Source organism: Lissotriton helveticus, chromosome 7 (genome assembly GCF_964261635.1).
Source record: "Lissotriton helveticus chromosome 7, aLisHel1.1, whole genome shotgun sequence".
Lineage (NCBI taxonomy): Eukaryota > Metazoa > Chordata > Amphibia > Caudata > Salamandridae > Lissotriton > Lissotriton helveticus.
The window spans coordinates 198,406,534-199,559,966 of NC_136068.1; the positions used below are offsets into that span (position 1 = coordinate 198,406,534).

Below are 1,153,433 nucleotides of genomic sequence, written 5' to 3' on the forward strand. Positions count from 1 at the left end.
TGTTGCCAGAGGGACTTCATGTACTTCGAGATGAAGTTTGTTCCTCGGTCGCTCACGACTTCTCGGGGGAATCCCACCCGGGAGAAGATTCCCATGAGGGCCCGCCCCACTACGGGGGCCGTCACCGTTCGGAGGGGAATGGCTTCGGGGTATCGGGTGGCATGGTCCACCAAGACAAGGATGAATCGGTGGCCTAAGGAGGTCCGAGGGTTGAGAGGCCCCACGATATCTATTCCCACCCGCTCAAAGGGGGTACTGACCACGGGGAAGGGTTGGAGGGGGGCCTTGCGCCTTCCTCCGCTTTTCCCGCTGGACTGACACGTGGGGCAGGACTTGCAGTGGGCCTCCACATCGGAGTGCATGCCGGGGATAGTAAAAGTGGGTAACCAGGCGGTGATACGTTTTGTCTTGTCCCAAGTGTCCCGCCAGGGGCACATCATGGGCCAGGTTCAGGAGGAAGCCGCGGAAGTGTAGGGGTACCACCAGCACTCGGGCTGACCCTAGCTCGGCCAACTTCTGTTCGCTGTACAAAAGGCCGTTTTCCCAGTAGACAAAGTGGGTGCCGGACTGGTCACCGGCGGCTTGGGCGGCGGCCTGCTGCCGCGGCCCAACCAAGGATGGACAAGAGGTCTGTTCGAGGCAAAACTCTTCTCGGGACGGTCCTCCTTCCTGGCGCCACTGGGCCAGCTCAGGAAGGTCGTCCAGGCTCGGGGTCTGATCGACGTCAGGGCCGAGGGGACCTGCGTCGGAGGCGAGGCCCTCCCCGGGGGACAGCTCGGTTGCTCCAGATGACTCGGGGACCTCGGGGTCCTCGGGGTCGGGCTGGGCATTCTCAGGGATTACCCCCTCGTGGGTGGCCATTCGGGTGGTCATGGAACGGGTGCTCACACAGGCCCATTCAGGTAGGCCCACCATCTTCAGGTGGGTTCTACGCTCTACCTGCTTCCACGGGGAGCTCTCCAAGTCGTTGCCGAGCAGGCAGTCCACGGGCATGTCGGTGCGGACCGCTACTCGTAACTCCCCGGAGACGCCCCCCCCATTCGAACGGGACTTGAGCTATCCGGCAGGTGCGGACGGAGTTATCAGCTGCGATCACCCTGCAGGAGACGCGGGGTACGATTTGAGCTTCGGTGACCAAGTGACATTTTACTGCAGTGATGCTGGCCCCTGTGTTTTGGAGCGCCCCTATGTGGTGGCCATTGACGGTTACTTGCTGTCTGTACTTCTCCGTGTTGTCGGGTAGGGGGGCTCCGGGGACCATTTCCCTATCACCCAGGGAGACTAGAATCATGGCTGCTGGGTCACCCCCCTCGAAATCCTCCCCCCTTCTTCTTCTAAGGCTACAACGGCTATCTGGCGCGCGGGGGGACCCGCAGCGGCGGGCTTCTTGAACAGGGGGCATCGGGGATCATTGGCATAGTGCCCTGGTTGCTGGCAATGAAAGCAGGCTTGGCTGACTCGGGGCCCTGGCTTGGCTGGCGGGAACCGTGCTCGCGCTGTGGGAGGAGAGGTTCCGTTCTGGTTTCTGGGGGGGCTTCGTGGGGACCCTACCTGGGACCCCCTCTGTCTACTCTGACCCCCCCTCCCCTCTGGAGGGAAGATCCTTGTTCACTTCGGCCATAGTCGACCCCGGGGGACTCTGGTGCTTACCCAGCGATCGGCCTCGACGGCCAGTTTCCGGGGGTCAGCCAACTTGCTGTCCAGGAGGTGCTGCCTCAGTTCCACAAAGCAATTCGTGGACAAATGTTCATAAGCAATGAGGTCGACGAGCCCCTCAAAGGTGGACACCTTGCTGCCCTTGATCCACCCTTCCAAGGCCCGGCTGTAGAAATTTACGTATTCTACCCATGTGGTGCCGGGGATCTTCTTGCAGTCTCTGAACCGTTGTCGGTACATTTCTGGGGTGAGCCCGTACCTTGTGAGGAGGGCCTCTTTCATGTGGCTGTAGGAGGTTTGTTTGGAGGACGGTAGGTCGAGCAGGGTGTCTCTTCCTTCGCTCAGGAATCGACCCCACAGCCCGGCTCCCCAATCCGCCCGCGGAACTCTGTGGGAGGTCATGGCGACCTCGTAGGCCTTGAACCATTGCTGGATGTCATCGTTTTTGTAATATTCTTTTACCACATCCTTGGGGATGTGGACCTTAGGTTCCACCGGGGGGATGGCCTCTCAGGTCCCTGATGTTCTGCTGTCGTCGCTCCGGGCCTTCAGTTCGATTTCCTTCAGGCCGCGCTCGTGCTCTAGCTGGAGTCTTTTCCCTTCGTGTTCTCTCTGGAGTTTCTTCTCCTCCAGTTCTCCTTGCAGCCGTAACTGCTCAATGGCTAGATTTTTCTCGGCCAACCTGAGTTCTCCGTCTATCTTCAGGCGCGCCAGTTCTAGCTCGTGGTTTCGGTTGCGCTCTCGGTCGGTCATCTCTTCTGGTGACAGACCTCTCTCCGTGCTGGGACTCCGCGTCGGGGACTCTGCTCTCTCATCCCCTTGGGCGCGGGTTTTGGACAGTGGCCCTCCTTCTCCACCGTCCCCTGTTGTCGGGGGAGGATGGGCTCCGGCCTCTACCCATGCTGTCAGGGCTTGTAGAAAGTCCTCCTTGGTGCTTAACCCAGTTGAGGTGATATGGAGATCTTTGCAAAACTGCTTCAGCTCTCGGTGCGTATACTCTTCCAGACGCTTCATCTGGAAGGTGGTCTCGTCGTTCGTGAGGCTCATGGTGGTTCTTCGTTCGGGTAGTGTGTCAGTACTGTACGATCCCTAGACGTAGGTTCTTATCGCGACGCTGCCACCAATGTTAGAAGGGGAGATCTTGGAGGGCCACGTTGTGCTCACCCGACCACCCCAGGACCCACCTCTCCCACAGATACTGCCGAGTCTTATCGTGAGGTCCCCACCGGGGAGGACTTCGAGTCTAGGATTTACCCACTGAGCTCACACCACACTTACGAACGGACACCACACCGTGGGTTTTCAACAACAAGTTCTTTATAAACAGTAAGAAAAAAAAGGAAGTAGTACTCTTATGTACAAAGGATCGAGGGATCGCAAAGTCTTTGAGGATTCGGAAAGAGGGAAGCGGGACAGTTTTTGGCCTTTGGGCCCGTACGAGGCGTACCCTGCGCACAGCTCTCAATCCTCGAGCCGGGGGATACGGGAGATGATGGTCGTACTGGCTGCTTCACTCACGTCGAGCCGGCTCAGGTTGGGATGGTAGCGTCGATGGTCCAGCCGGACCAGAGTACTCCTCGAGCCGCGACGAAGTCAGCCGGGCTCCATCCGGAGAAGTTCTTGCGGAGCCGCGACAGCGTCAGCAGGGCTCAGATGGTTACGAGTTCAAGCTCGAGCCGGGACAGCGTCAGCAGGGCTCCGAGGTCCTGGCAAGGTCGAGCCGCGACAGCGTCAGCAGGGCTCAGATGGTTACGAGTTCAAGCTCGAGCCGCGACAGCGTCAGCAGGGCTCAGGGGGTTCAGTTCCGTAATGCGAAGAAGGAGCCGCGACAGCGTCAGCAGGGCTCAGCGATGCAGGGTTGAGTTCTTCTTAGGATCAGCCGCGATCAGATCAGCAGGGCTTTCAGGTCCAGGATACAACTGCCCGCTAGTTGGGGTGTGGGCCTTGATATAGTCCAGTGGCTCTTTGATGTCCGGACCCTCGCAGGCGGAGATCTCATGCCTTGAGGGCTGGTCGTTGGCGAGGTCTGGCGGTTGGTTCTTTGATCCTTTGAGGATGCGCCCGAGATTTCCCAGACGCCCAGCAGGTCTGGAGCCAGCACTCGGGGAGGCCAGAGGTGCGAACGAAACTGGCCCACAGGGGAGGGCCAAAGGTGTGACCGAAACTCCCTGGCTTCTCTCACTCGGGGAGCCCTTTACCCCCCAGCCGGGACTGGCGCGTCGGGGAGTCTGCGTTTCGCTGGGGCCGGGGTCACGCTAGGGATCTCGGGAAGGGAAAATGGCTGCCGGGCCTTGTGGGGCATGCAGGTTCTAGGCGCTCAGAGCCGGGAGTGGGACTGGATAAGTGGGGCTGGTCAAGCAGGGAGCCGGCCGACCCGGGACTCGGGGTGCCGGCTGCGCTAACGGGGTACTGCGCAGGGAACTCGGGGTGCATGTCTATGCTAACAGGGTGCTGAGGAAGGGGGGGAACCACGCCACGAGGCCAGGTCCAACACACATCCTCTAACATTTTCAAAGGCCTACATTATTTTAGCAAAAGAGAAAATTATTTTCTAAAAGATTTATGAAGTCTCACAACAAATAAAAGCTTTTCTTCTGTGTTAGTCGTGTCTCGGCATTTTAGGAGACAAATCACATTCAATTAACTGACATTCTTCATTTATTCATTAAATACTAATCAGCTACGTTTCTCAACTATCATTATATAGTTTTCATGACGTTAATTTCATCACTCAGGAAAACATTTTATCGATTCTCCTTTACACATTTTCACGTTATACATTATGTTTTCATGTGTCACTATAATCCATTTTAATAATTTATTTTAATTTACACTTTCAGGCAGATTACATTGAGCATATTGTATTTACACAAATCATGCTCCCTCAGAATTCTCTGGTTGTTGAATTTTTCTCTTTTTGTCAAGTACCAACTGTTGTAGTTGTATCTTTAACGTTCAAGGACATTACTTGGGGAACATCCCCCGGCATAATAGCCCTGTTGGGCGCAGGATTACAACTGGTCACAGAGGGTGTTGCCGCACACTTAGCATTGGTCTGAGAATCACTGGTCCCCAACTAACATACAATAATTTGGATGTGCGGCTGGGGTGAGCTCCTACCGCTACTTGCACCTTGTTTGTCAACCAAGCTGGTTATTAAGTTCTCAATATGATCAAGATGGTCCATTATTATCTACAACTTCACTACAAAATTTGATCTCAGTTTACCAGCTTGATCAGCACAGCACATGGATTTAAGCAGCACACGATCCAGTGTCTGAGTATGTGGTTAGACCTATGACCAGAGGCGGCTTGGGTGGCATTGCGGGTGGCTTGTTCGTCAAGTAGGTTGCTATACAGTTAGTGATTGCTTACAGTGGTGCCATTTTCCAAAGACAGTCTGCCTTCCACAAGGGCACTTTCAATTGAAAGTATCCCAACTGCCCTTTCCAGCATACTATCAGGTAACAGAGGGCCGGGGCACAGCAGCACTACATGGTTTCAAACAGTCAGCATGGCGTTTATGAAGGCTTTCACCTCTCACTTGATATCCCTGTTAGATTTTCTCCTAAGAAACCACTAGTGTCAAGCCCTTAGAAAGTGAGCCCAGTCCAGCCTTGTCCAGTTCTGGATGGGTCCGGTATTAGCCGGGGCACATCCCGCACTGCGGGGCTCTGTTGGTGCTTTTAGGCGGGTAGCTCCAGGCCCCACTCTGCCAATAACATTACATTTTATTTCTTAAACTGTGTTTCTTCAGTAGCAGCTCCCACATTGTGGCGTGGGGGCATCACCCCACTGGTTTCTCGCAGTGGGAGAAGGCAGAAACATAAACGGTAAAAACTACCATTTATGCTTCTGTTTCTCGCACTGCGAGAAAGCAGAAGTGCCTCTGTGCCTGGTCGGGGCGGGCGGGTGGGCGGTCCTGTTTGAGGGCAGGGAGTGGCTTTCCCACTGTTGCAGGTACTGGCTGTTTGTTCGGCCCAAGGGCCGAACAAAGCAGTCATGCGCACTCCCTCTTTTTCTCTATGTAGGTTGCTGCAAGCAGCCTACACAGAGAAAATGGCCCGGGTGGGGCGCTCTCCGCTGCGCCTCACCAATCACAACGCTGCCATTGTAGCCTTGTGATTGGCTTGGGCAGGGGAGGGAAGCTGCCTGCTGGCTGCTTCCTGTTCCTGCAGCAGGAACACGAGGACCTGGCTGCCGCTGCACCATTGCAGCGTGACCGGCCAGGATCGGAGGCGGCGCGCTACCCGGCACTCCCGGCAGTAAGGTATGTTTTGTTTTTATTTTTGTATTCCCCATCAGCGACTCCCCTCCCTCCCTCCCTCCCTCCTGCAAGCATGCCGGCTGCCGCTGGGGATAAGAAAGAAGGCACTGTAATGTATATGGAAGGAAGGAATAGAAGAGGGGTGTTCACCGTGGACTGGGGGGCGAGGCTATTCCATGCCATATTTCCAAGATAACTACTGATTATGCACATGAAGTGCGTTTGTTTTCACCGTAAGTAAATTAATATCTTGTTAACATCCTGGGAATATAGCATGGAGCCAATCCTTCTGGACCTATGTATGGGTCTCCAGTAGTAGAGATTTTGGAGAGCTCTTGAAAACGTATTTCCCTACCGCCAGAGAGGTTAACCTTTTTGGATTGGTTGGAGCTATCTCTGTGATAATATACAAAATGATAAGTTAGTTGCATAAAGTCGCACAGCATGGAGGAGGCTGTGTTTCTCTTTCTAATCTCTCCTTGGTGCAACATGAAGAGAGAGAGGCTGCATTGCTTGCTTTAAAAGCTGCCGCCTTCGATCCTCATCATGCTTTCTAAAGTTCGTATCCTCACATGGTGAGTTGTTTAGAAGTTTAGGATTTTTTCGTGTGAAGGGCAGGACCCTCTAAGTGGCACAGGCACATTTTCTGCTGTGGATTGTTTGGGCTGTGTGCGCCGAGGAGCTGAGTTTCAGCAAGGAGGTAAAGACACAATGCTGTGCTTTGTACATGACGTTTCTGTGGAGTGGGGAGGGTTCTTTGTACCTTACTCTATGGTACATCATGGCTTGGGTGGTGGTGGGTTTTAGTTTGGGACACAATGAAGAAACTTTGGGGAGGTTGGTCAAACTTCCTGTCATGGCCAAGAGTATGGCAGTGGCATGAGCTGTGGGCCCTCCGCTGTGTCTTGCCCCCTGCCAGTGGGTTCAGTGTGTGATATTTAACATGGCACGGCCCCCACGGCATGAGAGAAAGGTCGGTGTGATTCACCCTGTGTTGCTTCTCGCTGAAGTCTGTGTCAGAAGCCCTCCTGCAGAGTCCCGGGGCGATTGCACTTCAAAACCTCTGGTCGTTTACTCTTAAATACATGACCGCCAAGAATCTTTCAAGCAGTCAGCTGCGGACAGTATTCTGTGATGTTTTGTACATTATGACATGTATTATCCCAACAACCAACCTGGTAGAAGATGTTGTTGTGTTCTGTGCACTGTACTACTGTATGTTACTGTGGTGTTCTGTGTGATGTCCTGTGTATTACTGTTGTGTTCTGTGAGATGTCTTGTGTGTTACTGTTGTGTTATGTGTGATGTCCTGAGTGTTACTGTTGTGCTCTGTGTGATGTCTTGTGTGTTACTGTTGTATTCTGTGGGATGGCCTGTGTATTGTGGAAGTGAAACGTATCCTCCCAACAATTGACTGGGCGAATGATGCTTGTATCCTTGTGTAATGTAACTGGTGCTTATGTAAAGCACTCCATTACATGTTAAATCACATACATAGTAGAACACCTTCTGGAAAATGGCAACTGAGGTAAGGCGGTGGGTGACAGAAGCCAGATAGTTCCTTCCCTTGTTTTTTTGTCTGGAGGTTCCAAGCCCGAGCATATCCACCTCTAGTAGTTTTGCTATAAGTCGTGATAGACTACATGTTACAGAATGCAAAGAATGCTGGCTAAGAGTCTGTCACATGGCATAACTACCTGAGAGACTGCATTATAGGTGTGCACGAATACCCACATCTCATTCTCCTCTGCCTGGTGCATGTAAATCATAAATTAATGGTCTTTGTAAACATTCTTGTATTTGTAGTTATTGTTTTTTTTATCCACGTGCAATATGAGTTGCTGTGTGTACCTGATGTAATTTCTGACGCAGATTATACGTGGGTTTTGAGGCTTCTAGCATTGTGGCATGCATCATGGCTATGTAGTTACAATTACTGTGGAATTTTAGGCACTTTGCTGTTTTGGTTGGAACCGCACTGTGCACCATTGTAAGGATATGTCCTCGATTGTGTGCTTGAGTGGTTGTGTGTGTCTGTGGTTTTGAGTTTTGTGGACAGGTGTATGCATTTCGATGTGCATGAATCTGCATGTGTGTTATCGGTTTGTGTGCGCGAGCATCTGTGTATGTTTCTTTCTTTAGGTGCATGTTGTCTGTTCTTTGCCCATCATCACAGCTGAGGATGAGTGTACTTATTTAACATTATAGAAGAATTGCTTTATTAACCTTCTTGCTTTCTTAATTTTGCTTGCAAATCTACCATTTTCACACTCTTTCTTCAAAATGTTACCCGGGGGACAAACCCCCCTCTCAAACTCCCCTAATGGAAGTTGGGCTCGGTCGCTCGCCATAAGGCATGCATCCCGAACCTTTACGCCCTCCACTTTCAAATCCCACCAACCACCACTGTGTTTCTTGCTTTCTCCATTTGATTTTCAGGGCCAGTAACTTTCCAAATGTTTTCCCATACTCAAAATGGGCTACCTTATTAGTTGCCCACCTCTTCTTTACTATGGCCTCCAATAATAAATATTTTCTATCAGTTCTTGCAACTTACTCTCTAGTGTCATTACATCGTGAATCATTAACTGTTGCCCTAGCAGTTGCCACACTAAATTCTTCATTTCAGACTCTAGTATATTAATCTTTATTTTATACCCTCTACTCGAAGTATGATATAGTAGAAATCTTCCCCCTCAGGAAAGCTTTAAATGAGTCCCATACCAAATTTAGAGGGGCAGTGAATACGCTAAATTTAAAGAAATCCTCTGTATCTAAGCGGAGGGCATTCACTGTCTCTTGATCTAACAATAAAGGATGATCTAGGGTCCATCTTCTTAACTCAGACATAAAATGAGTTTAAACTCTACTAATACCACAGAGTGATTAGGCATAGGAGCTAACACATGATTGATATCATGGATTTCCTCTCTTATGGCCTGGTCCATTAGAGAATAATCAATCCTTGAGTAATGTCCATATTTTTTGTTGTGAAAAGCGTAGCCCTGTCCTTTCCCAACCTTTTCTCTCCATACATTGCATAATCCTAACTGCCTCATTATATTTTTGATGTATGATTGCATTTTAGGGGAGACAATCGATCTACTTTTAGGAGATCTATATAAAATGTAATCCATTATAACAATGAAGTTTCCAGCCATTATAATTGGCAAAGTACAATCTAAAAGATTCAATAAAATCATCCTTAGTGGCCCAGTATCATCATTAATCGGACTGTAATAACCCACAAACAAGTTTGGAAGCACGCCGAAATTTCTGAGACTGAAAGTCTGATTGCGCGTACTTATCACGGTACGACCACCCATCATTACAAACCGAGTAAACATATATGGCTAGCATGGACTGTGACACTTTGGATTAAAAGAAATGCATTATCATTATGTGGCTCACTTTGATTACATGAGCCTTCGTCCTTTGCGTGATTGAAAGAGATCCCAACTGGCAATATATATACTCACAACAGAAAAGTTCTAAATTTTTGAAAATTCGTTTCTGGCACATTGGAATGCCCTATTCAGAGTCATTTCGGGCAAAAGCCTTGAGAACGTCCAGGAGGATGAAACGCGCGTTGGCGGCTGTGTCTTTGTCTCTAATAGAATAAAATACTATTGATCAGACGAATCTACTACTGTGGACTACTCATTGAAAGATTGTAAATTGGAACTGGTGTAACAGAACTCTATTGACTCAAGCGGTTCTTCTTTGATGCTTTACCACTGTGTGAGGATTTAAGTAACATTGCATAGGTGTGCTCAGGTGCATTTCTTGGGATATTTGGTCTAGACTGCGGCTGCAGATCTAGCAGATTTTTTTACCTAAGGTGGATGGGTAATACAGCGCCATAGAAGCACCCTAATATTTGAACAAATGTTGTACTTTATTGCTTAATTATAATGACAACTGACTTACAGATGTGCAGATCTTAAAGCATAACCACTTTGTGTTCATATGAGACTGCAAGAACCCACTAGGGTATAATTACGATTGTATACTTGTAGACTAATAATTATCCATCTTCTTGATTTATCTGCTACACTGTTCATAGTAAATTTGTTTACTTGTTTTTTTATCAAAATGGCCACTCCTATAGTACTAGAGCTCTGTGCAAACCATCTGTTTAACCCATTGTTGAGTCTGAAATAAAACTAAACACTCTTCCCAGGTCAAATGGGTTTCTTGCAACATAATGTGTGCTTGTGAGTCCCTTATATATTGTAGTATCCTTTCTCATCTTCCTTTTTTACACAGCCCATTTGTGTTCCACTTGATAATGTGCTTTGGCACTATTTTGCCTCTAGCCCCAGGACCCTTTTATGACATTCGGGAGCCTACCAAAATGTATACAGTATAATGCCTGATGTTCTTGAGGATTTTTTATTTATTGTTCTCCCCAAAGCTTCCCCACCCTGTTAACTCTCCTGTCCCTCACCCACTCCCTCCCTCCCAAACATCTTCATGAACTTTTACAGCCCTTTTTGAGCACCCCCTACGATGCTACTGAAACCAAAACAAAAAAACAGAGGGGAAAAAAACAAGGAAAATAATAAAATTTACAAATTAACCAGCACTAATTAATACAGATATACATGGGGCAGTCAGCTACCTTACTCCGTTGAGGAGTTACCTTTATCAGCCTCACTGTTGCCTCTTAAATTGTACATCTTGTTATTATACATAACTCTTAGCTGAGAGGTAGCACCTAACTTTCTGAAGTCCTCTGGCCACTTTTCCAGCTCCCATTGTCAGGTCAAGGTAACATGGGAGATATCAGATCTAATCTCGAAAGAAATCCCATTTGCCTTTAAATTTCTCATCTTCAGGGCTGTTATTAGAATCCACTCTTTCACGGAGTACGTGTTAAAGTTAAAAAGGATCTTTCGAGGTTTACTTCTGTTGCTTTTTTTAAATGTGTCCCAATGGTCTCTGCGATTACCTCTAGCAATATCTAAGTTGGTGTCATCTATTTGGACTTGTTTCTTTATCAAGCTTATAATGTCAGCTTTTTAGTCGTCATCTTCAGCGTTTCAGGCACATTTAGTATCCTTATATTGTTTCTTCTAGTCATTACAATTCCTTAAGCCTCAGTACACGAATCTCTTCCTTGTTATATTCCACTCAGCCATTTAGTTGCTTCACTGTCTCTTCTAGGGCCTGTGTCTTTGTTGCCAAAGAGTCTAAACCCTTTTTCATGGTTCTTACATACCCCTTGTATTTCCCCCTGATTTGTTTCTGAGATATCACATTTATTTTTCATTTTTGTTGATAGAGACAACAGCAGTGATTCAACTGAGCTTATGGGAGATAACTCTGAAGTGGTTGTAGCATCTGCTCCAGTAAAAGCATGAGGTCTGAGCTTAATCATCCTCTTGAGCTGGTACACAAGCAGGCACATGGGATTGATCTCCAACAGTAGAGGCTAAAAGCTCTTTACTCCCTACTGTCTTTCCTGGTTTCTCTACCTCTCCGTCCATATCCTCTAAGACCAGGTACCTGCTCACCCCAGCAAGCATCAATACCCCTCCACTTGCTATTTCTTCTGTCTAGGATAACGCCTGCATCATCCGCCTCAGACAACTGAGCCAATTTCTTCCCAGAAACATCCACCACAAGTTCACTAACTGCCCCCCCCCCCCACACGACTGCCGTCTTAGGTAAGACCTTAAGAAAGGTCCTTAATGATGGGGTAATTCACAGCTTTTGTTGATTAGGAGTCTCTCTGATTTTACAGCTCTTAGCATGCCCTAGAGGCTTACTATTTGGATTATCTACCTTTGAAGTTGATGTCAGATCACTGTCATATTCGGTAGTTGTTTCAATAGCTGGCCTTTTCATGTTAGTTATTATTGGAGCTACAGACAACAATGGTTGGATGCTGGGGAGCCCTTGCATGCTTCTTTAAGGATGATGCATCTCGAGGCATGCCGGAGAACCACGCCTCCGAGCAGCCATAGGTGACCACACCTCCCTCAACGGCAATGGCGACACACCCTGGCGGATCTTGGCGCTCGTAGCGCTGCGCAGCTTTTCATCTTTCATGGCCGCAAAATCAGGCTTTTCCCTTGGCAGAAGGGGAGCGAAAGGACGCTGACGTCTCCCGCCGGACAGAATCGGATAGTTTTGGTGAAAGGTACGGGGACAGGGAAAGGAGGGACAGCGCCGACTCACAGTTTCAACCACAGTAAAGCAGTGGTGACGGGCTCACGGGCTGCGACAGATTTTTCCGGACTTCGCCCTGCTGTGAAGGTGGATGCGGCTGAGGTGTGCAAGGAGGAGGTTATTGTTGGTCTCTACCGCCAGTGGCATTTTACAGGGGAACTTTCTGTAATAGTACCAGGTAAAACCTGGTCTGGATTTTGAACCGGGCAGGCAGGAGAAGAAGATGCCGGAGGAAAAGAGAGGTGAGGAGGCTGGGAGGTGAGGAGGTGCGGGGTGGTTCCTTCAGTCTGAACAGCTTCGCAATTAAATTGAATATGGGCTTCATAAGTGATCGTTTGAAGACTACAGTAGTGGTCAGTCGAGAGCTGAATTTGAGGGGGAACCAGTGGAACCAGCAGTAGAGAGTCGTCCCAAATTACCAACTAACCTGAGGAGGAGGAGAAGTCTTGGCCCAAGTGGTGTTATCTATATCTTTGTTACTGCGTTGTACTCCTCTGTTGGTGTTGTTAGAACATGGGGAGGCACACCAAGCAGAATAACCCGGTCACCAAAGTCGATTTGGCAACCAGTCTTAAGGCCAAGACACGCCTGGCGCAGGTGCAGGCAAATGCGATATCTTCAGGAGTGGGAAGAGCAGGTCTTCTGGGAAATCGCCTGGACCACAATTCCAGCTTTGAGAGCTCAGAAGAGGAGCCGGTCGAAGAACTTACCGGCAAATGCCTCGAGTCCAGAACCTCCCCAACTGCACCTGTATTGGAGATTGGTGATATTGGCAAGCTAAAAATTGATTCCACGTTAACTGCTGAGAGCAGTAAGGAGGTGGGGAAGAATGTGAAGGAGTTGCCCCTCTTCATGAAATAGTCACTACAGTCAGTTTTCCCGAAGTCTACTATACCAGAGAGAAGGGCAGATGATCCTGCCAGCCCACTCCAATCCCCACTCCATTTTAGATCGTCATCTCCATCTCTCGCCTCTCCAGTGCCTCCACACGCTCAGAATTCTCCAGCGCCAACCTCTATGGTACAAGAAGTGACTCCTAACTTGCTGAGCTCTGCCCCTTCACCTTTGCCGTTGCAATTGCGCGCTTAGCTGGCTCTGACACAGATTGCGACTGCTAACTGCCCGGCACTCCCTTCCGGGCTCCAGGGCTTGCAAGATCAGTTAAAACACCAACTCGAACTCAGAAGCCATTTACTTCAAAAGTATTACTATCGGGTCTCAGCCCGAAGGAATTTTATACCTCACAACGCCCAGCGTCTGATGTAGTCTTTGAATCTGCAGAAATTCTTACAGATGATTCAGCTGAAATAATCTCAGCCAAACAGATGGATATCAAGACCCTACTTAATCTTATCCTGGACGAAATAAGAGAGATGAAGGGGTCCCAGCAAAATGAAATTGCTTCCCTCCATCTTCGCCTAGGGAAGATTAAAGAAGCAGTGGCCTGCCTTCCAGTCAAAATCCAGGAAGCCGAATCAAGGATCTCTCAGCTGGAGGACCAGATGAGCGGATTACTTACTAAAGTAGGTGAGGTTACTAAAGAAAGGAGCACGCTAGAGAACAAACTCGAAGAGCTGGAAAATCACTCACGCCGTTCAAATTTGTGAATAGTGGGAGTTCCCGAAAGAAGTGAAGGTGCCCAGGCACCGCAATGGGTGGAAGCTTTCATTAAGGAGAAAGTCCTCCCAGAGTTTAGCGCGGACCTTACCATTACCAGGGCCCACAGAGTTCCATTCCATCCTCTACCAAGTTCAAGTGGACCTTGTACCATCTTAGTGAATTTTGCGGACTATCGCATTAAAGAGAAGATTCTGGCTAAAGCCATACAACAAAGGCAATTTCCGGTGAACAAAACTTCCAAATGTAGAATTTTCCCCGATATGTCCGCTGCTGCGGCCCGCAGACGCAAAGAGTTTGTTAAACTGCTTTTTCTGTTTCTGTGGTTTGAGGCTCCATAGTGGAAGATTACCTCAAGCATATGTGGCTCAAGCTTTAAGTGGTTAACCCACCTCTAGTTTTATAGAGCGGAAACTGCACCCAAGGGATGCAGAATGCTTTGCATGAGCAACCAGGGCTTGAGTCGGGGGTACACGCAGATATACAGTGTCCCCTAACTCTTTTCACAGGGTGGATGCCGTGCCCCCTGCCAAGAAGTTGGGCCCCCCAGAAATATGCTTAACTTGTCCCAGTGTCATTTTCAGACACCAGGATAACGTTCAGCAGCAGCTGCACGTTGCCTGCTTTCCATTCCCAACAGCAACGTGCAGGCAGTGAGGGAGCCTTTGTTCACCTCCAGCTGGGGCGCAGTTAAGGGGCCATCCGGCCTCCTTTTGTTTGTATATGCTGACTGGGGACTGCCTGGAACCTTACATTTAAATGTAAATACCACAGAGGGAAACAAAGGGACACAGCTTGCCTTCTCTTCACAGGTACTTAAGAGAGACATGCTTTTTGCCTTTGTTCTGTCCCTCTATATAAATGCAGACACTGTAAGGCTGTCAGATGGGTTAGTCTGTCCCAGTAGTTACACAAATAATTTAAATTGCACTATTTTATTTCTTTTATAGCGCTACGTCGTGATGTCATTTGCATATTGTCTTACATGGTCAGTCCCCCCACTTCTTTTTATAGGACTTGTGCCCTGTGAGCAACAGTTAAATTACACAATGTCATATTCATTTTTTAGTCACTGAAAGATGAAGTGATTTGCCCTGAATCCCAGGGTGTTGGGCCGCCGGGACCCTAACCTGGTTCCCCAAAGTGTAAAGGTCTAGCCTTAACGCCACATCGTCTTCCACTACCCTCAGGCTAGTGCCGACTCCTTAGCTTCGGTGTGTCACAGGAGACATTATTGCGCTATGTGCGTCCATCCACCCAATACCAACTTCAGTTCGCCGGATCACGCACATTCCTAATGCTCGTTTATTTGTTGATGACGGGAAGAACGAGATTAACGCTGAGGCTGGCTTCGCTCGCGGTAACCCGTTGTTACAGCTTCAGTCGTCTAAGAGTCGGTGCATACAACACGTTACACGAAAAAGTCCTCTGACAGCACGTAAAGGACAATTCCTTTCCGGGGCAGCAGTTTGGAGGAGCAGCTGATCTATTCATCCGGGAGTGGGTAGGTTGTATTTTTCCTTCCGGAGCGTGTCATTTTTATAACCAATCGCAGTGTTTAGTGAGCCGCCCAGCCTGCAAAGTTTACCCCGATTGATTGCTGAGTCTGCCAATCAGCGTGCACCAGCTTTTGCGGGGCAGGGCCGTGTTTTCTCTTGTTGGAGTAGGATACAGACATTCGTGTAGTTAAGCCGGTCTGAGTTTGAATGAAAGTTTGAAGTAATCGGGTGTTTTACGAGATTATTGGCGGAAGGCAAGGCAGGTATTCTGGAAAGGACCCGTACGCCACTGCCAGTCGGCTTGGACTTTTGGACAGCATCCGATACTCAATGACCTTGTCTTAATATTAGTATCATGGAGGCGTTGGAAGGTGCTGTTCGTTTCTTCAGAGACACTTGTTTACGTGATACAATCCGGAGGCACCTGTACCTAATTTTAATAGCTCTCACAGTATGCGGATCTCTAGTTAAAGAGTTCTGCCCTCTGCCAGATTCTTATTTGAACAACAAGCGCAATGTCCTTAATGTGTAAGTATTCATGTGGTGCGCCTGGCGTGTCAGGGAACACTGTTGGAGCTCAACCTGTGCGTAGGTACCAAGTGACACCATTTAATATATATATATATATATATATATATATATTTTTTTTTTTTTAACCCAGCTTTCTTTTGCATTCTATGACTTGTGGTCCCTTTGTTACTATTGTGTTTCGGTTTATAACAACTTGCAAAGTTAGTGTGTTAAAACACAGGATTAGTTACTTTACAAACGACAGAACTCTAATGTATCGCTATACTTTTGTAAGATTTGTTACTGCCACACGTAACGTGGAGACACCTGATAGATGTCAGTGCGTTTGTGTCTGTGAAGTCTTACCATTTGAGGTCTTTCAGTGACTGAAAGGTGTGTGGGAGTGTATCTAGAATAGGTGCATCGAGTACAGGTCAGTCATTTGGATTTCGCTTACATACATGCACGCCACATTAAGATTTAGGCCCAGATTCTGAAAGGTGTCATATAACGCAGCGTAGCACCCAAAGAGGCTGTGCTGATTTGCCTGATAGGAAGAGAACAGGAGAGCACCATATTCACAGAGATATGGCACTCTCCTCCCCTCTCCCTAGCACCGATGGTAATTTCAGCTGCTGTGCGCCAGGCACACATCTTAGCCCCATAGTGCATACGTGCCTGAATCTACTGTAGGTTTTGTACAGGAAGGGTATCCTTCCTGTACAAAATACTATGGCTAGACACGTTTAAAACCTTTTTCTACTTTGTATGTATGCAGCATGCATTCAAATTAGGAAAAGAAAGGAGAAATGAAATAAAATCTCTGTTTAACGCCTGCTTTCCAGTGGTGTTGAATTTTGGTGCTAAACATTGTCTACTAAAGTTATTAGATGTGTTTTAGCATCAAAAAGCATGGGTGGGTGCATGGGAACGCGCATGTAACGCCCCCTTAGAGCTAAGTAATGTTAAGCAGCGTTTCATGCTGCTTTGCATTACTTTTCTATACAAACCAACTCTAATACCAGTTAGAGTTGGTTTGTTAATCCCAAAGTAGGTTAAGCATTGGGTTAGTGCTACAAAAGTAACACTAACCCGACGTTAAACCTTTGTGAATCTGGGCCTTAGTGTGTAAATATGTTTTCTGCATTTGTAAATTCAACATATGAATAGCAAATCATTTCCGCAATAAGCACGTGTCTGGTCCTGGGCATTCATTGAAAAACTCTGTACTTTGTCAGTCAGCCTTCCTTTTTAATTGAAACCAACTACACTACCACAATTGATGATGAAATTGTGAAAAAGGAAAGCCTGGGTTTGGCTACAAGTTGTTTTCCATGGATAAAGTGATTGTGTAAACCTTGCCACAGTTTCTGCTGCGTCACTGTGCTGGACTAGTTGCAGTGTTTGTACTGTTATTACATAACGATGTACAGGCCATGTAGGGTATTGTGACGAAACCACAGACTATGCTAGATTGTTATTTGACTAGCCATATCTTGCAGTGTCAATGTAGTCGGGTTCACAGGATTAACGTTACAGTTAAGAACATTATGCAGCAGAGTTGGCTGAATTATGTGGCAAGAAAAGACAAATTATGTGGCATTGTGTTTACACCCATTAATATTGTGGCAAATATTTTCCCATTTGTACAAGTTTAACATCTGAATACAGCAAATAGGCAACGAAAAAGTAACCAGTTAACCTTTGAAAAGGGCCTGCTACTGTCAGGCACCATGTATTGTGTTTTTTGTAAAATCTGATCAGTCTGAAGTGAAAAGAATTTTTTTTTCTTAATTTTTTTTATTAATGTGTTGGTCTATTGCATGTAATATTAAAACAAACAAGATCCTTCCAACACCCCCCCCACCCCTGTCCCCCAGCTACACTTATCCGGCAATCTTAAGCAAAATGTACATAGCAACAGATCATTACCTCCTAGTTTGTCTTCCTCGCTACAGTCTTTATCAGTGACCTTTAGCTCTTGTGGGCAGAACTCTACAAAGCAAAACAAATTAACTACATGATACGGTCTAGTTTCCTGTGCCTTCAATATGGCTGATTTCCACTTTTCATATCCTGATTTAAAAAGCAAGCCCACACCCTTAACTTCCTGTTTTTTTTGTTTCTATGTGGAGCACCTCCAAACAGTTAGCTGCTCCCATAAGCACAAGCTTAAGGGATAAACCACTTACTGACACACTGGGATCAGGCGTCACAGAATTTCGAGCAAGAGGCCCCTGTAATTACTCATGTAAGGTAAGCCCAGGGGTGGTGGTTGAGAGAGGAAAAGCTGAGCAGGTGCAATCCTTTCCACCGTGCCGTTCAAGGTAGTAAAAACAGAGGCCAGCAAGGTGGTTTGGGGTGATATTTTCGAAGGCATAGCAGCTCAAGGACTATGGTCTCCTCTCCAGTTGTTGAACTACTCGAATTGGTGAGAGATAAAAGTGGTCTATTTGGCTATCAAGCAGTTTGTGTCACAGTTGAAGGATCACCATGTTCATGTCAGAACTGACCATAGGGTGGTAGTGGGCTATGTAAATCGTCAGGGAGGATGCAGATTTCAGAGTCTCTCCTTTCTAGCGCAAGAGATTGACACCTGGGTGGAAGCCAATCTACTCTGTTTTTCTGGTATCTGCCAGGGTAGGAGAACTGGGCAGCAGACCGACTGAGCAGAGTGTTTTCCTAAGTGAGTTCCTTGTCTTAGACTAGGGAAGTGTTCTGGGTGTTGCAGGGGAGGTTTGGGTAACCAACAATGGACCTGTTTCCCTCTAGGGAGAATGCTTTCCTGCCCTGCTTCTCGACAATTATTCCTTGTTCAGAAGCTTGGAGGATGGACACCATGTCTTTCAGGTAGCTGACAGGACTTCTGTACGATAAACCCTCCAATCCCTATGATATCCAAGGTACTTCAGAAGATCAAGTGGACAACGTCCTGTTAGTGGTTCCAGGGTGGGAGAAAAGGTTGTAGTTGGCTGTTCAGCCACCCTTGACAATTCCATGGCATCCATATCCCCTGGCGGGTCCTCTTCTTTCATTGGGGGTTATAAAGTGGCTTCATCTACGGGCATAGCTCTTGAGTGGATGAGTTTGCTGGCTAGAGGATTTCTTCAGAGGTGGTGCAGATGATAAAGCATTTTAGACGTCCATCTATCCTAAGGACATACTCTCACCATTGGAAGAACTGTCATAAATGGTGTACAGAGAGAGAATGCTCTGCTGATTCAGTTGATCATACACGGATTGTACACTTTAGAGATCGATTTCTCTTGGGTCTATCCAGTGAGACTTTTGGGGCCCAATGGGCAGCTATTAATGCATTCATGGGGTCAGTTGGACGGGGTTTGAATCTTTGGTGTTCAGGTAACTCGGAAGCCTTTCTATAGATAGGCCAACATTATGCTGTTCATCATCTCCTTGAGATCTTCCTTTAGTTCTAAAATCTCTCCACTCCCCTCCTTTTGAACCTTTGGAGAGTATCGACCTAAAGTATCTCACCGTAAAATTTGTCTTCCTAGTGGTCATTTCTTCAGCTAGGAGGGTGGGGAAATTGGGCTCACTATTGAGGTCAGAACCTTTTCTGAAAGTATTTCCCGAAAGAATAATCCTTACATTGGATTCCAGATTTGTTCCAAAGCTTTCGTCTCAATTCAATGGATTCATGCCGATAGCGTTATCAGTTTTTGTTCTCTTGTTCTGAATCCCGCTACTGAAAAAGAGTCTTTGTTACACTTACTGGACATCAAGAGGGCGATTTTAATGTTTTTGACTAGAACAGAGGTGTTCAGGAATAAAGACAACCTGTTTGTCAACTTTGATCCAGCATAAGTAGATGGATGAAGCTTACCATTTTTGCTGGCTTATGAGTCACAAGGGACTGAATTGTTGTCTCAGGTGCAGGGGAGGTAGACAAGAGGCATGCCGACCTCCTGGTCTTCATTTAGTGGGGCCTCAGTGCAAAATATTTGTAATGTGGCCACTTGGGCGACCCAGAGTACGATCATGAATTATTGCCATCTCCAGTTAGGTGGCTTGTTTTGAATGCTGTTTCAGATTCATAATAATATATGAAGCAACATATGACAAATACACTTATCGTTATTAAAAGCATATGCAATTGTTTGACATTTGATATGCCAAGGTATGTATTACTGTCATTAAGCCAATGTCCTGTTGTGTATCAGTTTAAGCACAACAAGGGGTGGCCAGGGGCAAAAAAGGATCCAGCATACGTGCCCCAGGTAGATACTTAGTTAAATACAATGATGCAGTTCCTATGAGAACATGCAGTTTCACCAAGAGAAAACGAGGGGGGAGTGCTCCTTATAGGAGACAGGTCCCTAACACACCCCAAGGCATACCATGCTTCATCATCGGGCAGCTCCTCGCTGGGCCAGTTCTGTAATGCCCAATGGGTGCGGGGAGGAGGGACTCTTTACCGGAGTTCTTTTTGTTTTGCCGGTGTGGGGTGTGATGAGAAGGCTGTGTGTATGAAGTGAGTAGAGTGGAGGAAGTGTGCTATAAAAATAACTATAGGAGCCCAAAGTAACTGATTTAATGGCTGGGTTCCTATGTGGTGATTACAAATATAAATTCAGGCGAGAGGTGGATTAATGGTCCACTCTGTTGCATAATAATTAAGGATGTGGGTCGACATGTTTCATTCCCTTTATTGTCTAAATGATCATGGCATATCTTCAGGATTAATTATCCTTATCTACTCGCATAAGGGTGTCAGTGCAAGTGTATATTACCATACCCTATAAAGGTCACACCGATATATAGTGTACACAAATATATAGTATACCCTCTGGGTAAAACCTGTGGAGAGGGGGAAGGGCGTAAACAGAGAAACAATACATTAAAACACCATCATCATGCTCTTCATAGGATTTGAAAGTGATCAGCAGAGGTCAGCAGGTATTCGACCCCTATCATTGTATCTTGGGAGGAGTGTCCTTCTAGGGTTAAAAGTCACAACATAAACCACAATACACTATCATACACATCATTGTCACGTCTGTGACATAACCAGTGTGGGAAATTTACCACTGTAATGCACCCACACACTCATGTTTGAGTGTCACGCATCACCTGTAGCATATGCTTAGTTGATAGAGTCTTGATATGTGGGCGATCCGCCTCGAATTCCCCTGTGTCCGTCTTACCCAAATGTTAGGTTTTTTAAGGCCCAAGTCACACGAGCCTGAATGGATGCTCACTTGCATTCCATTAATCCTTTGGGGAGTGATCGGAGAGGAGAACAGAGTTAACCAAACATGACTCAGATGATGGGAGATTGTAGAAAGCCTCCAGCAAGAGGTAAAGGGGGGTGCATAGAGTACTCACCGTTATCGGTGATCTTGTCTGGTTGCCGACATACCCTACCTTCTACTTGTTGCAGGGATGCTGCCCCAATAACGCACAAGTATTTCAATAGAACCGCGGCGTGTAAATGATTCCGGTTCACAGGTTATCGCGCTGTGTGATTACTACAGCATGTGCGGTCACCCGGAGTCTTCCATTGTGGGTGCCATGTTGGTGGTGGCGTAATGTCCTGAGCGCCTGGAGTATATATATGAAAAAGTCCATATTGTAGTGTATTTTGATACATGCATTTACATTTTGGGTATCGTGCATTCGCAATTTGGGGGCTGCAACAGGAATGTTGCCTAGAGGCTAGCCTCTCTAGGATGAATGTCAGTGTCACCATAAATGGTATGTGACGGTCACTAATGATAATGGAAGCCACTTCTGGCATGTAAGGGTGCCTAGTTGGTATCACCACATCCAAGCACCTAGGTCACGTATAAGGTGATGAGTGGTGTCCAGGGGCCAGTGGTCAAGTGCTTTAGTGTGTGGGATCAGACCGGGCCTCTGTCAATCTGACTCTCGGATTGAAGTACTGGACAGGGAGCCCCGGTGATAAAAGGAGTGCAACTGGAAGAGGTGTTGATCGTGCACTGAAAGTTATTATCACACCTCATATATGTGTGCACAGACTTCTAGGAAAAGCTATCCCCGAAACCTAAACAGGCATATTTCTTTCCTCAGTAAATCTACTATGAGTGGGTGTTATTGTGTTGTCTTGAAAAGCTTTATGGTAATGGTAAACCCTGATGAAGAGTCCCTGAACCAATATCTGGGAGCTTATGCTACTAGGTTGCTGAAAGGCATAAGTGTTTTGGTGGAAGAGTGTTCCGGCTAGTTGGTGTGGGGATGCTCCTTGATAATGGGGCTGATTTTGATTCCTAGTGGGCCGACTTCAGTTCTGGGGTTGCTTATAGCGTCACCTTGCACCAGGGTGATTCATCCTTCCGACCTGTAAGATGTCTGAAGAGACAAAAGATCCATTGTTGTTTTTTACGAACCAAGGCATCCTTATGTATGTATGTATTGGCCTGCAGGACAGTCCAGCATAGATTGTCCGGGGTGTGGCCTGTCTTCCTGTAGTGAGTGCTCATCTTAGTTATCTTTTTGCATCTGACATTACTTCGGTGCGCAGTTATCCTAATCTTCACCGTACTAGTCGTCATGCCTATGTAGTGTTTCTGGCATGGGCAGGTGATCATGTAAATAATGTTCTTCGTTTTACAGTTAGTATGGGCTTTTTGGGTCCAGATCCTTGTTGTACTCCAATGGATCTCTTTAGAGGGTTTTGTCATAGTCCTGATGTCCAGTATAGGCTAATGTTTTTTAATGGTTCGCTGTATTTGGTTGGAGTTGGGAGTGAGCAATGTGACGCATGTCAAGACTTCATTTCCTGGTTGTGTGCGTGTTTCTAGTCAACCTGCGCTGTTGTTGTTTCTAGCTCTCTTGCAGGCTACCTGTACTAATCGGAGGGGGAGGGGGGGGCGTGAAGAACTTGATGATTAACAAACTGGTGGTCAAGGTCTCTGTTTGATCTTTGTGCCGCAACTGCACCTCCATAGAAGATTACAGTCACAAGAATTGTCCAAATGGTAGGTTATCTCTAATGTGTTTTGTATGGTGACTATCATACCTCGGTAGGCTGTTACAGTCTGTAGGTTTCCTGTACTTTGTTGTGTGTAATGTATAGTCTCTTAGGGATATTAACAGGTCTAAGAATGGTAGTTGCAAGGCTAAGATGTTCTTTGTGAACTTCAGATATGGGTTAAGTGTGTTCACCCAGTCACAGAATCTTCAGCATGTCTCTATAGTGCCTTGCCACAAGATGAGTATGTCATCAATAAAACGCGCTAGATGTTGATTTGGCAAAAAAGAGGTTGTCCTCTAATAAGATGTACTGTTTTTCAAAGTTGGCCTTGTACCAACATGCCCGACTCAAGGTAAAAGTACTGCCCATCGAAGTGCTTTGTTTTTGGTGGTATAGCAGGTCCTGGAACCGGAAGAAATTCTCATTTAGTGCAAGGGTGGGGCATTCATTTATAAAGCTGATCGGGGTAGGTGAAGACTATTCTTCCCAATTGAAGGGTGTTTTCTATCACCTCTAGAGTAGCGTCTTTGGGAATGTTGGTATATAATGCCTCAACATCTAAGGTGACCAATAAATCAATGTAAATGTTGTAATTGATTGTCTCTAGTAAGTTTATAACATCCATGGTGTCTCTCAGGAGGGACAGAGTGTTAGTCACCAGGGGCTGCAGGAAGTGATCGCAAAATTGCGATAATGGCTGCAAAAGAGATCCAATGCTGGACACTATGGGCCTGCCGGGTGGTGGGTGGGCACCCTTATGTGTTTTGGGGAGAGTGTAAAAGTACAGAGTCCTGGGGTCTCATTGATCAAGAACTCGGATTCCTTTTTGCTTATCCACCCTTTCACTTCTGTAGAGTAGACCAAGGAGGTTATCTGAGTGTTTAGTCTCCTGGTTGGGTCCTGGGTGATCGGGGTGTTGTATGTAGATTTGGTTAGTTGACATTGGCATTCCGCTACATAAACATCAGTGTTCATGATCACAATTGCCCCAGCCTTATCGGCTAGGTTTATCATGATGGTTGTGTCATTACCCAGGGTACGAATGGCCATAGTTTCCTGTCTTGACATGTTATTGAAGGTGGATTTCTGAGGCCACCTTGCTACACCTCTCAGGACTGCCTGCTCAAATGTCATCACCTCATGGGGGACCATCCCGGATGAAGAATGACTGTTTGTGTAGACCGGTGGTCTTTATTCTCAGTGCATGGTTTGCTATGAAAGAATGAACGCAGGTGTAGCTTTCTGAAAAATGTGTGCGAATTCATGGGTAATATGGAACGTGTCTTCTCTAGTGGTAGGAACAAATCCCAAACTTTTTTGTAGGACATTGGTCTCAATGGGAGACAAGGGTCTATCAGATAGATTAGCGATCAGTTTTTCTTGGTGCGACTCCTTGTTAGTCATAGAAGTTATATAGCAATTGGGTAACCCGATAGACCACTGGACTCGGGTAACATATGGTACAAAAGTTAATGCCACAGTGGAAAACAGTCAAACCAAATACAAATACAGAAACATTCTTTAACTAATCAAATTTAGACATCACCATTTACTTCTACCAACTAAGGTTGTGATGTTATTTCACAAAACAGGAGATAATCCATTCATAAAGCACAATGTATTTCATGTTTAGACAATTTTTGAAAGAACAGGTGCACAAAGGATAGGGTGGCAAGTGCATGGGAGTGGTTTGTGATAGTGATGTGAAGAGGGAAGGTAGTGCACATATATACATCATCGATCAATATTTAAAACCTAACCAGCCAGATCACTGGCCTGCACACATATGACATATCATAACATAGTTGATGCAGAAATCAAATGTCTGTCATCCATGTTTGACAATAATACAACAAACTGTCAAAGTTTCGACCCCTATAGAGAACAGGAAACTTTTCCCCTTTGGGGTGGGGTCTACATCAGGACTGAGATGAGGGAGAAAGGGCGTCACCTATGGACAATGGGATGAGGTTAGTGAGGTGATGTATCTAAGGTGAGCATATCGATAAGTTATCATTTGTAGGATTATTTACCAATAAACAGCAAGATCACTTCAGGCTGAAGATATGTAAGCTGGGCCTCATGGGCTCCTACAGAAGGAAAGGGAGACAAAGATGAAACCACTAGGATATGAATTACATACTGGCAGAAGGAGGAGTATATAAGCAGAGCCAAGGCTCACACGAACTTACTCAGAATATTCGTCGGTGTTCGTGGGTTAGATTACGAAGGCCATGGTTGATTAGTAACCTGTAGCTAAAAGACAATAAAAGCCACGTCAGAAAAAACCTTTGTAACTCAACATACCTACAGACAAAAACATTACACATGCCACAAAATGACTAGGGTTGTGTACAATTTCAAGGTACTGTCAATGGGGGTGTGCTAACCACCGTTTTACTGAGCTGAATTAATTAGAGTGTGTAAAAAGCTCTGTGCATCTGCAGCAGATGTTAAGATACCAATACATTAGATGTTTATATTCAATTGTAACGGTCAGGCATGTGTCAAAAAATGAATTCAAGTCTAAAGGGAACGTTCAATGGGCAGCGCCCATGACAAAGGCATAATCTTGATGCTGTGGGTGTTAGTATAACCCCTTCCCTGCGGGGCTAATTCCCCTGCTGTGCTGGGGGTGGGGTGGCGGGGACGCACGCAGCGCCGCGGTGCCGTCATGCAGCACGGTGGCACTGTGCTCATGACGAGCTCAGCTCGTCATGACCACGCCTGTTTCAATGGAACGCCCAGCACAACAGGGTAATTATCCCCGTGTGGGTGTTCCGCAATGGTCATGACGAGCACAGCGCGACCGTGCCTCATGACGAGCTGAGCTCGTCACGAGCACGTAAGGGGTTAAGATTTACAGCGTGTTTCAACAAAGGTTAAAAGCAGACCGCTTTCGAGGACCAAAAAACGTAATCGCTATGAAATACGTTTTACACGAAGAGGCTCTGTGCTTCACAGGGTCAAATCGCTAAATGAGCACAAACACCGGCGTGGGAACATACCTGAGGGCTGCTGACAGGAACCGGTTTGGCAGCTAACAACGTGGCATTGTCTGATTCACTGGTTAAATGCCCGGGAAGTGGCGTGCACATTTGGCACGTTTTTTCTGAAAGGATGGTTTCACGACTTATCGCTTGGGGGGGTGATGACTCAGTGAAGTCATGCTGAAATCTTTTGCTTACTCAATAACGTAAATGCTATTCTGTCTGCATACCGCTAAGCTCCATGTAATGAATAAATGTTTTTGAAAACATCCTGATTTGTATTAATTTGGCCAAACTGAACAGGGCTACTGGGGTATATTGCCAACAATTCCTCCAACATTAATGGGCACATTTAGCAGAGTTAAAATACATCACAAAGGATTTGGTTTAAATCTTAAAGTTAAAATGAAAGAGTGATCATATATCATGTAAATGCTATTCTGTCTGCATAACGTAGCACATAATGTTGCGAGTAAACGTTTGTAAAAACTTCATGATTTGTATTAGCCAACCAGTATGGCACTGCTGGGATGTATAATCAACACTTCCTCCAAAATTAATGTGCACATTTAGCAGAGTTAAAATGCATAATGAAGTATTTGGTTTTAATCTCCATATTAAACGAAAGAGTGATCATATATCATGTAAAAGTCATTGTGTTTCATATTAAATCAACACTTATTCACAGATATTTATTTGTCCCCAGGGGAGTACAACAAGAAAGAGCTATCCAGTACAGAGTACTGGCGTACATTCTAGATATGTATGGGCGTTTTAGGAGTTCTAATGGTGTGTAAACTACCTGGTGGTATGGAGTGTTGTCATCTAGTCACCATTCAGTACAGATAGTTCAATCAATCAATCAATCAATCATTATCATTTGTAAAGCGCGCTACATACCCGTGAGGGTATCAAGGCACTATGGGAGGGGGGCAGCTACTGATCGAAAAGCCAGGTCTTGAGAAGTCTTCTGAAGGCCAGCAGGTCCTGGGTCTGGCGTAGGTTGGTCGGGGGAGTGTTCCAGGTCTTTGCGGCGAGGTAGGAGAAGGATCTGCCGCCGGCGGTGGTTTTCCAGACGCGTGGGACTCTGGCAAGGGCGAGGTTGGCAGAGCGGATTGCTTAGATTGATTGTTTAGACAATAAAGGGCATGAAACCTCTCCACCCACATCTTTAACTATTACCCGCCAGGGTGGACCATTACATCCACCTCTTGCCTAAATTTGTTTTTAATCATAACATAGGAACCCAGCGATTCATTTAGTTACTCTGGATTCCTCTTGTTATTTTTATAGCACACTTTCTCCACTCTACTCATTTCATACACACACCCTTCTCATTACACCCCACACTCCACATCAGCAAAAAGAAAAGAGCTGCAGCACCGGCCCAACATGAAGCTGCCCGATGTTTAAGCATGACACTACTTGGGGAGTGTGAGGGCCCTTGCTCCTATAAGGAGCACTCCTACCCCCACCCCTCGTTTTCTCTTGGTAAAATCTGCATCTGCTTTGGTTTCAGCTCACTGGTGAAGACTGTAGCGAGGAATTTGGACAAGGAGGCAATGCCCTGGTTACTTCCCAGTAATCTTCATTACTCCAAGTCAAGGGCTTCCTCGCGACAGTCAAAGTATTCCTTCCCTCCCAGCCCAGAGAGTTGCGGATTCAGGACAAGGTTGTGGCTTGGAAATGCAGAAGTTAGGGGGGCCGGCTTCTTTTTATATCTGGGTATGGGAAGAGGAAGACATCCATGTTGAAGGGATGGGAAATTACACTGTATTGTGTGGTTATTTTGTTTTGCTTTGGAGTGTTCAGCCCACGGGAGCTAAAGCTCACTATTAAAGACTGTGGCTAGGAAGACCAGGACTTGGAGTAACAAAGATTACCGGTAAGTAACCAGGGCATTAAATCGCATCTCCCAGAAGTCTGACCAATTGACCCGCAAGGTCCATTGCTCCAGATTCGTCCCTTCTCTCTGCTTCCTCTCCTCCTATCCCACCTAGTGTCCCACTATAACGAATGTGTCTCCTTATGACATTTCTTCTGCCAGGCCCTTCCATGGGCCCCATACTTGGGTAATTTTGTTTGGACATGCACAGGCTTATATCTGTTCCTCTGCATGGATGCACCAGTTCATGTTGGCTACCCATATTTCTTGTCGGGGCAGTGGCACTACGACGTCTGGCAACGATTAGAGTTGTGCTAAATAAAAGAACCATATATTTACCTTGCGTTTGTTTCCCCCAAAATTCCCAGCATAACCACCCGTGCATTGAGCTTCAGCTGCCCCTCCAGAGCCTGTGACATATGACTTGTAGGAAGCTGTTTTTTTATGTAGTGTATAAACACGCTGGGGTTGTATCCCATAGAGCCTGAGTGGGGGAGGGATCAATTGTAAAACTAACCAACAAAAAGTAACCCCCACTGGCTAGCCATATTTTTTTATTTGAACATCTATACAACAGCACATTAATCCTGTGTGTGTATATAACATATAATGATATGTATTTCATATCATTTAATGCAAATCATAGTATACACAAAATAACCTCATGGTGCCACATCTATTTTCAAAAAGTGAACAAAAGACATGTAATAATGAAACATCCCTATAGCATCTCTTTATACAAACAAGCATGAACAAAAAAGTCAAACCTAAATAAATCAAATATGAACAGCAAATTATTCTACTTTCATCCAGAAGCGCAGATTGAAAAGTCTCTGAAGCTACACTATCTATAAGTGGTATCGACGTTAGCTTCTATTATGGTTCGTAAACACTCAAAAGATTTGTGATGAGGAGTGAATTCAGTAAATTAAGATCCAATTTCCACTATGCCACGGTCCATTACTTTTCACATGGCTTTTGTTGTGTGCCTCTAATTAGTGGAAAAGGCCTTGCCACCTCTTACATGCCCACAGTCGCTGACACGTTTCGATCTCAGTAGGTGGGATCAAATTTACAGGAGATCATCCTCAGGGCACTACTTGTTATTGTGGTCTGGACACTAAGTGGAAAGTCTATAGGAAACAATTCATGTGTGTATCAACAGCAGTTTATCGCTCTAAAAGGAATATTAGTGTAGGTTCGAAGTTATAACCACATCAATAACATCAAAACATCGTGGTGACTTGCACGAAGTGAACATTCGAGGTTATATAATGGTATTAGTGTAAATGAAATTATACCCACATCGACAACTGGAAAAAAACATCCCGATGACTTACATTTGCTGCACAAATTGGACAAATGAAAAGATATATCAAGTCAGGACTACATCATGGTGGACACCAATGGCGATATTCTGTTATCAGAAGGGTGTACGCTGCCTCCTTTTTCTGCAGGCCAACTCTTACATCTGGTCATATTTAAGTCACCAGGATGTTTTTTCAGTTGTCGATGTGGGATACAAGCCATTCAACTCTGAGACTAGTAGGTTTACAGGGGGCACCTCCAAGGTGCCCTCTGATTGCATGTCATAATAAATCTGATATTGTCATCAGTACATATTTATTAAGACAAGGTGTTTGATATCAAACACCATTATTTTCAGAGAAAATATTATGTAGCTGGGTAACTTGTCATGACCAGTGCCCAGTACAAATCTTTAAAATGGCTTCCTGATCACTTGCAATGTCTGGCAATTGAACTAGACATCACAGGTGCACATCTGCTCATGCAGATGTTCCCCTAATGTAATATAATGCACCCTGCCTTAAGGCTCTAAAGCTTGCTGTAGTGGTGACTTACATATAGTACATGCTGTGTACTTGGGCACTGCACACAGTGAGTGCACAATGTCAATTTTTCAAAATGGCTTGCACCATTACACGCATCCTGCAATGGCAGTCAGTATACAGTTTTTGTTTGGCTCACACTGGGTGGCATAATACATGCTGCAGCCCATAGGGACCCTCTTTAGTACCAATGCCCTGGGTACCATAGGTGCCATTTACCAGGGACCTACACTGTGCTAAAGTCCTTTCTAATTGAGTTACAATTAACAGAGGTATAACTTTGGAGAAATAACCCCGGCACTGGAACCCGGTTAATAGGCTTCAGTACACTGTCTGTCAAAAACCAGCATCTGGCAGCTCAAATGGGGGGACAGCTTCTTACATTGATCCCCCCCCCCCCCAGCATGGACATATCCTTGGTATTCCAATAGTGTGTGTATGTGTGCAGCTGCAAAATCTCATAATTCCAGTGGCCTTGACAATAATTCATTCTTATGTGCAGGATCATGACTGCGAGTCTGCAGTCCACTTAGCATCCGTTGACAGTCAGTTGGTACAAGATGTATTGGTGTCTTTAATCTGGGCATGGAATAAAGTGAAGTTCCATTTTTATCATAGTTTTTATCTGAATAGCATAGTTTGTCAAGGATCAGCGTGTTTGTATATGTTCTGCCAAAATTCAATATACTACCTATCCATACAAGCAATAAAAACGGATCTATGCCTATACCATGTCAATCCATACCTCGTCAGCCCATGTCAAAATAAGGCGACAATTGTCCTATCATTTAACATTTTATAGTTACTACCCACACCATTAACTTGTTCATTCCTTTAAGTTACCCATTTCTTCCTATTGCTTACTTTATCTCTTATTCTTACCCTAACTGTGAGAACTGGGGGTCTCTAGTTGGCTAAGGTAGGTACCTTAGTCCAAATAGGGACCCTTGCTTCTAGCCAGGGAAAGGAGGGACACACTCTTAGATAACCCCTCCTCACCCTCCGGTAGCTTGGCACAAGCAGCCAGGATTATCTCCAAGGCAATGTGTAAAGTATTTTCAACCACACTCCCAGTAACACAGTGATAACACCACAAATGGACACCACATTGATTTTTATAAAAATAGCGATATCGTTATCAAAAGAAATACGATGAGACCAAACGATAGAAATCCAACATATGCTTATTCGTAATATTTGACTTTGCTGGTTATTAGGCCAACAATCACTACTAGGTTCTTGTGGTATTCATTAGCAGTTCACAATGATCTAATGCAACTGCTATGCAGTTCGTAATGTAGAAATAAGACAGTCCCTAGTGCAAGTACTAATGCAGTTCGTAACGCAGGAATAATGCAAGAATAATGCGGTTCGTAATGCAAGAATAATGCAGTTCTTAAGGCAAGGATAATTCCGTTCTTAAGGCAAGGATAATTCAGTTCTTAAGGCAAGGATAATGCAGTTCTTAATGCAAGAATAATGCAGTTTTTAAGGCATGGAATAATGCAGTTCTTACAGCAAGGAATAATGCAGTTCTTAAGGCAAGGAATAATGCTATAAGCCAATCTGCGTTGTCAGCTCGGGCACCACTAGGCCCCAACAACCGAGAAAATGGTCGTAAACCTAAAGAGGCCGTCCCGGTACTGCTGGGCAGTTAAGGGCCGCTCGGGGACTCATCGTGTCTAATGTGGTGCAGCGGTAGAGAGATCTGAGCACTCCTGTACTCCTTCTGTACGCCTCCCCAGGCCACATGCCCGGCTCCCGACCGGAATCCAAGCCTTACCTGAGAGGGGCGCTGCCTCTCTCCCCGCTCGTCGGATGTCCTGCTGGATGTTCCTGATGACGCTGCAGCTCCATTGCTAGGCGACGATGTAGCCGGACGGGGTACAGGGCTGCCTTCTCCTTCGTAGACTATCTTGGGCAGATTCCTCTTGGTGAACATTGATCACAATCCCTTTCACCTTTCAGCTTCCTTAGCTTCCATGAATCCTTTAGCACGTTGCGGCTCGGGCCGGCGGCGGCGATCCTTAATCAGAGCCTCAGTTATGATGACTGCTTGGGCCACAAACAGCAATTCAGCAGCGTGGACAATGTTTCACGCTGCGGGGGCAATGCAGTCACGGGGCACCTCATAAACAGTACCACAGACCACATAGCAGTCTTAGGAGTGCAAAAGCACACGCACCAAGCGTCGCTGAGCCATTATTGGAAACTTTGATGTTCCTGAGTTTCCACATCAGGGGGCCAGCTCTCCTCGGGCCCTTGGAGACAAGTTACTTCAGGACACAGCACACAGCAAAGTCTTTTCAAGCAGGGGGACACAGCACACAGTAAAGTCCCTTCTCCTCTCCTTAGTCAAATCAGCAAACTGCAGGCCAGTCCCAGAACACACAACAAGGGCAGTCCTTCTCTTCAGTCTCTTCAGCTGTTCTTTGGCAGAGATTTCTCTTGATCACAAAGTAGTTTCAATCCTTTTTCAGTCTTTAGTTCAGTCTTGAGTTCAGGGGTTTCAGCTCTCACATTTATACCCCTAAATGCCTATTAAGTCTTTGTGTTCAGGGGGCTCTGAGCCTGGTCCAAACCAGTTCTGGGTGTCTTCCTGCCAGTGCACACCCTCTTCCTTCGATAGTGAGGGTCTGGGCCTCAGACGCTCCGCAGGAGGTTGGAGCCATCCTTTTGTGGCAGCAGCACAGCCCTCTTCACATCCAGGGGGATACTCCTCTCACCACACCAAATGCATGCCAGGCTGTTGTTGTCTCACCTACTCTTCTCTGGGGTCAGGACACCTCCCTAGACCCTGTCACATCCAAGCCCAAACAGTCCGTACACAACCAGGCAGAGGCACGCAGGAGGGTTAGGACAAGAAACCAGCCACTTATAAAAGTGTGGTTCTAAACACACAACTAGCAAACACCATCTTCACAAAAAGATGTGTTATTAAATTCTGAGTTCAGGCGCACTAAATTCCATCCCTCCATCTTTAGGAAGATATGCTGGAACCATGTTAAACAGCATTCCCCATCTTGTCCTATGGGCAAGATGGCCTTGCAACAGTGAAAGACGAATTTGGCAGTATTTCACTGTCAGGACATGGTACACACCTCCGTACATGTCCTACCTTTCACATACACTGCACCCTGCCCAGGGGGGGTTACCTTGGGCCTACTATAGGAGTGTCTGATGTGCATAACAAAATGAAAGGGTAAAGCCTGGGAAATGTTTTAGGGCTACTTATGTGGATGGCACAATTAGTGCTGCAGGCCCACTAGTAGCATTTGCATTACCAGCCCTTGTACCCATAGTACACATTACCAGGAACTTTACTAGTAAGACAAACGTACCAATTATGGAAAAACAATTACCGTACCACTTTATACAGGGAGCACTTGTACTTTAACAATGATCAGCAGTGGCAAAGTGCCCAAAGCATCTTAGTCGGCAACACAATGTCAGAACAAGTTCTACGGGGAAGGCAAAAAGTTTAAGGAACTTTAGCCAAAAAGGGCCAAGTCCAACCCTAACCCTTTAAAGGATGATGGCAAGGGATCCTTCATTATAGCCCGTCATTCTTTCTGTATCCTAGACAGAAATGATTAACTGAAGTGAGGCTTCCTTGCTATTTAACTTTTATTTTATGTAGAAACAAAAACAAGACTGAAATGAATGCAAAGGTGATCACCAAATTGCAGGTAATCCAAAATACGGCCAGGCTGGTGTTGCACATGCCGGCAAGACCATCTTCGTTGCCTTTGCTGAGAGAGCTGCACTGGCTGCCGATTAAACAAAGATCCTTCTTTAAAGTCTGCTGCTTGACCTTTAATGCCCTTCAGGGTCAGGGCCAAAAATATTTGCAAAATAAGCGGATGAAACATATCCCGAGCCGTTCATTGAGATCAAGCTCGCAGTTGCTATTACAGGTCCCCCGTATTAGACTTCAAAGGTCAAGAGGAATGGCCTTTTCCTACCTGGCCCCCAAATACTGGAATAGCCTTCCTATATCCCTGCGAGAAATTCCATCCTCTCAAATTTTCAGGAAACACCTAAAGGCCTTCCTGTTCTAAAGGCCCCCTCCTCCCTGTTCTTCTTTTTCTTTGGTTATGTTCTGAGTAAGCGCCGAGATGCCTCGCGGTGATTCGAGCGCTATACAAGAAGGTATAACATAACATAACAAAGGAACTTTTGATGTAGTCTAGCTTTCTTTTTTAAAAATGTTTTAACATGTTTCCACGCTTTAGCAGATTATATCCAGGCATGTTTTCTTTTCGAGTGTCTAGTTTACTGGTATACCTAGTTTAAGCAAAATGGAAGACAGATAATGCCCACAATGAGCAACTCTACCCCACACTAATTATTTTTCTGTTTTTTATTCCCATAGCTGTCTAGAGACATATGCTAGATTTCTTGCCAGAGCATGTTCCTGTATATGGTGTACCAAGCTACCTGTACAAGTGGAGTGGCCACTGCAATGCATTCTAGTAATACGTCACAGTATGCCCCTTCTCAAAACATTGTTCCCTTCTGAGTAGGGAAACTCTGTCCAAACTTGATTAGTTACAAATTTTGAACTTGGGAGGTTTACCGACTTTGATTGTTATGGCTCCTAACAAGGTCCTGAATTAAGGAATATATGCTGTAACATCACCTCAGCTTGTTTAACACCTCTTGTACACAACCCTGCACCAATCTTGCTGCTGTTGATCTTTCCAGACTGCGGAGGTGAGTGCTGTCTCACTCCTCCTGGGTAGGAGCAAGCATGACAGCCCAGTTGATGCTCTTCTGGCCTGCCCAGCTGTGAGCTTGCCTGTGTTCAAAGCCTTATCCAGCTCAAAGAATTGAGAGACCCAGAAACTGCTCTTTGAAAAGAACACTCTCTCCATCACCAGAAGCCAATGATGACTACTCATTAAAAAAACTGTAAAGCCCTAGGATTGGTATCTGTCCACCATGCAAATACAAGGGGATTATTTGTGTAACAGGCAATGCTTTTAAGTATCCATGTTGGAAATGTTGAAAGGCACATTTTTATTCTGAGTTTTTTTCTCCCCAGCAATCTTTCTCCATTAAGCCTGCCCCCCTTCACTGCACCCACATGAATTATGAAGGTGTACTCTTTCTTGACATTGTTATAATACTATGTGGCTTCAGCTTGTAAGATTGGTGTAACCAGTCTGGATCTAGCAGTTAAACACCCAAATTAATGAATTAATGAACCCACCCTCTACAGTGCACTGACATCTTGTACCATTCACCCATCTATGAACTTGCTCATCACATACTCATCTGTGCACTCAATCATGAATATACTTGTTCATTGAGTCATGCGCTCAATCACACATCAAATTGCTGAATGATTACCACGTTCACCAACTCCTCTATCCAGAGAACCACACATTCATATGTGCCAAACAATGAAGAATCATTTTCATTTATAAAATATCCAGACCTAATGGCTTTAATGTGGAAATGCTATTCCATGTGGCCTTCCATTGCTTCTGATGCTCTGGAAACTTGGTGGTGGTCGATGTCCTTTCCCGCAGAGATGTGGAATTCCTATAACCTAATGCCCAGGACATATTGTTTGGGGTCAAGGGCAACACATTTCCATGTGTATTTCTTCCTTGGGACAAGTAGGCCCAACCCCCTTCAGCACAAACCCTTTGGCTGCCATTATACAGTACCACGTTATGGATCAGGGAAGGGCACTGTATGCAGTAAAAAGGTAATGTTTTTGACCATATGTTAATGCTGTTCAAACTTTTATTTATGGTTTATTAATTGAAAGCCTTATTATTAGGGTGAGCGCTCTAAGTAAATGCAGTAAGTTCTGACTGCACTACTGACAGTGGTTCCAGTATAAAAATGCTCTATGAGTTGATGCAAATATTTGCAGAAGCTTGAAAGCAAGATTGATGATTCTTTGCTTTCAAAATAAAATGTTCATAAAAAATTGAGAGCAGGACGTATTGTTTCGCTAAACTACGGTAACATTTTCAGGTACCATTTCTTTGCAGCATCATTTAGTGACGTGTTGACACATGCTCATGTTCCCCAAAATATTCATAATGGAAAATCACCAGTTTCCATGGCATTATGGGAAACAAAAATAAACAAGCATTGGCAAAGCCAGTAGGTCTGAAATTGGTGGTCAGCTTAATAGTTTTGTAAATGTGTAACCAACATTGGCAAAAGCAAAAATTGGTCTTGGTTTCAAAAAGCACACACTGCCGCAGTAGTTACTGGCACTGAACATACCTACTTTGTGTGCCGATATGCTCCTTGTGAAAGAGCGGAATGCTGTCACTATGTAGGGGTATTTATAAAGCGCAGCTGCTACTCCCAGGAGTGTCCTGGTGCTGATTACCGAAGCTTGTCAGCGGGGGCAAGAAGGAACTATGGACTGGAAAAAAGCTAAATTTTCGGCTTCTTCCGAAATACGGGTGTTGATTTGATGCTTCTAAGGGTTCTTTGCCTTTTTTTTCCGAAGGGACAGGTCCAGAAAGGAGAGGGCTTTTCCACCTGACCTAGCCTTCTTGATACGTGACGTACTGGCCAGGAAGAGATTCGCAGAGCAGAGATTTCTTTGTGGGGTATCAAACAAAATCCTGTTTTTTAAGTAGCCAGGGCCCATGCTGTATAAGGCTTTGAGTCACAAGCAGCGTCTTAAAGATAATCCTTTTCCTCACTGGCAGCCAATGAAGACTCCTAAAAAGGCTTGAAACGTGAGCATCACAGGGGAGCACCAAAATAATTCGGGCTGCTGCATTCTGGACCAGCTGAAGCCTATCCATCAGGTACTTAGGCATGCCTGAGTAATGGCCTTTCCCAAAGTTAAGGTGTGAGATGCTCAGGGCTTGAATCACTTGTCGGAACAGAAACCTCCCAAAAAGTCGAAGGAGGGCAACGCGGGTGCCCACTACAGAGTTTACTTGGGTGTGGAATAGCATTCGACTATCAAAATTAACGCCCAAGTTTTTCACCACCTGACTTTTGATAAGGGGGGGGGGGAGCATCCGGTGGCCAGAAGGACTGCATGATTGTCTCTGCATCTGAACCAAAGAAAAGCAGCTCAGCAGCAGCAGCTCAGCAAAGTCGGGCTCAGGGCAGAACCCTGAGGAACACCAACATTCAGCTTGTGGGAATTGGTCGAGTAGGGATGGCACCATACATCTTGTCCACTCCCCTCGAGGGAGTGGACAAGAATCCCCCAATGCCTGTCGAGTGAAGACTGGCCACGAGAATATGGTGATAGATCTAACAGGGCCAGCAGCGCCCTGTCACCCGCTTCCAGACCAAGTCGAATGGAGCCACGACCTCCAACAGCGCTGTTTTGGTACTGTGATTAGGGCGAAAGCCCAATTAGCTGGCATGTAGTAGGCAATTCCTTTCAAAGTATGATGATATCTGATGGTTCACATGTTTCTATAGACCTTTAGAGAAGGCTGGATAACCTTCACTTGTTTCTATTTGGTAGGTACAGTGGCTGACCATGGAGAGGTATTCAGTAGCCGACTCACCAGCGGGTTAATAGCATCTGCCCCCAAGCAAGAATAAAGGAGGGGGCCGGGTCCAGCGGGGACCCTGATTTGAGGCATTTTAAGGCACACGGGGAATCATCCAAGGGGATAGGAGAGAAAGATTTTCGAAAACAAGATTCATCATTGATGATTGAGGTCATGGCCAGGATCTTCCTGATTTCCTATCAAATTTAGGGCGACAGCGTCCGTGCCAGATTTCAGTATATCATCTCCCTCACTGGGAGGCTTGACTGAATAGTATCTATTTTCCCACAAAAGGAGGCAAGTATCTCGCACCGTTCCACTGACGGAACTTTCTGATTAGAGCCTACTTCGGGAGAGGAAAAAGATGTAACAATTTTAAAGATTTCTCTGGAGTGGTTTCCTGCCTCTAAAATTTTAGACTCAAAGTAGGCTTTTTTGGCTAATTTAATTTCTTTATAATACTTCCCTAATTCTGCTTTATAGTCAGCATTTGCTTTTTGGTAGTAGTTTACCCTCCATAGCCTCTCTTTGTTTTTATAGGCTAGTTTTGTTTTTTTGAGAGAAGGGGTGAACCAAGGGCTGGGCACTTTCGGGCAGCTTTGTTGGGTGCTCTCACAGTGAAGACAGCCGATACACAGAGAGAGAGAGAGAGAGAGAATTTTAATAAATGCAAAAGGTCATGGTTAACGCCAGACTAATTAAGGGCCCAATTTTTAAAGGAAGTCTCAAAAGTGCACCCATGGTATCTGTCCTTGCATTAAGTGCAGCTATACGGCTTTTGTGAATTCCCAAGTATTTAAAGAAGTAGGACAAGAAATGGTACTCCTCGAAAATATTTGTTAATTGCATTTTAGCAAGAGCAAATGTGCATGTGTAGATTTGCTTATCTGAGTGTTTGAATGTTAATTTCCCTCCAATCACTTTTTTTCCCAACTCTGGAAGAGGGTTTACGTCTGCCATTGCAAGGAGTATATTTCCTATATTTCTCAGTATGGGAAAAGATTAGAGAAGAGTTGTTAAAAACCCTTGAACATGAAAGTTAGTTGGTTTGCACAGACTCAAAAGGGCATTCTAACCCTGAAACTATTGCTTACCACTACCTTCAGCCCCAGTATTTAGATCTTCAGAAATGTGGCAACATATGGGGATTGCAGGTATTCAAACACTACTATGGTATGAGCCCTGGCATAATCAGAGAGGCTATATCAGAGCTCTTATATAATGAGATTGCTGTGATAATTTGTCGCCACACTACATGGCACCAACGGGATAGGTAGATTCTGTTACAGGGCAAGTAGATTTATGAAGTAGATATTTTTATTAAATTCCACTCCCCCATTTCTCGCACGTTCTGTATCGTTTTGTCCTGATTCATTCAATTGTATGTTTCGAGTTGAATGTCAAATGTGGTAAAGGCAGTTGAAACTTTGTTACGGTTCACAAATTATTACTGGGGACAAATAAAAAAATGCATTGCGGAGTGATCGCCTAAAGACACTCGTGGGTTAACTACATTACTTCTCTGTGTCACGTGTGACAATGGAAATATATATTTTTCAAAATGTGATGCTATATAACGTATTACACTCTCCAATGGCGTTGTCTGTGCCTGGGCCTGTCTGTTGTCTGAAGAGGCCGGGTCACTCTTTGTGTTGGTGGCCTTGGTCGCCCAGTTGAACTTCCCCTTATTTGCTGACCGCTTGGGTAATCTAATCTTATATTCTACGACTAGACGATGTAGGGTCTACTGCTTTGTGCACTGAAGAGCTATCCAATAAGATTTCGTACTTCATTATTAATGTCATAAGGTCACGCTCAACTTCCTAGAGGGACATCGTCAATAACCCCTGTTTACTATACATAAATCAAAATACAGGAGGAGCGTGAAAATACAAAATAAATTGTTGTGACTCCAATTTCACATTTCCATTTCAACAATCAGTCCCAAAAGCAATCTTCCAGCTGAATATTGTATAGTTCGTTTTCTTTATTCAGACCATATGTCAATGTCAGTCAGCTTCCAGAAAGATAATGATTTTTTTACATAGTTAACAGCCAACGCCTTTCGTCCCCATCCGGGACATCATCAGGGCTGTAAATGAGGAAAGAACATAAAATCACCATACCATAGTCCATTTTAGTACAATATTCACTATTAGATTAATAGATGGTCCATTTAACATACATTCCTAATTATTGTGAAATTCAACTAAACACAAAACAGATACCACTCTGCTTAATACTTTCAGAAAACAACATACATCATTGAACATTTTAATCATGACATGGCGTGGAGAAACAATAAATGTTCTAATTAAAAAAAAAAACAGTGAAAATTGAGTCATAAAATTGTTCTCAATTGATAGTCCTATATCCCATCATACATCATAATCCTGTAGCAAGTTATGATATCATCAGAAAAGAAGCATTTGGACCTTCTGAGTGTCAAGAAGAAGATACCAACATCCTGAGATTGATTTATGGGTAATCTTATAGCGAATATTCCCCTTGCTTTGAACAATGTGGCAAAAAAACAAGTAAGGTCTTCTGTTGAAAAGTTCCTTGTAAAAGCAGTGGGAACTCCTATATGAAGGAAATAAAACTCACTGAAACCTGTATTACTGTGTCGCAGGCTACACTTAGGATTCGTTTGGATGGCTTTATTGAATCAGCGTTAGCCACCACAAGTGGGAGCATGAAGGCAATCCATGGGGCTACACAGAGACCCCAGATGCCTATTATTGCTTATGTCCATATTTCAAATGATGATATGGCAAGTAAGGTCCCTGGGGCACTACTTGATATTCAGTCTAACTTTACTCCATGTTAGGAGGTGAGTTTTGAAATGAATCCGTGGATCGTCCCAATACCGCCCAATCAATTACTTTTCAAAGCTTTTATCACTGCTATTCTACAAGATTTGTGTACGTCTGGACAGATTAGAATTGCGCTTGTGTGACAAATTGAGTGCCAACGTTCGTGGGAAAACTACCTTTGTTAATTAGAATACATAATCAAATTTTGACTAATATCTGCACTCATTACTATCTGAGGAAAAGCTCCCCCCATATCTTAGTCTAAGTAAGAGAAAGCACCTGCAGTAGCCAGGGAGTGCACCAGTTGAAAAACTAATGGTAAATTTGAAAATATTTTTAATTAACCTAATAGTCCTTTAGAATGTCCCCAATGTACTAAAGATAGCTTGAAAAATGTGTACTCTGTAAAGAACAAAGCTGGGCACTAATCGAATTTGCAAAAGTGGCACGGTTAAAATGTGGGAGAGTTAATCAGAAAGATGCCAAGTTAGATAGAAGGGTGGGTGTGGTAGGGGGTCCTCTCGAACTAAGCATGGGGGACTGTAAAGTTGTCTCCCTAAAAGATCTTTGTCAGGTAACACTCATTAGAAACTGCAGTTAGTCAACTCCCCATGAAAGTGATTCTGGCGGACTCCTGATTTTTTTTGTCCTCTGGTTGTTGTTACTGGTTTCTAACTAATCAGTCTGCACCAAAATATGCGGCATGGGGAAAGACCAGTACAATTGGTTTTGTATTTATTTCTAAGACAGCCCCATCTCTTATGAATTTTTATGTTTTGGATAGCTTGTTCAGTGATCGTAATAGTCTAGTAAATACTCTTAACATGAGCAAGCCATGCTCCTCTACAATAGAGACACAGCCATATTTAGAAGTTGTAACCCAAGGGGCTGGACACTGTTGTGGGGATCAATTGACCTGGAGTTTGCCCTGAGACAAGCTCTTTTTTGAGGTGGTGGTGAGACCTGCTTTTTTCCTTAATTTATCCTAAAGTGAAAATAGCCCAGATAATGCTTTGACATGAATACTGGAGTGGAGCATCTGATAATAATAATCTAGCTGATGACTGCTACTTGTTAGGTTGAGCCTGAGCCAGCGCGCAAGCGATGTTCTGCGAAGATCTGTTGTAGTTCAGTACAAGAGAGAAGCTCCGCCCACTCCCCCACCCTTACTTTTCATTGGCTCTTGTCTTTGTCCTTTGTAAATGCTGGTGTCTGATTCCTTAATAGGTTCATTAGCCCCTCCTTAGTATGGCCATATCATCATTTGTAACCTCCCATGGCTATTGGCCCCTTTACTTGGTTGTTACAAGGTACATATTCTATTTTCTTTATTGAGTTTCTCCTACCTCAAGCACGATGACGTGCTTTGCTTACATTCAGCGGGCCATGCCCGCTTTCACTTTCACTTTCGCAGCAGCCGGGACAATGGCTATTCAAACGCCTTGCTGCTTTAATTTTTTGCAATGAAAATTACTTTCTATTGCTAGTTTAATTAGCGTAATCTGTAAGTGTACTGTTAAGTAAGTTTTTGTGTTCGAAGGGAGGGCGACGGGTGGAAGGGTGTTTAGCAGGGTCTCACTTGAGAGTATTCTTTTCACTCATGCCTAGAGTCACTGCAAATTGTAGGTTTAGCCCTATCTGCTCAGTGCTACCGCACCCTCCCCCAGCACTGTGTTGTAATTGTGGCTTTTATATAAGGCTTCCTACCTCTAGCAGAGGAGTATTCATTTCGGAGGTTGATAGGCGCACCTCTCCCCATAGCGTGTTGATTAGAGGTTTACAGTTCTTTTGTGATCTAGTCGGGTACATGTATTGACTTCACCAGCATACAAACATCTCATTCCAAATGTTAGAGCCTACTGTCATAGATTATATTCTTGAGGATCACTGACATAATATAGAATACCAAAATATAGACTTACCCAAATATTGTTGACAAAATATAGAATGCAAAAATATCGAGTTCCTATCTACAAACAGGTAAGCACAAATATCGAATCAAAAATATTGTAAAAAATATGGTCAGTCAAAATATCGTTTTTTTTTTTTTTTTTTTACGTCTTAAAAGTAATTTAAAATGAATGATGAAATAACAAATATAATTAACTAAAACATACTTAAAATACTTAAATAACCTTAAAATTAATAAATAATTAATGAAAGTAAAAAAAAAAAATACACATACAATTTTGGGATTGCGGGAGAGTAAAATGTACTATTACCACTCCAGTGAGTGCAACAGTAGGGAAAGCGTTGGATAGCGTAGGGGTAAAAAATACTATTCCCACTCCAGAGAGTGCAACAGTAGGGAAAGCGTTGGCTGGCGGGAGAGTAAAAATGACTATTCCAACTCCAGATCATGCAACAGTAGGGTAGGGGTAAAAATGACTATTCCCACTCTAGTGAGTTTAACAGTAGGGAAAGTAATGATTTAATATATTAATAAAAATAAATTAAATATCAATACCAATAAATTAAAATTAATTACCAATTTAATATTATGTAATTATTAATCAATTAGAAATATAAATAAATATTCGTTATTACAATTAATTACCTATTCATAATTAACAACTAATTCATTTTCAATAACAACTAATTAATACGCTGTTAAAAACGAACTGGACACCTACCTGGCATTTTCCTCTCCTTGTCATTGCCGTGAGGGGAACGGCTGCGCCGGAGTCTCTCTGAAAACGCCGTGAGGGGAACGGCTGCGCCACGAGGGCTGGGACCACATTTCCCAGGTGCCCCGGCGGCCAGGCGCACATCTGACGCCACTGCTGCGCCCGGAGGCGCTTGAAAAGCAAGGAGCGCCGAGCGCTCACTGGGACGCTGTTAAAAATGAACTGGACACTTACCTGGCATTTTCCTCTCCTTGTCATTGCCGTGAGGGGAACGGCTGAGCCGGAGTCTTTCTGAAAACGCCGTGAGGGGGAACGGCTACGCAGCGAGGGCTGGGACCACATTTCCCAGGTGCTCCGGCGGCCAGGCGCACATCTGACGCCACTGCTGCGCCCGGAGGCGCTTGAAAAGCGAGGAGCGCCGAGCGCTCACTGGGACGCTGTTAAAAACGAACTGGACACTTACCTGGCATTTTCCTCTCCTTGTCATTGACGTGAGGGGAACGGCTGCACCGGAGTCTCTCTGAAAACGCCATGAGGGGAACGGCTGTGCCGCGAGGGCTGGGACCACATTTCCCAGGTGCCCCAGCGGCCAGGCGCACATCTGACGCCACTGCTGCGCCCGGAGGCGCTTGAAAAGCGAGGAACGCCGAGCGCTCACTGGGACGCTGTTAAAAACGAACTGGACACTTACCTGGCATTTTCCTCTCCTTGTCATTGCCGTGAGGGGAACGGCTGCGCCGGAGTCTTTCTGAAAACGCCGTGAGGGGGAACGGCTGCGCAACGAGGGCTGGGACCACATTTCCCAGGTGCTCCGGCGGCCAGGCGCACATCTGACGCCACTGCTGCGCCCGGAGGCGCTTGAAAAGCGAGGAGCGCCGAGCGCTCACTGGGACGCTGTTAAAAACGAACTGGACACTTACCTGGCATTTTCCTCTCCTTGTCATTGACGTGAGGGGAACGGCTGCGCCGGAGTCTTTCTGAAAACGCCGTGAGGGGGAACGGCTGCGCAGCGAGGGCTGGGACCACATTTCCCAGGTGCTCCGGCGGCCAGGCGCACATCTGACGCCACTGCTGCGCCCGGAGGCGCTTGAAAAGCGAGGAGCGCCGAGCGCTCACTGGGACGCTGTTAAAAACGAACTGGACACTTACCTGGCATTTTCCTCTCCTTGTCATTGACGTGAGGGGAACGGCTGCACCGGAGTCTCTCTGAAAACGCCGTGAGGGGAACGGCTGTGCCGCGAGGGCTGGGACCACATTTCCCAGGTGCCCCAGCGGCCAGGCGCACATCTGACGCCACTGCTGCGCCCGGAGGCGCTTGAAAAGCGAGGAACGCCGAGCGCTCACTGGGACGCTGTTAAAAACGAACTGGACACTTACCTGGCATTTTCCTCTCCTTGTCATTGCCGTGAGGGGAACGGCTGCGCCGGAGTCTCTCTGAAAACCCGGGAGGGAAACGGCTGCGCCACGAGGGCTGGGACCACATTTCCCAGGTGGCCAGGCGCACATCTGACGCCACTGCTGCGCCTTGAGGCGCTTGAAAAGCGAGGAACGCCTCCCTGCCCCTGCGGGACGCGCGGGGGACGAGCCGGGCGAAGCCCGGACAAAGGGCGGGCCGTCTGTGGCCGTCAGGGGCCAGAGGAGGCCGGGTCGGGCCACCCCCCTAAACCCGTGGACCTTGTATCTATCAGGTGATTGATATCCGGTTTATTAACAAACTGACTATTTACCCACCCACTGTTGGACATTTGTATTATAGACTGAACTGAGTATATAAACCCCCGTAGGGAAAATCATGCCCCATCGTTAAGAACATGTGGGCACATTATCGTCCAAATCTAGCGGGGGAAGCACTACTGGCACACTAGATGGTTTCTTTACTAGGGCAGTAGCTGTCCTGGAACGAGAAATAGCAATTACTGAGGAAAGGCTATCAACTGAGTTCCCTAACACCAAAAGATCATCTTTGGGTAGTATTATGAATAGTGTAACCCCTGAGAGGCGAGTCAGCCAAAGCCTCATAGATCTAGGGTTACAAGAAATTAGCACCGTCTCGGAAGAGCTAAGTATTATTACATTAGAGAACAGTACACAGGGTAGTATAACCTGTAATAACGATAAAAAAACAGGATAATACACTACCTATAGAGACCAAAGTTTGCCCTACAGTCAAGATAACTCCTACCTGTAGTAAACATCCAGGGAAAAGAAAACGGTGTGGGGGGGACCCAAGAGCTAAACGGGCGAAAATCACCAAGCTAGCGGCCAAAAAGATTAACCCATCTGGAACCCATAGTCAAACTCATGCTCCTGTACGGCACAATAGCGATCCAACTCCGCCTAACACCAGGCATCACCCTTTGCCCAAAAGACCATCACCAACCGCTCAGGGAGAAGTCAACCTGATTGGTCAAGTAGAACAACTAGTAAGGTTGCTTACACTTCCCCTCATAGAGAGACTTAGAGTGGTTAGTGAAAATCTAGAAAAGCTACAGCAAACTACTACAGCCAAAAATCCCTTGCTCCAAGAGTTAGTAGGTAGCAAGAGGTCGCAGGGTACGATCTACATCCCAGCACAGGGAATGGCATTAATAATTCAACCACACTTATCACAAGTCAACCCTCCACAGCATCTCTCAGTAGAAACCTAGATACAAAGGATTAAAGTTTAACGGATAGTAAAGGTAGCCCCAAAAAGTCAGGAGGCTGCTGTAGCGTATGGAGGGACTCCAAATCTCCACCAGTAGGGGGATCTAAATCGGTCAGACAGAATAACGGGCCTACACAGTCTAGCAGCATGGCCCAAGGCACGGGTAACCGTTCCATCTTGCACCTGCCCCCCCAGAGCACCCCACTTGTAATAGTTTTGGGGAATGTTCCTCCATTGCCCTTGGGAGGGAGGGAGGACTTCTTCCAGATTAAAAATAAAGTTTGCCACTGGCTAGCAAATAACACAGATAGTGGACAGAATATAGGGCATAACATAATTATGGCACGCCGAGTAGCGTGGTTGCGGAGTACCAGGAAATGCAGAGAAGGTGACTGCATAGTAGTTAACTTTAACAGCATGCTACCTGTAGAAAAGATCCTGAAGGAAGCAGAGATATGTACTGCACCGAGGGGACAAGGCATAGAAATTCTACCCCTGGAGTTCTTTTATAGGCCAAGGAATGATTGTGATACCAACAACAGGAACAGGACGCACTTCTATACACATAGAATAGGAGTGGATGGGTGGAACACAATACCCGTTAAGCCGTTCAGGGGACAAATGAGGGGGGGATCGGAAACTATTTCACACATGGAGGTCACAAATAGATTCAACATTCTTTCAGGTCTAAATGACTGTGATTGACTGAACGGTCCCGTTGCTAACCCCACCTCCTCCCACGGTCTTGGTCTTCAGCCCGATTGCCCAGTACTACTCAGGGGCAATATGGTACCATCCATTGCTGCCTCAACGGATAGTGCTGGCTCAACGGGCTTACCAACAACGGTCGGAGACCGTGGAGATTACTACAACATTGGAATAAAACGGAATGGCACATCTAATGCGAGCATCGGGGTGGCCATAGATGGCAATCCAGAATATAACATCATCTCTTGGAACATAGCGGATTTCGCAAATAAGGCCTCAGACCCATCATGGGTGCAGACCATAAAGCACTATTCTATTATCTGTCTTCAGGAGACATGGGCAACCAACAGCAATATTGCACTTGAGGGATACAAATCTTTTTGTGTACCGGCAACAAGCGCCAGAAGTGGGCGGGTTACGGGAGGATTAGTCATCTTTTTCTCTTTGACACTAAGATGTTGTGTAAGGGTTCTTGCCCCAGGCAATAAAAACTTCCAGGCAATTATGTTGGGGAAAGAAGAGAAAAGTATGTGTGTAATTAACTTTTACAACCCAAACAAACAGGGTGAGGGCTGCAGGAGCACAGAACTGCATACCTTTATCATTCAATGTCTGGGACCCGCAAGAAGGAATCTGTTGCTTGCGGGGGACTTTAACGTCCATCTATGTGGTGACCCCATGCTACACTCCTTAGAGGATATGGGATGTCCCCTGTCATCGGGACTTCATTTCGAACACACAACCCAGGGTAATGTCTTGAACCGCATAGTAGACGAGCAAGACCTTCTGTTCTCGATGAACATCGCCCCACCAATGATAAAACAAAAAGAACCCACCTTCAAAGGAGGAAGAAATGGAACCTTCATTGATTTTATCTTAGTCGATAGAAACCTTATGACACTTTTACTAGGTTTTCAAATAGTCCCCAGTGCTCATAGCGACCACAACCCAGTTTGTGTCTTGTTAGGAGGGAACGTTATGAAAAAACCCAAAAAGGACAACATAACTAGGGACAACGTGTTGCAACCCATTAATGGTGGGCGACGCCTTAAATGGAATAAGGTGATACCGACCGAATTCAATGAAAAATTAAAAAAGAACTGCGAAAAGGAATTTTTAACTTGTCTTAGCTCCAACCCCGAGAGGGAAGGTGTCCTCCGCCTTTGAGAATATTGCCCGGAACGTAGGAAAGTTGTTGGTGGCACGGGAGGGTAAACCCACCTCTGGTGGACCTAAATGGTTCTGCAACAACCGTTCTAAAGCAGCAAGAGACCTGAAAGAGGCCCTCAAAATACTTCCCCGAGATAAAGCCTTGATCAGCTCACTCCGTCTAACTTATAAAAAAGGTGCTGACAAAAAGGAAGAATGAGCTTAAGAACGCGTTATGGGAGGAACTCTTAAATCCCTTGACCCTATCTAATAGCTCTAGATTCTGGTGCACAATTAATCAATCACCCCTAGTACCGACAGGGGCTACTGAAGTGGGGTCAAATATGACGGAGGACGAATGGGTGAATCACTTTGTTACCATCTTTGAGGATAAAAATGTACAATCAGCACCCTGATACGAGAGGTCAGGACAGGACACAATGGTATTCTCAGTAGGAAGGAATGGAAGGAATAAGTAACCTTTCTAACAAAAAGGCCCCGGGCCCTGACGGCATCCCTCCGGATCTTTATAATTCAGACCCAACTTTTTGGGCCCCTATTCTCACAGCTGTGGGAAACCCTGCAGCAGAAAAAGCTTGCCCAGCTTCATGGGGTCTTTCAACAATAGTCCCGGTATTTAAAAAGGGAGACCGGAATTGTACATTAAATTGCAGGCCTATCTCCCTGATAGACTCCATAGTAAAAGTTTTAGGGGGCGTTATCCTGAAGAGGTTATCCATCTGGGCAGAGGAGAACCAGATTATCTCCGACATACAGTATGGGTTGCGCGCAGGTCATTCTACTATGGCCCAATGCCTCAACCTCTACCTTATCCTGGGTAAATACTCCATCGCACGACCAGGAACTGTTTACATGGCCTTCATGGATCTTTCCTCGGCTTTTGACTGTGTCAACCGGGGAAAGTTGTGGCAATCCATGAAGGCCATGGGGGTAGAGCAACATCTGGTAGATTTCCTAATGGATCTACATAGCGAGACAAATGCCAATGTCAGATATACCAAGGATCTCAAGGCCACGCGTAGTTTTAGCACTAGACGGGGGGGTCAGGCAAGGGTGCATCCTGGCCCCTTTTCTTTTTAACTTATATATTAACAACTTAGAAGATCATTTGCTTAAGACTGGGGCGGATTACCCGTATGTGGGATGTCGGGGCTTGCCAATTTTACTGTATGCTGACGACTGTGTCCTCCTAGCTCGCACCCCTAAGGGACTACAAACTTTATTGGACGCCTTCTACGGATTTATGTTGACACCAGACTTGCATATAAACAACACTAAATCCTATGTGCTGCAGGTGGGGAATGCAGCCAGGAAACAGCACTCATTCAGGGTAAATGGAACTAGGGTGCCTACATGCACCTCCTTTTCTTACCTGGGGTTCTTTTAGACCAACAGTTGAACTGGGTTGCACTTATGAACAGAAAAAGGGGAGAAGTAGCTAGGGCCAATGCTGCCCTCTTTGATTTTGCAGCTAGAATGGGCAATAGACCGGTGGCAGCCATGCTAAAGGTCTATCGCTCTAAAATCCTGGCGATAGCTACCTACGGGAGTGAACTCTGGGGATACAGCAACCATGAGTGTTTACAACTCTTGTGTGTCCCACAGGGAACCCCGAACACATCAGTGCACGAAGAAACTGGCTTGCCTTTCATCAGTGATACTCTGTCACTGCGCCCTCTTATGTTCTGGTTGCAATGTTGGCTCAACAAACACCTTGGGCTAACACACAGCTTGTTAAAAGAAACCTTGAGCCTAGAACACATGTCTAGAATACCTTGGTTGAGATACCGTAGAGATAGCTTTGGCAAAGAGGGACAACCAGATTTATTTTTAAACCCGGAAGGAATAACGAGAAAAGATCTTGTCATTCATTACCCGTAAGAAATTAGATAGAGAGGAAAGGGACTGGTTGAAGCCGAAGGTATGCTTTCATTCAATGTTAATAACCTCATTTGCCGAGGAGCAATATCTACTCTGGCCATTACCGGCATGTGAGCGTTTTCTTGTAATCAGGTTCAGGTTTAATGTGTTCCACCTTTTACTGGCAGTCCCTAGAGGGAGTCACAAGGGGACAGTGTTAGCACCCTGTGGCTGCGACAAATTGTCTCCACAGGATTTGCTCCACTTTATGTTCTTTTGTAAATATTATGAATTCCCCAGGGCTTTTTATCTTAAGTCTATTTTAAAAAGAATGAATTTTGTACAATCTCGCCCTGCGTTATTTTACCTTCAATTATTGTACCCAGAAAGTATTCCTCATGTGGTCGGTTTTTTAAAATGCACTATGAAGTACAGGAAACACTTGGATATGTAAAAGTTAAAATCAACTCTTGTGCCTTTTTTTGTTCCCCTCTGACTGTGTAACAGCTTATCACTCTATGTTATGAATAGCCGGAACTTTTAAATTGTATCTTGTATTGTATATTTTTATTTGATAGCCTGGAATGCTATTTTTAAATGTTAGATGAACTTTTATGGTTTTGCACAAAAAAAACGAATAAAGTATTTTTGAAATTGAAATTGAACTAATTAATAATAAACATTAATACCAATTAATAATTAACAGTAAATTATCAATACACAAGTATTTTTAATATGTAATTAATTACAATTAAATTACCTCCCACCCTATTCCCCTATAAACCCACAATCCGCTACAGAAAATAAATTAATACAATTATCATAATTATCAATAATAAAAATGTATTACCAATAAAAGTTAATTAAATTCAAAATGAATCCAATAAAAAAATTAAAATATTTAATGAATTACAATTAAATTACTTCCCACCCTCTTCCTATAAACCCACAACCCGCTACAGAACTAACAAGCAAAATTAAATTAGAAAATAATTAGTAATTTCTAAAAATTAATATTACATTTAATATAATTAAATTACTTCCCATCCTATTCCCCTATAAACCCACAACCTGCTACAGAATTAAATTACGCAAAAATTAAATAACATGAAGTTCATTACTTAAAATAAATTAAACATTCATTACAAAAATAATATACACTTTTCACACATATGCTAATATACAAAACACTTAAAAATGTTCGATATTATTAAAATTCGATATATTTTAATGCCTATATTATATAATTCGATATTTTTACTTCTATATTTTGACAATCTATATTATATTACTTACCTTCAATTCGATATTTTTAACCACTATATTGTGTCCATTTGATATTTTGCCCATTCTATATTTTTACTTCGATATTATGGCCATTCTATATATTTTTTTTGATATTATGTCTAGTTACCCATTCTTGAATGTGTACTGTGCTGCACAAGCCAAGCGGGAGCGCTTAGCTCGTGCATGTGATAGCGATACGCCCCCTTTAGTTTGCTGGTACCTAATAAAGAGTAGTGTTCGGGTCTGGTACATGCATTGTAGTGTGGGTGCTTGCGTATTCCGTCACTGTCTTCTCAGCTTCGTGCCTGAGGTGCAAGATGGTAGTAATGTTTATGCTTCTCTTGCCTCATAAGCCCCCTCGTGCCCTGCTTTCATCCTGTGCCTTCTATTCTTCCCGCCTTCTGTCTCTCCCCACCCTTGTGCACTGCTGTGAACGGAAATGGAAAGAGGAACTTGGCATTATTTGCAACGTTGTCGGCTGGGAGGAGAAGGAAACACTGGTTGCTCTTAAACTGGACGATTGTGTTATTATCCACTGGATTGTTAGAGGCTGGGGGTGGCGATTAAGGCGAGGAATCCAAGTCACATACTAATTCAGCCGCCATCGTTGATTCCGCATTGCCCGCTAGCTTTTGTCGTGTGCTTTGGCACAGCACGAGAGACAGACTTGATACACAGTGTATGTCTAACAGTGCTGAATGGTTCTAATACACTTGTTATCACCTATGGTCCATTTAGCAAAGTTCTGTATAATTAGAGCAGCTTGAGGAAATCGAGGTTGAAGTTCCCAAGACATATAGAATCCAACCTATTTTTGTTAAGAAATACAGTGATAATGACATCACTATTTTTGGTGCGTTTATGTAGCTTTTCGTTCTCCAGTTGAACCGCCAGAGTCACATTTAGGGATAGGTCATGCTTGGATGGTAACTTGCCTCTCTCTGTTTGGGTCTTGTGCTGATTATGTTTGATAGGAGTTGGGACTAGAGTTTTATGCTTATGTGATCAATCTAGTGATCCTGTGTCTTGTGAAGTTAAATATTAGAGCTGGAATCAGAAAATGTATCCTTGTCCTAAAAGGTGTGCCCAACCCCCCTGCCTCGGAGCTCACCAAAGACGTGCTTCAACAATACTGTGAAGTCTTGGGGGGCTTTTTCCTTGCCTTGTGCCCACTGCTCCTGCCCTCAGCAACCATGCTCAGTGTGCGAGCACCAACTGTGCATGGCTTAATTCCAGGCTTTGCAAACTGAACAACGGCCATTACTTTTTGAAATGCCTTGTTTTAGGAACCCATATCACACATGTGATCCTACCAGCCCACAGTTCATTCTGTGAGTAGTGGGAAAAGGGCATGGTCCTCAAGTTAGGCCTAGGCCCAGTACCCACTTCCCAAATGCACAGTGGTCATAGTCTGCAGTCAAGTCCATATTTTGCTGTGTTCGTGGTCTGTCTTATGACCACACCCTTGGACAAGTGCTCGTGCACCAAGTATCAGTTGTTGACAGCCTGTGGCTGTTGCCAGTGTGTACTTAAGCATATTCTGGCTATTTGTACGACAATAAACATTGACACAACCTTACAAGTCTTGGTGGTGTTGAAACTAAGAAAAATTGTGTAATAAAGGAGGGTGCTTGGGGGGCGGGGGGCGGGGGGGTTGCTAGACCTCTTCCAAAATGATAATTTTGTTTCATATTTAGGATCTTTGTGAAGATTGGATTGACCTGAATTCGTTTCTGATGTCAACCGCTAGGGACTTCCTAGTTTCGATATCTGAAATGTAAAAGACCCAACTTTCAGACTACAGTACCTCACACGGTCTTCAGGAGTGGTTTGGAAGATCAGACGTTTCTCTAGGGAGCGTTCTTTTTTTTTTTCTCTTTTGCTTGGGAGAGTATGGTTCATTCTATTGCCTTTTAAATAAAGAAATTATGCATAAAACTGAAAGCTTTGAAAGCCATTCTCTTATGGGTGCGCCGCGAATGCTAAATTGTCAAGCTGTGCCATGGGGATTATTTTTTTAAAACGACGATATTCGGGGCAGCAGTATTTTGTGTATGCCAGAGTTTGTACAAAGACTGAAATGGAAGGCCCAAATCGTATGCATTTCGAAATCTTTGCCTTCAATGACTAGAAGCCTTTACTACCATGAGTCTGATGGGGGAAAAAACAAACCCTCATGAGAGAAATCTAGTGTTTAGATTTCTAAGTGCAGAGAAGGGTAGAGAGCATATGCCAATTGAAGGGGCCACAGTTGATTTTCTAAGTTTATAAGTCAATATGAATAAGCAGTGTCGTCTAACATTCAAGTGAACTTTAAAAAAGTGAATGCTCATTCAACTGCACACAGAGCTGCTAGAAGCATGTAGACTCTATCACCAGCATTTAATGAGGATCTGCACTGGGAAAGGTATTTTGCTACTGCATGTGCTCTGTGACCATGCCTTCAATTTTCAGTAGACATGATCTTCAGCAAAATTTGTGGCACTCTAACTTAGAATTTTTATAGGAAGCGCAACTCTTGGTGCTCAGTAACACTTCCCACTTACCTTACCATGAGGACTGTCCCTTTTACTTCAGTTGTTACATGGTAGTCTTATTTGGTCTGTAAGCACTATTTTCTTTAATGAGTTTCTCCTATTGCAGGCAGGACATGCTTTCCTGCCACATTCAGCGCGCCAAGGGTGCTGTCACTTTCCAAGCAGCCTGGGACAATGGCGGCCTCTTCTTTGAAATGAAATAGGTCTCGCATTTACAAGAGTTTGAACTATTGGCATTGTAAAGGACAATGCCTTTTATTTATGTGCTAATTATCAAAACAGATAAAAGGCATTGTCATTTACAGAACTATTGCATTGCAAATGCTTGTTAAAATCTGGCCTGAGTACTGTGCAACAATTTATTTTATAATTAGCAAGTATGTGTATGTGCAAGGGTAATCCCTTTAATGGACTTCATCACAGCTTTTGACAAAGCTTTGGTTCATCCTGGAGCAATTTGGTGTTGATTGGCCAATAGAGTATTTCAGGTGTCTACATTAGTTTCTATTGGGTCAGGTGAGAGATTACAATGATGGGGTGCTTAGTAACTCATTTAAACTATTTAGGGGAGTCCAGCCTTTTTTTTTATTTTTTATTTTTTAAATGTGTATACTAACAACGTAAGCAGTCCACAATCGGGCACTCCCAAAATTGGGAGGAAAGTTATTCCAGTGTTATTACATGATGGTGATACGGTTCTAATCGCTCGTACAGCCTATGGGTTGAAATCGGAAATGACTCCCTATATAGCATTCTAAATCCTATATTAAACCTAGGGCCAAGGTCTGCTGAGTCCAGTGTATTTTTTGTTAATGATCGAGTGTTAGGCAAAGTACCCTGTTTTAACTACTTAGGTTTATGCTTTGATAATACTGCCAATTGGTCAATTATGTTGTGCAAAAGAACCTCCTTTTTATTACGATGTGTGGGGCCATTCTAAATTTTGCCACGATAATTGATTGCTTGGAGATTAATTGTTATGATAAATTTATTGCTGCTGTAATATATGGAGCTGGTGGTGGGATAAGGACCCAGTGACTAGTCGGCGACTTGAAGAGAATCAATTTCTTTTGTCAATTTTATGTTCTCCCAATCATGCTCATCTTCCAGCTGTCATATACAACTCCTTTGTAGAAGACATTATTCATCCTGCTCTGGTTTTCCATTTGGTTGAATATCCAAGCAGCTTTGATGCAAGATATAATCACTGATTGTATCAATGTGTGCACTATTAGCAAGGCCAAATGGTTATTATATTTATTTAATTCATTCATTTGAAAAAGAATTGGACGTCTGGATGTTTTTTGTAGGCCACAGAATATTCCCAAACCATATAAAAGGTTAGATTCGCAACAATTTATTTAGTTGATGGCATCCCGCTAAGATTTCGTGTTGTCCAAGTCTTCAGGTAAAGCCCACTTTATGACATTAACTGGGGCAGGTGCACAACTATGCTTACATTGGGTGGACAGTCCTCACAAGCACAATTTTTATTACATTCAAAATGGGAATTATGGTACCCTTTTTAACTTTCCAAAAACCCTGTTTTTCCTTTATTCTGAAGTTTATGGATTTTTAAGCCAATATATGATGCATTTTATGTTTTCTTGTCTACACATTTAAAAGTTCCACATATCAAATTGATTGTGCCTTCATTTCATCAATTGAATTTTATTTCCTTTTGCCCTCCATTTTGTATTTGCAAATGCTTCCTTCAATTAAGACTTTTTATTCTATAGGAAGATTTTTAGAGTGTGCATATAAGTTCACTAATTATGATTCATAAACCAGGATAACAACTTAATTGTAACATTATTGCACCATTTTCTCTTTTGTTTATAATGCGATTTCACACAAATAGCAATTGAGATAATAATTTACTTTGTTTTTCTCCCATTCTCCTGCCAGGTACTTTGTCAAACTAGCATGGGGTTGGACGTTATGCCTTCTTTTGCCTTTCATTGCTGCCACAAATTTTTCTCTGACACGAAACATTAAGGAGGTTTTACGGCGAATGACCTCTCTACTTGTTGGAACAGCTGTTTGGTATACATGTACTCAGTTTTTTCTTTTCATCGAAAACTTAACTGGAAATTGTTACAATTCAACAGCTCTCGAAGTTGTATTGGAACAAGGAAGCCGGAGAGAATGTCTAATTGGTGGTGGCTTTTGGCATGGATTTGATATTTCAGGACACTCCTTCCTGCTTCCATACTGTGTTCTATTAATTGTAGAAGAAACAACTGTGCTACATGACCTGAAGCTGGACAGAAACCGGAAGATTGATGTCCTAATTAGTGTTTTGTTTGTTTTCTTGGGTATACTGTCCTTAATTTTTATTTGGATGTATTTATGCACTGCTCTGTATTTTCACGAAGTGGACCAAAAATTGTTTGGAACTGCCTTTGGCTTACTAGGATGGTACGGTACATACAAGTCTTGGTACACCTTACCGTACTCCCCTGGTCTTCCACCAAAAAATACAGTTGTTAACAGAAAGTCAAAACATTATAAACAGTGATACATTTTAAATTCCTGTTGGTCTCATTGGATATTAGCCAGCTTTATTGCAAATTAGCTGACAAAATCGTATTAACAAAATATTTGCCAATGAAAAATCATGCACATTCTCCTGTGTTGGATTGCAGTTCTTTTTTTATTTTTATGTTAATAGTTTTACATCAGTTATATTTTTAAAATTGAACACTAGTGTTAGGGTATCAAGTGGTTACCTGGCAGTGCAGCTTCTTGACTTATCTCACTGAATACAAATATTGGAGTTTTCATCTTTTAATTTCTTATGGGTAGCCTGATTTTCAAATTTTCATCTAAGTTTAATTTGCCTCCTAAACAGCATTTAGGACAATTAAAAGGTTATTGGCAAATACTCTACTCTAAAAATGTCTGTGATATAGAATGAACGTTTGTGCACAGTTTTTGCTTGATCAATTATATATGCTTGATGCCAATTCATTCTTAAAACCTACTCTACAAAATGGCCTTTGTCATGATCCCCAGGCAAAATGGTCAGCTTCTAATATAATCAGTTTTCAAGGTAATTAGATCGTGGATCCCTCTTTGGAAAAAACCCAACAAACTATCTAAAGAATCTTTTCAAATAAACTTTAAAATTAATCAAAATATGTTTAACATTGAATGACAGCGGGACCACTGACTCCTTGTCGGGTGGTCCCGCTTCCGCTATGGTGCCAGTTGGGCGAGAGTCCGACCGGTATCGTAATGATGCCCTTAGTGATCACTCTGTATCTGTACGGTATTAATATGCTTAAAATTGTAACGATGGCTGTTTTGTGGAAAGGGCATGTATAAAATTAAGGCAGCTAAATAAAAAGATGTCTGAAAACGGAGTGCATCCTTAATGAGATACAAATTTCTAATGCTGTTGGTAAAATAAAGATAATTTCAATTGGTAAAAATGTTATGATGAAATGGTACAATCGTGTTATGTGAGAGCTGATTGGACATCCAAAATTAAAATGAGTTGAGGTAAGATATAAGTAAAGACAGACAACGGTTTGACATACAAAAAACTTCTCTGTAAGGAAGGACCAGGTACTACCTTCAAAAGAATCCATGGTGTGGTGGGTACTGCTGTTTTGCATACTTATTTTTATGAAACCCTTTTTTATTAAAATGTTCATATGGTTCCACCCAGGATTAAATGATGAATTGTGCAAATGTTATGGTATTGGGGGCAAGGTACAATCATGTTATGTATGCTTTGTACTTTGGAGGATAGTCAGGTGGGTGATCTGAAAACATGCTGATTAAAAACAAGACTAGGCATATTGAAGTTGGCAAGCTTTTTTCCTCTCGAACTAGGACTCTTAAAAGGTGACTGACAGAATGATGGATTTGTTTAGCATTCGAAAATCTATATTTGTTTTCTGTAAAGAGATTGAGAACATGAATTAGTTTCCCTGGATAAGTGGTAGAATTAATTCAAAATAGCACAGGCCAAATGAAGGTAATACAAATGAGCTATTCTACAGCTAGAGACTTGTATGGGCTAATATGAGTATGGAGACCATGTGCAGACTGCATGAAAATTATCCTTATCTGCCATATGATTCTCTTGACTGCTATCTTGTATTTGGTATAATTTAAAGATCCATCTACCTTCTTTTCTGCTATTCGTGTACTTTTAAAAGTAAGCAACTGCTAAGTTAGGGCATCTGGTGACATTTAGCACAAACAACACACAAAACCTCTGAAATATTATTTGAAGTGTGTGCAGGCCGTTAAAATGTCATATTACCTGCAGAGGGCTACTAATCTCTGTCAGGAAGCTCCGGTCACGCCCTCCAGTCGACCCCGACTAGATGAGCAGTCCCCCAGCTCGGGAGCTCCGGCGGCGGAAGCCAGTCGACCCCAGCTGAGTAGCCCTCCTTTCTTTTTTTTTGGATCAGGCCCTCAGCTTGGGAGCTCCGGCGACTGCGGCCAGTCGACCCCAGCTGAACTGCTCTTCCCTCGCAGCCCCTGATTCGGCTCCCTGCTTGGGAGCTCCGGCAATTGTAGCCAGTCGACCTCAGCAGGGCAGCCTTCTCCTTCTTCCTGTGGAGTCAGCTCTCAGTCTGGGAGCTCCGGCGAGCGAGGCCAGTCGACCCCAGCTGAGCGGCCCCTCTGTCCCCACTTTGGATCAGGCTCTCTGCTTGGGAGCTCCGGAGACCGTAGCCAGTCGACCCCAGCAGAGAAGTCACTTTTCTCCTTCCTTGGAGCCGGCCCTCAGTTTGGGAGCTCCGGCGAGCGAGGCCAGTCGACCCCAGCTGAGCGGCCCCTCTGTCCCTACTTTGGATCAGGCTCTCTGCTTGGGAGCTCCGGAGACCGTAGCCAGTCGACCCCAGCAGAGAAGTCACTTTTCTCCTTCCTTGGAGCTGGCCCTCAGTTTGGGAGCTCCGGCGAGCGAGGCCAGTCGACCCCAGCTGAGTAGTTTTCCCCTTCCATCCTTGAAGGAGTTCGGCGACTTAGCCCTGACGATTTCTTCTGGCTCGCCTCTGGATCCTCTCCCTCCAAGACTATGGAGGGTGTTTCAAGAGGACCTCTTCCAGCCCCTGCATGCCATCTGCTGTCAGTCATTCGAGACAGCTACTGTTCCAAGCTGCTGGAAGAAGGCAGTGGTATCCCCGCTTTTAAAAAAACCTACGCTCGACCCTGCCTGCCTCTCTAACTATCGGCCAATTTCCCTGCTCCCTTTTCCGGTTAAAATTATGGAAAAGCTGGTCACCCGTGCTCTGTCCAGTTTCCTAGAAGGGAACAGCTGGTTGGATGAGACACAATTCGGCTTCCGCCCAGCGCATGGGACGGAATCCGCGTTGGTGACCGTGCTAGACAATCTGCGGGCGCGAGTCGACAGTGGTCGGGCAGCATTCTTGGTGCTGCTCGACATGTCGGCCGCGTTCGACACGGTCAGCCATCCCACCCTGATTTCTAGACTGGAGGAATGCGGGGTCAGGGACAAGGCCAGGGATTGGTTAATCTCCTACTTGGACTGCCGTCAGCAACGGGTTTCGTTACCCCCCTTCAGTTCAGAGGAGCGGAGAGTGGGACAAGGAGTACCTCAGGGCTCGGCCATCAGCCCCATACTCTTTAATGTCTACCTCCGCCCCCTAGTCCAGCTCATTAAAACCTTCGGTATCTCTGCATTTAATTATGCAGATGATACCCAGCTGGTCTTCTCTCTGGAGGGACAAGATGCAGTCACACTGGAGACCTTTCATCGGTGCATGCAGGCGACAGCGGAATGGCTCCGGTTGAACTCGTTACAGTTCAACGGAACAAAGACGGAGGTTTTACACTGTTCCACTGATCGAGTTCCTCGCGACCTCCCAGTAGACTTCTGGCCTCCGTCCTTCTCAGAGACGGTGTCTGCGGCACAATCAGCGCGCAATTTAGGCGTCACTTTTGGGCCTAACCTGCAGTTGGATCTACATGTGAATAAGATCTCTTCAACATGTATGATGCTGATTCGTATGCTGCGCAAGGTCCTTCCTCTCCTCCCTGCGCAAGCCAGACCAGAAGTAGTGCGTTGTACCATCCTAAGTCGACTTGACTATTGTAACACACTACTTCTGGAGGCCCCGGTAACACTCTTGGGCAAGTTGCAAAGGGTGCAAAATATCGCTGCTAAACTCGCCCTTTCTCGCCCCTATCACAGTTCTTCTACGGCAGCACTGCAAGAACTTCATTGGCTGCCAGTTCATCTACGGGTGCGCTACAAAGCAGCGTGTATTGTGTTTAGGGCTATTCATGACCTGGGCCCCATTCCTTTGCGGCGAATGTTTGCCTGGTATTGTCCATCTAGAGCTTTACGCTCCTCGTCTTCCAGGCTACTGGTAGTCCCACGATTCCAGAGAGTGAGGATGGGGGGCCGCTCTTTCAGAGTAGCGGCAGCCAAACTCTGGAACTCTCTGCCTATATCCTTGAGAAGCCTTGGAGATCTTTTATCTTTTAGAAAGGCTCTAAAAACTCATCTTTTTCCCAGGATAGGCTGAGCTACTGTTTTCATTGAGTACGGGTCAAAGCGCCAGGATGCCCTTGGTGGTGACAGGTTGCGCTATATAAGTATGCCACAATACACAATACAATACAATACTCACCATGAGAACTAAGATATTTAATTGACTCACTGGATGTGTACTAAGGTGGGCTTTAGATACATCATAGCAAACTATTGCTGCATGGCGGGGAGATTTCAGTTTCTTTATTTTCATTAAATTATATGTCTGATTAAAATCTATACTAAAATGTAAATGTAATATGTATATATTTTTTATGTATTTGAAGCAAATATATGAGATCCCTTAACTCCGTACAAATCAGTTATCACGTTGTCCAGCTTTTAGGCCTTGTTCATTATTCATGTGTTTTATCACCTGTGTAAAATAATTCAGTATGCAATTTACTATTTGCTTATTGTAAAGACATTTTTGTTAGCAAAATGATTGAGTTGAATACAATTGTTAAATGCTGAAGCATTTCATAATTGTATATCTCAGAAGGATAAAGTTAATAAATTAAAAATTGAAGCGCCCAAATACTGGTGTTAGCAACTTTATAGCACTGCCTCTGCTTTGTTTTCTGTCTCTGTGTGACAGTACCATCCAATGAGATATAGATGACTAATTCCTTGTACTTTCCAATACCGACATTTTGTCAATATTTAATATGGGAATCATTTTTGTTGTTTTGTATGCACCTGTATTATTGTTATTATTTAGCACAGATATGCTTGAGTTTAGAAATTTGTTAAAATAAGCTCCACGTATAAACAATAACACTACTTTGTAAAAGGTTTAGAAAAATCTTGCAAAAGAATACACATGATGATTTTCATTTTTTTAAATATATTTTAGTAATACCTTTTGTAATTGGAAACCTTGACGAACAAAAGTAATAAAACTGATCTGTAGACTCTAATTGCTATAGGATGCTGCTACATTAACCTTCTATAGAAAAAGTGTTGTGTATGAGTTTTCTAATACATTCTAGAATATATTTAGAGTAAGCCGCTTGAAATTAATGTGTTTTTTCTTCTTATACCCTCAAGATAGATTTGAGTCTATATATAAGGCTGTGTTCTTAAAGTGATCTTATTTGTTGCTCAATTGCCTTTGGAACCATATTTATAAAATGTCTGCAGCTCATTGGCATCATTTGCAACTGACGTCTGATGGCTCAGTGGATTAATGTGGCCACTGCAGAGGCCTGTGTTCAACCTCATGGTCACAGGTTCAACTCCCGGCGGGTCCACTCAGCCTTTCATTCATCTGAGGTCGATAAAATAAGTACCATTGAGTTTGGTAACAAACATCTGTTATTCAGTGCCAAGAAACCTACCGTTGAACGTGCATTTTACAAATTCTCGTAATGTTATGCATATGTGCTATAAACCTTCGTGATAAACTTAAGTATTATGCACATTGTCATTGTATATACTAAGATTTCTTTACGATAAATGTTAGTTATTTCATATAATATGTTATTATTTATATTGTCTTGGTTAGTTCATACCAAGTGAGGATTTCAAAAAATCTGTACAGCTTTGATGTAAGACCTAAAAAGAAAAATGTGGGTTAAGATTAAGTAAATACATCTTTTTAGATGTTTGAATCCGGTTTTAAAGTATTTTTTATTATATGAATGTATATTCCTGTGCACGTTAATCATTTTATATAGTGGCACTTGCTGATTGTACCAATTAACTCTTCAAGTTATCGACTGTCGGTTGAAGTTCGATGTGACCACAAACTAGAGGGCTTGAACATTCTCGGATAATAGTCATGCTTTACAAGTAACAATAACTAAGGTTTCTTCATCATTTTTTGCTTTTCACTTTGGGCTTGACAACAACCTTGTTTGCTTCAAGCAAATATTGCAGTATGATTTGTATTCTATAGACAGTGAAAATATTTTGTCACGGTTTTTGCAGCTCATGTTTGTGTTATTTTTATCAATTAACCATGTTTTTAATACAATTTGAATATTCATTTATATTTTGGTCTTGACTCATTTTTTGCTGACTCATGTTAGAAATGGGGGTCTCTAGTTGGCAAAGGTAGGTACCTTTGTCCAAATAGGGACTCTTGCTTCTAGTCAGGGTAAGGGGGGTACACACTGTAGATAACCCCTGCTCACATCCTTGGTAGTTTTACACGAGCAGATAGGCTTATCCCAGAGGCAATGTGTAAAGTATTTGTACCAACACTCACAGTAACACAGTGAAAACACCACAAAAGGACACCACACCAGTTTAGAAAAATAAAGTGTCTTTATCTAAACTAAACAAGACCAAAATGACACAAATCCAACATACACAGTTAAAAATATGACTTTCAAAAGGTTTCAAGAACTTGCACCATAGAAAACTGGATGCGTGAGTTTTCACTAAAGTACATGTAGTAGTGTAAAAGTTCTCCAAGCCAAACAGCCGCAGCATCGGAAAACTAAGAGATGCAACACTCCTGAGACCCTGAGGAGGCGATGCGACAGCAGAGGACGAGTTGCGTCGAGTCTGGTATGTATGGGGAGTGATGCGTCGATTCTTCATGCTGGTTCGGGTCTGCAGGTGATGCGTCAGGGAAGCGTGTTGCACAGGTACGATGCATGGATCTTCGGGATGCGTCAGCGATCGATGCGGTGGCGTTGCCTGGCTCTGTGTCGGTCCTCTTCAGCTGCGATCCCTTGATGCATTGATTCTTCCCACGATGACTATCCCTGCAACCGCATTCACAGGGGCACGGCGATGCGTGGAAATTCTTCTTGCGTCGCGAAGATTCGTCGGAAAAAAAGCTGCAAGAAGAGCAATGCGTCTGTTTCTGTAGTTCTTTGAGTCTACTCTCTCTTCCAGCTCCCAAAGAGCAGCAACAACCTCCAGAGGCCCAAAACTGGCACAGGCACCTCAGGGCAGGTCAGAACTCGCACCAGCAGAGTTCAGGGGAGTTGGGGGTGAAGTCTTTGTGTCCCTGAGACTTCTTAACAGGAGGCCAGCTCACTTCAGGCCTTTGGAGTACTCCTTCAAGCAGGGGACACAGCACACAGCAAAAGTCCTTCTCCTTTCCTTGGCAGAAACCGCAACTACAGGCCAACCCCAGACGCACAGCAAGGGCAGTACTTGTCCTTAGTCTCTCCAGCTCTTCTTCTTGGCAAAAGTTCATCTTGAATTCCAGGAAGGATCTAAAGTTCAGGGGTTTTCGATCTGATACTTATACCCCAAAATGTCTTTGTTCTCTTTGTGCAAGGGGCTCTGAGCCCAGTTCAAACCAGTTCTGGGGGCACTCTGCTTGTGCACTACAACATCCTTTGTTTAGTGTGAGCCTAGGCTGCAGACACACAGCAGGACGGCGGAGACAGCATTGTGGAAGGCAAGCACAGCCCTAGTCAGGTACAGGTGCTACTCCTCCCACCTCTCCAAATGCAGAGCAGGCCGATCCAGGCTAGTGCTGACTCACCCAGACTCCTGGAGCCACCCCTGCCCCTGTCACTCCAAAGCCAGACAGTCAATCCACCAACAGGCAGAGGCACATAAGAAGGTTGAACAAGAAAATAGACACTTTCTAAAAGTGGTATTTTCAAACACACAATTTAAAAATCATCTTTACTAAAAGCTGTGGTATTAAATTCTGAGTTCAGAGGTACTGAACTCAATTTTTTCATCTTATCCCTATGGGAAGATATGCTTGTAAAATTTTACAAAGCATTCCCCATTCTATCCTATAGGCACGATAGCCTTTTAATAGTGAAAAACTAAATTGGCAGTATTTCACTATCCGGACATGTTACTCACAACAGTACATGTCCTATCTTTCACATACACTGCACTCTGCCCAGGGGGGTAACTTGGGCTTCCATAGGGGTGTCCTATGGGTAAGAAAAGGGAAGGGTAGGGGCTGGCAAGTGGGTGCACTTGCCAGGTCGACATGGCAGTTAAACTGGGCACAGGCCCTGCGGTTGTAGGCCTGAGACCTCTTTTCAGGGCTACTCATGTGGGTGGCACAATCAGTGCTTCAAGCCCATTAGTAGCTTTTGCGTTACCAGCCCTGCCACACTCAGTGTACTTTACTAGGGACCTACCGGTAAAACTAATGTGCCAATCAGGAAGAACCAATCACAATAACCATTTACACAGAGAGCATATGCACTTTAGCACTGATCAGCAGTGGTAAAGTGCCCAGAGTCCTAAAGCCAACAACCACCGGTCTGGAAAAAAGTAGGAGGAAAAAGCAAAAAGTTTGGGGATAACCCTTCAAAAAAGGCCATTTCCAACACAACCAGCTTCCAGGGTAGACCAATCAATACTTTGATGGGCTTCCCTGCTTGGGGCGACAGAACATGGAACATGGCCCGAATTGCAGGGGTCTATTCCTGTTCTACGCCTTCCTGAACCCAGTTGGATCCCTCTATCCATACTCTCAAGGCCCACTAGGCTAACCCCTGGGGAGACTTCTCCTCACCTGGGGACCCCATCTGTGCAGCGCCTAAACTTACTTTGCTCACAGATGTGTCCATACAGGTAGACCGTTCCCATATAGCCAACACAGCAGTGTGGCCCAGTCCACCTCCGGGGTGTGACTCAAACCCCCCTCCCAGGGGCAACTCTGTCCACCAGCCATAGTGGCCGCTGACAGCTGTCGGAGGTGAGAGCTAGGCCTCATGCCTTTCAGTTCTCTCTAACCTCTGTGGAGTCAGAGAGTAGTGGTCAGTATCCTCAGTTGCCTGGCTCCTTTTGCTCCACACCCCCACCTGCCCAGTCCAGTATGGCATCATGACACTGGCCCAGCAGCCCAGTGTCTGTACCCTGCGGCTGGACAAGAGACTGGAGTGCGCTCTTTCACACCCTGTCTTCCTCTCTGGGGCTCTGCACCCTCCCACCTGGAGCGGTACCCCCAGAAAGCAAACTGTTAAGGGCACTGCTAGCAGTCACCCCTTCCTCCAGGTCAGGGAGAACCCCCCTGGCCCTCCAACCCAGGGGTTGTACCCTTGGGCTAGACTTGTGCTTGGCAATCCAGGACTTCTGGGGAAGTACTCCAACTCCCCCCAAGGGAAACACACTCCTGAGCGGTGCCAGAGTCTGCCTGGTGCAGATCTCCAGCCTCATGTCCACTGGACAGAGCATGAACCCCCCAGGCCAGAAGTGGCCTCATCAGGGTCAGTCCTGGGGTGCTCTGACCTCAGAGCGGGTACCCCCTGACCCACTGGTCCTCAAACTGGAGACTGTCTCCCCCTCTTACCCCTTTCTCTGGACTCATGCATCTTCTCAACTGGAGCGGTGCTGCCTGACATCAGACCTGGTAGAATGCTAGTTACAGCAGTCTCCCCCAGTTCACCTAATACCTTGGGCTCCCCCTCAGGAAATGTCCTCCCGGTACAGACTAGGCTCCCCTCTTGGTATTCTCTTATAGAATCAACCACATCCTGGGACTGGGTTTCGGGCACCTTTGGGACACAGCTGACTCCCACTCCTCCTCTGAGACAGGACGTAAGACCTTACAGCCCTCCCACTACACTGGGTCCTATCTGGGCTACCACAAACCTCCCCTCCTCACCTGGTTTGGAAAAACCTGAGCCACCCCTTCAGGATTACTCCCAAAAGCTTCTTCAGACCCTTTGGAATCCACCAAAAGGTCTGCCTCCAGCGCAAGCTTCCTGGAATCAGAGAACTCGCACTCCCCCGGGTGGTGGCATAGCTCTGTAAAACAGGGATTTAAAATATGCTCTCCAACAATTGAATCACACAGCCCCCCCCCCCCCCAATTGTTAACCAAGCTACCCTTTGCCCCACCATCCAGTGCCTCACACAAGTACCCAACATCACTCTCCTGAGACTGGCAAGACAGTGTCTGACTCTCCCTGTCATTAAACCCACACTCCTGGGTGGTCTCCTCACATACATACCAGGACTTCTACCCTGGGGAAACCACTTTCCCTGCACCTCTCATGTAGAGTCCGAAGAGTGTCCCTCCCACCACTAGGAATATGATTCCCGGTGTCAGTTACTCAATCCACTTCAGGGACACTGCACACCACTGGAGCTACATCATAAACCTGAAACCCCTGTTGTATGTTAACCCCCTCCCTCAAGTCAGGTGCCACATCTCTGGGTGTGTATACTTCTCCCTCAGCACTGGATCACACAATTCTGCTGCCACCATCTGAACTGGACTCTACCTCCAACCCAGCCAAGCTCACTTCCTGAGCTACATACACCTCTTTTTGCTTGGTTGAGACACTCGGAGCCTTAAGCCTACAAACTCCTCATCAAGCCCTCTCATTTTCAGCTCATATGCCAAGATCAATAAATTGTTTTTCAAGGCATAAGCTCTCCTGCTCTGCTCTGCCTTGTCCTGTATTTCCATTTCCATCTGCTTTGTTTTGATCCTCAGGACTTCTAGCTCCTGCTCCCTGACCCTTTGGTTATCCTCTAGTTCCTCTGGGGAAAAACTTCTAGAGGAATGATTGCGGCCAGCCCTAGAGGCTCCTGTTCCCACAGGCAGTACCTGTGATCAGAAACCATTCCATTGCGCATCCTCATCCACCTCCGCATCCTCTGCCTTACCAGCCTCTCTGGCCTCCCACCAGGCCCTTAAGGCGTTCTGTAACTCCTCCTTCCTGGAGCAGCTATTCATGGGACATCCAAAGTTCCTTCAGAACTGCCTGAGTTGACCTACTTTGTAACTACTTAACATTTCAGTATCAAACTCCAGTTCTGCCATCTGACTTGATGGTTTATCCTTATGAGACACGATGCATGGATACTTTAAGGGTTACTCAAAAATAGAAGCAAAAACAAAACACAGTATGTGGTTGCGTAGTGGTCTGCACTAAACTAGTGATGTACATCAGTCACTGCGGGTCAAGTACAAATACAGGTTCAAATCCTCACCACTGACCACCACTGTTAGCAATGGGGGTCTCTAGTTGGTAGAGGTAGGTACCTTTGTCCAAATAGGGACCCTTGGGTCGGGGTAAGGGGGATACACACTTAAGATAACCACCGCTCACCCCCTTGGTAGCTTGGCACAAACAGACAGGCTTATCCCAAAGGCAATGTGTAAAATATTTGTACCAACACTCACAGTAACACAGTGAAAACACCACAAAAGGACACCACACCAGTTTAGAAAAAGAAAGTATCTTTATCTAAACTAAACCAGACCATAACGACAAAAATCAAACACACACAGTTAAAAATATTGCGTCAAAGTTCACCATGCCAAACAGCCGCAGCGCTGGAAAACAAAGAGACGCAACACTCCTGAGACCCTGAGGAGGGGATGCGAAAGCTCTGCGACAGTAGAGGACGAGTTGCGTTGAGTCCAGTCTGTATGAGGAGTGATGCGTTGGTACTTAGTGCCGGTTCCAGTCCACAGGTAATGTGTCGGGGAAGCGTGTTACACAGGTACAATGCATGGATCTTCGGGATGCGTCAGCGATCGATGCGGCGGCATTGCCCAGTGCTGCGTCGGTCCTCTTCAGCCGCGATCCCTCGATGCATCGATTCTTGCCGCAATGACCGTCCCTGCAACAGCTTTCGCAGCGGCACGGCGATGCATGGAAATTCTTCTTGCGTCGCGAAGGTGCGTTGGAAAAACCGCCGCCAGAAGAGCAATGCATCTGTTTCTGTAGTTCTTTGAGTCTACTCTCTCTTCCAGCTCCCAAAGAGCAGCAACCACCTCCAGAGGCCCAAAACTGGCCCAGGCATCTCAGGGCAGGGCAGGACTCACAACAGCAGAGTTCAGGGGAGCTGGGGGAGAAGTCTTTGCATCCCTGAGACTTCTTAACAGGAAGTCAGCTCACTTCAGGCCTTTGGAGATCTCGTTCAAGCAGGAGACACAGCACACAGCAAAAGTCCTTCTTTCCTTGGCAGAAACAGCAGCTGCAGGCCAACCCCAGACACACAGCAAGGGCAGTACTTCTCCTTAGTCTCTCCAGCTCTTCTTCTTGGCAAACGTTCCTCTTGAATTTCAGGAAGGATCTAAAGTTGAGGGGGTTTTGACCTGATACTTATACCCCAACATGTCTTTGTTCTCTTTGTGCAAGGGGCTCTGAGCCCAGTTCTGGGGGCACTCTGCCAGTGCACTACAACATTCTTTGTTAGTGTGAGCCTTGGCTCAAGACCCACAGCAGGAGGGTGGACCCAGCATTGTGGAAGGCAAGCACAGCCCTATTCAGGTAGGGGTGCTACTCCTCCCACCACTCCAAATGCAGATCAGGCCTATTCAGCCTAGTGCTGACTCACCTAGACTCCTGGAGCCACCCTAGCCCCTGTCACTCTAAAGCCAGACAGTCAATCCACAAACAGGCAGAGTCACACAGGAAGGTTGAACAAGAAATGAATGAATGAAAGAAACAAAGGAAAAAGAAAGAAGTTTATTAGGCAATATGAAGGATTTAAAATGTTTGTATAAATGGGTGGTGATTCAGACGGTACAGAGGGGACGTAGAGAGAGAGAGAGAGAGAGAGGTTGATAAAAAGGAAGGTTGGCAGGTTCAAATTAAACATTGGCTACATATGAAGGGTGGGTGATAAGATATAAAGCTGTGACTTATTCGGGGGGAGTGTTTGGCGCAATTATGAAAACAGCTGCTGATTGAAGAGTACATCATGGGGAAAGTAAATGAGGAATAACGGATTTAACATGATGTTTAATTTGGAACAGGATTATGTGTTGCTAAATCAAATGTAACGTGAGATCAAGACTAGAATACTAAAGGGTGATTGTTTTCTATGATTGTTTATAGTGACCCCTGATGAAGGGAACTTCGCAGCCCGAAATGAATTGGGATTTTATTGAATAAAACACTGCTTATGATTAACCTTGCATTACTCATATTTTCAAAAGAGGTCTGGAGGGGCACAGTGTAAATAACAGAAGTTTGGAAAAAAAGGCAAAACATACCGAGCATGGATTTACATATAATAAAATGGAAAAGAGGTTTAACGAAGATAAAACGTGTTTAAAATGATCAAATGGAATAACATGAAAATATACGTAACGGGCAGTAGGCGGCATGCAGCAGTGCATCTGGTTGGGTGCAAGAAGTTGCACCCATTTCATGCAGATATTGAACAAGAAAATAGCCACTTTCTAAAAGTGGTATTTTCATACACACAATTTAAAAATCCTCTTTACTAAAAGATGTGTTATTACATTCTGACTTCAGGGGTACTAAACTCCATTTTTCTATCTTATCCCTATGGGAAGATATGCTGGTAAAATGTTACAGAGCATTCCCCGTTCTCTCCTATGGGCTAGATAGCCTTTCAATAGTGAAAAATGAAATTGGCAGTAGTTCACTATCCGGACATGTTACTCACACCAGTACATGTCCTACCTTTCACATACACGGCACCCTGCCCAGGGGGGTACCTATGGCCTACCATAGGGGTGTCCTATGTGCAAGGAAAGGGAAGGGTGGAGCCTGGCAAGTGGGTGCACTTGCCAAGTCGACATGACAGTTAAACTGCGCACAGGCATTGCGTACCTCTTTTCAGGGCTATTGACATGGGTGGCACAATCAATACTGCAAGCCCATTAGTAGCATTTGAGTTACCAGCCCTGGCACACTTTACTAGGGACCTACTGGTAAAACTGATATGGCAATTAGGGAGAACAAATCACAATTTACACAGAGAGCATATTCCCTTTAGCACTGATCAGCAGTGGTAAAGTGCCCAGAGTTCTAAAGCCAACAACCACAGGTCAGGAAATAAAATAGGAGGAAGAAGCAAAACATTTGGGGATAACCCTTCAAAAAGGACCATTTCCAACAAGTCACATGATCCATTCTCAGAGTACTATTATCTAATTTCCTTTGTTCGATACAGACATGAATAGAATGTTAGCGTGAGATCTTAATGGAAGCCAACACTACCAATAACAAATAGTGCGCTCTGCCTTTCAAAAATGCTTTGGATGCTTTTGACTTTCCATAATTACTTTCAGTAGATATGGTAACTACCTTCTGTACATTTATCCTTGCGCCAGGCTAAGATCCAGGATACATATGAAGTACTAGAGATAAAAAGTTCTGCAATCACTGAGAGGATTTGTCTGATGGAAGCCTCCGTTGAGGCCCTAAATAAGGAAGTAGAGATCTCCCGAGCTGCGATTCAAACATTAAAAGCTGGAGAAAAATCTATGTTGGACAAAATTGAAGTTCTTGAGAACAACAGCAGACAAAATAACATTAAAGTTATTAATATTCCAGAGGTTTTGGAAAACATCAGAAGCTTTTTTATAGACCTTTTAAAAGAGTTTATTCCGACCATTGACTCTTTGGACCTTGAAACTGACATTCAGAGAATTCATAGAGACCCTTTCTCAAAAAACCCAAATAGGAAAACTCCTAGAAGAATCCTGGTTAATTGTAAAACATTTCTTTTAAAGAATGTGTTATATCCATTGCACTCAAAGCTGGCTCCTTTACTAAGGGAGATTGGTTGTTCCGTATTAGATTGGTTCTTTCTAGAATAACAGGATAGACATTGGGAACTGGGAAAGTTTATTTCAACATTGCGATCTTTAGGTGCAACAGTGCAGCTGAGGTTCCCTGCTCTTCTGAAAGTAATGTGGAGGAATACAATGTTTAAATTCAGAGAGCCTAAGGAAGTGGGGCTCTTTATAGACCAAATTAAGAACCAGGGATAACTTGTTGTTCTGCCTCTGCGCAAGTATTGTCCGGTGGAAGGGGGCTCTACTGGGTGGTTATCAGGCCCAGGCTATTTTTTGGGAGGGTTCCTGTGGGAGGGGGGTGCACAGTTAGAGGAATTTATTTTTGCGTTTCACCTGGTGGGGAGCATAATAGGGAAAAAAGAAAGAAAAGTCCTCTTTGTTTTAATACACAGGATATGGTAAATGAAAATTGAGTGGTTACTGAGCAACTAACTTGCTGGCAGTGACATCTCTAAATTTTGCATTGTTGTTCAGATACAATCTTAATCTCTTCTTTAGTTCCTATTAAAATATTAACATGGGACGTTAATATTTTAGGGTTTTGAGTAGACCAAGAAGAATTTTCCAATATCTTGTCAATCAAAGTATGACATTATTATTCTCCAAGAAACCCATTTAACCTTTGATGAATGGGACTTGATTTGTGTCAAGCAGAGATGGATGGAATTTTCTATCCATACCCCACAAACCTGTTATACTAGAGGAGTGGCTTGGATTATCAAGCACTCGGCTAAAGCAACTCCCGGTGATGTTAAGGCAGACCCTGAGGGGCGATGGATCATTGCTGATATTACAATTCAAAATGAATGCTCTACCCTTGTAGGCTACTATGGTCCAAATATAGATGGTGCGGGACCTCTGAATACTATTTATAGTCCTCTGATTTAATCTAACTTTCCTATTATTATGGGGGTGACTTTAATATTCTTTTAAAACCCGCTCTGGAAAGCTCTAATGGTGGCAGGGCAGTCACAACAAAGATGGGTTCCTTTGTTAAAGTTTTGATGAAGGACTTAGGTCTGATGGATATCTGGAGGAAGAAGTATAATGGATCGGGTGGACCTCCGGATTTTACATTTCATCATAAAAAACATGGGCACTTCTCCCAGGTTGATTTTTTCCTGGCAGATATAAGATTTCTGAATCGCACAATTTCTGTAACACATGTCCCAGAGCCCCTTTCTGATAACTCTGCTGTAGTCTTAGAGCTACAAATGCCAAGAGGTGTGTCAACTAAAAGGTGGACCTTTGATAGAACCCTTCTCCTAGACCCTCAAATAATATTGCAGCTGAAGAAAGATGCATTATATTTTTTTGAATCTAACAAAGACTGCTTTATTGGTGGTAATTTGGGATGCCTATAAGGCTTTTATTAGAGTTTGTGTAATAAGTTTGACAGCTAAGACATTTAAGGAGGGTAGAAGGATGAGTCAGAAATTGAAAGAAGATACTTCCAGAGTAAGGAATGAAAGAAAATCCCACACTGATATGCAATTGGGCGGGGAGGAAAGTAGAGAAGTTATAGCTAAGAGACAACTGCTAATAGACCACCTAGATGATGTCACTAGGAAAAAGTGGGAAGCCAGCAACTTAGCTAATTTAGAATGTGGCGAAGGATGTGAGAAACTCCTTGCTTGGAAGTCTTGGATACACCAAACTAGGAATTTAATTAAAGAGGTCATTTTGGTTAACTCTGGAGAGATATCTTTAGATAATTCCAAAATAGAACAGGCTTTTGAAGGTTTCTTTCAGGACTTATTTACAGAAGACCTAGCAGTTTCGGGGTCCCAAATTAAAAAATATATTGAGGGTATATCTCTACCATCCCTTTCAGAAAACCAAACTAGTTTGCTAAATCAGAACATTTCCTCAGTAGAACTTAAGTCTGTGATGAAACACCAAAAAAAGGGCCGGGCAGCGGGTACTGACGGTATTCCGAATTAATTTTATATAGCTATGATAGAGGAGATCGCCCCTGTGCTTGTTAATCTGTTGGACGGGATTTTTTCAGATAACTTAATCCCTAAATCTTGGGATGACGCTGATGTCTCCTTGATCTTTAAACCAAATAAAGATCAAGGAAAATGTGAGTCATATAGGCCCATCGCCCTGCTGAATTGTGACTATAAAATCTTTGTGCAAATTCCAGCAGGGAGGTTGAACCCCATAATGAGTTCCTTGATTCACCCTGATCAGAAGGGGGTCATTAGGGGCAGTCAACTCCACGATTTAACTCATGATTTGATTGGTGCGATTGACATAGCCTCTACTAATAACTTGCCTCTTACGATCTTTGCATTCGATGCCGCAAAGGCATTCGATAGGGTGGACTGGCCTTTTTTAACCTAAATAACCCAAAAGTTTGGGCTAGGGGATCACTTTGTTAGTGCAATCAGTAACATTTATAAAACCCCCACTGCGCGACTCATTGTTAATGGTAACTTTTTAAGTCAATTAAGTTGGAGCAGGGGATGAGACCTGGGTGCCCCCTCTGCCCTTTACTGTTTGATCTACATGTAGAGATCCTCTAGTCTGACGCATTAGGGCTAGCCATATTCCTGTCCCTTTTGAATGGGAGGGATGAAAAAAAAATGTGTTTTATATGCGGATGACTTGACGTTTTTTTCTAGGGACTTCCCTGCTATCTTGCCCTGTCTGGAGAAAATCTTGACAAGTTTTGGAAGGGTCTCTGGTTATTTAATTAATGTCCAAAAAACAGACATTGTGGCATGGAAAACACTACCTAGTAAAGTGACATCTAAAATGCAAATTCGATATTTAGGCATACAAATTCCACATAAGTTCTCTGAGCTATCACAAGTAAACCTTGATTCAAAACAGAAAGAGGTGACTGCATTACTAAGATCCTGGAGTGGTCTTCTATTGTCTATTTTGGGCTGCTCTAATTTGATCAAAATGTCTATCCTGCTGAAGTTTACCTTTATCTTTGAATCAATCCCTTTATATTTCAAACACTCCTCTCTCAAAGATCTGCAATGCCTTATAAATAGTTTTCTTTGGTCTAACAAGGGCGTAAGGATTGCATGGAGGAAGTTGCGATGCGCTCAGTTGCAGGGGGGTATTTCTGGACCTGACCTCTGTTTTTACTGTTATGCCTTTCAACTAAAGAACATAAGGTCCCTCCTGTTTAACTCTTCTTGTTTTCCCCCAATGCTTCAAGCAATGGCCAAAAATATTCCTCAGGGCGGCAATGATTGTTTAAGTTTGGACACCCCCAATATTTAAAAAGAAAATCAAACTTAAGGTTTTAAGGTCTGCCTGTGAAGTTTTGTATTATACAAGGAAGATCTTAAAAATCCCATGTTACAGTTCAAGGGCCCCTATTTGGAACTCCCCAGGGACTCCTGCTTGTCTAAAAGATAGCCTATCTACTCCTCTATTGGAAGAAGGTATTCTGATCTGGGGTCAACTCTTACAAGAGACCAAATTTCTTCCATGGGAAGTACTCTTCCAATACTACACCAAAGACTTTCAAGTTTTACGTTTTATCAGTTATCTAGTTGGGCTACTAAATTGGATAAAGAGTGAGAATTAAACAAAGATCACAAACTCATCCTATGGGGCCCCTCCATCAACATAAAGAGGTCTCCAAATGGTATTGGCTCTTGGTTAAGGGGGAGCCACCTTTACTACCAATGGAGCCGTGGAGAAGAGACCTGCCTTTGACCAACGTAACATACTAATGGCAAGTATGGATGCGTACTTTATGGAATGTGGTTAATGCTGCCCAGCTTAAGAAAAAGCATATGTTCACACTCCATAGGGCATATTGGACCCTGAAGAAACTTTAAAAACTCGGTGGTGAACGGGCGAAGTTTTTTTTTAAGTGTGCTTCTGATGATGCGGACGACTTACATATGTTCTGGCAGTGTACTTCTATCCAGGGTTTCTGGCATAATGTCGGTAAAACTCTTTCTGAGGTGTTGGGGCAAGAAATCAAGGTAAACCTGATCTTGGTTATCTGTGGGTTTTTTCCGGAGGAGAGTATCAGTAATAATCTCTCCAACTCACAAGTTTCCCTTTTACTTTTGTTCATTTTGCTTGCAAGGAGTGAAGTCTGTTTAAAATGGACCTCCTCCCAACCCCCCAATAATATTAGACTAGGAAACCTCGGTGAAACTTATCCATAGACTGGATCTTGCTAGTTCTTCAAGAAAACAAATCAGAATGTGGGGGACCTGGGATAACTGGGTTAATAACTTGACAATATAATATCCTGTAACTTCACAAAATCTAGAAGTTCCAATGAGTATGTTATAAGTGAGATTTAAGGAAGAGATATCCTCTTCTGTATACACCTTCCCTAGGATTATGGCATCTGGTTTCGTTGGACCCCCAGGTACCCAAGACGGTATTGTTATTTTTTTCTGGGGATCCGAGAATAAACCTTTGGCTTGCTTAAAAGACCTCTCACTCATCTATAAATGAGGACAAAAAACCCCCCCAAAAAAACGACCTCCTGTACATTTGTTCTGTGTTTGTGTGTGTGCATATATATTCCTCATCAATTGGGTCTTGATGCCTGTATGCATTTTCTCTCCAAAAGATCAGTGTCATTTTTATATCACACCAAAATGTTACTCACCATGATGGAGTTGTGTCTCAAAGAATTTTTTTTTCTTGTTTGATAACAAGATCTACAAGCAGACTCTCGGTACCTCTATGGGGACTTGCTTTGCTCCTAGCTTTGCGGGTCTCTATATGGGGTACTGGGAGGAGACAGTGACATACAGGTCACCTATGTATCGCAAACACGTTGTAAAGTGGATGCGATACATTGATGACGTTTTGGTAATTTGGAGGGGAACCGAGGAAGATGCCAACATGTTTGTGAATGAACTTAATCACAATGTTTTCAATTTAAATTTCACCAGCAATTGGTCAAAAGAGAGCTTAGAATTTCTAGACCTTAATGTCAAAAAACCTAAGGCAATTCTGGCAGCTAGTAAAGGCAGCAGCTGGATCATCAGAGGGCGAATTAAGCTGTGTGGTGAGTGAGGCAGCATGGGATTCCTATATAAGAGAATTGTATGGGGTGAGGGGTCCTAGAGAGGAGATGAAGGCCAAATCCTGGCAAGGAATCTCAGATGAATTTTTAGTTAACTTTAATGAAGAACAAGTCGAGAACACAATAAAAGATCTTAAGTTAACCCGGGCAGCAGGCCCAGATAATTTACCTGCAATAATCCTGAAGACTGAGGTCAAATGGTGGGCAAGATTCCTTGCAAAGATGTTCCAGGTAGTACTAAAAGAAGGAGTAATTCCCCCAACCTGGAAAGGGGCCATAATCAGGCCGATCCATAAAAAGGGGAGCAAAGACGCTCCAGGAAACTATCGGCTGATTAATCTCCTAGACATTGGAGAAAAAGTATTCGCTAAGATTGTCCTAAAACAACTGAATATGTGGGTTGAGGCGCACCAAATAATCCCCATAGAACAGGGCGGTTTTAGACCGGGCCACTCGACAATAGACCACGGGTTTGCCCTATGGGCGATGGCGAGGAAGTCGACGGAACAAAATGGCAAGTTATGCTGTTGTTTCGTCGACTTCAAAGCAGCCTTCGACTCTGTGGATCGAGTTAGCCTTTGGGATACATTAAAGAGGCTAAATATCCCAAATGTCCTTCTCACTATAATAATAGAACTCCATAGGGAAAATTGGGGGCAAGTAATTAAAGACATTGGGGGCTCCCTAACTCCCAAAATACCCATTGTCAACGGGCTAAGACAGGGTTGTGTGCTGGCCCCTCAGTTATTTTCGATTTTTCTGTCAGACCTCCAGGCACACCTTGAGGTGGAAGGTAGTGCCAGTCCTAAAATGGATGGAAACAAGATACCCTGCTTATTGTATGCGGATGACCTGGTGATAGTAGACCAGACCGAGAGAGGCCTCCAAAGGAAGCTAAACGCTTTCAATACCTACTGTGCTAATAAATTCTTAACCATCAATCTGGACAAAACTAAAACCCTATGCTTTGGGAAAAAGCCATGCAGATTCAGATGGTTCATAGGGAACATTAAACTTGAGACCGTAGATGAGTACCGTTATCTGGGTATCTGGTTCGATAGGGCCTTAAATTGGTCTACCCACATGGAATCGCAAAAAGTAAAGGCACTCTCCTCCATATGCGGCCTAAAAAGGTTTAATGGGGACTATGGCGAGAAATCACACCGACCATTACTCAGAGCCTTTGATGCAATGATTCCCCCGCAAGTTTTATATGGCGCAGAGATCCTTTACTTGAGCGGTAAGGGATCTTGGGACACGATAGAGGGCAACTGCATAAAAAGGCTCCTATCTCTTCCTCAATCGGCAATGATACAAGCCATCAGAACTGAATTAGGTACAAAGTCTTGGGTGACTTTAACCCAGATGGCTGTGATCAGATTTTGGAAGAGACTAGACGACCCCGAAAGTAAAAAAGTAGCATATTGGTGCCGTAAAGAAATACAGAAAAGCGAGTTAAAATGGGCAAAGACCAGTAGGGAAAAATTGAAGGGGATTTGTAATGCACTGGAGATCGAACTGGATGTGAGTTCATTCCAAATACTTATCTCCAAATGCGATCTGAAGCAAAGGGGGAAAGAGGTCTCGAAATCAACTGATATGGGTTACCTAACTAAGAAAAAATCTGTGGCACACATGCTAAATGCGTGGCCCCAGGATAATTGGTTCCCATATCTCGATAGATTACCCAACCGTGGCCTCAGGCAAGAGATACTGAGGCTTCGAATTGGTATCAATCCATGGGTAACAAACAGAGACCTCAATATAAGAATGTTAGATGAGGAAGGTCACTGTAGGTGCAACTTGAGAACTAAGGGGGACTTGATGCATTTCCTGTTAGACTGTGCGGTACTCCTAGAATATAGGAAAAGGTGGCTGCGCCCAGTATTTCTAAAATATGAGGTAAAAACAAGGTTTCAGGCGGTGAAACTCCTTTCTGAAATCCCATACTTGGATATTGTAATAGCCCTTGGGAAGTTCTTAAAGGAGGCCCTTGGGGCGCTAAGGGCCAAAGAATAACCTGCATTACTGTATTTTTTAGCTTAGCAGAAGAGACCCTCGGAGGGATAAAAATGTGTACAGGTTTTAACATTTGTATATAAATTATGTAGTTTTAAAATGATGTGTATGATATTTTAATGGACACGTTTTTAAAAATAATAGGTGTACAATTTTATGTTACATACTCAAATCGGCGTTTTACTCACTGTATTGTTTAAAGACCAAGGTCATAATAAACATATATTTTGACTTGACTTGACTTAATGTCAAAGTGAAGAATAAGAAATTGGAAACAATTCTGTTTAGGAAAAAGACAGCAGGCAACAGTATACTTCACGCGCGCAGCTGTCATCCCAATTCCCTTATTAGGAGTATTCCAATGGGAGAACTCCTGAGAGCCAAACGGAATTGTAGTACAGAGGAAACTTTCCTAGTTGAACAGGAAAATATGATTAAGAGATTTTCCGAACGTGGCTATTCTATCAAGACTATCTCAGACGCACAGAAAGCAGTAGAAAAACGCTCCAGGCAGTCGTTACTACAGCCAATTACCAACGAACCAGTTAATGACAATAAGACACGGTTTATTACCACGTTTAGTAGTCAAGCTGGTTTACTGAGGAAGAGCCTTAACACATTTTGGCCTTTACTACTAAATGATTCTGATTTGGCTGAATGTGTTAACGATTCCCCTCAAATTTCATTTAGAAAAGCGAGGTCTCTTAAGGATCAGTTATGCACAGCTGTGATCCCGAAAAAACCTAAAACTACTGGGATAGCAGGCTTTTTTACCTACAGAAATTGCAAAGCGTGCAGAAACAGTCGCAACCTAAAAAAAGTGCGACTCTCACCTTCATCCAAAATTCTAGTGATCAAAGAACACACTTCCTGTACCAGTGACCATGCAGTCAATGCTCTGTTCTGTCCCTGTAACAAAACCTATATAGGGAGCACCATCAAGCCAGCTAAGTTGAGAGTGCTAGAACACTTACGTGCTATCACGAACATGGACAAATCTTACCCAATAGCACGTCACTTTCAGAGCCATCACAATCAGAATGCTAACTTGCTTAGCTTCTGTGTGTTACGCACAGTCAAATTTGATGAGAGAGGTGGCAATCGGGTACAGAACTTACGAAGACTTGAATCAAAAATGATTATTCAATATCAAACCATGGTCCCCAATGGTCATAATTGCGATGAAGAAATGGAAGTACACTTAGGATGATTTAAGTGATCAGTATAGTTTCTTTGAGCTTTCTGTATTCTTTTGTCCAGTAGTTGACCCTCTTTACGGTAAAATGTTAATGATGTTAATGTATTTAGGATATATTGCCCATATTTGTTTTTAACTTCTTTGTCTTTCACATTAGTTGTGAAGGGTACAAGGTAACTTTTTATGTATCACTGGTCGTTATGTTATTATTCATAAAACATTTTTTCTTTTCTCTCTTTTTTTAGGGATAACTCATATAGAATCTAATTTTGTTTGAAGGAGAGTATCAGACATGTATAGCAAGAAAATGAACTGACTGGGAACCGATTATTGACTGATCGACATGCATGAATGATTCAGCCCACAAGGGCAGTACTTTGCTGAATCTTAAGGAACTTTAGTCACTAGCCCACAAGGGAGAGTGACTGTTTTGGCTGCTTACAATTTAATTTAATTAATCTATTTTTCAATAAGTAGTTTTGCCCACTTGGGCGGCATTTGTATTCTTATTCTGGCTTAGGCAGCCTTCTTCATAAAGTATAAGCACTCAGCAGGCAATGTATGCTGTTTATCAGATGCATATGTCATTACAAGTCCATTGTTTATTTGCATTGCATGTTATTCGTTATGTCACAAAAAGGCATATCATGAATATAGTTTTCATTTACCCCTTCATTAACATGAGAAAATTAATTTTGATTTTCCCTCATGTGATTAATTCATGTTTTACTTCTGCAGCGTGTATAAATGCGCTAGTATTTTGTTTATGTTTATTTATTTTCCACACTGACCATGTGACTTTCACTTTATTTATGTTTGAACCTATTACTCTGTCAACTACTCGTGAGCAAGGGGAGGAGCCCCGAAACGCGTCGAGTGACATTGTTTCTGTTTTGCCATCTCCTGATTAAATATTTTTGAACACGCTATTCAGAGTCCTTGCTTCATGCTGTCCCGTAAATTGCGAGGACTTAAGTGTGTCTTTTGGAAAATTAATGGGCTCGCTGCCCAGCACGGACCACTGTTGACAGAGGAGGGGTCAAAGCGCAGTGCAGCGTTGGCTGCACGTACATGGATATATATATATATATATATATATATATAGAGAGAGAGAGAGAGAGAGAGAGATGTGTGTATATCTCAGATAAAACTTTGAAGGTGAAATGTGTCAGTTGTTTTTATGACACTCTTTGTAACAAAAGAGGTTTGTGGATATTAATTTAGGTGGTGAGCTGTAACAAGACTCACCAGTTTGGAAACTGAAGGTTGTGCTTTGTGAACATTCACGACAGCTGTATGTGTGTGTGTGTATATGTGTGTATATATATATATATATATATATATATATATATATATATATATATTCACTGAAAAAACCATAGGTTTTACACACGTTATAGTTAGGAAGTAGCATTTACAAAACCTATGAAATTCACTGAAAAAACCATAGGTTTGACACCAGTTATAGTTAGCTGGAAATTTTACTGATATAAAACCAATGAAATTCCACGTTATAGTTAGTTGAACTCACTATAACTTGCGCGTGTAATGCACTGCTGCTCACTCATGACATCACTGATGACACCATCCAGTGAATGTGTGTCTTTCTGAAAAATAAACATGTGTTATATATGTATATATTATTGAATATCTTAGTGAATACATATATTAGTGAGTAATGCTTAAATATTTAAATATATGTATTAGTGTTTCACTTTGTGTATAAGTGGCTGGATGGGTTGATGAGTAGGTACATGTGTATGTATATAGGTTATTAGATGTTTTTCTTAGTATCAGTATGAGTGTTTGCATGGTTTGGTGGGGGTATTACTTAGTACATAGATGCAAGAATGACTGAGACTCTGTTTGTTTTTTTTTGTTTTTTTTATTTTTTTTTTGTCCTCATCTCACCTTTCAAGCCTCTGCGGGTCTTATGAAGCCGCCTTCGTAATCTGTGGCCCCCACGGCTTACCGCACTCGCTTGGGTCGTCCGACCGGTCCCCATATTTGTAAGGGACCCTGGTGTAATCATGGGACCATTTATATTAAGTTAGACTTAAATTCTTACCCTAGTTCACAAAGGGGTGCCAGATGTTCAATGTCTTGTCCTCCACACCATCATAGTCTAAGCGAGCCATAGAAAATGCAGCCTTGAGCCAATCCTCTCTTTGCGGCGGTAGAGGGTCCCTCCACTTCCTGCACATCTCCCTTCTGGCCAGCAGGATCAAGTAAAGTAATAGCCCTCTGGCCTTCTGGGGGAGGGTTTGACTAAGGCCGCCGTCATCCCCGAAAAACACTAATGTCATGTTAATCACAATGTTGATGTTAAAAATATCTCGAATGTTATCCCCCACCTCATTCCAAAATTTTTCAAGAGATGGACACTCAAAAAAAATGTGTAGGTCATTTGCGAGAGGGGTTCCACATCTAGGGCATTTGGGAGCTGGATCTGGGGCGAATTTTGCGATTTTCGCTGGGGTATAATAGAGTCTATTAATCACAAAGAAATGATTTTTCTTTAAACAAGCAGGCTTAATGTATTTGTATAGGGTCAATAGGGATGGCTCGTACAATGACTCTATTGACTGTCCGAGGGGGGTTCCCACCCATACCAATGCTGAGGGGGGCATCTCGTGGTCCTCCATCTCCAACATATTTTTATACCAAACAGAGATTTCTTTATTTATTGGGAGAGTGGATTTCCACAAGGCTTCGATCTCTCTATTCCCTCTGATCTCCCCCTTTGCTGCCTCATACCAAGATGTTAGCTGTATATATTTAAATCTTGAGAGCCCTGGCCCGATCTTTGCCCTCAGGTACTCCCATGGATGTATCCCCCCGGAGTCTAACAGTTCAGACCATACTGTGATGCCTGCCCTTCTTATCGGCAATGCCAAACTGTCCCGTAGGCAGTCTGGCGTTCCCGGCGCATCCCAAACCGGAGCATTGTCAGAATAGTACCCAATGCCCCAGCACCTTCTAAGTCTATACCATAGCTCCAAAGCTGCCCTCAATACCTTCAGGCGCACCCGCTTGAAGAATCTGGGCGTGCCAAATTTGTACAGAAAAGCCTCACCGTCTCCACCCCCTACTACTCGCACCATTTCACCCAGCAGCCTCCCCCAGGCTGACTCACCCGGCTTAACCAGAAGCGTCCGTATGCTTTTAAAATGAAATGCTGCAGCATATAGCCTAACATCAGGTAGGGCTAACCCGCCTTTTTTTAACCTGCGTCTTAATTTTTTCCACGCCAGACGGACTCCCTTATTACCCCAAATGAAGCTCCCGATTTTACTCTGAATCTTCATTAAACTTTTGTTATGAAATGTTAAGGGTATAGAGGAGAAAAGGTATGTCAGCTTGGGTAGAATGACCATCTTTACCAGGTTGGTTTTTCCGTAAATAGTCAAGGGGAGGTTCCTCCATCTACTGAAGAGACTATCGATCTCCTTCGCCACCCTGTTTAAATTGAGCTCAGGTATCTTCTCCAATTCCTTTACTACACAAATCCCTAGGTATCTCAGTTCTTTACTTACTCTTCCTGACCACTCTAAATTCCAACACATCACCTCTGTCTTGGTCTTATTGACAAGAAACCCGGATAAGGACCCAAACTCACTCATACACTCCACCCTGGGGATTGCTACCTCTGGATCGCTTGTGTACAGTATTACGTCGTCGGCATACAGAGCTAACTTGGAGCTATATTGTTCTGAACTAAATGGAAGGATTGTATCATCTAGTCTCAACATCTGCGCCAGGGGCTCCACGTACAGGTTGAATAGGAGGGGCGAGATCGGGCACCCCTGCCTAGTTCCTCTCTGGATGTTAAAACTCTCCGTGAGGAGCCCGTTTAACAGTATTCGAGCAGAGGCACCCTGATAACAATTCTGCAGGGTATGTATGAAATTTGGACCAAACCCCATAACCCTCAAAACCTCCCAGAGGAACACCCAGCAGACTCTATCAAAGGCCTTGGCCGCGTCCAAAGCGACGACGGCCAAGGGCTCTGCTTTCTGAATGGCCAGATCTATATTTCCTATTAAGAGCTGCGTCTGTTCCTGTATGAGCCTCCCTGCGACAAACCCTTTCTGATCCGTGTGTATTAACTTCGGGATCAGTTTTGCTAATCTCCCTGCCAAAATGCCCATGAAGATCTTATAATCAGCATTTAGCAGGGAGATTGGACGATAAGAATCTGCCTTCATCGGATCCTTGCCTGGTTTTAAGATCAATACAATTATTGCTTCCTTCCATGTGTTAGGGACCTTTCCATTTAAGCTGTATATTGAGTTGAAAGTGTCCCCCAGGATATCTAATAGCTCCACATTAAGGAGCTTGTATATTTCACTAGGAAGTGCGTCTGAGCCTGCTGCCTTATTATTTTTTGATTTCTTAATCTGTGCTTCTATCTCCTCCAAGGTAAAGGGGGCCTCTAGCTTGTTTTTACTGTCTTCTGAGAGAACAGGGAGCTGTTTATCCATAAGGAATGACTGAACCGTGCTCGGCAGGGGAGCTAAATCCTCTCTATATAGCTCTGAGAAGATGGAGAGAAGACAGGACTGCATATCCTCAACCTTATTTGAGGTGTCGCCATTGGTGTTAATGATAATTATATCATTCCTGGCACGATCAGTCCTAGCTTTCCAGGCCAAGAGGGCGCCTTCTCTCCATATTCATAGTTCTGCATCCTTCTGGTGGTCCACTGTGCCCTACATTTAGCTTCTAAGATTCCTCTATACTCAGCCCTTGTCTCCTCCAACTTCCTCATAATCTGAGTAAATTGCTCCGGAGCCCCACTACTGGCACCGTCTCTTTCTCTCTCCAAATCACTTATCCTACCCTCAACCCCCTTCAGTGCCTGAGCTTCAATCCTATTTTTATAGCATATAATTCCATGTAGTTTTCCCCTTAACCACGCCGTATATGCATCCCAGACTATATCTGAAGTTGTGGAATCTGAGTTTAGATAGAAGAATTCTGTAGTGGGGGCCTGAATAGCTACGATCACATCGGGGTCTAGTAACTTAGCCCTATTTAGAGTCCACCTTGGCTTTTGCCGCTGTGCCTCTTTACTCAAATAAACTAATTGAATAGGGGCATGGTCTGAAAGGTGACTCGGGAGAACTGTTATCTCAACTAGATTGATCATTGACCCTCTATCAATAAAGATATAGTCAATCCTTGAGGAGTGGTGATGCTTTTTACTAAAAAATGTAAAACCCTGCTGGTCTCCTTTTACCCCCCTCCATATATCAACTAGATCCAAGTCGTGTATCATGTTGATTAGTGCTCGACGTACCTTTACTGCCCCTTTATAGTGACTCAAATTAGATCTATCTTTGAGTGGGTCCAGTAAAACATTGAAATCTCCGCCGATCACATATGGTGGAGGTTCCAACATCAACACAGCTTGTAATTTATGGATATAAGTTGGGTCGTCTATATTTGGGCCGTAAAAAGAGGCACAGAGTATTTCTATGTTTCCAAATGCCAATTCAGCCGTCAACCACCTACCAGAGGAATCTGATTGTGTTTTTTTTATATTACAAGATGTTCCATGTTTAATCAAAATGGCCACCCCCCTATTTTGGGACGTCTGTTTTGACGCACTAAAGCACTTCACCCAGGGAACCTTCGAGAAAATTAAAGAGCTTTCCTCGTAGCTCAGATGAGTCTCTTGCAGCATACAAACTTGAGCGGTAGAGAGTTCAAGATACTTAAAAATTAACCTCTGCCTCCGGCCACACCTTAACCCGTTGACGTTCCAGGATACAAAGATGGTCCTTCTACCCTCCATAATCACGCCTGTCTCCTCCCCCGATTTCTACCAAAATTAGGCCCCCCCTCATGACCCGATGTGGTACCCAAATTGTTGAGATGAGGTCGAATTTTTTATTTCTTTTTTCCCACTGCTCCCCACCCGTGTGCCCCCCGTCCTCCCCTGACCCCACCCTCCCATTCTGCGTGCCCGTCCCATCCCTGAGGAACCCTCCCTACTAATAGGCAAAAGCCTATTTAGCCATCCTCCCCTCCATGGAGCATGTTTACTTATCACATTTAAATAAGGGTTTTTATTTTTCCGACATTCCTAATGATTGTGTTTCATGTATGTGTCAGTGACCCTCCGAATCTACACCCCCCCTTGTCCCCCTTGTTTATCTCTGATCTTAGCTATTAGGGCGTCTGCTTCCTCCCCCGTCTTAATCAGATGCATGTGGTTATTCCACATCACTCTTAACTGTGCTGGAAATTTAAGCTGTGCCTTAGCGCCTATACTATTCACCTCCTCCAGCCTTTTCCCCAGCTCCCACTGTCTTGATGCGGTAATGTGAGAGATATCAGATCTTATTTGAAAACTGAACGGGCTGGAGCTGTTGTAGTATATCGTTCCTTCTTTTAAGGCGGAAGACAGAATCTGTTCCTTTATGGAGTAGGTTAAAAAGTTCACCAAAATCTTTCTAGGTTTTTGTCTTGTAAGATTTCTCCTATAAGGGTCCCTATGCACCCTCTGTATATCGTGTAGCAAGTCCACCTCTGAGGCACCTTTTAAAACTGTCCCCATCAATAAGGATATAACGAAACCCTTAATGTCTCCCCCTTCCATGGCTTCCGGCACATTCAGAATTCTTAAATTGTTTCGGCGAGAGTAATTTTCCAGACGCTCGATATCCTCCTTTAGTTCTTTAATCTGGGCGGATAGTCTCTGTTTGTATGTGTTTTGAAGACAGCATATGTGCAGGACTGTATGTGTGGATGAGTGTGTATATGTCTGTGTTAGTGAGTGAATGACTCTCTTATTAGTGTCTTTATCAGTAACTACATATGTTTTAATGTAGTATATGTGAATATTGATGTATATAAGTGAGTATATGTGAGAGTGAGGTATTGTAAGAGTTCCTGTTTAAATTAGTATGTGTTTCTATAAGTGATTTTTTAAGAGAGTAAGTATGTGTAAGTTTCCTTAGAAGTAAAGTGGTAGTGTGTGTATAGCTGTTTATGCAAATAAATGGATGTTCAAAGTTTATTTGCATGTGTGAGTATGTGTGTGAATAACTTTTGGATGACTGTCGGTGTGTAACAGGATGTGTAGGTGTATCACTACATATGATTAGTGAATATATGTATGAGTGACTATATAGAACTGTTGGTGAATTAGTGCATGTGTATATAGATGGTGGAATTATTGAATTGGTTGTTGTAACTGGTATGGGTATCTCCATTTTTTTGAAAATTTTAGTTTCTATTTTTGAATATGTGTTTCAAGGGTTAGATTACAGTGAAAGGAGGTCTGTCACTGTGTCACAAGGATGGTGTCATCAGTGATGTCATGAGTGATGTAATATGTGACGTCATCAGCAGTGCATTACACGCGCAAGTTATAGTGAGTCCAACTAACTATAACGTGGAATTTCATTGGTTTTATATCAGTGAAATTTCCAGCTAACTATAACTGGTGTCAAACCTATGGTTTTTTCAGTGAATTTTATAGGTTTTGTAAATGCTACTTCCTAACTATAACGTGTGTAAAACCTATGGTTTTTTCAGTGAATTTCATTGGTTTTTAAAATGCTAATTCAGAAATATCTCGTGTATACAACCTATACTTTTGTCAATAAAGTTCTGGAAATATTTTTTTCGGAAACAAGCCGTTTTCTTCACTGTTCAAGTTCCATAGAGACTCCTTGTAAAGCGATACAGAATTAGAAAGTCTGTACCTTGCCTTTTTTTCAACGCATTAAAATTTGTCTGTAAATAAAAATAGCCTTTCTAAACTTTCGTGCACGACCCGGTGTGCGCACTCTCGGCAACAGTTCTCAATAAAATGGATAGCGCATTTCCAGGCTTTCGTGCGCGACCGACTGCGCGCACCCGCCTATATATTTCGTGAAAACTTTGCAATCTGAACTTATTGAATTTCTTCATAGACCCATCAAAGAACTTATAATACGTCAAAGAGACTAAACCTAGGCTTCTTTTTAATATATTATGAACATTTTCATTAAATGGAGCCGAATGTCTTTTTAAACTTTCGTGTGTGACCGAATGTACACACCTTGGTATTTAAAAAAAATATATAAAAGGTTTTATACTTTAACAATTGTATGCTTGAATCGAGCTCAGAAGATATATTAAATCCGGATATGTTTGGATTTACTCCTTTTCACGTTTTGAAACTTCGCTGAATTAGACCGCTACTTCCAAATGGCGTACGTGACCAGATACTATCACCGCGTACACGTCCTGAGACGCGCATGTGAAGTCATGTGACTTGAAAACAACACTTCCAATTGGTTCTTAGTAGTTTCTATTCTGCAATTTACACGGAGCACTCCACCCACTTCTCTCACTATCTTTTCTACTCTCAAAAGAGAACAACGTTCAACACCCTTCGGAAGACTTTGCTGAAATGGCTGCCGCCCCGCATTCATCTTCCGAATCTGAAGGAAATGAGCGACTACCTTTAAAAAGAAAAAAGGAATCTTTTATTTGGCAATTTTTCACTTATCCTGAAAAACAAAAGAAAGTAAATGCGCCAAAAGTTACCTGCACGATATGCAATTCGGTTCTCTCAAGAGGAAATCCAAGAAAAAAATATTCCTTTTCCATACATACCATGGTGCGGCATGTCAAACAAGTGCACCCTGTGGAATTTGCACAGGCATCGACAAGAGCCCTGGCCACGCTATTACCATCAGAGGTGGCCAGCGCATCTTCTGGTGGACGACCTGTATCTCCATCGAGTGCTGTGATGGACTTGAGACCATATCTTGCAAAGGTGCACATGAAATGCAACGAGTGTGAAGAAATTCTTCTGTACGGAGAGCAGAGCCTCATTCTTACTAAACTAAAAATTGAGAGTCATAAATGCCCCGAGAAAAGATAAATTTCTTCATTTCGATCCTGTGTCACACATGAAAATGTTGTTGCAAGTTAAAAAAATCAAAAACAACGTAACACTTGTTTTAAAAAAAAAAAAAGTTATTTTCAGAACTAACTCATTCTACCAAAAAGAGCTCCAGGAGCATATTATAAAGGGGGTTTATCTCTGCTTTTTTGGCTTTCGTTCGTGCGCGACCGTGTGCGCGCACCCGCCTATATATTTCGTGAAAACTTTGCAATTGCAACTTATTAAATTTCTTCATAGACCCATCAAAGAACTTATACTACGTCAAATAAACTAAACTAAACCTAGGCTTCTTTTTTATTATTATGAAAATTTTCATTAAATGGAGCCGAATGTCTTTTTAAACTTTCGTGCGTCACCGAATGTACACACCTTGGTATTTTAAAAAAAAAAATATAAAAGGTTTTATACTTTAACAATTGTATGCTTGAATCGAGCTCAGAAGATATATTAAATCCGGATGTGTTTGGATTTACTCCTTTTCACGTTTTGAAACTTCGCTGAATTAGACCGCTACTTCCAAATGGCGTCAGTGACCAGATACTATCACCGCGTACACGTCCTGAGAAGCGCATGTGAAGTCATGTGACTTGAAAACAACACTTCCAATTGGTTCTTAGTAGTTTCTATTCTGCAATTTACACGGAGCACTCCACCCACTTCTCTCACTATCTTTTCTACTCTCAAAAGAGAACAACGTTCAACATCTTTCGAAAGACTTTCTTTTCACGCGATAATGTGAAATACTGAGATTGTTACAGGATTTTCTATCAGGTATGTGTTCCCATTTCTGTTGAAGCACTAACACCGTGGAAAATTCCACCGATAGCAGTGATATTTTTAACGCCGAGCACCGGCGATTTTCATCACTTAGAAGCCTTCCTATTATGAAGGTTTATCTCCTAAGTCTCTGATTCTCAAACTGTGCAACGCGGCTCCCCTGTGTGCCGTAATAAGGTGCTAGGGGCGCCGCGCACACTCTAGTGTGACTAACCATCCATAAATTCCACGGACATCTCTACCCTGTTATCTGCAATTGTGAACATCAAAAGGAGCTGCGCTTCGCCCCTGTAAGAGGCCTCACTCCCACTGCTGCAACGGCTTGGCAGTCCTCCAGATGCACAGGAACAGCCCCTCCGATCCATTGAAGTTCTGTGTCGGTCTCAATACCACTTACGAAATGAAAATAAGCACTGAAGAATATTCATGCTGTAGCAGGAGGAGTACTACATGCTTGCAGAATGCATTCTATTACCTATAAAAAAGTGAAACACCCACGCTACAATCATATAGAATACTTCCTCTAAAGAAGCCTGTGAATAACTTTAAAACATCAGGTTAACCTTTTTTTACTCTCTCATCATTGTTAAAGATAAGTATTTACAATACTATATTAAACAATGCCATGGTTGTTGCTTTTTAATTTTAAAAATCTTGCAATCTTTCACAAACCCAATACTCATGGCTTCTTTTTCGTGACAAAAATATTGCAATATTACATACCTACAAGGAATAACAGAAAAAACATAAAACTACAAAGGCCAAACAGTCTACTAAACGCGGATTTGTAACCTATGGGGCAGATTTATGTTAACTACTTCATACCCAGATATGCACCAGTTAATGTGCACCACAGTATGCTAGTGCTCCGTTACCCATGGTGTGCCACATTTGAAATGTGGCGCACCATGGTACAAAAACACCATACATGCGTAACACATCTGTGCTGAAAAAGTAATACATTGCTAGAGTTGCATCGCAACTGTGATGCAGCTCCAGCAAGGCTCACCAATGCACTATATTCACAATGCTGCGTCAATACCTACGCCTGCTTCAAGCACATGTACAGTTTTGAAACAGCATGGGCCTGAAAGTCACTGAGTGAAATATCATACATTACAGTCAGCCACTTTCAAGACGCATTCCTTCAGAGGAACACTTACCGTTTATTAGAGGTAGATCGTCCGACTCCACCGGAGGACACCCCTAATAAAAAAGACATATATATAAAATGCGGACTAGTCGCTGTATCGTGCTAGCAAACTTTAACTTAAAAATCGTTAGAAAAAACAAAAGGAATCGAGCAAAATCAGTAGGCCACTGATAGGATCTCTTTTTGACCTCGCTAAAATAGAAACATTAGGAACAACCCCTCATGAGAAATATGAAACTAGTGAGAGAAACCGAGCTCGACGCCATGATGGCTGCAAGATAGCTCGGCTCCGCCGCCCACCCCGCCCAAAATAACGACAAACCCTATGCAAATATTATAAATAAATACAACACACCAGCAAAGTAACAGGGTAAAACGTTTTATTAAATAACTATTTACATGGCAGCCTGCTGCAACATGAAAACAACACTTCCAATTGGTTCTTACTAGTTTCTATTCTGGAATGTACACGCAGCACTCCACCCACTTCCCTCACTATCTTTTGTACTCTCAAGAGAGAACAACGTCCTACATTTTTCGGAAGACTTTGGTGAAATGGCTACCGTATCTCATTCATCTTCCGAATCTGAACAAAATGATCGACTACCTTTAAGAAGAAAAAAAGAATCTTTCATCTGGCAATTTTTCACTTATCCTGAAGATCAAAAGAAAGTAAATGCACCAAAAGTAACCTGCACGATATGTGACTCGTTTCTCTCAAGAGGAAATCCAACAAAAAAATATTCCTTTTCCATGCATACCATGGTGCGGCATGTCAAACAAGTGCACCCTGTGCAATTTGCAGAGGCATCGACAAAAGCCCTGGCCACGCTATTACCATTAGAGGTGGCCAGCACATTTTCTGATCGACGACCTGTATCTCCATCGAGTGCAGAGATGGACTTGAGATATTTAACTATATATGGTCTATAACCTATGGTTTTTTCAGTGAATTTTCAAGGTTTTGTAAATGCTAATTCCTAACTATATATGGTCTATAACCTATGGTTTTTTCAGTGAATTTGCTCCGCCGCCCACCCCGCCCAAAATAACGACAAACCCTATGCAAATATTATAAATATATACAACACACCAACAAAGTAACAGGGTAAAACATTTCATTAAATAACTATTTACATGGCAGCCTGCTGCAACATCGATCCAAATGCATGACACTGTTCCTGTCAAGGTAGCATAGCTGGCGGCCTAGGGGTGCAGGACCGTTGTGCAAATACCCCGGGGAGGACTCTGGATATGCTTGGTCCCTGAGATTCTTCGATGTCACTGCCTTCCACAAATGGCATAAGTCCTGGATGTTCGGTGCCATACTTGAGGGTTTGACCTAAAGACACGTCCTGCGGTGCCCTGGTCCAACCATCACATATACCTCCGCCAGGAGACGGCGTGGGGTGCACTGGAAGGGAGAGGCGGCGCGAACGAGCCTTCCCCACCTCCCCAGGTGGAGGTTTCTCAGCTACACCCCTAAAGACACGTCCTGCGGTGCCCTGGTCCAACCATCACATATACCTGTGCCAGGAGACGGCGTGGGGTGCACTGGAAGGGAGAGGCGGCGCGAACGAGCCTCCCCCACCTCCCCAGGTGGAGGTTTCTGAGCTACACCCCAGCGCTTCACTGATCTCCTTGTCCTCAGTCAAGCATCAATAGTAAGATTTTCATAGGTGAGTGTAGGTTCATAGTTTGCCATCCACAGACTAAAAGCCTGGAGTGGGAGTGAAAAAACCATAACTAGGTAAGAAGGAACGCAGAGGCTGTAGGAAGGACTCTGGATATGCTTGGTCCCTGAGATGCTTCGATGTCACTGCCTTCCACAAATGGCATACGTCCTGGATGTTGGGTGCCATAGTTGAGGGTTTGACCTAAAGACACGTCCTGCGGTGCCCTGGTCCAACCATCACATATACCTGCGCCAGGAGACGGCATGGGGTGCACTGGAAGGGAGAGGCGGCGCGAACGAGCCTCCCCCACCTCCCCAGGTGGAGGTTTCTCAGCTGCACCCCAGCGCTTCACTCGACAAGATGAGTTGCGCCCGCTCCTGCGGCACATTGCCTCGCTCGGCCAGCTGAATTACGCCTGCTCTTGCTATTACAGCGTCTCACCCGCCATCCGGCTGAATTGCACCCACTCTTGCGGTACAGCGACAGGCGGCTGCCACGGAGCTCAGGAAATGGCGGTCGGCTCCACAGACTTGGGCCTGGCCTGCAAGGATGGCTCTGGACAACCCTGGAACTCGGACGCTTGACTGCTACGGCATGGGCCCCATTCCCAAAAGCGTCCCATCAGCCTTGAAGATTCTACAAGAGTCACCGGGGCCCCCGACTCCCGCAGAGTTCCGGTGGGGAGCTTCTGCCATGATTGCTCGCAGAATGGCCACGACGTAGCCACGGGGTGCTCTCATGCTGACGCCAGCTTCAGTCTGAAACTTCCAGAAACACTGTAGACTAACAATTCAATCAGTTCCGGTGGAGCCCCAACTACGTATCGCGTTGTTGCATAATGCGTCATATGACACGCCGCGTTAGCGCACCCGGAAGTGCTCCGGTGCGTGAGGCGCGAAGCGCAGCTTCCCGGAAGCAATCCGGGGCGCGGCGCGGAGCGCGTAACGTAAGCATAACAGGTCATGTGACTTGTTAATAAAACTTTTCATTGGTTTAGAAATATTTTTTGTCCCAAATGATGAAAACCCCTCCTTGTTTCCTCTTGGCTCATGCCCCCTCCCCAAGTCTTGCTCGGCCAGCTGAGTTTCGCCCACTCTTGCGGCCTACGACATGGATACGCCGGGGCGTTATGGATCAGTATGAGCAAATATACACTTGGGGATTCACAAGCAACAACAAGCCTTTGTATTTGGGGCTCTAAATCAACAACAGTGACAGAGAACAGAACCAAACTAAGCACTCAGGGGCTACGTTTAAACGTAACATCATCTCCCCAGAGGTACATCACCTTACACACACATGCACTCTGATCTCCTTGGCCTCAGTCAAGCATCAATAGTATGATTTTCATAGGTGAGTCTATGTTCATGGATTTCCATCCACAGACTAAAAGCCTGGCGTGGGAGTGAAAAAACCATAACTAAGTAAGAAGGAAGGCAGAAACAGAATCTTCCTCTGCAACATCCGGCTCTGCATCGCTACTTACTTATAAATGCAGAAAAAACTCAATTAACACAAGGGCTCTTTTCAGAGCCACCTTATATCAAAGCACTCAAACTTCTGATTTATCTCCATTTTCACACTCTTGTAAATAGGTGTGCGCACCCCGCAACTTTTTAAATTTTTTTTTTTTATATTTTCGCCTTTAAGGACCTTACTGCACACCCTGAGAAAACCTACGCAGCAAAACAATCTCTACCTTCTCCCCTTTCCATGTTCCAACGCTTTGAAATGAACAATATATTTACTCGCAGTGACAAAATGGCGGTCAACACTTCCTGATTTCCTTCGAATCGAACGTTAACAGACGTCACGCAGCAAAAAAAAATTCCGCTCGCGCGCAGCCGCTTGAGTGCGCGCACCCGTCCGCGCTTATAGATATATAATTGACTTTAACTTTAATTTTCTCAGCAACTACTGAACGGATTTACACCATTCCAAAAAAAGCGTAATCTGCGAGCCGGACTCTACAGTTTTGCCAAATTTCTTATAAATCCATTCAGCCGTTCGACCTGTAGCCGTGTCTAAACGTCCTATGGAAAATAACATGGAGAAAACACGTTTTGGGACACCCCTTTTATCTCAGCCCCCACTTCACCAATCCCCCCCAAACTTTCAGGGAAGGAGCGCAGCGGACCGAGCCATCTTCTTTGAGAAATTCGCAAAGATTCATCCACCAGGGCCAAAGTTAATCCAAATAGAATGTTGAGGATTTCCTATGGAAACTAGGTCCTAACTATAACTACCTACTGGCAACCGCCAGTAGGTAATATATATATATATATATATTCACTGAAAAAACCAAAGGTTTCACACCAGTTATAGTTAGCTGGAAATTTTACTGGCATTAAACCCTTGAAATTCCCACGTTATAGTTAGTTGGACTCACTATAACTTGCGCGTGCAATGCACTGCTGATGACGTCACATATTACATCACTCATGACATGGTCAGTGACATCACTCATGACATCACTGATGACACCATCCAGTGAATGTGTGTCTTTCTGAAAAATAAATATGTTTTATATGTGTATATGTAAAAGTTGATTGAAGAATAAATGTTTAAATAAATGTTTACATGGATGTTTTAAAAAAAAAATAATTGATTGGTTAACTTGCTTATTAAGTGTATCTTAGTGAATACATATATTAGTGAGTAATATTTAAATATATGGATTAGTGTTTCACTTTGGGTATAAGTGGCTGCATGGGTTGGTGAGTAGCTACATGTGTAAGTATATGGGTTATTAGATGTTTGTTTTAATATCAGTATGAATGTCTATGTGGTTTGGTGGGGGTATTACTTAGCACATAGATGCAAGAATGACTGACTCTCTGTTTGTATGTGTTTTGAAGACCGCATATGTGCAGGACTGTATGGGTGGATGAGTGTGTATATGTGTACGTTGGTGAGTGAATGACTGTCTCACTAGTGTCTTTATCAGTAACTACATATGTTTTAATCTAGTATATGTGAATATTGATGTATATAAGTGAGTATATGTGAGAGTAAGAGATTGTAAGACTTCCTGTTTAAATAAGTATGTGTTTCTATAAGTGATTGTTTAAGAGAATAAATATGTGTAAATTTCCTTAGAAGTAAGGTGGTAGTGTGTGTATAGCTCTATATGCAAATAAATGGATGTTCAATAGTTTATTTGCTTGTGTGAGCATGTGTGTGAGTAACTTTAGGATGACTGTCGGTGTGTAACCGGATGTATAGGTGTATCACTACATATGATGAGTGAGTATATGTATGAGTGACTATATAGAACTGTTTGTGAATGAGTGGATGTGTATATAGATGGTGGAATTACTGAATTGGTTGTTGTAACTGATATGGGTATCTCCATTTTTTTGAAAAGTTTAGTTTCTATTTTTGAATATGTGTTTCAAGGGTTACATTACAGTGAAAGGAGGTCTGTCACTCTGTCACAAGGATGGTGTCATCAGTGATGTCATGAGTGATGTCACTGACTATGTCATGAGTGATGTAATATGTGACGTCATCAGCAGTGCATTGCACGCGCAAGTTATAGTGAGTCCAACTAACTATAACGTGGGAATTTCAATGGTTTTATGCCAGTAAAATTTCCAGCTAACTATAACTGGTGTGAAACCTATGGTTTTTTCAGTGAATTTAATAGGTTTTTTAAATGCTAATTCCTAACTATAACTGGTGTGAAACCTATGGTTTTTTCAGTGAATTTCATAGGTTTTTTAAATGCTAATTCCTAACTATATATAGGGCCTCAACCCTATGTTTTTTTCAGTGAATTTCAAAAGTTTTTTAATAGCAAATCTCTATAGGTATGAAATATAATATTTTTTATAATGAATTTTATATTGTATATTTATGTATTACTTTTTTTTAAAATATATTTTTCCCTTTTTTTTTTTTGCCTTGGTACGTTCCCGGTGCGCGTACCGGTGAGCGCGCCGGTAAGCGCAGTGGCGGCGCGCCCCGGTGCGCGTACCGGTGAGCGTCCCGTTAGCGCTATTGCCGCGAACGAAAACATCATCGTGACGTGTCGCGTGATGCGTCTTATGACGCACGGCGTAAGCGCACCCGGAAGCGCCCGAGCGCATACGATCGCACAACGTAAGCGCCCCCGGGCGCGCCCCGGGGCGCGTAGCGTAAGCGCGTCGGGTCATGTGACCTGAAAATAACACTTTTCATTGGTCCAGAACACTTTTGGTTTCCAAATGATGAAAGTCCGGGTCATGTGACCTGAAAATAACACTTTTCATTGGTCCAGGACAGTTTTTTTTTCTCCAAATGATGAAAGCCCCCACCTTTTTTCCTTATTCTGACTTTGTCCTTTGACTGAGGAAGACCTGTTTGGAGATCTGTCACTGATCTTTTGTACTTTAAAATGGCTACAGTAGCAGCAGCAGCTGGAGCATCTGCACCACCACCACCACCACCACCAAGAGGACCACCACAACATCACATTGGTGGTCAAGAAGAAGAAGAAGAAGAAGAGGAGGAGGAGGAGGAGGGAAGAAGGACATTCCTGGCAGAAGACAATACACCATATAGGCCAAAGGAGCACATTGTATGGGAGTTTTTTTCCATCCCAGAGGGCAAGAAGAAAGTGAATGCGCCAAAGGTGACTTGCTGAATCTGTGGCTCGGAACTTTCAAGGGGAAACCCTAATAAGAAATATTCATTTGGCAATTACACCATGATTCGGCATATGCAGCGCTAGCATCCCATCAACTATGCTGCTGCAGAGCTGAGAGAACTGGCCAGTAACCCTCCCCAATCTTCACCCAGCACCTCCAAAAGAAAGCAACCCACTCCATCGGGACCAGAGACAAGGGAGATGATGCCAATCATACAACCACGGTTTGGTGAATTCAGGGTCACATGTATTTTTTGTGGGAAGACCATCAGCTACAACACAACCACAATTGCCCCCAAAAACCCTAATTTGTTCCTGATTTTTCTTTGCTCCAGTTGAGCCGTTTACAATTCCCTGTTTTTTGTTTCTCCCCATAAAAAATACAAAAAATATATAAAACTGTTCAGAAAAGCCCAAAAAAGTAAAAAATGTTCAAAAAAACAATAAAAAAATATTAAACAACAAAAGGAATAAAAAAACAGTTCTTTTTAGAACTACCTCCAATTTATAAAAAAATTCTACATTTTTTAAAAACTCTGTCATTCTTTTTTCTCCAGGGTACGCTCCCCTGTACGCTCCCCGGTGCGCGTTCCGGGCGCTCCCCCCGTGGAAATCGAATTTTTTTTTTTTTTTTGCCCTGCGGGGCCCTTTATGGCCCCCACATCAAACCTAGGGGTGGACCTTGGTCATTTCCCCCTTTGTTTTTGCTACCTCTTGTGTCTCGATCCTACCGAGACACAAGATGGCGGCCGCTCCGGACTGTTTGGAATGTTGACAGACACCCGAGAGCCAATCAGCTTTCCGCTCGCGTACTCGCGTTACGCGCCCGGTGCGCTCCCCGGTGCGCGTACCGGGGCGCGCTTATAGATATATATATATTCTTTTTAACCTAAATTACCCAAAATCCACTGGAGCACATATCTTGAGACATAGCAAAGGCACATCGCGCTACCAGTCCCTACAATTTTGCCAAGTTTGGTGGAAATCCATTCAGCCGTTCGGGCTAAAAGTGAGTCCAACCGCCCTATGGAAATTAACATGGGGAAAACATGTTTTGGGACCCCCCTTTTATCTCGGCCCCCGCTTGACAAATCCCCCCCAACCTTTCAGGGAAGGGGCGGAGCGGAGCGGGCCATCTTCTTTGAGAAATTCGCGAAGATTCGTCCACCGGCGTCAAAGTTATTCCCAATAGAATGTTGCGGATTTCCTATGGAAAACAATCCTAACTATAACTACCTACTGGCGACCGCCAGTAGGTAATATATATATATATATATATATATATATATATATATATATGTATCTATATATTCACTGAAAAAACCATAGGTTATAGACCATATATAGTTAGGAATTAGCATTTACAAAACCTTATTTTACTCACACATAACCATTGAAATTCCATATATAGTTAGTTGCACTAACTATATATCGCGCACCCGCAATCCACTGCTGATGATGTCACATATTACATCATTCATGACATGGTCAGTGACATCACTGATGACATCACTGATGACATCTCAAATGACATCACTGATGACATCATCCAGTGACTGTGTGTTTCTGTAAAGTTTAAATATGTTTTACATATTGAAGAATGAGTAGATGTATAAGTGTCTGGATGAAGGATTTAGTAGGTGCGTGACTGACTGTATGAGTGAGTGATTAAATGTGTCTCACTGAGTGCATGGGTTAGTGACTAAACTGTCTTAATTTGTGCATCATTATGTCTGTTGTTCCGTAAAGTGCTGCATATGTTGATCAGTAGCTATATGAGTAACTATATGGGTTATTGATTGATTGTCCAAGTATTTGTATGGGAGACTGAGTGTGTGTGTGGCTGGCTGGGAGATGTGTGACTCTGTGCATATCATTGTGTACTTGTATCAATGATTGTATAAGAGAGTAAGTATGTGTTAGTATATGTTTGAAAATGTAAGGTACTCTATGTTTAAGTGTATAGATTAGAAAATGGAAGTGTGATTGATTCTTTACAGGACTGACTAGGTGTGTGAGTAACTTCATGGATGAGTGGCAGAGTGTGAGTGTCTGTATAGGTGTATGAGTGCATATGATAGTGTTGTAAAGATGAGTGATTGTATGTATGAATGATTGTATGGGTGAATGAGTGAATGTGTGTGTAGACATAGGAATCAGTGAGTGCGTATGTAGTAACTAGTATTGGTGTGTCAATGGTTTAAAAAAGTATATTCTGTATTTAACACTGGGTGTAACAGAGGTTATATTAAAGTGTGAGGAGATGCATTGAATTGTCACATGAATGATATCATCAGTGATGTGACCATTGATGTCAAATGAGATGTCATCAGTGATGTCATCAGTGATGTCACTGACCATGTCATGAATGATGTAATATGTGACATCATCAGCAGTGGATTGCGGGTGCGCGATATATAGTTAGTGCAACTAACTATATATGGAATTTCAATGGTTTTGTGTGAGTAAAATAAGGTTTTGTAAATGCTAATTCCTAACTATATATGGTCTATAACCTATGGTTTTTTCAGTGAATTTTCAAGGTTTTGTAAATGCTAATTCCTAACTATATATGGTCTATAACCTATGGTTTTTTCAGTGAATTTCAAAGGTTTTTTAATAGCAAATATCAAAAGCTTTTTTGTGGAAAATGACTAAAATTAGGTATACATAAGCGGCGTTCATTTATGTTCACCACAGCCACTGTTGAAAGTAAAGTGAAAGTCGCGAAACAGTGGCCACGCCATCTTGTCCCTTTTAGGCCCCATCATGCACGTAAGTGACAGCCATTTTGTGTGTCATGGCCTCTCTGCCCACTGCCAATAGCTTTCACGTCTCTCTCCCCCTCACTCCCCGGCCTCGCAAGCATTCCCCCGCGCCCCGACAGCCCCCGGTCTCTCCTGCTTGGGCCATAAACGCACCTCTAACACGACCCTGTCTCCGAGCCACATCCCGTGCTGAACCCCCTCGCTCTTTCATCTCATTCATAGAACAGGCCCTTTTTGATAACCTCTTCCTCCCTGCCCGATTGTCCGGCCTGATCCCAGGCCATCACCTAGCCCAACAGATGCAGTTTATTGCCCCCTACAGTAGCAAACTATAACATAAAAATCGTTAGAAAAAACAAAAGGAATCGAGCAAAATCAGTAGGCCACTGATGGGATCTCTTTTTGACCTCGCTAAAACAGAAACATTAGGAACAACCCCTCATGAGAAATATGAAACTAGTGAGAGGAACCGAGCTCGACGCCATGATGGCTGCAAGACAGCTCGGCTCCGCCGCCCACCCCGCCCAAAATAACGACAAACCCTATGCAAATATTATAAATATAGGGGGAGGAGCCAAGCAGGCATTCGAAATGGTCGCATAGTCGCTCGGCTCCGCGAGCCCTTTTTCCCCACACGGTTATCCTGCCACATATCCTGGCCCACGGAGGCATACTTTGATCGAGGAAGATAACGAGCACCGACCGTTTGCTCCCGGAGCTCCTGCATGCCGCCGTTCCCGGGATTTCTCCCCGACTGCTCTGCGGCCTACGAGATGGAGAGGCCGGGGCGTTGATTAGGCGGGGCCTCCGGCCGCAACCACAGCCCCAACGATCGCTGCTGGCGGAGGGGAGCCTTGCCGGTGAGAGCCACTGATCTGAAGAGCCGCTGCCTGCAGTGCCTCCCCGAGCCGCTTGACGGAGGCCCCCGAGGGGCGGTGTGGTGGCGCGGACTCGGAGGGGGCGCTTGGCTCCTGCCCCCTCCCCAAGTCTTGTTGCCCTGGTGTAGCCTGAGATCGCCCCCAACATAGGCGGCCGGCTCCCGGGGTCCGGCGGGACTTTTAGCCTTTTGGTGACTCTTCCTTTCTGGACCTTGTCCCACAATCCGTTTGACCTGAAGACACGTCCTGCGGTGCCCTCGCAATGCGACCTGGTCCCTGAATGTGTGCGGGGGGACGGTATTGATTGGATCAAGATGGCGGCTCGTGCCCTTCTTCATGGCTCACGTCCGGACCGGGCGACTGTTCCAGAGATGGGGCCGAAATGCTTGCTTTGGGCTTTAGAAAGTCTACAAAGGCCGTCAGCCGGCGAGGTAGCATAGGTGGCGGCCTAGTGGTGGAGGACTGTTGTGCAAATAGCCCGGGGGCGAAACCACGCGCCAAGGCCCGTCCCCAGGACATCCCGAGGTGATGTCCGGCAAGTTGTGTGGGGGGATGCCTTGCTGATGCCGCTCCCCCCCCACCCCCACCTTCTTGTTGCCTGATCCGGCCAGCTCAATCGATCGAGCATGAGACTCTCAAACCCAGGGTCGTAGGCCCGGCCATCTTGTGGGGCGCCTGCAGGAGAGACGGCGCGGACGGCCCCCTCTCCCCTCACCCCCAGGTGGAGCTGCAGCAGGGCGACCCTTAGCGTTTCACTCGCCGGTCAGCTTTCAGTTTGTACATTCTTCAGGATTTTTCCATCCAAGGCTGGTTGAGAGTTTGTAGAACGATGGCTTCAAATTTTCAACATACTACTCTTCAACATTCTTCATAAATGTAAGAATGGGAGACTCACTAGGAGAACGGCCGTTTATCTTTCCTTTCAAAATGCTGCCAACAATATTTTCTGAATGGAAGACACCATCTTGTAGCATAAAGGGCTGCGTCAAGGGTGGTATTGCCCAGAATGTCTTGTTTTCAAGTACTCGTAATGACGAAGCCAGGACTGTGGCAGAGCGTCCAAAATCTACAAAAAACACCACTGCCAACTCTTCAATGACTTCCATCACCCAGCACCGCATTTCCAAAGAAACAGCATAGCAAGCTTTCGTGGCCTTTAGAGTTTTCGGAAGCAGTTTCCCAAGACCATCACTGCAGCCATTACAATCCAACAGAGGAACTTTTTCCAAGATCGGCATATTAACAGGGCTGCTGGTGTAATTGGGGCTCTTGCAGCCATTCAACTTAATTGAGGCTTTCACAATGACAGACCGCCCACTGAACTTCGTGCCATGACATTTACTTATAACATTCTGCTGGGTCTTCGCCGAACTGAAGTCTACAAATGCAAAGCATTTCATTCCGCTTTGACATTTCTTGACATGTAGTGGGTTTAAGTCTTTAAAGAGGTCCACAATTTGCTCCTCAGTCACATCACTTGAAAGATTCCCCAAGCCAGGCAGGTCCCACACCACTTGAAAGGACCTGCCTGGCCTCGACCAAAATGGCGCCAGTATGGGAGCGACTTGCAACTCCTTATGACGTTCTAGTTACTTAGCCTTGACGTTATGGGGGATGTATGCGGTCTTTGTGCACATGGCGGGCGGGGAAGGGTACTGACTGGGCATACGGACAACCCTATTGATGTCGGTTTTTCATTATTGATTATTGTATTATGTAAAACTTCGAAGTAATGTTACCCATGATACTCGCCCATGGTGTGCGTATGGACGATTTTATTGTAACTGATCCTGTTATACTTTCAATTATAAAATCAACCTTCACTGATCCTGCAACCGTTTGTCACGTTTATTTTTTTCAATTAAATGGCTCGCTTGTTACATACTCCTATACCCCTGGCTTTTGACCCTTTCCTACGCGCGGTCTGTACTACCGCCCTCGGGCGATCTATGTAATGAACAGACTACCATTGCCGAGACACAAGGGACTGCATCTCAGAGAGATAAGTCAAGTACGTGGTAGATAAAAACATTTTCGTGTTTATGCACGCTGATGTGCTTTGAACGCTGCCCCCCCCCTTTTCTTTTTCTGCAGGTTACATTGGAATTTCAGCTGAAGTATGGAGAAGACCTAAACCGCACCGTGTTCTACGCGAGGAAAAATAGGCTAGCTCTGTGAGACGGTACATTATATGTAGGAGCTATCTCTGGGAGCGTGAAAGATTGTATGGTATGAATGTGCGCATGGGCCCTGATTTGTACGGTATGAATGCGTATGTGTGGCGCACGACTGGGTCAATAAAAGAATGCTTTTTGTATGACTGAGGCGTTGATCGAACGGTTAATGGAATGAGAAAAATAAGCCCGAACATGGTATCCGCATGTGAAGGACGAAAAAGAATATAGCACTTTCCTTACTTAGGAACGACTCTCTCTGGTTCAGGTATAATTGGCTTTAGACACGACAGTGTTTGAACAAATTGATAGAAACAAAACGATCATATTTTGCCATATTACTACCTTTCCTTTCTGTAAAATGTTGGAACTTAATTGGCTGAGAAAGAAAGGACAGGTAAAACGACTGATGTCCCCTAATCTGACCCTTAAAAGGGAACTATATGTCAGTGTTTTTTTGTTTTAATGCCTTAGTAACACCACCCTCATCATTTAGATTACCACCGCCTATTGCACAAAAGTAGAATGTCCGAAATGTCCCCGTTTAAATATAAAAATAAATAAAAATAAAAAAAAAACAACAAAACGAACATTCAATAAACATACAATATTTGAAAAGTCTATCATTCTTTTTACTCATAGTACGCTTCCCACACCGCTTCCCGGTGCGCATACCGGGCACTCCCCACGCAAAAAAAACGATTTTTTTTTGTTTTTGTTTTTTTTTGCCCCGCGGGGCCCTTTTAAAGCCTCCACATCAAACCTAAGGGGCCAGGGAGGATCTACTTTGTCCCCTTATGCTCATTTCCCCCTTTGTTTTGGCCTCCTCTTGTCTCTCGATCCTACCGAGAGACAAGATGGCAGCCGCTCCGGACTGTTTAGAATGTTGACAGACACCAGAGAGCCAATCAGCTTCGCTTCGCGAAGTACCGTTACGCGTCAAGTACGCGAACCGGGGCGCTACCCGGAGCGCTGTTACAGATATATATATTTTTTTGAACGTTAATTTATCAAAATCCACTGGAGCACATATATTGAGACCTAGCAAAGGCACATCGGGCTACCAGTCCCTACAATTTTGCCAAGTTTCGTGGAAATCCATTCAGCCGTTCGGGCTAAAAGTGAGGCCAACCGCCCTATGGAAAATTGCATGGGAAAAACGCGTTTTGGGACCCCCCTTTTTTCTCGGCCCCCCTTGACAAAACCCCCCCAAATTTTCAGGGGCTGCTCAGAAACAAAATGTTCCATTTTCCTGAAAATTTCAGCCAATTTCGTCCACAAACGCCAAAGTTATTAGACATAGAATTTTAAAAAATCCCATAGAGAAAAAATCCTAACTATATATACCTACTGGCGACCGCCAGTAGGTAATATGTATATATATATATATATATATATATATATATATATATATATATATATATATATATATATATATATATATATATATATGTGTGTGTGTATATATGTATGTATATATATGTATGTATATATATGTGTATGTATGTATATATATGTATGTATATATATATGTATGTATATATATATGTATGTATATATATATATGTGTATATATATATTCACTGAAAAAACCATAGGTTATAGACCATATATAGGGGTCGATTAGGATCGCGGACGGACTTGAGTCCGTCCGCGACCCCTGAGGAGGAGGGAACGTCCGCATGGGCTGCGGCGTTCCCTCCGATCAAATTAGGATGTGACCGCCAGGGTGGCGGTCACATCCTCTATCTCTAACATTGCGGCGGGTGCAGCTTCAAGCTGCACCCGCCGCAATGTAAAAAATCCATGCACAGCATTTGCGTGCACAAAGCGGCAGGCACCGCGCGGTGCCTGCTGCATTGTGCACGCAAATGCAGGGGGGTACCATAGGTACCCCCCATGTGCACCCCCCACCCCACCTTCACCCAGGGGGCCCGCAACGGGCCCCCGAAGTGAAGGTCCGTATGCTTTTCCACGGCGGTAAAGCCGCCGCGGAAAAGCATATATTTTCAGACATCCTAATATGCCTGGCGGTGTCTGATAGACACCACCAGACATGTTAGTGCTTTTCCGCCGCGGTCGCCTTCCGACCGCGGCGGAAAAGCGGCGGACAGATTATCAGACCCACCAGCCATCCTAATTTGGCGGTGGGTCTTTGGAGTCTCCGCCGCGGTTTTTCCGCATCCTCCAGGCCGGCGGACACTTCCGCCGGCCCGGAGGATGCGGAAAAACCGCCATCCTAATCGGCCCCATAGTTAGGAATTAGCATTTACAAAACCTTGAAAATTCACTGAAAAAACCATAGGTTATAGACCATATATAGTTAGGAATTAGCATTTAAAAAAACTTATTTTACTCACACAAAACCATTGAAATTCCATATATAGTTAGTTGCACTAACTATATATCGCGCACCCTCAATCCACTGCTGATCATGTCACATATTACATCATTCATGACATGGTCAGTGACATCACTGATGACATCACTGATGACATCACTGATGACAACATCCAGTGACTGTATGTTTCTGTAAAGTTAAAATATGTCTTACATATTGAAGAATGAGTGGATGTATAAGTGTCTGGATGAAGGATTTAGTAGGTGCGTGACTGACTGTATGAGTGAGTGATTAAATGTGTCTCACTGAATGCATGGGTTAGTGACTAAACTGTCTTAATTTGTGCATCATTATGTCTGTTGTTCTGTAAACTGCTGCATGTGTTGATCATTAGCTATACGAGAGGCTATATGTGTTATTAATTGGTTGCCCAAGTATTTCTATGGGAGATTGAGTTTGTGTGGGGGTGGCTGGAAGGTGTGTGACTCTATGCATAGATGTGTGAGCAGTTTATTCACTAGGTGTATGAGTTCAAGAGTGCATGTGGAAACAGCTACATGGGCAGTTGACTGTGTGCATGAGTGTATTGATGAGTGAATGGATATCTCAATGCTACATGTCATAGTAAGTACATATGTAAAACACAGTACATGTGAGAGTTGGCATATATAAATAACTGTGCATGAGAGCCACTGAATGAGTGAGTGGTTGTATCGATCATTGTGAACTTGTATCAGGGATTGTATAAGAGAGTAAATATGTGTTAGTATATGTTTCAATAAGTAAGGTGTGTTTAACTGTATAGTTGAAGAAATGGAGGTGAGATTGTTTCTTTGCATGACTGACTGGGTGTGTGAGTAACTCCATGGATGAGTGGCAGTGTGTGAGTGTCTGTATACACTGAGTGTATCTAAGGTTATATTAGAGTCTGAAGAGGTTTATCGTATTAGCACAAGAATGATGTCAAATGAGATGTCATCAGTGATGTCATCAGTGATGTCATTTGAGATGTCATCAGTGATGTCATCAGTGATGTCACTGACCATGTCATGAATGATGTAATATGTGACATGATCAGCAGTGGATTGCGGGTGCGCGATATATAGTTAGTGCAACTAACTATATATGGAATTTCAATGGTTTTGTGTGAGTAAAATAAGGTTTTTTAAATGCTAATTCCTAACTATATATGGTCTATAACCTATGGTTTTTTCAGTGAATTTTCAAGGTTTTGTAAATGCTAATTCCTAACTATATATGGTCTATAACCTATGGTTTTTTCAGTGAATTTCAATGGTTTTTTAATAGCAAATATCATAAGCTGTCGAATGTCAAGTACGTGGTAAGTGAAAACATTTTCGTGTTTATGCACACTGATCTGCTTTGAATGGTGCCCCCCCCCTCATTTCTATTAGGAGTACTCTCTCTTTGCAGATAGTGAAAGGTAGTTAACGCAGGCGTTTGCCCCCATTGTAATCCGTCGCGCCTGCTTCTCTCTCCATTTGATTGATTGTTATCCAAGTATTTACTGTTTTAGAATTAGTTCTCTTTGGTTCATTCTCTATTTACAAACAAACACAGAGTCGCAATACTCTGTTTAGTCTTTGCAGATAACGAAAAATCGTGTAAAAAAAAAAGAAAAGGAATCGAGCAAAATCAGTAGGCCACTAATGGGATCTCTTTTTGACCTCGCTAAAATAGAAACATTAGGAACAACCCCTCATGACAAATACAAAACTAGTGAGATGAACTGAACTCCACACAATGATGGCTGCAAAACAGCTCGGCTCCGCCACCCATCCCGCCCAAAATAACGATAAAGAACGGCTGCCATGATTGGTTGCGGAATGACCACGACGGAGCTACGAAATGGTGCTGCTCTCATGCTAACCCCAGCTTCAGTCTGAAACATCCAGAAACACTGTAGACTACCAATTCGATCAGTTCCGGTAGCGCCCCAATGTAACCCGGTAGAGAAGAACTAGCCCTCCCCTCTTTGACTGATGGTTCTTGTTGCCTGTCCCTTCTGTTGCCATTTAACAGAACTATTTAGCCTGCTGAAAGGGGTTGTGTTCCGACCGCTGGTTGGTGGAGACATTTTGACTATATTCTGTACCTGCGTTGTCGCGTAATGCGTCATATGACGCGCCGCGTTAGCGCATCCGGAAGTCATCCGGGGCGCGCAGCGCGTAACGTAAGCATAACAAGTCATGTGACTTGTTAATAAAACTTTTCATTGGTTCATTTTACTTTTCTTATTGTAATGATGAAAGGCTTGGTCATATGACCTAAAAATTACGCTTTTCATTACTTCCGAACATTATTTTTTCTTAAATATATGTTATAATGTTCCAGGCTAATGTACTTTCCCGGAAATTTTACAACTGTCCTGCAAGTAAAATATATTCTTTTTTCGAGAAAAAGAGCGTTTCTTCGTCCCATGACGGAGCCGTTGAGCAAAAGAGGGTCGACCTGCTGTCTTAGTCGCCGATACGCCTGAATATGAGATTCTTATCGATCACTTTATGTTGCAGGAATAGAAAACACAACAGCCCTTGACCATTTATCTTTACTGCGTTCCTTCGTATTATACCTTTTACCCTTCATGTAATTGGTCTGCTTTATTTCACTTGCCTTTTAATGATTCTAAAGGAACGTAACGGGCGGGCCATTAGGTTGCAAGAACTAAGGTGTCTAACAGTTACGGAATCGGTGGACGTACATTTTATAATTAAAATACGACAGGGCCAGTTACAATAAAATTATCTAGATATACATTTGCGGGCAAGTACCATGGGTGACGTTAATTCGAACTTTCAACAGTACAGTAATCAATAACACATCAGAACTTAATATCAATAGGGATGTCGAAATAGTCAATCAATTCTCGTCCCCGCCCGCCATGTGCTTCAAAACTGCATACGTATCTCGTGATTTCAAGGTTTTGCAACCAGTACACAACAAGGAGTTACGAGTCCCATTTATTCCGGCGCCATTTTGGGCGAGGACGGGCAGGTCCAGGATATAGTCAAAATGTCTCTACCAACCATCGACTATGATGATGTTCATATGCTGTATTTATTAGAGTAACACTCATCTGTCCACATGAAATTAATTTGCCACAATCTAAACATGTCATTTTAATCTTTCCAAAGTTCTTCTAAATATTTGGGACCGTTTCCCTTGCCTCTGAAGCTCTCAGTGCCACTTCTTTGATGAATGCACTAGCAGGTCAGGGGTTCTCCTCCAAATCTCTCTTTTATGCAGCACTATAATTAATTGGTGCCACCTCTCCATATGACGATGCATGGTATAGTTACCACAACTATATTTTTTTTCGGTTCCTCTGGAGAGTTCATCGTGGCAGATGAAGCGTGTAACGTACCGGGCATTTACCTTTTTTTGCATGTACAGGAAAGGAAAAAAAAATCGAGCGTCCGAGTTCTAAGGTGTCCCAGGGCCATTTTAGTGGACCAGGCCCAAATCCAAAGAACAGGCCGCCATTTTGAGAGTCCTCTTGCAGCCGCCTGTCGCTGTAGCATCAAGAGCAGCCGAAACTCAGCTGAATGGCAACTGAAACGGTAAAGGGGCGCCCCACTACAGCAGACGAGCCTCCACCTAGGAAGGCCCATTCACGCCGGCTCCCCCCCCCTTCGGGCACCCCACGCCGTTATTCGGAGCAGTATTGTAGGATGGCCACACCAGTGCGGCAACTTGCTAGACATCACCTCGGTGGTAACCGAATCTCAACGCCTTGTGGTGTCTTCTATTCAAAAAACATTGTTATGCTGCCTTCGACCTATTCGCCGCAAGTGCGCACACAACTCAACTGCATAGCTTGCTAGACACCACCTCGGTGCCATCCGGATCTTGGAATGTCAGCACCTTTTGGTGTCTTCTCTTCAGAAAATATTGTTGCGCTGCCTTTGGCCCCATTCGCACATCAGTCCGCTACTGACGCCATCTCACAGGCTAATGGGGCGCCCCACGCCGACTTTCAGCATTGTAGAATGACCACACCAGTACAGCAACTTGCTAGACATCACCTCGGTGCCATTCGGATCTCGGCGCCCCACTGCAGATGAAGTGCCTCTCAACTATGAAACCACCACGGTGACATCCGGATCTTGGCGCGTTGTGCTGCCTTCGGCCTATTCGCACATCGGTCCCCTACTGACGCCATCTCACAGGCTAATGGGGCGACCCACGCCGAGTTTCAGCATTGTAGGATGACCACACCAGTACAGCAACTTGCTAGACATCACCTCGGTGCCATCCGAATCTTGGCATCTCAACGCCTAGTGGTATCTTCCATACAAAAAATATTGTTACGCTGCCTTTGGCCCCATTCGCACATCAGTCCGCAACTTAGACATCACCTCGGTGCCATCCGGATCTTGGCATCTCAGCGCCTTGTGGTGTCAGTCAGAAAATATTGTTGCGCTGCCTTTGGCCCCATTCGCACATCGGTCCGCTACTGACGCCATCTCACAGGCCAACGGGGCGCCCCACGCCGACTTTCAACATTGTAGGATGGCCACAGAAGTGCGACAACTTACTAGACACCACCTCGGTGCCATCCGGATCTTGGCGCGTTGTGCTGCCTTCGGCCTATTCGCACATCGGTCCGCTACTGACGCCATCTCACAGGCCAACGGGGCGCCCCACGCCGACTTTCAGCATTGTTGGATGGCCACACCAGTGCGGCAACTTACTAGACACCACCTCGGTGCCATCCAGATCTTGGCGCGTTGTGCTGCCTTCGGCCTATTCGCACATCGGTCCGCTACTGACGCAAACTCACAGGCCAACGGGGCGCCCCACGCCGACTTTCAGCATTGTAGGATGGCCACACCAGTGCTGCAACTTGCTGGACACCACCTCGGTGCCATCCGGATCTTGGCGCGTTGTATTGCCTTCGGCCTATTCGCACATCGGTCCGCTACTGACGCCGCCTCACGTGCCAACGTATTTTCTACGCATTTTATACCCTATGCCGCATAACAGGTCATGTGACTTGTTTATAAAACTTTTCATTGGTTCATTTTACTTTTGGTTTCCTAATGATGGAAGGCTTGATCATATGACCTAAAAACAACACTTTTCATTGGATGAAAACTTATTTTTTTTCCCAAACGATGAAAGCCCCACCTTGTTTCTGGATGTTTCAGACTAAACTGGCGTCAGCATGAGAGCACCACCATCTCGTAGCTCCGTCGTGGTCATTCCGCGAGCAATCATGGCAGCCGCTCCCCACCAGAAGCCTGCAGGAGTCGGGGCCCCCAAAACTTTTGATGAATTCTCAAGGCGGAGGGGACGCTTTCGAGAATGGGGTCCAAGACCTAGCAGACAAGCGTCCGATTTCCAAGGTGTCCCAGGGCCATTTCAGTGGACCAGGCCCAAAAAGGAAAGAGCCTGCCGCCATTTTGAGAGTCCTGTGACAGCCGCCTATCGCTGCACCGCAAGAGTGGGCGCAACTCAGCTGAATTGCGGCTTTTGACACAGTGGACCAAAAACGGACGGAATGGCAACTGAAACGGTAAAGGGGCGCCCCACTACAACAGATGACACTCCACCTGGAGAGGCCCGTTCACGCCGCCTCCCCCGGGGCGCCCCACGCCGTTATTCGGAGCAGCATTGTAGGATACCAAAACCAGTGCGGCAACTTACTGGACATCACCTTGGTGCCATCGTTCTGCTGCCTTGGAACTATTCGCACAACAGTTTGCTACTGATGACCCACCCCCCGCGACGCCCCACGCCGTTATTTGCTGGGTGGCAACTTACTAGACATCACTTTCGTGTCATCTAGATTTCGGCGCGTTCTGCTGCCTTGGAACTATTCGCACAACAGTTTGCTACTGATGACCCACCCCCCGCGACGCCCCACGCCGGAAATCTGGACGTTGTGCTGCGTTGGGACTATTCGCACAGCCGACCGCTACTTCGTTGTTTTTCCCTAAAATTTTTTATATGTTATTACTATTTTTGTTTTCTTGTATATATTTATAAATTATTAAAGTTTTATAATCTTACTACTTTGTCGGAGTGCTATATATTTTTAATGTGACACATAATTGTAAAAACTTTGATGTACAAAGAGTCATCCCTGGAATCTTCCGCTTCACGCTCGGTCCCCTCCCCAATCACAATACAGGATGGTTTTCAGATAATAGCAACGCTTCTGCTGTGACGGATCTCATCGAGTGTGGGCCTTGATCTACTATAACTCCTTTGAAGAGGGGTGATTCTTTACAGCTGTGGCCATAAACTACATCTGCAGGGCTAGCTGATAGCCTAGGACCGGCCTGGACAATCGGACACAGAGGAAAAGAAGTGTCAGAGGGTGCGGTAGTGAATAGGGCGAAAGGGAGGTGTCGGGCGGGCACAGGGTGTGATTCTCAGGGAAGAGCAGCGCAGATGGGGGGAGGTTTATTACCCATGCATAAGACAGAGAGCGGGGGTGACCACTGCCTGGGTGAGATGCTTGCGAGGGTGGGGAGCCATGCTAAGGATCGACAGCGTGCACAGAGTGGGTCTGGTCAAGGCATCTAAAATGGCTGCCGTGCACGACAAAAGTGTGGCATTTGAAAAAAGACAAGATGGCGCAGACAATGTTTTTCAACACTTCCTGATTTCCTTCGAATCGAACGTTAACAGACGTTGGGGCATATTACCAAAGTTAAGCGATATTTATCCCTAACGATGCATTGCAAAGATTTTTTTACCGTCAGAAATTATCGCAGATAAACCTTGCTATTATCAAGGTTTATCGCAAATACGATAAAAAACGACCGCAATGCATTAATATCGCTGAAAACTCAGCGATATTCATGCATTACCGAGCTAATGCTCTTAGCCATGTTATCCACCTCCCATTGGATAACATGGCTAAGAACTGCTCAGGGCAGCTGTTACTTTTTGGAGATATTCACGCTTATCTCGAATATTTCCAAAAGTTGATAATAGGAGATAGCGATGTTAGCGACTGTTTCCAGTCGCTAACATCTTGGCATGCCCACTTTGCATGTCATTAGTGATAAATATCACTCACATGCAAAGTGGGGCCCAAGATGGTCGCTATCTCCTACTAGCCGTCGCTAACTGGTGTTAGCAACAGCTAGGTAATACAGATATAATTTTATCTCCGCGAAGCGGAGCGCTGTTACAGATATATATCTTGTTTTTGAACGTTAATTTCTCAAAATGCACTGAAGCACATATATTGAGACCTAGCAAAGGCACATCGGGCTACCAGTCCCTAATATTTTACCAAGTTTCGTGCAAATCCATTCAGCCGTTCGATTATTATTATTATTTTTTTTTTTTGCCCCGCGGGGCCCTTTTAAAACCTCCACATCAAACCTAGGGGGTCAGCGAGGATCTACTATGCCCCCTTATGGTCATTTGCCCCTTCGCTTTGGCCTCCTCTTGTCTCTCGATCCTACCGAGAGACAAGATGGCGGCCGCTACGTACTGTTTGGAATGTTTACAGACACCGGAGAGCCAATCAGCTTCGCTTCGCAAAGCTCCGTAACGCGAAAAGTACGCGAAGCGGTGCGCTGTTACAGATATATATCTTTTTTTGAACGTTAATTTCTCAAAATCCACTGAAGCACATATATTGAGACCTAGCAAAGGCACATCGGGCTACCAGTCCCTACAATTTTGCCAAGTTTCGTGCAAATCCATTCAGCCGTTCCATTATTATTATTTTATTATTTTTTTTGCCCCGCGGGGCCCTTTTAAAACCTCCACATCAAACCTAGGGGGTCAGCGAGGATCTACTATTCCCCCTTATGGTCATTTGCCCCTTCGCTTTGGCCTCCTCTTGTCTCTCGATCCTACCGAGAGACAAGATGGCGGCCGCTACGGACTGTTTGGAATGTTGACAGACGCCGGAGAACCAATCAGCTTCGCTTCACAAAGCTCCGTTGCGCGAAAAGTACGCGTCCTGGAGCGCTGCCCGGTCCGCTGTTACAGATATATATCTTTTTTTAAATGTTAATTTCTCAAAATCCACTGTAGCACATATATTGAGACCTACAAAAGGCACATCGGGCTACCAGTCCCTACAATTTTGCCAAGTTTCATGCAAATCCATTCAGCCGTTCGGGCTAAAAGTGAGGCCAACCGCCCTATGGAAAACTCAATGTTAAAAACACGTTTTGGGACCCCCCTTTTTTCTCGACCCCCCCTGGACGAACCCCCCCCCCAATTTTCAGGGGCTGCTCAGAAACAAAATGTGCCATTTTCCTGAAAATTTCAGCCAATTCCGTCCACAAACGCCAAAGTTATTAGACATAGAATTTTCAAAAAACCCATAGAGAAAAAATCCTAACTATATATACCTACTGGCGACCGCCAGTAGGTAATGTGTGTATATATATATATGTGTGTATATATGTATGTGTGTATATATATGTGTATATATATATGTGTATATATATATATATATATATGTATATATATATGTGTATATATGTGTATATATATATATATGTGTGTATATATATATATGTGTATGTATGTGTATGTATGTATGTATATATATGTATGTATATATATGTGTGTATATATATATATGTATGTGTATGGTATGTGTATATATATATGTGTATATATTCACTAATCTCTCTTCACTTAGAAAAGAAGTTGGATCGCACTACAGGACTTCTTTGATTTAGGTTAAAGCATTTATTTCAAGTGAGCTCCAAACACTCCAAACACCAACGCGTTTCGATCTCATGATGTCATTTGAGATGTCATCAGTGATGTCATGAGTGATGTCACTGATTGTGTCATGAGTGATGTAATATGTGACGTCATTAGCAGCGCTTTGCGGGCGCGCCAGTTATAGTGAGTACAACTAACTATAACGTGGGAATTTCAATGGTTTTGTATGAGTAAATTGTCCAGCTAACTATAACTGATGTAAAACCTATGGTTTTTTCAATGAATTTGCTAGGTTTTTTAAATGCTAATTCCTAACTATAACGTGTGTAAAACCTATGGTTTTTGCAGTGAATTTGCAAGGTTTTTTAAATACTAATTCCTAACTATAACTTGTGTAAAACCTATGTTTTAGTGAATTTGCAAGGTTTTTTAAATGCTAACCCCTAAATACAATGTGTAAAATTCATTTTTTTTATTATGAATTTAAATACAACATCAAAACACTGAAAGTAGTTTTTTTCTCCTTTCTTTATTGCCCTTCCTTTAGTTTTTCAGTCCCCTTAACTCACTCCCCTACCCTTAATCCCCTTCTTTCAGTTACTCTTCAACTCCTCTTTTGTCACTCACCATACTCCCCTTTTCGCACTCTTTCCCTCAGTCCCTTCCTTCCCTCAGTCATTTCAATCACTCATTTATGCACTACGCTTTCATTCAAAAAAATGAACGACACAGTGTTTAAGAATATAACTCTTTTTAGAGAATTGAAGGAGTTCTGAAAAGAACTGTTTTTTTTCTTTTGTTGTTTTATATTTTTTTTCCTTTTTTTTTAATTTTGAGATTTTTTTTTATTTAAGAAAATTCAGGAACTGCAACAAGGAAACTGTTCAACCGGAACAAAATAAATGAAAAATAGAAAAAAAAAGATCTCCTTTCAGAGCATTTATGATTCTGAATCATGCGTTAAATTAGATTCAGGCTCTGTTCTCCATAAACAATAATATCAAAACATTTGTTGCACCGCATATGCACATGTGCAAAATATGGCCTAACGTCCACTTCTGCTGTTGCTGGCGATGGAGGTGGAGCTGTAGATGTGCTGGCCGCAGCTGGTGGAATCTGCTGGGCCAGAGCTCTTGTGACTGCTTGGGCATATTGCACAGGGTGCACATTTTTTACATGTTTTACCATGGTATGGATAGAAAAAGAGTATTTTTTAAGAGGGTTTCCCCTTGAAAGAACAGTACCACAAAGGGTACACATTACTTTAGGGGCATTTACCTTTTTTTGATGCTCAGGAAAAGTAAAAAAACTTCCAAATAAAAGAAGATTTCCCTTTCTTAGCTGGCTGGCGATATTCCAAGTAGGAGTCAGATGAAGAAGATGATGTTTCTTGTCTTTCTGCCATCCTGTTCTTTTTTCTGCTTCCAGCTCCAAAAAGGGTCCTTCTTCCAGGAGAATAAAGCAAATAGTGAGGGAAATGGGTGGGGTTTTGAAGATTCTAGATCTGAAACTACTATGAACCAATGAAAATTGTTGTTTTTGAGTCACATGACTTGACTTTTTTTTTTTATAATTCAATTGTGAGGTGCGCACACCCCGCATTTTTTTTTTAAAAAAAAAAGGGTTTTTTGCCCGTCTGAGTTGTTTTGGGACCCCCTGAGAAACTCTAGGGGGTCAGGGACTGTCTATCTTTCCTCCTTTTCACGTTTTGAAACTTTTATGTAAATCGGGTAAAACGCCATTTTATTCCGACGTGCGCGACCGGGTGCGCGCACCCCGCAACTTTTGTTTAGTAAAAAAATAAAGGTTTTTTTGGGCTCGGGGGTCCTTAATGGACCCCCTGAGAATACCTAGGGGGTCAGGGAGTGTTTACCAAGCCTCCTTCTCACGTTTTGAAACTTTTATGTAAATCGAGTTAAACACCATTTTGAGACGGGGTGCGCGACCGGGTGCGCGCACCCCGCAATTTTTCAACCCGTCGAGATTCTTCTGGGACCCCTTTAGAAGGTCTAGGAGGTCAGGTTGTCTCTACCTTGCCTCCTTTTTACGTTTTGAAACTTTTATGAAAACCGGTCAGACCGCCATTTTAAAGTGACGTGCGCGACCGGGTGCGCACACCCGAGCGCGCACGTCAAGTCATGTGACTCAAAAACAACACTTTTCATTGGTTCATAATAGTTTCAGTTCTAGAATCTTCAAAAACCCCACCCATTTCCCTTTTTATCTGTTTCAATCTCGTGGAAGAAGGACCCTCTCCAGCTTCTCTGAGAAATAACTGAAATGGCAGCCAGACAGGAATCATCATCATCTGATTCTGATGAACAGGATCGACTTCCTCAACGGCGAGTGAAGGAATCTTTTATTTGGCAATTTTTTCGATATCCTGAAGGACTAAAGAAGGTGAATGCACCTAAAGTCACGTGCACCATTTGTGACACTGTCCTTTCTAGGGGAAACCCTTCGAAAAAATATTAATTTTCAATTCACACGATGATGAGACATGTGAGGCAAGTGCACCCTGCGCAGTTTGCGAAGACATCCACTAGAGCCCTGGCCACACAAATGCCACCAGCTGTGGCCAGCACTTCATCGGCAACACCTCCATCTCCTTCAACTGCCGAACTGGACCTGAGGCCATATTTAAAGAAGGTGCACATGAGGTGCAACAAGTGCAACGAAATTCTTGTATACTCTGAACAAAGCCTTGTGCTTGTTGAAAAGCGCATCATGGAGCATGTGTGCACAAGAAGGCGATAATTGTTTTAAATTTCAGTTTTTTGTTGTTCCTGTTGAACACTTTTGAAGTTCAGGATTTCAGTTTGCGTTTCAAAAAACCCCCAAAAAGTATAAAACTTTGTTTAAAAAAAAAAAAAACTAAATAACCAAACCAAAAAAAAAAGTTATTTTCAGAACTAACTCATTTTTCAAAAAAGAGCTCCGTTTTCTTATGCACTGTGTCATCTTTCTTTTGAATGAATGTGTAGTGTATAAATGGCTAGCTGCAATGAATGACAAAAATGGAGTAAGGGACTGAGCAAATGAGTGAGGTAAAGGAAGTATAGTGACTGAAGAAAGTGAAGTAAAAGAGTGACTGAAACAATGAGGCAGATGTACGTTACATTGTGCATCTCTGCAAATCAGCAGCGATGCGCCAAGTAACCTACGACAAGCAAAACCACCCAAGCGCCACCACTGATGTTCCACATTTATAATGTGGCACACCATGGGACAAAAACGGCACAGATGCGTGACGCATCTGTGCCGTAAAGGTGTCGCAATGCTAGAGTTGCGTCGCATGCGCGATGCAGCTCCAGCAATGCTCCTGGGGGGACCATTCAACTAATGCTGCGTCAAGCCTTACGCCTGCTTCAATCAGGCGCAGGGTTTTGACATAGCATTGGCCTAAAAGTGATTGAGTGAAATCTTGTAGATTTCACTTAGCCATTTTTAGCAGGCGTTCCTGCGGAGGAACATCCCCCCTGCACCATAACGCCTCCTTAAGGCACAGGGCTTTACAACGTGACACATCTCCCAGATGCGTCACATTGTAAATAACACGCACTATGGTGCATCTTTTGCACGGCCGCTGTGTCACAAAAGTGACCAACGCAGCCCCCTGGCACATTTGCAGAGGAGGAACTAATTCCCCTTGCATACTGGGGGTCCCTGGGGGCCAACTAGCCCACCAGGAACCTCCAGTATTTCCCAGGGGGCTGCATTGCAGAGAGGTGTAATGAGGCCACACCCTTTTTTACACCTCTCTGCAGCGCAGCCCACGGGCGCGTTTGCAGAGGGGGAACTAATTCCCTGGGAGGCAACTAGGCCACCAGGAGCCTCCAGTATGCGCCAGGGGGCTGCGTTGCTTTGCCCCGGAGGGCGCGGTCCCCGGGGCAGTGTGGGGGGGATTGGGCACCCCCCACACTTCTTTATCACTATGCCCCACAATTTGGTCCCCCTGGGGGGTAATTTTTAAATAAACATACCGGGGTTTTAAAAAAAAACATTTTTGGCCTTGGGGGTCCTTGTGGGACCCCATGAGCAGGCCTAGGGGGTCAGGGTGCTTCTACCTTGCCCCCTTTTTGTGTTCTACACGTTTGTTTTTCTGCTTTCCTCGGTCTACCGAGCACAAGATGGCTGCCAACACTTCCTGGTTTGAAGTGTTGAAAGCCAATGAGCATGCAGCTTGTGCTCGAGAAGTTTAAGAACTCAAAACGGGGGCAGGTGCTTCTACTCTGCCCCCTTTTTGAGTTCTACACTTTTTTTTCTGCTTTCTTGTGCCTCAGTCTACTGAGGCACAAGATGGCTGCCATCCATTTCTGTTTTGGAGTGTTGACAGACAGTGGCAGCCAATCAGCATGAAGCTCGTGCACGGCAAGATGCGCGCACGGTGCGCGCTTATAGATATATAATTGATTTCAATTTTAATTTTATCAGGAACTACTGGAGGGATTTACACTATTTAACCAAAAGTGTGATCTGCGTACCAGACTCTACCAGTTTGCCAAGTTTGGTGTAATTCCGTTCAGCGGTTCGGGCTGTAGCCGTGTCTAAAGGTCCTATGGAAATGTAACAAGGGGAAAACACGTTTTGGGACCCCCCTTTTTTCTCGCCCCCCCGCTTGACGAATCTACCCGAGACTTTCAGGGAAGGAGCGCAGCCGAGCTGGCCAAAATTTTGGAAAATTAAAAGCAAATTCCTCAACCGGCGCCAATGTAATTCCCAATAGAATGTTACGGATTTCCTATGTAACAAGGTCCTAACTATAACTACCTACTGGCGACCGCCAGTAGGTAATATATATATGTGTGTGTATATATATGTGTATGTATATGTATGTGTATGTATATATATGTGTATGTATATATATGTGTATGTATATATATGTGTATGTATATGTATGTATATATATATGTATGTATATATATATATGTATGTGTATATATGTATGTGTATATATATATATATATATATATGTATGTGTATATATATATGTATGTGTATAAATATATATATATGTGTATAAATATATATATATATGTGTATATATATATTAAGCTCCAGATACACCAAACAAACGAGTCACTCTGAAAGCGGGTGCTTAGTAACGCGATGGTGTTCGCGTAAATAAATGCAGGCTCCAAAATCCTTAAACATACCCAGCCGGGCTAAAGGAAAAACCAGCACTCTCGAAGGCAGCAGCAGTGATTCAGCAGAAAAATGTATTCACAAACAGACGCGTTTCGGGAATAGAATCCCTTCGTCAGTGTTAACATCGGAAAGTGGTGTGCGGCATCATTATCTATGTTTGCAGATTTCATTGACACAAACAACGGACTTCAACATCCATACGTATAATGCACGCCATCTTTAAATATGTTCATTCTCCACATATAGTAATAACGAAATATCTTGTTTGCTCTTTCATGTTAAAGTCATTTCAAATGAACCGCCATATCTTAACCCTCAAATGCATAACCAATACGCACTATTTATGGAACGGTTTAAACATACACAATATCGCCGTGTATCGGCAATGGTTTAAATGGACACATTTATCCAAAAAACACAAACCTGAGAAAAAAGTTTTGGCATTGTGAAACATTGTGCCTATTCGATGCGATGATGGCAATGTTAAAAGGCTCTGATGAGCAAAAATCTAGCCGTGGATCGGCAATTGCAACCAGACAACTGGTTGCTATAATTTCAGGTACGTGATACAGGAAATGACAAACCTTGCAAAATATCGCCATGCTACACAAATTTTTCAACCATATACATCTTCAAAATATTAGACTCAGTTAATACATCAAAACTCAATATTCAAATTTTTGAAACAGTTTTTTCTCTAAAGGCACAGATAACCCAACATGTGTCTTTTTAGCCCAGATGAGATGAAAGCTCCTCCCCCATGTTCAGTCCCTTAGGTGCCCTGGTCTCTAGATCTATAATAAATCTGGATTCTAATCTCCTTAATGTTAATGAGAAGCATTTTGAGGAGGGGCGCTGAAGAAGGCAGACACGCCGAAATGCATACGCCATGGATATGTGAACAATAAAGTGCTTCTTTAATTCTACCTTGGGTTGCTGCTCGTTCTTTGGAAGGAGGTTAAGGTCATAAATTGATGCGCTAAGCCAGTGCGCATATCAGCGTTCCCCCGCCGTGCAAAAAGGTACGAACATTCTGGCAAACTCCGTGGAGCATATATATATATATATATATATATATATATATATGTATATATATATATATATATATATCACCAAACTATATCTAACTATAATAAGTGCCTGAAACCTATGGTTTTTTGAGAGACTATCAAAGGTTTTTTAAATGCTACTTTCTAACTGTATTTTCCCTAAAACCTACTATTAATAATAATAACGGGTAATTGTGTTAGTACTTAGGCCATTCCATAGTACATGACTAGTAACTGGATGATTATAGTGCTGTAAAGAGACTGCATGGTGTATTTATAAGTGCTTTGGTATTAGCGAAGTAATTAGATAAGTATTCCACACTAGATGGATGATTAGAGACATGCATGTGGACTGACAGGGTGATTGCTAGACTGCATGGGTAGTACCAGGGTATTTAGATGAGTGAATGAGTAGTATGTGCCTGCTTAGAGGTCTGTATGGATAATGCACAGACAATTGTAGCACTGCTTCTGTTAGTGCTTGGGCCATTGTATGAGTACATCAGCAGTGAGTGTATGCTGAATTTATAAGTACTTGGGTATTAGTGGAGAAATTGCATTAGTGTATAGTACTGGCTGGCTGCCTGGAGATGGGCATGGGGAATCACAGTGTCTTTGATAGACTGCAAGGGTAGTGCCTGGGTGGATTAATCTTACCTGGTTCCAAGTATATATAAAGTTAATAGTAATATAATTTCACTTCTTTTTTAAAAATGCAAATTTAAAGTATTTTAAACTTTAGTAGTAAGGTCTGTGAAAAAGAAGAAAATAATACTGTTATTACATATAATGTTACAGTTTTCGCAATACAACATAAGTATACAATTACATCACTTATTCAATTTGCCATTTTTTGATGTCTTCAGATTGTATTGAATTTCACCATAAACAGTGATTTCAATGTTAATCATCGGATAACAGCCGGCAAAAAAATACAATCAATAAGATTGTTAAAAATAAAAACATACTTCTCTTCAAAATGTCTACAACCAACGCAACTTGGTATTTACATTTTTACAAATAAACATCCCTTGTAACATAGTATATAATACAAAGATCAAATATATCACCACCTTCTTTCAAACATAATTTTTTAAACACAATATGAAAGAACAGAATTAATAATTAAAACCATAATTACGAACCTCTTCCCTATTGGTCGAATGGTGTTTATAAAAATATTTCCATTCAGTATATCTGAAATAAACTTTTGAATTCATATACACACCTTCCCAAGAGGCCGAATGATGTTTCTGAAAACATTTCAATGATGATATCCAAAACACTTCTAAAATCATATTCACATGTTTTCAATAGGGTGAATGATGTTTCTAAAATCATTTGTAGTGGAAATATCCAAAATATATTCAGTAATTCATGTTGATTTCTTCTTAGAATTTTGGCGTCAAAAATATTAAGTATGAATTTAGTATTTCATTAGGCAACCAAAATGTATACTCTAAATGTGCATCATTACATAGTGTTTGCATTTTATATAGACAGTATAGTATCCAGATGTTGAAGTAGGTCCATCGTGGAAAATAATAGCCATTGTTTTAAAAGTTCTTCCTGGAATTGACACTTGACCTGCTACAACATTTTTAATTCTGGTTTCCAATTTTGTTCCATCTGCTCTGCAACGTTGCAGCATTAAAATAATATATTGTCCACATCTTTCTATAAATAATGTTGACTCATTTCTGATTTGCATGGAGTACATTCCATATGTTGATTACCTGATTTTACTAGATCGTTGCAAGACACTGTTTTCAAATCTGGCATTGTCATATATATGAATCGTTCAGTGTCTATTTTAGTGGTTGATGAAAATGAACAGTTGTCACATCTATGAACCCATCTGTAACGTAGTCCAAACAGATTTTCAATTTGTATACCTTCATCTTCTAATACTGCAAGCATATACACAAGAAATTCCTGAGCATCTTGCTGTACATTCTGTGTAAATTGTGAAGAACCAGAACATATATACGAAAGATTCCGCACATCTGAAGCAGTATGGATTTTCGTTTTATCAGTTTTCAACTTCTCAAAAATATAATGTAACAAAGAACAAAATCTTTTTTTTCCTTGCTTTTCAATAATTGCATGCTGTAGATTTTCTAAAAAATAAATTCACAATTGCATTAGCATAGCAATTGATACCTGAACTATTTTCTAACTGATATCCTACAATATTAGCAACTGTGTTACCTTCTATTTGCTTTCCAGACTTATCATTCTTTTCTTCTTTGCAACCCAGTATAATCTTTATCATATTTTCGTTTTGGACGTATTAAACATTTTTCATAAATAGGATATTCACCTAAGTTAGGTGCATAGAGTCTTCTTCACCTATTGTACTCTTTTACACAATTGACATCTGCACTAACCTTTTGCTCATCAAAATCAATCAAATACAATCCGGATAACATTCTTACTCGTGACAATGCAACATACGCCATACCCTCTTTAAACACAGAACTTCCAATATTTACCAAAGCATTGTCTACACTTAAACCTTGAGATTTATGAATAGTCACTGCATATGCTAAACAAACAGGAAACTGTTTTCTACGAAGGTAGGTACAAATCTTTTGCAAGCAAGAAACAAACACAACAGTGTCCAGTTTGTTTCACATCTTCAATCTAATCAAATGTAATCTTCAAAAATTCAATCTCATATCTATTTGCATAACTAACAAAGTCAACAACTTTCCCCATTGCTCCATTTACTAAACCTTTTTCAACATCTAAATTATGCCGTAAGATTACCCGGCAGTTTACAGTGACATACAAGGTATTTTCCAAACCAGCAGTCTTAGATATTGATTTTCCCAAAGTGTCTAATTTTAACTGCAGTTTCTGTGACAAAAGAATAGTTACTCCTTAATGTTCTATTTTATCAATAGCTGCCATTTTCATTATCGGTTCATTCTCCTTTTCAACAGTTCTTCATTGAATGTAGAGTATTCTTTCAGTGTTGGCATAAGACATTATAGATTCCTTTTCTGCAATTCATCGGTAGATTGTTTCAGCCGCAATATTTTCTGTTGGAAACAAGTTTTTTAGTAGCCGACTTTATTAAGCATTTTTTCCAATATTTGTTAAGACACCAATTCTAATATTTTGAAGAATATTTCCATAATCTTCATCATTTGATTGTTGCATGTTCTTGATAAGTTCCTTATATTCAAAATAACTCAAAATATTCACATTTCCAATACTGCCCAAAGATTTTTTAGTATCTTCATGAAGAAGAGTTTTAAAAACCGGTTGGCCTTTCACAGGTGTGAGTTGTAGTAAATCACCAAATACAATTGCATGTTTCTCGCCAAATAAAACATTGTAATTTGTTTTTAAAATCTGCTGCAAAGTTCTTTCTTGATTAATCTCTTCGTTCAACATTTGTAGATAATTTGGAAAAATTGTACATTCAATGCTATCTTTACATGCATTGAAAGAATCCTCTTAGCAGTCAAAATGTCCAAGTAAGTCCATTTCAGTCCGCCAAGGTTTGAAGAGTTGCAGATGAGCTAAATAGAAAAATTCTCTTTTATCTGGAGTATCACAACTTAATTTCCTGTGATTATTCAGATTTCCTTTGTCATGCTTTACGAAACATCCTTCAGATCCAATTACAACGTATTTTCCTTCATTTATTTTTTCTGTGACATTTTTATTAAAACTATAATGTTGCAGTATTTCATATAGACATATGTTTTCCAGGTATGGACTTCTATTTGGATAGTACGTATCCAACTATTTTCAGAATATCTGTACTTTCCGGTTCATTCAGTGCCAAGTACTCAATTTCTTGTACAGATTTCACAACTCGATTTTGTGCTGCAGCAAGACCAAGACTTATCCAGATGATCCCTCTTCACTTTGAATATAAACTTGCAGATGTCAATCGATCCAAACACTTGTACGATCCAATTTCTCAATGTGAAAGCATCTTCATGCTGAAGCTGTACAATTTTTTGCTAAGTGTCTTCTCCTGCAAAATTTCCTCTCACATTTCTTTCAATTCTGTCTTCCCAGACTTGGTAATATATGATGTGACATAGCGAGCAACAGCAATTGAGTTATCTACAACATATTGTAAGTCCATATTTGCATTCCACATCTTCAAAATCACTCGATTGTAATCATTGTTGTACTTCTATTCTTCTGTTCTTTTTAAATTATAAGTATTTTTGGGTGATTTTCGAGTGATGGTATGCCTCACTGCTGACATAAAACTGTTCACTCTTCCTTTGGAAATTACCGGACGTGGAAAGCCAAATTGATATTTTGTATAAAATGTATCCTTTGACGGATATTTCCGTCTGCAATACATTCCACAACGATGACTCTGAAACCGTAAAACTTGCTGTCTTAAAATGTTTTCTCCTCCTGTTTTTTAAATCGCGCAGGTAACATAGTCTTCAATAAAATACAAGACAGTTTCATCCAAATCAGTTCCTAATTTAGGTGCATCATTGATGCATAAAAGCATATGTATATGAGGAACACCTCTAGCTTGGTATTCTTTTCTCCCCAAAAAATCAATAACTTCGCCAATAGGTGGAATTTTTTATTACAGATAAAGGACATCATAGCTTCAAACCTATGATTAAAATATCTGCATAGATTTACAGGATCCAAGGACCACAGTTCTCCAGCTGTTTTCAATGCAATATGTTCTATATTTGAATTTGCTTCTCGTAGAAAATCCAGTAAATCATCCAATGCGTTCTCAGCACAACTAAGTGTAACAAACCATGTAGGGGTTCCTAAATTTCTTAACATACATTTTAATTCCCCATGACATCGATACTAATATTCATTAGTGCCATGTTGACATGCCATCAAATTAATTAACTGTGATTCTAAATGTTCGTCTCTTCCTTCAACTTTCTCCATAAATTCCTTTGCAGAAACATGAACGAGATTTGTTCCTGTTTTCAATATGTGGTTGACTGCATGTGAAAGTGTGGACTGATCAATCTCAAATAAAAGATTAAACAAATATGGAATATGCTGATGAAATCTTGGATCTTCTGAATATAGTCGTAAAGTACGATATTCTACAGCTGAAATTTGAACTGGTCGTTCATCATATCGTCCACCTTTTCCAGTAGGGATCAGCTGTGGAAAACAACGAGCTTCCAAACTTTTTCCCCACACTCTCCTGGGAGTTCCTTTTGCTTTTTTCATCTGGAACAATTCAATAGTGTCTCCTATCAGTTCTTTTGAATGTAGAGGGTGTGTAGTATAATGTTCATACATTTCTTCATTTTTTGAGTTCTCCATTTTTTCTATTTGTCCACTTGAAATGTCGGTTTCATCTTCTAAAGTAATTTCTTCTTCTTCTACATCTACATTTTTAAAGTAAATATTATTGTGCACCAGATACAATGTAGCCGTTTGCACTTTCGTTACATCTACTAACTTTTGCCATATTTTCCGACTCTTCGTGGGTACACCATTACCAAGAATGACTACAGGTTCAGTATCCTCCCTTTCTACACAAACAGTTTCAATATTTTTCTCAAACCTCTTTGTAGATCTGCTGGAGGCAGCTTAACTGTTTTAGGCTCCATACGAATTATAGCCTGAAAAGGGTGCACAAATTGTATAAGGATAGCCTCATATGTATTTAAGTTCTGGAGGTATAGGTACTAATTCTAAGTCATTATGGACAGCTCTAGCTAACATTTTGTTTTCTTCTAATTTATTATAACAACATTTACAAATGCATTGTACAGTACGTAACTCAAAACGACCTTCCGCAAACAGGTATCTAGCAAATTCTCTCTATTTATCATTGTTTTCCTTTTCACTTTTTAAAAACACATCTACATTCCTAGTTTGAATTTTATAATGGGTATGTCGGCTACAAATACAAACATTTTTTTTTTATTAAACCTTTTTATTGGATTTTACATTTCAGAAATGACATACAGCAAGCATTGGCATCTACGACATGTTAAACTTAGTAAGTGCTGACATTATACAAAGTGGCGGTGTAAGAACTTAAGTAGGAGTGGATGCTGGAGCAGGGGAATGGGGGGGGGAAGCCTCCCTATCACCACTGCCTGTGAGATCTTTAGGTGTTCTAGATACAGTCGGTGGAATAGGGACCACAGTTCTCTTGCGTATGCAACAATCTCCATGTCCATTCCCCTCGTGACGGATTTCATGAATTGATGATCCAAGTTCTAACTGGAACCGGGGGTCTCACAACCAGGGAAAATGCAGGGTTTGGGGGGGCATGCGGGCGTGTAGGATGGGGAGCCAGATTGGAGACGTTTCTCGTCAGCTTTGCTGATCACAGTCTAAGTGGTTCCTGCCAGGCAATGCGCACATTCAGAACAGCAGTCTAACGGGGGCTGATGGGGTGAGGGGAGAGCGCACGCAGACTGATGGGGAGTCGTGGGAACCTGATGTTTCTCGTGGGTCCTGCGCTGGGGCTGCACTTGTCGTTTGTGCTTGCCGGAAGGCGTGAAGGAGTGTCACCCATTCCAGGGAGATAGGTCGCCGGCGTATGCCATAAGCCTCTTCTAAGCGAATAAGGTCTTCTTCGGCTGCTGCCCATTTCTTCACTGCCCCCACCATGCTGCCAGAGGGGGACCCTCCGTCGCGCACCAATGCATCGCTATGCTGCGCTTAGCTAATGATGTAGCCAAAATCGCAAATTGGTCTCTACCTTCTTGCGCTTGTTACGGTTAAAAATGCCTAGAGCGCAAGCCTCCCATGTATGAAGATCCACGAGGCCGGTAACTGTTCGCAGAGTGGTATGGACCGTCGCCCAGAGGGTATGTAGTTTGGGGCATGTCCAAAACATGAGGATGAATGGGGCGTCTGGTGTATTACAGCGGGGGCATTCAAAGTGGGCGGTCGGGTAAAAAAGCTTGAGTCGCACCGGTGTAAGGTAAGCGTGGTGCAATATGTTGAATTGAACATTTTTGAATCGTTGGTTACGGGACACCTTTTAATGATGTGCTAGGGCCTTCCACCATTCCCCATCGTAAAGGTTGCGTCCTATATCTTCTTCCCAACGGAGCCATAGATTCGATAGTGATACCTGGGTGAGCTCTATGATGGATTTGTAAATCCAAATAATATGGTGCCTGCCCGCCCCCATATGGAGTAATGTGAGTCACAGGTTCTCTGCTCCGAAGATCCCACGTGCGTCTACGGCAACCAATACAAACATAGGGGCCCATTAGGATCACGTGCGCATCACCATCGCCCACATGGCAGTGGCGATCTGCCTGAGATCCTACCCTGCCCGCCACCCAATTCCCCCCTGCCATATTACTATGGCGGGGGGACCGCAGCGGACGGAAAGACCGTCCGCCGCTTTTCCACCTGGTCAACAAGTTGACCGTGCAGAAAAGGGTTTAATATGGTGGCGGTGTCTGTTAGACACCGCCAGCCATATTAACATGCAGGCAGGGACATGCCTTTCCGTGGCGGCAATGCCGCCACGGAAAGGCATGCAGTGTTAGACATTGGGGGCCTGTTGCGGGCCCCCAGGGACTCTGGGGGGTGAATGGTGCACATGGGGGGGTACCTATGGTACCCCCCAGCAGTTCCATGCACAACATGGCAGGCACCGTGCGATGCCTGCCATGTTGTGCATGGATGTGCACATCATTCCTTCCTGGCATTGTGGCGGGCGGTGCTGAGTGCATTGCCCACCACAATAACAGGAATGCAGGATGCGCCCGCCACTGTGGCGGGTGCATCCTAATTGCCCCCACGGGACCCCCGCCCTTATGGCGGGCGGTCCCGTTTACCGATAGGATGGCTGGCGGACAAAGTCCGCCCGTCATCCTAATGGGGCCCTTAGTTGGGATTTTCACCAGAAACTACTTTAAACTTTGTTATTTCTTTTTTAAACTTGACATCGATGTAATGTAGTCAGCAGTCTAGTAGCTAGGTGGGTGGAGTTAGCCGGGGACCAGGGGAAGAGGAGGAGCATGGTATGGAAGTGGGCAGATAGAGTAGGGACAGGGACGTAGAAGGACGCCGAGAATAAAGCTCCTTAAACGCAATGAAGTGAGTCTGTCTTTCCTTGAGTCAGGATACGACAACTGGCGATGAGGGTGGGATGAGCAGCCTGCTCTCTCTCTGAACCCTGGAAACAGCGTCCTGTCCCGGGGCATAGTTCGAGGAACTGTCGCGGTCGCGACGTCTGCGCCCCAAAGGAACTGCCGCCCAAAAGAGGCCAGCAGCCAGTGTCCCAGCTCCGCGACTCAGCGGTCGTGTGGAGCCATAGGAGAGGAGCGCGGTCGAGGGCCAAATGAAATTTTAAACCAGGCGCCGTTTCGTGCCCAAAAGTGCGAGTGAGCTCGGGAGCCGTACGAGACCAACGAGGAAGCTTGGAGCCCACCCCAGACATCCTGAAGAGCCCTGGAGGCTAAGACCAACTGGAGCGGTGTGGAGAGCCGTGGAGAAGTCCAAAGAAATTGCCGAGTGAGAACACCGAAAGTCGGAGCGCACCCCCGATGCGTGGGGAATGGCATGCAAATAATCGGGAGCTGACCCCGAGCCTACCTGAGGGTGTACGAGGACGAGAGACACGAGAGAGACTGAAGGAGACCTGCCGCCTGCCAGAAAAGCTGCCGGTGAGTGCCGCAGGGGCCCCGTGAGTCTGGAAAGTAAATGCAGCTCCAAACCTTGTGGTGAATGGGAATTCAAGGGAGCGGCCATCTTCGATTCAGGCAACCTGAAAGGACATCCCTGTGTGATTCGAGAGCGGCCATTTTGAAGTCAGGCGTCATGGATAAACAAGCCTTGGCACACATGAACTGCTGAAAATAAACAGGCACAAGTTAATGCAAGTGACAAATAATAAATAACCACGAGCAAAAGCAAATGCGATATCACAAACAAGCACAAGTCATTGTAAAACAGAAGCAATACACATGCATAAGCCGAAGCAAGTGGGAAACCACGAATCAGCCCGAGCACTCGATAAGAGGAAGCAATCAGTTAGGCCCAGTTAAAGGAAAGAGCAAGAAAAAGGACGTGCTGCCACAATGGTGACCCCGAACACCTCCCCACAATGAAACGAGGTCAAACCAATCATCACGGGGGTGTCGCATCTGCGGGCCCCAGAACCTCTAACTCTAACCACTGGAGGAAGCATGGGCCCCAGATGGCAGGAGTGGTTTGAGGATTTTGAAGACTACATTAAAGGGTCGAAGGTGACAGCAGATAAGGAAAAATTGATTGCCCTCTGCAATCTAGCGGGCCGAGAAATTAGCAAAATAATCAAAGACCTCCCTCCTGCGGAAGTAGGAACCTATTACAAGGTGCGTGAAGCCCTGAACAAGAAATTTCTCCACAAAAGAAATGTTGATTATGAAAGACATGCATTTCATCAGGCCCGTCAAGGTAAAGATGAAGCAATGAGTACATTCATTACCAGACTGCGGTGATTGTCGAGGCACTGTGAGTTTGACACTTTTTCAACAGATGCCGCCATCAAGTCACAGATCATCGATGGATGCCACTCTGAAGCGCTCCGAAGGCGGCTACTGAGGAAGCATCATGAATTGGACGACATTGAAGAAATGACTCGCGTCTATGACCAGGTGGAAGAACACGCAAGGAACATTGAAATTGGACGGAATTTAAGCCGGGAGCAGGTGTGTTGAGTGCAGGCCAGCAGCGGAAGCCGCCGTAACTCAAGGGAGAAACAATGGAGACCTCGGCCGTCTTCCCGTCAATGACACACTAAGCATAAGAGGCGTGACACTGGTCGAAGTGAAAGGAAGCCGGGGAAAACGAAAAGGTGCTATAGATGCGGATACGACTATCCCCACGTCGAAGCATGCCCTGCCATGGGTCAGAGCTGCAGAAGATGTGGGCGGACGAATGACTTTGAAGCGATGTGTGGGAAATATCAAAAGGAGAGACGGAGTGGCGCAACGAGGCCATCTCGCTCTGATGCGAGAACACATCACATAAGATCAGTTCAAGACAGACCGAAGTTATCCTCAGGCTCGTCACACTCCAGTCGGGAGTCACGAAGGTCTCTATGGGAACAGAGATCGCCATCCCGAGACTCCAGATCAACATCCCGAGAGTCTGAATACACAGTGGAATATGTGAACATGATTGCAGATCCTGACCAGCTCAAGAAATATCCACGCCTAGATATAAGCGTGGGGAACCATGCAACCAAATTTGTGCTGGACAGTGGAGCTTCTCTAAATTACATTCCGGTCACCGAATATGAGAGAATGAAGCCACAGCCACCATTGACTCCTGCACACGCCCGGGTATTCACCTGGATGGCCAAGGTGCCACTTCCTTGCTTGGGGAAATTCCCAACGACACTTAGACACAATACCGTAACCATACCTGCGTTCATACATGTAATCGAAGGCCCGGAAGCAGACTGTCTCCTCAGTTTGCCAACTGAGGAGCGCCTCCGGCTTGTCGAGATTCTTTATAGGGTCAATGATGATCCGGACATTATCAATAAATTTCCCAAACTGTTCCACGGACTGGGAAAAATGAAAGGATGTCAAGTCCGTCTCCACATAAATGAGCAGATCAGGCCCGTGGCACAACATCCTCGACGAGTACCATTTAATCTCCAGCAAGCTGTAGAGGATGAACTTCAGGAACTCTTGTCAGCGGACATCATCGAAAGGACTGATGGTCCGACTCCGTGGGTGTCGCCGGTAGTCATCGTACCGAAGAAAGGTACTCCTGGCAACATAAGGCTGTGTGTTGACATGCGACTCCCCAGTTAACTACCCACAACTGGGTGGGAGGCGCACTCAATCTTTCCACAATGTTTTCACTCTTACCTATACTTGTACAAGGGTGCTACACTATAATCATGTGTTGGCTCCACATTAATGCTACTACTCAAACCATGAACAGGACAGACCCGCTCTAGTGTGCACTGTACCTATTGAACTATTTGTTCATAATTTTCAAACTATACTTAATATCAAATAATAAACTTAATACCACAATGTTGATATGTTGCACATCATTATTTACTCAATTATTCTCTTTACACAAATTGTTTACTTTTTCATATTCATATTCCATTTATATGCTATTTCATCACATATGGTAACAATACAACTAGTTGAAGAATACTTAATCTCATTACAATTCATGAAAATTATTCAACTCTCAAATTTCAACGATGCTTCCATAATTGCTAATGAACCAAATTAATCTCTGGCCCAATGCATTTCGGAACGCTTGTTCCTTCCTCAGGGGCAGTGTTCTGCAAATAAAGATTTTCAATTACTATACATATATATATTAACTGCTACTTGCATTAAACTAGTTTGTTTGTCTGGGGTCCACCATAACATTCATTATTATTGTGACTAAATCATGACATACAGTGATGTGTAATTCTATCTCAGAAATATACCTGTATTCTATAAAACACCCATGATTTCATAATCATTTCATAGCCATCTGACGGTTCTGTATTCTGCTGTATATACTAGAAACCAATGATCATAGAACAATTTCTAGAATATTAAAGCTTCTTCACATACTATCAGTACCTGTAGTAAATACTACGTGTATCAAGCATGTTAACCATCTCAATAAGCTAGCTAAATGAACGAAGAAGTCTGTCTTTTACACATATCGATACAAACATGATCCTATTGTCTAAGCCTAGAGCCTTGCTCTGCTTCTGTGAGACTTCCTACTGTGATCTGAAACTCACCGCCGTTGCAATGAAACTGTCTCTTCGCCATTAGCGTATTTATAAAAGATGGACGAGTCAGTTCTCCTATGGTATCTGAAACTAGATACATTGTTGCCATGAGTGTACTTTCTGGCTTAATAGTTACTTATGTGGCAATTTAATGCGAAAAACGCACTCACCGATCATCAATGTAAACGGGGAGACTTCCTACAAGGGATCAAATAATCGGAAGGTAGAGCTTTTGTTCTGTATCATCCGATGCTAAAAATTAACAGAAAGCCGCTTACTGTACTGCGTTGTTTTCCGTTATTTAATAGTTATATCCCATTGCATAATGCTATCTCCACTTACTTTAAGGTGTTACGTAACCTTTCCCGGTATGTGCTCAACCTTGGGATCAAATGCTCGGGATACGGAGCTTGTATTCTGTATCGTCCGATTCTAAAAATAAACAGAGAGCCGCTTACTCTGCTGCACTGTTTTCCATTATCTTATGGTTGTTTCCCATTACATAAGCCTGTGTAAACTTACTTAAGCGTAGCGTGACCCTTCTCTGTATATGCTCGACCTTGGAACCAATGCTGCGACTTCCCTGCTATATCCGCGTTCTCTAAACAAACGCCGTAGACTCCATTACGGCTTGTTAACCTACGTGGGTAATCACGTGACTTAAGAATGCTGGGATATGTAGTGTGAACAAATAATCTGTGCCGTATAAACCGTAAACATGGCCTAAGATTATAACTATAATTGTCAATCCCTATGTTTTTGTACATGCTGATCTTCATGCTTACACTCCCTAACGCAGTGATCATGTGCTCTACTTACAATTGGTACATTCTCACAATAAATAACACTAAAGCTAACATCTTATTCTATCAACGTTGGGTGTCAACCTGGAATGTAGACAAGTTGGGTGCTTAACTGAAAATCCCATTAAACACAAGTTCTTTATGCAGCATTCACATGGTGATCTGATCTCCTTACAGTTAGTGCATTTTCACAATAACTATCTCTGCAACTAACATATTTATTCTTTTAACATTAGGTGTCAGCCTGGATTATAACATTGCTAAATGTCTTACATTTGAAACACGGTATACACTCTCATTTTAGTGACATTGTGTCCTCATTGTTTAACATGTGGATAGTCAATTCCTAAACACAGTAGAACATAATGTTATATATCAATTATTCGATTACAAAAAACAACTCATGTCTATCTTATCATTTAATCCTTTCGGTTGCATGGTTTGTAGGAATTCAATCCAAAACACTTCTCTCTGTAAAAGTCTCTGGCTATTATCAATGCCCTCAAATTTCGTGACAACTTCGACTATTGTTCCCTTAGTTGCGCTATTGTATGTTTTTCTTCGATCCAGTGCATTGCTACACCTGATGTTGTATTTTTGAGTCTTATGGTGCTTTTATGTTCTGATAACCTAAGTTTGAATTTCCTCTCTGTCTTTCCTATACATGCCTTCCCACATGGGCATTTTAGGCAGTAGACAATATTCGCTGTGTTGCAGTCAGAGGTATGCCTCAATTTGATTCCAGCTCCTGTCATGCGACTCCCCAACACAGCCATAGAAAGGGAGCGACACCCTGGGCCACATCTCGGCGGCATGATCTCTGCACTAAATGGAGCGAGGGTGTTCTCAAAGCTTGACTTAAACAAGGGCTACCACCAGCTGGAGTTGCATGCCAAGTCTCGTTACATCACAACATTCGCAACTCACCTTGGATTATTCAGGTACAAAAGACTGAGCTTTGGTGTTTCCTCGGCGGCAGAAATCTTTCAGGAGACAATTCGACAAATCATTCAACACATCCCCAACACCTTAAATTATAGCGATGACATTCTCGTGTATGGATCCAACACTCTGGAGCATGACAAGGCTCTGGATCGGGTATGTCATGCCCTGCTGGAAGCCAATTTGACACTAAACAAAGACAAGTGTGAGTTCCACCCATCCACTCTGAAATTCTTCGGTCACATATTCTCTGGTGCTGGAATGAAACCCGACCCGGAAAAGATCACTGCTTTGAATGAAACCAAGAGCCCACAAGATGTTGGAGAATTGAGGTCATTCCTGGGCATGGCCAGCTATTGTGCCCGCTACATAAAAGACTATGCAACTGTTAGCCATCCGCTTCAGGCTCTCACAAAACGAGGTCAGCCATTTACTTGGTCCCCCCAGTGCGAACAGGCTTTCAGAGACATTAAGCAGGCGGTGGAGTCTGCTGATAATCTCTGATACTTTAGTCCTCGCCGGAAAACGGAGATAACAGTGGATGCCAGCCCGGTGGGGTTGGGGGCGATTTTGGCGCAGTACGAAAATGACTCTGATCAGAGACGCATTGTTGCCTATGCTAGTCGCAGCCTGTCGGATCCTGAAAAAGCATATTCTCAACCTGAGAAGGAGAGTCTTGCGGTGGTATGGGCGTGTGAACATTTTCATGTCTTTATTTATGGCAAGCACTTTATCATGATCACGGATCATCAGGCGCTGGTCACGATCTGTGGTAACCCAAGATCCAAGATGCCACCAAGGATTGAACGATGGGGTCTGAGATTACAAGAATATACGTTTACAATCATACATAAGCCCGGGAAATCGGGGAACCCAGCAGACTACATGTCGCGACACCCGCAAGCGTCATCTGAGTCCAAACCCTCCATTGCAGAGGAGTATGTCCACTTCGTGGTTGATCAAGCACAGCCACCTGCCGTTCCCTTGGAAGCCATTCAAGAAGCTACTGCACAAGACATAATTTTGCAGAAGGTGCTACGTCGGCTCCAGACAAACCGGTGGCGACATGAAAGTGAAGAAGACGCCAATGATCCGTCTGTCAAGCAGGAGATAAAAGCCTTCCAACATGTCTCCGATGAACTGTCTGCTACCACAGACGGTTATATACTGCGAGGTCAACGGATTGTCATCCCCAGACAGCTACGGCAGGGTGTTGTCAATCTTGCTCATGAAGGCCACAGAGGAGTGGTGTCAACAAAACGAGCTCTCCGGGAGCGTGTGTGGTTTCCCCTCCTCGATCGGATGGTGGAGTCAACTCTGGAAGACTGCCCCCAGTGTCAGCTGGTCAACAGGGGAGACCCTCCGGCTCCATTGCAAATGACCACGCTACCTGATGGGGTGTGGCAAGAGCTCGCCATGGATTTTTATAGACCTCTGCAATCAGGCAAATACGTATTGGCCATTATTGACGAATACTCACGGTTCCCCATTGCTCAATTTGTGTCATTAACAAGTGCCTCCAGCACTCTCAGTGTGTTGTATGAAGTGTTTGCAGCCTGGGGTGTTCCCAAAGAGCTGAAAACAGATAACTGACCCCCTTTCAATGGACACGAGTTCAGTGCCTTTGCAAAGCATCTGAACTTCAAACACAGAAGAGTCACACCTCTATGGCCACAGGCCAATGGCACCATTGAACGATTTATGGCCACCCTTAAAAAGACTTTTCAACAAGCCACCATTGAGAAAAGAGATCTGCAAGTAGCCTTGAACAAGGTCCTCAGGGCATATAGAACAACCCCTCATGCGACCACCGGAAAGTGTCCTGCAACGCTGATGCTAGGGCGTCCCATACGGACTCGCATACCGACCTGGGAAGGAGCCCTGCGAGCGGTGTCGCCTCTTCGCAGCCATCAAGAGGTGATGGAGACAGACAGTCGCAACAAAGACAAAATGAAATCATACGCAGATGCAAGGAGGAGAGCAAGGTCATTGTCTCTGCATGAAGGAGATTGCGTCATCGACAAACAAGACCGGCATCGGAAAACTGACTGCCGTTTCCGAGCTGAACCTTTACTGGTCAAAGGGCACCATGATAACAGCGGAGTCCGATCATCGACGAGTCACCAGGAACATATCACACTTTAAGAAGTGTCCTCCGGACATGAGAGAAGCCCTCACCAAGATGACTGGAATATCAGGTAATGAGGGACCTGATCGATCTGACCAAGAGAGCGGGAGTCAGACAAGAGATCCTCTGGTAAACTCTGGGCCCGAAACTGGAACCATGTCTCTGCGACCCCGCCGAGATATTCAACGACCAAAAAGACTCATTGAAGAAATCTGAGCCAGTCTATTGTTTTGTTTGTTTGTTAAGAAAGGGGGAGATGTAATGTAGTCAGCAGTCTAGGAGCTAGGTGGGTGGAGTTAGCCGGGGACCAGGGGAAGAGGAGGAGCCTGGTATGGAAGTGGGCAGATAGAGTAGGGACAGGGACGTAGAAGGACGCCGAGAATAAAGCTCCTTAAACCCAATGAAGTGAGTCTGTCTTTCCTTGAGTCAGGATATGACAATCAGTAGTATCTTCTTCCTCTTCATCAACACCTGCACTTATCAAAGTCTCACTTTCTCTACACTTCTCTTGAGCAGCAAAATAACATAACTCTATATAATCACATATTCTTTTTTACAACCAACACTGAACCATGCAAAAGAGCTGTATTAATTTCATTTAGAGATAAAGCAGGACTTTTTACGTAGTATAATCTTCTAACTAATTTCCGCATTTCTGAATGATGTACTGCTAACATTCTCAAATGATGAAAACGACTTTGACATACTTTCCTAGAAAGACAAGCTAGAGAATGACCTTGCAAGCCTGGATTTTTTCCTCACTTTGCAAGGATCCAGTTCTTGTAATATTTTAATCTTCTGTTTCACAGTTTTTCTTCCATATTCTCTTAAGAAATTTAGTAAAATATCAATAGATTGTTGACGTATACTACAAATACTACTACAATCCCATGTAAACACTGGAGCCTGGGTACGTCTCCCTTGAACTTCCTCAACTATTAATTCTTCAACATTTCTAGGAACTAGCTTTTCTTTTCTGAATTGCACAACCATCTCGCACCTCATAAGAACGACTACAGGTATCAACTGCATGCACTAAACTATTTTGTTGAAACTAACTTTCTTAATTAAAAAAGGGTTCCATACTAGAAGTATGATTTTATTCCCTGGAAAATATTTTACAAAAATGTGTTCCATTTACAATTCTTTTTCTCTTACATTTGTCCTTCATACGCTGCATTATTGTATTTAAAGTCTTCAATCTTTTTAAAATTAAGATAAGCAATCTTCTTTTTAATTCAAGAGCTTCTTCAATAACACTTAGAATCTCCTTTTTTGTCTGTAAAATGCTGATCTTTTATATTTTTTATTTTTTTTTAGTAAATTCTGCAATTCTCTACTTTTATATTTTCGTTTTCGAATTTCTAAAAATTGTTTGTTACGTATTCCAACATAATTCTTTTTCCTATAATCCAATTTTCCAATTTTTTGAACATTTTTCTTTTGCTGTTGTTTCACTGTTCTTCTTCTGTCTGTTCTATATTTTTAATATTAATAAGATTTCGCAAGTTTTTTTAAAAAAACCTTTACTTTTCCTACCAGAAGACTTTTTCTTTGAACATCCATGTTGTACTGGATCTAATATCTCTTTTCCTTTTTATTTCTTCAAATAAACCGCCTTTCTTTTCTTTTTTTTTGCTTTCTCGTCATTGTATCTCTTAATAATGATGCAAAATATCTGTAAAAAATAAGTTTTGAAAACAGAATAATATAATAAAAATAATTATATATAAATATTCAAACGTATAATTATAAAAATATTCACATATGTAATTATAAAAATACATACAAAGAAACTACATCAATGATTTTCACAATGGAACAGTACTATCTGCATAATTCTAGTAGTCTGGAGTTGCACATTTTAATTTAATGAGGCCCTTGGGTTGGCTAGGTTCAGGGGGCATTTCTTAAAAAATAATAGTTGAGAACCCACCAATGGTTCCCAGAGAGAGAGCTGCAATCCAGCGCCGCATGCAAGTTCACTAGCTGGCCAGTACAGAGAGAGCTACAAGCCGCATCACAGAGGAACAGTTGCGGACCGGCGGGCTGGCTCGTACAGGAAAAACTGTGAGCCAACTCGCTGACTCATACAGATAGATCTGCCGGCCGGCACACAGAGGAACAATTGCGAGACAGCCGGCTGGCTCGTAGAAGAAGACCTGCGAGCCGACTGCCAGGCTCATAGAAGGAGTACTACCGGCCTGCTCACACATAAACAGTTGCGAGCTAACTACTATAAGTAAAGCTGCGGGACGTTGACTTCCAAAGGCATAGGTGCGGTAGGTGATGTGGGGAGAAACGGCGTGAAGGGAGTATCTCATAGAGAGAGCTGCAGTATATTTCCAGTATTAGGTTGCACAGCTACAACTGCGGGCCCAACGGCTCGCAGGGCAAGAGCAGAGAGCCGACCGGTCATTCGCAGAGGGAGAGCTACAGGCCTTAGGGCTCACTCATAGAGGGAAACCTCTGAGCCAATTGGCTGGCTCCTACAGGGAGAGTTATGACCCGTCAGCTCGAAAAGGGAGAGCTGTGGGCCCACTGTTATACTGAGAGCTGATGCCCGTCCACTTCTGAAGGAATAGCTGCTGTACGGTGATGTCGGGACAGTGAAAGTTGGAAGAGAGAGAGCTGCAGTATATTTCTAGTGTTCGCTCACAAAGATACAACAGAGACCTGGCTCGCAGACGAACAACCATGAGCCGGCCTGTAGTTTGCAGAGGGACAGCTGTTAGCCGGTGGGCTGGCTCGTGGAGGAAGACCTGCAAGCCAACTGACTGGTTGGTAGATGAACAGCTGCGGTCCGTCTCCTCAAACAGAGACAGCTGTGGGCCGGCTCGCACAGGAACACCTGCAGGCCGGTTTGCACAGGAACACCTGCGGGCTGGCTCACACGGCAACACCTGTGGGCCGGCTGGCACAGGAACACCTATAGGGAAAGGTGCCGAAAGGAACACCTGAGAGCCCACTAGCTGGCTCCTACAGAGAGAGCTGCGGACCGGCTCACAGAAGAACAATTGCGAGATGGCTGGCTGGCTCGGGGAAGTGTTACCGGCCTGCTTGCACACAATGTGTTGCGGGCCCACTACTATAAATATGGTTATGGTACGTCGACTTCCAAAGGCATAGCTGCGGGACGGTGATGTGGGAAGAAACAGCTTGAAGGGAGTATCTCGCAGAGAGAGCTGCGGTATATTTCCAATATTAGCTTGCACAACTACAACTGCGGGCCCAACGGCTCGCAGGGCAAGAGCAGAGAGCTGACTGGTCATTCGCGGAGGGAGAGCTGTGGGCCGGCGGGCTGACTCGTAGAGGAAGACCTTGGAGACGATTGGCTGGCTCCTACAGGGAGAGTTACGACCCGTCGGCTTGAAAAGGGAGAGCTTCGGGCCCACTGGTATACTGACAGCTGATGCCCGTCCACGTCTAAAGAAATAGCTGCTGTATGGTGATGTGGGGACAGTGAACGTGCGGTGAGTAGCTCGTAAAGAGAGCGAGGTGTCGTATATTTCTAGTGGTACAAAAGGGGGTGGTGATGGACAGAGCATCTGAACCAATCAAATACTCACACCCAGTCAACAGATCTGGGTTTAATCCATCACCGTTCTTTAGCCCACTCTGCCACCCCAGTTCAGACATGGCCGTATGCAAATCAGTCTGACCCTGTGCCTCATGGGAACAGTCCAGCCCAAACTGCCAAGCCATGCCTTCACTGGACTGGAAACAAGCTTCCGAGGACCGGTTTCTGGCATTTCAACCGTCTTCAGCCCGGCTTGCTTGAATCCAGTGGCAAAGTGAGCAAGGGACTCACGCCTGAGCATACCCTGAACACTTATGGCGAACAAAGCGGTACAAAAGGGGGTGGTGATGGACGGAGCATCTGAACCAATCAAATACTCACACCCAGTCAACAGATCTGGGTTTAATCCATCACCGTTCTTTAGCCCACTCTGCCACCCCAGTTCAGACATGGCCATATGCAAATCAGTCTGACCCTGTGCCTCATGGGAACAGTCCAGCCCGAACTGCCAAGCCATGCCTTCCCTGGACTGGAAACAAGCTTCCGAGGACCGGTTTCTGGCATTTCAGCCGTCTTCAGCCCGGCTTGCTTTAATCCAGTGGCAAAGTGAGCAAGGGAGTCTTGTCTGAGCATACCCTGCCAACTTATGGCGAACAAATCGGTACAAAAGGGGGTGGTGATGGACGGAGCATCTGAAACAATCAAATACTCACACCCAGTCAACAGATCTGGGTTTAATCCATCACCGTTCTTTAGCCCTCTCAGCCACCCCAGTTCAGACATGGCCATATGCAAATCAGTCTGACCCTGTGCCTCATGGGAACAGTCCAGCCCGAAATGCCAAGCCATGCCTTCCCTGGACTGGAAACAAGCTTCTGAGGACCGGTTTCTGGCATTTCAGCCGTCTTCAGCCCGCTTGCTTGAATCCAGTGGCAAAGTGAGCAAGGGACTCACGTCTGAGCATACCCTGCCAACTTATGGCGAACAAAGCGGTACAAAAGGGGGTGGTGATGGACGGAGCATCTGAACCAATCAAATACTTACACCAAGTCAACAAATCTGGGTTTAATCCATCACCGTTCTTTAGCCCACTCTGCCACCCCAGTTCATACATGGCCATAAGCAAATCAGTCTGACCTTGTGCCTCATGGGAACAGTCCAGCCCGTACTGCCAAGCCATGCCTTCCCTGGACTGGAAACAAGCTTCTGAGGACCGGTTTCTGGCATTTCAGCCGTCTTCAGCCCGGCTTGCTTGCATCCAGTGGCAAAGTGAGCAAGGGACTCAGGTCTGAGCATACCCTGCCAACTAATGGCGAACAAAGCGGTACAAAAGGGGGTGGTGATGGACGGAGCATCTGAACCAATCAAATACTCACACCCAGTCAACAGATCTAAGTTTAATCCATCACCGTTCTTTAGCCCACTCTGCCACCCCAGTTCAGACATGGCCATATGCAAATCAGTCTGAACCTGTGCCTCATGGGAACAGTCCAGCCCGAACTGCCAAGCCATGCCTACCCTGGACTGGAAACAAGCTTCTGAGGACCGTTTTCTGGCATTTCAGCTGTCTTCAGCCCGGCTTGCTTTAATCCAGTGGCAAAGTGAGCAAGGGAGTCTCGTCTGAGCATACCCTGCCAACTTATGGCGAACAAATCGGTACAAAAGGGGGTGGTGATGGACGGAGCATCTGAACCAATCAAATACTCACACCCAGTCAACAGATCTGGGTTTAATCCATCACCGTTCTTTCGCCCACTCTGCCACCCCAGTTCAGACATGGCCATATGCAAATCGGTCTGACCCTGTGCCTCATGGGAACAGTCCAGCCCGAACTGCCAAGCCATGCCTTCCCTGGACTGGAAACAAGCTTCCGAGGACCGGTTTCTGGCATTTCAGCCGTCTCCAGCCCGCTTGCTTGAATCCAGTGGCAAAGTGAGCAAGGGACTCACGTCTGAGCATACCCTGCCAACTTATGGCGAACAAAGCGGTACAAAAGGGGGTGGTGATGGACGGAGCATCTGAACCAATAAAATACTCTCACCCAGTCAACAGATCTGGGTTTAATCCATCACCGTTCTTTAGCCCACTCTGCCACCCCAGTTCATACATGGCCATATGCAAATCAGTCTGACCCTGTGCCTCATGGGAACAGTCCAGCCCGAACTGCCAAGTCATGCCTTGCCTGGACTGGAAACAAGCTTCCGAGGACCGGTTTCTGGCATTTCAGCCGTCTTCAGCTCGGCTTGCTTTAATACAGTGGCAAAGTGAGCAAGGGAGTCTCGTCTGAGCATACCCTGCCAATTTATGGTGAACAATGCGGTACAAAAGGGGGTGGTGATGGACGGAGCATCTGAACCAATCAAATACTCACACCCAGTCAAAAGATCTGGGTTTAATCCATCCCCGTTCTATAGCCCACTCTGCAACCCCAGTTCAGACATGGCTATATGCAAATCAGTCTGACCCTGTGCCTCATGGGAACAATCCAGCCCGAACGGCCAAGCCATGCCTTCCCTGGACTGGAAACAAGCTTCCGAGGACCGGTTTCTGGCATTTCAGCCGTCTTCAGCACGGCTTGCTTGAATCCAGTGGCAAAGTGAGCAAGGGACTCACGTCTGAGCATACTCTGCACACTTATGGCGAACAAAGCGGTACAAAAGGAGGTGGTGATGGACGGAGCATCTGAACCAATCAAATACTCACACCCAGTCAACAGATCTGGGTTTAATCCATCACCGTTCTTTCGCCCACTCTGCCACCCCAGTTCAGACATGGCCATATGCAAATCAGTCTGACCCTGTGCCTCATGGGAGCAATCCAGCCCGAACTGCCAAGCCATGCCTTCCCTGGACTGGAAACAAGCTTTCGAGGACCGGTTTCTGGCATTTCAGCCGTCTTCAGCCCGGCTTGCTTGAATCAAGTGGCAAAGTGAGCAAGGGACTCACGTCTGAGCATACCCTGCCAACTTATGGCAAACAAAGCGATACAAAAGGGGGTGGTGATGGACGGAGCATCTGAACTAATCAAATACTCACACCCAGTCAACAGATCTGGGTTTAATCCATCACCGTTCTTTAGCCCACTCTGCCACCCCAGTTCGGGCTGGACTGTTCCCATGAGGCACAGGGTCAGACTGATGTGCATGTGGCCATGTCTGAACTGGGGTGGCAGAGTGGGCTAAAGAACGGTGATGGATTAAACCCAGATCTGTTGACTAGGAGTGAGTGTTTGATTGGTTCAGATGCTCAGTCCATCACCACCCTCTTTTGTACCTCTTTGTTCGTCATAAGTTGGCAAGGTATGCTCAGACGTGAGTCCCTTGCTCACTTTGCCACTGGATTCAAGCAAGCCTGGCTGAAGACGGCAGGAATGCCAGAAACTGGTCCTAGGAAGCTTGATTCCGATCCAGGAAAGGCATGCCTTGGCAGTTCGGGCTGGACTGTTCCCAAGAGGCACAGGGTTAGACTGATTTGCTTATGGCCATGTCTGAACTGGGGTGGGAGAGTGGGCTAAAGAACGGTGATGGATTAAACCCAGATCTGTTGACTGGGTGTGAGTGTTTGATTGGTTCAGATGCTCCGTCCATCACCACCTTCTTTTGTACTGCTTTGTTCGCCATAAGTTGGCAGGGTATGCTCAGACGTGAGTCCCTTGCTCACTTTGCCACTGGATTCAAGCAAGCCTGGCTGAAGACGGCTGGAATGCCAGAAACCGGTCCTAGGAAGCTTGATTCCGGTCCAGGGAAGGCATGCCTAGGCAGTTCATGCTGGACTGTTCCACATGAAAAAAACAGTTGATGGACAGAAAGCAGAACAATGTCATACATTCACCCCAGTACAGAGATCGGGGCCTAAATCCATCATTTTTTTGCACTCCACACCACCCCAGTTCAGACATGGCCATACGCAAATTAGCCTTGACGATGTGCCTCATGGGAACAGTCCAGCCCAAACTGCCAGCCATGTCCTTCCTGGACCGGAATCAAGCATCCTAGGACCGGTTTCTGGCTATCAGCCGTCTTCAGCCAGGATAGCTTGAATCCAGTGGCAAAGTGAGCAAGGGACTCACGTCTGAGCATACCCTGCCAACTTATGGCGAACAAAGTGGTACAAAAGAGGGTGGTGATGGACGGAGCATCTGAACCAATCAAACACTCACACCCAGTCAACAGATCTGAGTTTAATCCATCACCGCCTTTATGTAAAAAATGAGACCACAAATTGTACAGATAACATTTCTGGTTTTTGTTCCATCTCTGGTAAGTTAATAACACATACATTTTCTAAAATAAACCCTTCACCACTATTTCCAGACTAGGAATAATTTGGAAACATGTGACATTCTGTTTATCTCATCGCAATACATATACAAATCCAAATAAATGCTACATATCATTTTCAAAACCATACAGTATTTTACAGAAGACAAGTTAAATTTGTTTAAACTGAAAAACTCCTAAACATATATAAAGTAATTCTTTAACAATTAGTCACACTTTATACATGTTTTACAACCAATGTGAAACACCACACTTCACTAACACTATTACTTAGAAAGAAAAAATACTTTCAAATAATGCCTCAAATATTAACCACTACTACACAACACATAACACACCTTAATTTCTAACCTACGTTCGTAGTCGGTATGCAGATTCCAAATGTCAAAAATGTATGCAATTCTTTCTTTGTCACACAGTGCATATAAAGCACCGCTCTTGTCAAGAAAGGAACTAGTAATAGCACAATTTCCCTGTTGCTCCACACATAAATACATGTAAAGAACAAATCAGAAGAGTTCCTTGATTTTTTTCAAATTGCAAAACTTCTCTCATTGGCTATTTTTGAACTTTTCATATAAACAGTTAAAAAAAGAATTATGAACAGATACAGATGAGACGTTGAACGTATTCTATCAACACACTTTCTAGAACATTCTACAATACCTGCAGGTTAAAAGTTCATCATTTTTTCAAACTTACCAATATTTTTTTGCAACAGTTTCTCCATCACCTAACGCACCTGCAGGTTAAAAGATCACCATTGTTTTAAGTTTGAACAGTGCCTTCCTAATGCAAATAGCAGGTGTGGTTGAACTGGGAAAATTTTATCCTATCATATGAATTCCACGTTCAAACTGCTTTTTATTAACCAATGAGAAAGATGCTTTTCGATAAACTAATATGCACCCTACTTTTTAGTAAACAATGCTTTTCATCACCCAATCAGTTTTCATTTTGTATGGGGAAAAAAAGTAGATTCCCATCTTTAAACATATTTCTTATTCTACGTACGGACTGCATGAGTTACAGACATCTGTCCTTACCTCCCAGCCTTACCTTCAAAATGCTAGTGTGGATCGTAGGACATAGCTATGTTTTCTGATGCAAAAGTTATGCAGAACAGAGATCTATTGACTTAGACCTAGGTTTACAAAATGTGGTCATTAAATGGTTTGGACAAAGAGGATTAAAGTGGCACGAATTGCTGCCTTTGGTTAAAACCTGTTTGCATCTTCAACACCCTGACCTCATGATTGTGCACTGTAGTGGTAACGACCTAGGCACATTGACTGGCGTAGGTTTGGAAATGCTAATGAAGAACACCTTTGACAATTGATGTTGCTTTTGCCTCAAACTGTCTTTGTATATTCCAATATATGCTAAAGACAGAAGTGGAAATGGTCAAACCAATTTTTTTCCTCAGATTGAAAAATCGAGGAAGAATGTAAACAAAGCTGTGTCTGCATACCTCAGAGACTATAGAATGGGGTTGATCTACAACAACAACATTTGTTTTGATATGGCAGATATCTAGAATAGATGGAGTACACTTCACAGATCAGGGAAATTGAGTTTTTCTGAATAACTTGAAGCTGTGCATCCGCAAAGGGACCGCAACGGGCCAACGGCCCTGCTAGCAGAAATGCAGAAATGCACCTATGACCTAACGGACTGGCTCGCACATGAACAGCTACGAACGCCACAGCTCGCAGACGCAGACCTGCAAGCCCACGGACTGGTACTGTTTTATGCTTTAGGGTAGTGCAGCGGTGTTTGTGTACTGTAGGGGATTCTGCTGCGGGTACTGTTTTAGGATTTAGAGTAGTGCAGTATGTTTGTGTAGTGTTTGGAGGTTCGTGCTGGGAATAGTGTTTTAGGGTTAGAGTAGCGCAGTGGTGTTTGTGTAGTGTAAGAGGTCATGCTGGTAGTAGTGTTTTAGGATTTCGGGTACCACAATGGTGTTTGTGTAGTGTAAGGGGTCGTGCTGGGAGTAGTGATTTAGGGTTTAGGGTAGTACAGTGATGTTTGGGTACTGTAGGGGGTCGTGCTGGGGGTAGACTTTTAGGATTTAAGGTAGCGCAGTGGTGTTTGTGTAGTGTAGGGGTTCATGCTGGGGGTACAGTTTTAGGATTTAAGGTAATGCAGTGGTGTTTGGGTAGTGTAATAATCGTGCTGGAAGTAGTATTTTAGGGTACACAGTCAAAATATCGAGTTTTAAATTTCGACCTACCAAAATATCGTGTTTGAAATTTCGAAGGTACAGAATATCGATGTCAAGAATATCGTAGGACAGAATATCGACCCTAAGGTAAGTAATATCGAATTTATCTATATCGATGTAAGTAATATCGAAGTTAGTAATATCGATAGCATATATATCGATGTAACTAATTTCGATGTCACTAATATCGATATTTGTATTAATTCTATGTTTTTTATTATGTATGTGTTATATGTTTCAGTTAAATATGTAAATTAATTTATATTATATGTGTATTATTTTTATATATTAATAAATGTATTTTTAAGTAAATTATATTTTTAGTACTGGAGCGGGTTGTGGGTTTATAGGGGAATAGGGTGGGAAGTAATTTAATTGTAATTAAATAATGATTTTTTTATGTTTATATAATTTTTTATTTAATTATTTATTGGCAATTAATTATTTTAATTGATAAATTAATTATTTAATTGGTAAATTAATTATTTAATTGGTAATTAATGTTAAATGTTATTAAATATTATGTTTTAGTACTGGAGCGGGTTGTGGGTTTATAGGGGAATGGGGTGGGGAGTAATTTTATTGTAATTAAATATTTTGTTTTTGTATAATTTATTTTGTAATTGCTTATTAATTGGCAATTAATATTTTTAATTGATAAATTAATTATTTAATTGGTAATTAATGTTAATTTAAATTAAATGTTATGTTTTAGTACCGTAGCGTGTTGTGGGATTATAGGGGTATTGGGTGGGAAGTAATTTAATTGTAAATATTTAATTATTTATACATTTTTTGTTATGGATAATTAATGTAATAATTAATTATTAATTGGCAATTAATTATTTGAATACATAATTAATTTATTTAATTGGCAATTAATATTTGTAATTTGTAATTATATTTTAATCAGTAGAAAAATTCATCAATTAATTGGTAAACATTTTTTAAATTTTTTTAAAATTTGTATATTGTTTCTTTAATGTTTTTTAATTGTGAATTAAATGTAAAAAATATATAATATTTTTATGATAAATAGTTAATTTTTTTATATTTATTATTTGGTGAGTAATATTTAATAATTATTATTTATTGGTGTTTGTTGTTAATTTATTGTCAAATAATTTTTCTAATGTTATTGGTTTTATTAATTATTAATAGTTTTTTATTGATGTTGATGTATAAAAAAAATGAATTATACATTATTGCAAATATAAACATAAATTATAAGTATTTTAAAATAAAATTCTACGCTATTAAAAGCTTTCACTACTGTTGCAACCTTTGGAGTTGGAATAGTAATTTATCCCCCTACGCTATCCAAAGCTTTCCCTACTGTTGCACCCTCTGGAGTTGAAATAGTTATTTGTCACCCTACGCTATCCAACACTTTCCCTACTGTTGCACTCACTGGAGAGGGAATAGTAATTTTTACCCACCCACTATCCAACGCTTTCCCTACTGTTGCACTCTCTGGAGTGGGAATAGTAATTTTTCCACCTACGCTATCCAACTCTTTCCCTACTGTTGCACTCTTTGGAGTTGGAATAGTAATTTTACCCTGACGCTATCCAACGATTTCCCTACTGTTGCACCCTCTGGAGTTGGAGTAGTAATTTTTACCCGTACGCTATCCAATGTTTTCCCTACTGTTGAACCCTCTGGAGTTGGAATATTATTTTTTACCCGTACGCTATCCAACGCTTTCTCTACTGTTGCACTCACTTGAGTGGGAATAGTAATTTTTCCCCCTACGCTATCCAACGTTTTCCCTACTGTTGCACCCTCTGGAGTTGGAATAGTTATTTTTCCACCTACGCTGTCCAACGCTTTCCCTACTGTTGCACCCTTTGGAGTTAGAATAGTAAATTTCCACCCTACGCTAACGAACGCTTTCCTTACTGTTGCACCCTCTGGAGTTGGAATAGTAATTTTTACCCGTACGCTATTCAACGCTTTCCCTACAGTTGCACTCACTGGAGTGGGAATAGTAATTTCTACCCACCCGCTATCCAACGCTTTCCCTACTGTTGCACTCTCTAGAGTGGGAATAGTAATTTTTCCCCCTACGCTATCCAACTCTTTCTGTAGTAGGGGATCTCTGTGTATAGTCATAATCTAGTGAATAGTCCCGCCCATGTGCGTGGACCCCGGAGCAATCAAAAATAATCTCTTACAGTGTCGAAAAACGCAGAACTGCACAGACACTTAAGAGAGAATTTAAAGACAGATAATGCAGCCTAAAAAGGCTACACTGTCCAGTACTTCAACTAGAAATTCCACCACAAAAATCCACAAAACAGCAAAGCCTGTACAGATTTCCCTTGCTTTAACAGCAAAATCCCTCAGGAATGATAGAGAGAAGAACCTGGACAGACAAGCCCCATAGGCTGCCATTATGTGGCTCAAAACAGGATACTGTGCCTTTAAGAGAACTTTCCAGAACTTCACAGTATCCCAGAATGCCCTGCAGGTCCCAGTTACTTTCAGTTCTTTTTACCGGCTCCTGCAAGCAGGACCCTGGAGCATTGAGCTCTCCCTTTTCAAGGGTTTATTGGTGTTTTTTCACTTTAAATTCGATTTGAGTACTTCCTAAGTACTTTTGTGCTTTTCCTCTTGGTTTTTGCTCCCTTTTGATGTCAAATATGCCTGCATTATTTGACAAATGCCCGGAGTGCTCCAGGAAGAAAGCAAAATCAGACCCCCATGAGGTGTGTATCCTCTGCCTTCCCTCTTCCCACATCCCAGAGGAGTGTGACATTTGTCAAGGCTTCTCTGGCAGGACCCTGAAGGACAGAATGAAGATCAGGCTTCAGGGCCTCGAGGAAAGAAGGCTGAAGGCGCAAGGTGGGTCTGGAGGGGCTTCATCTGCCCATGCTGAGGCCTCTGGGGGGCTCCCCAGGGGCAGGAACTCCAGCAAACGTCCCCATTCTCCATCTGGGTCGGTGGCACTGACCACGACGTCGAGAGGGAGGTCCAAGGCCGGCTCCCCGTCTACCCAGGGCTCTGGGTCGAGGAAACGTCGCCCGTCGACGTCGAGGGACTTGCACAGGCCGCCGTCGAACCCTGTGATGATTTTTTCGGTGTCTTCTTCGGCGTCGACGTCGAGTGATCGCGTCGACGGGCCCGGCGTCGGCGCTCGCCCTCAAGGCGACACCGCCGATCGCCGTCGACGGAAAGGACACGATCGTCGTCGAGGGGATCCTCGTTGTTGAGGCTGCCGTCGAAACGGAAGAGGTCGCCGTCGAGGCAGAAGAGATCGCCGTCGAGGCGAAAGAAGTCGCCGTCGAGGCGGAAGAGGTCGCCGTCGAGGCGGTCGAGGTCGCCGTCGAGGCGGACGAGGTCGCCGTCGAGGCGGACGAGGTCGCCGTCGAGGCGGTCGAGGTCGCCGTCGAGGCGCAAAAGATTGACGTCGAGACACAAGAGATCGTCGTCGAGATGGTCGGGATCGACGTCGAGGCTTGGACGACGTTCGACGCTGAAGCATGGAAGACGGTCGACGCCGAAGGGGCGCTCGACGTCGAGGGACCTACGTTCGACATCTGGTCACCGTTCTTCGACGTCGAGGGATCGTGATGCAAGGCCTAGGATTGTGGGGGGCTCCCCTCAGTCAGGAAAGGATGGCGGGTCACCAGGATCGGTGTACTCGGAGGTGTATACTCCGAAGAAAACTGTTACACCTCTGCCTCCGTTGCCAAGAGGTCTACCTCCGAGGGCTCCAACCCCTCCTCCGTTGCCTCCTCTGCCTCCGCTTCCAACAGGAACACGGACTCCGGTGCCAGACAAACCGCCACCGGTTTCACCGAGATCGGTCTCGTTGCCCAGGCTTCCGACCCCTCCCAAGAAGACTCCTAAGTCTAAGGAACCGCCCAAACCCAAGACGTACGCCCCGGGGAAACCGGCAGAACGTCCCAGACCTAGAAGATCGAGGTCGCACTCCAGACGGAGAGACAGATCGAGGAGTAGACACAGGTCCTCCACTAGATCTCGGCATCGCCATAGGAGGCATAGGTCCAGGTCCCGTACGGCATCCTCTAGGACTCGTTCCTATTTGCCTACTTTATCGGACTCCCCGGAGACTAGGGTGTCTCCGATTGACAACATCGGCATGTTCCAGGAGGTTCTCCTGAGGGGGGCTGCAAAGTTGGGTATCACAGTGACAGCTCCTACACCTACGACGTCCGTGATATTCGAGACTCTTCACAAGAAGCACCTGTCTCGCCCTCTGCTGCCGTTGGTACCAGGACTGGTCGAACCTGCGGAGGAGCTGTTCCTTACACCGGCGGTGGTGAAGGCTGCTCCCTCCAGACTTCTAAAGAAGTACAGAGCACCTGACTCGGACCCGGCCTTCCTACGAATGGACCCAGTGCCCGAGTCTGTGATAGTGACGGCGGCTAGGAAGTTGCATTCTACCTCCCCGTCCTCCACAGTGCCACCGGATAAAGAGAGCCGCTGGATCGATTCGGCTGGAAGGAAGGCCTGTGGGACTTCTTCCACTACTATGAAGGCCTCCAGCGATTCGGCTTTGCTGGGGCGGTACGTCCGTGCGCTGTGGGACTCCCTGGAACAGTTCGCGGACCTTCTACCATGCAACAGGAGGGAGGACTTCCAAGAAATTGTCAAGGAAGGGATGCTGGTTTCCAACCAGGCCATCAGCGCCGCTGCGGATATCGCACTGCTGGCCGCACATAGCTACTGTCACGGGGTCAACCAGCGCCGCCATGCTTGGCTCAGGCTTACGTCACTCAAGCCTGAGGCGCAACAGCGGGTGGCCAATCTGCCGTTTACCGGTGAAACACTATTCGGGAAACATGCCGACGATGAAATGGCCCGCATGAAGGCCGAGGCTGAAACCCTGACGGCTGTGGGTCTGGAGAAACCCAAGGACAAGAAGCCCTACCGCCAGTTCCAACGGCGGTTCGGCTCGCAGGGGAAAGGAAGAGGACAATCTTCGGGGCAACAGCAGCAACAACAACAGCAGCAGTTCCGGAGACCCTTCCAGAAACTCCAGAGGGGTAGAGGTGGACAGCAGTCCTCTACCGCGAACAAAGGCCCGGCCGGGTCTCGACATTGAGCGGTTACTTCCCCTTCATCCGTTACCCGCTCCGGTGGGGGGAAGCGTTCAATTTTTTCTGGCAGAGTGGAGAAAAATTACTCAGGACAAGTGGGTGCTGAATATTGTTTGCAATGGATACAGTCTTCGGTTCACCAGCCCTCCTTCTTCGATTCCTCCGGTCGGCTCGCAGTATCAGCTGCGCGAGCTCCAGGCGGAGGCCGATATCCTGTTAAGGAAAAGGGCGATAGAAGATGTACCTCTGTCTCAAAGAGGAAGAGGTCTGTACTCCCGGTTCTTTCTGGTCCGCAAGAAGGACAAGAACGAGTTCAGGCCCATTCTGGACTTGCGACAGGCAAACAAGTGGATTCGCAGAGAAAAGTTTCGCATGCTGTCGTTGCATCAGATTTTTCCTCAGTTGCAACAGGGAGACTGGCTATGTGCCATAGACCTACAGGATGCATACTTCCATGTGCCCATTGCACACAAACACAGGAAGTTCCTGCGATTTGAAGACGGCACCAATCACTATCAGTACACGGTGCTTCCGTTCGGGCTGAAGTCTGCGCCCAGGACGTTCTCGAAGTGCATGGCAGTGGTAGCGGCACACCTGAGGAAGAACAAGGTGTTTGTCTACCCGTACCTGGACGATTAGTTGATCAAGGCCTCCTCCTTCTCGGAAGCTCAAGCACACTTCCAGATGACGTGCGTTCTATTGAACAAGCTGGGGTTGCACATCAACATGTCGAAGTCTGTCCCGACTCCGGTCCAGTGCATTCAGTACTTGGGAGCCTCCATCAATACGCTGTCAGCAAGCATATCTCCTTCGGAGGAGCGACGATTATCACTCCTTCGGAAGGCCCAGGCTCTAATGTCCACTCCATCTACGACAGTGAGGACGGTGTCTTCTCTACTGGGATCGATGGCCTCTTGTATTTTCCTGACGCCACATGCGCGGCTGCACATGAGACCGCTGCAGGAGTGCTTAGAAGATCAGTGGGACCAGAGGAGAGGATCTTGGGACGACAAAATACGACTGTCTCTACATGCTCTTCAGTCTCTGAAGTGGTGGTGTTCAGCGGAGAATCTCCTCAGAGGGGTTCCCTTCCACAAGGACATTCCCACACAGACTATCGTGATGGATGCGTCTCTCCAGGGATGGGGAGCGCACTCCGGAGACTTACAGATTCAAGGGACGAGGTCCCCGACGGAGTCCACGTACCACATCAATTTCCTGGAACTCAGAGCTGTTCACTTGGCACTGAAGGCTTTTTGCCCGTCCTTCCAGACCAACTCTCTCCTTGTACAGACGGACAATACGACTACGATGTATTACCTCAACAAGCAGGGGGGCTCGAGATTCCGCACTCTGTCGCAGGAGGCGCAGGCGATCTGGCACTGGCTTCTGGCCCGAGGACTGTCGATAACGGCCACCCATCTGCCAGGTGTGCAGAATGTTCAGGCAGACGAGCTGAGCAGACTGATTCAGGAAAACCACGAATGGGTCATAAACGACAAAGTACTAGGAGAAGTCTTCGCAAGGTGGGGAACTCCAGACGTAGATCTGTTCGCCACCGCCGAAAACAGCAAATGCCGAGACTTCGCCTCCAGGTACTACCAGCCAGGGACGCTGGGGAACGCGTTATGGATCAACTGGTCGAACAGCTTTCTGTACGCTTTTCCACCCATTCCCCTGATCCCGACGGTTTTCATCAAGCTGTCCCATTCCAGGGCGAGGATGATTCTGATTGCCCCGGAATGGCCCAGACAGTGGTGGTTCACGGACCTGCTTTACCGGTCTCTCCTTCCTCACATGAAGCTGCCGTGCAGGCTGGACCTTCTCACGAAGTTCGGGGGCGAATGGTGCACCCCAACCTCTCGTCTTTGAGTTTGGCGGCATGGCTCCTGAAATAGTGCAATATGGCCATCTGAATCTCCCAGAGGATTGTATGGACATACTGAAGGAGGCTAAGCGACCTTCCACTAGGACTTCCTATGCTTACAAGTGGAAGAGGTTTTGCATCTGGTGCAAGTCTAAGAACTATGACCCTACGACATGCAAGGAGGATGTCATCCTTCCATATCTGCTACATCTGGCGCAGTCTGGCCTTAATGTCCATTCCATTAAGGTTCATCTGGCTGCTTTGACTGCCTACAGGAAATGCCCTTCACAGACTTCCTTCTTCCAGATCCCTGTGATCAAAGATTTTCTGGAAGGCTTGAAGAAAGTATTCCCTCCTGTCAGGCTTCCTTCGCCTTCATGGGACTTGAATGTGGTGCTGTCCAGGTTGATGAAGAAGCCTTTTGAACCTATTCATAAGGCTTCGTTGTAGCACCTGTCCTGGAAGGCAGCGTTCCTCGTGGCCATTACATCGGCCCGCAGGGTGAGTGAAATTCAGGGGTTGTGTTGCCAAGAACCTTATACTGTATTTCATGCTGCTAAGGTTGTTATGCGTACTCACCCTAAGTTTCTTCCCAAGGTTATTTCTGATTTTCCAACTCTTTCCCTACTGTTGCACTCTTTGGAGTTGGAATAGTAATTTTACCCCTACGCTATCCAATGATTTCCCTACTGTTGCACCCTCTGGAGTTGGAATAGTAATTTTTACCCGTATGCTATCCAATGATTTCCCTACTGTTGCACTCACTGGAGTGGGAATAGTAAATTGTACCCACCCACTATCCAACGCTTTCCCTACTGTTGCACTCTGTGGTATGGGAATAGTAATTTTTCCCCCTACGCTATCCAACTCTTTCCCTACTGTTGCACCCTTTGGAGTTGGAATAGTAATTTTTACCCTTACGTTATCCAACCTTTTCCCTAATGTTGCACTCATTGGAGTGGGAATAGTAATTTTTCTCCCTACGCTATCCAACGCTTTCCCTACTGTTGCACTCTCTGGAGTGGGAATAGTAATTTTTACTCTTACGCTATCCAACGCTTTACCTAATGTTGCACCCTCTGGAGTTTGAATGGTAATTTTTACCCTTACGCTATCCAATATTATTTATATTTATTTATGTATTTAATATGTTACATAATGTTGTATTTAATTATTTTTTATAATATTGAAAGTATATTTAATTGGTTTTATTTATTAAATATAATTATTTAATATTATTTATGTTATTATTTTATGAGTGTTGATGTATTTGTAATTTATAGTATTTGTTAATATTTTTTAAATAATTAACAAATATTTATATATTATTGTTAATTAAGTATATATTAAATATTGTATGTTTAATTTTAATTAAATGTTTAATATTAAATATGTATTATTTAATCATTTTAAACATTATAACATATTTTTTAAATAAGTTTCAATTATATATAAGTATTATTAACTTATTTTAACTTTTTTTTTACAAAAAAAACGATATTTTTAATTATGATATTTTTAACATCGATATTTTAGTATAGATATTTTTGTACTTACCATGTTGTAGATAGGGTGTCGATATACTTGCCTTCGATATTCCAGCGTCGATATTTTGTCTGTCGATATTCTGACCCTCGATATTCTGTCATAGATTCGTATTTTAGAGTTTACAAAAATGCATTGGTGTTTCGGTAGTGTTCGTTGGACATGCTGGGATTAGTGTTTTAGGGTTTAGGATAGTGCAGTAGTGTTTGCGTACTGTAGGGGGTTCGTGTTGAGAGTAATGTTTTAGATTTAGGGTAGCACAGTGGTGTTTGCGTAGTGTGGGAAATCATGCAGAGACTACTGTTTTAGAATTTAAAGTAGTGCAGTGGTGTTTGTGTACTGTTTGGGGGTTCATGCTGGGGGTAGCGTTTTAGGGTTTAAGGTACTTCGTGGTGTTTGGGTAGTGTACGAATCGTGCTGGAGGTAGTGTTTTAGAGTTTACGAAAATGCAGTGGTGTTTGGGTAGTGTAAGGGGTCATGCTGGGAGTAGACTTTTAGGGTTTAGGGTAGTGCAGTGGTGTTTGTATAGTGTAGCAGTTCGTCCTCAGAGTAGTGTTTTAGTGTTTACGGTACTGCAGTGGTGTTTGGGTAGTGTAGGGGGTCATGCTGGTGGTAGTATTTTAGAGTTTAGGGTAGTGCAGTGGTGTTTGTGTAGTGTGAGGGATAGTGTTTTAGGGTTTAGGGTAGTCTACTGGTGGTAGGGTAGTGTAGGGGGTCATGCTGGGATAGTGTTTTAGGATCTACGGTACTGCAGTGGTGTTTGCATAGGGTAGGGGGTCCTGATAGGGGTAGTGTTTTAGGGTTTACGACAATGCAGTGGTGTTTGGGTAGTGTTGTGGGTTGTGCTGGGGGTAGTATTTTAGGGTTTAGGATAGTGCAGTGGTGTTTGGGTAGGGGGTTGTACTGGGGGTAGGTTTAGGGTAGTGCAGTGGTGTTTGGGTAGTGTAGGAGATCGTGCTGGGGTAGTGTTTTAAAGTTTACGACAGCGCAATGGTGTTTGGGTAGTCTTTGGTTAGTGTAGGAGATAGTACGGACAGACTGACTCACAGAGCTCTGAGCGACGGACGGGCTTCTAAAGACATATCCACGACCTTGTGATATGAGGAGAGGCAGCGTGAAAGGCATATCTCACACAGACACAGATGCCAGTGTTGCCTCGCACAGGTAAAACTACAGACCCGATGGCTTCTACACGAAGAGATACGAGCTGACGGAGTAAATCACAAAATGGCTACCAACACTTCCTGGTTTCAACCGTTCACAGCCAATCAGCCGCAAGCTTGTGCTCGTAACCCCTCAGCCAATCAGATGTCAGAATTTCCAAGTATCAATATCTGTCAAATTTGATATTTCTCAAAAACTACTGAACGGATTTACACCATTTAAACAAAAGGATGCTTTCTGGACCATTGTTAGGACACGGAACTTGGCGTAGTAACTGACAGAGCTGTTCCCGCCGTATCAGGACTACACTCCCCATACTACCTCTGGCGGGAACTACAACTCCCGTCATGCTGCGCGCGGCGCATGCGCGAGGCAGGCACACGGAAGAAACAGCTTAAAACGGACCGGGAGATGGGGGCGGCTGTCGGATATTGCGAGTCCGCCGTGGAGACCGTGAGTTACTTCAGGTGAGCGGTTCCTCTGGAGAGTTTACTCTCACCTCTTAGTCTACACGCTGCTAGCGCCAGCACGCCCTGTCCCCGCTCGAGGGTTCGAGCAGTTCCTGACTACGCGCTGCTAGCGCCAGCACGCCCTGTCCCCGCTCGAGGGTTCGAGCAGTTCCTGACTTAGCGCTTGAAGCGCCAGCTCGCCCAGTCCCCGCTCGAGGGTTCGAGCAGTACTCAACTTCGCGCATTTGAAGCGCCATCACACCCAGTCCCCGCTCGAGGGTTCGAGCCTTCCGTAACTCAGCGCTTGAAGCGCCAACACGCCCAGTCCCCGCTCGAGGGTTCGAGCTTTACTTTCGCGCACTTGAAGCGCCAACACGCCCAGTCCCCGCTCGAGGGTTCGAGCTTTACTTTCGCGCACTTGAAGCGCCAACACGCCCAGTCCCCGCTCGAGGGTTCGAGCTTTACTTTCGCGCAATTGAAGCGCCAACAAGTCCAGTCCCCGCTCGAGGGTTCGAGCAGTGGATAGCGCATTAAAGCGCCTACGCACTCAGTCCCCGCTCGAGGGTAGTCGAGTGACTTGAACTCGAATACGCAGAGAGACATTCCCCGTTCGAGGGTTATCAAACACTGGGGCTCTGCCTTTTGCTTTCCCTCCGTTCTTTTTGCCCTCTGTTGGGAGGTGTCGGGACCGGCATCTATGCAGAGGACGAAATAGAGAGTGCGCCTTCCCTAAACTCCATTCCGCAGTTCGAGTGGCATTGTCGGCCACTGCTTAGCACGGTGTCCTCTGTTGGGTGGCTGTCGGGACCGACAGTCGTGCAGAGGACGGTTGGACGCCCTTATCATCGGCTCCGCCAAGCATCATTTGCCCATCTGCTTTGTTGTACTCGTGTATTCTTTGGTGCTATTAAACCAACCGTGTATCAACATCACCTCGCGTTGTTACTGAGTTCTCAACCCCGGGGTACTCAGGGGGTTACATAATAACCGACCTATTATTCACCTTAATCCACCTCCTGGTTGAGAAAGGAGAATGGCAGCCATGGACGACGTATTGGCCGCATTACTCGACGTACAAACAGAGCTAGCTGCATCCCGGCAGGAAACCGCTGACCTAAAGGCCAGAATGGACCATGCACAGCGGAACCCCTTCAATGCAGGAGCTCATGGCGCAGGCCCACAAGCAGCAGTTGTGGTGGAAATGCCGGTCGCTATACCGTTGGCCACGCCAGAGCGAAACAGCGGTGACCCGGCCACAGTGCAGGTGTTCATAACACAGGTGGCCCTGCACTTCTCCTGTAAGCCCAAGTCTTTTCCTACGAATCAGGCGAGGGTGGCATTCATGATCTCGTATTTGGCAGGAAACGCGGCTCAATGGGCTGTTCCTTTGGTGAGCAGAGACGACCCGTTGTTGTATGACTGGGAGGCTTTTCAGGAGGAGTTTGTCAAGGTCTTTGACAGAAGAGCTGATTCCTATACAGCGGACCGCGAATTGCTCCAGCTGAAACAGGGCTCCACGGGCCTAGTTCAATATCTGAACGCGTTCAGGCGTCTCATAGCGGAAACCAAATGGCCACCGGCCAAACAGACAGCGTTATTTCATCAGGGTCTGAGTGAGGAGTTGAAGGACGTAATCGCACAGATAGACCCCCAACCCGCACTTTGTGAAGACCTGATCAGTCTAGCGCTACGCCTTGAGCATAGACTAAGCGAACGCCGTGGTGTGGGGCCACGAAAAGACAAAACCCCCTCCGCTTTAGGCCACACCGGCGCCAACGAATCGCCAACACCTCCAAGAAATGAACCCATGGATATCGGGGCTGTCAGAGCCAGTCTAACGGCGATAGAGAAAGAATCCCGCAGGAAACAGGGCTTTTGTTTATACTGCGGAAAAAAGGGACACTACGGATAGCTTGCAGCCCGGTGGCAGAGGGCTTGCGTGCAACTGTTGGAGCGCCGCTTTAACTTATTTTAATTCTTGTTTTTATCCTGCTGACTACGAGCAGTCTAACCTGTCTCCCTGACATTTTTGTCCTGCTGACTGTGAGCAGTGACATTAGTTTTAAAACTTCCCTCACTTGTGTTCTTGCTGATTACTAGCAGCCACACTTACCTCGTCAGCCTGCCTGAAGCCAGCAATCCTTCGTGGGCTGACCGCTTAACGGTGCTCCCCGGCGGCGGCGGGCGCCATCTTGGGTTGGGTTGGTCGGCGTGCTCCACCTCCGCCACACCCCCCTCGTCATCTTCCTATTTAGGACCCACCCTCCCCCTCTCTAGCGATAGCTTGCAGCCCGGTGGCAGAGGGCTTGCGTGCAACTGTTGGAGCGCCGCTTTAACTTATTTTAATTCTTGTTTTTATCCTGCTGACTACGAGCAGTCTAACCTGTCTCCCTGACATTTTTGTCCTGCTGACTGTGAGCAGTGACATTAGTTTTAAAACTTCCCTCACTTTTGTTCTTGCTGATTACTAGCAGCCACACTTACCTCGTCAGCCTGCCTGAAGCCAGCAATCCTCCGTGGGCTGACCGCTTAACGGTGCTCCCCGGCGGCGGCGGGCGCCATCTTGGGTTGGGTTGGTCGGCGTGCTCCACCTCCGCCACACCCCCCTCGTCATCTTCCTATTTAAACTGCCGCTATGCGTCAGCGCAGCGGACGAGCGCAGCGGGCGCGCCGTAGGCGCGCTGGAGTTGCGCCTGAGTTAAGCCCGTCTGCGCCAGAGCGATACAGCGGTGACCCAGCCACAGTGCAGGTGTTCATAACACAGGTGGCCCTGCACTTCTCCTGTAAGCCCAAGTCTTTTCCTACGAATCAGGTGAGGGTGGCATTCATGATCTCGTATTTGGCAGGAAACGCGGCTCAATGGGCTGTTCCTTTGGTGAGCAGAGACGACCCGTTGTTGTATGACTGGGAGGCTTTTCAGGAGGAGTTTGTCAAGGTCTTTGACAGAAGAGCTGATTCCTATACAGCGGACCGCAATTGCTCCAGCTGAAACAGGGCTCCACGGGCCTAGTTCAATATCTGAACGCGTTCAGGCATCTCATAGCGGAAACCAAATGGCCACCGGCCAAACAGACAGCGTTATTTCATCAGGGTCTGAGTGAGGAGTTGAAGGACGTAATCGCACAGATAGACCCCCAACCCGCACTTTGTGAAGACCTGATCAGTCTAGCACTACGCCTTGAGCATAGACTAAGCGAACGCCGTGGTGTGGGGCCACGAAAAGACAAAACCCCCTCCGCTTTAGGCCACACCGGCGCCAACGAATCGCCAACACCTCCAAGAAATGAACCCATGGATATCGGAGCTGTCAGAGCCAGTCTAACGGCGATAGAGAAAGAATCCCGCAGGAAACAGGGCCTTTGTTTATACTGCGGAAAAAAGGGACACTACGGATAGCTTGCAGCCCGGTGGCAGAGGGCTTGCGTGCAACTGTTGGAGCGCCGCTTTAACTTATTTTAATTCTTGTTTTTATCCTGCTGACTACGAGCAGTCTAACCTGTCTCCCTGACATTTTTGTCCTGCTGACTGTGAGCAGTGACATTAGTTTTAAAACTTCCCTCACTTTTGTTCTTGCTGATTACTAGCAGCCACACTTACCTCGTCAGCCTGCCTGAAGCCAGCAATCCTCCGTGGGCTGACCGCTTAACGGTGCTCCCCGGCGGCGGCGGGCGCCATCTTGGGTTGGGTTGGTCGGCGTGCTCCACCTCCGCCACACCCCCCTCGTCATCTTCCTATTTAGGACCCACCCTCCCCCTCTCTAGCGATAGCTTGCAGCCCGGTGGCAGAGGGCTTGCGTGCAACTGTTGGAGCGCCGCTTTAACTTATTTTAATTCTTGTTTTTATCCTGCTGACTACGAGCAGTCTAACCTGTCTCCCTGACATTTTTGTCCTGCTGACTGTGAGCAGTGACATTAGTTTTAAAACTTCCCTCACTTTTGTTCTTGCTAATTACTAGCAGCCACACTTACCTCGTCAGCCTGCCTGAAGTCAGCAATCCTCCGTGGGCTGACCGCTTAACGGTGCTCCCCGGCGGCAGCGGGCGCCATCTTGGGTTGGGTTGGTCGGCGTGCTCCACCTCCGCCACACCCCCCTCGTCATCTTCCTATTTAAACTGCCGCTATGCGTCAGCGCAGCGGGCGCGCCGTAGGCACGCCGGAGTTGCGCCTGAGTTAAGCCCGTCTGCGCCCGTCCGCGGCCGGACGGGCCAAGGGGCCAGGGACGCTGCTGCCGTGTTCTCTTACACTTCTTCTGCTCTAAAGAGCTTACAATTTTACCCTAGTTCCCTCCCGCCTGCAGTCAGAGCTCGCATTTCTTCACTGGGAATCATGGGGAACAGTCCTCCCCACCTGGGATCGGATGTGCCACATATTCCACCTGCCATTACCGAATCTAACATCCGAATACTATATCTTAATACTCGTTCCCTTGTAAGACACCAAACGGACATCTTCCTCCTACTTTTGGCTGAGAGTCCTGATATTCTGCTATTATCAGAAACATGGCTCACCGACGACTCCCTCCCTGATATCCTGGCGGCATTACCCCCTGACTACTACCTGTTGAATGCCAATCGCCCTGGGGGCCGTCCCGGTGGCGGGGTGGCAGCGGTAATACGCAAGAACTTAAAAACCATCGCTACCGCCTCTCTTATTCTCCCCGAAGTGGATAATATGGTGCTTAGTCTGGGAACTGAGGTGGGTGCAGTCACGGTCATAATTCTCTACCGCCCCCCTTCCCCTATGCCCTTCTTCCCCTCATCCTTCACTGAGCAGCTTGCCAATCTCATCACCTCCACCCCTCGTGTCGCCATCTTTGGCGATTTTAATTATTGGTTCCAACATAAGGATGCCGGGCCACATGCCACTGAGCTATTCGAGACTCTTTCAAGTCTAAACTTCACTCAACTTCTTAAGACCCCCACTCATAGCGGTGGTCATATCCTCGACCACATCTGGATTCATGGGGTGAAGTCTTCCTGCCCGCAGATCACTCCTTGTGTGTGGTCTGATCACTCCCTGATCGAGACTACAATCCTAGTCGATGGTAACACCAGGGCCCCCCCTCTGGAGGGCGGTGTCGCCCGTAAGTGGAGGGCTGTCGACCCCTCTAAATTCCTCTCCCATCTGTCTCAGTTCTGTCCTTCCCTTCCCAACGATATCTGCGCCGATGAGCTAGACGGTAATATCTCTCGCTGGCTCATGTCAGCTAGCGATATTTTTGCTCCGTTTACCAAGTTTCCCCGCTCTCGGCACAGTAACTCCCACAAATGGTTTGATCTCCAACTAAAAACCCAACACCTGGAGCTACGCCAATTGGAGCGTAAGTGGAGAAGAACCTACTGTCCCACGAGTAGAGACACTTATGTGGCTGCTCGCAACAAATACAAAAAAGCCATCGCTGCAGCTAAAACAGCCTATGTATCTAACAGAATTCTATCTGCCTCTTGTAAATCTAAGGAAATCTTTAGAGTCTTTGACGAATTTACCTCTGACTCTCGGACGCTCCCGACCCAGGCCCCCACACAGGAGTCATGCAATGCCCTCAGCACGTTTTTCCTAGAGAAAATTGCTATGATTAAGGACACCATCCCGGTCACCTCTCACGGCTCTAACTCTGTCTGCCCCCCTCCTAACGCACTCTCCCTGTCACACCTTCCCCCTCTTGATTCAAAATCCCTGGCAACATTGGGCGTTCGGGTGAAATCAGGTTCTCCGGACGATTGCTGTCCACCATCTATACTACGGGACATATGCCTTTCTCTCCCTGATAGCATTCTCCCCCTGCTGAACTCTTCTCTTTCTTCGGGCTCGGTGCCTAGCTCCTTTAAGGCAGCCGTCCTGGTGCCCTTACTGAAGAAACCTGGCGCCGACCCCACAGCTTTGGCGAACTATCGACCTATCTCCCTTCTGCCCTATTTTGCTAAAATCTTGGAAGCCCACGTCACCGCCTGTCTCTCCCAGTTCATCGAGAGCTCCAACTTCCTTGAAGCCAACCAGGCAGGTTTTAGACCTGGCCACTCCACGGAGGTAGTGATCTTGGCTGTGTTGGACGCTCTGAGAGTCGGCGTTGACAGGGGCACCCCCCAGGCCCTGGTTCTCTTAGACCTGTCGGCCGCTTTCGACACGGTGGACCACAACATCCTCCTCCACCGTGTCGAGCAGGCCGGCATCCAGGGCCTGGCGCTGGCCTGGGTTAAATCCTTCCTAACCGGGAGGTCTCAGACAGTCAGCCTGGGCACCTTTAGGGCACCCAGGGAACGTTCACTCTGCGGGGTCCCTCAGGGCTCCTCCTTATCCCCTCTTCTTTTCAATCTTTATCTCCAACCCCTTCTCTTCTCTCTAAGGCAGTGGGACGTCACCGTCTTTAATTACGCTGACCACCTGCAACTTATTTTCCCTCTTGACTCTTCTTTCGCTATCTCTAATTTCCAGGCGGTTATGGCCCACATTCGTCAGTGGATGAGCCAGAACCAACTGAAACTGAATCCCGGGAAGACGGAGCTCCTCCTCCCTGGTAAGAGCTCCGCCCATTGGGGCCCGCATTTTTGGCCGGCAGAGCTTGGTCCCCCCCCCCACTCCCGTGGCCTCGGTAAAGAGCCTCGGAGTCATTATTGACTCCGAACTATCCCTTAAACCCCAAATAGGGACGGTGGTTTCTACCTGCATGTATCAGCTGCGCAGGATTAGAAAGGTGGCATACCTCTTAACCCCCGAAGCCCTGATTCTAGTCATCATGGCTCTTGTCCTCTCCCGCTTGGATTTCTCGAACTCTCTCTACCATGGTCTGCCTAAGGTCCTTCTTTCTAGACTACAGATCGTTCAGAACCAAGCGGCGAGACTGGCCTTTGGGATTCCGAAATGGCAATCCGCCAAACCTCTTCTTGCTAAACTTCATTGGCTCTCGGTCACTTCGAGGGCAGCCTTTAAGATCGGCTGCCTTACTTTTAAATCCCTCACCGGCCCTTGCCCTGCCTTCCTGAAATCCCTCATTTGTCCCTACCGCCCCTCACGTAATCTTAGATCTTCTCACCTCCGTCTCCTGGTTGTCCCCTCCTTTAATCTCTGCAGAACCGGTGGCCGGAGATTTGCTCTCCTGGCCCCCAAATTCTGGAACTCTCTCCCTCCCTCACTCAAATCCTCTAACTCGCTCATTCAATTTCGTAAATCCTTAAAAACCTGGCTTTTCCCACAATCTGGTTAATTCATTTTGCCTCCCTCAGTATCAGATTAGCGCCAGGAAACTCACGGTGACAGTGCGCTCTATAAGCACCCCTTAACATAACATAACATAACATAACATAACATACGTCCGTGAGTGTCCGGTGAAACCTAGAACAGGACCCTCATGCTCCAGCCGGCTGTCCACCGCGTCGGTGGAAAAGAAGGCGGAAAACTAAAGGGCTCTCGGAACAAAGAAGGGGATTCCTGGAGTCATGGATACATCCCTTCCATACAAAGGCGCGGCGTGAATGGTTCCAGACACCTGTTCATCCCTCTGCGAGTTAAAGTCCAGGAGGAATGGGTCACTGTTTCTGCCATGGTGGATTCTGGGGCCACGGGGCTGTTCATGGACGAGAAGGAGGCTGAACGAATAGGGGTACCACTTATGCCCTGTTCGGTTCCCGAGGATGTGTACGCGGTGGATGGGCGCCGGTTGGTTTCTGGGCCCATCAGTCAACACACGGGGAATATGGAGGCATGCTATGGACCGCAACATCAGGAAGTCCTGGATTTCAATATCATCTGTGCCCCGCAGTATGGAGTCATCTTGCGGTTGCCATGGCTGAAGAAAGATAACCCTTCCATCGATTGGGAGTCCCTCACCGTAAAGATGGATTCACCGTTCTGTTCCCGTTCCTGCCGGTACACAGGGTGCTCAGTCACGGAGAGTGCACCAGGGTACAATGTGGCCACGGCAGCCGAAAAAGAAGTTGCGCTCCCCCCGGAGTATCTACAATACCAGGATGTATTCGACGATAGGCAGGCGGAAACTCTTCCCCCTCACCGCACATATGACTGTAAAATCGATCTGGTTCCGGGTGCTACTGTTCCTAGTGGGAGACTGTATGCGCTCTCGGAACCCGAGAACGTACATCTCCGCTCCTATTTGGATGATATGTTAAAGATGGGATTCATTAGGCCTTCCAAGTCCCCAGCGGCCTCTCCTCTTTTTTTTATCCCGAAAGCCAACGGAGAATTGCGTGCGTGTGTGGACTTTAGGGCGTTAAACGCCATAACAGTAAAAAAAACAGCTACCCCCTGCCACTCATCAACGTGCTCCTGGAGCAGGTCAAGAGCGCAAAGGTGTACACCAAGTTAGATCTGAAAGGGGCATATCACCTTGTACGGATGCGGGGAGGCGACGAATGGAAGACAGCTTTCAAAACGAGGTACGGCCTCTTTGAATACCGAGTAATGCCCTTTGGGCTGTGCAACGCCCCCGCTGCAGTCCAATTCTTCCTGAATGACGTGCTCCGAGACATTTTGGACGTCTACGTAGTGGTCTACATAGACGACATATTAGTGTATTCAGACAACTCGGAAGACCACGTGAAACATGTGTCATCAGTCCTACAGATACTCAGAGAAAACTCCTTATTCTGCAAACTCAGCAAATGCGACTTCCACGTCACCACCGTGGAGTTCTTGGGGGTGATGTTAAGCCCCAACGGCCAGACGATGGCAGAAAGGAAAGTAAAGGCTATTGTTGCATGGCCGTCTCCCACGAACGTTAAGGAAGTGCAGAGCTTCCTTGGCTTTGCCAACTTTTACAGGAGGTTCATCGAGGGGTTTTCTGGAATGGTGGCTCCCATCACCCATCTGCTGAGGAAATCATCACCTTTTCTGTGGGACGCAGGAGCTCAGAGAGCGTTCGAGGCGTTAAAACAAGCCTTCATCAACGCTCCTGTGTTGGCTCACCCCGACCCTGAACGACCGTACGTTGTGGAAGCTGACGCCTCCGATCTGGCAGTGGGGGCCATCCTCTCGCAGAGGAATGGAATAGGAGTGCTTCATCCGGTGGCTTTCATGTCCAGGAAACTGAACAACGCCGAGAGGAATTACCACGTGGACGAGAAGGAATTATTGGCCATCAGGGACGCATTCATGGAATGGAGGCACTTGCTGATGGGGGCCCGACACGTGGTCATGGTGTTCACAGGCCACCGGAACCTCCAGTTCATGACCGCGGCCAGACAGCTGTCGCCGCGTCAGCTAAGGTGGATGCAGTTCTTCTCTGGCTTTCACTTCACCATCACGTACCGGCCGGGCTCAGAAAACAAGAAAGCTGACGCTTTATCTAGGCAGTCCAGCGATGGGGAGCGCCCCTCGCCGATCATCGGGCCCATCATCTCCCCAAGTGCAGTGGTAGGAGCCATCCAGCCAGGGGCCTTCCTCAGCGGTATCCAAAGAGGGATCCGTACTTTCGAGTGGAGGGCTTGGCTTCAAAGACATGAGGAATGGAGGGTTAAGGACGGGATACCGGTGAAGGGCGAGTGCATACTAGTCCCCACGTCAACCCTGAGGAAGCAGGTCTTTGAGTGGTGTCACGAGTCACCTAGCGCGGGACACTTCGGGCTGGAGAAGACGCTGGACTACGTGTTGCGTCGGTTTTGGTGGCCCTCGGTACGAGCGGATGTTCGTGGGTGGGTTGCTGGATGCCCGGTATGTGCAACCATGAAATCGGACCACAGGCGACCCCAGGGACTCTTGCGCCCGCTACCAACTCCGGTCCGACCCTGGGAACGCATTTCTTTGGATTTCATTGTGGGTTTGCCCAAGGATAAAGGGTGTACCGCCATCCTCGTTGTGGTGGATTACCTCACAAAGATGGGACGGTTTATCGCCTGCAAAGGGGTACCCACAGCGGGACAACTGGCAAGCATCCTACTGAAGGAGGTGGTGCGGGTACACGGGCTGCCCAGTGTGATAGTATCGGACCGCGGATCCCAGTTCATGGCCCGGTTCTGGAAAACATGGTGTTCGGTTCTTCACGTAACAACGGCCCTATCCACCAGCTATCACCCACAGACGGATGGCCAAACAGAACGCCTCAACCAGACCCTAAAGCAGTATCTCCGCTGTTTTATCGACCAGGGCAAGGAGGAGTGGGTGGATCTGCTGTGGCTTGCGGAAATCGCATACAACAACGCCACGCACAGCTCCACGAAGGTGTCGCCTTTCTACTGCACCTATGGGTACCACCCGAGGTTCCTTCCGTTGTCCCATCCTGGGGCCACCTCTGGGGTGCCTGAAACCAACAGGAGGGTGGCCCACATCAAGGAAACGATCAGGAGGGCCAGACGCTGTTTGGTGACAGCCAAGGAGGCTTACAAGGAATACGCAGACAGGAGAAGGCGGCCTGGGCCGATATACAGACAGGGCGATTACGTATGGGTGTCCTCGAAAAACCTAAGATTTCGCAAACATAGCGTGTTTCACCCGCGATTCATTGGGCCATACAGAATCAAGACCTGTCTCAGCCCTGTGACGATGCGGTTGGAGCTTCCGAACACCATGCGGATCCATCCGGTGTTTCATGTGTCGCTGCTCAAACCGGCCCTCACGGTTAGACGGCCTGTCCCTTCTACGAACATGGTGGAAGCCGACACGGAGTACGAGGTCAAGGGCATCAGAGATTCCAAACGGAGCAGAGGCAAGCTATGGTATCTGGTGGCGTGGAAAGGGTTCGGGCCTGAGGATCAAACGTGGGAACCGGTGTCTGGTTTGAACGCTCCACGTTTGGTGTCCGCCTTCCACCTGAAGCATCCGGACAAGCCGGGCCCTGTGTAAGGGAGGCTGGATGGAGGAGGATGTACTGTTAGGACACGGACCTTGGCGTAGTAACTGACAGAGCTGTTCCCGCCGTATCAGGACTTCACTCCCCATACTACCTCTGGCGGGAACTACAACTCCCGTCATGCTGCGCGCGGCGCATGCGCGAGGCAGGCACACGGAAGAAACAGCTTAAAACGGACCGGGAGATGGGGGCGGCTGTCGGATATTGCGAGTCCGCCGTGGAGTCCGTGAGTTACTTCAGGTGAGCGGTTCCTCTGGAGAGTTTACTCTCACCTCTTAGTCTACGCGCTGCTAGCGCCAGCACGCCCTGTCCCCGCTCGAGGGTTCGAGCAGTTCCTGACTACGCGCTGCTAGCGCCAGCTCGCCCTGTCCCCGCTCGAGGGTTCGAGCAGTTCCTGACTTAGCGCTTGAAGCGCCAGCTCGCCCAGTCCCCGCTCGAGGGTTCGAGCAGTACTCAACTTCGCGCATTTGAAGCGCCATCACACCCAGTCCCCGCTCGAGGATTCGAGCCTTCCGTAACTCAGCGCTTGAAGCGCCAACACGCCCAGTCCCCGCTCGAGGGTTCGAGCTTTACTTTCGCGCACTAGAAGCGCCAACACGCTCAGTCCCCGCTCGAGGGTTCGAGCTTTACTTTCGCGCACTTGAAGCGCCAACACGCCCAGTCCCCGCTCGAGGGTTCGAGCTTTACTTTCGCGCAATTGAAGCGCCAACAAGTCCAGTCCCCGCTCGAGGGTTCGAGCAGTGGATAGCGCATTAAACCGCCTACGCACTCAGTCCCCGCTCGAGGGTAGTCGAGTGACTTGAACTCGAATACGCAGAGAGACATTCCCCGTTCGAGGGTTATCGAACACTGGGGCTCTGCCTTTTGCTTTCCCTCCGTTCTTTTTGCCCTCTGTTGGGAGGTGTCGGGACCGGCATCTATGCAGAGGACGAAATAGAGAGTGCGCCTTCCCTAAACTCCATTCCGCAGTTCGAGTGGCATTGTCGGCCACTGCTTAGCACGGTGTCCTCTGTTGGGTGGCTGTCGGGACCGACAGTCGTGCAGAGGACGGTTGGACGCCCTTATCATCGGCTCCGCCAAGCATCATTTGCCCATCTGCTTTGTTGTACTCGTGTATTCTTTGGTGCTATTAAACCAACCGTGTATTAACATCACCTCGCGTTGTTACTGAGTTCTCAACCCCATGGTACTCAGGGGGTTACAACCATCACCTTTCTCGCTGCCAAATTTGGCATAATTCCGTTCAGCAGTTTCACCTGTAGACTTCAGTAAAGTTTTGTATAGAAATTACATGGAGAAAACACGTTTTAGGACCCTCTTTTTTCTCAGCCCCTCCTACACCATTCACCCACAAACTTTCAATATAAGAGTAAATCCAAAAAAGAAAAACCTTTTGGATAATTTCATAACGAGTCATCAAACAACGCCAAAGTTACAAGCACATACAAGGCTTCAGAAGGGGGGCCGCCCAACCCCCCCTCCCAACATGAGTGAAGCCCCGGGGCTGCGCAGACCCCAGCGCATCCCTGCAACACCTGTGAGCCCCTGCTATTATTTTTTTAAGAAATACCCCCGGAACCTAGCCCACCCAAGGGCCTCATTAAAATGAAACATGAGAAACCCGCGACCCCAGCACACATTTTTGCCGACTTTCTTTTTTTTAATGATTTTTTGGGCCCTGGGGGGCCTTCTGGGACCCCCTGAGCAGGCCTCTTGTTTTATACCTTTGTTTCTCCGCTTTTGGTTGACCCGATTCTACCAAGCCACAAGATGGTTGCCAACACTTCCTGGTTGGAGTGCTAGCAGCCAAACACAGTGAAGCTCGCGCCTGAAACTTAGGCTTCGCCCAGATATCGAAACTTTTATTTTACACCATTTTTAAAAAGGTCTCTTTCTAACCCAAGCACTACCTTTCTGCCAAATGTGGAGTAATTCAGTTTCCTATGGGAAAATGATTTTTTCACTCTTATTTTTTGAATTTCTCAAAAACTACTGAACGGATTTACACCATTTAAAAAAAAAGTTGCTTTCTGAACCAAGCTCTACCATTCTGCCAAATTTGGGGTGATCCCGGTCAGCAGTTCGGGTTGTAGCTCGTCGCAAAATTTCCTACGGAAATGAACATGGAGAAAACATATTTTGGGACCCCTCTTTTTTTCTCAGCCCCCGCTTGACAAATCACCCCCAAACTTTTAGGATAGCTGACCTGGATTGACTTTTGTTTTGGATAATTTCAGGAAGATTCGTCAAATGACACCAAAGATATTCGCAAATCAAAAAATGTTTTTACAATGGAAACTAGGTTCTAACTATAACTACCTACTGGCGACCGTCAGTAGGTAATATATATATATATATATATATATATATATATATATATATATATATATACATTCACTGAAAAAACCATAGGTTATAGACCATATATAGTTAGGAATTAGCATTTACAAAACCTTGAAAATTCACTGAAAAAACCATAGGTTATAGACCATATATAGTTAGGAATTAGCATTTACAAAACCTTGAAAATTCACTGCAAAAACCATAGGTTAGAGACCATATATAGTTAGCTGGACATTTTATTGACATAAAACCAATGAAATTCCATATATAGTTAGTTGCACTAACTATATATCGCGCACCCGCAATCCACTGCTGATGATGTCACATATTACATCATTCATGACATGGTCAGTGACATCACTGATGACATCACTGATGACATCTCAAATGACATCACTGATGACATCACTGATGACATCTCATTTGACATCAATGACCACATCACTGATGATATCATTCATGTGACAATACAATGCATCTCCCTATTTGGGCTTCTCCCGGGCCTCATTATTCAATTAACCATCGGTAATGACCTAATGGCAGAGTATAAAGAAGGGTACTGACGCGATGCACGCTCACTTCATCGGAGCCGCGTTGAGGGAAGGCAGGCAACTAGCCATTGCAGTAACCGTGAGTTTTGGGTCAGAAAAAGGAGCTTGAGTTTGGCGCTTTGGTGCATTGGTACCTACAACAAATTGAATCCCATATATTAATGTTTTTATAGGTCATTTTCTGAACAGAAAGGAAGGATCCCCCAATAACACGCACAGGCTCATGAGGTCTTATTTTTGAGAACTTTATGTAAGCTGTGAAATTATCTATTTTTGTGCTCTATTTCCATCAGAGTAGAGATTAAGTCTGTGTTCTGTGTTTGTACATATATACATATACATATCCGTGAGCGTTGTGTTATGTCCTTGTGTGTGTACTTTATTTTTTATTTTTTATTTTTTCATTCTTTACAGGGTTCCACTATTTTTGGATTGACCCTGTTGTATTTTGAGAAGTTGTTTTCTTCTCCTAGGGCCTGTGCATCTTAGACCAGGGTGTTTATGTATGCTTTCTCTTTACAGGTTTTCATCGCCAATTGGGCGCAACGACACCCACCTACATATATAACATTGTTAGGTACATTACACATTGTTGTAATTAAATTTTACACTTTTACATTTACATGTGAGTAAGGGGAGGGTAAGTGCTATCCTTGTCCTGAAGAAGGAGCCTCTGAGTTCCGAAACATGTTGACACTTTTCACAGTGGTTGTAATACCTTAATTTGTATTTTTTCAACCACGCCTTGCACTTTTTTAATAATACCAGCCGGGGATTTAATAAATTTGTTTCACCCACGCGCCAGGTATTTTTAACCATTTTTTCACCTCACCTCACTCACACTTTTGTAGACACACCCCCTCACATAGTTCACTTTCAAGTGCTCCTGCGTATTCGCGAGTCGTAGCACGCCGCATCCCGTAGAGGGGTGCGAAGGCCCCGATGATGAAGCATGACACCAAGGGGCCTGTTGGTGTGTGAGGGGCATTTATACAACACTGTGTGTTCCCCATCTTGTTAGGGATCACCACCACTCTGAGTGGATTCTACTTTGTTTATTCGTGGAATCATTCAAGTCATCTCCTCCTTGTGACAATATTTCATTATTGGTGCTGTCCATTTCAATCAATCTAATGGAATCATACAAGTCATCTCCTCCTTGTGACAATATTTCATTATTGGTGCTCTCAATTTCAATCAATGTAGTGGAATCATTCAAGTCATCTCCTTGTGACAATATTTCATTCTTGGTGCTGTCCATTTCAATCAATCTAATGGAATCATACAAGTCATGTCCTCCTTGTGACAATATTTCATTATTGGTGCTCTCAATTTCAATCAATGTAGTGGACAATTCAAAAGAAATTGCCACGGTCTCTTCATTGTGAGCCATTTTATTTTGAAATTGCTTGCTGTAAATTGCAGAAAAAAATAATCACTTTCATTTATCGTTTTTAGTAATACATAATATAAAACTAACTTTATCAAGTATTTAGTATAACAGAAGGACTGCAAATAAATAACAGAAAACATTTTTCAAATTATCTTCAAGTGTACAACATAGTTCCCCTTACAAATTAACAACTCACCTTTTTAAAAGTAGCAGAAGTGTTAGTACTGTGTAAATCAAACACCAGAAATTCACCACCAAAAATTCCTCACAAATGTACCTCAGACAGTAGTATCACAAAATGGCTGTGGTTTCCTCTCATTTGACATATATACATAACCAATTAACTTTCATCACACACAAATACAAAACCAAAGTAACATTTTAATTGGTTCTAAATTTCAACACTTTCAAATGTGTTTTCCCCATGCAATTTTCCATTGGACATTTACATACGTCTACAGCCTGAATGGCTGAACGGAATTACACCAAACTTGGCAAAATGGTACATCAAACCTAAGAGGTCAGGAAGGATCTACTATGCCCCCTTATGGTCATTTGCCCCTTCGCTTTGGCCTCCTCTTGTCTCTCGATCCTACCGAGAGACAAGATGGCGGCCGCTACGTACTGTTTGGAATGTTTACAGACACCGGAGAGCCAATCAGCTTCGCTTCGCAAAGCTCCGTAACGCGAAAAGTACGCGAAGCGGTGCGCTGTTACAGATATATATCTTTTTTTGAACGTTAATTTCTCAAAATCCACTGAAGCACATATATTGAGACCTAGCAAAGGCACATCGGGCTACCAGTCCCTACAATTTTGCCAAGTTTCGTGCAAATCCATTCAGCCGTTCGATTATTATTAATATTATTTTTTTTTGCCCCGCGGGGCCCTTTTAAAACCTCCACATCAAACCTAGGGGGTCAGCGAGGATCTACTATTCCCCCTTATGGTCATTTGCCCCTTCGCTTTGGCCTCCTCTTGTCTCTCGATCCTACCGAGAGACAAGATGGCGGCCGCTACGGACTGTTTGGAATGTTGACAGACGCCGGAGAACCAATCAGCTTCGCTTCACAAAGCTCCGTTGCGCGAAAAGTACGCGTCCTGGGACGCTGCCAGGTCCGCTGTTACAGATATATATCTTTTTTTAAACGTTAATTTCTCAAAATCCACTGGAGCACATATATTGAGACCTACAAAAGGCACATCGGGCTACCAGTCCCTACAATTTTGCCAAGTTTCGTGCAAATCCATTCAGCCGTTCGGGCTAAAAGTGAGGCCAACCGCCCTATGGAAAACTCAATGTTAAAAACACGTTTTGGGACCCCCCTTTTTTCTCGGCCCCCCCTTGACGAACCCCCCCCAAATTTTCAAGGGATGCTCAGAAACAAAATGTGCCATTTTCCTGAAAATTTCAGCCAATTCCGTCCACAAACGCCAAAGTTATTAGACATAGAATTTTCAAAAAACCCATAGAGAAAAAATCCTAACTATATATACCTACTGGCGACCGCCAGTAGGTAATATATATATACGTCAGTAGGTAAAATATATATATATATATATATATATATATATATATATATATATATATATATATATGTATATATATGTGCATCCACTTTCCTCCAAGAAGAAAAGAAAAGACCAACTTGAGGGGAGACGTTGGAGACACCTTTAATCAGGAACAGATGGAGAAAAGAAGTTCAATTACACCCGCTGTGGCGAATGCATTTCGGCGTTTCTCTGCCTTCTTCAGCGCCGTGGGTGTAGCGTTCATGAAGCAGGTGAGTATTCCAGATTTAAATATCCTGCCCCTTCCTGCTTCTGAGAAAATGCTCCGCCCCATAGGAAAGTTCCACCACGCCTTGACCTCCATGTGGCCACATATTGTTCTGTGCCTACAGGTTCCAGCATGCACCAAACTCTGCTGGTAGGAAATGCGCGGAGTGGAGCAATTCAGCATTTGAGCCCCAAAATCCAGCTGTCCCAATGTCTGGTGCCCCCTCGAGTCCCCAACCGCAACAACCTCCTTTTCCCAGGATTTATTATAGCGGGGACAAGGCTATAATATTACCTCGCCCAGCGTGATGTCCAATGGCACCTACACCGCTCTGTTCGTCCTGAGATATAGAGGTGGGCTCTGCTAATTCCTGTACCCAGGAGAAAAAGGCACCGAAGTGGTTCCAGTGAGGAAGCAAAGCCGCTTATGCTGCAGGAGTCTTTTGTAACGCGTCACTGGTAATCGCGTTATGAATGTGCATCCACTTTCCTCCACGAAGAAAAGAAAAGACCAACTTGAGGGGAGACGTTGGAGACACCTTTAATCAGGAACAGATGGAGAAAAGAAGTTCAATTACACCCGCTGTGGCGAATGCATTTCGGCGTTTCTCTGCCTTCTTCAGCGCCGTGGGTGTAGCGTTCATGAAGCAGGTGAGTATTCCAGATTTAAATATCCTGCCCCTTCCTGCTTCTGAGAAAATGCTCCGCCCCATAGGAAAGTTCCACCACGCCTTGACCTCCATGTGGCCACATATTGTTCTGTGCCTACAGGTTCCAGCATGCACCAAACTCTGCTGGTAGGAAATGCGCGGAGTGGAGCAATTCTGCATTTGAGCCCCAAAATCCAGCTGTCCCAATGTCAGGTGCCCCCTCGAGTCCCCAACCGCAACAACCTCCTTTTCCCAGGATTAATTATAGCGGGGACAAGGCTATAATATTACCTCGCCCAGCGTGATGTCCAATGGCACCTACACCGCTCTGTTCGTCCTGAGATATAGAGGTGGGCTCTGCTAATTCCTGTACCCAGGAGAAAAAGGCACCGAAGTGGTATATATATATATATATAAATATTACCTACTGGCAGTTGCCAGTAGGTAGTTATAGTTAGGACCTAGTTTCCATAGGAAATCCGCAACATTCTATTGGGAATAACTTTGGCGTTGATGGACGGAATTGGCTGAATTTCTCCAAGAAAATGGCCAGCTCCGCTCCTTTCCTGAAAGTTTGGGGGGGATTCGTCAAGCGGGGGCAGAGATAAAAGGGGGGTCCCAAAACGTGTTTTCCCCATGTTAATTTCCATAGGGCGGTTGGACTCACTTTTAGCCCGAACGGCTGAATGGATTTCCACCAAACTTGGCAAAATTGTAGGGACTGGTAGCCCGATGTGCCTTTGCTATGTCTCAAGATATGTGCTCCAGTGGATTTTGAGTAATTTAGGTTAAAGAAAAGATATATATCTATAAGCGCGCACCGGGGCAAGCACCAGCGCGCTACGCGAGTACGCGAGCGGAAAGCTGATTGCCTCTTGGGTGTCTGTCAACATACCAAACAGTCCGGAGCGGCCGCCATCTTGTGTCTCGGTAGGATCGAGACACAAGAGGTGGCAAAAACAAAGGGGGAAATGACCAAAAGGGGACAGGGTAGACCCCCCTGAACCCCTAGGTTTGATGTGGGGGCCATAAAAGGGCCGCGCGGGGCAAAAAAAAAAAATTTGATTTTTGCGGGGGAGCGCCCGGTACGTGCACCGGAGAGCGTACCGGGGAGCGTACCCTGAAAAAAAAAGAATGACAGAGTTTTATAAAAATGTAGCATTTTTTTATAAATTGGAGATAGTTCTAAAAAGAACTGTTTTTTTTATTCTTTTTGTTGTTTTATATTTTTTTAATTGTTTTTTTTAATTTTTTTTACTTTTTTTGGCTTTTATGAACAATTTTATATTTTTTTGTAATTTTTATGGGGACAAACAAAAAACAGGGAATTGTTAACGGTTCAACTGGAGCAAAAAAAATCAGGAAAAAATTAAGGTTTCTTTCTGCAGTTATGGTTGTCTCCAGCACGGTTGATCAATTTGATACTTTGCTCTCCATAGGAAATTGTAGTCCCGCAAAATATACAAACTATTTTAAAATCTCCAAACTGGGTTTGGATATTTGGGACCATCTCCCTTGTCTCTGGACCCGATGGAGTGGGTTGTTTGCTTTTGGAGGTGCTCGGAGAAGATTGGGGAGGGTTTCTGGTCAGTTCTCTGACCTCTGCCGCAGCATAGTTGTTAGGGTGCCTGCGTTGCATATGGTGAATCATGGTATTGTTGCCAAATTAATACTTTTTTGCAGGGTTCCCCCTGGAAAGTACAGTGCCACAGATCAGACATGTCACTTTTGGCACATTGACTTTCTTTAGTCCCCTTGGGATTTTAAAAAACTCCCACACAATGTGCTCCTTCGGTTTATAGGGGGGATTATCTTCAGGCAGGAACTGCCTCTCCTCCTCCTCCTCCTCCTCCTCTTCTTCTTCACCACCACTGTGGTGTTGTGGTGGTCCTTGTGATGGTGGTGGTGGTGGTGGTTGAGGTGCTCCTGCTGCTGCTGCTACTGTGGCCATTTCTCACTTACTAGAAGCAGGTCTTCCTCAATCAAAGTACAAAGTGAGAATGAGGAAAAAAGGTGGGGGCTTTCATCATTTGGAAAAAAAAACTGTTCTGAACCAATGAAAAGTGTTATTTTCAGGTCACATGACCCGACGCACTTACGCTACGCGCCCCGGGGCGCGCCCGGGGGCACTTACGTAGCGCGATCGTATGCGCTCGGACGCTTCCGGATGCGCTTACGCCGTGCGTCATAAGACGGATTGCGCGGCTACGCGATACATCACGATGATGTTTTCGTCCGCGGCAATGGCGCTAACGGGACGCTCACCGGTACACGCACCGGGGCGCGCCGGAAGACTGCACTTACCGTTGCGCTCACCGGTACGCGCACCGGGAGCGCTCCAAGGCACTTTTTTAAAACATGAACAATATACATAAAAAAAATTGTATTACATAAATATACAATATAGGATTCATTATAAAAAATATTATATTTCATAGCTATAGAAATTTGCTATTAAAAAACCTTTGAAATTCACTGAAAAAACCATAGTTTTCACACCAGTTATAGTTAGGAATTAGCATTTAAAAAACCTATTAAATTCACTGAAAAAACCATAGGTTTCACACCAGTTATAGTTAGCTGGAAATTTTACTGACATAAAACCATTGAAATTTCCACATTATAGTTAGTTGGACTCACTATAACTTGCGCGACTGCAATGCACTGCTGATGACGTCACATATTACATCACTCATGACGTGGTCAGTGACATCACTCATGACATCACTGATGACACCATCCTTGTGACAGAGTGACAGACCTCCTTTGATTGTAATGTAACCCTTGAAACACATATTCAAAAATAGAAACTAAAATTTTCAAATAAATGGAGATACCCATACCAGTTACAACAACCAATTCATTAATTCCACCATCTATATACACATACCCACACTACCACCTTACTTCTAAGGAAACTTACACATACTTACTCTCTTAAACAATCACTTATAGAAACACATACTTATTTAAACAGGAACTCTTACAATCTCTCACTCTCATATATACTCACTTATATACATCAATACTCACATATACTAGATTAAAACATATGTAGTTACTGATAAAGACACTAGTGAGACAGTCATTCACTCACTAACACACACATATACACACTTATCCACCCATACAGTCCTGCACATATGCTGTCTTCAAAACACATACAAACAGTGAGTCAGTCATTGATGCATCTATGTGCTAAGTAATACCCCCACCAAACCATACAGACACTCATACTGATACTAAAAAAAATCTAATAACCCATATACACACACATGTAGCTACTCACCAACCCATGCAGCCACTGATACACAAAGTGAAACACTGATACATATATTTAAATATTTAAACATTACTCGCTAATATATGTATTCACTAAGATACACTTAATAAGCCAGTTAACCAATCAATTTTTTATACAAAAAACATCCATTTAGACACTTATTTAAACATTTATTCTTCCATCGACCTTTGCATATACATATATAAAACATATTTTTTTTTCAGAAAGACACACATTCACTGGATGGTGTCATCAGTGATGTCATGAGTGATGTCACTGACCATGTCATGAGTGATGTAATATGTGACGTCATCAGCAGTGCATTGCAGTCGCGCAAGTTATAGTGAGTCCAACTAACTATAACGTGGGAATATATATATATATATATATATATATATATATATATATATATATATTACCTACTGGCGGTCGCCAGTAGGTATATATAGTTAGGATTTTTTCCCTATGGGATTTTTGAAAATTCTATGTCTAATAACTTTGGCGTTTGTGGACGGAATTGGCTGAAATTTTCTGGAAAATGGAACATTTTGTTTCTGAGCAGCCCTTGGAAATTTGGGGGGGTTTCGTCAAGGGGGGGCCGAGAAAAAAGGGGGGTCCCAAAACGTGTTTTTAACATTGAGTTTTCCATAGGGCGGTTGGCCTCACTTTTAGCCCGAACGGCTGAATGGATTTCCATGAAACTTGGCAAAATTGTAGGGACTGGTAGCCCGATGTGCCTTTTCTAGGTCTCAATATATGTGCTCCAGTGGATTTTGAGAAATTAACGTTTAAAAAAAGATATATATCTGTAAGCGCGCTCCGGGCAGCGCTCCGGTCCGCGGACCTTAAGCGTACCGGAACTTCGCGTAGCTAAGCTGATTGGCTCTCCGGTGTCTGTCAAAATTCTAAACAGTCTGGAGCGGCCGCCATCTTGTCTCTCGGTAGGATTGAGAGACAAGAGGAGGCCAAAACAAAGGCGAAAATGACCATAAGGGGGCATACTAGATCCTCCCTGACCCCCTAGGTTTAATGTGGAGGTTTTAAAAGGGCCCCGCGGGGCAAAAAAAACAAAAAAAACATTTTGTTTTTTTTGCGTGGGGAGCGCCCGGTCCGCGAACCGGGAAGCGTTCTGGGCAGCGTACTGCAATGAAAAATGAATGATAGACTTTTCAAATGCTGTATGTTAATTGATTGTTGTTTTTGTTGATTATTTTTTATTTTCTTTATTTTTTAAGCATTTTTTTTAATGTGATTGTGTTTCATAATTTATTAAACTTTCTAACATTTCATTGTCAGAAATTTCATAATTATCATGGAATATACATTGTAGTCTCTGAGGGTGTAAAATGTCCTCATTTGCAAGGAGGTTATCTACTGCTTGTACACATTGCAGTAGTTCATTGTCCCAAGTTTCATCGAAAAATTCAATGTCAATTTGATCAATTGTATCAATCAATTCTTGGCTGCTCTCTTGCAGGTCCATTTCAAAAGAAACTTGGTTTTCGCCTTCCATTTTGCCTGAAATTTGGATTAAAAAAATATATATTAGTAGAGATAGGGCAATGTTGGGAATAATTTTAGATAGGCATTTTTTATCAGTGAATTTATCTTTGGGCAGTGTATAGTATCAGAGTGGAAGTAGGAATATAAAAAAGTGTATGTGATTTAACGTAAGTAAATTAATAATTATACAAGAGAAGCCTAACTCCATCCATAACTATAACAGAGAAGTCTCTCTAAATCTATAACTACTACAGAGGGATAGTATATATCTATCAGAAAAAGTTTACCATATTAACTTATAGTGCACAATATACTTCAGTTTTAAAAATAAAAACTTACCTTTAGAAAGAAGTTGAAGGAATTAGTGAAAATACTATTGAAATGTACAGCAAGAAGTAGTAGTCAAAATGGCTGTGTTTTCTTCTCTTCCTTTATATATATTCAGGTATATAACCAATGAAATGTCAGGTAAAAAAAATAGAAAATGAAAGTAACATTTTCATTGGTTGTCAATTCCAACACTTCAGATGTGTTTTGTGAAGTAATTTACCTCAGGGTATTTAGAGAGGTCTACAGGCTAAATGACTAAATGGAATTCCAATCAAATTTGTGAAAATGGTAGGGATTGGTATGTAGTATGAGCTAATCTATATTTGGTGAAATTGTCTCCAGTGGCTTTTCTGTGAACTACTTTCCCACCTTTTTTGATGGTGCGCTTCCCAGAGAGCGACCCGGTACGCGAACCGTTGAGCGCCCCGGTTCGCGAACCTTAAGCGTTCCGGGAGTCCACCATTTTGTGTTTCGGTCGAATTAAGATACAAGATGGAGGGCAAATAATGTTCAGAATGGGTAGAAGGGGGCACGGTAGACTTATCTTGACCCCCTAGGTTTTCTGAGGGTGGCTGAGGAGGCTTATATGTGCGAACAAAAAACATTTTTAAAAAAAATTTCGCGAGGTTAGCTCCCGGTTCGCGTACCGGGTAGCGCCCCAGGGAGCGTACTTTGTTGGAAATTAGTGAAAAATGTTAGAGTAAAATAATAATTGTGAGTGATCAGATGTAGGGTAGCTCTGAGAAGAGCTTTTGGGTTTATGGTATATTTAGGTACTTATAAGTAGGTACCAATGCACATTCTTAAATTCAGAGTGAAAACTCTGTTGCCCTCATCTGAGAAGTGAACTCCATCTCCTCTGTAGATATCTTGCATGTAATAACGCAAGTTATTGTTGTACAGGGAGCCCATTCCATGGTCTCTCATGTAAGCTGAAACAGATTTGTTTACATGCTTCCTCGACTTCTCAATTTGTGGACAAAATTGGTTTGACCACCTCCATTTCTGTCTTTGGCATATATTTGAATATACCAAGGCAGTCTGAGGAAAAAGTGCCATTAATTGCTCAAAGGTGTCCTTTAAAAGCATTTCCAGACCTACACCAGTCAAAGTGCCCAAGTCATTACCTCCACAGTGCACAATTAACAGGTCAGGTTTGGGCAAATGCATAAAGGTTTTCACCAATGGTATCAATTGGTGACATTTTAATCCTCTGTGGCCAAACCACTTAATTTCCACATCTTGTAAATTGAGGTTAGGTAATTTCCTGTTTTCAACATACCTTTGAGCCCAGTGAATATAACTATGTCCAACAATCCAGACAGAAAACATGGTGAGAGAAGGTTCTCCTGCAGTCAGATGAAGTGTGGCAATGAAATGGCAGTTGAAAAAATGAGAGTTTAAAATGAAAAAAACTGTGGAGTTTCTGTGTTCATGAAGCAGTAACAGTGATTGGTGGATTTTGATTGCTGAAAACAGAAAGTTAGGGTGCACGGATGTGTTCTTTGAAAGATGTATTTTGAATGGTCAATAAAAAATCATTAAATGAAAGAATGCACTGGATATGCAGGTGCACTGAGAGTTCAGAGTTCAATTGCAACAAAGTTGTGTGAACTTGCAAACACCAGAAGTCTTCCAAGAGGTGGTTGCCATGCAGAAAAGACAGAAAGGGCAGAGGGGGGAAGGGTTTTCATTTGAAAAAAAGTGAGGGAAGAGTTTTGATTGGGTGACATGAGAAATATGTGTGAAGAATTACAGCATTTCTGTGCTTTTGATAGCTGCAGACTCTGGAGTGCATACCTTTTGCTCTGCTGAAGACAAATTGGTGTGTTTCTGAGACTGTTTTCAAACTCAAAGTATTTGCTAAGGTGAGAAAATATTTCTTTAATTTAGATAGAGAATAGTGTGCTTTAAGGAGAAAATTATGAATTATGTGGCGCAAATTGCTTGTAAATATGCTCCCACCTGTGCATGGAAAATTTAGATTTTGAATGTTTGTGTTACATAGCCATGTTAAAAGTGACCCAACCATGCAGGAAAGGCAATCAAAAAACGCTTTTATGTGTCTTAAGGACATTTTAAGTAATTTTCCCATGTGCAGTGTTTTGAAAATTATGATTTGAAAATCGTTTTTGAGGTAAAGGAATTGTTTTTAAATTTATGACAAGGACATAATGGTGTATGCTTCTTTATAAGGCAATTGACTGTCCCTGATGTTATTTTTCCCATTTTAATGTAAGACTTTTCTCTGTGGCGCAAATTGCTTGTAAATATGCTCCCACCTGTGCATGGTAAATTTAGATTTTAAATGTTTGTGTTACATAGCCATGTTAAAAGTGACCCAACCATGCTGGAAAGGCAATCAAAAAAAGCTTTCATGTGTCTTAAGGACATTTTAAGTCATTTTCCCATGTGCAGTGTTTTGAAATTATGATTTGAAAATCGTTTTTGGGGAAAAGGAATTGTTTTTAAATTTATGACAAGGACATAATGGTGTATGCTTCTTTATAAGGCAATTGACTGTCCCTGATGTTATTTTTCCCATTTTAGTGTAAGACCTTTGTCTGTGGCGCAAATTGCTTGTAAATATGCTCCCACCTGTGCATGGCAAATTTAGATTTTGAATGTTTGTGTTACATAGCCATGTTAAAAGTGATACAAACATGCTGCAAAGGCAATCAAAAAACGCTTTTATGTGTCTTAAGGACATTTTAAGTAATTTTCCCATGTGCAGTGTTTTGAAATTATGATTTGAAAATCGTTTTTGAGGTAAAGGAATGTTGTTAAAATTTATGTGCGCCATATGCCCCCAAATTTCTTTTTCAGGGGTGCAGCAGGGTGTTATTGAGACACCCCTGCAGCTTTGGAAAAATTCCTAATTTGCGATGAGCAAATTGTTAATCGCAAATTGCACCTTCATTTATATGAGCCTCCTAGCCCATGGAAATGAATGGGTAATTTGCAATTAGCAATTTGCTCATCGCAAATTTGGAATGGTAAAGAATCGCTATTTATTCCTTAAAATTCGCTATTTTGGAAATGCAAAATAGTTATATGAAACATATGGCGGTTGATGTCTAAGAAGATAAGAAGCTTAGGGATACATTTATGATGACTGGCGCAATGAAGTTGACATCACTTACTTCATTGGTAGAGCTTTACATGTATTATGTCCTCTGTATTCTTCATCAAGCGTAACTTTAATCTGCAATCCTGAGTAGGCCTCACCTTAAACAAACCTCTGGATAGGCCACATCTTATTGTCATCCTGAATTAATCATTTAAAATGCTAGGGACAGATTTATGATAGGTGTATGCCTCTTTTGCGCCACTTAGAAAACACTGTCCATGGGGAAATGACTTAAAATGTCCTTAAGACACATGAATGTGTTTTTTTAAAACGTTTGCAATTTTTTTGGGTCACTTTTAACATGGTTATGTGACTCAAACAGTCAAAATCTAAATTCGCCATGCTCAGGTGGGAGCATATTTACAAGGAATGTGCTCCATGGGGAAAGGTCTTATAATGTAATATGGAAAAAATGACATCAGAGACACTGAAATGCCTTATAGAGAAGCATACACCATTATGTCCTTGTCATAAATTTGCAAACCATTACTTTTCCCCAAAAACGATTTTCAAATCATAATTTCAAAACACTGCACATATGGAAATGACTTAAAATGTCCTTAATTCAAAATTTGCTATTCCTTATTTTGCGATTGCACTGAAGGATTTGCAAATTTTACGATTCCTTAAATGCAATGTATCAAACAAAAAATATGTAAAAAATGATTTTAAGGATTTGGAAACTACCACCAACTTCTAGTTTGTGGTAATTTGCGAATTCTTTTCAAAAAGCATTTTTTTCTAAAAAACAAAAGGTCCCATATGACGCCCATACATGTCCTTAGGGCATGTATGTGTGCCATATGCCCCCAAATTTCTTTTTCAGGGGTGCAGCAGGGTGTTCTTGAGATACCCCTGCACGCTTGAAAAAATTCCATTTTTTGTGATGAGCTAATTGCTAATCGCAAATTGCAACCTTCATTCCTATGAGCCTCCTAGCCCATGGAAATGAATGGGTAATTTGCAATTAGCAATTTGCTCATTGCAAATTAGGAATGGTAAAGAATTGCTATTTATTCCTTAAAATTTGCTATTTAGGAAATGCAAAATAGTTTGATGGTACATATGGTGGTTCATCTGTAACAAGATAAGAAGCTTAGGGATACATTTATGTTCACTGGTGCAATAAAGTGGACATTACTTACTTCATTGGTAGGCCTTTACATGTATTATCTCCTCTGTATTTTTCATCAAGCGTAACTTTAATCTGCAATCCTGAGTAGGCCTCAACTTAAACAAACCTTTGGATAGGCCACACCTTATTGTCATCCTGGATTAATCATTTAAAATGCTAGGGACAGATATATGATAGGTGTATGCCTCTTTTCTGCCACTGTGCGTCACTTTTATGATGCAGCGGCGGTGGAAAAGATTTGCTATGAGGCGACAACATTACAAATTGATGCATTTAGGCAGATATGTCATGGTGTAAAAAAAACGTACCACATGAAACCGATGCAGCAGTGATGCAAAAGATGCACCATGTCGCAAGACAGGCCTCACTTGGGGCCATATGTATCAAGCTAATTAGCATTCGCAAAGATCAAAATTCTACGAATTTCGGCCTTTGCAAATGTAAATTAGACAAATGGTATGTATTAAACAAGTTTGATGCAAAATAAGGAGTAGCAAAATTTGCTATTCCTTATTTTGCAATTGCACTGAAGGATTTGCAAATTTTGTGACTACTTAAATGCAATGTATCAAACAAAAAATATGTAAAAATGACATTAAGGATTTGGAAACTATTGTGGTAAATTGGTGGTAATTTGTGAATTCTTTTCAAAAAGCTTTTTTTTAAAAAAACAAAAGGTCCCATATGACGCCAACACATGCCCTTAGGGCATGTATGTGTGCCATATGCCCCCAAATTTCTTTTTCAGGGGTGCAGCAGGGTGTTCTTGAGACACCCCTGCACCCTTGAAAAAATTCCTAATTTGTGATGAGCAAATTGCTAATCTCAAATTAAACCTTCATTCCTATGAGCCTCCTAGCCCATGGAAATGAATGGGTAACTTGCAATTAGCAATTTGCTCATTGCAAATTAGGAATGGTAAAGAATCGCTATTTATTCCTTAAAATTCGCTATTTAGGAAATGCAAAATATTTTGAAGATCACTGTTATTGTTTTACTGTTTGGTAATAATGGTTAATAACATTTTTTAATATATTTTACCACAGATTCAACTGCAGATTATTTCCAGATTTCACCATGCCAACAATAGAAAGACAGAGAAAGGCTGCAAAACGTCAAAGACAGCAGGTGAAAAAAAATAAGCAGCAGTCCTCTAACAAAAAGATTTGTCAAGTCACGAAGAAAGCACCGGGTAAGAGCACAAAACAATTCATAAGAAATATGTGTAGTAAAAAAAATATTACTACAGAAAATGTTTCAGTCCATAAAACGAGAAGGAAATCAAATGGAAAGGAAAGGCCAATGAAAAATGTAACTGCTAGAGCAAGAGATAACTCTGTGCATGATAGTAGAAGGAAACAACAGTTTAGGGAGATTCGTAAACGAATGTTCCGCAACAGGATAATTGGCAATTTGTTAAAAAATATTAAGAAACGTCAACAGAAACTGGTTTTTTATAAGAGAAAAAAAAAAGTTGAGAAAGTTATTGATCAGGCGTTTGAAATTAAACGTAAGTTATTTATTTTGATAATCAATAGAATTAGGAAGCTAAACAAGGCAATTTATGATTTCAAAAGAAATAGTAGATGGAAGAGAATAGTTAATCGTAGTAATTTTTGTGAAGTTTTTTCTGGAGAATGGATGCATAGTTCAAGCTGTGAGGCATTTTTTAATGAGGAGAGTTATTTCCAGGATAATGATTTGGTGCATGCAGTTGACACCAGTGGTCGTGCTTATGAAGTGAAAGATGGTTGTCCAGTTGAAAAAGAAAAACTTGTGACAACAGAGGCAGAAGAGGTGTTAGGTAATGAGGTTTTAGGAAGACGTGCTAAGGGTCCTGTGTACACCTGGAAGTGTAGTAGTATTTGCAGTGTGCGACAGGATTCCATCAATTTGCTTTGTGATTTTGTACGGTCATTTAATAAGAAAAGTTTGAAGCAGAAAATAAGGTTGTTGCAAGAATTAGATCCTTGCAGAGTGAGAGAAGTGACAGGTTTGCATGGTCATTCACTGGCTTGTCTTTCTAGGAGAGTATGCCAGAGTGTTTTTCATCATTTCAGGATGCTAGCAGTGCATCATAATAAAGTGAGGAAATTAGTTAGAATGTTGTATTATGCTAAGAGTCCAGCAATTATGCTTAAAAAATTATGCGCTGCTCTTTTGCATGGTTCTGAAATAGATGTGAAGAATATATGTGAAGAAATTGAGTTTTGTTACTTTGGAAGTAAAGAGGAGAATGTTGAAATTGAGCAAGAAGAAGAGGGTCATGTGGAAGATAGTGTACAGGTTTCCAGTACAGATAATTTCCAGAGGGAAATTGCGACATTTGAGGTGAAATCAAGTGAGAGGCCTAATTTCACTTGTGTGTGTTGTCGACGCACTTATTATAAGAATCAGACTAAGTTAGTGGATTTATATGCAAAAAGTGAAAGGGAAAATAATAGTGAATGGAAGGATTTCGCAACATACTTGATGGTAGAAAATTGTTTTGATTTGGGATTGGATCAACGTGTGTGTACTTATTGTTGTTGCAAATTAAATCAAAACCAGATGCCTGCCAGAGCAGTTCATAATAATCTGGAATTGGTTGAGATTCCTTCTGAATTGAAGGATTTAAATACTTATGAATCTATTTTGATTCAAAGTATCCATCCCTTTCAGGCTATTGTAAGAATGGAGCCAAAGACAGGGAATTTGCCTCCATCAGATTTACAGAGAGGATTAAAGGGAAGAGTTGTTTATTTGCCTCTAGATTTGAAGAAAAACATTAACACAATTGGAGTAGAAAAAGTGGAAGAGGAACCTCTGGTTATCTTAGTTAATGGGGTTCCGACAAAGAATAAGAAAATATGGCAAGATTTAGTAGATGTTAGGAAAGTTAAAAAGGCAACATTGTATTTGAAAAAAAATAATAAATACTATAAGAATGTATATGTTGCAGAAGAGGAAGTAAGTGAGGAAGAGGATAGCGATTTGTGTGCTGGTCAAATTGAGAAAGTAGAACCCTCTACTAGTGAAGAAATATATGAACATTATAGTGTTCATCCTTTGCATTCCAAGGAAGTCATGGGGAATGCTATTGAGTTGTTTCAAATGAAACAAGCCAAAGGGAGTCCCATTAGTGTTTGGGAGGAAAGTTTGGAAGCTCGGTGTTTCCCACAGCTTTTTCCAACAGGTCAGGGAGGAAGATATGATGAGCGACCTCATCAAATTCCTGCTTCTGAATACCGGACTTTGCGATTGTATGCAGGAGATGCTAGGTTTCGACAATGCATTCCCTATTTGTTTCATCTCCTGTTTGAAAGCGATCTGTCTGGACTGTCATATGCAGTGAACCACATCTTGAAAAGTGGTATACACATGCAAAACATCTCGGCAAGTGACTTTATGGATAAAGTCAATGTCCAAGACAGTATTTTGGATTCTCACCTGATTAATCTCATGGCGTGTCAGCGTGGTACTAATGAGTACTGGTACCGTCGTCATGGTGATTTAAAATGTATGCTGAGGAACTTAGGTACTCCCACATGGTTCCTCACTCTGAGCTGTGCCGAGTATGGCTGGGAAGACTTACTTGAATTTCTACGAGAGGCAAATGCTAACGTAGATAACATCGAATTCAAGACACCTGGAGAACTGTGCTCTTTGGATCCAGTCAATGTATGTAGGTACTTCAATCATAGATTTGAAGCTATGATGTCTTTCATCATGAATAAGAAGAATCCACCTCTTGGAGAGGTGTTGGATTTCTTCTGGAGAAAGGAGTACCAAGCAAGAGGTGCTCCTCATATACATATGTTGCTGTGGATCAAGGATGCACCTAAATTTGGAACGGATCCAGAAGACTCAGTGATGAGTTTCATCCAACAGTATTCTATGTGTGCTGTTCCAAACGCAAAGGAGAAGAAAAGCCTAAGAGAAAAAGTTCTGCGTTTCCAAAGCCATCGATGTGGAAAGTACTGCCGTCGTAAATTCCGAAATAAGGACAAGTTCTACACTAAATGTCGTTTCGGCTTTCCACGACCGGTGATTTCTAAAGGAAGAGTAAACAGTTTGATGTCTTCGCTGCGACACAATGTCATGAAGAAATCACCTAAAAACACTTACAATTTGAAGAGGAACCAAGAGTCCAAGTACATCAACGACTACAACCCGGTGATTTTGTCCATGTGGAATGCTAACATGGATATACAGTTTGTGGCTGATAACTGTATGGCTGTGGCTCGGTATGTGACGTCTTACATCACCAAAAAAGAGAAGACAGAATTGAAGGATATGTGGGAGGACATTTCCCATGAAAAGAGCCTCAGCAAGAAGTTGTACAGTTTCAGTCTGAAGATGTTGTCGCATCGAGAAATCGGAGAGTACGAATGTTCTGACCGGTTGTCTTCAGCAAGTCTCTATGCCAAGTCCAGGAGTATCGTTTGGGCGAGTCTTGGTCTTGCAGCAACGCGTAATCGAGTTCTCAAACCTGTGCGGGAAATTGAGTATTTGGCGGAAAAGGAGCCAAACAGTACCGACATTTTGAAGACAAACATGTTGGATACATATTATCCACATCGAAGCAGTCACCTCGAGAATGTTTGTCTGTATGAGGTTCTGCAAAATTACATATTCAAGAGGAACATCAAAGAAGATACTGAGAAAGGAGTGTATGCTGTAATAGGAAGTGAGGGAAGTCTGGTCAAGCAAAGAAAATGCCACTTGGTAAACCATCGAAAATTGAGTGGCGAATCTCCTGAAAAAAAGGAGTTTTTCTATTTAGCACTTTTGCAACTTTTCAAGCCTTGGCGTGCAGAAGAGGAACTGCTTGGAGATTTCCTCTGTTACGAAGACTCTTTCAATGCCGCCAAGGAGACCATAGAATGTCCTGCTTTTCCCAAATATGTAGAAATGTTGAATGCGGAAATTGAGCAGGAAGCAACGATTGCAGCCGAGATTGCCAGAGACAGTTCTCAGGACAGTCAGAGTTCTGCTTCATTGAGTCAGGATCCACTAGGAGGACCTGTTATCGAAAATGAAGCTGCCACTGCTATGAATGAAGTGGAAAGAGCCATGGCACATGCTCAAGAGGATGCGGTTAACTTAGAAGAGTTGGAAAGAAAACTCAACGTTGAGCAGAGGAAAATATATGACGAAGTTACCATGCAAATTGATCATGGATTAAGTCATGATAAGAAAGAGTGCTCATGTACGTCGTTGAAGCCTGTCCGACTGTACGTGAGTGGAGAAGCGGGAACTGGAAAAAGTTTCCTCATTAAAGCAATTTCATGCTATTTGCAGGAAAGGACAGAGTCATCGCTGTCTTGTGTTGTCACTGCTCCAACTGGACTGGCAGCACATAATATTAAAGGGATTACTTTACATCGTTTACTGATGCTGCCAGTGGAGCATGACAACAAATTACAATATCATAAGCTATCTGGAGATGCTTGTTTTGAAGTTTCAAGAATCTTGAGGAAAATGAAACTTCTTATCATTGACGAAGTAAGCATGGTTTCCAATGTCATGCTTGCCTTTGTGCATTTGAGGATGCAAGAAGTTCTCAAAACAGAGTATGATGTGTTATTTGGTGGCAAACACATCATTGTTTTCGGAGATCTTCTGCAGCTGACACCAGTGAAAGGGCAACCTGTGTTCAAAATGCTCACGCATGAAGATACCAGGAAGTGCCTAGGCAGCATTGGCAACGTCAATATATGGTTAAACTTCAATTATGCTGAACTGCATGAAAATATGCGTCAGGCGAAGGATGAAGTTTACAAGACTATTCTACAAGATGTTAGAATTGGAAAAGTGACCGAGCATGGGAAAGAAGCTTTACATGCACGATTACTGTCAAATTTATATCCAGAACAAGATGTTGTGCCTGAGAATATTTTTCAGAAAATTACTGAGAAGAAATCTGGAATATGTTTGATGCCAACTCTTGCAGAATGTGCCAAATTTAACAACAAAATGTTGCATTTAGAAAAGCAAGAGATTGTGAAACTGGAAGCTATTGATAGAGTAGAGCATATGGGATCAACAATTATTTTGTCTGAGAATCTGAAAACAAAATTGGATTCATTAGAGAAGAGTATATCTAAAACTGCAGGTTTTGAAAAGACTCTGAATGTGTGCTTGAACTGCCGTATAATTTTAAGAAGGAATTTACATGTTGAAAGAGGTCTGGTAAATGGATCAATGGGTAATGTTGTTGATTTTGTGAAATACAGAAATAGAGATGGAATTGAATTTTTAAAAATTAAATTTGATGGCATTGAGGAAGTACAGCTAATTGCTCGTTGTTCTGCTAGATTTTTGCTTGTAAAAGACTTATATGTTCGCCGTAAGCAGTTTCCTGTTTGCTTGGCATATGCGGTGACAATCCATAAATCGCAAGGTTTAAGTGTAGACAGTGCATTGGTGAATATTGGCAGTTCTGTGTTCAAGGAGGGTATGGCATATGTGGCATTGTCACGAGTTAGAACTTTATCGGGATTGTACTTGATTGAGTGTGATGTCACAAACATTTGTGCGGATCTAGATTGTGTTAAGGAATACAATAGGTTAAGAAGAGAGTATGCGCCACATTTGTCTCAGTATCCTTTGTTTGAGAAACGTGTGGTAGGCCGGAAACGAAGAAATGAGAACAATACTGGGGAGGTTGTAGCAAAAAGACAAAAAGTCAATGAACCTAAAATTACAAGCAGAAACAAAAAGGATTCTGTTGAAGATGTTGTTGGTTTTCAGTTTGAAAACAGTTCTGGTGTCAACTGCTATGCTAATGTAGTGGTTAATGTTTTGTTTTCTCTAAAAAATGTAAAAGAAGAGATTGTGGTCAATTCTGATCAAAGATTTTGCAGTTTGTTAAATTCTGTGTTAGAGAAATGTACCACTGATAGAAGAAACATAGAAAGTGTGTCTGAAATTCGAAATCTGTTAGACAGATGTTCAGGCCAAACACAATTCTCTCAAAATATTTAGCAAGATTGTCAGGAGTTTTTAATGTATATGCTTGATGTATTGCATGCTGAAGGTGTAGATGTAGATCAGCTGTTTGGGCTTTCTTATCAATGGCAGCATGACTGCGAGAACTGTATGGTATCAAGTACTACTAGTGTAGACTCAGAAAGATTTATATATTTAACTTTGCCAGACAGTAAATCAGTCTCCTTTAATAAGCTAGTAAAAGCAGCTGATCACAACATGGAGTGTAGCCAATGTAAATCTGAAATGATGTCCACATTATTTATACGAACATATGGCCAGTATGTCATTTTAATGTTCCAACGATGTAGGCCTGATGGAACAAAATTGACAACTTTAATTAAAAATTTTGTAGCTTCGCAGTTGTCAATATCAGGAAGGACTTTTGTAACTGCAGCAATTATATATCATGACGGCCCTTCAATAACATCAGGACATTACACAGCTTATTTAAAGTCTAGAAATGGCTGGTCATTCTGCAATGATTCTGTTTTAATTTTCAAAAAAAAATTGCCGTATGACCTTAAAAACTCTTACCTGGTGTTTTTAAAACCAAAATTTTAGGGAAATAAGCTTGGGATGTGCTCTGTGGAATTTCAAGAAGTTCTAATGGCTCCTACACAATTTGGCCTTGAGGATAAGTGTAGTTCAGAGACATAACTTCTAACCATAGGACTGGACGTCATGGAGAAATACATGCACTTTCAATGAGTTCAGAAAAACTGTTTCTTTTTATAAGCTAATTGAAGCAGCCAATCAAAACATGGAGTAGAGGGAATGTAAGTCTGCAATGCTGTCTACTGTTTTACATTGCTTTGTGATTAAAAGTGATGTAGAGAATTAAATAATTGTAGTAGTCATAGAGGTAGTGTAAGTCTGCTTCATAGTAAGCAGTATCAGTGTCATAGGAAATGTAGAACATGACTGAGCAAGAAGGGGAAGATATTACTATTCCAGGATTGTGAAAATGATCTTCAACATTTTAATTCTGAAAGTTGCGGAAATGCCAAATGACGGGATTGGCTTACAAGAAATCCAAGAGTTATAAATGGCTCTGACCAGATTTGGCCTTGTGGAAAATTGTGGTAGAGAGCAAGAAGTCATTTATTGCATGTAATGTGTTTTTAAAAACGATGGAGATTTTCTTTCAGAAAGTGGCGGGCTGAAAGTAATAACAGCACAAAAGAATGTAAGCTGTTCATAGGACATCCTTGGACGTCATGAAAAGTAAGTTAACTTTAACGAGTTCTGAATTTTGATTTCTGATGTTGTATGGGTTTTTTAAACACAATCATTTTGATTGTGTTTTTTTTCCCCCGCTGTTACATGATGAATACCTTCAAGTCACTGTTTTTAGTGAAATTTGATACATTCTGAGAACAGCAAAAATAAACCATTTAACATGTATAATTAATTCTGTACTGTTTGCATTTATGATGTATATGTAGAACTGTGTAGGAGGCATGGAGAAGGTGAGGCTTCTGTAAGTGTCAAAGTTGTTGCATGCAGTGCTGCACTTCTGCGTATTCTTTCATATGCTAGACTACATCTGCACAATGAGATACCTAAGCAAAGGAAACACAAGTGATGTGATTGTGAAATGAGCAAAATAAATTGCACGTATTTCAATTACATCACCTGTGTTTCCTATCATTATGAATCACATTGTGCAGATCAAGTTTAGGTCTGTCCAGGGAAACATAGGAGATTTGGACTTTGTTGAAGAGTGCAGTGGACATGACTCACTTCATTGGTAGACCTTCACATGTATTATCTCCTCTGTACTCTTAAACAAGTGTAAATCTCATCTGCAACCCTGAGTAGGCCTCACCTGAAACAAACCTCTGGATAGTAGACATCTTATTGGCATCCTGAAGCAATTATTTAAAATTTTAGTGTCTTGCGACACTTTTCTGAAACAACAGCAATGCAAAAGATGCACCATGTTTTAAGATAGGCCTCACTTCATCTGCATCAAGATACTGTTAGTTTAAAATGTATATCTTTAGGACTGTGTAGGGGGCCTGGAGAAGCAGAAGCTTCTGTAAGTGTCAAAGTTGTTGAAAAACTGTTTGACCTTCAATCTTTTCCCTTGTCTTTTCTAATTTTTAAATACATTTTTTAATATTTTTCAAATGTTTGTTCTCTCTTTCACAGATTGAAAGTATTAAAACAAAAAGTGAGTAATTTAACGACAATTATAAGGTAAATATTTTGTACTGTTTTCGTTACATTTCTATCACATTTAACTACTATTAGTTCCACTGCTTCATTTCTTTAACCCTAACTTTCCTGCCTTTGCTACTTCCCTCATTCCTTTCTCTATTACCTACTTACTCAACTCCTTCCACTCTTTTTCTCAGTCCCTCTCTTCTCATAGTTCCTCACTCTTGTTCACTCACTGCGTCTCTATTACTCTTAGTGTCTTTGACTGATCACTCTATCACTACTTGTTCATAATGCTTTCTCTGTGTAGTTGAAGCACACTAAGGGTAATATTATGAACACAGCCAATAAAATTATTGCTCTTTTTATTGGCAGAAACTGGTGCAAAAGTGGTTTTAGTGGCAGTTTTCTGCCACAAAAGCAGCTTTAGCGACACATTTCTGTCAATAAAAGCTGCAAAACTTTTATTGCCTATGTTGATGATATGGCTCTATGTTAATTACATTTCTTTGCTGTTTCAATTAATCTTTTTCTATTATTTTTTGTTTTCTGTTTTCTATTTTTTCTCTCTGTTATTCCACATTTTTTAATCTTATTTTGAACATTCACTCACATTCTCCAAGAAACTCTTCTTTGTTAATGTTATACTCTCTTTTTTTTTTCTTTCACTTCGTTATCTATTTTGTTTTTCACAATTATACCCTCTTCTGTCTTTTCTTCGGTAAATAGATCTATTAAACAGTATCTCTTCTTTACTCCCTATAGCTGTCTTTCTTTTAACATCACTCTCTGTTTCCTTTCCTTATACTTACACTTTTTTTATTTTTTTTTATTTTTTTGGTTAGCTCCCGGTCCGCGTACCGGGAAGCTAACCCGAAAGCGAACCAAAAGAAATAGAGCTTGCCAGAGTGCTAAACATTCTAGCAATTTTTTTGGAACGGGAAGGTAGTTCTGAAAAGAACTTTTTTTTTAATATTTTTGTTGTTTTATATTTTTTTTTATTTTTTTTATTTTTTGTTTTTTTTGTATTTTTTGAACGATTTTATATTTTTTTTGGTTTTTTTTGGGGGGGTGTAACAACAAAAAACAGGCGTTGAAAAGGGCTCAACAGGAGCAAAAAAAAATTACTGGGGGCGGTTAGGGCAATCATGGTGTTCATACGCCAGGTTCAGTGCATTGATGCTCATGTTGCCACAAGCTAATAATGCACGACAGTGCATACATAAGTGGATCATGTGCCCAAAATTTTGTTGAATATTTGGCACAGTTTCCCGTGCCTCTTCTGGTGATAGAGAAACCGGTATTGTTGGTCTGGCCACAGGAGTTGGTCTGGGATTGTCGTGCATATCCCTTAATTCCGCCCGGCTGTAATTTAGGGGATGTTTCCTCGTCATGTGCCTGTGCATAGTGTGATTGCCAAAGCTATATTTTTTGTCCGTCCCTTTGGACAATTGTTCCTTGCATATCAGGCAGGTGACATACCTCGCGTTGACTTTTTTTTGCCCACGAGGTATTGAAAAAAACTGCCAGATGAAACTGGCTTTCTTTCTGGAAACCCGGGGCAACTCTTCTAAAAATTGTGGTTCTTCTCCCTCCTCATCCATTTCTTCCTCTTCCTCCTCAGTGTTGGTAAGGACCTGGGGAGGTGGTCCTTTCTTCCCATGAGGAGGTGGTGGTGGTGGTGGGGGTGCACCAGCTGAAGCAACCAATGAAGCCATTTTCACACAAGCAAAATAGGTCTTCCAACAAGCAAAATAGGTCTTCCTCTCACAATGATGAAAGTCAGAGTGAGGAAAGAAGGAGGGGTTTTCATCATTTGGGAAAAAACAATACTTCTCAACCAATGAAAAGTGTTATTTTTAAGTCACCTGACCTAGCCTTCCATCATTATGAAACCAAAAGTGAAATGAACCAATGAAAAGTTTTATTAACAAGTCACATGACCTCTCACGCTCATGTTACGCGCTGCGGAACGCTCCCCGGTTAGCTTCCGGTTCGCTCCGCTTCGCGCCTCGGTACGCGCCCCGGGACACTTCCGGGTGCGCTAACGCGATACGTCACAAGACGCATTTCGCGGCAACGCGATACGTCGCGCTTTCGCGCCGCGGATCGCTTCCGGGGAGCTGCGTTTCGTGCCTCGGTCCGCGCCCCGGGGCACTTCCGGGTGCGCTAACGCAGTACGTCATAAGACGCATTACGCGGCAATGCGATACCGTCACTATGTTGATTTCTTACCGGTTCGCGGACCGGGTCGCGGAATCAAAGTGAGCTAACGGGAAGCTTCCCGGTTCGCGGACCGGGAGCGAAACAAAAAAAATATTTAAAAAAATTATTAATAAACATATAAAATATATTTTTGGATTTAAAGAAGAATAAACTTTACAGCTATAGATATTAGCTTTTAAAAAACCAATGAAATTCACTGAAAAAACCATAGGTTATAGACCATATATAGTTAGGAATTAGCATTTACAAAACCTTGAAAATTCACTGAAAAAACCATAGGTTATAGACCATATATAGTTAGGAATTAGCATTTAAAAAACCTTATTTTACTCACACAAAACCATTGAAATTCCATATATAGTTAGTTGTACTAACTATATATCGCGCACCCGCAATCCACTGCTGATCATGTCACATATTACATCATTCATGACATGGTCAGTGACATCACTGATGACATCACTGATGACATCTCAAATGACATCACTGATGACATCACTGATGACATCTCAAATGACATCACTGATGACATCACTGATGACATCTCAAATGACATCACTGATGACATCACTGATAACATCTCAAATGACATCACTGATAACATCTCAAATGACATCACTGATGACATCTCATTTGAAATCAATGGTCACATCACTGATGATATCATTCATGTGACAATACAATGCATCTCCTCACACTTTAATATAACCTCTGTTACACCCAGTGTTAAATACAGAACATATTTTTTTAAACAATTGACACACCAATACTAGTTACTACATACGCACTCACTGATTCCTACGTCTACACACACATTCACTCATTCACCCATACAATCATTCATACATACAATCACTCATCTTTACAACACTATCATATGCACTCATACACCCTATACAGACACTCACACTCTGCCACTCATCCTTGGAGTTACTCACACACCTAGTCAGTCCTGTAAAGAATCAATCACACTTCCATTTTCTAATCTATACAGTTAAACATAGAGTACCTTACATTTTCAAACATATTCTAACACATACTTACTCTCTTATAAATCATTGATACAAGAATACATTGATCTGCACAGAGTCACACATCTCCCAGCCAGCCACACACACACTCAGTCTCCCATACAAATACTTGGACAATCAATCAATAACCCATATAGTTACTCATATAGCTACTGATCAACACATGCAGCAGTTTACAGAATACCAGAAATAATGATGCACAAATTAAGACAGTTTAGTCACTAACCTATGCATTCAGTGAGACACATTTAATCACTCACTCATACAGTCAGTCACGCACCTACTAAAACCTTCATTCAGACACTTATACATCCACTCATTTAGTTGTGATGTGATGTCATCAGTGATGTCATTTGAGATGTCATCAGTGATGTCATCAGTGATGTCATTTGAGATGTCATCAGTGATGTCATCAGTGATGTCATTTGAGATGTCATCAGTGATGTCATCAGTGATGTCACTGACCATGCCATGAATGATGTAATATGTGACATGATCAGCAGTGGATTGCGGGTGCGCGATATATAGTTAGTACAACTAACTATATATGGAATTTCAATGGTTTTGTGTGAGTAAAATAAGGTTTTTTAAATGCTAATTCCTAACTATATATGGTCTATAACCTATGGTTTTTTCAGTGAATTTTCAAGGTTTTGTAAATGCTAATTCCTAACTATATATGGTCTATAACCTATGCTTTTTTCAGTGAATATATATATGTATATATTTTTTCTTTATATATATATATATTTTTTACTTTTTCTTCACTGAAAAGCAGAAAGGTTAAAGTGATGTCATAGATAGCTGACAATGTCCGCGATAAGATATGATTATAAACGCTGAAATTCACCAGGGAGAGGTAACTGAATTAACTTTAACTTGCAACCTGAAGTAACTATAAATTGCAACCTCTGTCATTTCAGATGTAACTTAGTGACGTTATCAATGTTGTCACTGAATGGGTCATGAGTAATGAACTTTCCAGGAAAGAGCTGGGGTGGATGAGACTTTTTGGGGGTGGGAGATTTTTTTTTAATTTTCACTAAATGGCACCAAGTATTTGAACACCAAAAACTCAATTTCATACATATACCTATTACCCACTGGTTGTCACGAGTAGGTAGTTATAGTCCGGACCTAGTTGCCGTGGGCAGAGCATATTTTGTTTTACCAATAACTTTTGCAAAAAGAAAAATTGAGGGACAGGAGCCAGGATAGCTTGACTCCAGTGACATAGAGAGCACGGGACCGACGTCTGGGCATCCCCATCCCACTCGGGGTGACAAATGCAAAAAGAACAATTCATGGACAGAATGCAGAACAATGTCATACATTCACCCAAGTACAGATATCTGGACCTAAATCCATTGTTTTTTTGCTCACCATGCCTTTCTAGTTTGGACCCAGCATTTTATAATCAGTCTTGACCCTGCGCCCAATCGGAACAGTCCAGCCCGAACTGCCAGGCCCTCTCAGATGTGGGTCCCGGGCTCACTGTGCCACTCGATTCAAGCTATCTTAGCTGATGAGGGGTGATATCCCAAAACCAGACCTAAGATGCATGTTTCTGATCCAGGGAGGACCTGAAACATGAAGCACAGGGTCAAGACTGATTTGCATATGGCCAGGTCTAAACTGGGGTGGCATGGTGAGCAAAAGAATGATGGATTTAACCCAGATCTCTTCACTGGGGGTGAATGTTTTGGTTTGTTCTGCATTCCGTCCATCAATTGTGTGTCTTTTGTTACCAATAACTTTGGCATCGTTTGAAGAAACCTCAAGAAATTCTCAAAACTAATATAAGGCTCACCTTAAAAGTTTTGTGGTGATCCGTCAAGTGGTGGACGAGAAAAAGTGGGCAGTCCCAAAACGTGTTTTCCCCATATTAATTCCTATAGAGATTTTAAACAGCTACAGCCTGAACTGCTGAACGGAAATGCACCAAATTTGGCAGTAAGCAACCTTTTTGTAAATTTGCTTAAAGCCGCTCTGTAGTTTTTAAAATAGTAAGGGAAATCCAAATTTGGGTATAAAGGGACACAAAGGATCCCGACTCCTCCCGATTTCGTGCTATGATCTGATTGGCTGCCAACACTTCAAACCAGGAACTGTTAGCAGCCATCTTGGGACACGGCTTGAGCAGAGTCCCAGAACAAATATAAAGAAAAGGGAGCGGGTTAGAAATACCCTGACCCCCAAGCCTCTTTGGAGGGGAGGGGTCCTGGTGTACCCCTCCAGAGCAAAATAACATGTTTTTAAAACGATTTTGGTGGGAGCCGCGCTGGATCCATGGCTCCTGACAATTCTTTTATTTTTAAAGCGCAGACTCTCGCTCTTCATTAGTATTTTGCGCCCGGGTGGGACAGGTCCCGGAGCATTTAGAAAATAAAGGAGGAGTGGCACATGGGCCCCAGGTGATCCTGCCAGGAATATCTAAACACAGCAATATCATCAGGATAAGCTTCACTAAAGCCTTCCAACCCAGCAAGGACTTTATTCACCAACTTGTGGAACATGGCAGGGACATTCTTTAGACAAAAGGGTATCACAGTAAAGTGGAAGCGCTCACCAGGGGTGGAGAATGCTGTCTTTTCTTTCGCTCCAGGCGCCATGCCAATATTCCAGTACCCTGCAGTTATCAAAGGTACTAAGGAACGTGGCAGTCCATAACATACCTATCAATTCATCAGCCATGGAGATGAGGTGTACATCTGTCTTGGTGACAGTATTAAGGCCTCTGAGGTCCAAACAAAACCCTACGCCCTTCTTAGGCGCCTATTTGTAGACAAAAAGCAGACAGGGCAACAGAACATCCCATCTCCTTTTGAATTTTTCAGGGAGTCCTGTTATAATGCCTTTCAATGTCTTGAATCTTTCAACAGGGCCATTGGTTTGTGGATAGTAAGGAGTTGTGAACTTATAGACCACTCCACACTCAGAGAAGCTTCTCTTCTCTGTTCTTTCTGGCAATCTACCGCAGGGCGCATAGACGCCCTTGGGCATTTGTGCGCTATATAAATTTCAAAATCAAATCAAAATCAAATCCTCCCACATGTGTCAAGTATGCAGACATGATGTTGGAACCTCGGTCTGATACTACCTCCTTGGGAAACCCTACCCTGGTGAAGACAGCAATGAGTGCCTTGGCTACCACAGGGACTCTGGAAGAACGAAAGGGAATGGCTACAGCATACCTGTTGGCATGATCCACTACTATTAGTTTGTGTTTGTTTCCTGAGGCTGTGGGAGGTTCAAGCAGACACACTATATCCACACATACCCTTTCAAAGAATACCCTAACCACTGGTAGTGGAATTAAGGGAGCTTTTGAGTGTCCACCTGTTTTGCCACTGGCTTGACAGATGACACAGGAGCTTACAACTCCTTCCCTTTTTGTGACATCTCTGCCCAATACAAGTGGTTGACAAGTCTTTCACAAGTTTATGTCTGGCCCAGATGTCCAGCTAGGGGTATGTCATGGGCAAATGTGAGCAGCAACTCTCTATACAACTGAGGCACTAGCACTCTCCTTGTGGGACAAGGTTTGGGGTCTCTGGCTTTCAGTGTACAGGAGTCCTTCCCCCAAAAAGACCCTGTGGGAGCCACTTACATCTTCCTGCTCGTATGCAGCAGCTTTCTGCCTCAGCCCTTCAAGAGAGGGGCAGACCTCCTGCCTAAGGCAAAGCTGTTTCCTAGAGGGGCCCCCTGGGCCCAAGAGCTCTACCTCATTAGATTCGAGCTCATTGGGCTCAGTTCCCTCTGGGGCTGACAAGTCCTCCCCTAAGGAGAGTGGTCCTGATCCTTTTGCTGTGTGGAAGCTGTTTCACCAATCTTCCTACTTTTTCTTTTGGGAGGTTGGGCCATTATTTCAGGATCCAATTCTCCTTTTTTCACCCGGTGCTTGGCATTATGCTCTTGTTTTTACCCACACTATCTCAGGGATGTTTGGCATGGGTCCTTATTTCTTCCTCAGCCCATGCTGAGGTCTCCAGATCACTTCCAAGCAGACCAGGGACTGGTAGCTGTGGAGAGACCACTACCCGTTTCAGGAAAGCAACCCCTCCCCAATCTAATGTTACCTTAGCCAGGGGGATGGACAACAGTATCATTATTAGCATTGGTTACTGGGAAGGAGTTCCCAATTAGAAATGTCCTGGGTAAAACAGTGATTCTCTCACCATAGTGACACTGGCTCCTGTATCGCTCAAGCTTCTACACTTGACCCATTGATTTTGAGGTGCTGCAGGTACTTATTTAAGTTTGTGGGCCATACAGCCAGGGTTGCCATATCTACCCTGGTGAACACACTAAATATCGATTCCAAAATATCGAATGGATAGAATATCGAATCAAAAATATAGAATGTACAGAATATCGAATTATCAAAATATAGATAGGACAGAATATCGAAATTGGGGTAGGAAATATCGAATTCCACAATATCGAATTTTATAATATAGATTCCCACAATATCGAATTTTATAATATCGATTCCAATAATATATATTTTTTTGTGTTATGTATGGTAGTATATGTGTTAAAATTATGTATTATTTTTCTAATGTATGTTTATTTTTTTTAAGTAATGAATGTTATGTAATTTAATGTTTGCGTAATTTAATTCCGTAGTGGGTTGTGGGTTTATAGGGGAATAGGGTGGGAAGTAATTTAATTATATTAAATTAAATATTAATTTTAATTTATATGTATTGATAATTAATTGATTGATGATAAATTAATAATTGGTAATTACATTTTATAAATGTGTAATTAACTTGTATTAATTGATTAATTGAAAATTCTGTTAATTATATTTTTTATTATTAGGAGCGGGTTGTGGGTCTATAGGGGAATAGGGTGGGAAGTAATTTAATTATAGTAAATTAAATATTACATTTTATTTATATACATTGATAATTAATCAATTGATACTTAATTATTAATTGGCAATTAATGTTTATTATTTGATAATTCATTTTTAAAAATTGATAAATAATTTTTATTAATTGATTAGTTGATAATTATGTTAATTGTATTTTTTATTATTAGGAGCGGGTTGTGGGTTTATATGGGGAATTGGGTGGGAAGTAATTTAATTGTAATAAAATTAATATTTATTTTTATTTATATGTATTGATAATTAATTGATAATTATGTATTGGTAATTAATTTATTAATTGTAATAAATGGCTTTAATTGGTAATTAATTGTTATTAATTGGTCATTATTTGTCATTTTTATTGGTATTGATATTTAATTTAATCTTATTTTAATATTAAATCATTTCTTTCCCTACTGTTGCGCTCTCTGGAGTGGGAATAGTAATTTTTACCCCTACGCTATCCAATGTTTTCCCTACTGTTGCACTCTCTGGAGTGGGAATAGTAATTTGTACCTCTACGCTATCCAACGCTTTCCCTACTGTTGCACTCTCTGGAGTGGGAATAGTTATTTTTACCCCCCCCGCTATCCAATGCTTTCCCTACTGTTGCACTGTTTGGAGTGGGAATAGTAATTTTTACCCCTACGCTGTCCAACACTTTCCATACTGTTGCACTCTCTGGGTGGGAATGGTAATTTTTTCCCCTACGCTATCCAACGCTTTCCCTACTGTTGCACTCACTGGAGTGGGAATAGTAAGTTTTTACCCCTACGCTATCCAACACTTTCCCTACCGTTGCACTCTCTGGAGTGGGAATAGTAATTTTTACCCTCCCGCTATCCAACGGTTTCCCTACTGTTTCACTCTCTGGAGTGGGAATAGTAATTTTTACCCCTACACTATCCAACGTTTTCCCTACTGTTGGACTCTCATGAGTGGAAATAGTAATTTTTACCCTCCTGCTATCCAACGCTTTTCCTACTGTTGCACTCTTTGGAGTTGGAATAGTAATTTTTACCCCTACGCTGTCCAACACTTTCCATACTGCTGCACTCTCTGGGTGGGAATAGTAATGTTTTCCCCTAAGATATCCAACGCTTTCCCTACTGTTGCACTCACTGGAGTGGGAATAGTAAGTTTTTACCCTCCCTCCATCCAATGTTTTCCCTACTGTTGCACTCTCTGGAGTGGGAATAGTAATTTTTACCCCTACGCTATCCAACGTTTTCACTGCTGTTGCACTCATTATTAATTACCATAAAACATTTTATTTTAATTAATTTAATTATAATATTATATTTATATAATATGTTTATTTATATATTTATGTCAACATATTTTTATTAATGTTCTAAATATTTTGTAATTAAGATTAATAATTATTTAATAATGTTATTAGGTACATTTATATATAAAAAAATGTTTTACATTTCATTTATTATTTTTACATTTTAAGCTTTTTTACATTATTTTTATTATGTTTCATTTAATTATGTTCATTATTTAATTACATTTCTAGTATTTGTAATACATTTAAAAAAATTAAATATTTTAGTTAACTATATTTTAACACTCTATATTTTGGAATCGATATTTTAGTACTTACCTGTTTGTAGATAGGCATTCTATATTTTCTCCCTCGATATTTTGGCTTCGATATTTTGATAATTCGATATTTTATCTCTCAATATTTCGATACTGATCCATCTACCCCACCCATGGAGCCTAGTGCAGCTTCTGTGTACACTCTGATTTGCTCAGGGCACACTGGTGTTCCCATTTGGAAAGTTGCAATTCCAGGGTTAGTTGGAGGGGGATTAGGGACTGGTTTGTTGGGACAGGCAGGATCTCCAGTTTGGTGTCCATTCCTGCTACAGTGGAAACACCAGTCCTTAGCAGGATCAAAGATTTTCTTCTTGTACCCAGTAGTGCGGTGAGAAGAGTTTTTGGTCTCACCCCTGAACTGGATGATTTTGGGGGCCTTTAGAAGACTCTTGTATTTTATCTTTGGGTTTCTCGCCCTCAGTTCTCGGCGTGGCCTTGTAACCCCTTTCTTTTGGTCACCTTGGTGATTGTCTTGGTCAACCTTGTCTTGGCTCAGTGATCCGCCTTCTTTCCCAATTCTTGGTAAGAAATTGGACCTAGGCCTACTAGATGTCGATTCAACTTTTCATTGTTGCAGTTACTTAAAATTAGCCCTGGGCGAAGTACTACGCTACGCTCGCGTAGTTTGCGCTGTTTCGCACTACGCGAATTGCACGTAGCACAGTGCAAACACACGTAGCAGTAAGTTTTTTGCTTGCTCGCGGTCCTCACCGTCAAGTTGCCGACTGAGAGCGAACAAAATGACACCACGGCGAGACTTTTTCCTCGTTCGCGATCAGCAACATTAAGTTGCCGATCGCGAGCGTGGAAAATAAACCTCCCGGTGGGATTTTCAAAGTGGGGAGGTCAGGTTTCTCATTGCGAGTGGTCGCGTATACTCAAGACCACTTGCCATGAGATACTACCTCTGCATTGAGAAAGCTACTGCTCGAGTAGAAATCTACTCGAGTGGCAGAAAACGACCGCTTGCACTGTGCAAGATGCAGTTTGCACTGATTGCACAGTGCGGACAAGCATCCAGCACTGTGCAATCAGTGCGAACAGCATTTTGCACAGTGCACTACTAGCTTGCGTAGTGTGAAGTGCACTTTGTGTAGCTACGCATAGCGCTACTACACGAACTACGCTCAGGGTTACTTAAAATGTGTTCCTTCAAAAAAAAAAATGTATAAAGTCCCTCATATTCCTGCACTTTACTTTCAGTCAACCAGCCAACTAGTGTTTTTTACTGAGTAGTCTACAACTTCCACCCAGGACTGACTCTGGAATTTCCAAGGCTCCCCCCAAATTAAATTCTGTACTCCTCAGTTGTGAGTCCAAATCCCTCAATAGGGATACCCTTCATGAGTTCATAAGACTCCGCTTCTGCCCCAGTAAGTGTCAGGAGCCTATCTCTGCACTTACCAGAGAACAGTTCCCGAAGGAGTGAAGTGAGTCTTCCTCACTTTTCTGGCTTCACAAGCCCTCTCAAAGGCTGTGAACCACTTGGTGATGATATCACCATCTTCAAATTTAGGACAATCCCTTTGAGGATTTTAGGATCCTACCTTCTCTTGATTTTTAACTTGCTGCCCCATTGATGGCTTCTAGGCCCATCTCTGCTCTATCTTTTTCTAACGCTGGAAACCTAGTTTCTAGTTCTAGCCTTTTGGCCATCTCGCCGAATGGTGGTCCTCCTCAGTGGAGTTGTCCTCCCTGCTTTGTATAGAGTCAGCCCTACCTCTGTAGGATCTAGACCCTGTACTTCTTGGGTTTGGAGTGAGGGACAAAAAGCTCCCATCTTCCCTAAGTAATTGAGGTGGGTGGTCTAAGACCTCATCATCCTCACTACTTTCCCCATCTGCTTGGAGATCTTCTCCTTTAGTAGTGGGGTGGTGCCTTGCATTCCCTGCCAGAAACTCCTGGAGTTGTATTCTGGTAGAGTTGGACCCAGTTCTTATATGTTTAGCTTTATAGAGAAACCTTAACTATCTAACCTCTAGTTTGGAGTAAGTGGTGCAGTCGAGCTCCTCAGCCATCTTCTCTGGGCTGCTCATCGTTCTACTAAAGTGGGTTTATTTTTAGGAGACATAAACAAGTTCTATGTACCCCCCCCTTTAATCTAACTTCAGTGTTTTTTAACCTTCTAAAAAAATGCTACTTGGGCTTAGTACAAGGAACTAACAAGACTTATAGAAATGTGGAGAATAGTCAAATAAAAAATGAGTTGTACTAAAGTAAATTTTTGGATTCTTGCCATGGGGTTAACTAAGTTAGTTCAATAAATGCAAGCCTTGATATCGCACCACCAATCTAGGAAGCTAGCTCTGTATATACTATACCAAAGTAGGGTATAGTGTGCACAGAATCCAGGGAGTTCCCAGAGGTATAGAAGAGGTTAAATTAGAAATGTACTAACAGCTCTCCCTGCAGTAGTGTGGATTTATCAGGAGGGTGTGTTAAGCATTTATTGTATTCACTCACTCAAGGCTGATGGCACACACTCAAGTATTATTTAGTAGAACCATACAGGACGTGGTACAGGCAAGTAAGAAATACTTTCAAAAGCAAGGCTGTACACAGAACTGCAATTTTGGATTGTACTAGAATAGATTACAGGTCTGTGTTACTTTGAAAACAATTCAAAATACAATAAGACTAATTTTGATTTACTCTTGGATTACTTTTCAGTTACTTTAAGTGCTTGAGGTGATATGCTGCGATATCACACACCTAAAGGTTGACACTTACAGGTAGGTACAACAATTCTTCAGTTAAAGCATAGTAACTTTCTTTTCATACAAACAGTTGGTCAACAGACATTTTTTCAGGAACAAAACTTGTAACAGTGTTTCAATGGCTGAAAAGTGTTAACGTCTTACAAGTAAGTAAACAACTTTCGAGTATGGCTTTTGGGGGTTAGGACCAAGGTTCCCCAAGGTCCAGTTAGACACTCAAATTGCACCACCAGAGGCACTGGGGCAGCCGGATACAGAGTGCATTGGCCCAATGTTAGTCAATGAGGCCAAGATGGCATTCGGTTAGGGGCTGCTTGTGAACAGGCCACTTGGCTGTTGGAGCAAAGCTCAGGGGTTAGGATTGGCAGTGCAGGGCCAACAATCCGCACAGGAGCTGAACCACCAGTGGCACAGGGGTGGCCGTATACAGAGTGCCAAGGAGACGTTGGGGACCCTGTAGATTTCAATGGAGCTCTCTGATTCCTAGGCCATCTGAGTGTCTCAGTATATCACTGGGTTTGGTAGTGACTTTTCATAGTTCAAATTGGTATGTAACTGGCTGTATAAGTTACTGTACAATTGGGGTACTACTTGTTCCAGTAATTGAGTACATGTATAAGTTAGTTTATCAGTGCCTCTCTGAAGATGTGGCTGGATGTGTAAGTAACCTTCACACTTTCTTGCACCTTACATACACTCATAACTTAGTATATACATATACTTTTTTAAAGTACACCCTTATTAACACGCCTATGAAATCTCTTCGCTGTTCTCCGATTTGTATCACGGTATCACTTAGAATCGCTTGTTAGTCAAAATCTCAAGTAAGTTGTACAGGAATGGTATACCATTCTCAGTGCAAAATAACCAATAATGACAATGCTTCCCATTATGCATTCAGTGATACTGATGTAGTTAGCAAATCATAACCTACCTTTCATATTTTACTTTTGTTATACCACAACATAAGTCACTGTTTTTTAACCCTTTGTAAGACTAGTGTTAAGAAGTTCAATTTTGTAGTGATTTTGAGCGTATTCACTAATAAGCCGCAGCTCTTTGCGCAACCCCCTATGTAACATTGAGGTGGATTCTCAAATCCATGCAGGAGCTCTTAAAGCCACTTAACAATCTGTTGTTAAAGCATGGCATTTCTAGTTTACATTGTAAAGATTACTGATTTTCAACCCAAACACTCCCTAATAAGCAACATTTCCACACTACTGTGTCACAGGTTAACAGTCTACTCTTTTTTTTGTCCCCCTTCCCCCAGCACTTTTAGTTCCATTTCCATAGTAACCAAGTTGAGAACACTCACTGATAGCACTAGGTCGTACGTTCACAACCCTTTCTGTGAGCAGCAACCTACCTTCAAATTGAACTGTAACAGGTGTGATTGATTGTAGGGAATCATAAGAATATCCCAAACAGCATAACTTTATTTTTTCCAAAGCCAAACACAGATGTAGTTATTTTTTTGGTCAAAATCACTACCTAATTTTAACTACTCGCATATTAACACAATCCAATCAAATATGTTATTTTTTAATTTAGGTCCTCCCCCTCTATTTTAACTGCCTTTCGTTATGTACTCTGTCTAATTTAGCTGCAGTCTTCTGTGTGCTACTCCAGTTTCAAAGTGCAGATTGTGGACCATAGTTCTGTATTTTGAGCCAGAGAGAGGGCTAGAAAGAGTGGCATTGATACTGACCTGGATCTACCTAATCTGGACATTACTTGGCTTGGCCAGAGAGGATTAAAGTGGCATTATTGCTGCTTTTTGTTGAAAGCATTGTGGATTGCCAACATCCAGACCTCATGATTATGCACTGTGGTGGCAATGACCTAGGCACACTTACTGGGGTATGACTGCAAATCCTAATGAAGGATACCTTTGGTAGATTAATGCCACTTTTCCCCTCACACTGCCTTGGTGTTTGCCAACATTTGCCAAAGAAAGAAGTGGAAGTGGTCAAACAAAGTTTGTCCACAGATAGGCAAATCCAGGAAACATGTCAATAAAAATGGTTCCGCATTCCTAAGATCACAACATGGGCTTACTATACAACAACAATTAACACTTTGATATGGACAATATATATAGAAATGGAATTCATGTCACAGAGAAAAGCTACAAGGTGTTCCTCAACCACTTAATAGACGACATCCTATTTTATATGTAGTTATCAGCTACGCACCATAAACACAAAAGCTGTTTCATAGCCAACCCTTTCCCAAACACTGGTTCATTTTACTATTTAAATCCTTTTTTAAATTTTTTTTCTATTTTATTAACTTGACTCTATGGATCCACAAACCAAAAGCACACATCGAATGCAAAGCAACACATTTGAGATGGCTCCGGAGCTCCATCCCCATACAAAAACATATATATATATATATTTTTTTTTAAACAACAAATTTATTACGGTGGGCACAAATGTGGCTCTGAGTCTGAGTGGATGTATTACAGGTTTTGTTGATGTGTGAAGGCTGTATGGGTTGCTAGGTGTAAACAACAGTTAAAAAGGAGTGCTAAATTAATGAACACACAATTAGCCAATTTTATTGAGGACAATAACCTCCTGGACGAATCACAATTCGGATTCAGGACAGGCCACAGTACCGAAATGGCACTCATCAAAGCCGCTGATGAAATCCAAGCCACCAGAGACCTAGGTGGAACAGCAGTCTTGGTCCTGCTGGACCTGTCGGCCGCCTATGACGCGGTCGATCATGCTACATTGATCGGCCGTGTCGCGGAGATGGGCATCACGCATAAGGCCAAAGAACTGCTGTCCTCTTTCCTGTCCAACCAATCCCAGCTTGTGAGTTTCGGAAAATTCAACTTCCCCCCCTTCACTCTCCCATGGGATCTTCCCTCAGTCCGACACTATTTAATATCTATGTGTCGGACCTGGCCAAAACAATCAAAACCCATGGGATGAGGCTAACCACATAGGCCGATGACACACAACTGGTTCTAGCCATCAATAACAATGGAGGAGAAATAGCAGCAAGCTTCCAAGCATCCATGATCGACATCAGCTCCTGGATGGCTAAAAACTTGTTAAAAGTAAACCCCGCAAGACGGAGGTCATGATCTTCGGCAACCTACACCCTACATGGCCCCCCTCATGGTGACCCCCTGAGCTAGCCCCCCCCACCTCCAGTACAGAAAGTAAGAAACCTCGGTGTCATCTTTTATAATAAACTCTCCTTCTTAGCTCACGCAAATGCCATCCCATCCTCAGCCTTTTACACACTAAAAGTAATCAAAAGACTACTTCTTTTCCTCCCCCACAACAGAGGAAAAACCCTGATAAGCTCCCTGGTTATGACAAAAATAGATTATTGCAATGGACTGCTCCTGAACGCGCAAAAGAAGGTAATCAGCAAACTACAGCTGATACAAAACGCCGCCGCCTGAATCATCACAGGCACTCCCAAGCACCAACCTATCTCAGCAGAGATGAAAAACCTACATTGGCTCACAATTCCCAACTGTATCAAATTCAAGGCACTTTGCATAGCCTATAAAGCAATCCATCAATCAGGTCCCTTTTATCTAAGGAGAGCCTTGTTCATGCACAGACCTTGCAGAACTCTACGGTGCTCCTCGGCCAATCTCCTGACGGTCCTCTGCACCCACAAGGTTTCCTGGGAGACAAAAGATTCACCGTAGCCACTGTCAAACTTTGGAATTCGCTTCCCTCACAAATCAAATCATCCCCTACGGTTCTCTCCTTCAGGAAGCTACTAAAGAATTGGTTATTCACGCAATAAACAACCTGGGGCCTCCTACCCATCTAAGTTTTCAGTGACGAGACACCCACGGGTATTTGTTGCGCTCTATAAATTGCCTAAATAAATAAAATAAAAGATTGTCCATTCAATAATCCCAAATATTATACTCTTATCCGGCAATTGATGAAATCACCAAGATTGAGTGTACAGTAGTTATTCAGGAGTCTTGTGAGTCTCTTAGAACCCAATTTTATTTAACAAATGCAAATTGACTGAAGAAGTCAATTCAGCCTAGCCAACGCGTTTTGTCCCTTGGGGACTTCATCAGGGCTAAACATTTAAAAACATACATGTCACAAATTTTGTCTCATATAAACTAAATATACTACACACACATAAACCTGCTAGTCCTATCTGAATAATGACCCTCCAAATGCACCCCAACAAGACTCCCTACCCATATATATACTAATAAAACCAATTTTCTGAGTGTTTATAAAATGACAATTTACTTAATTATTAATTAATAAGTATATTTTTTCGATGTTCATATTTTTACACTGGTTGACTAACCTACCACCTTCCTTTCCCATGCTACAAGAAAGAACACAATTTTTATTAATAGATGTTTGCCCTATAGTTAATACACAGGGGAAATCATGTTGACCCTTAGATGTTTATCTCTCAAAATTCATTCTATAGATCTTACATTATCATTAATTATAGGGTTTAAAACCTGCAAACCACCTCCGTCCCCACAGGGTAAGATGCCCCTGCCTGAAAGTTACTCAACTCACTTGTCAATATTTCAGTGTCGTATTCAACAAGGTCTCAGATCCTGTCCTCATTCCATAACTCTTTATAAATAGAATCCGTTTTTCAGATCCTGCAAGCAAATTACAAAATCCTCATCTTTGCTGCAATTTCTGTGGATTCTTATCATTTCTCCATAAGGGTTGCCCTTAATCACTGCTGTTGGATGGGCACTATCTGCTCTTAAAATGTTTGTGGCTATTTCCTTACGAGATAATCTGCTCTGAATCCCATCCTTGTCTACTTATAATTGCACATCCGAAAAATCAGTCTTTTCTGTGTCATAACACATTGTAAAGCACACATTATGACTGTGATTCAAAAAGTTGACATATTGTAGCACATCTTTCTTTGTTCCTCTTCAAAAGACCAAGATGTCATCTATGAAATGACCCCAAGAAAGGATATAATCCATCCCTTTGCCGGAATTCACGGACTAGGCATGCTCCCTCTCAAACCAACCCATGAAGAGGTTCGTGTAAGAGGGAGCAAACCACGAACCCATGGCTGTTCCTCTAATCTGGTGATACCATTCTTCAAATAGAAAAAAAATATTATTCACTCATTTCCAAAAGCATTTTAGAATGTTCGAGTAAACTAGCACTCCTATTACTCAAAAAATGTTTTAAGGCTAATGTGACAAAGCTCATGCTTTCTTCCCATACCACATCCTGCAGCTTGTTCAGTACATCCATGGTGTCATGAATGTAAGAAGGTAAATTAACCACCAGCAGTTTTAAGAATATATCTACAGGGAGGAGCCTAGCTCGCGACCGAGATGGCCGCGCTTTAGCTCGGCTCCGTTCGCCCGCCTGTGTTTTTCACATTTATCCTGCATTTATCCTGCCCCGGGAAGCCCTCCTTGCTGTGTGGTACTACTACGACGCACTGCAGGCACTTACCACTTGTTCCGGTTGTCCTGGCTGCTGTGGGTCCGGTGCAGTGTCCCCGACCGTTCCCGGGATTCGAGAGCGGACTGGCCTGGTTCTTCGTCCCGGCTCCTGGGCCGGATGCAGCCTGCGGGCTTGCCCTTCGGGGCACGCTGGAGGTGATTGGAGGGCCGCTGTTCGTGTGAGCCGGAGGTTCCTGGCTGAGAGACTCCTGTGTGGCAGCAGCCTTGGATGGTGACGCTGCCCTTCATTATTGGGGTTCCTCGTGTGTTCGGCTTCCTCCCCCTTTGTTCTCCGGTCCGGCCATTTTGTTCTTTGCCGCCCGGACGCGGAGAACGGGACTGGCGACATTGGGGGGCCGGCGAATCTCCTTCTTCTGGTGGCCCCCCTTCCTGTCCGGGGTGTTCTTCGGCCTGTCGGCGGGACTTCATCTGCTTTACTGCCGCCCCGGCGGAGGTTGTTGGCCGCGCGGCCTGTTCGGGCTCTCAAGATGGCGACCAGCCCCATTTGTTTGGGCCGGGCCCAGACGAGCACTGGGGGCCCGCCACAAGGCCCGGGTGTCGGATACTGTGAATGTTTTCCTGCACTTAAGGGGATCCTGAACATCCTGCTATCCTGGCGGCTATCGGTGGCCGCGCCACTCCTGGCTCTCGAGACGGTTCCTCACTGCAGGCCTCCCGGGCCCCCGCGACCGGATGAGGCATTGATATCGCGGGGTGTGGCTGGTACTCTCCTGGCGGACTCGGCCCCGGCTGCCGCCCCGGAGGCGCGCAACCTGATGGCGCCTTCTCCTCCTGTGCTGCCTCCTCTGCCCTTGGCCCGGGAGCCGGATTTTGTTTTGCCGGACTTTCATGATTCTCCTGGTCCCTCTCAATCACCACTGCCCGATGACGTCTCCTGTGCCGGCCCGGATGGGTCGGCTTTTATGGATATATCCTTGGAACTGTGCCTGCATCGTTTGCTACATTCTGTGTATTTCCTGGATCTTCCGTGCTTTTCTTCCTGTGACTTTTTTGGACTGCCGTTGGACTCTCCTGCTGCCTGCCTTCTGTTCTTTCTGGCAGGGTCCTCGTTGGATCGGACCCTTACTGCTTTGGATAAAAAGGGTCAGGGCTGATGAAAACTGGCTCCTATATGCGGTGGTTCATGAACGGTTTGGATGATCTCTGTGTCCTGATATGGTTCTGTGTAACTGGTTAGTGCTCCTGGACTTTGGCCTGATACTCTTTGGCTTCCCGAGGACTTGGACCCTTAACCCGGGCGGGTGGATGGGTGCATTTACTCCTGTCTTTGGCCCTCCCCCATGTGTATGTTTGTATGTCTTTACTCCCTTCTTTCCTTCCCTCCCTTTCCCTCCCCCCCTTTTTTGTCTTTTAATTCCAACTTTTCTTGCTCCACTAAATTTCGGGTTCAACTTAGGGCGACAGGCACGCTGCGGGGGGGTAGGCCGTAGCCTTCTGCAGGGGTGCAGGGTGGGCTTAGGGGTGGGTGGGGGGGGTCTGTTTGTGTTGGGGGATCTTTTTCCCCCCTTATTTTCCCTTTTTGTTCTATGGCTCTTGTGTATTCACTTTTTCGGGACTCTGTCACCTTGTATCTCCCCCGGGGGTTTTCTGTCCTTCTTCCGGTGTGTGGCTGATTGGGGCTTGCTGCCTATTCTGGTATTATGTTTCTGTTACATCGCATGCCGGTTTTATTGTCCTGTTTTTCCCCCTGAGGATGCATGGCCTGGCGGGTGTTCCTTCTGTTGTCTTTCTTCCCTCTTTCCCTTCCTCCTTTATGGAGGTGCCTTTTTCCGTTGGGGTGCGTATTGCATAGTCTTTGTGATGGGGCTTTTTGACCACGTCTTCTTTGTTCGGGTGGGGGCGGAGGTGAGTGAGCGCGATTGATTGTTGCCACTGTCGCTATTTGATGGTCTGATTCTGTTTTGTCCTTTGCTCGATTTGATTGTATGGCTTCATTTTCTTACGTTGTGTTTATAAAATGGCGGCTTGCCGCGGTCCCTCCCTTGTATTCTCATATACGGCCCGTTATTCTTTTGGTCCCCTCCCCGTGCTAGAAAACTTAACCTTTATTATCCTGCTCTTGCTGAACGCTCGATGGTTTTTCTTGTTTCACCAGTGCTCCTGATGTTATATCCTGTGCAGATCTTCTTTTTGTATGCTGGTTCTTTGACCATTCTGTTTCTGGCCAGCCCGTGGGGTTGTAGGCCAGTATTTGTGAGCTTTCATTGTCAATAAAGGTTTTCAAAAAAAAAAAAAAAAAAAAAAGAATATATCTACAAATTCTGAAAGATGTTCAGTTGAGCTACCATAGGTCGCCCTGGGGGGGTTTTCTTGAGATTTATAAATTTTTGGAAGAGTGTAGATAAATGGATATCTGGGGTTCGTTTGTGTAAATATTTGAATTCCCTTTCTTCCAAAAATCTAGTTCCTTCTAAGAAAAGAGTTTGCTTACAATCACCCTACCCACTTCCCTGGCCAATTTGAAGATCAGAGAAATCACACGGTGTATCAGAACAAAAAGTGAGCCCTTGTTTTAGAACCTTTAACTCAACCTGGCTATCAGATAAGTTGATAACCTGCAAAGTAGTTGACAATCAGAATCTTGCTTGTCCATACTGTTATCTGGTCTTAGATCATGTTCCTGTTTTGGCTTCAGGTACCCATTCTGGTATTTTCTGTGTTTGCGTTTGCTTCTCCTTGTCCCCCCATGATTGTTTTCTTCCTAGCTTCATGCGCTGTATCTCCTCGGAAAAGAAAAAAACAGGTTGGAGATTTGGGACCAGTTATGTTTCTTGGTCCTGGATCATCATTAGATGACAGATCAGAGCTGCTGTAATTAACTTAGCTCAGCTCTGCAGCCTTCCCACTACTTAGTATGGTCTTTGGTTTATTCATTTCACCCCGTGTGCATGTATCAGAGACTTATTCCAGTCTGCTGGTCAGTTACTCTCAATAAGAGCAAAGCATGCTCCTTGTGGTAAACAAATGTCTCTTTCCCTGCAAATTCACCTGGAGCTGTGCAGGGTAACAATGCATGTGCCAGACCATGGTCCCTTAATTTAATTTAGAGATCCAGTTCCCATTGAATTCCTCATCCCCCTGTTGCCGAGCCACCGCTAGAATGTTTGTCTTGTCTTCATATCAAAGCACTTTTGCAATAAGCACTCGCAGGGGGGCCTACCGGCTTGGGTTTCCCCCGGGGTTCTGTGTGCTTTGTCAACTTGTAGTCCCCCTTCTTCTTCCACTCTGGGCAGAGCTGTGGGTAACCAGGTCTCCAGAAATTGTTCACCCGATGTGGACTCTGTACCCTCCGGGAGACCAAGTATGCAGTGTGACCTGTCTTCCATAGACTCTGGGCTCACTGTAGCCACACCAGCTTTGTTATATTCAGGAATCACTGCATGGGCCAGCAATAGTAGGCAGCATGCATACGTTGGTTCTTCGCCATGGGGGAAACTCAATATTGTTTGGCTGATTCCAGCCTCCAGCACCACCCTGCTCCTAGCATATTTTCTGCCCTCAACAGTTGTGATAGTTATGCCATTAAAGCGGACAATTAGCACGGTCAGCCATCCACTTCTCTCACGTCGGCCACATCAGGTCACACTTCACTCACTCTGGGCCTCTCTGAGCTGCACAATATACTTATTTTACATGTTTGCTATTCTGTAATTGCTCTCAAAGTGAGGGGAGTCTGCCGAGGCACTTTATGCTCAGAGGAGGTCTTGGAAATAACCACTCCACCTCATGCATAATTCAACCAGGCCAATGCTCACTAGGCCTCTGCGCACCGCTTCCTCTGCGTACCCCAGGGCTGCCATGCCTCTACGCTTACCTCCTGTATTGTACTGGCAGTCACAGTCTCCGGCACTTGTTGCGGATACATAATTCCTACACGTGGTTCTCCTTGACAAGTGGAGAATGGGGCCTCCATTTTTTCATATGTCCCAAGCTGCCTCCTGCTCCCCGCGTACTCTGGCGCCCCCTGTGGGCAGTCTGTGTAGGGTTTCTTTCACTGTGCCTTCAGGTGCAAGAAGCGTCCTCCTAGGTCGTACCGTATCTGTGACAATAGTGTCTTGAAGTACATGAGAACACGTGCACAGCTCTCCTGTCTGCTGGTCACTTTAAAGACTATTTTACACAGGGCATAATTGAGTGCTTAGGCATTTGTGGCTTCTGCTGCTATCTTGGATATCTCTCTGCACTGTACTCGGCGGGCCAAATCCTGTTGTGATGTGCTTGTGACCCAAGTATGCCCGCGGCCTGGTCACTGCTTGCAGTCACCGTGATCTGCCCCTGTGTATGGCTCTCTGCAGGTCTTGTTGCCCACAAGGTGAGCTTGATGAGGCATCCATTAATGGGAGGCCGCAATACGACCCCTCCTCCTTGAGCTCAAATCAGCCTGGTTGATACACAATAGGCCCCTGCCTGCCACCTCATCCACACACCCCAGGGCCGCCCGGCTGCTCAGCATATCGTTGCCATTGTTTGGCCAATCCCTGCTTCCGGTCCGGCTCACCGGCTACCCCAGCCGATATACTGTTCTTGGTTGTGATGTTCTCCACACTAGGCCATCTAGGTGGATAATCGCTTCATCTACGTGTTGCAGGTGTGGTCACTCGACAGCATCTCTCACATCGGTCACATCTGGTGCACAGGCCGTGTCTTACTTGGGACCTCACTGTGATATACTGTTGGGTGACTCCTGAGCTATAATTGCTCCCAGAGTGGGGAGGGAGGCCCACTGTGGGGTGTTATTTGACCCCAGTAGCAGCAGTTAGGACCAAGGGGGTTCTAGTACTCACAACCTGTCGGAGCTGGTGATAGCTTCAGCAGCCAGCTTGATATCCAGTGGTGGAGGCTTCCCTCCAGTGCATGGCCATGCCCCCACCCACCATATACACGAAACAGTCTTTATGCACCCCCCCACCATAGAGCAGATGGGGTGATTAACCCAATCTGTACCTAAACATCAGGGTATATTATTTGGAAATAAACATAGGGGTGGAAGCTGCCCATCATGGGCATAGTCATACCTCACCCCATGAAAGGCGCAGGCAGTCTATGTGCCCCCCTCCAGGTGGTGGATGGGAGGGGATTACCTACAACCTGCCCCTCGGGGACAGAGAGTCCACTAGGCACCAGGGAAAAAAACATAGTGGTGGGGGCTGCCTGTTCATGGTGATGCCCTACATCCCAAAAAAAGGGTTCAACACTCATTCTGCCCCCCGAGGAGGATGGGCCAATTGCCCCTAATTTGCTTCCCCAGGGGTCAGAAAGCCCACTAGACAGGAGCGACTGCATTTATGTAGTATTATTTTGGGGGGAGTGACCCCCCTGGAATTGGACCTGTGCTCTCCCTACTCCAGGGCCCAATAGCCTTCCTGCCCCCCGGGGTGGGTAGGGGTATTCACCCTGAATCTGCTCTCCCCTGGGGGGTGCAGAAAGCACAGTAAACACCAGGGATTTCCAAATGGTGCCAAAATAAACAAAAAGAGTTGGTGGCTTACCCTGGCAAAGCGAAATCTGCCCTCGGGGTGTAGAAAGCCCCCTAGACACCAGGCATTTTACTTTTGGGGCAGAAGAAAGGGGCACAGGCATCTCACTCTGGCACTGACCACAACCCCACCCCAAAGGGGACAAACCAGTATTTTGGCCTCCAAGGAGGGCAGAGAAGGAGTTTGCCCCCAGAGGCAGAAGGCCCAGTAAATGACAGGACTATTAAAAAAAAAAAAAATGGAGTGAGTCTTGCTCATCCTGAGATCTGGCCCCACCCTCCACCCTAAAGCTGTAACAGACTTTCTGCGCTCCTCACAACTATAACATCCCATCCCTCAGGCAAGAGATAGGATTAAATCCCAATATATTCCCATTTGCCATGGTGAATCGCTACACTTTTTGGGTTTGGGAAGGCCACCACCTGGGGAAAACTACCAGATGCATACATTTTGGAATAGATCAAACAAAGGTCAGTGGGCGGTCCCTCGCAAGGGCTCCCATCGAACTTGGTTTGATCTGTTCCTTTCGTAAGAACTCAGTCTAGGCAAACAAGTGGCACAGCATTTTCATTTATATAAGTGAGGTAACGCTTGATGATAGCAATTTTGAGGATTCCTGCGGATTTCGGAAGTTTCCATCACAGAAATATAAGGATAATGCATGATTTGAGGCAACGTTTGAAGTTTGCAGGGAATTGTGGGTAAGAAAACATGGCCTCAAATACCCTAGCTACGCATATTGCTTATCTATCAACATAAGTCGCTTTAACGCCGTTTTGTTTTGTGTTGTCATTTTTTATTGATTGAGACAGCCATAAAACTTAAACACAGTTTTAGATCATAGTATATAAGTACAAAACAGTGCACTATAGTTTGCCAAGGACGGGGGAAAGAAGAAAAAAGCAAGAGAAAAATGAGGTATGGGGTAATCAAGGTGCAGATGGAAATAGTATCCAAGAGAACCTACTACCCAAATGTCAGTCGATCCTCCAGGAGGGAGGTATTAAGGGGCTGTTGGGCCAGGGGCCCATAGATGGAAGAGGAGAAGGAGGGGTACGGGTAGACAATCCCTGTGAGGAGGACGGGGGGAAGATGGCTGTGTCTCCAGTGGCTGAGTATGACAGACTCCACAACAAGGTAGAGGGGAACTCCTTGTTATAAGATCAGGTAATTCCCATACCCACTGCCTAGAGGGTGGGGGATCTCTGTTAAAGGACATAGCAGGTGGGCAGGTTATAGTGTAGGTTTCACGTGTGGAGGGGGTGCACGCTGGCCTGCGAGCCTGTGTGTCTGGGGGAAGGAAGGGAAAGGGATGGGTAAGGGGGGGACAAAAGAGTCAGGGAGGAGGAGGGTGAGGGAAGGAGGGGACGTGGTGGGAAAGAAGAGAGTGCGTAAGAGGCTAAGTGGAAAGGCAAATGGAATGCAGCTGGGGGCTGGAGAGGGAAGGGACAGAAGAAGTAAAGAACGAAAGGGAGGGAAGAGGGGGGAACCAAGGAAGGGAGAAGAAGCAGATGTGAAGCAAGGAGGATGGAGGGGGGAACTCCGAGGCGGAAGGGGTAATAAGAGGGAGAGGGGTGTCTGGCCACCCTGGAAGGCAGCGAGAGTCAGTTACGTGGTTCCAAGGGATGTTGGCCTTTTTTGGTTAGGGTACGTTGGAGCGTGTCTGTGCAAAGAGCTCTGCCTGGTTGGTAGCAAAAGGTGGCTCGAGAGCGTACTGTACAGTCCTGACATCACCCTAGCTGTGGCATCCCTACGTGGTTAGATAGGTCTCTAGTGGTGAGGATTTTAACCCCTTAACCGCAGTGCAAATTCTTCCGCAGTGCGGGAGAACTAAAGAGTGGGCGGGGCTGCGACGGCCAACGGATGTCTGCAGCACCAGGGAGGTAGTGCTTGCGTCGGCCATTGGCTGACGCAAGCACCAAACGGGTTAAGGACCAGAGGTGAGGGTCCAAGCAGTGCCATGTTATAGGCTTGTCCTGGGGGAAGGCCGAACTCCTCCTTCAGTTGGACAAGAGGTTTCTGGTCACCAGCAAGAAAGATTTGGTCCAAGGTGCGTATGCCCGCTTCTCTCCAATGGGTCCAGCATAGGGTTTGACCATCAATGCGCAGGCCATGCCCCACAAAGGTGCATTGTCATGTAGTCATGGATCTAGCCCAAAGAGAGGTGAGCGGAAAACCAGGCCTTGTGCATGGCGAGTAGCACAGGGTGTGAGAGTTGCAGCTGGAGGGCACGGGCTCCATAGAGAAGGTCGAGTCCTTTGCCTCAAGGGAGTAGCTATCCTTTCTTGTCGACCCATTGCCGTGGGTCTGGAATACCTGGGAGCAAGTATGCCATTTGTGAGAGGTGGAGAGCCAAGGCTTAATGTTCTACAGAGCGGAGGCCCAAGCCTCCGTAGAAGCAGCGTTTAATGAGTTTGGACGCAGCCTGCCAGGGTCTCGAGGCACAGAGTGGGCAAAGGCACCAATATGGGAAGTATAGTTAGTGTGTAGGTAAGAGCTCAGTGTGACCATCCTCACCACCTACACCCTGCCCCACTTGGAGAACACCAGATGGCCCCACTTCTCGAAGTTCTGTTTCATCTGGGCCACCAAGGGGTCCAAGTTGTCTGAGATAATACCCTCTGGACTACTGTTGAACAGGATTCCTAAGTATTTGAGATGCGACTGCTGCCAATGAAAAGGGTAGCTGTAAATGGGCATCTTCGTGGTACCAGTCGAGAGCGGGAGGGCCTCACTTTTGCCTCGATTTACCTTGTAGCCGGACAGGACCATGAATCCATCAATGATTTCTAGCAGGGCCGGCAGGGAGTGTTACATGTCTGTGAGGGTAAGCAGGACATCGCCCACATAGAGACAGATTTTGGAGAAGCCATCCATGAGGGGGACACCCACAACACAGGGTGAATGACGAATAGCAGATGCCAGGGGTTCCTCGGCCAGGAGGAACAAGAGGAGGGAGTCTGGGCATCTCTGGCGGGTGCTTCTCCGGATCAGGAATTGTTCTGAAAGGATCCCCCTGCAAATAACTTGGGCTTTTGGGCAATCAAACAGCAGGCGCACCATGGCAATAAATTGGTATCCCAGGCTGAATTGTTCAATGGTGGAAAAGGGGTAATCCCATTTGATGCAGTCAAATGCTTTTTTGGCGTTCAGGGAGAGGGCCATCACGTCAACGTCAACCTTGACCATCCAAAGGGTGTGAGCCAGGGTGTGGAGATGAATCATGGAGGAGCAGCCCAGCACAAAGCCAACCTGTGTGTGGTGAATCAGGGATGGAATGACTATGCTCAGGTGCGTTTCAAGATGCTGTCCAGGATTTTAATGTTGCAGTTTAGCAGAGAGATGGGCCACACAGTAGAGGGTCTCTCCCAGGTTTGGGTATAACCGTGATAATCGCCCTGTTGGAGAATGATCCCATGGAGGTTGTCTGCTCTGCCTTCCAAAAGGCGGAGAGGAGGGTTTCGGCCACCTCCTCGCCAGACCATCTGTAGAATTACGGGGGAAGCTGTCCTCACCTGGGGCCTTGTGGTTAGGCAGTTTGGAGTTGGCAAGTGATTTCTCCTCTTTACTGACCTCCCCTGCTAGAAGCTCCCTACCCTTGTCTGACAGGCTGGGGAGGACAACTCCCCTCAAAAAGGTGGCCACACGGTCCGCACCAGCAGGTTCCCCTGGTGCATACAGCTTCTTATAAAACAAGGCAATCTCATTTACGATCTGCTGGGGGTGGTTGAGAACCTCCCCGCTCTGAGTGTATGGCAGGAAAGGCCACGGCATCCTTATGTTGCCTCAATTGGGCTGCCAGCAAGTAGCCTGCCTTTTCTCCCTGTTGGTAATGTCACCCCTTTAGGCTTTGCAGCGCATACTCTGCTTTGGAGGTGAAATCACCGTTAAGGGCCATATGAGCCTATTCCAGCTGTCGGTGATGGAGCAAAAAGGGATGAGTGGAGTAGAGGCAGGTAAAGGAGGCTATTTCACTCTCTAGCTATGTCTGTCGGATGGTCGGCTGCTTATTGAATACGGCAGCTTCTCTCATAAGTTGGCCCCTGATAGTCACCTTTGCGGCACCCCATAATATTCTGCGAGAGTCCACTGAGTTTCTGTTGTCTGACATATGTGCAGAGACATGAGCTTTCAGTTGGGATTTGCCCTGAGGGATGTGGTATCATTGTAAAGTCATGTGCCATGGTTTGTGGCCCAGGGAGGCTAGGCCCATATCAAGGGAAAGAAAAACCGGGGAGTGGTCAGACAGGGCCGCTTCCACGATGCAAGACTATCTGACAAGTGCCACGGTTTTCTGGGAGATGAGGAAGTAATCCAACCTGGAGGGCGTGCCATGGAATGAGGAAACAAAAGTATCCTCTGTATCCAATGGGTGGCTGAGGTGCCAGTGATCCACTAGTTTATGGTCCGAGACCACATCATCAAACAGGACTGTGTCTGCGCTATTGCCTTTGTCTAGGGGACCTGTTCTGCCCAGGACCGCGAACCAGGCGAGATTACAGTCTCCACCGATAACAAATTGCAAAGCCCCGATCTCTACCAGCAGAGAATTCAAGTGGAGGAGGAAGGGGAATTTCAGCCCGGGCAGGTGTGTAAATTTATCCCACACAATGGGAACTGTCCCCTAGATGCAGTTTGGCAAACGCTTACCTGCCATCTGGATTGGACTATGTTTTCGTAACGGTGACGGGCAGCAATTTTTGGATAAGGACTATGACTCTACACTTGCAAGGTGTCCCTCTGTCAGTGGGCGGTGCTGCTGATACGCTACTATGTATCTCCTTGCCCGCGCAGTCTAGGTGCAGCTTATTGGATTCCAAGGCATCCTTGTGGGTCTCTTGTAACAGAGCCACATCTGGCCTTTTTGTCTGAGGATAAGAGAGTACCTTTTTCCATTTGATCTAGTGTGTGAGGCCATTGACATTCCCAAAGAGTTCACAAAGTGGATGAGAGGCTCACATAGTAGCGGTGTTTGGGGGGAAAATCTGAGGTCTCATAGCCATGCTGGGGGCGTGGGGGGATTCGATGTCCAGGAATGGCAAAGAGGAGGGGTGGTGCTAGGGCACTTTCAGGGTCGCGAAGAGTAAGGTATGGAATGAGGTGGCACAGACAGTGGCAGGGCTAAGGTGAAAAGGTAAGAACGGGGAGGGGAGCAGACCCAGGTAGAAGAATTTGATGAGGGCAAGAGTGAGTGGGAGCAGTGGATGGCGGAGGAGGAAGGGGTGGGGGCTGAGGGGGTGGGATGTCACACTGAAGGGCAGTGTCTGGAGAGGGTGGAAAGGAGGGAGAAAGGAGAGGACTATACTGGACATACAGGGAAGGGTACCCTAGGATGCTAGTCAGAGTGGAAGGGTAGTCGCTGACACCAGATACATGAGTAGTGGGAGGGTGGAAAGGGGGGGTATGAAGGGAGAGAGTCGGTAGAAGCTGGTGTTGGGAGGTGCACAGGGAACACTGATCTGTGTACTGCAGGTATAGGCTTGCAGAGACAGTGTGGCAAGAGGGCCCCTTTGGTGAGGCAGGGCAGCATAGGTAGGGAGCCAACAGGGGGCAGAGTATGGATGGCCGGGGGGTAAGGTGTCCACGGAGTCCATAGGGGTGAGCGGGAGCGAGGGAGTTCCTTTGCATCCTCTAAGGTTCAGGACTTACAGCTAAGGGGCAGGGAAGGGCAAGTGGCTCCCAGGTCCCACGATGCCGCTGGAGCCCAGAGACTGAGGATCAGGTTAAGAGGCCCAGCCAGCAGTAGGCAACAACAAGGTGTTAGGGCGGCACAGAGTGCTATCAATGTGAGGCAAGCTGGGCCTGCAGGGGTGTCTGAGAGACAGGGAGGAGGATGTCTTGTCTTGAGTCACCCTTTGTTGCCGGCCCGCCGGAGTAGCATACAGAGGAGGTTAGCAGTGCCCCTGTAGGAGGATCAAGACAGTGAGAGTAACCTGAAAACCACATGGTGTATAAACAGGAATAACAGTCAAAATAGCGATTGAAACGATAACATTTTCAAATGTTCAAGAAAATCAAAGCAATACTCAGCCGTCTGGTGGTCGAAGATCCCATCGATCCCGCAGCTGCAGTTCCAGCTATGCCAGGTGTGAAACAGCTTTACATGCCCCATGGCAGTCAATTCACTGTGGAGGCAGGTTTCAGGGGAGATCGTGATTTGTCTCTATTCTGTTTTTGGGTGAAGACTGCCACTGTTTGAAGAGCCTGTACTCTGTCACCATATGATCCCGCCACCATATCAGCGTCCCTGCCCAATGACGGAACTCAGTGTCGTTTTGCCAGTGTCCACCAGAAGTGGTAAGTGAGAAAGTCGAGTGGTGGGCTGTCTCGACTGGGGAGGTATCCATGCCCTACTTGGAGAGTCTATCCAGGAAAAGGCGCAGGTCTTCTGGGTCAAAGAATTCTTTCAAGGTGCCATCCTTGGTGATTCAGAATCAAGCAGGTTTGAAAAGTCTGTATTTAATGTCCAATTGACAAAGTTGGGGCCGGAGGGAGAGAAAAGCCCTGCGGCGGTTATTGGTTTTTCATGGTCCTCATGTGTAAATGCACTGTGTGAGTGGGCCGCAGATAGTAATTGTTGGGCTTGTTCATGTCGCAGGAAGCAGGCAATGAGAGGCTGATTCGATGGGCCCATTTCATCTCCAGCAGAGGATAAAAGTTGAGGCATATGAGCTTGGGTAGGGTGTCCCTAAGGAAGGATTTATCATCAGGGCCCTCTGCTGTGTCTAATAAGCTGAAAAAACTGACATTTTCCCACCAGCTGCGATCTTCCAGGTCAATAAGCTTGCTACATAGGAAAAGGAGTTCCTGATCCCTCTCTGGCAGGATATTTAGGCGTCCTTACATTACCATAACTCGCTGGTCGAGCCCCTCCTTATTGGTCTGAAATCCCGCAATGTTCAGTCAGATCTATTTGGTTTCTGCTGTCAAAGCGGATATGTTTGCGTTCCACAACTGCGATTTCCTGCTGGATACGCTTCATGGTGGTTTCCTGAGCGGTGCAAGCTGGAAGGGGGGGCTGACCAATCCCAGGAGGTGTTGCCCCCTTTTAGTAGGCCATGGTACGGGGCTGGTTAATAGCTTAGATGAAGAGGAGTTGCTGTGCAGATTTATCCATGGTCTTGCCAGGAGACATCCATCTGTAGCCGCTGCGAGCCATCCGGTAGGCCCACTTGTCAGGTCTAGCTGAGGCTGAGGCTCAGGGAGGTGGCAGCTGTTCAGTGTCACCCTTCACCGGGTGTCAGGCCGGCAACACGAGTTGGACCATAAAGTCTAACCAGCGGTAGTCTTGCGGGTGGAATGAGGGAATAGTACTGCCAGATGGCCTGCTAATTGAGGCGGGTTGAGTACATGTGGAGTTAGGGCACCTGGGACGCAGTAATTACCCCACAGGGAGGTCCAGAGAGGGCACTGCGGCTCCAAGGGCGGTGGTGTGGTCAACTGGATTGCAGCCGGGTGGCCCCACTCCAAACCAGACAAGGCTATGACGGGTCATCCGAGCTCTTTCATGAATCGGTGGGCCCTGGGGCAGGCAAGAGGGCCAGGTCCGTGACCCCCCCCCCCCCGCCGTGCATAAAGGTGGCATGGCTGAGGTAGTGGAGGCTGAAGGCTATGCAGGAGCTCTGGAGAGAGCAATCTGGACCCACGTTGTCAGACCATCGTCACCTCGGGCGGGAATGGGTCTGTACACCGTCTATCATCCGTGACCGAAGTCCTGGGGGCCAGCGTAGAAACACTCTCCTCTCTGGCAGTGGATTAAGCTGTGTGGAGGGGTTGAAAGTATTAGTGTCCTAGATGCCCCCAGGCTTGATGCACTGCCCTCCTTGCAATCAGGCTGGAGGTGGTAGTAGCAGCACCAAGGAGCAGCAGGGGTCAGGGGGAAGGAGACGAGAAGGCCACTCATGCAGTCAGGGTAGAAGAGGCTGCAGCAGATGCCGGAGCATGTCGATGCATGGGCACCCCATGTAGACAGTGCAGATCAGGGTTATTGCAGCCTTGCAGGCCGGTGCTGCACGGCTGCCTCTAGGACCGGTAGGCCTTCAGTGATGGATGTAGAGGCGGCCTGTCATAGAGAGCCAACCACTTCAGGGGCCATGGTGGTTTTCCGGCAGGGGGGCTCGTTATGGAAGAGCGGCAGTGCTGTGGTTTGAGGAGCCTTACATGTCTCTAGGCCAGTCGGCCCGCACTGATGGGAGCTGTAGCAGGGTGGGCCAGCCCAGCCACACGGGCAGTAACAATGGTCGGGTCGGTTGTCAAGTGCAGTCAGTGGGGCGGGGGTAGACTACCAGGCCCCCGCCATGTCACAAACGCTGCCACCGTTGTCCACAGCGGTGTAGGTCATGGGCGTAGTAGCTCTGTGAGCTGTAGTGGTGCGGTCAACTCTGGGCCTGATGGGCCTCCTCTGATACATGCTGGGGCTGCCGATGAGGAAGGGGCGCCTGCTGCGAGGATCTGAACCCTCCAGTAGTGGGACAGACTCTTGGTGCAGCATGAGTGATCTCATTAAGGAGGGTGACTCGTGCAGACAAGACTGCAGTGCTGTTGGCTGAGGCTTCTCTCTCTCCTCTAGCCCCAGCAGCCCCACGCTGGAGGGAGCAGGGCAGGCCAGCTTCGCCGCGGGTGCGGTGATAGCTACCAGACGTCCGGGACTGGTTGTCGGGTGCTGCGAGTGTGGTGAGAGGACAGGCTATCAAGTCCCCACCATGCCACACGTGCTGCTGCCGCCTTTCAGGGCCCGTCTCTTAGCGGAGCTCAAGAATCAAGTGGCCATCTCTGCTCGTGGCCAGACCACACCCCTGCTTTGTCACCTTTTCTGTTATGGTCTCTTGGCCCACCCACACAAATGGTGCGCCGTTCTCATTAGTGGGCATGTTCCAAATCAGGGTGATAGAAAATGTGTGGCTCCCCCAGATTCCAGGACTTTTCAACACAGAAATGTGAGGAAAACATGTTTTAGTCCAAGGTTAAGGTTTTCAAGGGCTTCTGGGTAAAAAACACCTGGTGAGAGCCACGCAAGTCACCCCACCCTGGATTCCCCTAGGTGTCTAGTTTTCAAAAATGTGCAAGGTTGCTAGTGTTACCTAAGTGCCAGCTGAGCTAGGCCCAAACACCACAGCTACCCACTATGCAAACAAAGGGTCAGTTTTGAGTGGACAAATATAATGTATCCATGTTGTGTTTTGAGCCATTTCCTGTTGCAAGCGCTGGTCCAACCAACACAAGTAAGGTATCATTTTATTAAAAGACATGTGGGAGCATAGAATAGTAGAGCATTTGTTATTACCAATCGGATTTCCTTTCATTTGTGCCTTCCAAATGTAAGCCAGTGTGTAAAATAAAAGACATTTTGAAAAATACCTTCAAAATAGATGCCCTTGACAGCACTTTATATGAGTATTTACTGTTTATCAAGATGCCACGCACATGTGCCCTGGCCTCTTTTGAACCGTGTTTAACGGATTCACAAAGTTACTGATGAGGTAGCAATTTGTGTATGTGGACGTCAATTAAAAAAAATACAGGTTTTTTTTTGTTGCACATAATATTTAACAATGCATAACAGTTTACAAACCTTAGAAGGTGTCTGCTGTCCATGTAGCTATACATAGATGAAAAAAGACCTGTAAAATATGTGTCTGAGAACCAATCCATGTTCAAACAGAGTAAATTGGTGTTTTCCTGAGATTCAGACCCATTGACAATCTGCCCAGTAAAAACATATGGGCTATATATTCCACAGGACCAACATATACTGAACCTTTGTCCTAAGATAATGTCTCCTAGCACAGAACAATGCCTGCCTATGTTATGACATCAGTAAGTTATCCAATGATCCCTTCACCTATTAGAACACAGTTTGCGACATATTCAAGAGGAGTACCCTGTGGGAAAGCTGTTGACTTTTGCTCAGTTACACTGGTCCAGCTCCTGCTACTGTGGCCTCAACCGCACATAATCTTTGATATGCTTGTGTGTGTGTGTGTGTATTGAATCCTTTTGTGCTATTCCCATAACTACTAGTGACAACTTTATTGTATGATTACTTAAAATCTTTACAAAAGCAGAGCAAATAAATACAAATTCAAAAGGGCAAAAAAAGAATAGATAAAATCTAAAAGGTGGGTTAAGATGCAAAGATGCTATCATGGTCACCAGTACATAAGTATGGTTACTTTGTGCAAGAAAAGGTACATTTAGAATTAAAACACATGTAGGTTATAACATGCAGAGGGTGTACAAAGCTACGTCACCAAGGAGGGCTAAGAGGTGGGAGTGCATAGGCATACTAATGGATGTCTGCTATTCTGCATGTTTTTGCCGAACCGAATGACCACATTTCTTTACAATTTTCCAGTGGCAATATGATTTGTCATTACAGTTTGACTTTTGTGAGAAAGATCAGTGACATCCAAAGTGATGGGACGATTGTTCTTGGTCACTTGTTGCGACTAAGACTGGTAAGATACCTAAAACAAAATGTAACTTTTGTGGCAGAGCAAAGAAAATGTTTCAATGTGTCATTAAGGGATGACTAGAGACATGTAGTACTTTTGTAGGGTCCAATATCATCATTGTATGATTTAGCACCCAGGACATATCCAGTTATCGCCGCCACTGTTTCTTTGTTGCTCATGATGGCTCCCACACCTGGTTTAATGCCTTTGCTGGTACAATTTTGACAATTACTGATGCATTAAAAACATTTGTAGTACGGCTGTCTGATGTCCCGGCCTGTAAAACTAGTATAACCAGTATGCATCGCTGCGTGCACTTACTTCCTTGAGTTATACACCCGTTTGTCCTGCCATCCTTGCCCTCACCCATCATGTAACAATTTGCACATGCACTCACTCACTCATTAATTAGTTGTGAATTCTGTCACTCACCCATTCACTCATCCATGCACTCATGCAGCTATCCAACCATTAACTCATTTTCAGGTTCATTCACTCACCCAGCTACACAACCACACACACATGCCCATCAGTAAATGAAGAAAGTCTTCAACTTCTAACATAGCCAGACCTCTTCACTTTGCTAATACTTGTTTTTTTGATTTTTAATAGTTTTGTGTGTGAGTAGCATGGCCTAGTAGTCATGTACATTGAAAGTATTTTCCAGATACTGACCACACTGTTCTTAAGTCTAGGCCTGATCCCTGAGAGTTACCTCTTGTTTATCCACATTCCATAATATTTCACATAATAATTTAGACTGATATTAGGTGATCATGCTATCCAACAGAAATCAAATCTCAACACAAACACTGTTGGCCTTTCATTATTTGTGTCTGCAGCCTTCAGATTGTTTTGTGAACTGGTTGATCTATAGCACTGGTAGGATCTACCAGAAACCAGTGCAGCTCTCCTAAATATGTTTTTATCTGGTCTCATACCCTTATCTTAAAGTACATGCTGCCCCCCGATGTTGCATTCTATCATTGAAATTTTTTAGATGACATTTGTAAACTATTTTATAGTGGTCTAGATGCACCCTCTAAATGTCTCTCATCAACTCCACTGGATAATTCTTTTGGAGAAGTGAGAATATTTCCCTTAATTTTTCTTCAAATAGTAGAAGCACACTATGATCCAGTGGAAAACGTAGAGTAGCTGTTGGAAGCCGATTTGAAAACTGAGGGGCATATTACCAACAACTAGCGATAATTATTGTTAATACAGCGATATTCAGGCATTACCGTGACAATGCTCTTAGCCATGTTATCCACCTCTCATTGGATAACATGGCTAAGAACTGGTCAGGGCAGGCTTTAGCTTTTGGAGATATTCACGCTTAGCGCGAATATTTTCAAAACTACGCCATTGTTGATCATAGGCGATAGCGATTGCAGCTACTGTATTCAGTCCTTGACATTTTGGCACGCCCACTTTGCATGTCATTAGCGATAATTATCGCTGACATGCAAAGCGGTCCCCAAAATGCTCGCTATAGCCTACAAGCTGTCGCTAACTGGTGTTAGCGACAGCTTGGTAATAGGACGAGGAAATTATCGCCGCATTAGCGGGAAAAAGTCCCGCTAAAGCGACGATAATGGCCTTTGGTAATATGCCCCTGAGTGTTTGCACGTGTATTTGATACTTCTCTAACACTGCAGCAAATTGGTTATTGCGAGACACAACGGGAAAGGTGACTCATTAAAATACTGAAGACTTATTGAACTAAAATAAAACTAAAAAGGCATTTTGGGGATAGACTAAAAAAGTGATAATAAATAGAAACTTTTAAGTGTTGCTGCTCGGGCATGGGGGTGAGCAACCAGCAGCTGCCTGCCAGAGAAATTACACCACAGCAGAGGTATTGACGCAAAGGTGGAGGCAGCTATTGGCTAAGTGAAATAGACATCCTTGCACCTCCTCAGAATGTGGGTGTCCACTGTTAGAAGGTTGACGTCATATTAGTAATGGAAATCAGTCTTGAAAAGAGCTTTGTATGTGAGAAAAAATTGGGAGTTTGTGCTGTCAGTGACTGCTACACTGGCTTAGATCTTACATTGCATTGCTATTATTTTCCATCTGTAAATCACAAATGTTGGCTCCACCGGGGTCATGCAGGTGACTCCTTCCTCACTCTATTTTGGATAGTTGCTCTCCCCTATAGATGGGATAGGGTTCAGGGTTTACTCACCCAAGCTCCACTGATGAAGAAGACCTTGAAGAAAGCCATCCCACTGTGTGTCACCCTCGCTCCTCTAAATTGGCGTCCTAGGGATTGGCTACAAAGTGGAAACCAAAGTTTGGGGATCCAGATTAGCTTGTAACAAAAAAGTAACCTAGGAAGAAATGTTCTGGGAAATCTTATTTTTTGCTGCATGATTATCAGAGGCATTTGAGAAACAATGCGAATTATCAGTTTTAGTGTATTTAATTAGCATTGCAGTTAACACTAATTCACCAGATTTATTCTGGTGTGAAGGAGAGTGGGAAGAGGGGTGTTTCTTGCCCATTGTATGGGCCCCTCATCCAGTGCCCATACTTGGAATAACCAACCTCCTCCAGTACATTCTACACAAAGACACTTCGGCTGTTAGCTGCACAGAGGCAGATCTTGCATTTTGCCAGAACAGCAGAGACCATGTCAGTGAATGGGTAATGTCCTACTATTCACCTGACTGGAACAGTTACTACTTAGACATAGATAACAGCCCCAAAGAGCCATCCTGCCAACGTGCTTTCGGCCACCAGACATTGAAAGCCAATTCCTAGAAGCATAGACTTGAAACTCGTTTTCCTACCACTGGCTGTAAGCAACGTATCTTGCATCCAGGTTTTCCCACATCTTGGAAGTTTCTTTAGCTTTCATCAGACTTCAGTATCCGATACCATTGGCTTGCAGGCTGGCTGAGCATGGCGAGTCCATAACATGTGTTAATAGGGCTTCTTCCTATGCTTAAATGGACGTCTCCATTGTGTCATCAGCAGCTAACCCATCCTCCCCTGCCAAATGTGAGGGTAGCTCTCAAACTGATTTTCTGCAAGTTCACCAACTCTCTTGCACAACATATAGAAGAGTGCATCTATAGTGTGTGAAAAATCAAGACACGAGATGGAGTTGTATACATTTACGGAGGAATCTTACCATTTTACTAACGCTGATGTGCCCGTTGCAGTAGATTCTTTTCTTCAATTACAGGATAAATCAAATTAACAAGAAAGGTGTAATTCCATTCGTCTGAACCAGTGTTGCACCTTACTAACATGGCACTGTACATGTTGCTGAATACACACACACATGCACCGCTGAAGCATTGGTATTTTAGGCATCTTGACACCACCTTTTGGTCAATTACTGTGATATTCATAGATGGAAAACATCCATAACAACGCGGGCATTACCCCGCACTGCTATTACAACGCTGCTATTACAACGCAAGTCGTTACAATGACTTGCGCTGGAGGGCGCTGTAGGATAGGGAATAGTTTAATTTTCCATCCAACACCTTCCCTACTGTCAATGTGGGCTGGAGTTGGAATGGAAAATTAAACTATTCCACTATCCAGCGCCCCCCCAACGCAAGTCGTTGTAACGACTTGCGTTGTAAAAACTGCGTTGTAATGGCATGCGGGGTAAAAGCCCACGTTGTTATGCCGTACAACCTTCATAGATATCGTTTTTTGATGTTCTCAATCACAGTTGCTTTTTGTGTGAATTATCTATTTTGATACTAGCAGTATACTGAGATCTACCTCATACTGAAAACATTTGCTTGCCCAATACAACACATACATTGGGCGAATTTGTTTTAATGCATATGTGTGATTCAAACAGCAGACACTTTTGTAGCAAGGGTACCTGCATTGCAAGGATGCATGCCTGCTTTACAGGGATGATTGTTTTTGTGCAGGAAGGGACACCTTACTGCACAAAGACAATCACTGATGGAATTTTTTCCGTGCAGCATGCATAGAAAGAGGAAAAAAAAGAGTGAAGAAATAAAAATATTTCTCCTCATTGTGCCACTCCAAAGCCTCCCCTGGGGAGGCGTAGGATTCTGATGCATTCCCAGCTTTACAAAACGTTGTAAATCTGGAAATGTGTATGGGCCTACAGAAACAGCCATGGAACATCCCTTTCCTACAAAGTAATGCGTGAAAGGGGCCTATATTTACAATGCCATGAAAAGTCAGTCAGGGTGACTTTACGTGGCATTGAAAATATGGGCAAGCATATTACGCTGGCACTGCGTCAAAAAAAGTGATGCACCGGTGGCGCAATGGGCTTGTAAATGAGGCCCTAAATGTGTAATGATGCTTTTTTGGGATATGATTGAATATGACATCAAGAAAAGGCATCAGTGATTGCTGTCTCAGATACTTTAGACATTGCTATGCAGCAAATTATATGGATTTAATGGGAAATGTTGTACCTGTGAAAAGTCCGCCACCAAATACCATACTTGCAAGTTTATGAAAAATAGAAAAAAAGCCTGAAACAGATTTAGAAGCTAAATGTGTTTATCCCACCAGGTGATTTATTTCGTATCTCTTTAACTTTCCATTTATGGCAAAAGTGGAAATCAATGTCTTTGCACATGCAAAAGGCACAAGAAAGTGTTAAATTAAGTGAATAAATATGAAAACATTAAGACATCATGGTAAAGGATCTGTGAATTCGTGTCCTGATATTGTCACATAAAGACGCATGCTTAAAAGTAAGCCTCCTTTCTGAGCGAAAAAATAACAATTCCGTGAAATGCATATACATAGAAACGGCATACAAATAAATGAATAAGTTAACTCCTTAAAATGAAGTCTGTTCTCAATTGAATAGGTCTAATTTCCCTTTTTTAAAAAGACAAAACCAAACAGAAGGCTAATACATTATAAAAACAGCTCATTATAAAATATTCAATTTAATGAAAATAATAGAAAAAGTGATTGTTGATGTGATAACACTATGCAAATTCAAATCTAATTTCAGCGACAATTAAGCCATTGTTGGTGTTCTCCACATGTCCACGAAATGTCCCGTTATTGTGCTCTCACTCTTTTTCTTTTAACAATATATAGTTTATTGGGACAGTCCAATAATAGAAGACCTTCAACCTGCCTTGCTGAAATACAGAATTTGAATACATCGGGCAGGAAGAATCATTACACTTACCTTGAAAATTATACTTATTGTGATCTTTTAAAGAAATACACTGATTTGCTATCTTGACAATATTTCAATTCAGATCAACTATTTCCCTCAATTTTTGTTGAATAGGATATTCATAATCAGAAAATAAAGCAGATCATTCACCAGTCAATTTTTTCTTTTACCTAAAAAAAGGCGCTTACAATTTGATTATTTCTTCAGTTTAAGTCCTACTTCTATGTTGTGGAATGTTTACATTAACAATATAATTATTTGTATAATTTTAACTTTTGTTCAAATTTCATTACTGTCACTTGGCTTCATGATTTCACAGTACAGACACCAAACTAACATCAAACATCCGGCATTAGATGTATTTTTTCTTTAAATACCAATAGGCAAAGTATCCCATGCCTCCCAGCGATCCCATGAGGAAGGAGGCTCCGAAGAAGGAGGGAGGTTTCCTCTTCACCATTCGGAAGGCATTAGGTAACACAGCTGAAAGGAGTGTGGTGTGTATGTCTCCCAACACTTTTCTGAATGCGTATCGTTTTTGTACTCTGTCGAAGAAGGACTGCAGGTTAGGTCTGCTTCCATCTTCCCAATACTTTTTAGAAAGTCCAAGGAATTTGAGTCGATGTAAAGTGGCTCCCAGTAGAATATCAGCTAGAGTAAAAACATGTCCACATAGCCATAGTTCACATTTTTGTCCTGCGGAAGTAAAAGAGTACAAGTTAAAAAGAAGCTCAAGCTGATATCAACATACAATCTCATTCATGAAATAGTACTAACATAATATCAACAGCACAACATCCAGAATGTCATAGCAAGACACCTCCTACAGTTAAAGCCTCGTCTCCTTTGTACTGAAGACCTTTCACCAGTTCCCTGTTGCTAAATACTCCAGTTTCAAAGCTGTGTGCATTAGACATAAGGAAATAACTGAAACCGCTGAAGCTTAAGAGATACTCACAGAAAAGTATGTTGTGTCCCAGACTGTCAACCCAAATATTCATTACGCCCTACAAGATTGAAATGCTGGTGGCACATCTTTCAATCTAACCTGATAAATTATGGAAGCCTCTTTAAGCAAGATTACAAGCCAATGATAACCAGAATCTGGTAGAATCCTATTTCTAAAACGAATATTACTCACCACCTACAACTGAGCCAAAATGACAACCCTGCAAAATCAAACAGACAAGACACCAGCCAGAGCAGGAACAATTTAAACAACCATAATTATACAACAGTAGGCATAAGTAAATAACAAAAGGCTGGTCGCCAATGTCCTGAAGAGTGCTGTTGTTTGAGTCCAATAACATTTCTTATAGTCCTGTGAGAAAATGTAAGATCCTAATTGTTATAATTTTACACCCTGCGTTACCTGCACCATTAGTTGTAAATGAGGTTCTGCTAGAATATACTTGAGCTACATGGTGTACATACATATTTTCTCCCTAAATCACAGTGTTCATTTTTTACTAAGCACAATTCCATGCTGAAGCATTAAACATCCATGTTCACTAGACTATAACACTGCATCTTCAATTCTATATAACAAATCCTTTCCTAAAAATCCTAGTGCTAAAAAAACATCAATGGCACAAAAATGTACTGTCCATACACAATGTAGTATACATATGCATGACTGTTGGACCTGGACCTCTGGCCAGGGTCACACCAAAACGTACTGCCTTCCCTCCTTCCTTTGCAGAACCTGTTTTTGTTGGCTTTTATGACTGTGCACTTTACTACTGCTAACCAGTGCTAATGTGCTTTTGCTCTCTCATTCAAACATGGTAAAATTGGCATACACCTAATTGGCACATTTAATTTACTTATAGGTCCCTAGTAAATGGTACTACGTGTACCCAGGGCCTGTAAATTAAATGCTATTAGTGGGCCTACAACCCTCATTGTCCCACTCACTAAAGTTGTGCTTTTAAAGCACATCTCAGACCTGCCACTACAGCCTGTAGTGCAGTTTTAAACTGCCATTTAAAAGTGGCAAAAAAGCCTTTTCTACGCCTAACCTTTCTTTTTAATTCATCTAAGCAACCCCTAAGGTTTGCCCTAAAGGCTCATAGGGCAGTGTGTGTTGTATTTAAAAAGTAGAACATGTGTGTTTAAGTTTTTCATGTACTAACAGTGAAAAACACCTAAAGCAATTTTTCACTGTTGCGCGGCCTGTATTTCCAATTGACTAACACTGGGTTACCTTATTACATTTAATCAGTGATCATTTTGGATTGGAAGCAGATATAGATATGCTGTTTACACTCAAATGCATTGTAATTTAAACAATCCTCTTTACTGGTAACAATGGATTTTAAGTCACAGTTTTGAAAATGCCAGCTTTAGAAAGCTATGGTCCATAATGTAAATGATTGTCTGGTTAGGCAAACTAATCCCTGGTGGATGAATAAATGAATGATGAAAACAAGAAACAATTGTTATTAAAGCATCATTTTGGAACATTTCTTAGTTTTCGACGAGAAACTATATAGTTTCAAAGAATAATTGAACCCATCCACCAGAGATTGGTTCGCCTAACCTGACAATCATTTACATTATGGTCCATGGCATTGCTAGACACAGTGCTCAAGATGGAGTAGCACACAGTTGCCTCCTTCCAACTGCCCAACTGACCTTCTTCAACTGGATATGCCTGGACCTGCAATTGGACCTGTCTAAGCAGCACTGCTTGCCCCTGCCGGAGTGAGCTCCTGATGCCTAGGAGGTGCCTCCCTAGTCCTGACCCTTGGCTAGCATCAGTGTGACCTCCTCCTAAAAAAAAAAACATGACATCTTGATGTTTGGGGTCATTGTGGCCATAAACAAGCCACTTCACTCCAAGACTCTGCCACCATTGACGACCGCCAATGCGAAGCTCCGGTGAAGCCTGGTCTTCATGCTACATGAACCACACGCTGTGCGAGATCTGCACTACTCGCTACAGCAATGACAGCCCAGGGTAACATCCAACGGGAAACTCTAGCAAAGACCATCTTCAACGTCCGACAGGCTCTTCATGCTGCAGTGACACTAGCCTGTGCTGCCCGACCTGCTCTTCAGGCTGTAGCAAAAAAACATCCATGACACACTACCTGTTCCTCTCACCCTCTTTTACTGCGAATGGATTTCTTCAAGCCAGACGTTGAGATCATAACTTTTTCAGCAGGACTAACCAGGTTCCTGTATCCGACATGTGCTCCACCACAGTCGTCCTGAACTTATAACTTTACCTGAGTCTAGCTTGAATAGATGAACGCAAGTGACATTATGTGCTTTTATGCACTATTTTCCCAAAATCCTTTAAAATTGCATGCTTCCAGTTCTACTGATTGGATCATTGTTGTTCTAGTATCATTTTAATTATTGAAATGTACTCTATTTTTCTAAATTGGTTTGTGTAAGGAGAGTATGCTTTTTTCATGAACATTCCCAATGTTTTGGATTGATGCTGCTGGTTTTTGCAACTACGAGAGTGCAATGAGGCCTGTTAACCAGACCTCAGTGCCAGTGCTCTGACCTTTTAAAGTGAATGAGTGATTGGCTTACACTCAATTGCCATAAAGTAACTTACTTATAATTCCCTAGTATATGGTACCATGGGGGTACCCTCGCTCTGTAAGTTAAAGTATCCCAAAGGGCCTGCAGCACTTATTGTGCGTGTCTCCCAGCCTGCCACTGCAGCATGGAAGAGCCATTCAAACCAATGGCAAAGCTCAAAACTCCCCCTTTAATATATATTTAGGAGTCGCCACTAAGGTTGGCCTGTTAAGTCCTAAGGCAGGGTTCTGAATATTAAAAAGTAGGACATGTATTTTATATGTCCTAGCAGTAAACCCCTAAATAGTCATCTTTACTATGGAAAGACTAGTAGCCCCATTGGCGAGTACAGGGTTAAAGTCTGACAAAACAGCTGGGCTGACATCTGAATGGGATAATTAAAGTTGGTACTTCAAGGTATCAATCATTGAATTAAGCTCAACGTGATGCCCAAGTTGAATTTAGTGTAAATTTTGAGTATATTCAACTTTTAGAAAGTTGCCACTCTGTTGCCCAAATTTTCCAGTGGCCATTTGCAGATGCTGGCCACAGGATACATTTTCTGCCCTCCTGGGAGAGATGTTAATGACTCCTGGTAAAGGACACAATAGTGGTTTGCCATTAGAAGAGGTGTTACCTGTCCCTGGCAGAAAGTTACACAGGGTGTTAGCCCAAAAGGCGAGCTTCCAAGGGGGAGCTGCCTTTGAGGGACAAATGGTGACCAAAATCGCGAGGTGCTTCTCTTTTCTTCTGGTGAACTGGCATCGAGGACAGAGGAAAAAACAGTTGCCGAGACAGTTTTCCCATGGGCGGGTGGCCTTCAGATAGCCACACCTCTAAGGTGGGCTACCAAGCTCCCCAGACTAAGAGAAAGGTTCAGCCATGTTGGGAGTGGGCAGAACAATGCACTCTGGAATAGGTAGTTGCCACACACTGCATGACGTCATCATTATGCGGGGAATGATCTGGTAAACCATTGGCTAGTGACCACTTGATCCCTCAAGGGCACTTTCTGGGTATAAATATGGCATCCCTGGCACCCAGACCTCAGATCATGTCTGGACTGGGAAAGGACCGACAAAAGAGAGCCCTGCTGTTCCCAGTACCTGGCAGCAGATGCTACACCAGAATGCTAGACTACACTTGCTGCTCATTGAGATAGCAAAGAGAGGACTGTGCCTGTGGTGCCTGGTTCATGGAAATGTCACGTCTGAGCCCCGTACAGAAGAGGTGAACTCCAAGAGTCAGTTGGCTGACTTCCTGTTACAGCACCAGGGTAACAAAGGCTGAAGTAGCCTGTCTGGCAAGTCAGTAGCCACAATCGATTGATGTGCAGCCTGGGAGACTGAGTCCAGATGCTGAAAAGTTGCATCCAAATCTGCTGGACCTGGAATATGTCACCCGAGTGCAACGTGGTCGCCCAACACAGACTATAACCTTCACCAAAATGAACCGCTAGTTTCGCTGTGACCGGAGACCAGTAGTTCAGGGGCAACAGGACTTTTGCAGGACCAAAGAGGACTTCAAGGGACATCAACCCCTGTTGGCCAAAGTCACCACACCTGCACCGTGGACTGAGGAAAATCCCCAGGAAGTCCCCTATTTACTGCTTAGCATCCTAAGCATTCTACAGCATTCTGTAACCCTTGCATCTGGACCACTACATGGAAGTCTATGGTGGTCCGGCCATAGATTAGGAACTGGGCTGGAGACTGCTTTGGTGGCAAGGTAACTGTCCTATACCTCATTATTGGCCTCTTTTACCTCCTCCTTGTTGAAGTTAGTCACCCAAAGCTGAGTAGCCAAACACAACCTTACAATAGTTTTACAAAGTTTCCAAACTTTGTGTTTACCAATGGTTTTGGAATTTTTTCAGTGACTCACCATTTACCTAAAATTCTATATCTTTGCAACCTGGTAGGTTTTATTTGTTGTCAAATTTATTTCGTATTGTGTGACTTTCTTATTTCATTGTTTTGGTGCTTCTAAATGCTTTACACATGTTTCTTTGTTTAAGCCACAGCTACCCAGGGTTGAGCTAATGCTTTCACAAGCGAGCCTGACTGCACACAAGACAGTTTTGTGAGTGTATTACAAATAAGACTAAGGGGCATATTTACAAAAAAAAGGGCAGAGCGCGGTTTAGCTGCAAAATTGCACTCTGTCAATTTAGAAACACAGGGATGCGTCTTAATTTTGGCGCTGCCTCCTATTTATGCCATTCTTGTAAATAGGGGGCAGCGTCAAAATCAATGGGTGTTGTGGCGGAACGACCACTGCAACACCCATTTCCCACCCCTTTCACGGCAAGTCTAGGGTGAAAGGGGGCCTTATTTACATGGCGGCATTAAGCCACGTTCAGTGGCTTAATCCTGCCTGATAAATAAGGTGAGCCCTATCGCCACAGGTACATCGTAAAAAGAGATGTTCCTGTGACAATAGGGGCTTGTAAATATGCCCCTACATACTATTTTTTTTACATATGTTTAATGATCTGTATTTTAAGGGGTTTTGCTTCAAAACTGTGATGTGTTGGATGCAGCTCAGCCGACACAAACGTGATATTGATAGAATAAAAGAGCTAAGATAAAAGTTATTTTACTTAAGAATCAGATAATGGACTAAGCACTTGAGTTCAACACATCTCTTAGAGCTTATTACCGAAGAGTTGAAAAACAGCCAACAAACATTAAGGCACCTTTGTTTAAAAACGCTATCTCCCGATTAAAAGAGGAGGGCGAGAAGGGAGGTGAAAACAGTGAGGACTTATGGGAGGACGTTGCAAAAAAATAGAAAATCATTACATTTTTTTAAACCTGCTAGATGTATACTTAAATAATGACAATGAGACAGGAGCTGTTTTCCTCATGGGCTGGTCTAACAGTTGTTGCTGCTTCTTTTTGTCGTGATGTCACATGTTGCACACCAATCTCTTAGAGTACCTTGGTCCTGCACTATTCGAAGTGCCAACAATTAAAACAATTAAAAAACCACTGGAAAACCACTAGAGAAGAGCGCATTTTAAAAAAATTTTATTTTAAAGGCTTTTATTGGCATCAGCACGAATAAACAGAAACATACAAAAATATATATATAGGTGGAGTGTACATTAGCGGTTTTTTATATCTACAGTCCATTTGTGGATGCGCGCTCTTTTCGTTTGTTTTCCCTCAATTACGAGGAGGGAGAGAAACGGAAGAGAAAGAGGGAGAGAGAGAGAGGAAGGGGGGGGGGGGGGGGTGTCGTTGTCCTTTACTGGGGTTTCTTCAGGTGGTCGTCGAGTGGGCCCCACATGTGTAGTTTGGCGTTGAGTTGCATGTGATGTTGTCTGCCCCTCTCAGGAAGGTGACCCAATTAATCCATGTTTTAAAGTTTGCTTTGGCTGTGTTCTTCCAGTTAGTCAGGATTATTTTAAGGGCTGCTGTGAGGAGTAGGTCTAGTAGTTCTCTCTCTTCTCTACTTTATAGGTTCGCGGTCAGGTGTTCTGTCGCCAGGCTTATGAAGCTGATTGTTAGGTCGGCTTTGAGCATATCGTTTATGAAGGTGTTGATCTGTGTCCAGAACCTCTTGACTTTCACACAGGTGAAGATGAGGTGTTCGAGGGTGCCTTCTTCTTTCTGGCAGTTCCAGCAGTTGCCCGATTCTGCGATGCCGACCTTGTGGAGCTTGGATGGTGTCCAGTAGGCCCTGTGGAGTAGCCAATACTTTGTTTGCGCTAGTTGTGGGGTGACTTTGTTTGTTGTCGCTGAGCTCCACATTTTTGCCCGTTCTATTTCGTTCAGTTGCCTGCCCAGGAGCGTCTCCCATGCGTTGGTGGCTTTCTTGTTCTGCGCCAGCGTGGAGGGGCTCAGGAGCTTGTAGATCTTTGCAGTTTGGTGACCTGCTGAGTTGAGGACTTGCAGGTACTTGATGATGCTTGGCTCCCCTCTGTGTAAGTTTGCTTTCGTTATGGCTGTCTTGATCTTGAGGAAGTTGTAAAGCTCTTGGTTTGGGAGGTCGTGTAGCTGCTGTAGGCATTTTGATATTATATTTCTTACACTCGCTTGAAATGAACCAAACAGAACATTAAGATAAGGTTCTCGTGATAAATTACATAATATACACAAGGGGGCGCTAATGTCATTTTTTACAGAAAATGCTTGCCTTTTTCCACCATTTTATGAATTGTACAAAGGTTATGTTTGTGGGTTAGAGCAAGCTTGCACACCTGGAAGGGGCTTTTTTTGCAACAGATTTTTAACAACCACTTTTGTTTTTTTTGTAAGTAATAGTACGGCATACAAGGGCTTCTGAGAAAAAAGAGGTACTCTGAATTTTCCAATGTTTAATTCCTAAAATCAGTAGTACGCGAACTTCACATGTTTAATCAATTTCACGTTTAAATAGTTTCAAACACTCTTTTGAACAGTATTAGGGGAGTAAAGTATACCAGCCCAAATTAGCACCGATACATTTTATCATCATCGATCGATGCATTTTAGCATCGATAAATTTTGAACACTTCGTAAATCAGTCAAACATTTCATCCTGTGGTGTATTTACATATGATGGTCTAAGGATAATGTCCACAAGGCGCCTAGCCTTGCAGCGGATGTCTTATTTCACTGCTTAAGACCATCTTCCTCCTTCCCTGCCCTCACAGTATGTGGTGTAGTCGGACACTTTCATTCCAAGCACAGAAAGAGACATACCTCTACTTCTAATTTAGGCACCACGAACTGCCCACAACAAAACTCTCCTGCTCGTCTTTTTCTGCTGCCCCTTTGCACAGACACCAATAACACTGTTGATGCCAAGCTCTACATCAACCTTATGTTTGGTTTTCATCAGCGGCGGCTGGCAAGTAGTCAGAGTGGCGTGTGGGGGCGGACAAACGTGTAATTGGTGAGTACATGCATGGAAGGTGAGTGGTAAGTGAAAGTAAAAAGAAATAACCACTTACCTTCTCACTCCGTCTGTGTTCTGCTCTGTCACCAGCGAATTCCCCTAACCAATCCTGATGCTGCTCTCACCAGCATGAGAGCAGCGCCATTGCACTTGATCTAGCACAGCTGTCTTAAGCTAGCTAGGTTAGAGAAGTTTAAAATGTGCATGTCTGGCTGGCCGTCACAAGACCCTCGAATAAAAAAACATGCACACTTTAAATTGAAGTGCACAGCTCAATGTTGCCACTCAGCAGAAGTGGCCCCGCCCAGTCCTGACACTTGGTTCAGGACCTGAGGATAAATAAATTACTTTATTACCATTGTATTTTTCATCTCTGGGGATTTCCAGGGAGGCATTTTTGGCAGTGGGGTGACGCTCCTCCACTCTCACGGAGGAGCTGCCCCTGGTTCTCAGTGACCCTCATGACATGACTTGTGGTGAAGGAGACCCAAGTGTGTTTTCCACCTGTTGGCGGTGAAATGATGAAGCTTAAAGCCAGGCGCGTGCTGTAATCATCACTTTCAAAATTGTGCCAGAAGCATACACTGGTTTGACATGCTATTATCTTGCAAGATGGCGTTGACCTGGTGAGTCTGTCGCTCAAGTTCTACGTCTGTAGACCAGTCTTAATACATTAGCACCAGCGTGGCACTGGCTGTTGTGCTATATTTTAAATCAAACAAGGGAACCCACAAGGTGGATCAGGACCTTGGGTGTCAGTTTTTTACAAAAACATTGGTCCTTAAAAGACACAATAATGATGTGATCAATATAGACTTGAGTCAGTCCTATATTGAAGATGTCCAGCCGGACAATCAATTTAATGAATTAATAAATGCAAAAGCAAATGGAGCACAACAATACAGTGGGACACAATCCTGCGTCCTACACAAACACAAAACAATTACATTTAGACAAACATTTCAGGCTAGACAAGGGTAGCTTGTGGAAAATATGAATAATCAGGGCAAGCCTGGAAAAAACAGCTAGTGCACTTGTTTTATCACATTGGATTAGTGTGCATTCTGTTTAAACAAATCGACGATGTTTCAATACTTTTAAAACAATACTAGGATCATCAGCAGGACGGGTATAATACAACCCGGAATTATGTAATGCCTGTGGAGAAATGGGAAATAAGGAAGGGAGGCAGAAGGGGAGAAAACATTTGAAGGTACGTAGTAGGAGGGATAAAAGTGATGACCTGGTGCAAACTACTGTGCATGCTAAGATTACCAACGCTGTTGGCAGACAAGTGCACGGAAAGCGAATTGGGAACTTAAATGAGCATGGGCAGTAGATCAAAGAGCTCATGCAATACTGGCTTCCGCCTTCGAATGAACAGGTGGCAGGTGGCAGCGGCGGGGTGCTCCGGACACCTCTGGGACCTCGTTGCGCATGCGGGGAGGTGTAGAGGACGACGATGCCAAGGCTGTGCAGCAGAATGAGCTGAGGGTGATAGAGTACCCTTGTCTCATTGACACGGGCCACCTGAGGCCTACCAAGCTACTGCTCAAAGGTCTGTCCAGGGTCAGGCATGGCGGGGCCTTGGACGGACAAGGCTGAGAGCAGAGGGGAACCAAACCACGCCCGACCAGAAGTGCCCGGAAGTCCAGAACCCACTCTACCCCATGACGGAGAACTCGTATAGCGCCTACGCCGTGATGCTGCTCTCGTTGATCGTATTTGCCGTGGGCATCATCAGCAACCTGTCCAACTCCATCATGTGCATAGTGTGGCATAACTAGTCTGGCTGCAATGCTGACCGGACAGTCATGGACCGGGAAAAGACGGCAGTTTGAACTCGTCTAGTTCAAGTAAGTGTTACTTAAGTCACATCAGTCCAACAGACAACGTGCTGCATGCCAGGCAGAGCCGTGACTGGCTTAGTACTGTACAGTCAGTTTATTATTGTACTTGTGTGTCAGTGCCGCCGCGGAGTGGCACGAGTCTGTCTGAACATCATCAGAAAAAATAATTTCACAAACAATAGCATCTGGAGGCAGTCACCTAATTGCTTTCTAAACGCTGCCGCCTGGCCCTCCGCACCAGAACGCTCCCTCCTCACTTACTCTACTTAGACACTTGCACACAGTCACACAGCAGAGGTGCTTCTGACCCTCCCCCCCCCCACCCCGGCCTCCCACTCGTAAATAACAATCGCATAAACTAACTTTGCCCGTCTGTGATTTAAAGCAACAGGACATCCCTCAGCCCACCTGACGTATGTGCACACATCCCTTACTTAGCATTTACTTCACGCCAATGTCAATTTTGGTAAAGCCTCGTGTTAGCCACAATTTCGTACCTTGACAATTGATGGGCAATTAATTATTACGTAGTTTGCAGAGGAAATAAGAGTCTGTGTTTTAGAATAGCGCGGTTGAAATGAAGCATCATTCTTTTCTGCAACAATAATAGCACTCTCTGTGCAGCAGAGATTGAGATTTGAATAATTGCATAGTGATTCAGACTAACTGGGCCATCTATATTATTTGACGCACTGGCCTCTAAAACTTCCTTTTTGTCTACTGAACAGTGTTGATCCACGAGTGAGGTTTTGTCAAGCTAAGCAAGTGTCTCACAGCCCCATCAAACTTCCTTCTAATGTGTCTTCATTGCAGTGAAAGGCTTTGTCGCAATTAGAAAGAGGTTGTAGGTTAGTGACCTTTCATTTCAGTAGTTTCCCATTATTTTCAAAATATGTTTAGAGCTTCTCATTGTTCAACATATAGACATTTCTGATATGTATTTCTTCCAATGCACTTCATTCTATGATTTTTTAAATGCAGAAAGGCCCACCCTAAGTGTCACACATTTGGCAGCTGAATGTGACTCATAAGTACATTGAAACCATTGAAATGTTACACATGAGCAATCTCAGAAATGGCCGCTATCACAGACTGCAGGCATAAGAAATGAAGAGGCTGAACATTGCGCAGTGCCTCAGAAAGGAATGTGTGCTGTTGCATAAATAAGAACCACCAACTTCGGGAAAACTGTGTTATGCACTGGCGTTTTGCAGCATTTTACAGGTTCCTAGAGTTTCTTATTGCTCAAATGGGTGTCATTTCTGATATTTATAGGTTTCCCTCTTCTTCTATTGCCTGATTTTGCTCGGGAGAAAGTGTCACTCATTGTCGTTAAATGTCACTCATAATTTCACTGAAATTATAAAAATGTTACACATAAGCAATCTGAAACCTTGGCAGCTATGTATACAGACCCATGAGTAAAGAGCGCAGTCCAAAAGAAGCTATACGCCATCGCCATCTTTGCTTTGTCAACGTGAAATAAACCGAAACTTTCAGTTTCCATAGTCGATTAAGATGGGAATGGAAAGTACTGTACTGCAAACGTTACTCTCCCGCCAGAGACCCATGTGGTAAGTCTGATTTAATATCATTTTTATGTTTGTAATATGTGGTTGACCAGAAACCGTGTTATGATTAAACCATTCTGTAAAACACGCATTAAAAGCCACCAGAGGGCGCACATGGCTAGGACTGCAAACAACCAAGGCTATAAAAGAGAACAGTCGCTCTTCAGGTGTCAAAGTGAAACCGCCAAATGTTGAAAACAAATTAAATCTTGCATTTAAATATCATGTCCGTGAAATGATTCGGTATGAACAGAAGTACGTTCGAGAAACACCGGTGGAAAGGGTGAAATAACAGCGCAAACGAGTTGAAGATCTTATGGCCTCCTCGGCGCTCATAAAAACAGGATAAGTGGAAATGTGTAATAAAGCTAGGACACCGTTTTAGGTGCTAAACTTATTTATTGCTTACAGGAGCGCCGGGGCTGGCTTCCTCTAGCCTGCGCGCCAGAGAATCATAATCCCCGCCTACCACATCCTGTGACGTGGTTCCTGTTCCGCTAAAGGAACACTAGAGCGCTACCACATCTCCCCCCTTTATGCACCATAACCAAATGTACAAAGTCTTACTTCCAGTCCATTTCATAGTCCTTGAATCTCTCAGGTACCTTAATTCTCCTCCCTGCTCGAGTCTCCACTCTCTCATTCATTCTCTCTTCTCCCGTTGTCTCGTTCTCTCTTCTTTCTCTCGTCCCTTCTACTTCCTCGTCCTTCGTCTTCCTTTCACTCCCTTCTTCTCCTCTGCTTCTTCCTCCCGTCATTTCACTCCGCTCTCTTTCTGTACCTGCCCTGAGTCCTTCTGTTCCTATCTCCTTCCTTCCTGTCCTTTCTTCACTTTCACTTTCTCCTTCCTCCAAGACATCCTCTGTTCCTTCTTCCACATCATCTTCCCATTTCAGTATCTTGCTGCATTTAGCCATTCTGTCCATCGACCAAATCTTACCATCGCTCAGGAGAGCCGATCTGGCGTAGGGTTCCACCACTTTAAGGGGAGGTGAGAACTTGCTCTCTCCCTTTCTCTTCATGATGGCCAACTTCACCCTTACCCAATCACCTTTGTCCAGTTCTGTGCTGTGAGTGTTCCGTCTTCTGTTGTAGTAGGACGTGTAGACTTCCTGAGCTCTCTCCAAATTTTTCCTGACCACCGCCGGTGACCACTTGCTCTGGACAATCAACTTCCTCCACGCTGCATTGTCCTTGGTGAACGCTTCTCTGCCCCTTAAGATCTTGAAAGGGCTGTAGCCTGTGCTACCCGGTGTGATCCGGTATGCCCAAATCATCTTCTCCAGCTCCTTTTCCCAATCCATTCCATCTTCAATGGCTGCCTGTATGGTGCCCATGATCACCCTATTGAAACGTTCCACTTGGCCGTTCCCCGCCGGGTGGTAGATCGGGGTGTGCTTCACTTCAATTCCATTTCTTCTGGTGAAGGCTGTCCATTTTTCCGAAGTGAACTGGGGTCCATTGTCGCAGGTGATGATCTTTGGGATTCCTTCGCTGACAAACGTAGTGCGCAAAAACTTTATCACGGCTTCAGTGTCCACTCGCTCCAAGATTTGTATCTCAGGCCATTTAGAATACCTATCGATGGCAACCACCACATATTTTTGAGTGCCTTCCTTGTTCAGGACTGGCCCCATTATGTCCACCGACAACATCTCCCACGGTCCATCTGGAATCGGAAACCTTCCCAGCGGTGGTCTCAACATGCTCTGAGCTTTGTCCGACTTTGCACAAGACTCACAAGAACGCACATGTCTTTCCACCTGCGCGTCGATGGCAGGCCACCAGTATGTTTGCCTGGCCAAGGCTTTCGTTTTTGTGATTCCCTGGTGCCCTTCATGTAGCAAGGACATCAGTCGTTCCAACAAGTCTCTGGGCGGTACCACCTTGTCCCCTCGGAGTAAGAACGTTGGATTCTCAGCCAAGGACAGTTCCTCTCGGACTTCCCAGTACCTCTTAAGTTCCTCCTTTAAGTGTCTTTTCTCTGGCCAGCCGTGAACTACATAACTCTTTACCGCTACTAAGTCTGTATCTTCGCCGTATGCCTCCTCCCATTCCTGGGCGCTTATCACCTCTTCAGTGTCCTGGATGGTGGCTACCACGTACCCATCCCAATCTTGTCTGTCCTCGTTCCGTGCTTCTTCCATGGCGGCTGCCCTACTTAGGAAGTCGGCTACTTTGTTCTGTGGTCCCGGGATGTGCTCGACTTCATAAACATAGTCCAATAGCCGTAGAGTCATCTTGGCTATCCTGGGTGTAGCGTGGTCATGTCCGCTGGATGTCAGCACGCGAACCAATGGCTTGTGGTCAGTTCTCACGAGGAATTTGGCGCCCCACAAGTATTGTCTAAACTTCTCGACCGCCCAGACCACTGCCAGCATTTCTTTCTCTACTACACTGAACTTCTCCTTATTGGGTGAGAGCGAGCGGGAGGCGAAGCTGACAGTCGACATCTCTCCTGACTCCTCTTTCTGCATCAGTACAGCTCCCAAGCCTCGATCGCTGGCGTCTGTGGTGAGAATAGACTCCGCTTTGGGGTCGAATCCTTTGAGGGGAATGGCTGTTCCCATTTCCAGCTTGAGCGCGTCGAACTCGGTTTGCTCATCCTTCCCCCATTGGAACCTGTTCCTTTCCTTGAGCAGCTGTCGTATGTGGTGTGTCTTTGTAGCGAAGTGAGGAATGAATTTGCTGTAGTACTCGGCCATTCCTAGGAATGACCGAACATCCTCTTTCTTTTCCGGGGTGGGTGCTTCCATGATGGCTCTCATGTTTGTTTTCTTCGGCCTTATCCCTTGCCCGCTCACCTCATGTCCGAGGTATGTGACTGACTGGACGCCTAGATTGCATTTGGTCCATTCGGCGGTCAATCAACTGTCCTGCAGCTTCTGCAGTACCTTGTGAAGTTTCACATTGTGTTCTTGCCTCGACTTCCCCATCACCAGAATGTCATCTTGAAAGAAGAGGACGTCTTTCATGTCTTTCAGGAGCTTGTGCATGATTTTCTGGAACACAGCAGCGGCTGAAGCTAGGCCGAAGGGCATCCTCACGAACTCATAGCACCCGAATGGCGTGATGAACGACGTGAGGTGGGTGCACGACGGATGGAGTTTGACCTGATGGTATGCCGACGAGAGGTCCACCGTGGAGAACCAGGCGACGTCCTTCGTTTTCGCCAGCATTTCACTGATGCGTGGTAAAGGGAATTTGTCTATGACAATGTTTTTGTTTAACTCTCTTAAGTCCACGCAGAGACGTACCTTGCCATTGGGTTTTTGGGCTACCACCAGGGGCGACAGCCACTCTGCGCTCTCTATTGCCCTTATGACTCCCTCTTTTTCTAACCTTTCCAGTTCTGTTTGTACCGCCTCCCTGCTGCGGAACGGGATGTTCCTCACTTTGTGGACGACCGGTACTGCTCCTTCTTTCAGTTTGATGAGATGCGTGTACTTGCCCAGCTCACCGATCTGCCCGTTGAATACCTTGGGATATGTCTTCCGCCACAGCTGCACGTCTTCCTTGATTTCCATATCCATGAGCAGGATTTTCTCTATGCCTCCTGGGTTGAGCTGGATCCCCAAGGCTCCCTGGTCCTTCCAACTCAGTACGGAAGGGCCTCTCTCTGCAACGTACAGCTTGCACTGCGCATGACGGCCTCTAAATTCAAACAAGAGCGGGCAGTAGCCTAGCATGGGGATCTTTTGTCCAGTGTACGTTACCGGTCTCACATCCATGGGTAGGAGTGCTCCTTTGATCCTCGATGCGAAGTTGTCTTCCCACACCTGCCTCTGGACGATCGAGATGGGCGCTCCACTGTCCGCGATCATCTCCAAGGGTATTCCTCCTATGTGCATATCCAGCCTGGGCTTGTCTGAGTTGGAACCATCCATCTCCAGAATCTGGACGTCAATGTACAGGAATTCCTCCTCTTCCCCTTTGTCGTCCTGATCGCTGTAATCGTCTCGCAGATCCTGGTCCACCAAGCGCACCACGGCATTCTTCGGTTTCCTGCGACACACCTTCTCGTAGTGTCCAAAGATGTTGCAATACGAACATCTCACTTTGAAAGCAGGACACGCCTTGTCGTTTCCTAGGTGGTTATTGCTCCCACATCTGTAACACTGGTTTTTTCCTGTCTTGTGTGACTTGCTGTCCACCTGTGATTTGTTGGGGAAATCAGCTCTATTTCCTCCCTGGGTCTTCCTCGTCTCATTTTGCCTCCAACGGTCGTTTCTGTTTGGCGCCATTATTCTACACACTGCTTGCGTTTCCTGGGCGTCTCTCTTCGCCGCTTGGGCGCACCTTCTCGATAGTTCTGCTTTCTTTACCATCGCCCAGATTTCCTTCAGTGGAGCGTCGCCTTTCACCCACAATTTCTCCTGTATGTGGGCACTAGAGGTATGCATAATTATTTGGTCTCTGATGAATTCATCCAGCAGTCCTCCAAATCTGCACGTGGCAGCGAGCTTTCTCAGCGCTACAACATATTCATCCACTGACTCTCCGTTCTTCTGCTTCCTCTGAAAGAAGTTAAATCTGTCAATGGCGACGCACACCACAGGCCTGTAATGTGCGTCTAAGTCTTCGATGGCATGGTCAAATACCTCCGTGTCCGTTGCGGCTCTTTCCCCTTTCACGATCGTGTCGTAGATCCTGAGCCCTTCTGGACCTAAGTTGTGGAGCAGAATCTTCTTTTTTCTCTTACTCGAGAATGGGGTGTCCCCTTCTTCTTCTAGCGCCTCCAGATAGTTAAGGAAGTACCTCTTCCAGTCTTCCCATTTCCTTTCCGGTTCTCCGCTTTTCGTGAGGAATGGAACTAGTTGGGTGAGGGAAGTGCTCTGGCTCGCCATGGCTGGGGCGTTCCCCCTGGGCTTTGGTACAGTGACTGTTTGCCTGGACGGACTCCCTGGGGCGTCTTGCTCTTCTCCCTCGTCTTCTCTGTGTTCTCCCTCGCTGTCCTCTTCCAGTCCACTCTCTTTGGTGCGAGTTGTGGCCCGTGTGCTGCCTTCCCCCTTCTTACTCGATGGGCCTGCGGTTTCCGCCAGCCTGCACTTCTTCTCTCTGGTGTAAGGGCACTTCCAGGGCTCACCGTGATGTTGGCCAGGTGCTTAGGGGATCCTCGTGGTGACGTCAGCAGCCTCGCAGTGCTCACTACCCCCTCGGGATATAGGTTCTTCGGGCTGTGGCCTTTTCTGGGCTCTGGTAACTGTGTGGGGTCCCCTTCTGGCTTGTGTGCGTTTTCGAGCGTTTTGGCGCCCTTTCCACGCTCTTTGCTGCCTTGCCGGCTCCTCTGCCGCGCTCCGTGTCCGTTTTTTCGTTCCTCACGCGAGATGCGTGCAATTTCAGGGGTCGCGTGCGTTCGGGTATTAGTAATCCCGACTCGTCGCCATTGTAATAAAGCTAGGACACCGTTTTAGGTGCTAAACTTATTTATTGCTTACAGGAGCGCCGGGGCTGGCTTCCTCTAGCCTGCGCGCCAGAGAATCATAATCCCCGCCTACCACATCCTGTGACGTGGTTCCTGTTCCGCTAAAGGAACACTAGAGCGCTACCACAAAATGTTATAAATTCTTAATGTTTTTTCAGGTCCAGTGATCAATGTTGTTAACTGAGTGTTGACGTCAAATAAATTATTAGTATTGGGCGTGCCTCGGGCAAGGACGAACTTTCAACATATCACGTCATGGTATGACAGCGGAGGCGGGCTTTCCGCAATTCTGTGAGATGACGCTAAATAAACTCCAGGGTCAGCTGTGGCAGTGGCGACCCCCAGGGAAATTCATCTCCTTGGATTCCCTGACCCCAAAAATTCAACTGTCCCCCCCATCTGTCATAGCCCCTCACTCGCATGTAGTTAATTTGTTTATAGCGCTACTCGTACCATTGTAGTGTGTCAGAGCACGTTATATCACACACACACACGAGTTATACAGAGACAATGATTCTTTCAAGTGTGTACATCAATGTATAGGAAATGTTAACGGGGAAGTGCGTACAAACATTCCAATCTCACCACCTAAGCAGAGTACTTTCAAAATCAAATCAAGTCATCGGCTAACAATGCCAGATTCCCCTTTTAAAACTCACAACTCTTTCACAAAATAAAACTGTTCTCTCCGTTTTCCAAGATGAATGGGTCCTCCTCGTTTACCAACAACACCAGTTCTTTCAGATGGATAATTTCTTCGAGAGCACTGAGTGAAGATTCACACCGAGTACGAAATTGTCTTGGTCCAAAGTCCCCCATATATGGAATGTAAAACTCAAACTCATCGTAAAATATCACGCCTACTCCCAACTTCCAAGATATCCTAACAGTAGCATGCTTGAATCCCATTTGTGCTATCCGAGCCTGTCTAGTGTGCCAGAATATGATTGTTTCTGTTTCAGGGAACTTTCCCAGACTGGATGAAAAAACACAGTCAAATTAGTTTGTTCTGAAAAACACAAATATCAGCCTCAAGCTTCTCTCTAAACTCCACCCTTTTTCAAACTTTCCTCAATTGATATTTTCTGTGTATCCAACCAGCTAAATGGTTTTATTGATACATAACAACTATTAACCAGCTATCAAACTGGATTTGATCCTAGGTGCAGCATTGAGAACGGCACGCTGAAGGTACTGGTTGACCTTCAGTGCATGTGTGTTCAGTGTCACTCCTATCTCCTCCTAGCCCTTGAATGTCACTACCTGTGAACACCCAAGTCTAATGCAGGCTCTGTGGCCCAGGTTTGAATTAGTTCTCCTCCTTTCTGGCCAAATGGCATTTCTAAATGATCCACAGTGACATGTGGGAGAACCACAGAGTTCCATTCTAGGTCCAGAATGTTCAACATGTATCTTGGGACACTGATGGCGATGCAGGCAGGCCGTTGAGTTATCATCATTAATATGAGAATGATACTCAACTCTCCCTCCAGGACATTGTCAGTCCCCATGCCTGGCACTACAAGCGCAATCCTGGATGTCTCCTAACTCCCTGACGATTAATATGCAAGAGAGAGAGTTACTATTCATCACAACTAAAAACAAAAATATGTGATACCGGTCACTGATAAACAACAATGATGACTTGTCTTTTCACTGTGTATCATCCTTAACCGGACAATCGCTTTCATTCGTTTCCTTGAGTAAATCTGCAAATTTCGATCTCTGGGGCATATTACCAAGCAACAGCGATAATTATCGCTATTGCTTGGTTAGAGACAAAAATTTACCGCTGAGCTGCGGCGATTTTTATCGCAAATAAACCTTGGTATTACCAAGGTTTATCGCAAATGCGATAAAAATCGGCCGCAATGCATGAATATCGCTGAAAAGTCAGCGATATTCATGCATTACCGAGCTAATGCTCTTAGCCATGTTATCCACCTCCCATTGGATAACATGGCTAAGAACTGCTCAGGGCAGGTGTTAGCTTTTGGAGATATTCGCGCTTAGCGCGAATATCTCCATAAGTTGGTAATAGGAGATAGCGATGTTAGCGACTGTTTCCAGTCGCTAACATCTTGGCACGCCCACTTTGCATGTCAGTAGTGATAAATATCACTGACATGCAAAGTGGGGCCCAAGATGGTCGCTATCTCCTACTAGCTGTCGCTAACTGGTGTTAGCGACAGCTAGGTAATAGGGAGATAATTTTATCTCCGCTTTCTTGGCTTTTAAAGCCAAAAAAGCGGAGATAAACCCCCTTGATAATTGTTCTCTGTTCTCTAAAGAGGATTAAACACCTCTTCTCACAGCTCCAATCAAGAACTATGAATCAAGCCCTTGGTATTGCACTCCTGGACTTTCTTTGTGCTTTTTCTGTTGGCTACCCCACAAACTGCCCAACACGGATTCTTGCGCACCGCAGCCTGACTCACTTTCTCAAAAGGGAATATGACCATATCTCACTAGCCTTAAAGCGTTTTTATTGGTTCCCCAGAATACAGTTTAAATTATGCAGCTATACAAACAAAGCTGTATATAAAAGCAACCTTCTGTAGGTAGTCACACCTTGAAACCACAAGCAGTCCCGTCAGTAGTGTGAAACCCACTTACCGTAGCTCTCTTTCCGTGGAACTTCAGACTCAACTACACTAATTCCTTCCGAATCTTTTACAATTTTTACTTAATCTATTATTTTATGCCTTTCCACTGCCACCCTCAGTCATATTGTTCTTTCATTGGTATAGGCTGAACTTTCACCAGATATTTAATGTCCTCTCTATATTCTAAAGGTTATTCTGAAAAAGTAATGCAACCTGATATCTCACATGGTGTAGTACTATGTTAACCAGTAAAATACATAGAAATAACAGATTTTAAGTAATAAATGTGACAAGTGTAAAGAAGGTCTAAAAATGATCAAAAATATCAGTCTATTGTTAGAACTCCTTTTCAGTATTTATATGGGTGGGCGCTCAATCACCTACGGCTCTTTTCCATGATTTCTTCCCATGTTTTTTGGTTATATTTTGCCTTGGATTTGAACCTACCCACATAGGTGTGAGAATAATGTGTCCTCACAGTTTGCTGATGGGACAACCTTGGGCATATCAGTCATTTAGGAATAAGGACTTCTTCCACTTTCGAAATTCCTTACATCCACTATGAGGACTAGAGACCTGTTGATCAAAAGGGATAGTTAAATGTGCCATGTGTCATATTTTCTGGGCCCTCTACTTAAAAAAAAAACCTGCTTCCGAGGAAGAGATCATAACAATAGAGCCATATCAGTACTTCTTAGTCTTCCACTGGATTTCTGTGTTAAGTTCGGAAGCAGGAGATTTCAAGTGTGTATTAGGAAAGTGGAATATTATGTGGTATGGCTGGGTAGCCTTACTATGTAATATTATCACAATACCCCAAAAATGGTCCTTGGATTCATGCTAGTAAATCCTTACCTCACTCTTGGTAGTGTGGCAAACAGCAGTCAAGCTTTATCAGAGGAAGACATGTTATGCATTTTACAGTACCCTTAAGGTTCATTAGTAATTGACACGACTCTATAGAAATCCGACACCAATTTATAAAAATAGAGTAGATTTTGATCCTAATTTATACACCAAAATGAACAAAATAGCATACATATAACCAGAGGTATGGATTTTCCAATCAATATAAAATCAAGCTGTAGAATACAGTGAGACTTAATCATTGTGGTTAATAGCAAAAACTACTAGTGACAATCAGACTCTTTGGGGTCTACTTGGCTTGTACCCTTGCAGGGTAAAGGTGGTGCATGTCCCAGGATCTATTCCCAACAGTTAGTTAAATTTTACCCAGCCCATGGAGTCAGGGTGCAGCGTTGTCTTTGGTACTGAACAGGACCCGCAATAAAGCTGCTTTTACCATTGGGATGGTGCTGTTGAAAAGAAAATGCAAAATCACAAGAGCAGCGTCATTTTGGATGTAGGTTGCAGGTGTTGTAGAATGCCCTCTTAATGCAATGTTGAGTTAATGTGTCAGTTACCAGACTGGTGACCAGCAAGCCTTGGTAGTGGTATGCACAGTGAAAAGCTTCTGGAACTTCACTGGGAGTCATTTAGCGGCCTGAGACTTCGGGGCAGGTGAGACCTAAACTCACGCAATGCCCTGGACCACCCGGATTTGGGCGGTCCCACCGAGGGCCCAATGGCCAACGATTCTTTGGATTTGGTGCGGTTTTTACTTTGTTTGCAGGGGACTAGTCCTACTACTCCAAGGGAGACCGAAGGTGCTTCTGGCTTGAACAGGGGTCCCTCTGCTATCAAGTGCCGAGTTCTAGCCAAGGAAGAGGGTTGTTCACTCAGTTCCAAGTATGTTGCCTCAGGGACACAGTATAACATTTTTGCGTTGGTACAGTGGCCAAAGTCCTGTTGTCAGTGACACGGGTCTCCTCTTGGTCTTTCCTTGAAATAAGTTGCTCAGATCTGAGGTTCTGTTGTCAGGGGGTCCCTTAATTTCTAGATTTAGGGGCGTTAGGGGTGTGGGAGCCATTAGCCAATGGGCAGCTAGTACCTGCAGCTAATCCTCCCCTGAAATGACCAAATCTGGGGTGTACGTCACCTTTTCTACCCAGAATTACTATTGCTGCCCTCCTAAAGATGGCACAATTCTTTTTTTGGTGTACTGATAAGGCTGCCCACCCTAGAAATGTGGCCAGTTTTCCTGGGGGTGTACACCTCCTACATATCTAATTTCCTGGTTTGTCTGGGTGCAAGTGCACCTGGGGAAAGGGAAGGGCTGTGTCCTCCTCAAGGGGACAGGCCAGATGCATACCAGAAGTGGTGCACCCTTTGAAGCTCACCGCTCCGATATGTCACTTCACTTGCCAGATGGAGAAGGGGAAGGTGTGCACTTCTTCCTGCCCAGCCTTTGCTCCTGACTTCTGAGAGTGATCACACTGTCTGGCAAGAGGGCAGAATACTGTCTTGGCAGCAGCAGGTGTGAGGAGACATGGGATTAATGTCAGGGGAGAGAAGGCATGCTGTTTGACACCTAACTCAACATATCTAGGTGGTACCATAAAGGAGTTAGCAACCCGGGTCTGCTTGAGTGCAAGTTCCATGTTTACTTTAATGGTAAAGACACTATGGAGACATATAAACGGGTACATACATGTCTATAATATTAATATTCTGCACCCTACCTCCAGGGCACAGGAGGGCTTCTCTAGGAGTGACTAGTATAACTATAAACAGTGGATTTGACTCTTGCCGCACATGGTGAGGGCACAGTCAAGTTTGGGCATTTTGCATCTGCAATGGCAGGCCTGCTGTCAGTAGTTTGCTCGGGTCACCCAGAGTGGCACAAAACCATGCTGCAGCCCTGGGGACCTCTTTACCACCTACGGCCTTGGTGCCCCTTGCATCATATACTAGGGACTTATAAGGGGGTAAAGTCTCCATCAGTTGGGATTTCCAAGACACATTAGTTTTTAGGGATAGAGCAAGGGCACTGTAGCCTGGTTAGCAGGCTTCAGCACAGTGTCAGAGTTGAAAAGTAGTATGTAGTAGTCCAAATGGGGGACAAAGTGTGGGGACATCTGCAAAAAGCCCTGATTCCTTACAAACTGGAATAAACCTTTTTGAGAACCTAAAATCGATTTTGCCAGATGGGCTATACTGGGGAAAATTAGGAAATTGTAATGGGTTCCACCAAGTACAAGCCTCCTAAATGTTTGCCTTAGCTCCATACTTCATTCACTGGTATTTATCCTTATTTAGAAGAAAGCTAATTTCAGGATATTCACTTTTAGCAGCATATGATTTTTAGCATCTGCCTATTTACATTCACCTATGAAGGTACTCGATTGAGGAAAGACTAACTGTTAATGCTCAGCAAAGCGTTGTGGCTCTAATTGAACTCTGTACATTCCTGGGTAGGCTTCAACTAGAGACACCGCAGAAATGAAAGATCGGCACTCCTTAGTGAAACACTTGGGACCATGAGAAATGTCTTTCTGTACTTGGACTACTCAGTCTCTGTCACTGACATATTCCTCTAATGGCCCGACAGAGTAAGGGCAATCACTGGTTTGGCCACTTGGCCCCCTGCCCGATTTAGCTTGGTAGGTCGAACGGGCAGTTTTTACTCTTCTTTACCAACATGAAAAATGGTGAGGGACAGAAAAAACATTTAAATGCCCCCACACCATGGTAGAAAACTTCCATGGAGTGGGGTTCATTATTTTGTCGTTATATCAAAAACTAAAATCCCTTTGGGGGTCATTTTCAAACCCTTAATACATTGACGGGGGCTGCGGCGATTGCGGCTACTGCTGATGTTTAGAGTGTCAGCAGTGCTCCTGGACAACTCTAAATTTGGCCTCTTGAGGACCCTCGATATGGTGGTATTAAAGTACTCCGCCATACCGTCTGACTTACCTCCACCCACCAAACTATAAATCAGACCTGAGTAAAGAGCTCCAATTGCACTTGGCCCCACTAACTACAATATTCCATCTGCTGCCAGGCTAGTACCGTCTTTAAGGACATTTTATCACATTTCCCCTATCCTAAGTACACTACATTGACTACCTATGAAACCTAGAGTTATCTTCAAAGCCTGCTGCTTGACACACAGAGCCCTACGTTGCAAACATCTCTCATACTTTACCACCCTTATACCCATGTCAGAAAGACAAAGAACCTTACGTAGCCACAGCAAACTCAAGCTGGAATCTCTGAAATTCAGAATCTTCTTTGTACAAAAGCAGGTAACTTTCTTAAATGTCAATTTCTCCCTGGAACTCTCTACTGTCAAATGACAGAATCCATCCTTCTCTTAGTCACAAAACATCTGAAACCCCATTTATTCTACCTCTTCATTGGCGGATTCCCATTCCCTCATATGAATCCCATCTTCAAGCAGACTCCATTAAAACCCATCATCCTCGGAGACGCGCGAGCGCGTCAGCCAAGATGGCCGCCGTCACCGGAGCTCCGTGACTGAAACGGCCCGTTTTTCTCTTCTACGACGAATTTTGTGTCATAATATCGGTGCAAATGACAGCGCTTGCCTGCTTTTGCTGCTTCTTACCTCGGAGGTGATTTTTGGGCGATTTCAACGAGCGGAAGTCTTCTTTTTGGCTCCATGGTTCCTGCTCCCAGCCTCCCCTTCAGGTACAGCCAGCTTTGAGTGCTTTGGGGGTGGAGTGTTCTTCAGGAAAAGGCCTGGCTTGGGCCTAGCCACGCCCACAGTCCAATTTAGCTGCTGCACCATTAGTTTTGAAGAGATTTTTGCTGGTTTTATCTATAATTACCTCATTTCTCTTATATTTTGGTGCTATTTTTCGCATTTTGGATATTATTCACGCCTAGTTGTGAATTTAATCACCTCAAAATGGAAACGAAAAATCTAGCTACTAATAAACGAAAGCAGCAAGTTTCTCCTCCCCCAAATAAATCTAAAGTGGTGGAGTCATCTGAGCCTTCACTTGCATTAATTTTGGAACAACTTCAAGCATTGCGTCTGAATACTGACACTATTGCCTCAGAAGTTAAACATATTCGTAAAGAGATGGCTTCTATATCGATGAAAGTGTCTGATAATTCTATCAAAATTCAAGACAACAAAAATAAACTTGACGCTTTCACGCCTTTAGTGGCTAAAATATCTCCTATGCATGCTCAGCTGTTAGACATGGAAAATCGCAATAGGCAATACAACCTTCGTATTTTTAATTTGCCTGAAGAAGTTGAAGGGTCTGACTGTCGCTTGTATTTGGAATCTTTACTTCCTGGTCTTCTGAATATTAAGTTTCCGGAAAAATTTGAGGTGGATAAGGCCCATAGAGTCCCCTCACATCGTAATCCTCGCCTTACCAAACCCAGGCAAATGATATTCAAAGTTCTACGTCATATTCATTTGGTGTTAATTAGGAAGGCTGCGAGAGAAATTCCTTCACTTTTAGTGAATGGTCACAACATTTTTATTCATCAGGACTTTGTTAAGGAAACGGTTGCTATACGTAAAGAATTCTCCGCTTATCGCCCACAACTGAGAAGCCTTGGATTTAAATATGGTCTTTTTGATCCTTCGACGATGCGCATCTGGAAGGACAATTTTTCCAAATCTTTTCAACGTCCTGCAGATTTACGACAATTTCTTGAACAACAAGCCTCACCATCCATGGATACTCATGACCCTAATACTTGAATCTTTCTCATTTGACTTTCCTTGACACATACATGCATAATCTTTTGTTCATGGGCTCCAACGGTTACTGGCCATGCTTGCGGAACGGATGTGCGTCTCCATACTTCTATTTATGTTTCTTGTTTGTTCCTTTTTCTTTCTTTTCATTTTCTCCTATTCCTCTCTCGAATATAGAGTTACTATCTTTATTTCTAATCTAGTCATGTTTCTCTTCATCTCTTCTTGTTCCTATCCTTTTTCTTCCTTGCTTCTTATTTCTAATGGCTAATCTTCACAATATTAAAATTACTTCTCTTAACGTGAAAGGTTTACGACATCCAGTTAAGCGCACACAAATTTTAGATTATCTAGGTAGTTGCAAAGCTGATATCTGTTTTATTCAGGAAACGCATGTTGATGATAAGATTTTACAGTATATGAATAAAAAATGGGTAGACACTATTATATCTTCTCCTGCTCAGGGAAAGAAGAATGGGGTTGCAATTTTCTTTGCAAAACGTTTGCATTGTCAGATTTTTAGTAACATTTCGGACTCTGAGGGCAGATATATTATAGCCAAAATTAAAATTCATGATTCTACAGTTTTTTTGCTCAATATTTATGGTCCCACGGCAGATGATCCAACGTTTTGGTCCACTATCACTACTGAAGTTTTAAAATTGGGTAATGTCCCATTGATTGTTGGGGGCGATTTTAATGTTAATGCAGACCCGTTGTTGGATAGGTTATCTGCCACTAGATTTCGTCCTCCCAAAGTGTTCCATGCACTTAAAGCCTTTCTCCACACCACAAAATTAGCAGATATTTGGCGTTTACACTTCCCCACTGAAAAATGTTTTACCTTCTTTTCCAATCCTCATGCTTCCCACTCCAGGATTGATTATTTTTTAATTTCACCATCTCTTATTCAATCTGTAACTACCCCAGTTATTGGTACTATTGATATATCGGATCATGCTTTAATTTCTTTTGTTTTAAATGTTTCTTCCACCTCCCCTAAAAAAACTAGATGGCGTATGAATACTGGTATTGTCCTCACTGAAAAACATAAACCCAAATTGCTGCAGGCTATTCAAGACTACTTTTTGTTTAATCCAGAAGATTCCACTTCAGTTGTTAATAGATGGGATTCTTTTAAAGCTTATATTAGAGGTACTACAATTTCTATTATGGCTCATGAGAATAAATTGTTCAATTCTTAAATTAAACATCTAGAGAAACAAATTACAAAATTTGAACGATTATTCATTACATCCAATGATCCTCAATACAAAATCAAGCTACAAAAGCTTCGATACGAATTCAATGCTATCCTTAGTAAAAGAGCTGGGGTTCAACTTGCTAACTCTAATGCTCGATTCCGTTTTAATTCTAATAGGTCTGGGAAACTCCTTGCAAACTACTTGCGTATTAAACGGGATAAAACGCAAATTACCTCTATTCATGGTCCTCAGGGCAAGATAGCATTATCCCATAATGATATTGTTGAACAATTTTTACAGTTCTACTCCACCCTATATAATAAACCTGATTTTTGTGATAATTCATTAATTGATGCATTTTTAAATTCTTGTGCTTTACCTCAAATTTCTCCTTCAGACAGACTTGGATTAGAGTCACCCATCACTAATGATGAAATCCTAACAGCTATCAAGTCGCTTCCCAAAAATAAATCTCCAGGACCTGATGGTATCCCTGCTGAATTTTATAAAGAATTTCAAATCCACCTTTTGCCCTATTTATTTCAACTATTTTCCTTTTTTAGTTCTTCTGGAACCATTTCAGGATCTTTTGCGGAAGCTTTACTTGTTGTCCTTCCTAAGCCTGACAAAGATCCTACTTTAGTCTCTAATTATAGACCTATTTCCTTAATAAATCAGGATTGTAAATTATATGCTAAAATCCTTGCCACTAGATTAGTGCCCTGTTCTTCATTCTATTATTCATCCTGACCAATCGGGATTTATGAAAAATAGATATTCTGCTAACAACACACGAACCCTCTTACATGTTATTGAACAGAGCTCTCACCTTTTGCATCCTGCAGGAGTCATGGCTTTAGATGCGGAAAAAGCCTTTGATAAAATTCACTGGCAATTTTTTTTAGTACTTTATTATCATTTAATTTTGGCCCCTCTTTTATTCGTATGATCTCTGCCTTATACTATGCTCCCACTGCTCGTTTATTTATCAATGGCCAAATTTCCTCTCAATTTTCCCTTTTCAGAGGTACCCGACAAGGTTGTCCCCTTTCTCCACTTTTATTTTTGTTGGGAATAGAACCTTTTCTCAATTATATACGTAATTGTGATGATGTTCATGGTATTACAATTAAAGATGTTACTATTAAAACTTTAGCTTATGCAGACGATGTGTTGTTATTTATTAGTAATCCAATTTCCTCTGTCCCATCCTTATTAGACATTATCGGTAAATATTCGGTGGTTTCTGGATATAAACTTAATGTTACTAAAACATAATTTTTTCCTCTAAATGTTTTTTGTACCTCTGATATGTTACCAGTATCGGATATTATTTGGCAAAAAAGTAAACTTAAATACCTGGGCATTCTATTTTCCTCCTCCTTATCCTCCACATTAAAATTGAATAGTAATTTCATACTTGAATATGTTAAAAGCAAGACTTCCAGATGGTCTTCTCTTAATCTTACTTGGTGGGGGAGAATGGAATCTATAAAAATGAATATTGCTCCCAAAATGTTTTACTCCCTTGCAATGATTCCAGCTCAGTTTCCTCAAAAATTTTATAAAGACATTGATAAATTATTATCTAAATTTCTTTGGAATAATAAGCCACCCCGAATTGCATATAAAAAGTTGAAAATCCCCAAATGTCAGGCAGGTTTCGGCCTTCCTGACTTTTATCTTTATCACAAAGCTTTTATACTTAAACAAAGTTCCCTATGGTTTAATGTGTCCCCTCTACTTAAACCCCCTATTTGGTTTGATATAGAAAAATCTATTGTTTATCCTTTCCCTATCTCCTCCTTGTTAACTATGTCTCATAAGTCTACTATTGTACATCGATCTTCCATAATCAAATCCTCAAGATTGATACTCAATGATTTAGACCTCAGTTTTGCTTTGCCACTAAGTTCTACGATGGAACTCTCACTTTGGCACAGTACCTTTATTAAATTAAATAGGAAGATAAATTTCTGGACTTCCTGGATTAAAGCGGGTATATTCTTTCTTAAAGATGTTTTTTTGTAATGATGCCTTTATCCCCTTTGATCATCTTCAATTAAAGTTTAAGTTGTCTGATGCTGATTTGGTGAAATATCAATTGTTATGTAATTCAATTTTAGACTCCTTCCCGAATGGTATTCCCTCTACACTTACAACTGATGTAATTAGTTACCTTCATGCTGTTTCTGCATCTTCCAAGGCTGTTTCTATTTTGTATAAAAAATTTGCTACTTCTATCGGTACCAATATCGATAGACTCTCAACATTTTGGAATGCCGAGCTTTCCACTTCTATCTCTAATGACTCTTGGAGGGTTATTTGGCTCAATAACATTTCTGGTTGGCTACCAGTGTCTCTTTATCAAACAAACGCCTATATTTTGTTTAATTCCTTGTGGTCACCAGTGCGTTTGTATAATGCCAAATTATTACCCTCAAATCTTTGTTGGCATTGTAATTCACACCCTGGTTCGCTACGTCACATGTTATTTGACTGCCCTATTGTATTGAAATTTTTGTCTGAGGTTTGGGACGTCATCTTGAAAATATTGCCAATTCATGATGTTCTTTCTTATGAACTGTTAATTTGTAAATCAATTGTACTTTCACACTCTCTTCCTGATGTTCAGGCAAAATTGTTTAATTTTTTGCTTTCAGCCGCCCTAAAATCAATTACTTATTTTTGGAAAGATGCTTCTTCACTTTCTGTTAATGCTTGGTGGTCTTGGGTCATTCTCACAAGAAGAGGTGCTCAGTTATCGCTTCGAGGAGTTAACCATAATTTGCATTCTTTTCAGTCTTTTTGGTCACCTATAGATTCTTACATGCTGTTGTAATTGATGCTTTTATGATTACTCTGCTTATCTAGTTACAAATTGTTTGCAGTTTCTATTGTTCTGTTTATAGTAACTCTGTGTTTTTTCAATCATGTGATATAATGTATACCATTCCTCTCCCTCTCTTCCCTTCCTCCTCCCTTCTCTGTTCTTATTTTTCTTTCACTCTAATTGCTTGTTCTTTTATGATGATTTATTGGTCCATTATTATCTCTTCATATCTTATAATGCTCAATTGATTGGATTTTATTGCTATGTATTGCCCTTTTTTTGTAATGTCTCTTTATGTCATTCTCTTTTGAAACTTCAATAAAATTATTCTGAACTAAACAAAAAAAACACCATCCTCTACAAGATGTGAACAAACCACTCTAAGAATTGAACAAACCCTTCCTTTCACTGCATATTTTCTTCCCCCTACTTCTCCCTACATTAGCCAACCTTCCTCTCTGCTCTTCTTATTTATATTTTTACCGATATTCTTGTTACCTTTGATTAATATTCTTTGTAATGTTCTTTTTAAATGTAAGGTGCCTAAATGAGTATTTAGAGAGCTATATAAGAATGTGTATAAATAATAAAGAAAAAAATAATCAGCATACTTGACTTTCATTTAAAGACAGTAATTCGTTGCAATTAAATGTCACATTTGGGCTGCAGTGTAGGTTTACACCATCCAGATAATTGATCTTAAAAACATGACAACAAGCCTCCTGGAGCAGTCCTAAACTGCTGTGATCAAAGTCTGAGTAAACTTATCATAGAAACTGATTGTGGCAACTTCAAAACCCAACTTCTGACTATAGCTAGGCTATCTATATGTAGTGTTGAGAAACCAGGAAGGTCTGGGTGTTTCACATACAAAAGTGAGACATGTCTAATATTTATATTCGTATACCCCTGCAGGATAAGCTATTCAAACACTTTTTCATCCCCAATGCTAGCGGCCTTTCTGTGTATCAAAGCCTATCTGTGAATAAATATTATATTCTTCAGAAGCCGATTTAAGAAACAGCCTTGACATCATCTGTACACCAGTGTAATATTAAAAAAAAAATGTAAATCAGTGGAGACCAAAGATATTTGTTAGCTATGCTGCGAGGATGATTTTATTAAAACCTGTTTTTTTCAATAATGGATAATTTAAAGTGAGGCAATAGGAACTAATTGTTAGAAGTTATCACCAATCACTGGTTGTGACAGAGGGTTTCCAACACCAGCTCCTCACACCACAACTGATTTGGGAAGAACAGCAGAAGAATATCCATTCAATAATCTACCTGGAAGAAGATAGAGGTCTGGGCCTGCTCCCCATGCACCTACACACTAGAATTGCTTTGTAAGTATTGTCAGATCTGCTGGCCTCATGTGGTGCCATTATATCAAAAATATTCGTGTGTTGTACATCTGCTAATCGTGACAGGGATCATATACTTCTAACTGCCTTTTATTACAGGGATTCTGGACAAGTGTCTTTCAAGCCCTCTGCTGAAGCTTGGGCTTAGATGTACCCATTATCTCTTTAGCTAACATGGCCACAATTAGAGTACAAAAAGGTTATCCATATAACCATCATTTTTTTCTAATTCGCTTTTTTGTGACGCTCTATACATGACATTAGGTGTAAATATACAAATTAACCTTGGATAAGGTTTCTTCACCCACTGTGATTCAAGGTGAGTGTGCTATTCTCAGGATGTGGAGTCATATTTCACTATGATAATCTAAAGCAGATATCAGGCACTCTGCCCTCCTGATATTCATGAATAAATTCAGGGCTTTGTTTTTATTTTGAACATATATTACGCTATATTTAATTTAATGTTTTCAAATGGGCTTCTGAACCTAAACATGTGAGTTGGTATAGAGATTTTATATTTGGAATACTTTAATAGACTTGCATGCAATGATAAACTCACTAAGTTTGTGAATAATAATTAGTTACAGTCGGGTACAAAAAACATAATTCACCATAATGTTATGGTTTGACATGGGCATGTTGTAGCTGTGGTGGTGAATTATAGGACAATTGTAGCCTGACTATAACATAACTGAAAATGCTAATCTTCGAAAGATAGAAAGATAGAAAACGCTGTCAAACTGGCATGAGTAGTGGAGCTAAAATGACACACCCATTGCTAATTGAAGACATCAGGGGGATGACCTGTATCCTGTCTTCATCCCCTGCACAACCGTTTATTTGCTGCTGATGATCTACAGGAAAGGCAAGCAGCACAAACTTCAGAAGATTAACAGAGCGCATGGAGCCGTGTATACTTTCTGTATCTGGTGCTGCCTTCAAAATCTCTAGGACCACTGGTAGAAGAGGCATTGACAAGGGAAGCACAGCTCAACCACTGGAATCATCTGATGCCCCTGAGAATTTAAAATAAAGAGTGGTTTACTGCTGCATTTTAGCCTGACAGAGACCAGAGACACAATGAAGATGGCCTGCAGGAATCAGAGTTGATCGCTGGAGGTCGGTACAATTCTGTAAAACATTCTAAATTAAAAAAACGAAATGAAAACTCTTCTTAGGTCGTTAATTGCATGGTTTGGGTAGAGCAGCAGTTGGTGCAAAAGCTACTCTAGGGCCGTCCCTAAAAAAATGTTTTTACACACCACGCTGTCTAAACAAGTAGCCAAGGGGTACATTCACAGCTCTGGCTGTAGGTATTTGATGGTTTACCTCCCAAAAATGTAATGGTCATCACAAAAAATTAATTATTTCTCCCTACATCAACTAGAAAATTACTAGGCACAATAAGGACTATAAGAATATATTTCAACTAACACATCCACTGAATTTGTTGTCCATTAGACATTAGCCGGTGAAGGCTTTATCCCCATCACTCGAACATTTCAGTCTATCATAACAGTGGGTTTGAAGAAGACCTTCATTAAAAAGAGAAACGGAATCAATTTGTTACCTTCATACTTGCGTCAGCATTGGGGTAATACCCAATTAAAACACAGCAAACACACCTTTTTTACTGCCAGTTAGATTTGGAAGTATTAGGTTGACATTCACCACCCATTTATACATTGCTAAACTTGTGGGCTTATACTGTGATTAATTTCTAAAACAAAAGGCAGTTTTACAACTTTTAACTACTGTATAAATTAATGGTTAGATATTTGCTACATTATGCGTTTGAACTCAACACTTTTTGAGGCAGGAAACATCAAGCAACTAGAACTAGATACTAGGAGCAATATTCAACTAGATAGTCCACACCAGTACTCCATAGTTTTGAGCCATCATTTATTGTTTTTTTTGTGACACATAGGCCCAATTCTAGATGCGCCAGATAAATTTGGGGCTGGTCCTCAGAAATACCAACACCATGGGGGGATATATTTTCGAGTCCAAGTAAATACCTATGATTCCAAGCTTCCCCTCAGATTTCTGTGCCAGCTAAAAATGACTAAAGATGTTTTTCCTGGTAAATTTGTGGAGGTGTGGTCAACTAAAATGGATCTGGGAAAATGTGCATGGGGCATACTTATTGCATCTAATAATTACCCCATTCAGGGCTTGGAATTCCAGTCCTTCACATACATGATTTTGTGAAGGGAGCAGAAATACTGTTCAATACATGGTAGCAGTTTATATTTTGAGACTCTATATAAGAGTCAAAGGTGATGTGCTATTGAGGTGGGGGTCAATGGGTAGATGGGGAAAAACCTTACAGTTTATTTATAGAGTAAGGCATGGCCACGGGATTTCAGGTCTAACTTTTAAAGCCGCTGTTTACCGAGTATGAATTTTGTCAGGGACACGATTGAGTCTTCCAATGTTCACTCAAATTCATGGTATTGTGATCAGTGTGTCTTTTTTTCATATATGTTGTGTATGCCAGCAAATCGCTCTGTTCTCGAGTCTGAATTCATATCTTCATGTTCTGAGAATAAAATTCAGTGAGGTATAATTTATATATTGGTCAATTACATTTCTAAACTATTGACATTTGTTCTCCATATTACAAAACCAGTGAAAACAAATAATTCTTCAAATGAACAATGAGAGACCTAAGGTACTGTGATGGATCTTAGAACAGGATTCAAAGATCTAGTCCTGAAAGGCTTCACTTCATTCCTATCCTATCCCAGAGAGATCAGTTACTAAAAATTACAATACCCACACCAGGAGCCTCTCATATGTAAAGTGGGGTCCCCAAAGGATCAATTATTTCCCCTACTTTGTTGAACCTACCTTAAGCCACTCATCATTCTTTTAGGGGGGGGGCAGAATTCACCATCCATCAGTATGTAGATGATACTCAGTTTTATCTAAAAATGACATTCATAAAGACTATCATCTGTATGGTCCCCCATGTTAAAACTGTTCGTTCTTGATTATCAGACAATCTCCTAATATATGATTCATTGAAAATAGAATCTTACTCATTACACCTACGTTTGAACGTAGATTCAACCCAATCTTACTGAATGAACTGAGTGAGGACTTCTTCCCTACTCTGGGGTCAATTACGATCCCATTCGGAAGAGCTCCGAATCGAATTTGGGTTTGCCGACTCTGAATCAGAACCCTTGTTGCCGACTGAATCGCACACAGTTTCCAACGACCGATTATTATGGTCGGAGAGCGGTATGGCTGTCCGAATCGGTTCTGAAAGGCATTCGGATAGGTCGAGTCTTTCTGAGCCGAATCGTACAGCTCTATTGACTCGTTTTCTGAGCGAGCAATCGAGTAAAGATGACCGATTTGGACAGCTTTTCTGAATCTATTTCTTCTGAACTAAACGGCTGCCGGAATCTGTCTTTGGGGGCCTAGACATGGCCCCCTTCACCCGGGGCCTTCCAAATGGGGCCTGTGGGGGTACCCAAGGCAACCCCCCTTTCCAACCATGCACAGTGTGGCTGGCACCATGGGGTGCCTGCCACAGGGTGGACGATTTTCCCCAGCCACCCCTTTCTTCAATGGGAGCCTGTGTTCTCGTTCGGAACACAGGCTCTCATTGAAGTAAATAGGAGTCAGACCGAATAGTTACATCCAAATCGCTCGGACTCCCCAGATCCGAGTCATCCGGAATGCATTCCGGGACCGATTCGATAGGAATGCTTTTGGAACGAGATCGTAATAGGCACATCTGTCTCCTAGAGTAAACTCACTAGGCTTCACCTTGGACAGCTCCGGATAGCCATCATCTAACATGATAAAAAAAAATCACCAAGTCTGCAAATGTCTACCTCCATGCCCTGAAAAGAATCAGATACCTCCTAATGGCCACGCAATAGAACACCATGGCTCGTACTTTTTATCATCCACTGTACTTTGGCAGTGGGGTTTTGGCAAGGCCTCTACCGATTGTCCCCAGCCCCCTGAAAGCCTTACTGGACTCAGTCAGACTTGTCACTGCCAAGAAGTAGTTCAGTCACAACAATCCAGTCTTGGACGATCCGTACTGGCTCCACTTCAAAGTGACGATTAAATTCTAAATCTGCGTCTCAACCTACAAATGCATCCTTGTAAAAAGGCCACTCTGCTTGGCCAACCTACTGACCGTTTCAAGATGCTAACTTGTTCTCGACACCCGAGTCCAGAACATCTCAAGCAATAAGTAAGTCTTCTCAGGGATCACCATTAATGTATGAAACCCTCTCTGAGGCCACCTGAGAACAAAGACCCCCCCAGCAATACAAAAAGAGAGAACACAGCCCACCCTCCTCTCCTTCTGAAAACTCCTGAAGACACACCTTTTTTAGTGGCAGCTAGCCTCTCTCTGCCTTCACAGTGATCAGCACACCATTTTACTAACGTATTCTTGTCTCGTTTCTCCTTACCTTTTCCAGAATCACCTTTTCTATCTCCCGTCACGGAATGTTGTCTTTTGTTTTACATACCTGCTCCTTACCTTTTCCAGAATCACCTTTTCTATCTCCCGTCACGGAATGTTGTCTTTTGTTTTACATACCTGCTGTCTCTACTCCTACCTTGTACAATGTAAAGCTCATATATGTTATGTTGCTGTGAAGCGCATTAACACCACTCAGTGCATTTGAACTATTGACACAATAAAATAAATAAATCTGTCATGCCACCCTATTTTTTCACAAAAACAAGTATTAGAAATAAAACATAGTAAACGCTCAGCATCACATGAAGCGCAATTTAGTTGAAAATACAGAGTAATAAGCATCAACGTTAAAGTATTCATTTATAAATTCAAGAATGACTGAAAAGGAAAGAAATCAATAAATAGGAAGAAAATGTAAAAGTGTCTAGATAAAAATAGATCTGAACAGTGGGTACCCTTTTGAATAAATAAAATCATGGCTTATACTATGGAGTCAACCACAGCACCGCTATGTATTATTTTGAATCTAATTCAGGGAAATGAGAAATAACCTTAGGTAGGAAGCAAAGAGAGTTTTGCTTTGCAAAAAGCAATAGTAATGAACTGTGCAGCTGAATGCAGTATTGAGCTGACGGCAGTGCGCTCATTTCTGTAAACACAAGAGAAAATCTTTGCCAAGAGCATAATGAGGACTGCAGAGGTCAGATGAATTATTGATTATTCTCTTATGCTTAAATATTCACAAGGAGGAGAAGAGCTCTGATGGGAGAATGTCAGTAACCAAAAATGTTTGTTCGTGTGTGTAATTAAGTGTAATTGCAAATGTTGACCTGAAAATAATACTGATGTACATTTTGGGGCTCAAGAGTGAATCTGATGTTGTAAGATACACAGTGGGTGACTCAGCTGTCATCAGTGGGACCAGCTTGCTTCTGGTATCTGGCCTTCAGGTCCCAGGGGATGCTACAATTTCTGCAACGTCCAGCACAGGGAGGATTTTTCTTCCAAAAAAGTGTAAAAGTTCTATTCTGCTTTTGGACTTAGAAGAAATGTTATTGTTTTTCTTCAAGATAATGACACAGTCTCGTTCTGACGCGGGACACATTTATGAACTTTTGGACTTCCAACTTTCAGCAAGGAATGTTGAGGGGGTCCCCCTGCAAGGTACACGGAGGCCCCCACCTCTCCAGATTTATTCAGGAGCTCTAAGGCCTGAGTACTGTGCTGAGGGGGCCACCTGCAGCAGGGGGGCCTCCCCGCACCACTGGGCTGCGGGGCCTGTGTTAGGCCCCTGGCTTTCACAGGACCAATCCACTTGGTGTGTGCGATCTGCACTCCATTGGGGTCAGCCTCAAATTGCACCTAGGCTTCTGTCTGCAGAAACCATTGGCACTTTGTGTGTATTGGTGCTATTTTCACTTAAAACTTTGAAAACTTTCTAGTTGCAAAATTTAATAAAAGATATTGAACTCAAAAAAACTTCAAAAACTCATATCTTCGGTTCTCTGCATTTGACTTTTGTTGTTTTGGTGTCATTTTGTTTATGAAATGGTAATGCATTGTGTTTTGACCTTATTACGGTTTTGATACTGCATAAATACTTTAAACATTACCCCGATTTGAAACCACCTGCTCTGCACCATATCCACGAGGAGAGTAAGCTAAGGTTCATTTAGTGACTTTGAAGGTTCACCCTGACAAGAAATAATATTATTCCTTGAGGTGGCTAGTCACCCGCCCTAAATAATTATCCCCTTTCCTGCAAGGCTTCTGACATCAGCTCTACACAAGTCCACTAGCACCCAAATTGGACATGTCTGGGGGTCAGGAGACCCATGAGAGATACTTGGTTTACTTAACCAAGCTCTGTTCCCAAGGTCATCACAAAGGGATATATAGGAATCAGAGGTGCAGAAAGATGCACAGCACAAGTGTGGCAAGGAAGAGGGATGTTAGATGTATCTCTGAAACAAGCCAGGAGAGAGTACCAACAGATGGCAGTGGGGAAATCTGAATAGCTGTTGACGCTGCGTGTGCAATGTAGGTCCTGCATGCATTTTTTGCTTTAGAGATGATGACTAGAATGAAAATCAAGCATGTCTTATTTGTTTAACAACCATGTAGCTTGCTCTGAGGATGGGCAGGTGCTTCAGAGGTAATGACAGCCGCGGCTGGTGGAGGCCGTTGCGGTGGGGCAGAAAGGCGGGGCGAGGGAGGGGCAGGGTGGGGGGTGCTAAAAACCGGAATATGGATAATTGGATGTAACTAAACAATTTAATTAATAAAACAAATTTCGTAGAGCCCCCTGCATCGTAAAATGCGATGTAGCGCGCGCTACGAAATTCGTTTTATTAATTAAATTGTTTACTTACCTCTCATTATCCATATTCCGGTTTTTACCACCCCCCACCCTGCCCCTCCCCCGCCCTGCCTTTCTGCCCCACCGCAACTCCCTCCATGGGCCGTGGCTTGGTAATGACGATTCAAGAGTCTGTACTCTGTTCTTGACTACAAATGTGAAACAAATCATGGGTGTAATTGCATCTGGTTTTAAACATAAACAAACCTAGAGTCTTCTTTGAGTCACTTCCCTGCACCATGAATTTACCTCATATACTTTGCTGTATTGCTGTGTTACCGGTGATCTATTATGGCATATTTTATTCCCATTCACATGGACTCTTGAGTTGAAAATAGGTAATTACAGATGACTTTCCAGAGAGTTAAGTCATGAACTTTGCAGAGGGAGTGATTAATTGGAGGCTGCTTAAGCCAATTAGACTGCTGTTAGCCTTCACTGTGGTGATCCTGACCTACACTGATGGCTACAATAGCTTCCTATCAAACCACCTCCAAATATTAGGTCATCTGCCGTCAATTAATTATTAGAAAGAGGTATACAATATTGGATTTTGACCACATCTCCCTTGACAGTAGACCTGCTAGTGATCTATTTCTAGAGAGAAGCCTCTGTTCAGTTTGAGGGTAGAATGTGTGATCTGGTATGTCAGAGACATCACTGTGAAACTCTAAAGTTCTTCCTTCCAGAGCCAGCTGGGGCTCTGCTGTTGAGAACACTATGGTTCCATAACTCTAAATGAGGCGGTAGATTTATGTTTGGTCAGACAGGAGCACCGCCAATTTATGGCATTGTTCCAGTCCCCCCCAAATTCTAAAAAATACATTGCTAAAAGAATGCTACAGAAATACAAAACCATAGCACCTATTCTTTCATATCAGCAAATGTGGTTGACAAAGCCACTTGCAAACCATCAACTCCCACTGAATTTAGAAATGTGCTGCTATTTGTTAACCAACAATGTGCAACGTTTTTATTACACAAGTGCAGTCATGCAGAGGTCCCAATTATTTGACGACCTGTATTTTGCAGAATTCCCATTTTCCCATACCTACACACTGACATAGTGTTTTTCTCATGAACTGTTAGAAGGTTCAATATCTAATGAACCTTTTGTATGCAAATCCTTGCTTAGCTTTTTTCTTGTGAGTACTTTGGAACCATGCTTTGCAAGTAACTCGCATTTTGTATGTGTGATGTGCTTGCTTAACCTTTTTTTTACTAGTACTATGCAACTCACAAACATTTCATATGCGTAGGGATGCCTTAATGACCTTTTTCTCACAAGTGACTAACACAAATTACACTTGCGTACAAAATACTTGTGAAAGTCCCACAGAAGCCCAATTCACATGGAAGTCTGTGACCTTGGTGTAGTTTTCTTAGTTTTTCCAAGAAATACCTGACATTCACAAGAAAAAAATCTTATTGCCAGCCTCAAACCCCAATCTGAACTGCCTAACACATTAGTCTGAGCCTACTCCTTCCTGCATACTTGTCAAGCGCAGTGAATAATATTATGCCCATTTACAGATGTGAAAGCTCAGGAGCAGGAGTCTCCAGCCTTTTCACTCATAAGAGCTACTTATGTTGAATGAAAATCATCCCGAGCTACTAATACTATTAGTGTTGCACACATCAGACAAGATTACATTAGCGACCACTCCTGCAAGATTACCAGCCATGATTACCTCATTGCAGGATTGCCAGAAGTAAAGTAAAAACGAGCTTAGTCAATTTGGAATGCCTCAACAATGGGAATACATAACACCCACAGCTGCAGTGTCTCTTGGCACCAATTAATAGTAATAGGTCTCCCAAGGTTGCATGGTTTTATCATTCAAATATCAGCATTAAATTGATTTTGGAAATTGTGTTCTGAAAATGCACAAATTTTCATATCAAACACAAATCTTAACATTTTGGTATAACAATATTAATTCAACCAAACAAAAGCTTCTAGTTTCGTAGGCTGAGCTGCTCACAAGAGAGCTACTCACAATTAGCTGGAGAGCTACAAGTTGCTCACGAGCTATTCATTGGAGAAGTCTGCTCAAGAGTGTTATTTATAGTACCAAAGTACTAATGTCCTGGAACCTGAATAAATAAAACTTAATTAGTAGGACAGCACTTTTTCATGATACCAAGACGCCTGGAAAAAAACAGGAGTGAAAAAAAAGAACTTGTACAATGTAATCTTTAAAAAAAATTGATGTATTGAGCCATGGAAACTAGTGTTTTTTCGAGTTAAAAAATAATTATTCTCAAAATTGGTTGACCATAATTGATGACCCAAATGCCAATTGTTGTAGTTGTACAGTTTGTCCTATTGCATGAATGTGGATTACCATCTTCAGGACAGAAATAAATTGCTGTTGAGCACCCACTTCAACCAAAAGGGCACATAGAGGACTCTATTACCTTCACAGCCAACATAGTGCAACAAATCTAACTGCAAGGATGTGGAGCCTCTGAACGTGGCATGCCTTGTAATACCACTATCTTAATATCAGAGAATCAAAGTCACACTAATCTATTGGATGGTATTCAAGTCAAAGTATGTTAGCATTATTGTATCCTGGCTGTTTTCAACCACAGCCGAAGGAACATAATTCAGATGCACATGCAGATCTAGCTTTTACAAAACAAATCATGTCACCTACCAAGTCATGGTTGGAAGTGTAAAGAATGGCCTTTCACCAAAGCAAACGCTCCAAAATAGCGCATTGTCTATTTTTATTGGATTACTGACTCCTGCATTATGCCTTGTTAACGTATAAGCTTGGAACCACTACATGCATTCCTGCTTCTGACTTTTGCCTCCAGCTATTGTGAGAACTCCTAGACTTCAAGATTACAGAACGTTAGCAATTGGCACGGAATCAATAGGACTCCAGGAAGGGCTTTTCTTAGATTTTGAAGCGGACCTTTATTTCAGTATTTAGAGAGTAAACACACCAAAGTTAGACTACTACTCAAAAAACCTTCCACGACCCCAGTGAAGTCATTCCCAGCGAAGGCCCTGGAAAAGATCACCAACAATCAACTCATGACACATCTGTAGCAGAACCACTTACTCGACGCCACCCAATCCAGCTTCTGCAGCAATCACAGTACCGAAACCGCTCTGATCGCAGCCACCGACGACACCCAAACCCTCCTTGACCAAGGAGAAACTTACATTTTGAGCCTCCTCGACCTCTTGGCAGTTTTTGACACCTTATCCCACCACACACTGATCAAAAGAATCCACCATATTGGCATCCAAGGGAATGGACACAGATGGATCACCTCCTTCCTCACCGGACGTACCCAAAGGACATATCTCTCACCTTTTGCCTCTGAACCCAAGAGATCACGTGCAGTGTCCCCCAGGGCTCATCCCTCAGCCTCACTCTCTTAAAAGCATATATGACCAAGCTGGCCAACATTTTCAGATCCCACGATCTCAACTTTATTTTCTATGCATATGACACCCAATTCATCCTCTCAATCACCAACGAGCCCACAATCACCGGAACCAGCTTCCACAGATACATGACAAATGTCTCCAACTGAATGAAGACAACTGCCTGCAACTGAACACAAACAAGATGAAAGCACTGATCTTTGGAAAAATCAGCAATGCATGGAATGACTCCCGGTGGACATCAGACCTAGGGCCCACAGCCACTCCCTCCGACTACGCCAGAAACCACTGAATCACCATTGACAACAAGCTCACCATGAAAACACAGATGAATGTCGTCTCCTCCACCTGTTTCACACTCTGCGCATGCTATGTAAAATCTTCAAGTGGCTACCCCTAGACACGAGATGCACCATGACACAGGCCCTCATCACCAGGTGACTACATCTACTCCCTCTATGCAGGAATCAATGCAAGCAGAGACCTCAGTCCATACAGAACACTGCGGCCAAATACAACCAGGGCCTTCCCAAATGAACCAATATCACACCCTACCTCAAGCAACTACACTGGCTCCCCGTACAGTAGAGATGCCAATTCAAGCTGCTAACTCACGCACACAAGGAGCTACACAAACAAGGACCTGCATACATTAACCACCTCCTGAACTTCCACAAACCGTTGTGAAGACTACGCTACGCCTCCCTTGCAGTTGCCAATACTCCCTGCATCTAACGAAGCAGGAGTGGAGGTCGCTCCTTCTCCCACATCACAACAAAGATCTGGAACATCTCTCCTCCAGACCATCACCTCACTACCAGATTTCCGAATTACCCTCAAGGCGTGGCTGTTTGAATACGCCTCTGGGACCTGTAAGAGCTTGGATACCCTATTGGTTGATTGCCCTGATCACAATTGATTGATTAAGAGAGGTTTCTTCTAAGTTATGTAGGAGGGTTCCAGAGATTTGCTCTGAAAGTACGTTTTTCGTCCATGCCACCTGTGCTCTACTTTCCAAACATTAGTAATTTTTACATTATACACTCTATGGCGTGTGATCTGATCTTTAGTTTTAATATTTATGTGTTATTTAATTGCTAAGCACAAACACCAAAATAAATTCTTGGTGCAATGGACCACACCCCATAGAGAGAATCCCACTTGGAAAAAAGGATTCAATGCAGAAAAATTGCTGACCTGTTATTGATCCAACAAAGAGTTCAACAAGGCTGTATTCACTCTTCCACCCTCTTCAATCCCAGCATCTATATCAGTAGCTCTAACATCTGATGTCACATTTACACAGATGGTAGCCAGCACTATCTATATATTTCCCGGCCTAATGATATTGAATTCATGGCCACAGCTCTTGACGATAGTCATTACCAGATGCCACTCCACCACCTAAAGTTCTGCTCACTCAAAATAAGGTTGCTCCTTTTATCTCTATATATCTCCCTTTTCCAAATACATCCTCCCTAAACTAATTTATGGTGTTAAACTGTCACTATTACGTAGTTTGCCTAATCATTTCTTTTCGATTTATACAAAAAATGTAACATAGAAGCACACATCAATGCAACGGATGGCAAAGGAGGGAAACCTTTAACCTAGGCTCCTTCATAGAAGCAAACCTTTCTTCCCTGATCCAGATAAGCTAGTAATCCATTCACTTATTTTGTCTAGATTGGATCAAAACAGATAACAATTTCCTGGAACTCACAAATAGAATCTACCTCCCCTTAAATTAGCCCTCCATGCAGTGGCAAGCTTGGTCAAAGACGCAAGATGTTTCCACCACATTTCATTTAAAACATTAGGATCTAAGAAGACAAACCTCTAAAGCAATCCTTCTAGGTAAGCCAACACTGGTCATTGGGACACTTGTGCCCCATGATGCCTTTAAAAGGGACCCGAAAGACCTGTTACTCCATTGGCACTTTAAATGTGAAGGCTGTTCTCTCTTTGGCGCAACCTTCACAATTGATACTTGTTAGACCTGGCATCTTTGGCGTGGTTTTCCCCTATCTTTTTACCTCTACCTCCTGTATTTTTGATGCTGTGCTGGATTTCGTTTTTGCTGGTTTAGATGCTTTGGACACTCTGCCACTGCTGATCAGTGCCAGAGTGTAAGTGCTCCCTATGTAAATTGCTATTCTGATCGGATATACATGTTTGGCATATTTGTATCACCATGAAGTCCCTAGTAAAGTGCACTGGGTGTGCCAGGGCTGGTGATGACAAATGCTACTAGTGGGCCTGCAGCACTGATTGTGCCACCCACAGGAGTAGCTCTAAAAGGGTGTCTCAGGCCTACCACTGCAGTGCCTATGTGCAGTTTAGAAACTGCCATGTCCTCCTGGTCAGTGTCCCCACTGACCAGTCCTAACCCTTCCCTTTTTGTGCACATCAGTCACCCCTATGGAAGGCCCAAGGTACCCCCCTGGGCAGGGCGCAGTGTATGTAAATGGTAGAGCATGTACTAGTGCAGGTGACATGCTCTGGTAGTGAATGACAGCCATTTTCGTTTTCACTATTGTAAGGCTATCTTGCTCCATAGATTAACATGGGGGATGCTGGCTACAGTGTCTACCAGCATTTCTTCTCATAGGAACAAAATGGGACATAAGTATCAAGTATCCCTGAACTCAGAAGTTAATAACACATCTTTTAGGAAAGGTTGTTTTTAAATCCTGTGTTTGAGAACAGCACTTTTAGAAAGTTGCTGTTCTCTTGTCTGACCGTTCTGTGTGCCTTGGCCTGTTTGTGGATTGACTGTCTGGTTTGAGAGTGACAGGGGCTGGACTGCATTTGCAACTGGAGTGGTGGGAGGAGTTAGCACCTGGGCCTGAATAGGGCTGTGCCTGCCTGCCACAATGCTGGCTCCACCTCCTGCTGGGTGGCTGATGACCCTGCCCCTCACTTTGAAAGGAAAGGAGAAGCCAGGCAAACAAAGTGCTCAAGCAACACCCAGAACTGGTTCAGACCGGGCTCAGGGCCCACTGGCACAAAGACAACAAATAATTTTTGGGGTATAAGTACAGGATCCCTGACAACAGAAAATTAGATCATCCTGGAATCAAGAAGGAACCTCTTCCAAGGAGAAAGCTGAAACTGAAGGAGGAAGACTGTCCTGCTGTTGCTCTGCTGGACTGACCTGCTGTTGCTTTGCTGCCAAGGAGAGGGGAAGTGTGGCTCACTGGTTAGAAGCGGCAGACCCTGAAGCAGAGATCGGCCCGGGACCAGGGTTCAATTCCCGACGCGGCAGGGTCTTGGGTCAATGTCCGCGGACTCGATAATTCTCGCCAAGGTGCCTACGCTAACCATGGGTCCCACTCAGCAACTCTGGGCAATAGCTTGCTTAATCTCCACAGTGGCCCCATCAGCGCCGGGGATGCCTGGCTTCACCTTGGAGGTGCCCAGGAGGGACCATCTCACAGGGAAAGCCAGGACGGGTTCCCCAGCGGTATACAGCGCCAGGACACTCCGAGATGGAGTAACAGTGCTCTTTACAAGTATACTTACATTACATTACATTACAAGGACTTTGCTAGTGTACTGTGTCCCCTGTCTTAGAGGAATCTCCAAGGGCCTGAGAAGAGCTGGCTCCCTGTTCTGAAGTCCCAGGAACAAAAGGACTTCATCCCCAGCTTCCCTGAACTCTGCTGAGAGAGTTCTGTCCTTCCTAGAGTGCTTGATCCAGTTGTGGGGCCTCTGGAAGTTGTACCTGTGCTGGGAAGCTTGAAACTAAGCTTGAGAGACTTTTGCAATTGAAAAGGGTCGCATCGCTCGCTTGTGGAGCGCATCTCCGACAGTGCGAGAAGATTCCCTCCACTACGAAGGTCGAGATCGTCGCAGCGTCTGTTGCCGCTGCCAGAGCCGTTGCATCCTTCGTTTGCGGGACGCACCAGACCGGTGCGGGAAAGTCGAACATCGCTGCGAGTGTCGTCGCAGAGCCTGTCGTCGCTGGGTGAGATCGCCGCACTGCTTGCTTGCGGACCGCATCACATCGCTGCGAGCATCGTCGCAGAGCCATCGCATCGAGGAGCTACGAGAGAGAGGATCACCGCTGGATCGCAGCATCGTCGCCCCGGAGATCGTCGCAGCCCCTACGAGATCGTCGCATCGTGCCTTTGCGAGAACAAACTTCCTACGGAGCCTACGCACCGGAATCCATACAAGTGGCCTTCCTCCCCATACAGACCGGATTCGTCGCAACACGCCCGCTGCTGCAGCGGGGTTGTCGCATCACCTCCCCAGGGTCTCAGGAGCAATGCATCGCTTGTTTTCCACCACACCAGCTTCTGCTTTTGGAACTTTGTCGCAACTAAAAGGTACTGTGAGTAAACTTGACGCAACTGTGAACTTTTCACGCATCTGTGGTTTATTCGATCTCAACCTGAAGAACTTTATCGCAAACCTTAAGAACTCTTTTGAAACCATATTCTTGAACGGTGTATGTTGGATTTTTGTCGTTTTGGTCTTGTGTAGTTTAGATTAAATACCTTTATTTTTCAAAACTGTTGTGGAGTCAGTTTGTGGTGTTTTCACTGTGTTACTGTGAGTGTTGGTACAAATACTTTACACATTGCCTCTGATTAGCCTAGACTGCTCGTGCCAAGCTACCTAGAGGGTGAGCAGGTGTTATCTCAGAGGGTTTCCTCCTTACCCTGATTAGAATCAAGGGTCCCTATTTGGACAGTGGTACCTACCCCTGCCAACTAGAGACCCCCAGTTCTAACATTGGTGGCAGCGGTGGAATTGAACTTGTATTTGTACTAGACCCACAGTAATTGGTGTACACCACTAGTGAGTGCAGACCACTACGCCACCACATACTACTGGTTTTTGATTTTTGATCCTATTTTTGAGTAACTCTTCAAGGCATCATGTCTGCGAAAGGAAAGGCACTCAGTGAGGGGGCAGAAGTAGAATTGGAGTTTGTCATTGGAGATTTGTATTCATACAAAGTTGAGCAACTTAGGAAATTCTGCCTTGGATTTGAGTGCCCCATAAAGAGCGCCTACAGAAAGGAGGAGCTGCAGAGAATCTCGAAAGCCCATTGGGAGGCACAAGAGGGAAATGATGATGTGGATGTAGAGAATGGTTTTCAAGTCATAGATCTGCCAGTGGGCAGAGTAGGCTCAGGAGCTGGCAGCAACCATTCCAGAAGGGGCCTCACCCCAGAAGAGTTACAAGAAAATCAGAGAGTAAGAGAATATGAGTTGGAAGTTCTAAAAATAAAAATGAAGCAATTGGAAATGGATAAAGAGTGAGAAAAGGCGGCAGAGGAGAGCAAAAGTGCCTGCGCCTTGGAGGAAAAGAAATTGCTTTGGGCTCATGAGTTGAGCATGAGAGTACTGGATCTTAAAGCCAAGGAGGTGGATGCCAGTTCAAATGGTGGCAGCGCACAGCCAGTGCATGGGGTTAAAGTATATATTCCCAAAGACCTGGTACAGAATTACCATAGGAGTGAGGATATTTATGCCTGGTTCACTTCGTATGAAATTGCATTGAAGATGAATGGTGTGCCTGATCAGCATTGGGGGGCGGGCCTGAGGAAACATTTTGAGGCTTCTGGGAGGAGTGCTCCAGAGCTCTTAGAGATGGCAGGTGCCGTGACCTACCCCAATATGAAGGAGGCCTTATGTCTCAGGTATGGCCTTACTCCAAAGCAGTATAGACTGCAGTTTAGAAACTCCAAGAAGAGAGAGTCTGAGACTTGGATGGAATGTGTGAATTACTACTCACGTGCACTGGAAGGTTGGATGAAGGGCAGTAAAGTAACTGATTTTAAGGGGTTGTTGCATTTAATCAGTTGGGAGCACTTGAGTAGTCTTTGTGTTCCAGAGCTGCGCCAGCATCTTTTAGACAGCAAGCTGACATACCCCATTGAGCTTGCCAAGGAGGCGGACCGCTGGACCAGTACCAGGGTCCACAGAGGAATTGTGGGTACCACAGCCAAAGGTGGGCAGAGTCCCCAGCAGAAGAGTGGGGGGAACAAGGGTAACCAAAAGGAGTTCTCGCAAGGGCCCCAAAATAGTTCCCAGGGAAAGGAATCCCAACCCCCCAAACCTAGACAGCCATGGCCCCCTAAGGGCAAGCGGGACAATAGAGACAGAAGAAATAACCAAGGTCCCCCTACCTGCTATCACTGCAATGAGGTAGGTCACATCGCTCCAAGCTGTCCCAAGAAGAAGCTAGCAGCCACTGGTGCTCCCGCCCCAGCGTTAGCAAGTGTAGCTTTGGGAGGGGATTTGGTTTCTAGTGAATGGGGGGAGCTAGCAGTTATGACCCTTGTCTCTCTAGGAGACCAAGAGATGGTCCAGGAAACCTTACTGCCCTCTAACACTAAGAAGTATGGGCAGAAGGTGACCTTCAATGGGAGGGAGGTTGAGGCTCTGAGAGACACAGGAGCCAGCGTGACATCCGTGAGGTGTCAGTGGGTGTCTGAAGAGCAAATCATCCCTGATGTACTCCGCCCTGTAGTGGCAGCTGACAGCTCAGTGCGCCTCTGCAAGCTGGCGCGTGTTCCCTTTGAATGGGGGGGGGGTATCTGGTCTTTTGGAAGTAGTTGGCAGTGATGCCTTGCCTGTAGACTGTTAGGTAACAACATGGAGAGTTCTCCATGGAGGGATGTAGAACACAGAACTCACTTGGAGATGTTGGGTTTGCCGGCGTGGATCTGTGTGACCACACGTGCTATGGCAGCCAGTAGGGGTGATTCAGCAGAACTGGAGCCTGAAACAGTGGCCCATGGCCTGCCAGGAGAGGAAGAGGCAGGGGGCGCGGAAAACCCGCCCCAGCAGTTCCCACGGTCCAGGAAGGAGCAGACCCTGAGGGGGATGCCCTGGAGCCTACAGGGGAACAGGTGGCAAAACTGGGGGACCTCCCCGAGCTGACCCATTGGCAGCAGGAAGGTGGCCCCTCCAGGGAGGAGTTCTGCCAGGCGCAGAAGGAATGCCCTTCCCTCATTGGTCTGTGGCAACAGGCTGTAGATCAGGCAGCAGGTGGAGCAGCCAGAGATCACTTTATCTACTGGGAAGATGACTTATTGTATTGTGAGCCTAAGTTTGCTGAGCCCGGTGCAGCCTGTGTGCTGGTGGTACCCGAGCGCTTCAGAAACTTCCTAATGGGTCTGGCTCATGATGTGCCTCTGGCAGGACATCTGGGGCAAGACAAGACCCTTAACCGGCTTGTCACCCACTTCCACTGGCCCCAGATGAAGAAGCACGTTGGTTCCTTTTGTAGGTCTTGCCAAACCTGTCAAGCCAGTGGTAAGACTGGAATGAAGTTGAAGGCACCCCTCCAACCCTTTCCAGTGGTGAGCACCCCTTTCAAGCGGGTGGGCATAGACATAGTAGGGCCCCCGGACCCCAAGACAGCCTTAAGCAACAGGTTCATCCTGGTCTTGGTGGACCATGCCACCCAGTACCCGGAAGCAGTCCCTCTCAGGACAATCACAGCACCCGTGGTGGGCCGTGCATTGATGGGGATCTTTTCCTGTGTGGGGTTCCCCAGAGAGGTGGTCTCCGACCGGGGTACCAACTTCATCTCTAAGTACATGACGTCTCTGTGGGAGGAGTGTGGGGTAACTTATAAGTTCACCACTCCTTACCACCCTCAAGGAATGGGTTGGTTGAAAGGTTCAACCGGACCCTAAAAGGTATGATTATTTATTTATTTATTTATTTATTTTTTACACTTATAATGCGCGCAGATACCCACAAAGGGTTTCCCGGCGCCATGGCTACGAGAAAAAGATACTGAGAGGCAAAATACTGTCACAGAACAACAACCATTGGTAAACACAATTATTTATTAAACAGCCAGGTTTTGACTTTTTTCTTGAAACTGGCAAAATTTTCCTCTTTGCGCAAAGCTAAAGGGAGAGAGTTCCAAAGAACTGGTCCCAGGTGGGATACGATTTACCTCCCATTCGGGCCAGTTTGAATCTGGGAACCACGAAAGTTGCTCCATTTAAGGAACGAAGATTCCGTACAGGAACATGGGGCCTGACCAAATTCTGCAGGTACCGTGGTGCGGTTCCTGCCCTGATCTTGAACATTATGGTCAAGGCCTTAAACCGGACCCGGTTATCAACTTTCAACCAGTGTAGATCTCTGAGGTGCTTCGAAATCCTTGCTGTCCTAGGGATCTTACATAACAGCCTGGCTGCGGAGTTCTGGACCAATTGTAGTCGTCTGACTACGGCTAAATTGGAGCCCAGATAAAGAATGTTACCGTAGTCAAGCCTAGATGTTATTAGCGCGTTGACTACGGTCTTCTGGGTATCCACAGGTAGCATCCAGATAATCTTCCGCAGCCATTTAATGATGGTAAAACAAGTACCAGCCACTTTGTTGGCCTGCTGCTTCATGGACAGAGAATCGTCGATACACACCCCAAGATTTCTAACCTGGGTAGCCGGACTAGGGAAAATACCCATAGATGGCGGCCAATGTCTATCTTGCCACAGCTCACGATTTTTCCCCAGGAGAAGAATCTCTGTCTTCTCCCCATTAAGCTTCAGCTGGTTAGTTGACATCCAGCTGAAGACCTCCTGGAGACCAAGTTTCAGGACTGAAGGGGATGAAGACTCTGAATTAGTAAGGGAAAAAATAATCTGTGAGTCATCCGCGTAGGTCATGAGTTCCAGACCTACTCGCTCTGCTAGATCAGCGAGGGGGCGGAGGTAAAGGTTGAAGAATAGTGGGCTTAAAATTGAGCCCTGGGGCACGCCATGAGGTGACCGAAAAATATCCGACTGTGCGTGAGAGGACGAGATCTGGAAAGTCCGGTCGCTCAGATAGGATCTGATCCAGCCCAATGCGGTCCCTCCGACACCATCCACGCTCAGCCTGGCAAGCAGTCTGTTATGCGAGATGGTGTCGAAGGCCGCGCTCAAATCAAGCAGGACGAGAGCCACCGTTTGCCCGTCGTCTAATAGTGCCCTGATTTTCTCCGTAACTCCCAGGAGGGCGGATTCAGTTGAATGACCTGCCCTAAAGCCCGATTGGGAGAAGTGGAGCAGGTTGTTACTCTCCGCGTGCGATGATAGTGCACCATGGATATGCTTCTCCAAAATTTTCGAGAAGGCAGGTAGCAAAGATATCGGCCGATAGTTTGCAAGGACCTCTGGATCAGCAGATGGCTTTTTTAGCAGAGGGCTGACCATAGCGTGCTTCCAGGACGCCGGAACAGTTGCCAAACGGATGGAGGCATTAAGTGTCTCGGCAATAGTTCCTAGAGCACCATCATCCAATTGGCACATGATATTAATAGGAAGGGGATCACACGGAGAACCTGATTTAATAGAGGTGGCCAGAGATTTTAAAGTGTCCCCAGAAATACATGGCCAGGCATCCAGCCGATTTCCTGGAGGGCTATCTAAGGGAAGAACTTCCCTATCCACCCCCACCGAGGGATTTATATTTGCTATAATGGTGTCGATCTTTTCCACAAAATATGTGGCAAGGTCTTGGCATTTTTTCGAGGTGAGGGGGCGTGCAACCGCCGAGGAATTTGCTCCGGCTAAGTTTTTCACTGTGTTGAAAAGGGTCCGAGCTTTGTTAGCAGCCATGTCGATGGTCTTAGTTACATAAAGAGCCTTAGCTCTAGAGCAGGCCCCATGATAGAGGTTTCTGGCCTTACGGTAAAGTTCCTTTGACTGAGAATCATAATGCTTGCGCCATTTTCTCTCGAGACCCTTGCACTTAGTTTTTTCAAGTTTTAGTTCTTCCGTGTACCAGGGGGCCGGAGGCCGATGGACATTCCCTGTACACCTGGTAACGGGCAGGCAGATGTCCACTGCTCTCTCTAACCAAGTGTGGGCTTCCAATGCATTTGCCTCCATATCATCGCCCAAAACTGGGGGAGATACCTGTAGTGCATTCTGCAACTCAATCAGATCAATCTTTTTCCAGTTTCTCATAAAAACTGGAGGCCGGACAGACCCTGGCAACTTAGATTGTGTGAGGGTGATGCAAAAGAGCGTTAAGAAGTGGTCTGACCAACAAACAGGGTAGGTTTTTACCCATTTGAGCTCCTGTATGTTAGAGACGATAGGGTCCAACAGGTGTCCAGCCTTATGCGTTGGGCCCTCATTTCTCAGGGACAGATTTAAGGCATTAAAATCATCCAAGAGGTTAGAGACAATACTATTAGATTTGTCCTCAAAATGGAGATTTAGGTCCCCTAGTATCGTCAAATTTTGGGCATTCAAAAAATAGGGTAAGATAGAATTAACTAAATGTGTAGCCCATGCACTGGCACTACCCGGGGGGCGATAAATTAAGAAGCCTGAGAACATAAAATTTGGATTCAAAGATATTTTAAAAAAAGCAGCTTCGCTTCCAGGGATATCAACCATAACAAAATCACAGTTAAAATCACGATCGAAGATCACAGCAATGCCCCCTCCAACCTGGCTATCTCTATCAACCCGAACGATAGCATAATTGGCGGGCAGGGCGGCGGCAATATCAGGACCTGAGCTCTCATGCAACCAGGTCTCTGTTAGAAATACCGCACAAGGTTTTTCTTCCATTAGGAGGTGATGGATATCTGCTTTGTGTTTGGGCAGTGATCTACAATTAACTGTATAAAAAGAAAAAGTACGAGGGCTTGAAACAGAGGTTTGCATGGGTGGACAAGGCTTGTGTGGGGCCTCTGAGTAAGGTTGAATATTAGTTAGTGCAAAAGCACAGTGAGGGCAAACATGTATACCTTTTAAAGAGGGCTTTAAAATGACACAGTTACTGTTAATGTTTGGGCGCAACGCCCGTATCTGATCCGCTGTGATATTACCTATATCAGCGTTTCGTGCCCCGGGTCCCGGCCAGGCCCGGACGGGCACAGACGGGCTGGTCTTGGGCTCGTCTTCGGCGCAGTCAAAGGCGCCTACCCTGCGCGCCATCGCTGCGCGCTGAGGCCGCCGAGTGGCTAAATAGTCGCCAGGAAGCGGAGGTCTAGAGCGCTAACCGCTCGACACTCCGTCAGGTGACTGTCCCTGTCCCGCCCTCGACAACCCGCGATTGGCTGGGATGCCGGTTGCCTGAGAAACTAGGCGGAAAACAGTCCCCGGCTAGGAAATGCTGCAGACTGGTGAGTGCAAGTGTGTGCTCTTTCAATCAGAGTGCTTCTAAAATCACAGTATACACAACAACAGTACAGACAGTTATTAAAAGCGAGCTTCCGCTCTAAGTATCAGCGCAATGTGCGTTTTTAAAAAGATTGTCAGCCTCTGACAGCAGTTAGCAATTAGTGATAGTTCGTGCTCGACGCCCAGCGGGGAGTAGCTGCCACCCACTCTTACCGCGTGGAACGTCTGCCTCCTCGCAGCCTAAATAGTCGCCAGGAAGCGGAGGTCTAGAGCGCTAACCGCTCGACACTCCGTCAGGTGACTGTCCCTGTCCCGCCCTCGACAACCCGCGATTGGCTGGGATGCCGGTTGCCTGAGAAACTAGGCGGAAAACAGTCCCCGGCTAGGAAATGCTGCAGACTGGTGAGTGCAAGTGTGTGCTCTTTCAATCAGAGTGCTTCTAAAATCACAGTATACACAACAACAGTACAGACAGTTATTAAAAGCGAGCTTCCGCTCTAAGTATCAGCGCAATGTGCGTTTTTAAAAAGATTGTCAGCCTCTGACAGCAGTTAGCAATTAGTGATAGTTCGTGCTCGACGCCCAGCGGGGAGTAGCTGCCACCCACTCTTACCGCGTGGAACGTCTGCCTCCTCGCAGCCTAAATAGTCGCCAGGAAGCGGAGGTCTAGAGCGCTAACCGCTCGACACTCCGTCAGGTGACTGTCCCTGTCCCGCCCTCGACAACCCGCGATTGGCTGGGATGCCGGTTGCCTGAGAAACTAGGCGGAAAACAGTCCCCGGCTAGGAAATGCTGCAGACTGGTGAGTGCAAGTGTGTGCTCTTTCAATCAGAGTGCTTCTAAAATCACAGTATACACAACAACAGTACAGACAGTTATTAAAAGCGAGCTTCCGCTCTAAGTATCAGCGCAATGTGCGTTTTTAAAAAGATTGTCAGCCTCTGACAGCAGTTAGCAATTAGTGATAGTTCGTGCTCGACGCCCAGCGGGGAGTAGCTGCCACCCACTCTTACCGTATGATTATGGGCCTAGCGGAGCCCATGAGACGGAAGTGGGACGTCTTGTTACCATGCCTGTTGTTTGCCTACAGGGAGGTGCCTCAGAAGTCCTTAGGGTTCAGTCCCTTTGAACTCCTGTATGGCCACCCTGTTAGAGGACCTCTCTCACTGGTGAAGGAGGGTTGGGAAAAGTCCCGTGGGAAAACCCCCCGGGATGTGTTCAGCTATGTGCTGGCCATCCGCAACCAGACACAACGCTTCAGGAAGCTCGCTCAGGCGAACCTGGAAGCAAGCCAGGAAGAAATGAAAAGATGGTACGACCAGAATACCACTCTGGTCGAATTTCAACCTGGGCCGCTGCAAGTGTTCACCTGCTATACAATAGTAACCATTAATATAAACATATACATATGTGTATATATATATATATATATTATACCTTTATTTAATAAATCGTCTTCCCTGTCATCCATTCCTGGATTGCTGATTATTGTGAGGCTATTGCTGTTTGCTGGGCGTGAGGCTTCTGAGGTCTCGACCTTTCGGTTCCGCTACTATTGAACGGGACCAGGACTGCTTTGTTTTATATATATATATATATATATATATATATATATATATATATATATATATATACATATATATATATGCCAGCTCCAGAACACCAGCCAGATGCACACACGAGCGGGTGCACACAAAACGGGGGTGTGCCCGTTGAAGTAATCGATGCTTCTAATTTCCAAGGATACTTAATCCATAAAGAACGTAGCACACGCAGGGGGTAGTTCCAAGAAGGTTTTTAATGCAGGAACTTTACAGCAACAAGACGCGTTTCGCCATCGGGCTTTGTCAAATTGTGCAGAGAGCCGAGGCGCCTGTCTGCTTTAAAAAACGTCATTCTGAATGTAAAGTGCAACAAAGGACTAACATGCAGATGTCTAAAGTGGCCGCCATCTTGTAACAATGGAAATGTCACAGAAGGTGAACATACAGGCAGCCCTGGTGTAAATGCAACCAATATTAACCAATGTAAATACATGTATATGATAAACATTCATTGCAACGGTCTGGTAAAACCTAACATGTTGTTTTTTCATCTGCTGTGGTCCAAATATATGCACAACTCATAAAATTCAGCCCTGGATGGGCGTATCTGAAGCGAAAACATGATTGCAAGACGCGCACTGGGATTAAATACATAGCGCCAAAAACCATACTACAATAGTATTGTATTCATACTCGTTATAAATATAACTATACATAAGTATATAGGCGCATATAAGGGTGGGACCCACATAGAGTCACACTCCTGTGGTTGTCCAACTTTCTGCACGTCAAAGTTAATGTGGCCCTGTATGGGCAAATCTGTATTGGTCGCTTCAAATACATGAAATACTAATAATCAGAATGACCATACTTGATGTGAGATATACCATACAATAACACCAATGTATCAGAAAAAATCATCATAAATACGGGATACAGATATTCTAAATGCAAGGAAAAGCTCTAAGGTACAGTGATAATCCTTCAATTACAAAAATAAATTAATCTTCAAACTAGATGTACTGATAATTCCTCATGCATATTTAGACCGTGTGGAATTGTACTTTGCAAGTCAATTATATACCTGGATTCCAGCCGTCTTAATTTTAAGAGGCGGTCCCCCCCTCTGATGTTAGCTGGTACACTATCGAGACATGTATATGTTAACAGATCCCTGTTACTTTTATGCATCTTTTCAAAGTGCCTGGCTACTGGGTAGGATTCATCTTTTTAAGAAATTGCACGCATGTGCTCCAAAATTCTGAGTTTTACGGCATTGGTCGTACTGCCAATATATCTCAAGCCACAAGGGCACGTGAGACAATAGATGGCATATGGCGTGGAACAAGTTAAGAATTTCGTTATTCGTTTGGGAATTGCCAAGCCAGGTATTTTATGTGTAAGCGTCCGCTTACTATATTTACACGCCTTGCACCTGCCACACGGATAAAAACCACTGAGAATAGGCAATTTGGGGGTTACTGTCTGAGTCTGATGATGACTGGAGACTAACTGGTCTCTGAGTGATCTGGCCTTTCTAAAAGTGACCAAAGGATTGGTAGGTAAGTCAGCCTTGATGGTGTTATCTGTCAATAAGATATTCCAATTTTTCTTGAGTATCTTCTTGATTTGCCCTGCATCCTGAGAGAAAGTAGTGATGAGGCGAAAGGAACCATTGTTAGCTTTCACTGGCTTTTTAGGCTGCAACAGCTCATGTCGTCTCATCTTCTTGGCTCTCTCATATGCACGTGCCAGAACACTGTCACTGTAACCCCTTATTCTGAATCTCTGTAAACTTGAGTCAGCTGCCCTTTCGAAGTCATCCTCATTGGAATTATTCCTTCTTAATCTTAACAATTCTCCATACGGGATGCTCTCAATTAGTGGACGTGGATGACTACTCGTAGCAAAGAGAGTGGAGTTACCAGCCGTTTCCTTTCTGTATAATTTGGTCTGCATTTTTCCATCCTTGTCAATATATACTGTAAGATCTAGATAGTTCACAGATGTTTGACTGATGTGACCGGAAAATCTAAGATTCACATCGTTTCTGTTAAGAGCATCAACAAAAGTACTCGCTGTTTCTATAGGGTTCTCTAAGATAATAAAAAGATCGTCTATGTAACGATGCCACCCTATGATCCAGTTATTCCATTCATGATTCTCGTTGCTCCAGGCCACCTGCTCCTCCCACCATCCCACGAAAAGATGCGCGAAACTAGGGGCGGAGCAAGCTCCCATTGCAACTCCGGACATCTGTTTATACAGCTGTTTGCCGAAAAGAAATATATTATTATTCAGGCTAAACGTCATGAATTCTAGTAGCATTTTCTTGTGTTCATAAAATCTAAGTGGACGTTTTTCCAAAAAGCTGGCCATAGCTTTAAGGCCATCACCATGTGCTATACACGTGTATAGACTGGTGATGTCAAGGACCAGCATACAGTACGTATCTTTCCAAATTACTTTATCAATGCAGTTCAAAAAATGCTTGGTGTCTCTTAAATAGGAATCTAAAGACATTACCAGGGGAGAAAGAAACGAATCCACATAAATAGATAGATTTTCAGTGAGACTCCCATTGGATGCCACGATGGGCCTCCCAGGTGGATTACAAATGTCCTTATGTACTTTCGGGAGGTAGTAAAAAGTGGGAATGACTGGGCTCAAACAACGTAAAAATAAGTATTCATCGGTGTTATATATTTCTAAGATCATATGTTACGATGGTCTATCATATCGGACATTGTATTATATTCTGTAGTACAAATATGGGACACGTATATTGCAAAATGGCAGAGGGTGTTATTTCTGTGAAATATGAGTTTGATCCAATTAGTGGCTCAAATGTATTCTGATTTAATTCCCTCCAGGTGAATAGTGCCCATGCATGATTGTGCATTTAGGTAACGCTATTCCATGCCACTCTACAAATCTCCACCAAAAACACTGTTTTCATGGTAACTGAACCAACATTAGCAAGTAATATAAAAAATACATATCTGGTAAGGTGTAATATTTTCCCCCATCCCCATCCCTGTGTTCATGAAAATGTTGCCTTATTGCTATGATACCACCAGAACTCCTTGAATGCAAGATAGGACCATAACACAAGGCTGCCTGTTTTGTATCCTCTAAATATATATCTTATATTCGATACTATACTGCATTTTCTATTCAATATAAATGTAGGTGTGAGTGTGTGTTTCATCTACCCAGGTTTCTTGCCTTTAAATATGACTGTTGTTTCATATGGTATGATAACAAATGGGAAATAATGAAACATGAATGAGAAAAATATTCCAATCACAAAATGTACCGTTAACAATCATTAAAACTAGGTTTAAATTAACTTTGCAGATAACAAAAAAAACATAGCATCTTTCAAATGACCTTACCTTCGTACTCCAGTTTTCTCTTCTCCAGCTCAGCTTCAATTTGGTCTAATATCATGCCCAGTTCACCTAGGATTTTGGTTAAGTAGTTTACATTGTCATGCTCCAGGATCTTGTCCTAGTGAAAATGAGAAAAAAAATATCGACAAAGAAATTATGTTTGGGGTATATGTTGTAACACAATCTTCTAGATACAATTCCAAACAATTTCTACAGATAAGTAAAAAGGGAGCCATCACGTCCGTAGCACTAGATGGGTTGCAGTTTAATGTATGTTAAAGAATTATGCAAAGGTGTACTAGACAGAAAATTAAAGGTGGGCAAAGTTGCAAAGTATTTTCTCGCGACCTATGCGTGAATGTTGTTAAGGTCTAGACATTTCAGCATTCTTGTTAAAACCAATACAATGCTTTCGAAATCACAGAATCTAAACAGCCGCATTATTTCTGTGAGTTCAGACATAGAATCTTCACATTTCCTGTTTAATCAATGTCCAAAAGAAGTTACTAAATATAAAAAGTATAAAACTATATAAACAAGTCAAGAAAAACTGTACAAATTACACTTATAAACAAGCATTGGTCATTTTGATTTGCCATTATTCTTTACCTTCAGATAATTACAGTGTGTGCCCATGTATGGTGGCTATCCTGGAATTGTTTAGATATATATAGCTGTGGATGGAGTGTGGTGTGGTGGTGTAAAGCTGTCTCTGGGTTTATGTTTAAATAAGGAGAGGGGGCAGAAAAGTAAGTGGAGTAGGGTACACAAACAAAGAGGGAGATAAAATAGTCCCTTGTGCACTGTAATGCAAGGTCCTAAAATCAGCAGTGGAAGGATAGAAACTCATTAAGCACTGGTCTTTTCACACAATCACCTCGAAGTGAGGAACCAATATCAAACCGAGGTAAGGGAATGAGCTGGAAACTAAGCCTGGGCGGAGTTTACAGAGTTACTCAGCAAAGTGACCAAAAAAATCTCTGCCACGCTACGCAAAGTGCTACAAGCAGTGCAGTGCGCTTGGTAATGGCTGTTCGCATTGATTTTCTGTCCTGGGTGTTTGTCCTGCGTTTGAAAATCAACACTGACGACATCATGCGCAAAAGGGCACTGCTTCTTTTCTGATGCTCCAGTAGATTTTCTACTCAAGCAGCAACTTTCTCAACAGGAACAGAAGGTTTTTCAAAGCCAGCGGTTGCAACTACCCAAACCGCCCACATTGAGAAATATGACCACCCGCTTTGAGAAATCTTGCCGAGCAAAAATCTTGCGAGGAGGTGGATTTTCCTCGCTTGCGCTCACCAACTTGATGTTGGGGAGTGCGAGTAAGGACAAAACTCCTCTAGGCAGAGTGGAGTTTTTTGGAACACTATGTGTGCTCCGCGTAGCGCGGAGTGCGAAAAACTCCACAAACTTTGCAAGCCGAGCAGAGTTCACTGCCCGAGCTTTCAGGAAACCACTGCAGAGAGTGGCATTCCAGATCATCTTTCGATGTTTCGGACAGCCAATGCTCATTAAGGAGTCTGAAACACACAAGGACAGTGACACCAGAGTCAGCATGTTTTTGTTTTTTGAGGAGGTAGTTTGGTGATACAGAGTTGGGCAAAAGGGCCTCCTAGACACTTCGCATCACAAGTCCCTGCCCCTTCCAAGACCACACCCCTCCATACAATAGTGACATTCGTTTTTTTAATTGGCACCGGCTGCACTTGCTGTCAAAACCAGGCCAGCAAATTAGCAATTAACTCTGATGGAGCTAATTTCCACGCTGAATTTTGACATTGCAGAATGTGGGAAGATATGCATTATAAGGATAAACTGGCAACCTAACAGATCAAGTAAGGGAAGAAATACGTCAGAGGGGAATGAAAGGAAATCGGCATCAGATTGTGTTTTCATAATCTTCAGCTGAAGCTGAGCAAAATATAAAGAAATAAGAAGCCTTGCATACATGCTCCATTGCAAGAAGGATGTCAGTTCAGGTTCATCCATTTGCAGGTCTCACTTGGAGAGGAGTTTGCTACAGGCACATGAGCATTCTGCAAGGACTCCTGGAGTTTCCTGAAATAGACCTTCTGTCTTGTTAGACATTCTTGAGACAAGCACAAGAATTAGGAGAGAAGCAATTGAATCAAGAGGAGACAACTGACGCAGACAAAAAAGCCATCCAGTCATGAGCTAGGAGCTGACCCAAAGCCAACTCTAAACCTAAGTTATATATTGGAAACAATAGATCTTCATAATCTCGTCTGTAGCTGAGACATAAAAAAAAACAAATCTGCAAATATAATGTTTAAAATTGAACAACTCAATTTAACTGTGCATTTTATGAATGCCAAAATCACTGGTAAAAGTGGAATGAACTAGGGGGCATATTATCAAGCAGGGCGATAGGCAATTATCGCCGCTTTAGCGGCCGTTTTCGCCCGCTAAGCGGTGATAATTCTATCGCCCTATTAGCAAGCTGTCGCTAACTGATGTTAGCGACAGCTTTTAGGCGATAGCCAGCGGTTTGGGGCCCGCTTTTCATGTCAGCGATGTTTATCGCTAATGACATGCAAAGTGGGCGTACCAAACCAGTTAGCGACTGAAAGCAGTCGCTAACGTCGCTATCGCCTATTAGCAAGGCAGGCGTAGCGATGGAAATATTCGCACTAAGCGCGAATATCTCCAAATACTAACACCTGCCCAGACCAGTTCTTAGCCATGTTATCCAATGGGAGGTGGATAACATGGCTAAGAGCATTTTGTCGTTAATGCATGAATATCGCTGTATTCTCAGGGATATTGATGCATTTTGCCGCTATCGCTGGATATTTTAGCACAATGGAGAAACACGTTGCTAATAGCATGTTTTCTCCGCTAACATATCCATCGATAGGCAGCGATAAAAATCGACATTCCTTGGTAATATGCCCCTCGATTTTTCGCAATATATCGAACACTCTGAGCAAGCTTACTTTTTCACTTTTGCATGCTAAATCACTTCCACACTCTGTGGAATACAAAATCTGCCTTAGGTATTACACCTTGTTGTTTTCTAGATGAGATGTGCCTGTCAACAATAGACTGAATAAAGGTTGAATGAAATAATTGCTCCATGACCTAAAAACGATCTTTTATTCTTGTAGTGCAAACATTTAAGAGAACTGTTATTGTCAATTGTGGCAGTCACAATACATTAATCTGATGTGCACTTGTATTGTTTGTGTGGTAATAAGTAGAAGGATGACTTTGCAACACACCAGCCCCCCAGTAGCAGAACATTCACCTTCAGTAGAGATCTCCGCCTGCATGAAGATCTACTGCAGCGGATGTGCTTTGACCATCCTTTTCATGTCCGATAGGCATCCTCTATGATTTTCAGCATCAAACCACCATATAGCTAGCATCTCCAGTGAGAGGAGGAATTGAAGGCTGGAATCTATTAGGCACTGCTCAGCACCCTTGCTGTGCAATTCACAAAACATCCTTCACTCTGGATTGTGCTACACTGCCACAGTGTTGCAGAGGTACAAGTTGCGCTTGTGAAGGACATCACAACTGTTATTATATATCTGTATGTGTGTGAGTATCCCGTTCCACTTCCAGGAAACAGGCACCGACACTGCCGAGGATCGTTTCTAATAAGCCACGTTTATTATTATTTCAAATTACGGCTACGCTGGTAAGTGCTCATTGTGCTAAATATCAGTGCATACTGTATGTGCAAAAATATAAATAAATATATATATATATATATATATATATATATATATATATATATATATATATATTCTGATTCACTGAAAAAACAAAGGTTACAGGGATGCTATAGTTAGGCTCAAGTTTCACTCATACAAAACCAGTGAAATTCAGCAATTGTAGTTAAGTGAGCTAACTATAACTCGCTCGCCGCAGTGTACTGTTTATGACCTCACATATTATATCACTCATAACATGGTCAGTGACATCACTGATGACATCACTGATGACTACTCAAAAGACATCAATGATGACATCACTGATGACTTCATCCAGTGACTGTTTTTTCAAAAAGTTTATGAGTGTTAAATATATATTCACCAAGCTGTATTGGTAAATCAGTGGGTGTATGAGTCCCTGTATGGATGATTCAGTGTGCAAGACTGACTGGATAAGTGATTAGGTGAATGTATGGGTGAGTGACTGGTTGTGTGAATGTCTGTATTAGTCTGTCAGTTGGTGTCTAAGTGGCTGTATGGGTGTGTGAGTGGGTAGGTGAGTAGCTCTTTGGGTGAGTGATTGGTTGTCTGAGTACCTGTATGGGTGTCTGTACGGGTGGGTGATTCAGTGTGTGACTGCCTGTATGGATGAGTAAGTGGGTGAGTCAGTGGCTATATGGGTAAGTGAGTACATGTGTGAGGGGCTGTATGGGTGAGTGAGTGGGTGTATAGCTGTGTGGGCGAGTGTGTGGATGTATCAGTGATATATGGGTAAGTAACTAGGCTTGTGAAAGGCAGTATATGTGGGAAATGGGGTATATGATTGACTGTATGGGTGACTGAGTGAATGTGAGGGTGGCTGTATGGGTGGGTGTGTGCTTGTGTCAGTGACTGTATAGGTGAGTGAGCACGTGTTAGTATCTGTATGAGTAAGTGGGTATGTGTGTGTAGCTGTATGGGTGAGTAATTGGCTGTGTAATTGACTGTATAGGTGATTGAGTAAGTGTGTGAGTATCTCTATGGGTGACTCTTAGTGTATGAGTGACTGTATGTGTGTATGAGTGGATATGTCAGTGGCTGTATTAGTGAGTGAGGGTATGAGTGGCCGTATGGGTGGATGTGTGTGTAGATCTTGAATCAGTTTGTGGGTGTGCAAGTATTGGTATGGGTCTGTGAATAGGTTTGTGAATAGTTATGTGGGAGTGGGTGTATGAAAGGTTCTATGGGGTGTGAGTGGGTGTGTTAGTGATTTTGTGTATGATGTCATCAGTGAAGTCATCAGTGATGCCATTTGAGATATCATCAGTGATGTCACAAACCATGTCATGAGTGATGTAATATGTGAGGTCATAAGCAGTACATTGCGGGGGCGTGCGTTATAGTCAGCTCTGCTGACTATAACTGCTGAATTTCACTGGTTTCGTATGAGCGAAACTTAAGCCTAACCTTAACATCCCTGTAAACTTCGTTTTTTCATTGAATATATATATATATATATATATATATATATATATATATATATATATATATATATATATATATATATATATATATATATATATACACACATACACACACATGCACATATATAATAACATTTGTGATGTCCTTCACAAGCACAACTTGTACCTCTGCAACACAGTGGCAGTGTAGCACAATCCAGAGTAAAGGATGTTTTTACGTAGTAATGGCGTTTGCAGAGTGGTGGAGAAAGGGGGCTGGGTCCCCGACCAGCTCTCAGGTACTGCGCTGTGTAGCACTTACAGGAGGTACCAGAAGGACTTCTTGGCCCCAAGGTCTCTCAGCGTCCAATAGGACTTCATCCCCCAACCAGTAGTGTGTCAAGAGGCATGTTTTCAGAGTGGTGGTGAAAGGCGGTGGGGCCACAAAGACCTCTCAGCAATCCCGCAGTGTAGGACTTATTGTAGGTAACGGGAGGGGTTATTGGCCCCCAAGGACCATCCCCAGGCAAGGGGACTACATCTCCCAGCAAGTAGTGCTACATATTCCTGCCCTGCCATATAAACTTTGTTCTACAAACACTCTCCTCATTGAGGTATGTGCCTTGTCAAGGGCTGTAAACGTCTGGACGGGCTTTCCTAAGGTTTTCACTAACCCTTTACCAAACAACAGTCCCTTGGACTCCTAACTGGATTCCTTGCTAGTCAAGTCTCCAACTTTGGACTTATTCTCATCAATACAGCCTTATACCTCTCTGCTATAAGGCCCGCATTGGTGTTGACTAAAACACAAACCACCATTTGGCTGCATCCCCTCAACAGATTGATGTCTGAATCAGTACCATTCAGGTAAGACTGCTCCATCATATCAAAAATTCTGGCAACAGGCCCTAGAACATCTAGGAGTCTGTCTTCACATTGCTTTAAGGACCTTTCCGTGCCCTTTATTGGATCACGTCCCAGTTAAAAAAGGTAGGTAATAAGATCTGGATCCAAATTAGGAGTCATTGGGGGTCATTATGATGACGGGCGGACTTTGTCCGCCCGTCACCATAGTGGGAAACAGGACCGCCCGACATAAGGGCGGGGGTCCCGTGGGGGGCATTAGGATGTGCCCGCCACAGTGGCGGGCACATCCTGTAGTTGTAGCATTGTGGCGGGCGGTGCACTCTGCACCGCCCGCCACGATGGTAAAAATGCTTTTTTGCATTTGCATATGCATATGTATGTATGTATTTTAATGCTTATTAAGCGCAACTGTCACCCAGAGGGTATCCTGGCGCTGAGATCAGTTCAGCCATCTGGTCTACGCTTATTCTGCTCTAGGGAAAAGATATGTTTTAAGATCCCTTTTAAATGAAATCAGATTTTGACTGCTCCTCAGTGTCAAAGGTAGAGTGTTCCACATTGTGGCGGCCGTAAAACTGAAAGCACGGCCGCCCATTCTCACTCTATTTATCCTCTGGATTCTCACTAGGAACGCCGAGGCGGATCTCAGGGGTCTGGCAGCCTGGTACCACAAGAAAAGATTTTGCAGTGGTATTGGTCCTTGACCATGCAGAGCTCCAAAAATCAGGCATAAGGCCTTAGAGGAGATCCTCTGCTGGACCGGTAGCCAATGTAAGACTGCCAAAGCTCCGGAGGAGGAGGCAGAGCGTGGAAGGGACAGAGCTAGTTTAGCCGCCATATTTTGGATCCTTTGTAATTTAAGGATCAAGGTCTTTGGAGCTCCCAGAAGTAGTGCGTTACAGTAGTCTAACCTACTGAGAATGGTACTACGCACTACTTCTGCTCTAGCTTCCCGAGGGAGAAGCGGCAATATCTTCCGTAGAGCTTGGAGCAGACCCATACACGTCCCTACAGTCCTATACCCTCTCCTCCATGTGCGTTCCGCTTGTTTACAGCGTAGCTTCACCTGGCCGAGTTCCTCGGTGAACCAGCCATTAGTCCCTCTGGGTCTGTCCCTCAGTTTCCGTAAAGGTGCTACCTCGTCCAGAGATGTCAAGATTTGCTGACAGAGGGCATTGTAGCTCTCACCTACACTGTCCTTTATCCTAAATGTTCCAGACAATAACATAGGTTGCTTCATCTCCTTTAGCAGGCGGGTCCATGATCGACTAAATTTAATACTCCCCGAGCTATTTGGTTTTAATAGGGCCGGCTGAGCCATAGTGAAAAGGATCAATGAATGGTCGGTCCAACATTGGGTTATGATTTCTTTCACTAAGACTAATTCCTTGTCCGCAAAAACCAAGTCCAATATGTGCCCCTTTGTGTGAGTAGATGAGAGAACAAGTTGTTCAAGCTGAATGTTGTCACACGCTTGGCAAAGTTCTCGAAAGGCTAGATCTTGAGGGCCGGAGGGCCAAAGATTAAAATCGCCCAGGTGCCTGCCGCATTGCATATGCAAATGTGGGGGGGGGTACCATAGGTACCCCCCATGTGCCCCCTGACAGTGTCGTGAACCTGGGGGCCCTGCAGGGGGCCCCCGCAGCAATCCCCGCCTGCCTTTCCGTGGCGGCATTGCCGCCGTGAAAAAGCAGCTGCAGACAGGCACCCTAATATGGATGGCGGTGTCTGATAGACACCGCCACCATATGGTTCCATTACCGCCCCGGCCGCAATGCGACCGGGGCGGAAAAGCGGCGGACGGTGTTTTTGTCCGCCGCGGTCCCCCCCGCCATCCTAATATGGCGGGGGGGAATTAGAATGCGGATGTCGGGCGGATTACCCCCGCCAGGGTGGCGGTGGCCACCGCCACCCTGGCGGGGGCAATCAGCCCGACATCCTAATGGACCCCATAGTCTCTTTTATCAATTACAGGACCAGAACATCCCAACCTTATCAAATTCTGTTCAATTTATTTCCAATTGTCTTCTGATGCAATGTTTGATATCGTTAGCAACATGTGTCAAAGACCACCACTCTGAAGTTCGAGGTTGCCTAATCTCTGAAAGATTGAATAGAGCCTGACCCAAAGGGTCCTTAACATCCTACTTAATTTCTTACCTACCAATATCTACCCCTGAAAATTCATCTATATCATTGTCATATCCTAAACAAGGATATATTCATCCACATCATCCACATCCTGCTCATACCAATTAGGCTGACTGCCCTTATATTTTGCACGGTGCACCTACCTCTCTTTTCTGCCGCTTTGGACACCTATCTGTGAGTCGCCCAAGACTTCTGCTCTTGCTTCTGATATATCAACCCCAACCCTATGTCACACTTTCCTCCTGATCCCCTATTCTGTGTTTCATCCTCCTCAGACATTGACCAAAATTCATCATCTTCCATTACATTTCCTTCCTTTTTCATTCCTTCAAAATTGTTTTCACTGTTTCTTGTACTGTATTACTAATCTCCTTATTAATTAATCTCCTGATTAACTCTTCTTTTACATCGTGCAGAGACATTTTATTTTCCTCAGCCATCCTAGCTTCTCTCCCACTTTCAACAAGCTTATTATCAGCCTGATTCATGAAGCTAAATTGCACTCGCAAAGGGCAAGATTCTCAGAATCTTGCCTTTTGCGAGTGCAATTTTGGCATTTGGGATTCACAATCCCAAATGCAAAAATCGCTAATGAAGAATTAGCTAATATGCGAGGATTAGCATTTAAGGAATCTCTATTAGAGATTCCTTAAATGCTATTCATGACACTTTCAAAAATTGCGATTTTGCAAATTTGGGCCGCTATTTACCGAGAGGTCAGACCTCTCGGTAAATAGCAAAAACTTAGAAAAATGCTTTTAAAAGCATTTTTCTAAGTTGCATGTTGCACACACACATGTCCTTTGGACATGTGTGTGCGCAACACCTGTTCAAATGTGCATTTTAGGGGTGCTACAGGGTGTCCTTTGGACACCCCTGGCACCCTTAAAATCGCTATCTTATTTGCGAGTAGTAAATTGCTACTCGCAAATAAGGGATACTCCCCATTCATTCCTATGGGCCTTTTGGCCCATAGGAATGCATGGGGAGTTATTCCTTTTTTTGCGAGTAGCAATTTTCTACTCGCAAATAGAGAACATGTAGGAATCGCTATTTATTTAGCAATTCCTACATGAATACCGTTTTGCGTGTCCTCAATAGCGAGTCGCTATGATTCGCTATAAGGGCCACGCAAAACGGCCCGTACATGAATCAGGCTGTATGTCTTTTTATTTTAGACTGTATTTTAAAATATCTTTTCTTACACCACTTTTGATGAATCTAATTTAAACTATTTCTTCCCAATCTGCTTTGAATCTGCTTTGGTTAACACAAAATCTATTTTCCTTTACGTGGCAGCTGATTGTAACTGTCAGCTGTCTAACTGACGTCCGCGCCCGGGAAAACACCCATTGTCAAGCCAAAACCTGTTGCTTGGCAACGCTTCATTGTGCTGCTTAGGGAAGGTCTAATTCCCTTAAAAAATACATACTTGGCATGTATACACAACGTGCCCAGCCTCCCTACGAAAACCTTCTTGAGCGTGCTGTTTTCGTGCATGCTCCAGAAGCTACAACAACAATGCTGGGCACGCGCTGTCCATGCACCGCAGTGAGTGTTACAAATACACTTTTTTCAAATGTGCTTGATTGTTTTCAACCGTCATCGTATGGGCATTTTAACAAATGTTACCAAAATCTTAGTTCCTGGAAGGAGGGGGGGGGGGGTTGGTAAAGCGCGACTACTCACCAGTAAGGGTCTCAAGGCGCTGGAAGGGTGCAGGTTCGCTTCCATCAAGAAGGGGGTCTGTCGAAGAGCCAGGTTTTGAGGTTTCTTGCAAAGATAGGGAGCCATGTGGTCTGTCAGAGGTGGAGCGGAATGGCGTTGTCCACGAGGAAGGAGAAGTAGCGGCCTCCCAATCTGGTATTTCTGGTGCAGGGGACCATAGCTAAGGAGAGCTGGGCTGATTGTAAGGTTCTTTGGGGTGTGTGGAATTTGAGTCAGCTCTTCAGGTATGTTGGTCCAGTGCTGTGGAGGGCCTTGTGTGCATGGGTGAATATCGTGAAGGTGATTCTCGCCTCGACGGGAGCCAGTGGAGTGTGCGCAGGTGCTGGGAAAAACCGTTCCCAGGATGCTTGTTTACGGTCCAGGGAGGACCTGGCTTGGCAGTTCGGGCTGGACTGTTCCCACAAGGAACAGGGTCAAGACTGATTTGCATATGGCTGGGTCGACACAGGGGTGGTGTGGTAAGCAAAAGCCAGATCCTTGTGACTGGGGGTGAATGTTTGCTGGGGGTGAATGTTTGCATTGTCCAGCATTCCTTCCATCAATTGTTTCTGGTGCTGGGAGATGTGGCAGTGTTTTGGCAGGTTGAGGACCAGTCTTGCGGCGGCGTTCTGGGTGTTCTGTAGCTTGCGGGTGAGGCTTTTGTTTATTCCGGCGTAGAGTGCGTTGCCATAGTTGAGTCTGCTGGTGATCAGGGTGTGAGTGATGGTCTTTTGGTGTTCAAGGGGGATCCATTTGAAAGTCTTATGAAGGGGGCGGATGGGTGTGGAAGCAAGACGACACAGAGTTGATCTGGCAGCTATTTTGAGATTGGAGTCCAGGATGATTCCCAGGTTGCGTGCGTGGTCTGTGGGGGTTGGCGGGTTTCTGAGGGTGGGGGACCACCAGGTGTCGCTCCAGGCATCGGGGTTTGGGCCCATCATGAGTACTTCTGTTTTGTTGGCGTTTAGTTGTAGGCAGCTGTTTTTCATCCATTTGACGACGGCTTCCTTGCCTTTTTGAAAGTTGTGTCTGGCGGTGTTGGGTTCATTGGATAGGGAGAGGATGAGTTGGGTGTCGTCTCCTTATGACACAATGTTGAGTCTGTAGGTTCTGACGATGGGGGCGAGTGGAGCCATGTAGACGTTGAAAAGCGTAGGGCTGAGAGAGGAGGGACTCTGCAGGTGGTAGGTTTAGGGTCCGAGAGGAAAGGGGGGGGAGTCTGACCCACTGCGTTCAGCCGGAGAGGAAGGAGTGGATCCAGTTGAGGGCTTTGTCCGGGATTCCTGCGTCGTAGAGTCTGCGTATTAGGGTGCTGTGAGAGACTGTCGAGGAGGATGAGGGCTGCTGTTCCTCCTTTGTCCAGTAGGGTGCGGATGTCGTCTGTTGTGGTGAGGAGGGCGGTTTACGTACTGTGTTTTTTTCTGAAGCCGGATTGGGAGGAGTCGAGGATGATGTGTTCTTTGATGAATGTGGCGAGTTGGCTTTTGATGGCTTTCTTGATGACTTTCGCTGGGAACAGGAGCAGGGAGATGGGTCTGTAGTTTGAGGCCAGTGGGGTCCGCTGTGGGTTTCTTTAAGAGGGGGTTGATTTCGGCATGTTTCCAGTAGTCGGGGAATGAGGCGGTCACCAGGTAGCTGTTGGTGGTGTGGCAGAGCATGGGTGCGATGGTGTCGGCGGCTCTGTTGAAGATGTGGTGGGGGCAGGGGTCCATGGGGGCCCCTGATTGGATTGACTTAATTGTATTCAGTGTGTCTTTGGTGGTGAGGACTGTCCAGTTGTCAATCACTGGTTTGCGGGTGTCGTGGTGGTCGGTGAGGGTTCAGTGTGTTGGTTGTCTTCATCGCAATTGTTGTAGATGCTCTTTATTGTGTGGTGGAAAAAGGTGCTGAGTTTGTCGCAGAGGTCTTGAGATGGAGGGATGTCAGTAGACTCGCTGGTGGGCTGGGCGAACTCCTTGATAATGCTGAAAAGTTCCTTGCTGTTGTGCGCGTGGGTGGAGATTCTGTCTTCAATCTCTTTTTTCCTAATTTCTCTGATGAGTTGGTGGTGGGCGCTGGCGGTGGCTTTGAAGTTGTTGTGGGCTTCTGTGGATTTGGTGTTCCTCCAGGCCTTTCCTTGGCGGCGGTAAGTGCGTCTAGACTCTCGAAGTTCGGTGGTAAACTATCTGGCTTTCTTGGCATGGGTATTGTTGATCGGGGCTATGGTGTTGATGTTGTCCGAGATCCATCTATGCACCGTTCTGGCTGCGGTGTTGGGGTCGTCGTTTTCCATGATGGTTGGGGTGGAATTGTTGAGTGAGGAGGTGAGCTTGTCATCAGTGATTTTGGGCCATTTTCTTCGTGGGAGCAGGTGCTGGTGTCTGTGGATGGTGGGTGTTCTGAAGGTGAAGTGGACGCAACGATGGCCCGTTCATGGGAGTTCGGTGGTGTGGCTGAAGCTAATGGAGTTTACTGTAGTGAAGAGGGGGTCGAGGGTGTGTCCTGCTGAGTGCGTGGGCTCGGTCATGATCTGGCGGAGTCCAATGTTGTGGAGGTTGTTCAGGAGGGATGTGGTGTTGGGGTCCATATGGTTGCCGAGGTGGAAGTTGAGGTCTCCCAGCAGGGTGTAGTTGGTGGATGCGATGACCTGCAGGGAGACGATGTCCATGATGGAGTTGGTGAAGAGTCTGTGGAGTCCAGGGGGGCCAGTAGATGAGGGCTCCTCGGAGGGTGGCGGTGGCTGACCAATATCTTTGAGTGAAGATGTTCTATCAGTTCTGTGGGCTCGTCGGGGAGTGTGCTCAGGCGGAGGGTGGATTTGTGGACGATGGTAATTCTTCCTCCCGGGCAGGTGCGGCGGTCCTTCCTGGAGATCTTGTATCCTTGGGGGATGGCGATGGCAATGTCTGGTCCCGAGGTGGTGTTGGTCCAGGTTTCGGTGAAGAACGCTACGTCTGGGGTGGTGCTGTCGAGGAGGTCCCAGATTACGGTGGCATGTTTGTGGAGGGATCTGACGTTGAGGAGAATGCATTGCAGGGTCTTCGGTTCTGTTGTGTACTTGTGGGAGGGTTATGCTGGATCCGTCTTTTTGGCGGTGCTGCAGGTGTGCCAGCAGCGGTGACAGCTGAAGGGTCTGTGGGTGTCGGCTGGTGATGCTAGCTGGCAGTTGTTGCTGCGGCATGGGTTGAGTGTTCGGAGTGCTGATCGGTCATAGCGTTGGCAAGGCGGAGGTCCAGGGTTCCTGGAGCTGGTCGCGCTCGGGCGTAGACGGGCTTGCCATTGGTCCGCCTTCGGCATGCCAGCGGCACGCTCGCTGTGCGTGTCTCCCATTAAGTAGGGGTCGGGGAGGGCTGGACAGCTGGGAGGCGGGAGCGGAGAGGGGAGCTGGATTGGTCGCGCTGGGGGAGGATGGGCCACGGGGGCAGCAGCGGTAGGGGAGAAACGGGCGGCAAAGGAGGAAAAGTAGGTAGAAAGGGAAAAAGAGAAAACAGCAGAAAGCAGAAAAGTGCAGAAAAATAATTAGGAAAAAGGGTGAAAACAAGTGAAAAAACAAGTGAATAAACAGAGCGGAAAGCGGGAGACAGAGGTCCACTGGACCACCAGGGATGAGGCACAAGTGAACCGGCGGGTGGAGGAGGACCTCAAACACTCACACTTGAGATTGCATGGGGTTGGGGGAGGTCTCACTCAATGGTGGAGCTGCAAGGGTGGGAGAACAATTTCACTGACAAAGAGTCAGTGGTCTTGCTCGTCTGTCCCCACAGCAGCCGCCATTAAGTAGGGGTTGGGGAGGGCTGGACAGATGGGAGGCGGGAGAGCAGAGGGGAGCTGGATTGGTCCCACTGGTTGGGCTGGGGGGAGGGGCCACGGGGCAGCAGCGGCTGGGAGAAAAAGGCAGGAAAGGAGGAAAATTAGGTAGAAAGGGTAAAAGAGAGAACAGCAGAAAGCAGAAAAGTGCAGAAAAATACGGTAGATTAGGAAAGGGTGAAAATGAGTGAAAAAAATGAGTGAAAACGAGTGAAAAAATGGAGCAGAAAACGGGAGACAGAGGTCCACTGGACCACCAGGAATGAGATGCAGGTGAACCTGTGGATGGAGGAGGGCCTCAAACACTCACATTGTCCCCGGAGCGGCCGCCATTAAGTAGGGGTAGGGGAGGGCTGGACAGCTGTGAGGCGGGGAGGGGAGCTGGATTGGTCGTGCTGGTCATGCTGGGGAGAGGGGCCGCGGGGACAGCAGTGCGGGGGAGAAACAGGCGGGAAAGGAGGAAAAGTAGGTAGAAAGGGAAAAAGAGAGAACAGCAGAAAAGTGCAGAAAAATAGACTAGGAAAGAGGGTGAAAACAAGTGAAAAAAATGTGTGAAAAAAACAGAGCAGAAAGCAGGAGACAGAGGTCCACTGGACCACCAGGGATGAGGCACAGGTGAACCTGCGGATGGAGGAGGGCCTCGAACACTCACACTAGAGAGTGCAGGGCTGGGGGAGGCCTCACTCAATGGTGGAGCTGCAAGGGTGGGTGAGCAATTTCACTGACAAAGAGTCAGTGGTCTTGCTGGACTGTCCCTGCAGCGGCCGCCATTAAGTAGGGGTCGGGGAGGGCTGGACGGCTGGGAGGTGGGAGCCGGGAATGGAGCTTGTGTTAGTCTGTGAATCCACCCTTGTGTTAACAATTCTCTCTCTAAAAAAGACTAATACATTTTCCTTATTCCTAACTCTATTCTTCTAAGATCTACACTTCTACTTTTTCCTATTCTTACAGTAACTTATTAATAAACCCTTACATACCCGAAAATTGGGTGTTATTCAAGTTCTCACCTTTCTTATACTGTATACAAATTATATTAAACACTGAAATATTAGCAGAAAAAATAAGCCAATATGCATTTGCTCAGAAGCAGCAAACAAAACAGGAATAGAATGGAGTGCATAGGGTTATGTTTAGTGTGAAGGTTCTATTGTTTTTATGACTTCATGTTGTGTTCTATTAGACTAGAAGTTAGTGAATAAAAAGGTTATGCATACTGCTATCCTTCTGTCCTGAAATAAAATCGATTGATAGGTGCTCCTGTTGGAAGTACATATTTTACTGAGAATGTCAGACTTCATTCTCATACGGCTGAGAAAGATAGTGTGAATTTACATAAAATGTGCACTAATTTTAGCTTCTGTAGCACCTTCCATAACCTCTATGGGGAAAATCATGAGAAAACAGTTCTCACAAACATGTTTCATGACAGGATAGCAGAAGGCTTTTTCACAGGGTAAAATCACCTTTGTACAAACCACAATTCCAAAAATGAGTATTCTTACCCATCAAGAAACTATCTATATTGTAACTAAAATCTGCTATCACCCTTTATAAATTCTCCTTTTTGTGACCCTCAAAACCTGACACTCAGTACAATGCATTGCAATGGGGTGCTATCATGTATATTGCTCTCAGGGTGGCTTCCAGTACTTCCTCATTGAAGGGCTGACAGCCAATCAGATTTCTCCATGAGATCTGTGGTTAGGCTCCACCCAGATATACACATGTCTTTTTCCTTTAATATCTCAAAAACTACTGAAAGGATTTACACCAAATCACATACAGGGCTCTTTCTGGACCAAACGCTAGCTTTCTGATAAATTTGGTGTAGTACCATTCAGCAGTTCGGCTGTACTCTTGTTCAAAATACCGATGGGAATTAACAAGGGAAACACTTTTTTTTTATCCCCCTCTTTTACTCTGCCTCCACCCTTTGCCGGATCACCCCAAAACTTTCGGTGAACAACTGGAATCAGAAAGACACTTTTTGGGGGGAAAATTTCATGAAGATTCGTCATACGGCACAAAAGTTATAAGCAATTCAAAAGACAATTTCCTATGGAAACTAGGTCCTAACTATTACTACATACTGGTGACTGCCAGAAGGATATATAAAGTGACACTGGCACGCTGTTAGTATTGTTGGTAGGGTGAAGGTAAAGAAAGATGACCACCTAAACACTACAATGACCACAATCCTAAGAGGGCTGCAGACACCGCTCACTGGGGCAAGGACTTCCGTAAGTGAAGCTGCAGCCAATCAACTCGTAGTTGCGGGTTGAAATCCATCCTCTTATAAGTGGGACTTGATGTGTGCAGGTTATTATGCCGTTTGTTTCCTGGAATAAAGGAGGTCCTCTTTAACTTACCTGTGTGGGCTGACGTCTTCTTTCTGGAGAGGTTCGCTTGGTCGGATATATATTATATACAAGGACCAGCAAGCAAATTCTATTGCCATTCTATTGCCATTACGGAAGAGGCCCACTATAGGGCTCCAGAACTGATAAAACCGGTGCCTTTTGAAAATGACTGCGTTATGGTATCTATGCCTGTGAACAAGGAGAAAACATCTCTGAAACGCTTAAGGCGAGGAAATAAATCCATGTGCAAATGGCCGGGGTGCTTTAATGTGTCTGCAGCAGTGTGCGCTTCCGAATCGAGGGTCTTTGTTTGAAAAAAATATATACACATATATATATATATATATATATATATACACACACACACATATATATACACCACACAGTACGAAAAAGGCGCGAAGCCGAAACACGTCCTGTTTTTTTGTATACGGTAATAAAGACCGTATAATCCACCTTCATTACGAGTGCCGTCTATTGTTTGCTGCGCAAGGAAAATGTGAGCCTGATATATATATACATATATATAAAAACACAAATCGAACTTGGTGGACGGATAGCAGTTTGTATTTCTTACTCCAAAGATGTCCGCCGCAGTGTTGGGGAATTGCAAGTCAGCTGCGGTGGAGATGTTTTCTGACTCGCCTTTGGAGCAGTGTGACAACAGTAAAGGTGCCAGCGAGGAGGCAAGTGGAAGGGAACAAAGTTTAAAAGAAAAATTCTGCATCTTGGAAAAATTGATGCGTCAAGAACAAGCTAAATGGTGGGAATCGAAATCGTTACAGAGGTACCTCGATGTGGGTAGATTACCCAGGGGTTCAAGTATAATGATTGCTCCCAGCTATGATACACCAAACCCCAGATGATGGCTGAGTGGGCAGAAACAAACTTGGATTCCTCACGGAGACTAGTCCAGATATTAGTTAAGTATGCAGAAAGTGATTGGGTGACTTGCAAACCAAAATAGATGCTCTTGACGCAGAAATAAAGATATCTGGTGATTCCCAACGGAAAACGAAACTCCATGAGGAGATGATAATTAGATTAACAAAAGAGGAGGAGAAGATAAAACAGGGAAAGACTTATAAATTCAGAAGGGACAAGGAGGATTACGCCAATGGGCAAATGTTCACCTTTGCCCGTAAATTTGGTACCTACAGAAATGCTACAGTAAATAAACAAATTCAGGGACAAAATCAGTTTGATGGAAATCCACCACAAGAAGAGGCCCCGTCAGTATCAGACCTTAGCTCTGCGGTTGAAAGTGAGTCGGAAATGGAGGGTCAAAGAGACCGTGCCAACATGAATACCATTAAACCCACTTTGGGTAAGGAGCTGGATTATTTGAGATGCAGTAGAAGAGACATTGCGCCCCAGAAATCGACTGGCAAAAAACGATGAACCCAGAGCAGAAGGCAAAGCAGACAAGCAGCCAGAAAGCGCCTGCTCATGGACAGGGACGGGGGACCTGAAAGAACAAGTAGTGGGAACGCCACGAACACAGACCCATATGGCCAACAACAATAAAAACACCATTATTAATATGGCAAAAGTTTAACCATGGCAGAACAGCAACTGCTCTAATTTGGTCTTTCGTATTGTACAGAGTCAAATTTTGATTATACGCAGACCCGGGCTGACATTTATAAATTTATACAAAAACTAAAATGAAAAAAGTTCCTTCAACTTCAGTCCCAGCCGAGGCGAGTGGGAGCAGGATATCCGCAAGTGACATCTCAGGCGCATTAAATTTAACAGCAGCTGATCATGGTATAATGAAGGATGTGCATGAACTAGAGCAGGGTGGTAGGGACCCAGATGAAGCATTAACTCAGGAGGTGAACGAAAGGGGCATCTCAAATTGGGGATCATCTGGATTTGAAGTCTGTGCTAAACCGGACAACCCCCTTTAAATTAAAATCAAAATTTACCCCTATTATGCCCAGAGATTCGTTGGACTTTTTAACAAACAAGTGGTGGCATAGGTGAAGAAGTTGAACATCAACATCAATAAAAATAAAAGAAGAATATCCAATCATGAAAGAAAATATGTCCAATTCATAGCAAAACTCAAAAAGGAGAAAAACATAGTAATTAGGAATTTGGATAAGGGGGGAATATTGTATTGTGGCCTCTACAGGAATATTTGAATGAGACCTATTCCCAATTGAATAACACTGATTGCTATCGCAAGAGCTCCCTTCAGAAATCTGAAGCCATTCAGGATATCTTTTTTACTAAAATGTTGTACTAAACTGTTGACATGGAAACGAAGGGGTCTTTTGAGCCTTGAGGAATATAATTATTTGAAGAAAGAACACCCAACAATACCCTCAATATATTTCATTCCCAAAGTGCACAAGAACATTAATAGACCACCAGGAAGACGTATCACTGCTGCAATCGATGGTCTGTTAGAGAACATGTCGAGATACATTGACATTACAAGAACATGTCCACAATCTCGAATCTTATGTACAGGACACAAGTGATTACATTCGAAAAATCAAGGATATACATTGGCATAAGGGTTGTTATTTAAAGCTCTGATGTATCCTCTTTGTACACTTGTATTAGAAACAACGATGGGCTAAGAGCTGTTGAGCATTTCTTGGCAAACAGGCCACTCAAATTTGTACAGCCTAACAAAATGTTAATTGACATGCTGACCTTCTGTCCTGAAAATAATGTTCAAAAACCAAATGTATCAACAGATACAGGGTGTGGCAATGGGGGCCAGCTTCTCCCCCAGCTATGCCTGTTTGTTCATTGGCTCGTGGGAGGAGCTGGTCCTCAAGAGACAATTTGAGCACATTTACAATGAGAATATTATTTCATGGCTTAGATTTATTGGCGATCTGTTTATTGTGTTTCACAGTACAGAGAATGAAGCCAGGGAATTTATTGCACTAATCAATGTCAATCTGAATTTTACATCCAGTGTTAGTGCCAAAAGTATTACATTCTTGGATGTGCGAGTTAATGTAGTAAATGATATTCTGACCACATCGCTGTTTCATAAGGATACAGCTGGTAATACCATGTCACATGCGCCCAGTGTGCATCCTCCTCATTTGATGCAAAGCATACCCTATGGGGAGATGCTGCGTATACATAGAATATACAGTGAGGAAAAAGATTTGGAAATTAAACAGATTGAAAGTAGAAAATGATTTTTGGAGAGGGTATACAAAACACAAATCATTGATGCTGCTATAATGAAGTCTAGAAAGCGAGCTAGGGAAGATCTTCCGCAGTACAACATAAAATCTCAGGGTGCAGGTAGTAACTGTACAGATGCAGCTAGGGAACCTACTAGACTCATTATGACATATTCTAGACAGGAACAACAGTTATGAGGCATCAGAAGACGCAATTGGCCCCTTTGTTTTGGATAACCTGATAATAGGTGATTTACTCCCTAAACATCCGGCCATTACATACAGAAAAACAGCATCAACGGGCAATGCATTAGTGAGGAGAAGACCGGAGGACCAAGACGGAGGGGGACAGCACATAGCTAGAAAAGGATTCTTCAAATGTTCCAGTTGTAAGGCTTGTCAGTATGGTTCAAATATAACTACATATCATACAGCTTTTCGTGACAGGTTACAAGCCATAAATCAACATTTAATATTCCCAACCGATCATGCGATTTATGTGTTAGAATGCAGCTGCAATTTGACATATGTTGGTAGCACCAAATTAGCTGTTCATAAAATAATTTTACAGCACATAAGGGCAATCAACAACAATGACCCTGGCTACACTGTGGCAAGGCATTTTAAGGAGCAACATGATAGCAGTCTAAAACATTTGAAATACTACGCTATCGATATCGCTATCAATACTGTCCCACAACAGAACAGAGGGGGTGACCGTGAATCAAAATCGAGGCACCTGGAAACTCGCTATATTCTTGAACTCAATACAAAATATCCTGGGGGCCTCAATACGTGTGAGGATTTGTACACCTATTTGTAATTTACTGTATCAAATTAATTCTATTCTTGAACAGTGATATATTGGAAAATAACTAGGCTATTGAAGATAAATCTTATGATCTCAGTTCCCACCTGCAAATTACTCTGGAATAACCCATGACAAATCATGATCTAATCTGCAAATCTGAATTGAATTGCATTTGATTTTAGTGTATAAGGGATTTTAGATAATTTATTTTGGTCTCAAACCTAATACGCACTTTAACCAAATACATCATCTAAAGGAATATGGAGTATACAAAAATTTGGTATTTTATGTTATGTTATGTTATGTTAAGGGTTTGTTGAGCGCGACAGCTGCCCCAGCAACGGGGCGTCCCGGCGCTAAGAACCAAAGCACAACCTACTGGGGTGGGGGAGGGAGAGAAGGGGCCTATTGACCTGAAAAGAGGTGACTTTTAATTGCTTTGCGGAAAGTGAGTAGGTTGGTAATGCAGCGAATGTGGAGGGGTAAGGCGTTCCATAGTTTTGCCGCCAGAAGTCTGAAGGAGCGACCTCCGATGCGGCTGAATTTTGTGCGGGGGACCACTACTAAGTGTTGACCCGTGGAACGCAGATTGCGCTGGGGGGTGTATGGAGTAAGCAGCGATTGGAGGAGTTCAGGGCCCTCCGCATTCAAGATTTTAAAAGCAGTGGTGAGGGCCTTAAATTGAATACGGGCTTCCACTGGGAGCCAGTGGAGTCTCTGGATGGTGCCTCTAACCGAGCACCTTCTGGGGAGGCCTACAATTGCCCTGGCCGCAGAGTTCTGTATTCGCTGGAGCCTAGTGGTTTCGGCTTTGTTAGCGCCTAATAGTAGTACGCTCGCATAGTCCAGTCGGGACAGAATGGTGGCTTGGACAATGAGCTGTCGTATTTTGGGATTAAAGAAGCCAAGAATGGGATTAAGGCTTCTCAGCAGTCCAATGCAAGTGGCTGCTACCTTTTTGGTGTGGGTTTGGTAGTTCAGTGCGGAATCCAACCAAATGCCTAAGTTTTTGACCAGGGATTTGGATGGAGGGGTAGGCCCCAGCAGGGGGGCCACCAGTGGTCACTCCAGTGACTGGGGTTTTTACCCAGGAATAAAACCTCTGTTTTTCCTACATTCAGCTGTAGGCAATTTTCAGTCATCCATGTGGCAACAGCGGCCAGCCCATCTCTGAATTTTGTAGCCGAGGTAGAGGGCATCTCAGTGAGGGTAATAACAAGCTGTGTGTCATCGGCATACAACACCAGCGTGAGGTCCCATTCTTTGGCCACTGTCGCCAGGGGCTGCATGTATAAATTGAAAAGGGACGGACTGAGGGCAGAGCCCTGTGGCACTCCTTGGCTAATGGCATGAGAGTGGGAGATGAATGGAGGAGCTGACACACGAAAGGATCTGTTCGTGAGGAATGATCGAAACCATTCAAGTGCCCGATCCCTGATCCCTATGCCCTCCAAACGGCTCAACAGGATATCATGGGACACCGTGTCAAAGGCCGCGCTGAGATCCAGCAATATCAGCGCAGCACTCTGACCGGTGTCCATGATCATCCTAAGGTGTTCGGTGGTGGAGAGGAGGGCGGACTCCGTACTGTGTCCAGGCCTAAACCCGTGTTGGGAAGGGTCCAAGATGTTATTTTCGGCCATATGGGCAGTGAGTATGGTGTTAGCATGGGCTTCTGCCAGTTTGGACACCCAGGGGAGCAGGGAGACGGGCCTGTAGTTCTCCGGCTTTGTGGGGTCCAACGTGGGTTTTTTAATGATGGGGGTAACCCAGGCCTGTTTCCAACATGTGGGTACTATGGCCGATGAAAAGGAAAGGTTAAGGAGCATGGCCAGAGAGGGAAGAAAGAAGTCCAGAGAATCCAGAAACTGGGCTGGTCTCATGGAATCTGAGGGGGCGCCGGATTTCACCTTTCTGCAGAGTTTAGCTAGGTCCTCGTGGGAGATGGGCGGCAGATGGGTGAGCCCGGGGCTTTTGCTAGGGACTTGGAGAGGGCTGGCAGGAGCAGAGGGGTTCTGTGAGAAGGCGTTATAGACCTTTCTCACCTTTTCTATGAAAAAAGTGGCGAGGTCTTCACACTGCTGATTGGAGGAAATGCCTGCGGCAGAGTTGCCGCTATTTTGTAGCTTTTGGACCAGTTTGAAGATTGTTTTTGTGGGGTTAGGGCTGGAGTCAATTTCTTTGGCATAGAAGGCTGCACGGGCAGTGCGTATGGCTTTATGGTATCGCTTGAGTGTGGTCAAGTAGGATGCTTTGTCCTCGTCCCTATACTCCTTCATCCAGTGGCGCTCCTTTCTTTTGCATTCTTTTCTGAGAATTTTTAGGTTGTCATCAAACCATGGATTAGAGGGGGTGTTCCGTCCTCTAGTCCATTTCGCTGGAATGATGGTATCGAGCCCTTTGGTGATCCATTACTGAAAGGCGGCATATAGCATGTTAATGTCGTTCGTGATTTCAAATTTAGGTTCACCTAAACTGGCAGGCAGGTTTATATTTTGGAGCTTGTGCCAGGGTCGTTTAAGGCAGGAGGTGGGCGATGCCCTGTTGGGTTGAGTGGCGGCCGGAATCACGAAAGAAACAAGGAAGTGGTCCGTCCATCCCATGGGTATAGGAGGATCAGCTTTAACTTCCAGAATATTAGTGAAAACCGGGTCGAGTAGGTGACCCGCCGAGTGTGTAGCGGATTGTATGATGGAGGTCAGCTGCAAGGCTGTTAGGTCCGCTAAAAGACTGCTGATGGTCAGATCCGAGATGGCGTCAAAGTGGAGGTTTAAGTCCCCCAAGATCGTAAAATTAGCGGAACTTGTGGCCATGGCATGAGCTATTTCTAAGAGTTCCTCTATAAATTTCGAGGAGGGGCCCGGTGGTCTATAGATAAAGAGGCCAGAGAGGGAGAAATGAGGGCTGGTGGTGATTTTAAACCGTGCGCCTTCACATCCCGTAATGTCTTCCTTAACAAAGATACAGGTGTAAGATGTTGTATATATGACGGCGATGCCGCCACCCCTCGATCCTCTATTGATGGAGGACATAGAGAACCCATCTGGTTTAGACAGATTTTTATCACATTTTAGGCAATTGAATTGTATTTATATGTATCTATTTATTTAAATGCATATTTATATATTTATCATTACAATAGTGGGAATCAACTGTTTATGAAGTGAAATTGTCAACTATGTATTGTGGATTGATAGTTAATGTCTTTTGCCTCTTTTTGCACATGCTCCAATGTATATTGCCAGGACATCATTGAATAAGATATTGAATCATAAATAGGTGTCTCTGGCGAAATGTTTACAGATTGGTAGCAGCACATGCACTTTATATGTTAGAACTTATGGTGGTTATGTAGCACTTTTAGTAGAAGGATTAGTAGGGACTGGGAAAACTTTGAATTGGCTAATGTAACATTGAGTTAAAAAAGGACTGAATATCAGGGATTTGGACAATGAATTTCTACGATCATCATATCCGGGGTAATCCAGTATGAATAATGTATATTTAGAACTATGCACATGAAATTATATGAAAATTTAAAGCTGTAATATTTTAAATATGTATTTTAACCTTTTAAACCAGCATTCATGCAAGTATTATGTACATTGTAAATGTGACCTATGGAGGATTTTTTCTATGTCTATGAATTAGCCATTTTGCACTATCACTTTAAAAAGGAACCCTTAACATGCAACGTTGTCATTTGATCAAGGTAGGTCAACTGCCGAAACGCCTCATGGCGACCTGCCTCCACTCTGCAGAAGGGAAATTGGTGAAAGCGAAGTTTCGTTATATATATATATATAAATATATATATATATATATATATATATATCACAGAGGTTTCCTTGTTAGAAGAAACGGAGAGCCACAACGGGGAATGCCAGGAGGAAGATTTATTTTCACAGGAACAAGGGCATGACGCGTTTCGGACTGTGCCTCATCAGATGCCAGCTCCTTTACAGCAGATCCCGACAGGCATCGCAAAAGTAGTCCCAATCGTTCTCCCATAGGTGGATGCCCAGGTGGGTGGAGTGAAGTCGCAAACAGTACTACAGTTGCGTCGGCAAACTGCAAGTACCAGCATGCACCTCTTTCGGCCAGCAGGTAAGTGACTTCTTCCCAACCCTGTGTCCTCATGAGGGCCCTGAGCTGAATATGAGCGTGGGTTTGCGGTGCTAGGCAGGCTAGTGCTGATGATGTGAATTGTCCTCCCGGGTCCCCAACGCTCCAACCACATTGAGTCCAACCTCAGTTTCAGTTATATATATATATATATATATATATATATTACCTACTGGCGGTCGCCAGTAGGTAGTTATATTTAGGACCTAGTTTCCATTGGAAATCCTCAACATTCTATTTGGATTAACTTTGGCCCTGGTGGATGAATCTTTGCGAATTTCTCAAAGAAGATGGCTCGGTCCGCTGCGCTCCTTCCCTGAAAGTTTGGGGGGGATTGGTGAAGTGGGGGCTGAGATAAAAGGGGGGTCCCAAAACGTGTTTTCTCCATGCTATTTTCCATAGGACGTTTAGACACGGCTACAGGTCGAACGGCTGAATGGATTTATAAGAAATTTGGCAAAACTGTAGAGTCCAGCTCGCAGATTACGCTTTTTTTGGAATGGTGTAAATCCGTTCAGTAGTTGCTGAGAAAATTAAAGTTAAAGTCAATTATATATCTATACGCGCGCACGGGTGCGCGCACTCAAGCGGCTGCGCACGAGCGGATTTTTTTTTGTTGCTGCGTGACGTCTGTTAACGTTCGATTCGAAGGAAATCAGGAAGTGTTGACCGCCATTTTGTCACTGCGAGTAAATATATTGTTCATTTCAAAGCGTTGGAACATGGAAAGGGGAGAAGGTAGAGATTGTTTTGCTGCGTAGGTTTTCTCAGGGTGTGCAGTAAGGCCCTTAAAGGCGAAAATATATATATATTTTTTTTTTTAAGTTGCGGGGTGCGCGCACTCGGGCGCGCACACCTATTAACAAGAGTGTGAAAATGGAGATAAATCAGAAGTTTGAGTGCTTTGATATAAGGTGGCTCTGAAAAGAGCCCTTGTGTTAATAGAGTTTTTTCTGCATTTATAAGTAAGTAGCGATGCAGAGCCTGATGTTGCAGAGGAAGATTCTGTTTCTGCCTTCCTTCTTACCTAGTTATGGTTTTTTCACTCCCACTCCAGGCTTTTAGTCTGTGGATGGAAAACCATGAACCTAGACTCACCTATGAAAATCTTACTATTGATGCTTGACTGAGGCCAAGGAGATCAGAATGCATGTCTGTGTAAGGTGATGTACCTCTGGGGAGATGATGTTACGTTTAAACGTAGCCCCTGAGTGCTTAGTTCGGTTCTGTTCTCTGTCACTGTTGTTGATTTAGAGCCCCAAATACAAAGGCTTGTTGTTGCTTGTGAATCCCCAAGTGTATATTTGCCCATACTGATCCATAACGCCCCGGCCTATCCATGTCGTAGGCCGTAAGAGTGGGCGAAACTCAGCTGGCCGAGCGAGACTTGGGGAGGGGGCAGGAGCCAAGAGGAAACAAGGAGGGGTTTTCATCATTTGGGACAAAAAATAGTTCTAAACCAATGAAAAGTTTTATTAACAAGTCACATGACCTGTTATGCTTACGTTACGCGCTCCGCGCCGCGCCCCGGATTGCTTCCGGGAAGCTGCGCTTCGCGCCTCGCGCACCGGAGCACTTCCGGGTGCGCTAACGCGGCGTGTCATATGACGCATTATGCAACAATGCGATACGTCGTTGGGGCTCCACCGGAACTGATCGAATTGGTAGTCTACAGTGTTTCTGGATGTTTCAGACTGAAGCTGGCGTCAGCATGAGAGCACCCCGTGGCTACATCGTGGCCATTCCGCGAGCAATCATGGCAGTCGCTCCCCACCGGAACTCTGCGGGAGTCGGGGGCCCCGGTGACTCTTGTAGAATCTTCAAGGCTGATGGGACGCTTTTGGGAATGGGGCCCATGCCCCAGCAGTCAAGCGTCCGAGTTCCAGGGTTGCCGAGAGCCATCCTTGCAGGCCAGGCCCAAGTCTGTGGAGCCGACCGCCATTTCCTGAGCTCCGTGGCAGCTGCCTGTCGCTGTATTGCAAGAGTGGGTGCAATTCAGCCGGATGGCGGGTGAGACGCTGTAATAGCAAGAGCAGGCGTAATTCAGCTGGCCGAGCGAGGCAATGTGCCGCAGGAGCGGGCGCAACTCAGCTTGTCGAGTGAAGCGCTGGGATGTAGCTGAGAAACCTCCACCTGGGGAGGTGGGGGAGGCTCGTTCGCGCCGCCTCTCCCTTCCAGTGCACCCCATGCCGTCTCCTGGCGCAGGTATATGTGATGGTTGGACCAGGGCACCGCAGGACGTGTCTTTAGGTCAAACCCTCAACTATGGCACCCAACATCCAGGACTTATGCCATTTGTGCAAGGCAGTGACATCGAAGCATGTCAGGGACCAAGCATATCCAGAGTCCTTCCTACAGTCTCTGCCTTCCTTCTTACCTAGTTATTTTTTTTTCACTCCCACTCCAGGCTTTTAGTCTGTGGATGGAAAACTATGAACCTACACTCACCTATGAAAATCTTACTATTGATGCTTGACTGAGACCAAGGAGATCAGAGTGCATGAGTCTCATGCTCGATCGATTGAGCTGGCCGGATCAGGCAACAAGAAGGTGGTGGGGGTGGCGGCATCAGCAAGGCATCCCCCCATACAACTTGTCGGACATCACCACTGGATGTACTGGGGACGAGCCTTGGCGCATGGTGTCGTCCCCGGGGTATTTGCACAACGGTCCTCCACCCCTAGGCCGCCAGCTATGCTACCTCGACAGGAACAGCGTCATGCATTTGGATCGATGTTGCAGCAGGCTGCCATGTAAATAGTTATTTAATAAAACGTTTTACTCTGTTACTTTGCTGGTGTGTTGTATATATTTATAATATTTGCATAGGGTTTGTCGTTATTTTGGGCGGGGTGGGCGGCGGAGCCGAGCTGTCTTGCAGCCATCATGGCGTCGAGCTCGGTTTCTCTCATTAGTTTCATATTTCTCATGAGGGGTTGTTCCTAATGTTTCTATTTTAGCGAGGTCAAAAAGAGATCCCATCAGTGGCCTACTGATTTTGCTCGATTCCTTTTGTTTTTTCTAACGATTTTTAAGTTAAAGTTTGCTAGCACGATACAGCGGCTAGTCCGCATTATATATATATGTCCTTTTTATTAGGGGTGTCCTCCGGTGGAGTCGGACGATCTACCTCTAATAAACGGTAAGTGTTCCTCTGAAGGAATGCGTCTTGAAAGTGGCTGACTGTAATGCATGATATTTCACTCAGTGACTTTCAGGCCCATGCTGTTTCAAAACTGTGCATGTGCTTGAAGCAGGCGTAGGTATTGACGCAGCATTGTGAATATAGTGCATTGGTGAGCCTTGCTGGAGCTGCATCACACTTGCGATGCAACTCTAGCAATGTATTACTTTTTCAGCACAGATGTGTTACGCATATATGGTGTGTTTGTACCATGGTGCGCCACATTTCAAATGTGGCTCACCATGGGTAACGGAGCACTAGCATACTGTGGTGCACATTAACTGGTGCATATCTGGGTATGAAGTAGTTAACATAAATCTGCCCCATAGGTTACAAATCCGCGTTTAGTAGAGTGTTCGGCCTTTGTAGTGTTATGTTTTTTCTGTTATTCTATGTAGGTATGTAATATTGCAAGATTTTTGTCACGAAAAAGAAGCCATGAGTATTGGGTTTGTGAAAGATTGCAAGATTTTTAAAATTAAAAAGCAACAACCATGGCATTGTTTAATATAGTATTGTAAATACTTATCTTTAACAATGATGAGAGAGTAAAAAAAGGTTAACCTGATGTTTTAAAGTTATTCACAGGCTTCTTTAGAGGAAGTGTTCTATATGATTGTAGCGTGGGTGTTTCACTTTTTTATAGGTAATAGAATGCATTCTGTATGCTGTAGCAGGAGGAGTAGTACATACTTGAATATTCTTCAGTGCTTATTTTCATTTCGTAAGTGGTATTGAGACCGACACAGAACTTCAATGGATCGGAGGGGCTGTTCCTGTGCATCTGGAGGACTGCCAAGCTGTTGCAGCAGTGGGAGTGAGGCCTCTCACAGGGGTGTAGCGCAGCTCCTTTTGATGTTCACAATTGCAGATAACAGGGTAGAGATGTCCGTGGAATTTATGGATGGTTAGTCACACTAGAGTGTGCGCGGCGCCCCTAGCACCTCATTACGGCACACAGGGGAGCCGCGTTGCACAGTTTGAGAATCAGAGACTTAGGAGATAAACCTTCATAATAGGAAGGCTTCTAAGCGATAAAAATCGCCGGTGCTCGGCGTTAAAAATATCACTGCTATCGGTGGAATTTTCCACGGTGTTAGTGCTTCAACAGCAATGGGAACACATATCTGATAGAAAATCCTGTAACAATCTCAGTATTTCACATTATCGCGTGAAAAGAAAGTCTTCCGAAAGATGTTGAACGTTGTTCTCTTTTGAGAGTAGAAAACATAGTGAGGGAAGTGGGTGGAGTGCTCCGTGTAAATTGCAGAATAGAAACTACTAAGAACCAATTGGAAGTGTTGTTTTCAAGTCACATGACTTCACATGCGCGTCTCAGGACGTGTACGCGGTGACAGTATCTGGTCACGTACGTCATTTGGAAGTAGCGGTCTAATTCAGCGAAGTTTCAAAACGTGAAAAGGAGTAAATCCAAACACATCCGGATTTAATATATCTTCTGAGCTCGATTCAAGCATACAATTGTTACAGTATAAAACCTTTTATATATTTTTTTAAAATACCAAGGTGTGTACATTCGGTCACGCACGAAAGTTTAAAAAGACATTCGGCTCCATTTAATGAAAATTTTCATAATAATAAAAAAGAAGCCTAGGTTTAGTGTCTTTGACGTAGTATAAGTTCTTTGATGGGTCTATGAAGAAATTTAATAAGTTGCAATTGCAAAGTTTTCACGAAATATATAGGCGGGTGCGCGCACACGGTCGCGCACGAACTAAAACCAAAAAAACGGAGATAAACCCCCTTTATAATATGCTCCTGGAGCTCTTTTTAAGTACAATGAGTTAGTTCTGAAAAGAACTTTTTTTTTTTTTTTTTAAAACAAGTGTTATGTTGTTTTTGATTTTTTAAACTTGCAACAACATTTTCATGTGTGACACAGGATCAAAATGAAATGAAGAAATATATCTTTTCTCGGGGCATTTATGACTCTCAATTTTTAGTTTAGTAAGAATGAGGCTCTGCTCTCCGTACAGAAGAATTTCTCCACACTCGTTGCATTTCATGTGCACCTTTGCAAGATATGGTCTCAAGTCCATCACAGCACTCAATGGAGATACAGGTCGTCCACCAGAAGATGTGCTGGCCACCTCTGATGGTAATAGCGTGGCCAGGGCTCTTGTCGATGCCTGTGCAAATTCCACAGGGTGCACTTGTTTGACATGCCGCACCATGGTATGTATGGAAAAGGAATATTTTTTTGTTGGATTTCCTCTTGAGAGAACCGATTTGCATATCGTGCAGGTAACTTTTGGCGCATTCACTTTCTTTTGTTCTCCAGGATAAGTGAAAAATTGCCAAATAAAAGATTCCTTTTTTCTTTTTAAAGGTAGTCGCTCATTTCCTTCAGATTCGGAAGATGAATGCGGAACGGCAGCCATTTCAGCAAAGTTTTCCGAAAGATGTTGAACGTTGTTCTCTTTTGAGAGTACAAAAGATAGTGAGGGAAGTGGGTGGAGTGCTCCGTGTAAATTGCAGAATAGAAACTACTAAGAACCAATTGGAAGTGTTGTTTTCAAGTCACATGACTTCACATGCGCGTCTCAGGACGTGTACGCGGTGACAGTATCTGGTCACGTACGTCATTTGGAAGTAGCGGTCTAATTCAGCGAAGTTTCAAAACGTGAAAAGGAGTAAATCCAAACACATCCGGATTTAATATATCTTCTGAGCTCGATTCAAGCATACAATTGTTAAAGTATAAAACCTTTTATATTTTTTTTAAAAATACCAAGGTGTGTACATTCGGTCACGCACGAAAGTTTAAAAAGACATTAGGCTCCATTTAATGAAAATTTTCATAATAATAAAAAAGAAGCCTAGGTTTAGTCTCTTTGACGTACTATAAGTTCTTTGATGGGTCTATGAAGAAATTCAATAAGTTCAAATTGCAAAGTTTTCACGAAATATATAGGCGGGTGCGCACAGTCGGTCGCGCACGAAAGCCTGGAAATGCGCTATCCATTTTATTGAGAACTGTTGCCGAGAGTGCGCACACCGGGTCGCGCACGAAAGTTTAGAAAGGTTATTATTTACAGACAAATTTTAATGCGTTCAAAAAAAGGCAAGGTACTTTCTAATTCTGTATCGCTTTACAAGGAGTCTCTATGCAACTTGAACAGTGAAGAAAACGGCTTGTTTCCGAAAAAAATATTGACAGAACTTTATTGACAAAAGTATAGGTTGCATACACGAGATATTTCTGAATTAGCATTTTAAAAACCAATGAAATTCACTGAAAAAAAACATAGGTTTTACACACATTATAGTTAGGAAGTAGCATTTACAAAACCCATGAAATTCACTAAAAAAAACATAGGTTTTACACACGTTATAGTTAGGAAGTAGCATTTACAAAACCTATGAAATTCACTGAAAAAACCATAGGTTTGACACCAGTTATAGTTAGCTGGAAATTTTACTGATATAAAACCAATGAAATTCCACGTTATAGTTAGTTGGACTCACTATAACTTGCGCGTGTAATGCGTGTAACGTGTGTAAAACCTATGGTTTTTTCAGTGAATATATATATATATATATATATATATACATATATATATATATATATATATATATATATATACATATATATATGTATAAATATGGCTGTCACCAGTAGGTAGTTATAGTTAGGAGCTTGTTTCTATTCAAAATGCATTTTTTCTTTTCCCAATAACTTTGGCGCCGATTGACAAATCTTTGCAAAATTTTCAAAACGTATGGCCCGCCCCGGTCAGCTCCTATCTTGAACGTTTCGGGGTGATTCGGCAAGCAGGGGCCGAGAAAAAAGGGGGGTCCCAAAACGTGTTTTCTCCATGTTAATTTCCATAGGATATTTTAGACACAGCTACAGCCCGAACTGCTGAACAGAATTACACCAAAGTTGACAAAAAGGTAGCCCTTGGTTCAGAAAGAGACCTTTTTTTAAATGGTGTAAATCTGCTCAGTTGTTCCTGAGAAATAGAGGTCGCAACATCAATTTTCCTTAGGAAACTTTAGACACAGTTACAACTTGAACTGCTGAACGGAATTACACCACATTTGGCAAAAATGTAGCCCTTGGTTCAGAAAGAGACCACAAGGACCCCCTGGGCTCAAAACAGCATTAAAAAAAAAAGAAAATCGGCCGAATTCGCTCTGGGTGCGCGAATACGGATGACAATTTAAAAAAAAATAAAGCGCGGCCTGCCGCGCTTTGTTATTATTTAGCCCCCAAGTGGGCCAAGTTCCAGGGGCATGGGGAAATCTAATTGCGGGGCCAATGGGGACCCCCGCAGCCCCGGGGACCGCCACCCCTGGGGCTTTTCTTAAATATGTGTGGGGGCACAATGCCCCCCCTGCAGCCCCAGGGACCGCTTCCCCCTGGAGCTTGTTTTTTTAATGTTGTGGGGCCTCCCAGGCCCCCCAAAGCCCCGGGGCCTGCCAGCCCCGGTGCTTTTATCAAATATTTGCGGGGGCACATGGCATCCCCACAGCCCTGGGGACCGCCACCCCAGGGTGCTTGTTTTTTTGATTTAAATACCCTGTGTGGGGGGGGGGGCTCGAGCCACCCCACATGCCCAGGGGACCACCACCTCCCCGGGGCACTAATATTTAAATTTGGGAGTCCGTTACGGACCCCTGAGCCCCGGGACCACCTCCTCCCTGGGGCTTTCCCAATGTTGGGAGGGGGGCTGCACAGCCCTCCACCTGGAGCCTGTGAGGGCCCGGGGACCGCCACCACCCAGGGCCGGCTCCTGCTGTGTCCCAGAATTCCTATCCCCGGGACACTGCTGTTTGCTATGGCAGGGCGGGAGCCGCGTTATAGCAAACACTGGTTTGGATTTTGGATTCTCTCTTCCAAAATCCAAACCACATTGCTTTTCCACACGGGGAGCTGCATGTAAGCCGTTCCCCATGTAGAAAAGCAATGTCGGCTCCCGCAGGACGCAATGAGCCAGCAGGAACCGAGGGGGAATTGGGGCTCCCTCCACTGTCCCCAATGAGTGGCCACGTAAAGGCCGGTGCTGGGGGATGGGGTCCCCAGGGCCATAAATGGCCTGAGGGGGGCCACGCAGCCCCCCTCCAAATATATATATTTTTTAAAACACAGGCCATGCCCCAAGGGATGGGGTCCCCGGGGCTAAATATGGCCTCTGGAGGGGGGCCACGCGGCCACCATCCATTTAAAAAAAAATAAAAAAAATAGGGGTCAGACCCTGGGGATAGGGTCCCCAGGACCCATAAAATAGAAAAGGAAGGGGGGGCCACACAACCCCCTTCTTAAAAAATAAAAAGACACACTTGTGCTGGAGGCCCCGCCCTCTCTCAGCAACATTCTGCATACGCGCCCTGTGGCGCATTTTAAGTTGGGGGAATTAATTCCCCTTCAATACCAGGTACCTCCAGTAAGTGCCACAGGGCTTTATAGTTAGGCTGAGATTTTCCTGAACAAAACCAGTGAAATTCAGCAGTTATAGTTACCTGAGCTAACTATAACTTACACCCCCACAATGGACTGCTTATGACCTCAAAAATTACATCTCTCATGACATGGTCAGTGACATCACTGATGACATCATCAAATGAGTGTACGTGTTTTTACAAGTTTATGGGTGTTAAACATATATAGTAACTTACTACAAAAGTTATTAGTATGCTAAGTGCACTACTACTGAGTGATACTACTTCGAACATATGTTATGTGAGTGGCTGTGTGACTGTATACTTTGTGTAAAGGTGTGTAAGTGGCTGTATGGATGTAAAAGTGGATGTGTGAGTGAGATGCTGTGTGAGTGGCTGCATTGGTGACTGAGCTGGTGTGTCAGTGGCTGTATGGGTGAGTGAATGGGTGTCTGAATGGTTGTATGAGTGAGTGACTTGGTGTATAAGTGGCTGTTTGGGAGAGTGAGTGGGTGTTTGGTTAAGTGAGTTGGAGTGTGAGTGACTGTATTATCTAAGTATCTGTGTGAATGGCTGTATGGGTGAAAGCAGATGTGAGTGTTTGAATGGATGTGTGTGGGCTACTAAATTTGTGTATAGAGGTGATAAGGAGGTTTTAGCGTTTGGGTATGGGTTCTGTATATAGTTAGTAAGGAGTTTTGAGATCTCAGGATGGGTTGTAAGGAGGTTTTGGGTCTAAGAAGTGGGTTGTGTATTGTAGTAGCAAGGACTTTTAAATCTATGGACGGTGTTATTTTAAAATGGAATACATATTTTTACCTATAAAAAATTGCTGATTTAATAACTTAAAAACTTGATAATCAATTCAGGTAAAATGTTGAAATTAAAATTATGTCTAAAAAAATAGAACTAATTAAAAAAAAAAGAACAATGTGTTTGTGTTCAATTTCTTTATGTATATACATTTTGTATATCTATACATACATATAAAATACATATATATACCATACCTCTATACATTTGAATTAGATTATATATATATATATATATATATATATATATATATATATAAGATTAATACTGCGATAAATAAATGGAATTATCAGGTTTTAAAAGTAATGCTAATCTACTTACATGTGAAGTAAAGGACTGGAGATGTAATGGCATGCAAAGGAAAGGTACTCACGTTATAAAGAAATGCGATGCAATGATACTCATAATGGTAATCCTTGTAAAAATGGTGATGTAATGGCTCCCAATGCAATGGGCTCAGATTTAACAAAACAAAATGTACATTTAATTTTGCCAATAAGTGTGCCAAAGACAATGGGGAAGATTTACTAAGATTTTACGCAGTGTTTGCGTCACATAAGTGATGCAAATCAGCGTGAATTCTTTTTTTGGGATTTACTTTCCAGCGCTGAACTTGTTTAGCACTGGAAATGACGTGAAAGTAATGCAAAGCAGTGCAATGCACTGCTTTGCATTACTTAATGCCAAGCTGGCGTACATTGGGTGGAGCAAGGGCATTCCCATGCAACCACCCAAGGTGTCTGAAGCTAAACTCTATTTACTAAATAAAGCAGACAGGGTTTAATGTCAGAAAACTGCCCCCCTTTTGAAATAGGCAGAAGAAAGGAGAAATACTTTCATTTCTCTTTCCTTTTCCGACTTTGTACCTGTGATGTATCTTACAGCACACATGCAAAGAGAGAAAAGGGTTTAAGTCAATCTATTCATAGTATTTTGTTGTGTAAGAATACCCTTCAGCACAAAACATATGCTAGTGTTACAATCCAAATGTAGTCCAAAGGCAGCCATGAAGTATGCTATAGGTAAGAGGTTATTATTAAGCTTAGTTACAGGTTTAGATGGTAAATAGGAGATAAGAAGTTCAGCTCCACCAGGAGCAGCATCCTTGCTGCTCAGGACACACACACTAACTGTCTCTCTGTCAACCACACCAAGCACTCCAGCTTTCAACTGCCTCATCAAGCATTCCAACATTCAACACATATCACATTCATACTGGCTGAGCAGCAGGGAACAGGTAACTAAGGGAAAGGATGCAAAGTAACAATACAAGGTACAACAGCTAGACTCACGGAGAAGCCCTTGCACCATGGTGCAAAGATGTCTCAGTGGCACACGGCAGCTTATTTCCGCTCCGGCACTAGAGAAATGGGAGGAGTGAGCCATATTTCAGCAAATGTTGTGCTTTCCTCCTCTCACCTGTTCAGGCAGCACAGTATTTTCCGGCTGCTGCACTGCGCTGTGTGAAAAAGTGGGAAATCTGCCCCGAAATGGTTTTTTGCAGGAAGCACCGAAAATGCTACGCTTATTTCTGAATTATGATTTTTAAGAATCTCCTGAAACGCCGAAAGCCACGCCAATCATTGTAGAAAACCTCAGAAATGTGCTTGTCTGCATTGTATCAGATGTTTGTGATTCCAGGTGTGGGAGAATAGGTATACAGGTGCCTAGCCAGGCTCTTTCCATTCAAACATATTACTTGCTCATATCTGAATACTATTGGGCTTGTAATATTTCACAATTAATAAAGTTAATGAAAGTTAGTGACAGGAGCACATGTAAGCAACAATAGCATTTGAAAAATGCATATTAATATTTTGTTAGAACTATAGTTATTCAGCTAATTTCTTAACCAGAAATGCTGGGCACACAACATATGCAAAGCCTGGAACCCATTCTTCAAGCTGTATACCGAGGCCACACTTCAACCAGAACAAATCACTCATGTTGCATGAGCTCCACTAGCACTTACTTCAGAACCCAGCAGTAGGGGGCATATTCACAAAAGAATGGTGTAGCGTTGCAAGCATCTTAGCAGCACCGCGCTGCACCATTTAAAAAACAAGGCGATGCACCGTATTCACAAGAATCCGGTGCACCCCAGTGTATTCTCTTGCACTGGCGCTAAAAAAACACAGACACCCTTGTGGCATGGTACAAGGGTGCCTGTGTTGCAGTGATGATTCTCTGCATCTCAGGCACTCTTGCACCATGGTGTTGCAGGGTTGATTGTTTATTTGCAGGAAGGTGATTTGCTCCTTCTACGTGTGTGCAGAATGCAGCACACATATAAAGTGCAAAAACTAAGAGAAAAGTATTTCTCCTTGTTGCGCCAATCTAACGCCTGTTTTTAAGTGGCGTTAGTTTTTGGCACTGCCTCAGATTTGAAGATCGTTGTAAATCTGGGGCAGTGCCAAGAAGCAATGGGTGTTGCGATGGAACACCCACAGCAACACCCATTGCACGCCCCTTTCACGCAGATACCTGAGTGAAAATGTATGATATTTACAAAGTGGTATTAAACTACGCAAAGTGGCTAAAGACCGCTTTATAAATTTGGAGCTGGTCTTTCTGCCACCGGAGCGTCTTAACCCCTTCGATGCTCATGACGGAACGGTTCCGTCATGAGCTACGTGCTCATGACGGAACCGCTCCGTCATGACCACGCCCGTTTTTATTAGGGCCCAGCACCGGAGGGGGAATCGCGGTCGCGCTGAAGAGGTTAAAAAGTGATATTCCGGTGGTGCACTGCCCTTGTAAATATACCCAGAGTTTTCTCTGATAGAAGATCTCATTTACCCGAAAGCATTACTTAAGTAAATGGCAGGAACTGTTGAACATCTTTTGTTTTAATGCCCAAATTACTCTACGCAACGCAAACGCTGGATTGTGCCCCTATGTCGTACTTTGGTGACATGCCAGTATTGGGTTGCTCTGAGAATATGCAAGTCAGCTACCACCCCTTTCATTGTATTTTCGATTGCCAAATGCTTAGAGAGCATGTGACAGATTCGGCCTAAGATTATCTCCCAATCTGCTTTTATCGAGTCAGAACAGACCTAATCAACTGTCCCACGGGTGGCGTCTGTGAGGCTCTATCCAGGAGCAACCCAAGGCGAACAAGAGTGAATGAAGCATTACCTGAAGATGGAATCGCCTTGTAGGACTGATTAAAATTATTGGCTGATGCATTGAAAGTACAGAATAAAAGGCAACTTCCCTTTGAGAGATCCCTTTAACAGACAACATACACTTACCAAGCCCTTTATAATGTTATACATATTCTGTTTCTATCGAAAATATATGGAGTTTTATAGTTGAATTTTGGTTTGTGGTTTTATCAAAAAATAAATAATAAATAAAAAAATAAAAAATATTCAGGGCATATATGCAAGGGGATTGCACCACCGTAGCATCAGTTTTTCCGATGCTCTGGTGGCGCAATGCCCTGCACCATATTTACAAAGTGGCGTTAAGCTACATTGCATGGCGTAACTCTGCTTTGTAAATATTATACCCTTTCACGCAGGTATCTGCGTGAAGGGGGCGTACAATGGGTGTTGCTTTGGGGTTCTACTGCTACACCCATAGTTTTTTGATGCTGTCCTAGATTTATAACGATGTGTAAATATGAGGCAGCGCCAAAGACAAATGCCACTGAAAAGCAGGCATTAGAGTAGCGCAATGAGGAGGAATACATTTATTTATTCCTGTTTTTGCTCTTTCTATGTGTGCTGCATTCTGCCACAGTGCAAGGGTGTCTGAGTTGCAGGGTATCATCCCTCCAATACCAGCACCCCGCACCACGGTGCAAGGGTGTCTGGATTGGAGCTAGACAGCTTTTTTTAGCGCCAACGCAAGGGTAAACACAGAGGCGTGCCGTATTCTTGTGAAAACGACGACTCCCTGCGTTTTTTTTAATGAAGCTGTGTGGTGCTGCAAAATTGCTTGCAGCACTGCACCATTTCGTTGTGAATATGCCACACATTGTACTGTTTTTACGTGAAGGGCTGCACGCTGGGACTTATTTACAAGCCCCTTGCGCCGCTGGTACGTCACTTATTCCCCATTTTAAAAGTGACGCACGGTTGGCGCAAGTAGCTTTTGAATAAGCCTCCATGTATTTTATTTGTGCTGTTTTGTAAATACTTGCTGCAATGTATGTGTATAGGTCTATGTACTGTATTTATGATCTTTGCTTTTTAAGGCCTTTGACTGAAATAAAGAGCTTGAAACTGGAGAGAAATTATGAAGCAAACTTTTCCAAATGAACAGAAATGACAGGCACATATGATGACAGTGCATTTTGGAGGTATTTATCCTTTGTGGAGATGTGGTGTTTCCTTAATTTTCTGCATATGTGTGCAATGTTGAAGTGTTATTTTAGATTGGACGGAAAATGGTTATTTGTTGTAGGCTGTGTACAGTGTAGTCTATTGTTCTGCTCCAGTTTCTATTAGCAGCAACCTTGCATACCTACTTCTCAGGTTTCATATGGTTCATAGGGTTTACCTGCCTAATTTGATAATTGTAATATCTAAATTCTTTGCAGGATTTTTGGACGAAAGATCCTCAACGTGTTTGTTGTCATTATCCTGGCCCGGCTTTATCGCTTGTGGCGCCGGGTGTGAAAATCTTTTTTGCTGACCCCACCCAGGGGCGGATTGGCAATGCGGGCATTCGGGCATGGGCCGAAGGGCCAGTGTCTCCGTGCCCTCTGTGGGCCGTTTTTTTTTCCCCTTTCCCAGCCGCACAGTGAAGCTGCATTCATTTCTCTGTTTCTGTCTCCGTGCTCTCTGTGGACTAGGAAAGGGGAGGAAAAAAAAACGGCCCACAGAGGGTACGGAGACAGAGATAGAGAAATAAATGCAGCTTCACTGTGTGGCTGTACAGCGATTATCCCCTGTGGCCTCTCCTTCACCCCATGCCCTGCAAAGCAATCAAGCTGAGGCTGGGCTGGGGAGGGGTGATTGTTTGCAAAAATCGGTCTCCCTGAGGGCCAGGTGTTGCTCAGGCCCTTGAGCCACTTTCAACTCGGCCCCCCAGGGGCCCACGCAGCACATCAACAGGGTTAGTTTTAACACCACGCCCACAGCCCTTCACATTCAGGGCATAGTGGGCGAGGAAGAATGGGTCTCGCTGTGGGGGCCAGGTAATTTTTGGAACTTGCATCATCTTCACCTCAGCCTCCCCCTGGCTACCGTGGATAACCCTGCAGCTGCGTTTTGTGCTCCCCTGCCAGGGCATTGCCATGAGGCTTAGAGGGCTGGGGAGGGCTGATTAATTTACTAATTGCAGGGGCCTTACTGCTGTTCATGTGCTCCCCACCTGAAGAGCTGGGGAGGGCTGAGTAGGTTATTAATAGCAGGGGCTTCCTGCTTATTAGGTGCTCCTTCGCTGGAGGGCTCGAATAATTTTGTTACAGAAAGGGGCCTTGCTGTTTTTTTAGTTGCTCAGCATGTAGGCTATTGTCACCTTGGCCCTGTGTCCTGTGCAAGAAGAGTATCCTCTCACTTTCATTCCTTGTCTGTGCCAAACATCTTAAGGATTTTGGGGGCCCTGAGCCAAACATATTTTTGGACCCCTGTTCGAACAGATTTGAATTTATAATCCAATTTCTGCTCTTTGATGCCCTCTTTCAGCTGGTCACTGGACAGAGCACTACCATACTTGTCCAAATTCTTAATGTATTTACATCTAATATTCAAGGACATTGACGTGTGTTTTCAATATTACAACACAGTAGCAGCTCACTAAAATTACTGAAAGTAGTCTCAGTGATGGCCTGTTTGAACTCAAAGACATTTTTTTATGGATGTTGCATGAAACACATCTTTCTGCAAAATCTCTGTGATAGGTTCTTACTCATCGCCCATATTAAAAATAAATTAGAATTTATTTTATTTAAAACAATCTGTTTAAGGAGTATGCATCGTCATTAGGGCAAGATTCTCTGCAGAACAAAGCTGGCTCTATCAGGGGGCTCCCTGAAAGGCTGGGGCCATGGGCCAGAGCCCACATTGGCCATGCCTTAAAACGTCTCTGGTCTGTGCATAGGCATATGTGGCCTGACGCCAGAGTTGCAGAGATCGGGATTCAAGTTTGAGTCCCGGCGTCTGCTCAACAACCTGTGATTCTGGGCAGATCACTTCATCGTCCAAGCCCTTAAATAAAAAATGGGATCATGTGTACTGTAATTGGTACTCATAAATAGAACTGTGTTTTTTGTATATGGACATCACCTGCTGGTTGTGAAATACATTTATGACTAGATTGTACAGATACATTTTCCAGCATTCTTTACACCCCAGACTGCCTTTTCCTCGTTTGTGAATTCTTACTTTTGTTATTACATGTTCTATTCCCAGAGATTCCAGTCTTACCCTTTCTCCTTCACTTTGTGCTAGATTTCTGATTCATGTGATGATTAGAGTCTAAGACATAGCAGGTTGGGAAAGAGTATCTAACGGCATTGTGCAGGGCGTTAAGACTGCAAGTAAGTATTTCTCTACAAATTAGACCTCAAAGAGTAACCAATTGGTGTTCCATGAAAGGGCACGCCCCTTTGAATGTGGGCCACGCCCCTTAATTGTGGGCCACGCCCCTTGAATGCGGGCCACTTTTTCGTCAGTGCCCGGACCAAATTGTGATCCCAATCCGACCCTGAGTCCCCACCTATAACCTCCTTCTCGAACGACCATTCTACCACCCAGCAAAAGTGTCCCTATCTCTCCCGAGCCGCTCTCTCACATATATTTGATTTGTTTTGAAGTGGTGGAAAAGGATGGATTTACTAATCCACTCAGCTATCCACATAAAATACAGATCTCTCCTTTGCAGCAGGCATATTAACCCTCTGTGCTACTTTATGTGCTACTTTATGGCGAGTCAAAACTGCCACTCCACAAAACTCTGAACTCTCTGCCTAGCAAGATCAATAATCACAAGAGTTATCTTGACATTTTTATGGTTGCCTGAAAACTGAACGCACAAGGAACTCTGAAGCAGGTGCTTTTAAATCATAAGTTATTGCTAAACACATTGCCCTCCTGAGGTCAGTGCCCACCCAGGTCAGCGGCCAGTGCGGCTGCACCAGTCACACCGCCCTAAAGCCAGCCCTGTCAATATCAGTATCCTTATAAAGTATACAGCTAGTAGCTTTCGAGGAAATCTTTTTGCTCACTTTGCGCATAATTTTGTAGTCAACAGTTTGCCTGCGTAGCCCAAGTCCTCTGACCGGGCTGCAGTTTCCCCTGCCTCAAACTTATACTATACCTCCCAGCTGTACCAGGAATGCACCTACAAATACACACTGCAAGCCCACAGAAGAAATATACAATATGGAGGAATTTGTCAGGAATTCGGCACAACAGTTGTAACAAGCACTGGCAAACCAATTGGTCTGGCCTTGGCTGCCGAACATTTGGCTTTCCACTGCCTATTTTCCATGAAAATAAACATTATCTATGAGACAAAATGTATATTATTATGTAAAAGGCCACATTGCACCAGTAGTCCCTATCAATGATGGGGACTATTTATGTTCACATTATGCTGTGACTGTTGCAGGAGGAAATTGTGAATGACCATAAAGCAGATCAATTGATGAAGAGGGCTTCTGAAATCCCTTGTAAGTATGTATAATCTTTATTTTAAAAAAATTTTTTAAAAGGGTCTTGGCTAACTATCGCTACCCCTAAAAGCGAATGAATTAGGGGCAATATTTTCTAACAAGATGGAGTTCAGAACTGCACTGTAAAATCCGACTTCAAGTGTTTTGTTTTTTAAATGATGTTACCTATTACAAGTATTCCCAGCTCAATAGAATACACAATTCTGTAGTAGGGGATCTCTGTGTATAGTCATAATCTAGTGAATAGTCCCGCCCATGTGCGTGGACCCCGGAGCAATCAAAAATAATCTCTTATAGTGTCAAAAAATGCAGAAAGGCATAGACACTTAAGAGAGAATTTAAAGACAGACAATGCAGCCTAAAAAGGCTACACTGTCCAGTACTTCAACTAGAAATTCCACCATAAAATCCACAAAACAGCAAAAGCCTGTACAGATTTCCCTTGCTTTACCAGCAAAATCCCTCAGGAATGATAGAGAGAAGAACCTGGACAGACAAGCCCCATAGGCTGCCATTATGTGGCTCAAAACAGGATACTGTGCCTTTAAGAGAATCTTCCAGAACCTTCTCCCAGTATCCCAGAATGCATAGCAGGTCCAACTTAGTTGCAGTTCTTTTTTCCGGCTCCTGCAAGCAGGACCCTGGAGCATTGAGCTCTCCCTTTTCAAGGGTTTTGTTGGTGTTTTTTCACTAAATTCGATTTTGTGTACTTTTAAAGTACTTTGGTGACTTTCTTCTTGGTTTTCTGCACTCTTTTGTTGTCAATAATGCCTGCATTATTTGACAAATGCCCGGAGTGCTCCAGGAAGAAGGCCAAGTCAGACCCCCATGAGGTGTGTATCCTCTGCCTTCCCTCTTCCCACATCCCAGTGGAGTGTGTGATCTGTAGAGGCTTCTCTGGCAGGACCCTGAAGGACAGGAGGAAGATCAGACTTCAGGGGCTTGAAGAAAGAAGACTGAAGGCTCAAGGTGGGTCTGGAGGGGCTTCTACTGCCCATGCTGAGGCCTCTGGGGGACTCCCCAGGGGCAGGAAGTCCAGCAAACGTCCAAGGTCTCCGTCTGGGTCGGTTGCTATGACCACGACGTCGAGAGGAAGGTCCACGGCCAGTTCCCGGTCTCCCCAGGGCTCTGGGTTGAGAAAACGTCGCCCATCGACGTCGAGGGACTTGCACAGGCCGCCGTCGAACCCGGTGTCGATTTCCTCGTCGTCGCCGTCGAGTGGACGCAATCGGAGGGCCTGGCGTCGGCGCTCGCCGTCGAGGCGACACCGCCGTTCGCCGTCGAGGGCGAGGACATCATCGTCGTCGAGGGGATCCTCGTCGTCGAGGCCGCCGTCGAGGACGGTGAGGTCGCCGTCGAGGCGTAAGAGGTCTCCGGCGCTGAAGAAGTCGACGTCGAGGCGATCGGAGAGGTCGACGTCGAGGCGATCGAAGAGGTCGTCGTCGAGGCGGTCGAGGTCGCCGTCGAGGCACCAGCGCCCGTCGTCGAGGTTTAGAGGTTCGTCCATCTGGTCGGGGTCGACGTCGAGGCATAGACGCCGGTCGACGCCGAGGAGTGCGAAACGGTCGACGCCGAAGGGCCGCTCGACGTCGAAGGAACCACGGTCGACGTCTGAACACCGGTCTTCGGCGTCAAGGGGTCGTAAGGACAGGCCGAGGACTGTGGGGGGCTCCCCTCAGTCAGAACAGGATGGTGGCTCACCGGGAACGGCGTATTCAGAGGTGTATACACCAAGGAAGACTGTTATACAGCCTCCTCCTCCTCCTTTGCCTAGAGGGCCTCCTCCGAGGGCTTCGACCCCTCCTCCATTGCCTCCTCTACCTGCTCTTCCGTCAGGACCGCAGGCCCCGGTGCCGGGTGCTTCTCCTCCGGTTCCACCGAGATCGGTGTCGATGCCCAGACTTCCGACACCTCCGAAGAAGACTCCTAAGTCGAAGGTTCTTCCTAAGCCCAAGACGTCCGACCCGGGGAAGCCGGCGGAGCGTCCCAGACCCAGGAGATCGAGGTCACGCTCAGGGAGAAGGGACAGATCTAGGAGTGGACACGGATCCTCCTCGAGATCCAGACATCGCCATAGGAGGCATCGGTCCAGGTCCCGTTCGGCCTCTGGGACCCGTTCATATTCGCCTACATTGTCTGATTCACCGGAGACGAGGGTGTCTCCGATAGATGACATTGGCACGTTCCAGGAGGTTCTCCTGAGAGGGGCGGCGAAGTTGGGGATCAAGGTGACGGCCCCTACGCCCACAACTTCTGTGATCTTTGAGACTTTGCACACGAAGCACCTGTCTCGCCCCCTACTGCCTTTGGTGCCGCGACTGGTTGAGCCGGCTGAACAGCTCTTCCTTACGCCGGCGGTGGTGAAAGCTGCTCCCTCCAGGCTTGTCAAGAAGTACAGGGCTCCAGAGTCGGACCCGGCCTTCTTGCGGAAGGACCCAGTGCCGGATTCGGTGATTGTGACGACGGCTCGGAAACTACATGCTACCTCCCCGTCCTCCACTGTGCCTCCGGATAAGGAGAGCCGCTGGATTGACTCAGCTGGACGGAAGGCGTGTGGGACATCTTCCACGACGATGAAGGCCTCCAGTGATTCGCCGTTGTTGGGACGATACGACTGTGCACTGTGGGATTCCATGGAACAGTTTGCGGACCTTGTCCCGTGAGACAGGAAAGAGGACTTCATGGAGGTCGTCCAGGAGGGGATGCTGGTTTCGAACCAGGCCATCAGCGCCGCGGCAGATATCTCCCTGCTGGCCGCGCATGGATATTGCCACGGTATCAATCAGAGACGCCATGCTTGGCTCCGGCTGACGTCGCTCAAGCCTGAAGCGCAACAACGAGAGGCAAATCTGCCGTTTTCCGGCGACACCCTCTTCGGGAAACACGCTGATGACGAGATGGCCAGGATGAAGGCCGAGGCTGAAACCCTGACGGCTGTGGGCTTGGAGAAGCCGAAAGAAAAGAAACCCTACCGCCAGTTCCAACGGCGGTTCGGGTCGCAGGGTAGAGGAAGGGGACAGTCTTCTGGGCAACAACAGCAGCAGCATCAACAGCAGCAATACAGAAGACCCTTCCAGAAACGTCAGAGGGGTAGAGGTGGACAGCAGTCCTCTACCGCGAACAAGGGCCCGACTGGGTCTCGCCCCTGAGCGGTTACTTCCCCTTCATCCGTTACCCGCTCCGGTGGGGGGAAGCGTTAAATTTTTTCTGGCAGAGTGGAGAAAAATTACTCAGGACAAGTGGGTGCTGAATATTGTTTGCAATGGATACAGTCTTCGGTTCATCAGCCCTCCTCCATCGATTCCTCCGGTCAGCTCGCAGTATCAACTGCGCGAGCTCCAGGCGGAGGCCGACATCCTTCTCAGGAAAAGGGCGATAGAAGATATACCTCTGTCTCAAAGAGGAAGAGGTCTGTACTCCCGGTTCTTTCTGGTCCGAAAAAAGGACAAGAACGAGTTCAGGCCCATTCTGGACTTGCGACAGGCAAACAAATGGATTCGCAGAGAAAAGTTTCGCATGCTGTCGTTGCATCAGATTTATCCTCAGCTGCAACGGGGAGACTGGCTTTGCGCCATAGACCTGCAGGATGCGTACTTCCATGTGCCCATTGCACACAAACACCGGAAGTTCCTGCGATTTCAAGTCGGCACCAATCACTATCAGTACACGGTACTTCCGTTCGGGCTGAAGTCTGCGCCCCGGACGTTCTCGAAGTGCATGGCAGTGGTAGCAGCACACCTGCGGAAGAACAAGGTGTTTGTCTACCCATACCTGGACGATTGGTTGATCAAGGCCTCCTCCTTCTCGGAAGCTCAAGCACACTTCCAGAAGACGTGCGTTCTCTTGAACAAGCTGGGGTTGCACATCAACATGTCCAAGTCTGTCCCGTCTCCGGTCCAGTGCATCCAGTACTTGGGAGCCTCCATCGATACGCTGTCGGCAAGCGTGTCTCCTTTGGAAGAGCGACGTTTATCACTCCTTCGGAAAGCTCGGGCTCTCCTGTCCGCTCCATCCACGACAGTGAGGACGGTGTCTTCTCTGCTGGGATCGATGGCTTCTTGCATCTTCCTGACGCCACATGCACGGCTGCATATGAGACCGCTGCAGGAGTGCTTGGAAGATCAGTGGGACCAGAGGAGAGGCTCTTGGGACGACAATATACGACTGTCTCTGCATGCTCTTCAGTCTCTGAAGTGGTGGTGTTCAGCTGAAAATCTCCTCAGAGGGGTTCCCTTCCACAAGGACATTCCCACTCAGACTATTGTGACGGATGCTTCTCTCCTGGGATGGGGAGCGCACTCCGGAGATCTGCAGATTCAAGGGACGTGGTCCCCGTCGGAGTCCACGTACCACATCAATTTCCTGGAACTCAGGGCTGTTCACTTGGCGCTGAAGGCCTTTCAACCGTCCTTCCGGACCAACTCTCTGCTTGTACAGACGGACAATACGACCACGATGTATTACCTCAACAAGCATGGGGGCTCGAGATCACGCACTCTGTCTCAGGAGGCGCAGGCGATCTGGCATTGGCTTCTGGCTCGAGGACTCTCGATAACGGCCACTCATCTGCCAGGTGTGCAGAATGTTCAAGCAGACGAGCTGAGCAGACTGATTCAGGAAAATCACGAGTGGGTCATAAACGACGAAGTACTAGGAGAAGTCTTCGCAAGGTGGGGCACTCCAGACGTAGATCTGTTCGCCACCGCCGACAACAGCAAATGCCGAGACTTCGCCTCCAGGTACTACCAGCCGGGGACGCTGGGGAACGCGTTATGGATCAACTGGTCGAACAGCTTTCTGTACGCTTTTCCACCCATTCCCCTGATTCCAGCGGTTCTCATCAAGCTCTCCCAATCCAGGGCGAAGATGATTCTGATTGCCCCGGAATGGCCCAGACAGTGGTGGTTCACGGACCTGCTTCACCGGTCTCTCCTTCCTCACATGAAGCTGCCGTGCAGGCCGGATCTTCTCACGAAGTTCGGGGTGCGGATGGTGCATCCCAACCTCTCGTCTTTGAGTTTGGCAGCATGGCTCCTGAAATAGTGCAATATGGCCATTTGAATCTCCCAGCGGATTGTATGGACATACTGAAGGAGGCTAAGCGACCTTCCACTCGGACTTCTTATGCTTACAAGTGGAAGAGATTTTGCATCTGGTGCAAGTCTAAGAACTAAGACCCTACGACATGCAAGGAAGATGTCATCCTTCCATATCTGCTACATCTGGCGCAGTCTGGCCTTAATGTCCATTCCATTAAGGTTCATCTGGCTGCTTTGACTACTGCCTACAGGAAATGCCCTTCACAGACTTCCTTCTTTCAGATCCCTGTGATCAAAGATTTTTTGGAAGGCTTGAAGAAAGTGTTCCCTCCTGTCAGGCTTCCTTCGCCTTCATGGGACTTGAATGTGGTGCTGTCCAGATTGATGAAGGAGCCTTTTGAACCTATTCATAAGGCTTCGTTGCAGCACCTGTCCTGGAAGGCGGCGTTCCTCGTGGCCATTACATCGGCCCGCAGGGTGAGTGAAATTCAGGCGTTGTGTTGCCAAGAACCTTATACTGTATTTCATGCTGCTACGGTTGTTATGCGCACTCACCCTAAGTTTCTTCCCAAGGTTGTTTCTGATTTTCATATCAATCAGACTATATCTTTACCTACGTTCTTTCAGAATCCTTCATCTCCAGCGGAAAGGTCTTTGCATTCCCTGGATGTTAGGAGGGTGCTGAAATTTTATCTGGATAAAACCAGGGATATTCGTAGGTCAGACCAATTGTTCATCAATTATGGATCTGTCAGGACGGGTCTTGCGACCTCTAAGCAGTCTATCTCTAGGTAGATTGTGTCCTGCATACAGCTGTGTTACCAAAAAGCTAATAAGACCTTAGGAGGTAAGCCTAAGGCTCATTCCACCAGGGGCAAGGCTGCCACGACAGCGTTGCTCCGTAATGTTCCGATTGCAGAAATCTGCAAGGCGGCCACTTGGAAGTCGGTTCATACCTTTGCTAAGCATTACTGCCTGGACACCGATGCCAGGGCAGACGCTCAGGTTGGGCAGGCTTCGCTGCGAAATCTGTTCGCACAGTAGTAGCGTTAATTCTCTTTTCTCCACCGCCGCTTTGGTGTGGGGATGCGCTTGCCATTCTATTCACTAGATTATGACTATACACAGAGATCCCCTACTACAGAAGGAGTAGTTTCTGTCCTGTAACTCCAGTTCTGTAGTAGGGGTATCTCTGTTATAGTCATAAGCGCCCTCCCTCCTCCCCGGTGGTGAGAGACATATTCCTTTATGGAATGCTACAGGTCTGGCGTGTTACGCCTTCAAAAAGAACTGAAACTAAGTTGGACCTGCTATGCATTCTGGGATACTGGGAGAAGGTTCTGGAAGATTCTCTTAAAGGCACAGTATCCTGTTTTGAGCCACATAATGGCAGCCTATGGGGCTTGTCTGTCCAGGTTCTTCTCTCTATCATTCCTGAGGGATTTTGCTGGTAAAGCAAGGGAAATCTGTACAGGCTTTTGCTGTTTTGTGGATTTTATGGTGGAATTTCTAGTTGAAGTACTGGACAGTGTAGCCTTTTTAGGCTGCATTATCTGTCTTTAAATTCTCTCTTAAGTGTCTATGCCTTTCTGCATTTTTTGACACTATAAGAGATTATTTTTGATTGCTCCGGGGTCCACGCACATGGGCGGGACTATTCACTAGATTATGACTATAACAGAGATACCCCTACTACAGAACTGGAGTTACAGGACAGAAACTACTCCTTCTCTTCGGAGACTTGAACAGACTTCTTAGGTTTGGCCATGTTGAAATAAGTTTTACATCACTCGTGTCCCTGCAGTAATAGGCTCTATTCCCACATCACCTTGGAAGCCCACACATTTTTATTAGTGTATCTTTTGTCATCTTAATTTCTATTTAGCCTTGCACAAATATATGCGGACTAAAATTCCACAATAAGAGTGTATATTCTTAATCTATACCGGACACTGAATCCTCTCGAGTTGCAGTGCTGGTTTCCACGAGATACATATCTACTGATAATGCAAAATTTTAAACAATCACCAATATTTTTAAACAAGTTTTTTTTAATCGTCAAGTTATTGCATCAATAACTTATTGTAAAATATGTGAAATGTGTTGTGACTGTAACACAAAGAGATAGCAGTGATTCTCAGCCAGATGACAAAGTAGTGGTTGTCTACAGTATGTAGAAGATGTGTGGGCATGTTTTAGCACATGTTATTCCTCATTGTTTACTAAAATGTTAAAATCAGATGCGCCTAACACTGTCCGCTAACAGTGTTGTAGAGGGATGTTTTGTGCCTGTTATAACTTCCCATCAGTGGCATAGCTAGAGCTTTTGCTGCCCATGGCTGTCCCTGAGGTAAAGGGGTGGGGGAGGAGCAAAAGATGACGAGAATAACGTTTACAAAAAAAAAAAAACATTTACCATGTGCTCACCCCTTGTTTATTGAACTTAGAAGTATATCGCTTTGGTGGAGCTCAGGAGCCGCAACAAACATAGCTAACAAACATGGCGAACATATTCATATTTTAGACACAAGAAGTAGAAGCCCTCACCATGAGCTTCTTCTGTTTTGAAAGATATGGCTCTTGAAGTTGGGGTTCTTCGTGGTCCAGCCTCAAAAGTTCTGTGGAAGCGTTTTCTAAGTGCCCTGGGGAGAGAGTGAAAAAGGCTCTTAGCTTTCTGTAATTCAGTTTTGCATTCGGCAAGTAAACTATCTATAAATTAAACTGGAGTCAGATTGGAATAATGCTGCAAAATTGTCACACATCTGAAAAATCAGGCTTTCATAGCAGCACATTTAAAAAAAGAAATATGACATGCACAATACGTTAACATCTATATTTTAGAATAAGTTAATTTAATCCCATAAAATACTTAGAGCCATGTTTAGAGTTTTCCAAATGAGATACTCTCTCACAAATAGGGCAGATGCACTGTCCAGCATATTTCAGGGCATTTTTCTTCCAACCCACTTGAGCCCTTTAAACGGGGCAACAGATCGTCATGGTTTTGCCCCACCACCAAATTTACCAGTCCTGGAACATCAGTAACTGTGAGGATGAGGAGGACCTGTGGAACAATGAGTTGATCCCTGAGGGTCCAATGAAAATGAAGAATTATTGATGGAATCTGGAATATCAGAAGTTTCACATGAACAGTTTGGTTGCTTTCGGCACCCAAAAAATCTGGGTGAAGCAGAGCAGATCTGTGGTGTTCCGTTGGATCTTGTAATTCCATTGGTCCAGTAACTCATGTTACCGACCACATCGGAATTTCAAAGGCACCTGCAATGGATTCCTCAAAATTATTAGCATTACCTTACCCTTAAAGTTAAATGTTAGATATTTAATCACATGCACAACAATGCATTCAGATACCAAACCTTGTTAATAGTTCATGGTGAAGGAACAAGCTCCCTCTTCTGGAAATATGAATATTGCATCAGTAACAGTGGTGCCACACTTAATGATAGACAATCTAATGAAAAAAAGAATTCTTGAAATTATGACAGTCAATCAAAATGGCACCAATCCTTAAGGCTCTTGACAGTTTAGCATTTGCATCCCTTCTATTCAATATTTAGTCACGGGGCTCACTTGACATTCACACATGGGAGGCTTGCGCGCTGGACATACTTTTCAATCTTTACCTCCGCCCTCTGGTCCAGCTTATAAAATCTTTTGGTATCTCGGCTTTTAATTATGCTGATGATACCCAGCTGGTCTTCTCCCTGGAAGGAAATAATGCGGTCCCGCTGGAGACATTCCATCGCTGCATGGCAGCTACAGCGGACTGGCTTCGGGCCAATTCCTTGCAATTTAACAGCACAAAGACCGAGGTGCTCCATTGCTCCATGGACCGGATTCCGCGGGTACTTCCGGAGAACTTCTGGCCTTCTACTTTCCCCGAGACAGTGTCGGCCGCGGAGTCAGCTCGTAACTTGGGGGTGATTTTCGGCCCAAATTTACAGCTGGACATGCATGTTAATAAGACCATCTCCTCGTGCATGATGCTGTTACGCATCCTGCGTAATGTCTTGCCCCTTCTCCCTGTACAGGCCAGGCCGGAGGTAGTGCGCGGGACCATACTGAGTCGTTTATACTACTGCAACGCGCTGCTTCTGGAGGCCCCAAAAAACCTGCTGGGGAAGTTACAACGGGTGCAGAACATGGCCGCTAAGCTGGCTCTCTCTCGCCCTAACCTTAGCTCCTCCACCTTAGCCTTAAGGGACCTACACTGGCTGCTGGTGCACTTGCGTGTATTGTATAAAGCGGCGTGCCTAGTGTTTAAGGCGGTACATCGACAGGGCCCAGTGCCACTGCAGAATATGTTCGCTTGGTACTCTGCCTCGCGGCCCCTTCGCTCTTCTTTGGCACAATTGCTTGTGGTTCCGAGGTTCCAGAGAGTAAGGATGGGTGGCCGCTCGTTTAGTGTCGCAGCGGCCAAACTCTGGAACTCCCTGCCACTCCCTTTGAGAAGTCAAAGGGACTACTTCCCGTTTAGGAAAGCCCTAAAAACGCATCTTTTCCCTAGGAATGTTTGAGCAGTGGAAGTGTTGTTGACCGGATCTCAAGCGCCAGGATGCCCTTCGGGCGACAGGACCGCGCTATACAAGTATACCTACAATACATTCACAGTGCCGTAAGTTGCTAAAAGTAGAGATGCATTTTGCGTCCCTGGCATTTCTTCTAGCCAAACGGTGCATAGCATGGCACTGGAGGGCGCCAGGGGGACCCCCGATAGCGGCCTGGCGGGTGGGAGGGGGTTGGGGGGGAGTCAGCAAATGGGGTGCTGCAGAAGAGGAAGCACTTTGTTCATAAAAGCTTAAGGGTATCCATAAGCATCTCATATCCATGTCATGGGCTATCCTATTACACACTTGTAAAAGAAAGGGAGTGGCCCTTCTATCCAAGGGACAGGGTGCCAGATATGGTAATAATATTACAAGAAATTATTCCCTTGGAATCAACTACCATCTAATAAACCACATTCACCCATACGTAACATAAATCACTCTCATGGGTGTGTATTTAAGAGAACCCAGCATTTAACTATAAACACAACTTCACAATCTAGTATCAAAAATCACATAAATTTATTCAATATATATGAGCACTGATGACTGATACAATTCTTAAAAAAAGAAAGCCGTCGAATATACAAATTTCATAAAAACAATACATATAATAAATCAATAAACAAAAGAGATAAGTGACATATTAAAAATCATCAGCAATACATTAATTCAATTGAATCTATATTATCAGAGTCATATCACTATAAACGATTTGTGACTCAATAGTTCCTCAAATTTAACACAACAGGAGCAACAGCGCGTTTTGGTGTGCTAACAGATTATGCACCACCTTCATCAGGACCTTTCATGATAATTGTTCTTTATGGGAAATAGCACAAAGTCATATGTGCCTGTATTGGAACAAAATGTATATATCAAACATCATATGAACAATATACCTCTATATCCACTGAACAATTATATTTTAAAAAACAGTTAAAACATTTAAAAACAAACTAGTTTTATTTCCATTGTACTAAAACAATGCTAAGATTTCTAAAAATCAATAACCTCATTAGCTACTTTTAATAATTATTGTCGGGTTCTCCAAAAGAGACACAAATATAATAATACTACTCAACAAAGGGCAATCAACCAGAAATTATCAACTATTTTAAGGAGAGGTTAAATTATCCTTCTCCTATACCCCGGGTCTGATAGTATCTGATGTATTATTGTCATCACTACTATTCATTTAAGACCTCTCGGTTTAATTGCATTTAAGCGTTTTTCTATTCATAATAATTCTAAGGATAAGTTTAATGAACAAATTATATATCCAAATACCTCACTAAAGATAAGCGCAGTAGACAAAGCTCAGTGTCCGCATGATATCCACTCTAGAGTCCTCAGGATGGGAGTTGTGTTATCTAAATAAGAACAACAACCTAATTGAACCAATCACAGCACATTATGTATAGTGACTTCTGTTTAACATATACTCATATGGCTATAATATCCCACCTGGTTCAGTTAGAATACGTGCTTACAGCAACCTCACAGCTCGTGGTGGAAGAAGTCTGTGCTAAACAAAATCGGAACCTTTCATCAACTTAGTTAAGTGCATTAGGCCCCTAAGAAAGATAAAGACAACACATAAGGAAAGGGAACCCTCATAATCAACTTTCTAGATCATGTGACCTTTTAAGTTCAAATCGGTCCCAAGCAATGGTAGCATTACTCCATTAAATGAGCATACCTTAATGTGTCTGTTTGTTACAAACAACGTTGATATGTTGTCGGGATATAAAATCAAATGAATTATAGCTCTTGTGTTCGTTAAAATGCACTTGGCCCCTAAAGAGAGAGATTTAAGACCATTTGTGGACCCAGATAACCACATGTCATGGTGTTTTAATCTTCTAATTCAATGCAATTCTAGTGGCATTGTCAACTTTTCTGCATACCTTAGCATGCTAATTATCTGTTAAGATGGCATCTTTGTCCTCATGGTTTTTAATGTCCTCCGCTTTCCAATCATGCGTGGTCTCAATGGTTCTTGTCTTGAAGATCTTAAGGTAACACATATCCTATTTGGAAACTATGTCGATAATATTTACATAGTAAGAGCACATAATTACACTACCTTCACACTCTCCCTAGGTCTCCCTTGAATTACGAGCTGTGGGGACCGCAGTGTATTACAGCACAGAGCTGCATTTGAATACCCCATGGCTTACCTCGGAGTGAAGTGAACTGTCATCGTGATAGAGGTCCAACGTCGTTCTGCAGTCAGGAAGTTCTACTCTCTCTATTTGGCGGCGTTTAAATACCACGCCATCCATTACAAACGTGCAACACCTTTAGAGCACTAAGCCTCACATCTAATGTCATCAGAGAGTGCGAAGGTGCCTGGCCAATCGGCTCACAGCATGTTTGCAGTCGTATATAAAAATAAAGAAAATACTGCAAATAATCAATCAGAGTTTGTACTAAGTTTAATTCCTCAATATATATACAGAAACTATTATTTTTCATTTTGGTTTTAAAAAAAAAAAAACTTCTTTGCAAAAAGATTTTTTTTACATCTGAATTTATGAAAAATTAACTTCTTAAAAATGGAACTTCTCTATATCGCATTAAATGCAGATATCCACTTGACCCGAGCGGGAAGCTATGGGACATGAAGTCCTCTTAGAAAATGAGGGAAGCCTTTATCGCAATGATCACTCAATGTGTTGGCCGGGACGACACCTGCGTGTCCAGTCCGGTTTGAGTACCCACCTTCTTTTCTAAAGATTTCCTATTGTTATAAAGTGTCCGCAGATGCCTAAAAAGGTGCATTGTTTAAATAATATTCTTTTAATCCAAAACATCCCATATTAAAAGACCAATATGTTGAAAAAAATAAAGGTTGATAAATCCTAGCCTATTCATTTCAACCAATCTTCTTTAGAGTTCAATCCAGTCCTTACAGTATCGAAAATAATTATGTACCACTGTTCTTGATTTTTAAGTTTGACAGTGACATCACCACCTTTTTTATTACCTTTAATCCTCTCAATAAAAAAACACTTGAAATCTGTACATGCATGGCCTATTTTCAAAAAGTGGTCAACTAGTGAAGCATTTTCTTTATGATTTCCTATTGCTGATTTATGTTTTCATATCCTTAGTTCACGTCCTGTCTCGCCCACATAGCCCATATTACAAGGACAGATGAGAAGATAGACTACATTCCTACTCTTACAAATGTTGAGGTCCTTTGCCCATAAATTGTGTTTAATATATACTACGTTTTTCCCTTCTATACATTGGTCGCAGATTATGCAGCCACAGCATTTATGGTTGCCTATTGCTCTAGTGCCCTCAATGGTACGTTGTCATGTTTCACTTATTTCCCTTTTTGTGTGCCCCAATTCCTTCCTTGTTTGTTTTTACTTTTAAAAGCAAATATGGGACAATCTAGGGTAATTTGTTCATTATCATTTAAAATACCCCAATTTGAATAGATAATATTCCTTATCTTGTTGCTTATGTTTGAAAATTGACTCACAAATACTATTTTCTGAATCATATCATTGTTTAGTTTTTTTTTTGGGAGTTAGTTAGCATGCTGTCCCGGTCATAGAACCTGGCACATTTAGACAAGTGATTTATTAGTCTCTTTGGGTAGCCTCTGTACTTCAGTTTTAATTACAAATTTTCTGAATTTTTGTAGAAGTCTGTCAGTGAGGAACAGTTCCTTCGGAAATGAAGGAACTGTCCAAAAGGTATGTTGTCTTTTTGAGCTCTGAGGTGGTGGCTGGTATAATGCAATAATGTATTTTTATTGGTGAGTTTTGTAAAAAGTTCCACCTCTAAGTTCCCACCTACATCCTTGATCTTCAAATCCAAAAAGCTAACCGAACTCCTACTATATTGGGCCTTGAATTTTAAATTAACATCACCCAGATTGGGCCATGTCAAAAATTATTTTAAAAGATCCTCAGATCCATTCCAAATAAACAGAATATCATCGATGAACCTGTGCCAATTAGTCACATTCTCAAAAAAAGGGGCAGCCTCATTGAAAACATGTCTCTCTTCAAACTGGCCAACGTATAAGCAGGCCAGACTAGGGGCACAGGAGGTCCCCATGCTGGTCCCATTACATTGAAGATATAAATCGGCCTTAAACAGTCCTGAAATAGGAACATATTTTCCTTGAGCACTAGTTTCATGCATTTAATAATAAATTCTGCACTTGCCCCTCTACCCACCGCAATATCCCCCAGGATATGCCCAACAACAGCTATAGTATCGTTCTGGGGAATGATGGTGTAGAGGGCTTCAATGTAGAGGATGACCAATATCTGAGATTGATTATCAAAAGTAAATCCCTCAATGATGTTTATCATGTGAGCTGAGTCTTTGATATGACTACCTGGCTTGTACTACAGGTCTCAGAAAGCTGTCTATGTATTTACTAAGTGGTTCAAGAGGTGAACTGATATATCTTACGATAGGTCTTAAGGGGGGATTGTTCTCACTTTTATGGATCTTGGGAAGACCATATTTTGCTGGTATCATGTCATTGTTCTGGGTTAAAAATGTGTATTCACTCTCCATAATTAACTCATTGTCCTTCGCTGAGGAAAGGAGATTGGTCACTTTTTCCATTAATGTTATCCAATGTGTCATAGGGACCTTATAGTAATGTTCTTCTATATTGAGAAGATTCAGAACCCTCATAATCAAGGGTGTCAAAAATGACAACTCCTTGCCCCTTGTCTGCAGGTTTGATCGTGATATGTATGTCGTTTTTAAGAGATGTGATGACCTACCAATGTAGTTTACTCATGTTACTATTTATAGGTGGATGATTATCCCAAATACTGCTTATGTTGGACTCTACTATTTGTTCAAAAAGCTCAATATTCTTACTACCATACTGATATTTGGAGTAAAGGTAGATTTTGGTCTCAAGCCTGAGATACTGTTATCATAGGTGCATTCTCTATTCTCAAAGAATCGATGATTTTAGATCCTTTTTGTAGCATGAATTTGTTGACATAAGTTGTGGGTGCAAAACTAAAACCCTTTTCTAGGACTTCTAATTCCCTTTTATTGAATACTCTTTCGGAAAGATTAAGAATAGGGAATTTCTTTACCGCCAGTATCTCTGGTTCCTGGTCTGGAGGTATTCCTCTTGGGGAGGATTTCTGACATATTGTCCTCTTCCGTAGTTCCTGTTTGTTCTTGTGGCCCTCCTGGGGCTTTGATCTAAAAAAGAGGAAGTGGAGGTACCAGGACCCTACTCCTGATTTTGACGGTTGCCACCTTGATCCGGTCTGGTTGTACCTTCGTCTTCACTACTAGAACCCCGACGTCTGTGAAAACGTAATGAGTTGTCTCCCACCTCTTGAAAAAACAGGTTTATGGAAAGGAGGTCTGTCCCAATTCTGTTCCCTCTTCTGCTGATACTAGCCTTTCCCTAAATAGGGATCATTCAGCTCTATACTGTATTTACCAACAACCTTCAATAATTTTTTGGTCTTTTTATTTAACAAATAGTTCTTATATCCATCTACTTCCACAATGAGTTCGTCTAGCTTTTTTTTTAGCTTTGTCTAGGCGTGTTATTTTTAATTCCTTATTCAAGTTGCTCTATTTCTTCCCTTTCTAATATAATAATCTCCTGGGCAGTCTCGATAATGAGTAGGATCCAGTCCCTACTGCATCTATTGGAGATCTGGGTCCAGATCTCTCAGAACTTTTTGTTTTCGATAAACAAGCCACGTTCATTCTTGACTTGTAGGCTGATTGGAATAAAACCAGATTTGATGTATTCAATTAGAAATTCTGCGTGCATTTCGGTCCAAATCAATTTTTTCTTTAGGCTTAGGATTTTACCCCATTTATCGTTGTTTTCTGAGAGCATAGTTTTTTGTTTCCATTTTTTTGTATACATATTCATGATTTTATTAAATTGTTCCTCACTAAACCCAAACGTTTTGATTTAGTCCATGATGTCAGTAGGTCGTATCCAACTCTTAAACTGACAGAGGTATATATGACCTCAAAAATAGGTGTAAACCAAAAATCTATCCTCCTCAGGCCGAAAGTTGTACAGACGATTGTAAAAGAAAGGGAGTGGCCCTACTATCCAAGTAACAGGGTGCCAAATATGGTAACAATATTACAAGAAATTATTCCCTTGGAATCAACTACCATCTAATAAACCACATTCACCCATGCGTAATATAAATCACTCTCATAGGTGTGTATTTAAGAGAACCCAGCATATAATTATAAACACAACTTCACAATCTAGTAGCAAAAATCACATACTTTATTCAATATATATGAGCACTGATGCCTCATACAATTCTTAAAAAAAAGAAGAAAGAAGAAGAATATACAAACTTCATGAAAACAATACATATAATAAATCAATAAACAAAAGAGACAAGTTGCTATTTTGCAAAAGGAGCACAAAATATAACCCTGACACCCCATTAATGCTGTTTGGTGATTTGTGCCACCTGTTGCTGTGTTATGGCATTATTTCCTTGATTACAGGACATCATGTAAGATCATCAGTAAAAACGAGTAGGTATACAGGTGGAAACTTGAGAATGTTTATTCTTTAGTTCAATGCAATACTAAGGACCCCACCCATTATCTGTCTGCCAGAGCTCAGCCTGACAGAACCTCCCACTCCATTCCCCTGACCTCATCAGCATCAAATTCGCCTCCAGCTAACTCCTAACATTCTAGAATACCTCACACCTCCCCATACGACATACAATATTTACACAGAGTGAATACAATAATAACATTGCAGTAAAGAAAACATTTGAACAGGGTTGCTAAACAGAAAGAACCTTTGTCCAAGATAAACCAGTACACATCTAATATGAGAATAAAACGTTCTAAACATAATCACTTAAATAAGAAGGCCTTCTCCTCACACATTTGCTCTTGCTCTTATTGAAGTCATGATAATTAGGTGCCAGATTGTCAGATTTCAAATGCACTGAATGACACCTGCCTACCCTTCCCAAATTCCAAAATCTATGATCATCTGTTCATAATGCATTCCTGAAAACCTTTATGATTTTCAAAAGTTGACTAACAACAAAGATGGAGTGACGCCAGTGGTGGAATGTGGAGTGAGCTTATATTCTCTCACTTTCTTCCTCAATTGTCTGATTCAGCACTCTATTAAAGCGCTCAATCATTCCATTCACTTCTGGATGGTACAATGCCATTTTCCTATGTCTTATGCCTCTCGCATCCAAAAACTCTTCCATGCTTCTAGATGTAAGTTGTACGCCACTGTTGGTCAGCAAAGAAGATGGAAAACTCTCCATTTCAAACATTTCTTCCAGAAAATTAATTACTTTGTTGGTGTCTATTAAGTTCACAATCTTCAATACTGTCCATAGAGAATACATGTCCCTGTAGATGAGCACCTATTGGTCCTGGGATGTAATTCTATTGGGACACAAAATATCCATGGCAATACCAACCCAAGGTCCGGTGCCTGGTTTTTGTCCCACCTGGGGGTGCACCCTTCATTTCAACACTTTATCACTACTGGTATATTCCACACAATTCCTCACCATCCTCTCAACTTACAAGTTCATCCCTGGCTACCAGTACCCCTCTCGCACCCTTTCTTTGGTCTTTGAAATACCCATATCATTTCATGAGCACTGCTTATCAATCTCTCTCTCAAGCTACACAGGGACACCAATTGACCCTTATTAGGCCAACCTTCTAACATCATTTTCTGCAGAATTCGATCTACCTCTAAGTCTTTCCTCTATTCGTCCTCCTGAATAATGCCCTCCGTGATAGAGCATACATTGACCTCCTCATTATACACCTCACCTCCCTAAAACTCCTCACAGCTTCTATCATTATCAGATTGGGTTTGGCACAATCTAGAAAAGCAATCAGTTTCAGAGCTGCTCACACCTGGACCATATGAAAACACAAATGCAAATTCCTGTAGTGCAGCAACCCACTTGTGATTCCAGCCAGATAAACAGTCAGTGTCTTTCTTCATGAAAACTTCCTTAAAGATTTGTGATCAATTTTAATTTCGAACTCATGTCCCCATAAAGTAGGTGACCTAATCTAGGACACCCCCGCGCCGCACGGCCACCAGCTGCTGCGTGTGCCTCCTCGCTGCCCCTGCTGCCGCCGTGTGACCACGCCCCCTGCCTCCGAGCAGCGTGGTCTCCTGCGTGATAGCACTGTGCTCCTGTACCCCGTTTTCCTGCTGTGTGCCCCCCTGACTGCTGAGTAATATTGTGTTCAATTTCTATTCTTTTTTGTACGTTTGTATTGTGCCTGTATTTTCGCCTGTCCCCTGTTCTCGGTCTCCTCCCTCCCCGCTCCCCGCTTCCCGCCACCCCGCTAACCATGCCCCTTTTTTCTGTACCCTCCCCGCTCCCGCCTCCCAGCTGCTCCGCCCTCCCTCGCACTTCGCCATATATGGCGACCGTGCGAACGCGCAGTGGTCACGCGCAGCGGGCACGCCGATTGTGCGCCGAAGGCGCGCCAAAGGTAAGCCCGTCTGCGCCCGTCCGCGCCTGGACCGCGCCCAGGGCCAGGACCCCTGGCCCCCACCGACGGAAGACGACCCGACTGTCCTACAACGCCACCGAACTCCTCGCACTCAACACCGTCGGAACCCCTGGATGCTACCGAGCCACCCCGAAGCGCACCCACGGACCCTTCAGCTGCCATGCCTGCAAGTTCACCTGCATCCGGACCTGCCCCGCTCCAGCACCCGCCAAGCCGAACACCAGCAGCAACCACCTCAAGTGCATCCTGCTCAACACCCGCTCCGTCCACAGACACGCCATCGAACTCTGGAACCTCCTCGACACCACAGCTCCTGACGTCGCCTTTCTCACGGAAACCTGGATGAACGACTCCTCAGCGCCCGACATCGCCATCGCCATCCCAGAGGGATACAAGATCACCCGGAGAGATCGCGTCAACCAGACTGGAGGAGGCATCGCCATCATCCACAGGGACACAATCCACATCACGACCAACACCGACGACACCCTGAAAACAGCCAAACACCTACACTTCCAGATCCGCACCGACCCGAAGACCACCCTCAGAGGCACCCTGATCTACCGACCCCCGGGACCACGCACACAATTCAGCGAGGACATCGTCGACTTCGTCTGCCCGCATGCCCTCCCCTCCGCTGACTACATCCTCCTGGGGGACCTCAACTTCCACCTGGAGAACAACAACGACCGCAACACCACCACCCTGCTCGACAGCCTCGCCAACCTCGGACTCAAGCAGCTGGTATCCACCCCCACCCACCTCGCAGGACACACACTCGACGCCGTCTTCTCATCCAGCAAAGACATCGCCTTCAGCCACGCCACCGGACTCCATTGGACAGGCCACAGCTGCATCCACTTCACCTTCACAAAAACGACGATCCACCACCACCAGCAACCCGTTGCTCGAAGGAACTGGAACAAGATCACAGCTGACCAGCTCGCCGCTTCCCTAAGCCAGCACCCCCCCGCCAGCTCAACGAACCCCAGCCAGGCCGCCGACAACCTCACGAAGTGGATCAACTACTGCGCGGACGAACTCGCCCCACTGAGGACCCTGCCTAGCAGACCCAGCAGCAAGAAGGCCCCATGGTTCACCGACGAACTCAAGAGCTCCAAGAAGAACTGCTGAGCCCTCGAGAAAGCCTGGAGAAGAGAACCAACACCGGACAACATGACCGCCCTCAAGCTTGCCACCCGGAAGCACCACCAACTGATCCGCGCCACTAAGAAAACCGCATTCAAGGACCGGCTGGACAACAACGCACACAACTGCAAGGAACTCTTCAACATCGTCAAAGAGCTCTCCAACCCCAACGCCGGAAACAACGACATCTCCCCGTCGCAAGACCTCTGCAACTCCCTCGCCTCCTACTTCCACAACAAGATCGCGGACATATACAACAGCTTCAGCACTCAACCGATGCACGTCACAACCGAACCACCGCCCCCCACCACCACCCTCCGCGCCTGGACTCCGATCAGCACCGAAGGCACCATCCGCTTGATGAACTCCATCCATTCCGGATCTCCGACCGACCCCTGCCCTCACCACGTCTTCAACAGGGCCGACGCAATCATCGCACCCCACCTGCGGGACATCATCAACACCTCCTTCGACACCGCCACCTTCCCGGAGAGCTGGAAGCACGCCGAACTCAGCGCCCTACTCAAGAAACCTACAGCGGACCCCACCGAACTCAAGAATTACCGCCCCATCTCGCTCCTCCCGTTCCCAGCCAAAGTCATCGAGAAGACCGTCAACAAGCAGCTGGCCGCCTTCCTCAAGACGAATGGATCCCTCGACCCCTCTCAGTCGGGCTTCCAAGCCAACCACAGCACCGAGACCGCCCTCATCACCGCCACCGATGACAGTCGAGCCCTGATGGACAACGGAGAAACAGCGGCCCTCATCCTCCTGGACCTCTCCGCGGCATTCGACACTGTCTGCCACCGCACCCTAGTGCAGCGCCTCAGCAACATCGGAATCCTGGAGAAGGCACTGGATTGGATCATCTCATTCCTCAACGGAAGAACACAGAGAGTCCGTCTACCACCGTACAAGTCAGAGGCCACCGAAGTCATCTGCGGCGTCCCTCAAGGCTCCTCGCTCAGCCCAACACTCTTCAACGTCTACATGAGCCCCCTTGCGGCCATCGCACGCCAGCACAACCTCAACATCATCTCCTACGCTGACGACACCCAGCTGATCCTCTCCCTGCCCAACGACCCCGCCGCCGCCAGAGCCAACCTTCCCGAAGGGATGAAAGACGTAGCCGAGTGGATGTCGAGCAGCCGCCTGAAACTGAACTCTGACAAGATGGAAGTCCTCATCCTTGGATCATCACCCTCTGCCTGGGACAACTCCTGGTGGCCCCCTGCCCTGGGCAGCGCACCCAAACCGACAGACCACGCACGCAACCTGGGCTTCATCTTGGACTCCTCCCTCACCATGACCAGACAAGTCAACGCCGTCTCCTCATCATGCTTCAACATCCTGCGCATGCTACGGAAGATCTTCTGGTGGATCCCCACCGAGACCAGGAAGACGGTCACCCAGGCCCTCGTCACCAGCCGACTGGACTACGGCAACGCCCTCTATGCCGGAACCACCGCCAAGCTCCAGAAGAGACTCCAGCGGATCCAGAACGCCTCAGCCAGACTCATCCTTGACATCCCACGACACAGCCACATCTCCGGACATCTGAGAGACCTGCATTGGCTCCCCGTCAACAAAAGAATCACCTTCCGCCTCCTCACCCACGCACACAAAGCCCTACATGATCAAGGCCCCAGCTACCTCAACAACCGCATCAACTTCTACGCTCCCAAACGACACCTCCGATCAGCCAACCACGCCCTCGCCGCCGTCCCCCGCATCCGAAGAACGACAACGGGAGGGAGGTCCTTCTCCTACCTGGCCGCCAAGACCTGGAACTCCCTACCGACCGACCTGCGCCTGACCCAAGACCACCTCTCCTTCAGGAAGAAGCTCAAGACCTGGCTATTCGAGCAGTAGCAGCACCCCCCCCCCCCCCTAGCACCTTGAGACCCTCCGGGTAAGTAGTGCGCTATATAAATGCCTGTGATTGATTGATTGATTGATTGATAAAAACATTATAAGCTTGCTTGCTGCCCAGAATACAGCCAGGGCTTCCTTTTCTATGATGTAATAAATAATTTACGTCCTTCTAAATCCCTGAGAGATAAACAGAATGGTTGTCGTTTTATCTTTGATCCATTGTGCTATACACGCATGAGTTCGGCTCTCATCTTTGTCGCCAGTGTAAGATGCTCAGTAATAACGAGTAGGTAGACAGTTGGAAACTTGAGAAGGTTCAGTCTGTAGTGTAGTTCAACGCAATACAAAGGACACATCCATCAACCGTCAGCCAGAGCCCATAGAACCTCCCATTCCGTTCCACTGACCTCATCACATTCCTCTCCAGCTGACCCCTTGTCCAGCTTATCCTTAAGATTGGGGGCTCTTTTAAAAGCAAAATGCAGAGGTGGCATCTTGTTTGTGGCAGTATCAAGAGGGCCAGATTGTGGATGGTCTTCTTAGGGACACGTGATCGACCGACACGTTTGAGGAGGGTTGTAGGCATGCTGCAACTTCGCAACCTCCAGGTAATAATGCTCTAAACAAACTGTGTGTCACTACAGTTTTTTAGACATTCACGCTGCCCGTATAGGAGGCATGTGGATTTTTACAACTGGACAACTGGCTCAATTTTATATGTTGTTATCTACCATCACAGGTTTCTATGTAAATATGAAGTGAAAGATTGAGAAGGTGTAACCCCATTAGCCCTGATGAAGTTGCGAGAGAATACAGCAACGAAACATGTTGGCGATAGAGAATTAGCTATGGTTTGATAGGAACCATTTTTTTTATTTGGAGGGCTTGCAGCTTGGAATAAAAGTTGGTTGGCCAGCAAACCTTACCATTACCATTAATGGTGAGAATCACGTGTATTACTTCTCACTTGGGTTCGTTGGGCACATATACACAATAGTAAGCACGGTTCATTTTGTCTTACTATCACGTGTGTTACCACGATTTTTTGTGGTTTTCGAAAAGGAGAACAAGAACTGTTTTTTCCTTTCTTTGCTTTACTTCTTTCACTGAAGAGAGAGAGTTACCGATGATGAGAAGTGGGTAAACTGGCGATTATTAGTCAGCAAACCCGTTGGCGGTTCTACCGTGAGGTACTCTCTCCTCCCACATTTTTTCATTGGATGTAAGGTGGGGAGTATGGATGGTAGTAAACATTGTTGTTTTTAGTGAGACACTGTGACAAACAAGAGTAGTTGGATTGCACACACTCGAGGGAATTGAGAAGAATATTGAAACCCTGGCTTTGCCGTTTTTTGATGGAATAAGTGTCTATTAGGTGAGGCACGTGTTGTTTATAATGCTATGAGTGGGGGCAGCCTTTCCTTTTCCTTTCCCCCTTGGCTCTGAGTAGATTAAAAGGTAAATAGGGTACCAATACGAACAGGTACCACTGAATCGGATCGATTTGGACCAACAACTGAATCTGGGGAATCGGTTCAATCTATGACATCAGTATCTTTTTTGTCACAAGGTTCTGGATCAATGACAACCACCAGTTCAGAGCGGACGAGGGGCAACAGGAACAACCACAAATCCCGCAGAGGACAAGGAAAAAGGAAGCAAAACATTGCACAGCGGCAAAAACATCTGGGTTCGAGTCTCGGTAACGACCCCAAAACCTCCTGTGATTCTGGGCAAATCACTTAATCTCCCCGTGCCTACAATGAATGTGTGTCCTCATGTAATGTAACTGGTGCTATGTAAAGCGCTCTGATACCCGATTCGGTTAGGGTCTAGTTCGCGCTATATAAAAGTCTGCAAAAAAGAAAATATATATATAACAATGTATTAAGTAGGGGCATGTCTTTTGTGCCCACCAATTTCACCAATGAGCTGGAAATTGAGGCAACATTTTTTATATTCATGCAGACCTTACAATTACGCCATTTCTTTACAAACATTACAGGCAACAATCAAACTGGAGATGAACCAGTTTCTCACAAGATGCTAGACAAGTTTGAAATTATGATTAAAAAAAATGAAAAAACTGAATTTCAAAAGTAACAGATGACAGAACCTTACCCAACATGACAAGAGAGGTAAAAGAGCAAAAGACAACAATCCTATAATCACACTGCAACCAGCAGACAAAGGAGGTGCTTTAGTAGTGATGGATACAACCTATTATGAACCTATTGTCAATCAGCATGTGATGGATGACAACACATACATGGCACTGGACAGTGACCCAACCACACAGCTGATGGGGATCCTCAACAACATTCTACAAAGAAACAGAAGACCTGGGATGGATAGATGAAAGCACTAGACAATATTTAAAAAAATAATATTCTACGTAGACCTAGATTGTATATGATACCTAAAATACCTAAAATACACAAAGACATCAGTAACCCTTCATTTAGACCTATCATATCAGGATGCGGATCATTATTCAACCCTCTCGACAGGTACCTGGACCACTATTTTCAACAATTTGTGCAAAATCGGCACTCCTACTTAAAGGACACTACTGATTTTCTACAGGAACTCCACAATATGCAATCTGATATACAGGAGCACTGGCTGTTATGCTCGATTGACATAATATCACTTTACACATCAATACCCCACGAGGCATGAATGGAAGCAGAAGAGGTGGCATTATTACGATCACAGGAATTTGAGGCAGAACATTTATTTTTAATGGAGTTACTACACTTTTGCTTGCACCGTAGGTATTTCTCATGGCAAGGGAACTACTATGCACAACTCACAGGAACATCTATGGTTTTTTCACCTGCATATGCCAACATTTTTATGGCCCAATATGAAGATCAATACATTATGAGCAACTCCAGCTGGCGCACTAAAATAGCCTTGTACTGCAGGTTTATAGACAACATCTTCGTCATTTGGACTGATACAAAGAACAAACTGGAAGAGATGATACAATCATTGAACATGTTTAACCCCAGGATAAAATTGACTCATACTATTGATGAGACACAAATCAATTTTCCGGACATAATGATCACAAACAAACCCATGGGCCAAGGGTTTGACACACAAATATACACAAAACCTACTGATCGCAACAGTGCATTTGCTTTTTCGAGTTTTCGTCCAAGGACTTTGATTAATAATTAACCATACTCAAAGTTAACTAGAATCAAAAGGATATGCTCAGACCAAGCTATATGCACCCTAACGATTGCAGAATACAAGCAAAGATATGTTGAAAGAGGGTACCCTGAGTTATTCATAAAAACCAACAAACCTAAGGACAGCACAACAGTGTTTGTATCTAAATTCACCATATGTTCTCGAGCAATTTAAAAAATGATTAACACCAGATGGGAACTCTTGGAGAACGAACCAGATTTTAATGGCTTATTTACAAATAAACCATTACATGCCTATACGAGAGGCAAGACTTTACCTAAACTATTGGCAACAGCAAACAAGAAACTAAATCAGGAAGAAAAGAAAGGGACCAACACATGTTTTAATTGTATACATTGTAATAATGTCATTACAGGCAATATCTTGACTCATCCTATTTCAGGAAGAAGTATACAACTTGGACACACAACTGACTGCAACTCACGCAATGTCATTTACTGCATTAAATGCCCATGCGGCAACGCGTATGTGGGGAAAACAGATCAGAAAATTAAAGTAAGACTCACTGAGCATAATAGTACCATTAGGACAAAAAACAAAACATCCAGTTTATCTGTTGACTGGCAAGAACCTAATCATTCCATATCTCAACTGAGATACCAAATTATTGAAATGATAGTGGCAGTACCTGGAATTGATAATAGCAGGAGATTGTTACACAAGAGATCTACTGGATTAGGGTATTGGATACATTGTTACCAAAAGGTCTCAGCGGCAGGATTGACATGAGCTGTTTTATATAAGCCAATGAGTCTAATTACCATTCAGTACATGTCCATAATCTATACATTGGCAGTTATTGTTTTTTCAATATTAGCTTACATGTTACAGGATCCTATGGGTCACCACATCGTTACGACCTCTTAATCTCTTAACAGCACACAGCATAATAATCTCCTGGTGAAGGGTATCACAGACACAGTAGACTGATAAAGTTTTTTTCACAAAAATATATGTCTCAAAATTGAGTGAGATCTACAGAGGTAGGACATATGATGAGTGTTATATTAGAGTCTTAAAAGCACTGGGTGCATTTAAACAGTGAAGTTGCACATAAATTATCAGTGCATGATTAAGACACAGCATGTATACATTGAATATCACTACACTATTACAGATCAAAAAGAAACCACAAAAAGCGTGCATCATAGATTGGTATGATAAACTAGGGGTCCTAGCGGACCAATACTACAAGTTGGGTTGATTGGGCATTTTCATGTTTTATTTTGTCAATTTCTTTTGGGTTTTCAGTGCCCCTGAGGAAGGGACACTGATGTCCCGAAATGCTTCGGGTATGAAATTAAATATGATTATTACATGGTGTACTATGTAATGTTTTGTGTTTCTTTTATGTTAAATCTTGCATTCAAAAAATTGATTACATTTAGTTATTGTTTTTTAAATTGATATGTGGCATTGATGTCAAATCATGACCAGAAAGTTTCAAAACACTAATTAAATAAAAAGTATTATACAAATGTAGCACAAAAAGCAAATATTTTTATGACATAAGCACAAAAGCTTGTTTCAATTTCAATTTTGATTGTGAACAGTGCGCTTCGCAACCAAGTCTGTGCACTTGTTATAACCAGTAACAATTTCTGTACATATGTCTTCAAATGGAAACCTGTATTTAGAACAAGCAACCTTAACACCAGTCATACTACATAACTGGTAATCCGCTGCATAAATTGCTTTTACTGAGCATGTTGAGTAAAATAAATTAAGTGGCAGGTAGGAATGAAGCAAGATGAATGTGTTTCAATTCAGTTAATCAATTTTATCTGAATGTTAAAGATAAAATACACAAAAACAGTATTTCAATAAAAATAGCTAAAAAGGCATATGCTTCTGATAGTAAATAGCTCATTTAAGAAAATGTTCTACTCTATAGCAAACATTCTGGTTAGGTAACAATTGCAAAAATCAAAGTGCTACTCTGCATCGGATACATTCATATTCATATTGTAATCTGAACAGCAGATAATTTGCAGAAAAATATAAAATGCAAGGTCGTTTGGGCGGAAACACCATGTATGTATTTATAATACATGTGGATCAGTAATCCCATTATAAAAGCTGTCTCTAACTTTAATATTACAGTGAAGTTGTGATATCTCTACCACCTGTAATAGAAAAACGGCATATTCTATTACATAACTTATTTCTGGTGAGTTGTGAAGTCATAATACCTGCAGCCAGAGCCAGCTTCAAAGGTGAAAACGCAGGTCACAGGAATCGTTACTGCTGTGGGTTAACCATTTTTGATCTTATGATTTGTTAATATAAAATGAAGAATGATCACCAAAAAGGAAACATTTTTGTCAACATGTTTCATTTTTGCTAGCTGTTGGTCATTAAGAAAAATATCGAATCTCTCTGCATAAACTACTCATTCTGAGCTACAATATTTCTTATTGTGATGTAGTTTACACTGATTCTAATATTAGTTTTTAAAATAGATCACAAATTGCTTTTTGGAATGTTTAGTTTCCCACTACAGGTTCAGGATCTAATCTTCCATTTCTGCAACCATAACTTTATTCAAAGGAGCATGATGCCAATGATTTAAGCAGTTTAGAGATGTGTGTTGGTGCGTCCATCAATTATATGGAATAAAATACCATCTGCCATTAATTAAAAGGATTTGTTTTAATCACCTTGAAGTTCCAAGAACCCTTATAGGAACTCAGCCTTCAATCTTGTTTGTGTATATGATCAGAGATGTCATTGATGACTTGCAAAATCCTTATCATATATGGCAAGGGGGACATTATCCCATACATACATTTATTGTCATTTATAGTGAAAACAGCTTGAAATAACAGAGAGCTGTGCAAGCAATGATGTTTTGTACTTAAACCTTGCACTTTTTGAAAAAAGGCCCTGTCAAATCACATTCCAAGATTATGTGAACTGCTTATAAAACATATGACTTTTTGGTTAATTTCTTTGTAAATCGGACTTTGGAAGTCAAGATTTAAAGTAAATTTTCCAAGATGTTATTTTTCATTTACAAAATCCCAATAAGAAAACTGGAAAATAGAGGATTTTGTTCTGGCTGAAAATCTGTTTTGTTCTCTAGACACATTATTACGGTAATACTAAAAATTACATCATTTGGCAGCATGTTTTCAAAATGCTATGGTGTTTCAAAACCACACCAATGAGGGTGGGGAGGTTAGGGGTAAGCTAGGTAAGTTTGCTTCCCTTGGGTATTTACATACAGTCTCGCCAGTGCCAGGGCCGTCGTCAGGAGGCCACCACAGCTTGCACCTCCCATCGCCCATGCCAGCGATACCAATTATTTATTATTTATTATTATTTATTATTTAAGGTTTTATAGAGCGCGTAGTAACCCTAGAGTATCCCAGCGCTAAACCTGAATCTCCGAGGGTCTCAGCGATGGAGGGAGTTTATGGGTGAGGAAAAAGGAGGGTCTTCAGTGATTTCCTAAACTGAAGGAGATTGGGTTCTAATCTCAGGCGTCTTGGGAGGTTGTTCCAGTGTTTGGCCGTGTGGACCGAGAAGCGGCGCCCACCGGCCCTAGCTTTTTTGACTCTGGGGACTGTGATGAGATTTTCTCCGCTGGACCGGAGGGCCCTTTCCGCTTTGTAAGGGATAATGAATTCCTTGAGGAGGGGAGGGCCGTTGTTGTTAAGGGTTTTGTGGGCCAGACAGAGAGCCTTGAAGGCCACTCTTTCCCTGACTGGGAGCCAGTGGAGAGACTTGAGGGCTGGTTTAGCAGATGATCTTGCTGGTGTACCGGACAGAAGGCGCGCGGCGGCATTTTGGACTTTCTGCAAGGTGTTGAGCGTGGCTTCGGGGGCTCCCAGGTATATTGCGTTGCAGTAGTCCAGTCTCGCCAGAATGAGGCCCTGAATGAGAAGTTTCTTGGCGTTCGCTGGGAGCAAAGGGAGGACCTTTCTGCAGGCTCTCAGGAGTCCGAAGCATATTCCTGCAGTTTTGTTTGCCTGAGTTCTAAAGCTTAGGTCGTTATCAATCCAAACGCCTAGGCTTTTGACCTCTTCCTTAGGGGTGGGGGGTCGCCCATGCAATCGGGCCAGAGGTGAGGCGGCAGGGAGGGTCCTTTGTGGCCAAGCATCAGTATCTCGGTCTTAGAACCGTTTAATTTTAGTGAGGAGATGTTCATCCAGCGGTGGACTTCAGTGAGACAACTGTGGAGGTCGGAGGGGGAGTGGTGGGGGTGTGAGAGGGTAACCACCAGCTGGGTATCGTCAGCGTAGTTAATTATTGATACGCCGAACGGACTGACCAGTTTCTCAAGTGGGGCCATGTAAACGTTGAATAACGTAGGGCTCAGGGATGAGCCCTGCGGTACTCCACAGCGGAGGGGAATAACGGGTGAGTGGCTGTCGTTCTCCCAAACTTGGAAGGAACGGCCTGTTAGAAAGGATTTTAGCCACTTCAGGGCCGTACCCCTTACTCCGATTTTTCCCAGTCGTTGGATGAGGGTGGGATGGTCCACAGTGTCGAAGGCCGCACTGAGGTCCAGGAGGATCACTGCCACTGATCCTCCCGTGTCCAGAATGCTTCTGGCCTTCTCCACTGCTGCCAGGAGGGCGATGTCAGTGCCCTGTCCTGGGCGAAACCCTGTCTGGGAGACCCCTAGTAGGTTGTTGCTCTCCAGGAATAGTGACAGTTGTTTGTTCACTAACTTCTCCGCGATCTTACTATTACCTGGGAGAAGGGAGATGGGTCTATAGTTGGAGAGGTCCTGTGGGTCTAACGAGGGTTTTTTTAATAGGCCTTTGACCGCAGCCGCTTTCCAGCTGGGGGGTACTGTGCCCTGCAAGAAGGAGGAGTTGATCAATGCCGTGAGGGGGGGTGTAATGGTGCTAGTCACTTTTTTCAGGAAGCGGAGGGGTGCGGGGCGAGTGGGGACCCACTTTTGATTGAGGCCAGTGTTGCCTCAACCTCTTCCGTGGTAACTGGACCAAAGGAGTCCAGGGGGGGGTGAGGGACTGTCGAGTGGATGGGGGGGATGGGTAGTAGAATTAGTGAGATCCCTATCCGTATGCCCCGGTTCGGGGGGGGGAATGGCTAGAAGAATTTTTTTTATTTTCTCATCAAAGAAGGTAGCAAGATTAGTACATTTGCTTTCCGCTTCTTTGGGATCGAGTGGCTTGAGAGGAGGGTCAGGGGCATGGAGGAGTTATTTTAGAACGGCGAAGGTTTCGTGGGCCGAACATGCGGCATTTGTGATTCTACTCTCGTAGAAAACAATTTTGGTGTTACGTAGCTCCTTTTTGTAGACATTTATGGAGGTACGAAATATATCTTTTTTCTCTGCCGTTTTGTCCTTCCTCCAAACGCGTTCGTTCCTCTTGCACGCCTTCCGCAAGAAGTTGAGTTCAGGGGTATACCAGGGGGACGGATTGACTCTCTTGGTGCGTTTCAAGGAGCTGGTTTTTGGCAGGATGGTGTCAAGGGATTGGGTAACCCAAGTGTTGAATTCTTTGTCCGCAGCTATGGTGTCTTGAGAGGGAAGGGGAACGTTTTCCCTTAGTTTGGCTGCCCATTCATCTGGGTCCAGTTTGTGCCATCGTCTTGTCCGGGTTCTTATTTTGGGAGGTAAAGGGGGCAGAGTGTTAATCGCCCAAACGAAGGGGACCAGGAAGTGGTCTGTCCAAGGGAAGGGGACGTGATCAAGGGTTTTCAAGTCTGGGATGTTTGTAAATATGGGGTCGAGCAATTGCCCTCTTTCATGAGTGGCCTGTCGATTTTTAAGGTCAAGGCCGGTGGAGGTGATGTCCTGTAGCAGTTCTATCGCCTGCTTGTCGGCCGGGTCCAGGAAGTGGACATTAAGGTCCCCCAAAAGTAAGTAGTTGGAGGAGGAGGTGCACTCAATGGAGATCTTATCGATGATTTTACTAGGAAATTCGGCCAAATGGCCTGGAGGGCGATATACCAGCGTTCCAGACAGTGAGGTAACTGGGGAGATTTGTATGGCAAAGTTGCAGCTTTCACATCCCTTGATGTTGCCGTCCGAAGTTCTGCAGGTAAAAACGTCCTTGTAGATTATGGCTAGTCCACCTCCTCTCCCCTCTGATCTGTTCAGCGAGCACATAAGGTACCCGGGAGGGAGTGCAAGGACTATGTCGGGGCCATTGCTGGACGTAAGCCAGGTTTCAGTTAGAAACAAGATATCTGTGGCGTGGTTGGCGATTAGGAGGTTGATTTCGTGCACGTGCTTCACGAGCGACCTGCAGTTGAGTAGGCCAAGTTGCAGTCCACTAGGGGCTGGAGCCGGGTCCGGGCCGGCAGGGTTACAGAGATTGCATCTAATGAAGGGGTTCCCGTCCGTCAGAGTGCGCGCGCAGGAAGGGTGTTTCTGGGTTTTTAAAGCTGGAAGCTTATCCCGGGAGTATATCAGGTTGTTCCTGGGTAAGATGGGCATAGTAGTAGGGCCTAGGGCCGGCTGGGCCCGGACGGGCCCAGACGGGCTTGCCTTTGGCGCGCCTTCGGCGCGCTGACGGCGCGCCCGCTGCGCCCGTCCGCTGCGCTCCCTGGACTGATACATGATTTATGGGCGAACAAAGGGGTGTTGGCGGGAAGTGGTCGTGGCCACCCGGAGGGGGCGTGTCCTTGTCTCCTCGCGGCCGGTGATGGCGGCTTGCGAGTGATTCCTGTGCCAGACAGCGTTCAGATCAGCTGTTTAGGTGATAGAGGTCAGTGCTGGGGGGAGGGCGCAAAGTAGGTTAAAAAACACAAGTTACACACAATTTTAAAATAAGATTTCAATTTCAGAGCTAAGCGTCGCTCCCGGCTTTCCGCCTCAGGAGATTAGGGTAAAGTGCAGCTCTCGAAGTCAGAGCGCGCTTACCAATGACAGTACCAGCACAAATACTAACCATCACACTACTACAAGTGTGACATTTCAGACTGTTAGTTGTTTTTAATGTAGATTTAATTAATAAACAACAGTTTTTCTGCTCATCTTTTAACTGCAACAACAGCCCCACCATGTTGCAGCTGTCATACGTACCGGTGTTGTCAATTATGTGCCAGAGCCGAGCACGGAAAACAACTGGCTCAAATTAGGCACTGGTTCCTGGTTCAAAGTTTTCTGGCCACCTCTGGAATTATTCTATTAAGGAGGCAATTAGGAGCAGGACTTCAAGTCCCAGGGTTACTTTTTCCCTGCAGGAGTTTGGGGAACATGTTTGCCACCAACTGACTGTTCATAAGGAGAAAATCTGGCCCAGAGCCGGCCTGTCTTCGCCCAGAGGTTGTTGGGCTTGGCCACCTCTCTGTAAACCGAGGTCTCGTGTGACGCTAAGGGTTTTGCTGGGCTCATCCTGATGGGAAAACCAAGGTTAACTAGACGTCATGCCTTCACTGCTTAGCATGTATGCTCCTGTATCCAATATTGAACTTAGAAGTCAGGTCTAATTAAATTGTAGAATGGTTTTACTCTTTCTGCGTAATCTAAAATGTAAGTTCTGCCAGCATTTAGGAATCCTAAAATGGATTGTAAGTTTTCCAGAGTCTCGGATGTTGGAGCAGCACACATTTTTCTAAAAAATTAGCCGCAACGCATTTTCCCTTACTTGAAAGCTCATATCCTAAAAAGAGGACATTGAGATGGGCAATTTATGATTTTTTAAAGTTACATTTGTAACCCTCAGAGGTGAACCCCAGAATTATGTTGTTCATTCTGGTCAAATGATCCAACAATTCATCGTCCGTTAGGTAGATATAATCCCATAGGACAATGCTCCTCATCAAAGTTTTGAAGCAACTTTACCTTTGATGAGAACAGCCCTGTGCTATTCTTATACCTTGGGGCAGTCAACAGAATTGATGCTGAGAGCCGGGGTTGAGAATGCTGTCAAATATCTGCTTTCAGGTGCCATATTATGGCAGAAGAATCCATTTGAGATATCCAGAGATGTGTTGTACTTTTTCCGCACAATGTTATTCATTAATGTGGCACTATGTGCACTCTGTACTGTAAATGTTTTTGTGCATTTGTTTAAATGCCTGTAGTCTAAAACTAGACTATATGAATTGTCGGGTTTTGATAAAGGAAACAAATTATTTTTCATTGGGGAGGTGCATTCTCTATTGTACCTTGGCATTCAAGTTGATCCAAAATCTCCCTGACTTGTTTTTTCGCCTCAGGTTTTATCGGGTATTGTCTTTGTGGAATTGGAGTATTTTTTACTGGGATTTCATGGTGAGGTGACTCGGCATCCCACCCTACATGTTATGTTATGTTATGTTAAATTAATTTATAAAGCGCGGCTAACACCATTAGGTTTCTTGGCTTCTTGATTGTGGTATAATGCAGGAGCTAATGCTACCACCTACTACTGAACGTATGAGAATTTTAGTGATTCTGGAATGGGTCCGAGAAGGCTAGTAAAATTACCGTTTCTCCTTTCGGGCAGTCCATAACAAATTCTGATGGCCAATCTTTGTCTGCCAATGAATAACGAATCCAAAGGACAGGTTCTCCCAAAAGAGACATTTTACTTTCCTGGGTTTGTCTCCCTCCATCTGGAGTGTTATTTCATATAAGTTGTGTGGGACACTTACCCTAGTATTAGGTGTTTCCACCATATATTCATTCAACACCACTGTCACAAAAAATTCCATCAAGTTCTGGCGAGGTATTGTTATTTCTGCTGCGCTGTCTAGCATCGTTGGAGCCCATTCCCCCTTCGGAAGCTGAGCCTTCTTCAGAAGTCTAGTAATTTCTTATTTTACAGCCTGCTACCTCCTTCTCTATAAATTGAGGCTTTCATTTTGGTTTATCTTATTTTTTGATATTAAGGTCTGAACTCCGATGCGTGCCTCTTGACTTTGTTCGCTCTTCTGATCTATGTTCTGACTTTCCTTCCCTCTCCTTAGTTTTTTTGATGAACTCTGAAAGGAACTAGAGGAATGTGCATCAGTATCCTGATACCCATCAGGTTTTTTAATGTTATCACGATTCCTAAGGTTATACCTCCTTTCGAAGGGCTCCCGTCGAGGGGGCCCACCCCATGATTGTGATCTATTCTCTCTATTTTTTGTTTTTTTATTATCCCATTTCTTTTTGGAAGAATCAGCTGTTTGCTTGATGTTATCCTTTTCAGGGCTACCCACCGCTTGTGGTTTTATAGCACTGGCTTCCAAATTATCTCTACCTAATTTAGTGTATGTGTCTTCGATGATTCATGGTCATTCTTGTTCCCATTGTACAGGAGTGCCTTCCCTCAGGCTTTGGCGTATAGCCACTGCTGCTGCCTCCCCTTTTATGTTTGCTAACATAATTGTTGATACCAGGGAAAAATTGCCTAATAATTTCATCCCCAAGTTGGGAGCAGGTTCTGCTCTATACTCATTCTGTATCTGTCTCAATAAGTCAGGTATCACTGCTATTGGAGGGATACCCTGAGTTCTGGTATATCTATATATATATATATATATATATATATATATATATATATATATATGGCAGCATAAACTGTACCCCAAGTGGTACAATCTTCTATCAGAGGAGCTATCCCCATTCACAAGCATATTGTCAGTATTCTGTGTTTTTCTTGTGGGCCTGTGTGTGGAAACACTGCCTCTAACTGTGCTATTTTTGTGCTATCCAGAAGGGCCTTTGCTCACGCTTAGTGGGCATTGATCCCATAACCGTGTTCAACATTTTTGGGGAGAATTTAGTTACAGTTCCTTGAAGTTGACCTGCTGGTGTAATTTTAGTTGGTTGAGGTATGAGTGTTCTCATAACAAACCGTATCAAGATTCTGTAAAGTATTATTATTTCTTTGTGAAGTGGACATAAGTCGGCAATTCGCAATGGGTCAGTTTCTGGATGCAGTGTGTAAGACGCTAGGACGGGCCAAGTCGCTCCGTTTCTGCTCAGCGGACCAAGTCTTACTTTATCTGTGGTGTGTGGGAGGGTGCCTTTAAACCAGCTAATGTGCTCCTGGTAACTAAGCAGAACTTTAATGTCCTTATTTGGACAATATTCCTCTGGTGTTTCATCCGGAGTGTAACAATCAAATGTGTTTGTTCATGCATCTGGAGGTGGGAATTGAATCCATGAATAGAATACCTCCGTTCTTAATGACTTGTGTGGCTTAATAACAAATGTTACAGTCCCACCTAATGACTCCAAACTCTGCTAGTTTTAAATTAAGTGCATTTCTGACATGTTCTGAAATGTTTATTGCACCTTCCTGCTACCCCTGCCCTGCTGCATTCGTATGTAGTGTTGCGTTTCCTTCAACCGACATTGTTGTTTCAAGGAAACTGAGATTAGGTTTTATGCACAATAGGACATTTATAATCCTTCAAGATTGAATAAACCTATAGCCAATACATAGGGTATGCCTACTTAGCTGCAGCAGATGTTACCTTCCCTCCCCAGAAGTCTCTGGGTATATGTGACTAGGGGTCTGTGTGAAAGCACAACTGAACTATTCAGATTTGATCATTAAATAAGAATCAAACCAATGTTGGCGTCACAGTGGCGTATAGTTCCTATAAATCTATATAGGATCTGCGCGTTTAGAAAGCATAAATTAAGGGATTGGTGTCCATACTGATTTCAGACACCCCCAAAGAATATGTTAGCCGGTTAGTCCAGCTAGCTCACAGTGCCACTATGAGCCCCTCTTACCAAGGAGCGAATAGCTTCTGGCAAATATCGAACATGGCAACCCTGACCCCTCAGGGATCTTGGAAACAGTGCAGTACTTTTGTCTCAGAGAGATACAAAGGATAAACAGTGGGGATGTTTTTCAATAAGCATTTTTTGAACTAGTGTCATTCTAGTGTAAAATACGAATGCTGCAACAACCATAAGACAGAAACAGATAGATATGGTTATAAGCATAAATAGAGTAAAGAAAAGGTAGAATTCTACCATAGTGCTAAAACAATGAACATATTGAGCATTTAGATACATGACAGGAATAATGCATACTCCTATGATGCAAACCCTAACTAGATGTACCTAGATGTACCTAGCATGTATGTAGGTGTAGAACCCAGAATCCCCTTAGGATAAAGACAACCCCATTACCTGATGTGAGAGAACGAAGGACCCTGTCTTGGCCACAAGATGGACACCCCCCAAGGGATGTCAGACCACTGCATGCTGGCGTGTTTGCGTGCAGGAACCTCAGCGTCTCATGACAGTGTGTCAGCATGGAAGTCTTTTTCTCCTTTGGTTTGCCTAGCAAAGATGTAGTGCTTATATACCCGGAAGGTACCATTAGGGGTTCTACCTAGAAGGGACCTGTGGGCATGCCGGGCATGGATAACAATGTAGGTGGCCCTTATACAGAGGTATTATGCAGAAGATCTTAATTCTGCTGTGATATGGAGAATCCCAATACATAATATACAAGGCTAGATTTTGGAGAAAACCTAACTAGGTAAAAGGTCAGTGTCAGACCTCTTATGTAGAACAATAGTAGGACAGATGTAGGTAAAAGGTTGTGTAACTACCTAGGCCTATATCGGGGTACATTGGGGTTCATAACAGTGGTGCTCTGTCCCTCTAGCTGCCCTGTGATTTGGGAAGGGCTTTTGGCTGTCATTCTCAGCTAACTGAGGTACTGTCGCCTTAATAGTTTCTTCTGGAAATTCAGTTGTCACCCACTAGGTAATATCTATTGCTACAATTTTAAGCATTATTGCCCTCAAGTTATTTTACCTAAAGGATCTTTCGTATTGTATTGTTTTTTTCTGGAGGATGACATGAAAGACATTCAAGGACAGAACTACGGCCAGGACTCCCCTTACTCCTAATCTAAGCTGCCTGTTGTAAGTATCATGACCTAATGACTTTACTTTTACTAGGAAGGTCTGGTTTGGGTATGAGCATACGTTCCTTTGAAGAATTAGTACCTTAGTCTAGCACGAGACCACTGCCAATACATTTTTATGCATATTAACCCTTCTGTGATTTTGAATGTTGGAAAAATCTGAAAATGACGTAATAAAAATTGTCTAGCCTTGAGAAAGCCCTGGCGTTATTCGCCATACAGGGGGAAACACGTGTCGGCCTTTTCTCTTCTTTGTGCAATAAAGTTATGAAAATCTATAACGAGAATGGATTCTTTAAGAAGATGAATGAATGTAATATGCAACAACTGAATTTGTCATTAAAATAAAAAGGATTTACCCGTGCTATACTAAAATACTAATTCTTCAAAGGAACGTATGCTCATACCCAAACCAAAATGTCTTCTTTGAAGCTCCTATGGTCCAGAGCTTTGAGCAGAGTTTCCCCCGTTGACTGAACCCTTCAGGAAGTAAGATATAGACCTGGAACCCCTGGACCTTTAATTCTAGATTTACTAGGAAGGTGTCTCCTAAAACTGCAAGTGATTAATTGCTACTGGTTTCTTTTACTTTTCCTGTGTTTTTTTAACTTGCTAACTTGTGGGGGGTATACTTCTGTATCAGAAATTGTGGGGGTTGCAGCGATTAGCTGGGGTCTACAGGAGATTATGGTACCCTTTGGGTTCTCTTTAGGCATTGGCAGGATTGTTATTGCACTTATTTTTATTTAACTGTCGGCTATGGACAAGCAGAAGGCTGCTGATGTTGTCCCCATACTCAACAAACCCAATAAGTTTACCAGGAAAGCACCCTTAACTAAATTAATGATTTGATTGTGGAGGTAAAGCCGAAATGATATCCACCCGCCCACACCAATCCTGACCCAGGGTCCTGAAAAGAGCGCAAAAACGACATTACCTGATATTTTTAGGGAGAAGCCTGACAAGACATGGACAAGCAAAAGCAAGCCTCCTGCAAGTTCAGCGACTGCCTTAATCGCAGCCAAAGACAGGGGCAATCTTCAAGACGCTCCCTTGGTGCATTACCCCTTTCCACTTGAACCTGAAGTGGTTTGCTCCACTAGGTTTACCCCATTGATGAAAAATGTTATGGGAGGATCACTACTGCATGTTTGTGGGGGCAAGAAGGTTAATTTCACCACCCAATACCATGATGCAACAACCAATTTGTATGAAATTGTACTAGCTCTGCTTGGTCAAATCATTGGAATGGAAATTGAACACTGCCACTCAAATGATAGCACAGGCTATCAAGTCACAGAGTAGCATAGCCAGATCTTTTCCATCCTTGTTCCTTGCCCCCCATTCCATGAAATCCCTCAGCAGCCTAGTCCAAAAGAAACTCTGGGCATTGGTAGGATATTTATCTCAAACTACTAGGTACCTGGGCAGGCAATGGGGTTTAGGCACTGGGCAGGATTACAGATGTGAACCCAATGTGCCTGATTCATACAGTGCAGTGTGTCCTAGCAGAACTATTGCTCATGGATTCTGTGAAAAGTCTTTCAGTGGGTATAGCTCGGCCACTGGTAAGGGATATTTGTGGTTTTACCTATAACCAAAGCCACATTTAAACAAGTCCTAGCAAGGGCTAATATAGCTTCAAATTGATTAGCATTCCCAAACTGAAAAACAAATGTTTTGAGAGCAGGGAGCCCTTACCTAACAATGTAGTACATTGCCTAATGGGCAACTACAATTGTAAGTCGATCATTCGGCAAGCAATCTTGAGGGTCTACAGAAACTCTCCTGAGCTTGAGCCATGCGACATCATTGAAGTTTCAGTGGCTTCCAGGGAAATCCTAGATTGTCTACTGGCAAAAGAAGCATGCGATATTGGTACCACAGGTACAGGGCTTCAACTTGCCTTTTTCGAATAGCAAAGGGCACTGTGGTTACCCAAGACTGGGGGCTGACTCTAGGAGGGAGCGGCCTCTGAGTGGCGTCGATTGACTGCGATCTACAGCCACTTATGATACCTCTATGCCTGCGTCTAATGAAGTTGACTTTGAAGCTCAAATACCCCAGTTAGAAGTAGAGGTAGATGCTGCTCTAGGGTTTTAGGATCACCTGTTGGGTGATGTGTTGGAGCATCCCAAAACTGTTGGACAACTGCAGATCCTCTCCTGGAATCTTGCTGTGTTACTCAGCAAGTCGGCTGGCCCATTATGGGGTGATTATGTTGACTCTTTTCATCTTTACCTCTTTCAGGAAACCTGGGCCTTAGAGCCGCTAAATAAATCAGGTTTTGTCACTTTTTCAGTGTCTGGGTGTCCTTCTGGGGACCTCCTGATATAGGCCAAAATCTCTCTCAATCAAGTAACTGAGCAATAGACCTTTGAGTCGCTGAATGTCTTAGGGCTAACTGAAAGGGCCAACAATGAGTTCATTATCAACATTTAAACATCTGCACCCATAATGTACCCTACAATAGTGCTTCACCAACACTAAGCTCCTTAGATAATCATTTGGACTCCCTGCTTTATAATCCCAAGCTCATTCTTGGTTGAAACTTCAATACCACCTATGAGCCATTGGACAATATTATGCTGGTCACTGAACCAGAAGATACAGCCCTGACTATTCCAGTATTAAATGCCCCTCCCTAAAATCCTATTCTGCTGTGCCACACAACTAGCTCTGTTTACTATTGCTCATAGGGTACAGGCATGTAATGGTAGATCAGACTCTGATGTGGGTAGGGCTTGTACATTTTGTAGATATTCATCGTAGAGCAGAATTGTTTACATATTGTTATCCCTCAACCTAAGGAACTGGCTGGGTGATTTATGTGATACCTATAGAATAGAGTTACTATAACCCACTGCATCTAACCCTTAAACAGGGGCTGTTGATTTTTCTGACCAGATTAGACTGCCCGAGGATGTAAATGTTGGGAACTCTAGGAAGGTCCTCAAGTGGTTAAGAATGTCTTCTTGCCCTATGCTGCTTGCTCAATTTACAATCTCTTCAGCACAGTTCTTTAACCATGGAGGTCGAGGTGAGCACTTCCGAGCCAAAAGGAGTCACCACTGAGTCAGCTTCTTGGTTTACTAAGAGTTGTAGATGGGCTAAAGCTCGTCTGTTAACAGCTATTAGATCCTTAAGCCCTCTGCAAATTTGTGAGGCCACACATCATCATACAGAGGTGCTAGAGGCTAATAAAAAGAGCCAGGATGAGCAAAATTTGCAAGATTTGTTAGAGGCTTCCAAAAGGAAAGATGCTTCTCCCTTTTGGCTTAGAACTGCCCACAGCAGCTTGATGTCAGTAGTTCAACTGTCCATCATATCCAACAGCAGGTATGGGTCCAACATTTTGCCAATCTTTACTCTATCCCCCACCCAGACCAGTTGCCTTCTAGTACAGATCTATGTTTCCACGTTAATAGATATCTTATTGTGCCTGGTCCTGATTTTATCTCTTTAGAAGATGCTAAAGAAGTGATTCTGTCTCTGAAGTCCGGGAAAACTCCCAGACTTGATCCTATTCCACTCCAAGATTGAGATATGGGCCATGTATATAAATATTCTGTCTAATTCCATCATATCAGGTGCTCCTTGCCTTGATTCTTGGAGAGGAGCTGTGAATTCACCAATTCTTTAAGAAGGGGACTCAGATTCGATCCTAGTAATTATAGGCCCATTAGTCTTATCGACTTACTTCAGAAGGTGCTTTGTCGTCTGGTCTTAGCTAATCTTCAGGGGTGGGCCATTGACAAAGATGTTCCTTTTCCCTTGCAGGACAGGTTTAGATCTACAGTGGGAACAGTGGATCCAATTTTTAGATTAATGTTGATACTCTGTAATCCAGATGGATAAAAACGGATCATCTATATGTAGCCTTTATTGACCAGAGACCTGCATTCTAACTGGTTCAAAGAGCTTGTGTCTTGGATTCTCTCCGGTCCATCGGGGCTCCTTCTTCCCTGGTAGGGATTCTAATGAGTCTTCATGAGAGTAATTATGCCTAAGTACAGAGGGGGGATGGACGTTCACCATGAACAGAGACAAAGCTGCTGAAGAGCTTTTTGACAATCTTGCCAAAGGCATGTCCACACATAGAGCTACCTCTAGCAACGCCTCTAGCAGCACCAAGGAAGAAGGTCTGAGGGACAAATTTGTGAGACTTGAGAAACTGAAAAAATTAGAGAATTCAAAGTGGTGGGATGGCATCACTTTGAAGCAATATGCCAGACTGAAACGCATACCAAGAGGTCTGAGAGCACAGATCTTCCCTACCTACGATAACCTAGACACCGACCTCTTGAGCAAATGGGAAGATGCTTTGACTAACAACTCCAATATCCTCATGGATATTCTCATTGAGAGCTCTGACCGCAAGGTCGCCAAATTTCAAGCCGAGATTGCCATTTTGGAGCAGGAGATCAAAGACCTGAATCGTCCTGAATCCACTGTAAAAAATTACACAATACTTGATGAGATTCTTCTCAAACACCAGAATGAGATAAAAAGTCGTAAAGCTAGACAATTAAAGAGAGATGAGGCTGACTATACTGACGGCAGAATCTTTACATATGATAGGAAATATGATTACATGATTAATAAACCATCATCTAAAAGTAGAGACAGAGCGAATCTGACTGACGCAAGCTCTATCTCGTCTAGCAGCACTTCACTGAGCACCATCAGTGTCAGTGAAGATGAGTCCAACAGAACTGATAGCGAGACAACTCCTTTTTTATGCGAAATCCAGCGGATAAGAAGAGGCATCCGCACATTAGAACCAAAACCCGTAGGGGCAGGAAGGGGAGGTGTAGAAGATTACCGGAAGAAACTCAGATCCGGGAACCTCCAACAATAAGCGACACACAAGAGGGGGAGGTACAGGTTATTAATCTTTCATCCAAAACCCTAACTCCCAACATGATCTCCCTTCTTAGCAAGGGCCTTAACTTTAACCCTTTCTCCAACACTGATGTATGTAGACTTAAGATTGATTTGTTCAAGTTCACACGCAAATTGAAACTGAAAAAACATTTCTCTAACAAAATCATGCCTAATAAAAGTTCTACAAACATCCCCACTGAGTTTGAACCTAATGTTTTAACTATTAATGACATTCAAGCTACACATCTCCTACTCTCTCTTACGGACTTGGAACGAACTCCTCAAGACATGGACACCCTACTAGAGGAACTTAATATTGAATCAGATTTCAGCATTGTCAGTGGGCCTAAATCCAAATCAAAATGGATTCCGACACTACCAGGAGGCAATTCCATAGACAACTTCCACAAAAGAGTTTTGGAGGACATTGACAGACTGGAACTGAAAGACACTAAACGCACCCTCAGATACAAGGACAACTTAACAACAGGAGAACGAGCAGCCATGAACAGCCTCATTAAAGACCATGAGATCATCATAAGAGAAGCGGACAAGGGAGGGAATGTAGTTATCATGAATAAGAAGGACTATGATGAGGAAATTCTCAGTCAGTTACAAGATAACACGTGCTACCAATACCTTGACCATAATCCCACAGCCGCACTCACTACCAACATCAATCGATCTCTCATTACCTGGAAAGACAGTGGTTTAATTAATGAAGATGAGTATCTGTACATGAAAGTGATTAAACCCTCATACCCTTGGTTGTACACCCTTCCCAAGGTACACAAAAATCACCCCTTTCCTCCCGGGCGTCCCATCATTTCTGGGATTGGGGGTCCCACTGAAAGAATAGCGGAATACGTTGACCTGTTCTTAGGGCCCCTGGTACGCAACCTACCATCCTTCATCCAGGACACTAAACACATACTGAGTATTCTTTCTGATCTTCAATGGCAACCAGGCAACTTTCTGGTCACTATGGATGTGGTAGCCCTGTACACCAGCATCAAACCTGACCTTGGACTTGAAGTGGTAACTAAAATTCTACAGAAACGCCCTGCCACCTTGTGGCAACATACGAACATGCTTATCTCCATGATGGAACTCATCTTAAATAACAATTCATTCATGTTCAACAACGCATGGTACAGGCAAACAAAAGGAGTCGCCATGGGCTCGAAATTCTCCCCCTCGTTCGCTAATTTATTCATGGGCGCACTTGAAAATGACTTGATTTGGGGCGCAAAAGGAGCTAATTTTATAGACTCAATAGTTTTCTGGGGGAGATACATAGACGACTGCTTCCTAATTTGGTCTGGCACACATGAACACCTGATGGAATTCTATAGACATCTTAACCACAATACGTGGGACATGAGGTTTACCATGGTGGCAAGCCTGGACAAAATTGAGTTCCTAGACTTGGAGATATACATCCTGGACGATAAACTGAACAGCAAACTTTTCAGGAAGAACACTGCCTGTAATGCGATTCTGCACGCCAACAGCGCGCACCCATCCCACCAGATCAGCAGCATACCTTTTGGAGAATTCCTTAGAGCTCGCAGAAACTGCAGTAACGATCAAGATTTCGAAACAACATTGAGAAGTATGCAGGAACGTTTCAGGAGAAGAGGCTACTCAGATGACTTACTTAAAACAGCAACTTCTAGGATCATGAAAATCAAAAGGAAAGACACCCTGAAGGACAAGCTCAACAAAAAGACAGATGATCTTGGGACCATCCGCATGATTACTGACTTCAGCAACCACCACCAAGCACTACGCAGAACCTTCAGCAAACACTGGAATATCCTCAAGAAGGATAAGAACATTTCGAACTATGTAGGAGAATATCCTCAGATCACCTACAGAAGGGGCAGAACTTTGAGAAACAGACTGAGCCCTACTATTCCTCGAAGCAATACGGATGACAACTGGTTAACCAAACGTAACATTGGTTTCTACAAATGTGGGTTCTGTTCCATGTGCCGGTGGGCCAAACACAAAACAACTGAATTTCACGACACCAAGGGAGAATCCTACACCATCAGGACGAACATCAACTGTACTACACGCTATGTAGTATACATCATCGAATGCAAATGTAGAAAAATCTACGTGGGGAGCACCATCCGTCCCCTGAAAGAAAGGATAGCAGAACACATAAGAGCCATACACAAACAGGATCCTAGATATCCGGTTGCTCTACACGCGGCTGCGTGTGGTGAACAATCTCTGGACAAACAAGTCTCGTTCTATGGGATTGACACTGTCCCTATTGGTGTACGAGGCGGTAATAGAGAACTTAAATTACAACGCTTGGAGGCGACATGGATCCTCCGCCTGCGTACCGTGTCCCAGGGGCTCAATTATGACCAAGAGATGCAATTTTTTCTAGGAGACTGAACCCCTGTATCTATTTCCTGCAGACTCAGCTATGACACATGCTAAAATCTTGTCATTTTCTGTGGTGAACACTGTACCAGACCTCATCATCATGTCCTCTGATACCACCCTTGCGGACGGTAACTCCCAATGAGGTCTACATGGGGGTACTATTGGTTGTGACATATCTGTTCCTCTATGCACTTTCACAACATATGAGTTATGATTTCACGAAACAAATGGTACCGCATTCACTACGTTATGTTTTTTCATGTCATACCAGGAGTGTCTTATCACTATTTGACTGTCACAACGACTTGCTAGGACACCATGTTTATTACCTATTTCCATGCTTAACCGTGTATTTGGCAATTCCTGGCAGAAGTGATGTGACGGAATATGTTAATAACTTGTTCCCTTGCCCGACTGTGTATGTTTGTTTTATCTGACAAGAACAATGGGACGAAAATACGTTGTGATTGTCTACTCAAATGCATCACGAACACTAATGCATGTTATGGATTGGATGCATGACCACTCTCTGCATGCTTTTTATATCCTTTTTATTTTTCATTACTCCTTTTCTTTCCGATTAATATTCACAACAAATCTTGGATACCCTTACATCATTTCCATCAACCAGGCAACGACTTTTAATTCTTTTACATTCCGCCCGCATCTACGGGCGTCCCGCTGTGTGACTAACGTTCCCCGTAGACACACCCGCTGACCGGGGTTAGTTTTCACTCTAGTGTTTCACATACGGGCTTCTTGCTTTCCAGTATAAAACTACTTCCGGGTCGGAACCACGTGTCCGCACCCGGAACTGCTGTGTGGGAGCACTCGTCCCGCCGTCTTTCGCCCTGACATCGGGTAAGCGCTTGCTCCTTTTTCCCTTTACCCTAACCTCAGTAACTATGGTCCGATCCTGACAGCATTTCTCTTTAGACCGCACATTCCGATTTCAGGAACGAGCTTACTTACGCTCGCTTTTCCTTCTCTCTTCTTTCAGAATTCTCGCCGACTCTAGCGATGACATGAATCTGGTTTCATAATACAGAACGGACCATTGAAATAAAGTAATACCACGAAGTGGATGCTCGCCACCATTTGGTGACAGTAATGTACTTTAGGCGCTTGGAGCACTGTTCACTTGAAAATAAGGTGAGACACTTCACATTTTCATAAATACAGTGACCCCTTTTTTTAGCAACCTTTTCCTCTCCATAGGACCCGCTCTCCCCCCGTTTTCCCCCCCCCCCCCGAACTTGTGTGGCTTTTTATTTAATTATGACAAATGTTTGGGGCATTACAAATGCGGCACTCTTATTTTGCGCCCTTTCAGCACTTCTCTGCATGAACCCACTGGGTCCGGAGCCATACTATATACCCGCAAACAACCTACAACCTGGTCTCGGGCAGGGGCCGGGTCGGAAGTATCACCGGCCAAGCGGTGAGTCCTAATCCTGTGTGTCCACCGTGTTTATTTGCAAGTATCAGTACTCGCTCATACGATCTATGATCAATGTACAGTGCTTTTCTTTATGTTAACATGGGTCATGATACGTTTCTTTGCCCTTTTTCCCTTCTCCTTGTTCACGCTATAGACCTGTGGTCCATTACCTCCGCGCTACAGGTAGGAAGCGCTAAACAAACCCGCCCCACCTCCTTAGTAGACTATTTATATATTCACTATATTCAGTCTCTGACTCACCTTGGTCTACATTTGACTTTTACTCACCACAAATAGAGATCTTTTTAATCAAAAATGTTTTTTTTATACCACCATGCTTGCAATACCATCCACATTCCAGTTATGGGATATCTCACCATCATCCCCCTGTTTTATCGACCATCACTCATACGTGGCGAACGGTCTCCACATCATCAGCACTCCTTCACGCACCACCATCTAGACACCTCCTGCGGCCGATATACGTATGTTTTGACCGTCTTCACGTTTGGCACTGTGTGCTTCCACCATGTAGTGTGCAATGAACACTTTTTTCACGACCTCCACCTGCACCCACATGTGCACTAGAATAATAGACACCAAAACAATTATAACACATGTGTACGCGAAATGTCGTGTGGACATTTTATTCCATCTTGTACTTTGTATCCTCCCCAGCCCTGAGGAGTCGTGCAAGCACTGTTGCTGCTTGACGACGAAACACGTGTCGGCTGGCCTGCCATGCAATAAAAGAGGAATCGCACTACCATCGTTTTCCCTTTACTTCAATCACTGTTATTTGTTCTTATTAATGTCCATTGAGACATCTCTCTATACTGTAAATTGGTGTGCAAAAGGATTTTGTTCACGCTAACCGAGAGATTTAGTGTTACACTTGGGATATTTCAGGGTTGCGTCCATTCGCAAATGCTGTTTTCCCTGTATTTTTTTTCTAATGTATTTCTTATTTTGTAAAACGTAACAGTCACAGACACAGCAGCATTTAAGACATTATATCACAATTAACACATTGCTGTACTTGTACAACAAACGTTTCATTTCTATTCAGCCATCTATAATTACTAATTCCATCGTCTCTTTTTCATCTCCATCTCACTAGTAGGCGAGGTCCACAGTTCACCCCGATATATGTTCTACTTGCCCAATTTTTTATTCTATTTCTTGGGACATCCCCTGGATTTAAATACCTCTTTTTCTGCAATCATGCATTTATCTAGTTCTCTTGCCCAGCTTCCCGAGGAATGCACCCCAGCCGCACCCCAATGCATTGCTATTGTGGGTTTCACCAAATATAGCCCAATGTGACCCATTGCTGTTCCACCCCCGTAAGGTCTGTTGTCTCCCATATGTTAAGGAGCCCCAATTGCAGTGTCAATTTGATCTCGCTACCCATGGCTCTTTGCATGTATTTGGTGGCTCTTTTCCATTAGGCCCGTATACAGGGGCCACTCCCATATAATATGATAGAAGGTTGCCTCATCAAGACATTGGCGGAGGCACAGAGCATCTTCTCTGTGCCTTATCTTTGCTAGAGTGACCCTTATAAAATAGCTTCTGTGTGGCACTTTATGTTGGATAAGGGAAAGTTTAAGAGGGATGGCCGCCTCCCTTGGGGACATCAATGCTGTTTGAAATCATCATCCTCTATTGGTCAGAGATCATTTTGCCACTTTTCTCAGAGGGTTTGGAATGGATCGGACAGGTTATTGCATAATTTCTGATATATTAGTGATATGGCCTTTTTGGGTCTCGCTGGTAATGCATCCAAAGGATGCATGTGTCCAGCTGGTGACGTATAGTTGTTGGTCTGGGGGGAAGGAGGACAAGAGGGTGTACAAGCTTTTTTTCCTGGATTCGTGTGCGCGAACACGCACGTTCCGTCCTGCGCCGCCGCGCCATGCACTTCCCTCCCATACTCCCAGCCTAACGCGCATGCATGCACACAGACACACACACGCACGCACACGCACTTACACAGACACACAGACACGCAGGCACCCAGACAGGCAACCCCCCCCCACAGTCACACACACACACGCATACACACAGACTCCAAGACACATACACACACGCACGCACGCACGCTCACACACAGACACAGCCCGCCGCCCCACGCGCGCGCGCACACACACATGTCCCCTGCCCTCGCAGCCCAGCAAGAAGGCGAAGCCCCACTCACCGGCAGCAGGACTCTTCCTCCCTTCTTCGGCACCGGGGCGCAGGGAAGGCTCCTGCCTGCTCCGGTGCTCAGAACAATCGCGGCTCTTCCGTGGGAGGCGGGGTAGGCTCCCGCCCTCCTACTTCCTGTTTCCGGTTGTCCCGCCCGGCCTGCCTGACTTCCTGGTCGCAGGCCGGCGGCGTTGCGTGGACTTGTTGTTGGCACAGTCACTAACAGCAGCAAAACATGCAAATAAAGTATGCATCCAGTTGAAACAATAAATGCGCTTTTCACCTCGTAGAACAGAACTTCTCTAACTGCCAGGCCCTCGCTCGCCAGTTTTAATACTGTCCGTTAGGAAGAACTTTAGAAACGCAAGTGCCTTAAAAATACTTGTTAAATATGTGAAATACGTTTCTTGCCACATTACAGTCTGAGGTACCCAGTGACCTGATGCTCTTTTCTGACGTCCCACCTAGTAGGCATGCTCAGCATGTTTACGTTTTATTTTTCAAATGTTTCCTTTTTTAGATGCTTCCGTTGCGCTTCTGGGATGCCATCTAAGTCATGTAAATACAAAACATATTGCATTACAAATGCTATAGGTATCACATTTGCGAAAGTTATAACTATTGGCATTGTAAATGACAAAGCTATTAATTTAGCTATTTAAAAAAAAAAAACATAAATAAAAACTTTGCCATTTACAATACCAATAGCTCAAACTTTCCTAATGCGAGACCCATTGCATTGCAAATGCTTGTTCATCAAGGGTTCAGAAAGTATCCTGTCCTCCAGGAAGGATGACTCCGGTATATCCTCATTGGCCGGGATTTAAGGGCATGACGGAACAGAAAATATCGGAAGACCTCTCCCTGAGCCAGATCATATTCTTTTCTTAATTCTGCAAATGTTAGTATTTCCCCCTTTTTCCATAAATGGCCAACTGTAGAGTTACCTTTGTTGTCCCAGCTATCAAATCCAGGTTGATTACACAGTGTTTCCAGTTTTTGAGCTGACCACAATGGAGTGGCTCAAGTCAGGACATCTAGCCAGCCGAGTCTCCTATTTGCCTGACCCCAGATGTCCAGAGTGTGAGCCTATCTTCATCCAGAAGATAAGCAGGGTCTAACGGGGAGTGGTATATACATTGGTTCACCACTAAAAGCTGTGAAGCCCAGTAATATAGACACATATCTGGGAGTGAAATACCTCCATCATGCAACCCTCTGGTTAACTTATGCAGAGCGATAAGGGGCGCCTTTCCGTCCCATAGGAGAGTCCTGACTTCACTCTCAGTATTCCTAAAGTAAGACTCTGGGACTTTGTTCGAACAGCTTTGAAGGATATATAAAAATAGGGGCTGTGCCAGCATCTTAAAAAGGGCTTCTCTGCCCAGTAGGGAGAGGGGCAGAATCCTCCAATATTTGACATCATTTCGTAGCCTACCCAGAGGCACCACCAGATTTTGAGTATAGAAGACATTAGGGTTGGGAGTTATAAAAATGCCAAGATATCTGAATCCATCCATAGCCATCTCCACTTCACATTCCACTGGGAATCTTGGGATCAGTCCCTGGATAGCAAAGATGCACCAAATTGTGGGGCGACGCCAGATACAGCAGGATATCATCATCATAAAGGGCTATCCTGTCTTCCTGGCCTTCCGCCCATTTCAGCACACTCAGTAGCTGATCTCCCCTGACCCACATCACCAATGGCTCTAGCATCAGCGAGAAAATCAATGGGGACAGGGGGCATGCCTGTCTAGTGCCTCTTCTTAAAGAAAACACCCTGTACAAATGATTGTTAACTCTGACCTGGCCTTTAAGATCTGTATAAAGAAGCTTGACCCATCCCCAAAATTGTGGGCCAAACCCTAAGCGCGAAGCACCTCGAAGAGGTAGAGCGATTCTATTGAATCAAATGCCATTCTGGTGTCTAGAGATAGCACTACAGCATCTTCTTCTATAAATTGTTTACGGCCTAAAACATTATGGAGCCGGTGGATATTGACAACCGTGTTTCGGCCAGGCACACATTCAGACTGATCCATGTGTACCATCAAGGCAATAATAGGAACCAGGTGAGAAGCTAAGATTTTTGCGCGGATTTTAGCCTCTGCGTTTAATTAATGAAATCGATCTGTGGGATCGGCAACTGTCATTGGGATTCGCTGGTTTGCGGATAACGACAATTAAAGACAATCTTTGGTCCTCTGGTAGGATCCCTCTCTCAAAGCTTTCAACGTACATTTCCCTCAACTAGGGCATGACTTGTGAGACAGTAGATTTTAAGGAATTAAATGGGAGCCCCGTTGGGCCCCATTGCCTTCCCCGATTGCTATGCGAATTTCATCATCTGTGATGTCTTCCTCCATTGTGTCCCTGTCCCCTGAGGACAAAGTAGGCAAGGGCATATCTGCCAGCAGTAAGCGAAAATCTTCTGCTGTGGTGGTGACCAAGGGTGTATAGATCCATTCCAGGTGATCTGTGAAAGAATCCGCAATTGCTTGTGGAGCAGAGAGAATCTGTGTGCTATTTACTTTCAGTCTGGGGACCCTGCGTTCTGCTTGTTCCCTCCTTTCCAGCCATGCAAGCAGTTTTCCCGCTCTATCTCCCAGCTCATAGAGCCTGTGACTCGAGGCCATGAGCCTGGCCCTAGCCTGCTCTTGGGTCAAGGATCTTCATTCAAGTTGCTTAATGGTCAATTGATGCCTAGCTTTCTCGCTAGGTAATCTGGTGTACTCCGATTTAAGCTGTTGAAGTTCGCTTTGTTCTACCTGATTTTGCTGCTTTTTAATACATCCCACCTTAAGTGCCAGTGCTTGTCCATCGACCAACATTTTAAAGGCCTCCCATATTATCTGGGCCGATTCCACAGACCAAATATTTTCTTTAAAATAGTTTTCAGAATATTATATTAAACTCTCTTTTATGTCCGGGAACTTGAGCAGCCAGGGGTTAATTACGATCCCATTTCGCTGGCTCTGATTGCGGTGCATGAGTTCCACCCACACTGGGGAGTGATCCGAAATGCCATGCGGCAGGCAGCGAGGTCCCCGAAAGGCACCGATACTTGCAGAATGCAGTGATCTATATGAGAGAAGCATTTGAGTAAAAGGTTAAATGAGTCAGATCTGGATGAAAATGACGCCATACATCTATGATGCCCATAGCGGTAATAACCTCTGACATGTGTGTGCTGGGACGTGTCTGAGAGTGTGCTGGCTGCCTATCTATTTGGTCATTTAGAGTCATGTTAAAGTCAGCCTATTAGACTTCGCATCTTTTGGGGTGAATCCATTGAGTTTTTCTTTCTGACCTCACAGTTTTGACTCTGTGCTGGCTTAGTGTTCCTGTGCACTTTTCTCACTGCTGATCAGTGGTAAAGTGCAAGTGCTCCTGTTGTAAAATGTGTTATGGATTGGTGTTTCCATTATTGGCCTATTTGACTTATGTGTCAGTCCCTAGTAAAGTGCACTGAGTGTGCCAGGGCCTGTAAATAAAATGCCTGTGTGCAGTCTGGTACTCCCATGTTGACTTGGCAAGTGCACCACTTGCCAGGCCCTAACCTTCCCTTTTCTTACATGGCAGGAACCCCTAAGCTAGGCCCAAGGTACCCGTGTGGGCAGGGTGCAGTGTATGTGAAAGGTAGGACATGCCCTGGTGTGTGTGGCATGTTCTGATATTGAATTACTGCCAATTTCGTTTTTCACTATTGCAAGTCTACTTGTTCCCCATAGGACAGAATGGGGAGTGTCTTTATAGCATCTTATAACCATAACTTTCCCTGGAAAGTAGGTGGGAAAATACAGTTTAGTATGCCTGAACTCAGAATTTAGTGAAGGTGATTTTTACATTCTGCTGGGTTTGTGGCTTGACTGTCTGGGTTTTGGATGACAATGGCTGGGGAGCAGCAGAGGCTCCAGATAATCTAAGTGGGTCAGGAAAGGACTGAATAGACCTGTGCTGCATTTAGAGTAGTAGGAGGAGATTTCCTTGCACCTGAATGGGCCTTATCTGCCTCTGACAATGCCGTCTCCACCTCCTGCCAGGAAGCCACACCAGGGAGGGCAGAACTGGTTCTGGCTGGGCACAGACACTCTCTGCCTGAGAGGACAAAGGATTTTGTGGAACAAATATTGGGGCCCAAACCCTTGAACTTTAGAACTCTTTTGTACCAAGAAGACTGCCAAGAAGAAGAGCTGGAGAAGCTGTGAGGAGAAACTACCACTTTGCTGTGTGCTTTGCTGTGCTGGCCTGCAGTGGCTGCTTCTGTCTTGGGCAGTGAAAGGACCGGACTGAACTTTCTGCAAACTACTATTGTGAGTTTCTCCAAGGGCTTGAGGTAGTGCTTGTCCCCTGTGCAAGAAGTCTCAGGAACAGCAAAGACTTCAAGCTCTTCTGCCATCAGCACTGGGAACTGTGTTTTCTGCTGTAAAAAAGCAAACTGACGCCGTCTACAATGCAGCTGCTGACTCCGTATCCTGAAGGCACCACAGAGGGCTCTGCCGCAACACTGCACCTCACCGAAATCGGCACCGCTGCTTGCACCGTGGTCCGAGGGCACCGCTCGTAAGGTTACACAATGCACCGCCCTCATCCCGTACTGCAGCCTTGGCCTACCGCGCCAATGCCATTGACTTCAATTTGTGAGCTGATGACAGCGCTTCAGCAACAACGATGCCGCTGCTTGCACCGTGACCCGCCAGCACTACGACATGCAATGCATTCACTTCGCAACGCGCCGCTGGTCTCACCTATGCCGCTACTGAGCTGTTGCTTGCACTGTGACCTGGGGTCACCACATGCCGCACCACACGCCACACCGCTGCACTTTGCACCGCAGCACTTGATGCCAGCGCTCCTGACTTCAACCGCAAGGAGTTCGATCTGCAATGCGTGTGACTTCAAGGGCCTGATGACTCCTGCACTGACCTCCAGAACCTTTGGGAGCTCAACAAGAGGCCACCGGCACCCTGCATTTCTGAAAGAACTGTTTTGCGGGTCTTCCCGACACTGTAGCTGGACCGCAATGTTGCGGTCAGCCAGAACTGTTTGGATTTTTTGCTCATGACGCCGTGATAGACCCAGATGGAGCTATCGACATCAAGGAACTGTTTTTCAAGGTTATTTTGATAACTGAAGATTTCTGAATACTGTATGGTGGATTTTTTTCGTTTTTGGTCTTGTCTTAAGTATATAAAAAAGTTGGATATTTTTCTAAACTGGTGTGGTGTCCTTTTGTAGTGCTTACACCGTATTACTGTTGGGTATGTGCAAATGCTTTACACACTGCCTCTAACATAAGCCTGCCTGCTCGTGCCAAGCTACTAAGGGGGTGAGCAGGGATTATTTTAGGAGTGTAACGCCCTTATCCTGACTAGGAAGAAGGGTCCCTACTTGGACTAAAGTGCAAGCCCTTGCCAACTAGAGACCCCCATTTCTAACACCTCTCCAATGACTAGCATACCCCTTGGAAGGTCCAGCTGAATCTTACCTAAATCAGCCAGTGCTGGTCGGATATATAGTGAGATAATGTTAAGTGGCTTTCCCTCTAAGCTTGCCTCTAAAACTGTGAATCTTCCCTGGGGGTCCGACCATGTATGTCGTGGAGTCAGGGCAAGGTTCCTTCTCACTAAGATACCCGTGCCTCTGGATCCTGAGGTGAATCCAGCATGGACAAGAAGTTTATATCCCCTTTGGGTTAAAGCTTTGCATTTGTTCCCCACCAGGTGCGTTTCCTGCAACAGGGCTAAATTGGGAGCCTGTCGTTTGCAGTATTGCAGCACTATCCCCCTTTTTATTAAATCCCCCATCCCATTAACATTCCAAGTAAGAACAGACAGTGATGTCTTTAGAAGGTTCTTTGCAATGTTACCTGTGCAGGGGATATGTATGAGTTCCGGAGCACATAGTCCAGGGCATGAGTTACGGGGGCCGGCCCTTCTCTTACTATACAAGACAGTAGGTGGGGCTTATAGACACATAGCATAAAGGAAGATAGGGACCTTCATGGTTGTGAGTGAAGATATAGCATGTGGCTGATTCCTATGAGTCATATAGAGTGACCTGAACGCAAAAAACATAACAAGACCCCCATCCCTTCAACCGCCTGCCCTCCTGTCGGTGGATTTTGAACTACCCACTCCCCAACAAGGTAGAGTGCCTGTTGTCCCCCCCTCCTTTTTGGAAGGTGCCTGGCCAGCAGCCTCCCATTCCCCTGCCCAAATGTGACTATTTCGATAGATAAACTGTATGATCTGATAAGACCGTGCCAGAGATGAACCCTGAAACATTAATATTGCGCTTATGAGTCGATTTCGTGAGGCCCTCCAGGTGGAGACCCCCTGTTCATTCCACTATAGTCACTACTCATTGCAACCAGACCAACTTCTCTGTAGTTTGTGCTCTACGTCTTCAGGCTGAATTCTGTGTCTCTTTGTTTTAGCTCCTTGAAACTTGGTCTACTCCTCCACCAGCTGAATCACCACGTGTCCCATTGGAATGCTCTGTTCTACTACCTCTTAGCCCTGCATGTCTCTCTCTGTTGGGTTTCCTCACTCTACGCCATCCCTCCAGCCAGTCCCATACTTGCTCTGGGGAAGAACCATGTTTTACCATCCGCTTTGAAGCATAATTTAGCTGGAAAAATCATTGTGTATTTTATGTCTTTTATGTCTTTTTCTTTCAGAGCTCTTTTGACCTCAAGGGAACTGCGCCTCTGATTTTGGACTTTCCTGGTGAAATCTGGGAAGAAGGTTATCTCGCTGTTCTCCATTTTGACTGGTGGGTTGTTACGTGCAGCTTGAAGTATTGCATTCCGGTCTCGAAAGTTAAAGACTCTGGCAATTATTGGTCGGGGGCTCCTGACTTTGGCCACCCCCAAGGGACTCGATGAGCCTGTTTGATGGAAAAATAGTTGGAGAGTCTCTTTAGTTGCAAATGTTTCGTAACTAGATCTTCGACAAAGAGGTCCATAGCCGCACGTTCTGGGACCCCCAGGATGCGCACGTTGTTTTGCTGCGCCCTGCCTTAGTAGTCATCCAGCTGCGCTTCCATTTTGACCTTGGTTTCCCATAGTTGGTGAACTCGTTTTTTAAGTTGGGAGGTATCCTTGGTGAGCTTTGTAGTAACATCTTCCACTTACTTAACTCGGGTGTCCATCTTTCGGAGATCCACTCGTATAAGTGAGACTTTAATATTCACAGTATCCAACTGGGACTCCAGGGAAGTGCACACTCCAGTGATAGCAGCCATAATATCTTGGAGCATTAAGTCCTGTAGAGCTGGGGGGGGGACTGTGTCTTCTCCTGGAACATCGATTGGGCAACTTCATGGTCATCTCCATTTTTATTCCATGCATATTTGTCCAATTTGGTTTGCAACGTTGTCTTGGCACCTTTCCCACCTGCCATTCTCTAAACGTCACCTGCTAGATGATATATGGGTTAGTGAAGATCTGACACAGTAGTCCCAGCTGCCTGCCTAGGTGACCTTCGTCTCCAGCAGGCTGTCTGGTTTTCCGCAGTGAGTACAACCAGGTGACTCGATATAGTAGGAGATAGATTGCAGGTGGGGGCTTAACTGCAGTAGTTATCCATACATGCCTTAAATCAGTTCCACATTTGCTCCCCCAACGCCTCTTTCCTTTGTGTACAGGAGGGGCAATGTTCTCTAGCTGGTGTGGCGCGACAGAGGTCTCTTCTCCACCACAGTTTTTCATGCACTCTCACTCCCTGTGTTTTGTGTGGACTCACAGGGTGCAGCTTCCCGTGCCTTGATCTGTCTTCATTATGTGAGTGGTGCTACACAGCCAGGAGGGGGTCATATATCTCCACACGTATGCCAAATCTCAGCCTCAGATGTGGGTATCAGGCCGGTGAGTAAGCTACTCTCCACACAGAATGAGGGCATATGCATAGTCCACCCCCGCCACTCATGGGAGCAACAGGCAGGTTGGCTCCCTCCAATGGTAATTGCCGTAATTCACAGAGCCTGAGACAGCCGCTCCTCTCCGGCCTTACATATCTGTTCTGGCAGCCCGCATGTAAATTTTGTGCCAGTGGCTCCGCCTGGGGTCCCCCAGCATCACCCGTCACTCACCGCCGCAATAACCCACTGGAGTTTCCGCTGGGTCTTTCCCCTGCAGCAATTAATACTTCCAGCCGCTGTTGTGCCTCGGGCCCCCCAGCATCCCCACTCTCACTCATGGGCGGAAAGAGTCAGTGCGCAATACTCCTGTCTCCCGGCGCAATTTTCCATCGATCACTTCAGCTTTATCCCCGCCATCTTAGTTCTTCTTGCGGCCGCCCGTGCCCTCAGCTCTTTCATCGCCTCGCCGCACCTCCAGGTGACTAATTTAACGATTTAATAATGCCTGGTGCTACAGAGGCTGGGGTCTAACAATAGACCGGTTGCTATGATGGATATGTGGCAGGATTAATGTTGGATCACGGGCAAGGGCTCCGGAGCGGCCCTAGTGTGCGGCCATCTGCGTCGGCCACTAGCCATGCCCCCTCTCCTGTATTATAAAGGCACGTTCTACCACCTACACAACTGTATGTGCAATGCCTCTAACCTTGGTGGTGCCTCTATATCCAGGCTGTTGTTTGCTAACAACACACTGCTAATCTCAAGAGCCCCTGTTGAAATCCATAATCTATTAAATAAATTCCCTAATTCCTGCAATCTTAGGGGGTTAGAGATTAATGTCAAGAAAACTAAATGTATGACTTTAAGGCTGCATAGATAATTTCACAGAAATCTGACACTCGGGGCTACAGTACTTGAGGAAATCAACCATTTTGATTATGTGGGTATCAGAATTAGCAGTTCCCTGTCATGGTCTGCCCACATTGAGGAATGCAAGGCTACTATATTGCACAAATTAGCTCTCATTGGAAGGATGCACAAGGCCACTACCCAGAGAGCAGTTTCTCTAGCACTTGAAGTATACAAGGCTGCTGCCTGGTCAGCTGCACTATATGGGGCCGAGGTTTGGGGACATGGCTTCTTTAGATTCTCTTATAGCTAAAGAAAAATATTTTATAAGATCATCATTTTCTCTTCCTCAATCTACACCACTCATCCCAGTATTTCTTTTAGTTAACTTCATATCACATTGGTGTCCTGGCAGCTTTGAGATCCTTAGTCTTTTGGGTTAAGATTTGGTCTACCCCATAACTGGAATTATTTAGACAAGGCCTTTGCAAACTTGTCCTGCTGGATAGGTTTCTGACTATTCCTTGGCTATACCATATTATAAAATGGAATTTATAATTTGGCCCTCGAAGTCTTGTGGATTAAATCCTTTGTCATTAACTCTTCATCGAAGGTGCTTTTGAAGAAATCATTTTTAGGCACATAAAAACAGAATACATGCTGAACTGTGATGGAGACAGCCTCGTTGGCAGGTTTTTGACTTTAAAACCCACTCTACATTTTGAACTTTATCTTGATGAGGTCACTCCAAGGTGGGCCAAAACACTTTCTATCAAATTTAGGGTTTGCACTTTAGCATTGAACAGTTACACCTCCAAATGGAACAATGCAAGCTCGATAAAAAAACTGTGTACTATATGCTTGGATCGGGTGGAAACCATAGAACATGCTTTGTTCAGTTTTCCGCTGTACTCTTGTGCTAGATATTAAATGGCTGAAATCTTATTCCTGGAAGATGAGGTTCCAGCATTATATATTGGCTCTGAATTCTCAGTTCGGATACAAGCAGGGCAACGGTCTTCTGCTAGAACAGATTTCTACGAACAGGGGGAGTGACCAGGAAATGATTGGGCCTCCTGCTATTGTACACATCTGTTCTAGTATGCTGTGGTATCAAGTTAATTTGCAGCTAGAAATTGTGCGTGTTTTGATACCTCATGCAATACTACCATATTTGCCATTATAAAAGGGCCTCATTTTGAGTTGACTAGCAATTGGATGTTGACTTACTGGTGCATGAGATACTGATTCTAGACAGCATCTCTACTCCAATTACCCTTCATTCTTGAGTACTGGGCTTGGAAAAGAGAATAACATTCTGTACCTAGAATTAGTTCACTCAGTCTTGCTTGAAGAACCAGATTCTGGGTTTGTTACTGAGCACATTTGTTTTTACTGTGTTTTCCAAGCCTGGTAAAATGGCCGGGCAGTACCTGCATAGGAGGTGCCTAATCTGGAACAAAGGCGTGGTCCCACTATTTTCAGAAGTTCCATTTTCGTTCATATTGGTATCGGGAGACAACTTGTCTTGGGGCCGCTCCGGGACCAATTTCAAAGAATATAACATTCCCAACCATTCTCAGCAGTTTCACATGTCATAATCCTTGGATACGAAACACAGGATGCCAAACGGGCCTTGATCCTCTGCTATCCCCTTTTGTTGCTCCAATTGCTCCTTCTCATCTAAACTAGTAGACTTCAATCTGATAGAAACCCAAGATTATACTGATTCAAGTTACACAGGTACTACTATTAGAGACTGTAGCAGTAATGTTTTCCGCCACTAGAGCATCAAATTGCTGTTCTCTACCTAGACATCTACATCTGTTTGATTTCCTGGAAGAGAAGTCTCCGGATGCTCTATTTCTAACAGAGCTGTGGCTAAATGCGTCCTCCGCACCTGATATAATTCCTGCCCTTCCCTCAAGGTACCTGATGGTAAGAAGAGATAGACAACACAAAATAGGAGGAGGAATTGCTATTATCTTTAAGGATGAATGTAAATGTAAAATTGAAGATCTCCCTATTGCGGATTGCACAGCCTTTTTTTGCTATGTTTTTCACACAATTTCACAGTTTTAGGAGCTGCGATCTACCGCTCCTAAGGACATGCTGGTACCTGGTGTACCACTATTTCTGATCATCTCTCTCCTCTAGTCCTTAGGTGTGCCAAATTTACCCTGCCGGGCCACTTAGAAGACCTGGCTTTTCGCCAGAGCACCATACTCATTGTAAATATGTGCGTACTAAACTTGGCCATCTGCAATTCAACGCCCCCTCACGAGGCAGGATATCTTTTGGACCCCATCGTTTCTAATATAGGTGCTCTCTCTTGACAGCAGAACTTATTCCGCTTTCTCGGTCTGACCATTCAGCTTTTCCTTTTCTAATCAGAATACCACCCTAACCTTCTGCAGGCCCCCTTAAATCTATGACTAGGTTCAGAAACTGGTGCAAATTAGATGTCCCAGCTCTGAGCACATTACTTCGTAGTTCCAAACCAGATCTAATACAGAAGGTTGAAGTTGATCAGCCTCTAATAGACAGCTGAATTGGAAAGGCCCTGTAGTCAACTTTCCCTTTAAAAGCTAAGGCCACTGTGAAGTTGTATCTGCCGGCCACTTGGTTTAATTATTTGCTTCACCTAGAAAAAAAAAAGTTGTAAGTTCCTCGAAAGACTTTGGAGGAGAACGCATGAGCCGGAGGCCAAAACCAAATACAAAACTGCTATTAATAAATGACATGCTCTTTGTAGAGCAGAAAGTGCATCCTACTACTCAGATAAAATTTCTAAAGCTCAGAACTGTCCTAAGACACTTTTCAAGGTAGTCAAGGAGTTGTCTGATCCTAGTAAGTTGTTCCCTACACCCCTTTCATCTCAGTCGCAATGTACAGAACTTGCGCTGTTCTTCGTGAACAAGGTAGCAACAATCCAATAGCAATTAGCAGCTAATACTAGGACAGGTTTACCAGGGTAGGACTCGGATAGCTCAATCCAGCTGTCTCCTCCACCAAACTTGCATCCCGTTCATCACATTCAACGCTTGGTTCAAAAAAATGAAAAGATGGCCTCAGCTCAGCTCTGCTAGGTTTCTGTCCATTCTATGGTCTATTAAATCAGGGTCTCCTCTATACCCAATTCTCCTAGCTAAGCTAGGGCATCCTGATCCTGATTTGTTACAAGTAGTTGCAGATTTGCTCAACTGCTCACTTCATGACGTTTACGTTCCATGGCCTAGGAAACATGCCATGGTCCTCCCTCTTTTAAAGAAACCCAATCTTGACCCTACTAACTGGACTAACTTTAGAACCATCTTCTTATTGCGCCTCTTTACCAACACTTTAGAGAAGCATATAAATGTATGCTTCACCACTTTTGTGGAAGCCAAGCTACTTCTCCACCCCACTCAATCTGGGTTTAGATCGGGACACAGTATGAAGGCCATCCTCCCGGGAGCACCAGAACACCTAAAACCCCTCTTGGATGAGGGCAGTACAGCCACTCTGATTCTGTTGGATCTCAGCTTGACCTTAAATACTGTGTCCCATTCAATCCTTGTGGACAGACTGAGGTCAGCTGGCCTTGAGGGAACAGCCCTAGTACGGCTGACCTCTTTCTTGAAAGACAGATCATTTCAAGTCTTCTCCCCTGATACCAGTTCTGAAACTCAGAGAAGAAGAGGCAGAGATGTGTCGCAGCGGCCATGGCAGCTGACTCTGGAGCGTGAGGCTCACTGTTCGGTTCCCAGTGCAGATCAGCACATGTGATCAGCAGATCAGCACATGTGACTCTGGGCAATAGCTCACTTAATCTCCCTGACAGCACCTTGAGACCCTTATGTGTGATTAGTTTGCGCTTTACAAATGCTGGGTTATTTACTTAAACTCACGCCATGAACTCAGGTGTACGCCAAGGCTCAGCGCTGAGCCCTTTGTTGTTTAATCTTTACGCGTGCCCTCTTGCAGCCTTGGTGGAGAGCTGAGGTCTGACACTATTTTCCTATGCTGACAACACTCAAAATGTTTCTCTCTGTTGCATCCTTAGGGGCATAACACAGAGTCTCTCAACCTCAGTCGAAGATGGAAGACAATTCGCTCAAACTTAACGGTGATGATAAAATCGAGGTTATGGTTCTGGGCAGAAACCGACAGCTGTGGGGCCCTGAGCTCACTGGCCTGACTCCTTGCGGACCCTTCCAAAGTTAAAAGTTTAGTTTCTGGTTAGATGAAACTCTGTCTATGCATCCACAAGCTGCTAAAGGTGCTTCCACCTGTAAGGCAAGAAGGGAGTCCCTATGTTCCACGAATGTGGGAGTATTTATGTCAGTACCACTCTTTTAGAAGCACACAGAACCCACATATGTATCATCAACAGTTACTTCAAAAATGCAAATACACCGTTATATAAAATTAAACCTGTTTGTACAGTTTATTAAAAATATCATATTTTCTTTAGCACATTAGTGCTCACAGTATTAAAAAATTGAAACAAAAAAGAACACATTTGATAGAAGAGCAAAAATAATAATATTACAATTACTAACAACAATTGTTGGTTTACACCAATTAGAAAAACAGCAATAATTATTGCACATAGGTCAAATTAAAAAACAACAGTAGTTGTTGCACACAAGTCACATGGGTCAGTTAAAAAGCAGCAATAGTTGTTGCACACAAGTCGACGCAGCGTTTCGGTTTTAGTTTTACACCTTCATCAGGACAGTTTTCTAATCAGAAAGAGAAACATACAGTTAGGAATCGTACTGATCACATTCTATTTTTTATACATTGTTGTTAAGTTATGTTCATTATACTATAGGACCGTTGGTTCTTTTTGGTGCTCTTATATAGGGGACATGTGGTACTAAAAGAGGGTACTCTTTATGTGGGAATGAAATCACTAAAGGTGCAGGTTCAATGCATGCATTTCAAAGAAGAATGTTACAGTGTAGCTCTACCTTGTGATTATCAAGAAAGAGAATAGCCAGGAGTCCTCTTCACTCAATTAGAGGTAGTCAGTTGTCTCGGGCCATTCAAATTTTACACTTGTATCAATTCAAAGTGTAAGGAGATCTATGAAATAGTTAATAAGGGTTTTATTAATTCTGGAACACAGCGTGAAATAGTAGTGCTCGGCTCATAAGGATTGTTCTAATTACCTTTGTTTTATTATATACAATCCTAACATCTGAGGGTCGAGGGAGCCACCGTTTTATTTTCTTCGGAGTTTCTTTGAGAGATGGAGGTTCTAATTCACATCGGGCAAAGGAAGAGCGGACAAGAAATGACCATGAGAACTTATACTTCACTTAAAAGATTCTCACCCTACCCCTTTTCTCACAGATAGATTAAATTCTGTGGGACTTACCATTTAGGAGTAGAAGAACATAAGAATGGATGCTCTTGACAACAGCTTTATCAATTGCAGTGTTCGTCACTGAACAGTCGTCCGTTTAAAAATACTTTTACATCCGTGTTTCATCCGGATCTATAATTTAAAACAATTTTCATTTCATGAATTTATCGTTGTGTAAAGCAGTGTCTCATCTAAGATCTATGGTGTGTATTGGGTTAATATAGATTTTGGAATGGTTGACTGATTGTACCATTTTGCACCATTTCGTGCTTGCCAAGCACCGAGGTCTGTCTTACATAATTATCGTCTTGGCTTTTGCCTAATGGGCAACTTTCTCTTATGGAGTATTTTTTCAAAGAATTGTAATTTCGCCCGTTAGTTTATGGCTAGTCGTGTCAACCTTTTCGGATGTTGAAGGGTGGCACTTTCGCTCATCTTACGTTCCCCGTTATATCTTTGGGAGTCTAGAGCATTGCGGCTAAGTTCTGGGAATACGATAAATTATGTGCCTTCCCGTCTTTGCCGTTCCTAGTTCGAGGCAAAAAAATTTTTCGGTGCCTTACAGGTTTATCTTGAAATATTTAAATGCGGCAGATTGTCTAGTTCTCTTACGAAAAAAATATATTTTAACTCATATATCCCTTGGTCATGCATTTAAAATACAGGACTAACGTTTCGGAATCAACAACTAAGGGTCAAGTGTAAAGCCCATTAACTAAAGGGAGTCAAGACGGTGGGACCTCTATTTATACTAAGGCGAGTCTCGCAGCTTTCTAAAATTACCAGTATCCCTTTGTTCGTATCTTACCTTCTGTGTACAGGTCGGCCTCCCTGCTCCTCTCGACACCCTCGTAAACCGGAATTCCTTAACGCCCGGGGACTCTCTGTTTATAAGTCCGCAAGTGTATCCGGTCAATCACCTATTTCCCGCTAAATTTTAATTGGATATCCTGTCTGGGGCGGGCGCCTAAACTACATCTGTAGTTTTTTGTTCCTGTCCCGCTGTGTCTGCGCAGTCAGGTTTCAATTCTAGGACTACTCGGGTAGTTTTTGTTATTACTTCCGCATTGTCTTTTTGTTCAACGCGCGTGATTTGCCCTTGTACTGCATTGATATCGCCATGAGTATTTATTAGGCGGGACTGATCGAGTTTTATGAGCCGCCGTACATATGCGGGTCATTTCTAATTTCAAAGATTATATTCTAGGTTATATTGTACCCATCTTAGAAATTTTTTTAAAAACAATTTTTTAAACGAGGCAAACATCCATCTCTGTTGGTCAGTATTGTAATCTCAGCCTCTGGGTTAGTTTAATTTTTCTCTACATGCTATTATCATCCCTCCTGGTGGGGAATTTCCATTTAGTTATCGCTCATTCAGGGAATAGTTGTGACGCCTATCCTAAAACTAGGGAATATTTATTCTTGTTACCTTAAATTTGATTTAATGGCACACTCAGAGTTTAGGAATATAATGAGCATTAACCTATGTAGGAAATACATGGGGACCTCGACTATAAAATGCGTTCCCAGTCTTCTTTGGAGTTAAGGCCCTGTTTGACACTGTTGAAACGGGACATGAAATATTGCTCTCGTTTCTTCCTTTTTATTTCCATATTGCCCCCCCGAGCATTCATATATACAGTTTCCAACCCACACCATGTGAGCTCCTGCACTGTATGTTTTGCTGCTTGCCAATGTTCAGTTAATGGGGCTCCTTTCTTTTTTGTCCGGATAGAGGATTTATGTTCGTTAATCCGTAGTCTAATTTCTCTAGAGGTTTCACCTATATAGACTAAATTGCAGGGGCACTTAATCATGTATATAATGTTCTTTGACCTACAATTAATAAAAGATTTGATACTATGTTTTATGTTGTTATGTTCAGCATACTCTCCTTTGTTAATTATTGTGCAGTTTGAACAACTTCCACACGGAAAAGTGCCCGTTGGTAATGGGGCCTTGTTCATAGTTGTTTGTATGAGTGTAGGCTCTTCCCTATAGGTGTGCACTAATTTGTTTCTAAGAGTTTGATTGCGTCTGAAGGCTATCATAGGTCTGGGAATCTTTTCTTTATTTTTGTTGGTTATCAAATGCCAATTCCTATTTATGATGTTTTTGATTTTGTTACTGATGGCACTGTAGTTAGTCACAAAAATCAGAGGTTTCTTCTGATCATTTTTTATTTCCTTGTGAAATAGATTGTCTCTATTAAAATACTTTGCCCTTTTATACGCATTTTTCACAAGGCGTTTGGGATATCCCCTTTCAGTGAATTTTGTCATGAGTACCTTGGAGTGTTTCTCGAAATCTCTGTTGTTTGTACAGTTGCGTTTAAGTCTCAAAAATTGACCAAACGGAATATTATCACGTTGGCAAGGAGGGTGGTGGCTAGTGTAATGTAACATAGTGTTACGGTCTGTTTTTTTAGTAAAAAGTTCAACTGCTAGTACACCATCCTCGTGTTTAATTACAATATCCAAGAACTCGCAGCTGCTGTTGCTAAAACTGGAGGTGAATTTTAAATTGCTATCTCCCAGGTTTAGCCATGAGATGAATTCAGTCAATAATTCAACTGGTCCAGTCCACACAAAAAAAACGTCATCGATATATCGAGACCAGTGTGATATATTTTCAAAAAACGGTGCCATCGGGTTAAAAATGTGTATATTCTCGAATTCAGCCACATACAAGCATGCCAGACTGGGAGCACAGGTAGCTCCCATGCTGGTGCCCTTAATTTGTTTAAAATATTCATTATTAAAGATAAAAATGTTGTTTTTCAAAACAACCTTAACACAATCAATAATGAACACTTCCTGTGGGTTCAGATCCCTACTCTCTGTGCTCAGAAGGCTCTCTATCATTGTGATTGTACTATTTTGAGGAATATTGGTATATAGGGCCTCTATATCAAGTGTTACCAATAATTGCGTATTATTATTAAAAACTAGACCCTCTACTTTTTGTATTATTGCTGCTGTGTCTTTAATGTATGCCTTTTGGGCTACAACATATGGCTGTAGGAAAATATCCGCGTATTTGCTTAACGGTTCAGTAAGTGAGCCAATGCTCGATACTATGGGTCTGAGGGGTGGGTTTTCTAGACTTTTATGCACTTTCGGTAATCCGTAGAGTGCAGGAACTGTAGGATTCTCATTGTATAGGAAATTAAATTCATCAGTGCAGATCGCCTCATCTTCCTTTGCTAAATCTAACATTCGTTTGATTGTCTTTTTTAATTCTTGCCAATCCCTTCTGTCAACTTTCTGATAGTGTTCCTCATTGTTCAACATAGAGGCAATTTTTTCATTATAGTTCTCTGTGGCCATAATAACAATACTACCGCCTTTGTCTGCAGGCTTGATTGTGAGCATATGGCAGTTCTGGAGTTTATTAAGTGCCTCCTTTTCCTCTACCTTTAGATTATAGTTTAGCCATTGTTTATGGTCTAAGAGGTCTGTAACGCTCTTCTCTACAGATCTCTCGAATGCCTCTATGTCTTTGTTAACCTGCCCTAGCTGTGGGGTCCATTTAGATTTAGGTTTCAACCCTGATTTGTTCGCTGATGGGATCTTATCTTTATCTTCAAAGAAGGATTGTAATCTAATTTTACGAAAAAAAGTTTGTAAATCACGCTCTAAGTTAAATCTATCTATTGGCGAGACTATTGCAAAACCTAATCCTTTTGCTAAAAGTTTGTTGTCTATATCTGTGAGGGGAAAGTTAGAAAGATTTATTATCGGGGCTTTGTATGTTAATCCCAGTTCTTTTGGCTCCTGGTGTTCGGTCTGCGATTGAACTGAGGTTGAGGGTTGAATTTGGCCCTCCCCCTGTTCCTCCCTCTCTGTTGTCCAAATTGTTGGCGCTGTTCTAAAAAAGAGAGGGATTCTCTCTCTGATCTTTGGATGGTATCTTTGTCCTTCTGATTATGATGTTCACTGGACATTTCTGGTTCAGAATCTGAACTCGTGTATGAGGTATCAAAGAAACGAACCTTCTTTTTTTGAAAATGTTTAGGCTGGTTTTGCCATGGTTTATAGTTTTGGGTGTTCTCACGGGGACGTTCATAATAATCTTTTTGGAGATACGGATAGACATGCTCTGGATTAAATTTAGCGATATCTTTCTTCAATTTGGTGCTTTTTTTACCTATTAGATAATCTCTATAGCCATTAACATCATTTTTAATATCCTCTAATTTTCTTTTGGCATCTTCTAGGGCAGTACTTTCTTCTAATTTTGATTCCATCTCATTTATTTCCTGTCGTTCAATAATGAGGATGGCTGTAGCCGTTTCTATTATCAAGAGCATCCAGTCCCGGGTGCATCTATTGGCTATAAATGTCCAATTCTCTATGAACTCTCGATTATTAATAAAGATACCCGGTTCATTTGTGATTTGGAGTCCTTTAGGTATTATTCCTTTTTTACAGTAGTCAATGAGGAAATCTGAGTGAAGTTCTGTTCTCACTAGCTTTTTCTTGGCGTTCCATAACTTCCGCCATTCCTCTTCATCACAATTATCTATTTGGATTGTTGTGACGTTTTTAGTGGTACCATTCACTATTCTATTGAATTGGTCTTCACTATAGCTACGTGTTTTCAAGCTATCCATTATGGTCAGAGCATGAAGATTACTCAGAGGTATAACCACCTCCCCGGTTAAACAACCGTAAATAACAAGTCCAAGAATGAAAGGGAGGTCTCCTTATAGTTCCAGTTTAGGGACAAGGAGAATTAGCAAAGCAAGAAGGGAGTCCCTATGTTCCACGAATGTGGGAGTATTTATGTCAGTACCACTCTTTTAGAAGCACACAGAACCCACATATGTATCATCAACAGTTACTTCAAAAATGCAAATACACCGTTATATAAAATTAAACCTGTTTGTACAGTTTATTAAAAATATCATATTTTCTTTAGCACATTAGTGCTCACAGTATTAAAAAATTGAAACAAAAAAGAACACATTTGATAGAAGAGCAAAAATAATAATATTACAATTACTAACAACAATTGTTGGTTTACACCAATTAGAAAAACAGCAATAATTATTGCACATAGGTCAAATTAAAAAACAACAGTAGTTGTTGCACACAAGTCACATGGGTCAGTTAAAAAGCAGCAATAGTTGTTGCACACAAGTCGACGCAGCGTTTCGGTTTTAGTTTTACACCTTCATCAGGACAGTTTTCTAATCAGAAAGAGAAACATACAGTTAGGAATCGTACTGATCACATTCTATTTTTTATACATTGTTGTTAAGTTATGTTCATTATACTATAGGACCGTTGGTTCTTTTTGGTGCTCTTATATAGGGGACATGTGGTACTAAAAGAGGGTACTCTTTATGTGGGAATGAAATCACTAAAGGTGCAGGTTCAATGCATGCATTTCAAAGAAGAATGTTACAGTGTAGCTCTACCTTGTGATTATCAAGAAAGAGAATAGCCAGGAGTCCTCTTCACTCAATTAGAGGTAGTCAGTTGTCTCGGGCCATTCAAATTTTACACTTGTATCAATTCAAAGTGTAAGGAGATCTATGAAATAGTTAATAAGGGTTTTATTAATTCTGGAACACAGCGTGAAATAGTAGTGCTCGGCTCATAAGGATTGTTCTAATTACCTTTGTTTTATTATATACAATCCTAACATCTGAGGGTCGAGGGAGCCACCGTTTTATTTTCTTCGGAGTTTCTTTGAGAGATGGAGGTTCTAATTCACATCGGGCAAAGGAAGAGCGGACAAGAAATGACCATGAGAACTTATACTTCACTTAAAAGATTCTCACCCTACCCCTTTTCTCACAGATAGATTAAATTCTGTGGGACTTACCATTTAGGAGTAGAAGAACATAAGAATGGATGCTCTTGACAACAGCTTTATCAATTGCAGTGTTCGTCACTGAACAGTCGTCCGTTTAAAAATACTTTTACATCCGTGTTTCATCCGGATCTATAATTTAAAACAATTTTCATTTCATGAATTTATCGTTGTGTAAAGCAGTGTCTCATCTAAGATCTATGGTGTGTATTGGGTTAATATAGATTTTGGAATGGTTGACTGATTGTACCATTTTGCACCATTTCGTGCTTGCCAAGCACCGAGGTCTGTCTTACATAATTATCGTCTTGGCTTTTGCCTAATGGGCAACTTTCTCTTATGGAGTATTTTTTCAAAGAATTGTAATTTCGCCCGTTAGTTTATGGCTAGTCGTGTCAACCTTTTCGGATGTTGAAGGGTGGCACTTTCGCTCATCTTACGTTCCCCGTTATATCTTTGGGAGTCTAGAGCATTGCGGCTAAGTTCTGGGAATACGATAAATTATGTGCCTTCCCGTCTTTGCCGTTCCTAGTTCGAGGCAAAAAATTTTTTCGGTGCCTTACAGGTTTATCTTGAAATATTTAAATGCGGCAGATTGTCTAGTTCTCTTACGAAAAAAATATATTTTAACTCATATATATATATATATGAATGGTACCACTAAAAACGTCACAACAATCCAAATAGATAATTGTGATGAAGAGGAATGGCGGAAGTTATGGAACGCCAAGAAAAAGCTAGTGAGAACAGAACTTCACTCAGATTTCCTCATTGACTACTGTAAAAAAGGAATAATACCTAAAGGACTCCAAATCACAAATGAACCGGGTATCTTTATTAATAATCGAGAGTTCATAGAGAATTGGACATTTATAGCCAATAGATGCAGCCGGGACTGGATGCTCTTGATAATAGAAACGGCTACAGCCATCCTCATTATTGAACGACAGGAAATAAATGAGATGGAATCAAAATTAGAAGAAAGTACTGCCCTAGAAGATGCCAAAAGAAAATTAGAGGATATTAAAAATGATGTTAATGGCTATAGAGATTATCTAATAGGTAAAAAAAGCACCAAATTGAAGAAAGATATCGCTAAATTTAATCCAGAGCATGTCTATCCGTATCTCCAAAAAGATTATTATGAACGTCCCCGTGAGAACACCCAAAACTATAAACCATGGCAAAACCAGCCTAAACATTTTCAAAAAAAGAAGGTTCGTTTCTTTGATACCTCATACACGAGTTCAGATTCTGAACCAGAAATGTCCAGTGAACATCATAATCAGAAGGACAAAGATACCATCCAAAGATCAGAGAGAGAATCCCTCTCTTTTTTAGAACAGCGCCAACAATTTGGACAACAGAGAGGGAGGAACAGGGGGAGGGCCAAATTCAACCCTCAACCTCAGTTCAATCGCAGACCGAACACCAGGAGCCAAAAGAACTGGGATTAACATACAAAGCCCCGATAATAAATCTTTCTAACTTTCCCCTCACAGATATAGACAACAAACTTTTAGCAAAAGGATTAGGTTTTGCAATAGTCTCGCCAATAGATAGATTTAACTTAGAGCGTGATTTACAAACTTTTTTTCGTAAAATTAGATTACAATCCTTCTTTGAAGATAAAGATAAGATCCCATCAGCGAACAAATCAGGGTTGAAACCTAAATCTAAATGGACCCCACAGCTAGGGCAGGTTAACAAAGACATAGAGGCATTCGAGAGATCTGTAGAGAAGAGCGTTACAGACCTCTTAGACCATAAACAATGGCTAAACTATAATCTAAAGGTAGAGGAAAAGGAGGCACTTAATAAACTCCAGAACTGCCATATGCTCACAATCAAGCCTGCAGACAAAGGCGGTAGTATTGTTATTATGGCCACAGAGAACTATAATGAAAAAATTGCCTCTATGTTGAACAATGAGGAACACTATCAGAAAGTTGACAGAAGGGATTGGCAAGAATTAAAAAAGACAATCAAACGAATGTTAGATTTAGCAAAGGAAGATGAGGCGATCTGCACTGATGAATTTAATTTCCTATACAATGAGAATCCTACAGTTCCTGCACTCTACGGATTACCGAAAGTGCATAAAAGTCTAGAAAACCCACCCCTCAGACCCATAGTATCGAGCATTGGCTCACTTACTGAACCGTTAAGCAAATACGCGGATATTTTCCTACAGCCATATGTTGTAGCCCAAAAGGCATACATTAAAGACACAGCAGCAATAATACAAAAAGTAGAGGGTCTAGTTTTTAATAATAATACGCAATTATTGGTAACACTTGATATAGAGGCCCTATATACCAATATTCCTCAAAATAGTACAATCACAATGATAGAGAGCCTTCTGAGCACAGAGAGTAGGGATCTGAACCCACAGGAAGTGTTCATTATTGATTGTGTTAAGGTTGTTTTGAAAAACAACATTTTTATCTTTAATAATGAATATTTTAAACAAATTAAGGGCACCAGCATGGGAGCTACCTGTGCTCCCAGTCTGGCATGCTTGTATGTGGCTGAATTCGAGAATATACACATTTTTAACCCGATGGCACCGTTTTTTGAAAATATATCACACTGGTCTCGATATATCGATGACGTTTTTTTTGTGTGGACTGGACCAGTTGAATTATTGACTGAATTCATCTCATGGCTAAACCTGGGAGATAGCAATTTAAAATTCACCTCCAGTTTTAGCAACAGCAGCTGCGAGTTCTTGGATATTGTAATTAAACACGAGGATGGTGTACTAGCAGTTGAACTTTTTACTAAAAAAACAGACCGTAACACTATGTTACATTACACTAGCCACCACCCTCCTTGCCAACGTGATAATATTCCGTTTGGTCAATTTTTGAGACTTAAACGCAACTGTACAAACAACAGAGATTTCGAGAAACACTCCAAGGTACTCATGACAAAATTCACTGAAAGGGGATATCCCAAACGCCTTGTGAAAAATGCGTATAAAAGGGCAAAGTATTTTAATAGAGACAATCTATTTCACAAGGAAATAAAAAATGATCAGAAGAAACCTCTGATTTTTGTGACTAACTACAGTGCCATCAGTAACAAAATCAAAAACATCATAAATAGGAATTGGCATTTGATAACCAACAAAAATAAAGAAAAGACCTATGATAGCCTTCAGACGCAATCAAACTCTTAGAAACAAATTAGTGCACACCTATAGGGAAGAGCCTACACTCATACAAACAACTATGAACAAGGCCCCATTACCAACGGGCACTTTTCCGTGTGGAAGTTGTTCAAACTGCACAATAATTAACAAAGGAGAGTATGCTGAACATAACAACATAAAACATAGTATCAAATCTTTTATTAATTGTAGGTCAAAGAACATTATATACATGATTAAGTGCCCCTGCAATTTAGTCTATATAGGTGAAACCTCTAGAGAAATTAGACTACGGATTAACGAACATAAATCCTCTATCCGGACAAAAAAGAAAGGAGCCCCATTAACTGAACATTGGCAAGCAGCAAAACATACAGTGCAGGAGCTCACATGGTGTGGGTTGGAAACTGTATATATGAATGCTCGGGGGGGCAATATGGAAATAAAAAGGAAGAAACGAGAGCAATATTTCATGTCCCGTTTCAACAGTGTCAAACAGGGCCTTAACTCCAAAGAAGACTGGGAACGCATTTTATAGTCGAGGTCCCCATGTATTTCCTACATAGGTTAATGCTCATTATATTCCTAAACTCTGAGTGTGCCATTAAATCAAATTTAAGGTAACAAGAATAAATATTCCCTAGTTTTAGGATAGGCGTCACAACTATTCCCTGAATGAGCGATAACTAAATGGAAATTCCCCACCAGGAGGGATGATAATAGCATGTAGAGAAAAATTAAACTAACCCAGAGGCTGAGATTACAATACTGACCAACAGAGATGGATGTTTGCCTCGTTTAAAAAATTGTTTTTAAAAAAAATTCTAAGATGGGTACAATATAACCTAGAATATAATCTTTGAAATTAGAAATGACCCGCATATGTACGGCGGCTCATAAAACTCGATCAGTCCCGCCTAATAAATACTCATGGCGATATCAATGCAGTACAAGGGCAAATCACGCGCGTTGAACAAAAAGACAATGCGGAAGTAATAACAAAAACTACCCGAGTAGTCCTAGAATTGAAACCTGACTGCGCAGACACAGCGGGACAGGAACAAAAAACTACAGATGTAGTTTAGGCGCCCGCCCCAGACAGGATATCCAATTAAAATTTAGCGGGAAATAGGTGATTGACCGGATACACTTGCGGACTTATAAACAGAGAGTCCCCGGGCGTTAAGGAATTCCGGTTTACGAGGGTGTCGAGAGGAGCAGGGAGGCCGACCTGTACACAGAAGGTAAGATACGAACAAAGGGATACTGGTAATTTTAGAAAAGCTGCGAGACTCGCCTTAGTATAAATAGAGGTCCCACCGTCTTGACTCCCTTTAGTTAATGGGCTTTACACTTGACCCTTAGTTGTTGATTCCGAAACGTTAGTCCTGTATTTTAAATGCATGACCAAGGGATATATGAGTTAAAATATATTTTTTTCGTAAGAGAACTAGACAATCTGCCGCATTTAAATATTTCAAGATAAACCTGTAAGGCACCGAAAATTTTTTTTGCCTCGAACTAGGAACGGCAAAGACGGGAAGGCACATAATTTATCGTATTCCCAGAACTTAGCCGCAATGCTCTAGACTCCCAAAGATATAACGGGGAACGTAAGATGAGCGAAAGTGCCACCCTTCAACATCCGAAAAGGTTGACACGACTAGCCATAAACTAACGGGCGAAATTACAATTCTTTGAAAAAATACTCCATAAGAGAAAGTTGCCCATTAGGCAAAAGCCAAGACGATAATTATGTAAAGACAGACCTCGGTGCTTGGCAAGCACGAAATGGTACAATCAGTCAACCATTCCAAAATCTATATTAACCCAATACACACCATAGATCTTAGATGAGACACTGCTTTACACAACGATAAATTCATGAAATGAAAATTGTTTTAAATTATAGATCCGGATGAAACACGGATGTAAAAGTATTTTTAAACGGACGACTGTTCAGTGACGAACACTGCAATTGATAAAGCTGTTGTCAAGAGCATCCATTCTTATGTTCTTCTACTCCTAAATGGTAAGTCCCACAGAATTTAATCTATCTGTGAGAAAAGGGGTAGGGTGAGAATCTTTTAAGTGAAGTATAAGTTCTCATGGTCATTTCTTGTCCGCTCTTCCTTTGCCCGATGTGAATTAGAACCTCCATCTCTCAAAGAAACTCCGAAGAAAATAAAACGGTGGCTCCCTCGACCCTCAGATGTTAGGATTGTATATAATAAAACAAAGGTAATTAGAACAATCCTTATGAGCCGAGCACTACTATTTCACGCTGTGTTCCAGAATTAATAAAACCCTTATTAACTATTTCATAGATCTCCTTACACTTTGAATTGATACAAGTGTAAAATTTGAATGGCCCGAGACAACTGACTACCTCTAATTGAGTGAAGAGGACTCCTGGCTATTCTCTTTCTTGATAATCACAAGGTAGAGCTACACTGTAACATTCTTCTTTGAAATGCATGCATTGAACCTGCACCTTTAGTGATTTCATTCCCACATAAAGAGTACCCTCTTTTAGTACCACATGTCCCCTATATAAGAGCACCAAAAAGAACCAACGGTCCTATAGTATAATGAACATAACTTAACAACAATGTATAAAAAATAGAATGTGATCAGTACGATTCCTAACTGTATGTTTCTCTTTCTGATTAGAAAACTGTCCTGATGAAGGTGTAAAACTAAAACCGAAACGCTGCGTCGACTTGTGTGCAACAACTATTGCTGCTTTTTAACTGACCCATGTGACTTGTGTGCAACAACTACTGTTGTTTTTTAATTTGACCTATGTGCAATAATTATTGCTGTTTTTCTAATTGGTGTAAACCAACAATTGTTGTTAGTAATTGTAATATTATTATTTTTGCTCTTCTATCAAATGTGTTCTTTTTTGTTTCAATTTTTTAATACTGTGAGCACTAATGTGCTAAAGAAAATATGATATTTTTAATAAACTGTACAAACAGGTTTAATTTTATATAACGGTGTATTTGCATTTTTGAAGTAACTGTTGATGATACATATGTGGGTTCTGTGTGCTTCTAAAAGAGTGGTACTGACATAAATACTCCCACATTCGTGGAACATAGGGACTCCCTTCTTGCTTTGCTAATTCTCCTTGTCCCTAAACTGGAACTATAAGGAGACCTCCCTTTCATTCTTGGACTTCCACCTGTAAGGCCATAATGAAGTGGGTTTGGAAAATGTTCTGGATTATTCTCCAATCGGCACAGAGAAACCTGATTCAGGGCCTGATTCTTTTAAGAATGGACTATAGTAGCATTCTCTATTTGGGAGCCGACAAGGCCTGCATATGTTGTCTTCAGGTCGTGCAGAATTCCGCTGCTGGACTTTTTGCCCGGCTCCCGAGACATGCCTCGCCCCTGTTATCCTGCACGAGCTTCAGTGGCTGCCAATTGGAAAAAGAGTGCAATTTAAAGCCCTTTGTTTCACGTTTGAAGCCAGGGCTGGATGCAGTCGGAGATATGTACAGGAGCTGGTTTCCTTCTATCAACCCTGCCGGAAACTGAGATCAGTAAGGCAGGGCTTTTATTGTGTGCCTACAATCCACTGGGCTCATTCCAGAGGATGTTCATTTGCATACCTGGGTCCTGAGCTTTGGAACGCCATACCACAATTCCTAAGACACTGCACCTCTCTACTGCTGTTCCTTAAACTTTTAAAAACATGGCTATTCTAATTCTAATGACTCAGCAGCACCTGTGCCTATGTCTCGAGCTGGGAAACCCGATGGGTAAGCGTGCACTCTATAAATTAAATTAACATAACATAACATAACATAACATAACATAACATAACATTACAGGAGGTCACAACCGACTCACATGCTCGTACAGGGATCGATATTTTGATTATTAATGGTCTCAAAACCACTGCTCGCACCTGTTAGCTACAATGAAATATTATTTAGACTGACTGATGGCATTGGTTTGGCTGGATACTATATTAAAATAAAAAGGCTGCAGATAAAAAAACATCATTGCAGCCATCTCAAGGCAATGATCCCAAGCACATCACACATATCTCTTCAACAAAATCTTCGGGTGATAGACGGGGTCAAGAACAAGGGAATATTTCCACTGGTGCGTTTTCTGCCATTTGCAGAATCTATTGTGAATGTTGCTAAGCAACACCATCAATTGTCCATGGGTTTTGTGCCATGAATTAACTTCTGAGATGCTACACGGTTTTCTTTCTCTATTGATGGTTATCCAATAGCCCCTTTCACGATGTTATCTAAATCCCACCCCATAAAACAAAAAACATATGAAATAGAAAAACATTCCTGCTAATCCAAACTGGCAAACCTTCCTTGCAGAATAACTTTGATAGGAAAGCTGAGTTTCTAATGACTTGTTACTAAAATAAGATACACATGTCTGTTAGCTAAATAAATAAAAAATATCCATTAATTTGTAAATTAGATAAGTATTCAGAAAACATCACAAAAGCAGTAATCATTAGTAAATGGCTGCTGTAATCATAGGGTAATCTATTTCAGGTAGCGTATAACATAAAATAAGGCAGCAAATTGAGTGTTGCCCATAAAAAGGCATAATAACTAGGGCTCCCGGTTTTATGGTATTTATTTTTGGGGCATTTCTGTCTGTATTTATCCATTTTTATTTTTTGCTACTTTTATCTGTATTTATCCATATTTATTTTGGGTTTTGTGAAAAAATGAATCTGAAATGAGCATATTTCTACATTTATTTGACTGATAACTATGCACTCATGCATATAAAGGGATTCACACTCAGATGATAAAATATGCTCTTATTAAAAAAATGCGCATTTTAATATCAAGGTTGTGCATATCTCTTGCTGTTTGAGGCTCTTTACTAAAATTCCTATATTTTTTTTTAACCCCCTTACCGTTCGATCAACAGAGCTATTGGCCCGGTAGTCATGATTGACAGCATTTAGAATTGCTCAAAAAAACAATCCAATGTCCATTTTATCCACATTTAAAAATAAATGCAGACAGGAAAATAAATGATTTTCTGTCTGTAATTATCTGTAAAAATTGAAAACAGGAAGCCCTAATAATAATTAAAGAAACAGCCCATCATTATACGTAGTGTATAGAACCCCTAGATGTGTGACTGCTTGTTTCCTCTGAGCAGAAGAATTCGTTTCAAAAGAGGTTCAGGTGTCAGAAAAGTGATGGCTAATCAATTGCCCTTGAGTATCCTCTTGAGATTCTCTTAAAGGGCCGTTGCTCCACCAGCAGGGAAACAAAGCTGAATCCAGTGATTGGTACAGAGCGTCACGTGCCTGTGAGACCCGCAAGTGACCTTTTAGATCCGATGAAGCAGAGGTCACAGGAAAGCAATGATTTCTGCGGTTAGCGCAGGGGTCTAGAATCAATAGCGCACATTTTCAGTTGCGACCAGGTGATGTTATTAAATGTAATAATCACTGTAGAAAGATTAATTTGTGATTTATTAAGCTCCATATACCAATTACAAGCCGATTCAAAATGGAATGTATATGCTTTTCACGTTATTGTCACTAACTTCTCATACAAAACGGCAGTCGGTTCTCTGAATGAAAATAAAATCCTAAAGAGAAAATAGATTTTTTTAAATTTTTAATTAAAGGAGGTGGGATGTATAAACACACCCACTGCCCATCATAGCCAATGAAAACTACAGATCCAATTCACAAAAAAACAATCGGAAAAGTATGTGCAGAGATCACCTCCGGACGATATATTTTTCATGATTGGTGAAATTCACACACACTCCCAAGAATACATCTGGAAAACTGCATCAGGCACAGGCTGCCGAGGTAAACCTGGGAAGGTCATGTGACAATTCCAGAGGGATCCTATATCCACTGTGCACTGTTCTCCATAGCTCAAAAGTCTGCACAGACTGGAAATAGGGTTTCCTGTGCAAATGCATTTTTGTTTGGGCCAGCAGGTAACATATGTTTCCACCTCCTCTAGCAAATCTGGGTGTGACCCTTTTCCTGGAATACCTTTTTAACCATTTCCAGAGTTTGGAAACGCTCTCAAATATACTAGTTTATGGGCATTCCCAAGCTTCCAAGGCAAACAATTCCTTGGAATGCTCACTTCACACCAATTGAATGGGATGTTTGGCTGCAGAGATCACCACAATATTCCAGGGAGAGGCACAAGATGGGATGGCTATTGGAAGTGATTTCCACGTAAAAGGTCAAAGAATGCAGCCACCCATGTGTAAATTTGGATGTCATGTGGATTGTTTTGGGCAGAGATAGGAAGTACTGAATGATGGATTTTACATTGTGGGTGGTGATATATTGTGTAGGGAGAGCAGGGAGGTAGTCTGTAGGATTGACCATTAACCACTATATAGACCAGTGCTAAGAACTTTTTTAGAGCCCTATTACACACTAGAATACGAGCCAGCCAGCCATTCGATGTTAATGAAAAGTAGACTAACAAATTGATCAGCTATTGGCTGTGTGAAACGGGGTGCAAGAGAAGACCTTTTGGTGCTGTGCACCAGTGGCAACAGTAGTGATGAACCTTTACAACTGAACGGAGAGAGAAAATAGACCACAAAAGAGCGCCCTTCCTAGGTTACTCTCCTTGCAATGGGTGCAGACAAGGATGTTGAAGAGCAATAGTTTATGACTTCAGGGTTAATAGAAACAGGACCACACTGAAGTGAGTGCAAGACCATAAAAAGTCTTAACTTGACCTCCTGCCTTTGTAATACCTTTTTGAATAAATAGACCAGACCTTTGACATCTGACATAACGTTTACCTGCACACCAACCAAGCTTACAGCAGTTTTCATTAACATGTCACCAAAACCATCTCAGGCCTACTGGGCTGAGTGTAAGCTTCCCCGCAAGGCAACCATCAGTCACACAGTCATAAAATTGCAAATGTAAACAATGTTATAAATGGCATAGCAAACAGGGCTTAAGAAGGAGTCTCACTATGCAAATCTTCTATACCCAGTTTGTCAGAGTTGGTAACCAATACCAGAATCTTACTTACTAAAATAATCTGTGAGATTGTATGTCACAAAAACCTATATGTAGGCTTTAATTTGGAGTAATACCAATTCTCCCTTAAATGGCTACTGGCTTTTAACATATGTTATTCACAATCAATATGCCAGGACTACTGCCTTTATCATAAATGTTCATAGTAAATAATTGCAGTGAATATCTTCCATTCTCACAATTTGATTGGGTGAGTCACAAACACCAAAACCTGTGTCCACTACTGTAGTCTGTTAGATTCCATGTACCACAATAACTGCTTACAGCTTTTGCACAGTGTAATAACAACACATCCTTAAAGCCTATTGTCTTTAACTCATGCTTTTCCTAATAAGTTGGCTTTGTCTCACTTAATATTTCCTAATAAACAAATCACACCTATGAAATCTTGCACGACTTTACCCACTGAACCAATGAAGCCTATACTATGCACCACTGGCTTTACACCTTACTCAATACTAAATAAACTGTCAACCAACATGCATATAGTAATAGAATTAAAAATATGTAGAAAAATACAGCTTGCAAAATACCCATACAACTTCTCTCAACAGAGCCTAACAATAATCATCACAGTGAAACCACCAGGGTTTGTCTGAGTGGGTGGCCAACGCCCAAACCCTTAACTACTACAGCAATCTGTGAGATTTCATGTAACAAAATGCCTGTTAATAGCCTGTAATACTAAGTGGTAACACTCAACTCTTGAACGCTTTCTGGCTTTAACAAATGCTTTTCACAATTAGTAAGCTAGACCAGTGGCATTGTCATAATGTTTCATTATAAGCAGACCTGATATATGGCGTCGGATTTAATGTTACCCAGTGACGTGATCTCTGGTGGACAGCAAGAACAGTCTGTAATCTGACCAAAAAATGATATTCCATTTTTGCACAGGTCAGTCAATGCCAACGTATATGCAAAATAGCACTGGCATTAGTGCAGTCTATGCAATCTGAAAATTTTTGTGCAAAAATTGCACTCACATTGCTCAATTGATATAAATCCTCACACCTTTTTTAAAGGCTGTGTTCTCCAACTTTTAATTATGCTCATTACTCATGAAGGTGAGAACTACTTAACCTTGGCATTCAGGAACATTGTATCAATCACAGCCGAGAGACGATAGCGAGGGACTGGAATAGCACAATTTAGTATTTTTAATGTTCCATCTCAGCCGTTTCCAGAATTGCAGACTACACGGAAATGCTGAGCAAGACTCACAACCAGTAACTGAAACCTCGGCCGCGGTCAACTTTACCACCTACCTTTATCAAACCACAGGAAGCGGGATCTCTAATTTCGTTTTTGTATTTTCTTTGCTAGTCACAAAACTGGCTCAACTTGCGAGCAAAAAAAAATGCCACAAAAAACATTCAGTAGAAATTAAAATCTAAGATTTCTACCACCATTGCTATCCTTTATGCATCTTCTGTAAAATGTATTTACGCTGAATCAGGGCACAAAGAACTAGGGGCCAGATGTACGGCCCTTCCAATTTGGGGGTCGCAAATTGCGATTTTTTTGCGGCTCGCGATTTGCAACTCGCAAAACGGAATGTATTAATGTGCCTCAGACACATTTAACGATTCCAATGGGGTCGCAAATGACGTGCCTCATCAATTTCCAAGAGGCAGAATGCAATTTGCGACCCTTTGGGAATATGTTACAATTACTGAGATGGTGGCCTGCTGAGGACAGCAGACCACCATGTCTGTGTTTGGCTTTTAAAATAAAGCAACTTTTATTTTTTTTCAAATGCAGCTAGTTTCCCTTAAAGGAAAACGGATGCATTTGAAAGAAACATATTAAACGTTTTCTTTTCATTTTTTTAAGGACAGGCAGTGGTCCATGGGACTACTGCCTGCTCTCAAAATGTTTCCGCATGCAGTCACAAACGTGGAAGGGGTCCCCTGGCGACCCCTTCCTGTTTGCGACTGGCTTACGACCTACTTCAAGCAGGTGGTAACTGCTATAGTTTTGGGACCGCATTTGCGGCCGCAATACAATGGTACATACCAATTCGACTCACTATTAGGAAGGGATGGCCTTGGCACACCCCTTCGGAATAAAGACTCGCAAAACCTATTTTGCAAGTCGTTAATAGTTTACCGACTTGCAAAATAGGGTTTGTACATGCTAGAATCGTTTTTAGCGGTCGCAAAAGGCCAGATTTTCCATTTGCGACTCGTAAAAACAGTGATATGGTTAACCAAACTCCAACAAGCACACCCAATGTATGTTTCAACAGTTCATAGCAAGATCTTGAAACAACACCTTGCATGCTACCATTTTATTATCAGTAGACAGTAACAGAATAAAAGGTTAAAGCTGCTAGAAGCCTTGCCTTCCATTGCAGTGCTGGAGTCGGTAAGTTTAGTTCCCATTCTCCCTTCACCCTAACAAACTGCATCCTATGCTAGAAACCCTGCATATACATCAACATATATATGCTTTAGCTCCGTACTCGTTATGGTGATCTGACATGCACATAACACTTAAAAATAACATGCACCACAATAACTGCTCTCATGGATGTTTATGAAGTCATCAGTATAGCTTGGCTTTGGATAGCTTCTTGGCTCATCTCATTTTTGCATCATGAATCAGAAGACGATTATGAACCAGAGCACCACAGGTTGTTAACGTTATTGTTGCTACATGTGTTTGCAAGCTACTCACATTCGATCTATGCTCCTCTCCCTGAGCTCATGCTACCAAAAAATACAGACTCTGTTTTTTAGCACTCTGATAAGAAGTTTCCTATGTCAAAGAATAGAGTTTTAAAGTTTGCTTTCAGCTCAATTTCTGTCTTTACTCACACTCCCCACACTTCCATTCTAAGTGAGTTTTCCGTTCACACCATTTACTGAATCTTCCGTTTTCTATGCTAGGCCAGATGTACACAGGCCTTTTGTGGTCGTAAGCCCTGCGGTTCCCAAAATCCCAGTGGCGGCTCCTCTGCTGGGGTCGCCCCACAGAAAAAATAAAATGATAAAACAATGTTATCAACATTTTATTTTTTAATATTGGCTCTTTAAAGGTGCGGTTGGGGCTGTGCTGCCCGCAGAGCAGGGAAGGAGTGATAGGCACTTTCCAAGTACGCATTACGGTTTGGCCAGCCGTCTCGGGCCAGCCAAACAGTTATGCACATTTGGCATATTCTCCACCCGCTGTTATACACAGCCTGGGTAGAGAACATTCCCAGCCTCTCGGTCCCGTCTGAGCGCCAAACCACGGAGCTCAGACCAATCACAACGCTGCAGTAAGGCAGCGACGTGATTCGTCAGGGTAGTCTGGGAGCCTGGGTGCTTCTTACTTCATTCTTTTTTTAACCCCCCCCTGCCACTACTCCCCGATAGCAGCCGCTACTGTTTGTCACTACAAAAGGTTTTCTTACAGTACAAAAGCCATTTTATAAGTCAGAAAACACTTCCTGACTTGTCCTTTTTTAATTGCAAATAGGAGTAGAATGAAAGTGGTGCCCTCCTCCTACATCTGATTCAGAAGAGAAGTTATCAATGTTTGTGACCACAATTGCTTTTGAAACCTTGATGAGCTACTGACCCCAGAGTTGGGGTGGTGATCTACAGACCTCCTAGTTGGGGTAACAGATTTGCAGATCATGTCGACGGCCATTGTGAATCATGTCAACAACAGAGAATCACTGCCTGCTCCTCCCCTAATTTGTCCCCGAACACTTTTTAAAGAAGCACTTATGCTTTTAATAGACACAAGCTGTTTGCTCTAAATAATTGTTCCTCACTTTGGAAAGGAAATGCAGTGGATCGCAAATTTCCACCTGTCTAATATTTCTTAAGCAGGTTGTTTTGCAGCACCCGAGAATGTAACATTTGCATTGCAACATAACCGTCAATAGGTTGCAGTGTAAATTACAGTCTCATTTCCAAACCAGTTGTACAAATTGCACATCACATGAATGATGCATCTGGTGCTATGGTCTTTGCAGTCTGATGAATATTTGCCTATTTTTGATCTTTTTTATTTTTCTAGTCATACTATTGACCATCCTAAAATTTGAACTAATTTACACCCCTTGCTCAATATGTACATCAACTTGATTGGTTGTCTTCACCTCCAAAGGTTTACACTTTCGATCAGTTTCATGAAAATCCCAGATTTCTTTCTATATTTCCCCATCCTGGGCTCTTTCTTTGATGATCCTACATTTAGACTTAATGTCTATATTATTGTTTCTTAATTTTTCTCCTTAATTTCTGTATTTATGATTTACAAATCTATTGTTTTGTTTCTTGTTAATCTATTAGGCTCAAATAACACTTGTCTTTTTGAAGTAGAAATCTAGTGTGGGTTCCCAAATCTTTTTATAAAAGAGACACTTGTTTAGTTCCCTTATTACGACAACCTTCTTCCATCACAGTCACTTGCCCATCAACTCAACAGGTAAATTATACATTCAGTATTTACTTTCTTTTCACTATCATTTTGATTATTTTTCTGCTACAGCATCCTTCACAAACGTCATATATTACTTTACCTTCTGTTACATTCAACACATTTGGAAAGCATTTCCCTCACTAGCCCAATTTTTAAATTCCCAAGTTTACATGTCCGCTTAGGATCCCTTTTTTATCTTTGCTTAGTTAATTTTATTTAATTCCTCATTCTCTCGCTCATACAATTGAAGTGGGTTGTACTTTGTTATCAGAAACTCCAAATCACTTTGTGTTAAAAAAGTACAAGAAATCCACAAACAAAAGGAAAGTACATTCCAGGTAAACACTTTTTTCAGTTTTTAAGTGCATAATACAATGAGTACCAAAGTGAAAAAACACAACTGTAATGCAAAAGCAGAGTAAATGTCACTAAGCCGAAAACACAATACTCTTGAGTCTTTAGTTAAACATTAGGAGCCGCTATCAATAATTGTTTCACCCTATGGTAAGAACAAACAAGAGCTCTTCAGTACTGGTAAAAGTGCATTACACCCCATCTCACTAATGAAATGGCTTTCTATAAATTAAAATATTTGTGATGCAGTCCTTGCTCCCTGATGTCTGAACATTCAAAGTTCAATTTCTCACAACTAGATTTACACAGTATAAATACTCACACTGCATATAATGATATAATGGTTGCAGTTTTGCAGAGGAATTTGCAACTTGCAGAAAACAAAAACATTTATGTAAACTACATATACTGTCAAATCTTAAAGACTATATACTAAAAAAACAAGGGCCTGATTCACCCTTAAGAAAGACTGCGCTGCATAAACTGACAAGCTTTACAAAAGTAACAAACCAAACCAAAATGTATTAAAATAATATTGTGACTCAAAAATATTGCTGTGACTTACAAAGTACATATTGTTATTTTTGCTAATCACAGGGAAAAGGGGGCAACATGCAGATTTTCATTCTTCAGCAGATATAAGGGCTGCAGACATTCAACACCATATAATATAGTTTCACTAATACACTTCTATGTTGCCTGCACAGAAAGGCTTCTTTATATGATACTCGAGTGTGATAACTTATAATTGTCAACTACTCCTATTTTGTGCTATTGCTCTTTGCTCTATTTTATAACTAAATTGTATACATTTTCCTACTTATCCTCAATAAAAATATACATTCTGATGTGCTTTTGAAGGAGACTTTAATGACTCTCCTTGCTAGCTCATTCACATATTCTTCATCAGAGTTCGGAATTGTTTCCAGGGATGTGTCTGTTCTTCACAAGTGATGGACACAAGTATTGAAAAGTGATTAAAATATGTGCATATTTGTTAGCTGCCTTTAGACTTCCTTCATTTGTTATTAGCATTATCCATATTGCCTTAATTATTCAAGGCAGAAATAGGAATGGAATTGAATGCCATTCAGCAAACTAAGAGTGCCAAATAACAAATTGATTCATACCTAGAAAGGCCTAAGCCATAAAGCATCTGTATTACAGAGGACGGGACATCCGCCATGTTTGTGACTGAGTATCATATCCACCAAACTTATCAGAGTCAATAAAAAGATAAGAATTTAACACTCCATTTTGCAAATTTCATCACTGCCATATTGGTGACCAGCAAAAATATATTTGAAAAAATTATACTTTATGGTAATACTATCACACTGCATATGGTGTGGGCTTTGTGCACAGCTGTTCCTAATAAATAATTTGGAAAAAGATAGAGCAACTTTCTAATTTCAAAGTTGGCAGATATATTTACAGAAAAATTAGCAACAAAATTACTCCAGTGTCACTGGTGTATGATATCCAACTCGTAGCCCTTCTTCTTCACCTCCACCAGTGTCCATTTCCGGCATTAATTAGTCTCTACATGGAGGAGAAGGTCTATTGTAGTGAAAGCTACCTATGTGGTGAAAAGAAGCAATCCTTTTTCCTCTGATATCCTCCTGACTGCACTTTTCCTTCAATAATACTGGCGGGGGGTGTCTGAGGAGTGAATGAGATGAAAATAACAATGTGTTACAGTTTTGTATGATTGCTATTGGCTACTTTAGGTATCAGCAGCGAATAATTCTTTCTTTGCTGCTCTAACTATATAAATGGGAAATCAAGTATGTTACTTTCCATGATATTTCTGTTTCATGGGAGGAGACTGAGAAGGCTGATGTACCAGAGGTAGTTTAACCTGAGTATTAAAAGTGTTCTCCTCTTCTTTATTCTCTTTCTGAATCAGCCCCTGTAAGGGTCATCCAAGAAGTTGAAGACATCAAATTTATCGTCCATGAATATGATCTTGTAGGCTTTAGCTGATTACATAATTTTGCTCATTAGCAACTTTCACCACTCAGTCATATAACCTCTGCATGAACACGACCTGTACATTTCTGTTTCAGGATTAAACTTAGTAAAAAAAACATGTGTCCTGTTGATCATATTTGCTATGCTTATTGCACCATCTTGCTGACTACAATTTCAAATGGAACTGTACTTACATATTTTACTTTGGTAGCCTAGTTTCAAGATACAGCACCTCCTGCTACACTGTAATCCAGATAGGAGATTTTTTGTAGCATCAAAGCGTCATTACTATTCCCTTCAAACTTTCCTACTAGGAAAGGTTGGACACTTTTAAGATGAAAACCACACCTCATAGACCATGCCCATGTTCCTTCTCCCTCAACCCCTTCAATCTTCAGGTATTAAAACCTTTTAGTAGATGTGTTTTATGCAGCACCCCAAAGGAACAAACACCACCATGGGTCAGCTGGAGGTCTTTTTACTGATCCACTGCAACTCACAATATACTCTACCGCATAAAACAAGAAACCTGACTTCAATCTCACTATCTCTTTAAGCTCTACCAAAAAGGAGCTAAATATTAAATCAACATATCTTAGCAATAAACTCAAAACAACCATGTCCCCACGTTTTCTGGTAGACATAAATAAAGATAAGCATATCTTCCACTTAACAACCTAGTAAGTTGACATGATTATTACAAAGTCGTGAATACCAAAAATGTTTTGCATAAAGCAACAAGGAAAACTATATTTTGTAACTGTATCAAAAACCTTCATATGTTAATGGACTCACTCACATTCAGGAATAATTAACTACACAATCTTGCACAAATCAACCAACCTCCTCCCAAACTGCACCCAGATCTACAGCTAACTATAAATACATCAGAAGCAATGTAGTGTAGTTCCTATTATCCCAATAGGCTCTGCGCATTGGAATAATACCTTCAATAGTATAGGCCTAGACCAGACGTTAACTAGGTCTTCTATTGTCGATATTAGACTTAAAGTTTTGGGTTTGCCAGCTAGCTCAGAGTTCACTAGAAACTTTCTCGAATAGGCAAGGAGGAGTTGAACCTCCCTGGATAGACAAGAAGGGATTTAGTTTCTGACAACCATAGAACATGACAACTTTGCTCTCCCCTAAGCAAGAGTGTATCTCTAGAGTCGTGTGAAAACAAAAGACAACTTATTTTACTCAGTCAGTACGTGCATTCTTAGTCTCACCAGATTGTAGAGAAAAGGAAGAGACGGGCGTGTTCAATAAAAGATGGTATTTATTGATCAGTCTCTTTTCTCATACAAGAGAAATGGATCGATATTATCGCAATACTTATGGTTAAATAAAGTGCATACAATAAAAGCAGAAGTATAAAATAATACTGTAAAAACATTTATATGGTTTCTAAGCCATATGAAGGTTTAAAATGGATAAAATAGATATATACACATATACATTTGACTAAACGTACTCAACTGGTGTTTCTAACTACGCCTACCCCAGTGTACCTGACCTAAGCCTAATACGTGGGCGGGGATGGAAAGTAGCAGTTTAAGTTAAGTTTGTTTTGCCAAGTGACTGACTCAAGAATTCTCTGCGAGGGGTTATTCAGTTCTGTACCTGGAATTTAGGATGAATGAGGGATGGTATCTCTCGTCTCTGGTCTCGATATTCCAGGCTGCCTGCGAGGGCTACCCGGAAGCGCCGGAGCTGGATTTCTCGGCAGGAGAAAGCAGCGTCTCGTTCTCAGCGCGTCAGGAAGGCGGGGCTGCGCCAGCGGGGTCTGCTCTGCTCTGGGCTTCGGCAAGTCTGGCTGCTCCGATCTCGTCACCACCGCGTGTGTTTGCTTAAGGCAATACCGGTAATATTTATACCTGTAAGGTGCCGAGATTGACGTAAGGATGGACATAGATACGTCAATAAGGATGTCATACGAGCTGGTCGTTAGCACATTCTTTTGCTGAAGTTCTCGGCGAAATCAAAACAATGGCCGCAGGGTTTTTCCCAGGTTGTCATAGGTTTGATTTGTTTTGAGAACTCCGTATGCCTTATCAGGGGCTGGAGGAATATCGCTTGTCTAATTAGATGGCAAGCGTTATGACCTAATCAGATAACACGTTCCTGTGCCGTAGTGTGGCTTAATCAGATAACGGTTTCTGCATCATGGGATGGCTGCTAGTTAACTTGTTAACCAGAACAGGGTCAGGAATAGGGGGATCGATACAGAACCTATAGGAATACATCACACCCACTCCACGCTAACTATGGCCATGTTTACGAATCTAGGCATAGTAAAACATACTGTAGAGTATCGTGTATACCTTACCACCCCAAAATACATAAAATGCATTTTGAAATTATCAAATATACGGAAAAAACAGTCACATGTATTATATGCACTCAAGCTGTAGAATAATGCTAAAGTAATCACGCATATGTATACATTATTGCTAATAGGTATATGAGAATTTACACATGAAATGGCTCTTAATACAGAAAAAAGGTTCGAGACCATTTCATCACAGAATAAAATAATTATGAACATACCAGCGGGCAGCTAATGTCTATAAAGTATCTAAAAATAGAAATTTTAGTTCTCTAAGAATAGTTCTTACTTTAAGCAGAAGATAAGTGTCCCGAAAAAATCGTAAAAATATTTTGGGGCTGCTGAAAAAATCGCTGTCCGTGAACTGGAGGGGAAATTGTTCATGCTACTTTATTATTAAAGTTGAAGGCCAAATTCAGGGAACGCCGTGTGCTAGCTTGCTCAAAAGTCTCTATTTCTGCTCTGGTGAGAACATCATATCATTTAGACTGTCGAAAAAGCTGTCAACAGCTTCCTGGGAGAGTTCCACTAACTCGGAAAAAGGTGTAACCATGCATTCGTGCGCATGATTGTCTCCATTGACGTTTTGATTAGTCTTGCTGACAGAAGGTCGTACCTGATCGATGCTGCTTTCATCTTGAACTTCACTACCCCTTAATCGTAGTGGTGAAGTTTCCACGAATGCCGTCATCAGGATTGGTAGCCGTTGAGGGCAGGACAAAGCATGAGCCTTTATTGGACTCAACAATGTTTCTGCATCCATTGGCGCATCCGATTGTAGCGTCAGACAGGTGTCCAACACGCATTCTTCTCCGCATAGCAAGCACCTTAATACAGGTAAAACACATCGATGCCACATTGGTCGAAATGAAAGAAACCAAGTCATGTTCAGGTCTCTAAGCCGGGATAGTCCCAGGATTTTTTATATCCGGCCCCGGTATCCAATGGCTCGGATTGTTTCTTCCCTTGTCGCAGGTGTTTTGTCTGTGACACGGTTTGCCATAACGAAATATTAGGACCAAGAATAGGATTCCTGCAATTAGTCCCAAAATGAGGGGAAGTCCGCCAAAAATCGAATGGACGAAATCTGGAAAAATACCCAGTATGGCTTTGAATGGTGTTAATGCCATCGAAAATGCTGTCTTAAATACCTTTGAGACTCCACTGGTATCAGAAATATTTAAGATTTCATTCAGGATTTCTGCGAAATGTATGGGGGAATTAGTTGATAACAATGAGTGAATCTCTGCAGTCGTCCTTGCGACTAGAAGATCATACGTTTCTTTTGATGACGTGAGTCTGGTCGGCGTCTGAAGAAGCACTGTTTTCATTCTGCTTAAAGTATCTATTCGAATAGAAGTAATTTTCAAGTTAGGCCATGCCCTTGCCTCCCTGTCTGGAAAGGAGCTGGGGAACAATAAGCGTCCACAGCACTTGACCTTCGCAGTCGTAGTTACGAGATAAGGAGTCCCGGGCATAAGACTACAACATCTGCGATCCACAATTAGAATGTAACTCCCATTATAGAGTCTTTGAAAGAATGGTTCCATCTCTGTTGCAGGTGCGCCTAGCTGGTGACATGAAAGGTTATTTGAGTTCCCTTCACAGGCTCCATGCAAACTAATTCCATTACACAGAAGTGTACCGCTTAGTGACATCGCACACTTATTGCCACTAAGAAACACTTTCTGTCCTTTATTACTGACACATGCATGTGAATAGGGCAAGTTCCATGTTGTCTTAATGTACCCTTTTCCCAATTTTTCGTACATGCCAGCCTGTATATATTTTTGGCAGTATTGAAACCTGAAGGTAGATATTGGAATATTAATTATCCCATGTATTATCCATTCACTGACAGGTCGTTCTGACATTGTCACTGGTAATCTCTCGAGTTTCTCAATGCTCAGGATTGTATAATCAGCACCCTTCTGTGCCATACTGATTTGTTTATCAGTAAGGTTAAAGATATTGAATAGTGACGTTGTGTTGATTAAACGCCAAGGCACATAGCCTGAACGCAGATTTTGTAACGTCCAGCCAAGCTGTACAATAGAACGCAATTGAGACTGACCGTGTTGTAACAACAGTAAGTCTTGCGATATTATGTCGATTGCTGAAGACACAATGCTGTCCAATGAAAAAATTCTGGAGGACAGAGTCATTAACCCATTGTCCACTACAGAAAGTGATTTTTCCAAATTAATACGGTCAATTTCCCGTATACTTTCTGCTGTCTCAATTTGAGTCACCTTCCAGGCCTCGTTGTAAGCTGCATATACAGAGGCTGCTATGAAACGTTTTTGACGCTGTTTGCGCGGTCCCATAATGAAATCACGCAAGTCAGCACCATCAGTAAGTAAAGTTAGGTGTTGCTTAATTTCTGTCAGTGTGGAAGTTTGTAGCCATTGAAGGCATAATTTGCCCACACTGTAGGTGGTTATTATCCCTGGGTTTTGTCTTTGGGAATATCTAGGGTCTGGCCTGGTCAATTTGAACCCCTGTGTTTTGTTCAGGAATCTATCTTGACAGTTATTAGTATCTGTGGGCCAGATCAACCACTGTTTCCAATCAGGATGTGTTCTGTTTTGGTTTAATACATAGTTTACGTCTATCTCTTCATCTGTAGAGCTATTGCTGTTCATTGTTGGCTTTGGAATAGACGGTTTATTTAAGTCTTTGATTTTGGCTAGGCCAAGACAGGTAGTTTGTTGAACAGTGTCATTAAAAAATATAATTTGTTCTGGGATCATGCAGGCTCTAAACAATGATTCTATACCTTGTACTTGCCATTCTTTTGTACCCCAAACACTTTTTACTTCAACATTTTTGTCCCAATAATCAAAACCAAATGTATTCATTTGTTCAAAAAATGAGTCTGAATATATCAATTTCGTGTTTGTTAGCATGGTCTTTGTCCCTGTCTTATTTGACAATTTGAAATAAAATGTTTCAGCATTACTTGTGTTGAAACCTGAAAAGTATGAATATTTGTCATAAAAGGCTCTTGAGCTTCCTTTTGGAGGGGTTGCACAATGTTCCCATTGATTATAATTTAAAACATTTCTAGGTTGTGCAGATTTATGTAGAAAATGGTTACCATAATGGTTGTAACAGTACATACTATCATAATTAGTCGAACCCTGCAAATAATCATGTTTGGTAAATTTAAAAGACATCACTAAGTCAGACATCATATTATTAACGCTTTAAAAGTCCCAATCATCAGCTAATGAGCTTGGTTTTACAAAGTCACTCAACGAGATCTTGATTTGGTGTGGATATTTCAGGATTTCGACCGGACCATAAATTTCATAGTCAGTATTGTCCCATGCTACCCCACCCGGTATAGGATTGGCTGTGAAGTTGACTGAAGAAAGTTCTCTTTTCTCGACGTGTGAAGATGTGTGTGGTTTGAGGATCAAGTTGATTTTCTGACTTGCTGTGTCCATTTTAGCATATTTTCCCTCAATGAAGCGTCCCAAAGTTAGTACCATGATGAGCCAAAGTATGAGGATAAATGCACCAAAGCCCACCCAAAATTCAATCCATGGAGAAATCAGATATGTTTCTTTCAGTTGTTTCAAAAGTTCTTTAGCTTTATCTTTAAAGGTTTTTGTTGATGGCTGTGTTTTTGATTCACTGAGGTATTCAGAGGAATCATCGAAGTTTATGAAGTAGCCGGATGCAGTTCTGTCAATTGTTCCAATTGCTTCAGGATTACTGTTTCTTGCATATTCGTTTGTTACTTCATTGTAGGTTGGTGTGTTTCTGCTAAATGTTTTTATTTGGGTTTTCAGAGGTTTAAGTTCCATTGCTTTGTTGCATAGTCCTTGTTGTTCTTCTGTAGGCGTTTCGAATGTGATTAGCCTCTTAGTTAGGACCTCTGTATTGGTAGCAAACCTTGGTGTTCTACTACTTATCGGGAGTCCACTTGGCCTACTATTTGTTATCGGCCACATGATTGTGGTTTTACCAGGTCGATGGATACAACTCGGTTCTCCTTTTTACCAGCAAGCGGCGGTAGTACAACTGATCTTGTCCCGTTGATAGACAAGACAGGAACTGCTTTTCTGTAAGAAGGCCCAAATTTCCTCTTTACCGCTATCTTTTCTCTGACTAGATCCCCGACTTTTGGAATCCAGACAGGTCTTGCTGGGACAGGTGGTGGTTCTTCAGTGGTTGTTGGCTGCTGTTTCAACTTTATGTTGCTCAGGTCTTTTCTTGTTATGTTTAAGTCCTGCAAAATAGCCAAACGATCTTTGATATCAAAGCTTTTTTCTTTCACCACTGAAGTCTGACTGTCGAGATCTAAGACTAACATCCTAGTTCCAAACAATAATTCGTACGGACTGAATCCCTTCAGAGAATTTCTTGGCAGGTTATTTAGACTACGTTGGACACTTATTAGATGTTTGACCCACCCAGCTCCCGAACCTAATACCTTTGCTGTTATAGATTGCTTTATGTCACGGTTTTTTCTTTCAACAATTCCGTTCCCCTCAGGGTGAAATGGACAAGAATACCGCAATGCAATGCCCATGCTGGTCATGGCTTCCTTATAAGCTCGAGAGCTAAAAGCAGGACCCTGGTCAGAATGCAGCATGCCAATTGCGTATGTGCCGATAAAGACTCGCAAATCTTTTATAACAGTTCTGGCGTCAGCCGATCGCTGGGGCCACATCCATATAAATCTCGTGCATGAATCCACTGCGACCAGGATATATTTATAGTTACCATCCCTTTGTAAGGGACCACAGTGGTCCAGATAAACACAGGCTAATGGTTTATCTGAGATTAGAAGGGGCGTCTGCGCTGGTCGTCTCACCGTTGATACTTTCATTCTTTGACATATTTCACATTCTAAAACATAGTTCCTTGTTTGTCTTCTCATTTGTGGCCACCAGTATCTCTGTTTTAACAATGATACTGTGGCTGAGACGCCAGCATGTATAGAAGCGAGCCCTTCGTGTGCCGCTATTATTAGTCCTAACCTATGTTCCATGTTTGGAATTGCCCTATCCCCCACTCCAGGGATTCGAGCAAAAGGAACATTGTTTGCATCAGTTATGTATGAGTATTTTACTGGAAAGCCTTTCGGGAGTGTTTCTATCAAATCCTTTTCGGTAGCGCTGACAGCCTGTAATATCTCACTGTCTATTTTTGTTTTTGACCGTGTGATGGCAGCTACGGAAGCCGTTTGCACAGCTGCCTTCGCTGCCTCATCAGCCAATGAATTCCCTGCAACGTGAACGCCATCACGTTGATGACTCAGTGTATGTATCACGTGAGTCTTTGGTAGTTCTTTTTGTAATAGAACTACTTGTTCCCAGAGCATTTTATGCTTGATTGTGCCTCCTTTTGCATCCTTAAAACCATTCTGAAGCCAGATCTGCAAGTATTCATTGTAAGACTGAACGCAATAATACGAATCGCACACTATGAGTGTGGGGAATTCTCGATCGGTATTTTCAAGCGCCATCTTGAACGCCAGTAGTTCAGCTCACTGAGCTGTACAATCTCCTAGAGATTGTGTTTTAGTGATAGCTGGTTTAAATTTCCCTTCGTGCCAGCGACCTTTAACAATCGCGCACGCAGCACTGTAAGCTTGTTTACCCTCTACTGCGGGTTGTGCTGATCCGTCTGTATATATTATACAGCCGTAATGTTCTAGAGGCAGAATTTCGGTCGGCGGAGGACATTCGAATTCGTATTGGAGAAATTCTTGTGTTTTTAAGTTGGGATCAAATTCGTATACCACGTCTGTTGCAGCAAGAGAATTAGCCCACTGTATCCACCTTGGATGTAGTGCTTTAGCATTTGGAATGCTTGCCTTTGTTACCGCCTCTAGGGCTGGTATCGGTGTCACGATTATTATTCGTTTACCTTGTGCCAGGGCTCGTTCTTTTGCTATAGCTGTCTGTGTTGCAGTAAGAATTTTTTCCGTTGGGCTAAATTTAATTTCAGCTTTAGTGTACAAGTGTGATTTGAATGCAATTGGTACCTTTTCTCCCTCATTAGAGGTCAGGTATGTGAATACGCATCTTCCTGGGATGACTCGAATCACAAGATTGCGTGTGTTATCACGTGTTTCTAATTTTGTTTTAATTAACATGTCTGTTTGTAAGGATCTCAGAATTTCTGTGTGTATTTGAGTCCAATTGGTTCTTTTAAAATCTGGTTTTATTAGATCATAAAGGGGTTTGACCCTTTCTGCCTAATTTGCAATATATGTTCTTCCGAAATTTAGGAAGCCTAGAATTGACTGTAGGTTTTTTAGTGTTCTAGGTGCTTGGAGTACGGCACATTTCTCTAGGAAATTGTCAGCCAGGCTTTTGCCTTCACTTGATAATTCATATCCTAAGAATAGGACTGTTAGATGGGCAATTTTAGATTTTTTAAAGTTGAATTTGTAACCCTCTGCTGCGAACCCAAGTATTATGGTGTTCACTCTCTTCAAGTGAGTATCCAAGTCATCATCTGTTAAGTATATGTCGTCGACATAAGATAATGCTTCGTCATCATATGTTTGTAGTAATTCTGTTACTCTCGCTGAGAATACTCCTGGGCTGTTCTTGTACCCCTGGGCTAACCGACAGAATTGTTTTTGAGTGCCATTTATTGAGAACGCGGACAAATATCTGCTCTCTGGTGCTATATTTTGACAAAAGAATCCATTAGAGATGTCTAATGTTGTTTTGTATTTTTTGCGCACTATGTTATTCATTAGTGCAGCACTATGCGAGTTTTGCACTGCAAAAGTTTAGCAACATGAGTTAAGGTGTCTGTAATCCAAAACTAGACGATATGAATTGTCTGGTTTGGAGACCGGAAAAAAAGGGTTGTTCATTTGTGAGGTGCAAGTTTCAATCACCCCCTGGTATTCTAGTTGATCTAGGATTTCTTTTACCTGTTTTTTAGCTTCTTGCTTAATTGGGTACTGTCTTTGTGCAGTAGGTTGTGATTTTAACTGGATTTTGTGAGGAGGAGAGTCCTCATCCCATCCTACATGATTTTTATATAAAGCAGGAGCTTGAGCTACTGCCCACTTTCTAGCCAGTGTGTATTTTTTATGAATTGGGATATGATTTGAGAAGGCAGGCATAATTATTTTTTCGCCATGAGGGCAGTCCCTGACAAACTCTGGTGGACAGTCTTTTTCAGCTAGAAGGATGTCATAGCCCTTGGAGAGATTATCCCAAAATAGTCCCCTTATTTTTCTAGTCTTATCCCCCTCTATACGTAATGTTATTTCATATATTTTGTGAGGTTTGCTAACTCTGGTGTCTGCAGTTTCCACTTGAAGGTATTCATTCGTGTCCACTGTCTCCAGATGATTCATAAGGACTTTGCGAGCTATGCTCACTTCTGCTGCGCTATCTAGCATTGTCTGAGCCCATTCTCCGTTTTTCAGTTGTGTCCTCAGTATTCTCGGCATTGTTAACTACCTTAATACTGGCTACCCTCTTTTTTGGAAATTGTAATTTCTTTTTTAGATGAGCAGGTTCCTTGTCTTTGGACTTGACGTGCTCTTCTCTTTGTTCTGATCGTCCTTTTCTTTCCGATTTCTGCGAGGAAGTCTGAAAAGATTGAGAGGGGCGTGTATCAAAATCTTGATATCTATCAGGCTTCTTTATATTATCCCTATTTCTAAGGTTATATCTTTTCCCAGAGGGATCACTTTGGGGAGACCTGTGTCCTTGGTTTGGAGATCTTTCTCTCCGCCGAGGAGACCTTCCTCTGGACTGGAATTTCTTTTCTTTAGGATTGGATTGTTTGTTTCCATCCCAGCTCTTTTTTTGTGATGTTAAATTATTATAAAAAAATACTTTTTCAGGACTTTCAATCAGTTGTGGTTTTACTGGTATTCCACCTAAACTATCTCTACCTAGCTCCTCATAGGATTTTTCTATGATTCTGGCAATTTCAGCTGGTTGTTCTGCTATATCTATTTCTTTTAACCTCTGGCGGATCGCCATGTTTGCTGCTTCTCCCTTTATGTTGGCTAATAGTATAGCCGAGACCTGCTTGAAGTCTTTCAGTAATTTCATACCAAGAGTTAAAGCGGGTTCTGGACCGTATTCATCTTGAATTTGTTTTAGCACATCTGGTATTACCGAGATGGATGGAACGCCATGCGTTTTTGTGTAAATGGAAGCAAAGACTGTACCCCAAGTGTCACAGTCCTCCACGTGTGGTGCGATTCCCATTGGAAGACAGATAGTCAGAATCCTGTGTTTTTCTAACGGGGTGGTGTCTGGAAACACCGCCTCTATTTGGGTGATTTTTTGTGCTAACCAGAATGGTATTTGTTCCCGTTTAGCTGGTACTTTACCTAGGCAGGACTGTATGTTCTGTGGTGTAATTTTATTTGTGTTCCCCTGATGAGGGGTCAGCTGTGGAATTTTAATTGCTGGTTGGATTGTTGAAGTCCGCATTACATATTGGACTAATTGTCTATGTATTTTTATTAATTGTTTTAGTTGTACTAAAAGATCTACTGCAGACATTCTTTCGAAGTCTGGATGTGGTGTGTATCCGGCTAGGACCGGCCACGTTGCTCCTGGTCTACCTAAAGGACCGAGCCTGGTGATGTGATTATTGTGTTTTAGGGCGCCATTAAATAAGAGCAGGTGCTCTTGAAATTTAAGTGGTACTTCCACCTCCTCGAAAGGAGTGTACTCTTCAGGAGGTTCCTCTGTTTTGTAATAGTGGAAGACCTTTGTTACAGCGTTCGCTGCTGGAAAGTTTATCCATGAATAGAATACCTCTGTTTGCCGATATTCGTGTGCCTCTATTACGAATATGACTGTGCCACCTCTAGGTGTCAGTCCATTTTCTATAAGTTTTAAAGTTATAGATTTTCTTGTGTTGACCGGGATGATTATTATACCCGGGTCTGCTTCTTGCAGTGCATTATCAGCTGCTACGAGTTCAGCTGCTATTCTAGCTGCCTCTCTTTCTCCTTCACTGTCTGACATTGTACTGTCCAGAAGGTTATTTTGTTTGTTTGCAGATCAGGTTTTCTTATGGAAACAAAGATTAGATGCACAATATTTTTGGAACAGTGTATCCTTCAACGTTGACTAAACCAAGAACCGTACATAGGAGTTTCCTCCTGCGAGGTTTGGCGGATATGACCTTTCACCCACTCCAGACGTCTTTGGAGTATTATGGGAAAAAAGGGGTCTGAGTGAAAAAGCACGACTGAGTTACTCTAATGTCTTGCGTTAGTTTTATCGCCTTTGCCAAACGCGTTGGGCGCCATGTAGTGTAGTTCCTATTATCCCAATAGGCTCTGCGCATTGGAATAATACCTTCAATAGTATAGGCCTAGACCAGACGTTAACTAGGTCTTCTATTGTCGATATTAGACTTAAAGTTTTGGGTTTGCCAGCTAGCTCAGAGTTCACTAGAAACTTTCTCGAATAGGCAAGGAGGAGTTGAACCTCCCTGGATAGACAAGAAGGGATTTAGTTTCTGACAACCATAGAACATGACAACTTTGCTCTCCCCTAATCAAGAGTGTATCTCTAGAGTCGTGTGAAAACAAAAGACAACTTATTTTACTCAGTCAGTACGTGCATTCTTAGTCTCACCAGATTGTAGAGAAAAGGAAGAGACGGGCGTGTTCAATAAAACATGGTATTTATTGATCAGTCTCTTTTCTCATACAAGAGAAATGGATCGATATTATCGCAATACTTATGGTTAAGTAAAGTGCATACAATAAAAGCAGAAGTATAAAATAATACTGTAAAAACATTTATATGGTTTCTAAGCCATATGAAGGTTTAAAATGGATAAAATAGATATATACACATATACATTTGACTAAACGTACTCAACTGGTGTTTCTAACTACGCCTACCCCAGTGTACCTGACCTAAGCCTAATACGTGGGCGGGGATGGAAAGTAGCAGTTTAAGTTAAGTTTGTTTTGCCAAGTGACTGACTCAAGAATTCTCTGCGAGGGGTTATTCAGTTCTGTACCTGGAATTTAGGATGAATGAGGGATGGTATCTCTCGTCTCTGGTCTCGATATTCCAGGCTGCCTGCGAGGGCTACCCGGAAGCGCCGGAGCTGGATTTCTCGGCAGGAGAAAGCAGCGTCTCGTTCTCAGCGCGTCAGGAAGGCGGGGCTGCGCCAGCGGGGTCTGCTCTGCTCTGGGCTTCGGCAAGTCTGGCTGCTCCGATCTCGTCACCACCGCGTGTGTTTGCTTAAGGCAATAGCGGTAATATTTATACCTGTAAGGTGCCGAGATTGACGTAAGGATGGACATAGATACGTCAATAAGGATGTCATACGAGCTGGTCGTTAGCACATTCTTTTGCTGAAGTTCTCGGCGAAATCAAAACAATGGCCGCAGGGTTTTTCCCAGGTTGTCATAGGTTTGATTTGTTTTGAGAACTCCGTATGCCTTATCAGGGGCTGGAGGAATATCGCTTGTCTAATTAGATGGCAAGCGTTATGACCTAATCAGATAACACGTTCCTGTGCCGTAGTGTGGCTTAATCAATAACGGTTTCTGCATCATGGGATGGCTGCTAGTTAACTTGTTAACCAGAACAGGGTCAGGAATAGGGGGATCGATACAGAACCTATAGGAATACATCACAGCAAAGTAGCACAGCAAGTATCCCTGTTGGGGAGAGGGCTAGCAGATGCTCTCCAGCAGAATTGATCAAACCATTGATTTATATTACACAGGACGTTATAGCCCCCAAATTATCTTCACAAAGGTGACCACTCATGTTGACACTGCCAGGTGGGCAACTCCACTATTGAACACATTTTGCCTCTCAGTCCAAAAATTCAGTAACACAGGAACAAGGTCTTAAGTGTTGGTATCAATTTTGTCTCACCTGTACACACCCTCTTTCTGAAGGAACTTGTTTTCTTTTATCTCTTAATCCAGTTCCATGACTGGATAAAACATGTAATTGAATTACTCAATTTGTTACCACTAATTGCTCTTTGCTCTACAAACAAATCCCTGTGAACTGGAGAGTCACCAACACACCAGCTCCCTCTCATAAATGCATCTGCAGAATGCACAGAAGTATAGGTAAGCTTGCAAATAAGAACACATCACAAACTCCTTTAAAGCTAATATGATCACCAACATTAGGCTTCCTGAACAAGGTGCCCCCTTTATTTTGAAAAGAAGGAACTCTATAGTAATCCAGAAGCCACTCTGAGGCTGATGACAACTACCCTCCAGCACGTGGCTCCTAGGTCATCTTCTGTAGCAATGATAATTTCTAGATCTATCTGTTTATTTAACATAGGCCTAACATGATTCACCGTTTATCTCTAAACTGTATACACAATGTATGACTTCACTTTTGCTCCCCCTCTTTCGACCACCCTTTTTTAGCCATCTATTTTAGTGCTTCATCAGACACTATTTGATAACCACCCACAACTGAATAGCTGCACTCAATGTTACTACATGTAATGTTCCACTGTGTTTAAAGCCCCTTCTCTTCCCTCCATTTTGTCCAATGCTTCCGCTGGTATGCCGACTTACTTTAAAATGTATGTTATGCAGAATGTTGAGAGTCAGAAGTCACAGTTGAGAAGGGCTTAGCAGCTTGCTGGCTGCTCGTGGTGGGATCTGTATTGGACTTAACTACATGTCCTGTAACTAACTACAAATAAACATCTGAACATCCTCTACACATCTGGACTTCGTTACTACAGTAGACTTATCAATTGTCCCTTAGATTTCTGTTTATAACCATTTTGGACAGTCTTCCAACCTTTTTAGATTAACAAATCTTATTACTAAACTTAAGAATACATTTAGTTTAGTATCAATCACTGTTCATTAACATGCGGAGGACTTCAATGATGCAATGAGGTTAAGGCAGGCAAAAGTCATGTGGTATCACTGTCTATGATTCAGTGAGGATACAATATACGGTTTTTAGTTAAAAGCCCTAGTGAAAATCTCACTCATATTATCTAAGACATTATTCGATTTGGGTCATACTCCTGCCTTCCTGTTAACTGGGAAATTTCTGAGGTGTTCCCTCTCATAAAGAACATTCAAAGGGCTGAGTATTCGTGGCAGCCGAGATCATGAATCCATCCTAAAAGATAATTGTGATTCAGAATTAGACAAGCTGATGGCACACTGAGCTTTGGATTCTACTTCCTCAATCCTTGGCAGGGAGTATGGGCCTAATAAAGATGCTCATCCTCCCTAAACTTCTACGTTAGATCTGTCAGCCTTATGGTGGTCTTCCCCCAAACTTTCTGCCTTACTCCTCCTTATTTTCCTGATCTCGTTTTTCTTGGCCTTAGGACTTTGTGCACTTTAACACTGCTAACAAGTGCTAAAGTGATGGTGCTCATTCCTTAAAACATTATAACGTTGGCTTATTCACAATTGCCATATTAAATTTGCTTGTAACACCTATTAAAGTGGTACTACGTGTACCCAGGGCCTGTAAGGGACTTGTGTCAACTGTTAAGTAGCCTTGCAAACCTGTCTCAGGCCTCCAATTGCAGCCTGTTGTGTTAAACTGCCTGACATAATCCTCCTTTTACAAGGCCTAGATCCTTACTTTTTAATACATATACCTCAACCCTAGGATACGCCCTATGTAGCCACAGGGCAGGGTGCAATGGTTTTGAAAAGTAAGGCATGTTCTTTTGAGTTTTACATGTCCTGATAGTGAAAAACTCTTACATTTGTTGTTCTCTATTGTAAAGCCTACCATTCCTATAGGTTTATATTGGGGTTACCTTATTACAGGTAATTGGTTCATGTCCGGTGTCTTAGGAATTGTAATCCTCTTTTATGATTAAGTCGGATTTTCAATTACAATTTTGAAAATGCCCCTTCTTGAAAAGTGAACATTTGTCTGCCTTAGCCATTTAGTACCTGCAGCCTCTCCTGAGTCACGTGACTAGGTACACACACAATATAAAGCTTAGGTGTAGCTGGATGAGCCATCACAGGATACTATAGGAGGTTTGTTAAGAGTGATGGCACCATTCTTGCTCCCTTAACTGAGCTGACTTCTAAGACGCAGCCCAGAAAGGTGACCTGGACAGAGGCCTGCGAGAAAGCCTTTGACACCTTCAAGGAAAACAAGTGTGCAGCACCTGTATTCAGGGCCCCTGACTTCTCTAGGAAATGTATTGTGAAGACAAACACATCAGAGCATGGCAAAGAGGCTGTCTTAGCATATTATGAGATGGGCCGAGACCAACCCACAGCAATTAATTAGTAGGAGGTTACTTCTGGGGAACAGAGGTGGATTGGAGTAGCCTTTTACTGTCGTCTAGGAACTAATGAAGCTGAGACAATACAAGTTTGGGACTAAGTTCCGGGTTCAGACAGACCACAGGCCCCTCGGATGGCTCATGCAAATGAGTCTTGAAAATCTCAAACTGTTGAGTTAGTCCATCTCCCTACAGAGAATGGACTTTACAGTGGAATGTTGACCTAGGTCAGACACCACCAATGCTGATGGTCTATCCAGGTTCTCCTGCCTTAGTGAGGCTAGGTAGTTCTCCACACTTTCAGCTGGAGGGGGCACATGTTAAATCTGTCAGCCTTAGGATGGTCTGCTCCCAAACCTTTTGCCTTACTTCTCCATATTTTCCATATTTTCCCTTACTTCACTATATTTTCCTGATCCTGTGTTGTTGGCCCTAGGATTTTGTGCACTTTATCACTGCTAATGAGTGCTAAAGTATGTGGTGTCACTCCTTAAAGCATAATAACATTGGCTTCTCACCAATTTGCATATTTCATTTACTTATAAAGTCTCTAGTAAAGTAGTACTACATGTGCCCAGTGTCTGTCAATTAAAAGCCACTGGTGGGCCTGTAGCACTTGTTGTGCCACCTACTTAAGTAGCCTTGCAAATCTGTGTCAAGCCTACCATTGCAGCCTGTGCTATCGGTTTCAAACTGCCATTTCGAGCTGACAAAATCAAACTTTTGCCGGACCTAAACCTTCCCTTTTATTATATATAAATCACCCCAGGGTAGGCCCTACACAGCCATGACACAGTGTGCGATGTTTGCAAAAAGTAGGACGTGTGCTCTTAAGTTTTACATGTCCTTAAAGTGAAAAACTCTTAAATTTGGTTTTCATTATTGCAAGGCCTACCTCTCCCCTAGGAACAGGTAATTGGTTAAGTGTCTTTGGAATTGTAATGAAAAATCCTCTTTTATGCTAACCTCTGATTTTAAATTACAAATATGAAAATGCCACTTTTAGAAAGTTTTCATTTTCTTCCAATAGCCATTTAGTGCCTGCACTTAGGTTACACTGGGTGTAGTTGAACTGTGTGAATTCCTCCCAGGTAGCGAGTAGCGACACACAATACAGAGCTTAGGTGTGCCTGGATGGGCCATCACTGGCATGATGGTGGGGCAGAACTGTGCACAGAACAACTTACACCTGAATATGTTGTGTCCTGCCTTCACACAAAGGATTGCAAACCCAGCTGTAGTTAGTCTGGAGCCAGGGCAGAGGAGGCTGGAGACCTGAGCACTTCAAAGGGAATGCTCGAGAAGGTTCTCCCACTTCAAAGAAGGCACCATGTATAAATATTAGTCCTCAGACACCAACTCTCTAGTACACTTCTGAACCTGTGGCAGACTCTGCCAGGAAGAAGGACTGCTGTGCTGCTGGAAGGACTGCAACTCTGTTGGACTGCTGCCCAAAGGACGGCTGTCCTGCTTTGTTAACCTGCTGCCTGACTGCCGGAGTGACTCCAAGGAATAGTCTCTTGTAACCAGCAACTGGATTCTGCAACTGTCCTACCTTGCCAATTGGTGCCACCCTAGTCCTGTACCCTTGGAAGTGTGGCTGAAGGCACTCTGCCAGTTCATCTATTGACCCAGCTGGGAGGCACAACCCAGAGCAGAAGTGATGCATTGCTGCCTCTGCTGTGTGGACTTTCCCGGTCCAAGGACTTTGCATTGCCATCGCAGCCCGCTGCCCACAGCCTCATTGGAACTGCTGCTGCACAACGCATCCTCAATGGTGGCCCACACATCACAAGCCCCTCCTCAATGGCATCCTGGTCGACAACACGTTGATGACCTCCTCAACAATGGTGCATGACCTCGCTTCACAGCCTCGCAGCTTCTCGGAACCGACAGTCTGTGATGAATCTCCAACCAGGACCTCAACTGCGCAACACACGCTCGATGAGGGACCTTGCATCGCTCTGCAACTAGGATTTAAGGAACTCTTGTTCAGTGGGCCTAACTTGGTCCCTGTATCTGGCCTGTGCTCCATCACAGTTAGCCTAAACTTGTAACTTTGTCCCGTTGCTGTGTAACCAGTTAACTACAGTTGTCACTTTTCTTCTATTTGGCGCTATTTTCACTGAAATCTTTAAAATTGTATATATCTATTTCTATTGATTATATTTTTTTCATTTTGTTCTTGTTTAATTTATTAAACTCAAGTCTATTTTGGACATTGGTATGGAATGTTTCCTGTGTTTTGTTTTGACTTTATTACTGTTTGAAGTGCTGCATAACACTTAACATGTTGCCTCTAAGTTAAGCCTGAATACTCTCTGTCAAGCATCCAGAGGTTTGAACACAGGTTAATTTGGGGTTTGCTTGTGACTCCACTCTGACAAGGATTGTGGCTTCTGCATGAGTATGGTTTAACCCCCCTCAACCAGTAACCCAATTTCTTACACTGGTGATCACCGGTGAGGATTTGGACTTGTGTTTGTACAGTGTCATGAAGTACTTTTTTGTTAAACTACCATCCCATAATTTAAGACCATGTCAAGTTTAAAATTCTCCTTGATTGGCTACTTTTGTTTATTCAAATCTACTCAGATTGGTACCTGACTGTCTGTGACCACACCTGCAGTAATGGACTTTGAGCTGGCCAACCTCGGAAGTTACACTGTGGTTGACCTCAAAAAGTCCAGTGAGGAAAGGGGACAGCAAATGAAGACTTTTGACTTCCCCTGACAAAGATTGTGGTTTCTACTTCAGAAGGGATTCTCCCCCCTCAAACAGTAAACCAATTTCTAACATTCTATGTCTGTTTGCTAACATTCTTATTCCTCCTAGTAAGCAATTTTTCCCAAACTACGACCCTACTCACCAGACTTATATGGGGTGGTAAAACACCACAATTAAGCAGAGAAGGACTCTCTCAATCAGGTGGATTGGCTGGGCAAGATCCTGAAGAGATACTTTTTAGCAGTGTAGTAACATAGCACTATCTATTTGGCAAACTTTAAATGTACAGTGCTACATCTATCACTCAAAGGGGATCAGATGGTGATCTACAACATTTATTTTTCATACATCAGTTTTTATTACAAATATGGCATCTTATTACACAGATTCTTAAAATCCAAACAGCTTTATCATTTCAGGTTTTAATTCTCAAATCCTCACTTTTTAAATCTATTTTATCCTCTATGGATTATAAATTATTCGATTTCCTTATTTCCACTGCACTCAAATCTATCACTTGTAATTTGAAGGATGCCTCCTCACTTTCGGTTAATGCATGGTGGGAGTGGATTATTTTTTTGAGACGTGGGCAATGCTTTTATCCACATTCTCATAAGGACTCTTCTCCTTCTAAATCTCGTATGTGGTCTAGTTTGGATTCATACATTAGTACATGTTCTACAATTTAGGCTACTTATTTCCATTTTTTTTATAATTTATCTTTGATTAAAATAGCCCTTTTATGTTTGTTTTCTTATTTATATTATGCTTATACTGTTTTACAATGTTGGTAATGCAATTGCACTTTCTCTTAAATATTCTGTATTGTGTGTCATATATGTTAAATAATTCTTCAATAAAATATTTTGAACACAAAAAAAAACTAAAAAAAGAACAAAAGGGATCAGATGTAGATAGGTTTGCTGGAAACTATTTTGGTGATTCTATGGTCAGGTAAATATATAGAAACACTTAAATGTATGCATAGGCCACTTCTGTCGCTGGCTAACTATGCCGATCTGTCATTCCAGTATTCCCTCGAAATGCACATAGCTTATGATTCCCGACAACCATAAATTCATCAAACATATTAAAATACTATATCTTTACTCTAGGTTTATACATATATAATTGCTTTGCTTCACTTACACTCATCGCCATTCCCTTAATCTATTGACCAACTCCCTTAGGTTCTTGATAAAAGAATAATCAATTAACCACTTAATAAAGGAATCTGTTATTCTATTTATGTCAATTATCAGCAAATAACACATATCAAAGCATATAGTTATTCCTATAGATATAACTGAATAAAAAAATAAATATATATATATGTATATGCTCTTGTAACTGATGTAACTTTGTAAGCAACAATCCTAAATGTAAAGTGCTCTGATACCCTCTAGGGTCAATTGTGCGCTACATAAAACGTAAATTATAAATATATATATATATATATATATATATATATATATATATATATATATATATATATATATATATATATATTTCCAAACAATTTCCGCCACGCCACCAGTTGAAAGGACGAAAAATTCAGAACGCTAGTTTAGTGCAAAGCTGGTTTATTCCACAAACTCCAGTACCTCTGCCATTAAAACTTAAATAAGAAATATATATATATAGAGGAGGAAATAGGGACAAAAAACTAAGACAGCTGTGATGTCATGAGTGATGTCACTGACCATGTCATGAGTGATTGTAATATGTGACGTCATCAGCAGTGCATTGCACGCGCAAGTTATAGTGAGTCCAACTAACTATAACGTGGGAATTTCATTGGTTTTATGCCAATAAAATTTCCAGCTAACTATAACTGGTGTGAAACCTATGGTTTTTTCAGTGAATTTAATAGGTTTTTTAAATGCTAATTCCTAACTATAACTGGTGTGAAACCTATGTTTTTTTTAGTGAATTTCAATGGTTTTTTAATAGTAAATCTCTATAGGTATGAAAAGTAATATTTTTTTAACAAATTTTATATTGTATAATTATGTAATAGTATTTTTTTTTTTGCCCCGGAGCGCTCCCGGGGCGCGTACCGATGCGCTTACCAGTAAGCGCAGTGTTACGGCGCGCCCCGGGGCGCGTACCGGTGAGCGTCCCGTTAGCGCTATTCCCGCGAACGAAAACATCGTGACGTATCGCGTAGCCGCGTGATGCCTCATATGACGCACTACGTAAGCGCACCCGGAAGCACCCGACCGCATACGATCGCGCAACGTAAGCACAGCCGGGCGTGCCCCGGGGCGCGACTATGGGCGCGCCCTGGGGCGCGTAGCGTAAGCGCGTCGGGTCATGTGACCTGAAAATAAAACTTTTCATTGGTTCAGAACACTTTTGGTTTCCGAATGATGAGAAGGCCCAGGTCATGAGACCTGAAAATAACACTTTTGATTGGTTCACAACAGTTTTGTTTTCTAAATGATGAAAGACCCCACCTTTTCTCCTCATTTTCACTTTGTGGTTTGAGTGAAGAAGACCTGCATTCATTCTGTGAGAAATGGCTTCACTAGTAGCAGCTGCAGGTGCATCTGCACCACCACCACAAGGACCACCACAAGACCACATTGGTGGTGAACAAGAAGAGGAGGACGAAGAGGAGGAGGTGGAGAGGGACTTTCTGCCTGAGGACAATCCCCCATACAGACCCAAGGAACATTTTATTTGGAACTTTTACAAGATGCCAAGGGGTGCAAAAAAGGTGAATGCAGCTAAGGTGACTTGCCTCATCTGTGGCCAAGAACTGTCAAGAGGGAACCCAAAGAAGAAGTATTCTTTTGGGAACCACACGATGATTCGACATATGCAGAGGAAGCACCCGAACAATTATTCGGCAGCAGAGGTCAGGGAACTGACCAAGAACCCTTCCCATCCTTCTTCTTCAAGCACCTCCAATCAACCCACTCTATTGGATGCAGAGGCTAGGGAGATAGTCCCTAATGTCCAAACCAGGTTTGGAGATTTTAAATTTGTTTGCAAATATTGCAACAAAACAATTTCAAATGGTGAACAAAGCATCACTTTACTCAATCGAGCTGCAGACAACCATCACTGCAGCAAGCGACCTTAATTTTTTTCTATATTTTTTTTTGCTCCAGTTGAGCTGTTTGCAATTCCCTGTGTTTTGCTTGACCCCTAGAAAAACTACAAAAAAATATAAAATTGTTAAGAAAAGCCAAAAAAGTAACAAATGTTCAAAAAAACAATACAAAAATATAAAACAAAAAAAAGAATAAAAAACCAGTTCTTTTCAGAACTACCTCCAATTTATATAAAAATGCTACATTTTTAAAAAAGTCATTCTTTATTCCCCATGGTACGCTCCCCGGTACGCTCCCCGGTGCGCGTACCGGGCGCTCCCCCGCGAAAATCGGAAAAAAAAGTAAAATTTTTTTTTCCCGCGGGGCCCTTTTATGGCCCCCACATCAACCTAGGGGGTCAGGGGGAGTCTACTCTGCCTCCTTATGGTCATTTACCCCTTTGTTTTTTCCACCTCTTGTGTCTCGATCCTACCGAGACACAAGATGGCGGCCGCTCCGGACTGTTTGGAATGTTTACAGACACCCGAGAGCCCATCAGCTTTCCGCGCGCGAACTCGCGTAGCGCGCTGGTAAGCGCCCCGGTGCGCGTACCGGGGCGCGCTTATAGATATATATATATTTTTTTACCCTAAATTACTCAAAATCCACTGGACCGCATATCTTGAGACATAGCAAAGGCACATCGGGCTACCAGTCCCTACAATTTTGCCAAGTTTGGTTGAAATCCATTCAGCCATTCGGGCTAAAAGTGAGTCCAACCGCCCTATGGAAATTATCATGGGGAAAACACGTTTTGGGACCCCCTTTTATCTCTGCCCCCGCTTAACGAATCCCCCCCAAACTTTCAGGGAAGGAGCGGGCCATCTTCTTTGAGAAATTCGCGAAGATTCGTCCACCGGCGCCAAAGTTATTCCCAATAGAATGTTGCGGATTTCCTATGGAAAGTAGATCCTAACTATAACTACCTACTGGCAACCGCCAGTAGGTAATTTATATATATATATATATATACATATATACACATATACACACATACACACAAATACATAATACTGGATCCAGCACCCTATTCTGGAACCGGATCGAACACCGCTTAGTAACTGGCATAGCTAATATTCCAGCATTTCCCACAACTACTGACAGTGCAAGTGACTCTGTAATGGGCCTTGTGAAGTAGAGACGGCTATTCCCTGACGACAGCTTTATTTCATAACAGATATGAGGGAAAAGTTAACTTCTTTGACTTATTTGCCTAATACAGGTTACAGCAAGTGGTGGTGTAATGCTAGGGAGTGCGGGGTCGGTACTGCACTATGGTCTATTCCTCTCTATGTATAATGTAAACAAATGTAGACCGCAGATGGACCAGAGACCCCTGTAGGATGACAATGCTGTACTGTCTGTGAAAGACTAATGTGTCCACAACCGATATGACTTACGATGTGTGTCACATTAGACGATTAGAAGCTTAAAGGTTTGGAAGGCCTCTGGGTGCAGGCTTGTCATAGTGTTCCTCAGACGAAACTGACTTGTGGGCACTACAGTTATGTTAAAGAAGGGTTGGGGTGGTGTTGACTGGTCTACAGGACTTGGCTTTAAGGGGCAGATGTTGCTTGTAGAAGCCAAAACTGAGTGATATAACTGTGTTTACATTTTTTTTAATCAATCAATCATGACCTTTGTATAGCGCGCTACTCACCCGGAAGGGTCTCAAGGCGCTGGAGGGAGGGGGGGGAGATACGTTACTGCCCGAACAGCCAGGTCTTGAGTTGCTTCCTGATGGAAAGATGGTCCTGGGTCAGCCGAAGGTGGATGGGGAGGGAGTTCCAAGTCTTGGCTGCCAGGTAGGAGAAGGATCTTCCTCCGGTGGTGGGTCTGCGGATGCGTTGTACGGCGGCAAAGGCGAGGCTGGTCGATCGTAGCGCGCGGGTGGGCGTATAGAAGGTCAGGCAGTCGTTGAGGTACTTGGGGCCCAGGTCGTGGAGAGCATTGTGTGCGTGGGTGAGGAGCCTGAACGTGATCCTCTTGCTGACGGGGAGCCAGTGCAGGTCTCTCAGGTGGCCGGAGATGTGGCTGTGTCGGGGGATGTCAAGGATGAGTCGTGCTGAGGCGTTCTGGATGCGTTGGAGTCTTTTCTGCAGTTTGGCTGTGGTTCTGGCGTAGAGGGTGATCCCGTAGTCCAGTCGGCTGGTGACGAGTGTCTGGGTGACCGTATTCCTGGTCTCGGTGGGGATCCAGCGGAAGATCTTATGGAGCATGCGCAGGGTGCTGAAGCACGACGAGGAGACGGCGTTGACTTGTCTGGTCATCGAGAGGGAGGATTCCAGGATGAAGCCCAGGTTGCGTGCGTGGTCCGTTGGCTTGGGTGCGGAGCCCAGGGCAGGGGGCCACCAGGAGTCGTCCCAGGCGGCGGGCGATGATCCCAGGATCAGGACCTCCGTCTTGTCTGAGTTCAGTTTCAGACGGCTGATCTTCATCCTTTCCGCGACGTCTTTCATTCCTTCCTGGAGGCTGCCTTTTGCGGTGGCGGGGTCGTTGGTGAGGGAGAGGATCAGCTGGGTGTCGTCGGCATAGGAGATGATGTTAAGGTTGTGTTGGCGTGCAATGGCAGCGAGAGGGCTCATGTAGATGTTGAAGAGGGTGGGGCTGAGTGAGGATCCTTGTGGTACGCCGCAGATGACTTCGGTGGCCTCGGATCTGAACGGGGGGAGGCGGACTCTCTGGGTTCTTCCGGCGAGGAACGAGATGATCCACTCCAGTGCCTTCTCTTGGATTCCGATGTTGCTGAGGCGCTGTACTAGGGTGTGATGGCAGACAGTATCGAACGCTGTGGAGAGGTCCAGGAGGATGAGGGCTGCTGTTTCCCCGTTGTCGAGCAGGGATCTGATGTCATCGGTGGCTGCGATCAGGGCGGTCTCGGTGCTGTGGTTGGCTCGGAAACCGGACTGCGAGGGGTTGAGGGATCCATTCGTCTCAAGGAAGGCGGCGAGCTGTCTGTTGACGGTCTTCTCGATGACTTTGGCAGGAAAAGGGAGGAGCGTGATGGGGCGGAAGTTCTTGAGGTCGGTGGGGTCCGCTGTTGGTTTCTTCAGGAGGGCGCTGAGCTCGGCATGCTTCCAGCTCTCCGGGAAGGTGGCGGTGTGGAAGGAGGTGTTGATGATGTCCCGTAGATGGGGTGCGATGATGGAGTCGGCCTTGTTGAAGACGTGGTGGGGGCAAGGGTCGGTAGGTGATCCGGAGTGGATGGTTTTCATCGTGCGGGTGGTGTCTTCGGTGCTATAGTGCTACACCAACTACTGGTGTCCTTTTGTTTTTTACTCTCTACTCATGTAAAGCGCTCTGATACCCGCAAGGGTCTTGTTTGCGCTATATAAAACCTTCAAAATAAAATAAAGAGTTTGATCTTGTCTCTCAGGTTGTTGTTAACTCGTTTTTGTTAATATGCTAAACCTTAATGAAAAGATTCTAAAATAAACATTATTCGAGGACAGGGCAGTTGAAGGTTTTGAGTTGTCACGTGATGCCATGGAATTGGAGGGTGCAGTAAAGGGCACGGCGGTCACTGATGGAGGCTGTGCCAATGTATGCCAATGCATAGGCAGGCAAGAAGCTTCATTTACAAAAGGGGCATTCGTCGGACTTTACAGCAACACAAAGACTGCAGTATCATCATTTCACTGTGGCAACCCCTCTGCTCACTAGGTAAGGCTGCTGAACTGAATGAAACCCCCTTCAGGTATCTGGGTAAGGTCAGGCATGTCCAGTACAGACAAAAGAGGGCAGGAGAAGGGGCTTCACAACAGACTATGCAGTGCATTGCGGTACATTCTGCTGACAAGCTGCAGCTTCTGATAGGAAATTAAGGCAGATGTCTCACCCCTTAACTGTGCAGGACTGAGTAAGTGCACGCAGGTTATCAATTTATAAATACCCATTAGTTTTGTGCATGCATTTATTTGAAGTGCAGTCAGTTTAATTAAACTCAGTGTACACCGCTGCTTTTAGATTACAATGTATTCCACAATAAATCTTCTGACATTTTCTGTGCTACACGTGCCACTGATTTCTCTCTCTGGTCCATTAATGTTAATAACTTTCTGGTTCCCAGAAATGCATGTGCACCCCAGACCCCTGTGAAATTAAATCGGTATTTGCAGCGCAATGTAGGAACAACACATTTTAAATGTAGCCTTTCTCGGACATTGGCTTAATACAGAAACCTATAGGGCCGGATTCCAAAATCTGACAAAGCTTTTGTGTCAACACTAACTTTGTTATCTTCTGCAAGGAGTGAGCAGTGTTTACATGCACGTGTGATTGAAAGGCCCTGTTTTTCTTCACAGAAACGGACCATTCGTCTTTCCCGTGACGCAGATCCCTGTGGGGTTGCATTTTAACTTCCTTGATAGGTAATCGATACAGCACACAGCTGTTTCGAGAATACAATGAAATTGAAATGGGCGTCCAGCCAGCTGAAATGAAACAGGTGGACAGCTGGTTTTCAGGGCGGGTACGGGAGAGAGAAAATACACCATCCCCAGCATTACATCACAGGAGGGAAGGGTGCAGGAGTTTGTGAAAAAGACAGAGAAAGAGGGAGGGAGAGAGAACCCAGTAGAGAGCAAGAGACAGGGAGGAGAGAATGAGAGAGAGAGACAGATCGACAGAGAGATGTGGAAAGAGAAATGGACATAAACAGGGAAAAAGAAAGAGAGATAAACCGAAATAGCGACCGAGGAAAAGCCTTAAACTTGGAGCTATCAGGCACATGCATCAAAGGAAAAAACAGTCGCAACGGGCAGATTCTCAGAATCTGCCCCTATGCGACCTTTATTTTTGCATTTGAGATGCATCATCCCAAATGCAAAAATCGCAATTTAAGGAATCTCTTTATTGCGAGTCCTTCAATTGCGATTGCATTTAAGGAATCCCAAATTAAGATTCCTTAAATGCAATGCATTAAAGTAAAAAAATTAGCGATTTCGTAATAGGAGTAGCAAATTATCAAGTACATGATATATAGTTAGTTAGACAGCAGCAAGTCCATGTGTAGAGGGCTATACATAGGAGATGAACACTTTGTTGTACAAAATACACAAAAGCCCATCGTCATCACCACTTCTAAAATCTAGTAAATTCCTATTTGTTGACCACCAGGCCCTGAGACATGTCATGGTTCGTGTCGAGGGTAGATGTTATTGAGAGATCTGCAGCATTGTCCACCAAGTGCAATCCATAGTAGCTTATCCCGCTATCCAACACCTTAGGTAATTTTCGGGGGAAGACCCTGTTAATGTATGTGACCTTTTCCACCACTATATAGAGGTCTATCCCTCTCCTCCAATTTTGAATAGTGGGGATTTCCACTGCCCCCCTCCCTCCCCCCCCCCATTGCCTTGCCAAATCCTGCAACCATGAGGCCCAAAGCTCTAAAGAGAAACCAGGACATCAGAGCATCTACATCGGTTGGGTGCCCAGTATTGCATAATTGGCCCTATCGGAAGCGGGACCTCCAGGATGACACTACGTTCCTCTAAATTCTCAGTCCACTACACCCCATAGTGTATGCATGAAATCACCCTTGGCGTACGGACATCTAAGGCACGTTGAAGTCGCTGCTCTGCCCATTGTGTGGAGTTTATCCCTGTCATAGTAATCCCTATTTAGGATTTTACTCTGAATGAGGCGCAGCCGGGACCTAATAGCCACCATGTAGAGTGCATAAAAACCTCCTCCTAGTACATTTCCTCCAGTTCTCCTATGTTTTGTTTCCAACGCTCCCAGATTATCAAGCATATTATTGTTCAGTGTATTTTAGGTGAGCGACACCAGGCCCCTAGTGAGTTTTTCCTGTATCAGTCTCCCTTCTAGAGGTGCAAAGTCTGGAATCTAGGCACCTGGCAGCACCTCCGCCTGCCACGCAAGTCACAATTGTGCATACTTGAAGAACTGGGACTTGTGCAGATTATATTTGAGACAATGAGTTGCCAAGGGTTTAAACTACCCCCTCTCCAGGACATCTCCAATAGTGGAGAGGCCAATCAAGTCCCAGACCCCAAAGCCCTGAAATTTGCCTACTCGCACAATCAGATCCCATTCCACAGTGGTGTTGCCTTGGTGATTTTACCGGCTCATCCAAGAGTTCTCGTCGCCCACTCCCGTAACCCCAAAGTCACCTGCGTTGCTGGGAGAAGCCCCTGGACACCCGTACCACCGTAAAGATAATGTAGGTGGGAATGTGGGTCCAACATCCCCCTTCCAACCTGTATGTGAGGTAGCCTTGCTGTGCATATCTCCGGTCATTTATGGGCATTAAATGAGCAGGCCAATAATATACCTCTATATCGGGAAGGGTTATCCCACCAATGTAGGACATTTGTTGTAGGGTCTGAAGAGCGATCCTGTGATGTCGACTCTGCCATAGGAGAGATCTCACATCTCCATTAATGCCTGTTAATGTAGCCCTTGGAAATGGAAAGTATGTGTTTTGGAGGGCATTCAGTAATAGAGCTGCCCGCACTATTAATGATAGGAGAAGCTCTTAGGTTAGAAACTTACCCCCCCCACCGAGGTTGTGGAGATGACACACTTCTCTATGGGGTGCATGAAAATTCCATGGCATTTAAAACCCTCAGGGGTGACCATCAGGTTTCCAGGCAAGGAAGGCCATTCCTGTATATGTATTGGGGAATATATGGTGGATTTGTGCCAATTAATTTTGTAACCTGAATACACCCATAGTCTTCCAGTGTATGAGATAAGGTGGGAGTAGTTGACAAGGGCTCAGTGATGTGTAAAAAGATGTCGTCAGAGTATAGAGAAATCTTCTCCTCTATGTCGTTGTTGGGAACCATCCTAAAGCCTCGAATGTCAGGGTGCATCCAGATATGACATGCCAGGGGTTCCACAGTAAGGGCAAAAAGGAGGAGGGGGTTGAGGGGACACCCCTGTCAAGTCCCTCACCTGATAGGGAATTTTGGGGACAGCAACCCATTGACTTTAGCTGCTGCTATTGGTGCACAGTAAAGTATTGATATCCAATTCCTAAATTTGGGCCTAAATCCGAATCTAATGTACAATCTAAGAATGGCCAATGTACCGTGTCAAACACGTTCTCCTTGTCTAAAGACAAAAAATGTGAGGAGATGTTCGTCCTTTAACTTCTGCCATCTAATGATGGATCTGGTTTAAATTCAGCCAGGTGGTATGTCCCGGCATGAAACCGAACTGATTGTTTTGGATGAACGGTGTGATGACCTGTAACAGACATGTTGCCAGGATTGTGGCCAGGATTTTGACTTCTGTATTGAAGAGAGAGATCAAGCGGTATGATGTGCACCGTTCTCTCGTTTGCCTTCCTTGGGTATAACCATGATGGTGGCCGTCCGGAGATCTGGGAAGAGTGTGCCCATCTCCTCTACTTCTTGAAAAAGGTTTAACAAGTAGGGACACAGGATTTCTAAGTAGCATTTATAGAATGCAGCAGGGAGGCTGTTGGGCCTCGAGCTTTTCCCCGTCTTTACTTCAGAGATCACTGATTGTATCTATTCAAGCATAAAGTCCTCTTCCAAAGCTTCAACCACTTCCAGCCCTAGGACTGGGGCTGAATGCTGGCCAAATATTGAATAATTGCAGTGGGATCCCTCAGGGAAGGGCTTTGTAGACTTACTTATTAATCAGCGAAGGCCTTAATGACTTGGGTGTCTGTGTTGTGGGTGGTCCCCTCGCTATCTCTAATACTGTGTACCCATCTGGGTTCTATGTCTTTTTTACTAATCCAAGCAAGGAGTTTCTCGGCCTTGTCTCCCACTTCGTATAATTAATAAAGCATTGCCAACTTCTGTTGTCCAATTGTGTCTTGTGCGGTACTCTGTGTGAAGTGCCTCAAGATGTCTAAGAATCAGGGGGTCCGGTGTGGCAACAGATTGAGTCTATAGGTGGAGGATTTGTCGTTCTAGGCATTCTATTTCCGCTATGTCCCCTTTCTTCTTCTGGGAGATCAGGTTTTGAGCTCTATCTCTCAAAACGGTTTTATAGGCTTCTGACAGTGTAACCCTAGAGGTAACTGAGGCAGTGTTTTCTGCAAAAAAGATTTGAGTGTCTGCCCTAAGAACTCTATCCACATCCTGGTCCCGCAGGTCTCAAGGAGTTAGTTTCCACCCCTTGGTCAAAGGCCTAGCCTTTGATCCCAATTTAACGATTGGATAGGCCCCGTGTTAGATAGTCAGCCCAGCTCACCTCGCCATCGGGTACCAATACATAGTCCAGTCAGGAATATACTTTTTGTGCCAATGAAAAATTGGAATACTGTTGGTCGTCTGGGTGTTTATGGCACCCCAGGTCCTACAGCCAAAGTGTATCCATGAATCGGGCCATTGTTGTGGTCTATGGGGGTATCTTATGTGTCCCGGAGCGATCCAGTGGTGTGCGTACAATGTCATTGAAGTCTCCTCCCAGGATATGTAGGGAGGAGGGTGCCTCTAAAAGGATTTCTACCATGATAGACCAGTGTATGGACATGGAGTCATGGAGGAGCAATATATACATATCAAAATAACCGCCTGTCATCCCCATGTGTCCCAGACACCCACATATCTACCCTGGGGGTCGTGCAATCTGTGGGCTACCATAACGGGGGGCAAGCTTTTGATCAATATTGCCACTCCCCTAGACCCTGAGGTGTAGTTTGCATGGGCCAAGTCGTGCATACTCCCCATCCTAAAAAGCAGCACTGAGTGCCTTGTAAGTGTGTCTCATGTAGCAAAACTATGTCGGGCAGGATGCGCTTTTAATACTGCGTCACCAATCCGTGCTTGATCATATCTTCCAACCCATTGTTGCTCCATGTTAATACTGAGAACCCTGACTTTACTAGGGTGGTAGTCCCGGCCATGGTGGATTACAAAAGATTGTGCCTGTCAGTGCTTAGTTGCTCCACAGTGCTTAGGTCTTGCTGCATGTGTATGTGGCCTCCAAATGGCCTCCAAAAGCAAACACAATAAACTCAAAAGAAAAAACCCAGATAGGGAAACATTCCCACTGTATCAAAGCCCCACAGTCTCATTGCAACACGGAACCACTACAACTTAAAACAAATATGTGCAAGAAGATAACGAGAGGTCTGTCGACCCGACACTCCAACCCCTTAAAACTCAGGGGCATATTACCAAGCAATAGCGATAATTATCGCTATTGCTTGGTTAGAGCCAAAAATTTATCGCCGACCTGCGGCGATTTTTATTGCAGATAAACCTTGGTATGACCAAGGTTTATCGCAAATGCGAGAAAAATCGGCTGCAATACATGAATATCGCTGAAAAGTCAGCGATATTCAGGCATTACTGAGCTAATGCTCTTAGCCATGTTATCCACCTCCCATTGGATAACATGGCTAAGACCTGCTCAGGGCAGGTGTTAGCTTTTGGAGATATTCGTGCTTAGCCGCTATCTCCTACTAGCCGTCGCTAACTGGTGTTAGCGACAGCTAGGTAATAGGGAGATAATTTTATCTCCGCTTTCTTGGCTTTTAAAGTCAAAAAAGCGGAGATAAACCCCCTTGATAATATGCCCCTCAAACACTATGGTGCATATTTACAAGAAACTTGCGCCACCATGCATGCGCCGTATTTACAATACGGCGCACCATTGCACAAGGATTGAGAGATGCATCAGATATTCTGACACATCTGTTGGCCCAAAAGTCACGCATTGCTGTAGTCATGTCGCAAGCACGACGCAACTCCATCAATGCATGTTGAGGCCTATACGTATTGCATTACGTCATTCCTTATGCCTGCAGGCGTAATGTTTCGATGCAGTGGCATCCTAGAAGTGGCACAGTGAAATCTTTTAGATTTCACAGCGTCACTTTTATGAGACTTTCCTGCGTGGGAACGCCCACCCTGCATACATTATACCTGACACAGGTTTAATGTGATGCAGGGCTTTACAACGTGACGCATCTCCCTAGATGCATCGCGTTGTAAATTGGCTGCATTGTTTGTGCCGCTGCTGCGTCACCAAAGTGTTGAAAGTGGCTTATAAATCTGACCCTATATCGTTAAAATAACAATGAGAAGAACAAATAAGCAGAAAAGAAGTTAGAGAGGAAGACGAGAGAGAGAAAAATAAGCTACAGAAAAAGGATAAGTGAACTGATTCAAAGCTTAGCTATGTTCTCCCAGGGGTTATCGCAAGCCATTGCTGTCGTGGAGAAGCGTGGCTCAATGGTTAGAGCGGCAGACCCTGATGCAGAGGTCTGGCCCGGGACCAGGGTTCAATTCCCGCCTCGGCAGTTCTTGGACTCAATTTCCCCGGACCTGATAATTCTAGCCTCGGTGCCTAGTCTAATCATGGGTCCCACTCTGTGACTCTGGGCAATAGCTTGCTTAATCTCCACAATGGCCCCAGCAGCGCTTGAATGCCTGGCTTCACCTTGGGGGTGCCCAGGAGTGGACATTTCACAGGAAAGCCAGGATGGGTTCCACAGCGGTATGAATACAGCGCTACGAGACCTCTGAGTCCAGGGCCTGGAGTTGAGATGGCTGTCTCGGGCCATTTACATCTTTTTCAAGGGTTGCTATTTCCACTACCAAAGGATGCAAGCTTTCTAAGTCAGAGGATAGGTCCTCCTCTCCTGACCCCAAGGGAGAGGTCTTTGTCCCCTGGGCTTTTTGGGGGTTTGCGTGTGGTTCCCTCTCCCTCCGTATCTGAAGAGAGGCTCCTGCAGCATCCTGGTCTCTTTGTTGAGTATGGGGTCCCCCTGCCAAATTGCCTCTGTTGACTATCCTTGGACCTGGTACCTGTGTCTCGGGAGGTCTATTGCCTGGGTCCTGCATCTGTTCGTGTTGGAAAATGGGGCCCTTCCTCAGGCCATGTCCAGGTCCCCTTCGGGACAGAAAGAAGGACCTCGCCTAATATAGGACTTTTATTTTTGCTGGGAACAGCAACATATATGGCAATTAGAGGGCTCTTAATTTCGTTTGTATGGGCAAATCACTATTCTTATGTTCAATGCCTTCGCAAATAGCACTAGTCGCAAAAACATCTAAGACATGCAATTTATCACCAACTCAAACCAGGTGGTAAATATGTGCAAACTATAAAAGCTGGTCTGTATGTGATGGCAAAGGGAAAATGTATTCTAGATGGTGTGCAGAGGAGAAGTAGAAGACAGGAGAGAATCGTTGACTGAGGATTACACTTTTTGACAAAACTGAGGAAGAGGTCTAGGTAAATTACAGGCTGGGTTGCAATGTTATCCTAGAGCTCATAGCTGATTTAAAGCCTTAGCTTGAGAGCTTGAGAGACACACCTTGTGTAGTAAGTCCATCCCCACCTTTGTGCAGGTGTTATATAGGTTGCATCTCATAGGCTCTAGTAGCTACTAAGGTGTGATTGTGGCAGCTTGTGGTGTGTCACAGAGTGCCCTTTCTTTTTTTTCATGCATTTCCAGATGCAATGTTAATGTACTTTCAGACCTATATATATTTCCCCATATATGCAAAGGAAATGCACACTAACAAAATAGAATTTGACAGCATTGTCAACTTTTCACGTCATTGGATATATAGGGGGTACACATGTGCCAATATACCCACCATCTGCCACTGAGTATTTAGTCAGGAATCACAAAAATACTCATTCCCTAAACATTCAAGTGATGTGTGAAGTAAAAATGTAATAACATATATAATTGCTCAATTTCCATGAAATCATCATATTCCGACATAGTGGAATTTACCAAAAGCTACAAAGAGGAAATTTCTATGATGGATGTTTGTTGGGTAAATGCACAAAGAATTATATAAAACAGAGCTTAAATGTTAATGTAATTCCATAGCTAAATAGGTTTTGTCTGTTTGTAGGTGATAGTGCGTATGCCTTACGGCAATGGATAATGACACCATATCTGTATGCCACTGTTCCCAATGAACGTTGTTACCATGAGCACACTGTAAAACCAGATGCGTCATTAAACGTACCTCTGGAATTCCAAAAAAGTTGTTTTAGGTGTATACATAAGAGCGGTGGTGCCCTACAATACTCTCCAGAGACCAGTTGCAAAATTGTAGCAACATGTGCTATTCTACACAATATTGAAACAAAGAAATGACTAACTGTAACAGTGTAGGAACCTGACTCACATGAGGAAGAAGAGCCAATCCCAGCACTGTCCACACACAAAGAAACCTGTGCGGCAGAAGGGACATTTGAGAAGTGCCAATATAACCAATCATTATTTTTCACAGTCATTATGTAAATGCATTGAATCTTAACTAAAGAAATAGAAGGTATAATTTTAGGTTGTACAACTTAAAATAACTTTCTTTTCTTGTAACAAAATTTATATCTGAAAAGATGCTTCTCTTTCCAGAAACATAATGATCTGCAATTTAAATGCAATGTTAGAATGTAACAGTTTGCCCTTGTGTTTCCTGCGAACTGTTGTTTTTGCTCCAACAATTTCCGCAGCATCACTGCGACTCCTGCTGCGCTGAGAATTTAAACTGTCTATAGCTGAGATGCTGCTGACACTTGATTGGTTCTCACTTTCTCCCACTCCAACCTGTGTGCCACTTGCAATGCTAGTTGTTTGCATTGTCTCCACTGCATTGGTCACCTGTAGTAGATCTCTTGCAATATCCGCACTGTAGTGCCCCATTTCCACCTGTACACTGATAGTGCAGTGAGGTAAGGTAGTTGTGGATTGTGCCAGGCGATTGAGGGCAAGAGTTGGCCTATCAATAAAGGGTGATGTATGGCGCACCCTACTCTTTTGCTGGATATTTTCATGGTGCAGTTTCTGACTTAAGGTCTTGATTGTATCAGTGAGATTTGAGAAATTACCATACATTTCCATCTGATTGGCAGCTAGGGTACTTGACACACTTTCAAACCCAGTTGTGATGTTTTTTCTAGGGCTACCAGTTTTTGGTAAATCATTTTCATCTGCTTCTGTTGCGGGTGCTGAACCTTGAGCATGGAGGTTTCTAAACTCCAGAGTTGTTGGTTTTCTGGACTTCTCATATTAGCCACCTTCCCCTCAGTGATCGGATGATGTCTGGTGCACACAGCATGCCAACGTCATCAAAGGCTGCAGGGGATGTGCTGGAAGCTATTTGCTTCCACCCCATATGTAGAAAGGAACTCCCTAAGGTGAGTCCTTCTACTGTGGGGGAGGTGGTGTTAAAAAACCAGACACAGGGGGAAAATAAAGGTTGGGGCCCCCGTGATTGTGGAGCAGGAATCCCATACACTAGGCCACCAGGGATGTGCTTCTGTATTTTGGAGGGGAGACCCCTTAGGCAATGGTTGCTCCCCTGGGGTCATATGCAGTCCTTGTTTTAGCCCCCCGGGGGGCTAGTATGGCTTTTTATTGGGCCGATAGACCCCGGGGGGCTAAAACCCACTGGACACCAGGGATTATTTATTTGAGTAATGATAGGAGGTGAGCCCTTAGGGGTACATTCTGGTGTGGGGGGGGGGGGCGGAACCCCTAGATACCCAGGATAATTGGGTGCACATTTCAGGGAGCAAGCCCCTTTGACAAGAGAGCTCCCCTTTTATTTGGATACATATTTGGGCCATTTCTCCCCGCCTTGGAGCAGATCGCCCATATTTTTAGACTGAGCTGCTTCTAAGAGGAGCAGAAACCCATTAGAGACCAGGGATAATTGCTTGCAAACTTGAGGAGCAACCCCTTTGGCAAAGGCCTCTCCCTGTTGGGCACATATGTTGGCCATTTCTGTGCACCTTGGGTCAGATTGGCCATCCCCACTAGACACCAGGGATACATTTATCTGCATGTCGCAGGAGCTGCCCGTTGACCAGGGTCCCTCTCCTTTTATTTTGCACATATATTGGCTATTTTCAGCCCCCCAGGGGAAGATTGTCCATTTCTTTTTAGGCCCATCTGTCCCAAAGGGGGGCAGAAAGCCACTAGACACAAGGGAAAGTTTGTATTTGTGTATGTGAACTGGAGTTTGGCTGACGATCTACATGATCTGACATTTGGCTGGCTATGTGTGTACTGGCATTTGGCTGGCAGTGTGTGTGAATAGGCACTTGGCTGGTGGTGTGTGTTGGCTGGCGCTTGGCTGGTGGTGTGTGTAGACTGGCACTTGCTTGGAGAAGTGTGTGGACTGGTGTTTGGATGGTGATGTGTGTGGACTGATGGTGTGTGTAGACTGACGCTTGGCTGGCGGTGTGTGTGGACTGGTGTTTGGCTGGCGGTGTATGTGGGCTGGTGCTTGGCTGCCAGTGTGTGTAGACTGGCACTTGGCTAGTGGTGTTTGAGGACTGGTGCTTGGCTGGCGGTGTGTATGGACTGGCTCTCATATTCCTGAGGGGGCTTCCATTTTTACGTCTCGGCTCTAGATGGCGCGCATGCTGTATCTAATACATGGGCTTCTGCCTGCTGACAGGCTTCCCATTGCCTGAAACCCTAGTCACTCTTCAATTCTTAAACTCCATTCGTCCATGGCATGCATACGTCATGTCTCTTCCTACGTTGGACCCTCCTGAGAGCACAGGCCAATTACTTATCTCCATACACAGCGGCCATTATAGATACTCATTTTGGGACTACTTTTATGGTAACACGGTGAGTGCAGACAAGTTCTCTCATGGATGTTGAAGCTGCTTGGTTAGCTAATTCCTTAATGCCGATGTGCCATTCCGTGATCAGGCACATCGTTTATGCAAATGTTCTTTGGAAAAGAGGAGAGCTGTGATATTGCCTCTTAATATTGTATGGACCTTGGTTTGCTACTGATTTACGTGATAAATATTTGAAGTGCACAAGAACACAAAAACACATCTTCGATACCCCAAAGCACTTTACAGACAACACTTATCCCCAAACTAGAAACATAACTTTTCTAGGTGGTGCTGGAATGTGCATGTCAGTTCACACCATTCGTTTTATGTCCAACACACCAAAATGCCTGCGCTCCTCACGTACAACTGTAAATGCTGTTTTGCTTTAAGTGACATCTCTGTTTTGAAGTGGACCACGGAGGCTTCACGTGCTGGATCCTAATTTGTTCTGGGGATTTCGAATGCTTCCAAAGCAGATAGAAAGAGGGCTTTATCAAAAATGTTAATGTACATCGCTTCACTCCTTCATCGCCCAGTGCATCTCTCAAGCGTCATGCAACATATGACTCTTGTATAGCACACACTTTGAACTGAGTTGCCTCCAACTGCCTGGCTTTAGGTTGCAGGTGGGGGTTTATGATGGCACACAATTGAGAGCTATAAAGTTGATGCTGAAGGCAGTATGAGTTTCTCACCATGTCTGTTAGAAAGTCATAAAATCTTGCATACTGCATGCACTTCAAGTCCTTGGCTTCTCTACCGAGTGATAATAGCAAAAATTTTGTAGGATACCATACTGTCTGTCTGAATGGGAGAAGGATGTAATAACAGCAGATTTCTAGTGAATGATTGTGATAAATATTTGCACAAAATGCAAAGGGGGAAATGGGAGGCAGTGGCCACTGATTGACAGACCTGGACATTTACCAGCATTTACTTTTTTTTTCTTTTCTTTCTTTGCTTTATTCTTTCCTTTTTTCTCTCCATCTTTATTTACTACTTGCTATTTATTTATTTCCTCCATTTTTATTTTGTTCTAGCTAATCTTCTTTCAGGTGTCTTTTGAGCTCTGTGTCCTTCTTTATATTCAGGTTTATTTTTTCTTCCCGCTTTCTATCTTTCTGTTCCATAGTCCCATTCTCACATTCTTGTTCCTTCCTTTATTTTTATCATCTCCTGAATTTCCTTTGCCCCTTCACTTATCTCTATTTCGTTTTGAATTCCTTTCATTTGCTAATTCTTTCTTTTTCCTTCCACCGACCTTCTACCCATCTCTCAATTCTTCTTTCCAATATTTCATTCTATTTTCAGTTTTCCTTTATTCCCTCCTCCCATTTTTATTTCTTTGTTTGTTCCCGCCATCCCCTTTTCCATGTTTCATTCTTTTCTTCCTCTCCCATTCTTTTTCCCTTTCTGTCCTTCTCTCTTTTTTCCATTCTTCGTGTGTGCCTATGTTCCATTCAACTTCCTTTTATCTTTTCTTCTTTCTGTTATATGTATTTTCTTATATTCCTTCAGGTTATTTCATTGTGTTTACCTCTAACCTGTTTCTTCTTTTCTATTCAAATTGTTACTCGTCCATTCTGTCCCCATTGTAAGCTTTTTTTTATCTCTTCCGCCCCTTCCCCATGCCACAGTTGTACCACTGTAATATATAGGACTTTCCTTCTACCTTGCAATGGCCTGCAAGCCAGAGATGAAAGTTAAGATTGGCCATATAACAATATAATCTGTCCCAGGCACTCCCTGCCTAAACTGGCATAGCGGGGGCTGTTTATGCAACGACTGGCCTTGCAGTGAAATGTATCTACTGGGAGAGAATATTTCCACCATTTTGATTCAAAGTCACGACTGGCAGTTGTGAAATGTGCATGTCAATTAAAATTATAAACGCTCATTTGCAAACGCAAAATAAAGGGCAAGTTTAAAGTGCATCCGTGGGCCCCAACACACTCTTAAAAAGATTTTTTGTACTCTTTTGCTCCAAATGCTGGAGTTTACAGTGAATATTGTGATTTGTTTGCAAAACACAGTCAGAATTTATCAGTTCAATTAATCATGACGGCCGTCTTTTGCAATGACCTTATAATCCTCGTTAGGAAAGGCTCTATCAAGTCTAGTTTAATTTGGGTGAGATAGAATCTGTTTGTGAAGAAAAAATCAAGTGAAATCTAAACGCCAAAATTACTTCAGTTGCTTTCCTTTTCTCACTGAAAAGTACAAAAATTCAGATCAAAATGGAGCATAATGGGCAACAGATTTAAGTCTCAGTTGAGGACTGTGCAGGAGAATTCTGAACAAGTGTTAACCATTAAAGATAAAAATTGCTCTCCCTTCATAGGCTGACTGCTGCAATATGTCAGTAAAGACAAGAGTGACAGTGCAATCAGCCAATGACTGAAGAATGTGGGTTCATGACACAATGGCTGATGGAGTGACCTTTTGCTCCTCTTTGTATTGATCACGTTAACTGCTAAAACTGTCTCTAGCCAGACAATAAAAATATGTAATGCTGTCTTGAGTATTATCAATGGGTTGAAAGTAAACGGTGAATAACTTACAATACGTTTTCGTAATTGGTCTCTTGACTGTGTATGTGAGCTAGGGGCATTAAAACTGTCAATTCATTAATGGCCTGGAACCCCCCTACGTTTTATGTCTTTGCTTTATAGAAGGTACAGCCCTATGACGCCTGCTGCGGCTGTTAATTATTTTAACGATGATGAAGCCTTGTGCTAGCTGATTGGCAGTTTATGCAAGTATAAACACGGTTAAACATTTTTAGAAACTATCTTTACAATTGTTTCACCCCAAAAAATGACACCAGTTCAAAAAAGTGTGCTAAATTATTTCTGCATGTTATGATAAGTTTTGGGACCGGGTTACTCTTCTGTTCCAAACCAGTAATCATGATTTCCTCAGATAGTGGTGGCCCACATTAATCTAAATAAGTGTACCAGTTAAAGTGCTACTGAATTTAGAAAACTATCATGTGCAAAGTACTTATGCCTTGCACAGGTTCAAAAAGGACTTTTTTTTTACAAAAAAAGCATCCCACCTCATTTAGCATCAATTGAATCGGTAGGAGAAATTCTACCAGCTCAACATCCGGACCAGATGCAATTGAGAAATTTTGTACTGATGACTGGGCCATTTTCCCGCCGCATTTTCATCAATCAACTGATGCAAAAATTCATTTTAGTCAATGTAAGTGTAGCTCTGCCAGTCCTGCAAATCATCCTGCAGCCATCAGGAACAGCCTCACCTTGTCATGCCAACAGATACCTATTCTCGAATCATCAAGTAATATCTCATTTTTGTGAAGTCTTGAGGTACTCAATTTCAAGTCATCCTCAGGTCATCAGACACAAGTTGCTAACCTTTGCTGATGATTTCAAGAGCTTGATGATGCCAGATGATGAGGAAATTACTTCTAAGGTAGTTGGATGGTGATCAGATGACTCTGGGATGACTTCTAAAGTAATTATGTTTGACCTGGGTAATTAGTACAATGAATATAATCTGGTTCCTACTTCAGAGCATCTGCCTGCAACTTGAGAATTCTAGGACCAAATGCTTGCCTGGGCAATAACAACTGAGCTTGAGTATTGAGTCAACTGCTTACTTGCAAGGGGGTGGGGTGTACAATAACCGCTGTATAACAGCCGCGGCCGGTAGTGGGAGTCCCGGCCGGGCGGTGACGTGGGGAGGGGGAGGGGCAGGGTGGGGGGTAGTAATGTATGGATTGCGGACCTTAGCAGGTAAGTAAACATATAAATAAATAAAACGAATTTCGTTGCGTGCACTGCATCGCATTTGGTACCGGCCGCGGCTGCTGAATAAATGTAAGCACAAGTCTGATTTATCACTCTGATGCCTTCATATAATGGACAAACTATCCCGCTTTGTAAGGAAGATCATTCAGCAGTGAACTCTTCTCTCTTTGTCTTCTGTTTGGTGGCATGTACTTTGAGTGTTTTTTGTTATCTTTTACTTTCCGAGAAAATACGCAAGGTGCACTCGTTGTGAAGTCAAAACGCACAAATCAAAGACTGTTCCAAAATTGCTCCTTTTTATTTGAATTAATCTTTAAAACTGGCACACAGACGGCAGGTGTGGGAAGTGATTGCACCACTTTCAAATTCATTCTACATGTGGACTGGATGTGCAGGACCTTGGTCTGCCGTTTGCTTTATCCTTTACTTTTGTTAACCTTTAGCTGAACTGGTCGTGTTTTGAGTTCTCTCAAAGGTGTGGTAGGTAAATATGTTTGCTTGTTGATTACTTGATATGTTACCAGCCTTGGCAGAACATTTTGCTGGGCACAGTTCAAAAACGACACGTGGGTCCCACAAATGCGAGATGGCGGCAGCATATAGTTCAAGGTATACAAAAATGTCGTCCAGCGAAAGAGAAAATATGGACGCTACACGTTCTGGTGCCATCAAGTGACTGGATCATTAATAAATAAAACAATATATCAAGCTTAACAGAATGCCTTTGTGCCTCTCCCCCTCCCTTTGTGAGGGGCCGGCATATATATTATACACAACCCCAGTGAAATGAGCAGATTAAGTAAGGTTTCAGCCAACATTCATACCAAGCAACTAGTGAAAACGTGTTTTGGTAGATAGACCCCAGTTGGAGCAAATGTGATGTTTTCACTAATTGGTCGAAACTAACGTTGGTTCAAAATTGGTGCTTATCAGCACACAGTGACACAGATTCTCACCGTCTTCATGATATAGCACAACAGGGTTTAATCCATTTTATACTACATATGTGTTGTAACTCACTCTCTTAAAAAGGAAAATCATCTTTCGCCTTTTATACTACATATGTGTCACCTGTCCATCTTCCCTCCGTGGCCCAGATTACAGTCTGACCGGAAAAGGTGCAATATTTATCGAGTAGGATAAATTGCACCAAGTTACGATTACTGCCCTGGAAATGGGGCATATAATGTTGAATTTCTTGCTTACTGCAGCAAAATCTGAATGTCCCGTTATTTATCAGCTGTTTTTCCACCTGTGAATTTCGGCAGATGTTACTTGGTGAAATGTATTTGGGGTGCGCCGGGATAGTGGTGATAGGACTTCATCACGGGCCGCAATTAATAGGGGCAACTACAGTCGTGGCCTAAGTCTTTCTTATTGTCATGTTCATGTTAAAGTAGACCATTAAAAATGAAAAAAGACTGCATGGATGACTTGCCCTATTTATGCTATTTTAAGTTATTTTTAATGGACAAACGTTATTTTTTAATTATTTTATTTTACTAACGAGTGTTTCCTGTGTGTTTTCCTTTCAGAATAGAGATACACAATGAACACTTCAATATAAAACATTTAAAAGAATGATGTTACGGTGAAAGAGTGCATAAGAAACATTTTTTCTTAAAGCGGTAATAGCCGAATTCTATGGTTCAATTCAGTCGAGTTTTGTTCCATTCATAGTCATATCTGTGGCTGTCATCAGTAAGGTGGTGACTGCTGCTATTGATCAGAGCAATTGATTCAGCAGTCGTTAGCTAATTATTCCCAACTATGCTAATCAATAATTAATTACTGTTTGTAAACAATTGTTTCAGCTCTGCTGACATATTGTGCTGTAGTTTGAAATAACATCTGCAAATGTTTGATAAGGTGTCAAATTATTTCATAAGCATGGTGCTCGAATTAAAATGTTGGGAAATGAGGGAAGTGACCATATAGTATATGTTTGGACAATATTACTGCTTGTTTCTCTCAACGGTCACTGTTCTTAATGTATAAGAGGAGTCCATCTAACAAGACTACTTGAATATCTACATACGATTAACAGAGAAATAGAAAATATACAGATAGCTCTATTTTTCGATAGACCTCTCCTTTTGTTAGATTATCTAAATCCCTTTCAAGGCCATAAAAAACATTCTTGACTTTCTTCTCATAGAGAGAGGAAGTCATCTGAGTATGGATTAAGGTAGGTGTTTTGGGGCCTCCTTTACTCTGTATCAAGTTTATGTAGACTCTGACATCTTGCTTGTGCGAGCTTCAGTTTCACCCAGCACTGATGCCATGGACAGATGCTTCAGCTCAATAGATGCTGTACTTCACTCAACATGGAGAGTCCAACAGGCAAGAGCGTAACATAGGCCCCTCCAGCCCATGTGGCACATGGGAACCCCAACCCTCCATGCAGCACCCAACCACCCATTGGGGGCCCCAGTCAGCCCAAGAGCAATACATATCTGTGACATATGAAAACTCTGGCCTCTCATCACATTCTGCAGGGAGGTCCAACATTTTGTGTTACATCACTGTCAACAGGCAGCAGTACTGTGGTTAAGGAAGAAGTAGGTACAGCTTCAATAGGATGCGTTCGTCCTTGCCTGTTCTTAGGCGTATCATGAAGTGGGGACAAGCACAGCTTAGACTACATGCACATGAAGCCAAAAATAGCTGGTTTGCCCCACTCAGGATGCCATATGTACTTGACAATTGCTAATGCACATTAGTCACTGCTAAGCTAATGCAACAACTCAAGTGGTTGGTGTGTGGCGGGACTTTCAAGGCTCATCATTTTACAGCCTTTTATGTAGTGATCACAGAGTGTACAGGAAAGCAGATGAGCCATAACTCGCCAACCCTTGACCCAGAGGCACCACAACATGTAGATGTAGCTCTGCAACGAGTGGCCCAGTCACCGTAGAAGCTGTAGGGAAATATTGTGAGATCAGTTGCTTCTAAGCTGAATCTCAATGAAGTGCAGGAAAAATTGCTCAGTGGGAAGTTGGATGATAAGGAACTGAATGCAGACAGTAAACCAGCCAGCAAAAAAAATAAATATAGGAGTGATCATCCAAAACTAGGGATTTTCTCCCAAGTTGCAAAAATTGATTTTTTATTTTTCTACCACAGAAGGCTGCTACTCTTTAAACATGTTTGGCCTCATGATGGTCCCATCCAAGAAATCTTTAGGGATCGAAACATCAACAAAAAACTCTCCATGGACTGTCTCTTTCATCTCTCACTGGGATTGTGAACATATAATTCTGATATTTCTCTGTCGCTTGGAGTTTTGCTATGACCGCTCATTGCAGGAATTGAGGTTTTTAACAGATGCCACTGGCTCATACTGTTTACATGATTTCCAGTTTCAGTACTGCACCGTTCCATTTTGTATCATCCTGTACTGAAGAACTGTATGGAGTTACAAACATAGATTTTTGACGTTTTCTACTACAATCAGTTTCCTGCTTGAAAAAGGAGCTGAATTGGAGGCCACTCCATTTCCCAAAGAGGAATATACACTAACCCCATGTTTGTGAAGCTCTGCCATAAAAGGCCTGATTGCTTACTAGCCTTTTCTCTAAAAAAGGCACTACATTTACACTTCCTACAACCTAAATAAAAATATACATATTGAAAAATCATGCTAATTCAGTACATACACATATTATATTTGGATGGTGTTTGAAATGTGCAGCCATTTGGGATTTGTTTTAAATGCAAGCCCAGTGTTGCAGTCTATGCTTGGCTCCAGTATATTCCGGTTCAAATAATCTGTCACATAGGCCAATGTTACATTTTCAAGTTCTTTACCTGTATAAACGAATTTATGAGTATCTGCATGCTCTTTTAATCCTACTCATACCATATGTGAAACTGGTTCTTAATTAGTGTGCTCCATAGTGGATCATCATTTTCAGAAAGTAAGAGCTGCATTTTTCCTAATGGTGCCCCTTTCCACTATGGAAGGTAGGGTGAATGTACATAACATTGGAAAAAGATTGGAAGAACTGCAAAGAGATTGTGGTTCCTTCTCATCTCTGGAGCAGCAGCATCTTGAACACTAGTTGTGTTATTGGGGTGGCTGTCACTGTTTAGTTTGCTGTATGAGTATTACATTTGAACTGCCACCTCTTATACCATTGCCAATACTTGTCACATCTATAAATATACTAATCTGTATTGGTGATTTCATGTACTACCTCGTTTAGTGGTATTCACATTTTACTACTTTTAGGACGGTTCTGTTGTTTTTCTGTTAGTGTGTTATATGATACACATTAAGTTTCATGTTGTAAATATAAACTGAAGCAGCAGATGAACAACTACAGAAACTTGCTTGGGCCATTATCACCTAAAATGTGGACATTTTGAAAAACAAGCTGTTCCAGCAGGAGATGATGCTTATCCTGTAGTGTAGTTCCTATTATCCCAATAGGCTCTGCGCACTGGAATAATACCTTCAATAGTATAGACCTAGGACGGAGGTTAACTAGGTCTTCTACTGACGATATTAGACTTAAAGTTTTTGGTTTTGCCAGCTAGCTCAGAGTTCACTAGAAACTTTCTCGAATAGGCAAGGAGGAGTTTAACCTCCCTGGATAGACAAGAAGGGATTTAGTTTCTGACAACCATAGAACATGACAACTTTGCTCTCCCCTAATCAAGAGTGTATCTCTAGAGTCGTGTGAAAACAAAAGACAACTTATTTTACTCAGTCAGTTCAGTGCATTCTTAGTTTCACCAGATTGTAGAGAAAAGGAAGAGACGGGCGTGTTCAATAAAAGATGTTATTTATTGATCAGTCTCTTTTCTCGTACAAGAGAAATGAATCGATATTATTGCGATACTTATGGTTAAGTAAAGTGCATACAATAAAAGCAGGAGTATAAAATAATACTGCAGAAGCATTGATATGGTTTCTAAGCCATATGATATTTAAAACTGATAAAATAGATACATACATATATACATTTGACTAATCGTACTCAACTGGTGCTTCTAACCACGCCTACCCCAGTGTACCTGACCTAAGCCTAATACGTGGGCGGGAGTAGATAAGTAGCAGTTTAAGTTAAGTTTGTTTTGCCAAGTGACTGACTCAAGAATTCTCTGCAAGGGGTTATTCAGTTCTGTACCTGGGATCTAGAATGGTTGAGGGCTGGTATCTCTCGTCTCTGGTCTTGATATTCCAGCTGCCTGCGAGGGCCGCTTGGAAGCGCCGGAGCTGGATTTCTCGGCAGGAGAAAAGCAGCGTCTCGTTCTCAGCGCGTCAGGAAGGCGGGGCAGCGCCAGCGGGGTCCACTCTGTGCTGGCCTCTTCGGCAAGTCTCGCTGCTCCGATCTCGTCACCACCGCGTGTGTTTGCTTAAGGCAATGTCGGTAATATTTATACCTGTAAGGTGCCGAGATTGACGTAAGGATGGACATAGATACGCCAATAAGGATGTCATACGAACGGGCTCGTTCGCACATTCTTTTGCTGAAGTTCTCGGTGAAATCAAAACAATGGCCGCAGGGATTTTCCCAGGTTGTCATAGGTTTGATTTGTTTTGAGAACTCCGTATGCCTTATCAGGGGCTGGAGGAATAGTGCTTGCCTAATTAGATGGCAAGCGTTATGACCTAATCAGATAACGCGTTCCTGTGCCGTGGTGTGGCTTAATCAGATAACGGTTTTTGTTCCGTGGGATGGCTGCTAGTTAATTATTAACCAGAACAGGGTCAGGAATAGGGGGATCGATACAGAACCTATAGGAATACAGCACACCCACTCCACGCAGACTATGTCCATATTTACAAATCTAGGCATAGTAAATATACTAGTAGAGCACGTGTATACCGTACCACCCCAAAATACATCCATATGCATTTTGAAATCATGAAATATACGAAAAGATAAATATATGCATTATATGCACTCAAGCAGTATAATAATGCTAAATCAATTACGCATATTCATACATCATTATTAATAAAATATGAAAATAACACATGAAATGGCTCTTAAGACAGAAGAAAAAAATGCGAGACCATTTCATCACAAAATAAAATATATATGAACATGCCAGAGGGCAGCTAATGTCTCTAAAGTTCCTAAAATAGAAATTTAGTTCTCTAAGAATAGTTTCTACTTTAAGCAGAAGATAAGTGTCCCGAAAAATTGCAACATATTTTGGGGCCGCTGAAAAAATTATGTTCCGCTGTCCGTAAACTGGAGAAAAATTGTTCATAATACCTAATTATCAAAGTTGAAGGCCAAATTCAGGGTGTTGGGAACGCCGTGTGCTAGCTTGCTCAAAAGCCATTATTTCTGCTCTGGTGAGAACATCATATCATTTAGACTCTCGAAAAAGCTGTCAACAGCTTCCTGTGAAAGTTCCATTAACTCGGAAAAAGATGTTACCATGCATTCATGAGCATGATTGCCTTCATTGATGTTTCGATCAGCATAGCTGACAGAAGGTCGTACCTGATCGATGCTGCTTTCATCTTGAACCTCACTACCCCTCAATCGTAGTGGTGAAGTCTCCACGAATGCCGTCATCAGGATTGGTAGCCGCTGGGGACAGCACAATGCATGAGCCGTGACCGGACCCAACAAAGTTTCTGCATCCATTGGCGCATCCGATTGTAGCGTCAGGCAGGTGTCCAACACGCATTCTTCTCCGCATAGCAAGCACCTTAATACAGGTAAAACACAGCTTTGACACATTGGTCTAAATGAAAGAAACCAAGTCATGTTCAGGTCTCTAAGCCGGGACAGTCCAAGGATTTTAGATATCCGGTCCCGGTATCCAATGGCTAGGATTGTTTCTTCCCTTGTCGCAGGTGTCTTGTCTGTGACACGGTTTGCCATAGCGAAATAACAGAATCAAAAATAGGATTCCTGCCACTAGTCCCAAAAGGAGAGGAAGTCCACCAAAGATGGAATGGACAAAGTCCAGAAAAATACCCAGAATGGTTTTAAATGGTGTTAAAGCCCCCGAAAACACTGTCTTAAATACATTTGAGACTCCACTGGTATCAGAAATATTTAAGATTTCGTTCAGGATTTCTGCGAAATGTATGGGGGAATTAGTTGATAACAATGAATGAATCTCTGCCGTTGTCCTTGCAACTTGGAGATCATACGTTTCTTTTGATGACATGAGCCTGGTCGGCGTCTGAAGGAGCACTGTTTTCATTCTGCTTAAAGTATCAACTCGAATGGAAGCAATTTTCAAATTCGGCCATAACCTTGCCTCCCTGTCTGGCATTGCGCTGGGGAACAATACTCGTTCACAGCACATGACCTTCGCAGTCGTAGTTATGAGATAAGGTATTCCGGGCACCAAGCTACAACATCTGCGGTCTACAATTATAATGTAACTCCCGTTCGATAGTCTCCTAAAGAATGGTTCTATTTGTGTCGCAGGTGTGCCTAGCTGGTGACATGAAAGGTTATTTGAGGACCCTTCACAGGCTCCGTGTAAACTAATACCATAACACAGAAGTGTACCGCTTAGTGACATCGCACAATTATTGCCACTAAGAAACACTTTCCGGCCTTTATTACTGATTTGATTTGATTTGATCAAATTTATAATGCGCAAGACAATAATCCGAAGGTATCAAGGCGCCTAACAATACCATCAGAAAGTTGAAACATACATCCTTACATATAGGCTTGCAGAAAAAAGCGAGTTTTAAGAGCACTTCGAAATTTCTGCAGGGATCTAAGGTCAAGGGGAAGATTATTCCACCATTTGGGAACTAGGGTAGAAAAGGCCCTGCCGCCCCATTTGGCCTTTCGTGTGCGGGGAACTGTCAAGAGCGATTTCCCTGAGGAACGTAGGCTCCTTCCGGGAATATAGAGGGAGATGATGGAACCAACTCCCGAATCACAGATTTTTGTGATGGCTCTATAGGTCATACATAAAGCCTTGAACCGTACTCGGTATTCTACCGGTAGCCAGTGCAGTGTTTTCCTGGCCAACGTGGCCGATGAGCGTCTGGGAGCATCCAAGACAAATCTGGCTATAGCGTTCTGGACCACCTGCAAGCGCTGTAGCAGGCTCCTGCTTAGCCCTACATACAGCGCATTGCAGTAGTCCAGACGTGAGCCAATAAGTGTGATTTGATCAAATTTATAATGCGCAAGACAATAACCCGAAGGTATCAAGGCGCCTAACAATACCATCAGAAAGTTGAAACATACATCCTTACATATAGGCTTGCAGAAAAAAGCGAGTTTTAAGAGCACTTCGAAATTTCTGTAGGGAAGGCAGGGATCTAAGGTCAAGGGGAAGATCATTCCACCATTTGGGAACTAGGGTAGAAAAGGCCCTGCCGCCCCATTTGGCCTTTCGTGTGCGGGGAACTGTCAAGAGCGATTTCCCTGAGGAACGTAGGCTCCTTCCGGGAATATAGAGGGAGATGATGGAACCAACTCCCGAATCACTGATTTTTGTGATGGCTCTATAGGTCATACATAAAGCCTTGAACCGTACTCGGTATTCTACCGGTAGCCAGTGCAGTGTTTTCCTGGCCAACGTGGCCGATGAGCGTCTGGGAGCATCCAAGACAAATCTGGCTATAGCGTTCTGGACCACCTGCAAGCGCTGTAGCAGGCTCCTGCTTAGCCCTACATACAGCGCATTGCAGTAGTCCAGACGTGAGCCAATAAGTGCGACCGCTATTTGCTTTCTAGATTGAGGGGAGAGGTATTTCCTAATCCTTCGCAGGGTGTGAATCAATCCCCAACAGGTGGAGATGGTTCTACTCACCTGCTTGCCCATATCCAGGGCAGGGTCTATCATCACCCCAAGGTTTTTAGCCGATGTTGTGGGGGAAGGACACTCTCCCAGCGAGTCAGGCCACCAGTTGGCTGACCAGATATTCTCTTTCCCTCCGAACACCATTACCTCAGTCTTCTCCCCATTCAGTTTGAGAGAATTCTGGATCATCCAGTAACCAACCGCCTCCATACAAGATCTAAAATTGGAGGCAGTTCGTACATCTGAATGAGAGAGAGAGACGAGGATTTGGGTGTCGTCTGCGTAGGAAACTACCTCCATCCCGAAAGATCTTATAAGTCTGGCTAGTGGGGTCACGTAGATGTTGAATAGGGTCGGACTCAGAGCCGACCCTTGTGGGACCCCACACAGCACTGTTCGGGATGGAGATAGAAACTCCCCTAGCTTGACTGTTTGTACTCTCCCATCAAGGAAGGAAGTCAGCAGATCCAGAGCTGTGTCCTTCACCCCCACATCCCTCAGACGAGAAGTAAGAACTGAGGGTGAGAGGGTATCAAAGGCCGCAGTTAGATCTAATAGGACCAGGAGGGAAGTCTGGCCCCCATCCACAGTTGTGCGGATCTTATCAAGCACAGTGGTGAGGGCCGACTCGGTGCTATGTTCCCTCCTGAATCCATGCTGGGAGGAGTCCAGGCAGCCCGAGCTTTCCACAAAGGCAGCGAGGTGCTTGTTAAGGTGTACCTCAAGCATCTTTGCTGGAGCTGGAAGCAGCGAGATCGGACGGAAGTTTTTTAAAACCTCCGGATCAAGGGAGGCCTTCTTTAACAGAGGTTTCACTACAGCGCTCTTCCACTGCAAGGGAAAAATACCCTTTTTAATAGCTAGATTCATTATTTCTAGCAGCGGAGGTAAGAGGGTCTCCCTACATTGCTTAATGATTTTCAAAGGACAGATATCCATAGGGGAGCCTGACTTAATCTTGCTAAGCAGAGACTCCAAATCCTGCAAGACTAGCGGAGGAAAGAAGTCCAAAGTACAGGATGGAGAGATGTCAATAGTAGTCATATTCATCTCAATCCAAGCAGGAGGCCTAATGATACGTGCTTTTTGCTCCTCGAGAGCCATGTGAATGTCCTGTATTTTAGTGTGAAAAAAGGTGGCAATCCTATCACATAAGTCTTGCGATGGTACTACAGGATCAGGGGCTTGTAAGTTGACTAAGGAATCAATGATTTTAAAAAGTTCCTTTGGCGAGGAGAGCGATGTTGTCAAAGACACAAAATGATCTTGTTTGGCCTGCACGATATCAGCCTTATATTTCCTGACAAGGAGTTTATGGGCTTCTTTGTTCTTAAGGTCCCAGCTAGAGTGCCATAGCCTCTCCTTCCTCCTCACTTCCTGCCTGAGGAGTCTGAGGGAGTCTGAGAACCATGGGGCAGATGGTCTCTGTGTGGCTCGGCGGCGGGTCCGTACTGGGGCCAGTTCATTCAGGGCCTCAGTAGTGACCTGTTCAAAATGGCCAACCGCAGTCTGTACAAAGGCTAGCCGCCCAGGGCGCAAAGGAGTCACTGTTAATATTCCTGAAGTTCCTGGCAGTTTCCAAAATGTGCCTCCCTTTTTTCATTCTATCCACCCTCTGATGTTCCAGAAAGAATGGAACCGCCAGATGGTCGGACCAGGATAAGTGTACCGGATCCTTGATGGTCAGGCGGCAATCATTCGAGAAAATGCCATCGAGAGTGTGGCCTGCACGGTGAGTGCACCCACTAACTCGCTGTGTAAGCCCACAGGACATGAGAGCCTCAGTGAGACAGGATGTATCAAACAAATCATGGCGTTCTAAATGGTAGTTGAAATCACCTAGAATGGAGAAATTCTCTTGGCCAAAATAGGGTTCTAGGGACTGAAGAAGATTGTGCGCAAAGTCGGGTCTCGGGCCAGGAGGTCGATATAATAAAATACCATTCAAAAGAAGACATTGCTCTTCCTTTATTGTGAAATATAGCGCTTGGAAGCAATCCGGAAAATCTGGTATAGGTACAATGTGGCACTGCAGGTGGTCTCTATAAAGGATCGCTATACCCCCTCCCACTCGTCCCTGTCTGTCCAGTCTAGTCAAGCAGTACCCTTCCGGGACGGCCTCGATTAGATCAGGACCCGACGAGTCTTTAGCCCAGGTTTCAGTGACAAACACAAAGGCAGGCATTGTGTCAAGGACCATTTCCCTAAACATTAACTTATTTTTAACAAGGGAACGCGCATTGACCAAGATGCCCTCAACTACCACTGTCTTAGTACTGACAGCATCGGGTTGGTCGGGTAATGGGTAGCGGGGGATAGAGATAGAGTTACTACGTGAAAGGTAGCAACCACATTGTAATGGGGCCATTAGTTCGTCTGGCTCATAGGAGTGTGAGCATCCCAATCTACGTGGTTTCAGGCTTAGCATCTCCTGGTGGGAATAACTGTAAGGGAATGGAATGCCCCTACTTACATCCAGAGTCCAGCCGCCCAGCGCGTCCTCAGCACGGACGGGCACAGACGGGCTGGACTCTGGCGTGACTCCGGCGTCACTGTGGCGTCCACGCTGCGCGTTCACGCTGCGCGTTCACGCTGCGCGCCATACCTAGACGATATGTAGGGTTCTAGCGGGTCCACGTGACTGCTTCAGCGAATGGCTGATGAGTGCTTCTGACCCACCCAAGATGGCTTCCCAGAAAAACAAAGCGCGGGGGTCGGGCCGCCCAAATGGCAGTGAGTGCAGCAAGATTTTTACAGTGCAGCAGTGCGATCCGTGTCTAAGGGCACAGGTGAGACACCTACAATTATTTAAACACTTCTAATCTATTTTTAAAATCAGGGTAAATACGAGCGAAAATCAAGTTAACAGAAGCGACAAAACGGGGGTTTAAAATAGCAACAGCTTTCCAGCACGTAGCGCTATATGCAGGGCGAAGTACAAAACGCACAACACACAAGCATGTGAATAGGGCAAGTTCCATGTTGACTTAATGTACCCTTTACCCAATTTTTCGTACATGCCAGCCTGTATATATTTTTGGCAGTATTGAAACCTGAAAGTAGATATTGGAATATTAATTATTCCATGTATTATCCATTCACTGACAGGTCGTTCTGACATTGTCAATGGTAATCTCTCGAGTTTCTCAATGCTCAGGATTGTATAATCAGCACCCTTCTGTGCCATACTGATTTGTTTATCAGTGAGGTTAAAGATATTGAATAGTGACGTTGTGTTGATTAAACGCCAAGGCACATAGCCTGAACGCAGATTTTGTAACGTCCAGCCAAGTTGTACAATAGAACGCAATTGGGACTGACCGTGTTGTAACAACAGTAAGTCTTGCGATATTATGTTGATTGCTGAAGACACAATGCTGTCCAAAGAGTATATTCTGGAGGACAGAGTCATTAACCCATTGTCCACTACAGAAAGTGATTTTTCCAAATTAATACGGTCAATTTCCCGTATTCTCTCTGACGTTTCAATTTGAGTTATTTTCCAGGCTTCGTTAAAAGCTGCATATACAGAGGCTGCTATGAAGCGTTTTTGACGCTGTTTGCGCGGTCCCATAATGAAATCACGCAAGTCAGCACCATCAGTAAGTAAAGTCAGGTGTTGCTTAATTTTTGTCAGTGTGGATGTTTGTAGCCATTGAAGGCAGAGCTTGCCCACACTGTACGTGGTAATTATCCCTGGGTGTTGTCTTTGGGAATATCTAGGGTCTGGCCTTGTCAATTCGAACCCCTGGATTTTGTTCAGGAATCTGTCTTGACAGTTATTAGTATCTGTGGGCCAGATCAACCACTGTTTCCAATCAGGATGTGTTCTGTTTTGGCTTAATATATGGTTTACGTCTATCTCCTCATCTAAAGATATATTACCGTTCAATGATGGCTTTGGAATAGACGGTTTGTTTAAGTCTTTGATTTTGGCTAGGCCAAGACAGGTAGTTTGTTGAACAGTGTCATTCAAAAATATAATTTGTTCTGGGATCATGCAGGCTCTAAACAATGATTCTATACCTTGTACTTGCCATTCCTTTGTAACCCAAACACTTTTTACTTCAACATTTTTGTCCCAGTATCAAAACCAAATGTACTCATTTGCTCAAAAACGAGTCTGAATATATCAATTTAGTGTTTGTAAGCATGGTCTTTGTACCTGTCTTATTTGATAATTTGAAATAAAATGTTTCTGCATTACTTGTGTTGAACCCTGAAAAATATGAATATTTGTCATAAAAAGTTCTTGAGCTACCTTTTGGAGGGGTTGCACAGTGTTCCCATTGATTATAATTCAAAACATTTCTAGGTTGTGCAGATTCATGCAGATAATGATTACTATAGTGATTATAGCAGAACATTTTATCATAATTAGACCAACCCTGCAAATAATCATGTTTTGTAAATTTAGCAGACATCACTAGGTCAGACATCATATTATTAATGCTTTCAACGTCCCAATCATCAGCAACTGAGCTTGGTTTTACAAAGTCACTCAATGAGATCTTGATTTGATGTGGATACTTCAGGATTTCAACCGGACCATAGATTTCATAATCAGTATTGTCCCATGCTACCCCACCGGGTATAGGATTGGCTGTGAAGTTGACTGAAGAAAGTTCTCTTTTTTCGACGTGTGAAGACGTGTGTGGTTTGAGGACCAAGTTGATTTGATTGGCTTGCTGTGTCCATTTTAGCATATTTTCCCTCAATGAAGTGTCCCAAACATAGTACCATGATGAGCCAAAGTATGAGGATAAGTGCACCTAAGGCCACCCAGAATTCAATCCATGGAGAAATCAGATAGGTTTCTTTCAGATGTTGAAAAAGTTCCTTAGCTTTATCTTTAAAGGTTTTTGTTGATGTTTGTTCCTTTGATTCACTCAGGTTTTCAGATGAATCATTGAAGTTGATGAAGTAACCGGATGCCGTTCTGTCTATTGTTCCTATTGTTTCAGGATTGCTGTTTGCTTTATTATTGTGTTTTGTTGCAGCAGCATAGTCATTTGTTACTTCATTGTAGATTGGTGTGTCTCTGCTAAATGTTTTAATTTGGGTTTTTAGAGGTTTAAGTTCCATAGCATTGTTGCATAGTCCTTGTTGTTGTTCTGTTGGCATTTCAAATGTGAGTAGCCTCTTAGATTGAACCTCTGTGTTTGTAGCAAACCTTGGTGTTCTGCTACTTATCGGGAGTCCACTTGGCCTACTGTTCGTTATCGGCCACATGATTGTGGTTTTATCAGGTCGATTGATACAACTCTGTTCTGTTCTCCTTTTTACCAGCAAGGGGCGGTAGTACTACTGATCTTGTCCCGTTGATAGACAAGACAGGAACTGCTTTTCTGTAAGAAGGCCCAAATTCCTTCTTTACCGCGATCTTTTCTCTGACTAGATCCCCGACTTTTGGAATCCAGACAGTTCTTGCTGGGACAGGTGGTTTTTCTTCAGTGGTCGTTGGCTGTTGTTTCAACTTTATGTTGCTCAGGTCTTTCCTTGTTTCGTTTAAGTCCTGCAAAATAGCCAAACGATCTTTGATATCAAACCTTTTTTCTTTAACCACTGAAGTCTGACTGTCAAGATCTAACACCATCATTCTAGTTCCAAACAATAATTCGTACGGACTGAATCCCCTCAGAGAATTTCTTGGCAGGTTATTTAGACTACGTTGGACACTTATTAGATGTTTGACCCACCCAGCTCCCGAACCTAATACCTTCGCTGTTATAGATTGCTTTATGCCTTTGGTTTTTTCTTTACACCATCCCGTTCCCTCAGGTAGGAAGTGAGAAGAGTCCCGCTATGCTATGCTCATTTGGCCATGTTTTTTCATACGCTTTTGGGCAAGAAGAAAAAACATTCAGCCAAACGTAGCATGCTTCTAGCGTATATGCCATTATAGACTCGCAAATCTTTTTATAACAGTCCAGACGTCAGCCGAGTGCTGGGGTCTTACTTCATAAGTGAAAATTAGTCTTTTTATGTTAATATAACGCTTTTTCGTGATGGGTACTTTCTTATTGTTGTTGTTTTTCTGGAGCGAAGTGCCATGGTAATAGTCCTCCTCGCTCGCCACTGCGATCTCTATTGCAGTCTGGGCAGTTTTTTACAAAAATGTGATGATGCAGGCTAATGCCTGGCCACCAGTACACTGATTGTAATTCTTCCAGAGAATCTTTTTGTTTAAGGTGTCTGAGACCCTCACCCATATGTGCGTCTGCTATTAACAAGCCTCTCCTGTCCGTGTTTGGAATCACTCTATCCCCCACTCCAGGGATTCGAGCAAAAGGGACTGAGTTTGCATCGATTATGTATGTATAATTGAGTGGATAATTGATCGGTAGCGCCGAGCAGTCGCCTTTTGATGACGTTTTCACCGCCAGCACAGTTTCACCGTCAATGTGATTTACTGTATGCTTTTTCTTGACTACGGAAGCCGATTCAGTTGCTGCCGTTGGGGCTTTCTCAGCCAATGAATTCCCTGCAACGTGAACGCCATCACGCTGATGACTCAGTGAGTGTATCACGTGAGTTTTTGGTAGTTCTTTCTGTAAAAGAACTACTTGTTCCCAAAGCACTTTTTGCTTTATTGTTGCACCTGTGTCATCTTTGTAACCGTTTTGAATCCATTTCTGTAAATCGTTATTGTATGATTTGACGCAGTAATACGAATCGCACACAATAAGTGTCGGGAATTCGCGATCGGCATTATCTAGCGCCATTTTTAACGCTATTATTTCCGTTTGTCGTTCTGAATTATTTTCCACTGAGTGTGTTTTTGTAAGTAGAGGTCTTAATTTACCTGCGCGCCACACTTCTTTTACAATTTCGCATGTGGCCTTGTAAGCCAGCTCTCCCCAAACTGAGGGTTGAGCATGCCCGTCTGTATGTAGTACACAGGCGTACTGTCGTACAGGCAGAATGTCGATTGGCAGAGGGTATGTCATTTCATATTCTAGATATTTTAATTCCTTTAATTCTGGATCAAAGTAGTATTTTACTCTGTCCGTTGTAATTGAATTCACCCATTGTATCCATTCTGGATTCAACGCTGTTGTTGGTAAATTACAAGGGGTTGTTAATGCCTCAAAGGCTGACTCCGCTGTTCTGACTGTGATACGTCTACCGTCAGCGTTGTCTTTTTCTCTTGCTATAGCCGTTTGAACTGCATGAACAATGTTGTCTTTAATACTGAACTTCTTTTCAGCTTCTGTGTACAAGTGTGATTTGTATGCAATTGGTACCTTTTCTCCCTCATTAGAGGTCAGGTATGTGAATCCGCATCTTCCTGGGATGACTCGAATCACAAGATTGCGTGTGTTGTCACGTGTTTCTAATTTTGTTTTAATTAACATGTCTGTTTGTAAAGATCTCAAAATTTCTGTGTGTTTTTGAGTCCAATTGATTCTTTTAAAATCTGGTTTTATTAGATCATAAAGGGGTTTGACCCTTTCTGCGTAATTTGCAATGTATGTTCTTCCGAAATTTAGGAAGCCTAGAATTGATTGTAAGTTTTTTAGTGTTCTAGGAGCTTGGAGTACCGCACATTTCTCTAGGAAATTGTCAGCCAGGCTTTTGCCTTCACTTGATAATTCATATCCTAAAAACAGGACTGTTAGATGGGCAATTCTTGATTTTTTAAAGTTGAATTTATAACCCTCTGCTGCGAACCCAAGTATTATGGTGTTCACTCTCTTCAAGTGAGTATCCAAGTCATCATCTGTTAGGTAAATGTCGTCGACATATGATAATGCCTCGTCATCGTATGTTTGTAGTAATTCTGTTACTCTCTTTGAGAATAATCCTGGGCTATTCTTGTGCCCCTGGGGTAAGCGGCAGAAACTTTTTTGCGAGCCATTTACCGAGAACGCAGTCAAATATCTGCTCTCTGGTGCTATATTTTGACAAAAGAATCCATTAGAGATGTCTAATGTTGTTTTGTATTTTTTGAGCACTATGTTATTCATTAGTGCAGCACTATGCGAGTTTTGCACTGCAAAGGTTTTGCAACATGAGTTAAGGTGTCTGTAATCCAAAACTAGACGATATGAGTTGTCTGGTTTGGAGACAGGAAACAAAGGATTGTTCATTTGTGAGGTACAAGTTTCAATCACCCCCTGGTATTCAAGTTGATCTAGGATCTCTTTTACCTGTTTTTTAGCTTCTTGCTTAATTGGGTACTGCCTCTGTGCAGTAGGTTGTGATTTTAACTGGATTTTGTGAGGAGGAGAGTCCTCATCCCATCCTACATGATTTTTATATAAAGCAGGAGCTTGAGCTACTGCCCACTTTCTAGCAAGTGTATATTTTTTATGAATTGGAATATGATTTGAGAAGGCAGGCATAATTATTTCTTCGCCATGAGGACACTCCCTGACAAACTCTGGAGGCCAGTCTCGTTCAGCTAGAAGGATGTCATAGCCCTTGGACAGATCATCCCAAAATAGTCCCCTTATTTTTCTAGTCTTATCCCCCTCTATACGCAATGTAATTTCATATATTTTATGAGGTTTGCTAACTCTGGTATCTGCAGTTTCCACCTGAATGTATTCATTCGTGTCCACTGTCTCCAGATGATTCATAAGGACTTTGCGAGCTATGCTCACTTCTGCTGCGCTGTCTAGCATTGTCTGAGCCCATTCTCCGTTTTTCAGCTGTGTCCTCAGTATTCTCGGCATTGTTGATTACTTTAATACTGGCTACCTTCTTTTTTGGAAATTGTAACTTTTTATTTGGATGAGCAGGTTCCTTGTCTTTGGACTTGACGTGCTCTTCCCTGTGTTCTGATCGTCCTCTTCTTTCCGATTTCTGCGAGGAAGTCTGAAAAGATTGAGAGGGACGTGTATCATTATCTTGATATCTATCAGGTTTCTTTATATTATCCCTATTTCTAAGGTTGTATTTTTTCCCAGAGGGCTCACTTTGGGGAGACCTGCGTCCTTGGTTCGGAGATCTTTCTCTCCGCCGAGGAGACCTTCCTCTGGACTGGAATCTTTTTTCTTTAGGATTGGATTGTTTGTTTCCATCCCAGCTCTTTTTTGAGTGTTTAAATTATTTTTAATAAATACCTTTTCAGGACTTTCAATCAGTTGAGGTTTTACCGGTATTCCACCCAGACTATCTCTTCCTAGTTCTTCATAGGATTTCTCTATGATTCTGGCAATTTCAGTTGGTTGGTCTGCTATATCTGTCTCTTTTAACCTTTGGCGGATCGCCACGTTTGCTGCTTCTCCCTTTATGTTGGCTAATAATATAGCCGAGACCTGCTTGAAGTCTTTCAGTAATTTCATACCAAGAGTTAAGGCGGGTTCTGGACCATATTCATCTTGAATTTGTTTTAGCACATCTGGTATTACTGACATGGATGGTACACCATGTGTTTTTGTGTATATGGAAGCAAAGACTGTACCCCAAGTGTCACAGTCCTCCACATGTAGTGCGATTCCCATTGGAAGACAGATAGTCAGAATCCTGTGTTTTTCTACCGGGGTGGTGTCTGGAAACACCGCCTCTATTTGAGTGATTTTTTGTGCTAGCCAGAAAGGTATTTGTTCCCGTTTTGCGGGTACTTTACCCAGACAGGACTGTATGTTCTGTGGTGTAATTTTATTTGTGTTACCCTGATGAGGGGTCAGCTGTGGAATTTTACTTGCTGGTTGGACTGTTGAAGTCTGCATTACATATTGGACTAATTGTCTATGTATTTTGATTAGTTGTTTTAGCTGTATTAAAAGCTCTGCTGCAGGCATTTCTTCAGTGTCTGGGTGTGGTGTGTATCCGGCTACGACCGGCCACGTTGCTCCTGGTCTACCTAGTGGACCGAGCCTGGTGATGTGATTATTATGTTTTAGGGCGCCTTTAAACAAGAGCAGGTGCTCTTGGAATTTGAGTGGTACTTCCACCTCCTCGAAAGGGGTGTAGGTATCCGGTGGTTCCTCTATTTTATAATAGTGGAACTCTTTTGTTACAGCGTTTGCTGCTGGGAAGTTTATCCATGAATAGAATACCTCTGTCTGCCGATATTCGTGTGCCTCAATTACGAATATGACTGTACCACCTCTCGATGTCAGTCCATTTTCTATAAGTTTTAAGGTTATAGATTTCCTTATGTTGACCGGGATGAGTATTAATATCCCGGTCATTTTGTAGCAGTGTATTATCAGCTGCTATTAGTTCAGCTGCTAGTCTAGCTGTCTCTCTTTCTTCATCACTGTCTGTCATTTTACCGACAGGAAGGTTATTCTGTTTGTTTGCAGATCAGGTCTCTTATGGGAACAAAGATTAGATGCACAATATTTTGGAACAGTGTATCCTTCAACGTTGACTAAACCAAGAACCATATATAGGAGTCTCCTCCTGCGAGGTTTGGCGGATATGACCTTTCACCCACTCCAGACATCTTTGGAGTATTATGGGAAAAAAGGGGTTCTGTGTGAAAAAGCACGACTGAGTTACTCTAATGTCTTGCGTTAGTTTTATCGCCTATCCAAACGTTTGGGCGCCATGTAGTGTAGTTCCTATTGTCCCAATAGGCTCTGCGCATTGGAATAATACCTTCAATAGTATAGACCTAGGACGGAGGTTAACTAGGTCTTCTACTGACGATATTAGACTTAAAGTTTTTGGTTTTGCCAGCTAGCTCAGAGTTCACTAGAAACTTTCTCGAATAGGCAAGGAGGAGTTTAACCTCCCTGGATAGACAAGAAGGGATTTAGTTTCTGACAACCATAGAACATGACAACTTTGCTCTCCCCTAATCAAGAGTGTATCTCTAGAGTCGTGTGAAAACAAAAGACAACTTATTTTACTCAGTCAGTTCAGTGCATTCTTAGTTTCACCAGATTGTAGAGAAAAGGAAGAGACGGGCGTGTTCAATAAAAGATGTTATTTATTGATCAGTCTCTTTTCTCGTACAAGAGAAATGAATCGATATTATTGCGATACTTATGGTTAAGTAAAGTGCATACAATAAAAGCAGGAGTATAAAATAATACTGCAGAAGCATTGATATGGTTTCTAAGCCATATGATATTTAAAACTGATAAAATAGATACATACATATATACATTTGACTAATCGTACTCAACTGGTGCTTCTAACCACGCCTACCCCAGTGTACCTGACCTAAGCCTAATACGTGGGCGGGAGTAGATAAGTAGCAGTTTAAGTTAAGTTTGTTTTGCCAAGTGACTGACTCAAGAATTCTCTGCAAGGGGTTATTCAGTTCTGTACCTGGGATCTAGAATGGTTGAGGGCTGGTATCTCTCGTCTCTGGTCTTGATATTCCAGCTGCCTGCGAGGGCCGCTTGGAAGCGCCGGAGCTGGATTTCTCGGCAGGAGAAAAGCAGCGTCTCGTTCTCAGCGCGTCAGGAAGGCGGGGCAGCGCCAGCGGGGTCCGCTCTGTGCTGGCCTCTTCGGCAAGTCTCGCTGCTCCGATCTCGTCACCACCGCGTGTGTTTGCTTAAGGCAATGTCGGTAATATTTATACCTGTAAGGTGCCGAGATTGACGTAAGGATGGACATAGATACGTCAATAAGGATGTCATACGAACGGGCTCGTTCGCACATTCTTTTGCTGAAGTTCTCGGTGAAATGAAAACAATGGCCGCAGGGATTTTCCCAGGTTGTCATAGGTTTGATTTGTTTTGAGAACTCCGTATGCCTTATCAGGGGCTGGAGGAATAGTGCTTGCCTAATTAGATGGCAAGCGTTATGACCTAATCAGATAACGCGTTCCTGTGCCGTGGTGTGGCTTAATCAGATAACGGTTTTTGTACCGTGGGATGGCTGCTAGTTAATTATTAACCAGAACAGGGTCAGGAATAGGGGGATCGATACAGAACCTATAGGAATACATCACAATCCAAGGCCAATTTATTTTCCCAGTCTCTTACATTGACAGTTTTCAAAACAGATAAAGTGATTGCTTGTATGCCACTCTGTTCCTTTCACTGGAGAGCAGCGCCTCTTTCTATTGAATTGCAGCTGGTAACATTAGGTCTAATTTTGGCATCCACGTTTTTTCTTCTTTTGAAGATTTTCTTTTGTTTTTTCTGGACAGATCGACACATCTTTGTATTTTACTCAGGTTATTTTGATAAGTCTTTTTAGATTGTAACACCCATTGTAACCCTCAGCGACCTGTGTGGAGTGCATGGTCTCTGTAAATGTCTTTTTCTTTTCCCTTATCTGTTTGGGTTGCTGAATTTCTTGTGGGTTGTTTTGATCTCCATTACCCCCTTTGATCTGCAAAATGCAATGGGAATATGTCACACTTACTGCAAATACCGGTAAATGAGACAAGAAAAGTGTGATAACATAATGACACCTTTAGCGCTCCCAAGTCTGACAAGTCCTTGCTTGAGTACCTAACCAATTTCCAGGTCTTTTCTTTGCATTCCGGGACTTGTAGTTAGGCTTTTTGTATTATACTATTCGGGTGACAAGTCCCACACTGCAAGAAAAAATTGATGACTTCCACTTGGCCTGATCTGGGAAACTTGAGAGGCCTGCAAGCTTGTGTTTTGCTTCAAGGTCAAGGTTTTTGCTGCTGCTTACCTTCTACCTTCCTCACTCATCCATACTGACTTGCAAAGTTAGAAGCAATTTCAATGACAAGCTAACTACAGTCATCTTCAGAGGGATGGTTATAAAAGTTTGTTGATAGAAACACTGATAACTTTGAATGAAACCTTCATAACAGTGCTCTGTCTAGATGCAAACTCCAAGGAATACTGCAGACTTAGCAGAGGAACACTGTACGTCGGCATATCTCCTTACTGCTAGACTGGGGAAATCAATAGTTCTCTTTTCTTGTATTATGGAACTTTTTGATAAACATATTCTTTGTCTTGATTTTGAATGTGTATTCCCCTTTCCCTTTATTCTCGACTCGACTGAAACAGACATTTACTGACTCTATGTTTTATCCAAGATTGCATTTCAATCTAACACCCAAAAATTAAAACGAAAACATATTCATATTTAATCCTCACAAAGGGGTGTGTAAAAACATGTGTATTCCTCAATAAGACCTCCATCTTATGCATCTTCCACTAAGAACCTCTTTGCAACTCGCACAGAGTAGCATCCCCTCTTTGGGAGAAAGGGAATTGGATATCGCTTAGCTATTCTAACATTTCTGGTGTCTCTAGTGCCAGAATGACTGGGTACCACACCATTAGATATCACCACATATACAGGTTATGAGAAGGGAGGTTATATACTCAAGAATCCAATGGGCTAAATGTTAGTACAATCTGATTAGCTACGTCGTTACAAGTGGCACTCATCATGGCGTATGTTGAAGCAATATGCAGATGGAGGGGCATTAGTTGAGTGGGTATAGATGTATTTCTCCACCGATATGGCAGAAGAGCGTCACACCACTGCTTTTAAGAAGTGCACTGCAAAGGAAACATGAAATGATAATAACTTTGAGTTAATATTATTTTATGTTTCCTGTTCCTGTTGGGCTGCTCTGTCCGAGCAGGGCAGGGGAGGAGTGGATTGCCCACTCCTAAGTGCGCAATGACTGGTTGGCCCTCTTGGGCCACCCAAACCAGTCATGTGCACTCTCCCCGTTCTCCATGCAGGCTGCATTATGGCCTGCATGAAGAACAAGCCTAGTCCCCCATTCCCTGGTTGAGCGTTGAACCAGGACGCTCAAAACGAATCACAACGCTGCATTGCAGCGTTGTGATTGGTCAGAGCAGCCTTTTCTGTGCTTCCTGTGCCTCAGAGAGCAGGAGCAGAGACGTGGGACCGGCATGGCAAGGTAAGAGTTTCTTCTATTATTATTAATTTTTTTTTTTACCGTCACCCCCAAACACCCATTTGTGACCGTCCCCACAAGCCCTGACCCACTCCACCACCAGCGAACTATGCCGGCGGCCACTGATAGCCCCATAACCCAGTAAATCCCGGGCCAAACTAGCCAGAATAAAGTAAATATTATTTCTTGTGCTAACCAAAGTCTCGTAGAAAACAGCACAATTTGCTTAGCTATATGTACCAGGAAATTATGGAAACTTTCAAAGTGCCAGATATCTATTATTCGATGCAAAACTGGGCTAACTATGAATCGTGATTTTGGCAGATAATGTACACTGTAGGCACTGAGGAAACTTGCAAAATTAATTGGAGAATTAAGAAAAAATCAAGATGATAACTGTGCTATTCTGGATAATAGTGAAGTGTTTTAACTGACTGTTACAGAAAACTCTATAGTGCTAGATGGAGAAATACAGAAACTTACAACATATGCTTATTTAGAAACATTCAAAAATCTCAAAATATTTACTGCGCCAGTGCGGAGGTCCATGTGTTAAGTGTTTTCCCCCGTTTATTTCCCATTTTGGAGCTTGGAGATGTTACCTCTGTTTTGGAAGAAGGCTGCAACCATTAGCTTTTTTTATAAAGTTATGTGCCTTGATTCTCCCAGGTAGTCGGCAGGGGAAACCCAATCAACCCTTGTAGGCTTGGGCACTAAATATTTAAAGTCACAGTGTGCTACAAGGGACTTATTTGGGGACAAAGAATCTCAGTTGTGAGTAGTACATACGTAACAAACTCAGGTGTAACTATAGAATATCACAATTAGTTTTACTCTGGAATTAATCCAAGGAAGGATAACAAAAGCGAACACACGGAGAGAGTTTATAATTCTGAAAATATTCTGTATTGATATAATGAAACAATCAATTTACATTGTGGGAGACAGGTACATAGAAATAAATCAAAGCAAAAGAACTGCGAAAAGAGATGTAGTTAATCACATTCCTTCCGTTCACAGCTCAAACATCAACTCCTGATCAGTGTAACAAACAACCAAAAATAATAAAAAAAAATAAAAAAAACAATTATCGCTATTGCTTGGTAATATGCCCCTAAGTGTCTTATTACGACTATGGCATTCTTCCAATGGGACCGCCACCACAGCAGTCCCAGGAAGACCTCCAAGGCCATGAAGAGCCCACGTGCTGGATTATAAGCGCAATCCAGGGTCAACCGGCAGTGCTGCGGCTGTCTCATGGCGGCGGCTGTGTTAGGCTCATAGGAGAGTCTAACCAGCATACCGCCGCCGTGAGAGTGACTGCAACACGTTCCTGCACGGTGTAGAATGTACCATGTCATGCATGCTACACCATTCAGGAACGAGGGTGCAATTTCATGGGGGCATAACATGCGTCCCCCCACATGCATATCCCCACAGACCCAGAATCGGCTGTGGTCCCTGTTAGTGCCCCCTTACATGCATGTCCACCACCCTTTTCATGGCGGGGTTCCTGCCATGAAAAGGGTTGTGGATATGCAGATCAGAATATGCTCAGTGATTTTCATTGGCACCACTAGCATATTCAGGCTGTTGTCAGACCGCTGCTGCAGCAGGATCCTTTATCCCGGTGGGGGCGGCGTTCTCATGGTGATTCCATTGTCACACTCCTAATACAGCGGTCGGACCACCAGGGTGGTTGGGTTCGGACTGCCACTGCAAACGTACTCGTAATCAGCCGCTACATATTTCAAATGTTATGGTATGTTATGTTATGTCAATTTCTTTAGCTCACTAATCAACCATGAGTGTATGCAGGCACTTCACACCATTTCCTCTATACAGGAGTTCCCAAGAAAAATAAACTAACACCATGTAAAGTGATCTTTGAGTTCTATCAAGGCATGGCCAATGTTGATGTATAATATATATGGAACATAAATTGTCACTAAAGATACCTACAGTTCCCTGCTGTTGAACCACAAAAATTCTATTGCAATTTAGAAAAGTTTATATCTATGGCACATCTTTAATGCTGTTAAACATGCGCTGTTTGTCACCAATTTCTCAATTGGTAGGGGAGAAAGCCACCTAATCCCTTTCAGATAGCTTTTTAAATCTTTCAAATATTTTCAAAACTATATGCAAAACATTCTCCAACAAATCACATACATAAAAGCAAATAAGCAAACATGTCCTGCAATTGTACGTCAGTCCAATTTCTATCAATAATAAAGATCAAGTAGAGTTAAAGCTTTGGTTAATCCTGCTGTTTTCCTATAAAGTGGTACATGCAGTTCTATCTTTAGAAAATTCATTCTCAGCATACAATTAAAAATCCTACCAATTTTGACCAGTTTTTGTGGCTAAATATCTTGTAACATTCTAATTTTTCTTTATTTGTAAAAATATTTTCTTTATACTAGTCCCCACCCATAGTACCCAAGTATTTAAATTTGATGACATTTTGGTTAATGGTCTGTGGCTTACACTGGGCTCTGTAATGCACAATTTGTCTGAACTCTAAATGTCCCCCCAAATTATTTTAATACACCTAATCCATATGTATTAATTTTCAATATTATGTTAATTGTGATACTGGTTTCAATTGTTTTGCAAACATTTCTATGCTGACATGGTCCATAATGATTTTGATGTTGCTCAGCAGTCTGATTGTCCCACGAACATTGTTCAATGGTAACAAACGTTTTGGGACCCACAGAATTAGGTTTATAACAGTTCCCTGATTTGAAGACAGTTTCACTATACCATATAGCTGGTAGCTGAGAATTATTTTGTGCTAGGCGCTGCACCTCAAGCCTGATCCTGTTTTCATAATAGCCTGATACCTTCCAACACAGTCCATGGTGTGCAAACATTTGGCATAATTGTTTTGAGTGATTTAAGGTTTGACTTGGTGAGGTCCTATTTCTTCCAATTGTGGGTAAGATTTAAAATTGATTTTTTAGTTTTTGTGTCTTGTCTTTGGTTTCATTTTTAGGCTTATCAGGCCCACATTGCAGCTGTCAATCTGGGCTTTTACCAGTGTTCTGTTAAGTTCTGTCCAGTGTTCTCTTTGAAAGAGAGGTAGGATTTTGCAAACAAGTGTTGCTCTTCTACAGTGTTCATTTAAAGGATGAATATCAATCTTGAATCAAAACTCATTTTGAAATTATTGATGTCTCGGATAGGGGTTGGGATGACACCAGAGCAGGAGGCCATGTAGCTTCTAGATTGTAATAATGGTATATGTACCTCTGGAGCTTAGTGACCTCAAGCTTTAGTTTGCCCATCACTCTTCAGTGACTAGAACCTCTCTAAAAATTGAAATCTGAATAATTCTGTAAGTATTTAAAAATGCAAGCAATTTACCATATAGAATGTTTCATGCAGGGAATTTTTGCAAGCTTGGGGACCTTGAGACAAGTTGATGGAGGCCCAACCGACAGACAATGGGGGCCCAGATGTAGCTGCCTCCCTGGTTGCTATTAGGAGATGCCTGTGGGATACGCGGCACAGACTGGACAAATTCACGCTACAGGAGTACAGAAAGAGGTTACACCTGGAGGGGGACAGGCCTGTTAGATTGCTGGCCTGGCTATTTAATAGGGAAATGGATAGGCCCCCCATTATGACATTCTGCTGTTGCGTTGGGACCATGGCCAACATGCAGTGTTTTGTCAATTAAGTATTGAGGGTCTAGCTGCAGATGATGTAACTGTGGCTGACTACCAGGTGGGTGTGGACCTTCCTTTGTTATCACCCCTATTATGGGATCGACTAGAGTCAGACATCTCCCTAAAGGAAGTGAGACAGGATGAGACAGGAGGTTGCTACAAATGAATAGCAGGAAGTCACCCAGAGAGGAAGGCTTTCCAGTTGAATTTTACCACGCATATACAGTGCACTTGCCTTGTCTGCTGCTGAAAGTTTTTCAGGAGGTGCGAGAGGGTGGTTTACTACCCCCCACACTCAGAGAGGGGTGGTATGCATGATGTACAAACCAGGGGGTGATTCAGTGAACCCGTCTTCATATAGGCCCTTCACCATGTTGAGTTAAAGTGTTATGTAAAATACTGGCAGAAGGACTGACCAGTGTAGTTTCATACCGGGAAGCAGTACGTCCCTTAAATTGCGTAAGCCTGCCCACGTCTTGCACCTACCTTGCGGTAGTAACAACAAAATGACACTGGTGTCTGTTGATATAACCAAGGCATTTGACACAGTGGAGTGGGGGTACTTACAGCCCATACTCGAAAAGATGGGCTTTGGACCCCACTTCCGTCTATGGGTATACACCGAACCCAGAGCAGGGGTGCAGGGGAGGTCTGATGTATGATACGTGGGCTGTGCGAAGGGGCACACAGCAGGGATGCCCACTCTTGCTATTACTCTTCGTCTTGGTGATGGAGCTGCTAGCGGCTTTGCTCCGAACTGATATAAGTTATGTAAGTATATGAGTGGGAGATGTGATGCACCTCATCTTGTTATATGCGGACGGTGTTCTGTTCTACTTGCAGCATCCTCAGGAGGAGGTACCATGGCATCTGGCACATTTGGAGATGTTTGGGATTGTAGCGGGACTCCATAGTAATAGGAGTAAATCTCTGTTGTTTCCACTGGGGACATTGGGAGGGGTCCTGAACACAGACTTGGCACCGTTGGAGCTGCACTAGGAGACGGCTACCTTCTGGTAACTTGGCGTCATGGTGGTCCACACTGAGGCTGTCCAGCAGCAGTGTTGCATTGAACCTTTAGTGAATGGACTGTCTAAATCCGTCCATTTTGGGAACACTTTGCCTCTCTCCATGGTGGAAAGAGTTGCTGTGGTGAAAATGGTGCTAGTCCCCAAGGACTACTTTGTCATACAGAACGTCTTCTATATGTTCCCATGTACTCTGTTTAAGACAGTGGACAGCTTGCTGATCTCCCTTGTGTGGGCTGGAGGGAAGAATTGTATGGCACTCCCCCAACTCAAGCCCAACAGGTTAGGGTTTGGAATGGGTCTACCAGATTTGGAGCTTTATTAATACGCATCCTAACTACAACATGCAACTCAGTGGGCATCTGAAGACGATTACTGGGAGAAGAGACTGCTTTGCAGTACCTATGATGAGTACTCCCTGTGGGAACAGCTTATGCGCGGGTCTCGTGTGCCGCCTGGCACACCATACCTGGTCTGACAGGTGGCAGAGATCTGGGAATGCATAGTCACAAGAGTATTTAAGTAACCACTTATGTCTAGTTAAGAGAACTATATGGACATAACTACTGTTCAAACGCATCGCAGATGATTTGTCCGTGATGAGGTAGAGAGAAGGGGGCTGCAAAACAATGGGGGACTTATACCCAGGGGAGATGTTTCTTATATTTGCAGACGTGCGGGAGGTGTTTGCGGTGGGGGGCAATTTGTGCTCTACGCTAAGTTGGCACACACAGCACAACAGATTTGGACCAAATTCCCAACCACCCCTCACGTGATGGGCACACTGCAGTGTATACTGACTGTCTGGATGGCTAGACATTTAGTAACACATCTCTGCAAAACACTCAAAGCAAACAGAGCTCAGACGGAAGCGGTGGCATGGTGGGCAGGGGTGGAGGAACCACCAGAGCTGCTGATTGACTCAGACTGGAACACAACATGTGAACTAGTAAAGACGGTTTCTTGCAATGGCAGATTTAAACTGACTCACTTAAACTTACTGCACAATACGTATCTTACGGCGATTAAAATTAGCAAGATGTACACTTGGGGAGGGGGGAGGACTTACCCTTGGTGTGGGAGTGAGGCTGCCAATTTCATGCATATGGCATGGGACTGCCTGAGGGTCCAGGAGTACTGTCAGTGGGTGGTGGCAAAGCTATGGGAAGTGACGACTATTGTGTTAGAGGAGACGCCCCAAGTGTGCCTGCTTGGCATTATCAGAAGACCCAGGCGAGGAAAGATACACTGGAAATTCCTACAAAAGACCTTGGTGCTGGCCAAGAGGAGAATAGCCATCAGGCGGATGGGTACTAGAACCCCCTCGTCACACTGTGGCATAGAGATGTATTTATTTATTTATTTATAAAGTTTTATATAGTGCAAACTTGATCCCGAAGGATATCAGAGCGCTTTACAATTTGAGGGAAAGGAAGGTAACAGATCAAAACATGAGTCAAATGGGGAATCTAATCGGCATTGAATCAAATAGTGCACACATAACAGATCATTTATAAACCTGGGTGAACGAAGAATGGGCTAGATGATGGAGCATAATGACATAAGGGGAGAAAAAACAATAATCATATACAGGAACAATAACCAATACAAATACAGTAATCATATACAGGAATAATAATCAATACTATAGTATGTCCGTTGCGATTAGAGCTAACAATTGCCCCTCATGTTAAGGTAAGAACTTATTCATGAGGAATCTTTTTGCTTCCAGTTTGAAAGCAACCTTGTAGAGGAATGGGCTGTTGCGTAGGAGGTCCATATGAAACTTAACCGCAGGGATGACAAATTACAGAGGACTTGGATACCTCTGCCACACTACTGGAGATTATGCATGGTGAACAGGGTGGGATCAAAACACAGACCACACAGTCGCAGTGAGCTGAGTCCCCTGATACACAGAGACACGATGTGTGGAGTCCGAGATCGTTATCATGTGCTTTTGAGTCACGGTGATCAGGACAGCGGTAGAGAAAAGCTTGTTGTCAACTACACAGATTGGGCGAGTGGTTAGATAGGGCAGGGTTACACAAGGGCTAATCATTCAGAGCAGAAATACAGCACTACGGAACTCTTCTGGGCTGGTGATGAGCCTGGTGGGGGGTAAGGGACTGCTTTCCTCGTCATGTATAATTGATAACATTACATTGCCATATAGCCTGTACCAAGTTATGTTTGATGTTGTTCATTTTACAGCTACTACTGTTTACTTACAGGTGAGCAATGCATGTTTGTACACATCATTAATGTGCTATTTTGTATTGCCCTTGTTCTAGGCAAATGCCTAATAAACAGAATTTCAACAAAAATAAATACAAATACGGAAATTAAGATAGAATTAGACTTATTAAATTGCTTTTGGGTTTCAAGATGGTACTTATTAAATTGCCATATATTCTAAAAAATTTATTTTATGACCGAAAATGATAAACAATAATGCATCTCATATGTAGTCCTTCGACCGTCAGCTTTGTTTTTTTGAATGACCTAAAGGATGAATTATTTCTCTGATCTAGAGTTATTGCTTCATCTTTCAATTATTCGCTTAGAAAATGCTTTCAAAACTTAATCCTTGCACCCCTTTTTCCGTTGCGCCCAATTTGCTCATTTTGGTACTGCATTTTAATTTTCTTTGAATTTTTACACCAAAGATCTCTCTTTGTGTAACATATTTGATGTGAATAGTTTTCATCCTGAGTGTTGTATCTTACTGTGTGACTTTGATACAAATGTATCTCACCAGATTTTAGGATAGTTTAGTCTCTTGGGTGTATGATTGCTATAATTAAAGACAAAACATATTGCATTTAATGCCTGTAACATTTCAATTAAGACATAAAAATGTATCCTCCACATTCTCCCTCCTGTTTACCCTTTGAGTTTAGGAACATTGTAAATTCCTCTAACCACATTGACCTGAAGTCCTTGATTATTTTTTTGGTACTGTCATCAACCCCTTTTAAACAAATGCTATTATGATTTCCTAACATAATAATCTTTTAACAAATCCATCCAAAGACTATGTCTAAGTAACCTTACCCGAATTAACAACCAAAAATCTGTGCAGTCAAATATTAAACTATGTTCTGATCAGAGGACCCCCATTAAAAATGTGTTAATATCCCCCAAAGAGAGATGGCAAAATCTATATTAACAAAAGCAAGTTTAATATTTACATTAGTAAATCCTCAGGATATATTGCAAACTATACTGTACATGAAATTTTGAAGAAGCAACTGTAACCTTTGCATATTTAATTACTTTGCAGCACAGAAGTTAACAAATACCATAAGCAATAAAGCCAAGTTTGCAATCTTGATGATTAGTGTGCTTCAATACCTTAATAAATGCTTCTTTGGTTACAGCATAATCTTTTTAATGCTGAAATATTCAAGACATCATGTTTAAAGAACACTTTAAAAAAAAATTAAAATACAGGGCAAGATCTGCTCCTTTATTTCGGCAGCTAAAGGGATCAGGTTGTCCCTGAAGAAACTAAGGCGGAAATTGTCACACGGGGGTATGGGACTACCAGATTTTCAGTTGTACTGCTGGGCATATCAATTAAAGGATTGTAGGATGCTACTTCTCAGGTCAGATAGTTCCTTGATCGGTACCAGGTTTAAAGCTATGCTGTTGGCCCTGGACGAGGTAGGCTTCATGTACATATCTGGCGCTCCTAAATTCTAGTTCTACCTTTACACACTGGAGGGACATTTTGGACAGTAAAAAATACTTTTCCTGGGATTTCTGGAGGATACTTGCTAGCAAACCTCTATCTAGATTTAAGTACTACCAAATTTCATCTTGGTGTAAGAGCCAACATTGGTCTTTTTTTAAAGACAATTACATGGAAAATGAATTATAAGATCCGACTGTGAAAAAGAAGGAAGTAGGACAGTGGTATCACTATCTTCTTGCTGCAGCGGACAGGAAGATGGAACGTCCATACCTGGTCTGGGAGAGGTGCTTGCCGAGCGGGGAGCTGAAAAATCTTTGGCAAGTATCCTTAGACTTATTATACCCAGTGATAAAATCTGCCTCACTTAGGAGAAATCACTTCTTTACACTTCACATGATATATTGGTCCCCACTCAAACTCTCCAACATGAAGGGCAATGGAGAGGCAAGGTGTGTGAGATGTGGTGCCTGAAGGCGGATGACATACACATATTCGTGGCCTGCCCCGTGATTCAAGTATTTTGGGGCAACGTGGGTAAGACCATGTCCGAAGTCCTGGGTACGGAGATTCAGATAAGCCCTTCTCTGATCCTTTTTGGTATGTATTGAAGCCGAAGGGATGTTGAGTTTTTTGGGGTTACAGAATAAATTGGTGTTTTACTTGGCCCTTTTGGCAAGGAGGGAGATTTGTAAGTTATGGCGCCAGGCGGTATCTCCAACATGGAGAGCCCGTGGAATGCAGTAAGATACTTTAGAGATTTGGACCAAAAGGGAAATGTATATAAAGACAGAACAGAAATTGGGTTATTTTGGAATTTGTTAGATTGTTTAGATTCTGATAAAATTATTTTATAGTGTCCAATGATTATACCTCTTGGTCAGCTCCTGATGTGTGGTGTGGCTGGGCTTCGCAAGAACATTAGCTGAGACTGGACCCCTGTGGTATGAGCAACAGGGGAGGACTAGGATGAGAGGTTGCTTCTTCTACGGAGGTCATATGAGGATGAAAAAAATAAAATAATAGAATAAAGAAAGAATTCTTTGAAACTCACTTTATACAATACAACCTCCAACCAAATACCTTATGATCAATAGTCAATTCCATTTACAATAATGAGTGGTCTTCAAACTTTTTTTAAGGCCGACATTCCTCATGCAAAATGATTTGGTCAGGGCACCGTAAAATGAATCAAACATACTGTTATGTTCCATATAGGTTACCTAATATAGGCCCGGGTAATATCATACACCTTCACCTACATTACCTCCCCAACATTAAAAAGTAACAAGTCTTTTAGAATTGAACCTTTACCAAGTTCTAGTCCTGGGTGCAGAAGGAGGGTTTTCCCTGAACAATAGCGTTCTATAACTTCATCAATACACTCACATAGTATGAATAAATAGTCATAAGGGTTCTTGGAAACCAGGCAGGTGCACCACCACCTAGATAATATATATGTTCAAGGTTCATCCCATACGTCATCCTCAAATCCAACAATGGCTAATACAAGAAACAAGGGACAAAGGAGCCCTAGATAATTTCTATATGAATACAGCACATCTTGCTAGTGTTAGCTAGAGGGAACCGAGACTTCCAGGTCGACACACTGAGCAGAGACGCTGAGGCTCCTGCATGCAGATGCTCCAGCTGACAGTGGTCTGACACATTCCTCGCGGGGTGTCCAACTCGAGACCAGGACGGGGCCCACACTCTCTCACTTCAGGTAATGGGGTTTGACTAAAATCTAGAGGGATTCTTGGCTTCACACCTACTCACATGCTAGGTACACATATGTACATCTAGACAGGCATCGTTGGAGTACGCACTTTCTTTTATCATGCATTTTATGTTCATGGATGTATTCATGATTATTGTAAGATGGTAGAACTGTACTATCCTTTTATATTCACTGAACTGCTGATCATATATATATCTGCTACTGTCTAACGGTTGTTGCAGCACATCTATTTTACCTCTAGAACAACTGTGCAATAAATTCTTATTGTAACACACCTAACTGTTTCTTCTGTGTAAACTCTCTGAGTCCGAATAAGTGAGCACGAGTGACTGAGCGAAAAGTAGTACATTGTTTCCACAATTCTGAGGGATCAGGGTTGTCATGTTCTGAGGTTGCCAGAAACTATTCTTTCCCCGATAAGAGGAGTTTCTAGGAACACTGTGAGCTAGCTAATGAAAACAGGCTAACATTCTCGGTGGGGGTGCTCGGAACCAGTCTGCCACCAAACCCACAGTTTATGTTATCTGAACGCGCAGATTCTGTATAGGAATATATAGGAACTACACGACATGATGTGGGGGTGCTAGTGAGAAGCACTGCTCCTGCTTTTGTTATAAGGAGCTGATATTGCAGCACTGTTGCAAAACCGGCCCCCAGTAACAAAACTGGCCCGCATGGGTACAAAACCGGCCCCACCTCTTCGGCCCACCCGGTAAATGCCCGGTGCCTGCTATGGCCAGTCTGGCCTTGATCGCACGTAGCATTTAATTATCATAAGCTTGCCCGTTATAATGCCTCTTCTGCTACTAATCCATTTTTGCATACTACAAGAATACCATGCATGACATGGTCTGTATGATCTGTGATGAATTTAAGGGCTTCATTTAGAGTTTGTCACATGAGATACTCTGTCATAAACATCGTGGATCTCCCACTCGCTGTACTACAGCAAACAGCCTATAGCACTTATAATATTGCGGACAGGATATATGTCACGTTTTGACAAAGTACCCCTCCGCTAAATTCTACATAAGACCTAAGTCTTTTCATGTCTCTGGATAGTTACCCCTTAGTGCCACTAGGTATAGTAGCTTTCAGGAAATTACCTATATGTTAGGAAATAGCTGAATCCATCAACTAGGCTTAAATTGTTACCTGAGTACTTCTACTGTAAAGGAAGTATGATGAAGTATCTTTTAGGTGCAGCGTTGACAAAGTCCACCTTATATACGATTGCTGGCTTGTTATTTTTGACAAACCAACAACAAAAAGCTGTTCCCTGTTCGTCTTTCTTTGCATCCAAGGATTATATGGAGTGTCTATGATGAATAAAGAATGCTGCCTCGTGGCTCTCAGCAGCCACCCATTCCATTTCCTGCTCCTTTTGAACCATGTTTCTTAGCTGTGTCTGTGTACATTTCCATCTCTGCCCCTTTAAATGACTGTCTCCTCTTTGGCACACCACACCTGAACCTGTGCTCCTTTCTGCCCCCTCACCTCCATGGTCTATCCTCCACACCATTCTCGCCAGTGCCATGTTACTCTTCCCCCTCTCCCTAGGTGTCCCTGTGTTTATTTTCACTGCCTACATCAGAACAAAATGAGACACAAAGCAACAAAGGTCTGAAGCTTGCAGCTACATTTCTGAATTGCCTTGTGCCTGCTAAAGAGTGCGTGGAAGAATGATGTTTACAGGCTTAGTTCTGGCAGCTCCTCTGCTCCCTCTCCTTTCACCCCTGACTATATCTGATAAGGTTTTCTCACTACATAATGTCCTCTGTCCCCTTATACATACAAGTCTTTAGTCTATAGCTTGTTTAGTCCCCTGAGACGTACCATCTACTCCCCACATTTCTAAGGATGTTGGTTTTTTCTAGAAAGTTATTGGGAACTGGCATCAGGAAAAATATTTTAAATCCCTACACCCTTGCAGCAGTGTGTTCACCTGGACACATCGCTATGGTCTCTATGCCTTTGTTATGTTTTCTGGCAAAGTCGGTAATCCTGAGAAAAAGACCTAAAACTTGCACAGGGCTATGCTTTGTGAACAAACCATTCTGGTTCAGAGGTAAACCGTTCGTACGAAGATTTCAAAATAACATTGTAGTTGTAAAATGACGCTTATAATTAGATTATATCAATTTTGGTTAGCTGTATCACCTATCTGCACTCCCTCATCTTCCACTTTGAAAGGGAGCCCCGCAGCACTAGTTGATTTGTGACCCAACCAAAACCCTTTGGTTACTTGGTAGCTGCTATAATGCAAGTGCCTAACTGAGACACTTGAGCATACAGGTAAGCCCACTGCCTGGCAAATGAGCTCTTAAGTAGCATCATCACCGGCTGCTTTCCATAACACTTGTCATTCTGCAGCATGCAGAGATACTTTCATAGAGAACATGAAGATTTTGCCTCAAACCCACCGAGTGGGCACTGACAATACTTGCCAGATGCTAAAGAAGGATCAGCAATCGCTGTCTACACTGGAAGAATTCCCTCTTTATGGTCTGGCTTGACAGCTGCAGCTGTCGCCAGGTAATTATGAGAGAATCGCCAAGAGAAGCACTTTGGCTCTACCCACATGTTGGGAGTCATGTTTGTGATTGGGGAAACGTTGTGTACTAACTCAGAATTAGTGCTTGTCTATATTACTCTCACCCCTCTGCCTGACTCTTCTTATAACAGTCAAACACACCACTGATAAGAATGGAATTGTTTACTAGCCTCAGACACTGCATCCACTTCCAGTGAGCAGCAAAAGCACTCAAACTTGAAACTGTTGCCGTTCATACATTAGAAAGAGCTCAGTTTAGGGGATAATGAGGAAGGTGATAGGTGTGTTTGTGAGTTTGCTCCTTGACTTTTTATCGCTTTAATCGACTACAGTCACTCCCTGCCCTTTTATCTCACTCGTCCAGGTTCTGGCTTTCTCTGTTTGTGACGGTTTTGTGTTCTTTCTCTTTCCCTGTCTTTCCGAAATGTGTGTTTTTCCCTCTCTTGAACTCGGTAAACCTCTGATGCGGAAAAAAAACACCATCTCGAATTAAGGACTGCCTTCCTTTATGTAAGTACTGAAATACATTGCAATATGTCAAATGTTCTGGCTTTGAAATGAAAGATCAATTTCTACACACTATAAAACAAATATAAGCAGTGTTTGTTTTGGCCCACTGGGGCTTGGATGTGCCAAGGGGCGGCTCCTCCACGAAGGCAGAGGAGCAATGCCCCACTGCTCTCAGAGCAGGAAAAATAAAATTATAATAACGTTGTTATTATCATTTTATTTTTCGTAGGTTCGGGGCTGGCTTAGGGCGGGGCAGTACTGGTGGCACAGGGGGAGGAGTGGTTTGCACACTCCAAGTACGAATGAAGGTTTGGCCGGACGTCTTGGGCTGGCCAAACAGTCATGCGCCCTTTGCATGTCCTCACCAGGCTGGAACACAGAGCCTGGTGAGGAACATGCCAAGGCTCCCACTGCCTGTCTGAGCGCCGAACCACAGCGCTCAGACCAATTACAACGCTGCAACGGAGTTCCTTTCATGTCAGAGGTCAACCCTCCTTTGAATAAGCACTTGTAAAGTCTTCTTTTTGTCGGTGCATGCTGCATGGTTAGATGTTATTTGGGTTTCCTTAACTTTATTGACATGAGAGTCAAATGCACATATGATGTGCATACATTATATAAATCAACATAGTCGTAAGGCTGGTCTAATAACTCTTCCTAAATTTTCAGAATTGCATCCACATGGCCTAAATCTTATTTTAAAAACTCAGTACTTAGACCATAATGGGACTGAATGATGGACCAATTCCTAATAATGAGATTCTTAGAGTCGCAAACTTCATGAAGCTTGCTCATTTATTAACATTGCCCATTGTAAGTAATGGCACTCACCATCTATGCAAAAACAGTAATGCTGCTGAGTTGGAGCTATCCGTTATTTATTGTGATACCTCTTTCACTGCATTCCCACCACCTCTAGTGAGTGAGCTTTGGTTGCTACCGCTACCACTACCGTTGTGCAGTCTAGGAAACATAGACTCCAAAAAGAGTGCTTGTATTGCACTTTTTGACCTGAGGCAAAGCTTATACTCTATTCAGCGAGACTAACTTGGTTATGGTGGCAAGTCAATGATCATGGCTATAAGCCTATTCTGTTTATTACAAAATGTTATGAAAAAGGCAGTAGGACTGACCTGTTTATGTTAAAAGCATAAATTAACATCAATCAATGTAAGAGTGGGTTGTTATTACTCTGTATGAAAGCCTGCATGGAATCTCACAGATTACTGTAGCGGGCAAGGCTTTTGATTGCCACCTATTACAAACGGTGGCTATACAAGGTTTGCTGCGTGTGAATCCTTGCTTGGCCGGTTTAGGAGAGATACAGCCAGATTCATCAAGGAAAATTGCGCTCGCAAAGGGCCAGATTCTGAGAATCTGGCCCTTTGCGAGTGCAATGTTTGCATTTGGGATTCATCATCCCAAATGCAAAAATCGCTATTACAGAATTCGCATTTTAGCGAGGAATAGCATTTAAGGAATCTCTATTTGAGATTCCTTAAATGCAATTCATGAAACTTTTAAAATTTGCGAATTCGCAATTTCAGGCCGCTATTTACCGCGAAGTCTGACTTCGTGGTAAATAGCGAAAACTTAGAAAAATGGTCTTTAGTGCATTTTTCAAAGTGGTATGTTACACACACACATGTCCTTTGGACATGTGTGGGCGCAACATCAGGCTACATTTCCATTTCAGGGGTGCTACAGGGTGTCCTTTGGACACCCCTGGGACCCTTGAAATCGCATTCTTATTTGCGATTAGCAAATTGCTAAACGCAAATAAGGATTGACTCCCCATTCATTCCTATGGGCCTTTAGGCCCATAGGAATGAATGGGGAGTTATTCTTTATTTGCGATTAGCAATTTGCTAATCGCAGATAAGGAGGCTGTAGGAATCGCAATTTATTTTGCAATTTCTACATGAATCCCGATTTGAGAGTCCTTAATAGCGATTCCTTAATAATCGCTATTAAGGACTCGCAAATCGGGACCATGATGAATCTGGGGGATAGTATTTTACTTAGTCAACTGTAATTTTGTATACCTTTGTAATTTCATGAGATTGTGCCTGATGGTTTCCTGGTGGGAAAGTTTAAGTTCAAAACAGTAGGCCTCAGTTTGGTTAGAGAGACAAGCTATAGGCCTGATTGGTGCACTGTGAACAGTTATGCCCTGTATCATAGGTCTGATCGGCGTAATATGAAAAGTTCCACACCTTTTCTTAGGTTTGCTAAATATTCGTTCTAAGAATGTATTATAAGTTATTCTATCATTCATTTAATCATAGTCACAGATGGCTGAGCAACTGAATAGTAAGTCAGATACATTGCTAATGGCAGCTAAGCTCAAGCTTCTACACATTAACCCAATTTAGATATCTCAGTGGTGGAATACCAAGATAAAACACCCCCATTAAGAATTTTTTCTAAAGAAGTGACACACAAGCAAATGTTTCAAGGATGAAGCAAATTGAACCTTCTCACGAGAAGCATATTTTCCCAGTGGCATGCAAGAAGTAGACCAGATCACTCGAAACAGTGTTTTTTTGAATTATTTATATATTAAGTGCCATCAGTGTTTGATGAATATATTAAGCCTGCACCCAGGAGCATTTTGGTTCTGAAGTGCAACTTTGCTTTTAGCCAAATCTTTGTAAACCGATAACACCACTTATACACAGCAAGAATTACCACTACATGGGTGATGGCAATCATTGCATATTTATTATCAAATGCCTTTATAATATTCAACATTATTTCCAATGTGTTAGCAATATACAAGTATATGGAGATGCCACTGCCATTAGCACTCACTTAACAATTTCATCACACACCATTGTGCTAGACACATCTACACATGGACACCCTCAGACAACATATTTGACAGAACTCTTCATTATCATCCATGCAAAACATCACAAAAGCCATGTAGGAGAAACAAACACTATTGACATGCACATTACATCCCTGAACCACTGGAAAAAAAAACAGCATTATTATAGTACATCCTTGCAAGAAAACATTGCGTCATCGTAATTACTAATCAGTTCATGATGCATATGTATGTGACCAATCAATGGACAATTGATCATCCAATTCAAAGAAAAAAATGGAAAAGTAACGCTCATCAATGCAAATTAAACATTATGAAGATCTTCCAAGGTCAAACTCATTTTACGTTCAAATTAACATAGAGAAACACATGATAAAGGACTACTACACTAAACAACCTCCACTAAACTTGCACAACCAAACACTAAAAAACAGACACAATAATCTGAAGGCATTTTACAGATCTGCACAAAAGGGTGCCTATAGCAAATGTCCTGCATGGTCACTCCATGTTTTTGCTGCTAATAGGACTCTGTGCACAGTGACACAGCTATTGAGAGGTTCAGTAAGTCTGCTCTGGCCATAAAATGGTATTGGACAGTATTGGTAGAAATGATTCCACCCAATTAGTTTGTTTAACTGTCCTGTATGACCATTGTAGATAGTGCAGAAATTGCACCTCTGATGAGGAAGTTAAACGTCATATCTGGTCTGCAGTGTGTACCTATAACAGCAACTTCTGCCAGGAGCATCAATGTGCTCTGGAAGGGCTTCAGTTTAAATACACTATAGTGACACATGGTGGGAAAGTGCAATTGCAATGCTGGAAAGGCCTAATTAATATATGCATAAGCGTTCCATAAAGTATACCTTGTAAACCCACACTGCATTGAGCTAATGCAAGAAAACACACACTACATATTGGGGCTAGTATGTTCTCATAGTGAAATAAAACTAAAACATTGTTTTCACAGTATAGGGATTGTTAGGATTTTCCCTGAATAGGCCTATTCCATATCTCTATTTCAGAAAATGCTAAATAAATGTGTCTCAGTTATTTCCTACTGAATTATCAAAATTGGATTTAATAGAGCAATCAGAGTTTTGATAACTTAAGTTGAAAGCAAATTTAAGAATGTTTCTTTAGGCTGCCAGAACTTGTTTATAACAAGTTCTGCCACTTACCACACCTTCAGAGCTAGAATACACAACCTTGGCTTGGGAAAATAACAATCCTGGGTCAGAAGACAGGGGCCTGCCTCTGAGCTCAGGAAGAGGAGTGTGGTGTTAATTGCAGACAGGACTAGAAATGTTGGCAGAATAAAAGTCAGATTTAGTACTACATCTTTTGATTTGGGGATGCCACAAAAGGGCTTCTTCTATTATTCGGGCCCTCCTCGAAAGCCTGACTGCAGTTCCAGTAAAGGAGAGAACCAATTTGGACTCTGTTACATGGGAGGAGAGGACATCTAAATAAGGGGAGATGACAAGGAGCTAAAAATACTTCTGCCCTGGTGGCTGAAGGGTTCTGCCAATTTGACACACATTATTCTGGGTAAGTTTACAGTAAGACAAAGATGAAGTGCAGAGAAAGGAGGTGGGAAACTGCAGGAAAACAGTTAAGATTTTGTAGCAGAATTTCTCCAATCACTGGGTAGTGCTGATGATAAATCTTACACCTCCACCAGTATCTCATTCCTGGGCCTTTGAAGATTCCAGCTGAAAAAAGGCCCAGCTAAAAGAAAGATGACTCCTGACTCCTGCTGTAAGAAAATGATTCTCTCAAGGACTCCTGGCGCCTGCTGTCACTATCGGACTTGAACAGGTCTCCAAGTATCATGTGGTTGGCCGCCTATTTACCTCTTCAGGAGCACAAAAAGCAGACAGCCTCTTAACTCCAAGGGGTACCAGCTGACCACAGAGGACAGGTCACTGCGGGAGACCTGCTGTAGAGTGAGTCATGGTGCCCAGAAGCCCGCTCTGAGCAACATTTCAAACAGTTGGAAACTAAGGACATCCTATGATGCCAGTCGGACGAGCGTCCGACCGGCATCACGACCCCTAGGCACATAGAGGAGGCTCAGGGGGGACGGGGGCCCTGCTAAGGGCCCCCAAAGTCCCTTTCTGTCTGCTTTTTTGGGCAGTCGTACCACCATAGACAGACAGACAGACAGGGACATTGTAATCCCTACGGCTGTGCCTGAGCAGACACCACCCCTATTGTAGGGATTACTGTCCGTCCGAAGTTTCGACGGGCTGTTTAAGCCCGTTGGAAAGTGTCGGACTGTTCCTCCGCCTGCTGCCTCCAACCGCACACACTGTAATGCGGTGCTAGAACCGCAGCAGCAGATGTTGGGCGGACCGCCACAGACAAGTTGTCGGATGGCCTTCCACCCGACATCCGAATAAGGGCCTAAGTCCAAAGCTAACATCTTTGGCCAGCTTACCCTGCTTGGTGGATCCAACATGTGTTACATCAGTCAGTCTGAAATCACTCCTAGGTCCCAGTCATCCTCGAAATGTTATGTTGAATGGCATTTTTCCTATGGCATTTTTTCCTTAAACCTTTAAAAAATCATGTCTCCATTTCCACATCACCAATTTTAATGATCTTGGTATCTTTTTACTCATTAAAATGTTCTCTAGTCTTCTAAATTTGTTTGGGTGTTTTAATTTGCGGTGTCATTTGCTTTGAAACTGTTGTTACTGCCTGAACTTAACACAAATTACTCTATGAATTGGCTACTGGTTGTTCCATAGCTCCGGGGATTGAGACATGATTCACTTAGAACTGTGTTTTAACATTTCAGATTGTGTATATTATGTGCTTAATTTGAGGAAATGGTTTCCAGTGCTCGGCACCTGCACATAATTGTGGACACCGGCGCTTGAAATAGTCTGCCACAATGTGGCGCTGTGTGGCTAATTTCGACATACCATAAAAACACGTAATTATTAATTCAATATACATTAAAAATGTCAATTACCTGCAGCCCAAGCCATTCTTATTGCTTTGGAAACCTGAAACAGTCCGAACTGTCAAACTTGTAGGAGTGTGAAGGTTAGTAGTTGTGTTGTTACTATCATTGGCAGCCTAGCAGGGCAATGTGTGGTGCAAGCTGCAGTGGCCTCCTGACGACAGCCTAGGCACTTATTTTTTTACAAAGTAAGGGCTGTGTATTTTAAATTGGTACATATCACCCCTCTTCCCAATTAATAATCCCATTTCTGACAGAGCCAGTTAAGAATACGCTACAATATCAACATGATGGTGGAAAGTACTATACAAATGCTGGTAACACAAAATGTGGCAATTCATGTAACACAATTGCTTACAGAAATGTGTTTCCCAATTTTTGTCAATACTTCACTCTCCTTTTTTTGTAGGTTGGCATATGAAGAAGAGATGACTTCCTACTTAGAGATTAAGGAATAGGCTGACCACTCTGACTCTTCACCTACAGAAATACTTGTGCATTTCTGAAATGCTAGCATTCACTATGACATTTCACACCTCTTCCTGTTTATTAAATTGGATTATGCAGGCCTGGTTCCTGCAAACATGGGAAATGAGATCAGAAACGATGTGCTCCTGGGTGACCTTTCAAACCAGAGCCTCCAGGGAAGAATAATGCAGGCGGTGCAGGCAGAAAAGTGTGCCATTGCATTAACTGAATATGAAAGGAATGACGCAGAACAGCAAAATGTGTGCTTGAGCCTGTCAGATAAAGTGTTCATTTGATACCATAGTTTGGAAATCTCGCCAGGTCTAGTCAATAATATTTTATAGAAAATAAGAGGAGTTTTGTCATTTACATCAGTGTACATGTTTATATATTTAGTATAAATGATTATGAATGTGGAGAAACTATACATTTTCAAATTTTTTAAGTCAAATCAATCTCCATACTCGCTACTTGATTTTGATGTTCCTGAAATGTATGTGGAGAGTGACCAATCCACTGAATAGTCTCCATATGTGTGTTCTAGTTTGGCTGCAAACATTATAAATGTATTCTCTAAATATACTGGTAAAGAAAACTAATATTCATACAATATTTTGTCCTGACTAAGTACCTGCGTTGGAGTGACAGCTGTGCTACATAAACCACCCTAAACAAGTAAACAGAAAAGAAGTTGTGTTGATTGAAAATTTTAGAGAGATTACACATAGCTTTGATCCTTCTCTTTAGGTGAGATCTAATATTACATGTTACTCTTTAGTTCTCTTTCTTACCGACAGTGACCTCGGTTATGGGGTGAGTAGTACCCATGTGTGTTTAGTCTGCACTTGTAGATACCATTTATTAGCGGTAAATCCTGGCTGGGTCCTACCATGATTACAGGTTTTTTCTGGGTCCCACCATATCAGATTTACTGATTGTAAATTCCTCATACAATGTTTACACATGCTTTTATTTCAATTAGATAATACTGGCCAGTATTGACACACATGGAAACTGCACATGCAGAGAAAATGCCAATTGACAGGATATGACATTTAAATATGGAATTATGCAATTTTTAGTTGCTTTCTTTGTGCTCCCTTTGCATCAATGAAGTGCAGTTATTGCCTTTCCTTGAAGAGAAGCACAATTTGGCAAAGTCTACTTCCTGCTGCTCCACTAAAGCTGCCATATTTGGCATCCAACATCCACATCATTACTTGGAAAACAACAGCCGTTTAGGCAAGAACCTCTCTAAATTATTGACCATGACCTCAGAGCTTCTGAGAAAGGTAAAATGTAGTGAGGCAAAAATGCAAGTACTTACAGAAGAAGTGGTTAAGAAGACCCAAGGCAAATCAAGCATTTAATGCAGAAAACCAATGCCAATGTGAGTAGTAGAACAAGGCAGAACATTACTCAAAAATGTAACTCTGTGTCTTGCGACCCCAGGACAGTGAAGGACTATAAAAAATGTTTCAGACATTAAGCGGCATACAACCGCGGTCCGTGCAGGTAACAGTGGTGGGGCTGCGTTGGGGGGATTTCTAGGGAGAATGCAGAGGGAAAATGATTTAGCTATTTAATTTTGCCTCTGCATCGTCCCTCAAAATCCACCCCCAACGCGGCCCCACCGATGTTACCTGCATGGACCGCGGCTGGCGACATCTGAGAGATTTACTATCATAACACAGATGTTAATGGTTGGCCACAGGAGGAGTAAGTACCAGCAGCACAACTTTAGCCAACCCCATGGGAACAACAAACCAGGAGCATCATTAATTTAGCAAGAAAACAGTGAATACATGAAGGAGCAGAAGCTAGTGCAGTTGAGGGACATGGTAGGTGTCTCACATATGCTTCTCGTACTTATGCGCACATACTTTATACATATTACTGTTTGCAATGTGCTTAAAGTCAAGAGGAATTACATTGATACATGCCCACTTATCAGAAATATTTGTCATTCAAAATTGACATGTTGTTATACATAAGGTTTGTAACATAACATAGGAGTTGAGCTGGTTGTTAATTCACATTTTTTACAATCTCTGTCCTTAATGTGAAGTATGTGAGTCTATGTCACACAATAAGGAAGTGTATATTCATATAGAATGGCCATTATGATAAAAAAAAAAAAAAAAAAATATCATTCTAAGCTTATTTTTATGAAATGTAATTAAGACTTCATCATGTTGATGGAGCAGTCATTCAAACTTTCGCATCATGGGGGGAGTGTGGCTCAATGGTTAGAGCGGCAGACCCTGATGCAGAGTTCTGGCCATGGACCAGGGTTCGATTCCCGCCTCGGCGGGGTCTCGTGCTCAATTTCCTCGGACCTGTTAATTCTCGCCTTGGTGCCTATTCTAATCACGAGCCCCATGCTGCAACTCTGGGCAATAGCTTGCTTAGCCTCCACACTGGCCCCAACAGCGCTAAGGATGCCTGACTTCACCCTGGGGGTGCCCAGGAGTGGACACTTCACAGGGAAAGCCAGGAGGGGTTCTACAGCGGTATGAGTATCAGCGCCAGGAAGCCGAATAGGCGACACCGCAAGGTGACCGTCTGGTGACAGTGTGCTCTATAAGTACCATGACATTTACATTTACATCATTTACAGGAGTCACCGTGACGGTGGTTCCTGTACATGAAGACATCTCTAAATTTGGCTGGCAGGTACTCCCTCAGGGTGACAAATTACTTTACTCCATCCCTGAGATAGTGAATTCCTGTCCGCCAAAGTTAAAATCAGGCCCTCAATGAAAAATATAACTTGTTGAGGTAAATCCACAATTATGTGTTATTGTATGTTCTATGCACAGTGCACTTTAAAACATAATGTTTTACATTTGCATATAAAAATAAAACTTATATATACACATTCCCTGTACTTGTAGGTTACACAGTGCAAACATCAAGTAAGAGCCCTCTGCTTTTGTAAAAGCTGATGCTACTTGTCAGTCCACCACCATAACAGTGACAACCGCGCTGCTTGGTGGAATCACTACCACTGTAATAACAAAGATTATAGCCAAACCAACGGCACATTGGTGCTCTAATAGCTTCAAGAATTAAAACAAAGTTGCCGTAGGCAGGAGAGAAATTGGAGAAATAGTTACAATCTAATGGAAAAGAGCAAATATAAAAAACTCTTGCAAGAGTATAAACCCACAATTATCTAAGGGAAAACTAGGTATTTTACTGATAAGATTAACTCAGCCAAAAAATCTACAAAAGAGGTCTTTAAAACTGTTAAAAGCTCTGAAGCCCTACTTCCCATGTTCGGCTTTACCTAGCCAAGTACTATATGACAGTCTGGCCAGTTTCTCTGGAAACAAGGTAGAGGCAGTTTATAATGATTTTGAATTGAACATTAGTAGTCACCCATCCTTTTCCAGCAAGGACACTTTCAAGTTTAATAAACAGGAGCTCAGTGAGTTTTCTTTTCTTACTGAAGAAAGGGGGATCAAACTTATTGCTCTTATTAAATCAGGCTCACCCTCAGATCCCTATCCGCCAAAACGTTTACAAGATCTAGGAGAGACATTTGCTCCGATTTTGACAAAACGAATGGACAGCGTTATTACTACTGTGCAGTACCTCAATGAATGGGAAAAGGCTTTGATACTCTCCCTTTTAAAAAAAACATCTCTTAATTCCAATGAGGAGCAAAATTATCGCCCTATCTCACTTTTACCCATGGTGGCCAAAATACTTGAAGGGCACTTTAGCAATGTCCTTTCCGAACTCCTCAATATGCATGAACTCTTGGATGAAGCACTACATGACTTTAAATCTGACCATAGTACAGAAACGGCTTTAGTGGTTGCTTCAAAAGAGATCAGGACCATTTTAGACAAAGACAGGAAGGTATCTGTGTGTCTTCCCGATTTGACTGTGGCATTAGATACAGTGAGTCATGAGGTCCTCATCGATTGGCCCACACTGGGATTTGTGGCACAGCTCTTGATCTTCTGGCTTCCTTCCTTTCAAATAGGGAACAGACAATTTGTCTGGGTGACTTTAAGTCTAAACATTTTTTGTTTCTCTGCAGCATGCAACAGAGCTTTTCTTTGAGCCCTACGCTGTTTAATATTTATGTTGCCCCTTTAGTTAAGCTTATTAAATCCTTTGGCTTCTCTGTATTTGCTTATGCTGATGATACTCAAATTATTGCCCCCATTTTGAACAACGGTGCAGAGGTTGCCAGGGGGTTTAACAATTGTATGCGTGAGGTGGCCAAATGGATGAGGCTTGACTGTCTTAATCTAAATTCAGACAAAAATGGAGGTTTTACTTTTTGGCAAAGACACTCTGTTTTGGAATTCCTCCTGGTAGCTGTCTTGTCTTGGAACTCTCCTGAGACCAGCGCCTATTGCTAAGAACTTATAGTTAATGTTTGAAGTTAATCTGTCCTGCTTCTACATCATAAAAATGCTAGGGGAAATTGTCCTCTTTATCCCGATAGAGCTGCAAACACTAGTAGTCATTGCTCTGGTTTTGGCTAGACTTGACTACGGCAATACTCTGTATCAGGGTCTTCACTCAGGCACTTTGGACAGACTTATGGTTCTGCAGAATGCAGCTGTTTGGCTTTTAAAGAACATTCCTAAATTTCACTCAGTGTCACATGTGCTGAAGGAACTTCATTGGCTCTCGATCAAGAAATGGGTGACCTTTAAAGCACTGTGTTAGGCCCATAAATCTCTCTGAATGGTCGGTCCGAAAACTTTGAAAAGGAGTTTTAAGTGGTATGTACCCAGAAGACATCTGTCCTCCTCTGCATCCAGAGCCTTGGTGGTACCCACCTGGGCAAAAAAGTCTCATGGGGAGGCAGAGAGTTTGTGTTTTCAACTTGTAAACACACTCCCCCTGGAACTTACACTCTGGCTGAATTTATCACCTTTAGAACAAAACATGAATCGTGGCTTTTTTCAGCACCTCTTTATGTTGGTTCTGTTTGTGGTACTTCTGCATGCTCTGTTGTTAGCGCCAAGACAACTTTTGCGATTTGTCATGCTGAATAAAACTCTATCAATCAATACCAACACCACTGCCACTGTAACAAACTCTGCTTCTGTGTCTTCCCAAGGCCCCTCAGAGAGTGGAGTACCTATCACTGTCATTACCCACCCAATTGTATTAGAAACCATTCCGCAATCAAAAGCAGAAATGTCCATGCAAGAGCAGAATGAGAAGGAAGAGGATGATATACCAATGCCTGGAATACTGCATGATGTTTTTTCTGGAAGTCCAAGTGCACAGGATGACACTCAACCACTGACTACAGTTCCATATGCAATTGATGGTAGCAGCAGCAACACCTACAGCACAAACTTTAGAACTATTGCCCTGCTGAATTTCTGCAAAGGGGCTGATCATGGTCAGCTGCAGAACAATTCAAGAGAATCAACGAGGGCCATAGCAGGGATTGCAAACCAATTCCAAAATCTGATCAGATCCAGGTATAGGGAATTTCGATCAACCATGTTTCATCGCATCCAGCTGTACTGTGATTTGGATGCATCACAATGGGAATGCTGGGGGACTTAGGAGACAAATAGCTAACAAACGTGCAAAATGTTGCATACCCATGCAATTTGAGAATTTTCCACAATGCTAGCAGATGGCCATGTGGCTATTTTAGCTGCACTAGAGGAAGATAGATGTGCCCTACAACAGGGACCATTATGCCATCTGCCCAGCTCTCTAGTGCATCCATCAATAACCAGTAGCAGCAGCCATTCTCCACCTCTATCGCTTCAACATCTCACTGTTCCCAAAAAGTATCTCCATTGAAAGAGATGTGCTAGGACTGCCCAGATCCACTATCCTGTATCAACTTTAGCCAAAAAGTGTGCATCTTAGTTGATCATAAATGATGAGATAATATTACTTTGTTTATGATAAATTTATTTCAGTAAGGATTCTAGGATATGTTTGAGCAAGATAGCAGATGTTTGGGAGAATAAAGGGGAATTTGTGGGGATATTTGAGCATTATAATCTTCGTTACATTGGTAGAGATGAGGAATTAATTACTTTAGTATTGGTTGTTCATAACTGTAATAACAAAACAAGCTGGAATATTCTTTGACTAGTTTCTGAGACTCTTGTGTTGTGCCATATTTTGAATTGTTGTTGTGACTGTTTCTGTAAGAAAATAGTTTTTTTTAAATTAATGTTTTGTACAGGATATTTTAAGTAAGCTTTGATAACTTAAATATGTAATATCCCTAAAAATCTATTGTGATTTTCAACAAATACCATGTACTCTGGACATGAGACCTTATATTGTGCTAATACCTTATGTGTAATTTGCTACCATACAAATCCAAAATTTATTTTGCAATTTTTTTCTGCATGTGAATTTACAGAATGGAACCTTTGCAGTTTTACCCATCTCATTTTTCCACTTGCAAATTTACCACATGGAAAATCCACAAGTGCTAAAAACTGCATGCAGAAATTTTGAAATGGTATAGTTAAAATTAACACATGAAACCATGTATAATTTTTGCTCCTCGAAACTCACAATCAGAGCCTAAGTAAATGAAGTTCAGTGACATTTTTTGTTACTTGAACATTCTTATGGTTTCCTTAAACTTTTGTTTCCATTATTCCAATGTACACAAAATCTTCCAAATAACAATCACTGACAAAGCCTATTTGTCTGTAGCAAATCTGAACAAAGGCATGAACAAAAGGGCAGACTATTTGCGCCTGTCTCTGTGGAAACTGCCTCTTTTTGTGCCTCCCATGTCTGTGCCACTTCATTACTTAGGAACAAAAAACATCAGTACCGCAAGATTAATATATAAAATCTCTGGGCTATCAACCAATAGACTAAAAAAACACTCTTTCAAGGTACACCTTTTCAAACACAAATTTCTGTTGATAGAGTCATGTATAGGAAAATATTCGGTAGTATATTTAAGTAGCATTAGTGACCATGAGAATATATGGTGATTACACCTTTTGAGGCACTTGATCTAGTCTAAGTGGCTGCAAACATATTAATTTTAGGGTGAAACGTATGTTACTTTTTCAAATTTCATGACCCCCTAATAGGTTGCTTGACAGACAAAACAAAAGGAAAGAGTTTCTATAATATGTCTGAACTTGAAATTGTTCCTGGCTAGAAACGTGATTGTCAACTTGAAATTGTTCTTGGCTAGAAACGTGATCGTCCCCATGCTTCTAGTACTCTGGTAAAAATTGCAGAAAATTACATAAGACTGTGGGGCAGATGTATCAAGCGTTTTTTTTGTCGCAAACGCTGCGAATTGCAAAATAGCAGTGTTTGCGACAAAAAAACGGGAAATGCGATGTATGAAAAAAATCCCATCTCAAAATTAAGGAATCGCAAAATTTGCGATTCCTTAATTTTGCGCTACCATTTAGGAATCGCAAAAAGTGATTCCTTAAATGGTATGTAAGAAAGAAGAAAGTTTTGCGATTTCACTATAAGAAATCGCAAATTACCACCAACTTGTAGTTGGTGGTAAATTGCGAATTCTTTTACAAATGCACTTTTTGCAATTTGTAAAGGTGGCATGTGACGCTCATACATGCCCTTAGGGCATGTATGTATGCCATATGCGCACACATGTCAATTTCAGGGGTGCAGCAGGGTGACCCTTGTAATTATTCTCAATTTGCGATTTGCAAATTGCGAATCGCAAATTGAGAATAATTTCACATTCATACCTATGGGCCTCCTGGCCCATAGAAATGAATGGGAAATTATTCCTTAATTGCGATTAGCAATTTGCTAATCTCAATTAAGGAATTTTAAGAAATCGCTAAAAAATAGCGAATTTCTACATACATACCATTTTGTAATTCTCAAATAGAGATTCCTTAAAAATCGCTATTTGAGAATCGCAAAAGGGTATCTTGATACATCTGGCCCATAATAGATAAACTGTCTCTTGCAAAGATAAAGCACCAGCCACGGTCCTTGCAGGTTACAACGGTTAAATAAATAATTCATTTTCCCACAGCATCGTCCCTCGAAATCCCCCCTTACCCGGCTCCACCGCTGTTACCTGCATAGACCGCGGCTGTAAAGCACCTGGATATTAGAATACATTTTAAAGAGTTCTTTAGTACAAAACTAACATCAGACCATAAATGGCAAAGATAAAACTATATTGCACACTCTCCTATCATCACCATAGGTGTATGTCTCGCAGGCATTCATAGCAAGACAGAATTGGAAAACTCAGTCAGAGAAAAAAATGCCAGCACTGTTGTAACACAAAACTACTACAATAATGCCAAACTTTGTTGAGTGGCCAATGAAGTTCCAGGATCAGATACACAACAGGGTAAGTCTCAGGGGTCTTTCTGAAGCTTGTTGGATGAGGGCCATCCATCAAAAAGGTTTGAGTCCATCGTGTTAAAGTGCTTTGATGTCAGTGTCCTGCTAAATATGGTGGACTCGTCATCCACTGCTGTTTAACCAAAAGCTAAATAATCCTGGGCCCATAAAGACCTGCTGGGACCTTTTCAATCCAACAGGAACAAACCAGTGTGTGCCTTTATGTCATATTCTCTACTACTTCTGTCTGTCAGTTTTATGGGTGACATCCCATTGACTCATTCTTATATACTGTCACCATGATAGCTTTCCAATACAAGCATACATTTTGATCATTTCCATGTAACATGAACTTTAAGTGGCACAAAACATGAATTCCAAAATATTTTTCTACTTATAGAATTCCTCTCAGCTGCCTGTGATGAATGGAGCTCACTCTCTAGTCATGCCATGCCTACATCGTGAAACAAAGCTTGCTTGCACATCACACTTACGGCGGATCTCAGCAGTGGCGTACTTTGGAATCATAGAGTCTAAGGTGAGTTCCGGATGTAGAATGCAGCCATGAGTGTAAGCATCCATTGGGAGGGTGTCCAGCAACTCCCTGTACTGTAACACCCTGGGATGCATGATGCTTCCTTCTTCTGGTATCAACTGTGGAATTAGTTCTGAAAAGGAAAGAGACAGATTGTTTAAAACTGGCTACATTTGCAGTATGCTTGCCAATGAAAACAAATGTACCTCAATAAAACATGTAATTGGAAGCATACGTTCTAATAAACCTGCATTCACTCAGTTATAACTGCAATCAAAAAAGCCTATCTAGAAAAATCACTTGTTAATGACTCACCTATTTCATATTATGATCACTTTACAAGAGGTGAAATTGGTGCCATACTTGCAAAGCAAATTTGATCATATTTTTTTTATTTCACAGATGTATCTTCTTGTGTTCTATCCACCAGTGTCTGCATCTTAAGAGAGGTTTCACTGCTGGGCAGCTCATGTAAGAGGCTCTTGGCTGGTTGGATGTGAACGTGTGCATAAGTGTGGGAACTTGTGTGCTGGCCGAGCCTGTGAGACTACCATCTAACTCAGACCGGTATCCGCGCACAGGTACCCTGTTGCAGAGGGGACTGCTCATTGATCGGTGCTGACCTGTACATGCATTACACTATGAGTGGCATCCATAGTGAATGTATAAATCTCTAGTGGTTTACTGAAAAGTGTGTGTGCTTCACTGTATTGTACACTATAGGCAAAAAACTACAGTTTTGCTATAGTTAGGCCTAGAGACTATTTTGATTCACCAATCATATGGTAGATCAGGTTCCTTAAATGCAGATTTGACAATTATTTCCACGTATCTGCCCCATTCTGACCATTCAGGATTTATAATTGTTATCTGATTCAGCTTCTAATTAAATTCTTGCCTTTAAATGTAATGTAAATAATTTTTATATAGCGCGATTTACACTCTAAGGAGCATTTTGGCGCTTTAGAAAGGTTAGGCCGGGACAGGGGAGTGTCAGGCTGATGAGAGGGGAACTGTCATTCTAGATTAGGGATTTACAGGTGGAGCTGGATAGTTTGTATATCATGTTTTTAGGGCCTTTCTGAATTCAGTTTCTTTCTCTATTTGGCGAAGGGGAGGGGGAAGGAAGTTCCAGGCCTTGGATCCCAGGACTGCCAATGCCTTTCCACCTCTGGTTTTCAGTCTGAAGTTTGGGATGGTGAGGAGGTTGGCATTTTGGGATCTTAGATTACGCAAGGGGAGTAGTGTCTGAACATGCTCTGGATGTAGCTGGGTCCTTTCCCATGGAAATCCCTGAAGGTGATTAAAAGGATTTTGAAAAGGACCCGTTTCTGGATTGGCAGCCAATGTAGTGTTTCCATTGCTGCTGTGGCTGAGGTTCTGTTTTTCCAGCCCAATACCAGTATAGCCGCTGCGTGTTGGACCATTTGCAGTTTGTGGCAGACTGTTTTGTTTGTCCCTGCGTATAGGCTATTGCAGTAGTCCAGGCGAGATGTTATAAGTGCTACTGCAGCCATTTTACGTGCCTGGAGTGGTATGAGGTCAAAGAATTTCCTGCTCAACCAGGGTAATTACTCTCCTGAGGGTAGCTAGTCCTCTGAAGCCAGTCACAGAAAGCGGTCCCCTTTAATGTTTTGAAGGTAAGGGACAAGAAATATATGACAGTTAGGGGTCCATCAATCCATCAATCAGGATTTTGTATAGGGCGGCTACCCACCCGTGAGGGTCTCAAGGAGGTGGGAGTGGTGAAGGCGAATTGCACGTAGTGGTGGTCGGTTCAGAGGATTTTGGTGGTGTGGCTGTAGGTGAATGAATGGATGAATGATGAATGAAAATCTTATAAAGCGCATGAATACCCAAAGGCGTCTTGGCGATGAGTGAATCAGAAGAGAGCATAAGAGGGCCAAGCCCTGAGGGATCATTGGTTAAACAACCAAGTTTTAAGATTATTCCTGAATGCTAAAAGTCTGGGTGTAGCTTTAAGTTCTGGAGGCAGACGATTCCCCAATAAGGCTGTGGTTCTGAAGAAACTTCGGCCTCCCCAGGTGACCCGTCTGAAGGGACCGACCATCAGCAGGTACGCTGTACTTGACCGAAGAGTTCTGCTGGGGGTATACCATATCAGATTTGCCCTCAAATAAGCAGGTGCATTTCCCTTAATTGATTTGTATGCTAGGCAAAGAGGCTCAAAGGAAATGCGGTGGTAGATCGGAAGCCAGTGCAGTTGTCTGATAGCAGCCCTGCTGAAATTTGGGAATTTTGAGTAGAAACCGAGCAGCAGCATTTTGAATGGTCTGAACGTTTCTAAGTAAGTCTTTAGAGAGGCTGGTGTAGAGACTATTGCAATAATCCAATTGAGAGAGTACTAAGGCCATAACTACTATTTTCAAAAGGTCAGCTGACAGGAATTTCTCAATTATTTTAATGATTCGGAGCGAGTGGAAAGAGGAGGAGGTAGTTAGATTAATTTGATTTTTAAAATTCAAATTGTTATCTAGCAAAAAAACCCACGTTTTTTACTTTGGAGGTAGACGTGGATGCCTGACCTAAATCTGATGGCCACCAGTGAGGGGACCATATAGAGGGAATGTTACCAAATTGGATAACCTCAGTTTTTGTGGAATTCAACTTTAAACAATTGCTGGCCATGCAGCTATTCACTGAACTCATACAGTCATTAAAAGTATCACCTTCCCTACTCTCACCCTTTGCCATTGATACAATAATTTGAGTATTGTCTGCATATGATGCCAGGGACAGCCCGAAATATCTAATCAGGGTGGCCAGTGGGGTAACATAGAGATTAAATAAGTTTGGAGAAAAGGAAGATCCCTGAGGTACCCCATATGGCAGACAGAAGGTTTCTGAATTGAAAATCCTATTTGACACCACTTTATTGCGTTCTGACAGGTAAGATTTGATCAACATCAATGCTGAATCGTGAAAGCCTAAATTCTGCAGACGGTCAATAAGTACCTCAAGGTTGACAGTATCAAAGGCCGCAGATAGATCAAGCAGAATCAGTACTGCTTTGCCTCCCCTATCCAGGGATGATCTAATTTCCTCAGCAGCATAGATTTGGTGCTGTGATTTTCTCTGAAGCCGAACTGCGTGTCTTCTAGAAGATGGATAACCTCCAGATGGGAGGAAAGTAGGTTCAAGGGGATCGAGAGTGGGTTTTTTCAGATGGGGAAGTATAGATGCAGCTTTCCAAACGGTCGGAAGAAATGCCTGTTTTAAGCATACTAGAAAAGATGGCTGAAAGATGACGAGATATAACTTCAGGAATCAGGTGGATCACCCTGGGAGGACATGGATCATCAGGGATCCCGACTTAATCAAAGGTATGAATGCAGAAACCTGCACTGGAGAGGGCACAGCAAATTGTCCAAAGCTCATGGGCTTAGCGCTTGAATAAGTGAAAGACAGTAAAATGCAGTTATTGTTAAAATTAATAAAAATCTCAGGGACTTTCACCTGAAAAGTCCTAACTAAAGATTACAAAACACCTCATTGGTGGTAGCTGTATCGGCTCCTTTTAAGACGGTAATTTTTTTATTACTTGAAAAAGGGATTTAGATTTATTAGTGGCAGACTTTATATGTGCTGTGTAGTAATCAGGTTTAGCTTTTAGGATAGATTATTTGTATCCACTAAGACAGGTTTTATATTTCGCTCTCTCCTCACTGCAATAATAAGCTTGCCATTTGCATTCCTGTCTCCGGCATTCTTGCTTAATCGCTTTAAGCGAGTCAGTGAACCAAGGCTAAGAAGGCTTTCAGGGATTAGTCTTATAACATCTGGCTGGAGCAACCTCATTTAAGGCTGAGAGAAGCCAATTGTCATAGCCCTCTGCCATCCAATTTGCACTAGTTTCCTGAATGTCAAGAAAATGAGTCAGTAGGGAGTCAAGATTGGAGGCTTGGATTTTGACCAGGCCCGGGGTTTAAGGTAGGGTTTCAGTGTCCTGGGGGAGTTAAGAGAGCATCTGAGATCCCATACTATAGCAAGATGATCTGTCCAGGTAAGTGGTAGGGTACATGAAAAACTGATGTTGGGATTATTGGTGAATATTCCGTCCAACAAGTGGCCAGCATATGCGTTGATCCTTCCACTATTTGGACCAGGCCTAGTCCTGTGTCTGTCAGGAGTTCTGTATCAGTGTCAAATAGGTTTTCCAGATGGTAGTTAAAATCTCAGAGAACGGTGAAATCCTTTTCTTAGTAAGTAGGATTCCAGAACTAAGCTGACAGCACCAACAAATTGTGCTTTTGTCCCTGGTGGCCGATAGACAAGCAGGCCATTAAAGGTTTGAGTAGTAGATACTTTGATGTTGAATATGACCGCTTCTATGCCTTCAAAACGAACTGATGTGAAAGCAGTTTGCAGCTGTACCCGGTGAAAAATGGCAAGCACTACTCTCCTCCTGACAGGTCTGTCGAGGTGAAACACCTTATATCCTGATGGTGTAGCCGCGATAAATTCAGGGCCTGAACACTCATCTACGCAAGTTTCTGTTACATAGAGCAGGTCAAGACACTGATTACTAATCTGTTCTGCGACCTCAAAATGATGCTTAACTAGTGATCTCAAATTGATGAGGGCACAGCGCAAAGTTAAGCCCTCAGTGCATGGGGAATTATCAATGGCAGAGGCCTTGCCGGTAATGCCCTCCCCCAATAATTGCCCCCTACAAAAAATTTTCTTACAGACGGGACATACCCTCACTGCTGACTGTAGCAGATCCATGGGACTGATCAGGTGACAGGCGAGGGTATCGTTTAATAGAGTTAAGGTTTAGCAAGCCTTCATGAGAACACCTCATCTGCTGTAGGATCATAATCCACCGGGATCAAGGGGATGGGTCCTGAGCACGGTCCAGGCGCGGACGGGAGCAGACAGGCTTGCATCTGATGCGCCTGTGGCGCACCCGCTGTTCGCCTCTGCTGCATGTCGGGGCTATCGTGCCTTTAAATCCCCAGCGGAGGCGGTGCCAAGTAACAACTGCACCGTTAACCTCCCACAATGGAACTGTAACTGTGAGGGCTGAAGTAATCGGCCTTCAGCCCTCCCTTCACCCAAACGCCGCGACTGGTGCTGCGGTAGACCAGGGAGGTAATGGACCATCGATATTACACCTGCACTGCAGCAACAGTAAGAACAAGCTCAATTAAGTGTATAAACAACTCAAGTCACCGAATTGACATCAGTGTGAGAAAGTAAATGTAACAATTAATATGTTAAATAGCAGCTAGCATTAGAATGCACAACAATTTAAAAGTTTTAAAGAGTTCTGGCAGAAGAGGGAAAGGACACCTCGTAAACAGCTTCACTCAACTGCTCGTCCACGCCATTTTGCGTTTAAATCCCCAGCTGAGGCAGTGCCAAGCAACAACTGCACTGTTAACCTCCAAAATGGTGACTGTAACTGTGAGGCCTAAAGGAATTGGCCGTCTGCCCTCCCTCCACTCAAACGGCATAGCTAGCGCTGTGGTAGGCTGTGGTGGACAAGGGAGGTAACAGACCGGTTGATATAACACCCGCACCGCAGTAGCGGTAAGTATGAGCGCTATTAAGTGTGCAAACAACTCAAGTCACTGAATTGACACCACTGTGAGAAAGTAAATATAATAAATAATAAGTTAAAATGTAGCCAGCATTAGAACACACAACAATTGAAAAGTTTAAAAGACTGCTGGCAGAAGAGGGAAAGGACACCTCGTTAGCAGCTTGATGTTTCCACATGTGATGTTTCCGCTGGCGGAGAAGATGGGGTTGAGTGTGTGTCCTGGTTGGGTAGGAGCGGTAACTAGCTGCTTGAGCCCGATATTGGCGAGGTTCTCCAGAAGGGATGCGGTGTTCTGATCACTGGGGTTGTTCAGGTGGCAGTTGAGGTTGCCTAGTAGGATATAACCGGTGGATGCAAGAGACAGGTGTGCGATTAGGTCTACGATGGCATCGGTGAAGGGCGGGTAGGGGCTGCGGGGCCTGTAGACGAGGGTGCAATGAAGGGTGTTGTTGAGGTTGTCTGTATCTGGACGTGGAGATGTTCCATGGTTGTCGTTGGGTCGTTCGAGTGAGTGGTCAGGCAGAGGGTGTTCCTATGGATGATGGGGATGCCTTCTCCTGGTCGGACGACGCAGTCCTTGTGGGTGACTTTGTAGCCATAGGGGATGGCGGTGGCGATGTCATGGTCAATAATTCCATGAGGAAGGCAATGTCGGGAGAGGCGGCAATGAGGAGGTCCCAGAATTCTGAGGCATGTTGGTGGAGGGAGCGCGTGTTGAGGAGGATGCAGTTGAGCCAGCAAGATGCGCTGTTGGTTGTCTGGGAAGCGAGAGGAGTTGGTGTGTTGAGGTGGGTCAGGGTGGAGCTGCAATTCTGGGAGGAGATGGGCCCTTGGGTGTCCTTCGGCCATGCAAGGTGGCAGGCAACGTGGTGTCCTGTGTTGAGGGCGAGGGGGGTGCTGGATTCGTATTGATGAGGGGTCCAAGAACCAGGGTCTGTGGTGCTGGGCACAGTTCAGGCGTGGACGGGTGCAGACGGCTTGCTTGCGGTGGGCCTTTGGCGTACCAGCAGCGTGGCTCCTGTGTACGCCTGCTGGGTGGCTGCCATTAAGTAGTGTGCGGGGGCTGGATAGCTAGGAGGCAGGAAACGCGGAGAGGGGTCACTGGAGATTGGCAGGTCCACGGGGATTGCAAGGGAGGTGAAGCAAAAGAGTGAAGAAAAAGAAAAAGGGTCAGAAGAAATACGAAAGGAAAGAGTAGAAAAATGAAAGAAGCAGAAAAAGCAGAAAAAAGAGAGACAGAAGGGCAGCCCAACAGCAGGGCAGAGATGCCCTAAAACTGGGCCCCCAGGGTCTCAAACTCATGACCAGAGGGTCAGCAGTAGCAACAGGGGCAGCAGCAGCTACCAGGCGAAGCTGTGCAGTGAAGGGAGCAGTCCACCAGTAAAGTCAGCAGGAGAAGTCCACTAGTAAGGTCAGCTGTGTGCCTTAGGCTCCCAGAGAAAGTCTTTCAATTGATCGTTTGAATGCACCATCCTGAACATTCCCACAATGCTGCTTAGGAGAGTTGGGGTGAAGAGATGATATGTCTGTCACCTTAGGATTTGGCAGAATGACCTACCTTCTCAAACTTTCAACCCCAACTTAAAAATCCCTGCTGCTGACCAAGCGAGAGAGGTTTGAGAACAGATTGACCTGGGAGAAATTACGCCAGAGGAATGCCCAACTGGAGGAGATAAAACACCTCAGCACCTACTGCAGATTTGGACTCAGTCTGCACCCAGGGCCTAGGATTTGTTTCTTGAGGACCAATGGAACTTCCCTGCTACACCCTCTGGTTGACAGTAGAGCATGGGCATGCTAGGGAGGCCCATGGCAGGTTCTCTTGGCTCTCTTGTGGACATGTTCTACAGGAGTGTGACTCCAAAAAGGAGAGGGCCACTGATTTCCGCTGACACTTTCCTGCAATTGGCCAAAGGCGGCAGTGAGACAAGCGGGATGCAGACAGGGAGGGCACTCTGCCTTGGGTTGCTGGGGTGTTGCTGATGAAGACCCCAGGACTAGGAGAAGTGCCAGATGCTCAAGCAGGAGACGGGTTCTATGTGAATAGGGAGAACAGTAAAAAATCAGGTTCACAAAAAATCGCAAAATTTAAAGGCAAGGAGGCCTATAGAAACCACTCCTTGTGGCTAGAGTGCATTACTAGTAGCAACACATAACTTCTTAGATGAAAAATGTCCCATGAAGTCTACGAAACCCAAAGAAGTGTGGTCTCCTCCAGGAACCGTAATCGGCTGGAACACATATACGGTCTCCCTCCCAAAACTCCAAAAGCTCCATAGGGATGAATAAGGCCAAAGAAAGAGAAGCTTTCTTTGGGGTTGCATGTATGCAACTCTACCCTCACCGCCCATCATTATTTGAATATTTTCAGTGGCTCTATCTCCCCAGAGACAGATGCTGAGAAGCAATGGGAAAAACAACATAGAAAAAGGCATTTTCCCTTATGTGGGCCAGCCCGCTCATTAGTCATGCACAGTCTCAGGCAAAAGCTTAGATTTTCTGTTTCTGTGGGGCTGTTGAGTAGACAAGGCACCAACCACTCTTTTCCCAAGTGTTGTGGTGGCAGCCAGAAGTGCATTTTTCCACAAAGGAGTGTGCCCAAAAGTTCCCAAAATGAAGCCCTAAGATTTCCAGGATGTTGAATTAGTGACCCCAGGACTTAACAGTGAATCATTAGATGTATTAATTAATGTCCCTGTAAGATAGTATCATCCTTAGTAGTTGTAATGGAGTTAGATTATTATAACATATTTCAATAGACGTCATTTAAGGGTCACCAAAGGTCACTGCTGCACCCCCTGGCCTGCTCCCTGCAAGCCATGGCACTGGTCTCAGAGGGGCAAAATCAGTGCCAAGAAGACAAAAAACGCTACATCCTCCATGTTTTCAGCTCATTTTAAATTACGCTAACTATAAATAATTGTATATTATTCACTATTAGTGTAATAAAAACTGGAGAATCAGGTAAAAACTGTTTTTTTATATTTATACTAGCAGCCCGTCCCGACCTTGTCTGGGAGCAATCAGGCTTCAGGGCACCCGCCCGCCCCGGCCCCCGCCCGCCCCGACATTGTCCGTCGGTCCCCCGGAGTAGCAGCCCGTCCCGACCTTGGCTTCAGGGCCCCCGCCCGCCCCGACATTGTCCGTGGGTCACCTGGAGCCTTACCTCATCCGCCGCACCTCCCCGCGCTCCTGAGTTCACCGGTCCGCCGCTCCTCGCCGCTCCTCGCCTCTCCTCCCCGCCTGTCCGCCGCTCCTCCCAGCCTGTCCGCCGCTCCTCACCGCTCCTTCCCGCCTGTCCGCTGCTCCTCCCCGCGCTCATGTCTGCCGCTGTTCCTCGTGCTCCTGGACGTCGCTCCTCCCCGCGCTCCTGATGTCAGCACACACGTCGCGGCCGGCGCTACTTCCATGGGACTACTTTTTTTTTCTCGTAAATTTTTTAAATAACATATATTTTTTAAATTTATATAGCCTATGTCTATCTGCACACCCTGACAATTTCAACGATGTATCGGGTGTGTGGATTGGCGCTGTGGTTCCCGAGTTTACCCGCCTCAAAGGTTTAAAGTTCTTCCTTTATAATAGTAGTATAGATTTCCACGCCAGTATTCTTTGAAATATTGCTTCCCCTTCCTCTGTTTTCTACCTCATTTAGTAGGAAATTTGTCTCTATTAGTTAAATAATTTCTGCTAATGCCTGTTCCAGACTACAGGCCATAAGTTTGAATCCTACCAAGGCCAACACAACCTTCCATCCTTCCGAGGACAGTCAACTGAGAACCATCAAATCTGTGAAAAGAAGAACTCATTGTTAACAGGACTTTAAAATGACAAAATGGTGGTATGGATAGCTAAATAAAAATAAGTTGGCATTATTTTCTTTCCCACAATCTCCTGTAAGGGGTTGAGCAGATTCTCCAAGGGCCCTCAACTCAGTGCCATATATAATAATGCTTTGGGAATGAGCGATTGTCACTACCAGTGTGCCCAAAATTCTTCAATGGGTGGCCCCATGCAGGCCAAAGACTAATGACGATCTCGATATCGATATGGGAGACTCTGGTGTACCATATCACATTCTGTAAGGGGGGCAATCATTTTTCACTACACCACTGGCTTTCCTCTCAGTGTAATTGTGTTGTGGGCTAATCTCCCATCACTGCTCAGTGGTCTGAGAAGATTAGTCCTTCCTGCTCAGTTGCATCAGGGGGGCGAGCAACAGCTGTGACTGCATGTTAGAGTCTGTGGTTTGCAGTATAACCCCCACACACAGAAAAGTGATAGGAAAGAGCAGTAACACCTCTGCTCCTACAGACGGGCATTATGAAGATCACACAGTGCTATAGTGTACACCTGGACAGTGAATTTCGACCATGAAAATTGTTTTCTTCGCCTCGATTGCTACTGGAAATCAAAATGTCCGGGGAGCAAGTGGGACATAAATGTTCATACATTTAAACATGCGCACAGCTGCCTGAGGGGTACTAAATCATTAGGCCCAGGGCAGAACCATTTAATTATAATCTGGGTTAATTGAACTATGTGGCGGGGAAGATCATGCCTCAGAGTTGACTTCATTTGATGGCAAGAAAAGGCAAACTATGCAGCATAATGCATCGCATTTTGTGATAGTATTACTTCGTTATTACAATTCTTAACACTGTCTGCGCGTCGGTTTTACTTCATTAATAAAAGTTTAACACCCTGGTATAGCAATATTCAAGAGAAAGGTGACCAGTCAAACTTTGTGAGGGGCCTTCCATTGCACTGCAACTTGTAACCATACTTTTAGTCACTGTTGATCGGTGTGAGCTACAAACAAAACATTCTTTTTGTTAAAATCTTCAGATTATGCAGCAGTTGACGGATAATGTGGCAAATGTGGCAAACGACACGAAAATAGCATGAGTGCAGTGACCGTGATTATAAGCACTTGCACAGGCAGACTCTCCTCAGACCCCCCAAAACGCGAAAAGAGGTGTGAAGAGGGAGGCCTAGCTATGAACCTTACCCGAGATTTGGAAAAAGAACAGAGAAGCACGTCTTTTCCTAGAAGCAAAACTCATGTGCTCTACTCCCATTCTTGTAGTGTTGGGTCAGGTATGAGCAATCAGTGGTTAGATGACTGGATCTACATATCATTAACGTGTCCTACACATTTCTTCTTGCGCCATGAGTACTGCATACATTCAAACGGAGATCCCGGTCTCTGCAGGAACCAACAACATGTCATTAATAATTACGGCGCAGAGGCACAGCACTGATGTCAGCACGCACGTCGCGGCCGGCGCTACTTCCATGGGACTATTTTCTTTTTCTCATAAATTTTTTAAATAACGTATATTTTTTTAATTCATATAGCCTATGTCCATCTGCACACCCTGACAATTTCAACAATGTATCGGGTGTGTGGATTGGCGCTGTGGTTCCCGAGTTTACCCGCCTCAAAGGCTCAAAGTTCTTCCTTTATAATAGTAGTATAGATTGTTTGTGAGCTTGTAGGTGAAAGTATTCTTGTGTATGAGAGTAACATTTATGCGCAAGCGTGTGTTTATGTGAGCATATATGTGTGAGTTAAAGTGGCAGTCAATGATATGAATTACAAAAATTGAAATTAAATGTCAGTAAGTATGAGTGACCGAGAATGATGTAGTGAGGGTGAGTAATTCGACAGGAGGATGAATCGTTGTGAGTAATTCAGTATAAGAATGAGTAACAATGTGTGAGTGAGTGTGAGATTGAATGCAAGAGAGTGAGAATGGGTGAGTAACAGTGAGTAGGTGAGAATGACTGTGAATTAGCGTGAGTGAGAATGTGGTAGACTGTGAGTCTGCTTTTCGCCTTTGCGAAGTTCTGGTGTTGGAATACTGGACGCTATTCTTTTTTGTATTCAAATCATTTTTATTGAAAAAGAAAAGAAGAAAAGGAAGAAAGAAAGAAAGAAATGTAAAGGAAAAGACACAAAGTCACCGATACATAAAATAAATTACATACTCGATCTTAACAAATCATAGCAAATAAAGGCAGGGTAATACACAATTTTGTGACTTACATAAAACACATACCATGAGATCCGAATGTGAAGTACTGGACGCTATTCTTAACAGACAAGGACCTGGCATACTAGAGATAATATATGATATATAGGACATCAATGTCAAAAGGTGGCATAGGCATACTGGACGTATTTTTTGGTATGGGACACCCGTGGCAAAATACCTGCACTAGCATGCTGGAAGTGATTCATAGAATAAATGATGACCGCTGTGGAATATTACAAAAAACATACAAGATGTCAATGTTACCATGAGAGTCACCCATGGTACATGGATAACATTAATAGCAAAATTCCAGAACTGGTATACTATATGTAATTGTTGGCATAGGGTGGCAACAATGGCTTAAAGGGGGCATTAATGGCAAAATGTTGGCCCTGGCACAATGAAGGTTATTATTGGGATATAGGAGCACCCATAGCAAACTTTATTTAAAAAGGGGATGAACTCCTGTGGTACGTCAGGTTTCATTGACTTGGCACACCATGTATTTAATGGGTGCCCTTTCATAGTCCGTGGTTTTCTAGCAGAGTCATGTGAAGCATTTGCTTTAAAATGCAATATTTGACCCTTTCTTGTGGGAGGGGACCCCTTGCCTTTGAACCCATTCAAAAGAGCTCTGATTAATTCACTTTGCTGAGTACAATTTAGGGAAAGTATTGTTTTACATACACCAACAAGCAACTTTAACATAACATTGCATACACCCCATCACTTTCAAAGGTTATATCAGCACTCCTATATAGGTGGATCCAAAAGATACATTTGTTTTGTATTTTTATATTAATGAAAGGTATAGTGTAACTTCAGTGATGTCAGGGTCAAAGTTCATATGATGTCACCTCCTTGAAGTGAATAACGTCGAAGGGTTTGTGATGTCACTTTCTCTCCCCCTGGATTTAGTGAATTGATGTCCACGTCTCAGACACTATCTTGTGAGACTGTATGGGCTGTATTGGTATGAAGGATTGGGACTTGAGCTATTTTTCCTCCTTTTTGGAGGACTGTGTGCAATTTGTTTCTTTAGCTCCATTACTAAATCTGAAATAAGTGACCTGCATTTACTATGGTATCTAATTAGACAGAGGAAAGATTGAATTAGCAGATGTTCTCATAAGATTAATTCACTGATTACTCATCCAGCCTATAATATATTTGAAAATCTTACATAGTCAGACAAACTCTAAAGCACACAGGGTAAGGTGTGTCATGAAAAAATAAATGTGATCCAGAAACATATTTTCCTTGAGTAAACATGCATGTCATTTTTAAATAAATGAGTAAGTGGCACGTTGGCCTAGAGTAAGATATGACAACTTATAGAAAATATTTAGTGCTCCAGGTCTGCAAATGTAAGATTAATATAAGCCAAAGAAATTAGTAAAAGCCAGTTGTTTAAAGAAATCATTTAGAATCACTGCTTTAGTGGCCAGGAATTCAGTATGCCTTCTCAATAGTGCTTAAATTCTCCAAGGACGCAAGCCATTGAAAGGTATTTTCATATTCTGAGAAGACAGGACAGAGTTCTTAAGGTTCTCAGTCGTCTCCCTGCATTTAAGTTATACTTTCTTTGAAGCTGGTATAGTAGTCTTAATGATGGATGCATTACCAGCTGTACATGCGTCTGTTCTGAGCTCTGTGGCTGTTATGGCCAAGGTGCTAGAAGCTGTCTATCCACTGCTTTCATCAATCATCGGCTAAATATCTTCATGCGCAATCCTGTCAAACCTGCAGGAGCATCTGTGTTTAATACTAACATTGATCAATGTCTACCTCTTGGGCAGTCATTTCTGCAAGAAAGTGTTTAGAAATGCTTTGGTTCTTCTGCATTGTTCGAGTCTAGCCCAGAGCTAAAGCACCATTTTAATAAAACTCACATCAAATATGGCGCCTGTTCACAAACAAAGGTGCCAGACAGATTTTATTTTTTCAATTTTGTTCCCACTCCGCCAATACGTACTGGAGGGTTGTCTATTTTATTTTAGTTTTTGTATTTTTAGAAAAAAACATTCATTGATTTAAAATATGTCATCAGATAGACAGTCGACAAACAGTGAAAAATACATATAAACAAATGAAATGTGCAATAATAAACTGTACAAGTGCTCAAGAAAAATATTGTCAGTTGATACAGGCGACACTAAACAATACACAATAGTATACCTAACGATACATTCTCATTAGGAACCAGTCCTTTCTATTAGGTACAAAGACAAGCGGACCTCAGTTTACAGAAAACTGCCTGCCTGTCTCACTAAGCCAAGGATCGGAAAGCTAATTGAGGGGTTACACATCTAGGGAACACACAGTGTGGATTTGAGCAGCCCTAGTGGCACCCTTGTTGTTTTTCCAAGGCTCAGGGTCAACGCGTTTCGAACCGCAACGTTAGTGGGGGTTCTCCTCAGGACACGGACTGGACGGAAGCCGAAACTGGAAATGACAAAAAGATGTCACTCGTGAGTAGTAGCAATGTCACTCAAATGGAAGTCGCCTGTATCAACTGACAATATTACAGTACAGTTTATTATTGGACATTTCATTTGTTTATATGTATTTTTTCACTGTTTGTCGACTGTCTATCTGATGACATATTTGAAGTATTTTGCATATAGTTAGGGGAAGGAGCATGTAGAACCTTGAGTAACTGAGAGTTAAACAAGGCATCTTTGCTGAATGGGTAATCAGCTGAGACATTCAAGATATCATTGAATGTCGATTTAAGCCAATAATTATCTGTACACCTGCATTCTGAATGCCCTGAAGTCTTTCCTGGCTGATAGCTTGCTCCATCTACATTCTGATATTCGTGCATTTTAGCCAAAGGAAAGCTCTGCTGTAAACAGCTTGAGTGTAAATGGCGTCTGGCCTACAAATCAGAGGACCTGACCAGCACCAGGCTGGCCCAGAAATCTTATCATAATTTGATTAGGGAGGCCAAGAAAGCCTACTTCACCAGTCAAGTAGGGGAGAGGAGTTGGCCTAACGACTAGGGCGGTCGACCTCGAATCAGGGGAACTGGGTTCGAGTCTCTGCAATGATGCTGAAATCCAGTGATTCTGGACAAATCACTTAATCTCCCCATGCCTAACCAAAACAAAAATGAATGTGAGTCCTCATATAACGTAACTGGTGCTATGTAAAGCAATCTGATACCCGATTCAAGTCAAGTTCGCACTATATAAAACTATACAAAAAAAAAGATCTTTCAAATCTCCAAATCATTTTTGCAGCCCAAAGCTCTGAGAGATTCCCCCTCACTGACATTTTGTGATAAGGTCTCCATCTTCTTTGAGTAAAAGATATTAATACTACAACGTAGTTTCAAAGTCCCCTGCCTAAACGTAGCCACTTACATTGAGAAGCATCTCATCCCATGTTAGCCTTTTTTCAGGAGATTTCGTTATCACAATCACGTCTAGCCATTATTTCATGCAAGTCTGTCTCTCACAGAAACCCCTGCCTGTCAGACCTGCTACATAAGGCCATTGACACGGTGAATCCAGTGATCAAACAGCTATTAAACACATCCCTTTCCATTGCCGAAGTCCCAAATTCTTGGACAGAGGTAGTGGTTAAACCACTGCTAAAAAAAAGCCCTTGGCTGACCCTTCAATTCTGGCCAACTTCAGACCTATTTAGTGCTTCCAGCGTTGGACAAAACATTGCACAAAATCATGAACGGCCAACTGATTTCCTATCTTGAAAGCTCCAACATACTACACACCTTCCAATCGGCCTACAGACCTAAGCATTCCACAGAGTCCTCCTTATTGGAAGTCTCTGAAACCATCAAGATGATGCTGGACTCTGGTAAAAATGCAGTTTTGATTCTACTGGATCTTTCAGCAGCGTTTGATATCATCTCCCATTTGATTCTTCTTCAGCATCTTCTTGAGATTGGCATACCAGTCAACACCCCAGACTAGTTCAGTTCTTTTCTGGCTGATAGGAAACAACTGGTAGCCTTTGGACAGTATTCCTCAGCCGAGAGATTAGTGGCGTTTGTTGTCCCACAAGGCTCATCTCTTAGCCCTGCCTTCTTTAATATCTATATGATATCTTGATAGCTTCCTATGGAATTGCAACCACTTCTTATGCGGATGACAGACAATTGATCCTATCTCTCAATAAGGATTCTTTTGGGTCCAAGCTCAACTTTAAGGACTGTTTTGCTAATATTATCTGTTGGATGGATTAAAACTGTTTAAAATTCAACACCGATAAAACTGAAATTCTCCTGTTTAGAAAAGCAAATCTGTTTTCCCCTTCGTAGTGGTAGCTGAACTCTGTGCCCCCACCCCGTGCAACAGTTGAAGTGGCAAAAAACCTGGAAGTCAAATTTGACGATGCTCTTTCCTTCCACCCTCAAGTTCTATCAGTGGCCGGTATGTGGTTTTCGCTGATTAAATCTCTAAAAATATTCTTTGACCTCCTTCACTAGCAGCAAGGAAAACTGTTGCCTTTGCCTTAATAACATCTAGGCTTGATTACTGCAATAGCACTTACACAGGGAGTTAAAAGCAGTTGCTCCACAAACTCCAGATGGTCCAACACTTGGCTGTCAGACTGGTGCATAAACAACCAGAGTCTCACCTCCGAAGCACTCAGAAGGCTCTGCTCGCTACCGGCTCATAAGAGGGTATTATTTAAGATCCCTGTCCTGTTCTTCAGAGCATTTCATGCTACGGGATGCTGAGATCATCTAATGCCAATCTCCTAAAACCTCCACTTTTCAGACTTAAATTCCAGGTTGGCAAGCCCTTTATGGCTTAGGTGCTAAATCGCAGAATCAACTTCCAGGTTCGCTTTTGTTTATGGATAATGAAGCCAGTTTCAAGAAGAGTCCGAAGACTTGGCTTGTTCTTGCAGTGAAAGTTCTTTGCTTTTCGTTAATATAGTTGGGAGGGACGTCCTCTCTGTTCTCTTTTCTGCTGTCTTGCTCATGGTTTTATTTTATTTTGGTTGTTTCCTTGTTGTTCAGATGTATAGTTTCAGTTGGTGTTATGAGCTAATGCCAGGATGCTCTTGTCTGAGTGAACTAGCACTCTATAAATGCCATATTTTTCATTTATTCATATACAATGAACTATGAAAGTCCAGGTCTGAAAGAATTAGTGCCTCTGACACATGTTCATCAAATGCGTGAGAAGGAACTAAATTATTTTCTTGGGTTACTTAAGCAAAAAAATCATGTTCCTGGAAACTTGGCACTTTGTCCCTTGAATTATAGTAATGGAGGTAAAAAAAACAACCAAGACACTGCCCTCCAAAAAGAAGAAAGAATAGCTCAAGGCCCAGTCTTTCATACCAATGCAGACCATACAGTCTGACAAGACAGTGTCTGAGGCATGGACGTCGATTCACCATTCCAGGGGTAGTGAAAGTGACATTGCACACCCATTGACCTTATTCGCTTGAAAGTAGTGACAATATATGACATTTGACCCTGAATCTTCCCAGGAAGTGATGTGACTTTACTTTAACCCAGATGACATCACAATAAATGACAACATTGAAATAACATTATAACTATCATTAATGTAACATACAACACAAATGATCCTTTTGGAACCACCTACATAACCTTTGAAAGTGGCGGGGTGTATGTAAAACAAAATTTGACCTCAATTGTACCGAGCAAAGTGAATTAACCACAGCTCTTTTGAATCGTAGGTAAGGGTTCTCCCATCAGGAATAATTTTTATAAATGGGTTAAATAGTGCATTTTAAAGCATGCATTTCACATAAATCTGCTAAAAAGCCATGGGCTATGAAAGGACACTCGTTAAGTCCTTTCATGGTATGCCAAACCAATGAAACCTGACGTACCAGAGGAGTTGACCCCCTTTTTTATCATGGTCATTAATGCACCTGATTGTTCATACTTGCAGCTTCTTCAAAGGTAGCTGTTAAAACCATTAAAAAATAATTTACAAATAACAGTCAATACTTGCTGTCTCTTTCTCTCTCATATAATGAAGTGCTAATGGAACATAAATCGAATTATTTAAATTTGATTCGTAATCCTTCCTGTGCTCAAATGATAAAGTGCTTGTGAATGCATGGCTTTGAAGTCTGATATACATTTTTAATCTTTCAAATGTAATTAATTGAAAGGATTAGGTTAATATCTGAAAATACAATTTTGTAGCAGTACTTCATTATCATACAAAAGAAAATGCAAATCCCCAAACCTTTGCATTTCAAGCAAGCAGATTCCAGGCTTCATTTAACCCCTTGGGCGTGGCCGCGATTCTGCGCCTGTGCGGCACTTCTAAAGAGTGGGCGGGATCATAACGCCCCCAGCCATCATCAGCACATGCCCACCGTGTTGCATGACGGACGGGGGCCGTCATCAGCATGGAAGGGGTTAAAATGTTATGTTATGTTATGTTGTATTATGTTATGTTACATAGATTTATTGCGCACCAACTCCCCAAGGAACTTCCTGGGACAGCACCAACCACTGACCATACAAGTAGAATGAACAGGACTGTTAGAGGAGCAGATTAAACAAAAGGGGCTAGAGTAAAACAGCCATGTTTTAAGTAACTTTTTTGGAGTTCTATGGCTATCAGCAGGAACATTGTTCCAGTGTTGGCCAGCTAGATGAGAAGACACACTGCTTTGGCTCTTATGTACTTAGGGGTTGAGAAAGAGGTTCAGATCTGAGAACTTTAGCTGTTTTTAGTATTGGGGCCACCAGTATTGAGAGCTTTGTGAACATGGTACAAGTGGGAATAGACGTGGATTTAAGGAGTAAGTGACATACCAATCAAGCACAGTATTTTGGATGGTTTGTTAGTGGGTAAATAGATAATCATTAATGTCAACATACAGAGGATTGCCATAATCCTGGCAGCCTCTGATAAGGGACTTAGCGATCGGTTTACTACATTGTAGAGGTACACAGGTAACATTTTATGTAACATTCACTGGCTACCATAGTGGGACCCACAGACTGAGGAAATCTGTTCTTTTATTGTTAGGGTGCTATCAATCAAAATGCCCAGATTTTTAACAACCTCTTGCTCAGCCTCCAAATTGCCAGGTGGAATTTGCTTTCCCGAACAATATGATCTTGCCATTATTACCATTCAATTTTGAAACAATGTTCTCTCATCCATGTGGCCACTGAGCTGAGCCACTCACAGAACACTCATAGGAATCTCTAAGCTGTCCATAATAGAGATAACAAGCTGAGTGTCATCAGCATAGGAAAGGATTTCAAATCCGAAAGCTATGACAATGGAGGCTGAAGGGGCCATGTAGACATTGAAAAGTGTAAGTTGACAGATGAGCTCTGATCGAGCACCTTTATAGCAAGATTCAATCCAACTATATTTATATGATATATTGTATGTGTACATTTTATTCCTTCAAATGCATGCTGACTTCAGGTCTGCTCTTTTACATTTTGCACCTTAGCTAATCAATGAATTGTAAGGATGAATTCACTTTTTAGCAACACAAAATAGTTTACTTTTTAGCAACACAAATTCTTAAAAATTGTCATTTTGTAATTCCTGGATATCCAATCATCATCATATATCAGGTAAGCATCCAAATGCTTCACCTACCCTAGAGCTATTTCCAGGCAGCCACTTTAATTTTTGAAAACATAAATAAGCTGTAAGAGGAAACACATCTATAGTTCTAATATCATTATTAATTACATTAAAATGCCTTAACCGTTCATAGGAGAAATTATCATTGAAGTACGAGAATGACAATCAGCGTTTCATAAAATAGTGTACTTAGTGAGCACGGGAAAAAGTAGAACTTGGGGGAGGAAAGGAAGATTAATACAAATAGAGCATAATGCTAAAGAATAATGATGCAGAGATGTGTAGCATGTCATGTGTGGAAGTCACTAAAACATCTGTGGAATAAAATGATCTTCAGTGTTACCCTGAATATAATTTAAGTGCAAGAACATTGTTTGGGCACACTATATCACTCAAGTTTTTTCAAGTGCAGTTTTTATCAGACCGTAGCCTGCTCAGTAGAAGATTCACATCAGGAGGCTTATTATGGGTTATCTAATTGCAATATATTATGAACAAGTCATTGAGCTTGGAAGAGAGATGGTTCTACAACTGATTGCCTAAAGATGAGAGTCTCCACCTCCTAATGGTGGGCATACAAAAGGGAGGATGACTTTATCATTTCCCTTAAGTGGTCCTCTGGCCTGCCCTTCAATTGCAGGTACATTTCTTGTCAGCACTTACAGATAATGTCAGAGTATTTTTGTTCTAAATGGGCATCTACAGCGTGGCAATAAAGATGATAATAAACGTCTAACATATAGCGATTCCTTCTCAGGCCATAAATCAGCTAAATCCATGTTGTCTACTCTATTTGCACCAGGCACATATAGTCTTTGATAGTGTTCAGATAGAGGGCATGACTAGGGCTCCTTTAATATTAGATCAGAGTTCCAGCTGATATTGGTTAGTCAAAAAGCTTTAACCTAACGCACTTGACTGACTATCACAATTAACGGAAAAATGTGTCTCTAATCTTGTGTTCAAGTACGAATGTTTGAATGAAAAGTTCATAGAGCTATTTTATCTATAGCCATGTATAGAGTTTATCATGGCTATGCAGCAATACATTTTCTGATTTGACAGTATCCAGCTGCAACCATGTCCTTAATTCTGGTCTCTAGGTTTAACATGCTGACAGCTATGCCATAATTTCATATTTGTGATGGTGTCCAACCTTTAGTTTGACAGACTTTTAGTTTTTTTGCTTTTAATGAATTATACCATAATTACATCTAAAACTGCTGAAAACCACTTAAAAGAATCAGGGTTAAAGTGTTTGTAAATCCTTTATATGATGCACTTGTCTTTAATTTAGGGTTAGGGTTGGTATTGCTGAAAATTGAAAACTAACATAAAAAAACTAAGGGGGTCATTAGGATCGCGGATTTCCAGCATCCTCCAGGCCGGCGGAAGCCACCGCCGGCCTGGAGGATGCGGGAAAACCGCTGCGGATGCTTGAAAGACCCACCGCCAAATTAGGATGACTGGTGGGTCTTTCAATCTGTCCACCGCTTTTCCGCCGCGGTCGCCTTCAGACCGCGGCGGAAAAGCATTAACATGGCTGGCGCCGCCAGCCATATTATGATGGAGTAGAAAGTATGCTTTTCCGCCGTGGAAAAGCATACGGACCTTCACTGCGGGGCCCGTTGTGGGCCCCCTGGGTGAAGGGGGGGTGGGGGTGCACATGGGGGGTACCTATGGTACCCCCCCTGCATTTGCGTGAACAAAGCGGCAGGCACCGCGCGGTGCCTGCCGCTTTGTGCACGCAAATGCCGTGCATGCATTTTTAACATTGCGGCGGGTGCAGCTTGAAGCTGCACCCGCCGCAATGTTAAAAATGGAGGATGTGACCGCCACCCTGGCGGTCAAATCCTAATCTGCATGGAGGGACCGCCGCTGCCCCTGCGGACGGTCCCTCCTACTCTATGGTGGCGGACGGACTCAGGTCCGTCCGCCATCATAATCGTCCCCTTATTGAGGGATAGTGAAAGAATAATGTCACATTTTGTTTCTCTTTTTTTTGTAAAGTGCACGCAAAAAGAACAGAATATTTCAGAAATGTTATCCTATTGCCACAAGCCGTATGCTTTGTTACTGAAATTATGAAGATTTTAGGCTGAGGGTCTGCAACAATTCCTCCGTGCTTTACCCCTTTCATTTCTAGTCAAGAGGGGGATGGAGGTTTTGTGTACTCCGAAATATTCAAATTGATCTCAGTTGTTTTGGAGGACTCTCTCTAAAGAGTTTGATGTGGTCTTTTCTCTTGGCCTATGTTTTGAAGCATCATAATGCTTAGAATGCTGCTGGAAGGATTTGGGATGGATTTCTTGAATGCCTCTTGAACATTAAGATCCCAAAAAGCTACAGCATCTCCTTGCACAGGTTCTTCTCCTTCATCAGGATCTTCTTAAACTTTCGGATCTGTAAGGTACCAATAACACACTGTGATAACTATGGGTATGTACAGCTTGTTGATGCTGGAATCATACTGCATATGTTGTTGCTACTGTAGCTGTTGTCCTCTCTCATTTCACCCTTTGCTTATGATCATCTCTTCAGAGCCATAGCAAGAAAGTGAACTGAGGGACATACAACAGTGCAACAAAAGGGGAAACAAGGAAGAAATACATAATGTAGTGCACACATGCCACAGCCTCTCAGGGGGAATCATTATATTGTTATATAATTCACAAAATGAACAGTTTGGACAGCTCTTTGGTTAGAGAATAAAAGTGTTGGGGGAAATGTATACAACTAAAGGTGAGGTATGATCAAATCATGCATTGATTTGGCAATGGAATAACAAATAACTGAATGAAAGTTCATTGTCTGTGGCTGTATATGATATGTTTTGTAAATATTTTCCACTGGGCAGAATGCCATGGGCAAGAAAATAACTCAGGAAGGGCAGCAACTAAAACTTTCCTAAAGGAAAAAACTGACATAGGAGTGACACCATGCAAGGAGGAAGTGCATCACAGTGTATGGAAATTTTGAAGTTACACATGGGAAAAAATAGACATGCACTCAGTGTCACGATAGGGCTGGAAAGAAACAGTGGCAAATAATCTAGAACATCATAAAAAGAAGACCAGGATGTCACTATTCATCAGTCAGAATTTGGGTGGGGAATACACAGCATCCGTTTTGAGACACATCTTTGGACAGATGCTCCGGAGTAAATTACAGCACATCTTGTGTTACATTGTTAAGCCATCCTATAGCTAGTTTTGTTTAATGGGCATGAAGGCTACTGCAGTTGGAGCATTGGTCTTAAGAGCTTATATTGCTGGAGCCCATTTTGAGTTGTGTTCTGTCAGATGTATGCAACCAGTATCCAACCCATGCTACCACCACAGCATCTCCAGAAGGCCTCTTTAGTGACAGGATGTGCAGCTAGACCAGTAGTAAAGGGAATCAGAAGGATCCATGTAGTAACTGGGACCTGGAAGGGGTGTACTATGGTGAGAACCCTGACTGGGGCCATTACACAGAACTCTTTATCTCAGTCACTTGCCTCAGGGCCCAAGAGTTTGCCACCCTGAAGTTACCTTACACAGCTCTTCTTCTTTCTCTTCCTTCTCCTCAGAAGCTCATGTTTGCTGGTCAAAGCTGTTCAAATACACAGTTCACCCACAGGCATTAAAACAGACAAAGCAAGAAACATTAAAATAGGGTAATCAGTGGCTAAACAGGCATGTACGTGGGGGACAAAGCCCAATGATCACAGAAAGAGATATGTGATAAGGAAAGGATACAAATGAAAAAGAGCAAGAACAATGGGCTTTAATGTGTCATAATGTTGACACAGATGGAAAGCTTTCAAGATGTCAGTGTGACACCATATGAGGTTAAGCGGCCAATGATTTTACCTTGCACTGTTCTGATCTCAAGTGAAGCACTTTCTCTATACAGAGGGCAGTTGCTCTGGGGTGTCACCATCCAGTGCCTGCCTGCATGACAAGACAGGCTCCAGAATCCAAGGTGAGCTAGAAGACACTCTACCACCAGTCCCTGCCTCACGACCTTACCTCCTCTTTTTGCCTTTATGGTTGAGCTGTGGATCAGTTGCCTAGAAACTCCAAAACTACATATGTTGGAAAAGGGAGCAGCCACCACAAGCAGACCACACTCCTGTAGTAACTTCTGCACCAACTATGAAACTAATAGTTCCACCAATTCGTCAGGAACTGTTTTTTGCAGACTAAATTTTTACTGGAGATGCAGGTATACTAAACTCCTATTGCCAGTCACCCTCCCCGGTTGAACCATGTGATATTTTTGAGTGAAGAAATTCCTAAACATTGGGAATTATCATGGGACTTTGATGTGGCCAAGCTCATTCCATCAGAAATTCCCCATTTTGCAGGGGATATTCAGGGTACCACTTGTAACTGCCAGATAATTCCGTATCTTAAAATTATGAGACCAATATAATGCAAGTTTGCTGCGGTCATTGGTTTGTAGGCCTACGTTTATTTTATGCTTCTGTGATATTACAGTATCCTGTAAATTTGCAGATTTTGTCTGATCAGAAGTGGCACACCAAATTGACACTATAGTGTGAGTGCAATACATATTTACCATCATGGATCCACTGAAATGTGAATGGGAGCATGATATTTTCACATTAACCATAAGGGAAGAACAGTTAATTGATAGGAATCTTAATCACTTCAGTTATTTTGAAAATTATGAATACGAGCACCAGAATGTATAGCCCGTCCAATGAAAAAAAAGGTAAAAGACAAAGACAAAAAAGGGAATACGTATGTATTCGGATAATCATTTGTATAGGAAAAATGAGTACAATTTGCTAACAAAAATATTCTGGAATGTAGGTTCAAGGAAAATGTGGGATAGTCCTCCCCCAAAACAGTGTGGGACAACCATCACTGCAACCTGGGGCCCTTCAGCGGATGGGCCTCCAGATCAGACAGAGGTTTACGCTTGCGAAGCCAAAAGATAGTCCACTGATATAAGCCTGGCTCATTCACAAAATTAAACAGGGAGCATTTTGTTCACAGCAGTCCTCCTCCTCGTCTTAACTCTAAACCAAGCTCTAAGTCTCAAGTTTTAAGCTTATATTTAGTATTGCTGCTCATCTTGAGCAACATGACTATTTTCCAATTATTGGCATGTCAGATGCATCCATCAAACTTATATCCAGAAGTACTCCTTTTGGTAATTCACTGGGATATTCATTCTCCACAGCCAGCTTTGGTTGAAAAGGTTCATTTTGATCTCCAGGATCACAAAAGCAACATAAAATATACAAGGACAAATATAGATACATTCACTTACAATATACATTCACAGCGCAATCAGTTTTTCTCCTGTACAACCCCATATTAGGACCAAACATGCCTGCCAATTGTGGATCAGTTTCAAGTTTAGAAAATTATTATAAAGTGTAAGTGCAATCAATTTCAAGTTCAGTTACTGTAGAGTGCAAGTGCAAGCAAAAGCTATGACATCCTACAATCAAATGCAGATAAACACATTATAATACATGCATAAAAAACATATTACTGTTAAAATAATAAAAAAGCATTGTCGGACATTTTTGTAAAGTGCAAAGTGCAAACCCTGTCTTTGTCAAGCTGCACAAAACAGATAGAAGCTTCTAAGTAGATAAAACAGATGTGGGGCAAGGTATGTCTTTTATTAAATGTAAAAAGTTAAAAAGGCCGATAAAACAGCAGTGCGGGGAAATAGTATACAGAAGTCCTAAGTACAGTGTGTATATCAATATACAACTAGGGTTTCTTCTGGGATTATAGATAAAAGGGTGAAATAAATATTACACCTTTTACATGTAGAAGGAACACTTAGCCAGTAACTTGTAGACACTTTGGCCTGATTACGATGTGTGTCGGAAATCGTCTGACCACAGGTCGGAGGCTTTCCGACTCACGTCGTCGGTTTCACTTTAGACCGCCGCATTACAATGCCATCAATTGAAAGTGAAACTGACCGTTCACTCTGGCTGGATTTCAATGGCCTCAAGGAGCCCGTCGGCCAGTCTGAACCGGCACGTAATCCCTTAATGATGGCTTTCTAACATGGAAAGCCTGTCGGAAAGTGACTTGGGGGGCCCCTTCTCCCTGCGGCTTTTGGTTGTGGGCAGAGGGGCACCTATGGTGCCCGCCTGTCAATCCCTGCCCCATGTGGCAGGCACCTAGCAGGGCCCCATATCCCTATGGCCTCCGGTTGGGGGCTGGTTGGGCACCTATGGTGCCCCCTGTTAATCCCTGCAACGCGTGGCAGGCATTAACAGAAACTCCCATTTCTCAATAGGAGTTTGTGCTACAGCCGGTTTAGGGCCACAGCATAAGCTCCCATAGAGAAATGGGAGTGCACAACCGCACCATGTGCGGTCGCATTGTAATAGTGGTGTGGTGTTGGAACCGGTGACCGGAGGTTGGTGGGTCCTGAGACCCCAATGGTGTCGGACAGACGTAAGTGCACCCAACATCGTAATCAGCTCTTTAGTGTGCCAAATCCAAGCAGACATTAGAAATTTGGCAATAGCAAACATTATAACTAGCTTTATGTTTGTGACAAGTATTATGAAGGCCTCCAGGTACTTTCTAGTTCCCAGGGACCTACAGATGGGCTATATCCATTTGTTTCATTGGGAGGTGTACGGTGGACAAATGAAGAGTATCTGAGAGGGCATATCCAGGGCTCCCGTACACGCTGGACATAGATCATCTTTGTCTGCTACATTTGCCCACTTGCTACAAAAAACCTTTGGTGGTAGCAACTTATATCTAAACTGTATATACAGTTTGCGTACCATCATTGGCACTATTTCATCTATATGGGCTCATAGGAAAGGAGGGGCTTGTAATCCAGAAATTCCCCAGTTAAGCTGCCTGTGTTTCTAGTAACCCTTTGGAGTGCCATGAATTCCCCGTAAGTGCTTTTTAGGCTGGCTTTGGAGACAGCGATTAGGTCATCTGGATTTAGCCAAAAACTGTCCAAACCCAGTCTACTCAAATGGTTTTTCACAAATGTCAGCCATGGGATTTTGGTGGCCTACCCTGGCACCAGAAGCTCCCTTAGACCCTACAGGTATGGTTCAAGGGCTGGATAAAACCAGAGCCTATGTCAATACATCAAGATTCTACATTCAGACTTTTTTCCTAATTTCTTTTGTGCCAGATCAAGGTAGACTGGAACCAATGGGATACTCTTTGGGAGGCCCCGTAAAGGTTTTAAGAGCTTGTGCTCAGCTATTAATAATCTGGTGTTTGTACAGCCCCAAATTTCTGAACCATACATAGCCGCTCCTAGAACCTTCACATCATAAATCTCTAAGGCCAGGGAAAACCGCTTCATGAAGGTCTTCTTTTGGATTTTCACAGCCAGCATAATTTCTCATTTGAATTGCAATTCTAAAATGTAGAAGAGTTCCCTGGAAAAGGATGAGGTAGCAAGAGGTAGAGTAGCTAGAGACATCATGAATTTGAGCTTAATAATTTTTGCCCACTAATGAACTGCCTCTCAAATTATCTTGGATCATAATTTATTATCATTCTTGTCTGAAGCTGAGGGGTTTAAAATCAACTGACATGGTGTTTTTAGAACTTATCTGGTTGGCTTCTCTATTACAGCGCTCATTACCTAAGTCAGTTTTGTAACTAGTAGAAAAGCTGCAATGGTTTATGAATATAGGCTCAGTGTAATAAAGGGCATTTTGAAACCTTCATGGTAGGTCTGCCTATGGTATATGAAGAGGTGCTGTCATTTACTGATCAGATTAAGTGGTGAGGGAGAATGCAAACACATAAAACAGTCTAACAGGTTGATTTAGTCCCCAATGATCAAGGTGTTAGTGAGAGGCAAACAGATAATTAAATATTTGGAAGACATATGACTAGTGATTTAAGATGATTTAGAACAAGACGATGATGGACAGAAATACAACTCTAGATTTTTGCTTCCTTGATTGCTCTTTCTTCATCTAGAGACTTGACTCTCCAGCCATCAATTAGCAATCCATTTAAATGATTTTCCTGATGCAACTTTACTGAATGCATTTCTGTCACTTTTTGAAAAATATATTATTTTTCTTCATCTGAAACTGGAGAATGGATTCAACACTATGAATGAATTTATATTAGTGTATTTGACTATGCTTGGATCACTTTAAATTTGATTATATCTTCCAAGTAGAGTCACATAATTTAATTGTGATTAGCCCATATTTTTCTCCTAATCTTGGAGTAAAACTGTCAAACTAAGTCTTTGTGGAGGACCAAAATTCTAATTGATAATAACCCAGTTTTAAATGCCACAATGTGCATTTAGTGGTATGTATGTCTACAGGGCTGTTCCTAATAATTATAATTTATGTGAGTTACTTATGCAGCATGTGAGTAAGTTATGCTGAATGTGAGTAATTTATTCATTATTAGAATGTGAAACGGAAGTGAGTTAAGACCTGGAACTGGATGTAAATCAATGCAATCCTAAATAGAAAGGGAGGCTATATAAGACATGGGCTTCATGAGGCAAATCCCACTAAGTACTTTTGCTGATTCACTAACCAGAAAACAGTGGTTTGCCCTGTTTATCCCAGATACATGCAGCACCCTTTCCAACCTTGCATTTTTCAGTAATTGCATAGGGAAAAGTGTAAATTAAGAAACCTGTTCATTTGTAATACTGAAGAACATTTCCTCTACTGATGCTGAGTACCTTTTTGAAAAGCAGGGGTATTTCCATGTTTTTTCTGCCAGCAAGTGGCCCTGAGGAAGTTCCCAACTCTGGACTTGCTACAGTGCCTACGGGAATTTCTAAATTTCTTTTACCCATTTCACATTCATTTTCCTGCAAAATGTACGCTATGCACAAATTACTGATGATGCAGATAGAAGAGTTTCTGAACCCTACACCCCGGTTCCACAAATGAGCTTTTTATAACTTGTTGCAAACTCATTTGCTCTTGTAGAAACTTACACTTAAATATTGGTTTTGTTTTGTGTATCTGGCCATCCTATTTGTGTCCTTTGGGGTTCCTTTGACATATCTTTATACCTTGCTATCTTTAATTTTTACAATCCATGATATTCAAAGTCAGAGATACATTCTCAATATGTTTGATTTAACTGAAAACTTATATTTGCGTATTTTCAGTCTCAACCATTCTCTGTATTTTTGCATTGCTTTCCATTACTCATCAGCATAAATCAAACCTGGGTGCTATGCTCCATAGGCTTCAGTCATTCCAACAATTGCTGAAGCATCAAATGTTAAAATCGCGTACATTGTGTTCCTGTTCTTGGTACAGCAGCATTGAATTACATGTATACCCTAATAAGAACTTCTACGAATACAATGAAATCTGAGAGAGACAGAATATAGCCCTGCCGGAATCTGATTGTTGAATGAAAAGGGATGGGTTTATTAGTTATAAAAGCCAACTTGATATATTACCACAAGGTTCAGCATATGCAGAAAGATAATTTTCTGAAGGGGCAGTAGACTCATCCATTATCATGGAGTAAACAATAAAATAATTGTCTTTTTATATACCTAACTCATATTGTGCTAAGTTAAAAATGGAACAGACCAAAGAGATAACATGAAGTGGTCTCCAAGCATGTTCTATCTATTTGGTGCAAATTAAAATATACAATATTTGTTGTCATATGTATAAAATATTGATCTGGGCTCTAGTAAAGCTATTATGTACTAAAATGATCGAACAGTAACATTTTATGATTTTTTTCGAAATAGTTGGAACTGGAGAATATCACCATGGTCATTTTCTAATTTCCCCCCTCTGACAAAGAAATTTTGCAGTCAAATTTAAGAATTTTTCCAAGCCTGTAAAGAAAAAGTCACAGTAACATACCTACGTCATCCGCACTCTAAAGAGCTTTGATCCTTAGCTAGAAAATGGTCATTCACAATAACACACCTGCCTCTTTCTATATCAAACAATAATAAAAATGAACAGTTTGCTAGTTTGTTCAACATCCTGCGATTGCAGGGGGCCTGAAAAGGGGTAATAAGGACAAAGTTGTTAACATTTTGATGTTATGATTAGCATTAAAAATTACTCCTTATATCAATTGTTCAAAATATGTCTTGAAACAAAACTTCATGTTTTTCCTTTAGCTTGAGTCAAAAGTGATCATACAGAAAGAGTGAACCCAATAAATCTGCAAAAATCTGAAGGCAATATTTCTATTAAGAAAGCCTACATATAGAATTACAGCCAACTACCGAGGGCTATACATGTTGTGAAAGACCGGTACCATATTTATATATGGCTATAATAAAGGAGAGAGTCATTAACACATGTCATAGCTGAGCCTGAAGGTCTATAATGCTATTGGAAAATTCCATCTACTGAGGGACGAATGTTTAAAACTAGGCAGATAGAAACAAAAAGGCCAACATTGGAATGTAGGAGCAGAAGGCATGTAATGGCCTTTATCAGCCCTCTGCCAATCTATTGTCTTCAATGGAGTTGACAACATTCCAATGGTCTAACATTGCATTATAGGACCCTGCCAAGGGCTTTACCAGTCATGAAAAAGCCTCTACCTAAGTAATAGCTCGGATGACCCAGACCTGTACCAGCCATTATTATCCCTCTACCATTCCATTGCCTTCAAAGAAACGGTTGACCATCCAGTGTTCTGACATTACATAAACCCATGTAAAATATGAGAGGCATGGGTAAGACGGTAAACAGGGTGTTCTACCATTGCCATTAGTGGTAGATTAAGCTAGTTAGAGGCATGGAAGGAAGGGTATGCTGTGGTCATGGAAATGAGCAAACCTTTTACCATGGTCACTTTAAACCAGTTCTGGGGGCAGCTCCTTTCACACTGTGATTGATGACTGCCTGCCTAGGTGGACAAACGTTTTCCCAGGTGTCAGCTAAAATTTGCCTGTGGCAAAGTAGGCCTCTTTGAAGTTACATTCCTGGGCACAGCCCAGATGATAATCCTGCTTTGGGGCCTTGTCACTGTAAGGGCCTGCTTAAATGTAGACTTTTGCCTGTCTTTTTTTTTTCAATAGCATGCACCCTCCCTAATGGGCATTAAATCTACTCAGGGGTGACATATTAATATTTAAAAGAGGGTATTTAGGCCTGTCAAAAGAGGTTGGTTTCATAGGTTTAAGTTGAAGTTATGAAACTGCACAGGCAGGGCATAGTGGTAGGCCTCCAGTCATGTTTGAACTCTTAATGTAGTGGGTGGCATAATGGGTGCTGCAGGTCACTTGTGACATTTACCGCACATGCCCTGGGTACACTTTGTACCGCATACTAGAGATTTACAGGGAAATTAATTGTTCCAACTAAGAGTATAGCCTGCTTCAACATGTTGTAGGCACCAGAGCACATACACTGGGGCCTAGTTAGCAAAAGGCAACAGCATCAGACAAAATATGGGGGTGTTCTTTCAAAAAGAGTCATTTTCCTATAGTATTTAAACAAAACTAGGATAAAAAGATTTATATTTGTGCATCAAGGTAAAATCACACTTAAGCAATATTGTGACTATTAGGGAAGTTATATCACTATGTAAAGCAAAGGTTACATTTAATTCATGAGGCAGTAAAAAATGATTTTCCCACGTCATGTTTGCGGTATTGTTGCAAGAACTTAGAATTTTTATTATTTTTGTAATTAATTTTATTTCTAGGTTTCATGAACCCTAAAGGACAGGTTGATCTTTGTTAGCCTATTTACATCCCCAGAGGGTTCACACACAAAGACCTCGTTCTGCAAAACTGAAAGAGATGACCAAAGAGCCCTTTCCTAGGGTCCACTGACCCAGGAGGAGGGTTTGTGAACCTCACACTCTCACTGGAAGGTTCATGGACCCTGGTCCAGTGTCTGCAAAGCCTATGGCAACATTTCATTTTTTGTTTATATATTTTATAAATAGAGGTCCCTTTGAGACCCCCTTTTTCCCCACCCACATGAGCCATTAGGTCAGGTGATGCTCTCACTGTCCCCTTTTGGCTCATCCCAATTATTTTGTTCCACCCTGTAAAGTTGTTGCGGCCAGACGATCGGGACAACAGGACCAAAAAATACTGTGCCATAGGCATGGAAGTCTTTTTTTTTTTTATTTAGGTCTGCGGACAGACATCTGTGAACCTGGGTTTTAAGTCTGCCTTAGTAAACATTTCTAGAACATTACTAAATAGATTTACTTCAACTAGTGGTGCTCTGCTGACTTTGACTCTGGGGGAATATTGAACCTACCTGCCACCGCCCTCCTTGATCCCGCGCTGCTCCTTCTTCCGCCATTACAGCTCCTGGCTCGGGTCTCGGTTCTCCCCCCGCCGCCGTAGCTCTTTCCCACACCTGCACGGCCGCAGAGAGGGGGGGACTACATTGCCCAGGTGCCCAAGCGGCAGGAAGCCGCCACAGACCATCCCGCGCCCGGAGGCGCTTAAAACTGAGCAGAGCCCCCGTGTTGCGGGTCCGTGCGCGGGCCGCGCCGGTCCAAGCCTAGGATTTTGCTGTAAATCTCAGTGCTAAATTATGGGTAAGAATATACCCATACAGTCTGCCCCTGTTACAAAGCAAAGGGTAGTTTTAAATACTCCTCTCCCTAGTCTGACAGGAAATGATCGAATGCGGCAAAAAACTATAGGGGTAGTTGCGTCTGCCATTGAAAGCACGGTAAGGCGCCTCTCCCTTCCAGCTGGTACGCTTCCCCCTTCACCTGCTACTAACATATCGATGTTCACTATAAATTCCCAGGACTCGATACTAGCACCTTCTTTTGGTGGCTTGCCGGGGGCCCAACCTATCTTACTAACGCATGATATCGTGTCTGCCACGGGTAATATGCCATCTGAACCCTTTCCCTCCTTAACCAGGCTATCTTTGACATCGACAATTTCCCCGAGGAATGTAACCTCTGAGCCTCCACTTTTGATTGAGGACCTTACTGAAAAGTTGGGGTTTGACACGCCTTCTAGCCCGATCTCTGTCTCAATCTCAAGTGTTAATAACGATAGCCCGCATGTAACGACTAGAGGGCAGAAACGAGACGTAAATTAAAACACATTAATAAGGTAGCGTCACTCGCAAAAAATGCTAAAGGGAATGTCGGCCATAAACAGCGAAAAATCCCTGTAAAACCAACTGGAATAAAAGGAAAAAATGGTAACAGTCAGACAGAGAGTATTTTTTCTTCAAGTAGCATAGGCAATCTAGCAGCTGAGGAGTGCTTTTGGGGAAGAATGGAGACACTCTTGACAACTCTTCTAGAACCTATCCATTTAAAAGTTACGAATATAGAAACCAGGGTAACTAATATGGAGGAAAAGCTTGTTAGTAATCAGCAGCCTATTCGGGACAAATTAATCCCCATATTACCTCAACCAATTTTTAGGGACTTAAATGGAATGCTTAACAATACATCAAGGGTTCCAGTAACTCAAACTCAGTCCAAAAATAGTGAAGCTAATGGACGACTGGAGCCCAAAGAGTCAAGGGGTAATATCGGAACTAATGCATCTGGTCCTGTCCAAGTAAATACTAACGAGAATGTAAGTCAAATAAGAAGAGCAGAGGATAATGAGAGGTTAATGTAACTTCAACCTTACCTATTTTAACCACTTGAATGCTATGGGGATTTTTCCCCTGTGCTGGAAAAGCCAGAACATCATTGTTCATGACGAGCTGGGCTCGTCATCAGTGTAGCAGGAGGCTACTGCATGACGAGCCCAGCTCGTCATGAGCGTGGAAGGGGTTAAATCTACCTCACGAAGCAATGCCATATACAGTGGTGCTAGGTAATGTTCCTCCCCTCCCCCCAATGTCTTCGAACACTGGTCAACTTTGAGGAACAAATCCCTCCATTTTTTTATCTACTAAGCTTGGACTCAGTAACTCTTTGTTCTCTGAATTTAAAATGGCCAGAAGAGTGAGCTGGGTGGGTATGTCAAATAAATCATTGAGTGGGGACTGTGTAATTTTAACATTTCGGTCACCTATGCTGGTTCGTAATATAATCGAGAGGGGTTGTACTGGGTCTGTCGATCCTGATTTTCTTAACATCCTCCCCCTTGGTTTTTTCTACTGCCCTCCGCGGCCGGTTAGGTGTTTAGGTCCCCCTCGTCCACTATTACATCAGGGGGGTCAAACGGGAGGAAGATATGTTATTCCAACATTTAATCCCTTTGACATCCTTAGCGGACTAGATAATAATGATTGACTACAGTTAGACACCCCACAAAATCCCCCAGGCATAGCAGCTGACCTTACGTCTGCTGTTAGCCATGGGCAAAATCTAAAAGTAGGTAGGGGGAAAGTTCCTAACACGATAGGGGTTGAGGGCTCCATAGGAGGTCTGGAGGTTCTGGAAACAGGGTTAGAGATAGGGAGCGAGCACAGGACTGTGACCTTATCTGTAGATCACAGTCCTGTTGCTGTCGCTCCTGCTTCTCCCCCACTGGTCCCCCCGTTATGCAGTGTTTCCTCATGGAACATTGCCGGCATTAAATCTAAAATTGGTAACTCACTCTGGCAGGACTTTATCCTTACTCAAGATTTAATTTGCCTCCAAGAAACATGGAGTAGGGACTCGGTCCATCTTGATGGTTTTAAGACCTTCCATACTCCAGCTGTGGAGGTAATACATGGAAGAGCGAAGGGGGATTGAGCATTTATTTGTCAAATAAGTTGAATATAATAAGGGTCACAGAGTCTGTTAAAGATATCTATTTCCAACTCTTGATACTTGTTTTGGCTTCTGAAATTCCAATTGCCCTGCTCAATCTATATAATAATATTCCCCTTGCTGATGTATCTAATGTCTTAAAAAAATTGGCCAAAGCACTGTCTTTACAGGATAAGATTTTTAGACATGATTTGATGATACTCTTTTTAGGAGATTTTAATTGTGTTTTGTGTAACATGATGGATGATAACAGGTCTGGAATGACACAGGAAGACGGCATGTGCCAGTCACACTTCAATCATTCCATCTTGGGTGAACAATTTAATTAATTGCTTGGTAAATTTGATTTGGGATTCGCAAACGAAGTTAGTATGATACCATCTTCCCTATTCCCAACATTTAATGGGAGGGGTTGTGCTTCTACTATTGATTACGCTTTCGTAACAAATAAGCACGCAAATAGAGTTTACTCTTTTAAGGTCTAAGACATGGCGTTAAGTGACCACTTTCCGCTCTGTGTAGCCATTCTGATCCCAAAGAAGTCTACCTTAACACGTAAAATAGAAAGGGACAGTGTGGATGAAAATCTGTCTATCGGTAGCACAAATGGTTATTCGTTAAGATAGGCTATGGTGGATGAAACTGAAATACTTAATACAATAATTGGTAAATGCACATCTGAGCTAGCAATTTGTTTGAGGGAAGATTCGACACCCGAAATGCTCCTTGCAGCTTTCCTGACTATTTCTAATGAAATTAAGACCTCCCTTACGAGGCAGTGCAAAAATGCCAAACAAAAAGGAGAATGGTTTGACTCTAGTTGCACTAGAGCTTATGCACTTCTAAAGAAAGAATTGCATAAGAAACCTAGGTGTGCTGAGGAAATCAGTAAAGAGTATAAAATCGCTATAAAAAACCAGAAAGAATAAGCTAAAAGTAGAAGCTTTGGAAGCCCTGCATCTAGCTTCAGGTAGGAACGATAGTGCGGGCTTCTGGAAGATTATCAGAACTCCCTTTCTTAGAGAAGAGGTTGGTCCCAGACTAGAGATTGCAATTCCTGAATCGGATTGAATTGGGCATTTTTCCAAAGTCTATGAGGGTGAGGGATTGACGAGTCCTCCCTCTGTCTCTATTGCCCACTCCACTTCAAGAAACTTAATGTTCACCCTAGAAGAGGTCGAAAAAGCCTTGCATGTAAGTCAGGGTGGGAAGGCCCCTGGTCCGGACGGCGTCCCTATAGATATTTTTAAAGCTACCATTTCCTTGTGTGGCCCCCTTCTGGTCCAGGTACTTAATGCTAGTTGTGTTTCAGATGTGTTGCCCACCTGGGTGGAATCTACAATAGTCCCCATCGATAAAAAGGGGGATAGACATGACCCGGGTTGTTATAGACCCATCTCCCTTTCATTCACTAAAATAGTGGGCAGAATAATCTTGGACCGGCTCTTGCTCTGGGCCGAGGATAACTTTATTTTATCTGATCTATAATATGGTTTTCGTTCTGGCTTAGGAACAGTGGAACAGGGCCTAAATCTTTTAATGTTGGTTGGGAAGTACACAAGGGCCAAGAAAGGGAACTTGTTCCTGGCCTTTGTTGACCTCTCGCCCGCATTTGACTGTGTGGTTCATTCCAAACTATGGATATTGTTGGGACAACTTGGGGTTGAAGAAAATAATATTTATTATCTTAAACGTTTTCATAGTGACGCTTCAGCCCGCGTCCGTTATGGCCTGAAGGGGGAACGCACGGACAAAATCCCAATTAGGAGTGGTGTCAGGCAGGGCTATGTCCTGGCCCCATTCCTTTTTAACTTGTACATAAATGGTCTGAAGAAAGCCCTGTGTAATAATAGTTTAGATCCCCCTTATGTAGCTGGCCGTCCAATCCTGGCGCTTTTGTACGCTGACGATGCTGTGCTAATGTCTCGTACTCAAGTGGGACTTCAGCGCGTGGTGGATAGTTTTGGCCTCTTTATGAGTGAGTTGAGCCTAAGAGTAAATACGTTGAAAACTTTCGCCATGCACTGCGGCAGGCACCTAAAAACTAAGAGGGCCATTTTTATAGCAGGACAGAAGCTTGAATGCACTAAGCAATTTTCCTACCTAGGCATACTGTTTAATCATAGTGAGTCATGGGGACAGGCAGTGGCAGCAAAAAAACGTGCTATGGTTCGCTCGACGGCTGCCCTCAAGACTTTCTCACAAAGATTAGGCACCAGACCACCCGTGGAGTTAATTAAGATCTAAAAAGCCAAATGTGTATCTGGTGCAATTTACGGTAGTGGGGTATGGGTGTTTGCAGACCCTATGCCCATCCAGGTAGTTGAGAACTCCTTTCTAAAGTTTATCCTTGCAGTTCCTAAGAGCACTCCTAATTATAGCTGCCATGCAGAATTGGGTCTTGCCTATATATCTGATCTCATTAAGCTTGAACCTGTGCTATAATGGCACAGGCTGTGGACTGAAGAAGAAACAAAGCTGAATAGAGATATTCTGACAGATATTCTGAAACTAGAAGGAGCAATGAGGATACCTTGGCTGAGCTATGTATGTACATTTTTAACGGATATTGGGAAGTTAGATTATTTTCTAAATCCCCTTACTATCTCAGCCATATCACATAAGGACTTGAAAAAGGAGGGTCTGGCATTTTTGGATTCCTTAAGACTTACATCTGAGGTTTTAAAACCTACTGTCCTGCAACATCAAATGTTATTAATAACTTTTAATATCCAACCCTATTTGATTTATGTCCCTGATAACTATGATAGATTTCTATTATCCCGTTTTAGATTTGGAATTTTTCACAGATTGGTCAGTTTTCCAACAGTAAATAATTGGATGCAAGATTTACCGCCCTGCCCCTGTGATGATTTCCCCCAAAGCACGATGCATGTTCTTTTATTTTGTAAATTCTATAACCAGATTAGGCATAGTCTTTTATTGCCACTACTGAGAGAGATGGGCTTTCGGCAGTGCCATCTGGCTATGTTACTTTAAACTGTAGGGGTTACCTCCGTTTCGGGGGCCCGGTAGGACCTGAAAGATTTTTTCAAAAAGGATTACCTGGCCACCAGTTTTGGAACTGGTAATTACTCATGCAGATTTGGAAATACAACGCATCACGTCATTGCATTTTACTTTCACAGTTGTATTGATTCAACTTGATTTCAAACATCCTTTCATTTTTTTAAAACATAAAAAGAATACACATTTCATTCATTTATACATTCCTCATGAATAAATGTTAATAAACACATAAAAAACTGGACAATTCAAAAACTTAAACATGACGACAATCAATTCAAATCTAACAATTAATTCAAACAATTACACCAGTCGGTGATTCAAACAATGCCTGTAAGCGCTATGACATTAAGTATTGTTCAGTTCGTTGAGCGCTTCAAACAGGTATACTGCGGGGACAACTTTCTCTGGGAGTGATTTGCTCTCGGGGTATATTTCATGTACTGGCTCCCTCTCTAGAGCTTCAATTAATGTAGATCCCTCGCAGGCAAAATATTAGCGTGCCAACGCGTTTCCAATCCCCTTCTGCCTTAGGGGATTATCATCAGGGCTTAGACCATGGTGTAATCTAAATTAACAAATAATGAGATGTATGAATAACACACTACATCACCCTTTCTTTCTCTGCAATTAATAGGTAAAATGGGCACTGAGTATATCTGGTACCTTATCTTCTTTGCTGAAATTCAATCCCCTAATAGTATCCTCTTAGACACCTAAACATGGGTAGATAAATTGTGTAAGTATGAGGTTTTGAGTCTGATCATTTTCGGCAGGTATGATTCATTTTTGTCTAAATATAGGAGACTTACTGGAGTCTTCGAGTTTACTTGTGATGACTCCCACCTTGTATCCTTATTTGCGATATAAATTGAGCCAAAATACTTCATTGAGGGCCTTACATTCCACCCTAAAATACAATTAAATCGTGGTCATTTAGACAACCATTATGAACCAATGTTAAAAGCACAGGACGAGCTTAATATGGCCGGTCCCTTACTTGTGAATGTTGTAATCCTTTTTCAGGGGATTTCTGGCTCTTCTTAACGGGTGATAACTTCCTGATGGAACTGGAAGAATGGTAAGAAAGTCTGAATTACTTCGCGGTATGTTACATTTTCAAGCTTGTGTCCCCATTTTCTCAATATTTTGGTGTTTCTATTCCTTCCTTCGCATGTGCAAATATTTTCAGATTAGGACTTTTTATCGTTGCGCATTTACATTAAATTGAGAGGCGCTTCAATGGTGCGCATATATTTAACAATGCCCCTCCTGGCCGATTGTTTTGGACTCGTGCTTTTAGTTTGTAGTTACATCTTCTTTGCGGGTCATTAACCTCAAACAGTTCATCACATGGCTGCTTTTTTTAAATAAATTAAAACATGCTTAACTGCTGCCCACATGTTTGCCAATAAACCTTAAAGCCAAACGTTTTGAGCAGTTCACCACACTTACATTTAGGCGATATTCTTCAAGCTTCACTTGGCAAATGGCATCTCTCCACAAACAGTCACCACATGGTGCTTGTGCTGACTCTGCTTATATGTTCTTCTTCCTGTTCCTTGTAGCAGGGTTTCTGGGACACGTAGTTTGATGAAGTTGTGATGAAACAACGCCCGGTTTTTGGAATCTTCAAACATAGCGCTTGTTCAGAATTGATTTAGTTCTGTCAAGTCATTCAGCCCATTGGTTGTGCAATGGAATTTCAGTATTAAATACGCTTCTTTTTTGGCCAACATGTTTTCCATATTTCCTCCACACGGTGGTGGCTTAACGCAGGATAAAACAGTCCATTCAAATTCTTTTTCTGAGTGGTTGTGGTTCACAAAGTGTTGGACCATTGGGGCAGTCAGTACTTTAGTTTTTATGCGCGATCGATGTTGCACAATCCTCTGATTGGCCTATTGCGTGGTTCTCCCAATGCACAGTTTGGGACATGGACATTTGATGGCATACACAATGTTTCTCGTTTTGCAATTTGTAAATTCACTGTGGGTCCATTTGATGTGGTCATGTGTAAACTCTTGCCCTTCAATTGTTGTGCTGCAAACTGAACAATTTCCACACTTGCGATGGCCTTGTATGGGAGATAGATTCCACTGTGTCCGCAAGTCTTTAACTTTGGAACTCGTTGTCTCCATGTCTGCTCGAATTATTTTCTGGCCTATGCTTTTGTTTTTTCGCATGGCGAACAAGGGTTTCCCAATTGGACACTCCAACTGTGACAGGAGATGCCAATTTGATGTGATAATTTTCTTGTACTTATTGGTGTGAGGGCCAAAGGTGGATACACAAACAAGCTTTTCCGTTGGTGGTTTTATCCTTTTGGTTAACAAAGTCTCTCGTGGGGTATACCACGCTCTTTTTACAGCATGTTTCAGCACTTTGCGTGGGTAACCTCGATCCCTGAGTTGATCACAAAACATCGACGCATGGGCCATGAAATCCTCTTTGCGTGCACAATTGCGTCGGATTCTTAATAGTTGCCCGTAAGGGAGATTATTTTTTAGATTGTTGGGGTGGGAACTCTGATAGTGCAGTATAGTGTTCCTATAAGTCGATTTGCGGTGTAGTGTTTTGGTCAATCTTTGATTTTCTTCAAAAACTTCAACATCAAGAAATGTGAGTGTTGAGCGACTCTTTGTCATCGTGAACTTGATGTCTGGGTGTCTCGTGTTCAACCATTCGTAAAACTGTGCTAATTGGTTCTCTGATCCACTCCAGACACCCCAGATATCGTCGATGTATCTGTACCACTGTGTGATGGAATCACTGAAAGGATTGTTATTGTAAATGAACCGTTCTTCAAGCAAGGCCATGAACAGAATGGCCATCTCTGGTGCAAAAGGACACCCCATGGCTGAGCCTTTCACCTGCATGTAGAAGGTATTCTCAAATCGGAAGTAGTTACGTTTTAATGCGAGTCGTGCCAGATCAAGAATAAACACTGTCGGCGCTCGGTGTGGTCTTACACGTGTCTCAAGGTAAACCTCCATTGCTTCGAGGCCCTCATCTTGAGGGATTTGTGTATATAAAGATGTGACGTCGAATGACACTAGCCACTGTGAGTTGCTGTCAAATGGTTGTCCTTCCATTTTGTTCAGAAAGTCGGTTGTATCACGTAAGTATGATGGTACTTGATTGATGAACGGCTTCAAAAAGATGTCCACGTATTTGGCAACTGGCTCTAGTACTGACTCGACCCGGAGACGATTGGTCTCCCTGGAGGATCCACCATGCTTTTATGAATTTTTGGTAAAAAGTAGATCACTAGGATGCGTGGATTTATTTTGTTCAGGAACTCATACTCCTTCGGTCCCAATATTCCTTCCTCCAGTCCCCATTTAAGTGTTTCTTTGACTTTCTCTTGAATGAGATGTGTCGGGTCTTCACTTAGTTGTCGATACCAGTCCTTATTCAGGATTTGCTTGTGAGCTTCAGCTACATACAGATTCTTGGCCCATACCACTAGGGCTCCGCCCTTGTCGGCAGGTTTTATAATTACCGAATCTTCTTTCTGTAAACTCTTGATTGCTTCATTTTGTTGTTTTGAAATGTTAATTCTAGTAAACTGTTTTTGTTTCTCTAGATGACAAATTGAGGACATGCCGGCTTGTTCGAACACCATTACTTGTTTCGGCATGAGATGTGGTGGAGGGGTAAAAGTTGATTTATTTTGCAAACCAGACGCCTCTTGGTTTCCTTGGTATTCTTTTCTTGCAAAGAATACCTTCAATCTGATCTTTCGAAACAGATCCAGTGTCGTCTCTATTTTTAAATTTGCGAAGTCTGTTCGTGTTGATGGAACAAATTTGATACCCAGCCCAAGGACCGATTTCTCTGCTTCTGTCATTGTGGTTGGGGTGGTTTGAAGCGTACTCGGTTTCTCGGGTCGCCTTGTTCTAAAAAAGGACCCTGTCTCTTTGATGGCCCCTCTCGTGGATTTGTGTCACCAGACGAGTCTGAGGATGATGACTCAGAAAAGGTAGTGTACCGATTCTTTGATCTTCCTGGCTATGTTAAGCATGCAATACCTGGATAATCATCTATGTGTTGCAACAATTACATATTTTTCTGAAAAAAGTGATGCGCAGTAGAAAAAGTATGATCACATAATGCACCTTAATGAGATTAGGATGTTAAAAAACGGAAACCTTGTTATTAATGAATTTTTTATGTATAACACTGAGAGATTGTAAAATGAATTGAAATGTATTTTAATTAAATGTTTTTATGTATACTTGTATGATTGCTTTTTAACAATCGAATAAAGTTATATTTGATTTGATTTGATTTACTTCAACTAGTAAGTGCTTAGTAAGTTCCAATTTCATTCCAAGTTTGGATTAATTCTGTCCAGTGCTTTTTGTAGAGGAGCACAACCATTGCTATTTGAGTCAAAATTGGAAAGGGTGATTTTTTGATTCCTCCCTCTTAGTGTGCTACTTAATGGATTTCCGTGAACCCCAAAATCAGTGGTGGCTGGTGACATTTGAATGTGGTGGGCGTAACAGGTATGTATTGAGTGAAGCAAGCAAGCTCAAGGAAGAAAATAGGGTTCATGGGGTCCAAATTTGAAAAAAGATTAGCAAATGGCGCATTTTAAATCACATTTTAATAACATTTAGTGAGAAGGCAAATATGTACATGTAGTCTTGAAATAGTTCAACACATTAAAAATCCCCCCATAACTTACTTCATTCATATGATAAACAATTACTATAATGTGCAAATTATACAGTGTGACTTCTGTCCCTTAAAGCGTGTGCTTGTCCAGTGTCTTTGCCTGCGTGCTGCAATGACTTTGGGAGAAAATGCTCTAACCAGGCTCGAGGAATCCCCCACAGTAGCTGGCTGCAATCAGCCATATAGAAATATGTTCAGACAGGGCTTTAAGTTGGATGAAAAAGTGGGGGTTTCTAAAAGGGGTGTGGATTAAATATGTAAAAAAAAATCTGTGATTCCCATATTGTGCCACCTGACTTGTATTTTGGTTTCTCTCTGAGCTTTCTGTTATTGCATCCAGATATACAGCACGGCAACTGACTGACATACATCTAAAACCTGCCAGGAATATTGGCTTTGTCAATGGTTTTTAGCTGTTTAAGATAATGAGTCACAACAATGACTTTGTTGTAAATAATTATTATTAAAAAATGTTCAATTCTGAAATTCGGAGACTGTGAATTAAATAATATTAAGGCCTGTGGATCGAATATTGGTCTTCAGTTTTGTGCACTTTGCATAAAAAATCTGTGCCCTTTTTTTCTACAGCTCGTCCATCTTCATATTTTAAATCTCATCTCTTTCCACTTCAGCAACCTAATTTCTCTGTCTCCTAAATGCACTTCCTCACATCCCCTTCACTTAACCTCCCTCAAACATACACTGCACTCCCTCACATGGAAGCACTTTATTTTCTTTTACTTTCAACTAGTCAATATTTTGACAACTGTCTATCCCCTTCAAACACATTAACACAGAAGTTCAATTGCAACTGGAATGCATGACCATTCCTCTGTGTGCTCTGCAGAGAAGCCAACCCACTGCCAGGCACTATAGGAAACTCACACTGCCTTCAGCTCAGCACAGGAGCACTGTGCGAAACTCACACTGCCTTCAGCCTAAATGCATGAGCTCTCATTTACTGCCAGTCATAAACACCCGGGCTGGCACAGTTTATAGTTTGCACTATACAAGAGTAATAAGATGCACAAAAAGAAAACGAATCGAAATTGCTGGCATGCATTACCTTAACATTTTTTTTAATTCATTGTTAAGAAATCAAACTGTATTTTGGGCATTATTGTTTGGGGCATGAATATAGGGCCCTACAGGGACACATTTTGCTATCTGTTTTAATGCCATATCACAGAGCGAGAGCCTCCGGATTAAACAACCACAAACATCTAGCATGCTACAGCATCTGTCTTTAAAATCAAAACATGTCCAGACTGGGAATAAAACATTCCACAACCATTACGCCAATCAATCTAAATTATTCAGGACCTTAATAACCACCAACTAAAGCCATATTTTAAGCATTCATACTCATAGAAGTTAATGGTTGTCTATGTGTTTTTTTTGTATTCCAGGAATCAGGACACTTTATGCACATATTTGTCCCTTTGTGTTTGACTTCCTCTAAAGCTGAGGATATTTGGATCAACTTTGTCATAGAGCAAAAGCCCTCCATGAGTTTAGGATCAGCTTCACTGGGGAACAAATACAGAAGCTCCACTTTTAAAGATGCTAGTGCCCTACAGCCGCAGTCTGGGGTGTCACAGTGGGAAAGGTCAGCATGACCAGGCATCTCAGAACAATATACCTAATACAAGTTTAGCATTAACACCATTACTGAGGACAAGACGCCAAATCTCACTTACTACACTTGGATCCAGTCCTACCTTGTAATGAATGGGAAATAGTGGGATATATGCCTGTGACTGACTGACGTCTGGACTCATTCAGGGATGCAGCCCACAATGCCCCAAACTGTGATGTTGGCAGTGTCACTAGTCTACAGCTGATATCACCTTAGACTCCTATGGTACTGAAGTGCTTTAGAAACATAAGCCCTGTGTTGTGTGTCACATTGCAGAAAGTTGATTTACTGCCTGGCTCCCAGCTCCTTGTTCAGAGCGAGGTGGGGCACGCAGCCTGGGTTAAGCAGTATAGACTCTACTACATCTATGTATTTAGAGATATGATCTGAGATCCGATCTCTAAATAAATCTATGTATTTATTAATTTTGCAGAAAAGCTGTAGGAATTTCAGAGGGGCACAGTCCAAGCCCAAAATATAAAGAGAAAGCTTAATATAGTAAGTGTCTGCAAAGTATTGTGCAAATCTGTAAAACAGCATCAAAGTTATTGGCTGATCACCGATGAGTTGGCCCTCCCTTTATCTTCCTTTCAGTCTCTCAAATTACATGCAAATTCATAAAAAAGCACAAAAGATATTAGCACTTTTGACCTCCCCTTTTTTCCCCCTTAATGAGTTTGCACAAAATGTGCTGTGTCGACAGGAGACTAAACATAAAATATATCTTCCTAATTCCATGTGCATTCATCAAATGATGCAGTACTTATTAGCAAATTAACACTTTCCCTTTTTTTAATTGTACCCCACTGAGAAATGTGTGCATGCTATGTATCTGCCACATTTCTGGCAAATTATTTTAATGGTGCTAACTTTATAGGTAAATCAAAAACTCTTTTCAACTATTAAGATTTCAGTAACTTCTTAAGCTTTTCAACACATCCAGACACATTTTTGTAATGCTAATGTCATGAAAAATACTACATACTTTTGCATTAAACCAAGCGAAGACATTTCCCTAAGTAAAGTTCTAGTTTCATGCCAAGTTTATATTATTTCTGTTCCGCTTCTTTCTATATCAGAGAGCAAATATTCCTATTGGAATATTATTGGAGTTTAAAAGGAAAAATGCTGCTTTTTTTTACTACTGTTATATTGTCCCCTTGCATAAATCTGCATGAAACTTGGCGTGCTAAAACCAAGCGTTATAAACTTTTAATTGGAATTTTACACCTGAAACTACTTGTTCTGCAACGTAAATATCGTTTTATTACATCACTCACACCTATAATGTTGCTGTATTGATTTCTTTGCTCGAGTATAATATATAGTATTGATATTACAGACAATTAGGTGGTTTGAATGCGTGTTTGTAGCTCTATCTCCAAGGTAACCACAGTTTTTGGATTATTTGGGTTGCTCATGTTTTCTATTACAAGGAAGTAAAACATGCTTTTCCCAATGGCTTTGCCGAACTAGCTGCTATAACCATATCATGTATTAATATGCAAACCTTGACAGTCATTTTGTAAAAGTGCATATGAGCACCTTCGTTATATGGGCCATTTAAAAACTCAATTGATTAAAAATGGGTAAAGTGCATTATCTCATGCGTTTGTAGACATAATTGGAGTAAGGTCCACAGAACTCATGGCGTCTCAGGGATATAATATGCATTGTATATTATAATATATCAGGAGGAGTTTACAGATCAAGAAACTCAACCCACTCATATACTGAGGGGTTTGGAGTACACTTACTTTAATAAATATCAAAAGGGCCATGTAAATCACCTGTCACTCAGAAAGATCTACGCAAATCAATCTCCAGACTCCTAATTATAAAGTACATACGGATGATGGGCTTCTATTAAAGCTTTATAAAAAGAAAATCAACACAGAAAATTATAAATTATCAAGATTTGTGTTCTAAAAATGATAATACTGAATATCTGGGGACACTCTTACACCACTACTTCCTAAAAGCAAATAAAGATTCTAATCTCTGATTCTCTTATTGATCAATTTCCTTGAAGAAGCGTTGATGGAAATATTTTTGAGAAAAATACAGCCAATAATTTAACTTTATTTTTACTGCCTGTAGTGTCGTCATACCAACATTTGGGTTCTATACCAAATAATTTAATCTTGAAAAAAATGCATTAGTAAGGTCACACCAATTTCTCATTGCTAACACTTCATTACAAAATCTAACATACACTGATGGCATCAATAGTTTTTTAAATTGCCCTGGTCAAATCTAGTCCCACTGTTAAGAAGGCAGCAGAACAATTGCACAAACTCTCCGAATAACCAGTTCAAGAGCACCGCAACCTAATTTCTAGCATGTTGCCTGAATTTGTGCCTGAATACAAGCAGCACGCAGTGGAATATCTGAGGCAGAATATGCACTCTAATCTGCTGAGTATGAGCAACGCAACCTGCATTGACCCCCACGTTTTACAAAAAAACATGAACCAACTGATAATCTGACACCTTCTTCGATTATACAAAAAATACTATTAAAAACTAATTTCATCCTATTTTTCTTTATTTTTGAGAGCCACCATGTGCCATAATTCACTGCATTTAAACACTAAAAACTATTACAACAATGTTTTCTCCTCGAGCAGAGAGAACTCAGTGAGCAAACAAATGGATCAGAACGGCGCTACAAGAATCAGGACTTTGGACAACATAGATTCCATATGTATTTCAAGTCAGTTACTTCTCTGCATGGGGAATGAAATGCCCAATCCATGTGCAAGGGTTGTAGTGGCTTCATTCTTCATTCTTTCTCAGGCTTTTTTTTTCAAAGATAACTTAATTAGGAAAATCTTTATTTTTAATTGTAATCGCTTCACATTTATTAGGCAAGTACAAGTCAAGATGAAACTAATTGCCATGCATATCATATGTCCACAATAAACCAATATTTGGAATACCTTTCTTCTCTCTGATGTTTTTCCTCAAATAATACTTAAATGCCATTGAAACCCATTTGATCCTGAGGTTGGACAACAACCCCATAGTGACCCAAGATCTTGGAAACATATGTCATAGTAAATTGGATACATTCAAATATCACCACAGCAAGATGAAATGGTATTGAAGTACACCTGAAACCAGTATGTATCTATGTGTATGTATTTGGTATTCCTATAGAGGTAATCAAAATGCGACCACGTGCCGTACAGGTTCAAAGACAAGCATAAAGTCAGCAAGTGATAGGAGAGGTGGCTGGGTGCTCTACGAGTCATTTTGTGCTGATGATGGAGCTGGTGCTTTCTAGCCTTGGCTAAACAGAAGAACCCTTTGCAGGTAATCTACTATTTTTCTTTTCCATGCACATATTGGAACATTTGCCATCATAGTCCTTGAAAAATCATTACCTCCTACAAAGTTCTTCTCCACATAGTCAATGATCTGGTTGTAGTCGCTGATGATGTTATCCTCGTGGATGAGCACGGGCACCTCTTCACCGAGGTTAAGCCGCATAAACCAAGGCTCCTTGTGCTCTGATAGTGGCATGCTGACGTCACGCTCATTGCAGGGGAGCCCCTTCTCTGAAATAACCAGACGGATCTGGAAAAATTGTAGAAAGATCAATGTTTGTGAGCAGAATGAGAAAATGCTTAAAGAGCATACATTAGCACTGGCTTTTAAATGTACAGAAGTAGTTAACCAAGGGAGAGAAGTGGAGGGGAGAGGAGGGGAGAGGAGAGGAGAGGTGGGGAGGGGAGGGGAGGGGAGAGGAGGGGAGGGGAGATGAGAGGAGAGGAGAGGACAGGGGAGGGCAGGGGAGGGGAGAGGAGAGGAGAGGATAGGAGAGGAGAGGAGAAGAGAGAGAGGCGAGGAGAAGAGAGGAGGAGGAGAAGAGAGGAGGAGGAGGAGGCAGAATAGAGAGAGAGAGAGAGGAGAGAGAGAGAGACCACGCATTCCAAATGTGTCGATTTTAATTGAGGTTTCAAATAAACTGCACTTTCCCTTCACTTCCTAAAGGGAATGTTCATTTAATAGTTCTTCGCTATCAATTATCCCATTAAAAACGTTATGCCAAAATTAAGGTACCTGTACTATCCAATTTTCCCACTATTGTATTGTATTGTATTGATGATTTGTAAAGCGCGTTGGCTACCCAGGGGCGTCCCAGCGCTATAGAAAAGAGTGAGTTGGGCTGGAGAGGCTGGAGTAAGAGAAGCTGAGTGAAAAGTTAGATTGGAATTTTGCTGAAGAGCCAAGTTTTTAATAGTTTACGGAAGGTGAGAAGGTTAGGTTCTGATCTGATAGGGAGGGGAAGGGAGTTCCAGATCCTAGCCAGGTTGTAAGAAAGCGAGCGGCCTCCACATCTGGCCTTCCTAATGCGTGGTACTGAGGTGAGGTGGGAGGTTGTAGACCTGAGTGGGCGGGAGGGTAGATAGGCTTTCATCAGGGGGGAGTTAATAGAGGGACCTGTACCCCAGTAGGATCGATGTGCGATGCACATGCTCTTAAATTCAATTCTGGATCTCACCGGGAGCCAGTGAAGATCCTTCAGTCTGGCTCTGACTGAAGTTCGGCGGGGGATATCCAGGAGGATTCTTGCCGCACAGTTTTGAATGACCTGGAGTCTGTTAAGTGTAGATTGTGGGGCCCCCAGATATAGGGCGTTTCCACAATCGAGACGGGAGAGGATCAGGCCTTGAACCATAATCCGTCTTGAATGGAACGGAAGGAGGGGGAGGATTTTGCGGAGAAGTCTCATCAGCCCGAAGCAGGTGGCAGCAAGCTTGGTGGCTTGGTAGTTGAAGGTTAGAGTGTGGTCGAGCCAGATGCCTAAGCTCTTGATTTGCTCCTTGGGTTGCGGGGGGCTTCCTAAGCAGAGAGGCCAGATGGGATTGATGGATTTCGAGATGTTATTTCCAAGGAGCATTATCTCTGTTTTGTCCCCGTTAAGTTTGAGACAAGAGCTAGACATCCAAGCAGCGACGGCTTCAAGGCAGATATGTAATCTGTGATGAGAGTTCAGGGGGGGGTCCAGTGCTACCACTAGCTGCGTGTCGTCCGCGTAGGTGACAATTTTCACCCCGAATGGGCGGACGACATCAGCTAGGGGGCGTAGGTAGACATTAAAAAGGGTAGGGCTATGACACATTCCTTCAAATACTCTAGAATTTAATAAAACTGATCTCACGATAAAACACATATTACGCCTTTAAGAGATGTAAATGATTAGAAATACAATTACATCGTAATTATTCTTTGTTGACAGGTCCCAAACAGTACAGCTGAGTCAAAATGCCTGACGGTGCTTGCAGGGACATGTCCAAAAATCAATGATAATTTGACAGTGGAATGCACCCCATTGCTGACAAATGGAACAGGAGCATTTCAGAAAAGTAAGTAATTTAAATATTAACTGGGTTCGATAAAATGACTGGTACAGATAGTCTGCTGTTAATATCTATAAAAAATCTGAACGCAAGCTACAATGAAGAAGTGATAAGCTACAATGAATTCTTATCAATGTATTACAGTATAACAATGTGTAAAAGAATGAAATTAAATTAAACCTACATTTTAGTTGTAAATTGTTAGAATTAAAGGAAATGACGGGCGGATAGTATGGCTCAGCAAATGACAAATGCTGATCCCCAAATGCAAAATTGACAAACTTTGCTCTAAATGCACATTTGCCTTGAAATGAGGCGGGCAAACTTTTCCACAAAAGAGAAATCCAACGATTCTTGAGAAAAGCAAACACCACTCATGACAAAAAAAACTGATCCATAACAAATCAATTTATTAGAAAAGCAATACATTAATAACAAAACCAAATCTACTTGTGAAGGCAAGAATCAGTTATAGATAAAAAAGAAGTAATTTGCAAATTTAAACCTGGAACAAACAACGCTCCACTTGGCAGAAGCAGATCAATAATCATTGACTTGTTTTTTAATCCCATTCACTGTACTAGGGGTATGACCATGTCTTGGGTCTTCAGCCCTTCACAGGAACACATCTCTGTCTCATTTTTGAAGAACATTATCTCTGATGAAAACTTGATGAAGACTGGAAATTTAAAACAATGGTTGGACGAAAATGGCTGACCGTCTCAACACTTTTTTCCTCCATTCCTTTCGCACTTAATGCATTTAATGGTTGCACATTGCCTTTAATATCTGATTATATAATCTAATGTGATTGGTTGCCACATAATAGAGTGTGGTAAATGCACTGGGCTGAGCTGCACTTGACTCTCACGGAAAACTGACTTCAATCTCCTCAAAGACTGGACTGACCAATTGCACATCTTCCTGGTCTAACGTGCGGACACTTGGTGACAGCGTACTACAGCAGCGCATGGAAAAATGTAGTTCTCTTGAAGTTGCCGGGTACATTTTAATGTAGTATGGCGTCTTTTGCAGCACGTGATTTGAGATGCCAGCACCATGCACCCAGTTCTGTAGGGTGGTCAGTTGTGCACCAAAAAAAAACCACATCAAACAAATGTAATAATTCATTATGTACGAAGTGAGCCCGACTAATGAATCACTATTCAGTTATCTAGTAAGGTCAAGCAAGTTTTTTTGGAGGTGTGACATCAGACAAAGCAATGCACACTGATCAATCAACAACAATCAACAACAATGAGTATTATTCAAATCACTTACAACTATCAGGTGTTTATGCGAGTGAGTTTTGAATAAAAAGGAATCTGTGTTGTCCCTCACTCATTTGCCAGTGGCTCCATATCCCTAGCAGCCGTGATAGCATTTCCTTAACCGCATGCGCGCTAGCGGTTTTCCCGCTGAGCGCTGCGATTTTAAAATTCCAGCGTTACGTGACAAGGTCAGCTCGTCATCCGCGTAGCGCAGGTTACGCCCATGACGAGCTGACCTTGTCATGAGCGCAGAAGGGGTTAATTTAAATAATAACTTTAGCACTTACTGCAGAAAATGGGAACACGTCATGTCCTTTGTAATTGATCACTTTGGATCTAGTGATATTTAAACTGGATGGTGAGAGGGCCAGGAATCTACTGACCTAGACTTACCTTTATCTTGGTCTCATTGCCTGACCTTGATTTCTAGCTACACAATAAAATGTAGGAGCTGATTCACAGGTCCTGAATTCCTCCACCTTGACACTGCCCACAATAACTGGCGAAATTAATGGACTGTTAATATATTAACTGTAAAGCACTTTGATTTGCACTGATGTGTAATGCACAAACATGTAGAAACATATAAAGCACAGATCTGTGTCGATGTTTACAAAGTACTCCCGCGGGGTCCAAATCGATACCAAGTAGTATTTGCTATGATACAATTATTTGCTTGATTCTTATACTTTCACAGATGCATTTAAGATAGATAAATCAGAAGGGATTTCTAGTAGATGTTTTCATCTCTTAGCAACCTGGGTTCTGTCAGGCTTCCAGCAAAGATTCTCTTGAGAGGATAGGAGTGAATTTTCAAGACCCATCACCACATTAGAGGTAAGTCAGCATTTCCAGGGCTCTCTTAGCATCATACCTTGGATATCAAATGAAGAATTCATATAGTAGGCACTTACAAATAAAAGCACTTTGATATACAAAAGATTTATTATTGCTGGTAGCAAAGCAGTACTCCATTAGAGCCAGCACATACAGGAAGCATTTTCTAATAATCAATATATTCTAAATGAAGTGTATGTAAACCAATACCTGAAAGTTTCTGTCCAAGAACATTAGCAAAACACGAGACCATCACATATTTAAAGTGAAAAGTCAACATATTAAAATAGCTCTATGCTACACTGTTGCACTTTCCTCTGTGCTCTCCTCAGCTTACCAACTTCTGCTTTCCTTCTGCACATCGTCATGTGCTCATTTACTGCACAGCTTCTGTACTCTCAAACTGGACATCATCCTGTGCCCTGGATGAAATGGGCTTTGTATGTCTGACTTCATGTGTGTATGCCTGCCTGTGTATCTGCTCTGGTGTGTCCATAGATGCCTGAATGTTAGTTGCCCTGGGCCTGAGTATTTGGTTGGCTGCATTTCTATATATCAGCTTGGATGTGAATGGGTTCTCGTAAGCACGTTGGTCTGGGCACTTGTATGTGTGTTCCATGTATGCAAGTGTGCTCAAATATTATGTGCCTTGTTACATGTACTATAAAGATGTACATATTCGTTTTGTCAGTGCTTGCTGCCCTTTCTACCCACACTTGGGTTTTTTAAGAGGTCCTGTCCAAGCATTGTCCTCCACATATTAAGGATGATTTGAATTGATTTTTGTATGCTATCTTTGTCTCCTACACCCGGTAGTTATATTTGCAAGTGTGTTCCAATTTTAGTAGCTATGAATCATGTACAGTTAAATGTATTATGTGAATCCAAAAGTCTGCAGCAGTTGGGTGGATATGAAGAATTTCATAATCAACTAGATCTTGCTACTTATACACTGTACATATATCTTCAAAATGTTTCCTAGAAAACCAGCAAGCTGCACTTCATGACACGTACTATTGTCTATTGGGTACATTAATTAAGACTGAAAGTAGGAGCACAACAATATTCAATGATGTATTTAGGTGTAACTTGGTCACACAAATAGCACTGACACAATCAAAAAAGCCTCGTGGTATTGAAATACAAAATTGATTTTTTTTTTTTTAAATAGGGGTACAAATGTTTCAGTTCTGAATGATCTCGGCTATCATAAGGAACCTGCCTCTGATCCAGATACTGAAGCAATGGCAAACTATCTTAATAATGTACACCTAGAGCAAATGGTATTAGCCCGAGGTATTGAGTGGTTCACAATCTAGATGTTATTTTTAAGAATCTCAACTTACTATAGTCTATATCCCCTCTCTCCCTCCTATGGTCTGATCTTTTCAAAGTCCCTTTTCCTATATCAGGGCGGCAGCAGGGTAGGACCAAAAACCTACCTCTTAAAACAGTGGCACTCTTTGCGCTAAAATTAGGCAGGATTTGATTAAGTCCTTGCACATCTCTCCCCACGATTTACCACCAACATAGAGCATTTTATTTATTTATGCGATTTTCTATAGCGCGAACTTTACCCGAAGGTGTCAGAGCGCTTTACATAAGCACCAGTTGAGAAACATAAGGATTTAGGATTACATGCGTTACAAAAAGGATACACACGGAAAAAAATTGCAAATGTACAAGATGTAAAGTCACACAAGGAGGCGATACACGTTGATATACTCTAAGATGGTATAAAGGTCTACTGCATATACTAGTGATTACTCTATATACAAAGGGAAGGGATAGACATGGATATACTCTAGGAGTCACATAGAAATGGAAGAGAGCACAGCGGTCTACTGCATATACTAGTGATTAGAGTTATCTCTATATACATAGGGAGGGGATACACATGGATATACTTTAAGAGTCACATAGAAATGGAAGAGAGCACAACGGTCTACTGCATATACTAGTGATTAGAGTTATCTCTATATACATAGGGAAGGGATACACATGGATATACTCTAAGAGTCACATAGAAATGGAAGAGAGCACACCGGTCTACTGCATATACTAGTGATTAGAGTTATCTCTATATACATAGGGAAGGGATATGACTGGATATACTCAAGGGTCACATAGGAACGGTAGATGGTACAAAGATCTACTGCAAATACTAGTGATAAGAGTTATCCCTATAAACAAAAATAGGCACAGATAGTAGAGATCCTCAGGCAGAGTTCCCTTAAGTGGGGTTGTAGGGGGGACGAAGTAGGCAGAGTATCTTGAGAGTAGGCAGTAGCATTCTCAGCTCTCAACCAAATTGCACCATTGAAGATGACCAGTCCTTGAAAGAGGACACACACAGCCCCATGAAGGGCTTTCTACTCTCAAATGGCAGTGTGAGAAATTAGATTAGGTCTGGAGATCTTCCTACTGCCCATCTACCAACGAAAGCTATAGGATCAGTAAATTGTTTGGTTAACTAGAGCCTCCTATTTTACAAATACAATTGAATCAGAGATAAATCCCACTATAGAGATCTTTTCTATAGTCAATAGTCCTGTAAATCCAGACATTGGTAAAAAAACATATAAACCTCTCTCAGGATCTAAGTGATAGATTGGCCATTTTATTCCCAATAAAGTTTCACAAAATTCTGCCAAATTTCTCTCTATCTAATACCACAGAATATTTTGACACTTCTGACTTGAGCAAAGAGATTTGGAACCCAATTTATCTAATTTCAAACCAACATCCACTAATGAGACAAAAGACCTCTGCACATCCATCAAGTCTGGCTCCTCCCTTCAACCCCTACTCTCCATCTCTCATAATTTTCATAGGGAACTATTTTGCAGATCCACTGACAAAACTGTTCTATTTATCCTTAACCCTGAGCACAGGACCCTTAATTTGGAAACATGCCTCAATTTTATTATTCCTAAAAAACACTGCAGGTGCAAATGTCCTGGCCAATTACACATCAAACTCACTTCTACCTTTTCTAGCGAAGCAAAACTCATAAAACATTTTAACACTCATCTTACTAGTTATTTGGAGAACAATAATTTGCTGCACAGTACTTAATCAGGTTTTAGGCCACACTTCAGTACGGAGACCGTGCTACAGGCCATGGGAGATGATCTGGGATTTATACTAGATCAAGGAGGAGCAGCAGCACTGATCCTCCTTTATTTCTCCACAGCTTTTGAAAAGTCTCACACAGCATAATGCTTCAATAGTTGGCCGACACAGGGAAATGCAATTCAGGATTCAATTAGCTACTTTCTTAGGAGGCTGGGCACAGTGTATACAACTATATAAATCATCTACTTTCATGTCTACATGTGTAGTGCCAAAGGCCTTTTCCTTGAGCCCTACTTTATTTAATATCTAATTCGTTCAGCTCTCTGCAACCATCATATGGTATGATTTCACTATTCTGATCTATGCAGATAATACGAAGATTGTAGTGTCAATTTCCGATGACATTAGCCTTACACTGGAAAGCACCTCTTGCTACATGTTGGCATGGCCAAATGGTTGCAAAATAATTCCCTCAGACTAATATTTGGTGCACAGTCTTCCATCTAGTCCTAAGCCTGGTGGCTGACTGATCTTGGAGAGACCCTGAATCCCACTACATGTACTTTAAACCTTGGAATTCTTTTCAGTGACCATCTATCCTTTACAATGCAAATCCTTAAAATAGCTTTCTTATACTTTGTAACAAGACACACTCTTTTCGTAATTCTCCCTTACTTCCCACTCTCATCCAACTGTAATTCAGGCTCTCATTATGTCTGCCACGATTATAGTAATTCACTCTATTTAGGACTACCTGAATACTTCATGAATAGATTGCAGGTAGTAAATGATGCTCTGGCCAGATTGTACTGAATATTCCAAGGCAAGAATAAGTGTGTAAACTTCTTAAATCCCTATACTAACTCCCTATCCGGTAATGCTGCACATTGATAGCTGTATGCATAGTTCATAGACTATCCCTTAATAGAGGTTCTTCTTACCTCAGGAACAGGCTAACTTCTTACCTTCCAAATTGTCCTCTAAGTTCAGATTCCTCGCAACGCTTCCAGGTCCAACACACAGTATCACACAGGCCCAAATGGGTGGCAGCTTATTTTTATTTCTCATTGCCAAGCATTGGAATGCCATGTCAAGTTCAAAAAGTAGTGTAGCTTCCCTTCGCAGGTTTGAAAACTCCCCAAAACTTGGCTGTTTAATGCTAAGCTACATCCACAACAGCTTTCCTCTCCCTGAATGTCTCAGATACTTAGAACCAGGGTGCTCAGTTTTTGGGTAACAGGGCAGTCAAGAAATACCCTTCATTAATGAATTCACATACAAACAAGAAGCCCAACCTACCTTGATGCTCAAATCATAATGTAACAACATTTCTGTTTTAAGAATATTGCTAATGTAATTTCCAAATTTATATATGAATTTTGACGTAACTTTGGAAATAGTCTATAAATGTTGAACCAATATTACCTGAATTACATTAGCAACTTCATAAGCATACATGTGGAAATCAACGAGGACCCCTCCAATGCTAACATCAACGTATGCAGCGGCAACACCAAGGTAGCAAATGGATGAGAGACAGCTGCCACAACTTCAACTCTGACAAAACAGAAGTACTGAGCTTCATAAAAGACACCTCTGCATGTTACGACAACTGGTGGCAAGCAGAACTTGGACCAACACCCACACCAACAGACCATGCACACAACTTCGCCATCAGCCTCATCCCGCTTCAATACCCTGCCCATGCTCTACAGAATCCTCAGATGGAGCCCAATCAACACCAGAAAGACCGTCACACAAGCCCTCATCATAAGCCACCTCGTCTATGGCAATGCTCTCTATGGCAACATTTCCCCCAACTCCTCAAAAGTCTCAAGACCATACAGACCATTGCAGTCAGACTTATCTTTGACTTCCCCAAAGGGAGCCACATCACCCATCACCTCGGACACCTCCACTGGCTAGCCATCCAGAAGAGATGACAATTTAGGATTCTCACACATGCATATAAGGCTCAACACAACCAAGGACTTTTCTACATCAACCATGGACTGAACCTCCACCTGCCTGCAAGACACCTGAGCTCTGCCTTACTTGCCCTTGGACACCACCGTATTCATCACAGCCACAGCGGGGGCCGTGCCTTCTCCTATATCGCCGCCAAGACCTGGAACAACCTGCCCCTCTACCTCCGAACAGTACCCTTGCTGGCAGACTTCAGAAAGCTACTCAAGACCTAGCTCTTCGATGGAGACGCGGCAACCTCAGCACCTAGGGGGGACAGTGCTGCACTATACAAATACAGATTGATTGATTGATTGAAGGAGAAGATTTCTATACAATATTTTGCTTATGGAATAGCAGTAAAGAATTTATCTGCAAACCTTATAATAGTTAATGAACAGCAAATCAAAAAAGAATATATCAAATGTGAGGCAACTTCTGCAAGTATAATTATCAAGTACAAATTAATAATTACATAAGTATATTAATTAAAATGAGCAAAATACGGTATAAGTACAGGGTAAAAACAATTAAATCAATAAGTCGCACTATCCCGTTGAAACACGCAGATCAATACTATTAAGTTCGGAGTGGGGATACAGGGAGATCACACAGTGATATAGTCCCCTTGTAGTTCAAAAAGAAAAAGAATAATACTCTGAGGTGAGGGATAGGCACCTCCTATCTGTCACAAACTGTCTGAAAAGTACATGGGAGCATCCTCAGGACAGAGTGTCAAATGTTATATTTATGTAGACCTGAAGAACCGGGTTATTTAGGACCCGGCGGCGCCAGGGGCACGCCCAAAGTCTTCGGGTTCACCTGTCTTAGAATACAGAGACACGGGATTCTTCGTGGTGATGTCAAAGATCGAATTTATTGACTGCAGCCAGTAACAGAAGTCCTAGAAATCATCACGGTATGAGTTCTCAGGAGACTGCTCAATTTTACAAAGCAAGTCATCCCTTTTTATGGCAAAAATCACATTACAGACAAATACCTAACATTTACGAACTGTCCAATCACATGTATCCACATCAAAGGTATCGCATGACGGTAAAATCCACTTTTCAATTGCCCGGCCCATGATCAATCATCGGACAAACCCAACATTCTTCTTTAGACAGGCCGAACGAACCCATAATAAAAAGGCCACAACCCATATCATAAATAGACCATAAAGGGAGAAACAGAAACAGGTGAGAGTAGGATAAGGCATATTTGTGTGTAGTAAAACTTTACGATGTCCTACGCTATGATCTTAGTCTTGATCAGCTAGCGGGCAAGAACTGGCTCAGCAGGGTCGGCTTCAGGCAACGAGGTCAGTTCACCTTTGGGTCATGTAAAAGTCAGCACAAACCCTAGCAAAAGGGCACGGGTCTTAAAGACTCATTCAGCCGTAGTCATCGCCTATGTGAGGGCAACCACAAAATGGCTGCCTTGCACAAAATGGAAACAAGGTTCAGAACGGAATCTTCAAATACATAGTGAATCCTTGGGTGTAACATGGCGAAAACACTTGTACTTGCCGAACTCATTAGTTACGGTTCATTGTTACCCAAATCGTAACGAACCATGACATTTAAAACACGGGTTCAGAATTCACGGAACCTCAGACCCTCCTTTTGCCCTTACATAGGCAATCACTCAATCTATATCTGAGTCGATGTCAATTCTCATTAGATCACCAAGGTGCTGCTGAAGCATTATCTTGTTTCTCTGTGTATCTCTCGAGACAGGCGGTCTCCTAACACACGTAGTAGCACAAAGGCCACATATGGCAGGACCGCACTGTACACACAGACAACATGAGAAAAGAACCCCTAGGGCCGCACCAATGATCGTCAGAATCTTCCATCCCCAAACGGATAACAGTCCCCAGAACCATCCAGTTAACGACCAATCTCCTTCGTCCACATGTATAGACTCGGAGATCTTATGTATCTGGAAATGGCCTCGTATACCGTCGGAGCATTATCTAGGATAAAAACTCAGCAGCTCGATTAGATCACTTTACATACTCCACCTCGATCTGCAAGTATGACGTCTAAAAGCATACGATTCTGTAACGTCATAAGGCGATCCGCTTGAAGCTCAGCTGTCAAATTACTAAGGGCACCGGCAGTTTCGTTTATGGTGGATTCAACCACACTCGTTAATTGTCGTAAGCCTCTACTGTTAGCCATAGGTCCCCAAAACGGTAAGAAAGCCTTAAAGAAGTCTCCCACTTCTTGTCCAGCGGTATCTTCCCGACTGAAGACACCTCTAACAACTCTTGTCTTGTGGTAATCTGCAGCAGCAGTATACATAGGAGGCAACAAGTATCCAACATAACACGTTCCCGAAAAATCAGGGGGCAACCATGTATATGCTTGGTTGTAACAAACAAAATACGTGCCCTTAGCTGCCAAAAACGGCGGGGAAGATTGAGACGTAAAAACATATGTCTGGGTACAAACACTCTTCCCCAGCTGAGCTTTCGGATTTTTGCCATTACCTTGCAGACAAAAATGACCTCGGTGGGGTACGACCCAAATCGAAGGTGACCTCTTTCGTTTCTGATTTTCACTCAGACTAACACTGTATCCGGTCGTGTTCCATCCAACATAAGCCGATAACTCTTCCTTGGGATTAGTCCTGTACATATTGATATCTCTGCTCATATTCATAACTCCCTTCACCAAGGCTTGATTACTCAAGTTATCTCTCATGGAATGCAGAGGATAGACTTCCAGGGCATAAATGAACATTGTCTGAAAAGCCCATAATGACCCATTCTGACTAAACGGTAAGATCAGATAGGGAACAACTCTATCTGTAGTATGTGGCATAAGACCACACACCCAACAATTAGTAGTGTTCACCACCAACTGATGTTGATGCAGTAACTGTACGAATGTATTATGTACAAATTCTGACCTTCTAATCTGCTCGTGTTCGGGTAAGATATGAAAAGAATGCAAAGAAGCAGTAGTAGGAAAGGTCGTAGGTTGGGAAATGGGTGCAGAAGTCAATTGAGTAGAAAAAACAATCCAACCCACCAAAGTTAACGACATGCTAAAGAACATCAGAATACATGTAATCAGAAAATATTTGCTATACATTATTCTACATAGTTTCATCTTAAAGTTCATTTTCTCAGCAGCTCTCTCGGTCTCAAAAAACTCCATCCTCTAACCGGTCTGTTCACGGCGGTTGGTTTTCTTCTGCTTAGGAGTGCTTCTGTCAGTCCAAGGAACGCCCTAAAACCATCAGAACCGTCGAACTTGTCTACACGGCTGCAATCCCAAGTCTTTACACCGCGACCCTACAGCTGAACCCGGATGGCGGTTACAAAAAGGAAAAAAATGATCAAAACAGTTTCTTGGCTGAGAGAGTGCAGTTCTAAAAACCAAAAAAGGAATTATTTGCTCTTTATTTGTCCCTTATTTCTAGGTCGTAAATTATAATGGTTTTTGCCAGGCTCTGTCTGGTTTTGGAATAACTGTTCAGGCTCGGTGGTGTCCAATCTCAAAGATGACGGCACAGCTGCTTGTAAGACATCGTCATCTTCTTTCTCAGTCCCTCTCCATACCAACTCAGCATCGCTGAACGGTGTGAATTTCGGCAACCTTTCAGTCTCGGTGTCTGCAATACCTTAGAGGATCCACTGGTCGTACGGCAGAGGTAAAGGTACCCTCTTACAGTGTACGCCGTGGATCCAATTCTTCTTCCCAAAAACTTTGACAGACGTTCTTGTGGACAGCAGCACTTGGTGAGGGCCCGTCCAGTGGGGCTGGTCGTTCTTGGTCCGTTGAAAATTTTTCACGAGGACCCAGTCACCAGGATTGATGGTGTGACCTGGGTCCACAGAGGCTGATGGCAGGTTATCGTGAACCTGTTGATGCACAACACGCAATTTAGCCGTTAGGTCATACAAATAGTCAACCAACACAGGATAGTCAATATCACTAAATTTTGTTGGTCTCGGCACTCCCCACACATTTGCCGGTCGACCAAAAACAATCTCATATGGACTAAGTCCGATTCGGGAATGCACTGTAGTTCTAGTTGACAAAAGTGCCAACAGCAAAGCATCGGGCCATTGGAGACCAGAACTCGCCTGAATTTTGGCTATCTTTAGCTTCAAAGTGCCATTGTAACATTCCACTAATCCAGCTGATTGGGGATGATTTGCAGCATGGAATTTTTGTCTTATGCCCAAACCCTCACACACTCTCTTCATGATCTTCCCCACGAGCTCACTTCCGTTATCACTCCACACTATCCTTGGCAACCCGAACCTAGGGAAATATTCTTTGAGCAAGACTTTAGCTGTGGAGGAGGCAGTATTATCTTTTAGAGGGTATGCCTCTACCCATCTAGAAAAGGCACAAACAACTACAAGGACGTATTTCAGGTTGTTGCATCTTTCCATGTGGATAAAATCCAATTGCAGAACCTTGAACGGATACGTCGGAGGCGCAAAGTGACCAGCTGGAGTTGAGTTCCCTTACCAGGATTATACATCAGACACACCATACAATTCTTGACCACATTCTCCGCACATTTGGGAATCCCACCATTCTCCCACACTGGAGCCAACAACTTACAAATTCCTTTTGCACTAATGTGAGACAACCCACATGCCATCGTAACCACCGCAAGCACATATGCATCCGGCAACATCCATCTTTGGTGTTCTGATAACTCAACCCAACAACCAGTCGAATCCAATCTACCCGTAGTTTCTCTCCACAAGCTCTTTTCTTTTTCAGTAGCTTCAGCCTGGATTGATTTCACACTCTCAATTGTATCTTCACACATTCCAGCTGCACCAATCCATCTCGCAGGGCCTGCAACGTACATTCGATTCTTCACATTTCTCGCTGTTTTTTTCGCAACTTCATCCACAAACGCATTACCACGACCAACATCATCCGTAACCTTCCGGTGAGCACTACACTTCACAATCGCAACTTGCTTTGGCAAAGTAAGTGACTCAAGAAGCTCATTCACCAACTGCCCATGTTGTATCTTAGTCCCATGCGATGTGAGAAATCCTCTTTCTTTCCACAAGCATCCAAAACTGTGTGCCACACCAAACGCGTACTGACTATCGGTATACACATTCACTCTCTTTCCCTCAGATAAAACACACGCTCTTGTTAATGCAATCAATTCTGCTGCTTGCGCCGAATTATAGCTCACTCGTGCAGTTTCAACAATCGTACATAATGTCGTCATGGCATATGCCGCAGTCGTATCGCCATTTGGAAGCTTGTAGCATGACCCATCAACCCATAGCGTACCATCAGGATCCGAAAGAGGGGTATCTTTCAAATCGATTCTCCCCTTCGTTTCCTCCTCCGTCCTAAGAAAACAATCATGCTGTTCCTGACCATCTGTATCCACAGAAATCGGCAGCAATGTCGCTGGATTCAATACATTACACCGCTTGATGTGCACATGACTAGCCAAAAGTGTCAACTCATAGCCCGACAACCTCGCACTAGTAAGGTGCTGAGTCTTGGTTCTATTTAATAAAGTATCCACTGCATGTGGAACCATCACGACCAACGTGTTATCCATCACCAATCCAGCACACTGTCGGATAGAAACAGCCGCTGCCGCTGTAGCTCTTAAGCAACTTGGCAACTCTCTAGCTACCGGATCTAAAGTCGACGAGAAATACACACGCTGCTTATCACCGAATTGTTGAGTCAAGACTGACAATGCACAACCCTCTCTCTCGTGGACGTAGAGTGTAAAAGGCTTGCTGTAGTCAGGAGTACCCAACACTAGAGCAGAACACAACGCATCACGCAACTCAGAAAAACTTTTCTGACAATCGTCAGACCAAGGAAGAGGGTTTGGTATATCCTTACAAGTCAATGCCAACAGAGGTTTTGCCAACAAAGAAAAATTCGGAATCCACTGTCTACAGTACGACGTGATACCCAGAAAAGCACGTACCTCTCTCTGCGTACTTAGCACAGTCATTTGAGCAATCGCTTGAATTTGTTCTGGGGTCAACCTTCTTCCCTCCTTCGACAAGAGATGACCTAAGTAGGTCACTTTTTGGCGACAATACTGCAACTTTGAAGGTGACACTTTATGATGCAAGTCAGACAAATGTTGTAACAAAGAAATAGTAGCTTCTTTACAAGTTTCCTCATCATCAGCAGTCACTAATAAATCGTCAAAATACTGAATAAGGGCAGTACCAGCAGGCAACACAAGAGTATCAAGCTGAGTTTTCAAAGCCTGGCTATAAATGGAAGGACTTTCGCAATAGCCTTGAGGAGCGCGCTTAAACCGGAAGCTTCGGCCTCCTAAAGAGAAGCCAAAAATATCTCTACTCTCCTCGGCAATTGGAATGCTGAAGAAAGCATTCTTCAGATCTATAACCGAAAACCAGGCAGCTGAAGCAGGAATCATAGTCAGCAAAGTAGTAATGTCCGGAACAACAGGAAACTGTGGCACAACGATCTTATTAACCTCTCTAAGGTCGATCACAAACCTGTAGACAGGTGGCTGAGAAGAGTCAGTGTGCTTCAGGACAGGAAAAACTGGACTGTTACACACATTACCTATCGTTTCTTCAATCACACCCTTCTCAATGAAATCAGAAATGATTGCTAAAAGCGCTCTTTCACCATCGCTAGAAATCCTATATTGGGGAATGCGTGGCAATTTAACATTTGCTTTAAGCGTTACAACATAAGGTGGAATCTCCAAAAGACCCACATCATTAGGACCAGTAGCCCAAAGAGTATCAGGGAGGGAGCGCAATTCCGGTGGAAGCCGATCTGTAGACAAATACATCGGAGAGATCACATTCTTACCCAATGTAAGCTGTACTCCCGAAGGAGAACAATGCAATGTTGCATTCAACCTTTTCAACAAATCCAAAACCAACAAATTCTCACCACAACCTGTTGTTAAAATGAGAGGTGCTTCCAACTCACAAGGCCCTATATAAAGAGACAAGGGACTAGAACCTGAATTACGAACTGGGGCGCCAGAGAATCCTACCGAAACGTTCGTTAAGCCAGACAAAGGTGCGCCAGGGATTTTAGAGTGCATGATAGAACTCCTCGCTGCACCGGTATCCAAAAGAAAAGGCGCTACCACACCTGATGTAACCACTGCAACATAAGGCCCACTCTGATCTACTGGAACCGACACTACTCCCTCTCTTTGTCCATGGCTGTCCTAGCATTCATTATAATCAGCATTCTCACTCTCGACATAATAATCATCAGCATAGTACTGAGTCGACTGACCAGACGCAATGTTCTGTTGATCAAAACAATTCATAGAATTCTGCGGGGGAAAGGAACTTCGTTCTGAGGAAACGCACCATGTCCTCTACCCCTATACACTTGCTGGAAACCACCACGACCTCTCGGGGCGGTATACCACTTGCGCGCTGTCGTAAAACAGGACACTCACTTTTATAATGACCTTCCTCCCTACAATACGCACATTGATTCAAGCCCAAAGGTGGTCTTGGAGGAAAATACCCAGCCTTCTGTTGCAGTCTCTGAAACAATGGAGGTTGCTGAAACTGTGAGCGTTGCTGTAACTCTTGCTGATTTGAGCGAGGCGGATACGCCTGCTGCAAAAGAACCTTTGTCTTTAAGCCTTTTGTCTTTTTCTCTACTCTGTCTTTCTCGTCCTTATCCCTATTCTCGTAGTACTGTGCAGTCGCCAATATCTGGGCCAACGAGGAAACAGCCCAAGAACTCTCAGAATCTTTCAGCTTATTACACAGTTCAGGAAGTAAGTTAAAGACAAACTTATCTACGAACAATCTTTGTCCACCTTCCGCACTCATATCTTGACCACTATGATCTATGTCTCTTCAAACCTAGTGAAGAAATCAGATACACTTTAGTCCTTCTTCTGCTTACATGCTGCTAACTTGTCCCAATTTACTCGTAACGCTGGCATCATCGTTTTCATAAGATTTATAATTCTACCAGGTAGATCTGCCACTAGAGCCTCAGGTTTAGAACCACCAACTTGTCTAGCGTCCGCAGCAGCAATATTGAGCCATGAGTCACCTAATTCAATCGCATGATCCTCATGACGAATCTTTGCCCATAGAGGTTGAGGTACTACGTTACCCAACAGCATATCTATGTCGGCTAAATTCATAATGCATGCGTCAACTGTCTGGGATAATTCTTTGTGATAGCCAGCTGGATTCTTACGGGGATCAGGTAAAGACTGTTTAAGGGCCAAAACTTCTACTCTCTTCCATGGCACATGTACCCATACTCTCTGAAAATGTGCTGGTATACCTGGGGGAACATTATTCGCACCAGCAGCTACCGCCTCGCGCCACACTGGAGGAACTTCTCTCATCGGATACTGTCTCACTTTCCTCCTAACTGCGGAATCAGGCTCAAACAATGGCTGAGACGGAAACTCGCTCCTAAACGCGATTATCGTCGCAACTGCTTTTTCAACGCCGGGACCCACTATCGTCCCTTTCGCAAACTCAGACAGGACATTTAGCAACTCTACTGGGACTAAACCCAAATCATTATCTTCCCACTCCTCACGGAGGAAAGTACACATTACATCAAACACATATCTTTGCTTGGGTGCTTCCCACTGCAGGAAGACATCCATAACTGACTCTAAATTATACCTCGAAACATTCGAAATCCACCTGCGAACCAGGAGATCCAACACTGTTCGCTCTTCGGGACTAGGTAACTGACTACGCAGTTGTCTATGTGCAGAAACAGGGGTCATACTCGACGACCCAAAGAAAGGAGACAAGAGACTAGTAACAGTTTCGGTCATCCGTTGTCGAGCAGAAGGAGAAGCCGTCATAAGGACAGGAGACAAAGTATTTTGAGGCAAAGTAGCAGAAGTCAAAGGTAAAGGAGAGTAAGGCAAAGAAGGTCCAGGCGAAACTGATAGCAAAGTTTGCGGCCCCAGAGGAGGCGGCCCGTAGGAGGAAGGACCAGCTGAAGAGGAGCCGGTGGGTGAACAGGACCAGGAGGTGGAACAATTGGAGGTGGAAGAGGTGCCGTAGCGTTCTGTGCATAAGGGGGTGGTAATCTCAATAGATGCGACATTAAAGGGTCCTTTTCAGGGTCCTTTGTCGCTTTCTCAAGAAGAGGTGGCAATGCTGGATAACATTTATCAATAGCCATATTATGTTGCCTATCTAATACCTCAATAGCTTTATCATCTTCGTCGTCTTTAAACTGCTTAGCAGCTTGCATTATTGACAACCCCTTTTCTCTCTTATCTCTTTTAGCTTGTTTGATTTCTCGTTGTCTGGCTTCTTTACGCCAAAGGCGAAAGGAGTCAAACATTGCCTGCCGGGCTTTCTTTCTAAACAATTTCGTTTCTAAATTATCTAAAATCTCAATATCAAAACTACCATATTGGGGCCATCGTAAAACCCCATCTTTTCTAGTATAGCGGACCCATACTTCATTAAACGTAATGGGGCCCACGCCGTGTTTAGAATAGAGCTCATAAGTCGGAGTTCCAACTGGAGGTATCGGACATGAATCCTCCAATCGGGAATCCCTGTTACAACCACAACAAAATATCCTCCTAATTTTGCTAAGACTAGGCATCTTCGTTCACTAATCTAGCTTCAAACTTCAAGGGATTATCTACAACGATAGTCTCGCAAATATACGAGTCCCTCGGCTTTGGAAATTGCAATACCCAAATCAAAGACCCAAGAACTAAGTACCCAAAGAACCAAAAAACAAAGAACTGGAAGCGACCCACGTATACTTAACTAAGGTATCAGTCACGTCACCAGAAGACCCGTCTATCGTCTCGCCTTACAAAGCTGCACAAAGGGGGTCCAAGACAGGGCGGCAGTCAGGGCAGCGGTCCTTCATAGCCATCTAGAATGCGGGAAACCTCGCAGCAAAGACCTTCAGACCACGTTTGACATACCGGGGTCGATAGAGTGGGGGCCCTTCTTCCGGAATTTCCTCACAAAGCTCCTCACGATCTTCAGGCTTTGTCGTGTATTTCTATAGGTTCTGAATCGATCCCCCTATTCCTGACCATATTCTGGTTAAACTACCTAGCTAGTTAACTAACAGTCAGCCCATGAGGCAAGAAATCCCCCATGATGCAGATACCGTTATCTGACGCAGTCACACTACGGCACAGGAACGTGTTATCTGATTAGGTCATAACGCTTGAGATCTAATTAGACAAGCGACATTCCTCCAGCCCCTGATAAGGCATACGACGTTCTCATAACAAATCAAACCTATGACAACCTGGATAATCCGTGCGGCCATTGTTTTGATTTCACAGAGAACTTTAGTAAAGAATGTGCTAACGAGCAAGTCGTATGACATCTTTATTGACGTACCTATGTCCATCCTTACGTCAATCCCGGCACCTTTAAGGTATAAATATTGCCGACCTTGCCCTATGCAAAACACACGCGTGGTGACAAGACGGAGCAGCCATACTTGCCGAAGCCGAGAGCAGAAGCAGACCCCGCAGGCAGCAGCCCCGCCTTCCTGACGCGCTGAGAGACGCGCTGCTATCTCAAGCCGAGAGACCCAGCACCGGCGCTTCTGGGTAGCCCTCGCAGGCAGCCTGGAATATCGAGAGCAGAGAAAGAGATACCATTCCTCATTCATCCTAAATTCCAGGTACAGAACTGAATAACCCCTCCTAGAGAATTCTTTAGTTATTCACTTGGCAAAAACAAACTTAACTTAAACGGTAACTTTCTATTCCCGCCCACGTATTAGACTTAGGTCAGGTACACGGGGTAGGCGTATTTAGAAACACCAGTTGAGTACGCTTAGTCAAATGTATATGTGTATGTAAATATATTTTAATCATTTTAAAACATCATATGGCTCAGAAACCATATCAATGTTTTTACAGTATTATTTTATACTATTGCTTTTAATGTATGCACTTTACTTAACAATAAGTATTGCAATAATATCGATCCATTTCTCTTGTACGAGAAAAGAGACTGATCAATAAATAACATCTTTTATTGAACACGCCCGTCTCTTCCTTTTCTCTACATTCTGATGAGACTAAGAATGCACGTACTGACTGAGTAAAATAATTGCTTTGTGCTCACACGACTCTCGAGATTGACTCTTGATTAGGGGAGAGCAAAGTTGTCATGTTCTATGGTTGTCAGAAACTAAATCCCTTCTTGTCTAATCAGGGGAGTTAATCCTTCCTTGAACATTCGAGAAAGTTTCTAGCGAACTCTGAGCTTAGCTGGCAAACCCAAAAATTAAGTCTAGTATCGACAGTAGTAGACCTAGTTAACGTCTGGCCTAGGCCTTTACTGCTGTAGGTACTATTCCAATGCGCGGAGCCTATTGGGAAAATAGGAGCTACACTACATGGCGCCCAACGCATTTGGAAAGGGCGATAAAACTAACGTAAGACATTTAGAGTAACTCAGTCGTGCTTTCTCACTCAGACCCCTTTTCCCAAATACTCCAAAGACGTCTGGAGTGGGTGAAAGGTTATTATATCCTCCAAAACCTTGCAGGAGGGAACTCCTATGTATGGTTCTTGGTCTAGTCAACGTTGAAGGATAAAACAGTTCCAAAATATTGTGCATCTAATCTCTGTTTCCATAAAGAAACCTGATCTGCAAATAAACATAATACCATCCTGTCAGCAAAATGGACAGCGATGAAGAACGAGAGGTTACTAGATTAGCTACTGAAATAGCAGATGCTGATGCTACCATGCAAACAGCAGACCCGGATATAATACTCATCCAGGTCGCCAAAAGGAGATCTATAACCTTAAAACTTATAGAAAATGGACTGACACCTAGAGGTGGTACAGTCATATTCGTAATCGAGGCACACGAATATCGGCAGACAGAGGTATACTATACATGGATACATTTTCCAGCAGCTAATACTGTAACAAAGTACTTCCACTATTACAAAGTAGAGGAACCTCCTAATGAGTACACTCCTTTTGAGGAGGTGGAAGTACCACTCAAATTCCAAGAGCATTTGCTCTTATTTGATGGCGCCCTAATACATAACAATCACATTACAAGGCTCGGTCCTTTAGGAAGACCAGGAGCAACGTGGCCGGTCCTAGCCGGATACACACCACATCCAGACATCGAAAGAATGCCTGCAGCAGAGCTGTTAATACAGCTGAAACAACTACTAAAAATTCACAGACAATTAGTTCAGTATGTAATGCGGACTTCAACAATTCAGCCAGCGATTAAACTTCCACAGCTGACCCCTCACCAGGGGAACACAAATAAAATTACACCACAGAACATCCAATCCTGCCTAGGTAAAGTCCCAGCAAAACGGGAACAAATACCATTCTGGTTGGCACAGAAAATTACCCAAATAGAGGCGGTGTTTCCTGACACCACCCCATTAGAAAAACACAGGATTCTGACTATATGTCTCCCAATGGGAATCGCACCACACATTGAGGACTGTGACACTTGGGGTACAGTCTTTGCTTCCATCTACACAAAAACGCACGGTGTTCCATCCATTTCGGTAATACCAGATGTGCTAAAACAAATTCAAGATGAATACGGTCCAGAACCTGCTTTAACTCTTGGTATGAAATTACTAAAAGACTTCAAGCAGGTCTCGGCTATATTACTAGCCAACATAAAGGGTGAAGCAGCAAACGTGGCGATCCGCCAGAGGTTAAAAGAGACAGATATAGCAGACCAACCAGCTGAAATTGCCAGAATCATAGAAAAATCCTATGAAGAACTAGGCAGAGATAGTCTAGGTGGAATACCAGTAAAACCGCAACTGACTACAAGTCCAGAAAAAATGTTTTTTAATAATAATAATAATTCACCAAAAAAGAACTGGGATGGGAACAAACAATCCAATCCTAAAGAAAAGAAATTCCAGTCCAGAGGAAGGTCTCCTAGGCGAAGGGAGAAATCTCCAAACCCGAGACAAAGGTCACCCCAGAGTGAACCCTCTGGGAATAGATATAACCTTAGAAATAGGGATAATATTAAAAAACCTGATAGATATCAAGACATTGATACACGTCCCTCTCAATCTTTTCAGAATTCCTCGCAGAAATCGGAAAGAAGAGGACGATCAGAAGAGCACGCCAAGTCCAAAGACAAGGAACCTGCTCAACTGAAAAAGAAATCACAATTTCCAAAAAAGAAGGTAGCCAGTATCAAGGTAGTTAACAATGCCGAGAATACTGAGGACACAACTGAAAAACGGAGAGTGGGCTCAGACAATGCTAGACAGCGCAGCAGAGGTGAGCATAGCTCGCAAAGTCCTTATGAATCATCTGGAGACAGTGGACACGAATGAATACCTTCAAGTGGAAACTGCAGATACCAGAGTTAGCAAGCCCCACAAAATATACGAGATAACATTACGTATAGAGGGAGATAAGACTAGGAAAATTAGGGGACTATTTTGGGATAACCTCTCCAAAGGCTATGACATTCTTCTAGCTGAAAAAGACTGGCCACCAGAGTTTGTCAGGGAGTGCCCTCATGGCGAAGAAGTAATTATGCCTGCCTTCTCGAATCAAATACCGATTCATAAAAAATACACACTTGCTAGAAAGTGGGCAGTGGCCTTAGCACCTGCTTTATACAAAAAGCATGTAGGATGGGATGAGGATTCTCCTCCTCACAAAATCCAGTTAAAATCACAACCCACTGCACAAAGGCAGTACCCAGTTAAGCAAGAAGCAAAAAAACAAGTAAATGAAATACTAGACCAGCTAGAATACCAGGGGGTGATTGAAACTTGCACCTCGCAAATGAACAATCCTTTGTTTCCGGTCTCCAAACCAGACAATTCATACCGTCTAGTTTTGGATTACCGACACCTTAACACATGTTGCAAAACTTTTGCAGTGCAAAATTCACACAGTGCTGCACTAATGAATAACATAGTGCGCAAAAAATACAAAACTACCTTGGACATCTCCAACGGATTCTTTTGTCAAAACATAGCACCAGAGAGCAGATATTTAACAGCTTTCTCAGTAAATGGCACTCAAAAACAATTCTGTCGGTTAGCCCAGGGGTACAAGAACAGCCCGGGGGTATTCTCAGCGAGAGTAACAGAATTACTACAACAATATGATGATGAAGCATTATCTTATGTCGATGACATTTACTTAACAGATGATGACTTGGAAACTCACTTGAAAAGAGTGAACACCATAATACTTGGTTTCGCTGCAGAGGGTTACAAATTCAACTTCAAAAAGTCCAGAATTGCCCATCTGACAGTCCTATTCTTAGGATATGAGTTATCAAGTGAAGGCAAAAGCCTGGCAGACAATTTCCTAGAGAAATGTGCCGTAATCCAAGCTCCTAAAACACTAAAAAACCTACAGTCAATTCTAGGCTTCCTAAATTTCGGAAGAACTTACATTGCAAATTACGCAGAAAGGGTCAAACCCCTTTACGATCTAATTAAACCAGATTTTAAAAGATCCAGTTGGACTCAAACACACACAGACATTTTGAGATCCTTACAAACAGACATGGTAATTAAGACAAAATTAGAAACACGTGATAATACACGCAACCTTGTGATCCGAGTCATCCCAGGGAGATGCGGATTCACATACCTGACCTCTAATGAGGGAGAAAAGGTACTAATTGCATTCAGATCACACTTGTACACAAAAGCTGAACAGAGATTCAGCAACAAAGGAAAAATTGTTCAAGCAGTTCAAACCGCAATAGCTAGAGAAAAAGACATAGCTGACGGTAGACATATCACAGTCAGAACAGCTGAATCAGCCTTTGAAGCATTAACAACACCGTGTAATTTACCAACAACAACATTGGATCCAGAATGGTTACAATGGGTAAATTCAATCACAACGGACAAAGTATACTACTTCTTTGATCCAGAACTAGAAGAATTAAAAAATCTAAAATATGAAAAAACGTATCCTCTGCCAATCGACATTCTTCCTCTACGACATTACGCCTGTGTAATCTATACAGACGGACATGCTCAACCCTCCGTTTGGGGAGAACATGCATACAATCCCACATGTGAGATCACAAAAGAAGTGTGGCGCGGAGGTAAACTAAGACCTCTATTAACAAAATCACACTCAGTAGAAACTAATTCAGAACTGCAAACTGAAATAATAGCTTTGAAAATGGCGCTGGATAATGCGGATCGCGAATTCCCGACACTTATAGTGTCAGATTCATATTTCTGCGTCAAAGCATATAACAAGGATTTGCAGACATGGATTCAGAACGGTTACAAAGATGACACAGATGCACCAATAAAGCAGAGACTACTCTGGGAACAAGTAGCTCTTTTGAAGAAAGAACTACCAAAGACTCACGTGACTCACTCACTGAGTCATCAACGTGATGGCGTTCACGTTGTGGGGAACTCATTGGCTGAGACAGCCGCAGCGGCAGCCACTAAATCGGCTCCCGTAGATCGAAAAAAGCGTACATTAAAATACATTGACGGTGAAACATTGTTGGCGGTGAAAACGTCATCAAAAGGCGACTGCTCAGCGTTACCGATCAACTATCCACTCAATTATACATACATAATCGATGCAAACTCCGTCCCTTTTGCTCGAATCCCTGGAGTGGGGGATAGAGTGATTCCAAACATGGACAGGAGAAACTTGTTAATCGCAGACGCACATATGGGCGAGGGTCACAGACACCTTAAATTAAAAAATTCTCTGGAAGATTTACAATCACGGTACTGGTGGCCAGGCATGAGCCTCCATCCTACCATCTTTGTAAAAAACTGCCCAAACTGCAACAGAGATCGCAGTGGGGAGAGAAGCAGTTTAATACCTCGTCGTATCAAGGCAGATAATATTACCAGCAAAAAGAATGGCTTGCGATTAACATATACAGGCTAGTTCCCACTTATAATGTAGATCCACAGCACTCGGCTGACGTCTGGACTATTATACAAGATTTGCGAGTCTAAATGGCATATACGCTAAGAGCATGCTACGTTCGACCATTTTTTTTTTTTCTCAGGCAATCCAGCCTGGGGGGGGGAAAGAATGGCCAAATGAGCACAGCCCAGCGGGAATCTTCTCACTTCCTTCCTGAGGGTATGGGATGGTGTAAAGAAAAAACCAAGACAGAAAGCAATCTATAATAGAAAGGATATTAGGTTCGGGAGCTGGGTGGGTCAAACATCTAATAAGTGTCCAACGTAGTCTAAATAACTTGCCAAGAAATTCTCTGAAGGGATTCAGTCCGTACGAATTATTATTCGGAACTAGGATGTTGATCTCTGACCTTGATAGTCAGACTTCAGTGGTAATAGAAAAAAGCTTTGATGTCAAAGACCGTTTGGCTATTTTGCAGGACTTAAACAAAACAAGAAAAGACCTGAGCAACATACAGTTGAAACAACAGCCAACAACCACTGAAGAATCACCACCTGTCCCAGCAAGACCTGTCTGGATTCCAAAAGTCGGGGATCTAGTCAGGGAGAAGATCGCGGTAAAGAAGGAATTTGGGCCTTCTTACAGAAAAGCAGTTCCTGTCTTGTCTGTCAACGGGACAAGATCAGTTGTACTACCGCCACTTGCTGGAAAAAAGGAGAACCGAGTTGTATCCATCGACCTGGTAAAACCACAACATGTGACCGATAACAAACAGTAGGCCAAGTGGACTCCCAATAAGTAGCAGAACACCAAGGTTTGCTACCAGTACAGAGGTCCTAACAAAGAGGCTCATCACATTCGAAACGCCTACAGAAGAACAACAAGGACTATGCAACAATGCAATAGAACTTAGACCTCTGAAAACCCAAATAAAGACATTTAGCAGAGACACACCAATCTATACTGAAGTACCAAGTGAAAATGCAAGAAACAAAAATCCTGGACCAATTGGAACAATTGACAGAACTGCATCCGGTTACTTCATCAACTTCGATGATTCCTCTGAAGGTTTCAGCGAACAAAAGACACAGCCATCGTCAAAATCCTTTAAAGAAAAAGCGAAGGAACTTTTGAAACAACTAAAAGAAACATATCTGATTTCTCCATGGATTGAATTTTGGGTGGGTTTTGGTGCATTTATCCTCATACTTTGGCTCATCATGGTATTTACTTTGGGACGCTTCATTGAGGGAAAATATGCTAAAATGGACACAGCAAGTCAGAACATCAACTTGGTCCTCAAACCACACACATCTTCACACGTCGAGAAAAGAGAACTTTCTTCAGAACTTTCTTCAGCCAACTTCACAGCAATTCCAATACCTGGTGGGGTAGCCTGGGACAACACTGACTATGAAATTTATGGTCCGGTCGAGATCCTGAAATATCCACACCAAATTAAGATCTCTTTGAGTGACTTTGCAAAACCAAACTCATTTGCTGATGATTGGGACTTTGAAAGTATAAACAATATGATGTCTGACTTAGTAATGTCTGCTAAATTTACAAAACATGATTATTTGCAAGGTTCTACAAATTATGATAGTATGTATTGCTATAACCACTATGGTAACCATTTCTTGCATAAATCTGCACAACCTAGAAATGTTTTAAATTTTAATCAATGGGAACATTGTGCTACACCTCCAAAAGGGAGCTCTAGAACCGTTTATGACAAATATTCATACTTTCAAGGTTTTAACACTAGTAATGCTGAAACATTTTATTATAAATTGTCAAACAAGACAGGGACCAAAACCATGATAACCAACACAAAATTGATTTATTCTGATTCATTCTTTGAAAAAATGAATACTTTTGGATTCGATTATTGGGACAAAAATGTTGATTTGAAAAGTGTTTGGGGTACAAAAGAATGGCAAGTACAGGGTATAGAAGCTTTGTTTAGAGCCTGCATGATCCCAGAACAAATGATATTTTTAAATGACACTGTTCAACAAACCACCTGTCTTGGCTTAGCCAAAATCAAAGATTTAAATAACCCGTCTATTCCAAAGCCAACAATGTTTAGCAATAACTCTGATACAGATGAAGAAATAGACATAAACCATATACTTAACCAAAACAGAACACATCCTGATTGGAAACAATGGTTGATCTGGCCCACAGATACAAATAACTGTCAAGATAGATTCCTGAATAAAACACAGGGTTTCAAAATGACCAGGCCAGACCCTAGATATCCCCAAAGACATCACCCAGGGATAATAACAACCTACAGTGTGGGCAAATTATGCCTTCAATGGCTACAAACTTCCACACTGCCTGAAATTAAGCAACACCTAACTTTACTTACTGATGGTGCTGACTTGCGTGATTTCATAATGGGACCACGCAAACAGCGTCAAAAGCGTTTCATAGCAGCCTCTGTATATGCAGCATACAATGAGGCCTGGAAGGTTACTCAAATTGAAACAGCAGAGTGAATACGTGAAATTGATCGTATTAATTTGGAAAAATCACTTTCTGTAGTGGACAATGGGTTAATGACTCTGTCCTCCAGAATTTTTTCATTGGACAGCATTGTGTCTTCAGCAATCGATATATTATCGCAAGACTTACTGTTATTACAACATGGTCAGTCACAATTGCGTTCTATTGTACAGCTTGGCTAGACGTTACAAAATCTGCGTTCTGGCTATGTGCCTTGGCGTTTAATCAACACAACGTCACTATTCCAAATCTTTAACCTTACTGATAGACAAATCGGTATGGCGCAGAAGAGTGCTGATTATACAATCTTGAGCATTGAAAAACTAGAAAGATTACCGTTGACAATGTCAGAACGACCTGTCAGTGAATGGATAATCCACGGAATCATAAATATTCCAATCTCAACCTTCAGGTTTCAATACTGCCAAAAATATATACAGGCTGGCATGTACGAGAAATTGGGAAAGGGGTACCTTAAAACAACTTGGAACCTGCCCTATTCACATGCATGTGTCAGTAACAAAGGACAGAAAGTGTTTCTTAGTGGCAACAATTGTGCTATGTCACTAAGCGGCACACTTCTGTGTAACGGTATTAGTTTGCACGGAGCCTGTGAAGGGAATTCATACAACCTTTCATGTCACCAGCAAGGCGCACCTGCAACTGAAATAGAACCATTCTTTCAAAGACTCTATAATGGAAGTTACATTCTTATTGTAGACCGCAGATGTTGTAGTCTTATGCCCGGGACTCCTTATCTCGTCACTACGACGGCGAAGGTCAAGTGCTGTGGACGTTCTTTGTTCCCCAGCTCCTTTCCAGACAGGGAGGCAAGGGCATGGCCCGGTTTGAAAATTACTTCTATTTGAATAGACACTTTAAGCAGAATGAAAACAGTGCTTCTTCAGACGCCTACAAGGCTCACGTCATCTAAAGAAACGTATGATCTACAAGTCGCAAGGACGACTGCAGAGATACATACATTATTATCAACTAATTCCCCCGTACATTTCGCAGAAATCCTGAGCGAAATCTTAAATATTTCTGATACCACTGGGGTCTCAAAGGTATTTAAGACAGTATTTTCGATGGCATTAACACCATTCAAAGCCATACTGGGTATTTTTCCAGATTTCGTCCATTCGATTTTTGGCGGACTTCCCTTGATCCTGGGACTAATTGCAGGAATCCTATTCCTAGTCCTTATTTTTCGTTATGGCAACCCATGTCACAGAACAAACTCTCACGACAATGGAAGATACGATCCTAGCCATTGGATACCGGGACCGGATATCAAAAATCCTGGGACTCTCCCGGCTTAGAGACCTAAACATGACTTGGTTTCTATCATTTCGACCAATGTGGCAAAGGTGTGTTTTACCTGTACTAAGGTGTCTGCTATGCGGAGAAGAATGCGTGTTAGACACCTGTCTGACGCTACAATCGGATGCGCCGGTGGATGCAGATACACTGTTGGTTCCTACCAAGGTTCACGCACTGTGCTGCCCTCAAAGGCTGCCAATTCTGATGACGGCATTCCTGGAATCTTCACCACCGCGATTGAAGGGTAGTGAAGTTCAAGATGAAAGCAACATCGAACAGGTACGACCTTCTGTCAGCAATGCAAATCAGAATGTCAATGGAGACAATCATGCGCATGAATGCATGGTTACCCCTATTTCCGACTTAGTGGAACTTTCCCATGAAGCTGTTGACAGTTTTTTCGAAAGCCTGAATGATATGATGTTCTCTCCGGAACAGAAATAGAGACTTTTGAGTAAACTCGCACACGGCGTTCCCTGAATTCGGCCTTCAACCTTTAAAAAATAAAGTCACATGAACAATTACAATCCAGTTCACGGACAGCAACTTTTTTCAGCAAGCCCTTAAAATATTTTTCTATATATTTTTTCCCCGGGACACTGATCTTCTGCTTAAAGTAAGAAACTATTCCTAGAGAACTAAGATTTCTATTTTTTTAGATACTTTATAGACTTTATATAGACTTTAGCTGCCCGCTGGTATGTTCACAATATATTTTATGTGATGAAATGGTTTCGACTTTTTTTCTGTATAGCCATATTAAGAGCCATTTCATGTGTATTTCTCATATACCAACAAGCAATAATGCATAACAATGCGTGTTTACTTTTGCATTTAATTCATAGCTTAAGTGCATACAATATATATGACTGCAATTTTTCAGTATATTTGAAAATTTCAAAATGCATTTATGTATTTTGGGGTGGTAAGGTATACACTATACTCTATAGTATGTTGTACTATGTTATACTATGCATAGATTAGTAGATATGACCATAGTTAGCGTGGAGTGGGTGTCGTGTATTTCTATAGGTTCTGAATCGATCCCCCTATTCCTGACCCTATTCTGGTTAAACTACCTAGCTAGTTAACTAACAGTCAGCCCATGAGGCAAGAAATCCCCCATGATGCAGATACCGTTATCTGACGCAGTCACACTACGGCACAGGAACGTGTTATCTGATTAGGTCATAACGCTTGAGATCTAATTAGACAAGCGACATTCCTCCAGCCCCTGATAAGGCATACGACGTTCTCATAACAAATCAAACCTATGACAACCTGGATAATCCGTGCGGCCATTGTTTTGATTTCACAGAGAACTTTAGTAAAGAATGTGCTAACGAGCAAGTCGTATGACATCTTTATTGACGTACCTATCTCCATCCTTACGTCAATCCCGGCACCTTTAAGGTATAAATATTGCCGACCTTGCCCTATGCAAAACACACGCGTGGTGACAAGACGGAGCAGCCATACTTGCCGAAGCCGAGAGCAGAAGCAGACCCCGCAGGCAGCAGCCCCGCCTTCCTGACGCGCTGAGAGACGCGCTGCTATCTCAAGCCGAGAGACCCAGCACCGGCGCTTCTGGGTAGCCCTCGCAGGCAGCCTGGAATATCGAGAGCAGAGAAAGAGATACCATTCCTCATTCATCCTAAATTCCAGGTACAGAACTGAATAACCCCTCCTAGAGAATTCTTTAGTTATTCACTTGGCAAAAACAAACTTAACTTAAACGGTAACTTTCTATTCCCGCCCACGTATTAGACTTAGGTCAGGTACACGGGGTAGGCGTATTTAGAAACACCAGTTGAGTACGCTTAGTCAAATGTATATGTGTATGTAAATATATTTTAATCATTTTAAAACATCATATGGCTCAGAAACCATATCAATGTTTTTACAGTATTATTTTATACTATTGCTTTTAATGTATGCACTTTACTTAACAATAAGTATTGCAATAATATCGATCCATTTCTCTTGTACGAGAAAAGAGACTGATCAATAAATAACATCTTTTATTGAACACGCCCGTCTCTTCCTTTTCTCTACATTCTGATGAGACTAAGAATGCACGTACTGACTGAGTAAAATAATTGCCTTGTGCTCACACGACTCTCGAGATTGACTCTTGATTAGGGGAGAGCAAAGTTGTCATGTTCTATGGTTGTCAGAAACTAAATCCCTTCTTGTCTAATCAGGGGAGTTAATCCTTCCTTGAACATTCGAGAAAGTTTCTAGCGAACTCTGAGCTTAGCTGGCAAACCCAAAAATTAAGTCTAGTATCGACAGTAGTAGACCTAGTTAACGTCTGGCCTAGGCCTTTACTGCTGTAGGTACTATTCCAATGCGCAGAGCCTATTGGGAAAATAGGAGCTACACTACAGCTTGGACCGGTACCGCTTGATGTGGCCCCGCGTTGGGCGCCAACTGAAGAACCGGGTTATTTAGGACCCGGCGGTGCCAGGGGCACGCCCAAAGGCTTCGGGTTCACCTGTCTTAGAATACAGAGACACGGGATTCTTTGTGGTGACGTCAAAGATCGAATTTATTGACTGCAGCCAGTAACAGAAGTCCTAGAAATCATCACGGTATGAGTTCTCAGGAGACTGCTCAATTTTACAAAGCAAGTCATCCCTTTTTATGGCAAAAATCACATTACAGACAAGTACCTAACATTTACGAACGGTCCAATCACATGTATCCACATCAAAGGTATCGCATGACGGTAAAACCCACTTTTCAATTACCCGGCCCATGATCAATCATCGGACAAACCCAATATTCTTCTTTAGACAGGCCAAACGAACCCATAATAAAAAGGCCACAACCCATATCATACATAGACCATAAAGAGAGAAACAGAAACAGGTGAGAGTAGGATAAGGCATATTTGTGTGTAGTAAAACTTTACGATGTCCTACGCTCTGATCTTAGTGTTGATCAGCTAGCGGGCAAGAACTGGCTCAGCAGGGTCGGCTTCAGGCAACAAGGTCAGTTCACCTTTGGGTCATGTAAAAGTCAGCACAAACCCTAGCGAAAGGGCACGGGTCTTAAAGACTCATTCAGCCGTAGTCATCGGCCTATGTGAGGGCAACCACAAAATGGCTGCCTTGCACAAAATGGAAACCAAGGTTCAGAACGGAATCTTCAAATACATAGTGAATCCTTGGGTGTAACATGGCGAAAACACTTGTACTTGCCGAACTCATTAGTTACGGTTCATTGTTACCCAAATCGTAACGGAACCATGACATTTAAAACACGGGTTCAGAATTCACGGAACCTCAGACCCTTGTCAAATACAGAAACCTACAATAAAATAATCACAATAAACAAGTAGGCTAAACACTCTTGAATGTGAAAGATAATGGCGTACACCACCAGAGATACCAAGATGTGGATCAAAAGCGCTCAATACAGAAAAAGACCAAATCAGTGCAAAATAATCACCCAAAAGCACCAAAAAGAAGTGCCCATGGTAAAGTGAGTCCAAAGCAGGGCCCTGGATCCCAACAATGTTGCTCACAGTGCGTGAATTAAGTATTCCTACAGAGAAATTGGTAGGACACATTTAAAACCAAACAAAGGGATCCAAAGAAGGAACCACCATCAAATGCCCAAAGGGACCCAAGAGAAAATATACTCACATTAGATATTAAACCAACACACACATGACTAAATAATTGAAGCAAAAGTCACTAAAGAGTCATGACACAAATGAATATCTAGAGAAACCGGAAAGTAACTCAGGTGGGTAATGCTTATCAACATCAGAATGTATCAGTATGCCACTCCTCCATATCACAGGAACATGAGGAGAGGTACAAGCGTCACATGGCTTAGCCCAATATGCTGCATGTGTATGGAAAATGACTGGATATGCGCATGCCGGTGGGGCTCCATGTTGAGCATAAAACTCTTAATTATTGGTGGACATATTGGAGCGATTATAACCAAAGAACACCACCTGCAATATAAAAGCATGTAAATAGAACAAGAGTTTTAAACATAGTGCTACATGGACTCGGGTACTACAATCAGCTTGAACCTCAACACATCTAGCAGCCATATTGGAGCGGTTATAACCAAATGGCAACAACTGCAATCTAAGAACACGTCAATAAAGCAAAACATATTGCACCTTGTGCAATATGCACTCAGAAGGACAAACATAGTGTGCCTACTCAGTGAAATGTGACAATCAGTAAGTGAATGCCGATCGGGCGCTGTGATCAGCAAGAATCACAACATATTTTATCTGCCATATTGCACCAGAATAGCCAGTTGAGTACAACCGCATCAAAGAACAGCTGAAATCTGACATTGAACTACAGAAACGAGGCACGATTCAACGACAACCACATTTTCCAAAACATCAGGCCAGTCACATAGAGCCACATTAATAGAACAGGAGCAATTAGTGTAACACAGCAATGCAAAAATACATAGAAGAAGGGGCCATTTAGAAATAAGAGGCAAACAGAGAGAACTGTACCAGTATGTAGCACAACCCGAGCAAGCCCCCTTCATAGATACTTCAAGGAGGTAACATAGCTAAAGGTTGCCATTGAATTTGTTGATTCAAGCCCTTAGAGACAGAGTCAAAGTGCCAAATCTATCTATTTTATTTTTTAATGAGTACATGATCCACATCCTAGTTCCCGGTGGTACCAGTGAAAACATCCAGAACAAACCATCTCTTATCAGTGGCATTATGGTGTAATGTATGATAGTGGCCCACCAAAGGTGCATTCTGTACTGTACATCACAATGGATCCTTGATTGGTATTGAAGGATTCAGTGTCTAACTTCTTGGGTTATTTTTCCAATGTATTGTAAACTGCAAGGGCTTTCAATACCGTATATGAAATTTTTTGACGTACAATTGGAGTGATAATTAAATATCCAACCTTTACCATTGACACAACAACTTTTGGTAGTAGAACTAAAATTACATGAGTACAGCTGCCACATTTATAATGACCTACTACTGGGAAAAGCCCCTTTGCTATGTTAGAGTTGTGTTTTTTTGGGTCCTTATAGGCTTTGCCCATGTTTTTTGAAGGGAAACAACATTTCTCTAATGAGAATTTGGATGACTCAAGTAAATGCCAATTCTTTAAGATGCTTTTAAAATCTTAATAGTTTCTGTAGCAAATGTGGTAACACACACCAACCTAGGATTAGTGGTATTTCTTTTTTTTGTTTAGCAGTCTTTCTCTGTTGTTGCACCACAACCTTTTCAAGAACTGTCTAACTTGTTCAGGTGAATAGCCTCTTGAAATTAGTTTTAATGATAATACTTTATCTTCTGCAAAATAGTTCGCTTTTTTAGTGCAGTTGCGCATCATTCTTAAATATTGGCCAAATGGCAGGTTGTCCCCCTTGTTTCTAGGGTGATGGCTATCATATTTCAATAATGTGTTCCTTACCGTGGATTTTGCAAATGGGCTTGCAGCAAGGGAATGATAGTCTGTTTTAATCAGTGAATCCAAGAAGTTAATTTGAGAGTCACTGTGATCTATTGAAAATTTCAAATGCATGCTTTGATTATTGAGCCAATTGTGAAATGATGTGAGTTCTGGGAGGGAACCGCACCATATAATAAATATGTTGTCAATGAATCATATACATTTCCAAAGTGGGATATGAAAGGGTTAGTATCTGAGCAGATTGTTTGTTCCTCAAAGTGTGACACATACAAATTGGCTTTGTATTGTCAAAAACTGCTCAGAAAGCCACCCCTTTAAATTAAGCAAAGCCATTCTTGAAAATAAAGTAATGTTGGCTTAATTCAATGGAGGCACATTCAACAATTAATGATGATCTCACTTTGTGTGGTTGAATATGAGCTTCCAAAACAGTGTGGATGGCATCTACAGCATCTTGCTGTGGACTGTCTGTATAGAGACTTTCTATATCCATAGTAACCAGTAACTCTTCTGTGGAATCACACTTTTCAGCCTCAAGTTGATTAATGACTGCTCTGCTATCTTGAGTATATGATTTGGCTTTATAAAACATTCAACATACTCCGTTAAGGGTTGTAATAGAGTTAAAACCAGACACAATTGAACAGCCAGGAGGCTTCTCATTACTCTTTGGTAACGTATAAAGCATATAAAGTCCTGGGATAGAGAAGTCAGTTTTATTAAAATAAGCAAACACTTTTGCACTAAGCCAAGATTTGTTCAAGCCTTGTGTAGTGAGTTTGTGGATCTTCTTATGGATACATATAATAGCGTCACTTTGGAGTCCTTTAGATACAAGTCTGTTCCAGTAGCGTAAAAAGTCAAAGTGCAACCTTACAAACACACTCAGCGCTTTCCTCATTGGGCACAAAATGGAGCTCTTTCTAATGTGCAAACGGTAACGGTTTTAGTTTGAATGCTTTCGCTATTCACTGGAAGTGGATGCAGTGTCAGAGACTAGTAAATAACCCCATCCTTGTCAGTTGTGCTTTCGACTGCTTATAAGAAGAGTCAGACAGATGGGTGAGCGAAACTGAGACAATCACTCTTTCTGAGGAAGTATACAAAGTTTTCAGAAGCAAATCACGTAAACATGGCTCCTAACATGCGAGCAGGGCCAACAAACCTCTCTTTGTGATTCTCACATGTCTGGCGACAGATGAACTGTCAAACCAGACCATAAAGAGGGAATTCGTACAATGTATACAGAGAGAGCTGATCCTTCTATAGCATCTGCCAAGTATTGTCAGTGTCAACTGTGCAGGTATGGGGCAAAATCCCCATGCTCTTTACTAAAGTTTCTCTGCATGCTGCAGAATGACACAGTTAACCATAATATACTAATATCGAGACTGACAGAGCTGGGTGTCCTCATCTCGGCTACAACGCTACTTTCATCTTATCTCTTCGAAAGATCTTTCAGAGTAGAAGTAGACGGAACAAGCTCACAAACCTTCAATCTTCATTGTGGAGTGCCCCAAGGCTCTTCTTTAAGCCCCACGCTCTTTAATGTTTACGGTGCCCCCTTGGCCGCGTTGATCAGGCAGTTTGGGTTCTCAGTAATCAGCTATGCAGATGACACACAAATTGTAGTGTCAATTACCAACAATGAAGACGAGGTGGCAGAACGCTTCAACATCTGTATGTCCCACGTCAACAACTGGATGCAATCCAACTGCCTACAATTAAACGGCAGCAAAACAGAGGTCCTACTGCTAGGTACCAATCCCTCAGGTTGGTCTCCGAAATGGTGGCCCACTGAGTTGGGTGAATGCCCCCCACCAGTTTCCAAGGTCAAAAATCTTGGGGTGATTTTCGACTGTCGGCTAACCTTTGATAGCCAGATCAACTGCCTTACCGCTAGGTTCTGGGCGATATTAAAACTGATCAGAAAGATTCGGTCTTTTATCCCCCCAGAGACCCTGTAAACAGAGGTAAGTGCCCTTGCAATCTCCAGGCTGGATTATGGTAATGCTCTTTACCTTGGGATCCAAAATCAACATCTGAGTAAACTCCAACACCTGCAGAATGCGGCAGCTAGACTGATCCTTAACATTCCCAGGCACAAATCAGTGTCCCAGCGGCTAGTAGCACTTCACTGGCTGCCGGTACGGAAAATAATAGTATTCAAGGCACTCTGCATTACGTTTAAGGCTTTCCAAGGTAGAGGTCCCTCCTACCTGACTTCCAGAATAAAGTACTATGTCCCGTCCAGGAATCTCAGATCTGCACAACTGAAACTACTCCAAGTACCTAGGTTTAAGCAGGCACGTTGGGGAGGTAGGAGTTTTCTGCTAAGAAAGGCAAAACTTTGGAATCTCCTACCTCTTTCAATTAAAAACAACCCGAATCTTACCTCATTCAGAAAATCACTAAAAACCTGGCAATTCCGAGCAGACCTCTAACCCGCCCGCGCCCATCCTGACCCGACATTTTAGTTCTCAGCGCCAAGACGCCTCCGGGCATTCGTTGCGCTCTATAAATTTAAAAATCAAATCAAACAAGTGTTATCGAAAACAGCCTGTGATTATGCCACTTAAGACCTCATTGGCCAGGCATTGAACTTACCCTTAAACTTAGATATCTCACTCTGATGCCACCATTATGGGAGCTACCAATTGACCAATGGGTTTTGGTTGGTTGGCAAATCAACAGGGGCTGTGGGGTTCCTTTTCAACGTAGAAGACAAGGGAGTGTAAATAGGAGATATACCACGTTAGACCTGCCAGCCTTAGGGTGGTCTTCCCCCAGACCCCAGATTTTGGCTGACCTTAAATTTCTGTGCCCTTTACTACTGCTAACAAATGCTCTCCTCTAAACATGTTAAGATTGGCTTATAACCAAATGGCATATTTAATTTAGTTTTTCGCCCTCGTACAATGGTACTAAATGTGCAGAAATTAAATTGAATCCTACAAGTGGGCCTGCATCACTGATTGAGCCACCCACTGAAGTAAAAATTTAAACATGGCTCAGGCCTGCTATTGCAGCCTGGGACCCTCCAATGGCTAGTATGGAGTGACACAATGACAACTCAGCAGAGCTAACATCCGGATGAAATTTCAAGATATCAAAAGAAACATTCCATTAAACCTGATGTGCTACCCAAGTCAAATTTCATTTACCTTGTTTACAAATAACATCTTTAGAAGGTCACCACTTCATTGCCCAAGTTTTCCATTAGCAATTTTCTGTTGTAAACAGCTGTTGCACTTGAGACAGCCTGCTGTCCTCCAGAGGTAGTGGAGAGCTGAACTCTCAGGAAGGGGAATAAAAGACTTGCCAAGGGAAGAGGTGTGATCTCTTCCAGGCAGGATGGCCAAAGTGGATGTGAGCCTAGGCAGCGTGCTTCAAAGGGGAAGCCCCTTTAGAAGGCATATGTCAATCGCACTATGAAGCAGCTGCTCTTTTGTTTAGGCAGATAGGCTGGCATCTCAGGCAGGGGGGTAAGCCCGTGTGAAACTGGTTTTCCAAGGAGAGTGTAGCCACCTGGTAGCCACACCTATGGGTTTTGCTAGGGAGCTCCGAACATCAAAGGAATAGTCTCACCATATTGGGAGTGGGCAGAATAGTGCACTTTGGTCTATTTATATATTTAGACCTCCATGCATGGCCTGCAAGGTCAGTGGAAAAGAAAACCTCTACTTCCCTGGTGAAGAACGATGGACATACTATGAGATCCACATGGTGAGATTATGGCTGTTTATGCATTTGCTGATGCAGCGGTTGCACAGAAAATAGAGTATGCAGAGTGGGTGCCATTTTGCTTTGGGTCCTTCTCCAGAATCGTTTTTATTTTTCATTAGCAATACCTTGAAGCAGGGGATCTGAATGAAAAGTTGGCCTGTTGCTGTGGGAATTTGCAATGCAAATAACCTCCATGCAGTGGGGCACACTGCATGGAGGTTAATTGCATGGTTTCTTGTTTGGGACCAGCAAGAATTTCCTTACTGTCCTGAACAGGACAAATGTTTATCGAAGGTTTTCAGTGGTGGCAACCTGGTGTTTGCTTCTCTTCTAAAGGAGAAGGGTGAACTGTAAGGTGGGAACCCCACTACCTGAAGGTGGGGCTTGAATCATCGGGGCTCTTGCTCCATCAAACTCTAAGTGAGGCCTACTGTGTCTGGCGCAGCAGTGTTCAGAAACCCAGGGCCGTACTGGCTACCGGGCGTTTTGGCCTGCTGCCGCGCTGGGGGCTGATTTCGTTGATGGGGTCCTGCGTGTGCTGAAAGAAATTCATTTTGCTTTGTTTATTTCAAAACACACGCAGGTCTCCATCAACAAAATTAGCCCCCACGGCAGTGACATCAGCCCCCAGCTCAGCAGCATGCCAGACCGGCCCTACAGAAACCTCAACAGTCAGGGAGTTAAAACATTTAACACCCATTTTGGAATACCCCATCTGAAGTCTATGTAGCAATCAATGCCAGTGATCACATCATTAAAGATAAAACAAGCAAAGATACTTGTTGCAGTCGCGCACTGTTCACTTGGTGTTGCTTCACACCTAAACAATTTAATCAGACTTTAACACAATTCGTTAAGTTGCAATCTTATATTTATTAGTCAATTTATATGCATAACAATGATTGGAAATATACACAATCAAAATCCGTATACAGTTTCATAAACTTGTATGTCACAAATCATAACATTCAATGTTGCTCATTGTTCAACATAAACAATTTAATATCAAGTCAGCACATATTTGCTCGATGTCCAATGCATTTCGGTACCAGACCGGTACCTTCCTCAGGGGATAATCTTTGTATGGTGATGTCGCACTTAACTCTCTAGCTCCTTCGCGTTGTATTCACGATTCAGGAATTCGAAACAGTTGCCATCACGTCAGGATACTCACGCCGCTAGACTCTTTCAAATAGGAATCAAACCAACCAGAGCACATGAGATATAGACATTGCGATCACCGCCCACAGTTTTGCCACAAAATTAATTGTGAATACAATGCGAAGGAGCTAGAGAGTTAAGTGCGACATCACCATACAAAGATTAGCCCCTGAGGAAGGTACCGGTCTGGTACCGAAATGCATTGGGCATCGAGCAAATATGTGCTGACTTGATATTAAATTGTTTATGTTGAACAATGAGCAACATTGAATGTTATGATTTGTGACATACAAGTTTATGAAACTGTATACTGATTTTGATTGTGTATATTTCCAATCATTGTTGTGCATATAAATTGACTTATAAATATAAGATTGAAACTTAACAAATTGTGTTAAAGTCTGATTAAATTGTTTAGGTGTGAAGCAACACCAAGTGAACAGTGTGCGACTGCACAAAGTATCTTTGCTTGTTTTATCTGTAGTTATAGTACCCAGGGGGTGACAACCCTTGCCAGCCGCAGCACCAGTGGTTAAATTAGAAGAAACTTATAACTTTCAACAAACAGGAGTGCTACCCATATATCCAATAATTTTTCACTAGTGATCACATCATTGGCGTAAAATGCATGATATCCACATCTATGGAAAATATAGATGTATTGTTCAAAGTTGTTTTGAGGGAGTTCAAATTTTTTCGCAATATACTTAACCCCTTTGGTGCTCATGACGAGCTGAGCTCGTCATGAGCCACGGTGCTCCGGTGCTCATGACGAGCTCAGCTCGTCATGGCCCGTGGAACGCTCAGGTGCGGGGAGAATTCCCCTGCTGTGCTGAACGTTCAACGGGAGCCAATGCACCTGTGACGAGCTCAGCTCGTCATGAGCACAGGAGCGCCGTGCCTCATGACAAGCTGAGCTTGTCATGAGCATGCGGGCGCTGTGCGCGCCCCCCCAGCACAGCGGGGGAATAACCCCCGCAGCGAAGGGGTTAAAAGTAAATAGGCAGATGCTGAATTGCTTGATACAATGAATAAATACAAAAATCTACTTAGAAAAAAACAAACACATATTCTCGAGCACTAAAAACACAGTTTGAAATAAAAAACAAAACAACGAAAGACATCAATACCAGAAAACTAATGGTCCTAACTATCGCTATAATTTGACAGACTGAATTGATGTGCTCAGTGATTGTATTCTATAATGTACAAAATGGCTGACATTGATAGACTGTATTTACAAGACAGAATGAATTACAGCTCTATGATCTGGTTAATTTAAGGTCGGTGACAAATAATCAAAGGGCCTGCAGGGTCTGAAACAACTCCATGACAAATTGATCTCATCTTACCTGTGTCACTGAAGCACAGTATTGATTGAAAGACTGTACAGATAAAGACATTGTTTTTTTGTGAATGAAGGTATTATTATGTATTTCACATGATGTTTTATGTAAAGGTGCAATTGAGTGTGGCTGAATGTGAGCATGTAGCTTTATTTCACAGACGGAATACTTTTGTTTCTATAGTTAAGAATGACACAAAAACTCAATAGAAAAAGCAATTTTACATCCTTAGTAACTTTGCACTACTTCAACGAATCTGCAACAAACTTCGCAATATTATGCAACCTTAAGGAGTCTCACTTTGATAATGTTAATTATAGTTAAGATTCATAATGGGAGCAGAGACCAACATTAAATAGGGGCCCTAAAAGAGCTGTTTCACCAGTTTGAATTGGAAATCATATATGGACATTTCGCTGCAAAATATTTATAAAATTAAGAAAAGAATCCACCAAATTTGGACGGCAAATGGTGCTTTTAGGGATCTTACGTATTTTATGCCTTTTACAGGTTTAGTGAATTTCGGTCCATCCTTTAAAAAAAATATACCAATCTGCTTGACCAAATCTGGAAAGTTTTAAAAGCACAGCAAAGTCCTTTGGCTATTTTTCCTAATGCTCCTAATGCTCTATGCACCACTACTCAGATAATGCATAAGCCAGCTATCTTGCTATCCTCACATTTGATTGTGAATATCAAAATGTTCACGGATTAAAGCATAGAAAATAGAGAAAATGATTTGTTGGTCTCTGAAAAAATACCACTGAAAATTGTACATATGGAGCCGCAGGTTCTTTCTATAAGAAACAAAAGGCCCATGTAGCTAATAACATATGCATTCCATAAATTTAGGATTGCAAAACCTGTCTGACTGGTAATAAAACACTTCAGAGATCCTAGTTTAAAATAAAATACACAATGAACAAAATATACAATCAATTAAGCAGGGATAATATTGTTCAAATAAAGTGCACTGAAAATATAAAATGTTTTATGTATACAAATATTGTGCATGCCTGGGTCCAAATGTTATCACACACTTAGCACCAAATTAGCACCAGGTGGTAATTTTGCAACTTTTTCCAAGACTTATTTTACGGACTACAAATTCTGGAGCATTTGTAAGTCAACATTTCTGACTCCTCAGCCCTACACTTTGAACAGCGTGATGCCAACACTAATCTTTATCAGTGGTCATTGTGAAAGTATTCTCTATCTACTTCGCACATCTCACCCCCGATCAATACATGATCATTTGAGATACTGCATAATGCTTTAAATATGAATATAAATAAGAAAAATATAAGAAGGCTATCAAAATGTAAGAGACTGCATCAACGCAATTGAGATGTTATCATTTTATAAATAAGTGGTCTAGTACATGGGCGATTATGCGATTATGTGCTTGTATTGAAAAGCATGTGATTTTCAGTATATTAAAATTTGATGTGCAGTATGCTTCATGAGTGCCCGCACTCATTCAAGCATAAGCATCCAAGCAGCTATTTAAAGAAAGTTGTAAAACTAACTCAGGATCAGAGAAATGCAGGCATTGCAGTGGAGAGGAGAACCAAATGAAAATATAACTGTGGATTGAATGTGCTACCATGGAACAAACAGCAATTAAATCAAATGTCAGAGATCAGAGTTTCTGTAATGACATGGGGCGGCTCCTCCGCTATGGCAGGGGAATGTCGCCCCACTGCTTAAAGACAGAAAATAAAAACTAAATAAAACACTTTTATTATCATTTTATTTTTCATTGACTTGACTGAGTTTGCTGGGTCTGCCAAGTCTGGGGTGGGGAGGGGGCCAGGTCGCAGCATCACCAGCAAGGGGAGGAGGAGTAGTGGACACTAAAAATGTGTGCACGTTGGCCGGCCAAACCAACATTTGTACTTGGATATCTACAGCCTATTCCTTGGACATACCTGCAGGTCTCAGGAGCACAGGCTCCCAGTCCCTGCTAGAGCATGGAACCGGGCCAATCTGCCCAATCAGAGCGCTTCACACATGCTGCGAGTAATAGCATGAGAGAAGCACTGGGATTGCATGGTGACCTGGGAGCCTGTGCTCATGGGAACTGCAGTACCGGGAGCAGAGGAGCAGTGGGGTGGGAGGTGTGGTGCGGGAGCAGAAGGTAAGTGTATATTTATTTATTTTGTAATTATTTTTCCCTGCGCTGCGCCTGTGCTGCCCCAGCACTGCCCCATCACGTAGATTGGGCAGCAGCCGCAACTGTGTAATGCCCGGTGAGTATGCAAACTAGAAAATATGTTCAGTGGGAATATGTCAAAAACAGACATTTTCAGGGGCAATTTTTATATGACAAACACACTCCTAAGTTTAGTGGACAGGTGCCCCTAATAATTGTATTTGTTCCAGTTAAAATTTAATGTGCTTGTAGAGTGAAACTTTTGTGCGGTTAATTGTATTGACATCTTTTTTGTGGCAATGTGTAAATTGTATTAAAGACTTGGTACTTGACAGAATGTCATTAAACTGAAGAAAATTGGATTCAGTGCAGGTGTAAACATTTTAATATCGAGCTATAAAATCACTGGAACAATGGGAAGGTGGTGGTGTGTTTTTACAAACTGTGCTTTTAAATCTGTTACTCGAGAACTTTAGCGATTTTAGTGTTTTAAAATTGGGGCAATATATGACACGGGATGTGTTGATTTCAGAGTGTTGATTTCTGAGGCACACTTAATTTCATGTTGATGCGTCAGCGTTTTAAGCTGTTTGTTATTTAGAAACTGAATTTGCTCACTGACACGCACTCACCGATAGGCTGTGGGACAGGAAATACTCGCCGCCTACACTTCCGCCGAGGCGGTTAGCGGTCCAGTTGAGGGTGGGAGGGCCTATTTAGCCCTCTCGTCACCTCGAGTGCGCAGCGGTTGCGCGCAGCGGTCGCGCGCAGTGAAGCGCCGGAGAGGCGCCAGAGAGAAGCCCGTCTCTGCCCGTCCGTGACAGGACGGGGCCAGGGGCCAGGATGGTGATCCCTGCATCAGTAAGTGATAACATCATGCACAAGATATCATACACTGCTGCCGAACTACGCCATGTACAAACACCCATTTGTGGAGACTGTGTGTGCAACCAAGTTCAATTTCTAGAAGGCCCCTTCTCATGTAAAAATTGCTGCTTTCAGAGTATGAATGCACCGCTCCGGCTGGAGCAATTAGTCACGCCCGCTTCCCCTGCCCCTATCAACACCGGTTCCCGTAATAAATGCCTCCTATGTAACATTAGATCACTGCCTAAACATCACATGCAGATATGGGATCTTATCTCGGAGGCTGAACCTGACCTATGTTTCTTTACTGAAACTTGGTTAAAACCCCACACTGCACCTACTATTACCTTGGGAATACCGGTGGGATACAAAATTATCTGTCAGGACAGACCCATAAAAAAGGGAGGTGGCCTTGCCATCGTGCATAAAGACAATATCATGGTCTCCACTCTCGAGCAATATTGCTCAGCAGAGATGGAGATGTTGGTTTTTAAAATCAGTACCTCGCCTAAATGTTTTATGAACGGTGCTTTGGTCTATCGGCCTCCTGGACCTATGAACAATTTTTCCAACACTTTGATGGAATTATTGGCCCCCCATGTTAATGTCGAGAAAGACTTTTTATTATTGGGGGATTTTAATATACACGCAGAGCTAAAGGAGGAAAAAGAGACTCAGGACTTCCTAAATGATCTCTTTTCATTGGGATTTTTGCTACGTAATAAAGGACCCACTCATAGGGCCGGACATACTCTGGACCTCATCTTGTCCAGGCTCCTTGGAGTTGAGTGTTCTGCTTCTATTGTAAATCTATGGACGGACCATTTTACTATAGAATTTTATATCCCTGAGATAGGACCAACTCCCAAGAGATCTATTCAGATCCCCATGAAACGGAGACAATGGCACAAGATAACCAATGAACCTTTTAGGGATGCCTTCTCTATCCAAGATTATGCCACAACCAATAACATTGATGTGGCGCTAGAAAGATATGAAAAGGCAGTAACCATTGCCATTGAGCACATAGTTCCTATGAAAACCTTTAAGACCCGCCCGACGAAAAATCAGGAGGTGTGGTTTTCAGAGGACCTGAGATCTATGAAGCGTAGAACAAGAAAATTAGAGAAAACCTGGCGTAGATCTCATCTGGAGTCAGATAAATTGGAGTATCAGAGGGCATTAAAATCATATCACAAAGCTATTCGAACAGCTCGCAAACAGCATATTACCTCACAGTTAGAGGCGGTAGGAAATGCGCCGAGGATGCTTTACCAAATACTGAACTCCTTCTTGAAGCCGGCAGCGTGTGAGAGTGTTGACACTTCATCTCAACAACTTTGCAATGATATTTCCTGTTTCTTTACGAACAAGATTGAAACCATCTATGAGAAGATTCATGCCTCCATTGCTTCCATTGGACATGTTACTCTTCCCACTGTCGTCCCAGCGAGTAAAAAGATCATCGCTTCCACTCTGTCGAACTTTTCTAACATCACTTTGGCTGAAGTGGAGGGACTCATTACAACTATAAAGAGTGGGAGTCCTATGGACCAGCTTCCACCAAGAGTGATGGTTTCAGTGAGGAGCATATTAGCACCAGAAATACAAAGTTTGGTCAACCTCTCCTTGGACACAGGCTGTGTCCCACTGGAGTGGAAGAGAGCCCAAGTGCGACCCATTCGCAAGAACACCGCCACTGCGTGGGCTGACATGACCAATCTGAGACCCATTTCCCTTTTACCATTCATGGGAAAAATCATAGAAAAGCACGTCAATAAGCACTTGTCCAATCACCTGGAACATACTGGTGCCCTAGATCCATCTCAGTCGGGCTTTAGACCAAAATACAGCACGGAAACAGCGTTGCTGTCGATTACCGATGATCTACGCATGCTCCAGGACAAAGGAACATCAGCTGTCCTGGTGCTGCTAGATCTATCGGCAGCTTTTGATACCATCTCACATGAGATTTTGGTCGAGCGTCTGACTGGGAGTGGACTAGGGGGCATGGCATTGGCTTGGCTAAAGAGCTTTCTTTCGGATCGGACCCAATGTGTCACCATGGGCAATTTCCGATCCGAGGAGACCAGGATTACTAAGGGGGTGCCACAGGGCTCCTGTTTGAGCCCTACTTTATTCAACATATATGTGGCCCTCCTGGCTAATATCCTGAGAGCCTTTGGTTTTTTCCCAGTGTCATATGCTGACGATACCCAGCTGCTCTTTCCCTTTGACCATCTTACTCCAGAGGTATTACATTCTTTCTCTGAGGGGATGAGAGCAGTTTCCCAGTGGATGTCTTTGAATATGTTGCAGTGCAATGTTTCTAAGACAGAGGTTATGCTTTTCGGTGAGGCTAAGATCAGCTGGGCTCCTGACTGGTGGCCTTTAGATCTAGGCACAGTCCCCGAGCCTAAGCAAATAGTCAAGAACCTAGGGGTACGTCTGGAACAAGAACTCAGCTTGAAGCAGCATGTTACCAACATTGTTGGATCTTGCTTTCGGACCATTGGATTGCTGCGCAGAGTTTTTCCATTGCTTCCAGACACCATCAGAAAGACCCTGGTCCAGGCCTTGGTTATCAGTCGTCTTGACTATTGTAATGGTCTCTTGCTGTCAGCTAATGAGGAGGACCTGGATAGGTTACAGGTTGTGCAGAACACCGCAGCCAGGTTGGTTCTAAATGCCCCACCGAGAACACCTTCAAAACCTCTACTTGCCAGGCTTCATTGGCTTTCCATCCGTCAGAGAGTTGTTTTTAAGATCTGTTGTACGGTCCACAAAGGACTTCATGGTTTGGGTCCCTCCTATCTGGCAGACAAGTTTGTGCCGTATGTTCCTTCTCGTGCTCTACGGTCCAGTGACCAAATGCTTCTCACGATTCCTAGGATCAAGCAGGCAAGGCAAGGGGGTAAGGCTCTGTCTGTGAGGGGACCGAGGATATGGAATGGTCTCCCTCTCCAGCTTAGGCAGCTTGAAAACCATCTGGCCTTCAGGCAAAAGCTGAAGACGTTCTTGTTTCAGGTCTAACCACACAGTCTAAGAACTAGTTTGGAGCCAGGTAATTCGATCTCCTGCAGGTTCAGCAGTCAGATAGCGCGGAGATACTCCCTTGGGAGTTTATTCTAGCGCTCTACAAACCCGCAAAATAAATAAATAAATAAATGAGATAATCTGCAAACTAACAATTATTGAAAATGCTCGGTGACTATTCTGCAGTTTTTACTCTTATAACACAGGTGTGTTCCTACAGAAAGAATGTCACAAAAGTGTCCCTCCCAAATTCTCTTTAAGATGGGGATTTTTTAATGGGTACACTCTTAGATTGCACCCCAGCCATTATCCGATTTCTCTACACGAAAATGTAATATAGAAACAAAGCAACAAATTCATAAAGAAGCAAATTTTAAGGCGAAAAATGTGCCACCCGCAAAAGACACTTGCAAAATATTTCGTTTACACCAGAGTAATTTCAGTAATTCTTTATTACTGTTTGATATGGAATTACCATTAATTACGCGATTACTCTTGCTTGCGTGATTAAGAGTAGTTTGGGGAAAAATCCTACTGCAAGAGCACCTTTAGCAAGCGTGAGTGTCTGTTCATGTTTGGTATTTATGTTCTGCTACATTTAGAGCTTTTTCTTAACACAAAATGCATCCTAATGCACATTTTGGACACGAGGGTGCATTATCCCGCATGCATTTACCACGCATGCTTTTACCCCGCATTTTTTACTCTGCAAAATCTTTTACAACACAGGGCTTCACAACGCACTCCCTTACAACGCATTCCCCATTACAACACAATTACTATTCTAACTCCAGGGGGGCGTTACTTTGGGGAATGTGTTGTAACAGTTTGTGGTGTGAAGCCCTGCATTGTAAAAGTTTTTGCAGAGTAAAAAATGTGAGGTAAAGACATGCGGAGCAAAAATGCGGGGTAAAGAATGTTTCCAGCAGAGCTCACTAATGAGTTACTCAACAAAGATAACCATCAACATTTAACACACAAACACACACACACGTAAACCACATACCCACACAAAATACTACGGATTACCTGGTGCATTTTGTCAAACAAGTCCTTTGCTGTGCATTGAGACCATAAAAAAACACTAGAAAAAAGAAGACTAAATAGAGAGATACCCTAAAGTTGTTGTTGTGTAGTAGTTGTGTGGACAATGTCAAGAAGGGGATGTTTTGTTCTAGCATCACATGTGGAATAGAAAAAAATAACTAAAAGGCCAGGCCTGTGCCAAAACCTACTGTGTATGGCCAAAGGCTGTGCGCAGCAGGGGTTGAATGCCCACGGAGGGTTAAGTGCATGGTCAGAGCAGCAGGGCCTTGCCGAAGGCTGTTATCAGTAGGTGCTGGACACTCACAATGGGTTAGGAACATAGCCTGGGCAGCTGCCAAATTCCGCTGCATATGGTCAACGTTCATTTATAGCATGTGTTTCACACCTGTGGCTGGAGGGGTGCAGGGCATCAGGCCTTGTGCCCAACTCTGAAGCACACAGTCAAATGTTGTGCATAGGAGGGTTTGCATATATCTGTCGCAAAGTGTCTAAATGGTATTCTAACACCTAAATCTAGGTATTACAAGTTATTTTTCCCTGAAATTGCATACACATAGGGTTGAGGGAATGATGGGTAATGATCCTTGTGTTGTTTCCCATTCTTGGGAAAATTATAAGACCAATTCCACATTTTTTACCACCTGTTTGGGGGACACAGTTAATTGATGCAAGTTCTTCTTTTCTCCTGTAGTGTAGGTGAGGAGGCTGGATGGTGGTGGGAGGCAAAGAAAGTTAATGGGAGTACTGGCGAAGCATTTTCAGCTCTCCTATTGTGCTAGAGACAGCTGGAGGGGCCCGGCACTGCTGCTGGCTGCGTCTAAATAACTTCGCATCCAGATGTGTGTCTAGTGTTTCTGGGCCCTAGCTAAATGATTCAAGTATTTTCAGACTCTGTAATCCCAGGCCACCAGCTTATTCAGAATGATCAAAAGTGGATTTCTACAGGGGTAAACCGTACACGCCCACTCATAATGAAGGGGATAAAAGGCATTTAGTGTTGAAGAAAGAGTATATAATGAAATTAAACCACAGACATAAGCTCAGTAAGTGAACACATTCAAACATGAGACAAAGGAAGTCCTGTATAGTAGAAAAAGATTAACTTATCAAACATAGGGAATTAATTAAATCAATGCTGGGAACAGTGCAAACAATTACTGACTTGACTATGCATAGTTATTGCCAAATCTTGATACCAATATATAGAGATTGTTCCTTGAGTATTTTTCAGATGCTCAACAAAAAGGATCTCAAAGAGAATAATGCATTAGAGCACAGACAAAGGGCCCTATTACGAGTTTGGCAGTCCAACTGCAATAGGACTGCATCCGCCCCTGCCAGAAGCCCACGGAGCTGGTGGTCCAAAGACCGCCATATTAGGAGTTGACCACAGGGCCAGCGCTGTGGAGGCAGGGTTCTTGCAACAATCGTGAGTACTTTCACAAATAAAGTAATGCTTGTGTGCATTTTAACTGCAGACGTGTCGGATGAACACATATGCATGATATTTGTGGTAAAATACCATATACCCATTACTCAGGTTCAGACAATGTGTGGGCGGTCCTGGCAATGGGTATATGGTACGAAAAGGACTTAACTGTAGATCATGTCAAACAGGATCGTAATCCTCGGAGTGAAGATCCTGCTGTGAAGGGGGGACCAGGGGAAAGGGATCAATGTCAGACTTTGCCTGGAAGAATGGGTAAGTACGCACCCCAACCCCTTTGTCACCAGCACCTTGAAGCAGGTGGTCGAACTGCTGTGGTCCATTCTTGGAACAGGCAACTCGTAACACAGACGGCAGTGCAGCCCCCCTGTACTGCCCTATGGTGGTTGCCTTCCCCCGATCGCATACCCAGCGGTCGATGGTCTGCTGGCAGTCCAGCGGGGGTCTTCGCAAAGGCGATCCGCCCAATTCGTAATTCCGTGGTTGGACCACCGATCTCTTAATGCTCAGACCCCCACCACCAAAACAACGGTCCATGGGTCCGCCAAACTCATTATAAGACAGAAAGTGTTTGAATTATTGGCCCATTCCTTAGTTAACATAAAAAGTAAAAGATACCCAAGAGCCTGTCAGAGCTATCTTAGATGCATTATGACACAAGTGATATTTAGACACGTGGAAATGTATTTAGATTAAACTCTTCTCTCTTTAACATCATGTGCATGCAAATAATGTATTGAACCCACAATTGCCATTTCACTCTTTAATGAAAAATAATTATTTGATCGTTATTTGACAAATTCATTAGGTCTGCTGTTTGAGGACTTTGATATAAGGATGGAGACACATTTTTAGAAAGAACATCATTGTACTGTAAACTCTTCAGTCAGCAGAAACAGTTGTGGTTTTATTTCAGATAATTGTAAACTACACAGGAAATCCAATCAAGTATGTCCTCTTGCCTCATTACTTTTAAAGCTGTGTTATATTGGAACTGTGTGGACACCTTGATCTCTGTGATAGATTCATTTCCATACTAAGTTGGATATAAAATAAATTCCACAACTTTTCACGGTCCAATGCATATTGTTCTCTGAAGATACTTTCACATGGTTTACTAAAAATATAAAGCACCTAGGTATTACTGTGGGCACGGGGGACCCCATAATGTTGACACCCAAAATATACCTCAATCAGAATGCCCACTATTTGATGGATAGGTGATGGTGTTAGACCTCAATTACATGCGAGAAGGTGTCCGAACATCAAGGCTCCTCCAAACACATCAAAACATCAATAAATACAATACATTAAGTAAAAGGGCCCACTCAATATCTGTGTTCTAGATTATTGGAGGAGTTAAAGGGTTTTATTACAAAATTCAATTGTAAGGCAATATAAAGTCAGTGCCATGAGGTTATTAGTGAATAATGCGATTCAGAGAGATGCCAAATCAAACATTAGTCTATGTTCAAAGTGGGCAGCAAAATCGCAAGAGAAACGGATAGCATCCATAGTAGAACAGGTAGGTCTCTCGCTCACCCCCCAAAATCGAGGGCTTTAAACATTACTTTTGCGTATGAAATTAACAGAACTGCAGAATCACTGTGGTGTGAGCAAATTATCATTTAATTAACAAATCACCGCACAGACCTAATAAACGTCACATTGGCGAAGCACTTAAGCACTGTCCCACTACATGAATAACTATTCTGGCCCTTATATGCTTTGGAGATGCTTGAATATACTGCTTGAAAATACTAGGTAGATAAATAATGGTGCTTTAAATGAATGAATAGGCCATAGTGATTTAGTGGAGAGACCTTAAAGAAATAGTTGCAGTTTTGTGAATGAGCCAATCGAAGGCAGCATTAACAATGACAATGGTAATAAACAAATAATACTTTACTTGACTAATCAAGTCAACACATCTTTATTCAGTGGAAAGTAGGCCATAAAAGCAGTTTAAAATACATACAGTGAAGATTAAATGAGCACCAACAATGGCCAATATACATAATAAATAGTCTAAAAAGTACATGGAGTTAATCAAAGTGCATGTTGCTTCTTGAGTGTACAGCTGACTGAAGAAACAAACTTACACTGCCACAAGTTTCTTTATCAGTTAATTCTTGCAAACGCCTAAAAGCTTGATGGCATTTACGATAATCTCTGAGCCTTAAAAAAAGGGTTCTAAATATATTTTCGTATTTAATTGGTAATACTCACAGATGTAAGAAAAGTGAATCATAGTTTGCTTAGATGCAATATTGCAAGGACAAACTCATGAGCTAAGGTTGTCCTGGAAACCCGGGGGAAGGAATGGAAATATGTCAAGGTCCCTGCTCTAAATCAAAATAAAACCACGCGCACCTATCTCTCGTTAGTATGAATCAGGTAATCAGTTGTCACAGCCCCAAAATTAACAAGTACGTAATCTCCAATGCTGGGTTTCTGTGATTCCTCATGCAGGTTAATACCTTGCTATTTTTCTAATAACAGGGCCTGTGATTTCTTTCTGCTGGGTAGAGCACCTATAGCCAACTCAGAAACAGCAAACCTTACACCAATCTCTTTCAGTGACTTTTTTACGCGGGACAGACAGGGGATAAAATCCCCTACAGTCCAGGCAGTCAAAAAATATCTTTCTAGTGAGACTTCCTCATTGATCATTACAGAAAGCCACAGCAATGCAGGACGGATATGTATTTGGTCACATACATATTTCACTTGTAACTTCTTATGGCAAATAATGTGTGGGGTTGACACTGGCACCATTATTAAGCACCTGCAGAAACGATTTTCTTCCGTTTGCAGTGGGTGTAGGTTGCTAATGTCCCATATTATTACCCCAAAGGTACACACTGAGCTGAATATATTTGTAGCAGTGGACAAGGGCCCTCCCACCGGGTGGTGACGATAAGCTAAGGAGGGAGCCTACTGCCCTTGACAATTTCATGCTATTTGCAGCTCCCATAAACTAGAGGCACTAAACAGAATCCCTAGATATGAAAATGTGCTGGTGTGCAGCAACACATTTGATAGGAGAACAACGCATACACTTTGTGCAACATGAAATAGTAAACGATTTGGCAAAATTAGTCCTCATATCTAATTTCCCCTTAAAATCCACAAAGGAAACGATTAAGATGAGTTAGTCTTCTGAATCCAAACTTTGGGGGTGCCGGTCATTAAAATAGCATCTTACGCATATAAAAGTACAGGACTGGGTGCACCCTTTACCATGGGGACATCGGTGGTGCTATTTATAAGCTCTGAACTAGGACTATTTATATATAAAATGAATAACAAAGGGGCAAGCACACACCCTTGAAGCACACCCTGTTCACCATTAAAAATGTCAGATACGGTTGAAGACATGGTAATAGTATATACAATGCTGTATGTGAAGTTATATTGATGACATATTAATGCATCAAATGTAAGTAATTAATGTAAGTCTGCAACTTGTTTTGCTAATCAATAAAAATAAATTAAAAATAAAAGAAGTCAAATACTTCCAAATCATTACCAAACCTGACACATGCTTTTGTCGCATGGTGCTAAGATATTAAAGCGTGTACCGGTATTGGATCCATTCCCATTTCAATTAAAATTTGCCATACCTTAGCCCTGTTTACACAGTAGAAGGTTGTCGACGAGTCCATAAAAGCAAGGTACAGATTAGATCGCTTTGCCACAGTGTATTTGCCTATAATAAGGTGTAAATTCATTCATTGTTCCACTGCACCTATTCCATTAGGAAAACCCAGCTGACACTCATTCAATACACTATTTTCATTAACTCGTGTCAGTATCCTACTGCACAAGACTCTTCCAAAGTTCTTAGCAGGGATGTCTATCAAGGAGATAGGGCATTCATTTTTAGGCTCAGTGTGACACCCCTTTTTAAAAAATAGGCACTATAATTGAAAGATCTCGTGATTTAGGAATTGTGTGATGTCTCATTGATTTAAAGATGTTTGTCAATAAAAATGCCCCTAAAATCGTCTCACACTTAATTAAATCAATGGAAACACCATCAGAGCCGGGGGCCTTATCACCTTTACTCTCCCGGATAGCCGTCATGACTTTCAACAAAGATACAAATAGAAAAGTTGAAGTATCAAGTTTAACAATGTCAGTGTTGGTTTGGTTACTGGCAGCATAGATGGCTTTACAATTTGCTGCCTAATCCTCTCCCTCTATGTGGCAGCTGATGGTGGTACCAATTTGGTCTATTGTCCTCATGTATGACACATCTCCTTAATGCCTTGTTATCCTTGGTCTGTATATACATGTATAATTAGGTGTGAAGTGACATTATGTAGTGGTTAATGATACATAAAATTTTGAACACACAAAATCTTCAACACTACCTTAAACAGAGGTCTACAAAATGTGTTATGCAACAGTGTATATCCTCAAAGAGATCAATCAATCAATCAATCAGGGGTTTGTTAAAGCGCGACTACTCACCCGTAAGGGTCTCAAGGCGCTAGCGGTGGGGGGGGGGGGGGTGCAGGTTCCATTCCATCAAGGAGGGGGTCTGTCGAAGAGCCAGGTTTTGAGGTTTCTTGCGAAGATGGGGAGCGATGTTGTCTGTCTGAGGTGGAGCGGAAGGGCGTTCCATGCTTTGGCCGCAAGGAAGGAGAAGGAGCGGCCTCCCGATCTGGTCTTTCTGGTGCGGGGGACCACGGCTTAGGAGAGCTGGGCTGATCGTAGGGTCCTTTGGGGTGCGTGGAATTTGAGTCGGCTGTTCAGGTATGCTGGTCCGGTGCCGTGGAGGGCCTTGTGTGCGTGGGTGAGCATCTTAAAGGTCATTCTCGCCTCGACCGGGAGCCAGTGGAGTGTGCGCAGGTGCTGGGAGATGTGGCAGTGTTTTGGCAGGTTGAGGACCAGTCTTGCGGCGGCGTTCTGGATGTTCTGTAGCTTGCGGATGGGGTTTTTGTTTTTTCCGGCGTAGAGTGCGTTGCCGTAGTCGAGTCTGCTGGTGACCAGGGCGTGAGTGACTGTCTTTCGGTGTTCGAGGGGGATCCATTTGAAGGTCTTACGAAGGAGGCGGAGGGTGTGGAAGCAGGAAGATGAGACAGAGTTGATCTGGCGGTCCATTTTGAGCTCGGAGTCCAGGATGATTCCCAGGTTGCGTGCGTGGTCTGTGGGGGTTGGCGGGTTTCCGAGGGCGGTGGGCCACCAGGTGTCACTCCAGGCGTCGGGGTTTTGGCCCATGATGAGTACTTCTGTTTTGTTGGTGTTTAGTTGTAGGCAGCTGTTTTTCATCCATTTGGCGACGGCTTCCATGCCTTCTCGAAAGTGGCGTCTGGCGGTGTTGGGCTCGTTGGATAGGGAGAGGATGAGCTGGGTGTCGTCTGCGTATGACACGATGTTGAGTCCGTAGGTTCTGACGATGGGGGCAAGTGGAGCCATGTAGACGTTGAAGAGCGTCGGGCTGAGGGAGGAGCCCTGGGGGACTCCGCAGGTGGTAGGTGTGGGGTCCGAGAGGAAAGGGGGGAGTCTGACCCGCTGCGTCCTGCTGGAGAGGAAGGAGCAGATCCAGTCGATGGCCTTGTCCTGGATTCCTGCGTCGTAGAGTCTGCGTATTAGGGTGCGGTGGGAGACTGTGTCGAACGCCGCTGATAGGTCGAGGAGGATGAGGGCTACAGTTTCTCCTTTGTCCGGTAGGGTGCGGATGTCGTCTGTTGCGGCGAGGAGGGCGGTTTCCGTAATGTGGTTTTTTCTGAAGCCGGATTGGGAGGAGTCGAGGATGTTGTGTTCTTCAATGAATGTGGCGAGTTGGCTGTTGCTGGCTTTCTCGATGACTTTCGCTGGGAACGGGAGCAGGGAGATGGGTCTGTAGTTTTTGAGGTCGGTGGGGTCTGCTGAGGGTTTCTTTAGGAGGGGGTTCACCTCGGCGTGTTTCCAGTCGTCGGGGAACGAGGCGGTTGCCAGGGAGCGGTTGATGGTGTGGCGGAGCATGGGTGCGATGGTGTCGGCGGCTCTGTTGAAGATGTGGTGGGGGCAGGGGTCCGTAGGGGCCCCTCAGTGGATTGACTTCATTGTCTTCAGTGTGTCTTCGGTGGTGAGGGCTGTCCAGTCATCAATCGCTGGTTTCCGGGTGTCGGGGTGGTTGGTGAGGGTTCAGTGTGTTGGTTGTCTTCGTCGAAGTTGTCGTAGACGCTCTTGATTTTGTGGTGGAAAAAGGTGCTGAGTTTGTCGCAGAGGTCTTGTGAGGGAGGGATGTCGGTAGACTCGCTGTTGGGTTGGGCGAACTCCTTGATGATGCTGAAGAGTTCCTTGCTGTTGTGTGCGTGGGTGGAGATTCTGTCTTCAATCGCTTTTTTCCTCGTTTCTCTGATGAGTTGATGGTGGGCGTTGGTGGCGGCTCTGAAGTTGTTGTGGGCTTCTGTGGATTTGGTGTTTCTCCAGGCCTTTTCGAGGCGGCGGCATGTGCGCCCGGATTCTCGAAGTTCGGTGGTAAACCATCTGGCTTTCTTGGCACGGGTATTGTTGTTTTTCTTGAGGGGGGCTATGGTATTGGTGCTTTCCTAGATCCATCTACGCAGGATTCGGGCTGCGGTGTTGGGGTCGTCGTTTTCCGCGATGGTTGGGGTGGAGTTGTTGAGTGAGGAGGTGAGCTGGTCGTTGGTGATTTTGGTCCAGTTTCTTTGTGGAAGCAGGTGCTGGTGTCTGTGGATGGTGGGTGTTCTGAAGGTGAAGTGGACGCAACGATGGTCGGTCCATGGGAGTTCGGTGGTGTGGCTGAAGGTGATGGAGTTTCCTGTAGTGAAGAGGGGGCCGAGGGTGTGTCCTGCTGAGTGCGTGGGCTCGGTCACGATCTGGCGGAGTCCAAAGTTGTGGAGGTTGTCCAGGAGGCATGTGGTGTTGGGGTCCAGTTGATTGTCGAGGTGGAAGTTGAGGTCTCCCAGCAGGGTGTAGTTGGTGGATGGGATGGCCTGCGGGGAGATAATGTCTGTGATGGAGTTGGCGAAGGGTCCGCGGGGTCCAGGGGGTCGGTAGATGAGGGTTCCTCGGAGGGCGGCGGTGGGGCTGGCCAGTATCTTGAAGTGAAGGTGTTCCATCAGTTCTGTGGACTCGTCAGGGAGTGTGCTCAGGCGGAGGCTGGATTTTTGGACGATTGCGATTCCTCCTCCTGGGTGGGTGGGGCGGTCCTTCCTGGAGATCTTGTATCCTTGGGGGATGGCGATGGCGATGTCCGGTCCCGAGGAGGTGTTGGTCCAGGTTTCGGTGAAGAATGCTACGTCCGGGGTGGTGCTGTCGAGGAGGTCCCAGATTTATGTGGCGTGTTTGTGAAGGGATCGGACGTTGAGGAGGATGCATTGCAGGGTCTTCGGTTTGGTTGTGTTCTTGTGGGCGGGTTGTGCTGGATCCGTGTTCTTGGCGGTGCTGCAGGTGTGCCGGCAGCGGTGACAGCTGAAGGGTCCATGGGTGTCGGCTGGTGATGCTAGCTTGCAGTTGTTGTTGCAGCCTGGGTTGAGTGCGTGGAGTGCTGCTGGGTCGTAGCGTTGGCGGGGCGGAGGTCCAGGGTTCCTGGTGCTGGTCGCGGACGGGTCGCAGACGGGCGCAGACGTGCTTGCCTTTGACGTGCCTTCGGTGCACCAGCGGCGCGCCCGCAGTGGCGCGCCCGCAGTGGCGCGCCCGCAGTGGCCGCCATTTAGTAGGGGTCGGGGAGGGCTGGACAGCTGGGAGGCGGGAGCGGGGAGGGGAGCTGGATTGGGCCGGTCGCGCTGGGGGGGAGGGGCCACGGGGGCAGCAGCGGCGGGGAAAGGTAAAGGGAGAAAAGAAGGGATAAAGAAAAATGGGAAAATAAGCAGAAATAAGGCACAAAAGATCAGAGATGCAGAAAAGAGCAGAAAGGTGAAAGATAGAAAGGGTAGAAAAACGAGTGAAAACGAGTGAAGGAGCAGAGGGAGAGAAAGGGAAAATGGGCAGAAATAAGGCACAAAAGAGCAGAGGTGCAGAAAGGTGAAAGATAGAAAGGGTAGAAAAACGAGTGAAAACGAGTGAAGGAGCAGAGGGAGAGAAAGGGAAAATGGGCAGAAATAAGGCACAAAAGAGCAGAGATGCAGATAGGTGCAGAAAGGTGCAGAAAGGTGAAAGATAGAAAGTGTAGAAATACGAGTGAAGGAGCAGAGTGAGAGAAAGGAGACAGAGGTCCACTGGACCACCAGGGATGAGGCGCAGGGAAACCTGCGGGTGGAGGAGGGCCTCGATCACCAACACTTAAGAGTGCAGGGGCAGGGGCACCTCACTTAATGGTGGAGCTGTGAGGGTGGGAGAGCAATTTCACTGACAATGAGTCAGTGGTCTTGCTTTCAACTTTGAGATGTTAGAGAAGTCGCAAATACCCATGTGACTGAGGGTAACATTGATTAAAATAGGCATACAGTGCTATACACAAACATACATTTAATCTGTAGTAATTTACACATGTAAATTTACTCTTACACTTTTGAGTAACTTTACTACTTTTGGCAATTCACAAGATCTGAGTGTAAAGTTACTCAAAAGTGTAGACATACACGTCTCCATCTCTTGGGAAGACAGAGTGGGGCCTAATTTAGGAGTGTAAGTTACTGCTAAAAACAACAGTAGTTTGTCTAGCACCACACATGGCCAACCACTGGTACTGCAATTCCCTCTCACAGAAAATAATGGAGGCAGGGAGTTAAATGTGAACCCCGTAGTGAATAATTTAATCTAAATTAAAATATATAAAATTATAAACGATTATAATTTAATGTTAACAATAAAAATAATGGTCAGCTGTTTAATTCTATTTTAAAATATTTTAATAACATTTCATGAAAACATAAATGTGATAATAAATGTTATTAACATATAATACAATTATTTTGAATTAATTCTATACATCAGTTTTAATAATTGCCAATGCATGATAAATATCATTGATTTGTTTAATATAGGTGGGAATGTATTTTATAATTTAAACTTAAGAAAGATAATTTTAATGTAATTTAAGATATTTACATCAATAAAAAATTGATTTAAAATGTATTAGTGCTTTAGCATTTTTTTATGTCTTCATTTACAATAAAGAAAAACATTATTTACAATAATATTTAATATGCAAATATTTTTAGATATGTTTCCAAGTTTATTAAACATTTTTAAAGATCTCCAAGTGGTAAAGTATGGGGGATAAGTAAAACATTTCATTTCATCCTGGCATTCCAGTGAAAGAGAAATTGTTCTGCGTAAACTGCCTCCTCCCTCTGCCAAACTGAGTTTGAAAGCAAGCCCTATCAACCATTCATTTTTACACTATTGCAGGGTTGATAGGACTTGCTACACTCCTTGGTGAGACGAGCGATGGAGCCTGTGTAGCAACTTATCTTTCACAGCAGTGCAGTGAAAGTAGCAGGAGATTCTCAGCTTAAGGAGCTAATGTTCGTTGCGGTTGCTAGTTAGATGGGCTGTTTTCTAATGCTCCTAATGCTCACAGCCGCAGGGCATTAATGGCTGTTAATTACTCACCCAACCCATTTATGCACCCTCACCTGCAGCTCAGACTCATAACTGCGGTAGGATAATTAATGAGTGAGTGAGTAATAAACAGTAAAAAATACATAACAATATTTTGGGAGGATTCCATTGAATGAACATTTCTGGAACAGATTTCTGGCAGGACAAAATATTTTTGTGTAGCAAATAGGGACTCACTTTGATTAGCAAGGCAAAGTAAATACTAAAGCTGGAGGTTTGTGGTGGTCTAATGAGCAACACTACACATCAGCTGCCACTGGAAGGTGTGTGCTGCCTACAAGCAAGAGTGGTGCTATTATTGCTGTGTATAGAAATGTGGGTTGGGGGAGTATAAGTGAATTTCTCACTACTTAATAGGAAAATTCCAGAAGCATAAAAGATATCTATTTCTTAATATAGATGAAGAGTTGTGGAACAGGCCACTTAGTGGGAGTAGATCCTAATCAGCAAATAAACGCTCTTACATTGGGAAACAAGAAACTATGGGACTATTTACTCATTTTTGGTATATTGCAGCTGAGCAACTAAAGTTGCTGTGCCCCTAGAGCACCCAGTGAGTAATGTGACATGGGGGGAGCCTCAAGGACCCCGCGGTCCGAGCCGGCTCCTCGCCTCCTGCGGGAGCTGGCATTGCTCTGACAGACAGGAGGCTGCTGAAAGGCAGCTCCCTGTCTGTCAAAGCAATGTTTAAATCTGTTTCCCTGCACACATATTTGCATGCAGGGAAACAGATGAAAACTCTACTTTCTGTAAGCCGGAGCTGTTTGACAGCCTTTGCTTCCAGAAAGCGGAGCTATGTTTGCTTTTGCCTGGTGCAAAAGCAAACAGCTACCTCCGAGGGTGGAAACCTCGGAGGTAGCAGGAGCCGGCCCTGTGGGGTGGTGGACCCCAGGGCCATCCATGGCCATTGACGAATCTTAACGAAATTTTCAAAACTAATTTGCTGCTTACTTCAGCCTCTATATTGAAAGTTTAGGTGTGGTCCGTCAAGTGGGGGCTGGGAAAAAGGGGCGATCCCAAAACATGTTTCCCTTTTTAATTCCAATAGACCCTTTAGCCTGCCTGTAGCCCGAACTATTGGACAGAATTACACCAAATTTGGCAGAACGCTAGCTTTTGGTCCGCAGATTGTGCTTGTTGGTGTAAATAAGTTCAGTAGTTTTAGGGATATTAAGGGAGAAGCAAGATTTGGGGATGTGGTTCCTCTGCAAATCCAACAGCCCCTTTGCTGAGATCTGACTAGCTGCTAACACTTCAACCAGGAAGTGTTGGCAGTCATCTTCGGACTCAGCTTGAAGCTGAGTCCCACAAAAAACATAAAAAATAAAGAAAAGGGGGCAGGGTAGGAATTCCCAACCCCTGCTGGAGGTAAAAAAAATAATCAATTATACCGTAAAATTGCAAGTGGATCTGCGGAAAATATGAAAAAAAGCCTAGGCTCTCGAGCTTCGATGTATGGAAGCCCATGCATGGGCCATATTTTGGGGGCATGAGTGCATCATGCAAATGAAGGAGGGGGCGAATGGAGCCCCCTTCCTAGGCTTTATAAAAGCCCCGGGAACCACCTCCTCCCCAGGGCAATGCTTTTTAATTGTGTGGGGCCCGCCTAGATGGCCCCCCAAAGCCCTGGGAACTGCCACCTTCCCGGGGGAAAACAGAGAAAATTAATGTGGGGGACTACACAGCTCCCCCACAGCCCCACGGACTGCTACCACCCCGGTGTTAAAATAAACGAATGTAGGGGGTTTGTGGAGGGCCATGCGGTCCCCTCATGGAGCCATAGATGGCCATGGGGACCGCCACCACCCAGGGCAGGCTCCTTCGACCTACCTAGGTGCCCACGCTTGGGAAGTAGCTGTTTGCTTTTGCTTGGTGGGAGCAGACAGCGCTAACCAAGCAAAAGGAAACATAAGTCTGCTTTCTGCAAGCGGGAGTTGTCATACAGCTCTCACTTGCAGAAAGCGGACTATTCATCTGTTTCCCTGCACTCATATATGCGTGTAGGAAAACAGATACAAATATTTCTCCCACAAGCAGGGATCTGCTATTTAAAGCCGCTTCCTGCTTGTGAGAGCAATGATGGTTCCCGTGGGAGGCAGGCAGCCAACAGGGACAGCGGGGCATTCAAGCCCCCCCTGTACCCAACGCAGGCAACTGGGTCCCCTGGGAGGCCTCCAGTGCACCCAGCATTACGAGTCTGGGCCCTGGGGAATGGGGTCCCTGGGGCTGAAATCGGCCTGTGGAGGGAGAATGTGCAATCATAGTCACAGCAAGACTGTATTCCAAATATGCCTGCTGTAAACAACTGTTATACAAACATTCCTGCTATAGCATTATTTACCAACATATCACAGTCATTTGTTATATGGATAGCTCAGAGCGTTACTGATTTTGTTACAGTCATTTTTTTCTTAATTCTAGTTCCCCTGCAGCAGCAACTAGGGTGCAATTTGCCCTTATTAACATATATGTTTAAAGGCACTTGTACAATAATGTATTTGTCCCGCAGCTTTCAAACAATACAAAAAAAATCAAAGTTAACTGATGATTAATGTTGCTCCTGCAGAATGATTGTACTTGTTATTGCCCATAAATGTGCACAAATGGTTAATGTGCCTGCTGCAATGATCAGGCATTTTCCATCAGATTCAAAATCTTCTTATAGTTTCGCATTGCTCAATTTAATTTTTCATATTTATCTGTTTAATGGACAACATTACTTTCTGGAACTAGTCTGGTGCCTAAGGAAAGTTATAAGGTAAGGAATCTGCAGCTAGATGTCTCGATCAGATGGTCAAGTTACTTACCGTTGTTACCGCCTTATCTGGTAGAGACATAATCTCACCGCGGATTCCTTACCACTCAAACCCTCTCACAACCACTCACAGATCCACAGAGGTACTTCTACACACACACACACTCCTGTGCACACAGATACAATTACTCATGCACCCACCCAGAGACCCATACAGCCATCCCCCCACAAACTCACTAACATACCCTTACAGTCACCCACACACCCACTCGCCTATCTATACAGCCACTCACACACCCACTCTGAAAGGTTGCAGGATTCAGTTAGGAAATAAAAATGAAAAAACCTTACAAATTCACTAACAAAAACAAAGGTTACAGGGATGTTATAGTTCGGAAATAGAATTTAAAAATCTTAGAAATTCACTGGAACAACCAAAGTTTACAGGGATGTTATAGTTAGGAAAAAGAATAACAAAATTCTTCTTTCACTTGTACACAACCATAGAAATTCAGCAGTTATAGTTACCTGAGCTAACTATAACATACGCCCCCACAATGCCCTGCTTATGACCTCACCTACTACATCACTCATGACATGGTCAGTGACATTACTGATGACATCACTGATGACAACTCAAATGACATCACTGGTGGCATCATCCAGAGAGTGTGAGTGTTTTTTAAAAGATCAAGAGTGTTCCATATATATACCAAGCTACTTTGAAAGTTAAAATAGTATACGTTGTGTCCAACTAATGAGTGATACTATTTATAACATATATTATGTGAGAGACTGTGTGTATCCATGTGTTACTGGGTGTCTAAATATTTTCTGGGTCCAAAAAGACACAAATTACCATAGTATCCTGTGGCACAAAACTACCCTGTGTGTCTGGGTGTGCTCCTTTTGAAAGGGAAGCATGTGGTAACCCACAGCCAAGTCAAACAATGGCTGAAGTTGACAGTGGGTGGAAGAAACATGTAAATGACACTACAACAGACTGATGGATGAAGTTTGGCTGAAACAAAATAATACACATACGTAAAATCAAAACGTCAAACTAACACCTCACATAAAATAGCTAATCAATCTGGTGTTGGCTGACAGCCTCTTGCCTTTGCTAATGCTTTTTTGTAAGGTTTTGAAAATCTTTATTACAAACCGATAGGATTGAAAAGATATATAAATAGAGAGGCCTGCAAAAACAGATAGAAAGGCTTAAAAAGACAGACCATCATAGAGTTTTCGATAGATAGGTAGATAGATAGATAGATAGATAGATAGATAGATAGATAGATAGATAGATAGATAGATAGATAGATAGATAGATAGATAGATAGATAGATAGATTTGCATCAGATAGATACAAAGAGACAGCTCGATCAGGCCTAGAAAAATCTACTCGCCCACTCGCTATGGGGAGTCAGTTTCCATCAGGACAAGCTATTTTTAGGGCCTACTTGCCTATTCTGGTGAGAAAGCTAGATACCTTTAAATCTTGGCTTTATCTTTTCACATTTGCTATGCATAGAAAGACAGTGGTCCAATGTCAGCTCATGTCTTCTTGCAAGTTGTTGTTTATGTTATCCTGGAGATTTGTTTACTTTTCTTTCTCTAGCTAGAAAGTTAGAGGATTCTGTAAAGTGAACTGTCTGAGAATACAGCTTGCGTACAGGGAGTGTAATACGATAGGATGTAAGAGTTTTTCCAATACATACCACTTACATACCTTGTAAAAAAAAATTGAAATATTTCAAAATATATCATTAGTTAGGAAAGCACTTTTATTTGTAATTCTGGTGTGTAATGGAAACATAGATTTTAATATGATTAAAATAACACTTTACTTGGTGATAAGCATATAATAAATATTTTCTGAAACCCGATGTCCACACATTATCGTTTGTACTTTTTTTGTGCTGAACTCACTTATTTGAAGCAGTTCTCATATGTGATAATGAAGGAAAAGGCAACTCAGTGAAATAAAATATTTGTATAGGATCGCCCAATTTGAGAACAGCATTATAATTGGGTTGAGTAGATTATGCAAGTCACTAGACTTACAGGTTTTGTAAATTTGTTATGACTTTTCGAGACCTGTAGATAGATAGCTTGATAGATATATAGATAGATAGATAGATAGATAGATAGATAGATAGATAGATAGATAGATAGATAGATAGATAGATAGATAGATTCAAATAGTAACTAGCAATGAGCACTGAAAGCAAACTAAAAAGACATACAAGCAGTACATACAGACTAAACTGATTTGCAGCTATAGCTGTAGCCCTCAATTAAAACACATACAGGAGTGCAGTTATACATGCATTTCATTGAGTGCATTCTAAAAAGAGGAGTAATTAATAAAGAATAGATTCAAATGGACACAATCTGGTATACTCGGATATACTCTCATACAGCAGCAATCATATAAACAAAGGTAGCTCCATGAGACATCTATAATACCATTAGATAGAATATGTGCTGGGCTATTAAGAGCTGGTAGAAAGCCTCTTGCTATCACATCAGCTCCAAAGAAAAAGGCAACACTAACATAATAATTAAGTACCATCAGAAACACAGACCCTGAAGGGAACTACCTTTTGTGTGGATGTGCTCCTTGTGAAAGAGCAAACCAGTGGCTAAAGTAGGCTGACCCACTGCACACTACTTTATACTGTGGTGGGAGCAAGCTAAATATGAATGACACAACAACAGACCAATGGATGAAGAGAGTTGGATAAAAGCCCCTTTAAGTAAGCATAGTATAGACATAATATTTGCAGAATCAAAAGCTCTTGGCTAGTGTAAGACCTAAAAAGGGCACTTTTGCCTCTACCGTGATATCGCTAAAGCTGGCTCGTTAAGGAAAGTGAAGTAAAAGCAAGGTTTAAAAGCAATGTTAACATCTTATCCTTTGCATTTCACATGGACATCATTCAGTGGCGGTTCACAGAGGGAGTGCTGTGGGGTGGTGAGGCGGGGGAGGAGCAGGGTGGGTGGCAGTGGACTCAGACATATGACAGGCAGGAGTAAAGTAAGTAAATAAATATATAAAACTATTTACCTTGCGCTCGCTGCATCATCAACTCGGCGATGCAGCGCGCAAGGTAAATAGTTTTATTTATTTACTTACTTACTTTACTCCAGCCCATCGTATGTCCAAATCTACTACCCCCCATCCTGCCAATCCCCTTACTGCCCGCAGCACTCCCTCTACGAGCTGCCACTGACATAATTGAATAAGTCCGAACATCCTGCAGGAGTTTGACTACGTTTTCTGTCTTCTGCTCCAACAGTCTTTTGTAGCTTGTGGCATGATTTCTGAACGAAAGAACAGAAAGAGAAAATGGGCTATAATTCTGACCTTGGTAAAAATGCATGATTGCGAAGTTTATTTCTGCAATCTGGGCTGGCCCGGTCGATGGTATCCATATTGTTGCTTAGGCAACTCTTATACTCTGTGTTCCCTGTACAGATATCCATTTGTCTGGTTGCCTATTTTTACAACAGAGCAGACTAAAGCATCAGCAATTTCTGCTGCTTTCCTGTGTCTTCCGTTCTGACTCTGTCTTGTTTTCTGTTGTGCAGGTTAATCTTAGCTTTGTTGAGTTTGCACTCTGTATTTCATGTCCCCTTTCAGTCTTTGTGCTTAGTTCCTCCCTTCTAGTTCCTTGCTCTTTTTTTTAGTCTGATTCAATTAAGTGAATGTACTCTCTGTGTATTGTTAAGTCCTTGACTAGTTAACGTTCCTTGCTTGTTCATTGCTGCAGCATTCCTTTTGTATTTCTATTGCATGTTCTACTGTAGCACTGGGGTCTGTCAGAGTTATCTCAGCCAGTAACTGTCAGTTCTTGTTGTAGCAGTACTAATCCTGGCTCACCATAGGTATTTCCTATTTCTTTTTTTTATGTATCCTTTCTGTGCACTGTTTCTCCACCAGAAGCCTGGAGGCTAGAGCAGCAGTTCTTAACCCTTTGACTGCTGTGGACCCCCCCCCAGTGAATCACTAATGGAAACCAGTTACCACTACCCAGTGCTTAATTTGAGCTGGTGGTTTCCAGGGCTCAGCACCAGCACTTAATTCTCAACGCTGGCTGTGATGAGATATATCACTTGCAGTTGTGGGCCACCCTTCGCCCTGATGTCACGTGATCAAAAGCCATATGTAAAAATGTCTCTGCCCCAAGGATCATTCTGGTCAATAGCTATTCCTATGTATTGCTCCCAGGCCTTCCTTATCTTAGTGTATTTTTAGGTCAACCCCTAACACATATATTTGCCTCTCAGGGCCCATACAGAGTCCATACCTCTTCCCCATTCCTCCAATGTAGGTAGGTCTTTGTGTTTCCAGCAATGCATTATATCTCTTTTTGCCACCACTAGGCCCATCCATAGCAGGGCCAGCTTATATCTATTGGAGTCAAGGTCCTCGGCCATATGCATAAGGGCTAACTTAGGTTCTGGTTTGAGCGACCACCCCAAAACTTACCCCAAAATGGCCAGCAGTGTTTCTTAATAAGAATGGAGACAAGCACAACTTGCTACTGTGTGTTACATATCACCCTCAGCCACTGAACAGAGAAGGCAGGACAGGGATGGCCCTGCCCTCATCTTCCACAGCCGCCGCCGGGTAAAGTATACTCTGTGCAGGTATTTTGGTTTCATAAGGGTAGCATTTTCCAAATTCCGTTGGAGCCCCTCTAGCTTCCCCTCACCTTTCCTTGTCCAGAGGACCCAGGTTCTGTTCCTAGGTGTGTGGAGGTTAACAAAGAAGTCTCCTGCATTGGAAATCAGTGTGCTGTATAATTGAGTGATCTTGTGGTCATCTATCTCCCTCATGAGGAGTTAAGCCTCCAGTGGATTAATATCTGGAAGGTCGTCTAATGCTTCTACATAGGGCATGAGTGCACGCCACAGCTTGGAGGTAGCCTGAAATGTAATTGGTATTCCCGTTTGAGATCTTGATATGGTTAACATATTGACCCCAACATTACATCGCCCAAGGTTGAGATACCTATAAGATCTAATTTGTGGAACACCTCCAAAGCTGTTACCTGTGCCAACCTCTTTCCTTCCCATGGTGATATCTCTTTAGTTAAGCGATCCTCCCACCCCAGTGTCTTAATCGTGTTCTTCCAGACTTTAAACAATACTCTAGTTGCTGGGGGAGGGAGGTGGTATGGTGCCCGTAGAGCACATGGGTAACTGATGTCAATTCATACTATTTCACACCATTCCTATAACTTTGGGTGGCCTGAATAGTCCGAATTGCCACACATCTAGGTGAGTGATCTCTAGTGGTTGTGTTGGTTCTATTACTGACAGGGGCAACTAGTGGTGCAGGCTGCAGTAGCCTCTTGAGTAGTAAACTGGCCCTTACTTTTTTTTACAGAATACGCACTGCCTCTCCCTGAGCAATAATCACACAAATTAAGAAATATGTTATTTCAATCCCAAACAAAAATATGCATAAATCGAAATCCTACTTTAATGGAAATGTTGGAGCTTTTCAAAATGGAGTTTTACTTCTAAATGATGATGTGATTTGTTATACTTCATTACAACACTTTGTCTGTGTTCCTCCTAAAAGCATACTCTCTTTTTGCCAGTACATACCAGACCTTTAACTGAGGCCACTAATCATTCATAGTAGATTCTGTTTGCTGTACTTGCACTGCTCTGACAAATCAAGGTAAGGATGCCAAGCCAACTTGTTTTTTATCCTCCACTTCCGAACTCCTTCACATTTACAGAGTGGGTTAAAATGCTCAATTTTCAATTTCCTTTTTTCTCTATGTAACCTTTATTAATCCACTGATACTAATTATTTTCAAACAGTCATAGACCCATCGAGTAGGAGCAGTGGACACCAAGGCGTCCTCTAATCCTCGCTAAAGAACCACTGCCTTCCAGTAAACACTAGGATAACAGTCTTCCCTACTTGCAACTTTGTTGTCATCTACCAAAACTTCAAATGCCAACCCTCTGCCGCAGACAGCATCAACCAGCTCACACCAACAAACCCAAACACCTTCTCACCCACTGGGAACTCTTCACCACACAAGACACTATCTCCATCATGAACCCCATGCACCCTGGAGCTCCCACGGATCCATGCCTCCACCACATCTTCAACCTTGGAAGCAAGACAATTGACAACAAGCTCACAGCACTGCCTCCTTCTTTGAGGACTGGGACCACGTGGAAGTGAGGACCCTCCTGAAAAAACCCTCTGCCGACCCAGCCAAATTGAAGAACTACTGGTCCATCTCACTGCTCCCCTACCCATCAAAATTCCTGGTGAAAACAATCAACCATCAACACCTAGCAGACCGAATCTTCCTGGACCTGTCCCAATCCAGATTTTGAGCCAACCACAGCACCGCAAAAGCCCTGACTGCAGCCAACGACAACATCAGAGCCCTACTGGACCATGGAGACACAACAGTCCTCATCCTCTTGGAACTGTCTGCGCATTTTACAATGTCTCCCACCACATCCTGATCAACAGACTCCACCACATTGGGATTCAAGGAAATGTCCTCAATTGGATCGCCTCATACGTCATTGGCAGAACCCAAAGAATCTGTCTCCCACCGTTCACCTCAGAGCCCAAGAAGATCATCTGCGGAGTACCCCAAGGATTGTCTCTCAGTCTGACCCTCTTCAACACCCACATGACCCTCCTGGCTGACACCATCAGATCACACGAAGTCAACATCATCTTCTACTTCTACAGATGTATGATGAACATCGACTGGATGGAGGACAACTTTCTCAAACTCAACTCGGATAAAACAAAAGTACTCATCTTTGGGAAAAACACCTAACCATGGAATGACTAATGGGAGCCACGGAGCTTGGCACATAACCCATCCCATCCCAGCACACCACCCATCCCAACAGACCACACATGCAACCTCGGCATCATCTCAGACTGCAAGCTATCCATGAAGAAACAATTTAATGCAGTCACAATCGCCTGCTTCCACACCCTGTGCATGCTCTTCAAGATCGTTAGGTGGCTCTCGCTAAACAGCAGAAAGACCATCCACTGGCCCTCATTACCAGTAGACTAGACTACAGAAACACACTCTTTGTAAGGATCACTGCATACCTCCTGAAGAGACTCCAGAAAATACAGAACTCAGTGCCAAGACTCGTACTCGACCTCCCCAGATGGATGCACATCACACCCCATCTCAAGAACCTACACTGGCTCCCAATTCAGAAGGGATGGCAGTTCAAGATGTTGATATACGCCTACAAGGCCCTGCAGAACGAAGCACAGCATACATCAACAAACGCCCGACCTTCCACCAACCGACCAGACACCTCCAATAAGCCTCCATCTCAGTCACCCCAAGGATCCATCGAGCAAACAGTGGAGGACGCTTCCTCTCGCACCAGGCAGGACAGGCTTGGAACAACCTCCCCCTGCACCTCAGTTACCACACAGTCACTCAAACAATTCAGAAGAGAACTTAAGACTGAGATGTTTGAATAATCAGATCCCCCCACGCAGCAGCATACAGCTCGAGTGCCTCGAGACCCTCTTGGGGGATTTGCCATGCTCTATAAATATCTGATTAATTGATTGATTGTGGTGCTGGTAAATGCCCAGCATAGAGACCCTGTTTCCGTAGCAGTGTAAATCTGTAAAATAATGGTGTTCTCAAATTAGTTCATACCTTTAATTACTGTAACTATGATAACAGAGTGTCTCTGCTGACACACTACTCAAATACGGTTGGTGCTGCTAGAATGTCAACACACCACCCACACTCTTTAAGAAAACATAGAAGGTAAATTGGGCTTGGGGCATGGGATGTTTTCATAACTTTACGAGTATAAATAGGTGGGAAACGCTTTTTAAAAGCAGAGAAAGCACAATGAGTTATTTAAGCAATATATATTTTTGAAGATGATTATTCAGACGTCTATAATATGTTCATGCAATTGTGCCCTCTTCCTGACCTTCTCACAAGGAATGCTAATGGCAATGAGTCTGGTTCTGAGTCAGGTGAAATGACAGGGATGTGGTGTAAGCCGACTTATCTCTGAGGAAAAAAGCATGCACAATAGTGTTTAATTAAAAGAGAGAATGTCGAGGAAAAAGTATGCTCAAAAGTGTTTAATTAAAAGAAAGAATGTCACACAAAAGAAAATTGTTTGTGAGATTTCAAATGTGAGAACTAAGCTGGGTCTCCCACCCCATCTAATGTGGTAGAGGCTGGGCACACCTGTTTTTTTGTTTGAGATAATTAAACTTCTTGGCTCTAACTTATCTATGCGTGCTGCGTAGGTAGGCACGATGTCCCTCTCGTGCATGAACTAATAACACAACTATTCAAGCGCAACCGCTTGACCTGACGCGCACTTTTGCAGTTCCAACTGGAATATTTTTTGAACGTGGTACATGTAATACAATTTCATAAAACAATTTCAAGTTCAAACAATCAGCAAACCGTCACTCTATTTTGACAAGTATTTGTAATTTACTGTGTCAGCTTGTAAATAAGTAACAAAAATGTTTTCATTTGCATAATGTTACATCGTAAACATTGCATTATTCATGATTTTTGACAAACACTTTCATATAAATCTCTTTTTACATTGCCCGCCCAATGCATTTCGGGCCTCCAGGCCCTTCTTCAGGGGCTGTATCTAAAAAATAAACATAATCAAACATTTTGTATTATGATGTCACGGTCCTTCATACATACTCAGTGAGCAATCTCTCATTAGTTACCACTGTATTACTAAGTGCTTATTTCTACAACCAATAATCAGTGAACCTTGTGTGGGTGGACTCAGGTAGTTAACTGGAATAATAAAGGAAATGAAAATGCCAGTGCATAGGAGGAAAATAATGAGGAAGAAATGGCAGATAAGATGTAAGGTGAACCATGAATATAACCCAAAGGTGCTTGAAAACTCTCCACAAAACCTATGCGCCAAAGGAAATACTATAAACACCCTGGTGTGCTGCTTATAAAAAGCTAACAACTTCTGTACTGACCTTGTTGTTAGGTAATTGCACCAAAACGGAATAAGTAGATAGATGCGTCCTGTATCCTACAATACACCGGTACCTCGTTAGCACGAGTGATATTACCGAAAAACATTACCGATAGACAAAAAATGTGCTTAAGAACTAAAACAAGTCGTACCTTGTAGTTCATGCGAGATACATAGGCTCGTTATTCATGTAGACCGCAGTCTCCGTGGAGTTGCGGCAAGGAGATTCCTCAAACTGCAAGCAATAGGGAACGCGGTTAGCATGCTTAGTGGACGGCCGTTATTAACCGCAATACTAACGTTTGGGAAATAAACTTACCAGGAGTAATAAAGAGTGCTCTCGTATTCCATTAAACCGCCTGTATTCTAATCCGCTTCCGTGTGACGGGTCGCGCATGCGCAATCTATAGTCAGTGTGTGAATACTAAAAACGGACTATCCAGTGGTGAACAGTGAGAAGGGTAAGAAAAAAGGTAGGAAAAGACGAGCGCCATGTTAGGGAGACTACCCGAGAATAACTCAGATAGAATAATAGGTATAACCGATGTGAAGAACGTGTAGGGGAAAGTGTAAAGCATGACAGTGTGTGAAAAAACGGACAAAGAACAAAATAATGAAGAAAATAATAAAGAAAATAATAATAAATCTTCAGTGTGTATATACATTGGTTCCAATTTCCATGACTATTTACAGTTATCTCAATGAGTTATGAACCCACTGTCGCACGCAGGCGACTCTTGAACAATATTCATAAATAGCATCCTAGATCCACTATACGTACAATACGTAATAACAATCCCAATAGTAGTCTAGCTGTACACTGGGCTAATCAAAGACACACCATAGCGCAGCTTAAATTCCAGGTACTAGAGGTAGTCAAGCCCACCCCAGGAAAGGACCTAACTAAGATGTTACTGCAGAGAGAAATTTTTTGGATAAGAAAATTAGATTCTCAGGATCCGAAAGGGATCAATGATAGAGTGGATCTAGGATGCTATTTATGAATATTGTTCAAGAGTCGCCTGCGTGCGACAGTGGGTTCATAACTCATTGAGATAACTGTAAATAGTCATGGAAATTGGAACCAATGTATATACACACTGAAGATTTATTATTATTTTCTTTATTATTTTCTTCATTATTTTGTTCTTTGTCCGTTTTTTCACACACTGTCATGCTTTACACTTTCCCCTACACGTTCTTCACATCGGTTATACCTATTATTCTATCTGAGTTATTCTCGGGTAGTCTCCCTAACATGGCGCTCGTCTTTTCCTACCTTTTTTCTTACCCTTCTCACTGTTCACCACTGGATAGTCCGTTTTTAGTATTCACACACTGACTATAGATTGCGCATGCGCGACCCGTCACACGGAAGCGGATTAGAATACGGGCGGTTTAATGGAATACGAGAGCACTCTTTATTACTCCTGGTAATTTTATTTCCCAAACGTTAGTATTGCGGTTAATAACGGCCGTCCACTAAGCATGCTAACCGCGTTCCCTATTGCTTGCAGTTTGAGGAATCTCCTTGCCGCAACTCCACGGAGACTGCGGTCTACATGAATAACGAGCCTATGTATCTCGCATGAACTACAAGGTACGACTTGTTTTAGTTCTTAAGCACATTTTTTGTCTATCGGTAATGTTTTTCGGTAATATCACTCGTGCTAACGAGGTACCGGTGTATTGTAGGATACAGGACGCATCTATCTACTTATTCCGTTTTGGTGCAATTACCTAACAACAAGGTCAGTACAGAAGTTGTTAGCTTTTTATAAGCAGCACACCAGGGTGTTTATAGTATTTCCTTTGGCGCATAGGTTTTGTGGAGAGTTTTCAAGCACCTTTGGGTTATATTCATGGTTCACCTTACATCTTATCTGCCATTTCTTCCTCATTATTTTCCTCCTATGCACTGGCATTTTCATTTCCTTTATTATTCCAGTTAACTACCTGAGTCCACCCACACAAGGTTCACTGATTATTGGTTGTAGAAATAAGCACTTAGTAATACAGTGGTAACTAATGAGAGATTGCTCACTGAGTATGTATGAAGGACCGTGACATCATAATACAAAATGTTTGATTATGTTTATTTTTTAGATACAGCCCCTGAAGAAGGGCCTGGAGGCCCGAAATGCATTGGGCGGGCAATGTAAAAAGAGATTTATATGAAAGTGTTTGTCAAAAATCATGAATAATGCAATGTTTACGATGTAACATTATGCAAATGAAAAAAATTTTGTTACTTATTTACAAGCTGACACAGTAAATTACAAATACTTGTCAAAATAGAGTGACGGTTTGCTGATTGTTTGAACTTGAAATTGTTTTATGAAATTGTATTACATGTACCACGTTCAAAAAATATTCCAGTTGGAACTGCAACAGTGCGCGTCAGGTCAAGCGGTTGCGCTTGAATAGTTGTCTCCCACCCCATCCCCATTGTCAATAAATTGGATTAATGTACAACTTCCTCCCTCCTCTCATCAGTCAGACTTTGCCTTACGCAAACTTTGAAATGTTCTACCTTGTGTGCTCAGCACTCTGCTGTATTCTGAAAAGGGGGCTGCAAAGTTTTAACTTTGCCCTAACAGTCGGGGAAACACTACCTTTCTTGAAGGTGTCTGAAGTTTACTGACTTGTGAAATTGAAAAGTTAAAAATGTTAACCTTGCTCACCCTTTTAGGCAAGACATCCGACTGTGAGAACTGGCTCTTAGTATCCCCTACAACTAGCCAGAGCTATCCGGGGGGACATTTGGGGCAGTCAGAAGTATAGCAAAATCTTTTATCTTACAGTCAGAAGTCTGACAAAGGTTAGGTGTCCCTTAGACAGTGCATGCGCTGTTGCTTGACGACCTTTTGTTTTCTTACAGTGGACTCTGAGACCGCCCACCGTTTACCATTGATTGGCTTCAGTGACACTCTCATTTCCTTGCTTCTTAGTGGTCAGCTGCCGTAGGCTTCCTGCCTCTTTGTGTGCTGCCCCTCTCCTTGAGCATGGACACATTACTTGAGTTCTTCCACTGTTTTTTATGTGATACTTTGTTCTTTATTTTTAAGCATTCTACAAGAGTGCATCTTTTGAGCTGTCTCCCTCGTGTACTTGCCTCTGCCTCCATGTCCCTCCTGCCCATCTTCCCTCCAATATCCATCTTTTTGCCCTCTGGCCCTCCTTCTCACCCTCCGTGGTCATCAGCTTGACCCCAGCATCTCCCTTCCATCTTCTATTGTCCATGTGCTTGCTCCCAACCCCTTCCTCCGTGTTGCTTCCCGCCACCATTGTCCCTCTGTATTGACTCCTGTCCCCTCCCTTTGTGTTCCCTCCACCTTCATCCCTCCCTGCATATTGCCTCTGCCATAAAACCTATTGGCCACATCATAAGGCTTTTTTCCCACACACACACCCTTTTCGTGTTCCTCCCACACGTGTCCTTCCTCTTTGTTGCCGCCCGCCAGCCCACCCTGCCAGCATTTTAAAAAAAACACTATCACTGCCTTTGATGGCTGCATCATATCAGTTTTTCTTTTTTTTTACCTTCAGCCATGCTGCACCATGACTGTGCTGCTGTACAACATGGCTAAAAACATTGACATAGCCAATTGCTCTCTCGTAGGCGTGACCTATTAGCTTTGCCAGTGCTTATTTAACTTTCTCAATATTTCATGTCAGAAAGCTAGTGAAGCCTAAACAATATGTGAAATGAGTTACACAGTGCTTCTCAGCTTTAAACAATTCAACTTCTAAAGTAAGTTCAGGTGACAACATACATGGCAAGATTTTAGAATAGGAAAGTGGGAGATTCTGAAGAAACAAATCGGGGGAATGCATTTTTGTCAGTGACTTCTATCACAACAGAAGCAATTTTTAGTTGGGAGACAGCTAAAATAAATCTCTTTAGGCTTAAAAAACATGAGAATCCCGCCTGAGGGGGGTCTGTTAGCATGTATGCAACAAGATTGGACCTGAAATATCCAGATTTAGATCCTAGTGTTGCCTTGTGGTTAGCTATAGGATGAGCAACTAAATTGCACTCAGTAATCATGAACAGGGCCGGCTTTAGGGCAGCGTGACCGGTGCAGTCGCACCGGGCACTGATCTGGTGAGGGAGCGTTGACTTTCGGGGAGAGCTGTGCTTAGCAATAACTAACGATTTCAAAACACCTTCAAGAGAGTTCCTTCTGCATCCAGCTTTCAGGCAGCAATACAAATGTCAAGATAACTTGTGATTAATGTTCCTGTTACAGAGAGAGATCGGAGTTTTGTCTAGTGGCATAAAGTAGCGTAGAGGGTTAATATGCCTGCTACAAACACCACATATCCCGACCATCACAAATCTGTATTTTGTATGGAGAACTGAGTGGATTACTGGTTTTGTCACAGAGATCCTCGCGTTACCTAACTTCATAAAATACATCTCTAACATAAAACAGTGACTGTTACAAACTGTCATCAAAAAGCTGCATACAAACTGCATAAAATAGGACGTTTTTTCCCCCCAGTTTTTTATTACCTGATCCTAATGTTGCAAAAAATGGTTAGTTTGGATAGGTATTAGCAAAGCCACCCTTTACCACTGCTTTAAAATGAATTAAATGTATGTGAGAGGGGCTATACAGGGATAAGGGGTCAAGGGAATCTGGGGAAGATGTCATGGGGTGTGGGGGCGCCAAACAGATTGCCGCACTGGGCGCCACCAGCGCTAAAGCCGGCTCTGATCACGATCCATTGTTTCTCTGTAACCTATTATTCTCCAGTAAACATCTGTCAACTGTTTTGTGCGACGTGATTTATCACCATTTTTTCAACACATGTTGCAATGGAAATTCTTGCAGTTGCACCTGAATAAAATGCCAACATATTGGCCTTCGAGAGTTACAACATATTTAGGTGATCAAGAACAGGGTTACAGTCCTGGATGGCCGCATGAACCTGAGAAAGCCATGCTAAAGGCCATCTAGATTTTTGCAGAACTGTCAACTTCCACTCTTGTAGAAGTTTGGAAAATACTTCTGAGGCCTGTTCTGCCCGGAAATATAGCACCTCTTTTCCCATGATCACCTAAAATGGTGTGTATATATGTGCCACAAAGAGTAAAGTGATGAAAGTAATACTTGAATTAAACTCTGCCCAAGTCATCATCAGTGGCTGATATTAAATCAAGCATTCTTTCCATCACTTTGTGTTTGTTGCAGTAGATGCCCAAAGTGTGGTTGGAACTCCCAGGCATGGTCCCATGCTCGCTGTGCCTGAGGACACAAGCTCAGACACAAGGATGATGTAGGTCGAAACCAGCTTGGGTTGTTTGTGTTCTGATCTTGAGAGGACCTCGTCTGGCTGTTCGGACTGCCCCTATTGGAGCAGGACCAAGATAGATTTGTGTATGGTTGGTCTCTGCCTAAGATGGCAAAGTAGCCGAAAAATGATGGACTGAAATGTTGACTGAGCGATTTCCAGTGGTTAATTCATTGAAGCATTAATTTCATCACTATGGGTCAGATGTAGGAAGGATTTTCTGGGTGCAAACAGCCTGATTTAAAGAATCGGGCAGCTTGTGACCAGAATAAAATTTTTCTGATGTACAACATCCAGTGATTCAGTAACTTGTTATCGAATCAGATTTTGCATTTGTGATTCCGTACTTGGAAGGGGCATGTTTAGAGTGTCCCATACAAATAGTGGTTACCTATTCGCAAAGGAGAAGGGGTCCCCAAGGGCCCCCTTTTTCTTTGAGAATGTGAAGAAAAATATTTTTTAAGAGCAGGCAGTGGTCCCATGGACCACTGCCTGCTCTTAAAAAATGTAACTAGCAAGTTTCATTTTTTCTTTTTAAATGCATCCATTTTTCCTTTAAGAAAAACGCACTGCTTTAAAAAAAAAAAAAAGACTGCTTTATTAAAAAGCAATCACAGACATGGTGGTTTACTGACCTCAGTAGGCCACCATTCTTGTGATGGCTGCTATTTCTAATGGGGCGCAAATTGTGACCTACCAACGGTGAGAAGACTGAGTTAATTGTCTTGGGGAAGAACAAAGAGCACTGGGGACCCCAACATTGGCCAACTGAAATGGGTACCCCCCCGGTTCCAGTTAAACATGCTCGGAATCTTGGTGTCATCATTGATGACTCTCTTAATCTTGACCAGCAAGGTGTGAAGACCTCGGCCACATGCTTCGCAATATTAAAATGGTTGAGAAAAATATTTTGGATGCTGCCCGAACACACTAAAAAAACAGTAATCAACGCCTTGATAACCTCCAGGCTTGATTATGCTAACGTGCTATACTTAGGGGCAAAAAAGGCCACAATCCGCAGGCTGCAAACAGTGCAAAATGCAGCAGCGAGACTACTGTGGAAAATTTCCATCTCCACATCAACCTCCAAATACATCCGGGAATTGCACTGGTTAAAAATCGAGAACCGGATCAAATTTAAATCCCTATGCTTTATGCATAAGATCTCTACTAACAACGCCCCAAAGTATCTTCAAAATCTTGTACGTCCTTATCGTCCATCTCGAACCCTTCGATCAGCTACAGCCAACCACTTTGTAATTCCTAAAATTAGGCTATCACGCATGGGTGGCAAATCCTTTTCGTTTCTTGGACCCACTCTTTGGAATACTCTACCACATACATTACGGAATGAGCCAAGCTATATGAAATTCAGGAAAGCTTTAAAGACCTGGCTGTTTAATATCTAACAATCTGCCTCCAATCTTACCACTGGATCATTAGCGCCGGGAAACCCTTTGCTGGGTAGCTGTTGCGCTATACAAATGAACTAAATAAATACCTCAATAATATGCATGAGGTAGGTTTATTTGTGCTCCACTAGGAATCACTAATGAAACTCAAAATTCGGACAGACTCACAACTTGGAAATCAGTATTCCTAATGTTAGTTCATCTGGCCCTTTGTTCTTTGCGGTAGTAAAAATATGTGCCCCACCAACCAAAAAATACCTCAGTGAAAATCCATCATCTCTCAATATGAACAACTACAAAAGGCATTTTCACTGATTTGCTTCCATTCTGAGAACATCCTCAGCAACATTCTGGCTACAAATTAACTTTATAGCTCTGGTGAAGCCACCCTGTTGTGGGGAATACACAGGGAGTGGGCTTAGGCCATTCCCTTCAAATCATTGGCTTCCTTGCAGGAGCACTTTTCTGCCATTAGCTTGAGATATTGTCAATCACTTCCTTGATCAGCCCAGAAGAGTATTTTAATGTCACGTTCGTCTAACTGTTTTCATTGAAAGACAAAAAGATCATGTTGTGTTTGTAGCAACCATATTTAGGGACTGATTATGGTCTTGGCAGATGGAATACTCAGTCACAAACGTGACCGACATCCTGTCCGCCGTATTACAAGCTCCATTGGATATAATGGAATTGTAATATGGCTACCGGGAATTCCGTCACGTTTGTGATGGAGTAACCCATCTGCTAAGTTCTTAATCAGGCCCTTAGCCACTGGACCACTGGTAAGATTCAGAACTCCCAACTGCTACCCTGATACTGCTTTTGGGCAGCTGATGAAATACAAATTCAGCGTGTGTGACAATTTTGGCAAAACCAATAGGTCTATTACTATTATAAACTAGCAGCCCGTCCCGACGTTGTCCGGGTATGAATTGCTGCCGGCCAGTAGTATATTGTTTTGTAGGATTTCGTTTAGATACCATTCCTTATCTGTGACAGGCCTGTGAAATGCTCCGATTCACAGTGCACTGCTGATGCACTTAAGAGTGCGTGTTCAGTAGTGTGTGAACTCGAGTTTCCCTACTTTATTTTTCCTTGCAATATTATATAGCGCAAACTCGACAACATGGCATGAGCACAATTTACATTACAGAAGAACACATTCATTTGTGGTAGGCACAGAGAGACGAAGGGATTTGCCTGGAATCACAGGATGTTGAGCTGATGCCGAGATTCGAACGTAGCTCCCCAGCTCTAAAGTTCGCAATTCTAGAACTTGTGGCGGGAGGTGTGTCTAAAAGTGTATGTCAGTGCTGGCCATCAATGAAAGAGACCTGTGCATTTTTAAAATGGGTGGTGAAAAAATATGAGTATGTTCCTGGAGATGTGGGCCGCCGTGCCACCAATGTACTTACCGGGGGAGGGTAAACACCCATTATTCCGCAACTTTCTTTCCGCATACCATCACTCCGCATACTTTCATTACGAAAGTACCATGACTCCGCAATGCCATTATAACGCATGGCATTACATTTTATATGCTTTTACCACGCATACATTGACAACGAAATTCGTTGTAAATGCATGAATGCTAAAAGCATGTTTTTTTTAATGTTTGGATAAGGTAAGTATGGGTTTTAGGGGTATATGTTTTGAGGTACTGAGGTATATGTTTTGGGGTGTTTGGGTATTTTAAGGGTTCAGACATAGTTTTGGGTTATGGGGTACAGGGGTAGTTTTAGGTTTTAGGGCTAGGTATAGGTTCTGGGGTATAGGGGTATTTTTAGGGTTCAGGGGTTGGTTTGGGTTTTGGGGTACAGGGGTATTTTAAGGGTTCAGGGCTAGGTTTGAGTTTTGGGGTACAGGGGTATTTTTAGGGTTCAGGGGTAGGTTTGGGTTTTGGGGTACAGGGTTATTTTAGGGTTCAGGGCTAGGTTTGGGTTTTGGGGTACAGGGGCAGTTTTAGGGTTCAGGGGTAGGTTTGGGTTTTGGGGTACAGGGGTATTTTAAGGGTTCAGGGGTAGGTTTGGGTTTTGGGGTACAGTGGTATTTTTAGGGTTCAGGGCTAGGTTTGGGTTTTGGGGTACAGGGGTATTTTTAGGGTTCAGGGGTAGATTTGGGTTTTGAGGTACAGGGGTATGTATAGGGTTCAGGGCTAGGTTTGGGTTTTGGGGTACAGGGGTATTTTTAGGGTTTAGGGATAGGTTTGGGTTTTGGGGTACAGGGTATATTTATAGGGTTAAGATGGGTTAGTGTTTAAGGGTGTTGGGGTATTTTAAGGAGTATGGGTGGGTTATGATTATGGGGTGCAGGGGTATTTAAAGGGAGCAGGGTGGGATTAGCACACGATATGAGACATGGCAGGAAGGGCGGAACGTACCACACGCCCCCAGCGTTTGTCACGCCCCCAGCACACGCCCATAGCACAACGCAGACACGCCCACAAGGGACTACTTTGCTGGCACGGTTCTTTTACCTTTTAAATGTATATGGTGGGCGTCTGCATAACCTATGTCCTTCTGCTGCAACTGCCCTTTCCAACGCTATATTGGGTGCTGTGATTGGTGCTGTGGTTCCTGAGATTACCCGCCTCAAAGGTTTGGGCTCTCTCTTTATTTTATTAGTATGGATAAAAATCCTAGCTATATGTCTTGGCTTATAATGCTCGTTGCTTTTGGAGACTCCAGAGTACAAGATATGTAAATTGTGTCCTGGCTTCATGGACCATGTGTGCTGCTTTTGTATTAGGGAACATACAAATAATTTACATGGGCAAAAATGGGGGGAAATAATTGTGTAACTATTGGATAAAAGATACTGCATAGATACGAATCATTTTACTAGTGAAACCGAGCTGTTATCAAAACCTTTGTCCATGAATAACTTTGTAAAATCTGTTTGCAATAGTTTTTTGCTGCTCATATAATAAAAAAAATGGCGGGTCTGGCTTTTCAATATATGAGGCACCATTATGCGCCCTTTAAAAGTGACTGAAAATGTGTTTACTCTGTTTCTAAGTATGTAATCACAGCAAAAAACTGTGAAAATTCAGGTAGCTTTTATTATATGCCCTAACACATTAATGCAAAATGGCTTTGTTTTATTTTAATGTTATATGTGCATTTATTCCCTTAAGGCTTGACTTTAGGAAAGCCTTAGACTTGTAACATGCAACAACTCAGATTTCCAAACTGCAAATAGTGCAAACCGTAGCAGTTCGCTTTGTTTTCAGTCTGAATAAAATTATGACCTTTCTCCATCTCCACGGTGTAAATATCACTGGCTGCCAAATTCGCAGTATATCTTTTCCAAAACAATCTGTATGAAGAATAGTTGTTTTTGTCAAGTTGGTTTTCCTTTTCTCTTAGAAAAGGAAAGTCTTACTGTCTTTTAGGAGCCACGCCTTGAAGGTCATCTATGACTTAGTGCAAGTCTACCCTCTGAAAATAGCAATCTCAAACTCCTATTACAGGAGAAGGTACTGTGATCCCTAGAGAAAGTTATCACCAGCCAAATGTACTTTTAAACAGTAATACAGGTCTTTGCAATTATTTGCTGTAGAAACCTGATTCTGGAAGCATGACATTTCTAACTCCCAAAGTCAAAAGCAGCAAAAAAGAAGTCTAGCTGAAGAAATTGTTTTCTCTAAATAAAGTAATGTTCTGCTCACCAGCGGGAACTAGGTGGCTGTTCATGCCACTAGCTATTAATATGCTTCTGTTTCAAGTTACCATTGAATATTTGTTTAACAAAACAGATAATGGCGGAGAGAGTGTTAAGGTCAGAGGTCGTTTTATGCAATATCCGGTGACATAGGCCCGGAAGGGGATGCAAAATGATGTGTGATTCACTTTCTCTGAATCTATGAGCCTGATTAAATGACATCACTGAGGACTATGGAGGCAACTCAAAAATGCTATTCAGACTTGTATCTATGGGAGGCTAGCAAGGAAATGCCAATGATGTCTGTCTTTTTTCATTTAGACAACTGTGCAAGGGGCCACGATGCTAGATTGCCGGTACTAGTGGCAGGTGCAGGCTGGTGGCCAACAGAGGCTGCATTGTTTGAATTTTCGCGGGCTAACCCACAGTTTACGACCATTGGTCTCTGGGGTCCTGGTTGTGTCATCTCATCTGGGCAGTCGGCAGGCGCGCTAGGTCAGGTTATATAGGATAGAACCTATCACTGGATTAGATTGCTGCCCCTGGAGACCGCCAAAGCCCCCAGCCTGTTATTTTTGGGCCTGGATTGTTTTCTTTGGCTCACCATTTGAATGCATCACCACTGCTCCTGCTGGGACTGCGTTGCGTCACTCATCAGGATTGCCCATCCCTGAAAATCAAACTTCCCCTGGTGCACCAATAGCTGTGACGGTATGAACTGCAGTAAGCTTCACCTTGTTTTAGACTCCAGGGATCCAGCCAATGGCTGTTGTCAGATGCCGGGCACCGGACGTGCCAATTTGAGGAGTCAGGTCAGGTCAGTGGTCATGGCTGTGAACTCAGGTCTCTCCAGTTGAATGAGCCAGGAGGCTCCTGGCAAGGGACAGTCAGGTGCCAATCCCCTTGGCTGCAGCAGGTGTGGGTAGGTCTTGTCCTTGCTCAGGGTTATACACTTTTTTTGGTGTAGGGAACATCAATCACTGGAACCATAGGAGGCAATGTTTACTAAGAATTAATTAAACACTTTGAGCTTTATTACAATGTCGGGCGGAACACCGTTGCAGAATTGGGACGACTGACCTCCGCCAGCGAGGTAGGTACCACAGCGATCTTATTCTCAGCCAGGTACAAAGGTGAGGAGAAAGTCCAATCCAATGGTACTCACTATCAGGTGTTTTCTTCCATAGATCAGTTAAGCCTTCATCTGTCAGAGCACACAAAGGCAAAAAACAATAGTGACACATATGTAGATGTGTTTGATCTCACTGTGGCAAAATCAATGAATGAGGATACCAAGGAAAATAAAGACTTATAAATGGAATAAGCCAAATGTTAAATAAACTATAATGAGTTGAATCAAGGATTGCACGATATACCATTAGGTATTTCTTCCAAAATTTCCTGAGTGCGGCCCACAGACTTCTTACTATATGAACAAGAATGGGGGCACCTATGAAGAGTTTGGCGGTTCTGTTGGAGGGAATATGAAAGGGCATTTTGGTTAAAGAAATCTACAAACCCTGAGATGTTTTGGGATCAGACAGACATCAATGCATGGTTACATTGTATGATGTTGAAGAAGCCTGAGAGCAATAGCCAGATGTCCTTTGAGCCAGTGACTGGTGGGGGTGAGCAAAAAGTGGCATGTTGGGCATTTAATAAGAAGGCATGTACCAGAGCTCAAGAGTCCTTCAAGTTTAAATACAGCTGTTCCTTTTGTGGAACAGCGGGACATCCAGAGTTCAAATAGTAAATTAATAAAGAAAAACTTTAGCAGAAGTGACAACTTCCAGCCATCTAAGTTTCATAGTCCATCTCTCATGTCATTAATTGTTTTGAGCCCTCGGCTAAACACTTATTCCCTTAAAGAAATGGCTCACCAATTGTATTGTGACTATCTCTATGTTTTCAGAATACCTGCTTCAGGTATGCAAAGGCACAATTCTGCAAAAAAAAAAAGAAACAATCCTTAGTTCTACATCAGGAAGTGGCAATGAAAAAGATTGGAAAGGAAGTAGACTTGGGAGGAGTAGAAGGATCATTTGAGAGCTAAGTTTGTCTGGTGTCCTTCAAGCTGGGCTTTCTGGCTCCTACTGGTCTACCGGCATGATTACAACTTATTGGTTTTCCAGTTTTATGAGCAGTTTCATTATGACAAATGGATGCCCAACGGTTGTTCCGTCTCTAGCCCTTATTTTGAGAAATCTGTTTTGAGTGTCTGAGTCCACCTCAACCAGTCACTACCTAGATGGTTTTCTATTTCTAAGGCCTAGTGGCTCCGATTGCTGTGCCAAGTCACTTGCTACCTTCAAAGGACTAATGTAAGACATTGGAATTCCCTTAGCTCAAGAAAAGATTGCATGGCTGGCTATGTCCTTAGTTTTCTTAGGGAGTGAAATTGATTCTGTGAAGGAGGAGTGCAGACTAGTATTAGGTAAAGTGAACACCTTGAAATCATTGGGTTATGTTGACAGGCTCGGAAGGCTAACTTGCACCAATTGCTGGTATTGGTGGGACAGGAATAGCTCAATTTTCTACAAATAATACCAATCTCATGCTCCATAGCCCAGCCCAGGTTTGACCAGAGAGGAAAACACCATAGGACTTGCCAGTCAGCAAATCTGAACGAGGGCTTGAAGATATGGTTGTTGGTTCCAAGACATTTTAATGGTTCAAGAGTATGGCCCTCTTACAGCCAAGTCAGGATTTTGGTTAGCCGTGCAGGCTTCAGCACCATCACGGGTGGCTCGCCCACTGCTCTTCGAGCAGTGAAAAAATAAAAATAAAATGATAATAATGCAATGGTATTGTCATTTGATTTTTCCTTACTGAGGGAGGTTTTTAGGGCGGGTCTCGGCTGTAGTCACAGCCAGCAGGAGAGGAGTGGTTGAGGAACCATGATGGTTTAGACGGCCACCTAGGGCTGGCCAAACAGTCATGCGCACTTTGCATATTGACCACTGGCTGGATTGTATGGCCATTTGTGGCGAACATGCACAGGCTCTTAGTCCCCATCTGAGAGCCGAACCACGGCTTACGGGAGACTGTCTGTGCTTTCTGCTTATAGCAGGAAGAAGAAGAGAACGGAGCTCGACGGAGGTGACGGCCGGCAGTCAGATAAGTAATTTGGTTTATATTTGTAGCCCCCCTGCATTTTTTGGTGCTAGACACCACTGAGTGCCATGTAGTGTGCTCAGGCCTGTCCTCAGTATTGGTTTGGTAAGGATTTGGTGAAGAACATCACCTTCCTGAAAATATTACCTCTTGTTGTAGCCTTGCACTTTTGGGCTGACTAATTTCGTGATCGATATGTGGCGTTCTGGTGGGATAACAAGACAGGGGTTAAATACATTAACTTCCAGCACAAACAAATGCAAAAAGTTGTCATTTTGTTGAAAAACTTTTAAGCATAGCATGCATATGGTATCTTGAATAACACAGCTGATGCATTGTCTCATTTTAAGTTACAGGATTTCCAGCACTTTCCCCCAGAGGCAGAGACAGAACCCACACAGTTCCTGGAGAAACAATGGAACCTTGGAACCCAATTCTATCTGCTCTAATTTTGGCCAGCCTCACACCTAAGGCAATGATGGCATATCAGAAGGCTTTTCCAATTGTATTACTTATACCACAACACCACAGGCAATCCTAAGGCACATTTGTTTTCCTTAAGGTTTCATAGAACACATGTAGCACAGCGAAAATAAATAGCATTCGCCAGGCGGCAGGTATCTGCTGTGAAATTATTTGCAAATTTAGCTGTGATGCCAACCATTCACAACCCTTTTTGATTAGGAGAGTGCTGAAGGGTTGGGAATGGTTGGAGTGGTCATCTCCTGATCATCAGTGCCCCATTCATTTGGGTAAGTTAACTAGAATAATAAGATTCCTTTGCTTTGTATGCGGGTCAGAATATGAAGCAACACTATTTGCTGAAGTCTCCTCCATAGCATTGTATGGGGCTTTTAGGGTCTACAAAATCATGGCAAGGTCAAAACATGATATCCAAGGGTGGATTGTACTCAGCCACATCGCGAGGTTAGGTGGCGAATGGCGATATGATAGACACAGTACCCTCTCTAAGATGGAGCAGATGGGGATAGGGCATGAGGTAATCAAGAGCAGAGTGTGTGGGTTTGCATGGTGTCTTATGACTGCAGTGAACATCTTTTTGCAGATACATGCCCGGGTAGCTTGTGGAAAAGTAAATTTTGCCATGTTCTGTGTCCCTACGTGTTCCCCATGTTATGTTATATGTGCATGATTAATATGCATATGTATTCCCCATGATCGATTAAAGACGCAATTACAGTTGTGTCCAACTCTAGTATGCCAGTTTCCAGTTCTCGTGAAAGCTACGAGTATTAGGCCTATGTAAAGCTACGTTGCCACGTTTCACAGTGTGCACGTTATCTCATTGTAAAGTCCCCGTTTCTAGGCCTCAAAAGGGCCCGGTCTCAGATTCAGCTCCTGTCTCCTGAACCCTCGCTGAGGAGCGATACAGCCCCCACCTGTATCCCTGACCCTTCACTTACTTCCTGCCTCACAGTGCCCGGCTCGGCCTGGCTCTGCCTGCCAGTCTGCCAAGAGTATGTTATGATTCTAGTTATCTGTCCAGTCCTCCTTCCCTGCATTCCTAAGCTACTGAATCGCATCAATAGTTTCCGTCATGGTCTAGCCTTTACGTCTCCATGTAAGAGAAATACTGTATTAATGGTCATTTAATATTCCTCAACACGCACTACATGTAGAATAATGCATGCACCAGTCTTAGAATCTGTTAGCCTTTACCCTGATAACTTTTGGATTCTATCAACATGTTCTCTAAACATCAGATACTAGATAGTGTTTAGGTACATGTCGCTCTGACTCTCCAGACTTCAGTCTCTCCTTCTAGCGCAGAAGTCATAGCCCCAGTCCCTCCTAGTAACACGTCATTGCCAGTTTGCGCGCACCACTAGGTTAGAGGTCCCGGCTCCTTAGGTAGCCCCCTCCATGTTTCCGCCCCATTTATGACATATTCTGTTACGTTTACATCACATGTCCATGTATACACCCTGTTCACGCCTCTTGTTACACCTACTTTCTGCCTTATCTTTCGCGACTGCTACAGGCCCTGCCCACTGCTACGCCTATTGTATTGAACATCATGTATTTTGTTTAAGTATATATATGCTTGTGCCCTGTTATTAAAGTGTGCTAGCTAGCCATCCCAGATCTTGCCCGTGCAGGTTGTCCTGTTCCTGTCCTTTATGCTGTATTAAACCTGCATACTCCTACTACCTCGAATCTTGACTCTTATTTATTGAGCTATCTGTTATTGTATATCTAGTCAAAAATAGAGGTATTATTTATTTATTTACCACATAATGGCGCCCGAACAGGGACTTGCCCTTTCCCCACGCGCCGGTGAAGCCACGCAAGCCCCCTGATCCTCTGCAGCCGTGACGGAACCATACCGTGCACGTGCAGATATTTCTGCTTCAAGTATCCCTCAGGCCCACGGAGGAGACGGAGGTTGCGGTCCAGCATCCAGACGAGGCGGTGGAGGAACGCGGCGAGTCCCGACCAGAGCCCAAGCCGAGAGTCCAAGGTCCGAGGTATCCGGAGGCCCACCCGTAACTGAAGTCCGAAGTTCGTCCGTCCGTCGTCGTAGCAGTCCAGTCCAGTCCGAGGCCTTCCGTTCTTGCTGCCCGGTGAGTACCGTTGCTGGGGTAGTATCTAGACAGGGTCAATTGCATTGTCTCTGGTCCGTGGGTTTGGGTACGCAGATCCAACACGAAGTGTCCACTTAGGTGGATGCGGGTCCTGACGTGTCTCTTTATGAGACCGGTAAGTCTCGTACTGTTTTAGCAGTGCATCTAGTTTCTGTTCTAGTCTGTTCTGTTCTCGAGAAATTCATGTATTCTGTTTTCAGTATTCCAGGTAGTATTTTGTCAAAACTGTTATTTTAAATGTCATTCATGTATTTCAATGTCGTGGTATGAAAGTGGTGTATCTTCAGTAATTATCGTGTTCATTGTGTATTGTAATTGCGTATTGTATTGTGTCTAGACTCCAGCCCAGTCATGCCATTGTTTTCAAAGTTACGTCAGTTAAGAACTAGAAAAGGTCTGTTAGAAGAAGCAGTTCCTGTCCCGCCTAGGGACAGTCCAGGTCATTTTATGTATCAAAAGCATGGCATAAGTGCCATATTATACCTAGATTTATGGGTGGAGTACAGCAAACAGTTAGAGGAAAAGTATAGATGGCCCGTATCGGGTACATGGGATGCCGAGTGCATCATGCGAGTAGAAGAAGCATTATGGAAAAAGAAAGCCAGACAGTCGCAGAAAGATGCCATCGAGTTATGGCGCAAAGAATCTCATAAAAGAACCGAAAAAGAAATCAGAAAGTCAGAATTAAGTAGAGAATCCCTAGAAAGAGCCCAAGAAAGGGAACTAATCGAGATAGGTGAACGAGTTAAAACCGAACAGTCAGACAGACAGAGGAATGCCCTTATTAAGGGTATGTATCCTCTTCTTGCCGAGGGCTTGCCAAAAGCAACCCCGGAAGCATCCAGTAATTTTCCGCCACCTTTAGTTCCGACCAAGCTACGTCACAAACCGACCGCAGCTGATATTTTTCTCTCGTCCTATTTGGACGACACAGTCCCAGAATATGCAAATCCTGTTCCACCAGTTCCTGTAAATAATGTAATTCATGGTCTTCCAGCCACCGGGGCACCTGTTGCAGTACCTGTTACGGTACCCCCGGTCCAGCCCGTAGTACAAATTCCCGCCACATCAGTCACTCTGCCAGCACGAAGAGTATCAGTCGATGATTCCAGTATAGGGGCCGCGGGAGGAGGTCCTCCTGGTACCCCGCCGCCAAATAGGCGTTTAGGAGCAGTCGAGTTACATGAACGTGCGTTACAGCGTACGCCCAAATATCAGTCCATTGCAGAAATCAGGCGAGTTCTTACTGAATGCTGTTATGATCCAGTCCCAGGCGAGGATAGTATGGTTCTATATTCCGTACGTATAAGACAGGTGTCCGAGTATTTGGTCACCCTACCGAATATGAAAGAAGATCTAGACAGAATGTATCGTTTCATTCGTACAGGACAAGATCCAGAAAGTATTGCTGAAGTCATGTCTCTCAGGAAAGCTGAGATCCAGTTTATGCTATTAAAGTTTCTGATAAATTGTTTAATACGGGAACAAGATTCCCCGACTAAAGATCCGGTCGAGATGAAAGTTCTGACAAGGTGGAGTGATAATATAGCCGAGGGTAAGCACAAGACACTCAATAGTATAGAGAGTATGTACAAGAAAATTCGTAAAGAAATAATAAGGTTACACGAACAACGCAAAGAAGCACAAGTAAGCGAGAAAGAAAATGACTCTTCTACTGAAGAGGTAGAGGACGAGAATACTGCCAGAATAGCGTATGTAGGTAAATCTAGATTTCCAGACCGACATTTACGCCTAGAACACAAGAAAGTCGTTCATCTTCCAGCACCGGAACAAGGCTCTCTAGAACAAGTATTTCAAGTTACCGATCAAATTCTGAAATCACGAATCGGTTATAGTGAGTTAAGTACTATGCATGAACAAGAACTAGCCCGATCAGCAGTCCGATGGATTACTGATTCTACCACTTTTCCAGACGAAATAGTGGCACACATGTTCCTGAAACTGCCCCCAGCCGAGCAGCGACTGGTGGGTATGTATATGATCCAGCACCTCATTACACTGTATGAGGGTCAACATTCTGATCCAGGTCCGTTACATGATATCCTGAACGAGTTACTCCAGTATAGATGGAAAGGTTTAGGTACCGATTTAATTAGTGTCATTCTAGAACAGCGCCACAAATATAGAACGTTTCTGAACCCGCATTTTGTTCATGTCTCACCTCCAGAAAGTAAACCGTTTTACATAGACAGACAGCATCCGTTACGAGAAGTACACCCAGTTAGGACACCAGATGGTGAAATGCAACGAGTATTTGTTTACACCCCAGTTACAAAGATGGAACTCTTAGAGATGAAGAAATTAATTCCCTGTCACGACAAAGATCCAGCAGGGTTCCACCGAGAATTAAAAGACATGCTCCGTATGGGAGAATACACGTATCCAGATATTATTAAAATGCTAAAAGTCCTGTTGCCTGCGAGCATATACGAAAAACTCAAGGAAAAAGATTGGGAGGTGGGAGAGAAAAAGATCGATTGGACAGCTCTAGAAGCTGAAGATAAGATACGAGTACCAGGTACCGGTCTTGGAGACAAATGTAAATACCTACCAGAATTATTAATACAAGTTTTACCTAGATTATTAGCCACTAAAAAGGAAGACTGGGATGCAATCTCAGCCTGTAAACAGAAGCAAGACGAAGACACTAGTGATTTTTATTCCAGATTTGAGAAATGTTTTATAATAAACAGTGGTTTGAAGACGAGTAGCGAGTCATACCCTCATCTTTTTGTTACTAAATTAGTCGAGAATTCAAGTCCACAAGTTAAGAATCGAGTTTTGAAAGTCGAAAGTACATGGCAAGCTAGTACCCCGTCCCAGATGTTACAGATGCTCCAGTATCACCAGAATAGAATCAGAGAAGAGCAAGAACACGAGAGAAGACGTATGAAAGACACGAAAATGAAAGTACTAGTTGCACAATCTGTTCCTCAGGACAGTCAGAAGAGGGGTCCGAATCAAGCGAATCAAGCCAGTCATCCTGCAGCTCCCGTTAAAGGGACATGCAATTACTGTAAACAGCCAGGTCATTTTATAAACGAGTGTGCAGTTCTGAAACACAATATAGCCACTGGTAAAACTAAAGAAAGACCACGTCCGCCTAGACAAGAACAAGTTTCACAGACTTCTCAGCCACAGAATGCACAACAGACAGTTCCAGCACCGCAGCCTATTGCTGCAACACAGCATGTTACACAGCAGATGTACCAGTATGCACAGACAGAGTATCCAGAGTATCAAGCGTATTCATGAAACAGCCTGGAGAGGGAGGTAGGCTTGCCTCTCATCGAGATTCCTGTAGATCAAGAAGGTCCCTATGTTCACAGCCAAGTATTAGGGAAAGACAGAAAGTTTTTGATTGATACAGGGGCAAGTAGGACTACTATTAGTCACGACGAGGTTCCAGGGGCTCCGCTCTCAGGCTCTAGAAATGTTTCCCTTGGATTTTCGGGAAAGCCTATTGTAAATGAGATTTCCAAACCAGTTACTCTAGAAGTAGGTCCATTGTCCCGAACTACTGATCTGCTACTTACGAAATCATGTCCAGAAAATTTGTTAGGCATTAAGACACTGAAAGAATTAGGTGCAGTTATATGTTGTTCCCCAGAGGGAATACGTTTGTTTTTACGTGACTTCAAGGGTCACTATGTTTTACGAGATTTTGATCCGAGATTGTCTAATGTTCCGCAGCATCTATGGGCGCAAGGTCCAACTGATGTTGGTTTCATGCAAATCACACCCCATCGTGTGACTCTTAAGCAGGGTATAGTCCTGCCACGAATCAGACAGTACAGATTGCCACCTGAGGCTGTAGCAGCCTTATCCAAAATTATTGACGAGCTTATGGCTCAAGGAGTAGTTGTAGAAACTGACTCCAATGTATGTAATTCTCCTATCATTCCAGTCATGAAACGTACTGATCCAAATGCACCCCCAGTATATCGATTAGTGATTGATCTTCGAGAACTCAATAAATGTATTATCCCCCAGTATCCAGTTGTTCCAGATATCTCATCCCTATTGACAGCTATTGATCCTGAGGCAATATTTTTTACCGTAATCGACCTCAAGAATGCATTTTTCAGTGTTCCAATTCATCCAGCCAGCCAGTACCTTTTCGGTTTTTGTTTAAATGGAAGGAGCTATAAATTTACACGAGCTCCTCAAGGTTTCACAGAAAGTCCTAGTATTTACAGTCAAGCACTTAAGAGACAACTGGACAATATTCACATGCCAACTGACACTGCCCTGCTCCAATATGTCGATGATCTACTGATCACAGCCCGTTCTGAACGTGACTGCGAGCGAGCGTCACTTACAGTTCTGTACTTCCTAGCCGAGATGGGACACAGGTGTCCCCTTCAAAGCTTCAATTCTGTGTCCAGCAAGTGATCTACTTAGGCCACTTACTGTCCAAGTGGGGTAGGCAGTTGACACCCGATCGCATCCAGTTAATAGCGAGTCTTCCTCAGCCCAAGACCCAGAAGGAGGTACGTGCTTTTATCGGCCTTACTTCTTATTGCAGACAATGGATTCCTCAGTATGCATTTCTAGCCAAACCACTGATACAGTTAACGACACAGGAGGCAGCCGTATCGACTGTTCTCCCTTGGACATCTGAACATACACTTAGTTTTAATGAGTTAAAGAAAGCTTTATGCCAAGCTCCCGTTCTAGCTACACCGAACTACAGTAAGCCTTTCACACTTTTTGTCACAGAACGTGATGGTACTGCATTATCTGTTCTCACACAAGATCAAGCCGGACAATACAAGCCCTGTGCTTATTTTTCGAGCACACTAGATCCAGTAGCCCAGGCTCTGCCTGCGTGCCTCAAGTCAGTTGCAGCCACAGCACTAGCTATCAGACAAAGTGATTCCATAGTATTAGGACACTCCTTGACAGTACAAGTTCCACACTCCGTGGAAGTTCTTTTAAACCGAACACAGACTCAGCACTTGACAATTGCACGTTTGACAGGTTATGAACTGACACTATTCCAGCCACACATAGAAATCAGACGCTGCAACGTTCTAAATCCTGCTACACTGTTACCGTCAGTTACTTCAAATCCTGCCACACATGATTGTGTGGAAGTAGTTAACACTATGACTAAGCCAAGACAAGATCTGACAGATATTCCATTACCAGATCCCGACCTGACACTTTATGTGGATGGTTCATGTATGAGAACAAGTACAGGAGAACTAGTAGCCGCGTATGCAGTGACTACTGACACTGAAGTTATTGAAACACACCGTATTGACACCCTGTCTGCTCAAGCAGCAGAGCTAGTTGCTCTGACTCAAGCCTGCATACACGCTAAGAACCTGAAAGTTAATATTTACACAGATTCACGTTACGCATTCGGAGTTGTACACGACTTCGGAGTGCTCTGGCAGGAGAGAGGTTTCATGACTTCTCATGGAACCAAGATTCAGCATGGTTTCCTCATTCAAGCTCTGTTAGATGCAATACATTTACCGACATCTATCGCTATCATGAAGTGCAAAGCACATACTAAAGTTACAGACATTATTTCCCAAGGTAATGATCTAGCGGATCGAACAGCCAAGCTTACAGCACAGACACCAGACATACCAGTTAACAAGACACCGACATCCACTCTAGAACAGACTACTTGTATGACAGTTAAGGACCCTACTCAAGATGTCATAGATATCCAGTTACATGCTACTCCCGAAGAAATCAAGAAATGGTCCGAACAAGGAGGGGTCCAGACAGATCAGGGATGGTTGACGAAGGGAAAAGCCGCATGGTTTCTCCCCGACTCTATGGTACAAGTCATTATCAATACCGCACATAGTCCTGCACATTTAGGAGAAAAAGCCATGTTAGACAGTATCCAGAACATTTGGTTTAACAAGCATTTACGAGCTGCAGCTAAGCAGAAAGTCCGCACTTGTATGATATGTTGCCAGTTCAATCCAGGTAAAAGTGTCCCGGTGGAACAAGGTGGATTTCAGCCCCCTGACCACCCTTTTGAAGTCCTCCAGATGGATTATATTCAGATGGAGCGATGTCGAGGTTTCAAGTATGTCCTTGTAGTTGTATGCGCTTTGTCCAGGTGGACAGAAGCATATCCAGTCCCAGATTACACAGCCGCGACCACTGCCAAGCAGTTGGTTCGTGAATATTTCCCCCGCTATGGACTCCCTAGGGTCGTGTATTCTGATAACGGCCAGCCATTCTCATCTGAACTAATGAAGCACGTTTCCCTTTTGTTAGGGTACCAGTGGAAGTTCCATTGTGTACGCCATCCAGAAGCAGCCGGTCTCGTAGAGAGACATAATCAGACCCTGAAAATCCGTATTGCCAAAGTATGCAAAGAGAAAGGTGTAGACTGGCTAGTTGCTCTGCCAGTTGCCCTATTCTATATGCGCATGGTCGCACACTCCAGATCAGGTCTGTCCCCTTATGAGGTCGTATTCGGCCGCCCCCCAAATATGTGGGGTACACCCAGACCCCGAAGTATTACAGATGTTTCCAGTAATATGCTGACAGATTACCTAGCTTCCTTGATGTCTGCCCTACACTCTTGTCGTTCACAGGTTGCCGCTGCATTTCCCGACAATACTGAAGTCAAGCCACACGAGATCCTTCCCGGCACCCTGGTCCTCGTCCGCAATTTTGATCGTTCAAGTCCGCTGGAGCCTCGCTGGAAGGAGCCGAAGTTAGTCCTCTTGACCACCCGTACTACCGTCAAGTTGGAAGGCAGGAAGGGGTGGGTGCACCTGTCACACGTCAAGAAATTTCAGGGACTAAAAACTGTTTCCAAGAACATTTCCAAGGATTGTCAAGATTTTAAAGACTGCCAAGACACTTTTATCAAGGACTGTCCCGCTAATGACTTTGCCTCAAATCCTCCCCTGTTAGAGAAAACTCCACAGCAGGAGTATAAAAGTAAGCTACGGTCTAGTAAAATAATTCAGCCAGTTTAATTGTCTAAGTCCTCCCCTAGGTGAAACGGTTAGACAGGTATCTGACATGTATGAAATAGACCCCCATAGTGAGAGAGTTAGTCAAAACTCAATCCGATGTATCGTTTTTCTAAGTTTCATATTGTTTTTAAGCTTAATGGTTACCTGCACGAGTTATGCATTTCATTTATGTTTTCCAATTTCTCATGTAAATAAGTTTTCTAATGCTACAGTAGAGCACACGTTTAGTGATCTGCCTCCTCACGAACTATCTTATCGTCTTGCTATGCGCAACAATACATTTATACGTATGTTACATTATTCACACCAGACCAGCAATGCCACTAATTGTTGGGTGTGTGGTCGACTCCCCCCTTTCCAGACACCAAAGGGAGTTCTGCCACTCTTTCCTTATCCGTTTTCACATAATGGCTCATGTGGAGCATGGTCCACGTTAACGTCATCCTCAACTGATATGACCTTTCTGAACAGTACATGTTTTCCAGACAAGCAAGGTCTTCCCCACAGAACAGGGTTAGATCTAGAAAATGAAGTTTATAATTTGGGTAATTATTCTTCGAATTTTATGGTCCTGAATGTTCAGTCTGATCCTACTCCAGACTTACCTGCTATTTCAGTACTACCAGTCAAAGGCGAATTATGTGTCAGAAATAATGGTTCCGTACATGTAGGACATAGTGATTGTACTACTATTGTCAAGTATAGTGACAGTGGGAAATCTATTTTCAAAGCTTCACGTCATTCATATTTTGTTTGTGGTCAGACCGCATATGTTCGTCTGCCCCTCGATTGGGATGGAACCTGTTACATTGCCTTCCTACTGCCACCAGTTTTTCTAGCCCCGTCTGATTATCACAGAAACACACATCTAGTACACATTAGACATAGAAGGGAGATCGAGTCCCCAATTGTCGATCAAACTGAAACTGCTCTAGAACAGTATACAGATTTCAATAAAGGTTTCTTCTTCTTTATAGGACCTGTCCAGAATAGTAAGTTAATACGTAGGTTAACAAGAACCCTTGAAGCAGTAGTGAATGAGACTGCCTCTGCTCTAGGTAATTTAACCGAAGAGCAATCTGCTATGAGATTTGTCGTGCTCCAAAATCGTCTCGTTCTTGACGTCATACTGGCCGATAGAGGAGGAGCATGTAGAGTCATCAGATCTAGTTGCTGCATTTTCATTCCTAATAACGCGCCGTCTGTTTATTCAGCTATAACCAGACTTCATAAAATTGCCCATCAGTTACACCAGAATCCAGGCACCTGGACATGGTCCGGTTGGTTTTGGAGTATAATTTCTGCCTGGGGATGGAAAGTATTGTCATTTCTAGGTATTGCAGTAGCGATGTTATGATTCTAGTTATCTGTCCAGTCCTCCTTCCCTGCATTCCTAAGCTACTGAATCGCATCAATAGTTTCCGTCATGGTCTAGCCTTTACGTCTCCATGTAAGAGAAATACTGTATTAATGGTCATTTAATATTCCTCAACACGCACTACATGTAGAATAATGCATGCACCAGTCTTAGAATCTGTTAGCCTTTACCCTGATAACTTTTGGATTCTATCAACATGTTCTCTAAACATCAGATACTAGATAGTGTTTAGGTACATGTCGCTCTGACTCTCCAGACTTCAGTCTCTCCTTCTAGCGCAGAAGTCATAGCCCCAGTCCCTCCTAGTAACACGTCATTGCCAGTTTGCGCGCACCACTAGGTTAGAGGTCCCGGCTCCTTAGGTAGCCCCCTCCATGTTTCCGCCCCATTTATGACATATTCTGTTACGTTTACATCACATGTCCATGTATACACCCTGTTCACGCCTCTTGTTACACCTACTTTCTGCCTTATCTTTCGCGTCTGCTACAGGCCCTGCCCACTGCTACGCCTATTGTATTGAACATCATGTATTTTGTTTAAGTATATATATGCTTGTGCCCTGTTATTAAAGTGTGCTAGCTAGCCATCCCAGATCTTGCCCGTGCAGGTTGTCCTGTTCCTGTCCTTTATGCTGTATTAAACCTGCATACTCCTACTACCTCGAATCTTGACTCTTATTTATTGAGCTATCTGTTATTGTATATCTAGTCAAAAATAGAGGTATTATTTATTTATTTACCACATAATGGCGCCCGAACAGGGACTTGCCCTTTCCCCACGCGCCGGTGAAGCCACGCAAGCCCCCTGATCCTCTGCAGCCGTGACGGAACCATACCGTGCACGTGCAGATATTTCTGCTTCAAGTATCCCTCAGGCCCACGGAGGAGACGGAGGTTGCGGTCCAGCATCCAGACGAGGCGGTGGAGGAACGCGGCGAGTCCCGACCAGAGCCCAAGCCGAGAGTCCAAGGTCCGAGGTATCCGGAGGCCCACCCGTAACTGAAGTCCGAAGTTCGTCCGTCCGTCGTCGTAGCAGTCCAGTCCAGTCCGAGGCCTTCCGTTCTTGCTGCCCGGTGAGTACCGTTGCTGGGGTAGTATCTAGACAGGGTCAATTGCATTGTCTCTGGTCCGTGGGTTTGGGTACGCAGATCCAACACGAAGTGTCCACTTAGGTGGATGCGGGTCCTGACGTGTCTCTTTATGAGACCGGTAAGTCTCGTACTGTTTTAGCAGTGCATCTAGTTTCTGTTCTAGTCTGTTCTGTTCTCGAGAAATTCATGTATTCTGTTTTCAGTATTCCAGGTAGTATTTTGTCAAAACTGTTATTTTAAATGTCATTCATGTATTTCAATGTCGTGGTATGAAAGTGGTGTATCTTCAGTAATTATCGTGTTCATTGTGTATTGTAATTGCGTATTGTATTGTGTCTAGACTCCAGCCCAGTCATGCCATTGTTTTCAAAGTTACGTCAGTTAAGAACTAGAAAAGGTCTGTTAGAAGAAGCAGTTCCTGTCCCGCCTAGGGACAGTCCAGGTCATTTTATGTATCAAAAGCATGGCATAAGTGCCATATTATACCTAGATTTATGGGTGGAGTACAGCAAACAGTTAGAGGAAAAGTATAGATGGCCCGTATCGGGTACATGGGATGCCGAGTGCATCATGCGAGTAGAAGAAGCATTATGGAAAAAGAAAGCCAGACAGTCGCAGAAAGATGCCATCGAGTTATGGCGCAAAGAATCTCATAAAAGAACCGAAAAAGAAATCAGAAAGTCAGAATTAAGTAGAGAATCCCTAGAAAGAGCCCAAGAAAGGGAACTAATCGAGATAGGTGAACGAGTTAAAACCGAACAGTCAGACAGACAGAGGAATGCCCTTATTAAGGGTATGTATCCTCTTCTTGCCGAGGGCTTGCCAAAAGCAACCCCGGAAGCATCCAGTAATTTTCCGCCACCTTTAGTTCCGACCAAGCTACGTCACAAACCGACCGCAGCTGATATTTTTCTCTCGTCCTATTTGGACGACACAGTCCCAGAATATGCAAATCCTGTTCCACCAGTTCCTGTAAATAATGTAATTCATGGTCTTCCAGCCACCGGGGCACCTGTTGCAGTACCTGTTACGGTACCCCCGGTCCAGCCCGTAGTACAAATTCCCGCCACATCAGTCACTCTGCCAGCACGAAGAGTATCAGTCGATGATTCCAGTATAGGGGCCGCGGGAGGAGGTCCTCCTGGTACCCCGCCGCCAAATAGGCGTTTAGGAGCAGTCGAGTTACATGAACGTGCGTTACAGCGTACGCCCAAATATCAGTCCATTGCAGAAATCAGGCGAGTTCTTACTGAATGCTGTTATGATCCAGTCCCAGGCGAGGATAGTATGGTTCTATATTCCGTACGTATAAGACAGGTGTCCGAGTATTTGGTCACCCTACCGAATATGAAAGAAGATCTAGACAGAATGTATCGTTTCATTCGTACAGGACAAGATCCAGAAAGTATTGCTGAAGTCATGTCTCTCAGGAAAGCTGAGATCCAGTTTATGCTATTAAAGTTTCTGATAAATTGTTTAATACGGGAACAAGATTCCCCGACTAAAGATCCGGTCGAGATGAAAGTTCTGACAAGGTGGAGTGATAATATAGCCGAGGGTAAGCACAAGACACTCAATAGTATAGAGAGTATGTACAAGAAAATTCGTAAAGAAATAATAAGGTTACACGAACAACGCAAAGAAGCACAAGTAAGCGAGAAAGAAAATGACTCTTCTACTGAAGAGGTAGAGGACGAGAATACTGCCAGAATAGCGTATGTAGGTAAATCTAGATTTCCAGACCGACATTTACGCCTAGAACACAAGAAAGTCGTTCATCTTCCAGCACCGGAACAAGGCTCTCTAGAACAAGTATTTCAAGTTACCGATCAAATTCTGAAATCACGAATCGGTTATAGTGAGTTAAGTACTATGCATGAACAAGAACTAGCCCGATCAGCAGTCCGATGGATTACTGATTCTACCACTTTTCCAGACGAAATAGTGGCACACATGTTCCTGAAACTGCCCCCAGCCGAGCAGCGACTGGTGGGTATGTATATGATCCAGCACCTCATTACACTGTATGAGGGTCAACATTCTGATCCAGGTCCGTTACATGATATCCTGAACGAGTTACTCCAGTATAGATGGAAAGGTTTAGGTACCGATTTAATTAGTGTCATTCTAGAACAGCGCCACAAATATAGAACGTTTCTGAACCCGCATTTTGTTCATGTCTCACCTCCAGAAAGTAAACCGTTTTACATAGACAGACAGCATCCGTTACGAGAAGTACACCCAGTTAGGACACCAGATGGTGAAATGCAACGAGTATTTGTTTACACCCCAGTTACAAAGATGGAACTCTTAGAGATGAAGAAATTAATTCCCTGTCACGACAAAGATCCAGCAGGGTTCCACCGAGAATTAAAAGACATGCTCCGTATGGGAGAATACACGTATCCAGATATTATTAAAATGCTAAAAGTCCTGTTGCCTGCGAGCATATACGAAAAACTCAAGGAAAAAGATTGGGAGGTGGGAGAGAAAAAGATCGATTGGACAGCTCTAGAAGCTGAAGATAAGATACGAGTACCAGGTACCGGTCTTGGAGACAAATGTAAATACCTACCAGAATTATTAATACAAGTTTTACCTAGATTATTAGCCACTAAAAAGGAAGACTGGGATGCAATCTCAGCCTGTAAACAGAAGCAAGACGAAGACACTAGTGATTTTTATTCCAGATTTGAGAAATGTTTTATAATAAACAGTGGTTTGAAGACGAGTAGCGAGTCATACCCTCATCTTTTTGTTACTAAATTAGTCGAGAATTCAAGTCCACAAGTTAAGAATCGAGTTTTGAAAGTCGAAAGTACATGGCAAGCTAGTACCCCGTCCCAGATGTTACAGATGCTCCAGTATCACCAGAATAGAATCAGAGAAGAGCAAGAACACGAGAGAAGACGTATGAAAGACACGAAAATGAAAGTACTAGTTGCACAATCTGTTCCTCAGGACAGTCAGAAGAGGGGTCCGAATCAAGCGAATCAAGCCAGTCATCCTGCAGCTCCCGTTAAAGGGACATGCAATTACTGTAAACAGCCAGGTCATTTTATAAACGAGTGTGCAGTTCTGAAACACAATATAGCCACTGGTAAAACTAAAGAAAGACCACGTCCGCCTAGACAAGAACAAGTTTCACAGACTTCTCAGCCACAGAATGCACAACAGACAGTTCCAGCACCGCAGCCTATTGCTGCAACACAGCATGTTACACAGCAGATGTACCAGTATGCACAGACAGAGTATCCAGAGTATCAAGCGTATTCATGAAACAGCCTGGAGAGGGAGGTAGGCTTGCCTCTCATCGAGATTCCTGTAGATCAAGAAGGTCCCTATGTTCACAGCCAAGTATTAGGGAAAGACAGAAAGTTTTTGATTGATACAGGGGCAAGTAGGACTACTATTAGTCACGACGAGGTTCCAGGGGCTCCGCTCTCAGGCTCTAGAAATGTTTCCCTTGGATTTTCGGGAAAGCCTATTGTAAATGAGATTTCCAAACCAGTTACTCTAGAAGTAGGTCCATTGTCCCGAACTACTGATCTGCTACTTACGAAATCATGTCCAGAAAATTTGTTAGGCATTAAGACACTGAAAGAATTAGGTGCAGTTATATGTTGTTCCCCAGAGGGAATACGTTTGTTTTTACGTGACTTCAAGGGTCACTATGTTTTACGAGATTTTGATCCGAGATTGTCTAATGTTCCGCAGCATCTATGGGCGCAAGGTCCAACTGATGTTGGTTTCATGCAAATCACACCCCATCGTGTGACTCTTAAGCAGGGTATAGTCCTGCCACGAATCAGACAGTACAGATTGCCACCTGAGGCTGTAGCAGCCTTATCCACAATTATTGACGAGCTTATGGCTCAAGGAGTAGTTGTAGAAACTGACTCCAATGTATGTAATTCTCCTATCATTCCAGTCATGAAACGTACTGATCCAAATGCACCCCCAGTATATCGATTAGTGATTGATCTTCGAGAACTCAATAAATGTATTATCCCCCAGTATCCAGTTGTTCCAGATATCTCATCCCTATTGACAGCTATTGATCCTGAGGCAATATTTTTTACCGTAATCGACCTCAAGAATGCATTTTTCAGTGTTCCAATTCATCCAGCCAGCCAGTACCTTTTCGGTTTTTGTTTAAATGGAAGGAGCTATAAATTTACACGAGCTCCTCAAGGTTTCACAGAAAGTCCTAGTATTTACAGTCAAGCACTTAAGAGACAACTGGACAATATTCACATGCCAACTGACACTGCCCTGCTCCAATATGTCGATGATCTACTGATCACAGCCCGTTCTGAACGTGACTGCGAGCGAGCGTCACTTACAGTTCTGTACTTCCTAGCCGAGATGGGACACAGGTGTCCCCTTCAAAGCTTCAATTCTGTGTCCAGCAAGTGATCTACTTAGGCCACTTACTGTCCAAGTGGGGTAGGCAGTTGACACCCGATCGCATCCAGTTAATAGCGAGTCTTCCTCAGCCCAAGACCCAGAAGGAGGTACGTGCTTTTATCGGCCTTACTTCTTATTGCAGACAATGGATTCCTCAGTATGCATTTCTAGCCAAACCACTGATACAGTTAACGACACAGGAGGCAGCCGTATCGACTGTTCTCCCTTGGACATCTGAACATACACTTAGTTTTAATGAGTTAAAGAAAGCTTTATGCCAAGCTCCCGTTCTAGCTACACCGAACTACAGTAAGCCTTTCACACTTTTTGTCACAGAACGTGATGGTACTGCATTATCTGTTCTCACACAAGATCAAGCCGGACAATACAAGCCCTGTGCTTATTTTTCGAGCACACTAGATTCAGTAGCCCAGGCTCTGCCTGCGTGCCTCAAGTCAGTTGCAGCCACAGCACTAGCTATCAGACAAAGTGATTCCATAGTATTAGGACACTCCTTGACAGTACAAGTTCCACACTCCGTGGAAGTTCTTTTAAACCGAACACAGACTCAGCACTTGACAATTGCACGTTTGACAGGTTATGAACTGACACTATTCCAGCCACACATAGAAATCAGACGCTGCAACGTTCTAAATCCTGCTACACTGTTACCGTCAGTTACTTCAAATCCTGCCACACATGATTGTGTGGAAGTAGTTAACACTATGACTAAGCCAAGACAAGATCTGACAGATATTCCATTACCAGATCCCGACCTGACACTTTATGTGGATGGTTCATGTATGAGAACAAGTACAGGAGAACTAGTAGCCGCGTATGCAGTGACTACTGACACTGAAGTTATTGAAACACACCGTATTGACACCCTGTCTGCTCAAGCAGCAGAGCTAGTTGCTCTGACTCAAGCCTGCATACACGCTAAGAACCTGAAAGTTAATATTTACACAGATTCACGTTACGCATTCGGAGTTGTACACGACTTCGGAGTGCTCTGGCAGGAGAGAGGTTTCATGACTTCTCATGGAACCAAGATTCAGCATGGTTTCCTCATTCAAGCTCTGTTAGATGCAATACATTTACCGACATCTATCGCTATCATGAAGTGCAAAGCACATACTAAAGTTACAGACATTATTTCCCAAGGTAATGATCTAGCGGATCGAACAGCCAAGCTTACAGCACAGACACCAGACATACCAGTTAACAAGACACCGACATCCACTCTAGAACAGACTACTTGTATGACAGTTAAGGACCCTACTCAAGATGTCATAGATATCCAGTTACATGCTACTCCCGAAGAAATCAAGAAATGGTCCGAACAAGGAGGGGTCCAGACAGATCAGGGATGGTTGACGAAGGGAAAAGCCGCATGGTTTCTCCCCGACTCTATGGTACAAGTCATTATCAATACCGCACATAGTCCTGCACATTTAGGAGAAAAAGCCATGTTAGACAGTATCCAGAACATTTGGTTTAACAAGCATTTACGAGCTGCAGCTAAGCAGAAAGTCCGCACTTGTATGATATGTTGCCAGTTCAATCCAGGTAAAAGTGTCCCGGTGGAACAAGGTGGATTTCAGCCCCCTGACCACCCTTTTGAAGTCCTCCAGATGGATTATATTCAGATGGAGCGATGTCGAGGTTTCAAGTATGTCCTTGTAGTTGTATGCGCTTTGTCCAGGTGGACAGAAGCATATCCAGTCCCAGATTACACAGCCGCGACCACTGCCAAGCAGTTGGTTCGTGAATATTTCCCCCGCTATGGACTCCCTAGGGTCGTGTATTCTGATAACGGCCAGCCATTCTCATCTGAACTAATGAAGCACGTTTCCCTTTTGTTAGGGTACCAGTGGAAGTTCCATTGTGTACGCCATCCAGAAGCAGCCGGTCTCGTAGAGAGACATAATCAGACCCTGAAAATCCGTATTGCCAAAGTATGCAAAGAGAAAGGTGTAGACTGGCTAGTTGCTCTGCCAGTTGCCCTATTCTATATGCGCATGGTCGCACACTCCAGATCAGGTCTGTCCCCTTATGAGGTCGTATTCGGCCGCCCCCCAAATATGTGGGGTACACCCAGACCCCGAAGTATTACAGATGTTTCCAGTAATATGCTGACAGATTACCTAGCTTCCTTGATGTCTGCCCTACACTCTTGTCGTTCACAGGTTGCCGCTGCATTTCCCGACAATACTGAAGTCAAGCCACACGAGATCCTTCCCGGCACCCTGGTCCTCGTCCGCAATTTTGATCGTTCAAGTCCGCTGGAGCCTCGCTGGAAGGAGCCGAAGTTAGTCCTCTTGACCACCCGTACTACCGTCAAGTTGGAAGGCAGGAAGGGGTGGGTGCACCTGTCACACGTCAAGAAATTTCAGGGACTAAAAACTGTTTCCAAGAACATTTCCAAGGATTGTCAAGATTTTAAAGACTGCCAAGACACTTTTATCAAGGACTGTCCCGCTAATGACTTTGCCTCAAATCCTCCCCTGTTAGAGAAAACTCCACAGCAGGAGTATAAAAGTAAGCTACGGTCTAGTAAAATAATTCAGCCAGTTTAATTGTCTAAGTCCTCCCCTAGGTGAAACGGTTAGACAGGTATCTGACATGTATGAAATAGACCCCCATAGTGAGAGAGTTAGTCAAAACTCAATCCGATGTATCGTTTTTCTAAGTTTCATATTGTTTTTAAGCTTAATGGTTACCTGCACGAGTTATGCATTTCATTTATGTTTTCCAATTTCTCATGTAAATAAGTTTTCTAATGCTACAGTAGAGCACACGTTTAGTGATCTGCCTCCTCACGAACTATCTTATCGTCTTGCTATGCGCAACAATACATTTATACGTATGTTACATTATTCACACCAGACCAGCAATGCCACTAATTGTTGGGTGTGTGGTCGACTCCCCCCTTTCCAGACACCAAAGGGAGTTCTGCCACTCTTTCCTTATCCGTTTTCACATAATGGCTCATGTGGAGCATGGTCCACGTTAACGTCATCCTCAACTGATATGACCTTTCTGAACAGTACATGTTTTCCAGACAAGCAAGGTCTTCCCCACAGAACAGGGTTAGATCTAGAAAATGAAGTTTATAATTTGGGTAATTATTCTTCGAATTTTATGGTCCTGAATGTTCAGTCTGATCCTACTCCAGACTTACCTGCTATTTCAGTACTACCAGTCAAAGGCGAATTATGTGTCAGAAATAATGGTTCCGTACATGTAGGACATAGTGATTGTACTACTATTGTCAAGTATAGTGACAGTGGGAAATCTATTTTCAAAGCTTCACGTCATTCATATTTTGTTTGTGGTCAGACCGCATATGTTCGTCTGCCCCTCGATTGGGATGGAACCTGTTACATTGCCTTCCTACTGCCACCAGTTTTTCTAGCCCCGTCTGATTATCACAGAAACACACATCTAGTACACATTAGACATAGAAGGGAGATCGAGTCCCCAATTGTCGATCAAACTGAAACTGCTCTAGAACAGTATACAGATTTCAATAAAGGTTTCTTCTTCTTTATAGGACCTGTCCAGAATAGTAAGTTAATACGTAGGTTAACAAGAACCCTTGAAGCAGTAGTGAATGAGACTGCCTCTGCTCTAGGTAATTTAACCGAAGAGCAATCTGCTATGAGATTTGTCGTGCTCCAAAATCGTCTCGTTCTTGACGTCATACTGGCCGATAGAGGAGGAGCATGTAGAGTCATCAGATCTAGTTGCTGCATTTTCATTCCTAATAACGCGCCGTCTGTTTATTCAGCTATAACCAGACTTCATAAAATTGCCCATCAGTTACACCAGAATCCAGGCACCTGGACATGGTCCGGTTGGTTTTGGAGTATAATTTCTGCCTGGGGATGGAAAGTATTGTCATTTCTAGGTATTGCAGTAGCGATCATATTCAGTTGCTGCCTCTGTATACAATGTGGCCCTGCGATTTGCGGCATTTGTGCTACCTCTTGTATTCCTAGTCCCAAGTCCAGTCCTAAATCCCGTTCCAAGAAAATTCGAGACGAGCAAATGATACTGTATGAAATGATAGATGGTATCATGAATATTGATGTTTCCTGATGGAAACGTAGTGACAAGGAGGGAATGTGGAAAAGTAAATTTTGCCATGTTCTGTGTCCCTACGTGTTCCCCATGTTATGTTATATGTGCATGATTAATATGCATATGTATTCCCCATGATCGATTAAAGACGCAATTACAGTTGTGTCCAACTCTGGTATGCCAGTTTCCAGTTCTCGTGAAAGCTACGAGTATTAGGCCTATGTAAAGCTACGTTGCCACGTTTCACAGTGTGCACGTTATCTCATTGTAAAGTCCCCGTTTCTAGGCCTCAAAAGGGCCCGGTCTCAGATTCAGCTCCTGTCTCCTGAACCCTCGCTGAGGAGCGATACAGCCCCCACCTGTATCCCTGACCCTTCACTTACTTCCTGCCTCACAGTGCCCGGCTCGGCCTGGCTCTGCCTGCCAGTCTGCCAAGAGTATGTTATGATTCTAGTTATCTGTCCAGTCCTCCTTCCCTGCATTCCTAAGCTACTGAATCGCATCAATAGTTTCCGTCATGGTCTAGCCTTTACGTCTCCATGTAAGAGAAATACTGTATTAATGGTCATTTAATATTCCTCAACACGCACTACATGTAGAATAATGCATGCACCAGTCTTAGAATCTGTTAGCCTTTACCCTGATAACTTTTGGATTCTATCAACATGTTCTCTAAACATCAGATACTAGATAGTGTTTAGGTACATGTCGCTCTGACTCTCCAGACTTCAGTCTCTCCTTCTAGCGCAGAAGTCATAGCCCCAGTCCCTCCTAGTAACACGTCATTGCCAGTTTGCGCGCACCACTAGGTTAGAGGTCCCGGCTCCTTAGGTAGCCCCCTCCATGTTTCCGCCCCATTTATGACATATTCTGTTACGTTTACATCACATGTCCATGTATACGCCCTGTTCACGCCTCTTGTTACACCTACTTTCTGCCTTATCTTTCGCGACTGCTACAGGCCCTGCCCACTGCTACGCCTATTGTATTGAACATCATGTATTTTGTTTAAGTATATATATGCTTGTGCCCTGTTATTAAAGTGTGCTAGCTAGCCATCCCAGATCTTGCCCGTGCAGGTTGTCCTGTTCCTGTCCTTTATGCTGTATTAAACCTGCATACTCCTACTACCTCGAATCTTGACTCTTATTTATTGAGCTATCTGTTATTGTATATCTAGTAAAAAATAGAGGTATTATTTATTTATTTACCACAAGCTGCCAACTACCTATTGGTCCATAACACAGGAGTTCCACTTACTAAATAAGAGTTCATCGAAGTCTTGCTCAAAGTCCTTTCAGGTGGAAGGCATCCACAGTAATTTCATCTCACATTCCTTTAGGATAAGGACAGTGACATCTGCAGTAGGGGTAAGTATTAACTCTGAAATGGTCAAGAGAATTGGCAGGAGGAGATCAGACTGCTGTAAACGCTATGTGCATCTGAATATGATATAGAGACAGGTTGCTCTCAATTGGCTTTTAGGAATGTCATATATTTTGTCTCTTGCCAGTTTTCCATTAGGTGACATGGCTCCTGCCAGTTTGTGGATTCTCAGTCATTCTTTTGGGCGCCACACAAAGGCAACCTTCAATAAAAGTTTGTTTCACAGGCAAGCAGCATCGACAGGTCTTCAGGTTAACAGAAGCTCGTCATGAGCATTGATGAGGTTAACAAACCTGCCAAGTGTTAACCAGGATGAAAAGGTTGCTTAACACAGTCCTCCTGAGGATGATTCCTCATAGTTGTCTGTGGGGGGGGGGGGTCACTGTTTCACAGAGTTGGGGCGCATCTGTCAGCTAAGCGTAATGAGGTGCTTGTCGAGAACTTTGTGGCTTTTGCAAAACTGCATTTCAGACAACACTAGGCAGTGGCGGCTTGAGGAGGCCAGGACGGTTGGGGAACTGCCCAGGCCAGTAGCGGCGAAGGAGCCATGTTTGGGCACAAAGAAGGTAGACAATATTGGCATCATGATGATACGTACGGGCAAATTCAGAATAGAATCGTTGTTAAGCCTTTAGCTAAAGCTGGGCCGGGGTACTACGGACCTTAAAGAAAGGTTGCTGTTATCCACTACAGAAATTGTTAGTAGACTTCCAGGGTACTACATTACATGCCCTTTGAGATGTTGGCTGGCTGTTCCAGGAGACTTGGGTGCAGATAAAAATACTTAAAATATGACATTGACAAGTATATTTAATACAGATATTTCCTGAGAGGACTGTTAGCCATACACTGTACACAGCATAGCAAGGGGAGAACGACATGACACATTTTCTGTGCCATTGTGAGAACCATAGGATCTGAGAGTGTTTGAACAGAATATCATATACAGGATTATCATCTGACATAAATATCATGTCCTAAATATAGTATACAAAAATATCTCCCTGTTGGGTATATATTTTCTAATTGTAACCCCCACATAGCGATATTTTTGTCGAAGATATTTCGGACCCAAGAGTTATGTCGGTGGCTATTCAGAAAAATGCTATTCTGGTACCACACTAATTTGAGCATGACTGGGAATGGCTGGTGATGGGTGAGCTGAGAGCTTATTAGGCAGCAGTCTTTGAAACGGAAACTGTTTTATTCTGAGAATCAAGGCAACATAGCTTGGATTCGGGACCGGATGAAGATCCATATGGCAGAATCTTTTGCAGAGACACACCCACTGTCGCTACTCACTGCTGCATTTCATTTTACACACGCTCATACCATGTTTCCTTGTTTTGTGTTTTGCTTTGCTTTGTGCTTTCTGGGACAACTTTTTTCTTACCTATAGCATAGTTTTGTCATATGTCAAGAATTAAAATTTCCTGTTTTATTTGCTCTATTATCGTAAAAAAAGCAATTTAAGCTCTTAGGTATATACTGGAGTGGAACGTTTTCACCTTGAAATGGATTTATTTTATTTATAAAGTTTTATATAGCGCAAAGTTGACCCTAGAGTGTATCAGAGCGCTTTACATTTAGGATTGTTGCATTACAAGTTACATCAGATACAAAAGCATAGTAAGGAACAGTACACATCAAAATGTTACAGAAATTCGAAGGAGGGAGGGGAGGAAGGAGTAATAGCGTAGAGACGAGGAGGAACAATGCCCAATGTCCGGCTGGGTAGGTGACGGTCAAGGGGGAAAACCGGGGCCAGACTCCTCATTAGCATGTCATCAGCCATGTTGCTCAGGTCTCAGCGTTCAGGAAAAGCCAATTTGTAGTTTATTTGATATGTAAAGGTTATAAAGCGCTATCTAGACTCGGAGGTATCAGAGCGCATAACCAGGGGAACGTTGCATTATAAGGTACATCAAAAGGATTATGAAGTGCTGGCTACAAGGGTTAAGTGTAGATACGTTGCACTATACATATCCCAAAATAAAAGTAAACATAAACTGTTATCAGTAGCAAATATATGTTTAATGTAGTTTTAATCACTACTCTACCAATCATATCCTTACACAGGCTGTCAATCACTTTCAGGATTTAAGGTATCCATTTATCCATACTTGTCTGCATGTCAGGGGTTTGCTAGCCTGAGGAATGATTCACCTTTCATCTGTCACCAAGGCAAACAGTTCATTTCAGGTGCTGCTAAGGAGGTGACAAGAATATTATGCTGTCCAATGATGGAGGAAATACATAAATGGGCAGATCTGTATCTTTGGAATTTGCTTCTATATCAGTCAATAAGAAAATGCCTTGTTAATAGTGGCCGCTACTTATTTTCAGTAGTCACATCCCCCATTCATCGTATGTGGAACAACCGAGCTTGAAAGTGAGAGGAACTTCAGTAACTTCAACTGGAAACCCATCATTTACTGTCGTAGTAGAATTTGCAAGGAGGACAGACAGTTAGTCCCTGATTATGAGTGGATGGGTGTTTTCAAACACCAGTTTTACAAAGCTGTCAGAATTCCAATTTGTTTTGTACTTATCACACATGGTAGTTACCGGGTACGTGAAATATCCCACCCTTCACTAAATTTCAGCAGGTGAAACCTGACAGAATTTAACAGGAAAAACAGTATGGTATTTATTTACTAAAACATGCTGATTTGGGTGCGGTAGCTCCACAATTCAAATGATATTCATTCCAAACTTGGAATAGGTACTATTTATCGCGTTCAATAAATTCAGAATACCAGGAGTTTGATTTTATGGGTACAATAAATGGCAACTAATCCACCAACCCTCTCATAAACAGGGCCCCTGAATTGCTAATAATACCTGGTGTTTCAACCAATCTGATTAACCCCTTTTCAAAGAAGCAGAATTCGCCATGTGTTTATTTTATTTATTTATTTTATTTTTGACATTTCTAAAGCGCAACAAATACCCGTAGGCGTCTCGGCGCTAAAACTGCCCTTATTTTCCTTGGGGTAACTGGAGAACATGGTGGAAAACTGTTGCTCGAAGAGCCAAGTTTTTAGTTGTTTACGAAACTGGAAGAGGGAGGGGCTTTGCCTGATATGTTGGGGGAGGGTGTTCCACAGTTTCGGTGCAGCCACCAAAAAGCGGCGATCGCCCCAGGAAACTGTTCTGGCCCGTGGAACAGTTAACTGGTGGAGAGTGGCTGATCGGAGCAGTCTACTTGGTTTATAGTGTTGGAGTTGCTCTTTCAGAAAATGTGGACCTTGCTCATTCAGAGCCTTGTAAACTATGCATAAGGATTTAAAGTGTATTCTGTTCCTAATTAATTGTAAGCCAGTGGTATTCCTTAATGACTTTTGAAGTGGGCTCAAACTTTGTTTTCCTCGCAAGCAAGCGAGCTGCGGCATTTTGAATGGATTGAAGTTTCCTTATGACTCTGGATTGTGCGTTAAGGAATAATCCGTTGCAGTAGTCCAGGGTGGACAATACTAATGAGCTAATCAAAGTTTTGATAGCTGTTTCCGGAAGAAACGGACGAATCTTCCTAATCATCTTTAATTTAAAATGAGCTGTGGATGCTGTTTTTTTAGCATGGTCCATAAAAGTTAGTCCATCGTCAAAGATGATACCCAGGTTCCTAACCTTGGCTGTGGGTTTTGGAGGGATGCCAAAAGTTTCAGGCCACCAGTTTAATGGCCAACTCGGAGAAAGGGGTCCAAAAATGACCACCTCAGTTTTATCCGAGTTCAGCCTTAAACAGTTGCTAGCCATCCACTCTCCTATATCTAGCAGTCCAGACAAGTAAGACTGCAGTCGTCTCTCTAAAAGGTAAATGCTTGAAACATACTGTTAATATCATCGAAGAGGCTTGGACACAATGCAGAGTATATGAACACAACTAGTTATAGTGCTTAATAATTGAAATTAAGCAAACCCATCCTCTAAAAATTCATATTAGTAACATTCTGGTGCTACGAAAGCAGAATATTAGATCATTGTTATACATAAACCTCAACAAACCTAGAGAAATATGTACAGTGGCCAAAGGAGACAGAGGTGCTCCTTACCATCAGCAATCAAACTTCATCAAAAAATGCACGTGTGTGAATTGTTAAATGACTAGAGGGGAAGCAACAGACTGTGGTGCAAGGATCCAATTTGTCATTAGACTTCCAGGACGTGTGATGCATGATGCGGGGACCAAACAGGTAACTCTAGAGTGCAGAATTTGAGGTTCAGCCCTGCAGAATTTCCCCGACCTAGGGCTGCATCACACAAAGTGAGTACTGGGGGTTCTAAGTTAAGACAAAAAATCTGCCACGCTTTGGGCTCACTGTTGTCTTAAATAGTTGAAGAGCAATGTTTTTTTTACCACATAAGACAGTGGTAAATGATTGCTTGTCTGAGGATCTTTCAAGGCATGTGTTCATTTGGGTGGAATTATGGCAGCATTTGATGACATATCTAAAGTAAACAACTGGACATAATGTACTACCATACAATGCAACATAACAACACAATTAAAACATAGCAGGACAATTCACATAAAAATAGAACACAACAACTGCAGTACAACACAACAAAATCACATTGCATTTATGCAGCACAGAAACACAGCAGCACAACAAACAACATAACACATCACCAGCACAAAAAATGTGATCCTGCTTCTGATCTCTTAATTTGGATCCATTCGAAACTAACCGAGTACTACCTTAGGAGAAGTACATTTTTCGATAGAATAGTGTTATTATTAGTTTGTTATCATGCATATGCCATCAGTAAAAGGATGAACCCAAAGAGCAAAGAAGAGTTGCTCTAAGGAAGAGGTTATTAGTTGGTAGGGGTATTCACCCTCAGCCAGTAATATTACCAAGATCACTAATAGGTCCAGTCAAGTCTCAGTAATTTGATCATTGCTCAACCCTTGGTAGCTTAGCCAACAAGCAATCAGGCTTAATTTAGGAAACAGGAATATGTAAAGCATTTAGCACCACCAAATTAAAAATTCAACACTAATTCATAAAAATAGAGAATATTTTTATCTTCAAAACAACACCAAATCGACAACAATCCAATATACTGAACCTTTTATATGAATTTTTAAAAGTTTAAATAAACATTGTGTATTCTAGTGCCAAAAAGCTTAAAGCGCCACTCGCAGGTATCTGGTTGTGCTGAACCAGGACAAAGTCACAGTTTTAAGTCGCCGCATAAGAACGTGGATCAGATAGGCTGAGGGCCAGTTCCCTGTCAAACATTTACCTTTGGGCTTAGTCTTGTTCTTGGAGCTTTTCTATCGACAATGAGTCCACTGGTTCCTCGGATCTGGAGGCCAATTTGATAATGACCGCCTGCTGCAGCGTGATGCCTCAGTGAGACCTTGAATTCTTTTACTTCGACATCGAAGGAGAAAAGCTGTGGAGCTTTAAGCAGGACAAACTACCAAGATCAGGCCAATTCGCTAATCAACGAAGGCGACTTGACTCTCAACATCAAACAGGTGTCCTCCTGGAGCTTTTCTGCAAAACCTTGCAGAAAGTTTCCAAACTTTGAAATCTTGTTGGTTCTGCGTTCATTTGGGGAAAATAAGTGTCCACTAGCTCAGGCTAAATGTTCAGAGGCTCTGGATTGCCTCTTGGGGGCTAGAACTCAATTTCCCACAATGTACCTGCACAGTCCAGGAAAAATTATGTTGCCACTGGTCAGCTGGGGTATTCCTCTCTTTTGGCTTTCCAGGTGAAGGTCTTCCAGCACTCTTGTACCCGTTGCTGATAAATGTAAATGTAAATGTAGTTGAGCTTATATAGCGCACAGCTACCCGCAGTGGGTGTCCCGGCGCTTGCTTAGGGAACCCTTCCTGGTATTCCCCTGTGAGATAGCAGGGTATCCACAAGGTGAAAGTCAGGCATCCCGCCGCGAGGGGCCTTTGTGGAGATTAAGCAAGCTATTGCCCAGAGTCACAGAGTGTGAACCCGTGAGTCGAGGAGGCACCGGAGCGAGAATTATCGAATCCGTGGAATTTTTAGCCCAAGACCCGCCGAGGAGGGGAATTGAACCCTGGTCCAGGACCGATCTCAGCTTCTGGGTCTGCTGCCTCTAACCCCTGAGCCACACTTCTCCACTAAGAGAGTCCACTCCTTTCTCTTAGAGTCTTGATGGAGCCTTGAAAGCGCAGCAGGTGCAGTCTTTTAATGTGCAGACCAACTATGGTGCAGTTCAGGGGTCCAGCAGGGCAGTCCTTCTTCTTCTGTTGTTCCAGGCAGTGATCGTGCAGCTCTTCCATATTTATCCTCAATTCTTGGCTGGAAGGAGGGGGGACACCCTACCCAATTGCGGTAAAGCTACCTCCTTCTTTTCTGCTCACTTCCTGTGACATGTGTCATATTGTTGACCCACAATGCACTATTCTCCCAAAAATCAAAATGAAGAAAATCCCTCCTTGGTGTGTGTGTCTGTGTAACCGAACCCAATTGTTTGGTTAACAGCTGATTACACTCCCCTTCCAGCCACTCTCCTAATCTAATTAGAGGGCTTCCACCTGGATCAAGGAAGTGGGAGCTGGCCTGGATCCTATGAAATCCATTCTCTTGCCTTTGAAGTCGAACTTATCTCCCAGCCCGTTCCTTGCCCTGGCTTCTCCAAGGAGTGAATCTCCTCTCACCAAATGGCTGTATTGTTGCAGCCACAGGCCTCTTCACACCTACTCAAGGAGCAGCTTGGCTCAGGCTGTCAAAGTCTGACCAAACAGAAAAGGCTTCTACAGGTCTGTTTTAGGTAACTTTGGAATAGTAAGTTCAAAAACTACTTATTTCTGCAGGCTTGGCTTTGAAATGACTTCAGATACCACAGCAATGCACACTTAAGTGCATTAAGTCCACTGGGGTCTCTAAAGCTATATGACCTACCATATACTAGGGACTTACAGGTTAGGTTGTCTTTTCTAATTAGATTTATACCAATTACGATATACCTTTACAGGACAGAGCCCTGACCTGGGCCTGATTATCACAGCCCAGGGCACTTTCAGAGTCAGGAACCACCATTATCAGTCAAGAAACGGGTGATCAGGACAAAAAGAATAACTGTACTACCGAAGCCATCTGCTATGTTCTCATTTTTTGAATTGTTAGAGTCTCCCAACATTCTAAGGTGAGCGCCTCACCAACATTCTAAGGAAGGGCATACCAAGGGCAAGGGAAATGGAGGGGGGAAGGATAGGGATCATACCAAGTGTATATAAATATACATAACTGTAAAAACAGGTAATACAGATGTAGATTACAACATGAATGTTTTGAGGGATCTTTGTTTCTAAATTCAGTACTCAAGGCACTAATTCTCAGAGGCACTTTACTTCAGATATAGATTGCCGAAACATTAACTGTAACTATTCAGTTAACAAGTAAATATGTGAGTGTTTTAATATTACATGGAATAAAGGTCAAATTTAAATGGAAAGATTTTTTTAAAAATCAGCCAAAGAAATGAGATTCTTAAACAAAATAAAAAACAGTTTACTCTTCATGAACCATAATCTAATGTTCACTGGAAGTGGTCTCTGATTAATTTGCTAGCTGAAAATTAGATGTGCAGGGTGATATGGAGAACAAGATTGTTACAGGCGACTAGTAGTAATCAATAGGGGCACAAATTCAAATTAGCGGATGCTGGCTTATTTTTCGCTCAATCTAAGATGCAGGGAATAGCAGCATAATGTGTGTTGCCACTCAACTAGCTGGGATGGTGTTGATGCATTTCTTGAAATTGATGGGCACTGTCAGGCTGTGAGTGAGCAAGTGATTCAGTGACAGAGTATACAAGTGAGAGGGATAAGCAAGGGAATAAACTACTATAATGAAATACTGGGCAGTGACCCTTTTTTCGGAGATCAAAATGCAAAACTATGATAATGCCGGCAGGGGATTTTAATCTAAAATTATGTAAGTGAAATGCAAAGCGGGTGTGTGGCTTAATGAATATTGAGGAAGAAAACCTAACAAATTTTTCCCATACTGTGTATGGGGATGCGCTGAATAGACTTATCCTAAGTCTTTCCCTTTTTCCAGCAAGTGATCAGGTAAAAAATGCAAATGAGGAAAATGTACTCCCTAATTTTACGGGGTGTATTAGGGGTACCACTATCGATTATATCTTTCTGTCTCGCGACCTGGCCCTCTCTACCCAAGTTTTTACGGTTAAACCAAACTGTCTGAGTGATTATAACCCACTAGTTCTATCATTGACTACTGAAGTAAACCTACAAATATGGATAAACAAAAAGGTGAAACAGTAATGAGTAGAAAAGGATTATAAAGTAATGGGCTAAGGTAATCGCCGACCTTTTTTTGAAGCAATTAGTTTGTGATTATTCACCTTTGATTGCCATCTGTTTTGCGAGAGATCCTATAGGTCAGAACCTACAACTGGACTTTGAAAAATTATGTAGTGCCATATCCAGAAACCTTACCATGAATATTCTTAAAGGGGAAAAACCTCTGTTTAGGTGGTTTAATTCTGAATGTGCGGCAGCTCACAAAAAATTAAAAACCCTTTTGCAAACAACCCCGCAACCGGTGTAGTTACTCACCTATAGGTCCAGACTATGATTCAAAAGCAGCACTGGCAAAAATGTTGAAACAAGTAACACAATGCAATAGTGGACAAGCTTCACAAGGATACCTGTTCTTGTGAAATAAGAAATAATAAAGCATAATTTTGAAAAAATGAGGACAACAGTGAATGTTACACCACATTTTTAGAAATATGTTGAATGCAAATCTCTCAAATTGTCAGCTTTTTATATTTTTGCAAGGTCATACAAATTTTAAATCACTCTTTTACTCATGTTGGATAAACCATGTTTCAAATATGAAATAACAAAATACAGTATGATAAATGCTAAGAATTCCCCGGCTGATATTTCAGGAGCTAGGAGCACGTCTTACTCATATTGGTTCTGTTTCTCCCTCCAGACCTTTATTCGAACTCTGTGGGCCTACAACACTATCTGAATGTTATGGTATAGTAGTCAAAGGAACTTCTAAATTTTATGTTATGGTGGCCAAAGGAACTTCTAATAAATGCCTTGCAATGTACCATGCCCTCATCAGAATCTTCTGAAAATCTCATGGCTTTCTGTGACTACGACAAATTTGGCAGCAGTTCTACTCTTTGGAATACTCACTGAACAATTGAGCTCAGATGGGCTACTGAACCTGTAAATCCTGCCAGAGCTTCTGTGAAATTAATAGAATTGGCATCGCTACCACAGCAGCCATGTTCTGTAGACTGTCCTGGCTTGGCTCCCATGTCTGCTTCCAAGTCCCTATCAACTTTTTTGCAGCACACCCTGACTGCGAATATAGGCTGGCTGGTGGCAGTGTAGCTGATTTTTACCACACTTGTGCAAACAAAAGTAATAAAAGTAGCTGCACATTAAATAAAGGAGGCAGATTATAATGTCTGCACCTGCTTTGCTCACTGGTTCCACCTTTTTAATGACTGGATGTCAGAATATCGTACATTGAAATATCATCTGCTGTACATATGTTGTCCTAAATATCATTTATAAAAATATCATCCTATTGGGTGTAGATAGCCTATTAACTACAACGGTGCAATATTTTTGTAGATGATATTTATGTCATACGATATTCTGACAAAACTATCATGGTGCAAATTTAATATGTGCCTTCAAGTTTTCTAACCCCTAAGAGGCTAGGTTCCAGGCCTCCAATCAGCCGGCAGAAACCAAGCAGCCCGGGTAACAAGTCCGTTGTGATCACCAATAGGCACTTCTTGCCTTAAGGAGCAGTCTCACACAGGGGTGAAAAGATACATTTTCAAGTTTTTTTTCTGATGGACAAAAGATCTGTCCTTTTATCAGCTACAGATTTTTGTAGTTTATTTATTTATTTATTTATTTTTGAGATTTATATAACGCACAAATACCTTGGGGTGTCTCTGCGTTATGGACAGCAGTAGATAACCCGGAAAGCGTTTATTGATTGAACAACCAGGTTTTGATCAACTTTCTGAAGGTAAGCAGAGATTGACAGGATCTAATCTCCAATGGGATGGTATTCCAGAGTTTGGCCGTGGTGACCACGAATCTTCTGTCGCCCCAGGTGGCTGTTTTCGTGCGTGGGACCTTTAGCTGAAGAGCATTGGATGACCGGAGTGCTCTATTGGGCGTGTGAATTTTTAGATGATTTATTAAGAATTCGGGTCCATTTTTGCAAGATGCTTTAAAGGCAATGCAGAGTGTCTTGAACTTTATCCAATTCTTTGTGGTTTGAGTTTGTGGTTAGAATTTTAATTGGCAGACCACAGAAGCCATCCTCGAGTATACTGTCTTCAGTTGTCACCACATCTCTTCAGTCATTTTAAGAGAGAACCCATAAAGTTGAAGTTCACATATTTTTTAATCTGAAAACATCTTCCAGTTGGGTTAAGGGGAGTGACGTCTTTTCCTTTTTTGAAAAAACTAAAAAGATCACCATTCACTATAACTTTCCCTTTCCCATGCAGACCACCTGGCAGCCCAATCTTAGGATCAGTGCCTAGAGTCCCAAGCAGGAGCATAATGTGCTATGTATGTGTAGTGTTGCAGTTTTAGTAGCAATAGCCAATAGTGCACTCACAGTGTAAATGGGGTGAATTATGTAATTCCAGATAGCAGTCTGGGTGCAGTGTTGAGTATTATTGTTTTACCACTACAGATTTGTCATCCAAGTGGATTTGCGGGTTGTGCAGTTGACAGATTTGATATGGGATTTAGAAAGTAGAGAGTAAATGGCAAAAGTTGTATGGGTGGCCCAGTTTTCACAGTTTTAACGAGAAGATATTTTAAAAACTGAGGATCCAAGCAACTGGAAATAACCAGATTTTAAAACATATTTCTGGGCAGAGATTGGGCAACGCATGTGTCCTCTTTTATTAGGTGGGATTCAAACAATCAATGTATATATCAGATTGCTAATAGTAATGATGCAAATGTATGTTTAAAGGTTTATTGATATCAGGAAAATTTAGGATGAATGGTGTAAAGCATATAGAATACTTCCTATTCGTTCACATATCCTCTTAGAAAGAATCCATCTTTATTTTCTATTTTTCATGATGCTATAATTGATACATGGCATCATCAGGGATTAAATTTGTTTGGTCAACAGTATGATGGAGGGACCATTCATATGTAATCTCAGATATTATTGGAATTTAGTTTATCAAATAAATGTATTAAATACCTTCAAATATGCTATTATACAAATTACTATGTAACCCACAATACTAATTTTGAGGATTTAACAATATTTTGACAAAGAAATGATATAATTCGTAAAACTAATGCAGCTATGAATAGCTACGTGCTAGATGACCTAGCAACCCTAGCTGATAAATGTACTAATACATTAGGAATGCCAATACAATCAGAGGATATAGAATAAGCTTTTATTAAAATTAATTCCTTAGTCATATCTGTCAACTTGAAACTTCAACAACAACAAATGTATGCTGTTTCATACACCTGATAAAATATCAAAATGAGAAGCCTCTAACAATCTTCCTAATACAAAGTGTCCAAGATGCAGACTAATAGCAGCTGATATTCTACATATGTTTGCCAGCTGCCCACAATTAGGCCAGTTTTGGACTGGTATAATGAAATGCTTAACAGAACACCTTCATATCGAAATAGAGTATTCACTAATATTACGTTGACTACCCAAGACACCCTTTTCAAACATCTAACACTAATTATCACTATTGTCATTATTTCTGCCTAATTATGTATCACATTGCAATGGAGTTGCATATTATTTACCACCTACATTCAATGAGTGATAGATATTGTTGTCTCAAGTATACGAAATCGAGTCTGCTATCTCAACTAACAAAGGGAGGAGGGGGAATCAGTGGCTGAATAAAATTTGATCACTATTGTTCTAAAAATGATATTGGGTATCACACAGTTGGCGGATATTTTTCTATCTATGCTGATATCTGGCATATGATATTTAGGATATAATTCTCCCCTAATTTTTATATTAAGCTAATGGAATGTACAGCATTGGGCATTTTATTTACTAAGCTCTTTCAATTAAAAAAGGATCCATGCGGTTATCCGTTTTTTAATGGAGAAAGTATATTTTTTCAACAGTTGGTATTAATCATGTTTATTTGTGAAGTACAATTAGAAGCTTGTGCCATTTGCTTTAAGAGTGTGTAGCACTAGTAGTCAAACCAGAACAGGAGACAGAGAGATATTTGAGAACTCTGCAAGGAATTTGCGTACTTCAAACACAAATGTATCTAATTTGTGTTCATGTTATTTTCTGTCTTGGAACAAAGTTACAAAGGGAAAAGAGAGACTGCTGCTGTGACTGCTTCAGAGAAGTAGTGGCCTTGTGACCTTTATTAAATGGTGCACTTAGGTTGAATCATCTCATGATGCATGCATCTCCAAAGTCATCTCATTCACAGTAAGCTCTAGTTCCACCACCATATTAGAAGGCAAATATCATTTGTATTACTTGGTCTAATAACAGACTTTTGTGACCTAATATTTCCCCACAAAATATATTGTCCTGAATATACTTTTCAAAAATATCGAATCACTGGAGTTAATAATGCAAAATCGACATCCAATGGGACATCACTTTTGTAAACTATATTTAGATCACAATATGCACATCAGGCAATATTTAAGTTATTGATGTTCTGTCATATAACTATGTTAGACCCTACAGCCTTAGGGTGGTCTTCCCCTAAACATTTTGCCTTCCTCCTCCATTTTAGCTGTTTCATATTTATTGGCCTTAGGACTCTGTGCACTTTACCACTTCTAACAAGGGCTAAAGTCCTCTTTATTTATAAAGTCGAATTTGAAGTCACAGTCCTGAAAACAACACTTTTATAAAGTTGGTATGTTCGTGCCCCAACCGTTCGGTGTCTACAGTCTCTATCCTGGGTCATGGAACTATGTGTAGCTGACAGTTGCTCTTTGGGTATTGCTCACATACAGTGAGACAAAGAGTAATAGGTGTTGGCGGGATGGACCATCTCTGCCTTGATGAGGGGGAGGACCTGTCCCTGACAAATATTGCATATTACAAAGGCTCTGCCTGGGCACACACACCCAAAAAGTTTGATACTAGTCGTTTGCGACCCTAGACAAGCTGGGACCAGGTATAAATATTGAACCCTCAGGCCCAACCCTGCTACTCTGCTGCCTGAAGAAAGGACTGAACCTGCATCTTGAACCCAGTACCACCACAATGACTCTAAGGTATAGTTGCCTGGCCTTCTACTCAGAGCCTCAGGGACAGAAGAGGCTCCAACCTTCTTGAGCCCAGCACCTGGGCTCTACTTACTGTGAGTCTCTCCCCTCAAGTGGCACCACTTCATCCCTGGACCCTTGAAAGTGAGCTTGAAGGAGCTCTACCAGCCCAGCTCCTGTCCTGTGGGCAGAACCAACACAGCATGATGCATTTCCACACAGCTGCTTTGGAAGGCCAGAACACGATGCATCCCCGACTCTGGACTTCGCATCGCAGCTCACTGTCTCATGAGACAGGCCTTCAACGCAGACCTTTGCACTGCAAGCCAATCATTGGCGTTATCCTGAACTACGATGCAGAACTTTGCAGCACAGCCCTACATCTTCTTTGGAAACACTGGTGTGTGGTGCATCTTTGGCACAGGTTAACATCATGAGCCCCTCATCAATGCCATCCTCGATGATGAGGCAGTGCTCAGCATCACAGCCTCACAGCACACCAGAACTGACTCTGCATCTTCAGTTTGGGCTCTCACAAAGCTCTGCCACCAGGATTTAAACTACTGTGATCAGCAGGCATAACTTAGGGGGGCCTTATGGGCGGTGGCGGTCCGCCCGCTAAAAACCTCCGCTCGCCTCTAATTTAACCCCGCCACATTAACATGTCGGGGGGGACCCCGGCGGGCGGAGAGACCGTCCGCTGGTTTTCCGCCTGGTCGTAGAGTCGACCGGGCGGAAAAGCTGCTAACATGGTGGCGCCGCCATCCATATTAGTATGTCTGTCAGGACATGCCTTTCCGCGGCCAGGTGGTTCACGCAATTGGGGTCCCGTAGCGGGCCCCCAGAGATTCTGGGGTGTGGGGGGTTCATGCAGTTCAATGCACAACATGGCAGGCACCGCGTGGTGCCTGCCACGTTGTGCATGGAAGTGCACGACATGCCTTCTTGGCATTGCAGCGGGCCGTGCTGAGAACACCGCCCGCCGCAATGTCAAGAATGCAGGATGCAATTGAAACAAAACAACCTAGGTACTTGAACGTAACAATAGTCAAAAACTTAATATTGCACAAAAAGAGAGGTTACAAAAAGTATATATTCAGTATTTATTAGATTCTGCATAAAACAAATATCACATATAAGCAATTACAGATTAAAATTTATCACAATTCATATTAAAAACATAAAAACCAAATAGTATAACAATGAAAAAAGTGGCAAATGTAATTAATCTCGACGCGCGTTTCGGCGACCAGCGCCTTCTTCTGGAGAAACCACGTTTAGCCTATACATAAAAGAAAAAGAAATAAAAAATATATATATAGAACAACAATAACAGAATTCAAATCTTCATATACTAATCAAGGAATATACACACAATATGAAAAACGCATGAAACTATTTATAACCTCTCAATTTTGACCAGTTTACATATAGTATTATTAGCCCTTATTGTGAGCTTTCATTTCCTTGTTCATTTTGGGGAACCCTGGATTATTGACTTGCAATAATTGCGAAAAAGGGGATGGGAGGGAAAAAGGGGGAAGGGGTTGGGGTAACAACCACTTCCTCCAGGGGCATAGGTATAGTTGATTAATAATAAGTTATTGGCATCAATTATATTGAGTGAAATTGAGTTGCCTTAATAAATCGAACATGGCATTATGATGATGTCTATGAGTTTAAGGACAGGTTAGTGGCCTATAGATAATCAAGGATATAAGATTTCATCTAAACCTGCTGTCCATGGGTCTTAGTAAAGAATTAAGACTAAGGCGTAGCTTTTAAACACTTAATAAATCGAACATGGCATTGTGATGATGTCTATAAGTTTAAGGACAGGTTAGTGGCCTATAGATAATCAAGGATATACGATTTCATCTAAACCTGCTGTCCATAGGTCTTAGTAAAGATTTAAGACTAAGACGTTGCTTTTAAACACTTACGTACTATTCTTTAGTGCAGTGGGTATTGCATGTTATGTCTTCGCCGTTGATAAGCAAATAATTCGTAAAAACTGCAAGAAAATGTTAACAAACTTTCAATTTTTATTTTATTAATAGTGGACATTCTACACATGATTTTAGCGATGATTTATTGCAAACCCTAATTTCTTTAGCAGAAACGAAAGTGTGCGCAACATACCTGGCCTATTCGTGCACCACAAAATCTTTTTAAATAAGTGGAGCATGATAGCCAGTAGATGTTCGCGGGACCTCATGATGCTGATCATCGAAATAGCAAAAGAACTAGCTGCCGAAATTAGATCAGAGGTGGACGAACTAGAAGACAAAATCAAAAAGATGGGCAATTTAGAAGAAGCGATTAAAAGGATTGAGGAGTCCAATAAGGAACTTGAATCCTTCTCCTGCTATTTAGAAAAACGAAAAAATGATAAGCTTCTGAAAGATAAGAGATTTTGTACGCTAGAACATACATATCCCTATTTGAAGATTGATTTCTACAAACAGAACCACTATACTGAAGAAAGTAGAGGTCAACAACAGAGAGTTAACACCTTCTCAGAAACCTCTGACTCTGAAAATGAAAATAATGAAGCTTATTATGAGCCTGAGACCCACTATAAGCCGGCCCAAGGAAATAAGAATCAAAGACAGCCTTTTTTAGGGAATCGCAGGATGGGTCGGGGACGCCCGAGAGTTCATTTTCAGGGTCAGATGAGGGGGAACTACAAACCTCAACATCATCAACAAGAAGAAGAGCCCCAATTCATTCGGGAAACAAGGAACAGGCAGTACTGGAAACCGGGAATGTGATTCCTATTTTTAACCTAACAAAAACTAATCTAGATGATTCCAGTATTAGGTTACTGTCAAAAGGTTTATCTTATGTTCCCCATTCTACAGTGAATCTGTTCGAATTATATTGTGATATCATTTCTTTCTTCCGAAAGATCCGCCTGAAAAAATATTTTTCCACTGGCCAGCAATCGGAAGAAGAATATCAAATTGTTAGACCTCTTAGCCTCCCCTCCACCTTTAGTCCATCTCTTGAGCAATTAGGACCAGAAGTGGCCACGTTCGAACTGGTAGTTCTCAAAAGGTTGGATCAAGCCTTGCGCTTTATACCTAAACCAATATACAACTTATGTAAGGAGGAACATCAGGCTCTCCATTCCCTTTCTGCAAACAATAGCTTAACCATAAAGGGATGTGACAAAGGAGGTGGAATTTTCATTATTGACTCTGCTAAATATGAAGCGAGTATGTTAGAAATGCTAGGAGATACTGCCTTTTATAGTCCAGTAAACACATATTCTACCCTAGGTGTATCTAAAGAAATACGAAATTTAACTAAACAAGCCCTAGAAGATGGAGAGATTTCAAGTAAAGAATTAGATTTTTTTAATCACAACCAAGGAAAAATGGCATGTGTTTATGGACTGCCAAAAATTCATAAAAATCAGAATAACCCTCCATATCGACCTATAGTTTCAACTATAGGTACAATAACGGAACCATTGTCTAAATACGTGGACAATTTTCTCCGTCCATATATTCCTAAGATCAAATCTTATATACGTGATACTGGACACATGATTGCAAAAACTGAGGGGTTGGTGTTCAATCCAGCACATGACCTACTTGTAACCATGGATGTAGAGTCTCTGTATAGTAATATACCACTTTTAGAAGCTATGGAGACTACAACATGGTTTATCGAAGAGCAACGTATTCCATGCCCATCATCCTTTGTACTTGCATGTTTGAAAATTGTTCTCACTGAGAACATTTTCTGCTTCGGGTCCCATATCTATCGACAAGTCAAAGGAGTCAGTATGGGCGAATCAGTTGCTCCTTCGGTGGCTAATATTTTCATAGCCGCATTTGAAAGAAAACACATTGAAAATGAAGTTGCGCCCTTTTTTGAATCCATCTCCCATTGGTCCAGATACATAGATGACATATTTTTTATCTGGACTGATGGGAGGGAAACTCTCTCGGAGTTTACCGCCTGGATTAATGAAGCCGACCCTAACCTGCGATTTACCACCCATGTAAGTACGGATAGGGTGGAATTCCTGGATATTGTTATTATGAACGACCACGGCAAATTGAAAGTTGATCTTCATGTTAAGCCCACTGCCAGGAATACACTCCTGCATTATAAAAGTTTCCACCCTAAGATGCAGAAAGATAGCATTCCGTTTTCGCAATTCTTGCGTGTCAGGCGCAATGGCACTGACCTTGCAGACTTTGACAGGCAGGCTCTTATTATGAGGTCTAAATTCATTGAGAGGGGTTATCCTCACCGGCTGGTGAGACACTCATATAAAAGAGAGAGATACTATGATCGCGACTGTTTATTGGAAGTCAAAACTCCAAAAAAGAATGAACAAGTGGTCTGCATCACTAGGCATTCTACCCTGAATGCCAAAGTGAAGCAGATCATCAGCTCGAATTGGCATATACTTAACAGCAATTGCACTATGGATGAGAAGTTGGCCAAACCTTTATTTGCACACAGACGAAACAAGAATATTAAAGATTTTATTGTACATTCTCGTTTTCCAAATGCAGATAGTCAGCCTAGGTTCATACAAAAATCTATTGTGACCAATAATCCAATCAAAGGGACAGTTCCTTGCTCCAGTTGCATTTCTTGCAGAAGTATTATCTCAGGCGAGGAATTCAACCTCAATGGACATACTACCCATGCAAAGGAAATGTGGAACTGTAGATCCATGAATGTTGTTTATCTTATACAGTGTCCCTGCCACCTTTGTTATGTTGGTGAAACATCGAGAATGATACAAACCCGTCTGTCTGAACACCGTTCTGCAATCAGAACAAAAAAATTGATTGCCCCCTTGGTAAAGCATTTCATTGAACAAAACCATGGACAAATGATATAAAATGGCGTATATTAGAAAAAATCCAAACACCAGATACTGAAGGTGGAATGGCGATAAGGAAGAAAAGAGAGGTCTTTTGGAACTTTGTCTTTGACACCTTTAGACGTGGCTTAAACAACAAAATCCCTTGGGAGAATGCTATCTGTTAACTGAAAGTTTCGAGTTTGGAAATGGGATATTTTCACATCTCCCTGTCTAGATCAGAAAGGTTTGAACATTATGAAACTGTAACAAAAATTCTCTGAGGGCAATATAAAGTTTTATTCGCTCAAATTACACTTTGAGGTATTAATATCTTTACTAAGATAGATCCTCTTAGTTAGTTTTACGCGGTGTACCTGGATTCCCTGTAGCAAACTGATGGTCTATTTTTTTATGTCATATCATTACACAACATATGGCTTATAATATTTTTTAAGTGAACTGGTTATTCCTTCTCTAATATTCATACCATTTAGGTTTTTTACTTTATTCTGTTTTATTTGCATCTCACGAAAGTAACAGGTCAGTCCATTTTTTGTTTTTACAATGTGTTCCTCGCCGCCAGTCCTTCCTTGATTACCGTTACAACATATGGCTTGCAATATTTTGAAGTGAACTAGTCATCCCTCCCCTAATACTCATATTATTTAGATTCTATTATGTTTTATTTGTAACTCACGAAAGAAACGGGGTAGTCGGTCATCTGTTTTTACTATGCGTTCCTCGCCGCTAGTCCCTCTTTGATTACCTTTGCCCTATAGCGTCATGACGTAACAGCGTTGTAGTTTTACAACAGCTTTGAATAATTATACTTATTCCCCTTTACCCACCGAAAAACGCCCTATAAAAAGAGTGGGAACAAGCCTAAAAAAATCATCATTTTCGGCAACGAAAGAAGCAATCAGATCCCCACGCCTTGCTCCCGGACGTTCTTGAGCTGTTGATATATCTATATCGGGTAAGCTTATTGAATCATTGCTTCGTATTACAACTTTGTGACAGCACATCTTAGACTGCTGCCTTCACGTTTTAACCTTAAATCAGGATAAAATGTCTCTTTTCCCTCTCTTTTTTTCTTTAATAGGATAGAATAACCAATACAGGGAACTCTCCATATCAGGAAGAATTTCCCCTTTCCTTTTCTGCTACTGCTGCAGTTATTACAGGTACATTCCGTCCTTAAAGTAAATGAGCCGATTAAATTTATATTAGTGCTCGCATGAGGAGGGTAGTTAATAATAATATGATTTATACTTATTACCTTCTAGCTCTTGGGTTATTATATATCCGCAAAGTCCTGGGAGCAAGTGATTATCCTTTCTCTGATCAAAAAGGTATCTAATCTTTGTTTATCTCAACCTCATTATAATACATGAGATTATATTTAGAAAGTACCACTAATGAACATTAAATAGATGATTTATGATCGCTTTTATCTTTAGAATCTTCGCATAATTGGAAATTAAATACCTGTGTCTACGTAACCGCAATAAGTGTAAGCTGAATAAATTGAGAAAAAAGCACGACAGGTAACATATATAGTTTTAATTTTTGAAAAGATTGACAACTTGATCACATAATTGGATAGCAGTGATCGTCTAATTATTTTCCATTCTGCAGAATCTACCCTGATGTCTATAATCTCGCCAACTTGACTTGAGCCAAGTAGATCAGTTGGGCTGCAAAACTGCTGTATGTATTTTTTATAATGAATATATATTTATACTTAATTCATCTATAACTAATGAGTAACACGAGAAAAATTGGGGTCTTCTTGTAGCACGGGTGGAATACACATTATGTAGAAACAACGCCACCCTATATAAAACATAGATCGATAAGTACTCCACTTTCGTTTCTGCTAAAGAAATTAGGGTTTGCAATAAATCATCACTATAATCATGTGTAGAATGACCACTATTAATAAAATAAAAATTGAAATTTTGTTAACATTTTCTTGCAGTTTTTACGAATTATTGCTTATCAACGGCGAAGACATAACATGCAATACCCACTGCACTAAAGAATAGTACGTAAGTGTTTAAAAGCAACGTCTTAGTCTTAAATCTTTACTAAGACCTATGGACAGCAGGTTTAGATGAAATCGTATATCCTTGATTATCTATAGGCCCCTAACCTGTCCTTAAACTTATAGACATCATCACAATGCCATGTTCGATTTATTAAGTGTTTAAAAGCTACGCCTTAGTCTTAATTCTTTACTAAGACCCATGGACAGCAGGTTTAGATGAAATCTTATATCCTTGATTATCTATAGGCCACTAACCTGTCCTTAAACTCATAGACATCATCATAATGCCATGTTCGATTTATTAAGGCAACTCAATTTCACTCAATATAATTGATGCCAATAACTTATTATTAATCAACTATACCTATGCCCCTGGAGGAAGTGGTTGTTACCCCAACCCCTTCCCCCTTTTTCCCTCCCATCCCCTTTTTCGCAATTATTGCAAGTCAATAATCCAGGGTTCCCCAAAATGAACAAGGAAATGAAAGCCCACAATAAGGGCTAATAATACTATATGTAAACTGGTCAAAATTGAGAGGTTATAAATAGTTTGATGCATTTTTCATATTGTGTGTATATTCCTTGATTAGTATATGAAGATTTGAATTCTGTTATTGTTGTTCTATATATATATATTTTATTTCTTTTTCTTTTATGTATAGGCTAAACGTGGTTTCTCCAGAAGAAGGCGCTGGTCGCCGAAACGCGCGTCGAGATTAATTACATTTGCCACTTTTTTCATTGTTATACTATTTGGTTTTTATGTTTTTAATATGAATTGTGATAAATTTTAATCTGTAATTGCTTATATGTGATATTTGTTTTTATGCAGAATCTAATAAATACTGAATATATACTTTTTGTAACCTCTCTTTTTGTGCAATATTAAGTTTTTGACTATTGTTACGTTCAAGTACCTAGGTTGTTTTTATTCAATTGTTGTTTTTTCCCTGACCAAGGACTTATAGCATTTAGTTCTTCAGGGGGTCCTTGATATCTATTCATAAGAATGCAGGATGCGCCAGCCAGTGTGGCGGGCACATCCGAATGTCTCTAACGGGACCCCCGCACTAATGGCGGGCGGTCCCATTCCACAGAAGGATGGCGGGCGGACAAAGTCTGCCCACCATCCTAATGACCTCCTTAGTCTCTGGATCTGTCATGTGCTCCATCACAGTCGGCCTGAACTTATGACTTTTTCTCTGTCCGGTACGACCAGAAACCAGCAGTTGTCGCCTTCTGCTTCCAGGCACTATTTTAAATTGCATATCTCTGGATCTACTGATTGGATTATTTTTGTTTTGGTCTCCAATAATTTATTAAAATGAACTCTGTTTTTCTAAATTGGTATGGGATGTTTCTTCTGTTGTGGTTTCACTTTATTACTGTTTGAAGTGTTCATAAATACTTAACACATTGCTTCTAAGTTAAGCTGACTGACAAACTACCAGAGGGTTAAGCACAGGTTAATTTTGGAGTTTGCTGGTGTTTCACCCTGACAGAGATTAAGTTTGCTGCTTGGATAGGGATTCACCCCCTCAACCAGTAACCATTTTCCAACAAACCCTTTACTTCATATTTTAAATATGGGTGGGACTTTAGATATGGCTCTCCATACAACTGGTTTTAAAATTGATTTGAAGGGCAATGGGATGTTTCCTTCCAGGATATATGCTAGCTCTTTAAGGAATTAGCAGGATGATGTCACTAGGTTACATGGAATTATGAAGCTTTTGAATAGTGCCATAGTGGCAGTGGCAAAAAGGCTGGTGACCCTTACCACGAATTTAGCAACTGTTGGGTATTTTTGGATAGTTTGAGATTGGTAGGTTCTGTGAAGTCTTTCGCAGTCTGAATCTAGCCATGAACAACATGGATATAACACCAAAATGGAAGGTGACTTCCACAGTCAGAAATCAGACTTTGGGAAAGGATTGGTGTTTGACTCCTGAAATGTATATCTACACGGCCCATGGCTGTCTGAGCAAGCACCAAAAGATTTAGGGACCATGGCAGTTTTACTTCAACACATCTGATGATGCTTGAGGGAGGAGTGTTATTGTCATGTTTCTGAACTACTGCCTACTCGAGGATGGATAGTACTGTGTACTAGGCTTTAGATCTTACCTTGTATTATCATTTGCAAGGTCCAATCATGTAAAGACCATGTCTGTGTTAGCATGTTCATTTTGAACTGCACTGCATATCTGTGAAAATGGCAATACTTTTTTTATAATAGAAATGGTTTTATCGCATTAAAGAGGGGCAAACTTTTTGTAGTTATTGTGGTTTGATGTTGTGGAGGATGTTATCAATGTTGGTCAGCTCTTCTGCACTGATGTTTTAGCAAAAGAACTTATGAGTTTATATTGCATGTGGATGCTTTGTGAAATGCCTGCGACTTCCTCAAAGCTTGGTCGGTCACTAAAGTAGCTATTGGGTTAAAGTACTGTGCAGCAGGAAGGTGATTTTGCTATGGCAATGTGCTTTAAAATAGAGGCACAAACAAGTAGATTTACATTCAATTCCATTGTGTGGTTTTGGGGGTACTAGTTTATTTAAGGTTGGTAAAAAATAACTTTGATTGTGGTATGTCCATTGACGTCAATTGTGTCTACGACATTTATAATCATGTTTCGTTGGACAACAAGCTGAAAGTTGTCCTAGATGAAAGATAACCCTGGTAGTTTGGGTGGAATGATTCAACAGTTATAGAATTAGGCAATGATCCTTTGATAAGTTGGCTGCTGAATGGGAGGAATCTATTGGTTTTGATTGACTGAAAAGGCATATAATCTAGGAAAGTAAGAGGGAGTTCGGCTTTTGAGCTTGCCAGTCTCTTACAGACTAGTAAGAGCTGATTAAATAGGCTTTGCAAGCCACAGCAAGTTCCTGTAATGAGGTTTATGAGTATTTACTTATTGCCATTTTAGAATTTGCACAACCAATTGGAGTTGAGAGTGGTTGTCAATGTGTGTTCCATGGGTAAAAACAAATGTGGGTGGTTGTTATTGAGACTCAATTTCAGTGGCTCTGTGTAATGGAATTGTTATTTACTATTTTTTGCAATTTTATATAGCACAACTCTACCTGAAGGTATTGGAGCGCTTTACATGAGCACTAGTTACATTACATAAGGACACATTCATTTTTGGTAGGTACTGGGAGATTAAGGGCCTTATTACGAGTTTGGCGCTCCTGTAGACTGCCATATCAGCGTGGTGGTGTAAGCATAGAGAGTTCAGCATACCACATCCTCTTAGTGATTTTAAGTGTGTGGTTTTGTATTAGTGCATTTATCAGTGGAAATACAATCAGAGCCACTGGAATAAAACAACTGTGCTGTCCCTGTGTTTTTCGCTTAATTGTACATTTGCATAATCTGCAAATGTTAACAAAAAAATGTTGTTTCTATCTCAAATGGGTCACAAGTTACTAAAAATGCAGCGAAATGTGTTGCCATGCAGTAGAAGACCCTTTGCAAAGGTTGACTGTTCACCTGTTGCTTATTACTATATTTTGATGTTAAACTGGTACTAATGAGGAGAAGCCAATGTCCAGACAGTGTTAACAAGTGTAAAAATGGGATAAGCAGACCACCATGTCTGTCATTGCTTTTTAAATAAAGCAAAAAAAAATGTTTTCAATGTAGTCCTTTTTCCTTAAAGGAAAACGGGATGCCTTTAAAGAAGAAACATTTCATTTTTTAAGAGTAGACAGTGGTCCATGGGACGACTGCCTTTTCTTCAAAAATGTCGGCTCCACATTCACAAAGGTGAAGGGGTGCGAAAGGGTAACCACCTCCTTCACAAAGTCAATAAAATCTGAATGTTTTGCTACCGCATTTCTGGTACATACATCTGGTACATACATCCCACTGCAACTCGCTATTAGGAAGGGACACCCTCAACACACCCCTTCCTAATATTGACTCGCAATCCCTATTTTGCGAGTTGGTAATAGGTTACCAACTTTTAAAATAGGATTAATACATGTGGAAAGGTTCTTTAGCAGTTGTAAAATGCCCAGTTCTCCATTTGTGACTGCTAAAACCTGACGTATATGTGGCCCTAAATTCCTATTCCCATTAATCTGGCCTTTTGCTCTCAGGACTGACCCAACTATTGCTAAGGTAACATTTTGAAAAGTTCATGTGAAGTAGTAATAAATTCAGTCGGAAAAGAATAGATTTTCTACTCACACTACACATGTTATGCTCTGCATGCCCCGGTTTAAGTTCAGCAATACCATCAGCTTTAACCTGATGCTGCTTTCATGAATATGTGTTATATTTTGCGACAAAATATACTTGACTAACATCGTGCTGTTGCAGAGACACATTTAAGTTCAATATTGAGGTTAGCCAGGCTCAGGGGCAGAGGGCTTCATTTTTGTTTTGCCACTTTTAGAATCCATAAAATGATTAACATTCAAAAGGTCATTATACTGCTATGTCAATTGCATTTTGTAATAACCTTGCATCTTGCATTTGACAAACGAAAATGGTACAGAGAATCAATTTAGTTATAATCCGAGCGCATATTTGTTTGCCATTACTGTCGTTTTATTCCAACAGTGTTTCCTGGGAGAGTTTTACGTCTGCGTCTGGTGTTATGCACGGCTTCGGCTGTTGATCATGTCTCTGGTACTCGGCTGGCAGAGACACCGTTTCCCTGGATTGCTTTTCCTGGGAGAGCAAACTAAACGCCGGCCGTGTAAATTAGTTCAGTTGAATTACAGCATAATGTGACACATTGAATGTGATTCATTACAACACAGAGCGGCCAAGAGAATAACGCCTGCCTCTATGCACCCATCTTTTACAAAAATAATAAAGTGTTGTACCAGTTGGTAGCATCAGGGATTTGATAGTATAATTTATCACGTTTTTAACGAATAGCTTTGTGTAAAGTGAATTATTTTTAATAGCAGTCAGTTTACAGTAATTATGGAGACACATTTGCTAATATGTTTTCATTTACCCCTGATATATTAGCATCACCTACAGAGCACGCATTTTTTCTTTGTTAAATTAATTTAGCTACAAACGCCAACAAGAGCAGAAAGGAAGACAGGTAATAAACCAACACAAGGGATTTTTTAAATAATTTATTTTGAGAAAGTGAGGTCCTGAGGTACTACCATGTTACTGGGTGATTTTTGGGTCTGGTCTCAGAGACAGCTTTAGATGTCTCGCCTGATTAGTGTTTTTAGGTCTGTGCCTTCCTTATGTGATCACAGAAAAAGAGCATTAGGAAGAGGTACTGAAAGAGAGGCATAGGCTATGCCCACAAGTTGCTCTACCTATTACAAGCGTGTGACTTAACAGAGGTGTGTACTTCCATTAATAAAGGATGCTTGTATAGCACTGTTTGCCTTGTGGGGTAGCTCACCCTTAATAGAGTTGGTCTGAGTTGGTTATGTTGACAAGTCAATACAGTGGACCCGATCGGGTCCTTACCAACATTTCTATCAGATACTATAGCTCTGATGTGTTTTTTATCAAAAATTATGACAAAAGTACTTGACTTGACTTATGTGTTGTGAAAAGCACATGCTAACGCCAATAGGCCTGTAAGAGTGGATTGTTATTAATTCCTGATTGAAGTTACTGTATGATTAACAGTTGTTGTTTGTTTGTGGAGGTTTATGCTCAAAGCAGTATGTCTGGATTGGTTATGATGACAAGCCAACAATAAAGGCTGCATACTAGATTGGTTCTTTTTGAAATGTTATGTCAGATCTCAGACCCACTACAGACCCACTACAGACCCCTTAGTGTGGACCCAACAAAACGTTTGACCACTACCATCATGAGCCTGGTGATTGAGGGTGAGACGAATGAATGGATAAGTAAGAAGGAAGCTGATTTTCTAATAACAACGGAACCAGTGACACCCTATTTTTACACGCTTCCCAAAATTCATAAAGGTGTCACTCCTGTGCCTGGAAGACCTATCGTGTCCGGAATAGGGTCCCTACTGGAACCACTGTCCCAATTTTGTGACATTTTTTTGCAACCAGTAGTGAAGAAAATTCCCTCCTACCTTCAGGACACCAGAGACGTCCTGCGCTTGATTAACGACGTGGACGGCAGAGAGGACGATGACATCCTATTGACCCTGGATGTGGAAGCTTTATACACGAACATCCCCCAACAGGCGACCTTAGAGGTAGTTGAGTCCACCCTGAGATCGGAAGAATGGTCATCTCCCACCCCGATCTCTTTTGTCATGGCATTGGCTAACATAGCCCTCACAGAAAACTTATTCAAATATGAGTCACAGTTATACCATCAGATCCGTGGGACCTCAATGGGATCAACCTTTGCGCCAAGCGTGGCATGCATGTACATGGCCGCCTTCGAGAAATACTTCATCTATTCCCCTGAGCATAACCCATTTCTCGAGAATCTCACCTTATGGCATCGTTACATTGACGATTTTTTGATCTTTTGGAAAGGTGATCGTACCAGTTGCAATGCCTTTTGCACATGGATTAATTGCCAGGATCCATTTCTCAAATTCACGGGGACCATTTCCGAACACTCAATACCCTTCTTGGATCTAACAATTACACTGGGCCCCACAGGGATCACCACAACCCTCTACAAAAAAGAGACTGACAGAAACAGCCTCCTGCTCTATAACAGCCACCACACCAGGGCTCTAAGGGACAATTTACCGTTTGGTCAATTTCTGAGAATCCGCAGGAATTGCTCTTCGACAACATACTACCAACGAGAGGCGAACATCCTACAACATAAGCTGAAAGACAGAGGTTACCCGACAAGACTACTGAAACAATCGGTTAAGAGAGCACTCAATAATAACAGAGAATCTCTCCTGGAAACACATACGAAGGACACAGAGGACATCATCACCTGTGTAACTTCATACACGAGAGACTCCTCATTCATCAAAAAAACAGTGAACACCCATTGGGGCATCTTGAACTCGGTGGACTTGGACATCCCCCGTCCTCGCTTTGCATTCAAGAGAACAACTACTCTTAAGGACACGCTTGTCCACACCCGACCAAGGAAGATGAGTACCCGCCCTCAAAACACTCTATGGGAGTTGCCCCCAGTTGTGGGACATTTCCGAGGTGGCAACTGTGTCGTTTGTCCTCAAGTTACACAAACAAAATCTGTCATACTGACTGACACCTTCACATGGCATCTGAATAGACACACGAACTGTAACAGCAGCAAGTGCATCTATATGCTAACCTGCCCTTACGGGTTAAGGTATATTGGAATGACGATGCGCACGGTCAAAGTACGCATTATGGAACACAACAGTAATATCCGGTGTATCAAGACTCACACACAGTTATATGAACATTGCAAGCAACAAGGTCACACTGCTGAGAGCATGCAATGGGTGGTTTTGGAATGGCATCCTTCGATAAGTCAACAGGCCCTACACAGAATTGAACAGAGATGGGTGCACCATTTACAACTAGACACCCCCGGACTGAATGACTCCGTCCCCTGGATATGCTAGCCAGATAATTACAGCTACCGGGGCATAACTCCCTGTTTTGTACAGACCATATCCTCATGAACTAAGTCTACATGACATAGTCGCCCCACAGTGACAGTTCTCACCTATATGACCACATTCCAAGATGGCGCCCATATAATACACGAATATATGATATTCCACCCTTAGCTTCTGTGACACATTGTGCCTCCTTGAGTTAATATCGCTCAGAAATACGACTACCAGCACATTTGTCCACATCACAATTCCCCTCCTTAAAGCCTTACTACCAAGATTTGAATTACTATTAAGGTTGATCTAACCATAACATCCATCAGCCACAGACTGACGGATTGATTGAATATACTACAGCGACACCTTTTACTACTAATTTCAACATCGCAATACACAGCACGATATACTTTTACTAGCTCTTCCAGAGCATCTACCCCCCTCCAAGATGGCGCGCCATTCGTATGCGCTGGCGCCTGGACGTCACAACCCTGTTCCTTTCCGACCGCACCACCAGACCTGCTTGGCCGCGTTACCTAGCAACCAACTTTGGTGCACGCCCCCAGATGACGGCCTCGAGGACTCGCATTTAATGGCAGCAGACATCGCTGAACGCTGCCAGCTGTTCTGCGTGCCGAGCCACGCCGGTATGTGGGAATAGGTGCCTAGAGGTGACGACTGCGCGCCAAGTAGGTAAGGGGGTGCGCTGTGGGGGCCCTGTAGCCCTTTGACATATGTCTGCCGGACGGACCTTCGGACGAGGCCAGCTGGGTCTTATTTCCCGACCATGCAGGGGTGCCTGGAGACTGCCCTCACCCGGGTGTGTGGCGTGGGTATGGTACACGTGGTGCCTCCGGGTTCCTTGACCACCAGGGGGCTATTCAGGGGAGCGCCTTGACCGCTTTTGCCCCGCCGACCTACAACAAGTGGAGGTACCGCCGTCAGTGGGATAAACCGGACCCATCCCTACGAGTGGACTATGGTTGGTTGTGGGGCCCGATTGGTATCCACGGGGTCCCCCTTCCGCTGCAGCCTGCCCTGAGTGGTATGTCAAACGGGCGTCGACGGGTGGTTGGGTGAGACCGCAGATGGATCGTTGGTTGGCCCCGATCCAACCAAACTTTCCCGTCTCCACAAGGGGAGCTAATCTTTCTTCTAATCCCTTCGTTTTCTCCCCTCTTCGTTTCTCATTGCATAATAGGTATTTACCTTACGGCTCAGGTCCCACGAGAACAGTCTGTGTGGACCGACACCAGAGACTGAGGGTAAGACCAGTACCTGTTACAAATCTTACCTGTTCTTCGAGCGTGCATGGCTCCTCATCCCTCACATAACCATCCAATTGAATCTGATATACACACGAGTAACAGAACACTGGTTGGTCACCTAATATGTATATATTCGGTTGTTAAATATTGATAGTTGTTTAGTACCTCTGCCTCTCTCTCACGGCTTTATCACATGACCTCACTGGGCGATAATCTACGCTTTGGCCTAGGGGTTTTTCCTTATATACAGCATTTACATACAGAAGTATATTATGGATGCGTTTAAGGAGAACATTAACATGATTATTTTCCTCCTCCCAGGGTTAAACTTCCTACACAGGACATCTACCTGCCTTGGTTGCCGACCCCTCAGGTTGTATTTTGCACATTCCCTAGCCCACCCTGGGCACACCAAGAGTTTATGAGCACAGCTTAGGTCCTGAAGAATTGCCGATAGGGCATGAAACATGTTGACCTGACCATTGGCGAGGGTTGAACGAGACCAATCTCCATAGTTTTTGAGTCCCGGTACCCCTCCCTTCACCATTTTAACAAGGTAGTTAGCTACACCAATAAAGACTTCTTAGTAGACTATACTAACCTTTTTTAAACACACCTTTCACGCTCACTACTTCACAACTTAGGCCCCTCACACGCACTCAATCAACGGCTAGGAACAAAAGAACTCCACAAAAGTGTAGCACTCTGTGCTACCCGTCAGGCATTGCAGCGCCGGCTTGACGTTGGAGCAGGAAGCCGATGATGACACAAGACAACCATCTGGCAGTATGACAATAGTCATCAATCTAGTGAGTTGTGTGAGGCATCCTCAGTTCCGACAAGGGAAACCCCCTTTTCCCTGACGCCCTTTTTTTACACACATCCATTGAGAGAGAGAGAGAGAGAGAGACTGCTCAGCCTATTAACATTACTCCTTGGGGAACTTTGTACAGCATTTAGTTACAGGTTTATAGGACTTGTACACTGAACCCCCCTAAATATTGTCCTTTTTAAATCCCTCCTTGTTGTTTACTTAATTAGCATGGGTAGCCCCCACGGGATCCTTTAGGTTACCAACAGTGACACTACTTCACTGTGCTGGTCCACCACCTAACCAGCAAAGTTGAGAAGACCACTAATACGTCTTGGTCTCCTTTGGTTAATACCCTTCCTTCTTCCTTTTCCCTCCCTCCCTCCCAGCCATCCGTCCAACCAGTATGGAGGATGTACCGGGCCTGAGCTTTGATGAGGATGCCATTGCCGAAGCCCTAAGAACAGCTCCACCCCTGCTCGATAACCCGACAACCTCCGCCTCAGGCACTTCCAATGACGATTGGGTGATTTTGACTGAGATGAAAAAAGAACTGATAAGGATCACCATACATGGTGTAATGATGACAGAATATCTCAGGAGCAATATAGCCCCTCAGGGATTAGTCGTAAATATTATACCAAGACTTTTTCTAGAAGATAAACAATTCAAGGTTGACTGGTGCCAGGTGTCTTGGAAATGTACCAAAGACCTACTTTTCCTAATAAAGCTAACAGCAAAACGACTCTCTGATGCCTTGCAAGACAAAATCTCGGCTATAGAAGCCACGATGAAGAGTGCTGTCAATAAAAACAACAAAGCCGCATTCACTACCAAACTAGCAGACATTAACCAGGAAATGTCGGACCATCACGAATATCTCCTGAAACAAAAAACGACGAAACTGCAAAAGGATATTTCAAAGTTTGAGAAAGAGAAGGTATATCCTTATCTTAAGGACGGTTTTAAAGGAAAGAAGACCAATTACTCCTCAGACGACAACTCAGACGACAACAATAGACGAGGCTCCGCGAGTAGTGACTCTAGCGGAGGATATACTCCAAGAAACAGTCAATTCTCACATCGTCCCAATTGGCAACAAGGATACCAACAAGGACCAATGTTCCATGGCCCTCCGCATATGACACCTCCATGGCAATACCCCTTTTTCCCACAGGGCCCACCCCAATTTTACCCTTTGAACCCACCACCTTTTCAAGGCAGAGGTTGGGGCAGAGGAAGAGGGCGAAAGCGAGGTGGACAGAAAAGGGTGCAGTGGCCAGACCAGCCGACACCGCAGACCGCGATGGAAACCAGGAGCTTCACTGCCAGGGGGAGAAGAGTCTAATCGTCAACCTTTCAACTAAAATTCTGACCCCAACTGAAAAGAGTGTCTTTGAAAAGGGCCTAGGGTTTGTCCCTACACCCATCCCAGACAGCTTTCAAGAAATGATCGAAATTAAACAACTTTTTAGGAAGATACGATTACGTGCTTTCTTTGACGGCAAACCTGTACCTACGAGCGAAGAGACCGGACTAAGGAAACCTTCCACTTTCACTCCAACGGACGGGATGGTCCCTCCGGAGGTACTGACATTTGAGCGAGCAGTCCTTGCCAGTCTTAAGATCAAACCTCATACCAAGCAATTCCACAACCTGACGAATGCCGAAAAACAAGCCTCTATCACCTTGGGCAATGATGACACCATCGTCATCAAACAAGCAGATAAGGGGGGAGCTACTGTCATTCAAGACTATGCTGACTACGATCTAGAGTGCAAACGGCAGCTATCCATAAACACCCACTACAGACCCCTTAGTGTGGACCCAACAAAACGTTTGACCACTACCATCATGAGCCTGGTGATTGAGGGTGAGACGAATGAATGGATAAGTAAGAAGGAAGCTGATTTTCTAATAACAACGGAACCAGTGACACCCTATTTTTACACGCTTCCCAAAATTCATAAAGGTGTCACTCCTGTGCCCGGAAGACCTATCGTGTCCGGAATAGGGTCCCTACTGGAACCACTGTCCCAATTGTGTGACATTTTTTTGCAACCAGTAGTGAAGAAAATTCCCTCCTACCTTCAGGACACCAGAGACGTCCTGCGCTTGATTAATGACGTGGACGGCAGAGAGGACGTTGACATCCTATTGACCCTGGATGTGGAAGCTTTATACACGAACATCCCCCAACAGGCGACCTTAGAGGCAGTTGAGTCCACCCTGAGATGGGAAGAATGGTCATCTCCCACCCCGATCTCTTTTGTCATGGCATTGGCTAACATAGCCCTCACAGAAAACTTCTTCAAATATGAGTCACAGTTATACCATCAGATCCGTCGGACCTCAATGGGATCAACCTTTGCGCCAAGCGTGGCATGCATATACATGGCCGCCTTCGAGAAATACTTCATCTATTCCCCTGAGCATAACCCATTTCTCGGGAATCTCACCTCATGGCGTCGTTACATTGACGATATTTTGATCTTTTGGAAAGGTGATCGTACCAGTTGCAATGCCTTTTGCACATGGATTAATTGCCAGGATCCATTTCTCAAATTCACGGGGAGCATTTCCGAACACTCAATACCCTTCTTGGATCTAACAATTACACTGGGCCCCACAGGGATCACCACCACCCTCTACAAAAAAGAGACTGACAGACACAGCCTCCTGCTCTATAACAGCCACCACACCAGGGCTCTAAGGGACAATTTACCGTTTGGTCAATTTCTGAGAATCCGCAGGAATTGCTCTTCGACAACAGACTACCAACGAGAGGCGAACATCCTACAACATAAGCTCCAAGACAGAGGTTACCCGACAAGACTACTGAAACAATCGGTAAAGAGAGCACTCAATAATAACAGAGAATCTCTCCTGGAAACACATATGAAGGACACATAGGACATCATCACCTGTGTAACTTCATACACGAGAAACTCCTCATTCATCAAAAAAACAGTGAACACCCATTGGGGCATCTTGAACTCGGTGGACTTGGACATCCCCCGTCCTCGCTTTGCATTCAAGAGAACAACTACTCTTAAGGACACGCTTGTCCACACCCGACCAAGGAAGATGAGTACCCGCCCCCAAAACACTCTATGGGAGTTGCCCCCAGTTGTGGGACATTTCCGATGTGGCAACTGTGTCATTTGTCCTCAAGTTACACAAACAAAATCTGTCATACTGACTGACACCTTCACATGGCATCTGAATAGACACACAAACTGTAACAGCAGCAAGTGCATCTATATGCTAACCTGCCCTTGCGGGTTAAGGTATATTGGAATGACGATGCGCACGGTCAAAGTACGCATTATGGAACACAACAGTAATATCCGGTGTATCAAGACTCACACACGGTTATATGAACATTGCAAGCAACAACGTCACACTGCTGAGAGCATGCAATGGGTGGTTTTGGAATGGCATCCTTCGATAAATCAACAGGCCCTACACAGAATTGAACAGAGATGGGTGCACCGTTTACAACTAGACACCCAGGGACTGAATGACTCCGTCCCCTGGAATATGCTAGCCAGATAATTACAGCTACTGGGGCATAACTCCCTGTTTTGTACAGACCATATCCTCATGAACTAAGTCTACATGACATAGTCGCCCCACAGTGACAGTTCTCACCTATATGACCACATTCCAAGATGGCGCCCATATAATACACGAATATATGATATTCCACCCTTAGCTTCTGTGACACATTGTGCCTCCTTGAGTTAATATCACTCAGAAATACGACTACCAGCACATTTGTCCACATCACAATTCCCCTCCTTAAAGCCTTACTACCAAGATTTGAATTACTATTGCGGTTGATCTAACCATAACATCCATCAGCCACAGACTGACGGATTGATTGAATATACTACAGCGACACCTTTTACCACTAATTTCAACATCGTAATACACAGCACGATATACTTTTACTAGTTCTTCCAGAGCATCTACCCCCCTCCAAGATGGCGCGCCATTCGTATGCGCTGGCGCCTGGACGTCACAACCCTGTTCCTTTCCGACCGCACCACCAGACCTGCTTTGCCGCCTTACCTAGCAACCAACTTTGGTGCACGCCCCCAGATGACGGCCTCGAGGACTCGCATTTAATGGCAGCAGACATCGCTGAACGCTGCCAGCTGTTCTGCGTGCCGAGCCACGCCGGTATGTGGGAATATGTGCCTAGAGGTGACGACTGCACGCCAAGTAGGTAAGGGGGTGCGCTGTGGGGGCCCTGTAGCCCTTTGACATATGTCTGCCGGACGGACCTTCGGACGAGGCCAGCTGGGTCTTATTTCCCGACCATGCAGGGGTGCCTGGAGACTGCCCTCACCCGGGTGTGTGGCGTGGGTATGGTACACGTGGTGCCTCCGGGTTCCTTGACCACCAGGGGGCTATTCAGGGGAGCGCCTTGACCGCTTTTGCCCCGCCGACCTACAACAAGTGGAGGTACCGCCGTAAGTGGGATAAACCGGACCCATCCCTACGAGTGGACTATGGTTGGTTGTGGGGCCCGATTGGTATCCACGGGGTCCCCCTTCTGCTGCAGCCTGCCCTGAGTGGTATGTCAAACGGGCGCCGACGGGTGGTTGGGTGAGACCGCAGATGAATCGTTGGTTGGCCCCGATCCAACCAAACTTTCCCGTCTCCACAAGGGGAGCTAATCTTTCTTCTAATCCCTTTGTTGTCTCCCCTCTTCGTTTCTCATTGCATGATAGGTATTTACCTTACGGCTCAGGTCCCACGAGAACAGTCTGTGTGGACCGACACCAGAGACTGAGGGTAAGACCAGTACCTGTTACAAATCTTACCTGTTCTTCGAGCGTGCATGGCTCCTCATCCCTCACATAACCATCCAATTGAATCTGATATACACACGAGTAACAGAACACTGGTTGGTCACCTAATATGTATATATTCGGTTGTTAAATATTGATAGTTGTTTAGTACCTCTGCCTCTCTCTCACGGCTTTATCACATGACCTCACTGGGCGATAATCTACGCTTTGGCCTAGGGGTTTTTCCTTATATACAGCATTTACATACAGAAGTATATTATGGATGCGTTTAAGGAGAACATTAACATGATTATTTTCCTCCTCCCAGGGTTAAACTTCCTACACAGGACATCTACCTGCCTTGGTTGCCGACCCCTCAGGTTGTATTTTGCACATTCCCTAGCCCACCCTGGGCACACCAAGAGTTTATGAGCACAACTTAGGTCCTGAAGAATTGCCGATAGGGCATGAAACATGTTGACCTGACCATTGGCGAGGGTTGAACAAGACCAATCTCCATAGTTTTTGAGTCCCGGTACCCCTCCCTTCACCATTTTAACAAGGTAGTTAGCTACACCAATAAAGACTTCTTAGTAGACTATACTAACCTTTTTTAAACACACCTTTCACGCTCACTACTTCACAACTTAGGCCCCTCACACGCACTCAATCAACGGCTAGGAACAAAAGAAATCCACAAAAGTGTAGCACTCTGTGCTACCCGTCAGGCATTGCAGCGCCGGCTTGACGTTGGAGCAGGAAGCCGATGATGACACAAGACAACCATCTGGCAGTATGACAATAGTCATCAATCTAGTGAGTTGTGTGAGGCATCCTTAGTTCCGACAAGGGAAACCCCCTTTTCCCTGACGCCCTTTTTTTACACACATCCATTGAGAGAGAGAGAGAGACTGCTCAGCCTATTAACATTACTCCTAGGGGAACTTTGTACAGCATTTAGTTACAGGTTTATAGGACTTGTACACTGGACCCCCCTAAATATTGTCCTTTTTTAAATCCCTCCTTGTTGTTTACTTAATTAGCGTGGGTAGCCCCCACGGGATCCTTTAGGTTACCAACAGTGACACTACTTCACTGTGCTGGTCCACCACCTAACCAGCAAAGTTGAGAAGACCACTAATACGTCTTGGTCTCCCTTGGTTAATACCCTTCCTTCTTCCTTTTCCCTCCCTCCCTCCCAGCCATCCGTCCAACCAGTATGGAGGATGTACCGGGCCTGAGCTTTGATGAGGATGCCATTGTCGAAGCCCTAAGAACAGCTCCACCCCTGCTCGATAACCCGACAACCTCCGCCTCAGGCACTTCCAATGACGATTGGGTGATTTTGACTGAGATGAAAAAAGAACTGATAAGGATCACCATACATGGTGTAATGATGACAGAATATCTCAGGAGCAATATAGCCCCTCAGGGATTAGTCGTAAATATTATACCAAGACTTTTTCAAGTAGATAAACAATTCAAGGTTGACTGGTGCCAGGTGTCTTGGAAATGTACCAAAGACCTACTTTTCCTATTAAAGCTAACAGCAAAACGACTCTCTGATGCCTTGCAAGACAAAATCTCGGCTATAGAAGCCACGATGAAGAGTGCTGTCAATAAAAACAACAAAGCCGCATTCACTACCAAACTAGCAGACATTAACCAGGAAATGTCAGACCATCACGAATATCTCCTGAAACAAAAAACGACGAAACTGCAAAAGGATATTTCAAAGTTTGAGAAAGAGAAGGTATATCCTTATCTTAAGGACGGTTTTAAAGGAAAGAAGACCAATTACTCCTCAGACGACAACTCAGACGACAACAATAGACGAGGTTCCGCGAGTAGTGACTCTAGCGGAGGATATACTCCAAGAAACAATCAATTCTCACATCGTCCCAATTGGCAACAAGGATACCAACAAGGACCAATGTTCCATGGCCCTCCGCATATGACACCTCCATGGCAATACCCCTTTTTCCCACAGGGCCCACCCCAATTTTAGCCTTTGAACCCACCACCTTTTCAAGGCAGAGGTTGGGGCAGAGGAAGAGGGCGAAAGCGAGGTGGACAGAAAAGGGTGCAGTGGCCAGACCAGCCGACACCGCAGACCGCGATGGAAACCAGGAGCTTCACTGCCAGGGGGAGAAGAGTCTAATCGTCAACCTTTCAACTAAAATTCTGACCCCAACTGAAAAGAGTGTCTTGGAAAAGGGACTAGGGTTTGTCCCTACACCCATCCCAGACAGCTTTCAAGAAATGATCGAAATTAAACAACTTTTTAGGAAGATACGATTACGTGCTTTCTTTGACGGCAAACCTGTACCTACGAGCGAAGAGACCGGACTAAGGAAACCTTCCACTTTCACTCCAACGGACGGGATGGTCCCTCCGGAGGTACTGACATTTGAGCGAGCAGTCCTTGCCAGTCTTAAGATCAAACCTCATACCAAGCAATTCCACAACCTGACGAATGCCGAAAAACAAGCCTCTATCACCTTGGGCAATGATGACACCATCGTCATCAAACAAGCAGATAAGGGGGGAGCTACTGTCATTCAAGACTATGCTGACTACGATCTAGAGTGCAAACGGCAGCTATCCAACAACACCCACTACAGACCCCTTAGTGTGGACCCAACAAAACGTTTGACCACTACCATCATGAGCCTGGCGATTGAGGGTGAGACGAATGAATGGATAAGTAAGAAGGAAGCTGATTTTCTAATAACAACGGAACCAGTGACACCCTATTTTTACACGCTTCCCAAAATTCATAAAGGTGTCACTCCTGTGCCCGGAAGACCTATCGTGTCCAGAATAGGGTCCCTACTGGAACCACTGTCCCAATTGTGTGACATTTTTTTGCAACCAGTAGTGAAGAAAATTCCCTCCTACCTTCAGGACACCAGAGACGTCCTGCGCTTGATTAACGACGTGGACGGCAGAGAGGACGTTGACATCCTATTGACCCTGGATGTGGAAGCTTTATACACGAACATACCCCAACAGGCGACCTTAGAGGCAGTTGAGTCCACCCTGAGATCGGAAGAATGGTCATCTCCCACCCCGATCTCTTTTGTCATGGCATTGGCTAACATAGCCCTCACAGAAAACTTCTTCAAATATGAGTCACAGTTATACCATCAGATCCGTGGGACCTCAATGGGATCAACCTTTGCGCCAAGCGTGGCATGCATATACATGGCCGCCTTCGAGAAATACTTCATCTATTCCCCTGAGCATAACCCATTTCTCTGGAATCTCACCTTATGGCGTCGTTACATTGACGATATTTTGATCTTTTGGAAAGGTGATCGTACCAGTTGCAATGCCTTTTGCACATGGATTAATTGCCAGGATCCATTTCTCAAATTCACGGGGACCATTTCCCAACACTCAATACCCTTCTTGGATCTAACAATTACACTGGGCCCCACAGGGATCACCACAACCCTCTACAAAAAAGAGACTGACAGAAACAGCCTCCTGCTCTATAACAGCCACCACACCAGGGCTCTAAGGGACAATTTCCCGTTTGGTCAATTTCTGAGAATCCGCAGGAATTGCTCTTCGACAACAGACTACCAACGAGAGGCGAACATCCTACAACATAAGCTCCAAGACAGAGGTTACCCGACAAGACTACTGAAACAATCGGTAAAGAGAGCACTCAATAATAACATAGAATCTCTCCTGGAAATACATACGAAGGACACAGAGGACATCATCACCTGTGTAACTTCATACACGAGAAACTCCTCATTCATCAAAAAAACAGTGAACACCCATTGGGGCATCTTGAACTCGGTGGACTTGGACATCCCCCGTCCTCGCTTTGCATTCAAGAGAACAACTACTCTTAAGGACACGCTTGTCCACACCCGACCAAGGAAGATGAGTACCCGCCCCCAAAACACTCTATGGGAGTTGCCCCCAGTTGTGGGACATTTCCGATGTGGCAACTGTGTCGTATGTCCTCAAGTTACACAAACAAAATCTGTCATACTGACTGACACCTTCACATGGCATCTGAATAGACACACGAACTGTAACAGCAGCAAGTGCATCTATATGCTAACCTGCCCTTGCGGGTTAAGGTATATTGGAATGACGATGCGCACGGTCAAAGTACGCATTATGGAACACAACAGTAATATCCGGTGTATCAAGACTCACACACGGTTATATGAACATTGCAAGCAACAACGTCACACTGCTGAGAGCATACAATGGGTGGTTTTGGAATGGCATCCTTCTATAAGTCAACAGGCCCTACACACAATTGAACAGAGATGGGTGCACCGTTTACAACTAGACACCCAGGGACTGAATGACTCCCCTGGAATATGCTAGCCAGATAATTACAGCTACTGGGGCATAACTCCCTGTTTTGTACAGACCATATCCTCATGAACTAAGTCTACATGACATAGTCGCCCCACAGTGACAGTTCTCACCTATATGACCACATTCCAAGATGGCGCCCATATAATACACGAATATATGATATTCCACCCTTAGCTTCTGTGACACATTGTGCCTCCTTGAGTTAATATCGCTCAGAAATACGACTACCAGCACATTTGTCCACATCACAATTCCCCTCCTTAAAGCCTTACTACCAAGATTTGAATTACTATTGCGGTTGATCTAACCATAACATCCATCAGCCACAGACTGACGGATTGATTGAATATACTACAGCGACACCTTTTACCACTAATTTGAACATCGCAATACACAGCACGATATACTTTTACTAGTTCTTCTAGAGCATCTACCCCCCTCCAAGATGGCGCGCCATTCGTATGCGCTGGCGCCTGGACGTCACAACCCTGTTCCTTTCCGACCGCACCACCAGACCTGCTTGGCCGCGTTACCTAGCAACCAACTTTGGTGCACGCCCCCAGATGACGGCCTCGAGGACTCGCATTTAATGGCAGCAGACATCGCTGAACGCTGCCAGCTGTTCTGCGTGCCGAGCCACGCCGGTATGTGGGAATATGTGCCTAGAGGTGACGACTGCGCGCCAAGTAGGTAAGGGGGTGCGCTGTGGGGGCCCTGTAGCCCTTTGACATATGTCTGCCGGACGGACCTTCGGACGAGGCCAGCTGGGTCTTATTTCCCGACCATGCAGGGGTGCCTGGAGACTGCCCTCACCCGGGTGTGTGGCGTGGGTTTGGTACACGTGGTGCCTCCGGGTTCCTTGACCACCAGGGGGCTATTCAGGGGAGCGCCTTGACCGCTTTTGCCCCGCCGACCTACAACAAGTGGAGGTACCGCCGTCAGTGGGATAAACCGGACCCATCCCTACGAGTGGACTATGGTTGGTTGTGGGGCCCGATTGGTATCCACGGGGTCCCCCTTCTGCTGCAGCCTGCCCTGAGTGGTATGTCAAACGGGCGCCGAGGGGTGGTTGGGTGAGACCGCAGATGTAAATGTAAATGTATTGCGACTTATATAGCGCACGTATCACCCGAAGGCATCAAGGCGCTTGCTTAGGGAACCCGTCCTGGTATTCCCCTGTGAGATACCCCGGCAGGGTATCCACAAGGTGAAAGCCAGGCATCCCGCCGCGAGGGGCCGTAGTGGAGATTAAGCAAGCTATTGCCCAGAGTTGCAGAGTGTGACCCCGTGAGTCGAGTAGGCACCAGAGCGAGAATTGTCGAGTCCGTGGAATTTTTGAGCCCGAGACCCGCCGAGGCGGGGAATCGAACCCTGGTCCACGGCCGATCTCAGCTTCCGGGTCTGCCGCCTCTAACCACTGAGCCACGCTTCTCCACTGGATCGTTGGTTGGCCCCGATCCAACCAAACTTTCCCGTCTCCACAAGGGGAGCTAATCTTTCTTCTAATCCCTTCGTTTTCTCCCCTCTTCGTTTCTCATTGCATGATAGGTATTTACCTTACGGCTCAGGTCCCACGAGAACAGTCTGTGGGGACCGACACCAGAGACTGAGGGTAAGACCAGTACCTGTTACAAATCTTACCTGTTCTTCGAGCGTGCATGGCTCCTCATCCCTCACATAATCATCCAATTGAATCTGATATACACACGAGTAACAGAACACTGGTTGGTCACCTAATATGTATATATTCGGTTGTTAAATATTGATAGTTGTTTAGTACCTCTGCCTCTCTCTCACGGCTTTATCACATGACCTCACTGGGCGATAATCTACGCTTTGGCCTAGGGGTTTTTCCTTATATACAGCATTTACATACAGAAGTATATTATGGATGCGTTTAAGGAGAACATTAACATGATTATTTTCCTCCTCCCAGGGTTAAACTTCCAACACAGGACATCTACCTGCCTTGGTTGCCGATCCCTCAGGTTGTATTTTGCACATTCCCTAGCCCACCCTGGGCACACCAAGAGTTTATGAGCACAACTTAGGTCCTGAAGAATTGCCGATAGGGCATGAAACATGTTGACCTGACCATTGGCGAGGGTTGAACGAGACCAATCTCCATAGTTTTTGAGTCCCGGTACCCCTCCCTTCACCATTTTAACAAGGTAGTTAGCTACACCAATTAAGACTTCTTAGTAGACTATACTAACATTTTTTAAACACACCTTTCACGCTCACTACTTCACAACTTAGGCCCCTCACACGCACTCAATCAACGGCTAGGAACAAAAGAACTCCACAAAAGTGTAGCACTCTGTGCAGTGCTACCCGTCAGGCATTGCAGCGCCGGCTTGACGTTGGAGCAGGAAGCCGATGATGACACAAGACAACCATCTGGCAGTATGACAATAGTCATCAATCTAGTGAGTTGTGTGAGGCATCCTTAGTTCCGACAATGGAAACCCCCTTTTCCCTGACGCCCTTTTTTTTACACACATCCATTGAGAGAGAGAGAGAGAGAGAGAGACTGCTCAGCCTATTAACATTACTCCTTGGGGAACTTTGTACAGCATTTAGTTACAGATCTCAAGGGTCTCAACCAAGGTATTAGGCCTGAATTATTTATTGTGGAAATTACATGTTAAAGTCAATAGACATATATGGGTGGATTATTTGAGCACTGTGTTGAAGTTTGTAAACAGGTTTTTCACTAGAATCTCACAAATGACCATAGTAGGCATGCATTTTGGTGGTGGGTACCCCTCTGACAAACCCTGGGGTTAGAAGATTTCACACTGAAATAATACATGCTAGTCCCTGTAAAAAAGTATTTTATATTGTTTTGTCAAATTAAATTTTGTGCATATATTTTCTAATTTTGAGACTGTATGACTGATGATTAATTTGCGGAAAAGAATATGCTCAAAACAATACACCTTAGTTGCTCATAGTGTCAAACAAATATGGCTGACTGACTCATTGGTAAATGTTATGTCAGATGTCATAGGTCTGACCTGTTTATTATGAAAAGTGACGACAAAGACATGAGGCCTGACTTATTTATTCATTTTGGAAAGCTTATGTTAAGCACTATAGGTCTCAAAGGGTGAATTGTTATTACATTGTGGTAGAGCCTGTATACAGACATTTTGCCACATAGGCACTAAGATATTACCGTAATAGGTGACAGTTTAGGTGCTAGTAACCCCTCCATTTTATATGATTTTTTTAAAGTCTGGCTTGATACTGTAGCCAATGCCCAAAGCTTACATGGTCCCACCCAAAAAATTTAAGATGTAGTATTGTATTAAGAAACAGATGTTGCCTCAGCCCAATGTTAACCTTCAGTACATGTATTTGATTGGACACTAGTTGTGTTGGAAGTAGGTAGAAGTAGTTATGTTGCTCATAACTGACAGGAAACATGTTAATGTAGACCCCATGTCAAATAAATGCTTTGTATGATGCAAACCCATGACCAAAAAGGCATATTAGGTTGCGGACTCTGAAACAAACATCACACAAAGGGTTTTCCATTGCAAATTCATTGCCAAATGTAAAAGGAAGGAGTTTGCACTTTGAATTTTGACAAATACAAAAGGAATGCATTTTACAATGCAATCTCTCTAACAAACGGAATAGTAAGGAACATTACATTGTAAACTATGTAAACTATCTGCCAAATGGAATAGGAAGGGGCCTGATACATATGTGTCTTTTAGGCCTGGTCGCAGAAAAATGCTTGGTGTTCAATGTAAATGTATTTATCGGGTATGCCTAAAATGTTTGGTGCCTCTCTCTAGGCAGAGAACATGGTCCTGTTTCTGTTCATGCTAAAGTAAAAAATCGTGCTTAGTTTGTTGTTAACTGTCGTGATAAATGCAGTAAACTAGCCATTTTAAAATGTAAAATGTGGGCCTTACCTTGTTGATTGAGAAAAGCTTTAAGGTTTGCAAAATGCCCATATAAAGATAAGGCTGTTTTTTAGGGTTCGGGTCTGCTGGTGCACCAATTGTCACATGGTACCTTGCAGATAATGGAATAGAGTAGAATTACAGGGTTAGATGCCTATGTGTGTTATTTTTTATGTTATGTGCTTTGCACACTGGTTAATTTGTAAAACCCTTTTATGAGAGGGCACAAATTCTAAATCCATTGACATTCTTGCAAATGTTTGTAACTTTGTTCATAGTATAAAATGTGTATGTGGTGGGAGTACCTGCCGGGCGGTGACGTGGGGAGGGGGAGGGGCAGGGTGGGGGGTAGTAATGTATGGATTACGGAGTTTAACAGGTAAGTAAACATATAAATAAATAAAACGAATTTTGTTGCATGCACTGCATCACCAAATGTGATGCAGTGCACGCAACAAAATTTGTTTTATTTATTTATATGTTTACTTACCTGTTAAACTCCGTTATCCATACATTCCTACCCTGCCCCTCCCCACGTCACCGCCCGGCAGGTACTCCCACCACCGGCCGCGGCTGCTTCTCTGGTTTAAAGAAAGAGCACTGGCGGGCATTGATGTATTAAGTGTTAGTTTTGTGTATTGTTGAGTTCTATATTTCTAGCTCATAGAACCTTCCTGAGTTTAGCCTAACATTGCTCTGCCTTGCTACCCTGTGAGTCATGTGCTAACAGGGCTACTTGGTCCCCACTTTGAGGGTTCGTAGGAAGGAGGCTACATGACTCCAAACGATAGTGATTTACATTGTGATCTCTGAAAATTGCAATAGGAAGGGGTTTTATTTTGTGAACTATATTTAAAGTACATTCGGAAAGGCTTTGCATCGTAAAATGTGTGACAAATGCAATATGAAAGTGTTTTACCTTGTGAATTCTATGCAAAATACAAAGGAATGGGATTTATACTGTGGACTTTCTAAAAGATAAAACAGGAATGGGTATTACATTGTGAACTCTCTGACAAATGCTATAGATAGAGTTTTTAAAATGTGCACTCTCAGATCAGTTCAATTGAAAGTGGTTTTAAATTGTAAACTACAAGACATACACCAGTTACTTAATGAATTTTAAAGTGATTCTGTTAAATCCCAGTTGGACTTAGTCCACAGGTTACCAGTAAATAAATGTACCTTGGTTGGGACACTTTGCATGGTACATTTAGTGACTTCATGTTGCTTCCACCTGTGTAGACCCAGATACCCTGGAACAAAATGGGCAGAGGTCTGTGCCCTTCTTGAATGTGCCCGAAGCATCCAGTTAAACAAAGCCATTCATCACAGCAAAATCAATAAAGCCTCACTGCAGCAGCCACCGAGACTGCCTAGGGGCTATGTGCCACGTCACCCGAATGTAAAGACAGAAAATGGAAAAGTGCTGCCAAAAGCTAAGATAAACTGTTCACAGTACAAATTATATGACCTCAGTAACGGACATTCGGGGGAAAGCCTTGTGCAACAAAAACGTGTCCTCAACTGATGAACACACAGGACTGACTACACCAGAAAAAGAGATGCCACAGAAATGTATACGGACGTATGGCACATTATAGGTAATATCAGGCAGAAATGATAAGTAAGTAAAAAATAATCCAATTGTATAAACCAGAAACTGTATTGACGTGCAAACCGAAACCAAATCAACACACAGGAAATTGCATATTTCCCTTGACCTTGAAATAGGTTACAAATTAATTAGAATCTTCTCAACACACTGTGGCATCCATGCTATACCTGCATGGCTTTCTGATTGTCATCGGAAGGAGCAATTTTTAAAAACACAATACAATAGGTGCTAAGTTTGCTAAAGTGTTTTGAATAGACCACAAGACACCGTAAAGCTTTTTTACCACATCACAAATAAGATGTTCTTTAAATAAATAGAGAAAATATATACACAACACGAAAAATATATTATTTCTCTATGGCTTTTCAACAAAATGAATCTCACTAGAGCTGTCAGAAGCACACAATACAGAAACTTTCACCCCCAAAACTTTTAAGGCACGGTTGAGCTGCACTCATGACGAGCTGAGCTCATCATGACCGTTGGAACGTTCACACGCAGGGATAATTTCCCCGCTGTGCTGAACGTTCCAAAGCGGGTGTGGTCGTGACGAGCTCTGCTCGTCATGAGTGCAGCTCCACTGTGCCTCATGACGAGCCGAGCTCGTCACAAGTACAGCGGCGCCGCGCGCGGCCCCCCTCGCCCCCGCACAGCAGGTGAAAACGCCCCGCAGAAAAGGGGTTAAAGAAAGTGACCAGTTTTCAGTGACTAATCAGTAACCGAGAAAGATTTATAGAAAAAAAATCACGAAACCAATAAGAGATCTCACATAAACAATGGCCATGTTTCACACAATACAAAACTCACTTCAACAAGAGACAATATTGGATTATTAAAGCCTACAAAGAAAGGTAGAGCTATTAATAAATGCCAGACGAGTAGGATTTACAGATCTTGAGAAAACTGTAACAGCATAGTACCCAATCCTTATGCTGACTGAGTAACATTACTCACAAATTGAATGGCAAAAACTAAGGACCTTACTCACAAAGGGAAACTTATACTTTTGGTGTGGGTTTGCTCTTTCTGTTTACTATTTACAAACTATGACTGTAGTTTTACATGTAGTATCTGCACAACTGTAGAGAACTCCGCACATTAAAAGACAGGACAGTCTCTGAAGTCGTAAGAATACTACATGTAATACTACACTTATAGTTTGTAAATAGCAAAAGATTTGTAAACTTACACCAAAAGTGTAAATGTACCTTTGTGAATAAGGCTCTAAGAGCAGTGCTTATATTTTTTGTGGCTTAACGCCGCTTTGTAAATATAGTAACCTTTCAAGCAGTTATCTGCATGAAAGGGGCATTCAATGGGTGTTGCTGTGGGCATTCCAACGCAACATCCATCGCTTTTTGATGCTGCCCCAGATTTATAAGGAGGTGTAAATCTGAGGCAGCAATAGCAGGCGTTAGAATGGCACAAACAAGAAATAGACCATTATTTCTCCTGGTTTTTGCTTTTTGTATATTTGCTGTATGCAGCACACATAGAAAGAGCAAAATGCCATTAATAGTTGTTTATGTGCAGGAAGGGACACGTTTCTTCACATGACTATCATCCCCGCAACCCAGGCACCCTTGCACTATGGTGTCTGTGTTGGTGCCTGGCAGCTATTTTTCACAGCAGCGCTAGGGAAAGCACAGAGGTGCGCCGTATAGTTGTAAATAAGGCACATCCTTGCGTTTTGGAAATGGTGGAGTGAGGCGCTGTCAAATTTGCTGCAGCGCCACACTCCACCATTTACTTGTAAATATGCCCCATAGTGTTATACAACACAGGGCCTTGTCATGAGTGGATTCCTTCCCTGCATGGGGACTAAAGCCTGCTCTGCCCCGCAGCCAACCACTCACCACAGCCGTAAGGGAAGCTTCCCTCACACATTTATCACCTGCTCCAATCGGTTGGTAATGTGTGTAGATTTGATCCCATTATGTCCCCTGTAATGAGGGAACCCAGGGGCATATAACCCAGGGGCATATTACCAAGCAACAGCGATAATTATCGCTATGCATGGTTAGCGGCTAAAATAATATCGCCGCACTCCGACGATTTTTACCGCTGAGATACCTTGATATTATCAAGGTTTATCTCAAAAGCGGTAAAAATCGTCCCGAAATGCATGAATATCGCTGTAAAGTCAGCGATATTCATGCATTACCGAGCAAATGCTCTTAGCCATGTTATCCACCTACCATTGGATAACATGGCCAAGAACTGCTCTGGGTAGGCGTTAGCTTTTGGAGATAATCGCGCTTAGTGCGATTATTTCCAAAAGTAGGTAATAGGAGATAGCGATGTTAGCGACTGTTTCCAGTCACTAACATCTTGGCACGCTCACTTTGCATGTCATTAGCGATAAATATCGCTGACATGCCAAGTGGGCCCCAAGATGATCGCTATCTCCTACTAGCTGTCGCTAACTGGTGTTAGCGACAGCTAGGTAATAGGGTGATAAAATTTTCGCCGCTTTAGCGGGAAAAATTCCCGCTAAAGCGGCGATAAGGCCCTTGGTAATATGCCCCCAAGTTCGGAATTGAACCCGCTATTCCCAGGTCAGTGATTGGAAACAGCTCGTCATACTCTGATATAGGTGCATCAATACAGTCCAGAATCAGAGAATCTGGAATTCCTCCACTTATATCCAAAAAATCGTAATAATAGACCTACTGTCCTTTCTGTTGTATCGCACAGTTGTGGATTGTGTTTTTGCAGTGCAGTCAAGGAAAGCGCATGATATTAAAATTAAATTCACATTCATTGGTGCATAGTTACGAATAATATTCACTGGAAATATTCGCAGAGTAAAAAAATATGTGGAAATATCAACTGACAGATTCATCCCAGGGGTAGCGTTTGAGAAATGTCAGCTATTATGCTAACCTCGCATATAAATAGACATTAACTCGTAATTTCTGTAAAACAGAGTCCCTTAACATTAGTCAAAGGCCATGTGCAACGCTTTGAAAATGGTTCAATAAATAATTACCTCTAATGGGCTATTTCTTTTTTTTTTTTTAAATCTTCATATTTTGGTTTCATTATATAACAGGACCTCTTTAACAGTTTAAATTAACTAGTCTGGATGTACACCTGGCGGTTCAAGAATACAAATTATGCCATGGCACATCACAGTAAGGAAGAGTAAAACAAGACACTAATATATACAGTCTCTACTGCTAATAAATGAAATCCCCTCGTATCTAAGGCCCTCCCTCATCGCCAGCACAGACCTACTTCAAGCTCACATATTGTGTAATCAGAGTGATCCTCATCATTTGATTGCTATAATTGTCCTACTATTTTACAGGGCTAGACTTAACAATCTGGTTCAATAAGGCGGTCTCAAAAGCACAACGCATATTTGTTAGAAATGGGGTCTCTGGTTGGTTAGGGTGTGCACCTAAACCCCTGCTCACCCCCTTGGTAGCTTGGCAGAGCAGTCAAGCTTATCCCACAGGCAATGTGTAAAGCGTTTGCGCAACACACACACACCAGTTACACACTAGGCACACCACAAAAAGAGACTCCACACAAGGTTATATAAAAATATCCTTTGTATTTTATATAAAACTCATTAGACCACCATCACACAAATCACTTCACCAACCATGCGATTTTTATAACCTCACATAGATCATAAATCACTTTGCCACTAGGAAATGGTCATAGCATCACAGTTAGTGCATGAACTAAATACTTATAGGTTGGACACGTCATACAAATACCATCTCTGTACATAATAAGCAGAGCCTGAAATGATACTTGTTATCCTGTCATTACAGGGCCTAAAGCAACATAAATCATAACATCAGGGCATAAACTGCAGGTTGGGTTAGAGCAAGTCCACATAAATCACCAGGTAACATCACACCTGTGCAGCCTGTTGCAATAAAACACCTCATCACCCAATACGATCATAAATCATAAACAAATGAAGCGTATGATATGTAAAACACATAATCACCAAGACACATCACTGCACTTCGGTCACCAAATCTCTATACAGCACAGCACTTCTGTGCTTCTAATACCCATAATACGGTAATGAACACGAGGCTACCCGGCACAGCAGCACCAGTGCGCCTATTATAGGTAATGTGGGAATGAAGGCAAGTGCATGTGAATCATAAAGTCCTAAATCTAGTTCCGAAACCACCAAAGAATGGTCGGAAACCCCACCCTCTATGATTGATTGTACAGTCCCTCGTCAAAGCTAGCGCTCAGTGGTTGACACAGTAATAGTCAATTCTGGAATATGTTCCATGTCCACAGGAGAGGAAGATGTTACATGCCACACGTGCCAGGGATCTATCAGCCCATGGCCTTTTAACCCCTTCGGGGCTGCTGACGAGCTCAGCTCGTCATGGGCGTAACCTGCCCTATGCTGATGACGAGCTGAGCTCGTCACGTATCGCGGGTTTTTTAAAATCGCAGCGCGCAACGGGAAAACCGCTAGCGCGCATGCGGTTAAGTAGGTCTCCCAACACCGCTCTTTTACGGAAAGTTTGCTTTGTCAAGTGGGCAAGATCTGTCAATGTGTGGGTCCCATGCCAAGTTCCAGTCACCACCCACTACAATTATGGATTGGCTTAATGCCATAAAATCGCCTTGAGAGACTTGGAAAGAAGGCCTTCCTATTAGACTTTGTAGCATATATGGACCCCACTATTAATGTATTATCCCCAGTTGTCAACCTCATATAAACATAGGTACCCATCGGGTCAGTCCACATTTAATGTACTTATATTCTAAGCAAGATCACCACACCACGCCCCTCTGTGAAGACAGGGGAGGGGCAGTTGAGGAGGTAGAGCCGCTCCCATTCACAATACGCCTACTTATCACTTTATCAACCCTTCTTAGTTTGTCTGATTCAGTGTGTGAAAGATGCGTCTCTTGAAGTAGGGTTATGTCTGGTGACTTAGTGGTAAGTTATTAAGTGTCTTTTTCCGATTAATGCAGTGTGCCAAGTAGGAGTACCTGCAGGGCGGTGACATGGGGAGGGGGAGGGGCAGTGTGGGGGTAGTAATGTATGGATTACAGAGCTTTACAGGTAAGTAAACATATAAATAAATAAAACAAATTTTGTTGCATGCTCTGCATAGCGGTGACGTGGGCGGTGACGTAGGGAGGGGCAGGGTGGTGAGGTAGTAACGTATGGATTACGGAGCTTTACAGGTAAGTAAACATATAAATAAATAAAACTAATTTGGTTGCGCGCTCTGCAGGTACTCCCACTACCGACCGCGGCTGGTGCCAAGCCCTTAGCTTTGATGGAGAGGATACAAAGATGTTTGAGTCTTGTCTGCCCTGGCATGGTGCTAGTGGCTCAGTGTTGGCTGTTAGACTTAAGGATAAGACTAACCTTTACCAGAAGAAAAGGGAGGGGAGAACATTAATAATTTCAAGCAACAAGTGCTTATGGATTAAGTCCTGTCCGCATGTAATCCAGAAAATAGTACTTAGTATTTGCGTAGAGTAGGTGTACCTCGGTGAGAATGCCTCTAAGTGATAAAGGAAAAAGATTAAACAATCAACAAGACAAGAGAAAACAAAACAAAACAATACTATTTAGCGTACAATACACTTTCAAAGAATTCAATACAATATAATAAACTGCTAATACTCTTCTCAATACGGGTGAGTTATCTCCCCTCAACCCCCAACACCCTGCAGTTTTCTGTGCTTGAAAGGGGGAGATGTTCCTACGAGAAAAGAACAGCAATCATACGTATAAGACGAAGGGACCAGAGGAGGTCCTGTCGAAATGCTAAATTCAGACTGCAGTGCAGATCCAGGCAACCATGTTAAAAAGAAAGAAGGACAGAGGAGAAGAGAGCACCTCAGCTCCCTCCCCTTTGGAAGGGATCTCAACCCCACTTATCTTATAATCCAGTATGATAAACTGGGCAGGTCTTACCCAGCACTATCACCATACAAGTCCCTCTTATTCCCCTTCAGCGGGACTTACTGAACTAATATCAGGGTTTCAGTGGAGACTGTGATTTATCTCTGCCCCTGCTAGTCATTATATGGTATTCCGTTGTGTCCTTATCTTCCCATTGCTTCAGCACCAATTCTAGTTCCTGGGACTCAGAGAGTGAGTCCTAAGTGATGTCAGGTGTTATTGGTAGACCAGTCAAAGCTCTTGATTGATGGGCAGTGTCAGGTACACTCTTTGGAGATTAGGTATCCATATATGGGGCCTCTAATGAATCCAGAAACTGTTCTTCCTCTGCCTGATCTGTAAATTCCCTATGAGGGTCATTGACAGCAAGTAACATGGTTGATGGTCCTAGCAGCTCATATCGTATCTCAAATTTTCTAAGTGTCATTGCTAAGAATTTCTTCCTACAGATCATGGTGTCATGAGAAAAATCCGATGTGGAGGAAGCAAGCATTTCTTTATAGGTGAAGGGACTATTTCGCTTCTGAGCTGCCATCACCAATTGCATTGGCTGCTGATGGTGAAGGAGGAAGGCTATGCGTTGGCATGATCGCTGTTGCTTTAGATCTATGTGTGTTTGAAGACGGGGGGCCGAATGGAACTCCAAGGGTGGATGAAATGTAAGGCCAATAAAGTCTGGTAAGAACGATACAAGAAAAGTAACAATATCATCAGACTTCATCCCCTGGGGTACTGCTATAAGACCGATATTCCTTCTACTTCTCTAATGTGCTTTTGATGTTATAGTGAATACGGGACATGCAGGAATTCATTGTCTGCCCTGCAGGCCATGAATTGGTAACTGAACGCTCAACTTTGTGTTATTGCCAGCCAATTAAAATATCTTGTGTTCACACTGACCCACAGCTATTCAGTCCTAGAGTGATGCTTTGATGAGATTTAGAGAATCCTGGCAAAGTACAAACATCTGAGATGGACTGGTCTCTTTATTTACTCCATCAGTGTTCTTTCAGAGGATTCTGTGCCAGTGGAATTCTCATTGCCATGCAACAGCATGGAAGTGGTAACTCCTCCAGTGGACACTGTGGGTGGTTTTACAAGTGTTCCTTGTCAGATGTAATAATCATCACACCTGACAGAATGTGACACTGAGGTGTTTGATTTATCATGTTGGATCATTATCACCCATTTCAACTTTTTGGGGACTAACATGCAGATGTTAGTGCTTATTGCACCACAAATTCCCATCTCCCAGTAAATAAATGACCTTTGTCCCATTTTAAATTCCTGCAGCTTTGACCTGTTAAAATTTAACCGAGAATGCAAAGTTTGTCGCACCCAACAATTACCAGGTACAATACTCATCACACCATAAAATTGGCATGTGAGTATGGATATGTAAATTGATACTTGTATAGCGCACTACTCACCAGCAAGGGTCTCAAGGCACTTGTACGAATACCGCTGTGGAACCCATCCTAGCTTTCCCTGTGAGGTGTCCACTCCTGGGCACCCCCAAGGTGGAGGCCAGGCATCCTTAGCGTTGTGGGGGCCGTTGTGGAGATTAAGCAAGCTATTGCCCAGAGTTGCAGAGTGGGACTCAATGATTGGAATAGGCACCGAGGCGAGAATTATCAGGTCCGTGGAATTTTGAGCCCAAGACCCGCCGAGGTGGGGAATTGAACCCTGGTCCTGGGCTAGACCTCTGCATCAGGGTCTGCCGCTCTAACCATTGAGCCACACTTCTAAAGCGCAAACCCAGCCAAATGCAGTGGACTACTGTACAGGGTCATAAGTATAAAGTCCACATGTGATAACAAAGGCATCTGGTTTGTGGTCAGTTAAGGCATTGTAATGTAGTGTTCTTTAAAACAGGTAGGTCTTCAACTTTTTCTAACCTGGAGCGTCTTTGGGACGGCCCTGAAGGATATTGGGATGTTGTTCCAAATCCTAAGTGCATAGATGGAAAAGGCATGCCTTTTTTTTATTATTTACACTTCTAAAGATGCAGTCTGATGTTGTCTTGGCTACCGGTGTTTCGAGAACCACCAAAGATGTTGAGCTTGCCTACAAGATAAGCGAGGGGGGCTAGTTGTGAAGGCTTCGTAAATGATGCAGCTAGTTTTGAAGCTGGGGCGGATCAGCAAGAGGAGCCAATGGAGTTCCATCATGATGGGGGAGGTCAGTTTCCTCAGTCCTCAGAGCTTGGAGGAGGCACATGCTGCAGCAGGTTGGATGCTCTTAAGGGGTGCCAGTGTGGAGTCTGGGAGGCCATGAGCATCGTGTTACCACCATTCAGAGTAGGACTTAAACAACAGTTCTGATGTCACCTTTTGGAAAAAATGGTTTCACTAAGAAGACAGAGCTAGTACCAGGTCATATTTGTTATTTTAGCAATGTTCTACTTGTGGGTGAGGTTGATGTTGAGGGTGAATCCAAGGGACCTGGCATTCAAAGAAAGGTGGAGGTTTGAAGCCGTCAAGGTTCATGTCACTGAGCCAGGTTGCCACTGTAATTCCACAGACATAATCTCCCCCAAGCAGAGATTTCTCCAGCATACGTTTTACTACTTCATCCACAGAGAATTGTAAGCTATCAACCAATACTGAATAAGGGCATTAATCTCGTGTTACTATGCAAGCAAGGACACCTTTGACACATCCTATTACACTCGCCCAGTGTCAACATGAGAATGGGAACAATTCCAGCATGAGAGTAGTGAAAATGGATAAAGCATAAAACAAGCATTTTAAAAAAATGCTAATTGATTCTTGTTTGTCCATGGATCCATTCCAATAGTGCTAGCAGCGAATATCTGCATTATCAAACAATAAATAGGCACTGGTAAGACTCGAAGATACTAAAGGATAATAGCATTACAAACAAAAATATTTTATTTACAATAAAACCTTTTTTTTTAAAGGGACTAAAGAGACAACTAACGTCTAAAGCTCGAATGACATAGACACGTTCAACCAAGAGTGTCAGTTCAAAGTTCTATTGACTCAATGTTGTAGCTGAAAGACCTCAAGCATTCACACACTGCATTTCCTGTTCCCGCAAGAGAATATGTCCTTTGGCTTGAGGCTAATTTTTGGGATTGAGTCCCTCAACATCAATTCAAGCCCATTAACAACTGCAGGTTTCAGTGAGCAAGAAATACATTGATTTTAGATTCTTGACCTATTTCTTAGTTTCTGCTTCCTTTACTGTGTATACATATTGATGAATCAAGCCCAGCATTTGGAGACATAGCTGCTGAAAAATTTACTGGAAGTAGGCATTGTGCCTGAAATTCTGGATGCTGAGACTACAAGGACAGTTTGTAGGCTCCACTGCTAACTTATATTCCTCTTTTTTTGTTTGAAGTCCACGGCCTCCCCCCAGGGCAAATTGGGAACTCAAAGCAGCCCTGGCAATTTTGTCGGACCAGACCTGGGGAAGCACTGCCAGGCCCCTGGAGGATGGAAAAGCTAACTTACGCTTTTGTTACTGAGGGCTAATATTGCAGCACCGCTGCAAAACCGGCCACCACTAACAAAACCTGCCTTAACTAACAAAACCGGCCCCGCCACTGCAAAACCAGGCCCCATCCTTCCAGCCTCCCAGAGGAACGTCTGATGCCGGCTACAGTCAGTCTAGCCCTGCCTCCCCCCATATACTGATCCGTAGTGTAGTGTGTGAGAAACCAACCTGATATCCTTAGATGTCTCCAGTTGCACAGACTAATACAAGAAAGATTAGTTCAATAAAGAATTAAGGACAGATGTTAAATTCTGGGCGAATATTGATGTGCCAAACAGATTAACCAGCATTTAGGGTGATTCAGATGTATTAAAATTCTCAAAACTATAAGGTGAGTTATGGGGTCAGGTAATGTGAAGATTTTTATCACCATCTAATGTCCAGATGTCCATGGCAGCGATGGTTTTTATTTTGCAAGTTCTGCTTGGACAAGAGAGAGCATGAATATATATTTTTTAAAGCATTGATAAGTACAATAAATATCTTATAGGCTACCTTAATAAAAAAATACTTAGTAAAAACCTACTTTCTTCTACAGTGGCATAGGCGAAAGTCTATGGTTTTCATTATCTCTATGCTATAGACTAACCAGAGGCAATCATACTACTATGTTCATAGCTCTAGCTGAGGGCAGGGCGTTAAAAACTTAAATTCTGCACTATCCCACCCTGCAGCCTGCCACCTCCTGTTCCTATTCTACAACTAATTTAATAAAACTGCACTGCCCTGTTTCTTCGGCACTTTCTTAGAGGGCCTTTCAAATTAATTTAAAACAAATCAGATGAATGCAAAATAAGCTGTGGTAATGAGGGTTTTTTTATCTTCCCGAGAAAATTTATTTTGGATGCAAGAGCTAAGACTAACATATAAATATTCCCTAGTCCCTGCAAATCACCTAGCCAGACCACCAAATACGTGTGGGTCAATTCCTGGGAGAGGAACTCTGTCCAAGGTAAAGACTATCACACCGCACGACATTGAATATAATTTTCTTACCTAGGGAGGCACAGAGAATATCCATTTTAAAAAAGCGTAATTAAGTGGAAAAAACATTTGCTTTCTGTAACAGAAACTGCACATAATGGGACAATATTAGTCGCCACAGCTTCAAAGACCACCTTCCTGAAATATGAGATATGTCATCAGGGGTATTGGTTGAAATGAACGGGGCAAATTTACATCTAAGGGTCCCTTTCGGACAAACTTTATTCTATTTATTGTGTCATGTTAACAATAATGTTACGTAATAGAAGAACTTTAAATTTGTTGATAATTCTTTATTGACTTTGTTTAATTGACATGTGGTTATCTACTACGCCTAGGTCCCTAAGGCTTTACAAGTAAGTGTGTAACTGATCCTCTCAGATTCTGTTGAACACCTAGATTTTTTACTTTCTGTGACCCCATTTTGATATCAACTATGCCTTTCTAGAAATACATGCACATTCTTATCTATAAAAATGAATAGCGGTGGTTTCTTTGCCTTGAATGACATGTGAAGACCATAAAATGGAGATATCAAATGGTCCGATGCGCTAAAAGTGTTCCAACTGACCTCTGTGAATGTCATACACCATTATGATAGCATAAGCATATTCTGTTAGAAGGGACAACAAAAAGTGGTAAAATTCATCAAAAAAAGATTTGGGGATTTTTTGGGACGATGTTTGATCACATATATATACTAAAATAAAATATTTAGAAATATAAAGTTATAGGTTATTACCATACACGTTATAATTATGATAAAATGTAATTGTGCATTAGTATAACAATATCTAACAGCTAAACCCGTATCAGACTAGGCCTCTCTCTGGGTAGGTGTGACAAGCAAATAGGAATCTTTCTATTTTGAGTGAGGCTCCCATTGACAGCAGCTGTCCACAACCTTTCTTTCAGGTACTGGACATAATACAACAGGAAGTCCAATACAATAATTGCTTTTAAATCACTTACAAATATCTTTGCTTCTTTTGGAGAGGGAGAGCTCTACACTACTGTTCCCAAGATGTAGCCCAACCAGCATATTTCACTCACCAAAATGCAGTACTACACATGGCAATCAGTTGTTACACACCACTACTGTAAATTGAGTTGGCCTCCCTTGTGTGCCTTGGCATGGCCAATTTAAGGACAAGGCTTGATTAGTTTATCTATAAGTCTTAAGGAACACACCAATCAGAGTCTGTGAATGTCCTTTAAACATGCATGCTTGGATAATAAACTGAACCTTCTTACAAGAGCAATCCTGTTTGGATCACTGTCACTATTGAAGAGGAGGTTCAGAACATGAGAGGCCATTTTTCTTGATTTGGTCTTCAACAATAGTGTGTAACCATCTCTGCAGTCTGCCAGCCCAATGCTAAATCTGGAGAACTATGTTGGGGCAGAGGTTTTGCTCCAGTCACTCTAGCTGTAAGATTGAGGAGATGTTGTCAGTCTACGAAAGACTTGATGTGGATCACTTTGAAACCTGGATGCCCTTGCCAGGTAAGAAACTACGGCCCAGATTTGCAAATAGTTTGCATCCGTTTTCTTTTTCTAAAAAATTGTAGACAAGGAATCGCTCAAAAATACTACACCTCCCTGAGCAAGGCATAACGAGAACAAATGTTTTCATTTCTCCTTGTTTTTTCCTTGTAGATTGTGTGCTGCATTCTACAGCACACATGCAAAGAAGAAAATGCCTAGAGCATAGTTTTTGTGGACAAAGGAAACCTTTCCGCCATAAACATTTTGCAAAGTACAATGCAGACACGCTTGTACTATGGCACAAGGGTCCCAATGTTAGCACATGGCAGCCACAAGTACACCAGCACAGGGAGAGAGCAGAACTGCATGACTTCTAAGCAAATATGGTGCAGTTGTGCTCTCTCCAGTTGATGCAATGCTGTGCAGTGCAGCAACCTTGCTTGCTACCCTGCGTTGCCTTAGAGATTTGTAAATCTGAGCAAACGATCCAGAGATAAAAGTTGGCACTGCCGTTCTTGTGATTATTATGTTATAATCTGTTACGTAGCATTTGCATAGTAAATTGTCAGGCAATGTCTTGACCTTTTGGTGCTGAGGGCAACATCACTTCTGTTAATTTGCTATTCTGTGTGTTTCCATGTCATGGTTTGTGTATTTCTATGTCTCCCTCCCTTAGTCCCCGTGTCCCCTATGTAGCTCCCCAAGTCATTTTTCATGTAACTCTCTCTTTTGGGATGGAAATTTCTCTGCATGGTGAGAGAATCTAGAAACACATTTTATGAGTAACACAGCACAGGCTGTCCCAACAAGGGTGAAAAATTAAAGACTGCTACTGAAGTAAGTGTTATCCTCTCTGCATTTCCCATTATGCATTGGGGGATATTGAGGGCTGGGATGTGAGGCAGTGTGCTCCCACCCCCCTTCTGCTTGTAAACGCTCCCTTAAACCACTGAGCTGAAGAGATTTTGTTGATACACCTGCACCTACTCAGTTGTACAGAGACCTGAGAAGACTTTGAGCAGCATTTCCAGCACCCGCCAAAATTACTTGTTGCTCTCTACTGTGAAGGAATGAGTCCAGAAACACATGTTTAGAGTTACACAGCACAGGCTGCACCAACAAGGGTGAAAAATTAAAGACTACTACAGAAGTAGGTGTTCTCATGCACTGCATTTACCATGATGTATTGGGCAAATTGAGTGCTGGGACATGAGGCAGTAGGCTCCCACCCTCCTTCTGTAAGATACTGGTGCCCCTGCTTTTAATGCCCAAGTGTATTGTTGTTGGGATCTCTAATGCTGATTTTTTGGCGTAGGGAAAAACGGATCATAGTTGTGCACCATGACTTAGGCCTGCCTCATTGATTGTGGTCTTGTTGGACCAGGAGATGCACCCAAACACCTCCCTCATAGTGGTGAAATGCTACTGCCGTCGCCAGGAGTTAAGGGGCACCTGCGTGGTAAGAGTCTGTGCCCAATTTTGAGCAACACGAAAAGCACTTATGCCAGAAGGTGCTGCCAGTATCGCTGTGGCTACTTGCTTGGGTTGTGGCCTGGATAAAAGGATTACTGCCGAGACCAGCGGGTCTAGCCACCAACTGCACCTGACTGTTTCCCTGAGGTTCGTAGATGTCGCTGAGGAAGTTGCACCCTTGGCGGAGCTTTAGTTAGGAGCTGGTAAACTCCCACCCCTGTTTGTTAGGGAAAGAGCAACTTACCTTTTATGTCTGCTAAGCGGGAGCAGCTCCAATCACAGGAAACCGATCGACAGCACTGCTGGTCAGGAAGAACCTGCACCACCGGGTGCTGCTGCACCCAACATGAGCAGCCTGACTAAACTATACAGGACCAAGACTTGGAAGCGCCAGAGGAGAGGGCACTCACTACACCACTGAACACTGTCACGCTGCCAGAGCGTGTTAGACTGACACCTAGGCTTTAGGCCCCAGGATATTCACTGCTAAAGGTGCTGCAGCACCATAGACACATTTGACTAAAGCCTGAAGATACAAAAGGGAACTCTTCAGTATGGCCTAATAGTTTGCATTCCCTAATGCAACCACCAGTGAATGGGCAATAACCCTGAACATATTACACAAAGGTGGATTGGACAGGGTTTGTCTGACACCTACTAGAGCTCAAAGGAGATTGTGCTGTTGCTTCTGAATGTTGTATTTCTTTGCATGTGTAAAGTTAGAAATAAAATACAACTTTTTCTTATAAAAGCAAGTATTTGGCTGGACATTGATTTATTGTTCACACTGTTTGCACTTTGAGTTATTTGTCGTGTTCAATCGACATCCCCCCTCCACTGAGGGAGCCTGGACTGCTCAACAACTCCTACCACTGGCAGTCAAGTGCAGAAGGGGTACTTGACCCATTTGAACGGGATCCGTACTAGATCGGGCCCCCGGGACATTAGGAGTAAAAGGCCTCAACTACCACGGTTGCACCTCGTAGCCCCTGTGTGCCACTTGGCCCTCTGAAAGAAGTACTGACAGTCTCAATGTCATGTTTTGATGTACACATGAGCTTGTTTTAGGTTCTGAATATGTCACTACCAGTCCAGGTGCAAACACCGCTACTGATTGGGATCCCCTGCCTCTGGCCATGAACAATGCAGCGATCCTGAACTCTCATGAGAACCTATTATCAGAAAGATACACCAGCGCAATTAATAAAAGCAGGCTTAGCACTAAATCTAAAGGTAAAACTGGATGTAATTGTAACCCAGATTCCCTGTGTGATTCCCCCTACTAAGCATAGATTGCTGTACAATGTTTTTACTGGAAGGGTACAAAGAAAATTCGGTGATGGAATTTTCAAAAGTCTTGCTCCTATGTGCTTAATCATGTGTATTAAATTATGCATTTCTTGTTTATAAAAAAAAAGGAGTAACACCGTTTGAAGAATCTAATTTCTTGAGTGAATGTGTGCTGCCTGACCTAGGCATTGTAGCTCACACCTACCTCCAAGAGAAAGACTTGAAGGTTTTATCTGCTCTACGTTCTGAAGGGTAAAGCCCAAAAAGAAGGCCATAGACATTTCTGTGTTTTTTCAGAAGTATCTCGGGGTCTTCGATTTCTAGGGACTGCAGCAAGATTTGTTGCAAGGATTACCTATATGCAAGGCTAAGTTGTGAAGGATGTGGAGAACTGGGTTACCATGTGGTTAAAACTGATAGTGCATAACTGGTTTCAGTGCTTGACAGCTGAGGAAAACAGATGCCTGAATAGTAAACTCCCACTATCAATGTGCCTGCTAAAACATTTGGTACAAACAAATCTTCACCTTTGACAAAGGGTCTCTCTGTGATAAGGGACACTCTGATCTAGCTTGGAACTCTCCTTGTGGAGCTGGAGGGCTCTGTGGATGCAAGCAGAGCACACATTGCAGGGCAGTGTGCAAGGTGGCTTGGTGCTTCACTGCTGGTGCAGCCAGCCTAATTGGGTAGTGGAATAGAGATTAGAAAGGTGAGTGTGGTCGCACCAATGGATAGATGAACAAACCTGCACTCTAATCCACAGGAGCACTAGACATCATCGGCAAAACCCTGATACCTTGAGCGACTTGCAAGGGGGAACACACATAGCTTGCAATGATCATATAGTTATTTTGCTGAGAGTTAAACCTTGTGATCAAGACTGTGCTTAGTGAACATGTCCCTAGAAGGCAAAATGCAAATTTCTTCTTGATATGTTTCAGTAATTATGAATCCCAGCTACCCGAAAGCTACCAAGAACAACTCTCTTTATATGTAGGTGGAGGTGAATACGCAAGGAGCAGCAGCTCATTGTGATCTAGTGTGTCACTGCATAACTTAGAAGTCAGTCTTGGATTCAATAACATACCAGTCATAGCCCCCTTCCTTAACATATCCTGCCCCACTGGGTAGGTATCACTCCAGCCTTAAGAGGCCAATTTGTTTGCTAGAAATACTTTGAGAGTGCAGCAGTGCGTTAGTCTCCCAGTCTGATGGTAGAAAAGTAGCCATATTCATCCTATGACTACAAGGGAGACCATCTATATACTGCCTTTATCTTGATATGTAAAAGTATGAATGTGGACAAAAGATCAATTGTGTCTGCCCCAAAGTTCTAGTCAAACTAATCTACTATTCGCCACGGAAACAATTACATAGAAGTACCAGACCATCAGCTATCATAGAAACCCATTTCTAAAGTAAATGAAACAGATTTCTAAATAATGCCAAGTTAACGCTGAAATGTGTTGTAGAAATGGTGTTCTCTGTTGAAAGGGCTGATTTAGTAGTTGGCTCCCACTATGGTGTGGGTACTCTTCCCACTATATTTAGAGACTTCTGCTGCCCCTGCAGACATCTCTAGCATTTCCAGGAACCACTGCATTGTAAGATTGATGGACACGTCCACCAACATGCCCCGTCAAATCCCAAAGTGGGAATTTATTTTTTGAGAAGTCTCCACGCAAGAAGACAAAAACCTCCTTGACTTTCCCCTCTCCGCAGCAACAAAACTAATACTAACAAACTGGAAGGACACCTCCAAGGCCACCTTCAAAGGATGGCTTAACTGGGTGACCTTCCTAAGAGGCGCAGACACAGCCACCCTCAGAAACACACCAGGCAGACATCACAATAGGGCGATGTGGACCAAACTGGACTTGCACATGGACTCCCTCAAACCACCATAATCACACTCCTACCTACAACAAAAATGTCCTCTGATCTTCATCTTGTACTGGTCACATCTCTGTCTAACCAACCTCCACCATACGGGTTGCGTTTTTTATGTTTTCTGTTTTTAACGGCGATGAACACTAATTGAATGTCAGCCAGTACATGTTGTATGTATGTTTTATACCTTGTAAATATCAATAAAAAGATTTATAAAAAATAAAAAATAAAAAAGCAATGACTCCCTCACCATAGGAGCATTGTCACATCAGGTGGAGGTCATTTTAAAGTTTTCACTGTGCCTTACCTACACGCTTCTTCTGGTGGTGACAGGCAGTGAAAACTGGCCATGTGTCTGCCCAACATAAATACAGAGGGCAGACACATGGCTAAATCTCTGATGGCTCTCACTGCGTCGGGCAGTCGGAGGTGTGAGTAGGCAGGTGAGATGGAGTAGTCTCCTTCGTTTATGCACTGAAGGTCCACCCGACTCTAAATGAGGTGGGCGGACCTTCTTGTTGGTAGGAGTACCCTTTAAGCCAAATTCTAACTCAGCTCAAACTTTGTACTGGCAGTGACTAATGCTAATACTGGTTCGATGATGAGGTCCCACACATGAAGTGTTGGATTTGTACATATTTTACACTAGACATTTTTAGTGATGCTTGATATATGTTAATGCTAATCAATTTCATTAGAGTTATCAGCTTTTTACAATTTATGGTTATTATTTTTGTATATATTGTATACAAGGAACTGCTAAAATAACTCTCTAAATGTGTTGCTTTCCAAGCATTCCAAAGAGCACTGCCAACTTCCCATGATGGGACTAAAAGATTTGTGAACAGAAGATAATTGTAATCTGCAGAGAAGCTTGTCCTACACACCTAGCCAGAAGTAAATATTCATGTCTGAAGATGACAGAAATCACAAAAGAATTTGCTCAAAGAAATCAAAGAAGGTTTGGAGAATGACCTGACGATGTTGCTGGAGACTGCTCCCTGGGATAGCTACAAGTGATTGTCCTATGGTGCTATACCTGGTCCGTTCTAGTCACTAAGAATATTGCTTCCTTACTTGGGTTGCAACTAATGAACTGAGTGAAGGGTACCAGAAAGAGTGGTTGTAGATTATGTATGAATGACCTGTCACTGCTTATTCTTTCTGAGAATGTATGAGTCAAAGGGCCTGGATACCCTAATGGGTGATTAGCTGCGCTATATAAATCCTGATTGATTGATTGAAAGGGAGGATTTATTATCTTATGTATTTGAACATGAAGCAAATGTGATAGCCATCACTTATTTCAGTTCTTCAGAAGATGAAGGGAATTGTTCGTCCAGTAGTACCAGCATATCTATTGGCAGGAATAATGTTGAATTGCCCTTTCCTTGAAGGGATGAAGTGTGTTTGGATGCAAACCTGCAAAAACAAAGGGGCCGATTATGATGGCGGACAGACCTGAGTCCGTCCGCCACCATAGAGAAGGGAACCTCCGCATGGCCTGCGGAGTTCCCTCCTGTGCAATTAGGATGTGACCGCCACCCTGGCGGTCACATCCTTTATTTTTACCACTGCGGCGGGTGCGGCTTCAAGCTGCATCCGCCGCAATGGTAAAAATGCATACATTGCATTTGTATGCAGAAAGCGGCAGGCACTGTGCGGTGCCAGCCGATTTCTGCATACAAATGCAGGGGGTACCATAGGTACCCCCCATGTGCACCCTCCACCCCCCTTCACCCAGGGGGCCCGCAACGGGCCCCCGCAGTGCAGTTACACATGCTTTTCCACGGCGGAAAACCCGCCGCAGAAAAGCATTTTGTACAGCCCATCCTAATATGGCTGACGGTGTCTGAGAGACACCGTCACCATATTAGTGCTTTTCTGCCACGGTTGTAAACCAACCGCGGCGGAAAAGCTGCGGATGGAAACCAGGACCCACCAGCCATCCTAATGTGGCGGTGGGTCTTTGGTGGGTCCGCAGAGGATTTTCCGCATCCTCTGGGCTGGCGGTGGCTTCCGCCGGCCCGGAGGATGCGGAAAACCCTCCATCATAATCGGCCCCAAAGTTTGAAGTTTTCTGCATAGTTGATGGTCATTCATTGATGAAATATTGACAGTTTCTAACTGGTGTAAGCAATGCTCCATGGAAAACCCCCTCTGGAGTTACTGATACTACTTTGGAGAGACACAAAATGACAACAGTTAATTTTAACAGGCTCAATGTCAAGGGCATTTAGTGACTGATCAAGGTGCAGATCATTTTGACTTAATAAATGGACCAGAAGCCCGCAGTGGTATTCACACAAGAGACACAACTGAGTACTCTCTTAGGTTTTGTCCAAACTCAAGAGAATACAAATGGAGTAGCTGAATGACACCACATGTTCCACTAGGTGATGCTGGTGGCTCTAATCCACATATCCGCTCAGTCCTTCTTGGTACTCTCTCAAAGTGAAAGTCAGAGTAGATTTATCATCATTTTGGGTCAATGAGCAGTACAGATCTAACAATTCATAATCAGGGTCCCTCAAATGATAATGCCTCAAATTATCCCGGCAGATTATTAACATATACCATAACCACTTCAGTGTAGGGTTTATCCGCATGGAGTAATAAAATGGAGCCACGGTTACTCACCATTGTGAGTGACTGTGGCTCCATTTTATCACAGCATGCGGATAAACCCTGCAACAGAAGTATGCATCCTATTCTTGGAAGCAAGAAAATGAAGCAACTATGAATGCTCGTTTAATTGATTAACACATGATGAATGAATTTTGTGCTGTACACCAATTCCTCATTTTCAAGACCAGATATGATCTTAGTGCAAAGGGTTGTTTCCTCACATGGTTGTAAGCAAATATTTTTCCGCTGCAATTTGGATCTTGGAATGGTTTTGTTAATGTTGATTTCAATATCCGCTCAAACAGTCTGGTATTTTGATGCAGGAGCCCTATGATTAGCAGTGTAGATTACTTTGATCACAGAGCAGCTGCATTGGTTAAGGAATTCTGGGAACTCAAGGTGCTGCTGACATATATGTCTCAACTAAATGGGATACAGAAGCTACCCACATCAGGAGCTTCAGAAAAATCGAGGATGGACCTGCACACTGCAATATCGATGCTGAACACACAATACAAACAAACCAGTCTCCTGCAGAGAATGTCAATGATTCTTAGAAATTGTAAAAGGGGTTTCAGCCAGTCAGTTGACATGCCCACAGTGATGGTGTGGTGTGTATGAATTAAGGATAGAAACACAAAAGACCAGATTTATCATGTGAAGAGCAATAGGTGCTCACCGTGAAAACCTTATTCAATTTCACCAAACTGTTGTCCATCCTCTTCATAAACACCTCTGAATGCAAGGGTAGATAAGTATTACTCATCTAGACCTATGTCAATGTACAAATGCCAAATTTCTGTCTTTCTGTTTGAAAAAAGATAATGTCATCATTTTAGACATCCTCAAGTTATGGTGTAAAAGCCTCATGGCGCCCCACTTCAATATAAAGAGGCCCTTCAATGTAAACCTCAAATTCATCAAGCCAACATGTGAAAGGTCACTTCCACGTTTCTATCACATCCATATGCATTTCATTAGCAGAGTAAACTTATCCCTTCGGCAGCCATTACAAGCATTCACATCTTTTATCACATCCCGAGCAGTTTTGAACACGTCATGTATGTCAGGGGGCAAGAATTAACATACATGTTCAGGATACAGTGAGCCTACATGTTCAACACTTAGCTATACGGCAAGGGAATCACGCTACCCCTTCAGTTTCGCAGTGATGTTTGGTGCCCATATGCTTTAAAGCCCATCACATTTTCTGCATTTTAAGCATGCAATACCAACTTTACCTCCCCGCCTCTCCCCCGCCTAGCCAAGAGTATACCGTCTTACACGTCTGTGTCTCAGCACTGCTATTGCGCAGTTATTGTCATGCTATCCGCTCTCGTCTCCTATGGGTGTGCTAGCAAGTAACACGTTAGTGGGGCCCGGATATCTCTAGGTCCGGACGTACATGGTAGTAATTCAGCGTATGCAGCCAATTGTTCCTGGCACGTCACCAGGTCAGCAATCCAGTCTTTGAATTTGGGCGCCCTCCCTCTGCCCCAGCGGCAGGCCAACCGCTTTTTAGCGATGAGTAAGGCAAGGGCGATATATTTGCGGTGTGCCGCCTGCACCGGCTGTACATAACTGAGCAAAGCCATCAGTAGTGTGGGCTCTAGGTGCGTGTTTATTATTAGTGTCAGCGCCTCAAATACCTGTGCCCAATACTCGCCCACTCCTGGACACTCCCAGGCTAAATGTAAAAAATCTGCCCCTGGTGCTCGACATCTATCACATCTATCTGACTCCCTCAGGTGATATCTATACATCCTAGCTGGTGTATATTATAGCCTATGTAGGAATTTATAATGTATTATACGGAGTCTGCTACTAGATGACACCCTCTCAGTCTGCAAACAACAGTATTCCCACTGATCGTCCGTCAATTCGAAACCTAGTTCCTCCCCCTATCGTGTGCGAGCAGGCGCAGTCGGTAATTCCCTTTGTGTATGAACTGACAGGTAGAGCATGGAGACGAGGCTTCTAGCCGTTTCGTTCTTGAGCAACAGTTATAGTGGTGCTAGCTCCTGTGGCTCGTCTGGGAAGTCTGGGGTAAGGGATTTGATGGGATGTATGTCATGACAATGCGGGCATTACCCCGCGCTGCCATTACGATGCATCCCTTACAACGCAAGTCATTACAACGACTTGCGCTGTAGGCGCTGGATTGTGGAATAGTTTAATTTTCTATTCTAACTCCAGCCCACGTAACAGTAGGGAAGGTGTTGGAATAGAAAATAAAACTATTCCTTTACCAAGAGCGCCCTCCAGCGCAAGTCGTTGTAACAACTTGCGTTGTGATGGCAGCGTCGTAATCGCAGCGCGGTGTAAAGCCCACGTTGTCATGGCTGTCTCCCGATTTGATGCTCTGTCTATGCCGGATATATAAAAAACATCCATCGGGGTCCGTTCCCGTCCCTTAAACACATGTTCCACTGTGCTGAACTGACCCTCATGATATAAGTCTCCCCAAGTGTGGATATGCGTGCGTTTCCTGAAATCATGAAATAGCAAATCCTGTGGAACAGGCATGTTCGGGTGGTATGTGAGAGGCAGGTATGAGGAGTACAGCTGGGGCGTCTTTAGCAAGCGTCCTATGTGATGCCACGCCGCCACCGTGCATGTAATGGTGATCGGCGTCTTTTCCCTAGGGCTAACTGGATCATGAATCACCCCATCCAATGGAAGGGGGTGTGCAAGCCAGTGCTCCAACGCAACGTGCGCCATATACGTCAGCTGCTTCACCCAGAACCACACGTAGTGTGCCTGTGCACTGATATAGTATAATTCAAAGTGTGGTATCCCAAACCCGCCCTGAGCATATGACCTAGTAAGGATATTCCATTGTAACCTCGGCTGTTTCCCTCCCCGGACTAGGCGCGTCATTTCTGACCTGAGCGTCTTGAAAAAGAATTTTCCAGGGTAGTATGGAATATTTAAAAACAAATAGAGCAGCTGTTGGAGGATCACCATTTTAATCAATGAGGCTCGACCAGCCATGGAGAAAGGCAGGGCAATCCAGCGGGTCACAGAGTCCGCTATACGTGTCATTGCAGTGCCATAATTCAAGCGCATGAGTTCCTCTCTGTCTCTGGTAACTCATATTCCTAAATAGAGCAGTTCGTTCTCACTCCATTCCAAGGGGTAATTCAGTGGGAATCTTCCTGTGGACGTCGGCAGTGGAAAAATACAAGACTTCCCTCAATTCATTTGGATTCCCGATAGCTTCCCCAAGATAATGAATTCACGAAGGACCGGATTGCGGATCTCGGATGTAAAGCGTGATATCATCGGCATAAAGGGAAACGAGTATCTGCTGCATATTGCACCTCAGGGCCTTGTCATTGTGGTGCTGTCGCAGCCTCGCTGCCAGGGGCTCAACTGCTATAACGGAAATCAGGGAGGAAAGTGGGCACCCCCGCTGCATACCCCGAGTAATAGAAAATGTCTGGGACATCCATCTATTAACAGATACCTTGGCCACTGGCATATTATATAGCAACCTGATCCACGAGAGAAAGAGAGGGGGGAAACCCATTCTCAACATCACCCTAAATATGAAATCCCATTCAATGGAATCAAAGGCCTTAGTGGCATCCAGACAAATAGCGGCCATTGGCAGGTCGGGTGATATGTTATTAAGAGCAGCAAAAAGTGTCCTCAGATTATGTGACGTGGCCCTGCCAGGTACAAAGCCCGATTGATGAGGGAGGATCAGGTTCCCCATCAGGAAACTCAATCGGGTGGCGATCAGCTTAGCCAGTATTTTGGCGTCGCAATTGAGAAGCGAGAGTGGACTGTATGAGTCACAATGCTGAGGCGGCTTCCCTGGCTTCAATAATGAAAAGATCAAAGCTTGCCTCATAGATGCAGGGAGGTACCCCACCTCCAGGGATTCCTCATACACTTCACGCAGGATGGGGGCCATGAGGTCAATATATGTTTTATAGAATTCTATCAAGATCCCATCCGTTCCCGTAGCTTTCCCTGATTGCATACCCATAATGGCCTCCCTGACCTCATCTAGCTCAAAGGGGGCACCTAGAAATGTTCGCTGTACATCACTGAGCCATCCCAGGGTCACATCCCCCAGATATCCTTCTAAGTTTAAGTCATCTCTCCTATTGTCGTGTACAGACGTTGATAATGCTGTGTGAAAGTGGTGAGGATATTAGCTGTGTCCCGGTATACTGTTCCCTCTAAATCTTCTATTTCTAATACACAATTAGCACAGCGAGGGTTTCTGATCATTTGCGCCAGTACTTTACCTGGACGCTCCCTCTCCCCGTAGAATCGGGCCACCCAGTGTTTACCCCTGAATCTCGTTTCCCTTTGAGCTGCGTCCATATATTCTGCAAGTGTCCCTCTAAACTTAACCTGAGCAGATACGGTAGGTGCCGCAGCCAGGTTCGCCTCCAGCAACTTAAGGTCCACCTCAAGCTTCGCTATTTGGGTGATTATGTCCTTAATAATAATATCCACATTTGTAAAGCGCACAATCACCCGTTAGGGTCTCTAGGCGCTGGGGGCCGTCGGGAAGATTAAGCAAGCTATTGCCCAGAGTCACATGGTGCTGGGCTAATCTGCCGCCGGTGCCGGGGATCGAACCGTGATCCCCAGATTCCGGAGTCAGTCGCCCTGGCCGCGGCGCCACACCTCCTTAAGTATCCCGCCCCCTTCGCCATGCAATAGCCACGGATCGTGACCTTAAACGCCTCCCATATACTCTCTACATTGTCCACCGATCCTTTATTACGTGCAAAGAAATCCTGTATTTCCTCCCTCAGCTCTTCCTGAAATACCACATCCTGCAAGTTAGGGGCATGTAGTCTCCAGGGGCCCCACGGTACGTCCAGGTCTGAAGAGAGCAGCGTAATCTTAACAGGGGCATGGTCCGAATATGTTCTGGCCAGATGCTGTATTTGATCTATTGCAGGACCCAACCCACGGGACAGTAGCCAATAGTCCAGTCTCACCCAAGACGCAGCTTGCGCCGTGAAGGGCGTTCCCTCCCTTGTGTGCGGATGAATGTGGCGCCAGGCATCAATCAGTTGAAATTCACATATTGTGTCACAAAGGGTTGTGCGTGTTTTGGTGTAATGATGAGGGGCCGGATGTGACCTATCCATGCTAGGGTTGAGCGTTACATTGAAGTTGCCACCCCAGATAATATGATTGGAGCCCACTTCAAATATCTTGGCCCAAAGCGTAGTGTAGAAGTGCGGGTCATCTACATTGGGCCCATAGCAGCAGGCCAACGTGACAGACACAGATCCCAGCCTTCCCTATGCCAAGCAGTAACGGCCCCACTGGTCCCATGATGCCCCTGCCAGATGAAATGGCACCTGTATTGCTGTTCCCCTTGCGTATGAGGTGTAGGATGAAAAAATTCTATGTGAGGTCCATTTGCTCGCATACGTGCTAGTTCTTTGTGGTGCAAAGTGAATTTCCTGCAACATGGCTATGTGTATCTTGTGTCTCTCCAAATACGCCAGGATATGTTGTTTCTTCCTGGCATCCCCCAAGCCCCTGACATTCCATGTAATATTATTCAGTTTCCCTCTATCTTGGTCAGCCATTCTCCTGGATCCTTGCTGTTGCTTCGCTGACTAACCAAAGAAGACAGTCCACTCCGCATACCTCAGCCCAGGATATTGTTCTAGCGCACTGTGGATGCATAACCTCTAACACATTTGCTAACCTCCCCACATCAAAGAGGGTCGCATTTTCCCTGAAATTTAGCGTGCAAAAACTAAAACATAGCGTAAGTCCCCCCACCCCCACACAGAAGCAACCCCAACTTGCCAGTACCACATTCCCACCCGCCCCGCCCCCATCTCCTCCCCAACAAGATCAACTCAACAGTACCTGCAGTCAGCATGCAGCGGACAATCCCGGGGTCATTCCCTTCGGGGGCCAGGTCTAGGTGGTAACACTGCTACCCTACGCCGAGACGGCCATCCGCGGTCAAGACCGCCTAGCCTTTCCAGGCAGAGGGTGCCCGGCGAGCTTCTATAAGCACCCAGTACGGGTCATCATTCAAATAACAAACATTTTCTTTATATAAATGCCTGTCAGCTAAGGACTCACGTGACCCAGTATACAGTTAAGGTGTCTATTGCCTGCAAGTAATGTCTCATTAGGAGCCGCCTTCTGCTCTCGCCGATTGGGACTTCTGCGACTCCACTCCGCCATCCTCAGAACGATGCATTTTTTTCACTTGCTTGAGGAAGTCCTCCACCTGTTGTGGTTTAGTGAAGAACCTCTGTTTGCCCTGGTGCGTTACCCTCAGGCGAGCAGGATACAAGAGTGCATAGTCGATTTGCGCTTTCCTCAGCTTATTTTTTACCTCTAAGAATTTCCGCCGTTCCTCCTGGATCATTGGCGTGAAGTCTGGATAGATGGAAAATGAGTACCCGTCATATGTCAGGGTCTGTTTACTCCTTGCGGCTCGCAGAGCCACATCACGATCCCTGTAATTCAATAACCTGGCTATGATGTGTCTTGGAGTGGTGCCTGGCTGAGGCCGCGGTCCAAGCGATCTATGGGCTCGCTCTACGATGAACTGATTGTAGAAGGATTCGGGACCAATCGCAGTCATCAACATTTTTTCCACGTAGTCTTCAATTCTCCCAGTATTGGTCGACTCTGGTATACCTAAAATGCGTATATTATTGCGCCTACTGCACGCTTCCAAGTCCTCGTTCATTGCGGCAATGACCTTCAGCAGTTTATCCATGTGCGCCAGTTGTGTGGTATGACTCGCGGTCACATCCTCTGAGTCAGAGATGGGAAACATCCTTTACAACGCGGTGTTTACACCGTGCAATCTTTACCAAGCAGCCATTACTACGACTTGCGCTGGATGTGGCTCTTGCTTAAGGAATAGTTTGATTTTCTATTCCAACACCTTCCTTACTGTTATGTGGGCTGGAGTTGGAATAGAAAATTAAATTGATCCACAATTCAGCACCCTGCAACGCAAGTCATTGTAACGACTTGCGTTGTGAAAACCGCGTTGTAAAGTACCGCGATCAAAAAGATCGCGTTGTACTGACATACATCCGTCAGAGATGCGCCTCTCCGCTTCTTTAATTCTGTCCTCATGGCCATCCAGCTTATGCGCAATGGCGTCCATTCTGAATGAAATCCTATCCACTTTGTCCACAACGGTGGCAAATCCTTGTCGGACCTCTCGGAGGATGTGCGGCACATCCCTGGACTGACCAGAGGGCGCTTCCTGGGCCTCATTTCTTCCAGTATGTTCCTGGTCATCCTGCGCGCCTCGGTTGCTCCTTCTTGCCGCTTCAAAGTTCAACTTCGGCTGCCTGGTGTCAGGCTTGCCCATAGTGTCACCAAGGACGTATTCCCCTATGCTAGCTTTCTTCTCTCGTCCGCGACAGCACTATGAGCAAGATTGCCAAGATTTCACTTCGTGTCGAGCCCTTCCGCTAGGTCTCTCGCTCAATGGGGGGTTCCGCAGCACACAGTTATCAGGTCTCTCCTGATTTGAGCTATCCTGGTCTAGTGTCTCTCCTCGCACGCTGAGCTCAATCCCAGTAGCAAGCCGCTCCGCTCTCTGTGGGCTGCCTCGCCGCACGCCTTCCACCTCAAGCGCTATGCACCACCAAGGGCCTGCAGTATCCGCCATCCCGTGGCCAACACGGTCAGACAGCCCCTTCACTGGTGTGCAGGGAGTCCAGATTTCTATCAGGGGTGTTTCCAGAGTTGAACGGAGGGCCCCCCTCACAGCCTCTACTGTTGGTTTGAGTCAGTCGCCTTTCAATCCCCCAAGGCGGGAAAGCGTGTCCCAAGCACTCTCACCTGCCGTATCCGCCTCGAAATGACATTCGTTACCCCCCCCCCCCGTGGTGACTGGGGTCAGACGCTCCACGTCCTGCTTCTAACAGGTGTGCAGCGGAGTAATAGGTTGTCCCAGGGATTTCAGTGTCGGGCTAAGTGTATTGGCTGCTGCAGTCTTCTTGGGCAGCACCATTATCCTGTTCGGCGTGTGCTGCCCGCCCGGTCCGACCAGTACAGCGTGAATGGCTGCAGGGGGAGAGGGGTTGTCCAACGTGCCCCAAGGGTGTTATTGTCCCCACAAAGCCACAATCCAAGCACACCTCCCCTCCGATTCGGGGCACCAGTCGCGATCTCACCTACTCAGCATGAGCAGAAGCGGGAGGGAAGGGACAACGATCGATGCACCTCCAGCGGTCCAGTGCCCCCCAGCGTCGCGGGCCGAACATGTCTCAACACTGGCGCAGGGCACAGGCCTGCCCGCTGCTCCGCAGCCTCTCCGCAACTCACAGTTCGCCTCCGCCTGCTCTGCTAGCAATTATTCCCCACGCTGACTCACGCCTATCCAGCGCCTTTTTTCAAGGTCAGCGCCAGCCTCGCCAACCAGCCAGGGGGTAACCAGGATTGTTCTTTCGTTTCTGCCGCTCTCGTCCCAGCCAGTGGCCAAGTCGCCTCGTGTGCAGCCGTGGCCTTGGGTACTTCCAGCGGCCAATCCCGATCCTCGTAAGACTCCGCCTCCTCTCTTAGGCCAGCTTCAAACCCTAAGTAAAGGCGCATGGAGCACTCTACACTCCTGATTTTCTCACTGAGTCAACAGACAGGTCGTTCTCTCAGTTAACGGTATTAAATACCGTCGATGACTCCATATGGCAGGATAAGTTGTAGGATATTTTCACTGGGCGGCAGGAGCCTCAAATCAGTGCGGCCATCTTGCACGTGCGCCACCTAGCGCCCCCCAGCCACACAGTATTATGTCATGCAAAAAAACAAATCTTAGTTTGCTCCTGAACTAGCAAGTTTAAGGCTCCACACTTGGTATTAAGAGATGCAATGGAGAAAGTCTTATGATTTCAATTGGACACATGAATGTTTATTAGATCGGTAGGCTTTATAAAGGGCAGATCAAAGAGGTAAACAAAGCATATCACAAAAAGAATATTCTGCAGGTTCCTAACCTGGTTAAAGAACTGTTTTGCATCGTAAGCGAATTCCAGTCTCACACCTATTTGACCAGTGACATACTTCTGTTTGAAGACCTTTCTAAAAACTTACCAACGTTCAATATATAATTCTAAAAATTTGGAAATCAATCATTTCCAAATCAATCTCAAGACATCTCCTTGCAAGGCAGACCCTGACCATTGCCCGGTATCACTGGATGAATACCTTTGAACCAATTACTAAAGATCAGTAAGGAAGCTACATGTATTAGTTGCCCATTTAGCTAGATGTTAGATCTCTGGCTAAAATAATTTTAGTAATTTGATTTTAAATTAACTTTGGGCCTTTTCTAATGATTCATTTCATTAATATCAGATGTCTCTGAAGCTTGAATGTTGGCAGCTGTTATTCCCCTTCTGACAAAAACTTTGTTTTATAATCCTACGAAGTTTAGGCAAATATCTCTTATACCTTATTGGTCTAAAATATTGGAAAAATTGGTATTTGCACAGCTTCAAACTTATATTGAGCAGGACAATATATTGGATTTTTTTTTAGGCAGGCTTTGGCAAATTGGTGGTTGTTTAAGTCATCGATCATCTATGGAGGCTGGTGGAAAAAGACTAAGGGCCAGATGTAGGTGGCCCAATGCCGGCCGGTAACGGACGAAATTACCTAATTTCGGCCGTTACCGATCGATATTGGGCATTTGGGATGTAGGAGGCCACAATTCAGGATTCGGTAATTTACTGAATCGGTAATTTAAGAAATCGGTAAATTACTGAATTCTTAAAATACCGATTCGGTAAATTACCGAATTCTGAAATGTAGGGAGCACTCAAGTGAGTGCTTCTTACATTTAAGGATTTGTTATTTACCACCAACTATTAGTTGGTGGTAAATGACGAATTTCTTTTAAAAAGCAATTTTTAGTTTTTTATTCAGTGCCATGTGGCAGACATAAAGGGCATGTATGTGTGCCACATGTTCACCCATGCACTATTCAGGGGTGCAACAGGGTGTCAATGTGACACCCTGCCACCCTTGAAAGGGTTCCCCCTATTACCGATTCGGTATTTACCGAATCGGTAATTCCCATTCATTCCTATGTGACTCCAGGCCCATAGGAATGAATGGGAATTACTAAATCGGTATTTACCGATTCGGTAAATACCGAATCGGTAAATACGATTCTTAATTACCAAATCTTACTGATTAGGTAATTTTTACCGAAAAATTATCTACATTCCATTTACCTATTCTTAAATACCGAATCAGTAAAATTCGGTATTTAAGAATAGGTACCTTGAGATTACCTACATCTGGCCCTAAATCAGGATCCCAGTTTTATTAGCTCTCGCTGCGACCTTAGATACTTCTTACCATACTATACTGTTCACAGACTCAGGTATCTCTGGGAGACCACTTGAATGGATGTCATCCTACATGCCTGGCTAAAAGTAAATACTCATGCTATCATCGTTTAAATCTAAGCCCAAAGCTCTCAGTTGTGGTGTCCTGCAGGGTTAAATGTTTTCCCTTCTCTTTAAAATCTATATGAGCCTGGTAGTACTTTTCTTCGACCAGATAGGTGTGGGATTGTACATGTATGTTGACAACACCCAATTGATCTTTGCTTCCAGGGTCCTCCAACTTCCCCAATATGGAATATTTAACATAACCTTGGTGCACAGGTGGATGTTGCAGAAATGTATGACACTAAACCCTTCAAAAACGGAAGTACTAAACTCTCCGATGGAATATTTTCACCTGAGATTCTTGCTTGACTGACCACCATGGATTCTTGTCCCTCTCTGTCCCCAGTAAGTTGGAATCTGGAAATCATGCTCAACTCTAACTTGTAACTTTAATTACTGGTAGTGAAGCTGGCGAGTGTCAATGTACAGTGTTGTTGTCAATTATCAGATTTTAGATGTCCTTAAGGATATTATCAATGCAGTCAATTAACTGCGGGCAGCCAATCACAACGTGTGGTTGAGCACATGGATCCCCAAATCTGCCACGTCTCCTCCGCCATGAAAAATATACAACGTTATGGTGCTGTAATTGCTCAAACACAACTGAGTAAATTTACACCAAATCACAAAATGTACTCTTTCTAGACCAAGATCTAGTTTTCTGTCAAATTTGATATAAACCAGTTCGGCTGTTGGGCTGTAGCTGTGTCTAAAGTTGCTATGCGAACATGAATGAGGATAATGTGTTTTGGGCCCCCCTTTATTCTCAGCCCCTGCTTGACAGACAACCCCAAAACTTTCCATGCACAAAGTAGGCAAAAAGTAGCACTCTTTTGGAAAGTTTTGTAAAGATGCATTAAACGATGCCAAAGGTATTAGTAACACAAAGAAAGGAATTTCCTATGGAAACAAGATCCTAACTAAAACTACCGATACTCACACACAAATATATATATATATATATGAAAGGTGACGTCTCTTGTTGTTTTTGAATTAAAAGAATGTACTTCAAATCTCATGGTGCCGGTGCCTGCTTTCAGAATCAGAAAGGAGAGGGGCAGGTAACTGATGTATATATCTCAAAAGTACCATCAATTACTTCTCACTCCGTAAGGAAGAAGACGCTCACTCTGGAATACATGCGGTAATAGCAAGAGCTTTACTTCATAGCAAGGGATTGCTGGCCTTGATCACACGCACACATATATATATATATATATTTATCATCAAGGCACATAAATGTGTACATGTAGAGCTAGGTATAGAAACTCTATACTTACTTACCTGTTGATATTTTGATATTTTGTTCTCAATATTTTCATACCATGATATTCTTCTTCGATATTCAGGGGCACATGGGACTGAACCATTGCAGTGGTGTGAGGGAAAGTTAGACGATGCTTCATGAGCAGGTTATACACCTGATCAAATGTTCTTTCTCTTCTCTCTGTCTGAATGCTGGTCAAACAAACAGGGCGCCACTGAGCTGATTAGATAATGTAACGTAAACAGCTAGAGCTGAATACTCCACATAGGCTTTGAAGAACTCTTGATTATATTCGAGGCCTGGGGATCAGTCAGCATAGAAAGCCAATTTGTCTGTGTCTTTGTAGCCCCTGTCTGCTTCAAAGCTCTTGCGTGTTCTTTCAGTGAGCCTTTGACACACGGTGCCTGTTTAAGGATGTTTCTGCCCTAGGCAATGTAAATCTGATGCCACTCTGTTTCCCTGTCAATGAGATCACCCTGCATGCAGGGAGAATCAGATTCTCCCTAGCTAATTGGGTCAAGGACCGAAATGGGAAAGGGAAAGCAGCCTTGGCCAAAATGCTCCAACCAGTCACGCTCCCTCGTCTCTTTCCATCCATTCATTCTCTGTCACTCTCTCTCTTTCTCTTTTCTCCCTTTCTCTTCTCCCTCTCCCATAGTTTTCTCCCTACCTTCCCCCTTCCCATCCCCCCTCCTTTTGCCTGCTGCAATTAACCTTAGGGAGTTGGGGAAAGTGAAGAGGGACCAGGAGCAGCCCTGGACTTTCAAAACCAGTCTCCAAGAGCTCCAAACCACCAGGGAAATGCCCGGTGGAACAGATGCCTTTTCAAGCCTGGTGGAGTCCTTGATGATCATCAAGTCGTGCTTGTAGTAGAACTGGCCCTTCGTTTCTTTAGTGCATATCTTAGCTCAGGCATGGTTTATGCACATAGAAGTCTTGAGTTTGGAACTTTGTAAAAGGTTTAGCAAGAACACTTCGAAATTGTTAGAAGCATCAAGGGTGTGTAGTTCTTTAATGAATGTGGTATTTTTAAACTTTAAGAAGTGTTTTAGAGAATGTATTAAAAAAATCTATATTGATCCAAGAACCTTTTAATGCTTATGTAGTTTCCAAGAATTCTTTGCATCGTCTGGCAGAATGAAATGATGCACATCTCCACAACTCTCCATTTAGCTTGTGCCATTGCAAGAGATGTATCCATTTTTGAGCCTGCTTAGCCAAACCTTAAGAGTGACTTAGGTCTGAAAAAATATGAGCTAGGCAGAAACAGATTATGCCTGATTCAAAGAGCATTATTATGGATTACCAGATTGCTTATTCTATTCTGATCAAATTAGGGCATTCTGGGAGCTGTTTTTCTTTTTTTTTTTTTTTACTGCAGTTGACCCTGCTATACTAATAGAGTAATAACAACTACTTGTAAATGGTAAACCCATGACTAGAGACTTGTTTGGTGTACCTCGAACCCTTTGAAACCCCTAAACAGAAAAAAGGCATTAATTCACCCATTCTAATTCATATACGTGTAAGTAGTGTACACACTCGTGCAGACACGCGTAATGTTGCACATGGCGTGGGTCAGTGGGCATTGCTGGGCAGAGTTCCAGGAAATTCACTGACCATAACGTGAAAACCTATCTAGTCTTACCGTTATAACTTTTACACAAATATGTTAAAGAGCAATTCCTTCTCTTTCATTTTACATCTGACTGACAACTGAAAGGTTTGGGTGTAAGTGAAGGAGTAAAAGTTGTTTACATATGCAACTGTAACCTTAAGTGAACAATATGTTTCTTTGAATATGTGGAACCGTCGCTAGGTGATCCACAGCTCATGGAAATTGCAACTGAGAACTGTTGGATGATCGCACTGTCGGGTTCATCTTTGTTATCTTGTTATCTTATCTAAGTTAACATTATCATTATACTGCAGGTGCAGCTTCTTCACTGGTGACGTGTGCCACTGGCTGCTGGACCCTGTCTACAGCAGGCACTTTGATGGTGTGTGAGACATTTAACTTCTGAAGACAACACTGAAGCAGACCGTAAGGAAAACTACAAAAAGCTGTAAGCTAGCCAATTCTGCATTGAACTTAGCTATTACTCTTATTATGCAATCTGTAGTTGCTCCTCCATTGTTTTTACAACATCCTGGTCAACCCATGATCCCATGGGATGATTGGAAGGATGCTTTTGAGTCATATCTGGGGCAACTGGTGGTGAGAAACTGTATCTTACATTAAGTCAATTTAGGTATCGAAGGCAGGAAAATATTAAGAAGTCTACATCTCTACGTGTGCAGGATGACGATGATCAGGACACATAGGAAAAGGCTATTAGTGCTTTAAGTATGTATCACAGCAAGAAATGTACTGTAGTGGAGCAGCATACATTTTTTCTTTAGGTCTCAGTTCCCAAGTAAAAACATGGAACTATACGTGGGATGTTTATGTGTACTAGCAGCATCATGCAAATTCAGGGATTTGCATGATGAAATTATAAGAGACCAATTAGTTAGCAGAATGAGTAATCTTAAAATTCAGGAAACGTTGAGCGTAAATGAACCTAGGTCGGAGAACAAAACGTCTTCCCAGGAGTGTTGTGAGGCAGGTTTGCAAGATGTGAACGTTGTTGCTAAGAAGAAAATTAAGTTGGGCAATTTCGTGGAAGGGAACAAAATTCAGGGCCTCATTTATGAAAAGTGACGCATCGCTGCATGCAAATAGTGTTGCGTAACTTTTCAGTGCGCCCTTCTTGCGACATGATAGATGCGTCATATTTACTGTATGATGCATCATGTCGCAAAAATTAAGCATTGCTGGAGTTGTGTCGGAAGCGTGACGCACCTCCAGCATTACAGAGGGAGGGCTATGGATATAGCACTGCGTCACCCTTACGCCTGCCATGAGGCATAAGGTTTTGACGCATTTGCGCCCTAGAAGTGGCGCAGCGAAACCTCATAAATCTCACTGCATCACTTCTAAGAGGCTTACTTGCGTGGGAACGCCCCCCCTGCATACATTATACCTGATGCAGGCATAATGTAGCGCAGGGGTTTACAAAAGTGATGTATCTGCTTAGATGTGCCACTTTGTAAATTGGGCATAACAGGGAGCATGTTTTACACCACAGATGTGTCACCAAATTGATGCAACGGCAGCGCAAAACTGTTGCACTGCCCTGTAAATAAAGCCCTCAATGTTTTAGATGTGAAAGCTTTAAACATGTGGCCAAACGCGAAGATAGCCCTGCAATGAAGGCAAATTGCTAGCGTTGTAGATGCCATGGGCATTTTCTCATGTGTGTGCAAGCCCAATCTGAACGATAAAAAAACTGACATTAGGAAAAAGGAAGGGAAAACTGTCCAAATGATTCCTGAAAGCTCTTCTGATGAAGACAAGGTCTTGGTAGTGAGAGAGTCAAATGGCCGTAAGAATGAGATGAATGCGAGGTGATGCAGCATCACATATTGAAGGTTAATGGCTGTTATAACCTGCCCGCATGTAAGGTGACTATTGCAGGAGTGTGTATGTGTGCTGATTCCTGCTCAACGTATATTATAATAGGCAAAGATGCTTATAATCTTTTATCTGATGTGAAATTGGAACACACTCAAATTGGCCCAGCGTGTTATTGTGGAACAAAATTATTTTTTCTAGGTTGTTTTGAGTCCGTACCGAGTTTCAAGAGCAAAGAACTTATAAGCTATGTTTATGTGGTGGAGGAAGGCATGTTATTCCTAGGTTGGAAAGAACAAAGAAAATTGAGATTTACACTTGACCCCAATAGGAAGGAACAATTAATGGCAATAGACGATTCTGATGTATAAAGGTGGAAAGATGCGTTTCCAGGAGTATTTCAAGAAAGACTGGGCAAATTAAATGGAGTTTCGCACATCATCGTCTTAAAAGAAGGGTCTTTTCCTAAACCTCATAGGGTAAGAGGGGTTCCATTAGCTATGAAGGAGGTGCTGACCATGGAACTTGATAAACTTTGTTCAGGTTGGATCTTTGAACCCATAGAGACATCAGATTGGCTCAGCCCTATTGTTGTGGCACAACAATCGAATGGGAAAATTTGCATGTGTGCTGATTTGCATGATCTGAATGACTGTATCTGTGTAGATCGTCACCCTCTGTCTAAAATCAATCTCATGCTGTCAAAAGTCACAGAGGGTCACAAACCACCGCAAAAAAAGAAGGACGCCGCCGGGGGTTTGCGACCCTCTTGTGACTATTTTCCGGTGGCTTGCTGGTAGGATTTCCCCTGGCAAGTACCTGGTCCGGTGCATCCTTGAGGTGGATTGGAGTCCCTGTGCCCTGATGAAATTTCCACAAAGCAATCAGCACTGAAACATGTTGGCTGTTCAAGTTAAGATGATCTAAACATGATACTGTTGTTTTAAACAAGTATGGACACTATTAAAATTAAAGATAGGTGTGTAACTCAGTTTTAACCTTATAGGGGAGTATATGCAACCTCCTTTGTATAACGTGGCACTGGAGTTTTCTGTTTTTTAGATTGATATCATTTTATTTTGATACACATTTCCTCAAACTACAAATAATTAGGAGTTTGGTCATGTTTCTTTTGTGACAGGAAAATGCCAATGATGACAAAGTGAGCTAACTGGAGAGTACCTACCAGTAGCTCCCTTGGTGTTGCTTACGTGAGGCACTTCATGACTCACCTGACTTTTTTAGACCCACATAGTTATTAAAGTGTTGTGGGCTCCCGGTCTGTTTTGTTTTGTTTGATTGTATAGATCAAAATGACTCATATGAGTGCTTATGACTAGATAGTAAACTCTGTCCCACCAAGAAAGAAATGGTGCACAATTCCTTTGAAAATTGGATTTATCTGTGTAGTATGTAACCAGGTCTTTGTATCTTGATATTGGCTAAATATTACGCCAAGTTTGTCAACCATTTTGCTGATCTGACCAAACCCATAAGATTGCTGCTCCAGAAAGGGAAAAATACATCTGGTCCAGTAAATCAAAAAATCATTCTTAACAATCATAGAGTGTATAACCAAAGCTCCTATTTTGAGACCATTTAAGCTGGAGTATAAGACTTTCCTCAGCACCGATGCAAGTGTGTATGGCTTAGATGATGTATGCTTGCAAATACATCAGGGAGAGGAGAGAGTCATTGCTTTTGCTTCTAGAACGTTAGGAGGTGTTGAGGAAAGTTACACTGTGATCGAGAAAATGGCTCTGGTCTGCTGGTGGGGGGTCCAACATTTCAGAACATATTTATAGGGAGTGGAATTTGAGATGAAGACAGATCACAAACCTTTAGTGAACTTTTTTTTCGATCAAAGGAGGAGAAAAAGCTACACCTCACATAGCAAAATGGAGGCTTAGGCTGCAAGAAATTGAGTTCACAATGAAATATGTGCAGGGGGCAATGAACGTTAAGGCAGATTGTGTTTCACGCCTGACAGTCAAGTTTTCAGAAACTGAAAGTGACAAAGTTCAGGACTCTGATGATTGGATGGTAGCCATGTTAGGGTCGTTATCAGAAGGAGCTTTCTCTAAAGATGAATGGTTGAGTGCTTTGGGTGTGGATGAGGAGTTAACGAATGCCAAGCAGAACTTAACCAATGTGTTGAAGAAAAAGTGGTCTGGTGATGTTTTATTGGGAAAGTACTAGTTTGTATGGACAGGGTTATCAGTGATCAATCATATAGTATACAGAGGCCAGAGGATTGTGGTTCCGGATCCTGCCGCGAAAGAGTGATTGTGTTGATACATGAAGGTCATGAAGGAATGTCAGTGGTTTTGGGTCCTGTCCGTGAAAGAGGGATTGCATTGTTACATGAAAGCCAAGGAAGAATGTCAGCCATATAGCGTAAGGCATGATGGGATTTTTGGTGGCAAGCAATGGATAGGGACATAGAGAGATTTGTAAGGAATTGTGAGAGTTGCTCTGACAGCAATAAGTCTTGCACTGTCAGGGAATCGCCTATAGTACCTATTAGGTGCCCTGAAGGTGCCTTGAGAAAGCTGGGCATGGACATTAGTGGTGCTTTTAGCCAAGACAGCTTAAGGAGCAAGCTTGTCATAGTAATGGTATACTACTTCTCCAAGTGGCCTGAGGTTTGCATCATTGATGAGGTGAAATCAGAGGTGTTGATTGGGTTCTGCTGAGAGGTATTTGCTAGAGTGGGCATTCCTCAGGAGGTTGCTACCGAAAACGGCCCTCAATCCACTTCAGAGTAGATGAGCATTATATTTAGATCTGTCAACATATGTCATCATAGGACAGCCCTGTATCATCCTAGGGCAAATGGTCTTGTTGAAAGGTTTAATAGAGTGCTGGGAGAGTGTTTAAAGTCAAGAATGGTTTAAGCTGGAAGGATGAATTGCAAAATATGCTGTGGAATTACAGATGTACGCCTCGCTCTGTGATAGGGGAATTTCCTTTTATGTTGTTAAGAAAATGAAGGCCAGTGACGATGGCTTATCCTGCATGGATGAAAAGTGAGAAAAAAACGAAGGCTGTGACTTTGATGAGGTAGCCAGGAGGATAAAGGAGAGGCTTGACAAATATAGAACCAGGGATAATAGCAAGATAATCAGAGGTCCTCAAAGGAGAATATGTGCGTGTGAAACTGGAAACTGCCATGATGAAAGGAGAATCTAAGCTCTGTCATTCCAAGAGGATAGAGAAAGGTTTTGCTAACACTGTTTTGTTGGAAGATAATGAGAAATGGAGTATAAGGAGATTGGTTCCATGTGGTAAAGACAAACTACATGGAGCATAAGGGAAAATGGCTGGTCATCTAGTAAGAGATGAAACTGACATAACATACCCTGAAAGAAAAAGGGTTCGACCATTATGGCTGAAGGACTATGTAAACTAAATAACATTCTCTACAGGATATGTCGTTATGATTGTGTGCATTATTTTCCAACTTATCTGATATTTTTTGTTTTCATTTTAGTTTTAATTAAGGTGGGAAGACGTGTTTATTCTTATGCCACTGTAACCTTAAGTAAACGATGTGTTTCTTTGAATATGTGGAACCTTCGCTTGGGGTTCCACGGCGCCCTGTAATTGTAACTGAGGAACTGTAGGTTGATCGCACTGTGGGGTCCAGCTTTTGCTATCTTGTTATCTAATGTAAATAAACTGTATCATTATAAGTGGCTGCAGCTTCTTCAGTAAATATAGCAAAGAGCATCAAATTGTGTACAAATATCGTTAGACCATGAAAGAGAAGAAACTTAATTTTAAGTGAAAGAAACACAAATAAAAAGGCAATCAAAATATATAAGGAGATCTCACAAAGTTGCTGTGTCTAGATATGCATATTGGAAGCAGTGTGTAATGTTCCCATACATAGGATCAGGGCAAGGGACCTGATCAAGATGTGGCCACAAATCCCGTTTTGGGTGGATCAAATGGCAAAGATGCTCTGTTTACACATTTTAGAATTGGGAATAACATGTACATGTATTCATTTACACTATGGTATGTGTAGGGTCAGCATGCATAAATCTTATAGTTTTAGAATTACCACCATTTGTAGGCATAGCATAACCTATGTATGTTAAAATATAGACCTTTGTTTTGTTTGTAAATTGGGGTCACTGCAATGACAGCGAGGTAATTTATTTTGAGTAAACACACCATAATTCAGCCTACTATAAATAACAATAATAATATAAATTGTTTTCCTTCTACTAAAGGCTGGGATATTGGAAAAGCATAATGTTCAACAATGTATTCTTTATTTATTCACTTTGTTTTATTTGTATGGTCTGACTGGACAGTTCAGCTGTCCCCGATTATGTGTGTATCACTGGAGAGGGGCTTTGGCTTTGCCCATATGTTGGGAGCTTGGAGTACATGTTTCGATTAGGCTGAAGTTGTATGCTTCCACAAAAAATGTCCTTGCCTACCAGGCAGCTGTGATCATTTTGTTTATTTATCCAGCTAGCTGAGCTCGAACTTTCAGGGGCACACACATGGCACTGCAATGTTGTAAAAGGGTCTCAGATAAATAGATATTGTGCTTGTTTTCCTCTGGCAGAACCACAGATGGGAGGAGAGCAGTAATTAATGTACATGGATTTTTTGAGACTTGCTTAACAATGCAACTCTCATCTGACCTTTTAACCTACACCAATATTATTCTACAGTTATTTTCTTCAACATACATACATATTCATCCCCATGCTATTTCCTTATAATGCTTCCCATGACTATACAACATTATACAACATTCCTTTAAAGCCAGAGCCATTGTCATTGCAATGCTTGTTATGTTTTTATGTAGCGCAGACATAGCCTAAAAGGGCTTTCAAGCACTTTACTAAGCCGGAAGTTATAGAAAAACCCATCCCCACTTGGTTACAAAATAATAAATAGTAACGTACCTGGGACTATACACAGACATTCAAGTAAAAATGAAAAAAGTGCGTCATAGGACGCTGCTAAATTCGAAAAGAAATTATTGAAACATACAACTGACTCCAGATATCCAGAATTGCAGTTTCAAAGTGTGCTTTAAATATTTAACTCACGTGTATTCCTCCCAGCTGTCATTGCATGTATGGTAAAACAAAGCCCAGATTGGAGGCACTTGTCCCTCCGAGACAGATTCAGCCACTTTTGCCAGCATGCAGAGCCTGCATCGGTTCCATCTGTCAGGGCTGGTGCCACCCTAGCCACCAGTTTCCACCAGCAGTCAGAAAGTCATTTGACTTTTTATTTGGCTAGCAGTTCCAATCTGATATGCCAGTTCCTCCAAGCCATCCCACAACTTTTGTGTTCAGAGCAAGACTGTACCCTTCACAGTTGCCACCAGACAGTGTTGAAAACAGCAACCAAAGCCAGGCAACAGAATTCTTTTATTGTTTTTATTTTTCAGATTTATATAGCGCCAGGGCTTTAAGTGGGATGAAAAAACTGTGTGTGTGTGTGGGGGGGGGGGGGGGGGGTTGGTTTCTCTCAAAGGAGCGTGGCCAATGTAATTAAGAGCGTGGCTTAAAAACATGTAAGCTAAAAAATCTGTGCTTAGCATAGTGTGCCGCTGGACATGTATTTTGCTGTTTCTGTTATTGCATCCAGATATATGATACGACGAGTAACATACCTACAACAAGGCAGGGCTATTGGCTTTGTCAATGGTTGTTAGGTGCATGTGACACCACAACAATGTTGCTGCTCCTGAGTTTCAAAAAGAGGAGGGAAATCCAGAGAAAAAATTACTCTTCTAAAAGGATTTCCCTTTCCCTACAACGCTCACCTGGCATGACCTCATGCCCTCACTTCTCCACTAGTGAGAAGTGAGCAGTGTGAGCAGCGCACATCGATGTGCCTGCTGTCACTGCAGTCCGGAAAAAAATGGACCGCCTATGCCAGGGCACAAAACAGAGCCAGAGAGAGACCCGTTTCGAGGCCCCCTTTAAAACACTGCCCATGCTCAGACCCAGTGAGAGCCGGCCAACTTAAAGCCTTGTATTGTGTGAACTCAACCCGAAGGTATTGGGGCTCTTTACATAAACACCAGTTACGTTTACATAAGGAATTTTTCATTTTAATTTTTTTTTGGTAGGCCCAGGGAGATTAAGTAAATTGCCTAAAATAAAAGGATGCTGAGCCGACGCTGAGGTTCGAACCTGGTTCTCTCTATAATATACTGTTGATTTAAATAGTGCTGCTTATCATCCATGAGGGTATCCAGGATGTCCAGGGCACGGGGAGATTAAATGATTATCTCAGAATCACAGGATGTTGGGCCGACACCGAGCCTCGAACCCGGGTCCCACGTTCCCGCTCTGACCACTGCGCCACATCCTCTCCTATTTCTAGCACTCTGGCCCTGCGTAGCAGCCCCCTCCTTTCCGATCCCATTGGCAGTCAATTCCTGCAGACAGCCAGTTGCCTCGCCATTCTTTCCTGCAGCAGCATCTCCTGTTCGGTATGTTTGCACCCACACAATGCCCCTGTTGGGCACACTTAACAGGGTCATATCGACAAAGAAATCAAAAAAAGTGGAGTGGCAAGCAGTACTACTTCAAGGGAACCCACATTTCATGAAACAGTCTGTGCAGCACTTAGTAAACTGCACATCTAAAGCCACGGTGCCTGGGGGCAATAATGTGTGGAACAAGGCAGTGTGGAAAGTGCAGGGGCTAGGGGGTAGTTTGAAGCCTAGATAACAAGGATGCTGCCTAATAGATGGTGCCTGAGTCACTGGGTCTGGAGGCACCTGTGGATAAAGAAAGGTCAGGCTCATGGTTGTAATTAAGGTGTACAGGTTACATTCTTTTTTTACACTTTCTTAGTATTTTTGTGTTAAATGATAAACTCAGAAACATTAAACTCATCCGCATCAGACAAAGCAATTCTGCGTTATACATTCATATAGTAAATGCAGCTGGCATTGACCTTCTCATGTTATGGGTCTAAGATCCTACCTAGGGAATCACCGTTTTTATATTTATTTGGCCAGCTTCTTGCCTTTTTTATTCAGCAGTTCCTTCACTTCTTCGGTGGTGTGAGGTGTCCCTTTAGGCCCCTAAGAAACCTAGGGGCAGATTTACAAGTCCCTCGCGCCACCTATGCGTCACTTTTAGTGATATACCAGTGGCGCATTTCACTGCTCCATATTTACAAGGACAGGAAAAGCCACCCTGCGTGACTTTTCCTGTCCTTGTAAATAAGGCCCCTTTACATGCAACACTTTGCGTGAAAGGGGAGTTCCATGGGTGTTGCTGTGGGTGTTCCCACACAACACCCATGGAACCTGACACATTTCCAGATTTACGAGAAATAGTAAACCTGGAAATGCATTAGAATGCTATGCCACCCTAGGGGTGGCGTAGTGAGGCGCAACGAGGAGAAATGTATTATTTCTCCTCGTTTTTTCCTCTTTCAATGCATAGTGCATCCTACAGCACGCATGAAAGAGGAAGATGCATGTAGTGATTGTTTTTGTGCAGGAAGGTGTCCCTTCCTGCACAAAAATAATCTCCCCATAACACAAACATCCTTGTACCATGGTGCAAGGGTGCCTGCGCCGGCGCATGGCAGCTGTTTGTGCGCAAGCGCAGGGGAGAGCACAGGAATGCAAGTTGCATTATGCAACATATTATTGTAAATATGTTGCATTCCTGTGCTTTGAATATGCCTCAGTGAGGAGCAGCCAAAGGGCTTGCGGCGCAGCGCCGTGGCACTTTCTTGTAGATCTGCCCCCTACTGTCAGCAGCGATCATGCACTTCTTGACCTACCAAAGCCTTCCACAATACCAAGCCTGCAGCTTTAACTTCCAGGCTGCGCCATCTTAACGCATGGGCACGCTGGGCAGTTGCCCGGGGGGGGCCTACATGCATAAGGGCCCCATGCAGACCAGAATTTAACATTAATTTTCCATTAAACATTTGTATTCCTGTGCGTGGTTGTGTAGGCAGGGCCCAGAGCCCTGCTTTGCCTGGGGCCTATAATGCTGTTAAGACGGCCATGCGTCCAGGCCAAGTGGTTGTTGTTAAGAACGTAACATGCAGAGGAGTATTGAAAGCTGATATAACTGTGCAATCAGTGGCATAACGCAAAATGATGGGGCCGATCCGCTGAATGTGTTAAGGGGCCCCCAGTCTCCCATAGCTCACAGATATTAAATGGTCCGAATTGGACCCCCATTTAAAGACGAGGGGCCCCTGAAGTGTTGGGGAACGCCTGCACTGCAAGGGTTGCAGGGGCCTGCGTTATGCCCCTGTGTGGAGATTACATTCTAAGCAGTTTTTGCCACTTCTAATACCTTAGTGGAAACAGCCAGACACTGATCTCTAAAGAACACTACATCTTGACAAGTAACAGTCACGTGGCTACTCAAAGAACTGAGCTTCCACATCTAACACACCCTTGCCTTTGACCCTGTAGAGCATTGTACTTTGATTTGGCTAGGTTTGCGCTATACAAATACCACATACATGCATACATACATGGAGTAAACCTACTCTGTCTGGACTTGGAGGAATGTAGACATGATGTAGTATTTCTAGATGGCAAACCTATAGGAAGCATTTGAGCTCTGTACAAAGTAAGGAGAAGGGATGGAGCTTGAGGGGAAAAACAGCTGAAAACTGTGTATAGAATGTGGAAATTGAGGGTGTCCAGGGTAGTTCTCGCAGATGGGCAAGATTAAACCCTCCGCTGCTTCGAACGTTTCGCCCCAGTGCGGAACGTTCTATTAAGCGGGCGGGGCCGCGACGTTCAACAGACGTGCGCAGCACTGCCGAGGTAGTGCACGTGACGTCCGCTGAACGTTCGCAGCACGGAAGGGATTAAAGAGATCTACAGGCCTTACAGAAGCTCTCCCCGGTGAGGGGAACTGGGGCTGCGAGGTGCGTGCATTCTTGCATCGTGGTGATTCTTTACACAGCGTGATCTATTATTCACCAGCACTTGGAGCGTTTTTAAAACTGAATCGTTTTTACTCAATTTGTACTTTTTACCTGGGGGGCTTGCAAAGATTTAAGGGGAATTATTAAGGAAGGCACACTGACACTCTTAACACTCTCTTATTGCCCACACTTGGCACTGCCTTTTCTGCCGATACTCGGCGACGGTGGGCGCCATCTTGAGTGAGGCGGGGAGAGCGCTCTAGTCGCGCCGTCCTCCCGCCCCCTTTTCTCCCCATAAAATGTGTAGGCCGGCCAGACGGCGCAGCGGGCGTGCCGGATGCGCGCCGAAGCTGCGCCTAAGCCTAGCCCGTCTGCGCCCGTCCGCGACCGGACCGCACCGGGCGCAGGGCACGCTGCTCATTTACCGCTCACTATCAGGTACGATAGTAAAGACTTACTCTCTTTACGTGCTCTCCCCGTATCCCACTGTATTGACTGCCCCCCCATTGATCCACTTATTAGCCCCCTTTTATGTCCCCGCTGTAAATGGTCACCCCCTGCTATAACATATGATGTAATCGACTTGCCTTCCCCTCCAAAAAATCGTCCTATCCACTTCAAGGGAGGTCTTGTTAATGCAAGGTCTCGAGCTTGTCACTGTCAAGACGTACATGATCTAATATTAAGCCATGAGTTGGATGCTATTTTTATCACCGAAACCTGGCTTAGTGATTCCTCCAATCCTGATTTGGCTACTGCCCTTCCCTCAGATTTCACTATCTTTAGGCGGGACAGACCTTCCGGACGTGGTGGCGGAATAGCATTCATCATTAAGAAGACTTTCCCCTGCCACACTTTTGATTTAGGCCCCCTTAAGGACAGTGAAGGCTTAGGTTTTTCAATCAAAATTAACGCCTCCACCTCCTTCTCGGGAGGACTCTTATACCGCCCTCCTGGTAATGCCACTCCCTTCCTCAACTCTCTGGATGAGGCCCTCGGAGCGCTTATGCTACAGTTCCCTAATTTCACACTATTAGGTGATATGAACCTACATTTGGAATCGTGCGTTGATCCTCACACCATTTCCTTTCAACACTCCTTAAACATCTTTGGACTTTCTCAACGTATCACTGCTGCTACTCATTGTGCTGGACACACTCTTGACGGCATCTGTTCCAATCTCTCAACCCTCTTCACGTCCCTTCCGTTACCTCAAATCTGGACCGATCACTGTTTTATCCCGTTTGACATTGCGATACCTATTCCCACCTTATCCGGCACGGTGCGTTCTCCGGCCTCCTTTACAGTTAACTGGAAAAACGTGGCGGAACGCATTGAGTTGGACTCCAAACCACTACCTCTACCCCCAAAAGTAACTAGAGACGTTGTAGTTGACTCTCGTAATTTCCACACCTGGATGAACCAAATTGTATCGGACAATACCGAACCCAAAAGCCATCATGTAAAAGGTTATAAGAGCAAACCAAACGCTCCCTGGTTCACGCAGACTTTATCCGATAGTCACCTTCTCTGTCGGAGATCAGAAAGAAAATGGAGACAAACGTACGATGAGACCGCTAGAGCACGTTATGTCCAACAGAGGAAATCATACCTCGCCAATATAAAAATGGCAAAAAAGGAATACTTTACTAAGGTCATAATTGAAGCCCATCAATGTAAAAAAACTGTCTTTACAATAGTCAAGTCTTTTACCCATCCGAAAGCCCTTACGCCTGAAATCCCTCCTTCAGCGAACCTATGTAATCTAATTGCAGACTTCTTTGTTGACAAAATAGTCAACATCCAGAAAGATTTTCCTCCTCCCCTGCCCAACTTTCTAGAGGTAACAGATAATTACCTACCGCTCTCCAGTTTTAAACCTGTTTCCCTGCAACAAACAGGCAAGGCAATTCTGACATGTAAATCAGGAGCCCCCACTGACTCCTGTCCTCCTATCATTTTGCATCATTTGATTGAGGCAGTTAACCCTTACATTAATGTTATTATTAATGAATCTTTCGAATCCGGGCTAGTACTGGACGATTGGAAGAAGGCCATTGTAAAACCTCTGATGAAGAAGCAGAACAAATCGCCAACCGACCTCACCAACATGCGCCCCATCTCTCTACTACCTGTCCTTAGTAAAATCACGGAACAGCTAGTACATGAGGAGTTAAAAACAGTAGTAGAGGCCCATAACATCCTGCACCCTCAACAGTCGGGTTTCCGCTCCGGTCACTCCACTGAAACAGCCTTGATCGAACTAGCTGATTCCATCAAGTTCCTGCAGGATGAGGGAAGGCAAGTAGTCCTCATCCTGCTTGACCTTACAGCAGCGTTCGACACCATCTCGCATGTCATCCTGATTAACAGAATGCGAGAGATTGGCGTGACAGACACAGCCTTGGCATGGATTACATCTTTCCTATCTAATAGGTCCCAGACTGTGTCCCTTGGTCCCTATCTATCCAGCGAAAAATCCATCACATCTGGAGTGCCCCAGGGGTCTATATTAAGTCTTCTTTTTTTCAACATCTACATGGCACCCCTTCTCACTGTGATAGAATCGCATGGGATCCTTGTCACGTCATATGCCGACGACACCCAGCTTGTCGTCACCATCGATAAAAAGTGGATGGACGCGGACCTACGGTTCAAAAACTGCCTCTCTGAGGTATTTCAATGGTTGAATACCAACCATCTTAGATGCAATAGTGCCAAGACAGAAATCATTCCACTGGGTAACAATCTGTCTTTCAGTCCGAAAGACTGGTGGCCCTTGGGATCGGAGGCCCCTCCCAGCGCAGTAACATCAGCGCGGAACCTAGGAGTGCAATTTGATTCATCCCTCTCCTTTGATGGCCACGTTAGGATTACTGCTGGATGCTGTTTTGGACTCATTAAATCCTTGAAATTTTTTTTCGATTTCCTCCCCATTGCAGCTAGAAAATCAGTCGTGGTAGCCTTAATACTCTCCCGACTCGACTACTGCAATGGTTTAATGGCTGGAGTGAAAAAGTCCACCCTTAGAAAGCTGCAGAGCATACAACATGCAGCTGCCAGACTGGTTTTAAAACTCCCCCGAAGGTCATCAGCTTCAGCAGCACTAAAATCTCTGCACTGGTTGCCATTGCATAAAAGAATTCTTTTTAAATTGCTCCTCACTGTTTTTAAATCCTTGCACAACACAGGGCCCCACTACTTTGCAAATCGCTTTATGCGTTACAATCCCCCGCGTTGCTTGAGATCCTCTGGTACAAACCTTATCACTATCCCTAGATTCAAATACAATACTAAGGGTGGGAAATCTTTCACTGTCTTGGCGTCCAAGGCTTGGAACAACCTTCCAGTTAACCTTAGATTAATTGACAATGAGCATAGTTTCAGAAAACTCCTTAAGACATGGGTGTACCAACAACTAGACACCTCCGTACTGGCTGCCATCTAGTTTCAGTTCCCTCACCACATTCCATTCTTTCATTTATTCACTACAGCTCGCTCAGCGCCATGATGCTCCCTTGGGAGCGAACGTCCGCGCTTTACAAATACCCATAAATATCAAATAACAGGACCATACTAGCCGCTCTGCCAGTCATGCATTTCCCGGCTACCCTGCAGGCTAGGAGCCTGCTTTCTGAGCTGGAAGGGCGTTCAGCAGTGCTTAATTTGTAACAAAAAATAAGTGCCATGGCTCTTGTCAGGAGGCCACTGCAGCTTGCACCATACATTGCCTCTGTCACGTTGCAATTGATTGTAACAACACAACTACTAACCCTCACCCTCCTACAAGTGTGACAACTAGGACCATTTCAAGACCACAGAGCTATAATAATGGTTTCGGCGGCAGGTAATAGTCACTTAATGTAAATTGAATGAATAATTAACTGTTATTGTGGTCCTCTCCAAATTAGATAGACAGCACCACCTTGTGGCAAACTGTCACAAGCGCCAGTGTTGACAATTAAGGGCCTGCGCTGAGCACCAGAAACCACAGACTCAAATTAAGCACTGGCATCACGGACCCTAACACTTATGCACCTGTAGCGGGGGGTGGTGCCCACTAGGTTGTGTGCTCTCATAAAACCCCTAAATCTGTTTTTATGTTTACTGTGATTTTGTTTGGTGACACTAGCGGAAAACGCATGATGGAGCTATGGGGTGAGGGGAACCAATGCGCACAAGAGAGCACAAAAGGAAAGAAAGAAGGAACGGAGGGATTGATAGAGAGATGGGTGAATGGAGAGCTACATGGATGGATTGGAAGCTAGAGAAATGGATGGATGATTTGGAGACAGAGGTTGAGGAAGGAATGAAGGGATGGGGGATGAGAGGTGCAGGACAGGGCACGAGTCGGGGTACCACGCGGGTGGACGGCATCCCCCCACTTATTTTCGAGGGTTTTCCAGGGTGGACGCCGTCCACCCTGCTCAATCAAAAAGCCGTCCACCATTTACAATCAAAACCGCGTCCACCCTTACAAAATAGGTGCGCGCAGGTGGATGGCTGAAATCGGAAGTTTCTCGGACTGCTGCAGGACACCACGCCGGTCACCACGCCCCTTCACCTACCAGGTTCGCCGTTGCAACCAATGGATGGACGCCGTCCCCCCTGCGCAAAAGCGCTACAACACATACCTACTTTAACAGGTTTTTGCCTTTCGTGACGTCACTTCCGGTCGTGACGTCACTTCCTGTCTGTGAGCGCCCCCCACTTCTAGGTTTTTGCCTTTCGTGACGTCACTTCCAGTCGTGACGTCACTTCCTGTCTGTGAGCGTCCCCCCACTTCTTTATTTAGGACTTGTGCCCTGGTGCAGGATGGATGAAATGATTGAGAGAAGGATGCAAAGATAGAAGGATGAATTGAACTAAGGATGATGGATGAATGGGGAAGTAAGGATGGTGGCTGAATGAGAGAAATAAAGAGGATGGATTGACAAGAGAAGTAGGGACAGATGGAGAGTCCTTGACACAAAGGTCCTTGACAAGAGGGCTGAGTGCTATTAGGCACCAGGGAGCTCCCTCTTGCAGGACCCATTATTCCTTTAGTAAAATGTATTTACTGATGCGTTCTTGAAACCCATGTTCATTAGAGGGAAAATACCATGTTTTCTCTATCGCTGAGCACGTTTTCTTTTAATACCTAGAAGCAGTTTCTTGCAGTACCTGCAAATGCGAAATTAGTGTGCAGAGGGCCCCACATTAAGCGTCTTCCCCAGGAAAAGCCTGGTGTTAGGAAAGGAACCTTAAAATAAATGTAGATTCTAAAATAAAAGTATTGCAGTAGGTGTAGTTTTCAATTTTACCCATGTCATCGGGAGCCCTTTACCCAGGCCTTGTGGTCAACAAACTTTGCATGTTGCAATTTCTTTAGCTTTTTTTTTAATTTCGAAAAAGGAAACTACAAATCCCAGAATGCAAGGAGCTGTTAATTTAACAATCAGAACTGGAAAACGAGATGCCACCTAGCAACTAAAACCGCATTAGTCTTCTAGTCCCTGTTCCCAAATTGCGTTATTATTTTCAAGGGTCTCTTTACACATATAAAGGGCAGAGCTATCCTGAAAGGGGTGGAGCTTGAATGGAGCGAATCAGGTCTTCTTATGCTAGTTAACTCTTTACTGGCCAGCACTGGGAAACTTCATTTTCCAAAGCCCAGTAGGCTATCGAAAACAAGGAGCCCGTGCACCTGCCGTATAAGGGCTAGTAATAAACCTAATAGCTTTACAGAACAAACAAGCCGCTGGCGCGCAGATGTGGCCTAATGCACAGCGTGTGGCCAAGCGAGTAAATCCGGGCTAACTGCAGAATCCAGCTAATAAGAGGAGGGGGGGGGGATAATCCGAGGCCACGCTGCTGCAGAGCGTATGATCTGGCCTTGTGGTGCTGCTCACACACAATATTAGGATGCTCTGCTCAGAGAGCTACCAGCCCTGCACGACAGGCTGCATTACCCCCTGACAAAACAGGGCCAACCAGATTTACGCTTAACGAGCCGCGTTCCCAACAATTGCTAGCGTAAGCAAAACGCCGTAGCACGGGGTTTATGAGAGAGAGGGAGAAAGAGGGGCGTGTGGCCCCTGCGCGTGCGTGCGCGAGTCGGGGGACACAGTATCAACACATAAATAAAACAACTGCATCGTGACGAGTGTTCGTAAGAAGATGCGCTTTGCTTTAAAATGCAACCGTTTGCAATTGTTTAACTAAATATTTAATTGAACACCAGAGGCATGCTCGTGCATTAAAGGGCACTCGGAAATCTCGCTGGCTGGACGGCAGGTTTTTTGCTGCAGTGTCCTGTTAAAAACCGACCTCTCTTGGTCGCAGTGCCGGTATGCAACTCCCCCATCCTCCACACACATACACACACACCCCTGTACCACTCTGTCAACATGGTAAAATACGCACGGAAGCATACATGTGTCACGTGCCTCCTATCCGCTCCTCTTAACGGGTCTCAAGCGTGCATTATTCCTCGTAGATATCACAAATGCCGACGCACACGGCGTTTCCGGTAGAGTCATTGTAGACACACATTAGTGGTCTCGAAATACCACAAAAGAGATACGTGTTTTTAAAATGAAACTCAAGCCGCAACCGCAATGAAGACAATTATTCCCAAAAACAGGAATTGAGACCTAATGCTGCATTGCAAACCAGAACCACAGCATCCCTGAACAAATCTGGACGAAAACACACACACCGTATAATCCTTTCAAATTAAAAACATGTTTTTGTTTCCTGCACGCAAGAGTCTGCCACTGAAGCTGCAATGATTGCCCTCCCCAGCATCCCTACAGCAAGCACCTCAATGACAGAAACAAATATACAAACAGGCAGTGCACATCCGTTTGTACCCTGGGTAGGGATTACCTTTTGAGAGCTGAACGACTGTGTCCAGTGGTACAGGACCAGCCTGTCCTTGGGTCTGAGGCTGGGGTCCATGGTTTCGGGGGTCTCCTCGTCGTCTGTGCATTTCCCTGCCTCGTTCTCCGAGGATGAGATGGGCCACCAGCTGCAGTTGGTGGGAGTAACATTGTTGGGAGTCGCCATGACAGCCTGGCTTGGAAGAAAGGAAGGCGAGGGGAGCAGCTGCACCGACGGAGAATCACATGGCCACACAGAAACATCATCACTGCCGGAGAGACGGGGCCACGTTACTCATCACATATTCAGATGGGAATCTCGGCGCAGTCACAGCAGATACTGTGTGTATATGTGCATTAAAAAAAAGAAATATAATCAGAACTATAAAAGTGTGTGTATATATATATATATATATATATATATATATATATATATATGTGTGTGTGTGTATATATATACATATATATGTATACACACACACACACATATATACATTTAAAAAAATGTATGTATATATATACATACATTTTTTAAATGTATATATATATACATATATAGAAACCAAGTCCTGTCCACAAGTGTTCCAGCAAAAGTATTCAGGAACGGACCACCACACAGGATTATGAATTTTAAAGTGCGTTTATTTTCTCCACAACATGACGCGTTTCGACCGAGTCACCCCGGTCTTGATCACACACATATATATATATATATATATATATATATATATATATATATATATATATATATATATATATATATATATATATATATATATATATACACACACACACACACACATATATTCACTGAAAAAAACAAAGGTTACGGGTTACGTGGACATTATAGTTAGGTTCAGATTTTACAGACACAAAACCATAGTAATTCCGCAGTTATAGTTGCTTGGGTTAACTATAACTTATGCCCACCCCTGCAATGCACTGCTTATGACCTCACATATTAAATCACTCATGACATGGTCAGTGAGATCACTCGTCACGGATGACATCTCAAATGACCATCCAGTAAGTGTGAGTGTTTCATTAAAGTTTCTGACACTGTAAGATATATACTGAGGTACTGCATAAGTTAAATTGATATTTTATCTGTACTACTGAGTGTAAGTATTTCTATCATTTTTTAAGGCGGGTGTACCATTCATGAGTTAACTAGCCTCTACGCTGACACGCCCCCTACTGATGTATGTGTATTGTAGTCCTTTGCAACAGTTTAAGCTGCTCATTGAGACTTCATTCAACAGTGATGGTTCAGTATAGTTGTAGTTCAGACCTCGCTCCTTTGTGATGAATGAGTGCAGTTGTAGTTTGCAATAAGTTCATCTGTTCACTAAGACCTCTCTCTAGGGTGATGGCTCAGTGTAGTAGTCGTTTTCAACACTGACGTCTCTGCTGACACCTTTCTCCAGAATGAAGAATAATTTCACCTCTTTACTGGGTGTGAGTTATAGTGGTTTGTGTAAAATGAATGTCTACACTAAAACCTCTTTCCAGATTGATGAATGGTGTTGTGGTTTGCGGTAGACTAGCCTGTATGGTTAGACGTCTAACTTTGGTCATTAGTGGTTAGAGTAGTGGTTTAGAAGGGATGCGACCATCCGCTGAGAACTTTCTCCTGGGTGATAATAATCCAGGCCCTGATTATGTCCAGGCTAGACTACTGTAATGTGTTATATCTAGGAATCTCACAGGGTAGATTGGCAAAACTCCAGAGAGTTCAGAACGCAGCAGCCCGTCTGCTGCTTAATATCCTGAGGCGGGCATCCATTGGGACAACTCTTGCCAAGTCACACTGCCTTCTAGTGAGGAAGAGAGTGTCTTTTAAAGCAATGTGTATCTGCCAAAAAATCTTGAACGGGAAGGGATCCAGCTACTTACGTCCTCTGATAAAGTTCTATCACTCTAATAGAAGCCGGAGATCTGCTGGAATCTCCATTACTGCTTGACCCAGAGTGACAAAGTCAGTACGGGTGGCTGGTCTTTTGGCCTTCTGGCCTCTTAACTGTGGAATATCATCCCTTTATATCTGAGACAGGAGAGGTCTGAAGCAGTAGTCCAGAAGAAATTTAAGACTTAGCTTTTTACACAACCATAAGTTAGTCTACTTTTTTAGTTAGGGCCTGTTTTGATATTCTTGGTCATACTGGGGGTAGCGCAGATACACTCTGAATGGAGTAACCAGGCGCTCGATAAATCATATTAATATTATTATTATTATAAGTGAGTGTAGTAGTCGATAAAGTTACAGTGAGCTCTCTGCTGTTCGTTTCTCACCTGTCTCCTTCCTTTTATTATTTAAAAAAATATTAAATGGCATTTTATGAAGTATATTGAAGTTTACTTTGCTGGAAAATGTAATCAGTGATGTAATGAGTGATGTCATTGACATGTCATAAGTGATGTAATATGTGAGGTCATAAACAGTGCATTGCGGGGGCTGTAAGTTATAGTTACCTCAGGTAAGTATAACTGCTGACTATCTATGATTTTGTGTCTGTAAAATCTGAACATAACTTTAACATCCTTATTACTTTAGTTTTTTCAGAGAATTTTTCAGGGTTTTTAAATTCTATTTCCTACCTATAATGTCCCTGTAACCTTTGGCTTTTTCAGTGAATTTCTATGTTTTTTTCATTGCTACTTTCTAATTATAATATTCCTGTAACTTTTATTTTTTTAGTTAATTTCTCTGTTTTCAAAAATATTAATCGTACTAAAATTTGATACGTTCATTTTATTAATATACATTTTCACAAGTTTATAAATAAATTTTATTCACACACTCATTCTTAATATATTTTAAAACTAAAGATAAAAAAGTTAAGGTAAGGTAACTCATGTAGCCTTTCTATAAACACAATGCACCAAGTTTTTTTTTAAAATTAATTTTATGGCTCTGCGGATCCATTCCCAAACAAAAGCTCACATTCAATACTAAAACAAACAGCACATTTAATACAAACAAATGCCACTGCAACTTCTATAGTGTATCACTGCATGTTTGTGAGGGTTGTGAGTGACTGTATGACTGAGTGAGTGGCTGTGTGGTTCTGTGAGTGGGTGTGTGAGTGGGTGTGTGAGGGGTTTTGTCAGTCTGTGAGTGGGTGTGTGAGGGGCTGTGCGGTTCTGTGAGTGGGCGTATGAGTGGTTTTGTGGGTGTATGAGTGGGTGTGTTTGTGGCAGCATGGATGTGTGAGTAGCTGTGTGGGTCTGTCAGTGGGTATGTGAGTGGTTCTGTGGGTCTGTGAGTGGGTGTGGGAGTGTATTTATGGGGTCTGAGTGGGTGTGCGAGTAGCTGTGTCAGTGTGTGAGTCAGTGTATGAGTGGCTGTATGTATGGGTGGGTGAGTGGTTGTGTGGGACTGCAAGTAGGTGTGTGAGTAGGTGTGTGATGGCTATGTAGGTATGTGAGCAGGTGTGTAACTGGGTTTGTGGGTCTGTGAGTGGATGTGTGTGGCTGTATAAGTGTGTGAGTCATGTGGGTGCATAAGTGGGTGTGTGAGTGGCTTTGTGGGTCTGTAAGTAGATGTGAGTGATTTTGTGGGTGGCTGTGTTAGCAGCTGCATGGGTGTGTGAGTGTGTGTGTGAGTGGCTGTGTGGGTCTGTGAGATTGTGTATGAGCTGATGTATGAGTGTGTGGGTGGATGTGTGATTGTTTGGGTGTATAAGGGGTGTTTGAGTGCATGTTTGAGTGGATGGGTGTGTGAATGGTTTTGTGGGCCTGTGAGTGGGTGTGTGAGTGGCTGTATGGGTGTGTGAGTAGTTGTGTGGGTGTCTCTGTCTATCTCGGCATGGCAATGTTCTAATCATATGCGTAAAGCCCTCGATAGAAAAGTAGACAGTTGAGCAAATTAAGAGTGTCACTGGTGTTGTAGGTGTTCTATACAGAAGCTGCTCTCCACCTAAACTTGGGATCGACCCAGTGTTCTCTGCTTTTTTTTTGCATAAATTATGCATCACTCTATACCTGAAAGGGAATTGTTTTGTCATATATAGATATGTATATTTAGGGCTGCCCGGCAACGATGTAATCCATCATGCTGTTCCCGCAAAACAAAAGGAGCAGGCAAATCAAAAAGCATTATTATGTGCAAAGACGGGTCACTGTACCTTGTTCTGGAATTTGAACTGTCCTGTTCCTAATTGCAGGACCTTCTGCACGGCACCCGAGGATTGTTGGTTGGGAAAGCGGCAAAGACTATTGTGAGGAACTTTCCCTGTCCGCTTTCTACTATTACAACGAGCAGCCAATGAAAGACTTTAAACAAAAGCCCCGCAAAAAATTTCAGCTTGGCACACACAGCAGACACCCGGCATTGAGAAAGGCACCCGCCGAAACGCGTTTGCCAGGGGGTGAAGGTGTGTACATCGCGAAGATTGCTAAGTACATCCTGGTGGCATTAAATCTGAGTTTGGCAACCCCAGCATGTGTCAGACCTGTTTGTAAACGATGCAGGGTTGGAGGAGTATATGCAGGAGGAGGTCGGCTCCGCTTTTCTGGCACGCCTCTCGGTTAGGAGCTCCGCGTATGCCGGCAAATTTGTGGTTTGTGGTGCATAGAATGCACAACGCGGCGCCCCCCCAGTCTGGACTGTGTTGAAGGTACTGGGGAGAGGGAGCAGACTGTCTGCTAAGAGGGCTGCCCAGCAACGATGTAATCCACCATGCTGTTCCCGCAAAACAAAAGGAGCAGTGAAATCAAAAAGCATTATGTGCAAAGACGGGTCACTGTACCTTGTTCTGGAATTTGAACTGTCCTGTTCCTAATTCCAAGACCTTCTGCACGGCAACCGAGGATTGTTAGTTGGGAAAGCTGCAAATACTATCGTGAGGAACTTTCCCTGTCCGCTTTCTACTATTACAACGAGCAGCCAATGAAAGCCCTCGGTAGGACTTTTAACATAAGCCCGGCGAAAATCTTTAGCTTGGCACACACAGCAGACACCCGGCATTGAGAAAGGCCCCCGCCGAAACGCGTCTGCCAGGGGCTGATAGTGTGGACATCGCGAAGATTGCTAAGTGCATCCTGGTGGCATTAAATCTGAGTTTGGCAACCCCAGCATGTGTCAGACCTGTTTTTAAATGAAGCAGGGTTGGAGGAGTATATATATATATATATATATATATATATATATATATATATTGCCAAAACTTGTCCTCATGCACACCGCCTTCCAATGTTCAGCGCGTCTCGAGGGCAAGCAGAAGAACTGCACCACCAAATCCTTTGCAATGAGGTAACTCGTTTTTATTTTTTGAAGTTTTCAAATAGCCTCCATTACTCTCGGGCCATCACACGCAAAGTGCAAGAGTGCATATAAACATATATATATATATATATATATATATATATATATATATATATATATATATATATATATCTGTTTGTATGTGTATATATATATACGTCGTCGTGATGATATGGTCGCTTATTGGAAAATAAATTAAAAGAAGCACCAAACAGGGTCTACCTCGTCTCATTGCAAGTCTGTTGGAGAAGTTGTGGAGTAGACGAGTCTTGCAGCATATATATATGTATATATATATATATATATATATATATATATATATATATATATATATATATATATATATATCCAAAAACACCTTTCCACCAACTGTCGCTCCTCTTGTCCTCGGGTGCCTCCTTACCGCACGGTGGAGTGCGTATATTATGCCAAACACACAGTTCAAATCCTCAAGAACCGCTCCTCAATTAAGGACACTCCAGTCTTTTTTCGTAGTCTCATTGGCATAATTTAATCATAGCGTTTCACATATGGCAGATCAACAAACGCGTTTCGGCGTTGCCGCCTTCGTCGGTATTGACTGACTGAGACATTTTAAGTGTTTAAATAAAGTTCCTTCGTGACACGATGTCATGGAGCATATATATATATATATATATATATATATACATACATATATATATATATTACCTACTGGCGGTCGCCAGTAGGTAGTTATAGTTAGGACCTAGTTTCCATAGGAAATCCTCAACATTCTATTTGGATTAACTTTGGCCCTGGTGGATGAATCTTTGCGAATTTCTCAAAGAAGATGGCTCGGTCCGCTGCGCTCCTTCCCTGAAAGTTTGGGGGGGATTGGTGAAGTGGGGGCTGAGATAAAAGGGGGGTCCCAAAACGTGTTTTCTCCATGTTATTTTCCATAGGACGTTTAGACACGGCTACAGGTCGAACGGCTGAATGAATTTATAAGAAATTTGGCAAAACTGTAGAGTCCGGCTCGCAGATTACTCTATTTTTTGGAATGGTGTAAATCTGTTCAGAAGTTGCTGAGAAAATTAAAGTTAAAGTCAATTATATATCTATAAGCGCGCACGGGTGCGCGCACTCAAGCGGCTGCGCGCAAGCAGAATTTTTTTTTGCTGCGTGACGTCTGTTAACGTTCGATTAGAAGGAAATCAGGAAGTGTTGACCGCCATTTTGTCACTGCGAGTAAATATATTGTCATTTCAAATCGTTGGAACATGGAAAGGGGAGAAGGTAGAGATTGTTTTGCTGCGTAGGTTCTCTCAGGGTGTGCAGTAAGGCCCTTAAACGCGAAAATATATATATATATATTTTTTAAAAGTTGCGGGGTGCGCGCACTCGGGCGCGCACTCCTATTTACAAGAGTGTGAAAATGGAGATAAATCAGAAGTTTGAGTGCTTTGATATAAGGTGGCTCTGAAAAGAGCCCTTGTGTTAATTGAGTTTTTTCTGCATTTATAAGTAAGTACCGATGCAGAGTCTGATGTTGCAGAGGAAGATTCTGTTTCCCTCATCCGTGAAATGAACACCATCTGTCCTATAGATGTCTTGCATGTGGTAACGCAAGTTGTTGTGGTAAATAGAACCCATGCTATAATCTCTGAGGAAAGCAGAAACAGATTTATTTACATGTCTCCTTGCTTTCTCAATTTGTGCACAATGTTGATTGGACCAATTCCATTTCTGTCTTTGGCATATATTGGAATATACCAAGGCAGTTCGAGGAAAAAGTGTCATCAATTGTCAAAAGGTGTCTTTTAGAAGCATTTCCAGACCTACCCCAGTCAATGTGCCTAGATCGTTCCCACCACAGTGCACAATTATAAGGTCTGGTTCTGGGAGATGCATAAAAGTTTTCACCAATGGTATTAATTGGTGACATCTTAATCCTCTTTGCCCAATCCACGTTATCTGCACATTTGGTAAATCAAGGTTGGAAATTCGTCTGCTTGCTGCATATTTTCCACTCCAGTGAATATAGCTGTGTCCTAAAAGCCAAACCTTCATTTTCAAGGCAGATGCACTCGTACTCCGATGGGTTCTGGAAGTGGAATGGCAGTTAGAAGCTGAAAGTCAGGATAAAAAAATGGATGTAGCTTGGTGTGGTTGAAAAACGAAAAATGATTGGTTGATTCTAATACGTGAAGATTGAAGACTACGTTGCATGTTAATGTTATGTAAAAGAAAAAGTAGTATTGGGTGTGAAAAAAATGACATGTAACAGAGCTGTGGATAGGCAGGTGTTTCTGGAGGGAGAATAGTGTTGTTAGTTTGCTGTAGAACGTTGAGATATGAACTTTTGACCTGTGCCTTCAGCCAGGTGCAGAATGAGGTGTTACCATGGAAACAGCCAGAGATGGCAGTGGGTGATGGGTGACTTTTATGTGACATTGAAAATATTGTGAGGGACAACCAACTGAAATGTAAATTTGAATAAAAAATTTTGCGGGAGGAAATATGATTGGCTGAAGAGACATATATGAGTCTGTATTGACTGGATATCTGTGCCATTGAATTTTGGTTGCAGTGATAGCAGCATAATTGAGACTTCCGTCAAACGAATATCTATTTTGTGACTGTCACTGTTGTACATCGTACAAAGCATTGGTAAAGGTAAGTCTGTAACTGTTTGTTTTGTCATGTACCGTAAAATATGGTTTACTCACAAACAATGATTGATTTTCCTCATAGTTTGAAACTAAACTCATTTTTGGCTGTCATAATGTGTTGTATTTTTAAAACTATTTTTAATTTAAATGTGAAATATGAAGTATAAAATATGTTTAGTATAAAGAGTAATTATTTGTGTGATTTTGAAGCCTTTATATATAATGAGAGAAGTTGTTTATGAAGTGAAAAAATGATATTAGCAGAGAGACAGATAATGCAGATAGAGAGAGAAATGGTAAATTACATGTGATACCGTCGTGAAAAAATGTTAATGGTTAATGAATTCGTAAACTTTCTGTCACACGACAAAGTTAGAGTGCGGTTTCTGGACGCGGCCTGCATTGGTGGGTGTAGGGTGAGAGGGGCAGGTGGTTGAGTGAAATAAAATAAAAAGTTGGTATATTACATGTGATACCGTCTTGAAAAAGTGGTAATGTTTAATGAATTCTTAAAGTTTCTGTCAGACGACAAAATTATAGTGCGGTTTGTGGCGCGGCCTGCATTGGTGGGCGTAGGGTGAGAAGGGCAGGTGGTCGAGTAAAATAAAATGAAAAGTTGGTACATTACATGTGATACGGTCTTGAAAAAGTGGTAATGTTTAATGAATTCTTAAAGTTTCTGTCAGACGACAAAATTATAGTGCGGTTTGTGGCCGCGGCCTGCGATGGTGGGCGTAGGGTGAGAAGGGCAGGTGGTCGAGTAAAATAAAATGAAAAGTTCTGACTATGAGGTTGTACACAGATTTGTGCAGTAAATGTGTTCGTAAATTGAGGTACCAAACGGAGTATAAAAATATCTCTCTCACTCCTGCTGTTTGACTGCATCTTTATCTCTCTTCTGTTTTCCGTCTCCGTTGCCCTGTGTTATCTTATTGTGTGTGTGTCTGTCTGTGTCTGCCTTCAGTCCGGGCTGAGGAACTTTGGTGTGGAGGCACACACAGATAGTCGCATCAAAGTAGTTGGAACGTTTTCAAAAAACTATTTATATAATTGAAATGCTTTTTTGAAGCGCTAGTGAATGTTTTCTTTCAGAATTATCGCTCGGTTGTTTCCATAGAGCAGAGGGTATGTTGTATTTCACTACTTAGTGCCTCTGCATGTGCACTCTGTTCTCTGGTGGCTGGCGGAGAAGTGTTTGTTATTGTGGAGATTAAAGCGTGATAAGGAGTGAAATACGACATAGCGTCTGGTCTGTAGAAGTGTGGGAGCAGTGATTAACACTGAGTGGAGCAGAACTGCGACGGTGCTTGAGAAGAGTAATAAATTATTTTTTTACAGAGGTACAACTGTCTGCATGGTGCGCGACCTACTAAGAAAGGGTTTACGGGCTGTTATAGGGCTGTGGGTTCTAGTATGAGTAAATCAGGTCGACAAAAGAAAATATTAAGTTAGTACAGCTGAAGTTACGTGGAACACATGAATACTGTTTCAGTATACAATCATTTTAGTTGAGATTATGGATTAAAAGAGAGAACCTGTATATTTGAAATGTTTATTCAGAAATGCACTGTTTTCAAGGCAAGTTTCTAATCTAATACGAGTAGAGATATTGCAAAAAACAAAGTAATCGGTATAGTCAGTAGTACATAGAATACAAACGGTATAGTTGATGAAAAATGAATATGGTTTTGCAAAATTAATTATACACTCTTATGAGGAAGTATATTATATTTTAATAAATGGAAGAAGGTGTCTGGCCTTTCAGTTTAGGAACGATACATGAAAATGCTAGTGGTTAGACATTATGTCTTTATCAATCAGCTCTCTGCATGCGAAGCACTATCACGTTTCTGTTATGCTATTGTGTAAGGGAAAAAAAACGCGCCAAAACGGACAAAATGGCGAGAGGTGCATGTATGTAATCAAAATATTTCAGTTTATGGAAAATTAAATGATCAGAGGTGTCTGAGGCGGAATTAAGCAGTTCAAATGCGAAATGGCGTTTACAGTTATAAAAAACTCATTCTATATTCACACATTAATTAGGGCACATGTAGCATATATTAGCGAGTTTTGGTTCGAGTACGTTTGAAATAACATAAGATAAGATATATAATAGAATTGTTGAGATTAGACTTTAATAAAAAATAAAGTTCAAAATCGAGTAGCTGAAGAAAAAAGATTTAGTACACATAAAAGATCAAAATTTAACCAGTAGGAAATCATAATGTCCACTGTTAGTAAAGCCAATAGGTCTGTTCATGTTAAGAAAGTATCCAAGAAAACGTGAAAAATATAGGGAGGCAAAACGAAATGTGGACGTCAATGGCTTGCATGACAGTCAACCCAGGATTGTATAGGCGAAGTAGGCAGCAATTGCTTCTAACAGGAAGTCACTGTTATGATCCGAAAACATGTCAGCCATCCAATTGAAAAGAGGAAAGCAGCATTCATGATCTGTTATTACCGGAGCCTCTAGTACCATCAGAGGACAGCTCGGTGGGTTTTCAATGTAGCTGTCTGTCAGGAAATCTTGCGCCGCTGCGAATATATCCCAATGACCCAGAACTCCTTGTATCGCTGCAAAGGCCATAATCCCTCCGTTAGAACAAAGTTGTTCATGATCAATTAACGGATTTATGAGATGATTGTAATTCACTTCAGGAGGTACCAAGTTGCAGAGACATAAGTCCAGGGCCCACATGAAATCACAGCTCAGGCAATGAAATACAGGCTGCACACAGGTGAAATAGGAATATCGAAATGATAATCGATATGAAGTATTCAGAGTCGAGGGTGCTAAGATGCCGTAGTAGTCAAGCATCTTCTGGCAAAATAGTTCTAAGTGTTCCGGCTTGTTTGCGAAGACAGGAGGGACATCCATTTTGAAATAAACGAGATGGGAACACAAACGTCGCAGCACTGGCAGTTCAAGAGGAAGTCCACAGAAATAGGTCGCAGAGCATGGAGTGAATAGTAGCAGAATGACTTGATATAATTTTTGGCAGTCCGGTCAATAAACCATTGGTTAGTAGTTATAAAAAAAATAGCGTGTCTTGAAGTGTAGGATGTGTTTAAAATTAAGGGAGTCACCTCAGTAAATTGTAAAGGAAGGCCACTCTTTTATAAGGAATGGTGTTGTCTGTGAATATTAGTTAAGTGAAAGATATGTTCGCGAACAGATGCTACGCTAACTTCTTTTTGTGACAATGAGGCTGTTGTTCATGTCTTGTGATTCAAGGCCAGAATTCGCTGCCAGATGAAAACATCAAGGTTCACATGCGTGGGGTAGATAAACTACATTCTTAAAGGTAAGCAAATGCAGAGTGATTTTTACCGCGTAAGCTTTGTCGTTTAAAAAGTCATAGTGATTTTCATTATATGTAAAAAATAATATCACTGATGAAGAATGAAAAAAAATCGTTATAATAATAGGCACTGGTGTATTTTTGGAAAGATATGCAACATTACAGGGATTTCACTTAAATAAGTCATGTAATTGAAAGTGCCTGCATGTGGATGACTAAATATATGTTTAGGCGTTTAATATGCAGCTTTGATAAAAAACGTGCGTTTGTTTTAAAAATGAAATGTAAAGGTTTAGAGCAGGAGTTTCCAAAGCGGTCGTGGAGGGCTAGATGTATGGCAGATAAAAAAAATTCCTACATGTTTTTCAATGGGGTTATCTTAAACATATGGGGGCATATTATGAAGCAATAGCGATAATTATCGCTATTGCTTGGTTGGAGACAAAAATGTACCGCTGCGCTGCGGTAATTTTTATCGCAGATAAACCTTGGTATTACCAAGGTTTATCGCAAATGCGATAAAAAACGGCCGCAATGCATGAATATCGCTGAAAAGTCAGCGATATTTATGCATTACCGAGCTAATGCTCTTAGCCATGTTATCCACCTCCCATTGGATAACATGGCTAAGAACTGCTCAGGGCAGGTGTTAGCTTTTGGAGATATTCGCGCCTAGCACGAATATCTTCAAAAGTTGGTAATAGGAGATAGCGATGTTAGCGACTGTTTCCAGTCGCTAACATCTTGGCACGCCCACTTTGCATGTCATTAGTGATAAATATCACTGACGTGCAAAGTGGGGCCCAAGATGGACGCTATCTCCTACTAGCTGTCGCTAACTGGTGTTAGCGACAGCTAGGTATTAGGGAGATAATTTTATCTCCGCTTTCTTGGCTTTTAAAGCCAAACAAGTGGAGATAAACCCCCTTGATAATATGCCCCTCGTTTCTTTATGTACTGTGTAGTTTTTCTGCATGTTGCCTATTCTTTGATTTTTACTGTTGCTGTGTCTTACACATTTTCCAGGGGCGGGTATAGGGTCATGGCAGCCCTGGGCAGGAAGCGTAGGTAGGGGGCTCTGTAACAGGGGGTTTGGGCGGGGCGGAGTGTGCAGCCCACTGAAGAGGGGGGATGGATCAAGGTGTTTGGAAGTGGAACAGAGGCAGAGCACGCCAAATTCCTGCCATGGTCCGCTACGCAAATATGTATGCATCCTTAGAGAATTATTATATTAAGCATATATATTAATATGGTGGCTCCTGGGGTTTGGTGGTTCTGTGCAGGTGTACTGCTTGCATATGCCCATGGTTGGCCCTGTATTTTCTGTCTATGCACTTGTTCTCCGTCACATGGGCTTTTAGTTATGAAGGCCTTGTGTCGCTGGTGCATGAGTTTTAACATGGGAAAAAGTGATATATCTGTGGTGCAATGGTTTCATAAATGAGACATTTTGTATCTTATTGTAATGATAGAGAATCTTGGGGAATTTATCTGTTATGCTTGTTCTTTGCTATAATGGCTCTATGTTGTGTAAGAAATAAGTCTGTAATAAGTTAATTAAATTTTATTATTTTCTTTTTTACAGGGTTTGGTGCTGAAAAGCAACAACGTGCCTTCTGAATTACAGAATTTGAGTAATTATATTCTTTTTTTCAGGTGAGTTGGTATTTTTGCATAGCCAATTTTTTTGGGTGCACATGAAAATAATGGAGAAGATTTTTTTAAATGTTTGTAAAATTTCATTTTGGAATATGATTTTATCTTGAATTATTCACATGGGTTGTATCTGCTTATACTAGATATGTATTTTGAGATATTCTGCACTGACAGTTGAAATTATCTTTTAATGGGCTTGGTGCATGTGTTCTTTTTGATGGAGTTCAGATTTACGGATCATTGGAGTATAATTCTTTCATGTTTCCATTACTTAAATCTTGTGAAGTGGTCATGATTTTTGAAATCTTGTTGCATTATGTTTGGCAGTTTTTCTCCTTTATTTACAAAGAGGTATTATGATATGGTTCTAGGTGTGATGGGTATCTTTCCTGCATATCTGTGATTATACTATGTATAGGCATTGTTTTACATATTCATGCAGAGGTTTATTATGAGGTTGTTCTTCATGCTTAGTATGACATTTTGTATATGCTATGACTTTTACATGGTGAGTATGCTGTAGAAACATAAAAGGAACTGTCTCTGTGAGAAGTAGTAATCTGTTAAGTGAATGCTATGGTTTGTATAGTGTGAGCCTTCTCTTCAGAGTGCATATAGTTTACATAGCTCTTTGTACTGGTGAACTGAAAAAATGGGTCTCTAAAAATTAATTCTACAGATTATCAATATTTGTGATATCTAGAAAATCTAAAAAGAAATTTTACAGTAAAATGTCTTTTAACAATAGTAATTATTTAATGGAAAAAAAGATCAGTGTTAATGTTTAGGGTTATATTGCCAATTTCTTTTCAAAAGAAGAGGAACGTGATATCTTAAAATATATAGAGTTAATAAGTTAGAAATTATAAAAATATATGTAGTTTAAAAATTAGTAAAGGTATTTTTAAGTTATACATTTATGAAAAAAGATATAATTTAGTCGGTATATTTTTTTAAAAGGATACAGAAGAATAAACTGAGTCTAGTTATGGAGAATTGGTCAGAAGAGAAACAAATTCATTTTGAAATCATTAACGAAGTGATGGAGGAAATTTTAGACGCAGTCTTTGAAGAGGAAATAGATGAAAAAAATTATTTTCTGGACATGTCTTTAGACTCCGCTTACTTAGAGATGGTTGAAGGAGATGAGGACTTTGGACTTGAAGAAGTCCCTGATGATATAATGGTGGAAGTTCTACAAAATTATGAAGATTTCAATAAATACATTTTTTTTTTATAGTAAAGCATTCTTGAAGACAGTTTTCTTGTCCTATTCGTCGTTGATGTGCTTTAGGAGAGTGATAAGACATGTTCTCATGAAGTGTAAAAGAGATTGTAGTAAAAAAGATTAAAACATCTACGATGACCCATAGTTCTTGAAAAAAGTGTACTGTTTGTATGCTTTAAAAATTAGAATTAAAAACTGTCTATAATGTTAAAACAGATATGGAGTGTGATAAAATTAAGAACCAACATTCACTACAGGATTTCCTACTCTGTTCAGAGACTTTCTGTTATTTTCTTAATTCTACTTAGAAAATGAATCTGTGGTTTAAATTTGTACGTTATATGCTAGTAGTCAACTATAATATTTGTTATGTTTGTGTTTTACAGATTGAGAATTTCATCAAAGTCTTAAATTAAGATGCCTACCAGAACTGAAAAAAGAAAGCTCTATAAACGGAGTTACAATTTGAAGAAGAAAGGAATTGAAGAAGTATCAAAAGAACATAGGACGGATAAAAAGAAGAGTGCTCCTGGTAAGCAAACCAAAAAGTTTTTGAGAGCAATATGTGGAAGGAAAAATGTTAGTATTGAAGTGGACAAGGAAAAAAGTATACCAGTATCGAGAAGGAGACATGGAACCAAAGATAAAAATGTTTCTGGAATCAGGAGACAGGAAAATCTGTACAGTAAAACTCGGATGAATCAATTTAGCCAAATCAGGAAGCGTATGTTTTACAACAGAGTAGTTTCGAATTTATTACAAAAGGAGAAAGTTTCTAAAAGAAGATCTGCTTTTCTTAAGAAGAAACAATATATAGAGGGTATTGTTGAGCGCGCGTTTGAGACAAAAAGAAAATGATTTATTTTAGTACTTAATAGAATAAATACGCTAAATAAGGCAATACAAGTTTTAAAAGCTAAAAGTAAATGGAAGAGACACATAAATAGGAGTAATTTTTGTAAAGTGTTTTCTGGGAAGTGGATGCATACTTCAACGTCTGAACCATTTTTTAATGAAGAGAGTTACTTTCAAAGTAACGATTTGTTGCATGCAGTTGACACCAGTGGTCGAGGATACGAGGTGAAGGAGGGATGTGTAATTGAGAAAGAGAAAATTGTGGTTAGAAATGCAGAAGAGGTGATGGCTGGAGAAGCTTCAGGGGGACGTGCTAATGTTCCTGTTTACAGTTGGAATTGTAGTAGCATTTGTAGTGTATGACAGGATTCAATTGATTTCTTTCGCAATTTCTTACGTAAGTACACCAAAGAAAGTCTTAGAAAAAAAATTGTTATGTTGCAAGAATTAGAGCATTGCAGAGTGCGAGAAAAAATAGGTCTGCAAGGTCATTCTCTGGCTTGTCTTTCTAAAAAAATATGCCAGAGTGTGTTTCATCACTTCAGGATGTTAGCAGTGCATCATACTAAAATGAGAAAATTGGTGAGAAAGTTGTATTATGCAAAAAGTCCAGCACTTAAACTTAAACAGTTAAATACTGCTCTTTTGTATGGATGTGAATTAGATGTTAAGAAGATTTGTGCAGAAATTGAGGTACGTTATTTTGGTCCAGAGGAAGGTAATGCAGAAACTGATATAATTATAGAAGGAAATGTGTTAGAAAATGTTGGACATGTTAATATTGAAAATTTTGAACAGGAAATAATAAAGTTTAAGGTAATTGCAGGTGAGAAACCAAATTTTTCTTGTGTCTGTTGTCGACGCATTCATTACAAAAGTCAAACTAGGTTAGTTGATTTATATTTAAAAAGTGAAGATGAAAGTAATGGTCAATGGAAAGATTTTGCAACTTATTTGTTGGTGGAAAACTATTTTGATTTGGGTTTTGAGCAACGTATTTGTAAATATTGTTATAATAAATTAAATGAAAATAAAATGCCTGCTAGAGCTGTTCATAATAATCTAGAGTTGATAAATATCCCATCAGAATTGATGGATTTAAATACTTATGAGACTATTCTGATCCAATGTGCACATCCTTTTCAGGCTATTGTTCGTATGGAGCCTAAGACTGGTAAATTAAATCCTTCAGATTTACAAAGAGGATTAAAGGGTAGAGTTGTATATTTGCCACTTGATTTAAAAAAAAATATGGAAACAATTGGTGTTGAAAATGTAGAAGAGGAACCTCTAGGTATTCTAGTTAATGGTGTACCTACAAAGAGTAAGAAAATCTGGCAAGATTTAGTGGATGTTAGAAAAGTCAAAAAGGCAACGTTGTATTTAGTTCAAAACAATAAGTACTATAAAGATGTATACGTAAAAGAAGAAGATGTAAGTGAAGAAGAGGAGAGTGATTTGTCTATTGGACAAATTGAAAAAGTTGATCTATCTAGAAGTGAAGAAATTTATGAACATTACAGTGTTCATCCACTGCATTCCAAAGAAGCAATAGGGAATGCTATTGAATTATTTCAGATGAAAAAGGCGAAAGGAAATCCTATTAGTGTGTGGGAAGAAAGTTTGGAAGGTCGTTGTTTCCCACAGTTATTCCCTACAGGTGAAGGTACACGATATGATGATCGACCTATGCAGATTCCTGCATCTGAATACCGGACAACAAGATTATATGCAGAAGATGCAAGGTTTCGCGAATGCATTCCATATTTGTTTCATCTTCTGTTTGAGAGTGACTTATCTGGTCTCTCTTATGCAGTAAATCATATCTTAAAAAGCTGAGTTCATCTGCATAATATTTCAGCAAAGGAATTTATGGATAAAGTGCAACAGAAAGATAGTGTTTTGGATTCACACCTAACTAATTTAATGGCTTGTCAGCGTGGTCCTAATGAGTATTGGTACTGTCGTCATGGAGATTTGAAGTGCATGCTTAGAAACTTAGGAGCACCAACATGGTTTTTAACTCTAAGCTGTGCAGAGTATGCTTGGGAAGATGTACTTGAATTTCTTCAGGAGGCGAATGCAAACATAGAAAATATAAACTACAAGACACCCGGAGAACTGTGTTCGTTAGATCCGGTTAATGTTTACAGATATTTTAATCATAGATTTGAAGCTATGATGTCTTTTCTTACAAACAAGAAAAATCCGCCTCTTGGTGAAGTACTGGATTTCTTTTGGAGAAAAGAATACCAAGCAAGAGGTGCTCCTCACATTCATATGCTGTTATGGATCAAGGATGCTCCTAAATTTGGAAGAGACTCGGATGAGACTGTACTCTCTTTTATTGAACAGTATGCCACTTGTGACATACCTAATAGTACAACTGATAAGGACTTAAGAGGAAAAGTGTTACGCTTTCAAAGTCATCGTTGTGGAAAATATTGTTGGCGAAAATTCAAATCAAAGAGTAAATTCTACACCAAATGTCGTTTTGGATTTGCACGACCGTTACTTTCAAAAGGAAGAGTCAAGAATTTGATGTCATCTTTGCGACATAACATCAGAAGAAGGTCACCTAAAAATACGTACAATTTAAGAAGAGGTGAAGAATCCAAATATATAAATGACTATAACCCAGTCATTTTGTCCATGTGGAATGCCAACATGGACATACAATATGTTGCAGACAACTCTATTGCTGTGGCTCGATATGTAACGTCTTACATCACAAAATCTGAAAAGACGGAACTGAAGGAGATGTGGGAAGACATTTCTCATGAAAAGAGCCTAAGCAAAAAATTGTATACGTACAGTTTGAACATGTTGTCTCATCGAGAAATTGGAGCATATGAATGTTGTGACCGATTATCATCAGCAAGTCTTTATGCTAAATCAAGGACTATTCTCTGGGTGAGTTTGGGTCTTGCAGAAACACGAAACCGTGTTCTAAAACCTGTGCAAGAAATTGAATATTTAGCCCAGAAAGAACCAAACAGTACAGACATTCTGAAAACAAATATGTTGGATACATACTATCCAAATAGAAGTAGTCTTCTAGAAAACATTTGTCTGTATGAAATACTTCAAAACTACACTTTTAAAAGGAATGTTACAGAGAACATTGATAAAGGTGTATATGCTGTAATTGGACAAGAAGGATGTCTGGTGAAGCAAAGAAAAGGACACTTGATTAATCATCGGAAACTGAGTTGCGAAACACCTGACAAAAGAGAATTTTACTATTTTGCTCTTTTGCAACTCTTTAAACCATGGCGTAGAGAAGAGGAACTACTTGGGGACTTTGATAGTTATGAAGATTCATTCAACGCATCTAAAAGTAGTATTGAATGTACTGTTTTTAGTAATTATCTGCAAATGTTGAATGATGAAATAGAGCAAGAAGTGACAATTGCAGCGGAGATTGGTAGAGATAGTTCACAAGATAGTCAAAGTTCGGCTTCATTAAGTCAAGATCCACTGGGACAACCAATTATCCAAAATGAAGCAGCCACCGCCATGGATGAGGTGGAAAGAGCAATGCAGCAAGGTCAAGAGGAAGCAATCAACTTAGAAGAATTAAAGAAGCAATTTAATGTTGAGCAAAGACAGATATATGATGAAGTGACAGAGCACATTGAGCATGGCTTTCGTCATGAGAGAAAAGATTGCTCATGGATGTCATTTCAACCTATTCGATTATATGTAAGTGGAGAAGCTGGAACTGGTAAAAGTTTCCTAATTAAAGGAATTACTACATATTTACAGCAAAGAACTCAGTCAACACTGTCGTGTGTTGTTACTGCTCCAACTGGATTGGCAGCACATAATATTAAAGGTATTACTTTACATCGTTTACTGATGCTGCCAGTTGAACATGAAAATAAATTACAATATCACAAGCTATCTGGAGAAGCTTGTTTTGAAGTTTCTAGAGTGCTTAAAAAAATGAAACTTCTTATTATTGATGAAGTAAGCATGGTATCTAATTTAATGCTTGCTTTTGTGCATGTAAGAATGCAACAGATACTTAAGACAGAGTATGATGTGTTATTTGGAGGTAAACATGTCATGGTTTTTGGAGATCTACTCCAACTAACTCCAGTGAAAGGACAACCTGTATTTGAAACTGTTACGCATGAGGAGACTAGAAAGTGCCTGGGCAGTATTGGAAATGTTAATATATGGTCACATTTCAAATATACTGAACTGATTCAAAATATGCGATAGGCAAAGGATACTAAATATGGAAATATTCTTCAAGATATCAGGATTGGAAAACTAACTGAAGATGCGAAACACACTCTACGAACACGATTACTTTCCAAGCTGTTTCCTAATGAAGATAATGTACCTGAGAAAATATATAGTAAAGAGGTAGCAGATAAATCAGTGATATGCTTGATGCCAACTGTGAAAGAATGTTCAGTTTTTAATGAGAAAATGTTGAATTTAGAAAATCAACAAATTAGGAAACTGACTTGGATGCTGTACTGCGACCCTGTTCGACATTGTTGCCTGAAACTATTGGTGGACTGCCTCCTGTGCCTGCTTCGATGACTTTGCCTGTGTCTATAATTGGGGCCACCTCGCCCGCTCCAGTGGCGCAACTGAACTCCTGTTTTTCATTGCTCGTACTGCGATTGTTGATGCATCTATACTTTCGGTTTGGACTATCGCTCCCTTTTGGATCTATCTACCCCCCACGTAGCTATGCTAGTCACCATTCCACTCGACTATATGCTGATTTCGTATTTAGTATGTGGTTTTACATTGCCGTGTGGTGGGTGGGGTTTGTCGCTCGAAAGGGTTGGGGGTGAAATGTCCGACTTCTGCCTGATTCCCGGTATACGATTTAGTAGCATAATTGTTTTTTAATCATAGAAAGGTGGGAGGTCCCCTTCTTCTAATGTTTTATGGCGCGTGATGGGGTGTCGTTCTGGTCTGTTTTTGACTGTGCTTGTCTGGTTGGGCGGAGGGCTGCGGCCGCCCGTTTGGATTATAGTTATTTTGCTCCTCCCTCCTGTTTTCTTTTCTCCGCTTTTCTTGCTTTTTTGTCTCGTTCTTCTTTCTTACTTCTCGCTATATTTCGGGTTCTGGTTTAGGGCGACAGGCACGCTGTTTGAAGGGTAGGCCGTAGCCTTCTACAGGGGTGCAGGGTGGGACGGGTGGGTTGGGTTCTATTTTTTGTTTGTCCTTTGGTTCTATGGCCCTTTTCTATCTCTTTTTCGTGAGGCCGCGTCTGTCCCGACCTCCTATGGTGTGTTTCGGGTGGGGGGTGTGGCGTCGTTAATCCTCCTGCTATGTTTCGGCTGTCTTTCTTCCCGATCGCCATAACCCCACTTGGGCCGCTACTCCTTTTGTCTCCTGTCTTCCCGCCACGGGGGGCTTGTGTCGGCGTGTCTCTTCCTTTCGTTTTTCATATTTCTTTATTTCCCTTTTTCTTGTTTTATTGTGTCTTCCCTCCATTTTCCTTTCCTTTCCCCTTCCCCTTCCCCACCTCGTCCCCCCCCTTTTTCCTTCCTGTGTCCTAGAGGTTACTATGACGGGCTGGTTTTGGTGCATTGTCTTTCCGATCCCTCTGTTCTGGCTTGGTAGTGTCTTGGGTGGCGGGCATGTTACGAGGATAATGCTCAGGGGCTGATTGTGTCTCACATATCCTGATTTCTTGAATACATTGTATTGTCCCCCCCGATATTCTGGCCCCATGCCCCCTTATTAATGTTTAAGTTGGTTACGGGATATCGGATGCCTTCGTATTGAAAGTGAGCCTGTCATACGTCTTCTCCCCATATTATAAAATTAAGCCTTATTTACTCCTGTGTTTTAGCCCTTTGGTTCTTGTGTCTTTTCTCCCCCCTTTTATGATTGTACGGCCTCTGCTTTGTATTGATTGATTATGTGATATTTGCCTGGTGACTCCTGATTGTTTTGCACATTGCAGCCGGCCGGCTTGGTTGTAGGCCTCGACTTGTCTCTCCTTTTTGATGTCAATAAAGGTTTTCAAAAAAAAAAAAAACATTTAGGAAACTGGAAGCTAAAGATAGAATAGAGCATGAAGGTAGTACTATTGTTTTGTCTGAAAAGTTGAAGTTAAAATTGGATTCTCTTCAAAAAAGTATATCTAAAACTGCTGGTTTAGAGAAAAATCTGTATGTATGTTTAAATTGTCGGATAAAATTAAGGAGAAATTTACATGTAGAAAGAGGATTGGTAAATGGAGCAATGGGTAATGTTGTTGGTTTTGTTAATTATACAAATAGAGATGAGATTGAATTTTTAAGAATAAAATTTGATGGAATTGAGGAAGTTCAGCAAATTAGTCGCTGTTCAAATCGTTTTTTGCTTGTGAAAGACTTATATGTCCGTCGGAAGCAATTTCCAATTTGTTTGGCATATGCAGTGACTATTCACAAATCTCAAGGTTTAAGTGTAGATTGTGCTTTGGTAAATATTGGAAGCACTGTATTCAAAGAGGGTATGGCATATGTTGCTTTATCGCGAGTTAGAACTTTATGTGGACTTTATTTAATTGATTATGATGAGACAAAGATTAGTGCAGATTTAAATTGTGTGAAGGAGTATAATAGGTTAAGAAGAGAATATGCTCCAAGTTTACCTCAATATCCTTTAATTGAAAGGCGTATGGTTGGTCAGAAAAGGAAAAATGAGGAGAAATGTGCTGAAGTAGTTGAGAAACGACGAAAAAAAGATGTAGCTGTTGTTGGTAGGCATTAGAAAACGGTTAGTATTGAAGAGATTGTTGGATTTAAGTTTGAAAACAGGTCTGGTGTCAACTGTTATGCAAATGTAGTAGTTAATGTTGTTTTTTTTCTAAAAAAATGTTAGGGAACAGATTGTAGAAAATCAGGAGCAAACATTTTGCTATTCCTTAAATTCTATATTTGAAAAATGTAGTAGTGGTGAAAGTGAAGTAGGAAGTGTTTCAGAACTAAGGAATGTTTTAGACATATGTGCAGGAGTAAATCAATTTTTACAGAATATTCAGCAAGATTGTCAGGAATTTATTATGTATATGTTTACAGTTTTGGAAGATGAAGGTGTAGATATTGATAATCTTTTTGGCCTTTCTTATAAATGGGAACATAAGTGTGATAATTGCTCATTTTCAAGTAGTACTGATATACACAGTGAAAGATTTATATATTTAACATTACCAGACTGTAAAGAAGTGTCTTTTAATAAACTAGTAAAAGATGCGCATCAGAACATGGTCTGTTCTCAATGTAAGTCTGAAATGTTATCAACTTTATTTATCCATAGATATGGACAATATGTAATATTAATGTTTCAACGATGCAGAGCTGATTGGAGTAAATTGTCAACTTTAATGAAAAATTTTGTGGCTACTCAAGTATCTATTTCTAGAAGAACATTTGTAACTGTAGCCATTATTTTTCATGAAGGGCCTTCCACATCATCAGGACATTATACAGCTTATTTGAAGTGTGGAAGTGGCTGGACGCTTTGCAATGATACCCAATTGACTTTTAAGAAACGTTTGCCTTTTGCCTTAACTAACTCCTATCTGCTATTTTTGGAACCCAAATTTCAGTAGAATCACTTGCTGTAGGAAGATTAATACTGTAAAGATATGAAACTTTCTTGTTTACAAATATCATGTGACTGAGGGTCTACAAATCTATAAATGAAATTTGTGTTTGGTATAGTGATAACATCAGGTAGAAATGTAGTTAATGTTTGGTGGTATAAAGCATGTTACACATTTTTACTGTAAAGGTTCACAAAAGAATAGATAAGATTAAGATTAAGAAATTTCAGAAAAAAACTACTTAACTCATAGTATTTGGCCATGTGGAAAAATATGAGAGAAGAAAATGAGTACTTTAGATAATTATTTTAGAACATATATGGACGCAAGTTTTTGGGAGAGGTATTTAAAAGGTAATGAGTTAACTTATACAATTTGGCCATGCGGAAAGGTATGAGAAAAGAAAATGTATACTTAAGATAGATTTTTATAGGAGATACTTGCACGGTGTTTTTTTGAGATATATTAAAAATAGGTCGTATAGTTTAATTAGTTTGTAACTGTGGAAGATGTAGTGTGCTTACTCAAGAAATTGCGAATTTGAGAAAAACATTTAAGATATGTTTTTTTCAGGTATTTATAATATGTATGGAGATTTTGGATGGGTTTTTTAAACGCAATCATTTTGATTGTGTTTTTCTTTCCCCGCTGTTATATGATGATTAATATTGAAATCACTGTTTATAGTGAAAATCAATGTATTCTGAGGACAGCAAAAATAAACCATTTAATATGTTGTTTGAGTTATTTTGTTACATTGAATTTAGAAATATGTATTAAAACATATTTTTTTACTGTCTTCCACAGATATTATATTTATAAGGTAAGTAGAACTAATAACATCCGAGAGTTTTCTCTGCCTCTCTCTTATTTTCTCTTATTTTTTGTATTTTATGAAATGTACATTATAATCTTATTTTTACTTTTCTTCCACAGGTACTACGTTTTTAAAAGAAATTTACTTTACTTTTTTTTACAATTTTTTAGGTAAGTATAAAAAATAAAGAAACTTTTACATCACTGTGTCATTTCTTTGTCTATCCTGCTTAAATCAATGTCATGTTTAATATAAGCACTTCCACATAGGATTGGGTGCATTGTTATAAGGCATGCTTTAAAAGTGATTTAATGAAATGAGCGACATTTTACTGAGTGAGTTCAGCAACACTGATATATGAAAACATTGGTGGGAAATGATATTAAATGTTACATGTTGTTCTTTCCAGGAGTTTAAGTCCTTTGCTGCAGTGGCAATTCTGCCTCAGCATTAGGGGGCCGGGGGGCTGAGTGGTACTTCTATGTTCATGATAGAGGTACTCCTTCATGAGCCACGGTTGAGATCTGTTCATGATACAGTGGTTCTCTCATGGCTCTGTTTAGTCAATAGAACGTGTCATGGAGGTACAATATTAGTGCTGTGCAAGCACAGGGGCAAGGCCATGACAAAACTGGTCTATTCTGGGGACAGCTGAGGCAATGCTCGTGATGGAGCGGCTCTGTCATGAGCATGGAAGGACTTAACAGGTGTTAAAAAAACATGAGGGGTCTCTTCAAAGAGAGTGTTGGTTGTAATTTAAAGGGCACTTTAAAACACATTGTAGCAGCTTTATGTTGACGTTGCGTCTCTTTGCGCCACAATTTCGTCAGTTTATTTAATACAATGACAGTGGAAATAATGTACCATATTTACAACGTTATGGATCTAGGAGATATGTCACATTCTAAAGCCCTGCACCATAAGGAAGTGTTCCTCTGAAGGAATGCGTCTTGAAAGTGGCTGACTGTAATGCATGATATTTCACTCAGTGACTTTCAGACCTATGCTGTTTCAAAACTGTGCATGTGCTTGAAGGAGGCGTAGGTATTGACGCAGTATTGTGAATATAGTGCATTGGTGAGCCTTGCTGGAGCTGCATCACACTTGCGATGCAACTCTAGCAATGTATTACTTTTTGAGCACAGATGTGTTATGCATGTATGGTGTTTTTGTACCATGGTGCGCCACATTTCAAATGTGGCACACCATGGGTAACGGAGCACTAGCATACTGTGGTGCACATTAACTGGTGCATATCTGGGTATGAAGTAGTTAACATAAATCTGCCTCATAGGTTACAAATCCGCGTTTAGTAGAGTGTTCGGCCTTTGTAGTGTTATGTTTTTTCTGTTATTCTATGTAGGTATGTAATATTGCAAGATTTTTGTCACGAAAAAGAAGCCATGAGTATTGGGTTTGTGAAAGATTGCAAGATTTTTAAAATTAAAAAGCAAGAACCATGGCATTGTTTAATATAGCATTGTAAATACTTATCTTTAATAATGATGAGAGAGTAAAAAAAGGTTAACCTGATGTTTTAAAGTTATTCACAGGCTTCTTTAGAGGAAGTGTTATATATGATTGTAGCGTGGGTGTTTGACTTTTTTATAGGTAATAGAATGCATTTTGTATGCTGTAGCAGGAGGAGTACTACATGCTTGAATATTCTTCAGTGCTTATTTTCATTTCGTAAGTGGTATTGAGACCGACACAGAACTTCAATGGATCGGAGGGGCTGTTCCTGTGCATCTGGAGGACTGCCAAGCCATTGCAGCAGTGGGAGTGAGGCCTCTCACAGGGGAGTAGCGCAGCTCCTTTTGGTGCTCACAATTGCAGATAACAGGGTAGAGATGTCTGTGGAATTTATAGATGGTTAGTCACACTAGAGTGTGGGCGGCGCCCCTAGCACTTCATTACGGCACACAGGGGAGCCGCGTTGCACAGTTTGAGAATCAGAGACTTAGGAGATAAACCTTCATAATAGGAAGGCTTCTAAGTGATAAAATTCGGTAACAATCTCAGTATTTCACATTATCGCGTGAAAAGAAAGTCTTTCGGAAGATGTTGAACGTTGTTCTCTTTTGAGAGTAGAAAAGATAGTGACATAAGTGGGTGGAGTGCTGCGTGTAAATTGCAGAATAGAAACTACTAAGAACCAATTGGAAGTGTTGTTTTCGAGTCACATGACTTCACATGCGCGTCTCGGGACGTGTAGGCGGTGACAGTATCTGGTCACGTACGCCATTTGGAAGTAGCGGTCTAATTCAGCGAAGTTTCAAAACGTGAAAAGGAGTAAATCCAAACACATCCGGATTTAATATATCTTCTGAGCTCGATTCAAGCATACAATTGTTAAAGTATAAAACCTTTTATATATTTTTTTTAAAATACCAAGGTGTGTACATTCGGTCACGCACGAAAGTTTAAAAAGACATTCGGCTCCATTTTATGAAAATTTTCATAATAATAAAAAAGAAGCCTAGGTTTACTGTCTTTGACGTAGTATAAGTTCTTTGATGGGTCTATGAAGAAATTTAATAAGTTGCAATTGCAAAGTTTTCACGAAATATATAGGCGGGTGCGCGCACACGGTCGCGCACGAACGAAAGCCAAAAAAGCAGAGATAAACCCCCTTTATAATATGCTCCTGGAGCTCTTTTTGGTAGAATGAGTTAGTTCTGAAAAGAACTTTTTTTTTTTTTTTTAAACAAGTGTTATGTTGTTTTTGATTTTTTAAACTTGCAACAACATTTTCATGTGTGACACAGGATCAAAATGAAATGAAGAAATTTATCTTTTCTCGGGGGATTTATGACTCTCAATTTTTAGTTTAGTAAGAATGAGGCTCTGCTCTCCGTACAGAAGAATTTCTCCACACTCGTTGCATTTCATGTGCACCTTTGCAAGATATGGTCTCAAGTCCATCACAGCACTCGATGGTGATACAGGTCGTCCACCAGAAGATGTGCTGGCCACCTCTGATGGTAATAGCGTGGCCAGGGCTCTTGTCGATGCCTTTGCAAATTCCACAGGGTGCACTTGTTTGACATGCCGCACCATGGTATGTATGGAAAAGGAATATTTTTTTCTTGGATTTCCTCTTGAGAGAACCGAATTGCATATCGTGCAGGTAACTTTTGGCGCATTCACTTTCTTTTGTTCTTCAGGATAAGTGAAAAATTGCCAAATAAAAGATTCCTTTTTTCTTTTTAAAGGTAGTCGCTCATTTGCTTCAGATTCGGAAGATGAATGCGGGGCGGCAGCCATTTCAGCAAAGTCTTCCGAAGGGTGTTGAACGTCGTTCTCTTTTGAGAGTAGAAAAGATAGTGAGAGGAGTGGGTGGAGTCCTCCGTGTAAATTGCAGAATAGAAACTACTAAGAACCAATTGGAAGTGTTGTTTTCGAGTCACATGACTTCACATGCGCGTCTCGGGACGTGTAGGCGGTGACAGTATCTGGTCACGTACGCCATTTGGAAGTAGCGGTCTAATTCAGCGAAGTTTCAAAACGTGAAAAGGAGTAAATCCAAACACATCCGGATTTAATATATCTTCTGAGCTCGATTCAAGCATACAATTGTTAAAGTATAAAACCTTTTATATATTTTTTTTAAAATACCAAGGTGTGTACATTCGGTCACGCACGAAAGTTTAAAAAGACATTCGGCTCCATTTTATGAAAATTTTCATAATAATAAAAAAGAAGCCTAGGTTTACTGTCTTTGACGTAGTATAAGTTCTTTGATGGGTCTATGAAGAAATTTAATAAGTTGCAATTGCAAAGTTTTCACGAAATATATAGGCGGGTGCGCGCACACGGTCGCGCACGAACGAAAGCCAAAAAAGCGGAGATAAACCCCCTTTATAATAGGCTCCTGGAGCTCTTTTTGGTAGAATGAGTTAGTTCTGAAAATAACTTTTTTTTTTTTTTTTTTAAACAAGTGTTATGTTGTTTTTGATTTTTTAAACTTGCAACAACATTTTCATGTGTGACACAGGATCAAAATGAAATGAAGAAATGTATCTTTTCTCGGGGCATTTACGACTCTAAATTTTTAGTTTAGTAAGAATGAGGCTCTGCTCTCCGTACAGAAGAATTTCTCCACACTCGTTGCATTTCATGTGCACCTTTGCAAGATATGGTCTCAAGTCCATCACAGCACTCGATGGTGATACAGGTCGTCCACCAGAAGATCTGCTGGCCACCTCTGATGGTAATAGCGTGGCCAGGGCTCTTGTCGATGCCTTTGCAAATTCCACAGGGTGCACTTGTTTGACATGCCGCACCATGGTATGTATGGAAAAGGAATATTTTTTTCTTGGATTTCCTCTTGAGAGAATCGAATTGCATATCGTTCAGGTAACTTTTGGCGCATTTACTTTCTTTTGTTCTTCAGGATAAGTGAAAAATTGCCAAATAAAAGATTCCTTTTTTCTTTTTAAAGGTAGTCGCTCATTTCCTTCAGATTCGGAAGATGAATGCGGAACGGCAGCCATTTCAGCAAAGTCTTCCGAAGGGTGTTGAACGTCGTTCTCTTTTGAGAGTAGAAAAGATAGTGAGAGGAGTGGGTGGAGTCCTCCGTGTAAATTGCAGAATAGAAACTACTAAGAACCAATTGGAAGTGTTGTTTTCGAGTCACATGACTTCACATGCGCGTCTCGGGACGTGTAGGCGGTGACAGTATCTGGTCACGTACGCCATTTGGAAGTAGCGGTCTAATTCAGCGAAGTTTCAAAACGTGAAAAGGAGTAAATCCAAACACATCCGGATTTAATATATCTTCTGAGCTCGATTCAAGCATACAATTGTTAAAGTATAAAACCTTTTATATATTTTTTTTAAAATACCAAGGTGTGTACATTCGGTCACGCACGAAAGTTTAAAAAGACATTCGGCTCCATTTTATGAAAATTTTCATAATAATAAAAAAGAAGCCTAGGTTTACTGTCTTTGACGTAGTATAAGTTCTTTGATGGGTCTATGAAGAAATTTAATAAGTTGCAATTGCAAAGTTTTCACGAAATATATAGGCGGGTGCGCGCACACGGTCGCGCACGAACGAAAGCCAAAAAAGCGGAGATAAACCCCCTTTATAATAGGCTCCTGGAGCTCTTTTTGGTAGAATAAGTTAGTTCTGAAAATAACTTTTTTTTTTTTTTTTTTTTAAACAAGTGTTATGTTGTTTTTGATTTTTTAAACTTGCAACAACATTTTCATGTGTGACACAGGATCAAAATGAAATGAAGAAATGTATCTTTTCTCGGGGCATTTACGACTCTAAATTTTTAGTTTAGTAAGAATGAGGCTCTGCTCTCCGTACAGAAGAATTTCTCCACACTCGTTGCATTTCATGTGCACCTTTGCAAGATATGGTCTCAAGTCCATCACAGCACTCGATGGTGATACAGGTCGTCCACCAGAAGATGTGCTGGCCACCTCTGATGGTAATAGCGTGGCCAGGGCTCTTGTCGATGCCTTTGCAAATTCCACAGGGTGCACTTGTTTGACATGCTGCACCATGGTATGTATGGAAAAGGAATATTTTTTTCTTGGATTTCCTCTTGAGAGAACCGAATTGCATATCGTTCAGGTAACTTTTGGCGCATTTACTTTCTTTTGTTCTTCAGGATAAGTGAAAAATTGCCAAATAAAAGATTCCTTTTTTCTTTTTAAAGGTAGTCGCTCATTTCCTTCAGATTCGGAAGATGAATGCGGAACGGCAGCCATTTCAGCAAAGTCTTCCGAAGGGTGTTGAACGTCGTTCTCTTTTGAGAGTAGAAAAGATAGTGAGAGGAGTGGGTGGAGTCCTCCGTGTAAATTGCAGAATAGAAACTACTAAGAACCAATTGGAAGTGTTGTTTTCAAGTCACATGACTTCACATGCGCGTCTCAGGACGTGTACGCGGTGATAGTATCTGGTCACGTACGCTATTTGGAAGTAGCGGTCTAATTCAGCGAAGTTTCAAAACGTGAAAAGGAGTAAATCCAAACATATCCGGATTTAATATATCTTCTGAGCTCGATTCAAGCATACAATTGTTAAAGTATAAAACCTTTTATATATTTTTTTAAAATACCAAGGTGTGTACATTCGGTCACACACGAAAGTTTAAAAAGACATTCGGCTCCATTTAATGAAAATTTTCATAATATTAAAAAAGAAGCCTAGGTTTAGTCTCTTTGATGTAGTATAAGTTCTTTGATGGGTCTATGAAGAAATTCAATAAGTTCAGATTGCAAAGTTTTCACGAAATATATAGGCAGGTGCGCGCAGTCGGTCGCGCACGAAAGCCTGGAAATGCGCTATCCATTTTATTGAGAACTGTTGCCGAGAGTGCGCACACCGGGTCGTGCACGAAAGTTTAGAAAGGCTATTTTTATTTACAGGCAAATTTTAAAGCGTTGAAAAAAAGGCAAGGTACAGACTTTCTAATTCTGTATCGCTTTACAAGGAGTCTGCATGCAACTTGAACAGTGAAGAAAACGGCTTGTTTCTGAAAAAAATATTGCCAGAACTTTATTGACAAAAGTATAGGTTGTATACACGAGATATTTCTGAATTAGCATTTTAAAAACCTATGAAATTCACTGAAAAAAACATAGGTTTTACACACGTTATAGTTAGGAAGTAGCATTTACAAAACCTATGAAATTCACTGAAAAAACCATAGGTTTGACACCAGTTATAGTTAGCTGGAAATTTTACTGATATAAAACCAATGAAATTCCACGTTATAGTTAGTTGGACTCACTATAACTTGCGCGTGTAATGCACTGCTGATGACGTCACATATTACATCACTCATGACATCACTGATGACACCATCCAGTGAATGTGTATCTTTCTGAAAAATAAATATGTGTTATATATGTATAGAAAGGAGAGGTACAGAAAGAGGCAAGCGAGGTGCGGAAACAAGCATGAAAGGTGCTGAAACGGGGAACAGGGGTGCAGAAAGAGACAAGAGAGGTACAGAAAGAGAAAAGAGGGGTGTAGAAAGAGGCAAGAGATCTGCAGAAAAAGCAACAGAGGTACTGAAAAAGGAAAGTGAGGTACAGAGAGAGGCAAGAGATCTCCGGAAGAAAGAAACATAGGTGCTGAAAGAGGCAAGAGAGGTGAAGAAAGAAGCAAGAGAAGTGCAGGAAGAACCAAGAGAAGTGCAGAAAGAAGCAACAGAGGTTCCGAAAGAGGCAAGAGAGGTGCAGAAAAAGCAACAGAGGTACTGAAAAAGGAAAGTAAGGTACAGAAAGAGGCAAGAGATCTCCGGAAGAAAGAAACATAGGTGCTGAAAGAGGCAAGAGAGGTGCAGAAAGAAGCAAGAGAAGTGCAGGAAGAACCAAGAGAAGTGGAGAAAGAAGCAACAGAGGTTCCGAAAGAGGCAAGAGAGGTGCAGAAATAAGCCAGAGTAGTGCAGAAGGAGGCAAGAGAATTGCTGAAAGAAGTAGCAGAGGTTTAGAAAGAAGCAAGAGAAGTACAGAAAGAGGCAAGTGAGGTGCAGAAGGAAGCAAGAGCAGTGCCGAAATAACCACCAGAAGTGCAAAAAGAGGCAAGAGGGGTGCAGAAAAAGGTAGGAGGGATGCACAAAGAGGCAAGAGAGGTACAGAAAGAAGGAAGAGCAGTGAAGAAAGAAGTAACAGACGAGCTGAAAGAGGCATGAAAGGTGCCGAAAGAGGCAAGAGAGTTGCAAGAAGAGGGAAGAGGAATGTAGAAAGAGGTTACAGGGATGCAGAAACAAGCAAGGGAGGGGCAGAAAGAGGCAAGAGAAGTGCAGAAAGAGACAACAGAGGTGCAGAAAGAGGCAAGAGAAATGCAGAAAGAGTCATGAGAATTGCTGGAAGAAGCAACAGAGGTGTAGAAAGATGCAAGAGAAGTGCAGAAAGAGGCAAGTGAGATGCAGAAATAGGCAAGAAAGGTACAAAAAGAGGGAAGACAAATGCAGAAAGAGGCAACAGGAGGGCAGAAAAAAGCAAGACAGGTGTAGAAAGAAGCATGAGAAGTGCAGAATGAACTAACAGGGGTGCAGAAAGAGGCAAGAGTAGTGCAGAAAGAAGCAACAAAGGCGTAGAAGGAGGCAAGAGAACTATAGAAAGAGGCAAGAGAGTACAGAAATATGGAACAGAGACAAGAGAGGTGCAAAACAGGTAGAAAAGGTGCAGAAAGAGGCAAGAGGAGTGCAGAAATGTGCAAAAGAGGTGCAGAAAGAAGCAAGAGCCGTGCAAAAGAACCAAGAGAGATGCACAAAGAGGCAAGTGAGGTGCAGAAGGAGGCAAGAGAACTGTAGAAAGATGCAAGAGAGTTGCAGAAACAGGCAAAAGAGGTGCAGAAAGAAGAAACAGGTGGGCAGACTGAGGCATGAGAGGTGTAGAAAGAGGCAATAGAGGTGCAGAAAGAGGCAAGTGAGGTGCAGAAAGAATCAATATAAGTACAGAAAGAAGCAACATAAGTGCAGAAAGAGGGAAGAGGGGTGGAGAGAGAGTCAAGAGGGGTACAGAAAGAAGCAAGTCAGGTGCAGAACGAAACAAAAGAAGTGCAGAAAGAAGGAACAGAGGTGCAGAAAGAAGCAAAAAAGTTGCAGAAAGACATAAGAGGGAAGAAGGGTGCATAAAGAGGCAAGAGGGTACAGAAAGAAGCAAATGAGGTGCAGAAGAGGCAACATACATGCAGAAAGAGGCAAGAGAGATGCAGAACATAGAAGAGATTTGCAGAAAGAGGCAAGAGAAGTGCAGAAAAAGAAAGAAATGTGCAGAAAAAAGCAACAGAAATGCAGAAAGAGGCAAGAGAGGCGCAGAAGGAAGCAAGAGTGGCTTGCACACCATTAGTACCAATTTAAGACCCACATTTAGCAATAAGTAACAGGTGGCCATTCTAGGTTTGCAAAAGGCCTTCCAACACCCTGTAACACTTGTCGCTGCAGTTTTGGGAACGTTTGAGCCAGAAACAAGGCGTTTTTGTTCAAATCTAAAGATTAGGGAGCAGATGATGAAATATGTGGCTAATGCGGAAAAGGTATATGTTACATCTAAGGTTTCTACCTTACATCTTCCCTGTTTCTCTGCCTCTGCTGTTCAGCCAGTGAGTATAGAATGTTAGTGTCAATGTGATGTCATTGGAATGTTTGGTATGCTGTGAGTGGGACTGTCAGTTGGATCCTGGGCTGAGCAGCAGAGAGGATGCTCCTGGTAGGGTTTTGATTACATATATACTGGAAAACCTATCTTACCATCTAGGAAGCATAAACATGCAATCTGTAACCTATCCAAGTCTTCTGGAACTCATTACCAGGATATAACATAAATTGGCGACGAGGTGGATTAAAACTACGCGTGAGGACCTTCTTCATATGTTGCTATTTACATTTGCTTTCTCTTTGTTCATTTTATAAAGAGGGAAGGTGTGTTATATCTAAGGTTTCTACCTTACATCTTCCCTGTTTCTCCGCCTCTGCTGTTCAGCCAGTGAGTATAGAATGTTAGTGTGAATATGATGTCATTGGAATGTTTGGTATGCTGTGAGTGGGACGGTCAGTTGGATCCTGGGCTGAGCAGCAGAGAGGATGCTCCTGGTGGGGTTTTGATTACATATATACTGGAAAACCTATCTTACCATCTAGGAAGCATAAACTTGCCATCTGTAACCTATCCAAGTTTTCTGGAACTCATTACCAGGATATAACATAAATTGGCGACGAGGTGGATTAAAACTACGCGTGAGGACCTTCTTCATATGTTGCTATTTACATTTGCTTTCTCTTTGTTCATTTTATAAAGAGGGAAGGCGTGTTATATCTAAGGTTTCCACCTTACATCTTCCCTGTTTCTTTGCCTCTGCTGTTCAGCCAGTGGGTATAGAATGTTAGTGTGAATGTGATGTCATTGGAATGTTTGGTATGCTGTGAGTGGGACTGTCAGTTGGATCCTGGGCTGAGAAGCAGAGAGGATGCTCCTGGCGAGGTTTTGATTACATATATACTGGAACACCTATCTTTCCATCTAAGAAGAATAAACTTGCCATCTGTAACCTATCCAAGTCTTCTGATACTCATTACCAGGATATAACAGTATATTTGTGCGAAAGTCGGTGCAGCCACACAGTCTCATAATTCCAGTGGCCCTGCTCATACCTCTGACTAGGTCCAGAAGTGCTCCTCAGTGATTTTGTTAAATCTCATTTAGCTTATAGTTGAGCTTCTATGGAAACGAGGAAGACTAAACCTGACATTACCACTCCACAACACAGACTACCATACCACATAATTACTTTCCATAACACATAATCCCACTCTACATAATACCTATAAACTAAATATCACATACTTTCTATCCACATAATTTCACTGCACAACTTACCACATAATTCCACTACACATAACAAACATCCACTCCACTCCGAAAAACATTTAAAAACTTTTACATTTACATTGCCAATAGCTCTAACTCTCGCAAATGCAAAACCTATAACATTGTAAACACTTCTTTAACTAGTAGTCGCGTTTGCAGAGTAATGGAGAAAGGGTGCTGGGCCTCCGACCAGTGCTCAGGAATTCCATTGCATTGGACTTACAGGAGGTACCAGGAGGGCTTCTTGGCCCCAAAAGTCCCTCAGGAGTAAATTCGACTTCTTCCCCCATCTGATAGTCTGCCAGGAGGCGTGTTTGCAGAGTGGTGGAGAAAGGGGGAAATGGCCTCCAAAGATGCCTTAGCAATCCCACTGTGTGGGACTTACTGGCGGTAACAAGAGGGGTAGTTGGCCCCCAAGGTCATCCTTGGGGGCCTACTACTCCTCGTATTACCTCCAGTAAGTCCCACACAGCAGGATTGCTAAGTTGTCATAGCAAGCCACGTCCCCTTTCCCCACCACTCTGCAAACGCACTTCCTGGTGTGCACTTGGATGGGGATTGAAGTCCCCTTCGCTGCTGAGGGTCCTTTAGGGCCCAACTAGCCTACCTTTTACCTCCAGTAAGCCAGTAAGCCCCACACAGTGGTGTAATTCCATTCAGCAGTTCGGGCTCTAGCTTTGTTTAAAGTTCCTATGGAAATTAACATGGGGAAAGCACGGTTTGGGACCCCTCTTTGTTCTCCGCCCCTGCTCATTGAATTAGCCCAAAACTTTGACGACAGGAGCTGACCAGAGTGCCCCATTAGTTTTGAAAAATTCACGAAGATTCGTCAACCGGCGGCAGAGATATTGGCAAAAGAAAAAAAGCTTTTCGAATAGGAACGAGGTCCTAACTATAACTATCTACTGGCGACCGCAAGTAGGTAAAAACATAAAATTAAAAAAATATATATATATATATATGTATATAATCCAAACTTAATTTTAGCTTAACTTAATTTTAGCGAGATTCCCCAGCCTCTCACAGCGGCAGGCAGGGATGGGCTCACAACGCCCTGATATTCCAACAATCCTCGTTTCGAGTGGAGTGTTAGAAAAACGAAGTCCAGGCCACAATCCTTGGTTTAAACCGTGCTTTTAATTCAGCAGCAAAACTCGACGCGTTTCGTAGATCAAGTCTCCTTTGTCACGAGTACGAGTGTAAGGTTTCATAAAGTTATATATACAAATCACATGACTCATAGTAGTGATAAACATAGACAACAGACTCTCGCTGAATCATAAAACAGGAGCAAGAAGACGGACTCATGGCTGGTTTGCACGCGAAGGATAAAAATACATCACAGCTGATTATGCAAATGACAATCATGACTAAGTGAGCATTAATAAATTAATAAAGGCACAAAAAAGTATTTACTGTGAATTTAGAGCATTGCGATTCTAGCATTAATGTCCCTTAAAAAAGCGGTCAATACATAACCAGTTATGTCTCGCCCAAGTGGGCAAATTAAAACAAATGTATCGGACACAAGCCCGTGCTGTGTGACTTCCTTCAAGAATAGTACACGCTTTTGTGGGACAGTCAGCCAAATTCATGATAAATTGTGTTCATTCACACAATTCTCACAGTCAGTCCCTGTGCGCACATGAATGACTGCCACGATTTGGATATCAGTGACTAGTAGGATTGTGGCCTGGACTTCGTTTTTCTCACACTCCACAAGAAACGAGGATTGTTGGAATATATATATATATATATTACCTACTGGCGTCTCCAGTAGGTATATATAGTTAGGATTTTTTCCCTATGGGATTTTTGAAAATTCTATGTCTAATAACTTTGGCGTTTGTGGACGGAATTGGCTGAAATTTTCTGGAAAATGGAACATTTTGTTTCTGAGCAGCCCCTGGAAATTTGGGGGGGGTTCGTCAAGGGGGGGCCGAGAAAAAAGGGGGGTCCCAAAACGTGTTTTTAACATTGAGTTTTCCATAGGGCGGTTGGCCTCACTTTTAGCCCGAACGGCTGAATGGATTTCCACGAAACTTGGCAACATTGTAGGGACTGGTAGCCCGATGTGCCTTTGCTAGGTCTCAATATATGTGCTTCAGTGGATTTTGAGAAATTAATGTTCAAAAAAAGATATATATCTGTAACAGCGGACCGGGCAGCGCTCCGGTTCGCGGACTTTATGCGTACCGGAACTTCGCGTAGCGAAGCTGATTGGCTCTCCGGTGTCTGTCAACATTCTAAACAGTCCGGAGCGGCCGCCATCTTGTCTCTCGGTAGGATTGAGAGACAAGAGGAGGCCAAAACAAAGGGGGAAATGACCATAAGGGGGCATAGTATATCCTCCCTGACCCCCTAGGTTTAATGTGAAGGCTTTAAAAGGGCCCCGCGGGGCAAAAAAAAAAAATTTTTTTTTTTGTTTTTTTGCGTGGGTAGCGCCCGGTTCGCGAACCGGGAAGCGTTCTGGGCAGCGTACTATAATGAAAAATGAATGATAGACTTTTCAAATACTGTATGTTAATTGATTGTTGGTTTTGTTGATTATTTTTTAATTTTTTTATTTTTTAAGCAATTATTTATTATTGTGATTGTGTTTCAAAATTTAATAACATTTCTAACATTTAACTAGTTTATGAATTACATATAAAAATGATTAAAGACTCAAACAATTTTTTTATTTTACATACAATTTTATTTTTCAGATTGTTTTTCAAAATTTAATAGAACGTCTAGCATTTGACTGTCCGATATGTCCTCTTGTTGAGTGAACATAAGTTCCCACATTTGACCGTCATCATAATGGAGTAAATGATCGACAGATTCTACACATTGAAGTAATTCATAGTCCCGTGACTCATCCATGAATTCTAAGTCATCAATGGGTTCCATAACTTGTTCATTGTTGCTGTCCAGAACAATTTCGAAGGAAACATTCTGCTAACCTTCCATTTTATTGCTGTAATTTGCATAAAAAATAAATATATCAGTAGTGATAGGACACTGTTGGGTTTAAGTTCAGACAGGTACTTGTGAGTTTATAACAGAGAAGTAATCTATGGGCACTGTATGGTTTCAGGCGTGAAGTAGTACTATTAAAAAGTGCCTGTGAAGAAGCCTAAGTAAATTCATAATTATACCACAGAAACCTAAATCAATCCATAATTATAATAAAGAAGCCTTTCTCAATGTCTAACTCTTACAGAGGGATAGTATATAACTATCTGAAAATGTTTTCAAATTTATAAAATAATATCTCACCTTCTAAAAACAAGTTTAAGTTGTGAGTGAAAATGATCTTGCAATGTAATTCAGGAAGTAGTAGTCAAAATGGCTGTGTTTCTCTCTCTTTCTTTATATATATTCAGGTACATAACCAATCAAATGTCAGGTAAAAAAAGTAGAAAATGAAAGTAACATTTTAATTGGTTGTCAATTCCAACACTTCAGATGTGTTTTGAGAAGTAATTTACCTCAGGGTATTTAGAGAGGTCTACAGGCTAAATGGTTAAATGGAATTCCAATCAAATTTGTGAAAATGGTAGGGATTGGTATGTAGTATGAGCTAATCTATATTTGGTGAAATTGTCTCCAGTGGCTTTTCTGTAAACTACTTTCCCACCTTTTTTGATGGTGCGCTTCCCAGGGAGCGACCCGGTACGCGAACTGTTGAGCGCCCCGGTTCGCGAACCTTAAGCGTTACGGGAGTCCACCATTTTGTGTTTCGGTCGAATTAAGATACAAGATGGAGGGCAAATAATGTTCAGAATGGGTAGAAGGGGGCACGGTAGACTTATCTTGACCCCCTAGGTTTTCTGAGGGTGGCTGAGGAGGCCCATATGTGCGAAAAAAAAACATTTTTTTAAAAGTTTAGCGAGGTTAGCTCCCGGTTCGCGTACCGGGTAGCGCCCCAGGGAGCGTACTTTTTTGAAAATTAGTGAAAAATGTTAGAGTAAAATAATAATTGTGAGTGATCAGATGTAGGGTAGCTCTGAGAAGAGCTTTTGGGTTTATGGTACATTTAGGTACTTATAAGTAGGTACCAATGCACAGTCTTAAATTCAGAATGAAAATTCTGTTGCCCTCATCTGAGAAGTGAACTCCATCTCCTCTGTAGATATCTTGCATGTAGTAACGCAAGTTATTGTTGTACATGGAGCCCATTCCATGGTCTCTCATGTAAGCTGAAACAGATTTGTTTACATGCTTCCTCGACTTCTCAATTTGTGGACAAAATTGGTTTGACCACCTCCATTTCTGTCTTTGGCATATATTTGAATATACCAAGGCAGTTTGAGGAAAAAGTGCCATCAATTGCTCAAAGGTGTCCTTTAAAAGCATTTCCAGACCTACCCCAGTCAAAGTGCCCAAATCATTACCTCCACAGTGCACAATTAACAGGTCAGGTTTTGGCAAATGCATAAAGGTTTTCACCAATGGTATCAATTGGTGACATTTTAATCCTCTGTGGCCAAACCACTTAATTTCCACATCTTGTAAATTGAGGTTAGGTAAATTTCTGTTCTTAGCATACCTGTGAGCCCAGTGGATATAACTATGTCCAACAATCCAGACAGAAAACATGGTGAGAGAAGGTTCTGCTGCAGTCAGATGAAGTGTGGAAATGAAATGGCAGTTGAAAAAATGAGAGTTTAAAATGAAAAAAACTGTGGAGTTTCTGTGTTAATGAAGCAGTAACAGTGATTGGTGGATTTTGATTGCTGAAAACAGAAAGTTAGGGTGCATGGATGAGTTCTTTGAAAGATGTATTTTGAATGGTCAATAAAAAATCATTAAATGAAAGATTGCAGTGGATACGCAGGTGCACTGAGAGTTCAGAGTTCAATTGCAACATTGTTGTGTGAACTTGCAAACACCGGAGGTCTTCCAAGAGGTGGTTGCCATGCAGAAAAGGCATGAAATGGCAGAGGGGGGAAGGGTTTTCATTTGAAAAAAAGTGAGGGAAGAGTTTTGATTGGGTGACATGAGAGATATGTGTGAAGAATTACAGCATTTCTGTGCTTTTGATAGCTGCAGACTCTGGAGTGCATACCTTTTGCTCTGCTGAAGACAAATTGGTGTGTTTCTGAGACTGTTTTCAAACTCAAAGTATTTGCTAAGGTGAGAAAATATTTCTTTAATTTAGATAGAGAATAGTGTGCTTTAAGGAGAAAATTATGAAGAAAGTTGTGTTTTTCAAATGTTGCTTTGTCTCAAGTGTTTTACAAATAGATTTTGTTTCTTTGAGAAAATGTAATTTGAGAAAATGTGAAGTATTAGTACTGACAGGGTGTTTTTCTGCATAGGAGCTGTGGAGTCTTTTCAAATTATGACTAGAAAATCGTTTTTGAGGAAAATTAATGGTTATAATATTTCTGACAAGGACATAATGGTGTATGCTTCTTTATAATGCAATTGACTGTCTCTGATGTTATTTTTCCCATTTTAATGTAAGACCTTTCTCTGTGGCGCAAATTGCTTGTAAATATGCTCCCACCTGTGCATGGCAAATTTAGATTTTGAATGTTTGTGTTACATAGCCATGTTAAAAGTGATACAAACATGCTGCAAAGGCAATCAAAAAACGCTTTTATGTGTCTTAAGGACATTTTAAGTAATTTTCCCATGTGCAGTGTTTTGAAATTATGATTTGAAAATCGTTTTTGGGGAAAACGAATTGTTTTTAAATTTATGACAAGGACATAATGGTGTATGCTTCTTTATAAGGCAATTGACTGTCTCTGATGTTATTTTTCCCATTTCAATGTAAGACCTTTCTCTGTGGCGCAAATTGCTTGTAAATATGCTCCCACCTGTGCATGGCAAATTTAGATTTTGAATGTTTGTGTTACATAGCCATGTTAAAAGTGATACAAACATGCTGCAAAGGCAATCAAAAAACGCTTTTATGTGTCTTAAGGACATTTGATGTCATTTTTCCCATATTACATTAAAAGACCTTTCTCCGTGGGGCACATTCCTTGTAAATATGGTTACACTTGTGCATGGTAAATTTAGATTTTGACTGTTTGAGTTACATAACCATGTTAAAAGTGACCCAAAAAAATTGCAAAGGCTTTCAAAAAACACTTTCATGTGTCTTAAGGACATTTTAAGTCATTTCCCTGTGGGCAGTGTTTTCAAATTATGACTTGAAAATCGTTTTTGAGGTAAAGGAATGTTGTTAATTTTTATGTGCGCCATATGCCCCCAATTTTCTTTTTCAGGGGTGCAGCAGGGTGTTCTTGAGACACCCCTGCACCTTTGGAAAAATTCCTAATTTGCGATGAGCTAATTGCTAATCGCAAATTGCACCTTCATTCCTATGGGCATCCTGGCCCATGGAAATGAATGGGTAATTTGCAATTAGCAATTTGCTCATCGCAAATTAGGAATGGTAAAGAATCGCTATTTATTCTTTAAAATTCGCTATTTTGGAAATGCAAAATAGTTTGATGATACATATGGCGGTTGATCTCTAACAAGATAAGAAGCTTAGGGATACATTTATGATGACTGGCGCAATGAAGTGGACATCACTTACTTCATTGGTAGAGCTTTACATGTATTATCTCCTCTGTATTCTTCATCAAGCGTAACTTTAATCTGCAATCCTGAGTAGGCCTCACCTTAAACAAACCTATGGATAGGCCACACCTTATCGTCATCATGAATTAATCATTTAAAATGCTAGGGACAGATTTATGATAGGTGTATGCCTCTTTTGCGCCACTTACAAAACACTGCCCATGGGGAAATGACTTAAAATGTCCTTAAGACACATGAAAGTGTTTTTTTAAAGCCTTTGCAATTTTTTTGGGTCACTTTTAACATGGCTATGTGACTCAAACAGTCAAAATCTAAATTCACCATGCACAGGTGGGAGCATATTTACAAGGAATGTGCTCCATGGGGAAAGGTCTTATAATGTAATATGGGAAAAATGACATCAGAGACAGTGAAATGCCTTATAAAGAAGCATACACCATTATGTCCTTGTCATAAATTTACAAACCATTCCTTTTCCCTAAAAACGATTTTCAAATCAAAATTTGAAAACACTGCACATGTGGAAATGACTTAAAATGTCCTTAATTCAAAATTTGCTATTCCTTATTTTGCGATTGCACTGAAGGATTTGCAAATTTTGCGATTCCTTAAATGCAATGTATCAAACAAAAAATATGTAAAAAATGACATTAAGGATTTGGAAACTACCACCAACTTCTAGTTTGTGGTAATTTGCGAATTCTTTTCAAAAAGCTTTTTTTCCAAAAAACAAAAGGTGCCATATGACGCCAATACATGCCCTTAGGGCATGTATGTGCGCCATATGCCCCCAAATTTCTTTTTCAGGGGTGCAGCAGGGTGTTCTTGAGACACCCCTGCACCCTTGAAAAAATTCCTAATTTGCGATGAGCTAATTGCTAATCGCAAATTGCACCTTCATTCCTATGAGCCTCCTAGCCCATGGAAATGAATGGGTAATTTGCAATTAGCAATTTGCTCATTGCAAATTAGGAATGGTAAAGAATTGCTATTTATTCCTTAAAATTCGCTATTTAGGAAATGCAAAATAGTTTGATGATACATATGGCGGTTCATCTGTAACAGGATAAGAAGCTTAGGGATAGATTTATGATGACTGGCGCATCACCAGGGATGTGCCAGTCATCCTGCGCTGCTGTTCCGCCACCCATGGTGTGCTGCATTTACAATGCGGCGCAGCATGGGGCAAAAATGGCACAGATGCGTGACGTATCTGTGCTGTAAAGGTGGCGCATTGCTGGAGTTGTATTGCAAGTGTGATGCAGCTCCAGCAAGGCTCAGAGGTGCCCCATCTCCACAATGTTGCGTCAAGACCTATGCCTGCTTAAAGCAGGTGCAGGGTTTTGACGCAGCTTTCTCCTATCTGATTGTAAATGCGGCACACCATGGGTGGCAGAGCAGCGGTGCACGTTAACTGGTGCATGCCTGGGGATGTGCCATTTAACATAAATCTGCCCCTTTACATTTAAGTATGTGCAGGGGACACAGAGTCGGTGAGGCTTATCCAAGGTTAAGAAGAGATGAGTCCTGTTCACTGAAAAATTAGACATAGGCTTCACCTGCTCAGCATCGCTGGACATGGCTAAATAATAGCTGCAAAATGTTACTCTTGTTAAACAATTTTACAATTATAATCTCTGAGATTTGTCTCTTACTCTGCAACATCTCATTGTTGTTATCTTTCTTTAAAGATAAAGACAACATCAACATGAGCGATAATCTGCAATCAGTTGATTTTGACCTCATCATTGAACTTGTAATTGAAACATCAGTGGATGTTGATCCCTTGGATGATTTAAATCCTGAGGATGAAGAAGAACGTGATGAGGATGCAGATTTGTCCGAATTATATGACATAGGGTGGGAAGCTGACCTGCTTGAGCCTATGGAACTATAAACATTTATTTTAAAAATTTATAATAAAAAAAAGTAAAAATGTAAACCGTTTAATTCAAAAATAAAGACACATTCAAAAACAAGTTATGTGTAGTGTCTTCAATAAAATATTAAAATATGCTCATAAAATTAGATCAGATTCACATATAAGATAGCACAGGTAACATGATTATAAATTCCATTTCTTTTCTGCTATTTCTGTATTCTAAAATTGCCATGCACTAAAAAATCTTATATGTAAAAATGTAAAGTAGTGTTTTAAGTTTTTGATTACTGTTATTGATGTACTGTTAGGTAATAGTGGTTAATAAAATTTTTTAATATATTTTACCACAGATTCAACTGCAGATCATTTCAACATTTCACCATGCCAACGAAAGAAAGACTGAGAAAGGCTGCAAAACGTCAAAGACAGCAGGTGATTGAAAAAAAGCAGCAGTCCTCTAACAAAAAGATTTGTCAAGTCAACAAGAAAGCACCGGGTAAGAGTACAAAAACATTCATAAGAAATATTTGCAGTAAAAAAAATATTACTACGGAAAATGTTTCAGTCCAGAAAAAGAAAAGCAATTCAAATGGAAAGGAAAGGCCAATCAAAAATGTTACTGCTAGAGCAAGAGATAACTCTGTGCATGATAGTAGAAGGAAACAACAGTTTAGGGACATTCGTAAACGAATGTTCCGCAACAGGATAATTGGCAATTTGTTAAAAAATATTAAGAAAGGTCAACAGAAAGTGGTTTTTTATAAGAGAAAAAAAAAAGTTGAGAAAGTTATTGATCAGGCATTTGAAATTAAACGTAAGTTATTCATTTTGATAATCAATAGAATTAGGAAGCTAAACAAGGCAATTTATGATTTCAAAAGAAATAGTAGATGGAAGAGAATAGTTAATCGTAGTAATTTTTGTGAAGTTTTTTCTGGAGAATGGATGCATAGTTCAAGCTGTGAGGCATTTTTTAATGAGGAGAGTTATTTCCAGGATAATGATTTGGTGCATGCAGTTGACACCAGTGGTCGTGCTTATGAAGTGAAAGATGGTTGTCCAGTTGAAAAAGAAAAACTTGTGACAACAGAGGCAGAAGAGGTGTTAGGTAATGAGGTTTTAGGAAGATGTGCTAAGGGTCCTGTGTACACCTGGAAGTGTAGTAGTATTTGCAGTGTGCGACAGGATTCCATCAATTTGCTTTGTGATTTTGTACGGTCATTTAATAAGAAAAGTTTGAAGCAGAAAATAAGGTTGTTGCAAGAATTAGATCCTTGCAGAGTGAGAGAAGTGACAGGTTTGCATGGTCATTCACTGGCTTGTCTTTCCAGGAGAGTATGCCAGAGTGTTTTTCATCATTTCAGGATACTAGCAGTGCATCATAATAAAGTGAGGAAATTAGTTAGAATGTTGTATTATGCTAAGAGTCCAGCAATTATGCTTAAAAAATTATGTGCTGCTCTTTTGCATGGTTCTGAAATAGATGTGAAGAATATATGTGAAGAAATTGAGTTTTGTTACTTTGGAAGTAAAGAGGAGAATGTTGAAATTGACCAAGAAGAAGCGGGTAATGTGGAAGATAGTGTACAGGTTTCCAGTACAGATAATTTCCAGAGGGAAATTGCGACGTTTCAGGTCAAATCAAGTGAGAGGCCCAATTTCACTTGTGTGTGTTGTCGACGCACTTATTATAAGAATCAGACTAAGTTAGTGAATTTATATGCAAAAAGTGAAAGGGAAAATAATAGTGAATGGAAGGATTTCGCAACATACTTGATGGTAGAAAATTGTTTTGATTTGGGATTGGATCAACGTGTGTGTACTTATTGTTGTTGCAAATTAAATCAAAACCAGATGCCTGCTAGAGCAGTTCATAATAATCTGGAATTGGTTGAGATTCCTTCTGAATTGAAGGATTTAAATACTTATGAATCTATTTTGATTCAAAGTATCCATCCCTTTCAGGCTATTGTAAGAATGGAGCCAAAGACAGGGAAATTGCCTCCATCAGATTTACAGAGAGGATTAAAGGGAAGAGTTGTTTATTTGCCTCTAGATTTGAAGAAAAACATTAACACAATTGGAGTAGAAAAAGTGGACGAGGAACCTCTGGTTATCTTAGTTAATGGGGTTCCGACAAAGAATAAGAAAATATGGCAAGATTTAGTAGATGTTAGGAAAGTTAAAAAGGCAACATTGTATTTGAAAAAAAATAATAAATACTATAAGAATGTATATGTTGCAGAAGAGGAAGTAAGTGAGGAAGAGGATAGCGATTTGTGTGCTGGTCAAATTGAGAAAGTAGAAACTTCTACTAGTGAAGAAATATATGAACATTATAGTGTTCATCCTTTGCATTCCAAGGAAGTCATGGGGAATGCTATTGAGTTGTTTCAAATGAAACAAGCCAAAGGGAGTCCCATTAGTGTTTGGGAGGAAAGTTTGGAAGCTCGGTGTTTCCCACAGCTTTTTCCAACAGGTCAGGGAGGAAGATATGATGAGCGACCTCATCAAATTCCTGCTTCTGAATACCGGACTTTGCGATTGTATGCAGGAGATGCTAGGTTTCGACAATGCATTCCTTATTTGTTTCATCTCCTGTTTGAAAGCGATCTGTCTGGACTGTCATATGCAGTGAACCACATCTTGAAAAGTGGTATACACATGCAAAAGATCTCGGCAAGTGACTTTATGGATAAAGTCAATGTCCAAGACAGTATTTTGGATTCTCACCTGATTAATCTCATGGCGTGTCAGCGTGGTACTAATGAGTACTGGTACCGTCGTCATGGTGATTTAAAATGTATGCTGAGGAACTTAGGTACTCCCACATGGTTCCTCACTCTGAGCTGTGCCGAGTATGGCTGGGAAGACTTACTTGAATTTCTACGAGAGGCAAATGCTAACGTAGAAAACATCGAATTCAAGACACCCGGAGAACTGTGCTCTTTGGATCCAGTCAATGTATGTAGGTACTTCAATCATAGATTTGAAGCTATGATGTCTTTCATCATGAATAAGAAGAATCCACCTCTTGGAGAGGTGTTGGATTTCTTCTGGAGAAAGGAGTACCAAGCAAGAGGTGCTCCTCATATACATATGTTGCTGTGGATCAAGGATGCACCTAAATTTGGAACGGATCCAGAAGACTCAGTGATGAGTTTTATACAACAGTATTCTACGTGTGCTGTTCTAAACGCAAAGGAGAAGAAAAGCCTAAGAGAAAAAGTTCTGCGTTTCCAAAGCCATCGATGTGGAAAGTACTGTCGTCGTAAATTCCGAAACAAGGACAAGTTCTACACCAAATGTCGTTTCGGTTTTCCACGACCGGTGATTTCTAAAGGAAGAGTAAACAGTTTGATGTCTTCGCTGCGACATAATGTGATGAAGAAATCACCTAAAAACACATACAATTTGAAGAGGAACGAAGAGTCCAAGTACATCAACGACTACAACCCGGTGATTTTGTCCATGTGGAATGCTAACATGGATATACAGTTTGTGGCTGATAACTGTATGGCTGTGGCTCGGTATGTGACGTCTTACATCACCAAAAAAGAGAAGACAGAATTGAAGGATATGTGGGAGGACATTTCCCATGAAAAGAGCCTCAGCAAGAAGTTGTACAGTTTCAGTCTGAAGATGTTGTCGCATCGAGAAATCGGAGCGTACGAATGTTCTGACCGGTTGTCTTCAGCAAGTCTCTATGCCAAGTCCAGGAGTATCATTTGGGCGAGTCTTGGTCTTGCTGCAACGCGTAATCGAGTTCTCAAACCTGTGCGGGAAATTGAGTATTTGGCGGAAAAGGAGCCAAACAGTACCGACATTTTGAAGACCAACATGTTGGATACATATTATCCAAATCGAAGCAGTCACCTCGAGAATGTTTGTCTGTATGAGGTTCTGCAAAATTACATATTCAAGAGGAACATCAAAGAAGATACTGAGAAAGGAGTGTATGCTGTAATAGGAAGTGAGGGATGTCTGGTCAAGCAAAGAAAATGCCACTTGGTAAACCATCGAAAATTGAGTGGCGAATCTCCTGAAAAAAAGGAGTTTTTCTATTTAGCACTTTTGCAACTTTTCAAGCCTTGGCGTGCAGAAGAGGAACTGCTTGGAGATTTTCTCTGTTACGAAGACTCTTTCAATGCCGCCAAGGAGACCATAGAATGTCCTGCTTTTCCCAAATATGTAGAAATGTTGAATGCGGAAATTGAGCAGGAAGCAATGATTGCAGCCGAGATTGCCAGAGACAGTTCTCAGGACAGTCAGAGTTCTGCTTCATTGAGTCAGGATCCACTAGGAGGACCTGTTATCGAAAATGAAGCTGCCACTGCTATGAATGAAGTGGAAAGAGCCATGGCACATGCTCAGGAGGATGCGGTTAACTTAGAAGAGTTGGAAAGACAACTCAACGTTGAGCAGAGGAAAATATATGACGAAGTTACCATGCAAATTGATCATGGATTAAGTCATGACAAGAAAGAGTGCTCATGTACGTCGTTGAAGCCTGTCCGACTGTACGGTAGTGGAGAAGCGGGAACTGGAAAAAGTTTCCTCATTAAAGCAATTTCATGCTATTTGCAGGAAAGGACAGAGTCATCGCTGTCTTGTGTTGTCACCGCTCCAACTGGACTGGCAGCACATAACATTAAAGGGATTACTTTACATCGTTTACTGATGCTGCCAGTGGAGCATGACAACAAATTACAATATCACAAGCTATCTGGAGATGCTTGTTTTGAAGTTTCAAGAATCTTGAGGAAAATGAAACTTCTTATCATTGACGAAGTAAGCATGGTTTCCAATGTCATGCTTGCCTTTGTGCATTTGAGAATGCAAGAAGTTCTCAAAACAGAGTATGATGTGTTATTTGGTGGCAAACACATCATTGTTTTCGGAGATCTTCTGCAGCTGACACCAGTGAAAGGGCAACCTGTGTTCAAAATGCTCACGCATGAAGATACCAGGAAGTGCCTAGGCAGCATTGGCAACGTCAATATATGGTTAAACTTCAATTATGCTGAACTGCATGAAAATATGCGTCAGGCGAAGGATGAAGTTTACAAGACTATTCTACAAGATGTTAGAATTGGAAAAGTGACCGAGCATGGGAAAGAAGCTTTACATGCACGATTACTGTCAAATTTATATCCAGAACAAGATGTTGTGCCTGAGAATATTTTTCAGAAAATTACTGAGAAGAAATCTGGAATATGTTTGATGCCAACTCTTGCAGAATGTGCCAAATTCAACAACAAAATGTTGCATTTAGAAAAGCAAGAGATTGTGAAACTGGAAGCTATTGACAGAGTAGAGCATATGGGATCAACAATTATTTTGTCTGAGAATCTGAAAACAAAATTGGATTCATTAGAGAAGAGTATATCTAAAACTGCAGGTTTTGAAAAGACTCTGAATGTGTGCTTGAACTGCCGTATAATTTTAAGAAGGAATTTACATGTTGAAAGAGGTCTGGTAAATGGATCAATGGGTAATGTTGTTGATTTTGTAAAATACAGAAATAGAGATGGAATTGAATTTTTAAAAATTAAATTTGATGGCATTGAGGAAGTACAGCTAATTGGTCGTTGCTCTGCTAGATTTTTGCTTGTAAAAGACTTATATGTTCGCCGTAAGCAGTTTCCTGTTTGCTTGGCATATGCGGTGACAATCCATAAATCGCAAGGTTTAAGTGTAGACAGTGCATTGGTGAATATTGGCAGTTCTGTGTTCAAGGAGGGTATGGCATATGTGGCATTGTCACGAGTTAGAACTTTATCGGGATTGTACTTGATTGAGTGTGATGTCACAAGCATTTGTGCGGATCTAGATTGTGTTAAGGAATACAATAGGTTAAGAAGAGAGTATGCGCCACATTTGCCTCAATATCCTTTGTTTGAGAAACGTGTGGTAGGCCGGAAACGAAGAAATGTAACCAATACTGGGGAGGTTGTAGCAAAAAGACGAAAAGTCGATGAACCTGAAATTATAAGCAGAAACAAAAAGAATTCTGTTGAAGATGTTGTTGGTTTTCAATTTGAAAACAGTTCTGGTGTCAACTGCTATGCTAATGTAGTGGTTAATGTTTTGTTCTCTCTAGAAAATGTAAAAGAAGAGATTGTGGTCAATTCTGATCAAAGATTTTGCAGTTTGTTAAATTCTGTGTTAGAGAAATGTAGCACTGATAGAACAAACATAGAAAGTGTGTCTGAAATTCGAAATCTGTTAGACAGATGTTCAGGCCAAACACAATTCTCTCAAAATATTCAGCAAGATTGTCAGGAGTTTTTAATGTATATGCTTGATGTATTGCATGCTGAAGGTGTAGATGTAGATCAGCTGTTTGGGCTTTCTTATCAATGGCAGCATGACTGCGAGAACTGTATGGTATCAAGTACTACTAGTGTAGACTCAGAAAGATTTATATATTTAACTTTGCCAGACAGTAAATCAGTCTCCTTTAATAAGCTAGTAAAAGCAGCTGATCACAACATGGAGTGTAGCCAATGTAAATCTGAAATGATGTCCACATTATTTATACGAACATATGGCCAGTATGTCATTTTAATGTTCCAACGATGTAGGCCTGATGGAACAAAATTGACAACTTTAATTAAAAATTTTGTGGCTTCGCAGTTGTCAATATCAGGAAGGACTTTTGTAACTGCAGCAATTATATATCATGACGGTCCTTCAATAACATCAGGACATTACACAGCTTATTTAAAGTCTAGAAATGGCTGGTCATTTTGCAATGATTCTGTTTTAATTTTCAAAAAAAAATTGCCGTATTACCTTAAAAACTCTTACCTGGTGTTTTTAAAACCAAAATTTTAGGGAAAGAATCTCGGGATGTGCTCTGTGGAATTTCAAGAAGTTCTAATGGCTCCTACACGATTTGGCCTTGAGGATAAGTGTAGTTCAGAGACATAACTTCTAACCATAAGACTGGACGTCATGGAGAAATAAGTGCACTTTGAATGAGTTCAGAAAAACTATTTCTTTTTATAAGCTAATTGAAGCAGCCAATCAAAACATAGAGTAGAGGGAATGTAAGTCTGCAATGCTGTCTACTGTTTTACATTGCTTTCTGATTAAAAGTGATGTAGAGAATTAAATAATTGTAGTAGTCATAGAGGTAGTGTAAGTCTGCTTCATAGTAAGCAGTATCAGTGTCATAGGAAATGTAGAACAGGACTGAGCAAGAAGGGGAAGATATTACTATTCCAGGATTGTGAAAATGATCTTCAACATTTTAATTCTGAAAGTTGCAGAAATGCCAAATGACGGGATTGGCTTACAAGAAATCCAAGAGTTATAAATGGCTCTGACAAGATTTGGCTTTGTGGAAACTTGTGGTAGAGAGCAAGAAGTCATTTATTGCATGTAACATGTTTTTAAAAACGATGGAGGTTTTCTTTCAGAAAGTAGCGGGCTGAAAGTAATAACAGCACAACAGAGTGTAAGCTGTTCATAGGACATCCTTTGACGTCATGGAAAGTAAGTTAACTTTAAGGAGTTCTGAATTCTGATTTGTTATGTTGTATGGGTTTTTTAAACACAATCATTTTGATTGTGTTTTTTTTTCCCCACTGTTATATGATGAATACCTTCAAGTCACTGTTTTTAGTGAATTTTGATACATTCTGAGAACAGCAAAAATAAACCATTTAACATGTATAATTAATTCTGTACTGTTTGCATTTATGATGTATATGTAGAACTGTGTAGGAGGCATGGAGAAGGTGAGGCTTCTGTAAGTGTCAAAGTTGTTGCATGCAGTGCTGCACTTCTGCGTACTCTTTCATATGCTGGACTAGATCTGCACAATGAGATACCCAAGCAAAGGAAACACAAGTGATGTGATTGTGAAATGAGCAAAAGAAATTGCACGTATTTCAATTACATCACCTGTGTTTCCTATCATTACGAATCACATTGTGCAGATCAAGTTTAGGTCTGTCCAGGGAAACATAGGAGGTTTGGACTTTGTTCAAGAGTGCAGTGGACATGACTCACTTCATTGGTAGACCTTCACATGTATTATGTCCTCTGTTCTCTTCAACAACTCGAAATTTCATCTGCAACCCTGAGTAGGCCTCACCTCAAGCAAACCTCTGGATAGGACACATCTTATTGGCATCCTGAAGCAATCATTTAAAATGTTAGTGTCTTGCGACACTTTTCTGAGACAACAGCAATGAAAAAGATGCACCATGTTTTAAGATAGGCCTCACTTCATCTGCATCAAGATACTGTTAGTTTAAAATGTATATCTTTAGGACTGTGTAGGGGGCCTGGAGAAGCAGTGTCGTGTATTTCTATAGGTTCTGAATCGATCCCCCTATTCCTGACCCTATTCTGGTTAAACTACCTAGCTAGTTAACTAACAGTCAGCCCATGAGGCAAGAAATCCCCCATGATGCAGATACCGTTATCTGACGCAGTCACACTACGGCACAGGAACGTGTTATCTGATTAGGTCATAACGCTTGAGATCTAATTAGACAAGCGACATTCCTCCAGCCCCTGATAAGGCATACGACGTTCTCATAACAAATCAAACCTATGACAACCTGGATAATCCGTGCGGCCATTGTTTTGATTTCACAGAGAACTTTAGTAAAGAATGTGCTAACGAGCAAGTCGTATGACATCTTTATTGACGTACCTATGTCCATCCTTACGTCAATCCCGGCACCTTTAAGGTATAAATATTGCCGACCTTGCCCTATGCAAACACACGCGTGGTGACAAGACGGAGCAGCCATACTTGCCGAAGCCGAGAGCAGAAGCAGACCCCGCAGGCAGCAGCCCCGCCTTCCTGACGCGCTGAGAGACGCGCTGCTATCTCAAGCCGAGAGACCCAGCACCGGCGCTTCCGGGTAGCCCTCGCAGGCAGCCTGGAATATCGAGAGCAGAGAAAGAGATACCATTCCTCATTCATCCTAAATTCCAGGTACAGAACTGAATAACCCCTCCTAGAGAATTCTTTAGTTATTCACTTGGCAAAAACAAACTTAACTTAAACTGTAACTTTCTATTCCCGCCCACGTATTAGACTTAGGTCAGGTACACGGGGTAGGCGTATTTAGAAACACCAGTTGAGCACGTTTAGTCAAATGTATATGTGTATGTAAATATATTTTAATCATTTTAAAACATCATATGGCTCAGAAACCATATCAATGTTTTTACAGTATTATTTTATACTATTGCTTTTAATGTATGCACTTTACTTAACTATAAGTATTGCAATAATATCGATCCATTTCTCTTGTACGAGAAAAGAGACTGATCAATAAATAACATCTTTTATTGAACACGCCCGTCTCTTCCTTTTCTCTACATTCTGATGAGACTAAGAATGCACGTACTGACTGAGTAAAATAATTGCCTTGTGCTCACACGACTCTTGAGATTGACTCTTGATTAGGGGAGAGCAAAGTTGTCATGTTCTATGGTTGTCAGAAACTAAATCCCTTCTTGTCTAATCAGGGGAGTTAATCCTTCCTTGAACATTCGAGAAAGTTTCTAGCGAACTCTGAGCTTAGCTGGCAAACCCAAAAATTAAGTCTAGCATCGACAGTAGTAGACCTAGTTAACGTCTGGCCTAGGCCTTTACTGCTGTAGGTACTATTCCAATGCGCAGAGCCTATTGGGAAAATAGGAGCTACACTACATGGCGCCCAACGCGTTTGGAAAGGGCGATAAAACTAACGTAAGACATTTAGAGTAACTCAGTCGTGCTTTCTCACTCAGACCCCTTTTCCCAAATACTCCAAAGACGTCTGGAGTGGGTGAAAGGTTATAATATCCTCCAAAACCTCGCAGGAGGGAACTCCTATGTATGGTTCTTGGTCTAGTCAACGTTGAAGGATAAACAGTGTTCCAAAATATTGTGCATCTAATCTCTGTTTCCATAAAGAAACCTGATCTGCAAATAAACATAATACCATCCTGTCAGCAAAATGGACAGCGATGAAGAACGAGAGGTTACTAGATTAGCTACTGAAATAGCAGATGCTGATGCTACCATGCAAGCAGCAGACGCGGATATAATACTCATTCCGGTCGCCAAAAGGAGATCTATAACCTTAAAACTTATAGAAAATGGACTGACACCTAGAGGTGGCACAGTCATATTCGTAATCGAGGCACACGAATATCGGCAGACAGAGGTATACTATACATGGATACATTTTCCAGCAGCTAATACTATAACAAAGTACTTCCACTATTACAAAGTAGAGGAACCTCCTAAGGAGTACACTCCTTTCGAGGAGGTGGAAGTACCACTCAAATTCCAAGAGCATTTGCTCTTATTTGATGGCGCCCTAAAACATAATAATCACATTACAAGGCTCGGTCCTTTAGGAAGACCAGGAGCAACGTGGCCGGTCCTAGCCGGATACACACCATATCCAGACATCGAAAGAATGCCTGCAGCAGAGCTGTTAATACAGCTAAAACAACTACTAAAAATTCACAGACAATTAGTTCAGTATGTAATGCGGACTTCAACAATTCAGCCAGCGATTAAACTTCCACAGCTGACCCCTCACCAGGGGAACACAAATAAAATTACACCACAGAACATCCAATCCTGCCTAGGTAAAGTTCCAGCTAAACGGGAACAAATACCATTCTGGTTGGCACAGAAAATTACCCAAATAGAGGCGGTGTTTCCTGACACCACCCCATTAGAAAAACACAGGATTCTGACTATATGTCTCCCAATGGGAATCGCACCACACATCGAGGACTGTGACACTTGGGGTACAGTCTTTGCTTCCATCTACACAAAAACGCGCGGTGTTCCATCCATTTCGGTAATACCAGATGTGCTAAAACAAATTCAAGATGAATACGGTCCAGAACCTGCTTTAACTCTTGGTATGAAATTACTAAAAGACTTCAAGCAGGTCTCGGCTATATTACTAGCCAACATAAAGGGTGAAGCAGCAAACGTGGCGATCCGCCAGAGGTTAAAAGAGACAGATATAGCAGACCAACCAGCTGAAATTGCCAGAATCATAGAAAAATCCTATGAAGAACTAGGCAGAGATAGTCTAGGTGGAATACCAGTAAAACCGCAACTGACTACAAGTCCAGAAAAAATGTTTTTTAATAATAATAACAATTCACCAAAAAAGAACTGGGATGGGAACAAACAATCCAATCCCAAAGAAAAGAAATTCCAGTCCAGAGGAAGGTCTCCTAGGCGAAGAGAGAAATCTCCAAACCCGAGACAAAGGTCACCCCAGAGTGAACCCTCTGGGAATAGATATAACCTTAGAAATAGGGATAATATTAAAAAACCTGATAGATATCAAGACATTGATACACGTCCCTCTCAATCTTTTCAGAATTCCTCGCAGAAATCGGAAAGAAGAGGACGATCAGAAGAGCACGCCAAGTCCAAAGACAAGGAACCTGCTCAACTGAAAAAGAAATCACAATTTCCAAAAAAGAAGGTAGCCAGTATCAAGGTAGTTAACAATGCCGAGAATACTGAGGACACAACTGAAAAACGGAGAGTGGGCTCAGACAATGCTAGACAGCGCAGCAGAGGTGAGCATAGCTCGCAAAGTCCTTATGAATCATCTGGAGACAGTGGACACGAATGAATACCTTCAAGTGGAAACTGCAGATACCAGAGTTAGCAAGCCCCACAAAATATACGAGATAACATTACGTATAGAGGGAGATAAGACAAGGAAAATAAGGGGACTATTTTGGGATAACCTCTCAAAGGGTTATGACATCCTTTTAGCTGAAAAAGACTGGCCACCAGAGTTTGTCAGGGAGTGCCCTCATGGCGAAGAAGTAATTATGCCTGCCTTCTCGAATCAAATCCCGATTCATAAAAAATACACACTTGCTAGAAAGTGGGCAGTGGCCTTAGCACCTGCTTTATATAAAAATCATGTAGGATGGGATGAGGATTCTCCTCCTCACAAAGTCCAGTTAAAATCACAACCAACTGCACAAAGGCGGTACCCAATTAAGCAAGAAGCTAAAAAACAAGTAAATGAAATACTAGATCAGCTAGAATACCAGGGGGTGATTGAAACTTGCACCTCACAAATGAACAATCCTTTGTTTCCGGTCTCCAAACCAGACAATTCATATCGTCTAGTTTTGGATTACCGACACCTTAACACATGTTGCAAAACTTTTGCAGTGCAAAACTCACACAGTGCTGCACTAATGAATAACATAGTGCGCAAAAAATACAAAACTACCTTGGACATCTCCAACGGATTCTTTTGTCAAAACATAGAACCAGAGAGCAGATATTTAACAGCTTTCTCAGTAAATGGCACTCAAAAACAATTCTGTCGGTTAGCCCAGGGGTACAAGAACAGCCCGGGGGTATTCTCAGCAAGAGTAACAGAATTACTACAACTATATGATGATGAAGCATTATCTTATGTCGATGACATTTACTTAACAGATGATGACTTGGAAACTCACTTGAAAAGAGTGAACACCATAATACTTGGTTTCGCTGCAGAGGGTTACAAATTCAACTTCAAAAAATCCAGAATTGCCCATCTGACAGTCCTATTCTTAGGATATGAGTTATCAAGTGAAGGCAAAAGCCTGGCAGACAATTTCCTAGAGAAATGTGCCGTAATCCAAGCTCCTAAAACACTAAAAAACCTACAGTCAATTCTAGGCTTCCTAAATTTCGGAAGAACTTACATTGCAAATTACGCAGAAAGGGTCAAACCCCTTTACGATCTAATTAAACCAGATTTTAAAAGATCAAGTTGGACTCAAACACACACAGACATTTTGAGATCCTTACAAACAGACATGCTAATTAAGACAAAATTAGAAACACGTGATAATACACGCAACCTTGTGATCCGAGTCATCCCAGGGAGATGCGGATTCACATACCTGACCTCTAATGAGGGAGAAAAGGTACCAATTGCATTCAGATCACACTTGTACACAAAAGCTGAACAGAGATTCAGCAACAAAGGAAAAATTGTTCAAGCAGTTCAAACCGCAATAGCTAGAGAAAAAGACATAGCTGACGGTAGACATATCACAGTCAGAACAGCTGAATCAGCCTTTGAGGCATTAACAACACCGTGTAATTTACCAACAACAACATTGGATCCAGAATGGTTACAATGGGTAAATTCAATCACAACGGACAAAGTATACTACTTCTTTGATCCAGAACTAGAAGAATTAAAAAATCTAAAATATGAAAAGACGTACCCTCTGCCAATCGACATTCTGCCTCTACGACATTACGCCTGTGTAATCTATACAGACGGACATGCTCAACCCTCCGTTTGGGGAGAACATGCATACAATCCCACATGTGAGATCACAAAAGAAGTGTGGCGCGGAGGTAAACTAAGAGCTCTATTAACAAAATCACACTCAGTAGAAACTAATTCAGAACTGCAAACTGAAATAATAGCTTTGAAAATGGCGCTAGATAATGCGGATCGCGAATTCCCGACACTTATAGTGTCAGATTCATATTTCTGCGTAAAAGCATATAACAAGGATTTGCAGACATGGATTCAGAACGGTTACAAAGATGACACAGATGCACCAATAAAGCAGAGACTTCTCTGGGAACAAGTAGCTCTTTTGAAGAAAGAACTACCAAAGACTCACGTGACTCACTCACTGAGTCATCAACGTGATGGCGTTCACGTTGTGGGGAATTCATTGGCTGAGACAGCCGCAGCGGCAGCCACTAAATCGGCTCCCGTAGATCGAAAAAAGCGTACATTAAAATACATTGACGGTGAAACATTGCTGGCGGTGAAAACGTCATCAAAAGGCGACTGCTCAGCGTTACCGATCAACTATCCACTCAATTATACATACATAATCGATGCAAACTCCGTCCCTTTTGCTCGAATCCCTGGAGTGGGGGATAGAGTGATTCCAAACATGGACAGGAGAAACTTGTTAATCGCAGACGCACACATGGGCGAGGGTCACAGACACCTTAAATTAAAAGATTCTCTGGAAGATTTACAATCACGGTACTGGTGGCCAGGCATGAGCCTCCATCTTACCATCTTTGTAAAAAACTGCCCAAACTGCAACAGAGATCGCAGTGGGGAGAGAAGCAGTTTAATACCTCGTCGTATCAAGGCAGATAATATTACCAGCAAAAAGAATGGCTTGCGATTAACATATACAGGCTAGTTCCCACTTATAATGTAGATCCACAGCACTCAGCTGACGTCCGGACTGTTATACAAGATTTGCGAGTCTAAATGGCATATACGCTAAGAGCATGCTACGTTCGACCATTTTTTTTTTCTTTTTCTCAGGCAATCCAGCCTGGGGGGGGAAAGAATGGCCAAATGAGCACAGCCCAGCGGGAATCTTCTCACTTCCTTCCTGAGGGTATGGGATGGTGTAAAGAAAAAACCAAGACAGAAAGCAATCTATAATAGAAAGGATATTAGGTTCGGGAGCTGGGTGGGTCAAACATCTAATAAGTGTCCAACGTAGTCTAAATAACTTGCCAAGAAATTCTCTGAAGGGATTCAGTCCGTACGAATTATTATTCGGTACTAGGATGTTGATCTCTGACCTTGATAGTCAGACTTCAGTGGTAACAGAAAAAAGCTTTGATGTCAAAGACCGTTTGGCTATTTTGCAGGACTTAAACAAAACAAGAAAAGACCTGAGCAACATACAGTTGAAACAACAGCCAACAACCACTGAAGAATCACCACCTGTCCCAGCAAGACCTGTCTGGATTCCAAAAGTCGGGGATCTAGTCAGGGAGAAGATCGCGGTAAAGAAGGAATTTGGGCCTTCTTACAGAAAAGCAGTTCCTGTCTTGTCTGTCAACGGGACAAGATCAGTTGTACTACCGCCACTTGCTGGAAAAAAGGAGAACCGAGTTGTATCCATCGACCTGGTAAAACCACAACATGTGGCCGATAACAAACAGTAGGCCAAGTGGACTCCCAATAAGTAGCAGAACACCAAGGTTTGCTACCAGTACAGAGGTCCTAACAAAGAGGCTCATCACATTCGAAACGCCTACAGAAGAACAACAAGGACTATGCAACAATGCAATAGAACTTAGACCTCTGAAAACCCAAATAAAGACATTTAGCAGAGAGACACCAATCTATACTGAAGTACCAAGTGAAAATGCAAAAAACAAAAATCCTGAACCAATTGGAACAATTGATAGAACTGCATCTGGTTACTTCATCAACTTCGATGATTCCTCTGAAGGCTTCAGCGAACAAAAGACACAGCCATCATCAAAATCCTTTAAAGACAAAGCGAAGGAACTTTTGAAACAACTAAAAGAAACATATCTGATTTCTCCATGGATTGAATTTTGGGTGGGTTTTGGTGCATTTATCCTCATACTTTGGCTCATCATGGTATTTACTTTGGGACGCTTCATTGAGGGAAAATATGCTAAAATGGACACAGCAAGTCAGAACATCAACTTGGTCCTCAAACCACACACATCTTCACACGTCGAGAAAAGAGAACTTTCTTCAGAACTTTCTTCAGCCAACTTCACAGCAATTCCAATACCTGGTGGGGTAGCCTGGGACAACACTGACTATGAAATTTATGGTCCGGTCGAGATCCTGAAATATCCACACCAAATTAAGATCTCTTTGAGTGACTTTGCAAAACCAAACTCATTTGCTGATGATTGGGACTTTGAAAGTATAAACAATATGATGTCTGACTTAGTAATGTCTGCTAAATTTACAAAACATGATTATTTGCAAGGTTCTACAAATTATGATAGTATGTATTGCTATAACCACTATGGTAACCATTTCTTGCATAAATCTGCACAACCTAGAAATGTTTTAAATTTTAATCAATGGGAACATTGTGCTACACCTCCAAAAGGGAGCTCTAGAACCGTTTATGACAAATATTCATACTTTCAAGGTTTTAACACTAGTAATGCTGAAACATTTTATTATAAATTGTCAAACAAGACAGGGACCAAAACCATGATAACCAACACAAAATTGATTTATTCTGATTCATTCTTTGAAAAAATGAATACTTTTGGATTCGATTATTGGGACAAAAATGTTGATTTGAAAAGTGTTTGGGGTACAAAAGAATGGCAAGTACAGGGTATAGAAGCTTTGTTTAGAGCCTGCATGATCCCAGAACAAATGATATTTTTAAATGACACTGTTCAACAAACCACCTGTCTTGGCTTAGCCAAAATCAAAGATTTAAATAACCCGTCTATTCCAAAGCCAACAATGTTTAGCAATAACTCTGATACAGATGAAGGAATAGACATAAACCATATACTTAACCAAAACAGAACACATCCTGATTGGAAACAATGGTTGATCTGGCCCACAGATACAAATAACTGTCAAGATAGATTCCTGAATAAAACACAGGGTTTCAAAATGACCAGGCCAGACCCTAGATATCCCCAAAGACATCACCCAGGGATAATAACAACCTACAGTGTGGGCAAATTATGCCTTCAATGGCTACAGTCTTCCACACTGCCTGAAATTAAGCAACACCTAACTTTACTTACTGATGGTGCTGACTTGCGTGATTTCATAATGGGACCACGCAAACAGCGTCAAAAGCGTTTCATAGCAGCCTCTGTATATGCAGCATACAATGAGGCCTGGAAGGTTACTCAAATTGAAACAGCAGAGAGAATACGTGAAATTGATCGTATTAATTTGGAAAAATCACTTTCTGTAGTGGACAATGGGTTAATGACTCTGTCCTCCAGAATTTTTTCATTGGACAGCATTGTGTCTTCAGCAATAGATATATTATCGCAAGACTTACTGTTATTACAACATGGTCAGTCACAATTGCGTTCTATTGTACAGCTTGGCTGGACGTTACAAAATCTGCGTTCAGGCTACGTGCCTTGGCGTTTAATCAACACAACGTCACTATTCCAAATCTTTAACCTTACTGATAGACAAATCGGTATGGCGCAGAAGGGTGCTGATTATACAATCTTGAGCATTGAAAAACTTGAAAGATTACCAATGACAATGTCAGAACGACCTGTCAGTGAATGGATAATCCACGGAATCATAAATATTCCAATCTCAACCTTCAGGTTTCAATACTGCCAAAAATATATACAGGCTGGCATGTACGAGAAATTGGGAAAGGGGTACCTTAAAACAACTTGGAACCTGCCCTATTCACATGCATGTGTCAGTAACAAAGGACAGAAAGTGTTTCTTAGTGGCAACAATTGTGCTATGTCACTAAGCGGCACGCTTCTGTGTAACGGTATTAGTTTGCACGGAGCCTGTGAAGGGAATTCATACAACCTTTCATGTCACCAGCAAGGCGCACCTGCAACTGAAATAGAACCATTCTTTCAAAGACTCTATAATGGGAGTTACATTCTTATTGTAGACCGCAGATGTTGTAGTCTTATGCCCGGGACTCCTTATCTCGTCACTACGACGGCGAAGGTCAAGTGCTGTGGACGTTCTTTGTTCCCCAGCTCCTTTCCAGACAGGGAGGCAAGGGCATGGCCCGGTTTGAAAATTACTTCTATTCGAATAGACACTTTAAGCAGAATGAAAACAGTGCTTCTTCAGACGCCTACAAGGCTCACGTCATCTAAAGAAACGTATGATCTACAAGTCGCAAGGACGGCTGCAGAGATACATACATTATTATCAACTAATTCCCCCGTACATTTCGCGGAAATCCTGAGCGAAATCTTAAATATTTCTGATACCACAGGGGTCTCAAAGGTATTTAAGACAGTATTTTCGATGGCATTAACACCATTCAAAGCCATACTGGGTATTTTTCCAGATTTCGTCCATTCGATTTTTGGCGGACTTCCCTTGATCCTGGGACTAATTGCAGGAATCCTATTCCTAGTCCTTATTTTTCGTTATGGCAACCCATGTCACAGAACAAACTCTCACGACAATGGAAGATACGATCCTAGCCATTGGATACCGGGACCGGATATCAAAAATCCTGGGACTCTCCCGGCTTAGAGACCTGAACATGACTTGGTTTCTATCATTTCGACCAATGTGGCAAAGGTGTGTTTTACCTGTACTAAGGTGTCTGCTATGCGGAGAAGAATGCGTGTTAGACACCTGTCTGACACTACAATCGGATGCGCCGGTGGATGCAGATACACTGCTGGTTCCTACCAAGGTTCACGCTTTGTGCTGCCCTCAAAGGCTGCCAATTCTGATGACGGCATTCCTGGAATCTTCACCACTGCGATTGAAGAGTAGTGAAGTTCAAGATGAAAGCAACATCGAACAGGTACGACCTTCTGTCAGCAATGCAAATCAGAATGTCAATGCAGACAATCATGCGCATGAATGCATGGTTACCCCTATTTCCGACTTAGTGGAACTCTCCCATGAAGCTGTTGACAGTTTTTTCGAAAGCCTGAATGATATGATGTTCTCTCCGGAACAGAAATAGAGACTTTTGAGTAAAACTCGCACACGGCGTTCCCTGAATCCGGCCTTCAACTTAAAAAATAAAGTCACATGAACAATTACAATCCAGTTCACGGACAGCAACCTTTTTCAGCAAGCCCTTAAAATATTTTTCTATATATTTTTTCCCCGGGACACTGACCTTCTGCTTAAAGTAAGAAACTATTCCTAGAGAACTAAGATTTCTATTTTTTTAGATACTTTATAGACTTTATATAGACTTTAGCTGCCCGCTGGTATGTTCACAATATATTTTATGTGATGAAATGGTTTCGACTTTTTTTCTGTATAGCCGTATTAAGAGCCATTTCATGTGTATTTCTCATATACCAACAAGCAATAATGCATAACAATGCGTGTTTACTTTTGCATTTAATTCATAGCTTAAGTGCATACAATATATATGACTGCAATTTTTCAGTATATTTGAAAATTTCAAAATGCATTTATGTATTTTGGGGTGGTAAGGTATACACTATACTCTATAGTATGTTGTACTATGTTATACTATGCATAGATTAGTAGATATGACCATAGTTAGCGTGGAGTGGGTGTCGTGTATTTCTATAGGTTCTGAATCGATCCCCCTATTCCTGACCCTATTCTGGTTAAACTACCTAGCTAGTTAACTAACAGTCAGCCCATGAGGCAAGAAATCCCCCATGATGCAGATACCGTTATCTGACGCAGTCACACTACGGCACAGGAACGTGTTATCTGATTAGGTCATAACGCTTGAGATCTAATTAGACAAGCGACATTCCTCCAGCCCCTGATAAGGCATACGACGTTCTCATAACAAATCAAACCTATGACAACCTGGATAATCCGTGCGGCCATTGTTTTGATTTCACAGAGAACTTTAGTAAAGAATGTGCTAACGAGCAAGTCGTATGACATCTTTATTGACGTACCTATGTCCATCCTTACGTCAATCCCGGCACCTTTAAGGTATAAATATTGCCGACCTTGCCCTATGCAAACACACGCGTGGTGACAAGACGGAGCAGCCATACTTGCCGAAGCCGAGAGCAGAAGCAGACCCCGCAGGCAGCAGCCCCGCCTTCCTGACGCGCTGAGAGACGCGCTGCTATCTCAAGCCGAGAGACCCAGCACCGGCGCTTCCGGGTAGCCCTCGCAGGCAGCCTGGAATATCGAGAGCAGAGAAAGAGATACCATTCCTCATTCATCCTAAATTCCAGGTACAGAACTGAATAACCCCTCCTAGAGAATTCTTTAGTTATTCACTTGGCAAAAACAAACTTAACTTAAACTGTAACTTTCTATTCCCGCCCACGTATTAGACTTAGGTCAGGTACACGGGGTAGGCGTATTTAGAAACACCAGTTGAGCACGTTTAGTCAAATGTATATGTGTATGTAAATATATTTTAATCATTTTAAAACATCATATGGCTCAGAAACCATATCAATGTTTTTACAGTATTATTTTATACTATTGCTTTTAATGTATGCACTTTACTTAACTATAAGTATTGCAATAATATCGATCCATTTCTCTTGTACGAGAAAAGAGACTGATCAATAAATAACATCTTTTATTGAACACGCCCGTCTCTTCCTTTTCTCTACATTCTGATGAGACTAAGAATGATGTACTGACTGAGTAAAATAATTGCCTTGTGCTCACACGACTCTTGAGATTGACTCTTGATTAGGGGAGAGCAAAGTTGTCATGTTCTATGGTTGTCAGAAACTAAATCCCTTCTTGTCTAATCAAGGGAGTTAATCCTTCCTTGAACATTCGAGAAAGTTTCTAGCGAACTCTGAGCTTAGCTGGCAAACCCAAAAATTAAGTCTAGCATCGACAGTAGTAGACCTAGTTAACGTCTGGCCTAGGCCTTTACTGCTGTAGGTACTATTCCAATGCGCAGAGCCTATTGGGAAAATAGGAGCTACACTACAGCAGAAGCTTCTGTAAGTGTCAAAGTTGTTGAAAAACTGTTTGTCCTTCAATCTTTTCCCTTGTCTTTTGTAATTTTTAAATACATGTTTTAATATTTTTCAAATGTTTGTTCTCTCTTTCACAGATTGAAAGTATAAAAACAAAAAGTGAGTAATTTAACGACAATTATAAGGTAAATGTTTTGTACTCTTTTCGTTACATTTCTATCACATTTAACTTCTATTAGTTCCACTGCTTCATTTCTTTAACCCTCAGTTTCCTGCCTTTGCTACTTCCCTCATTCCTTTCTCTATTACCTACTTACTCAACTCCTTCCACTCTTTTTCTCAGTCCCTCTCTTCTCATAGTTCCTCACTCTTGTTCACTCACTCCGTCTCTATTACTCTTAGTGTCTTTGACTGATCACTCTATCACTATTTGTTCATAATGCTTTCTCTGTGTAGTTGAAGCACACTAAGGGGCATATTATGAACACAGCCAATAAAATTATTGCTGTTTTTATTGGCAGAAAACTGGTGCAAAAGTGGTTTTAGCTGCAGTTTTCTGCCGCAAAAGCGGCTTTAGCGACACATTTCTGCCAATAAAAGCTGCAAAACTTTTATTGCCTATGTTGATGATATGGCTCTATGTTACTTACATTTCTTTGCTGTTTCAATTAATCTTTTTCTGTTATTTTTTGTTTTCTGTTTTCTATTTTTTCTCTCTGTTATTCCCCATGTTTTAATCTTATTTTGAACATTCACTCACATTCTCCAAGAAACTCTTTTTGTTAATGTTATACTCTCTTTTTTTTTCTTTCACTTCCTTATCTATTTTGTTTTTCACAATTATACCCTCTTCCGTCTTTTCTTCGGTAAATAGATCTATTAAACAGTATCTCTTCTTTACTCCCTATAGCTGTCTTTCTTTTAACATCACTCTCTGTTTACTTTCCTTATACTTACTCTTTTTTTTTTGTAAAATTTTTTTGGTTAGCTCCCGGTCCTCGTACCGGGAAGCTAACCGGGAAGCGAACCAAAAGAAATAGAGCTTGCCAGAGTGCTAAACATTCTAGCAATTTTTTTTGAAAGGGGAGGTAGTTCTGAAAAGAACTTTTTTTTAAATATTTTTGTTGTTTTATATATATTTTTTTTTTTGAACATTTTTTGTTTTTTTTGTATTTTTTGAACGATTTTATATTTTTTTGGTTTTTTGGGGGGGGGAAACAACAAAAAACAGGCATTGAAAAGGGCTCAACAGGAGCAAAAAAAATAATTACTGGGGGCGGTTAGGGCAATTATGATGTTCATAAGCCAGGTTGATAGCATTTATACTCATATTGCCACATGCTATCAACGCACCACAGTGCATACAAGTATGTTTCATGTGGCCAAAATTCTCTTGTATGTTTGGCACAGTTTCCCGTGCCTCTGCTGGTGTCAATGAAATTGACGATCTTGATCTGGCCACAGGAGTTGATGTTGGATTTTCCTCCAAATCCCGTATTTCCGCCCGGCTGTAATTAAGTGGATGCTTCCTGGTCATGTGCCTGTGCATAGTATAGTTCCCATAATTATACTTCTTATCCGTCCCCCTTGATAATTTATCTTTGCAGATGAGGCAGGTGACATACCCCGCATTCACTTTTTTTTGGCCAGGAGGGATTGAATAAAACTGCCAGATGAAACTGGCTTTCTTATGGGAAACCCGGGGCAGCTCTTCCAAGAACTGTGGTTCTTCTCCCTCCTCTTCCTCCATTTCTTCCTCTTCCTCCTCTGTTTTGGTCATGACCTGGGGAGGTGGTCCTCTCTTCCCATGAGGAGGTGGAGGTGGTGGTGGGGGTGCACCAGCTGAAGCAACTACTGAAGCCATTTCTGAAGTATTAATAAAGGTCTTCCTCTCACAATGATGAAAGTCAGAGTGAGGAAAGAAGGAGGGGTTTTCATCATTTGGGAAAAACAATAGTTCTCAACCAATGAAAAGTGTTATTTTTAGGTCACCTGACCTAGCCTTACATGATTATGAAACCAAAAGTGAAATGAACCAATGAAAAGTTTTATTAACAAGTCACATGACCTCTCACGCTCATGTTACGCGCTGCGGAACGCGCCCCGGTTAGCTTCCGGGTCGCTGCGCTTCGCGCCTCGGTCCGCGCCCCGGAGCACTTCCGGGTGCGCTAACGCGGTACGTCACAAGACGCATTACGTGGCAACGCGATACGTCGCGCTTTCGCGATGCGCCGCGGATCGCTTCCGGGGAGCTGCGTTTCGCGCCTCGGTCCGCGCCCCGGGGCACCTCCGGGTGCGCTAACGCGGTACGTCATAAGACGCATTACGCGGCAACGCGATACGTCGCGCTTTCGCGACGCGTCACGATGTTGATTTCTTTCCGGTTCGCGGACCGGGAGCGAAACAAAAAAAATATTTTAAAAAAATTTATTAATAAACATATAAAATATATTTTTGTATTTAAAGAAGAATACATTTTACAGCTATAGATATTAGCTTTTAAAAAACCAATGAAATTCACTGAAAAAACCATAGGTTATAGACCATATATAGTTAGGAATTAGCATTTACAAAACCTTGAAAATTCACTGAAAAAACCATAGGTTATACACCATATATAGTTAGGAATTAGCATTTAAAAAACCTTATTTTACTCACACAAAACCATTGAAATTCCATATATAGTTAGTTGTACTAACTATATATCGCGCACCCGCAATCCACTGCTGATCATGTCACATATTACATCATTCATGACATGGTCAGTGACATCACTGATGACATCACTGATGACATCTCAAATGACATCACTGATGACATCACTGATGACATCTCAAATGACATCACAGATGACATCACTGATGACATCTCATTTGACATTACTGATCACATCACTGATGACATCATTCATGTGATAATACGATGAAGCTCTTCAGACTCTAATATAACCTTAGATACACTCAGTGTAAACAGACACTCACAGACTGTCACTCATCCATGGAGTTACTCACACACCTAGTCAGTCATGCAAAGAATCAATCACACCTCCATTTCCTCAACTATACAGTTATACACACCTTACTTTTTCAAACATATACTAACACATATTTACTCTCTTACACAATCCCTGATACAAGTTCACAATGATCCATACAGCCACTCACACATTCACTGGCTCTTTTGCACAGTTATTTATATATGTCAACTCTCACATGTACTGTGTTTTACATATGTACTTACTTTGACATGTAGCACTGAGATATCCATTCACTCACCAATACACTCATGCACACAGTCAACCGCCCATACAGCTGTTTCCACATGCACTTTTGAACCCATACATCTAGTGAATCAACTGCTCACACATCTATGCACAGAGTCATACACCTCCCAGCCACCCATACACACTCTCAGTCTCCCATACAAATACTTGGGCAACCAATCAATAACCCATATAGTTAATCATATAGCTAATGATCAACACATGCAGCATTTTATAGAACAACAGACATAATGATGCACAAATTGAGACAGTTTAGTCACTAACCCATGCACTCAGTGAGACACATTTAACCACTCACTCATACAGTCAGGCATGCACCTACTAAATCCTTCATCCAGACATTTATACATCCACTCATTCTTAAATATGTAAGACATATTTTAACTTTATAGAAAAATACAGTCACTGGATGTTGTCATCAGTGATGTCATCAGTGATGTCATTTGAGATGTCATCAGTGATGTCATCAGTGATGTCATTTGAGATGTCATCAGTGATGTCATCAGTGATGTCACTGACCATGTCATGAATGATGTAATATGTGACATGATCAGCAGTGGATTGCGGGTGCGCGATATATAGTTAGTACAACTAACTATATATGGAATTTCAATGGTTTTGTGTGAGTAAAATAAGGTTTTTTAAATGCTAATTCCTAACTATATATGGTGTATAACCTATGGTTTTTTCAGTGAATATATATATATATGTATATATATATATATATATACACAAATTCCTCTTCGTATTCAGCAAAAGGACGACAAGCCACACCAGCCAGGTACGATACAGTTGTTTATTCGGGCACAAACAGATGCGTTTCGAGCTCACGGGCTCTTGGTCACATGACCACCATTTTTGTTTATCCGTAGTTATAGCAATGAAAACAATGGAGAAGGAAGAAAGCCTCCGTGTTTACAATTTCACACGGAAGTTTTAACGGTGCAATTAATAAATGAAAACATTAATAAAATAACTAGTGCACGTCTTCCAAGTGTTTGGTGTAGAACAATATTTGGTTTTGGTAATAACACAAAATTAGAAGCGAAGCTCGCATAATGGCATAGTACCCATTTTTTACAATGATGAGGAAAGATGTTAAAAGGAAAGAAAATGAGAGGGTGAGAAGCATGGCAGAAAAAGAATATCTGAGATAGATATATGAGAGGGGAAGGGAAAAAAATGGAAGAAGAGATAGGGGATAAAAGGATGAGTTGGGTTTAGTAGCCCTATTTGAAGGTTAATAGGACCTATATATCAATACTATCCCCAGTCTGTTCATATTCTAATTGTATTTCCCGCCCTCATATATCCACTCTTATTACTATTTGAAAAGAGTCTATAGGTTCTGACTTGTCTAGAAAAGTATATTTCCAAAAATAAACAAGAAGAAAACAAATAAATTCATTCTCATCATCCCTTATTGTTGATTCATTCAAAAAAATGCTATTCCGTGCTCTTAGTCGTAACTTGTAAGTTTTCGTGGAATAGTGGTGCTCGTAACATTATTCTCTAATTGTGGTTTGTATTACTCCTTTCACGACAGCATGATTCTAGAGAGATGAAAAAGGGAAAGGGTTGCGATTAGTTTCATAAATATAGACAAGTAATTATAAAAAACAACATAGTCATGCCCAGTTCTCTATTAACATTATCATACGACATAATTTCCTCATTACATTTAGTTAACAAAACTTCGTAGTACATCAACAAAACAACAAAGATTTCAGCATAAATCATAACAAACAGTTTAAAATCAGAATTGTCATGGAATCTGAGTACCAAGAAGGGGGTTTGGAAGGTCTCGGTCAGATAATTCATAAGTGTACGTACATCTCCTCATCAATGTTCATCCCAAAAGGTACGATACAGCCTGCCTGTAGAATGAACCTGGATTCTGCTCTGCGTAATGCTGTTAGACGGTCTCCTTCTCTTACATGTTTCGGGATTGAATCAAGGGCGAAAAACTTCGCCTTAGTCCAATCCCCATCATGGTATTGATGAAAATGTTTGGCCGTGCTGTAAGCGAAATCCTTGTTCGTGATTGCACGCCAGTGCTCAAGGAGTCGCTTTTTGACAGGGAAGGTGGTTGAGCCAATGTACCATTTGCCACAAGGGCAAGTTACTACATTAATAAGATGGTCTGTGGTACATTGGGTGTTCTTATTGATTTTCCATTTTTTCTTCACTCTCTTGAGTTCTACCTCCCTCACATTCGAGTTGTGACTACAGGCCTTGCATTTTCCACTCTTGAAAAATCCTCCCTTTGCTTCGAGCCATGTTTTCTTCTTTTCTAAATGACTTTGCACAATCAGGTCTTTGATGGATCTACCTTTCCTGTAAGTTATTGACGGGTGTGGATCTAATCTCTCCTTTAGCACTTTATCCTGTAAAAGGATATCCCATCTCTTTCTTACTATCTGGCTGAATGCGGAGGATTGGGTGTTAAAAGTAGTTATAAGTCTTATAGGAGCTTTAGAAGTTAAATGTTTGGTTTCTGATGTTTTAAACAGTGCATCCTTGCGATCGATTAGGGCCACTCTCTCTTCTCCTTTTTTGAGCATGTTGGGGTGGTATCCTCTCATAGTGAACCTTTCATGCATTGTTTTTTTATGCTTCATGAACGTTTCATTAGTGCTGCAATTTCTCTTGGCGCGTAAAAACTCGCCAAAAGGAATTGCCCATCTGAAGCTGGGGGGGTGACAACTATTGGAGTGGAGTACAGAGTTCCCGGCTGTTTCTTTCCTGAAAATTTCTGTCTCAATCTTATTCTCAACAATTTTCAGTTTAATGTCAAGGAAATCAATAGTCTTTTGACTATATTGCATAGTAATTTTCAGATTTAGACAGTTAAGGTTGAGTGCATCCACAAACTTCAATAGTTCTTGTTCTCTCCCCTCCCATACAAAAAAAAAGTCATCGATATAGCGGAGCCAAACATTCACGGAGGTGGTCCAGTGTTCCAAGTCATCACTTCTGAGCACCTGCTCCTCCCACCAGCCTACCAGTAGATTGGCGTAGCTGGGGGCAAAGCAGGTGCCCATCGAAGTGCCCTGGATTTGCTTAAACCATGACCCATTAAACAAAAAAACATTTTCCTCCAAACACAGTTCTATCATTTGGAGTAGCATTTTTGAGTGTGCTTCCAAATGTCTACTCCTTGTTTTAAGAAAATACTTGCATGCCCTCAAACCATCTCTGTGTCGAATGGATGTGTACAGGCTCTCCACATCTAAACACACTAACCAAAAATGAGACTCCCAATTTATATTCTCTACCTTTTGTAGGAAGTCTTTGGTGTCTTCTAGGTGTGAGGTAAGATCTTTGATATAATTCTTGAGGAAATAGTCCACGTAATGCGAAACATTTTCTAAAAGGCTGTTGATAGAGGACACAATAGGTCTCCCCGGTGGTTGTGTCTGGTTCTTATGTACCTTTGGTAAAAGGTAAAATGTAGGAGTAGTAGGATTCTCATTGATAAGAAATTTGGTCTCATCCCAACTCAGCAACTTATCGCTCGCCCACTCACGAATGTTCTGGTGTACCCTGTTCTGTAGTTTAATCAAATAGGTATGGTCCACTCTGATGTAGCATGTGGTGTCAGATAGTTGCCGCATTGCTTCGTTAATGTACATTTTCTTGTCCCACAAAACTACATTTCCTCCCTTGTCTGAGGGCTTTATGACGATTGAATCGTCGTTCTTTAATTCCATTAGTGCCGCCCTCATTTCAGGTGTAATGTTTTGTTTACCCAAAGGTCTGTTAAGAAGTTTAAGCATGTCATTGTTAACCAGGTCATGGAATAGATCTATGTCATCCCGTGGTGACTGTGGTCTGTATCTAGATTTAGGTCTGAAGGGTGTGGTCACAGTAATGGTATTGGTTGCAGGATTTGTGGATAACAAATTATCAGGTGTAGACACAAGTCCTATACTATCTTGGGTAGAGGGGATCTGTGTTGTGTCAGGTCTACCTCACCTTCCTCATGGAGAGTGTCTAAGACATTTTGCAATTCAATATCTTGGTTCAAAGTTAAACTGGTACTATTAGACAATTGTTGGTCAATTTTCCTATGCGAATGTATTTTATGCAGTTTTAGCTTTCTGACAAACATATACATATCGATACGTGTCTGCGTATAGTAAAATTGTAGATCAGGGCAAAATGTCAATCCTAATCTAAGGACCTTTTCCTCATTCTCAGTTAATTGTCTATTCGATAAATTCATTACCGTTAATTCTGTAGTCTGTACATCCATTATTTGTTCTTCTGTATCTGGCTTCTGTTTCTCACTCCAGTATTTTCTGAGCTTGCTGCGCCGCTGCCGTCGTTTTTGCTTTTACCTTGCCTCCTCGGCCTTTATATCGGGTTCTCCCTCTTATGGACTGTTAGTTGGCCTCCATCACGAGGCGCATTTCGTCGGAAAAAAACGTTACATCGGAACTGTACTGCAAATTTCCATCAATTGAACTTGCCTCTGAACTCAAGCTGGTGCCAGATTGCCACCTGTCCTTATCCGCCATTCCCAGTGCTTTGTATTTCAGGAGCGAAGAACGTGCCTTATCGAATTTCTTCGCAAATGTTAAAATTCTTCCTGATTTATAGTCGTGTTCATCGCGCTCAAACTTGCGCTGCTTTCTAGCGATTAAGTCTTTTTCAATTCTTTTTATTTTGTCATCCACAATCTGCAGGGTCTTTGATACTTCAGTTCGGTCAGTTTCTTTCGCCAGATCATCAAGGAGCATTTGTATTTCCTTCAATAACTCTTCATGCTCCTCCCATGCGTTTTTAACCAAAATCTGCATCATCACTTTAGAGCATGCGTTGGTATTTTCACGCCATGCCTTCAAGACCTCTGGTTTAGGTTTATTAAGAATTGGGACAGTAAAAATGCGCAAGCCCCGGGGGACGCGATCCATCTCTATGTAATTCTGCAGAGATGTCACTTCCCACCAGCGGCTTAATTCTTTCTTTCGTAGTCGCTCTAATGAATGTCCCTTTTGTTTAAGTGATATCACGCCAGGATGAGTTGTCTCAGTGGACCCATTCACTCCGGCTCCATCGGGTCCTTTTTGTTTCTTAAAGATGTTTTCTGCCAAGGCTTACCGCCCCTTCAAGTACTCCATTGCCCAGAATGCAATTCGGTCTTCCGACCGTGTCTGTACCTGGTCGCGCTACCGACGAAAATCGTCACGCGTGCCCTGGCTGCTGCTTCACAGCTGTTTTTCCCTCTCACCATTCACGATCGAACACAGCGTAGAGGGGTGCTCAATAAATACGAGAAAGCTCGTGCAGCGTAGAAGCTTACGGCAGCCGGCGGGCGGAGATATCCTGACTCCACGTCACTCTGAAATCACAGCGCGGCTCTCCACCCTTCCAAAGTCGGGCCGGGGCTTGTCACTCGAGCGGGCGCCACCGCTCAATCGAATCCACAAATTCCTCTTTGTATTCAGCAAAAGGGCGACAAGCCACACCAGCCAGGTACGATACAGTTGTTTATTCGGGCACAAACAGACGCGTTTCGAGCTCACGGGCTCTTGGTCACATGACCACCATTTTTGTTTATCCGTAGTTATAGCAATGAAAACAATGAAAAAGGAAGAAAGCCTCCGTGTTTACAATTTCACACGGAAGTTTTAACGGTGCAATTAATAAATGAAAACATTAATAAAATAACTAGTGCACGTCTTCCAAGTGTTTGGTCTAGAACAATATTTGGTTTTGGTGATAACACAAAATTAGAAGCGAAGCTCGCATAATGGTATAGTACCCATTTTTTTACAATGATGAGGAAAGATGTTAAAAGGAAAGAAAATGAGAGGGTGAGAAGCATGGCAGAAAAAGAATATCTGAGATAGATATATGAGAGGGGAAGGGAAAAAAATGGAAGAAGAGATAGGGGGATAAAAGGATGAGCTGGGTTTACTATTTATCCCATTTGGCAGTTAGGGTGCATTATGGGACTAGTAGTTTCCATCATGCAAATATACATTTATAACATTTTTAACATGCAGTGTGCATATATGCTATTATACATTATTTCATATCATGATATTATGCTTCAGTGCTGTTGCGCTGCATTTTACGCGCCAAGGTGTATGAAATCAACGTTTTTTGCATATGAGACAGTTCCGTGGTATAGTACCCAGTGTCTCTTTTGTGAATGCATATTTAGTGTAATTACTCTTGTTCTGGGTTTAGTACCCCATTATTAAATGTCAATCAGTTAATATATGTTTTGAATGTTTTAATCTAAGTGTATATAAAGTTCTTCATCGAAGTTCATCCCACGCGGCATTTTTGTTTTAAGTCTGATTATGACCTTCAATTCAATTTGTCTCAGTCTACGGTGTCTGTTACCTCCTCATTCGTCCATATTGACCATAAATATTCCATAGTAGGACATGGCTCTCCAGTCGCTCTTTTGACACATAGCCATGTGTTTCGCTGTAGCATAGGACATATCATTGTTGTTTACAGCCCTAATGTGTTCCAAAATTCGCTTTTTCAAAGCGCAGGTCGTGCTTCCAACGTATCTTGACCCACATTTACATTGTATGACATATACCACATGTGTAGAGGAACAAGTGATTCTTCCTGCAATGGTGGTGCTTTTCCCATCAGGTTCTTCAAAGGAGCTTTTATTTTGGCCAATCTTGCACGCCTTGCAAACATTGCATTTTCTAAAGCCATTTTGCTGATTCGTGAGCCAATTGTTTTTCTTTCTAGATGTATTTGCCTTAAAATGGCTATGGACGAGTTGATCCCTCAGGGAGGAGGTTTTGTTTGTAACTAATCATCGGTCCATCTCCTACCATTTTGCCTATATCAGGATCCCCTGATATGAGATGCCAGTACTTTTTTATTTTGCTTTTTATCATGCCACTTTTTTTGCTATAGGTAGTCACCAAACGAGGTGGTCCTTGCAATTCTTCTTTTTTCGTTTGAGTCGCTAGTATCATTGATCTGGTCTTGAGTTCAACTTTCTTTTTACTTTTCTCCAATATTCCTTCACCGTATCCACGGGATCTCAATCTTTCGGTTGTTTCGACAATTCTCTTCTCTGCATCTGTTTCCAACGAACAATTTCTTTTCATGCAAATAAATTCGCCATACGGTATGCTTGTAAGCAATGGTTGTGGGTGGAAACTTGTCCCATGCAGTATGCTATTTGTGGATGTTTTCTTGCGAAAAGTGAGGTCTGTATTTGGTTGTTCTCAACATATACTTTTAGATCTAAAAAGTCAATTTCTTTCCTGTTGGTACCATACGTGAATTGTAATCCCACGTCATTGTCACATAATTTTGAGTAGTATGAATCAACTTCAGTTTTAGTTCCATTTCAAATAAATCGTCAATATATCGGACCCATAAAATTATCCTGTCCAGGTCCATTTGATTTGTAGGATTCCATGCAATGGTTTTCTCCCACCATCCCATTGTGATGTTTGCGTAGCTCAGTGAGAATGAAATTCCCATCGCCGTTCCGCATTCTTGTTTGTATAGTTGGTGGTGGAATAGGAACACATTATTGGTAAGGCATGATTTGATCATCTTCATGAGCATTTCAGTGTGTTTTAGCTCCCCGATGTTTCGTTGCTTTAAAAAGTAGTGACATGCATTTAGACCAATTTCATGTTTTATCGAGGTGTATAGTGACACTGCATCAATTGTAATCAACAGATAGTTCTCATTCCATGCGATGTCCTTTATTATTCGTAAAAAATCCCCAGTGTCTTTAATGTAAGAACTCATGTTCTTTGCAATGGGTGCCAGAAATAAATCTACATATTGTGATATATTTTCATAAAGACTTTCACATGATGAGACTATTGGTCTGCCGGGTGGGTTAATTAGCGTTTTATGGATCTTGGGCAGAAAATAGATCGTGGGGATCACTGGAACTTCATTAGTTAGGAATTTTTTCTCATCTTCGTTCAGTAATCCTTTCATTTGCCAGTCATGTAGCAATCCATTTAATTGCAGTGTCATTTGATTTATTAGATTTGTTTGTAATTTGCTGTAATTCGTGGGATTGTCCATTTGTCGTTTGGCCTCTTTCACATAATCTTGCGTGTCATCAGGACAATATTTCCCCCCTTGTCTGCCGGTTTGATGGTCAAATTGATGTCTTAATTTAGTGTCTTTTTCGCATTTCGTTCTTTACCTGTTAGATTTTCTCTGTTGTTTTCTTTTCTAATGTTTGTTAGCTTCTCTATCTCCTCTGTTATCGCTTCTGAAAACATGTCAATTCTATTACCTGGTGACAGGGTTAGGCAGAATCTTGATTTTTACTTCAGGCCGCTCTTGACTCTTTGATTGGTTCTGATGTCCAGATCTTCTATTACTTGAGTTCCTGATATTTACGGGGTCCCTTGGTCATACAGTAGTCCGAATATATTTTGGAGATCAGGGATTTCTTCAATCTGCCAATTTGACCGATTGTCTGGTGGTTCCCCACCTGTTGTTTCCGGGCTTTGTTTTGGTCGGCGTGCATGGATTTTCGCTAATTTTAATTTCTGTATGTACTTATATAGATCAATTCTTACTTCAGTTGGGTTTTAGTGTTTTTCAGGACAGAAGGAGAGTCCTTTGTTTAATAGCAATCTTTCTTCTTCTGTTAATACATGTTTGGATAGGTTCACTATCAGATGTTCTACTTCCGATTTCTTAGGGGATATTCTCTTTTTTCTTTTGGCTCTTCTGGTTTTCCTTGTTTTGCAAGTGTTGGATTTTACCCTCTTCCTCGGGTCTGGAATGTTCCTCTTGCGCGGCCCTTTCCTCTGGACAAAGTTTTGTCTAGATTCCAAAGCCGCACTTCTTCTAAAAAATCACGACCAGTATTGCTCGCTCCACTGTCAGATCCTTCCGTTTCACTTCTTTCTGATCCGCTGGTGCTGGGGGATACACCTGTCGTGTTTTTTGCTGGAAAGCTCTTTTTGAGATGATCAAATCGTTTGGCAAACGTTAAAATCCTGCCTAATGCATAACCTTTTTCATCCCTTTTAAATTTTCCTTCTTTACGTTCTTCTATCTCAGTTTCATATTTTTCCAGTCTGTCATCCATTTCTTTTCTCATTTTTGATGCCCCCTCTTTATTGATTTTTTGTTTGATATTATCTTCTAATTCATGAATTTTGATCGTCATATCTGCTATATCCATTTTGGAGTGCTTGATTAAGATATGCATCATATTTAATGAACATTCTGTATTGTTTTCCACCCAGTCCTCAATCAGTTCCTTTTTGGTTTCTGGGTGTGTTGGCATTGTGAAAATCCGGAGCCCCCTTGGTATCCTCTTTACTTCGATGTATTTTTGCAGTGCTATTACTTCCCAACTCTTATTTATTTTGTTTTTATAAAGTTTCTCGACTTGGTTGAACATTTGTTTGTGACTGTTTGGTTGTGGTGCACTCGCATTAATTGCACTCGGCGTTTTTTTTCCTTTATTATCCGTGCTTTTAAACATATTGTTTGCCTTGTCTGCACGTTTTGCTGCTCGCGCTTCCATCTTGTCACTGGTTTTAATGATTTTAATATGTATGTCCACTTATCGCATGTTAATTTTCAATTGCTCTCAAAAAACGAGCATTTCGGAGTTAGTTTATGGTTTTCTTGCCTCTTAAACCCTCTTCTCGCTGGCCACCTGAAAAGCGCTGTATTGGAAAAAATTTTGGGATGCTGGGTGGGATGAACTTCGACGAAGAACTTTATGTACACTTAGATTAAAAACATTCAAAACATATATTAACTGATTGACATTTAATCATGGGGTACTAAACCCGGAACAAGAGTAATTACACTAAATATGCATTCGCAAAAGAGACACTGGGTACTATACCACGGAACTGTCTCATATGCAAAAAACGTTGACTTCATACACCTTGGCGCGTAAAATGCAGCGCAACAACACTGAAGCATAATATCATGATATGAAATAATGTATAATAGCATTTATGCACACTGCATGTTAAAAAATGTATCAATGTATATTTGCATTGCATGATGGAAACTACTAGTCCCATAATGCATCCTAACTGCCAAATGGGATAAATAGTAAACATAGAAAAAAGCTCACTTACCGTGAACAAAGCCTGTGTAAGGCTGAAACGAGTTGGTCCGAGCTGGAGAAGTAAAATAAACATGTGTTAAATATATATATATATATATATATATATATATATATATATATATATATATATATATATATATATATATATATATATATATATATATATATATATATATATATATATATATATATATATGAAACAAATCCAAATTCCGTCGGAAGAAGGAGAAGGCCACTCGGGGAAAACGTCGGAAGCTTCTTTATTAAGCACAGCGTTGCATGATGCATTTCGGCCTCGCAGCCTTTCTCAAATGCCGCCGTATACCAAGTGTGACTCCACCCCCTCCTATAAATGTCCAGCATCTCCCTCAATGGCGGAAGTCCGCTGACCTTCGGTCACATGATGCCAACTGCGCTGTACTCCTGCCACGACTACAGCTCCCAGAATTCAGTGTTCCCAGGTAATTGTTGTTGGGGGAGATAATATTTCTGGAAGGTACGGGGTGTAAAATTTCGAGTTTTGGTTAAAACAAAGTTCTTCCTTCGGTCCCCTTGACGCTCCAGCCTCCAAGTGCAGGTGTCAGCCAAATCGTGAGGCAGGATCAGTGATGTCATCAGTGATGTCATTTGAGATGTCATCAGTGATGTCATCAGTGATGTCATTTGAGATGTCATCAGTGATGTCATCAGTGATGTCACTGACCATGTCATGAATGATGTAATATGTGACATGATCAGCAGTGGATTGCGGGTGCGCGATATATAGTTAGTACAACTAACTATATATGGAATTTCAATGGTTTTGTGTGAGTAAAGTAAGGTTTTTTAAATGCTAATTCCTAACTATATATGGTTTATAACCTATGGTTTTTTCAGTGAATTTTCAAGGTTTTGTAAATGCTAATTCCTAACTATATATGGTCTATAACCTATGGTTTTTTCAGTGAATATATATATATATATATATATTCACTGAAAAAACCATAGGTTATAGACCATATATAGTTAGGAATTAGCATTTAAAAAACCTTATTTTACTCACACAAAACCATTGAAATTCCATATATAGTTAGTTGCACTAACTATATATCGCGCACCTGCAATCCACTGCTGATGATGTCACATATTACATCATTCATGACATGGTCAGTGACATCACTGATGACATCACTGATGACATCTCAAATGACATCACTGATGACATCACTGATGACATCTCATTTGACATCAATGACCACATCACTGATGATATCATTCATGTGACAATACAATGCATCTCCTCACATTTTAATATAACCTCTGTTTCACCCAGTGTTAAATACAGAATATAATTTTTGAAACCATTGACACACCAATACTAGTTACTACATACGCACTCACTGATTCCTACGTCTACACACACCTTCACTCATTCACCCATACTATCATTCATACATACAATCACTCATCTTTACAACACTATCATATGCACTCATACACCTATACAGACACTCACAGTCTGCCACTCATCCATGGAGTTACTCACACACCTAGTCAGTCCTGTAAAGAATCAATGACACTTCCATTTTCTTGTCTATACAGTTAAACATAGAGCACCTTACATTTTCAAACATATACTAACACATACTTACCTTGTTATACAATCATTGATACAAGTACACATTGATCTGCACAGAGTCACACACCTCCCAGCCAGCCACACACACACTCAGTCTCCCATACAAATACTTGGACAATCAATCAGTAACCCATATAGTTAATCATATAGCTACTGATCAAAACATGCAGCAGTTTACAGAACAACAGACATAATGATGCACAAATTAAGACACTTTAGTCACTAACCCATGCACTCAGTGAGACACATTTAATCACTCACTCATGCATTCAGTCATGCACCTACTAAATCCTTTGTCCAGACACTTATACTTCCACTCATTCTTCAATATGTAAGACACATTTTAACTTTACAGAAACATACAGTCACTGGATGTTGTCATCAGTGATGTCATCAGTGATGTCATTTGAGATGTCATCAGTGATGTCATCAGTGATGTCACTGACCATGTCATGAATGATGTAATATGTGACATCATCAGCAGTGGATTGCAGGTGCGCGATATATAGTTAGTGCAACTAACTATATATGGAATTTCAATGGTTTTGTGTGAGTAAAATAAGGTTTTTTAAATGCTAATTCCTAACTATATATGGTCTATAACCTATGGTTTTTTCAGTGAATTTTCAAGGTTTTGTAAATGCTAATTCATAACTATATATGGTCTATAACCTATGGTTTTTTCAGTGAATTTCAATGGTTTTTTAATAGCAAATATCATAAGCTGTCGAATGTCAAGTACGTGGTAAGTGAAAACATTTTCGTGTTTATGCACACTGATCTGCTTTGAATGGTGCCCCCCCCCCCTCATTTCTATTAGGAGTACTCTCTCTTTGCAGATAGTGAAAGGTAGTTAACGCAGGTCTTTGCCCCCATTGTAATCCGTCGTGCCTGCTTCTCTCTCCATTTGATTCATTGTTATCCAAGTATTTACTGTTTTAGAATTAGTTCTCTTTGGTTCATTCTCTATTTACAAACAAACACAGAGTCGCAATACTCTGTTTAGTCTTTGCAGATAACGAAAAATCGTGTAAAAAAAAAAAGAAAAGGAATCGAGCAAAATCAGTAGGCCACTAATGGGATCTCTTTTTGACCTCGCTAAAATAGAAACATTAGGAACAACCCCTCATGACAAATACAAAACTAGTGAGATGAACTGAACTCCACACAATGATGGCTGCAAAACAGCTCTGCTCCGCCACCCACCCCGCCCAAAATAACGATAAAGAACGGCTGCCATGATTGGTTGCGGAATGACCACGACGGAGCTACGAAATGGTGCTGCTCTCATGCTAACCCCAGCTTCAGTCTGAAACATCCAGAAACACTGTAGACTACCAATTCGATCAGTTCCGGTAGCGCCCCAATGTAACCCGGTAGAGAAGAACTAGCCCTCCCCTCTTTGACTGATGGTTCTTGTTGCCTGTCCCTTCTGTTGTCATTTAACAGAACTATTTAGCCTGCTGAAAGGGGTTGTGTTCCGACCGCTGGTTGGTGGAGACATTTTGACTATATTCTGTACCTGCGTTGTCGCGTAATGCGTCATATGACGCGCCGCGTTAGCGCATCCGGAAGTCATCCGGGGCGCGCAGCGCGTAACGTAAGCATAACAAGTCATGTGACTTGTTAATAAAACTTTTCATTGGTTCATTTTACTTTTCTTATTGTAATGATGAAAGGCTTGATCATATGACCTAAAAATTACGCTTTTCATTACTTCCGAACATTATTTTTTCTTAAATATATGTTATAATGTTCCAGGCTAATGTACTTTCCCGGAAATTTTACAACTGTCCTGCAAGTAAAATATATTCTTTTTTCGAGAAAAAGAGCGTTTCTTCGTCCCATGACGGAGCCGTTGAGCAAAAGAGGGTCGACCTGCTGTCTTAGTCGCCGATACGCCTGAATATGAGATTCTTATCGATCACTTTATGTTGCAGGAATAGAAAACACAACAGCCCTTGACCATTTATCTTTACTGCGTTCCTTCGTATTATACCTTTTACCCTTCATGTAATTGGTCTGCTTTATTTCACTTGCCTTTTAATGATTCTAAAACAGTGACTATTATTAAAAACTTTACCAATGTATATACTACTACCATGTTTTCTTTTAAAAACCTTTATTGTGAAAATTTCATTATACAAATACGAGCCTATAACCACGTGGGCCGGCCACGGAGCAAACTGTAATCGTATATGATAAATAGACATTTACACTGTAGAGGAACGTAACGGGCGGGCCATTAGGTTGCAAGAACTAAGGTGTCTAACAGTTACGGAATCGGTGGACGTACATTTTATAATTAAAATACGACAGGGCCAGTTACAATAAAATTATCTAGATATACATTTGCGGGCAAGTACCATGGGTGACGTTAATTCGAACTTTCAACAGTACAGTAATCAATAACACATCAGAACTTAATATCAATAGGGATGTCGAAATATTCAATCAATTCTCGTCCCCGCCCGCCATGTGCTTCAAAACTGCATACGTATCTCGTGATTTCAAGGTTCTGCAACCAGTACACAACAAGGAGTTACGAGTCCCATTTATTCTGGCGCCATTTTGGGCGAGGACGGGCAGGTCCAGGATATAGTCAAAATGTCTCTACCAACCATCGACTATGATGATGTTCATATGCTGTATTTATTAGAGTAACACTCAGATGTCCACATGAAATAAATTTGCCACAATCTAAACATGTCATTTTAATCTTTCCAAATTTCTTCTAAATATTTGGGACCGTTTCCCTTGCCTCTGAAGCTCTCAGTGCCACTTCTTTGATGAATGTACTAGCAGGTCAGGGGTTCTCCTCCAAATCTCTCTTTTATGCAGCACTATAATTAATTGTTGCCACCTCTCCATATGACGATGCATGGTATAGTTACCACAACTATATTTTTTTTCGGTTCCTCTAGAGAGTTCATCGTGGCAGATGAAGCGTGTAACGTACCGGGCATTTACCTTTTTTTGCATGTACAGGAAAGGAAAAAAAAATCGAGCGTCCGAGTTCTAAGGTGTCCCAGGGCCATTTTAGTGGACCAGGCCCAAATCCAAAGAACAGGCCGCCATTTTGAGAGTCCTGTTGCAGCCGCCTGTCGCTGTAGCATCAAGAGCAGCCGAAACTCAGCTGAATGGCAACTGAAACGGTAAAGGGGCGCCCCACTACAGCAGACGAGCCAGGCCCAAATCCAAAGAACTGCTGTCTCACAGGCTAATGGGGCGACCCACGCCGAGTTTCAGCATTGTAGGATGACCACACAAGTACAGCAACTTGCTAGACATCACCTCGGTGCCATCCGGATCTCGGCGCCCCACTGCAGATGAAGTGCCTCTCAACTATGAAACCACCACGGTGACATCCGGATCTTGGCGCGTTGTGCTGCCTTCGGCCTATTCGCACATCGGTCCGCTACTGACGCCATCTCACAGGCTAATGGGGCGACCCACGCCGAGTTTCAGCATTGTAGGATGACCACACCAGTACAGCAACTTGCTAGACATCACCTCGGTGCCATCCGGATCTCGGCGCCCCACTGCAGATGAAGTGCCTCTCAACTATGAAACCACCACGGTGACATCCGGATCTTGGCGCGTTGTGCTGCCTTCGGCCTATTCGCACATCGGTCCGCTACTGACGCCATCTCACAGGCTAATGGGGCGACCCACGCCGAGTTTCAGCATTGTAGAATAACCACACCAGTACAGCAACTTGCTAGACATCACCTCGGTGCCATCCGGATCTCGGCGCCCCACTGCAGATGAAGTGCCTCTCAACTATGAAACCACCACGGTGACATCCGGATCTTGGCGCGTTGTGCTGCCTTCGGCCTATTCGCACATCGGTCCGCTACTGACGCCATCTCACAGGCTAATGGGGCGACCCACGCCGAGTTTCAGCATTGTAGGATGACCACACCAGTACAGCAACTTGCTAGACATCACCTCGGTGCCATCCGGATCTCGGCGCCCCACTGCAGATGAAGTGCCTCTCAACTATGAAACCACCACGGTGACATCCGGATCTTGGCGCGTTGTGCTGCCTTCGGCCTATTCGCACATCGGTCCGCTACTGACGCCATCTCACAGGCTAATGGGGCGACCCACGCCGAGTTTCAGCATTGTAGGATGACCACACCAGTACAGCAACTTGCTAGACATCACCTCGGTGCCATCCGGATCTCGGCGCCCCACTGCAGATGAAGTGCCTCTCAACTATGAAACCACCACGGTGACATCCGGATCTTGGCGCGTTGTGCTGCCTTCGGCCTATTTGCACATCGGTCCGCTACTGACGCCATCTCACAGGCTAATGGGGTGACCCACGCCGAGTTTCAGCATTGTAGGATGACCACACCAACTTGCTAGACATCACCTCAGTGCCATCCGAATCTTGGCATCTCAACGCCTAGTGGTATCTTCCATACAAAAAATATTGTTACGCTGCCTTTGGCCCCATTCGCACATCAGTCCGCAACTTAGACATCACCTCGGTGCCATCCGGATCTTGGCATCTCAGCGCCTTGTGGTGTCAGTCAGAAAATATTGTTGTGCTGCCTTCGGCCTATTCGCACATCGGTCCGCTACTGACGCCATCTCACAGGCCAACGGGGCGCCCCACGCCGACTTTCAGCATTGTAGGATGGCCACACCAGTACCACAACTTGCAAGACACCACCTCGGTGCCATCCGGATCTTGGCATCTCAGCGCCTTGTGGTCTCTTCTACACCGGAAATATAGTAGAAAATATTGTTGCGCTGCCTTTGGCCCCATTCACACATCAGTCCGCTACTGACACCATCTCACAGGCCAACGGGGCGCCCCACGCCGACTTTCAACATTGTAGGATGGCCACAGAAGTGCGACAACTTACTAGACACCACCTCGGTGCCATCCGGATCTTGGCGCGTTGTGCTGCCTTCGGCCTATTCGCACATCGGTCCGCTACTGACGCAAACTCACAGGCCAACGGGGCGCCCCACGCCGACTTTCAGCATTGTAGGATGGCCACACCAGTGCGGCAACTTCCTACACACCACCTCGGTGCCATCCGGATCTTGGCGCGTAGTGAAGCTGCAGCAGCTGCAAATAAGCTTCAGACAGTGTTACAACCGCTGCTCAGAACTCTCAACTATGACACCACCTCGATGCCATCCGGATCTTGGCGCGTTGTATTGCCTTCGGCCTATTCGCACATCGGTCCGCTACTGACGCCGCCTCACGTGCCAACGTATTTTCTCCGCATTTTATACCCTATGCCGCATAACAGGTCATGTGACTTGTTTATAAAACTTTTCATTGGTTCATTTTACTTTTGGTTTCCTAATGATGGAAGGCTTGATCATATGACCTAAAAACAACACTTTTCATTGGATGAAAACTTTTTTTTTCCCCCAAACGATGAAAGCCCCACCTTGTTTCTGGATGTTTCAGACTGAAGCTGGCGTCAGCATGAGAGCACCACCATCTCGTAGCTCCGTCGTGGTCATTCCGCGAGCAATCATGGCAGCCGCTCCCCACCAGAAGCCTGCAGGAGTCGGGGCCCCCAAAACTTTTGATGAATTCTCAAGGCGGAGGGGACGCTTTCGAGAATGGGGTCCAAGACCTAGCAGACAAGCGTCCGATTTCCAAGGTGTCCCAGGGCCATTTCAGTGGACCAGGCCCAAAAAGGAAACAGCCTGCCGCCATTTTGAGAGTCCTGTGACAGCCGCCTATCGCTGCACCGCAAGAGTGGGCGCAACTCAGCTGAATGGCGGATTTTGACACAGTGGACCAAAAGCGGACGGAATGGCAACTGAAACGGTAAAGGGGCGCCCCACTACAACAGACGAGACTCCACCTGGAGAGGCCCGTTCACGCCGCCTCCCCCGGGGCGCTCCACGCCGTTATTCGGAGCAGCATTGTAGGATACCAAAACCAGTGCGGCAACTTACTGGACATCACCTTGGTGCCATCGTTCTGCTGCCTTGGAACTATTCGCACAACAGTTTGCTACTGATGACCCACCCCCCGCGACGCCCCACGCCGTTATTTGCTGGGTGGCAACTTACTAGACATCACTTTTGTGTCATCTAGATTTCGGCGCGTTCTGCTGCCTTGGAACTATTCGCACAACAGTTTGCTACTGATCACCCACCCCCCGCGACGCCCCACGCCGGAAATCTGGACGTTGTGCTGCGTTGGGACTATTCGCACAGCCGACCGCTACTTCGTTGTTTTTCTCTAAAAATGTTTATATGTTATTACTATTTTTGTTTTCTTGTATATATTTATAAATTATTAAAGTTTTATAATCTTACTACTTTGTCGGAGTGCTATATATTTTTAATGTGACACATAATTGTAAAAACTTTGATGTACAAAGAGTCATCCCTGGAATCTTCCGCTTCACGCTCGGTCCCCTCCCCAATCACAATACAGAATGGTTTTCAGATAATAGCAACGCTTCTGCTGTGACGGATCTCATCGAGTGTGGGCCTTGATCTACTATAACTCCTTTGAAGACGGGTGATTCTTTACAGCTGTGGCCATAAACTACATCTGCAGGGCTAGCTGATAGCCTAGGACCGGCCTGGACAATCGGACACAGAGGAAAAGGAGTGTCAGAGGGTGCGGTAGTGAATAGGGCGAAAGGGAGGTGTCGGGCGGGCACAGGGTGTGATTCTCAGGGAAGAACAGCGCAGATGGGGGGAGGTTTATTACCCATGCATAAAACAGAGAGCGGGGGTGACCACTGCCTGGGGGAGATGCTTGCGAGGGTGGGGAGCCATGCTAAGGATCGACAGCGTTCACAGAGTGGATCTGGTCAAGGCATCTAAAATGGCTGCCGTGCACGACAAAAGTGTGGCATTTGAAAAAAGACAAGATGGCGCACACAATGTTTTTCAACAATTCCTGATTTCCTTCGAATCGAACGTTAACAGACGTTGGGGCATATTACCAAAGTTAAGCGATATTTATCCCTAACGATGCATTGCAAAGATTTTTTTACCGTCAGAAATTATCGCAGATAAACCTTGCTATTATCAAGGTTTATCGCAAATACGATAAAAAACGAGCGCAATGCATTAATGTCGCTGAAAACTCCGCGATATTCATGCATTACCGAGCTAATGCTCTTAGCCATGTTATCCACCTCCCATTGGATAACATGGCTAAGAACTGCTCAGGGCAGCTGTTACTTTTTGGAGATATTCGCGCTTATCTCGAATATTTCCAAAAGTTGATAATAGGAGATAGCGATGTTAGCGACTGTTTCCAGTCGCTAACATCTTGGCATGCCCACTTTGCATGTCATTAGTGATAAATATCACTCACATGCAAAGTGGGACCCAAGATGGTCGCTATCTCCTACTAGCCGTCGCTAACTGGTGTTAGCAACAGCTAGGTAATACACATATAATTTTATCTCCGCGAAGCGGAGCGCTGTTACAGATATATATCTTGTTTTTGAACGTTAATTTCTCAAAATGCACTGAAGCACATATATTGAGACATAGCAAAGGCACATCGGGCTACCAGTCCCTAATATTTTACCAAGTTTCGTGCAAATCCATTCAGCCGTTCGATTATTATTATTATTATTTTTTTTTGCCCCGCGGGGCCCTTTTAAAACCTCCACATCAAACCTAGGGGGTCAGCGAGGATCTACTATGCCCCCTTATGGTCATCAGCCGTTCGATTATTATTATTATTTTTTTTTTTGCCCCGCGGGGCCCTTTTAAAACCTCCACATCAAACCTAGGGGGTCAGCGAGGATCTACTATGCCCCCTTATGGTCATTTGCCCCTTCGCTTTGGCCTCCTCTTGTCTCTCGATCCTACCGAGAGACAAGATGGCGGCCGCTACGTACTGTTTGGAATGTTTACAGACACCGGAGAGCCAATCAGCTTCGCTTCGCAAAGCTCCGTAACGCGAAAAGTACGCGAAGCGGTGCGCTGTTACAGATATATATCTTTTTTTGAACGTTAATTTCTCAAAATCCACTGAAGCACATATATTGAGACCTAGCAAAGGCACATCGGGCTACCAGTCCCTACAATTTTGCCAAGTTTCGTGCAAATCCATTCAGCCGTTCGATTATTATTATTATTATTTTTTTTTGCCCCGCGGGGCCCTTTTAAAACCTCCACATCAAACCTAGGGGGTCAGCGAGGATCTACTATGCCCCCTTATAGTTATTTCCCCCTTTGTTTTGACCTCCTCTTGTCTCTCGATCCTACCGAGAGACAAGATGGCGGCCGCTACGGACTGTTTGGAATGTTGACAGACGCCGGAGAACCAATCAGCTTCGCTTCACAAAGCTCCGTTGCGCGAAAAGTCCGCGAACCAGAGCGCTAACCGGTCCGCTGTTACAGATATATATCTTTTTTTAAACGTTAATTTCTCAAAATCCACTGGAGCACATATATTGAGACCTACAAAAGGCACATCGGGCTACCAGTCCCTACAATTTTGCCAAGTTTCGTGCAAATCCATTCAGCCGTTCGGGCTAAAAGTGAGGCCAACCGCCCTATGGAAAACTCAATGTTAAAAACACGTTTTGGGACCCCCCTTTTTTCTCGGCCCCCACTGGACGAACCCCCCCCCAAATTTTCAAGGGCTGCTCAGAAACAAAATGTGCCATTTTCCTGAAAATTTCAGCCGATTCCGTCCACAAACGCCAACGTTATTAGACATAGAATTTTCAAAAAACCCATAGAGAAAAAATCCTAACTATATATACCTACTGGCGACCGCCAGTAGGTAATATATATATATATATATATATATATATATATATATAACATTTCTATGGCAAAATGAAACCCCTTATTTTGTTCCTTTTCAAATTAAATGTATTAAGTGTTACCACTTTATTCCAATCAAGATGACTTCAGGTGTGCCATACTTTTGTCATAAGTAAGACTGTCAGCGTTGTAGTTGTTCTTTAAAACACTCTGGGACATTCTGTCACTGGGCTATAGTTGGGCTACATCTGGCTGATATTTGGGCTACATTTGTTTTTTTTGTCTCTGGCGGCCATCTTTGGGCTACATTGGGCTTCATTGGGCTTCATTGGACTACATTGGGCTACATTTGGGCTCCAACATATATATAGCCCAATGTAGCCCAATATATATTTTTCAAAGTTAATTTTCGTAAAAACCACTGGAGCATATATCTTGAGACATAGCAAAGGCACATCGGGCTACCAGTCCCTACAATTTTGCCAAGTTTCGTGGAAATCCATTCAGCCGTTCGAGCTAAAAGTGAGTCCAACCGCCCTATGGAAAACTCAATGTTAAAAACACGTTTTGGGACCCCCCTTTTTTCTCGGCCCCCGCTTGACGAAACCCCCCCAAATTTTCAGGGGCTGCTCAGAAACAAAATGTTCCATTTTCCAGAAAATTTCAGCCAATTCCGTCCTCAAACGCCAAAGTTATTCAACATAGAATTTTCAAAAATCCCATAGGAAAAAAATCCTAACTATATATACCTACTGGCGACCGCCAGTAGGTAATATATATATATATATATATATATATATATATATATATATATATATATATATATATATATATATATATATATATATATATATATATATATATATATATATATATATATATATATATATATTCACTGAAAAAACCATAGGTTTCACACCAGTTATAGTTAGCTGGAAATTTTACTCGCATAAAACCATTGAAATTCCCACGTTATAGTTAGTTGGACTCACTATAACTTGCGCGTGCAATGCACTGCTGATGACGTCACATATTACATCAGTCATGACATGGTCAGTGACATCACTCATGACATCACTGATGACACCATCCAGTGAATGTGTCTTTCCGAGAAGTAAATATGTGTTATATATGTATATGTAAAAGGTGATGGAAGAATAAATGTTTAAATAAGTGTTTCTATGTTAAAAAAATGTTTAAAAAAATGGATTGGTTAACTGGCTTATTAAGTGTATCTTAGGCAATACATATATTAGTGAGTAATGTTTAAATATTTAAATATAAGGATTAGTGTTTCACTTTCTGTATAAGTGGCTGCATGGGTTGGTGAGTAGCTACATGTGTCTGTATATGGGTTATTAGATGTTTGTTTTAGTATCAGTATGAGTGTTTGTATGGTTTGGTGGGGGTATTACTTAGCACATAGATGCATGAATAACTGACTCTCTGTATGTGTTTTGAAGACAGCATATGTGCAGGACTGTATGGGTGGATGAGTGTGTATATGTGTGTCCAAGATATGACCCAACCTGTGTGTTGGAGTATTGACGACTGATATAAAGTTGAGCGACCGAAGAGAGTCTGAGAATTCCTTAGACGTGGCGCATTCCGCGGGGTCGGAGGGCCAAAAATTAAAATCTCCCAGTACAATGATGGAAGAATGGTTGACAACCAACGTCGCCATTAGGTCTTGAAAACAGGGAAGGAACATTTGAGGGGTAGACGGGGGTCGGTACACGAGGACACAAGTCAAAGGGGGAGAAAAGGAAAGGGATCGGACCACTAAGCAGTCTGAGGTACCCATGGAGGGGGAGGCTAAGGGGTGAAAAGTGAACTCCTTACGTGCGATAAGGGCTACCCCGCCGCCAGGCCTGCCCAAGGGGCGGTCGGCTCGAATGGCATAATAGGTCGGGGGGAGTATCGCCAGCAGGGAGGGAAGAGAACTGTCTGAGAACCAGGTTTCAGTGAGGAATAATAAATCTGGTTGATGGGAATCCAGTAGAGGGAAAAGGTCAAGCTGGTGTTTTACTGCTGATCGTGTGTTTAAGTACATAGCTGTGATAGGTGGAGGGGGGATGACGTTCTGGAGCGAGTTCGAGGATGTGGTCTTAGGGGGCGAAGACTGGGTGTTAGTGTGGATTGACTCATGTACAGTTAGTAGTCCAAGGTCAGAAATCCGAGCTGAGGTAGCGGAAGGTAGAGTCCACTTACCTTGCTGAGCAGTGAGTTGAGAGTGAGAGTATTGAATGAGAGGAGCAGGGTGTGTGGCCTCAGGTCTCGGTCGGTCGCGGACGGGCGCAGACGGGCTTTCCTTGGGCGCGCCTTCGGCGCGCAATCGGCGCGCCCGCTGCGCTCGTCCGCTGCGCTTCCTATGGAGGCACATACTTATAGGGTAGTGAGTAGATAGGCGGTGGGCGTGGCCTCCGAAGGGGGCGTGGCCTGTCAGTCGGCCGTGGCGCTGGTAATCGCTTTGCGCGCCGGTTTTAGAACAGCGGAGGGTCCGCTTCTGTTTGACAAAGGCTTGGGATAAGAGTGCAAGTTTTAAAATCACAAAGTTACACAGTCAACAAGTTTTAAAAAATACGAGCGCTCTCCCGGCTTTCCGCCTCAGGAGCAGCGTGTCAGCAGTAAGGGACGCTAGTGATCAGCGTCGCTTTTATTCTGTGGGCGGTGGGCGTGGCCTCCGAAGGGGGCGTGGCCTGTCAGTCGGCCGTGGCGCTGGTAATCGCTTTGCGCGCCGGTTTTAGAACAGCGGAGGGTCCGCTTCTGTTTGACAAAGGCTTGGGATGAGAGTGCAAGTTTTAAAATCACAAAGTTACACAGTCAACAAGTTTTAAAAAATACGAGCGCTCTCCCGGCTTTTCCGCCTCAGGAGCAGCGTGTCAGCAGTAAGGGACGCTAGTGATCAGCGTCGCTTTTATTCTGTGGGCGGTGGGCGTGGCCTCCGAAGGGGGCGTGGCCTGTCAGTCGGCCGTGGCGCTGGTAATCGCTTTGCGCGCCGGCTTTAGAACAGCGGAGGGTCCGCTTCTGTTTGACAAAGGCTTGGGATGAGAGTGCAAGTTTTAAAATCACAAAGTTACACAGTCAACAAGTTTTAAAAAATACGAGCGCTCTCCCGGCTTTCCGCCTCAGGAGCAGCGTGTCAGCAGTAAGGGACGCTAGTGATCAGCGTCGCTTTTATTCTGTGGGCGGTGGGCGTGGCCTCCGAAGGGGGCGTGGCCTGTCAGTCGGCCGTGGTGCTGGTAATCGCTTTGCGCGCCGGTTTTAGAACAGCGGAGGGTCCGCTTCTGTTTGACAAAGGCTTGGGATAAGAGTGCAAGTTTTAAAATCACAAAGTTACACAGTCAACAAGTTTTAAAAAATACGAGCGCTCTCCCGGCTTTCCGCCTCAGGAGCAGCGTGTCAGCAGATTGTTTAAGAGAGTAAGTATGTGTAAGTTTCCTTAGAAGTAAGGTGGTTGTGTGTGTATAGCTGTATATGCAAATAAATGGATGTTCAATAGTTTATTTGCATGTGTGAGTATGAGTGTGAGTAACGTTTGGAGGACTGTCGGTGTGTAACCGGATGTATAGGTGTATCACTACATATGATGAGTGAGTATATGTATGAGTGACTATGTAGAACTGTTTGTGAATAAGTGGATGTGTATATAGATGGTGGAATTACTGAATTGGTTGTTGTAACTGATATGGGTATCTCCATTTTTTTGAAAATTTTAGTTTCTATTTTTGAATATGTGTTTCAAGGGTTACATTACAGTGAAAGGAGGTCTGTCACTGTGTCACAAGGATGGTGTCATCAGTGATGTCATGAGTGATGTCACTGACCATGTCATGAGTGATGTAATATGTGACGTCATCAGCAGTGCATTGCACGCGCAAGTTATAGTGAGTCCAACTAACTATAACGTGGGAATTTCAATGGTTTTATGCGAGTAAAATTTCCAGCTAACTATAACTGGTGTGAAACCTATGGTTTTTTCAGTGAATTTAATAGGTTTTTTAAATGCTAATTCCTAACTATAACTGGTGTGAAACCTACGTTTTTTTCAGTGAATTTCAATGTTTTTTTAATAGCAAATCTCTATAGGTATGAAAAGTAATATTTTTTATAACTAATTTTATATTGTATAATTATGTAATAGTATTTTTTTTATTTATTAATAAAGTCAAAAAAGTCAAAAAAAGCTTTATTTCGATAAAATTTCATTATCATAAAAGCAAGTTTAAAAAGAATTGATAGTTGATAAAATTAGTAAGACATATCCAGTTAATAATAACAAATGTAACATTTGCTAAAATTAATATAGTTTAAGAAAGAATTAAACAAAGTTTTTAAGCTTTCTGGCTTGAATAGCCCAAGCCCAGAATAGAAATTTGGCTAGGGCACAGACATAGGGTACATGACTGTCCGAAACAAGTATCCTGATTGCCACATCGTGGCTCCTGGTTCCCAGTTGCCGGCACAGATTCTTCAGCCAAACCCTTCTTGGATTGGCATATTCGCTACAGACAAATAGGAAGTGGGCCAATGTCTCTGGATGGGCTAGGCATGAAGGACACAGGTCGGTTTTGTAAGGACAGGAATTCCATGTTTTAGTAAAAGTGTTCAATGGCAAGGTACCCGTTCTGAATTTAAAATACAAAGACCGGGCAAACGGTTTCCCGATTATATCTAAATAGGGTTCTTTAAACTTCAGGAAATCCTCAGTAAGCCTGCCAATGGATTTGCTAGAATGCCTTTGGGAACAGATCCAATCCCGAGAAAGGTTTTTAAGTACTTGTTTTGGTGGAGAAGATCTACTTGACCAAAAGTCCAAAAGGCCCAAGTTCAACAGTAAAGATTTCATGTCTGTTAACCATTTGACTCTGGCCCAATGTGGTGACGCCATTATTTCCTCCAGGCCTCTGGCGTAGGCACTAAGTTCCTCTACCCGCCAAATGCGGGCCCATAACAAAAGAGGGCGAAATTTCGCAATTTCGCCAATCTGGGTACAGCCAAAGTCCATAAATAAAGGTAAAAGTGGGGTACTTTGAGGGAGGGACATTATTTGTCTGCAGAAATTATTCTCAGATTTTTGAAGAGCTACTGAAGATGCAAAGCCCCAGAGTTCGGCTCCGTAGAGTGCAGAGCTGACACCCTTGGCGGCATAGATCTCTAGGACTGTTCCTATTGGTTTCAACGAACTGGAACGTTGCTCCCTCAATAGGGCACCTGTGATCCTTTTATGATTTAGCAGCATCTTGTCTAAATGAGGAGTCCAATCCATTTTGTCTGAAATGCGTATCCCTAAGTAGTCAAATACTTTCACCCTTTCCAGGGTCTCAGTGTTTAAGATAGGGGGACGCACTTGCTGTTTGGGGGGGTTAAGAACAAGGTATTTTGTTTTATTGGTGTTTATAACCAGACCCCGATCAGTACAAAAGGATTGGAAATTATCCAAGAGTTTCTGTAGTCCCATAGGTGTTTTGGAGATTAGGAGCGTGTCGTCCGCAAAGAGAAGGGTCGGTACACGAACCCCCGCCAGGGATGGTTCGTCAGATGGAAATTTCAGTAAATGCTCAACCACCCCATTGATGTACAAGGAGAAAAGGGTGGGAGCCAGAACACATCCCTGGCGGACCCCTCTCTCGACCGGAATACAGCCCGTTTTCTCCCCTCCAGAACCCCACCTGATTTGGGCAAAGCTGTCCTGATGGAGCCTGACTAGTAGGGATAGTAGATACTGTGGAAGCCCCATATTGGCCAGGACCCTCCATAGCAAGTCCCGGGGGACAAGGTCAAAGGCAGTCTTTAGGTCGATAAAGGCGAGATAAAGACTGCCCTTGCCTATCACTACCACCTTCCAGTAGATCATCATAAGCCTGAAGGCCTGCTCTATCGTACCAGTGCCTACTCTAAAACCGGCCTGGAAGTCGGTAAGTATTTTATTTTCATCTACCCAGTTAAGTATCCTGAGTAGAATAACTTTACCAACAACTTTTTGGCTTACATCTAGCAAGCTGATCGGCCTATAATTGGACGGGTCATCCCTTGGGCCTTTCTTATGGATGGGAACTACCTCTGCCCCCTTCCATGACGCAGGAATGGGGGCACCCCTACAGATGGCTAGAAGGAGGGAGTGGATTGATTTGCCCCAAGTAGCAACATCGGATTTTAACAGGTCCCCCGGGATGCCATCAGGTCCTGCAGCTTTCTGTGGAATGATAGAATTAATAGCATATTCTACTTCCTTCTGTGTGAATTCAGGATCACTGGGGAGAAGAATATAATTAATATAAGGGGAGGATTGGGCAGACCCTCTCCCGTTCAAATCATTATGGCAGGAATAAAGTTTGGCAAAATGGGCCTCCCATACCTGCCCCGAAATATTGCAGGTTATGAGATCGGAATCCGGTCTATTTCGTGCCCTTATGGCGTCCCAAAAGGATTTTGAGTCTTTTTTCAAACTGGCTTCCTTAAGGGTTAGCCAGTAAGCATCCTCCCACTCCCTTTTAGCAACCTGCAAGGCCTTTTTATGGTCTCTTCTAGCAATTTGGATTAGTGGAGGGGACTTCCCTTTAACTGCCTCTATTAGGCGGGATTTGGCCTTCCTGCATGTTGCCGAATACCAATCATGTTTGCCTTTAGCTTTTGGTAAAGAATTTTGTTTCCCTGGGGGCAATTGGACCCAAAAAAGGTCCCCTATGATTTTTACAGCAGTTTCAAATGTAGCGGTGGCCATGTCTGCTGCTATAGTTAGGTCAATCGAGCCAATTTCGGCTTGCATGACCTTAGCCACTTCATCTATTGCTGATAGTTTATCGACATTACACATGATCTTACTCCACTTTAGGCGCCTGCCACAAGTAGCAACAGTAGTCCCCTGTTGGCGGCTCAAAGGGACTGGCGATACTTTGGTGGGCCAAGGATTTTTTAAAGATAGAGAGAGTGGGTTGTGGTCGCTCTCTATGGTATTGGTGATAACCATGTCGTCAACATGGCTCCAGAGGCCCCTGTCCAGCAGAATATAGTCGATCCGTGTGCATTGACCAACTCTGTTAAATGTCGGAGCACCCTGCAGGTCCGATCGAGTGCGACCGTTGGCAGCTCTTAAGCCAAACTCCAATGTGAGTGCATTTAGGTGGATTGCACTGCGAGTCCAGCGTTTGATGGGGGGAATAGAGAGGGTAGGAATACCCCATCTACTGTCCTCCTCTCCTAGGTCTGATACTCCTTCTAGGGGAAGTGGTTCATATGTACAATTAAAATCCCCTGCTACTAAGATATGCCCAGGTCCACTCTGCTCTCCTAGCTGTGCCTCGAGCTCCAGCATTGTAGGTGAAATACACCCGTTTTTGGTTCCCCTAATATATACATTATAGAGGTCAAGAATCATGCTTCCCCGTAAGCCCAATAGTGAGACACCAAGAATATCCGGGGTTCTTGGCTTCTTGGTGATTATCCTACAATTTAGGAGGATACTTATCCAAATAATAAGCCCCCCCGATGGCCGCCCCTTCCCTACCTTGGATTTTACTGCTGGAGTAAAAATAGTGACAAACCCCACCCGATGTAATGGTTCAATGGCCCATGTCTCTTGAAATATACAAATTGTATGGGCATCGACCAGGGCATTCCACTCTGGGAGGCCTAACTTCCTTGAAATCCCGGCAAGGTTCCAACTAAGGATCTTGTACTTGCCCTGTGCTGAGTTTCCATCTTGGATCACAGTGCCTTGGTGGTTACATGGATCACCGCTGTCCCTAGTTGATATGGGTGATAGCACCTCTAAATTAATAGGGAAAGATGTCTCCGGCACAGGATCCTTCATACTGATGTTAACACTAGGGAGGTTAGCATCTAATCCTCCTTTAGGGAAAAGTCAATCAACCTCATCCAGAACACAGAACCTATTTGGGTGGGCAAACTGTGTATAGGAAGGGTTGGAAGACAGAGATGGAGACGGATCCTGCCATGGCTGTTGCCATTGCTGATTAGTAAATAGTGGCTGAGGAGGTTGATGCCACTGCTGAGTAGGTTGGAAAAGAGGAGGAGGTAAGGGGTGGAAGGGTTGTTGCCACTGAAAACCAGCATGATGTGGGACAAAAGATGGAAAATTGGGCGGTTGTTGCCAATGGTTAGAGGCATATTGAGGGGGACATGCAGGCCCTTGATTACTTGGTCGGTGGAAGTTGGGTCTTGTCGAGTTGGGGAGGAAGTAAGATAGGGGGAGTGGTTTAATCTGGGTGGCTGGGCCGCTGTTAGGGGCACTACAAATAAAAGTCGCAGCCCCCACATCCCTAAAGTTGACAGTAATTACATCCCGTGATATTGTTTTCTTACTCCTACCCACCCAATCGCCTCTACGCACAGTAAGAATTTCCCCACTCATACTACTGGGTAATGGTCTATGTATTTGAAGCCACTGGGCACATTTATTTCTAAGCTCTGCATAAGTCTCTCTAACTCCTTCCGTCAGTGGGGGGACAGCAGTCAGCACAACCACAAAAGGGGAAACTTCTGGTGGCAGACTAATAGACTTAAAACGAGTCTGCCTTGGCTTAGGGGCTTCAGAATTATTAGTAGCATGGGGGGCTGGGATATTCGTGGGTTTTCCTTTAGGGTCCGGGACTTGGGAAGTGATAGATTTTAATCCAGCAGCTGGTTGCTGGGCGGATAAAGAGTTGCTCACTGCTTTTGGTGGTGGTTGAACAAGATTTTTCACAGAGTGGAGATGATGTGTTGCTGATTGTTCTTTAGATGGCGGAAGGTTTTTCGGTTCGTCGGCTGTAGACTTGGTGACCTTAGTTGGTGGTTGGGGATTAGGTGGTGATTCTCTATACCCTTGTTGCTGCTTAGACCCAGACTCATTGATCTTATTGGGCCATTTAGTATTAATGAGAGATGTTAATCTGTCCAGTTTAGAGATCAAGGGTTTGATTTGGGCCACTATTGTAGTTTCAAGGTCATGCTTGAGGTCCGTGACCATATTTTCGACCCAGCATGGAATGCCAGGCGTTGTGTGTGGAATGGGTGTCACCAAATTATGGTTGCTAGCTTTAGTTTTGGTCTTCTCTTCAGATTTAGACTTAGACTCCTTGGTTTTGGGCTTAGCTACTACTTTTGAAGGAATAAAAGTAACCCTTCCCCCGGGGTCACTGGGCACATAAGCGGTCGACTTGGCAGCTGACCCATCCAGACCCGGCTCCGTCTCTCCAGGTGTCCGACAGGCTTCTAGGTCTGGGGTCGCCTCCAGATCCACAAAGGACGGGTCCGACTCTGAGCAGGTAACCGACAAGTCGACGGCACTCGGTACTGTAACAGTGCCCATAATGGTTAAGGGCAAGGGCGAGGAGCAATTGTTCGAAGCTTGCTGAGAGGGTGAATGTGCATTTACAAGGGAGCCCAAGGAAGAGCGCTTGGCCTCCATGAGGTCGAGAGAGACTCTTTTCTCTAGGAGTACAATGCTCTTGTCAATTGTCTCTGTTACCCGTGAGATAAAGAGGTCAATGGGGCCAGTCACTTGAGCTACCTCTGCAGCTTTTTTGGTGCAGCTTCTTGTTTTGTGTCGCATGGTTGTCGCTAGTGATGAACAAACTGTACCAAGTGTCAGATGGCTATGGCCTCAAGGAAGGCTGAGTAGCAACGGCCTACCTGGTTGATGGTCTCAGGGCAATAAGACAGGGATTCAGGGCCTGGGCCGTCCTCTGCCATCCTTGAACGGCCTTAAACGGCCCGCTCTTTGCCCGGTCTTCGCCCCGGTGGCCGCCCCGCGCGCGTCCCGCGTGCGCGTTAGAGCTGCACAAAGTTTATAGGAGGAGCAGGTGAGGTGGAAGGGGCGGGAAGAGGACCAGCTGCGGCCGATCAGCGCCGCGCTGCACGCTGGTCCTCGCAGTCCCGCCTCGAGGAGAAGGGTTGATATTCACTCTCTGAAGTCGCGTTGGTGCTCCTGTGCACTCCGCAGTGGCCTTGGGCAGATTGGTCAAACAAAGAGTCTTGCCTTCGAGCGGCGCCCGCGAAGCGGGGGCCGCGAGGCGTGGAGGTTATTTACAGGCGCTGGAAACAAGGATGAAAGGCTGAGCAACAGGCAGGCAGCGCTCACGACGTCCCAAAGGCAGAACCCACACTCCTGACACACCGCTTGATCTTTATCGGTGGAAGGGGCGGGAAGAGGACCAGCTGCGGCCGATCAGCGCCGCGCTGCACGCTGGTCCTCGCAGTCCCGCCTCGAGGAGAAGGGTTGATATTCACTCTCTGAAGTCGCGTTGGTGCTCCTGTGCACTCCGCAGTGGCCTTGGGCAGATTGGTCAAACAAAGAGTCTTGCCTTCGAGCGGCGCCCGCGAAGCGGGGGCCGCGAGGCGTGGAGGTTATTTACAGGCGCTGGAAACAAGGATGAAAGGCTGAGCAACAGGCAGGCAGCGCTCACGACGTCCCAAAGGCAGAACCCACACTCCTGACACACCGCTTGATCTTTATCGGTGGAAGGGGCGGGAAGAGGGCCAGCTGCGGCCGATCAGCGTCGCGCTGCACGCTGGTCCTCGCAGTCCCGCCTCGAGGAGAAGGGTTGATATTCACTCTCTGAAGTCGCGTTGGTGCTCCTGTGCACTCCGCAGTGGCCTTGGGCAGATTGGTCAAACAAAGAGTCTTGCCTTCGAGCGGCGCCCGCGAAGCGGGGGCCGCGAGGCGTGGAGGTTATTTACAGGCGCTGGAAACAAGGATGAAAGGCTGAGCAACAGGCAGGCAGCGCTCACGACGTCCCAAAGGCAGAACCCCTTTATTTATTTATTTATTTTTTTTTTGCCCCGGAGCGCTCCCGGGGCGCGTACCGGCGCGTACCGGTGAGCGTCCCGTTAGCACTATCCCCGCGAACGAAAACAACATCGTGACGTATCGCGTAGCCGCGTGATGCGTCATATGACGCACTACGTAAGCACACCCGGAAGCACCCGAGCGCATACGATTGCGCAACGTAAGCGCCGCCGGGTGCGCCCCGGGCACGCACCGGGGCGCGTCGGGTCATGTGACCTGAAAATAACACTTTTGATTGGTTCAGAACACTTTTGGTTTCCAAATGATGAGAAAGCCCAGGTCATAAGACCTGAAAATAACACTTTTGATTGGTTCACAACAGTTTTGGTTTCCAAATGATGAAAGACCCCACCTTTTTTCCTCATTTTCACTTTGTTGTTTGAGTGAAGAAGACCTGCATTCATTCAGTGAGAAATGGCTTCACTAGTAGCAGCTGCAGGTGCATCTGCACCACCACCACCTCCACCACCACCACAAGGACCACCACAAGACCACATTGGTGGTCAAGAAGAAGAGGAGGACGAACAGGAGGAGGAGGAGAGGGACTTTCTGCCTGAGGACAATCCCCCATACAGACCCAAGGAACATTTTATTTGGAACTTTTACAAGATGCCAAGGGGTGCAAAAAAGGTGAATGCAGCTAAGGTGACTTGCCTCATCTGTGGCCAACAACTGTCAAGAGGGAACCCAAAGAAGAAGTATTCTTTTGGGAACCACACTATGATTCGACATATGCAGAGGAAGCACCCGAACAATTATTCGGCAGCAGAGGTCAGGGAACTGACCAAGAACCCTCCTCATCCTTTTTCTTCAAGCGCCTCCAATCAACCCACTCCATCGGGTGCAGAGGCTAGGGAGATGGTCTCTAATGTACAAACCAGGTTTGCAAATTTTAAATTTGTTTGCAAATATTGCAACAAAACAATTTCATATGGTGAGCAAAGCATCACTTTACTCAATTGAGCTGCAGACAACCATCACTGCAGCAAGCAACTTTAATTTTTTTCTATTTTTTTTTGCTCCAGTTGAGCTGTTTGCTATTCCCTGTGTTTTGTTTGACCCCAGAAAAACTACGAAAAAAATATAAAATTGTTCAGAAAAGCCAAAAAAAGTAAAAAAGTTAAAAAAAACAATAAAAAAATATAAAACAACAATAAGAATAAAAAAACAGTTCTTTTCAGAACTATCTCCAATTTATATAAAAATGCTACATTTAAAAAAAACTCTGTCTTTCTTTTTTTCTCCAGGGTACGCGTACCGGTACGTGTACCGATACGTGTACCGGGGCGCGCACCCCCTCAAAAAAATAAAAAAATAATGAGTGTGTGTGGTGTGTGTGTGTGGGGAGTGGGTGTGGGGTGTGTGTGGGGGGGTATGTGTGCAGGGTGTGTGTGTGTAGGATGTGTGGGTGTGTGTGTGGGGTGTGAGTGGGTGTGTGTGTGTGTGGGTGTGTGTGTGTGTGTGTGTGTGTGTGTGGAGTGTGTGTGTGGGTGTGTGTGTGTGTGTGTGTGTGTGTGAGGTGTGTGTGTGGTGTGTATATGTGTGTGTGTGGGGTGTGTGTCAGAGGTGTGTGTGTGTGTGTGGGGGGGGGGGTGAGGTGTATGTGGGGGATGTGTGGGGTGTGTGTGAGGTATGTGTGGGGGGTGTGTATGGGTGGGTGGGTGTGGGGTATGTGGGGGTATGTGTGTGGAGTGTGTGTGTGTATGAGTAAAATGTTCAGCTAACTATAACTGGTGTCAAACCTATGGTTTTTTCAGTGAATTTAATAGGTTTTTTAAATGCTAATTCCTAACTATAACTGGTGTGAAACCTATGTTTTTTTCAGTGAATTTCAAAGGTTTTTTAAATGCTAATTCCTAACTATATAAGGCCTGAAACCTTTGGTTTTTTCAGTGAACTCGCAAGGTTTTTTAAATGCTAATTCTATTAGCGGATAACATTTATATATGTTAATATCCGTATGGGACCACCTGAACAGCCCTAGGGGGGTCAGGGTGTTTCTACAAGGCCCCCAAATCTTTTTTTTCTTTTAAAAAAATGAGGTACGCACACTGTACCACTTTTTTTTTTTTTGGGCCTTGGGGGTCCTTGTGGGACCCCCTGAGCAGGCCTAGGGGGTCAGGATGCTTCTACCCTGCCCCCTTTTTGAGTTCTACACGTTTGTTTTTCTGCTTTCCTGTGCCTCAGTCTACCGAGGCACAAGATGGCTGCCAACAGTTTCTGTTTTGGAGTGTTGACAGACATTGGCAGCCAATCAGAATGCAGCTCGCGCACTAGAGGTACGCGTAAGGTACGCGTACGTGCGCGTACGGTACGTGTACGGTAAGCGTACTGTAAGCGTACGGGTGAGCTCCCGGGTAAGCTGCTATAGATATATATAGTTTTTTTTAACCTAAATTACTCAAAATCCACTGGAGCACATATCTTGAGACATAGCAAAGGCACATCGGGCTACCAGTCCCTACAATTTTGCCAAGTTTGGTGGAAATCCATTCAGCCATTCCGGCTAAAAGTGAGTCCAGAACTTTCCAGAACCCTATGGAAATTAACATGGGGAAAACACGTTTTGGGACCCCCCTTTTATCTCGGCCCCCGCTTGACGAATCCCCCCCAAACTTTCTGGGAAGGACCGGAGCGCCGCGAGGCAAATTTGAGGAAAGTTTCAGACAGATTCCTCAACCGGCGCCAAAGTAATTACCAATAGAATGTTGCGATTTCCCTATGGAAAACAATGCTAACTATAACTACCTACTGGTGACCGCCAGTAGGTAATATATATATATATATATATATATATATATATATATATATATATATATATATATATATATATATCATCATGATGTCAACGGCGTTCCTTCGAGAAAGGTCGAAAGGTCAATGGAGACCGAAACATGTCAGGACTTTGCCGATGCTGTGCCGCTATTAAAATGAAAGAGACAACGTTGTGGTGTGGGGCTAATTCTCTTTGAAAAGGAGAAGCTTGGGACATATTCAACGGCTTGGTTCTGCCTTAATGCGACGCACCACCAGTAAGAGCGCCGTGTCTGCCCAACAGTGAACCATGTTGGAAGCCCGCGAAAGCGTAAAGGGCAACAGGCAGCGGCCGAAGACCACTTCGGCATGGTTCTCAACAGTGTTTGAAAATATACTGTGGAGACACAACGTTACAAACTGCAACAGCCAAGAGATATAATTCTATGACCCACTGGAGGGATTAAAAGCAAGGGGCAGCCAAAACCGCAAGTACCAGCATGCAAGATGTCAAACCCATCGAGGGTGTTACAATTGGAGATATTGGGCTAGTGACGCAAGGTACAAATGCTATGACAGATTCCTTAAAGATTATTGAATTAACCACTAATAGAGTGCTATTCACCACAAATGTTAGTGCTTAAATGTCTTAAAAATACCATGTTAAATCTTCTAGCTTAACAACCACTGTTAGGTCTGGCACCATTGGCGTGGGGCTCCCTTCCATTTTTGCTGTTGCCTCATGTGTTTTTTTGGTGTTAGATACTTTGGGCACTGTGCCACTGCTGTTCAGTGCCACAGTGCGAGTGCTCCCTACTGTAAATTGATATATTGATTAGTGGTTCCATAATTGGATATCTGGTTTACTTGTCAGACCCTAGTACAGTGCACTGAGTGTGCCCAGGGCGTGTAAATCCAGATGCTGCTAGTGGGCTTGCAGCACTGGTTCTGCCACCCACAGAAGTAGCCTTGTAAAATGTGTCTAAGGTCTGCCATTGCAGAGCCTGCGTGCAGTCTGGTACTGTAATGCTGACTGGGCAAGTGCACCCACTTGCCAGTCCCTAAACCTTCCCTTTTCTTCATATTAGTCACCCCTATGGTAGGACCACGGGCAGGGTGCATTGTAAGTATATGGTAGGACAAGCCCTGATGTGTGTGGCATGTCCTAATAGTGAATTACAGCCATTTTCGTTTTTCACTATTGCAAGGCTACCTGTTCTCCATAGGCTAGAATGGGCTGCTGGATTGTTACATGTTTATAATCCTAGCAGGCTCAGAGAACACGGTAGAAATTTGTAGTATGCCTGGACTCAGAATAATAAAATACATCTTTTAATAAAGTTTATTTTAATATTCTGTGTTTGCAAATACCACTTTAAAAAAGTAGGTATTTGCTTGCCTAACCATTTGAGCCCGCTTCTGCTAGGTTGTGTATTCCTTGTCTGGGTTTGTGTGTGACAGGACTGGGGAATTCCAGGAGACAGGCTAGGGCTGCCCGGTGGGGAATAGGGAGATCTGCATCTAGATGGGGGGGAGGAGTTGCACCTGGGACTTGAATAGAGCTGGGCCTTCCCTCTACAATGCTGAGTCCACCCCCTGTGGTGTGTCTGATGTCTTTACCCTGCACACTGAAAGAAGAGAAGGATGACTGTCAACAAAGTGCTCCTGGACTGTACTTGCCTTCCACAATGCTGGCTCCGCCTCCTGTGGGGCATCTGATTTTCCTGCTCTGTGTTGTGAAGAGAAAGGAGAAGTTTGGTAAACAGAGTGCTTCAGAACTGGTTTGGACTAGGCACAGACCCCTCTCCCCTCAGAGAACCAAGGATTTTGGGGTATAAATATTGGGACCCTGATCCCTTGAAATTAGATCATTCCTGGAACTGACAAGACGAAACCTCTGCTGAGGAGAAGAAACCTGAAAAAACTGAGGAGAGACTATTCCCAAGCTGAAGTGCTGCTTGGGGGATTGGCCTGCAGTGGTTACCTTGCTGCCAAAGGGAGGAGAAAGACTTTGTGGACTTTTCTTTTCAACTTGTGCAAAGATCTCCAAGGGCTTTGGAAGAGAGCTTGCCCCCTGACCGAAGTCCCAGGACCAGTGGACTTCACCAGCCTTTGTGAATTGCTGCTGGAAACAAGTAGCTACAGAGGCAGGGAGCTGTGACCGACTCTCACGACCGGCCCGGTGCCCTGTAGGCACCGCACCAAGCAACGTCCGCCTCGAACAACGCAAACTCTGCGCTCACCGACTCCGTCCTGATGCCGCCACCAAGCCGTGGCCTGCACCGGGACTGGAAGGACACCGGGACGTGCAACGCCTCGCTACACCGAATCAAACTAGTCTGACCGACGCGGTCACTGCTGCTGACTTCGAGTCCTGTGACCACACCGGAGATGAGCACCGCCTCGCACGCTTTGCAACGCACTGCCCGACTCTCACCGCTGTCCCGACTGATCAACGCCAGCTCCCGAACTCCAGCTCATGCTCCGCACCGCAAGCTGCAAGCACCGCATTGAAGCACCGTCTCGCCCTGCAACGCAAGCCTTGGATCCACCGACTCTGTCAACAAGCCGCTGCCTGCACCGCATCGAGGGACAACGCGTCCTGCGACGTTTCCTTTCTGCAACGCGACGATCATCGGAACCGGCCCGCATGTCCGTGCCGGCAGCCCCAAGTAAACGGTACTGTGACTGAGTCTGTCGACATTTGAGTAGGTCCGTACCGATGCGGTCTGCTGGATTTGCTAGACTGTTATTTTCACCGACGCTGTAGCCCATCCAGGTTACCAACTCGCACAAAACCTTGATTTAAGCCTTTTTAACCTGAACTCTTGAAACTTAATAGTACTGTGGATTCTTTTTGTCGTTTATTGGTCTTGTGATAACTCTATATAAAGTATACTTATTTTTGATATAAGACCTGTGTGGTGTCCATTTGTAGTGTTGTCACTGGGTTACTGTATGTGGTCACAACTGCTTAACTTACATCACCTTTGAAATAAGCCTTGACTGCTCGCGTCACACCGCCTAGAGCGTGAGCAGGGGTTATTTTGAGAGAGTAATTCCCTTGCCCTGACTAGAGGAGAGGGTCCCTGCTTGTCACAATTACCTACCTGTGCCAACCAGAGACCCCCAATTCTAACATTGGAAGTCAAGCGGAAAGGATTCCGAATTTGCATTTGTGACTCACGTACAGTGATTGGTGAACACTACTTAGTGAGTGCAGACCATAACGCAGCCACGTACTTCTGATACTTGTTTGTGCCAAAATCTCAATTTAACCTCTTCAGTGCTGCGCGAATTTCGCTGCAGTGCTGAAGGGTCATAAATCACATTGACTCATGACGGAAATGTTCCGTCATCAGCACCGGAGCACCGACGCTGATGACGGAACCGTTCCGTCATGAGCATGGAAGGGGTTAAAAAAAAAATCATGCCTGGTTCAGTCAGATTAGAAAAGGCAGCGTCCATTGCATCTGTTGACTGTGACTGGGAGGAAGAGAAACTAGAAAGCTACACCAACACCCAGCTCAAGGGCTTCTGCAAAAAGTTTAAAATATGTTTTCATAAAGACTTCCACATGATGAGACTATTGGTCTGCCGGGTGGGTTAATTAGCGTTTTATGGATCTTGGGCAGAAAATAGATCGTGGGGATCACTGGAAATTCATTAGTTAGGAATTTTTTCTCATCTTCATTCAGTAATCCTTTCATTTGCCAGTCATGTAGCAATCCATTTAATTGCAGTGTCATTTGATTTATTGGATTTGTTTGTAATTTGCTGTAATTCGTGGGATTGTCCAATTGTCGGTTGGCCTCTTTCACATAATCTTGCGTGTCCATCAGGACAATATTTCCCCCCTTGTCTGCCGGTTTGATGGTCAAATTGATGTCTTCATTTAGTGTCTTTATCGCATTTCGTTCTTTACCTGTTAGATTTTCTCTGTTGTTTTCTTTTCTAATGTTTGTTAGCTTCTCTATCTCCTCTGTTATTGATTCTGAAAACATGTCAATTCTATTACCTGGTGACAGGGTTGGGCAGAATCTTGATTTTTTCTTCAGGCCGCTCTTGACTCTTTGATCGGTTCTGATGTCCAGATCTTCTATTACTTGAGTTCCTGATATTTCCGGGGTCCCTTGGTCATACAGTAGTCCGAATACATTTTGGAGATCAGGGATTTCTTCAATCTGCCAATTTGACAGATTGTCTGGTGGTTCCCCACCTATTGTTTCCGGGCTTTGTTTTGGTCGGCGTGCATGGATTTTCGCTAATTTTGTAGTGTGTTTATCTAGGTACCTGAATCGATATTCCTATTCTCTGCCCTTGTCCGGTTATAAATCAATAATATCCCTGCAACGGCATAGAAACCCATTTCATAATTCAGTCATAGCGCATGCTGTCACATTAAGCAAGCACTATTCCTCCAGCCCCCTAGAAAGCACACCGAGTTCTTAAACAAATCCAAGCATCCTGCAACCTGGGAAAACCCCGCCTGCTATTGTTTTGATTTCGTCCGAGAACTCCTGTAAAGCACTGTAAGAACGACCAGTTCTTAGTGACATCTTTATTGACGTCTTATGTCCATCCTTACGTCAAACCCGGCACCTTTCAGGTATAAATATACCAACGCTGCCTTAAGCAAACACACGGTGGTGGTGAATCTGGAGCAGCTACTACTTGCCCGAGAGCCCAGCTGATGCGAGAGCCCACGGACGCTGCCCCTCCCTTTTGACGCGCTGAGAAAGACGCTGTCTTTTCTCTTGCCGAGAAATCCAGCCTCCGGCGTTTCAGCTTACCCTTGCGGGTGACTGGGATACTGAGTCCTGAGAGAGAGATACCAGCCCTCCTGCCTTCTATTACCCAGGTACTGAACTGACTAAACCCTTACAGAGAATTCTTGAGTCAGATTCTTGGCAAAACAAACTTAACTTAAACTGCTACTTACTTACTCCTCCTACGTATTAGGCTTAGGTCAGGTACACCGGGGTAGGCGTAGTTAGAAGCACCAGTTGAGTACGATTAGTCAATGTATATATGTATGTATCTATTTTATCCATTTTAAAGTATCATATGGCTAAGAAACCATATCAATGCTTTTACAGTATTATTTCATAATCCTGCTTTTACTGTATGCACTTTACTTTACTACAAGTGTTGAACGTGTAGCAATTGATTTCTCTTGTATGAGGAAAGAGACTGCTCAATAAATAACACCTTTTATTGAAAACGCCCGTCTCTCTTTTTCTTTGCAATCTGGTGAAACTAAGTACGCACCTTTGACTGAGTGAAATAGCTGTCTTTTGTTTTCACACGACTCTAGAGATACACTCTTATTCAGGGAGAGCAAAGTTGTCATGTTTTATGGTTGTCAGAAACTAAATCCCTTCTTGTCTATCCAGGGAGGTTAAACTCCTCCTCGCTTATTCGAGAAAGTTTCTAGTGAACTCTGAGCTAGCTGGCAAAAAACGTAAGCCTAATATAGTCAATAGAGACCTAGATAACCTCAGTCCTACGTCTACACTACTGAAGATATTATTCCAATGCGCAGAGCCTATTGGGACTATAGGAACTACACTACATGGCGCCCAACATTTGGTAAGGCGATAAATCTAACGCAAGACATTAGAGTAACTCAGTCGTGCTTTTTCACACAGACCCTTTCTCCCGTAAATACTCCAAAGACGTCTGGAGTGGGTCAAAGGTTAAAAATCCGCCGGAACTTAGTAGGAGGAGACTTCTATGTATAGTTTTTGGTTTATTCAACGTTGAAGGATACAGTGTTCCAAAATATTGTGCACCTAATCTTTGTTTCCTTGAAACTTGATCTGCAATAAAAACTTTCCTGTCAGTAAAATGTCAGATGGTGAAGAAGAAAGGGAGGCAGCTAGAATAGCAGCTCGACTCCTAGAGGAGGACAATAGTCTCCTGCAGACAGACCCGGATGCAATACTCATCCCGGTCAACATAAGAAAAACCATAACTCTTAAACTTATAGAAAATGGACTGACATCGAGAGGTGGTACAGTCATATTCATAATTGAGGCACATGAATATCGGCAGACAGAGGTATTCTATTCATGGATAAACTTTCCAGCAGCAAACGCTGTCACACGTGAGTTCCACTATTACAAAATAGAGGAACCTCCGGATGACTACACTCCTTTCAAGGAGGTGGAAATCCCTTTAAAATACCAAGAGCACCTGCTCTGGTTTAAAGTCGCCCTAAAACATAATAATCACATCACCAGGCTCGGTCCACTAGGTAGACCAGGAGCAACGTGGCAGGTTCTAGCCAGCTACACACCACAGCCTGACATTGATAAAATGTCTAGCGAAGAACTCTTAGTTAAAATAAAAGAATTAACAAAGGCATACAGAGAGTTGGTTCAATTGGCAACTGAAGATATAACTTTCCGACAGAAAGTGAAGGAAATAGATATAGCAGAACAACCATTTGAACTTGCCAGAATCATAGAAAAATCCTATGAAGAGCTAGGAAGAGATAGTTTGGGTGTGAAACCAGTAAAACCCCAACTAACTGAAAATCCTGAAAAGATATTTATTAAAAATAATCTAAACACTCCAAAAAAGAGCTGGGATGGAAATAAACAATCCACTCCCAAAGAAAAAAGATTCCAGTCCAGAGGAAAGTCTCCTCGGCGGAGAGAAAGATCTGCGGACCAAGGACACAAGTCTCGCCAGAGGGAACCCTCTGAGAAAAGATACAATCTTAGAAATAGGGATAATCTAAAGAAACCTGATAGATATCAAGATATTGATACACGTCCCTCTCGATCTTTTCAGACTTCCTCGCAGAAATCGGAAAGAAGAGGACGGTCAGAACAAAGGGAAGAGCACGTCAAGTCCAAAGACAAGGAACCTGCTCATCAAAGTAAAAAATTACAATTTCCAAAAAAGAAGGTAGCCAGCATTAAAGTAATCAAACATGCCGAGGATCCTGAGGACACAGCTGAAAAACGGACAGTGGGCTCATACAATGCTAGACAGCGCAGCAGAAGTGAGCATAGCTCGCAAGATCCTGATGAATCATCTGGAGACAGTGGACACGAATGTATACATTCAGGTGGAAACTGCAGACACTAGAGTTAGCAAACCTCATAAAATATACGAAATAACATTACGTATAGAGGGAGATAAGACTAGGAAAATAAGGGGTCTATTTTGGGATATCCTCTCCAAAGGCTATGACATCCTTTTAGCTGAAAAAGACTGGCCACCGGAGTTTGTCAGGGAGTGCCCTCATGGCGAAGAAATGATTATGCCTGCCATCTCAAATCACATTCCAATTCATAAAAAATATACACTTGCAAGAAAGTGGGCAGTCGCCCAAGCTCCTGCATTATATAAAAACCATGTCGGATGGGATGAGGACTCTCCTCCTCACAAAATCCAGTTAAAATGTCAACCAACTGCACAGAGGCAGTACCCAATTAAGCAAGAAGCTAAAACACAGGTCAGGGAGATCTTAGATCAACTTGAATACAAGGGGGTGATTGAAACTTGCACCTCACAAATGAACAATCCTTTGTTTCCTGTCTCCAAGCCAGACGAGTCATATCGTCTAGTTTTGGACTACAGACACCTTAACTCATGTTGCAAAACCTTTGCAGTACAAAACTCACATAGTGCAGCACTAATGAATAACATCGTGCGCAAAAAATACAAAACAACATTAGACATCTCTAATGGATTCTTTTGTCAAAACATAGCACCTGAAAGCAGGTATTTGACCGCTTTCTCAATAATGGGCTCGCAGCAAATTCTGTCGACTCCCACAGGGGTTCAAGAACAGCCCAGGATTATTCTCAGCAAGAGTAACAGAGTTACTACAAATATATGATGATGAGGCGTTATCTTATGTCGATGACATCTATCTAACAGATGATGACTTGGATACTCACTTGAAAAGAGTGAACACCATAATACTTGGGTTCGCAGCAGAGGGTTACAAATTCAACTTTAAAAAGTCACGAATTGCCCATCTAACTGTCCTCTTTTTAGGATATAAATTATCAAGTGAAGGCAAAAGCCTGGCAGACAATTTCTTAGAGAAATGTGCTGTAATCCAAGCACCAAGAACGCTGAAAAACTTACAATCAATTCTAGGTTTCCTGAATTTCGGAAGAACTTACATTCTAAATTATGCAGAGAGGTTTAAACCTCTCTATGAACTAATAAAACCAGATTTTAAAATAATCAATTGGACTCAAAACCACACGGAAATTTTGAGATCATTGCAAACAGACATGTTAGCTAACACAAAATTGCAAACACGCGATAACACACGCAACCTTGTAATCCGAGTCATCCCAGGAAGATGCGGATTCACATACCTAACCTCTAATGAGGGAGAAACTGTACCAATAGCATACAAATTACATTTGTACACAGAAGCTGAAAAAACATTCAGTATTAAGGAAAACATTGTACATGCGGTTCAAACAGCTGTAGCAAAAGAAAGAGCCCAGGCCGAAGGCAGACGAATTACTGTTATAACAGCAGAATCAGCCTTTGAGGCATTAACAAGCCCATGTAATTTAACTACCGTGGCATTAAATCCAAAAATGGATACAATGGGAAAATTCTCTTGCTACAGACAAAGTGAAATACTATTTTGGTCCAAACTTGAAAAGATTAAAAAATCTAGAATATGAAAGAGAATATCCTCTGCCAATCGACATTCTGCCCATGCGACAGTACGACTGTGTAATATATACAGACGGATATGCACAACCCTCAGTTTGGGGAGAACAAGCCTATAACGGCACATGCGAAATTGTTAAAAACGTGTGGCGCGGAGGTAAATTGAGACCTCTGGTAACAATATCACACTCTGTGGAGAACAATTCAGAACAACAAACTGAAATAATAGCGTTAAAAATGGCGCTAGATAATGCCGATCGCAAATTCCCGACACTAATAGTGTGCGATTCGTATTACTGTGTCAAATCATACAATAACGACTTGCAGAAATGGGTTCAAAACGGTTACAAGGATGACACAGGTGCCACAATAAAGCAAAAATCGCTTTGGGAACAAGTAGTTCTCTCACAGAAAGAACTACCAAAGACTCACGTGATACATTCATTGAGTCATGAACGTGATGGCGTTCACGTTCCAGGGAATTCATTGGCTGAGACAGCCACAGCGGAAGAAACTAAACCGGCTTCCGTAGCTACAAAAAAGCGTTCAGAAAAATACATAGACGGGGAAACGATGCTGGCGGTAAAAACGTCATCAAAAGGCGACTGTGCAGCGCTACCCGTCAACTATCCACTCAATTATACATACGTAATTGATGCAAACTCCGTTCCTTTTGCTCAAATCCCTGGAGTGGGGGATAGGGTAATTCCAAACACGAACAGGAGAAACTTGTTAATAGCAGACGCACATATGGGTGAGGGTCAAGGGATTAAGGAATCTCTGAAAGAATTACAATCAATATACTGGTGGCCAGGAATGAGCCTGCAAAACTACAAATTTGCATTTTACTGTCAAAACTGCAACAGAGATCGCAGTGGCGAAGTGCCCGGAGTATTACCAATGCCCTTCTTTTAGATATCACAAGGATATCAATAAGAAATACCAAGAAAAAATGAGCCCTAATAATAATAATTAAAAGACTAGTTTCACTTGAAATGAAGACCCCAGCTCTCGGCTGATGCCAGAACTGTTATAAAAGATTTGCGAGTCTATATCGGCACATACGCAATTGGCATGCCACATTCTGACCAGGGTCCTGCTTTTAGCTCTCAAGCTTATAAGGAGGCCATGACCAGCATGGGCATTGCATTGCGGTATTCTTGTCCCTTCCATCCTGAGGGAAACGGGCTTGTGGAAAGAAAAAACCGAGACATAAAGCAATCTATAACGGCAAAGGTATTAGGTTCGGGGGTTGGGTGGGTCAAACATTTAACAAGTGTCCAACGTATTCTTAATAATCTGCCAAGAAATTCTCTAAAAGGTTTCAGTCCGTACGAACTATTGTTCGGGACTAGAATGCATATCCAGGATCTCGATAGTCAAACTTCAGTGGTGGAAGGAAAATGCTTTGATATCAAAGATCGTTTGGCTATTTTACAGGACTTAAATGAAACAAGAAAAGACCTGAGCAACATAAAGTTGAAACAACAGCCAACAGCCACTGAAGAGAAACCACCTGTCCCAGCAAGGCCTGTCTGGATTCCAAAGATTGGGTATCTGGTCAGAGAGAAAATCGCGGTGAAGAAGGAATTTGGGCCCTCTTACAGAAAAGCATGACCTGTCTTAGCTGTCAACGGAACAAGATCAGTTGTACTACCGCCCCTTGCTGGTAAAAAGGAGAACCGAGTTGTATCCATCGACCTGGTTAAACCACAATCATGTGGCCGATAATAAGTAGTAGGCCAAGTGGACTCCCAAGAAATAGCAGAACACCAAAGTTTGCTACAAATCAAGAGGTTCAAACTGAGAGACTAATCACATTTGATAAACCTACAGTGATTCAACAAGGACTATGCAACAAAGCCATGGAACTTATGCCTCTTGAAACCCAAATTGCAACAATTCATCAAGAAACACCTGTCTACAACGATATAGCCACAGACTATGCTAATGAAACAAAGAAAATTCCAAAAACAAAGAAAAATCCAGAAGCAATTCCAACAATTGACAGAACTGCATCAGGCTACTTCATCAATTTCGATGACTTTTCTGAGGATCCGAGCGAACCTGAAGAACAGCCAACAACAAAAACTTTTAAAGACAAAGCTAAAGAACTCTTTCATCAACTACAAGAAACCTATCTGATTTCCCCATGGATTGAATTTTGGGTGGTGCTAGGTGTACTTTTCCTCCTGCTTTGGCTCATCATGGTACTATGCTTGGGACACTTCATTGAAGGAAAATATGTTACAATGGACACAGCAAGTCAGAATATCAACTTGGTCCTAAAGCCACACAAGTCTTCACACGTCGAGAAAAGAGAACTTTCTTCAGTAAATTTCACAGCCAATCCGATACCCGGTGGGGTAGCTTGGGACAAAACAGATTACGATATATATGGCCCGGTCGAACTCTTGAAGTATCCTCACCAATTTAAGGTTTCATTAAGTGACTTTGTAAAACCGAGTACATTCTCTGATGATTGGGACTTTGAAAGTATTAATGATATGATGTCAGACTTAGTTATGTCAGCAAAATTTAAAGAACATGATTATTTACAAGGTTCATCAAATTATGAACAGATGTATTGCTACAACCATTATGCTAACCATTATTTGCATAAATCTGCTCAACCTAGAAATTTTTAAATTATAATCAATGGGAACATTGTGCAACTCCGCCAAAAGGTAGTTCAAACAAATTTTATGAGAAATTCCCATACTTCTCAGGGTTTAACACAAGTGAAGCAGAAACATTTTATTTCAAACTGTCAAATAAGACAGGATTGAAAACCATGCTGACAAATACAAAATTAATCTATTCAGAAACACTTTCTGAAAACATGAACACATTTGGTTTTGATTTTTGGAATAAAAACATTGAAACGAAAACGATCTGGGGTACCAGAGACTGGCAAGTCCAAGGTATAGAATCATTATTCAGAGCCTGCATGATCCCAGAACAAATTATATTTTTGAATGACACAATTCAGCAAACATCCTGTTTTGGCCTAGCCAAAATTAAAGACTTAAACAAACCGCCTATTCCAAAGCCAACACCTGACAGTAATAGCACTACAGAGGTTGAGATAGACGTATCCCATATTTTAAACTAAAACAGAACACATCCTGATTGGAAAAAATGGTTGATCTGGCCCACAGACACAAATAACTGTCAGCGACAACATCCAGGGATAGTAACAACATACAGTGTAGGAAAACTCTGCCTCGAATGGCTACAGACATCCACACTGGCAGAAATTAAGCAACACTTGACTTTACTTAAAGAAGGTGCTGACTTGCGTGATTTCATTATGGGACCGCGCAAACAGCGTCAAAAACGTTTCGTAGCGGCCTCTATATATGCAGCTTATAACGAAGCTTGGAAAGTAACTCAAATTGAAACAGCAGAGAAAATACGGGAAATTGACCGTATTAATTTGGAAAAATCACTTTCTGTTGTGGACAATGGGTTAATGACTCTGTCTTCCAGAATATATTCACTGGACAGTATTGTATCATCTGCAATCGATATAATAGAGCGGGACTTACTAATGTTACAACATGGTCAGTCCCAATTGCGTTCTATTGTACAGCTTGGCTGGACGTTACAAAATCTGCGTTCAGGCTACGTGCCTTGGCGTTTAATCAACACAACGTCACTGTTCTCTATCTTTAACCTTACTGATATACAAATCAGCTTGGCACAAAAAGGAGCAGAATATACAATTCTGAGCATTGAAAAACTTGAGAGATTACCATTGACAATGTCAGAACGACCTGTCATTGAATGGATAATACACAGAATCATAACTATTCCGATAACAACTTTCCAATTTCGATACTGCCAAAAGTATATACAGGCAGGCCAGTATGAAAGGTTGGGTAAAGGATACATTAAGTCATCATGGCAATTACCTTACACACACACATGTTATAGTGAAAAAGGACAGAATGTATTTCTTAGTGGTAATATTTGTGAAACATCACTAAGTGGTATACTTCTGTGTCAGGGTATTAATCTACATGGGGCCTGTGAGGGGACTTCAAATAACCTTTCATGTCACCAGCTTGGCACACCTGCAACTCGAATAGAGCCATTATTTAGACGGCTTTCTAACGGGAGCTACATTCTAATTGTGGACCACAGATGTTGTGGCTTGGTGCCAGGGAAAGCTTATCTCGTAAGCGTTACGTCCATGGTCACTTGTTGTATGCAAGTATTGTATCCGAACGACACTCCAGACAGAGAGGGTAGAATTTGGCCCAGTCTGAAAATCTCTTCTATTCGAATTGATACTTTAAGCAGAATGAAGTCTGTTCTTTTACAGACGCCTGTGCCCTTGACGTCATCGAAAGAAACGTATGATCTCCAAGTTGCAAGGACAACGACAGAGATACATGCATTATTATCAACAAATTGCCCCCCACACTTCGCAGAAATGCTAAACAAAATCTTAAACATTTCTGATACGAATGGTATCGCGAGTGTATTTAAGTCAATTTTTTCGGGACTGTTGACACCTTTCAAAGCAGTCCTGGGCATTTTTCCTAATTTTGTCCATTCGATCTTTGGTGGCCTTCCACTCCTGTTAGGACTCGTAGCAGGCATTTTATTTTTGCTTCTCCTGCTTCGTTATGGCAAGCCAAAACGCAGACAAGACTCCAGCAACAATGGAAGAAACGATCCTGGCTATACGCTATCGGGACCGCATAACTAAAGTCCTTGGATTAGCCCGGCTAAGAGATCTGAATATGACCTGGTTTCTTTCATTCAGACCCATCTGGCAGAATTGTATCTTACCTGTGTTAAGATATATGCTGTGCCAAGAAAAATGCGTGTTAGACGTCTGTCTTACACTACAATCAGAAGTACCAATGGATACAGATACTTTGCTCAGTCCAGTAACTGTCATGTATTCCTATAGGTTCTGAACCGATCCCCCTATTCCTGACCCTATTCTAGTTAAACTAACCAACAAGTTAACTAGCAGTCAGCCCATGAGGCAGAAAACCCCCATGATGCAGATACCGTTATCTGACGCAGTCACACTACGGCACAGGAACGTGTTATCTGATTAGGTCATAACGCTTGCGATCTAATTAGACAAGCGATATTCCTCCAGCCCCTGATAAGGCATACGGAGTTCTCATAACAAATCAAACCTATGACAACCTGGAAAAACCGTGCGGCCATTGTTTTGATTTCACAGAGAACTTCAGTAAAAGAATGTGCTAACGAGCAAGTCGTATGACATCTTTATTGACGTATCTATGTCCATCCTTACGTCAATCTCGGCACCTTAAAGGTATAAATATTACCGATCTTGCCCTATGCAACCACACGCGTGGTGACGAGACGGAGCAGCCATACTTGCCGAAGCCCAGAGCAGAGCAGACCCCGCTGGCAGCAGCCCCGCCTTCCTGACGCGCTGAGAGACGCGCTGCTTTCTCCAGCCGAGAGACCAAGCCCCGGCGCTTCCGGGTAGCCCTCGCAGGCAGCCTGGAATATCGAGAGCAGAGAAAGAGATACTATTCCTCATTCATCCCAACTTCCAGGTACAGAACTGAATAACCCCTCGCAGAGAATTCTTTAGTTATTCACTTGGCAAAAACAAACTTAACTTAAACTGTAACTTTCTATTCCCGCCCACGCATTAGACTTAGGTCAGGTACACGGGGTAGGCGTATCTAGAAACACCAGTTGAGTACGTTTAGTCAAATGTATATGTGTATGTAAATATATTTTATTCATTTTAAACATCATATGGCTTAGAAACCATATCAATGTTTTTACAGTATTACTTTATACTATTGCTTTTAATGTATGCACTTTACTTAACTATAAGTATTGCAATAATATCGATCCATTTCTCTTGTATGAGAAAAGAGACTGATCAATAAATAACACCTTTTTATTGAACACGCCCGTCTCTTCCTTTTCTCTACAATCTGATGAGACTAAGAATGCACGTACTGACTGAGTAAAATAATTGCCTTTTGTTCACACGACTCTCGAGATTTACTCTTGATTAGGGGAGAGCAAAGTTGTCATGTTCTATGGTTGTCAGAAACTAAATCCCTTCTTGTCTAATCAGGGAAGTTAAGTCCTCCTTGAACATTCGAGAAAGTTTCTAGTGAACTCTGAGCTAAGCTGGCAAACCCAAAACTTTAAGTCTAGTATCGACAGTAGTAGACCTAGTTAACGTCTGGCCTAGGCCTTTACTGCTGTAGGTATTATTCCAATGCGCAGAGCCTATTGGGAAGATAGGAGCTATACTACATGGCGCCCAACGCGTTTGGAAAGGGCGATAAAACTAACGTAAGACATTTAGAGTAACTCAGTCGTGCTTTCTCACTCAGACCCCTTTTCCCCATAATACTCCAAAGACGTCTGGAGTGGGCGAAAGGTAAATATCCGCCAGACCTCGCAGGAGGGAACTCCTATGTATGGTTCTTGGTATAGTCAACGTTGAAGGATACACTGTTCCAACATATTGTGCATCTAATCTTTGTTTCCATAAGAAACCTGATCTGCAAACAAACATAATAACCTTCAGGACAGTAAAATGTCAGACAATGAAGAAGAAAGAGAGGCAGTTAGATTAGCAGCTGAACTCGCAGCGGCTGATGCTGCAGCACTAGATGCAGACCAGGATATAATACTCATCCCGGTCATCAAAAGGAGATCTATAACCCTAAAACTTATAGAAAATGGACTGACACCTAGAGGTGGCACAGTCATATTCGTAATTGAGGCACACGAATATCGGCAGACAGAGGTATATTATTCATGGATACATTTTCCAGCAGCTAATGCTGTAACAAAGTACTTCCACTATTACAAAATAGAGGAACCTCCTAATGAGTACACTCCTTTCGAGGAGGTGGAAGTACCACTCAAATTCCAAGAGCATTTGCTCTTATTTGATGGCGCCCTAAAACATAACAATCACATCACCAGGCTCGGTCCTTTAGGTAGACCAGGAGCAACGTGGCCGGTCCTAGCCGGATACACACCACATCCAGACATCAATGGGATGTCTGTAGCAGAGCTGTTAACACAGCTAAAACAATTAATAAAAATTCATAGACAATTAGTACAGTATGTGATGCGGACTTCAACAATTCAGCCAGCGATTAAACTTCCACAGCTGACCCCTCACCAGGGGAACACAAATAAAATTACACCACAGAACATCCAGTCTTGCCTAGGTAAAGTACCGGCTAAACGGGAACAAATACCATTCTGGTTGGCACAGAAAATTACCCAAATAGAGGCGGTGTTTCCTGACACCACCCCGCTAGAAAAACACAGGATTCTGACTATATGTCTCCCGATGGGAATCGCACCACACATTGAGGACTGTGACACTTGGGGTACAGTCTTTGCTTCTATCTACACAAAAACGCACGGTGTTCCATCCATTTCGGTGATACCAGATGTGCTAAAACAAATTCAAGACGAATATGGTCCTGAACCCGCTTTAACTCTTGGTATGAAATTACTAAAAGACTTCAAGCAGGTCTCGGCTATATTATTAGCCAAAATAAAGGGAGAAGCAGCAAACGTAGCGATCCGCCAGAGGTTAAAAGAAACAGATATAGCAGACCAACCAGCTGAAATTGCCAGAATCATAGAAAAATCCTATGAGGAACTAGGTAGAGATAGTTTAGGTGGAATACCAGTAAAACCGCAACTGACTGAAAGTCCTGAAAAAATATTTTTAATAATAATTCACCAAAAAAGAACTGGGATGGAAACAAACAATCCAATCCCAAAGAAAAGAAATTCCAGTCCAGAGGAAGGTCTCCTAGGCGAAGAGAAAAATCTCCGAACCAAAGACACAGGTCACCCCAGAGTGACCCTTCTGGGAAAAGATATAACCTTAGAAATAGGGATAATATAAAAAAACCTGATAGATATCAAGACATTGATACACGTCCCTTTCAATCTTTTCAGAATTCCTCGCAGAAATCGGAAAGAAGAGGACGATCAGAACAAAGAGAAGAGCACGCCAAGTCCAAAGACAAGGAACCTGCTCAGCTAAAAAAGAAATTACAATTTCCAAAAAAGAAGGTAGCCAGTATCAAGGTAGTTAACAATGCCGAGAATACTGAGGACACAACTGAAAAACGGAGAATGGGCTCAGACAATGCTAGACAGCGCAGCAGAAGTGAGCATAGCTCGCAAAGTCCTTATGAATCATCTGGAGACAGTGGACACGAATGAATATCTTCAAGTGGAAACTGCAGACACCAGGGTTAGCAAACCTCACAAAATATACGAAATAACATTGCGTATAGAGGGAGATAAGACTAGAAAAATAAGGGGTCTATTTTGGGATAATCTCTCCAAGGGCTATGATATCCTTCTAGCTGAAAAAGACTGGCCACCAGAGTCTGTCAGGGAGTGCCCTCATGGCGAAGAAATAATTATGCCTGCCTTCTCAAATCAAATTCCGATTCATAAAAAATACACACTTGCCAGAAAGTGGGCAGTGGCTTTAGCTCCTGCCTTATATAAAAATCATGTAGGATGGGATGAGGACTCCCCTCCTCACAAAATCCAGTTAAAATCACAACCTACTGCACAAAGGCAGTACCCAATTAAGCAAGAAGCTAAAAAACAGGTAAATGAAATACTAGATCAGCTAGAATACCAGGGGGTGATTGAAACTTGCACCTCACAAATGAACAACCCTTTGTTTCCGGTCTCCAAACCAGACAATTCATATCGTCTAGTTTTGGATTACCGACACCTTAACACATGTTGCAAAACTTTTGCAGTGCAAAACTCACACAGTGCTGCACTGATGAATAACATAGTGCGCAAAAAATACAAAACAACATTAGACATCTCTAATGGATTCTTTTGTCAAAACATAGCACCAGAGAGCAGATATTTAACTGCATTCTCAATAAACGGCACTCAAAAGCAATTCTGTCGGTTAGCCCAGGGGTACAAGAACAGCCCGGGGGTATTCTCAGCGAGAGTAACAGAATTACTACAACAATATGATGATGAAGCATTATCTTATGTCGATGACATTTACTTAACAGATGATGACTTGGATACTCACTTGAAGAGAGTGAACACCATAATACTTGGGTTCGCTGCAGAGGGTTACAAATTCAACTTTAAAAAATCCAGAATTGCCCATCTGACAGTCCTGTTTTTAGGATATGAGTTATCAAGTGAAGGCAAAAGCCTGGCTGACAATTTCCTAGAGAAATGTGCCGTAATCCAAGCTCCTAGAACACTAAAAAACCTACAGTCGATTCTAGGCTTCCTAAATTTCGGAAGAACATACATTGCAAATTACGCAGAAAGGGTCAAACCCCTTTATGATCTAATAAAACCAGATTTTAAAAGATCCAACTGGACTCAAATACACACAGAAATTTTGAGATCCTTACAAACAGACATGCTAATTAAAACAAAATTAGAAACACGTGATAACACGCGCAATCTTGTGATTCGAGTCATCCCAGGGAGATGCGGATTCACATACCTGACCTCTAATGAGGGAGAAAAGGTACCAATTGCATTCAAATCACACCTGTACACAGAAGCTGAACAGAAATTCAGCAACAAAGAAAAAATTGTCCGTGCAGTTCAAACCAAAATAGCTAGAGAAAAAGACATAGCTGACGGTAGACATATCACAGTCAGAACAGCTGAATCAGCCTTTGAGGCATTAACAACACCGTGTAATTTACCGACAACAACATTGAATCCGGAATGGATACAATGGGTGAATTCAATCACAACGGACAAAGTATACTACTACTTTGATCCAGAACTAGAAGAATTAAAAAATCTAGAATATGAAAAAACATATCCTCTGCCAATCGACATTCTGCCCTTACGACACTACGCCTGTGTAATCTATACAGACGGACATGCTCAACCCTCCGTTTGGGGAGAACAAGCATACAACCCCACATATGAGATTACAAAAGAAGTGTGGCGCGGAGGTAAACTAAGACCTCTATTAACAAAATCACACTCAGTAGAAACTAATTCAGAACAACAGACTGAAATAAAAGCTTTGAAAATGGCGCTAGATAATGCGGATCGCGAATTCCCGACACTTATAGTGTCAGATTCATATTACTGCGTCAAATCATATAACAAGGATTTGCAGACATGGATTCAAACCGGTTACAAAGATGACACAGATGCACCAATAAAGCAGAAACTGCTCTGGGAACAAATAGCTCTTTTACAAAAAGAACTACCAAAGACTCACGTGACACACTCACTGAGTCATCAGCGTGATGGCGTTCACGTTGCAGGGAATTCATTGGCTGAAACAGCCACAGCGGCAGCCACTAAATCGGCTCCCGTAGTTCGAAAAAAGCGTACATTAAAATACATTGACGGTGAAACAGTGCTGGCGGTGAAAACGTCATCAAAAGGCGACTGCTCAGCGTTACCGATCAACTATCCACTCAATTATACATACATAATCGATGCAAACTCCGTCCCTTTTGCTCGAATCCCTGGAGTGGGGGATAGAGTGATTCCAAACATGGACAGGAGAAACTTGTTAATCGCAGACGCACATATGGGCGAGGGTCTCAGACACCTCAAACTGAAAGATTCTCTGGAAGAATTACAATCAAGGTACTGGTGGCTAGGCATGAGCCTGAATCATACCATGTTTGTAAAAAACTGCCCAAACTGCAACAGAAATCGCAGTGGGGAGAGAAACAGTTTAATACCTCGTCGTTGTACTGCAGATAATATCACCAGTAAAGAGCATGGCTTGCGATTAACATACACAGGCTAGTTACCACTTATAATGTAGATCACCAGCACTCGGCTGACGTCTGGACTGTTATACAAAGATTTGCGAGTCTAAATGGCATATACGCTAAGAGCATGCTACGTTTGACCATTGTCTTCACTCTAGCCCTCCAGCCTGAGGGGAAACATGACCAAATGAGCATAGCCCAGCGGGAATCTTCTCACTTCCTTCCTGAGGGTACGGGATGGTGTAAAGAAAAAACCAAGGCAGGAAGCAATCTATAACGGAAAGGATATTAGGTTCGGGAGCTGGGTGGGTCAAACATCTAATAAGTGTCCAACGTAGTCTAAATAACTTGCCAAGAAATTCTCTGAAGGGATTCAGTCCGTACGAATTATTATTCGGAACTAGGATGATTATCTCTGACCTTGACAGTCGTTTCAAAATGCTTTATTCGGTTTGTACAAGTACAACCATGTAGCAGCACATAAATACAGTTTCAAATTCATATTTATGTCAATTAGATAGTGAAACAGTTTAAAAAGACTTCAGTGGTGAAAGAAAAAAGCTTTGATATCAAAGACCGTTTGGCTATTTTGCAGGACTTAAACAAAACAAGAAAAGACCTGAGCAACATAAAGTTGAAACAACAGCCAACAACCACTGAAGAACCACCACCTGTCCCAGCAAGACCTGTCTGGATTCCAAAAGTCGGGGATCTAGTCAGGGAAAAGATCGCGGTAAAGAAGGAATTTGGGCCTTCCTACAGAAAAGCAGTTCCTGTCTTGTCTGTCAATGGGACAAGATCAGTTGTACTACCGCCACTTGCTGGTAAAAAGGAGAACCGAGTTGTATCCATCGACCTGGTAAAACCACAACATGTGGCCGATAACGAACAGTAGGCCAAGTGGACTCCCAATGAGTAGCAGAACACCAAGGTTTGCTACCAGTACAGAGGTCCTAACGAAGAGGCTCATCACATTCGAAACGCCTACAGAAGAACAACAAGGACTATGCAACAATGCAATAGAACTCAGACCTCTGAAAACCCAAATAAAAACATTTAGCAGAGACACACCAATCTACAATGAAGTACCAAGTGAAAATGCAAGAAACAGAAATCCTGAACCAATTGGGACAATTGACAGAACTGCATCCGGCTACTTCATAAACTTCGATGATTCCTCTGAAGGCTTCAGTGAATCAAAGACACAGCCATCATCAAAAACCTTTAAAGACAAAGCTAAAGAACTTTTGAAACAACTGAAAGAAACATATCTGATTTCTCCATGGATTGAATTTTGGGTGGGTTTTGGTGCATTTATCCTCATACTTTGGCTCATCATGGTACTAACTTTGGGACGCTTCATTGAGGGAAAATATGCTAAAATGGACACAGCAAGTCAGAAAATCAACTTGATCCTCAAGCCACACACATCTTCACACGTCGAGAAAAGAGAACTTTCTTCAGCCAACTTCACAGCCAATCCTATACCTGGTGGGGTAGCATGGGACAACACTGACTATGAAATTTATGGTCCGGTCGAAATCCTGAAATATCCACACCAAATTAAGATCTCCTTGAGTGACTTTGTAAAACCAAACTCATTTGCTGATGATTGGGACTTCGAAAGCATTAATAATATGATGTCTGACTTAGTAATGTCTGCTAAATTTACCAAACATGATTATTTGCAGGGTTCTACAAATTATGATAGTATGTACTGTTATAACCACTATGGTAACCATTTTCTACATAAATCTGCACAACCTAGAAATGTTTTAAATTATAATCAATGGGAACATTGTGCTACACCTCCAAAAGGGAGCTCAAGAACCGTTTATGACAAATATTCATATTTTTCTGGTTTTAACACAAGTAATGCTGAAACATTTTATTTTAAATTGTCAAACAAAACAGGGACCAAGACCATGATAACCAACACAAAATTGATTTGTTCAGACTCATTTTTTGAACAAATGAATACTTTTGGATTTGATTATTGGGACAAAAATGTTGAATTGAAAAGTGTTTGGGGTACAAAAGAATGGCAAGTACAGGGTATAGAATCTATGTTTAGAGCCTGTATGATCCCAGAACAAATGATATTTTTAAATGACACTGTTCAACAAACCACCTGTCTTGGCCTAGCCAAAATCAAAGATTTAAATAAACCGTCTATTCCAAAGCCAGCAATGTTTAGCAACACTTCTACAGATGAAGAGATAGACGTAAACCATATATTAAACCAAAACAGAACACATCCTGATTGGAAACAATGGTTGATCTGGCCAACAGATACTAATAACTGTCAAGACAGATTCCTGAATAAAACACAGGGGTTCAAAATGACCAGGCCAGACCCTAGATATCCTCAAAGACATCACCCAGGGATCATAACAACCTACAGTGTGGGCAAATTATGCCTTCAATGGCTACAAACTTCCACACTGACAGAAATTAAGCAACACCTAACTTTACTTACTGATGGTGCTGACTTGCGTGATTTCATAATGGGACCACGCAAACAGCGTCAAAAGCGTTTCATAGCAGCCTCTGTATATGCAGCATACAATGAGGCCTGGAAGGTTACTCAAATTGAAACAGCAGAGAGAATACGGGAAATTGACCGTATTAATTTGGAAAAATCACTTTCTGTAGTGGACAATGGGTTAATGACTCTGTCCTCCAGAATTTTTTCTTTGGACAGCATTGTGTCTTCAGCAATCGACATATTATCGCAGGACTTACTGTTATTACAACACGGTCAGTCTCAATTGCGTTCTATTGTACAGCTTGGCTGGACGTTACAAAATCTGCGTTCAGGCTATGTGCCTTGGCGTTTAATCAACACAACGTCACTATTCCAAATCTTTAACCTTACTGATAGACAAATCAGTATGGCACAAAAGGGTGCTGATTATACAATCTTGAGCATTGAAAAACTCGAAAGATTACCAGTGACAATGTCAGAACGACCTGTCAGTGAATGGATAATACATGGGATAATAAATATTCCAATCTCAACCTTCAGGTTTCAATACTGCCAAAAATATATACAGGCTGGCATGTACGAGAAATTGGGAAAGGGGTACCTTAAAACAACTTGGAACCTGCCCTATTCACATGCATGTGTCAGTAATAAAGGACAGAAAGTGTTTCTTAGTGGCAACAATTGTGCGATGTCACTAAGTGGCACACTTCTGTGTAACGGAATTAGTTTGCATGGAGCCTGTGAAGGGAATTCATACAACCTTTCATGTCACCAGCAAGGCGCACCTGCAACAGAAATAGAACCATTCTTTCAAAGACTCTATAATGGGAGTTACATTCTTATTGTAGACCGCAGATGTTGTAGTCTTATGCCCGGGACTCTTTATCTAGTAACTACGACTGCGAAGGTCAAGTGCTGTGGACGCTCATTGTTCCCCAGCTCCTTTCCAGACAGGGAGGCAAGGGCATGGCCCGATTTGAAAATTACTTCTATTCGAATAGATACTTTAAGCAGAATGAAAACAGTGCTTCTTCAGACGCCTACCAGGCTCTCGTCATCAAAAGAAACGTATGATCTACAAGTCGCAAGGACGACTGCAGAGATACATACATTATTATCAACTAATTCCCCCGTACATTTCGCGGAAATCCTGAATGAAATCTTAAATATTTCTGATACCAATGGGGTCTCAAAGGTATTTAAGACAGTATTTTCGATGGCATTAACACCATTCAAAGCCATACTGGGTATTTTTCCAGATTTCGTCCATTCGATTTTTGGCGGACTTCCCCTGATCTTGGGACTAATTGCAGGAATCCTATTCTTAGTCCTTATTTTTCGTTATGGCAACCCATGTCACAGACCAAACTCTGGCGACAATGGAAGAAACAATCCTAGCCATTGGATACCGGGACCGGATAACAAAAATCCTGGGACTCTCCCGGCTTAGAGACCTGAACATGACTTGGTTTCTATCATTTCGACCAATGTGGCAAAGATGTGTTTTACCTGTACTAAGGTGTCTGCTATGCGGAGAAGAATGCGTGTTAGACACCTGTCTGACGCTACAATCGGATGCGCCAATGGATGCAGAAACATTGTTGAGCCCGATCAAGGTTCATGCTTTGTGCTGCCCTCAAAGGCTACCAATCCTGATGACGGCATTCGTGGAAGCTTCACCACTACGATTGATGGGTAGTGAAGTTCAAGATGAAAGCAGCATCGATCAGGTACGACCTTCTGCCAGCAATGCGAATCAGAATGTCAATGGAGACAATCATGCGCATGAATGCATGATTACACCTATTTCCGAGTTAGTGGAACTTTCCCAGGAAGCTGTTGACAGTTTTTTCGAAAGCCTAAATGATATGATGTTCTCACCCGAACAGAAATAGAGACTTTTGAGCAAGCTCGCACACGGCGTTCCCTGAATTCGGCCTTCAACTTTAAAAAATAAAGTCACATGAACTATTTTCACTCCAGTTCACGGACAGCAACTCTTTCAGAAGCCCCAAATTATTTTTTTGTTTTTTCGGGACACTTATCTTCTGCTTAAAGTAAGAAACTATTCCTAAAGAACTAAGATTTCTATTTTTAGATACTTTATAGACTTTAGCTGCCCGCTGGTATGTTCACAAATATTTTTATTCTGTGATGGAATGGTCTCGAAACTTTTTTCTGTATTTAAGAAACCATTTCATGTGTAATTCTCATATACAAAATAAGCAATAATATATACAAATGCGTGATTACTTTAGCATTATTCTACAGCTTGAGTGCATACAATACATATGTCTGCAATTTTTCCGTATATTTGAAAAATTTCGAAATGCATTTATGTATTTTGGGGTGGTAAGGTATACACACTACTCTATAGTATGTTGTACTATGTTATACTATGCCTAGATTAGTAAATATGACCATAGTTAGCGTGGAGTGGGTGTCATGTATTCCTATAGGTTCTGAACCGATCCCCCTATTCCTGACCCTATTCTAGTTAAACTAACCAACAAGTTAACTAGCAGTCAGCCCATGAGGCAGAAAACCCCCATGATGCAGATACCGTTATCTGACGCAGTCACACTACGGCACAGGAACGTGTTATCTGATTCGGTCATAACGCTTGCGATCTAATTAGACAAGCGATATTCCTCCAGCCCCTGATAAGGCATACGGAGTTCTCATAACAAATCAAACCTATGACAACCTGGAAAAACCGTGCGGCCATTGTTTTGATTTCACAGAGAACTTCAGTAAAAGAATGTGCTAACGAGCAAGTCATATGACATCTTTATTGACGTATCTATGTCCATCCTTACGTCAATCTCGGCACCTTAAAGGTATAAATATTACCGATCTTGCCCTATGCAACCACACGCGTGGTGACGAGACGGAGCAGCCATACTTGCCGAAGCCCAGAGCAGAGCAGACCCCGCTGGCAGCAGCCCCGCCTTCCTGACGCGCTGAGATACGCGCTGCTTTCTCCAGCCGGGAGACCCAGCCCCGGCGCTTCCGGGTAGCCCTCGCAGGCAGCCTGGAATATCGAGAGCAGAGAAAGAGATACTATTCCTCATTCATCCCAACTTCCAGGTACAGAACTGAATAACCCCTCGCAGAGAATTCTTTAGTTATTCACTTGGCAAAAACAAACTTAACTTAAACTGTAACTTTCTATTCCCGCCCACGCATTAGACTTAGGTCAGGTACACAGGGTAGGCGTATCTAGAAACACCAGTTGAGTACGTTTAGTCAAATGTATATGTGTATGTAAATATATTTTATTCATTTTAAACATCATATGGCTTAGAAACCATATCAATGTTTTTACAGTATTACTTTATACTATTGCTTTTAATGTATGCACTTTACTTAACTATAAGTATTGCAATAATATCGATCCATTTCGCTTGTATGAGAAAAGAGACTGATCAATAAATAACACCTTTTTATTGAACACGCCCGTCTCTTCCTTTTCTCTACAATCTGATGAGACTAAGAATGCACGTACTGACTGAGTAAAATAATTGCCTTTTGTTCACACGACTCTCGAGATTTACTCTTGATTAGGGTAGAGCAAAGTTGTCATGTTCTATGGTTGTCAGAAACTAAATCCCTTCTTGTCTAATCAGGGAAGTTAAGTCCTCCTTGAACATTCGAGAAAGTTTCTAGTGAACTCTGAGCTAAGCTGGCAAACCCAAAACTTTAAGTCTAGTATCGACAGTAGTAGACCTAGTTAACGTCTGGCCTAGGCCTTTACTGCTGTAGGTATTATTCCAATTTCTCAAAAAAAGAGAGTTTCCCAAGGACCAGAAAGGACTGGGTCAATAGGTAGTATCAAAGAAAAGATTCCTTTCTGGGTAATTATTTCACAAGGTGACCATGAGGCCTATCCATGACAGTTAGCTGTATTTAACATTTGCAAATGACGAATTCAAGAAGTCAAGATTTGAGTCTCCACACCAGGTTATTTATACTTTTTACTCAAAGTTTATTTTATAAAAATTCATATTTAGGAATTCATTTTAAATACACATTATAATTTGACACTGTGGTACTCTGGTACAAGTATATGTCTAATGGCTAACAATTCCGTGTTACGGTTATCTATCACAAAGTCACCACTTTATAGTATGCATTCAATGTTTAAAATACAACAATACAATCAATTGATAAAAAACATTTTTTCACAGTTTAAAATAGTCCAAAGAGTCGACGCGTTTCGGTGCGTTTATTATACTTGGTGCACCTTCATCAGGACAGAATAAGTTAAAAACAGGTATACATCTTCTTTCTGAAAAAATGAATAGAATGCATATTATTAGTGCGGAATTCCTAATTTGAGTTTTTATCCTAGTAGTGGGCTTTGTACTTCAGGTTTACATCAAAGTTTTCTTACTTTAAATTTAAGAAAAGGGCGTCCTTCAAGTGGTTTCTGGGACGTATTGTTCTTAATTTGTCTGGTAGCACGTGTGTAATCAATTCACGGCCGTCAGTGATCTAGAATCATAATTTCCTTTTTAGTTATTTTTTGCCATTGTTTATATTTTCAAGTCTAGGGTCAGTTACAGTATGCTGTGCTGCACTTACTTGTATGAATTATTAGTGGCATATAATCAAAGATGCAGGATTGATGATGTCATCTCCCAGTGGCGTGTTTTTCATAAGGTATGTGCTCCTCTATGTAGTCACGTGACAATGCTCTTAAATGGAGGAAATATAATATATCTTTTAGAAGCTGAGTCATGTTTAGGGAATATTAGTGTCCAACATGTCAGATTTATACATACCAATCATGTGAATCGTGTCAGTTTTCAAGGCTTCAGCTCATTGAAATGGTAGTCCTGACGTTTCTTAGATTGGTTGTCACTAAGCTTGCTTGCCTGAGACCAGCCTCGCTCCTTTCTTGATTTTTAAGAGCTATTCATGGGGCATAACAAGGGTGAGGCGTAGATGTTAGTTTAATTTGGACAATTAGGCGCTGTCTTATCATCACATTATTATTCCAATGCGCAGAGCCTATTGGGAAGATAGGAGCTACACTACATAACGGCTCATGCATCGTGTTGTCCCCAGCGGTTACTCATCCTGATGACGGCATTCGTGGAAACTTTACCACTGCGATTAAAGGGTAGTGAAGTACAAAATGAGATCAGCATCAACCAGGTACGACCTTCTGTGAGCAATGCTGATCAGTACATCGATGATAGCAATCATTCTCACAACTGCACAGTTGCGGCATTTTCCAACTTGGTCGAACTTTCACCTGAAGCGGTAAACTGCTTTTTTGAAAGTCTGTCTGAAATAATGTTTTCCCCCGAACAAAAATAATAACTTTAAGCATACGAGCACACAGCGTTCCCTGAACTCTGAATTTGGCCTTCAGCTTTGAAAAACAAAAGCTTCTGAAAATATTTGGAACTGTTTTGACTTTTCCCCTGAAAAACTAAATTATTTTTCCCCGATTCCAAAATATTTACTTTTTTTTTGGCACTCATCCTCTGCTTAAAGTAGAACTATTCTTAGAGAACAGAGCTTCTATTTTTAGGAACTCTAGAGACAATATATTACCTCAGCCTCTAGCATATTTACAAACAACTGTATTTATATGTGATGGAATGGTCTCGCACTTTTCTTTTCTGTATTAAGAGCCATTTCATGTGTAATTTTCGCAAAATCATTCCGCTGATATATATGCATCCTATTTTATGAATGATTACGCTGCTTGATAGCATACAGTATCTATACTAATTTTCCTGTATTTCGCATATGCCATTTCAGATGCAAAAAAATGTATTTTGGGGTGGATCAGTATACACATGCACCGTTAGATATGTTTACTATTGCTTAGTTTAGTAATTATGGACATGAATTCGTGGAGTGGGTGTAGTGTGTTTATCTAGGTACCTGAATCGATATTCCTATTCTCTGCCCTTGTCCGGTTATAAATCAATAATATCCCTACAACGGCATAGAAACCCATTTCATAATTCAGTCATAGCGCATGCTGTCACATTAAGCAAGCACTATTCCTCCAGCCCCCTAGAAAGCACACCGAGTTCTTAAACAAATCCAAGCCTCCTGCAACCTGGGAAATCCACGCCTGCTATTGTTTTGATTTCGTCCGAGAACTCCTGTAAAGCACTGTAAGAACGACCAGTTCTTAGTGACATCTTTATTGACGTCTTATGTCCATCCTTACGTCAAACCCGGCACCTTTCAGGTATAAATATACCAACGCTGCCTTAAGCAAACACACGGTGGTGGTGGATCTGGAGCAGCTACTACTTGCCCGAGAGCCCAGCTGATGCGAGAGCCCACGGACGCTGCCCCTCACTTTTGACGCGCTGAGAAAGACGCTGTCTTTTCTCTTGCCGAGAAATACAGCTTCCGGCGTTTCCAGCTTACCCTTGCGGGTGACTGAGATACCGAGTCCTGAGAGAGAGATACCAGCCCTCCTGCCTTCTATTACCCAGGTACTGAACTGACTAAACCCTTACAGAGAATTCTTGAGTCAGATTCTTGGCAAAACAAACTTAACTTAAACTGCTACTTACTTACTCCTCCCACGTATTAGGCTTAGGTCAGGTACACCGGGGTAGGCGTAGTTAGAAGCACCAGTTGAGTACGATTACTTAATGTATATATGTATGTATCTATTTTATCCATTTTAAAGTATCATATGGCTAAGAAACCATATCAATGCTTTTACAGTATTATTTCATAATCCTGCTTTTACTGTATGCACTTTACTTTACTACAAGTGTTGCAATTGTAGCAATTCATTTCTCTTGTATGAGGAAAGAGACTGCTCAATAAATAACACCTTTTATTGAAAACGCCCGTCTCTCTTTTTCTCTGCAATCTGGTGAAACTAAGTACGCACCTTTGACTGAGTGAAATAGCTGTCTTTTGTTTTCACACGACTCTAGAGCTACACTCTTATTCAGGGAGAGCAAAGTTGTCATGTTTTATGGTTGTCAGAAACTAAATCCCTTCTTGTCTATCCAGGGAGGTTAAACTCCTCCTCGCTTATTCGAGAAAGTTTCTAGTGAACTCTGAGCTAGCTGGCAAAAAACTTAAGTCTAATATAGTCAGTAGAGACCTAGATAACCTCAGTCCTACGTCTACACTACTGAAGATATTATTCCAATGCGCAGAGCCTATTGGGACTATAGGAACTACACTATAATTTTAATTTCCGTATGTACTTATATAGATCAATTCTTACTTCAGTTGGGTTAAAGTGATTTTCAGGACAGAAGGAGAGTCCTTTGTTTAATAGCGATCTTTCTTCTTCTGTTAATACATGTTTGGATAGGTTCACTATCAGATGTTCTACTTCCGATTTCTTAGGGGATATTCTCTTTTTTCTTTTGGCTCTTCTGGTTTTCCTTGTTTTGCGAGTGTTGGATTTGACCCTCTTCCTTGGGTCTGGAATGTTCCTCTTGCGCGGCCCTTTCCTCTGGACAAAGTTTTGTCTAGATTCCAAAGCCGAACTTCTTCTAAAAAATCACGACCAGTATTGCTCGCTCCAATGTCAGATCCTTCCGTTTCACTTCTTTCTGATCCGCTGGTGCTGGGGGATACACCTGTTGTGTTTTTTGCTGGAAAGCTCTATTTGAGATGATCAAATCGTTTGGCAAACGTTAAAATCCTGCCTAATGCATAATCTTTTTCATCCCTTTTAAATTTTCTTTCTTTATGTTCTTCTGTCTCAGTTTCATATTTTTCCAGTCTGTCATCCATTTCTTTTCTCATTTTTGATGCCTCCTCTTTATTGATTTGTTGTTTGATATTATCTTCTAATTCATTGATTTTGATCGTGATATCTGCTATATCCATTTTGGAGTGCTTGATTAAGATATGGATCATATTTAATGAACATTCTGTATTGTTTTCCACCCAGTCCTCAATCAGTTCCTTTTTGGTTTCTGGGTGTGTTGGTATTGTGAAAATCCGGAGCCCCCTTGGTATCCTCTTTACTTCGATGTATTTTTGCAGTGCTATTACTTCCCAACTCTTATTTATTTCGTTTTTATAAAGTTTCTCGACTTGGTTGAACATTTGTTTGCCACTGTTTGGTTGTGGTGGCACTCGCATTAATTGCACTCGGCGTTTCTTTTCCTTTATTATCCGTGCTTTTAAACATATTGTGTGCCTTGTCTGCACATCTTGCTGCTCGCGCTTCCATCTTGTCAATGGTTTTAATGATTTCAATATGTATGTCCACTTATCGCATGTTAATTTTCAATCGCTCTCAGAAACCGAGCATTTCGGAGTTAGTTTATGGTATTCTTGCTTCTTAAACCCTCTTCTCGCTGGCCACCTGAAAACAGCTGTATTGGATTTTTTTTTTGGATGCCGCGTGGGATGAACTTCGATGAAGAACTTTATGTACACTTAGATTAAAAACATTCAAAACATATATTAACTGATTGACATTTAATCATGGGGTACTAAACCCGGAACAAGAGTAATTACACTAAATATACATTCGCAAAAGAGACACTGGGTACTATACCACGGAACTGTCTCATATGCAAAAAACGTTGACTTCATACACCTTGGCGCGTAAAATGCAGCGCAACAGCACTGAAGCATAATATCATGATATGAAATAATGTATGATAGCATTTATGCACACTGCATGTTAAAAAATGTATAAATGTATATTTGCATGATGGAAACTACTAGTCCTATAATGCACCCTAACTGCCAAATGGGATAAATAGTAAACATAGAAAAAAGCTCACTTACCGTGAACAAAGCCTGTGTAAGGCTGAAACGCGTTGGTCCGAGCTGGAGAAGTAAAATAAACATGTGTTAAATATATATATATATATATATATATAGCATCATGATGTCAACGGCGTTCCTTCGAGAAAGGTCAATGGAGACCGAAACATGTCAGGACTTTGCCGATGCTGTGCCGCTATTAAAATGTAAGAGACAACGTTGTGGTGTGGGCTAATTCTCTTTGAAAGGGAGAAGCTTGGGACATATTCAACGGCTTGGTTCTGCCTTAATGCGACGCACCACCAGTAAAAATACAAAGCTCTGCTGTATGCTCAGTTTCTAGTTATTCTGAACCGTTCATCGTAAAGCTTTTCTCCACATACCAGAATAAAGATTTGATTCAATCAACTGGAGACTTTTTTCCACGTCTCGTGTTATCCACCTTGATTTGAAAATATCCCCATTTGAAATTTCAGGGAGTCCTTTTGCAGCAATGAAATGTTCTGTCCTGATGATGGTCTTCATGACGACTGCATACTAGACCGAAACGTCGACACCTCCATCATCTCCAAAAAACGTTGCTTTGTCACCAACATACGACCATTGTTAAATAATTAATTTTGGTTGTTTGTCATACTTACCAGGAGTTGATGTGTTAGCTGCGAACTGAAGAGTTTTTGTCCTTTTTTACCTCTGTTCTCAGCTTTTGCTTGAATTCATTTCCATGTATTCGTCTCCCAGGATGTAAATCTGTTGTCCTATCACTGAATATATAAATTTTTCAGAAATATAACCTACTATCTCCATTTGTTCTTTCTCTCAGTTTCCCTTCCTTTGATTGATTCAAGTCAATGATAATGTGTGATATTCTGTAGATACACTCGAGTGTGTTACATATGTACGACTCATAACTAAGTTTAATTTTCTTCAAAAACAAGTCCCTTGTAGCATATTGTGACTTTAAATATTCAGTGCCCAAGCCTACAAGGGTTTATTGGGTTTCCCCTGCCTCTAACACGCACCACCAGTAAGAGCGCCGTGTCTGCCCAACAGTGAACCATGTTGGAAGCCCGCGAAAGCGTAAAGGGCAACAGGCAGCGGCCGAAGACCACTTCGGCATGGTTCTCAACAGTGTTTGAAAATATACTGTGGAGACACAACGTTACAAACTGCAACAGCCAAGAGATATAATTCTATGACATCACCCACTGGAGGGATTAAAAGCAAGGGGCAGCCAAAACCGCAAGTACCAGCATGCAAGATGTCAAACCCATCGAGGGTGTGACAATTGGAGATATTGGGCTAGTGACGCAAGGTACAAATGCTATGACAGATTCCTTAAAGATTATTGAATTAACCACTAATAGAGTGCTATTCACCACAAATGTTAGTGCTTAAATGTCTTAAAAATACCATGTTAAATCGTCTAGCTTAACAACCACTGTTAGGCCTGGCACCATTGGCGTGGGTCTCCCTTCCATTTTTGCTGTTGCCTCATGTGTTTTTTTGGTGTTACTATACTTTAGGCACTGTGCCACTGCTGTTCAGTGCCACAGTGCGAGTGTTCCCTACTGTAAATTGATGTATTGATTAGTGGTTCCATGATTGGATATCTGGTTTACTTGTCAGACCCTAGTACAGTGCACTGAGTGTGCCCAGGGCGTGTAAATCCAAATGCTGCTAGTGGGCTTGCAGCACTGGTTCTGCCACCCACAGAAGTAGCCTTGTAAAATGTGTCTAAGGTCTGCCATTGCAGAGCCTGCGTGCAGTCTGGTACTGTCATGCTGACTGGGCAAGTGCACCCACTTGCCAGTCCCTAAACCTTCCCTTTTCTTCATATTAGTCACCCCTATTGTAGGACCACGGGCAGGGTGCATTGTAAGTATATGGTAGGACAAGCCCTGATGTGTGTGGCATGTCCTAATAGTGAATTACAGCCTTGTTCGTTTTTCACTATTGCAAGGCTACCTGTTCTCCATAGGCTAGAATGGGCTGCTGGATTGTTACATGTTTATAATCCTAGCAGGTTCAGAGAACACGGTAGAAATTTGTAGTATGCCTGGACTCAGAATAATAAAATACATCTTTTAATAAAGTTTATTTTAATATTCTGTGTTTGCAAATACCACTTTAAAAAGTAGGTATTTGCTTGCCTAACCATTTGAGCCCGCTTCTGCTAGGTTGTGTATTCCTTGTCTGGGTTTGTGTGTGACAGGACTGGGGAATTCCAGGAGACAGGCTAGGGCTGCCCGGTGGTGAATAGGGAGATCTGCATCTAGATGGGGGGGAGGAGTTTCACCTGGGACCTGAATAGGGCTGGGCCTTCCCTCTACAATGCTGACTCCACCCCCTGTGGTGTGTCTGATGTCTGTGCCCTGCACACTGAAAGATGAGAAGGAAGACTGTCAACAAAGTGCGCCTGGACTGTACTTGCCTTCCACAATGCTGGCTCCACCTCCTGTGGGGCGTCTGATGTGCCTGCCCTCTGCTGTGAAAGGAAAGGAGAAGTTTGGTAAACAGAGTGCTTCAGAACTGGTTTGTACTAGGCACAGGCCCCTCTCCCCTCAGAGAACAAAGGATTTTGGGTTATAAATATTGGGACCCTGATCCCATGAAATTAGATCATTCCTGGAACTGACAAGACTAAACCTCTGCTGAGGAGAAGGAACCTGAAGAAACTGAGGAGAGACTATTCCCAAGCTGAAGTGCTGCTTGGGGGATTGGCCTGCAGTGGTTGCCTTGCTGCCAAAGGGAGGAGAAAGACTTTGTGGACTTTTCTTTTCAACTTGTGCAAAGATCTCCAAGGGCTTGGAAGAGAGCTTGCCCCCTGACCGAAGTCCCAGGACCAATGGACTTCACCAGCCTTTGTGAATTGCTGCCGGAAACAAGTGGCTCACGACCCGCCCGGTGTCTTGTAGGCACCGCACCAAGCAACGTCCGCCTCGAACAACACAAACTCTGCGCTCACCGACTGCGTCCTGATGCCGTCAATGAGCTGTAGCCTGCACCGCGACTGGAAGGACACCGGGACATGCAACGCTTCGCTACAGCGAATCGAACTGGTCTGACCGACGCGGTCACTGCTGCTGACTTCGAGTCCTGTGACCGCACCGGAGTTGGACACCACCTCGTTTGCTTTGCCGCCCGACTCGCACTGCTATCCAGACTGATCGACGCCAGTTCCCGACCTCCAGCTCGTTCACCGCACTGCAAGCTGCAATCACCACATCGAAGCACCGTCTCGCCCTGCAACGCAAGCCTTGGATCCACCGACTCTGTCAACGAGCCGCTGCCTGCACCCCATCGAGTGACTACGCGTCCTGCAACGCTTCCTTTCTGCAACGCGACGAACACCGGAACCGGCCCGCACGTCCGTGCCGGCCGCCCCAAGTAAAAGGTACTGTGACTGAGTCTGTCGACATTTAAGTGGGCCCGTACCGACGCGGTCTGCTGGATTTGCTAGACTCTGTTATTTTCACCGCCACTGTAGCCTAGAACCTTGATTTAAGCCTTTTTAATCTGAACTCTTGAAACTTAATAGTACTGTGGATTCTTTTTGTCATTTATTGGTCTTGTGATAACTCTATATAAAGTATGCTTATTTTTTATATAAGTCCTATGTGGTGCCAATTTGCAGTGTTGTCACTGGGTTACTGTATGTGGTCACAACTGCTTAACTTACATCGCCTCTGAAATAAGCCTTGACTGCTCGCGCCACGCCACCTAGAGGGTGAGGAGGGGTTATTTTGAGAGAGTAATTCCCTTGCCCTGACTAGAGGAGAGGGTCCCTGCTTGTCACAAGTACCTACCTGTGCCAACCAGAGACCCCCAATTCTAACATCCACTATGTTTGATCTTTAAGCCAAAAAGGTCCTCCTATGCTAATTGTGCATGCTTTCATGTGCAAAACGTAGAGCCATGGACATACTTAAAGTGCTGGTGCTTAGTGTAAGGATTGTAGATATCCCTTAGTATATTAGTGCAAAATATGCTGTAAACTAGTACACTGTAAACTTGCTGCATCTAGCCCATTCATGTTGTTTCAATTCTTCAACATTTCAAAAGTCTTAATAAAGTGCAAGTGGGAGGCGGGTGCTGGTGGCGGCGTGGAGCAGGTGGACCCCGGGTGAGGGGACGGTGACCCAGACCAGGTGACCGAGAGTCCGGAGGAGGTCCCGCGGTACTGCAGTGGTGCGCTGCCGCGACGGGGGGAACCCCCCCTCCCACCGGGTCTCCTTCAATCGTGAGCAGTGCCTGCGCTGGCGGGAGGATCAGCAGAAAAGGCGCGATCTGTGGCGCGCTCAAGCAATGGTCCCCGAGGCGGTGGCAGGTTGTGATAACCCCTGAACCAGCGGCAGGCGTCCCGGGACCCGGCCTGCACAGTCCACGGCAGGACCCGGGAGACAGAATAGAGACGGAGGAGCACACCCTCGACACAAGATGGTCAACTGAACCATCACTGTACAGCTCGGCGGGCGAGGGGTACCGGGGACGACGCGGGAACTGCGGAGCTACGGTAAGGTGGCTGTGGCCCAGTGACAGTGCGCACCCAATGGCCCGCGGGGTGGGACCCCCGCTACGCTGAGACGGGGCGCTACCCCGGCAGAAGATCTTCCCCCCCTTCAAGCCTCCTCCATGCCTGAGCAGGGTGCGGAGTAGCGGGATTAACAGAGAGGACAAGTTGCGGGGCATAACGCAGGGGAGAGGTCTGCGGCGCTGCCAAGGTGAGGCAGTTTAGAACCGGCAACGAGTGTCCCTGAGCCATGCCTGCAAAGCTCGAGATGGGTGCCAGGGGAACACCCTGATGATAGCAGACTACAAACATAGCCCAAGTGTGCTTATTGCCGACAGCAACAGTGCTATACAGCGAGGGAGGTGGGAGATCCAGCCCGGACGCCCCAAGAAAGCACCTGCGGTCCGCGGGCCCTACGCGCTTGCCATGCCACCAGAGCAGAAGGATGGATTAGACAAGCTCGGATGAAATAGTGCGCCACTCTGTCTCCGCAGTGCGAGACCGGACAGTTTCTCGCCCTGTTGTCCTCGAGGAGACACTACAGAGAAGAAGCCAACACGCAACTCCAGTGCCCCATATCAGGCATGGAAAACGGGCATAGACGCATGGTAACCCCTCATTCTCCCCGTCTACGATCTAAAAAGGTGGTAGGGGACAGAGAGAGTTACAGCGACTGGCAGGCGGGGTAGCGGAAGTGGAGTGGAACCCCAGTGCCCCTGTACAGAGGTGTACAAAGGTGATACAACACCCACTCTCGCGGGGAGATGACGGAGCCTTCCTGGGGCGGCCCCTGGACACCACTGTAGGGCTTGACTCACAGGTGGCGCGGCGGAGACGCCGTGAAGGTCGTATCAGCACTGGGCGTGGGGTGCCCTCGTGGCACGGGACCCCATCAGGAATACGAGGTCCATGCTGGGCAGGAACATCCCAGTTCACAACTAATAGCCAGCCCTGCCCTTGGAACACGAGACGGACGCGACATTGCGGTGAATATCCGTAACAGCAAGACCAAAGCTGACCACTATCAGCTACAAGGAGCTATGGGATGGGGGCCCCCAGCATGGGTTGCCAACGCGTGGTGGGGACACCGCATGCCTCAGAACAACAGAAGATAGCACCCCAGATGCCCGTAGCGACTAGATCGCGAGAGGAACCCACTAGGGAAGACTCCATGTCCAGAAAACTAGATCAAGTCCTTGCTGCCATAGAGCACCCCAGTGCCCCTGTACAGAGGTGTACAAAGGTGATACAACACCCACTCTCGCGGGGAGATGACCGAGCCTACCTGGGGCGGCCCCCGGACACCACTGTAGGGCTTGACTCACAGGTGGCGCGGCAGAGACGCCGTGAAGGGCGTATCAGCACTGGCCGTGGGGTGCCCTCGTGGCGCGGGACCCCATCAGGAATACGAGGTCCATGTTGGGCAGGAACATCCCAGTTCACAACTAATAGCCAGCCCTGCCCTTGGAACGTGAGACGGACGCGACATTGCGGTGAATATCCGTAACAGCAAGACCAAAGTTGACCACTATCAGCTACAAGGAGCTACAGGATGGGGGCCCCCAGCATGGGTCGCCAACGCGTGGTGGGGACACCGCATGCCTCAGAACAACAGAAGATAGCACCCCAGATGCCCGTAGCGACTAGATCGCGAGAGGAACCCACTAGGGAATACTCCATGTCCAGAAAACTAGATCAAGTCCTTGCTGCCATAGAGCACTCCAGAGTGGCAATGGAAAACAAGTTCGACACCTTGGCCACTGATCTTAACATCCTCCGGGACGACCACCGGAATGCCTTACTGACCAAGCATTCTGCCACATTCATGGGGAATATATCCGGGAACACTTTCTACAGAATGCTCCTCCAGAGCAGTAGAGTGCGACGCGTATAAGGTTAGCGCGAGGGGACACTGCATCCAGCAGGTGGTGGGGGTGCGACGAACGCTAGAACAGGCACTCAACAGAGCAGAGAAAACACTAGCAGATCTATCCCGGAGCACGGACCAGGGGGGAGCCAAACTTACACAACTCTCAGTGGCAAAGCTCTCAGGCAGAGGTGATGAGAGACCTGCGCAAATATAACTTTCGGGCGTATGCTGCCAGGGCACATAGGGAGGGCAATAGAACAGGACCATTGCTAGTCTGGGTGGTCAAACAGGATACGGTGTCACATCCCATTACAGAGCTCGCAGACATACATGGACACCTCAAACACTCCCAACTCGACATCTTACACATATTCCGGGACTATTACTCGGAAGTATACCGCGACCCAGCACCGGTGACACCACACGGGTTGGCGCAATTCCTGGGCCCGTCATGCATGTCCACAATCTCCCCGACAGATAGGAAAGACTTAGACAGCAAAATCACCTCCTCCGACATAAAACACGCCATAGGATCGTTGGCAAGGAAAAAAGCGCCAGGTATGGATGGATTCCCACTAGAGTACTATAGCACGTTTGCGGCCCAGATAGTGCCCCATCTGGCGGCCACATAAGAAGACGCCCTGACATGGGGTATATTGCCAGATTCGTTCCACGAATTGATGGTGGTAACGTTCCCGAAGCCGCATAGAGACCCTACACTCCCGGCCTCTTATAGGCTGATCCCACTCCTGAACACAGACTGCAAGATTTTGGGAAAATTCAATTGCTGGCGGATCGATATAGCCAAATTCTTCCGGCCTTGGTACATAGAGACCAATGCGGCTTTGTGCCTCGATGCAACACTTCACATAACCTGCATAGACTGTTTCATATACAGGACAGAGTAAAAGACAGATTCCCACGAGCAGCTTGCCTGATCCTTGATCTTGAGAAGGCGTTCGAAACTCTGGCCTTGCCTCACCTCTTCGCAGTTCTTAGGAACATAAAGATCGGCCCCATACTACTGGCGTATACAAAACTGTTATACAGGGGCCTCACCTCAAGGGTGAGAATCGGCAAACTTATCTCCGCCTCATTTCCGGTGGAGAGGGGAACCAGACAGGGGTGTCCCCTCTTCCCCCTCCTTTTCGCGCTGGCGGTGGAGCCCCTGGCCATACGATTAAGACGGGAGGGGGAAAGTTGGGGTATCCCAATTGCGGACACGATGCACTGTGTATCCTTATACGCAGACGATTTGCTGATCTATGTTCGGGACATAACGGGAGATCTCACCTTGATAGGGACAGCCCTACAAGAATTCGGAGAAATATCAGGTCTCCAAGTCAATTGGGAAAAATCGACAATTTACCCACTCAGTCCTCACCTGGCACCGCAGGACGTACAGATGGGCGTGCAGACATTGAAATGGAGCGAGGCAGCCCCCAGATACCTAGGAGTGCAACTTTATAATTCCCCGGAGGACCTTTATGAAGGTAGCCATTGCAGAGCGCTAGCGGGCCTATGCTCAGTGGTGAGCTTCTGGAAGACACTCCCCCTAGCACCCATCGGACGGGTGGCCATAGCCAAAATGATAATGGTTCCCAGAATGCTGTATCATTTCACGAATCTTCCAGTGATCCCACCTCGGTCCTTCTTCCGGGACCTGGACACGCTCCTCACTACACTAATATGGAGGGATAGCCGGCACAGAATAGCATTGCACACATTACATCTGCCTACCACATGCGGAGGTCTAGGAGCCCCGTCCTTTGAATCGTACTTCCTCGCCGCACAACTTCAGTGGCTATCTCAGTGGACGGCCGAAAAGCACATAGGTGAAACGATTACTGAGGCTGGTAGGCTGCCCCTTCCCGCCATCAGAAGAATGCTCTTGCCAGGCACCAAGCCGACCCGCACACACCCGCTACAAGTCACCATAGCCCGCAAATGCATGATGCGGATCCACAGAATGTCGAAAGGGCAACCACTATACTCCCCACTACTTCCCTTGGTGGGCTTCCCCGAGAAGGCAGAATATTACACTACGGGAGCCCTGCAGGTGTGGATCGACCACGATGTGACGGAAGTAGAAGCTCTGTTTCACGAGGGGCAACTGAGAACCTATGAGCAGCTAGTCGAATGGTACGACCTCCCACAGGGACAATTTTTAACGCATAGGCAGCTCTTAGATAGCCGTCGCACACATTGGGACTTACGAGACGGGGTACCCCCAATACACCCAGTACTGCACACAATCCTACGGATGGGGGTCGGCAGACACCTAGTGACATGGCACTACAAAGCAATCCGGGAGTTAACTAACGTTTCCCTAGATAGACTGCGACAATCATGGGAGGACGACGTGGGCCGAGTTTGACAGGACAAAGAGTGGACCCAGGCATTGGAATATCCCGAAAAGGTATCCAGAAACGCGCGCTTCAAAAACATACAGTTTAATGTCCTGCAGCGTGCTTACCTCACACCCGATAAACTTCACCGGTACTACCCAGACACAGAATTCAAATGCCCCCGATGTCACTTGTTCTGGGACTGCCCATCCTTGCATCAATACTGGAACACAATACACCACACGCTCCAAACAATAGTACACCTGCTACACATCACCACATGGGAGACGTACGCCTTAGGAATCTAGAGGAAAAAAAATCAGAGAAACTGCAGTGGCAATTCGCATCCCTAGCTCTTCTCCTGGCCAAAAAGAACATGGCCATGCACTGGAGGGCCCCTACAGGTCCCCCGGAAGCAGCTTGGATAGGAGCAGTGAACAAGAGGGGGGCAGCAGAGGAAGAGACCCTGAGGGAGGAGGAAGTAAAGGGTACACGCAAGCACCCAATCTCTATGGAGTGGGCGCAACTACTCATACAATTTAAGCAAGAGACAACCGCAGAAGATGCCCCTGCACGGACGCAACCCCTGTCCGGGGACCCCACCCGGCACCCCAGTCCACAGTCCCATCGGGCGAGTGACACCCCCGATGAGAGGCCAGAGTAGGAAGAGTAGTAGGGTTACTGAGTCTATCATTTACCTACGCTATGTATGCTCCTTCCTCCCCCAAGCCACATGCGACCCCACCCCTCAGGCCGATAAATAGCCCATATGCCACCTGATACAACCACTTGCCCCTACCCACCCACCGCACTCCCCTCACTTGTTCTTTTACGGAGGAGTTTCCTCCCATGGTTTCCAGTTCAGTTCCAGTCTGCGGTTCGGAATCCAACTTATTTACATAATGCTAATGTTTGCACGCATCACAAAGGATAAAGTACACTGACGGAAGGGAGGCATTGATGCCAGTCCTTATCATCATACAACCCAAGGGACCAGACACCACCAGACACAGCATCATACAACGAGACAGCCTAGTGACAAATTCCGGTGTGATGATGCACGACCACCATACTCGAAGGAATGGAACCTAAATGCTGGTATTGAACTCTAATAGTAATCAATGTATACCAATTACATATGTGATGATTGACCTGTGATCTGTCTAATGTCCCACGCGGGAATCTAAAATGTAAAACCCTAATAAAAAGATTTAAAAAAATAAAAAAAACAGAGTGTAAGGTATTACATTTAAATTGATAATGATTGCGGGACTTAACAGATTGTACCATAGCTGAATGCATAATGTTAATGACAATCATTGTGAATATTGCACGCTGCAAAAATTTGTGATGCAATCAGTTTTGATGGCGGGAAATGACGATATTATTGAAGTGTTGCAAAAATTCGCTATCATTGACGAAATAGAATGTTTGTTGTACAAATTTCATTGTTAAATTTAATTTTGTGTCTGTTAAAATTGCCGGAATTGTATTTATAAATGGAAGATGTTATTTTAACTATGGGCCCCGGTTTCATCACTTTGAGGCGTAGAAACCAAAACTAGAACTACAGTCGCCACGAAAAACTACAGTAATGGCGGGCATAATCAACAGCGAGATAGGTTCCGTAGGATATATAACAACTTAATAGGGACACATAATTATTGGAATGATTGAGACAACTGTTCATGATGACTATGGGTAAAGGTTTTAAATGAGACTTAATAAGTATGATAATAAAGATGAAATAGGAGAAACACTGATATTCGGGTTCTCCGTTTACGGACACTTGAGCCCGTTTTCGATTCTTTGTTCTACATATGAGAACTACGTTTATTACAAAACTACAAAAATGGCGGACGTTTATATATATAGCGTGATTGTCCCTGAGAAACATTTAATGAATAGGGATACATAATCATCGAAATTAATTGAAAAACCAATATAATGCACATGATAAGGTGTATTAATCGACACTCGCAATACACAATAGGCGAGTAGATCGGGAGAAAATATCGATATCGAGGCTCCCGCTCTCTATTCTTAACACCATGAAGAAACTATTACTAAAAACTGCTAAAATGGCGAGACCGGGGGTTAACTCTCACCCGATGGGTCTCAGCTGTAACTTGTTAACCACTTGGATGCTAATGACAAGGAGAACTCGTCATGAAGCACACTGGAGCTGTGCTCATGACAAGGTCAACTCGTCATGTATAATGGGAATGAAGAAGCTTCAGCGCAGGACGGGAAAACCCCTTAGCAGCCAAGGTGTTGTTAAATAGTGTAATTGAAATGACGCTGGATATAAATAGAGCGTGTAATAGCAGCAACCTATCTGATTCGGGATACCAGGGAGACCGGGAAGGCGGACCGCTACGAATTTCACAATAGGTGAGGCACGCTGAATTCAATGTTGGTTACAGATGCCGTCCCGAATTGAATAATGTTAGAAACTATAGACTACCTTCAGTCCCGGTTATTATTTTAATAAAATCAGCACAAAGAGTGACTGAATAGTTTTTTGATTACATTACAATCACTATATGCCTCTAGTTAATTGGCGGTCGTATCGCCTTCATTAAAACAAGTGGCCCCGTCAACTAAAATGCTAGAAAAGCCAGAGAATTTAGACTACCGTGAAACCCTGTTATTACTTTAGGGAATTTGCACCAAGGGTGATCGAACTAGCTTTGAATTAAAATATAACCACTGCATGCTTGAAGTTAGCTGGTTCTCGGATCGCTTTTTATTGTAACCAATGGTCCTGATAATCAAAATGCATATAAACCATATATGAAACAACATGAGTGGTGTAGCCCCCCAATTTATTAACACGGAGGTAATACTGTAAAATCATGTGTTGGACCTATACCCCGTATTATAAATATGGAGGGAACAGAATGTACCATAGGAATGATTAGCACACATCGGGACGTTCTAACCAATAGAAAGGTACTGCCTATTCACTAGAATGACAAAAGACTAGGTAGACATGTATTTTTTTATTTTAATAATCATTAGAGGGTAAGGGGTTCCTTACACTGTATATTGTATACCTAGACGTTGACTATCCCCTCAAAGTATAAAGAGGAAGGAACCTTGAGATACGTTATGAGGAGATAAAAGAAAGGAATATCCTCGCTCAAGAAAGGTCAAGAACGAATAAACTTGAACATTAAAAGACATATCATGTTCTAAACGAAGCGTGTCGCTTCCAGGCAATAAATAAGTAAGTACATACTGGGGCAGATGTCTATATACACTAAACATTAAATATTTAAATACAACAACTAAAAATATATATTGCTTTGTACACAGATTCTCTGATGAAATACAGAGGTGGTGGTCTATCATTTACTGTGACCCCAGGGAAATATTTGGTACCCGAATAATTTGATAATAATGTAAGATATGTTTATGACCACTCACTCTAGTAGCCCGTTAACAGAAAGAAGTTTTCCATATATAAGTTTAATTTTATTAATTGTATGCATTTAATTTTAGAAAGAAGAAATTGATGTTTTTAACCCATACCGTCCTGAGGAAGGTGTTCTATAAAAACGACGCACCGAAACGCGTCGACATACGGATTTTATATGTATAAATATTGTTTTATTGAAATAATGTACTGTATAACATGTATTGACTCATTGTGAAATTCATATAAACTGAACCTAATGATTGTTATGAGGAATATGGATGATTGTTTTTTATGAACTGTTAACAAATGTGTATTCCATTTGGAACTTCTTTTAATAAAAAGTATTTAAGATACATAGATTTTTATGTTGTGATTATAATGTCTTGTACAGGGCTATATATATATAGTTTGAAATTGGTCTAAACAAATGGTGTTTTGGAAAGTAAATGCTAACATATGATTTGATACACGCAGAAAGGAATCTCTTTGCTTGATTACATTGTGTCACCCAATTCTGCTTACAAATTTTAAATATTTCACTAATTTCATTATATTAAATTGAGGATATTATTCACTTCTTTAGACATTTTCTTTCTTATAAACCTGAGCAACTGATAAAAGCCTTTTCTAACATCTGATGAATACCATAACTGCAGGACAGCGGGGGAGTGTTCTTTCTATCTAACTTCCTACAGATGAACATGTAAATCCACATCCGAAATGGAAAGTAAATGCTAACATATGATTTGATACACGCAGAAAGGAATCTCTTTGCTTGATTGTGATACTTCCCGGTCCTTTCTGGGTTTATTTGGGAAAACTCTCTATTTTTAGAGCCTTATCTCAGCTCCTGTAGCTGGAGAGTTGTGACTAATAATATGGATACACTACGGACCTTTGGGTTCTCAGAAGACCAATGTAAAAAACTTATAGGGGGTTCTTCTAAAACTATAAATACAGTAACCCTGTCAAAAGGAGATGAGGACAAGTGGAATAAACTGTGGAATCTAAAGAAAAAAATGATTCGTACAGAATTACATGCAGAATTCATTATCCAGTACTGCAGAAAGGGGATTATCCCCAAAGGTTTACAAATCAGTAATGAACCTGGGTTATTTATCAAAGACGATAAATTTAAAGAACATTGGACTCTAATCGCGAACCGATGCAGTCGCGATTGGATGTTGTTAATAATCGATACTGCACAAGGAATTTTAATAATTGAACGTGAGGAAATAGAAAAATTAGAGAAAGAGCTTAATGAATCTACAGCCCTTGATGACGCCATAAAGAAATTAGCTGAAATTAAGGAAGACATCAGTGGGTACCAAGAGTATATGATTAACAAAAGAACAAATAAGTTGAGAAAAGATATAGCTAACTTTAAGTTTGAGTTGGTATATCCATACCTACAGAAAGACTATTATGATCAACCAGTACCAAGTGAATATAACAATCGCCCATATAAATACAACAGAAATAGATTCTTTAAGAAAAATGTAACTTTTTCAGATACCTCGTATAACACCAGTGACTCAGAACCTGAAAGGGTACTGGAAAACACTAAACAAAATGATTCCAGAGAAGAAACAGCAGAAGACTTCCATGACTATCAAGTTTTTTTAGGTCAACAACAAAGGAGACAGACCCGTGGCTACAGGGCGCGGGGGAGGGGCCGTCAGGGCTACCACCATAAAGAGGGAATAATGAGAAGACCCTACATGAGGACTCGCAGCCACAAGGACTGGGAATAGATAATAACAATCACAAAGCACTGATAATAAATGTATCAGATAAGACACTTACAAAGGAAGAGGTGGCCGTCCTAGAAAGAGGGTTAGGCTTTGCACCTAGCACCTTAGGATGTAGGTACTCATTTGAAAAGGATGTACGTGATATTTTCCGCAAAATTAGAATAAAAAGATTCTTTGAAAATAGGGCCCACAAACAACAAATCAGGTCTAAAACCTCTATCCACCTGGACTCCTGATATTACAATGGTCAGCCAGGAGGTTGATACATTTGAAAAAGTGGTATCTATAGGATTAGAAAAACTACTGTCAGAAAAAGTATGGACTGACAATAACCTATCAAAAAAGGAAAGGGAAGCACTAAAAAATCTCTCGGACTGTGATGAAATAACAATAAAACCAGGGGATAAGGGGGGTAGTGTGGTGATTCTCAACACTAAAGATTATAACTCCAAGATTCACTCCCTCCTTGATAATAAATTACACTGCAGAAGGTCCAATATAGGAGAATGGAATAGACTCAAAAAGAAAGTAAGAGATGTGGTAGCTTTAGCAAAGGAAAATTCCATCATATGTGAAGAAGAGTTCAGGTTCCTTGTTAACGATTATCCTAAAATACCTGCCCTTTATGGGCTACCGAAAGTCCACAAGGACATGAGGGACCCGCCGATGCGGCCAATTGTGTCTGGAATAGACTCAATTACTTAGCCGCTAAGTAAATATGTAGATCATTTCATCCGTCCTTTAGTAGAAAAATTACCATCTTACATCAATGACACCACGGACATGATCTCAAAAGTGGAAGGCATTGCATTCAATAATGAAACTCAGTGGTTAGTGTGCTTGGACATTGAGTCCTTGTACATGAACATACCCCAACAGGACACAATAACTATGATGAGGAACATTTTATGCGACGATGAGGGGGACCTCACAGCGCAGAATACTTTTATTGTTGATTGTATTGAGATTGTCCTGATGAACAATATTTTTCTATTTGATAAAGATTTCTTTTGTCAAATCAAAGGCACAAGCATGGGAGCCCCATGTGCTCCCAGCTTAGCGTGCCTATATGTTGGAAAATTTGAGGAGTAACACATCTACAATGAGGTCAGCCCTTTCTATGAGAACATCAAACACTGGTCTAGATTTATAGACGATGTGTTCTTTATCTGGGAAGGAAGTGAGAATGACCTAAATACTTTCCTGATTTGGCTCAATTGTGGGGACTTGAACCTTAAATTCACAGCCAACAAGAGTCAAGTGGCAGTTGACTTCTTGGATATCAAAATCAAGGCACTGGAACGGAAACTCCATCACACTAGTTATCACCCCAAAAGCCAAAAGGATGGGATTCCTTATAGTCAATTTATAAGGATCCAACGTAATTGTACCGACAGAACAACTTTTGAAAAACATGCACAAAATCTGAAAGATAAATTGCTTCAAAGGGGTTACCCGAAAAGATTAATAAGAGAGAGCTACAAAAGAGCAAAATACCAAAATAGGGAAACCCTCTTTGAACCCAAAATCAAGGCCCAACAAAAAGAATCTGACATTGTAATGGTATCTGACTATAATTGCATGAGCTATAAACTTAAGAACCTCATTAATAAGAACTGGTCAATTTTAAATAAAGTAGGCCAAAAAACCTTAGCAAAGCCAACTTTTGCATATAGAAGAAACAGAACAATCCGTAACTGTTTGGTCCAATCATATAGAGAACCAAAAAGAGGGCCCGAACTCAGTATTGATCAGGGTATGCCTATTCGTGGCAATTTGCCATGTGGAACATGCTCCCATTGTAAATCTATTGTTAAATCAGACAAAATTGAACTAATCGGCACCACACATTGGATGAATGAGCATGTGAACTGTAGAACATCCAATGTTATATACCTGTTAATATGCCCTTGTCAAAAAGGTTACATTGGGGAAACAGGTCGAGAGGTGCGGTTACGTTTAACAGAACACAGATCAGCCCTAAAAAATCACAGAAAGAATGCCCCACTGGTAGAACATTGGATGACAGAAAACCACAAAGAAGACGACCTGAGATGGTTTATTGTAGAAAAAATTAAGACATCCATGAGAGGTGGGGACACAGAGAAAAGACGAAAACAAAGGGAACAATTTTTTATGTCTAAATTTCAAACATATACTCAAGGGCTTAACAGTAGAAGACAGCATTTCTCCTGAGACACAGCCGGGAGCGTGATTAGATTGCATTCTTTTCAAAACAGAATTGTTGATACTGTGTTTTTAACCTACCCTCGACCCCTGGGCACTTCTAGACGTGTTCTCCACTCCCCTGGGCATCCCCGCGCAGCCGATCTTGGCGCTTCTGCGGGTAACACCCTAACGCTAAACCGCCATCACCTGGGACCCCGGAGGCCACGCCCACCACAGCTAGGCCACACCCCCCGTTAGAGCACTTAAGGCACGCTGAATACGAGCGCGAGCCAGAAGACAGCATTTCTCCTGAGGCACAGCCGGGAGCGTGATTAGATTGCATTCTTTTAAAAACAGAATTGTTGATACTGTGTTTTTAACCTACCCTCGACCCCTGGGCACTTCTAGACGTGTTCTCCACTCCCCTGGGCATCCCCGCGCAGCCGATCTTGGCGCTGCTGCGGGAAACACCCTAACGCTAAACCGCCATCACCTGGGACCACGGAGGCCACGCCCACCACAGCTAGGCCATGCCCCCCGTTAGAGCACTTAAGGCGCGCTGAATACGAGCGCGAGCCAGAAGGCAGCATTTCTCCTGAGGCACAGCCGGGAGCGTGATTAGATTGCATTCTTTTAAAAACAGAATTGTTGATACTGTGTTTTTAACCTACCCTCGACCCCTGGGCACTTCTAGATGTGTTCTCCACTCCCCTGGGCATCCCCGCGCAGCCGATCTTGGCGCTGCTGCGGGAAACACCCTAACGCTAAACCGCCATCACCTGGGACCCCGGAGGCCACGCCCACCACAGCTAGGCCGCGCCCCCCCGTACGTCCCCCTCCCCTCCTATATATCATGTGTCACTTCCGGATGCGCAGCGGACGAGCGCAGCGGGCGCGACGAATGCGCACCGAAGTCGCGCCTAAGTCAAGCCCGTCTGCGCCCGTCCGCGAAGGGACGGGGCCTGGGGCCAAGATCTCTGCACAGACTGGGCAAACCCGCATTCAGTATGACAAACAGGAACTGCTAAAACTACGACCACCGAAAGAGGAGCCTTGCTGGCACTCTATGGAAGCTCCTACTCTACGCAACTGTGTACATTGTTCCTTTAGAGCTAAAAGAGAATCGTCAGGTGGGACAAATAACAGATTCGTTCAGGGAGCCCTGCTAAACTGTAGGTCGCTAAGGAAGCACAGCAATCAGATCTGGGATCTCCTTATGGATGGAAAACTGGACTTTCTCTTCTTAACGGAGACCTGGTTAGGGGCACACTCTGATCCAGAGATCATAGAAGCAATTCCACTCTCCTACTCACTGGTCAGACTAGACAGGAATGAAGGAAGAGGGGGGGGAATTGCCATTGTTATTAAATCACAGATGGAATGTAACCTAGAAGCTATAAGTATAGACAATTGTGAGGCAGGCTGCTTCTTGCTAAAACTGGGGCCCCAATTCTCTGTATCGGGGATTCTTGTTTATAGACCCCCAAGCGGATTAAAGAACTTTAAATGTAGTTTGTTGGAGGGCATTGCTCATCTGGCAACTAGAAAGAACAGATTTCTGATGTTAGGAGATCTCAACATCCATCTTGATGATGAACAGGATAAGGAAGCCACTAATCTGATATTAGACCTACAGGCACTACAAATGGATCTAAAAAATTACACGCCCACTCACAAACATGGCCACCTATTAGATCCGGTATTTGGTAGCTGGGACGGAATAATGACTGATACTCCCCTTCCGATCACGTGGTCAGACCACTACTTGGTCCCACTTAAAATTCTTATTTCAACCCCTGACTCTCACCTAGCGGAGAATAAAATATACCCCCGAGGCAAATGGAAACAATTTTCCCAAGAGGTGTTCAATGAACTGTTGCTAGAAGGGGGTCCACCGGGAGGCGACGATTGTGAGCTCGCTCTCAAAAGGCTAGAACAGCGCATTCTCGAAGCCCTTGATAAGACAGCCCCGATACATCTCGCCAGAACAGGGTGCCAAAATGGGAAATCAGCACCATGGTTTACTCCTGAGCTACAAGAGGCTAAATCGGCATGTAAAAAAATGGAACGGAGATGGCGAATAGACTTCTGCCCTCTAAGTAAGCTAAAATACAAAGAGGTTCAGAAAAAATATCAAACGATGATACGTGGAGCAAAAGCCACCCATTATAAGATTCGTATTGGGGAAGCAGAAAACTCATCGAAAGAGCTTTTTAAAATCTTCAAAGAGATCTCGATGATACGTTCCCCTTACCACCCAGGACACTGACTCAATAGCAGAATCTAACAAAATTGCCGAGTACTTTGCAGGAAAGGTGAGGAAAATATATGCTCCCTTTTCCAACAAACCTGTAGCAGGTACGAAATTTGTAGTAACTAGGACAGTAGATAATACAGACGAGGAACTGACATCCTTTTCAGTTCTCGAAGTGTAGGACGTGCACAACCTGTATTTCTGTCACTAGTTAGCCGTGCCTCTTGGGTATCACTCTCCTCCTAGAGTGTACTTGAATAATCTACTGGTCGCAGGACTATTGCTCCATAGTCCTCTCACCCAGGGCATCAGGAAATGGCTGATACTTCAGCTGATGAAATTCAAACGTGATACTGAGATATGTTCACAAATAATTCAGTTTTATTCATTGTGATTTCCTATTATCCATGTTGTATTCACATGTTCATTCGTATATACATTCATTTTTCTTCCAACTGGTTTTGTTTATATAATCCCCAATTTAATTACTTCCAATGCATTTCGGTGCCCTTCGCACCTTCATCAGGGAAACCTGCAAAATTATAAATAAAACTTGCTTCAACCTGTCCTATATGCATTAGTATTCAATACTAACATAAATCAGCGTTAATCATACAACAGTAGTTCATGTTTTCATCTAAGCGTGCTATCTCAAAAAACATTCCGATCTAAGTCGCTGCCGTGCTATGTTGAGTCGACTTTACTCATATTATATACGATATGTTTGTGTTTAAGTTTGTGTGGTTACTAAAAAAGCCTTGTTGTTCGTGAGCCGACTAAACGCTTGCACAATGCGGTGAATTTTTAATAAAAAGTGTGTTTTACGCGCTCTTTTTGTCAAGTTGATGTTTCTCACCTAGTAATCGCTGCTCTCAGTTCCAAACGCTAACGCGAGTGCTGCTATGCTTTTCCTGGCGTTGGGGTCACAGGTGTTAGTGTTACTTTCAAAACCTCGTGCATGCGCTATGCTGCGGGTGACTTTTTTTTACAATTAACTTTACGCAAAGGTATCGCCGCGGTCCTAGGTCCTACTGCTGTGGGTGTGATTCTAATGTCTACACGCCAGAGCCATATCCAATAGCTGTGTAAGCCAATGACTACTCCCTCCTGTAGTGTTCAGTCTTAGTACCAAGATGTATAATACAGTTATTCAAAAATGTGTACAAAGATCACATCATACTTTATAGATAACACAAAAATTCTGTTCGATCATTAAGCCCGTCAGGCTTCAAACTGTTCAAATGATAAATGCAATAGTTCTCTCTCTTGAGCAAGTTTTTCTTGTTTAGAGAACCCTCTGTTTTTGGGACCACTTCCAGTATACAAGCCCGTAATTGGCTTATATGATGGTGTTTTTCTTTAAAGTGAACGGCGACAGATGATTTCACGGATCCTGTTCTTATATTGCTCTAGTGTTCTGTTAAACGTGTTTTTAACTTTCTTTCGGTATGTCCGACATATACCGAGCCACAGGGGCACTTTAGCATGTACACTATGTTCATTGTGTCACATGTACCATTCACTCTTAACGGTATTTTGAACCCTTTCATCGGATGGGAAATCTCATTCCCTTTCATAATGTTATGACAGCTACTGCAGTTCATACATGTCATTGTTCCGCGAAAAGTGCTCCGTGGTGCTTGTTCTTTGGGGTGTTTTAACATCTCTCCCATATTTCTCCCTCTGGTAAATGCAAAGAGCGGTTCTTCTTGGAAAATTCCTTTGAAATCATCTTCTAGTTTTAAGACCTGCCAGTGTCGCTTAATGATGGTTTTCAAATTGGTGCTTACGTTAGAAAATTTACTCACACACGTTATTCTTTGTGTGGTTTGTTTCCTTTGATGTTTGAATAGTTCCTCTCTGGGCACTTTTTGTGCTCTTTTTAATGCGGTTTCTACAGTTTGTTGTGGGTATCCTCTCTCTGCAAACCTTTGTGACATAATTGTTAATTGTTCTTGGCATTCTTGTGTTTCTGAGACCACTCTCCTGACCCTGAGGAATTGTGAATATGGCATGTGTGTCTTCAGTGTTTGAGGGTGGTGACTGTCGTATTTGAGTAAATTGTCTCTATCAGTTGGTTTTCGATAAAGGTTAGTTTGAAATTGGGGATTAGACCTGGTAATTTCAACGTCCAAGAATTGGACTTTTTCAGTGCTAGTTTGCCACGTGAAGCTAATGCGTTCAGTAATTCCAATTCCTTGCACAATGTTTCTCCATCACCTTTCCATATTAGAAAAATGTCATCAATGAACCTTGTGTACATCAATAGTTGTGTTGCCCATTCCTGTCGTTGGTAGATGTGTTGGTTCTCAAAAGCCGTCATAAATAGATTAGCATACGCCGGTGCGGCGCAATTTCCCATCGATGTGCCACTGCGTTGTATGAACCATCGTTGCTGGTGTACGAAATAGCTAACTAGGGTGAATTCCATCAACTCCATTAGGAATATTTGCATGTCCAGTTCATATGCACTATTGAGTAGTGCATTTTCGATGGCTTCCAGGCCCTCCTTGTGTGGTATTGACGTATATAACGTCTTCACGTCTATTGTTACCATGATGATGTCATCCGATGTCTTGAGACTCTTCAACCTCAGCAAAAAATCTGTTGAGTCCTTGATGTACGATAGAGATTTTACCACCAGTGGCTGCAAATATTTATCTATGAATTTACCCACAGGCTCGTGGAGACTTCCTTTTGTCGAGACTATTGGACGACAGGGTGGTTTGTTCAAATCCTTATGGACCTTGGGCACCATATATATGATGGGGCTCTTGGGATTATCCTTTGTGAGATATTTCATAGTTTTTCTGTGATGGTTCCTTCCTCCTTTGCTTTCATCAAGATATTCGCTAGAGTTTTCCGTATTACATCAGTTGGATTGAAATCAATTTCCATGTACAATAGTTGATCTTCAATGTGTTCCTTAATGACTGTTTCATAGTAGGATTTGTTTAAAATCACCATTGCCCCTCCTTTATCTGCCTTTTGGCACACTATTTTGTCGTTTTTAGATAGTGCTCCTATGATGCCGTATTCTTTGTTGGACATATTTCTCTGCTTATGTCTTTTGTTGATGTTGATTTTCTTTATGTCTTCTTTACACAGTATTTCAAAAAGGTCAATCGTTTTGTGACTGACTGGAGGCATGTATGTGCTGATGCTTTTTAAACCTTTTAGTTCGTCATCTTTTTGTTGAGTAGGTTCTGTGACGATATTCTCAAAGAAATGACGTAGTCTGATTTTTCGTGTTAATTTAAATAGGCTTATTTCCAATTCCAGTTTGTTTGTGCGTGTTGTGGGCACGAATGACATCCCCTTTTGTAATGTATCCTTTTGAACTTTATTGAGAGTTACTTCTGATAAGTTAATGACCAGATTTTTTAGGTCGGTTGTGGTTTCTTGGTTTTGTCCTTCTTGGATGTTACCGTTCTCGTCTCTGGTGGTAATCTGTCTCTGTCTTTTGGTTTTTCTAAGTCCCCTCCGGGGTCTACTGTTTCTGTGGGGCCTCCTTCTAAAAAAGGGCGTCGTTCTGTTGAGGGTCCTGCTTGGCTTGATGGTTCTGGACCTCTTCGGCTACGATCTGTACGTGTTGGTCGTCTATCATCATCCGTAGATGATGAATCTGTTTGGGACGTGTAAGTTTTTGTCTGGCGTCTCCTGGCATAAACTTCTGCCCATGTATATACCTCCTGTAATTTATAATCTAGAGTATCTCTCCTGTACTTTCATAGTTTACGTTCATTGACTTCTTGTTCATGTCTGATGAGTTGGTTGCTTATATCCTCCACAATTTTTTTTAGTTCGTCTTCAGATACTGCTTTTTTCAATTCTTTTGTGGTAGCGTCAATTTCCGTTTTTATTTCTGCCAATATCTTTGATAATTCTTCAATAATCAGTAGAATTAAATCCAAGCTGCATTTGTTCAATATTGCGTACCATCGTTCAGTGAACGGTTTAGAATTTTTACAAAGAGATGGCCGCAGGGAAATTCGAAGGCCTCGAGGAATTCTTTGGGCTTTATGGTATTTCACCATGGTACTGGCGTGTAGGCGCTGATTAATCTCCTTTCTGGTCAAGTACAGCAAGTGTTTTATATGTTGTTCTTTGTTTTTCACATAGGTGTGCTCTGTGGATTCTGTGTTGATTAACGAGTAAATTCTTTCGCTTGCATCTGCTGCAAACGCAAATGTATCCGCTCTAATGTCTGTAGAATGCGTAATATCATCGTATTGCATGGTTATTTATGAGATGTGCTACTTCCAGTTGGGGGATATTGTGTACTAATACTCGAAGTGTAGGATGTGCACAACCTGTATTTCTGTCACTAGTTAGCCGTGCTTCCTGGGTATCACTCTCCTCCTAGAGTGTACTTGAATAATCTACTGGTCGCAGGACTATTGCTCCATAGTCCTCTCACCCAGGGCATCAGGAAATGGCTGATACTTCAGCTGATGAAATTCAAACGTGATACTGAGATATTTTCACAAATAATTCAGTTTTATTCATTGTGATTTCTTATTATCCATGTTGTATTCACATGTTCATTCGGTTCCTCCTCCAGAGATGCTCTGTAGCCTCTGTCAGGGAATTAAATCGGGTTCCCCTCGCGATCCGGCCCCTCCTAGGGTAACGAGAGAAAGCCTCTCGACACTGGAGCCGTATATTAGGCATATACTCCAGGTCTCTTTTTCCACGGAACACCTCCCAGAAATTTGGAAAAAAGCGATTGTGCTCCCCATAAAGAAAAAACCCAACATTACCCAAGATATACTGGAAAATTTAAGACCCATTTCTCTGCTCCCCTATTTAGCAAAAGTTGCGGAGAAAGTGGCAAATGGTCAACTAATTACACACTTAGAAAAAACTAACTCCCTGCACCCCTCGCAATCTTGATTCCGGGCGGGTTTCTCCACGGAGACAGCTCTCCTGAGAGCGACTGAGTTCCTTAGACGGGGGGGCGTATGCCGGTAACACCATGGCCTTGGTGATGCTTGACCTCAGTGCGGCATTCCACACTGTAGCCCATTCCATCTTACTACAGTGTCTAGTCAAAGCAGGTGTCATCAGCTCCGCACTGGGGTGGCTGAAATCCTTTCTCACAGGCAGAAGCTTTATAGTGCAACAAAGCTCTTGTAGATCAGCAGAGATGGCCTTGGAACAGGGGGTTCCTCAGGGCTCGGCCCTGAGTCCAACGCTTTTCAATCTTTATATGACCCCCTTGGCCGAAGTGGTGCAGGCGTACGGAGTAGAGTTGGTATCCTACGCTGACGACACCCAACTGCTGATCTCGCTGTCTCAAGCACCAGCAATGGCAGCATCTAATTTTAAGGCTTGCATGCAAGCATTGGCTGAATGGATGGACGCTCATTGCCTAAAACTAAATGGATCTAAAACAGAGGTAATGGTGGTGGGAGGAAACAACTTGAGTTGGTCTCCAGATTGGTGGCCTACGTGTCTGGGTCCCACACCTGTTCCCTGTAAAGAAGCCAAAAACCTGGGTATTTGGATGGACCACACTCTATCCTACGAAGGCCACATTCGTCGCCTCGTAGGAAAATGTTTTGAAGTCCTGAAAACATTAAACCGCACCCTGGATTTACTCCCGCTGGAGGCCAGACGCACTATGACCCAGGCGTTGGTGACCTCCCGTATGGACTACGGGAATGTTTTGTTCCTGGGTGCTACGGAACACGGTCTAAAGCGCCTACAGGTCCTCCAAAATACAGCAGCTCGTCTTGTATTACGACTCCCCAGAAGAGCAGCATCTAAACCAGCATTAGCGGCTCTACACTGGCTACCTATCAAGAAGAGAGTGATGTTCAAAGCCCTCTTAATGTGCCACAGGATACTCCAACGTAAAAAGCCCCTCCCTATTTGTTTGATCTAGTACTTAGGTATCAGCCAACCAGAGCCCTCCGATCAGAAGGGATGGGTCTGTTGACGATCCCCCGTGTAAAAAGAGCAAAGCTAGGTGGTCGCTCTTTTAGATATGTAGTAGCAAAAAACTGGAATGCTCTCCCCACATCCCTAAGACTGGAAGAATCTGATACAAAATTTAGAACAATGCTAAAAATGCACTTATATAAACTATAAGCAGTGGGATGGGGGTGGGTGTATGTCTCTGATAACTTGCTTCTTCAGCGCGGGGACACGCCGGGATGGCGTCACCAGGCGCTTTATAAACTACCTTATTATTATTATTATTATTATTAGGGAAGAATGGGAAAGGATGGTTAGGTAAAACAGCTGTACATCTTATCAGAGCTGGAGTATTAGACCAATTACTATGAGAACAGTGAGAGTAGAATTGTGATGGTATTGACTAAAAGCTTAAAAGATGGTGATTGTATAAATATGTTTATGTATAAACGAACAGAATTGTAATAATATCAACCAAATACTCAAATAATAAATACTCAGTTAAATATACAAATGATGATCATATAAATACATAGGCGTAGGCCATAACAGCACTACTAGAATGAACTGATACTAGACTCGTAAAAACAAAAAATGTAATACAGAGAATAGAGATTCATGTACCTATAAATACTAACTCAAAGTCAAAGTATGATGTTTGTTTTATGGATTGTGATTTAGAACGATAACATAAGATGGAATAGTGTAAATATAAGCATCTGAAACCAACATAAGCATCTGGGATTACATTTAAATTGATAATGATAGCGGGGCTTAACAGATTGTACCATAGCTGAATGCATAATATTAATGGCAATCATTGTGAATATCGCACGTTGCAAAAATTTGTGATGCACTCAGTTTTGATGGCGGGAAATTACGATATTATTGAAGTGTTGCAAAAATTCGCTATCATTGACGCAATAGAATGTTTGTTGTACAAATTTCATTGTTACATTTAATTTTTTGTCTGTTAAAATTGCCGGAATTGTATTTATAAATGGAAGATGTTATTTTAACTATGGGCCCCGGTTTCATCACTTTGAGGCGTAGAAACCAAAACTAGAACTACCGTCGCCACGAAAAACTACAGTAATGGCGGGCATAATCAACAGCGAGATAGGTTCCGTAGGATATATAACAACTTAATAGGGACACATAATTATTGGAATGATTGAGACAACTGTTCATGATGACTATGGGTAAAGGTTTTAAATGAGACTTAATAAGTACGATAATAAAGGTGAAATAGGAGAAACACTGATATTCGGGTTCTCCGTTTACGGACACTTGAGCCTGTTTTCGATTCTTTGTTCTACATATGAGAACTACGTTTATTACAAAACTACAAAAATGGCGGACGTTTATATATAGCGTGATTGTCCCTGAGAAACATTTAATGAATAGGGATACATAATCATCGAAATTTATTGATAAACCAATATAATGCACATGATAAAGTGCATTAATCGACACTCGCAATACACAATAGGCGAGTAGATCGGGAGAAAATATCGATATCGAGGCTCCTGTTCGTTGAAGACTTTAGTCCGCTCTCTATTCTTAACACCATGAAGAAACTATTACTAAAAACTACTAACATGGCGAGATCGGGGGTTAACTCTCACCCGATGGGTCTCAGCTGTAACTTGTTAAATAGTGTAATTGAAATGACGCTGGATATAAATAGAGCGTGTAATAGCAGCAACCTATCTGATTCGGGTACCAGGGAGACCGGGAAGGCGGACCGCTACGACTTTTACAAGAGGTGAAGCACGCTGAATTCAATGTTGGTTACAGATGCCGTCTCGAATGGAGTAATGTTAGAAACTATAGATACCTTCAGTCCCGGTTATTATTTTAATAAAATCAGCACCAAGAGTGACTGAATAGTTTTTTGATTACATTACAATCACTGTATGCCTCTAGTTAATTGGCGGTCGTATCGCCTTCATTAAAACAAGTGGCCCCGTCAACTAAAATGCTAGAAAAGCCAGAGAATTTAGACTACCGTGAAACCCTGTTATTACTTTAGGGAATTTGCACCAAGGTTGATCGAACTAGCTTTGAATTAAAATATAACCAATGCATGCTTGAAGTTAACTGGTTCTCGGATCGCTTTTTATTGTAACCAATGGTCCTGATAATCAAAATGCATATAAACCATATATGAAACAACATGAGTGGTGTTGCCCCCCAATTTATTAACACGGAGGTAATACTGTAAAATCATGTGTTGGACCTATACCCCGTATTATAAATATGGAGGGAACAGAATGTACCATAGGAATGATTAGCACACATCGGGACGTTCTAACCAATAGAAAGGTACTGCCTATTCACTAGAATGACAGAAGACTAGGTAGACATGTATTTTTTGATTTTAATAATCATTAGAGGGTAAGGTGTTCCTTACACTGTATATTGTATACCTAGACGCTGACTATCCCCTCAAAGTATAAAGAGGAAGGAACCTTGAGATACGTTATGAGGAGATAAAAGAAAGAAATATCCTCGCTTAAGAAAGGTCAAGAACGAATAAACTTGAACACTAAAAGACATATCATGTTCTAAACGAAGCGTGTCGCCTCGAGGCAATAAATAAGTAAGTACATACTGGGGCAGATGTCTATATATACTAAACATTAAATATTTAAATACAACAACTAAAAATATATATTGCTTTGTACACAGATTCTCTGATGAAATACAGAGGTGGTGAGGAGGTCTATCATTTACGGTGACCCCAGGGAAATATTTGGTACCCGAATAATTTGATAATAATGTAAGATCTGTTTATGACCTTTCACTCTAGTAGCCCGTTAACAGAAAGAAGTTTTCCATATATAAGTTTAATTTTATTAATTGTATGCATTTAATTTTAGAAAGAAGAAATTGATGTTTTTAACCCATACCGTCCTGAGGAAGGTGTTCTATAAAAACGAAGCACCGAAACGCGTCGACATACGGATTTTATATGTATAAATATTGTTTTATTGAAATAATGTACTGTGTAACATGTATTGACTCATTGTGAAATTCATATAACCTGAACCTAATGATTGTTATGAGGAATATGGATGATTGTTTTTTATGAACTGTTAACAAATGTGTATTCAATTTGGAACTTCTTTTAATAAAAAGTATTTAAGATACATAGATTTTTATGTTGTGATTATAATGTCTTGTACAGGGCTATATATATAATTTGAAATTGGTCTAAACAAATGGTGTTTTGGAAAGTAAATGCTAACATATGATTTGATACACGCAGAAAGGAATCTCTTTGCTTGATTACATTGTGTCACCCAATTCTGCTTACAAATTTTAAATATTTCACTAATTTCATTATATTAAATTGAGGATATTATTCACTTCTTTAGACCTTTTTCTTTCTTATAAACCTGAGCGACTGATAAAAGCCTTTTCTAACATCTGATGAATACCATAACTGCAGGACAGCAGGGGAGTGTTCTTTCTATCTAACTTCCTACAGATGAACATGTAAATCCACATCCGAATTGAGGCCCTTGGTATCGAGTGTCAATATATGTCTTGACTCCAGCTGCCTCAGTTTTTTCTCCCTGTTGCACAAAAACGAGCACTTATAAACACATACATTTATATTACCTTAATAAACATCAGTTGAAGGGACGTTGTGGTCAAGGTTAATTACTCTAAAACCCTTTGCAGTTGCCCCGTTATGGTTCGGTTGGCAACCATAACAAACCTTGTATTGATCATTACTTCACTTAAGACATTATCGATGACAACAGTGGCATGGTAACATATTTTACATTCCATATGTAAAAGGCTTTTACATTTTCAAGTAATGTGCATAGCATATTTTAACAGCTAATTTAAGACGGTTGTGAGGCTGCAGTGCAACTGTCAGTATCTTGATATTTTCAAAGATTATGTGAATGGAGGAGTCATTCTGTTTTGATTTCACTTGGAATTCTGCAATAACAAAAGAGTAAAAACTGCTGTATAGCTGCAAAACCATTGTTAACCAATAGACGTCCTCTCACTTCCCAGCTGATAGAAAGCATTACGACATAAATGAGTTGAGAATGTGTTACAAACACAAGGGTAACAATTTGCTAATTAAACCTCACAGCAAAATATATTGCTATGCTCCAATTACATGAAGGGGTGGGGATACAATGTCAGTGACAACATCTACAAGTCCACCTAAAGATATTAAGGGGCCCGTTAGGGTGTTGGGCGGATCGCCACCGCCATGCGGGCGGTGGCGATCCGCCCGGCATCCTTGACCGCCCGCCACCCATTTCCCCCCGCCATATTACTATGGCGGGGGCACGGCAGCAGACGGAAATACCGGGTTTATATGGTGGCGGTGTCTGCTAGACACCGCCATCCATATTAGGATGCAGGCGGGAGGGTGCCTTTCCGTGGCGGCATTGCGGCCACGGAAAGTCATGCGGTCTTTCAGTTTGGAGGCCCGTTGCGGGCCCCCAGGATGATGGGGGGGTGGGTAGGCACATGGGGGGTACCTATGGTACCCCCCTACATGTGCATGCACAACATGCTCAACATGGCTGGCACCACGCAGTGCCTGGCGCGACATGCATTTGGATGCGCCCGCCACTGTGGCGGGCGCATCCTAATACCCCCCACGGGACCCCCGCCCTTATGGCTGGCAGTCCCGTTATCCGATAGGCTGGCGGGCGGACAAAGTCCGCCCGTCATCCTAATGGCCCCCTAAGTATGTATGTGTCATAGATAGCTTCCAAAAAAAATCCAGTTGAATATCTGTAACAGCCCTAAGTCCTTGCACAAATTATATTGATATTAAAGCCGAGTGAGGTTATGCTCACAAGCATTAGAGATCATTAAACACATTAAACACAGCCGCAAGTCAGCAGTACAACCATCAACCAGAAAATGTCTCTACTGAAATTATATACAGTAGTGGTGTGCAAGCCAACAAAGTAACAGGGAGAGCTGAGCCAAGGGCCTGGCTCTGCCCTTAAAGCTCGTGCAAGACCCTAGCCCAGAAAATGTTTGCAATGTAAATGATACAACAAACATCATACAAAATAGGATAAAGTCTCTGGAAAATTCAAAAAAGTGTATTTCCTTAACATAAGGAAGCCTTGACATTAATACGTCAAATTACAGCACTACACTAGGAAGTAATTATTAAAAGTGATAGTTTTTAAACATGAACCACTAGTGAATTAATAAGGCAAAATATGTGTCATGTAAACTTTGTACGTGGCACACATAGATTAACATTATAGTCTATTAAATCAAATCATACACAATATGTTTTTGTACAACTGGTATTCCGAACTAACATATTTGAAAGTGCTTTCATACTCGATGATTAAGAAAAAGCAGATTTGGTGAAATAAAATACATGCCTAAGATCATACTTTTTAAGCAGGGAGGTTGTGATTTATTCCAGTTTTCTGGTTTCACTTTGTACAAATCAACCACTAAACAGATATCTAATTGAATTTCCTGTTTTAAAATTAACACTTTGTTTTCAACTCTTTGTGCACTTTTCTGCAGTTTTTTATATAGCAAAAACTCGGCCTAAAGCATTGGAGCACTTTACATGAGCACCAGTTGCATTACACATGGACACATTGCATGGGAGCACTTTACATGAGCACCAGTTACATTACACATGGACACATTTGTTCCGCACTCACAGAATGTTGTACTAAGAGGGAGGGGTCCCAACTAGAATGTGACGTGATATGCAAAATTTTGAGCAATGAATTACACAAACAATAAATGGGTCCACATTGTTTTAATCACAAAGGGACTTAGTATACTGAATATATATACGAGCAAATCAATAATACAATTGGTTGTACAGTGCCCCAGGAAGAATAAGGGTAGGGAAGGGGTAGTGATAGGTGCTTTGGTGAGGATAAGGTGATAGACAAAGGTACGTGACAGTAAAATCATATGATCATGGATACTGTATTATCAAGTTGTTACAGTGTAGTGGACCAACGGTTCATCACATTTGAATCAATAAATAATCCTCCACAGATAACAATGAATGGAACAAATGTTGGAGTTGAGTTGAAGACGCAGTAGGTGGTTGTCGACGTTTCGACCCTCTGATGCAGAGATCACACAACAAAAGGTTAAGGCCAGAATTTTACAGCATATGAGCAGGATCAGGTGTGAGGCACAGGGGGCCCCCCTAGTGGATCATTTTAAAAGCGCAGGACATTCCCCGGCGAGCCTCAAATGGGTGGTATTAGAGAAAGCTACCGTAGGCCCACGGGGTGGCAACATCACTAGTATTTTGAATACACGCGAATTAAAATGGATGTTCTTTTTTGATTCAATTGAAACTGGCCTGAATGAACACGACAGCTCCTTCTCACAGTTGGCTACGTTATCATAAACTCGAGGTGGTCTGCCATCCATATATCCTCACATACCATACATCATTACCAACATGATTAATACTGGCCTTCACCCTCATGTGAGAGGTGCGCCAGAGTGATTGTGATGTATAAAATAGGATACAATGCTTTTTTCTCCACTCTTTTGACTTGGCCTTTACCCCTATGTGGAGGTACGCCACTAGCATATATATGTATGCAATGAACATTGGTTAATGTAATTGTGGTTATGAAACTCTCCACTGGACTAACAATCCTATGTTAGGACCCAATGATGATGTAAATGTATCTCCATAGATATATCTCCTTCCATAATCAATTTCCATATACCCGTATACAACATGTACCAAGAGCTTTTTCCAGTACACCGCTCTACTTGATATGGAGCGATCCATTAAGTGTGAATGATTAATGTAATACTTTATTCACATTGAAGAACAATGAGTCATTTAACTAACTTCGTAAAATCGAGCGCGAGAATGTTTTTCTCATAACAGCTCAAATAATTTTATCTACTATAATATGTAGTCATTCGTGATTTGAGTCTTTTTTCTTTGTTCCCAGTCAGACCACGCATCACGTGGGACGGTCTCCATGGTGAAATAGCAATACAGGAACTGCAGCTCGCCATTGCGAGGTTCTTCGGCGTCCTGTGTCCGATTCATTCGGCAATTCCTAGTAAGTCACCCAGATCTGATCTCTTGCGCACTCGTTGCAATCCAACTTGGTCACCCTCCCCGGTCCCCTTGAATCATTATTCGTTAATTCATTTTTACAGGTCGTCCTGACTTTTCATTCATTGCGGGTCCCGTGGGCGTCTCCTACTGGTACCGGGTAAGCAGATTTTGTAAGACTTTTTAAGCGTCTGTAATGAACCCATGGTTATATGCCCACCGGCATATGTACTTTCTACTGACTGGCTTCCTCCCTCCTTTTACCATCAGGGACATTCTTGTACCGCACTCATCGCCAATTGCATCCCGTGGTATTATTGGATTTTACCACGTGGTAAATTTATTCCCTTTTAAATTTACGTGACTGCATATGTTTAATTTCATAGCCGGCGCTCGGTGATTACATGGCCCCTTTTTACATATTTTAGGCACGAACCTCTTGATTGGATTCAAGTAGATGGTGGCCCTACACGGAGTCCATCTGACTACGATTTTACGGTAATTAATCACCTTGAATTATCATGTGAAGGGGATTGCTGTATCCACCTCTTCCCCCAGTCCCTCTTCTCTACCGTTCCTACCACTGTGATTTAATCCTAAGTACGGGCTCTCTCTGCAGCCCAATCAATTAAGTTCAAAGAATGTTTACGAATGGGACAATCATCAAATGTGAACTTATTCAGTAGAACAGCTCCATTAGATCCATAATTGTAATTGTGCTTCTTGCACGAACGAACAAGAATTTATAACTCAATTTGAGTTTACCTTAACTTGTTCTATCGATTGTGTGCCAACTTTTGGTTTAACTACGTTGAGGATCTCCCGACATATTGATTCTAATTATTAATTTTACATATTGAATTAGGTTGCCCAGCGCCTTATCTGTCCTGATGAAGACCCCACAGCAAGGGCACAACTGATCTCTGCATCAGAGGGTCGAAACGTCGACAACCACCTACTGCGTCTTCAACTCCACTCCAACATTTGTTTCATTCATTGTTATCTGTGGAGGATGATTTATTGATTCAAATGTGATGAACCATTGGTCCACTACACTGTAACAACTTGATAATACAGTATCCATGACCATATGAATTTACTGTCACGTACCTTTGTCTATCACCTTATCCTCACCAAAGCACCTATCACTACTCCTTCCCTACCCTTAATCTTCCTGGGGCACTGTACAACCAATTGTATTACTGATTTGCTCGTATATATATTCAGTATACTTGGTCCCTTTGTGATTAAAACAATGTGGACCCATTTATTGTTTGTGTAATTCATTGCTTGAAATTTTGCATATCACGTCACATTCAAGTTGGGACCCCTCCCTCTTAGTACTTATTGAACCCAGGTCCCATTGACTATGTTTGGGTAAACCCTTTTTACATACTCTCACAGAATGTTGAGCAGACTCCGAGGCTTGAACCTTGTTCTACAGTTCCAAAGTCGGCAGCTCTGGTCGTAACGCCACATCCTGGCTAGAGGGATGGGTGTAGGCAGAAGCCACATGAAAGCTCAGCTTAATATGGACTCGAGGTTCCAACAGGACCCTGAGCTGAGCCAGAGCCAGGCTTCAGGCTCAAACCTGTCTCGAGCTTTCACTGGCTTGCCCACCTCAAATATTAAGGAGCCACAGATTCAACCTTGAGAAAGTCATGAGGGCAATAAGAACCCTGGAGATTCATTTTTTGAACAGGATTGCAAATACATTTTAGAAGACAATAAAGGCATGTGTGAGATCCGCCACTCTCACAAAAGCATAAAAGGTGTCTTAAAGCTTTTATTATGTTGTTCTTCAAAGTAAACTGACAAGTTTAAGAGGGGCCTACTCACAGACTGGTGTATGCAGTACATTTAGAACTACTAAAATAAGTACTATAACATGCTATTCTTTGGAAGATCCTCACATTCGGTAGTAAATGGGGGCTGGACAAGGCGGGAGTGGCTGGAAAAGGGGGCATACTTACTACTAAATGAGAAAGGTTTAAGGGCGAGTAGGGAGCGGTTTAAGAAGGATTAGGGAGGGGTTTAAAAAGTTCCATGCATCTACCTGCAAAAGAGCAATCCCATTGCTAGTCACAAACAGTGCTTCCAAAGTTGCCATCTTCAAAAAGGGACTCAAAACAGTAGTAAGTTACTCAAGCTGAGAGCTGGAGTAAGTCCAGCACCACACATTGCAAGCTACAGGCACTGAATCTACGTCCCATAAAAAAAACAAAGGTAGGGATTTATAATAAAAAAACACTGAAAATAATGTGAAATACATTTCTTAAAATAGTTAAAAATGTGAACAAATATAATGTAATATTACAAAAATCTAAAAGAAATCATTTTTATTTAATTATAAAATATTTTAGCAACATTTTTAAATGTATAAATGAATAAATGTACTTTACATTAATTCTATACTTCATGTTAAATAATTATTCATGGAAAATAATACTTTTTTCAACTTTAGGTGGGAAGTAATTTTTCTAAAATTAAATTCTGGAAAAATATTTGTAATCAATTGCATATATTCAAATTAATTAAATATTTAATTGAAACAAACTATTAGTGTTGTAACATTTTTAAACTTGTTTTACATTTATTTTTTTTATTAATATTTAACCTTAACATGCAAATATACTTTTCTTTGGTTAAATACACTTTTTAACTTTTCCCCAGACTTTAGCAAAGGGAGACTCCACAGCCAGGGTGAACATCTCCTTATGGTAAAAATATAGGGAAAAATAAAAACAAAGTTTACTAAACTCTATAATGTTAGAAAAAATACCTTCAGGCTAAATACTAATACAAATTAATTTTATATATTTATTTTAAAAGTAGAACAAAAGACAAAATCCTACAGCACGTGTAATTTAATTTTAAATAAAATCTTCAAGTAACTTAAATATTTATAAATAAATTCGTTTATTATTTTAATTTAAAAATTACATTCTCTTACAGTAAAAAAATAAATATAATAATTAAACATGATAAATTATTAAAATTGATGTATAGAATTAATTTAAAGTAGTTTCATTATATTTAACAAAAATAACATTACATTAATTTATACATTTGAAAAAAGTTCTTAAAATATTTTATTATGAAATAATACAAATGCTTTACTTTTATATAGTTTTTACAAACATCAAATATATTTATTTATATTTTAAACAATTTTAAATATTTTAATTTAATTTAACATTATTTCCTAAGGTTTTTTTTTTGAAGTCCTGGTTTCCATTATTTTCTATGGATGTTTGCAGTATGAATGGTTGGCCATGTGTAATGCTGGACTTACCCGTTTCTTCTGGCTGTAGCGAGTTACATTAGTTACTTTGGCCTCGCCCCCTTTTTCAGGGGGCAGGGATGTGCAAGTCAACACTTCTGAGTAACGTTACACTCTTTTTTTTGTGTGGTGAGCCAAAAGTAGTGAAGTGTAAATTACTCTCGGCTGATATCTACTTTGGCGGTGCTGCACTGGCTGTCCGCCGGCACAGCACCGCCAAAGTCGTGGAAAGACCGCCTGATTATGAGTTCAACTCCTGCAGGCGGACGGTCCTTTTGCCTTTCCCATGGCAGTGCCCTGGAAAAGGACACTTCAATGGGAACAGCAAAAATGTTCCAGCATGACATGGACTGTGAAGTCCATGCTGTGCTAGAACTGGGATTGCAAGCAGACAGGGTGGGGGGGCACTGATTAACACTGCTGCCTGAAAATGCGCACATGCCCCACCTTTTTTAGACTTTGAGCAAGCAAGCTCTATATCATGCAGCCCATAATTTATTATGTTGACAAGCACCACCACTGCTGCAGAATAATAAAGAATAATCAACTTGGCTTGTGCCCAACACCACTCTAGGTTCACTTCTAGGTGTGGACTCTCTGTTTAAAAACTGTTGACTCGGACAACTGTCCTCAGCTTCCAGACATCAAAGTGATGCAACCATTGGAAAGGGGAGTTTGAAGGGAACACTCTGGCCTGCCTACAGACCGACTCAAGAACGGGGCAGAGGGGGCAATATGCCCTAGGCACCATGCTCCTAAAGCAATATTTATGTATAGAATTTTTAATTTAAAGCAAGCATACAGTCATTAATAATGAGGCCGCTTACATAAACACACTACTAGATGGCACGAGTAGTGGTGTTTTCTCTTTTTCGGGATATTTTAATTAATACTTCTTGCCCCTGGCAAACATGGAAGAAGCCCCACATCAGATTGTTCAGGTTGTGGCTGCCTGTGGGACTTGCAGGGGCCCCCATAAGAGGGCGGCCGCCTTAGTGCCACAGGATGGCACATCATTCCCCCCCTGGAGGTTTGGGTCCCTCTGGGGTTGCTGCACTTCACATCACTTCCGGAGCGATAGTGGGCGGGGGGACAAGGTATATCTACCTCCCCTGCCCACTTGGCGGTCTCTTTGTGACAAGCTGCCACGCTGTAACCCTCCCTACCGATTTCCCAGCGTATTGATGGGAAGCGGGTTGGGGGAAGAGCATTTAATTGGTATTTTGTGTTGCAGGCGGAGTTACAGGGTGATCCAGAGGCTGAAGGGTACACAGGGTACCCTCTTCAGGAGCACAACAAGGGTGCAAATGCCAAATAGCCCCAGGAAGTCCTTAAGGCAGGACCATGAAGGAACGACGGCGCTCTGTTAGTCCTACCGGCGGTTGAAACCTGAGCAACCGGGGGCTTGCCTGGATAGGCTCTGCCCCCTCAAGGGGCATGAGTAAAGAGGTGGACTGGCGGTCCACAGGTAATAAGGGATAACCCCCAAAATGGGTGAGCACTAATTGGTTTGGGCCACGGTGCAAATTGGCTCTTCAGGTGGGCAGGGCAGCTTAGGTGTGTCTCCACTGACTGCCCTTGGATCACCCGTAAGTTGACCCACCAGGTTGGCATATTTCTGTATGCAAATAAACCTGCAGCAATGTTTCTCCTCAAACAATGTGTCTGTTGTGTTTATTATATTGGGGAAGATTGCTGTATATATGGGGGCGTGTGTTGCCGATATTGGCACTAAGGCCCTGCAGAAGCTCTAACCGGCCTGCAGTCTTTCCCCGTTCAGCCTGCATGCCTCATCAATGTCTGTGCTTGGAAGCTCAAACCTCACTCTGCCCCTGGTATTTCGTCCTGAAGGCAACTCATACCTAAAAACGTTCTGCACTGGCAATATAATGAGGCACAGACACCCAACCAAAACTTAATAAACAAATACACCTAATTCATTAAAATGAAATGGACCTTGTGGTAGCGTTCTAGTGTTCCTACACAGGAACAGGATGTTGTAGGACAGGAAGCGGAAGGTGGCCATATTGTTTGCCTGGCGCCGACCGTGAGCAACAGCCTAGCCCCGGCGCTCCGGAATAAAGATATCTCAAAAGCACTTAAAGCGTGCGTCCCTTACTTTATTACAATGGCGACGAGTTGGGGGATATAATTACCCGAACGCACACGCGACACCTTCGCGAGCGCACGCATCTAGCGTGAGACATCGAAATAGCACCGGAGCGCGGCAGAGGAGCCGAGGCAAAGCAGCAATTTGGCGCGAAGGGAACCAGCACGCCCTCAAGCCAGAGTGCAGCCCAAAGTTGCTACCAGGGCACAGAAGACGACACTGCCCAGTAGGACCACGCCCAGAGTGGACAGAGGGCACGGAGGGGCATTGGAGGACACCCACTGGGAGACATTAAGGTACCAGACACTGTATACCACAAGGGGCTCTCGATAGTGTCCAGGCACCCAGGCAGAGCGGCACACGCTGGCGGAAACAGCAGGCTCATCGCGTCCAGGGACAGGAGGCGGACCGCAGGCAACATCCATCCCCACTAGGAGCAGACTAGGGGAGGACAGCGAAGAAGAAGACAAGGAGGACGATGGAGGGGGACAAGACGCCCCAGGCAGTCCGGCCAGACAGACGGTCACCGTAGCTAAGACCAGGAGGAACACACCAGCCATGGCCAACCAGAGCACCTCTCTCACCCAACTGGTGCCATTCCTAACAAAAAGTGGGGAACCGGAAAGAAAATAGGAAGACTGGAAGAGGTACTTTCTTAACTATCTGGAGGCACTGGAAGAGGAGGGTGACACCCCATTTACGAGCAAAAGGAAAAAGAAGATTTTGCTTCACAACTTAGGCCCAGAAGGGCTCAGGATATACGACACCATTGTGAAAGGTGAGAGAGCTGCGGGGGACCCTGAGGTGTTTGATCATGCCATCGAGGACTTAGACGCACATTACAGACCGGTGGTGTGTGTCGCCATTGACAGATTCAACTTCTTTCAGAGGAAGCAAAAAAGCGGCGAGTCTGTAGACGAGTACGTTGTAGCATTGCGGAAGTTAGCCCTCACGTGCAAATTTGGGGGACTGCATGATGAACTCATCAGGGACCAGATTATCATGCATACTTCCAGCTCTCACATACAGGAGAAGTTGTGGGTGAATGGCGACGCTCCTCTCAAGGAAATCTGGGCGATGGTCAAGAAGGCCGAGCTGTCGAGAAGGTGTGCTCAGGCAGCGAAGAGAGATGCCCAGGAGTCGCAAACAGTATGCAAAGTAATGGCGCCAAATAGAAATGACCGTTGGAAGCAGAACGAGACACGGAGGAACCAAGGAGGAAGTAGAGCCGATTTCACCGCCAGGCCACAGGCGGACAGCAAGTCACACAAAGCAGGAAAAACCCAGTGTTACAGGTGTGGTAGCAATGCCCATCTAGGAAACGACAAAGCGTGCCCCGCCTTCAGGGCCAAATGCTCCTACTGCAACATCTTTGGACACTACAAGAAGGTGTGTCGCAGGAAACCCAAAAACGCCGTGGTGCGTTTAGTGGACCAAGAGCAGCGAGATGATTCCAGCGATCAGGAAGATACAGTGGAAGAGGAGGAATTCCTATACATTGATGTCCAAATACTAGAAATGGATGGCTCCAACTCAGATAGACCCCGGCTCGACATGCACATAGGGGGGATACCCCTGGAGATGATCGCAGACAGTGGAGCACCCATATCCATCTTTCAGAGACAAGTATGGGAAGACAACTTTGCGTCAAGAATCAAAGAAACCCTTCTACCCATGGACGTGAGGCCGGTTACGTACACCGGACAAAAGATCCCCATGTTGGGATACTGTCCGCTCATGTTTGAATTCAGAGGCCGTCACGCGCAGTGCAAGCTGTATGTAGCAGAGAGAGGCCCGTCCGTGCTGAGTTGGAAGGACCAAGGAGCATTGGGGATTCAGCTCAACCCGGGAGGCATTGAGAAAATCCTACTCATGGATATGGAGGTCAAGGAAAATGTGCAGTTGTGACAGACGACGTATCCCAAAGTCTTCAACGGGCAGATTGGTGAACTGGGCAAATACACACACCTCATCAAGCTGAAAGAGGGAGCGGTGCCAGTGGTGCACAAAGTGAGGAACATCCCGTTCCGCAGCAGAGAGGCAGTGCAAACAGAACTGGACAGGCTGGAAAAGGAAGGGTCATCAGGGCGATTGAGAGTGCGGAGTGGCTATCTCCCCTGGTTGTAGCCCAAAAGCCCAACGGCAAGGTACGTCTCTGCGTGGACCTAAGAGAATTAAACAAGAACATTGTCATAGACAAATTCCCCCTACCGCGCATCAGTGAAATGTTGGCGAAAACGAAAGATGTCACATGGTTCTCCACGGTGGACCTGTCGTCGGCCTACCATCAAGTGAAGCTTCATCCGTCGTGCACCCGCCTCACATCGTTTATCACACCATTCGGGTGCTATGAGTTCGTGAGGATGCCTTTCGGCCTAGCTTCAGCCGCGGCTGTTTTCCAGAAGATCATGCACAAACTCTTAAAAGACCTGAAAGATGTCCTTTTCTTCCAGGATGACATTCTGGTAATGAGGAAGTCGAAGCAAGATCACAATGTGAAACTTCACAAAGTGTTACAGAGACTGCAAGACAACGGGTTGACCGCTGAATGGACCAAATGCAATTTGGGAGTCCAATCTGTCACGTACCTTGGCCATGAAGTGAGTGGACAAGGAATAACCCCAAAGAAGACAAACATGAGAGCCATTATGGAGGCGCCCACTCCGGAAAAGAAGGAAGATGTTCGGTCATTCCTAGGAATGGCCGAGTATTACAGCAAATTCATTCCACATTTTGCAACGAAAACACACTTTATTCGACAACTGCTCAAGGAAAGAAATAGATTCCAGTGGGGAAAAGAAGAGCAAATGGAGTTCGATGCACTCAAGCAAGAAATGGGCACAGCCATTCCCCTCAAAGGATTCGACCCAAAAGCAGAGTCCATTCTCACCACGGACGCCAGTGACCGCGGCCTAGGGGCGGTGCTGATGCAGAGGGCGGAGTCAGGAGAGATGTCAACTGTCAGCTTCGCCTCTCGCTCGTTGGCACCAAAAGTTCAGCGTGGTGGAGAAAGAAATGCTGGCAGTGGTCTGGGCGGTGGAGAAATTTAGGCAATACTTGTGGGGAGCCAAGTTCCTAGTGAAAACCGATCACAAGCCCCTAGTTCGTGTCCTGACATCAAGCGGACATGATCATGCTACACCCAGAATCGCCAAGATGACCCTACGGCTATTGGACTTCGTCTATGAGGTCGAACACATTCCGGGGCCACAGAACAAAGTTGCCGACTTCCTGAGTAGGGCGGCAGCCATGGACGAGGCAAGGAGCGAAGAGAGGCAAGATTGGGAAGGCTACGTGGTGGCCACCATCCAGGACACTGAGGAAGTGATAAGCGCCCAGGACTGGGAAAAGGCCTACAAGGAAGACACAGACCTAGAGGCCGTGAAAGGATACGTCGTCCATGGATGGCCAGAAAAGAGACACTTGAAGGAGGAATTGAAGAGATACTGGGAGGTCAGAGAGGAGCTGTCATTGGCGGAGAACCCAGTGTTCCTACTCCGAGGTGACAAGGTGGTCCCGCCCCGGAACATTTTAGAGCGTTTGATGTCCTTGCTGCATGAAGGGCACCAAGGGATCACGAAAACGAAAGCCTTGGCCAGACAAGCATACTGGTGGCCAGCCATCGATGCGCAAGTAGAACGGCACGTGCGCACATGCGAGTCTTGTGCAAGGTCAGACAAGTCCCAGAGCATGATGAGACCGCCTTTGGGAAGATTCCCGATTCCGGATGGCCCGTGGGAAATGTTGTCGGTGGACATAATGGGGCCAGTCCTGGACAAGGAGGGTACTCAGAAGTACGTGGTGGTTGTCATTGATAAGTATTCTAAGTGGCCAGAGCTACAAGTCTTGGAACATGTGGACACTGAGGCGGTAATACGTTTCTTGCGTGCCACGTTTGTCAGTGAAGGCATCCCAAAGATCATCACCTGCGACAATGGCCCCCAATTCAGATCTGAGAAGTGGATCGCCTTTACCTACAGAAACGGCATCGAAGTGAAGCACACCCCGATCTATCACCCTGCGGGCAATGGCCAAGTGGAGCGTTTCAATCGGTTGATAATGGGCACAATACAGGCAGCCATTGAAGATGGTCTGGACTGGGAAAAGGAGCTAGAAAAGATGATTTGGGCATACCGCATCACACCAGGGAGCACAGGCTACAGCCCCTTTAAGATCTTAAGAGGTAGAGAAGCCTTCACCAAAGACAACGCAGCATGGAGGAAGTTGGTTGTACAGAGCAAGTGGTCACCGGCGGTGGTCAGAAAGAATCTAGAGAGAGCACAAGAAGTCTATACTGCTCATTACAACAAAAGACGAAACACTCGAAGCACAGAGCTAGACAAGGGAGATTGGGTGAGGGTGAAGCTAGCCATCATGAAGAGAAAAGGGGAAAGCAAGTTTTCACCCCCCCTCAAGGTAGTGGAGCCCTATGCCCGGTCGGCCCTACTGAGCGATGGAAAGATATGGTCTATGGACAGAATGGCAAGGTGCAGCAAGATACTGAAGTGGGAAGAGGAGACGGAAGAAGGAGCAGAGCAGGTCTTCGAGGAAGGAGAAAGTGAAGGTGGAGAAGGACAAAGAGAGAACGTCGGTGAAGGTGGAGAAAGACAAGGAGAGAACGTCAATAGTGCAGAAGGACAAACAGAAGGTGAGGAAAGAGAAAGGAGAAAGTCGGCAGTAGAAAGAAGCAGAAGCGAAGAAGGTGGTGAGAAGAGAGCAAGGGACAGAGAAGTAGAAGGTACGAGAGAGCGGACGGAACACAAGACGACAGGAGGAGAGAGAAAGGAAGAGAGAGTGGAGACTCGAGTAGGAAGAAGAATTAAGGTACCTGAGAGATTCAAGGACTATGAGATGGACTGGAAGTAAGACTTTTGTAAATTTGTTGTTGTGCATAAAGGGGGGAGATATGTGGTAGCGTTCTAGTGTTCCTCCACAGGAACAGGATGTTGTAGGACAGGAAGCGGAAGGCGGCCATATTGTTTGCCTGGCGCCGACCGTGAGCAACAACCTAGCCCCGGCGCTCCCGAATAAAGATATCTCAAAAGCACTTAAAGCGTGCGTCCCTTACTTTATTACAGACCTTTGAAAGTTGCCCCAGCTGTTAAAACATGAAAGTGAAACATGTGGCATAGCTCCATGCGGACGGTAATATCTTGTCTCACTCACATGACTTCTACATTTGCAAAGAGAACATTAAGCGTGTTTCAGTAGTAAATTGCCACAAACTATTATGCAGTGAATCGACAGAGCGAGGTTGTTCCTGTTCTCATAAAAAACATAGTGTTTCCTGATATCGCTACAAAGTTTGCTGCTAAAAGCCATATGCGGATCTGCAGGCAGAAGTTGTTTTCCCACTTCCTAAAATACCGTGTTTTACTGTCCAAGAAAAAGTAGGCATTTTATTATAAAGCTAACGCAACACTGAAAAGCCCAACTGGAATATGGGTTTACCGACGACATGGGCTACTTAAAACAAGGTATGTTATAACTTATGTTAAATGAAGGAAAGCAAAGGTTGCAGCTCTTTCCAAAGCACGCAAAGTATGCGTGGAGCCGGAAAGAGGAAAAACACAGCCACCACCCACCCCTGTGCTGTGTGACATCACATGCCTACAGTGCCACCGGCCCCTGCACCCTACCTCGTCACTCAGCCAATCCAGCCACTGCTTCTGCTGTTATAGCAGCGCCTGGATTGGCTGGGGCAGAAAACCTCACCGCTCCTTACTGAGCAGATGGGGCCCCAGCTCCAGTATCAGCTGGTCGAGAGACTCTGATCAGCTTCTAGTGCACAAGTTGGGTTGGCCAGAGAGCTGCAGCCATTCAATCCAACATGCGCACTTTGGCACCAGGTTGCTGCCGCTGGCTAACTCTGACGGTGTCAGTCAGACTGTGAAGCCCCACACCCTCCTCAGCCCCCCCCCCCTCCTCAGGCCCCATCTCAACCCTCAGTACTTTAACCAACCAGCCGCTGAATATCAATTCAAACAAAGCAGTTTTACTATTACATTTAATTGGGGGCCAAAATAATAAGGAGGTCAACACCTCAATGCCCTAATGGAGGCACCGCCCCTGATTAAACTCTGTTTCTGTAAAAATCTGCTTTTGCCAGGTTGAAAACTCAGAGTTGCACGTATTTCCCACACATATTAAAATCCACATTTCGGGGTAATGGTATTTTTTCGAATATGGCAGATAAGCCACCCTATTCCACACACCGCATATGTGGGAAGAAATATCATTCCGTCTTGAAATTTAATTCCTTTCTGGAATGATTCTAAATTATCAGAGGGATTACGTTTGTAGAAATAATTGCCACTGAAAACTACAGAAGTGTTTTGAATACAACTGTTGCAAATGGGTTCCATCCAATCAGCACACCAGAATTGTTTGATTTTTGGATCACCCGCTTTTGTACTGTTACTGTGCGTGAGTCTCACTACATGTTTCTCATCCACAGTAAGTACATGGCAAATGGACTGAGCGTGTTTACCACCAGTGCCCAACTTTTAAAGTAAGGCCGCTGCAAATCAGCAAGACTAAGAGGCACTTGGATGGTTACACATGAACACGTGCGCACATGCATGTGCACACATGTGAGGGCTGCACGTGAGACTACTGTCATGCGCAGCCCAGTTACTGTGCACAGGTAGCCTGGCACACAGGGGACTCTGCAGGATTAGATATTGACCTGGGGTAGGCCTTTTATGTTAGTGTACACTAGTAGGGAAAGTCAATGTGATTTACTATTTTGTCTGTAGTGACACTTTATTATACATATAGGAGGAAAACTGACTTGAAGTGAAGTTTTTCTTCCTTTTGGCCTACAGAGACCAGTGACGTATCGAAATGGGGTGTAACTTGTGCGAGAAAATCAAATCTGCAAGTTCCAAAAATATATCTGTACATCTTATGCTTCCTGCAGAATTGTCATATTTCTCTGGCTCAGCTCAGTATCAGAGCCCAGGACTTTTGTCGCCCTTCTGCACCAGATTGATTACATTTCTCTCCAGCAGTAGGAATAAAGGCTTCCCCACAAAACAGTGCTTCACTCTGCTCCTGAGGAGGAAAGGGGAAAGGATGAATGATCTGCATCAAGCAATCAGCTGTCACACTGTACCAGGGTAGGGCCAGGTGTTACGTTGTAAAAGAGGGTCAAACGAGGTAGATTTAATTATGTATTTATTGAACATAAATACACTAAACCAATAGGTAAAAGAGCCTGGGCCAACTGGCATTACATGGAATGTGAGTCGTGTGGAACCCTGACCCATAGTTCCGCAAGTCACCATTGGCCAGGATGCCACACATCCCCTTTCGTTAACACAAATATTGCAAGTTACATTGTTATAAAAATTTTTTTTAACTGTTATAATAATAGAATTATAAACAAAATTGGTAGCTAACAGAAACAACTAATAGCATTTTTACAAATATTGACTTAAATATAAAACATATTCAAATGTTACCCTTGTAAACAGGTATTCACTCTAAAGCAGAATAACTATTTTAATTAAATGTATTATGACATGACATAATCATAACACCAGGCTGGTTTGAATTTCAACCTTGATGTAGCTGTATCTTTTGCATCATTATAGTTCTGTTGATTTAACGAGGTATTATATGAACCAGATGATGTATCAAGCTTAGTCCATAAACATGTAGGCACTTTAACAACCTTGCTCATGCTCAACACATTACCATCAGTTAATTCTACAACTTGATGTCCAACTCTGACTATTTTCAAAGGCATTGAAAGCTTGGATTCTCCAGCCCTTTTTAATCTTCCCTTCTTTACTCGAACCCAATCTCCAATATTAAATTGAGACAAAGAATCTTCACATTTCTGAGATGACATTTGCCTATCCTTGGATGACCAACGACACATATCATTGGAACTTCTCAACACTTTGGATTGGTCAACTTTGTTCCTCATCTCTAAAACTTCTGGCTCTTGTGAAATTTCTCTGATCTGAGCAGGTTTATTAGAAAACCTATTCCTATTTCTGCACATTCTGGAATAGTGACCTTTATTTCTGCAGAATCTAGCAACAACCTCTTTTGAAGATTTATCTTCTACTTTAACGTCACTCAATTTTTTTTTAACCATTTGTACCCTAGAAGTAGGTTTTGCAGCCAATTCTTGCATACCTATTTTCATCTCTTCGAATCTATGACTAATGTCAAGTGCTTTTTCTAGTGTAAGATCTTTGGCAGCTAATAATTTTTCTTGTAACTTAGTATCTCCAATCTTATGTACTGGTTGGTCTCGTAACATTTGATCTTGAAAATTACCATACATACATTTAGCAGCTAAAATTCTCAAACCATTTAAAAATGAATCAACAGATTCATTGGGTAATTGTGCTCTATTTAAAAATGTATGCCTAGCAACTACTTCGTTAGTTTTCTTAATATATAAGTCTAACTGAGAAATAGCCATATCATACACATCCACATCGTCATCATCCTCCTCAAGAAGAATAGGTGGTAAGAGACTCAGAACCCGTCTACCTTCTGCACCTAAAGAGTGTTTGAGAATCGCTATTTTACGTTTACTGGTATAATCTTCCCCACCAATGGCTTCTAAATAAGCCAAAAATCCATCTTTCCATTGTTTGTTTCCATTCAAGAACAGGATCACCTGGAGTAGGTAAGAAAGGTACAGGTGCAACAAAATCCTCCATTTCAAATAATGTTAAATATAATATACTAGCAACCCACCCCGACGTCGTCCGAGGGCAATGAGGCTGTAGGGAAAACCGCCCGCCCCGGCCCCCGCCCGCCCCAACATTGTCCGCGTCCCGGAGCCTTACCTCAGCCGCCGTTCTTCAGGGCCAACCGCCCGCCCCGGCCCCCTCCCGCCCCGACATTGTCCGTGTCCCGGAGCCTTACCTGAGCCGCAATGAGGCTTTAGGGCCAACCGCCCACCCCGGCCCCCACCCGCCCCGACATTGTCCGTGTCCCGGAGCCGGAGCCTTACCTAGCCGCCGTTCTTCAGGGCCAACCGCCCGCCCCGGCCCCCTCCCGCCCCGACATTGTCCGTGTCCCGGAGCCTTACCTGAGCCGCCGCTCCTCCCCGTGCTCCTGACTTCACCGCCGCTCTTCGCCGCTCGTCACCGCTTCTCCCCGCCTGTCCGCCGCTCCACCTCGCGCTCATGTCCGCCGCTCCTCCTCGTCAGCACGCACGTTGCGGCCAGTGCTACGTCGCGGCTGGCGCTACTTCCAGGGGACTATTTTTTTTTTATGTTACATTTTTTAAATAACGTTTAATTTTTACTTTATATAGCCTATGTCCATCTGCACACCCTGACAATTCCAACGATGTATCGGGTGTGTGGATTAGCGCTGTGGTTCCCGAGTTTACCCGCCTCAAAGCTTCAAAGTTCTTCCTTTATTATAGTAGTATAGATAATAATACAATGAGAAATGGTTAAGTGTCCAAATTAATCCCATCCTCGTCGCATTTGTAAAAGAGGGTCAAACAAGGTAGATTTAATTATGTATTTATTGAACATAAATAACCTAAACCAATAGGTAAAAGAGCCTGGGCCAACTGACATTACATGGAATGTGAGTCGTGCGAAACCCTGACCCATAGTTCCGCAAGTCACCATTGGCCAGGATGCCACACAAGCCCAATTCCACTGAACAAAGGAGGGAGCCTAGGCCTCTAGAGCCAACACAAGAGAGGCCTTCCCTTTGAAGATTTGGTGAGAAAGACCCTGACAGCGATGTCAGCGAGGGGTGGAGCTTAGGACCCCAGAGGAGATGTGACTTGTGAAGCCTGGATGATGCCATCTTGAACTGTCCCAGCATGCTGTGCAGGAGTGTTGGGATAGGGGTGGAGAGGTGACATGGCACCCAAGGATTGGTCATGGGTGCCTGACGTATGGAACCTTCTACTTCTCTTTAAAAACTCTTGCAGAAAAAGTGAGACTCTCTCTTGATTGGTGTTTTTCTGCGCTTTTCTGCTGGATATTGAGTCTGCCATGGACGAATGGAAAGAGGAACCCCCCTGGTGCCCAACAAAGAACGGAGGACTCTGCCCAGTTGACCCTAGGACCACTGGGTCTCTCTAAGGGCCAGATAGGCTGGCCCCCTTACACTTCCTGAGGACTAGTTGGGGGAAAACCCTGGACTTCTGCACCCAGAGACCAAGAACAGGAGGAAGTCTGACACAGGGAGCCAGGAATACCAGCTCCCTGTGGATTACACTGTTTTAAAGTTGGGGAGGTCTTCTGAAACTGCCCCCGGTGTCTAGGGCTCACCACCAGGAGTAATGTGAGTTCATGATCACCCAGATCAGCCCAATGGGGCCCAAGGTATGGTATTCAGAAGATTGGCCTCTTTCTGTATGGAGCGTGTGGGGTGCCGCCGCCTTTTCCAAGAATTACCCCCAGATTGGGCCAATGCTCAGGGTGGGTGCACAAAGATTCTGTCCAATTTTGCCTGGGAGGGGCATGCATGGGGCCTCTTCTCAGACCCTATCACCGCCTTCTCTTATATGTAATTTATTTATTCATTCAACTTATAGAGCGCACTGTCGCCTAGTAGGCATCCTGGCGCTTAGTAGCTCAGAAGGGGAGTGAGTCAGAAGCGGGGTCCGGCGTCTAGATCTTGGGGAACAACCAGGTCTTTACACTTTTTCTGAAGGGAAGAAGTTCCCTAATTTGCCTAATTTCCCAGGGAAGACTATTCCACAATTTGGCCGCTGCTACCCCAAAGGATCTACCCCTTGACCTAACCTTCCTAAATATAGGAACCTTCACCAGTCTCGCTGATGAGGAGCGAAGCATTCTTGTGGGGGTGTACCAATCAATAACTACCAAGGAGGAGTACGGGACCCCAAACATGATCTCTGAAGACGAGAATTGAAGGGGTAGCACCATCACACAACCACCCCTCCCCTCAGGAGCGAGTATCTACCCCACTCCCCGTGCCCATGACAGAGTGAGTGGGCGGCCACCGTGAGCCAGCAGGAGTAGGCAGGAAAAGAGAAGCTGCGGGCTCTTGCTGCTGCATGCGGAGGTGCAGGCCACGTGGGAGCCATCAGGGAAGTGAGGGAGTGGGTTTCCTCTTCTTTCCCCAACAATTGGAGGGGATGGGACTAGGCACCCACACACAAAAAAAGAAAAAGGTGGAAAAGCCGCACAGTGTGAAGCCATGCTGAAAAGAAAGATGTAGAGGCACTCTCCGGCGCAGCGAGAGAGCCTCTCTTCTCATATTCACCACTCCAGTTGGGAGTCCCCATAGTGCCTTGAAGGGCTTCAGAATTTGGAGTGCAGCAGCTCCCTCCCAAGAAGTGTTTTACAAGGGACTAATCCTATGTTTGCGGGGTCGTAGAAACCAGGACCCCTCTGGAATTTTTTATATTTTTTCAAAACACTCCCAGGGCTGGTGCTTGTGCCCTACAGCTGGGATTGCATCACCCTTAAGGAGCTGGTACTATGACTGCATTTATTGTGGCCTAAAGATGTTATAGAAGGTATGTGTTGTACAGGGCCCTCTACGAGCTAAGTCTATGGTTGCATATTATGGAGATCAGAAAGTTATGCTCTCTTGAGGCTATTTTTATTGTTGCATTGTCATGGTTGGAAAGCATATACAAAGCACATAGACACATGTTTTGCTCATTTTGAAATGCTTGAATGCCATAATAATGTTGACAAGGATAATGGATCACAGTGAATAGTCTGTATTAACAGTATTAAGTGCGTTTACACATGATTATTATTATCGATGAGTGTACTAATGTACAAAATGCTGTCTCTAACATGTAGTTTGCTGCTCTTGACCTTCTGACCAAGCCAGTAGACTTACCTTATATGTTTGTAAGACCCCCCTTTAGGGGGTCAAAGGTGATTATGCGATGTCTTCGATGATATTTTCCATCTGCAAATGTATATATTTGTCAAATTACTGCACGGTATTTAGTAGTGTGGTTGTGTGTAAAATAAATGTACTTTTCATTTTTCCAAAGAAATGCACTGACTGGACAATCATTTATTGAGTGTTATTAATGTGTGCCAGTCAGTAAAAGTAAAAGACAGTAGCCGCATCGTACCACCTCAGGTTGCCGCCTTAAAACGTAAGCGTGGCGGAACACTACAGAACGGCACCTGCAAGAAAAAGATCAAAACTGCCCCAACCACGAACTGGGATACAGGGGTTACGTACAGAAACAAGGTACCTACTCCACCGGAGAAGACCGGCTCGAATCTTCTTAGTCCTACTGTTGAGATAATTGATAGCTTGCTCACAGATCCTAGGAGTACCATGTGTACATTGGAAAATATAGAGCACCTGGTAAAGAGTTTAATTCTCCCATTGGTGGAACGAACCAGGAAGATAGGTGAATACCTAGTAATCCTAGAGGAAATTGTACGAGCCAATTCAGAGATGCTGAAAAAACTAGGGTGTCAAACATCTGCGAGCACCAGTGTACCTTTACAAACCAAAATCAAACCGAACCCCGCCCCTAGAAAGAAGTTGGGACTCGTTAAAAAGGATCCACCAAAGGAAATATGTGGCCAGTCAAAAGTTAACGATCCCAAACTGGCCCGTAAGGTGGAGATTGGTAGTAAAGCAGCCTCAAATTGCATAGGCATAACCAGAGGCCCCGATAAAGCGGCACCAGAAACAGCTAATGTAATGGCCCCCGTAAATAAAGGACATTTGAAGAGAGTTGATCTTCCCCCTGATTGTCACCCATTTGTAATTGTGTTAGCTGGTGTACCAGAATTGACAAATAACAGGGTTGAATCCGCCATTGAACTAAAAAACTAAGTTATGCACTGGTTGGGGCAAAATAGACCCCTCAGAACAGATTTGAGGGGGGAAATCATCACCGTCCGGAGAGTTACATGGTTAGGACATAGAGTGAAGAACATCGACGGAGATTGTATCGTTGTTAACTTTAGGGACCCCAGAACAGTGCAGTTTATAAGTGGCTTCCCTAACTATGATAATTTCGGTGGAATCCTTTCCCTGAACCTGAGTTATTTCTATCCAGTGGCCCCTATTGATCCTGGTAATCTAATGTCATATGAAGCTCTTTATGAAGCGGGATCCTTATACAATGGAAATCGCCATAATGCCCCAATGGTATCCATGACACATGGAGGCTATGTGCCAACTCGCCACTATAATTACCATCAATTTACTGTCCCAACTTACAACAGATTTGATGGCTTGCTGGGTATGGAAGGGGTTGACTGACCATCACGGGACCAGGTAATTGGTACTTCTGTCAAAAACTTCGATGATACGAAATCCAGGTCTCTATTAGTAACTGTGGAAACCCAAGAACTGAGAGGGGGGACGAACGATAGCATAGATGATTGTCAACATAATAGGATCAACTCTGTACCTGGGGGGGACCCACATATAAATAAATACACATCAGATAGTCGTATAGCCGCTGTCTCTGACTTGAATCAGGTTGTGAGTATTAGGACGCGGGATAAATGGTCTTTTATTTTCTGGAATATTGCTGGACTTAGATCCAAATTGGACAATCCGCTTTGGTCCGACTTACTTAATGGCCACGACGTGATATGTTTACAAGGAACATGGGCTAAGGATGTTTGCCATATTAATGGTTTTAAGACTTGTTTTACTCCAGCTATTGGCTCATCTCATGGCAGAGCCAAGGGTGGGCTCTGCACATATGTCACGAACTGTTTTAAATGTAAAAATATGGCGATTTTTTTATAACAATCACCATTACCATATTGTTGGCCTTCACCTGAATCGTGCTCCTTGTATTTTGATTGTTAACTTGTACAACAATGTCCCCTCTGCTGACTTGGTTGCTGTGTTCAAAGCTCTAAACTCCAAACTCAATGTAATAATACACAATGAACGTAAGGAGTTTGTAGTTATTTGGGGGGGAGATTTTAATTGCACTCTCTGTAACAGACCTGGTAAAGGTAATTGTGGTTTAACGGAATACAAGGAGTCCATTCTGACACACTTTGAACATACCGTTAAAGGAGATGCTCTGAACGAGATCCTCTTTATGTATGACTTAGGTTTTGCAAACAAACTGTGCCATCCAGAAGTTCCGTTCTCCTCAACCTTTAACGGTAGAGGGCTGTCATCTCTAATTGATTATGTTTTGATTTCTTCTTGTTTTGGGGACTGTGTAGATAACTATAGTGTACTGGAGATCACGTTAAGTGATCATTTTCCCATCAGGATCGAAATTATAGACCCCCATGCATCTGTAGACAGTATCCCCAAGTTACTATCTGAAAACATTGAAATTTCAAGACAGAATGGTTACGCTGTGGTAAATAAATAAATAATACCCTATTTTTGACTAGACTTATAGCATAACAGATAGCTCAATAAATAAGAGTCAAGATTCGAGGTAGTAGGAGTTTCTGCAGGTTTATTACAGCATAAGGACAGGATCAGGACAACCTGCATAGGAACAGAATGACAGGGCCCAGCAGGGGAAAAGAGGCCCAGCAGCTGCTGGGGCTAGGTCTGGGATGAGCGCGCTAACATTTAATAACAAAACATTGACTTATATACATAGCGCAAACACATAGCATTACATTGCAGTAGGCGTAACAGTAGGTGGAGTAGGAGGCGTGACGCGTAGCAGTCGCGAGAGATAACAGTAAAAAGAGGTGTAACTGGGAGTATACATAGACATGTGGTGCAAACGTAACAGAATATGTCATGAATGGGCGGAAACATTGGAGGGGGCTACCTAAGGAGCCGGGACCTCTAACCTAATGGTGCGCGAAAACTAGCAATGACGTATTACTAGGAGAAGCTGGGGGCTACGAACTCTGTGCTAGGAGCAGAGACTGGAGTCTGGAGGGTCGGAGCGACATGTACCTAAACCCTATCTGGTATCTAATGTTTAGGGAACATGTTGATATAAACTAGAAGTCATGAGGGGAAAGGCTAACTTGATTCTAAGACTGGACCATGCATTATTCTACATGTAGTGCGTGAAGAATATTAAATGACCATTAAATACAGTATTTCACTAACGTGGAGACGAGAAGGCTAGACAATGACGGAAACTATTGATGCAGTTCAGTAGCTTAGGAATGCAGAGGAGGAGGACTGAACTGATAGCTGGAACTATAACATACTTTTGGCAGACTCAGAGGCAGAGCCGGGGTGCACCGGGCACTGCAAGGCAGGAAGTAAGTGAAGGGTCGAGGATACAGGTGGGGGCTGTATCGCTCCTCAGCGAGGCTTTCAGGAGACAGGAGCTGAATCTGTGGTCCGGGCCCTTTTTGAGGCCTGGAAACGGGGACTTTATAATTGAATAACGTGCACACTGAGAAACGTGGCAACATTACTTACATAGGCCTGATATTCGTAGTATTCACGAGGACTGGAAACTAACATACTAGAGGTGGACACAACTGTAATTGCGTCTTTAATCAGAAATGGGGAATAACATATGCATATTGATCATGCACACATAACACATGATGGATGAGGCGTAGGGACACAGAACATGGCAAAATTTACTTTTCCACATTCCCTCCTTGTCACTACGTTTCCATCAGGAAACATCAATATTCATGATACCGTCTATCATTTCATACAGTACCATTTGCTCGTCTCGAATTGTCTTGGAGCGGGATTTAGAACGGGGCTTGGGACTGGGAATACAAGAGGTAGCACACATGCTGCAAATCGCAGGGCCACATTGTATACAGAGGCAGCAGCTAAATATGATCGCTACTGCAATACCTAAAAAGGACAGGACTTTCCAACCCCAGGCGGAAATTATATTCCAGAACCAACCGGACCATGTCCAGATGCCTAGATCTTGGTGTAACAGATGGGCAATTTTATGGAGTCTGGTTATAGCTGAATAAACAGACGGCGCGTTATTTGGAATGAAAATACAACAACTGGATCCGAGAATTCTACAGGCCCCGCCCCTATCGGCCAGTATGACGTCAAGGACGAGACGATTCTGTAAAACGACAATTCTCATAAAGGATTGCTCTTCAGTTAAATTACCTAGAGCGGAGGCAGTCTCATCTACTACTGCTTCAAGGGTTCTTGTTAACCTACGGATTAGCTTACTATTTACAACTGTGCCTAAATAAGGGAAAACACCTTTATCTATATCAATGAATTGCTCTGCGGCAGTTTCAGTATAATCGACAATCGGGAGATTTCTCTTGTGTCTAGTGTGTACTAAGAAAGAATTCCTATGATAGTCAGGTGGGGCTAGAAAAACAGGTGGCAGTAGGAAAGCAATGTAACAGGTTCCCTCCCAATCGAGGGGCAGACGGACATATGCAGTTTGACCACAAATAAAATAAGAATGACGTGAAGCTATAAAAATAGATTTCCCACTGTCACTATACTGGATAACAGTAGTACATTCACTATGACCTATATGTACAGAACCATAACTACGGACACATAATTCGCCTTTGACTGGTAGTACTGAAATAGCGGGTGAGTCTGGAGTAGTATCAGACTGAACATTCAGAACCATGAAATTCGACGAATAATTTCCTAAATTATATACTTCATTTTCTAAATCTAAACCTGTTCTGTGGGGGAGACCTTGCTTGTCTGGGAAACATGTACTGTTAAGAAAAGACATATCTGTTGAGGATGACGTTAACATGGACCATGCTCCACACGAACCATTGTGTGAGAATGGATAAGGAAAGAGTGGCAGAACTCCCTTCGGTGTCTGAAAAGGGGGGAGTCGACCACACACCCAACAATTAGTGGCATTGCTGGTCTGGTGTGAATAATGTAACATACGGATAAATGTGTTATTACGCATAGCGAGGCGGTATGCATATTCGTGAGGAGGCAGATCACTAAACGTGTGCTCTACTGTAGCATGAGCAGACATATTTACATGAGGAACTGAAAAACACAGATAGAAAGCATAGCTGGTGCAGGAAATCATTATGCTGATGAATAATACGAAACTCAGAAAAACGATACATTTGATTGAGCTTTGACTGACTCTCTCACTATGGGGGTCTATTTTATACATGTCAGAAACAGTCTAACCGTTTCACCTAGGGGAGGACTTATACAATCAAACTGGCTGACTTATTAGACCTGAGCTTTAACTTATACTCCTGTTGCGGAGTTTTCTCTAACAAGGGAGGGGTTGTAATAATGTCTTGTGCGGGACAGTCCTTTAAAACAATGTTCCGGCAATCCTTCGAATCCTGGGAAATGTTCTTGAAAATGTTTTTGAAGACCGGTTTCGATCCTTTGAAAAGTTTTACATGAGAAAGGTGGACCCACCCCTTCCTGCCTTCCAACTTGACGGCAGTCCGGGTGGTCAAGAGGACCTGACGTGGCTCCTTCCAACGTGGTTCCAGCGGACTTGATCTGTCAAAATTTCTGATCATCACTAGGGAGCCTGGAACGATCTCGTGCGGTGCCACCTCGGTATTGTCTGGAAATGCGGCGGCAACCTGTGAACGACATGAGTTGAGGGCAGACATCAAGGAAGCTAGGTAATCTGTCAGCATATTACATGAAACATCGGTAATACTTCGGGGTCTAGGAGTACCCCACATATTAGGGGGGCGGCCGAAAACGACCTCATACGGGGACAGACCTGATCTGGAATGTGCGACCATACGCATGTAAAACAGAGCGACTGGCAAAGCTACTAACCAGTCCACACCCTTGTCCTTACAGACTTTTGCTATACGGATTTTCAGAGTCTGATTATGCCTTTCGACTAGTCCAGCTGCTTCTGGATGGCGTACACAATGGAACTTCCACTGGTACCCTAACAACAGGGAAACGTGTTTCATGAGTTCAGATGAGAATGGCTGGCCGTTATCAGAATATACGACTCTAGGGAGTCCATATCTAGGGAAGAATTCACGAACCAACTGCTTGGCAGTGGTCGCGGCTGTGTAATCTGGAACTGGATATGCTTCTGTCCACCTGGACAAAAGCGCATACAACTACAAGGACATACTTGAAACCTCGACATCGCTCCATTTGAATATAATCCATCTGGAGGACCTCAAAAGGGTGGTCAGGGGGCTGGAAACCACCTTGTTCCACCGGAACACTTTTACCTGGATTAAACTGACAACATATCATACAGGTACGGACTTTCTGCTTGGCTGCAGCTCGTAAATGCTTGTTGAACCAAATGGTCTGGATACTGTCTAACATAGCTTTTTCTCCTAAATGTGCTGGACTATGTGCGGTATTGATAATGACTTGAACCATAGAATCGGGGAGAAACCATGTGGCTCTACCCTTCGTTACCCATCCCTGATCTGTCTGGACCCCTCCTTGTACAGACCATTTCTTGATTTCATCGGGAGTAGCATGTGACTGGATATCTATGACATCTTGAGTAGGGTCCTTAACTGTCATGCATGTAATCGGATCTGGAGTATGTGTCATATTAACTGGAATGTCTGGAGTCTGTGCTGTAAGCTTGGCTGTGCGGTCTGCTAAATCATTACCTTGGGAAATAATGTCAGTGACTTTCGTATGTGCTTTGCACTTCATGATAGCAATAGATGTCGGTAAATGTATGGCATCTAACAGGGCTTGAATAAGGAGACCATGCTGAATCTTGGTTCCATGAGAAGTCATAAAACCTCTCTCCTGCCAGAGCACTCCGAAGTCGTGTACAACTCCGAATGCGTAACGTGAATCTGTGTAAACATTAACCTTCAGGTTCTTGGCATGTATACAGGCTTGTGTCAGAGCAACTAGCTCTGCTGCTTGAGCGGACAGAGTATCAATACGGTGTGTTTCAATAACTTCAGTGTCAGTAGTCACTGCATACGCGGCGACTAGTTCTCCTGTACTAGTTCTCATACATGAACCATCCACATAAAGTGTCAGGTCAGGATCTGGTAACGGAATATCTGTCAGGTCTTGTCTTGGCTTTGTCGTAATGTTAACTACTTCCACACAATCATGTGTGTCTGGATTTGAACTAAATGATGGTAACAGTGTAGCAGGATTCAGGACGTTGCAGCGTCTAATTTCTATGTGTGGCTGGAACAGTGTCAATTCATAACCTGTTAAACGTGCAATTGTCAAGTGCTGAGTTTGTGTTCGGTTTAAAAGAACTTCTACTGAATGTGGGACCTGTACTGTCAGGGAATGTCCTAAAACTATAGAATCACTTTGTCTGATAGCTAGTGCTGTGGCTGCAACTGACTTGAGGCACGCAGGCAACGCCTGGGCGACTGGATCTAATGTGCTCGAAAAATAAGCACAGGGCTTGTATTGACCTGCTTGATCTTGTGTGAGGACAGATAATGCTGTACCTTCGCGTTCAGTAATGAAAAGTGTAAAAGGCTTACTGTAGTTCGGTGTAGCTAGAACTGGAGCTTGACATAGGGCTTTCTTTAACTCGTTGAAACTAAGTGTATGGTCAGATGTCCAAGGGAGGACAGTCGATACGGCTGCCTCCTGTGTCGTTAACTGTATCAGTGGCTTGGCTAGGAATGCATACTGGGGAATCCATTGTCTACAATAAGAAGTAAGGCCGATAAAGGCACGTACCTCCTTCTGGGTTCTGGGCCGGGGAAGACTCGCTATTAACTGGATACGGTCGGGTGTCAACTGCCTACCCCTCTTGGACAGCAAGTGTCCTAAGTATACCACTTGCTGGACACAGAATTGAAGCTTCGAAGGTGACACCTTGTGCCCCATCTCGGCTAGAAAATACAGAACTGTAAGTGATGCTCGCTCGCAAGCACGTTCAGAACGGGCTGTGATCAGTAGATCATCGACATACTGGAGCAGGGCAGTGTCAGTTGGCATGTGAATGTTGTCTAGTTGTCTCTTGAGTGCTTGACTGTAAATACTAGGGCTTTCTGTGAAACCTTGAGGAGCGCGTGTAAACATATAGCTCCTTCCATTTAAACAGAATCCGAAAAGAAACTGGCTGTCTGGATGAATTGGAACACTAAAAAATGCATTCTTGAGGTCAATAACAGTGAAAAACATGGCTTCGGAATCAATGGCTGTTAACAGGGAAGAAATGTCTGGAACAACTGGGTACTGAGGAATAATACATTTATTAAGCTCTCGTAAATCAATCACTAATCGATATACTGGGGGTGCATTTGGATCAGTACGTTTCATGACTGGAATGATCGGAGAATTACACACGTTGGAGTCAGTTTCTACAACTACTCCTTGAGCCATGAGCTCGTCAATAATTTTGGATAAGGCTGCTACAGCCTCAGGTGGCAATCTGTACTGCCTGATTCGGGGTAACACTACACCTGGTTTGAGAGTCACACGATAGGGTGTGATTTGCATGTAACCTACATCCGTTGGACCTTGCGCCCATAGATGCTGCGGAACATTAGACAATCTTGAATCAAGATCTCGTAATACATAGTGACCCTTAAAGTCACGTAGGAACAGACGTATTCCCTCTGGGGAACAGCAAATAACTGCACCTAACTCTTTCAGTGTCTTAATGCCTAATAGATTTTCTGGACATGACTTAGTAAGTAACAGATCAGTAGTACGGGACAATGGACCTACTTCTAGAGTAACTGGCTTAGATATTTCATTAACTATGGGTTTTCCTGAAAATCCAAGGGAAACATTTCTTGAGCCTGAGAGCGGAGCCCCTGGAACTTCGGCATGACTAATTGTGGTCCTACTTGCCCCTGTATCGATCAAAAACTTTCTGTCTTTCCCTAATACTTGACTATGAATATAGGGACCTTCTTGGTCTACAGGTATCTCGATGAGAGGCAAGCCTACCTCCCTCTCTAGGCTGTTTCATGAATACTGTTGGTACTCTGGATACTCAGACTGTGCATACTGGTACATCTGCTGTGTGACATGCTGTGTTGCAGCAATAGGCTGCGGTACGGTAACTGTCTGTGGTGCATTCTGTGACTGAGGAGTCTGCGAAACTTGTTCTTGTCTCGGCGGACGTGGTCTTTCTTTAGTCTTACCAGTAGCTATGTTGTGTTTCAGAACTGCACACTCGTTTATAAAATGACCTGGCTGTTTACAATAATTGCAGTTCCCTTTAACGGGAGCCGCAGGATGACTGGCTTGATTCGGACCTCTCTTCTGACTGTCTTGAGGAATAGACTGTGCAACTAGCACTTTCATTTTCGTGTCTTTCATACGTTTTCTTTCGTGTTCTTGCTCTTCTCTAATTCTATTCTGGTGGTACTGGAGCATCTGGAGCATCTGGGACGGAGTATTTGCTTGCCAGGTGCTTTCGACTTTCAAAACTCGGTTTTTAATTTGTGGACTTGAATTCTCGACTAATTTGGTAACGAAAAGATGAGGGTATGACTCACTACTTGTCTTGAGACCACTGTTAATACTGAAACATTTCTCAAATCTAGAATAAAAATCACTAATGTCTTCATCTTGTTTCTGTTTACAGGCTGAGATTGCATCCCAGTCTTCTTTCCTAGTTGTCAATAATCTGGGTAAAACTTGAATCAATAATTCTGGTAATTCTTTACATTTATCTCCAAGACCGGTACCTGGTACTCGTGCCTTGTCTTCAGCTTCTAGAGCTGCCCAATCGATCTTTTTCTCTCCCACCTCCCATTCTTTTTCTTTTAACTTTTCATACACCCCTGCGGGTAGCAGGACCTTTAACATTTTAATGATATCTGGGTAAGTGTATTCTCCCATACGGAGCATGTCTTTTAATTCTCTATGGAACCCCGCTGGATCTTTGTCATGACAGGGAATTAATTTCTTCATTTCAAGAAGTTCCATCTTTGATATCGGAGTGTATACAAACACTCGTTGCATTACGCCACCCGCCCCTTGGACTGGGTGGACTTCTCGTAGCGGATTCTGTCTGTCTATGTAGAATGGTTTACTTTCTGGGGGTGAGACATGAACAAAATGCGGGTTCAGGAACGTTCTATACTTGTGCCGCTGTTCTAGAATGACACTTATTAAATCGGTACCTAGACCTCTCCATCTGTACTGGAGTAACTCGTTCAGGATATCATGTAACGGGCCTGGATCAGAATGTTGACCCTCATACAGGGTAATGAGGTGTTGGATCATATACATACCCACCAGTCGTTGCTCGGCTGGGGGCAGTTTCAGAAACATTTGTGCCACTATTTCGTCTGGAAAAGTGGTAGAATCAGTAATCCATCGGACTGCTGATCGGGCTAGTTCTTGTTCGTCCATGGTACTTAATTCACTGTAACCGACTCGTGATTTCAGAATGTGATCGGTAGCTTGAAATACTTGTTCTAGAGAACCTCGTTCTGGTGCTGGATGATGAAAAATAGACTTAGGTTCTGGACGTAAATGGCGATCTGGAAATCTGGATTTTCCTACATACGCTATTCTGGCGGGATTCTCGTCTTCCTCTTCAGGATCAGAGACACTTTCTTTCTCGCTTACTTGTGCTGCTTTACGCTGTTCGTGTAACCTTATTATTTCTTTACGAATTTTCTTGTACATACTTTCCATGGCACTAATGGTCTTGTGCTTACCCTCGGCTATATTATCACTCCACCTTGTCAGGATTCTCATTTCGGCGGGATCTTTAGACGGGTAATCTTGTTCTCTTATTAGACAATTGATCAGGAACTTTAATATCATGAGCTGAATCTCGGCTTTCCTTTGAGACATAATCTCGCCAATACTTTCTGGATCATCCCCTGTACGGATGAAACGATATATTCTGTCTAGATCTTCTTTCATATTTGGTAAGGTGACTAGATACTCGGTCACCCTTCTTACGCGTACGGAATATAAAACCATATTATACTCGCCTGGGACTGTGTCATAGACACATTCGGCAAGGGCTTGTCTGATTTCTGTAACAGACTTATTACTTTTAGGAGTACGCTGTGATGCTTGAGCATGTAATTCGAGTGCTGATAAACGTTTGTGTGGCGGCGGGGTTTGAGGAGGACCTCCTCCTGCGGCCCCTAGACTAGAATCGTCGACTGACATTCTTCGTGCTTGCAGGGTCGGTAATTGTAACGTGGGCTGAACTTGTATGACAGGCTGACCCGGGGGTACCGTAACAGGTACTCCGGTGTCTGGAGGAACGGGAAATGCCTGATTTACAGGGACAGGTGGAGCGCGAACTGGATTTGCATATTCTGGAACTGTGTCGTCCAAATAGGACGAAATAAAAATATCAGCTGCGGTCGGTTGGTGACGTAGCTTGGTCGGAACTAATGGTGGTGGGAAATTACTGGGTGCCTCTGGGGTCGCTTTTGGCAAGCCTTCGGCAAGAAGAGGATACATACCCTTAATAAGGGCATGCCTCTGTCTGTCTGACTGTTCGACTTTGACTTGTTCACCTATCTCGATTAATTCTCTTTCTTGGGCTCGTTCTTGGGATTCTCTACTTAACTCTGACTTTCTGACTTCCTTTTCCGTTCTTCTATGCGCTTCCTTACGCCATAACTCGATGGCATCTTTCTGTGACTGTCTGGCTTTCTTTTTCCATAATGCTTCTTCTACTCGCATGATACATTCGGCATCCCATGTACCCGATACGGGCCATCTATACTTTTCTTCTAACTGTTTGGTATACTCTACCCATAAATCTAGATACAATATGGCGCTTATGCCATGTTTCTGATACATAAAGTGACCTGGACTGTCCCTAGGCGGAACAGGAACTGCTGCTTCCAGCAGACCCTTTCTAGTTTTTAACTGACGTAACTTGGAAAAGAGCGGCATTCTAAACTTGAATCGGAACACAATACAATACACGAAAAACAATAACAATTGGGAAAACAATTCAGGCATACCACGACATTGGAAATACATTAAACAACATTATAAATAACAGTTCGAACAGAATACTACCTGAAAATACTGAAAACAGAAACAGAACAGAATTCTCGAGAACGGAACAGACTAGAGTTACTGGATGCACTGCTGTAACAGTACGGAACATACCGGTCCCATAAAGGAACGCATCAAGACCCGTATCCACCTAGGTGAACACTTCGTTTGTGGGCTTGGGTACCACCAACCCACGGACCAGGAGTCAATTTAGACTGACCCTGTCTAGACACTACCCCAGCAATGGTACTCACCGGGCAGCACGGAACGGAAGGCCTCGGACTGGACTGGACGACGACGACGAACTTCGGACCTCGGACTTTAGTTACGGGTGGGCCTCCGGATACCTCGGACCTTGGACTCTCGGCTTGGGCTCTGGTCGGGACTCGCCGCGTTCCTCCACCGTCTCGCTCGGATGCTGGACCGCCTCCTCCGTCTCCTCCGTGGGCCTGAGGGATACTTTGAAGCAGAAATATCTGCACTTGGCCAGTATGGTTCCGTCACGACTGCAGAGGGTCAGGGGGTCGGCGTGGCTTCACCGACGCGTGGGGAAAGGGCAAGTCCCTATTCGGGCGCCATTATGTGGTAAATAAATAAATAATACCCTATTTTTGACTAGACTTATAGCATAACAGATAGCTCAATAAATAAGAGTCAAGATTCGAGGTAGTAGGAGTTTCTGCAGGTTTATTACAGCATAAGGACAGGATCAGGACAACCTGCATAGGAACAGAATGACAGGGCCCAGCAGGGGAAAAGAGGCCCAGCAGCTGCTGGGGCTAGGTCTGGGATGAGCGCGCTAACATTTAATAACAAAACATTGACTTATATACATAGCGCAAACACATAGCATTACATTGCAGTAGGCGTAACAGTAGGTGGAGTAGGAGGCGTGACGCGTAGCAGTCGCGAGAGATAACAGTAAAAAGAGGTGTAACTGGGAGTATACATAGACATGTGGTGCAAACGTAACAGAATATGTCATGAATGGGCGGAAACATTGGAGGGGGCTACCTAAGGAGCCGGGACCTCTAACCTAATGGTGCGCGAAAACTAGCAATGACGTATTACTAGGAGAAGCTGGGGGCTACGAACTCTGTGCTAGGAGCAGAGACTGGAGTCTGGAGGGTCGGAGCGACATGTACCTAAACCCTATCTGGTATCTAATGTTTAGGGAACATGTTGATATAAACTAGAAGTCATGAGGGGAAAGGCTAACTTGATTCTAAGACTGGACCATGCATTATTCTACATGTAGTGCGTGAAGAATATTAAATGACCATTAAATACAGTATTTCACTAACGTGGAGACGAGAAGGCTAGACAATGACGGAAACTATTGATGCAGTTCAGTAGCTTAGGAATGCAGAGGAGGAGGACTGAACTGATAGCTGGAACTATAACATACTTTTGGCAGACTCAGAGGCAGAGCCGGGGTGCACCGGGCACTGCAAGGCAGGAAGTAAGTGAAGGGTCGAGGATACAGGTGGGGGCTGTATCGCTCCTCAGCGAGGCTTTCAGGAGACAGGAGCTGAATCTGTGGTCCGGGCCCTTTTTGAGGCCTGGAAACGGGGACTTTATAATTGAATAACGTGCACACTGAGAAACGTGGCAACATTACTTACATAGGCCTGATATTCGTAGTATTCACGAGGACTGGAAACTAACATACTAGAGGTGGACACAACTGTAATTGCGTCTTTAATCAGAAATGGGGAATAACATATGCATATTGATCATGCACACATAACACATGATGGATGAGGCGTAGGGACACAGAACATGGCAAAATTTACTTTTCCACAACGCCCTAAAATGGTCTAAGGTAATACCTGAGGAGTTTATTAGTAATATAATAATGGAGAGAAATAATTGTTTTGATATCTGCCTGGATTTAGGGTCCGAGGATACTGTTGTGCTCGAACACTTTAAACTTATTACAACTAGTATCAAGGAAAGTTTGTGGGTTAACCTAAGAAACCATGATAACAGAAAAAAGGGATGGTTTGATCAGGAGTGCACTAAGGCACATACTAAACTTAAAAGGGCCCTGAACATGCAAGATAGAGATCTTAAAGAGATTAGGGAGCTCCGTAAAATTTACAAGTCAGCTATCAAAAAGAGGAGGGCGAAGATGAAAATTGAAGCATGGAAAGCACTTTTAGATGCCTCTGATTTAAAGGATATGACGGCATTCTGGAGGGCAGTCAACGCGCCATTTTTTAAAGACGATTCCAAGGCGCGTTTATAGATTGCTATTTCAGAGGATGATTGGGTGAGGCACTTTGAGTCACTTTATGGTCTTTTGGAATCTCAAGGGGAATTGGCAGAGCAGGAGGTGACTCCCTTACAAAGCAACAAAGAGGGCTTGAATCTCCTATTTACGCTGGATGAAGTTAATAAGGGCATTAATTTAAGCAAGGGGGGCAAGGCTCCGGGCCCCGATGGTGTCCCGGTAGATATCTTTAAACATAACAGAACTTTAAGGGCACCTTTACTAGCTAGATTCTTGAATGCAGCATGTTCGGCTGGTCTCCCTAGTACGTGGTACGAATCTATCATTGTACCCATTTTTAAAAAGGGAGACAGGGCTAACTGTACTTGTTACCGGCCAATTTCCCTGCTTGACTCCACAGTTAAAATTATTGGAAGGATCATTTTAGATAGGCTGCAGACATGGGCCAATGAGTACAAGATTATTAGTGACTTGCAATTTGGTTTTAGAGAAGGTGTTGGCACTGTAGATCAGGGACTTAATTTATTTTTACTCGTGGAAAAGTATACCAAGGCTAAGGGAGGAAGGTTGTTTTTAACTTTCGTGGACTTGACTTCCGCCTTTGACTGTGTTAATCACAGCAAACTTTTGTCAATTTTAATCCGTCTGGGTGTTGAGGATAACATTATCTGTTTTTTAAGAGAGCTATATATCGGAGCTAGGGCCACGATCAGAAATGGTATTAAAGGAGAGTGTAGTAGAGCATTTAATATCGCGAGAGGGGTGAGACAAGGTTGTGTCCTTGCCCTGTTTTTATTCTCAATCTATATTATTACTTTGGAGAATACATTACTGAGGGACTGTAAAGATATGCCAACAGCATCGCAACGCCATATCCCGGCACTTATCTATGCAGATGATGCTGTTTTGATGGCAAGGACCCCAGTGGCGATGCAAATAATGATTACATCATTCTCCACCTTCATGACTAATTTAGACTTGAAGGTGAACTGCACGAAAAACCTTTTCTATGAACTGTGGAGTTAATGTCAAGAAGAGAAAAAGAATCATGTTTATTGATCAAAAGCCACTGGATCATGTTTCTAGTTTTCCTTATTTAGGAATTCTGTTTGACTGTACAGGACAATGGAAAAGTGCAATTAAATGTAGAAATATGCTATTCGCCAAGTCTGTAATGGCCCTTAAAATGTTTAGCAAAAAGATGGGAAAGAGACCTGTCAATGAGCTTATACGCATATATAAAGCTAGCTGTGTTGCTGTGGCAACTTATGGTGCGGGAATTTGGGGGTTTTCTAGTGTCTCCAGCATGCAGTTGACTGAGAACAGCTTCCTGCGATATATCCTCACTGTCCCGGAGGGCACGTCGACCCATAATTGCCACACTGAACTTGGTATGCCCTACTTAGAAGATCTCATTAGGGCGCAACCGGTCCTGCTGTGGCATAGGGTCTGGACTACTGCAGAGTGCCATTTGAATCGCCTTATCCTGGAGGACGTTTTGAAACTGGAGGGCGCTCACAGAGTGAAATGGCTGAGCTACATTAAAACTTTTTGTGATAGCATTAATTGCCCCGAATTTTATGATGACCCTACGTCAATGGCAAAAACCTCTAGGAAAGAGCTCAAGAGGCTATGTATTACCTTTTTGTTGAACTTAAGAGATCGAACTGAATTGTCTAAAAAAACTGTGATTGCTCATCAACTGACCTTAATCTCGCAGGGCATACAACCTTATTTAACCCTGCGGATGACTGCACATGAAAGGTTTCTGCTGACAAGATTTAGATTTGGGATTGTTTTTAGACTATTAAGTTTTCCCGCTATCAACGATTGGTCAACTTGTTTATGTAAATGCCTGTGCGACAATACCTCCACTCAATCAGACATTCATATTTTACTTTTCTGTAAATTTTATACTGTACCAAGGAGAAGGTGGATCATGCCCATTTTAAAATATTTGGATCTTAGACAATGTAGACCTGCCTTCCTAGCTATTCAGAAACTTGAAGATATATTCTCAGTGGCATCTGTTTCTGTATTTCTTAGAAATGTCTTTCATTCAAGACAAACGATAATTGTTTAACTACAACACTTTTTAGATATGAGTCCTTGTATTTTAATTATTTATTATATTGACTGACATATGTAAACTGATCATGAACTATGTTTTTTCTTTTATGTACTTTTATGGTTGTCAAAGATTTATAACCGAATAAAGTCTTTCTGATCTGATCTGAGTGTTATTAATGTGTGCCAGTCAACAGTAATTGCTAGCCCACATCACCTCCCCTGAGAAGGCCTTGGACTGTTTTGTCTCATTACCCTGAGACAGCCAAGCACTAAGGGGAAATTGTGAACCTATTACTTGAGCAGACCACACAATTAATAGCCTAATTTCCTACAACAACTAAATCACCTGACAAGACAAACAAACACATTCTTAAAATTTCAAGATGATTTTTCTGCTAAAAGCTAATTGCAGGGATCCCCTGGAAGAAGGCAATTCTAACAAACGGTCTCATAATTTATTAACATATTTCTTGGTGCCACTTTAGGACCAATCATCCCCATCTTTAGCAGAACCTGGGATTTAATGAGATTATTATTTGGCCATGGTTTTCCCATCACCAAATGGAACAAACTAAAATGATTTATGACATTCAAATCCATTTACATTTGAAAATGTGACAGCACACCTCCACAATATAACCGTTATTTCACTTGCAGCTTTCTTTCAGTTTATAAGCCAAGCACATGTAGATCCTGTCCAAAATTCCAACACACGTATAGTAGCCCTGTACCATGTTTTTACGTCCCAAACAGTATTCACAAACAAATCTGTATTGTTATTTCGAGTTAGTATGGCAAGAAAATGGCTACATTAAGTGTTGTGGTTCTTGGAGTCAAGACGTGAACTTTTTCTTAACATGATTGTAAATGGGCATACTTTGTTGTAGACATTATACAGTTGAAAGCTTCCAGCCATTGGACAAATGTGAGAATCTCAACAGCGTAATAATGGTAGGTGGAGCTAAAGATTGTATAACTTGGTAATCATCTAGCTATAGAGTCTGGGAAGAACTGAATGTGAGGCTTGTCACCTCATATTAAAAACAAGACTTGGCAAAAACAGTAGGTGTGGGCTTAATGTGTTAAGACGTGGAAACACAGTATTATAATAGCACATTATTCTCAGACACATCTAAGAAACGAACAGCATGCACATGGAAAACAGAGAGGTGCACACAGGGAAGGGATGCGAGGGAGTTCGCAGGGTTGATGCAAGGGTAAACAAGCAGCAATAAGCTGGCAATAAGGGCGGTTGTCTTAAAACAGTACCTCGCGCACTACAATGCAAACACCGGAGGCACAAAGTTACAACCAAATAGTCAGTGATTTAGGTGAGCAAGATATACTCCAATGGGCTGAGACAAGACATGAGTGACAAAGTTTCAATCAAATGGCTGAAAGAGGCTTGCCTACATATGAATATAACTGAAGGAAGCAGAACTAAAGCCACTGTAAGTAAGAAACACTAATTGTGCTTGACTACTCTCAAGCCCTACGAGGGACTGCATCTTTGTTGGGAGGACCATCATAGTGTGTAGGGACAATTATAAACAATAAAATATATCTAAAAAGTATTCGTTATTTTACGATGTAACAAGTGGTACGCAGATAAATCGAATAGTTGTAGCCAGAGATTTCAGTTCTAAAAGCAGCCTCAGATAATGGGTACAATCATATGTGTTTTCAGAAATGTAAACTCGTTTTTGTTACATAATCAATCAATAAGGAATTACCACATCCCGATAAATTATTATGCATAATAGAAGAGGAAAACTTACCGGCACATGCATCAAAATGAGCATTAGCGAATCCGTATTTGCGAAAAATATGGAATCACAAATAAGGAAAGCCAAAACCCAAAGCAACATCAAAAAAAATCTCAAATTACTGAATCCCAAAAAAACGCAAATATGCATAGCGATTTCCACTTACAGAATCGCTAATAGTGAAATCGCTATTAGAGACTCGCAAATAGCGAATACGCTATTTGCGAGTTACTGTTTGATGCATTTTGATGACATCACAATCAGGAAGTGATGCATCCCATTCTGAATTCAGTGCACTGAGAGAGAAAGAGGAGTAGGCAGACTACAGGAGCACAGCCAAAGGGAAAATCTGTGAATTCTTGAAAAACTGTTCTGGGACATTAGCATGGCTTCAGGATAAAGTGGTCAGAAGGCTGCAACTCGCAAAGGGAAGCTGAAATTCAGCGAAAAAGAAATAGAAATATTCATAGAGGAGGTTGTGAAGAGGCATGACAAGGTATTTGGAAAGCTGCCACTCAAGATCCTTGAGTCAGAGAAGTGAAAAATCTGGCTCAGAATACAATCAAAAGTTAACACAGTGGGCGTCACCCACCGCACAACAGAAGACCTGCGCAAAAGATGGTATGACATTTGCAGCCGTGCAAAGGAGAGGGTTGCTGCCAGTCTTGGGGAGGTAAGAAGACTGGAGGAGGGCCACAGACAGAACCTGGGAATATACCTCTGGAGGACCTAGTGAAGTCCACACTTCAGCCTGAAGCTGTAGCTGGAGTAACTGAGTTGGACACCTCTGCACTGGCAAGTACTTCCCAAGATAAGATGCATGCAATAGTCAATTTAATGCTGCATGCCACCAATGTAACCTAAAGCCAGATAAGGTGTAGTGTTCAGAATCAAAATGCAGTCCACATTTTACTTGCTACACCCAAATGCATTATGGGATTAAGAGGCAGCAAAACCTAGAAAGTAAAACATATACCCCCAGATTCCTCAATGTCCCGATTTGCGAGTCCTTAATAGCGATTATTAAGGAATCGCTATTAAGGACTCGCAAAAACCTATAGTAAAGGCATGTAGGGAGGATAACATAATTTTATCTTACAAGCACATCAAGAAAGTAAAACATATACCCCCAGATTCATCAATGTCTCGATTTGCGAGTCCTTAATAGCGATTATTAAGGAATCGCTATTAAGGACTCGCAAAACGGGATTCAGGTAGAAATCGCAATATTATTTGCGATTTCTACAGCTTCCTTATTTGCGGTTAGCAAATTGCTAATCGCAAATAGGGATGCGATTTCAAGGGTGCCAGGGGTGTCCAAAGGACACCCTGTAGCACCGCTGAAATGTCAATGTAGACTGATGTTGCGCACACACATGTCCAAAGGACATGTGTGTGTGTAACATACAACTAAAGTGCATTTTTCTAAGTTTTCGCTATTTACCACGAAGTCAGACTTCGCGGTAAATAGCGGCAAAATATAGCGAATTCGCAATTTATATAAGGTTCATGAATAGCATTTAAGGAATCTCTAATTGATATTCCTTAAATGCAATTTGAGAAATCGCAATTATTTGCGATTTTTCAAATTGCGAGTTCATGAACCATTGATGAATCTGAAATGCCATTTTTGCGGGCGAAAACGGCCGAATTTTGCGATTCGCACCGTTTGCGCTCGCAAAAATGCTTGATGAATCTACCTGATAGACATTGTGTGTCAGAAAGTAATTTAATGGAACAAAAAAATGCATTTTGTGACACACATGTTTTAAATAAATGAACTAAAATTGCACTCTTTCACATCACAGATGCAGCTAAACAGCAGACAAATGAAAGTGAATGTGAAGACACCCAGGAGACTCAGGAACAGTCAGGAGTGTAGACACATGTGGTCCCACAAACACCAAACCCTTCACCCACAGGAAGCAGGACCACAGTCCCACCACTACCTGCCATGGGAGTAGAGGAGGAGACCCAACATGATCCCCAGACATCCCAGCCTGGGCGTACAACTACAACAAGACCCCAATCGCAGGTGTGGCGCGGCAATGCCCAAACACGTAGGCGCAGGTCAAGGCCACAGATGGGAACAACTGAGGATGATAGTCCAAATCTCAGGGGTGGGCTGGACAGCCAAATGCTGAGGGTGCAGCACCTGCAAGCAAAGAACATTAGATTAGTGCAGGCACAACTTTGCACTATGTCAAACAACATGGCAGACATGATGGACTGCTTGAAGGAGCTGACTACAGCAGTGGTGGAAGGACATAGACAGTCTAATGACGCCATACAGGAGCTATGCAGGGTGATGCAGGAGGACCAGGTGTCCCAAAGAAGAAGGCATCGGCAATTCCTAGGGCGCTTAGATGGCTACACCAGAGTCATCAACCGGCTGAGCACCTACAAAGCTGTGCTGCCTGTCGTTCTGTGGCCATGCAGCTCGAAATGAGCCTTTGCTGTGGGGGTGTGGCTAGGGGACTCATCCAGGTAACAAAAGCAGTTGAGCAATTTCAGACTGCTTCTTCTGGGGGCAGCAAGAATTGGTAGGAGTGGAGAGTGAGGCGGCGTCCAGCCTCAGTAGTCTATCTACGTCATTGACTACATGAAGGAGGCGCACTACTCGGAGTACCCCAGCATCTGAAGTATCCACAAGGGACGTGAGAGAGCCCACAGAAAGGCATCTGGGTGTGCGTTTCACGCAAAAAAGTAGTGTGGCATTTAATGAACAATCACAGTATGGTGATGTAACCATGATCATCACAATTGTTGTGACTGACATTCAAGTGCAATGATAATGTCACGTAGTATATTTTTTCACTCTGCTAGTTAGCACCTGGTATGTGTGCATCAAACTACCACATTTATTCATTAAAATCAACCGCAACAGTTACACTATGCAGTGTCTTGTCTCATTATTACCCACCTTAGAACTAATGCTGTTATTTCTGCACGTCTCCGTCTCCCTTCTGCTAATCTTGCACCAGCTGCTGCTTGTGGTGGTTGCCCTGGATGGTTGTCTTCCTCAGGCTTGCTGTTAGACAGTTCCAGGGCTATGCCTCTCCTAATTACGATGCTGTGCAAAATGGCACATGTGGCCACAATTCTGCAGCAGGTATCTGGGTGGTACTGCAATGCCCCACCAGTCTTGTGGAGGCAGCGGAACTGACTTTTCAGTAGCCAAAGAAGCACTCTATGATGGTCCATGTGGAGATGTGTGCTGCATTGTACCGCTGCTCACTTGGGGTACTAGGGTTGAGGAATGGTGTCAGGATGTAGGAGCACACAGCATATGCAGGGTAGTAAACAACACGTTACCGACTGATCTGAGTCACATTTGCACAGAATATGCAAGACATGGTAAGATATGTTTACCTAGCAGATATCCTTCGCCAAATTCACCCCCAAGGAGAAGCGTGTGTCTTCCACTGTGTTGAAATATGTAGGAGTTATGAGTGCTGCCAGGGAATTGTGCCACTATGTCTGTTATGATGTTTTGTGCATTGCATACAACTTGAATATTGAGTGAATGGTAGGATTTTCTGTTTATATATATATATATACTCATTCACTGATGGCAGACAAATGGCGACATGCGTTCCATCAATGCAACCTATATGATAGAAGTCTAGTTTTGTTTGATGTAGTTCTTGTGGTGTTGAAGAGAAGCTAATGTGGTGGTGTATCCTGCTCAACATTGCGTCAAGGAATGCATTAAAAAAGTGTGATAGGGAACTTTGTGTCACCCCTCCAGCTACAGCTACTACACCCTGGAAGCTACTTGACGCTAGTAGGTGCAGGGAACATAGAACATGCACATAGGTGGGTATGGCATGTCTCCTGCAAGTCCGACGCTGCAGTATAGAATCTAATTCTGCTATGAGGTCATAGATCATGTCTGCATTTAATCTACATTTGTCATAGATCTCCTCTGTCTGCCCCAACAAAGTAATGCGCACTCTAAAAATGTGCTCCTGTATCCTCCTTCTTCTCTGTGCTTCAGCTCGTAGCCTCATCCTCCTTGCCATGACATAGAGCGCTGCCATTGTGAAACATTCTGAGGCCTCCTGGGCCTGTTTATATACTTTGCTAATGTTTCCCACCTGTTTCAAGTGTTTTCATCTGTTTCTGCCTTGAAAATTCTTTAATTTGCGGAGGCAAAATTGCGATTTCCATCAAAATAGCTATTTGCAATTTTTCATGCATTTCTTTGTGATTACTGATTTGCGAATCGCAATTGTAAATTAGCAAAATCTTAAATCGCTGAAAGCGATTCCTTATTTTTTACAATTTCCTTTGGTTTTCGGTAAATTGTATTGATGCATTGCTTAAGGGTAATTTGCGTGTGCGAAGGGCCTTTTTTAGCGAATCATAAATTTTCGCACGCAAAATAGCTTGATGCATGCAGTCCTTAATTCTCATGGAATGTGGCAATTGCCTAATTTCCAATAAAATTATCAAATTATATAGACACTAGCTGCCCGTCCCTACGTTGTCCGGGTATAAAAAAGATTTACCTGAAGGACGCCAAACTTTACCGAACGCTACCCCATCGCTTTCCAATGCAGCAGGCGTCTTAGAATGCACACGCCCACACACAACAACGCTAAAGGGCACGCACACCTCACGACGTGCACGAACGCTAATTTCATCACAGTGAGATTAGCGTTCGTGCACGTCGTGAAGTGTGCGTGCTGTCAGCGTTGTTGTGTGTGGGTGTCTGCATTCTGAGACGTGTGGGCGTGTGCATTCTGAGATGCCTGCGTTTATCCCCAGTTGAGATCGGTAACGCTTATGCCCACAAAGGTTGCTTCGCAACATATGTTATTAACGCCGCCTGAATGGCAATGTGCGTGAATGCGACGCACCGTGTGTCTTCTATACGGATGTGTGAGAAGTGATTATAACTCGTGAATGGAAAGGCGCGCTACTGAATGACGCGGCCATTTTTTTGTTATAAAATTTGTGGCACGCCCCTCGGAGAACGCTGTTGTGGTATGCCCCTCTCACAAAGTATAATGAGTGTACTTTGACACGGCTACGACCACGCCCCCGACACGCCCACAGCCCTCTGAGTGTGTAGTTTGACAAGCCCCTCTGACAACGGTTACGGCCACAAAGTAAAATGTGTGTAGTTTGACACGCCCACGAACACGCCCCCGACACGCCTACGCCAACGCCCACGCCCACAAGGGACTACTTTACCCCTAAGGTTCTTTGACGTTTCTAATGTATATGGTGCCCACCTGTATAGCCTATGTCCACCTGCTGCAACTCCCCTTTCCAATGCTGTATTGGGTGTTGTGATTGGCGCTGTACTTCTTGAGTTTACCCGCCTCAAAGGTTTCAGCTCTCTCTTTATAATAGTAGTATGGATATAAATGTGTTATTTTGAATCAAGTAATAAAGAAAAAGGTAAGAAAAGTGATCTTGAGTGCCGGCAAGTCTCCAAATAATCAGGTGGTGCAGCAGTACTAAATGCCAAAACTAAGATGAGGCTTTTGAATGGTAAACAGTTGCATTGGGCCAACAGGATACCACAAAATCTCAACATACAAATTGTATGGTAATTAGAGGATGATCAAAATAAGAAAAAAGATGTTCTATTTATTTTCAGAAATCATGCAGTCAATATTCAATGGGTATACTCTATAAGAGGGCTAGCGCCTATATGGCAGGATTATTTCTGGATAGAAATAATTAAAATATCGACCTAAACCATGCATGAGGTTCTCTTTATTGAATGATGGCAAACAGATATTGACATTCTACAGAAGACTAATATATTGAGACCGGAGGGTGTCAGAACCCCTTTCAGAGGGCCACAAGGCAAAGAGGGTCTACTGGGCCCAACGGTGGAGGTTGAATCCTTTCACTCCTGATGTCCTGGACCCACCCTACTATGAGTCCTAAGTAACTGGGTAAAGTACTACCATTGGGGGCTCCTAAATCATGGAGGAGGAGCGTCGCCTCCCCTGCTGAAAGCCAGCAGATGCAAGGACATAAATAAACCGATATAAAACATTTTATTATCATTTTATCTTGCATCCTGCCAAGGGAAAGTTGGACACAGCCACAATTATGCTACAGCACCAGGGAGGAGAGGAGAGTGGTGGGCACTGCTATATGCACATGATGGTTTATCTGGCCATAGAGGGCCAGGCAAACCGTCATGCGCACTTAGCCTTTCTCCACCTAGCTATATTGTACCTCTGGGTGAAGGAACCAACACAGGCCCCCAGTCTATGTCTGAGTGCTGAAACGAGGCGCTCAGACCATTCCCAGCATGTGAGCAGCGCTGGGAGCGAGGAGCCTGCGCAGTGTGCACCAGGTTCCTGACAAGGACGCAGGGTTCGGGAGGAAGGCGGCGGCCCCTCCACCCACCCCACCACTTCACAGTACGAGCAGCCACTCCTAAGTACTACCCCTTTCAGCACTTTTCTCTCAGTGGCATCAGGTCAAGCAGTCCAAGGCTGTTCGAGGGGGCGGTAGGTGTGAGGCATATACAGGCTCAAAGTACACACAATACGACAATACGATGATTGTCCAGCCAAATACTTGTTTTTTATTTTAAAGGAGTATTTTAATGTGATCACCAATCAGCCTCTAAGCTTGGAAATGCATTTGGATAAACATAATCATAATATTAAAATGCCTTTCCATACTTATTTGTTTTTCATTGTTCAATGCGCATTTTCCTCAAGAAAGGTAACAAAGCTACACGATTTGTGCAATCAGTGGTCCATTATAACTTGAATATTAAAAGTATAGGTAAGAAACATTTCGCATCTTCAGAGAAAATATGCTCTTTTAAGTATCAAAACAACTTTTCTAAAAACGCATCTACTCACTTGTAATGCATAAGTGCTTTTCTATTATTTTTTAGACTACAGACAACAAAATAGTGTACTACAATATATTTACAGTGTTTTGCATATGTAATGCTGATCCAGGGAGGTGGGCCTTGCCTCACAGGGCCTCCTTATAAGGTCCCTGGGTTGGTACATCCACACTTCGGAGATATTGAAGCTGGGGGTACTAGTAACGCTGGGGAACATAGTGGGGATTACAGGTGGAACACTGAGGATTCCCTGAGAAGTGAGAAATACGGAATTACAGGGGAAATCGATAATTCTGCACTCAATTACTCTAGCAGTTACCCATCTAGCCTGCACTTTCCTGCAGAGATTCTGGCTAAAGCAAACGAGTCTGCGGTGTCCCTGTGAATCTGATAATTCCAATTAGGACCTGGAATCTTCAGAAATCATACACAGGAAAGCTTCCCTTTAGGTGTATTATCCTTAAACAGCACAGCGGCATCTCCAACCGCAATATCCTTTTCAACTGAGTGTTCCCACATTCCACACCCTACAACCTTCAAATCCCCAGATTACAATTCCATCACATTCCATCATTACATTTCTCCTCCCTCCCCCTTTTGAAGAAAAGAAAAGAAGAAGGAAGAAAAAAAAGGAAAAGAAAGAAAATGAGATAAAAAAATTAAATGCTCATTTAGCAATGATCTATTAATTTAGTTAATTTCAATGAATTTCGCTCAGATCTTCTATTCAATTGCTCCAAAATGTTGACTGTCCAATTGTATATGTCCTTGTCCTTCAGATCTTGAATTACATGTTTTGAAAAACGTTTTGTTCCTTGTTATTACTTGACTTTCATTTTTAGCTGTAATTGCTGTTACATGAATTTGAGTTACTTCCAAAGGAGATGGATGAAATTTACTTTGTGATTTTGTTTTACTAAAACTAGATCTCCTATGTTATAATACTCATTTGGAAAATTAGTTTTGCTATTAGCTTAATACATAATTTTCCTTTTTGCTTCTGCATCTTTTTCCATTATTTCAGTATGGTCTTTTGGAGAGACAGAAGGAAGATGTGGCAAACGTGTTTGTCTCAACTGACCAAACATTAACTCAGAAGGACATTTACCCATAGAACCATGAGGAGTATTTCTATAGTCTAGTAAAACTTGACACAATGCTTGATTTATGGAAATCTGAGACAGCTTTGCTCTTTGTATAGCTTTTTGATAGTGGCGATAAATCTCTCTACCAATACGATTTGCTTGTGGCCACAATGGTGTAATTCTTCTGAGTTATTCCTAAATAATTCATGAATTTCTTGAATTTATTTGCATTGAATGGTGGTCCATTGTCTGTTTTTAGCATATCTGGTATTCCCCAGGTCGAAAAAATGTCATCAAGAACAGGAAGCACTTGTTGCAGATGTTGACGATATTACTTTTACAATTTTGCTCATCAATCAATACTAGCAAATAATGCCCTGAATCTAATGGTCCATAAAAATCTGCTGCTACACTGGACCATACAGCAGCAGGCAATTTGGACATATGTAGTTCTTCCATTACTTTTTCCTTTGTAATACATTGACATAAATGACATGTTTTTATTACTTCTTCTACCTGGCTATCTAATCGTAGTAACCACATGTTTTCTCTTATTAGATTTTATGTTGCTGACATGCCTCTGTGACTTTCATGAGCCAAATCAATTGCACATCGTTGCAAACTTTCTGGAATTAGTAACTTATTTCCTCTTAAAAGTATTCCTGAGGAAGCAATCACTAATTCCGAATGTATATTCTTAAATGCTAGACTATCCTTTTCTTTTATAATCACTTGAAATCGTGTTGCACTGTTAATTAGTCTACATTTATTTTCAAGGATAATTCTCTTCACTTCTCCAAGTGTTTTGTCTTTATTGGTCATTTCAACGCACTCCTTTTCTGAAATAATTCCTGGTACTGTAGACCTAATAATGAAACATATATATTCTCCTGCTTCCAAAGGTTCTTTTGTCTGTGTTTCAACAGGGTGCCGATACAGACAATCTGCTGGTTTGAATTCTTTTACTGGCTTGTGAATACTCTTAAAATCGTTATCCATTAAACGCATTCCCCATGTCTCAATGGTTGGTGGCATTTTAAGTTTTGGTTTCCGTTAAATTGCAATTATTGCTTTATGATCTGTTATTATCATAAACGGTTTGCCAAATATAAAATCATGATAATATTCACAGACCCATACAACTGCCAGACTTTCTTTTTCCAGTCGTGAATATCTTGCTCCACATCAGTTAAACTTTTACTAGCCTGCGAAATTACCTACCAAGGAGTTTCACTCCCAGGTTTATGCTGTACTAATATTGCACCAAGCCCTACCGGACTGGCATCTACAACTAGTTCTGTGCACAGCTGTGGATCAAAATATTTTAAATTAGCTGCAGTTGATATGTCTCGTATTATTTGCTTGAATGCTTGTTCACAGTTCAGATCCTATTTGAACATGTTACATTTCTTTATTAGTTCCCTAAAGTGGAGCACTTATGGTAGCATAGGGGGGCATTACGATGGAGGGTGGACCGCCCGCCATCGTGGTGGGGATCGAGACCACCTGTCATGTATGTGCGGTCCCGCACTACAAATTAGGATGTGACCACCACCATGGTGGTCGCATCTTGCCATTTAACATTGTGTTGGGTGCTGCTGACTGCAGCACCGGCCGCAATGCCAAAAAAGCAGGTTGTGCATTTCACTACACTACATGGCAGGTGCCACACGGTGCCTGCCACTTAGTGCTGTGAAATGTAGGGGGTACCATTGGTAGCCCCCAGTGCACCCACACCTCCCCCAACACAAGGGGGGCCCGCAACGGGCCCCCAAAACAAATCCCCACCTGCCTTTCCATGGAAAGGCCATGGCGTCCTTTGTGTCCGCCACGGTCACAGTCTGAATTCCCCCACCGGCGAGGGAGAAATCGCAGTCCGGTGGCGGAAGGCCCACCACCGCACGGCTGGCGATGGCTGGACTTCCGCCTTCATAATGACCCCCATAGTCTTTTACATATCGTGAACAATAACTTGCCATCCCCAAAAATGAACGCAGTTCTGATATATCTCTAGAAACAGCTATTAAGTTTAAAGATGACACTTTTTTAGGATCAGGTCTCATACCTTTGTGAGAGAATATGTGTCCATAAAACATTAATTCAGATTTCTTTATGTGACACTTTCCAAGGTTGAGTGTTAAACCAGCTGCTACAAGTTGTTGACGAACTTCATTTAAAGCATGATCATATTCTTCTTTATTTTTTCCAAATATCAAAATAGTGTCACTATAATTCATAGCATTTTTAACTGGTCTTAATATATTTTTTATAGTTTCCTGAAAATTTTCAGCAGCTGAGCATATCCAGTAATATAATCTTTTGTATCTAAAAAGACCTAAATGTTTTGAGAATGTTGTTATGTAACAAGATTGATCCTCTATTTCCAACTGATGGTATCCTTTATACAAGTCTAACTTTGGGAACACAGTAGCACCAGGGATATTCCTTATCATGTCATTCAAATGTGGATCTAGGTGCCTCTCTCTTTCAATTGCTGTGTTGGCAACTCTCATAGTCGCACAAATTCTTATGTCTTCTGTATCCTTTTTTGGGCCTACTACGATTGGAGATATCCATGGCGTTGGCCCAGATACTGATTCAATAATATCTTGTTGAAGAAGCAATTTTATTTTGTTCTCCACATTTATTTGTAGATGTACTGGAACTCTCATATGAGTTTGTGCAACAGGTTTTACAGCTTCATCAATATTTAATGTTATTGTTTTATATTTCAATTTTCCTATACCAGTGAATAACTGTGTGCACTGTTTTAAAATAGGATGATCCATTGTAATATTGCAAGTCATTGCTAGCAGACCCATAACCTGGGCTGTGATGTTGCTCAACAAATATGGTCCAGGAACTTCACCTTCTAGGACATTAATTTTTTCTCTCCCAACTTTCTCTCCATATTGTTGAGTTTCCTCAAACATCGAACAGGATGTTTTGCTCCCAATTGAAAAACACTTACACGAGATGGAGTTAGAGATGGCCGTTTCTGCATGTTTTGAAATGCAGTAACTCACATTATATTGCACGTTGCACCACTGTGTAACACAAAAGGAACTTTTTGAGAACTAACTGTGATATCTACAGATGTTGTTTTTTTTAATTTCTTCTATTCTGGGCTTGTTAATTTGGATGAATCTATTTTCTTCAGATATCATATATAATCTTTCAGATTGTTCAGGTTCTTCATCCTCATAATTATGTTCAATGCTTTGCATTCGTCTTAAATGTTTAACATTACCTACTACTTTTTTTTATATTCAGGGTATGTTTGCTTGTTCCAATTTTATTTTTTGCTCCAGGTCTCCCTCTTATCTTTTTTTTAATTTGCATACACTTGTAAAATGATAAAACTGTCCACATTCTCTGCATTGTTGACCTAGTGCTGGACACATTTTTGAATGAGAGAAGGAAAATCCACACCTGTAATACAATCTTTTTTCTTTATTATTCATCTGTCTTTTCAATACTGACATCTTTCTTTGATATTTGCCAAACTTGTTCTACAGTTTTTATTTTGCCCTGTTCCATATTATCAGCATGCTTTTGTGCTCCGTTTCAGCCATGAATAATATTGTTTGTAGATTATATGTTTTATCTAAAAGCTTTTTCCTTAATTTTACAGAACACCCTTGAATTATCCTTAGTCTTATTGCTTCTTCGTAATAACATTTTTCAAATTCATAAAAAGTAACTAACTTCCTTAGTCTTGTTAGAAATTCATGAATAGATTCATCTTCATTCAGGAAAGCTACACTAAAATTATATCTTTCAAAATCCAGATTCCTTTGTGGATCACATTTGTTATTTAAACATTGAATAAGCTCTTTATATGTTGTTCTTTCTTGTTCTGGGAAGGTGACAATTAAATCTTCAACATCATCACCTACTAAATTAAGTAAAAGGTATTTCCACATGTAGCACTTAGAAAATGTTCAAATCTTCTTACCCATATTCAGTTAACAAAAAGGGTTAAGGTCTTCTAAAAATTGAACTGGAGACAGTTTCTGAGTTTTTCTCTCCATTATATATTTCTGTATCAGTGTTGACATTTATTTCACTGCTTGATTCTCTGTTAGACATTATTTTGAAGAGAGAAAAAAAATGACAATATATATCTAAAATAATATGAATTCAACTTTGTTATAGTTTCTCCTTTCTTTTCTTTCTTTTGTTGTTCAATTTCACTTTAAATACATGTTGCCTGCCTTTGAAATGACAACCAAAAACAAAGAAATCCTTCAGGCTAACATTTGCATGATTTCAAGGTGGCCACCGTATTAGCTTGAGTCGCGTATTTTTCACACTATTCAAGTCCTTTGGGCTGACATTCGCCTGTCTTAAAGATGACCGCCGCGTTAAAGTGAGCAGCGTCTTTTATGCTACTCATATACTAACATGCATCACGTGCTGCCTAATTCACGGAGGAGTGGAGTGCACCGACACGGCTTGCCCAGTTGTGAATGAAATTGACTTTATCTTGATAGTTGGGCTTTTGAGGCTCACACACACATTGCACGCCGTACCTGGCCCAGCACAATTACTCCCTGTTACTCACTGTGCTCTGCTGCGGATCTTTCGTTTCCGGAAGGCAGAAGCTGTCCTTTCTTCAATTCGGATCACGTGCAAGAAGCAAGGTAGGTGTATATCCAATCACGTGAATGTTTCAGTTTGTCGCCAAATGTAATCTTCACAGATCATACACAGGAAAGCTTCTCTTTAAGTTTGTTATCCTTAAACAGCGCAGCAACATCTAAACCCGCTATATCCTTTTCAGCCGTGCGTTCACCCTCCAACCTTCCAATCCCCAGATTCCAATTTCATTGCATCACATCACATTACATCATTACAGGACCCTTCTAAATTAAGTGGCCGCTCATGAGGGCCATAGAGTAAGGAATGGGATGAAAAAGGGGATGAAAAGATAATGGATCCACCCCTATGTGTGTGCAAGGAGGCTGTGTTTGGGAGGTCGTAGCAATAGGATCACTTGGGAGTTCAAAGGAGTTTGACTGCATGCCCCTCACTCCTGATACACCGGTTGCTGCCATCCACTGTCACTGTCGCCCTCCTTCCTTCCTAGTGTAACATCTAAATGGACTAGCGGAACTCACCAGCATTTGAAGAAGTTGCTTCAACAGGATTAGAGCAATGAGCTAAGAGGTTTGATTATTTAAAACCTGAAACTGAATCTAGAAGAAGATATTAACTTTGCATGGAGTGGGAGGGGAAGGGAATTTAGTTGATTGAAAGCCTGAACATAAACTTAGAATTCATCACTTTATAACAGTATGTGTTAGAAATGGAGGTCTCTAGTTGACAGATGTAGGTACCTTTGTCCAAATAGGGACCCTTGCTTTTAGTCAGAGTAAGGTGGATACACACTTTAGATAACCCCTGCTCACTCCCTGGGTAGCTTGGCACGGGCAGACAGACTTATCCCAAAGGCAATGTGTAAAGTATTTGTACTCAAAACACACAGTAATACAGTGATAACACCACCATTTTACACAACACCAGTTTAGAAAAATAAAGTATCTTTATCTAAACTCAACAAGACCAAAACGACAAAAATCCATCATAAATGTAATAAGAATATGACTTTAAAAAGGTTTCAAACAACTTGGTTCATAGAAAACTGTGGATGCGTGATTTCTCTCAAAGTAGCTGTCATTGTGATAAAATTCACAAAGCCAAACCGCGGCAGAGATGGGAACCGACAAAAAACAAAGATGCGTCCGTTCCTGAGACCATGGGGAGGTGATGCGATAGTTCGGTTGCATGCAGGAGAAGTGATGCGTCGAATCTGGTCTGTAGGGTGAAATGATGCACGATTCTGAGATGGTCCTGGTCCGTGGGTGATGCGTTGGGAGAACTTGCCGCACAGGTATGTTGCATGGAAATACCCATCCGTCGGCGAACGGTGCAGTGGCGTCATGCAGCGCTGTGTCGGTTTCTTCAACTGCGATCCCTCTATGCGACGGTTCTTGCAGCGGCGACAGGCGCTGCTTCGGTGTTGGCAGTGGGGTGGTGATGCTTGGAGATTCTTGTTGCACAGCCGCAAGAAGAGTGATGATTTTCTTGTAGTTGCATTGCTTTTCCAGCTCCCAAAAACAGAAACAATGTCCAGAGTACCAACACAGTCACAGGCACATCTTGGCAGGTCAGAATTCCCAGCAAGGAAGTTCAGGGGAGCTGGGGGTGACGTCTTTGTGCGCCTCAGACTTCACAACAGGAGGCCAGCACACACAGGCCCTTGGAGATCTTCCTCAAGCAGGGGACACAGCACACAGCAAAGTCCTTATCCTTTCCTTGGCAGAATCAGCTACTGCAGGCCAACCCCCAGACAGCACACCGCAAAGGGGCAGTACTTCTCCTTCGATTTCTCCAGCTCTTCTCCTTGGCAAAGGTTCCTCTTGAATTCCAGAAATGGGGTTTTATGTCTAATACTTAAACCCCCAAATGTCTTTTTTCTCCTTGTGCAAGGGTCTCTGAGCCCAGTCCAAACCAGTTCGGTCCTCACTGGTGCTGTATTACCACAGGGGGTGGACACAGCATCATGCAAGGGAGACACACCATATTCAGGTGGAAGAAAATCTCCTCCCACTGCTCTAAATTCAGCCAAGGTCTTTTCATCCCAACTCTGAGTCATCCAGGAAGGGCCAGGCACATCTCAATCCCCTGCCCCCCAGTGGCTGTCTACCGTGAATGCACACCCCCAGTCCCTGTCACTCCAAAACCAGCCAGTCAACATACAAACAGGCAGAGGCACACAGAATGGTTAAACAAGAAAATGCCTAAAAGGTGGCATTTTCAAATACAATTCAAAAACTATCTTTACTAAAAGATGTGTTATTAAATTCTGAGTTCAGACAGCCTAAACTTTATTTCTCTATCTTGTACCAATGGGAAGTTGGACTAGTAAGATGTTACAAAGCATGTCCCAACCTATCAAAGTGGGCAAGATAGCCTTTTAATAGTGAAAAATTAAATAGGCTGTATTTCACTATCAGGACATGTTAAACACACCAGTACATGTCCTACCGTTCACATACACTGCACCCTGCCCATGGGGGTACCTTGTGCCTACCATAGGGGTGTCTTACATGTAAAAAAAGGGAAGGTTAGGGCCTGGCAAGGGGGTACACTTGTCAAGTCGACAAGGGTAGTTAAAAACTGTGCACAGACACTGCAGTGACAGGTCTGATATACCTTTTCAAGGCTACCCATGTGTGTGTGGCACAATCAGTGCTGCAGGCCCACTAGTAGCATTTGAGTTACAGGCCCTGGCACACTTCAGTGCACTTTACTATGGACTTACCAGTAAATTAAATATGCCAATCAGGGAGAACTAATTGTAAGAACAATTTACACAGGGAGCACTTGCACTTTGACACTGATCTGCAGTGGCAAAGTGCCCAAAGCATCTAAGCCAGCACAACCGAAATCCAACACAGCATCCAAAATAAAGGAGGTAGATGCAAAAAGTCAGGGAAAACCACACCAAAGATGCCAAGTCTAACAGTATGTCTTCATAAAGTTAAGGTTGCATTCACATGATGAGAACACAAACATTGCAAAAGAACATAACACGCATTGGCAAAGCTAATAGATCTCACCATTGAGAGCTATTGGCTTTGTCAATTTTCTTTTGCAATGTTGCACATTCTTTAGCTTATGTGCACTTCATTCTTTGATATTTAGAGACTACTAGAAACTGATCTCAGGTATCGTTTCTTAACTAAATACGTTAACTTATAAATGTGTGATTACACAATATAGTCAGCATGCACACAGATTCAGTGGCAGCATGAGGGTGCACTACTTCACTGCAAATAATGAAAAAGATTAAAAGAATAACACATGAACCTAAGTCAAATGTGTTGATTACATGCCCGGAACTGCACCTTGCCGACTATAGGGTTTCTACTGCAAGGGAGGTAGTAACATCACCTGTATCTATATAGCTTATACTGATAAACACAAACGACTGGGGGGGGTTCTGTTCTTTCTTCCCCCAATGATATACTGGTGCACAAATAATATGTACAAACTGCATGTACAATATTAGTTTCACATGGATTTCCACACAGTTCTACTCACTAATTTGAAACATACACAAGTCACTAAAGTCACTTTGATAATAACTTTAAAGCTAAATTGTTCTAAATACCATTGCATACACAAACAAGTATTTGTTTATATATTCATTTAGCCCTGAAGAAGTCGCGGGGTAATCCCTTGTAACAGCGACGAAACACGTGTTGGCTAAGAAGGCTTAAGATTCTGAATTAAAGAGATCGGTAAATACAAGAAAAGCATAATTGTGATATATCTATGCAATTTTATGTGTTTATTTCTAAACGTGTGCAGAGGATTTGTATATACAGTAAAGTGACCACGCACTTGGGGATGTGGTGGGTTTTCCCTGCCTTATGCACCGTGCCAAATTCCCTGCCATAACTGATATGTACTTGTGATAGACCTTAGAGCGCCATATGCATATTACTTACCACCGTTTTGTATATCTTCTGGTATGCTGTATTTTCACAAGATATGCCAGCAGCATGATTGTTGGGAAATCTGAAGTTCACCCCCTACCCCCCAATCTTACTGACCAAGCTAAGCCCCTGGCTGGGAGCAAGAACATGAACAACAGAGAGAGGTTCTGGGAGCAAGCAGATGAGCAAGGGAAGGTAAGAGGGAGGGGCTGTGTGCAAGCAGGCAGCCAAAGGAGGGTGGAGAGGATGTAGGCATAGTGAAGAGGGATGAGGAGAAACAATATAAAGAATGAGCACATGGGGGAAAATTAAGGAAGCGGCATGGAGGGAATGGATGGTAGCAAGGAAAGTGAAGGATGCAGGAAGGAATGGGACGGATGGCAACAAACAAGACGAAGAAAGAGCCCTTGGGAGAGACACACAAAGAAAAGACCCAGAGGAAGGCTGGCATGCAGAGTACTGATGAAAGCAAGCTACGGAAAGGCCAATGTCTATGGGGGGGAAATATATAAAAGAGTATGAAGAAAGTATGCATGGAGGAGAGGGATTGGGACAAGCAACAGAAAGTAAGCATACTCAGGTACTTGGTGGATGAAGGCAGAAGTACACGGGTGAGAGACGTCAATATGAGCGTATATGGGTGATAAAGGCATATGGGTGAGAGTGATCGATACAGCGCGTGAGAGGAGCGCCTGAGGTAGACATCTCACTTCAACAAAAAATAAAAAAGTAGCTCCCACAATGAAAGCTGTTGAAAGACAGCAGTACTTTGACCATGCTAGAAGGGAGGATTAAGCACAAGTAGAGGACATAAAGCCCGCCTGAATCAGAACTAAGCAAGTGAGAGTGACAGTGAAGCCAACAAATTGTAAGCAATGGGCGGGCTCTAAGCCCACTGTAAACTAACAAAATCTCAACATGCGTTGTCTCCGGAAAGACCTACAAATGATGACAAGGGACCTGAACATTGTAATCAATCACTGAAATACAAAATTGTACTTGGTAGCTCGTGTTTTAGCTTAAGTGTGGAACCTCTCCTACTAAAGATAATGGAACTGCTGCCATCATGTGGTAAAAGTTGAAATTGCGTTTTTCTCTGAGCTATTTCTTTTAAGTGTTTACTCTGTCTGTAAAGCCCTTCTTGTGGATGCTTATTAGTGCTTTGGGTGGTTCTCCCGTAAAAATGTGCCCTTCGCTGATGGCCAGAAGGATGGCCCTGGCACCCTGTTACCCACCTCTCTCAGAGGCTACTGTACTCTTCGGATGAACTACGAGCTCTTAGAACCTACCCACAGCCTGTAGTGAAGGCAAGTGGTCCCCAGATGAGCCGCCTTGATGCTGCAAGACGTGCAATTTTGCACTTCGTCTGCTTGCACCTATCACCAGGCTGATTGCCCAGACCTCGCTCAAGCTTGTGGAGTTTGGGCTTTGTAGCATTAACTGACACTCCATGGTCAAACACTAGGCTGATATATTTAGCCTTATTCGGGACAATGCTCTTGATGTCCTGTTTCTTACTGAAACCTGGCTCAGTCCGTTCAGGGTAGCAGAACCTGCCTTAGTACTCCCTCCCAGCTACCAGCCGAAAAGCATCAACATGACTAGCGGCCGAAGGGGTGGCATTGCTGTGATCTATTGTGAAAAGTAGGGTTGTAGCCTATCCCACTGCTCCATTTCAGACTGCGTTAAGTGCTCTTTTTAAAAGTTCGCCGACCTGTAACTTTACTCTCTCAGGACTTCTCATTTATCACCCTCCCGGCCATTGCAAAGTCTTCAGGGAGGTGCTGACTAATTGTATCGTCCCATTGACTATTGAATCAGCTTAGTTAAAAATTTTGGAAGACCTCATTCTTTACTTAGATGCCACTTATGAATTTTTTAGACCATCTCTCGGCTCTCAAATTGGTGCCGGGCGACACACACTCTGATGGTCACCTTATAGACCTGGGTTTCTCTAACCTCAGCACCCCTTCGGCCGCAACCCCCTCTTCCTATGCTATGGAGTGACCATTTTGTGATTCCCCATGCCCTCTGCCTGCCTTGACATACATTGACAATCACCTGGCCCGGATTATGAAACATCCCTGCCATAAACGTGTTCCCCATAAATGTGGTGATTTAATTCAGGCTAACCAGTCTCAGTTTGCCTCTAATGTTGAGGCAGCTAACAGCACTCTGCAATCTTGGCTTACCTCAGCCTTAGATGCTTACATTCCTGCTAGTCAGAATGCCAGCAGAAAGAAACAGGCTGCTCCCTGGTTTAATGAGGCCCTTACTATGGCCAAAGAGGCTGCAAGGCCCTTTAATGTTCCTAGAGGAAAACGTATGACCTCCTGCAAAACAAAATAGAGAGCAACCATTAAGTATTACCACAAACTGATTTTGACAGCTAAAACTGATTATTTGGATAGTAAAATTAGGAATAATAAGAAACGCACCAAGGAAAGTTTTAAACTTATGAATAATCTTATAAAACCAGCGCTCTCCACCGACACCTCTGGGACACATTGTGAGACGTTAGCAGAATACTTTAGTGGCAAATAGAGGACATCTACCGACATTTCCCCTCGGATGCCCCTGCGACGAAGCTAGATGTTAGAGCATTGCCAGTTGTTAGTAGCCTTATGCCGGCATTTGATTCGCTTCCTCCGTTGAGTCTGCCTGAACTGCTTACCCTATTTAGGCAAGTAAAATCTGTCCAACCTGCAGACCCGCTCAAACCTGATTTGTTTCTCAAATTTCATGACCTTTTCCTCCCACCTTGCCTGTAAGTGATTATACATTCATTGTTATCAACTTGTGTGCCCAGCTTAGAAGCATGCCAAGGTCATATCCCTTATGAAGAAACCTTCCTTGGACGCCTCCAAGCCAGAAAACTTTAGTCCTATATCTCGCCTCCCTTTTCTTCTGAAAGTTACAAAGAGGCATGCTAATAATGCTATGCTGAATAAGTTCCTGGATGATAACCACATCTTGGATATTTCCCCAAATGGCTTAAGGCCAGGGCACAGTACGGAATCTGTGCTTCTCGCAGTCACTGAACAATTCCACAGTGCCGTAGATAAAGTACAGTCCTCAGCCCTGATCTTATTGCGTTTGACACCGCTTTTGATACAGTATCTCATCAAATCTTACTACAGCACTTGCAAAGCATTCGTATTGGTGGGTGGCATTGTCCTAGTTTGCGTCTCTTCTATTTAAATGCTCTTTCCAGGTCAGTTCACTCACCCACCCACAGCTCTCAATCGCACATTGTACCCCCGGCATTCCCCAGACTCTTTATTGAGCCCCACCGTGTTCAATATCTATAGCGAACCACTGGCACAAGTCATCAAATGCACAGGGAATGCACTTGTATGGTATGCTGACGACACTCAGCTGGTGCTCTTCTTTACAGATAATCCTATGCTTGATAGGTCTAATTTTCAATGAGGACTGTTGCTGTCACAGAATGGATGAATGCCAACTGCCTCTGACAGAATGTAAATAAAATGGAAGTCCTCCTGTTGGGAAAAGACACCCACTTTTGGAGTGACCATTGCTGGCCCCTTTACCCTCAGGCCTCCCCTCATTCCCAAGGCCTCTATAAAAAAATCTAGGAGTTGTCATGGACAGCACCTTGGCTTTTGAAGTTCAAGCTAAATCAGTAGCAGGCACCTGTTTTGAGTTTTTTTGAAGCCTTAAATCCATTCTTGGCCTCTTTGACTCGAGCACCTGACAAACTATTATGCAGGCAGTAATTCTGTCATGGTTAGACTATTCTAACATCTTATACCTAGGCACCAACAAGTCAGTTGTCAGAAGAGTACAGCTTGCCCAAAATGTGGCAGCCAGGCAGCTTTATTCTCTCCAAAAATGTTGCTCTGTCTCTGGTCTTCTTTACAAACTGCATTGGCTCCCTGTAGAAAAGTGTATCCACTTTAAATCCTTGTGTGTTGCTCCTAAAGTTCTGTACTCCCAGAGAGCCCCCATTTGCCCTATCTTTTATAGCAGTACCAACCCCCCTGCCTTCTTCGTTCCGCATATATTGATTTTGCCACTGCCCCACGTTTTAGGAGAACCAGAGCTGGAGGCCATTCATTTCGCTCTAAAGCCCCTGTTCTGTGTAATTCGCTCCCTCTTTCTATCAGAAACATTGAGAATAATCTGCACTTTAGGAAATCCCTGAAGACATGGCTTTTTTCCATCTACTGCCTGTCTTTTTGTGTTAGACCGCTGGTTACAGCTTATCCATCTTCGAGGTCTAGCGCTGGGAAGCCCATTTTTGGGGCAGCTATGCTCTTTATAAATTCCTTTAACACAACATAACATGGACCATTCTTCAACAACATTTGACTACAAACTATGGATTAAGGTAAACCAGATACTTAGCCTGGCTCACCTTGAGGTCATCGAATCTCAAGCCCAAAACCGGCCAAGTTCTCACAGGAGACCATGTGACTTAGTGACAACAAATGCCCAGTGTAACTTTGGAAATCACATTTTAATCTTGGCCTTGATGTGCATCCTGTGCATCTTGGTAAATTCCCTGTGCCATAAAAAAAAATGTAATTTAGTCTGTGTCTGCTGTAAAGTGCTTGTATGTCTGTGGGCAAGGTTCACACTCTGTGAAACTGCTCAAAATAAAGTGTGTATTCTGCCCGTTACCCACCCTTTGACCTCATCATTCTAAAATTAAGGACAAAGAATTACCTTTGATATCAGAAAGATTGCTTGAGTTGCACATTGTATAAATGGAAAATCCAGGATCAGTTCTGGCTTTGCTTTATCTTGACCAAATTGTGTGATCCTAGGCAAATACTTTGTCGCCAAACATTAGTTTTGTTTGTTACCACATATCAAAGCACCTTCACATATATGAGGTCCCAATTTGCACTGTACAAGCCTCTCTTGTGTTTGATTTAACCCCTACGGTGCTGATGACGGCTCCCGGTCGTCATCAGTTACAGTGGGCGTGTGCTGATGACGGCTGGGAGCCGTCATGACCATGCCCGCGATCGGAATGTGCCGCACAGGCGCAGAATTCCGGCCGCAGCCAGGGGGTTAATAACCTATAAGGTTGCTCTGTGTATAACAGGAATAAATAATAATAATAATAGTAAGATAATACAAATCTAAGCCATATAGAAGTACACATGATCACTGGCTATACTCTTATTTCACTAATGGCCTTGTCATCATGGCAAGGCAGAAACTTTTCTCAGTTTCTGTTTAAATCCTTCTGCTATGAAAGAAACATGCTTTTTCGATTTTGAAGATACTTAACCATATTCTAACATGATATTTGTTGCATGATTTATATGCCCAACATTATCCAGGCTTGGCTTGTGCACGGGCTCTTACAGCTAGAGCCGACCATTGGCTTGGCTCTGGTTCAACTCTCCTTTTTAATTTGTTGGCTCTCCCAACTCCAGTAGTTATATGCTACTGACTTCTGCACATATATTTAGTAAAAAATAAACAACTGTAGTTCAAATTTTCAGTAAGAAACGTTTCTCAGACTCAAAATGTTGAGAATTATCCATGCTTGCAAGAAATCATATGGTCAAACAATGTTGAATGCAATATTTCAATAAGTGTTTTGAATATTGCTAATTTTTGTTTTCTTTTATCACTCTTTTTCTATTGCTATTCACAGAATTATGTATAATTCAAAGAATATGATAAATGGTAATTTTGAAAGGTAAGAGCTCTCTAAGGAAGCTATTGCAAAACTCTTGTTGACATCATCTCTGAAATTTCTATCAAAATGGAATCTCTAAAAATTTGTTATTAAAATTAAAACGATAGGTATACCCCATTGAAAACACAGCCCAGCGGAGCTAGTGTACGCTCAAAGAGAGAACACACATCACAATACACAATACCGTTGGTAGATGAGACGAGATGGTGTTTATTTCAAAAGAAAGTGTATAACATGCAGAGAACCTAAGTAACGTGTGCCTGTTTATTCCCTTTGTATTGAACATAAGCAGTAGAAAAGATGAATAGATAAAGTGGTGGTTGCCAAACTATGTCGCAGTCTTTTCTCTCTTTCACCAGTCATCTTTCCCTGAACCTTCTAAAGCTCCCTTGTGTTGTTCCTGGGTAGGCGAAAATAATACTGGAAGTTGGAAGCAGTTACCACATGGCACCCATGGGGGAACCATCCTTTACCCCGCATGAATTACTCCGCATGCCATTACCCCGCCTTTTTTACCCCTCAAAATCTTTTACAATGCAGGACTTTACACTGCAAACTATTACAACACATTCCCCAAAGTAACGCCCAGTGGAGTTAGAATAGTAAATTGCGTTGTAATGGGGAATGCGTTGTAATGGACTGCGTTGTAAAAGATTTTGCGGTGTGAAAACTGCAGGGTAATGGCACGCGGAGTAAAAGTGTGCGGGGTAAAGTGTCCTATTCCACTCATGGACTTGGTTGGACAATAAAAGTTACCACAGTGAAGTGTTTCATCCACTTAAGTAACAAGGCTATAGGTCTTTCTATGAATTCTATAAATTTAATTGAATCAATATTGCTCCTTTCTAGTTGATCCTGGAGTTAACCTGGCCAATGGAATCCAATACGAAAATTGACTGGAGATGGGTTCTTAGGACTCAAAAGAACACATTGGTACTGCATTAATTTTGTGAGGAGGCTCTCCCAGCTAAATAGTACTTTGTAAAATCACTCTCATCCCTGCAGTACAGGTCGCCTTGGAGGGGGCTTCTCAGGGCTCAAAATCGCACATAGAACTGCAGCACCTTTATGAGAAGGGGGCCTGCTAAATGTTGCTTTATACATGTGGTCTCATCCCTGCAACATGGGACACTTTGAAGAGGGATTCTCAGGACTAGGTCTAGACATAATTCAAATGAGCTTGTAACATGGTTTGCCGAGCTGGCACACCCATCCTTGTCCTTTGTCTGGATCAGCCTTGAGAATGAAACATCACAGAAGATGTTATTACCAACACAAAGCAGATAAGCAAACTAGAGGACATCTTAAAACCTGGAAAATCCTTGTGGTTGTGGCACCAGCCTGCAGTGGGCATCCCCTTCTGTCTGACACTACTGGCCTGTGGGAACCGGGCCTCCCATGGCTTTGTCTGACTCTCAAAGGGAGTTAAGGGAGCTGTGCAGCCCCAGACTCCACCTCAGTCAAATGCCATCCTTCCTCTGGTAGAGAAGATATACAGAGATCTGGGCCTAAATCCATTAGTTTTTTGCTCACCATGCTATTCCAGTTTGGACCCCGCCATATGCAAATCAGTCTTGACCCTGCGCCCAATGGGAACAGTCCAGCCCGAACTGCCAGGCCAGGTCCTCCCTGGACTGGAAACAAGCATCCTAGGACCGGGTTCAGGCCTTCCGCCCTCATTAGCCATGATAGCTTGACTCTAGAGGCATGGAGCACACGGGACCCACGTCTGGGCATACCCGTCCCACTCGGGGTGACAAATGCTAAAAGAACAATTGATGGACAGAGTGCACAACAATGTCATACATTCACCCCAGTACAGAGATCTGGGCCTAAATCCATTGACTTTGTTGCTTGCCATGCCATTCCAGTTTGGACCCAACCATATGCAAATCAGTCTTGACCCTGCGTCCAATGGGAACAGTCCAGCCCGAACTGCCAGGCCAGGTCCTCCCTGGACTGGAAACAAGCATCCTATTTTATTCATTTATTTTATTTCAATGTTTATAGAGTGCGAACTTGGACCGGTTTCGGGCTTTCAGCCCTCATCAGGCAGGATAGCTTGACTCCAGTGGCATGGAGAGCAGGGGACCCATGTCTAGGCATACCCGTCCCACTCGGAGTGACAAATGCAAATAGAACAATTGATGGACAGAATGCAGAATAATGTCATACATTCACCCCAGTACAGGGATCAGGGCCTAAATCCATCGTTTTTTTGCTCACCATGCTATTCCAGTTTGGACCCCGCCATATGCAAATCAGTCTTGACCCTGCGCCCAATGGGAACAGTCCAGCCCGAACTGCCAGGCCAGGTCCTCCCTGGACTGGAAACAAGCATCCTAGGACCGGGTTCAGGCTTTCCGCCCTCATTAGCCATGATAGCTTGACTCTAGAGGCATGGAGCACACGGGACCCACGTCTGGGCATACCCGTCCCACTCGGGGTGACAAATGCTAAAAGAACAATTGATGGACAGAGTGCACAACAATGTCATACATTCACCCCAGTACAGAGATCTGGGCCTAAATCCATTGACTTTGTTGCTTGCCATGCCATTCCAGTTTGGACCCAACCATATGCAAATCAGTCTTGACCCTGCGTCCAATGGGAACAGTCCAGCCCGAACTGCCAGGCCAGGTCCTCCCTGGACTGGAAACAAGCATCCTATTTTATTCATTTATTTTATTTCAATGTTTATAGAGTGCGAACTTGGACCGGTTTCGGGCTTTCAGCCCTCATCAGGCAGGATAGCTTGACTCCAGTGGCATGGAGAGCAGGGGACCCATGTCTAGGCATACCCGTCCCACTCGGAGTGACAAATGCAAATAGAACAATTGATGGACAGAATGCAGAATAATGTCATACATTCACCCCAGTACAGAGATCAGGGCCTAAATCCATCGTTTTTTTGCTCACCATGCCATTCCAGTTTGGATCCAGCCATATGCAGATCAGTCTTGACCCTGCACCCAATGGCAACAGTCCAGTCCGAACTGCCCTTTTTAAAAATAGGGGTTAGGGTTATAGCCTATGGGCAGTGGAATGGGGTGGGGTTGTTTTAGCGACAGCGCAGGGGTTTGAGGCATTCTGGGTAGCGTATATTAAGGGCTAGGGACAGTGTGGGTGGTGGAAGGGGGTTAGGTATTTGGACCACAGGGCAGGGGGCAAGTAGGCGTAGGGGGTTTGTAGCTTAGGGAGAGGGGTCATATACCACTTTACCATTCATACCTTTACCACAAAATTACGTGGTAAAGGCATGCATAATAAAGGAATGCGTGGTTAAGATGCATTTGTGGTTCAGGCTGCGTGGTAGAGGCATAAGTGGTTTAGCCATGCGTGCCTCTATCAGACAACCCATTCAGGTTTATTGTTGTTGCCAATCAGGACAAAATCGGTCTTGCTTGAAACAAAACAAAGATTGTCCCGGAGTGCAACTACACTTCAAATTGCCCTCACCGAAACATGAATCACATATCGGATAGAGACAGTATGCCTTCCAGTAATTCTCTAATACTTATTATTGTCAATTTCTTACCGCACATCTAGCTCTTCCCCTTGCAAATGTTGTGTTCAGGGTAAGATTTGGTTAACATATGATTAGCACACAATAATGTTACCTGTACTGATTATGTGCTGATTATATGGGTGTGACCATTACAACTTATTTTCCCAATTTCAATATTGTCTATTCTAACCTAAATATACACTTAACCATAACACTAAATGAATACATTCTAACATCATCAATTACATTAACATACAACTAATATTAATATTATTTAAATGTCACACTCTTTATATAATTAGTAAACCATAATACTATATAACATTATCTACATTCACACTAACTTGTAAGAGTAAACATATGTTTGAGCATTTCTATCTTTAACATTTCAGTTGAAACAAAACGCATAATTCAGTAAACAATTATTGAGCTTTGCTAATCGATTAGTTATCCTTGAAAACTTGATACATTTTCTAAATGTCTATCATGGTTGTAAGGCATATATTTTTCTTGATGGGGAATGAAATTTGCACAGTATGTGAGAGATTTGATTTCTTGAGATAGTTCACTGTAATAGTTGAGCTTAATTTCTCATGCCTATCCAAGGGAATTACGTGAGATTTCATAACAGATTGAAACATCAAAGACCACAAAAGCACCATCCTTTGGTGAACACTTCATCCGATTGTCTTAGTTCACCTTGACTATTCTTTAAATAAGGTTTCCTGTATGTTAGCCAACCATATCTTTTAGCTTGATCAGTGAGTAGCTCCATAATCCTGTTATGTCTTTTAATTCTTATGTACTTTAATTAAGAACAGGCACCTGACACATGGGCAGTTGTTTCACATATGTATTTACAATATTTACCAGCAGTGAATGATTGATCTCTTCCTCTGTCTATTGTTTCTCTAGTGTTCATGACATTCACTGTCAGTGTAAGTGCAGCTATGTGTTGAGTTTTTCTATAGTTCCAAGTGCTTCCTAATCCAAGTATTTTATACCATCTCCTTGCACAGGGATTTTCTTTCCATTTTTCAAATTTGTCTTTTCTCCATTCATAATATTCTGATAGTTGTAAAGAGTAACCTAGGAATCTGCTGTCTGATAGTTTTAGATTATGAGTTTGGATAATGTGATGACTTTTATTGTTTATTATATCTAAAGCATACACGTAAGAGAGAGAGAGCAATGTACACATCTGGAGTTTCTCTGAGATACAATAGATTGTTCACATTTTTTATTCCTGTAGTTGTACACAGCTTTGGTATACCTAAGCCACCATTTTGACATTTTTGAGTTCAATAGACCATCATATGTGCCCGCAGGAAGGTGGAGATAGTACTTGACATAATTCATTATTGTCTCGTCTCGTTCAATGAGAGTCTTTGCTTCTGTGTCTGCCATTTCCAATTTGAATGACAGCTTAGAAACCAGGCATTGACATAGTATTTCAACCTTTTGTGTGTGCTTCAGAGGTAGACTGTCAAGCTTTTTAGATCGTTCAGTTTTTGGCCTGTTGTTGTGCTGAGTTCTCAATTATTTTCTAGTTAGTATTAATGCCTTCACATGTGTTACTGAGTACTGCTCTGTCCTCTTCAGAGGCTAAAGTGATTTTTTGGCCAACAAGTCCATCTGAGCCAAAAGTAAAGCCCTAGCAGTTTTCTGAAGATTTCATATGAGAGGGAGTTCAAAATGGATTTTCTGGTTTGCTAGGGCATGCACCTAAGCCAGGCAAAAATCACCACTGGACAAGGGAGTTACATGCTGAAGATAACCCCTACTCACCACCTTGGTAGCTTGGGCACGAGCAGTCAGGTTTATCTCAGAGGCAATGTGTAAAGCTTTTACGCGCACACACACACACACACACACACCCACACACACACACACACAGCAGCAACACACTAGGCACATTACAAAAGAGACTCCACACAAGGTTATATCAAAAATAGCCGTTGTATTATCCAAAACACATTAGAATCATAATCACACATTTACACTGTGCCTCCTGGCACCCGGTCGCATTTTACAGGGGATTATAAACATGACAGGGCCAATCGGGCCACTGTTAGAACCATAAGAACAGGGAGTAAAACACAACCAGTAACTACTGGTAAAATACTGTACTCAGCATCATCACAATCTTCATAAACGCATTATGCCAGCATCACATTAGGCATAAACATCATAGCATGACATTTGGCATAAACACATTATGCATCACTTTAGGGCCTTGTGCCCTACCGGTACCGCAGGTACACTAAATGACGCCAGGCCAACTGGCCTTCCTCTGGGGCACGTCTGGGCTGTCCCCAAATGCCCTTTGTCCCAAAAGTTAGGGATCTCACTGATAGAGCCTTCCACTGGCCCTCTGGCCCTCTGGCTGTCAATGCAACCCCCACAGATGTGCGCAGTGCACGGCGGGCAGGGGTGCGTCTCACCCCTTCCTCCTTATGAGAAGAATTGCCCCCTTCTTGCAGCTGCCCTCACCCTCGGGGTGCAGCTGGGGAAAATTAGTCTTGGCACTACAGTGCCTTGAGAGCTCCACTCAGGGACTCTTACAACCAAATTGCCCCCACGTTGCAGCTGCCCACGCTCCTGCAGTGCAGCTGTGGAAATTGGACATGGCCCCACATGGCCACTCAAGCCCCTATCACCGGGACTCTAAAATGCCATGCGCCCACGTAGCAGCCGCCCGCAATCCGCGGTGCGGCTGGAAAACAGCCCTGGCACCAACACTCACAATGTGAGCCCCACTCACCGAGACTCTCTTTCTTCACCGCCACTCGGGAAGATAGGGCGGGTGCGAGCTGGAAGCCCGTGAGGCACCTTCCAACTTGTAGCTGCACACGTGGCTCTCCTCAGCATTACGCCCCGCCTTGGACCAGGCAACCTCTGCCTGCTGTCCGCTCTGCCAGCACTCCTCCCGGCCAGCCGTGACCTCCTGTCTTCTTTTTTGTGGCCCTGGACGCCCTCGAGTGCAGGGTAGGCTCTCGCCCACCACAGACACCGCTTTAACCTGGGGGTCTCGTTGGGAGCACACACAGAGCGAAGCCTCTGTCGACCCTGGCTCCCTTCCTGCATCTGCGGTATGCCTCTTCCGGTCCCACCCACAACCAGGCAGCTTGCCTGGCTCGCTACACGTCATTCGTGGTGTGGCGGCTCCTAGCCACAATTACAAATGCGGGGTAGGCTCCGGCTTCCAATGCGCATAAATGCGGTGAGGGCTCCCGCTCAAAGTGGCACATAATGCGGGGTAGGCTCCCGCTTCACCTCCCAGCAGTACGGCGGCATCCCCACACCATAATTCCCTCAGATGGCTTCGCCATTCCGCGCTGCAGGGCACAAGCGCTCCTCCTGTCCTGAAGTAAATGTATAGCACTCATGAGGCACTGACTCCCAAGAGTTCAGAGGGACAACGCTGGGCCCAGACAGGCCAGCTCACAGGGCAGTCCAGCAGAGGGGCTGTCCCTTGTGGCAGTTCCTCCTGGGGCTCAGCAGGTCCAAACAGCACCCCAAACAGCACAAAAACATTGGGTCATAGCCCCAATATTTACACAGAGTTTCTCTTTTTCTGCCCTCGCACAGGGCTTGGGGAACCAGTCTCAACTGGTTCTGGGGGGGACTGGTGCACTTTGTGTACAGTGCTCACACCCTCCTTTGTCAGGTGGGGGCTTGGTCCCCAGACACACCACAGGGGGGCGGAGCCAGCATTCACCCAGGCAGGCACAGACCTATTCAGGGTCAGGGACTACTCCTCCCACTGCTCCAAATGCAGATCTGCCCATTCAGCCTAGCGCTAACTCACCATGCCCTCCCTGGAGCCACACACCTCACCAGCCCCTGTCACTCCAGAGCCAGATATGCAATACACATCAGGCAGGCAGACACATAGCACAAAGAAATGCCAACTTCTAAAAGTGGCATTTCTAAAATAGAGAGCATAAATCTGCGCACACCATTATGCAGCATTTATTATCACTATTCCAAACATACCATACTTGACCACGCTGCTCCTCTCATATCAGGAATTACGTCTGAAACACTTTTCAGGGAATCCCCAATGCATTCCTATGAGAGAGCAGCCTCACAGCAGTGAGAAACAAAAAATGGCTGTTTGTCACTACCAGGACATTTCACACACTTAAGGTACATGTCCTACCTTCTACCTACAATGCACCCTACCCATAGGGCTAGCTAGGTCCTACCGTTGGGGTGACAGACATGCAATAAAAGGGGGGGTCACAGAAATGGCAACCACTTTGCGTGCGACGTCACAGCAGAAGTAACACTGCGAGCACAGGCCCTGCAATGGCAGAGGCCTGAGACAGATTTGAAAGGCTGCTTTGGTGGGTGGTGCAATCAGCACTGCAAGCCCACCAGCAACATTTAATTTACTGGCCCTGGGTATCTGAGATACCACTTTACAAGGGACTGACAGGTAAATTAAATACGCAAAACAGGTGTAGACCAGCCTTACCATGTTTACCACAGAGAGCACATGTACTTTACACTGGACAAAAAAATCACCACTGGGTCTGGGCCCCCAACAGTAAGGCTGAGCCACAATTACCTAATGAACAAAATAATGCCACTACTGTTTCACTATTTCTTCTCAATCTTGGAAACCATATGGATTAGACACTATGGTCCATTGAACAGTCAAAACTGAATAAATCTTTTTGTTTTATTTTTTTCTGTTTCAAAAAAGTCATTTGGTTATTATTTCACCAAATCATTACACAATACAAGACCTCCCCTACATACTATACACATTTTACACAAATGCTAATATACACATCTTTACACACTTCAAGAATTAACAAATTTCAGACGTTCAAACACAATTGTACCCTCATACATACACAGCCAAACACATTTTTACATATATATACATACACTGGAATTACAATATTCACAGTAAGCCATAACAAATCAATACATTTCCATCACTAAAGTTTTGAAACAAGTTTTAAATTCCTCCTTTTTGTTTAGATGGCATCAATTGTCTACGCGTTTCGAACTCACATTGGTGGGGGAGTTCTCATCAGGACAGAAAGCTCTATAATTGTGGAGCTGAAAGGGGTATTTTTGAAGTTTCCCGGCGGAACACAAATATCCACATAAAACCGTGAATTTATGAATGGGGTCACGGGGGATTGCTTGGGGGGCGCCGTGCAGTCTGACTTGTTAGTTGTCGGCTGCTTGACTTCTAGGGATCGAGGAGGGCGGGCCGGCTCTAGATTCGAGGTATAGTTCGTGGACCCTCTTCAGTCAGAGGGGATACATTTTTTCTCGCGTTGTGGCCAATCGCAACGTCGGTACCGTGTGTAGGTTTCCGCCCCACTTCCGGTTTCGCAAGGAATCCTGGACACTGGACAGCAGTGCTAAAGTGCCCAGAGTCCTAAAACCACCAACACCATGTCAGAAAAGGAGGAAGGCATAAAGTTCAGGGATGACCCTGCAAAAAGGGCCAAGTCCAACAGAGGGTCAATGGCAATATTAAACAACAGTGGAGATTGTGAGTCACCATTTTTAACCCCAGACTGCATTATTACTTTTGGTGTAGATTAATAGTTTTTTCCTTTGAAATACGCAGATGAATCTTTGTATGTGTCTTATTAGATCTCGGATATATGCAGAAGCTTCTTGTCTTTTGAGTCTCCATAGGATGTGGTAGCGAATGACAGAGTCAAATGCTTTTGAAATGTCTATGAACATGATTGCACGCAAGTGTTTATTCTTACTTATCCCTTTCATGACACTCTGTATGAGACAGCCTCTCATTTTCATGAAGTCTTTTGGTTTTCTATTCAAGTCTACGAAAGTAGTGAGTCTGTTGATAAGTATTTTTTATTAGTATCGTCATGTATGTTGTAACAGTTGTAATCAGTCTCCAATTGCTTATTTTGCTTAGCTAATTTACGGGTATTTTTCTGGAAATTAACATCAATCAGTTTTTTAGGGCTCGCCTGCTGATGCGCTTCAGCGCATAGCTGGCGAAGCTCTATAGGGGCTTATCCAGTGTTTATCCACCACTGGCGATTCCACTGGCGATTCCTTCAAGTGCATGTGCTTTTTAGGTCATTGCGCTTGCGCAAGCCCTAAAAAGCGCGTGCACAATGCCACCAGCCGCCTGCCTGCCTGCCTCGCATTACCACATCAAAGGCAGCCCTCCGAGCGCATTTCTCACCCCCTAATTATTCACGGCCGGCCGGCAGGCACATCAAAGGCTGCTGCTGCCGTGACTCGCATTTCTCCTCCCCTATCACTGCCCAGGCCGGCCGTACTTTCTCTTTACAAGGGCGCCCATTCCTGAATCACTTGAAATCTCTCCACATTATTTGCATTTTGTTAATTAAAAAAATTAACTACAACACAGCGTTGCACATTTTTCTCGACTTCGGAAGGATGAGTCCCAATCTCATTTGTACAAAGTGTTGTAATGGGATTATTGGAGAGTTAGAGAAACGTGCTCACAAGTTACATTTTTATGCAAATCATCTGAGTAAATAAACAATAGCATGGTGCCGTTTGCGTCCTTGACTTGATCTGGTTTTTATTTTTATTTTGCTATTATTCTCACAAAGGCTAAGAAGGTCTGCCTACTTTAGTATTAAGTGCTATACGTCGCATAAGCAACAGCTAACCATTCACTCACCCACGCAACGCCACTCACCCACGCAACGCCACTCACCCACGCAACGCCACTCACCCACGCAACGCCACTCACCCACGCAACGCCACTCACACACGCAACGCCACTCACACACGCAACGCCACTCACACACGCAACGCCACACACACACGCAACGCCACACACACACGCAACGCCACACACACACGCAACGCCACACACACATGCAACGCCACACACACATGCAACGCCACTCACACATGCAACGCCACTCACACATGCAACGCCACTCACACATGCAACGCCACTCACACATGCAACGCCACTCAACCACGCAACGCCACTCACCCACGCAACGCCACTCACCCACGCAACGCCACTCACCCACGCAACGCCACTCAGCCACGCAACGCCACTCAGCCACGCAACGCCACTCAGCCACGCAACGCCACTCAGCCACGCAACGCCACTCACACACGCAACGCCACTCACACACGCAACGCCACTCACACACGCAACGCCACACACACACGCAACGCCACACACACACGCAACGCCACACACGCAACGCCACACACGCAACGCCACACACACGCAACGCCACACACACATGCAACGCCACTCACACATGCAACGCCACTCACACACGCAACGCCACTCACACATGCAACGCCACTCACACATGCAATGCCACTCACACACGCAACGCCACTCAACCACGCAACGCCACTCACCCACGCAACGCCACTCACCCACGCAACGCCACTCACCCACGCAACGCCACTCACCCACGCATCGCCACTCAGCCACGCAACGCCACTCAGCCACGCAATGCCACTCAGCCACGCAACGCCACTCAGCCACGCAACGCCACTCAGCCACGCAACGCCACTCAGCCACGCAACGCCACTCACACACGCAACGCCACTCACACACGCAACGCCACTCACACACGCAACGCCACTCACACACGCAACGCCACACACACACGCAACGCCACACACACACGCAACGCCACACACACACGCAACGCCACACACACACGCAACGCCACACACACACGCAACGCCACTCACACACGCAACGCCACTCACACACGCAACGCCACTCACACACGCAACGCCACTCACACACGCAACGCCACTCACACACGCAACGCCACTCACACACGCAACGCCACTCACACACGCAACGCCACTCACACACGCAACGCCACTCACACACGCAACGCCACTCACACACGCAACGCCACACACACACGCAACGCCACACACACACGCAACGCCACACACACACGCAACGCCACACACACACGCAACGCCACACACACACGCAACGCCACTCACACACGCAACGCCACTCACACACGCAACGCCACTCACACACGCAACGCCACTCACCCACGCAACGCCACTCACCCACGCAACGCCACTCACCCACGCAACGCCACTCACCCACGCAACGCCACTCACCCACGCAACGCCACTCACCCACGCAACGCCACTCACACACGCAACGCCACTCACACACGCAACGCCACACACACACGCAACGCCACACACACACGCAACGCGGAACACACACGCAACGCCACACACACACGCAACGCCACACACACACGCAACGCCACACACACACGCAACGCCACTCACACACGCAACGCCACTCACACATGCAACGCCACTCACACATGCAACGCCACTCACACATGCAACGCCACTCACACATGCAACGCCACTCACACATGCAACGCCACTCAACCACGCAACGCCACTCACCCACGCAACACCACTCACCCACGCAACGCCACTCAGCCACGCAACGCCACTCAGCCACGCAACGCCACTCAGCCACGCAACGCCACTCAGCCACGCAACGCCACTCAGCCACGCAACGCCACTCAGCCACGCAACGCCACTCAGCCACGCAACGCCACTCAGCCACGCAACGCCACTCACACACGCAACGCCACTCACACACGCAACGCCACTCACACACGCAACGCCACACACGCAACGCCACACACACGCAACGCCACTCACACATGCAACGCCACTCACACACGCAACGCCACTCACACACGCAACGCCACTCACACATGCAACGCCACTCACACATGCAACGCCACTCAACCACGCAACGCCACTCACCCACGCAACGCCACTCACCCACGCAACGCCACTCACCCACGCAACGCCACTCACCCACGCATCGCCACTCAGCCACGCAATGCCACTCAGCCACGCAACGCCACTCAGCCACGCAACGCCACTCAGCCACGCAACGCCACTCAGCCACGCAACGCCACTCACACACGCAACGCCACTCACACACGCAACGCCACTCACCCACGCAACGCCACTCACCCACGCAACGCCACTCACCCACGCAACGCCACTCACCCACGCAACGCCACTCACCCACGCAACGCCACTCACCCACGCAACGCCACTCACCCACGCAACGCCACTCACCCACGCAACGCCACACACACACGCAACGCCACACACACACGCAACGCCACACACACACGCAACGCCACACACACACGCAACGCCACACACACACGCAACGCCACTCACACACGCAACGCCACTCACACATGCAACGCCACTCACACATGCAACGCCACTCACACATGCAACGCCACTCACACATGCAACGCCACTCAACCACGCAACGCCACTCAGCCACGCAACGCCACTCAGCCACGCAACGCCACTCAGCCACGCAACGCCACTCAGCCACGCAACGCCACTCAGCCACGCAACGCCACTCAGCCACGCAACGCCACTCAGCCACGCAACGCCACTCAGCCACGCAACGCCACTCAGCCACGCAACGCCACTCAGCCACGCAACGCCACTCAGCCACGCAACGCCACTCACACACGCAACGCCACTCACACACGCAACGCCACTCACACACGCAACGCCACACACGCAACGCCACACACACGCAACGCCACACACACGCAACGCCACTCACACACGCAACGCCACTCACACATGCAACGCCACTCACACATGCAACGCCACTCACACATGCAACGCCACTCACACACGCAACGCCACTCAACCACGCAACGCCACTCACCCACGCAACGCCACTCACCCACGCAACGCCACTCACCCACGCAACGCCACTCACCCACGCATCGCCACTCAGCCACGCAATGCCACTCAGCCACGCAACGCCACTCAGCCACGCAACGCCACTCAGCCACGCAACGCCACTCACACACGCAACGCCACTCACACACGCAACGCCACTCACACACGCAACGCCACTCACCCACGCAACGCCACTCACCCACGCAACGCCACTCACCCACGCAACGCCACTCACCCACGCAACGCCACTCACCCACGCAACGCCACTCACCCACGCAACGCCACTCACCCACGCAACGCCACACACACACGCAACGCCACTCACACATGCAACGCCACACACGCAACGCCACTCACCCACGCAACGCCACTCACCCACGCAACGCCACACACACACGCAACGCCACACACACATGCAACGCCACTCACACATGCAACGCCACACACGCAACGCCACTCACCCACGCAACGCCACTCACCCACGCAACGCCACTCACCCACGCAACGCCACTCACCCACGCAACGCCACTCATCCACGCAACGCCACTCATCCATTTGCAAAACGAAAAATGTCAAACTCTTCTATTGCGAGACCTATTGCATTTTCAATGCTTTTCTTTCTTTCTTTCTTTCTTTCTTTCTTTCTTTCTTTCTTTCTTTCTTTCTTTCTTTCTTTCTTTCTTTCTCTCTCTAGAATGTCACATTTGTGAGCACCTTAGACTGCCTGCCCTCTAGGGCTAGTACAGTTCTGTCTAGAGGTAGATTACATTATTCCCAAAGCATTTTAAGCATTAACATTTGACTAATGCAAGCAGATACCATTCTTTATTGGTGTAAACCAACTTTCGCAACTCACAAAAGTTGGTCTCACATTGGTGGAAGGACTATTTAGGGCTTCTGGCAATATGGGTTGGTGACGAGGACATTTTCCACCCTTCAGATTGTTGGCTGGGATTGGGGGAGGTGCTCTTGAGATATGATGGGCATGTCATGTAGGTCCTTTCCTGAGAAACAGCCATTCCCGTGCCAGTTGAGGAAAATGCAGTCTGAAAAGCCATCTTGATTGGGAATGTATCAGAAGACTATACTAAGAAGCCACATCAAGAAGGTGGGTGAGAGCAGCATAGCATCGTTCAGTCATGCAAAGCACAGTTGCTTGTGGTCTTCACTGGGAGCCATTGAAGGGTTTTCATTATGGGGACAGCTTCTATTTTCAGTGGACTCTGCAAACATCAGACACTGATTTTATAGTTGTTTTATAGAGACCGTCCAGTATAGAGAAAGAAATTATGGTCTTTGCCCAGGGCTGCATTTTTAACAGACACCACAGCATCAATCTGTGCAACCATTCAACAACAACTGGTTCAAATATGTTCTATCAATATTTCAAGCTTTATTACAAATGCCACAAAAATATGTTAGTATTTCACTTCTGTTCTTGGATTTTCGTCACAATAAAATACAGTGAAAATAATCTTCACAAGTTATTTACAAAAGTTTAAGCTATTGCCATTATAAATTAATTAACTATAATTAAGTATTAATTATTAAAAAAAATGAAAAGCCAATGTTATTTGTAATATCAATACATCTAAGTCACGTAAATGCAACACATATTGCATTACAATAGCATTACAAATGCTATAGGTGTCACATTTGTGAAAGTTATAACTATTTGCATTGTAAATGACAAACCGATTAATTTAGCTAATTTCAAAACCATTACATAAATAAAAAATGTCATTTCCAATACCAATAGCTCAAACTTTCCTAATGCGAGACCTATTGCATTGCAAATGCTTGTTTTATATACATTCTGGGACTCTTCTAATTTTTAACCAAGTTGATAGTATTGTGGCCAGTAAACTTGGTTCTTTCCTGTGAACATTGTACAGATCAGTTACATCAACATTGTAAAGGGCCTGCTACTTTTTTTAAGTTAGCTTCCTCAAATGTATCTGTTATTTCAAGAACTGCGATTTCTTTACACAGATGTTCGTCGTCCCATTCTTCTGGGATTCTGTCATTTGGGAAGAATTTTGTGTTTTTCTTGTTTTCATTTTCAATTATGTATTTGCAATATTGATAAATATCATCAGCACCGATCTAGCAAGTGCCATTTTATTTTCTATCAGTGATTGTTCTGGCAATTTTCTTTTTAGGTTTCTTAAACATTGCCTGATATTCTATAAAGCTGCCCTTTGATTTTGCATATGTTTTCTTATGAGTTATATTTAGCTATAGTTTTTTCTTATCTTTCTTGGTATGTGTATTGGGACTGAAATATTTTGATTCTCATCTTGAACAGTGTTCATAGGCTCGGCATCATCTTCTTTAGGTATATCATTTTGATTTGGTTGGCTGAGTTTGAAAGGATATCGCTGGAATTTTCTCAGATATAGATCACAACTTCTTCCAACAAGCCAATACCAGCTTCATGGTCCTGCAGATTTTTTGAATATTTTTTAACTTCTGGTATCCTGTCATCCAAGACATGAACGTTTGTGACTTTAGGTCCCCGTTTTATATTTACAAAGTCTTTACCCCTTTCTTTTATTGTTCCCTCATATTTCTGGTTCATCATTAGTGTCACTTTCAATATTAGTGAATGCTTGATGAATATAATTTTTTTTAAAAAAGCCTTTCTCTCTCATATCCAGTCTTTTCTGTGCAAATAGTTTTCTATTTTTTTTCAAAGTGTGAAACTATAAGTACAGTTATATTCTTTTTGTTTTCATATACTTTTTACAATTCAGTTAGCAAAAATATTTAATCTTTTAACCACAGTTTTGAAGATTAGCTGCTTGCTAGAGCTGTGAGTCCAAAACTATCTTGTACTTTTGGGTTTGGCATGCTGCAACATTCCAATTGTTGCTGTGAGTCTCGAACCACAAAAGCTACATAGGAATTATAGCTCTACGTTAGTTTTCCTTCCATTTCATTTGGCATAGTAACATGCAATGTTATAAAATCAGCTTCTTTGTCTCATCTTATGGAAAACATTTTTAGGTAGAATTCCTTATGCCTGTAGCAGATATATTTTTAAGTTCTTTGAAGCTTTCTGTTAGAAATGGGAGTCTAGAGTTGGCAAGGGTTTGCACCTTTGTCCAAGTAGAGATCCTTCTTCCTAGTCAGGGTAAGGGGGATACACTTCTAAAATGACCCCTGCTCACCCCCTTGGTAGCTACGCTCAAGCAGACAGGCTTATCTCAGAGGCAGTGTGTAAAGCATTTGTTCATGTATACAGTAACACAGGGAAAACACTACAAATGGACACCACACCAGTTTAGAAAAAAAACAAGCAAAACGTTATCTAAACCACACAAGACCAGAAACTTCAAAGATCCAACATACAATTCTGTAAAAATAGTTACTGTGCAAGACAACCTTTAAATTGCAGGAATAATGTGCAAAACATAGTTCTTCTGACTCACTAGCTCCTTTGGGGGCTACCGCAATACTGAACACAACAGAGTCTATCAATACCAGCCAACAGCGTCAGTACAGGTTAGCAAAAGCGTCAACAGACTCGGAGACAGTACCTTTCTTGTTGCGGCCGACGCAATGGTACAGGCCTGTCAGGGGCAACCATCGCGGTTACGTTGTGAGATGGAAGCGTTGCAGCGGGTGGTGTACTCATGTCTCGGTACAGGCAGTGGCTCATTGACGGAGTCGGTGAGACCAAGGCTTGCATTGCAGGGTGAGGCGGTGCTCGATACGGTGGTGGCAGGTCACGGTGTGGTGACTTAGCTGATTGATGTTGGAGTAGGGCAGCAAAGGAGTCGGTGACCATGGTGCAGCGTGTTACGAAGCAGTGTGGATGCGATGCCCACAGGACGTGGTGCAAGCAGCGGCTCTTTGACAGAGTCGGTGACACCAGGGTTGCGTTGCGGAAGGAGGCGGTTCTCTCTGCGGTGCCTTCAGGACAGGGAGTCTGCGATGGACTTGGTGACGGAGCCAGTTGCCCTTTTCTTCTGCAGTGACTGGAACCAGCAAAACCTGAGTCAGTGCCCAGAAGGATCGTAAAGTCTTTGCTGTTCCTGAGACCTCTTGAACATGGGGCAAGCTCCACTTCAAGCCCTTGGAGATACTTTCTCAAGCAGGATGCACTCACAGTTCCTCTCTTTGGCAGAAACAGCCACTGCAAAAGGGCAATATTCCTCCTCCAGTTTCTCCATCTCTTCTCCTCAGCAGATGTTCCTCTTGAAGTCCAAAAGTGATCTAAAGTTCTGGGGTCTCGACCCCAATATTGATACAGCAAAATCCTTTGTTCTCTGAAGCAGAGAGTGTCTGTGCCCAGTCAAAACCAGTTTTGTCCTCACTGGTGCAGCTTCCTGGCAGGAGGTGGAGAAAGCATTGTGAAAGGCAGACCAGGCCCATTCAGGGGAAAGGAAATCTCCTCCCCCTACTCTAAATGCAGCCCAGGTATATTCAGCCAAGCCCTGACTCATCCAGACTCTCTAGAGCCACTGCACCTCTCCAGCCCCTGTCACACTAAAGCCAGGCAGTCAATAAACAACCTGGCAGAAGCACACTGGATCGCTAAGCAAGAAAATACCTATTTTCTAAAAGTGGTATTTTCAAACACAGAATGCAAAAATCACCCTCACTAAAAGATGCATCTTAACATCTGAGTTCAGGCATATCAAACTTTATTTTCCTATCTTGTTCCCATGGGTAGTTATGTTTATAAAATGTTATAAGCAAACTCCCCATTTTTTCTTATGGGAACAGATTGCCTTGCAATAGTGAAAAACGAAATTGGCAGTATTTCACTATCGGGACATGCCACACACACAGGGCATGTCCTACCTTTCACCTCCCCACAGGGGTACCTTGGGCCTACCTTAGGGGTGACTCACATGTAAGAAAAGGGAAGGTTACGGCCTGGCAAGTAGGTGTACTTGCCAGGTTGACGTGGCAGTACCAGACTGCACACAGGATCTGCAATGGCAGGCCTGAGTTACACTTACAGGCTGCTTATGTTGGTGGCACAATCAGTGCTACAGCTCACCAGCAGCATTTGATTTACAGGCCTTGGGCACACAGAGTGCACTGTACTAGGGACTGACTACAAAATCAAATATACCAATCATGGAATCACTAATCCATAACAATCATTTACAAATGGAGCACTTGCACTTTGGCACTGAACAGCAGTGGCAAATTACCCAAAGCATCTAGACCAGCAAAATCGAAGTCCCACACACATCAAAAACACAGGAGGTAAAGGCAAACATACAGGGGGAACCCGAGCCAATGGTGCTAGGACTAACAGTTCCCATTAGATCAAAGATTTCAATTGTATTTTTCATTGGGGTATTACAAATACTTGACTTCCTTGGTGGAGTTTTTTCATGTCAATGAGTTTGTCAGTGATTTCATAACCATGTGGCAGTTTTACAGGTCTTGTTACATCTGTTACACTTTTCATTGATGAATCTACAAATGTGATGCTGTTATTATGGAATGTGAACAAGGCAACATGACCTGATTCATTTCAATATTATTCATTGTGTTGTTGGAGCTGGATGTAACGTTCACAAAATGAGCAAGGAGGTTAATGATTTGAGGAAAAGACAGCACCTATTCACGCCATCTTAATGGGATTTTTGTTATCCAGGACCTACCCTATCTCGAATTGGAAGAGATTCACCATTTCTCATTATCATGGTCAGAACCATGATAGATACATTACTTGGCATATCTCTATACACTTCTCCTTAAAGAGATTAGTGGTATACAGATAGTTACCAGTAGTACCACTGGGAGGTAAAGGTCACTGCAATGGAAAAGTAGTTAAGAGAGTCTTAGTTATCTGTGCCATTTAGCTGCACTTCATTACATTTCGAAACTTCGATATTCAGATCAATTGGCAGAAATCACATTGCTACAGCACTCACCTCAGCCCTTCACAATGCAATGTTTCAATTAAACAGATGGATTCTCCTGGCCACCAGTTCTAAATCAGCTGCTAGGCCCCGACTGAGGAAGAACTCTGGTCCTGCACCCCCGGTAGGGCAAGGGGAGAGGTGACAAATGCAGCTAGAGTGTTCCACAGGAAAGGCTCTACTTACATCCAGTGTTGCCCCAGCCCCAGCAGGTTAACCTCATCTAGCCACTGAGCGTGCCCAGTCCAGCTTCGCACCCCAGTCCAGCTTCACGCCCCAGCCCATTGGGCCCAGCCCTTAGAGCTAATCCATATCTCAAAGTCATGGATCTTACTTACCGACTTGCCTAACATACACTGTTTCAACATGCCAGAGGCTGTTCACCTTGGAGACCTGCTGCAGATATGGGTACGACCCAGCACCAGATTTTCACCATCGCTCCTGGATTTTCATGGACCAGCGTGAGCTCACTGGATGCAACTGGGACAGCAATGTTTTCCAAGGCGAATCCATTCCAGGGATACCTGCCCTTCAATAAATAAAAAATAATTCTCTCCGGGGCTCCCGCTGGCATCGCTGGGAATGTTTGCTTTACCGAACTGGATGCCTTGAGGGTGCCAGTCTCCACCATTCCAACTTCTAGGATTTGAACTCGACTCCCTTTTGATTGCACGTCCCTTCTGAAAGGCGCTCACCCATCTCTTAGGACCAACTGACCCATGTTCGGATGCTTATCACATGGAACTCGGTTTGGTTCAAAAACGTTATTCGATTCATACAACGAATCATAAAAGTACATTTAAAATTTACAAAACGCAATTGTCCATATAAAAAGAACCATCTATTATTACACATTTTTTAAAAAGATAAAAACATATTTGGAACATTCTACAAATCAATTGACGGGATATAAGCATACAGATAATAGGACCCACATTAATCACCCTAAGTCAGCATATATTATTACACACAATAGTTAAAAATTGAGTGGCCATCATACAGCAAAAATACAAATTCCCACGGCCAAGTACAAGTCTGCGGCCAGATTATCCATAGCGTTTCCTAATCTGGAGTGACACTCGTATGAAATGTAATATAGCGCAACATACTCCAGTGGAAGATAGCGATAACAGGTAGTCATAACTTTCTTTATGGTTAGATGGTTGCCGCCCCTTCAGGATAGGCTTAATGAATCTAATCCTTGGTTCCTTATATAAAGAACAAAAGAGGACAACATGTATGGTACTCTGGCTTACTCTGTTATTGCAAGGACAAGGGGGCAGCCTCTCACACCAGCCCCCTTGTTTAGGAAAGGCAAAGAGAAAGTGAAGGATATTTAATCTGAACCTTGTGAGGTAAAACCGCCATTGCACATGATTTGTAAAAGTTAAATAGAACTGATACTGTAATGTGCGTGCATAATCAGCTGGCCTACTATGGGGTAAAATATGGTTATCTGATGACCTGCAGCTCTCTAAAGAAATACTTCAAGATTGTAAGAGCCTTGATAATGCAAAGCGGATCCCTTGGCTGTCATTTGTCAGTGATATGCTGCATAGGATAGGATTGGGAAATGTTTATGATAATGCCGAAAATATCCAGGGGAACATTAAAGCCCACATTAAAGCAAGTTATTGGAAATCCCTATACACATGGAACTCATCTCCACTTTGGCCTTCAGTTCTCTTATTTGAATATTTGCTACTGCCATCATGATATCCACCTCTGGTGGCTCCCCATAGGCCTTAGGCTTCCATGTACAACACTGCAGCCCTCCTAAACAACACATCTTAGCCTCCATGGCTCTCAGCGAAGGTGATGACCAGGTGTGGGCCCGTGCTTCAGCACATGTACTTTTAGGGCTAGTTGATTCCTTAGCAGATTCTGACTTTTATTGCCACCATCCTGCTGTCTATATCAACTGACACCTTTTCTGGTATCTGATGAGCGTTAGCACTGGGGGCTCTACCTTAGCGTTCAGTTCATCCTGCAGCGCCAAATCTACTTACCAAAAGTGGCTCACTAGGCACTTGCATTAGATGTAAGGATCCATGCCAGCGAGCAGGGCTTCCAACCCATTTTAATCTTGAGAATAAGTTGAGTTTCTTTTAGCCCCAAGACCTCTAATCATTAACTTTACTAAACTCAGGGTTTTCAAGCACCAGCTATCCTGAGGGAACCATATACTAGATGATTCAATTAGTCTGTGCCTGTATAATCAGGTCAGATGACCGATTTGCACATCAGGACAGATAGGGACGTCCACCTGAGTTTTCTCTGACTTCACCCTTCCCAAGCATACTTCACTATCTTTTGGATCATATCATATGCACTCAAGCTCCACCTCCCTGACAAAGTGGATGAGATTGGCAGGCGGTGTGCCGCTGCAATTCCACAGTGGAATCTCACCTCAGCCGGCATGCGACAGTCGTCACCTTGATTGTGCTACAGGGTTTCAATCAGTTCTCCTACTCGACCACATGCTAGACTCCTTGGTCCATGTTTCAAGATGGGTAAGGTGAGTAACTAACATCACCACAGACCCCTGGCGCCCAGCATGGGCCTCCCGTCCTGCGGTGCAACAAGTCAGGGTGCATTGAGCACAGTTTGCCCCAGTCGACATTTGCAGTGGACCGCATTCCCCTTCCCTGCTGCCGTGTACCAAAAGAGGGACTGGGACACTTGCCCAGGGAGGGCATGGAGCCAATCTCATTGCTGCCCCACATAAATGGTAAAGCTGCTGCTAAGGGGCTGTAACACTCGCCATTGGAGCTGAGAGCCACCTACCACTCCAAAGTTTTCCCAGCTGACCCAGAGCCAGTCACAGCACACCGCCGCAAAGGGAATGTGCCCTGATGTGGCCAGGTACACCCAGGCAAAACTCCCATGGAGGGGATCTGCCCTCCTGGGTGACTGACCTTCTAACCTTGTTGAATCCTCTAAGCAGACTGCACAGACGCACCCATTTACCTCTTGATGGTTTCACACCCTCTTGACCCCTCCCTTTAAAGTTCTTTTCAACTTTCCCTTAGGGTACATATGCTGGCTATTGGTTTTGCGTCCATATTAAGCCTTAGACAGAGTTTACCACCCACTTTGGAATCCATTTCCATGCAACCTGACACCAAGAATACCTGATCCGGTATGCCAAGAGCCGCTACTGGCCTAACAATGTCCATAGGGTATGCCTTGACAAGCAAGACCTGGGCCCCCTGATCAAAGGCGGGGAGTGAATCTTCCATGCGCCGTATTTTCAGTGCCCGCGCTCTAGGTGGGGATTTGGTGCTGGGCTCTTCACTTGCCATTGATGGGGGAATCATGGTTAGTTTCTTTTCCTCCACTTAGGAAGGTGCTTAAATTCAGCAGGTTACAACGCCTCATCTGAGGATATAGTCAGATGCCAAAGCTTGGGGGGGAGCCAGACCAATTCCCAGGGTTGCAGAATGGAGGGAACCCTCTCTCACACAGGGAGATCATGCAGCACACACTTTCCCAGATTGGAGACCAAAGCCCACAGGGGCCAGAATGTAAACAGCACTCATGAACAGCCAGGGAGCCTTCCTAGCCTCAGCCACAGCCGTAGAAATGGGCTCCTGAGGAGGTGCATGCAGGCTGCTGCGTGACACCACAGACAACCATGTGCAGCATGCAGCCAGGCACCCTGGGTTTTTCAGACCCAAATCAACTGCCACCCAACCACCCCACCAAGGTGGGGAGGGCCACATGCTCTGGCCGCGTTCCTCCACGGTGGGGCCAGGGGCCGGCCCCTGGGACGTGCGCTCAGAGGTCTGACCTGAGGACGAAGGGGTCAGAGCTGACTGTGACAACCACAGCTGGCTGGGAGAATCCCAGGACAATAGACATTAAAGGAACCCTCAGACAAGCGTAGCACCTTGAGGAGTAGAGGGTTGCAAGGTGCATTTGAACTGTCAATAATCAATGTGTCCTGCAATTCACACTAATTCTCGCAGACAGCTGCGTTCTTCAGCAATGCACGACCCGAGGGATCCACCGCCAGGAGTTACAGGCATCTTTCGCAACGTTTGCCCACCTTGTTCTATAAAGGTAAGAGGAAGTCAGGGCCAGTGTTGCAAATGGGTTCCGCCCATTTAGTTTACCCAGATTTTTTGCTTTTTTCTTACCCGGTTTTTAGATTGTTATTCTGAGTGAGTCTTACTACTTACTACCTGAGGTACGGTAACTGCATGGTAATTTGATTTTACTTTAACACTAGTGTTACCTTTTAAGATAAGGACTCTGCATTACAGCTAGGCTAAGGCTGGCCTGGCTACAGGTGAACATGTGTGGACACACATGCGAACACGGGTGCACGCAGCAGGTGAGATACTAAAGTTAAGTGAGGCCTGGTAGCTGCACACAGGGAGTGCCTGTGGCAGGTTTAAACTGCTAATCTAATCTGTCAAAGTAACCCCGTTTGACAGGTCTAAACCTTCCTTTTAATTTTTAATAAGTCACTCAAAAAACACATTTCTTTGCAGCACGGCTGGCTGCTGTCATAGGGAATCATTGGGCTACATAGTAACATTTATTTATTTAATGCTAGATTTGGATTGGTAGCACCTAGAAAATACATCTTCCATTTATTTTAATTGTAATTTAAAATCATATTTAATGGTAAGGTTGGATTTAATTATTATTTTAAAAATGCCACTTTTTTAAACCTGGCATTTTCCTTCCTAAAGTTTCTGGTTCCTTCCTTGGAGTTTCCACCTGTCGGGACTGGTGATGGCTCTCCCATTTGAAAATGTATATCGGAGCTAGATAGTGCACACAAGGGCCTGGGTGGATCTTCCGGACAGTATGTCTGGGAAGGAGTAGTTCCTGCCCTGATTACACTTCAAAAGCACTTTCCTCAGCAAAAACAAAGAGACCTCACAACAGCCTTTTGTGTCGTTATCCAGGCTGGAGCCAAACCCAGGGAAGAGGGTAAAACTGACCAGAATTCATTTTAGGGTTAGAAAAAGGGGTGTCTCCACCCACAGGCTGGACTGCACATAAAAGTGGCATCCCCAGAAATTGAAGGAGAGCAAAACATTGGACCTGGACTGTGACTGAGGCAACGCCATGGACAGCTGAAAGGCAAGCCCCTGATGCCCTAATGGACTGAGGATTATTGGGTCTCTCCAGGGTCAATGATGCTGGTTCCCTTACACCATCTGAGGACCAGTTGGGGAAAGATTCGGACTCCACAGCCCCCCCAGGTGCCCTGCAAGATTGCTAGGAGGCCATGGTGTCTATGAAGGGCACAGCAGAGGAGAAGGCTGGCACAGGGAGCCAGTGAAACCAGCCCCAACAGATTGTGCCACTGTTGCGGCCAAGAGGCCTGCTGAAAGTGCTTCTTGTGGCTAGAGCTCTCCACCAGCAGAAAACTGAGCCCAAGATCTTTGAAATCGCCCCCATGGAGCATTTGACGTCCCCCCAGGAGGAACGAAGCATGTGGTGCTTCAGGCGACTTCTTAAAATTCTCCAAGGGGGAGCCAGTGTCGGCCTCAGCACAAAATTACTTGAATTTGTTTTTCCAATGAGTGGCGTGAGTGTGCCCCCATCCCCAGACTCTCACTTGACCCGGGGACCCCATCCCCTGGGCCAGGGTACACAAAAAGTGGGCAAGCGACACCATCCCTAGACCCCATAGGCAATGACCAGGTCCGGGACCCAAACCTGGTTCCCAGGAGTAACATAGACTGCTCATGCTGAGAACGGTAGCCAGGAAGAAAGGCAGCTCCCACCCAACGGATGCAGAAGAAGCTACTGCTGGCTACTACTCCATGCTGGAAAGCGCCTGTGAAGCTAACAGGGCTGAAGAAGAGTGAAAGTGCGCTGCCCTACCGGGGTGTCCTTTTAAAAAGACAAAAAGGTAAAACAAGAAGCCCGGTGCGAGGCCATGCTTGAAATCAACAGGCAGAAGCTGCTAATATAATATTCATGCCTCCCTCGCTGGGAGCCCCCCATAAGGCCTTACTAGAGGCTGATTCACCTACTTTCCTGCCTTCTGAAGAGCCCCAAGGAAAGTAGAGACACTAGCAATGCAGCCCATGTGCTGAGGGGGCTGCATGAATTGCTACAGCCCCCTATCTAGGAACGGTTAGGAAAAATGACCCTATGTTTCATATGTCCAAAAATGCCTGACCTGCGGAGACTTTTGTCATAATTTTAAGGCATTTCTGGGGCTTGACCTTTCTACTGCCGGAAAACATAGGAACCTTTAGGGGTTGGTTCTATGACTGTATGTCATGTGGCCTAAAGACGTAACCAAAAGACTCAGACAGGTTATGCTGACTGTAATGCTTTATTGGCAATGATATAAATTTTTCTAAACGTTGCAATGAATTATTGACAATAATGATTGCATTTAAGCATGGTTACTGAGTTCAGTAATGTTATGGTAGTTTGTTAACATGTGATTATTGGTCTTATAATGTGATGACCCATTGACACAGCCAATAGGCTTGCTTTTTATTGCCTTATATAGTGATGTGATGACCCCTAGACAAAGCCAATGAGCCTATTTTATTTGAAATGAGACCCCCCAATATAGTGTGATGTTTTATCTGGTATGTGTGGTGGTATTATGATTTTGGAGGTCATAACCTATTAGCGGCCAAATGTGATTTCAGAATGTCAACAAAGATGTCACACCCTGCCTGATGTTTATATTTGCCAATTAATGAATAGTGCTTAGTTGTTTGTTGATAATTATAAAGTGCTTTCCTTTTACAAGGAAAACGCATTAACTGGGCAATCATTTATTTAGGGTTATTATTGCATTAGATCAGACGGGGGGGGAAGCTGAGACCCATTCAGCTTCCATGCAGTAATCAATAATCAATAGAGAATTTTACTTCACTTTACCCTAGCACTTTCTCAACTCTGATCACTACTGCATTATCAGTTGGTCTACCTCCAGGTGGAGGATAGCATACCCACAACAAAACTCAATGATAATGCTGTCACGTTACAAATAGGGGGAGAATCATGATATACCACCCGACCACCTATGTACGTGAATTAGGGTTTTTTGAAAAAGGGACACAACACATGACCATGGTTACACAGGTATAAGTGATCCATTCTCTTTTGATTATTGGCTATTATTGCATGCCAACAGACAGAGATTACTGCCCTCACCACATCCCCTGAGTAGGCCTTGGACTGCTCTTCTTCACTACCCTGAGACACTCAAGAGCTACAATGCGGTGCTTGGTTCCCAGTGAGGAGATAATTGTGGACATGTTACTTATGCAGGGCTCAAATTCTGTCCAACTAATAACCCAATTTTTTACAGCCAGCCTTTCACTGCCCATGCGGTGAGACAGCCTAGCACTCAATTAGGCACAGACCCCAGGCCCCAGTGTCTGTACTCTTCACCCTCCAGAGTACAACCCATTACTGAACACTAAGTGACAGAGGGAGACATTTGAGAGAATGTATTTGACTTATTGGAGCCCTGAATGGGCATGAGGCTTCAAATGAGCCCTCAATGGGACCTCAAATGTTGCTCGGAATTCTGAACACGGAATAATGTGATGGAAGTAATGCGTTTTGTTTATTTAAGTCCAAAATGTCACCAGTGACATTGGCACGGCACATTTTACACCAGCCATGTAGGCGTGGTAAATGACCCCTAATTATAATTTCACACCACCCCAGTGGAGTTCAAAGCAGTGTTTGGCTGGCTGTCTATGATAGGGAGCATTTATGTCAGGAAGTAACTCAGATTAGCTAGTGACACGTGTTCTCTGAGTTGGAACACCCATATCTGTCCATTGGCTGGATCTGTCTTGAGAATGGTGATTTTTGCGAACATGAAGCTGACAAGCAAACTGGTGAACACATTGGAACATGGCAAACCCTTGTGGGTGGGGCACCACCTTGCCCTGGTGGGCCCTTCTGGCTGACACCACAGCCTGTAGAGCCTGGGTCTCCCATGCTAAAGACATGGATTTGCCAGCATTTCACTGGAGATGTCCAGAGCTGTTCAGACCGCAGGAGCCCCAGACTCCACCTCCTCTGTCTGACACTGCCAAGCTTCAGGTAGGAAAGGTGACCCTGACCGGTGCTGGAGCCCTGAACTTGAGAAACCAGGTCTCCCAGGCAAACGACATGGCTTTGCCCTCCTCTCATGGGAGATTACTGAAACTGTTCAGCCTAGATGAGCCCCAGACTCCTCCTTGGTTTCATGCTACCCTGCAACAGGATCTGCCCAGAGGCTGGCCCTTCACAGGGAACCCGTCTCTGCTCCACACCCCAGAAGAAGATGAAAGCCTACCCCAGTCTGCAGGGACTGTGTCCCCAGTGTATCGGCTAAGGGTACCCCGGGTCTGTGCCTTCCTGGCATCTGAAACTGGGAGGTTTAAGACTCTAACCACCACCCTTTCACTTGGGCTTGCCGGGGAAGTTATTTTTCCTCAACTATTAATCCCAACACAAGTCATAAATGTTTTGCTGGCTGGCCAACCAGATCACCTAGTCGGCCAGCCATCAAATGCTTATCTCGCTGGTCAGCCTGGTGACTAGATGGTTTGTGCTGACCTGGCAACCAGAGTATCCAGGCAGAAGCCGATGATGTAGTCAGTGCTCAGGAGACTCCTTCGTAGAGCCACCCACCAGCTTCTTGCCTCTAGGCAACTCCACTGTTGCATGCTCTGGGTATCTGGTCACTCTGCTGACCTGAAAGATATTGTGCCCCTATCCCTCGCAGGTCACCCTCCTTCTAGGACTGCATTAAATAATTCCTTGAAGTTGGACAGCATAGGCTGACTACTATATGCACCATAGATACCAGCTCTTATGGACAGGTTTGCTACTGCACATGCCTTCTTCAGAGCAGAATCTGTTTTATAATCAGTATGAGCCCTCACCATATTTTCCTCACCCATGGATTTTCTAATTGATTTCTTCCAACTGATAAAGCTTAGATATAAAGTATGGAACTATGATTTTATTCTGTTCCTTTGCTTCCCCTAAACAATTAAATTACATGTTGGTTACTGGGTAACCAGGTGTTTGCATCTTAGTAAATTGTCTTAACACAGGTTCAGAAGAAGTAGGGGACATTTCTTCAGAAGGGAAAAACATATTTTGACATATCCTGGTAAGTATCTCAGGAAGCAAATCTTCATCAATGTATTTCACTTCATATAGGCTGTGGGGGACAACATCCTGCCCCTCACTATCAAAGTAAGACTCCTGAATTGTCCTTGATTTAGGCTTCTTAAAAGTGCTCATGTTGCATACCAGCTAAAGTGTCCAAAAGAACACTCCTAACCTCGTGCCCAAAAGACTCATTCACCTCATATGCTCTAGATCTCTTACATCTCTTTATATGAGGGGAAAGGGATCTTTAATGGGAACCTGAAACAAAGAAAGAGGACTGCTACACATATCTGAATTTGCTAGTGTGCTTGCCCATCTTTAAGATACATACAGACACCCCCTCTCTAAAAGTTCATTAAACTTACCTGTCAGCATGCTCTTTAATAAAAAGAAGAAAAGAGTGCACTGGAAAGTGAAAGTACATAAATGAGTGATATACATTTATAATGGTGCATGCTCTAAGTGTAGCGACTATGACTCTCTTGTATGTGCAGTAGCAGTATAGTACAAAGTACTTGTCACACTTCCTTCCAATGCATGACTGGCAAGAGCGCTGCATCCATAACTCACTGGGGAGGTCTCTCACTATCAATGCTCCCACAGCATTTTTTTAAAGTCCCTTCTAAAACAACACACCTTAAACTGGCCTTACTTGTTCGTAGATGGGCCCAGGGATCAGCGCACACTACCTGACCCTCTGATGCTGTTTCTGTGCGGCACAATCTTACCATCCCCATCAAACCCAGAACAGGGTGCTCCCAAGCTGGGTCTAAGTCCAAGCCCAGGAGAGTTCCCAACTCATACCTCCTAATCTTAGCCATGGGACAGGACAAAAACAGGAAGGATTATGGTATGATAAGACTTTTACTACCCCTTGCGTCAGTGAGAGGTAGTGCATAACATGACACACCTGTGATGTCACATTGCTAGCATGCATGTATGCAAATTGACATCGGGTACGGTGTTAGAAGATATCAACAAGCATTGGCAGAGGTCTCGCCTTTGGGAACTTATAAGTGTTTAGCCATGCAACAGTTGCTGTTGTTGCACCAAGGATATTGTGCTGCATAACTAAATACGTATAAGGTCCCAAAGGCGAGACCTGTTGGCTATGCCAATGCTTGTTTTAAGAGCTGAAATGAGATTCATCTTTCAGTAGTCTCTGCGTAAATTAAACCTATAATTATATTCTCGTTCTTATTAGATGATGCATTTTATTCTGTGATGTACTAGCATAATACTGAATCCAGAATAAAAGTAGCATGTTTTTGTAAATAAGAGTCTAGATTGTTTCATGAAATTGCTATTGTGTGTTGATGATGTGTTGTTAAAACGATTTTATTATATTGTTTTATAGTTTAGAGAATCGGTTTACACTACCTGTATTAACAAAGGAAGAAATACAAATTAAGGTTGTAATATAGAAGTGTCTGGGAAAGAAAAGTACCCATAATTTGAAAATAGAAGTCGCAATGGCCTGATGCATCCTCTAGTCCAACAGTGTTTTAAAAGAGCCGCCACTGACCGGCTCTCAGTACTGGGGCTTATGTTTTGGGGTCATTCAGAATTCAGAGACTTCTTGTCAATGGCGAGTTCTCTAATTCGTGCACAAACTATAAGGTTCAAAGATGTAGCCCTAGTTTACAAATGCTGTTTTCACTATACTACACCCACCAGGCTGCAACTACAGCCTACCAGTCATTCAACGTATGAATATTCATGCCGAGTGAGTTCCGAGACTTTTGGTTGGATCATGTGGTGACTGTTCAGACCATTTCGAATTGTTACCCCCGCTGCTCCCCGGAAAATGAGCACCAGCCCGGTTCACTGCCACTTACCCCTAATACTCTTCACTTGTGACTCCTACAGGTTACAGAAACACAAAGGGGGCAGTTCAACGTAGCCAACAGCTAGACAGAGACACCCTGTGTATGGTAAAACTGCCCCTGCCAGAGAAGTTTCAAAGGTTTATTTTTTGATAAGCTATTTGGAGGGCCACACGAGCATACCCAATGCAAAAATATATCTCCTGTGATGGAGAGTGTGAGAAAAGAACTGGGGTACCAATAGTCTCTTTGCAGGCAGTTGGGCATAATGTGAATGGGAACTGGCACTCGGGTCCAGAGGGAGGGGTCAGTTGGTGTTTGCATGGGAAGGGGCCACCGACTGCACATCTGGGGATGCACTTGGAGATCATTCTTGGGGCATGGATCGAGGCATTGGGAGTGAAGGCATGGGGGCGGGGGGGCTTCAGTGGCAAAGAGGATGCGGGAGACTAGGGCGTGTAAAAGTGGTATTGAGGGTGAGGCTGCTGGGGTAGTGCCTGGAGTACAGTGGAAGAGGCCCTTGGGTGCACTCTAAGTACAACTTGAGAGAGTGCTGAGAAAGCGGACATGTAACAACATAGAGAGGATGGTTGGAAGACAGTTGTGACAGGGGAGCACAGTGTGCCCTAGCGCTTGGAATGGGCTGTCAGCATACAGCAGGGCTTAACCTGTTTACAAACAAACGTACAAGGGACCAATATATTACCCAGGTAGCACTGCAGCTTGCACCGACTGCTGCCTGTTCAAATTCAAATACCGAGGCTACCCCTAATCTTCGCACCCCTACAAATGTGACAATATGTGACTTTTCAGTTCTCTCAGCAGTGTAGAATGTCCTGGACGTGCCAGTATTACTTGTTTAATGTATGTTGAATTGCTAAACACGCAGATGGCTTGTTGTTTTTAAAGTAGTACAGACAATGCTAGTATGTGGTGGATATAACAAGCGGTCTTCACTTTTCAAGCACTCGCACTCATGCTTTTGGCGGCATTCACCTTGCAGGAGCGAGCAGCGGCCATATGTTTGTAATTAAAGTGGCCGTGCCGCTGCCCGCTCCCGCAAGGTGGATGACGCCACAAGCACGAGTGCAGTGCTTAAAAAGTGAAGACCGATGGCTAAAGACCCTCCTAGAGCAGCGGAGGGGAATGGGTATTCTTATCCATCTTTCCTTCTTTCCTTCTTGTCTTTAGTTCTTTGCCCTCTCGTGATGCGGTTTTCCCGTCATCCCTGGGTTTGGGCTTTTGATTCTCACTGTATTAGTTTCTATCCTTTTGTGATGCAGGTGGTGTTTCCCTCATCCTTGGGTTGTGGACTGTTTACGTGTACTTTCATTTTTATAGTTTTATTGTTTTGCTTTTGTTATTCTTCTGTTCATTAAGGAAGAGATATGTAGTATTCTTGCATTACCTTTCATTCTCTACATTATCCAGTTCCTAGCTGCTCAGCCTGTGTGTGTATACTCTGTATGAAATGTTAGTGACTGGACCTTGAGTGGAATATTTGGGTGACTGGATGAGGATGACCGTTGGTGGATGGGGCTGAGCAGCTAGCAGGCTACTCCTGTTGGGCTGCCCTTCAGCACTTATACATCTGTTGATGGAGATTCATACTACTTGTGTACTTCCCTGAATACACCCACTTGTATTACATCTTACCAGCGTGGTCTTGATTACTACACTCTCCACTAAGCAAGAAACCAAACAGATCAATTAAGATGAGACTGTATGTGTCATCAAAGACCCAACTCCACGTGACTGGCCACTGTTTAGGTTCAACTGAGGAAAACATGTTGGTATTGTGGATTCTTGAGTCGCCCTCTGAATGACTGTCCTGTAAGAGGCAAAACCTGTTCCAATTGGCAACACCTTAACCACTAGCCAAAGGTCTGCAGAGGTGGCTGCCACACTATGGCTACGCTAGCGAAGGGAAATAAGTGGCACCAACAAGTGTGCACCATCGCTGATGCTGAGAACCCGGCGACACCTTCAGGGAGCCTACCCACACCCAATGATCTCCAAGACAATGGTGAAGAAGATGAGTTCTTCCTCATCTCATGCATGCTAGGATGCCAAGAGAAACTAAATCAATCACTCCCTCATGTGCCAGATCAAAATAGGGGAAACACTACTAACCTCACTGATCAAAACCAGAGCTTGGATCAATGTAATCAAAAAGAGACAGTTCAAACAATAATGCCTCTGCTCACGCTCCTGCCCATGATAGTAAAGATCTTTGCCTACAGTGGGACGACTCTACTCCCACTGGAAAGGAATGTTCAAGTGCACCATCACCCATGGCAAGTTAAAGCGTGAAACAATGTTCTTTGTTGCCATAAGAGAAACAGAATTGTTGCACACTTTGCAGCAGCTGTCAGCATGCAGAGCACATAGGAAAACGTACAAACTTACAACACCTTTTTAAATGGCTTGGCTCCCAACAGGCTCCCCCAGTCTCCCTGTACATAGACACAGCTAATAAATGTGTCACTCTTCCATACTGACAAATCCCTTTCCACTTTCATCAGTTGGTGAATGCATTACTGCAAAAACTAGAACAGAGGTCATTGAAAAGGTGTCATCCCTGGAAATTGCCAACAGGCCCAGGGGACCTGACAATATTTGCATCTGCATCGACATGCGTCTGTCGATCAAATCCATCAGAAGGGAATAGCACATAACCCCGACCATAGGTGATCTCATCAATAATCTAAATGAAGCCCGCTGGTTTTCCATGCTGGATCTGGATACCACCAGCTGGAGCTTCAAGAAAATTGCCACTATATAAAAACCTCCTCAACTAATGTCAGCCTCCAAAGAAACAGTTGCCTCTATTTTGGCATTTGCTTAGCAGCGAAGATTTAGCAACATGAAATGCCATTTAAGATGTCCTGGTGGGGCTGGAAGACATTACCAATGTCAGCGGTGAGATTCTGATATATGCCCCCACCGTCTTAGACATATGTCAATTTTTACAGCAAGAAATGGAATTCTACAGTTACGTCTTCTCAAGAAAGAAAAAAGATCCAGGTAGATCCAGCAAACGGAGATGACTTCAGAGATGCTGAATCCCCTCAATAACCCTTGGAAATTAAAAGTTTCTGGGCTTAGCTAAGTACTGCAGGAGGTTTATGCCAAATGTGGTGACCCTGGCAGGACCGTTGCAGAACCTGAGGAAATCATCGACACAATGGGCCTGGGAACAAACAGAAGAAACAGCATTCAAATACATCATAAACACACTGCTGCAAGATACTGTAATGTCATACTTTGACCCTGCCAAACAATCCAAACGTATTTTCGATGCCAGCCCCATTGGATTTTGCACAGTCCTAATGCAACAGATAGACAAGTCATAGTACCACCAACCAGTCTCCAGTGGATGTTATGTTTGGATGAGCCACAAGGGATATCATCCCACATGCAGAATCATGGACTCCAGTGCCACTGGACGTACATGCCAGCTAGCAGGAGTGAACAAGAAATTACACCCATGACACCAAAACACAAAGGTCAAGGGATTCAGATACCATCATTGGTGATTGTGTCCTGGTGCGGAGCAGGCAAATGGAGGAACATTCAACCTTCACTTTGAGAAACACCCCCTCACAGTAACGAGCCTGTGTGGAACTATGGTGACAGCCCGAAGGGCAGTGATCAGGTCAATCAAAAAGTATCTGCTTTCATAAGAGGTGCAACCGCCAACTAGAAGGTTGTAGCAGGTCATGGCACAATGACACCAATGAGGATCAGCTAAGCAAGCGACCACCCTGGACCCCAGATACTCCGACAAACAATAGTTTAGCCACGCCACACGCTGGTCAATCTTCCAGGTCATTCGAGGGAATTGGGATGCCTTTTATACACCTGGCTTAATTCCCAGGACTTACAAACCAAAACACGCTGTAGCAGAACTCAACAGGATCCCAATCCAGGGAAGGGAAGAGAGAACTTCAAAATGCAGGAAGGTTCATACAGGCTCCCTATTTGAACCAACAATCACAAAAGGGTATCCCCTGCCTAGTGTACAGATTCACTTCACAAAATAAGCCAGATAGTGATGAAAAAATGAAGAAAAAAATATTTTTTCTCACTAGCAAGGCTTTTTTGTGAAGGGAATTTACACATTTGGCTGGGGATAATCATTTGTGATTGTTAATTCCCAAGACACCCATACGACCTACTACCTCAGATTCAAAGACCGAGGAAGTTTGATGTTTATGAATGTTAAAACTGCAAGTGTATGAACTGTGGCAGAATTGTTCAAGTCACCCGTTGAGTGACCACCTGAAAGCATTGCGTTAGTTTTGGTTTAAAGAAATTTGATGAGGAATGTAGCGTGGCACATAACATTCCTGTGACGCCACACCACTAGCATGCACACATGTATTGAGGAAAATTGAATTTTGCCTTGTCATGTGTGCCTACGTGTTCCCCATCCTATGTAATATGTGCATGATTAATATGCATATGTTCCCCTATGACCGATTAAAGACGCAATTATAGTTGTGTCCAACGTTAGTATGCCAGTTATCCAGTCCCCGTGAAAGCAACGTGAATTAGGCTTCTAGGCCTATGTTGACACCCTCTTCCATTGTGCACGTTAATTCAGCAAATTGTCCCCGTTTCTAGGCCTCATGAGGGCCCGGACGCTAGATTCAAGCTCCAGTCTCCTGAACCCACTCTGAGGAGCGATACAGCCCCCACCTGCATCCCTGACCCTTCGCTTACTTCCTGCCGCGCAGCGCGGTGCCCGGCCTGGCTCTGCCTGCCTGCCTGCCAAGAATATGTTATGCCTACAGTTATCAGTTCAGCTCTCCGTCTTCACATTCCTAAGCTAACGAACCGCATAAACATCTTCAGCTATAGTCTAGTCTTCCTGTCTCCATGCAAGTGAATTACTGTATTAATATCCATAGAAGATTCATAGCACACGCAATACATGAAGAATATATGCATGCACCAGTCTTAGTGTCAAGTAGCCTTTACCCTGATAACTTTTAGATTCTATCAACATGTACTCCAAACACAAGATACCAGATATGCTATAGGTACATGTCGTCCTGACATCCCAGACTTTCGTCTCCTCTTCTAGTGTAGAAGTCAGAGCCCCCAGTTCTCCCCAGATACACGTCATAGTCCGTTTGCGCGCACCACTAGGTTAAAGGTTCCAGCTGCCCAGGTAGCCCCCTCCATGTATCCACCCATTTCATGACACTTCTGTGACGTCTACATCACATGTCTTCGTGCACGCCTTGTGCACGCCTTCTTTTTACGCCCATGTATTCTTATCTTACGTTTGTCACTTGTTACGCCTACTGTATGCAATGCAATTATAATGTGTTCCTATATATATTATGTACTGTTAATGAGACGTTGCAGCTGCCACTCGTGCCATTCTATTTCAGGCTGTTCCGATCCTGTCCCTTCCCTTATGCCTGATTAAAGCCTGTTCAACTCAGATTCCTCGGATCCTGCCTCTTATTTATTGAGCTATCTGTTTTCATTAATGTATTCAAAAATAGTACCGGTAATTAATTATTTATTTACCACAGTATCCTGACGCCAGGTGCAGGGTCAAGAGATATTCATTATGTTATGTTATGTTAAGACGTTTATAAAGCGTCTGGTTACTCCCAAGGAGTGTCCCCGCGAAGAGAAACAGCACTAAAATCCAAGTATCTGTCAGTCAAGTTCTGCTATAAGGGCTAGTCAGTCCTATGTTATTTGCCTGAATAGCCAGGTCTTGAGATTTTTCCGAACCGTACTTTTGATTCCTCTGATCTCAGGTCCTGGGGCATAGAATTTCATAGTTTGGCTGCCAGGACTCTAAAAAAGCTGTCCCCTGGACACTCTTGGGACCACAGTCAGCGCTGCCTCGTGTAACCTAAGGTGTCTAGAAGGAGTGTAAACTTGAATCAGAGGAAACAAGTATCTTGGGCTTCTCTGATTGAGCATCTGATGTGCAAAGTAGAGTGCTTTAAAGGAGACTCTGTAACTGATGGGGAGCCAATGAAGTTTGGCAAGTCCTGTGCTTATGGAGGACTGTTTTGGAATTCTTAAAAGCAGCCGAGCTGTAGTGTTTTGTACCCTTTGAAGCATCCCCAGTCTGACAGTGGAGATACCTAAGTAGAGTACATTACAGTAATCTAAACGGGATACCAGCAGAGCCTGAATAATCGTTTTCTTAGCTGATTCCGGTGGGGCTCCCAGAATCTTTCATACCATCTTTAACACACCAAAGCAGGTACCGACCATAGCCGAGATCTGTTTCTCAAAGGATAGCACTGCATTAAAGGTGACGCCCAGGTTTTTAACTTTAAGGTTAGAGACCGGAGTGTGGCCCAGTTCACAAAGCCACCAAGCAGAGGACCATATCAAAGGCAGTTTCCCGAACACCAGGACCTCTGTCTTGTCTGCATTCAATCTAAGACATCCACGCCGCAAGGTTCACAAGACAGGAATTTAAATTTTCTGTGGCCCTCCCGTCATCTTGCGCCAGTGTGATGATCAGCGGAGTATCGTCAGCATAAGACACGATCCTCACAACGTGGCATTCAATCACGTCTGCAAGGGACGGAGACAATGGTTAACCAGGGTTGGGCTTAAGGCCGACCCCTGTGGCATGCCCTGCTGTGGGGGAATTAAAAATTTGCAAACATTTGTGACAAGAATTTTCAATTCTATTAAGGACTAGGAGGCGAGGATTATTGCTAGTCTCATTTCTTTATTTAGAAATGCCCAGCAGCCATGTAAAACTACATTACCCAGAAACACTTGGGTCAAAACCATAGAGTCTGTACTATAAATAGCCATGTAGACAATCCCACTTCCTCTTTCTTTGGTGAGAAGGAATTCCAGGAGTGCAGAAAACAGTACATGAAAGTCAATGCAAAAAGCAAACCCAATCCAGGGCAACGAAGGAAAGGTCAGCACAGCAACTGCCGAAGGGAGAAAAAGGGAAAGCCATCTTCAAAAAAGCAAACAGGAACATCCACGCCGCACCGTAGGGACATCATTTGGGATCAGATCCTGAAAAGAGACACAAAGCCGTAATACACGTCCATAATATAAAGGAACATGTTAAAAAGGGTGGGTAGAGAAAAACAAGTCAATGGTAACATTTGAACACAGAGTAATACTGGTACATTCATTATAAAGTACACCGTACAAACAATGGGTGGGATAATCCTCGCCTCCTAGTCCTTAATAGAATTGAAAATTCTTGTCACGAATGTTTGCAAATTTTTAATTCTATGACAGGACAGGAGGCTCCGATTATTGCTTGTTCAAAGCTGGTCCATTACAACAGAAGCAACATTTGTAATAGGCTTAAAGTAAAAGGTCTTGAAAACAGAATCCGTTGACCAGTCAGCAGCCTTCATAATGTCCCACAAGGTGACCCCCAAAGAGAAGGCTTTAGACGCCATGGCCCCACGTGCAGAATGAGCACCAAACACGGAAACATCAATGCCAGCCTCCCCCATAAGCCACCGTACCCAACGAGCCAAGGTGGCCGGGGTAACGGGGCGAAAGGGCTTCTGCAATGCAATCAATAATTGGCCTTGCATATCAGAGCGAAGAAGAGAAGTACTCACCTCATAATCCTTAAGGCATTGAACCACACAAAGATTAGGACGAGCAGGAAAAGAAGGGTAAGAAATGACCTCAGTATTGGTCTTAGTGCGCCTGGAGAGGCGAAACGTAACCCCTTCAGGAGTGAAGCAACGTCCAGCTAAATCCAAAGCACGGACATCCGACACCCGTTTGCAGGAAAGCAAACACAACAACATAGTAAGTTTGGCCGAAAGTTGTTTCCGAGATAACAAAGAATTGATCGGCCAGGCTTCCAAGAAGCGTAAGACAACCGAGACGTCCCACAAAGAAACATATTTGGGACGTGGAGGAGTAGCCAGACGAATACCTTTGAGAACCTTAGCCACTAGAGGATGTTCTCCAACAGGTTTTCCATCCACTGGAAGATGACCCGCAGAAATAGCGGAACGGAAATTGTTGACGGTGCGGTACGCCAAACCAGAAGAAGATAGAGAAGCCAAAAAATTGACCATCAAAGAGATATCTGCTGATGTTGGATCAGCCTGCCGTTGAGCACACCAATCACTCCAACGTTTCCATGACCCTCTGTAACGTTTGTGAGTACCTGGAGCCAAGGCGTTGCTGAGAAATTTAGTAGCGTCCGCAGAAAGGCCTGAGACCGCCCAACGTTCCCCGAAATCCGCCACGCCAGGAGAAGGAGGGAGCCTGACTGAACAAGGGGATGCGGATTCTGAAGCGGATCTAACAGGAGATTCCACTTCTGAGGAAGAAGAAATGGCAATGCACATGCCATCTCCAGGAGAACTGGGAACCACGGCTGAGCCCTCCACAGAGGAGCAATCAGAATCAATTCCGTCCGAAAGCGCGTTGCATAAGCCAGAACCCTGGGGATCATCATGAATGGGGGAAACGCATAACAAAGGGACGTCGGCCACGGTTGAAGGAAAGCATCCGTGGCAAGAGCCTCCAGATCCGGTCTCCAACTGAAGAATTGGGGAAGTTGGGTGTTGAGACGGGATGCAAAGAGATCGATCAGACAAGGGCCCCAAGTCCGAAGAAGCTGGCGGAACACACGAGGATGGAGCCTCCAGTCGCTGAAGTCCTTCAGATACCTGGAGTTCCAATCCGCCACCAGATTGCGACAACCCGGAAGGTACTCCGCAATAACTGTGATCTTGTGCTGAAGACAATAATGCCAAAACTCCTTGGCAATCTCCGCCAACAATCTCGACCGAGTCCCTCCCAGTTTGTTGATGTAACGTACTGCTGATACATTGTCCATCCGGAGAAGAATGCAGCAGTGGGACTGAAGAGGCGACAGGCACTTGATCGCGAATGACCCCGCTAGCAACTCCAAACAGTTTATGTGGCGTGAAAGTTCCTGGGGAGACCATCGTCCCCCCGTCGAGATCGGGCCGCAGCGGGCCCCCCAGCCCCAACGACTGGCATCCGACTCGATCACAATTTCCGGAGAGGATCCGAAAAGAGCCCGACCGTTCCAGGCTTCCACATGATCCAACCACCATTGCATTTCCGACCTCGCCTCCTCCGAAAGAGGAATCTGATCGGAATAACGGAGACCCCGTTGAAGATGCTGAATCTTGAGATGCTGCAACGCACGGTAGTGCAGCGGAGCCGGAAGATCGCTTGCAGGGAAGACGCTAAAAGACCGACAACTCGTGCTAACGATCTCAATGACACCGTCGTCCTCGAAATAACGGAAGTCAATTCCCGTTTGATGTAACAAATCTTCTGATGGGGCAACAGAAGCTGACAAGTGAGGGAGTTGACCCTGAACCCCAAGAAATCTATCACTTGAGTAGGACGTAGCACAGACTTGGGAACATTCACTAGAAAACCGAGGGACTAGAGAAGGTCGATAGTCCACTCCAGATGGGACATGAGCTTGACAGGACAGTCCGCCAGAAGGAGGATGTCGTCCAAATAGATGATCAAGCGAACCCCGCGAGAGCGGAGAGACTCCACAATCGGACGTAACAGTTTCGTGAAGCACCAAGGTGCTGACGAAAGGCCGAAGGGTAGAACCTGATACTGATACCAAGTCCCCAGCCACTGGAATTGCAGAAAGCGGCGATGGGGACTGAAGATCGGAACAGAGAGGTAAGCGTCCTTGAGATCCAGATGAACCATCCAATCCCGTTCTCGCAGGAGATCCCTCAACAGATGGATGCCCTACATCTTGAAGTGGCGGTAAACCACTCCCGCATTGAACTCCTTCAGGTTAAGAACCAACCTCGATCCCCCTCCCTTCTTCTCCACCAGGAAGACCGAGCTGGCAAAACCCTGAGGGTGGCGTACGGTCGGCACAATTGCCCCTTTCAACTCCAGAGACTTGAGTTCCTCTGTGAGGAACTCTTGATTTTGCTTTGAGAAATGAAGGGGAAACGGGATGATAGAACTCAATTTTGTATCCCAGAACCGTCTCCAGCACCCATGCATCGCTGGAGATTGAGCGCCAATTGTGTAGAAAAAGGCGAATCCTGCCCCCCAGAACAACACTGCAAGCAGGAAGAAGTCTCACCTGAAGTGGTGGAATCCTGATATCCGCCGGAAGCACCACCGGAACGTCCCTTCTTATATTGACCACGTCCTTTTCTGGATGGATAGAAATTGGAACGCTGGGCGTAGCCCGAATCTTGTTGGCCTTCCCTATGGGACTGATACCCACGCTGCGTGGGTTGTGGTTCACCACGGCCGGACGAGCGTCCCCTGTTTTGTCCGGCCCTGCTGAAAAACGGACGCCTGGCCCGCTTCAAAGATGCCTGGGCTTTGTCAATGCTGCTAAAAGTACTGACAAAATGAGTGAGCTCCTTCAGAAAGGGTTGCCCGAAAAGGAGGCCCTGAGCCGCAGCCCCTGCCTCGGAAGCCGAAAGTTCTGACAATTTTGGATCCAACTTGAGGAGAATGGACCGTCGACGCTCACTAGAGAGCGCGCAGTTGGCGGTACCCAGCTGACAAATCACCCGCTGCGCCCATTCGATCAACTCATCAGGGTCAACTGTGGATGAGGATTCCTTGGCCATGAAACCTAAATCCAAGATCTTAGTAAGAGGCCCCAGGAGATCCAAGACCTTGTCCTGACAAGCCCGCCAGGACCGATCCAAACCCTTCTTTGGGTCCTTTGAAAACTTCCTCAAATAGGTCAGCATGGAAGGATCGACCTCAGGCGTGTCCGCTAGGTTATCCGCCAAATCAGGGCGAGGACATTCTGAGCGGAGACGCGCACGAACATCATTAGCAAATGGTTGACGGATATGTTGCTGAACATACTCCGCCACAGCCGGGGAAGGAAGCCACGCAGTGGAGTGAGGATGCACAATGTCTGCAGGCTCAAAGGTCAAAACAGGAGGATGACTGGACGCATCCACAAAATGTTCTTTACATTTCTTCTTTTTTGGTGGCGGAGGAAGAACCTCAGAGGATGACGAGGAGTTCTGGTCATCACTGTCCACCTCAACTGGAAGAGCCTTAGACTTGGAAGAGGATAAGGACTGCACCAATCTGCGAAAATCTGAAGAATGCGGATTACCAGGAGAAGAAGTTGACTTTTTCGACGAAGGCACCCAACCTTGTTGCCGAGCATATTGAGTCAAATGGCGCTTAAGGGGCGTGATAGCGCGTACAAGCGCCTTGTTTATAGAATGCTGAACCCCTTTGTCAAGGGCCTCAACCAGGTCCTGCTCAAGGAACTCCGTCCCTTCTTCCTCATAGTCACCATCATCCTCATAATAATAGGTATCACTCATGGTACACAGATAGTGAAAAGTCTAAGAGCCCACAAGGTGACTAAAATTATGGTATGCCAATGGCAGAGTCTGAGGGAGTGAAAAAACCTCACAGCAAGCAAGATAAGCAGAAAAAACTGCACCAAAATCGTTAGAGGGTGGAGGGAGGGCTTGCTGTCGATAAAAAATGCTCACTCTCGGCAAAGCCTATGCAAATTAGTCAACCGGGCGTCTGTCTGAAGCACCGGTGTCAAGGGAACAGCTGGGAAGCCGTGGGCGTGTGCGTCTTGTTGACGAACTGACAGAGCCGGCGCCGCACTGGAAACAGAATTCCAGACGCGTGAAGAATGTCAACCGCGCATGCGCGGTGAACCGGCAAGCCTCCCAACCCGGTAGCAACTCGCGCAGACGCGCGCGAGGCTGCCTGTCCCCCAAAGCTCCACTCCACAAGAATACGGGACACAGACGACACGCGCCCAGACCCTGGGAGGTGACACACGCTCCCTGCCGCAACGCCCAATGAGCACAGAGACGCGACGAAAAAGCGCGATAGAAGCGCACAACAAAGCGGCAGACAGCGCGAGCAAAGCTCTAACAATAACAATGTTCAATACAATATGTAAGTAAAGAATATAGAATGAGAGCACTTAACTGGCTGCGGAGCAAAGAAAGAGGAAGTGGGATTGTCTACATGGCTATTTATAGTACAGACTCTATGGTTTTGACCCAAGTGTTTCTGGGTAATGTAGTTTTACATGGCTGCTGGGCATTTCTAAATAAAGAAATGAGACTAGCAATAATCAGAGCCTCCTGTCCTGTCATAGAATTATTTGAAAGGTGTCAGCTTCTGAAACACCTGCAACGAGCAGTTGTGCAAGAAGTCTCCATCCAATCCAAGGCTCTTCACCTTATAGTCTGCAGCCACAGCAGTCCTAGAAGCAGGCCGTGCGCTATGGTGTCAAAAGACGCACTTACGTCTAATAAGACTAATGCAGCAGTCTTACCTTCATGAGCCAACATACGAAGCGTCTGATGCTAATAGGAGGACAGATTCTGTGCTGTACTACGGCCTAAAACCAGATTGCCTCTCATGAAGGAGTTAATTTTCAGCAATGATAAGAGAGGCACATCACAAGAAGGGGAGTCAAAGCAAGAGAAGGAGAAAGTGTCACTCATAGTCGATGTTTGTCAGTCCTAAATACAATGAAATGATGTCACACATAAGAAAACTGAAACCTTGGCAGCTATGTGTACTTTGTTTCATGAGCAAACGTGGTTGCATGGAAATACCTTCCTACGTGGTTCTTAACGCATTTTTAAATTCTGCATTTTACATGGTCTTACAACGTTGGGTTGGTTGGATCTTATAATTATCATATTTTCACCTTCGGTATTTCGTTTGGTTTCCGTCCGCGTATTGTTGATGAGTTTAGATCAAACAATAAACTATTGAACTCTTTACAAAATATATCCTTTCTACGTACTTTTTAGTGCACTGAGAGTTTACTGGTCATGCATTGATGCCCATGTAAAAATGCAAAATAATCATAAAAACCCAAAGCATTGGAGTAGCGTTATTTTGATACCATTGAATAACGTTGTACTACACGCACAGACAGTACTAGACGTCACTGCATCAGCTGACTTCTAGAAGGTGCCACCACTACGCAGAAGAGCTATTTCTGGCCATGACAACAGCGCGAGCATTCGAAACGGAAAGAGGACTTGCACCTCCAAGCTTTCGCTTCAACGACAACAAGCCAGTGTAATGGAAAGAGAAAAAACACAAACGTCGTACTGTCCTTGAAACTTGCTGTCGTCCGTACTTCAGCGTTGCTGCCATATTGGAAGAGAAGATGCCGATAAGGAGCTACTATATCCCAACTTTTTTGATCCCAATCGCTTTACTTGTCTGAATCTTCTGGAGAAATTGTTTACTTCCTGACAAATAATTGTAATGTATTCTCTTAAGCATATTACAATTGTAAAAATGCTAATGCAAATATTAAACAAAGGATACATTTTAGCATTAACGTATATTCAGAAATTTATTATTATATCTCTCTTTCTCGTTTGTCTCTAAAATGGCTTCTACATACAGATCAATAAACCTGTTTCTTTCGAGAAAAAAGACACACAACTCTATGGCACTTGTTATGCTTGAAGATTTAGTGTGGGAAGCGCACCGCTCCTCTTTTCTCTCGTCTCTATGGGTCTCTGACGTCACTCAGAGTGGCGGTGTTGTTGCAGAGTCACCGTGTTTGAGCACAAACGAGCGGCTGATCCGGTGGGAGGATGAACACGGGAGCCCCCCACTTCATCTAGACCTGTTCGCAGCCCTCTATCCACGTTGTCCGGCTCCATGGTAAGTACTCCGCCTTACCCATCATAGTCCAACAGGAGCGAGCAAGGATTCTGTAGGTATCAGAGGGAGATCGTGCGTCCCATAAAACAAACATGGAACTTTTCTGCGCGTGCATAAGGGTCACATTACACTCTGTACCCTTAATTGTATTCCTTTAATTTGGTTCTTTAGGTTGTTGTTTAGGTAGTTGTTCTGTGGGTACTTAACGAGTATGGTGGACTGTATAACATATACTGATAGGTAACTGATTATTGCTAGCAATACGCTGTATGCCACGACTGGTATAGTCACGCTTAACGCCTGGTCACCATCCGTAAAAAGCCCTCGGAGCAGGCAACATTGTACATTAGAAAAGCATATACGGTTAAGTGCTTATGTTGTTGTGAGGGCAGTTTAGTAGAAGGCAGTACAGTTTGTAGAAATTCTGTGTAGTGGTTTCTTGAGAAGGAGAAACTGTGCTTGTCCTTTCACGCCTAGGCTAACGGCCTTCCAGGTCTTACGATCACTGAAATACCCACCTGAGTCTTTGAACATTGTTTGGTGGTAGTCGGTGAATTTGCTGAGTCCTCGTTACAAAGTTGTGTGTGGCAAGTGTTACCGTGTACGCTAGGGTCGCATTCTTAAACGGTGTTTCGCGCACTGAATTTGATTAGCACTGGACGTCATGAAGTAACTTGAAAGTGGGCGTGTGAGGTCCGATTGTTTTCGGCCACATTTTTATGCTTGATATATCGTGTATCAGTTGACTTTCTGGGTAGGACTTTGTAGTGATCTTCTTTGTTTTATAGCCAGTTATTTAGTCTGCTCCACTTTCTGAAATAGCTACAGAACCTGCAATTGCATGAATGCCAATTATTAAATACACCAGCACATGGAGTACGAATACTAGGTCTTAATAGTAATTTACCTATAGTTTTTCAATGTTTATGACTTTTTCTCTATAGCTCCCTATTGTATATTTTACTTGATAAAGAATACATTGAGGCTGTATCTTAAAACTACATCTTACTGAATGCACTTGAGACAAAACCATGTCTACAAATGTGATCGTTGTGTTGGTTAGTTTAAAACACAAGAGCTTTAATCTGACACCCCAGGATACTGTGACAGAGATTAGTACATTTAGGGACACAGAAACAGGGATTTGCGGCACAAAAATCTGAAGTTTGTGGCAGTTTATTTTGCTACAATTACACATTGCTGTAGCGTCCTCCCCTGCCCTGGAACATGTAAGAGACCATGCCACACATTATTCTTCTATTTTAAAGGACAAGGGAACCCAATAGGCAATTGGTGAGTGACCTTGGGTGTGTATACAATTGCTATTGAAAAGAAGACTACTTCCTTGAAGCGCAAACTCTAAGTGACAAACAATGTACCAGAGGCTACCTGCGCAAGCTTGTCCTCCGCTCCCTGAAAAAGGCTTGGTATTGTCAAAGAGATGTACTTTTGGAACCTAAGACCAAAAAAACACAGAACCGGCTGGTCTGTGTCACCACTTTTTCACTTGTCACACGCCATAAGAAAAAGTGTTATGAAACACTGGAAAGTAATCAATGCAATGCAGGTATATTTAGCCTTGAACGCCCCATCTTTGCCTTTAGAAAGGCGAAGAATATAAAAGACCACTTAGTACGTGCAGCACTACCAACTAATGAAATCAAGGGCACTCTGAATGACCTCTGGGGGCTCCCACGTCTCACGGGCCATGTAAAATGTGGTGAATGTATCGTATGTGACACTACTATAGAAAGTAAAGACTGTACATGAACAAGTAAAGTTTGAAAGAAAAAACTTTACAAATTGTAATACTGCCAATGTCATTTATGCATTTTTTTTGCCCATGTAAGAAAATATACGTGGGTCAGACCACACAGAAGGCCCGTATTTGGATCTGCCAACACCGGAGTGGGATACGTTGCAGGACTGCCAACGCACCATTGGTGGATCATTTCATCGCATCTGGGCATACTGAAATTGACTTTAAATGGACAATCATTAATGTGATTAAACTTCCTCCGAGAGGGGCGGATATCCATCAGTTGTTGAACAAGGAAGTACTGAAATGGATACTAAAGACTAACAGTATCCGCAATGGTTGAAACCGCGTTGAGGATTGGACCTCCTTATTCTAATCTATGCTGGTCTCTTAATGAAATTCTTCTGCCCCTGATCTAGATTTGAAAATGTTTGATTACCAATGTACTGTTTGTTTTTTATTTTTCTCCATGTTTTTAAACTTATCTATTTCCCATGTTTTTAATTTCCTTCACAAGTGCTTTCTATTTAGTTTCACTCCATCTTAAGATGGCCGCCACTTTTCACCCATGAGATTACACTCTCTAGGCCAGTCACGTGACACACATCACATGACCGCCTCCCCAATTAACTTCAGTCGTTCACGCTGCGCTGTCTCACTGTAATCCGAGCAGTGACTCAAGCAACTACTCGCCGGGACCGCGCCATATGGATACAACATGAGATAACCCTCAGTAAGCTATGCTGCGCATATTGCTGACTGAGCATTACTCTGTGCACGCAATTATTCCCGCCCTAATTAAAACTCCACTTCACATGCCTTCATTTGTGAAGTCAGCCGCTGTCTGCTATTGCTGCACTGCGACTCGTATGTCCTGATAAGCATATTGCGGCCAGTCAATGTATATACCATCCAGGTATCTAGACATGGGCTATTCCTTAATAGATGTTTGTTCTCCGCAGATTCCCACAGTGGAAATCATACCCAGCGATCCCAGCATATTTGAATATTAATTCCCTCTGTAAGCACTCTCCCCGCTTACATGCGCCGGGACGCTCCTTCGCTGGAGCAGCTGTGCGCAATACAAATAGCACTAACATAACATAACATGCTAATTAGGAATTCACATAGTAAGATTCTCATCAACATTCACTTAAATTACAGGACACTGTATTAGGTCCTGAGTCACTTTACCAAGTGAATTGAGCCCAGCAACCTCGCCTCGACGTTCGTTGCCCACATACTGGCTCTAAACCGGTAGGAAAATATAGCCAGCACCTCGCGTGCCCCCCTTCACGCTAGTATCATATGCAGTAGGTAACATGCACTGCCTTTAAACCTTTGCCCTATTATTCGCCACAGCAAATCACTTGCTACTTGGCTCTTCTCTATCCTTTTATTCTTTCCTTTACCGCAAGCGTCTTAGCATTCCCCAATTCTCTACACTGCCTTTACCACGCAGTTAATTAACCCACTTCACCTTCAGCAGTTGTCACAACACAAATAATTATATTTGTAATATATGGTCCGACATTGCCCATAGTAATTGTATGTATTTCCCTTCTCTCCCTCTAACCTTTTTTCCATGATTTACACCACATGTAGCAACAACTGCTTAATGTACTCCGACATGAATATTGTAATGTCCGGAGCTAATTGTACACAGGCATGAATTTCATAATGTCCTGAAGATGATCCCCCTACCTTGCCCTAGGGATCGAAACGCCGTCGACAATTTGTACACCATATGCATATAATACATTGTGTGTCCTCTTGTGCAATGGTGTTTCCACGTAATTCATATCTGCTATATTCTATGTTATGCAGCCTCGCTCCCCTTGCCTGAACCCTTCCCTAATTGTTGTCTATTTATTTGTGTTAGTAGGACGCAGGCTGTGTCCCACTTGAATTTTGTATGAAATTCTTTCCATGGACTTATTGAATATTGAACTCTGTCCGGCTGGAGAAAGAATATAGAGTCTATTTAGCCTATATTTATTACCCTGAGTATCTCTAAACTGTCTAGGGACCCCTGTCTTTTGGAAATTACACATTATTCTTCAGCATACAACTGTTAACTGAACACAGTGTGTCATAAACTATTAATCATACCCAGCCACACCTATCAGATTACAAATTACTTGTAAGGAGTCTGAAGAGCAACACTAGAATCTTCATACACAGGACACGTGACTCCAAAACTGAATCTTTTATAGCCGAACAAACCAACATGCTTTGAAAAAGTAGTAATGTACCCACAGTTTTGTTCCTCTTGAAGTTGATGGTAACCTTTGTTCAGTTCAATGCAGGAGAAGACTTTGGCATCATTAAGCTTCGTGATCATGTTCATAATGTGTAGACCTGGCTGCCTTTCTCTTTCAAATACTTTGTTGGCCTGTCACTTATCAACACGAAGGCGAACTTAATCGCCACTATCTTTTTTTTGGCCCACAGCAATGTGTGAAACCCAGGGTGTCGGAACAGGAGCGCTCTCGATGTTGGCGAGCTTTAGCAGTGTTTCTAGCTGTTTCTCATTGGCTTCCTGTAGGTGAAAAGCAGTTTGCCGGTGTGCAACAGGGCTAATATCTTCATTAATGTGAAGCTGTAGCTTCATTGTCTTAAGTTTCCCAAGTCTATGCAACAATGTCGGGAGTTGACTCACTGTTTCAGAAAGGACATTAAAGTTATAGTTAAGAGAGATTAGTCCCATGTCAGCAGCAGTATCTAAACTTAATAAATATGGACTTGACGTAGTACCTGCGAATACTTGAATTGGTGTTTGCACTCTCGTTTTCTTGTGCCGCATGGGTTCCACAAAGGATCCTTTGCTCTGCACTGGTGTAGAAGCTGCCCAGGTGTACACCTTTTCTTCTCAATGGCCTGAGACATGGTATTGGAGACTGTTCTTTGTACTTTTATGGTGTACCACTGTCTAATGAAAGTTGTAGAGTAATTATTCAACTTGAGATGGAGTTTAGGGCTATGTCCAAATCAACTTTGTTGCATCTTGTGGTTCTTTTCAGGTTTATGTCTCTCCTCGCGAAGGGCCAATCCTACATGCACTCGTCAGTCTGTGATTAACATCACCATCGCACATCCATTTTCCTCACGGTCACTCGATGATGACGTCCGCGAACTGCTGGAAGATTAATTTGATACAGATTAACTTTGTTTTGTTTCCTCTTCCCCTAGTGGGTCTTATGGGAGGGGCTAGAGTTATTCTAGAACTTTCCTGCATCCAGCTTCTCTTCGTGACCCACTTAGTTTCTGTTTTGCTTTGCAATCCATTATGAAATGCTTTTCTTTCCCACAGCCTTTGCATATTTGTCCTATTAGAAGGACATTTATCTTCATGTGGGAAGGAGACTTCACAGCGGAAACACAATTTCTTTCTCTTTGGTGACATCGCTTAGTGGGCCTATGCCTTGTGTTTTCTACTTACTTTTCATGCTCAATGCTGATTTTATTTTGGGGTTTTCTAGCTTCCATATCAACAGCTTGTGGTTGCCAATGGCCAGACAAGCACTCTGAGACCATGTGCCAGGAGCCCCTGGACGATGCCATTTTGAACCAACCCAGAGGCCTGGGCAGGAAGGAGGGAGCAGGGGGCAGAGAAGTGATGTGTCGCTGTGTGATAGGGCAAACAGACTTCCTGCCAGCCCCCTCCCCAAATCTTTAAAAATAACTTGCGCAGGAAGAGGAGCTCCCTGGGGTGTGGTCTGCTGAGGCAGAGGGTGCTGGAACCTGGCGCAATGGGCAGTTGGAAGGAGGAACCTCCTAACTGTCCCAGGGTCCTGAACAGCGCCAGGAGAAGAAACCAGGACCAGTGCGCAGAAGCAGGGGCCTCTGCGCAGGGAGAAGAGTGGCCCAGGAGGAGAGCCAGACGAAAGGCTGGCGCTGGGAGCCAGTGAAAACAGCTCCCTGCTGAATTCACCCTCTGTGAGCCCAAGAGGGCATCGAAAGTGCTCCCAGAGGCTGGGGAGCGCAACCAGGAGCAAGAAGAGACCAAGATCACCAAAATCGGCCGCATGGGGGTTGAGATATGCCCCCCAGAAGGTAGGCGACCGTTGCCCTCTAATTAGACCGACGACGAAGTGCATGGGGCTCCGCCGTCGGTCTCAAGGGTGCCCTGGGGTGGGTCAGGTCCTTGGGGCTGCCCCCAGCAGGAGGGAAGCCGAGGAGCGCCGTCGCACTTCCTGTGAAAATGCCCAGCAGGGGGGCCAGGAGCCCACCCTGGCCCCCGCCGAAGATCGAGGCGGGCGTGGAGCCCACCGCGCCCCTGCAAGGAGGTCTTTAGGGGTCCGGGGCCCCATGCCTGGGCCCGAAGCAAAGTCTGGGGGCGCTGTCGCGCTCCCTGTGAAGTCGAGCCCGGGGTACCAGGAGCCCACCCTGGCCCCCGAAGAAGATGCCCTGGGGCCCGGGACTCCAACCCCGGGCCTGATTCCAAGCCGGGGAGCTCCGTCATGCTCCCCGTGAAGATGGCCCCCAGGGGGCCTGGTATCTCCAACTTCGGGCCCCCATCGGATGCGGTGAGGGGAGAGTGCCGTCGCACTCCCCGTAGCCGAGTAAAGGAGGTGGGAGTACCGTCGCACTCACCCGGGCCTTTAAAGTCTGTCCAAGCTGCTCCATTTGAGTTGCCAACAACCATCCTCCATGGCATACTGATTCTCCTGTGGAGTGGGAGGTGGGATGAAGAAATTGAACATTATAGCTCAGGTGTGTGGAATTTAATAAAATATCTTGTTGGCCATAGGATAGGTTGCTTCATAAATCTACTTGTCCTGTAAAAAAAAAAATCTACTTGTCCCGTTGGTGTGACAAATTGTGGCAGAAGTCTCATTATATAAGAGGTTTTATAATTGCCTTTCTGACTGATAGGTCTAATACTATATTTAGGGTTTGAATACTAGCAATATCCCTATTTTGCTACCTTGCCGCTGATCTAGATACTGGAGCTGGAGGTAGCGGTAAGCAATAATTCCAGGGTTGCAATGCCCCTTTTGAGTTTGCGCAAACCTTCTAACTTGCATGTTTTAAGAGTTTTTGCCAGCTTCTCTAATATTTTTCCATACGTAGAAATTTTGTATATTTACTCCTGGCAAGGGCAGAAGTAAATCTTCTTCAAGGATTCGGGGGGGGGGGAATGTGGTTGGAGGGAAAGTGAACCGATAAACGCACTACAGATTTTCGCATGAGCAAATGTTCACATGCATATTTGCTCATGCTAAAATAAAGTTCACAAAGAGCTAGGCAACTAATTAGGTATGGCGTTAACCAAGACCTTTTTGTTTTTATAAAAATTCTAGCTCTATCCATCTATTGGCTAGCTTCACTTGTGAAAGAGCAAATGCTATCAATCCAAGGAGCATATCTGCACCCTAAGTAGTTTTGTTCAGTGCCAGGAACTATTGAGGCAATGTGTTTTTTTGATTTTGTTTTTTTTTATGCCAAAAATACTTTTGCTTTTTGACAATGTTTGTTACAATGGTGAGGGTCCGGCAGCTCCCACAACTATAAAGTTTTACAAAGGCCATGTCAAAACAAGACCTGCATTGACTAAACCAAACAACTGACCACTAGTGTGAGACGTCTTGGCATTGCCAATGCTTGTGCCTCCCCCATATTACCAATAATTTTGTTGAACATGGTTACACTGTTTTCTTTTTTTTTTTTTTTTTTTTTTGTTTTCATTGTGAATATTTTGGCGAAATAGTGTACATCAATACATTTGACTAAATATTGCTTCAAATAAATGGTGCCTGAAAGTTCACAGTAGTTTAGGAAAACATTTTTTTCCTAGTTGCATATTTTGTGAACAATTTATTTTTAAACCAAAGAATAATCCATCTTGCTTTCAAGCTTCCGCAAATATTTGCATCTAATCAGAAAGCATTCTGGGAGCATTATACATAGCCTCATGTTGTGAAACTTTGCAAACGTGTGAGCACTTTTTAGGTCTCGCACCTGCGACGCAGGGCAAAGCCCTGTCGCAGCGAGAGCCCTATTTTCGGCGGCTCTGCTTACAAGGGGACGAGATGGGCACGCCCAGCATGCCTGAATCGGATCAGGTCGCGCGCGTTCACCATCTCCTGTCTCCCTTGAAAGCCTCCAACACACACAGCCACCCCCCCCCTGCTTACGCACAGGCATGCGCGCACACACAGACACACATGCACACATACAGAGACACCCTCCCGCCGCACACACACGAGCGCACAGAGACATACCCCCTCCACCCCCGCCACCCCCAGTACAAGTAACACTCACTGCATCGGCGTCACTCCAGACTTCTGCAGCCTCCGCGGGGCTCTCCCTCGGGCATGGGAGCCCCGCGTCACCACTGCTCCTCTGGCCAGCCCCTCCGTGGGCGTGGGCTTCCCCCAGAAGACGGAAGTCCCGCCCCACGACAGGTTTCGTTTTCGGCAGTGCACGCGCACGTCTTTTGTTAAGAGTTAACGAGCAGGTAATCACTGGCTTTATGTCCTGCTGCCGGGGAGGATTCTAGTTTTTTTGCTTCTATCCCTCTCTTTTGTTCTCTTCCTGTGATCCTTGTTTCATAACCTGAACAGTATTTTACTCTGAGTAGTAATATGCACACCGTCCTATTAGGATATTTTTGGCGCTTGAGGATGAGTAAGGTAGAGTAGCTTTTTTTAATATTTTGCGGGCGAGGTTGGTTTTCGTATTCGTTTTTGTGCCAACATTTCGTGGGATTGTTTTCAGTGTTGTCACAATCACAAGTCGTATGCAAAGGTATTACAAGAAGATGCTATTTGAAAGCTCCTCTGTCAAGGCTTTTCGCTGACATCTCCGCACTCATGCTGGTTTATTTACACTTCAAAGGAATCGCTCCTCCGCGCAATGCCAGAGCTTCTTTTAATGGCTCCTTTGCTCGCACTCCCCCCCCCCCCCCCCCCTTCTCTGCTTTAATCAGGCTCCTTTGTTTGTACTCACTCCACCCCCCCTTCTCGTCACCAGACTGCCTAGCAGTCTCAGATGCCGGAAATCGGTTGTGGTTACATGCACTTCCACGTTTATATGGTCTGCCACTCTTTTCTTGTGCTCCACGTTGCTCCCTCTAGCAAGTTTGTTTTTCTCTGCCCTGCAACCGCACCCTGCATGTTGCTGCCCCACCTGTGACCCCTGTGTTCCTTCCACCCCGCTGGCACCCCTGTGTTCCTTCCGCCCTGCTGGCACCCCAGTGTTGCTTCCATTCAGTTTGCACTCCTGTGTTGCTTGCACCCTTGTGTTGCTTCCATCTCGCTTGTACCACATGTTTCTAATGCCAGTCGTTCCCCCGTGTTGCGTTCACCTTACTCTTGTCCCTGTGTTGCTTTCATCCCACTCGTTCACCTGTGTTACTTTCATCCCACTAGTTCCCCTGTGTTACTTCCACGCTACTCGTGCCTGTTTCACTTCTGCCCCACCTTTCCCCTATATTGCTCTCCTCACCTGCTCCCACATGTTGCTTCCCCACTCCAACGCCTCGTGTTGCTCCCCAACCCTCCTAAAAAGAAATGCGTTTGCAAATGTTTTCTTTTTATTTGCTGATCCAACTTGGATCACTAAAAAAAGAAAAAAAGCACTGCGTCAATTTGAGAGTGCATGCGTGATGCGTTACAGGATTGTTAAAAATTATTCATCAATCATGATGCGTAGCTTCGTGGATGATGTACATCATCGCTAAAAATCGCTGGCAACGCTAATAGGTCCTTAAGATGAAATCAATTGGCTTTGCTAATGCTTGTTTTTCCTAGCCAGGGTAGAGGGGGTTCAGATCTGAAAAGAACAAAAGACGTGCCTCTTTGACGTTACTGTTATCTGTTGTATCGCTTCTAGGATGATTCTGTCTCTCAATAATGCCTAACGTACCACTAACATCACAGTGCTTTCTGCTTTGGTGCATGTGTTTTCCAGCTGTCTCCCTAGTGTTCTTCTCTTCTCTCTTCACGCTCCGTGTTGCTGTCTCTCCTTTTTCTTTGCCCCTGCCCCCCTCTTTGATGCACATGCCTGACTGTGATTCTCTCCAAGCGTTGCTTTGTGGCCCGTGTGCTTCTTTCCCCACTTCCATCTAAGCTGTACATGGCTCTCTTCTACCTTTTTGCTTTTCTCCTCATGTGCTTCTTGCTATCTCGTTTGCTTTCCTCCACCCCACAACCTATGCCCTCCATGTTGGTTCCCCCACCCATGCTCTGTGTTGCTTCCCCACACCCCCACACCCTCATACCCCCACACCCTCACTCACACCCTCACTCACACCCTCACTCCAGCAAAGCATAACAAAACATAGCTTAACCTCATAAGAGCGTAGAACGTTCAGCGCCCAGTGCTGAACGTTCGAATAACGAATGCTGGCCCGTCGCCAACGGTCGTGCGCAGCACTGGGGAGGTAGTGCACGTGACGACCGTTGGCCGACGGCAGCGCTTAAGGGGATAGCATAACAAAACACAGCATAGCATAACAAAAAAAAGCATAGGATAGCAAAACCAAAAAACATAGCATAACAAAACAAAATATAGCATAACAAAACACAACATAACAAAACATAGCATGACAAAACAAAGCATAGCATAACATAACAAAGCATAGCAAAACAAAACAGCATAACAACAAAAAATAGCATAACAAAAAACAAATCATACAATAACAAAACATAACAAAACATAGCAAAACACATAGCATAGCACATCAAAACATAGCATAGCACAACAAACCTAGCATGCATAACAAAACATAGCATGGCAAAGCACAGCATAGCATAACACAGCATAGCATAACACAGCATAGCATAGCAAAACAAAGTATAGCATAATAAAACACAACAAAACATAGCACTGCATAACAAAGCATAGCACAGCATAACAAAGCATAGCACAGCATAACAAAGCATAGCACAGCATAACAAAGCATAGCACAGCATAACAAAACATAGCACAGCACAGGGGTCTCCAACCTTTACTGTAGTGAGAGCTACTTCTGCTCAAGAAAAGTCTTTCCGAGCTGCTAGCAAATTTTAGAACTGTAAAATAGTGACTACACTATAACCACCCTAAACAGGATTATCAGTAGTGACCACCCAAGTATTCCAAGCGCGGTTACCAGCGGAAATGCCGGGGAAAACTCAATCAATATAAAATGCCTCCAGCTGACTTATGAAGTAACATTCAAATCTTGACATGTTCTGTGGCACAAAAGACAAACACAGCAGGAGGTCTCCCCACCTCAGCTTGAATGATCATTCATGATTTTTCGAAAATGCAAATTGTTCTATCAAATATAACTTTCTACTGTGGGCAAATGAACTCAAAAGAAAACCCACTTTTGAAAACAAAAACTGCCTTTGAAATATCTGTTTTCATTTTTAGAAAGTGCACAATCCCAAAACATCAGCTTCTCATTTTCATCAAGTAGTCCCATATACAAGTGCCTCTTATGGACAGACTGTTTTGAATACCCAGGTATACAGTCATATGCCATAGCACCACGTTGCCTGCATTATGCCAGCAATACCCAACATTATACTAGGGCCACATTATACCAGTCATGACCATTCTTATGCCAGGAATAGGTACACGGAGTCATACCCTTAGTATGTCAATGATGGCTGCCAGTGAACCACAACTAGACCAAGAATACCCCAAATACGTAAGGATGACCATTATTATGCTATTTGCACTATTCTGCCAGGAATGGCAACAACAAAGATAACACCCTTATGATGGGGACTACCATACACATTTGGTGGTCCTTGACACCAGGCGTAGCTTTCAGGAAGCAAAAGTGTTTATTATGGACGTACACAAATACTGAGGAGTCTCTTAATTTTCTCTGGTCTGGATCATGCCCTGTTCTCCTTAGGTCTTGGGCTGATCTTGCACTCAACTGACACGTGTTCACTCTGACTCCTGCAGTCCCACACCTTGGTGGGTCAGCACTGATTACTTCTCAGGCTACTTCTGCCATACTTCTTTTAAGGTCCACTGTTCATCCACATGTTGTGACTGATAAAGCAGGGACTACAACATGATCAGTCTCCTTGTGGCTTAGGTATATTGAGATTGGATACAGACTGTCACGTGGGAGGCCCTACAGGCACTGTGTCCTTGAGTGTTAGAATGAGTTACTGCCATAGGTTTAGCTGGCTGTCACTCTGAGGGTCTTGAGATTAGCAGTGCTACCTTTTTTTAATAAGCAACTACTCTCTGAATTAGATACTGGCCTTGACTTCACCACTGTGAGCTACTTTGAAGGTACTGGTGAGCTGCCAGTAGCTCCCGAGCTACTCGTTGGAGACCCCTGGCATAGCATAACAAAACATAGGATAGCAAAACATAGCATACATCATCACTCCGCACCACCACGGCATCACTCAGGGGCACCACAACATCGCTATGCGCTACCACAGCATCACTGAACACCACAGCATCACTCGTTCGCCATCACATCACTCCGCGCCACCACAGCATCAGTCTGTGCAACCATTCAACAACACCTGGTTAAAATATGTTCTCTCAATGTTTCAAGCTTTATTACAAATGTAACAAAAAGATGTTAATATTTCACTTCTGCTCTTGGTTTTTTGGTTACAATAAAATGCACTGAACATAATCTTCACAAAAGTTATTTACAAAACTTTAAGCTATTGCCCTTATAAATTACAATAACTTATTAAAGTATTAATTATTGATAAAAAATTTAAAACCATTGTTATTTGTAATATCAATACATGTAAGTCACGTAAATACAACACATATTGCATGACAAATGCTATAGGTGTCACATTTGCGAAAGTTATAACTATTGGCATTGTAAATGACAAAGCTATTAATTTTGTTACTTTCAAAAACAAAACATAAATAAAAAATGTGTCATTTACAATCCCAATAGCTCAAACTTTCCTAATGCGAGACTTCTTGCATTGCAAATGCTTGTTTTTACTGGAACCACTAGCAATAGTGCAGTCCGAACTTAAAAAATGAATTTATAGTGCTCACCCTAATAATAAAGTCTTTGCATTAATGAACCACAAGTACAAGTTTGAACAGCATTAACATATGGCCCAATATTATCTCCTCTCAAAACAATTCCCTGTCCAACAACATAGTGTGATATTGATACTGGCAGCCAACGTGTTTGTGCTGCAGGGAATTTGGCCTACTTGTCCCAAGGACAAAATAAACATGAGAACTTGTTGTCATTGATTCCCAAACAATATATACTGTGCATCGGACTCAGAGAGGTACTAATGTTGGCTCCCTCTCATGCTGCATAGTGTAAACCGCCCACTTGTGTGAAATAGATAATTATTATTGTAGCAGGACTTAAAGTCTGAAGTGGAAATCTCATAGGGCTAAAGTAAAGTAGTTATTAGTTAAGAATTTGTTGGAAGTAGGTCAGTTCCTAAAGAAGAGTATGCTTTTTGGATCACTCAGCCTTCACACGGTCTACATCAGTGGCTGGGATGCATGTCCTACCTGTTCCTCCTGGTGTTTTCTGCAGCATTTGATGCCTTGTCTAACTCTGCTTATTTGGATTGGATTACAGCATTTTAGTAAATGCACTTACCTAGCTCAAATTTGTGCTTGTTGGAACACTCCCAGGTTGTTCATCTGCCGTTTCATTAGCAATTTAGATCTGTTGCTTGTGGAATGTCTCTGGATTCTTCCATAAGCCAAACTTTTTGTGTTTCGGGTGGTCTACACCCAATTTTTTTTCCTCAAGTTGGAATACAATCCAGGTCTAGCTTTCAATGCTACTATGTGAAGGTTGCCATTCGGAATAGTGCCTTAAGAACGAAAACCTACAAAACTGAAGTGGGGATCATTGGAGGCGCTTCCTCAACTGGGCCTCACTATTCTGTCCCTCTAAGCACTGCTCTCCTTCTGTCTCTTCCATACCATTAACAATGTGGATGTCTGCATAGAATAGATCATAATGTCGGCACCATTAAGTTCTTTCTGATTTTGTCATATGCTTTCTTCGAGACTGGGCCTAACCTGTCTAGTGACGTTGCCTTCCTTGAGACCTACTTGAGCTTAGTGCTCTATAGTTATATCTCAAAATACAATTTGTGGACGGGGGCAATCATTTTCGTGCCACTTAATATGAAAATCTTACATTACAACATCAATCCAACCATCTTTAATTTGGAAAACATCCGAAGACCGTGCTTCTTTGTGCAGTGGTGGTCAGTCAGCTGACTAAAAGGATCCAAGAGATTGGCTTCTGTTTTGCAAGAGTTGTGCTTTTTAGATTGTGATATCACAATTAGATAGTTATTCTGAAACAAGTGTTCTTTATTTTGCACACCTGGCTCAAGGTTTTTGTCAGGAATGTGGAAGAAAGCATGTTTTTGACGTTTCTCTCTCAAGCATTTTAGCATTTAGACTGCTACTGTGTTAATACAGTATGCATTTTTGTAAGGGAGACGTACTTGCTTGTCCTGCTGATTGACTAGTGTAGCTTTCATACTGAAACATGTCGGTGAATAACACTAATCTTTTATAGACTTCAAATTGTACTGATGTGAGGCCGGGGCTGAGCCTCCGTGCGAGTCACCAGGCGGGCCTTCTATGGTGCCCTGCTTTTCTGTTCCCACAGCTTTTGTTCATCAGGGTTGTCTTCCCTGGTTACAGGAGGGCTGGAGCCAGCACAGATTTTGAAGATACCCATGCAAGATAAATATACACAGACCTAATCATAATGAAACTCATTTTTATAGTAATTAGCCTGAAAGTCTGGCTCTCCTAGACCTTTTCTGACCAACACTGGCCTGAAGATCATTCACAGTGTAGGTTTAATAATGATGTCATGGGCGAACTTTCTTTCCATATATTAGTTGTAGTTATTTTATCGTTGTGAATTGGTGTCGGGTTAGAAACCAAGAGATTTTTTTTCGTCTCCTGAAATAAAAGGAGCTTGTTGCTGACGCAAGCTTTTCTGTTTATCCCTCCTCAATGGTCTCCAAGCAAATAATGCTGTAGGGTCGACTAGCTTGAGTCAAGAAGACCTGAAAAACCGGAATGTTTGATGTTCAGTCTGATATCGCATACAATAGTTTGTAGGAGTTCTGCCTGGGGTTGTGAAGCGAAAGACCTATAATTCGAGTGTCTTTGTCAAAATGTATGGTAGGCACATCTAGTTGAGTTATGAATTCAGTTAATGTAAACTGCAAGAAATGACCTTTCACTAAATGCTACATGTAGACTCGAGTAAAACCGTAAATACCTTTATCTAACATAGACTTATCAAATGTTGCCTTTCTATGTGCTAGGTTAGAAACCTTTTTTACTGATAAAAGGAATCTGCAATGTATACTCCTGAGCGGAGGAAGAGGACGCTGCTAAGGCAGCAAACGACTACGTGACATCAGGTCAAAATAGACCCAGAACTAAGCAACATAGTCTTTAAAAAAAAAAATTAAAAAAAATTACAATGTGTATATAGGCATTGTCACATCTTTTTGTCTCAAGTGATCTTCCTTATTATGACGTTTTTATTTGTTTCAACTCTACCACATCTTATCATTAGGCACCTGGTTGGTTTCATGCATATTGTAAACGCAATGTCTTACAAACATTTGCACGGTGTATTGAGAAGTGTGCCCTGTGCACATGTTTATTTGTTGACTAATTGCATGGCACTTCCTTCCAGGAAATACACATGTTTAGGTGCTTCCTTTGGCGTGGGTACTTCTGACTCACTCATGTAGGAATGAGTCAGTCCTTGTTTGCCTAACTGTTTTTTCTGTGGCACGTGGATCCGAGCAGTCGCCTACAGAAGTAGGCGGGGACGCAGAAAATGATCTGGAGGATTAAGATGCGCCACATGCTCGAAGGACAGCTGATGGGCACAGGCAGAAATGAGGAAACCAATATGATTGAACCAGTCTCTAAAGAGGTCTATATAAGCAAACGAATTTGAACAGGAAGCAACTAATGAGCGTAGATCTAATGGAATTGACAGCCAAATAGCATAAAAGGCCATTGATGTTGAATTGCAGATCCCATTGAAGTTTAGAAAAAATTGTTGAATTGGAGATTAGCTTTCTCCTGTTTGGGAAATAGCAGAGATGACTTAGTTCATAGAAAGAGGAAATGTGGGAATTTGTTTAAAGACTTGGTGGACCTGGCTGTTTGCAAAATTTGAAGTAAAAAATCAAACAAACCAGTGTCCTCCTTTAATAAGGTCTCATGCAGGTATGTGAATGTTGAGTTTTTTTTTAAAATGCAGCCGCGAGGACAGAAAAGTTCAGTCTGAGCTAGATTTTAGCCTTCATAATCCAAGCCTTTAGTATAGAAAACATGAAACAGAACTCTGAAAACCAGAAAAGAGAAGAATCTGAATATGTGGCAAAGAATTAGATGTGGGCTTTTAAATAGAATGTAAAGGTAAGATAATTAGACCTGGAGACATGAGGCCTGCTATTTAGTAGCTAACTGACTTTGGAACCCGAGGACAAGCTTTCTAACTTTCCAGTGATCAATTATGGTTTGATAACTGGCAAATCATTTACTCACACTGTAATTTTCTGATGTAGGTACCGCAACTTTATTAAATTAATGTGTGAAATTCCCGATTCTTGCAGTCCAGTTTCAAGCTCCCCATTCTACACAGGAAACCATGTACAGCAAATGTCTCAACTATGAGTTACTCCAGTGTTAATACAGAAGTTCTCCATCAGTCGTTCTTTTGCTTGGATCCAAGTATACTGTGCATATTGTTTCTGGCATGAGATAACATTAATCTTTATAACAAAGACGCAACCAGCCCCTCACTTTCCCACGCCGATCTGTGTTGATCGCCAACAGTAATACTCATGGAATTGTAAAATCTGACAAAAAAAGATTGATAGTTGTACCTTGAGCCATCGATGCCCAAGTGCAAGAGTGGCGAGATGCTGGTGCTTGGTATATGAAATATGGATTAGCCTAGCCTATGGAGATTTTCGAGGCTGTGTTTTTTTTTTTAACACAAAATTGAACTGAATTCATAACCTGCTGCTGTTGAGTCTCAAACAAATCCGTTTTCACTCTATTTAAGTTTGCTGTGTGAACTACAAAACAGTTGGCTCGAGCAAAACCAGTATGTTCACCCTTTTTTCGCTGGTTTTATTTCAGATTTCCTTATCAGTTGGGGATTGTGGTTAAACAGTTGAGCATGGAGCCTGACGCTAAAGATGGGGAAGAGGAGAATCTGCAGACTGCATTTAAAAAGCTCCGGGTGGATGCTGATGGGTAATTATTCTGTGCAGTTTAATTAAGGTCTGCATCCGCGTTTTTGGCAGTTAATGTCTTGTGTGTTTAAGGAATCCAGGGGCAGATGTATCGAGCACTTTTGAGTTCGCAAAAGGGCAGATTTGCACAATTTGCCCATTTGCGAACACAAAAATTGCTTTTCCAATGCAGCAAACCTAATTTTGCGATTCGGTAACCAGTTACCGAATTGTTAAATGGGTTTGCTATTTAGTATTAGCAAGGGGCGTGTTTAGGGCGTCCCTTCCTAATACCGAATCGCATCGGTATGTATGAATGTTTTGTGACCTCAATTGCGGTCGAAAACCATTCGCATTTTACCACCTACTTCAAGTAGGTGGTAACCCATTCGCAAATAGGAAGGGGTACCCAAGGGACCCCTTCCCCTTTGTGCTCTTAAAAACTATTTTAAGAGCAGGCAGTGGTCCCAGGGACCACTGCCTGCTCTTAAAAAATGAAAAGAAAGCTTTTCATTTTACGTTCTGTAAAGCATCTCATTTTCCTTTTCAGGAAAATGGGCTGCTTTACAACAAACAAAAATTGCTTTATTGAAAAGCAAACACGGACATGGGGGTCTGCTGATCTCAGAAGGCAACCATCCCTGTGTTTTTTGCGATTCCTAGGGGGTCGCAAATTGCGACCTACCTCATTAATATTCATGAGGTAGGTCGTTTGCAACCCCTTAGGAATCGCAAAAGGTGTACTATACACCTTCATACATTGCATTTTACGATTTCTTAATTGGGAATCCTTGTGATTCGCAATTAGGTAATCGGAAAATGATAGATACATACATCTGGCCCCTATTCTGTATAAAGGTGTGTTGCATTTTAATATGCACATCACTGAACGAAAGAACACAGATGTTTCCAGACAGCTTTTTCACAGAATGTTGGGGCTCTGAAGAAGGCTACTGAGAAAAGGACCCCTTGATGTTTAATGTTCATTGGTACTGTTTTTCACTGTGATCTGCTTCTTGTGCCAAATGCAATACAAATCTACGTGCCATTTTGCGAGTTGCACTAACATTATTTTGTATTTTCGACCTCGACCTAGCTATTGCTTTTTTGACTTAAAATGTTGTCTTAAAGCCTTCCATTGCCAATTCCAACTAACCCAAAAATAAAACATTCCTTTTCAATTTCACATTTTTGGACTTATTTCCCAGATAAAGCACATACATAGGGCATTTGGTGCCCTCTAAATATCAACAGTGCTATTTTTTTTCGTGCGAGGAGTGAACTGATTTGTAAGAAAACTGACATTTAGGTTTCTGGTCTCTAATACCCCCGTTTTATTTTTTTGTAGGTCTACTGTATGTCTTTGTGAAGGAACAAGTCGAACATCAATCAGAGCAACTGCAGAAGAAATAAAATCCAAAGGTCTATGTCCTTCCAAAGAAAGTTGGCACGGGTAAGAAATGAACAGTTTTTCTGTTAATTGGACATTCATTCTTAGATCCATGTTTAAGTGGTGATTGATAAATTTTGTTGGTAGTTGTGGCATGTTTGTACCATACAGCACACATGATTAGCAATAGCACATGATTAAAAGTTCTATGTTAATAACACTATGTACAAAGAGAACTATTATTCTGAAGTGAAAGTTAAGTGTGAGAAAACATGCTATACATTTACACGATTGTCTTTGGAATACCTTGAACTCAGTTGAACTATATTGCATTGAAGGATGGATGTTCCTTGATGCCTTGCTTCTGCATAGCGTGAATGATGCACCCTACTTTAAGTGATTCGGTTCCCACGTCAATCTGATGAGCTGCTCCTAGATCCTGCGTTGATTCTCTTTGTTTGTCTCTTGTACACCACCATCTGAGCAATTGGTAGCCCTTCTGTGTGCTCCTTCCTGCCAATTCTTTTAACAGGAACAAGGGCTATCCTGCCCCACTCTTTGTGAAATGACTCTCTTGATATTGTACTTTTAGCCCAGAGTAAAAACCTCACCTTATGCTTCCATGAGATCAACACCCTTGCCCTACTTCAGGGACCCTCAGTCAGTCAAAACGTCGCCGATGACATCACCCCCATCATTTTCTGCTTTTTTCATTCCTCCTATCCTCCACAGCCCATACCCAGCCTCCACCATTGTTCACGGTGTTCCGGAGGACTCCACATTATAGAAAAGTTAAGTCCTATCAGGATTTAGCTTTGCACGAGGAATCTTCATGTTGTTTACCACCTAGAGTTCCATGACATTATATACTAAGACCATCTCAATTGGATAACCATTCCTCTCCAACTACATTGAGGTCGAGTAGTGAAAGCTTCCTCTAGGACAGGAGCCCCCACCCTTTTGTAAGCAGGGAGCAACATGTGTGTCAGTTGAAATGATAACCGAATATGAGTGCACAGATGTGTTGCTAAAATGATTAAAACACAAGCCAGTCCTATAAGGAACATTGTAGGCAGAATTAATCCATGTAAATTAGATGTAATTTCCATTATTTGGGGGCCAATTTAGTTTAAAGACCATCTATATTTCAGGCCCAGTGTGTGGTCCGTAACCACTAATCAAAATTTCATCTAATTTAAAAACCAGACTACAGAGAGTAAGGGCTTTTATCCACAAATTGTTTTAAAAAATTTGAATTTTCCAGGGTATTTTATGGTGACAAAAATTGTCAATATTGGTCTGATTGATAATTGAATCTTGCCAAAGTCCGGTAACACGTTTTTCCTCAATGCCCTAATTATAACACATTGCAGATTTCTGTTATACACCTTTTACTAATCTCTGCAAGCGTTCACAAGTCCCACAATATTCAGTTTTTAAAATTCCATAATAGCCCTCTAGAGCCACTGACTGGTTTGGTTACACCATTTTAAGATGCAAGTTTAGATTTGTTTTCCTTACAGCTCCTGAATCGGAGCGGTCCTGGGTGAGTGCATCTTTGTAAGATCCATGCAGTCGACTATGAATTGTGAGGCAGACATATGGTGCGTTTGACAGTCCCACAGTTTACCTAGATGCAACTGGCTGAGGAGCTGCACTTTCACTGACTAGTTTTTAGTGTTATTACCCAGAGTCCGCCTCCGGGCATGGTAGGCAGTTTGATCCATGGTTGTAGATCCTGCCGTGGGGCGATCAAGGCACATCATCAGGTCTCACCAAGGCAGTGCATGCGCTGTCTCTTCAAGACTCACTGTATCTAGGGTATGGGCTTAAAAAAAACACCCATCTTTTTCGTAGCTTCCTCTTACTTAATCTTCATGTTAATTATTGAGAGCAATTCTTTTTTTGTTTGGTTTGTCTGCCCCAGCTTGCTAAGTGTTCTGTTTACTAGTGCATGAAACTTCGGTCCACTTGCTGTCCCTTCATCTCCCCGTGCCCCCTCCTCACCCATCCCACAACACTGTTTGCAGGCCTCCACCTACCCTCCAAGGCCACTGCTCATTTTTTAGTTTGTTTAATTTTCACTTTTGCACTGCAGTGCCCTCGTTTAATCTGCCTATGCTGTCTCTTCCTCGCCCCCTCACAACACTGCTTGCCTGCCTCCACCTCAGAGATTGATGCATTGATTTTTTGTTAAGTTCGTCTGTTTAGAATGCCTCTCCTCAAGAAACAACCAAATTGCAGTTACAGATGACAAGTGTTCTCCCTTTTTAATAGGTCATCAGGTATAGGTTTATATACAGCCAGCCGACACGTGTTTCATTGTAGAAAAGGCAAAATTCTACAAATCTTCAGGGCTTAGTGGCTGAATCCAAAGTAAGATAGGCCCAGTTCCGGTGATAATTCCAACCCGGAAGGGTAACCGAATTCTTAGTCAAAAGGTTAGGACGCCAGTTTACTGAGATCCAGCAACGAGTCTAACCGTGACTGGCACTTACTCGTGCTTTACCGGTCAACTACCGGTTCGCCATCCCAGATACCTGGCCACTCTACTTTATAGGTGCACGATTTAATACGCGTTTAATAATTTGGACTCGTGGATTCTGGCGGCCTCATACTTTAAGTGAGATTGCAATACATGCTTTTCCTCGAACACTACTTATCCTTGATCAGCTACCCTTTTGACTCAGAATTCGGTGCGCAGGACTTTAGTTAATTTGTGAATGTGTGGCGTGTGCCACACGGATAGAGGGGTTTGAGGGTCTCCCCTCCCTGTCGGCACCATTCCCAACACTGATACTTAATACGGAATATACGTTAAAAGTGCCTGAGCGCCATTACTTCCTGCCTACTAAAACCCGTTTCTTTCCTCTACAGATGACAAGTCTGTCATCCACAGTGACATCCATGTGTTTTGTGTGTGAAACCAGTTCAGCCTGCAGCGCGCATACCAATATTTCCCATGTAGCCATTGCACTATTTTGGATTTAGATAACCAAAGTGTCACATTATCTGAACCCGTCTTACAATGGAACATCCAGACTTCACAAATAATACGGATGTTGTCAGATGGAGACTAGGAAGAGGACGGGGACAATGTAGAATATATTTAGTCGGACGCTTCTTCATATGTTTTTTAGTTTACCGAAAAGGGACCTCCTTGACGTATCTGTTAGTGTGGCAGGCCTATGTGAGCTGTGGGGGGCACTACTAACACTGCTCTAGGGCAGCGACCATGTCGGTCACACTACTTCACAAGAAGCTCACAATATGCAGGGGACGGGGTTTCATGAACATGTTATTATACTTAAGTGGATCATTCAAAAACAGATAATTTCATCAAATGGCACTGATATTGATATATATGTAATGTTTGTGCCAAGTGTGCAGCAGTATACTGACCATGATGCAGTTATTTGGATGTGATCTGGAGGTTAGGAAAACATGGTAGTGGGAGCAATGACGTGGTTTAAATTCCATTAATTATTTTTGATGTTCCTTGCATCCGCTACCACGTCTTTGCTGGCACTGGTATATTGGTATAAAAAAAGGTGCAGTACCTTATGTGGCCAAAAGAGGTCCCAAGGGATACCTAGTGACAGCCTGTGGTACTGCACCTTTTTCCTGCTTAGTGCACATTAGAACAGTAAATGTTGCTGTACCCACAATAATGGACTGCATAGGTAAATACATATAAGGTCCCAAAGGCGAGACCGATTGCATTGCAAATGCTTGTTTTTATAAAGAAACTTATGTTTGAACCCTAGTGGTGATCTCAGCAATGAACGTAGGCTGCAAACGAAATATGAAGGGGGAAGGTGGAACGTAACATTCCTAGAATATCCCACTGTCTCAGTAAATAGTTTTTTAAAATTATTCCCTTAATATGTTTCTGTATTTGTTTGCTCTTAGCCGTTTTCTAAAATATCCCACTAACACTTTGCGACTTTACAGAATCTCAGGGTTTCTCCTTATTATTCCATTTAATTTTTCAAGCTTGTTCAGTGGTAAAAATGCACATTCTTTTTCAATCTATAGTACATGGTTATTTCTTTTTTACATCCATTAATCACGTAGCAGACACTATTAATTTTTATTTGCAGACGTTTGCAGCTTTCCTTTGTAAAGCTCAATCCAACATACTTTATTGTTTTCTATGAACTACCTAGTGTGTACACCCTTCATGAACTTTAACATGCTCCAATTAGCACTAGGCATTCTGTTTACTTGGCTGTAGCTAGTTAAGGGCTGGTCCCACTGGACTTTACTCTGCTCGCCCTCTTGCGGTGTCGATAGTGTCTCATTTGAGCAATGAATCAAACTGTTTGCGAGGCTGGCAACACACTGGCCACATGGCAGGTGCTAGGCCGGGAGCACGAGGCCGGATGAGTAAATGCCTCAGGTCTTTGGTATGGGCCATGATGACTCACACCGGAGGAACAAGTCTTTGGGAAATGAAAGCACGGAGGACTAAAAGAAATGATGTATCAATGGAACAATTAAAAAAAATGACTGCGAGTTGGACCATCTGGTGAGCAACATTTTAGAGTCCTGTGAGCAACATGTTCGGTGCGCTCAAGGCGATGGCACTGAGCTTGGAAGACAGCAAGTGTACAAACAAAGGTAATTATACTTCATAGACTAGATCAATTTTGAGCAGAATTTCTTATAATCTTTTAAAACATATTTCATATCATCATGGTTAAGTTGAGTAGTTGTAGTAGGCAGCATCGGAAAAAAAAACATTTCTAACACTCTGAGGCTGAGTTATGACGCTTCCCCTAGTTGTAAAGCTGTACAAAAGGGGGTGGTGATGGACTGAGCATCTGAACCAATCAAACACTCACACCCAGTCAAAAGATCTGGGTTTAATCCATCACCGTTCTTTAGCCCACTCTGCCACCCTAGTGCAGACATGGCCATATGCAAATCAGCCAGACCCTGTGCCTCATGGGAACAGTCCAGCCCGAACTGCCAAGCCATGCCTTCCCTGGACCGGAAACAAGCTTCCTAGGGCCGGTTTCTGATATTCCAGCCGTCTTCAGCCAGGCTTGCTTGACTCCAGTGGCAAAGTGAGCAAGGGACTCGCGTCTGAGCATACCCTGCCAACTTACGGCAGAACAAAGCGGTACAAAAGGGGGTGGTGATGGATTAAACCCAGATCTGTTGACTGGGTGTGAGTGTTCGATTGGTTCAGATGCTTCGTCCATCACCACCCCCTGGCTGAAGACGGCTGAAATGCCAGAAACCGGTCCAAGGAAGCTTGTACTCAGTCGATTTCAGGGAATATGTGAGAGACATGCTCATGATATCTGCAGTGTTTTCCACTGCCTTAATGGAAGAGAAGTATGGTGGTCTATTTATGACCAGCGGTTACATTTGCATAATAGGCAGCCTTCCAGAGACCTGACTTTAAAAGGGGCCTAGTGTTCGTTGCAATCTCGTTAGACTATGAGCAAATAAACGGAACTGCGTGTGCTCCACACATAACCAGTTGTCCTGTTGCACACCCATGTATTGAGCCAGCTTGGTCGGAGTGGGACAGAAAACAGACACCTGCACCAACATAAACGTGGCTCCAATTAGCCAACCGCAGTTAAAGAAGTGACCCACATCTGCAAATCGGGGCAGTTTTGAACTTGTAAAGACTTGCTTTGTAGGTGATGTGGTAATTTCAGGGAATTAAAGTAAAACCAACACACCAGCCCATAAAATAGCTCCACCCACAACCAACAACTGTGCCCTGTCAGACCAGCCGTTCTGGCACTGCGATAATACCCTATAGATCAGTCCCGTCTTGTGAGCCAGGACCTTTCCAACTGGATGGGGGAGGAATAGCAAAGCTACAGCCACAGCGGCCACATTCGCAAAAGTATTGATAGGGCACCAGTGCTCTCTGCTCCCTATCTCTTCCGCTTACACACCACCCTTCCGCTTACACACCACCCCATGTTGTCCCAGCCCTTAAGTTCTGTCCACGCACTACCTCCTTTGCTCACACTTTACTGAAGCTGCTTCTCCTCAGACGTTGCACTCTACTGACACACTATGCACTGCTCGTACCATGCCTCACACGCTGCCTCCATCTGCTTCCTGTCCTCTCCGCTCAAAAACAAGCACCTGTGCTCACACCATATTCCCTCTGCTCTCCGCCCCTTCTCACTCACTATCCTCTGCTCGCAAATAGCCCAATGTGTTCTCTGATACAGATCCATCTGATCCCTGGACATTCTGCTCATACCCTGCCCTTTTTGCTCAGTCACTGCCCCTTCTGTGCCCACACTTCCCCTTTTGCTCTCACACTGCCACTCTGCTCCTTGACCCTCCGCTCACACAGTACCCCTGCTTACATTGTCAAATCTTCTCCTTGTACCAACTGCATGTACACTGCCCCCTCTGTTTACACACTGCATCACTGCGCTCTGCCCACTGTCTTCATACTACCCTTTTTCATCACACTCCCCTTTCTTCTCACACAGTTCCTTCTCCATTCTGCACCTTCTGCTCTCACATTATCCCTCTGACACCACTTCTGATCTCACATCCCCTGAGTTCAAACACTACACAATATGTTCCCTGCCCCTTCTGCCCACACACTGCCCCCTTCCAGCCATTTGTTTGTTTTGTTTGTACATAGCCCTTTTTGCTGCCACAATACCCTCTGCTCTCACACTATTTTCTGCTACCCGTCTCTTCCCCTCACACAGTGTCACTTTGCTCCCACACCACCACTCTGGTCTCATACTGCTCCTTTTGCTTCCCGTCACACTGTCCCTTCAGCTCTCTGACCTAGTAGCTCCTCGTAAAGAAGTACCATCCCTTCCCTACTGTCACTAACACACTGATCCCTTATCTTCAGTCTTCCTTAATAAAGGTGTTTTGATTACAGGGCGTCCTTTCTTCAAGAGCAGAGAGTAGAACAATGAGATTGCTCAGACCACCTAACCTGAGAAAATTACTGGGGCTCATGTTCCAGAGCCGCATAGAAGTTGATGCCCGTGGCTAAAGCAATTGTTTACAGAAATATACATGGCAAGCAAAACATGGAGTACATTTGAACACTGTATTAGATAAGGCCCAGTTACTTGGATATTCCATGCAATAGTAGAGTAGGAGCTGAAAGCAGCCTTGGAAAATGTTCATGCCACCCACTAGTATATCTATTGAGCGCAGGGAGCATGTTCTACTGTGCAAGGAATGTTTGCGGGAGGGGGGAAACTTTATTCTAGTCTGCAAGAAAATTGTGCATGTCCCCTCAGTGTTATTGCAAGACACTATAGGTGGAGAAGTGTGGCTCAATGGTTAGAGCGGCAGACCCTGATGCAGAGGTCTGGCCCGGACCAGGGTTCAATTCCCTCCTCGGCGGGTCTTGGGCTCAATTTCCACGGACCTGATCATTCTCGCCTCGGTGCCTATTCCAATCATGGGTCCCACTCTGCAACTCTGGGCAATAGCTTGCTTAATCTCCACAACGGCCCCCACAACGCTAAGGATGCCTGGCCTCCACCTTGGGGGTGCCCAGGAGTGGACACCTCACAGGGAAAGCCAGGATGGGTTCCACAGCGGTATTCGTACAAGCGCCTTGAGACCCTTGCGGGTGAGTAGTGCGCTATACAAGTATCAATTTACATTACATTTACATTATAGCTGATCTCTACAATCAAGTCATATCAACAGTGATTTTCCTCATTTGGATACATTTCCAATCTTTTGTTGCCTTATTATCCTCGCCTAATGCTGTTAGTGCTTTTGCCCATACACTCCTCAATGAAACTAGATCCCAGTTCAGCACCATCTAACAAACGCTTTCTCTCACATAGGTACATATTGCACCTGCTTCACAAAGGATCACACAAATATGCGGAAACCTACAACTCTTAGACTCCATTTTTTTATTTCGTTTTCAGCTGATTCAGCCGAAGTAAAAAAAGGCTGAGCTACAAATGGAAATCTGTGCAAAATGTACATATAAGGCTTAAATTACACGTGTACCACCAACAGAAAATCTTCCAATTTACCTTTGCATATTCCTCAAGATTTTGCCCTTTTTCCCATTGGAAGAATATTTTTAGGTCTCGGCCTGGCGAAAAGTAGCGCATGCGCTGCTCAGCCATGCAGAGGACTTTTGGAATCGATACGATTCCAGTGTGCACGCGGGGGGACAAACGAGACAAAAACGATGTGCACGCGGGTATTGGCTCCTTTACTGGCGGCGTGATACTCTGTGGACTTTTTTTCTCGCCGCCAGTAAAGCCAGTCCCCGCTGCACATCTTCTGTCCCACCGAATCCGTACGCGGTACTGAAGATTGAAAGCCTTTTGAGGTTAGGCTTTGACACAGGGAGCTCTGGCATCTCACACAACAGATAACCATCGTACTCCAAAGATCACACCAAGACCTGCCGACGGCCTATGAGCCCGATTCACAAGCAGTGCACCATTTACGGCAGACAGCCATCCACAAAAAACCTTTTATTTTTAAGTCATGTGAAATTTTGTCCTCCTATTATAGGTTGCGGCGTACCCAGAATCAACGAAATAACAGTCCTGTTAGAATAGCCACATGAGATTCAAGGAACATAGTTATTAGAATGCGGTGCTGAATATTTTTAAACCTGTTTTTCACATAACCATGGTTTACAAACTTCTAAAGGTTGCGGTGTACATACTGGAAAGTCGACACTTAATTGAAACAATAAGGGAACTGCTGCAGGAAGGCCTATGCCAGCATCGGAAAAAAATACAATTTTGAAGAAGTCTAAGTGCTATAAATTCAAATGGAGGCGATCTGAAAACGTAGTCAGGCTGCACGGCTAGTTAACAGGTGCCGCCTTATCTTGGAGTAACAGGCTCATCCAGGTGTACCTGGTAAATGGTATCAATAGATACCAAAATGAATGCAAAGTTTTATTTAGAGGCGATTGTTAACTATTATCTTCATTAAGTGTGTTATTATTTCTAAATGAATCCAAGTACTCTGCGGTCGCAAGGTAAGCTGGCATAGAGCAACATCGCCATCTTGCGGTCATTCGAAGTAAAGCCTCTGGCAGCAGTATCACTAAAATTCATGAGTAATTCACAAGTGCAGTTTTTATTATCAAAAGGAATACAACCATCGATAGAAAGGAAGAGGCGTTGGATTCAGGTAACTGCTCTTGAATCGTAACACAGAGGGAACAAAACGTTTAATAATTTACTCCGCCTCACTGAAGAATAGATTCCCTTCGCTTTAGAGGCGATAATCAATAGCATTTTTTTTACGTGGGATCAGTAGCTCGGTAATTTGTTCGTGTTTGCAAGCTCCCCTCTCAATCCCTTTTCTTACATTGCAAGTGGTCAGGGATTTACTTCAGTAAAGGGCTGGAGTAGCTTCCTTTCTAGGTGGGGAAAGGTAATGGTGCACACCAAATTTCGTATTAGTGCAGGGGAAGAGGTTTTTCTGTGTTGGCTTTACGCATAACATAACCCGGGAAAGCTTTCGCTGCGGATAAAAGAAGACAAAATGTGTATTTGTACGACAGGCTGCATTTCCCCACAAGAATAGCCCCCACCCCCCAACACCACCCGCTGGTGAAAGAGCAGATGATCCCCGTCCTAAGCATCCCTTGGCATGTTTGTGACCCTCCGAGCTCACACGCGTCTGTCTCCGCTAATGAAATCAGTGGCACGCGGGCATTGTTTGACTGGCTGCTTCCCCAGCAGAGAATGTGTGTGGCCTTGCGCACAGACCAGCCCAGCCTGCAAGTCGGCAAGAAGAAACCCGTTGTACAGTTTTCAATCCTTCCAAAACTCTAATGTGTATTCCAAAATCTATGTTTATTTTTATCAGAACATCTGTCTGTCCGCGGGTAAATGTGCGCTGATATTGTCGCCGGTCCCATCGTGATAATGTAGACTCTCGAATATTAACAACCATTAGGGCCTTTGAAAGAACACCATGCTTTCGTTTTTTTTTTTTTTTTTTTTTTTTTTTTTTTTTTTATCGAATCAGTCATTGATACGAATGTCAGGATGAGAAATGGAAAGGAAGGGATTCTCATGAATTGTCCTATTGTAGACATTTAAAGAACTATGAAGCAATTGAGCCCTGGTGGTGTGAATGAATGTAGTCAAAAGATTATAAAGGAAAACTATGTAAACACGGTAATGCAATTTTCTAACTACTTTCCATGTGACTCAGTGCATGTTTTAATAATTTCAGACTCACTTGCAAACAGCGCATGTTATGGAATATACACAATAGGTTCTGACTTAAATGTAAGGCAGATGCTGCAGCCCGCTCATATACTTAACGCTGTGACTTTCGCTGGAGACTGGCGTTAGCCACAAGACAATAGTGGCTAATTTCAGCTGTGTGCATGCGAAACCCAATACACATCCATAGCTTATTTCTGTGCTCTGGCAGGGGTCACAGCGGGTGCCCGGCTCTGCAGGGTCTCGGCCTTTGATGTTGTCCAATCCTCCCTCTGTAGTATCCGCACCAGCTGTGAGGCTTCACCACACGGTGCTGTATCATCATAAACCAGGGGCAGACATGCCTTGCCGGCCCTGCTGCGGCTGGCTCGCAGGCTCCTTGTGTCCGCGCGCAGATCACTGCTCTGACCTCGTCAGAGCCAGTCGCTCCACCCGCTGCGTGGCTCCTCCTGAGTGCACCCGGTCTCCCTGCTGCCGCCGCCCCTGAGGCTGTGACCCCTGTTTCTCCGTTTTTCGTTCATTCTCTGTGCCAGCAGTTGTTTTCTCCCAGTGTGGTGCCCCTGACTGAGTGATTTTTGTCGTTTTCCGCTTTTCCCGCCGTTGCACCCCGCTCCCTGCCGCTGCTCCCCTGCGGCCCGCCCCCTTTTCTCTTGGACCCTCTCTCCTTCCCATTCGCCACCCCGCTCCCGCCTCCCAGCTGCTCCTCCCCCCCCCCACTCTCCATTTATGGCAGAGTCCGCACGTACGCGCAGCGTTCACGCGCAACGGGCGCGCCGATTGTGCGCCAAAGGCAAGCCAGTCTGCGCCCAGCGCCAGGAACCCTGGATCCCGACGATGCCAACGCACCCGACGAACCTACGACGCCGCCACCCTCTGCGCACTCAACACTGGCCGGAACCCCGCCTGCCACCTGGCCACCCCGAAACGCACCCACGGACCCTTCACCTGCCAAGAAAGCAAATTCACCTGCAGCCATCCCGGGCCGGCACCCGCCAAGCCTACCACCAGCAAGAATCACCTCAAGTGCATCCTGCTCAACACCCGCTCAGTCCACAGACACGCAGTCGAACTCTGGAGCCTCCTATACACTACTGCACCCGACGCCGCCTTCCTCATGGAAACCTGGATGAACGCCTCCTCAGCCCCGGACATCGCCGTAGCCATCCCCGACGGATACAAGATCACCCGAAGGGACCGCACCAACCAAACCGGAGGAGGCATCGCCATTGTCCACAGAAACACAATCCGCATCACAACCAACTCGGAAGACACCCTCACAGCCGCCGAACACCTGCACTTCCAGAAACTCACCGACCCCCCCCCCCCCTCCCCCCAGAACCACCCTCCGAGGCACCGTAATCTACAGACCCCCGGGACCACGCACTCAATTCAGCGAAGCCATCGCAGACTTCATTAGCCCACACGCCCTCACCTCCCCAGACTACATCCTCCTAGGAGACCTCAACTTCCACCTGGAGAACAACAATGACAGCAACACCACCACCCTGCTGGACAACCTCGGACTCAAGCAACTGGTGAACACCCCCCCCACTACGCCGGCCACACGCTTGACCCCGTCTTCTCCTCCAGCAAGTACATCTCCTAGGCTTCAGCCACTCCACCGGACTCCACTGGACAGACCACAGCTGCGTCCACTTCTCCTTCAGGAAAACCATGACCCTCCACCACCCGCAACAGGCCCCCCGCAGAAGCTGGAGCAAGATCACCGCCGACCAGCTCACCACCTCCCTCAGCCAGAACCCTCCCACCATCACGACGGACCCCAACGATGCGGCCCGCAACCTCGCACAATGGCTCGCCAACTGCGCCGACGAACTCGCACCACTGAGGAAATCACCCAGCAGACCCCACAGCAAGAAAGCCTCGTGGTTTACCGACGTCCTCATAAACTCGAAGAAAACCTGCCGCTCCCTGGAGAAACCTGGCGCCATGATCAGACAACAGAGAACATGACCGCCCTCGAACGCCACCCGCAAGCACCACCAACTGATCCGCACCACCAAGAGAACTACTTGCAAACAACGTCTGGACAACAACACCCACAACAGCAAAGAACTCTTCAGCATCGTCAAAGAGCTCTCCAACCCCACCGCCTGCAACAACGACATCACACCCTCGCAAGAACTCTGCGACTCACTCGCCTCATTCTTTCACCGCAAGATCGCCGACATTCACAACCGCTTCGGAGCACAGACCACGCACACAACCACCGAACCAGCGCATCCAACCGCCACCCTCCGCACCTGGACCAAGGTCACCACCGAAGATACCGCCCGCACAATGAGCACCATCCACTCCGGCTCCCCCCCAACCCATGCCCACACCACATCTTCAACAAAGCGGACTCCCATCATTGCACCCCAGCTCCGGGACGTCATCAACAGCTCCATCACATCCGCCACCTTCCCGGAGAGCTGGAAACACGCAGAAATCGGCGCCCTCCTGAAAAAAACCACCACGGACCTCAAGAACTTCCGACCCATCTCGCTCCTCCCTTTTCCTGCCAAAGTCATTGAGAAGATGGTCAACAAACAACTCTCCGCCTTCCTCGAGGCAAACTGATCCCTCGACCCGTCACAATCCGGTTTCCTAGCAAACCACAGCACCGAGACCGCCCTCATAGCAGCTACCGACGACATCAGGTCAATGCTCGACAACGGGGAAACCACCGCCCTCCTCCTCCTGGACCTCTCAGCAGCCTTCGACACGGTATGCCATCACACCCTGATACAACGCCTCAGCGACACCGGAATCCAAGGCGTGGCCCTGGAGTGGATCATCTCGTTCCTCGCCGGAAGAACCCAGAGAGTCCGCCTCCCCCCGGTCCGCGGCTACCGAAGTCATCTGCGGCGTCCCACAGGGCTCCTCGCTCAGCCCCACCCTCTTCAACATTTACATGAGCCCCATTGCACGCAAACACAACCTCAACATCTCCTACGCCGACGACACACAGCTGATCCTCTCCCTCACCAACGACCCGGACACCGCCAGAGCCAGCCTCCAGGAAGGGATAAGAGACGTCGCGGAATGGATGAAGCTCAGCCGTCTAAAGCTTAACTCGGACAAGACGGAAGTCCTCTGCCTGGGACGACTCCTGGTGGCCACCCGCCCTGGGCACCGCCCCCAAACCCACAGACCACGCACACAACCTGGGCTTCATCCTGGACTCCTCCCTCACGATGACCAAGCAAGTCAACGCCGTCTCAGCATCCTGCTTCAACACCCTGCGCATGCTCCGAAAAATCTTCTGATGGATCCCCACCGCAACCAGGAAGACGGTCACCTAAGCCCTCATCACCAGCCGCCTGGACTACGGAAACACCCTCTACGCCGGAACCACAGCTAAACTCCAGAAAAGACTACAGCGCATACAGAACGCCTCGGCAAGACTCATCCTGGACATCCCCCGCCACAGCCACATCTCTGCCCATTTGAAACATCTGCACTGGCTCCCCGTCAGCAAGAGAATCACATTCCGACTCCTCACCCACGCACACAAGGCTCTCCACGACGCGGACCCCAGCTACCTCAACAACCGCCTCGTACTCTACACACCAACCCGCCAGCTCCGGTCCGCCAGCCTCCCCCTCGCCACCATCCCATGAATTCGCAAAGCCACCGCCGGAGGAAGATCCTTCTCATATCTGGCAGCCAAGACATGGAACTCCCTCCCCACCCACCTGCGGCTGACCCAGGACCATCTCGCCTTCAGGAAACCCCTCAAGACCTGGCTGTTCGAGCAGTAGCGACCTCCCTCCCCTAGCGCCTTGAGACCCTTACGGGTGAGTAGCGCGCTCTACAAATTCCTTGACTGATTGCTCCAGTTCTGAACAAGCATTAAAAATGCAATAGTTGTTCTCGTCTTGTATTAACTTAAAGCCATTTGCTTTGCTATACAATTTCATTAGCAAAGCAAATGGCTTTAACTTAATCAAAGGCGAGACCTATTGCATTTTCAATGCTTGTTCATTGTGCAGCGACCTCTTATACTGTACCTCATGGAACCTGGGGACATTTGTTTGCTGTTCACACCCCCTTTACTCACATATGCCAGACTTTGCTGGCAATTTTATGTGCTTAAATCAGCAACGTGTGAATAGCGACAAAGCTAAGATTGTATGGGTATGATTTGCCTCCTAAATCCCCCTCAGTCATCCACTTGAAAAATGAATGTTTAACTAATACGCCTCAAATTCACTGCAGGTTATTCACGGTGCTACGCTCCCTCTGATTCTCTAAGTCGGGATTCTCTTGAGTCAGGATCTCAGAATTCTCGCTCACAAGATTATTGTGCACCTAACTTCATCTTGGGTATTCAGAAAACTCTGTGAATTGGTCCCTGTGAGTTTAAGTAGGGAACATGCTTGCGATTTAGGAGTAAATTGGCTAGTATTCTAAACAAATTTGGTACAACAATGCCTGTTGATCACTTGCTTTGCCATGTAGCTGTCACCAATGCATTTTAGTCTCAAAATTTAAGGCTTGAGTACTATTTTGCACCCGAGTGGCCTGTGGGGTTAAACTTTTGGCTGCTAGACTTTGTCATTCACGCAAACCGTTTCATGTGGATTTTGAGCTTGTATCCTTCCAAGCCTTTGTTTGCATAAATCCATAGGCGGAAGAAATTTATGTCCATTGGGTAAATGCTGATATGATTGTTTTCTGTCTGACCTGGAACAAACGCACAGTAAATTGTGGTTAATTTGAGTCCGCGGTTGCAGATGGGGCCCACAACCACTCATGTTTTTTGGGGGATTGGCACTTACTTTTCCTCATGAAATTTTGACCCAGAACAAGAGCTCGAAAAACACAAAAGGAGGAAAAGAGGAGGTAGAGAAAGATAACAATGGCAAAGGGAAAAAGCATTTGCAATGCAATAGCTCTTGGATTTACGCGAGTTTAAGCTATTGGCATTGTAAATGACAATGTCTAATGACAATGCCTTTATTCATGTTTTGAAAACAAAAATATAAGGCATTGTCATTTACAATGTCAACAGCTCAAACGCGCGTAAATGCGAGAACGATTGCATTGCAAATGCTTGTTATTGCTATATACTGTCGTCGTGTGCCACTAGAGGGTGCCAAAGGACCACTTATAACCATTGTACACTCTCACTAGGCTTGCCTGCAAGCAGATATTGTTTTGGCAAATACATCTTTAAATATAGAGTGGCTAAATAAATTGATTCGAAAACCAGCATTGGCAAAGCCAGTAGTTTTCACTTTGCCAGTGGTTTGTGGTACTCTCCATCGGCCTTGCTAATTCCAGATACTTTTATAATATACCAGCTTTGACAAAGTCAGTAGCCGGCTCAAAGTTTAGAAAACTTTGTTTTCTATACCTTAATGATGACCACCACTGTGCCACATTTTTTTTATACTTTCATACGCTCACGATGAACCTTGTGCTGCGTCATGCAATGTTTTATTGTCAGGTTGGTATGGTTTCCTGATAGAAGGTATGGTAAGTGTAGAAGGGACTGATCACCTCTTTCAACATGACGTTTAAATCCTGTTGGAAATTCAGTTGCAAATTATGATTTTAAAGTCCACCAATGAAACTTGGGAAAGTTTGGATCCAAAACATTTAGGAATGACCACAATTGACTACATCTTTTTATGCAGCCTTCTTACTCAGAAAATAGTTAATTTTGAAGTAAAATCACATGAAATGCGCCACACATTGCTGCAGGTTGAATTAAATAGTACCATCATACAAAGGGAACAAGCGGCTATAGTATCTCATTCAATAGGGACTGAGGAACATACATTAGTTAGAAGGTTAAAATGGAACAAGCACCACATCACTTTATTCGATGCATAGAAAGAAAAACAAGAGTGTTAAGGTAAGCATCCTGGAAACCAACCTAGTGTGGATACCTGGACGAGGTGGATTTGTGCTCTAAAATCTACACTTATCATCAACAACAAAGTTAGCCCACACGGACTGAAGACGAACACCTCGCAACTCTGACATAACACAAAACTAAATCTAATAATACGTAACCTAAAGAGGGCTAAAAGAGTGCATAGGATTGTAGGAACCCAAGAAACAAGGGAAAAGTGTAAAGATCTATCCAAAAAGCGCTGACATCTGCTATGGTCTCTCAAACAAAATAAAATAGATAAAGACAGGACACCGATACACGAGCTCTCAAAACCGCACAAACGTCTGCTTTGGCAATACATAGTCAGCCTGGAGAAAGGTAAAGTAGATAGGCGCAATTCCGTGACACGTTTGTACAATCTACATAGAAAAGGAAGGCTGCATTGACCTTGGAAGCACCAGGGTTCGCCCCATGGCCAGCTCAAACATAGACGAGGAGGTCTCAATAAACACATACTGGTGGCTTAGGGGTTTGTGGGTCTTGAAAGCCCAGAAGTAGGCAGGATACTGGTGTATTTTCTTTTGTTAATTGCTGAGTTCTGTGTGCTGTTGAGTAGGGGGGTGTTTTAATGTCGGGAACAGGTCCAAGTACATGATAGGGTAGATGACTGGGTAAGTGTGAGCATCATGTCTGATGTCCTTTTCTGAAAAATCAGGGATTATAAGGTCCTTGAATCATGTAGTGACACATTATTTTGAGTGCCTTTGGTCTAGTTGCCTTGTTTCTGTCGGCAAAGAGTGTTAAGTCCTCTGCTGTGTATGTTAGTGGTGCCTTTCTTTGTAGTGTATAATGCCAGAGTAAACAGTTCTGGAAGAGGACCGGGATGATTCTATGGGCGATTGGTTCCTGACGCCCTGTGAGGAAGTCGTACTCTCAGGTCTTCTGTGACAATATATGCACCTGTACACACCACATCGGTGTTTGTCTTATGGAAGTATAATTCTTACACCAATTAGATTTTCAGTGGTATTCGGTGGAATATTGCTGTTGTGTAGATATTCTCACTAATTGGAATAATTTCCTAGGCATTGTCTTCCATGAATAAAAACAGAACAATGAGGTTTAGGCAACCGAGCTAGAAGCTGATCAAGCACTGAAAAGAAGGTATTTGGGTGCTCAACCATCTTCAAAAGCAGAATAGAAACGTGTAAAGCATGTGTTTTGTCTAAATGGTTATTGTTTTGCACTGTTAAACTAAGCTGCAGATCTCATTAATACTGGCTGATGTATTTGAAACGCCAGGACACTGAGAATTTTTTGGGTGCGTGTCTGTCTCCCTTAGGACATAATGTGTGTAATGTTGAAATAAATTGTCATTTGTATGCTCCTATTAGTGGTGTAGCCACTGGGTCACTTAAATTTAAGGCATGAAAGGAGAATAGTAGTGGTAAACTTGGCTTGGGCTCCTGAGAGCTCTGGTTTAACATTTTTTTTATTTTAAAAGCCAATGACTAGGATCGTTAGGAGAGTCTCCAGACATGTGATCATCTTTATCATGACCAAGATTGCGTATAGAATTTCACAAATGAAAGGAGCAAAAATAAGGGCATGGAAGTATCCTTTTATCCCTGTGGTGACATCATGTCCTACAGCTGTCTTTGTTTTTATTTTTTATTTTTTTTAATAGTTTTTTTCCTGTACCTCTCCACTGTTGTGAGTCTGTAGAGGTGGTAGCTGCTACCTTAGAATTTCTAATGGGCTCTTTAAACTAGATCTGCCTCACCGAGGCTCAACTGCCGCAGTGAGAGCTGGGAAGGAATAGGCAAGAGTTCGCAGCTTGCCTAAACTAAAAACAAACATGGCAAGGGGACTTTATCCCCCCCCACCAGCAGTGCGCAGAGAGGTGCATTTGCAGAGTGGTGGAAAAAGAGGCTTGGCCTCCGACCACCTCTCAACAATCCAGCTGTGTGTGGCTTACTGGAGGTAACAGGTGGGTTAGTTGCCCCCCCCCCCCCCCAGGACTCTCAGCAACGAAGGGGACTTCATCCTCCAACCAAGAGCGTGGCGGGAGGTGCATTTGCAGAGTTGAGGAGAAAGGGCACAGGGCCTCAGCGAGATGCCGGCTTCCTAGAATAAAAAAAAACGGTTGAAGTGTTGGCAGCAAATTAGATTACAGCATGGGGACTGTCGGATCCGCAGGTAATACTCCTCCCTATATAAACCATTTTTCCCCCAGTTAATATATCTCCCAAACTACTGAACGGATTTACACCAATTCGCAAAAAGCGCAATCTGCGTACCAATATCTAGTTTCCTGCCCAATTTGGTGTAATTCCGAGCAGCGGTTTGGGCTGCAGACGTGTTCCAAGGTCCTATGGGAATTACCATGGAGTAGACCCTTTTTTTTTTTTTTTTTCTCAGCCCCCGTTTGATGAACCACCCTAAAACTTTCCAGACCGTGCCTGGAGTACTGGGCACAGTTTTTGGGAAAATGTCATTGAGATTCATCAACTGGCGACCAAAGATATAGGCACTGCAAATCACCTTCTTGATAAAAACTCTGTCCTAACTATAACTACCTACTGGCGACCGCCAGTAGGATTTATATTATATATATTCTCTCATCCGTTGGAACTAAGCAGTGAAACATCGATTTATTCTGTCTCCGAAGCAAAAGAATTCCTATTTTGTTCCCTATATGCTGAAGCTGACTCAAGAGGGAAGTTTTCATTGGTTTAAGTTGCAGCCTTTATGTCAGTGATTGACTCAGAAATTGACTCCAATGGCTTGTAAGAGTTTTGTATTGTTTAAGAAGGTGCATACAGCTTTACATAGAAGCAAAACCGGATTCTAGTTTTAAGTTGGCTAACAAGCTACACAACTCTCGAATACAATACAGTGGTCATGTAGTTTGATAGGGTTCTCAATTTTATGTGGGGGTCTAAGCTCAAAAATAGGTGGATTGTTTTTCAACATGGCAGCATTTGTGCACGTAATTCAGTGCATTAGCAGAAGGATTTCAACTAGTCTATTAAGTGTGTACATCATTTACAATAGCAGTAAATCACATTCAAGATGGGATCTCAGGCAAATGTATATTGTTTAATAGCATTTTGGGCGAGGTGGGGGCGTCAATATGCCACGATCTGTTCGCATGCACAACAGATCTAAAAGTGCTGTCTTCATTGGGATTCAATAGTTCTATAAAGTTTGTCTTCAGAGACCTGAATGTCACTGAGTTCACTAATAACTTTAATTTCAATCTCTTATTATTCCAACTTGTAGGTCGACAAGAAAGAGTTCAAGAGGAACAGTCCGAACACAACGTAGAAGGCGCTCCAAGTCTCCAATTCTGCATCCTCCTAAGTTTACACACTGTAGTTCGAAAACCTCCATGTCTGGCACACTACTGAAACATAAGCTCCAAATAGAAACTCTAGATGGTGGTGTTTGTCTAGGAAATTCTGCCAAAAAAGAACCCCCTGCCACTCTTGAAGTCCTTGCTAGCGGAAAATGTGATGAACGCCCAGAAGAATCTGCTCCAGAACCAACTTCAGACACTAATGTTGCTAATCAAAATTCTGCCATTTCATTGGTTTCTGAATCGAGCCTGAAGCCAAGCCAGCCTTCGGATTTCCGATTAGTGTCCAAATCCAGTGCAGCTAAAAAGTGTACTTGCAAAGGTAAAGAATGCCAGTGTAAAAACTGGCAGAATATGGAAGTGTACTCCTTTTCTGGTTTACGGAACATTATTTCTGAATGTGAGAAGAGCGTGGACTATTCACAGTCTCTGCAAAATAGAATCCAGATTTCAAGCACAGGATCATCTGGATCACTACGCTCTTGTTCAGAACAAGCAAGGGCATCTGTGGATGACGTAACTATAGAGGACCTTTCTGGTTACATGGAATATTACTTTTTTATTCCCAAGGAAATGTCCTACATGGCTGAAATGATGTACACTTAATAAGTTATCGTTGTGCTGGTTTGACAAGACCTCTTGTAGGTACAGCAGTTACAAGGTCCCCAGCATTGGGCATCATTCTTAAGATGAGGCTGCTTATTAGGCAGGTTTGCTTGTAATTAAAGATAATTGGTAAATCTCACATCGCATAAAGTAACTTGCCTTTGTTTAACTCCAAGAATGCAAAGCAGTGGCTACGGGGTAGGGTTACAATGTGAGGAAGTTGCTTTAGTAAAATACTCCTTTATTAAAATTGCTTTTTTGGCTCTTAATAAATCTTTATTAATGGGTTGATTTCCTTGGAGTACATTGTTTTGAAAATGTATGCATTTGTCAAAGGATAGATTTTCATTACTCTTTGATCACCTCTCAGCTACATGTAATGAAACTTGAACTGGACACCCTAACTTGCAAAATGTTCCATCTGTTAGCAAATTGTAATAATTCATTTTTTTCTGTTAAGGTTGCATGCAAACAGTTGTTGTTTGTCAGTTGGATTACTTGTACATCAAATGAATTGAATGAACAGTATAGCTAATGCGTTACATTTGATAGTCAGTAGGTTTAGATAATTCCTGAAAGGAATCTGGATTGGCAAGTCTGTTTTCTTTGAGATCAAAACTTATTTCTTTGGCCAAAGTTTGTTGTGCAAAATCTTTGGTAATACAATACAGTATTAGCTTTCTTCTACCTAAGAATGGTGGAAAGCTGACGATGTTTGTGCACTGCTAATCAAATTGTCGACTTTCGGTCGTGTTGAGGGGAAAATGTAATTGTTGAAATTCAAAACATTAAAGTGTTTACATAACTGCGTAAGTGCATAATTTACTATAATGTCAAATGATTATTATAACTTCACAACCCCCCCCCCATACAGACACCCACCAAGAAATGTGCACACACCCCAGATACACACACATACACCAAGATCATGCATGCTTCCTAACACTTGCTTGCTCAGCAGGCACGCCAAGGCAGTCTGTAAAGTGCTGGATAACTCTGGATGGACCTGTTTTTCCTCATTGAAACATTACTGCTTACAGCATTAACACTGGGCATCCCTGCTGCCATCTCCGTTGGAAACCAGGTTGTCAGACACGTCTTACAACACAGGCCCAGGGGAGAAATCCCCATAATTTTTCAGGTGCACTACATACACAGAAGCTGGAACTAACTACATGGGGTAGCTCAACTGTAAAATACAAATCACAGGAAAACCTGGTCTACCGTCCCCAGGACCATGAGCCAATTACACAAGGAACATTACGGATTTCATTGCCCCACTAGTCCTCACTCCAGTGCATTCATCCTCATAGGGGACCTCAATTTTCTTCTAGAAGACCGTACTGACCCCAACTTAGCTGCACCCCTACACAGCTTTGGCACCCTGGGACTAATCCAAAGTGTCACTACACACCCACCCCCCAACACACATGCGCTCTCTCCCGGGCACATCCTAGACCATGTCTTCACATCCTTCCACCACAATAACACGCCAACTCCCACAGCTTCAAAGAAATCTTCGCAGTTGTCAAGGATTTCCCCACAGCAGCCACAGACAGCAGTTTGTCTCACAACCAGATCCCTTAAATCTCACCAAAAGCAGTCAATAACCACCACATGGATCACCTTCAGCACAGAGGCCACTGCAGCAGTTATGAAGACAATACACTCTGGGGACATGTCAACAAAAACATCAGCTTGGGGGTCCAGTATACAGTCCTACCTTCCTACAGTTCTCCAGCTCATCAATATTCCTTTTAACTATGTACAATGTTTACATCGAAAAAGGAAAACAATAATATGTTAAAACCACACAGTATACAGCATGAAAAACGTGAAGTGGTATAGGTCATTTACCATAATCCCCTAAGTAACAAAAATAATGTGCCGGGCTATGTCCCACAAATTAGAGCCAGGCATGGGTTAAGAACGAAATGCCTTTAGCGATACTGTTCATAGACGCCGGCCCCCTAGATTACAGGAATAATAGTGGCCTATGACACAAACTGAAATAATCATATATAGCCGGGCTATGTCCCACAAATTAGAGCCAGGCATGGGTTAAGAACGAAATGCCTTTAGCGATACTGTTCATAGACGCCGGCCCCCTAGATTACAGGAATAATAGAGTGGCCTATGACACAAACTGAAATAATCATAAATAGCAATCACCACGGTTGCTTAGTAGCCACAGTCATATAGGTTAGTCACCACTAAATCTAAGCCTGACCTCAAGAAGGTAAGGACATCTAGCACAGAATTACTGGGGAGCATTTGTGAAAAAAGAAAATCAGGTCTAAACTGTCTAAAGTTAGCTTTCTTTAAAATAGGAATGATTTAAGACTTTCTTGGGGCATCATAAAACTGCAAAACATTAAAAAAAAATGCATCTTGTCCTGTGGAGACTTCCCATTTGCAGCCACATGGAAGGAGGCTCTGGCCCCTATATGCCCCACTGAGGTGGGCCAGCAGATAATAAAAATGTCCAAGTTGAACCTTGTTAGTAAAAATCTGTAGTGCGTACTCTTAAGTCATAGAAGATCGGGCTCAGTCGATGACATCACAAGCCACCAAGTGCGCACACTTCAAATTTCTCACCCACACCTACAAAGCACTCCACGAAACAGGCACTGCCTATCTGAACGTCTGCATTAATTTCTGCTAACCTTTCAGATGCCTTCACTCCAGCAGAGTAACTAACACCCATCCCATGCATACACAATAGGCGATCGGGCAATTGCACCTTCTCACGTTTGGCTCCTAATGCCTGGCACGACCTCCCTCTACACATTGGAGTCTCCTCCTCTGAATTCCTCAAAAAGCTGAAGACCTGGCTCTTTATGTAAGACCACCCACTGGGGCTGGCCTTGCACACTTACCACACGCCTGTAAACCCTCATGGGTGATTAGTGCACTATAAAAATAAAGATAACATGCGATAAGTGTTTGGCGTTTGGGGAGAGGAGTTGGCCTACCGCCTAGGGCGCTCGACCTCGGACCTGGGGATCTTGGTTCGAGTCTCGGTAACGGCGCCAAAAACCTCCTGTGATTCTGGGCAAATCACGTAATCTCTCCGTGCCTAAAATGAATGTGTGTCTGTCCTCATGTAACATAACTGGTGCTATGTAAAGCGCTCTGATGCCTGATTCGGTTCGGGTCTAGTTCGCGCTATATAAAACTCTGCCAAAAAAAAAAAACACACCGTCTGGACAGTTTATAAAAAAAATCTTTGCTGGCTATAGGCCATATCAAGGTCATTACGTGCAGTTCTGAAATGTAAATCTGATCCTTAGGTGCATGATGTAGTTGTCAGTGTTTTGCCCCTCTGCTCCATCTTCTTACATTTCCGTAATAGATCACAATCAAGGATAAACAAACTTTGCTTTAATAGAAATATGGCAGCTCCTTGCTCATAAGGCAAAACATCCACTTCATATTTTTGTGTTCGTACAAACCTTGACCTAAGTCAAGATTCTTAATTGGTATTGCGTAAATAAGTCCAATGTCTATACGGATGAGAGTGAAAGAAGTTAATACATTCTACAGACTCCTACAGCAGGTTCACAAAGGTGAACTTACACTTTTGTGTAAGTTCAGGATGGTTTGCTATTCTCAAAGGTATTTTACAAGTAGTGTCTGTACTATTGTGGAGTCTACTCAAATAAAAAGTTAATACAGTCCAGAAATTCCGCGGTCATAAAGATACTTGTAAAATACCTCTGTAAATAGCAAACAATCCTAAACTATCACAAAAGTGTAGTAGTTAATATAGTTTAATTAAAAACCATGAACTTGTATAAAGTGTGCATTACCATTGAAACAAGATTAAACAAGCATTTGCACTGCAATAGGTCTCGCATTTGCTAGAGTTTGAGCTATTTGCATTATAAATAAGGCTCCTGGTTTTCAGTTTAAACGGATTTTTGCATATAAATACAGACAGAAAAAATATTTGGTTTTGTCTGTATTTATACGTGGAAATGGAAAAATGGCAATAAACCTTTGCTGCTGTGTGCCAGGAGAAGACGAGCCTGTCCCAGTGCAGGACGGGGAGAGGGCTTATCAAATTTCAGCTGAACCCATAACAAAGGTGGACATTAAGGGGCCATTAGGCCCCCTTTTGGTTAAGTATCCTGGAAGCTATGGGGGTTGGGGGTTGGTGAGGAGGAAGACTCAGCCCTAAAAGAAATTGAGGGATCACAAATGTGCACAGCTTAGCACTTCACAGGTACTTAAGAGGCCTGCTTCTGACTTAGTTCAGCCACTGGAGCCAAGAGATATAAACGCACTGTAGGAATGTTAGATGTGGTGTTTTATCCCAGTATTTAAACAAATAACAATTTAAATTCTGTTATTGGATTTATTTCTTTTACAGCGCTAGAGTCCTACTCATCATAATGCAAGGTCTCAGAGTGCTTCACAATAAATCATGTGTGTAAATAAATGTATATGATGTGTTGCATAAGACAGTAAGGGTTACATTAGGAGGACTGCAATTTACGAACTGCAAGTAACAAAATTCAAAACCTAAATAAAAGTAATTGTAAATTACAATGCCACTAGCTCAAACTCTTGTATTTGCGAGACCTATTGCATTGCAAATGCTTGTTAGTAGACAGTTACTTTTGTGAATTAACCGTAGTGTATAACAGTTGGCTCAAAAGTCCCTCTTTTTAATCTTAAAAAGGAAGGAGTCCTAGATTGCGAATTGAGATTATACTACTAGTACGGGGACTCTAGGTATACGAACTACCCTCTGGATCATTTATCTTTGATTTTGTTGGGTAATAGCAGGGCCATTGACAAAAGTAATGTGTTAATGAGATAAAAGAAGGACTGTGAGTAGTTGCCTATTAGGAGACTGTACATGGCTGGCACCGTAACAAAGTGTCACATATAAGAACAATATCAATACAAAAAAAATGACAGAGAACCCGCTACCGTAAAGAAACTTGTATTCATATTACATACTTTTAATATAACTAAATAACACATTTAGTTTTGGAAAACGAAAAATTTGTATTGTTGAAAAACGTGCATTGACTAAAAGAAAGTCACCTTTTAGTTTATTATAATTTTTCTTTATCCTGAAAGACTAAACACAAAGGGGGGTATTAAAAAGGCGTCTTTGCCAGGACAGCCAGTTACCTCACTAAATGTTAAGTAGGCACCACTCTAAAGTGGCCGCCAAGATCTTATGTTCTGATGCACTCAGCCGAAAGTCAAGCGCTCGTTGTACAGACAATTCCATTTACAACATATTTTGACAGGTGCCGGTGATTATGGAGCACATGAAAAGCAGGGTAACCCGTGGCCATCTAGCCCGTGACCCATAACAGCCCTCTCTGCCCCGCGACAGTGACTCGGCCAAGAGCAAAGGCGTGTCGCAGGTGGCAACATGTGCGGGACGGAGCATGGGACGGGCATCCCATCTTGGGGCTTTGGCTGGAGGCGGTGTTTGCGCCCTGCTGCTGGGAGGCATCTTGCTTGTTCAGTTCATCCTGGGATCCAAGAGGCGCACCGGCCGCAAGACAAAAACAAGAAAATCATGGGATGCTGAAAAAAAAAACCCATTGGTCTAGCCTCCCTGGTCATCCCGACTGTATAGCCCGATTTTAAAAGAAGCTCTTTCAGCCCCTGCCGCGAGCGAAGGCAACCGGCTAAGATTCCTTGCGCCATCTAAATGTAACAAGACTGCGTACATCACAAACAGCAATTTCCAAACCACCTCATGGGAGCTGTATCGAGTGTCTCTCCTCGAGGCAGATATCCCTGCGATAACCTCCTTATTGAGTGAGAGTGATCCGCTTGAGCGTCTGATGGTCTCCGAGCGCAGCTGCAAGTGAAGCGGGCGACATGTTAGCCACAAAAAAAGACCGCCCTTCGGAAACCTGACCCGTGATTACACGCCTACAAAGATCAGAAAGATCGTCACGACCGCCGTAAACCAAGCCATCCAGTCCAGAAGGGCCGGAGGCAACCTAATGTCCTCATTTCCCATGGCAGTCCACTGTTTACCATAAACGGTGATGCCAGCCAATGAAAATGAGGGGTGGGGCTTCAAGCCCTCTTCTAAAAGTCCCCTCTTACAAAATCTCTCGCGGAGCAGTGCTTTGCACTGCAACGCCCGCGCGAGTCCTAAAAAGTGATGTCAAATCATTACATTTCCAGTTACAAAATACTCCGGCTATAAAAGCCAACAGTACATTTCATGATAAACACATTCTCCCTAAAAAGGCTATAGGAGGCTTGCATTGGTAATACCAATAAAGTAGGTGACGGTTGGCCTTGGTCCTATGACAATGTTGCATCCAAGATCATAATCAACTGTGGGGCATTGCCGATCTTGGCACACCCATCAATGGCCAATTCAAAGCAAGGTGACCACTATACATAAAGTGACAGGTGTGTTTGTAAAACAACCTCAACAAGGCTGGGTAGGGCATTAGCAGCCCACCATAGTATGTGGTGGGGGGCGGGCTGTAGGTGATTTCCATACCACTAGCAACCCGCTGTAGGTCTAAGTGTACAGCTCATCAGAAAGGTGTTCTGTTGAGCCTGCAGTAGCCAAAGCTGCTTCTAAGTAGGTTAGGGTATTAAAAGCTCTTTACTCATGACACTTGCTCCTAGACTTAACCTTGGCAAGCCGAGATAGGGGATTGAGACATGTGGCACGTCTACACAGGTGAGTATGCTGTTTAGCCTGTGGTGAACAAAACCTTAGTCTAAATGGAATGGGGGGTTTAAAACCTCTTGCTGGTGCCTCGCCTATTGCCTCGTACTGGCACATTGAACCGTAAGTGTACTTTTAGGATTTTACAAGAGTCATGAATATATTCATAAGCTGTACCTGCCGAAAATTGAGCATCATGTTCCGTGGGTTTAGTGACTATTGCTGCTGATCTGCAAGTCCTGATTCCTGAGCTCTTGAATTCGTTATGCAGTAGAGCCTTCCATTGCTGACCTAAGCAGGGGCAGGTGCAGATTATGTGCAGCAACGTTTCCTTAGGTGACAAGCTGCACGTCATACCCCCTCCCCCATTGCCCATCATCTTGCCATTTGGGTTTAAAGTCTTGGGTAGGTAGCACGCCCAACCTCATGGGCAGTAACTTTCTTTGATTTTGAGATAGTAGGTGGCCTCAAGGAAGGGCTGGTCCTTTAGATTGTGATATGTACCAGTGAGCCATGCTCTTGTTTGGCTACTGCTCCTTTATCTTCCTCCCGGCTGTGCAGTCTGATGGTTTTGTTCAGTATTCTTTTGAACACATATTAGCTAGTGGCCAAGTTTCTCTGCTTTTGTCCAGATTTCTTTTAAAGTTGCCCATGCCTCTTTGAAGATTGATTTCAGACCAGACCTAATAAGCAAGTGACTCTTTGGCTGCATTCTTCAGTTTGTTGAAGACATTTATGAATGCCCCAGGCCTGGCGAGTGTCTGCTTTACTAGCAAAAACTCAAGCCTGACTTGCGCTGACAGTGCTGATGTTGGTAGTTGAACGATTCTCTTAAAGATCCACGTGGTAATTTTGTCCAACTGGCTGGTGTCTGATCCCAGCATTATTTCTCCTCCATACGAGAGGATTGGTAATAGGTTTGCCTTGATTACTGTGGCCTGGGGTTTCAGATTATGGCCGGGCGGGATTTCGATGGGGTTGAAAAGTCAATGTTTGTCAGCGCTTTCATTGGCTTCTTTCTATGGGTGGAACGAGGCCTTTGACTCTATCTTAACCCCAAGGTAAGTATAGCTGTATGCCTATTGTTGTTCTGTTGAGGAGCCATCTGCTCTTCTTGGAATTGCTCCAATTTAGCGAGATAACCATGTTTTTCTTCAGGTTGATTTCTTACAGATTGTCGACTTCATATACTGCTAAGCAGTTTTATCAGCCTTTGTAATCCTACTCTGGTAATACTAAGAAGCATCACAAGTCATCTGCATATATGATATTTGATAGCGGGAGGTTGCCAATGCTGGGGCGTGGGAGATCAGCTCATCCAAGGCAGGAGAGATGTCCAAGATATACAAATTGAATTAAAAAGGTGCAAGAGTGCATCCTTGTTTGACCAAATTGATGTCTTCACCTCTTTCAAGAGATGGGTACCGTCTCTCCCACCTTGATCTGGGGTTTGTATAAAGTAGCCTGATAGCTGTCAAAAGGTTGGGCGGGATTTCCCATCGCTGAATCTTTTCCCACAGTTTGTTCCACAGGACGTAATCTAACGCTGCTTTAAAATCTACAAAACACAAACAGCAGTGTGTGGTTGTCGTTTGCTCTTCTCATTATAAGGCCTACTGCCATCAAGTTTAAGTGTCCCATGGCTCTTTGCCCCTAAACCAGACAGGGTTTTCAATCTACCTGTTTCAAGTGCCCATTCCGATAGATCTTGGAGTAGTAATGTAGAGAAGTATTTGAGATCTATGTTCAGCAGTGCAATTATGCAATGAGGCCCATCCTCCTTTATAGATTGGAAGAATGATGATGAACCCCTCCAGCTGCCTGGAAAGAATCCCTCAGCTACTATTGGTCTTAAACATCACTGCCAGAAAACCTCCCATTGCAGATGTATTGCTTTTGAAGAGAGCTTGGGGGATACCATCTGGTCCAGGTGCACAATTGGATCATGAATTCTCAATGATCTTAGTTATGCCTGAGGGCAAGTAGTGCAGTGGAGCACAAACCATGCTTCTACCCTGGGAATCTTCCAAGGGTCGCCCTGAGAGGAGCGGACATATCAAACTCCCCGCAAAATGCATCTTCAGGTAGACTACCAAGGCCTCATCACTGATGGTGGAGTTGTTTATTGCCCTTGTTCCGTTGTCTAGATCTTTGATCAGTCTCCAGAAACTTCTAGAGACTTTTTTCAGCTTGGCCCAGAAGGTTTCCTGTCCTGTTCCCTTGAAAGCCCATTTCTCTTTTCAGGATTTTTCTGTCCCTGCGTACCAAAAGTAACAGTTCTGGATTCTGGGGGAGGCCCTGTAGTTGCCTGAGAGTTCTGCTGATTTCACTTCTGATTGATCAGATGGATCTCTACATGATGACACTTTTTCAATGCTCCCTGCACGCCCCCTTGTCCAGGATTTTTTTTCAATATTTAGCCATCAAACGGGAAATAAAAATATGCCAGGCTGCTACCTGGTTCGGATGAATGGCTGCACTGGCTTTTAGAATTACTACAGCGGCTCTGGACAATTCGCAGGTGGTATTTGATGTCCACTTCAAGCGTTTGAGATCTTCAGTATAGGGATGTTTTTAGCAGGATTCTTGTGTGGCAAAGTTTGCACTTTTCAATTCCTTTTCATATTGTTTGGGGGTGGTGATCACTCTCCGGTAGGTGTGTGTAATCTAGGTACGAAAAGTTCTAGCTCTTTAGGGTCAGCCATTTAGGCCTATCAGGCCAGCCAACTCGAAAGCTCTGAGCAATTTGGTTTGATTTTATCTTAACGTTTGTACCATGGGTGACTTTTGTCAGGAAGTACCCCTGTTACGTTGATGTAGTCGTTGTCCAGGTGCTGGAATTGACTGGAATTGAAGTGACTGGTGATTAACAGGTTGGATGAATAGCTGATGCTTTTCAGCTGCTGCAGATGTGTAATACGTTTATCCACTATCATGGGTTTCTCTCTGGGGTTAATATAAACATTTACCAAGATCAGGGGGTTAGGAGGCTTTTGGGACCAACCGTCCAGACTGAGTGCCGGGTGGGGTGTGTGTGTGCTCGTTAAGACCCAGGTTTGCTGCACTGCTATTATATCAAATGCCTTCAGGTATGGTTACTGTTTATCCAGCTCTGTGCCTGTGCAGGTAAGTTGGAATCAACATAATGTAAACATTTACCAAGATCAGGGTGTTAGCAGGCTTTTGGGACCAACTGTCCAGACTGAGTGCCGGGGGGTGCTCGTTAAGGCCCAGGTTTGCTGCACTGCTATTATATCAAAGGCCTTTAGGTATGGTTACTGTATGTTATACTGAATAAGCAGCCACCTATGTTATATGACATCTCTTTATTAATGTAATAACCAGTACTGGTAATAACTGCACTTTTACAATTACTTTATTAACCTTCTTGCTTTCTCAAATTTGCTTGAAAATGCACGATTTGTCCACTCTTTTTTCAAACTTTTCTCCGGGGGGGGGGGGGGAGGGGGGGGGGGTGTATGCTCCGCCCGTTTGCTGGGTGCAGTATGACAATAATTTTACACCCCACTACTTTCAAATGTCACCAGCCCCTCCTGATATAGACCTCAGTTGTGCAACTGGCAAAAGTAGTACGCACTCAGTACTGGTGAATCTGTAGTCGGACCACGAACGACCTTCCCACTTTTGTCTAAATACTCTGGTCCACACATGCCCCTCGGATGCATGTTGATACATTATATCATTGTGGCAGGATGGCTCACTTCACAACTAACTAACCAGCGGGTGCTAACCTCCGACGGAACCCCCAACTCAGCTCCTAATAGTGGTTTTGACAGCCTTTTAATGAAGGCGTGTTGGTCCCGAGGTCTAGAAATTGGCCGGTATCCTGCTTTACGGCAAACCGGTGAGAGTAGGTGAAACAGAGGCTTTCGAGACCAGACTTGTCCAAACCTCTCAATGCAGGTCACCGTCCCCCTCCCATTCTTCTGCTCTTCTCCTTGCCCAACAGTCAGGGGTTCCAAGGACATGCACCAGGCAATGACGCGCTCAAACTCATTAGTGCCTTACACAAAGTCGGGGATGAAGACAGATAGACGTGTTGACGTACAGCCTCAAGAGACCGGTAGTGGCGGCTGGTGACATTTGAAAGAGGTGTGGCGTAAACTTTGTCGTAGAGTGATGCAAGAAAACACTTACATCGAAACAAATAGGCGTATAGCATGACACAATCTTTACCAAAAACACAATGGGCACATTTTAGATAGTCGCACATCTAGGGAAAGTGAACTCTAAACAATCCCCAGCCATATGATGTCACAAAGCACTCTCCACCACCGCTGTAACTTTTTAGCCTAAAAGAACTTCTGTTATAATACAGATCTCTGTGGTAGGCGTAAAAGATGCCATCTATTGACTTTCAGGCTAAATACAGATTTCAGTTGTAATCTCTAAACCTGCTAACCCATGGTAATAAAAACAATAGAGACAACAACTTATTGTTAAACATGCTAGTAACCACAATTTAGTGGTGTCCTGGGCTATTAGAGGTGTGCCACTCATGTTACGGACATCGACGGGATGAAGGTCTGAGGCAGCCCTGTTTGAATAGCACGATAAAATGCTCACCAACATAAGCACGGGGATAAGCTAGAGCATTGCACCTTAAAGGGTGCATTACCATTTCCCTTACACAGGAGAGAGTAGGACAAAGCCAAGCGTAAGCTTCACTCTGAGGGTCTCCTGTCCTTCGTCAGCACTCTGTTGCTCTTTAGCTAGATTTAGACTCTCGACACACCGAACATAAACGCATAAAGGGCACGACCCTGCAGGGAGGCTAATTAGCTAACTGGCTTCTGATTGGGCCCCACCTCTATTCACAAAACGAAAGTACAGGGGAACACTGCAGATGTGTGAAAACATTCATCGAGTTCAAACATTTAGGTAAACGAAAAAAAATCTGAGTGATAGGCAAGTATAGTATTTAGCACCAGATAGTGATTTTTATAGAATTCTGCAACTACACTGGTGCCCGATTAGAGAACCTATCCTATTAAAGACAAGTTAAAAAAGTTTTTCTTTTTCAAACTTTTATTAAGTCTGTGTGTGGAATAAGGAGCAGTGAAAGCAATGTACTCCACCCTCAGCCATCCAGAAAGTGGTGGAAAATACTTGCATTTGTCACACAAGGCAGAAAGAACGGATGCTGGTTTTTGGCATGCAAATGACTAGCACTGCTTTCAAAGGCAAGTCGCTGCCATGCACTTCTGAAGCATATACAGCTGCGTGCCGGGGGGGAGGGGGGGATTGGAGGTCACCGGGGAAGTTTACAATTGAAATATAATAAAAGAAAACTTACCGGTCCACGCCGCCTCTGCTCGACTGCTCCTGGGCCGGGGTCTCGCGCTCTTCCACAAACAGGAACAGCCGCAACGTCACTGGGCAACCTCTCTACGTGCCAGGCCAGGATTGGCTGAGGGCAGGGATACTATCTTCCCATTAGGAGACCGGGGGCTGCGGCATGAAGCAACCCTCGGTCTCTTAACCGCATGCGCGCGGCGGCTTTTCCCGCTGTACGCGGTGTTTTTTTTAAAACACGCGTTACATCAGCGTGCGAGCGGCGCAACTCATGACGAGCTGAGCTCGTCATCAGCGCCGAAGTGGTTAAGGGGTACACTTGTGTGCATGTGCGGGCTGATCGTAAATATGATTAGCCCAAAAACCAACCTGCTCAGTAGCAATGCCGTGACGTGACTATTTAGTGCCATGCCTGCTGTCACTAAAACGCTGCCGCAGCCCCACCCTCTTCAGCGCGATGTCCCTCGTTCTACTTCTCCAACGTTAATTCCAATCAGGAGTCCTGATTAGAATTTGCGTCGGAGAAGTAGAACAAAGAATTTGAATGGCATTAGTGAGGCAACGCCGCAGCGCCCCCAATGGACGCACCTAACTAACGCTTGCACTGTAACGGACTCAGCGTCCCAGCCCCCCCCCTCCATATGGCCGACACAGGTCTCGTCTTGCAGCTCTCGGCTTTCTCCAGGTTCGCTGCTTCTTTCCCGCTGCTACTTCGCGTCCTCTACCTCACTCGAGAAACAAGTGGAAACAGAAAACATAAAGTGTACATTTACCTTTGTGAATCAGACTCCTAATCTTTCTGAGTACTTCATCCAAATCGTTTTAGTAGCCTTGTTGAGTTAAAGACCTCACCCAAGCAGGAGCCCATTGAGAGTGGCAGGGGATGCTCTGAAGAGAAAAGGAAATTTAAGATGGAAAAATAGGCAATATTGCCCGGCAGATAACTTGGGGGCGGTGGGGAGGGTAAATCCTCTTATATGAAGCAATGATTACATTCTAGGCACCCACGTCTCCGCTAATGAAATATGCTTTACAAAAAAAAGTATTTAATTGTTCCTGTAAGGAAACATTAGATCCGTATTATGTCGTTTTATTAATTGAGGGTCGGTTTACTGTGGGACCAATAAAAACGTTGTCCATTGGTAGATTTGTCTACTTCTCCCAACCCTGTGCTCGAGTGCAGTGTGCAGGCTAGTCTTGCAAAATTCCACCAAAGAATGCAAGACCCATGAAGCTGCATCACAGTTGTTACTGCTTAATTTTTGTTTGTATTTGGAACAAGACCTTGGTGTCTTTTCTGTTGTTTTTTTTGTGGGGTGGGGATGGCTATTGAACTAGTATCCATGGTGGGACTCTGTTGTTCTCGATCAGCCTTTGTTTTTTTTTTACCTTTCATGGGTTCAAAACTTCAGTTGGAGCATTTAACAAATTGGTGCTCATTCTGACTTCTGTACAAAATGTGAAGGTTAATGTGCGGCACATTTTACATTTGCTATGCGGCATTTCCTACAGGTTTTTCAGCGTGGAAAAAGAGCAAAGGCCATATTAATGGAGTTACTAGGTTGTTTTGGAAATTACCTGTCCTGTTACCAAAAGCTTTATTTTTGGATCAGTGGTTGGCATTTTTTTTATTTGCTTGCCGCTTCTTTAGCACATACCTGCCCTGCGTGCTGTGGGTCCAGGTAATTTGTTCAGGCAATGGTTAGTAATCATGAATACATTACTGAAAGACATTGGTAAAGCCAAAAGGTCTGATGTTGTCCGCGAGTCTTTTGAAAGTTCTTGTTTTGCCATGGGTTTCTCAAAATGTTATCATTCAGGAAGCAGCCTGGCATTTGTCAATCTTAAAATAATAATAACTGGCTAAAGCAAAAATGTTTTTGGTCTAAAAAAAATGTATATAGTACCATAGTATTCTGTGGCACTGAATGGAACTACTTTGTGTGTGGATATCCTCCTTGTGAAATGGCAGCAGGCCGTAACTCATAGTGAGGTCACCAATAGCTGAAGTTGGCTGGCACATTGCCCTGTGATGCATGCAGAAGTGAGTTAGAGAAAAATGTGAATGACACAACCACAGACAAATGGATGAAGTGTGGCTGTAAACCCCTGACTATCATAGACATAATTTTGTAAAATCAAAAGGTCTTATGTAACACAGACCTAAAAAAGCCAATCCTTCTGCCACTGCTGCTAGGCTCTTGCTTTGACAAAGAACAAGAGAAATAAAGAAAGGAAATAAATAAAAACATTAATGAAAGATGGAAAGAAAGTCGGAAAAAGCAGGAAACAAGAAACAAATGCTGAAAGAAGGTTAGCAAAGAACGATAGAAAATAAAAAGAAGGCAAGAAAGAAGGAAAGAGACATGAAAGAATGAAAGAAAATGAAAGGAATGTAAGACGAAAGTGAAGAAAGAACAATCACTTCATATCTCTGCAGCATATCTGCACCTGAGGTATTGACCAAGAACACTACTCTGGTATGGCAAATGAAAACTAATCGAGAAAACTACTGAATCCATTTATATTCATGCTACTTGTAGATGGACTCTTTATTACATAATCTGTCACAGTGGTCGCTTCGCCATAATAAAGCTGCTTTGTAGCGCTAGAAGTGAACTGGGAATGAAGGAGCAGGGAAGTAGTAAACTGGAAAGTGAGGTAAAACATTGTTTTAGACCTTGTTTGTGTTACTCGAGTGGCCTCCCAAAGCTGCTTAATAGCTCAGTGAAAGAACGCCTTGGAAGGAGGGAACTGTTAGAATTGGGGGTCCCTAGTTGGCAGAGGTAGGTACCTTTGTCCAAATACGGACCCTTGCTTCTAGTCAGGGAAAGGGGGGTACACTCCTGGATAACCCCTGCTCACCCCCTTAGTAGGTTGGCCCGAGCAGACAGGCTTAGCTCGGAGGCAGTGTGTAAAGCAGTTTACAGTAATACAGTGAAAACACTACAAATGGACACCTCACCAGTTTAGAAAAATAAGTAATCTTTACTAGACTTAACACAAGACCAAACGACAAAAATCCACAATACTGTAATCATAAAATAAGACTTTAAAATTGTAGAAATAGCTTAGTTCAATGTAGGTGGTAAATGCGACATTTTACTCTCTAAATACATTAGATGTACCATGCAAAACAAACAAAAGGGTTGCAGGGAAGTTGATGCGCCATTCCTTACACTCAGGGGAATGGATACGTTGGTTCCTTACTGCTGCGCAGGGGAGGTGATGCATTGCTTCCTTACTGTGTGGGGAGTTGATGTGTCGTTTCTTACTGTGGCCCGGTGATGATGTGACAAGATGGCGCCTCGATACGATGCAACAAAATGGCGTCTTAGATGTGATGCAACAACGTTGGATGCAATACGTACACACCCGACGGCCGTACGGCAAACTCGGGAAGTTCTGAGCCGCCACAGGCCCTGCAACATGCTTCTCCAGTGATGCAACAGCAACCCCTGCGGCGGCGACACGCTTCTCCGGTGATGGGACACCCTTCGTCGGTGATGCGACGACAACTGCTGCAGCGGAGACACGCTTCTCCTCGTTGCGTCGCGCTTCCAGCGCCCAGTAACACGCAGTCTTCTCAGAGGGCCCAAACAACAGTAGGCACCTCTCTGCAGGTAGAATTCCCAGCAAGGGAATCAGGGGAGCTGGTGGTGAAGTCTTGTATCCCTGACACTTCAGGCAGGGGGCAAGGACACTTCAAGCCCTTGGAGATTCTTCTTCAAGATGATAACATTTCACAAAAGTTCTCTTCCCTTTTTCTTGGCAAATAAAGTAACCCCTGCAGGCCAACTCCAGAAATAGCCAACAGCACTGGGGCAGTCTCCTCCTTCAGCTTCCTTGGTTCTTCTCCTTGCAAAGGTTTGTCTTTATTCCCAGAAGTGATCTAAAGTTCTGGGCCCCAATATTTATACCAGTAAATCCTTTGTCCTCTGAAGGCAGAGGGTGCCTGTGCCAAGCCAAAACCAGTTCTGTGCAGCTTCCTGGCAGGAGGTGGAGACAGCATTGTTGAAGGCAGACCTGGCCCCGGTAGCTGAAAGGAAATCTACACCTATTCTCTATTCTATGAGGGCTCAGGTCAGTGAAAGGAAATCTCTGCCCCCCCACTCTTTATTCAATGCAGGTCCTATTCAGCCCAGCCCTGACCCATCAGACAGCTGGAGCCAAGGCCCTCTCCAGCCCCGTCACTCACAAACCAGACATGGACTATACAAACCTAGCAGAGGCTTGCTGGATGGTTAGGCGAAGAAAATACCTACTTTCTAAAAGTGGTATTTTCAAACACAGAATATAAAAATCACCCTCACTAAAAGATGTATTTTGACATTCTGAGTTCAGGCAGACTAAACTCTAATTTCTACCTAGTTCCCTGGGTCAGTTATGATTATAAAATGTTATAATCAACCTGGTCAAACAGCCCATTCTGGCCGATGGGAACAGGTAGCCTTGCAATAGTGAAAAATGAAATTGGCTGTAATTCACTATCAGGACATGCCACACACATCAGGGCATGCCCTACCTTTTACATACAATGCACCCTGCCCATGGGGGTACATTGGGCCTACCTTAGGGGTGATTAACAAGTAGAAAAGGGAAGGTTTAGGGACTGGCAAGTGGATGCACTTGCCAAGTCAACATTGCAGCCCCAGGCTACACACAGGCTTTGCAATTGCAGGCCTGAGCCACATTTTACAAGCTGCTTCTGTGGGTGGCACAACAAGAACAAAAACCTGGCTGTTTAATCAGTAAGCTCCCTACTGCAGAGTATGCGTCTACTGTCCTCAGCGCCGAGACACCCACGGGTATTTGCGCGCTCTACAAATCTCATAAATAAATAAATTTACAACAATTTACAGTAGTGAGCACTTGCACTTTGGCACTGAATAGCAGTGGCAAAGTGTCCAAACCATCTAGACCAACAAAAACACAGGAGGCAACAGCAAAAAAATGGAAAGGAGACCCATGCCAATGGTGCCAGGTCTAATAGGGACGAATGGCGAGAGAGAAGCGATTATTATGGCACTTGGATGTTCATATAGTGTGTATGTTATAAGTCTGCTTTCAAGTGTTGCAAGAGAAGTGATACAGGAAGAACAGTAGGGAGTGTAGTGAAGAAGGCAGGTTTTTGACATGTTAGGTGCTTGTAGAAATGCATATGCTGCTCAAAGCTGTGTTAAATTGCTACATGAGGAATAGAATAGAAAAGGAGTGGAACGCAAGAAGGATAGGAGTGTTGAAACATCCTTTGTGTGGCATATGCACTTAACCTAAATGCCCTTTTCCCTCACTTATTAAATGTAATAAGGTATCCCAATGTTTTCCTACGGGAGAGGCAGGCCTTGGAGTAATAAAAAACAAATGTAAGAGTTGTTTAGTACCAGCACATGCAAAAATTAAAAGTACATGGCCAACTTTTTTTTTATTATACTTCACCCTACCCAATGGGCTGTCCATGGTCTACCCAAAGGATGTAAAAAACAACCAGTATCCTTGGGTCTGTCAAGAACGGCTTGGTCCGTAAAGAGAGACAGAAGAAAGTGATTATTGTGTACCTCTGGTGGGGTTCCTTAATTAGAGCGTAATCCCATCACCCACTGAAGTGGCATGCTTCATCATCTGGGATTCTCCTCTTGATGAGGAACCATAGCCCCGAAAAGGGCTACAACCCCCTCACCGTGAGGAAGGAGCTCAGGGATATTTTTTATTCCTACAAGATTGAGGCTATAATAAATACTCCTGATGAGAAGTCATTTAAACTGGTTGGGTAAAAGGCGCAGCGCAAAACAAAAAATAATAGTGTTGTAAAATTTGAAGTTAAAACTGACTAACCGGAGTGAAAGACACTTTATTAATATGTTCCTGATGTCAGGGTTAAAAACAGAGCTCTTCAAGTTGGATATTATAACTCAACGTGGTGGACGTAGTGGGGTCTACATGTTTCATCAGGACCATGAAAAAGAGATTATTAGTGCTACTGCAAAAGAGTGTAGCAGTAAATAAGCACAAAAAGATTTTTTACCAGATAACAAATACCAAACCAGTTATCCCACTTTTGGTGTATCCGATTTACTGGTTGTACCCGTCATTCACAGATAAGAAGCCTCACCTCTACCTGGCAACAGCTCGGGGGGGGGGGGCACTGCTCTATCCGTCGGTACCTCGGGTCTGCGAACGAGCTGGAGCCGGAGGATGACATATGTATTAAAAGGGAAGGTTTAGACCTGGCAAAATGCTTATTTTGCCAGGTCGACATAGCTGTTTAAAATTGCACACAGGCTGCCATGACAGGGCAGATACATTGCGAAGGGCTACTTCAATGAGGGTCACAATCAGTGCTGTACGCCCACTAGTAGCATTTAATTTACAGGTCCTGGGTACGTGTAATACTTCTTTATTAGGGACTGAGCAGTACATTAAATGTGCCTATTGGGTGTAAGCCAACTTTACCATGTTTCAAGAAGAGAGCACAACCACTTTAGCAGTGGTAAAGTGCACAGAGTCCCAAAGGCAACAAAAAACGAATTCAGCAAAACAGAAGGGGAGTAGGCAAAATGTTAGGGAGACTACCACCCAAGAGGGTCAGTCAGGCTAACACATATGGAATATAAAAGCAGCCCTGTGAATCATGTGCAGTACATTATTGATGGCTATGTTAAATTCAGCCATGTTCCATAATTGAAAGGACAGTAGAGGTATGAATTGAAGTCAGCAGTAGTAAAACCTTGTAATTAAAGAACCCCCATAGTGCACTACTCGCCCTATCTAAAAATAATAAGAGCAACAATATAATGTGCTAAAAGTAAAACTACAAAAACACAAATGCAAAGCAAAGGGCACAAAAGAGAAACAGACTGGCTATGCCAATATGTCAGGTTTTAAATGAATGTTGTATAGTAATTGTGAAGCATTACCTCCTCGTCCATCTTCCTCCCCACAGTATTCACCAGTGAGCATTCTGCTCCTACAGAAACTCCAAGTAAAAAAGATACATACTAGTCTCCCTATCCCTCCAATCGTCTCCACTTGACGGAGTGAGGTTCTCTAGTTGAGACGATTCGAAAGCACCCTGAGTGACACACCCCCTGATGAAGGGCTCTGACTATGCCTGAAATGCATTAGGGATCGAGATCATGTTATAAGATGTTCAATCTATGCAAACTGACATGAATGAAGTGATTAATTCATGGAACTATTCTTGAAGAATTTAACATTTTGAACAATAAACAACAGTTTTGCAGCAATCCTTTGAACTTTAGTTGAAATTGTGGCTGCGTTCGTTGAAGGCTAATGCAGCTCAGAAGGGTTTGCTCATGAAAATCCCTTTTTCTGGCGGCAAGCTGTATGGTGCCCCCTTGGAGGATATGGTCAAGAAGTCTGCGGAGCATCGTAAACTGCTGGCTCCGGAGAGGGCTGGGCATTCCTGTTTTTTTGGGGCTCAAAGGGCCATTGGCTCGGCTCCTCAAGGCCGGGCTCATCAGCCCTTTCGTGGAAGGGAGCTTGTGGAAGGGGACAAGTCCCGGTTCGCTGACAAATCTTCCTCCTCTTCTGCTCCCTCTAAGTCATAACTGGGAGTGGGTCCTGTTGGGGGTCGACTGTCTCTCTTTCTGGACAACTGGAGGCGAACGGTGTCAGATCAATGGGTTCTTCAGGTGGTGTCGGAAGGGTTTTCCCTTGGGTTCGTCCAGACTCCCCAGACTGATTTTGGGTCACTTCTTGCCCCGGTGACTCTCTCTAGAAGGTGACTCTGTTGGAAGGTTGGTCTGGTTGAAAAGGGCGCTGTCATTCCGGTACCTGTAGATCAGCAGGGACTGGGAGTGTACTCTATTCTCTTCCTGGTGAAGAAGCGCACCGGGGACCTGGATATGATGTAATTGAATTGGTTTGTTTGTCCCATGAAGTCCAAAATGGTGTCCTTGCAGGTGATTCTCCTTCTGATCACTCAGGGGGATTTTCTGGCTAACATCAACCTGCAGGATGCTAATCTCCATGTGCCGGTCCATCTGAACTCTCAGAGCTTTCGCCGATTCTGTGTTCTGGGTCAACATTTTCAGTTCCAGGTATTTCTCTTTGGCCTGTGTTCCTCCCCCCGGGTCTTTACTAAGGTTCTGGCCCCTCTGATGGGTCATTTACATGGGAGGGGTATTAAGATCTTACCTTACCTGGAAGATTTGTTGATTTTTGCTTCTACTCTTTCTAAGGCGGGGCTCCATGTCCAGGAGGTTTGCCATTTCCTGGAAGGGTACAGCTTTCTGGTGAATCGGATGAAGTCCTGCCTGGTTTTTTCTCAGGATCTGATGTACATTGGGGCACACTTCAGGGGGTTGGTGTTCCTGCCTTCTGCATGGAAATTTACTCTGGGGTCTGCAGTTTGGTCCCTGTTGTCGGGCACTTGTCATCCTGGTTGAGGGTCCAGTGTCTGATGTCCGCCTCCTTGATGGTGGTTCCGTGAGCTCGTTTTCACTTGTATCCCGTGGTGAACCACATTTTGGAGGGATAGGGAGACTAGTATGAATCTTTTTTTACTTGGAGTTTCTGTAGGAGCAGAATGCTCACTGGTGATTACTGTGGGGAGGAAGACTAGGACTTGGAGTAATAAAGATTACCGGTAATTAACCGGGGCATTACCAGTAAATAGCATAGGAATGGTACGTATTTTGTGGAAACAAAGAACTTTTGAATAATATTGGTGTCAGTTAAAAGGTCAGGTGACAGTTGCATTATCAAACAAAACCTAAACGTCCATGTAGGTTAATAGCTGCCCTCCTCCCATCTGTACTGATCCCAGAGAAAACACCATAAATTATCTAGTTATCTGAGACACTGTAATAGCATTAGAATGTCATTGTGCCCATGACTCGAACAAATGAATAAATATACAAAATGATCACAGCTTTGTGGAGGGCAAGCACTTCTTTGTGGAAGCACACATTTTCTGCCCAATTAAACCATATTCTCATGTGGGCAGGTCCAAAGACCCTTTCTAGTGATGCTCACATAATTCCATGGCGATATCTGCGCTGTCTAGCCAGACCATAAAAATGCAGACACATTGCACATCATAATCTTCATTTAGACAGTTCCCTCCTTCAAGTCTGAGATGCCATTTGATTGCAGTTCTGACAGATCCAAGGCTTCCGCACCACTAGCAGTGCACCGTTGGACTTCATATTTTACAAAGTGTCTCTCAAAAATGAAGTTCGCTATTTCAGCAGAAACAAGTAATTCTGCCAAATGGAATGCCTCATGTGTGTGTGTGTATGTGTGTGTGTGTATATATACATATATATATATATATATATATATATAGATAGATAGATAGATAGATAGATAGATAGATAGATAGATAGATGTAGATATTGATATATATTTTGTTTTATTCATTTAAAAAGGTACAAGTGAGAAAATAAGAAACTATATTGATAATTATGATGCTGGTCTTTTAAAATCAGCCGCTGGTGATGGTTCCCCTGATGTTTAATGGGGAATGCAAGATCTTGCAACCTGGATGTCCACTAATTGCCTTAAATTAAACGGCAACAAGACCGAGGTGCTCGTGGTGGGGAGAAACCCATTTGTCTGGTCGTCGGCGTGGTGGCCCCCATGCTTAGGTGAGGTTCCAACACCTCGTCAAGAAGTCAAAAACCTAGGGGTCTGGCTTGATGCTGACCTGTCTTTTGGACCCCAGATAGACCGGGTGGCGGGTGTATGTTTTAGCATTTTAAAAAGCCTACGGAAGGTCCTCGTTCTCCTTCCTACGTCTGCCCGTAGAGCGCTGGTGCATGCACTCGTCACATCGCGGTTAGACTACGGCAACTTACTGTATCTGGGAGCAACCTGTAAGGCAACAAACCGCCTTCAGGTTTTACAGAATGCGGCAGCCCGCCTTATTTTAAAACTCCCTAAAAGATCGGACTCCAAAGCTGCCCTTCAGACCCTCCACTGGTTGCCAGTAAGGAGCAGAGTTGAATTCAAAGCCCTCTGCACTTGCCATCGCATCCTTGCTGGGAAGGCGCCAGCACCACTCCAGAACCTTGTCACTAGGCATGTACCATCTCGCGCTCTGCGCTCCTCACATGGAGGCCTATTAAAGGTCCCTAGGGTTAGCAGGACCCGCATGGGAGGAAGATCCTTTCGCTATTTGGCGGAGAAGAGCTGGAATGCCCTACCGCTCAACCTCCGCTTGGATCCTTCTGAACCGAGCTTCCGGAAGAAACTTAAAACTCACTTATTTTCAAGATAATCGGGCCTTTCCCTTACTTCTGTTCTGAGTTTTCAGTTCTAGCGGGGACACGCTTCTTAGCGTAACCAAGCGCTATATAAAATTCCCTTATTATTATTATTATTAATGGTAGTAAGTGCAGTTTCAAGGAACATAGACACCAAATAACATTAAAATACTTGATTTTGAAAGACACTGACATTAAAAGATCAGCAACTTTGAGGTCTTTCAAGTCGAAAAAAAGATTTGATATTTTAAGAAATGTTGTTGTAAAAGCTTGATTCGAAGTGTATGAGTTTGAGAAGGTTAATATTTCAACACCCTACCGGGGCAGGTCACACCGCAAAAAGAGGTCTTTGAGTGAAGTAAAACAATTACAAGATTCAGCACACCCCCTCTCCCCATATGGCCTTCTTTACTCCAGCACCTAAAAATGGGAGTATGGAAAGTGACAGTGCTCCTGGTAAGAGGAGGAGTTATTGGAGAATAATTGAAGCTATACATGGAATCGGATGTAAAACTGAGACATCCACACTGATCAAGAGGCCCAAACCTTCCAAGGAGAACACCGAGTTCAAGTCCCCCAGCAAGTGACATTGCCTTCTTGAATCCCACATGATATCACCACTACTTGATGATGTTTCCACATTTGGTGATGTTCTGAAGGGACAAGAAAACTAGACCTATGCTGCCCTGTGTGTCTGTGGATGCAGTTAGATACTATATAGAGCCAGGTGTCTATGCTAGGCTTCGAAGCAATATTTCTCCTTCCATCTGAAACTATTGAGCTTAGTAACCTTGGGGCATATTATCAAGGGAGTTTATCTCCGCTTTTGTGGCTTTAAAAGCCAAGAAAGCGGAGATAAAAATATCTCCCTATTACCTAGCTGTCGCTAACACCAGTTAGCGACAGCTGGTAGGAGATAGCGACCATCTTGGGCCCCACTTAGCATGTCAGTGATATTTATCACTAATGACATGCAAAGTGGGCGTGCCAAGATGTTAGCGACTGGAAACAGTCGCTAACATCGCTATCTCCTATTACCAACTTTTGGAGATATTCGCGCTAAGCGCAAATATCTCCAAAAGCTAACACCTGCCCTGAGCAGTTCTTAGCCATGTTATCCAATGGGAGGTGGATAACATGGCTAAGAGCATTAGCTCGGTAATGCATGAATATCGCTGACTTTTCAGTGATATTCATGCATTGCGGCCGTTTTTTATCGCATTTGCGATAAAGCTTGGTAATACCAAGGTTTATCTGCGATAAAAATCGCCGCAGCTCAGCGGTAACATTTTGTCTCTAACCAAGCAATAGCGATAATTATCGCTATTGCTTGGTAATATGCCCCCTTGCTCCTAATGTCCTGCCATATGTTGCTGAGCTCTATCTCAAAAACATGCATACAATGAACTACCGTTGACAAAGCCTATAGGTCAATAGCTGCATCACAATCCTGTACGGATGCACACGATTCAGTATGCATATGCACATATGGATTGGGACGCTACAGCAGTACCAGCATTATGTTATGCATGTGTTTGTCAGCATGCACGTGCATGCAGATGTCATGATGCAGCAGCCAGTTTGGCTTTTAGCCCCATTGCAATGACGGATAGGCATTTGCATCGCAATGCAGTGGCCGTTTGTTTTTGTTTTTAAAAGCGTCTGACCAAAATGGCGGACACCCCTTTCAAGATTTGTAATTAAAATATAAAGTAGAAAAAATGTAAATGAAGGTAAAAAAAAAATGTGATGGGGAGGGGAGCAACAAAGTAGTGGCAGGTACCCAGGCAACAATGTCAATACTGCTGACAAGCTGCAGTGAGATTGAGGGCCCAAGTGCTAAACAAAAAATAGCTCAGCAGGTTGGAGAGGCAACGAGCAAGCCTGGAGCGAGAAAGTAACATGGAGACAGTTTGGGCAGGAATATCATGGGGAGCAACACCCTGAATGTAACCAGTGGAAGGGTACAATTTATTGAATCAAAAGGATTGTAAAGAAGCAATGCTATAAGGGAGCGAGAAAGACAAAGAGGAAGGAAAGCCATCAAATAAGAAGCAAACAAATGAGATTGACAAGAAAGCCCCATCCAATGATGTGAAGTAGGCTGACCAAAGGCCACGGTAATTATTGCTATTTCTCACCATGAGTCTTTCAACCACTGAAAGTTAACGCTGTCTATAGGGAACACCTAAAAACAATGATACCTTTCACAAAAAGCATCATATTCTTTTAAGCCAAAGTGACATTTTGCAGCTGTTAACTGCATAAATACATTTAAACTGAATTACTTCCATTTTGTCTTATACGGCAGATGCTCAGTGCAAACGTGTCAAGTATGAGCTATCATTCTGCACTTTAGGTATTTTAGATGGCAAGATACTTGTGAAGATGAGATTTTTGTTTAAAGAAAGTGCCTCTTTTGCGTGGCCATCCCGATTTTTGGCTGAATGGTATTGCTAGTTTTTGAGCTCTGCACACTGGTGCACCTCTGTCCATGCCCCAGTGTATGTGTTCTTTCCCTAAAACATGATAGAATTGGATAATCCCAAACTGAGATATGTAATGTGTCAGTAGGGCCATAGTATGTAGTGCAGGAATGTGAGAAGTTGGCCTGATATATGATGCTCACTAATTCTAGTGATCACCTTGTATCAGTCCAAACAACCCTTATGGTGATTGGTTGTAAAGTCAACCTGATAGACCAGCTATCCTAGTAGCGTGGACAAAAGCAGTCTTTTAGGCTAATCTCTTTTGGCATGTGAAGCCAGCTGTTTTACCATAGTATAACCCCTTGAATACCAAATGAAAGGACACCACACAGGTTGTTATGAAAATAAACAATCTATTTATTAATAACAACACCTCTGAGCTCTTTATGAGATCAGAGGGCTAAGCACATGACAATACTAAAAAGGAAATACGAGTTCGCACAATATTTACATAAGTGCCTTAGGGGCACGACAAACCATATACTCAAAACAATGGAATGCAAGGAAAGAAAGTACTGTAAGGAGATCCAGAGGCTGGAGGATCGCTGGGACCACGCTACAAACTAGGTAAGTAAGGAGCAGGAGGCCCACGGGACTCACGTGCAGAGTGGGAACTCTCACGCGGGATGCGTACCAACGTCTATGGATGCTACAGTTTAGAAAGTTACGGATTCCGGACGAACCCGGCTGGATGGAGGGAAAACAACAGTGGACCTGGACACTAGGATAGTGGACACAGACTTCAGCACCTAGAAGCTTTAGTTACCTAACCCACAGGCTGCGGGTGCATAGGGCTGAAGTTGCGTCGGGTTTGCTGTGTTGATCCCGGTGATGCCTGAAACAAGAAGTTGCTGGCAGGCAGCCAGATGGAGGAGTACGGTGGTTCCAAGGGTGGAACTAGGAAGAAGGAAGTCCTGAAAAGGAAGGGGACAGAGTCTTGGTCACTAGCCAGTGACGGTGCTGGAACCAGGAGGGAACCAGGGGCTGTCGCCGCGTTCAGGTGAAGGAAGGGTCGCTTCTCTCTGCAGTTGCACGGACCAGGAGCTGTTCTTCACGACCAGGCTGGAGGCACGAGCTGTCCCACGTAGTATGCTGCTGTTGGAGGTGTCGGATCGTCGATCTGGACAACAGGCCTTGGCTAATGCAAGCCACGCGGTGGAACAAAGATGGCGTCTTGTGTGGACCAGGAGGGTCCAGGGTGCTTCTCTTTCACAAGGAAGCAAGGGCCAGTCTGGGGGACTAGACTAGCAGTGTCGAAATCTTCGGGTCTTCGTCTCAGAGGGCACCAGCCAGCCGGCAAGTGACCAGACAACAAGAAGGGCAGCAACCAGGCAAAAGGGCCCCACGCAGATCACGGGGATGCTGGGGGGCTGGTCTATGGTGCAGGAGCTGCGTCGGTGTGGGGCTTCTCAGTCCCCAATGCACTCACTTGAGGAACCCTCAGGGGTCGTGCTGGAAGCGCTGTGCAGGTTTCTTCAAGATGGCCGTCTCCACGTTGCTCGTCGCACCCACGGGTCCCAGCTGTGCTGTGGATGTGGGTAGAGGTCAGAGAGGTCTGGAGGTCTGGGTCTTGTCGAGCTGAATCGTCGGATTCCGGGCTGCAAGGACTTTGCAGCAAACCGCACAAAAGCTTGATGGTGCCTGCGAAGCAGGATGGTCACTCCCTGACCATAGGGGAGATTCTTCAGTCTTCTGGTGTCCAGGAGGTCGAAGGTCCAGAGTTCTTCGTGGAAGTTGTCAAGAGTAATCTAATCTGGAATGGGACCAGCTCCTACCTTTATTCGGCTAAAGGGGGCTGCCCTACGACTAGGTCCCTCCCCTGGGTGGGACCAGGAAGGGGGGTGGTTACACCCCCTATCCTTTGTCCAGTTTCCCGCCAGAGCTGGGGCTGGAGTGCCCCAGCAACTGGTTGGAACCGGTGTATGCACAGGGCACCTTTTGTGCCCCAGGCATGTCTCATTCCTTTCAGCCTGAGCCTACCTAATACACAAAATCCTGTCTGGGGTGGTGCTAGCACCTCCCAAGGCAGGAAACCCTTTGTCTGAGCCTCCCTCGCTGGAAGGACTCCCAGCAGCAGGAGGTCAGACTTGTGTCTGTGGTGGCAGCATCCATTTTGTGATGCTGAGGCTTGAGTTAACTTTAACCGGGGTTTACAGTTACATACATGTCGTGTCCCTCTAGAAGGGTGGAATGCTAACCCCGTCGCCAGCATTGGCGAGGGGTTAGTATTCCAATTCGTATGACACCTTACTCGACATGTTTTGATAATGCTATGCCAAAGTTAGCATTTAACCGCGAGGATTATAATGCACTTAAGAGTATATGGTATAGCGTTATCATGGAACAGCTATAAGGACTTGGTTCCGCAAGCTGCAAACGGGCTCAGCTCATGCCAGAGCACCATCTCACATAATTCCGAGCACTCTGCCTTCAGGATTGATAAGGCCTGCCATAGGAGTGACTGATTGGAATATATGTGTCCATTTTAGGGTTAGATATAGGAATACTATATCTAAAGCAAAGGGTGATTACACCACCTTGCCCCAGCTGTCATGCAGCCAGTTGTGTCAGATTTGGGTGGCCAGCCAGGGGTGGCATAATACATGCTGCAGCCCCTGGTAGGCCCTGTGTGCACCTATGCCCTGGGTACCTAAGGTACACTGTACAGGGTCTGATAAGGTGACTCAGTATCCAATTAGGTATGTACCTAGGGTACATGGAATCCATTTTACAGAGAGAGCAGTGGGCCTGGGGTCCTGAATAGCAGGGCCCCAGGTCAACTAAGTCGAAAAACCAGCAAAACACCAGGCAAAAAGTTGGGGGCAACCATAGTCAGATATCCACCTTCCTACAAGGAATATACAGTAATGGCATGGAAAGTTAAATGTCAACTGTGAACTTTAGCACTTATTCTACCATACACTATTGTGAGAAAAAAAACATGGCTTCAGGCCTTCCTGGGCCTTTCTGGGCAGCTGGACTCTAGAAGCTTTTAAACCTGCAGGCAAAGCTGTCAAATACCAATTGTTGACAGGAAAGAATCCTACTTTCAAATATTAAATGAGTTATCCCTAAGTAGGTCATGTCACCCCCACGCTAGGGTGCCTTGTATTTAGAAGTTGGCATGTGCAGAAACGTAAAGTTGACATGTACCTACGGTGATTACATCTCAAAGGCTATTTTTTACTGTAAAGTGCTGTGCCTGTCCTGTGAGAAGAATTTGAATTCAGAATAAATCTCTGGTTTTAATTCAAACACTTTTCTTTAATGTTTATTATAAACTCAATTGAATGGTATCATCAGATATTTTAGAAATATATATGAAAAGTGACTTTTTAAAAGCTATACTTAGTCTGCCTGAGTCTTCAGCTGGCTAATTAGCATTAGTTTGCTGGCAGATGGCCCTGCATGTGCTTCTTCCCTGTGGAAACTGGTCCCAAAGCCCTAGGCTTTTTCACAGGAATACCTGAGTTGTGATGTACGTGACACATACCAGCTCAGGAAACAAAGCTGAGAAAGGTTCAGGAACTTGTTTAATTTCAAAGGTACCATGGTACCCTTCATAGTTAAGTGTTGAGAGTGTCCTATGGAAGAGACGTCTTTTGCTCCAAAGGACCTATGTAGCCAGGTTGGCACCAGCCCACTGGAAGGAGGAGCTCGTCCCAAAACCAGTTTGGTGTAGCTATAGAAAAGGGGTCTGCTTATTTGCCTAACCACACCCCTGGTTGGCACATAACAGATTTGCCACAGAGTAGTGTACTGTAGAATAGTTTGCAGAAAGGCAAACAGGGTGTGTTGCAAACATTGGAAGGGTTGCCCCTGGCCCCGGGGAGCCTTTTGCTCATTGGGTAGGCAGTGTCCAAGACTCGTATAACACTACCGTAGATTGGGGGTCAGAAGGGAAAGTTTAAAGACCTGCGGGTGTACATTCCCTCATACTCGCTAAAAACCAAAGTGTACACCTGTAGTCTCAATCATGTGTATGTAAGCAAAATCTGTAAGGTTGCCCTATTTCTCTCAAAAACTAGAAAAAGTGATAATAACTGGGGAAGGCATCCATTAAGGATAAGAACCCTCACTCACCCGAAGGTGACATGCTTCATCATATGGGTCCTCCTTACCAGTGTGGAAAGCCTAGTCAACACTGGGAGCTACTACTTCGGGATTTAAGGAAGGAGCTCAGAGATGTTTTGTTTGGTAAGGGTAGGATATAGATCCCATATGTGAGATGATGGGTGTAGTGAGGTTGGCAGCGCTGTGTGAAAGAATTAGAAGTGTGAATTAAGACTGCCTAGATAGAATCACTGACTAACTTTATTGATGTGCTCTACCTGACAGGATTAAAATGAAACAGCACAGAGGTATGGATATAGAACCACTGTCACTTGGTGGTCAACATGTTTCAGCCTATTGATCACTTCTCATGTATCATCGGCTTTCTTCAGGACCAGATTTAAATGTGCTATTGCTGCTGCAACTGTGTAAAGGTAATAAAGTATTAAAGTTATACAACACCGGTATTCCTGCTATTTTCTTTGTCAGGTCATACCCAGGTATCTATGGATAAAACAAAAAACAGGAATCGGGGGTAGTAACAGATAGAGAAAAAAGGAACAACACGATCATAAATCACATGAAAAATTTGAGCATTGTGCATTGTCACTATGTCACAAATGTACTTATGCTAGTAGCTAGTCACAAGAAAAGAGGACTTACCCTCTACTGTAGGATAGTCCTGCCTCACCTCTACCTGGCAGGCTGCTCTGGAAGGAGGCCCCGCACTGCGGGAGAAAACATAAAAGGGGTGCCTGAAATTAGTATAATTTCTACACCATCTATTTTTCTAAGTCCTATTTACTCTGTAAGACAGGAGGCCAAAGTGCACTACTTAGTGCGACAGAGTGAGGGATCCCTAGGTATAAGGGAAGCAAATATAGCATTCTATGCAGCATATCAAATTTATCTAGTATTCCAAATGACTGAAGATTTAAAATTGGAAAGTCTGTAGTTGGAGACCAAAGGTTTAGAATAGAAAATATGCCCTAGCCTGTATCTTACCTTTCCGTCGGTACCCCAACTCGGACGAGAGCTCGCCCCGGGAGGTACCGACTGGAAGGCAGGTTCACGTTTATATGCTGGCTGTATGATTGAACGCAGCTGCGCGAGAGAGGGGGTCCTTCTTTTTCAAGCGGTCTAGTAAAACGCCTGTGGTTTGATTTGCGCATGCGTCTATGATCGCATACTCAGCTTTGCGCATGCGCTATTGTGGATGTTGAGACAGAGACACTACTTGGCTGCGCATGCGCCCATTGAGTACTTCGCCGCTCCCACATAGAGCGGGCAGAGACGCTTCTATAAATATTTGGGTGGACAAGTATTGCAAAAAAAGGGCCACGGTATTGCGATGGGACAGACACGCAGTATATTCACCTCCTATGTTTATCTTAACACTACATGATGACCGGAGGCCTCAAATCTATCACAGAAATTTGAACTTTCTGTGGAGCCATATGAACACATTGGTTTGGGATAGAAATTACGTGTCTTGTAAAACACATGATATATGATCTCTGTTTTTTATAGCTCTAAGCGAGCAAGGAAATTCTCGAACTGCTTAAATATAAAGATTTATGATGCAGAGAAAAACGAATTCGATTATTTGGTAGTGGTTATTTTGCAGACAAGATGTACGTGAGAAGTACAAAACATTTGACCTCATGTCTACATAGATGCAATATCTCTTCTTAACTTGTAACGAGAAACACTAGAAACAAGGGGGCAGACATTCTTCTCATTTTGCACCCCATTGATGCTACCACAAGGGACTACCATATCGTCTCTAAGTCCTGATATCTGATACTATAGAGGACTTCAAAGGTGGCGTGTTAGATAGAAACCCAAGGTATTTCGTCATTAAGGCCCATTGTATCTGTTTTGAGTCTATAGACCCACTGCTGTTCCTTCTGGATTAGAAACCTTGTTGGATCTGTCAGATGAGGTGGGATCCAAGGTTTTACTAAAACCACCCATTGAAGATCAGTGTCTGCATGGCCTTGGTCAAGAAAATGGTTAGTCAACTTGGTTGAACGCTTTCCACATCTAATGGTGCTCTTATGTTCTTGGATGCGTATTTTAATCTTTCTGGTAGTCTTTCCCACATAGCGAAGCTGACAGGGGCACCATATTAAGTAAATAAGTTGCTCGCTGTTGCAGTTAGTGTGTTTCTCGATCTTCCATGGGCGGGACGAGCCAATGTCAATTTCTAAAGTTTTCTTAGTTTGGGGACAGACTGTACAAGTCCCACAAGGGAAATGACCTATCACATGTGGCATATTCCATAATGTGGTCTGAGACCCACTATTCTTGATCCCTTTTGGTCGTGTATGGACTAATTTGTCTCTCAGGTTTGCGCTCTGTTTATATGCAAACAAAGGGTGCAAACGGACATTGCCTGCTTGATTCAGAACTCCCCAGTGCTTGTTAATGCTTTTTTTAACTGAGTTAGAGAAGCTTGAGAAGGTATTTACAAACGTTATTCTTTGATTAACTTCTTTTGTTGTTCTCTGTTCCAGTAGCGCTTCTCTATTATTGTTTGCTGCTCTTTTCTTAGAATTGCGGATTACTTGGTTAGGATATTTCTTTTCCTTAAGATCATGTGATAAAGCTTTGGCATGTTCTTCATATTGTTCCATTTCTGAGCAGTTCCGTCTTATGCGCAAAAACTGCCCAAACGGTAAGTTTTCACGAAGAGCTGTGGGGGAAAACTTTGGAATGACAGTAAAGAGTTGCATGAAGTTGGTTTTCTGTACAACTCCGTTGTTAATACTCCATTTCTCGGTTTAATCAACAAGTCCAGAAACGGAAGGCTAGATCTGGAAAATTCTAGGGTGAATCGCAAGAAGTCATCCTGTTGATTCAACCATTCGTGAAACATTTTCAAACTGTCTTCGTCACCTCGCCAGATGACGAAGATATCATCTATGTACCTTTTCCAGGTACGTAGATGATTAAAGAACGGGTTGCCTGCTGTTAATATTGTCTCCTGTTCGACTTTATGGACATATAGATTGGCCAAACTAGGAGCACAAACACTGCCCATGCAAGTACCTGATATTTGGAGGTACAGTTGGTCCTCAAATTTGAAAAAGTTTTCTTTCAACACCATCCTTGCGCAAAACATCACAAAGTCAATAGGTGTAATACTTTCCCAGACCAAATATTCAAGCATTCCTTTAATAGTGGTCAGTGTCTCCTCCTGTGGAATACACGTATAGAGAGATTCCACGTCGAAGGATACCAGCCACTCCTTTTCTACATCGAACGCTAGCTCTTGAATATCCGTAAGAAGATGTTCAGTGTCTTGGATAAAGGTGGGCATCTGCGACACCATGGGACGAAGAAAAACATCCACAAAGCTTGATAGGGGCTCAAGTAAGGAGCCGATCCCCGACAAGATCGGTCTGCCTGGTGGTGGTCTAGTGGCTTTATGTATTTTGGGTAATACATAGAAATAGGGTACTATTGGTGCAGTAGCTACCAGGTACAAGGCCTCATTATCCGTGATCCATTTCTTATCTTTAGCCTCTTCCACTTTTTTGATGATCTCATCTTTCAGGCGTGTGGTAGGATCTTGTTGTAATCTTTGGTAAGACCTGGGATCATTTAGTTGTCGTAAACATTCGTCTCTATAGGTCTCCTTATTCAGAAGTACCACCGCTCCCCCTTTATCAGCGGGTTTTATAACTATCTCTGAGTTAGTTGCCAGGTTTTGTAAGGAGATCTTTTCTGTTCTGGTGAGGTTCTGGAACTGGCTCTGATTACTACTCGAGATTCTTTCAAAGTCATAAAGCACGGCTTCCTCAAAGGCGATAATGCATGCTGGGACCAAATGTGCAGGTGGATTAAATGTGGACTTAGGGCGTAGTCCAGTGTTGGTAGTGTTAATCTCTTCGGAATCCTTGTCTTTAAAAAAGGCATTAAGGCGAATCTTTCTCAAGAAAGAAGCCAGTTCTTGGCGAGTCTGAAAGGCATCTCCTTTGAAAGTAGGAACATATCCAAGCCCTTTCTCCAGGACTTGTAACTCCAGTTCAGTGGGAACATAAGAGCTGAGGTTGACTATCATCTGTTTGTGCCGCTCGTTGTCGCCGTTCCTGAGGGTTGAGCCGTCATTGTTGTTGCTACTGGTGAATTCCAACTCACCCTTGTTTTTGGTCCTCTTCTTCTTCCTCTTTGATTGTTGGGGCCAAACCCTAAAAAAGGCTGTGGTGGCATCATCTGGTTATAAGGAGGGTATGGAAAGAACTGTGGTTGTTGTGGATGTCCAGGCGGAAAACCAAATAGTGCCGGCTGCCACCATGGGTTATATCCTTGTCCATAGGGATTGCCCCTTCTTTGGCCTCTGCCTCTTCCACATCGATTAGTTGGTCTGCCAGTTTGGCCACCGTAGTTAGTATTATCATCTAAGCTGGAATCTTCTTCACTTGATGAGGTTGAGTAATTAGACCCATATCTGCCACCTCTCCGGTTAACTTGAGGTGGGACATATTCATCACTTGTATATGGATATACTTTGTCCATGGCAAACTTGTCTAGGTCTTTCTTAAATTTCATGATTTTTGTAGGTAGGATAGAGTCCTTAAAGTCTGTGTTGTTCTTATTTGTGTCCTCAACTTGTTTTCTGAAAGATTCCTCAGCTTGTTTTTTATCTGATTGTTTTTTGTACACTAAGATCACGATTGCTAATTTGATACTGGCTTCTAATGTTTGGATTTCTATTAGAAGTAGGTCTGCTGCCTTTTTTGCAGTTGTAATTATGAGTATTAACCAGTCTCTGGTGCATTTCCATGCAATCAGAGACCAATCTCGTAGAAAAGTTTTATCATCTAGAAAAAAAGTGGTGCATTTGTCACGATTAATCCTGACGGGGCACAGTTAGCCCGAAAATATTCGGTCATTACTAGCCCATGTACTTCTGTTCTCGAATGTGATTTTTTCAATGTCATAAGTTTGGCCCAGTCATCATTAGGTTTAGATATTGTGCTGGGAGTAATATCCAGAATACTAGGGGTACTTAGGATCTCGCGTGTCATCTCCTCATCAAAAGTCAGGCCCAGTCTTTCTGCCATATTTATACCTCGGGTCTAGGCTCATTAAAGGAATGCTTGAAAATTTGGTCTGGGAAAGTATTACACCTATTGACTTTGTGATGTTTTGTGCAAGGATATTGTTGAAAGAACACTTTTTCAAATTTGAGGACCAACTGTACCTCCAAATATCAGGTACTTGCATGGTCAGTGTTTGTGCTCCTAGTTTGGCCAATCTATATGTCCATAAAGTCGAACAGGAGACAATATTAACAGCAGGCAACCCGTTCTTTAATCATCTACGTACCTGGAAAAAGGAAATAGATGATATCTTTGTCATCTGGCGAGGTGACGAAGATAGTTTGAAAATGTTTCACGAATGGTTGAATCAACAGGATGACTTCTTGCGATTCACCCTAGAATTTTCCAGATCTAGCCTTCCGTTTCTGGACTTGTTGATTAAACCGAGAAATGGAGTATTAACAACGGAGTTGTACAGAAAACCAACTTCATGCAACTCTTTACTGTCATTCTAAAGTTTTCACCCACGAGCTCTTCGTGAAAACTTACCGTTTGGGCAGTTTTTGCGCATAAGACGGAACTGCTCAGAAATGGAACAATATGAAGAACATGCCAAAGCTTTATCACATGATCTTAAGGAAAAGAAATATCCTAACCAAGTAATCCGCAATTCTAAGAAAAGAGCAGCAAACAATAATAGAGAAGCGCTACTGGAACAGAGAACAACAAAAGAAGTTAATCAAAGAATAACGTTTGTAAATACCTTCTCAAGCTTCTCTAACTCAGTTAAAAAAAGCATTAACAAGCACTGGGGAGTTCTGAATCAAGCAGGCAATGTCCGTTTGCGCCCTTTGTTTGCATATAAACAGAGCGCAAACCTGAGAGCCAAATTAGTCCATACACGACCAAAAGGGATCAAGAATAGTGGGTCTCAGACCACATTATGGAATATGCCACCTGTGATAGGTCATTTCCCTTGTGGAACTTGTACAGTCTGTCCCCAAACTAAAAAAACTTTAGAAATTGACATTGGCTCGTCCCGCCCATGGAAGATCGAGAAACACACTAACTGCAACAGCGAGCGACTTATTTACTTAATATGGTGCCCCTGTCAGCTTCGCTATGTGGGAATGACTACCAGAAAGATTAAAATATGCATCCAAGAACATAAGAGCACCATTAGATGTGGAAAGCGTTCAACCAAGTTGACTAACCATTTTCTTGACCAAGGCCATGCAGACACTGATCTTCAATAAGTGGTTTTAGAAAAACCTTGGATCCCACCTCATCTGACAGATCCAACAAGGTTTCTATTCCGGAAGGAACAGCAGTGGGTCTATAGACTCAAAACAGATACAATGGGCCTTAATGATGAAATACCTTGGGTTTCTATCTAACACGCCACCTTTGAAGTCCTCTATAGTATCAGTCATCAGGGCTTAGAGACGATATGGTAGTCCCTTGTGGTAGCATCAATGGGGTGCAAAATGAGAAGAATGTCTGCCCCCTTGTTTCTAGTGTTTCTCGTTACAAGTTAAGAAGAGATATTGCATCTATGTAGAAATGAGGTCAAATGTTTTGTACTTCTCACGTACATCTTGTCTGCAAAATAACCACTACCAAATAATCTAATTAGTTTTTCTCTGCATCATAAATCTTTATATTGAAGCAGTTCGAGAAGTTCCTTGCTCGCTTAGAGCTATAAAAAACACAGATCATATATCATGTGTTTTACAAGACACGTAATTTCTATCTCAAACCAATGTGTTCATATGGCTCCACAGAAAGTTCACATTTCTGTGATAGATTTGAGGCCTCCGGTCATCATGTAGTGTTAAGATAAGCATAGGAGGTGAATATACTGCGTGTCTGTCCCATCGCAATACCGTGGCCCTTTTTTTGCAATACTTGCCCACCCAAATATTTATAGAAGCGTCTCTGCCCGCTCTATGTGGGAGCGGCGAAGTACTCAATGCGCGCATGTGCAGCCTAGTAGTGTCTCTGTCTCAACATCCACAATAGCGCATGCGCAGAGCTGAGTATGCGATCATAAACGCATGCGCAAATCAAACCACAGGGGTTTTACTAGACCGCTTGAAAAAGAAGGACCCCCTCTCTCGTGCAGCTGCGTTCAATCATACAGCCAGCAGATAAACGCGAACCTGCCTTCCAGTCGGTACCTCCCGGGGAAGCTCTCGTCCGAGTTGAGGTACCGACGGAAAGGTAAGGTACAGGCTAGGGCATACTTTCTATTCTAAACCTTTGGTCTCCAACTACAGACTTTCCAATTTTAAATCTTCAGTCATTTGGAATACTAGATACATTCTATATGCTGCATAGAATGCTATATTTGCTTCCCTTATACCTAGGGATCCCTCACTCTGTCGCATTTAGTAATGCACTTTGGCCTCCTGTCTTACAGAGTAAATAGGACTTAGAAAAATAGATGGTGTAGAAATTATACTAATTTCAGGCACCCCTTTTATGTTTTCTCCCGCAGTGCGGGGCCTCCTTCCAGAGCAGCCTGCCAGGTAGAGGTGAGGCAGCACTATCCTACAGTAGAGGGTAATGTCCTCTTTTCTTGTGACTAGCTACTAGCATAAGTACATTTGTGACATAGTGACAATGCACAATGCTCAAATTTTTCATGTGATTTATGATCGTGTTGTTCCTTTTTTCTCTCTCTGTTACTACCCCCGATTCCTGTTTTTTGTTTTATCCATAGATACCTGGGTATGACCTGACAAAGAAAATAGCAGGAATACCGGTGTTTTATAACTTTAATACTTTATTACCTTTACACAGTTGCAGCAGCAATAGCACATTTAAATCTGGTCCTGAAGAAAGCCGATGATACATGAGAAGTGATCAATAGGCTGAAACATGTTGACCACCAAGTGACAGTGGTTCTATATCCATACCACTGTGCTGTTTCATTTTAATCCTGTCAGGTAGAACACATCAATAAAGTTAGTCAGTGATTCTATCTAGGCAGTCTTAATTCACACTTCTAATTCTTTCACACAGCGCTGCCAACCTCACTACACCCATCATCTCACATATGGGATCTATATCCTACCCTTACCAAACAAAACATCTCTGAGCTCCTTCCTTAAATCCCGAAGTAGTAGCTCCCAGTGTTGACTAGGCTTTCCACACTGGTAAGGAGGACCCATATGATGAAGTGTCCAAGACTCACCACTACCAACTGGCTAATGATAGCTCCAAAGCGGGCACCTCACTCAGCTCATCAGAACACTCTCTGGACCTGTGGAAGAATAGATGAGTACCTGCTGTTTGAGACCTGTGTGGAGACCTGAGAGCTGGATCTGCTCCTACTTGTACCTAGCACTAAGAAGTGGATACGAAGGGTCCTCCTGTGTGGCTACAGGAGCACAACAAGCCGCATTTGCCCTTTTTAGGTCTCGCCTGTCGATGCGCATGCGCATCGAGCAAGCGAGACTATAGGGGCTCATCCAGACTTTATCTAACTTGCAAGGAATCGTGGCGATTCCTTGCAGTGCCCGTGACTTTTAAGCTCAATGCGCATGTGCATTGAGCTTAAAAGCGCGTGCACAGCCGCCCGCATTCCTCCGACACCTTTGAAGTGAAGCTTAGCTTCACTTCAAAGGCCCGGTTCTTCACACCCACATGCCGCTCTGCCCTGCTCCGCCCCCTCCCCTGAGTCATCCTGCCTGCCCCTTCCCGCCGTGTCGCATTTCTCCTCCCCCCTCCCCTCTCTTCCCTCCGTCTTGTTCTTCTTGCTCACTTGTCACTCTTTGCCCCTTACTTCTATCCCTTCCTTTCTATTCCCTCTCTGAACCTCCTTCTATGCCCATCTCCTGTTCCTTTCTTTTCTCCAACATTTGCCACGTCTGCTTTCCTCGTCTCCCCACACGTTTGCCTCCCTTTACCTCTGTTTCCTTAGCTCCTCGTTTCTCCCGCCTACTCTCACATCTTTCTCTTTTCTTTCTACCCTCTCGCCCCCACTTCTCTTCGTGCTCATCTGTTCTCCACACATTTCTCTCACTTAATTCATCAGTCATTCTCTCTTTGTTTCTGCTTACTGCCTCAATCCAATCGCTTTACTTTTTCTTCTCAATTCCGCCCACACCTCTTTGCATACACATTTTCCTAGTACTTTCCTCGTTACTTCAACCCCGTTCTGCGCGCACTTTCGCTCTGTCCATTTCTCTACTATTCCTTATCTCCGAACTCCGCTTCAGGGTCCTGCTCCGCCATCTCACCTGCTCTTACCCTTGCATTTTTTCTGCGATTCATCGTCTCTTCTCTCTCTTTTAGTTTTATTCCTGTACACTTTGTATATTCTCCCTTCTTGGTGCTCGGCTCAGGTTTTACCAGACTCTCCCGCGTCACCCCCTGTCCTCCTGTTTTCCTACGGCCTCTTTCATTCCCCATTCTCCCCGATTTTCTTCTCGTAGACAACTGTCTGCCTTTCTCCGCGTGCGCTCCTTTCTTCCCTCCCACGTCCCCAGAGGAGCTCCCAAGGTGAAGCCCGGCCACGCTCACCTCACTGCGGCCCATTAAGTGCTGTATTTGTTCTGGTCACTGGTCAAGGGCTGGGCCGTGCCGCTACCCCTGGCAGCTCCCGCTGGGGCCGCATTATCACGCACTGACGCCCAGCCATTTGTCACCACTTCCTTAGCGGATGAAGAGGGGCTTCTGGGTTTAGGCGGGGATGGGGGGAGGACGCCAGTCAGCTATTATTATGAAGACCACCTATAGAAACCAATTCAGCATGCCGCAGGCTCTTTTATTGAAACACACTGCTAGTCTGGGCGCCCGCACGTGACGTGACTTCATAAATCCTTTAATATTTATATATTTATTTTTTTAGCATCAGAGCCCTAAAGTCCCCAAGCATGATGTCCAGGGGAGACAGCATGGGTTGAAGACCCTTCTGGCCCTGGGGACACTACCAGACTGAGAGAGGCTCTGTTTGGGTGTGGTGCTATTGTATATGTGTATGGTGTTTACTGATGCGCACAGCAACTCTGAGTGCAGTCTCTTTCAATCGCTGACACACACAGCACGTTCCCATCTAATTGTGTGTATACAGTACAACATATTATATCCTATGTCTTCATTAACAATATAGTGTATCTGTACTGAATATATATCCAGCATTTCAGACTGCATTTCAGAGCTTTTAAAAATGTTTATGGCTTTTTTTTTTTGAAATTCTTTAGCATTGGCTACAGGAAACAAAAATGCTAAAGATTTACAAAAAAAACCCATAAACAATTCTAAAAGCACTAACTCTAATGCTGCGAGACCTATTGCATTTTCAATGCTTGTTTCCTGAGGTGCCCAGCTGGCCAGGAGACGCTGGTATTGGACTGGACACTGCTGGTGACATTGGCTGGAGTGAGTTCTGTCTCCCAAGTGCTGTCCCTGAGATACTTGGAAGTGACCATGGGGAGCGGCTCCAGTCTCTGAATCTGAAACATTTGGACATAAAACATTTTTGGAGTTAGAAAGACCTCTGGAGCTTCAGTGGTGCATTGCTGCAACATAAGAGAGGTTTCATATTTTGCACTCCTGTGTCTCTGTGTCTATTACCGGTCGTACAGGAGGGGTTCCGGGGCCTCTGCTAGCCTGTAGCTGTTCCATTTTGACCCAAAGTGACTCCCAATTTCCTAGTCCCACCACAGTATCAGGGATCAAGGCACCACCCCTTATTTCATATCCCTCTTTCTACCCCATCTGTAGCACACACTAACAAGAGTACACAAAAAAAGACGCCAATGCACAAAGTACTGACATGGGGTGGTGGTAGGGGATTAAAATAAATGGGCACATAAAAGACACACATGCAAGCACTTAGGCACACAGATCAATGCCTTTGATTTTCATTTGGTGAACTGTGATCTGACTGTGTAGCAGTGGGATTGTTTCCGTGGTAGTTCATAGGGCGTTTTTGGGCTTAGATTGGTCTGTAAAACTGGGGTGGTTCAGATTTTCCGACAATCACAATTACATATATTGTGAATCATTAGATGAGAAGCAGCGAATGAGGGGGCTTAAGGGCCAGTGGGAAGGGAAACGAGGGGTACTTAAAACACAGTATTTTGTAAAATAACCTTGTTTTAAGACCTTCAAAACAGAAATGAGTGTATGTATGTATGTGTTTTTGTCTGAGTAAGTATGAACAAATCCCAGGTGAAATCCGACAGCTACCTTATCTTGCCCGACCGAAAGCTCCTGTACCCAATTATTTATCAAATAATACACTTATTAGGGTGGGGTGTAACGCCCCAAACATCCCCCCTCCCCCTTCCCGAAGCTATTTGACAAACGTATTTCTTTTAAAATATGATGTCTCAGACACTCAATAGAGTCGGAATTATATTTACGAGCTCTCTGCCAAGAAGATTATCCACCGCTTTTACAGCTGTGTTCCATCTTTGGAACCAAGGTTCATATTTTTGTAATTACTTTAACAAACAGCAAGCTTCAAGAAAACTGACCTGTTTCCACCACTAGAGGGCACCGCACGCTTCTATATGAACGTTTCTGCCGCGCGCCTCAAATTTAACTGAGCATTTAGATTTGGGGTATTTTTAAAATTAAAAGAATGGATGAGAGCTGACCAGGTTTAACGGGGGAATATTTTTTATGTGAATCGGTGTGTTTTCTCAGCGTGAGCGAGCATACCTCTCTCTATTCTCTTTGATAGCGTTTTCATGTCGTGCTCGTTTTGATGATACATGTTATTACACAACTGAACACTAGGTATAAAGGTGGCCCAAATTACTTTTTTTTTGCCAGATCTGCTGAGCTCATATCGGAGCTCTGGGCCGTTGAAGGAATGCATCAGTCAGGAACGATGAACCAAAGAAGAGACATTACGTCTCAAGTACATAGTATAATTTACAGCTGGTATTTCCTTAGAAATATTGAATATGGAGATGTTATCAGCTGTTTAGGTTATGTCAGCAGCGAAGCCGCTGTCTCTTCAGTTAGACTTCTAAAACACTGGCCCTCATTACCACATCTTGCCTTTGAATTTTGTAGTTTTTACTTCTACCATGTCTCAAGCCAGCAATTAGCATTAGTATAGAATGTCACATGTATGTGTTGTGTTTGTGTTTGGGTACAGATCTTAAAAGCCTTGCACATGCAATAATGGGGGCACCCACTGTGGGCAATAGTAAATGGAAATATGCATTCTTTTAAGATTGTATCTAGCAGATGTAGCTCTGCAAAGAATGAGATTCATATGTTATTAGGACCGCCATCCGTATTAAAGGCCATTAGAGAAAGCTAATATTGGTAACACTGTTTATTCAGACAAACAATAATAAAAGTTATGAGCTCGCTTATTGGGTGAAAATAAAATGTTCTATTTAATGTACGTAAAAGAAAAAACAGTATAAATGTAGAGAATGAAACTTCAGTTTAGCAAGACAGAGGTCACAATCCAGATAAGAGCTCTGACTGAGCTCCCGTACTGCATAATAAAAGGGGAGGAGCAACATAGACAAGCTAGTTTCACTAATTGGAGCATCAGCCAACTTGCAAGGTGTTCCTCAGGAAACGTGTGTGAGATTTAATTTTTCACCAACCAACAAGACAGCTAAAGAAATTAATGATTTTAGGTCCAAACCAGGTTTAAGTGGTTCGATAATATCTTCATTGTGAAAATAAAACAAAATGAAGAAAATGCATAAGGGAAAAATGGAAATCGTAAATAAGGTTTGAATAAAAAATATAAAAAATGTCGAAAGCCAACGATGAGAATGGTCAGGTAAAAAAGTAGCCATTAGAAGGCAGCAGTGCTCCAAGTGGATTCACTGGTGAGCATCAGCCCTCACAGAGGCTGGCTGGGTAGGGTAAAGTCAACAGTTGGATTGATGTGCAATGTTCCTCTCTGGATAATGTTGGAGGATTTTTCCAGTGTGTTTTTCTAAAAGACCTTTTAAGGTGGATCGATGCAGACTCATCGTGGTGAACCCAATCCACATGGAAGGCGTTCCAAAAGCTACCCACAATTAACACACATCCGCAGCCTTCCTATGAGATCGCTGGTCAACTGAGGAATCTCAAACTGGTCAGCAGCTCCCTCTGTTAAATCCATGCTCTCCTTCAGGTGCGGGGATCATTGGACATGTTTAGGACACAATAGAGAACATTTTCTCTTCACTCCTTATGTGTTACCAATTGAAGTCATCTTTAGGCTTATATTTTCCAATCCCCTTGACCTCCTGTTTTCGACAGCTATTAGTGATAAGACGTTCCCTCATAATCATGGCGATGGGCACCTTGAGCGTTAGGTAAGGTCCATTGCCATCTGCACATTCAGGATTACCAATCCAGCACCAGTGGCAATGAACTTCACAAGGAAATGCATATGGTGGACAAACACAAACTTCACAAGGAAATGTAGATAGTGGACATACAGAGGGTACTTTACTATACTGGTAGGTGGGTCACTTAGATGCTTAAACCTACCCGCTGCCTCCTCCCCAAGTTCATGCATGTGTCCGAGTGCGATTACTTTGCTCCACAGCACAGGCACCACCACAGTGAGTGGGTTGAGCTGCCTCTGTAATCTCTGTACTTTTGCATGCATTGTCTTTTAATTTCCATTGGAACATTTTAGAAAATATGCTTCCAAATTATGTACACCTAGTAAAATTTTTATTTATAGAGGTGGAATTTTGTAAAATTAGGCATTTTTCATTTTAAGATACCAAAAATGGTTCAATTCACAAAAGGACCAACTCACATAGCGTTGTGCACATCACATCGCTGCCAAGTGGCACAATGACAAGTGTGAAACCCTCAGCCAGTGCTGATTTTTAAGCCAATTATATTTTGCAAGCTGGGAGTTTATAGCCCAAAGGTATAAAGTAAAAAATCCAACTCCATGTTCCATAATGCACAGTGCTATTGGGCAAAAATCCAGGACACTCTAACGGTGTGACACAAACACAGGACCACTCGGCACCCGCAGCACCTAAGTATAACCTAAGGCAGAAAATGAAATATTTTGAAATTGTAAATTCTAAATCACGATTCAAACAATCCAGAATGGTGAGCTTTTACATTCACAAAGTACCATTATGAATATGAAATTCTACAGTATGACTGTATAGCCACAATCACTAGCTAATAGATAAGGTCTGGGTTTTGGGCTACACTTCAAAAGTTGGTAAGAAAACTCACATAGATGTGAGTTTGTGGATAGTCACACACATCTTACTGACAGTTTCCCACCTTAGAAATGTCCTGTGAAATGAAAATATTTCCCGTGGGCATATGCAATGAGTTTCTGTCCAGCAAACAAACATGTTCCCTGTGAGAGAAACAAACAAAACAAAAAAATAAATGTGCAAAGGTGCATTTGCGTTAGATTTTCAAATGCAAATTTCCAGGATTAAAATTATGCTTCGCAATACTTCAGAAAGCCTCTGGCAGTCATACATTTCAGGACAAGTTTTAGGGTGCTTTTGTGAAGCCATAAAACATTAGAAAGTTAGAAATTTGCTTGAAAAGTGGAAGCAGTTTACAAATTTTCCTATGCCTATTTGTATTCGGACCCACAGTTGCACATTTACATTTTCAAAGAGTGTTTTTCCCCGCCAAATTTATATTTGGGTGTGAAATATGCTTTTTAAATGGAGTTCCGAATTCTTAATAGTTATTACAGTCTGTCATTCCAACGACGAAGTTGCCCTCTGTGTTTGTTTTGGTAGTATAAACTCCTGCAAAAACATACCATTTCAGATATTTTTTCATTGTAAGTGTGAGCTACAGAATGTGTTTAGCAGCTAAAGCTCAGAAAATACAGATTTTTGCAGAGATTTTTTGCTAAATTATTAGAAAGATGGACTGGAAGTTACAGTTTTGGGTATTCATTTATTTTCCTTCAGCAAAAAGTTAACTTGGGTTTTTTGCAAATTTTAAAAAGCCTGCTTTGCCAGTGTTATAAAACTGGCAACAATAAGGAAACATTTTTTAGACGGGAACAATAAAATGCCAATTTTCACATTTCTCTTACAATATGTAATTTACTGCCAGCAAATTATTTTACTTGGGGAGTTGAAAAATCTTTGTATCTCAGTATGCAATGAGTCGTTCCCCTGACCCTGAACATAAACTGTACTATAAGGGTATTGTGCAATAGAAGCAGTTATTTATGGCCGCCAAAAATAAAAAGGAAGCAATCAATATGACATAGAGCTCGCACTTTCATAAACCTATTAGCATTGATTGTGGCCTGTCCTAAATGATTAGTTTAACAGTACCCTTTTGGCACCAATGACACTCAAAGAGGTATTTGCAGCATAACAGAGAACAGCGTAATACAGCCAGTCCTCATAACTGAAAATAAGATGGAAACAAAAACAAGTGGTTCTTAGAGAACAGCGTAATACAGCCAGTCCTCATAACTGAAAATAAGATGGAAACAAAAACAAGTGGTGCTTCTGAACATTAGGCATGCTTGCGTTCTTGAGGAGCGCGGGCCGATAGCGCTAATGAAAAGAAGCAATCAATATGAACGAGAGCTCGCATCATAGCAATGATCTAGGCCTGTCCTAAATGATTAATTTAACAATACCATTTCGGCACCAATGACACACAAAGAGGTATTTGCAGCATAACAGAGAACAACGTAATACATCAAAAACAATGAGAGGAGTATCCCCTATGAAGTTGAAGAACAGACGTATCTGGAGGGCAGGTTTTTGGCAAGAAGGAGGGTATTCATCCTTTTGTTTAAAACCCCTCACTCACCAACCTAGTGGTGACATGCTTCATCATCGGGGTCCACCTTGGCGTCCTAGCGACACCAAGGTGTGCTACGACACCTGTACTACAGTGGAGCGGGTTGTGACTGTGGGTGTGAAAAAAAATGTAAAATATTGTCCTGGTTGTACTCAAAAATATAGTTTTAATTATAGAGCAACTGAACAATGTTTAAAAAATACGAGGGCGAGATCCTGGTAGGGGAGTTACGACCAAGGGATCTCTATATGTGTTGAGTGGTCAACATGTTTCTACCTTAAGGGCAATTGCCCGGTATTCATCAGGACCAGAAAAACAGGTGGACAGGGGGTGTGTGCTCCCTAAAAAGCACACCCGTGCCTTGATCCCCTGTGTGCCTACTGGCAAAACGGCCAGTGGTATATGCTGCTCAGTAAAATAAGTGAGCAGACGAAAGAGTGAAAAAGAGACCTGTAAGGAGAGAAAGAGGGGTAAACATAATCAGGTTTAATGTTGACTTACTCTCCTGTAACGTCGTGCAGTGTCTCAGTGGAATGAAATATAGTGCCAAAAGGGGTTGATCTCCAAATAATCATGATACCGTGGTGATGGAGTGAGATACTAATCAACATCTATGCCAATAATAGGTGCACGCGGGTTGCATGCGGTGTGAACTCGGCACTGGTGAGTTTAAATATTCAGTATTTGGAGTGCCGGTGTTGGAAAATGCAAGACGACTTCAGCTAAGGATGGCACTGTATGGATTGTGAATATCACGTGGTGCCTGTGCTCCTAGCAGGGTAGAAAATATCAGGGCGGATGCTCTTCCATGGTAGGTGAATATAGGGTGGAGTGATCTAAGGCATAGCGGTAACTCGATAGTGCTATATTCATTTCGACAGCAGTTAGTGAACATACATAACAAACACATATGTAACACTGAGGAACAAACTTAAGCTCAAATGGCATTAATGCGGGCTTACTCGAATATGAGCTCTCTGGGCTTCAACGGGCAGGGCGTAGGTTCAATGCCTTAAGCGTAACATATTCTGTAAGATTAAAGAGAGCGCGGGCGTTGTAAATCTCTGTGCAGCTCAATGCGCCCTGAAAATGGTGGACGACGCCCTCGTGGACCCGGTACATGTTTGTGTACCTGAGCGCTAACATAGAGAATCTACTTACAGTTACTGGCAGGAAAGATCAAATCCGACCTACTCCTAACGTCCTCTGCTCGGCTAGTAGTTGCGAGGGCAGCAGGACGCGGTAAAGAGGAGTTGGCCGTTTCCGGGATGGGGCGCGGCCTGGGCTGGTATGGGGGCGGGGCTAGCAGTGCGCAATGGCGTGCTGCTGGTAGCTGGGCTACCGTATGTAAACAGACAGGAGGTTAGGTTGTATAACAACACAGGACAGGTTAGGTAGAGCCGCCGAGCTGTTAGTGAACAGCGGGGCTGGAATAATTACTCATGTAGCGGAAAATACAGGCAAAAGGATGCAGAGGTGGAGAAATTACGCAGGCTAGTGAATTAAAGGGGAACACATTGGAATACTTATTCTAGCATAACAGTGAGGCAGACACTGGTTTTTTGACCGGTAATGGGTCGTATAGAGGGCATGACACAATATTGTATAAGGTAAGGCTGACACAGGTTAAATACCAGTGTTGGGTCATGTGGGGGCTTAACACACAGATGTGTTGTGGCGCGTAATACATATAGGTGGGCGCTTGGATAGCGCATGTGGCCATGGGCTAGTTATATTTCAGATTAAGGCACACTAAGATATAGGCCCGATGGGGCAAAGCGTGGACAGACGCTGATAGCATCTTGTAGCATCTATGCCTTCGGGGTGGAGCGCTCCTTGTCACTGGTCAGGTCGACAGGTGGCGATGGTATCTCATTTCAGCACAGAGTTCCATGGAATATTATCGTTGAGCCCAATTTTATGAGAAGAAAGCCGATAAATCCATCGCTGCTCTTTTTCAAACAGTCGGGCTTGTGCATTAGGGCCTGGTTGGATTTGCTCAATCACTGTCCATCTCATATCGTTGGGAGTGTGATGTGCTGTGAGGAAATGGTCAGTGAGCCTGGTGTTGGTTTTCTTGCATCGGATTGTACTTCGATGTTCTGCTATTCGTTGTTTGACTTTTCTTGTAGTCATCCCTACATAGGGTTTGTCACAGCTGCATAGGATCAGATAGATGACAAACGTGCTGTTGCAGTTTGTGTGTGACCTTTGTTGCCAAATTTTGCCTTGCTCAAGGTTCAAAGTTTTTGTATTGTTAGTGAGGTGGCAAACGCTGCAGTCACCACATCTGAGGGCTAGAAATCAACCGCGACAAGCTCTGCTAGAGGACACACCTAGACCAGAGGAGGAGATTCCACTCACATGTGTCACCACATACAATGCGGTGTCAAATCATGTGAGCAAAAGTATCAGAAAACATTGGTCTATACTGCACACGGGTGAATCACAAGTGGGACAAGCCACTTTTTTCCTATAAAAAGGCACGTAGCCTAAAAGACACTTTGGTCAACACCAGACCCAAAACGACTATGGCAACAACCGATCAAACCAACGCATGGGGTCTACCCCCAGTGACCGGACACTTCAGATGTGGTGACTGCAGCGTTTGCCACCTCACTAACAATAAAAAAACTTTGAACCTTGAGCAAGGCAAAATTTGGCAACAAAGGTCACACACAAACTGCAACAGCACGTTTGTCATCTATCTGATCCTATGCAGCTGTGACAAACCCTATGTAGGGATGACTACAAGAAAAGTCAAACAACGAATAGCAGAACATCGAAGTACAATCCGATGCAAGAAAACCAACACCAGGCTCACTGACCATTTCCTCACAGCACATCACACTCCCAACGATATGAGATGGACAGTGATTGAGCAAATCCAACCAGGCCCTAATGCACAAGCCCGACTGTTTGAAAAAGAGCAGCGATGGATTTATCGGCTTTCTTCTCATAAAATTGGGCTCAACGATAATATTCCATGGAACTCTGTGCTGAAATGAGATACCATCGCCACCTGTCGACCTGACCAGTGACAAGGAGCGCTCCACCCCGAAGGCATAGATGCTACAAGATGCTATCAGCGTCTGTCCACGCTTTGCCCCATCGGGCCTATATCTTAGTGTGCCTTAATCTGAAATATAACTAGCCCATGGCCACATGCGCTATCCAAGCGCCCACCTATATGTATTACGCGCCACAACACATCTGTGTGTTAAGCCCCCACATGACCCAACACTGGTATTTAACCTGTGTCAGCCTTACCTTATACAATATTGTGTCATGCCCTCTATACAACCCATTACCGGTCAAAAAACCAGTGTCTGCCTCACTGTTATGCTAGAATAAGTATTCCAATGTGTTCCCCCTTTAATTCACTAGCCTGCGTAATTTCTCCACCTCTGCATCCTTTTGCCTGTATTTTCCGCTACATGAGTAATTATCCCAGCCCCGCTGTTCACTAACAGCTCGGCGGCTCTACCTAACCTGTCCTGTGTTGTTATACAACCTAACCTCCTGTCTGTTTACATACGGTAGCCCAGCTACCAGCAGCACGCCATTGCGCACTGCTAGCCCCGCCCCCATACCAGCCCAGGCCGCGCCCCATCCCGGAAACGGCCAACTCCTCTTTACCGCGTCCTGCTGCCCTCGCAACTACTAGCCGAGCAGAGGACGTTAGGAGTAGGTCGGATTTGATCTTTCCTGCCAGTAACTGTAAGTAGATTCTCTATGTTAGCGCTCAGGTACACAAACATGTACCGGGTCCACGAGGGCGTCGTCCACCATTTTCAGGGCGCATTGAGCTGCACAGAGATTTACAACGCCCGCGCTCTCTTTAATCTTACAGAATATGTTACGCTTAAGGCATTGAACCTACGCCCTGCCCGTTGAAGCCCAGAGAGCTCATATTCGAGTAAGCCCGCATTAATGCCATTTGAGCTTAAGTTTGTTCCTCAGTGTTACATATGTGTTCGTTATGTATGTTCACTAACTGCTGTCGAAATGAATATAGCACTATCGAGTTACCGCTATGCCTTAGATCACTCCACCCTATATTCACCTACCATGGAAGAGCATCCGCCCTGATATTTTCTACCCTGCTAGGAGCACAGGCACCACGTGATATTCACAATCCATACAGTGCCATCCTTAGCTGAAGTCGTCTTGCATTTTCCAACACCGGCACTCCAAATACTGAATATTTAAACTCACCAGTGCCGAGTTCACACCGCATGCAACCCGCGTGCACCTATTATTGGCATAGATGTTGATTAGTATCTCACTCCATCACCACGGTATCATGATTATTTGGAGATCAACCCCTTTTGGCACTATATTTCATTCCACTGAGACACTGCACGACGTTACAGGAGAGTAAGTCAACATTAAACCTGATTATGTTTACCCCTCTTTCTCTCCTTACAGGTCTCTTTTTCACTCTTTCGTCTGCTCACTTATTTTACTGAGCAGCATATACCACTGGCCGTTTTGCCAGTAGGCACACAGGGGATCAAGGCACGGGTGTGCTTTTTAGGGAGCACACACCCCCTGTCCACCTGTTTTTCTGGTCCTGATGAATACCGGGCAATTGCCCTTAAGGTAGAAACATGTTGACCACTCAACACATATAGAGATCCCTTGGTCGTAACTCCCCTACCAGGATCTCGCCCTCGTATTTTTTAAACATTGTTCAGTTGCTCTATAATTAAAACTATATTTTTGAGTACAACCAGGACAATTTTTAACATTTTTTTTCACACCCACAGTCACAACCCGCTCCACTGTAGTACAGGTGTCGTAGCACACCTTGGTGTCGCTAGGACGCCAAGGTGGACCCCGATGATGAAGCATGTCACCACTAGGTTGGTGAGTGAGGGGTTTTAAACAAAAGGATGAATACCCTCCTTCTTGCCAAAAACCTGCCCTCCAGATACGTCTGTTCTTCAACTTCATAGGGGATACTCCTCTCATTGTTTTTGATACATTTCCTCCCAGGGGAATAGGAGAGATCTCTAGTTCACTTTTGAGTGAACAAACTCCCTTACTCTCTCTTTTGTTTGTAACAACAACGTAATACAGCCAGTCCTCATAACTGAAAATAAGATGGAAACAACAAGCATTGGCCACGAAAGTCATCGCGATCACGATCGCTGTGAAATCAAAAGTGATCGCGAAGACGCTCTAAAACAAGCAAGAGATGCGCGCGCAAGCACGTGTGCTTGTGCGCGTTCTAGCAAGCTGGTCCCCACTTTGGGAGCACTTCCCAAAGCCGCTACTAAATGTCTCTCCGAGCAGCGCATGCGCGTTGACTCAGAGAGACCTAATAAACGGGAGAAATGCACTGCAAATAACTCGCGCCTTGACAACAAAGAAGAATAATCTGAAAACGAGGCACGGTAACATGCGAGTTAATAACAATCTCATCGTGTTTTACGGCCATCCGTAATGGTTTAAAAGAGAAGTACGCGCCCGAGTTTTAAAGGGGTAGTGCATTTCACACACGATACGCCTGCTTAGACAAGATTCCATTACTGATTTTTTTTTTTTCAGTTTTACATACCGCAAGCTCGACCCGAAGGTATTGGAGCGCTTTATATAAGCACCGGTTATGTTATGCAAGGACACGTTCATTTTTGGGAGGTACGGGGAGATTAAGTGATTTGCCCAGAATCACAGGATGTTGAGCCATTGCCTAGACTCTAACCTGGTTCCCAAGCGCCAAAGTCGGCATCTCTGGCTGTTAGGCCAGATCCTATGAGTGGCTTTTACATCTTAATTATATACTGTTTATTACAATTAATCTTTTTACCGTGAAGACATGATGGATAATGTGAGGTTTGGTGTGCATTGTGCCTGTTGCATACCATAACTGGTGAATTTTCGTGTTTGAGCCACACCCATAACTCAGTTTTGAAAAGGTGTTTTTTTTCCTTCAGTACAATTTTTGTTTTTTTATAACCACATTTTATTCCCAACCCTTCTGCACAAATCCTTCGGTCATGCATAGCAGCATTTGGCCACAAGGCCACAAGGCCTCCAGCCCCTGCACTCGAGCTGTCAGCAGTTGGCGCCTCAGTTAAGGGCTCACAGAACCTATCCCATAGCTCTGACCCCAACAGTGAAGGCAATGGCCACCCTGCATTTATTTGCCACTGGTTCATTTCAGTACATGGTGGCTACATCAGGTGGGATGTCACAACCGATGTTCAGTATGGTGTTGCGCGATGTCCTGTCTGCATTGATGAGACACATGGACAGTTATATATATTTCCCAAGAAGAGAAGACTTGACAACTGTGAAGGGTGACTTTCATGACCCAGGTCGCATCCCACTTGTCGTAGGAGCCAACAATGGCACACACATTGGCCCTGTTGCACCTCAGGCACGTGAACAAATCTATAGGAACTGGAAACATCATCATTCTATCAACGTGCAAGTTACATGCCTAGCAAATTTGACCATTTCACATGTCTGTGCAAAATTCCCAGGGTCTGCCCATGACTCCTATAGCATGCGGAACAGAAACATACCCCAGTTGATGTCAAACTTTAACCGGAGAGGGCCTGGCTTGTTGGTGAGTGGGATGTGTCAGTATTTTGATTGTGTGTGTGACATTCTGACCTCCAAAAATATTGGTTCTGATCGTACATATGTGTGTCTCAGAACCAGGTGACTCAGCGTATCTGAATCGGCCTTGGTTGCTGACCCCACTGAGAAATCCAACAACGCCAGGGGAAGTCCGCTTCAATGATGCCCATGGGAGGACACGTTGGGTAGTAGAGTGGGCTTTTGGGTTTCTGAAGGCCACATTCCGCTGTTTGGACGAGAACTGTGGAAGCCTCCTCTACTCACCCAGAAAGGTGTGTCATTTCACAGTCGTCTGCTGCATGCTCCACAACCTTGCATTGCGCAAGGAGATTCCTCTGATTCTGGAGGATGGGGACCAGCAAGAGCCCCCGGGTGAGAATCCTGACATTGACAATGAAGATGATATTGTGAAGAGGAAGGTCTTGACCTGCGTCGACAGCTCATCATCAACTACTTCCCTTGAGTGTAGATATGCAGTAAGATGGCATGACTGTGACAGTTGCATTTGCTGTTGTGGTAAAGCAGTGAGGATGTGGTGGGATGCTGACTGTTTGTTGTGCTCAACTGTGGTGTACTTTGTGCATAGCTGTGTTCGGATGAACTCTTAACTGATGTATATGTTTACGGTGTAGGTATGTGTTGTCTGTTCTGATCCTTGTACTGTGTACTCCAGGAGTGGAGTGTTGTTGTTGTGACATCATATAACTGATAAAGTAAATCTCCTTGTGGTGTCAGTGCAGGTCCCTTCGCCCTGTCATATTCCAATCTGACATATCGGTGTAATGACATCGTCTGCAGAAGGATGCAATTCTGCCATGCACATTAGGTGTCCCTGGGAATGTCTGACCCAGACATTGTGAGTACAACTCAGCTCTGCAAGCTACCTGCACTGCAATAGGATGGATGTTTCAGGTACAACTTGCTATTTCTCATGTGTTGTGTGTTGGTGCATATCCTGTGTTCCATCATTTTCCTTGTCACATTGTGTCTGCGGGCCAATACATGTTTGTAAATGTTCACCTAGGGTGATACCTCTCTGTGTGTGAACTGGATGTAGGTGTCCATGTGTGCCATTATTGTATGCCACACGAATCATATGACAATACGTACACATGTCCTAAGGATATCCAGAAGATGTGGCCACACCTGTTTGGAGTGTACCAGTGCAGAGGTGCAGTTTTGACCCCCTGTTGCTGTGACTGTTTGGCTGTGTGAAATTTCTTGGTGCCTACTTGACATGTCTGCGTCCACACTAATAAAACACCAGTGGGGTTACTCTGGCATTGGACAGTGCTCGATGTTTCCTAAACATACTTGTATCTGAGATGTTGCTATGTGTAAACTGTGGTACTGCATGTTCCACTAGTGACACATGTGTGATGTCACTGTGTGGATGTGCTTCCCCCCCTAATCACCTACAGGTGTGACACTGTAATAAAAATATGAGTGAACTTTATACTTCAAGGTCTGTTCATGTTGACATGTCTGGTATACTCATCTGCAGTGTTAGCTTGCGCTGCACCTAGTGACTGCCCAAATTGTTTTGCACATGATGTCACTGGGTGGTACAGTCACAGTCAAGTTCCTATAGTACTTAATCAGAAAAACATACAACTTGGACAAAGGAATGTGTTATAGCTGTATTTATTTAGGTGCGCATGGTGAGTTCAAAAAAGTGAAAAACAGTGGGAAGGTGAACACAGAGGGGTTCAGTTGTCAGTGATGGTAAAAGAACACATTTGGAGTAGTCCACAGTCCAACAGACTCCTTCCATCAGAATAGAAATATGTGACAGGATAGTCCACAAAGTCAATGTTCTGCGCACAACTGGTGACATTATGGGTGCCTCTGCTTCCAGGCGTGGGTTGGTGCATTGCCACATGAATCTCCTGTCGGCTTTCTCTGATGTCCCCAATTACATTTGGGGTGGGGTGTGTTCCACTGCTGTAGGCTCTGAGGTGTCTGAAGACACAGCGTGTGACAGCTTCTCTCTTCCTGAGGCAGCATCATTGGTTGATGTTGTAGCTGTGGTCTGGCTACTGGATGATGCTGTTGTGGGGGAGTCGTGCCTTGAGCTGCATTGATGTCCCTCAGCACCCCAAAAAGCTGGCCCATGATATTGATAAGTTGACCAAAACAGTTGTCCATGGTTCGCTGCAGCAGCTTGATCTCCCGGAGTTCCGCAATGACCTGGCCCATCTGTCCTTGGTTGTTTTCATGGGCACCAAGGACTCTGGCGATGTTGGCTAGGGCTTCACTGTCAACAGTGGGCTCCCGTGCTTGGCCCCCAGTGACCCTCTCACAAGCCCTGCCTCCGGACCTGTGCCCTTGGTTGGGCCTGCACCTACACACTGTCCCCTGCATCTTCGGTGAGCGTGGTGTTGCTGCTCACCTGTAGGACGGTTACTGTGGTGCAGGCAGCGGTGGAGGTGGTTGGTCCGCAGGTAGTTGGGGGCAGTGCTCAGAGTTGTTGTGGCTGCTGTGGTGGGAGTTGTGGTGGTGGGGCCAGTGGGACCCACTGATTGTTGTTGCCCTGGCTGGCCAGAAGCGCCACATTTGTCTTCCACGTCCAAATGTTGGGGAGCTTCAGCATCTGAGAGTTCATGATCCAGGGGTGGAGACTAGCTTTACTCGGTGGTTAGAGTCCCTGCTGCTGTTGATTTAGACCAGCCTATTGGAAAAATGTTACATTGTCAGGATTTTGAGTGCATTCCACAAAACTTGCTATACAGTGAGTAATGGGTTGAAGGAGACAAAAGACTTTAGGTTAAGCATAATGATCATCATCCATGGGGTTAACCTGTGTGACATGAAATAGATATACATCCATTACTTGTTTGTGAACTGACATGGACATAATGACAATTGTACATCTTGATATTGCCTGTCTCAATAGACATGTCATCACCTACCACCTTGATGCTCAGCCACTGTAGTTTTGGCATGTGTATTGTTCATTTTACAATACCATGTTTTCTATAGGCAAGCATGTTCCAATTTGTGTTGTCCATTTAGGAGTGCTCATCATATGTGCTGCGTTATTTGAATGGGTGTCTATGCATGTATTGTGGCCATATCACCTTCATGCTTTCCATCCTTTGTATTTGCACATATCATTGTGCACATATTGTGATGTATCTCAACATGTATTTCCTGGAGCCTTGGTGATCGTAAGTGTTAGTAGTCAGACATCTACTTGAGCATAGCTATGTGTGCAATTGATGTGACATATGGAGCAGTGTAGACATGGCTGCTAATAGAGGAATGTGGTGAGAGCAGTGTTCCATGCTGTTTGGGGGTGAGGCATGAATACTAGATGTACCTGTAAGGTGAATCAGAGGAATGAAATGGCTGCCACATGGCTCTGGAGTGGGAGGAATGTTCCATGTTGTTTGGGGGTGAGACAAGCAGGTCTGGAGGGTGTTGTAGTGGTGTTCTCCTGTCCCCACCCACCCCATAGTAAGATGGCTACCTACCTGTAAGGAGGTATTGAGGAATGAAATGGCTACCACATGGCTGTAGGTTGGGAGGAATGTTCGTGCTGTTTGGGGGTAAGGCAAGAGGGCCTGGTGGGAGTTGTAGTGGTGTTTTCCTGTCCCCACCTTCCCCTTAATAAGATGGCTACCTACCTGTAAGGAGGTATTGAGGAATGACATTGCTACCACATGGCTCTGGGTTGGGAGGAGTGTTCCATACTGTTTGGAGGTGAGGCAACAGAGTATAAGATGGCTACCTACCTGTAAGGTGAAGCAGAGAAAATGAAATGGCTGCCACATGGCTCTGGATTGGGAGGAGTGTTGCATGCTGTTCAAGGGTGAGGCAAGTGAACAGAAAATGGCTACCTACCTGTGAGGTAAAACAGAGGAGTGTAATGGCTGCCAAGTGAGGAATGGAGTGGGAGCAGTAGGCACTACATATGTGAGCATTGGATGTGATAGTATATGTCAATGGGTGTGCAAAACAGTACATGACAGTGTGGTGGCAGTTTTGTAGTTGGTACTTACCAGTCTCCACTCCCACAGCTATTCCTGTAATACTCTCTGGATGCAGGATGGCAAGCACCTTCTCCTCCCATTCTGTGAATGTTAGTAGAGGAACAGGAGGGCCCCTGAGCCGCCTCATGGTTCCTGTTGGCCAGGTCTTTCACACGGGCCTTGAGGTCATGCCACCTCTTTTTGATGTCATGCATTTTGCGCAGGGTGGTACCTACTGCATTGACTATTCTAACTATCCTGTCCCACATTTGATTCTTCCTGGCAAGTGGGGTCTTTTGGACTAGTGTTGCAAAAAATTGTGGTTCAACTCTAATGATCTCTTATACCATCACTGACAACTCATTGTCAGAAAATTTGTATTTTATTTTTGTGACATGGTGAATGGTGTGAAAAAGGGGTACTAGTGAAAATCAGAATGTGGTGGGGAACGTGTAAAAGGTGTGTCAGGTGTGTTGTTGAGAATGATTGGTGTGTGGAGATAGGTGAGTCTGATGGTGTGCAGTGGGATATGTCTCCTCTCTTAGCAGTTGTGCTATGTTGGCCTTCAATGCTATATTTTTGCAAAGGATGCTGGTCAGGGAAGCATTGTGTTTTATACTCTGCAATGTGGGTGATTCGACCTAAGGAATGACCATCAGCTGCTTTTTTCATTGGTGACTTTTCGATGAGCGTTTTTTTATGTTGGCTTAGCAGGCTCTCAGTGATCGGAACGCAGAGTTTGTTGCGACTGGACCGCGGTCTCATCATAATAACTTCAGAGGTCATGTCGCTGGGGAAATGGTGTTTAGTTATCAGAAAATGCTGTTCCTTTTGCCTCGGTTGGAGTTTCAGACTTTCCGACTGTGGCGGACAGAGTTTTTGAAAATCCGACTGCCGCGGATGGAGTTTTTTCGGTCCATGTATCGTAATGGGACCTTCGGATATTCCACGGACCTGGCGGGCCTTTTTTTTTTATACCATGTCAGACGGAAGGCTTTTTTGACTGCCATCGTAATCGGCCTCTTAGTTATGTTGGTGATTATATGAAACTTTATAAAAGAAGTGTTATTTAGCTATGCTTGAGACTATTGAAGTGCTATATGAGATATACCACTTGTTACTGATGACACTAACATATTCAACCCTTTCTTCAACCTCAACTGCAAGCTAGATGTTTAAGTCTTCTACATTTATAATGTGTCAATACACATAAAGGTTTCCTTTGGGATAATTGTCCCAATAGGGGATATTTTGTGGTTGAAAATTGTAAAGATAAAATGTAGAATATTGTTTGTAATTGTCTTTTTGATTGAAGATGTCAGCCTCTTCTTTGCTAACCACTCCTGAGCTCACCATGCTCTCTCATTCATCATCTGCAGAAAACACTGTACGCAGTAAAACAAGACTTTCTCTCCTTCAAAATATAGTCATTCCTCCACACACGTTATGAATTTTTATTGATGCCTCGTACATTTCCATAGCTGGTTTATGTGAAAATGCCAGTGTGTAAGAAAACAGGGCTTTTTGCAGATGCCCCTCCACTTTTTGCCACCATTTGGACTACTAGATGCTGGTGTTCGACTCTGACGGTGCACCAAAGCCTGCGAACCAGACTCCAGTGCCAGTGCTCTCTCCCTAAAAGTGACATGTGTAGCTGACATCCCCAATTGACAGAGACCATACACCCCTTGTAAGACCCTGGTAAGGGATACTGTGGTACCCAGAGCATGGGTGGTAAAAGGGTACTCGGGGCCTGAAGCACTGGTTGTGTCACCCTGAGTGACCCAGGTAAACAGGTGATAGCAAGCCTGCCATTGCAGACTGCAGGAACAGTGTTCACTAGTCCATTTTCAACTTTGTCCTCACCATGTGTAACAGAGTCACTACATTGCTCTAAAGTATGTCAGTGACCCCTAGAGAAGGTCTCTTAAGCCCAGGAGGCAAGGTGCAGTATATTAAGAGTGTAGGCATGTAAGTGCAAGCTTATATGTCTCTTTAGTGGCTTTATCATTAAAGTACAACATAAGGGATAGGCAGTCCATAGGATAACATAGTACTTGCACCCAGGCATACCCGGGTGCTAGCTCCTTTATGGTACCATCTAAATATGTCAGGTTTGGTGTCAAACAACATGCTTTCTCTCCCATTACACAAATCTGGTGCCAAGGGAAAGCTGGCATACACCCAGGTGGCTATCTAGTGGTTTCCTACCTGGTTACCTTAGCTGACGTGCCTTGGCTGGCAAGCCCGGGTTTCCCGTCCCATCTGCCACCAAGACAGGTTTGTGACCTCCTGTCAGGCAGTGTGAGCACTCCCAGGAATCAGAACAAAGGCTTGGGCAGGAAGGTCACCCCCCCCGAAGTGGGCTAGTGAAGTAATGCTTAAGAGCGCTTAGATTCAAGGTCTGCACCACCTCTGATATGCATTTGGGTTGTCCCCCTGAGGAGGACACAGCCCTCCCCTTTGCACCCAGTGTGCTTGGAACCTGGCAAGGTGGGAAATTAGGTATGCAGGAGGTGTTCACCTCCAGGAAAGCTGGCCACACCTACAGGGTGAGCAGCTTGATCTGTATACCTAACGTTAATTTCTTCCATTGTTAGGAGGGCAGACATAGTGGGCTTTAGGTAGAAAAGGTGCCCAACAGCACTGGATGTGGTCACCTCAGGGACAAACTAGCTGCAGGGACTGTTGGCTACTAGCTCCCACACCCTTAACTCCCCTACATCTAGGATTTAAGGGACCCCCTGACACCAGAATCTCAGATCTGAGCAACTTACTTCAAGGAAGGACCAACAGGAGACCCTTGTTGCTGACAACAGGACTTTGCTCACCTGCACAAAGCAAAAGAGCGATACCTTGTCCCTGACGCAACAGATTTGGAACTGAGTGAATGACTCTTGGCCAAAACGTGACCCTCCCGAAGAGAGGGACCCTTGTGGAAGCCAGAAGCACCCTCAGTCTCCCCTAGGACTAGTGCCACTTGTCCCCTGCAAACTGCAGGTAAAAACTCTCACCGGATCTAAATAATTGCTGGCCATCGGATCCTCCAAGGAATTGCACAAATCAAGGTGGTCCAGTGCATTGTGGGAGTTGTAGTCATACCCGTCCCAAAGTCTCATGCGACAATATTCTTCCAGACCCAGGGAAGTTCCCAAATCTTTTTGTTGTGCTTACCACTGCCAAGGCTTGTTGGGCACTAGTCCAGTAACCGACCCCCACACTTGATGCTGCAGCTACAGAAAACATTGTGCAACCATCATCTGATGTCAGCAGCTGTGTACCTGTTGTGTTTGTGCATTTTGTTTCTTGCAGCATAGTGTAAGCGGTAATGACAGCAGCACATGGGCTCCTGGTCAGCACCAAGGACAGCCAGAATATATCTGCGCCCGGACTCCACGGGTTAGGTAACATTGATCTGACTGTTGTGGCCTGGTCCTGGAGAACGCATGATCGTACCCCTATAAGAGTTCAAAGTAACTCGACCTGCAAGTGACTAGTGGATTTTGGCATTGATAAGTGGATTGCCATTACTATGTTATTTGATCTATGTAATCTACTGCACTGATTTAATATTACTTCAAAAATCTATAACTTCCATTATATATATGATATCCCATTTATTTTGGTGTCTAAAATAAGATAGAAATACACTTTATTTTTTATAAATTGGTGTTGGATTTCTCTTTAGTCTTGTCAATTTCCTCAGCCATGTTGGTACTCTGAAATGCTTAACACATATTCCTCTAGTAAAGCCTGACTGCTCTATGCCACTCTGCCAAGGCTGAGCTTAGGATTTATTTGTGTGTATCCAAGGACCATCTTTGGGGTATTGTGATAATATTACATGGTAACGCCACCCAGCCGTTCGACATAATATTCCACTTTTCTACACTGAGCATCTAAGAAACTAACTTCTAACATGGGAAACGTCTCTGTAAACAAGAGGTCATACATTTCTAAGTGAATATCACCTCCTAACTTTAGTAAGCATGCCCTGGATCCCAACTGCATTTCTTCTGGATCACAATATTGTTTCTGCTGGATAACTATGGACCCGATTACGATGGTGGGCGGAAAAACCTCCGACCAGCTGTTGTAGACTTCCCCCGACATCGTAGGTTTCACTTCGACCACCAAATTAGGATGTCGGCGGTCAGAGTGAAACCTGAGGGGGATTCCGATGTGCTTCAGACAGGCTCAAGGAGCCTGTCGGAGCGTTGGAAGCCACCATAATCCCCTAATGACTGCGGAGCCAGGCTCGGCTCCCCCGTCGGGATTTTGATGGCACTCTCTGACAGCCTTTCCGACATGGAAAGGCTGTCAGAAAGTATCTTTTCTGGCCCCCAGCAGGCCCCCTTCCATCTGGCCCTCTGCTATGGGGCTTGGAGGCACCATAGACATCCCTGCCACACAATGCAGGGATGTTTGAAAATATGCATTTCCCAATGGCAGCTTGTGCTGAGAGCCTTTTCCGCCTGCCACACAAGCTGCCATTTGGGAATGGATGTTTCCGACCACCATAAGGTGGTTGCATACGAATCTTGCGGTCGGAACCGCCGACTTATGGTAGGTCGGTTCCAGATTGCAATGGTGTCGGGCCGACGCAAGTACGCACGATATCGTAATTGGGCCCTATATTCTGTCTTCTGCCCTTTATTCTTTCTTCTGCCCCCTACTACTTCTGGAAGTTTAAGGTCAGTTCTTGCTTAAAGGCATTTTCCCCTCATTTTCCAGATGATAATATATAGCAGTTTTTACCCAAATACTTTTCCAGTTGTCAGAGCCAAACCTATTGCTGTTATAAAGAACTCTGAAATGGTTTCCCAAGTCTTCACACATTCTAGCTCTAACCACATCTAAAAGCCTTAACTTGATTCCAAGATCCTAGCCTATCACTGTTAATATCATGCAGGCTCATCAAACATTGTATGTTAGTTTGTATATACAGCTTGAGTTGCAATATATCTGTCCCATAATACATGGCTATTGTTTATGATGTACTACGCATTGTAATTAGTTCTCTGTCATTCCCATTCTTATTTTCATGCAATGCCTTTTTTATCTCACATCATTTACAAACACACAGATTTTTGACATTCCATTCGATCAGTTTACTGACATATGTACCGAATGAAAATTTTTCCTGATTTCTATTATTGAAATATCATATGTGACTACAAGTAAATAAATATTTTAAGCAACAGTGGTCCCTAGAAAAATTGGAATTAGGAAACTAAAAAATGAATATAGACCCGGTCAGTGCTATATTAAATGGACATGTCCAGCCGGACAGAGGTCTAAAATGTACTGATAAACAAATTTAAACAGTAATTTACAAAAATACATAAAGTGGGACACAGGCCTGTGTCCTACTAAATCCACAGAGTACAAAACAAAACAAAACAAAACAACAACAGGAGGCTCAGGCAAAGCTCATCGTTTGTTTCACAGGAACATTTCACATTGTCAGCGAACAAATCGCGAAGAACACCTTTACAGTTTTTCAAATGAAAAATTTCAAGAGTATAAGGTGTTTTTATCGTGTCGACGGCATTTCGATCCTTTGGGTTAATGTGCGGATCATCATCAGGACATTTATTTATATGCCTGTTGGATAGAGCCTTATTAAACCTGGGAGAAAGTAAATAGTGGGGATAGAAAGAGGGAGGAAAATACATAAATGGAGAATTACAAGGAGTATTCGAGAATACATATTGCAAGCATATACACTGGTGTGAGGAGAGTGGCAGGCACACCATGCATGTAAAATTTCTGGTTCTTGGCAGTGAGGAGCAGCTAAAACCGGGGTGGTTAAAATAGTGGTGGTCGATGGGCGGCCAATACGGTAAATTATGGGTGCTGAAGAAAAAGCAGCGCGTGATGGAGCCTAAGAATTTCAAAACCTAACATAGCAGTATCCAAGCAATCAACATTTCACAACTGTTGCAAAATCATAGTGCCATTATGCAGTGAGACACAAGAGTCTAGGTGACACCGTCGATTGGCAATCAATTTCAGCAATTGTCGAGTACCAGTTACACATGATTACACAGTTAATGCGTGGTAACAGTGCCTGAAAATGGTGAAAACCAACAATCGGAATCATGGTGACAATAAAGGTGTGGCGGTGATATAAGGGTCAACTGTTACAAGTTAATTGTGACATTACATGAGCAGCGGAAATTAAATCAGATTAAAGTTGTTACCAGAAAGTTAAAGAACTGAGGAGCCACGTTTTCATGATGCGGGGTGAGGAGATAACGGCGTGGCGGGTTGCTCAGTGTTGTGGCTGTCAAGGGAGGGGGCGGCTGTGGGCAGCGAGACGCAGATTTACCAAAAGGTCCAATTAGGGAGCTTGGGTTAAGGGAAGGTATCAGCGTCAATGGAGGTATCTATGGAAAGTGAGAGTGTATGGAGTAAGCTTGGAGTTGGAATTGGGAGTGAAACAGGGAGAGAAGGTAATTGCGGTAGCGGGACTCACCGGAGTAATTAGGGAGGTTCGCTCTCAGTGGAAGAGTCCGGGGAGCCGCGGGTGCTTGCTCAATTAGCACAATGGCCTAGAAGGAAAGGGGGCCTCATAAGTATGAGCGGTGTATCTGGGTCCTGATGAGCAGATCATTACAGCACAATGGCTTACCAGGATTAAGATGTGCAGGGCTGAATAGCTGGGGTCTGTGTCCGACGGTGCGGGAGAGGAAGCCAGATGCGGCTGAAATTAAATAAGACCAGGGGAGCGCAGTGATTAGATCTGAAGGATCAGGTGGTGTGGGATGGGGAATTAGAAAAGGGAGTAGGTGGCGCGGCCATATTGGAAGGGTGAAGGTAGAATATGGAGGACATAAAAAAAAGTGAAAGTGCACTGGTGAAGCATCAAATTGACTTGATTATTAAGAACAGAATTCACATACTAGGGTAGAAAGCAATGCAGTCACTCACACAATTTTACATAATATGATTTTAAATAGTCTAAATGCGGTTGGTCCAGTCTTCAAGGCGATTCAATCCTGTAGTTAGGCTGTTGGTTCTCAGGATCCATTTTTACTCTTCTTTGTTAAGTAATTTGGAAATGTCTCCACCTCTGGGTGGCTGTTTGACCACAGAAATAACAATCCAACGGATGTCATATTCAGAGTGTCCATTCCCTACAAAATGTTCAACCAGGGGGGCATTAGGTGTCTTACACCTGATTCTGTTGCGATGTTGGGAGATTCGCAAACTGATTTTTTGGGTGGTCTGTCCAATATATATTTTGTTGCAGGGGCAACAAATGGCATAAACAACATTGCATGTGTTACAGTTTGTAAATAGTTTGAGTTCAAAATTAATATTTTCGAACATAAATTCTTTACATTCTATTGTTAAATTGCAGGCTAAGCAATTACCACATTTCAAGTGACCTTTGAGTGGTGGCAGTGACCAGTGATCATTCAGAATGGTGCGGTGTTTTTTGTTCGGTAATGCTGAGCGAACCAGGTGGTCTTTGATGGGTTTCTTTTTTAAGGCAAACATCGGGCGTTCTAGATTTAGGGTGCCAGCATTAAGTACGGACCAATTTTTTACAATGGTCTTGCAAATAGCGTTAGAGACTGGAGAGAAGGTAGTTAAGCATACCAGACGGTTCAAACTTCGCTTTCTTTTTAGTTCTAGTAGGACCTCACGGGGCAGTACCATGCTCTTTTCATTGCAATTCGAACAAGCCCGCGTGGGTAACCTCGACTAGTGAGTATGGAAGAATGTGTTTTGGCTTCATGGGAATAATCCTCCTTAAGGGAGCAGTTCCGCCGAATACGTAGGAACTGGGAGTATGGTAGTGAGTCTCGAAGTGCCTGAGGGTGGTGGCCGTCATACCTAAGCAGAGTATTGCGTATAGAAGGTATTACGAAACAAACTGGTTATAGGTATGCCATCCTTATGTTTTATGTTCACCCACGCAGGCTTGTTTGAAATGCAATGAAAAGAGCATGGCACTGCCCCATGAGGTCCTACTAGAACCAAAAAGTAAGCCAAGTTTGAACCGTCTGGTATGCGTAACTACCTTCTCTCCAGTCTCTAACGCTATTCGCAAGACCAATGTAAAAAATTGGTCCGTTCTAAATGCTGGCACCCTAAATCTAGAATGCCCGATGTTTGCCTTAAAAAAAAAACCCATCAAAGACCACCTGGTTTGCGCAGCTTTACCGAACAAAAAACACCCCACCACTCTGAATGATCACTGGTCACTGCCACCGCTCAAAGGTCACTCGAAATGTGGTATTTGTATAGTCTGCAATTTAATAATAGAATGTAAAGAATTTATGTTTGACAATATTAATTTTGAACTCAAACTATTTACAAACTGTAACACATGCAATGTTGTTTATGCAATTTTTGGGCCCTGCAACAAAATATATATTGGACAGAACACCCAAAATATCCATTTGCGAGTCTCCCAACATCGCAGCAGAATCAGGTGTAAGACACCTAATGCCCGCTGGTTGAACATTTTGTAGAGAATGGACACTCTGAAGATGACATCGGTTGGATTGTTATTACTGTGGTCAAACTGCCACCCATAGGTGGAGAGATTTCCAAATTAGCTAACAAAGAAGAGTTAAAATGGATCCTGAGAACCAACAGCCAAAATACAGGATTGAATCGCCTTGAAGACTGGACCAACCTCATTTAGACTGTTTAAAATCATATTATGTAAAATTGTGTGATTGACTGCATTGCTCTTTACCCCATTCTGTGAATTCTGTTCTTAATAATCAAGTCACTTTGATGCTGCACCAGTGCACTTTCACCTTTTTGTATGGCCTCCATACTCTACCGTCACCCTTCCAATATGGCCGCGCCACCTACTCCCTTTTCTATTTCCCCATCCCACACCACCTGATCCTTCAGATCCAATCACTGCGCTCCCCTGGTCTTATTTAATTTCAGCTGCGTCTGGCTTCCTCTCCCGCACCGTTGGATACAGACCCCAGCTATTTAGCCCTGCACATCTCAATCCTGGTAAGCCATTTGGCTGTAATGATCTGCTCATCAGGACGCAGATACACCGCTCATACTTACGAAGCGCCCATTCCTTCTAGGCCATTGCGCCAATTGAGCACGCACACGTGGCTCCCCGGACTCTCGACTGAGAGCGAACCTCCCTAATTACTCTGGTGAGTCCCGCTACCGCAATTACCTTCTCTCCCTGTTTCACTCCCAATTCCAACTCCGCGCTTACCCCTATGCACTCCCCCTTTCCATAGATGCCGCCATTGACGCCTATACCTACCCTTAACCCAATCTCCCTAATTGGACCTTTCGGTAAGTCTGCATCTCGCTGCCCACAGCGGCCCCCTCCCTTCACAACATTCGGCAACTCGCCACGCCGTTATCTCCTCACCCCGCATCACGCAAACGTGGCTCCTCAGTTCTTTAACTTTCTGGGAACAACTTTCATCTGATTTAATTTCCGCTGCGCATGTAATGTCACAGTTAACTTGTAACAGTTAAACCTTATATATCCGCCACACCTTTACTGTCAATATGACTCCGATTGTTGTTTTTCACCACTTTTACCGCGCATTAACCATGTAATCATGTGTAACTGGTACTCAAAAATTGTTGACATTGATTGTCAATCGACGGTGTCACCTAGACTCTTGTGTCTCACTGCATAATGACACTATGATTATGCAACAATTGTGCTATATTGATTGTTTTGATACTGCTATGTTAGGTTTTGAAATTCTTAGGCTCCATCACACGCGGCTTTTTCTTCAGAACCCATTATATACCGTATCGGCCGCCTATTGACCACCACTATTTTAACCACCCCAGTTTTAGCTGCTCTTCACTGTCAAGCACTGGAAGAAGGGAACAAGGGGTCCCTACTCACTGGGAGCCTGGGTGTGAAAGCTATTTTAGAAAACAACGGCTCCTGTGGAATGGTATGGAAAATGTCTAATAGAATTACGCACAATCTCTATTCAAAGGGTTGGAGGGATGTCAGAAAGAAAGCTGCCTACACACATCTCAGGTTTTATCAATTAGTGAAATTGTTTATATTGAAATCAAGTAAATAACACAATACATAAATGAGTGTTTAGGTATACAGTTATGTTTGTACAAAAGCTTAAACATTTAGACAATGGTGTATGGCGTCCCAGTGAAAGTACAATTGAACCTACGCTAAAGAAGTGACATTTAAAGTAAAAAATGAAAAAGGTTTCAATTTTCAAACAAGTTAGGCGACCATGTAAATTATATTCAGATTAATCACAACACTTTAAATTAAAAAATGCTGCTATTTGGTTCCTCTCTTTAAACTATCAACGCCGTTCGACCCAGTCAGGGTATTGAGTCTCTTCAAGACCTGGCAGTGTAGGGACACCTGAAGGGGGCCTATCCTGCCTGGTGAGATGCAGTGACACCGTGAAGTAATTGTAAAAAACAAACTCACAGGGAACCCAGCCGGGTGCCCTTGTGAGGGTAGTGGAAGGTAGGCAAGCGGTTCGGTGGTGCCGGCCCAGGAGCTCAATGCAGATTGAATCACTGTGTATCTCAGGAATGCGAGGTACATCAAGCGCACAGTGGCGCTACATATACAGGGGAGCGCGGGATCGTCTGACGATGGTGACGATAAGAGACCCGCCGGTCAAATTTAGAGTTCGATTGAGGCGGTGTGCGCTTCGATATGTGTGGCTGCAGCGGCGGTTACTCCCCCGGTGTCCTGGAGCAGAGGAACGTCATTGTACCAGCAGAGAAGGACGTTCCTATGCTCCAGGACTCCCAGAAAGAGTAATGACTGAAACAAGAAACATAAAATGGGTTGTATCACCCCCAATATTCTGTTCGGAGTGCACATGCAGAATGTGTCTGTGCAGTGTTTTTGACCACTGATCTGCCTAAACCACATATATTAACTTAAAAAATCACCAAGGTAGTGCATAAGCTGTAGACCACAAAGCTCAGAAACATAGAGCTGTAATTGCAGCTTCTGTGTCTAGCAGTGCTTAATTTGTAAATATAATAAGTGCCAGGGCTCTTGTCAGGAGGCAACAGCAGCTTACATCACCCATAGCATCTGCCAGCGCTGGGAGTGGCAGTACTAAGACAACTACTAGACCTCACACTCCTACAAGTGTGATAAATCAGACTAATCAGGCCACCCAAAGCTATAAGAATGTCTTAGATGGCACATATTAGTCATTTTTAATGTATATTGAATAAAAGTAGCTCAACAAAAAGAGAGAAAGGATCTACTGGAATTTACTCCAGCTCCTCTAAAGAATAAACTACAACAACAATGAAGGAGTAATTCATAGGAAAAATTACTCTGGTCAAGAAAAGGAAAGTAAGCTTTTTTTAAAATAACCCTCACCCACCAACCTAGTTGGTGGCATGCTTCATTATTGTGTACCCACCCGAGGGGCCGAGTGCCTCTCGGATGTGCTGTGATACCTGGATTACAGCGGTGCAGGATTTTTTGGGAGAGAGTGAAAAAGTGCAAGTGATTTTAAAATTGCCTCTATAACTCCTCAAGAGAATTTTAATAAAGGGTTTGTAGGGCAAGGTTAAAAGTAAAAATGGTGGATGTCAAGCGAGACTTTCTTGGTCACAGACATCCGTTTGTGAAAACGGTGATCAGGTCTACATGTTTCAGCCTTTGGACGCGTAGTAGCAAGGCTTTCTTCAGGATCGGTGAGATGAGTGCACTGGGACCAAGGAGGTGCCGCAGGAGGGTGTTTGACCTCGACGAAAGTGTGACAATCGGCAACACTCCCAGGCAGGGTCCATGGGGTATCGCAATTTTACAATTCACAGCAAAGTATTGATGAACTAACTGTAAGTTTTGCGGTTAATTAAATCACTTCATGAGTGCACCTTAGTGTGTGTACTCATCCCACCGGTCCTGAAGAAAGACTTGCTACTACGCAAGTGTATGCAAGTGTCTTTCGGATTTCATCTAGGATTTTTGACAAAAATACACACACTCTCTCGTCTATGTTTTGAAGGCCTTAAACAATGTTGATTAGTTTGAAAGATATTGTGGTTTACATACCCCTAACAATCCACACTCCCCTTTCTTTTCACTGCCCCTTAAGCTTCCCTCATGCCCTTCTTCTCATAAAATGTGTTTTAACAAGATGTTCCAGTATGATTGTTATGAAATCTGAAGCTCACACCCCCCAATCATACTGACCAAGCTACGCCGGATTTTCAGCTATTGGCACTAGGACCTATTGTGGCACATGCTTAGAATGTTTATTTTATTGCTGAAAAAAGCCTGTCATGAATTCCAAAACATAAACAGTCCTTGGGTTTAATGGCGACACCATGTAAAACAGCTGAAATATGGGCGAGATCTGTTCTTTCTCCAGTAAATAAAAGAAGCACACAATACGCTTAAGATGTATGGGTCCTGGGCAGTAAGCTCACAAAACAAAACAGTGAGCTAAGACTTTGCCCTAACAGTAAGATTCCAGAAAGAATAATCCTTCATTTAACTTGGGAACAAGGGGCCGAGCAGAGGACAAAAGGGCTGTATCGTACAAAGTGCCCTGAAGGTTCAATGGGGATGTGCGCCCTCATTTTGCTACTGAGTACACTTTGGTATTACTGAAGGGGCTTCAAGCACTTGCATGGCAGTACAGCAACAGTAAATGTGCATCAGTGCAAACCCAAGGGGACATGTCCTCATTTGCATGGGGGTGTGGTCCCATACAAACTGCACCATATTAAAGACATAGGCAAAAGAGGCAAAGAGGTATTCAGGACATACACTGACTGTGCGCCATGTGGTTGTGGCTCACAGTCAGTGCACCCCATGGTCACCCCATTGGTGGGCACCATGGTGGTCACAGTGACCATCCACCATTCCCCTGCAGGTGGGTGTAGTAATGGCTCTCTCTTTCAGTTCACTGTCTTTCACTAATGCTCACTTCTGAGCATAAGAGTGAACTGTCGGAGTTCATTCCTGCTCTCAGGGCAGTGCATTTTCAGGATAATAGGGCACCCTACCTGTTGTGCACAGAGTGCACTGAGGTAAGGGTGCTGTCTAGCACAAACAAGACAGTGAGCATGTTGCATAATTCGAACCCAAGTATTCACTTTCTTCACTGTGCTGATTAGAGAAATGTATTTACTATTTTTAAGGTTGATCAGTTGGTTAGATGTCTTCTGAAGCGATGCGCTCCTTGGCTGGTCAGCTTAGCCAAAGCTTGTAGGTAAACAGAATGAGGACCATGGATTCAGGCTAGTTATAAGTCATTATAATAATATGCAATGCATGCAGATTACTTTACTAGTGATGTTCTTAAAGAAGCTATATCTTGACCCCCAAAATGCATATACAGTGATAAGATGTTTATAGATATCATAGCTGAGATTGTAAAATGTCTATGGGCCTTATTATGAGTGTGGTGGCCCGGAAGCGGTACCGCCCTGCTCCCGATCCACCAAACCCATGTTTGAACCGCCCACACAGATTAGGAGTTTTCTCCTGTCTGGCGGGCTGTTCTTAGGCATTCCCAGGGCGGTGCCTATGAAATAGACACTGCAGTTGGAACGTCAAATGCAGCACCTGCTCAGCAAGGACTGCTGCAGTCCATGCCATGCAGATACTGGTGTGCATGCACCTGTTGTGCCCCCCTATGTGCATCCACATGGCGTGAGGTACAAGGGGGCCCTTTGTTTCCTCACCGCCACACTTTTCATGGCAGTCGATCCACCACGAAAACTGAGGCAGTGAGGGAACTTGTGATATGCTTGGCAGGGCTGCGGCGGCCCAGCCAAGCATATTTGGGCCTCAGGACCGACTCGCAGCTACCAGGGAATGGCAGTTCCCTGGCGGGTGCGGTGGATACAAGGGTTCCAGGGCAGCCCGACCACCCTAGTGGTAAGAGAGCGGTCAGGAGACCGTCACTGTGAGTCTGGCGGTCCGTGTACCACCAGACTCATAATTATGCCCTATATGTTTTTTGGCACCTATTTTGAAACGTTTGCTTTTAACTAATTTGACCTGATAAAATTGCTAGTCAAATGCATTTAACACATTAATAGGTGGTTTCTAGATGTTTCTAGATGTCATGAATAAGATTTTCATATGGTTCCAAGTTATTTGGTTACTACCTATTTTACAGCAGAATATCTTACACATTTGTCTAGCTAAATGTAATTTGTAAAGTGATGTCTGAATGTATCAATTTCGTGGATTTTAAATATTTTTATATTGCATGGCTTATATTTATAACCTGAAACAATAAATTACTTACTAACTATGCATTGATGTGTAGAAAAAGTTTAGGTTCCAAATCTTACAGGTATTTGCATATTAAGGCAGACTTCCATATCAAAATAGTTTTATTTAGGAACATTAAGTCCCTTTTTGTAATTCAGAAAAAAAAGTTTTGCACTCTTTAATGCAATCACACTATGATGTTTGTGTGAGTAAAAAGCACAAGCAAGGGTAAGGAGTTGGGAGAAAGTGGGCATTACAAGAAGGCAAGTGATTTTAGCACAAAGTACCATCGATGTGTCAGAATCTAAGATGAAAAATAGCCGCAGAGGAGGGAATCATCAGAAAATACAGCGATGCGTTGAATCTTGAGTCACAGGGGAATGAAGGCGTCAGTTCTGCTGCAAGCAGGAGAAGTGCTATGTCGATTCCTTACTGTAAGGAGAAGAGATGCTTCAAAATCTTAAGACGGTTCCTTTCTGCGGGGTGATGCGCTGGAAACTTGGTGCACAGGTGCGATGCGTGGAAATCCGGAGGCACAAAGGACAATGTGGCTGCAGCAAAACAGGCACTGCGTCAGTTCTTCCAGCCGCGGAACGGAGATGCGTCAATTCCTTCAGCTGCACAGCAGGGCCTGCATCGGAGTGGGGGTCTCGGACATCAGAGACATGGTACTCTGGAATTGGGCTGTAGTGGTTCTTCTCGCCACGGACAGCGTTGCGTCAATTTTTCAGTTGCACCGCGGTGATACGTTCGTCTTTTAACTGGAAGGGCAATGCAAGTCTTTAAAGCAGCCAAACCACCTCCAAGGACCCAGAACTGGAATCAGCACCACTTAGCAGGTCATAACTCTCAGCAGAGGAGTTCAGGGGGGCTTCAGATGAAGTCTTTGATGGCCCTAAGACTTCTTAAAGTGAGGCAAGTCCACGCAAGCCCTCGGAGAATCTTCTCAAGTAGGATACCAAACTAAAGTACAGTCCTTGACCTCTCTAAGACAAAGAGCAGCAACTGCAGGCCAACCCAGCAAAGCAACACAGCAAAGGGGCAGTACTCCTCATGACAGCTCTCTAGCTCTTCCTCTTGATCCAGAAGTGTTCTAGAACTGTGGGGTTACAGGTCCAATACTTATACCCCTTTGGCCTTTGAAGTAAGCATATTTCAAAGTAAAGTCTTTGTAGTTCACAAGATCCTGCCTCACCCTCTCCTGGCTCCATACACACTACAGGGGGTAGAAGCAGCATTGTGAGAGGACAGGCACAGTCCTATTCAGGTGTCAGTGACACCTCCTCCCACTACTCTAGCACAGGAAGGCCCATCAGGCTGGTGATGGGCAATCAGGAAATGTAGGGCACACCTCAGCTCCCTGTGTGTGACTGTCTAGAGTGAATGCACAAACAACCCCATCCATTCTAAACCAGACATTGGTTCCAGAGACACAGAACGTTAAACCAAGAAAATGCTCACTTTCTAAAAGTGGCATTTTCAAACACACAATTTAAAAACCAAGTTCACTAAAAGATTAATTTTTAAAAGTTCAATGCAGGGATCCCAAATTCCAAATCTTTATCTCTTTCCAATTAAAAGTTACAATTATAAGATGTTACAAGGCAGCTCTAATGATAACCTATGAGTGAGTCAGCCCATGCAATAGTAATAAATTAAATTACCAGTTCTTCCTTATCAGGACACGTAAGACACACCAGCACATGTCCTACCTTACACTGCACCCTGCCCATAGAGTTAGGGGTTCCTTACATGTAATAAAAGAGAAGGTTTGGGCCTGGCAAGTGGGTGCACTTGTCAGGTCGACATGACAGTTTAAAACTATACTGACAGGCTCTGCAGTGGAAGGCCTGAGACATGGTTACAAGGCTACTCGTGGGTGGCACAATCAGTGCTGCAGACCCACTAGTACATATATAAAGAATTCCTTGAGGAATTATTCACATAAGCATTTCACACTTATATTGGTCACAAATGTCATCCAGACAGTAAAAGAATTACAACTGTAATCAAGGATGTATTCCAATTTTCTCTGTATTTGTTTTTATTTGAAGTAATTCATTGAGCATTACATTCACATTTCATGACAGAATATATGTACACGTTGTGAGCAATATACACAAAGCCAATAGCAACACTGTAACTACCAGAACAATCCCATATGCTACACCAGCTTATTAGGGTATTGATGGTAGCGTAGAGACCCTTTTCCCAACAAGTAATATGGTCAGTACAAATAACAGCCCATATGTAGCACAATTCTTGATATTCAAAACAACTTCATATACAATTAAATCAAGAAATTCAAAGGAAAGGAGGGTGTGTAGTCGAGGTTTCGGTCTTTAATGGCCACATGGGTCCGCAAGACCATCATCAGGACTCATAGAGAAACTGCTGTAGATACTTACTGGTGTCTCGCTCACATATATTGCGATTTTAAAAAGGATTCTACCGTACTATCACAACTTGTGCATATGCTCCATATCACTGTTTAAGCTGGTACTAGTCTGCCTGAAAAACAGCCACAACTATTTAACCATAACAAAGCACTATTTAAACTGTGGAGCAGTAGTAATCCACAGTGTTAAGTGTGAGGAGGAGGAGCCTATTTACAGCAGTTTACCATTAAAGCTCGAAGGTGACCAAATGCAATCACAACAAGAATGATCAGAAGAATGATCATGTTGAAATTCTTAGCACACTGAACCATGCAGTCTTGTACAATGATATAATCACTTGGATTTCCCTGATGAGAAACGTGTGTGTGTTTCTTTTGTAACTATAATGGTGTTGTGATGCTGCTTAAATACTTAACACACATTTTTCTGAGGAATAGCCTGCAGCTGCTAAGCTAGCTTTTATTTATTGTAACTATGTTTCGTTGCATTATTACTAACTTGGTGGGATACTCCCCCAAATTAATAACCCAGAAGCTCACAAACAGACTTTCATTTTTGCTAGTGAATGATGTAATACCATGAAATAAATATTTGAGAAGAAGTAATTAACTGGAGAAAATCAAAAAAGATTTCCAGTGCTTGACATTATGCAGCACTGTATGGAATGGGGTTGGGTCTATGTAAAGCAGAAGAGAGGTTGGGTCGCAGAAACAATATGTACAACAAAGAATGCCTCCTCTGCTGGCAGGTAGTAATTGCAATATGCACAATAAACACATCTATTGTATTAAGTCCCCGAATGACACAATGACTTCTTCAACTTTCTCAGCTCATATATGTTTTAGTATTGCATCAGGGTTATGTATATTCACATGAAAGACCATAATCATATGCTCCAAATAGGGAAAAAGATATTTCAAAAACCCTTCATCAGGGCTAAAAGTGTTGTCCAATGTCAGTGGGTGTAAACTTCATGCACAATGTCAGTATGATATATAAAACATTCTGCATAGCCACTATTTATCATGAAGGTTTTGAGAAAAATACACGGATCATCACCAGTCCAGTACTCAATATAATTATGTGCGGAATGGTTACTTTTTTGAGAAAATCGTGTACCCCACTTCAAATGTCCTTAAACAAGGGTGTGGATCACATTGAGTATCAAGCCACCATGATTTACTTTTCTTAATAGTCCTGTTTTCCTTGAGGTGTCAATGCATTTCGACCCTTTGTAAGTGTGGGGTCTCCTCAGGATGGGTGGGGAGGGAGATGGAGTGATGAATCTGGAAGGAGCAGGAATTCCTTATTAGTTATGAATCGGTCCACATCCAATGGGAAGGGGTAATTAAAAACACCTTAAATAAGGGATGGCGACCACAACAGGATGTAAAAGGGGTGCGAAAGTTGGAACTTATGGGACAAGAACAATGAAGTAGTTGTAGGGAATATTGTGAGAAACAGCTGTTATATCACCAGATATTTGAGACAAATACCTTGTGTCTTTTCAGCAAGTCTTGTGGGAACAGGATTACCGAAATGCAATTCAAGCACATTAGTTAGGTGTGGTGAGGTACTCATAGACTGTGTAATGATTGTAGCTATTGAGCAATGTGTGTTAGCACAGCACTTGCTGTGTCCTTGTGTAATGTAACTGGTGCTCATATAAAGCACTCCAATACCTTTTATTTTAGGTTGTGCTATTAAAACAGCAACAACAAAAGGTGGAGGGAGGCTCTTTGGTAATTTGAGAAGAAAAATGGAGGAAGGCGTATTATTAAACTTTGTGCAATTCAGGATGTGAAGCCTAATAGAGTAGTTTAGGCTTACCTTGATGTTGGCCTGCGCGGCATGATTGTGGAGTGTCAAGTGTGTCTTATCTTTTGGATGCTTGCAGAGTTCATTGAATTTCTATGTTTAAAAAAAATAAGAGAGAATCTAACCACCCTACTTACGTAGAACTGCGCTTTAACTATTGTTTTTTTCAGTGACTTTCAATGTGTTTTTTGTAAAGTAAAGTAAGGTCTTATTACGATATGTCTGCAGTCAGGCCCTGTGCCCAATCAACCGTGGGTGACTAACGGCCCATCACACAAGCCCTCCGGCCATGAATCGCAAGGGATTGGTCATAGTGCCTGGCCTGAAGACAGGCCCTGTGCCTAACCCCACACAGTCAGCCACTCCCCCACTGCACACTGCCTTCAACTACAAACGGCATAGGGGTACCCAGAAGGCCTGGCCTGTGACTAGGCCTTGTACCCAACACCCTGCATATGGACAATGCCCCACAGAACCTTCCTCCCACATTAGCCTTTTTTCTTTTTAAATGTAGCTCTTGCTACTGTTCTCCTGCGGGACATCACGTGGGCAGTGCTGGTTCCTGCAGGAGTTACGCAGGACCATGACGATCAAAAAAATTTTTTTTTAAATATTTTTCCCCCTCCCACCATGGCTAAGGTGTTAGGGTGGGATCCCTGATCAAATATCGATAACAAAAACAACGACCAACAAAAACATCGCCGCAAAAATATCGTACACAAAAATATCGTCACCATATACCTAAACAAGAATTTACACAAATATCGATAAATTATTATCGACTACAAAAATATCGTTTTAAATTATATCGACTACAAACATATCGACTACAAAACTATCGAAAATACCACTATTATCGACTTACATACAGCCTATTAACGAATACAAAAAATATCGACAATTTTATTTAACATTACATACACACTCCTCTCAACAATAAAACAATTTTATTTATATTCACTTTTAAATAAATACTAAATAAACATATATAAATATAGTATATATTTAATATACGTATAAATTATTTATTAATACACCAATAAATATAAACATACTTAATAATTCTAATATACTCAATAAAAAATATTTATTAACACACATGACATATATAAACATTTTTTTAAAATATAAACAAAACATATAAATTCAAATGTAAAATACATACAAAAAAATTTAATTATATACTACTACTAAATAACAAATAAATTACCCTCTTTAAAAAATAACGGATACCAAATTCAAAGTCAACTTCTCAACCAATAAATTTAAAATAAATCTCCATCAACCAATCAAAATGCAAAGTACTTAACTAACTACTATAAAAACAATTACATAATTAACTTAAATTACCATTTTTGGAACAAACACGAAGAAAAACGGTTACTTTGCTGAAGAGAAAAAAAACCCAACCTAGAACAACTTCTACAACAGATTATACAACAACACAAGTAAGTAAATTCCCATTTTATGTACTATTAAATACTCAAGAAACTTAGATAAACTCCCGAAAATATATAAATGCTCTCTTTTTTTTATTTAAAACAAAACATCCTATCAGCAACAGCGAAAATAAATAAATGTACAAAAAAAGTCCAACCTTATCAATGCCTACATAGAAATGTAACAAATAAATAAAGATTTTGCAAACTAAAGGTTACAATGAAATTACATTGTCTAAGCTGTAAATAAATACAAATATAATACACAACTAATACAAATACTTATTATTTCAGCTTCAACAAACTTCATCTACCAAACTACATCTACGCAAACAAAAGATTCTACCAAATAAAGTAAGTATACTCACAGTTTAAATAATTAATAACAAAAGAGAAATAACCAAGTATCAAACAATATTATTAAGTAAAACTATTTTCTACCACAACTACAGGAATTACAACAGTGAAACTCCAATAAAAAGACATAAAGAAATCAGGAAAACAGAAAGAACAACATTGTAAGTATAATTTTAAAATTACTAATTAAACCATTGAAATTGAAATAAATGTATTGCATATTTAATAAAAACACATATATATATGTCTTCACAGATATACCCTAGAAATGGCAGAAGGAGCTACTTTTATAACATCTCAAAAAGGAAAAATAATGCTCAGCTACATGGGTTATACCTACACCCAAGAAAAAGTTAAAGATAACAAAACACATTGTAAATGTAGCAAATACTATTCAACTGCATGCTATGGTAGAGCTACAACTGTAGATAACAATGTTGTAAATGTACGAGAGCATAACCACCCACCCAATGTGACCGAATTAGAAGTTAGGGAAGCATTAGAAACACTTAGAGAAGCAAGTACAGGCTCCCAACAAACAAGCACTGCAATTTTGAAAAATGTATTGACCAAAGTACCAGAACACGTAACAGGACAGTTACCCTCAATCCCCAACTTGAAATGATTAATAGCTAAAACTAAAAGAGCATCTGATCCAACTCCACCTCCACCCCAAACGTTTCAAGAAATTATAATACATCCTGAATATACTATTACCCATAAAGAAGACAAATTCCTGATGTATGATAATGAAAGTCATGATAAAAGAATTCTCCTTTTGGCAACAAATAACAACTTGCAAAAACTAAAAAAATTGTGAAACATGGATGATGGACGGAACTTTTAAAGTGTGTCCAAAACCTTTTTATCAACTTTATACCATCCATGGTGAATACCAGGAAACTAATATCCCCTTAATTTATACATTGCTGCCAAATAAAACAAACGCAACCTACATAGAAATATTAACAACAATCAAAGAATTAACAGATAATTACTATCCACAAAGAATCATAATAGACTTTGAAATAGCTATGATGCAAGCTATACTAAAAATATACCCACACACTGCCATACAAGGGTGTTATTATCACTACAATCCAATTATATGGAGACACTTACAAAAATCTACCTTAAGTATAGACTACTCTACAAACAGCAACTTTGCTTACCAGATCAAAAAATTAATAGCACTAGCATACGTCCCAACAACAGAAGTGGCTAATTACTACAATTTATTAATTGACAGTCCTTTCTACCACACTAATGAAAAAAAAATAACTCCCTTGTTAGACTATTTCGAAGACACCTGGGTAGGAAGATTACATCGTTCAGGTCACCGCAGACAACCTAAATTCCAAATTCCCTGGTGGAATGTCTACGCTAGCACTATGTAACAAATGAGATTGTACAAAGTTCCCCTAGATAAAAGCCTGTAAGGGAGTCTCTCTCTCAGTGGGGGTAGTGAAGGAGAAGGAAGTATGGGAAGCCAACAGGTCCCTTGTCGGAACTAAGAAACCTCATACAACTACAGGACTGGATGACATGTCTCATTCAGCCCTTTGTGATGTTGTTTGCATCATCGGCTTCCTGCTCCTGCGTCAAGCCGGCGCTGCAATGCTTGACGGGTAACAACGTGTGTTACTCTCTGTCGGAGTTCTTTTGTTCCTTGCCGTGATTTTCTGGTGTGTGAGGTACAAAAAACAGGTGGAGTAGTGAGCAGAATGTGAGTTTAAAAAAAGTTGGGTAGTCCACTAAGAAAACTTTATTGGTATGGCTAGCCACTTTGTTAAAAAGTGAAAAGAGGGGTATGGAGGCCCAGGGTCACCATTAGTATGGCCTCATTTCAACCCTCCAACATGGTCAACATGTTTCATGACCACACGGGGCAATTCTTCAGGACCAAAAAAAAACGCTAGCACTATAGCACAAAAAGCCAAAACAAATAACGCAGTAGAAGGATGGCATAATGCCTTCCAAGCCACAATAGGGAGAGGACAACCAATACTTCACAAACTCATCCAATGCATCAAAAAAGAACAAAGCTACCAAGAGCTAAGAATAGAACAATCTTTATAAAAAATCGGACCAAAACTAAGCAAACAAACAATAAATATGTACGAATACCTCCAACAATAAACAAGAATGTACCCAAGTATCCAAGGTCTAGAATACATAGACCTAATAGCAAAATCCATCCTTTAATAAAATACAAATAACAGACCATAAAAACATATATAACGCAGATCAAAGTTTTTTTTTTTTATATTAGTTAAATTATGTCATGTAATGTAAAATAGAAATTAACATCACAAGACATAATATAACTAATAAAAATACAAATCCACAAATAAACATGACCCATACCAAAAAAATTATAAATAATAACTTACGGTTCTGTAGCTGTAGAATATGTCCGAAATAGATGCTTTAAAAACGAATCCAAGCAAAAAACCATCCACATAGTGTTGACAAACCCCAAAAAATTTACAAATACAACTGTATAAAAAGAATCCAACGTACCAATCCTCTAGATAACGAAACCATAAAAACCCGAAAATAATTCACTATAAAAAATGCACCAAAATCCCGAAAAACAAGGAAATGTATGTAAACTAGTAAAAAACACTAGTAACAACAATTTCCTTTATTTAAAAAACAAAAAGCGAGAGCAAATGCGTCCGTTCACCAAAACCGGCACCTGTAAATAAAGTACATACAAAACCAACCCATAACAAATAATAAACCCACAAATCGAATAAACAACATATAAAACGTATTAAAATACATAAAGTAATGATTAAATGCAAAACATTAACATTACATTAATATTAGATAGTAAAGAAACTACGCTCTCACTAATGTACTTAAATAACACGTACATTTTACATAAACAGTTAAATAACACACATAGCAACACATATACACTAATACTAACTAAAATATACCTTAAAACTAACTTAAAAGTAATAAAAATCAAACTTACATTAAGGAACACGAAGCAGCTCCCAACCGCGAAGTTCCGTCTTCACAAATGACCCAAACAACGATGTAGATAGTCTAAAAAGTGAACTATGAAAAAAAAATGGCGGCATAATTTAAACAAAAATAGGACTAAATCCCCATAATAATGAATAGAAACAAATTAATTTTTTGTAATTTAAAAAAAATATATATTTATTTTTTAAATGTGTAAAATAAACATATTAATATTGTGAAATATACATGACTTACTTTATGTTAAAATATATATAATAAAAAAAATTATGTATATTATAAATATCTTTATAACATTAACTCTTTATTTAGTAATAATAAACAAATGTAAAAAATTTGTGTATATACTTTTGTAAATGCAAATTTTTTGTAAATTATTTAACATATTAAATTTTATTTAAATAAAATAAAATTTAATATGCTAATTAATAAAACATTATATTTAAAAATGTACAATGTATATATATTACAAATACTGCAATGTTATACATCATTAAATACACATGTTAATTATTTTAAAAAAAATGTATAAATGTTTTCATTTGCAAACAGAAACAACACAATAAAGACTGTTTATTCTAGAAAAAATGTTACTATGTTACTTTATAATGATACATGCATGTGAAATAAATAATAAAATGTTACAAAAATGTGTGATTCATTTCTATACATATGTTATTAAATATAATCTATTAAATACTTCAAAATACATTACAGAATATTGAAAGAAAAGAATTAAAACAATAATAATTTGTATTTATTTATAATATTATAATTAAAAAATTATTCATAAAACATAATTCAGTATTATAATTCCAAATACTATTAGAGTAAAAGAAAACACTATATAGTAAATAAAAAAAATACTATTCTAATTCCAAACTCTATATAAATCACTGAGAATGCTGGACAGCAAACCATAATAATTTACTATTCTAACTCCAAGTCCAACATAACTCAGGGAAAGTGCTGGACAGTAAACCATAATAATTTACTATTCTAACTCCAAATCTAACATAACTCAGGGAAAGTGCTGGACAGTAACCATAATAATTTACTATTCTAACTCCAAATCTAGCATAACTCCGGGAAAGTGCTGGAGAGTAAACCATAATAATTTACTATTCTAACTCCAAGTCCAACATAACTCAGGGAAAGTGGTGTACAGTAAACCATAATAATTTACTATTCTAACTCCAATTCCAACATAACTCAGGGAAAGTGCTGGACAGTAAACTATAATAATTTACTAATCTAACTCCAAGTCCAACATAACTCAGGGAAAGTGCTGGACAGTAAACCATAATAAATTACTATTCTAACTCCAAATCTAACATAACTCAGGGAAAGTGCTGGACAGTAAACTGTAATAATTTACTATTCTAACTCCAAATCTAACATAACTCAGGGAAAGTGCTGGACAGTAAACCATAATAATCTACTATTCCAACTCCAAATCCAACATAACTCAGGGAAAGTGCTGGACAGTAAACCATAATAATTTACTATTCTAACTCCAAGTCCAACATAACTCATAGAAAGTGCTGGACAGTAAACCATAATAATTTACTATTCTAAATCCAAATCTAACCTAACTCAGGGAAAGTGCTGGACAGTAAACCATAATAATTTACTATTCTAACTCCAAATCCAACATAACTCAGGGAAAGTGCTGGACAGTAAACCATAATAATTTACTATTCTAACTCCAAATCCAACATAACTCAGGGAAAGTGCTGGACAGTAAACCATAATAATTTACTATTCTAACTCCAATTCCAACATAACTCAGGAAAAGTGCTGGACAGTAAACCATAATAATTTACTATTCTAACTCCAAATCCAACATAACTCAGGGAAAGTGCTGGACAGTAAACCATGATAATTTACTATTCTAACTCCAAATTCAACATAACTCAGGGAAAGTGCTGGACAGTAAACCATAATAATTTACTATTCTAACTCTAAATCCAACATAACTCAGGGAAAATGCTGGACAGTAAGCCATAATAATGTATTATTCTAACTCCAAATCTAACATAACTCTGGGAAAATGCTGGGCAGTAAAAATATCCAAAATTAGATTTTTTTTTTTTTAAATTCAAATTTAAAATTTCTAAATATAAATTAAATAAAATTCAAATTTTCTAAATTCATATAAAATTATTTTAAATTATTACCCACCCTTATCCCCCATAAATACAATAATCCACTCCCTAAATATATATACAATATTTAATAATATACACCATATTTTCATTAAATTAAAATTTCAATTTTTCAATATTTAAATTTCCAAATTTTTAAATGTTTTATTCCAAATTATTTATTTTTCTAAATGTTTCTAAACAACATTTGTAAATTGCTAGCCACAATTACCCACTATAAACACAACTAACCAATCAAAAACTATTTACAAATTTTATAATATATGAACAAATATGAAAATTTTATATTTTCTATTTTGAATTTTTAAATTTCAATATCTAAAATGTATTTCCTACTAATTTTTAATTATTGTAAAATTTTCACACAACTTTTTTAATTTACTACCCACCCTTATCCCCCATAAACCCAACAACCGCTCCTAAAATATTTACACATTTTATAATATATATATTTTATAAATATAATAAAAAAAATCTAATTTGAAATTTGAAATTAGAAATTTATTTTCTTCAAATTTAAAATTAAAAAAAAAATTTCACACACATTTTTTATATTACTACCCACCCTTATCCCTATAAACCCAACAACCCGCTCCTAAAATATTTACCCATTTTATAATCTATTAATTTAAAAAATATAATAAAACATTTCTAATTTGAAATTTCGAATTTAGAAATGTATTTCCTTCAAATTTATATTTGTAAAAAATTTTCACACACATTTTTAAATTACTACCCACCCTTATCCCCTATAAACTCAACAACCCGCTCCTAAAATATTTACACATTTTATTAAATATAAAAATTTAAAATATAATACACATTTTCTACATTCAAATTTAAAATTGAGATTACAAATTTATTTCCTACAAATTTTAATTTTTTTTTAAATTTTCACACACATTTTTTAAATTACTACCCACCCTTATCCCCTATAAACCCAACAACCCGCTCCTAAAATATTTACTAAAAAAATTGAAAAATATTATAACATTACATTTATTATTCACATAAAAACATTAAAATTATAAAAAAATAACATAACTATTAAACAAGTAAACAATTTACACCATTAAAAACATAATGTCAATATTATTTACATCAATATTTATTTCAACTATATTTACTACGATATTTAACAATGTTGATATTTCTGTAGTACTAAAAAAACGATATTTACTACATCGATATTTAATACATCGGTATTTCACACAGACGATATTCTTACCTCGATATTTCTGCTTGTCGATATTTCCCTGTCGATATTCCTGCTGTATACCGTTAGGGTATCCCTATCCTGCCCCATTATATCATGTTTTAAATTATATTTAGGACTTGGGGACCAATCCCTGCCTACTGTAATGATGGTTGCAACATTTCTCTTCATGTTGCAGGTAGCCAAACACACCTCTCGGTTCCATGGGATCAGTCTCACTCCTGGAGATCCAGCCAATCAGAAAGCTTTATTTTGACTTCTGTTTCCACCGTACTCCCACAGGAGTTCCACAGCACAGGATTTCTCCAATATTTTAACCTTTGTTTTCTCTAAAACGGCTAAACAGATTTACACCAAGTCACAAAAAGCACACTTTCTGTATAATGAGCTAGCTTTTTGCGAATTTTGGTGTAATTCTGTTCAGCCATTTCTCTGTATCATTATCTAAAATTCCCTAGTGAAATTGCATGAGAAAAAAAGGGTTTTGGGACCTTCTTTTTTCACGCTTCCTGCATCATGGATCACTCCGAAACTTTCCAGGAAAGAGCTGAGATGGATTAACATTTCTTTTTAGAATGTTTTGTGAAAATTCATCAAACCAAACCTGAGTGAAGTTTTAATTACACCTGTGAAATTCAGGAAATTTCCTAACTTCATATAACTGAAATTTACTATTACACAGTTTTGTATAACGTTTGCTTTACCCAAGCATGGACTACATGTAAAAATATCTTGTCAGATACCAGTTGGAGATTGGTTCAACCAGAACATGTCTTGCCTAGAGGCAATTTTTATTCAAACCAATATCGGGCCAGTATCTCATGAGACCTCTTACTTGAGGTGCACACACGGGTAAAAAGAAAGGTAAGCATTTTGCTACAAAAGTGTAATTTTGGAAAGTTTCATTTAATTTCATTAAAGTTTTCAAGAAAAATATGCACATTACCGCCTCATGGGTCCTCCCCGTCCCAGTCCTTGCAACGTGAGGCAGTCCTGTCTCCACCCAGCCAATCACAACGCCAGAATTTCAAAAGCTTACATAAGCCCCTCCCACCTACCTGTTTTTTTTTCTGCTCCGACCGCGGTCGGAACACTGGTGCTCCCGGTTCCTGTTTCTGTTTCGGATTTTCTTCAGGACGGGGCCGTGAGTGTTTCATTTGCAGTTTTATGCTTCAGCATTATTTACTGTGTGAATTTCACGGGAGTATTTAATTTGCCGTTTTTTACTTCTGCATTGTTTCCTGTGTGTTTTTCTCTCTGCGTAGCCGCTCCGGTCCCCCGGTCGGCCACGCTCCTGTTCTGGGGTCAGGGACTCTCCCCGTGTTCATCTGGTAGTGGGTTCCCTGTCTCCGTTTTTGTTGTTGCGGTTTTGGGGGCTCGGATCTGTTGTTCCTGGCTTGTTAGTCCAGTCTGCTTTCCGACTGGTGGGTCCTGTCGGTCTTCACTCTTGGTGGCTGGTTTCCTTTCTGGGCCGTCCCCCTTTTTGGGCTGTTTTCACGGTTGCTCCATTGTCCTTTGGCCCGTGTTGCATTTTTCTTTCTTTGGGCATCAGCCTGTTTTTGTCTCTGGGCACTGTTGTGCTGGTTCCGGTGGTGGAGCAGGGCCAGGGTTCCTCTTCCTCTTTGTTCCTAGTCCTGGCGCCCGTTAGTTCCTTTCTGCGCGGTTCTGTGTCCCAGGGCTTTATTTCGTTTGGTGCCGCTGGGCTGTTGTTCCCCTTGCGGTCTGTCGTTCCCCTCTTCCTGGTGGGTGTGTTTTTTGGGGGCTTCCCTGGATTTGGGAGTTGTCTGTTTTTCACGTTCCATCCTTCCAGCTGGTCCGCGGTTCCTGCGGTTTTCTGTGGATGGGTTCCTTTCTCTGTTTCGTGTGTTGCCTTTCGGCCTCTCTCCTGCTCTCCAGGTTTGTCCGTGGTGCTGGCTCCTGCTGTGCAGGTTTTTTGCTGATTGGCAATTCCACCCTGCTTGCACCTTTTCTTCTAGGTTGTGCAGGGTCGGGCCTAGTCATTACCTGGATGGATGACCGCCTGGGAAGGCCAGGTGCTCTAGGTTTTTCCCTATGTGGCTTTTGTCCAGTTCTGCTTCCACCTTCCTTGTGGCTATTCTGGCAGTGGTGGCGTTGATGGCCTTGTTCCATTTTCTGGGGTTCGTATTGGTTCTGGCCATTTTTCATCTGGTTTTTGTTCTGGGCCTTCGGTTTCTCGGGCCTGTTTGTCACTTTGCAGGGAGCTGTTTTCTCCCTCTGGCTCGGTTCTCTTCCCTGTTGACTCTTTGCGAGTCTTGCTGGGTCGGATTCTGCCCTTCGGGGTTGGTGTAATGTAAATGTGTTTGTATTTATATAGCGCACTTCCACTCAGAGGTCTCGTAGCGCTGTATTCATACCGCTGTGGAACCCATCCTGGCTTTCCTGTGAAATGTCCACTCCTGGGCACCTCCAAAGTGAAGCCAGGCCTCCAAGCACTGCTGGGGCCATTGTGGAGATTAAGCAAGCTATGCCCAGAGTCACAGAGTGGGACCCATGATTAGACTAGGCACCGAGGCGAGAAATATCAGGTCCGGGGAAATTGAGTCCAAGAGCCGCGAGGCGGGAATTGAACCCTGGTCCCGGGCCAGACCTCTGCATCAGGGTCTGCTGCTCTAACCATTGAGCCACGCTTCTCTGGTTGCGGATCTAGGGGGTGGTGGCTGCCTCCACGGCTGTGGTTCCTTGGGCGTGCCTGCTCCTCCTGTCCTTGGTGTTTCTTCTGATTGACTACTTGGGTCCTCCTCCATGCAGGTTACGTGGCTCTGGTTCCTCTCTCCCCTGTTCTGGTTCCTACTTTGGCCTGGTGGCTTTGCTCTCCCAACCTGGTGTTTGGAGTGCGTTTTAGCTCCCTTCTCTCCTCTTGTTCTCCTTGGACGCCTGTCCTTGGGGGTCACGTTGGGGTCCTTAGTGGCCGACGAGTTTTTTTATTCTTTTTTTTTTTAATTTCTTTTTATTTGAAAAAACATAAACAAGCAAGGCAAAAAGAGTGTCATACAAAGTACCAGCTCAAACGAGGAAGAAAAAAACATTACGACAAAGTCAGCAATCAATGTAAGGAAAGGGAGGGGGGGACATGGGCGACTCCATAAACATTTTATAATGAAATAGTCGGAATGTGGGGTCAGGGGGAGAGTGAAACATCAGTATTATCCACTACAGGCGGCGTACATATATCCCCACGATAACTATTCCAAGGTCCCCACACTCTACCCCATTTCCGGGGGCTACCCCGGGCTAAATATACTGTTTTTTCCCTAAACATACACCAGTCCATGTTTTCCTTCCATACTTCGACAGTAGGAGGCCTCTGGGACCCCCACAACTGAGCAATATCTCGCTTTGCAATCATGGCCCCCAGGGTCGCCCACTGAGTTTGTGCTGCATTATAATCCGTGGGTTCCCAGACATTTAACAAGCAGCGCCTGGCCTCTGGCAAGAGAGCAACACCCGTCACTTCCTTCATTACCTCATGCACCCCGCTCCAGAAAGCAGCAACTTTAGGACATTCCCAAAGAATATGGAGAAACGTCCCTACCTGTCCACACCCCCGCTTGCACAGACCCTCCTCAGAAAAGCCAATTCGAACCAAACGGGGGCCCGTAACGTATATCCTGTGGAGGATCTTAAGTTGTACCAATCGGAGTCGAGCTGGAATCGCGACCTCCTTGGGAGAGGAGATCGCAGACTGCCAGACCTTGTCATCCAATTCAAGGCCGTCACGGGTCCACAAGTCCCGAAGATGCAGTAGGAGGTCCGACCTATCATTGATTAATTTTTTGTATACAAGGGAGATAGTACTATCAGGCACATAACCATCCAGCAATCTATCCTCGAGCGGGGACGGCACCGGAATTATACCCCCCACTGGAAAAACTGACATCAAGGCATGGCGAACCTGAGCATAGCGGAAGTACTCTGTGTCACCCAATTCATACTCCGCCTTTAACATTTCAAACGTTTTCACCTGACCTTGACCCAGAGGTCTCCCACCTTACTGATACCAATGAGGTCCCACTTATCGCAACCCTTGGTCTTCCACAATTTACCAAGCTTATCGGAGCCAAAAAGCGGGGTCGCTAGAGTTAAGCGGTCCTTCCATCCCATAGAACTCGTTGCGTCCTGCCACATACGTACTGCCGTCTTCGTAGGCCCCGACAAAGCTTTAACCACAGAATTTGAATACAGCGCCCTATAGTAATTACCCCCAGGCAACAGCCATCTATCCATGGCAAAGGCGGGGTTCAATTCAGGACCATACGTACCATGGTCGATGGCCCCCAGTTGAGACGCCCAATAATAGCGCTTGATGTCAGGGAGGGCAATACCCCCGTCATACCACAGAAGCGTCAGTTTGGCTAGTGCGATACGGGGTCTGCCATCCCATATCAATTTCCTCTGAAGACCCTCAACCATACGGAAATAACTAGCAGGAACTATGTCAAGAGTGTTCTGGAGAGCAAAAAGAAAACGAGGCAAAGACATCATTTTAAAGAGGGTCGCACGACCAAGCGGTGAAAGAGGAAGCTTACGCCATCCCGCGACGTCCTGCTTCAGTCTAATCAAGGGCGGGAGAAGATTCTGTTCATACCGAGTTGTGGGATCCAATGAAACGTAGATACCGAGGTATTTAAACCCGGATTGCGTCACTTGAATGGGACAGTTATGTGGCAGAAGAGGGACGTCTCCAGAAAGAACATATAGGTAGGATTTCGTCCAATTAATGATCGGGCCCAAGTTTCTACCAAAGAGGTCAAAACATCACACAAGACCATCAATGACTTCCGGGGCGAGGTCAAATACAGTAAAATATCATCTGCGTAAAGTGAGATGCGATCTTCAAACTCAGAGGACCACTGAATACCCTTAATCGAGGGCTCCCACCAGATCCATGCAGCGAGGGGCTCGAGGGCTAAGGCAAACAGGAGCGGCGACAAGGGACAACCCTGACGAGTACCTCTCTCAAGACTGAATGGAGTAGAAACACGACCATTCACAACAATTTGGGCGCGGGGGTCCTCATAGAGAAGCCGCACCCAGCCAATAAAACCGGGTCCAAACCCAAACTTAGCCAACGCGGCCCATAAATATGGCCATTCCACAGTATCAAAAGCCATCATGGCATCCAACGACGCCAAGATGACCGTCTCACGCAGCGTCACAGCCCTCGCGAGAAAGCTGTGTAGACGCCTAAGATTCAGAGCAGTGTTTCTATGCGGGATGAAACCGGATTGATCCGAATGTATCAAGTCGCTAATAACGGTGATCAATCGGTTAGCCAGTAATTTAGCGAGGATCTTAGGTTCGGCATTCAAAATAGATATCGGCCGGTACGAAGTACACCTGTCCCTTGGTTTCCCCTTCTTATGAATCACCACAATGGTCGCAAGATGCTGATCGCGGGGAAGAGAACCACACTCACGTGACTCCAAGAACATATCCCTTAAATAGGGAGCTATCTTGTCAGGCCGCAACTTATAAAGTTCAATAGGCAGACCGTTGGGACCCATAGCCTTCCCTGAACGTAGGGAGCGAATCGCAAGAGCCACCTCATCCGCTGTTATTGCAGCATCCATTTGTTCCCTCTCAACATCAGAAAGACGCGGTAAAGCAATATCACGCAACAACAGATGTGAGCCCTCCTCTGGCCTATCCGGCACGGAGGAATACACTGTCTGGAAGTGATCCGCAAAACACTGAACAATCTCTCCAGGGTCGGTGAACCGAGCACCATTCGCCGCTTCAGTCACAGGCACCACATGACTGGCTCTATCTTTCTTGTCCAGCCACGCTATCAGTTTGCCTGCTTTATCTCCAACATCATATAGACGTCCCTGTTGCTCTCTGCTCATGGCCTTTGCTGAGTCAGTAACCAACGCCCTGTATTCCAATTGTTTTAGTCGCAAGACATGTGTCTTAGCACGGGTGACCTCCTGCTCCAGGCCCAGCTCTAAATCCGCTATCTCCGACTTGATCTTAACCACCTCCTCATCCCTCAGTTTCTTAACGCCCGCAATTAACGACAGGGCCTGGCCCCTAAGGACGGTTTTGAAAGCCTCCCAGAGCGACACCGCAGACGAAACAGAACCCTTGTTTTCCAGAAAATATTGGTCTAGAGACTTCACCAAATCAGCACGAGTTTTAGGGTTCCGAAGATACCAGGGATTAATCGGGGCTACCCGTCCCTCGGCCCCGGAATTCGAGTCCATTAGGAGCCGTAACGGAGAGTGATCGGAAATTCCCCGAGCTAAATGCTTGACCTCAGTAATAGAAAGGGTCTGTGCTGCAGGCACTGAAACATAATCAATCCGTGAAAGGCTACCATGAGCGCCGGAATGAAACGTGTACTGCCGCTGAGCGGGGTGTAACAATCTCCAGCAATCTACCAGGCCCAGGGTGTCAATGAAGTCGTGAAGCCAATTCTGTGCCCCCTTATGATCCCTAGGTGGATGTCGGTCAACCATACCAGAAACAACAGCATTAAAGTCGCCACCCATCAGCAGTGACCCCTCGGGAAGAGCGAGGATAACCCGCCCCAAGTCCGCAAAAGTAGTTGATTGCAGGCCAGGGGGGACATACACAGAAACCAGGGATAAGGTCCGGCCCTCCCATCTACTAGTAAGAGCGACATAGCGCCCTCTATCATCGAGGACCGTGGCGTCAATCTCCAGTGGGAGAGAGTTCTTGATAAGGATACAAACCCCCCTGGAACCAGAGGAGAACCCGGCATGTGCGACCAAACGATACCCCTTCCTATTCATAGCATGACAAGTATTACCTATCAAGTGCGTCTCCTGAAGAAGGACAACATCGGGGGAAAAACGTTTCAACAACTGCAATACTACCCCACGTTTTATCCTATCCCCCAACCCATTCACATTCCAGCTCAGTAATTTCAATCCCCTACCCCCCATCCCAAAAGAGAACGAAGATCCAACCCCAGTAAGAACCCAGCACTTCGATCAAAAGGTCTAACAGTACATTGCCTTGCATAGAAGCAAACAAAAGAGCAAGCAAAGATGGCTGGGTTACAATCGCGCTGGGCCACAGTGATATCAGTGTTATTGCAAACAATATAGAAAGCTCCAAGGATAAGGTTTAGGCCATCTGTCTACAACCAACAGGCATGATCAATTCATTCACCCTATTAACAAAATGCAACATATATCCTGAGGTAACAAGAAAGAAATTGTAGAGTGAACAAATAACAAGTCACAGTTTTCTTCTTTTCTTCTTTTATTTCACGTGGTAAGCGTCCTTAAAATTCTCTAGCCGACAAGTGTTTCGTCTGTATTGGTGTTTAACCACAGACTTCTTCAGGGCTAGAACAATATAATTTTTATAATTTTATAATTAAAATCATCAAATATATTATTATAAATATTCTAACATAACTAAAGTAACCTCTAGTTGTTCAAAAACTCTCATGTCATATGTTCGGCCTAGTATACCAGTCACAAAGTGATCAGTTATCACCCAAATGTAGTGTTTCCAAAAACCTTTAAACCTAAGAAAACAAGGTGCAAGATTTTAAGACCATCACCAGCTCTTGGCGTGTCATCAAACCATGCAAACTTATGTGGATCCACCCGAAGTGATAAAGTCAAATCAAAACATGAATGCAAACTGTGTCCAGAAATAAAATTAAAATTAAATAAAGGCGGAAACTCCAAAGTAAGAGAACAGAATAAAGTAAGAAGGGAAACAATACTAGTCATTTGTACCTGTTTCTTCTAAGTTCGATCTATGATTCTCTCTTTCCCATCACCCCAACTATGGTGTGTTGGGAATTGTTATTCCTGATAAAACTGCCAAATGACAAAGCATCCCTTTAGAATCTAATAACAGTAGTTTAGACTCACAGAATCAACCTTCTCATAAATTTTATTTGAAAACTCACTCAAATCTCCGCGTTTTCCGGCGTATTCTAGCAGCTATATGATACTGTGTCCCACATAAATATAGAGTAAATATCTTCCTCCTAGGGCCAATATCCAGAAAGAGGGAACAACATCAGTTTAGAGTATTATTCTCCATTTTATTGCTACCGTTCTATATACTACACAGATCTCCTAGTAACAACTGTATTTCTTTTATCCCACAGTCAATGAGTTTGGATCTATGGTTAAACTTGTGTTCTAACATAACTCGAGTGCTAAGCGCCCATCCTGCCACTAATAATACCATTGTAATCCGACCCCTTAGTCTTCCAAACCGAGGTACGGTCATTATCACACTCTAATCCAATGTTTAACATTCAAGTGTGATATCGATCATTACCTTTTTCATAAAATTGTCAATTATTGTGTAGTTAAGTATCGTGGTTACTGACAACAAGTTGGATAAACTGGGCGATTTTGTTTACATGACCCGGTAGCATCGGTAATTTTTCGGAGTATACATTAAAACGATAGTTTACCATAAGCACTCGTATCTACACCAAGTCACAACCACACTATTCAAGTTTACAGATTTCCAATCTCGTCCTATTCACATAAAATAGGGACACTCCCTATCCTACCTGAGACAATGTCACGTCTTCATCCAGAGTATTTGGCGTTCAGCACCCGCGCCATGTTCCAACACCACACAAGTACCCGTCCTCAGTAATAGAGGTAAACGACGGACTAAAATTGCTTTGTCTGTTTTGCTATCGTCTCATTCCTTCACGGTCGCGCCATCTTGTATTGTGCATTTTTTAACCTCTCGCTAATATAGGGCTTTATTGTGTATTGTAATAGCAACTTAAATCCAAATACTACATCCAACTCTCGTTCCCGTTAAAAGGCTACACTCGATTCAATAATTTGCCCCCATTAACTTATACTATCTTGAATCGACTATGGACAGACAGAGTTAAAGAGTTTTATAAATTTTAGCAAGTTGTGAAAAAGTCCAAATGAGATTCACCGTGAATACCACCACCCTGACATGTTTATCATGTCTACCAATCATCAATTGTGACAAATATCCGACTCATCTGTATGTAATGAATACATTTCATGTACAGTTTTACATACATCATTTCAAATCTGTACCAAATACATATCTCGGCAAAACCTCCATCTTATAGTACACATATATTTTCTATATTAATATTTCTTTACATGTAATTAGGCTGTGTAGTCGTCCGCCGTGAACTCCTTACATCAAACATTATAGGCATCATAATTATATACAATTCCATTTAGCAGATTTCTATATGAAATGCCAGAAGTCAGAGCAGCATAATTTTATAGCAGACATATTGGTCTCAATATACAGTTTAATACACTACGTTCTATTCTGTATTATATACATTTCAACATTATCATCATCACAGTCTCATTAAGCGATAACCATTATAAAACCCGATTCAGATATTAATACAAAGGACCTCATCGCGATTCAGTCTCATCATCCAACATAATGTATATGAAGAGATTTATAAGTTAGTTACCCAAAAAGTATTGCAGCTCATCATCAAAATTCAGACCCCTCTCCACCGCATGTACCTGCATTATCCACCTTGCCTCCAGTTGGCGGAGTCTGAGCTCCCTGTCACCACCCCTTATGTCTAGAGGCATCGTTTCAATCCCATGAAAGGACATGGATAAGTGCTCTGTTTGTAATTTACACTCTATAGCATGGACTGTCAGAGGGTGTCTCATGTCCTTATTTTTGAGTGCTCTAAAGTGTTCCGCCATGCGGTCCTTTAGTCTACGTATGGTGCTGCCAATGTATACTTGATCGCATTTGCAGGTTACTGCATATACTACATACGTAGTGTTGCAATCAATGTGTGTCCTTATGTAATAGGTCTTGGATCCATTATAGGTAAAGTGTAGTATTCCATGTCGTGACATTCTACACATACTGCAATCTCCACATCGGAAAGAGCCCTTTGCAAGTAAATGCAACCAGTTCGGTGTCTTATCTGGTAATTTTGGATAACTAGGGCTGATCATGTTTTTAATCGTCATGCCCCGTCGATATGTAATGGAGGGTCGTGAATTGATATCATGTTTTAGAATAGGGTCAGAACTCAACAAGAACCAGTATTTCTTTAGTATTTGATAAACTTTGGATGACCAAGGGTTGTAGCTGGTTACCAATCACACCAAATCCCTATTTTTATTCTTATAGGCAATTTTGGGGATCAGAGTTTCTTGTCTAGTGAGTCCAAATACTCTCTTTTTAGCCCTATTCACAACTTCTTGTCCATAACCCCTACTGAGAAATCCCTTTTCAATATCAGTTACACATTCTCGAAATTCAGGCTCCTTGCTACAGTTACGTCGAGCCTGTGAAGCTCACCATATGGGATTGAATTAACAGTTGATCTGGGATGTGCGCTGTCATTATGTAAGACCGCATTGCAGGATGTGGATTTTCTGAACAATTTGCTACATAACTTGCCATTTTTCACATATAGAGTCAAGTCCAAAAAGGTGATCTTATCTTTGCTATATTCCATAGTGAAAGTCATATTGTACACATTGTCATTCATATATGCAAAAAAATTCAATAGTTCTACTTCACCTCCCGTCCATACGAATAGCAGATCATCTATGTATGTCCCATAGTAATTATTTTGGGAGTGCCATCGGGCTCCGCCCGGGCCCCAGATATGCACCACCTCCACCCATCCCATGAAAAGACAGGCAAAAGACGGCGCAAATCTGGAACCCATCGCGGTCCCACACATTTTTCTATACCATTGATCTTTGAACAAGAATACATTTTGTTCCAAAATTAATCTTGACATCATCAGAATCATATTAGTATGTTCCAACAGTTCAACTGGTCTCCTGTGTAAAAAATATTCTAATGCTCTAAGACCCAAATCATGTTTGATGTTTGAGTATAAGGAACACACATCCATTGTAACTAGTATCATTTCGGGTTCCCAATTAAAGTCATTTAGTATATTTAATACATGTTTTGTGTCCCTGATGTTGGAGGGTAAGTTCAAGACGTAAGGTTGAAGAAATATATCTACAAACTCTGCAAGTTTTTCTGTCGGCCCCCCTATTCCAGAAATATTCGGTCTCCCCGGGGGAGACCGAGGATTTTTATGAACCTTCGGTAAGGTCAATATACATGGAAAACGGGGTCGGTGAACAGTGAGATATTTAAATTCTGTATCATTTAGTAGTGTCTCATGATGCCAGGTTTTTAAAAAGGCGTTAATTTTAGCTACAATTGTAAAGATCGGATTATGTGGTAATTTAGCATACCAGACTTCATTACTCAGTTGGCCCATGATTTCTTCGTCATATTTGATCCTATCCATTAAGACAACATTTCCCCCTTTGTCCGCCTCTTTGACTACAAGGGAGGTGTCCTCTGCTATTGTTTTAAGTGCGCTCCTCTCTTTGGGGGACAAGTTGTTATGAAACTGAGAGGGCCTAGTTTTACGCATCTTGTTCTCAAGAAAATCTAATTCCTTATTGACGCTCTTATGGAAAGCATCTATGTCACTCCCACTCCCTAATTGAGGAGTCCACTTAGATTTCTTTTTTAATCCACTATCCTCACTCAGATTAGTACAGCATTCTAAATCTTGCAAGACTTGATGTAAAGTTACAGGGTCATTCTCTTGTTCTGTTATTGATAATAATTGTCTAGTAGCATGTACGTCTTGGATAGTAATGTCTCCTACAATAGGGGGTGGTGAACAATTTTGAGCAGAGACATTTGCAGAAAATGTTTTCTTTATTTTCAGTTGTCGGATGAATTTATAAACATCAATTTTCACATCATCAATGTTACATTTGCTGGTAGGACAAACATTTAGGCCTTTACATAGGACAGACGACATATTGTTAGTTAACTCTAGACTTGACAAATTGATTACTTGGATCTCATTTTCACCTTTCATTTCCTCTGATTGGCCTTCCAATAGCGAGTTTGGTAATGTGCTTTTTCGTCTGGTTTTCTTACCTCCCCTTTTTCCTCTCTTGGATTTGCTGCCAGATCCACCCTTTGGTCTCGCTGCCTCGAATTCCCTATTCGGATCATCTGAACCTCTCTTAAAAAAGATGAGGAGTTGTTCCCTGTCTGATCTTCACTAGTGTTGGGGACCCCATCATCTCCACTTACAGAGACACTGCTTGATGATGCCGTGTTTATGCTGTTCATTGACGACATCTTTTTGCCCTTGGCTAGTGTATCATTGTTGATAAGTACATCGAATCTTTTAGCAAAAGTAAAGACCCTTCCTGACGCATAATCCTGTTCATCGCGCTTCAACTTTCGCGCCTTCCTCTGTTTTATATCTTCTTCATATTTCTCTAAGATGTTATTAAGGATTTCATAGTTTTTCTTAGTTCCCTCTGTCTTGTTCAGATCTAGGATCTCTTTTTCAAGTGCATCTACTTCTACAGTTAGTTTCTGGACTTTTCTTTCTGAGTTTTCTATTAGTAAGTTCATGAGTCTCATAGAGTTACTTATTAGTTCTTTCTCCCATATCAGCATTAAGTCTTCCTCTAGGTCATCATATGTGCGGAACAGTTGAGATCTTAAGCCACGGGGTATTCTGTCTAGTCATTGGTATTCTTTCAGTGTGGCTCTGTCCCACCACTTACTTATTTCAGATTTCTTTAGTCGTTCTAAGCGAATAAATTTCAATTTCAAACCTTCATTTGGTTTGCTTGTCCCTAACGCTACTGCTTTATTGACTGATGCACCTGCATTTAGACTCTTAAAGAGGTCATCTGCCACCTTGTTTCTCTCATTTCTAGAACACATTTTTGGTTATTGTTAATAGCCAGGTATAATACCCAAATCACTGCCCTGCAGCACACCCACAATAAACAACAGAGCAAGCAAAGATGGCTGGGTTACAATTGCGCTGGGCCACCGTGATATCAGTGTTATTGCAAACAATATAGAAAGCTCCAAGGATAAGGTTTAGGCCATCTGTCTACAACCAACAGGCATGATCAACTCATTACCCTATTAACAAAATGCAACATATATCCTGAGCTAACAAGAAAGAAATTGTAGAGTGAACAAATAACAAGTCACAGTTTTCTTCTTTTCTTCTTTTATTTCACGTGGTAAGCGTCCTTAAAATTCTCTAGCCGACACGTGTTTCGTCTGTATTGGTTTTTAACCACAGACTTCTTCAGGGCTAGAACAATATAATTTTTATAATTTTATAATTAAAATCATCAAATATATTATTATAAATATTCTAACATAACTAAAGTAACCTCTAGTTGTTCAAAAACTCTCATGTCATATGTTCGGCCTAGTATACCAGTCACAAAGTGATCAGTTATCACCCAAATGTAGTGTTTCCAAAAACCTTTAAACCTAAGAAAACAAGGTGCAAGATTTTAAGACCATCACCAGCTCTTGGCGTGTCATCAAACCATGCAAACTTATGTGGATCCACCCGAAGTGATGAAGTCAAATCAAAACATGAATGCAAACGGTGTCCAGAAATAAAATTAAAATTAAATAAAGGCGGAAACTCCAAAGTAAGAGAACAGAATAAAGTAAGAAGGGAAACAATACTAGTCATTTGTAACTGTTTCTTCTAAGTTCGATCTATGATTCTCTCTTTCCCATCACCCCAACTATGGTGTGTTGGGAATTGTTATTCCTGATAAAACTGCCAAATGACAAAGCATCCCTTTAGAATCTAATAACAGTAGTTTAGACTCACAGAATCAACCGTCTCATAAATTTTATTGGAAAACTCACTCAAATCTCCGCGTTTTCCGGCGTATTCTAGCAGCTATATGATACTGTGTTCCACATAAATATAGAGCCAATATTTTCCTCCTAGGGGCAAAATCAAGATAGAGGGAACAACATCAGTTTAGAGTATTATTCTCCATTTTATTGCTACCGTTCTATATACTACACAGATCTCCTAGTAACAACTCTATTTCTTTTATCCCACAATCAATGAGTTTGGATCTATGGTTAAACTTGTGTTCTAACATAACTCGAGTGCTAAGCGCCCATCCTGCCACTAATAATACCATTGTAATCCGACCCCTTAGTCTTCCAAATCGAGGTACGGTCATTATCACACTCTAATCCAATGTTTAACATTCACGTGTGATATCGATCATTACCCTTTTCATAAAATTGTCAATTATTGTGTAGTTAAGTATCGTGGTTACTGACAACAAGTTGGATAAACTGGGCGATTTTGTTTACCTGACCCGGTAGCATCGGTAATTTTTCGGAGTATACATTAAAACGATAGTTTACCATAAGCACTTGTATCTACACCAAGTCACAACCACACTATTCAAGTTTACAGATTTCCAATCTCGTCCTATTCACATAAAATAGGGACACTCGCTATCCTACCTGAGACGATGTCACGTCTTCATCCAGAGTATTTGGCGTTCAGCACCCGCGCCATGTTCCAACACCACACAAGTACCCGTCCTCAGTAATAGAGGTAAACGACGGACTAAAATTGCTTCGTCTGTTTTGCTATTGTCTCATTCCTTCACGGTCGCGCCATCTTGTATTGTGCATTTTTTAACCTCTCGCTAATATAGGGCTTTATTGTGTATTGTAATAGCAACTTAAATCCAAATACTACATCCAACTCTCGTTCCCGTTAAAAGGCTACACTCGATTCAATAATTTGCCACCATTAACTTATTCTATCTTGAATCGACTATGGACAGTCAGAGTTAAAGAGTTTTATAAATTTTAGCAAGTTGTGAAAAAGTCCAAATGAGATTCACCGTGAATACCACAACCTTACATGTTTATCATGTCTACCAATCATCAATTGTGACAAATATCCGACTCATCTGTATGTCATGAATACATTTCATGTACAATTTTACATACATCATTTCAAATCTGTACCAAATACATATCTCGGCAAAACCTCCATCTTATAGTACACATATATTTTCTATATTAATATTTCTTTACATGTAATTAGGCTGTGTAGTCGTCCGCCGTGAACTCCTTACATCAAACATTATAGGCATCATAATTATATACAATTCCATTTAGCAGATTTCTATATGAAATGCCAGAAGTCAGAGCAGCATAATTTTATAGCAGACATATTGGTCTCAATATACAGTTTAATACACTACGTTCTATTCTGTATTATATACATTTCAACATTATCATCATCACAGTCTCATTAAGCGATAACCATTATAAAACCCGATTCAGATATTAATACAAAGGACCTCATCGCGATTCAGTCTCATCATCCAACAGAATGTATATGGAGAGATTTATAAGTTAGTTACCCAAAAAGTATTGCAGCTCATCATCAAAATTCAGACCCCTCTCCACCGCATGTACCTGCATTATCCACCTTGCCTCCAGTTGGCGGAGTCTGAGCTCAATGGTATAGACAAATGTGTGGGACCGCGATGGGTTCCAGATTTGCGCCGTCTTTTGCCTGTCTTTTCATGGGATGGGTGGAGGCGGTGCATATCTGGGGCCTGGGCGGAGCCCGATGGCACTCCCACATTAAATACTATGGGAGATACATAGATGATCTGCTATTCGTATGGACGGTAGGTGAAGTAGAACTATTGGATTTTTTTGCATATATGAATGACAATGTGTACAATATGACTTTCACTATGGAATATAGCAAAGATAAGATCACCTTTTTGGACTTGACTCTATATGTGAAAAATGGCAAGTTATGTAGCAAATTGTTCAGAAAATCCACATCCTGCAATGCGGTCTTACATAATGACAGCGCACATCCCAGATCAACTGTTAATTCAATCCCATATGGTGAGCTTCACAGGGCTCGATGTAACTGTAGCGAGGAGCCTGAATTTCAAGAATGTGTAACTGATATTGAAAAGAGATTTCTCAGTAGGGGTTATGGACATGAAGTTGTGAATAGGGCTAAAAAGAGAGTATTTGGACTCACTAGACAAGAAACTCTGATCCCCAAAATTGCCTATAAGAATAAAAATAGGGACTTGGTGAGATTGGTAACCAGCTACAACCCTTGGTCATCCAAAGTTTATCAAATACTAAAGAAATACTGGTTCATGTTGAGTTCTGACCCTATTGTAAAACATTATATCAATTCACGACCCTCCATTACATATCGACGGGGCATGACGATTAAAAACATGATCAGCCCTAGTTATCCGAAATTACCAGAGAAGACACCGAACTGGTTGCATTTACTTGCAAAGGGCTCTTTCCGATGTGGAGATTGCAGTATGTGTAGAATGTCACGACATGGAATACTACACTTTACCTATAATGGATCCAAGACCTATTACATAAGGACACACATTGATTGCAACACTACGTATGTAGTATATGCAGTAACCTGCAAATGCGATCAAGTATACATTGGCAGCACCATACGTAGACTAAAGGACCGCATAGCGGAACACTTTAGAGCACTCAAAAATAAGGACATGAGACACCCTCTGACAGTCCATGCTATAGAGTGTAAATTACAAACAGAGCACTTATCCATGTCCTTTCATGGGATTGAAACGATGCCTCTAGACATAAGGGGTGGTGACAGGGAGCTCAGACTCCGCCAACTGGAGGCAAGGTGGATAATGCAGGTACATGCGGTGGAGAGGGGTCTGAATTTTGATGATGAGCTGCAATACTTTTTGGGTAACTAACTTATAAATCTCTCCATATACATTTTGTTGGATGATGAGACTGAATCGCGATGAGGTCCTTTGTATTAATATCTGAATCGGGTTTTATAATGGTTATCGCTTAATGAGACTGTGTTGATGATAATGTTGAAATGTATATAATACAGAATAGAACGTAGTGTATTAAACTGTATATTGAGACCAATATGTCTGCTATAAAATTATGCTGCTCTGACTTCTGGCATTTCATATAGAAATCTGCTAAATGGAATTGTATATAATTATGATGCCTATAATGTTTGATGTAAGGAGTTCACGGCGGACGACTACACAGCCTAATTACATGTAAAGAAATATTAATATAGAAAATATATGTGTACTATAAGATGGAGGTTTTGCCAAGATATGTATTTGGTACAGATTTGAAATGATGTATGTAAAATTGTACATGAAATGTATTCATGACATACAGATGAGTCGGATATTTGTCACAATTGATGATTGGTAGACATGATAAACATGTAAGGGTGGTGGTATTCACGGTGAATCTCCTTTGGACTTTTTCACAACTTGCTAAAATTTATAAAACTCTTTAACTCTGACTGTCCATAGTCGATTCAAGATAGAATAAGTTAATGGGGGCAAATTATTGAATCGAGTGTAGCCTTTTAACGGGAACGAGAGTTGGATGTAGTATTTGGATTTAAGTTGCTATTACAATACACAATAAAGGCCTATATTAGCGAGAGGTTAAAAAATGCACAATACAAGATGGCGCGACCGTGAAGGAATGAGACGATAGCAAAACAGATGAAGCAATTTTAGTCCGTCGTTTACCTCTATTACTGAGGAGGGGTACTTGTGTGGTGTTGGAACATGGCGCGGGTGCTGAACGCCAAATACTCTGGATGAAGACGTGACATCGTCTCAGGTAGGATAGCGAGTGTCCCTATTTTATGTGAATAGGACGAGATTGCAAATCTGTAAACTTGAAGAGTGTGGTTGTGACTTGGTGTAGATACGAGTGCTTATGGTAAACTATCGTTTTAATGTATACTCCGAAATATTACCGATGCTACCGGGTCATGTAAACAAAATTGCCCAGTTTATCCAACTTGTTGTCAGTAACCACGATACTTAACTACACAATAATTGACAATTTTATGAAAAGGGAAATGATCGATATCACACTTGAATGTTAAAAATTGCATTAGAGTGTGATAATGACTGTACCTCGGTTTGGAAGACTAAGGGGTCGGATTACAATGGTATTATTAGTGGCAGGATGGGCGCTTAGCACTCGAGTTATGTTAGAACACAAGTTTAACCATAGATCCAAACTCATTGACTGTGGGATAAAAGAAATAGAGTTGTTACTAGGAGATCTGTGTAGTATATAGAACGGTAGCAATAAAATGGAGAATAATACTCTAAACTGATGTTGTTCCCTCTATCTTGATTTTGGCCCTAGGAGGAAAATATTTACTCTATATTTATGTGGAACACAGTATCATATAGCTGCTAGAATACGCCGTAAAACGCGGAGATTTGAGTGAGTTTTCAAATAAAATTTATGAGAAGGTTGATTCTGTGAGTCTAAACTACTGTTATTAGATTCTAAAGGGATGCTTTGTCATTTGGCAGTTTTATCAGGAATAACAATTCCCAACACACCATATTTGGGGTGATGGGAAAGAGAGAATCATAGATCGAACTTAGAAGAAACAGTTACAAATGACTAGTATTGTTTCCCTTCTTACTTTATTCTGTTCTCTTACTTTGGAGTTTCCGCCTTTATTTAATTTTAATTTTATTTCTGGACACAGTTTGCATTCATGTTTTGATTTGACTTTATCACTTCGCGTGGATCTACATACGTTTGCATGGTTTGATGACACGCCAAGAGCTGTTGATGGTCTTAAAATCTTGCACCTTGTTTTCTTAGGTTTAAAGGTTTTTGGAAACACTACATTTGGGTGATAACTGATCACTTTGTGACTGGTATACTAGGCCGAACATATGACATGAGAGTTTTTGAACAACTAGAGGTTACTTTAGTTATGTTAGAATATTTATAATAATATATTTGATGATTTTAATTATAAAATTATAAAAATTATATTGTTCTAGCCCTGAAGAAGTCTGTGGTTAAACACCAATACAGACGAAACACGTGTCGGCTAGAGAATTTTAAGGACGCTTACCACGTGAAATAAAAGAAGAAAAGAAGAAAACTGTGACTTGTTATTTGTTCACTCTACAATTTCTTTCTTGTTAGCTCAGGATATATGTTGCATTTTGTTAATAGGGTAATGAGTTGATCATGCCTGTTGGTTGTAGACAGATGGCCTAAACCTTATCTTTGGAGGTTTCTATATTGTTTGCAATAACACTCATATCACTGTGGCCCAGCGCAATTGTAACCCAGCCATCTTTGCTTGCTCTGTTGTTTATTGTGGGTGTGCTGCAGGGCAGTGATTTGGGTATTATACCTGGCTATTAACAATAACCAAAAATGTGTTCTAGAAATGAGAGAAACAAGGTGGCAGATGACCTCTTTAAGAGTCTAAATGCAGGTGCATCAGTCAATAAAGCAGTAGCGTTAGGGACAAGCAAACCAAATGAAGGTTTGAAATTGAAATTTATTCGCTTAGAACGACTAAAGAAATCTGAAATAAGTAAGTGGTGGGACGGAGCCACACTGAAAGAATACCAAAGACTAGACAGAATACCCCGTGGCATAAGATCTCAACGGTTCCCCACTTATGATGACCTAGAGGAAGACTTAATGCTGATATGGGAGAAATAACTAATAAGTAACTCGATGAGACTCATGAACTTACTAATAGAAAACTCAGAAAGAAAAGTCCAGAAACTAACTGTAGAAGTAGATGCACTTGAAAAAGAGATCCTAGATCTGAACAAGACAGACGGAACTAAGAAAAACTATGAAATCCTTAATAACATCTTAGAGAAATATGAAGAAGATATAAAACAGAGGAAGGCGCGAAAGTTGAAGCGCGATGAACACTATTATGCCTCAGGAAGGGTCTTTACTTTTGCTAAAAGATTCGATGTACTTATCAACAATGATACACTAGCCAAGGGCAAAAAGATGTCGTCAATGAGCAGCATAAACACGACATCATCAAGCAGTGTCTCTGTAAGTGGAGACGATGGGGTCCCCAACACTAGTGAAGATCAGACAGGGAACAACTCATCATCTTTTTTAAGAGAGGTTCAGATGATCCGAATAGGGAATTAGAGGCAGTGAGACCAAAGGGTGGATGTGGCAACAAATCCAAGAGAGGAAAAAGGGGAGGTAAGAAAACCAGACGAAAAAGCACATTACCAAACTCGCTATTGGAAGGCCAATCAGAGGAAATGAAAGGTGACCATGAGATCCAAGTAATCAATTTGTCACGTCTAGAGTTAACTAACAATATGTCGTCTGTCCTATGTAAAGGCTTACATTTTTGTCCTACCAGCAAATGTAACATTGATGATGTGAAAATTGATGTTTATAAATTCATCTGACAACTGAAAATAAAGAAATTCTTTTCTGCAAATGTCTCTGCTCAAAATTGTTCACCACCCCCTATTGTAGGAGACATTACTATCCAAGACGTACATGCTACTAGACTATTATTATCAATAACAGAACAAGAGAATGACCCTGTAACTTTACATCAAGTCTTGCAAGATTTAGAATGCTGTACTAATCTGAGTGAGGATAGTGGATTAAAAAAGAAATCTAAGTGGACTCCTCAATTAGGGAGTGGGAGTAACATAGATGCTTTCCATAAGAGCGTCAATAAGGAATTAGATATTCTTGAGAACAAGATGCGTAAAACTAGGCCCTCTCAGTTTCATAACAACTTGTCCCCCAAAGAGAGGAGCGCACTTAAAACAATAGCAGAGGACACCTCCCTTGTAGTCAAAGAGGCGGACAAGGGGGAAATGTTGTCTTAATGGATAGGATCAAATATGACGAAGAAATCATGGGCCAACTGAGTAATGAAGTCTGGTATGCTAAATTACCACATGATCCGATCTTTACAATTGTAGCTAAAATTAACGCCTTTTTAAAAACCTGGCATCATGAGAAACTACTAAATGATACAGAATTTAAATATCTCACTGTTCACCGACCCCGTTTTCAATGTATATACACCTTACCGAAGGTTCATAAAAATCCTCGGTCTCCCCCGGGGAGACCTATTATTTCTGGAATAGGGGGGCCGACAGAAAAACTTGCAGAGTTTGTAGATATATTTCTTCAACCTTACGTCTTGAACTTACCCTCCAACATCAGGGACACAAAACATGTATTAAATATACTAAATGACTTTAATTGGGAACCCGAAATGATACTAGTTACAATGGATGTGTGTTCCTTATACTCAAACATCAAACATTATTTGGGTCTTAGAGCATTAGAATACTTTTTTACACAGGAGACCAGTTGAACTGTTGGAACATACTAATATGATTCTGATGATGTCAAGATTAATTTTGGAACAAAATGTATTCTTGTTCAAAGATCAATGGTATAGACAAATGTGTGGGACCGCGATGGGTTCCAGATTTGCGCCGTCTTTTGCCTGTCTTTTAATGGGATGGGTGGAGGCGGTGCATATCTGGGGCCCGGGCGGAGCCCGATGGCACTCCCACATTAATTACTATGGGAGATACATAGATGATATGCTATTCGTATGGACGGGAGGTGAAGTAGAACTATTGGATTTTTTTGCATATATGAATGACAATGTGTACAATATGACTTTCACTATGGAAAATAGCAAAGATAAGATCACCTTTTTGGACTTGACTCTATATGTGAAAAATGGCAAGTTATGTAGCAAATTGTTCAGAAAATCCACATCCTGCAATGCGGTCTTACATAATGACAGCGCACATCCCAGATCAACTGTTAATTTAATCCCATATGGTGAGCTTCACAGGGCTCGACGTAACTGTAGCGAGGAGCCTGAATTTCGAGAATGTGTAACTGATATTGAAAAAAGATTTCTCAGTAGGTGTTATGGACAAGAAGTTGTGAATAGGGCTAAAAAGAGAGTATTTGGACTCACTAGACAAGAAACTCTGATCCCCAAAATTGCCTATAAGAATAAAAATAGGGACTTGGTGAGATTGGTAACCAGCTACAACCCTTGGTCATCCAAAGTGTATCAAATACTAAAGAAATACTGGTTCTTGTTGAGTTCTGACCCTATTCTAAAACATTATATCAATTCACAACCCTCCATTACATATCGACGGGGCATGACGATTAAAAACATGATCAGCCCTAGTTATCCGAAATTACCAGAGAAGACACCGAACTGGTTGCATTTACTTGCAAAGGGCTCTTTCCGAT

At 43.2% G+C, this 1,153,433-nt stretch overlaps 3 protein-coding genes, 1 long non-coding RNA gene and 2 pseudogenes across 4 annotated transcripts; 2 read left to right on the forward strand and 4 right to left on the reverse strand.

Moving 5' to 3' along the window:
- Positions 1–15,314: 15,314 nt before the first annotated feature.
- On the forward strand, positions 15,315–61,068 carry FITM2 (fat storage inducing transmembrane protein 2). Its single transcript, XM_078651946.1, has 2 exons — positions 15,315–15,744; positions 54,466–61,068. Exons 1-2 carry the CDS (start codon positions 15,572–15,574, stop codon positions 55,076–55,078), a joined length of 786 nt encoding a protein of 261 aa, XP_078508072.1. The 5' UTR covers positions 15,315–15,571; the 3' UTR covers positions 55,079–61,068.
- Positions 61,069–228,045: 166,977 nt separating this feature from the next.
- On the reverse strand, positions 228,046–748,724 carry GDAP1L1 (ganglioside induced differentiation associated protein 1 like 1). Its single transcript, XM_078650467.1, has 6 exons — positions 748,485–748,724; positions 548,131–548,323; positions 501,500–501,673; positions 334,568–334,662; positions 285,856–285,970; positions 228,046–229,399 (listed from the first exon to the last, which is right to left on the reverse strand). Exons 1-6 carry the CDS (start codon positions 748,662–748,664, stop codon positions 229,056–229,058), a joined length of 1,101 nt encoding a protein of 366 aa, XP_078506593.1. The 5' UTR covers positions 748,665–748,724; the 3' UTR covers positions 228,046–229,055.
- A 238,372-nt stretch (positions 748,725–987,096) lies between these two features.
- LOC144771089 (28S ribosomal RNA) lies at positions 987,097–990,096 on the reverse strand (annotated as a pseudogene).
- A 502-nt stretch (positions 990,097–990,598) lies between these two features.
- LOC144771169 (5.8S ribosomal RNA) lies at positions 990,599–990,752 on the reverse strand (annotated as a pseudogene).
- A 13,624-nt stretch (positions 990,753–1,004,376) lies between these two features.
- On the reverse strand, positions 1,004,377–1,010,659 carry LOC144766703 (uncharacterized). Its single transcript, XR_013597887.1, has 2 exons — positions 1,010,559–1,010,659; positions 1,004,377–1,004,701 (listed from the first exon to the last, which is right to left on the reverse strand). It is a non-coding gene; the product is annotated as an uncharacterized LOC144766703 (long non-coding RNA).
- Positions 1,010,660–1,011,125: 466 nt separating this feature from the next.
- On the forward strand, positions 1,011,126–1,050,520 carry OSER1 (oxidative stress responsive serine rich 1). The gene is made up of 4 exons (XM_078651947.1): positions 1,011,126–1,011,337; positions 1,028,217–1,028,333; positions 1,029,660–1,029,764; positions 1,049,031–1,050,520. Exons 2-4 carry the CDS (start codon positions 1,028,257–1,028,259, stop codon positions 1,049,710–1,049,712), a joined length of 864 nt encoding a protein of 287 aa, XP_078508073.1. The 5' UTR covers positions 1,011,126–1,011,337; positions 1,028,217–1,028,256; the 3' UTR covers positions 1,049,713–1,050,520.
- The last annotated feature ends 102,913 nt before the right edge of the window (positions 1,050,521–1,153,433 follow it).

Bases quoted from the DNA above. Each gene is read 5' to 3' on its own strand.
- FITM2 (XM_078651946.1), top strand. From the start codon at position 15,572: ATGGAGGCGTTGGAAGGTGCTGTTCGTTTCTTCAGAGACACTTGTTTA. The intron at 15,745-54,465 runs GTAAGTATTCAT...TTCTCCTGCCAG, and splicing joins AAGCGCAATGTCCTTAATGT to GTACTTTGTCAAACTAGCAT.
- GDAP1L1 (XM_078650467.1), bottom strand. From the start codon at position 748,664: ATGGCGACTCCCAACAATGTTACTCCCACCAACTGCAGCTGGTGGCCC. The intron at 548,324-748,484 runs GTAATCCCTACC...CAATTTTTCCAG, and splicing joins AGTCGTTCAGCTCTCAAAAG to ATCCGTCTGGTTATTTCAGA. The intron at 501,674-548,130 runs GTAATGATTTTT...TTTCCTTTTCAG, and splicing joins GGAGAAGAACTTTGTAGGAG to AACTAATTCCACAGTTGATA.
- OSER1 (XM_078651947.1), top strand. From the start codon at position 1,028,257: ATGGAGCCTGACGCTAAAGATGGGGAAGAGGAGAATCTGCAGACTGCA. The intron at 1,028,334-1,029,659 runs GTAATTATTCTG...ATTTTTTTGTAG, and splicing joins CTCCGGGTGGATGCTGATGG to GTCTACTGTATGTCTTTGTG. The intron at 1,029,765-1,049,030 runs GTAAGAAATGAA...TCCAACTTGTAG, and splicing joins TCCAAAGAAAGTTGGCACGG to GTCGACAAGAAAGAGTTCAA.